This window comes from Aotus nancymaae, unplaced genomic scaffold, assembly GCF_030222135.1.
Source record: "Aotus nancymaae isolate 86718 unplaced genomic scaffold, 86718_ANA_hifiasm-v0.15.2.pri h1tg000016l, whole genome shotgun sequence".
Lineage (NCBI taxonomy): Eukaryota > Metazoa > Chordata > Mammalia > Primates > Aotidae > Aotus > Aotus nancymaae.
Genome location: NW_026988428.1, coordinates 10115727 through 11102219, shown reverse-complemented (window position 1 = coordinate 11102219; position 986493 = coordinate 10115727). Strand labels below are relative to the sequence as shown.

The 986493-nt window shown below is 36.3% G+C and overlaps 1 protein-coding gene, 2 long non-coding RNA genes and 2 pseudogenes across 11 annotated transcripts; 3 read left to right on the top strand and 2 right to left on the bottom strand.

Annotated features, from left to right (window-relative positions):
- Positions 1-11583: 11583 nt before the first annotated feature.
- On the bottom strand, positions 11584-128395 carry ATP2B1 (ATPase plasma membrane Ca2+ transporting 1). 6 transcript variants are annotated; one of them, XM_012469358.2, is made up of 22 exons: positions 128242-128395; positions 76264-76692; positions 63449-63646; positions 55906-56160; positions 55691-55816; positions 52307-52447; positions 49863-49901; positions 48648-48809; positions 46193-46407; positions 43297-43539; positions 41733-41974; positions 38485-38722; positions 32864-33043; positions 32096-32183; positions 31623-31729; positions 25905-26096; positions 25466-25679; positions 24791-25002; positions 23048-23155; positions 21056-21238; positions 20522-20673; positions 11584-13329 (listed from the first exon to the last, which is right to left on the bottom strand). In XM_012469358.2, exons 2-22 carry the CDS (start codon positions 76469-76471, stop codon positions 13317-13319), a joined length of 3516 nt encoding a protein of 1171 aa, XP_012324781.2. In that variant the 5' UTR covers positions 76472-76692; positions 128242-128395; the 3' UTR covers positions 11584-13316. The 6 variants fall into 6 exon arrangements, with proteins under 6 accessions (XP_012324781.2, XP_012324778.2, XP_064232963.1 ...); XM_012469355.2 differs by having other exon boundaries at positions 20587-20673; XM_064376893.1 differs by lacking the exon at positions 128242-128395 and adding an exon at positions 127619-127861.
- A 639-nt stretch (positions 128396-129034) lies between these two features.
- Positions 129035-536724, top strand: LOC135275360 (uncharacterized). Of its 4 annotated transcripts, XR_010342952.1 has the most exons (11): positions 129035-129460; positions 136208-136361; positions 141355-141438; positions 424587-424729; positions 424830-424944; positions 472218-473092; positions 481733-481813; positions 483169-483214; positions 483979-484102; positions 516673-516794; positions 536373-536724. It is a non-coding gene; the product is annotated as an uncharacterized LOC135275360 (long non-coding RNA). The 4 variants fall into 4 exon arrangements; XR_010342951.1 differs by having other exon boundaries at positions 481733-484102; XR_010342953.1 differs by lacking the exon at positions 141355-141438 and having other exon boundaries at positions 481733-484102.
- Positions 132369-205430, bottom strand: LOC105728790 (uncharacterized). Its single transcript, XR_001110129.2, has 3 exons — positions 205349-205430; positions 203070-203236; positions 132369-133132 (listed from the first exon to the last, which is right to left on the bottom strand). It is a non-coding gene; the product is annotated as an uncharacterized LOC105728790 (long non-coding RNA).
- On the top strand, positions 177874-179003 carry LOC105728789 (large ribosomal subunit protein uL2m-like; annotated as a pseudogene).
- Positions 179072-179165, top strand: LOC135275502 (U6 spliceosomal RNA; annotated as a pseudogene).
- Positions 536725-986493: the final 449769 nt, after the last annotated feature.

The following is a 986493-nucleotide window of genomic DNA, read 5'->3' as shown; positions in this document are numbered from 1 at the left end:
TGCATACTTTTTTCTTAAAGTGTTTCTTGTCCCACTTTACAATTTAAATTGCAGTGGGCCATTTGAAATCCATCAACTGAATGGTAAATATCTGAAACCTCAACTGTGTACAGTTCCAATGGTTTGGCTAGATATGAATGATGGTATTCACACACAGAACACAAGCTTCCAAATAATACACCAAAATTTTAAGTCTGTGTGGTGGGCTTAACAGTTTTCTTTGTCATCATATACTTTGCCAATTTAATAGTGAGCATAGATTATTATTATAATCTGAAATAAAAACAAAAGCTATTTATATTTGGGAATGTTTTGTAACAAATATAACACAAAATCTCCCATATAAAATGGTTTCCAATTCAATGCTGAAAGCAATGTTCCAAAAAAGAAAGTGTAAAAAGTATAAAAAGCTAAAATGTTTTTAAAAGTAAAGCTATTAGCTATAATTTCTTTGGGGTTTATTTTCAAATGAATTAAATTAGTCTCATGGTAAATCTTAAAAAAGCTTTATCTTTTTTTGAGACAGAGTCTCAGTCTGTTGCCCAGGCTTGAGTGCAGTGGTTTTAGTAGAGGCAGGGTTTCTCCATGTTAGCCAGGCTGATCTTGAACTCCTGACCTCAGGTGATCCACCTGCCTTGGCCTCCAAAAGTGCTGGGATTACAGGTGTGAACCACTAAGACTGGCCTCAAAACAGCTTGATATTTTTGTACATACTAATAATGCCTCACTTAATTAGTACTGATCCAATTGTGAATTACCTATGTTACTTGCTTTCCAACTTATTTGGGCTGTTTCCCTTTCCAGCAACTGGAGACAGGAAGAAAAGAACACAAAAACAAAATAATTTAATTTGTTCATTTGTTATTTGCATTAAGTAATGCTTTGGAGAAGACTGAAAGTATCTACAAAAGTGAATCTATTATTTGTGGATCTTCCAGTTCCACAGTTAATTGAGAGCCACTGTGAAGTCTTTTCCTATAGACCAAACCAAATTTACAACTTTCGGAAATGCCCAGATATAAGGGTCAAGGTTGTGTGGCTTTCAAGTTTTGCCCAGGTTCTTCAGTTTTGAGAAAAGGAAAACTAGTAACATAGAATTCAATACTTTTCAGATGATCTCATTAAATTTGCTACAAACACTGAGGGAAAACTAAAGCTTATTAAACTAAAAAGTTTCTTGAAATTGTCAGAAAGTGATAAAAATCTACTTTTAGAAAACCATGAGTTACACTAGTAGTTTGTAGAGGGGAGCATAGTTGGAAGGTTTGTTTACTGTGAAGAGAATTTACACTCATTTTATTTAAAAATAAAAAATAAAACTTCTATATACCAAATATAAGGACAACCCTCTACATCTAGATTCAGCCCTAACCTTACTTTTTTACCAGGATCCTGGGAAAGTCATAATTTCTCAGAGATCTTAACTCACTCATCTATACCAGGAAAGGCATGATTAGTCTTAACTGATTTGTCTATACCAGAAAAATATGACTGTCTGGTCCAAAGTGCTGGTTCCTTATGGCTCTAAAATTTTATAAGAGGTTACAAGTTCCACATAAATGCCTATGGGGTCAGGCAGGTAACATGAGTGAAGATAACCAGAGAGACAAGAATTTTTCTTTAAAGTATATCCTCATAAATTTTTCCTTATTTCACATTTGATAGCAATAAAAATATTTCACTTTCCTACCATGACTGAAACAATAATAAATGGTTACCAACACTGATATATGACAGTGGCACGGAGACCATAAGGAGTGCTGGGGACAGTGGCCAACTGGAGAGAGTAGGAAAAGCACTGAGTTATTGTTACCATATGGGAATGAAGGTCGAATGCTGCCAGATGCCAAAAAGTGTGGATGTCTTTGGTGAAATCCAATTTTCTATGTAGGCAATCAATGAAAAACATAAAAGAAAAGAAAATAAAAAACAAATCTTGTGAGGCATTACCATTCTGGCCAAGTCAAGCACATCTATGCATTAGATAGGGCTCACATGCTACCAGTTTACAATACCTGATTTACTTTGCCTCTCTCATCGTACTAGGAGCAGCACATATTAAATAACTTGCTAGTTGTAGTCAATGAAAGTTCTTTTCTTTTTTGTTTTTTTTTGAGACAGAGCCTCACTCTGTTGCCCAGGCTGGAGTGAAGTGGCGTGATCTCAGCTCACTGCAACCTCCACCTCCCATGTTCAAGCGATTCTCCTGCCTCAGCCTCCTGTCTGGCTGGGATTACAGGCGCATGCCATCACGCCTGGCTAATTTTTGTATTTTTAGTAGAGACAGGGTTTTGTCATGTTGTCCAGGTTGGTCTTGAACTCCTGACCTCAGATGATCTGTCTGCCTTGGCCTCCCAAAGTGCTGGGATTACAGGTGTGAGCCACCGCACCAGGCCAAAAGTTCTTTCCTTTCTTACCACAGTATGTTTACTGAGTCTGTTTTACAGGCTATCCTGTACTAGGATTTCCTGACTCTTCATCTCATTTGTTCATCGCAATGCTAAGCTACCATAGGCAGAAAAACTGTTAGCTTCATTTTACAGATGAAAGATAAGGTAAAGTTCATAGAGACTGAATAACGTGTTCTGACTCACACACAACTAATGTGCAGCATTAAATCTAGAACATTGACATGGAAATATTTACAATATTATGCTGAATGAAAAGAGCAGGCTATAAAATGTATGATTTTTAAAGTTTTAAAAAACATTTTAAATAACTGCATGTTATTTCATCATGAAGATACACTAAAATAGTGTTAAACAAGCTTCGATTATTACTTATTTTGCTATTAAAATCACGTAGGAAAGCATTTTTTAAAAGAACTTGATTTCATTCATTTATTTAAAATGATTAACTGATCACCTGTCAGTCATTTTATTAGATGCTGTCCTCAAAGGGATGTCTGACTCACAACGTATTTCTGGGGAGTAAAGTTTATCCTTCAAAAAGAAAGAAAGAAAAAAGCCACAGGGCTTTGAAATTTAAGCAGGTCCTCAAATTAGCTACAGACATTTTTAAGATGCTTAAGCAATCACCTTTGAATCAATGATCATGTCCCCAGTTACATCCTCAGTCTCCTGGACTTCAGGTGAAAAAAGGTAGGCTTCCACCAAACAGCTTAGTCTGGAGAATTGCACAAGGGATTGCAGCAGTTTTCTTTGCTAGAGGCTTTAGGAGGCTTTAATGAGATTAACTTTTGAGAGCTACTCTTATTAGAATATACTTGGGAACCTCGTCACCTACACAATGAGAAAAAGTGGCTCTACATCTTTTCTCAATTTTCCTCTTGTCATAGCAGAATTCTAAATTTCACAATTTCAAAATAACAGCTGCCAGGTTGCAGACAGAGGGATACAGACACACTGGAGAAAAAGGATAGAAATGATGATAGAACATGAATCATTTTTTAATTTTTTTGAGACAGAGTCTCGCTGTTGCCCAGGGGGAAGTGCAGTGGCACAATCTTGACTCACTGTAACCTCTGTTTCCTGGGTTCAAGCGATTCTTATTAAGCTAATTTTTTGCATTTTAGTAGAGACGGGGTTCCAAAGTGCTAGGATTACAGGCGTGAGCCACTGCTCCTGGCCCAGATTGCTCTTAATTACAGTGGGATGGCAGGCCTGTATACCAAGTCTATCCCTGGTAAACAGGGACATATGGGCACCCCACTAGGATGTTCTATGTTCTTGAAGAACAGCTGTAGAAACTGGAGATGTTGAGCAAGGAAGAGAAGATGGGAATGAAGTTTGGGGGCTGAGGGACTTACAAGGTACCTTTATATACTTGAAAAACTGCAAAGAACTGGTTTGATAGGATTTTAAAACTTAAGAGTCACTGGACCAAGCTATTTCTGTTACCATTTCAGATACAGTGAAATGGTCATGAGTTTGGTTGCTGAACAATTCTGGATTCAAATCCCAGATGATACTAACTAGCTATGTGGTCACAGGCAACCTCTTAACTTCTTTATTGTAAGAGACGGGTAGACTTGTAATGACTTACTGAGGTAAAATACAAAAGCAAGAAACCCAGAATAGGGGCTCAATAAATCAGTTTGTACACTGTAACTATAGTTAGATATGGTACAGGAACAGACTGCCAGTTGGGTATGCTATGGGATCTTTTAGGGGTTAACTGGATGGTTGGAGCCAATATTTTTTGACCAATTTGACTTAGAAATCGTTCTTAGAGACAACGACAAAAAATCAACTAGTAATTTTTCCCAGGCACAAGGTGATTTTATATAAACATCTAATTTTAAAGATGTTTACTCTTAAATACTTAAATGTTTAATATTTGTCATAAAATCTGACATTTTCCTGCCAAGTGATACATGCTGTTTACTTTCAACTATGCCAAAAAGTATAATATATTAGAAATAAACTTAAAAAAGGCATATTGCTTGATTTTGAAACTGTATCTATAAATATAGACTAGATGGCTTTGGTCACAGGCCAGGGGGCAAAAAATATAGAGAGAGACTAGAATTTAAAAGTAAACTTTCATGACCTGATTTTGAAATCCTTTCATTTTGCTTTCATAAGACCAATTAGTTTTTGTTTTAAATTTGGTCATAATTTGCTTTTTTTAAAAAAATGAGATGAAGACATATTTAACCTGGTATAAATAAACTTCCACCAAAAATTTAAGTTTTTAATAACAATAAACTAAAACTAAAACAAAAAAACAAAAAAACTAGGCTTGGCTGGGCATAGTGGCTCACACTTGTAATCCCAGCACTTCAGGAGGCTGAGATGAGAGGAATGTTTGAGGCCAGGAGTTTGATAACAGCCTGGGCAACATAGTGAGACTCCCTTTCTATAAAAAGTAAAAAAAAAATTGGCTGGGTATGGTGGCACGCACCTGTAGTCCTAGCTACTCGGCTGAGGCAGGAGGATCACTTGAGCTCAGAAGTTCGAGGCTGCAGTGAGCTAGAACTGTACCCTGTCTCTAAAAAGAAGAACAAAAACCAAAGTTTAATATACTGACCTGTGTACTTTAACGCTCATTAACTTCTTGCATTTCATCGTGTTCTCAATGCTTCCCTGTTTTACTCAATAGTTCCCCAAGTGTGGCTGCATGTTAGAATCATTGGGAATTTTTTAAGCATCAGTGCTCACTCAAGCCACACCCTAGACCACAATGCTTAAGCCAGGAGCCTGGCACCAGTATGTTTTATAGTTCTCCCAAGTGACGCCAATGTATGGCAAAGTTTGGGAAGTACTGATCTATCCCATGGGTTATTATGGGAATGAAGATATGACTAGGAACAAAAGAGCAATTAAAGCTGGGTAATGGTCCCAAACCATCAGAGCAGCTCTAGTGTTTGGTTAAATGATAAATAATAAAAAACTGAGTGACTGGATCACTAACATACTCATTTATTTACCACCCAGAAGACAGCAAGCTGCTTCTTTTTAGAAGGTAAAAAGATTCTATTATTGACTAAAAACAGAAAAAATGGAAATGGATGCAAACATTATTATTCTAATGAGATGAATTTCCTGGGTAACCATCATAATGCCTGGTATTTTTGACCCAGTTGGGACTTGAGGGTCTTTTTCAACTCTGAAATTTTTTATTTAAGCCAAACATCCTGGGGGAGACAGGAACAGTTCTTCATAGAATTGTTTCAGTTGCCCAGTCAATAGGCTTACCAAGCACTGTGCGTTATAACTGTTAAAAGTGTTTTCACATTTTCAAGTTCATCTTAACTTCTAAAGTAGGGAAGAAATTGCAACACTCATATCCTGTTGAGGAAACTGAGGGCTCAAGATATTAAAAGTTGGTATAAGAGTTGGAACCATTTAGAACCCAGTTCTGGTGAACTGCTAGTTCTAAAGTGTGCCTCTTCCTACACCTCAGAGATCCACACTTTGAGCCTCAACACCTTCTCCTGGAGAGGTGATTTTCCTTTGGAAAAAAAAAAGCACTTTTTTTTTTTTTTTTTTTTTTTACATATCTGTTGTGTCAAGGAAGGAGAGGCAGGGTGGTGCAAGCACTGTGAAGAGATGTAAGTACAAAAGGGGCCTTGAGGAATTTACAGGAGCAGGAAGAACATGTGAACAAATAATGTGCTCATAGCAATGGAAAAAGAGAAGCAAGTGACAACTATGTGAGGTTATAGAGTTGTTAAGGAGCAAATGAAGAGCCATTCATAGCTTCTTGGAGGTATTTGCTCAAGTTGGCCACCTCACTCCTGCTGTGACTGACCTAGATGGCTTTGCCTTCTTCAGGTAATGTTATCTTGGTACTGAAACCTGAACCACCTTCAACTTCATACCTGTCCTCAGCTTTACAGCATCTCAGTCTTGCTGGTGACCAAAATGTATATTCATGTCCTGGTTTTCCTCACTGATGCTCAAACTAGCCTTGTCTCTTATTCTTTTCAGGAACATTCCTCATTGCATTTACTCCAAACCTTCATATGTCCCTCAAGGTCAGGATTCAGCACTCTAGAATGCACCTTTTCCATTCTCACTGTCAACAAAACCTATAGCTTTTCCACATTTTAGCAGACATCTGCCTCCTCATTTTGTTTCTGACCTTAGGTACCAAATAGCAGGATTTTACATTTATCTATATTAAACTATTGTTTTATTCATCTCATCACTTAACAGTTTGACTCCTGATTTTGTCATCTAGTTTATTCTCAACCCTTCTCAGCTTAATGCTGCCCAAGACAGTGATGAGTTTTCCTTCTACTTCCTTATTGAAACAACTGTTTTACAGAAAATCTGGAAGATATGAACAAGACAGATCTACAAACAATGCTTTGAAACCACTAACAGACTGATATTTAATCCAATCATTCAGCCAATTAAGGGGTCACCTAATTAAATGTTTTTTTTTCCTACACGTAGCCAACAAATCCAAAAGTAGATGATGCCTTGAAATGCCATCAACTAGGTTTCCTGCTTTGCTATAAATATTTCCTCTATGCTTTCAAGTACTGTTTCTTTTCTACTCTCTTTATTTTTGCTGTTAACCTAGTCGATTCCCTCTATACTATACCTCAGGCCTGTACAATTCAATGTCTTAACTGTTGTCTACATCTCTACCCTCAGTCTCTTCAACCACCAGTCCATCTAACACATCTCAAACCTTCCCAATTCACCACTTTGCCCACCTTCCCTCCAGGAGAGTGTTTTAAGATACTTTTTCTTAGCAAAGATATCTTTAAGATTATAAAAATCAGCACCTAATTTTTACAGACCAAGGGGAACCATTTATAAAGCAAACAACATTAATATAAAATGGCATCAAGATAGTAGGTCAAAAATGGCTACAATTTTCTTATTGTAAAAACGGATCATTTAAAATCCAATGTGCCAATAGGGCTAAATATTATAGCATTGAGAATTTTGAATGGCCAGACGTGGTAGCTCATAAGGTCAGGAGATTGAGACCATCCTGGTCAACATGGTGAAACACTGTCTCTACTAAAATACAAAAAATTAGCCAGGCATGGTGGTGTGTGCCTGTAATCCCAGCTACTTGGGAGGCTACGGCAGGGGAATCACTTGAACCCGGTAGGCAGAGATTGCAGTGAGCCAAGATTGCGCCACTGCACTCTAGCCTGGCGACAAAGTGAAGGCTCGTCTCAAAAAAAAAAAAGATTTTTCATCAAGGAAAATACTCTTTAAGAACAAAATAATTGAAAGTAAAACACCCTATTCTTTAGTCTTCAAGTTTCAAAATGAAAAAATACAGAGTATCTCACTAATGTTATATTTATTCATTCCAAATTATTTAGGAAACAAAGCAACAGGTTAAATTAATGGGCTATCTGTAAGACTTTGAATCACATACCCATCTTAAAAAAGCACAAAATGATGAAATTTTCTATTCAAAATAGGCTATTAAAAGCACCATTCTACTGCGTTTATCTTTGACTCTTCAGCTAGAGGAGGTCTGATCGTGAGGAAAGCCTGGAATATACATCTTAATAGGTGATTCTGCCTCAGTCTTTTGAGCTATCCTCCAGGAAGGTTGTGAAGATTCCTAAAGATCCTCTCAGAAGCATCTGATACCAGAAAAGTGCAATAAAGGAAATACTTAAGAGTTTAACAGACATTTTAACTGTTCAAAAATCTGGGCCCTGATTCAGGTTGACAAGATGCTAGTCCTGCAGTAAAGACCAGTGGCTACTGGTTTGGCCTCTTGAAATGGTCTACCTCAAGGGTGAATCCCAGCTCTACTACCTAATCATGTGACCTAGAGCAAGTTACCTGAACTCCCTAAGCCTATTTCCCTGCTGTAAAACGGCAGAACGTTTACCGGGTTGCTTACATAATCCATGTAAAGTGTTTAGCATGTATCAAGTACTCTATAATTACTAATTTATGTTGAGACAATATCCCTTTTAATAACTAGGGAACATTATCAGTGCTTACCTAATGATCTGAAAACCGATTTGGAAAAAATGTGGTCTTTATAACCCTGAATTAAGAGAATTCCACGGATCCCCTGCACTGAAGCCAAACCCTGACTGTATGTTACTGATTTGGGAACTTGTTTTCCTAGGATGTAGTGGTGGTTAAGGAGGTTGTGCCAGAGACTGATACGGTATAAGCAAACATGCACATTTTCTTAACTTTGATTCCCTACTTTGGAACCATTATTATACTGTTCAACAATGACACCTTGAACTAATAGATTAAACATGTCTACTCAAATACTTTAGTAGGAAAAACAGTTCTTTGATGTAAAGCATAAAAGCAAACTCTCAACGGAGAGTTTAAGGGGTCAAGCTATCAATCGGTTGAGAAAGAAACTATCTGAATAAAGGTAATTTCTTTTTTTTTGAGACAGGGTCTTCTTAATCTGTTGCCCAGGCTAGAGTGCAGTGGTATGACCACAGCTCACTACAGCCTCGAACTCTTGGGTTCAAAAGATCCTCTCACCTCAGCCACCCTGGTAACGAGGACTACTCATGTGCACCACCACTAGATAATTTTTAATTTTTATTTGTATTGAGATGGGGATCTAGTTTTGTTGCTCAGTTTGCTCTCAAATGATTGCCCAGCCTTGGCCTCCCCAGTGCTGGGATTACAAGCATGAGCCACAGTTCCTGGTCTGGTAATTTCCTTTGTGACACATACTGATGAGAAAAGTACAGAAACACAACTACCAACTTCCCTGAGCACATGAAACATTCTTTATGGTATAAAAACACTTATTCTAAAAGAAAGATTAGTTTTCAGATTTTTAGTGAGGTGGTATAATTATGTTATTAAGAGTATCTTTTATTCTGGTCTACAAATGACTGTTAACAGAGTAATTAAAAAAGATAAAAGTTGATGAGGGTTTGAGAATAAGAATCTTAGAGTAGCACAGGTTAAAGAAAGAAGGCAGCTGCAATAAGACACAATCTTAAAGGCATGAGGAAAGAACAATGTCAACATGCAAAGGCTTAAAGACACTCCTCTTTCTTCCTCAGCTAATTTTTACAAAGAGAACTTAATTCAAAATTCAATTCTAATACATAATACATATATAAAACCCAATTTGACAAAATGGAAACTATCTTTCATGTCACAAATATGGTACTTAAGTATACTCAATAATTTACTAATGATTCACAGTAACTGAAAAATATGGTATTCATTGTCATTTAAAGTTTACTCAGTATTTCAACAAAGTTGCTAATTTATATTAATAGTTTATTATAAAAACCAACTAAGGGTAATTTTATTAATTTTTACCATAGAGTTAATTCAGATAACTGGTATTGACAAGAATGGATAATTTAATGAAAAAAAAAAAAGCTCTTACATGTAATGTGAAAACTAATCTGTTCTAAAACCAGATTACACTCCCACAGACTGCAGAAATGATCTATTGTGCTATAAGGGCTGAAGACAGTGGGTAGGAGAGTAGGGACAATGTACCTACTTCTCATTTTAGAGGCAAGATCATGCATATTATTAGAACAGTGATTCACTGTAACACAACCATAACATTTCAAGTACATTATAGAATTTTCAATTAATTTTTTAAAATTTCAAGTAGAAAAAAGTAATTCCAAAATATTTTCAAATCAGTATCAATATTCAAAAAGTTCAGTCCCCATTCAGAAACAGATAAACAGTATATTTATTAAATGAGTTAAGACAAATAAACTTTACAAATAGACAAATAATAAAAGGCTCAGTGGCTAAAATAGATGGTAAGCATCATTGAAAGAAATCAACACCATCACGGTATCTCAGTTGGCTTACACGTGTAAAAAGAAATTTTCAAAGAGCAATTTCACAGAAATGAAGCCAGTTTTTTTCTTATAAACAAATCACCAATTCTTGGTTCAAAACTGACATCTGTTATGAAAATTACCATATCACATATTTGTAAGATGACAAGGAGTAACTCATCTTCAAAGTGCAAGTAAGTCTATTTACAACCACAAAAAAGGCAATGATGAAGAGAAAAGGATTTTTTAAAAATATACAAAGATTAAAAACATTTGGGATGCAAAATTAAACAATTTTTTGGTTAGAGGATAAAAGAGAGAAAGTGATTGAATTACAGATTTCAGCTATACATACTATATGATGGGATCCAAGATCTTTAATAGCTTGCTTGCATTTTTTTTCTACTTACATAATGCTCTGGAAATTTCTGGTAGAAATTATAGTGTCTCAAAGAGAGAAATACACACTAAGCATGTCTTGCTACTACTTCATGGATGTCGTAAGACCCGTTTATGAATTAGAGTTGGTGTAGAAAGCCATTGCCTTGAGTTGAAAAATGAATACTGTAAAAGCTCAATACAAATCCTCCAAAGCACATGCACTTCTAAATCTTTTGGTAATTACATTCATATTTAAGCATAACCAAAATAAAAAAGAAACCTGAAAACATTTCCCTTTTCTCTATTCCCTATGCCTTGTGGGCTCTCCAGTTGATAGGGTCAATTATTAGAGTTGAAAGGGTTCTTCAAGATAGTCTGCCACCCTTATTTAGGGTAAATGATTTTCCCAAGATCATGCAGCACATTAATGGCAAAACCAAGACTAGAAACCAGGTCTTGACTCCTAGTCTAATATGCTTTCCAGCATATCATGCTACCTCTTTTTTTACAGTATGATTCACTATAAATACCTGATGAATAAATGTACAATTACAAATGCTGACAGAGCCAATGTGTTTCTAAGACTTGCAGAGGATTACTGCAAAGATTTGATGGAGAGAAAAAGATTTCCCCCACCCACCAAAAATATCAAGCACCATCAGCTAAATGTTTCTTTGCTGGGTCAGCACTCTCAGTTATCCTAGTAGTCCTCGTAAACTTTATGTCAGCCTGAGGATTGTATATCTTGTGAAATCTGGGCTCTAACACATGCCAGTTTCTAAAGGGTAAAGACAGAGGCAAAAAAGGGAAGAAGGTAGACAAAGGAAAGAAAAAGAGAGCTAAAGAATCCAATTGGCTCAGAAATGGGCATTCTAACATATGGTTAATTACTGCATCTAAATATATCATTTTAGAACTTTTTCATGCAATCTCATTTTATCTAATCTGTTATTTGGCCACTTAAGAATTAAATTAAACGTATCAAAGACAATGGTGGTCACTATTACTTCTTTTTTTTTTTTTTTTTTTACCTGTGAGGCTAGCTTAGACAAACTAAATTCTACTAAGAGTTTGTTAAATGGCAAAATTGTGTTAATTTTCTTAATCTGATTTTATCAGATTACCAGCAAGGAATTTAAGTGGTACTTCATGGGGCTGTTACCATCTTGAAATTCATTCCAATTGTGGTCAAAGAGAACAGACTAATGCACTATATATGCGGAATTGAGAAAAGAAGCTGAAATGTCTTTTAAAAAAACATTGCCATAAATTTGTTTAATAAAAGGGCATATTTATTTATGTTTACAAACAAGTTTCAAAAACAAAAGGAAAACATGTATGCTTCTACTTATTAACCTTTTTCAAAATGTCAACAGCCCTCATGCTGTGTGAAGGTCTCTAAAGATTAGAAAAATCAATACAGTTCACTCACAGTTCACCAAGACATCACTGAACTAACATGTTTAGACAAAAACAAAAAGGACTAAGGTTCTCTTGTAGTTTGATAGTTTGATTTAATTTGATTTGCCTGAAATAACAAAAGCATTTCAAGCATCTTTCATTGTGTAGTTGATGTCCTGCATTAAACAATCTACTAAATTCTGAACAAAAGGTTATTAGCAAGTTTCCAAAAATTTTAAAAATTAAACAGTTGCTTCAAAACCATTAAGTAGTAAATGTATTTAAGAAACTAATTAGGACAGATGTCATAACTTCATTAGAACACCACTGCTCAGGTTTTTTTGTTTTGTTTTGTTTTTTCATTTTTTTTTAAACAAAGCATTAGTGTTATCTATTTGGCTATTAGTATTAGCAATTTATCTACAATATTTAACAAGGTAAATTGTAGGCAAAAATTTAGTACAGTTTCAATAGAAACACCCCCTTTGTTTTTTCCTGAAAATACAGCAGTATTTGAAGGACTAATTTTTCTCTGCATCAGTTATAAGGAAGCTTCCCATCTATGAACAGGAACAAAAAAAGTATCTACAAACCTTGTAAACAGATCTGTATCATTTATAAACATAAATAATCCAAATTATTAACAGCCAACAGCAGAAATTAAAGTATCAATTCAATGATCCAGGGCTCTTTGTTGCCCAGCTTTACTCCTCCCTCTCTCCCATCCAGGGCTGAGATAAACTAAAGCTCTGCTAATACACTGTTCAGGACCATGCCTGGGTACTACTGATGATCCACGGGTCACTTACGCTGAATTACTGTTTATCTGTCAGTTCATTTCTCCCACCCCCCAAAAAGCACCCTCAGTCTGGCAGAAAGCTTTGCTTTTTTTTAAAAAAATAAATCTACATTCGTACAAGTGTGTCTTCTGTTGAAGTCCAAAGACAAGAATACTAGCTTGTCCATCACAATATGTGAAAAGACCCAGTTTCAATTTGTTTCTTTACAATGCAGCTAGTGTGTTAACATTCAGCTTACAATCAGAGTGATGTTTCCAAACTATGTAGTGGGCTTCCTGGGGATGAAGAGGTAGCAGACTTGTTCATTTCTATTGTAAGGTGAATTCCACTGTCAACAGCATTGTTATTTTTGTTGGGAGAGGGTGGAGGACTGGAGTTACGTTTTGTAGGAGCATCATCTTCAGCATCAGTGTCATCAATAAGGGGGATATGAGGCTCTGAATCTTCTATCCTAAACTCAGGATGTGTCATAAAGTTGTGAATCGAACTTCTTGATTCCGGTTTTTCTAACCCTTCATATAAAGAACTACGAAATGCATTCACCACTCGAATCTGTAAACATCAGAAAACATAGAAAGATGTCAGTACACTATTAACAACTTAAAAATGGTTCATTTATGAGTCTGAATCCACAAACAGCTAGGTATGAGTGAATCATATTTGCATGTAATGCAGTGGAACTTGCAATACACTGTAAAAAAATGAATATTTTAGTAAGACACTACAGAACAACAAAACCACATACTCTAAGAATTAAGAGGTATAGAATTCAAATTAATATTAAGAAAATCTCATTGTCATTGGCTAAAAATTTAATAGCCATTTTATAGGATTTTTTCCCTAAAAGAACAAAATCAAACAAAAAGACAAAACAAAAACTTAATCATACACAAGCTTAGCTGATTTAAAAAAAATTAAAAAGAATGTATTTTGAAAACAATTCAAATAAGTTAAACAAAATCAAGCACAAAGGGTTACTATTTATCATGCTAGGAATTAGGGTGTCACCGACTATGAAAAAGCCAAGCAAATATAAGCTGAATGCCACAATGAACTCACATCTACCCAACTACTCCCTTCATTAAAAATAAAAATAAGAACAAAACCCAAACAAATGTCTATAAAATGCCATTAAACAGCTATAAATATTTGAGTATATGCCATTTGTCTATCATTGTCTATAAAGTGTGTTTTTCTCTGTAACAGATTAAAACTTAAATCAATTACTACAGTTATCTAGAAGGAATAGATCAAAAACAAAAACAAATCCTTTGGAATTCTTCTGTGAAAAATTTCCCAAGAATACCTAAAGTATTAAAAGTTTTCTAGTCTTTTCACCCCTAAACAGATAGTTCAACAATTCATCTTCCTTCTCAGTCTGCTGTATAAATGAAAAAGGTTAATGAGTAATCAAAAACATCAGTGCACACATTAAGTGCTATTAACCCAAGTGTCATTCAGATTTAGAAAAAAAGGACAAAATCTAAGTAGTTGAGCACTTACTATGTATCAATTCAAATACAGTGTTTCCTTTTGCTTTGATTCTAATAAATCCTATTTAGTAATAAAGACACCATTTATTCAACGTTAAGAGAAGTAAACAACACTTTGACATTCTAGAAAAAAAGATGCAGTCACCAAATTCATCTAGTAAGACAGTAATAATGAATAAATTAATACATTTCTTCAAATGAACATGTAAATGCATTTTAAAAATGTAATATAGAGTTTAGGGCCATGCATCCACTTCTCATCTCACCTTCAAGTTGTCTTTCCTTATTTGCCAAGCCCTATTTGTAAGCTGCTTTAATATATATTCACTTAGCTCTTTATATAGAGAGTACAGCACCGTCAACTAAGAAATACAAAAGCAAAATGTCTGGGCGTAAATTCCAGCTCTGCCACTTACTACCTGAGGAACATTGGTCAAACAGGTTTCTTCAACTATAAAATGGGAAATAGCAATAGTACTTGCCTTACGGGGTTGTTGTGGTAGATTAAATTCGTTAGCACACTACAAACTTAAAACAGTGTTAGGTCACAAGTATTGAGGCCAGGGCTTCTTGAGCTGTAATGTGCATGTAAATTAGCTGGGAATCTTGTTAAAAACACAGATTCTGATTCAGCAGGGGCCTGAGGTCCTGAATTTCTAACAACCTCCAAGGTGATGCTGAAGCTGCTGGTCCATGATCCACACTTGGAGCAGTAAGCATCTACTCTACAATGTCTTGCAACTTTACCATCTTTTATAATTCTATTCTATTCGATTGCCTGTACTTTAGTTTCTTAATTTGACTGATGAACAGCAGCATATATATTTTCAATTTCTTTTATTGCTCTTGTTCTCCTTCCCCTTTACTAAGATGTAAAGTGTTCTACATGTGGAATGTAAACAATACTTGCAAAATATAACGTTATAGTAATTTAATATTTTATTGTGAAGTCTTAAAATTCACATTTTATACATGTGCACATTTAGCAAGTATCCTGACTGTCCTAATAACAAACTGTAAAGCTTAAAAAACAAAAAGATAACTTCCTAAAAAAAAAAATTGTTGATAGCAGCCCGTAGGCAAGGAGGAGAATGCAATTTGGAAGATCAGCCAGCAAACTTGATCGGTGGTGAGAACTATTTAAGACAACCCTGAAACTGTTGCTTATTTGACAAGATTGCTGATGTTGCTACTATTGAAGATAGAACAACAGTTAAGCTTTCTGTGTACGTGTTTGTGTTTTCTGTTTTTCTTTCTTTGTAACCAGTCTGGGCATAAAAGTGAGCAGAGAAGAATCAAGGAGGAAATAAATCTACTTTTAAAACATGTTAAATTTGGAAAATACCAGAGCTCAGAAGAAAGGTGTGAACTTATGTTAAAGATTTGAGAGTTAGTGAAGCTCTAAGAGGGGCAGAATGTAAAGGTGATGACAACAAGTGTATGTGCACATGCAATTATACACATACACCATTGGCAGGCAAAATCAGATGAAATTCCTTCTTAGCAAATTTTCAGTTCTGGCAAGATTCTTCCTATCTGAAGAATTTATTGAAACAATATTAGAGATTTTTTTTTTCTAACCACTTCATAAATAATGAAACTGTGCAACGGAGAGGATGGGTGGCTGACTTATTAAGGAACTCTTAATTAGTGGTAAAGAGTCTTAAAACCTAGGTTTCTGGGCTAATTCCAGGTTCACTGGAAGTCAAGAAAAGACAAAAACAAACATTTACTTTATCACTAAATTCACTAGAATAAAACATTCCATAAGGTTAAGGTTAATGCTTCCTTTGTCTGACTCATCTATGTAAGCCACATAACTGGTTAGTTTCAGAGCGTTACAACAAGGACAGCTCAGCAATGCTCCAAAGCAATTCAATTTTCAAAGAACAGTTCTCAAGATACATACAATAAAATTCAGATTAATCAGAAATCATCGAACCAGATTTGTTTTACTTTTTACTTATAAAGAACATAAGAAAGCCCTCTTGATCTAAGGCACGACACTGAGCTGGCTTACACTTGCTCTGATCTTTATTACTTCCTGTATGTAAAATTCTCACAGTATAGTAAACTGTGAGGAAAAGAATAATTTTGTGAACAATAGTTTAGGTAGGAAGGAAACTACCTACATAAATTATTAATACCATAAATAATTAAATTTAAGCATAAATGTAAGTAAACTTAATTACGTGCTTTTGAAAATCCAAGCCTATTTATTTTATCCAGTTTTAAAATCCAATTCCTATTTATTATCTATTTAAATCTACTCTGTGGAACATTATACCCCTCAAAATTATGAGAATTAAGAAAAATTCAGTAATTCCTAAGTTCAAAATATTCTGTAAAAGTAAATTATTCAACAGAGGAAAAAAACCAAAAAATACTGCATGAAGCATATATGGTAAACCAAAAAACTGAAGTGATTATCGTAATTATGAAGTAATTGTAAGAAACTGGAAATGATGATCAAGGTAAACAATATATGAAATATAATAAAAACAAGATCATGAACCTACAAAACCAATTCTTCTAAATACCATCGTAACTTCTGATAGCAGAAAATAACATTGTTTACTGCCCAAAACACTGTACAAAAGAGAGAGCTCTAAAATACTAATCACAAGCCAATAAATCTTATCTTCTACAACAAATTGCCCACTTCTGAAATTTGTTTTCATTATTACTTTTCTATGTGCACTAAGTTAAAAAATTGTAATGGTACAGTAAAAGACACTTTGCAACCAGAAAAAATTCTAGATTGTTTACCAAAGTTGGGTACTTGAATATTAAATTTTCTCAAAAGGAGAACCACCTGTGTAATGTTTTTATCTATCTGGAACAGGAGTTGGCAAACTTTTTCTGTAAAGTGCCAGGCAACAAAATATTTTAGGCTCTGTGAGCCATACAATCTGTCACAATTATACAACTCTGCCCTTGTAGTGAAAAATTTGCCACAGGTAATACTTAAATGAATGGGCAAGGCTGCATTCCAATAACAACTTATTTCCAAAAACAGGCAACAGGCTAGATTTGGCCCATAAGCTGTAGTTTGCTGACCCTTCACCTAGAAAACAAAATTTTCTCTCAATTTCTAATTTCCAGGAAGCTCCAGCAATTTATTCAGGGGAAAAAAAAATCTAATGGTAAAGACTGATATAAAAACAAAAAAAACAAAAAACTACAGAATGTTTTCTCTAGAGATCTGTAAGAGTAAAGATATGACTAATAAATGAAGGGAAAAAGGAATCTTCAGAGATGTTTTGAGTCTAGCGTTTGACAAAGTCAAAATGGATTATTTCTTCCATTTTAGCACCCAATAAAGGTCAAAGAAATTTGACATCACAGGTATTTCTAAAACTATTCCATATTAGGGCAGAAATACAGTGATCAAATGAAACCTTTCATTAAATATATTAAGATAATTCTATATATTGGCTGATGTTCTGTATCACCTAAGACAATGCTCCACCAATAAGGCTGAAAGATGTTTATGGTTAACAGCAACATAATTACTGCAACTCTTAGTGTATAATGACAACTGTATTAACAAGATATGATTTAGTCCCTGGATAACTCCAAGAACATAGGACATAGAATAAAGAAGTAACTATCTCAAATCTTGATAAAGCAACAATTACAAACCTTCCTTTGCCACTCTCTTAAGTGTATCTTTACTTCCCTGAAGTATCTGCTCCCCTAGCCACATGGGTCCAGAAACGGTTTCATATGTAACTGTGCATCAGAAAAAAAGAGCCTGCGGTAGAAGTGCAGGGGTGTGTGTGTGTATATGTGTCTGCCTGTCTGTCTTAAAACAGTTTATGATTGCTTTGATATTTACTATGAAGCTTGGAACACAATGAGAAATATAGTAAGTATAGTATAACTAAAGTATACTGACATCCCTCCAAATGAAAAAAACAATTACTTAAAATATTATTAAATGAAAATGAATAGGATCCACATCACCTATGAGACAAGCTTGTCAAAAAAGTTTAATATGAAGTTAATCAGTAGAAAACAATCAGACAAATCTGGAATGTAGAACCCTTTATAAGACAATTCACCTGGATTCTTCAAAGTCAATGTCATAAAAAATAAAGGCAGGGAATGAATCCAGGTTAGTTACTAGACTCAAAACACACATACTGTCAATAATTATTTCTTGAGTTTAAAAAGCTATAAAGAAAATTTTGGGGGCAACTAGAGAAATCTGAATATAAACTGTTAGATAATATGGTATCAATGTTAAATTTATTGGATATGATAATAAAGTTTGATTATATATGGATATTCTTAGGTACATGCTATATAGTATTTAGGGATAAAATGCCATGGTATCTGCCATTTTCAAATGGCTAGAAAAAAGTATATATTAATATACAAATAGTGTCATAAAATATTAAGTGGTAAATCCAGGTGAAATATTTTCATATATTAATTTTTCAACTTTCTATAGGTTTAAAATTTTTCAAATTTAAAATTTTGAGAGAAGGAGGTCTATCAGGGTAAAGTCTTAGCTTGGCTCCTTCTTGTGGGGTATAAACAGACACTTTCCATTTCAGCATCCCTTAGTTTATTCTTCCTTTAATATCAGACTATAATCACTGAGGCCTCAATTGGTGAATTCTATCAAGGGTCATCTTGGGAGTCACCTCCTTCAGACAATTTTTCGTGACTTTCCAGGGTAAGCTAAGGACTCTGTTATGACAGCGTGTGTTTTACTACTATGTAGAAATTTCTAACTATTTGTTTTTTTCCTTTACTAGACTGAAGGTTCTGGAGGTTCTAGCGTAGCTCTGACATATGGTAGGCCTTCCATAAAGGACTGTGGAACGTTTACCAACTACGGCTAGGTAGTAAGAAGCTCTAGAGAGAGAGGCATAGTTTGAAATCCATAGATACAGGGAGGAAGAGGCATTTCTACTGTACCAGGCATACAGCCAGGCAATTTACAGTTACCATTTTATTCAAGTAGGTAATTTTTAAAAGGAAGAGTTCTAGCTGTCCCTGTACGTAAATTGAATATCTTAATGTTAGAGGGTCACTTAGAACATCTGTGTGCACTTTACATCATGTGGCCTCGGCTTATTAGCTGTAGACAAGTTATTTAAATTCTAAGGTAGTTTTCATACTGTAAAACAGGGACAGTTCTTACTCTGCCTGTTTCACAACATTTTTAAAAATACCAAATGAAAATTACTTAAGCAGACAAGGAACAAACAGGCATTAAGTAAAACGTCTGCACTGTTTTTTTTCCTTAATTCATCCTCTTTCCAGCTTCCCAACGTTCCTCTAGTCTTTCACCGGCTGGAGACTAAATGGAAAAGATAGGTCTCTGCTCACTTCAAGACTAACCTTAGGTATCTCAATAAATTTTGGGGGTGAGGCTGGGTTTACATCTTTAATGCCTCCACACCATGAATTCTCAGTAAGAATTATGGCTTTAGGCTATTAGAAAGTTTGCTATTTACTAAAAACCTGAAACAAAATGTTATTTTAGTAAATTATTGAAAATTACAGTATTTATTGGTTCAACAATAGTATACTTTTCCTACTTCTGCTGAAACTTAACAACATTTCTTATCTATGATGCAATTTTAACTAAATTGACTATACAAATGGAAAAACGAAGCCACCCCAAATCTTAAATACCACAGAAACTTTTTAAGTTTACACAGTGATTTCCCTCCAACCATCCCACAATCAAGCAAAAAAAAAAAAAAAAAAAAAAAAAATTTCAGGTTAAGAAGGCAAGCAACTGGCTATACATAATGAAAACTTGTCTTGAGGCTACTAACTAAATTTCCAAACTGGACAAAAGTCAAAATGCTAAGTTCATTCTTAGCTTTGAAAATGCAATTTCCTGGTTCTGTCAGATGAGTTTCAAATCACATGCTTCTAAGAACCATGCAGTATAAACAGGTTGGAAGGCATATACTCAAACATTTATAGTAGTTTCACAAGTTCTAAGCTACAATTTTATTCCCCATATTAACTATCAGAGATAGCACAGAGACAAGCTCACAGATTGCATCTAATCTTTGGTTGCAATTGTTCCACCTGTTATCTAGCCCTCTAAGAAATAAAACAACAACGACAACACTTTGAGGTCTCAATCCACTTTACGAAAAGAAAGCTTTATGAAAAAGCCTGAACAATGAATTCAAACATTAAGGAGAAAATGAGAAACGTTAGGTGTGTGAAGTAGGAAATGTTAATTTCATGCACTTAGGAACACACACTCACACCCCACAGTAGTAGAAGCAGTAGAAGAGGAAAACACTACATGTGTAGGGGTAGAAATATTTGTTACATCATGATGCTGGCTGGCGATGGAGGGTTGCCGCCTTAGAGCCCCCTGAATGGAACTTCCACTCTGGAAAGCATTCACTACATCCATCTGCAAGGAATCAGAGATTGTGACAGCTTGCTCAGCAAGAGAGAGAGAGAACAAGAGAAAGGACCATTCCATCTATCAACATATAAAAAGTAAAGAAAAAGGCACTTTTTACAGAGCAGATAAATAGGCAAGAATAGCATTTTGAGATGAAGTAGGGGGTGGGGGAGCTAGGAAAAAAGGAGCTTAGGGGCATATAGACACATTCTTTCATAATCAGTTAAAAGTTTCACTCATTCCAGGCACCAGTACTACTTTTCAAGAGAATACAATATGTGGGTTGGGAAGGCTAGAGAGGAAGTTTAAGGAGCACACTGTAACCTCCTCCCCAGGTAAAAAAGCCCTGGCTCCCATCATCTCTCCTACCTCTCTACCAGGCCCATACCTGTGTTTGGATTCTGTTCAGACCTCTAAACCACAAGATTTGGCCACGCCGCAACTCCCTTTCAGCGTGATCAATCTCTTCAACATCCTCTGCTAATTCCTCCTCAGGTATTTCTTCCTTTTGTGTTCCATGACCAGCTTCTTTGAGGAATTTTAAACGGCTAGTTGGAATTGTTGAAATAAGCTACAACACAGGGGAATGAACTTAGAAATAAATCATATCAAGGTGAGGTAAGCTGATCAACTGTAATACTAAAGGTATTAAAAGTGGTGAGAGTATCCCGACTATCTTTACCAATGAAGTAATGAGATCCTGGTGATTAGTCTTTCTCTCCCAGAGCAAAATATATTCTTCTCTTAGCTACACAAAAGATTTGAGTTTGAAGGGTAAAAAGTTTTCCTAAACGGAAATTAACCCGATTACATTTTTCACATTTTCATCAGGACATTCAAGACAGTACTCTGTAAAACCATGCTCTGATATATGTATTTAAACTCCTATTATATTTACTTTGAATACAATGAAAATGGCAGGTGGTCTTATAAGATGCAAAACAAGTTTACAATGCTGTTAGAGTTCAATGAGAAAAAAATGTATAAAAATTAAAAAAATCATCAAGGTTACACTGAACATAGTTTTGTTAAGTAATTTTTAAAAATGCAACAGTTTAAAATTATATTAGTACTGATTGATGACACCAAACAAAAACAGATGCCCCAGAAAACACAAAGGATATAAGAAACACCAATACACATGTATTAGCTTATGTGTTAAAATTCATTCTCTAAGGCAGCAGTTGGGTTTATCAGGGAGAACCAAGCGTGTAGTCAGCTATAGAATTCTGCTTGGAGAACTTCTAGTCCAACCAACTCATTTCACCAAGGTGAGGTCTCCTGAGTACCAAAGACAGTGCTTGTTCTACCATGGTACACTTAAAAATGAGCAGACAGTGTCAACTAGACAATAACTTGAGTCTTGTGGGTATATATGCTGTACTGAATTTCCTCTTCCTCAAACTGGCCAGATTATCAGAAAACACTATGAAATAATCACAATGATAATCAAAAAGGAAATATGGACCAAGTATGGGTCCTACTTAAAAGATGATCTCTATCAATGAGGTATTCAAAATGGTTAAGAACCCTCTGGACCTAGAAACATAATTAAGAAAAAGAAGAGATAAAAAGATGTAAAGATTGAGCTAAATTTAAGAAAAACCTGAAAGCCTGGTTTCACTGATTTGCAGAATGACAATAAATTAGCTCACACAAATTCTATGCCGTAATTATATTAACCTTCATTTATGAAAATGTTAGTATAGATTTTCTCTAACTTAGTTTTATAGTAATAATAATGGGCTTAAAATGAACAATGCATAAATCATCACTTATATTTAAAAAATAACAACATGCATTTGCAAGTAAGCTGCCTATAGTAAACATGAGGTATATTTCTTATTTCAGGCACTTTATATATACACTGTTAAAGCTATTCAATTCAAATCTAAAACGTCATTTTGTGACCTCTTTTTCTAAGTAACATTATTCTTAAAAACACATGCTCTTAGTAAAGCTCAGTTTTTCCTGTGTTGTATATTGGATTAAATTACAGAACAAAATGATGAAGTATATGTACTTTTTACGTTTTTGTAAAAAATTTCATTCTGAAAATGTAAATTAGGTTATAGAGTAAAAGATAACAGATGTAAGCATCCTAGCCAGTTATAAATACATCATTTTTAACAACTGCTAAGAAACTTGTTCTAAAAAACAAGTTAAGATAATATTTTATAGTATAGGCATAATTGTAATAAACAAGTGACATAATGGAACTAATAAAACATTAAAAAACTTATTTTTGAATTCCCTTTCTTTTTACTCACCATGTTAACTATTTAGAATCAAGTAATGAAACTGATTAAAGAAAATAAACATTAAAAATTAAAAAAAAAAAATCACTTTAGGTTTAAACAAAAACTGATGAGATTTTTACCTGGCCCCAGAGTAACGTTCCCATTCCTAGGAATATTGACCATAGCCACTGTTCTATTGAAAGTTCTGAACAACTGAAAGGTTTTCCACCAAACTGCACAATTATTATCTGGAGGAATAATCAAGAGTAAATTTACTTAAATTTAAATATTCACATACTCTAAAAAATACCAAATATATATCCTCTAAAACGAGGTGCACAACCACTATTCTGATAAAGTGTATTATATTAGTCACAACTGAAAATAAAACAACTGAAATAGACCTTTCCTCTTTCCCCTCCAGGGCACTTTCCCTCTTAAAAAAGACAAATGAAATAAAGTAAAATCTTTGTCCAATATTTTTAATGTATACTTATTTCATGTTTAAATTATGCTTACTAAAAAGTAAAATTCTTATGACCCACAAGAATAACTTTCCCCTGTATTTAGTACAATTCTTCAAATAATTAATTTATGCCTTTCTCAAAATACAGTACTCTTTTCTAGAAAAGACTGTATGTTAATGAAAAAATACACAATCCTTTTAAAATTTCACATAGCTGTTTATTTCTAGTTAACATTTAGATATGTTAAGATAAATACAAACAGACTGTAAGAGAAGAAAGGCAACTTGCAAAGTTCTATGAAATACGAGCTAACTCAGGTGAGATGATCTCAGATTTGCTCTCCTTTATGAAGCGAGTGAGGCCTGATGATGAACATAAATTCATAGTACAGTGCTTATCCTCTGCTCATTATTCTGAAAGACCTAAAATAGTGTGCATGAAAATATTAAGAGAAGTAACTGGAGTTGGGTATGATGACTCACACCTGTAATTCTAGCACTTTTGAAGGCTGAGGTGAGAGGATTGCTTGAGTCCAGGAGTTCAAAGACCAGCCTAGGCAACATAGCAAGATCCCATCTTAATTAAAAAAACAAGTAAAAATAAACAACTTTTTTAAAAAGAATCAAATAACAATATTCACTCTCCTGTGATAGAGTCTGATAGGCCCTCCTGTAAGAGTCTGATAGGCATCTCTTTGATATGGCAGTTAAGTAGTTCCCAAATATTAAAATCAAAAATAATTTTGGTAGTTAACATCTAAAAACATTAAATTTACAATTCCATTGTTTTTAGCTCTAGTTTATCCAAATTCAAGTGATTTTTACTTCTCAGTTCCACTATTTTTTTAAGTTAATTTGTATACTTGTAAAGATAGATTTCCAACTGCTTTGTTAGTAGCCCAATTAGATTATAACTGATTTGACAATCAGGCCTGGATTTTAATAGAGATATAAAACTGAAATAATTTTCTTTTATAAATCAAGAAAATAATGAGCATCAAAAGAGTTCAATATTTATTTGTATAAGTGATCTTAATTTTTTTTAAGTTTAAGCTTTGTCTTTTTTTGTATAATGTGGGATGTAAAACAAATATTAAGGTACTGGGGAAGCCATTAAGGTACTGGGGAAACAATTAATATGATTCGCTGATTTTGTTTCCTAAGAAATAATTATCTTTCACTTTAGAGTTGGAAGAAATAAAACAGTTTGTCTAGTTGGTTGTGGCATTTACTTCTAAGAACAAGAGATTCAGTTCTCATATTCTTTAATATATACCTTAAATCACCATGATACTACAGATGTCACCAAGGCAATAGTTCCATACATGTTCCACACAAGTGATTGCTAGAACAAGCTGTTTACCTAATGTCTCCTATATAAGAGTCACATTTGGAACTCTCTTTTCCAATTACCCACCTGTACCACAAAAGTGCCTAAAACAATCGTGCAGAAGATGGCATTGTTAAAGATTCCTTCAAATACATTTCTTTCACCATGAATTTTCCGGGCATTTATTTCGTTGAAAAGTTGCATCAGCACAAAGGTATTAAAAACAATAGTATAATGTTCTGAAGGAGGAGCATGCAAAGGAGCATTTCTTCCACTATCAATGTCAAAAAACTTTTCTCCTGAAAGAATTAAAAATTACTATTTTGTAATTATCATACCAAATAACAACATTTCAAGGAAGTATACAAAATAAAACTTAGCTAGACCTTTTATTTGATCTGGAATGGCAGCATGGAAGGAGCTGGAAGAAACCTGGGATTACCCAGTACAACTCTCTTGTTTTTTAGACAAGGAAACAGAAGCTCCCAGAACTATGGTGATAATCTCAAGATCACATATCTAAGTTAGTGGCAGAGCCAGGATAAGATATCAGGACTTTTTATTCTCTCCCTACTATCTATCTTATTGTCTCCCCAAATTTACTAAGCACTGACTGGTAGAGAAGAAGAAATTAAGGATAAATGGGAAATCAGGAACAGAACCTAGACTTTTGAAAATTTATAACATTATAACATCTTGGATGATTAGCTTGGAAAAGAAACAATTTACTCAAGCTTTATGTATTAGACACTGAATTCTTACCAGCAAATAAGAGTGTAAAGACTACTACAAGTTGATAGAATGCATGACCCAAAATATTCTTCATCATTGTACGTGAGATGAGAGGCTTATTTCTACCATAAGGTTTCCGAAGCAAGAGAGACTCAGTGGGTGGTTCCGTTGCCAGAGCCAGGGAAGCGAGTGTATCCATTATGAGGTTTACCCACAGCATCTGCACAGCCTTAAGCGGTGAGTCCTAGAAAAGATAGGTTTCCTAATAGACATTCACAACTACTCAGGGACTCAGCAATTCTCAGGAAGCCTTTAGGACTTAAAAACTTGAGAAACAGAACAGGATAATATTTTTATATAAACTAACCTAAAATATTAAGCTTTAGCTTAAATATTATTTTAAAAAGGCATTTTACATACTTTTTAAAATTTAAAGTAAACAAGTTTTAATAGACAAATCATCACCTACTTGAGTAATACAGGCGCCCGTAAAAGCAACAATCACTGCTACTACATTAACAGTAAGTTGGAACTGAAGGAATTTTGAGATGCTGTCATAGACATTTCGTCCCCACATAACTGCTTTAACAATGCTTGTAAAGTTGTCATCTGTGAGAATAATATCAGATGCTTCTTTAGCTACGTCAGTTCCAGCAATACCCTGTTAAAAAAATTGTTGTGAATTAGACTAAATGTTTTAAGTATAAATTTCAAAGAGTCAAAAAATACACAATTAATAAAGTTTACCACTATACTTAAATTATATTGACTTAAATTTATGCTAAAAGAAGGTAACAGCATTCTTCTAAGATATTACTAGGAAAGACATTCTGGTTTAGCAGAAATCAAAGAATGAAGCATTAAAAATAAGGTTCAAGTTGGGTTAAAAATGGAGGAATGAACAAAGACATGACCCAAGTTCCTTCCAAAAGCCACACAAAAAGGTATATATTAATAAAAAGCAAACAAACTTTATGAAGACAAAGAGGAAAAGGAGATTCTACCAAAAAAATAAAAACCCCACAAAACCTTAGAGGCTAGAAAGCAGAAAGCTAAATGGTAACTCAGTAAATATAAGAAAGCTGAATCCTAATCCAATGATAGAGTAGAAGGAAAAGTACCCTTTTCCCCCACAACAGAATCCTCCTATACAGCTCTGGACTTGGCAGTTTTAGGTGGCACTGGAAGTAGAGGTGAAGGTAGGAACAAAAGGTAGATCTCTTGAAAGTCTACTGAAGATGCATTTAGAAGCTTGAAACTAATAACAATGTCATCAACAGGAGAATGGAGTAGATTAATAAATTGTGGATTAATAAAATGAGTGAACTACAACTATATTCGATATAAATGATCTCATAAACATAATGCTGAATAAAGCAGATGAACTCAACATATAATGTATGATTCTTCTGTACAAAGTTCAAAAACAGGCAAAAGTAATAATCTTCAGGATACTGGTTATCTTTGCAGAGAGGTAAGGCAGTAATTAGAAGGGAGTAGGATTCACTAAAAAATTATGAAAAGCTTAACCTCATGAACCCTGCTATGGGCTGAAAGTGTTCCCCAAATTCATGTGTTGGAAACGTAATCTCTAATCAGCAACGTGGAGACATGGAAACTCAGAGGTGATTTCATGATTTCTGCCCTCATGTATGGATTAATGTCATTATGTCGGGAGTGGCTTCATTATCAAGAGTGAATTCGTCATAAAGGTGAATTTGACCGATCTCCTCCTGCTTTTGTGCTCACTTGTGGTGCTCTCTTTCCCTTCTCCTATGACACAATAAGGCATGAAGGCCTTCACAAGATGCTGGCACCCTGCTCTTGGATTTACTCACCTCCAGAACCTCAAGTCAAAGAAACTTTTATTGTTTATGAATTACTAAGTCTTAGTTATTCTGTTATAGCAATACAAAATGGACTAAGACAAACCCTTTCTCAGGAAGTAGCTAAAGGAGATGACTCCACCAAATAAGGGAGTAAACCAAAGAAGATGATACCACCAAATTCACAAAGTACAAGATCCAACACAAACGAGAGAGAACGAAAATCCTCAGGTATGGAGACCAAAAAGACAGCTGTGCAGCAAGGCTAGCAAAGAGCAAGTGCAGGTTAAGGCACGTTGAAAGATGCTGAGAGAGGTCTCTCTTAGAAACTGAAATTGGTAAGAATGCGGTCTCTGATGTATGGAACAGAGAACTTGGGGATGAATTTGTGTTAAGTACATACAAAAATTAAGCCAAAAAACTCCAAACAAACAAAATAAAAACTAAAATCAAGCAAAGGACAAATTATAGGGAATGTAAAAAGTTGTGTAAGGAAGGAAAAGTAATTACAGTAGACCACATAGGTTGAAACAGCATTTACAGTCACAGTAAGGACTGAATATTGATTGAACCTAAATTATGATATAATTCTACAGGCAATGATGGGATAGGTAGTGAGCATGAAGATATATGGAGTGAATGTGGTGAGGATACCTGTGTCTACGTGCCTGTGAAAGAACTAAGTCCTCATTTTCATTAATGAAAGTCAGTAGTTAATGCCTTATATTAAAAAAATCAAAAAGCACCAGAATCATGTGATTTAGAGATATAAAGGCACAAAACTAAAGAAAAGAAGCAGCTAAAACAGTTTCCTTTGGGAGCCAAAAATTTGGTATGTGGTAGGGGACTTGGTATTAAGTCTTACAGAACTACTTGACCTTTTAAATGCTATGCATACCTTATTTTGATAAACATGAAGTTCAAATAAAACCTTTCTCAAAATATTCAACGAAGGAACAATCTTATTTTAGAATCTTAGTCTCCAGCTCCCAATGTGAATATTTTACTTTTGATGTCCCACATAATTTTTTTTTTTTGAGATAGAGTCTTGCTTTGTCACCCAGGCTGGAGTGCAGTGGTGTGATCTCAGCTCACTGCCACCTCTGCCTCCTGGGTTCAAGCGATTCTCCTGCCTCAGCCTCCTGAGTGGCTGGGATTACAGGAGCACACCACCATGCCCAGCTGTTTTGTATTTTCAGGAGAGACAGGCTTTACCATGTTGGCCAGGTTCAAGAGATCCACTCCTGTTCTCAAGAGATCCACCCACCTTGGTCTTTCAAAGTGATGGGGTTACAGGTGTGAGCCACTGTGCCCAGCCAATGCCCCACATATTTAAAACACTTAAACTCAATGGGATTTCTTGATTCTCATCATACCCATATTACACTAATGCAAAGCTCACCATTCCCTTGCTCAAAATCCTTAACATTTCTAAAAGTAACTCTACAGTGTTAATGGGCATTCAAATAAAAACTAGTTCCATGATGAAACAAGTCTGGAAAACTTTGAATCACAAAAGGTTAAACTGCTTTTAAAAAATGAGCTTCTAGGAGTAATATGATATCGCATAGTATTTCTAAACTTATTTTACTCATTCAGAAGTAGGCTTGGCAAATATTAATCTACAGGATAAGAGAAAAAAATTCTTCATCTTGGCATTCAAGGCCTTTTTCATGTGGCTCCCTCTGAATCCTTCTAGCTTCATATCTCATTACAGCACCACAATCTTTTCTAGTTAGGTTGAACAACTTGTACATAATTCACTGATGAATGAGGGCCTCTTGGTTCCTGGTTCTGCCCCTTCCCTCAGCTAAAATGGCACCTCTTCCAGAAAACCTTTCCCAGTCTCTACAGGTAGAGTCAAGGACTTCTTCCTGAGATACTTGTCACTATCCTGTGATTATTTCCATGTGCTGTGAATCTTTAGGAGGCAGCAACTCTTCACTTCTAATGTTTCTGGACTGGAATACTGAACACAGCCTCTTAATATTTGGAGTCCCGCATTAATCCAAAGAAAGTTTAAAATAAAGTATTTTAATTACCTTAGGTTTTACTACCATAGATGTATTTGATTATTGGATTATACCACGACATTCAGTCTTTGATGATAGCAGTATCTCTATAGATGGTTGACTAATTTTTGGTAAGAATACTATCATGTGACAAGGATTCTCTCCTTTAATCAAAACTTGCTATGTAAATAACTGTTATACTGTATTGTTTAGGGAATCATGACAAGAAAAAAAGTCTGTATATGTTCACTACAGATGCAACCATCCGTTTTGTCCTCAATATTTTCGATCCAGTTGGTTGATTCCGTGATGCAGAATCCATGGATACAAAGGGCTGAATGTACATGCAGAACACGCACTTTATCTATAGATCAACAAATCAAGAAAATAGGCTCTAAAATGCTATATCTGCCTGAAAAATAAGAAATACATTTAGAAAGAACTAATCAATAGCAATTTCTTGTAACTAAAAAAAAAAACCGCTAATATGTTTGTCTTTAAGTTTTATCTGAACAAATGCAAAACTAAATTCAAGCTTAAATAAGAGTAGTTACAAGTCCAAGGCACTAAGCACTTACAGTTTCTCTATGTTTTCGAACTAATTTTACTTATTTATTTATTTATTTGAGACAGAGTCTTGCTCTGTCACCTAGGCTGGAGTGCAGTGGTGCTATCTTGGCTCACTGTAGCCTGTGCCTCCTGGGTTCAAGTGATTCACATGCCTCAGCCTCCCGAGTAGCTGGGATTACAGGTGTATGTGCCACCACACTCAGCTAGTTTTTGTATGTTCTTTTTTTTTAGTAGAGATGGGGGTTTTGCCATGTTGGCCAGGCTGTTCTTGAACTCCTGACCTCATGTGACCCATCCACCTCAGCCTCCCAAAGTGCTAGTATTACAGGCATGAGCCACCATGGCCAGACTGTTTTTGAACTAAACTTAGATTTTTGATGTTATCATTCAAAAGTTGTACAATTGAGCCTAAAACCGTCGAGAGCTTAAAAAAAAACAAACAAACAAAAAAAAACACGAACCAACCAGCCACTGTACTGTTTTTATTTGCATTATTATATTTACTTGCATTCATTTAAAGCCCATTTTATCTGTCTTAATTCAAGTTTTGGGAAGAAAGCTTTTTTTAATTTTAAAATGCATTTTACATAACTTTTTCTGGTCAGCTGTCAGATTGTAAATAGCAATAATCCTGCAAGAGCAGCAGTGAGTGATCCTTTGTTCCTAAAGGGAATGAGCCTGTTTGCCTAGAGCAAAAGGAAGAGCACTTAATTACTCAATATACCTCTTCAGCTATGCTTCACACGACTTCAGAAGCGCCTACCAATGCAGCTGCCAACCATTTAAATTTGAGATGGGGTAGGGTGGGGATCTTTGGATTCATTACTTTTAATTGAGAGAAATTCACCTATAATTTCCTTTCCTCATCTCTTTCACTCCTGTTGAAAGGCTGCCACCATGGTGGATCTTCTAAATTTCTATTTTAGCAGCAAAATATCAGGGGGACAAATTATGCAAATAAACATTTGTACACAAAAACAATCTCTCATCTGAAAAACTTAGGGCCAGATTATGATTCAGAATTCAGTCTCTAACAGTTTGGAAAGATAATGATACATATAACCTTATACCTCAATTTTCCCAAAGAGCTTAGCACCCCATAAATATCACATTAAAATCTCCACAATGGTTATGAATATTCACACTAAGTAGGACAAATAGCCTCATATCAGTTCAGAACAAATTTTGTAATCAAATGAGCCTGCTGCAAAATTTAGGTTAAATATTTCAGTTTCCTGACAGTTCTGGATTTGAGAATTGTGATTATGAACCAGTATTTTCCAAAAATAAAATAAAACTAGAAGAAAATAAAATACTTAAATTGAGGACTTTGGGGGAAACAAGTAGGTAGGCTTTTTTTAATCAAAAAAGATTATAAAATGATGGTATTCAATTACTTTTTAAAGAACTGAGTAACTGAGTGATGAATGGAGGAGTCTCAATTATATTTTTAAATACACAACTGTTCTAAGCCTGTGTCTTGCTTAAAAGGACTGTTAAAAGGTTCAGATAAGATGACAGACATTAAAAAACTTAACAGACTACAAAGTCAACATACAATATTATTAAGTTGTTCAAAAGAAATAATCTAGTCAGATTTCATGGCATCAAATAAAGCTAACGCATAAACTAATTAGACTTATAAACCAATTTAGGCTTATTAATTATCCCTCAAACTAATCTTGAGGGACAGTGTTTAAAATCCATAGTAATTTAGTCAACAAACAAACAAACCAGCCAGGAAATTACATTTGGATATCTGAATGAGTAAATTCTTACCATTGCAAATCCAACATCTGCTTTCTTTAGTGCTGGGCCATCATTTGTACCATCACCAGTTACAGCTACAACCTGGCGTTGGTCTGAGACAGTGCTGTCAATTATACCTTAAACACAAGTAAATATTTGTGTTATAAAAACATTAGTCTTTAACAAGATGATTCTGAAGAATATCCTGACTAGTTGGTTTTATGGACTCAAGGTTAAAAATAAATAAACAAACATAGAAATGGAAGCTGCTTAGATGTTGGAGAACCTACTTCATAAACTATGGGTATATTCAGAGCAATATCGTGTTTTAATCACTTAAGATAAATACAATTTACCTAAGATATCAAAGGAAATGTACTTAGATTTTATTAAAACAGATGATATCCATGACTCAATCTAATATTCATTATCTATTACTAGTTTAAGAAGCAGAACACATTTCTGTATTAAGAAATTGTGAAATAACTGAAAAATCTACTTACCTTTAACCAGTGTATGCTTATCAGTAGGAGATGATCTTGCAAGTACTCGAAGCTTTGGCCAAATCTTGTCTATCCTCTCTTGCTCAATCTATAAATGTTTATCAAAGTTAAAATACGCCCAAAACTAGTTTCCTAAATCCTAATTAGCTATCTGGCATATTTATCAGTAGCTCTCCAAGTATGGTCCACAGAACAATACCATCAGAAACTTCTGGGAATTTGTTAGAAATGTGAATTCTTGGGCATGGACCCAGATCTATCTTAGCAAGTACTCTGGGGCAGGCCCAGCAATCTATGTTTTAATAATCTCTCTAGGTGACTTTGATGCATACTCAAGTTTAAAAGCCACTGTTTTATACATAAGACCAAATTTTAAAAATCTCCCTACTGCCTTATGAAAATAGAACTTCCTTAATTTAGCCTAAGTTGCTCAGAGAGTTTGGGGTCCCCTAAAATATTCTCCAGATCAGCCCTTCCAACCCATCTCCCATTACTCTCTTATACATACTGAACTTCTGAAATTGGCCTAGATTCACAGCCAATGCCTTCATATAGCATTCATATAGCAAGATGTGCGCACTTCCTTTAGGACCAGTTTCTTTATTATTTCTCTCTTTTATCCCTTAGACTAGTATTTTGCTTCCTAAAGGTTATTTATTTCATGCATGGGGCCTAACATAGTGCATATTCAATATGTGTTTGTTGAATTATATTAAATTCCTAATATATTAAAAATCTGTCAACTAAAAAAAATAAATAAATCTTTACCTCTCCTTTTTCATTTCGTATTCTTCTGTTAAAATCTTTACCTTCTAGGCACAGAAAATCTTCCCCAGGATGTAAAATACCACATTTGGTAGCAATGGCTCGAGCAGTATTAATATTATCACCAGTGACCATCCGCACAGTAATTCCAGCCCTCTGACACTTTTTAATTGCATCTGGTACCTGGTTTACATAGAAAAAAATATATCACAAAATTAAATTGGTATTTCTAGAGGAAAAAATATTTCACTGCACACAACTGCATTATTTTATAGTCCCCCAAATGATGACAATGCTACAACGACTTAATGATACTGATTGATTTCATTTCCAATACTCAGTACTTCTTGAACTATTTTCAATAATCTCTTTCCAATTCCACTGCCAGGCTTAGCTCAGGCTTCGTTTTCAATTATTATCTACTAATTTGCTTGCAGTATTTATTTATAGAAGGCTTTTTAAAGCACCCTTTCCCCCTAACAACCATTAGGCAATTCTTTTCTGGTTGGCTTTCTAACTTTCTGGTTTTAGCACCCAGATGACACCAGAGTAAAATGTTGATATTCTTTTGTTTAGGGTTAAGGGTGGCTCACAATCCATATCTCTTAAGGGTTACCTTACCTACTCTCATACCTTAAATTTCCATCTAATTCCATCATATTCTAAATGACTCTTGAATCTACATCCTGCCCCTACCTCACTGTAGGAGGATTAATAATTCCACCTGAAAAGTGGGTATCATGTTTCCTTTACCTATTTCCATCCGAAAAGCGAAACGTTTCCTTTTCCTGTCTAGCAGAAACGTAACAGTCACCTGTACCTCCTCTTTCATCTCCCTTATCCTACATCCTTAGAAGCCAGTAAATCCCATGGATCCTACCTCAAACTTGCCCTGCATCATGTCTCTATTGCTTGTTGCCCAACCTACTGCAATGGCTTTTTAATTGGTACCCTGTCTTTAAGTTTGTTCCTCCTTTAAAACATCTGATATACTTGATGGCAGAGTTTTTTCTAAAAGAAACATACTTTCTTAAAATATATGATGATTCCTCAGCAGTTACATGCAAACCTCAAAGTTCTCAGTATAAAAGAATCACTGTTTGTGCCTCTGCCACTATAGCTCTTTTACCTAGAAAATCTTTTCTCGTTTTTCTATAACTAGAAAATCCACACTGAGCCTACGGGAGCAGAGGTTACAAATTCAAATGCCTACAGGATCATGCAGGTAATACACATGAAGAAAATATGCTGAAAATGACAAACCCCCGAGACAAATGTTTAATGAAAGAGCTCTTTAGCTCTAGCGTTATTTCTGCCATGATGCAATGAGAGCCCAATGTTAACAGAATCTGTAATTGGAAACGAAAGAAGAAACCCAGATTTGTGTGTAATTTCTTCATACTTAATGTTTCTGATCCCCGCCCCCACCCACCTCCACAAGATAACTTGACTGAAGGCTAACTTTGGACTGCAGCCTATCTGTGAAGTCTATCCTAAATCCAGTGTAAATCTTAACTTATCTGGAGCTTTCTTGGCCTACCTAGACAAAAGTGCACCTTCATCTTATACATACCTCTATTACAGGTCATTAAGTCATACTATAGTTATTGTTTACCTGAATCCTCAATGAGTTTCTTGAAGGTAGGACCTTTACCTTATCTTTGCATCACTAATACCCAGTATGCCTTTTGTTCATTTAACAAATAAGCGCCAGGCATGTAACTGGAGCTTAGTATTTATTGAACTGCTGAATTAATTATCTTTGGGATAAAAGCAAGGGGACATTTTCTAAGGGGTGCACATTCCAGGCAAGGTATCTTTTTTTTTTTTTTTTTTAAGATGGGTCTCACTCTGTCACCCAAAATAAAGTGCAGTGGTGGAATCTTGATTCACTGCAACCTCCGCTTCCCAGGCTCAAGTGATCTTCCCACCTCAGTCTCCCGAGTAGCTGGGACCACAGGTGCACACAACCATGCCCAGCCAATTTCTTGTATTTTTGGTAGAGACTGGGTTTCACCATGTTGCCCAGGCTGGTCTTACTTGAGCTCAGGCGATCTGTCTGCCTCAGCCTCCCAAAGTGCTGGGATTACAGGTGTGAGTCAACATGCTTGGCCCAGCGTACCATGTTTTAAAATATGTATGTAATTAATTGCAACTTATATACATATTCATAAGTTTTAAGATTTACATTATAAAAGTTATTTACCTCCACCTAGTCAACTCTTAGTGATTCAAACCATTGGAGAGACACATCACATGCACTTACTCAAATTAATATTTACTGAATGCCAAACACTGTGCTTAGGTCCTAATGCCAGAGTGATGAGCAAAAGGACAGAATTTGCTTGTATTATTTTTTCAAAAACTTAGTATTTGACACTAAAAATACTTGTCTGTTTTATAAATGTGTATACCTCCTGTTATCTCATTTGAGATACAATCTAAATTTTTATATCTAAGCAGTCCTTGATTAGGTAGTATCCCAGGATCATTTGGAGACAATGAAAAAAAGGGAGAAACTGGTCTCAGGCGAAAACTATGTGGCAAATAATACATAAGAAAGGCACACTAACATTATTAACTGCCTACTAATCATCAGATGCTTCCAGCTTAAAATTCACAAACTATCTCTACTTTTTTACATCTAGATCTCTACAAACTATCTTTTAGATCTCTACAAACTATCTTTTTTACATGTAAGAAACTAAAGCAAAGCCAAGTACTTATACATATGCAATAAAAACTGGATTTGTTCTAGACATTTAATTATTCAAGAATCCCACCACAAGAACTGCATTGTACAAAACAGAGAAACTCAGAGAAAGCTGTTTTATATTACATTGTCTTAATTTAGTATATAAATACCCATCTCATTTTGTGATACTGAAAAACAAGTGCAATTTACATGCTTAAAAAAAGATAAAACTCTCCATCAACTGCAATGCCAAGAGCATGATAATAGACTGATTTGTCTTCCAAAGAATGAAAGTTGCAGATATCCTGATTTAATGTTAAAGTTTAAACCATAAATCAATGTATAAAACTTTGAAAAGCCAGGCACAGTGGTGCACTGCCTGTAATTCTAGCTATTCAGGAGGCTGAGGTGGGAGGACACTTGAGGCCAGGAGTTTGTTTGAGGTTGCAATGCACCATGATCTCCTGCCTGTGAAAAGCCACTGCACTACAGCCTGGGCAACACAGAAAGACCCCTTCCTTAAAAAAAAAAAAAAAAAAAAAAAAACAAGACAAAACAAACAAACAAAAAAAATCTTTGAATGATTCTCCTATGACCAAATGACAAACATTATCCACCTGGCTATTTTTTAAGCATCTGAAATTACAAAACCCCAAACCAAATTTATCTTGATCTCTCAACAGGCTGCTCCTTCTGATTCTCTTATTACATTGGTAACCCTCTATCAGCCACCAAATTTTACGAGTTAGAGACTGATTCCATCTCCTTTATAAGACTTTTAATTCCAGCAACATCTTCGTCTTAAAAACCTTCTTTCCTAGCTACACACTTTCTCTAAAAGATCTTTAGTTTCATCAGTGATTTCTTCTGACTAGTTCACTTTCAGGCTCTGAGGTACAAATGCTTGTCATACATCTGGATGTCTCAGACACCTCAACAATGTCAAAAACAGCATATCTAAACCCAACATGTTATTTCCTGTTGGTTCTATTTCCACTTACTTTGAAATCATCCTGTTCTTTCCATCTTCTATGCCACAACTGCAGGCCAACCCATATCATCTCTCGCCTGGGATCACTCAATAATCTCATTAGCTTCCCTGCTTCTACTCTTCTTCATCTCTAATCCCTGTCTTACACAGTACCCAAAATAGTATTTTAACAACATTAATCATGTCATTTCCCAGCCTGAATCTCAGAATAAAATTCAGAGCCTTCACAGCCCAGTAAGGCCAGAGATCATGGCTCCCCTTTCTTCTTTACACTTACAGCCACACTGGCCCCTTTGCTACCTTTGAAATAGGTAAATACTTTTCTCACTTTCATTCTGCATTTCTCGTTTTGCTTGAAATGCTGTGTTTGCAGCTATTTACATGACAGGCCCACTGTGAACCATCAGTTTGCATCTCAAATGCCACAATCTCAGAAATTCTTAATGCAGTCTCCCTCCATTACTTTATTTCATCATACTGTGCATATCTTATGTAATCTTTTTGCACTTGCAATTGTCTTATTTAATATCATCCCCCCAATACACCACCCAGAATATAAGGCCTATGAGAACAGGGTCCAAGTCTTATTCCTCCCAGAATTCATTTTCACTTGACACAGTGTCCATGTATCTTATAAATCTACCTACTTAGCTGACTTCTTCCTCTAGAATATAAATCTCAAGCCTGTTCTGGTCACTGTAGTATTTCCAATTCCTAGAAGAGTGCTACACATCAGGTTTTGAATCCATTAGCTGATAAAGTCACTGTACAAAAGTGGTTTTCTGTTAGTGCTTTAATTTACATTGCTTCTTTGCTCAGAATATAGTTACCTGCTCACTCTCTTTCTTGGTCTAGCTAATACTTTCTTCTTTAAGAATGAGATAAGGTAATTAACCTCTTGCAAGTCTTACACAACCCCTCTGGTGGTTAATACAGCATACAGGTTTTTAAGCACATGTGTTTTAGACAAAGCTGATATTTTAACACACTAGGTCTATTGTATAAAGCACTATACAGTCTCAATTTTTAAAAATCTGCCAATTAAGAGTAACAGTATGCATACCTCATAAAGGCAGACATTAAAAAAATTACATGTAAAGCACATGGCTTAAGTATATGGCACACAGTGAGAACTCAGTTCAAAAAAATGCTATTACATTAGACTAAGTTGGGAACTCAAGTTCTCTGCTCATATAACAACCTCTGTATATACCCAGCAAGGTACTAATATCCTGGGTTGCAATAAGCATGTGTTTGGTTCATCCCACATAAGATAGTAACTTCTTTGAGGCCAGGGACCAGATCTCAAAACTCTTTATGTCTCTAGTACCTTAGGATAGTGTCTGGCACACAGTTGTTCAACAAACTTAAAAAAAGTACAAAACTAAATAGCAAAAAAATAATTTAAAGAAGGAAATTAGTCTAGAGCTGCACACCATCCAATATGACAACTACTAGCAAGATATTTTAATTTGAATTAAATAAACAAAATCCTGTCTTTTAGTTGCACTAGCCACTGAAAACTAGAAATCAGTAGTCACACATGGCTAGTGGCTACTGTACTGAACAATATACAGAACATTTCTATCACCACAGAGAGCTCTACTAGACAATGGTAGCCTAGAGAGTGTGAAAACAAATAACTTAATGGCACCTATTAAGATATATAACAATTGAAAAATCTACCCAGTTCAAGGCACTATGCTAGGTTATAGTGCTATAAACACATAGGATCCCAAAGAGAGGCTGTCTTTAAAAACCATAAAAGGTATATAGCAGTATATGCACTGTAGGTACTACTATTTCACTTATCCTGGGTTCACACAGAAAAAAAAATTACAAACACCAATAATTGTACTAGAAAACTGGTTACAGTAAGGCCTAGGTCCTCTATAGTTATGAGATTCTGCACATGCAGAACACAGAATGTTTCACCACCTCAGGTCTCACAGGATCTTCAATCCCCACAACAGCAATGCATGTAAGGCCGGTGACAATATCATTTTCATTATCCCACTCTGGTTCTGGTTCTCCTGCTGGAAAATCTCTGAATGCAAGACATATGGTTCTCAAGCCTTCTGATGCCATCGGTTCAATCACAGTTTTTACAATATCATCACGGTCCCTTGGTCTGAACACTTTTGCCTCACCATTAGCACTCAAGATTTTGAAACACCTAAAAGGAAATGTTGAATCCAAACATCAATAATTAACAAAAATAATGGTTAATGCCATTTAAGTGAACTGGCAGGCCTAGAAATCATGGGATCTGATAACTGGAATTTAGAGAATTACATGTAATGCACTTCTACAGACTTAAATTCACGTTTCACCCTCCCCTTTACAAAACAGTTCTAATATGTATGGTTCTCATTTGATAGTTCTCCATTTATCAGTTACTCTAGAACTTCTCTAAACCTTCCCTTTCAGAAATGCAGTGCTTTCAAATTTTCATAAAGAATCCCCGGGTGGCAAAGGAAAATAAATTTTATACTTCACCATTTTGGTACAGAATCAGACATTAGTTTTAAATAACACAAAAATCACAAATGTTTTCCTTTTTTTAAAGTAAAAAGCCAAGTATAGTCAACCCCTTACCTGAGATGTTGTTTCATCACCTATATTGTTTTAACCATGAAAGAAAAAAACCTTATTGTTAAAATAAGCATTCTATCAGAATGAGAGTTAATGCCAAAATAGTTCTTATTTTCGGTGACATTACCTTTTTCATTATGTAATGAATAAAAATCATACTATATACCTATTTAAAGTTTGTTTTTCATAATGACTCTCTGTACTCCTCCTCTCCCTTGATGATGCCATTTCCTCCTGCTTCTAGGGAGGTAATTCCAAAATCTACATCTTCTGTTTTGTTTTTTGAAGCTTTCCATCATTGCTGACAAATTCCACTCAGACATTTTATCAGTACCTAAACCTTAATGGATGAAAGACTGGAAGATGCCTCTTTACTACCCATGTAATGGGCATCAACACTACCCTAATCATTTTGATATAAGTCTAAAATTTCACCTTAATACTTATTTTTCCTGATCATCTTTCTACTATTAGCTCCTAAGTCCTACACATTTCTCCTCTGAGCAGCCTCCTCAATGTGTTCACTCCTTTTTATTCCTCCTGCTACCATTTTCTTTTGGTTCTTACTTCAAGCTACAAAGCTACAGCTTCTGTAATAGTAATAGCTTTTTAACTGATATCTGTCTCTAGCTGATTTTTTGTTTTTTCCCCCCAACCCACCTTGTTCCCTGATGCAAGAATTATCTTTAATCACAGCTTTGACGATTCTATCACCTGAAGAAAAAAATACTTCATTTGTGTTATCCGGCTTACTTGAATTTTAACTGCTCAGTCCAACATTTACAACAAAATGCAAATATTACTGTGGGAACACCTGCTGTATGTTTACTATCCATCAGGCTTCATGCTAGACATTTGGTATGCATTATTTCATTTAAGTGCCACAGAATTGGTGGTTATCACCCCCTTTTTCAGTGGAGGAAAATGGAAGTAAGGGAAGAATCTGCCCCATATCCCAAAGTTAGTTAGCTGCAGAGGAAGAGTCGATGCCTGATCAGTTTTGATTAAAAAATCTCTCCTATCCCATTTATCTACCATGCATCAAGCCAGGGATGAAACAGATTTCTAACTTTTTACAATGAAATCAGATAACTGAGTGTATTGTGGCAAGAAGAAAGCTCTATATGGCCTGTGTACCACAAAAGCCCATCATTACTCAGCTAAACTATATAACCAGATATTCCCCTCCCCAATATGATCTGCACATCCCCATCTCCCTTCCTCTGCTGTGGCTTCCCTCACCTCAAAGTTCTCATTTCATACCAAAACTTATCTTAAATGCCACATCCCTATGGTATGTTCTCTCACCCAAAAACTTTGTACCAATTTACTATATGCTGCTTTCACAGTTATTTATTTATATATTTATCTCTTTAACTTACTGTAAAGTGTTAAGATAATACCAGCTATAATCCACATGTAAGCAAATTAAGAGTGTAAATATTTTAAATATTATAATTTCAAATGAGTTCCAATTTTCTCAAATTGTTCTTAACCAGTATATATATATATATATATATATATCTGTGTTTATATATATGTGTGTGTGTGTGTGTATATATATATATATATATAACCAGTTCTCTACTTCTTTACTGGAATTAAAGAAACCAAAATAATTTTACCACCTTTAATAACAAATAAACATCAGGGGAACTATATGTGAACATGTAATAGCAAAATTAAAGCTAATGGTCTGTAAAAGGACAGTAAGAAAAATTAGCATTCAAAATGACAGGAGATATTTAAATATGACACTGCAGCAGCATAAATATGATAAATCTCACTTTGATATAAATGGGGAATTTTAAAGATCCAGCTTTTATTCTTTGCTAGTCTAAAAATTACTCCATACTTCTCTTATCACATTTAGAGTCTAGTAACCACAATGCAGCACTGAAGATCTAAACTTGAGGCCAAATGTGGTGACTCACACCTGTAATCCCAGCAATTTGGGAGGCCAACACGGGTGTAGATTACTTGAGGTCAGGAGTTCAAGACCAGCCTGGCCAACATGGTGAAACCCTGACTCTAATAAAAATACAAAAATTAGCCAGGCGTGGTGGCAGGTGCCTGTAATCCCAGCTACCTGGGAGGCTGAGGCAGGAGAATCCCTTGAACCCGGGGGTGGAGGCTGCAGTGAGCTGAGACTGCACCACTGCACTCTGGCCTGGGTGACACAATAAAACTCCATCTTAAAAAAAAAAAAGAAGAAAAGAAAGATATAAACTTGAGTTTCTTCCCAGGAGGGTTTTCAAGATTCTATGTATTAAATAATAAGTAAATCAATGTCTAAAAATAAATATCAAAGTATACTTCATTAAACATACCAGATTGAATGCAATGGGGTTATTTTCCCTACAGCAAAATACTAAGAAATAAGAGAAGCTAGAGTGTGAAAATGGCAGAATGTCAGTGGCAAATAATCTGGACACCATAAAATATGCTAAAAAGCTCTGAGGTCCTATCAGATGCCTGGTGTTTACAAAAAGAAGACGACAACAACAACAACAACAACAACAACAACACAGGAGGTATTCCATAAATCAACTACAGTTACCAATTTATTCATCTAAGCATTTTACTCTTACTTTTTCAGAATTATCTCAGATGCACCCTTGCTGAATATTCGGTAACTTCCATCTGAATTTTTCAGGACAGTACTCATGGACTTCCTAACAGAATTGAATGTGTAGACTTTGTACAGTGCTTCTTCTGGTATTTCATTTCTAACATCCTGATAATCCCGTTTTAAATCCAAAAGAAGTCCCAACAAGGCACATTCAGTTTTATTACCAACATGACGAGGTAATCCACCCTCTTTCTCTGGTGGCTACAAGAGAAAAAGGTTTAGTAGCTAGTATCATCTTGTTTCTCTATGAACGTTTAAAATTTATAATGTAAAACAGAATGCAACATTCTAAAATAAAATTACAAGCAATTGTCTAATATCAGCATTTTAAAGAACAACATAGAAAAGTAAGGTAGAAAGGAGCCTGGGGTGAGAATGACATGGATTCTAATCTCAGTCCTGCTAGTTACTAGCTACGTGAAATCTGACAATTACCCAACTGTTGTGGTCCTTGACTTCAGCGTCTGTAAAACAGAGGCACTTATGACCCCAAAATTAAATGATGTATAAGCTGTATAAAGTTTGTAGTTGGTTCCTGATACAGAGTGGAACTTAATTTTAATTCCCTTTTCCTGTTTTCACTGAATTTTGATACTAAATCATTCAAAATTAAATCTACTTTACCAATTTTTATGGCTTAAAAGTATATGCATTAAAATACTGTTCTCTTAAATGTAGTGGAAAGCTTTATTTCCTTCACAGTGCCTTCAGAAACACCACCTTATATAATTATCACAATGGTATCAAGGACAGATGTGATCATGTTTACTCACTAATTAAAAGAAGGTAGCTCAGACTTTCAGCTACTAAAAGGCAAAGGTAGATCTAGAACCAAGATCCCATAACTTTCCAATGCAATCATCCAATTCATGTATATTTTCACTAATGAATAGCTTGCAATATGATTTTTGTTAATGATTTTCATCCATAAACCACTAGAAAATATTGTCAAACATAACACTGCATACTTTGTTATAAATAAGATTTTTAAAAAGCTTGTGAAGTTGAAAATATTGTATTATATGGTGGCACAATTCTAGAATTACTTTAGTGCATTAATTCTAAAAAAGCCTAAGGACCACCATATAGGTAGGAACTACTGAGAAACCAGAGCACATAGAAAGCATATATAAAACATGTTATTTTAAGTTGAAATCCGTCTTCAAAATATTCTCTCAAGTTGAGAGCTGACCTCCTACAGTAAAACAGCTTGATCTTTCTCAAAAATGAACTTAACAAGAATTTCAAATTAAATACATGCTCTGGTTATGAGAATGGAGAGTTTCTGAACACAGGAATTCAAAATATAGGAGAAAAATATAAGTAAACAATGTTTATGTTGATCAGCAGATATTACTCATAACATAAATTTAAAAACTGTTACATAAATATATGCCTTTTAAACACAACACAATTCAGTTTACTTTATGTACAGTAACTGGTTCTGAAGACTTACATACAGTCTGATCATTACAGATTTAAAAATTAATTTTCACATATATAAATTATTTTAAAAACCTTACCAATATTTTTGATGTATAAGCACAATTCACAGAAATTCCTGTTACAAGATAGGACAAAATATTTGGTGGAATAGCTTCTGGTTCAGGAACCTTCTTATAATGTTTTTCATTTATGTAAGCTTGAACAACTGTCATTCTGTTCATTGTTAAAGTTCCTGTTTTATCTGAACAAATGGCTGTAGCATTTCCCATGGTTTCACAAGCATCCAGATGCCTTACTAAGTTATTATCTTTCATCATTTTCTACAGTGACAAAAACAAAACGAAACAAAACTAGTTAAGCTCCATATAAAACCAATCACCTCATTACATTAACATGATTATATATTGTTTTAAAATTAGAACTAAAACTCCCAGCTTTATATAAATACAATGTATAGAGTACTGACGTAATACTAAAAAAATTTTTTTTAGTATATTTGACCTATTAAAATAAGTTAAACACAGTACTAGAGCTTTCTGGGGTTTTAATCATTTTATCGCTGCATAACATAACCTAGTAAATCAATTCAGGTACCTGCATCCATACACAAACAACACTGAATATATGTCTCCAACGATTTTTGCAAAATGTCCTCACATTACAAGAGCAATGACAATCTGTACTGTTAAGTACAGCGGTACTTATAGTAGTGTAAGAGTATATTAAAGGATTAAGTCTCCTTATTAAGTAGAAAACAAAAGATTCTTACATCAGTGCCAAGGAAAAAACAGCTTTTATCAGCTAAAATAAAGAGCTCATGAGTATGTAGTTGCTTGATTTTTTAAATTATTAACTCTGATAAAGTCAACATATCAAAACTAAAATGAGTCATTTTTTATCTATTCTATATGCTGACAGACTTGGTATTTTCATCCTTAGGATCAAACTGTGTCTCATTTCTTTCTCTCATTTATACTAGAAAAGATCATTTCTAAAACACCAGGAGTTTTCACAGTAGTCCCATAGGGCATTTAAGTTAAAACACTTTATGATTAATTCTCAGTACATATGTGAAATGTGTTAAAAACTATATGGAGTTATTTTTTGAGATGGAGTCTTGCTCTGTCACCCAGGGTGGAGTGCAGTGGCACAATCTTGGCTCACTGCAACCTGGACCTCCCAGGTTCTGCCTCAGCCTCCCAAGTAACTGGAAATACAGGTACGCGTCACCATGCCTGGTTGATTTTTGCATTTTTAGTAGAGACAGGGTTTCACCATATTGGCCAGGCTGGTCTTGAACTCCTGACCTCATGATCTGACCGCCCTGGACTCTCAAAGTGCTAGAATTATAGGCTTGAGCCACCGTGACAGGCCTATATGGAGTTATTTTACAAAGTGTTTTCTGTGATGACTAATAGGCAAGATACTGCAAAAAAAACCTGGCTCCCTGAAAAAATAAATACGTGAAAAACAGTTGTTTCTTCCTAAATTACTTGTGATTTACATATTAAAGATTAGAAGAATGAAGTTCTGCAGTAAAGAAACCATGTTCGGTTTTGTGAAACACTAACAAAGAATCCATAAAGACTATACCTCCGTGAAAAGAACAGTACTTGGTAACTTTAGAGCTATATAAACATCTAGTAAATTAGGCTTAAAAAACAGTAGTTAACTTGTTCTTATTGAGAAATACAAATCAATCTTGCCAGTATCTTTCTAATCAATTGAAACAAGTATCATTAATGACTACTCAAAATGAACTAAGGAGAGTTTGATAAAATGACTGTTCAATGTGCTAAAACATTTTTACCACAAATATTTCAAATTACTTTAAATACCAAAAAAGACAAATAGATGACTATATCTTATCACATTTACCAATTTATTTTTGAAATGCAACTTGTTAAATGCCTGAAAAGAAAATAAACAGTAAGCAAAAAACATTCTTATCAAGACAGGTCTAATAATAAAGAGTGCAAAGGTTGAAACTATGACTAGTTAATTTATATTGCTCACTGTCAGCAATGTTACTTAAGGAGAACTAGTAATTAACATTTGAAAATTTACAAAAGCAGCATTCTTCATTTGGTTACAATTTTTTACCTGCAAGATCATTTTGAAAAAAAGTTCAAAATTGTCCAAGCTACATCTTTTTAAAAAAAAATCCAATCCACCTTTTCCATAAGATAGAAAATTGATAAAAATAAATTAATAATCTTCAGAAGGATTATTACTTTAAGGTAAACAGCAGTAAGCAAAGCCTTTAAAGCTCATTTTTTAGCATTCTACTTGGAAAACAAGAAGGACTGAGCTACTGTACATCAAGTGGTCAGAGGAAGGTGACACTTGAAGAGACCTGAATAAAGAAAGAGAGCAGGTTAAGTAGGTTACTCAAAGGAAGGAACAAGCAGGCCTCGAAGTAAGAACACAGTTGGGATGTCTGAAAATCATCAGGAAGGCTGGTGAGGTTGGGCCAGAGGAGCAGGAAATGAGCTCTTAGACATAAGTAAAGGCCAGACTGGCAGGGCCCTGCAGGCCATGGTAAAGAGTTTGGATTTTACTTTGTCATGAGAAATGACTGAAAGTTTTTACACATGGAAATCACAATTTAATTTTTTTTTATTTTTAGAAACATGAGCCTAACATGCTCACCTTAATTTTACAGATGGGAAAGAGGAGGTGACGTGAGTTGACAACTTAACTATCACATAGCGAAAATCAGGCTAGAACTTTGCTCAGCAGAGTCGTGCTTAGACTGTGTCAAGGTTGCCCTATGTGGAATGCACAGGTCTCTTACAGAGATATTCAACTTGTGGGAGGTACAGGGCATCAATGACAGTATTTCTAAAGAAAATAGTGTACATTTATGAACGTCTTCACTTTCAAAAGCAAAAAAGGAGTAACTAGATGGGCATTTTCTATACCAGCTAAGGCTTTAAACATAATACATCTACTTAACTATTTTCTACTTACTTTGACTGAATAAGCCAGTGAGATAGTAACTGCAAGTGGAAGACCTTCTGGCACCGCGACCACTAAAACCGTAACTCCAATAATGAAGAACTTCACAAAGTACTGTATATAAATTGGTGTACACTCAGCAAGCCATGGTCTTTTCTGAACCCAGAAGGTGTCAATGACAAAATATAATACTAGAATGATAACTGTGATGGCAGACATCAACAGACCTTTCAGAATAGAAATAGAAGAAAAATGTGATTATATAAATTTCCAGACACTGACCATTGCCGATATATATTAACCATTGTAAAGAGTTGTAACTGGCTTGATAGTATTGAATTTCTCTGAGAAATTGTTACTTCTTTTTGGCACCTAACTTATAACTTAACATTGTCAGATTTAATTTTTGCTTCCAAGTACAGTTTTGTCCCCAGGAGAACTGGGAGAAAAACACTTAGGATTCTTTCTTTGACTTAATTGTATCTTTGGCCTTGTACTGAAACTGAGGCAAAATAATAAGCAATGACAAGGAATTACCCAAAGCTTAGAATAAACTGGTGCTTTACATGTTCAGGAGGCAAGCTGCCTAATGCTTAAAGAGAAACTGATAAAAATTTGATCAATGGGGAGACCTGGAATTAAAATTCAACCCATGTTTTAAAAAATAACATTATAATAAATAATAAAATTATATAATACGAATTATTTCAATTTTTTTGCTTTATCCTTAGTGCTTCATTAATGTAGAAAACCAAGAGTTAACCATGTATTCTGTGGGATACTCTGCTCTTTGACATGTGTATTAAAAAATAAGGCAGCTGGCCGGGTGCAGTGGCTCATGCCTGTAATCCCAGCACTTTGAGAGGCCAAGGCAGGTGGATCACCTAAGGTCAGGCGTTCGAGATCAGCTGGGTAAACATGGCGAAACCCCGTCTCTACTAAAAATACAAAAATTAGCTGAGTGTGGTGGCAGGTGACTGTAATCCCAGCTATCAGGAGGCTGAGGCAGGAGAATCACTTGGATCCAAGAGGCAGAGGTTGTAGTGAGCCGAGATTGTGCCACTGCACATTAGCCTGGATGACAGAGTGAGACTCTATCCCTTCCTCTACCAGAAATAAAATAACATAAAATAAAATAAATAGATAAGACAGCTGGGTGCAGTGGCTCACGCCTGTAATCCCAGCACTTTGGGAAGCTGACGCGGGAGGATCGCTTGACCCCAGGAGTTGGAGACCAGTCTGGCCAACATAGTGAAACCCTGTCTCTACTAAAAATACAAAAATTAGCCAGGTGTGGTGGCATCTGTAGTCCCAGCTACTTGGTGTAGGTAGGAGGATAACCTGAGCCTTGGGATGTCGAGGCTCCAGTAGCTATGATTATGCCATTGCACTTCAGCCTGGGAGACAGAGTGAGACTCCGTCTCAAAAAAAAAAAAGAGAAAAAGAAAAGAAAAAAAGAGGCAAGTCTACATATCTGGTTCTAACATCCCAATCTAATGTCTACTAAGTGCCATCACCACCTCAAATCTACTCCTTTCCCCCAACACTACATGAGTTAGTATTACCAACTGGCTACATACTACAAAAAGCAAATATTTGCTATTAGATAATAAGCTTACCGAGGGCAGAAACAAAAGCTTCACTTTTTCTATCATACTCCTAGAGAGTAGTAAAACGATGCAATTTAAGCAATTAAAAAAATTTTTTTAAAATATTTTTGAGACAGAGTCTTGCTCTGTTGTCCAAGCTGGAGTGCAATGGTGCAATCTCGGCTCAATGCAATCTCCACCTCCTGGGTTCAAGCAGTTCGCTGACTCAGCTGGGATTATAGGCACCCGCCACCATGCCCGGCTAATAAGCAATTGTAATAATATATGCTTGTTTATCCACACACAGTTCTTCCAAAAAGATGTTACTGCTAAAGGTCATGCTGTTTTTAACCTCAGAGCTCTGCTTTTTCCCTTAAAGAATGGCTCTATTAACAGGTGTTCTCTAGTGATGGCAGTAATATAGTAACTTTAGTCTCACTACAATGATTCCATTCAGTGCAGAACTGTAACATTAGAGAGAGACATAACTAAAAATTTTCAAAATAACCAGTAAAAAGATAAGCAAAATGTGTGATGAAATTTTACTAAAATATAATTGGTTCATCTTTACTGAATAACCTCACAGGTTGCCTTTTCTCTACGTAATGCAGAAATTCAGAGATGAGTACATAGGCTTATAAATTGGGCAGATTTAGGCATTAATCCTAACCTGACTACTTATTAGCAAATTATAAAGTAACTCAAAGGGCTTGGTGCATTGTAGATAAAACTGAAAATATTTCAAACTCTAAAATATTTCAAACTCTCCTATTCACAAAACAACAATTTCCAGTCTTAAGTGTGTCAAAAGACAATTTTTAAGCAGAAAGTTAGCATATTTAAAAATAAAACACTTTATTTTCTTCTCTATATCATACCTGCTTTGCCAATCTGAACAGCCAGTTTTGTAAGTTTCCCTTGTAAAACAGATTTTTCCTTTTTTGGCAAATTTGCTTTCTTTTTATCTTTTTCATCACCATCTCCACCTTCTTCACTCTTCAACGGCTGCATTTCCATGGCTGCACCATCCTGGGCTTTCGCTACATTTAAGAGCAAACAGAATTTCACTATACTTTAAAAGTAGATATCACTATTAACATTTTAAAGAAATTTAAAAAATCAGTTTCTTACACAAACCAGTAAATGTATAAAAGCATTCAGCTTTGCGTGTGTGCGTGTGTGTCTACACAGAGAAAATAAGACAATAGTGACATTAGGTTGTGAAACTTTGTACCAGATTTGAAAATACTGTTCTAGGTAATGAGGATGAGACATATAGGGTCCTTAAACTGAGAACTAAAGAATACTAAGTTGCTTCTCCTGTGTGTTATGTTAGGTAATATCTAAACAACATATATCCCTTCCCTTTATAACCATAATGTAGAGATATGTATGACCATACATATATAGAAATATGCATATATTTATAGACTTTTAAATAAATGCAAATAAATTTATCCTATATATTTTGTTTCTTACGCATTTTTGCTACTAACTATATAATAACCAGTGTTCAAATACTTGAAATGCTTAAGTTGAAAGTTAATCTACATAAACTTACCCCAATCTGAAAATCTGAAATACTCAAAAATCTGAAACTTTTTGAGCACTGACATGACACAAGTGGAAAATTCCACACCTGACCTCATGTGATGGGTCATAGTCAAAACTCTGCTTCATGAACAAAATTACTAAAAATATTGTACAAAATTACCATCAGGCAATGTGTATAACGTGTATATGGCAATACGTATAAATAAATTTCATGTTTGAAGTTGGGTCTCATCCCCAAGATATCGCATTATGTATATGAAAATATTCCAAAATAAAAAAAAAAATCTGAAATCTGAAACACTTCTGGTCCCAAGCATTTCGGATAAGGGATACTCAACCTGTACCACAAATCATACTTAAAATCTCATTGTGGTGACAATGTGACTAAGATGCTGGCAGGAAGAGAGGTTAACCCAAGTTAACATATATTGTTGATTTTTCCTGCCACATGTATCTTACTTTTGAATAGATATGGTACACAGTAGATTTCTGGATAAAATAAAAACCAGCTGACTGTACTTTTGTCCTCCTAAATTTACCTTTGTTGCGATTCTCAATAGCTCCATCTTGTTTCTTATCTGTAGGAACAAAATGGGAATTAAAGCTTTCCAAAAGAAATGAATACAGCCATGCTAAATTATGCAGAGGTAGTTCACATTTCTATAACAGTTGTTACACAATGGTGTGTGTGTCTACAGATTAGAAAACATTTGACTTGTGATGACCTGCTGGGTCAATGATTCCCTAAACCTTACCTATGGGAGAATACCGCAAAAATATTTTAGGGTGTCTATACTTGTTTTATTTTTCCATAAGACTTCACCATTTTATAAGCTGTAATAAACCTAAATATGGTACAAAAGGTTTTCAAAGTAAACACAAATATAACCCTAAGAAAGCAGAAAAGAGGTGGAGAGGGAGGAGGAAGGGATGTTATAAAAAGACAAGAGGTACACAGAAGTGTTGGTGGGAGTGAGAACAAAAATTGTATGTACAAAACATAGGAGAGGCAAGTTAGTAAAACCAGAATATGAATGTATAGCATAAGCCAGTAAGACTACCAGGTAAGGTAGCTCTCCAAATCAGCTTATACTTAGAAAACACAGAAAGATGAGCATATCTGAAGCAATAAAGTAATGAAGGAGGGGATGGGTCTATTGTCTAGAGTAGGCACTATAATATTAAAAATGACAAAGAGACAATAGAACCATTCAGCCTATATTCTTCTAGCTTCTTTATCGAGGAGAACTATCTTCAAGTGGAAAACACGGAACAAATGTGGTCAAGAAGGAATAGAAGCTCAAGACTGATGAGGAGATAGTAAGAGAATACCTAGCTACTTTTAATGAGCTCAAGTTTGGAGAGACCAGGCGGCCACAGTCCAAGCCAACAAAGGACTGAGACAGATTACACTCGACCGCTTTTGAGTAATCGCCAAGGCAGTCAAGGGAATGGGAGAAGGGCTGGAGGTCCCTCTCCAGATGGAAAAATGTTGACCTGTTCTAAAAAAAAAAAAAAAAAAAAAAGGGAGTCAACAAATTAGTTGTTAATTTCTGGGGAATATTCTGGACTGGATTAATAAAACCAGTGTATAAGACTCGGGGGAAAAGGAGCTTACTAGAAAAGACACTGTGGAATAAAGTGAGGATGCAAACTGCCCTTCAGTGTCCAATGACTTTCAACTCCTGTGTATTAGAAAGGTAGATTCTTGAGCCAGATGGTGTGACCTACCACTTACTAGCACTCTGATCTGGAGCAAATTACATAATCTTTATAAGTCTCAGTTTACTCATCAGTAAAAAATAATAATAGTCTTTACTTTGTACAGTTATGAGGATTAGTAAGATAGCACATGCAAAACACTCAATAAATGGACTCATTACTGTGCTGGTCTTCAAACTGCATTCTACTCTGCCTTAAAAAACACAGGGAAGCACACTGAGAGCTTCAAGGAGGGCGCAGAAAAAAAACCTAGAATGTGGAGCTTGCCACCTGCATCTGCCTCCAGAACTTTTCACATATATTTTTGTTCCAAATAGAGATCTTATTGCTAACAGTAAAACTCAAAGAACAAAACAAACCAAATATTAAAAACACTGCTGTAGTTACAGCAATCTAAGATTTTAGCAAGGCAGTTATTTTAGAATGTTTCAAAATATTCATGTAAGAAACAATATGGTTTTACTATCCTAAATAACATTAAATACATCTAAGTGGCTAAACCACAGTAAAATGTTGTCAACCTAAAGGGTAAAGAGGGGTGACCCTGAGTGGGAGGGAAGGATGGTACAGCAGATACTCAGAAGCAGGCTGGAGAAGGCTTTTTAAAAGTAGGCGTGCCCCTAACTAGGAGTTTCTGAGATGTCTCTTGTGTATAACAGTTTCTTGTAAGATCCTTGTGGATAAATGGTATGATTATCATGTTTGCTGCTAAAAGAACATTTGGAGGAACAGTAGATATAACAGATCAAAAATTTAAAAAGATTTTGTTATCTAATGATGGGCTGAATATAACAAGAGAAATGTAAGGTGTCAAAACAAAGTCCTAGTCTTGTGTTCAAAAACCAAGCACATTAAGTATAGATTGGAAATGTGAACAGCTGAAAATTAAAAGCTCATTGAAACCAAAATATAATGTGGCTGATAAAGAAAGCTACTGCTGAAGGAACAGAAAAAAATTAGCAAATAAGAAGTGAGAGTTCAATTCACTTTGCTGATCAGATGACAGGGGAGATTCTACACCTAGAGAATAAATGGAAAAATGCCAATGGAAGTATTCAAATAGATAATGCATTTCTCTGGCCATGGTAAAAGGGACTGATGCATTTTCTAAAGGCCCTTAATGGGCTATTAAATCTAAAAGAAAAATCTTTTAACTTTTTGTAGAATTTTTCATATTAGAATCTCTTGAAAGAAGGTACTAATTCTTATAAATTATTTGCCGTATTTCCAAACACCAATTATAGAAAATTATTATTCTTACTTTTCTTCTCCTTTTTCTTCTCATCTTTCTTCTCTTCCTCTTCACCTCCAGCTCCAAGTAAGGTAAAGATAATTCCAGTTTGAGAATTTACACCTACAGCTGTAACTACCATTCTTCCAGAGCCTTCCATTACATGAGTACCTATAACCAAAAACACAGTTTGTTTTTAAAAATTCTAATAGATTTCCTTGCTACCACCAAATTTCAAACTTTAGTAATTATTGTTTTTAACATCCTCAACATTTAAGAAAATAATTTTTTTTTTTAAAGACAGGGTTTTGGTCACCCAGGCTAGAGTGCAATGGTGTGAACACGGCTTACTATAGCCTGGATCTCCTGGGCTGAAGTAATCTCCTGTGTCACCCTCCTGAGTAGCTGTGACCACAGGTACACGCCACTACACTCTGCCTTTATTTATTTATTTATTTTTTGAGATGGACTCTTGCTCTGTTGCCAGGCTGGAGTGCAGTGGTGTGATCTCAGTTCAATGCAACCTCCACCTCCCAGGTTCAAGCGATTCTCCTGCCTCAGCCTCCCGAGTAGCTGGAACTACAGGCGCGAACCAACACATCCACCTAATTTTTGTATTTTCAGTAAAGACGGAGTTTCACCATGTTGGCCAGGGCGGTCTAGATTTCTTGACCTCGTGATCCATGCGCCTTGGCCTCCCAAAGTGCTGGGATTACAGGTGTTAGCCACCGTGCCTGTTCTACTCTGCTAATTAAAAAAAATTTTTTTGGTAGAGATAAGGTCTCACTATGTTGCTCAGGCTGGTCTCAAACTCCTGGGCTCAAGCAATCCTCCCGTCTTGGCCACCCAAAGTGCTGGGATTACAGACATGAGTCACCATGTCTGGACTAATAAGATAAATTTAGTAAGAAATTAAATAAAACTTAAATTTTTGTGCTTAAGGTTTTAACTCTAATCAACCATATCCAAGTTCGAAGCTCAATCTACTACTTGCTTACCATGTAATATTGGGTAAATTGGCTTACCATGTAATATTGGGTAAATTGTAACAACTCAGTTCCCTGTCTGTACACTTCATAGAAATATAATGAGATTTACATTTCTCATATAAGCCTATAAATGTTAAAGAACTTAACAAACTGCCTGGAATTTGTGGGGGTTCAATGAATGCTCATTATTATTAATTGTAACCTAAAGTATGAGGGACACTAGTTATTAGCTTCGCCATTAAAGTGCAGGGAAAACAAGAAATATAATTCAAGATAGTGAAACAATATTTACTGAGTACTGTATTTACCGTTATACTATGTATAACTGACAATTTATTTCTTTTAACAATTCTGGTTTTCTCCAGACTCCAATTTTTTAGGTTCTATTTTGCCTTACCACAGGTAATCAGATGTTGGCAGTGAATGTGCTCAGGCAAAGTAAACAGTTTTTAGTCTTGGTCATATCCCCACCACTAACTGAATACTGCTTTTAAAAATCTAAACTTAAGAAGCCAAGAACAGCAGTCAGAGATGGCATCACGAGAGTACATTTAAAAATAAATGCATGTCATGTTTTTCAGTACATTTTTGGAATGGGGAAATAAATGCAGAAAAACTTTCCCACCCATACTGCGATAAGGGACTCTACGAAATTATTTCAGCCTTTTCTTAAATGTGGAAAATTTATATAGAGTTCTCCTAGTATACTTGGTGTGTTAGGAACCTGAGTCTACATAAAGCTTACCAGTCATCTCTGTTAAAACAGAAAAGGACCAAAGTTCAGTTAAAGAAAATCAACCTGAAGAGCTAAGCACTATGTAAACAAGTGAGATGTACATAAAAGTCCATGCAGTATACATAGCAAACAGGAGACTATCTTAGTTTGTTATACATTGTGGTCTCGTTAATCTGTGATGGTAAGTATGATTAGATAGCTTCCCTCTCCTTTGGAAAAATTATAGATTTATTTGGTTAACATTAACTACAGTTTCTTAGAGCATGGTAAGGGAAGTAGAATGAGTTAACACATTATACTTAAATACATTATACTTATAAATCCAAGATCTTTCTGGCTATGAATTACAAGCACAACAATACAAAGAAAAATCCAAACAGAGTGTGAATGTTCTAAGTGGCACAGGATACTGAAGGTATATGCATCTCAAAATTTTTTTGATGAAACCTAAGTCTATATTAGAATTGGAATTTTTATCCTATTTCTAATGGTGTTTATAAATGTAATTACTCTGATTTTTTGCAGTAAGATTTTCTGGCCAGTATAAATGTGTATGGTTCTTTACAATAACCTTCTTTTGGCACACATATATAAATCTTGAAAAGTTATGCTTAAACTTAGGTTTTGTCTAAAGTTGTGATTCTAGCTTAACTGACCCTTGCAATATCACAGGTTTGACTCTGGTTTCAGCAGCAATCGTCTGACAATGTATGAAATGTTGGCAATCTATCAACATCTGATAATGACAGAAGACAGGCTACATTTAGTTTTCCCAAAACTCTAGTATAAATTCAATCTAACAAGTACAGTTCTGATAGGCAATTTCATAAATTCCATAAAGAATACTGGGAAATTAAGAATAGGAACCTTAGAACCTAACAGTTAAAAGAATATGATTTTGCGGGAATTTGTGATACTGTGGTTTCCTCTCATGCAGTTTTGGAAGAAAACTTGTAATTTTTCCCTCCATTCCTTCTATTTCATATCTACTTACTTCAAGCTATCACAATGAGGTTATTACAAGAGCCTCCCAAGCAGTCACCCTCCATTGCAAACAGTATCCTCACCTATCCTTCCCTTCTCCGATCCCAGAACATATCTTAACCATGTGCAAATTCAATTCTGACTAGATGGAGGTATGACTGCTAGACCTATTGTTGGTTAGTCATATAATACTAGATAGTTTGTATCTCAAACTAATTCTTTAGCAGTTAAATGAAGGAGTTGGATTAGGTAAACTTTAAGGATTTTACTAGTTCTTAAGAAAAAACAACCTGTCCTTTGGAGATCACAGAGAAATCATTAATTTGCTTTAAACATAAAATCATTCTTTTATATTTCAGTAGGCATTAAGAATAGTCATGATACAAAATAAAAGACCAACTCAATAGATATCATTAGGCCTCTATTTCAGTTTTATCATTACACTAGCACAAACACTGAATCTCAAATCTCTTGATTTGTTGGACTCTGCTCTCTCATTTGTAAAATACAGCTCTGCATTCAAAGATTTCTAATATTTTTGTCAGTTTACAAAAAAAAAAAGTCACCAACCATTACAACAGTAGAGGGTAGCATAAAATACAGATTCCTCTTTATATTACTGACTTTTAGGAAAATGGTGCTTGCTGACAATGGTACACAGTTGTGGAAGCGGAAAGTGTTCAAAGATATAAAAGAAATTTGTACCTGATAGAAGTAAGGGATCCTTATCTAAAGACTTTTTAACATGATCTGATTCACCAGTCAAAGAGCTTTCATCAATTTTAAGATCGTTGCCTTGAATAAGTATGCCGTCAGCTGGAAGAAGATCACCTAAAATAAAAAGCAATGATATACTAAACTATAAACAAGATTACAGTAATTTTATGTTTACTGTCAGATGTATTGCTCTTTTTACTTACCATATTTCACTTGAGCAATATCTCCAACAGTAATGTCAGCTACAGGTATCTGAATGACCTGACCACCCCTGATGACAGTGAACTTCTGTTCTTGTTCAATTCGGCTCTGCAAACCTCTAAACTGTTTTTCCTTACTCCAGTCATTGAAAGCTGTTACTAACACCACACACACTACAGACAAGAGGATTGCAGCTCCTTCAATCCAACCAGTTTCACCTTCACCTTCTTCCTCCCCAACAGAAACTTCTCCACAAACTATTTGGAAAGAAAGAAAATGCTTATCAAAACAAGATTCTGAACTGATGACAACATACATATAAGTCTAAATCATATTTTTGTGTTAATTATGTTTATCAATTGTACATACAGCAATAACTACTTTATTAAATTCAAAGCATTCCACAAGAACTCTTACTATGTCACTTTCAAGTTCTCTGCCTCTGAGATTCTCAATCTCAGGAGATGGAGGAAGTCTAGGTAGTTAAGAGTAAGGACACTGAAGGAAATAAAATATCAGTCCTAAGGGAAGTTACTTATTTCTGAGACCTGGTTTCTTCATCTGTCAAATTATGATACCACTACCTATTCCAGAGTTATTGTGAGGATTAAATGTGAGGATACCTGTAAAGCAGGTACAGCAGTGGCTAAGGCTTTCTTCACACTCAACCAAGGGTTAACGATATTGTTACATATGACAGACAAGATATACATGAAAAGTCAGTATTATGTGAAACACATGAATCATATGTACTATGTCATTTTTTTACTGAACTGTGATCAAAGCTTGGCTTTTATAACATGAAAAGTTAAGTAAAGTGCTACTTGTTATTCCAACTATTTGAGCCCATGCTAGGTAACAGACACTATTTTAGGAGTTAGAAACTCCTCAGTAGTGAATAAGACACACAAGCTCCCTCTCCTCATGGAATCCATATTCATATTGGGGACGGTGTATGAAGAATTCAGATAATAATACACAAATAATTAATTTCACTTATCAAAAAGTGCCATGGAGAAAATTAAACAGTGAAGTGCTATTAAATGAAGAAAGAGGTCGAGTGAGCAGAGAAGGCCCCTCTGAGGTATCCATGACATTTGAGCTACGAACCAAATGTTGGTAGAGAACCAGCCATACAAATCTAAGAAAAAAAAAATACAGGTAGAGTGTAAAGTCAGTACAAATGCCCTAGGGCAGCAGAGAGATCAGAAAAGGATCAGGGTGGGGAGAACAGACCCAGAACTGTATAGTCAATAATGGTGAAGAACAATACAACAGTGGTTTTTGACTTCAGGCTGTAATCTAGTTGTAAGTCCAAAATCAATTCAGTGGCTCATGACCAGCATTCTGAAAAACGAAACAAAACAAAATAGAAAGGACAGAGATATAGTAAGGATAAGTGTTATTTCCTAAAATGTTGATTACTTATAAATTCACAGGAAGGAATATAGGCTTCTGGGTTGCTATGTGAAGTTATTTCTTTTTCAGTTGAAGTGAAATGTCTGAAAGCCACTGGTTCTCTTAAACAGACAAAACGCGAGGATTATTCAGAAAAAAATGAGTAAATAAATGACACCAGAAATGATTAAAGCATGTTCAAGCATGGCAAACACAGATTGAAGAAAAAAATCTGAGGTGTGAGGGCACTGACTAAAAAACAATCTAGGAGGGAAGACAGGGAATGAAGTAAGATCAATTGGGAATGAAATATAACAGTTACAAAAACAGTTAACAAAAAAAATCCTGAGAACCACCAGCAGGATTCAACCATCAATGCGAGGAAGAAGTAGGATAATCCAACAGAACCTCCTCCAACCCAAATACCAGAATTTCTATTTTAATTATTTTCAAGCTCAATAAATCACCATGTGTCACTGTGTATAACAGCCAGTTAAGTGATTTTATGATTTACATGCTGTTAGACAGTCAAAGCTGTAAGAATGACTCTCCCCACTAGCCAGAAGACAGGAGATTAACTCTGAATTAGAGCAAGTTTAGACTCAGGATCAGATGACAGTTGAAACACCACGCTGACCACTTTCACCAACTTGGAAACACAGCTAACATATTATCCAAGTGAAGCATTTCACTGGGTTTTGATGTCATTTATTACACAAAAAAAGCAATACTTTATAACAACTTGCAAAAACAACAGACTGACATCAGACAATGAAATTTGTCAGTCATATTTTAACAAATTCCTTTGCATAACTGGTGGGTAGGGATCATGAAAATGAGTATGATTTAATAACTACACTTTTCCCACTTGGATTTATATAATGTGTGTTTCTTTTCAGCTATGAGACATTAAAGCCAAGTTCTGAAATTAATCAAACTTAGACCTATATCAGGTTAACAATAATGTTTTATGGCTACAAGAAAAAAGCAAATGTTAAATTTTATTTTATTTTATTTTTTTTGAGACAGAGTCTTACTTTGTTGCTCAGTGTGGGGTGCTGTGGTGCCAATGTGGCTCACTGAAGCCTCAGCCCTCAACCACCCAGGCTCAAGCAATTCTCCCACCTGAGCCTCCCAAGTAGCTTAGACCACAAGGTGAGTGCCACCATGCCAGCTCATTTAAAATTTTTTTTATAGAGATAGCATCCTGCCATGTTGCCCAGGCTGGCCTTGAACTCCTGGTTTTAAGCAGTCCTCCCACCTCAGCCTCTCAAAGTGCTGGGATTACAGGTGTGAGCCACTGTGCCCAGCTTTGTCTTTTACTTTCAATTTTTATTTTTTATATAAGCTTAAAATATACAAATTATATATAGTTATAAATATAATTAACAAATGCATAATTTGGAAGTACATGCACATTTTTTTCCTGATAGCGTAAATAACCAAAAAAGTTTAAAGATCAATGCAACAGAGGTTAAGGAGGGGAAAAAATTATAGACAATTATACAATTTTCAGCCCTAAATCTGACATGTATATTCATCACTAAACTACTGAATATTTCAAAAGGGAACTTGAAACAAATTAATGACATATATCATATATAGTTCTCTACATCATACAGAAAAGTCCAAAATAATCTTGAAATAGTACAAAATATAAATCCTTTCCTATTGATGATTACAAATTTTTAAAGCAGTTATAGGAGAAAAATGATCAAAGTTACAAAATGACTATAGCTTACAGTTATATATGTATAAATATATGAAGATTTTAACATTTTCAGTAAAGTCCAAGCTAAAATACAAAAATCTGTATTATCAAAGATGCTCTCTTGTAAATATATTCAACTATCACTTCTCGGCCTTTTGGCTAAGATCAAGTGTAGTAAATATATTCAACTGAGAGACATACACAATCTAAATTCAGTCAATACTCTCTACCGCAAGCCAAATATTCCATTTTAAAACCTCCTAGTTGAGCTATTCCTTGGGTGATGTATCAAGTGTGTACATTAATAGTATAGAGAAGTAGTTTTCAAAGTGCTATTGTGAAACCTGAGGGGGATTCCTATTTTCATAATTTGAAGACATAATTATTGGCCTCATATTTCATTAATGAATAACAGAATTTTCCAAATATTACATTACATGTGATAATGTGACATATTAAATACACAAGCAGATATGAGAACCCAGCTGCCTTCAATTAACCTGGGCGTTAAAGAGGTATGACATCACTCTACATTATTTCACTTAAAATTTCATTATTGGGGGGAACACTTTTCATCAAAATGCTATGTGAATATGAATACATTATTATCTTAAAATGCATTGATACATATTTTGTCCACCTTTACTGCAGTATGATTGATGAAACTGCATACATTTAGGGTATACAAAAAAATTTTTTGATATTAGGTATACACTGTGAAATAATTGCCACAATCAGTTAACATATCCATCACCTCATATAGTTACTTTTGTGGTGAGAACACATTGATAAATATTTTAAAATGTTTCCATTTTAATTTAGAATATAATAAATATTTATGAGAAAAATTCATATAATCAGAACCTCTTTGGAGTCCTCATTACTCCAAGAGCTTAAAGAGGTCTTGATACCAAAAAGTTTGAGAATCTCTGTTATGCAGATATCAGTAACTAAAGACTTATTTACGGTTTGGGCTATAGCATATATGTTCATATCAAATAATATTAGTAAGAAATTGTGATCAGATTTCTATACCTGCAGATTTACAAATAGATTCCTTTTAAGCAAGTTACCATACCTCAGTGTTGAGATATAACATAACAAAAAGATACATGTAGTATATTAACAAATGATTTTTTTAAAAGCAAGCCTGGGTGCGGTGGCTCACGCCTGTAATCCGAGCACTTTGGGAGGCTGAGGCGGGCAGATCACCTGAGGTCAGGAATTTGAGATCAGACTGGCCAACACGGTGAAACCCTGTCTCTATGAAAAATATAAAAATAAGCCAGGCATGGTGGCGCATGCCTACAGTCCCAGCTACTAAAGGGCTGAGGCAGCAAAACTGCTTGAACCTGGGAGATGGAGGTTGCAATGAGCCGAGATAGTGCCACTGCACTTCAGCCTGGGTTAACAGAGTGAGACTCTGTCTCTCTCTCTCTCTCTCTATATATGTATGTATGTATGTATGTATGTATGTATGTATGTATGTGTGTACATGTATAAATGAATACTAAATAACTTTTCACTATGGAGCAAAAAATCTTTATATGTTTCATTAAGAACTTCTGGTGAACTCTGACTCTTCTGGTGAACACTGACAGCTCTAGATTGTCTTCTCAGTTGGATTTTAATACCTGTATCTCCTTTAACAAATTTAGCAAAGGACCTGCCACTACATTTTACAAAGGAAGCAGTTTGAATTCCAAAAAGATTTGTCCCAGAACTTGCTGGTAATAAATTCCACTTCTTGAAAATATTTTTCTTTTGTTTTCTAAGAAAATTAAAATGTTCCAAGTAAAAATCTTTTAATAATCTGCTAACTCAATTCCAGAAAACTAATTCCCAATATTCTATAGTGACAGCTAGGTAGGTGGAAAACTGAAAAAATTCAGCTGTATGTTAAGATGACAGGACCTCTCTTTTCAGATAATCACATACATCTACGTACCATCATACATTTACATATATGAGTGCTCATAGACACACGACACATACTTAAAAATCTTAAAGAATAAAAGGGTATAGCAGGAATCTCTAAGAAGAGGGATTTCCAGTGAATGTTATTTCCTCTGGACTGTCTTCACTCACCCCTGATTTTTTTAAACAGTAAAATAGGTACTACTTATTTAATAAAAATAAATGTTTAAAAAATAATTTATCTCAACACTGATAAAAATATTGTCTAAATCCTTTATAGTGATTTTCAAACAGAGGCAACTCTGCCCCCTATGGGACACACAACAAAGTCTGGAGATGTTTTTAGTTGCCTCACGGGGGCGGTGGGGTGGGGTGCACGATGAATAAGATGACAAAGAAATTTGTTGCTCAAAATGGCAGTCATGCTGCTGGTGAGAAAACCATGATATACACTAATCTTGGATAAACTGGTTTATACTGTGTCGAAATTTCTTTAAAGAAAAAGAATACAGTCCTTATATGAGCCTAGGTACATCTTTTAAATAATTACGTGATGATTGATAGAGTCTGGATGTTTGTCCCCTCCACATCTCATGCTGAAATATGATCCCTAGTGTTGAAAGCAGGGCCTAGTAGGAGGTGTTCGGAACATGGGGGTGGATCCCCCATGAATGGCTTGGTGCCCTCCCCATGGTGAGGAGTTCACCTAAGAGCTGGTTCTTTAAAAAGTCTGGCCCCGTCAAGACCATCCTGGTCAACAAGGTGAAACCCCGTCTCTACTGAAAAATACAAAAATTAGCTGGGCATGGTGGCGCACGCCTGTAGTCCCAGCTACTCGGGAGGCTGAGGCAGGAGAATTGCTTGAACCCAGGAGGCGGAGGTTGCGGTGAGCCGAGATTGCGCCATTGCACTCCAGCCTGGGTAACAAGAGCGAAACTCCGTCTCAAAAAAAAAAAAAAGTCTGGCCCCGTACAGCCTGCAGAACCTTTTCTCGTAATTTAGCCAGTCTCAGGTATCTTTTTTTTTGAGATGGAATCTTGCTCTGTCACCAGGATGGAATGCAGTGGTGTGATCTCGTCTCACTGAAACCTCTGCCTCCCAGGTTCAAGCGATTCTCCTGCCTCAGCCTCCTGAGTAGCTAGGACTACAGATGCGTGCCACCACGCCCAGCTAATTTTTGTATTTTTAGTAGAAACAGGGTTTCACCATGTTGGCCATGGTGATCTTGATCTCTTGACCTCATGATCTGCCCATCTCAGCCCCACAAAGTGCTGGAATAACAGGTGTGAGCCACTGTACCCAGCCCATTTTCTTATACAGCAACGCAAAGGAACTAACATAATCACCTTACCCAACTTTTAGAGTTAGCAAGTGTCTCTTCACCACTCGAAACATACAGAAATGAAGCTTTCACAAACAAAAATATTTTGGTGAATTAACCTTTTGATATGTAAAATACTATTGGTTTATTTTGTATTATAGCTACTTATATATAGAAACCAAAACATATGCTAGATTTCCTACCAGTTAAAGAATCTACCAGCAGAACTATTAATTTTAAATGAATTTTTTAAAAGGCAGAAGAAGAAATTTAAAAGAGAAAAGGCACAGAAAGATGGGAGAAAAAAACATTTGTAGCTACAAGTTAAAGCAAATCAATCACTCTATAATCTATTTCTCTGTTGGTCAGGAAACTCTGTATAGGTTGAGTATCCCTTATCTGAAATGCTTGGACCCAAAAATGTTTTAATTTTTTTCAGATTTGGGAATAACTGCATATATATAAAATGAGATATCTTGGGGATGAGACCCAAGTCTAAATATGAATTTATGTTTCATATACACCATATACACATAGCCTAAAGGTAATTTCATACAATGTTTAAAAAATAATCTTGTATATGAGACAAAATTTGTAGTAACTACTTATATGTGGAATTTTTCCATCATGCAGGTACTCAAAAATTTTGAATTTCAAAGCATTTTGGATTTTCATATTAGGGATGTTCAACCCACAGTATAATGGCAAGGAAATTTTCTATAATGGCAAGGAAATTACCCAAGTGGTATATATAGCAAAACATTTTAAGATTTTGAAAAATAATGAATTTGGGAAGAGAATAGAATTTCATTTTCATAATGACATTTTCCGAATAAACCAAAACTTAAAAACTGAAATTGTTTCATAGTATAGTGTTCTAAAGAACTGAAAAACTGTGATAGTAAAGACCATGTCATATACATGGCATAGGTCTGCATCAGACACACAGTCAGCATATACTGGATAGGTTATTTAACCTCTGTGCCTCACTGTAAAAGAGAGGTGACACAATCTAATTCATAGAGTTACTGTGAAAATTATCTGAGATAATGTACTTAAAATACTTAGAACAGTGCCTAGCACATAGCAAACATCAATAAATGCTGGCCAGCTATTACTATTATGCAATAACTAAATGAATTAGCTGAACTAGCATCAGACATCTCTTCCCCACCCTACCCCACCCCCATTTACTTACGTGCATTATCCCCTTCTGGAGGCTGATAAAAAGAAAGGCCCAATGATACTATGGCTGCAATTTCTAATATAATTAAAGTGACATCTTGTAATGCTTCCCATACTAATTGAAGAAAGGTTTTTGGCTTTTTAGGAGGTATAAAATTCTTTCCAAACACTGCTTCTCTTCTTTCTAAATCTGCAGGGTTTCCACTTAAACCTAATAAAAAGAAACAAATTTCAGTGAAGTTTTACTTCTTACAAATCAAAGTATCTATTTTTATTCAAAACACCTTAATTCATCACTCTAGATTGTAATTCCTAAGACCCTACCAAAATGTTTATTCTCACGCTTTAAGTGCACAGAATTTGAAGTACTGACAAACACGTGCAGGTCTTTAAAAGAACACTTTAAGTACATAAGTCAGGACTGGATTAAGAATTTTCACTCCCTTAACTGCTTATTTTTGTTTTTTATTTTGTTTGTTAGTGTTTTTTTGAAACAGAGTCTTGCTCTGTCACCCAGGCTGGTGTGCAGTGGTGCAATCTCAGCTCACAGCAACCTCTGCCTCCCAGGTTCAAGCCATTCTCCTACCTCAGCTTCTTGAGTAGCTAGGACTAGAGGTGCATGCCATCATGTCCAGCTAATTTTTGTATTTTTAGTAGAGACAGGGTTTCACCATGTTGGCCAGGCTGGTCTCGCACTCCTGACTTCAGGTGATCCAGCTGCCTCGGCCCCCCAAAGTGCTGGGATTACAGGCATGAGCCACCATGCCCGGCCAGAAATGCTTATTTCTGATTGTATTATCTTATACCATCTTGTAAATGTTAGCAATCCGAACTGTTATGACAGTTTGATGGTTTTCAAACATTTCCCTGACTTTAGGATATTTCCCCCCTCTAAAACTGGGAAGTTTATATATAAAGATATATATATGTATATAGATCTGATTTAGTTATTGCACCCTGGACAACTGTGAAAGTCTGATTTTTACTCTCATTTACTGAGTAACAGTGAAAAGTTAATCTATCACAAGCTCTACAAGCTTCTCTACTGAATTGTCTCTGCTAGATTGATAGAAGATTTGCAAGTCACAAAACAGGATACTTAGGATGACCTTTCTTAAAAGTACTAGGTGGTGCTATTGACTGTATCTATTGTCACTTAAGGTAAAAGGTACACTGTAGGATGCAACATTTGTCTGGAGTATGGAATTAGAAAGATATGAAGAGGTTAAGAGACAGCTAGTTGGATGAACATCCATTTGCCATTCCTCCATCCTACCAAGTAGGTCTTTAACTTTGTTGATCCTATCAAACCCAGATATATCCCAATTAGTTAATGCAAAGTGGTTACACATGTACATTATTGTTGGAGCATAACAGTACAGACAGCGGTGACAAATGACATTTTTCCTTAGTCTATTTAAGAATGCTAGAGAAGCTGGGCCCAGTGGCTCACACTTGTAATCCCAGCACTTTGGGAGGCAGAGGCGGGCGGATCACCTATGTCAGGAGTTCAAGACCAGCCTGGCCAACATGGCAAAATCCTGTCTCTACTAAAAATACAAAAAATTAGCCAGGTATGGTGGTGGGCGCCTGTAATCTCAGCTACTCAGGAGGCCAAGACATGAGAATTGCTTGAACCTGGTAGGCGGAGGTTGCAGTGAGCCGAGATCACGCCACTGCACTCCAGCCTGGGGGATAGAATGAGATTCTGTTTCCAAAAAAGACCAAAAAAAAAAAAAAGAATGAAGAAGACAGAGATAGAAGAAGAGATGAAGAAGACAGAGATAACCAGGATAATATCATTTCTGATTTGTCATATTAAACCTAACTTGAATTATGTTTTTGGCAAGAGCCTATTCCAGGAGAACATCAAAGGAGAAAGACAGGAAAACAGATTACTGTAAGGATCTCAGCTTTAAGTGCTTTAACTATTAATTTCACTGCTCAGACAGGCAAAGAGTAGAAGATGGAAAATAAAATACATTATTAGAATAAATAATGAGAAATGAACATATAGCTTTAAGGTAATTATTTACTTCATTGAAGGATTCAACAAGATTCAAAGATTCCAGAACACATTTCACTAGCAATTATAACAGGGTCCATACTAGGCAGTATAGAAAGTATTTTAGATTTCTCAGTTGAAAAAGAAAAAAAAGGATTTATCATTTGAAAGCTTCCAAAGAGCTCTAATTTTTAAGACAGAGTCAATGGAAAGCAAGGCAGCAAAGGACTGCAGGAATAAGGATGAGATAGGTCCATGGGTTGGTTTGTCTTGTCTTGTGTTTGAATGCTCTTACTAGCAAAAAAAAGATAAAAATTCCTCTCTTTCCCTCTACTGGTCTCTAATTTTTAAAGAAATTTGTTTGGAGATAGTGGTTATATCAGCCTCACACTGATATATGGTATAAAGACTACCATTAATCGCATACATAGCACATATCTGTAACACCTGATAATTAAGCATCACCACTAAAAAATAATTGGCCAAATCTTAACTTATATTGATTATAACAGGGACCAATATTTTATGTTACCACTGAAAAGAACAGTCACAGAGCTAAAGACAGCTTTAAAACATATCTTGGAGAGAATATGGGATGTAAAGGTCTTAAGTGTTATAATTCCTCTAAACTACAAACACACACGAAAGCACACTCCTAGGACATGATACCAATAAAGCTGTCTGGTTTAAGAAGCAGAAGACCTAGGTTCCAGTTCACCTACTGAAATCTTGTGCAAGTCATTTAACTCTCTGGGGGTCAAGGGAGGGCACTAATAGCAGTTGGCTGAACTTACAATGTTGTTTTGAAGGAACAAAAGAGAAGGTATAAAGAGCTCAAAAATCATAAACAACGGGGCAACTGTTAAATAAGGGGAACACAAACTATAAACTGAACACTATAGGTATTAATTCATTAATAATAAATGTACACAATCTAAATATATTAAAACTAACAGCTCTGCAACAATGGTCTGTTTCCCAATAGATATTTACTGAATGTTTACTACTTCCAGGGACTGTTCTACATGCTGAGGAGTCAGTGTGAACAAGAACATTCAATAAGTTTATATTATCCTGGAGGTAGACAGTAGACAATTAAAATAATTACAGACAAGTACAATGAAGACAATTAAAAAGGGCCACTAGAACTCTCCTAGTGGGCTACATTAGCCTTTCTAAGGAGTTAACATTTGGCTTCAGTCTGAAGTTTGAAGGGTCAAGGGTGAGAAGACTTTAGAGCAGAGCATTTCCAGCAGCACAAAAGCAAATACAAAGGCCCAGAGACCAAAACAAGATTAGAAGATTTATGAGCCAGAAGCAAAGCCACTGCAGCTAAAACCTAGTGACCCAGAAGGAAAGAAGAGAGGGTCAAAATGGAAAAAGTGGCCAAAGCCAACATCACAGGGGTTAGGGAGAAAGGAATGGCATTCTCACCTTAAGGGCAATTAAAACCATTAAAGCAGGGTAGTGATAACAAATCTGCATTTTAGGAAAATCACATAAATTACTATCTGGAGGAAACTGAAGACAGCAAGAGTGAAGGGAAAAACCAGTTGGGAGGCTGCTACTTACAAAGGAGAGATGATGGTGCTTGAATCTGGGTTTTAGAAGTGGAGGCAGAAGGGGATAAGTGGGTCTGCCAGGTATTTTGGAAGGAGATCAGACAATGTACTTAAGGATTGGATGTAGGATGAAAGGGAAAGAATGTTTTTGCTTCTGTTTTTTGGTGAGGGGGGTAGTCTCCAAGCACTTAAGTGGGCAAATGGTAGTCATTTTCCAACACAGGGCAGATTTTGAAAATTGAGGAAAGGGGAGGGAGGAGTTAATGGTTCTGTTTCACAGATGTGACAAAACAAGTTGAGGTGTCTGGCAGACATCTGGCTATCCATATTCAGAACTCAAGGAGAAGTCTGAGCCAGAGTCATCTATACACAGATGATTCTGGAGCCACAAGCCCGATGAGAGCTCTCAGAAAGTTAAAGTAGACAAGAAGGGAGCTAGGCTGTGGCTACAGCACTGGAGCATCCAACACTGACGGTCAAAAAGGGGAGGAGAAGCCAAGGCACCTGAGAAGAAACAGCCAGTGAGGAAGGCAAAGAAGGCAGGGGAGGGGGGAACAAAACAAAACATGTGCAAGCAGTACTACAGAAGCCCAGAGACAAAAAGAGGTTTTAAAAAGATGATGTGGTTGACTATGGCAAATGATGTTAAAAGGCTGCGTAACAGATCAGATAATAGAACACTTTCTTTCACTAGATAGAGGCTGATGACCTTGTTAGGAATATTCCATTGCAAAGGTGTAGAAGAAAGTTTGATTAGAAAAGAGTTAAAAGGAGTGTAGGAATGAGCAAGTGGCAACAGTAAGTATAGATAACTTTTTCCAAGAGTGCGATCCAGTGGGCAGAAATAAATCAGTAAAGGTGAGTTAAAATGGGTTTTATTTGCATTTTGTTTTTTAAAACTAGGTATTAAGACCAGTGACTTAATGACAATGATCAAGTAGAGAAGACAACACTGATGATACAGGAGTAGAAGGGTAATAGCACAGGTAAGCCTCTGAAGAAGCCAGAGGCTATGGAATTCAGGGCTGCAATGTTTGTCTAACACAGATGCAGGAAGAGGCTTCTACTGTAAGAAGGTTGAAAATAAATTATGAGATATAGCTAAGCTGTATCTCATTGCCAGGTGGAACTGGCAATGAAATTACTGGTCCTAGTTTTAAAAAATATAAGTGATAATATCAAATTATTAGGAATAACTTATAAGTAAATATAATGAGAAATCTTCTGCCTAATTGGCTCAGTTAATTGTAGTGTAGGTCATGCATGGAATTGATCTTCTTATGGTCTAGTTAGCTTCACAAAGAAAAAATACAACCAAAACATATCAAAAGTAGCCTCAGAATTATATGCTTTTGGAGCCTGACTCCAACACTGTTTGGAGTAATAAAAGTCTGTATTTGTTCTATGAGTAGATAATAGCTCAAAAGTACTGTCTTTGTATTTGAAAAGAACAAACTATGAAATAAAATGTCAATTATATTAAGACCTTAATGTTTTATAAGAAAATGCAGCATCCCAATTTTGAGGACTAATAAAATTATGTCCCAATTTAGAAAATGAAGTGGGGGGAGTTTACTGGAATGTTGGATGCAGGTAGATTTAACTGACAATCACAGCTAACACACAGCACATACTACAGTCTTACCAAATGCTGTATTAGAAATTTTGTATTTGTGTATATATCATCATGTATATGTGTGTGTATATGTGTTTATATTACATGCACATATATGTATGTGATATGGTAAGGATGTTTATCCCTTCCAAATCTTATGTTGCAATGCAATTCCAAATGTTAGACATGGGGCCTGGCGGGGGTAATTGGATCATGGGGGTGAATTCTTCATGAATGGTTTAGCACCATCCCCTTGTTGATAAGTGAGTTCTTGCTCAGTAGGTTCATGCAAGATCTGGTTAAGAGTCTCCTTCTTTCACCCCCATGCTCATCATGTAACGTGCCTGCTTCTGCTTCACCTTCTGCCATGAGTAAAAGCACTCAGACTCCCCTAGAAGTCAAGCAGATGCCAGTGCCATGCTTCCTGTATAGCCCGAGGAACTGTAAGCCAGTTAAATCTCTTTTCTTTATAAATTACCCAGTCTCAGGTATTTCTTTATAGCAACACAAAAATGAACACGCACAGAAAATTGGTACTGAGGAGTGGGGCACTGCTATAAAGATACCTTAAAAAGTGGAAGCGCCTTTGTAACTGGGTAATGGACAGAGGCTGGAGTTTGGAGGGCTCAGAAGGAGACAAGGAGATGAGGGAAAGTCTGGAACTTCTTAAAGACTGGTTAAGTGGTTGTAACCAAAATGCTAATGGAGCTATGAACACTGAAGTCCAGGCTGACAAGTTCTTAGACGGAAATGAAAAACTTACGGGAACTGGAGCAAAGGTCACCATTGTTATGCCTTAGCAAAGAACTTGGCTGTATTGTATCAATGCCTGAGGGAGCTGTGGAAGTTTGAACTTAAGAGTAATGACCTAGGATATCTGGCAGAAAACGTTTCTCAGTAGCAAAACATTTAAGAACTAGCATGGCTGATTCTAACAGCCTACTATTAGATGCAGGAGCAAAGGAATGACTTTAAGCTGGAACTTATAATTAAAAGCGAAGCGGAGGGTAAAAGTTTGGAAAATCTGCAGCCTGGCCCTGCGGTAAAGAAGGAAAACACATGGACTGTGGTGCAATCACTTTCTAGAGAGATTAGCATGACTAAAAGAGAGCTGAGTGCTAATAGATAAGGCAATGAGAAAAAGACCTCAAAGGCATTTTCAGATCTTTTGGACAGCCCCTCCCATCACAGACCCAGCAGCCTCAGCGAAAGAATGGTTTCAAGGGTCAGGCTCAGGGTGCAGCTGTCTTGCTCAGCTTCAGGACACTGCTCCCTGCATCCTGGCTGGTTTGGCTCCAGCCTTGGCTCAAAGGGGCCCAGGAACACCATGGGCCGTAGCTCTGGAGGGTGCAAACCATAAACCTTGGCAGTTCCTATGTGGTATTAAGTTTGCAGATACTCAGAACGCGAGTGTGGGAGAAGCTTGGCAGTTTTCCCCACGATTTCAAAAGAAATATCAGAAGTCCTTGATGCCACAAGAGAAGCCTGCCTAGGGACAGAGCCCTCACGGTGAAACTCCACTAGGGCAGTGCCAAGGGGAATTGTATGGCTGGAGCCCCTAGAAAGAGTCCCCACCAGGGCACTGTGTAGTGGAGCTGTGGGAAGGGGGCCATTGTCCTCTATGTCCTAAAATGGTAGAGCCACTGGCTGTTTGCATCCTAAGCCTAGAAAAGCCTCGGTCACTCAACTACAACCTAAGAGAGTAGCCACAGGGGCTGCACCTATCTTATAAAGCCAAAGAGGCGGAGCTGGGCCTTAGGACTTCACCCTTTGTATCGGTCTGCCCTAGATACAGAATATGCAGTCCAAGAAGATTGTTTTTGGAACTTTAATGACTGTCCTGCTGGGTTTCAGACTTGTGTGCAATCTACTGCCCCTTTCTTCTGGCTGACGTCTCTCCTTTTTGAAATGGGAAGGTATACCCAATGCATGTACCACAATTGCATTTTGGCATAAACAGCTTGTTTCTGATCTCACGGGCTCATAAATAGGAGGAACTCATCTCCATATGAGATTTTGGACTTGGACTTTTCAATTAATGCTGGAATTAGTTAAAACTTTGGGACACTATTGAAAAGGCATGACTGTATTTTGAAATGTGAGGACATGAGATGGGGGGAGAGGGGCAAGGGTGGAATAATATGGTTTAAATGTCTGTCCCCTCCAAATCTCACATTGAAATGTGATTCCAAATGTTGGAGGTGGGGTCTAGTAGGAGGTGATTAGATCATGGGGGCAGATTTTTCATGGACAGTTTAGTACCATCCCCTTGGTGATAAGTGAGTTCTTGCTCAGTTAGTTCACATGAGATCTGGTTGTTTAAGAGAGTCTAGGACCTGCCTCTTCTATCTCCCACTCTCACCATATGATGTGCCTGCCTCCACTTCACATTCTGCCATGAATAAAAACTCCCTGAGGCCTCAACAGAAGCCAAGAAGATGCTGATGTCATGCTTGCTGTACAGGCTGCAGAACCGTGAGGCCAATTAAACCTTTCTTCTTTGTAAATACCCTGCCTCAGGTATTTCTTTATAGCAGTGCAAAAATGGACTAACACAGTCTGTATCATAGCGGGCCTATAGCAGCAGCCAACCTGACCTTCCTAAGTGAGGAACACAGGAAAACGTACAGACCAAGGAAGTACATAAAAATTTATGTTTATTCTTCTTGGGAAACAGTCTAATATTCTCATGATTTTCTCAGTTTCAAAAGAGGCAATCCCTTCCCTACCTGCAAATTTAAGAGACACTGGTCTAAAGTCAAACTTATGCTTTCTTTTCCAAAATGCCTACTATATCACTGTGCACTAAGCATACAAAGAGAAATGACTCAGACAGGATGTCTTTCCCTGCCACTTGCCCTCAAAGAGCTCATAGTTTGGTGGGGGAGACTGACAAGCAACCAGTTAAACACTCTGGGTTGTGTGTGTTTTGGGCTTTCAAACTTAAAGCTCAGGAGAAAATCCTGGACCTAATTACAGCAACCACCACTTAAAAAGCTTAGTGTCTCATTTGCTTTCTTGCCCTTTCAAGTCCATGAAGCCATGCCTCTTACAGAATACCACTTGGCACCTGCCTTTAATTTTTACAAATTCATTTATAAAAATGAATTCCTTGTTTAAGGTAGTACTCTGAATAACAAACACAATCCTAGGGCTGGAGGCCTGTATACCAGAAACCCTATTATTGAAAAGTCTAGCATTCAAAATAAAATACAACATACATAACACAGGACCACGATGAGATGAAAAATACATCAAAAGCTAGTGTAAAAATATAAGGATCAAAGAATGTGATTTAGATTATGAATAAGAAAATCAATGTGGGAAAACAACAAAGATACAGAAGAACAAACTGTGAAGGTAATTTTATGCAGTTAGGATGTTATAAGCAGGTTATTTTGGTATAAAAGTGCATTCTTGGATTCTGAGGAGTATAAGACAGATGATTTCTCTAACGGAGCCAAAAATATGAAGTTACAAGCCTCAATTCCAGTTAACCTTGAAATTTATAGTTTTAATTTCTTTAGGAGTTAGGATAATTAATCAGAACCACTGGGAAGTTTTTAATATGAAAATTATATCTGGTCAAAACACTTCCTATTTATTGACCAGTATGCATGACGATATTCTTCAAAACATATTGTTAGAAAACAAGTGATAAATTGGCAAGACAAACAGGAATCACACTAACACTATTTCTTGAATAGGGCACTCTGTTTTTTTCAGACAGGGTTTCACTCTTTCGTGAAATCACACGTGGCTCACTGCAGCCTTGACTCGGGCAATCCTCCCACCTCAGCCTCCTGAGTAGCTGGGATCACAGGTGTGTGCCACCACTCCCAGATTATTTTTGTTTTAAATGTTGCCCAGGCTGGTCTCGAATTCTTGGGTTCAAATGATCCTCCCACCTCAGTCTCCCAAAGTGCTAGGATCACAGGTGTGAAATACCACACCTGGCCAGGGTATGTGTTTTAAAGAACAAACTGATAAGCAGAATCTTAAACCAAATTTTTTTCCACCACATAATTCTAAAAAATTTTTTTCCCTATCAGAAATTACTACTGAGAAGAGGAAACACAGGTACCTCTTTCTTCATATCGCAACTCTTTTACAAGCTATGTGAACTGAACTTTTCTAACAGACAACATATAAAAAAGTTAAAAGCATGGTCTCTGAGTGAGACTCTGGGTAAGTTGTTTAACTTTTTTGTGTTGAGGGTTCTTTTGCTGTAAAATAGGAGAAACCTGTTAAAATATTAATTTGTTTTAATATTTTCAAGTGCTAATAGCTAACAGATGGAATAGAAAGTGTTATCCATCGTAAGGGTAGCCTATCATTTTTGTGGTTATTGCCTCAGAAATGTGTTGTTCCTCCATGCTTTATAGAAATCTAATATTGGCACCCCAATACTTCTGATTTCTCTTCTCCACTCATTTTTTAAAAATATATATCGCCAACACACTACACATTTCATTTAGTTGTCTTGTGAACTGTCTCCCCCAAGTGAACACATGAAAATTAGGCAGAGATGTTTGTTTTATTCACGGATGTAACAACCAGGGCCTAGAAAAATGCCTACTGAGTGGCAGATAATAAATACAACAAAATTTCAGCAATTCTAAAATGCACACATTCTTACATTTTATTAAAATCTCTAACACTGTGATGATTTAATTATACACCTACAACTGCCTTCCAATAACTGCCAGCCCTCTACCACCTTTTTTAGTGGAAGTATATAAAACACAGGACAATCAATATCCCAAGTCTGATGAAAGACAGTATACGTCAATGAATGAATCAATAAATGAATGAACTAAAGGGACAGGTAAGACAACATCAGTTTTACCTAATTGAAATTCATGTACTTGAAGAATCATTTTAATTTTCACTTTCCCTGACTATAAACAGGTTATTCTAACAAAAGAATACTTGCTGTCTAGTTCATTTCCTTGGACATACAAACTCCTAATTGCTTATTCCTGATCATGCTTCATTTATTACCATTTGTATGCTTGATCAGTGAGAAAGTGTTTCTGAGTGAATTATTTCTACTAAGTTAAACTAAAACTACGAAGATTTCTTTGGAAATAATGTTCTTGTGAAAGCTGCTGCTGTGTTTTATTATTTTTGAGACAGGGTCTCTATTTCCAGGCTGGGGTACAGTGGTGCAATCATACTCACTGCAGCCTCAAACTCCTGGGCTCAAGTGATTCTCCTGCCTCAGCCTCCTGAATAGCTGAGACTATGGGCATGTGCCACCACAATGGTTAATCTTTTTATTTGTAGAGATGGGGTTCTGCTATATTGCCTAGGCTGGTGCTGAACTCGTGGGTTCAAGCAATCCTCCCACCTTGGCCTTCCAAAGTGTTGGGATTACAGGTGTCAGCCACTGCATGTGGCCTGCTGTTTTCATTTGTATTTTCAACTGTAAATATAAGTATAATGCTTAAAATGGCTTGTCTCACATTCTTTTTAAAAGACCATTTCAAAATAACAAATGGTGTATATATAAACAGTGAGGACAATAGTTCGTACAAATTTTAGTAAATATTAAATTCACAGTACTAGGAAGAACATGAGCAATAACTTTCTATGATTTAAAGAGGGGATAATAATGCATGAATTTATTTAATAGCCCAAAGCAGCAACAATTCACATAGAATTTTCAGTGGTAAGTGGAGAGTTCTAGAGATAATCCATAGCTTCCAACATACTGTCAAAAGAGTATATACTTATCCCCTTCTCAAATTTTAAAAACCACTGTACTAAATGCAAAATTTTCAGTTAACTTCACTAACTGAACCAATTTAAAAGGCACTGCTCTATATAATAGCACAAAAGAAACTGTAGTGCAAACTAACGAGAAATCATCTCTATAAAAATGAGAAGGCATTCTCATTCTCAAACGCAGGGGTATTCAGTTATGAGAAGACAAGAATTTTGATTAACTAATAGAGAAACGCAAGGACATGGTTAGGGGAAGTACAGCTGAGTGAAGATTTGAAACTGAAGTTCAATATGACTTTTATGAACAAACTTTGTTGTTACACTGAGGGCTCCTTAATGTTAGTGTCCCCTATCAACTTGATGATGACAAAATAGATTTAATGGTTAAGCTGAATTAATAGATCTACCAGCTGAGAAAAGCACACTATTGTACAAATCTCTAAGATGCTATAATATCTCAAAGTTGGGTTGCATAATGAACAAGCTCCAAATTTTGTCAAATTACTGTCTATAAAAGTCCATAGGAACTGTTCCTGATACTCTTAGTTATACCTTAGATATGAAATACCATTTTAATGTATTAATAGTTGGGATCGATCTTGGAGTAGTAATCAATCCCAACTACATTAAAATGGTATAGCATATCTAAGGTATAACTAAGAAGCTGATGTTTCTAGTGGTTCCAACTTGAAAAGATCCAAAAAAAATCTTGAAGAGTTAACAGGTCTTGCAGGAAAAGAACATATTCCAAATAGTTTGAAGAAGCCATGTTGGGACATGTGTGAATACTGACTCTGGCTTCTTTAAGATCATTCTACTTCAGAGAAATCAAAGTAACTACCTATCATTAAAATAATTAACAATTCACAATGAATTACATAGGTTACAAAGGTTTTAAATAATTTTTTAATGTAATTTAAAGTTACTTAGTTTTGGAAAAGACTTTTTGCTATTACATTAAATATTATCTAAGCAACAGCATGGCATAAGATGTTTCAGAAAAAAATATTAAGAAAAATACTTTTGCACAATTTCTCTAGAATTGGCTTTGGAATATATGCTAATATATTCTAAAATTTTACATTAATAATTTCCCATCCTTAACAAAATAAATTGTAATCCCCATTCATCCTCATGTGTCCCTCCCCAATGTGCCTTTACAATTTGGAAATACTTTCCTGAAACGTCCTAACCTTAATTTTATGTTCAATCTGATTAATTTATAAAAGGCAATCTTCTGAAATCATTTCAAAGACCATAATGCCAGAAAGTTATGATGAATTTTCCTTTTTGATTCTCAAAAAGAAACTTACCACAAATAAAAATGTATGAAACCAAAAGCTTCTGTGAACACAGAGATAGTCAACACAATTCAAAGACTGAAAACTATTTTCAATTAAAGAAATGTCTGTAAGGTGAAAAACTAACTTCCATTTCATCAATTTCATTTGCCTTAGGACCTCCTAAACTAATTATTAGAGGTTAGGTTAAGCCCCATAGGCTAAAACCAACTCAGTCAGCTAATGACAGTGACAACTATTTTAAGCCACCCAGCAAAATGAAGGATAGTGCTCTGAGAATTTTTTTTCACCAGAATATCTGGGAGGCATCCAAGCCTGATTCCATCCTCTATAGTTCAAAGGGAAGACAATCTTTTTATCATAAACAGGCAGCAATAGTACAGATAATAGAACAAAATATTTCATGTGTCCAATCTAAAACATATACATTAACTTGCAACATTTATGTGTCAATATAAAAATACTTTAACTGTACTAATCTTATAACTCATTTTTAATGTCACTAAAATTATGTCATGATCATATAATCACCAAGATAATATAAGCATGCTTTTATAATCCAAATATATAGCACTCTTTGCACAAAGAACCAAAATCAAACATAATAAAACTTACCTTCATTGGGAGAGGTTTTCAACTTGGTGCAAATTCCATAGACATCTCCATAGCTTTCCTGTATTTTTCGTAATGCATCTGTGGACCTGAGCTCCATAAGAGCCCGCAGCTCTGCGAGCGTAATTCCAAAGTCTCCGTCATGATTAGCTTCCTTCAAAGAGTTTTTCACACCACTGTAAGCAACTGAGTTGTTTGCCATGTCACCCATTACAAGTATAATATATCAGAAGGAAAATGTTTCCCAAAAGAATTTAATTTTCACTTGATGTATTTCCAAGATGAAAATCTTTTAAATACGAAAATCTTTCATAAACCAAACACTCATTGTATGACTTTGTAAAGCAGCATCAGCAGCAACATTTCCCAGAGAAGTATCTTGACCTTTGGCCCATGGCTAGTTTCTCCATATCAATCATGAGATGTATACACCTGTAAGAAGAAAACATTTAAAAGTTAATAAAATCTATCTTAGAGTATTATGCACATAAGCATATTTTCTAAATGTCATCAGGTAGCTAAAGTACATTATTTAGTAATAAAAATATTGTTGAACTGCAGTCTTGTGCTTTTAAAGCGTTTTGCATGATAAAAGATCAAAGTACAACTTTTAAATAAACTTGTATATCAAAAGACATTAGATTGCATCATTATTAAATGAAATTGCACTTCACATGACTGAATTTTATGATCCACTCAGCATTACTGTTATTGTTCCAGGCAGTATGCTAGTTGTTTTAATTTCATTCTCTCAATTAATCATCACAATTTAATCCCATAAGGTGTTACTCCTTCTTCTACTGAGAAGAGCAGACTTCAAGAAACTGAGTTTCTGCCCAGCTAACAAATGGCTGAAATGTCTGAAGTGGACTGTCTCCAAGCCCATTTCTTTTAATATTATACTTGGATCTCTCTCTCTCCAAGTCTTTCATAAGAAATATACCCTGAAAGGACAAAAAGCATAACAGATACTATAATATTATTTCCTGCAATTCTCATTGGCAACTCTGTGATTCTACCATTTTTTGGCTGTCAAAAACTATACTCTGTATGATCTGTCACATGTCACCACCTCAGGTCTTCCTGTGACTCCCTATCTAAAGAAATTCTCTGCTCTTTTATTTTCCTTGCCCACTGTTATTATTACCTGAATTTATCTTGTTCATTTGTTTATATGTTATTTTTTCCCTCCATCTACAGTATTAGTTCTGAGGGCAAAGTCTGTCCATTACTACATCTTGAGTACCAGACACAGAGTAGACACTCAGTGAAAGTTTGAGGAATTAATACATGTATTACTTTTATTTCTTCACTGTACTTTCAAGTCCTCCTATTATTCTAATCTGCCTAAAGATAAGCTCTCCTCTTCATACAATCACCTCAACGTTAACAGGCCCAACAATGGACTCATTTCAGTCACTAATTAAAAGCTCTGCCACCTCGATTATCCTTATCACCTTGGCTAGGAATCGTAAATCATCTTTGATTTCATCCTCTCCGGCTTCAGTCAGTTACTAAGTTAATTCTACCTTTGAAAAGTCTCTTCTGTATATAACCCCTTTTCTTCCTGATCTTCAAGTCCCTCTATGCGAATTATAACCACTAACCCCCAGTTCTTCCTCATTCTAATATCTCATACATAACAATATCTTGAGCGTTTTGCTGCTACATTTAGTTTTTAAAAAGGCATCATGTCATTAAATCTAAACCTCCAAGATGAAAATGCAGTCCCATTGCTCATGACTGTCTGGCTACATTTTACAGATTCAGCTTCTTCCCACCTCAAGCAATCTACCTGCACTCCAAAATATTTTTAGAATGTTGATTATCAGAAAATATACTGGCAAATGCAATAAATCTTCAGCTATGAAATTGTTACGAAGATGCCTGTAAATCATGGTATACAGTCCTTATACTTTAGCATACATCAGAATCACCTGGAGAAATGGTTAGATTGCTGGGCCCCACCTCCACTATCTTTAGATTCAGGTAAATTAAGGTGGGGCTCAATAATTTGCATTTCTAATAATTTTTTGGGTGATGCTGATGCTATCTGTCTAGGGAGCACACTTGTGAGAACTACTGAACTAGAGAATAGGCTAAAAACTTAGAATTCATACTAGTGAGTTGAGAATGGCTAGGTGAGAAAAGTTTGTTTACCTTAGGTTAAATCTGCAAAGATGTGATAGTTATGGATTCTGCAAGAAATTTTCTTTCATTGCCTGCTTCCTTCCACTACACAAATCCTTATGCTTGTCTAATTATTACCAATTTTACTCATCTCCTAGGTAAAGTGGGTTCCCTCCACGCACACATCAATTATAATAACTTCAAAACCTGGAAAGGGTGGTTATTTGATAATCTCCTTAGGTTTCCATATCCAGAGTTTGTTGGCCTGAACATCACACTAAACTTAAAATAGATTATTATTTAACAGATAAAATAATTAAGATAAGTCTGTGTGCTGAGGGCATTGTTTGCTCATCTGTCCTCTGGTTTCCACAAAGAGGAATTTTTCTCAACAACTCCTGGCCTGCTACTCCATCAATCACCATGGATGTGAAATGACCTGCCTAACAGATTTTCCTAGAGAAACCAGACATATGTAGCTTCTTCACCTCTGCCTTCTTTGGGGAACCAGATAACTGCAGGACTCATGTATTCTAGTTTGAATTTTTAGGGGCAGATCCCAAGGTTTAAAAGCCTACTGGTGCAGAGGTAAATAATTGCTTAGTTCTGGGTTCAATACTAGAGCCTCGCCGTTGTCAAACAAAAACCAAGTCATCCAGCCCAGCTTTTATCAGTAATAAAACTGATTTTTTTTTCCTGTGTGCCAATCTGTCTTTTCTCTTCACAGAATTCAAACAGGAGAAAAGAATGTTATTCATTGAATGCCTTTAAATTTCTCAACAATAGGGATACATAATACAGCTAAGACTGGAACCTATATCCACTATACAGCCTCCACTTCATGTCTTCACATTTAATAGGTCAGAATGGAAGTTTTTGTAGGTCACAAAATAGTGAAATAATACCAAATGTACTAATTTACACAATAAATCAGAACTGAAGAAGCACTGTTGTATTTGCTATTTGCCACCTCAGCATCCCTTTCCCCGTCTTTCAGCAAAAGCCTCACTTTTCATTTAGGAATCTGTGCTTCCCTAGCTCTCGACAGAGTCGGAACAGAGTTCCACCCCCATTCCCAGACATCCCTACTGACTATGCTGATCAACAGTTCTGGAATATGCATGTGACCCAACAAGAGCCAATGGGTGGTAACAAGACTTCTGCTGTGACTCTGGGTAGACACTTGTTTCTTCTAACTGAACTTAAATCTGAGATACACATGAAGAGCTACTGTGGTCATATGGTAACACCAGGGGAAAGCCTTTGAAAATGGATCCAACAGAGAGTATGTGGAGCAGAGAGGGAGAGAGGGAGAGAGTGAGTGAGCATGTTCCTGTCAACCCTGGACATTATTTGAGCCCCTGGGTCAATCAGTGACTAAAGTTTGTCCTATCACTGATCTTTTCCGTAATCTGTCAATAAATGCCCTTCAGGGGTTCAGTTTTCTATTACTTTGTAAGCCACAGAGCTTTGATAAGCACATGATTATTAATCATGCTCAATTCCCTCACTGTAAAGAAAAGGAAGTCCAGACAAAAGCACCAAATGCAAATGAGCCACTTTCCCAAAGTGGACCTATTTGAATTACCAATTACCTACAAATTATACAGCAGGTTGTTATCTATTTTTAGATTATTTATAGCTCCTTTTACAATAATTTTCTTCTTTACCTACTCTTCCATTCATCTAACCGGTTGATTGACAAAAATACTAAGGACAATAACAAAGTTTTGTTTTTCATTTGTTAGCTACAACATGACAATCAAGTGAGATACACACTATTTGGGATTGATATACAACAGAAAGAAGAACATCTATTCTGCTTCTCTTTGTTCTCTAAAAGAATTTTATCTTCTATTTGAAAAGTCTAAGAAAAAATGTTGTTACGTGGAAGCTGAGGCCCAAGAAGAGGGAAATTTTAAAGAAAGCACATGTAGGTCCTTTGGCTTACGTATAGAATTTATCCTAGAAAAAATGTTGTCTCTGAAAAACCACTGTTGGTAGTCTTTGAGGTATTACCAACACACACACACACACCCATACACAGTTGAAGACTGGAGTTGGGCAAAAATGGTTACAGTTTTCAAAAAGAACAGTAAGGTAGATTCTTACTGACCTATAATCTTTACTGTGAATGGGTAGGGCCTTCGAAAAAGACAAAAGGATAATTATGATGTCCTAGTAGTGGAACTCATAAAGAGACAGGTTGGTTAATAATACAATTTCAATTCCTTCTTTCATAAAGTCACTTTACCGATCAAGGAAAAGTTATATGAAAGTTATCGAGATGCAACAATAAAAAAAATCAATTATTAAAAAAACTAAATATAAGAAAATAGCAAAGTAAATTAACAGGTAAGATACAGAGTGCTAAAAATTATTATCAATGTTGTATATTGGCATGAGATTTTTGCAGGCAAGACAGAAGTACGCTCTAATACTACTAAATATATTAGATACAAGAGGACCAATCTAGAAAGAGGTTTATTTAATGCATTGTTGGGTTCCTAATTCCTGAATGATTCTAAATTTTTGTTAGAAATTTGAAGACCTAGAAGTTGTATTTATCCAATCTATAAGCAACTCAAAGCTAGGTAAAAAAGCAGCAAATACATTACATGATAGAATCAGAATCTGGACAAATGAGAGGGAGAGGCTAAAGTTAACTGGTATAAAAGAATGACCTCTTACATTTAATTCCCAAAACATAACTACAAATATGGCATATAAGAAATGCAATAGCATATATGCAAAGACAAAGGTTCAGTTTACTCAAAGCTAAAAATGCATTAATTTGGTGTTAATTAGCATGACTGATGTAAGTGCTTTCCTTACTCTCAAAGTGTTGTATGTTCTTAGGCAGCAAGGACAGGAGTTTAGTATCTAACAAAGGGAGGTAACAGACCTATTTTACTTTGCCTTGGATAAACACACCTATTATGTTACAGGCTTATGTGTAAAATAAAGATACAATAACACTACACATCTCATTAAATGTGTAAATACATGTAAAACACTTTGAACTTACCCTGGCACACAGTAAATGGCAAATACATTTTAGTTATTTTTACTGTTCTTTAAGAATATTTGCAGATACATTCTGCAGAGAATAGCCTTCTCCCACCCCAGATGAGGAGGACCTCAAACCATTTCAGATGTAGATTTAATGAAATAAGATTTTTAAACCTAAAGGAAAAGATAATCAGTATATTATTTGATATAATAAAATACTTTAAAAGTTTACTCAAATTTTGCTTTACTAGTTTTATTACATGTCTCAGTAAAATTTTTAAATGTAAAGCCAGTATTTACAAACGTTCTTAATCCTTGACTGGTTCTATATGAACACAAATAATTGATTTAGGGTTCTTAAAAAAAATCCTCTAAAGATAAAGACACTGTATTTTCATTCACTTAATGAGAATACAAAATTTTAAGTTTCAAATTTTTAGTTCTTGGGTGTTTAGAAGTCAATGCGTACCATCTCGTAAATTAATGTCAACTTTGACATAACTGTACACAATTAGAGCTTATTCCCTGGACCCAAATATACTAAAATGATACCTTAATCAAAGTAATTACTAATTTTTTGGAGTGATTAAGCAAGTATTACATTTTATAAAAGTTACTAAATCAAAATCAAACACTATTTAAAAGACTTTTCTGTTAAATAATGGTTACAAAGCAAAGAATTCTAGAATTTAACAGCTAAAGGGATGTTGGAGATCAAATCCAATAGTTCATTTTATAGCCATTAAAACCAAACACTCATAATCATCTACTTCCAAAATGGATAAAGATACTTATAAAATAAAGTGAGCATTAAATACTCACAAATCATTAAAAATGAGAGTAAACAGCTGAAACTTAAATCATGGGATAAACAATGTACAGGTTTTAAGGAGGCTACTGCTATCAGGGAAATAACTGGCATTGTACTTTAAAACTGGTATTGACACCCTAACCATCAGATGCACCATTTGACTGACAAAGAACTAAAAAATAATTTTTGACTACAGCCTTTCAAGAAAGAACTCAAGAGAACTCTATTTTCATACTGTGTCTTTTTGTATGCTTTTTTCTTTAACAAAAAATCAATTCCACTTCCTTTGCACACAAACATAATTACAGCAAGAGCCATAGCTAGCCTCATAGCTGTTTCTCACTGTGATTGCTACTGGCATTTTATTGACAGTGACAACTACCTTATGAGTTAAAAAATCCAGCCCTATCCCACTCACTCCTCCCTCCTCGATATCAGTAGTTATTCTCAATCAATGTGGACAATCTGAAACTTAGCACCATAAGTGTCCTGTAGAAGGTTTGGATAGTATACTAAATAACTGAGCCTAAATTTATGGCCCATTACACTGAAAAGTTATTTAAAGGCAAAAACCATGCTTTATCCATCTTTGATCTTCATATCTTATCAAGAGGGACTGTAATCTTTCAGCCTTCTTATATAGTCACTTTCTGCAGAAAGACAATAACCTTTTACTTGATTCACACCCTAAAAATTTGAAGCCTTTCAACCATGATAATTTACTCTAAACTTAAATATAAGTGCTTGCATGTAGTTTCTCACTATCATGGTGAAAAGAGCAGGTGGTCTGTTATTATACATATCAAAGAGACACTACAAGATTAAGAATAGTAGAGTGTTATTCTACAAAGCTTTGGTACATTCAAATTATTTCATTAAAATACTTAAAAGAAATCAAGGAATGACTCAAATTTAAATTTACTCTTAACTCACATTTTTCACTTTTCAAGGGGCTTAAAGAAAACATACACACTCACATAAAAGACCACTAAGTCTATTATGCTTGTTTAGAAAAGTAATTTATATCAGATGAGTAAAGAATAACATATAAACAAGAGTAAACTCACCAAACAGGATTTTACGTTTTATAAAGCTGATAAAGCAGAAAGTAAGCATTCTCTAAAATGCCTGATTTATTAGTCTCAAATGACTCATAAATACCATTGCTGTGTCTGTATTGACTAAAATTAGTCCTACTCCCCTAAGTAACTTATCTACTAGCCTCTTCCAGAGGCATAGACTAAGTACAGTACTTTAAAGGGCAAGTTACAGCTGTTGTCAGTTACAAACTTGGCATGAACACTTTAGCAAATCTCTCAGGGTGGGAAACAACTAGATTAGAATAAGGAAGGCATTAATTTGTTCTTTTATTACAGCTTTTATCACATAGCTGCAATAATTTGTTTACCATTCTGTCTATCCCAATGAACTTTAACTCAAGGGAAAATCTGTAACATCCATTTTTAACCCCTAGCACTGTCTGGAACACAGTAGGTACTCAAAGGTTACTGAGCAGAAATGCCATTTGAACTATAAGCTAAAATCAATTTGGAAAACAGATTTCACAATGGAAGTAACCACAATTTGAATAGCAGAGCAAAAGAAAACTTCCTAACACTTTGTTTAAGAGAATACGTTAGGTGTTAGACGAGTTAAGAGAAGGTCACAGCACTCAAGAAGTTTTCAAACCATTTTGGTATACAAGATACACCACAGCTTTAAATCATTTTAGATAACAGAGTAAGTTAAATGATATTTCAGATTTTAAAATGACTGCTACATGGCAATGATTTTTAACCACAGTCTTAGATTCTTGAGGGTATGCAAAGAAATAATACTGAATTATAATATTTCATACAGCCTGAAAGAAACAATACATTTATTTAAAAAATAATTTGTTAGGGTTACGCAAGCTAAATACAAACCTGCCAAATCAACATGGTAATAAAGTAGCAAGTAAGTTTAAATAATAAAGAAATTTAAAAAAAAATCTTACCCAGTAAAGGTCATTTGGAAACACACACACACACACACACACACACACACACACACACACACCCCCTCCACAGCTAGCTATCATTTGCTCTGAAATTTGCTGTTTCTACACTATTTCCCACTCATACATCAACCTATTACAATCTAGCTTCCTCTTTTATGTTGCATTGAAACTACTCTTTCAGGTGACCACTGACCCCCTCATGTTCTTAAATTTAATGGCTACATTTAGTCCTAATTTAACCTACTAGCAACCTTTGCTACTGTTAATCACTCCCTGACTACTGAAATGTTCTGCTGCCTTCATTTCTCTGATGTTTGACTCTTATTCCCACTACACTGTCATCTCTAGCTGTTTGTTTTCACTTTCCCCTGCTTGTCCCTTTTTTCGAATAGTTGTCAAAGGAGTCAGCAGGGAGGAGTTGGATGGCACAGCAGTCTTTATAATTGTTTTCATCTGTTTTTAGTCAGAGGAAATGGGATTCGTTTATAGATAATAGTTAAAATTTATTTGCATGTGCATTTACAGGCCTATTTATTTTGTTTCTTTCATATTTCAGAATTCCACAATTCAATTAAAATGATGAAACCACACTATAACAGTGTGGCTCAGTGAAAGTGTGAAAAAAACCACCCAGTTTTCTTATCCTAAAACCCCAAGCACAGCTCCTATTTCCCACAGTCTTTCAGTCTGCAAAGAAACATGCTAGTCAAAAGCAGAATAGGTGACTCGCCCCACTCCCTGGGGCTGTTAGATAACTATTCTGGCTATTGATAGCTGTCATTTTCAATACAGATTATCCACTCACGCCAACAAAGTACTTAATTAAGCAGAGTATATGATAAAATTTTAATGTGAATGATCTCAAACACAGATATCCTGAAGTTAACTAACTATAGACATTTTTGGTCTATGGTCAAGTCAGTTGGTATCATTTCATCCCAAACATTTATGATACCTGTCTCTTGGGAGGTTGGTCTAATTTTGCAAGGATGTACTTACAAACCAAAAAACAATCCCTCTAAATTTACCAAAACCAGAATAAATTTAAAAAACACACAAGAGATGAGTGGTTCTTAAACTTCAGCATGCATCAGAATCACCTGAAGGGCTCCTGAAAACACAGACTGCTGAGCCTCACTCAGTTGATGGAACATCTCATGAGACTGTCTAACAACTTCTCAGATGACAGTGATGCTAATGCTACTAGTCTGGAGAACCACTACTAACTGTTAACTGTAGTCTGAACCTTGATGAGGGAACAAACTGCTGGATTGTCATCTTGGTCCAAAAGTTTCCTGACACAAATCACAAATATAAGCAAATTACTCATTTTTTTTTTTTTTTTTTTTGGAGACCGAGTCTTGCTGTCACCCAGGCTGGAGTGCAGTGTCACAATCTTGGCTCACTGCAAACTTTACCCCCTGGGGTTCAAGCGATTCTCCTGCCTCAGCCTCCCGAGTAACTGGCATCCGCTACCACGCCCAGCTAATTTTTTGTATTTTAGTAAAGATGGGGTTTCACCATGTTGCCCAGGCTGGTCTCAAAGTCCTGATCCCATGATCCGCCCGCCTTGGTCTCCCAAACTGCTGGGATTACAGGCGTGAGCCACTGTGACCAGCCTACTCATGGTCCTTTATTATGCTATTCTTAATGTGCATTCTTAACTGAAAGCAGACCACTTTCTAAAAATACTGAGTTGATACTTTCTGTTTTGATTTTTAGTACGAAGTATACTACTATTTTAGTATTTAAGCCTTATAATTCACAAATATACACAAACACTGCAAAAATTTTTTATTCAAAGAATGTGAAGACTCATATTGATACATTCTGAACAAATTCTGTCAAATTATTATGAACACCTAAAAAAATTAATTTTGAAAAGTCTAACAGAGAACTTTAGATACCTACCTCCTCTTGCTCTCCCATAAAATAAACTACTTTGTTTTCTCCTATTCTATTTTTATATTTAGGCATTTTAGAAACCTTTCACCTTTACAGTAAGTTTCATAGTAAAATAAGCTTTTGAAAAGCTCAAAAAATAAAGTTAATTTTATATAATCCTGTGCAGTTTACCAAATATAAGAACATACTATATCTCTAGTTAAATATGAGAACCAAATGTTCTATCATTTTCCAGTCTCACTGGTGTTGAAATTTTCAGCTATAGTCAAAGAAGAGATTTCTAAATTAAAACTGTGTTTTTCCTTCTGTTCAGGAGCTAGAAGGCAACATGAACACTTGAATGTCACACCAGCTGCTCTGTCAGCCTACTCAGTTCTTAAGAGCTTCTATCCTGTCAATTCACAAGAACCTACACTTAAATGCTTAAGGAAACAGGATGCTCATTATGTCACTGAAAGAGCTCACAAAAATAAAGTTGGCAATATTGAGGGAGGCATAACTCTTATCTGTAAATTTAACATGAGCTTTCTGTTTCCTTGATTAAAAAATCTAGATTTCAATATGATTTATTCTAGTTCTTCACCAACTGAATAGAGAACTAAGGGAAGAAGGCACTTTCCCATTTCTTTATCTCTATTTATATAGTTTGATAGTTGATGATCTTTTGCAATTTCCAGCTGTGATTATTAAAGAACAGTTCAGTAAATCAATACTCACTTTTGCAGAACATTTAAATAATCTGACTGGAAAATAAGGTAAATTCTATTTTAAGAGGATGCCAGACAAGAATTTATTTATGGTTAACTCACCAAACTGCAAAGAATATGGACATTAGGGATGTGTTGAATTGTAACAAACTCCATCACATCATATTGATGATCCTTCAAACTCTGGTTTCACACATTCCTGACATTTATTTTAAGACTTTGATCTGCATTCTCTACCTGCTATTCAAGGGTAGAGCCACACATTATCATCCCTTGAAATGGTTCTACTTTCAAAATTTCCTTTCCAATGAACAGTATCTCATTTTATTTCTCTTTACTTCTACTGAATCTTGTATATACACTCTGACCTTCAAGCTCAAAGGTAGTCAAGATCCTTTCTGATCAACACTTGCCTCCCTAAAAATGATTACTTCTCAATGGTCAGTGACTCTTTTTTGCTCTTATGTCTCACTTATTCTTTATCCTCCTACCACCCATCTGGTTAATTAGCTACCCCTGAATAGACATACCATCTGGCTGAGCAATGTTGGTAAAAGTTTAAAAACTGAGTTCTCAGTTCCATTCGAAATTTTTCTCAGTCATATATGATGCATTGACACATCTCTAACTTCCTGGCATGTTCCTCTTTTGACTCAAAGACTCTCTTAAATTACTCCAGCTCTTGTCTCTACCCAGGGTACTTAAGTCTGCTCCAAGACCTTGCTTCCTTGATTGCCACTGCAAGCTACCACCACTTCCATCCCCCCCTTTCTCTTGGTTCCCTCACTTAGACTAACCAATATTCAGATACACTCTACTACATAAAAGACCATGTTTCTCTACCCACCTCCCCCATATAAAAAAACAAGTCTCTCCTGCATTTTGATAACTCATCAAGCTATTTTTTCCCCTCCTTTTATCCCACTTCTTAAAAAGGTCTATTTGCAATGCTTCTTCCTAATGGCCCACTCTCACCTTGACCCTGACAAACTGGATCCATTTTTCTGCCCACACACTACTAAGATGGTGCTCTATGAAGAGCTATCTTCTATTAACACTTCTATTAGCCATCATCTATTAATGATCTCAGGCTTTTTTTTTGAAACGGAATTTCGCTCGTTACCCAGGCTGGAGTACAATGGCGCGATCTCGGCTCACCGCAACCTCCACCTCCTGGGTTCAGGCAATTCTCCTGCCTCAGCCTCCTGAGTAGCTGGGATTACAGGCACGTGCCACCGTGCCCAGCTGATTTTTTTTTTGTATTTTTTTTTTTTTTTTTTTTTTTTGAGACGGAGTTTCGCTCTTGTTACCCAGGCTGGAGTGCAATGGCGCGATCTCGGCTCACTGCAACCTCCGCCTCCTGGGTTCAGGCAATTCTCCTGCCTCAGCCTCCTGAGTAGCTGGGATTACAGGCACGTGCCACCATGCCCAGCTAATTTTTTTTTTGTATTTTTAGTAGAGACGGGGTTTCACCATGTTGACCAGGATGGTCTCGATCTCTTGACCTCGTGATCCACCCGCCTCGGCCTCCCAAAGTGCTGGGATCACAGGCTTGAGCCACCGCGCCCGGCCTGATCTCAGGCTTTTTATCAGTACTCATCCTCCTCTATACTTCTGTGTCATTTGACAATACTGTTCCCTTCTATCTACCGTACCACTTACTTATTCTCACAGGTCTCTAAACCTATCCTCCTCTGCTCACATGCACTCCCTTCTAAAATCTTGTCCACATCTTAAATTAGGGTATTACCAAGGGATCTATCCACAGGCCTCTTGGCAACTCATACCTTATCATAGCCTACATGTACCACCTTAATCATGTTCCAGGCCATGTTCTAACTGTTAACAGACATTTCTATTTGAGTATCTTGCTGTATTCCAAATGCAATCACCAATATTAAACTTATCACTGTCCCCTCAACACATGTTGTTCTCCAAAGTTCTTAACAGTCCCAAAGATATTTGAGTAAACTCTATGTCCAAGGCTCTGTTTTCAAGGAGTTTACAGCAGTCCAAATGAGGGAGAAAGATAAGCATATTAACAAGTACAATTAAATGCTGCACACTGCTAAAAGAAATCATAGATGATACAAACAAATGGAAAAACACCCCATGCTCACGGATTGGAAGAATCAACATCGTTAAAATGGCCACACTGCCAAAAGCAATACAGATTCAACGCTATTCCTATCAAACTACCAATGCCATTTTTCACAGAGTTAGAAAAAAATCATTCTAAATTCATATGGAACCAAAAAAGAACCTGAATAGCCAAAACAAACAAACAATTAAATATTGCAGAGAACATGACAAAAGGTACAGTGAACACAAAGTGTTAGCCAGGTATGTGACTTCAATAAAAGCTTCACTGTCTAGGAAATATCTAAGTTGAAACAGAGTAGTGCAGGGCTGGGGAAAGAACTAAAAACTGCGGTGTGAATGATAGTTTAATATAGCTGAACACAGGAAAACAAAAAGGCAGCACAGAAAAATGCAGCTACCATGATAAAAACACATTACCTATTTGTACCCCTGGAGGTTTTCTTAAAACTTCATCTTCTCTCCTCAAATACAACTTAAGCTTCCTGAGGGCAGGCCGGTAGCCACAACTCGTATTCTTTTATAGCCGTTACAGGTACCAACAGATTGCTTCACTGTTTATTAGAATAAAATTTACATTGCAAAAGATTAATGCTATTAAAATCCTCAAGCTCTCCTAACAGAAAATTAAAATAAGATAACCAGCACACACATAAAAAAGAAATATAACCAAAACTCTAGGTTAATTTTAGGACTGAGAGAGAAAAGACACACAGTTTTCCAAAGCTCCTGACTCCCCAATTCTTTCTGGTAACTTTTTAACACAGGCAATTGTCTTACCAACTGCAAAAGGTAAAATGAATAAACCAGGAAAATAAGGAGGGACTACTTTCAAGATGGTGATGGAAAGTGCACAGCATCTAGCCTATGAACATTTCCCCTCTCACGAGGTTTTCAACAGATCATACATGTAGTAGAGCAACAGAAGAGGTGCGGATACTGACAGCTTCTGTATGGGTGTCACGTCCCAAATCAGCATCCCTTCTCTCAACCATTTGTTCCAATATAGCTCTTAGTTTTCCCATCTCCTTTTTTCTCTCTTTGGACAAGTTCCAAGTAACAGTCTCCTACTATCATACTAAAGAGTTTTACCTAATGAAAGTTAGCCAATTCCCTTTGCCTTTCTATTAACTTCTCCTTCAAGGAACAATTAAAATGCTCCTTCTACTCTGACCTGATGGCATGGAAGTAAAATATTTATCTATGTTTCTATAACCTTTTTGAGCTTCTACAACATTTTCTGCATTTCTTATGTATATAGCTTTCTTCCTGATTAATCTGTAAGCTGAGAGCAGAATGGTCTTGTTCATTTCTGTATCTCCTAGTGACCACTCCAGCAATAGTACCTTGTCCACAGAAACTGCTCAACACATGGTAACTTAACCGGAGAACATGTGGCAATGCTGTTGAAGACAAACAGATGTCCTTTAGCAAGGCCCATCTCAGGTGCCAGCAAAAAAGACTGTCAATCCCAAAGAATCAAAGATTCTTTTCAGCACTCAAGAGGATGCCTGACCTGACAATAATCATAACCAGGATGACAGGTCCACAACTTCTTAGATTTCCTTCCAACACTTTCTTGTACTAGCTGAGTGACCCTGAACAATTTACATAGTGCTTCAACTTTGTTTGTATAATGGGGATATCACACTTTACCTCATAATTTTTGAGCAGCTTAAATGAATTAACATATGAAATATCTTAGAATCATCTCAATGTCTTAGAGCTAGTGCCTGGCACTTAATAATAAACACAATGAACTGTATAGTGTATATTATTAAGTGTAATAATAACTATGATAATAATTAAAAGTAGTATTTTTTAATTTCTTTCTAATAAACTCTCCTATGTTGCCTATATTATATATGCTTAAGTTAGCTTGGTGATATAGAAGGCACCCAATATATATTTGTTAAATAAACAAAGATATTCAGTTCAGTATATGATGTCCTTATATATAACACCAAATAGTATTTAAGAATTAAAAACAAGAGGGATGTATTACATATCTATAATTTTATAACTATTGATCTCTAAACTAGATTAGCCTACTTTAAGAAGAACGGGAGAGTGACACACCAGTGGGAGAAAAAAGGTTTTCTTCCCAACAATTAAAATCAGATGATTGTTTAAAATTCTTAGAGATTTAAAAATAATGACTAGGAAACTAAATACCAAATTGGAAAATTCTTTGTGACACAATATTTAGGGGAAAACACAGAAATATACCTACCCAAAGATAGATATAACCATGTAGAAGTGACATACTGTAAATGGGCAAGAACCAGAAACAAGAAGGGAAAAGGAGCTAATCTGTCAGAGGAACAATCCAACAGATTCTTTTCTAAATAATAATACAAATAATAAATACATTTAAAAATAAATACAGACTTTCCTAAATGCAATGGACGTTATTTGCACAAAATAAAACTGAAGTTTTTTTTTTTAATTGTTAGGCATTCTGACTTTCTGTAGTTATTGTTTTGTTTTGTTTTGTTTTTTAACTTTTATTATAGATTTAGTGAGTACATGTGCAGGCATGTTACCTGAGTATACTGTCAGATGCTGAGGTTTGAAGTACGAAATATCCCATTGTGCAAATATTGAACATAGTATCTAACAGGCATTCTGACTTTGATCTATCAGCATTACACTGAAATTCTAGTACAACAGAAGAAATTAGCCAACCCTAATACTAATTCACAATATCCTCATCAAAGCTGTAAAGATTTTAAAATTAATGCTTATCTCCTAGGATTCATAAACAGAATGCATACAGAGCAGCAAACTTTGGTTTATTGATCAGTAAATTTAATAATAAATGTACAACCTAAACTATCAGTTAAGGAAGTACAAGTAATCATTCACATGGTTAACACTGGCCTGAGCAAATAAGAGACTAAATGTAAAGAGAAAAGGAAAAATGATACACTACACAAAAGACACATGCCCACATAAAAGAGAAGAACCTTCTTGGAACCTGATCACAGGGAAAGAAGTATATAACAGTTCAGGCCTTACCCAAAAAAAAAAAAAGCTCAGATCTCATCAACTGACTTAGAATAGGAATTGCTTGGATCACCTGAAAGGAATTAAAATTTAAAATCATCATATGTTATATTCAGTTAAGCCATATGACACCGCCATTTTTGTAGATGAAAACCAGTAGAATATCAGCAATTTCATATAGTTCAACCTAATAAAATGGATTGACCAGAACATTCAAAATGAGCAACCTAAAAAGAGCAAAATGGAGCCCAGGACTCAAGATCTGACATTAGGTGGAGTGAATGAATCAGTTTAACTCATGGTGGGGTGGGGGAAGCATTTAACTGTCAAAAGTGGGTTGGTCAACCATGAAAGCACAGGCAAAGGATAACCCTTAGAAGAGGAAAAGAAAATCTGGCCTTTCTTATTCAAGCAGTATCTAGAAAGAAGAGTTTTCTAAGCTCAAAATGAGGTTATGGTAGTATTTGTATCCTAACTGAAGGATTAAAATGTTGGCTACTTATTAAGAGTTAAGAGTAGGACACCTGTGCCAGACACTGTGTTTAGCAATTTACAGTATACTCTACATAGATCGTTTCACCTAATACTTAATATTATTACCCCCAATTGCCAGATGAGGTAACTAACTAGTCTTCGAGAAGAAAAGCCTGATTCTATTACACATTCCAAACACACCGCTTGCTCTGCCTGCATACTCACTAAGCAACCTCCTAATTATAATGTGGTTTCCCATGTGGCAAATCTACAGGGAAGAGAATGTACTAGCCAAAACCTGATAGTCTGTTTCCCAAGGCAGTTTTTTTTTTTTACTGTAAACTAATAGACATTCTGATTTTTATATCAAGCTCATGAACTCTATAAATATAAACCTGAGACAAAAATTAGGTTAAGTGTAGAAACACTAAGCTTCAGGGTCTCCCAGTTTCAGACTCTTTACTATGGTAAACTACTAAGAGCTGCAATCCCCATCCTGAGAAGTTCCTTCAGGGACAGCAAGTCTCCTTTATCCCAAGAGAGGAGATACCTCAGTATCATCATTAGCAATCTCTTCCTTTTTGAATTCTCTAGAGTAGAAAGAAGCAACAATGAAAAGACAAAATTATAATTCTGACTGTTGTGCTAGCACTTAATCCTGAGCAAAGTGCACTATCTCCCTTGGTTTCATTTTTTTCATGTATAAAACAGAGAAACTGGCTGGCATGGTGGCTCACACCTGTAATCCCAGCACTTTAGGAAGCCGACGTGGGCGGATCACCTGAGGTCAGGAGCTCAAGACCAACCTGGCCAACATGATGAAACCCTAGCTCTACTAATTCATACCCAGCTAATTTTGGTATTTAGCTGGGCATGGTGGCGGGTGCCTGTAATCCCAGCTACTCAGGAGGCTGAGGTGATAGGATCACTTGAACACAGAAGGGAGAGGCTGCAGTAAGCCCAGATCACACCACCACACTACAGCCTGGGTGACAGAGTGAGACAAGAATGAAAAGAAAAGAGACTGGGACCTTTTGATGGACTGTTCCTTTCTTATCTAGCACCTATGGCTGTCTATCACACGAAATCATCATCTCTCGCCTTCCGTGTGCAATTCTAATTTTATCTTTTCTTTGACTCTTCCTTTTCTGTGTTTCTGACTGGCTACCCTATCCACTTTCTGCCACTCTCCCACCCAACCACTACCTCCACACCAACCAAGTAGAGTCTGGGGTCTTCCATTCTCATCTCACTAGCACTCAAAGTTACGACTCTAGATTTCTATTTATAAACACTACCTGCACCCTTCATTACCCAACTACTGTGAATCATATTAAGTCTAGCTTGGTATCTGTATACAGTTGAGGTACTGAAATTGCTGTGGCTTATCTGAAAGACCCACGTGCAATTCAATAATGGGTTCAGGATTACAACTGAATATTTGTATTTTCCTTTCCAAGTTTTGCCTCTTGTTTCCACTTAGCTGAATCTACAAAACTATAATTCTAAGCCTCGTTTATCTTTCATCTCCATAATCTTCACAATAACTTTAGTCCTAACCTCAAACTCAAACCCAAAAATTCTATTCCTATTAAGAACTCCCAAATTCCTCTAGACTAGACTTCCAAACTGGTGAGCTGGAGAAGCTACCTCATATGTTAATAGCTGTGCTATGAAAAAAAGGTGTTCTGTGCTCAGTACAGTTAAATGTTTCCTTCAGCCAGATCTTTTCATAGCCTTGCACATTTGTGAATCTACAAAAAAGAAATATTATGTGCAATATTTCCTGAACTTATTTTTATCTACTTTTTTCCACAGAGCACCTATTAATATCACTTCAAATTACTGTTTCACAGAATACTTTAATATATGCTGCTCTCGTCTTTCCTATTTCAAAGTATCCACCACTTAAGTATAAAAACCCTTCTGATTTCTCACTCTCTCCCAATATCCAATCAGTAGCTAAGTTCCTTTTTCTTCCCAACTTACACATTCATCTTTTCTTTCTATTCCCTCTAAAACCACTAAATTTTAAATCTGGTCATATGTAACAGTTACAAATCCTGACAAAATAAATATTAGATATGTTGCTATCAACACTGTGAGGATGCCATGAGGACTAAAAGAGAACAAATAAGACATCTTACATACTATCTCTTTCATAAGGACCCAACATTTCTCCCTAATAGTTGGAAACTGTTCTTTATTATGCCAAATTTTAATTCAAAGTATATGGATTTCCATCTCCATTAAGGGCAGCAGTGGTCTTATATATATCAGCTATGATTGAGGATTTATGAGGTAAATAGGAAATGTTATGAACATGACATGAGTAAAACCAGTGGTTCAGGGGTGTCACAGCTAGCACTGGGTCATCATTCCGTCCAAAATATAATCAAGAGATAAACAACAAGTAATAGTTTACAGCTAGTTTTTCATTTATTTGAGCATTTCAAGTTGGGTTTTTCTAGCTCTTTACACCTGTGTATACTGCATACCTCAACTAGCTTATAAGTTTCTGAAGAGGTGAAGACTATCATTCATGTTTAACCTCTTACTGACATGGGCATGAAAAGACCAGGTATTCATATAGTATTTCCTCATTCAAGGCTTATCTGCAAGGTAGGTGTTGGGGACATAGTGGTGAGCAAGACACAATAATCCTTGTCTCCATGGAACTTATATTCCTTTGAAGGAGGTATATATCTATCAATCAATCAATCAAACTACTAATTACACAATTTAATTACAATTGTGGTAAGTGTATATTGGTTGATTCTCTTTTAACCTTTAATTATTCATAGTTCAGTAAAAGAGGAAAAAAAGTAGGCATGAAGTTCACACAGGGTTCAAAGCAGTATCTGATTAGAACCTTTTAGAACTGGCAAAACAAAACAAGAAAGGAATCTGGAGAAAGATAAGGATGGGTAAAATGGGAAACATCTGGTCACAAGGCAGTATTAGAAACAAATTATTTAAACGTGTGCCTATATTAGCAAACACATCAAAAAGTACTACCACTGGCTTGTTGCTAAATCTAAATGAAAAACCACCCAATATTGTATGCTTACTATATAGAGAGCACTATGCTGCCAGTTTTACGTAAAGTGAATGACTGAATGATGATAGTAACAATAGATAACATTTCAACGATGTTTTGGTTTACTGTGCTCCTATGAGACTGGTATTATTAGCTTTCCATTTTGCAATAGAGGAAACTAAAGTGAGGCAGGTTAAGAAATTTGTCCAAGTTCACACAGCTATTAAGGGGCAGAGCTGGGATTCACACCAAGTCAGTGTGTTTTGTTCCTCAGCACTTTGCCTTTGCATGCATGTCATGGAGGCACAGAACCACACGTCTCTGAAACAATCATCTATTTAGAAAAGCAACACAGAGAATTAAAAACAAGAGCTGAGAGCGGTGGCTCAACATCTATAATCCCAACACTTTGGGAGGTCGAGACGGGCGGATCACAAGGTCAAGAGATCCAGACCATCCTGGCCAACATGATGAAACCCCCATTTCTACTAAAAAATACAAAAATTAGCTGGGCATGGTGGCATGTGCCTTTAGTCCCAGTTACTTGGGAGGCTGAGGCAGGAGAATCGCTTGAACCTGGGAGGCAGAGGCTGCAGTGAGCTGAGCTTGCACCACTGCACTCCAGCCTGGAGACAGAGTGAGACTCCATCTCAAAAAAAAAAAATTAAAGACAAGAAAATAGCCTACCAAGTAAATGTAAAAATACTGCCCACATTACTGAAAACACTAGCCTTTACATAAAGTGTACTTGTTGGAATCAGATATTTGAATACTTAAAACTGTCACATGCTAAGAAAAACCAAAATCTGAAAAGCTCTTTAAGGTATTCCAGAAACTCAAGGTAAGGAGAGGAAGAGATGTTACACATTAAGAAGTTGTCATTAAAATTCTTGGGAATTTTAATCCTAAAATGTTCTGTGTTTCAGGGATCAACAATTTTCATTATCATCAATATTTAATGAAGCCCACTACATGAAAAGCATTATATTACACTATGGAAACACAAAGAGACTGAAAAAGGGAAAAGATCCTGTCTAGTTTACAATCTGAGAAGACAATTGTTCATTAAAAATGAACTAGAAAACCTCAATTTGTTCTAGAAATAAGCTTATACTTTTCACATGTAATACATAAATTTAACAGTATAGAGAGAACCATGTTATATAAATGTCAACTTACGTATTTAGGAATCAAAACATTCAAGACAAGTTAATCTGTTTCGATGGATGACCACTTGTATTCTGAAAGTAGCATTACTGTAGTTCCTCAATCTTTTAAAATTATTATTTTGAATTTTGAGAATATGTCTTACTGCTGTATTAGCAATGAGCCTAAGCATGTGGTCGAACACAAGTTAGGCCCTTACATGTTTGCTAAATGAATAAATGGCACTGTGATAAAACAAGTAAGAGAGGAGTCCTTTCTAGATTGCTCCAGACACATTTATAATTCCAGAGGTAGGTGTTCTGTTAACTTTCTGGGGAAAGATACTGCTTTTACTGTAAAGTTTCCTGACAAGCCAGGAGTTATTTTTAGTATTATTATTTCAAAAGCAAATAATAAAACATTCCAGAAAATAACATTAAAGAATATGTAACAAATAGATTTAGGCTGGAAGAATTTTTTTTTTTAACAACTTCAGAAATTTGTCATCAAATGTTTCCTCATTGGGGGAGGGGGTTATGTCTAATAAATAAAACACAAAATCCAAGCTAGGGGTTGGGGTGAGGTGGAGGTTAGGGAAAGAAGTGCAGTGATGGAGAATCTCCCAATATCCTCTCTCCCATTGTAGATGCTCCTGAGAGGCTCTGGGAAGTACAGGTTACAAAGTTAAAACCGAAGGTTTTCAATTTACCTTCGACAATACATAGTGCCAGAATTTATACTGGATGTACAGAATCATGTAAGGTATTGCAAAAGAAATTACAGACAAGATTTACAAAATTGATGTTTGCTAGAATTATTGGTGATGTATTTTGTTAGACTTTGTGCACTATCAGATACAACTGCAAATGCCTTAGAACGCTCATCTTAAATTCATAATTGTCTAGAAAAGTAAGCATTCTCTCCCCTCCCTTACATACAAATGTGTGTGTATACATATGTATATATGTACATTAGGTAGAGACAGGATCTCACTATGTTGCCCAGGCTGATCACCTCCTGGTAGCTGGGATTCCCAAGAAGCTGGGATTACAGGCATGAGCCACCCACCAAACCCAGCTATATTTCAATTTTTAAATGAGAAGAATATTTCTACTATTGATGTTTATGTAGGTAATATCTGCTTTAATAGGACAATAAAGTAGTATGCAAAGTTTGGGGAATACAGTCTTTCCTAAGCAAAGACACCACTTTTACTTAACTGAGTATAAAAATTGCAACAGATACAGCTTATTCATTTTACAGCTGTGCCACACACATAAAACAAAACGTTCTGGCTCCACAGTCTTAAAAGATAATTATCCTTCTAAATTCCCACTGTTAAAAGAATTATAATCCCCAAATTTATAAAGCAGACTTTTTAGTTATTATTACAGAACACGCAAAAAAAGTAAGCCTTTATATAAAGTGGCAAATCACATTCTCTCCTTAGAAGAAAAAAACTCTAAGAACTAGTATGCATTATAGACCAAAATATTCAGAAGTCACTCTCTCTCACCAAAAAAACCAAACAAACAGAAACAATCACAGTGCTACTCTAAAAAGCATTTCACAATTTTAAAGATTAAAAACTACTTTGCATATGTGCAGGGATACACAAGGATCAGCAGATAGAAGCTTTCTTTGTTACTGCCAAATGATACTGAATACAGACCCTGTAGGATATTAAATACTTTGTATTTTACATGGATCTAGGGCCCAGCTTTTGAGGTACTCCTATGCAGAGCCCAGATGCTTTGAGTGATTTATCCACAGGAGTTTAATTTCAATTGTGTGCTGGAAAGTGGGAGGTAGTGATTATACCTTCTCCCGAATCTTTCTAGCACACTAATGAATATTTTAAGGAATAGTCTCCAACTGAGATTAATTTGTCCTTCAAATATTCTCCTCTTAACTCACTAATGGCAATATCTGATTCACCACACTTTAAATGGAAGAACACAAGACCAAGCTTATGATGGAACTTATGTTTTACTCATTTTACAACTGAAAATGACACAGAACAAATGCACCCTTCTCTGCACCCTCCTCTACCACCTTCAAAGGAAAAAACTGTACTGGAAGTAACATTATAATACTACTTACTTCCATAAAAATACATGAACTGGGCCCGGCGCAGTGGCTCAAGCCTGTAATCTCAGCACTTTGGGAGGTCAAAGTGGGTGAATCATGAGGTCAAGAGATCGAAGCCATCCTGGCCAACATGGTGAAACCCCGTCTCTACTAAAAATACAAAAATTAGCTGAGCGTGGTGGCGTGTGCCTGTAGTCCCAGCTACTTGGGAGGCTGAGACAGGAGAATTGCTTGAATCCAGGAGGCAGAGGTTGCGGTGAGCCGAGATTACACCACTGCACTCCAGCCTGGTGCCTGGCGAGAGAGTGAGACTCTGTCTCAAAAAAAAAAAAACACATGAACTGGTTGCTTCAACTCTTTTTTTACTTGCTTATTTCTCCTGATACCAAATCTCATGCCAATGTTCATTTCTTCTTTACGGTTATCATAAATCAGGTGCGACTATTCAGAATTCCACCAGTAGAAAACCAATTAAATGTTCATCCTTTTCACTCTTTAATCAAAACCTAAAGGAAGGCATATAAAAGACAAGTTTCAAATACCATAACTAGATGTTCAGAGAGTGGGACAAAGAAAGGAACAAATGAAATTTTACAAATACTAAACACTGCCTTTAGATTTCTGGGGGTTGGGTGTATGCAGGAATTATATATACATACAAAATGGAGAAATCATTAAAAAATATCCAGGATTGGCCGGGCGCGGTGGCTCAAGCCTGTAATCCCAGCACTTTGGGAGGCCGAGGCGGGTGGATCACGAGGTCAAGAGATCGAGACCATCCTGGTCAACATTGTGAAACCCCGTCTCTACTAATACAAAAAAATTAGCTGGGCATGGTGGCGCGTGCCTGTAATCCCAGCTACTCAGGAGGCTGAGGCAGGAGAATTGCCTGAACCCAGGAGGCGGAGGTTGCAGTGAGCCGAGATCGCGCCATTGCACTCCAGCCTGGGTAACGAGAGCGAAACTCCGTCTCAAAAAAAAAAAATATCCAGGATTTCAGTTCACTACTAACTAACCTAACCAACCCCTACTTATAAAACATTTTTATACACTACGCATCAGTGAATAATAAAGTTAACATGACTGGTAACCAAAACTAAAGATGCGTAATATACTGCCTTTTTATTCCTTAACAAAGAAACCAAACAACCCATACTTCAAACCATAGTGACTTCATAATAAAAATCAATCCCTTCATGGAATACAGAAGGATTAAATGATATTTTTTGAAGTGGCCATTTGGCCTCCATTTCATATGTTTTCTTCTTGTGGGTGTGGAGAGAACTTGTCAGTGACTAACATTCAGAGGTGCTCAATGACTAATGAGCCTGCAAACTAAGCTTTACCTGTTCTCACCTCTATTCTGTTGTTCATCTTATTTACGCTTCTGAAATGATCCCTTTGGCTCCTTGAGTTTTACGACTGTTTACTACTGCTGCTGGGGAAAATCAGTAGTAGTAAAGATGGTCACACACACAGTAAGATTTCACACACTTTCTTCAATATATTTAGACAATGGAATACAGCTTCAAGACTAAGGATATGTCCTCTATCCATGGCAAACAGGAAGCTATTTTGCGTGTCTTACTAACACAAATCAAGACTTGCCTTAAGAAGCAATTGAACCTGTATACTGCCAGAAAGGCTCAATTTCAGCCATGCAAAAGTCAAAATTGTTTTGACATAAATTCTTAAAATTTAAACAAATAACTCTGGAGGGCCATTTGCAACTTATTCTCCAAGAGCTTCTCATTTGCATATTTACGTGCATACTAGCTGCCAATCACTGTGGTGGTCAATATGCTAGGCATCCATTAAAGTACAGTGTTCATATTACAAAATATAACAAAAAACTTCATCACAAAAGACTAAAGACACTTAGGAATAAACTTAACAAGAAATGTTCAAAATCTATATAAAGAAAACTGTAAAAACACCTGAAAGATAACAGGGTAGACGTAAATGAAGACACATTCTTTGTCATGATTAGGACTTCTCTAAGTCAATTTGTAAATGTAATGCAAGCCTAATAGAAACTAAAAACGAGATTTTTTTCCTGAAACTAAACAAGCTGGTGCTAACGTTCATAGGGAAAATGAAACACGCAAAACTATCCAAGAAGTCACAGCAAAGAATAAAGATAATGGAAATATTAGCTCTACCAGATACTAAAATATGCTGTAAAGTCCCTATGAATAAAACAGAATGCCACTGATAGATAAAAAGACCCAACAGACTGACAGTCCAGAAATAGATCTAACTACATACAGAAATAAATATATGACAATGGTAGTAGCTCAAATCATTTCTGAGGGAGAGGAAGCAAAGATGGAGTTTTCCATAAACTGTGTTGGGACTACTGAACAGTCATTCAAATATAAAATTAGATCAATTTTTTATACCACATAAGAATAAATTCCAAATGGAACAAAGCAATGAAACTACACAAGAATTAGAAGAAAATAGAGGTGAACCACTCTGTAATTGGAGTATAGGGAAAGGTTTTATTATGACTTAAAAATCAGAGGCATTATATAAGCTTGATAAACTTGACCACAAAATTTAACTGCATGGCAAAACACAACATAAGCAAAGATGAGACAGAAGTAACAAATTTGGAGAAAATATTAGCAACATCACAGAGAAGGGGCTACTTTCCCTAATATAGTAAATAAATTCTTTAAGTTGAGGCAAAAAAGAATCAAATCTCCTAAGGAAGAATGATCGAAAACCATAGACAATTCACCAAAATATAAATATAGTCCTTAAAAAAGAAGAAAATATGTTCAATTTCACCCAAAAGAGAAATACAAATTAAAACTATGCTGAAAATATCATCTCTCATCAATCACATTAATGAAAGTTCAAAAGCTGGAAAGTACTGTTTGGCAAGGTTTGGGGGAAAACAATCAATCCACCAGCGATATACGTAAAATGTCACATGGCAATTTTAAAAATTAGTCACAATTTTTCTTTTACACAGCCGTGTGGAGAGGTGTAGTCTATGTCCCTATACTTGAAGCTGGGCAGACTTAGTACTGCTTTGGCCAAAAGAATATCACAGAAGCAACATTATGGGACTTGAAGCCAGGTCAGCTTCTGTCTGATTGCCTTAGAATGCTCACTCTTTGGACATGCCCTCTCAGAAACCAGGCTCCCAATTCTGTAAAGAAGCTTAAGCTACAATGACAGGCCATGCGTACAAGTCTGGTTGACAGTCTAAACTGAGCCCAATATCAGCAGTCATCCCAGCCTAGGCACCAGATATGAGTGAAGAAATTGACATGTAATTCTAGCCCCAAACTATTCTAGCCAGTCCCCGGTCATTTGAGACTTTCCAATGAAAGCTCCAGACAGTACAGAGAGAACAAGTCACCCCGATGTTGCCAACCCAAATTTCTGACTAAGGATCTAGGAGAATGATAAAACAATTGTTTCACACAATTAAGTTTGGGGTGATCTGTTACGTAGTAACCAATTGCTATGGAAAGAAATCTGACAATAGCTTATAAAACTACGTAATCATTTACCCTTCATTTCAGCAATCTCAATTCCAGGAATCTACTTTGAAGATAAACTTTAGCACTATGATAATACATATGAACAAAGTTTTCCATTGCAGCATTATTAATAACTTCAAAATGCTGGAAACTACTTAAATGTCCTAACATTTGGAATATGCAGAATGGCAGAATACCATAAAGCTGTAAAAAAGAATGAGGACAATGTCTACAAGCCAACATGGTGGAATTTCCAAGATAAATCCATTAAGGAAAAAAAAAAAGCAAAGTACAAAACACGTGCCACTTTTTGTGCAAAAAAGAAATAAAATAACAAACATGTCTATTTTTGGAAAAGAAACACAGAAAGAATAAACCAAAAAACATGAAAATTGTTTACTTGCAAAAAGAGCAGGGACGGGAAGATAGAAAAAAGACTGAGAACTGTGATTGTACATTTTTTGTGTAGGCAGTTTTGAACTTTTAGAAGCACATTAATGTTCTACAAATTCAAAATGTAAAACTGAAACAAGGTTGGGGCAGAGGCCAAGAATTACATGTGCTAACGCTGGGAGCTACCTTTCTCACTATGGAGTAAAGACAAAAATGGGATGAGGGGAAGGCAAGGAAGAACTGGACTGGAATTGGAAGTATCAGTATGAACTCATGTTTCACATATATTAATACATAGCTATACATACATACACAGATAACATATACATGCCTATGAACTTCTTAAAATACAAGAACCTGTAAAGGATTAGGGAAATAGTGGTCATTCAGACTACAAAACAAATTAGGACTGTGTCGACACCTAGCTAAAATCAGCCACACCAAGAAAAGAGTAATTTTTAAATGAAAAAAAAAAGTTAGTTATTTTAGAGCAGGTAATGCAGAGTTTTACGTTTACTATATAAAACTTAATCTTTTCCTTTTGGTCCATTTGAGATTGGACAGGGGAGGGAAACTTGGCTTCTCTGCCTCTTGCCTGTTAACCCATATTAATCTAATCAGGACTCCCATGTCTCATTTTACTAATACTAGCGATTTCATTTTCTTTTAGAATTTCCTTGACCAACTGTTTACAGTTGTATTTCTACAAAAAAATCATTTCAATTTCTAAATTAACAAAAGAGAACTTTTGGAGCACAATCCAATTTTAGTCACTGCCTATACTTTAAACTCGGAAAGTTTGTTTAAATTAAGTAAACTTTAAATTCCAAGCTTCAGGCACCAGTCTACCTAATTAGTATTTCTCAATGTAGCCTCTGCCATTGCCGTATTTTATTGTGACAGTCACCAAATTCATAGATGCAATTTAATAGGACAATCAAGGGAATGCCTCACCAACAGTGGGACATTTGACCAAAAATCTCAATGAGGTGACAAATAGTATGGGAATTAAGTTCCCTAATAACAAAGCCTAGAGTCAATTTTCCTCTTTTAACAGACAACAGAAGAGCCTCCTTTTAACCTAATCAAAGTATCTCTTTAACTCACTGAATTGAGTAAACATAAACATTGAGTAAGTGAGTAAATGCAATCAATGTTGCACCAACATTCCCACTCTTCTATTTCCCACTGCAATCCCTCTGGTCACTACCCTCCTTCCCCAGTCCTCAGGGCAGTTTCCCTTATTTCAGGGGCTTTCTTGGACAACTTCTCTCAATCAACGCAGTAAATGTGAAATCAGTGACTCTCAAAGTGTGGTTCCCAGTATTAGTATCACCATGGAACTTCAAAGAAATGCAAATTTTCAGACCCACTCTAGACCTCTTAAGTTCGAAACTCTAGGGGCGTGGCCTCACCAAGCTTTCCAGGTGATTCTAGTACATGCTAAAGTTTGTGAACCACATTTTGGTTAACCAGAATTACATTTTAGTGTGAATTTCTTTGCTTTCTCTGTTATAGACTGGATTGTGTCCCCCTAAAATTCCTATGTTAAAGCCTTAAATTCCAATGTGACCATATTTGGCAATAAGGTCTTAAGAGGTAATAAAGTATTAAAAGAGGTCTTATGGGTGGGACCCTAATGCAATAGAACTGGTGTCCTTAAGAAGAGATACTAGCAAAAAAGTAAAGTGAGGACATAGCAAGAAGGCCATCAGCAAGCCAAGGAGAGAAGCCTCAGGAGAAAACCTAACCTGCTGACACCTTGATCTTAAAATTCCAACCTCCAGAACTATGAGAAAATAAATTTCTGTTGTTTAAGCCACCCGGTCTGTAGCATTATGTTACGAAGCCCTAAAAGACTAACAGATCCACTTTTGCTTTAGGCATTAATTTTAATATACTTTTTCTCTCCACGTATGGAATGAAAACACTGACACTGTTAAAGAAAGAAAATTTTCTAAAATTCCCTTTAGCATGTGTTCTTCAAGGCAATCTTTCACCGTTTTTAGATGATGGATTATTTTATACCCTAATCCCTTGAGAAGATAAACCAAAAGTATATCCAGCTTAAGCTGTTAGAAATGTATTTCCAAGTACTAAATAATGCTGTTCCAATATCTACAATCCACTGTAATTTGACTTACTCCTTAAGCAAAGACCAGACTCCCTTCTTAAATTCCTTTCCTCTCTTCATCCCTACTATAAGAATGCCAGATACTGATATGCTTTTGAGTACACTCACTTTTATTTTACTTTGTAGTCAGAATTTTTAAAACTATAATTGAATTTTGCCTTTTATCCAATGTAATGGACATTAAACCTTCCAAAAAATTTCCAAAGGAAATTTTAGCAAAATTTGTTTCAAAGTGAGTACACTTTTCATTAAGAAATACTAACATAATAAATGAATGCTATAGCCAACCAATCATATTCACAAATAACCTAACTGGTCTAAAAGCACTCTCTGGACAAAGGTCATTGCCATGTTTCATTATGCCTACATCAGCGCATGGCATATTTATGTTCATTCTCAACATGAAATTACATGATTCATGTATATGGTATATATACATGCATAGATGCACATAAATTTATATTAAAGTGACAATAAGTGTTATTACAGTGGCAACATACACATTAAGAGAAAACTAAATATTAGTCCAGATAAAAATATGTAGATCCTGTCTCTACCACATATCCATAACTAATTTAGTATAATACTCCTTCTAGGGTTACTAATATAGTTGACCCTATCTGTAGGTTTCGTATCCAACCAACCACGAATAGAACATATTCAGGGAGAAAAAAAAAAGTGTGTCTGAACATTTACAGACATATTTTTCTTGTTATTCCCTGAAGAATACAGCATAACAACTATTTACATAGCATTTAATTGTGTTAGGTATTATAAGCAATCAAAGTACCATCATGCACTGGATAATGTTTCAGTCAATAATGACAAACCACTGATTTGATAATGGTCCCATAAGATTATAATACCATAATTTTACTGTACCTTTTTATGTTTTGATACACAAACATTTACTGTGGTGTTACACTACCTACAGTATATAGTACAGTAACATGCTATATGGGTTTGCAGCCTAGAAGCAACAGGCTATGCTACATAGCTTAGAGGCTGCAGTAGGCTCTACCATCTAGGTTTGTGTAGTACACTGCATGACATCTGCACAATAACGAAACTGCAACACATTTCTGTACATGAGAGGATGTGTAGGTTACATGCAAACATATTTTATGTGAGGTACTTGAGCATCTGTGGATTTTACTGTCAAGGTGGGTGGAGGTGGGGTGGTCCTGGAATCAATCCCCCATGGAGACTGAGAGACAACTGTATTTTCTAAAAGAAAAAAAAAAGATTAGCCCTTTTCAACTTATTAGGCAGTAAGGCCAAGTAAATGGTCAATCAAATCACCTAGTGTCTTTCTCACTACAAGAAACATTAAGTTTTATTCCATACACTCTATTTACTAAGAGAGAAAGATACTAATATTTTGGGGTTAGAGTCAACATGGGATTAAAAAAAAAAAATGCTGCTTAAACAGCAATGTCAGTATTTTACAACTTACAATAATATTTACTTTTTAAATGTTTAACTCAAACAAAAATGTATTTCATGTATTTATTTAGAAACCATTGAAACATATACAAGAATTCACTGGACTGTCAAAATTAGAAGGCAAAACTCGTACAGCATGTGCAATATCACCTTTTCCATCAATCCCATTATACAGTAGAATGCTAAATCAGATGGTTATTTAAAAACAAAAACTAAACTAAGCTAAAACCAAGAACATGTAAGAATACTCTCCTCCAAGTGAGGAGAGGAAAATCAAGACCACAGTGCTGACAAATCCAGAGCTCCTATGTAAGCACCCAAAGGCACTCACTTCCTTATAAATCAGACATCATTCCATACCAAGGCTCTGAGCAGGAATCTAACCCAAGGAGAAGATACAGCCTTCAGCCAAGGTCAGGTTTTTGTCTGTTCACAGTGCCAAGTGATGAATTTACAGTACTTTATTTCATATAACTGTTGAGGTCTCATCAATGTTACTCTTCATTACTGAGGATAACTGAGGGAACTATAAATGAAGCAGTGGTTCAAACTATTACCTGAACAAATGTTTTAGGTTATAAATTATCTAGAGACGTACATAAATTTTTTTCACAACTATTATAAACTGTTGAACAGGGGAGTAAGCTCCAGGGATCAGGAGTCAGACTTCTAGCTCTGGACTGCACACTTTAATCAAAATATTTTATCCTAAGTCTTGCTCATTTGGCACTAACTATGATAAATAAATGGACAAACAATAAATTTCAATTTATATAGGTCAGAGACTACCTGCTTTGGCCAATATTTTCCTCAACATCCAGTCTAGTATCTGAAACTATAGGTGGCACTACATACAGCTAACACTCAAATACTTTGTTGAATGAATACTACTTTTGTTACGTTTGGGGAAGCTAAAACACTGAACGGTGGAAGAGGCACTAAGCTGGGAGTCAGATCTGGATTTTCATCCTTACTGTAGGATCTTAGGGCAGGTTGCTATGTACCTGCGACTCGGTTTTCTCATCTGTAAAAGAAAGGGTGGACCAGGTTTTCAAAGCTCTTTTCTAGCGCTAAAATTCTTTGTCTATCCCCCAAATCCTCATTATGTCTCCCAGCCCAAGTGTAAAATACTAGTTTTGCCATCCATAAACTTAGGGCTAATCATGTCTTTTGCTTATAGATTCCTTTACCAAAAAATACACAGGAAGAAGCCTCAATCTTAGTTGTTATTTAGATTCATTATTAAATGCACTTTGATGGTTCAGAACCTTAGTTCACCACACTTACTTCGGTGAATCTAAAAACCACCTATTCTGATTGGCAATAGACAGATGCTCTTTAGACTTTGTTTTCAATGCAAGCATTTTTTTTTTTTTTTTTTTTGAGACAGAGTCTTGTTCTGTCGCCAGGCGCCAGGCTGGAGTGCAATGGCACGATCTTGGCTCACTGCAACCTCCGCCTGCTAGGTTCAAGCAATTCTCCTGCCTCAGCCTCCTGAGTAGCTGGGACTACAGGCGCACGCCACCGCGCCCAGCTAATTTTTGTATTTTTTTTTAGCGGAGACCGGGTTTCACCATGTTGGCCAGGATGGTCTCGATCTCTTGACCTCATGATCTGCCCGCCTCAGCCTCCCAAAGTGCTGGGATTACAGGCTAGCATTCTTTTTAAAACTCATGTACGGCCGGGCGCGGTGGCTCATGCCTGTAATCCCAGCACTTTGGGAGGCCGAGGCGGGCGGATCACGAGGTCAAGAGATCGAGGCCATCCTGGCCAACATGGTGAAACCCCATCTCTGCCAAAAATACAAAAATTAGCCAGGCGTTTGGCATGCGCCTGTAGTCCTAGCTACTTGAGAGGCTGAGGTGGAAGAACTGCTTGAACCGGGAGGCAGAGGTTGCAGTGAGCTGAGACTGCGCCACTGTGCTCCAGCCTGGCGACAGGGCAAGACTCCGTTTCAAAAAAACAAACAAAATACCTCATGTATGGTCTATATTTCAGCTTCTCTTGTCTGGTCCTAACAGGGCTGCAAAATAAAACACAGGTCACCCAGCTAAATTTAAATTTCATATCATTAACAAATAATTTTGTAATCCCATGTATGTCCTATACAATACTTAGGACACTCATATTAAAAAAAAAAATTATTCATTGGCAACCGGGTCCTGATTTCTTATTGTCATAAATTACCAGTTTCCAAAGAAATGTAATTTTACAATGCAGGTTAAACACGAAATAAAAGTTAAACTTTATTTGATTCAGAAGGAAACTGGGTCTTCCAGCAACTGAGTATAAACTCACTCTGGTGTCCCAAACTACCACACTTAAAAACTTTGGAAATAACTGTAAAATGACATTTCCATCTGGCCTGCCTTTCTGGCCCCAAACAGCACTAACAACCATCATGACTCTGAGAGGGAACTTAAAACATTAAATTCCCAATCTGTAGCTCTGGGGCTGCCTTATTCCACATCTGGCCCATATTCAACGTGGTTTCTTACTCCTTACCTATTGTTTAATTTGCTATATATTTGTAGGCTTAAATTTGTCTATCTTAAACAAATGTATTATAAACTAGTTATGGAGATACTTTTTGTATCCTCACTTTCATCTCCTATCCTTCCTCACACACAGTACACACAAATTCATGTATACAGAAGTTTAGCAAATATTTTCAGAATATCAAAAGTTTAGCAAATGTTTTCTAAATATTAAATGTCATTGGAGAATACTGTAAATACAGAAGTTGTAATGGTCTGAATTGAATTTCTACTAATCCTATCACAAACCTAGAATTCAGCTTTTTAATAAATTCACATCAACTGCTTTACTTTTCTATAGTTTAGGCATAAAATGTATGGAAACCCCAGTTATGAACTTTCTGGATGCTAGGATTCTTTGTGTTATGAACTTTCTGATGCTAGGTAAGCATTTACTGAATATCTAAGATATTCTAAACCCTGTCCTATATGCTGCTTAGTATGCAGTATAACTATAAATAACAAGATATTTCAAAATAAATACCAGAACATATATAGCCTAATAAATGTTTATTTTTCTACCATGAATTAACTTAAATCATTCTAATAATGCTGCCATTGCTTAAAACATTTGTTCTGCTTTTTTGAAATTTCTTTTATAGTCTGAGATACTTTTTAAAGAAAATATCCTCAATGACAGCAAATCTACTTTTTTTGGAAGATTTATCGTTAAGATAAATGTAAACAAGTCTGTAATAAATTGTTTAATTATGTAAACAAGTCTCGTTAATAAAGCGGGTGGCTCACACATTCTAAGTATAGGGATGTTGGTAAAAATTATATAACAAATATTGTTATCAGAGGTAAGGCAATACAGTGTCTTGCAACACAGGATCTCCTGAATCAACTCAGAATGTCAACAACTTAAGCTGAAAGGACTTGCTCATTCTTGTGGGTTGAATGAAACGGTTTTGCTTTTTTTAAACAAACAAACAAAGAAAAAACTAATAAACATCTATTTTACTATTTATTACTTACTTACCACTTACTAGTTTTGACATGAATGCTTTCTAAGATCTTGAGTTTATGTTTTTCTACTATAGACCTTAACTATTTTCCCCTGGTACCACTGGAAATACCACATTTCATCAACAACTACTATTTTCTCCTAAAACTTCTTGTAATATAAATTCTCCCTTTAAAATCAGGATAATATCAAATCTTCACTGTTTGCCACTTTTAAGTGTGTGGCACAATATTCCCACAACCTAAGGAGAACTGGATTTAAATCTGGCTTTTTTTTACAGTCAATATTTAGAATCAATAAGAATAAACCAAATCCCCAGCCTCTTGTACATTTTCCATCAATCTTTGGGTAAGTTAGGCAAGCACTTCAAGAATCATCCAAGATCATTTTAATTCCAAAAAGGAAAAAAAATCTAGCTCTTGAAATTATTTCAAACTTTTAGTAACATGTAAGAGGCTCAACTGTGTATAGCAAAGAGAGCAGTGGACTAGAGTTAGAGAGCTGGACCCACAAGCCTTTCTGCCATTCAGCATTTGGGCATGTAAACAGACTCATTTCTCTGTCTATAGGGAAAGAAATCATCATCTTATTTAGAAGGCTATTATACGGATTAAATGATACCAACTGTCACATGCAACATGCTTCTGATACAATCAGTCTTCTAACTAATTCTTTATCCTTAAGACCTCAAATATTAAAAGCCTACAAGCCAACTCCATTTTCTTTAAGGAACGGTCTGAAATCTATGACTGTTTTTGTATAATACACAAACTCTTCTCCACGTCAAAAGCACTTATTTCACCAGAATTGGGTTATGAGACATTTCATAAGCTAAAACTTATCATTATAAAGACAAAACTTTATTTTAAATATTTTACATAAAAATCTCCTGACAATGTACCACAGAATTTATCTCGGACAATCTGTAAAGGTCAAACATAATGAACCAGAAAGTGATCACTCAGGATTATTACTCAGTTTGTTAAGACTTACAATACACATCATGTATTATGCTAGGTCCCAACATAACTATCAACAACCAGCCCTTGAAGAACTCAGTTTATCTAGGGAGACAGATTTGCAAACAGACAGACTTCAGAGCCATATTTCCCTGACTCAAATAATCATTCTTTCCAGTTCCCAGCATTCTTAGCCCACAAATAGGAAATTCCACCCTTTTTTCTATGTTGAGTCTATGGGAATTTGAATCCCTAATTTTTGTTTAAAATATCTTTTAGAAGCCTATAATTAAAAAGTAACACTGAAACCAAAAGCTAGCTTATACACAGATTGCCTGTCACAAGTCAGGCAAAGCAATTAAACAATTTGCCAACTCAGAAAAAGCACAGAATTTTCAAACTAAGAAAGGACAGTGTTTCCTTTTTATGCATTAGTATTCAGGGTCACTATTACACTAAGGACAAAAATAAAAAATAAAAACATAAAGACAATTAAAGAGTTGGGATTAACCAGTAGGAAATTCAAATGAAGACTATATACTTTGTTAAGTTTCAAAGTTACAGGTCAATGACAAAGCTGCTAAAGAAGTTAAGATCATAGAACACAGGTTAAAAAAAAAAGAAATATGCTACCATGATGTTATTTCTTAATCAATGGCCAAAATGATTTAGTTGACTTAAAACTCAGGCTTAGACTCAAAGTTTTCTATATAAGAAAACGGACTATGCCTAGATGACAGCAGATCCTTGAATAATGTTTCATTTAACATGGTTTCATTGAAATATTGCTGAGAAAAAAAAAATCGATTCCAGGCTAGGATGACTGTATGGAATCTTCACTGTCTCCCTACATCTACATGGGTTTTCTGCAGGTATTCTGCTTTTCTCCCACATACTAAAGATATGCTTCAGGGAAAGGTTCTGGCCACTCATGACCCTGAATTGAAATCAGCAGATCAGAGAAAGAATGAATGAATAATTACAAATTATTGTCAAATAAAAATACAATAATCATACAAAAGCACTACAATATATGATGTGGTATGAAAGCAATCTGCAAGCTTGCTGTGTTTATGATTGTTTTTGAACTTTGGGTGGTAGGAGGTGCACCTTATAATTTTCACTTAGCAAACATTTATTCTTTGATTTAATCCACTACCTACTATGACAACTGTCACTCACTAATTCACCAAAAATTGGGTTATCTTGTTTTATTAATCTTTCTTAAATGTATATATGGGATTAGATTTATTTCAGTGTTTAGTATCAGATATTTGGTAATGTTTTTGTGATAATAAATAAGCCATAAGAACTTATCTCTTGTTTATATCGACGAGTCTATGGTAAAACTGGTTTTGTTACATGTCATTTCACTTAATGCAGCAGTGTCCAAGAACCAATCGACCACACTGAGGATGTACTGTATGCTTCTGTCAGTAAAAGTATTTCTGTATTTATACTTAATTTTTCATTTTACTCCCTACAACTATTATTAAGCCAATAATTTATTCTCTATTATTTTAGAATACTGACTTAATACGAAGTGATGGCAACAGAGATAAGGAAATGACTATGCCCAGGGAAGCTGGGGCAATCAATGCCTTATCAAAGAACTGATTTTTAAAGTGTGTCTTGAATGAAGAGTCCTATTTTGCAATGTGAGGAATTTAGGCAAGGGGAGTATGATTTACAAAGGCATAAATAATGAACAGGCTAGCCATGTCTTTAATACAAGAAGAATTCCTGCTATGATGAGAAGTAACCACTGCGGAAACTGGAATGGGGCAGTATTGAGGACTCAGAGTTTAACCTGACACATTCATTTATTAAGTACTAACTTCATGAATAATCTAAATGATAAGCACCTAACTTTCTGGAGAGGACAGAAGTACTTCATGAAGGAGTTTCATAACAAGACCTAAAAAAATGACTAGTTTGGATAAGCATATTCCAGATAGAAGAACAGCACACAGCTATTGTTTTTCAACCAAATTATCCATGCCTATTAAGTTTTATGAATTCTTATTTTCTATTTTAAAAACCTTCTTTTTCACCTCTAAGATGTCAATTTTCAATTATTTCCTGTGATACTTGTGCTTGCTTCTAAATAGTCTTTCTAGTTTCTCAAATTTGCTCTCTTTCATCTGCAGTGTGCTGGCAAGCCAGTTATGAAAATGTTACAAAAATTTATTTAAAATATGAGTAAATATACCAAGAAAACATCTGAAGTGGATTGAGATGCTGAGAGTTTTGACGCATGAACTTCTGGCTTCTTAGAGGGCTTTTCTGCCAATTTCCTGGTTCTCTACTTTGTTTTACATGGTTCAGGAAACTGGATAAATAATAGCCTTAGGCTGGGAGAAAAATTATTCTACACCTCTCTCCATTCCTCTTCTATTTCTGCTTTCTCTTTGATTCCTCCCCATTCCAGCAGCACTCCAGATAGCAGTTAGTCCACTAAGTTACATTCCAGGACAAGAAGATTGGTTTCCATTGACCTCAAAATCAAAGGAATGCCATGATACAGTTAATTTGACACATTTCATCCTTTTACACCCATTAACTATTCCAAGTAATTAATAATTACTTGAGCAGGCAAAAGAAGCATTTGACTGAATGTTCAAATATACGAGAGATGTATATCTACTAACCAGACGTAAAAAGTTATATTCAATCAACTACATATTCTCTCCTATTCTCTCTCCCTCTCATATCCAACTTAACAGCTATCAACTTAATTTAAAAAAATCCAATACCACTATAATCTATGACTTTCAGTGACAATCTCAAAGTCCTTCTGTATATGTGCAGATCTAGATTAAACTATAATCTCTCTGCATCCCCCAAACCACACAGTTTCTTCCTTTCAACTCCCTGGGGTATCCTGCTTATGGGGTTACCTGGTATCAAATATATTGAAGGGGCATGGCCAAAGAATCTGCTTAAAGGAGAAGCTTTCCCTCCATTCAGAAATAAGGCCTTAAACCTATACAGTTCCCACTTGTGCAAACATTTAATTTAAATCTAGGGCCACAGGTATACTTCAAGAAGGGAGACAGGAGGAGCGAATCTGACATTATGAAAAACTGAAAGCCTGGCTTGCTACCTAGGCTGTGTGCAGAAGTACAAGCAGAGCTCAGCACAACTAAGAAAACCCTCCAAATATAATTGTGATAGAAGGCCAGAGATCACCACCAAGAATTCTAAGAATTGACCAGGCACAGTGGCTCACGTCTGTAATCCCAGCACTTTGAGAAGCCAAGGAAGGTGGACTGCTTGAGCCCAGGAGTTTGAGACCAGCCTGGGCAACATGACAAAACACTATCTCTACAAAAAGTACAAAAATTAGCCAGGCATGGTGGCACACACCTATAGTCCCAGCTACCTGGGAGGCTAAGGTGGAGGATCACCTGAGCCTGGAGAGGTCGAGGCTGCAGGGAGCCAAGATCGTGACACTGCACTCCAGCCTGGGAAACAAGAGCAAAAGGCTGTTTCAAAAAAAAAAGAAAAAAATTAATTATAAAGAAAAGAATTATAAGAATAGGATACAACGGTAGCAAAACTATTGAGGTTTGAAGGTTTGACAGCAGATTCTAGAATGCTTTTCTTCTTTACTAGTTTAAGAATAGCTGGAAACAATATACCCCTATTCATTATAGAAGAGATCACAGACCAGGAATGGGACATGTGCACACACTTACATTAGTTCTGGAAGCATACAGCACCTGATGAATCACTGCACAAAAAAGGAAACCAAGAAAGAACACTAGACACACTGAGCAAGGCTGACTTAAAGCTCTGCATCACAGTCTCTCTTCTCAGCAGGTCACAGTAGTTACTGTCTAGCACAGCAATCAGGTAAATATTTTTTAAAAGAAAGTATTTATCCCAAATCTGAAATTTTCTACTGGAAATGAGAATTTAAAAATAATTTTAAAAAGTCATATATGATGTCACAAGAAAAGCCTCCTAAGACACTTTTAAATTTCCGTAAAATTTTACGTCGTCTACAATACTGAAACTTAACTTCTTTGGATTAACTCTTCAGTTGTAGTTGCATTTAAGTTTGGATGTCAAACTTTTTAAGTTTCCTCTGCTATTAAAAAAATAAAGACACATTATTCTGTTAAAGAATATTTTACAAAAACATCTACTCATTGGCATTTTTAAATAATAATATCCATTTCCATCGGCTGCTTCTTAGTATTCTATTCTACTTAGTAAAGTCTATTCTGCTCTTTAGAATTACATAAATTTAATTCTTGTTTCACAAAAAATTAAATTTATATAACATAGTTATAAGAGAATATTTCCAATCTTTGTGTCATTCAGCTGACATATCATTCAGCTCAAAGTTAAAAGAAACAGTACCTGTGATAAATTCTCACCCCAAGCACGCTACAGTTTCTAAGAGACAAAACAAGCATCTTACAGAAGTCCAGTGTCAATGGATTCAAGTTCAAGATGAGACACAAGAGGCTCATTCAAAAATCATTAACAACCTCACAGGTATAAACAGAGCATTGTGCCAAGGGTGAGTGATAGATGAACAGTCCCTGCTCCCAAACTGAACACCTCACAGAGGTGTCAAATACGTAAACAACAAAATATGAATTTTTAGAAGTGCTATAGAAATTTGGAAAAGTAAAGCAGAGACCTAGAAATGAGTGGGACATACTGTAGACACAGCAAAAAACGACAGACTCCCCAAAATCTGACCAGTCTCAGAGAAAGGCTGCAAGAAAATTTTAGTCATAAGATCACAAGCTACCAAAATCCTTTAAATCAAGTAATTACAGAGGAAACAAACATAAATGAAGACAAACATCTGCAAATAAAGATGCTCACTGGAAGATTATTTAACAGAAAAGAATTCAAAATCAAAACATCCAATAACAAATGAATAGCCATTATGCTTATTAAAATGATATTAATGAAAAAAATTTAATGACATGAGAAAAAATACAAAGTTTTTTAAAAGCATGCAATTATACCTACATTATCTGAAGGAAGTTAATAGGTAAGTTTTCAAAAGATCAAAAACATTAAAGTGTTAAAGGTAGCTATTTCTCAGATGTAGGATTATGAGGGATTTGTTTCACTTTTACATTGTCCTATATTTTCCAAACATTATATAGTATTATATTTCTAACTGTTAAAAAGGTTATGTAAGTCACTGTATTTTAGGGTATCCCTTTAAAACTATTAATAGCCCTTTTCATCTTTTTCTATAGAGAATATCTCATCCATAAATTACACAGAACCCACTTATTTAAATAGATTAGTATGAGTAAATTGCTTTGAACAATACCAGCAGGTAGAAGGCAGCTACACAGGTGTTCGTTTTATTCAATAATCTTAAATTCCCTTTAGTCAAAGTAACTAGTGTGTTTTGGAGCTATTTTTCATGGCATGTTGACAAAATAACATTAGTTTTGTTTTGTTTTTTCACCTTCTAAATTCTAGCATCTCTTAAGAAATGACTGTTGTTTTCCTGAGATTCTACTTCCTTTAAAAAAAAAGAGCAAGAAGAAATTCAAATATCAAGTTCCTTAACAGGAAGACAGAAATTTAATGAGGGGAATGGAATTTGGCCTTATCCAGATGAAGAAACAGAAATCATACACCAGACTCTTAACAGGGAGTGTGCTATATGTAATTATTTAGAAAAAATGTCTTTACCTGTCTTTATGAGCTTGTGATATGGCAGGTCAGAATCCCAGGGGAAGACTCAAGAAACCAAATAGGGCAACCAACTGTTCTATACAACAAAGGAATGAGGAATCTGGATTCTCAAAGTGGAGGATGACTGGAGGGAGCAACTAAGGAAGGGGACTCTTGAGTTATCCATAGACTGTCTTCACTAAAGAAATGTTCCCTCATGTCCACATTGCTCACTTCTGCTTTTGTAAAAATGGATTTTTTCCCAAAGTAAAACTGAGTTGTATATCTAAATTGCACAAGATTGCACAAAGACACAGGAAATGAATGGCAGATGACATATCTGGGTTATCCACACATTAAACTTATTTCACATATGCATTCATTTTCAGTTTGACAAACTTACAAAGGTATAAAGTCTGTTCTGGAAAACAGATTCACAACTTTTTTTTTTTTTTTTTAATATCAGCTGTCCTCTTAATCCCCCATCCCATTTTCTACTGTGAAGTGAGTACCCTCAAATCGTTCAGCTGTTTGTTTCTAATTCCATCTCTACGAACAACGCTTATGAACAATGCTTACAAAACTACTGCTTGGTTTTTCAAGACACAGTCTCACTCTGTTGCCCAGGCTGGAGTACAGCGGCATGGTCTTGGCTCACTACCTCTGCCTCCTGGGCTTAAGCAATTTTCCTGCCTCAGCCTCCCTAGTAGTTGGGACTACAGGCCCATGCCACTACACCTGGCTAATTTTTGTATTTTTAATAGAGATGGGGTTTCACCATGTTGGCCAGGCTGGTCTCCAACTCCTGACCTCAAGTGATCCACCCATATCTTCCATCACCATTCTTCCCATGCCCAGCACAAACACAAATGCTTTCTAAACTACTTTATCAAGAATATATAAAGAAATTACAATTCAATAATAGGAAAAGACTATACATTACTGGAACCAAAATGTCCATCGACAGGCAAAAGGACAAATTCTGGTGTATCTATACAGTGAATCCTCATCAGCAATAATAAGAACTATTAATATATACAACATAGATGAGTCTCAATTATGCTGAGTGAATGCAGACCAAAAAAGAACACATACTGTATGATTCCATGTATATAAAATTCCAGAAAAGTCAAATTATTCTATAGTGACAGAGCAGATCGGGGGTGCCTGAGGAAATGAGGCACAAAAAATTTAGGGGAATGATTACCTGACTGGTGGCGATTTCAATGGAATATATAAATGCCTCAGAACTTGAGTTTTTCACTTTAAATGTAAAATTTACTCTATGCCAACTATCTTAATAAGACTGTAATAAATTTGTTTAATTATGAGAAAAAGGACACAAATAAAACAGAAGTTCTGGATTCAAAGGTATGGCTTTATAACTATGGGTTTCACAGTAAGGTGATCTGACTGGGACATTTTCTTTGGAGACACAGACACAGCCAATGTCAGATTCTTGAGATCTTTTACCTTGAGCTGGTCAGATTAGATAAGGTAAGACACTTCTCTTCTGGCCAGAATTCTGAAAGTTGGGTGAGGAAAGAAGACTGGTGATCTTAAATATGTAAACATTCAGTTTTGACTGTGGCACCCTGGTTTTCAACTGTGTTCCCAGTGTGTAGCCTTCTCCAGAAAGTAAGCTTCCAGCCTTCTGCAAGGGTGAAGGAAGAGAGATCACAGAGCTATAGAAGAGAGGGAAAGATATTTGGGTATCAAATTCCTAAAATTTCAACCAGTCCTCCTATTTTGCCCCACTGTCCCCTCTTCACCACAGGTACCATGTTTTCCCAGCTCTGAGCTCTCAAGGAAGTCTATAAACTGACTTGTTTCTGGGTTTTTCTATTAGAGTTCAGCTTTTTTAGTCAACTAAGTTAGCTCCTTCTAAAATTTTGGTGTGGTTTTCTTTTCTCCCTTGTAGAGTTATGGCTTTTTTAAAAAAAGAATTCCCTTATTCTCATTTTAATATATGTTTGGCAAGAAAAAGAGTTAAATGCCAGCAATATGCCACCTGTTTAACTGAAATCTTAGATAATTTAGTTTTTCAATAAATGTATTTATCTTAATAAATGAACCACAGCATATCACAGATGAAATATCAAAATGATGATAAAGTAGTTAAAAGACAAAATTGAAAGGCAAACGTGACAGAATAAAGAACTAAAGAAAGTCTGGGGTCGGGGGGAGTGTGTCCCTGTTTTTGCTATACGAATTTTGTTAAAAGCCAAATTTCCAAGAGAGAAAAATCAAAAATCCCTGACTTTTTGAGGAGTTAACAAAGAAACCAAGTGATTTATCCATAACCAATAGGTTTTTTAGTGGCGAAGATAAATTCCAAATTTAAATCTGGTGAGTTCTTTATGTATCACAGAGTAAAAACCAAAATCAAGAGACGCAGGCTCTGAGAAAGGTAGGTATTTCTAGCAAAAGGAATGCTGTCAGCAGACGGGCCAGAGGTGAGAGAATTAGGTTCCAGCATTTGATTATGTACATAAAAACAGTGATGCTTAAGCTCAAAGGTAGGGTCATCTATTTTTGAGACAGGGTCTCCCTCTGTTGCCCAGGCTGGAGTGCAGCAGCATAATCTCAGTTCACTGCAACCTCTACCTCCCAGAATCAAGCAATCCTCCCACTTCAGCCTGAGTAGCTAGGACTACAGGTACAGGATACCACATGCCTGGCTAAATTTTTTTTTTTTTTTTGGTAGAGATGGGGTTGTTTTGCCATGTTGCCCAGGCTGCTCCCAAACTCCTGTTCTCAAGCAGTCCTCCCGCCTCAGCCTCCCAAAGTACGGAAATTACAGGCACGAGCCACTGTGCTGCACCAAAGACAGGGTAATACAAATTTTATACTAAATCCACTGTGCATGCAGAAAGAGGTTGACTGATGAATCCTTGTTTTTCTGAGACTCGGCGTTCAGAAGGTTTGATGCTGGAGGACCTACCTCCCTTTCCTAGGCTTTGTCATACTTCTTCCCCATTTCACCGACTGACCTTCCTTGTTTTCAGCCCTCTATTTGCACTGGTATCCTTTAACTCAGTACTCCACTATGGTATTGTCAGGAATGTCCATACTTAAGTACCTTAAGCTCATGAGTCACTTTTTAAGCAAACAAACAAAAAAGAGTAGTTATAGCAGTTACTTGATTTTGAGCATGAGTAGAGAAAAAAAGGACAGAAGTATAGCAAAGAAATTAAAAATCTCTTAGCAGAGGTATTAAAAAATCTAGGTATTAGCAAGGAAACATGGAGTATATGCCAGTATCATCCCTGAGTGTCCCAGTAGAAAAACATTAGGACTTACTAATCTAACACATTTCACTTTTGCTGATTTCATTCATCTCTACCTTCAAATTTCTTTTTATTTTCTTCACTACCAAAACCACTCCTGTGCTACTCTTTGACCAACAACTTTATTATGATTAGTACTGCAATTTAATTAAAGCAGGAGCAAGTCTTAGCACTCCTTCCACAATACCTTACCAACAATTAGATCTATAAAATTTAAAAGGTTGGGAGAACACTCAATAGCAGGGCACCTGTAGGATCTTAGCTGTGCTAATCATGGGAAAATGAGTAATTTCCGGAGAACAACTCTTATTTTTTCTAGCATTTTTTTAATATAATGGCTTACATACTAAAGCTATATAAATCCTTAGTTACTTAAATGTCTAAAATTACTACTCTATGTATCACTCAAGCATTCAACGGACATGGTAAAGTCAAATATTTCCTTCTTGACCTCTGAAAGGCAGCTGGAAGAATAACCCATTGCTATACTTTAACACAGACCATATACCTACTCTTCTCCCTGATGCCTAGTGATTCTGTAGCAGGTCATAAGCTAACAGTTTGCTCTCAGTTCACAGAACCGCAGCAATGATACGACGCTCAGTCTTCCTGTCTAAATGTGTCCATTCTTCAAAACTCAGCATTAGTCCGTTTCCCATCATCTCTCAAATTTTCTTGTCTAAAGTCCTCTATGTTTGTAGTCTGGGTTGTATACTTCCCATTTATTATCCTTTTGTCTTAGTAATTTGTTTGGAGATAATATAAAAGAGCTGAGATAAGATATGGGTTCTATATGAGGATACATAGAACTTTATCCAGCAAATATTCAGGTATTATTTTTTTTGGCATATTGGTTTAGGATTTAGACATTGTATAGCTTCTGTTAAGATAAAGCTTAACCTTTACCTTAGAGAAGATTAAGGAACTTTTTCTGGGAGATTTTTAAAGCCTTTTTACCTTTGGAATTTCAACTTGCTCAGATAGGTTCGTAAGACAATGTTTTACTTCTGGAAGATATAGCTACATACATTTCATAGAATGTTACTAGGACAGTAGAATTTAGCTTCTCTACAGGCAGACTTTTCCACTTGTAAATTTCAATGTGGCAGTTAATTTGGTTTTTTTGTTTTGTACAGGTTCTTGCTCTGCCACCCAGGCAGCCTGGAACTCCTGGCCTCAAGCGACCTCCTCCCTGGCCTCAAGCGGCCTCCCAAAGTGCTGGGATTTACAGGCATCAAGCACTGCATCTGGCCCCTAAGGGTCCTATCAGGTGAGAGGAGAAACACACACGTATTCACATTCACAACAGGATAAGGGACCACCAGACTCTAAGAGTGTCACACAGTGGATAGTCAGCAATACTACAGTATGCAACACTGCTCTCAACTCCAGGAAACAATTCATTTTGTGTTCTATGCAAACAGCACCCCCTCGAGTTGTGCAAGGCAGTGATCCTGGTTAGGTAATACAGAAAGTTAACAAGTGAGATGCTTCACTAAAGGGAGTTTTGTCAAATGAGAGGACAAAACACTACACACATTTAGATAGACTGAGCCCTTATTAGCATGTTAAAGTATCACAGAAGTTCCAAATGGAGAATTGCATAAACCAGCATATCCTGGGGTTTGGTTTCCGCCCCTGTCCCCCAGGAAATCCCTATTAATATTTTTCAGAACCAGTGTTCTAAAACACACTTTTGGAAAACACTGAGCTACTTAATAAACGGCCTTTAGTGTCAAGTTGTGTCTTGATAAAAATTAAAAAAACCAATAAAAGTTTTAATGAAGAAACTGTGGTTTAAAACAAGTTATTGAAAAACAAAAGAAAACTCTGGTGCAAATATGTAAGGTATATTAAAGCAGCAGATCTGAGGGTTTTAAGAGTACAAGACTATTATTTAAAATCCTCCTAGGAGAGAACTCACTCACAGGGTTAATATGATGAATAACAGATCCACGTTGCTAACAAAAAATTATTTTAAAAGCATCTTTTAAGTTAAACAGTCAAATCTTTTTTTAAGACCTATTTTTTTTAGAAAACATAAATTTGACTCCTAAATTTATCAGGTCTGTACAGTAGTCATGCCAGTTTACAGTTAGGCAGTGTAATCTCAGATTTCATAGTGTAAGCAAGCATTGGTTCATTCAAAACTATCTTTATTTGTTCCCCCAGAGGCCCAGGTGATAGTAATATTAATACAAAAGCAGGTATCCCATATTTTAAGAAATCATATTGTTGGAAGGTACTGTACTTAGAAATACCAAATATTCTTAACAAAAAGGTAACTAAAAACACCACATACTATTTGGAATAGCTGACACTGTCCTAAAGAAAAAAATTAATAAAAAATAGCTTTTAAAAATATGGCAAAAAAAAAAGTACCCATAGTTTATTTGGAACTCTCTGCCAAAAACACTTATTAATTTAGATTACCATAAGCTTTACTAAATTACAATCTATGATTCCCAAATATATCTTAAGGTGTAGCCAACAAGACTTTAAGTTTTGGAACAAACAAAAACAGGTTCAAACAGTCTTGGGATGAACCTGCTTTGAAATTATTTTCATTATAAAATACATTTTAAATGCAGGTACAGGCTATTTACTATATTGTTATAAATGAAACAAAAACAACTGCATTTTAAAACTAGTCTTAAAGAGGAAAATTATTAAAGGCAGGTAATTCATGTGGTACATAGTAGTATTAGATAAAATAGTTTCAAAAGTTGGAGTAGATTGCTGAACTACAAAAATTGTTATTTAACATTTAAGTGAGACAGCAGTAACTTCTACTTTAATGCATAAAATAGCAGATTATCAATTAACATGCTATCACTAATATTCTCGGAAGATCTACTTGCTGTTTTTAAAAGAGCAGTTGCTTGTTAACTAAAATTAACAAGAACTATCCACTAACTTATGTCCTTTTAGTCTGAAGGAGTATCCAATCTTTTCTTCTAACAAAGATAAGAGCTAGACTAAAGCATAAATACACACTACTGAAAGAGTAAGCATGCATTATTTTTATGAATATAAACCCTGGTGTCCAAGTCATTTGGAAATGGCAGACATTAAGACATGAAAACAAAAGAACATTCTCTAAGAGTTTACAATGCTTAATAAGTAACTTAAGTAATCACAGATGAATCTTCTGAAAGACACTACATACACAGATACCAGAAATATTTTTATCAGTTCTACAATTGTCACAAAAGCCACCAACATCAACGAATCAAACTTTGCTACTGATTTAGATATCTCTACCGTGTAATTTTAACTTAGTTATAAATGCAATGTCAATGTTTCTCAAAACGCCGACTACTGGGCCCCATCCCAAATCTGCTGAATCAGAATTCCAGGGGCAACGCCAAGGAATCTGCACTTTCAGTAATTCCCCCAGGTGACTCTCATGCACACTAATGCTGGAGAACCACACCTTTTTTCTGAGATTTATAACCAGGTTTTGGATTTCAGGAACTAAAATCTCCTCATTTGGAACCTTTTAAACTAAATTTCATTACAGAACCAATCAGTATTTCAAAGAGATTTAGGTAATAAACATGTTATAGCAGAAAAACAAGTACATAAGAAGTTACAGCAGAAATTTAAAGAAGAAACTTGTAGTATAGCACATTTTATTTTTATTCAAGATCTAAGACACCCCTAGTCATTTCAAAGACCAACAGTTCTTTGAAATCAAAATTCCTTACTTAAAAAAATCCACAATATTAAAAATATAGTATTTCAGGTATGTTCACATTCGCTCAGCTGTTAAGTAAATCAAAATACAAACTGTTTGCATTACACAAAATATAACTATGATTAAATTTATAAAGCTTAACCCAAACAAACCTATTTACATTTCATCATTAAATTTACTCTGATCAGAATTGATTTTCCATACATAACTTTCGTAAACTTACACGAACATGTATAATGAGAAGAGCAATGAACAAAAACGAGAAGCCACCTAGAGTTCAGTTTGGGCTAAAAAAAAACTGCTATATGATCTTAGGGCCTAGACAAATCACTTTACCTACGGCGGGGGAAAAAAAAAAAAAAGAACAAATGTCTACCTTACCATACAGGATTACTGTGAGAATCAAATGAGGTACTATGTAAATACATTCTGAAAACTGTAAAGCACTTAATAATGTCTGTGATTTATGAAGACAGCAAAATTTGAGAGACACTACCTTTGGGTACCTGCTATAAAACAAACTATCACCAGAAATATTAAAATGTATATGTCACTAAAGAATCAATGAAGAACATAAAAACTGACCATTCAGATTTAATTAGGTATTGGACACTACTGAGTATACAGTATTCTGTAAATTACAAATATAAAACAAAAATTCGATTTGATTACCTGTCCTATGTCCCCATTTATAACAGATTGATTTCTTGTGTTAAGATATAAATAAAATTTGATGCACCACGACTTGGTCATTGTCAAAACTGGACAGTAGGTATATCATTCTATTTTCTCATGTTTGACAATTTCTATAATAAAAAATTTTAACAAGACAACAATGTATGTGGTATGTATAAATAACATTTCTAAAAGCTAAAAAGTAATTTTTTAAAGTTATTTTACTTTATGAAAATTATTCCCATAACTATTGTATGTTATTTTCCTTGCAATGTCACCTCAGATTCCACCTAGTCCCAAATAAGCTACTATTAGTACCTTTATTACATAACATGACAGCTACTAGAAAATAATGATTCCCTTCCAACTGGTCAATACTCTTACCCAAGACTCAAAAACTTAAATCTGTGTTTCTGCTTTCTGATCCTTAGACCTTTCATTGTTTTTTGCTCTTTCATTACAAAATTCCAGAATAAAAAAGTGAAAACATCAATTTTACTGCAATCATATGTAAAATGGAAGGGAAAAAAAGCAAATACTCTTTTGTTCAGGATTACAAAAGACCAATAGTTTTAATTCGCCATTCCTTTTAAAACTCATTTCCCATGGTAAGACTGTTTCATCTGAAATGAAGTTAACATGTCTGTCAGACAAAGGAAATTAGTAAATCTAACTCTAAAATCAAGGATTCTATCGAAGTATATATAACAACAAATAATTCCTCTGCATGCATCCATCTAATTAGCTCAAATAATATCCTTTAACCTGGGGCCATATTCCATAGCTTGACAAAGAATACATAACAGTAAGAGCATAAAACATCTTTCATCTCAGATTTTCTGGCTAATTTTAGTTTAATAAAGACTTATCTATAGCTCAATAGCTAATGCTTTACAGTAGTCTATAGAGGAATTCCAAGTGTTGAATGAAAACTTAAATGCAGGTAGAAGGGCAATAATATTTTGTGGTTCGTAAGAAAGACTATTCGTAATAATATCCACATTTTAATTCATTACTTGAGAGCTAAATCCTTTTTCTCATGTTAACATCTGCAGTATAATAATAAAAAAGGAGCCTGTGACTAAAGAGACAGTGTTCCTTATATTTATGATTTGGGAAGGAGGGGAAGGGAAGGCAATCTCACCAATTCAGCTGTCACTACAGCATTTGTTTTCTAAGCATTAAAATTTCCATTTATTTTTATATAAGATGCACTTGAGAGAAGCCACATATAGAAAACCACTTTTTTCTAACATGGTCTTTATTAAACTTTGAATATAAGTACACCTGCTCGAAGTGTTCATTTGTATTATTTAAGCAAAAGCAACTGTAAAACAGAAAATCATAAAAGGTAAGTTGTTGGAAGACAACAAACAAAAAAGAATTACTATACCTGATCCTGAGTGTTATTTTAGAATCTGTTAATAGGCCTACAGCTTTAACACACACAAACACACACACACACACACACACACACACAGAGTAAAACCACTGTTATGCTGGTAGATACCTTTATTTGGTGGTAATGGGTAAACTACATATTTAAAAGCAGCTGTTACTTTTCTTCTTTCACCAAGAAGATCCAGACTATCAATATTATAAACACAAATCAAAACTAGTTTCTCATCTCAGAATGCTAAATTAAATCTCAAGCTTCAGTTAAATAAAACTAGGATTTCCCACACGATTGCAGAAATTTCTCTCCTAAGAGTGAGAAATGAGAGAATACAGAAAAATGAAGACAATTCCCCCTGATACATCAAAATGGGGATGCCAATAATGACAGCTGCGATAAAAATCAAGAAGGCGTACTCCGAATTTTCACCATTTTAATACAAGAAAATCACGAAATTTTAAATTAAAGGTGGCGCTCTGTCCTCAACTCACCCGAATGTGACTCACTTTTGCAGACTATATGGTAGGAAATAACAGTTACTTTTCAAAGATCTTTGCAGTTACACCCAAGCCAAAATCAGGACAGAGAACCACCCTTAATTACAGCAATTTAACTGTCTTGATCTAAAGAAAGGTAGAAACTAAAACGTCCTCCTGAAATCATGGCTAAATAAGCCCATTTTATATGCTAGCTATCGAAGATTCCCAATTAAAAAGAAATGTTTCTATTTACTTCAAATTTGTACTCATCAGAAGGATAAAGAGAGGGGGAGGAGGAGGACCCAAACGAAACACACAAGTACAAAAAGCAGATTCTCCTCCAATCCCTCTTAATTCCCCCAATCCGCCCCTGCCACACACAAGGACAGGGAGTCTCAGGCAGGCTGGCATCAGGGCTAGTGGTGAAGGCCCTCCATTCACTCACGTGGGCCACCATCCAAAGGGTTACACACCCTCTGCCAGATGACAGCCTCATACAAACCGGGCCCTTACAAGTACTTATTATAAAATACACCCACGCTGAACAAGAGCCTTATTTTAAAATTAGACTATCCTCAGGTGGGGGAGGTTAAACATAACAAAGCCTTCCATGTTGAAAAGCAGACAAGTTCAGATATATGCATACACCTACATAGGTATGAAAAAGAAATATGTAGCTAATTTATCACGAACACCAATCGATACCAAGAGAAGCCATTAGATTATTAACAAACCCAGAAAAGTAGCGGGCACAGAAGCGAAAGGTGGCTGTCTGCAGCGCTCTAACCCAAGGAAAAGGTAAGTATCAAGCCTGCCGAGAACGGTCGAGCCCTCCAAGTATCTGCAGAACCCCTTAACCCACCCGGATGCCCTGCCCTCCTTTCAGCGCCAAGCACTGCACAGGATTCGAGCACTCCCAGCGCTGCGAGTCCCGCAGAAAACTGGTGAATGAAATGCGCACAGAGACCAACCTGGCGGTGACCGCGGCGCAGAACCAGGGGTCGCTAACCAGCTTAGCCACAGGATTCTCCCGCAGGATGAGATAAAGAGAGCACACCCCCCACCCCACACCCCTGCCAGTGGAACGCGGTCCTCCTACAGACTCCTTCCCAAAAAAGGGGGGTGGGGGCGCAGGCTTTTTCCTCTTAAACTAAGTGAATAAACACGAATCGGAAACAAATGTGAACATCCTGGGGGGCCAGACGAAAGGCGTGAGGAGAAAGATTAGGCGGCTCTCCAACTCCCGGGAAATCACCGTCCTGACACGCAACAACCAACCACCCCGGCCAGGGGCCGACTAGGGGCCCCCGCTCCCCTCCCGCAGTGCGTCTGGGGGGCCGAGGCCAAGGATTAGAGGGGTGACCCTGCCGGGGCGCGGGGAGAGGGAGTGCCGGGCACCGTGCCCTCAAGGTCACCACGCGCCGTGGCGGGGGCGACCGGTGGCGGGATGGACTGTCGCGCGGCCGAGGCGGCTCCATGAAGCCGAAGACCTGCGGTGTAGACCAGAAGCCTCAACCAGCCCCATCCCTTGGGCCGGAGCAGCGACTCCCAGACGGACCCGGCGCTGAGGTGCACGGCTGGAAGCCCGCTCACCTTTACAATCTCCCGGCAAGAGACAACCTGTGAGGGGCCCCGGCCGCCCCCACCAGCTTCTCCCGAATCCGCCGCAACCCTCCGGGCACCCAGCTGTCAGGACCCCCGCCGCGACGCCAGACCTCGGTGCTCCACCCGGCCTCCCCCGCAGGTGACCTGCCCCGCCGCCCCCGCCGCGGGCGGGCGGCGGCCGCCACTCACCTCGCCCGGCAGTAGGAACCATTTTCCGAGGGGGAAGAAGAGGGAGGCTGCAGGAGGGTCGCGGGACAGTGAGGGGCAGCAGGAAACGCAGAGGATGGGGGCTCGGTCCTCAGCGCGTCCGCAGCCAGCTCGCAAGGCTCGCGGCACCACGCGGAGGTGCAGCTGCACCTCGGGGATGGGGCAGCCGCGGAGCCGAGAGGCTCGGCGTCCACCAGCCGGGGCTCCCTACTCACGCTGCACTGCCAGGAGGCGGCGGCGGCGGCGGAGGAGGAGGAGGCGGCGCCGGGCCGTCCCCGCCCAGAACCCGGCAGCCACCGAGTGGCCGCCCGAGTCCCCGCAGGACCCGCCTCCTCGGCTCCGCAGAGCCGCACACAGGGCGCGCCGCGCTCGCTGGGCACGGGCAGCTCCGCCGGCCTCACGCTGCCGTCCGCAACGGCAGCGGCGGGCGGGGTGCAGCCCCCTCCGTGAGCGCCGCAGCCCGGCCCGCTAGGGGAGGGGCCCACGGGCACCAGAGAACGGACGGCCGACCACGAGGGGGCTGCGCGCTGCTCCGGGCAGGGACCCTGTCTGCACAGGGTGGCCCGCAAGATTGCCGGGGTAGGCAGGGGGAGGAGAACGCTCACCCGTTCCGGTCTGGCGCTCCCTTCTCTCCACACCCACAAGCCTCCCGCTCCACGCTGGCGGCGCAGCTGCTCCCGCTGCCACAGCCACAGCCGCCGCCGCCGCCGAAGCTCGCGCTGCCGCCGCTGCCGCCTTGGCTGGGCGCGGTCACGTGACGCGGTCCGCGGGGAGCCTGGGGGCGGGCGGGCGGGCGCGCGGGCGCGCGCGCTCGCGGAGGAAGCGCGGCTTCGACCGGGACTGGGAGCAGAGCGGCACTGGGAGGGCGTTTAAGGGGAGGACCCGGTAAGCGCGCCCCCGGCTGGCGAGCGCGCGCCCGGCGATTAGAACTTGCCGCGCGGTCGGGAAAGGGTGGCCAGAGTGAGGATCGGGGGTGGGGACTTGCGCCTCCGCATGCCCCTCCCTCTCTTCCTTCCCTTGAGCGCCTTGGCTCGCCGCTGCCCCCGCCCCCTCCAGCGCGCCCCTTCCCTCCTGCCGCAGCCTGCGATTGGCTGAGAGGCTCTGACGTCCGTGTTTCCATGACGTGTTGGTGCGGGAGGGAGCGGCGGGGGAGGAGGGGGTGGCTCCGGCGCGCGGAGAGGTGACTCCGTCAGTCACAGCTGCTGTTTCGGTGCGGGGCCGGGCCGCTGCCGCGACGTGTGGAGGCAGGAGAGCGATGCCTGCCGCAGGAGAAGTGCGGGCGCCTTCTTCACCTGGGTCCCCTCCGGAACCGCCCCCGGGCCCGCGCCCCTCCAGGGCCCAGGAGCGAGCCCAGGTACCGGCCAGGCGAGCGCTCTTGGCGAGGATAGTTAAGGCGAACCCCTAGTCAGCGGACATTTGAGCGGCTTCTCGCTGCGTCTCTGTCCCCACTCCAAACCGGACTCGACGCCTGTCCCGGGCCTTGACGCACGCGCCGGACGACAAAAGTGCTCTCTCTCTCTTTGGGGAAGAGAGCCCACTCCCCATGCGGGCGCAGGGCACCAAATCTCTGTTCCTGCCGGTCGGATCCGAAGACACTGGGGATCCTGGCTGCAGCACCCGAAGGGTTAACACAGGCGTTCGGCCAGTGTAAACCAGCCTCTCAGGATCCGCGCTTAAAATCCGGGTGTTTTCATTTTGGGTTTGCTTTTTCTTCTATGCCAAGCTGGTGGCTCTCTTAGTTCTCGTGTAACATCTCAATCCTGCATCCATCTTTCCTGAAGGGAAAAGGAAACGGGATAACGTGCAGTATTTCGATGCTCAAAGGTAACCGGCTCTGCTCCAACCTTCAAGAGATTTTGCAAGTTGAAAAAAAAAAAAAACCATCGTTTGTAACATCTACTTAAAACAAAAGCAGCTTTCCTTCCTGAACACACATATACACAGTATTTAAAGTTGTGTATCTTACCTAAAATACGTGCTTCATCTAATCTCTATTTGAACTCACTGTCGCCACTGGCCCAGAGACCTTGTCAGTATTATTTTCAGTATCACTTAGAACAAAAAGATAAGTTCTGCAATCTTCTTTCTCTTAATTCTAGAACTGGAAAATTAATATGTGTATAGCCTCCTCAAGAGCATACAGGCAATTGGAAGTATTGCATTATGCTCGTGATCTGATGATAACATTTATTTTAAAATATTTTAAAAGCTTAGAAACAAAATGTATAAAAAGTTTTAAAGTGAATAAGTCTAAATCAAGGCTGTTGCAAATAATTTATCAGTTTATGTATCTCACTAGGCTAGACATTACCAACCTTCTGAGCTGTGCCCTTGATGTGCAAAATGAACAAACATTGGACAGAATGATAGCATTTTTCCTCTTTTCAATCACTGATAGAGAATTGGTTAGTGTGGTACAGTAAATAGCCCTTCCTGACACTATTTCCAATCTTTTAACAGAAGAATAACCTAAATTTCACCTAAGTACATTTCAATATTATTTCCCCCTAAAATATCTTTCAAAACGAGTCAGAGACATTTAAGAATCACTGGCTTTTTTCTAACTTTTCCTCCAGGGAAGTCACAATAGAATGTTAAATTATGTATTCTACTTTAATCAAGAATTTGACATTAAAGTAATATATTAATCATTGCTATAGTACACTAGCAAAATGGGTAATAAACTAAGAATCTGTTCACTTTGTGGGTTTGTTCCAGTTCCAAATTATAAAATAAATGCTCTTAAAGTGTCGTGGTCATGAAAAAATTATTGAGCATCTTTATTTAAGAACATGATTCAATTAAGTTTTCACTTATATCGATAAATCTATAAATGAAACATATGGAATATATATTCGTATGTATCCATAAATGAAAATGTGTATCTATCCCAGAACACATTTGTATGCATTTTAATGAAATGTGACTCATATCCAATGACAAACTTTTACTTTCATAGTCAAGAAAATTGTACTGCATAGTTTGGTTTTTATATTTTTATTCAAATAGAAAACAAAGGCTGAAAGCAATATAGAAATAACTGTTCACATTACATTAAGAAATTCCCATTTTTTCTCCCACAGGCTTAGTACTCAAACTTCCTTCATAGCATATTTTTCAGTGTAAAAATCAAGAAAATATTGCATTGCTTACTGTCTCCTTGAAAAAAAATTGAACTCTCTGAAATCAAAGATGCCACTATATATGATATAACAGTAGCCTCTTAATCTTAGACCTATCTTATCCTGTGGATTTAACTGATCTAGAGATATATCTATGCATAAGGAACAATATAATAATACAATTTACTGGGGAAATAATATTTTAAAGTTCTTTTAATATTCATTTTAGCTACAATGCAAAACTTATGAAAGTTTTAAAACCTGGCCATGTGCGGTGGCTCACGCCTGTAATCCCAGCACTTTGGGAGGCTGAAGTGGGTGGATCACGACCATCCTGGCCAACATGGTGAAACCCCATCTCTACTAAAAATACAAAAATTAGCTGTGCATGGTGGCGCATGCCTGTAATCGCAGCTACTCAGGAGGCTGAGGCAGGAGAATTGCTTGAACCCGGGAGGCGGAGGTTGCGGTGAGCCAAGATCGGGCCACTGCACTCCAGCCTGGGGACAGAGCAAGACTCCATCTCAAAAAATAATAATAAAAATATTTAAATCCTATGACAAGTTACTATTTGGGGTGTTAACATTGAAGAGAGACCACAGATTCAAAATAATATATTTGGTAAATTTTTAAGATATGTTCTTTTTCATGGAGTAAATCTAAACAATTGAGATATTTGCTGAAAAGTTGATCAATTCAAGATAGGTAACTGATGAAGACAGTTTTCTAAAATCCTCAATGTAATTAAGTGTAAAGAGAAACAAAGAACTTTATTCTGTCACATGCATCTAGTGATAGGACAAAATAAAGGTATATCAATGCAGCATATTTTTTAAAAAGTATTATTTCCCCATAAACACATTTTACATATATGAATGTGTCATTCTGATCGTTACAAAATCCTAAAGAGGACTGATAAGTACTGGGAGCCAGGGAAGGAGGATATTAAATTCTTTATTTAAAATAGTTGTATATGTTCTCAAATTTCTATTAACCTGAATCACCAGAGAGAGATGTCAAGAGAAAGATTACTTAGCTGAAACCCACAGAGAACTGTTATCTATTAGTAAAAATTAATTACATTTGCTGAATTAAATGGAGTATGATTATATGTAAGCCTAAAATAAGAGTTTTCAAGTCACATAATGGAATATTTTTATAGGTGAAAAATGCAAAATGGTTAGATGTCAACATTTGACAGGAATTATTTGCGCCTACGTGCAATGTACTCTTCTAGGTATAACGCATTTCTTTTTACCCCAAATGTTCTAATCCACATGGTATGGTCCTAAATCTAAATTCCAGAGGAGCAAAAAGACATAGCTCATACCTAAATGTTGAGGAAGTTTTTCTAAGGAGGATTTGGACTTGATTTATGCCATGAAAGATATACAGGATTTAAATTAATGCAAAAGATCCATAGTAGTAATGCCAGGAAACGTACCTGGGAACTAACAAATTTACCATATTTATTTTCCTACCATTTTATTCAAGAAATGTGTTTACTACCTTTGATATCTCTTACCTCCATAAGTGGAACTCATTCATTTTCTCATTAATAATGAGTTACAATATATCATAATCATCAATAATTGTAAGTTATGATATAGGGTTATGAGGTTTGGGTGAGATATTTATATAAAGTTCTTAACATAGTGCTTGATGTATAGTATATGCTCAAAAAAGCCATAATTATTATTCATAAACGTTCTTTGTCCTTTATTACCAAGAAGCATATTGCAAAGGAGATGTACCAACAACAGCAAATTTTACTCATTTTTACTTGTTTAATGTATTAGGCCATTCTTGTGTTGCTGTTAAGGAAGTACCTGAGGCTGGATAATTTAAAAAGATGAGAGATTTAATTAAGATGAGAGATAATTTAAAAAGATGAGAGAGGCTTACAGTTCTACAGCCTGTACAAGCATGGTACTGGAATATGCTCAGCTTCTGAGAAGGCCTCATGGAGTGTTTACTCATGCTGGAAAGTGAAGCAGGAGCAAGCACATCACATGGCCAGAGCAGGAGGAAGGAGAGAGGTGCTACATACCTTTAAACAACAAGATCTCTTGAGTACACATTATTGGGATGACAACACCAATCCATAAGGGATCTGCCCCTATGACCCAATCACCTCCCACAGGTCCCACCCCCAACACTGGAGATTACAATTTAACATGAGATTTAGAGGGGACAATATTCAAAGTATATCATTCCACCATGACCCTTAAATTCTCATGGTCTTCTGACACTGCAAAATATATTCATCTGCTGCCAGTAGTCCACCAAAGTCTTAACTCATTCCAGCATGAACTCAATCAAAAGTCCCAAGTCCAACATCTCATCTGGAGATGAGTTCCTTCCACCTATAAGTCTGTAAAATCAAAACAAGTTATTTACTTTCAAGATACAGTGGGAGTACAGGCATTGGGTAAACATTCCCATTTGTAAAGAGAGGAATCAGCCAAAAGGATGGGGTTACAGGACCCACACATTGAAATCTAGCAGAGCAGTCATTAAATTTTAAAGCTTCAAAACAATTCTTTGATTCCATGTCCTGCATTTAGGGCATGCTGGCACAAGGGTTGGGCTCCCAAAGCATTGTGCAACTCCACCCCTATGGCTTTGCAGGGTTCAGCCACCATGGCTGTTCTCATCAGTTGGAGTTGAGTGCTTGTGATATTTCCAGGTGCAGGGTGCAAGCTGCCAGTGGATCTACCATTCTGGGGTCTGGAGGATGATGGCCACCTTCCCGCAGCTCCACTAGGCAGTTCCCCAGTGGGTGCTCTGTGTGAGGAGTCCAATCCCACATTTCCCCTTGGCACTGCCCTAGTGGAAGTTCTCTGTGAGGGCTCTGCCCTTGTGGCAGCCTTCTTCTTGGGCACCCAGGCTTTCTCATACATCCTCTAAAGTCTAGGTGGAGGCTGCCAAGCCTCCTTCACTCTTTTACTCTGTGTACCAACAGGCTTAACACCACATGGAAGCTGCCAAGGCTTATGACTTGTACTCTTTGAAGCAGTGGTCTGATCTCTATCTGGCTTTCAGCCAAGGCTGGAGCTGGAGCAGCCAGGATGCAAGAAGCAGTGTTCTGAGGCTGCACAGTGCAGCAAGGCTCTGGATCTGGGCCATAAAACCATTCTTTCTTCCTAGACCTCTGGGCCTGTGATGGGAGGGGTTCCCTTGAAGATCTCTGAAATGCCTTTGAGGCCTTTTTCCCATTGTCTTGGCTATTAACCTTGGCTCCCTTTTAGTCATGCTAGTAACTCTAGCAAGTGGTTGCTCTCCAGCCTCCTTGAATTTCTCTCCTGATAATGTTTTTTCTCTGCCACATAGCTAGGCTGCAAATTTTCTAAACTTTTATGCTTTGCTTCCCCTTTCGATATAACTTCCAACTTTAAGTCATTTCTTTGCTCTTACATCTGAGGATAGGCTGTTAGAAATAACCAGATAACTTCTTGAATGCTTTGCTGCTTAGAAATTTCTTCCACCAGATACCCTAAGTCATTACTTTTTAGTTCGAACTTCCACATACTAGGGCATGAACAGAATTCAGCAAAGCTCTTTGCTAAGGCATGATATGGATAACCTTAGCTCCAGTTCCCAGTAAATTTCTCATTTCCATCTGAGACCTAGTCAGCCTACACTTCACTGTTTATGTCACTATCAGAATCGTAACCATTTAACCAGTCTCTAAGAAGTTCCAAACTTTCCCTCATTTTCCTGTCTTCTTCTGAGCTGTCCCAACTCTTCCAACTTCTGCCCATTACCCTATTCCAATGCTGCTTCCACATTTTCAGCTATCTCTACAACAGTGCCCTACTTCTCAGTACCAATTTTCTGTGTTAGCTTGTTCTTGCATTGCTATGAAGCCATTCCAAAGTCTGGGTAATTTATAAAGAAAAGAGGTTTAATTGGCTCACAGGTCTGCAGGCTGTACAGGAAGTATAGCACCAGTATCTGCTCAGCTTCTGGGAAGGCCACAGGGAGCTTTTACTCATGGCAGAAGATGAGACAGGTGCAGATATGTCATATGACAAGAGCAGGAGTGAGAGCAGAGGTGTCACACGCATTTAAACTACCAGATCTCATGAGTATTTACTACTGTGAGGACAGCACCAAGCCATGGAGATCTGCCCCCATGACCCAGTTACTTCCCACCAGTCTACAACTCCAACGTCAGGGATTTCAATTCAACATGAGATTTGGAGAGGACAACATCCAAACTGTGTAATTTGGTCAAATACATAATCTTAGAATTATTATTTTTTGCATTCTGTGAGACAGTGTTTGTGATACTTTTTAAATGCACCAAATTAATCACTAGTATCACTTAATTTGACTGATACAAATAAGATCTTAATCTGAATCAGAAAACATGCTTTTGGCTGCAAGTAACCAAAAGCTAAACTAGTAGTGGCTTTAATGAATAGCAGTTTATTATTCTTAAAATTATGGTATGGTTGATTCAGCTGTTAAACATAGCCATCAAGGATCCAGGCTCAACCATTCTTGGTATATGATATCAATAAGAATGTCAACAGGATTTTTTCACATTTGTGGTTTTCTAATGCTTATACTTTTATATAGTTTTTCATTGTTGCCCATTTTTCTTCAAAATTCCACTTTTGAGGGTACACAAAAGAATCAACTTTATGAGTTTACTAACGTAGATTCCTGGGCTCCACTCCCAGAGCTTCTGATGGAGTCTGGTCTGGAGCCAGCAGATGTGCATTTTTGACAGTCCCTCTATCTGATTCTGATGTACCACACTGTCTGTATTCCTCCTCTGTTATAAGGTAGTAAAACAAGATGTCTTTTCAGGAGGCATTGGTAATAAGGGGATGGTTCATCTATTCATTTAGACAAAGAAATTTATTAATCACTTATTACGTGCTGATATGGTTTGGCTGTGTCCCCATGCAAATCTCATCTGGAATTGTAGTTTCCATAATCCCAATGTGTTGTGGGAAGGACCTGGTGGGAGGTACCTGGTGGGAGGTAATTGAATCATGGGGGCAGTTTCCCCTGTGCTAATCTCTTGATAGTGAGATCTGATGGTTTTATAAGGGACTTCTGCTTTGCCCAGTTCTCATTCTTCTCCTGCCCGCCGCCATGTAAAGAAGAATGTGTTTGCTTTCCTTTGTTCCATGATCAAAAGTGTCTGAAGCCTTCCCATCCACATTGAACTGTGAGTCAATTAGACCTCTTTTCTTTATAAATTACCCAGTTTCTTGTATGTCTTTATTATCAGGGTGACAATGGGCTAATAGACATGCCATGCCTAACTTAAATTGGCATATAATGGGCACTTAAAGATTTGTCCCAAATGAATAAACAAATGAACTATCACTTCCTTGATGATAAATTCTAAATTTATATCTACAGCCTTGTTTTTTTATTCTGATGACCTAACAAACTTCTTCCAGGGTCAATATTTTTTTTCTTTCAGATAGAAACAATGGAATGAAGCCAATTCACCAATCATCAACAGAAAGTCACTGAAAGCCAATTTGTTGACCTGTGTACCATTGGTGGCAGAGGAAAAGGGGTCAAGGGAGGAAAGCTGAAAAGTGCTGGGGAGTGACTGGAGAGTTAAGAGGAAGGTAAGATCTAGAACATATAGAGAGATTTCACTATGAATAGAAAATGGAACATCTCTTTCTCTAAGGCAGAAAAAAGGCAAAAAAAAAGTGAAGGAACAGTAAAATTTGAAGTTTCAGGGGTAGATGACATAGGCACATAAATGTCAGTCTTAATATTCCTTATATAATTGTTGCTTATTATCATTAGCCAGAATTAAGGACTGAAATGAGCAGATTAAAGAAACTGAAGGATGAGCAAAGGATAAAGAAAATGTTATCCAAGGCCCAGGTAAATAAATAGAGTACAATTTTATAGCAATATAGGTTTACATGATATTCTCTGGTGGCTCAAATTTGGGTTTTCCCATCATAGTTAGAGCTATTAGAGTTCAAGAGATTCTGGTGCAGAGGGATGGGGTTGGGCACTGATTACCAGGCTGTATTACCAGACTGCTTATGAAGTCTTCTCAGGCTTCCATAATAAAATGTCATAGACTCAGTGGCTAAAACAACAGGCATTTACTTTCTCTGAGTTCTGAAGGCTGGATATCCAAGATTATGGTGTCATTAGCATTGTTTTCTGGTGAGGTCTCTCTATCTGGCTTGCAAATGACCACCTTTTTCCCTGTCCTCACATGGTCTTTCCTTGGTGCAAGTGCATGGAGAGAGAGAGAGAGAGAGAGATCTCTTCCTCTTCTTATAAAGACACTAGTTCTGGGCCGGGCGCGGTGGCTCAAGCCTGTAATCCCAGTACACTTTGGGAGGCCGAGGTGGGTGGATCACGAGGTGGGTGGATCACGAGGTCAAGAGATCGAGACCATCCTGGTCAACATGGTGAAACCCCGTCTCTACTAAAAATACAAAAAATTAGCTGGGCATGGTGGCACGTGCCTGTAATCCCAGATACTCAGGAGGCTGAGGCAGGAGAATTGCCTGAACCCAGGAGGCGGAGGTTGCGGTGAGCCGAGATCGCGCCATTGCACTCCAGCCTGGGTAACAAGAGCGAAACTCCATCTCAAAAAAAAAAAAAAAGATACTAGTTCTTTCAGATTAAAGACCCACTCTTGTGATGTCATTTAATCTTAATTAACTCCCTAAAGACTTTGCTTCTAGTCACTTTGGAGATGAGGGCTTCAACATGAATTTTGGGATGACAAAATTCAGTTCATAATACAGACTCATTTGGTTAGTATTTTTCAAAATTCACGTATCAGGTTCCTTCAGATCTACTGGATTAGATTTATGCACCCACTTCTCAAATGTTTGTTTATGTGTGTGTGTGTGTGGTGGTATATCTATAAATGCTGGGACAAATATAGGAAACAATGATAATATACAACTGAGTACAAAAACAGAAGAAATAAGCAGTACTAGAAATAGAGAACTCAAAGGTAGAGTGAGTACACAGTAAACAGATATTAAGCCCAGGGGATTACTATACCCAGAAATAGGTCAGAAATGTGTAAGCATGGAGTTTCAAAGGTAGGAGATGTGGCTAGATCTGAGTGAGGCAAGGAGCTGAAATTGAACCCTCATGTGCTATGGTCTGAATGTTTATGTTGTCCCAAAATTCATATGTTGAAATCCTGACCACTAAGGTGATAGGATTAGGAAGTAGAACCTTTTAGGAGGTAAGGCAAAGCCCACATGAATGGAATTAGTACCCTTATAAAATATAATAGACCCAAGGAAGTTATTCTGCCCCTTCTACCATGTGAGGACACAGCTATAAGGCACCATCTATGAAACTGGAAGTGAGCCCTCACCAGCCACCAACACTGCCTCCACCTGGATCTTGTACTTCCCAGCCTCCAGAACCATGAGAAGTAAGTTTCTATTGCTTATGAGCTACCCAGTCTATGATACTTTGTTACAGCAGCCCAAACGGATTGTGACACCACATAAAGCCAGAATCCTGCTTTATAGCCAGTGGTATGCTGTTACTACTTCCTACCAACTCACCTAACTCAAGAAGTGTCATGAAAGCATCAAGGAATCTTGTTTTCTTCCCAAGACTTTAGGGAAGAGGTACCAAAATAAAAAGACATAAAATAAATCTACCCTAGTTACGTCTCTGAGAAACTTCATGACACTAAAGGACAAAGAGAAGTCTTAGCAGCAACCAGAGAGGATAAAATAAACAAAAACAATTTAGCATGACAGCCACCTGTATTGGCAATTATAGGGGCCAAGAGCAAAAGGAATAACATCTTTAAAGTTCTTAGAGAAATAACCGTTATGGTTTGGCTGTGTCCCCACTCAAATCTCATCTTGCATTGTAACTCCCACAATTCCCATGTGTCTTGGGAGAAACCCCATGGGAAGTAATTGAATCGTAGGGGTGGGTCTTTCCCATTCTGTTCTTGTGATAGTGAATGGGTCTCATGAGATTTGATGGTTTTAAAACATGGGAGTTTCTCCGCACAAGCCATTTCTTTGCCTGCTGCCATCCACATAAGATTAATTTGCTCCTCCTTGCCTTCCACCATGATTGTGAGGCCTCCCCAGCTATATGGAACTGTAAGTCCAATAAACCTCTTTGTTTTGTAAATTTCCCAGTCTTGGGTATGTCTTTATCAGCAGCATGAAAATGGACTAATACAATAACTCTTCCAGAATGTATATTGAGGTAAAATATCATCTAGGAGTGAAGGTGAATTTAACATTTTCAGAAAAACACCAAGAGAACAAACTTCTCACAAACGAATAAGAGCAGAGTTCCCATTCAAGCACTTTGGGAGGCTGAGATAGGCAGATCACCTGAGGTCAGGAGTTTGAAACCAGCCTTCCCAACATGGTGAAACCTTGTCTCTACTAAAAATACAAAAAATTATCTGGGTGTGGTGGCGGGCAGCTGTAATCCCAGCTACTTGGAAAGCTGAGGCAGGAGAATCACTTGAACCCAGGAGGTGGAGGTTGCAGTGAGCTGAGATTGTGTCACTGCACTCCATCTCAAAAAAAAAAAAAAAGAAAGAAAAGAAAAAGCAGAGTTCCCAAGAGAGTCACTCCTTTTCATAAACATTTGAAGTTTCTGCATGCCCTGTTGGATGTCTGCATAGGCAGCAGATGTGTTGACCAATACCTGTTTTTAACTTAGGAGAGTAAAGAGAAATGGAGAGGGGAGCCTGAGTGAGAGGAAGAGTGGAAGGAGAGTCATCTTTTCGTACCCACATGTGCCTAACATGTGGCTTGGTATAGACGCTTAAGTTTCCTTGTAAGACAGCTTGGAAGGTAGCTGCTAGCCAGGTGAGAGAACCTATCAGCAGACTACAGGTTGCAGCTCCAGATAAGAAGGTTAGAATGAGGAACAAGAGGTTGGTAAGAAGCCTATCTCATATGATAGGAGTCAGCAGTAGAAGGCCTTGCTGAGCTCTTCCAGAAACTCTCACATATATCCACAAAAAAGTCAGTTTTGGTTCCCTGCCACACTAAAAGCATTGACAGCCAGAGGTGATTACAATTTAGCCAGCAAAGAGACTGCCCTTGTCTTCTCCACCCTCCCTGCCCTCAATGCTGGAAGAGCCGCAGCTTTGAGAAGGGAAAAAGGAGGGGAGTAAAAGTGCAGATACTGAGTGAGTACTCCCCACCCCTCAATACACACAGACAGTAATGGAGGAGAGAATCTTTTACTCAAACAGAGATTTAAGATTTTAATAGTAGTAGACTAAAATGTCATTGATAGGCAGCAGAAGGCCTTGCTGGACTTTTCTGAAAACTCCCAGAAGAGTTCAAAGATCCCAGGAAGTTAAAGACTGCTTCAGATGTTGGTGAGGAACAGGTGTGGAGTATTCATTGGATCATGGTTGAAATCAGTTGTTCAAGAAAAATACCTCATTGAGCTGAGCTCGAGGCCCTAACCAAATAGGTAGGCAAATGAAATTACAGTAGGAATAAGCACGTGAGCGAATTGGAAAACACGAAGCAATTACAGATTATAGATACGTGAAACACAGCTTGCGTAGCTTTCCAGGAAGAGGGCTGATGTGACAGGTAAGGACATACTTGAGGTGGATATGGGGCAGGAGAACCAATTTTAAAATTATATATATCAAACTGCTGAATAATTAACACCATGAAAACCTGGCAATGAGCTATGTCTGGTCAGATGAATCTTCCTATTTCTACTCTCAAGACCTAAAAATGCTGATTTCTTCATGACACTTCTTTATGGTAATAATGGAGAAACTTCTGGAGACAGCTTGTCACAGAATCAAGTTGTCCAACTTGCTCTACTCTTCGGGGTATTGTGAATTTCCTGGTTCCGGAACACTTGCCAGATTCTGACGGTTTACTTCCTTTCCTCTTTTGGAGCCTGTGTTTTCCAGGTTCACATTGTTTACCCTGAACTCCAATAACTGCCCTCTTTATCTTCTCCTTACTTACCCAATTTCTGGCCCAATGATTAGACTTACTTCTTACATCTATTTATATTCACTTGTTGCTTAGTTTCTGACCTCACTGGCTCATATTGAACTTTATGCCTGTTCTGACAAAAAAAAAAAAAAAAAAGTCCTGTTGACTGATTCCCTTACCTTGTCAAGATTCTCAACTCTGCTGAACTTCTGGCTTTTCCAGTTCCAAATTCTAGCCAATTTGTAATGTTTTACTACCCTTAATCACAACTGCAGCATTAACTGTATTTTTTAATTATCAGTTTCATTTCTTATTTTATTCACCTAATTGTTTAAAAAAAAACACGCATTTCTCAAATGCCTTGTTTCACTGTAAGCTATTGAAAGTCATTCTACCTCAAACACAAAGTTTACCAAGTAAAATTGCTTTTCCCAAATAATACAGCCTTGTTTATAGAACTTCAAGAACACTTCTACCTAAATAATATAAAAAATAATGAAGATTTTGATTTGCTCATAATAAGTTCTCTTTGGACTGTTACTGATATAATTACATACCTTCTGTATTTGTGTTAATGTTTTGGAGGCTGGCCCTAGTCTAACTAAAAATTACATTTTTAGCTCTTCAATTTTTTCAAATATATTATCATTTTTTTTTTTAGATGTGATCTTAGCTCACTGCAACCTCCACCTCCCGGGTTCAAGCCATTCTCCTGCTTCAGCCTCCTGAGTAGCTGGGACTACAGGTGCATCTAATTTTTATATTTTTAGCAGAGACAGGGTTTCACTATGTTGGCCAGGATGGTCTTGATCTCTTAACCTTGTGATCTGCCCGCTTCGGCCTACCAAAGTGCTGGGATTACAGGTATGAGCCGCCGCGCTCGGCCATATCATCGTTTTAATACTTGTTTGGCATACATGTTTATATTTACATTTTGCATCACTTTCTGACAGTGATATAACTTAGTCTCCTTAATAATTCCTTTTTATGTGTCTAAAAATGCAGAGTGGGCACTTAATATCTTCATATTTTTCCTAGTGCTGTGTCTTAGACATTTATCCCAGATTTTTAGAACCTTTTCCATTACGATTTTAAATAGAGAAATACTAAGATGCCTCCCTCATTTAACTCTTTTGTTTTTAATCTGTAAGAATTCAAATGGTAAAACTAGGTATATTATGTAAATGTGTATATATTCTTTGTGTTTGTTTTCTTTCACGTTGGACATTTATCATTACATTTTAAAATATTGGTTATAGATAATTATCTGTATGTATGTATGTGTGTGTATATTTTTTGAATTCAAACAATGCAGGTATATATAGTGTAAAAAGTGAAAGATCCCTGTAATCATATCCCAACATAAGCAGGGTAAAAAGTTGTTATTTTTCCAGAGTGGTTCTTGCTGTGGGGACATAAAAGGAAGTAGAGGATAGAACATAGAGTGCCTGGACTTAGGGAATGATACATCTAGTAGTGTAATACACACTGTATCAATGTGACAGTGTAATACACACTATCAATTCATGCTTAGAAATTCAAATTAATTGGAAAGAATATTATGAAAAAGATGAATCTGAAACTTAGCTTCCAGAAGGAGGCAACATGAATATTAGAAAGAGCCTGAGCTTTGATGTAAGGATTTCAACTCCAGTTCTGAAATTTATCAGCTGTGTGATCTTGGGTAAGTTCTTTAACTGCTCTGATTTTTTAGTTCCTGTCTGTATAAAATGAGGATAACCTTCTAAGGTTCTTGTAAGGATTAAATTAATGTAATTTTTCACAGTAGATACTCAGTAAATAGGTTTTAAATTCATTATTTACCCACATAATCTGCCACATTTTATATTGGCTTAATATTCTCTAGTGTATATAAAAATAATATAATGTACTGAAAAATATAGAAAATGTAGTTATGATTTATATAGTCTTAAAGGGAATTTTTAAATTTTATCCATATTCAACATTTAAAAGGAGATTTAAAAACTTTAAAGAAATTTGAAATAATAAATTGAGATTTAGCCTCTATTGATATGACATATATTAGTCAAACTAGTAAATCAGATAACTTTATCATATAGTGTTCTTCTATGTCTAGAAGATTGCCACAATTTGTTATGTTAAGGTCAAATCAATGACTATACAGGCACGGCAAGAAAACTAACAAGTGTTTCTGAGTAATGATTATGGTATTCCCTGAAAACAAGACAAGCAATTCTTTAAGAAAGCTTAAAACGACTATTGAACTCTGAACCAGAGCCCAAATAATGACTATCAAGCTACCTCCTCAACAAGAAATATTATCCCAGCAGTGCAGCTGTGAGCTAATTAAACAGCCCAGATCGTTGTGCTAAACTTTAGTACTGCATTTGCAGAATTAATTCAGAGGACATGTTATTAAAGTCTGGGTTTTATCAGAAGAAGGCAGCCTCTTTTTTGAGCAGCATTTAAAAAATTAACATACTGGATAAGCTGCTTATTATAGCTGGAGCCTATGACATCCTTCATATAGATGCAAAAACTAAGCAATGAATTTCTAAGCAAAATAATGAAGCTATTGCACTCTGAGACCAAAATGTAAAAATAGTATTTTAGATACACTGAGAGCACTTGCCAAAAAAAATTATATTCTATATGGTTATTTCTAAAGTCCTGAAGGACATATTGATTTTGACTAATATGCTAGAATCTAGCAACTATATATATATATATATATACACACACACACACACACACACATGTATGTGTGTGTATACACATGCATTTGTGAGAGAGAGAGAATGAGAAATATGTAACAATTCTGTATTTACTTAACTTGGAAATCAGTAATAATTAGCATGTGTAAGACAAGAATATTTTAAATTATCATGAAGTATAATACCGTCCCTCTTAATTAGTCTTAATAAAACTTGGACTTTAAAATTTATATCTCAAAATCTAAATCATAAACAAAATTCCTACCTTATCATAAGTGCCAATGGCTGTCATTATTAAAGTTATTATGCATGGGCAACAGTGGTAGAAATAAGATATGGAGACATTTATGATTGGAAACTTTGTGGAGGCCAAAAAATATGTTACCTTATATTAAGTTTGTTGATGTAGTGGACTCACGAAGATAAAACAAATCAGTGAATTCTTTACAATCCTAGTCACTCATCTTTAAAACAGGGAGAGCAACACATACTGTTTTCAGTACTGCAACAAAATAAGATAGCAGTTTATGAATAGTTCAATAATTCTAATACTTTAATGGATAAAAATAAGAGAGCCCTGGAATAAAGCAGCATACATCTGATCTTTGGCAAAGTAGACAAAAACAAGCAACAGGGAAAAGATTCCCTGTTCGATAAATGATGCTGGCAACAACAAAAAAAGAAAACTTAGGGCCAATATCCTTGATGAACATCAATGCAAAAATCCTCACCAAAATACTGGCAAACAAAATCCTGCAGCACATCAAAAAGTTTATCCACCACAATCAAGTAGGCCTTATTTCTGGGATGCAAGTTTGGTTCAACATATGCAAGTCAATAAATGTGATTCATCACATAAACATAACTAAAGACGAAAGCCACATGATCATCTCAATAGATACAGAAAAAGCTTTTGATAATATTCAACACCCATTTATGTTAAAAACTCTCAATAAACCAGGTATTGAAGGAACATAACCTGAAAATAATAAGAACCATCTATGAGAAACCCACATCTAACATCATACTGGATGGGCAAAAGCTGGAAGTATTCCCTTGAAAACTGGCACAAGACAAGGTTGCCCTCTCTCACCATTCCTATTCAACATAGTATTGAAAGTCCTGGCCAGAGCAATCAGGCAAGAGAATGAAATAAACGGCATCCAAATGGGAAAAGAAATCAAGCTATTCATTTGCAGATGATGTAATTCTGTATCTAGAAAACTCCATAGTCTCGGCTCAAAACCTCCTTGCAAGCTGATAAACAAGTTCAGTGAAATTTCAGGATACAAAATCAATGTACAAAAATCACTAGCATTCCTATACACCAACAATAGTCAAGCTGAAAGGGAAATTAGGAACACAATCTCATTCACAATTGCCACAAAAAGAATAAAATACCTAGGAATACAGCTAACCAGGGAGGTGAAAGATCTCTACAAGGAGAACTAGAAAACACTGCTCAAAGATATCAGAGATGACACAGACAAATGAAAAAACATTCCGTACTAATGGATAGGAAGAATGAATATCATTAAAATGGCCATACGGCTCAAAGCAATTTATAGATTCTGTGCTATTTCTATCAAACTACTAATGATAGTCTTCATAGAACTAGAAAAAAACTATTTTAAAATTCATATAGAACCAAAAAGAGCCCAAATAGCAAAGGCAATTCTAAACAAAAAGAACAAAGCTGGAAGCATTATGCTACTCGACTTCAAACTATACTACAGGGCTTAAGTAACCAAAACAGCATATTACTGGTACAAAAACAGACACATAGACAATTGAAATAGAATAGAGAGCCCAAACAGAAGCCTGCACACTTACCACCATGTAATCTTTGGTAACACTGACAAAAATAAGCAATGAGGAAAGGACTCAGGACTCCTTATTCAACAAATGGTGCTGGGAGAACTGGCTAGCCATATGCAGAAGATTGAAACTGGACCCTTTCCTTACATCATATGCGAAAACCAACTCAAGATGGAATAAAGACTTCAATGTAAAACCCCAAACTATAAAATCCCTGGAGGACAACCTAGGCAATACCATTCTGGACATAGGAACTGGCAAAGATTTCATGATGAAGAAAGACATCCAAAGCAATTGCAACAACAACAACAACAAAAATTGATAAATGGGATCTAATTGAACTAAAGAGCTTCAGCACAGCAAAAGAAACTATCAACAAAATAAACAGTCAACCTATAGCATGGTGAAAACATTTGCAAACTATGCATCTGACAAAGGTCTAATATCCAGCATCTATAAGGAACTTAAATTTACAAGAAAAAAAAATCTCCATTAAAAAGTGGGCAAAGGAACTAAATAGATAGTTTTCCAAAGACGTACATGCAGCCAACAATCATATATAAAAAAGCTCACCATCACAGTTCATTAGAGAAATGCAAATCAGCCTGTGGCCATACCACCCTGAACCCAACCAATCTCGTCTGATCTCGGAAGCTAAGCCAGATCAGGCCTGGTTAGTACTTGGATGGGAGAAATGCCAAACAAAACCACAAGGAGATACAATCTCACACCAGTCAGAATGGCTACTATTAAAAAGTGAAAAAATAAAGGTGCTAGTGAGATTATGGAGAAAAAGGAATGCTTATACAATGTTGGTGAGAGTGTAAGTTGGTTCAGTTATTGTGGAAAACAGTGTGGTGTTTCCTCAAAAACCTAAAAACAGAACTACCATTCAACACAGCAATCCCATTACTGGATATATACCCAAAGGAATATACATTTTCTATCATAAGGACACATTCTCGTGTGTGTTCATTGCAGCACTATTCATAATAGCAAAGACATGGAATCAACCTAAATGCCATCAATAGTAGACTGGATAAAGAAAATTTGGTACATATACACTATGGAATACTGTGCAACCACACAAAAAAGAATGAGATCTTTAAGGGAACAGGGATGGAGCTGGAGGCCATTATTCTTAGCAAACTAATGCAGAAACAGCCAAATATTGCATGTTCTTACTTATAAGCGGAGCTAAATGATGAGAACACATGACACATAAAGGAAAATGACAGACACTGGGGCCTACTGAAGGGTGGAGGGTGGGAAAAGGGAAAGGGTAAGAAAAAAGTAACTAATGAATACTAGGCTTAATACTTGAGTGACAAAATAATCTGTACAAAAAACCCCTGTGACATGAATTTACCTATATGACAAACATGCACATGTACCCCTGAACTTAAAATTAAAAAAATAAAAACAATAAACCAACAAAATAAATATCGTACTAAAAATGATAAAAATTTAAAAATGATGCTGGGATAACTGGCTAGCCAGATGCAAAAGATTGAAACTGGACCCCTTCCTTACACTATGTACAAAAGTCAACTCAAGATGGATTAAAGACTTAAGTGTAAAAATCTAAACTGTAAAATCTCTGGAAGAAAACCTCTGAATACCTTTCTGGACATAGGCCCTGGCAAAGATTTCATGATAAAGGCACCAAAGCAATTGCAACAAAAACAAAAATTGACAAATGGGACCTAATGAAACTAAAGAGCTTCTTCACAGCAAAAGAAACTGTCAATAAACAGACAGCCTATAGAATGGGAGAGAATATGTGCAAACTATGAATCCAACAATGGTCTAATATTCAGCATCTATAAGGAACTTAGATAAACAAGCAAACAATGAAAAACCAAATTAAAAAGTGGACAAAGTGGGTAGGCAGTTTTTGAAAGATGTACATGTGCCCAACAAACATGAAAAGAAGCTCATTACTAATCAATAGAGAAAAGCAAATCAAAACCACAATGAGAGACCTTGTCTACCAGTCGGAATGGCTATTGCTAGAAAGTCAAAAAATAACATATGCTAGCAAGGTTGAGGAGAAAGGGGGACATTTATACATTGTTGGTGGGAGGGTAAATTAGTTCAGCCATTGTGGAAGGCAGTTCAGGGATTCTCAAAGAAACTTTGATAAATCTGATATAGAACTTAAATCAGAACTACCATGCAACTCAGCAATCCCATTATTGGGTATATACCCACATGAATATGAGTCTTTCTGCCATAAAGACATGTGCACTTATACGTTCATAACAGCACTGTCCACAATAGGAAAGACATAGCATCAACCTAAATGCCTATCAACGGTAGACTGGATAAAGAAAATGTGGTACATATACACCATAGAGTATTACACAGCCATAACAAAGAATGAGATCATGTCCTTTGTAGCAACATGGGCAGAGGTGGAGGCAATTATCCTAAGCAAACTAATGCAGGACAAGAAAACCAAATACCGTATGTTCTCACTTATAAACGGGAGCTAAACACTGAGTACACATGGACACAAAGAAAGGAACAATAGACACCAGTGCCTACTTGAGGGTGGAGAGTGGGAGGGGGGAGAGGATGAGGAGAAATAACTAATGGGTACTATGCTTATTACTTGGGTGACGAAATAGTCTATATACCAAACCCCCATGACACACAATTTACCTATGTAACAAACCTGCACATGTACCCTTGAGCCTAAAATAAAAGTTTAAAAAAGGTAACAAATAAAAATATTTCTGAAAAGCCAATAGAAGCCTAGAAAAACACTTCATATAGACACACAAACCTCATATATAACACATGCTCCTACTGATAAATTTCATAGATAAAAGAAACTAAGTAAACAGTGAGGTAATGTGAGGGAAATTTTCGACACATCTTTTTAAAAGTAATTTTTGGTTTTCATTTTAAATTATGAAAATTTTAAACTTACAAATAAGTATAGGAAATAACATCCCAGACACCATATCTACTTTTGAATTAGAGTGGCAAAGAAAATCTGATGGCAACCTTTTTAGCAGGGTTAACTTAGCTGACTTTAAACAAAACAAAACAAAAAAAGCAAGTACAGTACATGTATCTGCTCTTATTGTTTCACATGGTTCTATCTGAAGATCAGTTTCTAGTTGGACCATCAGGTCTGTCTTCAAATTAGGAGTGTATACATTGTTCAAGGAGTTGATTTCCTCTCTTAGAGCTTCTAAACTCCTTCCTAAATAATTTAGGGAGGAAAGACTTTCTTAAGGATTGGTCTTTTAAAGCTAATTAACAGATAACAAAGAGAATTAGCCTAGTAAATTTTTGTAGCAGGCTTAACATTTTGAGCCAAGACACAAAATTTTACAAATATCCACCCTAGCTCACCCAAGCAAGACACTCCCTTGATAAGATGCAATGGTACACTCCTTCCTTTGTCCCCGAACCATTGCTGCAGCTGGTTGATCCGTGGTTGTCTTACTCAATACACTGAGTACACATGGACACAAAAGTGAGTACTCTTCTTTATCATGAAGACATAAATGAGGGAAGTCATGGTGGTGGTGAAGATAAGGGGAAATATTAAGGAGTTTTTCTCTATAGGATTCTGCTATCAATTGCCCCAGTTAGGGTGTTTGCTGGAAGAAAGTTTTGAGGCCAAGATTAGATGACTTGATAAAAACGTGATATCAACAATTTTTTTCATGAAGAAGATAGCTTTGGGAGTAAGTGATGATAGTGGAAATGAACTATTCAGAAGTCTACTGTTACTTTTAGGAAATGAATTGGATAAAATTTAGTTAGCATGTTAGGAATTTTTGGAAGTGAAGGATTAAAAATATGATATTAGATTAAAAAAAAATCTAATCAAAAGGATTTTGTGGTCACTACAGAAAAGATGATCAGGATGCTGAATTACTGGAGATGTTGAGTATAAGAAGATAAACTTAGACATAATAGCTGTCTTTACATATTAGGGCAATATTTGGAAAAGGTAGTAGACCTAGATAATTGATAGATAGAAGCAACCTCTCATACAATAGATAATTGTTTGCCTGATAGAAGCAACCTCTCATGTTTATTCAACATTGAGTACCTAGTGATATTTCAGGTACTATCATAGTACTATGGATACTGGGGATACAAGGTTCACAGTCAAGCAGGATAAACAAAGGAGAGAACAAGTCTAATTCAGTGTGATAAGTGTCCGGTATGCATGTGTGCTGTGGGAGCTTTGCAGAAGAAATGATACCCAAGTTGAATTTTGAAAAATTAATTTGGCCATGGGAGGCAAGAAGACAGGGCTTTTCATGCAGAAGGAACAATATGTACAAAAAGACAGGGAGCTGTGACGAAATACTAGTTCTTTGCAAATTACAAGTTGTTCACAATGCTGGAGCATAGACTGTAACTGAAAGTTAGATATGGGAACGAGATTGGAGAGATTGGCTGGAAACAGTGTCTTGAATATGATGGCAAGAAGTCTGAACTTTATCCTCAAGGCAGTGTGAAGCCATCATGGGTCTTAAGCAGTAGGTGACTGAATCAGATTTGTTTTTAAAAATTACTCTGACATTATGAATTAACTGTAGCAGGGGGCAGGAATAACCCTCCAGCAAGGTTAGGCTATTTCAGTAATGCAAGTGGAACTGATGAAGACATAAACTAGGCAAATGGTGGCGGTGGTGGTGAAGGTGAGGGGAAATAAGAAATTTGTCTTGATAGGATTCTGATATCAATTGAATCATATAGACATAAGTAACCATCTAGAAAGATTAAATGCGTTAAGACATTAAAGTTTAAAATGTACATATACTTTTTTCATAAAAATTATAAGTACAATATATACAGGAAGATAACATATATTTGAATATGGTATATATAACATTGGTAACAAGCAAGAAAATAATTGAGGTCAAAAATGGCCAATTCAATGAGTAAGATAGAAAAATAGAAAATATAGAACTCTCATTCCCTTTGGGTAAAATACTTGGAATATATATATATATATACACACATACATACACACACACACACATACACACACATAGCATGCATATATATATATATATAAAACAAGGATATATATGTAGTATGTGTGAAAGTTGTATATATACAAAAATTTCTATAGTATATACATATGATTTCTATAATCACTCTGTCTGAACCAAACCCTAGAGATTTCAGTAAAAATAGATCTTGCATATAAATCTGTCTCTATTAAGGCATTTAGTCCGTCTGAGGCTAAAAACTGTCACATTCAATCAATAGCCATGAATGGTGATTGGAAAGAAACTGATCTGGAAAGAAGCCAAATGGCAAAAATCACTTTCCAAAAAGAAACAAAGCCTTCATAATAAATACATAAAACACAACTCAGTAAGCATCAAAAATAATTGAGGCCAAAAATGACCAATTCAGTGAGTAATATCTTACTCACTTATAGAAAATATCGAACTCTCATTTCCTTTGGGCCAAATTCTTAAAGCTATTTTTGGTGCCTTTCCATTTGCCCCTTGCTGACCTTTCTGTGTCATCTTTTGAATACCAAACACTCTCTCACTGCCCAGACTCCCTCTTCCTGGTTTACCGTGGCCTCATTTTCCAGCAGACCTAGAGTCTTCCTTTCCATGCTGTAAGCCTAAAGTGATAGGTGATAATGTGAATTTCTGGTGCCTCAGTCAGTGGGACACATATTTTTTAGTTAGAAAGCAGGCACCTCTTTGGATGTGTCTCCAATCGCAGAACACACAGGGAGCTGCCTACCTTTAGATGTGTAACACTTTCCTTCTAAAAAGACCAAATATGACATTATATCTGAATTGCCATTCAATTCTTTTTCTTTACACAAACATTTTTCTCTCTATTTGGCCTGTAAAAATAAAAAATAAAAAGTAAGAGGATGTGTAGCAATCGGCCCCTTCACATTCTTGCCAGGATGATGATTCAGGGCCTTGATAGGCACATAACTTTCAGGCATTTCCCTATGTCACTTTTCCACTGCATCTCATTTAGTATGTGTGCTAATCCCCAAAAATCCTAAGTGTGATAATTTGTGAAATTTTCTATGACTGTAAAGATGCGTAGAGTTTTAATACCCTCCATGGACAAAAGTCCATTTCCTTTTATTTTTTTGTTTCCTTGTTTAGATGCCAAACTTGCTGATAGTAACTTAATGAGCAAAGAGTAAAAACTGTTATCCCTTTAATTGGTCTCCACTGGTTAATTCATAGGCGGCTTTTAGAAATGCACTTATTATATAATTAACAGAGATTTGTGACTCTTTTGTAAGTTATTGGCCATAAAAGGCTTTGTTTAATAATCACAGTCATGTCTTCTATTGCTCTGTGTTGACAGCACAGTGTCACCCTCAGAGACTGCTTTTCTACAGTCTCAGCAGTCTCTTTGGTTTTCCATGCTTCTCTTTAAGTTCTCTCAAAATCTGTTCTCTTCAAGATGCAGGTGCTTCTGCTGTTCTAGTCAATTGTGTGTGTGTGTGTGTGTGTGTGTGTGTGTGTGTGTTTTAAAGCATCACCATTTTTAAGAAGATTAAAATCACCAGGCCTTGTTTTCTTACTCATTTCTCTCTTACTTCTATAATTCTCATATTCTATGGCTTTAGAGAAGTCCTCCTACTCCAAGATTAAAAACTCCAATTTGTAACTTAGGCCATTGTAAAATGTATGCTAGAGGACAACTTTGTTTTTTAAATGTGGTACTTATAAATACAGCGTTATTAGAAGTCAAGAATGTTTCCAACTTTTGTGTTTGTCATGTATTTGTCTAGGCATCTATATTAAACTGCTTTACACTTGACCTCCAACTACTTTTTCCTCCTCCTCTTTCTAATTGCTCCAAGCTTTCTTCTTAGGTCATTGCAAGCTGTACTACTTCTTCCCTGGTACACTTATGTTTTGTATACTTGACTGCCTGCCTGTTCTCAAGTTTATTTCCCATCCTTATTTGGAAAGTTCAGAACTTGAGAATGGTAAACAAAATCGACATTCTTTTTTATTTGGTAGGCAAGTAACTAATTTAAGACTTAAAATAGAAGTGTAAATTATTGTAACAGTTATAAGTGGTTAAGTGCAAATCTTGTGCTCTTGTGCTTTTAGCTGTAGAAAAGAAAATAACTTTCCTGTAAAACCATGACTATATACTATTGGTAATAAAATATTCATGCTAATCATGCTCATAAGATTGTGACAGAAATGCTGATATTCTAATACTGCCATGTCTTTCCCGGTGGTACTTAGTAAACCATGGAACTAGATACTAGTATAGAGCATTTTTTTCTTTCTCATATTATAGGTCATTGTAATTCTAATTGTAACTAAAAAGTAAGCATTTTCTAAAACTATTTCTATTACCATTGAAAAATTGTGTTGAATGCTAATACTAATTATTTGTCATTGGTAACCTTTTGTTAAAAGAATTAATTCTTTTGTTCATACTAGGCAGGACAGAAACTGAACTGGCAAGAGAGATAGATAAATACATTTCTGTAGCACTTTTTTCTCTCAATATAAATATTTAATTATGTAATGAGAAATTCTTATGAAAAAATTGTGACATACAATGGGATTGTTTCTCTCTCTGTAAGTAGGGCACGCAACTAAAACTTTTTAAGTCTTTTTAAGTGATGGATCTGTTCTAGGCACTTTAAAATATTCTCTTTAATTGTAACTGTGCCCTACAAACTGGATATTATCATCCCTATTTCACAGATGAGTAATTAAGGTTAAATAACTTGCCTACAGCTGCACAGTTAATACTAGGAAGAGTCAGGGGTATGACACAGGGCTGATTCCAAAGCTCATGTCTTTCCATCTTCTTAAAATAGGCCCCTCTGCTCATTCTTCAGGAGAAAATCAGCCTTGTGATGTATCATAATACCTACCATGAGAGCCTGTGGTTTGTTGGATAAGGGTGTGGGGTCTGGGATTAAACTGAATTTGGAACTCAATCCTATCACTCACTAATTGTGTAATCTTGAACATGATGTCTCTGGGCCTTAGTTTTACCATCTGTAAAAAAGGGGTGTTAACAGTAATATCCACTCAATAGTGCAATTTGTAAGGACTAAATGAGGGAATATACATAAAGTTCACAATAAAGTGGTCAACACATAGTGTTCAATGAACATAGTGTTTATAGGAGTTTGTTCTCCCTATAAAAGTTGGTCTTTTTGTGGGTAGAGAAAAGATGTATGGGAGGGTGTAAATTCCTTTCTTCTAGCCACTTATGTCTGGCTGATTTGCAAATCAGTGTTCTGTTTTAGATCCCTGACAGATTTTACATGTTCATTTTTCTGCTTTAATGCATAGTAGAAGATTAAAAATGACCATAAATTCTTTGTTAATCCACCCTTTGAGAAGATTTTCCTTCTCTTGAATATACGTTAGACTTAGTGACTTATTTGATGAGTAAAATATTGCAGAGTGGGACTTTTGAGGCTAAATATTAGGAAGTCTTGCATCTTTTGTCCACATCTCTTTGAATGCTTCTCTGGGAGTCCTCAGCCATCAAGTGAGAAGTCTGATTGCCTTGAGATCTCCATGTTGGAGAGGCCATGAATAGGTACTCTGGTCATCAGACTCAGCTAAGTCCACGTTCTCCAGTTATCCCTGCCAAGATGTCAGACATCCAAGTAAAGCTGTCTTGGACCCTCCAGACCAATCTGGATATCACTGAAGATGCTTAGTTGACAGAAGAATCTCCCAGCTGAGCCCTGCTTTAATTTCTGACCCCCAACATTATGACATATATTGAAATGATTGTTGTTTTAAGAGAGTACATTTTGGAATAAGTTGTTAAACAGCACTGGGTAACTGAAACATGCATTTATTTATTTTAAAAGAAACTCTTGTGCCAAAAACTGTTCTAGGTAGTGGGGGATGATGCATCTATGAACAACTTTAGCATGGTCACTGATCTCATGAAGGTTACTGTCTTAGCCAGGGTTCTCTAGAGAAACAGAACCAGTAAGATAAGTATACACAAATATGTATATATAAAAGGAGATTTATTATAGGAATTGGCTCACACGGTTATGGAGGTCGAGAAGTCCAACAATCTGCTGTCTGCAAGCTGAGGAACAAAGAAAGGCTGTGGTGGAATTTTGTCAGAGGCCAAAGACCTGAGAATTGGGGTATGTGTGAGGAAATGAGCAGATAGTATAAATCCCAGTCTGAGTCAGAAAGCTCAAGAACCAGGAACACCAGTGTCCAAGTTTAGGAGAAAATGGATGTCTTAGCTCAAGCAGAGAAAGCAAAGTTGCCCTTCTTTTGCCTTTGTATTCTATTCAGATCCTAAATAGATTGGATAATGCCCATTCACATTGGGGAGGGTCATCTGCTGTACTCAGATCACCAGTTCAAATACAAATCTTACTAATACATATTATTTGAATTAAAATTGCTTTAAGATTCAGTTTATATATCTAATAAGAAAATGTTTATGACTACTTGTTACTTCTTTCCTTTGAGCCAAAATGATCCTATAGAATGATCATTCATTCCCCTTATGCATTAGACTTAGCCCTAATTTTTTTTCTGTTCCCCCAGTCAAATTCATCCTGAAACGAAGATTTTCCATTATTGAGGATATTCAAAAGGATATCTTGTTCACTTTAATGAAAAGACCAAAAAAAATGTGTTAAAAATATTTTTAAAGGTAGTAGTGCCAAAGCCAGCATGGGTGCAGGGCCTTCTGAAGTGACTCATTTGAAAGAAGCATCATTCATCTGGTTCAAGTGATGCTATATTTTTTAAAGAAATAATTACACTACATTATCATCATACCATGTTTTGTAAGTGTTCATTCGGGTGAGCTTTATTTCATTTATGCTTATCTTTTCAACTATTTTCCGTGCTTCAGTGATTTCTTCAAATGTGTCTTCTACTTCAGATTTCTGACTGGTCTCTTATCATTTATACCCCTGCATTTTCCCAAACCCTGAAATTCTGTTTATTCTATCTAGGCTTAGCTAATTTTCTCCTCTTCCCAAACATTTTCTTTAATCTCTACTTAATGAATGATATCATGACCAGCTTGGTTGCCTAATGTAAAAATGTGGATGTCATCTTGGATACCCTCTGCCCCAACACTCACAATGAATTTCTCATCAAATCTTGTTGATTCTACTTTAAAACTACTGTCCCTTCTGCCTGGAATGCTGTTACCCACTTTGACTCCATGGTGAACATGTTTTTCAAGACTCAGTTTAAGCTCATCCCTTCTGTATTCCATAGTATCAGGTTCATGCCTCTAGAGTAGCCTTAAGCATATTGTAGTATTATTCATTCATATTGAGGTCTATCTTCAACTTTTTTTCATGTCTTGGTATAGATATACATTCTATTTATTTATTCAACAAGTATATATTAAACATGGGGCAGGCCGTCTGCTTGATCCTGCTGTACGAGACAGATAAGATCTCAGACCCTATAGGTCATACAACACAGTGAGGGAGATAGATAATAAAATAAATAATTACAGTAAAGTATAATGAGGATAATAATAGGTGGATGGTGGGAGGCCATGATAATACGTAATGTAATTATGTGGGATAAGAAAAATGTTTACCTGAGGCAGTAACATTTAATCTGAGACCTGAAAGGTGTGTTAGAGTCAGCCAGATTTTAGGATGAGAAGATGGGACTAGGAAGGAGCATATTTCTTTCAGGAAATAACACATGTAAAGACCCAGAGGTCACATAGTACTAATCAAAGCCATTAAATATTTGCTTGATATCCTGTCTTATAGGGAAAAAAAAAAAATTTTTAATGAAATCAAAGCCATTGAAGGAATTGGAAAAATGCTGTAAAGCTATCAGTAAACATTAATTGAATGAATAAGTGTGGGGACATGAGTCCATCTGTAATACTGAGTTGAGTTTACTAAAGAACATTAAACTCTTTTGAGTTATATTGTACAAAAAACTTTTAAATTTGTTTGTGGACTTCCCTGTACTCTTAAACTGAAATCACCTAATTATACTTTTATTTGAAAATTTAAGCAAACCAGTAATAATTCCAGTTTGCATTGATGCAACAGCCATTGTTAGTTATCTATATTCATATCCATTCTAAACTCTGTTCTCCCTTGTTAACAAAACCTTTTTTCTTGGGGTTGCAAAATGCTCTATCTCAGGCAATTGACTGTGATTGCTCTAGAGCTGTGATATCTAATATAGTAACTACTAGCCACATCTGGCTGCAGAGCATGTGAAATGTGCCTTGCATATTTCAGAAATAAGGCTAGTCTCTGACTGGCTTCACCACCTGCTGATTGTAGAGCCTTAAAGTCTTGAACAAACATAGGTAGCCAGGTAGTGGTTATAGTAAGCCTTGGGCAAGACCCCATTCTGGGTTGGCAGGTCTGACCCAGTGCTGCCGTAGAAGTACTTGTGTTGTCTCTCCTCCAGCCCCAGGCAGCTCAGCAGAGAGAAGCTCTGTTTGTTTGGGAGAAAGTAAGGGAAGAAAACAAGAGTTTCTGCCTGGTAATCCAGATAATTCTTCCTGATCTTATCCAAGACCACCAAGGCAGTACCTCTACAAGTCTGCAAGAACTACAGTGTTACTGGGCTTGGGGTGCCCCCTAATGCAGATACAGCTGCAGTAACCAAAAACAAAGATAATGACAATTAAGTCCCTTTGAATACCTGGAAAGCCTTCCTTCCCAAGAAGGACAGGTACAAGCAGGCCTAGACTGTGAAGACTATAATAAATACCTAACTCTTCAATGCCCAAACACTGGCAAACATCCACAAGCATCAAGACTATCCAGGCAAGCAGGACTGCACCTAACAAATGAAATATGTCACCAGGGGCCAGTCCTGAAGACACAGAGATATGTGACTTTTCAGAGAATCCGAAATAGCTGGTTTGAGGAAACTCAAAGAAATTCAAGATAACACAGAGAAGGATTTCAGAATCCTGTCAGATAAATACAACAAAGAGATTGAAATAATTTTAAAAAATCAAGTAGAAATTCTGGAGTTGAAAAATGCAATCAACATACTGAAGAATGCATCAGAGTCTTTTGTATCAGGAATGATCAAGCAGAAGAAAGAATTAGTGAGCTTGGAGACAGGCTATTGGAAAATACACAGTCAGAGGAGACAAAAGAAAAATGAATAAGAAGGAATAAATCACGTATACAAGATCTAGAAAATAGCCAAAAGGGTAAATCTAAGAGTTATTCACTTTAAACAGGAGGTAGAGAGAAAGATATATAGAAAGTTTATTCAAAGGGATAGCCTGGGTGTGGTGGCTCACATCTGTAAGTCTAGTACTTCGGGAGGCCAAGGCAAATGGATCTCTTGAGGTCAGGAGTTCAAGACCAGCCTGGCCAACGTGGTGAAACCCTGTCTCTACTAAAAATACAAAAATTAGCAGGGCATAGTGGCACTCACCTGTAATCCTAGCTACTCGAGAGGGTTTGAACCTGGGAAAGGGAGGTTGTAGTGAGCTGAGATTGTGCCACCATACTCCAGCCTAGGTAACAGTTGAGTGAGACTCTGTCTCAAAAAACAAAACAAAACCAAACCAAGGGATAAAAACAGAGGACTTCCAAAACCTGGAGAAATCAATATTCAAGTACAAGAAGGTTATAGAATACTAAGCAGATTTAACCTGAAGAAGACAACCTCAAGGCATTTGATAAAGTTCCAAAGGTCAAGGTAAAGTAAGGATCCTAAAAGTAGTAAGCGAAAAGAAACAAATAACATACAATGGGGCTTCAATAGGTCTGGCAGCAGACTTTTCAGTGGAAACCTTACAGGACAAAAGACAGTTACATGACAAATTTAAAGTGTTGAAGAAAAAAACCTTTTAACTTGCAATGTTATACTGGTGAAAGTATCCTTTAAACATGAAGGAGAAATTATTTCCCAGACAAACAAAAACTGAGGGATTTGATCAACAGCAGATCTGTCCTACAAGAAATGCTAAAAGGAGTACTTCAATCAGAAAGAAAGGGTATTACCAAGCAATTGAAATGATTTGAAGGTACAAAACTCACTGGTAATAGTAAGTTCATAGAAAACCAGAGAATATTATAGCACTGTAATTGTAGTATATAAACTTATATTTTAAGTAGAAAGACAAAAAGATAAACCGATTAAGAATAATAACTTCAACAACTTTTTAAGACATAAAGAATATAATAAGATATGAATAGAAACAATAAAGTTAAGAAAAACAGGGAGGCCAAATTACAGTTTTTATTAGTTTTCTTTTTATTTGTTTTTTTGTATGTTTATGCAATCAGAGTCAAGCTGTCATCAGTTTTAGATAATGAGTTATATAATTTGCAGGACTCATAGTGACCTCAAATCTAAAAACATATAATAGATACACAAAAAAGTACAAAGCAATAAATTAAAACATATCACCAGAAAAAATCATTGTCAACATAAAGCAGTCAGAATTGAAGAGAAGACCACAAAATAACCAGATAACAAGTAACAAAATGGCAGAACTAAGTCCTTACTTTTCAATATATTATTGATAACATTGAACATAAATGGATTAAACTCTCAAACCAAAAGACATAGTGTGGCTGAACAGATTTTTAAAAAATGAGCCAATGATCTGTTGCCTACAAGAAACACACTTCATCTATAAAAACAAATGTAGACTGAAAATAAAGGGATGGAAAAAAATTCCACAGCAATGAAAACAAACAAACAAACAGAGCAGGAATAGTTATATATATATCAGATAAAATTGATTTCAAGGCAAAAAGTATTAAAAGAGGCAAAGAAGGTAATTATATAATGATTAAGGGGTCAATTCAGCAAGAGTATATAGCAATTATAAATATATATGCACTCAAACACTAGAGCACCAGATATATAAAGCAAATATTATTAGAGCTAAAGACAAAGAGACAGACCCTCAATGCAGTAATAGTTAGAGACTTTAACACTCTACTTTTAGCATTGAACAGATCATCCAGACAGAAAATCAGCAAAAAGACACTGATCTTAATCTGCACTGTAGACCTAATGGACCTGATAGATATTTACAGAACATTTCATCCAAGAGCTGCAGAATATACATTCTTCTCCTCAGCATATGGATCATTCTCAATAATAGACCATATGTTAGGCCTCAAAACAATTCGTAAAACATTCAAAAAATTGAAATAATATCACGTATCCTCTATGACCACAATGGAATAAGACTAGAAATCAACAACAGGAAGAATTTTGGAAACTATATAAATTCATGGAAATTAAACAATAGGTTCCTTAATGACCAGTGGGTCAATGAAAAGATTAAGAAGGAAATTTTAAAATTTTCTTGAAGTTACTTCTGCCAAGATGGCTGAATAGGAACAGCTCTGGAGTGCAGTTCTCAGCGAGAGCGATGCAGAAGTCAAGTGATCTTCGCATTTCTGACTGAGGTACCAGGTTCATCTCACTGGGACTAGTTGGACAATGGCTGTGGCCCAAGGAGGGCAAACTGAGGCAGGGTGGGGGCACTGCCTCACCCGGGAAGTGCAACGGGCTGGAGGGCACTCCCTCCTACCCAACGGAGGCCATTGGGGACCTCCAGCCACTCTGGAGCTTCAGTTCCAATGCTTTGCTTCTCCTGAAGCCCTCAGACCAGGAGATCCCTGCATGCCTACAGGTGCCACAGGTTTCCAGGGCAAATCTGGGTGACCAATTCAGCCAGTGCCACGAGTTCCCAGCACAAATCTGAGCAGCTGTTTTGACTGACACCTGGAGCTCCTGCGACAGAGTCACCCATATACCTGAGAGAAAGGGGACTGAAGTCAAGGAGCCAGGTGAGCTGGCTCTGTGAGTCTCACCTCCATGGAGACTGGCAAACTGAATCCCACTGGCTTGGGATTTTTGCAGCCAGCACAGCAGTTTGAGCTTGACCCTGGATGGTTGAGGTCCATTGGGGGAGGGGGGTCCACCATTACTGAGGCAGCTCTAACCTTACCTGCGTAAACAAAATCACAAAGAAGTTTACACAGCAGTAGTGGGGAGCCTGTGGCAGCTCCACAACACCTCTGTAGGCAGACTTGACTAGAATCCCTCCTTGCTGGGCAGAGCATCTCTGAAAAAAGGCAGCAACCTGTCAGGGACTTATAAATAAAGCCACACCTTCCCGAGACAGAGCACCTGGGAAAAGGAGTGGTTGTGAGTTCTGCTGCGGCAGACTTAAACATCCCTGCCCAGCAGCTCTGAAGGGAGCAATGGAGCTCACAGCACAGCACTTGAGCTCTGACAAGGGACAGACTACCTCCTCAAGTGGCTCCCTGACCCCTGTATATCCAAAGAGTCATCTCATAGAGGAGAGTTCTGACTGACATCTGGTGGGCACCCTTCTGGGATGAAGGTACCAGAGGAAGGAACAGGCAGCAATCCTTGCTGTTCTGCACCCCCTGTGGGTTATTTCCAGGCAAGCAGGGTCTGGAGTGGACCTCCAGCAGTCTTGCAGCAGAGGGGCCTGACTGTTAGAAGTAAAACTAAAAAACAGAAAGAAACAGCCTCAACATCAACAAAAAGGATGCCCACTCAGAGACCCCATCCAAAAGTCACCAACTTCAAAGACCAAAGGTAGATAAATCCACAAAGATGGGAAGAAACCAGTGCAAAAAGGATGAAAACACCAAAAACCAGAATGCCGCTCCTCCTCCAAGGGATCACAACTCCTCACCAGCAAGAGAACAAAACTGGATGCAGATTGAGTTTGACGAACTGACAGAAGTAGGCTTCAGAAGGTGGGTAATCACAAACCTCTCTGATCTAAAGGAACATGTTCTAACCTAATGCAAAGAAACTAAGAACCTTGAAAAAAGGTTAGACAAAATGCTAACTAGAATAACCAGCTTAGAGAAGAACATAAACGACTTGAGCTGAAAAACAGAACACGAGAATTTCGTGAAGCATACACAAGTTTCAATAGCCAAAACGATCAAGCAGAAGAAAGGATATCAGAGATTGAAGATCAATTCAATGAAATAAAACGAGAAGGCAAAATTAGAGAAAAAAGTGAAAAGAAATGAACAAAGCTTCCAAGAAATATGGAATAATGTGAAAAGATCTAATCTACATTTGATTGGTGTACCTGAATGTGATAGGGAGAATGAATCCAAGCTGGAAAACACTCTTCAGGATATTATCCAGGAGTACTTCCCCAACCTAGCAAGGCAGGCCAGCATTCAAATCCAGGAAATACAGAGAACACCACAAAGATATTCCTCAAGAAGAGCAACCCCAAGGCACATATCGTCAGATTCACCAGGGTTGAAATGAAGGAAAAAATGCTAAGGGAATCCAGAGAGAAAGGTCAGGTTACCCACATAGGGAAGCCCATCAGACTTACAGTGGATAGCTCAGCAGAAACCCTACAAGCCAGAAGAGAGTGGGGGCCAATATTCAACATTCTTAAAGAAAAGAACTTTCAACCCAGAATTTCATATCCAGCCAAACTAAGCTTCATAAGTGAAGGAGAAATAATATCCTTTACCGACAAGCAATTGCTGAGAGATTTCATCACCACCAGGCCTGCCTTACAAGGGCTTCTGAAGGAAGCACTAAACACGGAAAAGAACAACCAGTACCAGCCACTGCAAAAAGTACCAAATGGTAAAGACCATTGACATAATGAAGAAACTGCATCAACTAACAGGCAAACAACCAGCTAGTATCAAAATGGCAGGATCAAATTCACACATAACAATATTAACATTAAATGTTAATGAACTAAATGCCCCAATTGAAAGATACAGACTGGCAAATTGGATAAAAAGTCAAGACCCATCAGTGTGCTGTATTCAGGAAACTGATCTCATGTGCAAAGACACACATAGACTCAAAATAAAGGGGTAGAGGAAGATTTACCAAGCAAAGGGAGAGCAAAAAAAAAAAAGCAGGGTTGCAGTCCTAGTCTCTGATAAAATGGACTTTAAACCAACAAATATCAAATGAGACAAAGGGCATTACATAATTGTAAAGGGATCAATGCAACAAGAAGAGTTAACTATCCTAAATATATATGCACCCAACACAGGAGCATCCAGATATATAAAGCAAGTTCTTAAAGACCTGCAAAGAAACTTATACTCCCACACAATAATAGTGGGAGACTTTAACTCTCCACTGTCAATATTAGACAGATCAATGAGACAGAAATTAACAAGGATATCTAGGACTTGAACTCAGATCTCGATCAAGCAGACCTAGTAGACATCTACAGAACTCTCCACCCCAAATCCACAGAATATACATTCTTCTCGGCACTACATTGCCACATTGCACCTACTCTAAAATTGACCACATAATTGGAAGTAAATAACTCCTCAGCAAATGCAAAAGAATGGAAATCATAACAACCAGTCTCTCAGATCACAGTGCAATCAAATTAGAACTCAGGACTAAGAAACTCATGCAAAACCACACAACTACATAGGAACTGAACAACCTGCTCCTTAATGGCTACTGGATAAATAATGAAATGAAGGCAGAAATAAAGATGTTCTTTGAAACCAACGAGAACAAAGACACAATGTACCAGAATCTCTGGGACAGATTTAAAGCAGTGTCTAGAGGGAAATTTATAGCACTAAATGCCCACCTGAGAAGTGAGGAAAATTCTAAAATTGACACACTATTGTCAAAATTAAAATAACTAGAGGAGCAAGATCAAACAAATTCAAAAGCTAGCAGAAGACAAGAAATACCTAAGATCAGAGCAGAACTGAAGGAGGTAGAGACACAAAAAACCCTTCAAAAAATCAATAAAGGAGCTTGGTTTTTGAAAAGATCAACAAAATAGATAGACTGCTAGCCAGACTAATTAAAAAGTAAAGAGAGAAGAATCAAATAGATGCAATAAAAAATGATAATGGGGATATCACCACAGATTCCACAGAAATACAAACTCCATGCAGAGATTACTACAAACAACTCTATGCACATAAACCAGCAAATCTAGAAGAAATGGATAAATTCCTGGACACTTACACCCTCCCAAGACTAAACAAGGAAGAAGTTGAGTCCCTGAATAAACTAATAACAAGGTCTGAAGTTGAGGCAGCGGTTAGTAGCCTACCAACCAAAAAAGTCCAGGTCCAGATGGGTTCACAGCCGAATTCTACCAGACGTACAAAGAGGAGCTGGTAGTATTCCTTCTGAAACTATTCCAAACAATACAAAAAGAGAAAATACTCCCTAACTCATTTTATGAGACCAATATAATCCTGATACTAAAACCTGGCAGAGACACAACTAAAAAAGAAAATTTCAGGCCAATATCCATGATGAACATTGGTGGAAAAATCTTCAATAAAATACTGGCAAACCGAATGCAATGACACATCAAAAAGATTATCAATCATGATCAAGTAGGCTTTATCCTGGGGATGCAAGGCTGGTTCAACATATGCAAATCTATAAATGTAATCCATCACATAAACAGAACCAAACAAAAATCATATGATCATCTCAATAGATTTGGAGAAGGCCTTTGACAAAATTCAACAGCCCTTTATGCTAAAAACTCTCAATAAACTAGGTATCAGTGGAACGTATCTCAAAATAATAAAAGCTATCTATGATAAGCCCACAGCCAATATCCTACTGAATGGGCAAAAACTGGAAGCCTTCCCTTTGGAAACTGGCACTAGACAAGGGTACCCTCTCTCACCATTTCTATTCAACATAGTATTGGAAGTTCTAGCCAGAGCCATCAGGCAAGAAAAGGAAATAAAGCGTATTCAATTAGGAAAGGAGGAAGTCAAATTGTCTCTATTTGCAGACAACATGATTGTATATTTAGAAGACCCAATCGTCTCAGCCCCAAATCTCTTTAAGATGATAAGTAACTTCAGCAAAGTGTCAGGATACAAAATCAATGTGCAAAAATCACAGGCATTGCTATACACCAATAACAGACAGAGAGCCAAATCATGAGTGAACTCTCATTCATAATTGCTACAAAGAGAATAAAATACCTAGGAATACAACTAACAAAGGATGTGAAGGACCTCTTCAAGAACTACAAACCACTGCTCAAGGAAGTAAGAGAGGACACAAACAGATGGAAAAGCATTCCATGCTCATGGTCAGGAAGAATCAATATAGTGAAAATGGCCATACTATCCAAAGTAATTTATAGATTCAATGCTATCCCCATCAACCTACCATTGACCTTTTTCACAGAACTGGGAAAACCCACCTTAAACTTCATATGAAAACAAAAAAGAGCCCGCATAGCCAAGACAATCCTAAGCAAAAAGAAAAAAGCTGGAGGCATCATGCTACCTGACTTCAAACTATACTGTAAGATTACAGTGATAAAAACAGCATGGTACTGGTACCAAAACAGAGATACAGACCAATGGAACAGAACAGAGGCCTCAGAAATAACGCCACACACCTACAACCATCTGATCTTTGATGAACATGACAAAAATAAGCAATGGGGAAAGGATTCCTTGTTTAATAAATGGTGTTGGGAAAACTGGCTAACCATGTGCAAAAAGTTGAAACTGGACCCATGCCTTGCACCTTATACAAAAATTAACTCCAGGTGGATTAAAGATTTAAACATAAGACCTAACACCCTAAAATCCCTAGAAAAAACAGGCAATATCATTCAGACATAGGCATAGGCAAGGACTTCATGACTAAAACACCAAAAGCAATGGCAACAAAAGCCAAAATAGACAAATGGGATTTAATTAAACTTAAGAGCTTCTGCACAGCAAAAGAAACAATCATTAGAGTTAACTGGCAACCAACAGAATGGGAAAAATTTTTACAAGCTACCCATCTGACAAAGGGCTAATATCCAGAATCTACAAAGAACTAAAACAAATTTACAAGAAAGAAACAACCCCATTAAAAAGTGGACAAAGGATATGAACAGGCACTTTTAAAAAGAAGACATTTGTGCAGCCAAGAAACATGAAAAAATGCTCATCATCAGTAGTCATTAGAGAAATGCAAATGAAAACCACATAGAGATACCATTTTATGCCAGTTAGAATGGCGATCATTAAAAAATGTGAAGACAACAGATGCTGAAGAGGATGTGGAGAAATAGGAACACTTTTACACTGTTGTTGGGAATGTAAATTGGTGCAACCATTGTGGAAGACAGTGTAGCAATTCCTCAAGGATCTAGAAATAGAAATACTGTTTGATCCAGCAACCCCATTACTGGGTATATACACAATGGATTATAAATCATTCTGTTATAAAGGCACATGCACACATATGTTCATTGCAGCACTGTTTACAATTGCAAAGACCTGGAACCAACCCAAATGCCCATCAGTGATAGACTGGATAAAGAAAATGTGGCACATATACACCATGGAATACTATGCAGCTATAAAAAGGATGAGTTTATGTCCTTTGCAGGGACATGGATGAATCTGGAAACCATCATTCACAGCAAACTGACATAAGAACAGAAAACCAAACATTGCATGTTGTCACTCATAAGTGGGTGTTGAACAATGAGAACACATGGACGCAGGGAGAGGAACATCACACACTGGGGTCTGTTGGGTGTTGGGGGGCTAGGGGAGCGTTAGCAGGGGTTAGGGCGGTTAGGGAGGGATAACATTAGGGGAAATACCTAAAGTAGGTGAAGGGGAAATGAAGGCAGCAAACCACCATGGCATATGTATACCTATGTAACAATCCTGCAAGATCTGCACATATATCCCATAACTTAAACTATAATTAAAAAAATTCTTGAAGCAAATTATAACGATAACACAACATATCAAAACCTATGAGATACAGCAAAAGTAGTTCTAGGAGAGTAGTTTATGATTATAAGTGCCTACATTAAAAAAAAGAAGAAAAACTTCAGATAAGCAACCTAACAATACATCTTAAAGAACTGTAAAAGCAAGAGCAAACCAAACCCAAAGTTAGTAGAATAAAATGAATAACAAAGATCAGAGCAGAAATAAATAAAATTGAAATAAAACAATATGAAAGATTAATAAACAAACACTTTTTTGAAAAGATAAACAAAATGGACAAACTTTTAGCCAGAATAACCAAGAAAAAGAGAAGATCCAAATAAAATCAGAGTTAAAAAAGAAAACGTTACAACGAGTAGCACAGGCATTCAAAGGATCATTAGAGGCTACTATGAAAAACTATATGCCAATAAATTGGAAAACCTAGAATTGGATAAATTCTTAGACACACAACCTACACAGATTGAACCATGAAGAAATCTAAAATCTGATCTGACCAATAACATGAAACAAGATCAAAGTCATAATTAAAAGTTTGCCAGCCAAAAGTCTGGACACAATGGATTCACTGCTGAATTTTACCAACACTTATTGTAGAACTAATGTCATTCCTAATCAAAGTATTCCAAAAAAAGTGGCAGAGAGTATACTTTTTTTTTTTTTTTTGAGACGGAGTTTCGCTCTTGTTACCCAGGCTGGAGTGCAATGGCGTGATCTCAGCTCACCGCAACCTCCGCCTCCTGGGTTCAGGCAATTCTCCTGCCTCAGCCTCCTGAGTAGCTGGGATTACAGGCACGTGCCACCGTGCCCAGCTAATTTTTTGTATTTTTAGTAGAGACGGGGTTTCACCATGTTGACCAGGATGGTCTTGATCTCTTGACCTCGTGATCCACCTGCCTCGGCCTCCCAAAGTGCTGGGATTACATATACTTCTATACTCATTCTCTGAGGGCAGTATTACCCTGATACCAAAATGAGACAAAGACATATTAAAAAGAAAAAAAAAAACTAAAGGCCAATACTTTTGATGGGCATTGATGCAAAAATCTTCAACAAAATACTAGGAAACTGAATTTAATAATATATGAAAACAATTGGTCATCATGAGCAAGTAGGATTTATCCCACGGATGCAAGGATGGTCCAATATCTGCAACTCAATCAGTGTGATAAATCATATCAACAGAATGAAGGACAAAAACCATATTATCATTTCAATTGATTCTCAGAATGCATTTGTTAAAAATCAACATCCCTTCATGATAAAAGCTATCAAAAAACTGGGTACAGAAGGAACATACCTCAATATAATAAAAACCATATTTGACAGACCCACAGGTAGTGTCATAATCAATAGGAAAAAATGAAAAGCCTTTCCCCTAAGATCTGGAATATGATAAGGATGCCGATTTTCACCACTGTTATTCAACATAGTACTGGTAGTTCTAGCTAGAGCAATCAGAAGAGATAAAGAAATAAATGGCATCCAAATTGGAAAGGAGTAAGTCAAATTATCCTTATTGGCAGATGATATGATTTTATGTTTGGAAAAACCTAAGGACCCCATTAAAAAGTATTAGATCTGATAAACAAATTCAGTCAAGTGGCAGGATATAAAATCAACATACAAAAATCATTAGCACTTCTATATGCCTACAGTAAACAATCTGAAAAAGAAATTTAAAAAGTAATCCCATTTACAATAGCTATAAATAAAGTTAAATACCTATGAATTAACCAAATAAGTAAAAGTTTACTACAATAAAAACTATAAAACATTGATGCAAGAAATTGAAGAAGACAGAAAAAAATAAAAATCTATTTCATGTTCATGGATTGGAAGAATCAATATTGTTAAAATGTCCATACTACCTAAAGCAATCTACAGATTCAATGCAATCCCTATCAAAATACAAATGACACTCTTCACAAAATAGGGAAAATAATCCTAAAATTTATATTTACTCACGAAAGACCTAGAATAGCCAAAGCTATCCTAAGCAAACAGAACAAAACTGAAAGAATCATACTACCTGACTTCAAATTAAACTACAAAACTATAGTAACCAAAACAGCATGCTACTGTCATAAAAATAGACACATAGATCAATGGAACAGAATAAAGAACCCAGAAATAGATCCTTACATATACACTGAACTCGTTTTTTACAAGAGTACCAGGAACCTATATTGGGGAAAGGACAATCTCTTCAATAAAGAGTGCTGGGAAAACTAGATATCCATATATAGAAGAATAAAACTAGACTTCTAACTCTCACTATATATAAAAATGAAATCAAAATGGACTACAGACTTAAATCTAATACCTCAAACTATGAAATTATTACAGGAAAATATTTGGAAAACTTTCCAGGGTACGGGACTGGGCATAGATTTCTTGAGTAATATCCCACAAGCATAGGCAATCAAAGCACAAATGAACAAATGGGATCACATCAAGTTTAAAAGCTTCTGCATGGCAAAGGAAATGAAACAATCAGCAAAGTAAATATACAACCCACAGAACAGGAGAAAATATCTGCAAACTATCCATCTGAAAAAAGATTTATAACCAGAGTATGTAAGGAGCTGAAACAACTTAGTAGGAAAACATATAATAATCCAATTAAAAATGAGTAAAAGATCTGACTAGACATTTCTTAAAAGAAGAGATACAAATGGCAAACAGTTATATGAAAGGTGCTCGACATCATTGATATCAGAGAAATGCAAATCAAAACTACAATGAGATATAATCTCACCCCAATTAAAATGGCTTTTACCCAAACAGTAGGCAATAACAAATGCTGGTGAGGATATAGAGACGGGGGACATTTTGTACATTGTTGGTGGGAATGCAAATTAGTACAGCCACTATGAAAAACAGCATAGAGGTTCTTCTAAAAACTAAAAATAGAACTATCATATGATCCAGCAATCCCACTGCTAGATATATCCCCAAAAGAAAGGAAATCAGTGTATTGAAGAGATATTTGCACTCTCATGTTTATTGCAGTATATTTACAATAGCCAAGATTTAAAAGCAACCTGACTAACAGATGAATGGATAATGAAAATGTAGTACATATATATACAATAGAGTACTATTCAGCCATTAAAAATGAGATCCTGTCATTTGCAATAACAGGGATGGAACTGGAGTTCATTATGTTAAGTGAAATAAATCAGGCACAGCAAGATAAACTTTGCATGTTCTCACTTATTTGTGGAAGCTAAAAATTAAAACAATTGACCTTATGGAAATAGACAGCAGAATGATGGTTACCAGAGGCTGGGAAAAGTAATGGGGCTTGGGTGGGGGCAAAGAGGTATGGGGTTAATGGGTACAGAAAATAGTTAGAAAAAGTGATTAAGGTCTACTATCACAACAGGGTGACTACAGTCAATAATAATTTAATTGTACAATTTAAAATGAAGAATATAATTAGATTGTAACACAGAGGATAAATGCTGGAGGTGATGAATATCTCATTTACTCTGATGTGATTATTACACATCCTATACATGTATCAAATTAAACCGTATACCCCTTAAATATAATATAACCTACTATGTACCCACAAAAATTAAAACTTAAAAAAAGAAAGCAAAGGAAAGAAGGCTACTCTGAAATGATATGTTGTAAGTATAAAATATACACTGGACTACAAAAAGTATAAAAAGCAAAATGTGCTATTAATAACTTGTATATTATTTGCTTGTTGAAATAACATTATAGATAAGTTAGATTAAAATATATTATGAAATTTAATTCACCTGTTTCATTTTACTTAAAAAATGCCTACTAGTAAATTACATATGTGGTTTACATAATGTATCTATTAGGAAGCGCTGAATTAGGCCATTCAAAACAATCCTGCTTTTCTTTTTCCTTTCCCAGCTTCCCTCAAAGGTAAGGATGACCATAGGATCCAATTCTGGTCAGTGACACCTGAACAGAATTCTGCTATGGGTATTCTGGGAAAATTTTGTTTTGTTTTAACTCCTGGTAAGTATTGAAACTGCATTGTCCTTTTGCTTTCCAGCTTCTTTCCTCATTGAATTGTGGAGATAATGGCAAGATCTACTTCAGTTATTAAAAAATATTTTAAAAACATTTTTAATGATTCAATATTATGACAGAAAGGTGAATAGAATCACATACATTTTTGTCTTTGACAATATTGATTCATTGCTACTATATAAGAAAAATGGCATCCTATTTATGTAAACTACTATTGGTTCTACATTATATTTCTGATAGCCAGACAAATTATCAATTAATACAATTGTATCTAATATTATCCTCAGGGTGGAGTAGATTGTGTGGAACCATTATGCCTGTTCTCAGCACCCTCTGACTGCTATGTATTTACATCTGCTTTTTAAACAATAATTTTTAAAAATTATCTTTTGTTGGGTATGGTATTCTATAAATGCCAATTAGGTCAAGTTGGTTTATAGTGTTGTTCAAGTCTTCCCTATCTGCACTACTTTTATCCATTAATTTGATTAATTATTAGAAAGGGAGGTGCCAACATCACCAGCTATAATTGTGATTTGACTACTTCTCTCCTTGGAGCGCTATCAGTTTTTTTTGCTTCATGTATTTTGGAGCTTAGTTATTAAGTACATAAAAGTGTGGTATGGTTATATCCTTCTGATTAATCAATGCCTTTTCTTATTATGAAATGACCTTCTCTATCTCTGATAATATATATATTTTAAAAATCTACTTTGCTAATATTAATATAGCCACTTTAGCTTTTTTTTTTGTTCAGTGTTATCATGGTGTATCTTTTCCTGTAGTTTTACTATTAACCTTTTTATGTCTTTTATATTTAAAGTGGGTTTCTGTAAGCAACAAGTGGTTGGGTTCTGCTGTTTTACTCGAACTGACCATATTGGCTGCTAACTTAGGATATTTAGGACATTTACATTTAATGTGATAATTGATGTGGTTGGGTTTAAATCTGCCTTGTAATTATTTGTTTTCGATTTTCTTTATCTGTTTTCCACTTCTATTTTTCCTTTTTTTTTTTGGTTTGTTTTTATTTTATGTTGAATATTATTTTATGCTTTCATTTGTTGCTTATATTACCTTAATTCAGGAAGACTACAAATCTCTACTTGTTTCTCTTCCACTGGGTCATGACCTGGAAACTTTTTAGCCAGTAAGCTGAGGTAATAACAGGGCTCAACTAATTTGTTTCTTGTCTCTCAGAAATTAGTATCTTTCATTGACTAGTGTTTGATGTCTTGCAAACCATTCTCATGTATTTTGTCTGGTTTTTGAGTGGTTTCAGGTGGGAGGGAAAATTTGGTCTGTGTTACTCCATTTTCACTGGAAGTGAAAGTCTCCTTCATTATCTTTTTGATATAAGATTGATTATATACAAAAAATTGACTTGTAAATAATGAAATGTGATATAATTATCTGCTTATTTTACATTTTCTGTTACCTCCTTTCTTTTCAAGGGGTGTGTGAGCTTTCACTTATAATGGTACAACTGTTTCTTCTCTTTCTTTCATACACCACCACCAAACAATTCAGATGTTCTGTAATTCCAACTTTAAAAATACACCCCAAATTGATCATATCTACCGTCAGAGCTTCCCAGATTAAGCCACCATCATCTTTGGAAACTACTGCAATTGTCACTTGTTTCCTGCATCTATCTCTCAGCTCTCCCAGTCTGTCCCTAAGTATCAACTAATTTTTTCTTATTTTTAAAATTCTACTACAATTTGTAGTGATATACACATATATTTAATATACCATTCTGTGAGCTTTAACAAAGGCAGGTATAAACATTTCTATAATTCCAGAAAGTTCTCTCGTGGCTCTTTTTAGTCAGTTTCCACTCCACCCACAAGAGAAAATGACTGTTCTGATTTCTATTAGATTAGTTTTGATTTTTCTAGAGTTACTAATTATGTATTATTTTGTGTCTGGTTTCTTTAACTCAGTATAATGTTTTTCAGATTCATTCATATGATTGTGTATATTGGTTGTGTTTCTTTGTATCTTTGAGTACTAATCTGTTGTATGACTACACAATACTTTGTTTATCATTCTTTTACTAATGAGTACCTAGGCTGTTCTCAGTCATTGGCTATTATAAAGTTGCTATAAATGTTTGTATTAAAGTGTTTTTGTTAACATATCCCTTTATTTTTCCTGAATATATATCAAGAATTAGAAATTCTAGGTCATTGTGTAGGTATATGTTTAACTTCATGACAAACTGTCAAGCCATTTAAAAAAGTGATTGTACCATTTTACTCTTCCATTGATGATTTATGGGAGTATAGACCACTTCATATCCTTTGCAACATTGGATATTGTCAGTCTTTTAAACTTTAGCCATTCTAATAGGTACGTAGTACAATCTAATTTTGATTTAAGTTTCATTTCTTAATGATGTTGAATCCTTTTTTATATGCTTATTGGCCATTCATATTTATCCTTAATAAAGTCTCTTTTCAAATCTCTTGCTCATTTAAAAAACAAGGATGTGTGGTGTCTTTTTATTATTGAGTTGTAGAAGTTTCTTACATCATCTAAATATAAGTACTTTCTTAGATATATTTTGCAAACATTTTCTCCTGGTCTGTAGCTTGCTTATTTTGGTTGGTGTCCTTTGACAAGCACAAATTTTTGGTTTTGTTGAAGACCAGTTTATAAATTTTTTATTTCATGGGTATATTGTCTGTGTTGTGCTACAAAATCCTTGCCTATCCCATGTCATAAAAATATTATGCTATGTTTTATTCCAGAAACTTTATAGCATTAGTTTACATATGGATATTTGATCCATCTTGAATACAGTTTTGCATATGCTATGAGATAGGTTTAAGATTTTATTTATTTCCATAGAGATATACAATTGTTCCAGCAACATTTTTAAAAAAGAATTTGTTTTTTCACTGAATTGTTTTTGATGCCTTGGTCAAAGATCAGTTGACCAGGTAACAGTGGTTTTGACTCTCTATTCTGTTCCTTGGTATATTTGTGTATCCCTATACTGATACTACACTCTTTTGACCACTGTTGCTTCATAGTAAGTCTTGAAATCAATTAATGTAACTTCCTCATTTTTTTTCTCATTTTTCAAGATCATTTTAGCTAGTCTAGGTTGTTTACATTTCTATATACGTTTTTGAATCAGCTTGTCATTTTTTTTTTCTTTTTCTGTGACAAGGTCTTGCTCTGCAACTCAGGCTGGAGTGCAGTGGTACAGTCATGGCTCACTGTAGCCTCAACTTCCCAGGTTCAAGGGATCTGCCAACCTCAGCCTCCCTAGTAGCTGGGACTACAGGTGCACACTACCACGCCTGGCTAATTTTGTATTTTTTGTAGAAATGGGGTTTAACAGTGTTGCCCAGGCTGGTCTTGAACTCCTGGACTCAAGTGATTCACCCACCTCAGCCTCCAAAAGTGTTGGGATTACAGGCATGAGCTACAGCATCTGGCAGCTTGTCAATTTTTATTAAAAAAAAAAATCCCCGGAATTTTGATTCAGATTACATTTAGTGTATTGATTAAATTTGGGGAGAATTGCCATTTTAACAATATTGAGTTGTCTGATTTATGAACATAGCTTATTTCTTTACTTATTTAGATGTTCTTTAATTTCTCTCAACAATGAGTTTTAGTTTTTCATGGGGAGGTCTTAGATACTATTAAATTTATCCCTATTTTATATATTTTTGTTACTATTGTAAATGGTATATTTCAATATTATTATTTTTAATGTTTGTTACTAGTATATAGAAATGTAATTAGTTTTTTGAACATTGACATAGCATGTGACCTTGCTTAATTCACTTCTGGCTCTAATAGTTTTATTCATTTATTCTTCAGATTCCTTAGGATTGTCTACATACACAATAATGTTGTGGCAAATAAAGACAGGTTTACTTCTTCCTTTTAAAAATGTATGCTTTTTTTTTCTTGACTTATCACAGTGGCTAGAATATATAGTACCTTGCTGAATAGAAGCAGCAAGAAAAAACATCCTTGCTTTGCTCTCAATCTTGGGGCAAAAGTTTTCAGCCTTTTATCATTAAGTATGATGGCAGTTTATATTGCTAGACTTATACTTAATTACATATTGTAGGATTTGGTTTGTTAACATTTCTATAGAATCATTTTTATCTTCATTCATGAAGGCTATTACCTGCACTTTTATTTTCTTGTAAAGCTCTTGTCTGACTTTGAAATCACGGTTATTCTGGCTTCATAAAATGGTCTGTGAATTATTCTTTCCTCCTTTATTTTCTGGAAGAGCCTGTGTAACATCAGTGTGTGTGTGTGTGTGTGTGTGTGTGTGTGTATGTGTGTGTGTATGTGTGTGTGCTTTTCTCCCAATGTTTGATGGAATTCACCAGCGAAGTATTACAAGTTTCAATTGCCTGAGTAACCTTCAAATTCAATCTCTTTTTCTTCCATCTAGCAAAAGACTGTTCGATGTTTGGGCTCCACTTTCCTGTGCTGGGTTGAGAAAGTGCCCTCAGACAGAAAACTAGGGAGAATGGAGGGTTTACTTTGTGTTTTCCTGCACTCAAGGATTATAGCCATGCAGTCCTGGTTGTACAATGCCTGGAAACCTTTGCTTCATATTTTGTCCAGTTTTATGGTTTTGTATGGCTGAAGCGTAAAGCCAGTGGCCACTTTTTTGACATAGTCAGAATTCAAGGCTTAGAGTGATGTTTTGTAATGAAAAACACATTGTGTCAGTCTTTGTCTCCAAATTCACCATCCAAGTGGAGTGTCACCTTATTCCAAGCAAAATTCAAAGCATTTTCTATGGCCAATAAGACCACACATGAGCTGGCCCCCTACTACCTATCTTATCTACTACCATCCTTCCCCACACTTTGCTCTAGCCGTGCTGGCCGTTCTACTATTCTTTACCATATCAAGCTTTTCCACTTCACTCTGCCTGTAAAGCTATTCCCCAGGATGCTCCCATGATTTACTCACTCACTGTCGTGTCTCAGTTCAAATGTTGCCTCCATAGTGTGGCCTTCCCTGAACATGTGACAGAGAAGTCTTGCATCCTTTTCATACTGTATCATCTGATTGTGCTTGACATACTTTCATAAGTCTTAGCACTTTTTGAACGTATATTATACATTTTATAACATCTTTCTGACATTTACAACTTCCTGTTACAACTTTTCAGCTCTGTTTTTGTAGCTCAAAACAGCCATAGACAATATTTAAATAAATGGGTGTGGCTATGTTCTAAAACAATTTTATTTACAAATAAAAGTGAGCTGTAGTTTGCCAACTCCTTGTCCAGACAATCAATACATTATCTCTGACTTACACATATATGACCTAAAGTTATCTCATATGCAAAAATGACCTTTTTTATAAGTATGGTAGCTTATCCACTATGGTTATAGACAGCCCTTGTATAATCTCCAGACCTCCTGTAGCTTCTACTGCAGAAAATCTGTACTTAAAAAAATCCTTGTTTTTCTTTTATAGGAGCTCATGCCTCAATCCTATGGTAGAAAAATACTTTAAGCTTTTTGAAAAACTTTAAAGGTAATGTTAAAAATACATCACTCACTCACATTTTGAACTTCTGTGTATGTATCAATTAGCAATGCTTTCAGCTGCAAGTAACAGAAAACCAGACCAACAATGACTTAATCATCAGTACAGTTTTTGTTTTCTTAATGAAAGTCTGGAGGTAGGTGGCAGTTCAGTAACTTAATGAGGACCTCAGATCTTTTCATTCTTCTATTCCACCACTCTCAGCTTGTTGGCTTTTGTTTTCCACCTTAAAGTCTCAGGAGGACAAGATGCTGCCACAGCTTCAAGCATTGTTTCCTTACACAAGTGTGCAAAGCAGAAAGGGAGGAAAAGGGCCAAAATACCTTCTCCTTACGTCCCTTTTCTTTTATCATAAAAGAAAATCTTTATCAGAAACCTCCTGGCAGACTTGTCTTGCTTCTTACTAGGATAAACTAGGTCACTTTCCTCTGCTTAGGTCAATCACTTGGAAAAGGAAATGGAGGTTCTATGACTACCTTAGTTGAGAGGTTGACAAACTGTGGTCTGTGAAACAAAGTGAGCCTTTTCTATAAATAAAGTTTTATTGGAACATAGCCCTACCCATTCATGTTTATATTCTCAATGGATATTTTTTTTTCTGCAACAGCAAAGTTGATTAGTTGTGACAGAGGCATATTTACTACCTAGTTCTTTACAGAAAAAGTTTGCTGTCCCCTGGCTTTGACTATAATTCATGCCCTAAGGCTAGCCACAAAATCAGGACTCTTTAAACAAAAAGAATCAGGAGTGGCTCTTAGGAAGACAACTCATAGTGACCCCTATTATTGTTTATAATCATTTATATGGTATGCTAATGCAAATTCTAACAAATGGCTAACAGATGTACTTTTTGAAAGCTCTTTTTCAAATTCTCAGTTTGAACCCTTCACCTCTTGTTTCTGTTGTCATTCTACCGAAACCTTAATAACATCCCTAATGTCTGATCTCCTCTCTCCCAAAACTTTCTTTCAGGCTTTAGGAATTTAAGAAGAATTCATCAGAGTCGAAAGCTCTGGAGGAAGTATAGTATAGGATTCAATTATTGAGTAAAACAATTTCAAACTTTTTCATTCTGCAACACATGATAAGGGTGCCTCCCTGCTTTGCACAACTCTCTGTAGATTTCCTCTTCTGGCAGGGCACTGTGGGTCTGGCTAGTGTTTTCCTTGGTGTCTGAGTTGTTCTCCTCAGAGCTGAGGAAGAACACTGGAAAAAAGTGTCCTTTAGAGATTTAGAGATATTGATAAGCAAGTAGAAGATATGACACCAAATACTGGTTAAGAAGATATGTCAATCTTTCAGAAAGTTTGAAGCAGATGAAAGGAGATGATGGAGGCATTTTCTGAGCTACATCAAGTTCAGGTTCCATAACTAAATGTGCAGCTTGAGTTGTAGCCAGTTATAGGAGCCTATGAGAGTACATAGTTTTTTTCTTTTTAAAATATATATATATATATCACTACACAATTTCCTACTCCTTTACCCTACCAGATCCTACAGCTTTTCATCTAGGTATAACAACAGGTGTGTTTAAAAATAGAGGCACTGGGAGAGGAAAATGGGTCTGGGATGTGAAGGAGACAGTTTTACTTTTGTTCAACAGCCACTAAAAATTAGTTTCAACTTTTCAGATCTAAGCTTATCGAGAGGTTTAACCTGCAGTTTGATGAAAAATCCAACCAGTGTGAAATTTTGGAATAGAGAATATCTATGAGTGAGGATATACAGACCTTCTATGATCCGTTTTGTGGCTGAAACTCTGATTCAAAGAAGAGACAATTCAATTGAGTTTGTGCCTTCCCTTTCTTGGGAATAATAGCCCTGTAGGGCAGGGGAGGATAAATAAGAGCTTCCAGGGTTTAACTTAAAAACTGGACTATTTAAGCCCCTGGACCTCTCAGCCCTCCCATGTCCCCATGCTCATGCCCTCTCTACTTGGCTGTCAAAGATCTGCTCTTGCTGAATTGTCACTCTCCACTCTCCTCCCCCTGCTCAGTTGGCTTCAGTCTATCCACCCTCCTGTCACTGCAGCTGCTACCATTTCTGTTCTCAGAGAGGTGTGGAGGGGTTTCTTCCTCACCACTGCTCACAGCTCTGTTTTAGGATCCCTCTGTTAGCCTGCCTCTTAGCTTACAGGCATTCTGCCAAAGAATCTGGAACATTTCCTAAAGGAAGGGTAGAAGTGAATTTGAGTGACACAATCGTATGTCACCTAAAATGTTTTCTTCTTCCCTACTAATAATAGGTATCAATAGAATTCTAGACATCTTGACCCTCTCCTACTTCAGGTGGGATCTAAGGAAAAGGTCATCTTCTTTTTCATTTTGGTGGAAGGGTATCCATTGTGGTTTCTTACGTTTTCCATCTCAATATTTCTCTCAAGGGCACTAGCAGGGGTGTGCTGAGCCCTGGCTGCCCTGATGGCCCTGTGGGCACTGACCCATGCTCTGTGCTCTCTGAGCCTGGCCCCTACCACCATTACCACTCCTGTCTTGAGTCTGTTCCCTGCCTCTCAGATGATGAACAATGCCCTCCTCCAATGGCCCTCTGCCTTGATGTTGCTCCCCTGCCACCAAATCCTTACTTCTATGGCCCTTAGTACCAACTTTGTGTCTTGAAAGAGTCATACCAAATACACCGTTAAACCAGTGAAAATGAGGAAGTCTGGGAGTGGAGACCACACAGGCCAAATCTGGTGGATGATATTGGCAGGGACCACAAGCAACATTATCACATGATTGACTTTTGTGTTTCTGGCTTGAGGAGAAGACCAAGTCAGGACCCTTTGAGAGGAAGGTTATCAAGTCTGCTACGATCCCAGTAGGTCAGCAGACGTAGCTCTGGTTGCTGGAGGCAGCCAGAAACACCGGATTATCGCTACAGAAAACATGCAGGCTGGAGATACGATCCTGAACTCTAACCACATAGGCTGAATCACAGTTGCTGCTCAGGAAAGGGATGCACATCCACTTGGGGCTCTGCCTGTGGGGACCCTCATCAACAACATGGAAAGTGAGTCAGGCCTAGGTGCCCAGTGCATCTGAGCTTCAGGGATATGTGGTGTGCTACTGCGGAAGGTGACTGGCACAGCCATTATCCAGCTGCCCTCTAAGAGGCAGATACGGGTGCTGGAAACGTGCATAGCAACAGTAGGCTGAGTATCCAACACTGATCATAACGAATGGGTCACTGGCAGGACAGTTCCCAACTACTGGCTGAGCAAGAGGCCTTCCAGTGGGCCATGGCACCACAAGGGGTGCTGGGCTGGCTGAAAGATTTGGCCACTACACTTCATGAAGAGTTCTGTGAAGCTACCTTCTGCTGCTGCCCAAAGCTGATATCTCTGTACTGTAATAAAATGCCTTCCTCCCCTGAAAAAAAAAAAAAAAGCGCTAGCAAGTTCTTGAGCAGCTAGAACCCTTGGAAACCTGTTGTTTTATCCCAAGTTTCCAATATGAGTATAGCAATTAGATTCTCCTTCCCATCTTTTCTCTTTGCCTGGCCCTCAAGGTGCTTAAAATAAAGCCATTAATATTTCATGTTATACCTTGGTTTTTATCATGCTCACTTCAGCAGCACATATACTAAAATTGGAATAGTACAGAGAAGATTAGTATGGATGACATGCAAATTCATGAAGTGTTTCATATTTTTTAAAGAATGAAATACTGTTATTTACAGCAACCTGGAGGGCAATATGTTAAGTGAAATAAGCCAGGCACAGAAAGACAAACACCACATACTCTCATTTATTTTTGAAATCTAAAAAGTTGTTCTCTCTGAAGTAGAGAGAATAGTGGTTACCAGAGGATGGGGAGGGTAGGAAGGAGAGGGAGATGATGAGAGCAGTGGTCAATGTGTACAAATCTACAGTTAGATAGGAGGAATATGTTCTCATGTTCTTTTGCATACTAGACTGGAGATGACAGTAAAATAGCTAAAGGAGAGGTTTTTGAATCTTCTTATCACAAAGAAATGATAAATGTTAAAAGTGATGGCCATGTTAATTACCCTGATTTGGTTATTATACAATGTATACATATGCAATCAAAACATTATGCTCTACCCCATAAATATGTATAATTAGTATGCAGCAATCATAAATTAAAACTTTAAAAAAACCTTGGTTTTTATGCTATTGAAAACATAGCTCTATGCATTTTCTAAAATGCCACCTATATCCTTCCTATTCAGAGCATTTTGGCATTAACACATATCAGTTAACTTCAGACTATAGAGGTGGAGCTAAAAGATGAGGGGTTGGTTTTGGAGGTAGGGGAGACCCAATGCTCATGGCTCTGGGATTTAGTCATTTGTTTACTTATTGGACTTTTAAAAAATAATTGCAACTTTTATTTTAAATTCAGGGTATACATGTGCAGGTTTGTTACATGGGTAACATGATGCATGATGCTGAGTTTGAGGTATGATTTATCCCGTCATCTAGGTACTGAGCATAGTACCCAATAGTTAGTTTTTCAGCATTTGTCCCCTTTCTCTCTCCCTATCCTCTCTAGTGGTCCTCAGTGTCTAGTAGTAAACATTTGCTATGTCTAAGATTATATGTTAATGATACTGGAGATTACACATGTGTAAGAGGCATAGCTAATGCTTCAAACAGTATAGAGAAGGGAACTATTTATATAAAACTCAGAGGAGTTAGAATAAAATCTGTGTACTTAAATTATAAATTTGAAAATCTTCCCTAAGGAGATGATATTTGAAGTTTTACAAAAGGCATTCATTCATTTAGTCATCAAAAATTTGTTAAGTACCTATGTGGTAAACACTTCTAGGTCTTATAATAATTAAATATGAGTGAATGGGAATGGGGAGTTATTTGTTAATGACTGTAGAGTTTCAGTTTTATAAGATAAAGAGTTCTGGAGATGGATGATGATGGTGGTTGCACAGCAATATAACTGTTCTTTTTTTTTTTTTTTGAGATGGAGTCTTGCTCTGTCACCTAGGCTGGAGTACATGGCATGATCTTGGCTCACTGCAACCTCTGCCTCCTGGGTTCAAGCGATTCTCATACCTCAGCCTCCTGGGTAGCTGTGATTACAGGCGCCTGCCACCATGCCCGGCTATTTTTTTTTTTTTTTTGTATTTTTAATACAGGCAGGGTTTCACTGTGTTGGCAGGCTGGTTTCAAACTCCTAACCTCAAGTGATCCTCCCACCTCTGCCTCCCAAAGTGCTAGAATTACCAGCATGAGCCACCACGCCCAGTCATAACTGTTCTTAATACCACTGAACTACACGTTAAAAATGGTTAAGATAGTATATCTTATATTATGTATATTTAAGCATGATAAAAATTGTAAAAAAAATAGCAAAATAGATAAATTAACAAATAATTAAAAATATGAGTAAACAAAAAAAGACTTTTGCCCTCTATGGAGCTCATAATCTAGCAGAGAGCAATAGACACTATATATTATATTATTTATACATTAGAAGGTCATAAATGCTAGAGGAAAGGCAAGGGGGATTAGGCATCCAGAGCTGAGTTGCTATTTTAAATAGAATAGTCAGAGTAGGCCTTCTTACTCTTTGACCAGAGACATGGAGATGATGGAATTAGCCATATAAATATCTGGGTTCCAAAGCAGTGAGAACATCCAGTGCAAAAATCCTAAGGTAGGAGCATGCCTGGCATATTCTAGGGATGTCAAGGAGGCCAGTGTGGCTGGGACAGGGTGGGGGCAGAGAGAGAGAGGTAGGAGTTGAGGTTACAGAGGTAAAGGGAAGTATGATCATATGGGTTTTTGAAATCATTGGAGTGACTTTGGTTTCTACTCTGAGAAAATGGGAACCATTGCAAAGTTTTAAAAAGGAGAATGGATGATGGACATGTTTTAAAAGGATAATTATTTACAGAGAGAATAGACTCAAGAGAAGAAGCAGGGGACCTGCTTAGGAGGCTGTTGTATTAGTCTTTGGGTGGCTTGAACTAGAGCAGTAGCAGTGTCCATGGTGGGAAATGGTTAGGTTTTTAATATATTGTAAAGGTAGAGCCAACAGAATTTCCTAAAGCATTGGACATAAAGAGGAAAAAAGAGGAGTCAAGGATGACTCTAAAGTTTTTGACTTGAGCACCTGGTTTGTTCGAGTGCCATCATAGGAGCAGCTTTGAATGAGCAGGTTTCTTTATGGGGATGATCAGGAGTAGTTCAGTTTTGAACACATTGAGTTAGCTCTGTTATTACAATTTGGTTTTTTAAGTTGCACAACTGAGGGCCACGGAAAGCATGAGTCAATGGTACAGTATCTTTTACATAGTATTGGCTCAGAGTAGGTGTGTCCTTTTAGATGTGGAAGGAAAAAGAGGATGTAAGATTGTAAGAACTCTGTCACTGACTCATGCTTTTCATGACTGTCACTTGTGCAACTTAAGAAAATTAACTGTAATGATAACAGAGCTAACAATATTGAGCTGTTACTATGAACAAATAGATGACATGTTAACTTATGCTAATGCATATAATTGTTGGAAAAGTTAAATTGCAGTTAGAGGGTAGTGAGATTCCCATCCAAGTTCATGGAACCTGACTTCTGTCTTGGGACTGCAGGCTGAGAACCCTGGAGTGTTTTTTAGTTTACAAATACCCCTGGGCCTAGATTATTATCCTTACGGCAGTCTGAGCAGTGAGATTGTCCCTTTCATGCTCGGAAGTTGGGAGTGGCTTGCCCAAGATAACAACATTAATTGAACTCCAGGTGCTTTTTTTTTTTTCTGACTTCAAGGCCAATGATTTCTCAGTGTTCCCTGCCACCCAACTTTTCACTCTGATCATTTAAAAACTTACAAAAATGTTAGAATAGTAGAGTACGATGAACACTAAATACTTTTAACCTACTTCACCGTTTATTTTGCCACATTTGATTTATGTCCTTACAAACACACATACATATACACATAACACACAAACACACACAGGAGTTTTTTTAGTGACCTTTTAAAAAGTAAATTGCAGGAATTCTGTCACATCCTAGTATATTTAAACTGCATCTCTTGAGAATAAGAGCATTCTAGAGAACCCATAGATAAAATCACACATGTATAACCATTTGATCTTGGACAAAATTGTTCAAAATAAGCAATGAGGAAAGGATTTCCTACTCAATAAATTGTGCTGGGATAGCTAGCTAGCCATATGCATAGGAATAAAACTGGACACCTACTTTTCACCATATAAAAAAATTAACTCAAGGTTGATTAAAGCTTTAAATGTAAGACCTCAAGCTATAAGAATCCTAGAAGAAAACATAGGAAACATCAATCTGGCCATTGACCTTGGGAAAGAATTTATGTTTAAGGAAGAAAGAATTTATGATTAAGTTCTCAAAAGCAATTACAGCAAAAAAAATTGACAAATGAGACCTAATTAAACTAAAGAGCTTTTGTACAGCCAAACAAAAAACAAAAACTATGAACAGGGTAAACAGACAACTCACAGAATGAGAGAAAATATTTGCAATCTATGCATCTGACAAAGGTCTAATATCTAGTATCTATAAGAAATTTAAATAACTCAGTAAGCCAAAAACAACCCAATTAAAAAGAGGTCAAAAGACAGAATGGACACTTCCCAAAAGAAGACACACAATTGGCCAACAAACATGAAAAAGTGCTCCACATCACTAATCAGAAGAAATGTAAACCAAAGCCACAATGAGATACTATCTTACACTAGTCAGAATGGCTATTACTAAAAAGGCAAAACACAACAGATGCCAGTGAGGCTGCAGAGAAAAGAGAACACTTATACACTGTTGGTGGGAATGTAAATTAGTTCAGCCACTGTAGAAAGCAGTTTGGAGATTTCTCAAAGAACTTAAAAAAGAACTACCATTTGACACAGCAATCCCTTTACTGAGTATATATCCAAAAGAAAATAAATCGTTCTACCAAAAATACACATGCACTTGTATGTTCATCACACCACTATTTATAATAGCAAAGACATAGAATCAACCTAGGTGCCCATCAATGGTGGATTGGATAAAGAAAATATTTTATATATATATATATATATATATATATATATATATAGTTTTACACACACATACACATATATATGGCTTGTATATATGTATATATATGTGTGTGTATATATATACACATATATATGGCTTGTATATATATGTGTGTGTGTATATATATACACACACACACATATGCATACATACACACACCATGAAATACTATGCAGCCGTAAAAATAACTAAATCATGTCCTTTGTAGCCATATGAATGCAGCTGGAGGCCATTATCCTAAACAAATTAATGCAGAAACAGAAAAACTAATACTGCATATTCTCACTTATAAGTGGGAGCTAAACATTGGGTCCACATAAACATAAAGATGGCAACAATAGACACTGGGGACTACTAGAGGAGGGTGGAGGAAAGGTTGAAAAACTAACTATTGGGTACTATGTTCACTACCTGGGTGATGGAATCAATTGTACCCCAAAGCTCAGCATCACACAATTTACCCATGTAGCAAACCTGCACACATACTCCCTGAATCTAAAATAAATGTTGAATTAAAAAAAAGTGAATAAGTATTTTCTTCTACAAAATACATCTTTTCATGCCTAAGAAAACTAATAATAATAATCCAAAACCACCATTTAATATACCATCTATATCTAAATTTCCATAACTATCACCAAATGTCATTTATAGCTGTATTTTTTTTCTGTATAGGAACCAATCTAGGATTATGTATAGCATTTGAGTATGAGATCTTTCATACCTTTTACAGGAATAGTTTCCTGCTTTTTTTCTTTTTTCTTTTCATGCTATTATTTTTTTTCTGAAGAGGCTAGGTCACTAATAATAAAAAGTGTCCCAAATTTTGTATTTGTTCAAGTGTTTTCTCATAATTAGATTTAGGTGAAAGTATTTTTGGCAGGAAGAGTACACAGGTGAATGACAGGTTGCTCCATTGTTGGTGATACTGTTTGGTCACTTGATTAAGAGAGTTACTGCCAGATTTTTTCATTGTAAGGGTAAACTTTCTACTTTTTAATTGATAAGCTATCTGTGGAGTGATACTTTGAGTCCAGGGTTTTAGCATTTGTTGATAATCCTTGCTTGAATTAATTACTACACTGGTGAATACAAAATTCTCATCGTCTCCCTATGCTGCCTGTAGACATGGAGTTCTTTTCCTAAAGCTGTACTTCCAGTATTCTGAAACCAGTGTGTCTAGTGTGCTCCACTGTGGATACCATGATGCAGTGGTGGAAAGAACAAGAGGTGAGTCATAAAATCAGATAACAGATAAAATGGCAGATCAGGTACTGACTGTGTTCCAGAAATGCTGGGCATGGCATATTATTGAGAAGCATAAGAGCTAGTTTGATGATACTGAAGTTTCAATTCTGTAGTTTTTGGGTGGTCACAATTTGTATTTTTCATTTGTCAACTAACTTTCCTTTCAAAATAGCTTTTTTTGAGGGGGAAGGGAAAATAATTAAATGAACGGATATTTGATATAAATCTATTTTTAACCCCTTTATTATAGTTTTCTGTTCTCTCTGCATTTTTCCATTTGTTTTTTCTTCTCTTCTTTTCTTTTGAGACCTTTTTTCTTTAAAAAATTCTGCTCAAAATTTCTCTCTGAATTTTCTATTTTCTCAATTTACCTCTTCTAATTAATCAGACTCTACTTTTTCTTCAAGTTGATCAGTGCTTTCTGCTCTTCTAGGTAGGATGAGGCCTTCAGAAATTATATGGCAACTTTTAATTCTCACATGTGATGCCCTAGGTTCAACTCTTCATGTAATAAAACATCTTATTTTAGACAATATTTATTTTAAAAAATATTACAACATATTCTGAAACAAACATTGATGAGCTTAGTTGTCTCAGCACTACTCTGGCTATTTTAAAATACATTATTTTGTTAACCACACCCTTTCACCTTTTATAAAGCTGAAAAATAGGAAGTGCTTCTTCTTTTCATTTTTTGTCTTGGTAGTTTCTAACCACATTTTTGCACTGTGGTTTCATGTAAGCAGTTGTTGATAATCAACTGATAAGTGTTGTTATGTACAAAAGTCGTGCTTATGAGGTATGGAAGTGAGTGAAAGAACATTTGAGACAATGTATATTTAACTCTGCAAATAACATGCTCCTATGGAATAAAAGACAAATGATTTTCTCTAATTTTATCACCTGTCCAACAAACAGCCCTTTGGATGTTCAAAGATGATTGTCATGATCCACTTTACTGTTTAGTGGTCATACTATAGTATATGACATTGTATTAAATAAAAAGATATAATATTGATTGATATGATTTTTAAATTCAATTATCTGAACTGAAGTTAGAAATTAAGCTCACACACAAGGATGGGAGAAAGCCTTCTGTGGTGGCGATTGTCAATGTCTTTCAGTGGTTTGGAAGAAAATTGCTGAAGGAGACTTTGGCTCTCTCTCAGGGATGTCCTTGACCCTGCACCTGCCACCTCGTTTTTCCAGACAAGGAAGGCTATTTTCTTCCAAATGTGAATTTAATCCCTGTGTAAACCTTCTGAGGCTAGAAATTCAGGCACATTATATAGGATAAATGATATTTTAGAAGAATTTGTTGTTTGAAAAAGATCAGTTTTCAGCCTGTTTAATATACCAAGAATTTCCTAAACTTAATTGCCCCTGGAAAATATCCTTCATACCGAATAAACCCCCCAAACACAAAACATGTTAAAACAAAACAAACAAAACAGTGGCATTTGTGTTCTGTAGAATTCATTTTGGAAATTGAAATTTAGTGACTTTATTTTGGAAGTTAAGGTCTATACCAGATAGCTTTTGAAAGCACCTTCAATCCTACCAGTAAAATTCCAGCATAATATGTTAGCAAGATCTTGTGTTCAACATTGTGTCATAATATACTGTAGATACACTTCCGCTGTAAGTAAAAAAAAAAAAATGTCATTTACTAATGTAAATGCAGTTTTAAGGGGAATTAAAATTAGTTTTCATTACGTGATATTTTATGGATGACTAAAAATGAGCTCATTTTAAGTGGAAAGACTGGTTTTATGACTCAAATATTTTTATTATAATTTAAAAAAGCATTTTCTTGTAGTTTTTTGAAATTAAAAAACAAGAAAAAGTCAAAAGCTGCCATTGAAGATTTTCTGATGTCCAGATGGCACTTTTCAGATGAAACTTTGAGAAACATTATTGTGATCTTTTAAAATAATAAAATGCTAAGATAGTGCTATTGTGTAGTCAAACTGTATAAGCAATTGGTAAGAACACAAATAGTTGAAAATATATAAGACATTTATTTTGTTTCTTAGAATTTTTTTTTCATCAACCCTTGTTTCTTGGTCTAAACCAACCCAGGGACCAAAGTAAGATTACAATGACCGAAAACAGGAATTCTCTTTTTTTTTTTCCTGTGTCTTCTTCTCAAGAAGTACAGTCCTCCTATACTCCTCTCAAATAGTTATGGACGTCCCTAGAATGTGGTCTCACAAAGATTGGGAGCTAGTCCTTTTGACTTCTATGTGGGTTACTTCATTTTCTTCCTTTTTAAGTCATTGTGGTGATGACATCAAAAGTGACAATTATGTCACCCCTACTCACAAAGTCACTGGTGTTAAAGTTACTAACATCATCCTCTTTAGGTTGCTCGATGTTGTTGCTGTTGGTCAATGTGGATAAGTAACAGCTGCATCATCTTGTTATTGCTAAAGTTACCTACAGCGATAATGAAGTTGACCAGCACTCTCAATGACCCACTGAGATTTTGGTGGGTAAAGTTGTCTCTTCTTTTTAGATTCTACTCATCACAGTATACAGGACTCCATAGGGCTTAGCTGGAGAATTAGTAGTGGCCACTATTATCTGATTGGCTTTTGATTTTCTCTGCCCTCAGGATGAATTCTTTTCCTGTAGACATATCACCTCTCAAATAAATAACAGCCTAGAATTCCTGTCCTACAAGTTCTTCAAGTATGTCCAGACATAAATATTTGCCAAATATATTAAGAAATATCTAGCAAATTTATGGGAAGACCAGTTATACAGCAGAGAACAATTAAAAAAGAGAAACTAACTGACTCTGTAATACCAATAAAGTAAGTTTGTGTCATTAGACTCCAAAATTGCAATGGTCTTTATTTAATCACCAAAATTCTTATTGACATTGTTTTCTTTATTCTTAACATTCCTAATGTCTCTTGATGACTTTTCATTTCTGTTGATTTGAATATTTATATATTCAAAATCATCCTGGGTGTCATAGCTCTAGATTTGGTGGAATACATTTCTGTAATAATTTTTAGCAATATGAAACATTCCTTGAAATCCAGTGTTTCTATGGAATCTCTTAGGTGAATACAGTGGAGAGCATATTTTTGAAGATTAATTGTAAGAGATGTTACAAATGTTAGTCCTCTTGTTTAGAAGAAGTTACAGAGTTCTGGCCAGGTGCAGTGGCTCAGGACTGTAATCCCAGCACTTTGGGAAGCTGAGGCAGGTGGATTGCTTAAGTCCAGGTGTTCAATACCAGCCTGAGCAACATGGTGAAACCCCATCTTGACAAAAAAGAAAAATACAAAAATTAGCCAGGCACGGTGACATGGACCTGTGGTCCCAACTTCTTGGGAGGCTGAGGTGTAAGGATCACCTGAGCCCAGGGAGGTTGAGGCTGCAGTGAGCTGTGATCATGCCACTGCATTATAGCCTGGGTGACAGAGTGAGACCCTGTCTTTAAAAACAAACAAACCTCCCCCCTCCAAAAAAACCCTACACACACAAAGTTATGGAGTCCTATGAAATGAAAGCTTTGAAAGGGCAGGTGGGTTTGAGGCTGGACTACAGACATATTTGGAATCAGGAACTCAAATTATGTCATCATTAATACATTGCTGCTGATACTTTTGTGTGCTAGAAAACATATTCGCCAACAGCACTTGAATTTTATGTATGACCACTTTAGCAATCTAGACTCTCTCAGTTCTATATCTAAAAATCCCTAGAAAGGACTCCTATTATCCAGCTTGTGACACCTTAGACCTGTTACGGGTTGAATTATGTCTCCCTAAAAAATGCTAATATTCTAACCCCAAGTACCCATGAATGTGATCTTTCTTAGAAATTGGGTCTTTGAGCTGTGCAAGGAGAACACATGAACACAGGGAGGGAACCAACACACACTGGGGCTGGTGGGGTGGGGAGAGGGAGAGCATCAGGATAAATAGCTAATGCATTTGGGGCTTAAAACCTAGGCGATGGGTTGATAGGTGCCGCAAATCATCATGGCACAAATTTACCTATGTAACAAACCTGTACAATCTGCACATGTATCCCAGAACATAAAATATTTTTAAAAATTGGGTCTTTGTAGATTATCAAGTTCAGATGGTTCACTAGAGTGATCCCTAATCCAGTAAGACTATTTTTTAATAAAAGAAGGACAATTTTGACACAGATATAGGCAAGTATACAGGGAGAACACCATGTGAACATGAAGGCAGAGATGGGGTGATACATTTACAAGGCAGAGTGCCGAAGTTGTCAGCAAACCACTAAAAACTAGGAGAGAGGCATGGAACAGATTCTCCTTCAAAGCCCTCAGAAGGAATTAACCTTGCTGACACCTTTATCTCGAACTTTTGGCTGCTAGAAATTGAGACACAAATTTCTGTTTAAACCATTCAGTTTGTGATACTTTGTTGTAGTAACCCTAGCAAATGAATACAGAACCACTTAATAGTGGCATGGGGGGTGGGATTTTGAGTACCATGGGAACCACATAGGTGGGTGAAAGTTGATTCTCAGAAATTGGTTATGGGAAGACAATCTCATAGATTTTCACTACAGATCCCCCAGGACCATTTGTTTTGATTTGAAACTCAACTTGGATCAATGAACCTAAACATTTTGACTATGGACATTTTCTTTTGAATGAATTAGTTTGATTAGGAATTGGGTGAATAATTAAAAATAACCTAAAAATTAATTTGCAGATATCATTATCTGATTGGCATTATCTGTATCAGCATACAAGTTGCCCTAATGGTGGGGAAAGTAACAAGTAACAAGTCTGCTTTGCTCTGAAGCAGATTGATATCTGTAGATAAGTGGAATTTATATCGAAGAACCAATAATGTTTAAGAGTCTGCTGATAAAAGATGATGTTGAGTAAAATGATGGATTCCTGTCTTAAAGGATAACTTTACTTATTATTTTCTTAGGCTGTATTGTAGTTGTTATATATGATATTCTTTAGTTGAGGCACAATTTTGTAATTACCACTCCCTCTACTTTTTTTCAACTTACTCTTCACTGTAAGTGTTAGTATTCACCAGGTTAGACTTCATCAATAAGTAATTTACATTAGAATGAGTAAAGACTGTGTCCTTCTCTGCTTATGTTTTCTAATCTTGGAATGAGGTACCTTAGACTAAATTAGGGATTGGGTAAATTATAACCCACATGCCAAATTTAATCTACCACCTATTTTTACAAAAGCAGTTTTACTATAACACAGCCACACTCATTCATTTACTTATTTTCTATGGTAGACTTCAAGCTATAACAGCAGAGCTGAGCAGTTGCGACAGAGACTCCATGGCACAAAACCCTAAAATATTAACTATCTGGACTTTTACAAAAACAGTTTCCCAACCTCTGATCTAGGTAGCTATATAAAGGGAGAAAAAGAGGTTCTGTTTTTGTTTTTGTATTTTTAATTAAGTCTACCAGGGACAGACTTATTAGTCTTTAGAGTAAAACATAATCCTCATGTTACTAATAACATGAACTCCACATTTAAAAAATAGACTACATGGTTTAAAATGCTTCATTAAAACTCATTTTTCCTCATTTATAGTTGTTTGTAATTAGTAATTATTCAGTTCTTCTAGTTTATTTTTTCTTTTGTAAATAACTAGTTACAGAAGTTAAAAATGGAAGGGTTATCTGAAGCCATCATGTGTTTTTGAGAGTTTTTGATCTAATGTTTCTTGAAGCCAGGAAGGTATTTGTGCTCTTTGTCTGTGGCTTCGTTTCCTTAGAGGAAATCACCTGGAGCAGATAACAGCAAGTTCAGTATATTCTTTTTGCTCAACTGATTAGTTGATTGATTTGGAATAACAGAAATAATGGAGAAAGGTATTTCTATTTGGGAAATTTTTTTCTGAGTTTATAATAATGTGACCCTAGTAAGTTACTTAATCTCTCTGAACTTCAGTGAACTTCTCTGCAAAAGCATTACCTATTACATAGTGTTATGAGGAGTAAATGAAATGGTCCATTTAAAGTGTTTGATAGAGTATCTTGTGCATAATTAGAGAATAGTACATTTAATTCTTGCTATTATTATTGTTGCTATTATTATTTAGCTACTGTTTAAGGCTGAATATTTGTCCTTTCCAAAATTCAGGTGGAAAATTAATCCCCAATGTGGCAGTACTGTCAAGGGACTTTTAAGAGGTAACTGGGTCATGAGGGCTCTGCCCTCATGAATGGATTAATTAATGGATTAATGGATTAATAGATTAATTAGCTGTCACAGGAAGGAGACTGGTGGCTTTATAAAAAAAAGAAGAGAGATATGAGCTAACATGTTCAGTTCCCTTGCCATTTGATTCCCTTCACAGCCTTGGGACTCTTCAGAGAGTCCCTACCAGCAGGAAGTTTCTCACTAGATGTAGCTCCTTGACCTTGGATTTCCTGGCTTCCATAGCTGTAAGAAACAAATTCCTTTTCTTTATAAATTACCCAGTTTCAAATATTCTGTTATAAGCAACAGAAAATGGACTCTGACACTTACCATATCCTAATTCCTGTGTTACATTTTAGCTACATGGACTGTCAATAATTCATTTATTTATTGTATTTCTTACTGGATTCCTTTGGATTCTCCAGAGAAACAGAACCTGTCAAGTTCTTATATATTGATTATAAGAAATTCTATGGAGGCTGAGAAGTCCAAGATCTATAGTCAGCAACCTGGATACCCAGGAGAAGAGATGGCATAGTTCCAGTCCAAGTCTGAAGGTCTGAGAATCAGGAGAGCTGATGGCCTAAGTTCCAATCTGAGTCTAACTTCTAAGGCAGGAGAAGTCTGATGTCCTAGCTCAATGATCGTTAGGCAGAGACAGAGAAATCTCCCTCATACCAACTTACTGTTCTATTCAAATCTTTAAAAGTTTCAATGAGGCCCGCCCACACTAGGAAGGTCAATCTGCTTTACTTAATTTACTGATTCAAATTTTAATGTCACCCAGAAAGTTGCTCATGAACATACCCAAAATAATGTTTAATGAAATATCTGGGCACTCTGTGACCCAGTCAAGTTAACACATAAAAATAACCATCCCAAGTTTACCCTTTGTCAGTTTGGTACCCATATGCATCACCTTAAAGCATACTTAATATCCAAATAAAGACAATAACAAAGTAATAATTCCACCTAACATGATAAAACTATCTTGCATACAACTGGCAATGCACTAATCCCTTCCCCAGGTAAAGTTCTTGAGTGATGTTTACTTTTCTCCTTGATATCTCATAGACTAAATACTATGATGTAAAATTAATAATACTTAAATACTATAATATAAAGTTAATATATTTTATGTTACATGATACATGAATAAGAGAGGGAAGAAAACAAAAGATAATTGCTTAGTATATATTAATTAATAAATATGCTTATACATATATATATATATATAGTTGTACACACAAACACACTAGTAACAAAATGAGGAGGAAATATTTATGACAGTTACAGTCCTCATTTCTGTTATTGGTCACATGGTTGTAGCTGGTACTTAGACCTTCATCCACTACCCAGTATGTATTCCCTTTGCCTTCAGCAAGCACTCAGCTAATTGTGGTTCTTTGAAATGACCCAAACCTGTACTACTGAAGGGTCTGGGCCTTAGTAGTCCTGCCTGGATTGGGTTTTTCACTGACCTTAATAACAGGGCATAGTAATACTAGGAAAAGTCCTAAGGGATCTCCTATATTTCAGATGTACTCTTTCTTATCTCCACTGTAGAATAGCAACCTAATTTCTTCTTGATAGTCAGGATCAATCACCCCAGCCAGCATAGTAACTTCCTTCTTTGGCCTGTTTTTTCAGGGCCATGAGGAGTCCAAAGTGGCCAGATGGCTGTCTTAACTTCCAATTCAATGGAATCATTGTTATGTCTCCTGGTGGACACATTCTTCCTGTTGGAGCTAAGACCTCTAGAGCAGCGGAACATAAGGTTGTGGGACTAGGAAGCAAATATTTTACTAGTAAATCACTAGAGATAATAGTGAGTGGTGCTACTCTCATTTTCACACCTTGATTACTAAACCTATAAATTCTAGCTGTGGGTATAGCAGCACTATAGATTGGATGCTGATTCAGAGCATATACAGCCTTCTGGAGAACATTGCCCCAGCACTATAAAGTATTGCCACTTAGCTGGAACTGTAATTGAATCTTCAAAACGTCATTATATTAACCCAGCTTATTCAGGATGATAAGGAATATACTGTACAGAACCAGCTGTAAACTAGGCCTTAGTCTTCTTTTCCTCTGATTATAATCTGATTGTAATATTATAATCGATCAAATGATTATAGGAAACTTCTCATGAGGGCATAGGTACAGGCTGGGAGAGAGAAGGCAATGTAGCAAGAATGGAAACTGAGAACATTTGAGTCTCTTTTTCATATAACTTACTTGTGACTACAGGCCCTGCTTTGGCCCAATCACTGTATTTCCCATTGACGTTTTATGATGAAGTCAGGCTGTACACAACCAACTTTAGGCTTGGTGGGTCATATAACAACCAGTTCAGATGGGCAGCTCAGATCAAATGGTAACTTAGTGACCCATGGTTAAGTAAGTGTTCAGTTTCTATTAAGGCCCAGTAGTAGGCCAAGAGCTATTTCTCAAAAGGAGAGTAATTATCTGAAGAGGATGGCAGAGGTTTGCTCTAAAATTCTAAGGTCCTGTGCTATAATTCACCTGTAGGGGGATATTATTGGCTCCAAATAGCATCCCTATCTGCCACCGACACTTCAGGTACCATTGGATTTGCAGAATCATATGGTCCAAGTGGCAAAGCAGCTTACACAGCAGTGTAGACCTGTTATAAAGCCTTCTTTTGCTCTGGGGCCCATTCAAAACAAGCAGCTTTTTGGATCCTTTGGTCAATGGGCTGAAGAATACACACAAACGAGAAATATGTTTCTTCCAAAATCCAAACAGGCCCACTAGGCATCGTTTCTTTCTTGGTTGTAAGAGGGGCCAGATGAAACAACTTATCCTTTACCTCAGAAGAGGTATCTTGACATGACCCATGCCACTGGGATCCTACAAATTTCACTGAGGTGGAAGACCCCTATATATATTTTTTAATTTATTTCCCACTCTCTGATCTACAAATTTCTTACCAATATGTCTAGAGTGGTTGAGATTTCTTATTAAGTCCAGTTGGATTAATGTCATCAATGTAATGGACAATGTGATATCTTATGGAAGGGAAAGGCAATCAGGGTCCCTGTGGACTCAACTATGGCATAATGCTGTAGAGTTGGTATACCCCTGAGGTAGAACAGTGAAGGTGGATTGCCGGACTTGCTGGCTGAAAGCAAATGGCTTCTGGTAGTTTTTACTAACAGGTATCAGGAACAAAGCATTTGCCAGATCAATAGCTGTACAGCAGTTACCAGGAAATGTGTTAATTTGCTCAAGCAATGGAACCACATCAGAGACAGCAGCTGCAATTGGAGTCACCATCTGGCTAAGTTTACAATACTATACTGTCATTCTCCAAGATCCATATGTCTTCTGCACAGGCCAGAAAGGAAGGCTGAATGGGGATGTGGTGGGAATCAGGACACCTGCATCTTTCAATAATGGTGCAACCTTGATAGTGGCCCTAATCTCTGCAATCCTTCCAGGAATGTGGTATTGCTTTTGGGTTACTATTTTCCTAGGCAGAGGGAGTTATAGTGGCTTCCGCTTGGTCTTTCATGCCATGATAGCCCTCACTCCACAGATCAGTGAACCAATGTGGGGATTCTGCCAGCTGCTAAATATATCTATTTAAGTTATGCATTCTAGAACTGGGAAAATAACCCATAAGAACGTTTCAGGGACCTATTGGACTCACTGTAATGTGGACCTTGGTTAAAACTCTATTGATCACCTGACCTCCTTAAGCCCCTACTCTGACTATTGGGTCACGGTGTTGTTTTGGATCTCCTGGAATTAGTACTAGTGTCAATTCACAGTTAATATCTAGCAATCCCTGAAAAGTTAGATTATTTCCTTTTCCTCAGTGCACAGTTACCCTGATAAAAGGCCATATGTCTCTTTATAGAAGGTTAGGAGAAAGATTACAGCATAAATTTTTGGCAGTCTAGTGAGGTCCTTCTTCAAAGGGACTTGGCTGCTTCTTCATTTAAGTGGTTCTGGGCCTATAAATTGGCTCAGTTATTGAAACTGATTGAGGGGCTGTGACTCTCTGATTTATGATTCAGAGTTGTGTTCACTTGACCTTGAACTTTTCTCTTTATACAGATCAAGTAAGAATTTAGTAGGCTTCTTATCTGTTTCACTTCTAGGTACAGCAAGATCAACCAGTCAATTACGTAGGTCTGCATGAGTCAGACTATTCTGATTGCTGCTTTGACTCTGATCTCCATTACGATAACCACACCCACTTTGCCTTTGGTGGTTGAATGAATTCTGTTCCTCTAGAACCACTCTTGTTACCAAAATATTATATATATTATATATTCTATTGATTCTGTTTCCCTGGAGAACCCAAACATAAAGAAAGATTAGATAGACAGATAGATAGATTGAGCAAAGAACAGGTAACTGTATCTATGATACTTTCTAATATTTTTGGAAAACTAACAAAGATAATGAGATTGGCTGTTAGCTACTGATGTCACTGCACAAAGTGGTGAAAGAAAAGGATAAGCTCAAGGATTTGGACTCCCACATCAAGCACTGCATAATCTGAAAACTTCTGTGCACCCTTAAGGAGACTCATTTCCAGTACAGTAGATATAGATTTACAAGTATATGTAAACCTATTCTATCTCTGTCTTTCTCTATCTATTTATCTAGATTTATTATAAGTAATTTGCTCATATAGTTATAATGGCTGGGAAGTCCTAGGATCTACAAGAGTAAACTGGAGACTCAGGAGAGCTGGTCCTAAGCCCAAGGGCAGGAGAATATGATGTCTCAGATTGAAGACAGTAGGGCGGAGAGAACAATTTTCCCTCACTTTGCCTGTTGGTTCTACTTAGGACTTCAGTAGATTGGATGAGTCCCATCTACATATGGGACAGCAATCTGCTTTGCTCAATCTGATTGAAATGCTAATCCCATCCAGAAAGCCTTCATAGACATGCCCAGAATAATGTTTAACCAAATATCTGGGCACCACATGATCCAGTCAAGAAATTAACTATCTCCCTTACTATGTGCCAGCCACATGGACATATAGTAGCAAACATGACAAACACAGTTATTGCCTTCGTGGAGCTTACATTCTAGTGGAGTTGACAAAGATAAACAAAGTTTCATGATAAGTTGTATAAAGAAAAGTAAAGCAGAGCTAATGGGTACGGAGAGACAGGCTAGGGTAGAGGGGGCTGGGTTAGATAGGGTGGTCCTGGGAAGTCCTCTTTAAAAAGGTGACACTTTAGCAAAGACTTTCATAAGTCAAGGTAGCAAGCCATGTGAATATCTGAGGGGAAACCATTCTAAGCAGAAGGAAGAACAATAGCCAAAGCTCTGGAAAGAGAATGATTTCTTCTGACATCAGTGATCATAAAAGTAAAGTAGGATTAGTTGACATGTTTTGGAGTTTTTCTCCAGTCATGTTCAATTGACAGTGTTTGGGCATGGAATAGGTAGAGACTTGGGTTTAATCAGGGATTTGATCAAAAGAGGAGTAGTGTGAGGCAGTTGAGGATATTTGTAAGTGGGTAATTGGTGTAAGGAGGAAAGTGAGGTGATGCAGGTAAGAAGACAGTGAAGTGCTAGGAAATGTTAATTGCTTGGAGATCTCAACAGGAATGAAGAAGTTTTGGAGGGTTTCTAAGGCAAGTGTACAGGTATGATAGGAGGTGGTATTTAGGAAACAATGGTTGAAATACTAAATTTGAAATTTCAGAGGTGCCTGCAGTTATTGTAATAACAAGGATAGAATGGTAGGAGCAGGAACTTGGAATAATTAAGGAAATGTTTGTTGGAAATGGAGAGCCTAGGCAATTAGACAGATATCTATAGGTCTGTTGAAGTTACTAAGAATGATGACAAGGGCAGCAACAGAGAGTCAGTGAGCCTTGTGTTAAATATTCCATATAGTTCTCATTCTTCACTGACTATGTTATGATTTGCTTGTTTGTGAGATTTGCCTATTTCTGTTTGGAATATTCTTTCCATTCATTCTTCCAGTTTAGGTGCCACTTTCTCTGTAAGGCCTGCACTGACTTTTTTCATATAGATTTATTTTCCTTTATAATTTTTTTTTATGACTATAGTTTTTCATGACACCAAATTGTAGAGCATTCCAGTCTATGTGAAGAGGTAGATGTTTGAACAACAATCACATAGACTGGAATGTCTCAGAATGCAGAGATTACATCTTATGCATCTTTGCATCCGTTCAATAAACAGTTGTCAAGTGAATGCTTTCCTATTAGAATATTAACAAATTAAGGGTGTGGTTGTGTCCCAGAATGTAGCACAGTGTCTAGTAATCATTTTCTAAAGAAAAAAAAGAGTCAAGATTCATTGACAGTAATTATTCTCAAATATCTACAGTAGTCAAATACTTGATAGCATGCACAACCCAGTTAACATTTGATTACAATAAAACTTGGACCATACCTGAACTTTTCTATCTATAAATGTTTAAACCACACCAGCTGACTAATATAAGGCAAATGGAAAGTTGAACCAAAGTGAACATTTATAGTTAAACTTTAGGAGAGAGTTGAAGAGATTTAGATTCAAAGGCTGGGTCAGTTTGCATTAGAAATATGCTTGGAATTTATTGCAGCTGCTGAAAGTGGGATAGCCTGGAGGTGTACAGATTGTGGAATGACAGCTGTTTTGTGGAGCAATAAAATCGAGGTAGCTCTTCTTACTGTCAAGTTCTCCTTACCAAGAACACTGAATTTTTTCTAAGTCTGTATGGCAATATTCTAACTAATTCTCCTGGGGTCCGAATTCTCACTCTTGTTTGTGCTTTAGATTTGCGGAGCCTTTTCTCGGACAAATAAGCCCAGGCTACACCTTCAGAGGTTCTGATTCAGCAAATGTTTTTGTAAAGCTTCACAAGTGATTCTGATGCCTGGTCAAGACTGAGGACCACTGAAATAGAGTCATATTCTGGTGAAGAACTGTATTTTGAATTATTTATTCTCCAAAATCCAAATTGACTGAAATCTTTAATGCTTATTAAAGTATTAGAGAACTCCGCATTAAAAAGGAGTCAAGCTCTTTTGTGGGAAGGTTCACATTATGTTATGATTCATCCATTAGAAAGAAGCATTTTGTTTTCTGTAGTGCTGTATGAGTCAAGCATTCGTTTATATGGATAATTCCCTGAGTTTCAGTTGTTGAACTTCATGACTAAGCTGTGAGATAATGATGGTTGTACACTTAGGTAGGCACTAAGAAACAACGTGTTTACAGAGATAGAGAGGCAAAACATAGCATTCAGCACTCCTAGATGAAAACATAATCATTACCAATTTCTAAATTTATGGAAAATATTAAATTTCCAGATTTAAGACATTTTATCATTTATTTTAATTTTTCAACCACAATAAATACTCCTAATGTTATCACAGAATGAGATAATTTTTGGATTCTGTGTTAACACATAATAGATTAAAAGCAATTTTATGTCACTCTGAGTACCTCTTGCCTTTATATCTTTTTAGCATTTATGTAGCTTATACTTTATTATTTTACCTTAAAATTATTTTTATTTTCTCTATATATTTATTCTTTAAAGATAGTGCTATCCTTTCCTATCTTGTTTCTTTTCGTTCTCTTATTTCTTGTAAGGACCCTTTATAGTAGGTCCTTTTCTTTTTTAACCTGCGTATTTGGAGAAGAGCCAGGGCCTTTTACAAACATTAAATTTGTACTAGAAGACTTAGGTTTGAATCCATATGCTGCCATCCATGTGTAACCTTACTCAGTTTCTTTGAGGCTCAGTTTTCACAATGTTAAAACTCCTTTTGATGGTGGTTATAATAAGGGCTCCCTAGGAATGTAGGATGATAAATGCAGAGGCCCCACATCCAGAATGCCTGAGCGTATTAATTCTTGAAGTCAATAATCAGATGAGGAGGAGCAGGGCAAGGAAGTTGAGGTTGTTTTTAAACAAGTAATTTTTGTAAGGAGGGAAGTGAAGTGATACAGGTAAGGAGACAATAAAAAGTGACAGGGACTGTCAATTGCTTGGAGATCCCAACAGGAATAAAGTTTTAGAGTGAGGGTTTCTAAGACAAGTGTAAGAGAAAGGTAGGAGACGGTGTCCCATCTCTCCTTTGTAAGGAATCCTTAGAAATACAGTTATTTCCAGGGTCTCTGGATCCTTGGTCTTGTTTCTATGATGTCTACCCCATTGCAATTTTCAAATTTTAAAACTCTGGACAGATGTCCCAGAATTGTATCTTAAAGATATAGAGGAAAGTGGCTGGGTGCGGTGGCTCATGCCTGTAATCCCAGCACTTTGGGACACTGAGGTGGGTGGATCACAAGGTCAGGAGTTCAAGACCAGACTGGCTAAAATAATGAAACCCTGTTTCTACTAAAAAATACAAAACTTAGCTGGGCATGTGGCATACGCCTGTAGTCCCAGCTACTTGGGAGGCTGAGGTAGGAGAATTGCTTGAACCAGGACCAGGGAGGTGGAGGTTGCAGTGAGCTGAGATCACGCTGCTGCACTCCAGCCTGGGCTACAGAGCAAGACTCCATCTCAAAAAAAAAAAAAAAAAAAAAAAAAAAGATATAGAGGGAAGTAAGACACTTTTATAAAGAATTGAAATGAATCACAGCCCAATCATTCTTTTGTCTCCAACTTAAAGAAACTATCCTGAACTAGGACATAGCCCACTTTCAGTAAAGCATTTTACAATTATTATCAAAGTCGTTTTACAAATATTTTATCAAAGCTATGTTGCAAAGCCATTTTACAAATATTACTAATTATACCCCTGTTGGCTCTCAAATACATGCTCAACAGTCTGACAAATTAGCTTTCCTGTTTAGTCAATAGCACCATCAACATAGAGGTAGCTCTAATCTCCAGGATTACCTTTGTCTTTTGCATTGAACACATATCAGTCTTTGATTTCTTTCTTAATGTCCTAGTGCCAACCCTAATACAGGGCTTCACCATGCTTACCACATTTGCATGGCCTCTACCCTTCAAGTCCCTCTCTATGGGGCTGGATTATTTTTTCCTTTACTCCAACTCTGTGCGGTTTCTGAATGCTTGCTGCATCCAGGTCAAATTTCTTGCATGATATAAAGCTCTCTATTATTTAATCTTTTCTGTTTTGCCTACCACTGATATGGTTTGGCTGTGTGTCCCTACCAAGATGTCATCTTGAATTGTGATACCCACATGCTGAGGGAGGGAAGTGATTGGATCATGGGGTGGAGGGCGGTTTCTCTTATGCTATTCTCATGATAGTGAGTAAGTTCTCACAAAATCTGATGGTTTTATAAGCATCTGACATTTCCCCTGCTTGCACTTCTCTCTCTTGCCTGCCATCATGTAAGATGTACCTGCTTCCCCTTCCACCATGATCGTAAATTTCCTGAGGTTTCCCCAGTCATGCGGAACTGTAAGTCAATTAAACCTCTTTTCTTTATAAATTATCCAGTCTCAGGCAGTTCTTTATAGCAGTGTGAGAATGGACTAAGACAACCACTATCATCTACTACTTTATAATGTGAGAGAAATCCCCACCCCACCATACACCAGGCTGGTCACTATCTCACTGCACCCAGGAAGATATCTGACATTACTATTTATCTATGCTGGCCACATGTGGAGTCCAGGCTTTTTCTCATCTGCCTCTGCACATTTTAGAAACACAGAAGGGTTCAGGTTAAGTTCTAATTCTCATAGGAAGGTTTTCCTTTCCCACTGAAATAAAAAAGGCCACAAAGGACCTTTCTTGCTTTCTAACTTGGTAAGTGTCTGTTACCTTTCTCTTCGTTTAGGCAACTACATCTTATTTATTATGACTCATGCACCTTTGTCACTGAAAATGCTTTGTAAATTTTGATCACATATGCATACTTAAAATATGTTAGTTTTTATTGTTTTCTGTCTGCCAAAGCGCTAGTACAATGGTAACTGAAAAGGAACTACTATATACTCATATATTAAGTTGGTGCAAAAGTAATCACAGTTTTTGCCATTAAATGTTACTTAATAATTGAATTAAAGTAATTTTAGTTGGAGTCTTTGATATACTAACAGACACCCATGCAATTATAGCTCTCATTAGCATTAGGGCTTATTTTATTAAAGGGATGCAAGAAGTGAGTATTAGACATTATTAAGAATTCACTGAAGCATTCATAATAATATGGTATACTTCCACTGGTTTTATGTTGTAGTGTAGGCATTCAGGTTTCTATTACTCTAATATAGTAGTCGCTTATTTGAACTGGTAGTTGGAAATCTGAATTTGTCTGACTACCAACAATGGCAAGAGCGAAGGTATAAATGGACTCATCTTTACTCTGATGATTCAGTAACTTTCCTGACCTCACCTCTTTCCTCTGCATGATGCAATTCTTTACATAGTGATTCACTGCAGACTAATAAACTTTATTATATGTTCCCAACTAGCATCTGCAGGAAGTCAAATTAAATCCTAGGTGAAGTTCTCAATGGACTCTCACCACCAGTGCTTTAATTTTAGAAGTGTGACAAGATGATTAGAGCATTTTAAAATCTTGGTACTAGGCACAATACAAAGTTGAAGGCTGACATGAATTCTGCTGCTTAGGCAGGATACCATCCTTTGAGGCACTAATTGACAAAGAAGTAGAATGTTCAATAAAGAAGCTGAAATGCAAATAAAGAAGAATATGGCATATTTGGAATGCTGTCAAACATATAGTCGCTAGATAATATCCCAAGTTAGGAATAGTAAGAAATGTAAGGCCTAGATTTAATAGTGGTCTCATATTATAACTTTAAGTAGTTTCATAATTATTTTCCCACCTGTCATATTTAATATAAAATTAAAAAATGAATAATGATATTTTATAACTCCATTAGTATACTTGAGTTACAGATGTATATATATTTTACTGAACAAACATCATGGGAGAATGGTGGGTCAACATGAAGACAGTTGTTTTATCTAAAGTAGGGCAGACCAAAATGATGTCATAAAACTGCCACCACCATCATCACCAATATGGCATAAAATACCATTAAGGATGACGTTCAACAAAATTTTAAAGTGGAAACTGTGTCCTTCCTTCTTGTTGATTCCAACCTTTTCTAGGCTTTGGTGTCCCTTGCTATCCAGTGTTTGTCACTTAGCCCCTCTCTATCTTCTTTATCCAGCAGCTAGACTTGCTCATTGTCTCCATTTCCTTGAGACCCAGTTATAAATTTTCAAACTCTAGATTAGGTTATTGAGTTAGTATATTACCATCCCTCTTCCTTCCTTTTGTATAATTTGCTTTTCAGTAGGATCTTTTTATTGTGTGATAAGAATGTAACAATTTAATGCATTTACTATGTGGCAGGCTTTATTCTAAGCGCTGTATATATAAACACTTTTTTTGTTTTTTAGACAAAGTCTCACTCTCTTGCCCAGGCTGGAGTGCAGTGGTTCAGTCATGGCTCACTGCAACCTTGAACTTCTGGGCTTAAGCAATTCTACTGCCTCATTCTTCCAAGTAATTAGGACTATGGGCTTCTGCCACCACACCTGGCTAAGTTTTTGTTTTTATTTATTTTCATAGTGATGGGGTCTTGCCATGTTCCCCAGGCTGGTCTCAAACTCCTGGCCTCATGCAATCCTTCCTCAGCCCCCCAAAGTCCTTGGATTACAGGTGTGAGCCACCATGCCTGGCCTATGTTAACACATTTAATCCTTATACCAACTTTAACAGTTATATACTAATATTATATCTACTTTACAGATCATGGAACTGAAGCGCAAAGATGCTAAGTAGTTCATAAATTAAGAAGTGGCAGAGTTAGGGTTTGGAAACAAGACAGTTTCACTCCAGAGTTCCTACTCTGAATCACTAAGCGATCCTGCCTGAGCAAGGTAGTGGGGGATATACAGCATATAATGAGAAATGCCAATGCACTGAAGTCATAAACACCTATTCAAATCCTATCTCTGTCCCTTACCGGTTGTGTGGCTTCAGCAAGATATTTATTTTCTCTGAAATTAATTTTCTAAGATGTAGAATAGTGACAACAGTACTTACATTCAAAAGCTTGTTGTACATAAATAATGCACATAAAGCACCTACCTCCAGGGTAAAGCACGCTTCATGTGTTTGACTGTATGACTGGGTGGAAATGCGGAAGATATTTTTGTGCAAAGGGATTTTGCACAACCATTCAGCTTCCCTTTTCAGTCTGTGTATAGAGCAGGCCAATGTGGAACACTTGCAGCAGCAGCGTCAGATAGGTCAACCTAGTGTTGTCAGTCAGAATTGGGAGAACGTTAAAAGCAATATGAACTCAAGAAGCAGAGGTGACAGGCAGCATACCTACAGACCAGAGGATATCTATAGAATATAGAAATACCTGCAAATGTTTAAAACTTTCTTCATGTTTAATGTATCAGGTTAAAAGTATAATATTTTATATATTTCTTCCATGTGGTCCCCAAATATAAAATTTGAGCTTTATTTATTTTATCTTTGTGTGGGTAATTATTTTTAACTTTACTTGCTTAAAGACAAATCTGTGAAGCAGCTCCATTCATTTTTCCTTCTAATTTTGTAAACATCAGGAAAGATGTTACACATAACAGATTGTTGCATTTAAGGAACAATGTCAAGAAATTCACATCTGCCAAATGATGTCATGAAGGCTACACTCAGAAAAAAATAGCTACTTTCCAACTATTGATATTGAACCAACAATACTTAAAATGTTTATCTTTCAAAACCAAACTTTAATGGACAAAATGAGCTTGTTATTTTAAATATTATTTGGAAAGAGTGAGCATTAAGAACATTTTGCAACTGATACATGTCATTAATAGTTTACTTTAGCTTCCCACATAAGGGAAGATACTATCATACTTTATAAATAGGTCTTGTGGGAAAATTGCTTCTTCCTTGAGGTTAAACAATCTGAAATACATTTTTAATGTAGAAATAGTTTAATGCAGTTTGAAAGGTAAACCATGTGAGGTTGTAACATGCCAAAACCCCAAAATCATTTATGGCATGTTAAAAACTAATTAAATGTGGTTTCCATAGTTTCTGGGATAAACACAGAAGCTGGATAATGTATTAACAAGACTAAATAATACTGCTCAAGAGTTAAAAAGCAGGCAATGGCTAAGTGAGATAAATTGTCATGTGGGAGAGAATTTTTAGGTATAAATAAATTCTAATAGAGTTAAAGAGATGAAATATTACAAGAGGCAGGTGACAGTGATTACCAGCTCCTTTCCTAATTCATTAAGAATGGAAAAGGAAGTGGTTTGAAATTGCAGTAGGAGAGATTTAGGTTAGATATCAGAAAGAACTTCCTGTCAGGCTGATTGCTTTTTAAAGAGCTCCTTAGAAACATTTAAGAATGGGATACAAATGTTTCCTCCAGAGATTTTTCTTTGTTTTTGAGACAGGATCTCCCTGTGTTTCCCAAGTTGGTCTTGAACTTCTTCCTGAGCTCAAGCAATCCTCCTGCCTCAGCCTCCCAAGCAGACAGGATTACAGGCATGTACCACCACACCCACCAGCCCAGGGATGATTTAAAAGCAGTCCCACCCAATCACAGTGACATTATTAAGACTGTATTCTGAATTTTTTTTCTATTAATCACTGAAAGTTGGCATGTGTGTCTGTGTGTGTGTGTATCTGTGTTTAAAGTGAATAGATGTGACTCATGATTACAAAATAAAGCAATTGATTCCACAGCACAGAGATGAAGTTAGGTGGCACAGTAAAACTCAGATACCTTGTAAAGATACAGAGTGTCGAAAGACAGTCAGAAATCCTTAGTGTATGGCAACTAAGTACTGACTTTGAGATTAGTTTAAGTGAAGCAGTACATTGGTAGAACTATCTCTTTTTATGAAAATCAGAGAAAATCCCCTTTGCTCTACAAAATATCATTCAAAACCTAAACTTATAAGTAAAATAGTAAATTAGAAGACTTCTTAAAACAAACGTGCAATGTATGTCGGTAAGAACTTAGCTCTCTCATTGCCCTTGCATCCAAATAAGGAAACAAGCCTTAAAAGGCTAAGTGGATTGTTCAGGTTCCTGTAACTTCCTAGTGGCAAAACTAAGGATAGATCCTGTAGTGGCTGCTGTGGCACACTGCTCAGATGCCTTCCCCACACCCATCCTCCCCACCACAGTTTTATGTCTGAGACACTCATTCCATCTGTCGACAGCTGGGAGTGTTAGTTGCTGAGACAAACAGCCAATTTCCTCTCCAGGAATTATCCTCTTTCTCTGGGCACTATCCTCTGCCAAAGGGAGTTGCCTTGCCTAAGTTTATAACTCCTCTCTAGGCTAGGGACAGCCTCTGGGGAGGGGGAAATTTGAAAGATCAGCCTCTTTACCTAATTCAGGACAACGCTGAAGGGCCATTCCAGCTTCAGAGCTTCCTCAGAAAGCAACTGAGATCTTCATTTCAATTGCATCACAGTTCAATTTCTCCTGTTCACTCACTTCTGGTTTCATTACTCTGTCACAGGCTTGTCTTGTTAGTACTTCCCAAAAAAACTTCCTGCACGCAATCTACATTTGAGTTTATTTTCTAGGTAGCTGGACCTCAGTTCGTCAGTGCCAGGAGGGCTCTGAGGTTTTGGAGCTGGATCATTCATTGGCCAGCTGGTAATGAGGATGTCAACACTGTAGTAAGTGGAGTACTGAATACCTCTAGGATGCTTTATTTGTCCAGTTAATACATTCACTGTTGGTGACTAGGAAGGGATACTAATGAAAGATAATGCACAGAGGACCTTGGAGTAGTAATCATTATGAGTCAATGAAATCAGATGATTCTTAGTAAGTGTTATCAGTGCATTGGAAAAAGACAAAAACTGAGGGTCGTTAAATTACCAACTTAAGGTCACTATGGAAGTTAGAGTGTTTCTTAAGCAGGATATAAGAACTCTCTCCTTTTTATGGCCATACGAGAGGCATTGTTGAGGTTCAGATACAAACTTTAATTATAAGGCTAGTGAAATTTCAGAAAAAGTAGATTTCCAAACTCTGGCATGTCTGCTCTACCAAGATCAGGGATCTGAGTGAAAAGGAGCAAAATGCTGAGGCTTGAGACGGACATTTGATGGACACCTCTTAAGATCCAGATTGCCCTGAATCCTGAAGGGCCTGCAAAAGTGGGCCACTCCTCCTTATTAAAGGCTAGAAGATCACTTCCCCTCACCCTTTGCTTGAAGATAATACAAAAGCTTTTTTCTTATAAAGCTTTTATATCAGAGTCTACTGCCACCTCGCTTCCAAAGATAGATGATCAAGAGGTTAAAAGAAGCCACCCCAACAACAAATCATGTCTTGTTTCTGGATCTCAGTCAGAGTTGAAACCTACTGACTAAAGGAGTGTCTGGGTCCAACCTACAAGACCATTGTTGTAGCCATACTCAAATTACTCAGTATTGCATTATGGCCAGTAGCTACCATATTGGATAGAGCTGATATATAACATTTCTATCATCAGAGAAAGTTTCTGGACATACTGCTCTGGAGTATGGGAAGACCCCAAGAAGATTTAGAGGATTTCTATATCAGTGAAATTTTTAGAGGCCTAGTAACCTGGAAAATTCAGAGACATTTTCTCCAAAGTCAAAGGATAATTATTGTATCTTGCATCTCCCACCACAAAGAAGAACACAATGCTTTGTAGACCTCTTTGGGTTTTAGACACAGCGTAGTTCACACTAAGGGAAACTGCTCATGCTCAATGGCAAACTGATATGTGTAGTAATGACCTGAGGATGTCTTGGTCACAGAGGCTTAGATCTCTGAGAGATTGGGGTGTAGGTTAACCCAAAAGGTAAGTCATGTAGACCAACAGAAATGTTAGCTGTTGATGAGGAAAATCTAAAATGAGTATCAGAAGAGGAGACAATGAATATTATTTATAGCCTCAAGGCTAGCTACAGTGGCAGTAGTTCTTCAGACTTAACTTTCACTTATAAGTTTTCCCTGGAAAAATGATCAACCAGAATCTGGAGGGGCTATTCTCTGAAGGATGAACTCACTATACAAAGTAAGTAGATCCAAACAGTAGAATTAAGGCTATGGCACCCTATCCTGATCCCTCCTTCAGGAGCAAGGCCCTAATTCTCTCAGTTGTTGGGAGTTGATATGATTAGGTTTTATGTCCCTACCCAAATCTCATCTTGAATTGTAATCCCCAGGTGTTGAAGGAGAGACCTGGTGGGAGGTGATTGAATTATGGGAGCAGTTTCCCCCATGCTGTTCTCATGATGACAAGTGAGTTTTCATGAGACCTGATGGTTTTATAAGGAGCTCTTGTCCACTTCTGTCTCTCTTTCTTGCCACCTTGTGAAGAATGTGCCTGCTTCTCCTTCTGCCATGATTATAAGTTTCCTGAGTCCTCCCTAGCCATGTGGAACTATGAGTCAATTAAACTGCTTTCCTTTATAAATTACCTAGTCTGAGGTATTTATAGTAGAGTGAAAATTGACTAATACAGTAAATTGGTACTGCAGAGAGTGAGATACTGCTATAAACGTGCAAGTAACTTCGGAACTGGGTAACAGGCAGAGATTAGAACAGCTTGGAGGGCTCAGAAGATGACAGGAAGATGTGGGAAAGTTTGGAACTTCCAAGAGACTTGTTGAGTGGTTTTGATCAAAATGCTGATAATGATGTGGATGATGAAGTCCAGGCTGAGGTGGTCTCAGATGGAGGTGAGGAACTTCTTGGGAACTGGAGCAAAGATCACTCTTACTGTGCTTTAGCAAAGGGACTGGGAGATATTTTGCCCCTACCCTAGAGATCTGTGGAACTTTGCACTTGAAGAGATTATCTGAAATTGGAACTTAGGTTTAAAAAGGAAACAGTGCATAAAAGTTTGAAAAATTTACAGCCTGACTATCTGATAGAAAAGAAAAATCAATTTTTCTGGGAAGAAATTCAAGCTAGGTGCAGAAATTTGCATAAGTAAAGAGGAGTGAAATGTTAATCGCCAAGACAGTGGGGAAAATGTCTCCAGGGCTTGTGAGAGATCTTGGCAGCAGCTCCTCCCATCACAGGCCCAGAGTCTTAAGAGGAAAAAATGTTTCTGTGGGCCAGGCCCAAGGCCTCCCTGCTCTATGCAGGCTCAGGACTTGGTGCCCTGTATCCTAGCTGCTTCACCTCCAGCCATGACTAGAAGGGGCCAAGGTACAACTTGGGCTGTTACTTCAGAGGGTGCAAGCTCTAAGCCTTGGCACCTTCCATGTGGTGTTGAACATGCAGGTGAACAGAAGTTAATAATTGAGGTTTGGGAGCCTCCACCTAGATTTCAGAGGATGTATGGAAATGTTTGGATGTTTCCAAGCAGAATTCTGCTGCAGGGGTGGAGCCCTCATGGAGAACCTCTACTAGGGCAGTGCAGAAGGGAAATGTGGGGTTGGAGCCCCCACACAGAGTTCCCACTGGGGTACTGCCTAGTGGATGTGTGAGAAGAGGGCCATTGTCCTCCAGACCCCAGAATGGTCATTGTCCTCCAGACCCCAGAATGGTAGATTCATTGACAGCTTGCACCATGCACCTAGAAAAGCAGCAGACACTGAATGCTAGCCTGTGAAAGCAGCTGAGAGGGGAACTGTACTCTGCAAAGCCACAGGGACTGCCCAAGCCCACCTCTTGGATCAGCATGACCTGGATGTGAGACATGGAGTCAAAGGAGGTCATTTTGGAGCTTTAAGTTAATAATTACCCTGTTGGATTTCAGACTTATGTGGAGCTTGTAACCCCTTTGTTTTGGTCAATTCCTCCCTTTTGAGATGGGAGAATTTATGCAATGCCTGTACCCCCATTGTATCTTGGAAGTAACTAACTTGTTTTTGATTTTATAGACTTCTAGGTGGAAGGGACTTGCATTGTCTTAGATGAGACTTTGGACTTGGACTTTTGGGTTACTACTGGAATGAATTAAGACTTTGGGGACTGTTGGGAAGGCATGATTGGTTTAGAAATGTGAAAGAGACATGAGATTTGGGAGGGGTCAGGGGCAGAATGATATGGTTAGGCTTTGTTTCCCCACCCAAATCTCATCTGGAATTGTAATCCCCAGGACTTGAGGGAAAGACCTGGTGGGAGGTGATTGGATCATGGGGGTGGTTTCCCCCATGCTGTTCTCATGAAAATGAGTGAGTTCTCACAAGATCTGATGGTTTCATAAGGGACTCTTCCCCCTTTGCTGTCTCTCTCTCTCCTGCCACCTTGTGAAGAAGGTTTCCCCTTCTGCCATGATTATAAGTGTGAGGCCTCCCTAGCCATGTGGAACTGTGAGTCAATTAAACCTTTTTCCTTGTAAATTACTCAGTCTTGAGTATTTCTTTATAGCAGTGTAAAAATGGACTACTACAGGAGTATAGGCTGCTGTTTTTTCCTATATGATAATCCCCCTTGACCAAAGAAATCTGTCTGTATTAGCCTATTTTCTACTGCTTATAACAGAATTCCTGAAACTGGGTAATTTATAAAGAACAGGAATTTATTTCCTATGGAATTTGAGAAGTCCAAGGTTGAGGGGCTGCATTTAATGAAGGCCTTCTTGCTGGAGGGGACTCTCTGTAGAGTCGCAAAGTGGCGCAGGGCATCACATGGTGAGAGGGCTGAGCATGCTACTCATGTTTCTCTTCCTCTTTGTATAAAGCCACTAGTCCCACTCCTATGATAACCCATTAATCCATGAATGGATTAATCTATTCATGAGGGCAGAACCATTATGATTCAATCATCTCTTAAAGCTCCATCTCTCAACACTGCAACATTATGGATTACATTTCAACATAAGTTTTAGAGGGGATACATATTCAAACTGTAGCACTACATCGTCCAAGAGTGTACCTCTTCCCTTGCAAAGGGCCACACCTTTTCACCTACATTTGCCAGCCACTTGATATGAGCTACATCAAGGGAAGAGGTGCACTCATGGGCATAACTCTGAAGGGCCAGCCTAGCCCCAGAGCTTCCCGTGGGATCTACTGAAGTCTTTATTGTAACTACATAAAACTTTGACTAATTTTGTTTCCCTGTCTCCCTCATATGTATTGTTCTCATGTGTATTCATCATCAAGAAATATCTTGCTCCCAGCATTTTTCCTGCACACAAATCTTCATCTCAGCATCTCTTTCCCAGGGCAACTGATTTAAGACAGAACCTAAAGGAAGTGACCTGCAGTCTTGGGCTTAATACTAGCACGTTGAGCTACATATATATTTACATGTCAACTATGTACATATTACAAGTTTTTAATGCATGGGCTGAATTACTTAATTTTTTGAAAGATAACTTTAGTTGCTAATAAATGAGTGTTGAACATGCAGAAGAACAGAAGTTAATAATTGTTCACTGTTAACAATAACAGCCATTTTAACTTATTTTACTTCTAGGCAAAACCCCCTGATCCCAGGTCTTGTTTTCATATTGCTTCTCTCTAGCATGTGTTATAGGATACCTAATAGTTATGTTGACCATCATTGCAGTCTACCTCTTTTGAAGGCTTTGTAGGAAGTAACCTATAAACATAATTTGTTTTGTTATTTTGGCAGCAGCAAATATGATAGGTGAATTTAAAACAAATATAGAGAATCAAATATACTATTAGATACTTTTATATTAAAAGATAGAATTGCTCTCAAGACCTTCCCCATCTGGACTCTTGGAGGAGAATTTTAGCCTAGAGATATTTGGATGTTTCTACCCTGAAAATATTGGACTGATTTGAGTGAAAGCGGCTTCCTAATAAGGAAGCATTCAATAAGTAATAGCTATCTTGGAGTACTATGATTCTAAGCTCTTTAGTCATTTGGGAAAGAAAGAATTGTGATTTGGTAGAAACAGCATTGGATGGAAGCTGCCATTGATTTCTTTTATAACCCTGAATAGGCAACTTAGTTTTTTTGTGCTTTTCTTTCTTTGTCTGTAAAAGAGACAACTGGGGATGAATATGGTGGCTCACACCTGTAATCCTGGCACTTTGGGAGGCCAAGGCAGTCGGATCACTTGAGCCTAAGAGTTAAAGATCAGTCTGGGCAACATCAGGAGACTCTGTTTCTAAAAACAATTATAAAAATTAGACAGTCATGGTGGCACACACCTTGTGGTCCCAGTTACTTGGGGGCTGAGGTGGGAGGATCACCTAAGCCTGGGAAATTGAGGCTGCAGTGAACCATGATCACACCCTGCACTCCAGCCTGGGTGGCAGAGTGAGACCTTCTCTCAAAAAAAAAAAAAAAAAAAAAAAAAAAAAAAAAAAAACGATAACTGGGAGAATCTGGAAAAAAACCCTTTTCCCCTATTTCCAGAATTATATGTTCAGTTTATTTTCCAATTAGCAAATTATCTCTTGGTTTTAGAGAATTGTCTTTTGCATGCCACAATGCATCAAATGATTATTTTGTTTTTCATTTGATTTTCATTTTTAGTAACCTAAAATCATTAGTGTTATGAAAAACATGCACAATTTTCTTTAGTTTATTAGATTAAAAAATTGTGCCATAAATATTTTGTGTAAAAAAAAATTCCAGAGGTTATTTAACATTTTGGTTTTAACCACAATATGTAGATGAAGCTAAGTAGAGAACATTCCTAGTTACAACAATAGCATATTTTTAAAAATGTGAGTCTTGGGGGAATATGAACGTTTTGTATGACTAGAGCTTAGGGAAACTTTAGAAATCTTGCAAGAAATATGACTAGAATATAGCCACAGGACAGATTATGAAAGACAAAAAGACATTTCCAGAATGCTCATATTGCTTTCTCTGCTGTCAGTGGAAGAAGACAGGGGAGGGAAGCAGTTAGTCAAAGGGGTAAAACTGGAAGTGAAGTAGAATAGATGAAGAAGGCAAAAGGAGGAAGTGAAATCAAACTACTTCCTTTCTTTTGTCTTTTTTTTTTTTTTTTTGCCATTCTAAGACAACTTGTCTTAGACACTTGTATGTAGAAACTGAAAAGAGGGACCTGAATTTCTTCCCTGATTGGAAGATAATCTTTGTGTAATTTGTTTAAAAATGCAGAAACTGATGACTTCTATTTTTCAGGATTTTTTTGACAAAACATTTATTTTATTGTTATTCTTGTATATGCTTGACCATGGCCAGGCTTTTAGAGTCTTCTGTGATCTATGTGCATGACCAATCTGAACTCATTGTGCACTTTCTTTGATGAGTACCTTCTCCTTTTAGTGGGAGCAGTCCCCTTAATTTCAGAAATGTTATTATTTTCAGAGTACAACCTGTGTGCCACAATTTGCCATTTAATAACATTCCCTTAAATAGGCTGAATGACATTTTGTATTAGTTAAAGGACTTACTAAACACTTACTAGTTGCCTGAAATCACACCAAAATAAATTAAAAATTTGCTTTTAAGCTCCACTGGCAAGAAAGGAGGCTAAAAATACTATATTTTCTGGAAAATACAAAGTGACCAATCTTGTCTTAAATAAATATTAATCTTATTAGCATCAAATTGCTAAGTACATCTTTAGAGAAACATTATTTCGTAAGATAACTGATGTTTACCGTAATATAAATTTGCATTGGCACTCAACCCATTAGGTAATATATTTTGTCTTACAGCTTTAGCCGAAAGTGTCTAATTGTGGGCAAATAATATTCTCAACATGGTAAGACTCAGAAGAAGAAGAAAAAAAACACAGTAGAAATGCAAGTAAACTTTGGCTTTTCCAAGGAAGCTTTGGAAATAATTCCTCAACTATGTCAGCCTTAAACGTTTCTAATGGAAGTATGCGTGGGAAAGAGCGGAAAAGATGTAACAGAGTAGATGCTGGGTTACCTTTCAGAAAAGCAGATAGTCTATTACGAGGAGAACATTGACTCGAGCTTGGAGCAAAGCGGTTTTGGGATTTCAGTCTATTCTTTGCATGTCCTTAACAAATATCTTATCCTCTTCAATCTTCATTATTTTCCTTTGCAAATGTGAATAGTGGTAACTGTGGAAGACAAAATAATGCCCTCCCCAGCAAAAGATGCCAATATTCTAATCGCTAGAACCAGTGGATGTTACTTTACATAATAAAAGGGCTTCTGTAGGTGTGATTAAAAATATGCATCTTGAGATAGAAAGATTATTCTTGATTAAGTGGGCCCAGTTTAATTATATGAGCCCTTAAAGGTGAAGAATTTCTCCTAGCTGGAATCAGAAATATGCTATGATAGGTGAAGTAGGAGAGATTTGAAGTATGAGAAAGACTCATCCTAATATTCTGGCTTTGACTGGGGGATGAAGCCATGAGCCAGAGAACATTGCAGCCACTAGATGCTGAAATGGCTCTCAGCTGACAGTCAGCAGGAAAATAAGGACCTTTGTCCTACAACTGCAAGGAACTGAATTCTACCCATAATCTGGATAAGATGGGAAACAGATTCTCCCCTAGAGCCTCTGGACAGAAAAATAACCCTGTTGACACAATGGCTTTAGCCTGGTGAGACTCTTCGATTTCTGATCTACAAAAATAACAATAAAATATATTTGTTATTTAATCCACTGTTTGTGGTCATTTGTTTTGGTAGCAACAGAAAACTAATAGAACAATACTATTCCATCTATCTCACAGGGTTGTGTGATAATCTGTATAAAAATGCACAGTCCCTTGTAAAATACTATACACAGGCTAATTGTTATCATTGATGCTCTCAGCATCATCAAGCTCTATTCTGCTTGTGAACTGCCAACCTTTAAAATGCCACTCTTAGAAAATAATAACTACCATTTACCGAGCATTTACTAGGTGCAAGATATTCAACATTTGCCATATCATTTCATCTGTATCAGATGAGATAAGAAATCATTATATCATTTTACATATATGGTACCTGACAAAAAATTTGACCTAGTTGGATTTTATAAGATTTGTATTTCTATCTGTCCTATGGATAACAGGGTAGGAAAAGTTTAGAAATGTAGTTCCAGTAAATGACAAAGTACTAGGAGAAAGTTATAAGTTTATGTTCCTTCCTTTTTTTTTGATTACTGAGATGAAAATTAAAATAGAAATTATTGGAGAAAGAAATGCAGCATTTGAAGTGATTAAATGCAAGTTATTATCCAATGTTGTTCATGAAAATAGGCACAGTTTATCTTTAGATCTTGGCTTTGGAAGATCCCTCCTGCTGAACTGTGGACTGTGATCAGACACAGGCCCCAGTGAGCTATCTACTGTGTGTGAATTTTGTTTGATGAGAGAAATTGAAGAAGAATGTTCAGTTTGAAAACGAGGCTTAAGGTACAATGCTTTGAGTCCTGACATCTCAAACATATCTCCATGGACAAAAATATTCTTTGAAAATTAATTGAAGATGCTTAGCTCCATGCTTGGATATATGCTTCCAAAACAGCTACAGACTTCAGTGATGTTCTTTCATGTAGTCAGAATAAAACTTTTTTGCAGGGAAAGGATGCTAGAAATGGCAGGTCACAGGAAGGTAAGCAAATAAGGAAGGTAAGCAAATATTGTGGATTACTTAATGATTTTGATACTATTTCACACATTTAAAGGATGATGTCAGTGGAACATATGCTTCAAGATTTTCTGTAACAATTTTGAGTATCTGCATCCTTATTTGTCAACTCTCTTTCTGATATAATATGTTTGAGTTTGTGGATACAGGCTGTGACTTTGGAAGAAAATTTCTTGACTGGAGGAAGTTAAAGAAAACACATGAAAACTCATAAAAACACTTAGTTCCAGGGCTGGTCCTAGCCAAAGCTGTTAAGTAGGCAAATTTTCTTTTTTCCAGGACTCTGTACTTCTCTATTCTCTGCCCTTTCCTCCATTTCAAAATCTTCCATTAACAGACACCAAAATATTTTTCAAAATCTTCCATTGCTAGACACCAAAGTCTTTGTCCCATCCTTCATGATGTTTAATGATCTAATTTACCCTGGCATATTACAGACAGAGCTGAAGATGTTTGCATTTTAATGGAGCATTTGGTAGGTATGGTTATTTCAAAGGAAGAGATTTCTAATGTTAGCACTACTGAATTAATGGGTAAAGATGTCTTCTTGGCGATCTAAAGGTAAACTGTGTATATTTTCATGAACACCACTGGATAACAGCTTGCATTTATTTCTTTGATAATTTATATTTTAATTTTCATCTGCATTAATCAAAAAGATATCAGTTAGCAACCAGTTACTATTTCACTTCAATATCCTTTTTCTCTCAGCCCAGGTGGTGCGTGCAGCTAAGTTCCCTGGGCACTAGTTGCTAATTATTCAATAGCAACCACCCGTATTTAGGTTTTTTAGTTATAATCAACATCTCACTAGGGCTGTGAGTGAAAGAAACAGATGTCCCATATGTGTTAAACATTTAAATCCACATTTACAATTAGCCCCACAAAACTTACACTATTATAAGAAATATAGCAAAAACACTATCTCAAGGCCTTAAGCCACTGTTTTCTTTAGAGAAGTGTAGGTTATACCTACCCATGACTCTGACACTGATTATCAGACTGATACTAATGGTTCATGTTCAGTACATGTTTGTTGAATAGACTGAATAGACCAAGGATTTGGACTCTGGGACAAGACACATAGGAGGATCAGGGAAATAGTGCTAATTTCTTATATGAGAACTATTAGTGATTGATAGAAGCCTCTGAGACATTTTTCAAGACCATGCTGGAGAAAAAGAGTGTTTTACATGAGGGCAGAAGATTTTGGAATGTTGTCTCTTCCCCTATCAGTTCCAGATCATCACTGTCTCATAGGTTTGAGTTACTTTTGTATCCTAAAAGTCCTTATGCTGCTTTGAAAGATCCTAACTAACTCTATACCTCAGGGATATCTGGAAAAGAGAGACTGATTTGTCAGGGTCATTCTTTCTTCTCAGGCTGGGTAAACCCATGAGTGCCTGCTTTTCCTGTGGCAGGCAGGAATTAAATTCTCATCACTATTGATAAGGTACAAAATTAGCATTCTGTTTTGGATCCACTAACATTTAATTGACTGTGTCACTCCAATGTCAATGCTAGATAATGCCTTATAGGTATTTGGATTCTTTTTTTTTTTTTTTTTCTCCTGCCTCAGCCTCCCGAGTAGCTGGGATTACAGGTGGATAAGAGCACGAACCTGGAGTCAGACCAAGCTGACGTCAGCTAACTACCAGACTCATCTTACACTAGCTAGGCAACCTGAGCATTTTACCAAATCTTTTTGTTTTTTTTTTTTTTTTTTAAAGAGAAAGAGAGAGAGAATAGGAAGGAGGAAAAAGGAAGAGAAAGAGAGAGAGAGAATGGGGAGGAGGGAGAAGGAAAAGAAAGAGGGAGAGAGAATGGAAGTATTGCTTTCTTGCCCAGGCTAGAATGCAATTTAGTAATGGGTATTGAAAACCTCTTTTATACTGATAATTATACTTAATGATGTAGTCAGGAAGGAATAAGGGAAGAAGATAACAAACAAACAGCCAACCAATATTTAATTTAAACCTATGAAATGCTATGTGATTACTGAGGAGTGATTTACTTCCAATTATATAGTCACCTTTGGAATAGGTGTGAGGTGGTAATGTATGTTTTGTGTATTTGAAGTGGAGAGTTCTATAAATGTTTATTAAGTTTACTTGTTCCGGGTCCGAGTTCAAGTTCTGAATATCCTTGTTAACTTTCTATCTCGTTGATCTATAGAATCGTTAGCTCTTCTTGTTGCATTGATCCTTTTGCCATATGTAATGTCATTCCTCGCCTCTTTTGATCTTTGTAGCTTTAAAGTCTACTTTATCAGAGGTGAGAATTGCATCTCCTGCTTTTTGTTTATTAGTTTATTTTTACTCTCTGTTTGATTGGTAAATCTTCCTCCTTCTCTCTGAGTCTTTGTGTATTGTTGCATGTAAGATGGGCCTGGATGCAGCATACAGATGGGTTTTGGCTTTTTATCCAATTAAAATATATATAAGTTTAATACCGGCGTTTGATGCTAGCTGGCTGTTTTGCCCATTAGTTGATGTAAATTTTTTATTGTGTTAAAGTTCTTTGCTTTTTGATATATTTTTGGAAAGGCTGATATTGGTTGTTCCTTTATATGTATAGTGCTTCTTTCAGAAGCTCTTGTAAAGCAGGCCTGGTAGTGGTGAACTCTCTAAGTACTTGTTTGTTCGCAAAAGATTTAATTTTTCCTTCGCTCATAAAGCTTAGTTTGGCTGGATAGGAAATTCTGGGTTGAAAGTTCTTTTCTTTGAGGATGTTAAATATTGGTCCCCACTCTTTTCTGGCTTGTAGGGTTTCTGCTGAGAGATCTGCTGTAAGTCTGATAGGTTTCCCTTTATGGGTAACCTGACCTTTCTTTCTGGCTGCCCTTAGTATTTTCTCCTTCATTTCAACCCTAATAAATCTGGCGATTATGTGCCTTGGGGTTGGTCTTCTTGAAGAATATCTTTGTGGTGTTCTCTGTATTACCTGGAGTTGACTATTACCCTGCCTTGCCAGGTTGGGAAAATTTTCCTGAATGATATCCTGAAGAGTATTTTCCAACTTGGATTCATTCTCTTCATCACATTCAGGTACACCTATCAAACGTAAATTAGGTCTTTTCACATAGTCCCATATTTCCTGGAGACTTTGCTCATTCCTTTTCATCCTTTTTTCTGCATTCTTGTCTTCTCGCTTCATTTCACTGAGCTGGTCCTCGACTTCTGATATCCTTCCTTCTGCTTGATCAATTCGACTGTTTAAACTTGTGCATGCTTCGCGAAGTTCTCGTGTTGTGTTTTTCAGCTCCATCAATTCACTTATATTCTTCTCTAAATTGTCCATTCTCGTTAACATTTCGTCAAACCTTTTTTCAAGGTTCTTAGTTTCTTTGCATTGGGTTAGAATAAGTTCTTTTAATTCACAGAAGTTTCTTATCACCCACGTTTGGAAACCTGCTTCTGTTATTGGAACACCCGTGTAATCTATTAAGCCTTGTTCCATTACTGATGAGGAATTGCAATCCCCTGTAGAGGGAGAGGCATTCTGATTTTGAGTATTCTCTACCTTTTTACGCTGGTTTCTTCCCTTCATTATATATTTGTCCATCTGTCGTCTTTATAATTACCGACTTTCTAACTGGGTCTCTGACGTCCAACTTGTTGATTCCCTGCGCCGAAATCTGAGCAATCCACTGAGCCGGCCAAAACAGCGGTGTTAAGATTGATGGTGCTTTTCTGCCCGGGAATCTCCGGACTCTGCACCAAGAACTGGCGTGCTAAGGCACCAGCAAAACCGCCACGCCGGCCACAAGAGTCGCCCTGGCGACCCGTGGTGCTCCTCCACTGGGAATCTCCTGGTCCATGAGCAACTAATATTCGTCTGAAAGTGTGGCGTCCTCTCGTTCTTTGCGCTTTCACTGGGAGGTACGTGCCTGAGCTGCTAATCATCAGCCATCTTGGATCTCTCTCCCGGTATTTGGATTCTTTAACCAGGATACATTTAAAGTATAACTCAGATAATTTAGCAATTAGTGCTAAGTGTGACCACAATGACATCTGCATTGCATGGAAGTCTTACAGTCATTGTAGACTCTTCACATATCATTCATCACTTGTCTTAATGATTTTACCTCTCATGTATTTCTTATATACAGCTCTTTCTCTATAGTCCTATTGCTAGTGTCTCCAGTTCAAGCTCTTATCATTCTAATTTTTACTTTTTTCTGACATAATTTCAGACATGAAGAAAAGTTGCAAAAATAGTAAAATAAAAATAGTAAAATAACTCATCCAAATTCCTGAAATATTAACATTGCATCATATTTATTTTTTCTTTTTTATGTATATTTTCCTAAATTATTTGAGAGGCAGTCATGATGTCCTTGTATCCCCAAATATATCATTGTGTATTTTTTAAAACAAGGGCTTTTTAAATTCCATAACAATAGCACAGTAATCAAAATCTCATGAAATTAACATTGACATAATACTATGATCTAATTTGTAGACCTTATTCAGATATCCAGTTTGTCAGGTAATGTCCTTGAAGCAGAAGAAAATCCCATGCCATGCCTTGCATTCTGTGGTCATTTCTCTTTAGCCTACTTTCACCAGTCTTTGTCTTTCATGATATTGACATTTTTGAAGTGGACAGGCCAATTGTTTTGTAGACTGTCCTTCAATTTGGGTTTGTCCAATGATTATTCTTGATTAGAGTTAGGTGTATATTATTGGCAAGACTATTGGGGATGTGATGCTGTATCCTTCTTAGTGCTTCATATAGGGAGGCACATGATGGCCATTTGCCCTATTACTGAGGATGTCAATCTTGATAACCTAGTCGAGGTAGTGTCTGCTATTTTTTTTTTTTTTTGAGATGGAGTCTCACTCCGTCACCCAGGCTGGAGTGTGGTGTTGCGATCTCAACTCACTGCAGTCTCCATCTCCTAGGTTCAAGCAATTCTCCTGCCTCAGCCTCCTGAGTAGCTGGGACTACAGGCGCATGCCACCACACTGGCTAATTTTTTGTATTTTTAGCAGTGATGGGGTTTCACCATGTTGGCCAGGCTGGTCTTGATCTCCTGAACTCAAGTGATCCACCTGCCTCGGCCTCCCAAAGTGCTGGGATTACAGGTGTGAGCCACTGAACCAGGCCAGTTTCTGCTAGTTTCTATACAGTAAAATTACTACTTTCTCTTTTGTAATTAATAAATATCTAGAGAGGAGGCCCTCCTCATTTTTCACCAGGATTATGTGATCCCTCTGTGTTCTATATTGATATTTAATCCCACTACATTTCCTTCCTACCCTTCTCCATTCTGCTTTGGGCTTACTAGGTTCACTTGGGTGGACTTTGTCAATCTGGCCCTCTGGTGTCTGGTTGGGTTAGTCAAGGGGAAGTCAGTCTGCAGGTGATCTGAAAAGAGTGAACAATAAGGTTCAGGGCTATTTCCTCTTAGTTTGCTCCCCATAGTTTCCCTCCTCTAGGACATGCTCTGTTCCCCAATAGAAGGTCAGGGAGACCATCTCTCAGACTGAAGCTCTGGGTTTTGTAACTGTCCACGCCCCTTGTTGCTTCAAGATTAAGGATGGAAAAAACATCCCTTGTAGTTTCCCTACATTCTTTACATTCTTTCCATACCTTTGTAAACTCTCTTCACATATCCCAATTTGAATATTGTATTGGGATGTTCTTGTGTTGCTATAAATAAATACCTGAGACTGGATAATTTATAAGAAAAGAGGTTTAGTTGGCTCATGGTTCTGCAGGCTGTATAGGAAGCATAGCATTACATCTGCTTCTGGAAAAGTCTCAGGGATCTTAGAATCATGGTAGAAGGCCAAGAGGGAGCAGGCACATCACATGGGGAAAGCAAGAGTGAGAAAGAGAGAGAGGGAGCATGAGGTATCACACACTTTTAAATAGCCAGATCTTGAGAGAACTCACTCTCATGAAGACGGCACCAAGCTATGAGTGATCTGCCCCAATGAGCCAAACACCTTCTACCAGGCCCCATCTCCATCATTAGGGATTACTAGTTAACATGAGATTTGGGCAGGGACAAATATTCACACTTCCCACTAAGAGCCTTACAATGCAGTCTTTTACCGCACTGTTGGCAACTTTCTTTCCTATTTTCTCTCAGTTGCAGACACTGCTGACTGGTCTTCAATACAGTCTCAACCCTGACTTGTGTCAGTCCTGACCCAGGCAGAAAGTACACTGGATGCCAAAGGCATCAGAGAACCAGATCTAAGATAAGCTGTTCTGCTCTGCAGCCAGTCCTCCAGCATGCCTGGGGATTTTCCTTTACTCCCACATCACTGTCATAGCTCGTGCCAGCCGACTTCTGCATTAGTTTTCTGCTTAACATTCTCATCTCTATTTGGGATGGAGTCTTCCTTTGACCCAGTATTTTTTTTTTCAGTAGGGCTTCACTCTGCTGGTACCCTTCTCTGGAATGCTGGACCCGCACCCTCAGATCCCCATCTATTTCCTAGAATCATATTTGGGATAGAATGTTTTTCCTAGGTGGGCCATCTTTCCTCGGTTTGCCCATTCACACCCCTCTCCACCCAGTTCTTCTTTGTTTTCCCTTCCCCTTTCCATACTGACCCATGCAAACTTATCAACCCTTGCCTTCTGGCTTCTAGCAGGATTTGGCCAATGGGGAATGCTGGCAGAAGATTCAAGAGAGTGACTGAGTGACATAGAAATATTTATACCACTAGCTTCCTCCTTTTGGGGTTACCTTGAACTGCTCACTTCTTTCCACTGAAGGTCAGAGCCTCTCTCCAGGTGGTCCTCTGCTCCCAGATTCTTGGAACTAGTCCCACTCTTCACCCCTTCTGGCCTAGGGGTAGGTTACAGCCTAGCTGAGCGCTGGGGTATTGCATTCTTTGTTGTGGTCTACTCTTACATCTTTAAAAATAGTCCTTTTGTTAAATCTTCTAATTATCCTAACCTGACTAATGAATTCTTCCTTCTGTGACCTTGACTGTTGCAGCTTCTATGGACAGCTCTTTCTGTCTTGATGGATCATCTAGTGTCTGAAACATTTTGCCAGACTCTGTGGATCTGATACTGATGACAGCTGCAACCAAGCTGGAGATCACTGTGGTCTTTTGGACTGGTCATTTAATTGTAGACTACTTCTTTGGGCACCAGCCCTATACCTGGGTCAGTTTCTCCCGGCTTTATCCCTGCCCAGTCCTGGACTCATTCCCCTCATCATTTACCCTGTTAAAGTATCAGCATACCTTGTAGCAGAAGCAACACTTGTGCAAGTGAAAACATGAGTCTCCCTATCCGTAAGGTACATGAGGCAGACTTTTGGTTTAGACCTGTCACTTGTAATGTCAGGTCAGACCCAGGAAAAGTCTTCTAATCCTGTGCTACTATGGATGTAAGGATGTGTCTAAAGTGTTCATTCATAAATCACCAAAGACATGCTTTTTAATATGAAGGTATAATTTAGTTTGCTAATTTAAATTTGCAGTTGGCTTAGATATTGAAAAAGTAGTATAATAAGCTTCATTCTGCTAGCATTTACTGTCAAGAATATCCTGTACCTACTTGGTTACCCTGTAAATTTCTCCATCTATGGAGATGTTTGAAACTGTTTTAAAAATTGAGCTAACAGATTACTAGTCATGTTTTAATATTTTCAGCTTACCAATGTTTTTAGAATAATAAAATTTTCACATAGTTCAGAAATATTTCTTTGTGAATATGTTAAGTTGCGTCAGATTCAAAGGATAATTCGTAGTGAAAAGCTCTAAATTGCAATATGTTACTTAGAAGCCTTTTTTTTGATTAAGCTTGCATTACAAGATCATTGTGTTTGGAATTTTCTAGTATGTTATTTTTGTAGCATATTAACTCTACTTACTAATGTTTGAACTCTGTAATTTTTGGTGGGATATTACCTACTATGATATTTTAGAATTGCTATTTCTACTTAGTTTGGAGTTGTTATATACATGATTTGACAGGTTTGGCTATTTGGCTTATGTTAAATGATTGATTGTCTTGGTCAATTCCTAATGAGCTTGTGTTTATTTCTGTTGAGGTTGGCATTAATAGATCTCAGAAAATATGCCAAGGACTGACCAGGAATAGACTCTAAGTGAATTTTCAGCTTTGAGGATGTTTCTTCTATGTCAGGATTGAGGCCAACTAGCACCACTGTGTACTAGGACAGAATTGTCAATGACCATATTTTTCCTATTCTGTGGATTAGAGGGACCATCAAAACTACTTAGTCAAAGATACTAAATAAATTTAATAGTTATAAGACAAGCAACATCTAGGATCTCATTTGGAATATTCTAAGGCCCAGTTCACTTATAGTAAAGACAGATAGAGGAGAAATTTTCAATAGAGTTCGTAAACAATCGTGTAAATTCCTGCTTATAGCCAGTGTTTTAGTATTGAGGGCTAGCTATTTATTTGCTTGTTTATTTGTTATTCATTTGTTGTTGTCTGTTTGACCCTTATTTGCTATATATGCAAATAATATGCAATATATATGCTATATATGCAAATAATCTTGATTAAAGATTAAGAAGAAGAAAAATCATTTAGAAGAGCCTGAAATAAGTTGATAAAGTTAAGTTTTAATTTTGTCCCAGTTAATTGGAGCTGTCTGTATCCCTTTGCCATTTGAAGTACATAGAATTTTAGTGCTTGGAGAGACCCTAGAAATGATTGGTTAACTCTGATTTATTGATTAGGAAAGTGCTTGAACAGTTTACAACTTTATTAGAGCTTAATTTGCTAATAATTTTACCCTGTTTTTAAAAAATAGCTGTGATAAAATAATGTAATAATTCTGTTTAGAGATATGTTTTAAAAAATTGCTGGGGGAGGCAATATAATATTTTTTTTGCTGTTGTTTTACTTGACCAAACTCATAATAATATAATAGAGGATAACTGCATAAATATAGGAGCCTGAAAGAGGTCTAACTAATTAAATATTAGGATTTCTTGCCCCTACTCCCTGAGTTTTATTAAAATTTCTGCTTCTCTACTGCTTGATTTCTTGTTGACTTAGTCTAGTTTATTGTTAGCCCTTACCTGGGAATCTATGCTATTTAACTTTGTTGTGTTATACAATATAGAAGGCAAGTGGAAAAATACAAAGGAGCCTCATGGTAAATGAGATTTGGACTCCTCCAGACATCTTTATCTTGCGGTGCAAACCAACCTGTTAATGGAAACACTGAAAGTCCTGTGCCCATATCTTAGCTTCCAGATATAATGTGGCTGTGAAGTAACAGGGGCAGGGAAAAGTAATCAGGCCATTTGTAGAAACATTTCTTCTCACTTTGATACCTGAAAATTGAAAGCTGACATTTTAACCACTGACAATGAGAATGCTGTCAAGATGCTAATGTTCAGGCAGGTTCCTTTCTAATACTCATGTTTTATTAGAGCAGTACTCATTTGTTCCCCAAAGATGGGGAAAACATACAGTGATGCTGTGGACTTCTGAGAAATATCTTCTGTCAGATTCAATACCTAGGTGACAAAGCGAGAATGTATTAATTCATGGACTAGGTACATTGTGGGCCCTTTTGATAACTGAATCAAGAGACTCCCTTGATACTCTACCTTGTCTCCCTTAAAGTAGGTTTATAGCTTACCTTAAGGCTAAGGTCAATTTAAATAAATATAGTGAGAACCCTGGCTGAAAAATCTTCCTCAACTCCTAACATTGACTCAGTCTGCCTAAAGTAGCTGAGCCCCAGGAGTTTGCACTCTACCTCATTTTTCTTATCAGCTAGCCTCCCAGGCTGGTAACTTATGACAGTTGAGACACTTCAATATTGAGGTCATAGGAAAACTGGTCCAGGACTGCAGCTGAATATTATTAGCATGCTGCTGATACCATCCTGAGGTACCAACTCACTGACCCCAGCTTTAGAAAACATTAAATAATTTTCAGGCCTAAGGACAAGACACATGCTTTGGGCCTTTGAAGTTGATACTTTTAAGTCAAATTTAGATTTGGGATATAAGTGGACTGACATAACTAATTGCCTTAGTTGCTAAAAATGTGGCTTTAAAGCAGGAAAATATCAGTTACTATTTAAATCAAACTATATGTGAAGGCTTTGCATTTACAAAATGCTTTCACATGCATTGTCTCCACTGATTCTCCTAATAATCCAGTAAGGCAGGCCAGGAGATAGTTTCATTCTATTTTATAGATGACAATTCAGAGAGCTATAAAGGCTGAGAGATTTTCCCATGGATACTGCAGAGTTGATATCTGATCTTCTAGCTCCTAATCCAGCACCCTTTCCACTGTGTTACACTGGCTGTCTGTCTGAGAGATAGACCTTCAAACAGCCAGCCAGCCAGCCTTTCAGATAAGCAGAATGTGAACATAGGGGATCCAGAGCTATTGTACACCAGGCATATATTGTTTTTCTCTTTTAAATCCAAAATAACTAGGTAAAGAATTTCATCTGTTTGGTAATCATGTTGGTTAAAAGGTACACAATGCAACACATTTACAAATTAATTATCCTGAAAACTTTGGCTAAAAATTACATTCCACATTGTGCTTGTTTATTATAATTTGAAAATATTAGAATTTTTCTAATAGGTTATTCCTTTTTTTTCTATGGGATATTCCTTTTTTTTCTTTTATATGACTGAAACAACTCATTTACATTGAACTCCATGAAAGACTGTGAGTATATACACACACATGCTAAATGTCATACGATCTGTGTTTCCACATTAGAAAAAATTCATTTAGTGATCATAAAGGCAATGCATTTTGGTATCCATAGTGTCAAGGAAGAGAAAACATGAATAGACCTAGAATGATTAAAGTCAATATATTATTATCTAATCCTATTTTATTAAAAGAAGGAAGAATGAAAAAGAAGAAAGAGAGAAGGAAAGGAAGGGAGGGAGGAAGAAAAAATGGAAACTGAACAAATAGAAGCCTGAAATCAAGGGTTGTGTCAAGTATTTATTTTGTAATTTCATGTGCCTGCTAATATGAAGATACTAACTTTGCTATTGTACAGATCTAAGGCATATACTGGCTCTGTTTTCCTGTATTCTTGTTCATTTTTTCTCTCCAAAAGCTTCTCCTTTTTCCTTCCACAAATGTGGTTTCATATCTGGCATAGCATACATTACCTGTGCTCCACTTAGCTTACCAGACATTCCACAGTATTTTTATATAGTTTTAATTTTAAGTTTTTATTTTGTCCTATTGCTTTCTCTAATAAAAGTCCTGACTTCAAAGATGACAGAGGTGAGTTTTAGAGTTGAGAAATAAACATAGGCATCCCCTAATTAAGGGGGCTCCTAGTTATACATAATTTTTATGCCCAAAACATAGATATTAAAAATGCATCTTTTGCCCATAATTTCAGATATAGCAGACATCAGAAATTCCAGTCAATTGGGTGAGGCATGTTCTATGGTGATCAAAACTCTTCTTTTGTTTATTTGCTTGTTTGTTTATTTAATTTTTATAGCAGCAGATCTTGGGAGTCTTGGGTTACTTAAAAGGACATGGAAACTGTTAGAATGAAAATTTTTCAACCATATGACATTCATCATGTCATGGAAGTCAGATAAAGCCATAGTTCTAGCTAAGATAATATTTTTACACAGAATTTTAAAGCTCTAATATTAAAACTTTTTTTTTCTGGATATATAATTCCATCTCTCTCCTGATTATCTGGGCCCATTTAACAAAAAGAGCAATGTTTCTTGTCCAGGGACTTTCAACACTTCTTTGTTACTTACAGACTTTCAACATTATGAAATCTTGAGTTATCGGGAGCTTACATATCACTTCCATCAGAGATAGCTAGAGATAGCAGAAATGTTCAAAAGTGACTAGTTAGGGCAACAGAAACAACCAAAGGAACACTAAAGTCAGTATCTGGCCATTATTGGGCTCTCTGCTTTAGTGTGACAGCAAACTTCCCGTAAAAAAGTGGAGAGAAGTTGGTTTGCTATTTCTTTTTTGATTATTAGAAATTCAACCTCTGGGCCAGGTACTCATGCCTATAATCCCAGGACTTTGAGAGGCCAAGGTGGGTGGATCACTTGAGCTTAGGAGTTCAAGACCAGCTTGGACAACTTGGTGAAACCCCATCTCTACAAAAAAATACAAAAATTAGCAGGGCATGGTGATGCGTGCTTGTAGTCCCGTCTACTTGGGATGCCAAAGCGGGAGAATTACTTGAACCCAGGAGGAGGAGGTTGCAGTGAGCCAAGATCATGCCAATGCACTCCAGCATGGGCACAGGGGGAGACCCTGTGTAAAAATAAAAATAATTCAACCTCTATAAACCTAGATTTATGCCACCTTAATTTAGCAGTATCATTCAATATCAAGAATGTCCAAAATCACTCTGTAGTGATAGATCACAGGTTACTGCTCTGGGTTTAACCTCAAAATACTTAGGTCTGATGCAACACTTATCTGAAGGCACAATAAGCAATGGGCATGTCATTATATAGAAATGTATGCTTTTGGAATTGCTATTTTAACTGATGCTGCAAAGACTTCAGTGTGTTTGTGGTACCAGGGAGCAAGAATTTCTGATGAATGCTGAGAGAGTTCTAATGAATTCTGTTTGTATTTCATTGAATTCTGTGTAACCTCTCTGGCTCCTGTCAAACAAGTAAATAGATAAATGTTTTCCAGCTTTTTTTTTTCTTAAACACATGTCAGTGAAATATGTAATCTATCAAAGTCCTTTAGAAATTAAGAAAATATTACATGTGTGATATATGATAAAGAAGTGATTTTAACGGCATGTAAATTTTTCAGATCAGTATGTCTTTAAAGATTATGGTATAAATATATATTCCTTTTCTTCATATTGTTTTTATATACTTTGTGCACAAGTTACTATATACTTAAATATACCTTTAGGCTTTAGAAAATGTTTAATTTTCCTGAATTTTATTATAAGAGAAAAGGTTATACAGATAACTCTCAGAGGTGAAATGCAAGCAGCAAAAAAACATGATTTGCTGATAAATCAGTTAAAAATAATAGTACATCATGTTTCATTTGGGACTAAATAGATATTACAGCATACACTGAAATTTAACTTCATATTATGCATCAAACCTTGACAAAAAGCTGCTTTTGTACCTATACTTAGAATTCTTATATTTTACTTTAAAAAAGCTAGCTTATTTTTGTAATTTTTGTCTTTTGTTTCTAAATGGTAGGGTAAGAGAGAAGGTTTCAAGCTGCTATTTCCAAGCACTTATCCACAAATAACATATTGAGGGTTTAGAAAGTCTTTATTCATAACAAATTATGAGTCAAATTGAATAAAATGTTATCATATTTTCTTTTTCAACAATGGTTTTAAAAATGCTAGAAGTACATTGATGTGCCAGCTAAAATTTTTGATTAGATGCATGCAATTTATAAATTCAGTGTTGATTATCTTGAAGAAAGTTTTCAGAATTATCATTTTTATGCTTCTTTGCAAAATTATATGTTGCAAATTGCTATGATTTGAATGTGTCCTTTAAAACTTATGATGAAATTTAGTTGCCAATGTAACAAAATTGGGAGATGAGGCCTTTAAAAGGTAGTTCGGTCATGAGGACAGAGTCCTTCATTAATCCATTAATGGATTAAAGCTGTTATTGAGGGAATGGGCTATGGCTAAAACAATGAAGTTTGGCCCCCATTTCTCTCTCTGTCTGGTGCATTCACTTGTCCTTTTGCCACAGGATAACACAACACAAAGGCCCTCACAAGATGTCAGAGCCATGCTGTTGAACTTCCTGGCCTCCAGAACTGTGAGAAATACATTTGTTTTCTTTATAAATTACTCAGTCTTTAGTGTTCTGTTGTAGTGGCAGAAAATGGGCTAAGACAGAAATAATAGAATTCTATTCTTAAAAACTGAAGCAAAAAGAGAATTGACTAGAAGATTCTGGGGTAACTCACAACATCAAAGAAATCTCAAGGACCAGGTTTGAGAAGAAGTAAAAACCTGGGAACTCTTAAGATCTTGTGAGCAGTAGCTAACTGATAGTTTTATCAGAGTGTTATCACAGAGATGAATCAGCTTCTGTTACTTTTTTCCTGTCCTTGGCCAATCCAATTTCCTGGATGAGAAAAGGATTGACCAAGGGCAATTGTAACCCAGAATAGACCAATCCAATCCCCTTTGCTGCCTAGAAAGGGAAGGGAATTGGATTGGCCTATTCTGAATTACATGCTCACTGCTTGGCTATGGGAGAGAGGAGTGCCTTGACTGACAATCTCACTTGTATTGTACATATTATGCAAGAGGTATTGGTACTTTCCCACAAGAAAATTATGGTGGTATCATCAGAAGGTGTTGTGTGAACGTGAATAACACGTGTTAACATGTATGTCTTTTTGTCCCCAATCAGTCATTCATTATAAGTGTTAAGTTGTATATAATATATGACTAAGAATAAAAATTAGAATAAGTAATTGAAGAATACATACAACATTTGATTAATAGTATTAACCTGGGTAACAAATTGACTGAAGACTATCTATCTCATTGCCATTGGCTGCCATGAATGTTCCACTGATAAACTCTTGGAGACTATAAGAAGCTTCTTATTTAAAGAAAAACTATTTTAAAGAAACTATTTTAAAAGAAATTATTATTTTACCTATTAGTTTAACATGCCCCCTCCCACTGCTGTAGTAGATGTTTTAGGCTTCTTGGCATTCATTGCACTTTCCTATGGCAGCATTACACCAGATTTCCATTTGTCTCAAAGGAAAACAAGTCATCTTTAGCACCATGGTTGGGCCCTGATGAAGTGAAGATAAGCTCATTCACCTGGCCTCAAGGATTAGGTCTCACTGGACCAACCTGGGCCAAAGAAAAACCAGTCTATGTTTTCTGGGGACTTCTGGGGAAGATGAATTCTAGTTTTTTCTTCAGAATTTATGTGAAAAGACACATTTTTTTCCTTTGGGTAGTATGCATGCAATGGTTTGAATGTGTTCCCCATAATGCATGTGTTGGAAGCTTAATCCCCAGAGCAACAGTGTTGAGAGGTAGGGAGGGCCTAATGGGAGATGTCTAGGTCATGAGGGCTCTATCCTCATGAATGGATTAATGCCAATAAAAAAAGCGCTCAAGGCTGTGAGTTTTATCTCTTGCCGTCTCTTGCACTCCCTGTCCCTCACCTTCTGCCATAAGATTATGCAGCAATAAGGCCCTCATCAGTTGCTGACCCTTTTATCATGAACTTCCCAGCCTCCAGAACAATGAGGAATACATTTCTGTTTGTCATAAGTTGCCCAGTCTCAGGTATTCTGTTATAGCAACACTAAACGAACTAAGACAGTAGGTTACAGTTATGAGCCTAAAACTGCTGCAGCATTCTGTTAAAATGAGAGGTGTCAAAGTTGAAACAAAAAGGAGAATAAATACAAGAGAAGTACAAAGAAATGGAGTTGGGGCCTATAGCAGCAAACTGCACCTGAAGCTGTCATTACTTGTGGGCCTTAAATAAGCCCCAAACGTTTTTGACTTTTTAAGCTAGCTTGAGTTGGTGTTGTTGTTATTTGTACCTGAAACCATCATAACTGCTACGTTGTCAGAAAAACTTTGTGAACCCTAATGTCCATAAATTACTGACTGCAAAATGCTGGATTACATGATATTAAAGGTCATCTCTAACAATAAATATTTATGATATTAATCTGGTAATAGAAGGTAAAATTAAAGACAAGTTGGAGAAATGCGTGTTTAATGTTAGACACGCATTCTGCTCTGAATCTCAGCCTTATCGTGGAAGTATGTTTATTATCTGGTTAGCTATTTTTAAGTCAGAAAGGGGAACTATCTTAATTCATTTTTCTTTTCGTGTTTTGTGTAACTGAATTTTTCTGACTTCTTCAACTTTTTTCTTTTAATACATAATCTTTATGAATAGTTTCAAATTTTATTAATGTCTCAATTTTTAATTTTTGTTGGGCAACAGGAAATTACAAAACATAATGCATATTTAATAAATAAATGTATATTGAATTAAAGTTATTTTATGAGCAATCTATTCCTAAACCAGTAGATTTCAAATTTGGCTGCATATTAGAATCACCTGGGTAGTTTTAAAATAGTGGTTCTCAACGTTTAGTGCACCTCAAAGATATTTAGGCCAGTTGCAATTTTCTAATTCAGTAATTCCAGAGTAGGGGACCAAATTTTGCATTTCTAACTAGTTCTATCTATTACTGACGCTACTGGTCTGGATTGTTCTTGATTATTTAAAACAGAATCTTCTGGTTTGGGGTGGCTTTTAAGACTCCCAGATCATTTTGAAGGAAGGCCAGGCTAAAAACCACTGTCCTAAACAGAGGAGGAGAACTGGCTTTTACTTTTTGTGTAACCACGTATACAGGCCCTTTTATTATTCCAATAAAAAATTCCCTTTCACATCTTAATGAATTCTTTGACCCACTCTATCTCACTAGAGTGGATCTTTTCAAAAAACGAAAATACTGCAGTTAATTACTCAGGAGAATCATAAGCCAAGTGTCAAGTATCTCCTTCCCTAAGAAGCACTGTAGACTAAATTAAAAGAATTTTTTTTTTTTTTTTTGAGACAGAGTTTTGCTCTTGTCACCTAGGCTGGAGTGCAATGGCGCAACCTCAGCTCACTGCAACCTCTGCCTCCCAGGTTCAAGTGATTCTCCTGCCTTAGCCTTCTGAGTAGCTGGGATTACAGGCACACACCACCACGCCCAGCTATATATATATATTTTTTGATAGTTTTAGTAGACATGGGGTGTCACCATGTTGGCCAGGCTGGTCTCAAACTCCCGACCTCAGGTGATCCACCTACCTCGTCCTCCCAAAGTGCTGGAATTACAGGCGTGAGCCACTGTGCCTGGCCAAGAACTTATGTGATAATAGGACCAATACATTGTTCTTATTTCTGGGACAATTCACTCTCTTATTGATGAAATTGAGAGAATGAACATCTGTGCATGTCACTTCACTCCTAACAACATTTGGAATTTTTAGCTACTTGCACTGCAATTTTAACTTAACATAAAAATGTGTGTTTATGTATGGAATATATGAGTTTTCTATATATATGTGTAGCTTACTTTGGTCAATTGGCTACCTACTTCAAACACTATACAGTTAACCCTTAAACAACATGGGCTTGAACTTTGAGGATCCTCTTACATGCAAATTTTATTCTTCTTCTGCCACCCATTCAGACTGCAAGACCAACCCCTCCTCTTCCTCCTCGTCAGCCTACTCAATGTTAAGACAATGAAAATGAAGACCTTTATGATGTCCCACTTCCACTTAGTGAACAGTAAATATATTTTCTCTTCCTTATGATTTTCTAAGTAACATTTCTGTTTCTTATCTTTATTGTAAGAATACAGTATGTGATACATGTAACATACAAAAAATGTCTTAACTGGCTGTTTATGTTATCAGTAAGGCTTCCAGTCAATGGTAGGCTATTAGTAATTAACTTTTTGGAGTCTCAAAACTTACACATAAATTTTCTACTGTGTGGAGGGGTTTGCATCCCTAACCCCAACATTGTTCAAGGGTCAACTGTAGTCACCTTTTAAAGTAAAACCTCAGTCTCCAGAATAACAGTCATAGTGTTATAATGTGATATATACTTGTATTAAATATATAATATTATTAACTATTACTAATCATTGACTTCTCATCAAATTCTACTTCTTCTGAGAGGATAAATTTTAGGAACTCTTTCAACAGTTCCACATTAAGAAATTAATAACTGCGCTAGCCTTGGTCCAGACCTGAATGTTTGAATGACACCATCCAGGTCCTGTTAGTGAATTAGAAACTATAACATTATACAGACATGTCCTGAGATACTGTAGATCAGTTTCAGACCAGCACCATAAAGCAAACATTGCAATCAAGTAAGTCACATGAAAGTTTTGGTTTTGCAGTGAATATGAAAGTTATGTTTGTTCTACACTATATTAAGTATGCAATAGCAGTATGTCTACAAAAGTACACCAAAAACAAAACTCATTGAAAGTATCAACTGTTCCACAACATTTTTTTCCTTTTTAGCCTACCTGAGATTTCCACATTAACTTGGATTGATTATGAAACTTGTATTTTTCTAGAAAATAATTTACTTTTTCAAGATTTTACAAGCAACTAGTACAGAGTTTCACATAGTATACTGCAGTTAAAAATATTCTCTGCAATTATATCTTTCCTGCATTCCTCATTTTGTACATTTGTGTACCCTTTATTATATCCATAAGAAATCAGTCTATTATTATTTTTTGAATAATTTTGAGTTTACTATTAATTTGCTTTTTCTTATTTCTATGTTCTAACTTATTTAATTTGAAGTTTAGTTATTTTCATTCTTTTATTAAATAAATTACAGTAATAAATTTACCTTGTGGTATCTTCAGAAATATAAATTTTGATATGATAAGTTCTCATTTTTGTTATTTACAAAATATTTATTTTTAAAGTTTTGTGTTGTAAAAGCCAAAATAGACAAATGGGACCTAATCGAACTCCACAGCTTCTGCACAGCAAAAGAAACAGTCATTAGAGTGAATCAGCAACCAACAGAATGGGAAAAAATTTTTGCAGCTTACCCATCTGACAAAGGGCTGATATCCAGAATTTACAACGAACTAAAACAGATTTACAAGAAAAAAACAAACAAGCCCATTCAAAAGTGGGCGAGGAATATGAACAGATACTTTACAAAAGAAGACATACATGAGGCCAACAAACATATGAAAAAATGCTCATCATCACTGGTCATTAGAGAAATGCAAATCAAAACTAAATTGAGATACCATCTCACACCAGTTAGAATGGCGATCATTAAAAAATCTAGAGACAAGAGATGCTGGAGAGGATGTGGAGAAATAGGAACACTTTTACACTGTTGGTGGGAGTGTAAATTAGTTCAACTATTGTGGAAGACAGTGTGGTGATTCCTCAAGGACCTAGAAATAGAAATTCCATTTGACCCAGCAATCTCATTACTGGATATATATCCAAAGGATTATAAATCGTTCTACTATAAGGACACATGCACACTAATGTTCATTGCAGCACACTTTACAATAGCAAAGACTTGGAACCAACCCAAATGCCCATCGATGATAGACTGGACAGTGAAAATGTGGCACATATACACCATGGAATGTTATGCAGCTATCAAAAACGATGAGTTCGCGTCCTTTGTAGGGACATGGATGAACCTGGAAACCATCATTCTCAGCAAACTGACACAAGAACACAAAATCAAACACTGCATGTTCTCACTCATAGGCAGGTGTTGAACAATGAGAACACATGGACACAGGGAGGGGAGCATTATACACTGGGGTCTGTTAGGGGGAAATAGGGGAGGGACAGTGGGGGGTGGGGAGTTGGGGAGAGATAGCATGGGGAGAAATGCCACATATAGGTGAAGGGGAGGAAGGCAGCAAATCACACTACCACATATGCACCTATGCAACAATCTTGCATGTTTTTCATATGTACCCCAAAACCTAAAATGTAATAAAAAATAAAAATAAAAAAATAAAGTTTTGTGTTGCTAATCTTAATTTTTAAAATAGAAGACATTTAAAACTTAATCTAAAAGCTGATTGCTTAGAAAAGGTTGATATTATAACATATATATAATGTGTTAAATAAAATCTTGAGAACATTCTATGAGAGATTTTTCTGGATCCTCTTAAAAATTTTGTTTGTGTGAATCTGTTGTACATTATTAAGAATTTTTGATAAGGTGGAAAATGACTAAGAAGAAGACGAAGAATATCTGTATTCTACAAAAATACTGTTGACACTTGGTGTTAACATGGAATGTTTTTTTAACATTCCAATGCGTGGTTATATTATAATTTATTTAACTGTATCTTTATTGATGGATATTTAGGTTGATTTAGGCATTTTAGTTTTATAAACAATAAAACTGCGAATAGATATGGTTTTATTTGTGACTTGTGTAGTTTTTTTTTTTAAGGATTAAAACATGGATTATTGGATGTCAGTAGAGTTGTTTTCTATTAATAATTAGTTCTGGTGCTTGCTTTTACTTTTGTGCAATGATAATTATAATAATTATTTAAATAATTTCATGTCTAACTGGATTTAATGCTCATTGTCAGTCCCACCTCTTTTTTAACAAGGCTTGTGGTTTCTATATTTTCTGATTTGCCTCTGTGTTGCCTCTGCATATCAATGAGTCCTTGGCTTTACTTCACAAAACTTCTTAAATATTACACTGTTGTCTTAAGATAATTAATATTGCAGAGAACTCGGAGGCCAGAATGATTTTATTTCATAGTTACAAACCTGTTTCTTTCTACATGAAAACTTACAGGTTTTATTTATCTTTGGAATAAAAACCTCCTACGACGTGTCTTGTTATGACTCTTTTTATTATTTTTGTAATACAAGTAAATCCTTTATATCTGAAGACTTAGGATTTCATTTCAGTCAGTAGAATTTTCTTCGACTGTATTTTCATTGTTTTTGTTCTATTGGTTATTCATTTATTGAATTTCTGTTTCTTGTTCTGCGCATTTATCATCTTCACCTTTATTTTCATCCTTTAAACTTTTTCTTTGCATTTTTGGAAAAAGCTTCTAAATTTTGACCTTCAGGTCACTAATTCAATCTTTTTGAATCAGCTTTATTAATGATTAAATTTTATTATAGACTTCTAGTTTAATTCTGCTCGTTAATTTTAAACTCTTAAAATATATTAAAATGCAGTTTAAATCTTACTTATTCTGTTTTCTCTCTTATTTTGTTTTCTCTCTTGAAATCTACTCTCGTTTCAAAGGTTTCTTATTTTTTGCTATCTTATCAAAAAGTACATAGGTGTTTTCTTATCTTTTATTGTGGTAAAAATTCTCCTCGTGACAAAGGGTTTGTTTTAAGCCCCATGTTTGCTTGTTTGTTTGCTTCCTGCTTACTCATCCCATTTCAAGATGTTTGCCAGTAGTTGGGGTCTATGGCTGGCTTCTTATCTGATTTATAGTTTATTTGTTGTCAGTAGATTTCCAGTGGGGGAACAGATTAATGTTCACAAGTCCTAGACTATTTAATTGGTGCAGGCTTGCTAGATTGAGATGGATTCTGTGACACCCACAATTTCTGTTGACTGATACTTTGAAGCAAGGGAGTAAATAAGAAACTAGATTCTCCATGATTGGCAGAATTGTCCTCATTTTTATGTCTGCCAAAGGTACTTTAGTTGTTGAAGATGTGTCTCTAAGCATGCAGTATATGTTACTACCTCCACCTCCTCCTCATCCTGCACCAGACATGCGTGTGCACATTTACTTTTTGTTTTGAAAGTCTCATTCTCCAAAGAAAGAAAGGTAAAGATGAAGGCCAGGTTGGGGTAATAACACTCTCTCTGCCTCCAAAGTAATTTGTGTCCTGGATGGGATAAATTGCCTGGTCTTCTAGTTAGTACTGATACTGAGTCTTTGATCCATGATATAGAGTGAAGGATGAAAGACAACTCTTCCTGTATTCTTTCACGTTGTCAGCTTTCTCTATTTCAAGTAGCTGCTGATTATGACTTGCAATTCATCTCCCTAGATCCTGCAGTTAATGGAATTTTCTGTTTCTGGTGGAAGTTATGGTTTTTGGTGTCATTAATTTTTGTTTTTCCTCTGCCTTTAGAGGTATTTTAGCAAGCAGTTGGGACAGTCTGTAGCATGGACTGCTAGTCAGGTGCCAATTTTTAAATATTATCTTGTATTCCAACTTTAAACACTGCTATACAGGTCATGTCCTGGTATCTCTTAATGGCCTATCTAAATATCACTCTGACAAAGTGGCTACATATCTTCCTGTCTTAGCAAACAGGAGACTAGCATCCCCCTCTATTCTGATGACATGGTTTTATTCTTATCCAGGGCTAAGAATAAGAACCAACTGCAATTAGTGACTAATTACTGTCAGAAAGTGCATTTTCATATAAACTGCCAAAATTAGTATCATGATTTTTTGACAGTGATTCTTCAGGATGCAGATTGACTAGACTAACTCCATTCAACAGGTAGGTTCTTATAATTTTAAGAAGTATATTTTAAAACTAATTCATCTTTCTTAGGCAGAAGGATGTAATGTCACTCAAATTTGTATTTAGTTTTTCATTCCTGAGTTACTTCACTTAGAATAATAGTCTCCAATTCCATCCAGGTTGCTGTGAATGTCATTATTTCATTTCTTTTTATGGCTCAATAGTATTCCATGGCGTAACCAATGATTGTATGTTGTCAATCATAAGTGGGAGCTCAGTTATGAGGATGCAAAGGCATAAGAATGATACAATGGACTTTGTGGAATTGGGGAAAAGAGTGGGAGGGGGTGAGGGATAAAAGACTACAAATTGGGTACAGGGTATACTGCTCAGGTGCTGGGTGCACCAAAATGTTACAAATAACCACTAAAGAACTTATGCATGTAACCAAACACCTCCTGTTTCCCCAAAACCTATAGAAATGTTTTAAAAAGGGGGGGAAATTTGTATTTAGCTCTGCAGAGGTTCTAGTAGGAAATGGAATAATTGGCACTCTGTCCAAGTGAGATTCCAAACAATTCTTTTTTGTTTTGTTTTGTTTTGTAGGCTCTTCTGATACTGTATGGGAGAACAGAATACATGTAGGAGTATGCTTGATGGAACTATAGCAGTTATCTACTGCTACATAACAAGTTATTCCAACATTTAGTAGCAAAAACAAAACAAAACAACCTTTACTGAGCTCACAATTCTATAGGTTGGCAATTTGGACTAGGCCTGGGTAGGCAGTTCTTTTTGTCTCTGTGGAGATTTGCTCCTTTTTCTGCAGTCAGCTGTCAGGCTACTGGGGGGTTGGTTGGTCTAAAATCATCTCATTTACATGTCCAATGGATGACTCACTGCCAGATAAGGCAGCAGAGGGGCAGTTGGGTCACTTGTCTCTTATCATCAACAGGCTAGACTAGGCTTATCTATATGTAATCTCAGATAATTACAGGTTAGAATAGAAAGGCATGCAAGGCCTCCTGAGGTTGGGCAGAATGCTGCTTCTGTTAAAACCCTGAATGAGATCACTGATATTGGAGAGAAAAAAATGTAAGGCATATTTTAATAATGTAGCGTGTGAACTTGGGAAATTATTAACTTTTTTGCATCAGTTTTCTCCTTTGTAAAATGGAATGGTAGTAATCATAGGGTTATGATGAAGATTAAACAAGTTAATGCATGTATATACGTTCTAAGTGATACGTGCTGGATGTTACTAGTCTTTATTCCATATCAAGTTAGAGCACCAGAGAGATGGGTACATACTAATTGAAGTACTTATAGAAATGCCTTCATAAAAAAATAATGAAATATGCTCTCAGTTTCATCAGTGGTTGCTCTAAGAATGGGTTGTGTGATGATATATCTGTTTTTTCTATTAAACCATTTTGTTCTACTAGATATATTACACATTCCTTGTATCAGGTATCATGTAAATTCTTTTTCTGAGATTTTAGTACCAAGAAAATATATCTCCTTATTAATTACTATATTCATTTTATTAGACATTGTGAGGTTAAAAAAAGTAAAATAAGTAAAAATAAAAAAGAAGAAAAAATTCTCATCATTTTCTCCCTTTTATATTGTGTTGGCTGACAGGATTCTTAGAGTTAAATTACCTCTTAGTTTTAGTTTAGTGTGTAGGTTTACCAGATTCATGTTATAATTACTTTCCATAGCCCACATATATTGTTATAGACCTTCTTTTAATTATTTAAAAGCTTATGACATATGTATTTCATTATTACTATTTTAACTCATTTTAAAAATAGTTTGTCTAAATTAAATTAAAAAAATGTTTTTATGAGAAAATGCATTCCAAGTTTCACAGAATCAAGTTATAAGAGAAATTTTGGAACGTAGCCCATTTATAAGTTCAGGAATTCCTCATGTTTTCGCTGGGGGCATTCTTGAATATCTTATTAGATGTTCTCCTTAAAGGACGTATTTCCTAAAAAGAGGAGCAAAATTTAAGACTCCTTTTTTTTATTATTATACTTTAAGTTCTGGGGTACATGTGCAGATCTTGCAAGATTGTTACATAGGTATATAAAGGCTATGGTGGTTTACTGCCTCCATTCTCCCGTCACCTACATTAGGTATTTCTCCTAATATTAGCCCTCCCCAATCTCCCCACCCCTGGCTATCACTCCCCTAGCTCCCCACCCCACAACAGACCCTAGTGTGTGATGTTCCCCTCCCTGTGCCCATGTGTTCTCATTGTTCAACACCCACTTATGAGTGAGAACATGCGGTGTTTGGTTTTCTATTCTTGTGTCAGTTTGCTGAGAATGATGGTTTCCAGATTCATCCATGCCCTGCAAAGGACATGAACTCATCCTTTTTTATGGCTGCATAGCATTCCATGGTGTATATGTGCCACATTTTCTTTATCCAGTGTATCCTTGATGGGCATTTGGGTTGGTTCCAAGTCTTTACTATTGTAAGCAGTGCCACAGTGAACATACATGTGCACGTGTCTTTGTAATAGAACAATTTATAATCCTTTTGGTATATATATACTCAGTAATGGGATTGCTGGGTCACATGGTATTTCTATTTCTAGATCCTTGAGGAATCACCACACTGTCTTCCATAATGGTTGCATTATATTCCCAGCGACAGTGTAAAATGTTCCTATTGCTTCACATCCTCTCCAGCATCTGTTGTCTCCAGATTTTTTAATGATTGCCATTGTAGCTGGTGTGAGATGGTATCTCAATGTGGTTTTGATTTACATTTCTCTAATGACAAGTGATGATGAGCATTTTTTTAATATGTTTGTTGGCTGCTTAAATATCTTCTTTTGAAAAGTGCCTATTCATATCCTTACCCAACATTTTTGATGAGGTTGTTTTATTTCTTGTAAATTTGTTTTAGTTCTTTGTAGATTCTGGATATTAACCCTTTGTCAGATGGGTAGCTTGCAAAATTTTTTTCCCATTCTGTTGGTTGCTGGTTCACTCTAATGATTGTTTCTTTTGCTGTGCAGAAGCTCTTAAGTTTAATTAGATCCCATTTGTCTATTTTGGCTTTTGTTGCCATTGCTTTTGGTGTTTTAGTTATGAAGTCCTTGCCTTTGCCTATGTCCTGAATGGTATTGCCTATGTTTTCTTCTAGGGTTTTCATGGTGTTAGGTCTTATGTTTAAGTCTTTAATCTATCTGGAGTTAATTTTTGCATAAGATGTAAGGAATGGGTCCAGTTTCAGCTTTCTGCACATGGTTAGCCAGTTTTCCCAATACCATTTATTAAACAGAGAATCCTTTCCTCATTGCTTGTTTTTGTCAGGTTTGTCAAAAATCAGATGGTTGTGTGTGTGTGGTGTTACTTCTGAGGTCTCTGTTCTGTTCCATTAAGACCCTATTATTTGACAATACATGTTAAGATTCACAACAAAAATGCTATATGAATTTGTCTTTGTATAGTAATCATTATTTGTTGAAGATAAATAGGAGCTGTATAACTTTTTTTTTTCTAAGGACTTCTTTCTCAGAATTCCTTCATCCATTTAATCATTTACTCGATACCTGTCAAAGAGTAATTTCGTACTAGAATTGTAAATACAGAGATTCACCAACATGTCTGTGAGATGAAGCAGAAGTGTTCTGGAGCCACATAATTGACAGCCTTGTAAAACAAACATGTTGTGAAGTTAGAATTTTATCCTGAAAGCAACAGGGATCTGTGGAAGCATTTTAGATACCGAAAAAACATGATCAGATTTGCTTTGTAGAATGACCTTTGACACTTGTTTGGGAGATGAATTTATGGTGGTGATGGGAAAATAGAGGCAAGTGAGTAGTTGGGACTGTACATTGAAAAATGAAGTAAGAAGCTTTTTCGTAACAACCTGAAGAAATACTTTGAGAGTGGCAGTGAATGTGGGAAGAATGGGCCAAATCCAAGAAATATTTAGAAGACTGACTTGGTATAATTTTGCAGAATTGAAAGTGATAACTTAGGTTTCCAACTTGGGCAGTTGAGTATATAATGTTGGTCTTCATGGGACAGGATATAAGTGATGTGAAGGTTGGTGGGATTTAACACAATGCATTTGGTTTTGGGCATGTTGAAATTGAGATGCCTGTGGGACAGCTGAATTGTTTGTGGATTTATTGGTCTAAAGCTCAGGAATGAAGGCAGAGATTCTGGAGATACGAAATCATTGATAACCATTGAAGGCATAGGTATAGACAAGAATTCCTAAAGGAGTGTGTAGATAGAAAACATTGTTGACAATGGAACCCTGGGGGAATAGTAATATTGAAGAAGGAGAATGGTATAGAGGAAGATAGTGAGAATGAGTAAATAAGCGAAAATCCAGAGATAATGACCTTGAGAAGAAAGAATTGAAGGAGGGAGTAGTTTATAATGTCAAATGTCAAAGAGAGGTCAAGTAAAATAGGGAATAAAAATAATATGTTGGAATTTCAAATTGGTGTATGGTATCAGAAACTGGCAGGAACAAGTTTATCAGAATTGAGGGTGAAAAAATGAGTCAAAGTATGAAAAATGAATGAAGGGTGAAGCACTGGAGACAATGAATTCAGACTTTGGGCTCTGAAGCAAAGGAAAGAAAGCAGTAGCTATAGGGGAGGGGGATGCAGGGAGAAAGCAGGATTGCAATACAAGCTATTTTCCATGAAGTATTTGTATGAGTATATTTTGCCAGGTGCTTCACAAAAAGCTAATGCCAAATTACTTCATATTTAGGATCTAAGTTTTTTCAAAAAAATAAAGCTGCTACTGTTATTCTCAATTTCTGGACCCAAAAATATAGGCAAGGAAAGGCTGACTAGTATGTGTCAAGTTACAGAAGTCAAGAGAAGGCAAAAGAAAACTTTAATTATGGAGTGATGTATAACTCAGATCACTCCACATGTACAATATTTGGCTGATGACTATCATTTTATATTGAATAAACCAGTAAGTGAAGAGTGGATATTTGATGGCAAAAAGTCTCTGCTGTGGGAGGGGGGTGGGAATCAGAGTTGTGAGTCCCCTGGGTAGCATGAGCAGCACCGTTCCATTTTAATTCTGTTGAAACTTTATACAGCTCCACAACAATAGGGTAACTTATATGTGTCCTTCATCAATTAGTAATCTTCATTTATAACCAATGAGAGTTTTAAGAAATGATTAATTTTCATTACCCTTTCAAAAAGAGTAATATCTGTAGTCATGACCCTCATATGTCCCCAGAGTTCCATTTTTCCTTTACTCATTCTTCAGATTTTATGACTCATTAGGACTTGTTCTTCATTAATTCACCAAAAATTATGCTCAGTGTCAGGAATATGATGATGAACAAAACACAGTGCCTGCCCTTGAGACATGCTAGTTGCACCCAGGGCCTTGCTAGAAGTTAATCTCAAGGTACTTAATGCTGATGATGGTGACATGACAGTAATGTATTGGTGATAATGATATAATCCTTGATCCAATTGTCCATTTAGTATGATTGTGACAAAAACAGGAAGTGTCAATCCCTCCTCTGCACAAGTTTTTAGTGGAGTTCCATGAAATAGTCCTATGGAATTCCTCTCATGAAAATAAAATAAATTAGTATTATTAAAGAACTAACAAAATTTTCACAAAAATGTGCTTTCAAGGTTGTCACTTTCTTTTCGTATTTTCTTTCTTTTTTTTCACTATGAACTGAGTATCTTGAGAATAAGAAGCTTGGCTAATACTTCACCTTCAAGGTACATTATGCTGGGAAAAGCATAGTGTTCAGGATTCAGAATGCCTGAGGTCAATCAGTAATGAGCTATGTAACTTAGTAGTTGAGAGAGCTACTAAGCAAACCATTTAACAGCATCCAGAAAATGAAGATAACACCTGTTCTGTTTTCCTCATTTTGTTTCTTTTTTTAAAAAATGATTCAATAAATGAATCATTTTTGTAACTTGAAAGTGCTGTGCAGATTATTTGGGAGGATCCTAAGAATCCTAATGTACTTTGGTACTCTTCATGCTTAAAATTTTTCATTTAGGTAAGATAGTAACTTCTCAAGTTTTGATTAAACACATTTAAACTGAGTTTTAATCTTTTGCAACAGAAAGAATCCTTACTTAGGCAGTGGTTTCCTTTGGAATTCAAATGCCTGCGTCATCTGAGGCTTGGTCTCAATCAGGTGAAATGCAGCAATGTAGCACAATAAAAGTAACTTGTGTAGAATGCCTTCTGGGGTCCAGAGCCAGGTGCTTCCTCAAGGGCTGCCTCTCAGAGCACAAGTGTGATGTGGTACTGACTGTGGAAGCTGAGAGCAAAACTGTAACCGGGCCCTGAATGCACATGCTCAAACTGAGCCTCTGGTTGGATAAGTGCCAGATCTTTCGGCCCCTATGGGAACACTATTGTGTTCTTATCACTGACAGAAAGAAATGGTCCTCACATTATTAAGATTTGAGAGTATTATTTAAGGAAGTAAATATAGTATATGTGTCACATTGTAGAAGTTAGGAAGTTTGGTTGGTTTTGAGGGAGCAGAGTAGAAGCCTGAGGGAAATGAAGCCAGACTTCCTAGTAGTAAATTACAAGTTACAATCTTGTCCATGGTCAGCTGAGAAGGAATCATACACTAGTGATGGATCTCTTGAGAAACTAAATACCTTTGCTACCCAGGTTACTCTTTCAGTAGGCATTAATGATTGACAGTACATGTAGAGTGATCTGAGTTACACATCACTCCATAATTAAAGTTTTCTTTTGCCCTCTCTTGACTTCTGTAGCTTGAAACATATTACTCAGCCTTTCTTTGCCTACATTTTTGGGTCCAGAAATTGAGACTAATATTAGCAGCTTTATTTTTTTAAAAAAACCTAGATCCTAAATACGAAGTAATTTGGCATTAGCTTTTTGTGAAGCAACTGGCAAAATATACCTATACAAATACTTCATGGAAAATAGCATGTATTGATCCCATAGAAAGGCTTTAGGCACTCTCTTCCTCTTTCTTTCTTTCTTAAAAAAAAAAAAAAAAGAAAGGCTTTGGGCACTCATATCTGTCAAATAATATGCACCTTAATCAAGTTATCCTCATCAATTTTACTGTTTGCTTTTGGACAGCTTTATCTCTTTTCATATCACTGAATTAAGAAAATATAAATCTTTACAAAGAAAACGTAATCTCCCCACAAAACCAAGTTTCTATGGAATTAAATGATAATTTTGCAGGAACATATTAGAAATTGCTACCTGTCTTCTTTCAGACATGACTGTTTTTTTTTTTTTTTTTTTTTTTTTTTTAATGCCTTGCCTGGTTCCACAGCTCATGTAAATAATAGTTATCAAGCAGCTCCATCCCTTGAATAGCTGTGTGCTTTATCCTTCTGAGGTCTGAAGTCCAGTTCATCTCGACAAGTGTTGTCTGATGTTGATCCATGGGGCTATTTTGATCATCTTATGTCATGTGAGGAAGTACAGCAGGAGTGGTTAAGAGCAGAGATTCTGGAATCCTACAGAGGGGGATCCAGACAAAACCTCTGCTTTATCCTAGTTTTGAACCTGGGAAAGTCACTTCAACTCTTTAAGCCTCAAGTTCTTCATTTTTTTTTTTTTTGAGACGGAGTTTCGCTCTTGCTACCCAGGCTGGAGTGCAATGGCGCGATCTCGGCTCACCGCAACCTCCGCCTCCTGGGTTCAGGCAATTCTCCTGCCTCAGCCTCCTGAGTAGCTGGGATTACAGGCACGTGCCACCATGCCCAGCTAATTTTTTTGTATTTTTAGTAGAGATGGGGTTTCACAAGTTCTTCATTTTTAAAGTGAGGATCTGTTGAACCTTCTTCTTGTGGGATTAAATGAGTTAATCCATGTAAATAGATGAGCAGAGTGTCTTCTGTAGGGTAATCACAAATAAAATCACAATTTATTTTATAATCGCAAATAAAATTGGCTATCATTTGTGGTTCAGGGATAGAGAAAACAAAACTTATATAACTTTTTCAGAGTATACTAGTGAGATTTGGTCTCTAAGTTAAACTAGTGCTTCTCAACTGAAGGACAACTTTGCTCCCGTCCCCACCTTCATGGGGACATCAGGCAATGTCTGGGGACATTTTTGCTTGTCTCAACTCATGGGAGTAGGGTGGGGTGGCTGCTACTGGCATCTAGTGGGTAGAGGTAGTAGGATGTTCAGTTTCTGGACACTCTTCAATGCACTGGCAACCCCCACCCTAATCCCCTGCAAGGAATCATCTGATTTAAAATGTCAGCAGTGCTGAGGTTCAAAAACTTGGAAGTAAATGGAAAGGTAGAGGACACATGAATAAATCCTTATCAAGAAACCAGTCTATCAGCAGGTATTTGTCACCTTACTGTTCTAGGTGTAATATTATCACCTTTTAGCTGCGGAGCCTTTTACAGTTTCCATCCCATAGTCACATATATTAACTTATTAAATGTCAACCAAAAAATCTAAAATAACCAGGCTGCATTAGCATTATGCCTTGACACTGCCCTTCTTTTCTTTTGCAGATGAGGAGTTAGGCTGAGGGGCTGACTTTCTCAGAGAAACACAGATGGTAATTAAACCCAGATGTTCCGAGTCCCAAGCACAGTGCTCTGCCACTCTCATGTGCCCAGCATTACATTTCTGTGGGGAGTGCAGGAGACATTTTAGACATGGATCCTCCCCTAAGATTCTTACTCAGTTGTTAGAGATTTACACCCATGAACAGTTATTTTTACCTATTGGGCTATAATAGATGCACATTCCTCCCCCTCCTCAGTGTTACAGAATATTGAAATGTAACTAACCTGAAACAAGCATTTTCTTTCCCAAGAATATTATTTCCTAGGAATATTGCAACATAAATGTAGTAACTAGTCTGCAAAACAAGGGTGCTACCCTTTCTTTACAATCTGTACTTTCCTAGCATATGCCATCATGTTCCTTTCCCCCCACTAGTCCTCCTACATAGTCCAGATGGTGCCTGGCCTGCTCTTGCAAACTTCTGATTGCCTCTATTTCTTTTTCATGCTCATCCTCTTCTGAGCACTGAGTGTGAGGAGCTGAGGTTTACCAGTATGACGATATGACATCCAACTCAAGGCCCAGACATTAAAATATTCCAAAACATAACCAGTTTCAACATGTTAACTTTGTTCTTCTCTGCTTAGCAGCTATCAGCATGTCAGTACCTTCAGATTATTTCATGAAGTTTTGGAAAGCATAGATTCTTAATTCAGGCTTTACGAAAGTTGCAGGAATTTATTTTAGAAAAGAAATTGATAGGCAATACCTAGTCATTGCATAGGTGCTTGATCTCTCTAAAGAACAATGTAGACCTTTCTCTTTGTACATGCTGTGTTTATGCTGTCAAATTATCTTGATATTATTTTGACAAATGAATAAAACTGATTCAAGCTGATACTTAGTCATAAAAGAGTTTTAATACCTAAGCTGTTAAAAAAGCAGACCAAACACCAGGTAATAATCCTTTCCACAGAGGAAATAAACAGATTCATGATGAATTTAATGCATATTCGTTAATCAAATGTTATCAAAAGACTTTTAGAAAACTTTCTTCAGGAGGACTTCTTTGAAGGTGTTGATAAAATTTTCCCTGGCATTTCTTATTCAAATATATGTAACCATTACAACACAAACATTAGCAAATATTATGTTAGTATACAGTGTTTCAACAAATAATATAGAGTTCAGAACTACTTGTACTCAAACACAAGGGGTTTTGTTTATTTGTTGCTATATTAATGAAACTCATTGAAAGTTCAATTATACTTCACAGACAAATGATTTGGAAAGATATATACCCAAGCTGGCTTTCTTCCTGCCTAAGGACATGGGGGAAGTGGAGTGTAAAACAGAATCCTTCTTGATTTATTTTTACTTGGGTGGCTTTGGAAGTTACTCAAAACTTATGTGCTCTATAAAAGACAGAACTGAAAGATGCAATTTAAGCAGAAACTACCAACTAGAAATATTTTTTAAAGTATACTCCCACCCCTCGTGGTGGGCTAAGTCATCAACCCCTCTGCTCAAAGCTCTTCCACAGATTCTCATTATTTAGTTGGGCATGGTGGCTCACACCTATAATTCTAACCGTTTGGGAGGCTGAGGTGGGCAGATTGCCTGAGCTCAGGAGTTCAAGACCAGCATGGGCAACATGGCAAAACCCCATCTCTACTAAAAATACAAAAAAATTTAGCTGGTGTGGTGGCACATGCCTGTAGTCCCAGCTACTCGGGAGGCTGAGGCGTGAGAATCACTTGAACCTGGGAGGTGGAGGTTGCAATGAGTCGAGATCGTGCCACTGCACTCCAGCCTGGGTGACAAAGCAAGACTCTGTCCCATAAATGAATACATAAAATTGAATAAAAAAATTAAAAAAACCAATAGAGTCACATGACTTTAAATACCTTAATTCCTAACATGTCCTAGAGAGACACTCGTGTTATAGATCTGGTCTCTTGATTAGCTCTTCAGCCTCAGTGGACACCACTAAAACAGGCAGGCATGTGCAAGGAACTGCCAGCAGACGATTCATCAAATATTGGTGGAGTTCCTGCTCTGTCCCAGGCACAAGGCCGGGTACAACTTACCATTGTCAGAGCTTGAAAAAGGAGGCAGAGGATGGAGGAAAATGGCACTGAGCAGGGCTGTAGAGACTAATTTTGAAGGCTTGATGTGCTGCTTGTCTAAGAAACACAAACTTCTTTTCATTGATGATAGGGAATACTTGAAACATTTTAAACTAATTTTTATAGAATGAACTGCTTCGAAAGGTCTTAGTTTGATGGTGGTAAAGGAGGCCATTGTCTAGCATTTAATATTTATTTGAGTGAAAAAATATCATGCCAGCATAAAGAAATAGAATACTTTTTCTTTATGACCTCTTTTTGGGCATCAGTTCATTCACTGAGCAAATGTTCACTGAGAATTTGCCAAGAGCCAGGAACAGTGATATGCACTCATGAAATGAGATAGAATAGGACATTTTTATTCTTTTCCCATGGCATACACAAGCCTATGGAGGATCAGTAGGCAAATAAATAGAAAATTGCAAATTATATGTTAAGAAATACACAAACAAGAGGCTGAAATAGAGACTAACAAGGAGGCCTTCCCCTTTTGGTAAATTGCTTGGAGAGGCCTAACTAGGAAGTTGATGATATTTAAGGCTAATCCTGAGAGATGAGAAGTAGCCAACCACAAAAGAGGAAAATGAGCATATCAGGAAGAGGTAATGGCTAGGGAAGTGTTAGATATGGTTGCATAGCTGAAAGATCAGTGTGGCAGGATTCTATGGGGTAAGGAGGAGTAACACAGGAAATGAGATTGCAAAGACAAAAGCCAGAACTTGCAGGGAGTTGTAAATTCTGCTAAGAAGTGTGAATTTTGCCCTCCTCATTTCTTTGGGAACAGAATTTGGTGTATTTTCAATGTGGTTACATAGTTTTTTAAGCATGAATTATCTGACATATATATTTCTTTGGGTACTAAATCTTAAAAAAATATTTAAAATAGATTGACGATCTTTACGATGAATTTTTCTGTGAAAAAAAAAAAGCCTAAAATGCTTATACTGTTAAAATGAGCCATTTTATCTTTTAACTTGTTGAACAAAAAAGGAAAAAATAAACAGCATTTTGAGTGGTCTTATAGGACAACTTACTCACATCTTAATCTTCCAGTGATTATTGAAATGGCTGTTCCAGTGGCAATTCAATGGTTGCTGAGACTACACAATGGGGATTTTGGCATTCAGAAGAGAATTTCTGAGATTTCAGTTAAACAATCTGAAAGTTATAGCTCCTTCCTTTAAACCACTAATCAATTATATCCCTCAGTGTATGTCATGCTCAACAGAGAAAACAATTCAGTTGAGCTGTATCCCAAGTCAGGGAGGTTGATATCATTTACAGGGCAACCTCTTAGGTAAGGCTTCATTTCCTTCCGTGCAGGAAGATGTTAGGTCTCATGCTGCAGCCTGAACTATTGTGATTTTGACCGTGGCAGGGTTCTAAAACCAAGTTGTAAGTAGAGTATAGATTTCTACAAGAAATACCTAAAGTAAAACTGTTACTTTCTTAAATACCACTCCCCTATTAAAAAAAAAATTGGTTATTTTTTCAATTAACTGAGTTAACACTATGCAATGATTCAAAAATTAAAGAGTAACTAGGGCAATACTGAAGGTTCTTCAAAAACTAAAATCCTGTTTGTACAAATTGGACTCATTTACTTGTCTTGAATATCAAATATAGAATAAAAAGGAGCAATGACTCCAGTTTTTCACTAAGAGCTGAAAAAAATTTACCGGCCATCAGGTTTAAAGCTGTGTTAGTGTCCAGCTAAATTTATAAGTTCATATACTGAGAAAAGCTTATTCCATTATCATTTCCCTACTAATGAATTTTCTGCTTAATTGCATAGTAAAGTTATAATAAATAGTGGAGTTATTATAAGCTATTCTGTGAGTTATGTAATATGCTGAGTAGATTCCTACAAAGCCATACTTATCTAATTATGAGGTCAACTCCTTGAAGAACACATGTTTGTGTCTCTTATAACTAATTAATGAAGACTGAAATAATTGATGGTGAATGTAACAGAAGTATACCAGCAGATACTGAAGTTTATCTCCTTTATCACCATTGGTTCTTTATCTGTAGTCCTAATATTAATTGAATAATTTGATAAAACAATGGCTTTGTTTGCTTCCTATCCTAATGGTGCAACATTCCTGTGGAATACATAATGTACGTTTAAAAATCCTGAAATAAATTATGAATGGTGGATTACTATAGAAAACAAAAATTAATATCAAAAACCTATTTTATATTAATTTCCTCAAATTTTCAGATCGTGGTCTATTTTCATGACTAAGAAAGTGGTCTCTGAGTTTATTCACTGGTAAATGATTGAAGCTTTAACTTTCATTAAATATGACAAATAAGAACTGCAGTGATTCATTCTTCTAGAAGTGTAACAAAACCTATTTCCATGATTTGAAATCTAAATAAAATTTACACCTACTTTCTGTAGCAATACAATAGCATCAGTTGATTAGCCAGGCATTTGGACATCTGTACAACTAAAATATTGAATAAATTAATTTTTAGTAAAATCGAGTATAGAAGATAAAGATAAAAATAAGAAAAATACTATACTAAAATGTGTTTCATAAATTATGAGCCCTTTTTTAGTAAACGATAAAGCTGAGTTAGCTGACAGGCAAAGTAAGAAGGTGACCCCATAACCCTAAAGATGCTTTGTAAGAAAGACATTATTAGTTTATGCTTTGAAAGCAGTGAAATATCAGTGATGACTTGTATCAGTCCTAGATCCCACAAGCAACCCTACAAAGGTCAAGTGTTTTTGGATGAAATTAGTACCCTACATTTTAAATCTTTCCTTTCTTGGCTTACTTTCTTAATTTTAAAACCACACCCTGCCCCATCCCACACAGAACAACTGGAGTTTACAAAGTCTTAGCTAATTCATGTCACAAAATTTCTGGGCAAAGACATCACCCTGTTACTAGAAAATCCAAGTGTCTGTCAACACTCAAATAGTTATATGTTATGTCAAGGTATTATATTTTTAAATTATTCCATTCACTTGGGTTTTCCAGATTTTCCCAGTTCTTTAGAAAAATCCCTTTGGATTTATGCAGATACATTTTCCAGAAAGATCTTCCATGGTCCCTTTGTACTATGCTGCTTTTTGAAAAGTAATAGGAATTTAGCTTTTTCTCATTTTGAGCTACTGTGTATTTTTCACTTTGAGGAAAATGGGACAGGACATAGATGACATGAATCTTCTTGGTCTTTCGTCTCTTTTTTGATGAGTGAAGAGAAAGCTATGTGAGTTTCCATATCTGTCTTTTGCTTATAGTACAAAGATAATAGATCATCTTTTCTGAAGGATCTGACTTCCACTTTTCAAAAGTAGCTGAGAATAAGGAGTCAAGGAGGTTTTACATCTGTTATTCATTGAGATATATGGGGCTGCATTGACACCTGCTTTGTTGAAAGGGAGAGCTAAATTCATCTACTAACCTCTTATTAGATCAGCTGTGACTATGGGGAAAACAACTAGGGCCAAATACTCAATGTTCAAACAGAAATACTTTAACAGTAAAATTAAGTAGAAATAAAAATCCTGAACAGCATATAATTCTTACAGGGAAACTAATTTGAAAGCAATGCAGATTTTTAACTTAAAGTTTCAGATTTTACTAGAAAAATTTAAGAGAAAAATCGCAAAGCCACAAGGTGTTTTAAGTACTTTTCCTTATTGACAGAGTTAAGACAAAAAGCCACACTAAAAACTTGACATTTCTCCTTATTTCACAATCTGAGACTTAGATAACAAGTATCATGAACTTTTGATTCTGTGTTGCTCTTAATAACCCCCAATTTAATTAAAGGGCTATTTAAAAATTCACACATTTATGCTGAGTGTGAATTATATATGGTTTCTAGACTCAAGTAAAATGAACACAAGTACTATGTACAGTATCATCGTAGGTAAACTGCTTGCTAATTTTTTTTTCCAGATCAATTTACATAGTGTAACTATAGCTTTATTTTATCTACCTTTAAACTCAATTCACCCAACAGTAAAGGATCTGAACTGGTAACACAGTCTAGATGACTGATAAGATAGCATCACGTGGTACAAATGGAGGCTTCATTCTCTCTCTCTCTCTCTTTTTTTAAAGAAACCTCTTTAGACAGGCACTTGACTCAAAGACACTTTTGCACACTAGAAGCCTAAGGCGCAGTTTATGACCCACTGATGACAAAAATAAATGATTTCAAGCTGAGAAACATTTTCTCCCACAGGATAAAGATAATTTTATTCATGGACAAAATCCCCTATAGAGGAGATCTTATAATCACATCACCTATTACCATAATCATGAAATATATACAACATCTAGGTCCAATTAATGGAAGATGGGACCATATGGTTGTTAGTTACAGTGACATGGTAAGAAGATGATGCTTTGTGTCTTCAGTCCAAGTGCTTTACAACCATGAAGCTTCTCAGTACCTTTGCGAACTAGGTAAGGAATTTTCTGTACTCTGTTTTTCATTCCTGCCTCAATCTAAGTAAGACTGCTGCTGCTGATTATCTTTAAACATGTAATGATAACTATGAATTTAAAATGTCTATGTTTCCTCAGGAGGGACTATATTCTGTGTTTTATGGGATGTCTTAATGAGGAAAAGGACCACATCTCTTCATCATGTCACTTCTGTTGTGACTGTTAAAGTGACCTCATTTACAAAGCAAATGCTGCGGCAAAGGCCGTTCTTAGTATGAACATACATGAGAATGGCTTCAGTGTCCTCTCACAACCTGCTGCTGAAAGTGGGAGCGAAGAAGTACTTTCAACACAATAGGTCAACTCTGGTGGCTTTGCCCTTGCCCTTTCTTTACAGTGACTTGTCTCTGGGGTTATAGCCTAGGGAGGAGCTGGCAAAGACTGATGGATGTGACATAACATTGGTTTTGTATTCATAGTTACAGGGATGTCAGGTGTATAAGGGGAAGGTGTTGCAAGATGACAAAATAATGCTTTGTTTGGTTGTATAAGTGGCCGGTGGGGTTTTTGAGCTCAAAGAGAAAATGGAACACACAGTTTTGTGTAATTTTGTGCAGTATTGTGCAACTCAAAGAAACATTGAGACAATTTGGACAGTAGGCATCTGGATGGCTACATATTTTGTGGCTCAAGCTGATTAAAATTTCTACATCTTGTACACATAGAACCCTGTTAGCTAAGTAAAATTTGATTCCTGTAGATGTTTACAGCTATTAACTGTGAGACCTCTGCAAAACTTACTTCTGCTAAATTATACTTCGCTGTTGCTGAATTATACTTTACTGTTGCCTTGTTGGCTTTCAGAGGGGCATAATGCAATAAACAGGCAGATAATATCACTTCTCTTTTATTTATAAGACTGATATTTAAGACGTTATTAATTATGTTTCTTCATATAGCTGATACAATTTTAATATATTCATTTTAGAATTTAGTACCAGAAAAATGTGTTTTTTTCAAAGTTTTGATATAAGAATTATGTGGTCTATCTTATTTGTTATGTTGCCCTGGCTCTCAGGAAGCTTAAAGATAAACAATGATAGTGATGATACGTTCTTTACATAATGAACCAATTTATTTTATCATTTTTATACACCAGTCAAATCAGGCAGAACCTGATATTTGGGTCATGCAAAATGTTATACTCACTTACATGGACCTATTGACTGTATAACTCATATGCTAGTAAGACTTAAAATGTCTCTTGGTTCTGGAAAATAGGTTGAGAAATCTTTTGGCACCAGAATGATTAAATCCTACCTGAAGAAAAATATAAGACAAAAAAGAATGAAATTATGGTCCCATTGCTCATTGGTAGGAGGCAGCACAGTGTACCCTGGTAGAAAAAACCCCAGATTTAGACATAAAATGACTTGAATTTGAAAAATAGCTCTTCCACTTTTTATCTGTATGATTCAGGGTATATTGTTAGCATTCTTGAATTTCAGTATTCTATTTGTGGATTATGTAAAGTTCTTAAGGAGGTGCCTTGCACAAAGTAGGTATTCAATAACTGGACTTGAAGCATTGACTGTTATTATTTTTAATAATATTTGTTTAAGTTTAAACTAGATAATACTAGTTAAAAATTGAAAACAAATACATCACATAATTCCATAAGATGCAAAAAAATGAATGAACTATTGAACATTTTCTATTTGAACATAGAAGTTTTACAAACATTTCACTATGTATATTAAAATATTATAAAAAAGGACTTAATAATGTTTTTTTTTTTAACCGGGATAACATGGAAGTCTAAGATATGTGTGAAATTTCACTTAGAGTCTAATACTTTTTTTAAGAATACAAAAACTATGATCACTGTTTTAATAGGACAAAATTTTAATAATTAAAATTGATAGAAGTCTATTAGTGAGTTATTAAGGAATATCCTAAGGTTTAATAGTTCTAAAGATGCAGAAGCTACAGTACTAGTTTTTATTGTTTACATGTCTATAGTTAGTTAGACCCACCAATTTACAAATATGTTATCCTCTAAAACCTTGCTTGTACTCACTTGTTTGAAGCTCAGAGTGAAATTTTTTATAGAAGATATATTGTAAATACTGGCTTGTTTTCAGTTTATCCCCCTTCCCAAAGTTGATTCAATCTGTAATAATAAAGCTGAAGTTTTATGTTTTCAATAAAAGGCAGAAAATAATACTCTGCAACATCTTTTAATTTTAAAGCTAACAAAATACATTTAAGCATACAGAATATTCAGTAAGCTTTTTCATTGAATATTTTTCTATTAGGTAACCTATAATTAAGAAAGATGGAAAGAGAAATACTTATAAAATTTACCTTGAACATGTTTAATTAGATGTGGGTAAGAAGGCTGGAGGGAAGTTCAGGGCATATTCTGGAGAATTCTGGGCCATTTAATGGTTTTGGAGGTTCAAGTCAATGAATATGCTTTTCAGTGGAACATTCCTCCACTGAGACTTTGTGTTGCATATTTTAGTGAAGTCAAAGCTGAATAAAACACCTTCTCTGTGCTTACACAACAGTGAAGATCAAGTTTAGCTGCATAGCACAGGAAAATTAAAAACACACCAAGTTAAACAGAAGTCTATTTCCCTCCTATGAAAGGAATCTGGAGTGAAGTAGTCCACTGCCAACTAAGGACTTCAACTGCATCTTCCTTACTCTTCTGTTGCCTAGGCTTGGCTTCTGTTCCCAAGGCTACCACATGGTTCATGATGGGTTCTGTAACTTTAGCTGTCTCATTTGTATCTCTAACACAGCAAGAAAAAGGAAGGAGGAAGAGATGAGCACCCTCCTCCTTATAAAGGAGATTTTCTGGAGGTCTTAAAATACCATGATTTGTTTTTCATTTGGCCAGAACTTAGCTGCCTGGGTCACTTATATATGTGAGAAATCCTGGGAAATGCGGTCTTTTAGCTGCTTAGTAATGTCTCCAGCTAATGTTCAGGTTTCTATTTATTGCAGAAGAAAGGGAGAATGGATTTTGAGGGCAACCAGCAGTCTATACTGCATTCTCAAGACTGATTCAATATAGAAATGGGTTGGTAAATGTAATGAGTATTACAACACTGGGCACTGTGAGTGAAGGGTCGCAAGAGAGCTACACACAAAGAACAGTGTGAAATGATCAGAAATTCACTTTGCCTAAATTTCAGTTTTGATCTTTGCATAATGTCAAAACTTCTCTTTGAAAGATAATAGCAACTGATGATTTTAATTTTGTTTATATTAAAAGTGGAAAAGTGTACCATTTACAAGACAAAACCTTAGCCATGAATTCACCTCCCAGTCATCAGAAATTCTCCTTACCTTCTCACCTCCTCAGCTACAGTGACTTCTTTTTGATCCCAGCTCCCACTTATTCCTGTATGCTTGGCAGCTGACATGACAGGTCATCCTCTGACTGACTTTGGGGCTCATGCACAACACCTAGTCCATGACATCTTTAATTCTTATAGTAATCACAGATGTAATTTATTGAACACATTCAGAGAGCAAATATGTTTGGGAGTTCTAAAAATGTCTTCATGAAAGGACCAACATCTGAAGGAAATCTGGAGGTGTGGGTGGTGGATCAGATACTATGGCCTACCCCAGTGCACCGTGCACTTTCCTTCTGGCTGGCACACCCCAAATTTGAGGTCCTTCTTTTTTATTTTTTGTTTTTTCATATTTTTTGAGGTGGAGTCTCGCTCTGTCACCCAGGCTGGAGTGCAGTGGCACCATCTTGGTTCACTGCAACCTCCGCCTCCCGGGTTCAAGTGATTCTCTTGCCTCAGCCTCCTGAGTAGCTGGGATTACAGGTGTGTGCCACCACACCTGGCTAATTTTTGCATTTTTAGTAGAGATGGGGTTTCACCATTTTGGTCAGGCTGGTCTCGAACTCCTGACCTTGTGATCCTCCTGCCTCAGCCTCTTAAAGTGCTGTGATTACAGGCGTGAGCCACCATGCCCGGCTGAGGTCCTTCTTCACAACCAACCTTTACAAAGGTGGAAAACTCTTTATGTCAGTTATAGCTTAAGTTTCCCTTAAACTGAGGACTAAACATAACATTAAAAAGTTCTTGAGGAGAATCTGAGAGCCTCTTTAAAGGGTTTGAGGGTCCTAGGGGCTCCTGGATCCTCAGTTGGGAAACACTAACTTAAGCTCATAAAAGGAACTCACTATTTTCCTGTCAGGGGCAGTATATTATACTGGTTAAGGGTTTGGTCTAGTGCCGTGCTGACCAGGTTTGAACCTTAGTTTGGTCCCTTACCAGCAGCACAGGGAAGTAAGCAGTCAATCTTTTTCTACTTCAGTTTCCTCATCTGCAAAGTGAGATAATCGTAATAACTATTTTGTAGGTTATTATAAGGATTAAATGAGTTAATATTTGTAAAGTGCTTAAACAGTGACTGACATATAGTTGGTGCTATTAAATAAAAAAAGATCAAATAGTTTCTCCTTCCATGTAATCAGCAATTCTCAACATTTTGTGAAGTCTAGGCCTTTTACTTGATTTCTCATTCTCTTTTCTCTTTGTGCTTGCTGAGAATAAAAGAAAGGTCCCTCTGCTGGTTTGTGTTTCCTTAAGATCTTCATTAGTCACACAAAGGGAACCTTGGAGGCCCGTCATTTAGCAAGGACTCAATTCGATTCCTAGCAAATGTCCCTTGTTCTCACATTCTACTGTGAGGAAGGAATAGAGTGGTTCATTCTTCCTCTTACAATAATGAGCAGGTCTGGATTTGAATTCAGGTTCTACTACTTCTACCTGCATGTTCCCTTAACCTTTTTAACCCTTTCTAAACCTTTGTTCATATGCTAAAGGGAATAGCAATATCTCATAAGATTCTGACGAGAATTAAATGAAATGATGAATATAGAGCACCTATCATAGTGCTTAACACATGGTAAATGCTCAATAATTTACATCCTTGGTTATCATTAGAATTAAAGATGTCATGGTCTAGGTGTTATGCATTGAGCCCCAAAGTGAGTCAGATGATGACCTGACATGTCAGCTGTCACGCATACGGAAATAAGTGGGATCAAAGAGAAGTCACTGTTGCTGAGGAGGTGAGAAGGTAAGGGGAAGTTTTGATGATTAGGAGGTGAATTCTTGGCTGAGGCTTTGCCTTATAAATGGTATGCTTTCAACTTGAATATTAAACATAAAACAAAAATCATCCATTTCTGTCATTTTTCCTTTTTAACTATTATCTGATTTTTTTAACTTTTATTTCAGGTTGGGGGGTACATGCAAAGCTCTTTTACATCGATAAACACGTGCCATGGGGGTTTGGTGTATAGATGTTTTTTCATCACCCAGGTATTAAGCCCAATACCCAATAGTTATTTGTTTCATCACCCAGATATTAAGCCCAATACCCAATAGTTTTTTTCCCTCTCACCCTCCCCATCAAGTAGACCCCAGTGTCTATTGTTTCCTCCTTTGTGTTCATAAGTTCTTATCATTTAGCTCCATCTTATAAGTGATAACATGATACTTGGTTTTTTGTTCCTGCATTAGTTTGCTAAGGATAATAACCTCCAGCTCCATCCATCTATTATTTTTTTTCCAAAAAGAAATTTTGATGTTATGCAAAGATCAAAACTGAAATTTAAGGAAAGTGAATTTCCAATCATTTCACTAAATGGAAACAACCATTGCCATGAAGCATAATATGAAACCTCAATGCACAAATGGTGGAACGTAACAGCATGCGAAAGTCATGTTTCAACTTATTTCTTGGAATTTCTGGGCAGAAGTGAGAATCCCCTCAATAATAGTGCATGTTAACATAGTCATAAGCAATTATTTTTTTAAATAGAAAAAGTTCCTTGAGATCTATTTATTCAAACTGCTTTGTACATAGCTAGGGAATTCTCAGAACTGGACTGAATAATTCCATAATATGGTTCAGCCTTCTTTATTGTTTGGGACTCAGAGATTCTTGTGCTATATAAACAGGCATTGTTCTCCTTAGCTGAAACAAAATGATTGGTCTGATACAGATATAAGTTTTTCAAGATGGTGTAGGATAATTAGAAATGATTCCTTTAGATCATATTGTCTAATTATTATTTCTTTCCTAAGTGCAGATGAACCTTTGTGGAAATGTCTCTCCAGAAACATTCATTTTCGTGATGAAAGGCTGTCACCATAGAATTTCCATTACCCAGTGAACCTGCATACATAATAGCCAGAGGTAGAGACTCCTTATTTTCTTTTCTGCTCTTTGATCCCCTCTAGAAATTTTGGAAAGTTTAAATAATATGGAATCATATGAATATTATTTAAATTTAAATGTTTGCATTTCTGGGAAGTTTAGATAATACTCATTTGTGTTCATTTTGTTAGCAAAGCCAAGATTTTGTTGATACAGACATGTATTATATAATCTTAAAGTTTTTTTCCCCACAATGTCTCGAGTTAACAAAGTTAAACTGATGCAAAAGTTTATTATTTTATTATTGTATAAAGAGATAACTTATAAAATGCTACCTATTTTTGGTACAAAAACTCATGCTAATTTGCTTTGAGTAGAACATCTGAACTTACGATGGCCTTTGGCCTATAGAAAACAGAATGCCTAACCTATTTTTGGATTTTATTATGCAGTAGACAGGAGAATGTTAGTATAAAACACATTGTTAAAACTGGACAGAAACAGTCTGAATAAACTGTTGTAAACCTTCAATGAAGTGAAGAGGTAACAATTTCTACAAAGGGATTGTTCCATTTTGGGCCAAAATTATAGCTCTGCAAGGGTATAAGAAGTTCACTAGGTGGGAGGCTGCTTGAATTTGCAACCATATATATCTTTTTCTTCTGAAAGAAAGAGGCGTTTGTTTCCTGACATGTTATCAGGGAAATTGTTCATTTTTATTCTTTATGTGTCACTCAAAGTTGTTACTACATTTAGTGGCTATTTTTCTGCACATCATTCCTACCTCTAATAGTGCTGTCAGCCTGTCTAGTATTTGTGTACCAGCAACACATTTCTTTCTACTTCAAACACAACTTCTGGAAAGTAACTTCCTCTTTCTGTTATAAATCCCAAGAAAGTCATTGTCAGAAGTTCTAGTCTGCTCAAACTCCTTTCTGTTCCTTATTTTTAATCAAAATAGGAACTAGTGACATTTTTCTTGATTAATAGAGCATTGTTTTGAATTATTCCTTGAGATGAAGTGTTCAATTCAAGCTGATAACTCAATGCATTTCCACTGAACCTTCTTTGGGGTAAATGGCAGAAATTCAAAGTTGAATGGTGGGAGGTAAAAGTGCAAATTGATCTGTAACCATATTATAAATATTTCAACAAACTGAGCTCAATAGTAACTATTAAGAAATAATGAAATCAATTTTTATTACTTTTTTTTTTCACATTTGTCACAAAGCTCAGAAGTGAATACCCCTCAGACACAATGTAGCCTGAACAACAAACTGGGAATTCCAACTAATTCATGATTTAGAGGAAATTTGTTTTTTGTAAAATAAAACAAAAAACAAAAATCAAACCCAAACAAACCAAAAAATGGGGTACTCTAATCTTTACCACAAATGTGCTGCATGATTATAAATAAGTTAATTAGCTTTCTCAGTCCAGTAATTCCCTTGGCGATGAAGTGAAAACCAAAGTTATTGCACAGGACAAAAATACTAAGATTGTTCTTGAAAGGTTTTCACTGTGATTCCTCATTTAAATGTTTATAATAACAATCTATTTATAAAAAAAGCTAACTAATATGTAGCAAAGATAAAGATTAAAACATGATTATTTGAAGCAATCATGAAGGTATTCTGAAATGTATCACCTAAATAAGCTTAGAAGCAGAAAATGACAGATGGCTTTAGAATTTTCACTTCGAAAAGGAATTTTTGTGCTGAATCTTGTCTCCCCAGGGGACAAATATTTCATCATATATGGCTGTAGCAATTATTTTCTAATGTATGATTAGTGAACCTAGTTATAGAGCACAGTTAATCCTGAAAGGCTAAAATCTGTCCATAGAAAGAAATAATCTCCCAAAGTAGAATCTATCCCCTTCACTTAAGTAGTAGTTGCATTGCGTGATACTGGATGAGCCCTGGAATGTGGATCAGGACACTTAAGATCCAGTCCTGCCTCTTCTACTAAGAAGTCTCCTGATCATATTGGGTTTCTTTCTTCATATGTAAAATGAGAAAGTTAGGCCAAATAATCTGTAAGATCTCTTCCAATTCAAATACTTAACAATTTGGAAACTAATTTATATTGCATACAAACATGGAAAAGTTAAAAAATCATTTTAAAAGTTGATATAGCCATTTTAAAAGTGGAGAAGAAACAGGTCACAGCATACTGTTTTTAGTTAAAATGACTGAAAGGCTGTGATTGAGAATGGTGGCATTCTGAAACTTAAAAAAATAAAATCTATATTCTGTGCATTGGACAATGAACACCCCTAGAAAACGTCAGGCAATGCTAGCAACTTGACTTTAGAATAGTTTTGCTTTCTGAACCAGGATATCTTAACCTTGTCACTACTAACATTTTGGGATGGATTGTTATCTGTTGTTGGGTGGGGCAGGGGTGCTCTGTTGCTCATTTTAGGATGTATAGTAGCTTCCCCAGCCTTTATGCACTAGATGCCAGTAATATCTTCATCTCCTACATTGTGACAACTAGAAAAGTTTCCAGGCATTTGTCCCATCGAGGATCACTGATCTAAAGTGAACTAGCCTTCTCTGGCCTCTTGTCTTAACGTTGCACATGGTGCCAGAGTTGTGAGACTCTAGTACCTTTCAAACAAGTGTCCAAGGCCGGGCGCGGTGGCTCACGCCTGTAATCCCAGCACTTTGGGAGGCTGAGGAGGGTGGATCACGAGGTCAAGAGATCAAGACCATCCTGGTCAACATGGTGGAAACCCGTCTCTACTAAAAATACAAAATTAGCTGGGCATGGTGGCGCATGCCTGTAATCCCAGCTACTTAGGAGGCTGAGGGAGGAGAATTGCCTGAACCCAGGAGGCGGAGGTTGCGGTGAGCCGAGATCGCGCCATTGCACTCCAGCCTGGATAACAAGAGCAAAACTCCCTCTCAAAAAAAACAAAACAAAACAAAACAAAACAAAACAAAACAAGTGTCCAAGGCGCATTGTGCCTGGAACATAATTCTATGAAGAAAAGCACTAAAAATAAGATTTGTTAATATTAGTATGAAAATTATAATATATGGATGCTTACTTGTGCCAGGAACGGCACAATCTATGTTTCCTGAATTCATTGTTCATGAAGTTAACTCCGTCATTATCTGAAAAATAGATGCCCATCCTCACAGTCCTTGCTTTCTGGCTGGGAACACACACCATACATAAATCTAAAATGGGCTTTAGAACAGTTACAAAGTAGTATGCTGATGAAGTGAGTGTGAGTGAAGAGAGTGCTGAGTGAATGGCTGATAAGGGAGGCGGGTGGAGAGAAGTGATGAAGTCCTTGCAGCCAGAGGTAGGGAACGGAGCGGGGGAGGACAAACTGCAGGTGAGGGACAGCAGGCACCCCAACAGCAGTGAGAACTCAAAACTAGAGCAGATGGCTATGAAGACTGGAAGCAAAGGTTCAGTTAGGCGGGAGGAATAAATTCTGAAAATCTATTATAGAGCATGGTGGCTGTAGTTGATAATGTGCTGTACACTTGAACATTGTTAAGAGAACAGATTTTAAATGTTCTCACTGCAGGAAAGAAGGTAAGGATGTGAGGTGATGGATATGTGAATAGCTTGATGTAATCATTATACAATGTGTAGATATATCAAAACATCACATTGTACCCCATAAATTTATACAATTTTTGTCAATTAAAAACCAATCAGTCAATCAATAAGATAATTAAAATAAAAAGACTGCGGGAGGAGCTTGCAGAGTCCTGAGGTCCAGCCAAAATGCTTAGCTTTAATTTTATTGATAAGCAGTGGGATGTCCCATCTTGAGAAAGGGCAGTGAAATGAAAGGGAGTCTTTGATGGAAACAATACCTTCAATTTCTCTGACGAGGGCTTTGGAGGCTGTTGAATGACCACTCAAAACACCATTTTACTTCCCAGAATGGCAGTCAAGGGATGATTTTACAGTTTTTCTTTTCTATTGCTACCTAAAAAGGTGACTAGTATGAAAACTTAGTCTAGCTAGTCTTACACGCAACCATTTTAGACCAGCTAAATGGTTTTGTGACTAAACTCTCATGTTGTATGGTGGCTATGTCTCCATTACAGGATGTTGACAAGTGCCACCTTCCCTGTTAAATGAATGCCAGAATTATCCAGAGCAAGAAACCATATAGAATGATGGCAAGAGCATGGGTGTTGGAGTCATTTGGTTTGGATTTGAGTCCTGACTCCATCACGTACTATTTGTATGGTCCTCAGTTTTCTCATCTGTAAAATGGGAATAAGTGATGTATTGGAAGGAATCAATTCTATGTTGAATATATTGGAAAAAAATCAGTTATATAATATTTGTAAAGCACTTAGCAAAGCATCTGACATCTAGCAAGGACTCAGTAAATATGAATTATGTTATTATTCATGCTAAAATGTGAAAGCTTATCTTTAAGAGTCTTAAATATACACTGGAATTGCCTTGAGGTTGCCTCTCACATGTAAACATCTATTGTCAATGCACAAAATGATAATTGTTTAAATGAAAATATGGTATGAAGAGGAAAGCTTTAGCTATGTATGCCTGGAGATAAGGAGAGAGCAAAAGTGCTTTTTGTTAAAATTGAAGACTGGATAAAGAATAAACAGGTACTGAGTACCTGGGAAGGGTTATGGAGAGAGGTGAAGCTCAACAAAGCCAACACCTTGCATGTGGGCCTGTGGACTAGTGCAGAACTATGTAAATCCTGCCCAGGGGAAGGAGCATTTCTTGGAAGATTTTTGTGCTTTAGGATGTCACTGGGATTATATGTTTTGGTACTTTTCCTGTATTTCCCTCTCTGTCAACTCCAAGAGAAATAGGAGGAAGAGTCCTCAGTGGGTCAAACTCATCCCATCTCTTCCAATCCTGAGAAGGAATGAAAAAGGACATCTGTCTTCATCTAAAATGAGCTGAGGACATATAGATCTCATACCAGGGCTGTTCTCTCTCCACAGTCCTGCACAGAATTCCTTCTCAGCAAAAAGGAGCAAGATATCTCCTGCATGGGTGAAGGAAGTAGCTACAACAGACAGTAGTTTTAACCAGAAATCAATGGATTCTGTGGAGCAATGTAGCTTAGGCTGAAGCTAGTAATCAAAAAGGAGTCTGACTTACTATGAGGCTAGAGAATAGAAAGTAGGGAAGTTAAGAGAAAAGGACCCTAATCACAAAGCTAGACAAATTGCTGGGTTTCAGGGTGATTAAATGGGGTGCTAGTTTACTAAACCCAATGCAGTCATCTTAACCTCTTGATTCTGTGCCCAGGATGCCAATCTGTGGATTTTGATTTATTACAAGGAGCAAATAATGTCCTCTCATTTGAGGCAGTCCTGACTTCAGTTTTAAGGCACTATTTGTCTTTGAAACTCTGCAATGGTCCCTTGTCTTCCAGTGTTAACTTTTTTCTGATGCCTTATCCTGATCTGATCTTTCTGGTTTCTGTTTCTTTGACTTTTTCTCCCCATTTCCTTCTTTCTGTTAGCGTTTGTTTACTTCTGTCTCCAGGCTTTCTGTTCAACATATTCCTACAATCTGGGTCCTTCTTCCTTAGTTCATTTTCTGCCAAAGTTCTCCTGGTGCTGGTTAATGATTCTTCATTTCATAACTACACAGACAGCAGTTTTAACCTTTAACTGCTAAGCTTTGGTATAACAAAGGAAGATGGTCTGACATCAGAATGATATGAGACTTAAGAAAGGACTGATACTGTTTTGCAAAAGAGGAGTAGAGGGATGCCAATCAAGAATATGGAATTTGTTCTTTGACGTGTCCTTATACTTGGGTTTAGAACAGCTAAACCCAAGAACTGACGGTGTATGCCAGCCTACAGTGCGTCGAGCTTGTGCTGAGGGGGTCGTTGGAGAAGGAAGCCACTAGAAAATGCTTGGTTAGTTGGGATTATATGGCTTTGAATGGAAGAAATCTTTCCTTCAGGCCTTCTTCCTTCTGCCTATCCTCCTTTTGCTCTTTTAAGGCTATGGCGGAGATTGCTTGAGATCAATCTGCTCATGAGATGGGCTCTATATCTGCTTTATTACCCAGATGTCATCCTGCTACCTGATGTTGATTAAATATGGCATCTTGTTATCACAAAGGACACTTTCAAGAGACCAAGTATGACAGCAAAAGCCAAGTCATGTCTCAGATTGATCAGTTTTGGGAAAAACATAGCCTTTTCACTGAATAATTCCCGTCTATTCCTTGGTATAAGTAAATTCTCTCTGTCTTCTTTAAGATGATTTTGACTTACTTAGAAACAGTTGCATTGTTATACTATCTGACAGTATATTAAATATAACATAATTCCATGCTGGCTTTCTATTCTGAGCTGTTCCCTTTCATCTCTTTCTCATCATGGTCTAGAATGTAAGGTTTATATCATGTTGGTTAAAATGTTATTTTTAACTAAAATACATTTTTCTCATCATCTAAAATTCTGCTCACAGTAAAAAAGTTGGGATGACATAAAAGCCTCATAATAGATCAGTGGTTAAATTCAGAGTATATCTTATGGATAAAAGGCAACCATTAAACATCATGATTTCAGAAAACGTTTAATAGCATGGAAAAATCCTTACTATACAACCAAAAAGCAAAATACAAAGCTATATAGATAGTATAATTCTAAGTAGGTAAAAAAAAAGATAACATATACAAAGAAAAATATCAGAAGGAAAACACCAAATGTTAACGGAATTTATATCTGGTACAAGTTTATGACTTGCATTACATTATTTTTCTTTTTGTGTTTCTGTGCTTTCCAAATTTTCTAAAGTGTGCATTACATCATAATTGAAAACATAAATATTGTGAAATTTTTGCTTAGTGACCCCTTACTTACGATACTTTTTCAAGTTACATCTTCTAGTTTTATTATCTCCCCAGAAACCTCCTCTCCTTTCTATTTATTGCTGTTTGTATCTTTAAATACTAAGCCTTTATATGTACATATGGACAGCTCTCATTAGTGTTTATGTATTTAAGCTACTTTCTTATTACTTGTGTGTATGGTTTCATGTTTTTATAAACAATATATAGAGCTGCTTGGTATATAGTAATCAGAAATATGTTTTTGTTTTGTTAAATCTTGGTGTTTAAGAAGCAGAACTGCCAAGAAAGTGTAGGCTGACAGTCAGAAATCAAAGTAAACTGGAATATGGAAGGAGAATGAGTGGTTATGAAATGCTCTGTGCTAGGCACATTTCTGTTACCTCATTTACTCTTTACAACCTACCCAAGAGGAAGATGGACTCCTTTCCACAGAAGAAATAGTGGCTCAGTTGAGACCATAGGACTTATCATAGGTCACACAGTCCAGTAAGTGCTACCTCTTCCAGTTTTTTCTTCTTGCCTTGACTCTTCTACTTGGCCACAAACAAGTCTATCTTGTAATGTGTGCATGTGTAGAGAGCAACCACACAATTAACAATGTAATTTTGGGAATGTGTGACAGAAATATGTGTGTACATGCATTCTTGAATGTTTGTTATTTCATGTCACAGTGACATTTTATGCATATTGTGTGTAAGTTCCTTGTTGTCAAAGTAAAATGCTCTTATTCCTTTTTTTTTTTTGGAGACAGAGTTGTGCTCTGTCACCTAGGTTGGAGTGCAGTGGCATGATCTTGGCTCACTGCAACTTTTGCTTCCCAGATTCAAGCTATTCCCATGCCTCAGCCTCCCAAGTGGTTGGGATTACAAGCATGTGCCAACATGCCCAGACTTTTTTTTTTTTTTTTTGTATTTTTAGTAGAACTGGGGTTTCACCATGTTGTCCAGTCTGGTCTCAAACTCTTGGCCTCAAGTGATCCACCCACCTCAGCCTCCCAAAGTGCTAGGATTACAGGCGTGAGACACTGCACTCAGCCTCTGATTCCTTTTTAACTCCCTACAGTTACTAGTACACAGTGCCTTCCATCCAGATTCTCAATAGGTGCTCTGACCAAGCCATTAAATCTTAGTGTTATATACTGTACACAGCATACTGCTATTTAGAATTCAGAGATGGCTTGGTGTGTTTCATTATGTTAGAATTATATGTAGATGGATAAGAGCTAATGAGACAACAAAGATTTCCAGACAATTGAAACAATGAGTGTGAGAGCTATAGCTATGATCTCATGTGTATCTTCATAAAATTGAGAGAATTAAAATTGGCCTATTTTGTAGTTATTTTTTCAACAAGAAGATTGAAAAATGCATGCATTATTAATGCTACCTCTAAAACTGCTACTAGCAGAAGAATCTCTTAAATTAGTGATATTTTCTGAGGAGTGAAAGCATAGTAATAGTCATTGAGTTCCAAATATATTGCTGCAACGAAGACGCTTTGGTAAGGTAAACAAGAATAGTTTTACTTCTTAGATTCTAAGTGTATTGTTTAACCAGAATATTTAATCAGATCAATAATGAAATGATAAAAATGAGCAACAAAAATAAATCTACTGGGCTTTCTCTCACTCTGTCACCTAGGCTTGAGTACAGTGGTAGAGTCTCAGCTCACTGCAACCCCAGCCTCCCGGGTTCAAGCAATTCTTCTGCCTCAGCCTCCTAAGTAGTTGGGATTACAGGCGTGAGCCACCATGTCCGGCTAATTTTTATATCTTTAGTAGAGATGGGATTTCACATGTTGGCCAGGCTGGTCTCGAACTGCTGACCTCAAGTGATCTGCCTGCCTCGGCCTCTGAAAGTGGGCCTCTCATTACATTTAAACTTGCTTTATTTAGCATAACTTTATGTGTATCCTAGAATGGATTGGTTATTCAATTAATTGAATATCTAATCATATGCTGGATACAACGTGGAATACAAAGAAAAAAAAAGACCACAGTTATTGGCATCAAGGACCTTAGTCTAGTAAGTTGTTTGTATACCAACAAGGACACAACAGTAAATGAAAATGGGAAAAGGAGGAGGAACAGTGTGCTCTGAGTATAGAATATGTTAATGTAAAGACTCAAAGGACTTCTACCAAGTCCTCCAGAGGCCTAAAATCCTACCAGGATATGGTGAAGATGGTTTTCCTAATATTTCACTGTCTTCCCTTTCCAAAAGATGTGTGATGTTTATAAAGGAATAAGCCATGTAGTTTTGATCCAAGGCAGTGTCATGTGCAAAGGAACTTGGCCACCAGTAGTAATTTCAGAATATCTCAAATACTTTACTTGTATTTCTCACATACCATGAAGGGTACTGTATTAGTCCATTTCTGCATTGCTGTAAAGAAATACCTGAGGCTGGGTAATTTATAAAGAAAAGAGGCTTAGTTGGCTCATGGTTCTGCAGTCTGTACAAGCATGGCTCTAGCATCTGCTTCTGGCTAGAACCTCAGAAAGCTTACGATCATGGTGGAAGGGAAGGGGAGCCAGCACACATCATATGACGGGAGCAGGAGCAAAACAGAGCGGGGATAGGTGCCACACTTTTGTAAGCAAACATATCCCACATGAACTACCAGAGCAGGAACACACTCATTAGCAAGGAGACGGTGCTAAACTATTCATGAGAGATCTGCTCCCATGATCCAAACACCTCCCACAAGGCCCTACCTCCAATATTGGGGATCACGTTTCAAAATGAGATTTGGAGGAAACAAACATCCAAACCATATCAGGAACACATAGCTCTCAGAAAATTTCCTCAAAAATTTTCTTTTCTCTTTCCTACAAGCTGCCTTCACACCCCGCAGCTATTCTCACTCCTAGCTTCTCCCCTGAGCCATTTTCTCTGCTTCCAGCTTGGGCTGTTTTTACTTTCCTCTGCCCACCCCCTCCTGTGAAGTCATTTTCTTCTTCCTACCACCTTGCAGGCATTGCTTCTCTGTTGGTTCTCTGACAGTTCTCCATTACTGATGCCAAAAGCATTGCTTTCTTTTAATGTCTTCCCTTTTCAGAAGATAGAGGAGAGGAAGTAGCTGCACAAAGCCAGAATCATCTTTTGCGGACTTGGAAAAACTCTCAAAGGAGTAGTTTTTGTGTCCATAAGAAGTAAAAATCTTTAAAAGTCTCCCAAATCAGAGGTTCTGCATTTTATTCCATGCATCTCTTGCCCATTTAATTCTTCAGCTTGAGTTCTGTTGCCTATTCATTTTTGTAGGTCTGTTACTGCACATTTCATTGTAGCTGATTTCACTCAGGAAACAGCCTTCAAATGTAGAAATGTAGGTCAGGATCATATATATTTAGGATGTCATTCATATGGAAGATAAAAGACAAGAATCCCTATTGCAAATTTCTTCTTTCCTAAATCCATTCTACTACATTCCAACGTTGTAGGTTTTGGTATTTTGTTTTTTCTTATCCCATAAGAAAAAAAGTGGGTTCTTTCATGTTAATATTCATGACCATGTATACATGTGACACAATAAACCACCATTAAAGAGATTATTTACCTAAACATAATATTTTAAAAAATTGATCTAATGAGTAAGTAGCTCTGACCATCAGCATGTATATTGTAGGAATAAATTTCATGAAGTATTCACAAATTATGGGCTAGGGGTGAATTTTTGAGTAGCTAAGGGGCTCTGCAACTATGCTGGTTGACAGCTTACACACACATATACATGTATACAGTTTAATAATTACATGGGATATAGAAAAAAGTTGGACAAATAAATCTCCCCCAAGTTTTTTCCCACCAAATTTGTCTCCAAACCAGGAATGCCAAACAGCTCAAAACTAGTAGATGTAATCTTTATCCAGTTCTCCACATTTTCCCACTCTAGCTGGAAGCGCTAATGAACTGACGGCTCAAACAAAACCCAGCACACAGTAGTCACTCAAATTTTTACTGAATGAAAAATGAAACCCCCCAAATCAGAGCACAGAATGACACAAGAAAGAAAGGACTTGAGTGTATCTTGTTCATTTCTCTACTGCATATCTGATCCCTGCATAATCACAGAGTGGCTAAAGATGATTCATTTGGAAGATCTATTTAAGGAAGGAAGTGAAAGTCATAGGCTAAAAAATGACCCGTAATCAGGTGCTGACAGTTGTGTGTTGAAAGGTTCTATGTAAAGCCAAACTTTCCAACCACAAAAAGGGACCTGTTTTGTTCAACATTCTGGAGCAAAGAAATTAAGGAGAAAGCCGAGCTAAGATGAAAGAACTAGAAATAGTTTTAACTTTCATGCTTGACACAGGAAAATAAAAGAAATCTGCTGAGTAGATCAAATAAATGTCCAATCGTGCATTTAATTTGAATTCCCATGAAAATCTGTCAAATTTGTAGAAAGACTCCAAAATTTATTTTTGGTACAAGATAGGCCATCTCTTATGCCAAAAATTGAAATGCCTTATAAAATTGTGTACAGGTGACTTGGTGATTCAGCAGCAGACTGTTCAGATTGTTTGTTATTGATGTCCCTTGCTGCTTCCTTGTAAATTCATGTACACATTCAATTCACTCATGCATTTATTTATTTATTTATTTATTTTAAATTCAACACATACTTAGTTACTTATTCATGCTGGGCATTGGGCTAGGCTTTGGAGACATAAAAACTATCTCTCCCTCTGTTAAGAGATTTAGTCTAGGCTGGTGTGGTGGCTCACGCCTGTAATCCCAACACTTTAGGAGGCCTAGGTGGGTGGATCACCTGAGGTCAGGAGTTCAAGACAGACCAGCCTGGTAAACATGGTGAAACCCCATCTCTACTAAAAATACAAAGCTTAGCTGGGCATGGTGGTAGGTGCCTGTAATCCCAGCTACTCAGGAGGCTGAGGCAGGAGAATTGCTTGAATCCAGGAGGCAGAGGCTGCAGTGAGCCCAGATTGCACCATTGCACTACAGTTTGGGCAACAAGAGCAACACTCCATCTCAAAAAAAAAAAAAAAGAAAGAAACTTAGTCTAGTTTGTGAGGCAAGAAAACTGACTTTTTTTTTTTTTTACTATACAGTACTGTAAGTGCCGTGACAAAAATAAGTCCATTCAAAATGCCAGTTCAGACTGGGAAATCTAGGAAGTCTTCTGGGAAGTATTAATTCATGAGCTGAGATTTGAAAAAGAATGGGTTTAGTCAGATGAAGGAGTGGCATTAGAACATGGATGTTAAATGCATGGATTCTACAGCCAGGCTGTCTGGGCTCAAGCCTTGTTTTTTCCAGTAACTATGCATGATCCCAGGCAAGGTCCCTAACCTCAATCTCTCAGTTCTTCAATTTCAACCTCAGTTTCTCAATTCTGTAACCTCAAATTCCTCAATTTCTCCATGAGTGGGGATAACAGTAGCGCCTACCACTAAACTATCCCAGGTTTGTAAGGATGAATAAATGAGTTGATATTTCCAAAGTACTTGGAACAGTATGTCTCACTTAAGTGTTATATAAGTGTGTGATGAATAAATACAGGGGGAGGATGGCGAGTGTCTTTGGTAGCAGGTACGTCTGGTGCAATAGCTTGAAACGGCATGCATTCTGCATTTAGAAGAGTAAAGAATAGAATGCAGGGGCCATGACTGAGGAGCATCAAAAGATAAGGCTGGAGAGACTTGAAGGCTTTGGTAAGAAATGTGGTTATTTTCCTAGACACCGTGAATTCTGGAAATATTTTAAGCAAAGAAGTGAAAAGATTATATTTGCATTTTAAACAGGTCAGTCTGGCAACACTGTGAAGAGTGGAGTGCATGATGGCAGGCAACTCTTGGAGGCAGGGAGGCAAATAAGGACAGTGCTTCCCAAAATTGCCCGATATCAAGACTCATCTGGGTAGTTTTAAAATATACAGATCCCCAGACCCCTTTGCAATCAATACTGACTCAGAAGACTTGGAGCAGGTTGGGTAATCTATGTTTTGAACGAGCAACTCTGATGATTCCTGCCTTTTCAGATTTTGCACTGAGTTATGTGGAGGTTGTAGGCATCTAGGTGAGGAATAATGAGGATTTAAACAAGAGGAGTAGAAACAATGTGGTTGGAGAGAAGGCAGCAAATTTTTTTAAAAAATGAAAGCCTAGCATGTTGGGAGGCCAAGGCAGAAGGAGTTTGAGACCAGCGTGGGCAAAATAGTGAGATCCCGTTCTTATAAAATAAAAATAAAAAAATTAGCTGGTCGTGGTGGCTCGTGCCTGTAGTCCCAGCTACTCTAGAACCTGAGGTAGCAGGATTGCTTGCGCCCACAAGGTGGAAACTGCAGTGAGATACGATCATACCACTATACTCCAATCTAGATGACAGAGTGAGACCCTGTCTCAAAATGAAACAAAACAAAATGATAAAGCAATAAGACTTGGTGACACATAGGAAGGAGCCTAGGATGACACTTGAATTTTTGGCTTTCGTGACTGTGCAGATTGTGGAAGAATTTGGAAGAGAAGCAGATCTGGAAGTGAGGTTAATGAGATCAGATTTAGATAGGTTGAGTTTGGAGTGTCTATTGAGAAGAAAGTCTATTCTTTCTTCTCACTGAAGAGGTTGCATACACATGCCTAAGTGCAGAAAAGAGATTTGGGCTGGTGACATGTAATCGGAAGTTGTTAGCACATAGGTAGTAACTGAAGCTTTACAAACTCCAGCATTTAATCAGTGGATAGGAGAACATAATCCCATTTTATTTGTTCACTAACTTATTCACTTAATCATTTATTCAACAAATAAATTTTAAATGCATGTTTTGTGCTAGGCATCCTGCTACCCATTTTTCTATACAGGAGACATAGCTAAGAGGAAATAGCTATAGTGAAGAAATAGCAAAGAGGAAAATAAGGAAAAGAGTAGTACTATCAAAGTCAATGGAGAAGACTGTGTCAAGTGATACTGAGACTCCAAATGAGACAATGACTGAAACAAGTTCCCCAGATTTAGCCAGAAACAAGAAGGTTATTAGTAATTTAGGAAAGAATAGAATAGATTCCTTTGAGTGATACGTAAAGAAATTGAATCCAAGGTGTGGCTTGAGGCATGAATGGGAAGTGAAAAAGTGAAGGTAATGAAGGAAGAAGAGAGAAAAATATGGTAGACTGCAGATATGGTTACAAAATCTTCTACCTGTTTGCCTGTCTCTTTGCAATGTTTCTTTGCAGCTACTCCCATCAAGAGGTGGAGTCTGTTTCCTCACCCTTTGAACTGGGCTTCATGATGTGACTTATTATGTTCAATGGGCTATTAGCAAAGGTGATACAAACAGAAGCTTGAAATGTGATTGTGTATTGGGGTTTGCCCTCTCTTACTGCTTTTAGAAGCCTTGTGACTGCAACCAGGTAAATATAAACCTGGAGTAATTTGCTGGAGACCTGTGGCCAATCATCTCTGTCACTCTGCTGGCAGCCAACAACAATTGACAGTACCAGCCACCAAACATTGAGTGAGACGTTTAATCACTCCCTAGCCAATCTACTCACTTACTGCAGCTGCATGGGTGAGCCTTACCAATTCTAGCAGAAGAACTGCCCAGCAAAGTCCAGCCCAAATTATTGATTCACAGAACAGTGACTATTATTTTAAGCCACTCAGTTTTGGGTGTAGTTTCTTACACAGCAAAACCCAACTGATATAATAAGACATAGTTTGAGTGTCACGGATTTCAAATCTAAGTTCTCTGGGGCTTTATATTCGTCTCTGGGACTTTTGGCTGCAATAAGAGGTCAGAAAAGCTATAGCTGTTCTTAGTCTCTTTTCTCTTCCTAATACATTGTTCCAGATAGAAACAACAAAAGAGTAGTATCCTAGAGATAGAATAACTGGGTCATATAGCATTATTGATTCATGCCATGATATGGCTGAGTCTTAAAATAATTATGTTGAGCAAAAGAAGTCAGACCAAACAAACAAAAAGAGAGTATGTATTGTATATTTTCATTTATTTGAAATTCCAGAAAATGTATAATCATCTACAATGCAGAAAGCAGATTAGCTGTTGACTGGGGATAGGGCGAAGAAGAGAGGGACGGATTACCAAGAGGCATGAAGAAACTTTTAGGGATGATGGATATATTCATTATTTTGACTGAGCTGTTGGCTTCATGAGTGTATACTCTGTATATATGTCAAAACTCTTAAAATAATACATTTTAAAAAGATACATAGTTTTGTGTGCAGTTGACCTTGAACAACTCAAAGGTTAGGGGTGCTGACCCCCTGTGCAGTCAAAATCTGTATATAACTTTACCTCTCCAAAATCATAACTACTAACAGCCTGTTGTTGACTGGGAGCCTTACAAATAATGTAAAGTCTATTAACACATATTTTGTATGTTATAGGTATCATATACTGTATTATTACATTGAAGTTAATTAGATAAAATAAAATGTTATGAAGAAAATCATAAGGAAGAGAAATTATATTTACTTTTTTTTTTTTTTTTTTGAGACAGAGTCTCATTCTGTCGCCCAGGCTGAAGTGCAGTGGTGTGATCTCAGCTCACTGCAACCTCTGCCTCCTGATTTCAAGCAATTCTCCTGCCTCAGTCTCCCAAGTAGCTGGGATCCCAGGTACACACCACCATGTCTGGCTAATTTTTGTATTTTTAGTAGAGACAGGATTTCACTAAGTTGGCCAGGCTGGTCTTGAACTCTTGACCTCAGGTGATCCGCCTACCTTGGCCTCCCAAAGTGCTGGGATTATAGGCACGAGCCACCATGCCTGGCCTATTTACTCTTGATTAAGTAGAAGTGGCTCATCATAAAGGTCTTCATTCTCATTGTCTTCACATTGGGTAGGCTGAAGAGGAGGAGGAAGAGAAGGGCCTGGTTTTGCTGTCTGAGGGGTGGCAGAAGAGGAAGAAATTCACATATAAGTTGATCCTTGCAGTTCAAACCCATATTATTCAAGGATCAGCTTTAAATAAATTATACTGCAATAAAACTGCTAATGAGAAAAAGAAAAACAAAGAAAATCTTTGAATTGGCTTCTTATTCATAAGTGTGGAGTCAGAATAATGATATCCCAAGACCTGCATGTCCTCTTCTCGGGAGACATAAGTATGTGGAACTGTGTAGGACTGTGAACATGTCACCTTACATGGCAAAGGAACTTTGCAGATGTACAGTGATTAAAGAAGTAGACTTGGAGATCAGGAAATTATCCTTGATTAATGGTGTGGGACCAATATAATCACATGATCTCTTAAAAGGAAAGAGCCTTTCCTAGTTGGGTCAGAGAGATGAGATAGAAGAAGGTGGAGAGATTTGAAAGACTCAACCTGCCATTGCTGGATTTGAAGATGGAGGAAGAAGTCTACTTGCCAAGCAAAGTGGTAGCCTCTAGAAATCTGGAAATGAGCCTCAGTTTACAGGAAGCAAGAAGGCAGGTACTTCAGGCCTACCTCTACAAAGAAGTAAACTGCAAATAACCCAAATGAGCAGGAAATGAATTCTCCCCTAGAATCTTCAGAAAGAAATGTAGCCTACAGCCCCTTGATGAGATCCATACTAGATTACTGATCTAGTAAACTCTAGAATACTCAATTTGTGTTGTTTTATGCTACAAAGTTTGTAGTAATCTGTTCCAGCAGTCAAAGAAAATGAATACAAAAAAGTTTTCATGGACAGAAAGTTGAAATTGACTCAAGTAGCTGTTTGAATGACCTGTGATCCCAGTTATAAATCACTAATAATCATATTGATTATATTTTGCCTTTGTTTACTACATATTCTTTCTCAACAACTTTAGGCTTACTCACTTTTTAAAATTCAGCTCTAGCCACGCAGATGTTCTGCCATAGGCTGATTGGGGTGCAGAAGGTGGGTAGTTCTGATGTCCTAGTTTGAGGCAAGCACAAGTTGCATTTTCTGCCAAATATAGAAATACTTTCTCATTAAACACTGGTCACATCAAACATCACATTGTAAATTGTTTTTTTTTTTGAGGGAGGGAGTGTGTACAGATTTTGGAAGTCAACAAATTTCAAGATAAAACATGGAAAAGTGTACATAAAACATGGTACACTTTTCCAGACACCTAAAATCTCAGGTTTAATAGTCAAGACAAAACATGGTACACTTTTCCCGACATCTAAAGTATTCTCAGGTTTAATAATCTGTAACAGACTGTTTGAATTTAAATACTGGCTCCACTCTATACCTTACTGGTTGCTTAATGTTCTGTGCCTTAGTTTTCTTACCTGTAAAATGGGACAACAGGGCTACACTGAACATAGGATTAAATGAGTTTGTCTCTGTAAAGCACCTTTAACAATGGCTGGTACATTGTAAGCACCAGTGAGTGTTGGGATGTTAATTTTTATTATTATAATAATGTCTTTGCTGCCAGTTATAACAATTTCCATGTCAGTAGTGGATTCACCTAACTTCACGTGTCCTAGCAGAAGAAACCTCAATTTGCTTGTGTGTCTGTCCTGCCAAGAAAATGCAGGTCACTTCCTCTAGCTTTCTTGCCTTAAGAGTTCCTGTTTCTGCAGAAGCAGAAGCAGGAAGAGAAAGTGACTCAGTGATGTTCGCTGAGCAGAGCAGAATTCTGTCCAATGACTTTTTTCTCCCCAATTAGGAGGGTGTGTTGCTAAGGCATGGATTGTTCTTTACACTTTCCCCATCTTTTCAGCTTTTTCCCAGAGGCCTTGATCTCTATACTGAGGCTTTCCTCATCAGCACATGACGATGAGCCGAAAGATTCCTAAAGTTCTGTTGTCTCTCAAAACAAAACAGAACATTCCAACCAAATTTAAACAGATCCATTTACAATTTTATTACATATCAGCTTTCCTGTGTGGCATTTATTTGAGGAAAGGCTCTCTCGGATATGAGGGAGTTGGTTTTAGAAAATTAAATCAGACAGACTAAAATGACGATCTGATTCATGAGAGGAAAGAAGATACACTATGTGATAGAAAAGTTATTTTTGGAGAACTTATTTTCGTGACTCTGAGTGCCCAGAGGAGAAAACATATGGATGGTATTGCTAATTTAGTACCATGTTTGCTTCAGGCTCTATATGCAGTTTTCTACAGACTGGGCAGCCGACTCTTTGGTCTCCATTTTTGAATGGAGTGCTGCAAGAGATGCCGTCTGACATACGGAATAGTCAACTGAAAATAAAGCAGCAGTGTTAACGTAGGCAGTTTTCTTCACTGTGGTTACAAGATGGCAGGGCCTTCCAAATTTGCACACTGTACATTGAAGTGGAAGTGGATGCTAGCTCTAAGAGCTCTGTGTGGGCGGCTTTGAGAGTGGTTATTCTGATGTGAAAATTTTGTTAGTTGCCATAGTAATTGTCACAATCATGTGGTTTGTTCGATCTTTGTGATACTGAACACCTATTAGCAGCACCCAGAAAGCAGTGTGTTTTACTTATTTTTTTCTTGTTCATACTTACAGAGAGAAAAACAATAATGTGCGATCAGATTTTAAGCTGAAGTAAAAATAATAAGTATCACATATCTTTATGTAAAGGGTGTTTATTTTCTTAATTATTTTTTAGTCTGATTTTTCTTCAGCAGAAAAGTCATCAGGAAGTGATTTTTTTTTTCCAAAACAAGGAGACCCAGAAACCAAGGTTACAAAGCTTTGTAAAAAGAAGAACAGGAAACTCTCCTCTTTTTATTAGTGTGTTGTGTCAGCAATGATGCTACTCAAGTTCAGGCTGAAATTTAAGCTGAATCAAAAGCGAGTGTGTGTTTCTACTCCCTTTGCATTTGTGATGCTCACCATGGCCACTGATTATTTAGTCCTCAAATGCTTTCTGGGGCTGTTTTGCAGGTGGCTTTTGAAACATGGAGAGGCATTATTTGGCTAAACAAACTATTTCTACTGTAATTGTTATAGAAACTTGAATGCCTATAGCTAGATCTTCACAGCATTCCTTATTTTTGCCTCAGAAGTATTTTTTTTTACCTATACGAATATTATTTTCTAAATTAATTAAATGTAGAGATATAAAAACACAAAGTATTAGTGTCTTCTTTGGGTTATTTCTTATTTTTGTCAGAAGGAGTTATGACTGGCTCTGATCTTTGGTAGAGCTGTAGGACACGGGAACTGAAGTGGCTCCGTTGGTTGGCTGACTCATGAGAGAAGGAGAATGTGGGAGAACTGCTTAATGTGGAGTCTGGATGGTCACGCATGTGGAGATGGGGGCATGAGGAATTGGCTACCTCTTACTGTTTCTAATCCAATTTCCTGAAAGACTTTGGGATGAGTGAGTGATAAGTGGTGTTTTTATTACATTTAATGCACAGGACTTATGAAGTGATCAATTAAGAATTAAATTGCATGTCACAACATTGGAATCTTTTTGTAACTATTAATTTAACTGCCTTTGAAACTTATTGTCAGTATTTGTGCTCTAAGTGCATTTTTATTATTAAAACACTTTGATCATGCAAAGTGAAACGATGAAATACCTCTACACACCTATTAGACTGGCCAAAATTCAGAACACTGACAACACTAAATGCTGGTGACAGTGTAAAGCAACAGGAACTCACCATCATTGCTGGTGGAAATGTAAAATGGTACAGCCACTTGGAAAGACAGTTTGGCAGTTTCTTAGAAAACTAAACATACTCTCATATAGGTTTAGATACCAAGGAGCACAATCCAGCATTTGTTCTCCTTGGTATTTAAACAATTTAGCAATTGTGCTCCTTAGTATGCACCCAAGGAACTCGAAAACTTATGTCCAAACAAAATCCGAACACAGATGTTTATAGCAAATTTATTCATAATTGCCAGAATTTGGAAGCAACCAAGATGTCCTTCAGTAGGTGAATGGATAATAAACTGTGGTACATCTAGGCAATGAATATTATTCAGCACTAAAAGAAATAAGCTGTCATGCTATCAAAAGATATGGAGGAACCTTAAATGCACGTTACTAAGTGAAAGAAACCAATCTGAAAAGGGTACATACTATATCATTCCAACTATATGACATCCTGGAAAAGGCAAAACCCTGGAGACAGAAAAAAGATTAGTGGTTGTCAGGGGTTAGCAGGAAAGGAGAGATGAATAGGCAGAGCAGAGGATTTTTTAGAGCAGTGCAACTCTTCTGTTTAACACTATAATGGTGGATATATGTCGTTATACAGGTGTCCAGTTCATGTAATGTACAACACCAAGATTGAACCTTAATGTGAACTATGGATTTTGAGTGATAATGATGAATTTACTAGCAGTGAAATTTCTAGGCTGAAAAATATATGCATTTGTAGTTGGTACAGGTATTAGCACATTGCCTGATTTATACTCCAATCAGCAATACATGAGAAAATACTTTTCCCCTCAGAGTCCTATCAACAGATGATGCTAGCTAGCTTTGGATTTTTGCCAAATGAGAGGTCAAAAGTGATATTCATCTGTAGTTTTAATTCACTTTTCTTTTTTTAAAGAGTGAAGTCGATTATCTTGTTTTTTATTTAGAAGATTTTATTTCCTTTTCTATGTTCTGAATGGGTCTTATCAATTTTTAATATTACGGAGTCTAGCCATTTGTCTGTGATACGAGTTGCAAATATTTCTCTCAGTTTTTCTTTTAAAATGTTTACAATGCTTTTTTCATGAAAAAAATTTGATTTTTTTCATGAAAAAATGTAATAATTTATGACTTTGGAATTTTGAGTCATAAAAGTTTAGATAAATCTTCTTCACTCAAGATTTATAACAAAAACTTCCAAGTTTTCTTCTTATTATTTTATTGCTGCATTTAACAACATTTAATTCTATGGTATATTTGGAATTTATTGTGGCAAATGAGGAAAGTCATGGATATTACTTCACTTATCCCTAGACCATTTATTGACTAGTCCTACTTTTTCCCAATGATTAGAGATGGTGTCCTTTTTATACACTTAATTCCTGAATTATCTGTGTATACTTCTGGGCTTTCTATCTGGCTAATAAACTAGTATGATACTACTTTTATAACCTTTAGTAGTAGTCCCTCTTCTATGTTTATTTTTATTATTAAATTTAGCATCAGGCAATGTAGCTTAAAACTGTGGGATTTGCATTGAGATTATGTTCAATTAAAAATTAACTTGAGGAGAATGGACACATTCACAATATTGAGTCTTCATATCCAATAACATGGTCTTTCTATTTGTAGAAAGACTATTCTGTGGCCTTATGTAGTATTTTAAGTTTCATTTTTAGTAGAAATTACATGTTCTTGAAAACAATGTTTATGTATTTTTTCTTTTCTGTTCCTATTATATGTGGAATTATTTCTTTCATTAAATACTCTAACTGATCTTTGATGATTTGAAAACTACTGATTTTTGTACATTGATCCAGTGCTTATTTTACTGAATTCTATCACTGTTTGTAGCAGTTACTAGTAAAACTTCTTGAATCTTCCAATTATACTACCATATAATCTACAATTAGCGAAATTTTTATTCATATGTTTCACTTATATAAAATATAAAATACATAAATATCTATATATATCTATATATATCTGTAATCTCTTTCTCTTGGGTAATTGTGTTGACTAGCAACTCTAGCACAATGTTAAATAGTAGTAATATTAGTGAATACTAGCTATGAAAGTCAAGAATAGTATAATGACTTTGAATGGAAAAAGTTACATTTTATTATGATTACAAGCCTCTGTCTATTCTGTTTTAATCAATATTTTCTTTATTGTTTTGTTTATTAATTGTATCAGGAAAAAGTGATGAATTTTGTCCAATGCTTTTTCAGCACTTACGGACAGATCTTACAGTGTTTTCTTTAGAGCTGTCAATATGATGAACTACATTAATAGAGTTTCTAACATGAACAACTGTGACTCCATTTGGTGATAATGTTGTGGCTGTTTTTAATGAGCTCCTGAATTCAGTTTGCTAATACATTATTTAGAATATTTACATTATAATTTATAGTGTAATTAATCTCTAGTTAGTGTGATCAAATAATATTATTTACGTGATTATATTTTTTAGAATTTATGAAAGGTTTCAATTGGGCCATTATTTGAAAGGATAGTATATTCTCTATTTTCAGGTTATAGGGTTTATAATATATTAATTATTTGTATTATATTAATTCTGATACTTAAGTTATTCTATCTTCATTTACTTTTTGTCCACCAGATAAATTGTGTATCAGAGACATGAACTGAAGTCTCCCAAGATTAGTGTGTTTGTGTTTACTTCTTATGTTGCCTGCAATTTTTCCTATGAATGTCGTTTCTATGTTATTTGGTGCTAATATAATCATTATATCTTCAAAATGAATTGCATACTTTGGCATTATCAAGTCCTATTCTTTGTTTTATTTAATACTATTTGTTCTGAATTTTACATTGTCTGGCATAAAGATTGTGACTTCTGCTTTATATTATTGTTTTTGTTTTGTAGATACATGATCATCCTTTAATTTTCAGCCCTTGCAAATCACTTTATCTTAGATTTTCCTTTGTGTTTAGCATACAGTTGGGTTTTTCTTCATGATTCAATGTGTAAATATTTTCCTTTACATAGATAAATCAAAGCAACTTGCATTTACTGATATGACAGAAATGTTGGCTCTGTTTTGTTATATTAATTCATATTATGTTTCTGGTTTATCACTTTTAAAATATCTACATCGTCTGTTTGCTTTGCCTGCTTATTGTATTCAGCATGGAGTTTTTCTGGTATTTGGGGAGGTTTACATCTTTATTTTAGTATTTTTTAAATTATGTCTTTATATAATACCATTACTCCTAATCTTCAGATATTATCTATTAGTTTCCTTTTATGAACAATGATAAAGGTGGTTTGTTTACTATTCTTTCCTCATTTCTCTTTCTTTCTTTCCACAATTTTAGTTAACAGTGTTCTCTTTTGTAGAGTCATAATGATTATGTCAGTTTTAAATAATAGCATTTGACTCAGGCTCTTGCAGACGAAAGAGCTTTCCATTCTTTTCACATTTTTTCCCTTTCTCTCCCATTTTTTAAAATAGAGTGCACCTTATCAGGCACATAAAATTTACACTATGTTTCTTCACCATAAACTGCACTCTGCATTAGTCTTAATTGTACGATTACATATATTCAATAATCACTACCAGTCATTTTGCCATAGTTTCCCTAGTTGTTTATTGTTTGGCAGAAGTTTTTCTTCAAGTAGTTTCCTTGAGAAGTGTCCATGAGAATAGTATTCCACAAATTCTTGTGTATTTAAAATCATCTGTAATTTTTATTCCTGAGGGACAGTTTGGGTGGGTAAAGAATTCTTGATTCATTCTTTTTTCAGGGGGTATTTTGTAGGCATTGCTTTATGTTTCTGGTATTGGCAATTATTGTAAAAAACATGATTCCAATATGATTTCCTTTCTTTATAAGTAACTTGACATTTTTTCCTAGTTGTCTAATTCTTTATTTTAAGCATTAATTTTATTAGTGTATGACTACTGATTATTTTGAGTTGATTTTTTTTTCTGTCATAGCACAGTGTGTCCTTGTGATATAGAAATTCAAATATATATTTCAAGAAAATTTTCTTAAATTATAGCTTTAAATATTTGTTTGTTAAAATGTTATAGTTTTCTTTTTGGGTACTCCCTGGGATATACAAATATTGGCTCTTTTTTGTCAGTCTTACAGTTCTGTTTTCTGTCGAGTACTTTTTTTTTTTTTTTTTTTTTTTTGAGAGAGTCTTGCTCTTGTTGCCTAGGCTGGAGTGCAATGGCACATCTCAGCTCAATTCAACCTCCACCTCCTGGGTTCAAGCGATTCTCCTGCCTCAGCTTCCTCAGGAGCTGGGATTACAGGTGCCCGTCACTACACCTGGCTAATTTTTGTATTTTTAATAAAGACAGAGTTTTTCCATGTTGGCCAGGCTGGTCTCATACTCCTTAGCTTTGGTAATCTGTCCACCTTGGCCTCCCGAAGTGCTGGGATTACAGGCGTGAGCCACCACGTTTGGCCTGTCAAATGCTTCTTTGATTTTTATTCCTATTCATTTTGTTTGCTTTCTTATCTGTACATCTCTTACTGTATTTTTTGCTATGTCTATTCTCCTTGATAAGTACAGTTTTATATTCAGTCCAGTTTGATTTAAACATTCTACTTCTTTCCTAACTGGAGCAACATGAGTGAAACTTGTGGGGAAAGAGTCAGGCATGCAGAAAGGTGGCACCAGGAAACAGAATGGTAGAAGATGAGTTTGAAGAGTCAGGCAGGAGCTAGATCCTGTAAGCCTTATGCTATGGAAGGAGTTTAACTCTCTTCCAAGTGTGATGGAGAGTTATTGGAGGTTGTTAAGCAAAAGAATAACTCAATCTGATGTGTTGAGAAGATTACTCTGACTTTTGTGTAGAGAATAGATTATAGGGAGGTGAGAGTAGAAGGAAGATCTATCGGGAAGCTACTAAAGTAGTCTCAGTGGCTTGACCAGGGTAGTGGTGGAAGAGTTGGTGAGAAATGATCAGATAACAATCTATCTTTTCTTCCTCATGAGTTACAGCAAATTTACTTACATTTGTTTAAATCTACATGTGTATTTACAAGTACCTGTTCAGCAGAAATGTATGTTGCCTGTTCAGATATAATTTATTCATTTAGCTAACATTTATTGATGACAGCACCAGCACAGTTCTAGGAAATAACAATACAGTGATGAGTAAAAACAGATGCAGTCCCTGCCTTTAATGAACCTGTATTTCAACAGATGCAAATAATGATAAGATAATAAAATGTTTAAATTAAATAAGTACATATTTAGATGATTTTCAGAACTCTTTCCATATGATATCTCACTTATTCATCACAACCCTGAGAGGCTAATATTATTATAAACTTTATCTTAGGGGTGAAGATATTGAGGATAAAAGTGGTTAAGTACTTACTCAAGTTCCCGTAGTCAGCAAATGGTAAGGCCAGATTTTAGTCTAGATTAAGTAAGTGAGCAAATACATAAGGAATATGATGAAATATAGTAGAAAAAATGCATTAATCAGGAAAAACCTCTCTGAACAGGTACATTTGAGTAGGGACCTAGTACACGTATGGGAGCTATCCACACAAGAGCTGGGGTAAAAGCATTTGTGGAAAGAGCTAGTAATAAGCATGAAGATTTGAGACCAGAATGAGCTTGATAAATGAGAAACAGAAAGGAGGGCTGGATGGTTGGCAGGTAGACAAGAGGGAAAATGGTACAAGACAAAGCTGGAAATCCAGCAATGGACTGTAAAGGTACAGTGGAATGGGAGGCAAGACCAGTTAGGAGGCTATTGCAGGAATCCACTTAGGAGATCATGGCTTGGATTAGATGGTGGCAGTGGAGGTGAACACAAGTGGATGGTTTTGAAGTAAGTTCTGGAGGTTGAATTAACAGTACTTGCTAATGGACCTGATAAGGGGATTAAGAGAAAGGAAGTAGTCAAAGATAATTCATGGTGGAAATGTGTAAGAATATCTGAACATAAATGTATAACATGATTTTGAGTCAAAAGAATTCAGCCTTAAACATTTGGATTAATATGGTGGGAATGAAGATGGAGTCAGATTAGGATTAATGAAAGACACAAAGACACAAAAACTTGGCTTCCTTCTTCTCATGAAATGTACAAACTGATGGTAGATACATTTTTTATTTTGCTGTAATACTTAGGTATATTTCCCTCATTTTTCAGATGGGGTCCTGAGGCATAGAATGCATGAATTATTTGTCTAATGTCATATGAAAGGATAGGGCCTAGATTCTAATGTTTGTATTTATTCCATTACTTCATGTTGATAATGTAATATCCATATATGGACCTAGATAGCTATCCATATACATTGATGTAGATAATCTAGGAAATTGAAACTTTATCTATTAGTTGGTTTTGAGTTTTTTTCTTTGTTCACTCCTGTTTAATTTAAATTTATATTTAAATTTGGCATTTGCAATTACAGGATGCTGATAACAACATTCTCAAATAGGACTGAAGAAGTGTGTCTAACACTCTGGAAAACACATCTTCCAATCGCCAAAGTGCCTGAGTTTATGTAAAACAGAGAGATTTTCTTCCCTGTCAGGTTTTCTGCCTCTCACTTCACTCCCACAACTGTGTTTGAATATTCAGAAGCAAGGTTGGAGGGAGGAGTCAATTATTTTGTGTGGGCAACTGTACCTGAACTTTTTACTCAGTGGTGAAGGCAAAACACAGTGTAAGTAAAAACAGAGATTTCTGAAATGTTTGAGTTACTATTCGGAAACTTCCAGTAGAAAATACACTTATAATGAATTATCTTAAATTAAATTTTAATAGCCTCTAAATTGTATATAAAATACTAGCACAGAAGCAGTCTCCTGTGCAGATAAACAACATTAGTGTGTAATTAGGAAAACTTCTCTGACTTCTATTTCCCTCTGGGTTTTCTAACATCTCTGTGGATTCTTTAATGCCTAATGTGAATGCCAATATACTTTTCTTTTGGACCCCCAGTGGGCCCCCTGTGTTAATAGCTAGCTTTTGACTTGTCACTTCTGAGAAAAAACAAAAGTGCTAGTTCTTTTCTGAGGTGAAACCTTACCTGCCATCTGCACACGCTCATTCCGGCAGCTCCTCGTGATCCCTCAACTCACAGGAAATCCTTAGAGGAATGAAAAGGACAGGCCCACCCCCACAGCAGAGCAAGTTCCCAGCTTAGTCACATAAGTGGGATGAAGGCTGACATGGTGTATTGACAGGTCGGTTTAATACCAAAGTGCTCCTGCAAACTGGCACATGGCTGCTTGGAAGCCTGGAACGCCCCCAGATGGCAAGGAATTTTGGCTCCTCAACTTGTTATTCTGCTTGGAGTGGAAGGTTCCCTCTATCCACTCAACCATTCTGGATTAAGCAAAGCATTTGAGGGGGTTGAGGGAGAACACAGAGACCTCTCTTGACCACCTGGATTCTGAAAGGGCCACTATAGGAATGTGGTCCTGTGGTCAGCTCACTTTTACCGACCACGCCAGTCTAAATGACCACACCCTGAGTGGTCTGGTCCCAGAGCAGCTGTTTAGACTGCTTGTGTGGTCATACCAACCCTCAATAAGAGACAGCCTGCCAAACCCCAGGAAACTTGGAGTTTAGGTCAGCTTAATGCTTTCCCATTAGGCCCTGGGAAGAAAGAAGGTGTAGAGTGACAGGCATTCAGGGCGGCCAGTGTACCTCTGGTTCAGACATTTTCTGTTTTTGCTGGGTTGGTTTCCTGAACAACTGCTTTTTATTTTTGCTCCAAATATGTTTTATCTCCAAGACAAAATAACATATATTACATACATAAATAAAAGTTTTCCATTGAAGAAAGTCTACAAATCACATTTACTTAATCAAATACATTAATACATCTTGATTTTCACATATAATTCATGTAGAGTGCTCTACAATAGCCCAGCACCTGTTTTCAAGTTGGAAATGGGCAGTTTGAGAATTGGGAGCTCCGAGGATGATCTTTTGGTATCAGACAAATCTGTGCATTCAATGCTTGCCCTGCCTCTTTATCCTGTGGTCTGGGGCAAGTTAGTGAATTTCTTGAAGCCTCAGTTTTCTCATCTGGAGAATGGATGCAATTATTATAAAGTATTAGTCACATTGAATTGTTGAGGGACTAACCAAGATCGTGCATATAAAATACTTAGCATGGCACATAAAAGGCTGTAAGTAAATGCCAGCAGTGATCTTGTTACTGAAGCTGCTAACACCAGTGCTACACTGAGTTTTTCCCCATTTGTGTAAGTTGAAAACCATTGAGAGCACAGACTATTCGATGATTGAACCTATAAGATTTTGGTTATTAGACCAATTTAAAAAAGAGAAAAATATGTAATGATCAATGAATATATAATGTTCTTCATAGACTCATTTATAATGCTGCAAATGGATTTTAGCAAGAATTTAATTAGTGTTTAAGTTTTTTTTTTTTTTTTTTTTTTGTGAAATACTCAAAGATATAAAAATTACTTCTCTTGTCAGGCCCACGTTAAGTTCTTGTTAGGCCCAAATCAGGTACGTGTGTGTGTATGTGGGGGGGTGGGGGGGGAGTGTTTTGCTTTACTCATTGTGAATTTATTTTTCTTGTAGTTCATTTAGACTGATGACTGTAAAGAAGAGGTATGCTGCATGTAAATATGTGGTTCTCACACGTGGGTAGAATAGTATAAGACTATCACATGATTGCAGTTTTCAGGATGATTTCATTGTCAATAACAAGAAGTGCCTTCTCAGTGTGCTACAATGAGCACTGTTAGAATTTAAGAGGAATTTATAGAATAACAATTAATTTCTATGTTGCTAAGGCGGAAAATTGACTTGGTGCTTGAAAATTTAAAGCCATGGTAATTTATTGCATCTTATGATATCAAATTGACCACTTACTAAACTTTTTTACTAGAAATAAATCCTTTTTGTCTTTTTTAGTTTTTCTGTAGATAACTGTTTTGAACCCTCAGTGAGCATTCAGAATTAGAAGTGTAGCCAAAAGACTGAAAAACTGGCATTGAAAAAGTAGCTTCTTTGGAAATAGAGTAAAAGCAAAGTTATCCATATCAACCTTGGTACCTCAGTTTGCAGGAGCTGATAAAATTCTCTTTCCTTTGGCTGAAATTCATCTCTTGTTAGTTGTACAATACCAGATTGGTATCTTTGCTCTCTGAGAAGCCCTATCTCAGTTCCTAAGTGCTTTATTGTTATGGTTCTATGCCAACCAGTTTGACATATGCAAAAGTCTGAGTGAAAATATTCTAGGAACACTGGGAGATGTTTTAATTGCCTAAGAGCCACTAGTAGGCGTTTCAGAGTGTCTCCCAACTTTTGATTACTGACCAAATCAGGAATTAATAATCTGCCATTTTCCACATTATTACTTACAAATTAAGAATTGACATTTTATGCTAATATATTCTTGATAAACTTTATCAGTCATTTTTCTTTCTAACAAATCAAAAATATATTTTCAATTAAAGAGTGACTTAAAGATGGGAACTACGAAGCCACAGACCTAGGAAGCTAGTGCTTTGTCTTTGTTGCTGTCATTTAGAGGCAAAAAGACTTGTTAGAGTGTTTGTTGAGAACGATGTACCTATGACACTTCTGGCTCAGTCTACTATTACAAATACAAATGAGAGTTTTGGGGCGTGGGGAGCGACCCTAAGATTGTCCTTAGGTAACAGGACAAGAAGCCTTCAAATGGGGGGTGGTCAGAGTTGAGGAAATAAAAGTAATCCAGCATAAATTATATTTTATGATCTTCCTTGTTGCCCTTCTTTGCCTAAAATTTTGTGAAGATGCTATCAGATTAGACTAAATGTTGGGGCAGTCTAAAGGGAGAAAATAAATTACATATATGAATGAATATGACTACTCTTTCCTTCAAACTCCCAGAGCTTCTTTAAAAAAAAAAAACCTGTAGTTCACTATAATATATTTCACTTTACAATTGGACATGTTTACATTTAAACAATTTTGAATTCAAGACGTTAGAGCATTGCCTCATTTGTTTTTGCCTCCCATCTATACTTCAGAGCAACGTCTGGAGCTTTAATGATGCTCAGTATGGGTTTGCTGACTGTGTAGGAGTTAAGGGGGCAGTACCATTTCCTTACCTTGCTCATGGTAGAAGTTTAGGATTCTGATCATGCTCTCCACAAAAAATCTCTACCACATATCTGCAGCCCTTCTCTCTTATTCATCAGGCATTGCTTCCCCAACTTCCTTCTCCACATGTATCAGGGCATTTTGAATCCTCAGATATATTTTTTCACATGTATTCACCCACATTTGCCATATTTTAGTGGCGTAGACACCAAGATTCAGGGCAAGGGTTCAAACTTATGGCTTATGTAAGATAAACTGTAATAAAACAATTCATAAATTGTAGACATGAGAAAGGAAAATCAGCTTTGCTGAGGATTGACTGATAAAGCAAGTAAGAGAGGAAATCCAGTTAGAGAGGCATAAAAACAGAAAAATCTTAGGACATAGAGATGCAAAGACAGAAATTGAGACACATTCACGTGCTTGTATATGCACACGTGCACATGCACACATGAACACACACACACACACGCACACTCACACACCAGCATTCTATGCCAGAGCTGAATCTTCATGAGCATTTTCCTTGACTTAGCCTCTTTATGGTCTTTACTTTTTACCCTAGTCTTTAAAAATTGAGATATCTGACTTATGCTTTTTTTGCAGGAATATTTTAAAAAATTATTTATTTTAAAAAATAAAGACCTGCAAAACACTGTGAGATCCTGATAGACAGTGATCATATCTGTCACATATAGAGTGCTTATATTTATTTATATGTGTTATCTATTCTAAGTTTTTTGTAAGTTTATAGATAGTGTATGGGAAGAGAACATCTAGAAAGAGTCTGGTCACTTCTATGACAAATAAGCAACCGCCAGCTGCCAGATAAACTGCTTTTTTAAAAAATATATTTTATTGCACTTTAGGTTCTGGGGTACATGTGCAGAACATGCAGGATTGTTGCATAGGTACCCTACATGGCAATGTGGTTTGCTGCCTTCATCCCCATTACCTAATCTGGCATTTCTCCCCATGTTATCCCTCCCCAACTCCCTATCCCCTGCTGTCCCTCCCCTAGTCCCCCCAACAGACCCCAGTGTGTGATGCTCCCCTCCTTGTGTCCATGTGTTCTCATTGTTCAACATCCGCCTATGAGTGAGAACATGTGGTGTTTGATTTTCTGTTCTTGTGTCAGTTTGCTGAGAATGATGGTTTCCAGATTTATCTAAGTCCCTACAAAGGACACAAACTCATCGTTTTTTATGGCTGCATAGTATTCCATGGTGTATATGAGCCACACTTTCCTTGTCCAGTCTATCATCAATGGGCATTTGGGTTGGTTCCAGGTGTTTGCTATTGTAAACAGTGCCACAGTGAACATACGTGTGCATGTGTCTTTATAATAGAATGATTTATAATCCTTTGGGTATATATCCAGTAATGGGATTGCTGGGTCAAATGGAATTTCTATTTCTAGGTCCTTGAGGAATCGCCACACTGTCTTCCACAATGGTTGAACTAGTTTACAGCAAGGCAGGCCAATATTCAAGTCCAGGAAATACAGGGAACACCACAAAGATATTCCTCAAGAAGAGCAACCTCAAGGCACATAATCGTCAGATTCACCAGGGTTGAAATGAAGGAAAAAATGCTAAGGGAATCCAGAGAGAAAGGTTGGGTTACCCACAAAGGGAAGCCCATCAGACTCACAGTGGACCTCTCGGCAGAAACCCTACAAGCCAGGAGAGAGTGGGGGCCAATATTCAACATCCTTAAAGAAAAGAACTTTCAACTTAGAATTTCATATCCAGCCAAACTAAGCTTCATAAGCGAAGGAGAAATAAAATCCTTTACGAAGAAGCAATTGCTCAGAGATTTCATCACCACCAGGACTGCCTTACAAGATAAACCACTTTTTTATTCTTTTAGTCTCCCTCAACCCCAGCTATTTCCTCTGACCCTTTCTTTTTAAATTTTTTTTAAAATGTCCAAAGTGAGTGTAAGAGGAGGCCAGATCAAAAAAGGAAAAAGTTCCTTTTAAGATATAGACTTTCAAGTAATACATCTTTTTATAAAACTGTTTATTTAAGGATAAAAGGGCTCATGGACATCTATGAAATGTAAATCTTGAATAAATGAATAAACAATGACATGTGGCTGCTCTGGCTATGTGTACATTGTATGTAATGGAAAAAGAAATCCTATTGTTTGGAAATAGGTCTTTATATGTGATTTTAAAGATTTATCTAGTACTTATTCATAGGAAGGAAATGTTAGAATTCATTTTAGACATTTTATTTTAATCAAATGTATAATTGGTCAATTTTTGTCATATTAGAACACAAATATTTTATAGGAATAAAGGAACATGTGACCAAATACACAAACAGCAGTAAATCCTGTAATGAAAATAATAATAAAACTATTACTACATATTTAATCTTTCCTAGATAATTGCCAAATAATCTTCATTTTAAATGCTTTAAGACTATCATTCTGTAAATCAGACTATCTCCAACTGTAATTTGAAGTGATGCTTCTACTGCTATCAAAGAGTAATAGTTTCTAAATGTCCCTTTCAAATATTTGGTGAAGGAGAAGCAAGTTTCTATGTATGTTACTTAGAAGTAGTAAGAAAACTCAAGTGCAACACTTTGGGAGACAGAGGCGAGCAGATCACTTGAGGTCAGGAGTTCGAGAACCCAGGAGGCGGAGGTTGCAGTGAGCACCACTGCACCCCAGCCTGCGTGACAAGAGCAAGCCTCTGTCTGAAAAAAAGAAAAGAAAAGAAAAGAAAAGAAAACTCAACTGGAATGGATTGAAACATAATTTGCAATTGATTATCATTTTAAAAATGAATGAAAAAAGTCAAATTAGGGATTTTCCTATGAGTTATATAAAGCAATTACTGATATTAGGATATAATCTTGGAAGTCAGTCCAGTTTCAACTTGACTCTCACTCACTGCATCATCTTTGTTACTGATCCATTAATAGTTAATTCATTTTAATAATCCTGGGAAGGAAGCACTTAAGTGTCTTCCACCCCCGCACACTTACACACTCACAGATACTGAAAGTCATTGGTCCAAATATATATAATGCAGTACTCTTCAATTTAAGGTCCAGATGTTGTGAAGTTTGAAAAGTACTGCACTATTCTATGACTATACTAAGGAAAAAACAATGGCTTTTCTAATTTAGAAAGGCTTTATGAACAAGGATATTTAAATAAAAAATTTCAGATATATGTAAATGTTCCAGGACATGACCTCTGCAAGCATTTACTGATTTCAATTCTATCCTCTGATTTCAGTTTTTCTGATTTCAATTCAATCTTCTGATTTACAAAGCAGAAGAAGTAGCAGTATCTAGAGCTACCGCTTTTGGGGGACTTACTGCTTATCTTCCTCGTACAAATTCCTTGTAATTTTCACAATATGCCTGTGAATTTAGGGTTATTAATATGATTTTATAGATAGAGTCATGAATCCAAGAGGGGCAGAGCTGAATTTGAACTGAGCTCCATTTCACTCGAAGTCTGTGTTTGTTTTCAGAATTGTGGCTCTAAAACAGCACAGGCAGTTATGCCCTATTTACTGGAATATTTGTGTTTTAGCCAAGTTTGCTATAAAGTGCACTTTTTTCTGAAAGCAGAACTCCATTTTGTCAATGGCTTATATTATACAATCTGAGACTGTTTGCCAGTATACAGGTTTTATAAGGGCTGGGACTATGTCTATTTTTTTCATTGCAGACACAGTACCTAGCAGATAGGGAGTGTTCAATAAATACTCATTGACTGAATTAAGTGCGGTAAAAATTATCTTGTAGATATAATACAAACATAGTTAAGGGTTCAGAAAAAATTTGGCATGCATTTTAGGTTAAAGAAAAAAATTCTAATAAAAGCAATATTACTCAAATATGGTTACATGTTCAAAATATTAGTAACATTTGACAGATTCTCCAAATTCTAGAAGATATAGTGAATTTTTGACCAGTTTTGAGTTCTGTACATTAATTTTGACTGAAGATTATACACTCATGCTACATGCTGTTTGGTAATACTTTGTTCCTATATGTCCTAAGTACTCTTATTTTTCTAAACATGAGCTTCAATATATTTTTTTATTTTTTATTCTAGCAGACAGAGGAGATTTTTTCAGAAGAAAAATGAAAGGGAATAAAAACAGAACACAGCATATGTGACAATCACTTCTGATGTTCACACTAGTTAGAGAATCTTTCTATTCCTTAAAGTTAATCAGGCAGCAAGTATTTGTTAAACAGCCAAAGGGTGAAGTACACAAGGCTATTGAATAGCAGTAATCTTCAGGATTACAGTGTGTCAGCGCTTATTTTCCACGTTACTCATAAAGGGAGAAATTTATTTATGATGGCTTTCCAAACAGCTGATTCAAATACTTAACATGAATTGACATTTTATTTAAAGATAAAATAAGTGAATGGGGAATTCATGAAGAGCTCCTCTCAAGTTTAGATTATTAAATGATAAGTATGCTGATTTTTACTCTCAGGATGAAAATAAATGAGAAATTATTAAAGAATCTCTTCCTTTAAAAATCGGATTACTATGTAAATTTTATATCATTTGTTTATGTAGTCAGAAATTTTGGGGAAATGCTTCAAACTATACATCTATAGCACAAACTAGAGTCTGTTTTTTTGCAGATTGTAATTGTGCACTAACTTATTAAAAGATTTGGGAAAATCCACTTTAAGGAAACTTGTTTATCTTTGTTGACCACTGTTTTCAGTCTTAGTTGATAGTAGGACCTCCTTTCACCCGACGCCTATGAACATATTTGGGAGTGGGATACTCTGGCTTCACTCAGAAGAGCCATGGGTGTGGAGTCACCTAGAGTCTCAGGGACACAGCCTCACAGGATGTGGTCAAAGAAGGTTATTTTCAGGCCTAAAGAATCTTGTACTGACTACCAACTATATTGACTGGGGCTGTGGGACAGGAACAAGGACCATTTTATAAAATTCTCTGATCTCCATGTGAGTATCATCAGGCTTTTGAGCGTTTCTATCCAAAGAGTGCTTTGGGTTTTCCTAATGAAGTGGAAAACGACACCATCTTCTGCTTCTCTCCGTATCTGGTCAACTAGCTGAGCCTATCATAGATTACTTATAAGTAATAGATTTATAGATTACAAGTATTATAAATTACAAGTACATGGCACTTCAAGCAATTGTTTTTTCTGAATCTTTAATTCATCCAATTAGGGTCATCTGACGTTCTTAAACTAACCATGGAGTGTGAAGTGGAAAAAGCATGGGGTTTTGAATCCACTGAATCACATTTAAAACTCTAGTTCTTTTACCAATTAATCACTTGGGAAAATTACTTAATTCCTGGGAACCTCAATTTTCTTATCTATCAAATAGACTTTTATTTTTCTCATAGGAGGATTGATGGGAGGAATAAAGTGGAAAAAGGATATGCAAAGTACACAGTCCAATTCCTGCCATATATTAGTAACTCAGCAAATGGTTCTGTCTTCCTAGGTCCTCCCTAATTGGAGAAGGAAGCGGGAAGGGGAGGATGAAAGTCAGGGGGAGTGAGAGGAACGGACTTAAGTCACTGAAAATTGCTAGCGATCCTGCCCTGGCTTTTGAGGTCACTGCATCCAATGACTCTGCACTTTACAACTGTCCAAAGCAGTTATTCTCTAATGAGGTTGATTATTTAAATCCCTGAGAAATGCCCATAGGCCTTAAGCTCCTCTTCTGATCTAAGATGGGCCTCAAGGTCAGATTCTGATTCAGAAGTTTGTAATAGAGTCCAAAAACCTGTGTTTTTGTAATACTCTAGGTTTTGATGTCAAGCTAGGCTGGGAACCACTAAACTAAGAGGTGATGTCAAAGGCCATGATGATAAGAGGGAACTGCTCAAACCTGAAAGGGCACATGCTTTTGGGATACACCCTTGGGACTCAGTGAAACAGAAGCCTATGTGATTGTGTTATGGTTGTGGAAAAGATGGGCTTTATGTGGGAGAATGGAAAAATGCTGAGACTCATCTCAGAAGCTGAAGCTTGCAAGTACAGGGTAGGGAATTGTGATAGGGGCCTGGAAGGTGAGGTTCCCTGCTACCTTAGATAAAGAAGTTCTAAATGGCCTGGGACGTCTTCATCTTTCAGGAGGTGGAGATTCTGTGGAAGAGAATAACTATAATTTGAATGTTTAGATCTCCTCCAAAATTCACATTGAAACTTAATCCTCAATGCAACAGTATTAAAACATTGGGTCTTAGGGAGGTGATTAGGGCTCCACCATAAAAGGGCTTGGTGAAGCTAGCGAGGCTCCCTTTTTCTGCCCACTGTCTTCCACAATATGAAGACATAGTTTTTGTCTCTTCCCCCTTTATCATGTGAGGACGCAGTGACAAGATACTCTCTTGGAAGCAGACAGCATCCTTCACCAGACACCAAATGTGCTGGTGCCTTGATCTTGGACTTTCCAGCCTTCAAAACTGTGAGAAATAAAATTGTGTTGTAAATTATGTAAGATATCAGTCAGTATTTTATTCTATATTAAGACAGAAATTGATATAGAGAAGTGAGATGTTGCTGTAACAAATATCTAAAAATGTAGAAGTAGCTTTGGAGCTGGGTAATGGGTACAGGCTGGAAGAGTTTAGATATACATAGTAGAAAAAGCTTAGGATGTCTTATATAGGACATTAAGGATAATTCTACTGAAGGCTCAGCAGAGGAGAACTGTAGAAAAAACTTAAATCTTCTTAGAGATTTTTCTAGGTGGTTATGATCAGAATGCTAGTAGAAATATGGAGAGAAGAAGCCATTCCAATGAGGTCTTAGGGGGAAATGAGAAATATCTTATTGGACACTGGAGGAAAGTCTATCCCTGTTAGAAGGTGGCAAAGAACTTGGCTGAATAGTGTTCTTGTCTCAGTGATTTGTTGAAGACAGAACTGAAGAGGAATGAACTAGGATATTTGGCAGAAGATACTGCTATCCAAAGTGTTCAGGGTGCTGTGTGGCTTCTCTTGGCTGCTTATAGTAAAATGTGACAAGAAAGAAACAAATTAAAGATGGAATTTATGATCAAAAGGGAAGTACAATTTAAAGAGATGGAAAATTCTTAACTTGTAAAAAAAATGAGAAAATGTGTTCAGGAGAGAACACCAAGGGTACAGCCAAATAACCATTTGATAAGAAGATTAGAATGGATTGAAGGAAGCCAGATGCTATTTGTCTACCTAATGAAAGAATGACCCTGATGGCATTTTGGAGACCTTACAGGCTGCCACTTCCATTACTGGGTCATAGGGTCTTGAGGGCAGAAGAGTTTCAAGGGACAGCTTTAGGGTGCTTACGGGATCTCATGGCTTTCTGCTTAGAGCTGCTTTAAATTTCTGCTGTATGCATTCCAGTGTTGTGTTCTTCAGTTACCCTAGCTGTGTCTCAACTGGGTCCGGGTTATCCCTCCAGAAGGCACAGGAGGCAAACCTTGATGGCATCCAAATGGCACTAACTCTGCAGATGTATTGAGTACATGAGCTGTAGAGTCATGGCTACCTTCACCTATATTTCAAAGGATGCCTTGAAGAGCCTTGGGGCCTAGACGGAGAACTGCCACAGGGTCGAAGCTACTACAGAAAACTCCAACTAGGACGATGACCAGCAGAGTCATGGGAGTGGAGGATCTTACTGTTTAAGATCTCTGAGATCTTAAAACAGTAGAGCCTCCAGAATGCTGTTTCAGCCTGGGAGAGCTGAAAGCATTTGACTCAAACATATGAGAGCTATTGCATGGGCTGCACTCAGAAGAGCCATGGGAGTGTAGTCCCCTAGAGTCTTGGGGACACAAACCTCACAGGATGTGGTCAAAGAAGGTTGTTTACAGGCCTCAAGATTTAATGTTATTTGCCTTGTTGGGTGTTAGACTTACTTGGGACCTATTATCCCTTTCTTTTTTCCTACTTCTCCCTTCAGAGATGGAAATAATATGTTTTGTACCTGTCCTACCATTGTATTTTGGAAGCATATAACTTGTTTGATTTCATAGGTTCACAACCAGAGAGCAATTTATCTCGGGACAAATCATACCTTGAGTCTCACCTATATCTGATTTAGATGATATTTAGATTAGATGTTAGACTTGAAGTTTATGGTGGAATGAGTTAAGACTTTTGGGGCTACTAGGATAGAATGAATGCATTTTTTATGTGAGAATAACGTGAATTTTGGGGGGTAAGGGATAGCATGCTATAGTTTGAGTGTTTGTGTCTCCTCCAAAATTCAGTTTGAAAGTTAATCTCCAATGCAACAATCTTAAGAGGTGGGGCCATTAGTAGATAATTAGGTCATGAGGGCTCTGCCATGTGAGAACAGTGTTCAAGGTGCCATTTTGGAAGCAGAGACCAGACACTGAACCTGTCAATGCCTTGATTTTAGACTTTCTAGCCTGTGAAACTGGGAAAAGAAAAAATGTTCCTTATAGATTACCCAATATCAGACATTTTGTTATGGCAGTACCAACAGACTAAGAGAGAAATGAAGTCAGGAAAAACCACTAACATATTAAAGAAGAGAGAAGGACCAGCAAGTTATAGTAAGTCCCTTAGAATTTGCCATTTAAAGAGATGATAGATGTACATCATCCTTGTACAGTGGGGAAATAGGATGCAAAGAAGGATGAACCTTAGCTCCCTACCCATTTAGACTTACTCGTCTGATAAATAGAAGACTACTTCACTTAATGGCTTTCTTCCTCTGGAATTCTGCTGAGTTCAAACAGAGATATCAGCACATATTTTTTGACAATTCTCTTTCCACCATGCTGTAAAAGAGTATCCCAATCCCAAATATGTTCACAGGTCTTGGGTAAAAGGAGGTTCCATCATCAACCAAGACTGAAAACAGTGGTCAACAAAGATAAACAAGTTTTCTTACAGTGGATTTTCCCAGATCTTTTAATAAGTTAGTGCACAATAAGAATCTGCAAGAGACAGATATAGTTTGAAGCACTTCCCCAAAATTTCTGACAACAGGCTCTGTTTAAGTCAGCGTTCTCTGTTTTTAAGTGACAGAAATCCAGCTCTAACAGGCGAAGGCCATAAAGAGAGCTCATTGGCTCATAGAACTAAGAAGTCCAGGCATGGTTGAATTCTGAGGGCTCAAGTGATGTCACCAGGGCCTGTCCCCCTCAGTCTTTTGGCTCAGCTTTCCTCTGAGTTAGTTTCATTCTCACACAATCTTTCCTTATGTGTTGATCCTTGGCAGCTCCAGGCTTACATCATTTTTAAATCTACAAATTCCACTTGGGAAAAATATCTACTAGAGAATGGAACTTATCTGAAGCAAATCATTTTTTGAATTTAGAAGTATTTAAATTGATTGGCTTCCCAATTCCCTGACATCTCCTCTACTCCAAGTTAGTGCTTTATAATTTATACAGGTTTTTTTTTTTTTTATTACTTCCATAGTCATAACCCAAAGTGGATACCTTGGGTTAATGAAATAGGTTATTGATACATTGAGGCGAACATATAATTTTACAAACTCTATACTATAGTATTTAAAATAAACCCTTAGAATCTCTTAAGCTATTACTTTATGACTTCTGACTATGAACCAATTTCAACTGAATTTTGTTAGAAAACTCCAGAAAATATATACTTATTTGAAAATTTTTATTAGTTTACAACTTATTGAAAATTTATGACTAGACTCCAAATATATTTCCTTGAATCACAGTATTCTTTGTTAGTTTCTCAAATAGGTTCTAAATCATGAGCATCACAACACTAGAAGGAATTGGTGAGTAGTCAATATGACGAAAGTTTCACTTTAATTGGCCAACTAGTAGTTATTTTCATTTTGAAATGTATAATGATAATGACCTTGTTTTTGCATATGGGTAATTTTGGGGGATTTTGAATTTTCTAACCTAACGAAATCATTCTGGCAAGTTAGAAATTGAATTCAGTGGTGAATGCTCATTTCTTTTCCTGTGTGTTTACTGTGTCCTTCTGGCCAGCTAGGAAGAGAACCATAATGAAAGCAAAATCATTTGGGAGTTTTATAGCTGGAATCTCCAACACTTTTGTCAGTATATCTTGACACTACTTGGTAGTCACTGATGACAATTTCTTGAGAGATTTCAAGGTTCTTCAGCAGTTTCTAAATTATTAAAAGGAGATAATCTATGCCTAACAGTAAAATAACTAAATATTATTTACTTCATTGTTTCTAAAACTAGTTTTTTTTTTTTTTTTTTAAAAGATCTGATGGTTTTAAACTAAAACTAGTTATTCACATAAAACATGTATGTGTACTTTGGATTACTTGATTAAGCAGAACATTGCAAGATAACAGAGTTTTCAATGAGTTTCTTGTATCAAGCCTTTTGAATAATATGCTTAAACTTTGTTCCACATCTAAAGACCCTTTTAGGTAACAGTGAACATTAATTGCCAAGGGCTCTATTCAGATTATCTCATTTAATCTTCACAATGACTTTATGAAAGGGGTAGCAGTTTTTTAACCCCAGTTTTACATAGGAGGAAATTGAGACATGAGGAAGTCAAGTAACTAACATTACACAGTTTGTGCATGCCACAGTTGGCTAGGCAGTCCAACTCCAGACCAGTGATATTAAACACTGTTACTATAATGATTGCATGTTTTACCTATGAGCAGATCATTTTATTACTTAAGGCACAACAATCATGGAAACTTTCAGATTTGCCTCAAATGTAGGAGAGCTCTACACACACACACACACACACACACACACACACACACACACGATTGCCTGGTGGCTCACCACATTTTGGTTACTGCATGCCTTTTATTTTCTTGACTTGGGTTAAAAAGACTTTAACAAATCTCCCTTAAATGAGAGACCAAGTAAACAAACATCTCATATTTGTACTGTTACACTAATAAGCTTAATAATAATAATCCACAAACATCTGCAATCATAAAATAAAAACTTCATTACCATTTCAATGCAGTCACTACAAATCCTCAGGTTAGCCAGTACACCAGCTGTGTCCTGGTGCTTCACAACACAAAACAGCAATTCATTCCAAATTACCGCTCTCTGTTAGTGACTCTTGCTCACTGGCTCCCATCCCAAATACTCCTGCTGTTCAGGTCTATTGTTTCCCCTCACCGGAAGCTTTTTATTTCCTGGGAAAGCTTGAAGGATTGTCTCTATGAAAAAGTACGTTAATCTTCTAACTTTTGATTTCCCAGTATTTGTCCTCCAACATATTGGACATGCTCAGCTTTTCTTTTCCTTCGTCCAGTGGCATTTAATATACATGTCTGGAAAGTGTTTAGAATTCTTCACCCAAAGAATAAAATTGAAGGAGTTAACAAAGCTTATGCTATTTTCTGGCTTTGTAAAATGAACTAGTCCAAGATTCAGATAATGAGCTTTGATCTCCCCATAGGAGCTTTGAGTTGAGAAAACTCCGTTTCCATCATTCCTGCCATGGGCCTCTAGATCATGAAAGTTCATATCAAATTACAGAGAGCTTGCCTCTGAGAGTTTATGGCCTTGGAATAGCCAGTTAAAAACCAGACTGGTGGAAAATGAAGGACGGTCTTTGAGCAGCATGCAACACATATACCAGCTTATAGAAATTTTATACTCCTTAAGAGATCATACTTAACAGGCAGTTTATTTTTATGCTGCAAAATACTTATCTATTCCTTTTCATCTCGAGCTTAAACTTTCTTTCAATCCAGAACACAATTGAAGAGAGGGAATAAGAAGATATTTGATCTTAGCCCAACTGATGATATATAAAATTTCAGAGAAAACATTGTCTGTTGGATTTAACTATTTCAGTGCAAAAACATAGCAGAGAAATTTGTTTCCTCTGAAGATATAGATGCAAGTTTATTAACTGTCAAAATAGGAGTCATTTAAATATTTCTTCTAGTTACCATTTCTAATCAGATGTTAGAAAATATTGAGAGAAATGTACTTTTTTGGTATTATCTTCTCTTATGTTGTCATAACCCATTACCTTGTATAGATGACCTCACACTGTTTTCCCAGGGACCCTGGGGATCAGTGTTATAAAAGCCTCTTCAGATCTTCATCTGGGAGGCTTTTATGGAGGGGGTGAATACTCTATTGGAGCTAGGAACTCACTTTGGAGTCCATTTTTCCCTTGGACTATAGTAGCTGATTGAACCTGAGGTTAACCCTAATAGCATGTACCACAGATGTCTTAACTCTTTGAGGATGTATCTATTTTGACACTGTCAATGAAAGAGGACTGCTCTACCTGCTAACATAAAATGGAACTCTGCTGAGATAAAATGTGGCAGCCATTCATGACACTACACATACTTTTCCAAGCAGTCTTCTATATGAATAAATGTTGTTATTACATGGCAAATTTACAAAGGCAGAAGGTAAGAGGGTAGAAGAATTTGTCTACCGAGTTTTATTATATATTACAGAGATAGCTATTGGGGGAAAACTGGTAATAAATGTGGTGATGGGCTTATTTTCTTAGATGGAGCTCATTAATCTTATCAATGGCCTTTTTTAAATCTTGACAAGAAATTTTCTGCAAGGAAGTATGGACATTGTGATACGAGGAATGTAAATGGGACACTCTGTAAAGCTGATTGATTTTAAACATACAAGCTAAGGATGAGCTAATGTATTATTGGATCCTGTTTCTCCATCAGTATTTCTGTGTAATCTTTTCTTTGGCAGCTAGCAGACACTACCTGATGTATTTTTCAAGACAGAAAAATATAGTGACACCTGTTTATGGAGTTCACCCGCAGATCCATACATTGTGGATTGTTTTGACAACTGGTTTCTAAAAGTAGATTTAAGACAAATGTAGGCATTCTTTGGCATAATTAGACTCATCACAGAATGCCTACATGATCAGCTTCTAACACCTGAATGCCTATTATTTTAGGAGATCCCAATGGGTAAATTGTTGTTATTTTGGAGACATCTATGAGGCTGCTATAAATTCTTAGATAATAGATTTCCATTATGAATGTGAACTCTCAGAAATGAGATTCAACATAAAGAACTGAAATCATTTATTGTGAAAGCACTATAAAGAACCTTGTTTAATCATTCCAATATATTGTATTATAAAACACCATTGAAAATTCACCATACTCACATAGATGGTTTGCATAGACTGGGTTCAAAGTGCACCATTCTTTAAAGGGAATACGGAAGTTTACTAATTCTAAACACCAGTGGTCAAGTGTCTGTGCACATCTGTGACTGAGTGTGATATGAAAGGTTAGATTCTTGGAGGCAGGAGAACTTGGAACAGGGAGTTAGTAATGAAATTTAGTGGCTCCAATTTTTTACAGGGTGTGACATTCAGTACCTGTGTAGACACAGAATAAAATAGTGGGTCGCTGGATAACTCTTGCTGAGATAGTTAGAACACTGAATTAAAAATTAATGGCCTCTAAGAAAGGAGACAGAACCCTCAATCAAATCTTGTTAAGGTTTTATATAAGATAGGATCAGATTCAAAATTCTTGTTTTTGTGGTAATGGCTAAGTCTTTCTACAGTTTGATGCTTGTTTCATACTTTACTTTTCTTTCTTCACATGCTGTCTTGTCTTATATCCTTAAACTGGGTAAAAGATCTTCTGAACACTTTTCATTCTGACTTCTTGATAAGAAAATTTCTTTAGAGTGATCTCATTTTTTAAAGGTCAGATAAGTTACACTATCATTAAAATGCCTTTTGGTTTCCAGTGATGATTTATTCTGATTTGAAAATCTTTCTCAACTTTAACTCAGGAATAGACCAAATTAACAATTATTGTATAAAGGAAAATGTATAGATTTTAATCATCTGCCAAAGAAAATTTGGGAGTTAAGAATAAAAGCAGAACTGGAAACAAGGGGCAGAGGAAGGGGATAATTAAAACCATGCTGATTAAATTCAGTTTATTGAAATACTTTAACAAAATGAGAATCATCATTCATGTCCTGAGGGAAAATTGCCATTCCATTCTAGATGAAATTCCTATTTTTGAGAAGTGCAAATTTGCTAAAATAGTACATTCATCCAAAATTAGCTTGTAAAATGCTTGCAATAAGCAATGTCTCCAACTCATGGTCAAATGGCATTTTGTATGACTATTCAGTAATAAAATATCTTACATAGGTTAAAGTACAATTATGAAAATGTCTTCTATTTCTTCAGGATTTCATTACCATGTTTTGCAAATTTAATATCACATCCTGAGCTGATATGAGCCAAAAAATAATATATTTCTGTGTCTGGCAAGGATACTCAGCTTCTGTACTTGTGAACCAAAGGAGGCTGTCCTGAAAAATATGTGAGATTTTTTTTCATCTAGTGAAATACTGCTGATGCCATGATTGATTACCAGCCACATAACTTAGCAAGTCAAATGAGAACTTTTTATTAAATACCCATGGTGTGCAAAACTCCAAATGGTAATAATTAAATTACATGATATTGGTTTAACAAAGAAGAAAATTTTTTTAAAAAGCCTGTACAGTGGGTGACACATAGAGCTAGATAAACATTAGTTTTATTCCTGACTTTTAATGGGAGAAAGAGGTGGATAAAGAGAAGTATAAAGAAGTTCAGAAATATTCAAGAGAAGGCCCCTGGTTTATATGCTCTCAATGTCAAGAATGGAGGAGCACTGGCTGTCTCCTTTCTTCCAGATCCATTGGTAAATCAAGATGCAAGTTTACAAAATGACAGTTCTGGCTTAGGGGTATGGTGAATGCAAAGCTTGCGTTCTCTTATGGGAACTGAATCCATCATCTTGTTCTCTCTAGTCCTATATATATTATATATATAAGTATATGTTATAATACATATTTAAATTTATATATTTATATATATTTATACTTACATAAGTATATGTATTATAATATATATAGGACTAGAGAGAACAAGATCATATATATATAGATATATGATGAGAGAGAGAGAGTCTCACTCTATTGCTCAGGATGGAGTGCAATAGCACAAACATGAATTACAGCAGCCTTGAACTCCTGGGCTCAAACAATCCTCCTACCTAAGTCTCCTGAGTAGCTAAGACCACAGGCATGCATCACCATGCCCAGCTATTTAAAATTTTTTTTGTGTAGAGATGGAGGTCTCACTATGTTGCCCAAGTGATCCTCCTGCCTTGACCTCTCAAGATGCTGGGATTATCAACATGAGTCAACCACCATGCCCAACCTCTAGTCCTATATTTTAATAGAGCTGGAGCACAATGCAAATTAGTGGTGATTTAAAATTTTTTAAATTTAACTCTTTGATAGGCAGAATCATTGTAGTCCTCTCCCTCCTAACAATCATACCTAGGTGGCCCACTACGTTTTCATTTGGCAGAACCTGTTGGAGTATCATTTGGGCTGTTTGTACATTTATAGAGTTCAAGGTAAATCCCAAGCAGGGTTATAAATCACAGGAATTTTCAAGCCTTCATGGCCCTTGATTTTTAAATAGCCCCAAGATTTTTTAGGCCCCCTTGAAGTCAGATTCCAATCTGGGTAATTTGAGAAATTCTCACTCTGTTCCTGTCTTGAAGAAAATTCAAATGCAGTGAGTTAGCTTCTTGGGTCCCTTCTGGGATTGAGTCAACCAAGGGAAAGTACTTTATAAGCAATGGGATGACTGCATCAACAATAAAAGCTTTGATTTGTTTTTCTTCCATATATACATAGATATAATATATTTGGAGAGTGTGATGGATTATGAAGAGGTGGAGTCTTTTTCTCTTCCTATTGATCCTGTGATATGTTTTGGCAACAGAATGTAGTAGAAATGATGTTGCCTCATGTTAACTCTTGGAACCCTGTGTGAACCTCAAGTAATATGGAAAGTCCATAGGAAGGAGAAAGTCCACAAAAGGGAGGTGCTTCAGTCAACAGTTCCAGCTGAACTTCCAACAAAATGTGTGTGCCATCTTGGATTCTAGCTCAGTCTGGCCTCTGGAGGAGGGCAGCCCTGGCCAAGAGGACGTGAAGCAGAAGAACTGCCTTGCTAAGTCTAGTTAACCCACATATCTTTAGAGACAAAACAATTACTGTGGGTGTTCTATGCCACTAAGTTTTAAGTTGGTTTGTTATAGATCAAAACACATAGAGACATTAACACTCTCTTCAAGTTTGCCTTGAGCCCAATGACACATATTTGTAAGATATCTGGCTGGGGGGTATCTGTGCTTTTGAAATATCTTTTCTCTAAATGTAATTATTTTGAATGTATAAAAATAAAAGTTGGGGCTGTGGCAGCAAAAGCACCATACATACTTAAATTACTGGAGAAGAGGTGAAGTAAAATGTTGTGAAGACAGTGATTGGTATTGGGGAAGACGGATGTATATTTGTGGGAAGAGGGTTGCATCAATATCATCTGGTCACTGTAACATGCCAGTACCCCCTAGGGGAAGCTCTTGGACTTCAAAATTCTGCCCAGATTTTTTGAGTTGCATGAGTAAGCCTTCATTCTTTTATTATTTTCATATTGAATTAGAAGCTCTTTTACATAAATATAATTTTCTTCAGCATCTGTTGATTTTTTTGGACCATGAAATTTAGCAGAAAATTAAAAAGCATGAAGATTTACATAGCATAATGCTGAGTTATGCAAGTTTGAAATAAAACTTTATCTAATTCTGTCACAAAAATCTGTTTTTTGGAAGCATAAGGCCTGACAAGCTCTCATTACTCACATCCATATTTGTGAATGCCACCTCACTCTCCTCCCAAGATGATTCTGTTGCTCACCAGTTTGATGGGCCAGTAGAAAATGCATTTGCCAATAGCCTGGGTCAGATGCCAGTTGCTTTTGGGCTCCTTTGACTGTCGTGTCCCTTCTGGAGAGGAAATGTTGCCAAGGAAGTAGCAGGAGTTAGGATAGAGTCAAAGTCAGGAGATAATAGACACGGTATCAACCCTGGTGGGAATTAGCAGAGTTAACCTTGGGATGCAGGCATTAGGTACAAGGCCAATAATGTGACTAGAACCATTCAGGCTGGTGTTGAATTTTATGGGTCCTCAATTCTGTTTTATGGCAGAGTAGTTATCAGGTTCCAAGAGAAGAAACAGGCTAGAAAGCTGGTGAGGTTATTGTTTAGCCCAAAAGAAGGAAGAGTAAAAGGCTGGATCTCCAGAGTACTGTCCTTTGGTGTAGGGCATTAAGCCAAGGGTACTGGTGCTAAAGGATTAGGAAAAGAAAGGGCAGGTAACAAAGGGAAGTGTTAAGTGTCAGCTCAAGGGAAGCAGGCAGAGAGCAAGAATGTACTTTGCATGAAGGGATGGCAACAGAAAGACTAAAAAGTCAGATTTGGGAAGGGGACCTTGGAAAGATTCCTGGGCGCAAACTGGTACAAATGGTGGGAGAGTTTTAAATCTCTTTCTCTCTCTCTCTCTCTCTCTCTCTCTCTCTCTCTGTGTGTGTGTGTGTGTGTGTGTGTGTGTGTGTGTGTGTGTGTGTGTTTTCAATCAAACCTGTAGAAAAAGAGGAAGCAATAATAAGTACCAGAAAGATCACTGGATTAAGAATCGAGAGGCCAGCAATGCAGACCTAGGTTAGAGACTAGCTAGCCAAGTGACCTTTAGTAAGTCATTTTATGCCAAGAAATCAAGAGCAAAATGAAAGGACTGGTACAGTCAAGGGTTTGTATCATTACCAACAATTGATTTTAGGTGTCCACTTACTGCTAGAGTATGTGCTGTGTTCCACAAAGAGGAGCCTTTGGGACAACTGGCCTATAAATTGTGTATTCAGATTCTAAACAGAATCCCATCTTTGTTATTGTTGGAGTTTTCCTGCATCTGAGATTCCATCTATTTGTGACTCTGTATACTTCTTTTATTTTCGTCTTGAACTTCTGAGTCAGAATTTATTTTCATGGTTTGATGGGCTGTTGACTTCTAGTCTATAAGAAACCATTAGAAAATCAGATATCTGTAGTTATTGGCATTAGAAATATGGAAGCAACTCACTCTGGACCCAGATTATTGGGTGTGGGGAAGAACTTGGGCATAGTGTCCTTGAACCATCCTTTATGAACCAAAATAAGAGAGGGTTTCATGAGTGTGGGCAGAAAATGAGGATTTACCACTGGGGGTTCAGAGAGTATGAACTTCAACTCTGTTTCTTGATGCTCAGAGGGAAGGGACTTCTTTGAGGGCAAAAGACTATTGATCTTTTGCTAAAAGGCACAAATGTCTGCAGGGCAGAGTTCTTTAGTGGCTCCTTTAAATATGCAGGGAAGAGAGGACAATTTTTTATATAGACTAAAAAGTATATTGTCCTACAAAAGTAATAGAATAAATATTCAAAGTTATTTGTCCTCTGAAGGGCCAAAAGTATTCTGCTTTTCTCTCTCAAATACTGCATGAGAGTATTCTGGGATGTGTATAATGGAGAAAATAGTAGAGTCCAGTTTCTTCTTCTCATCTATGGAGAGGACAAGAAAGTTGGCCCTAGGCACAGATAAAATTTTGCTTTTGTACTTAACAAATATATCATCAGTCTTAGCAACATATGATTCTGATTAGATTACTTAGAATCATCCTAATCATCACCATCATTGTTGCAATTCCAATAAAGTTACTTCATATCAGACCTTGTGCCTAGCACCAACATACTGTAACCCATTGAATGACCCCAGGAATGCTATAAGGTTCATATGATAGTCCTTATTTCATAAATGAAAATTCTTCAAGCTAGTGGATAAATGCAAAATAAATTTAACACTCAGCCCCACAAGGGCAGTGGCTGATCTGAAATGGTGTACAGATACTCTGGTGTTAACATGTTGAAAAATCTAGCCCTCATATTCTCCCGGACTCCTTTCTTGGTTAAAACCAATTATTTTCTCAAGTCTCTGTTTAAATGTTACTTCTTCAAAGAAATATCCTAAGGGGCTGGGCTGGAGATCCCTCTGCTCTGGCCTCATAACACTATCTCTGACTAAAAACAAGCACCCCTATAATAACTTACTTATATACAGTTTGTATCCTCACCAGAGCAATATTCTTTTAATCAAGCTTCTCATCCTATACCTCTTTGCAAAAGCAATGAGCAGATTTACTTGGTCAGGGCCAGGGGCATCTATCAATTATCTGCAAGTTTAGACAAGTTTAGTTAAATTTTGTTTTCATTATATATAGTTACAATGTAAAAATATATATATTCTCAATTATGTTGGCACCAAATCATAGCCCTTTAATTGTCATGGCTAATAACAGTGGAACAGAGGTGAACGCAAGTAAGTAGTGTATATTTATGTCAAGTGAAAATTTTATGTCACGGTATGCCACATAAATGAAGATTTACAGGTACTTAAATCTGTGCTGTAAATTGTACTTGAAAAAATTGCTGGAGATGACACTTTGTGAGGGCAATGGAGTATGTTGTGAGTTACTATTGTTTTCAACAAAATATCATCTATTATACTTAATTAATGATGTTAATTTGAATTTTACTGGTGTTGACACTCTATTGGTTTTATAATTCTGATACATTTTTATGACAATTGATATGGTTAGGCTTTGTGTCCCAGCCCAAATATCATCTTGAATTATAATCCCAATAATCCCTGTAATCGCCACATATCAAGGGAGAGACCAGGTGAAGGTAATTGGATCATGGAGGCAGTTCCCCCATGCTGTTCTCATTATAGTGAGTTCTCACGGGATCTGATGGTTCATAAGGGGCTTTTCTCCCTTTGCTCGGCACTTCTGCTTCCTGCTGCCCTGTGAAGATGCCTTGTTTTTCCGTTGCCTTCTGCCACGATTTTAAGTTTCTTGAGGCCTCTCCAGCCATGCTGAACTGTGAGTCAATTAAACCTCTTTCCTTTATAAATTACCCAGTCTCAGGCAGTTCTTTATAGCAGTATGAAACCAGACTAATACAACTGTATAAGAGCTGGCTATATGTTGTATTAATATTTAGTTTTATGCTTATATATTTTTATTTACCATTGTGATACAATTAGTTTAAGTTAGCACTAGTTGTTTGGGAAAATTTGTTTTTTGTCCATATGAATGAGACTTACATTATCCAAGTTTGAGAAATACTGGATGAGACAGTAATGCCCATGAAGACAGGACTTGTGTTTCTCTTGTTCACAGTTGTATCTCCACAGCTAGTAGACTGCTCACCACCCAGCACATCCTATGTTCTCAATAAATACTCAGCGAATAAATGGGAGACTAAGTATCTCCTCTTATTACTAAATTCTTTCTTTTCCTAATTGGTTTTCCTATATAAATTCCATTCTCTAGGCTTCACTGTGAATCAACATTGGCCTATCTGACCGTTTTTTACCTTCCTGCTTACTTAATGCCATGCCCTGCATTTCATCTGTTTCTGACAGCACCCTTGGTAATTCCCAGTTTGCTGTCAGTCTTTCTGGGCCAGTCCTGCAGAACTCCTAGCAAAAAATAGACATATTGCTTTATAAAATGAGTCATCTTCAGTCTCTTTTTCATACCAAACATTTTTAGAGTATTTTGTAATATGATCCAATTTTTTTCAAAAATTTCCAGCAACTCTCAGGAGCGCACCTTAGCGTGAACATGCCTAGGACATTACAGCTGATGAAAATAGGATGTAATAACACAGGAGATTTCTTTGACACCAAGTCATTTAAACCCCAATGTAAGAGATGAAAGAAAATAGCCTTACTGTCTTTTAAATGTATTAATATTGAGATACATTCTCCAAATATTTTACTAGGAAACAAAATGTTAGGAGAGACATATATTAAAAGCTAGGCAATGTTTTCAAACAAAAAATGTTCTCTACTAAGTTGCTAAAATTATCTGCACTGATATAATCGCTTATCTTGTGTCTCTATAGAGATAAAAGAATGTAGAGATAAAGTCAGTGAACTTGCATTACATATTGGTGTGTCACTTATTCTAGATAATTTCTTTGGGTCTCTAATTTTCACAGGGGTTGTTGGAAGTTTTTTTTTTCAGCTGGAAAAGGCTATATTTATTTTACATGTTTTGAAAATAATGGTTAAAGTTATTTGATTAGCTGGCTGGCAACTCAACTTGCTACTAGCTGTTTACTTTAAAAGTCACCATCTGGGGTCCAGGCAAGGTGGCTCATGCTGGTAATCCCAGCATTTTCGGAGGCTGAGGCTTGAGGAGGACTTGGGCCCAGCAGTTTAAGACTATCCTGGGCACCATAGCAAGACCTCATCTCTACAAAAAAAAAAAAAAAAAAAAGAGCCGTGAATGGTGGCTCACACCTGTTGTCCCAGCAACTGAGAGGCTGAGGTGGGAGAATGGCTTGAGCTCCTGCAGTTGAGGCTGCAGTGAGCCATGATTGTGCCACTGCACTCCAGCCTGGGTGACAGAGGAAGACCCTGTCTCAAAAAATAAAAGTAACCATTTGAATTGCTTTCTTACCATTTCAAATGGATTCAATAATTTTACCTGGCCTGAATGACTGTCACAGAGAGGCCCTGAAGGTGAAATGTATTATGGATTTCACTGGGTTTTATAATTTAGTTGGAATCTTGCATGTATAGCTGTGTTCTTGTCTATTTGGCTTCCATTAAAATTGTTTGAAAATTAAAATTAATATTATAGTGTGGCCTCTAGATTAAGAAGACATTAAAATACAAAGTATCAATGAAATAATGCAATAGAACAAAGTATTGCATATACAGAAATTTAAAAAAAATCTGTTATTTCCCATTCTCTATGAATTAGGTTTGTGACAGATGGGAGATAATATGGGTCATCTGGTAGTAGGAGGCCGCCATTATAACAAACACCTGTTCTGGGGTGTTATCTTCCCTTCCCTCCTCTTCATGGTAGTAGGGAAATCAGTTCAAAGGAAAGATTTCAAAAGAAAAAATAATAAACAACAACTGCCAAAGAAATGCAGAAAGCCTGCTATTCATCACTTTTCGTACTACCTAGATCACAGCTATGGGGTTGTGAGACCACAAGATCTCCTGAGACGGAAGAGTCAAAAGAATTGTAGTCCAGATCATTCAGCCTTTACTACCAGAGATCTTAGGCAATCACTTCATATTTCTAAATCTCGTGTTCTTAACTGTGATTTGAGAGTTCATTGAGAAAATATACATGAACTTTATGAGAATATTAAAAAACACCAATGATAATTTTTTTAAAAATTAAAACAGGATTCCCCAGAATGTGTTCCATGCTGGTAAAGTGTACTGTGAAAATCATAAAGAACATACAATTGAGCATTTCTCAAACTTATTCTCCTTGACAACATTTTCATCTATTAAAATTCAGTATTCAGTATAATTGTGTTTAACTGAAACTACATATCAAACTCCTTAAAAGAGCATGGCAGGACGCACACCGTATCTCTTAAAGCAGAATGGCTAGTGCAGAGGTTGTGGTGGGCAAGGATCATCTCTTCACAATTCTTTTTTTGTTTTGTTTTGTTTTGTTTTTTTGAGAAGGAGTCTTGCTCTGTTGCCTGGCTGGAATGCAGTGGCACAATCTTGCCTCACTGCAACCTCCACCTCCTGGGATGAAGCGATTCTCCTGCCTCAGCCTCCTGAGTAGCTGCAACTACAGGGGCATGCCACCATGCCCAGCTAATTTTTGTATTTTTAGTAGAGATGGGGTTTCACCATGTTGGCCAGGATGGTCTTGATCCCTTGACCTCGTGATCCGCCTACCTCGGCATCCCAAAGTGCTGAGATTACAGGTGTGAGCCACCACGCCTGGCCATCTCTTCACAATTCTGATATGTACTCTAATTATGGAAGAAATTCAGGACATGCTACCCCAGAATGTGTAGCTTTGGCATATCGCTTATTTTTTTTTTACCTCAAATAGTTATCATTTATTCCCCTGTCTAATTGAAACATTATATTCTTTGGCCCACATTTGCCTATTCTCGTCACCCTCTAGCCTATGGTAACCACCATCCAGTTTTCTGCTTTTATATGTTCAATTTTTAAATTTTCCACATATAAGTGAGAACATGCAGTATTTGTCTGTGTCTGACTTATTTCACTTATTATAATCTACTCTAGGTTCATGCATGTTGTTGCAAATGACATAATTTTCCTCTTTTCATGGCTGAATGGTATTCCATCATGTATATGTACCATATTTTCTTTATCCATATATCCACTGATGGATACTTAGGTTGATTTGCATCTTGGCTATTGTGAATACTGCTGCAATGAACATGGGAGTGCAGACCACTCTTTGACAAACTGATTTTAATTCCTTTGTATCTATACCTAGTAGTAAGATTGCTGGCTCATATGAGAACCCTATTTTTAGTTTTTTGAGGAACTTCCATACTGTTTTTCATAAAGGCTACACTAATTTACATTCTCACCAGCTGTGTACCAGAGTTTTCTTTTCTCCACATCCTGCTAACACTTATCTTTCATCTTTTTGATTACAGCAATTCTGACAGATATGAGGTGAAAATCTCATTGTAGTTTTAATTTTCATTTCCATAGTGATTAATGTTGTTGGGCATTTTTCCATGTATCTGTTGGCTCTGTGGATGGCATATTGATTATTTTCAAGCTGAAGTCACTTGAGAAACAGCAGGTACAGGAAGGGCTTTCTGATCTCCCCTTTTCTGCCTGAAAGCAAGCCATAAAATTTCCCATAAGAAAGATGCTTCGCTGTACCAGAAGAACATTCTTATCATCAGAGATGGAGTGATAAGTAACCAAGTTACTGAAATAATCCTTATCTTCCACTATATTTCCCCAATATATGTCTTAGTGACTTCCCCACAATTCACCGCTGCTAACCCAAATGTATCATTTCTTTGTCTAAAGGTGTATATGCTTTCTGCTCTGCTCATGTCTTCAGGTCTTTATTTTCTTGTAAGGCCTTCAAGTACATGTAAAATTTTAACAAAATCTGTATGTTTTTCTCTCATTCATGTCTCATTGCATTTTAATTTCTATACCCAGGTGGAAATCCTAGGAGGGTGGAGGAGAAATTTTCCTCCCCTACACATGCTTTGTGTAAATTAGAATTACCTGGGGCACTTTGCAAATACTCAGATGCCCAGGTTCCAAAGATTCTGATTATTAGATCTGGGATGGAGTTCCAGGAATCTGCATTGTTCCAGAACACTCCAGGTGATTCTGAAGCAGAGGTTTTGTGGACCAAGTATTGAGAAACATGGGTTTGCTGTTCACATCTCTGGTTGCACATTAGATTCACTCAGGGAGCTTTTATAATCCACTGATACTCAGGCATCACTCACAGAGATTCCAATGTGATTGTTCCAGGGAATAACTGAGTACCACCAGGTGAATGTATTAGTTAGCCGGGGCTGAGAACCACTGATCCAGGAGTTCCATACCTATCAGATAATAGGGTTCACATAGGCATGCTTAACTGAGACACAGATTTCTAGGCCTAGCTCTTAGAGATTCTGATTTAGAAGGTCTGGGTTGAAGTCCAGGAACTCACGTTTTTAATTAGTCAATGAACTGATTCTCATTATTAGGCAAGTTTGGGATAAAAGGTATTAGATATCATGAGTAAGTTTATCAGATGATTCACTACCATTGTATAAAGTGGAACAGAGGTCCCTGGGGTGGTGAGACCTAGGTTAAGGAAGATTTGACAAGAGAGAGAAAGCAGAGCATGGTCAGAAAAGGCAAACTTACAAGTCTTGGGAAAAGTGGAGGGTGTGTTTCAGTGGTAGAAGGGTATTAAGAGTCATAAAAAAAGATAAAGTAAGAATTAAGAGAAAATCTTACATAGATTTTTCTGTTTTGACATTTTACACAGCTGGGGAGCCTCAATAATTCTAATTTTAAAAAGTTCTGAATTCTGCTAGAGTAATGTCTAATTTGTGATACATTTTTGAAAAGTATATGATTTTTAAATGTAGAATATGTTTATAAGTTAAATGTTTTAAATATTAAAATGTTGTGTGTTGTATTGTTCCCTGAGGATCCATAGTTCTTTTCAAATTTTAAATGGTTAACATTTATGGACAAGTTGAATGTAGAACTCTGTGGCTGTCTTTACTACTTTTCAAGGTATTGAAAATTAAAATTTATTTGTGTATTTATGCACACCACATAGATTTTTTTCATTCACTGTTGAACTTTACTAAGGCTTTAGGATTTAAAAATTTTTAAAAGCATGCTATCTTTAATTACGTCCAATAATCAGAGTGCAATGTGGCTTCTCTGTATGTATAATTCCAGGAAGCTAGTGTGTAATTTCAAAACTGTATGGAAATGCCCATAGACATTTCCCATCTTGGTATATTTAGAGTTCATTGAAATACCTAATTTTCAGAAACATTTAACAAGACTGATTCTGAATGATTTTGTTTAAGGATATTTTGAGTACTGATCATTCTTAGAGGAATTTTAAAATTTACATTTATCTGATGGAATTGTTTCATGATAAATTCCCAGAATTTGAAAAGTATCAAAATGAATGAAAAAGTATGAAATGGTTAAATCAATGATTCAGTTGTTAAAGATGTTTCGAATGGTTTCTTTTAGCTTTGAATGACTCTATTGATTTTGCCATTTAAATCCATGCTAAGAGAGCAACCCCAATTTCAGCTGCCTTTTCCAGGCTTCTCCTCGGCCTTATCCTCACCGCCCCACAAGGCTACCCCTTCCTCATTTCCCCTGCGCCCACTTTAGGCTCCAGGTTTATTTCCTCATCAATCAGCTACTGGCTAGAAATGATAAACAGGGGTGGCAAGCAAAATGCTGAGCAAATTCCATCAGGAATGTGCCTAATAAACAGAGCTGATGGTTAAGTAAATACAGGATACTTTAATAAATGCTATGAGTTTAATGTGACGTATTTACGGAGAATTTGGGGAGAAAGTTTCACTGAATTGAATGTTTTCAGCAGTAGAGGGTTTCAGCTGCAAAAGCTGTCCTTGTTTTTTTTTAACCATGGTTTAGTTTTTGGAACTTAGACATATGCATCTTCTTTGTCATTCTCCATTCATCAACCTGTCCTTTCCCCACCGAGCTACACACATTTCTAATTCTATCACCACCACCCCTGCCCTCACCAAGAAAAGAAAGCATCATCCAATCTCTCCAAAAGGGTTTGGATCGAAATGGGTGAAGCTGTGACTCCCTGAAGTCACAGGCTCATTAGGAAAGGATCATCTCCCAGATGGCCTCCACAGGGGTCCTGAGTGCTATTTTCATAAGTTATTTAGACGTAGTTCTATTTATATCAGTTATGTGGTCTGTGTAGTGTTTGGAAAACATTTGTGGAAGCTGCCAGGCCCACCATTATTAGAAATGTGAAGGACTGGAAAAATTAGGCTTTTTGAAAAAACTGTTTTTTTGGTTTCTAAGGGTTCCCCATGTGAATATTTTCCAATTTGGGGGTGGAGGCAAAGGAAAAATGTAGAAGATATTTTCCAACCATTTTTTAAAATCCAGTCTTTAGGTCACTCCCTAAAAATTTCCAGGGTAAATGTCCCTCAGTATGTGTGCATTTTGTGTTTAAGGACAGCAATATTAGCTTAGGCCTGTGGTTTCAGGGCAAAAAGCTGTTTTTAGAAAAATACCAGATTCAGGGTTTATATTGGTTGATAGAAAATAGGCTTAGAAATTCTGTTACTTCCAATAAAACAGTTGGCTACAGCTGTAGACAAATCTATATTCAGTCATTTCCTCTTATCTGTAGGAAGACAATTCCAAGACCTCCAGTGGACACCTGAAATGGAAGACGGTACTGAGTCCTACATATACTATATTTTTTTCTATGCATATGTCATAAAATTAAATTTATAAATTAGGCTCAGTAAGAGATTAATGACAATAACTAGTAATAAAGTAGAATGATTATAACAATATATAAGGGAGGACTACTGTAGATATTGATAATCTCATCTTGAATTGTAATCCCTATAATCCCCATGTGTCAAGGGAGAGAATCAGGAGGTAACTGAATCATGGGTTCCTCCATGCCATTCTTGGGATAGTGAGTGAATTCTCATAAGAGGTGATGGTTTTATAAGGAGCTCTTCCCCCTTCACTCGAACTTCTCCTTCCTGCCTCCTTATAAAGAAGGTGCCTTGCTTCCCTTTTGCCTTCTGCCATGATTGTAAGTTTCCTGAGGCCTCTCCCACCATGCTAAACTGCAAGTTAATTAAACCTCTTTTCTTTAAAAATTACTCAGTCTTGGGCAGTTCTTTATAGCAGTATGAAAATGGACTAATACATATATGAAATGTCCATTTAAGAAATTGCCAAGTATAATAGGTCGAGTCTTACTAGAACATAAAGCCAAGAGATGCTGTAGAAAAATTCTGTTCTTCTATTCACTGGATGACCTTATTTAAGTTGCTTTTTGGAGGGCACACCGGTTTTCTCTCTTCCTCCTGATCTTCTATTGCTATCAATAAATATTAAATATGGCCCACATATTCCAACTTGGCCTAGTCTTCTACTTTCTAATTTCTCTGTCTTCACTTATTCTTGTGCTACATAAATTATTTAGGTCTAATAAGACTGAGAAGAGTCTTAGAGGTTTTTCTACTCTAATACCTTCACTTTACAGTAGAGAAAATCAGGCCTAAGGACATTTAGTGGCTTGCCCAATGTCACCCAGTTAGCTCAAGATAGGATCAGGACTTGACCTCCTTAAGTGGACTTCTGTCTGACATATAGCATGCCTTTTCACACTGAGGTATCACAACAGCCTAACAATCCTCTAGCACTCTGTTGCCTCCTCCCCGCTCCCAGGGAGGCAGGCACCAAAAAGAACAATTAGAGTGAATAGGAGAGGAGGGAGGATGAGAAATAACAAAGTGTTGCTGTTTACCCAAAGGTAACAAGGGCTACCTTTTCTTATCAGCCCTAAGAAAAGGACAGAGTATTCCTTTCAGTAGGAGTTATTTATAAAACTCTGACGGCTTTGCCAATTGGGAAGGAGATTCCAGAATTAAATCTCCCTCATCCCCAGTTCCCTGTGAATTCTAAAAATGGATTTTATGTGTATACCGTGTTAATTCATATGGCCCCAATGTTGGGATGAATCTGATAGAAGGTGAGAAATGCAGGCCACTGAGCAGGATATTAAGAGAAATTTAGATTATAGGCATAGGTAAATGACTCTCTCCATGGAATTTCCACTAGAATGTAAAGTCCTTGGGATGGGGACTTTGTTCAGTACTGCGTCTCCTAGGATTAGAACACTGTCCTGGTACATAGAGGATGTCAGTAAATATTTATTGAGTAAATGAATTAATGAATAAAATGGCCCAGTTGTAAGAAATCACATATATACACACCAAAACAAACCCAAAACACCCAAAACACATACTCATCTCCTGCCACACTTAATCTCCTCCTCCCCTCAGTGGCTCAGGTAATAAGTCATAACAGAGAAGACTGAAAGCATGCATTTTTTAGGTCATTGAGATGCCATCAGCTCCTCTGTAGTCATGCTTCTCTGCTTACATTTTAATTAAAAGATTATAATTCCTCTAAAGTAGAACTGCAGTGACAGCTGATGAGGCCCTACCTTTCACCAGAATGGCCTCACATTTTACCCTTTACTGCTCAAACCACAGAGTAACTGATTTTATCTCTTTTGCATCATCGTTCCATTGCTTTTATAGGAAGGTTATTTTCACTTCTGTGTCTGACAGAGAAATGGAGAAGTGACTAGATTTCCATTTCAGCTATGGTTAAGAAATAAGTTAATCCTCTGAGAAGAGATTGTAGGGGTATGAAAGGCAGGTAGCTCATGGAGAAATTTCCACATTAGCCATGAGAAAACAACTCTGTTTCAGCTGACATTTTAAGAAGTTCTGGTAGAATAAGAAAGAAACTTTATCTGTTACTCATACCAACATTTGAAATATTAATGGTGCATATTTAGTGCAAGACCAAGATAATTTTCTACTCTATATTAGAAATAATTTTATAGCTTTAAGGACATATTATAGAACTATTGTAGAAACCAAGGAAGGGAGTAAAAACATTAGATTAGTTAGTAAATGAGGTCAAGTCTGGAGTTGACTTTCCTAGTACCACCATTGTTTCTATTTTTGATCGGCTTTTTGAAAAATGTAATATTGGTTCCTACAAGTATAAAGAAAACCACAAATATTTCAACCTCGTTAGTCAAAGAGTTGGAAAAGACATCCAAAATGCCTTTTTTCAAGGTATTCTTGGCACTAAGGTCCATGACAATATGTTTTTAAATACATAAGAAGTTAAGAGTTCTTGTCTAGATCAGTAGAAATAGAAATATGATATAAGCCAAATATGTAATTTAAAATTTCTAACAGCTACATTAAAAGAGATTAAGTTGATTTTAATAATGTATTTATTTACTCCTCAATATCCAAAATATTACTTCAACATATTCACAATGTAAAAATTATTATTATTATTTTTGAGATGGAGTCTCAGTCTGTCTCCCAGACTGGAGTGCAGTGGTGTAATCCCAGCTCACTGCAACCTCTGCCTTCCGTGTTCAAGTGATTCTCCCACGGCAGTCTCCCAAGTAGCTGGGACTACAGGCACCCATCACCCTGCCTACCTAATTTTGGTATTTTTTAGTAGAGACAGGTTTTTGCCATGTTATCCAGGCTTTTCTCTAACTCCTGACTTCAGGTGATCTGCCCACCTTGGCCTCTCGAAGTGTTGGGATTACAGGCGTGAGCCACCACGCCCAGCCTTAAAAATTATTAATGAAATATTTTGCATTTGTTTTTTCATACTAAGTTGTTGAGATCTGTAATGAATTTTACACATACTGCACATCTTATTTTGGACTAGCCACATTTCAACTCTGTAGCACATGTAGTGAGTGTCCACCATACTGGACAGTACAGCACTAGACAGTCAAGTTTCAGTATGGCTGATGTGTTATATAGTCTTTTGGTGTTTATAAAGAGTTCTTATCTCTGTTATGCCACTTGAATTGCATAGCAACTCTGAGAGTGGTTTTAGAGGTGAAGAAACTGATTAGTGATATTAAGTGCATTATTCAAATCCTGGCAGAGCCACATTCCTTCAGGTATACTGCCTTCCAGTTACTCATGTCCAGGAGATCCACATTCCTTTGGGGTCTCTTCGGCACAATAGGTGCTCTATAGGACAAATATTACTATTACTGACAGGTAAGCAGCTTATCTTTCTGTCTGGCTAGTTGTTGGAAACCATAACAGAGGGCAGGAAAAATGGTCAGCAATCCATTACAATAAACAGAAATGTGGGCTTTGTAAGAAGAAGACAAGAAACTTTACTAGTATTTGGGATCTAGAAGCTGTGGACAAAGAGACAGTAGTGAACATAATTCCACTTATTCATAGAACACGTTGGTCACGTAATGATAGACATTGTGTTGGGTACACAAAGTTCTTCAGAGCTTCCTGATGCCGACCAGTAAATAGATAATTGCATTTCCATTAAGGAAGTTTCATTACAGGGCTACAAACTAAGGTCTGTGGGAGCACAGAGGAGAACTTCCTTAGCTTTGCTAAGGAAAGAGGAGGAGATATTGAATTGAGTCTTAAAAAAGATGTATGCTATTAAGCAGACAAGGTGGGAGAAGGTTATTTCAGGCAGAGCAAACAGCAGGTAATAATGAGACTAACACTTTTCTCGAGCATGCTGGGCATTGTTCTAAGCTCTTGCTCTCATTTCTTTTTCTTTCTTTTTGTTTTTTGGAGACAGGGTATCTCTGTTGCCCAGACTGTGGAGTGCAGTGTTGCGGTCAGAGCTCACTGCAGCCTTGAACTCCTCGGCTCAAGTGATCCTCCCACCTCAGGGTCCCAAAGTGCTGGGATTGCAGGCATAGCCACCACTCATGGCTCTTTACAAGTATAACCTAATTTGATTCTCAAAAAAATCCTATTAAATATTTTATTATAAGTTCAGTGGAAAGGACTGGGCAATTCTGAATATGACCTCTTTACATTTTAAAGAGTGATCACTCTACTTGTGCAGAGAGCAACTGAAAGTGGGCAAGAATGAAAATAAAGAGGCAGATTGGTGTGCGTGCAGTTTCATTGGTCCAGGGGAGAGCTGAGGTTTGGATAGGAAACTTCCACTAGAATGTCTACTTGTGCTTTTTTGAGTTGGAAAATCTAAAGTCAACAGGGATACACTGTATAAAGAAACGAAAAGTGGTGGATAAAATTCAATGCTGGCTGACCAAGCTATGTTAATAAATTGGGGGAAGAACCACTTAAGCTGTTCTTCTATCACCTGTGTCCTAGAAAAGGAATAAAAAAGAAAGAATACACTGTTCTTTGATGTTCCCAAAAGCCCATATGAGGAAAGGAATTTAAAACAAAGTGAAGACAGTAATATTATGTTTTAAATGACTGCAATAAATCTGCTACACGAATAATGCTTGTATTTTGGGTGGCTGAAGCATTGTATCTCCCGAGTTTCTTAGTGACAGCTTTCTTTTTTCCTGTCACCATCATTTTACTGAGATAGTTTTTGCAAAGAGATGTTATCAGCTAGGATGCTTTCTGTTAAAACTATCAGCAGATCTTATTTAAATGGCCTTATGAAATTGAAAAGTCCAGAGGTAGATCTAGCTTTAGAAAATGCTTGATTTGGTAATGTATCAAGGTGACTGATGACCTGGTTTCTTGCTGGCTTTCTGTCTTCAGAAGGCTGCCATCAACACCCATGGCCATTTGCTTGCTTTTTTACAATCTGGAACATCTGTGTCCCAGGATTTCCAATAAAGTCCTAAGATTCACCTCAACCATTTTAACTTTATGTGCCCATCTCTGAACCCATTACTCATGGCAGGGAGACGCAGCCCTATGGACCTAGTGCTGTGGTCAATCTTACTCAATTCATATGGCTGAGAATGAGTAAAACAGAAAATCTCCCTGGGAACAGAGAAAATCTGAAATTCTCTTACTAGAAGGCAGAAGGATAAAAACTGGGCAACAAAGAGCAAGCCTTCACAAGTGCCCAAATCCAAGTGCTGTTTACTAATAATCCTACTTTGTCTTTCTGCATTATGTGACCCCATTTCCTCCTTGAAGAAATCTCATTTCTTCATTTAATTAAAGCACTCACATCTGTTTCTTGATACCTCTATGACTGTTGTGCTCATCTTTGGGAGATCATCTCCCTCTGTCTGTTTCTTAAGCTTTGGTTTCCCAGGGCTCTGTTCTTACCTTCGTTCTCTTCCTATTTGCTCCTGGAGTTTGTTGACCTAAGCCAAGATTCAACTATCACTGGTACAGAGATTCTTGATCTAGGCTCTATAATCCCTTAAAATATCCAGGTAAGACTTCAGGGTGTTGATGAATCTCCCAGAGATTGTATGCACATATTGTGCACATATGTATATATAGAAAAATTGATACCTGTCATTAGTTTTACCAAATGAATCAGGAGTAAAAGTATAAAACGATTATGACTTATGCCATTATCATCTCCAAAGTATTGTGTCCCTTCAGGCCTGTCTCCTCAGCTCCACCTTGCCTTTCCCAGTCTCTCCATCTGCTTCCAAGTTAGAGGCCACTTGCCTACTGTTTTAGGTCATTCAGGTCTAAGAAATGGTCTCTTATCTCCAGTGCTTTATAGTTTAGTGAATTGTATTGCTTCACTTTAAATTCAATATTTGTTTTCCTAAACCTCTTCTCTTGTATTCAATATTTTATTTAAGTTGAGCTTTCTGCCCAAACCAGAAGCCCGGGAGCTACCCCAGCACATGACTCTAGTAGGTTAAGAAATAAGTTAATTCTTGTTAACCTACTAGAGTCACGTGCTGAGGTAGCTTCTGCAGAAGCAGGAGAGTAGTCTGTCTTGATTACTCTGCAGAGTGAATAGTTATAATTTACATTAAATGTAATTTTATATTTGACAACTGTTTTTATTGTTTTTGGCACACATTACAGAAATAAAACTTGACAAAGTTTTTCCTGACTGATAGGGATGAACTATAGATAAGTGGTTTTTAAGTGTGGTAGGATATGGCATGTTCCGCTAGAGGCACACATAAGAATGTTTTTGAGAGGCAGCGTGAGGGTTTTATTAAAAAGGGATCATGGGTTTAAAAATAAAGAAACATTCTCCTAGAATACCCCCAACTTCTCAAAAAGCATATGTAACTTTCTACTAGTCCTTGTCCTTTCTGCCTTCCAGATCTTTCTCAAGTTTATCTCCCACCCTACCATTTCTATTGTTGCTGCTGGAAGGCCGGGCCCCTCTGCAGCATCCTTTCCTTAGCCTATTGTACTATTTACAGACAGCCCCCACCCTCTTTTGGCATCTAATCTCATTCTGTCCCTGCCCCTCCCTCCATCCTACCTTCTGGTTTCAAGGAAACCAGAAATATCTCCCTTAACCAGAAATCTATTAAAAAAAAAATGCTGGTCACCCCAGCATCAAATTATTTAGTGGTTTCCTCTTGTCTACAGAAAAAAACTAGTCACATTCTTTAGCATGTTGGATTGCTTTAAAGACCTTTTATCATCTGATCTTTCCTTACCTTTTCATCTTCTCTCTTCTCTCCTTCCCTACTTCTAGTATATTCTTTAACTTTTGAGATGCTGTCTTCAAAGGCAGCATGCCCTCCAAATTTATCTCGATCATCTGTCCTCTCCACATGATAGCATTTTCTACTTTTTTCACATTATCAGTATGAGAAACTGAACACCCTCACGGCATATCCCTTACCAATGGTGATTTGGTAACAATATGTTCAGATATAAAGAATATTACTATCAATTATTTTTTAATTTTAAGAGGTCCTGCCTGGGCATGCATTGTCTAAGTATACAGCTGTTTCCTTACTGTTTCTGATCTGCATAATGAGCACAAGACAAAGTGTTTTTCTTTTCTTTCCCTTTATTTAGAAGCAAATTTCTGCATCCTAAAATTTAAAACAGAGCTATGGAACATTATCATTTAACTGACATAGGACATGTTTTTTTCTTCTCATTAATCTTAAACTCTGAAGGAATTACTGAAGTCTCATATCCCTTGATCTGACACTTAAGAATTAGGAACAGCCACAAAGACAACAGCTGAGAGATAAGATGTAGATTAAAAGAACCATTAACTCACAATGGCATTAGAAGAAAGATCATAAGTGCTGAATTTAATTTGGATATGGTTCAAAGCACTAAGTAAAGTGGGAGGTAGAAGGCTGTAAATAGTTTTTAGTGCCCTGGAACTCGACTAAATTTTCCCTTGGAGCAGCAACAGAGCAATCTAATCGTTAAAAAATTAGGTAATTTGTTAGCCACTTTCCTCTCCATGAGCCACTAAATTTCTGCTGCTTTATTCAGAGAGGCTGTATGGCTAGTGGTTAGGAGTGTATCCTTGAAATCATATTCCTAGGTTTGAGTTCCAGGATCTTGACCCTACTGTGAGCTATCAGGTAGGTGATTAACACCCTGTGCTTCAGTTTACTCATCTTTAAAATGGGAGTCATAGCATCTGCACCAGGTGGTGTTGAGACATTTAAATAGACAACATGTGTAAAGTCCTTAGAATGACATCTCTCATACGTGCTCTACATATCTAGTTATTATTATTTTCTATTGTGTGTTATTATTTTCTATTGCATGTTAGGAGACCTTGCTAATTATATTAATTTCCACAGAGTTGAAAGGAAAATACTCACAGTAAATCTTCATGAAGTCTTCCTTTGTGTCACACTCCAAGCACTTATATATATTTACCCCCATTTTGGAGATGAGGAAACTGAGTCACATGAGGCTAAGCAAAATTCTTTGGGGGACACATCTTCAAATCTGACTGTGGAGTCCATCCTCTGAACCACTATGGTGAGGAAAATGTAGGAAAGGCAGTTTTAAATAAGTGGTCCTAACATTTTGAACTAGCCTCACTGTTTTCATTGTCTGATTCCTCCTCTTAAACATATTGCATTCCAGGTAGCTGAACCTGCACGGGGTAGGATGTCTTAGGCATAGGTGCAAGTTAGGATTGCTGACTGGCTGCATGCAACTAGAGTCGAGGTAATTGTAGACCAGTATGCTGTTCACACACCCCCCAGCTCCAAACACCAGAACCAAACCAAGTGGATAGTTCAGCTGTGTCATCAATTTGAAGGGCTGAGGGATGGGAAGAAACATGTCTAGAGCAGGACATGGTGGCAGAGGTGGGCGAAAAAGCCTGGGTCAATGGAATGCAGTGCCATCATTTGTTATGTGGTGGCATTGGCAGTGAGCAGAAAGGAACCCAGGAGGGATATCAATTTGGCATAAAAAATTTCCAGAGACTGTGCAAACAAAAGTCACCCATAAAGTTCTCTTACATTTTTGAGTCATTGTACTACATTGGCACTAAAGAAAAATTACTGTTTCCTAACATCCACAAAGATAAAATGCAGGAAAAAGAAAAGCTATGTGCACAAAGATTCTCATTGTAGCATTATCCAATGAAATAGTCAAAGAATTGGAACTGCCTAATGTTTGACAGTAGTGGAGATGATAAGTAAAATAAAAATGTATCACCTGATTTAATACTGTGCAGCCACCAAAGCAATAATTATAAAGACTATAGAATAACAGAAACACATACTTAAAAATATTTTAAGTGTAAGGAGCTGAGCATAAAATTGCATCTCTATTATGGCTATAACTATGTAAAATTATATAGGTAGACAGAGATTGGAAGGGAACACAAAGATACAGTAAAAGGTGAATTTGGTTGTGGTTGTAAATTATTTATTTTTACTTTCATCCATGCTTTTAGTATAATCCAGGGAGGGGTTAGGTAGGATTCCAAGCAGAGTATAGAACCAGTACAGATGTACAGGTTGGAAGAAAGTTGCATGTAGGGTCATGCCAACTCAGCATATTCCAAACAGACATCTTCTTTTCCCCAGATTGTTCCCTTTTGCTAGGGAAAGACATTATCATTTATCTAGTTCCCTGCAGTGCAAACTTGGGAGTCATCCTAGATACATTCATTGAATATCCACATCTAATTAGACACCTAATGGTGATTCAAACTCTGAAACTGCCTGGATGGAAGTCAGTCCTTATATCTCCTTCCCTTTTGCTATTGTCTTAGGTCAGGCCCACATCAACTCTTGTCTAGATATACTTTCTTATTTTTTTTGTCTTTTTATTTTTTTGAGATGGATTCTCACTCTCTCACCCAGGCTGGAGTGTGATGGCACGATCTCAGCTCACTGCAACATCTGCCTCCTGGGTTGAAGCGATTCTCCTGCCTCAGCCTCTCGAGTAGCTGGGATTACAGGTGCCTGCCACCACACATGGAGTTTTGTATTTTTAGTAGAGACAGCGTTTCAACATCTTGGCCAGGCTGGTCTCAAACTCCTGACCTCGTGATCCACCCGCCTTGGGCTCCCAAAGTGCTGGGATTACAGGTGTGAGCCACCACGCCCAGCTGTCTAGATATACTTTTCCCCTATCCCCACATACCTCTTCTCTTTTCCCAGTTTTTCCAGTTTACCAGGCTAAAGTTCCCAAATAGAAATCTGATGATGTTGCTTTCCTTCTTGAAGTTCCTCAGTGACTCCCCTTAGGCTAGTTAGGAAAATGGAGAGCTTTTTGGCATGGCTGAAGGCCTTATTTCATATGACCTTGCCTCCCCTCTCCAGGAATTAAATCTACAACGAGCCACACTGCTTCGGGCATTAAGGTTTTGCATTCACTGCTCTGTCCACCTGGAATATAGTCACCACCCTCTCACATGCTTTTACTTACCTCTCACACTTGATTAATAAATAGTTTGACTATAGAATTCCAAGTTGTACTTCTTTTCCCTTTCAAACCTTAAAAGCATAGCTCCACTATCTTCTTACTTTTAGAGATGCAGATGGGAAGTCTGATGCCATTTTGATTTCTGATTCTTTGTAGATGGCCTGGATTTTTGTTGTTGTTGTAGTTTTTGGGTTTTTTCCCCTTTATTTCCCTGAAAGCTTTTAAGGTTTTATCCCTTATGATACAAAGTATCACTGTGATACACCCTGGTGTGAGACTTCTTTCATTCATTTTGCTGGCAATATTGTGAACTCTTTCAATGGAGAAACTAATTTCCTTTAGAAGTGGGGAAATTTATGATTCCCTTGATACTTTCTTCCACTCCTTTTTCTCTATTTATTCTTTCTTGAACTCCTCCTTTTTGGATATCAGATCCCCTGGATTGCTACCTTAATCTTCTTGTCTTTATTTTTCTATTTTTCCAGTCTTCGTTATTTAGTTTGTTTACTAGATTTCCTCAATATACCCTTCTAAACATTTATTGACTTTAAGACATTCTCCTAAAATTGTATTTTTAATTCCCAAGAGCTTTTCCCCATCCTCTTAATGCTCTGTTTAAATAAATTAATCCATCTGTTCATAATTTACGGATGGACTATCTTTATGAGAATATGAGAAACAGTTTCATTTTGGTTTGCTGATTTAGGTTTTACCCCATGTTCCCTGCATTACTTCTGCTTCCTACAGATCCCCTTTCCTGTTGATCCGTTTTGGTTTCTCTGCTCATGTTAGAGGTTTTCCACACATATCTGTTAAGTTTTGAATGTCTGTTCCTATCTTAAAGTGAGATACTACAAAAAATTGATGAGAGGCTCTGTGATTGTGTATTTGTTAGGGTGTGTGTTTGGGCCGGGGGTGGTTGGTGTTTGTTGAATGAAGAGCTTTGCTGTAGGGTGACTGGACCTGTCCAAACATCAGTGTCTTTAGGATGTTTTCTCTTTGGTTTGCTATTTTTCCTACAGAGGAATACTCTATTCTTATATCCTGGGGATAAAAGGAGATATCTTGGCTGTATAAGCCCTGCTACCAGCACACTGGGAGGTGATCAGAGAAAAGGGGCTGGGGAATCTCATCATCCCCAACGTGAAATTCCTCTGTATTCAGTGTGGTACCTCATTCTCACATTCGGCTTGCTGATTCCTGAGTGCTGATACCTACTTTCCTGAGTTTTTCTGGGTGTGGCCTACTCATTGATATTATTCTTCATGAGCATTTCGATTTCTCTTTTCTAAAATGTCAGCTAGCACATATCCATCTGTTTTGCACATTCTCTGTTGTCATAACAGAACACCATAAACTGGGTAAATTGCAAACAATGGAAGTTTATTCTGTTTATGGGTCTGGAGGCTGGGAAGTCCAAGGGAATGGCACCAGCATCTGGCCAGGGTCATCTCATGACAGAAGGTGGAAGCAGGCATCAGAGACAGAGCAGGAGGGTCCAGGCTAGCTTTTATAAATCACCTGCTGTTGTGGTAACTGACCAGCTCCTGAGATAACTATATTCATCCATTCCTGAGGGCAGAGCCCTGGTGACCCAGTTGTCTTTTATTAGGTGCCAGCACCCACCACTGTTGCACTGGGGATCAAGTTTCTGATACATAAAGTTTGGAGGACACATTCAAACAATAGCATCATACTCTCCATTTTCCTAAATTTTGCTGATAAGCCCTATATACTGTTATCTCCATTTTCTCTTTGTTGTGTGTTTTTTGTTTTTGTTTTTATATTTTACTTAAAAAATTTTCTTTTTTACTTAAAAAATTCTGGCCAAGTTTGAGTGGCAATGGTGATAAGTGTGTGTGTGTGTGTGTGTTTGTTCTATGAACCCTTTCTTGGTAGGCCAGGGGCAAGTCTGTTATAGGCCTGATACTACAGTTAGGAGGTATATGGTTGTGGTCCAGCAAGAATTTCTTTTCTGCTAAATAGGTGGGCTTATGGTTGATGACATAGTCTCTTCCACAGCCTACAAGTTTGAATGTCTGAGAACCTGGGGTTCTAAATCCTCTGACCTCACAGTTTTTTCCCACCAAGCACAGTGAACTTCAAGGACACTTCTTGAGGAACTAGAAATGCATCAGGAGCAGCTTGTGCTCATGTGTACCTTTGATTTTGTGTGATCATTGTGTTGCTGGTTTGAAGTTTTGGTAGTCAACCAAAGGGAAAGCAACAAACAGTCTCTATTATCTTTCAGCTTTAAAAAAAATTAATTTTGATAGTTTTTGAGGAACAGGTGCTTTTTGGCTACATGGATAAATTCTTTAGGGGAGATTTCTGAGATTTTGGTACACTTATCACCTGAAGAATGTACACTGTATCCAATATGTAGTCTTTTATTTTTCACCCACTCCCACCCTCCCCAAAAATCCATGAAGTTTATTATATGATTCTTATGCTTTCATGTCCTCATAGCTTAGCTCTTACTTATAAGAGAGAACATATGATACTTGGTTTTCCATTCCTGAGTTGCTTCACTTAGAATAATGACCTCCAACTCCATCTGAGTTGCTATAAAGGCCATTATTTTGTTCAATTTTTATGGCTGAGAAGTATTCCATGGTGTATAGTTGCCACATTTTCTTTATCCACTCATTGGTTGATGGGCATTTAGGTTGGTTTCTTATTTTTGCAATAGTGAATTGTGATGCTATAAATGTGTGTACATGTGTCTTTTTCACATAATTTCTTTTCCTTTGGGTAGAAGCCCAGTAGCAAAATTCCTGGATTGAGTGGTAGTTCTACTTTTAGGTCTTTAAGGAATCTCCATACTGTTTTCTATAGTGGTTGTACCAGTTTACTTCCCACCAGCAGGGTAAAAGTGTTCCCTTTTCACCACATCATGCTAACATTTATTTTTTGATTTTTTAATTATGGCCGTTCTTTCAGGAGTAAGGTGGTATTTCATTGTAGTTTTTAATTTGCATTTTCCTGATAATTGGTGTTTAACTTCATACTCTTAGGAAAAAGAATTGACTGCTGTATATATTTTTGTTCCCTTTATACCTTGGTTATGTTCTACTCCAAAACCTCTAAGATTTATAAGATTTATTAGTTTTCATGTCTTTTCTCTATCCATTAGAATATAATCTCCTTGAGGACAAGACTGAGGCTGGGCACAGTGGCTCATGCCTGTAATCCCAGAACTTTGGAAGGCTGAGGCAGAAGGATCACCTGAGGTCAGGAGTTCAAGACTAGCCTGACCAACATTGTGAAACCCCATCTCTACTAAAAAAATGCAAAAATTAGCCGGGTGTGGTGGCAGGAACCTGTAATACCAGCTACTCAGGAGGCTGAGGCAGGGAGCATGGCTAGAACCCGTGAGACGGAGGTTGCAGTGGGCCGAGATTGCCCCTACCACACTCCAGCCTGAGTGACAGAGTGAAGTTACATCCCCCCCGCAAAAAAAGACTAAATCATTTCCATCATTGTATTCCCAGTAACATACCTGTCACATAATAGATGCTTAATATTTATTTGTTGAATTAATGAATTCAGAGATCAGTGACATGCCAGGTGAAATATATAAAATCAGTTGTGTTGTTTTGGTGAATTGCCATGACTTATAGAAAAATTAATATTGAAGGTTCCTATTAGAAAAGCAAGTACTCTTCAATGATTAAACAGCCTACAGTAATTCCTTTTCTCAATAAGAATTAGTCTCTGTTTCTGTTTTTTATTTTGTTTCTACATCTGTGTAAAGATTTATTTTATTCTGCTTGGTGTTATAGTTGGCTCTCCATCTACCTTTATAAGATTATAAGCTATTGAGTGTAGAGGCTGTACCAATTATCTCTGCCTTCTCATAGTACAAAGAACAATGTGCAGATACAATGAACTCAATCCATGTTTGTAAAATTATATTAAACTCTCCTGAATTTGTCACATATGCAAAGGTGGAATATATGGTGGTGAGTATGTGAGATTGTTAGTGAGCAAGAGAAGAAAATTAGCAAGGATTTGCTGTTGATCTGAATCACTTTACTTCTATAAATTGATAACTGAAGTTTTAGCTTATTGAACAGGCTCTGTTATCATACTCCTCCTTATTCCTTACCTTACTTGAAGAACTTTTCTATGATGCCAAGTAACAAGGGATTGGCGTATAAATCAGTAACATGTCAATATACCTTATAAAAAATTAATACATAGTCCTTACCAAAACATTCAATAATTTAAATACTTTAAGAATTATTTTCCTAACACATATTATCAGATTCACATAGAATTAATTTTCTATTTATTTTAGGATGGCAACACAGACAAGTCCAATTTTTTCTTTTACTTCTCAAAAGAGAGAGCAAATTATGCAAAACTATTGCTGATGAATCCTTGAAAATGTTGAATGATGAGAATAAAATGACTTTAAAGTTTTGGAAAGATCAGTTCACATGTACAAAAACTATATGAAATCAATGGCATGATTCAACTGTCAAGTATACTATAGCATACTCTATATGGAGTGAACACAGAATCTAGGGGCATTGAACAGTTGTTTCTGGAATGATGTTATAAAGGTCCTTCAAATATTTAGTAAGTATATTTATTTTCATCACTTTAGTAACAGGGATGTGTATAGGTGCTTAAAATAATACAAGTGCCACCTATATGACAGAAGTCAATGAGCAGTGAAAATGATTTCTCAAACTGCAAATAACCAGGATCACAAATGTATTTCATGTTGAAAATTTGGGTCACTTTTATACCATGGAATAATTTAGTGGTGATGATAAAAATATTAAACTTTAAATATAGGGTCTAAGGTTTAATCGGATTTCTGAAAATAGCTAATAGCACAATCTATAAAGTGCCAAAAAGAAAAGATAAGTATAACATGAATTTTGGATCAGGGTATGAGCTGCTAGGAAAAAGCATGAGGCAGGAACAAATATTAGTAATCTGAAGATGAGTAATAAATTGAATACTTAAATTTAAAGGCTTCTGGAAGTTTTAGCATCTAAAGATGCTGAAGATGTAGGACAATTAGGTCAAGACTCTAGGAAAGTTAGTAAGCCTTGAATGAGGCATAGATCAAGCAAGAGCAAGAGGATACCATGATCCCAAGGCCGTGAATGTCATTCATGTGCTAGACTGCTTGTATGCTCTAACCTGTGAAATTTTCCTTTCCTCAAGGCTTCATTCCTTCCTGTACCTAAACATGGCTTGTCAACTGGTGCACACCTCTGGATCTTCATATAATTTCTTATATTTGCTTACTCCAGTTTGTGTTTTCCAGCTTGGTTACCTGACTCAAATCACAATTGCTTAGTAACTCAAAAGGTCTAATTCTTTCCTGGGTGGACCAAAGGTTGTAGAATTTGAAATTTTGTCATTGGTGATAAAGGGGTAATTTGAATACATTTTGAACAAGAACTGTATTCTCTGGAGGAAGTTAGCCAGATAAAATGCAATATATTTCTTTGAGTAATTTTAATTCTCGATGTAAAATGAAAAAATCATTTTTATCTCTTCTAGGACTGATTCTTGAGTTGTGAAAATTGATAGAAAATAGGGTTGTTTTAAAGCTCAACTTTTTTACCATGGAAATATTCGGTCATTTTCTTCCCTTACATTTCCCAACATCAGCTACATTTCTTGGTTTCAGGGATGCTTTACTTTTTTAAATCTTCCCACCCCTAAGTAGCCTCTCCCAATTGTCTTTCAAATACTACCCATGATTGCATTCCCTGTTTTTCTCTTCAGTTTTGTTTGTCCTTTGCTCATCTTACTTACTCTTTTAGCTTCTATCATCACCTTTTAGTGATGGCACAAATCTGTATTTTCAACTTTTCAAAATTCCAGGCACATATTTCCACTGCCTGCCAAATATCCTTACATCTAAATCCACCTATATTTAAAATGTAGCATTTCACATGGACACAAAGAAGGAAGCAACAGACACTGGGGGTCTGCTTGAGGGTGGAGAGTAGGAGAGAGTGAAGATAGAAAAACTATTCAGGTACTGTGGTTATTACCTGGATGATGAAATGATCTGTACACCAAACCCCCATGACATGTAACTTACTCATGTAACAAATCTGTACATATATTCCCTGAACCTAAAATAAAAGTTAGAAGGAAAAAGAAAAAGAAGAAAATGGCATTATGGGTAACTCTGCTTTCTGACTAACTTAAACTCGGATATAGGCACTGCCCAGTCTTTGAGATTCCTCAAATGTGTGCAAAACTCCTTAGAAGTATCTATTGAAAAGGTATAAAATTCAGTCAGAAATGTCAAAGTAAGAATCTGAGGCCATTTTTTTCTCTGATAAAGTTTGATTCTGTTAATATTTGCCCTTCTAGGTATTTTTTTCTTTTCCAGCTATGTTTTCCTATGCCATCATTTTAGTTTCTAATATTGATACAACTGTGCTTTTAAAATATCAAAATTTTGTATTTACATATTAATTCTTTTCTTAAGTCATAATAATGAACTGTTAACATTTTACCAACTAATAGACTTTAACAGAAAAGCCCTGGAAGTTTATTAGACTATTTTTGAGGGAAAAAAAATTAAGACATCTCAGGTACAGCAGCAACAACAACTAACATTTGTATAGCACTTTGCAATTCACAGTGTGCTTTCAACATGCATTAACTCATTGAATCTTCACAACAACTCTGTGAGGTAGGTATTTTTGTCAATTTACAAGTTAGGTAACTGAGGCTCAAAGGTTCCAGGATCTTTAAAGAGATCCACAGCAAAGGATTGGTAAAGATGAACTGTAAAACCAGATCTTTTGACTCCAAGTCCTATTTAATGCCAAGTGTTTATTTCTCAATGTAGAATTATATCATACAATGTTAAAGATAAAATGTCTTACAACTGATACAACTTTTCAAAAAATGGAAAAGTTGTATAAAGAAAAATTTAATTTCTTTGATTTATATGAAAATTCATGACTTGTTCAGTTTTAAAATTAATTTGGCCAAATGCTGCCATGACTTTAGTGTCTCTTTTTTGGAAGTACTGATAAATTATATAGCTTTCCCTTCATTTTAGGATCATAGAAAATCCTCTACTGAAGAGCACATATGTAGAATCCGTGAATCTGAACACTAATTCAAAGTCCATCCCTCCTTGGCCTATCAGCAAATGCACTAAGAAAATAAAAAGTCTGCTCTTCCCTATAGGAGATAGCAGCAGAACATAGGTTATAAGCTGTCACGTTGTGTGAGAAATTAGTTTCTTCACAGCTCAGAGAAGAGATGGAAGGCATCATACTAAACCTCTACTGAGCCTCGGGTCCCCCAAACTAACAGGCATATTGCATTTTACATGAATGGATTCATTGCTGCTATCATGGCCAAAGAGCAGTTAGAAGGCATCCTCTTGTGGTACTAGTACAAAATAAATAGAGAATATGGCCCTTACCCTAGAGCAGCTTGCTGGAGTCCCTTCTAAAGTCTGCCACTTCTAAATCAGTGCTCATCACAAAACGACGTGGAGCCTGACACAAGTAAAGAAAACAAAGGAAAACAGGTTACAAATAACTACCATATAACCAGCTAAAATAAAATAAGTACAAAGTGAATAGGGACAGAGAAGAAGGAAGAATATAAACAGTTTTCTGATTAATGCCACAGTGTGGCATGGCTAGAGCACTAAGAAACAACGAAAGCTAACAAACCAGTCTGGCACCGAACCAAGAGAAAGGGTTGTTCTTTCTCAGTTAACCTTTATACTGGCAGTGCATCTAAGTGATAGCATCGCATCAGCAATAACTCATAATAAAAAATAATCATAGGATGAACTAGATGTATGCTCAGGATCAGAAGAACCAACAATCTTTGCCCATTAGCAGTTCAGTCACATGTACGCATAGATTATATCACATATAAACACTTAGTCTAAGTCATATATTACCAAGCTAACAGAAAAAAAAAAGCAATTCCAAATGTTTTGCTAGCACATAACTTTACAAAAAATTAAATTAGTAAAAAAAGAACCATGCAATTTTACATTTTTGGTGCTTGTTTTCAAGCTGCTACCAAATTTAGAAAATCACTTCCCTTTAAAACAAAGGGCTTTCAGAATCTAAATATCAAATGAAATTCTAGCATTTAAAGGGTTTATTAGACACATACAATTACATTCAATGAAATTATTTGTGAGCTACAAAATGGAAAATTAAGAACTCACATTAATAAAACCTCAAACACATCTCAGAATAAATTCTAGCTTTTTAGCTTAACATCTATATCAACTGTTTAATGCAGAACTACTCATTAAACACTTATGTAATAAAATTCAATGTTCTATGCTAAATGCAGAGAATTTTATAGTCCACAGGATGATTTATAGTTGCATTATCACCATTCTTCCACAATGCTTACATTACTTCACAATTATAATAATGACTAAGCTATTGACACGAAGAACACTTCTTCAAGGTACCTTTTGCTGTACGTCGCAAAGACTGCCTTCCTGTAGCAAATAAAGAAGTGACTCTTGAAATACTGGGTGGAATTTCTTAACCAACATAGGACCAATGTGTTGGTAGGTTTGCGACACATGATCAGGAGCCACATGCTTATTTATCAAGATCAGGAAGATCTTGATAAATACACTGTCTGCACTCCACCCAGGTGTCCTGGGAGTCTACTTACTGTTTCTGAGTTCATCCTCCAGCCTCGGTGTGTTTGCTGCAAATCTGTCTTTGGGCTCCTGGAGGAATTTTGCAGTGCACAGGGGATGGAAGTGCTTGGGAACTGATGTACCACTAGATCAGTCTGTAGTCAATGACTGGTGCGTGAAGAATTCACCTCCAGAGCTCTTCTGGGATTAGGCTGAGGCTGGGACTTTGCCTCAAATTGCACCCTTGTTTGATTTCTTCTTACCTGTCCCTTAGCCCACCTCCCTACCAGTCTCTTTGCAGCACTTTCTTCATGTCACCTGCATGTAAATCCTTGCCTTGCGATCTGCTGGTGCAGAACTCAGCACAGGGAAAGTACACAAAGACCTGAACAAAACTGACATACTTAAGGGAGAATTTGTGACTCTGTTTCAACTTGTCTTCAACTAAATGACCTCAGGCCTTACATAGGGCCACAGAAATGCAGTTACACATTTAAGGCCCTTAAAATTATAAAAAGATTTTAAATAGTGATAATCAGGACTCAACATCAAACACAGTGTGCAGTTTTATAACTGTTTTCTTCTCTGACTTTTATTAAAGAAACAAACGAAAACACTTTTCATTGTCATGATCCTCCAACTATTTGCAATGCAGGGGGAGGCCACTTTATAACACAAAGTAGCAGAAAAAATTATTGAAAAGTGATAGTGTATAATTAGAGTCACATGACTTATGTTGTGGACATTTAGAAACGTGGATAAGAATTCTGTTGTGAAGTTACCAGGAAATGCTTCACTGCAAAGTTGAAATTGAAATTGAGTCCAGAAAGCTGTAGCACCTAGATAATGGAAAGTCAAACATTCTGAATAGGGGCTCACAGATAAGTGCTAAGCCTAGAATGAGCATACTTGGTGTGCTTAGGAGGAGAAGGTGGCATTAGGGTGAATTCTTTGACTAAAGCAAAAGATATGGGTTCAGGAATTACTTTCTAATAGAGTCTTACCTGGTTGGATAGGCAAGATGGGTTCAGATAATGAATGGAAAATATCAAATGCTGGGCTAAGGAATTTGGGCTTGATTAGAAAAGCTACAGTGAAAAAGCATATATTTTTAAGCAAATGGTGTGTTACTGGAGTTTCTATAAAGACTTACTTAGCTTTAGTGTCAGAGAATTAATTGTGACAGAGACAGAGAGAGGCTGAAAATTTGTTGGAAACTCTGTCTGTACAAAAATAAAACCCTAGATTTGAGGGAATGGCAATGTAGAAATGAACACTAGAGATCATAACAAGAAAAGATGGTACTGATTATTAGAGGGGGAGTAGAGAAAAGACTGGTCTAAGGTTTAAGCTTGAGCGATATGGAAAATGTGGTGGAAAACAATGAAGCTGAACTTAAAGCAAAAAAGTTTATTCAGGTGGGAATGTCCGTTAGTTTGATTTTTGGACACTTAAAATTAAAGCAGGATGCTCTGGTGGAAATGTCCTGGAAATATGGCACACGTCTGACTGAAAAATTAGTGTTGGAGATAGAGTTTGGATTAGTAGACATGAGAACTTAAGCAATGGAAATAGATTCATTCTTAAGAATGGAAATAGAGAGAGAAAATAGCTGGAAATGGGAAATTAAGCCCACTTGAGTTATGCTTAATTGGAGGACATATACTAGTTTACTCAAAAGACAGCCTGTTTTGTTAATACTACACCAAACTAGGAAATACAACTTTTTCTCCATGGATCCTCCATTGAATTTTGGCTCTTCAGAATTCCCTCATTCCTTCTTTGGGAAAGTGGAATGGGAAAGTCAAGGCTGTGGGTGGAGAATAGGTGACATCTCCTGGATTGTCTCCTCCTATTCTACCTCATCCCCACACTCTATTTTCTACATACTTAGTTTTGGGCTAAATTCTCATTGTATTCCTATGTCAACACCTGAATCCCTCTGGATGGGGTAGTATATTATGTCAGTGGAGAGTTAAACTCACCATCATTTTTATTTCTTTCTGTTGTTTTTTTTTTTTAATCTGATGACTGAAGAAAGCACCCTTCTTTCTGTTTCACAGGGACCTAGTAAGGACCAATGAGAAAACCTTGAGAGGGCCCAGGGGATGCATGTCTATAGATATTTCACACCACACTCAGGCAGCTTGTTGTCTTTAGTTCCAGTGAAAATAGCCCGTTAGGAACAAATTCAAAATCTGTAGAATCTGGTCTTAATGTGAAGTGACTGTTGCTCTTGCAAAGAAATATGCTTTAGAACTCCTCTCTAGAACTCAGATGTTTTATGAATGGTGGTGAGGATAATGAAGCTAATAATTATAAATAGTAATCCTATGTGTTAGAAATTGTCTTTTTGATGAAACAATTGTTCTTCTACTCTTCTCCTACATTTTAATTAGAACATGCTGCTGCTTTTAATTGGGAAGAGGCAATAGTTTGATAAGCCAACACATATTGGCACTGTCCCCATTTCATACTCTCTTGGTTACAGCCACTGTGCCATTGGCTCTCTTCCTGTTTCAAACTAGATTAATTTTCAAGAGGAAAATGTCCTAGGTAGCTCTTGGACCCCAAAAGAAACTGGCAACTGGTAAAATTCTTGTTGTAACCTCCATTGCAATTTCAGCACAACTCCCTGGAAAAGGTTGTGTCACTTGAGAGAATACAGTGACCCACAGGATAATTTCAAAAATTTAGACCACTCTGATATAACAAAGCCTTTTCCACCCTGCAATCAATGTCCATTTAAAAAGAACAAGCGCGCAATTTAGATTGTCACTCAAGGACTAAAATACTAAAGAGATGATTGTAGATCTGTAATGTTTCCCTATAAGTTATAGAATAATAACTTAAAAAAGAATAAGCGGAGTGTGTTTTTTTTCATTTCTCTTGGGGAAGAACATAGTGAATCAAGAATTACAGTTATTGTTAAAGTACAGATAGAGTAACATTTACATCTGTCTCTTTCATTCGGATATCCTCTATTGACAAAGACATTTTGGTTGTGAAGGGGAAGGGAAAGTTAGGGAGAAGCAGAAAGAGCCTGAGATTACTGTCAGTTCTGAATTCAAATTCCCACTTGGCTACTTTCTGGCTTTATGCCCTTGAATAAAATATTTACTCTGATTTTTATTCCTTATATTTCTTGATCTATAAAATGACTACTAATAATGATAGCTTGACAAGGTTTATGCAGATTAACTAAATGTGCTTGGCACATAGTATATGCCTAGTAAAAAGAGAATATCCCTTTACTTGCAGATGTGAAAGTTCCTATGTGTGACTACTTCTTTTAATAATTCCACATTTCAAAATCTCAGCTAGTGAAAAAGTCCAAGGATAAAAGAGCTGAGGAATCAACATTTGTTTATTTGATAGTTGTAACATCACACAACAAATATGCACTGATTTCTGGTGAGTAATCTTCAAAAAAAATAATAAAAAAGTGTGAACTAGTAAAGTCTCACTGTATTTGCTACTTAGTTTTCCAGTTGGGTTTTGCATTATCTAAGCTACTATAGAAAATATTCTGAAATTTAGAATTTTTGTAAGAGCCACACAAATTCCTTGTGTAGTTTAGGTGGGTCCCTCTAATTCTCACTGTAAGATTGAAACTTTTAGGTACGAAGGCTTCCTGGTCCTGTGCCTGTACCTATACTTAACCTATATTATTATTGTTCTGTTGTTGGGAGAGTGATTTAGGAATATAAAATATAATAGATAAAGCATTGGTTTTTGGTCAAGGCATCCAAATGAATTTCTTGCTCTGTTACTAACTAAATTATGTAATTGATCTTTACTTCTTTGGGCCTAAATTCCTTGTTGGTTCTATATCAGCAGTTCTCAGATGCTGGTCTCAGGACTTGGACTTCATTAGAATCACCAGGGACATATCTTTAAAATCACATTCCCGAACCTTCCTTCCACCTTCCGAATTACTAGGAATCTAGGGTTAACAAGCTCTGTAGGTGCTTCTGAATAGTAACAGGGTTTGGAAACCAGTGGAATCTTTCCATATCTTCCTTGCCTGCAGATTTGAAGTCTCTTTTGGGATTTTTACTTTCAGCTAGGCTTTTAAATACTATGGAGGTGGTTGCTCTCCCAGCCTCCAAGTGACAATCTGGGCTATAGGAGAAGCTTAATAAAAAACAATTTCGTGAATCAAGTAATTTGATTTCCTTGTTGGCACTGAATTCTCTCCTTGGATGGCCTCCAACTTGATCAGATATCAATTATTCCTTAGTTCTTAAGATAAACAAATTAGCTTTAAAGAATTGTTGCTTGAAGTTTTCCCGAATACATAAATATCAATAGCATATGGAGGTACTCACAATTGATTATATTGCTCCTAATGATATAGTGCCTTGACTCGATTTAGCCCTTGTTCCAATTACATATACCTGTGAACAATTGCTTTTCAGTTGCCTTTAGTTGGAAATGGTGTACTTAATTGATTTTGGAAACAGATTCTATTCTATTAATCTTTGACATGCTATGGTATTAACTTTTTTAAGCTCTCAAAAGGAGAGCTTAAAAAATAAGCTCTTCTTTTAGAATATTTAGGGAGCATAAAAAATTATAAGGAGAAAAACTGAAATTACACATAATCTCATTACCTAGAAACAACACTCAATATTTCAGCACATTTTTTCTAGTTATACACACATACAAAAAATAAATAGTTGGGATATTTTCCAAATATGTAATTTTAATCCTTCTTTTTCTACTTAACATTTTATATTGAACATTTTCTTGTGTTATTTAATTTTCTTTAAAACAAACAGTTTTAATAGTTATATACTATTTTATAATATGAATAGACTATAATTCATGCAATCACCTTCTAATTTTTTATATGTAGATATAAAAAATAAGTTTTTAACTTATTGCTTTTATAATAATGCTGTAATGAACATTTCTAAAAATGATTCTTATCAGAATTTCTTACTATTTCCTTGGCATTTTCTCATAAACAAGAATTAATTACCAACTAAATCGGAATTTTAAAGGTTCTTGATATGTATTACAAACTGTTTTGTAGAAAATTAAAGAAATCAGTAACAGGACTGAATGAGAATGTCCATTTTTTCATAATATTTTAATGGTTATTTTCATTAAAAACAACCTTTCCTAATTGAAATCCTTGTTCATAACTTGCTTTCCTTTAAACATTAGTGAAGTTGAAGAGTTTCCTTACTTTAGTCAATTATACATGTTATACTGTAAATTGCCTTATAGTCCTTTTCCATCTTTTCCTATTAGATGTTTAAAGCTTTTTTTTGAGTTATATGTGCTTTCTATGTATTAATTATACTGTCTTTTTTTTTTTTTTTTTGAGGCAGAGTTTTGCTCTGTTGTCTAGGCTGGAGGGCAGTGGCCTGATCTTGGCTCACTGCAACCTCCGCCTCCTGGGTTCATGCAATTCTCCTGCCTCAGCTTCCCAAGTAGCTGGGATTACAGGTGCCCACCACCACACCCAGCTAATTTTTGTATTTTTGGTAGAGACGGGGTTTCGCCATGTTGACCAGGTTGGTCTCAAATTCCTGACCTCAGGTGATCCACCCACCTCGGCCTCCCAAAGTGCTTGGATTACAGGCCTGAGCCGCCACACCCGGCCTATATTGTCCTTTAATGTGATATAGTTGGCAAATATTTTCTATTTGTCCAGTAGATTTTTAATTTATTTGTGATGATGACAATATTTAACGGTATTAGGAACATTATGTCATTATACTGTAGTCTACTTCTACTATACACGAAGACTTCTCTATGATAAAAAGAGGTGAAAAATCTAGATCAAACAGATCTTTAGTACATTTTAAATATGTTTATGTGATTCACATGGCATGAATTTTTGCAAACATATGCCTCCTAGAGCTAAAAGATTCATAAATTGTCTTACCTCCTCTTTCCTGGTAAGGAGGTCACCGTGAAGTAAGAGCATGTCTTGTCTTTGCATGTCAAGCATTATTTTGTGTTTCACTATTATAGGAGAAGAAAAACAGACATTATGTCATTCTTCTGATTATGAATTTAATTAAAATCCTGATTCCTGGATGGTGTCATGGGCCTACTGAATGAGAATCTCTGGAGCTAGAAATTGAAATCTGCATTTTAATAAGTGAGTCTGGTGATTTTTAGCATTCTAACATTGGAGAACTACTGGTGCTGGAGAGTTTAGATGACCAATGGTGAATTTTATCTCACATTGATAGCTTCTTCAATTTTCTTCCCCTCAGTGCTTAGATACTCAGTTAGCATAATATTACATCGTACTCTTTATATATTGGTTTAGAAAGGTTTTTAAGTGTATGCTGTGAATCTGAAGCTAGATTGAAACTCATTCAAGGCAAGAGTTGTAACACCCAGTTTTTTTTTTTTAAATCTCCTTAGACCACTTTGCATAATGCTACAAAGTTATTGACTCATAGAGATTCAAAGTACCAAAGAAATTGAGATATATAATATTTTAAAAATATAAGCCTATTATCTGAATGAGAAAATGGAGGTAGAGTTTTAAAGTTTTTCAAAGCTTTTCAAGTTTCATGGTTTTTGATTTATTATGTTTTGAGGTTCTGAATGATGAACCTTGACTGATACTACTCCAGTGATATTTTTTAAAGTATTTTTGTAAGACATTTTAGAGGTGTCCCTTTTGTAGGAAAGAGACATGATATAACAATTAGAATTTTTATTTAATTTAATCCAAGAATTTGAGAACAGTACCTATTCACAGAGAATCAAAAAATAGCTTGATTTAATCTACAGTGTGCCTATCTCTGTGCTTAAAACTGTGGATCTATCTCAACAGAATGGAACATAATCCTTATCCTTGAAGAACTTATCACATTTTACTTGCACCTAATTTTTGGCATCGTTTTACATGTTATTTCATATAATTTTACTCTCTATAATAATATTTCTGGAACATTTACATTGCTCTCATCTGCTTTAATAATGCTATTGCTGATTTATATTTGTATATAATATCATGTTCTTTTCAAAGCCTGTGTATGTATATGGTTCTAGGAGAGCCTCAAGAACTTAGTATAATAGTAATAGATTGTTTTGAGTGTTTGATACATGTGTGACTCTGAGCTTCACATGAATTTCATCACTGAATTATAACAACAGTGCTATAAAGTAGACTGTGTTATAGTCATCTCCTATTTACCAGGTGTGAAAACAGAGTTTTCAAGACACAAAGTTCTTTCAAGAGCTACAGCCTGTCTCAAGAGCATATAGTTCACCTTAAGAGTCCCCAGTCTAAACCATTAAACACACTGCCTCCCCAGCAGCATAGGCAGCTGTAAAAACCATCGGACAGATAATCAAATTCTTGTCTACTCATATTGCTCAGATAGAAGGGGGCATATTTGCTGAACTTGCTCTGCAGTACTCAGTATAATATTTTCTGTGGGTTAATATAATCCTTGGATGGTAGTCAAATGGTGATCAAAACCCCTACCCCTACCCTTGATCAGTCCCAAGGCAATATATTTTTATTCAGTTACTCTTTTTGGTTGGTTTGTTTGTTTTGAGAAAGAGTCTCACCCTGTCGTCAGGCTGGAGTGCAGTGGCACAATCTGGGCTCACTGCAATTTCTACCTCCTGGGTTCAAGGGATTCCCCTGCCTCAGTCTCCTGAGTAGCCGGACCACAGGCACGCACCACCATGCCTGGCTAATTTTTTGTATTTTTAGTAGAGATGAGGTTTCACCATGTTGGCCAGTATGGTCTCAATCTCCTGACCTCGTGATCCACTTGCCTTGGCCTCCCAAAGTGCTGGAATTACAGGCATGAGTCACAGTGCCGAGCCCCAGTTACTTCTTTTAACCTGAAGTCACTAAATAGCATATTTACTAAATGTATAAAGAAAAACTATAAAGCAAAAAAGTGAGAGATTCCATTATACATATTCAAAATCAGATCAAGTGGAGAAAACAAAAATAATGACAAAGAAGAAATAAATATTATAATCAATAAAATTGACTACTAACCAAATACAGAATTTTACATCCTTCAAGTAGGTAGTATTATTTTTTAAATATCTCTCGCATGTTCACAAAAATTGATCATGTTCATAGCCAAACAAAAACAAACACAAAAATATCTTACAACCAAATGTGTAGGCTTTATACTCCATGTTCTCAAATGGCTATATAACTCAAAATGTATGAACATAGTAAAACATAGGAAACAGTAGACTGAGTTGCAATTTATAGCTCTAAGTGGTATCATTATTAACAGACAGCTAAAAAATGAGGTTTCTTTGTACTCACCCTAAGAAATTTAAGGACCCATAATATAAATCAGAATGTATTAATAAATATAAAATCTAAAACTTAAGGACAAAAGAAAATAAATGGAAAAGTTAGAAAGACCAAATAAATCTGGAACCTTCCTATTTGATAAGACTATAAAATGGACAAATCTCTCATAAGCCTGATTAAAGGAAAAACAAAGAAGTTTCAAAATAAATAATAAAATATTAGAAAGAAGAGAAAAATGACAATAACAGATGTGGAAAAGAGTAAAGGACCTGAGAAAAACTTCATAAAACTCTATTGTAAAACAATTGATAACATAGAGAAAATGAATGTTATAACAAATGTAATTCACTAAAATTGATCTAAAAGGAGAAGAACTTTTGTATACTAAATGCTGTGCAAAATACTGAAAAAAAAATGAATAAAAATAAACAATTAAAGAAATTAATAGGACCAGATGGCTTTGTGGCTGAGTTTGATCAAATCCTTAGATATTATGTAAGCTAAGTATTTAAACTTCATAAAAAGCTAGCATAATCTTAATGCTTAATATGGATAGTGCAGATAAATCACTCAGTCCAACCTTCTGTGAGTATAGTTGCAAAAATTCAAATTCAAATATGAAATGGAACCCAGCATTGTATCAAAAATGGAAGCTATAATACACTATCACTAAGTAGGACTAATAACAGAGTGCAAGAATGGCTGAAAATTAGGAAAATTATTAGCATGATTTTCTATGTTGTAAGAGAAAAATCATGTTTCATCAACAAAGAGTCTTAGAAGGAATTTGTTAAGATTTGTCAGGCATTCCTAATAAAAACTATGTAAAATGGGAAAAAGGAAAAAATTATTTATCTATGATTAAAACCTATCAAAAATCAACAGCAAACAATTAAAATTGTTTGTGCTAACCATTCCATAATATGAAAAGAAGACAGCAGTATTTACCTTTAATAAGAAAGTAAAATAATTGGTATAAATTTGGAAAAGAGATAAAATTACATCATATTGCAGATAATATACTTCTGTACTTGGAAAACCTAGAAAAATTCCACTGCTATGGATTAGAATTGGAAAATGTGGTAAATTGATTGGGTATATAATATTTCAAAGAACTTAAGATGTTATGTATTTTAAGATATCTGTTACTTTATGTACCACCAAGAAGGAAAAAAAATGTTAGGATTAAGATGTCACCATTATAGAATATGTCCCATTTTCTAAGATGTTAAAAATGTATTCTTCAGAATTGATGATACAAATATTTAAAAAGCAATAGTTTTGTGGCGGGGGGCAATAACCACTTATTTTCTAAAAAAATACAGCTATGACATACTTAGGAATAAATTCATCAAGAAATATATAGGACCTACATGAAAAAAACAACACATTTTCATGTAAATATATAAAATTCCCTAACCAAATAGATCAAGATACCATATTTTAGATGAGAACAGTTAAAATTGTAAAAACATCCATGTTTCCAAAATTAAAATACAAATTTAATATAATGCTAATTAAAAACCTGGAGTGTACTTAGGGGGGAAATTTGACAAGATGATTTAAAAAATAATATTGAAGAATAAATACTCAGCATCACCAATAAAATTTAAAAAACAGGAATAGTGAGGATGGTTTATGCATAATAGATAATAAACCATTCTATAAAATTACCATAAACCAAATGGGGAAGCAACTAGCATGGAAATTGACAAACTGAACGGGGCAGATAAAAAGACATCATATTTTAAAATTCAATGGGAAAGACTGTTCATAAATGGTGCTGATAAAAACCAGCTTTTACCTGAAAAAAAAAAATAGTCCCTTACCTTTGGCTGTGCCGATTCTGGATAGATTAAATCATTACTTGTAAAAAATAGAATAAGAAAATTCAGGGGGGCAATATGTAAAAATCAACAGTTGAGAAAATACTTGCAACACAAATGACAGTCATAGTGCCTTTACCTATAATATACGATAAGAGCTTGCAAATTAATAACAATAAGATAAGCATACCACAGAAAAAGGAATGAAAAATTTGAATAGTTAATTAATAGAGAAGTAAGTCCAGATGAACAATAAACAAGTAAAAAGGTGTTTAAATTTTTTACTAGTTAGGAAAATACAGATGAAAGGGAAAATGAAATTATTATTTTTACACATCAGTTTGAAAAATTTTAAAGGAATATTTATACCTACTATAGGTGGGAATTTGTGAAAAAGAATATTCTTGTGCATGGTTGGAAGAATGTACTTTTTGACAAACAACCTGGTGATATTTCTAAAAATAAAAATACACACATCATTTGACTTAGCAGTTCTGTTCCTATGATTCTGGACCATAGAGAAAAAAGGTGCTAGTATATAAAGGATGTTTACTGCATCTCTGTTTCTAGCGGCAATAACCAAAACAAAGTGAATAACCATTAACAGAAGAATGGGTAAATAAACTGTGGTATATTTGTAACATAGAGTGTTATAAATCTATGAAAAGAATAAGTTAGACCTGTATCATCTAACTCGAACTGATATTCTGTACTGTTTAGTGAAAAAAAAGCAAGATGTAATTATTGCATATAATATCATTTTTGTAAAACAAATAATGACAATGATCCCTTCACACCAGCATGTGTCTATGAGTAAGGAGAAATATGAAACTAGATATTTAACATTTGTTTTCTAGATGAGAGGTGGAAAGGGGGAGAAGGAAAAGAGAGGGGGGAGAAGGAAAAGAGAGGGAGAAGAAGGAAAAAAGCAGTATCTAAAGAGTCAACTTTGAGCAAGAACATGAGAACAAAAAGAAAAACTACAATAGCAAAGAAACAACAATCTCTAAGAGCTTGGAATTAAATTCCCTGATAGAAGAAGATACGATTATGGGGTTGGAATAGACCTAGAGAAAGACACACAGAAGAGAATTTAGAGAATTACCACAACTTCCATTTAACTATGTCAGTTAAGAGTTAAATATAATTTCCTTAGCAGAAATTGAGACTAATTTTAGAACCCACACTGTGATCTTTACTTTCAATTTTATATATTTGGATAATGTTTTGGAGGTTTTAAATAATTAATATTAAGATGTGATAATTCTTTAATTTTTGTAAATTAAAGAAATATAAACCCAAAGTCTACATTTATCTGGTAAGATTAAATAAATGATAGGAAGAACATTTTTCTCTCACCACTTTAATATTTATATCATGGCATATCATATTTTATTTTGTAAATTCCTGGTGTTCTTCAGAAATGAGAGTGAATATAATTTGCTACCGTTTTTCACTATGTGCCTTGCACATAGTAGGAATTGAATAAATTGTGGAACAGGATTGAATTCCATTTTTTTTTTCCAGGAGTGCTTTCCAGCTGAGATAAATCACCAAAGGCTGGCAACAAGATTTCTTAATACTAGAGAACCTAACATTCCTCCTGATACAGGAGATAGACTTTTATTTCAGCGCCAAAAGGATCTACAAAACGCAGCCCATCAGTCACAATGAATAACAGTTTCACCTTCACTCAAGTATGTGCTTGAACAGTAACAGGTGATTAAACCTATCACAGTATTACCTTGCAGACTGGAGGCACTCACCACATTCTCGTGGTTTCTAAGGCGACTGATTAAGGAATCTAAGAACTGAGGCCTCATTTAGACTGATGCCCTTGGAAAGGTAGAATTTCTTTTCCAGTAGGCTATACTGGAAGACAAGGCTTATTTGTTTTAATGTTTTCCATTTCTCTGAATTTCACAACACAAGGTGCTCAGATACCTTTTGGTAGAGCCCACTGGAAAATGTTACCAGTATAAAAATACAGAGCTCGGTTTTGCCAATCCAAAAAATACTTGGTGTGATTACTGGTAAATAGAAGGCAACTCAATGAGAACTCTGTTTTCCTTTTAGCCTCACTTTTTATTTACTTCTTTGCAACACAAACTGTAAATGGTAACATTGATGATATTCAGCCAACACCTCAGTGAAGGACTCTCTTTAATAAAACTCATGGTGTTGGATGGGTCCAATACAGACAGGCTTTTCATGCAGTTCTGCTGTTCAGCCTTGACACCCACTGTGATGAACTGCTGTTGAGATAAATTTGGTGGTTCTCTGGAATAAGCTCCTTGGGGTTACAAAATAGCCTCCAGAGAGAGTCAGGGCTTGCTTCCAATGGGAAGTTAAGATTATACATATATATCAATTTTTCTTTTAAGCAGTTAGTCTTAGATCCAACCAGTAAGTTGTTCATCTACAGTACTCACAGCCTCACTCGGCCACAGCCTTGCTTTCTCTTGATGGACTCATTACCCAAATCTCTGAAATGAAGTAATTTTTTTTTCATTAACTCACTGAAGCATAACATGAGCATTTCATTACCACATAAAAGTTACCACTTTCGTTCTTTTCTCTGGCAGAAGGAATATTAAATCTTAGCTATCAGCTATGAAACATGATGCTTGTTGTTCTTTCATGCAAGGATAATGTTGATCACATTCGCACACATTTTTGGGGCAATGATGTTTGTTGTTATGACTCTCAAGGTCCTGAGATAACTTCAAAATGGTGATACATTCACATGTCTAATGGAATGAATTTTTTATTCAAGGCTTACACTAGAATGTAAACTCTGAAGTCTTATCTGTTGCCTCACTAATACATTCTTGTGTCTTATACAGTACTTAGGAAGTGCTGTAGAAGGCAGGGCCCTGATAACTGTTTATTGAATGAATAAATGGAGGATCCTATTCTGGGTCATGGTTAGGTTAGCATGGCATGCCAACTGGGAGTGATGAGGACTTGGAACTATGCCACCCACCAATGCAGAAATTGTAGGACAAGGCCTGGCTTGAATGCTCTGGGGGCGGATGCCCATTTCAACAGGAAGAACACATGATTTCCCTGTATAGATGAATATGAAAAGTGATAGTAATGACAGTAAGTTGCAATATACTTGTTGTGCAGTAGGATTAATCTGCACAAAATGTTACACACTATATGGTAGTATCTCCATTTTACAATGTGACAGATGAGTCCCTGGAAGTTTACTTTCCTAATATCACATAAGTAGTGAGTGGTAGAGTTCAGATGAAAAATACTGGCTGCTTTTAAAGTTCATGCTCTTTTCATAAATGTACATGGATAATAGGCATTGGATGTGGACACATAATAGGAGAAGGCAGGGGAGCCCAGTGACCAGGCATCCTCAGAGTATGTAAGTCAGAAGCTAGGGTGTTCAGGAATCTAGGTAGGCCCATAATCTAATCCTTCAAGACATGGGGAATCTTTTGAGCAAGTAGCAGGGACCCAGTCACTGGGCTGGAAATTTTGGTGAAGAGGCAGGAGGATCTGGTAAGAGGAAGAAAGCACCCTTATCTCAGAGGAATTGGGAAACTGGACAGGCCACAAGGAAAATGTTTCTGGTGCAGGGATATATGTTTTCTATTACTGAGTAACAAATTATTGTAAATTTAGCAGCTTGAAAAACCCATAGTTCTGTAGGTCAGAAGTCCATGCAGGGTCTGCTGAGTCCTCTACCTAGGATCTTGCAGGCCTAAAAGTATCAATCATACTGGGCTCCTAGTGGCAGCTCTGGGGAAGAGTGTGCTTCTAGGCTTATTCAGCTTGTTGGCGGGATCCAGGTCCTTGTGCTTGTATGACTGTGGTTCCCATTTTCGTACTGGATGTTATCTGGGGACCACCCTCAGCTCCTTGAGTTTGTGTTTAGGTCCTGCTCTATGGTTCCCTCTGCTCAGCAATGGGGAAATACAAACCTCCTTTCCATCAAATTCCTCTCACACTTTGAATCTGTCTGGATTCCTCTTCTGCTACTGGATGGATTAAAAGGGCTCATGTGATTAGAATAGGTTCACTTGAATAATCTCCTTATTTTAAAGGAACTGATTAGTACCCTTAATTGCATTGCAAAATCACTTTTTCTTCATGTAAAGTAACACAATCAGGGGCGTGACACATCATCATCTTCACAGTCCTGGGGAGTAGGTAATGTGGCATCTGGGCTGGGGACATCTTAGAATTCAGCCTAGCAGACAAAGCAACCATCAGGATTTGAGAAAAGGCAAAAACGGGGATGCTGAGTTCCAGTGTGTTGAACTGTTTAAACTTCTTTTGCTTTAAGTCAATTAGATCAAACTGTTGACATAGGATGGCTGCAGCCATGTCGCCAATCTTGACCCATCATGAGCCTCTTTTAGCAGGCTCACTGGCAGGGTGACAGGAGGGTGAGGAGAAAGCTGCCCAAGCTTTTACGCATGTGGAACACATTCACTTCTGACATCCTTTACAAATGGTGTGAGAGATGTGTGACTACTTCCTGACATTGAGAATTTTGCTGCTGGAAGGGAGGTGTATGATAATGATGAGGAAGTCTAGTCATTTCTGGCCTTCTCTGAAATCTGTACTTGTTCATGGAAAAAGAATATGTGTTTTTGCCCAAAGGTCTATTCGCCTGTTCCCAGTTGTCATTTTAGTGTTAGGAAGTAGGCAGGGAACTCTTGCCTGCAGAGTCACTTTATAACAGCCCTCACCTAACCATCAGCTCCACAACTAGACATCCTGACACTGCAGAATGGTAATTTATGAGGCCTTTGCTATTTTTATTTCTTTATGTGGCAGGGAAGAAAACTCCATTTTTTGTTTTTCAGAATAAATTCCCTTCCTTTAGGCAGAGAACTTTTGCCAAAGGCAACAACTAAAAATAAAATCTTCCTTTCATGTCTGTATTTCTGGGCCTCCTCACTTAATCAGAAGATTCTACAGGGACAGGGAAGTAAATGATAATCCTAGAATATTTTAGAATCATTGAGTTCCCCAGCTGGTTTTGAAACTACATTGTATTAAGTGCCTAGCTTACCTATTTGTAATATAAGGTTTAAAAAGCAGTCCGAATGAGACAATTTAATATTCTTGACAATATTAAATGTCAGCATCAACTGCTGGGAAAAATCCAGATTTCTTTCCTCCCACCTTCAAACCATGCTTTTTTTTTTTTTTTTTTTTTTTGTTCCTTGAGAAGACTTAAGCTCTGCACTTTTACTCATAATCAAATAGGATAGATTTGCCTGGTCGGTTCCTCAGAATAGCGGCTAGACTATTCAAACAAGCAGCTGTCCCCAATTAACCTGTAAGGCATGTCACACGCAAGGCCTGGTTCTCCAGGCAGACAGGGAGCTAATGGGGACAGTTCTTCACACACTCTATTTGCATATCTGGCAGTCAGAATATACATTGCTTTTCTCTTGGCACTATTATTTAATTTCCACTGGTGAACTAATGAGGATTTAAAAAAAACCTTATCTTTATTTTTCAAAACCATGTTGATAAGAAACCAGCAACAATGACCACATTGAGAGTAATACTTTTTGCTATTTTAATATTTTATCTTTAGAGGAACACTGCAAGGCAATATCTTAGAAAGGCATTCCTGGTACAATTTCTCCTATGAGGCCTTGGTGGTCCCAAACAAATGCCACTTTGTAATGAACTTTTAGTCACCAAATTGTCCAATAAGGTATGTGAAGCTTATAGTTTTCTAAATACAAAGCTAACAGATGAGTATAATTCAGCGCTTTAATTTTTAGATACCAGTACCACAATTATCGTATTTGAAATAGGTAGGTATTACAGCTTTTAATTCTGTGTTTTGTTTTATTTTGCTTTTAATAGATGAGAGAGTTACTTTGTCCCTGACAGCCCACCTTTGGAATGCTCGGCCACCTTTGTGGTGATCAGTGAATGAGGTGTCTGCCAACTGCCCCCTCCAGGTGTCAGGACTGTACTCTGGGAAGGTTTGATGTGTCTTTCTCTGGGCATCAGAAGGACATGCCCCCAAACTGCACCACTGCTATGGTGCCTGCTAAGATACACAGATGATAGTGGACAAGAGGGACTTGGTTTTGTTGAGGATCTGGAAGACATCACTGACATAGTTTCCTGGGGCTGCCATAACAAAGTGCCACTAACTAGGTGACTTGAAGCAACAGAATCTCACTGTCTCACAGTTTTGGAGGCTGGAAATCTGAAATCAGGATGTCAGCTCCCTCTGGGGCCCTGGTTAGCACCCATCCCTGGCTCTCCTAGCTTCTGGCGGTGATTGCCAATCCTCACTGTTCCTTGGTTTGTGGGTGCTGTATTCTTCTCCCACTATGGTTGTCTTCATCTGCCATCCTCCTCTCTGTGTGTCCAAATTTCCCTCTTCTTACATGGACACAGTCATATTGGGCTATGACCCACCCTAATGACCTCATCTTAATTTGATCAAAGCTGTAAAGAGCCTGTTTCCAATAAAGGTCACATTCACAGATTCTAGGAGGTAGGACTTCAACATATCTTTTTTGGGGGGACAGAAACCAACCCAAAACATACCTTTCTCCCACTTTGCTGTACAATGAACTGAGCCTGGAATGGGGAGAAAATGTATACAAACTCTCTTTGAATAGGGATCACTTTTTTCCCAACAGAGTCTCTGTAAGAGAGCAGGCCAAAGTTTGCATGTTTACTTTAAAAAACCATTTATGGGCCAGTGTCTCTATTGTAAAGGCTCACTCACTAAAAGAACTTCCTTCAATTCCACTTCCAGAATGGGAAAAACAGACTTTAGGGGATTAATGTGAGTGTCTCCATTTTACACATGAGAAAACTGACGCTTGGCAGGTGTTTCTATTTATGTATTTAAGGAGTTAGGTAATCATATGGCTCTCCCTATTTTGTGTATCTAGAAGAGAAAAGGCAGCAGGCCTTTGGATGTCTCATCTGGAAGTTTTGGCGTATACATTGTTATTTCTGACCATGTGATAAGGAATATATTTTCAAGGATGTAATCTCTGTCATATCCTTCTGAGTTTACCTCTCCAATCTGTACTAAAGTTTTTCCCTTCTAAAAAGCTCTATTGGCTTGGCACAGTGGCTTATACTTGTAATTGCAGCACTTTGGGGGGTTGAGGTGGGTGGATCGCCTGAGGTCAGGAGTTTAAGACCTGTCTGGTCAACATGGCAAAACCTTGTCTCTACTGAAAAAAAAAATTAAATTAGCTGGGCGTAGTGGCACACATCTGGAGGCTGAGGCAGGAGAATGGCTTCAACCCAGGAGGCAGAGGTTGCAGTGAGCGGAGATCACGCATTGGACTCCAACCTGGGTGACAGAGTGAGGCTCTGTCTCAAAAAGAAGAAAAGGCTCTATTTTACAGTAAAATAAATATTCCTTATTTATGAATACTATGTACATGTTATTCTTAACCAAGCCACTTAGTACACTGTGATTTTCTTTTTTGAACAACTTTAATTTTGTTGGACTTAATTTGCTAACGTTTTCATTTACTCAGTTTTTCTATGTACCTATCACATAGTAACCTCAACTCTGGTTACCTCTGTTCAGTATCTTCTAACACATTAGTAAGCTTATGTCTTATTACTATTATTTACAGAAGCACCCCGCCGGTGCCCTCCTTCCTCTTGTTTAAAATGTAAACTCGTTCTCCGGACCTGCTATGCAGTCAGCATCCTGAGACAAACCCTCATTTTCTCACAAAATTCTCAGAAGTAATTTTCTCCTTAATTTTAAGGAGAATTGCTCCATTAACATCTAGCTTCCAGCATTATCGGGAAAGCAGATGCTATTTTAAGTATGATTCTGATCATGTGAATTTACGTTTCCTTTCTGAAAAACTGTGTATTCCAAAATTTATGATAATATACATCTATATAAGTATTTTTCATTCATTATTCTTGGGACTTTTTAGCTCTGTCAGAAAACTGACGTCTTCACTTCTTATACATTCTTTTTTGGGGGGGCTATACTAATAATTTCTTCCTTACATTTTCTCTGTGCTTTCATCCTAATACTCCTAGTCAAATGCTCGCTTTCCTGAACTATTATGTTGTCTTATCTTCTTTATCTTGTTATCACTTTATTCAACTTTGTAGATTTCCTCAGTACTATATTCTAATACTCTGTGGTATTTTTAATTTCTATTGTATTTTTAATTTCTATCATATTTTAAATTTCCAATGAATCTTTTACATTCTCTGATTCTATTTAATAATGCTATAATCTGACTCAGGGATTAAATATATTAATTATCTGAGGATGCTAATTATAATTGTTGAGATTTTCTTTGTTTTCAGAATTTCTTTTGTTTTGTTTTGTTTTGTTTTTGGTTGAATTGTTTTTGGCCTATTGTTATGCAAGGGATTTTCCTTAGGTATCTGGTGATCCTATTTTACATTTAAAAATGAGGCAGTGAGAAACTTATTGGAAGCTCTGATTTTATGGACAGAACGTGCTGATTGGTGGTAGATTTGACTGTAAAGTGATTGAGTTGAGACATAGTTTTACTGGGTAAATCCCAAATGCGAATATCTGTAGTTCTTTGCTGTTGGGCTAGTCTGTCTCTCCAGAGGTGAATCCACTTTCCTGATTTGTAGCTTCTTAATTTAAGGGGCGGAGAGGTTCACCATTCAGCATGAAGGTTTTTCATTTAATTCTCATTTTCAATATAGTGCCTTCTGCCTGTTCTTATCTGTGACTGGTATTACTGAGTCCAGAGCCTTGAGTTCATTTTTTTAGAAACTAAAACTTCAGTCTTTGACATGGTTTGGCTTTGTGTCCTCATGCAAATCTCATCTTGTAGCTCTCATAATTTCCACTTGTTGTGGGAGGGACTTGGTGGGAGATGATGGAATCATGGGGACAGATCTTGCCTGTGCTATTCTCGTGATAGTGAATGGGTCTCACGAGATTTGATGGTTTTAAAAACGAGTTTCTCTGCACAAGCTTTCTCTTTGCCTGCTGCCATCCACATAAGATGTGGCTTGCTCTTCCTTGCCTTTTGCCATGATTGTGAGGCCTCCCCAGCCATGTGGAATTGTAAGTCCAATAAACCTCTTTCTTTTGTAAATTGTCTTTGGTAAGTCCATATCAACAGCGTGAAAATGTACTAATACAGTCTTCTACTTGATTAGGAAGAAATAAATTGTCTATTAAAGCAAAAGAGGTAATGTGGAGATATAACTGCTCCTTATAGAGACTTTAAAGTATCTTTCTGTTTTTAGTCTTATGTCTCACTCATTGCCTTTAGCTATCTGGTACCTCAATTCTTGAGATTTTTCAGAGTTTCTGTGGCATAAAGCCACGTACAATGAATGTGATTGCATTTTTGCATTTTGATATCCAAAATTCTCTCTCTCCTTGCTTCAATTTTCTTTGCCCTGCTAAATTAGCACTCTCCCCTCTAATTTCCAGATTGCATCATTTTGTTGAAAAATTTCCTCTGCTGTCCTTTTTATCTATGCTTTTTAAAAACTTTTAACTGTTATTTTGGTGGTGTTTTCAGAAATAAATCTGATAAAAGACTATTTTCAAACCCCACATTTAAGTTCCACAGGTCTCAGTTGCCTCGACTATAAAATGAATGGGTTAGACTAGATCAGGATTTCCAAATATTGCTAAATAAACCAATAGGTGGACTACTTCAGAATCACCTGGGGAGCTTGAGTGATCAGATTCCCAGCTGCTACCCTTTGGGAAATCTAGGTATTTAGCATGAGTCCTAAGCTTCCAATTTTAAAAAAGCTTTTCTGGTGTTTTTGATGGTAGTAGAATTCAGGAACTACTGGACCAGTTTCCTGTAATCTTCCATATCTTAGCATTTACGATGTTTTCTCTTTGAATCTTGTTTCTGTCCCCTGAATAAGGTGTAAAGTACTTTCTACTGACCACTGGGAATTTGGGGAATTCCTGCAGGTTCCACAGTCCTGCAAAAATTCTGATTTAAGCACATCAGAGGCACCAGCTTAATAGAACCCTAACTTCTCTCCAATTCCTCTAAATTTTACAGTTTTTTTCTTTTTCACATGATTTCTTTAGTTTTGAATTTTTCTGGGACTCATCTTGTTCTATGTCCTCTAAAAATCAACACATGTAAGTGTGCATGTACACACCAGGACAGAAACCCTAGGTCCTCACCGAGGCTTTGTGAAGAAACAGGAGGTATTTCCTTGGAGAAGTGAAACACAGCAGACTTTCTGTCCAGAACCAAAATCCAGACACACCATCATCTATGCACAAAAGTGAGTGCTTACAATGCTTCTTTGATGTATTTAGTCAAGAACAATACAATTATTCCAAGAATCAACATGACTTCCCTTCCCCGTCTCCATAGATTTTTGTTTGGGCTTTTTAGGCAAACAAAACAAAACAAAAAATGCCATTTTAAGGCATATTTATACCAATTGGATATATCTGGAGGTTTGGATATCTCCATGCATAGTGTCTACCCATTACCTGGCTACAGAGTCTTTAGTAAATATTTGTAAATATAAGAACCAGTGTCTAAATAGTTCATTGATGGAAATCCCAACTTGTTCCTCATCAGCTCAGTTCCTTGAAAGTCAGACTCAGGACTTTGGCTCATTGTCAACTAGTACTTTTTCAATATTATCTTAGGTCAGAGGGTTTAATGGGGAAGTCTTTAAAGGCATTGCAATTCCTTCTCCTGATAAGCCTCACTACACCTGCCATACCTTGCTCTGATCTACATTCTATCTTAAGGGTGGGGAGAAGAAGGCTGTGATTAATGTTGGCAATACTTAGTCAACATCTTATTAATAAGCAGTTAGTTCCTAGGTGTTCATTAAGTACCTGCTCTGTTTCCAGTCTTATCCCAGGCAGTATAAGAGATAAAGAAGTAAGTAAAAGAATTTGAACCCTTCCTTGGTAGAATTTACAATCTAGCCAGATATATTAATAATTAAGGAGTTCCTAAGTTCTATGCTTTTTCCTCCTCCCTCCTACTTTCCAGTTTACTCTGACTTTCCTATTTGCCTCCCTAACTGCTTTCCCTTCCCTGTCTCCCATGATGCATCATCTCTTCAGGCTTGCTTAGCAGTATGGCCCATTCTCGGTGTGGAGGGCAGAAAAGGATTTGCAGATGAAGTGTATTTCTGTCACTTGTTAAAATTGTGACCTTGGGAAAATCACTCAAACTCTAGGAGACTCAGTTTCTTTATCCTTGAAACTGAGATAATTATGTCCACCGTATATGTTTATTGAAAGGATTAGTGCTAATTTATACAAGGTATATCAAATGTTGTGGGCATGCTGGATGTTTAATAATTTTAACTAGAGATACAACTGCTGCCAATGTTGAACGTCGGCTAAAGAAGCACCTAGTAGAAAATGGCTCAAATTCCAGGAAATACTTTTGAAATGTTATTAGGGCAATAGGACATTTGTGTCTGGTCATAACATTTAGGTTGCTTGTGTCCACACCAATATTTTTATTTAATTTAAATAATTATTTAGAGGCAGAGTCTCACTCTGTTGTCCATGCTGGAGTGCAGTGCCACAATCATTGCTCACTGCAGCTTCAACCTCCCCAGGCTTAGGTGATCCTTTCACCTCAGCCTCCCAGATAGCTGAGACTACAGGTGTGTGCCACCATACCCAGCTAATTTTTTTTATTTTTATTTTTTCTTTTGGTGGAGATGGCATTTCACTATGCTTCCCAGGCTGATGTCAAACTCCTAGGCTTAAGCGATCTTCCCATCTTGACCTCCCAAAGTGCTGGGGTTATAGGTGTGAGCCACTATGCCTTGTAGCCCTATACCATTATATTTATTAACTCATACTATTACTTATAGCCATTGCAGCCTCCACCTCCCATTTCTCACACCAAAAGGAGAAGAATTAAAAAATAGCAGGACCCTGCTCAGAGAAAATAGCTATCAAGTTCTCTCTTAGTAGCCCTGAAAGTAAGAACTTATTCATTGATTCAACAAATAATTAGGAGTCCATTCCTCAAGGCTGAACATGAAAGAAAGCAGGACATGGAGGCGCTTAAAGGTGCTTGATGTGGCTGAATTGGGAAAAGAATGTGATGAGCAATAAGGTTGAAGAGTTAGGCAAGGCCAGAGTATCTGGGGCTTTCTAGGTCGTGTTCTGCCTTTGGACTGTATGATAGAAGCAAAGTGGGAGAGAAGATTGACCTTTTTTGGTTATTCTGGCTGCAAGTGGAAAAAGGAGTGGAGGAGGCAAGATTTTGGACAATGGAAGCCAGGGTGTTGTTGCTGCATTCCGGGAAAGAGATACTGACTAGTTGCCCTCTCTAAGCAGATGGATAAAATTGGAAGAGCTTGAGAGTTAGTTAGGATTTAGGAGGTACAAGTCTACAATCTCGAAGACTTGCTGAGATGGAGTATTTTTGGGTTTAGAAATCTTTTTGACATTCCTAGAAAGGTTATATGATGTATATAAAGAATATTATATCATAACCTCAGGGAGGGCTGGGCAATAATAAAGACATCAATATTTGTACAGCAAAAATATACATATTCACAATAAATGAGATCTATTAAGAGTGTTAGTAATCCTCAATCACTTTAGAGAGGTTTTGATACCAAGTGAGCTATAGAAAATATTTGAATTTTAAGAATCTTTTGTTTTGGAATTGTGGGTAAGTGTTGATAATTGTATAAGGCAAATGGAATAAGCAAAAGAGTGACTTCAGGCCGATACTTGGGTATTTTTTGGGGGGAAGCTAGCTGCATGATGGCACCATTCCGATAGAGGGGGACAAAGCAGAAAATGCACGTTTGAAGCCATAAAGATGTGTTCAGTTTGGAGTATGCACCAGTAGTATTTATGGGCCATTTAAGTAGATATCACGTAGCAGCATTTCAACAACAAGGGAGTGGTCATCAGTGTCAAAAGTTGGAGACAGAACATAAAAGATGAGTGCTCATGTGTTTCTTGTATTTAGCAACCAAAGAGCCAAAGAGCTGTTGCTGACCTTGGAAAGAATGGCAGTGGTATGGCAGGAAAAAGAAACCCAAATGTAGTAGATTAGGGAGTAAGCAAAAGGTAAGAAAACAGAGTGAGTAAACGCAGATATATCTTTTAAGTTTACCACATATTTATTTGTTTTGCTGGCTGAAATAAAATCTGTCTTGCATCTTTGCTGGCCAAAATAAAATCCATCTTTTTACACTAGTTATAAAATGTGTAAAAAGATAAATAAGCCATATTCCTTGCTTTTAAGAATCTAGTACAGAAGACAAACCAAGAAAAAAGGTATCATGATTAAATCTCTCAAAAGAAGTGTTTATTATTATTTTTTAACAAACGAGGAGTACACATCTAAATTCCTATGGAATTTTTTGAAATACACCCAGGTTCTATATCCTTGAATGTTTTGATTAATTAGGTCTCAGGTGGAGCCAGCCAGGGTTTTGCATCTTAAATAAATTTCAAGGTGATTATAAGAGGAGATGAATTAGGATTGGGGATGTATACTTAGGAAATAGTGTTATAGAGGTGAGATTTTAAGCTGTGAGAGAGAATTAGAACTTGGAGATGAGACTGAGGAAAACTGAGAGCAGAACCTGTATTTGTCCTGTTTTACCTAGAAGGGGAGCTGGGAGAAGGAGATGAAATAAATACCGTAAATAAATAAATAAATGAGGCTGTGGGAACTGCCCAGTGCCATGCAAGTATAAAGAGCTTATGGAGAAGGGTTTTAAAAAATACTGAACTATAGGAAGATTATTTTTAAAAATAATCTCTTGCATGACAAGGAAGCCCCCAAATTGGGGTTTAGCACAGGAGGGTTCTTGGCTTCACCCTGGAAAGAATTCAAGGGTGGGCCGGTGGCCTACCACAGCAACTTTCATTGAGGCATCAGTGCCCAGTTGCAGCAGAGGTGCTGCTCCTTGTGGAGCAGGGCTACTCCATATGCAGTGTGCCTGGAGCAGCAGTTCGGAGGCAATTCTGCAGTCATATATATACCCACTTCTAATTCTATGCAAATTAAGGGTGGTTTATGCAGAAAATTCTAGGAAAAAGGTGATAATTTGTAGGTTGTGTCAGGTTATTGCCATGGAAAGGGGCAGTAATTTCAGGGTGTTGCCATGGCAGTGGTAAACTGACATGTCACACTGGTGGGCCTGTGTTATGGGGAGGTGCTTTTGTACTGTTTTAGCTAGTCCTTAATTTGGTCTGGTGTCTGAACCCTGTTTCTGGAGTTGAGCCCCATCTTCTACCTCACTTCCACTATTTTAGCTTCTAATTACAAAAATGTTGCAGAAATGAAGAGAACAATGAAGAGAACAAAAATCTGTTGTGGTCCCACATCCAATGATATCCACTGTTTATTTTTTAGTGGGTATCCGTCCTGTCTTTTGGCAAACACTTTTAAGAGCTTTGATGGAAAGAGTAGCCATTTATGGGAGTTGACATTAGTTTCAGGCCAAAAAGATGCTTTACAAAAAAACTTTAGGTTGAATTGATTGTTTTTGAATATTAACATATAGGAAGATGACTTTGTAACATTTCTGGTATAGCTATAGTTACTCTGAAAAGTTTTATTGGAAAATGTAGACCAAGGGTTAGCACACTGGAGCCCTTGGGCTAAATTCAGCCCACTGCTTGTGTTCTAAGTAAAGTTGTATTGGAATACACAGCTACACCCATTTGTTTATGTAATGTCTGTGGCTGCTTTCCTGCCACAACTTCAGATTTGAGTAATTGTAACAGAGACTATCTGGCTCATAAAGCCAAAAATATTTATGATATGCCTCTTTATATAAAAAGTTTACTTGTGCCTTGTGTAGACTAATGTTTTCCAAATTGTGCTCCATGACACACTGGTTTCCTGTGAAATGTTAATAAACTTTCTTGAATGAGAGCCCTATGTCCAAACAAGTTTGGAAAATGCCGAATTAAAATTAACCAAGGTTTCTTTTCAGTAGGACATCTGATAACATTTATTATGTTCAATGACAACCTATAAAAGCAGGGTATATTATATATAGCATGCCCCAAAATTATCTGGTCATACAATTTTTTTCCCCCAGCAACATCTATTAATGTCATATAGTTTGGAAAATCTTAAATTAGTCTGTTTGGAAGGCTTTGCCAGGGTGATAAAATGGCATAAACTTGAGGCCATGGAGTTTTACTTCTACGAGGTCTGTAGAAAGTCTGCTTGGTTCCAAAGATCAGAAAACCATTCTCTGCGGGTGAGTCACCCGAGCTATCTTTGTCCCCTGACCTTTGTGAAGGAAATTTTAGCATGAAGCAAAATTCCCAAGAGTTCTATTCAGAAATGGAGATAGGTGGTAGATTTATAAGGCCTCTAAGATGGTAACTTGAGTAAATGATACGTTCAGCTTTCTGAGACTATTTCTGAAAATTCAGCTTTCTGAATGTTTTATAGTAAAATTTTGGGGGTAGATATTTGGAGTATTATTTTCAGAGCCACAATATGACTTTAATGGGCACCAACCACTTTTCCCTTTGTGGGACCCTTTTTCCATAAAAACGTTGGTGACAACTATATTTTATGACCATGTTGGTGTAAAGGCAATTATAATCTAGGCTGAATATATTCAATTTTTCTTCTGATTTGAAGAGATATTAAGATTAAAACAATTCATAGCCCCTAACAATATTGTAGGCCTTAGACACTGTTCCTACTGGGTGAAATCAGTCTTGAGAATTGTCAAGGCATAATCTAGTTTCTGCAAGACCAAAACCTTCTTGAGAGTTTGGTACTTTGTACTGTCCTTCTCCCTTACTCACTTAAAATCTCTTGTATATAGTATTGGTTCAATAATATCTTTTGAATGAATGAATGCATGATTAATTTCAAGATTCTCAAATACCTTGTTCAAGGACAAACATGAATAGCTGCACTAAAAGACATTTAGGTTTCCTCCAAAGATCTAACCAAATTAATACAAATTATTGAAATAAATCAAAATATCAGATGTTAGGTCTTTTGCCAGTAAGTAGTAGTGAAGCAAGTCATTTCATAACTTTGGGCTTCAATTACTAAATTGGTAAGAAAAATATTAATTAAAATGATGGGGTTCTCTACATACTTCTAATCAGAAGCCAGAGAAAATAGCTAAATTTTTTTTTTTTTTTTTTTTGAGACAGAGTCTCACTCTGTCACCAGGTGCCATGCTGGAGTACATTGGCACAGTCTCGGTTCACTGCAAACTCCGCCTCCCAGGTTCAAGCAATTCTCCTGCCTCAGCCTCCTGAGTAGCTGGGACTTACAGGTGTGCGTCACCACACCCAGCTAATTTTTGTACTTTTAGTAGAGACGGGGTTTCACCATGTTGGCCAGCATGGTCTCGATCTCTTGACCTCGTGATTCGCCCGCCTTGGCCTCCCAAAGTGCTGGGATTACAGGCGTGAGCCACTGTGCCCGGCCAAAAATAGCTAAAATTTTTATAATTTTGTAAGGTTATGAAATACCTAACTGGTTTTCAAAACAGTCTCAGTGGTAAATCTCCCAAGTTCACTTAAAAGTTAAACTCTCTCAAAAATGTTAATCATGGCAGATATGGTTACAGACCACATAATATGCTTTCAAAGGACAGTACATGGATCGCTTCTAAGAGCAAAACAAATCAGAAAGTTCTTAAAATTCAATAAGAATCCTAATAAGCCACCTAACTCAATTTTCTTCCAGCATAATCCTCCTCTTGGAAAATATTATTACCTGCTTTTTGTCAAATCCTACTTGAAAACTTTAATACCCTAACCACAATGTTTTCTTTTACCAGGAATTTTGTCTAAACCAATGCACAATTAATAGAAACGATGTGATGCAATTAATATGTCACATAGTCAGTGATACCCACACAGGACTGTATGAGAATAAATATTTAAAAAATAACATACAAAACAAATATGTGGGCTATTATCCATTTGCTATTAAATCAGGGATAAGAGCTACTATTTTACCTGGTACTAGTTTCAATTGAATAAAAACAACCCATCACCATAAAAAAAGGTAGGTTGGGCCAGTCACTTTTAAATTATAGGAATTTCTATCATTTTGTCTAATGGAATAATACACAACTCAGGAAAAGGCCAAGCAGCACATTTCTGAAATATAGAACTGGATTGATATGCTATGATTTTCATCTCAAGAGTGTGTAGATGTGGAAAAATTGAAATTTGTTTAGTTTGTCCACAAGTCTCTCTTCTTTGCAATTCATGCTGTTCTTTCCTTGGAAGAGAAGAGTTGTATATGCTGACAATGCTGGTTTCCAGTACCCTCACCCCTCTCTGCCATTTTCCCTTCATCTTGGATAAAGGAAGAAGGCAGATTTATCAGTAGAAATTGAATGTGGCTGTGGGGAGCATTTTGCCGTTTGTCTCCTAAATGTCATTTCATAGAGTGCTCTTCTCTGGCATGGAGATCATATATTTCGCATATTCCAGGAAAGTGTGGATTTCACATATTCTCTTCCTCTGTCAGGCATATGTGCTGGTTTTGGGTAGAATATCCACTTACTTTGGGCAGGTCTCTAAGCACCATAGTACATTTTTGGGTGCTAACCAAGACTCAGCCGTGAAAGGTCTGGGGAAAATGTAGCATTCATTAGGGAGCTGCAACATGTTAAGAAGAAGAAATTTCTCATACACATGATTCTAAACTGCATATTCTTAAACAAGTTTACCATCTCAATTTTCAATAGGTTTTATTGACTTAGTTCATTGCATGAAGACTCAGGTGATTTTGCTTTGAAACATTCAAAGAGACGTTCTTGATGTTGAAAATAACGTTGAATAAGAACAGCTGTCTTAAATGGATCTTTGACCCCGTAATGTAATCAAGATTATCAGGGATTTTTTTCCTCCTTTTGAGGCAACAGTTTTGTCATGGAAAAAAATGAGTGAGAACAATTAGAATGTTTTCTAGATTAGATATTAGGTGTCGGAATACAGAAGATGTCTGTTCTGGCAGACTGATTGTTTTTCCAATACCAAGTACAGTACAAAGTTTCTGGTTTACAATCCCCGCCTTCCCTGGTGCCAGGTTGCTTTGCCTGAAAACTCCCATCACAGGAAACCAGAGCACCATTCAATACAGCTACAGTATACAGGGCAAAGCTCCATTTCAAAGGTCAGTGTATAATGAAATAGGAAGAATCAGCTTCCAGAAAGGTATCAAGTCCATATTTGAATGGTTCTCAAACATATTCTGAAGGGAAACTTATTTACTTTTGTTTCTTTTCCTGAATTTGGTCTTTCCGGAGGTTAAGGATCCTGGTGTCAAATTGGAACCCAGCCTACTTGACGTTGAAGTCTCCAGAATATAGTTTGGCTTCAGGGAATGTAGCTGGCTTGTGGGGTATCTGGAAAAGGCTTCATTGATTGTGACTCTCACTATGTGGGCCAGTTCTGATGCTCTGGTGTATTTTCAGAATGTTGAATATGAGGCTAATAGGGGAGATTTTAATTTACTGGGCACTATAGACATGAAACTTTTTAAAAGCTTATGAAAATGTTTAAAATCTGGAAAAATTATAGGCTACAAAATAAGAGAAACCCTCAAACTATAAAATGAAAGTTTCAAAAGCAAAATTATGAAAATCCTTTTGCAGTTTAAAGAAAAATGTTATATTTAGAATGAGATTGGGTATGTGTATATTTTAATATGTTTGGTATGATGTGGGATGAAACTCCAGAGCAGGAAGGGCTCAGCCTACCAACCTCTTACAATGGCCCTGCAGCTGGACATATTGAGAGAAAGCAATTGATACTTCTAGGGTTTAAATAAACACTTTTTTCTTTCCTGGATAAAAGTTTATTGTTTCTGGTTTTGCCTCTTAGCAAGAGATGCTAGTAATACCAGCTTCAACCTAAAAACTTCAATTTCCTATGACAGCAACTGAACAATGTCTTGAAATTCCTGTCATTGTTAGACTGGGTGGGAAGATTCTAGCTGAACCTGCTTCTTTTATTAAGAGGATTGGCCTGTGTGACCTCAGAGAAGAATTTTGGCAAAACAGATATGCTGATTCTAGTCCTGGTAGCAACCACTGGGCTCTCAGCAACTCTTCATGTGGACTCTTCCCTTCCCTCTTCAAAACTTGCAATTAACCCTGGGTAACAGCCTTTTTTATTGAAATTTAGTTGAGGGACCCATAATTTAACTGTATATTGGGAAACTAGAGAGACAGAAACTAGGAGTTTTGCCAAACACCTGGGAATAGCTTTATATTATCACGGAATCTTCAAGTTGGAAGTGGCTTTCAAAATCTTCCTGCTCAACCCCCACACTCTACAGATGAAGGAAGGTAGGAAGGCCCAGATGAGAAGTTACTTACTCCAGGTCTTAGAGGTGATTTGTGATTTGTGGCAGAGAAAGGATTAGCAAACAGGCTCCTGACCTTTTCTCTTACTCCATGCTGACTGAGAGTGGAAGGAAAAATAAAGGACCACTTTGGGGAAATGCTTTCTACTAAGATGAGAGGAGAATGAATCATTGGATTTTTTTTTTTTGAAACAATGATTCAGAGCAATGTGTGTAGAGTATTCAAGATACAGGGAAACACTAAATCCTGGGGCTGGCAGTTTACATCCTAGCTGTTTACCAAGTGTGTATAGACATGGAGCCTTTTGATTCTGCCTGTTGAATAATTACATTTGATCTTAATATCTCCCCAGCTATACTGTGATAGGTTGAGTGCCTTACAGTTTATGAAGTCTCCAGTTATTAGTGTGGGTAACATCTTGTTGTATATAGAGAAGAGCTGGTAAATCTTTCGCTCTGAGAATCTCCAAGATGAAATCCATTCATTTATACTCATTGCTAACAGGAATAATGATAGCTGATGCTATAATGCTATTCTAGAAATGAAAAGCATTTTGTATTATGAAATATTATCTTATGCAGTTTTCCCAAATTTAATTTTTTTCAGTCTTTCAATTACAAAGCCAAGAATGAGTAGACCCTAAAAACTCTTCTCTTGAGAATAAAATGGTTGGTAATAAAATATATTTTAAGAATCTCAGTGAAGAATTTAACATGTGGCTTTCAGGTCACCTGTGTTAAGACCATTTCATGATGTAGAAAGTTTTAACCTTAATGCTTTATAGGCTATTTTGTTCAAAGATTTTGCATTTTCCCAATAAGTGTCTAATTGATTTGGATGTAGCAGTTCTGCATTTTCCTAAAACATGTTTATGTTAAAGTAATGGAAAGCTCAGAAATTCTCTGCAGTGATATCCTGTTACTTTTAAGCTCCACCTGCTATTTAGGAAAGGCAAATATTTCATTGGTGGAAGATGTAACTCAGGGCTAAAAGCAGGTCTGCTTTTCAGATATGTTATTTCCAAGATATTGACAGAGTGACTTCAACTCCTGAACAAAGCACAGGGAGATGGATTTCCTAAGAGGTAGAGTGTTGTCTTTAAAAAGCTCTGCAACAAACCCAAGTTATCTTTTACAGTCTGGAAGATAGCAGTTCAACCAAGATAAAAAGCTGTAAATGCTTATTAATCTACAACAGCCATTACTTTTGCACTGGGACATGATTTTTCCACTGAGCCCAAGCCTGTTCCAGGGAACTTTCTGATTTCTTTCCATTGAATGAAAGGACAGGACTGTTTTTTACCAATATAATGACACTTCCTTTTCAACAAACAGCAGAGCAAAGGCCCTTGTTTTTGTACTCTTGTCTCTATATACTGCTTTTATGGTGCAATGAATGGCACAGTTGTCCTCTTCTCCATGTTTTTAAAAATCATACTTTTCCTAAGTTGCCAAGAACTACTTAAATTTTAGTTTACTTTTCAATTGAAATAATAAAATTCCTATTATTCTGTTCTTGATGGACTAAGGACCCTTTTAAATAACACTTACTGTCTCTCTCTGTGACTTTAATTTCAATTTCCTCATTCAAAAAATGACAATAACAATATTACTTCAAAGGGTTATTGGGAGGGGTAAATGAAATAATAGGTGTCTGACAAAGTATATGTTAGTTTTCGCTTTTGTCTAAATGAATGAAATGATTTACTCAATTGAAATCCTTGTTGGGTGAACTTCAGCTCTGGATTATAACACTGATGAATAACTTTTATTTTTCTTTTTATAGGTCCACCTTGAAAACCTTACTGTCATTCATGAATATAAATATTCACTCTCTTTTTCTCTATCTATGCCCACTATTGAGCAGGTCTGTATTTTCAGTCCTGTTCTATATGCCATTTACAATGATCATCAAACACACTTAAGCAATTCTTTTTTATTCCTCATGCAATGGGAAATAAGAAAAAATTCCATGAGGTTCATTTTATGAAGCAATAAAAGAAAGTTAGTCATCAAATAAAATAACATGGTAAAATCAAGAGACTTATTCATACTGTTTACAATCTTTAAAGATAAAAATGATTTTGTAGAACACAGATATTGAAGTAATACAACCCTTAAGCTTCCACTTGCATCCCAGATTGGACCCCACCTAGAAGAAATTTGGAATAGAGTGAATTGAATTTACTGGCTGACTCATAATCTGGACAAGAGACTTTTAGTCTTTCCCTTCCCGTAGTTTGCTGATTTCCCTAGAACACTTACTGCCCTTCAGAACAAGCAGGCTTCTATGGTAACCAGTGAGCTAAATGGACCCCGTTGCCAGGAAAGGTACATGAAACAAAACCAAAACAAGGCAGACAGGAAGACAGGGGCTTCCCCAGTGGTTGAATTAAGAGTTGTCAGGGGAAACATGAAAATACAATTATGAAACAGCTCAGTGCAATGTGTTAATATTGATTGTGAGAATGATAGTAGTAGGATATGGATTAATATGTGGTAAAAGCTGCATCCTTTTTCTTTCCTTTTAGTACTTTGCCTTTGATTACTAAGCACAGATTTCTATGACGCTGTTCAATAACTAACATCTACTGAGAACCAACTATTTGCCAAAAAGTTTTCATTTATTTTTAAAAACTGTTATAGCCACCTTAAAAGTATATTGTGATACTAATTTTACAGATTCTTCTAAACTCAGTTTATCAGCCATCCCTGACAAGCCACTTAGGTTTCTCAGTCATATGGTCCAATGGAATCCTGTGGAGTTCTTAGAACATTTGTAATTATGCAATTAATGATTATAATACTTAAAGTTTAATGTTCACATTCTGCCAGCTTGTAGAATGAGACAAGCACAATGCCTTGTTCACTGACCCATCTCTAGAGCCTGGCATGGTAGCTGGCACACAGTGAAAGCTCAATAGACACCTTTGGCTGAGATATAAAAAGTCCAACCCTCGGGGGAGTGACTTTTGCTCAGTTATACATAAGTATTGAAACCCCAGCCAGGGACTTTTCACTAAACACTCTACCTGGATGTCATTTTGTCATAGGAACTCAGAGTACATAGACATTCTATCCTCTTGGGTATTAATCACATTTCAATAATCTAAAAAAGAGAAATAGTATTTTCCCTGTATTTTAAAAATGCAGACAAAAATTCAGTGTCTTGCCTAAAGTCACCCATGCTCTATAATAATAAATAGATTGATGATAATAACAATGGTCATGACTTACAAAAACATGGCAGGACTGGACTCCTAGCTTCCAGTTGCACACCCTTTAAACAAAGATTTCCCAAACTTTTCCTTACCATATTTGGCGGATTTAAAAAATATATACGTAAACTTCTACCATAATTGTTTTTACATTTGTTGATTTTTTTTTCTTTTCTGCCCTCTCTTTGAGGGAAACAACTTTATCTTTCCTCCATTTTGCCATATTGGATCCTTTCACTTACATGCCAATTCAGTAAGTGTGTGCTAAAGAAATCCTGTTGCTGACATCCTATGACTGCATGTGCTCCTTAGTATCTTTCTTCTTTTACTTGTATTTGTCAGAATAGTGCAGGTTATACTGCGATAACTCTAAAATTTCAGGTTATTTCTCGTTCATGGTGTCAGGAAGAGCTTTGCTTATCACTGTCACATAGGGAGTAAGGCTGAAGGAGACTGTCATTTTATGACACTGCTATCTAATGACCCCAAGCTTCAGGGTTCACCCCAGCAGGGGATAAGAAAGAGCTGGCAAGTCAAGCACAAGCCATGGAAGCCTTAGTCCGGAGTGTCATTCACATGCCTTTGGGCAGAATGAATCACATGTGGCACCTAACTTCAAAGGAACATGGAAATGTAATCCCCTGTCTAACCAAAAGTAAAGAATTAGATATTGGTGGACATTAACAATGCCTATCATACAACCGTCATCTATAAACTCAGGCTTTATGAAAGAAAGAAGGTAGATGCAGATAGGAAGCCAAGGAAAAAAAAAAAAAAGAAGATCCAGAGTTGGGGTGAGGGGTAGATAGATAGGGAAAAGGAGAGAGGAAAAGCTCAACTGCTATTCTGACAAGATTTGTGCCATTTCCAAGGTAGAACTAAGCCCTTAAATAAACCAGCCTTGTCTTACCTGTGCTTCTGGATCAATGATGCACATGACTCAGCAGTGAGTTGACTGTATTTTACCATTGTTGTTCATATTTTGTTGATGTTCTTATACCATTGTGGGTTGTGGTTCATTGGGACAGACAATTTTTAAGGTTTCCTGGATTGTCTGAGGTGCAAGGTGTTTAAGCTTTCCTGGATGCATGAGGTATAGAACTATGAAGATTCCTGCCTTCAACTTGAGATAGATGTGACAAAGGAATAAAAGTTGAGGTGTCTTTGCCGTTGGAATGCATCATTACTCTCTTCCTTATCTTTCCCTCACGACTTAAAGTTTCTAACTATACTCCTTCCTTGCTGGGGTTGCATACCACAAAGGAAAGAGTTGTGAGTATCTTAGTTATCATTTTATTCTCAGAGTCTACAAGCACCAGGCACGTAGGTAGTGCTCAGTAGATAATTGCTCATTGGTGGCTTGAAAGGGGCATCTTAGGGAGCCCAGCTATAGCACTTGTAATTAAAGGTTTATTTCCCAAAGCGGGCCGTTTAGGGAATTGCAGAACCACTGAAGTTACCTTTCATCTGATGAGTTGTGCTGTAGGCAAGTTAAGTAGGGAGGTTGTTTTTAATCTTTGGGTTGGCCCTTGGCAAGATTTGCTCAGTCATTCTCTTTCCAGTTGGTAGTCTGGAAGTCCCAAGCAGTATAGCTGTGGCTGACAGTCAGTTAGTTGTGAATTTATTTTTAATCTTCAGCAAATGTCCCTTGTGAACAAACAAAGGTTGCAAGATAATTACCATCAGCTACTATCTCTTCAACTCCTCTGTGTGCCTGGCACAGTACTGTGCAAAACAGACAAAATATAGTTCTAGTATAAAGGATCTGACAGAGCAAATAAGGATCATTAACTTTGCCTTTTTAAAAAAATTATTATTTTGTGTGGGAGAGTGATTTTCTTATTATCTGATAAAGTGCTTCACAGAGGGCTAGAGATGGAAAGAAGGTTATAAAAGAAAGAGGAACAAAGATAGAGCATATAAATACCCAAAGCGGTCCTTTGATAACTGTATAAGTTTAATAATTAGAAAATAATATGATTACCAGGTGACGATGATAGTTTGTGGAGGAGTTTTGATAAGAGGAACATTTTTGGTAACATTCTGGTACTTTTTTTTGTATGCTTATTTAACTGTCCAACTGCTATACAATAAATGTGAGAATATATTTGATAGCCAAAGTATAATTCTGAGGCTATTTCATTCATTAAAAAATGAAAGGCATAACATTATGTTTGTTATGTACAGAAACCCTTTCCTCATTCTTCAATCAGGGACAAACATCTACCCAATTTGTAAATAAACCTTACAAAATATATCTCTATCTGACTGAAAATATTATTTTGGTGATGGCTTCTATTTGTGAAAAGAAACTTTTCAATTAAAATGTTTAAAGATACCCATGTACTTCAGAACAAATGGGTATTTGGTTTTTAATGAATTTCTAATTTTTGAATCCAGGATTAGAGTACCTGTTTGTTTTGGGTGTAGGTAACAAATAATTTACCAGCTGATGAGAATGATTTCTGGATATTGTTATAACCTTATACCTGCATTTAAAGCCTTAAAAATATTTCTTGAACAAAAATATCTTGGAAACATTAATCACTAGTAAAAAGCAAGTTGCTTTTAAAAAAATACCTCATTAATAAGGGACTAAATCATTACTATTTCTTTTCTTTCCCCTTCATCCTACTGAAAATGAGTCTACTTCTGCCAAATGTTTCCTATGAAGGATAGATAATCCTGAGGTTGGCTCTGTGGACAATTTGAAATTCCAGAAAAGCTGTGAACTTAAAAAAAGAGGGTTATGACCAAGTCCTAGGAGAAGAAGGAGGAAATGAATAAACTGTTTCTCCCCACTCGAGGGCATAATAAAGAAATATTTAATCTTATTGTAATCTTGCATTTCTATATTTTAAATAAGAAACTTTGAGATATACTTTTTAATGTGCAGCCATGATGAGATTTGATACAGAACACAATATTCTGATTTTTCAGAAATTTGACTAAAAAGAGAGAAAAAAAGATCTATTTAGAACAAAGTAAAGAACACAGCCCAAAGCCACACTCAGGCAAATATATGTGAATGTGAACACATTTTAACATTTTTCTTAAAATTAGACTTTGATGGCAGCTGCTCTGCTTGAGGGGGCAGTGTCCTTGCTCTGGGATGTGACTCTGAGGTCACCTTATCCAATTCATAAATGCAGGAATCTTTCACCAGTCTCCATTTTTCTTCACCCTTAGGGAGACAGCCTAACACTCAGAGGGAGGAGTTTGGGGCAGTGGAAAGACCCAGAGTTCTGGAATCTGTCAGCCCTGATGAGTGGGACTCTTTACTGTTTCACTATGTGACCTTGGGTCAGTCCCATAGGCCCTCTGAGACCTAAATTCCTTATCTGTAATACAGAAATAATAGTATCTTCCTTGTAGGAGTTTTCATAAGGATTAAATGAGATAATAAGTAAACTATTTCTAGTATTATGGAATAACTGAATATCATGTCTTGTGCAATTTGTATGTGATCAGTTGTGAGCTCTATTGTTCTTTTATTCATTTTAATTACTCATTTGAAAAATATGAATTGAGCCCCTGCTGTGTGCTAGATTCTGAGTCTACAAGTCTGTGTTAGATAGAGATTGTCTCTATCCTTATTGAAGTACAGAATCATGGAGGCAAATGACAGACATGCAAACATTAATTACAATACAGTGAGATGCACTAGTTTCCAAATAACTTGTAAGCATTATGGTACCAAAGCTTGAGAAAAATTTATTTTTAAATTTAAATAACGTATTGAAGGTAATACTGTAATTTTACTTTCATTTATTTACAGTTAGCAATGCCTTTTTTTCCCCTGCAAACAAGTGGAAGTGAAAACACTGTGGAAGAATATATCTCCCTGGGAACAATATATTTTGGCCTAGCATGTAGTTAGTGCTAAGTGAATAGTATTTATGATGATGATGATGGTGATGATGATAATGAAAAAGTGCCTTGGAACAATGCAACCCTGCAGTGTTTTATTGAGATGGTTTTGCTGTAAAAATCACTTATAGGATAAGCTAAATATTCTCTGTATTTTTCTGGTCTGTAAACTCAAATACAGAAAACACAGGATTTTATTTCCCCTCCAGAATATCATTGAGTTGTAAATGAAACTATGGAAATAAAATCAGTTTAAGAAAATATGCCTTTTAAAAAGAGATTCTCCTTATATGAATGCTTTATATATATGGACGCATGTTTTAGAGACCTTTGGAAAGGGTTTCTGGGCTCTCGGCATTTCTCTGTCTGATAGAAGCAGACCAGGTGACCCTGCTGAGCTTCTTGCCTGTGGCTCTATTTCAGGGCATTTGTTGCATCATCTTCCCCTGGTTCTTGACACCACAGGCAGCAGAGACAACATGAGGCTTCCTAAGAGTACCCATCTGGCCTGGCACAAACAGCACCCACTGCCCTTAAGTTCTTCTAGCTCAGATGTCATGGAAACCTTGCTGATGTCAGTTCCATTGTTGAAGCAGTCTCCTCAGCCACAAAGACCAAATTGCCATAGTTTTCCGAAGGAAGCTCAAGGTCATGGAAGCTCTAGGGTAAAAGAGGCAGAAACATTCTTTAAGAGGATACAGGTGGGAATGGCCCATTATATAAATTCTGGAGTTATTTGCTAAATTATCTTTCCAGGACAGACTGCCCTCAAAAAGATGAGGTGAGTTTATCTGTCACAGCTAATAATGGGTAAAACCACTCTTTTTGTCCTGAAGTTCAGAGACCAACTATAGAAATAGAATTACTTTGTATGATTCTTTTTCTTTTAAACTGATAATATCACACAATTTGGCACAGATGTCTGTGTTTTTAGCAAGGGTGAATAGTGTTGTGATAAATTTGCATTATATTTTCAGGTATTTGTAGGATCTGGAACTTGGAAGATATATACCTAGATAATATATATCAAGGTGTACCTCATTAAAAAAAAAACCTTTCATTGTGAGAAATTTTAATCTTACATAAAAGTTGGTAGAATTTGTCTCATGCTGGTTAGAATGGCGATGATTAAAAAGTCAGGAAACAACAGATGCTGGGAGGGTGTGGAGAAATAGGAACACTTTTACATTGTCGGTGGGAGTGTAAATTAGTTCAACCATTGCAGAAGACAGTGTGGCGATTCCTCAAGGATCTAGAAATAGAAATTCCATTTGATCCAGCAATCCCATTACTAAGCATATACCCAAAGGATTATAAATCATTCTACTATAAAGACACATGCACACGTATGTTTACTGTGACACTGTTTACAATAGCAAAGACCTGGAACCAACCCAAATGCCCATCAGTGATACACTGGATAAAGAAAATGTGGCACATATACACTGTGGAATATTATGCAGCCATACAAAAGGATGAGTTCATGTCCTTTGCAGGGATATGGATGAAGCTGGAAACCATCATTCTCAGCAAAGTAACACAAGAACAGAAAACCAAATACCGCATGTTCTTACTCATAAGTGGAAGTTGAATAATGAGAACACATGGACACAGGGAGAGGAACATCACCCACAGGGGGCTATCTAGGGGTGGGAGGGCTAGGGAGGGACAGCATTAGGAGAAATACCTAATGTAGATGATGGGTTGATGGGGTGCAGCAAATCACCTTGGCACATGTATACCTATGTAACCTTCACATTCTGCACAGGTACCCCAGAACTTAAAGTATATAAAAAAAACCCACACCCACACTCAAGAAGATAGCCTTGATATATTAAAATAAAACTGACTATAAAAATAAAAAAAAGTTTTTAGAATTATATAATGGACCACCATTACTTATCACCTAGGGTCAACAATTATCCACGAATAGACAATAAATTTGCATTTAAGTGCCTATATACGTCACCTTCCATATTACTTCGAAGCAAGTCCTGGACATGATATGATTTTATGCATAAGTATTAAATATATATCTTTAAAAGATAAAGGTTTTTTGTTTTTATTATAATCACAATACCATCATCAAAGCCAAAAATTAAAATAATTCTTTAATATCATAAACTATATCCAGTAACTGTTCAAATTTTCAATTATATTATCAGTGTCATAATTTATGATTCTTTTTTTAAAAATTAAAATCCAAGTCAAAGCCACACAATATGATTGGTTGATATGTCTTTTAAATGTTTTCTAAATTTCAGATTCTCCCTCCATTCTTTTTTCCCTCTTCTGGTTTCTTTGTAGAACAAACTGGGTTATTTGTCTTGCAATGTTTCCCACAGTCTTGACTGTGCTGAGTGTATGCCTGCAGGGTATATTAACAAGTTTCTACATCTTTTGTATTTTTTGCAAGTTGGTAGTTTTACATATGCACTTGATTAAATTCAGGTTAGATCCTTTTTTGTTTTTGATATGACTACTTCATAGTGATGCTATGAACTAACTCCCCTCCCTTCCCCTCCTTCCCCTCCCCTCCCCTCCCGTCTCCTCTCCCCTTAGAATGGTGCAATCATACCTCACTGTAACCTCAAACTCCTGAACTCAAAAACTCCTCTTGCCCCAGTCTCCTGAGTAACTGGGACTATAGGCATTCATCACCATGCTAAGCTAATTTTAAAATTTTTAGTATAGATGAGATCTTACTATGTTGTCCAGGCTGGTCTTGAACTCCTGGTCTCAAGTGATCCCTGCCACTGCCTCCCAAAGTGCTGGGATTACTGGTATGAACCACTGCACCTGGCCTGATTCTGCACTTTTCTATCATGAGCCATGATATGTTTAGTTGGCTCTTTTGGTGATCTCAGCAGCTACCGATGTTCAATTCATGAACCATTAATTCACTACGATTTGCAAAATTGTGATATCTAATTCTATGATTTCCTCTTCACTCATTACCTGAATCATTTTTATAAGTGAAATTTTTCTTATTGATGATATAGTGGTTCAATTCACCTATAAGAAGCTGGATAAAGGCTTGTTTTTTGTTTTTTGCCTTTTTTAACCTGTAGTGATCAAGTATATTTTTTTGTAAGCATAGTTATGCTCCATGAATTCAAATATATTTTTTAATTAAACTTCTTGCCTCTTGTAAAATTATTAATGCTCAAATTGTCCTAGTTTTTGTGAAATGGAACAGGAGCTTCTTCAAGTTGACTCTTGCATTCTGCTGATATGAATCTTGTAGTCTATGATAGTTTCCTTGCTATCTGGTATGACAGATGCCGCAGACTCATCTTGTATATTTTCTGTCCCAGTCCTTTTAGTCTTTTGAGAATGGTATTGGAGATTATAATCCAGATCTGGGAATGCTACTGGATGTATGTATATTATGTATGTATGTATGTGTGCGCATTTATGTATATATACATATACATATATGTTTTTTAAGCAATATATCTTTTAAAAAGATAAGCTATATTATGATTCCTACTGATACTTCCAGTTCAAATTTAGGAACATTAGTTTTTAAATTTAATTTCTTCTATCTTACACTTATGTCTTCTTTTTTTCCATGCTGAGAATCCTGGTTCTTAAGGTTGTCAAAAACAATTAAATTAAAATATTGCACATACTTTGCAATTTGCTCTGCTTTGCCCTTTTCACTCAAGAATGTGTCTTTCTCTCAGTGGTTCATTTTACTTGTTTCTTATATATTTAAAGTACATATTTTTGGTAGTAATAAAGGTTTGCTCTTTTGTTTTAGTTTTTATACTAACATTTAAAAAATTTCCCATTCCTGTTCTGCCCTGCCATTGTTGTCTATAGAGTCCATTCTATGAGCTAGATTGATATTAGCTAGTATTCTGCATCAAATTAATCAGTATTAAAATAATTGGATTTAGTTTCTTTTAGTAACTATAAGATCATCAAGATTATTCTATTTTTCTGATAGTATCCCCATTCTGCCATTTTTATAGTTGTAATATATCTATATTGTCACAGAAAATATAATTATATACTATTATGTATTTTTTTCTTACAAACTTCCTTTTGTCATAGGATTGCAAATATATATGGTGGTTTGTCTTCTCTTGTTTGGATTTTAGAATTCAGTGGATATCTTGTCACTTGATTTTGTTGTATATGTTTTGGAATCTTATTTGCTTTTATTTTGGAGAAAGATTTACTTAAGGGGCTTCAAAAACTATACCGTTACCACCACCTTCTCAGAATTCTCAAAATTGCATGTGTTGAGTGATTTTCTCTTAACTATTTTATATAAGCTGTATTATTTTTAGTACATGCTTTTGCAGAATGTGTTGTTCTGGGGAATGTATATGTGGCATTTTATCAGAAATACCAATTGTGGCAGCATCTTATAAACAGACTTAAATAGAGCATTTTGGAAGAAACAACATTATAAAGCACTTTGAGCACTTATTATTGAATAAGTATTATTTCTGTGTTGTTTCTAATTTGCATCCCCAGAGAATGATATATTCCCAAATATGTAATTAGAAATAAGAAAGAGGAGGAAGAAGAAGAGGAGGAGAAAGAGGAAATATAATATTATACCAATAACTTGTGCTTTACTCATAACTGTAAACCTTGCTCTGATAATTTATCACTTCTTAGTAGAGTAATAAAGTCCTGGGTTTAGTATCATTTGTAGTAATAATGAGATTTCTTGCTTTAAGCAAATCCCTTATTTTAGAAGAAAAGTAAAACGTTAACTCTTAGGAATTATTATGCAATAACAAAGAGAGCAGTAAAATTTTATAGTGGTTGGACCAAGTCCAGTGGCTTTCTGGTTTGTGAAAAGTTCAGTAAAAATTGGGTAAATGACTCACATAATGGGAAGTTTAAGTAATAAAATGGGGTGGGGGTGGGGGTGGGGGGTGGGAGATGAGGATTTCCTTCCTCTCTGCCATGTACATAGTAGAGTTGCTGGTGATTTTTGCCTTAGATTATAGTACTGTGCTCATTATAGGCATAGGCAGATTATCATAATTATAAGAGTGTGCATTTGGTGTAAAAAATAAAAAAATTCATGATGGTAGAGCCTCTGGGGTTAAAAAAGCTTGGGAGATCTTATTACATGTATTATTTTCCAATTAGTCTCATCTTTGCTCCCTTGGTGCTTAGAAAGAAAACTCCAAGTAGAATAATGATAACTACCATATGTTGGTTCTTACCATAAAGCTAAGAGCTAGGCAGTCTACGTATAGGCATCTCATTTGGTCTTCCCAATAGCACAATGAGAGACACATGTGAGGAAAGTAATGTACAGAGATGTTAGATGACTTGTTTAAGGTCACAGAGGTGGTGAATTGTGGAGCCTGATTTGAACCTGGGTTATTCTGACGCCTGAACTGCACTCTTTGCCAGTGTATAAAAGTGTCTTTAGAAAACCACGTAGTTTAATGTCAGAAGGTGAAGCTTTAAAAGATATTCTCATCCTGTCCAAGTTAAGTTTAATTTAGGGAGGCAGGGTGTGTGTACACTGTGCAGAAAATACAGTTCTTGCCTGAGGATTTCACAGTCCCCATTCAGTTGACATTCAGCATAAGTTCAACTCAGTTGTTTGGGTATCTCAGTTTAGCAAGCTCTTCTAAGCTGGATGTTGGGACATAAAAATGAGTGAGACGTCTCTCTGCCCTTGTGTCCAGTGGAGGAGCAGGTTACATAAATAGATGTTTGTAAAAATCAAAGTAGAAGCTCAATCCTAAAGAATTGCTGAGGATAGCCTGTGAGCTGCAAGTCTGAGGAAGGCAAAAAGAGAATGGTGAGTGTTGGGAGTTTCCCTAGGGGTGACAAACTTATCTGATTTGCCTGGGACTTTCCCAGTTTTAGTACTACAAGTCCCACATTCTATGCAATTCCTCAGTCCCTGGCAAACTGATATGGCTGACCACATAGGTTTTTGCTGGTTTGGAGAATTGCCAATTTCCCATTAGAGAACTAGGGGATTCCTAATCAGTCCTGCTAGGGAAATTAATATTCATGATCATCACCCTAAAAATGATAACTTAATCTTTGATGAGCAAGATTTTAGTTAAGCAAGGTTGATTTGCTACCTTTCTCAATTAGGAGTACAATAAATTTGCTTTGCTTTCTTGTGTGGTAGGAGTCCATGTTGTCATCAGGGACTTTGCAAACTCAAGTGTGAAGACAGAAGCAATCCTATTTGGGTCCCATCAACATAATGGACACACAAAGTACTTGTGAGGGAGCAGATTGTTTAATGAGTAAGGAATTAGGTTACACAGGCACCGTGTTCAAAAATCTGCTGGCAGGGTTTCAACAACCTCATCATCACTAGAACAGTCCTGGATGTGTAATCCTATACTACCTGGGCAGGGTGACCAAGTTTAATGTACCTTTTTACAGTTCGTGGGGTATGGGGCTTATCATATGCTTCAGCAAGGGCACCCTTGTATTATTTTGAAGCTTACAGTGTCACTTTAACATTTTATGACAAGCCTTGTCCATTATATTACCACTATAAAAATGTCAATAACTTGGAGAGTTTCTTTTTCAAATATTTTATCACATAATTAAAATTTTATGCTTCTTTTCACCTTTTCTTTTTCCTCCCTTGAGAGCCCTTCTTTTTCTTTCCTTCTCATCTTTTTTCTACCTTTCTGTCTTCCTTTCTCTGTTACCTTCCCTTTCTCCCTCCATCTCTCCTCTCCTATTTCCTTTATGCTTTCTTCCTCTTTGAAAAAAGAGAGGATTTTCATTCTCTTTAGATGCAACCCTCCTTCCCTGACACATGCATCTTATCAAAAAATTAACTAGGAAAATGACTTGCTGAGACCTTACCTAGAGTTTTGTTTTCATTTCTGCACCCAGAAGTCTCCCTGAGTGTCTTTCATCATAGGAGGTAGATGAAAAGGGAGTTATTGGCCAGAAAGAAATGGCATGCATGCCTTCTTGCTTTTCTAAAGAATGTACAGGTCTTTGATGTTCTATGGCCTGGATGCATCCTCAGAAACCCTTAAGTTCTAATATTGGTGAAGAGAAATAGCATGATCTCTTTTGTGTTGGAATGAAAGACAGGAGTTGGAGAGTGAGGAAAATTGAAAGTTTTTGGTCAATTTTGTTTTTTTGTTGTTGTTGAAAGAGGTGGGGGAGTTGGGAGAGAAGGAAAAGAAGGGCAGAGCTCAGGTACTGGGACACTTCTAATACTTGAGTCTCATCCCTAAGTTAATTCTGATATTGTCAGTGGTTTCAGAAGCTCCAGAATCACTGACTCCAGAAAAGGGCTGCATTGAAGGTCCTCTTATGAATGCCTAGAGCAATGTGATTAGAAAATCCATCTTTAATACCACATCTTGGAGACCTACCAGCAGTTCTGGCTGTGCCAGGATAGGAACAGAATCCTACTCTGACCTGGAATCCTACTCTGTTTCTGGAAGCCCTGTGAACCGTCATACCATGAATGACAAACTCCGGTAGCACCCCAGAAATAACACTTAATGACAACTAGATCCCCGATGGGCTGTAGAAGGTGATTGGTTATCTGAAATATAGGTGGTGGTGGGGGAATGGAGCACTTCTGTGCATCTTGAGAGATCTGTGGCTGGAAGAGAGCAGCTACCTCTGTTACACACTAAAAACTAACAAGAATGAGACAGATGAGCCTTCACATATACTGTCTGTGTTAGGAGTATGTGTAAACTAGTATGTAAATTAGTAGTTTCCACATTAGTACCTACTAATGGAAAGGAAGAGTGGAAATTCTAGCTCTAATGTCTTCTAGTAGCCATTTACCTACCTGCCCTGTAAAGGTGGCTCTTGATTCAAGACTCAAGAGTCTCTGTTCTTGAGCTTCTTTTTGCTTTTGTTTTTAAATTTGTGATGTGATCTCTTTGGGTCTCTTAATGTGATCCTTCTGTTTTATAATTTAGGAAGCTGCTACACTTCTGAGAATGAGAAATATTATTTACAATAAAAATTACATTCAATTTTAAGCTGACTTTTTAGAAAAATTTCATCTAAACCTCCCACCTCATATATAGTGATAGTTCCAACACTTGGGAACTGAACTGCCGATTGAATTCAGATGACTGAATGTATCCTGCAGACAATGCACAGAGCTTGTGAGAAAAAGTCCAAACTCTCTCTGCCATGGGTGGGAACCATGATACTTCATTACCTTCACACTCTGGTTACCATTGTAAAAATGAGACTGCCTAACCAGTTTAACCAGACAGGCCTCCAGGAAGTGACCCTTTCTCCTCCCCTCTTGCCCACTTAACCATAGATTCTTGACTAATTTTAAAGGAAGAAAATCAGTTCCTTGCCAAAGGATTTTATGACTGTGTTAACTGGCCAATAAACGAAGTGACTATGAAAAAGAACTGTTCCACTCCTCTACTGGGAGAACAATGGAGTGACCAGTCATCATACAATCATGATTTTACACTCACAATTTCAATTCTGCCAACAGTGGAGAATTTCTCCTTTGCCATAGGAACATGATCACATTTTACTTAATTTCTCTGTAGGATGCCTGAGAAAAATACCACCTCGAACTAAAGAACATTTAAAATAAGCACTTTGAATAAATCAAATGTCTTTTTATAGGATCAAATATGTCACATTTTGGAAAATAGTCACAAAATATTGGGTAGCTCTATTACTGAAATTTTGGTTTAGGAATGAAAAAATCATGGACAGTAGAGAAAAAAATAATATTCCTCCCCCTGAGCTGAAAATTTTACTATGGAGAAAACTCCCATGTTTTTGATGGTAGTAAGACCCCAGTCCTGTGGCTTGGATTGAAAATTATAAAAAATAACAACCATAAAATAAAATATATTAGAAATAATGAAATATAGTGACATAGTAACATAGTCTTAAGTCCAAGTCTTGAGCCAAGAATATTTACTTTTCTGAGCTGTGGTATAAGAAATACTGACTTCCCCACCCCCCAAAATGAAAAAAGCATTATATTGATTTCCTTCAACTAATTTCTAGGATGCTCTCTTGAGTATTGTGCATGTGCCCAAATTTGTTTCATGTAGTAAAGTAGAAACAAATGCCATCTGACATATGGGAGAAGAAATGAATAAAACATAGAAATTCTCCCTTTCTTTCTACCTATAGAGACATTTTCTTCCTGGGGTCGTGTAATATCCAACTAAAAAAGAGGCACAAACCAAACCGAGGCCTGGATCTGAGATACTGTGAAAACAGTATGATCACAGAAACTTCTCATCAATATTCTCAGTACCAATGTTTAAAAATTCAAATGGATATTCAGGTTTTCTATCAATAAACACAACATGTAAGCATGCTATTAAAAGTCACTGTGCAAAAATATCGAATACTCATTCATCTTATTTAAAAACACTAATAACATTATTTATTGACATACTCGTTCTATGTTACATAAAGGGCAGGGATTATACTAAGGAAGAATAAATAATGATAAAAAGTTTATAAATTTGTTTTAAAGGATCTGATCAAAATCAGTTTTTGCAAGGGCTATAAATTAAAAAAAAAAAAAAAAAAACATTGGCAGAAGGAGTAGGTGAATTACAGTGTTCAGGAATTTTATGCTTCCTCCCTTGTTTTTCAGCCCTGAACAGCACAATGACCCTAAACCCTGCAGGGAGATGGAATGCGATTCTTTTCTAGGCTTGAAAACTTTTGAAAATACTTTCAGTGCTATAATTTCTGTTTATAGATATATGCCAAGAATAGAAATTAAATAAAATTTAATGGCATCTCATCATATTGCAATGTGTACAAACTTCTTGCAAAATATTCAAAGTTGGTTTATGATGGGGAAAAGAAACCTTTATGGTGGCAATATATACATCAGCAGAAGTAATTCAGAAAAAGCAAATCACACTAGACACAAAAAGCATCTTGGATTTGCTGACTCTATAAAGGTCATTATACTCTACCCTCCTTGAAGAAACTAAAAAGTCAGTATTGGCTTTGATGAAGGGAGTAGGGCATAAAAGTGAGAAACGTGTGACATAGCTTGCTTTCCTTCCTGTCTTTTTTTCTTCATTTATTTTTCAACGAACATTTCTCAAGCATCTATGATTGTGTTAGGTCTTCTGTGGATGAGGATGGCTGGACAACAGAATATATCCAAAGGCAGAAGAGATAGGCTCAGTTTAGACTGCCAACAATATTGAATGTCAGACTAAATTATGATAATACCTAACATTGATTTAGTGTGCTTTGCTTTTCTAAATGATTTTTGTATACTGACTAAATTTTTTCAGCTACCTTAGAGGTAAGTGCTATTATTACCTTCATATTATAGATTAGGAAACCAAGACACTGAGAGATTAACTTGCCCAGGGTCACACAGAAGTACCTGGCAGAGCTAGAATCTGAATTCCAGGGAATGTGGTTTTATGAGTGTTTTTTTCACCATGATGCTACGCTGTGAAATGATTTCAACTTTATTGCGTAGGCCACCAGGAGCCATTTTGCTGTTGGGCTTAGTGTTTGTTGTTTTTTTTTTTTTTTGGTCAGTTCCCTCACCTGTAAGGTAAGAGTAATAATAAAAATGCCTACCTCACAGGGTTGCAGTGAGGATCAAATAATATAATACATGGGAAATTGTTTTGAAAATTTACTTCGTTGCTTTGAAATGTGCCACATGGCATTATGAGTACTGTGTTCAAGTAGTAAATATGAAACAAGTGTTCAAATAAGGAAAAGCTTCAGTTGTCACTGTTTACCCATGAGTTCAGCCTTTGCCACATTAGTAGCTATGTGTCAGCCTTGATTGAAGGAATGAGAACATATTGGTGAAGGAAGAACACATTTGAGTGAGAGGAGATAATGACAGCCATAATAGTGATTCTACCATGGTGACTCCGATCTGTGGAACACATATCAGTGCCTATTCTGTAATAGGCATCTGACCAGATTCTATATGTCCTCATGTGCTAGCAGTCCATAACCCTTATGATTTGTACGTTTCATGACTCATGAAAGGCTCTAAAAACCTTTATTGCATGTGATCCTATCATCCCTTGAGAAACCTGCATCAGAGGTAAAATTACTCTTGTTTTTCACAGCAAGAGTTTGAGGCTCAGAGCTTGAGTGACTTGTCCAATATTACACAAATAGTGTGCAGAAGCATCAGGACTCAAACCCAAATATCTTGCTCTTCAGAACATCATTCTTTCTGCGACACGAGGCTGCCTCAAATCTCCATCATAATCATGATAATAATATCTGAGCACTTCATGCCAGACATTGTTCTGAGTGCTGTACATGAATTAACTCTTTTAACCCTTACAACAAACTCCTGTAAGGTATATCCTGTATTGCTTCTGTGAAGTACTAGGCTGGGTGTGTTGAAGTGGAGTGATGTCCTTTGACACACATTGGCAGACTTTTCTTAGCTTGATATTACCTTCTCTGAGGACATTCAATTCTATAATCAATGAATTTGTACACTGGAGGTAAGAGGTGGGGGCTTGGAACAAGAAAGTCTTTCCAACCTCGTGTGATATTAACAGTGGGAGGGAACATTCCTTCTTCCTAAGGGAGAAGAAAGATAAGCATTCTCCATAGGTAGAAATCTCCCCCTCAAAAACACAGCTCTGTGTTCCTTCTATAACAGTAGTAGCCTGGCTAGATCCCTGCAGAATGAAAATCACAGCTAAGTCTGCCTCTTTTACATTCAAGATGTGAGACAGCTGAGATGACCCCTTCCTTGACATACTAGCCTGGACCAAGGTAGAGCATGAATAGCAGAAAATGGAACAAGTGAGTGATAGCCCTCAGCCAGAAACCTGAAACCTGGCACCCTTTGACTTTATCAGTAAAAGTTCTTTTTGAGAAACAGAAGGATTGTTCAAGGGAACAATGAGAACTGATAACTGATGACAATTAAATAGTCAAAGGAGAATGAAAGTTAAAAAATAAACTCTAGGACATTTATCGAGGCCTTTATGAGGGTGAAGATCACAGCCTATATTTAACAGCAAATTTCCAAAGACGTGATAGAAAAGAGAAACTCTTGACATAATTGATCTCCTCTTTATTCTAACTCCTCAACCCTGTAACCCTGGGACCTCAGCCATGATGAATACAGATGTGTCAAATCAGGTAACTGAGACTGTCCTGATGTTGCATGCCTCTTCTGTCAAGGAAGAATGGAATTGCATACTCATTTGCCCAGTAAAATACCATGCTAAAAGTCTAATTTGGAGAACCAATACCTTGTTTTTTCTAATGTTACATTCTCTTCTCACTTCTAGAAGAGTGTGTGTGTGTGTGTGTGTGTGCGCGTGTGCGCGCCTATTTGGTGGTAAAGGAGGTAAAGGGGGGTGTGTGTTGGGGTAGGGAAAAGGCTAGTTCTTCATGTTAGGAGTAAATTTTTACTTTTTTTGATTCTATCATTTAATTCACTTAATTTCTTTAAAAGTACAGTTTTTCTTTCACTAGCAGTATACCTGAGAAATCAAAGCAACTGATTAATCATATTTTTAAAATGTTCAGTGTATTGATAATAGAGGAGAGAAGGTTGCAAAAAAATAGGACACTTTCTAGTGAAAAGAAAACTTCTTTTTGAAGTTTTTGAAAAAGTGTTTGCAGTGAATAAGCTATAACAGCTGGGTGGGACATTGCCATGTTTGTTTTTAAAATTAGGATAAGTGGCTTAGGTACTTGACATAATTAATAAAGAGAGAACCCTGTAGCCAAAGTGATGTTGGATACTCAAAGTCGATTTTAGTTTAAAAAAAAAAAAAAGAAAAGAAAAACTTCACACATTCTATGTGTTAGTATGCTCTGGCTGCTATAACAAAATACCATAGATTTGATCACTTAAACGGCAGGGTACAGATCCCATCTTCGTCCCCACCCTCATGACCTCATCTAAACCTAATTACCTCCTCACAACTCTACCTCTGAATATTATCGCATTAGAGGGCAGAGCTTCAACTTGTGAATTGGCTGGGGGGAAGATACGTTCACTCTGTAAATGTATTTTATTGTAAGGAAGAAATACTAAATGAATTAATCAAATAAAATAAATGCAGTTCATTTTTCTCCATAATAAAGAACCATTAATAAACTGTTAAAACACATTAATTTTTCCTGGGCTTCTGTGTATTCTAAAATTCACCACCCTTTTCTCTTGTGACTTAATTACAACAGTGTAGCATGTGGATGTTGCCTTTGACTTCCCAACATCTTTTCTACCTTCCCCCAGTATGTGGCTTTAGTGTACGTTGACGTCAGCTTCCAGGTGAACTTTGATTTGCTGTATCCAGTGGTAGAATCCTACTCCCCTTGCTAGCGACTGCTTAGGAACCCAGAACTCAGTCAATTATTTCATGACTTTCCTTTGGAACCAGTTAATGGCTCAGGGTTGAAAATGTGAGCCCTTCTGGCCACATCAGATTGAGGAAGGACATTTGTTCCATGGTTGGGGAAGAGACATGTTTTATTTCCCTTTAGATGTGACAAAGGGAAATGTGTAGCCTGGTTTATCATTGGCAGTTATCTTGCAATCACAGAATTGGAGAGAAGAAAAGAATATAGGTCCTCAATCATATTACTGACTTGCTTGAGAAGCTGTTATGTTTGTTCTTCACTATGCATTCATTAATTTGAACCAATAAATTTCCTTACTGGCTTTTTAATTACGTGTTTCAAAAAATGTGATGGCATACACAAATAGTACAAGTCTTGGTGATGAACATAGTGGATCTAAAGAGGAACTTAAAATTCATGAAACATTTGCATCACTTTCTGCAAAAAAAAAAAACAAATACAGATTAAAGTTTTATTTTACATGAAAATTTAAAATTGTACACATTAGACTCACTCTCAACAGCAGAGGGTGGGGACAATATCTGGGTTTACTTTGTGTTCCCAGTACCTAATATGGAAATTGAGTAATTTGTCTCTACAAAATTTAGTTTAATTAATATATTTATTATGTATTTATATTGCTTGTATTAACTCAGTGGTTTGAAATATCTTTGGAATTATGACATTCTTTTGCTCAATTTGGATTATTTAGAACTCTCAATGAGCTCACAGCTTAGTTGGGGAGACAGGTATAAATTTATGATATAAAGTGATAGACACAAAAGTAAAATGCTTCCAAGGCCTGGATAGGAAGGAGTACCTGGCTCTGACTGCAGTGTGGTCTTGTTGAGGAAATATTTCCTGATAATTACATTCTTAAAAGTTGTGTAATAGTTTACCTGACAGGCATCAGGGTTGGGGAGGTGAAGAGAGGGACTTCTAGGCAAAGGGAACAGCGCATGCAATAACACAGTTAAGTAGAAAATAAATCATGACATGATTAAGAAAATCTAAATACTGCAACATTTCTGGAGAGGAAGAGAAAGGAATGAACATCTGTTGGGCAACTTAGTTGTGTTAGGAGCTTAGCTAGATTAACATATAGTCTCTTATTCTCAAAAAGCTTTATAGATTAAGAATATAAGGTTCAAATAGAATGGAAAATTTGGCTGTTTTGGCACGGCAAGTAAACAGTGGAGCTAGGATTTGAATCTGGGTTAGTCTGGAGCTCATATTCAGGCTTTCTCACTAAAACATGATTCCTATCTGAATCTTAGGTTATCTTCAAATTTAGGCAGTGCCAGATGGTAGGATCCCTGTCTGCAGTGGACAGTTGGAAACACAAGACTGATTTAGAGACAATTTGGCTGATAATAAACAATTTGATAGTTACCATACTATTGGTTGTATTCATCACGTATCTGTAGTCATAGTAATCCAATGATCACATTTGGGGTGAGAAAGGAGAAAGTCGAAACAAAGCTTGAGGAATGCCAATAATTAAGGAATATTTATGGAAAAGGAGCCAGAGAAAGAGACTGAGGAAGAGTGACCAGAGAGTTAGGAAACAGTGGGAGAAGGAAGCCAAAAGAGTTTAGAATTTCAACCTAAAGGTGGCAGTTAAGATGCTTCAGGAAGTCACAGGTAATTAAGCTTCAGTAATGTATGTTTGCCCATCTTCATTCCAGTAAGTGATGGATGGATGTTATTAAAGGGAATTATTCCCACTCAAATTTTTTTAAAAAACATTCTTGCAAGTAGACTGGCCACCCAATGGGAACAAGATGTTTCAGGGAACCTTGATCTCAGGAATTCTGTTGGAATCTCAAAGTTGGAAGATATCTTACAAATCACCTTTATGTAATAGATGAACTATTTGAATATTTATGCCTATACTTGCCCATTCAAGTGTACAAGAAACTTATTCCTGATATCACTCGGGTTAGAGGCCTAGAAGACACCTGCCTTTTCTTGTTTACAGGAACCGTTTGCTCCTTAGAATGTATCAGTAATAACAAAAACAATGAAAATTTCCAAGTGTATGTCACTTTGGTGGTGTCTTGTTTATGGTTTGATTCTCTCCTTAAGCTTGTGAATGAGACACAGAAATAAACAGCTCCAATTTACAGATGAGCAAACAAAGGTTCATTGAGGTTACTGTAAATGAACTTCAGGCCCCTTAGGGTTAATTAATCAGGGAGAAGAGAAAAATCAGCTCTAATAACTAGCCTTCTCTTAATCACAGTACCATTAGATAGATGTTTACAGTCTTGTGTACTGGTCTCTCCCTTTTCCTCATTTCTTTTCATATGAAACTTGCTTCTTCAATTCTGCAGTAATCCTCAAAGAATGCATTCCAGATTTATATCTCTTCTGGTGGAATCTAACAGTAAAGATGGGCCACGCCCAAGAGTCCTTCACGTGTCAGTTACCTGTCATTTTGACCACATTCCCTGGCTTTCAGTAGAGATTAAGAAATAGGTGTTGCTTATTTAAGTGAGAGATCTCCCCTTTGAAGCTGGATAAAATGGTGACAGAGTTCTGTTTTTATAGTATTTAGGAGATTAAAGAGTCTTCTGGGTAATTTAACACTATTTTATAGCATTTAGGAGAGAGATTAAAGAGTCTTCTGGGTAATTTAATCACTATGCAAAGTCAGTCAGGATATGTCAGCCTGTTGAGTAGGCTTTCCTTTGGTTTGAATTCTCCATACGATTCTCTGTCCTGGTCAAACTGATGAGCCATCTGCTGAGCTTGCCCTTCACAGTGTTCCAGAGAGAAGGTGCTGCAGAACTTGGACATCCCATGCCCTACAAACCAAACAACTCATAAAGAAAAAATGCATACCCAAAGATAGACATGACTTTTTGTTTTTCTGACTTTTTTTTTCCTTCTGTAATCTAAGAGCAGTGTTGGAGTTAGATTTTAAGTTTTGACATTTAGATTTTAGAGATACATAGAATTCATAACTTAAAAAAGAAAAGCTGTCCAAAAATGTAACTTCTATGGATAGAAACCTTCAAATGAACCTGTCTCAGGGGCTGTGGGCTTATGGTTTACAAGTTGGTTTTGACTGTTTTCACTGTGGATCCTCTGATCTTTCCCCTGGCTATTCTTTTTCTCTTTACAGGCATTTCTCAAAGAAAAGAGGAATACATCTGTGATCAGATTGTGATACATCCATCTCATACATAAAGAGAATTGATCTTGCTCCCAAGGTCATGCTATCATGCCCTTATCCAAATGATCCATCACCACCACCACACACACACACACACACACACACACACACGAGAGAGAGAGAGAGAGAGAGAGAGAGAGAGAGAGAGAGAGAGAGAGAGACAGAGAGAGACTCATTGCCTTTTCCTTGTCCTTTTATGGATGTATATGGAGAAAATCACAGCTTTTAGATAGGAACAAAATGCTTTTCTCCCATTCTGTTTTATCTTGCACAAACTCATTGTCCTTTCCTTGACTCCATCCCCTCCCTCTCATTGTAAACTTGGAGTCCACAAACATGATTTGCTTGCCATCCCCCATTCAAGCTGGTCTTTTTTAGTGCCTACCCACAATTTGCTGAATAGTTAATCTGGATGAGGAAATATCTGCAAGGCCACTTGGCAAGACTTGAGATTTTCCATTCTTTGTGAAAACGAATGAAAAGGCAATTATTGCTTCACACTGTTCTGAGTATTCCACAAAGAACCTCTTCTCTACTTCCTGAACATAATCCTCGGCTACTGCCTTTTATCTTCAGTCACTCCCTGACTTCTTGGCCTGATGTTATCTGACAAACACTGAGGCAAACATGTCTTTGGGTCTTGGGAAGTGGCTGTGTTTCTCTGTTGGGAACAACCATTGTACAAGCAGGAAAACATCTGTTGAATGCTCAAAATATGCCAGGAACTGAAGGATATAGAGGTAAATGAGATAGTCTTTGCTCTTTGCAAAGAGTTCCCTATATAGCAGGTGAGACTATCATGTAAATAAATATTGCAATTTCAGACTGGGTGTAGTGGCTCATGCCTGTAATCCCAGCACTTTGGGAGAATGAGACAGGTGGATCACTTGAGTTCAGGAGTTCGAGACTAGCCTGGCCACATGGTGAAACCTTGTCTCCACTAAAAAAAATGCACACGCAGAAAAATTAGTGGGTATGGTAGTGGGCACCTGTAATACCAGCTACTCAGGAGGTTGAGGCAGGAGAATCACTTGAACCCAGGAGGCAGAGGTTGCAGTGAGCCAAGATTACACTACTGCACTGCAGCCTGAGCAACATGAGGAGACTCTGTCTCAAAAAAAAAAAAAAAAAAAAAAAAAAAGACCAAAAACCAAACAAATATCACAATTCCAATTTGTGAGACTCTCAAATCAAAAGAAGCTTATACTAAGTATAGGACAGAGGAAAAGAGTCTGTAACTAGCTTTGGGGGTGGCGGGTAAGGAAGAATTTCTGGAAGAGTTCTAGATGAGTAGGTATTTGTCAGATGGATAACAGGGAAAATGGAGGTGGGATGGTTGGGGAGGGAATGGAAGGAAATGAGATTTGTAACAAAGGCAGAGGTCAGTTCATATGGGTCTTTGAGGAACACGATCAGATTTGCAGTTACAAACATCACTTTGACTTAGCCTAGATGCTGGATTCGAATGCCAGTGCTGGGTCCAGTATCTATTTAAATTAGGGCTTGATAAGCTACTTCAAGGGTCAAATCTGGCCCACAACTATCTGTTTTTGTAAATAAAGTTTTATTGGAACACAGCAACACACATTGGTTTATATGTTTTCTGTGGCTGCTTTTATACTACCAAAAATAGTTGAGTACAGTTGGTTCCAGGATTCCCATGAATACCAAAATCTGCAGATGTTCAAGTCTCTTGTATAAAATGGCATAGTATTTGGATATAATGGATGCACATTCTTCTGTATACTTTAAATCATCTCTAGATTACTTATAATACCTAACAGAATGTAAATACTATGTAAATAGTTTTTGTGTTGTCATGCATCACTTAGCAATAGGAATATGTTCTGAGAAAGACTATTTTGTTCTTGTGTGAACATCATTGTATTCACAAAAACCTAGATGACATAGCCTACTACATACCTAGGGTATGTGATATTGCTCCTGTACAGCATGTGACTGTACTGAATACTGTAGCAATTTAATACAATGATGAGTATTTGTGTATCTAAATATATCTAAACATAGAAAAGGTACAGTAAAAATACAGTATAAAAAGTAAAAAATGATATAGTGCATTTACTATAGATGGAGCTAACAGGACTGGAAGTTGCTCTGGGTGAAATTAGTGAATAAGTGGAGGGTGAATGTGAAGGCCTGGGACATCACTGTACACTACTGTAGACTTTATAAACACTGTACACTTAGGCTATGCTGAATTTATAAATTTAGCATATATGTAAATTAATTACAACCTTTTAACTTTACTCATTTAAAAAAAATTAAACTTTTTGACTCTTATAATAACACTTACCTTTGGATATGTGTTGGATAGCTGTTCAAAAATACTTTTTCTTTATATCCTTACTCTATAAGGTTTGTTCTGTGTTTATTTTTACTTTTGAAAGTTTTTGTTCAAATCTAAAATACAAACATACACATCATCCTCAGCCTACACAGGGTCAGGATCATCAATATCACTGTCTTCCATCTTCACGTTTTGTCCCTCCAGAAAGTCTTTAGGGGAAGTAACACACGTGGAGCTGTCACCTCCTATGATAACAATGCCTTCTTCTGCAATACTTCCTGAAGCACCTTCCTGAGACTGTTTTTACAGTTGACTTTTAAAAAATCAAGTAGAAGGTATACATTCTAAAATAAAGATTAAAATTATAGTGAATACATAAACCAGTAACATAGTTGTTTAATATCATTTTAAGGGTTCTTGGGTTCTTGCCGAGTTTAAAATGAAGAAACTAAGACCAGCACAAGAAGATCCAATGCGAATTTATTCAGCTCCCGGGCGAGGTTCTGTGGTCCGACAGGAGGGGCCGGAGAAGTCACATGGACTCCTCTCAGATGTGGGGTTTTATAGGGAGTGGAAGCGTTCCAATTGGCTATGGGAGAGCAGGACATGGGTGGGGCAAGCTTGCTATTGGCAGGTAGGCAGGGTTTGAATGCTATTGGGTAGATTTACAAGACTCGACTGCTATTGGGTAGATTTACAAGACTTCTTTTGCATTTTGATGGGGTTCTTTAACGGCTGGCTAGGTGCCGAGTGCAGAGCCTAGTGTCAAGTGCAGAAGTGGGCGCAGGGTGATGACATAGTTTCTAGGCACAGATGGGGCATGTCTCTGGGCTCCCAGAGAGGGAGGGGGTGTGGGTGCGTCTGAGCTCCCAGGGAGGGGGAGGGGGTGTGTCCAAGCTCCCAGCGAGGCGACCGGCCTTACAATCATTATGAAGTATTATGTACCGTACATGGGTTGTATGTGCTATACTTTTATGTGGCAGCGCAGGAGGTTTGTTTATACTAGCATCACCACGAAGACCTGAGTGATATGTTGTGCCATGATGTTAGCATGGCTAAGATGTCACTAGGTGATAGGGAATTTTCAGAAATAATTGAATTCTTTCTTTTTCTTTTTTTTTTTTTTAATTTTTAAAAGTATTTTCTACCCCAGGTTTCTTGGATCCACAAATGCAGAACCTGTGGATATGGAGGGCTGACTGTGGTTGTAATGCAGGCCTACAAAGTCAAAAATATTTACCATCTGGCCTTTTTTAGTAAAAGTTTGCCAATTTAAATAGTGCATGAATTGAAGTAATAGAATATAATAGCTTGAACTAATGCTGAAGCAGGAACTACTTAGGAGGAAGAGAGGATAGAATTTGGTGAATGATTGGGTTGGAGGGAAGGGTAGAGGTGTGGGTAACAAAGGGATCTTGCAGGTTTCCCCAGTTTCTGGATCCACATTTAAAATAATTTTAGCACTGTGTCTTGCACAAAGATGCAAAAGAAACTGTCTTTGTCCTCAAGGAGCTTCACATCCAGTAGAACAGATAATATGTGTACACAAAAATATTTAATACCAGTTTGAATATGAGGTCATAAAATTTCAGGGGAGAGGATAATGTTTAGCTGGAATTTTAATGAAAGCTTACAGGAAGAGGAATCATTTGGGTTTTGAAGAACAGTGAGGACTTGAGAACAAAGGATTGATGGGAGGATGCAGAAGCAAAGACGGGGATCTGGACAGCAGGTGGAGAGAAGACAGGGATGCCAACTTTTGGAGCTTAAACTATTGGATAGACATTGGAAACCTGAAGGGTTTGAGCAGGAGCTGTACTTGGGTTACTCTGGCAATAAGATCAGAGTCAGGTGAATGAGGACGAGACCAAAAGAGAAAAGGAACTAACATTTGTTTTTCAAAGCTTAGCTTTGCTGACTCTCTCAACAAGTATTCATCCTTCCTTCATGTTCCCATCACCCCAGGACGTCTTGAATTAGAGCACTTATTAACTGTGGATAGAACATGAGAGGCCAGAAACTGTGACACTCTTACAGGAAATATGGTGCAGTGGTTAAGATTTGCCTGGGTTTAATAATCTGTTTGTTTAAAAGTTTTTTTAAGTTATTTACTTACTTATTTTTAATTGACAGAATTTTATATATTTATCATGTACAGCATGATGTTTTGCAAGATGCATATATTGTGGAATGGCTAAATTGAGATAATTAATGTATGCTAATTGAGATAATTAACATTTCATTTTTTTGGTGGTGAGAACGCTAGTCACTACTATTGATCCCTTTTTGACCTTGCCCTCTTGATGTCTTTGTTTCAAGATGCCTGGGCCTAATAATTGTAACTCCTTCTATAATTAGTAGTAATTGTAACCATTTGTTGTGGTTATTAAATGATTTAATGTGAAAAGCACATAGTGGCTGGCAAGTAGTGAAGGCCAATAAATGTTATTGATTGTTATTTCTAGTGCCTAGCTAAGTGTTTGGAAATTAATAAGATTTGTATTGAATGAGTGAATTTAAGGGCCTCTAATGAGCCAGACACTTCGAACTGGCTATCTGGGGTTATCCTCCTCACACCCATGTGAGTAAGGTATTATTTCTAATTTTAGAGACTTTGAAGTGGCTCTGAGAATAAATGAAAGAGCAGGACAGACACTTGGAAGCTCTGTTTAATGGGGAGCTGGCAGGAGAGGGAGAATGTAAAGAAATGAGGGTAATGAATGGGGTGAAGCCCTGGGGGAGATGGGAGAGGAACTGGAACCAGAGCGCAAGGGAAGGTCTTTGACTGCTCTCCTGCAACAACACAGACAACAGAGGGTAAATGTGAGGGGAGAGGAGGGAAAGAAAAGCATTAGCTGAGCAGGAGGTAAGCAGGGTTAGGAAAACTATTAAAGGAGAATTCAAAGAAGATTCCAAGTTCTTGAGCTTAGATGACTTAGAGGAATGATGATGCCATTTATAGAAATAAAAGTAGGCAGATTTGCTTTTTGGGGTGTGAATTTACAGATTTAGTTTTAAATATAAAGATTCTGATACTCCCCAAACATTGAGGGATGAGTTGGAAATGTGGCCCTGGAGCTCGGGCTAGAGATGGGGATGGGAGATAGACATGTGGAAGTCATCTGCCTGGAGGTGAAGGTTGAAGTCAAAGGCATGGCCTCTAGGAACCAGTACAGGGTTAGTCAGTCCCATAGGTTGGTTCTCAACTCAGCCTGAGAAAGCACTGGCCAATGGGAAACGGCAGTTCGTGCCTGATATATATTCATTAGCTGATTTGTGTCCCTGGACTTCTTCATTGCCTAAAAAAGATTTGGCAAGTGACTGGTGTGCCAAGAGTCATCTCTCGGGATCTTTTTGTGTGAATAAAAACCAGTGGATGGAGACAGATAAATCTCTCTAAAACAGGAAAAAAGAAGATGGAGCAAAAGTGGGCCTTAAAGTGTCAGCTCCTTCTTGGTTTGTGGTGCTGGCTATAGAGCCAAACCTCCTTTGCCTGTACTAGGCACAGAGGTTTGGAAATGAATCTGCTTAAAACTAGTTCCCTCCTGCCCCACCCCAGATAATTCAATACAAGTGAACATATTTGCCCAGAGAGGGTCATAAACACATCATAAAATCTGACCTTTCCAAGAGGGGATTGTCTATAAATAACTGCGGTTATCCCGCGGGTGCTAGGCATAAGCTTGGTGGAGGGCCAGAGAGGAGACCTATTTCCTCTGCAAGCTGGGCGTCTCTCCGGAGGTGAGCGGCAGAAAGGACTTGAAGAGGCTCAAGTGTAAGCCCTTGCAGTCATATCCCCAGTTTTCCCTGGCGGGGCCGCCGCTGCTTCCACGGGGCTCCCTTCACATTGCTGAGCAATGGAATGTGGATACCGGGAAAGAATAAGATTTCTATTTCTAAATATGTCACTGGTGAAGCTTCTTTTAAAATATTAATTGTGGCAACATTGGAAACGCATAAAAGAACTGACAATCATGCTTGTTCAGACCACAGAAGGTTTAATTTCAAAATGTGGTTTTGAATTGCTTTTTTTTTCTTCTGCCTGTAAGCAATGGATTCATCAAAATCCTTTCTTCTGAATAAAACAAGAGCCCTTAATGGTGCCCATTCTGTGTCATTAATGTGGAGGAGGTGAGCAATACGAGAGGAGTCTATATTATTTATGATAAGCTGAGTCATGAGCCAAATGAATTTCAATAAGGTCTTCTAGGTGATAGTGATGATATAAAAGATACAGAGAGGAGGCAATGAAAACCCACTGGAGTGGCTGCTAACAGATCCATTCCCCTGGCTTTCCATGAGAATTAATAATCCACATTAGTTTTAAAGGCTCCAAATTCAGAGATCACTACACAGTTACTCAGTAACTGTGCTGACAAAACCTTTTCTTGTTTACTGAATAGGTAGCTCATTTTCTCTTTGTCATTCATGTTTAGTAATCCTAAATATATCAAGAATTGGAATTATGGTATCCTGCGCCTAAGGGTTTTGTAAGCCTGATGGTGTGATTGAAGGTAGGGATAATATCTCATGCAATTAAAAAAAAATTTTACTGCAGTGCTCATAGAGCCTAAAAAATAGCATCTATAATGATGTAAAGGAAATGGTATAGAGCCTGCATCTCAACAGGGGAATAGCACATTGAACCAGGTGAAAAAATGAACTTTGGGAGCAGGGTGAAAATACCTTAGACACCAAAATGATTTGTGACCCTCCAAAGATGAAACCCTTCTTATAAAATATAGCATTTATTTCATGGGGATAGTTAGGAAAAAAATTGTTCAGAAAGGCTTTGTGGGTAAGGAAGACTTTCATTATTATGACAAAATGTTTGGGAAGCATTGTTGGGTGTAGAGGAGAAAGTCCTGGGTTTTGGAGTCAGAAGGACTTTATTAGGAATCTCAGCCAACTAACCACCAGTGTAGCTTATCTCTATTTTAAGCGTCTTCATCTGTGAAACCATGATCATGATACACAGAGGTGAGCAACTTTATTCACTTTACTGTCTTCTACCCTGCACCTAATACAGTGACTAGCACAGAGTAAGCTCATAATGAGGATTTAGTGAATGAATGCATAAAGGAATGAATATTCTCCCTCAAAGCGTTGTTTGTTGATTAATTGAGGTGATGACTACAAAACTCCTATCTTAGTACTCAGCACATTTGAGGGGTTTGGTAAATGACAGCTGTTTTTCTCCACTCCTACTTCCCCCACTGTCTAGGACACATAGACTTTACAGGCTAAGACAGGGCAAATGATTTTCCTGGTGTCGTATAGCAAGTCTATAACCCTCCTAAAAATGGAGACAGATTCTCTCAGCTCCAAATGAGCCTTATTTGATTAATTATTATTACAAATATTTTCCTAGAATCTTTACTGAGTTATCTATATTATTGGAAAGAAAGTTCTTACATCACTGAAGTATAATCAAGCCATCTAAATTGATTTCGATTGGGTACCATCTGGATGTGCTAAGCACAAATTCACATGCCTGGAGTGATAAGGCAAGTGCTCTGGCCTGACAATAAAAGGGTCTTGAAAGGGCTTTCAGGAAGCATTCTGAGGGGCAAAGGACACACAGCATCTTCTCCAGTATAACATACAGATAATTCAGATAGCAGGGCTGGCAGGCACAACATAATGGCCTGGAAAAGCCAGATATCCATATAGCAAGGGGCTGGGTAAATGAGGATGCATCATCAGTGTTTCATTAAGGGTCTTGCCAGAGTTGCGTTTATAAACCCACGTTGTATACCTACATGTTCATCCAAGTATCAGAAAATCACAGTTCAGAAGGTAGAATTGTCTTTAAGAATTTTTAAGCTGTCAACTTCAGTAATAATTTATGTGGTAAAATGAAAATGTTCTTTCTTCTGTTTGAAGATCCTGCTTTCTTCTCATTACATTTTGTATTTATGCTTCCACATTTTTTTAATAAGTCAACTTAGAGGGCAGAGACTATATCTTGGGCCCTTTGGATAATCACTGTTTCCTTACTTCACATATAGTAATTCCTCACAAATGCATGTGGAACAAATGAGTGTGTTTTACAGTTAAAGAGAAAAGAAGGCAGGCCTAACCTTTATGGATCATCTTTTATGTTCTAGGCATTGCATGGTACATATTACAGCTATTATTTCATTTAACATTTATAATCAACTTGTAACTAATTTGCCCAATGTCTCAAAATTATTAACTGGCTGAAACTGGAGTCAATTAAGGTTATTTCTGATTCCAAAGACTATGCTCATTAAGAAAAAAAAATTGTTTCAGCAGCCATGACAATGCACCCCAAAGACCTCCTACTGTAAGTGGTATAATTGACCAAAGAGCCCCAGCAGCATTGGCCAAAGACGCAGCTGCTGTGCTCTCCACTTTTAGCACAACCGTCTCCACTTTTCACAGAGGCCATGCCTCCCATAGGCAGCTTCCAGCCAGGAACTGAGGACAGCAGGAATAATAAGGCAGCTCACCTTTGGCTTAGGGGCAAATCTTCCCTAGGCTGCATGGCAGTCTAGGATGATTCCACTCAACCTTTCACCCAGTCTGGCTCTTTTACTGGGGTCAGATTGCATCATAATCCAATGATTCTGCCAGCCTCCTCCAACTTCCTCTCTGTTTTTTCTTGTAGGCATTTCCCCTAATAAAATGCTTGTACATTTAATCCACTCTTGGGAGCTGCTTTATAGCAAACCCAATGAACACAGTTCTAAATACTTTTCCCATTCCAAACTGCGTTTCCTAGCTTAAGTTAGTTTTCATCAGACATTTCCTCAAAACACTCCTGGTGTTAGAAAAGAATAAATATGTACTCTCCACCCATGATGGTCTGGGGCCTGCCACAAGGAAGAGATTTGTTGGAAGTTCATGCTTTTTCCCACAATTACTTGTCCAATGTCTATCTTCACTGTAAAATAATAAGCTCCATAGAATCAGAGTATGACTATCTTGTTCACTGCTGTGGGCCCATTGCTTAGAATAGTTCCTGGTGCGTAGTAAGTACTCAATAAATAAATAATGAATGAATGGGAAAAAATCTAAGAATTATTTTTCTATTGAATAATATAGTCTACTTGTATTTTTTTATTTTAAAGAAAAACCTCTTATACTCAGCAGAATTTAAATGACATTTTAAATGCAATATTAAACCTTTACTCTTTAGCACATTAGTACATTCCCTGGGGGTGAGAATATCTTCGGAAGTTACGAGTTCACTAATTTGCCCCATTGTCAGTGTTAGAAAAAAACCCAGACTTTTCTCTTCGTAGTTCAGGGTATTTTCCTTTTCATGCACAATACTCTTTTGCATTTACCTCTTATTATTATAATCTACTTTGAGAACTTTTTCTTGCACTCTTCCATTTTAGGCATTCCTAATATAATTAACTTTATCTACATTGCTTTTTTCTTTTTAGACATTCCCTATTCGCTTTATTTGAGGTGTGACTACTTCTCCAATTTATTCTTACAGGATTGTAGTCTAACCTCAGGATTTAGTTTTTACCTTTTAGTTTGGAATCATCTGGAAATTTAGGGAGGGAGGATTGCGTCTAATTCCTGACATCACTGGGCATTGTCTGTCTCTTGGGCCTGAATCACTGAGCCCCTGATCAGAAACATAGATCTTTCATTTTGTTTCTTTCTTTGCTGGGAATAGAGTTTTATTCTTATTAAATCTTGGAGAAAAGCCTCTTTGTGGTGCAAGGGGTCATGATAGATAGTGTTGTTGAGTTACCCTCTTTTCTCTGTGCAGACCCTAACACATAGAAATGCTCAAAATTTTCTCTCACTCTCATAATTGAGTGGGCTCTAAAAGAGGCAACTCCATCCTTCTAGCTCTGGCTAAAACCACTGGAGACATGCCTGAATCTCTTATTCTCATAGCCCTCCTCCTCTCTATCAACAGTTCTGTATTTTCTACTTTCAAAACATATCTAGAAGCCGGCCAAGTCTCACTGCCTTCACTGCTGCCTTCCTGAAGCAAGACTCATCTCCAGCCTGCATTATTTCAGTAGCCTCCTGATTGGACCCCTCACTTCCACCCTTGCTCCTTGGTAGTCTATTCTCAATACCTTTGATATGGAAAGCACATGGAGTCGCTCTACTCCAAGCTTCCACCGGCTTCCTAAAGAATCCAGAGTGAAAGCCTGAGTCCTGATACTCCAAGGTGTCCTCAACTCTCAGCGTAAGCCCCATGATCTCCTTTCACACTGCCTTAGCCATGCTGGCTTCCTTGCTGTTTCTCAAAAATGAGAGCCATGTCCCAGCCTCAGGGATTTTGCACATAATGTTCTCTGCCTTGAAGGTTCTTTTCCTTGATACCTGCATGAATTGTTCCTTTACTTCCTTTGGGATTCTGCTCAGATGTCATTATCTCAGAAAAGGCTTCTTTGGCTACCATATTTAAAATTGCAACCTCTTTCACCCCTGCCTGACACACTTTTTTTTTTTTGAGACAGGGTCTTGCTCTGTCACTCAGGCTGGAGTGCAGTGGTGTGATCACAGTTCACTGCAGCCTTGAATGCATGAGTTCCAATGATCTTCCTGCTTCAGCCTCCCAAGTAGCTAGGACTACAGGTGTGCCACCATGCCTGACTGATGTTTAAATTAGTTTTGTAGAGATGGGGGTATCACTGTGTTGCCCAGGTTGGTCTCATACTCCTGACCTCAAGCAATCCTCCTGCCTCAGCCTCCAAAAGTGCTGGGATTCTAGGCATAAGCCACCATGCTCAACCCCTGCCTGACACTCTTGATCCCTTCTCTTCATTTCTTAAAATCTTCATAAACATAATATTTATAATCATCTGAAAAACCATTTATTTGACCTATTTAGTTATTTTTTTAAATTAGTCTCCTCTCAGTATGATAAAAGTTTCACAAGAGCAGAAAGTTTTCATTATTTCAGTGCAGAACCCTGGTGTTTAGCATAGCTCCTGGAATGTAATAGGCACTGAATAAAACTTTGTTGAATGAAAGAATGAAGGTTCTGTTGCCTTATGCATCCTTTAAGTCCCACCTGGAATATGAGGCTGTCAAGGCTTCCTAGCAGTTATAGCCAGCTACATACCCCTTCTGTTTAAATGGAGCACTTTGGATTTACGTGTTTTATATTATTGATTTATGGTATACATTTTCATAGATTTCCTTGATATCTTTCTCCCTAAACTATAAGCAACTCAAGGGAAGTATGGTATCTTATTAGTCTCTGTACCCCTAGCATTTAGAACAATGCCTGGTACACAACTTTGATTCAATCAAGGTTTATTGGTTAAATAAATTAATGAATGAATAGCCCAAGATAAGTGAAGCTATCAACAAATACGTTTGCTTCTTCAGAGTGGTAGCTGGTACACAGTTATCATCATTGTTCATGATAACAGTGATGATGATAACAGAGTTACCCCTGAGACTGAAATGGAGCATCTTCAAAATATTTTTGAAAAAAGGATAATTAGAATTTATGTTTTTGGTTTCTATCTCATCATGACAAAGGATTAGAAGGCTGAAAAGCAGGTTTTGATACCACTGACTAAAATAGTTTCCTGGTAAATTGGTGAGCATGTCCTGTGAGGCAAAACCAAGGACTTGATCAAATAGTCAAGATAAATCAGTAACCATCAAGGTTGGTCAATTAACCATGTTCCTAGCATTAACTATGTTCCTAAGGTCACTCAGGTCTGACAAGGGAGACATCTGGATTATATACGTTTTATGATCTGAGTGGCTGTGTTTTTCCTGAAATTAATATATTGAAACTTTAACCCCTAAAATGATGGCATTAGAAGGTAGGACCTTTGGGGGTGATTAGATCATAAAGGCAGAGCCTTCAGGATTAAGATTAATGTTCTTACAGGGCAGACCCCAGAGAGCGACTTCATCTCTTTCATCATGTGAAGACAAAGGGAGAAGTTGCTATTTATGGGGATATGGGCCTCCATCAGACACCAAACTTGCCATCATCTTTATCTGAGACGTTCTAGTCTCCAGAACTGTGAGAAACAAATTTTTGTTCTTTACAAGCCACCCAGCTTATGGTATTTTTTATAGCACCCAAATGGATTAAGACAGTGTAATTAGATTATTCTACCAAGGTTTGCTTTCCTTTGCTATTTGATTTTTAAAGAGGGACATTTCTCTAAAGAAATGAGGCATTGGAGATTTTTTTCTGGTGTCTTTCTATTGATAAATCTATAGAACTAGAAAACATACACAGTAACATATATTTTATGAGTATTCAAAGTTACTACCACATAATAAAGGCCAGGGAAATGATGTGTTGAATGTTCTGATACTACTAAAAACCTTAGATCATTTGGCAGAGTCACTACTGTCTGTGTGGCAAAGGAAATGTCACGTCTATCTGCCAAAGATTGGCATAAGGCTGGTACAGTATTTCAGCATAAGTGAGCAGAAGAGTGTAAAAAATGCCATTTTGATTTTTCTGATTCAACAGGAGCACATATTTATTTGGTTTTTACAAACCTGGTTGTTGCTAAGTCTCCTGCCCACCCCCACCCACCCACACAAAGAACAGTTCCTAAGGTGGGTGAGGAAATGTCAGAAACTAAGCAGGAAAGGAATTCTGTATTTTAAAGGTGTCCTGCTTTTCCATTTTTATCTTTATTAAAAATTCAGCTTCTTTCAAGCACAGAAAGTGAAAACATGCTACCTCATTGATATAAGTAATGAAGTGGTCCTTAAAACAAAAGGATACATTGTGATCTGAAAATGTTCCACGAAATTATGAAAACAGATGATTCCTTGGGAAATGAATCAGCTAGAAATTCGAGAAAACTCTTTGCAGGGCTCAGTGGAGGCATGAAAGCTGTGTTTTTGAATGGTAAAATTTGTGATATGTATGTGTGTTTCTATATCTATATCTGTATCTACACTGTATATGGATCTTTGCTTCTTGTATTTAAAAAAGCAAAAAGAACAAAATGCCACCACCAAAAAAAAAAAAAAAATGCTGCCCCAGATGGTGTGCCCATCCATGTGAATAAGTGTCACTGAGAAGACCGAAACACACTCTGCCCTCCGCTTCCTCCCTGCTGGACACCCAGCCCTTAAGTGACTCTCTGCTGTCCTTCGTTGTGCCTCCTGCTTGTGTCGCTGCCTGTTCTCCTCACAGTCGGCAAGCTTCATTGCTCCAAAGACGCTGTTCCTTTTCTGCCTGCAGCACACCGGGTTGGATGGCGCGGCTGTCGCTTCTCAGCAGTTGTGCTGCACCTCCTGGTAGCTGCCACCCTCGCCACAGTTACTCTGCCCCTACTGTTGGCCATTTGGCCACTGGCACCGAGGCTGAAGTTCGTTTCTGATTAATGAGGGCTATGGCATGTGGGGATACTAATGAAGTGGCTCAGTAAGTTGCATGTGAATTTGGTATATATCCAAGTATCACAGTCACAAGCTACATTAGGGGTTGGCTTCTCTAGAGATGTTAAAACAATATTTTTTTAAAGGCCTCATTCCTGATCTCTCAGCCTCCATACCTCTCTATTCCCACCATTCCTGTTTCTGCCAACTATTGCTAATCTTTCTGAAAACTCAGCCAAAAGAATACAATACTCTGCTAAAAACAAAACAAAACAAAAAACTACCATTTACTGATTGAACATGAGCTAACTCCTTAAGTCTGGCTTTCAAGGCTCTGTGCTTGAGTTGTACAACTGGTTCTAGCAGTTTTCTTTCTGTGTCAATGAATAATTACAAGAGCAATACAATTGTATGGCTTTATTGGACTGTATTAATTATAAAGAGCATTCATTTTGATTGTTATAACAAGCTTATTATTCCCATCCCTCACATGAGGAAACCAAGCTGTAAGATATGCTAGCACACATTTGGGAGCCTTGAGCGGGCCTCAGAACCCTTTTCATGAACACTTTGGAATTCTAAAGAGCACCATTTTGAAATCCATTTGTAAAATTTAAGGGCTTTGAATAGTAACTCAGAGACCTGAATTATATTACACTAGCCCAAGGTTCTCTATTCTTTTCCCACTGTTGCTAAGTAGACAGAATATTCTAATATTTGAGCTTGTCTTACTCCCTTGGCAATGCAGGCAGACTCCAGGGTGTTCTCTAAGCTTTTTTGATACGTTAAGAATGTTATATCTATTGTACATTTAGACATGTCATATCTATGTCATGACATAAGAATAACATGAGAATGACATGTCATTCTATGTTAAACATAAGAATTATATGACTGTCATATCTATGTCTATTTAGACATGTTAAAAATGTCATATCTGTTGAGCATTGAGGCACTCAGTCTGAGGCATGGAGCTAATATTTGGGCATTTGTAGCTAAAATTTACTGTTTCAAAATAATTCCAACCAGGATGCGCCATGAGTGTTTTATAATTACCTTGCCACAGCCATGATGGCTTGCTAGAGTGAAAGAGAAAGGGATCTGCTTTGATACGGATGCCAGTGTCACCTTTTCTTGAGAAGAACACATAGGAGTGATGCTGCCTGTAATCCTAGCTACTCAGGAGGCTGAGGCAAGAGGATCCTTTGAGCCCAGGATTTTGAGGCTGCAGTGAGCTATGATCACACACTGCACTCCAGCCTAAGTGACACAGCAAGACCCTGTCTCTTAAAGCAAAAAAAAACCCTATAGTATAATGCTGAGTACATAATAAGTTGTCAGTAATTATTTGTGGGATGCTGAAACAAATAGAAGCATCAAAACATATTCCTTTAATGGTGAAGAGCATGCATCACTGCTGTCTGGAAAGCCTTTAGTATCTGCACTTTATCATCCCAGGTACAATGCTCTCAGATTTAGAGGTTTCACACGTTTCTTGGACCCACGCTGAGGTATATGTTCAGGCATGCTCATTCTGTTAGTTTCCCTGAACTGCTGAGTGTCATGTGAACAAAAAAGAATGAAATAATGTTGGGGACAGCTGAAGTGCTGCCTCTATGACTTCAGAATTTCTGTACCAACCATGTGGTAATAAAGAGGGGCTGCTTTCATTGAACGTCTTCTACATGGCAGTCAGAGGGTAAGTTTCTTACTTGCTTGAACTCTGATTTTCCCCTAAACCGAACTGGGTAAAAATAATTATCCACCACTATAATTAAAATATCAAAGCCCAGAGAGGTTAAGTAAATGTTCAAGTTTGCCAAGCTAGTAAGTGACAGCACAAAGATTCTATTCAGCAATGCCTGATGGCAGTGCCTGTGAGTCTGCCATTTTGTTCTGTAGTGTGGGTATGGAGAGAGGAAGGAGATAAAGTGAGTGTCATGTGCTGTACAGAGTTGTTGTTGTTGTTGTTCTTCTTCTCCTTCTTCCTTCTTCCTTTTTCTTTCTTCTTTCTTCTTTTTCTTCTGAGATGGAGTCTCACTCTGCTGTCCAGGCTGGAGTGCAGTGCCACAATCTTGGCTCACTGCAACTTCTGCCTCAACCTCCCGAGTGGCTGAGGTTACAGGCACCTGCCACCACACCTGGCTAATTTTTGTATTTTCAGTAGAGATGGGGTTTCACCATATTGACCAGGCTGATCTCAAACTCCTGACCTCAGGTGATCCACTCACCTCGGCATCCCAAAGGGCTGGGATTTCAGGTGTGAGCCACTGTGCCCAGCTTCAGAGTTGTTATTAACTTAACAGCTGTAAAAGGTTAGTGTTACTGTTCCCATTTATGGATCAACAAACTGAGACTTAGAAATTGTGAATAAATCCTATCCAACTTTCTACACTTAAGATTTTACTTGGCGATAATTCCTAAATAGCTATAGATCACTTTAGCCATGGTATACTGCATGAGTTTTCCTGACTTGGTTAGTGTGCCTATGGATATTCAGTTTTTTGAATCCAAGACAAGGATAATTTGCAGAGGGCGGATAGGAGAAATTATGAAATAGGGGAAAGTATGAAGTTAGAGAGTGGTGGACAGGCCCCCTTCTAAAATATTATTTTGGGACTCAAAATTTAAATGTTCATTACTTAATGTAATCAAGGAGTCCTTTATGTTTTTTAAAATTTATTTTTAATACACCCCGGATCTTTGGTATGAGAGAAAAAACAGAAGAAGACAACAAGTGCATACTTCATTGGAAATAGATTTCTAGCACTTACATTTGAGTACAGAGAACCTTAGTACCTGAAAGATTGTTTTCCGTAGAATAGACTCTGCTCAAATCACTTCTTGAAAATGGTACCTTTTCATCTGGAAGGCTGATGGCACTGCTGTTGCCCAGCTGTTTACAGATGTTTTCACCCTGCAGGAACTTCACCCTGAGTCATTATGTTAATGGTTTGGCTGTCACCTTGTGATTTATCCATGAAATTGCTCCTCTGAGTGCGGAGTATATATAAAAGGATGTTCAGCGTATAACTCATGCTGTTGCATAGCAGCAATAATCATGGATAAGACAAACCCTTAAAAATCAAAGCTGTTAGTAAAATAATAATGTTTTCTCTGCTGCGGTACATACCATGATGCAGTCTCATGGATAGTGTAGCATTAACTATTCAGATATAATTTAGCCTTTGTAAACAGAATGTGTTTGTGAAAATCGTGAGAGATTACTTGGCGTGTTGGATTTTGCTTTCTGGCAGTTCATGATCCTTATGCTCTACATGAATTACCAGGTTAGAGGTTTTGTTTGAGCTTTAAAAAGCAGATCACAGATCATGCCTTTTCTCTTTGCAATGACATAGGATTATAGACTGACATCTGAATGTGCCTGAATAAAAGCAACTTGGAATTTGGGAGGATGGTTGGATTATGTTTAAGCTTTCAGAATGCTGCAAACACCTCCACAGCAGCCAGAGGATTTTCAGGGCCACAGGGACACACAGTAATCAGCTCTAATTCTTTTCTCTCTGGCTTATGACCTCTGAAGTAGCTTAATAATTAAAGAGGTACACCATCAGAAAGCTTTACAGACTTCTATAGAACTGCTTGTTTTAGCCCCATCCAAATATATATCAGATTCCAGAGAGGATCAAAAGGAACAATGATTTTAAAAGGCTTTAAGACTAGAGTGTATATGATAATATCCTGGTTGCTTATTTAGAATGCAGGAATTAGACTTACAGAGCTATAGATGGATCCCTTAGCATGTACTTGCTGGTCAAGACTGTGGCACACCCAGCCCTTCATGGAAAGAAATTCACGCATTTTGAGCCACTCACAAATACTTTCCTTGGTTTGTTCAGGACTTTTGCCTAAGTTTACTTGTTTTTCTCTTACAGACCACACAGCATGTCCTGTGGGACAGGAGAAATATGGAGAATGTAGCACACTTGCTTCCTACTGGAGTAGGTGTTTTCTTTCCAGATTTCCTTCAGTTGCAAAGTCTGACGATTTCAATTTTTTGGACAAAATAGAAAAGGCTTATCTAAGAATATAAGTCTGATTTGTTAAAATCACATCCAAAGGATACTGATATATCAGGTGGCATTTGAATATGCAATAATTTCTTTATCATTTTCCAAATTGATTTATTATTATAGCCATATTGAAAGTAGTTTTCCCTAATTGTGGAGAAAGATACAATAGTTTATTTTAGCCCAATTCTATTAACAGGTGACTCTTTTAATCAACTCCTCTTGTTTTGATTGCATGCTTATGTGTGCTAATCTGCCTTTCTTAGATGGCCCCCAAATTTTTCCCATGTCTTGGCATTCATGCTCCATGTAATCTCAATCTCCTCCCCTCGAGTGTAGGCTGGACCTAATATCGGGCTTTTAACAAATAGAATATAGCAAGAGTGATGGGATTATCACTTCTGAGATTAGGTTACGAAAAAATATGACTTTCATCCATCTTATACTCTCTGGGTATCTCACTCACTCTGATGAACCCAGCTGCCACGTCGCGAGTTGCACTGTGGAGTTGTCCATGTGGCCAGGATGTGATGGTGAGAAGCCTTTGGTCAACAGCCAACAAGTCACTGAGGCTCATAGTTAAACAAGCTTCAAGGAATTGGATCCTGCCAACAACTACTGAGTGACCTTGGGAGTGCATCCTGCCCCGGCTGAATCTTGAGATGACATGGCCCTGACCGATACTTTGTGAGACGTTCTCTTGAGCTGGAAAACCTAGTTAAACCACATCTAGATTTGTAACTCATAGAAACTATATAGACGTGTGCTGTTTTAAGTGGTGTATTTTGGGGGAATTTAGCAACAAATAGCTAATACACCAAGCCATAAACCAATCCTTCCCCTTCATTCCTCCTTTTCTTCCTTCCTTCCACCTGTTCCTCTTTCAAATGAAGATTAGGCATCCTCTGTGAGCCAGGTACTATGGTTAGCCATTGTGAATGCAGCACTGGGCATGGCAGATTGGCTAGGAAATGTAGTGATGACCGTATTCACTGGGCTTACATGCTCACTGGGGCACAAACATTGAACGAATGAGTGACATAAAATAAAAGTAAGGAGTACTTTGGAAACATGACAGTGGGTCTTGAGCTATTTCTGGGAGAGACTGGTTATCACTGAAAGCCTTCCCAAGCTATGAAGTGTGAGTGGAATTATTTTAATTTGGTTTCCTATTGAGTATGTCAACCAGGAGAGAATTCTTTCCCTAGAAGGTATCCTGCCATCTAGACAACTACATTTCTTACTACAATGTGATATATGGTATTTGAGAATATCTCTAAAAAGGACATAGGCCATCTGCTGATGCTCAAAAACTTTTCTTTGTTAAGTAAGTAGTTCTGGAGTGTGTGTCATTTGACCTGTCTTGTACTAAATTTGTCTTGAGTGGCGGTTTTTCTGTGCTGTCCCTCCCAACCCCCACCTTCAGATGCCATGTCTCTGTAATTCAGCAAGACATTTCTATGATTCTTTGTTAAATTACATATGGCTAGGATCCTGAGAGTGTTACAAGTGCAAACATGATTGTTGATTATCCCTGCCCCTCTCACACTATTTTTAAGAGGAAAAGTAAACTGTCAAAGGTCAACTATGTAAAAATTGTGAAGGCCACTCCCATCAAAGTCACGTAGTTGAGTTATATGAAGATGGTAGCATGTGTGTATTTATTTTCCTGGCATCAAACTCTATCTTGACTGGGTGTGGTGGCTCATGCCTGTAATTCCAGCACTTTGGGAGGCCGAGGTGGGTGGATCATGAGGTCAGGAGTTCGAGACAAGTCTGGCCAGTATGGTGAAACCCTGTCTCTACTAAAAATACAAAAATTAGCTGGGCGTGGTGGCATGCGCCTATAATCCCAGCTACTTGGGAGGCTGAGGTAGGAGAATTGCTTGAACCTGGAAGAGGTTGCAGTGAGCCAAGATGGCACCACTGCGCTTCAGCCTGGGTGATAGAATGACTCTGTCTCAAAAAAAAAAAACCACAATAAAAATGCAAAAACCAAAAACTCAATTTTTGCTGCACTCTAACTACAATCCTTATTATCTCTCCCAACAGTCTGAGGTCCTGGAGTTCTACAAAAGCATCAGTGTGAAAGAGGACCAGGAGTTAACTTAAACTTGAAATCCCTGAGAAAAGTTATGGTGAAAAAGCTTAGAGTCATGGTAGTGGATAGACACATCCAATGATCACATAGTGAAAGGTGATAAAATGACACCGGTAAGGGTGATTAAAAAATGAAAAAAGTGAAAGTTTATTCAACTGGGAGAGAAAGAACTTTTTTTAATAGGAGAAAAGGACATAAAGTAGTTGGTAATGTAGAAATTATTCCTGAGAATGAAGCCTGTGAAATTTCCTAGAGTTAGATAATAAAAGAGTTGCGTTGCTACCTCAAAGCAATCTGGCAAGCAAGTGTGGAGTAGGTGCCCTGGCTGGTCCTTACCAGTCACCTCCAGGTCCTGGCTCTGAAAATAAGAAAAACATAAAAAAGAGAAGACCCTATAATTTCAGATTAGGATAGTCTTATTGGCAGAAATGTATGCAAAGCTGATATTTCTGAGAATAGACAAAAAGGGGTGCAGAACTAGAGAGGAAGAGCAAAAATCAGGAAGCCTTTCTTTCTCTCTACTACTGCCTAGAAGCTGACAAGATCTCTACTTAATGCTGGCAGGTTTACAGAGAGCCTTGAAATATGAATATAATCATCCTATAACCAACCACATGAAGACAATAAAAAAACAAGATGATGTTTTTAGCATACCAAAAATTCTAAACTTCCCTAATAAACTTCTGTGTATAATTCATTATATTTGCTTATGGAACTCAGGAAAGAGTAAGCAAAAAGTTATGGCTATAGGAGGAGGTACTAAATGAAGAAAGTGCACAAAGATGTTCCATAACGTAACATGGTTGCATGGTTACTGTGTAATTGTGGTCAAGGTGATAGATGTATTCTTGAGAATCTTCTGGTTGCAAATAACAGGAAACACGACTCAAACTGCTAAAATAACAAAGGTTATGTGACTCTAAGGCAAATAATTGAGGGATAGCTAGGTTCTTTCAATTCAGGATGGCTGTCAATGCTTCTGGAGGCCCTAAATATTCACATTTAAAGAGTATGTCAATGGAAGAGCAAGGGATCTTCCTTTTAGTGGTCTCCATCTAATTATTTCCTTACTTATTATTGCTCTGCATTGGGTACCAGTTCCATGTCTAACTCAATCACTATGAACATGGGAATAGGCTCTCTTGTTTAGCTGAAGCCATTCAAGGTCCATCGCCAAAGGAGAGAGAGATCAGTTTCCTCTTGAAGCACATTGGCTGAATTAGGAAGCATCTTATACTCGAAAAAACAAACAAACTCAAGATGCTCTTCTTACACAGAAAGAAACAGATACAGTGCATCAAACCTCAGCAAAATCTTCTGCAGTGGGCAATAAGCTCTTTCACATTGGAATAGAAGGTGTCTGTAGTTTTTCAACTTCTTACATTAGGTGCAAGTAGAATGAAAAGCATAGTCTCTTTGTTTAGCTTAATAAAGGAAGTAATTGCTTCTCCTGTGGAATAGTCAACAAGTTTAGTACATGAAGGTGAGGAGGCAGCCTGGGGGCATTTGGACTGGTATTTTGGAAGGCTCTGGTCCCCAAAGAAGTGGAACCACAGATTTTACATGTGACTCAAGACCATTAACTGTTTGGGTCTCTTGTGTCAGGTGGCTTCTGACTTTAAACATTTGGCTTTCCTCTGAGATGGGTGGGTGTACATAGCATAGGTATGGATTATTTGTTAGAAGCCTCTGAATATGCAAGAATTAAAAAAATTTTGCATTTTTGTAGCTATGAATAACCCAGTTGCGGGTAAAAGGAACCATAGCATAGGCTATTATTTTTTTTAAAATGATTGAGACAGGGCCATAATTAATCAACAGTCATACAAATGCCAAAAACTGGTAAAGACGTTTAAATAGGAGGAAAGAAATGCTCCACATCAAACCACAGGTGACCTTCTACAGAGAAAATGGGTTTTATGCCATAAATAAGCATAAGTATAATGAACGGGAAGTGGCTCATTGTTAAAAAAAGAGAGATCATCTGATTATCTCTTGCTGATTATATAAATGCCAGAGAGTAATTTTAAGTATTCTAAAGATAACTAGAATAATTTACAAATGCCTTTATACAGAGTAGCAAAGGAGCAGTGTGTACATTCAAAAGGCATGTTGACCTTGCCAAAAGACTTTCATAAATTAACTTGAGAAAAAGAGCACAGATTCTGTTATACCATATGGTCATTGGCCAACATGTTAAGCAAGAAGTGTAGCTAATTCTTGATTTCTGAGTAAAAAGATAAAGAATCCTTTATGGGGAACAGATGCAATTAAAATAGAAAAATCTGATTAGAGTGTTGAAGCCCGTGTTAGGTCCTCCACCATGAGTTCAGACTCTGGAGTTGTATATTTCTGAGATCAGTCTTAGTTCGAGGACTATAATATCTTGAGGCTTTGGCAAGTCACTGCATATCTCTAAGCCTTGGTTTATGCATCTATAAAATGGGAAATAATAGCATCTACCTGACAGGCTTGGGGGAATTAAATAGGAGAGTAGACATAAAGCACTGAGTATAATGCCTGTCACACGATAAGTGCTCAAAATCTGTTATCTCTTAAAGAAAGTATTTTCTCCTTTCTAGCTTGTGTGCAAGAAATTGCAGGGAGAATGTCATATTTCAGGGATCAATGTCATAGGTTACCCAGCTTCTCATGACTCACCTCCGCTTACTCAGTGAACAGAAATACATATCATCACAGGTGTATTTGACCTGGTTTTGCTCATCAGGATTCCTCATTGCCTCCACAGAGCCTGACCCATAGCAGATACCTAATGAATATTGTTTTCTAATCAACTGACTGATGGCTTGTCTGGGAACGGGGCAGCTGCTTGGCCCTGCTGGGTGGTATCAGTGACAGAGCTGATCCCCACTCTGGCTGATGAGGGAAATGTGCTGTTTTAACTTGTACATTTTTCTTTTTTCTGCCCAGAGTTTTGACCAGACCTGGGTGTTCCTCTCAGTCTTCCCGCTTGAACCAATCTCACCCATCTCCCTCCCTTATCCATTAACAAACTCGCTTATTGCCTTCAACGTGATGTTCCAAATATGGTCTTAGTGAAACTGAGATCAAATGTCCTTCTTCAACCATCGCTGGAAAATATTTTGATGGCTGCAGAAAAGAGTTTCTGACTTTTCATTGCTTTTCCATCTTTCAAACCAGAGGTCTCTGCTTGCAGGTGATATTTAACTATTTTATTCTTTCTTTTCCAAGTTTCTGTAGCAAAGGAAAGAAGCTGCCATTTCTGATTACTGAAAATGAGGCATTGCTGTGCTAGGTGCTTTTACACAAATTACACGATTTAGCACTCTTCATAACCTGGAGGATGTAGCAAGTATTAATATTTTTGTTTTATAACTCAGGAAACTGTAGCTCAGAGAACCTGAATAAATTGCTCAAGGTCACAAAATAGCAAGAGCCCAAACTGGGATTCAAACACAGTTCTACAAGGTCCCAAAGTCATGCTATTTCTACCTGATTCCCTGCCTCTTCTATATTGTATGCTTTTGATTATTTTCATCACATACTCTAGTTATCTTAAAGCACAGGTCAAATATTGCACATTCTTTTATGCCAATGTTTCTAACTTTGTTAAAAATATTTCTCTTATTTTTGAGTGCAGTGATTTAACCTGTATTCTAGAAGTAAAATGAATCTCACAAGACCTTAGGGAGAAACTGTGGCATGAATGTAAAAGCATGGAATATGGAATCAGGCAGATGTGATTATCAGCATCTCTGGGAAACATTTATAGAGTCATCTTTCCTACTCTTTGTTTCTTTATCTGTGCAATGGGGATATTCATACCTAACCAAGAGAGTTTTTGAGGCTGATAAGAGGTGATGCGTATAAAGTGTTCAGTGTTAGACCTCAAACTGTGTGCTCCCTTCAAGAGCCACGGCTCTAATCCAAGTAGCATATGGCAGGTTGAGGCATTTTCTAACCTCACATGATCCTCGTGTCTCAACTCCAAGAAAAAAGGAAGTAGGCATGGTATGGCATGAAAAGAAGAGAAAAAACATACTCATTCCCAAGTTTGAGTTCTGATACCTACAATTTTTAGTAGCTTCTGGATTGCAGATGTCTTTAAAAACTTGAACTTTGTAGTTGCAAATCCACTAAGATTTAATACATAAGTGGAAACAAATGTCTATAAGCATTCCGGCCACCTATGAGATCAACTAGTTTACCCAATTCTAGTTTTCTTCATCTGCCAGCTCACCTTGTACTGAATATAAGCTATAAATAAATGTTTAGAAATTGTTTTATGTGTTTGACCTTTAACTTCACAAATGCCAATAAAAAAATTCTCCTTTTTCCCTTCCATAAAAAGCAGCAAAATGATTCTAGATCTCTCATTAAGAACCTTGAGAACTGCTTTTGAACAAAGATAAAGAAAACAAGCTTCTTTGTTTAGCATTTGTCTATAGCAAGATGAGAGAGAGAAAGAGCAAACACATACGTTCTTGTTTTTAGCAGTTTCTCTGCTTGTCACATGAATTCCTTTCTCTCAGCCATTTATAGGTTACAAAGTTGGAGGCAAAATGGGTAAACAACAAACATTTTTACTACAAAAAAATACCCTTTCTCCTATCTGTCTAATTTAGGTAAAAGATAAAACTCTTAGCAGGTGATGCTCACAGAGACTCAATAGCTGTAGTTGAGGCTTTAAGAAGGGGCTTGCACTTTTTGTACAGATGAAATTTGATTTTCTGGAATGTTCCTCTTTCTCAGCCACACATCCTGGCTTGGAAAACTCCTACTCGGATTTTAAAATATGGCTGAAGTGTCACCTCCTCTTCCCTGGACCATGCCCCAGATCAACTTCCAGGAGGGAAAGTTGGGTCCACACCCTCCCACAGCACCATGTGTGCCTCTGATACAGCTCCTGTCACACTCCCTGCCAGAGGTTTGTTTATGTGAGTGTCACTACCATAGTATGATGAGACCTTTGAAAGCAGGCATTCTCTTCCATCCTGTGTTCCCAGCCAATAGCCCAAGGATTGGGATATATTGGTTTAATATATTTAATTGAACAAGCAATTGAAATATACACTAATTTAGTTATCTACTGATTCAGTTTTTGTATTCGTTGTTTTAGGAATGGGGCATTTTAGTTATTTGCTTGTGATTCTGCTATTTGAGCAGGGCTTGGTGGGGGCAGCTTCTCCATTCTGTGTGATTTGGCTGGGGTAGTTCTGGTGGGGCTGGAAGATCCAATGTGGCCTCAGCTGGTGTCAATAAAAAGTCTGGGGTTTAAGTGGTCCTCTTATCAAATCCTCAGGCCTCTCTCTCCATGTGGTCTTTCTTGCTAGTAGGATGATCAACTTCTTATGAGGTGACTCAGGATCCAAGAGGGTAAAAGTAGACACTGCTAGGCCTCTTAAGGCCAGAACTACCACTTTTCTCCCATTCTGTTCAGATTAATCAAGTCACACATGGTTAATCTAGATTCATGGGGGGAGGGAAATGGACTGGACAGGAATGGGAGCAGTTGTTGGTGGCCATCTTTGCAGAAAGTCAACCACATTCTATGCTTGCTACCTCAGATGTAAGAACTTTGCTGAGGACTGGGGCCTACTCTCTTGCCCTAAATTATTTTTCCATATATATTTCTTCCATATATATATATTTTTCCATATATATGGAAAATAATTTATCCACTGAGTTCATGGAGAAGATTTTAGAAATATTATTTTTCATTAGCTATTTTGAGTGTGTGTATGTATGTATGTGTGTCGGGGTATTATTGTGGTTATTTGACTTTTTTCTGAAAATCTCTTGTAACAAGATTTCTATGTTAATTGTTTCTGAAAAGAAGAAATAATAACTGCCTTTTATGATCATTTTCTTACATATGTATCCTTGGGCTTTTGAGAACAGTCAAGTTGTGAGAAGTCATGAAGTAAAGTATTTTTTAAATCGGGATTCAAAGAGAAGGTTCTCTTTAATAGTAGATAAAGGGGAGCATCTGTGATACTGATTATAGGTATTCTCACCTATATTTTATTTTTGCCATCATATGCAATGATCTCTCCCCCCACCAAAATAATCATTATATCCTTTTCTTTTAAAGAAAAACTGTTTTGTAATTTCATGTTTTTAAAAAATGAAATAGCTACATAAAATTAAGAGAAAACAATTGCATAATTACTGCACTGTCTACTTAAGTTATTTGCTCTCCAAAGTCTTTTAATAATATAATTTCTTTAAAAGTAGAGGAGGCTACAGGATTCATAGAATATTAGAGCTGGAGAAAAAGGTCCTTATCATCATCTTGTCCAACACCTTCATTCTGTAGACAAGAGATGGCTCTGGAAATTACATAATGCAATATATTAAAAGAAAAAACGATTACTTAGAGAATGTGTTAAGCTGAAAAGTCATAGAAATCCATCTTTGAAATGTTACTTAACTCGATATATTACCAGTACTTCTGGAAAAAAAAAATTAAAGCAGATCTATATTAAGGCAATTAAATACACAATGGCTAACTAAATACCTTTAGCAAGGGAGCCTAAAGTTCTAGCTGCCTTTACTTTTAAATAATAGCTACATGAAAAGTCATTGTTTTAGGTACAAATTATATTTGGAAATGTTCACAATTTGTAAAAGTCATTCCATATTTTAAACTTAGAATGCCATTTATTGGCTTCAAATATGCTGTTCACACAGACAGCAACATGTATGCATATGTAACTAGCCAATTATTAGCTCCATGCAGACCTTACTTAATCCTTCATTCAGTCACTTGACAAATGCTATTAAGCTCCATTGATCTATCAGGTAGCATTTAGCAGTGAACAATATAGACATTCCCTTTGCTTATAATGAGAATTTATATTCTAATGAATGGCTTAGTATTTTCTTCCTTTGGAATAAAGCTAGAGTGAATGCTAAACTAAATGTTTAATAATGTACACATCTCTGAGTGCTATGTAATGGGATAATACCTCCTAGGCACTCTGATTTTGTCTTATTCTTCTCTTGTCAAATTGTAGCACTTCTCACTTATTAGGACACTTTTTTAAAAAAACTAAATCAATACCATAACAGTCTTTGTAGGACTAATTATAAATGTTGTTTATCATAATCATTCCAGCTGAATTAACCCTCATATGAGAATGGTACAGAGAATATAAACATAATACCTAAAAGCTAACTTGCCAATTTGTCATGAATATCCTTTCCTTCTTTTAAATAATTGGTTCATTCTTTAGGGTTCTCTTAGCATTTTACATGTACTTTTAATGCAACATTAATTAATTCAGTCATATAGCTTGTTGTCGGTGTATTTGTATCCATTACTAGACAGTGAGCTCCCTGAAGGTAGGACTATGCTTTATTCATTCCTTCTTCTCTATAGCACCAGCTTAATTCGTTCAGCAAATGTTTATGCAGTTAATATTTTATTTAGAATTTTGTTTCATCAAATGCCTTGTGAGACAGGTAGTATATATATATGCATTTTATAGACAAGAACTTGAAGTTAGAAGAGGTGAATATATACTCACAGCCATGGTGGTTATCAGGATTGGACAAAGAACTTGAGTTTACATCCCATGACTCCAAGTCCAGTGGTCTTTCTTCTGAAACCACATTACTTCTGTGCACATATTTACACTTTTTGTCATAGACTCATGGGTGTGTTAATCACCATTCTCCATATGTGTTCTTATTTCTCTTTGCTTCCATCTCCCCTACTTGCTTAACTCCGAATTGACCTTTTAACCTTTACCCCAATTCAATAGCCATAGCAGAAGGGAGGCTAGAACAATTAAAGTGTTCTATTAATCTTCTCTAAGAAATTAGTTACCACTTTTTCTTTGGCTCCTATACTTTTGATAAGTTTTAAGTTTAACAGAGACTTATCTAAAAGAGTTCCAGAGCTAAGAGTAGTTATAGGGAGATTAATCAGGAGATAATTATAAGCTGATAACCAACAAATACAAGTTGTGATATGCTAGACTGAGTTACATTTAAAAGTATAGAAAGAAAATAGAGAAGGAATGGATTGAGAAAAAACAGAGCAGAGTGAATTAATGAGATTTTAGTTTTCATGGGCTAAGATCAAAAGTGTGGTCCACTGGAGGTTCTGATTATCAAAGCAGGGTGGTATCCAAATACTTGACTTACTGACTTGGAAACTTTTGGAGTGCAGCCCAGGAATCTTCATTATAACAATGCCTTCAGGTGATTCTTACATACAGTATACTAAAGCAGGAGATTAATAGACAAAAGCAGTGTTTTTAAATTAAATATAAGTAAATTGCATATAAAGCACCTAGAGACCTTGCTAACATACAGATTCTGAATCCATAGGTCTGCAGTGGGGCTTGAGAGCATGTTTTTAAGACGTTCCCAAATAATGCCAATGCTGCTGGTCTGTGAACCACACTTTTGAGTAGCAAGTTACTAGATATTGAGGTAGCTGCTGCGTTCTGTGTGCTATGGAAGGTGAAATGGAAAAAGTAGATTTTGAGAAGCCTTACTGATTTATGACAAATTCTTCTTTGTCAGCTCATCAGGAAACTTTGTAAGATATTTCAAAATTGCTTTTCAATGTTTTTGTGGGTGGGACTCTAGTTTTGACTGGCCAAGAGGCAGCTTGATTTTATGCAGTCTCAGTAGTAAAATTCTGGGTGGGAGACCAAGAAATACTCCATCAACATATTTATGATGGAGCCTCCTGCCCTGCCTTTTCTAGTTTCAAACACTTCAGAAAAAAATGTAAATTTCTTTTTTAGTTTCAAATACTTTGGAAAAAAATGTAAATTCTTTGTGTAGCACATCATCTGGGCTAGTTTCTTAATGCTCATCTGTTTCATTCCTGCCAATTAAGAGCAACAGCTGTCTTACAGGGATGGTGGTCGTTAGGAAATGACACAGCTGTGGGATTTAGATGAGATAACAGTTGTACAGCCAAGATAAGGCATCATTGGAATGCAAACTGCCATAAGACTGATTTATAGCACACATCCAAGGGGAAGAAACTTAAACCAAAATCAACTAAAATAACAACTCACCCAATAGGGAAAACAAAACAAAATATCAACCAGAGATGTTTAGCCCCAAAGTCAAGTTTTCTCAGACTATTTTAAAAACAAGATTTGGACTAAAAATTGACTTAGAGGGATTCCAATTACCTAAGTTGTCTACAATGCCCAGCTTATGAATTTGTATCTAAGAGCTAAATATTTCTGCAAACTCAGTCCCCTTGTGGCTCAATACAATTTGAGATATCCAAATCTCTAGGCCTTATTCTGTTACAGAGGGTAGACTTGCTAAAAACAAAAGCAATGGTCAGTGACAAGTATTTGGAACGTGGTGTTATCATAGTAAAAATGTCATTTTACCAATATAGAAACCCAACAACCCAATGAACTCTGCATAAATAATTATTTTGTAGCATTATACTTACATATTTCAAAAAGAATGTTAGTCATAATATAATTAATCATTACAAATAAATTCTACCACCTAAAGTTTCCTGTATACATCCCATGAGTTTTAAGAGTTCTGTATTTTTGTTAATGCTATTTCTCTTGTAATACATAGTTATTCTCATCCCTGGACACCTAAATTCTACTCATCTTTCATAAACGATGTCAAATACAAACAATCTATCAAGCCTTTTGGGATCCTCTCAACTGAAATTAATAGATTCCTACCTTGAGCTCCCATAACAATTTAGCTGTATATTTCTTATGCAACCTACATACTTTTCTTTGGAATTACAACCACATAAGCACGCGCTTTATTTTCTTTACCAATCCGTAAGTCCATTGAAATCAAGATTCCTGTCTAACGCACCTTGGTATTTTTATAACCTATTTTGTTCTGTTCAATAAATGCTGAATTAAAAAAACTTGGTTGAACAAATTCCCTTGAAAGTTCTAAGAAGAGAGCACCCACTTATTAATTCAATTTTGATTTTTTATAAAGGGACTGGACTTTAAGAAAGATGCATAAGAGAGATCATAGAGGATAGGAAATCTTGCTGGCAGGAAGATGAGATATATTATTAATCCTGAAATATTCTAGTATAGTTCCTTAGCAGGAATTGAAGTCACATTGCTAAAATTCATTTGCAGTCATTCCCTAAATTTAACATGGGCATAAGTAATTATAATACAATAAGCTAAAGAACATAAGGGATTGCTATGTAATTTCAAAGGTGGAAAAAGAAAAGAATACTTTCAGTGGTGATGACTAAAAAAAGACTTCATTATTTATTCAGTCAGTACCTGTATTTCAAGTCCTTGACCTCATGGAGTTTATGGTCTGATTGACGAGGTATGTATTAATCAATACAATCATATAAATAACTGTAAAAATTGCATCTAAGAGTTAGTAAGATAATTGATGCACAGTATAGTGTTTGATGTTTTACCTAACGCTAAACAATTGTTTAATAATCAGTTATTTTAATAATTAGCTTTTAGTCTATAAGAAATGGGGTGTTACCAAAAGTGAGCAAGAAAATGAAAGTGACCAGAGATATGTTTTCTGATGTTTAATCCAAGATTAATTTGTCAGGGGAGCTGGAGTGGAAAGTGACAAGAATTGGGTGATCTGTTGTCTCTCAAATCCATATTACATATAATTTTAGGGCATCTTCTGTGGGAAGACAAGGACGGAAACACACATTAGAAATATTATGGAGGTAGTATTTCTGTAGAATAACCAATGATAAAGAGGTTAAAAGATCACAGAGACTTCTAGCATGGGAGACCTTGGAGAAGGTGATGATAGTGAAAGAATCTGGGGACACAGTGTTAAGCACAAGTTCATAATGGGAATAAGGAATTATCTTTGAACTCACTAAGGTTGACATGTTGAGATTCCCAGGTGGAGAGTCTGAAAGAGTGATTAGGGCTGGAGATTTATATTTGGGAGTCACCTGCACAGATTTATAGTTGAAAATGTTGGGATATATAAAATTAACTTTGAAGGACCATAGAAGAAGGACAAAGACTGAGTCTTGAAAATTCTCTAAGTTTGGGGTTGGAAGGGGAAAACAAGAACTGAGTGGGAGAAGGGAAGGCAGAAAGTTCCTGGTGTCCTGCAGCCACAGAGGGACAGGAATTCAAGGTGATAGCAATTTCATATCCTGGGACTGCTTGAGCAGCAGCTAAGGTCTGTTGGATTTGGCCATAAGTTATCATTACTAATCATCACAAGGAAAAATTTAGAAAAGTTGTATGGGATACCAAATTATAACACTAAGGAATATTCAGGAACTGAGGCGGGTGAGATGGACTGCTCTGAGAGAATTTGGGAGAATTAAAGAAACTAAAGAGCAAGGTAATTAAATAATTTAGTTTGAGAAGCTGCAAAGGTGAAGACAATTTTTCTTAGAATGTAGGAGAGCTAAAATCAGGCTTGTATTTGAAATATGAAGGTATTTTGCATGCTTTGATTATATTATTTGGCTAAATTAAATATTCTAAAATGGTGAGTTCATGCAGTGAAATTGGAGCAGATGCATTAAAAATTGTATTAGACCTTGTGCTGTTCTGGTTTGTTCTAGAAAAATAACATAATTGCATATCTGTTATCCAAACTGGAATGGCAGACTAGTTCCCCTAGTTGTGGTCCATTTTACCTGCTAGAGATGGTAAACCCTGACTAGACAGAAAGCACTCATTCCGGGATCCTTCTAGTGGTAGTGAAAAGGATAAAAAAGAATTTATGACATTACATTGTTATTCTAGCTTGGCAGTCCGATCATATCACTATAAATGGGCCCACAGCGATGTCCATTTCCAAATTTGGTTTAATGACATGAGAATTACTGACTTCTATATCTGGTTGGAGCTGGGCAATGTTCTCCAAGGCTGGTAGAATGTGTATTATATACGAATGAATGCACGTGTGTATGTATATATGTATACATATGTATATACATGTAATAACTACTAGTTACTGAGTGATTACTAGGTTGCAGGCATCATGAAAGTTGGATTAAATATATCATCTATAATCATCCCAGCCTTACAAAGTAGAGAATATTATCCTGTTTTTACAAATGAAGACACTGGAATTGTAGAAGTACATTGTCCAAGGTCGCACAGCTATGAGGGATTGCCGATGGGCTCTAAACCCTGTTCTGCCTTGCCCTCTCTTTCTGCTTTTGGGATACATAAACAGAGGACAAACATAGCAGTGGTGTATATTTTATAAGGAATAAGAGGAAGCTATTGCTGGAACTTGTGTCCTGAATTGCATTGAATTCATGAAGTGACCTAGTTTTTCTTCACCTCTTATGGGACTTTTTGCAGAAAGTTGAAGTCAGACCTAGTTTTTCTTCACCTTTTATGGGACTTGTTGCAGAAAGTTGGAGTTGGAAGAGAACTTAATGAACTTTATTTCTGGAAACTGAGGCTAGAAATTTGCTCAACATCACCTTGATTATTTGCTGCTGAGCCACAATCACAACTTAACCTTTTGTGTGAAAGTCCTCAGTCTATCCTAGGCCTACATTAAAAAGTATGAAGAAAAGAGAGTCTATGGATTTCTCAGTGATTTGCTTTCATCATTTAAAAGCCTTCTTAGAATTCTGGGCAGAATCTTCTTGTAAACCTTGGGTGCCTTGAATTCATGTGGATTTTGTTATGCTGAAAAGTTTTCTCAGTAGAGTTCTGCCCATTATGTTTTTGACTAATATTTCATTTTTCTTTTACAAGCTGAAAGATACTAGGGCTCTAAGGTATATGGTGTAAAAGCAGTTGTTAAAATAAAGAATGATGGCATGTCAAAATGATTTATATGGGCAATTTAATTGGAAATGTTGCCATTAACATAAAACCCTCCACTTGATACAGGCTTTATGTTCCTATTAAATAAGAGAGAGTAAACCTCTATGCATTATATCAGCATCATGCAAAAGATGATCAAGTATTTTTTCTATACAATAATATTTTATTAAAGTATCACTAGTGGTGATAATCCTTAGGGTAGTTTATGTTTATCTAGAATAAAGTCACAAAGCTTTTCAAAGAAGTTTTAGCTTCTTCTAAAAACTATCATTGCTATATAAAGCACTCCTGCTCCTTCCACTGAGGCTAACCTTTAGAAATAGATGCTGCAGAGATAAAATACCACCTGGGATATTTCTCCCTTTAAGCAGGACAGTAATTATAAAAGGCTTGGTGCTTTTGTAAGTTTATTTTAAACATTCCTTAAAAAGTAGGGTTTGTAATTTTCCTTCAGGTTACAAGCTGACATTTTGAAAAAGAAAAAAAAAGTTGCGGGGAATGCAGCACTTCTCTGTGGTGGCAGCTGATAATTACCATAGTGTGAGTGGGGCTTGATATAACCCAGGCATTTTAAGAAACATGGCTGATTACAGTGCTTTAAGAGTAACTCAATTTGGGAATTTTGCTTTGTTAGGCAAATTGAACTGTCTTGCTTCACCAATCTCATCTTACTTCCTTCTTTTGCTTTCCAACGAGTCACCTTTATGTCTTCAATTGCAAGGCTCTTCTCAAGAAGAGCTATGTGTAAAACTTAAAAATAAAATGCAGAAAATCTAAAGGGAAAAAACATGAAACTTACCATGGGTATGCCTTTGGAAAATTTCACTCTGCAATAGCATTTTGCATCATTTAAGATGTTTACATGAGCTTTGTTTGTCTCTTTGTTTCAGATAAAGTAGAAGAATTGTTCTGTGGCTAATGTCAAAATTAAAAAAAAGTTACGCTGTCTTGGCTTAGATATGTGCACACCTAGGAAACTTACAAGAGTTAATCTCAACTTGTAGGAGAAGTGAGAGAAAGATGATTTCATGGGAAAAGAAACTAGAAACATGCTAAGCAATATTTTTTCTATTACAGTTATTAAACATACACAATTCACTTTTATAATTAATTATACATATTAGCAGCCCAGATCCGAATGCAGAAATAAAAATAAATGTGTGTATGTGTGTTTGTGTGTGTGAGAGAGAGCACGTTGCACACACAGAGATGACTATATGAATTACCTAGACATTTTTGAGCACCTGTGGTTTGAAAATTGGTTGAAGATATACATTCACAGGACAGATTGTAGTAACTGCTCTTTCAATAAAGAGCTGTTACTCAGGCATTATATTTTATAGAATATGTGAACTATTATTTGCTCCAAGTAAATGCCCAGTTTTAAGCATTCAGCCCAAGAAATGTCCCAAACCTTTCCTTCTGAAAATAGCTGAAAATACTTGCAATCAGGAACAGATTCAGGTTTTGTGGCACCAAAGCCCTCTTAAAGGAAAATAACACAAAACTGTAAGATCAGAGCAACTACTTGGAATGAGTCTTGAGGGACATGGAAGTTGAACTTCATTTTCTTTGTGGTAAGTCCACCTCTACTTGGGAAATATCTAGCTTTTACAAGACCAAGATGGAAACCTAGCCACATTTGGTGATCTGGTGTTCTTCCAGGGATCACCATGATATTTTTAAAGCAGAGATAGTTTTGCCTTTATTGGTTATTTTCCTCCAACACCAATCATTCATCTACCTTAATGATTTTTTAACCTCTCTTCTACCTAACTCATACAGATATGATTGTACTTTGTACCTCTGTCACTTCTTCAAGCCTACATCTCCAACAAATACTTTACATTGTCTTAGGTTACTGTAGCATTAATTTAGTGTTGTGGGCTGAAATATGCCCCCTACAAATTCCTATGGTGGAGCCCTAAAACCCAGTACCTCAGAATGTGACTGTATTTGGAGATAAAGCCTTTAAAGAGGTAAGTAAATTAAAATGAGACCACTAGGGTCAGCCCTAATTCAATCAGACTGGTGTCCTTATAAGAAAATAAAATTTGGATACACAGAAGAGATGCATGTATACCAAAGGGCCATATGAAGAGACAGCAAGAAGTCATCTGTCTGCAAGCCAAGAACAGAGAAAAACAACCCTGTTAGCACCTTGATCTTAGACTTCTAGTCTCTAGCACTGTGGGAAAATAAATTTCTGTTGTTTAAGCCACCAGGCCTGTGGCATTTTTATTGTGGCAGCCCTAGCAAACTAATACAGTTAGCTAGAATTTATTAAGTAAACTGTCATTAACTAATATCTTCTTCACATCAATATGCTTAAGAACAGCACAGAAACTAAGTGCCCATCATATATACTGGTTGAAAGAAAGAACAAATACTTGCATGCATGCATGTGTGCAAATAGAGTAGATTTTAACAATAATTTGTGAATAAAATTCATCTTCCTCTTTTTCTTCCTTTGGACAGTGTTGACTACCAGGAGAAATTGCAGTGATGAAATAAAAGTCATGTTTCAACATATCTTACTGATGATAAAATATACATTCATTGAGTTCTTCTACTGTGAAAATTTAAAGAAATAAGAAGTACCCAAAGTTACCTAAATGTATCAGGGCATGGAACTCATGGAAGACATACTTTTCATGCCGAAAGTAGTATCTACAAGGTGAAAAATATACCTTTTATATGATGTTGTACAGTGGGCTGGCTGTTTACCAGAGGCCTCATATGTTGCTCTCTGAAAATGGGAAGTATCCTTGGATATTATAACCTATATGGTGATGTCTTTCTGAAGAAACCCTAGGAAAGCTAGTTCCTTCAGCCCACACAGATTATATGACTAATCTTTCAGAAAGCCAACTTCTCAATTTATAATCAGTTACCAGTTATTATCCTGTGAGTGTAACAATTCAGGAAAACTAATTATGGCCTATGTGGCTGTTTGATGAAAGCATGTTAAGAGCAAAGGGAAAGGGTTGCTTCTAAAGAGGGTCTCATCTAGCTAGAAATGCTTTCTGATGAATTGGTCTTCTATTTTCTGGGGATATTACATTTGGACTGGAAAGACTGTTCATTCATCCGTTGTACTATTCACTTCCTTTTTAAGCATTATTTATTGAGCCACTGTAACGTGACAAACATTGTGTTAGGTATTAGAAACACAATGATGAATACTGCAGACATTGTCTTTGCCTACATGGAACATATATTTTAATTATCATAGTTTCACTAGTGGACTGCATTTACTATTTCCATGAATTAACAACATTTTTCTTTCCTTTGGTTCAATAGTGCTGCTCCTTACTTTCCGTGGTGATTCTTTCTATGTTTACCAAAATATTGCATGCATCTAATAAAACCTTTTTTGGAAGAATGGCTCAAAGTTTTCCATAACAGCTTAAAGCATTCTGAATTGAAGGCTCTTTTATGGCACATACTGTCAAAACTTAGGCATCATAACACAAATCAAAGTGACAGAAAAATCTGAAAAGTATCTGCAAAAAATCCACGTTTATTTTATAAGGGTCAGTGCACAATCAAATACTGAGATCCATGCATTCTTCTACCATGCTAGAATGAGTCTATGAGATAACTCTCTAAATGTAGGGAAAATATTCTCATTTCTCTGGACCAATATTTGATCTTATACTTTCTCCTCCTATTCACACCAAATCAAGTGAAATTTGGACTTGCCAGAATTCTATGCACTCATGCCAAAGACATCTATTCTTCTCATGACTTCCTTGCCTACCTAGAAACTTACTAAGATTAAATTGTCTAACTGATGAGCACACAGTCATAGTTCTTGAGGTTCACACACATATAAAGTAATTCGGTTTATATTAGAAGAAAGGAAGAAAATGTCCAATTTCAAGCAAGCTTGTATTTTCTGGGTTGATTCTATAGATTTTTATACAAGGAGTGAGCTTGTGAAAGAACTGCCTGAGGTGGAAACATACAAAGGCAAAGATCTACAGAAGTGGCTCTTTATCTAACCATATCACCTCTCAGAAGCCATGACCCCTGTGAATTTGATAAAAGGAGCTGAATGGCACAATAGCCTGGAGGGTACAAAAACTAGACATCTGAAGAGACTTTCTTGTTTCAAGGATATACCTAATATACTTTAAAAATATTCCTTTAGTAGAGAATTTAAAGGAAATTCCTTCCTATTAGGAGGTCCACGGTTCCTTAGGTAGGTCTTCCCTTTGTCATTTTGGGTGACTTCAAATGTAATATTGTGACATTATCTCTAAAGAGAGCCTCTTCCTTTGGCTTGCAAAGAAATTAGATATTTTAAAAAGACCAATTCTCTGCTTTTAAACACTACCTACTTGTCCTTTCCTATTGGAGGCTGAACTAACATTTAAACATGTTATCATGATGCACATAAATACTGTTGGCAAAGCTTTTATGGCTACCGATGACACTATAAAAATATGCCTTCATTTTAAGAACTCTAGAGGATTTGTACATCTGCATAAGCTCCAGAGTTCCCCGCTTTGTGGGGGAAGATCTGATGGGGAAGATGAGATCATTATCTACTTCTATCCTTGTTTAAATTTGTGGGAAGCCTGATTGGAAAGTACTTTTCCTCACTATAGTTCTGCAGTACTCAGTTTTATTACCCTCACAAATCTATTATGCACATATTTGTCCATGTAAAGGAATTTTTAGAGCAATCATTTTTAATCATATATGTTTGGTATAATATACCTTTCTCATATATTTATGTGGATAAACATTTTCTTTTTGTTCTAAGTCTTTCCATTCTAGTTAAATATAGATTGAAAACATGCATAAATAGAATCATTTCAAAGGTCTTTGGCCTCTCAATTTTTAAAGTTTTACTTCCCCATAAGGCCAGAGAGTCCTGGTCCAGGCTGGACCCAGGTGGGTTTCCACATTTCATGCAGGCCTCTTGCTTGCTGTGTAGTGTGACTATGACCAAGCCCCTGGACTTCTTGAGACTTTAGTCTTCTTGCCTGTAAAGTGAGAGCTCTTTAAGCTCTTCCAACTGTACAAGTCCATGACTTTCTTTGAGACATTTCTAAGATATACAGCTACACACTGTATGTGATTTTATTTCTCCTGCAGCACAATTAAGCCCCTGCTGATAGTGACTTTGCCGTATTCCTTCCTGAGGAATCTTAGAGGTTTCATAGAGTATAGCAGAGGTTTCAGATGTTCATTACATCAATGATGAAAGAACTCAGATTCAGGGGAACATAGTCTTTGGCTCACTGTCATTTATGGACATAGTTTGATGAATGTAAAAGAATGAGCTCCCACTCAGGTATGGTTTTATGAGAAACTACTTATGGTGGGATAGAAATTCATTCAACGTTTGGTCAGACTTAACCTTTTGAAAATGGGATAGGGAGCAGGACTGTTTGGTTTTAATTTATCTATTTCTACCTGTGTTTATAAACAAAATTCCACATGAGAACATTTGAATACCGCATATAAGGTGATTATTTTCCTCTATTTATGCATTCAGCACTAATTTTAGGTACTTGGACTACATCAATTTAAAAAAAAGATCACTTCCTTGGTTCTTATGTTTTTTGAGGGAGAAGGGGATGCTGACACTTGACAATAGATGTAACAAAAATAGAAAATTATATATCTATATAATATAGTGTGTGATAAATGTGAAAAAGGTAGAAGAGGGTTAAGGGGATTGTGATGTTAAAGGAGACGTTTTATGATTTTAAATAGGATTTTCAAGTAGGTTGCATTGGGAAGGTGATATTTGAGCTTGAAGTAAGTAAGTTAGTGTGCTGTGTGGATATTTAGAGAAAAAGTGTTCTAAGCAGAGGGAACAGCAAATGTAAAGATTCCCAAGTGGTACAGTGCCTGGAGCATGTCAAGATATATCAAGGCACTAGGGTGACGGCCATGGAAGGAACACAGAAGAGACGAGGGCAGATCACTTAGGGCTTTATGCTGAATGTTTCTCATTTGCTTCCCCAGATCCATTCATTTCTCTTTGCCATACATAAAAGCTTCACACTGTTGTTCGTGTCAGAGTAGCACACCATGGATACATGATTTTTAAAATGCTCACCCTCACCTTTGTAAATGTTCCCTGTTATGGTTTGAATGTTTCTGTCCCCCTAAAATGCATGGGTTGAAACATAGTCCACAACACAAAAATATGAAGAGGTGGAGGCTTTGGGAGCCTATTAGTTCATGAGGGTGAAATTGTTGTAAATGGAATTAGTTTGTCCTTATAAAAGACATCTCAGAAAGCTCGCTTTTCCCTTCGCCATGTGAAGATGCCGCAAGAGGACAACATCTATGAAGCAGAGGAGAGTGAGCCCTCACCAGACACTGAATCTGCTGGCTCCTTGATCTTAGACTTTCCAGCCCCACCCCACCCCCCAGTCTCCAAAACTGAAGAAATGAGTTTATGTTGTTTTTTAACTCATGTTTTTAACTATGTTAAAACTATGTTTTTTAACTCATTGTTTTTAACTATGTTAATTTGTTACAGTAGCATGAATGGACTAAGGCTTAAACTTTCCTTGATTACCAGTTTAATTATGTCACCTATTTCTTTTTTCAAGGGCCCTAAATGATAAAGGCAAGAAGACCATTGAAAGAATGTTGGAATTTATTCTGAATGAGATGGAGAGAGATGTAGCAAAGTGGCTTCTAGTCCAAAAATACCACCCTGGCTGCTCTGGTGAAAGTGACTACCATAATCCAGGTAAGAGACATGTCAACTGGCTATATAGGCCAATTGTTCTGAATTGATATCAATCCTAAATGCATCTCACACCTTTTTTTTTTTTTTTTTTTTGAGACAGAGTCTTGCTCTGTTGCCCAGGCTGTAGCGCAGAGACACCATCCCAGCTAACTGCAACTTCTGCTTCCTGGGTTCAAGCAATTCTCTTACCTCAACCTCCCAAGCTGGAATTACAGGTATGCCACGATGCCTGGATAATATTTTATATTTTTAGTAGAGATGGAGTTTTACCATGTTGGCCAGGTTGTTCTCAAATTCCTGACCTCAGGTGATTCACCTGCCTTGGCCTCCCAAAGTGCTGGGATTACAGGTGTAAGCCACTGTGCCTGGTCAGAAAACAAACTTTTATCATGGCCTAAAGTTCAAGATGGCTCTTTAGAAGTAATTTCCCCATGCCAGTTTCGGTTCTTTTGAAGTGAATGCTGTGTATTGCTATAAAAATAGCTAGTGATTATAAATAGAATTTTAAAAATGGAATTAAGTGCCTATGCTTTATAAAATGTTCCATTTTTTCTTCATAGGTCTTTTGCTCTCTTTGTGAATAAAATGTGTTTTAAACATATGTTTCATTTTTCCAACAGAAAGTTTTGAATGCCATATGCTTTTTTTTCGTAGGCAAATTGTTTCAAAGTTAAGAAGAATGAGATAGTAGGTGAGGGAGGAGCAGATATTAATCAAATGTTACATAAATGCATATCAAATTTTAAACCTAAAAGAGCCATAACGGAAAGGTACAGGAGTGTTGAAAGGCTCTAATAAGAAGATCTAGCCTAGTCTCAGGGAATTCTGTGAAGACTTATCCTAGAAAGCAGTGTGAGTTTTACCACAGATAAAATTATGTTCTACCTGTAATAGCAACAGGCACTTTCACCAAGAATAGGAGTTCCTCACACTTGCTATAACCAGAATTCTTTTAGGAATTCTTCCACTTCATTTATTTGAAAGGAAATAGAGGATACTTACTAGTTTGATTAAAACAAGTGAGGTAGATTCTCATCTACTTTCTCATGGCTGGGTTGTAGCCCTGAAGTTTGACTTATGTTAGGGCCACTCTTATAGAGCCTGTGTATAGTTACATGTGTGACTTATTTTCCCCAAGTAAACCATGTTGAGTTTCAAGAGAAAGGGATGGAATTTCCACATGTTGAGTATGAGCTCTGTGTTAGGCACTGTTCCAGGAATTCAAGTGCATTTGCTCCTCTGTCTTTTCCTCACAGCCCACATCTAATCTAGTCTGTCAGCACTAGTATGAAAAATATATCCCCAATCTGACAACCTCTGCATTTCCTCTTTAGTTTAACCCACCATCATCTTAAATTTAGGCTTGTATAATAGACTTCTAATTGGTCTTCCTGTTTCTACTCATGTGCCCCCATAATCGGTTCTCCATATGGCAACCAGAGTGAAGTTAAAAAGTTAATCAGAACATGTCATTCCTCCTATTCAAAGTTCTCCAGTGGTTTCCCTTTGCCTTGACAAGAAAATGGAGCCCCCTACATAGCCAACAAGGTCCTGGATGATCTATCCTTTGATTTTTCACATGTCCTGTATTGCTTTCAACCTCTCACTGTAATCTGGCCTCTTACCATTATTGGTAAACTCTAAACGAGTTCCTGTCTTGGAGCTATTGCATTTGCTGTTGCTTCTGCCTGTCTATGCACACTCTTCACATAGATTGTCACGTAACTCGTTTCTTCTCCTTATTCAGGTTTTTCCTCAGATTCTCAGAGGAGCTTTCAATTCAAAATACCAAGTGCTACCCTCAATCCCTCATCCATGCTTTCTAATCCTTTACTTTCTGTTTCTTTAAAGCTCTTACCACCTTCAGTGCAATGCGTATTTATTTGCACATTTTTCTAGACTATAAATTCCATGAGGACACAGACTTTTTGTTTTAGACCAATTCATATTCTCAGAACCAAGCATGTTCTGGTCCATAACACTGCACTATAAATATTTCTGGAATAACTGACTGATGTATCTCCTTCAAACCCTTTGTTTTTGATGATCTTCAAAGGCAAGCACCAGAAGTTTAGGACCACCCCAGTACATTTGTATCCCCTGTCCTGTATGTCATGAACATAGTAGACAATTAGCAAGTATTTTTGGAATAATAAATATAGTAATGAACATTATACTTTGTAAATTGCCAGTGAGAGGCAATACACTACCATAAGCAAGTGACTGGTTTTGTTGTTAGACTGGGCTGTTTGACTTTTATATCTGCCACTTACTATGTCAGATTGAGCAAATCACTTAATATCTCTGAACCGGGTCTTCTTACCTAAAAAATTAGGCTAATAATAGGACTAGCCTCATGGGGAGAATTGTTTTGAGGATTAAGTAAAATGAGAAATGTATGTAGCATTGAATATGCATGTGTTGTCAATAAAATAATCCTCCAATCTGGGTTAAGTGTCCTTCTCTGCTGCTAGTAGCCCCTGAGCTTTCCTGTGGCAGAGCAATTATCCTAGTCAATATTTTCTCTTTATGTGTCTACTCCCCTCCAAGTTTTAAAATTTGGAGGGTAAGGACTTAACTTTATTAATCTTTAAATTGCCAGAACCAGTACGTGGAAGTTCCTCAATACATCTGTTTTGAATCGAATAGGACTGAATTAGAGGTGATAGCCTTTATTTCAGAATAAGGACACTGTGATATTGATCAATGTCAATTTCAGTGAGTCCTTAATAAGTATTGATGAGAGACAGGCATCTATCTACAGGTATGTTTGCCAAGTTATTAGCAAAACTTATTCTAGATAAGCTGTAAATGTAGGGTCTCAAATGTGGTGGTGGAGAAGACTGAATGAGGAGGAAGAGAGCAGCACCTATTGGAGGAGAAGGCCTTGTCTCTTTCCCTGCCACTCCTGGCTTTTGCCAAAGCCAACTTCCTAAAAGCTCTGGTTGGATCTCTTTTATCAGCTACTAGGTAGAGCCGGTTATGTCAGTTGAAATAGTGGAAATTTCTATTCAATTTATAAATAGTTGAAAAGTCTGTCTTGGTGAAATGTGAAACGAGCAAATATTCCATTTGCTCCCAGGAGGCTGGACTAAGATTCAGTGTATGATGCTATATGTCAGCCATGTCCAGACATCTGTTCACAAGGCTGCACAGCCATAAGTTACTCATGTGAACATAACACACAAAGTCTTAGCCTTACCAAATAATGAGCATTATTCTCCTGAAGCTTCCTCTCCCGCTGGAGGCTTCAGTCTGCAAGGTCACTCTGTCAGAAGCGGAACTGGACATCGTTTCCTTTAGAATTGGTGGACTTTGCAAATACAGAAAAAAAGTGATGCACTGAGCAACTCAATGAAGCCCCAGGAAACTTTATATTCTCTCCTGTCTATCATGGCTAGATATCAGATGGGGTGTGTGTGTGTGTTTGTATTCCTTTTTAATAGCTTTGCTCATATATTCAGGTTATTATTCTTGGTGTCTTTAATTAAAAGATCTGAGAAAATAGAAATTTGTTAGAGTGATATTTAGTTCTGTCATACACAATTATTAGTATTAAAGGAAATATTACTTCATAGGATAAATGAACATTTGTAAGTAGCCATTGTTTCTCCTTTTTGGTCTTTGACTTGGAGGAGCTCTGGAATCTGTATAGTAGACAATAGAAAAAAAAAATATATATATATGGGTTTTGGAATCAGGTATAGGTTCAAATACCAGGTCTTCCCTGAGATCATAAGTGGGATACCTTAGCTTCTCCGAGCTGTATAACAGGGAGAGCTAAGCCCTGGAAAGTTCTTACTAAATGACATCACGTGCCCAAGGCATCAAGTACCTGTACTGTGTACAGTAGGTGTTTAGTAAATGTTAATTCCTCTTCTCCTTCAACTTTCTCAGAATCAGGATCCTCTTCTTCTTCGTTGACTCATTTTAATATTGATTATTTAAGTTTTCTGATTGCCTTTCAGGTTATACCCACTGTTCTTAGGATAATGCTCAAACTCCCTCACATGACCTTTTTTAGATTTCTTGTGTCCAGCTGTATTCCTCATCCACTGGCTGCAGATGCAACTGTGGTATTTTGGATAAGAATTCAGACTTGTAACCTTTATTAGTCAGGTTCAAATCCCAGCTTTGTCGCTGACTGCTATGTGATCTTGGGTTATTCAATGTCTCTGTGGTGCAGTTTTTCTAACCTGTAAAGTGGGGATAGTAATAATTCTTATTTTGGGAACTGTTATAAAAATCAAACGAACATTTTCATGCAGTGAGCTTATAACAACTGTAATGAGCTTGTAATAGGACATGACATATTGTAAACATTAAAAAGAAAAAAGTAGTCTCGCAATTAAGTGCAAAGAACCAGGTGTGGACTCAGAATGGGGCAGGGTGCCCACAAACAAGAGGCATAAGAAGATTGAAAGCACTTTATTACCCTTCAAAAGCTGACAAAACTGAAGAATTCACGTCTCTATATAAAGTAATATCACTGCAACTTCTCCTCCTCCTCCTCCTCCTCCTCTGTAGAGTGGGTGAGTTTAGTGACAGACTGTTTTGGAAGGAGCTAGAAATATCAGTTAGAAAAATGCTTGGCAACCACTTTAGAATGATTATCTGACTTTAGGAGAAAGAATACTGAGGTATTCCTCTTATCCAAATTTAGAAATGTCATGAAGGCACAATGAATCATCCCTCAGAGGCTTTAAAAACATTTTTCCCATACTAGGTGTTGCCTATTACCTACCATTGCTGGAAGTTCTGAACCTCAGGATCACCCACCAATCCCCAAAGAAGCTACCCAGTTTGGGCAATTACAGGATCTGCTTCAGGGTTTTGTTTCCCACACTTTGGTGGACGTTGTGTCTGGCTCTCCAACCTCCATCCCACCCTTTGGATCCATCTAAATCAATCAAGGTAATCTCATCCACCTTGTCAGACATGAGCTCAGTGTGGGCCTGTGCTATACAAGGAAAGGGATTTGGGAAAAAGAACTCAGCCTTTCTCTCCTGCTGGACGTGAACAGAGAAGCATGTTGCTCTGATTGCTGCTGGCAGCCATTTCAGGACAAGGTAACCAGCCATAGGATGAACAATGCCCTGATGGGCAGTTTGGAGAAATGGGAGGAATGGGTCCCTGAGGACATGATTGAGTTCCTGCAGCTGCCCCAAGTCTGTAATTCCCCTTTTGCATTTTACTAAATTTCTTTATCATTAAGTTAGTTTAATTTGGGTTTCTGTTATTTGCAGCCAAAAGCATTCTAACCAAACTCACTCATGACATGTCCCTACACTGCCTTGTAGGCAGTTATTTATGTCAATGTGGGTGTCCCTATTAGGTTGTGCATAACTTGAGGGCAGCAGTCATGTCCCATCCATTTTTTTTTCTTTTAAAACACTTAACATAGTGTCTTGCAAATAGTCACAATTTTACTCTTTTTTGATAAATAACAATGTTGAAAGCAATATACTCTGACAGCTTTTGGCCCTACTTAACAACAGTGAAGCCTCTATTAAAAAACAATTTGCTTTTTTGATCTATAATTATAAAAGCCAATGCTTGGTAGAAATGAATAAAATCATGGTCTTTCAGGATCTTTTTAGAGTTGTTCATGCAATTGTTGGACAAAAAAAGCTTATTACAAATTAAATCATTGAATTATGTTTTCATAACATGCAACCAAGTACACTCCCTCTAGCTTTCCCTCTATCAGAACTAATTTCAGGCATCTGTTTATAGAGTGAAGATGAATTTTATTGGTGACAAATACACTCCTGTGTTAACAAATTAAGTGCATTCTCAAAGGGGAAAAAACAAACTCAGAGAAAATTGGGTTGTCTGTTCTTGAAGTCTAAAAAAGGACTTCTGTCCTCAGGGGACATCCAGCATTTTTGTAATCACGTAGAAAGGAAAACATGTGCCTCTTGGGTATAACATTAAAATAAATTAATTTTGCTGCCTTATTCATAATGGCTAATGGCAAATTGGAGGTGTTTATTTCTAGACTCCTCTTGCTCATAAAATCAGGTTTTCTTATGACCTCCTTCTTACTGAAGATGAATAGCTGTGTCAACTTACGGAAGATGAAGAATGTAGTCCCGGTTCCTCCACTTTTGGCTTATAATAATAGGTCAGTGGTCATGGGGACTATCAGGACCCCAAAGCCTCAAGATCTTGAATTCATACCACTAGAACATCCTCCTCTACTTTCTTCTCAGTTGTTCTTGGGATATAAAATGTCGTCTACACCTTGGAGAAATGCCGCCTTGTGATCAGATTCTGGAAACAGCTGTTATCATTTTCCTCATTTTAGCACAACTTGCGGTCATTCTCACCCCATCCCAGGTGCTTTCACCTATCCTACACCTGGGTTTCCTTCATTTGTTCTTCCCTGATTAGCCTCTGTCTGCACGTTCACTCTCCTGAAGTCTTAGATAATTAACTCACCCTTAAACATTTCTTTGGTGCTCTCCAAGATGGGTGTGGAGAGGCACCAATCCATGGCAGGTGTAGGTTAATATATATAGTAGCTTCCAGTTCAATGGGGTGGCTGTGGATTCGCATTATTTTCCAATACAGAGTCTCATAATGTTAAATACTTGACTTTCATGATGTTTAAAGTATTGGAGAGGTGTGAATAGCCTCCACAATTGACACAAGAGTCACTGAGAGATTCTTAAGAATGGCAGTTCTTCCCGGAATTTTACCAGCTGGAAATCTTATTTCATAAAAGAAATGTTGCAATAATTGATGGAAACGCTAATATTTTCTTACAAAAGAAATATGCATTTGTAAATAAATAGCTGCCATGTGACCACAAGTAGATTCGTACAAGTCTGGAAATATTTTGAGGGCTCATAGATATGATTGTTACTTTTGTGTTCCCTTTGATTTTTTTCTAAATTTATTAAGTGATGGCATTTAGCTAAGAAACAATACTATCTAAGCCTGTTTTGTAAATAGCCCGTGTCCAAATCACCCAGGGTAAATAGTTCTTTCTATCGGGTTGATTGCAGAATACAGGTTTGTTTGTTTTTAAATCTATTTAATTACATTGGACCTGTCTGATGGAATAGTTTTTATTTGCAAGGCAGAGTTACGCCTGGGAAAAACCAGAATAATCACACTTACAGAAGAGATTTGGGACAAGCTTTCGCTTTGAATTGAATCTCCCTCTTGTCAGCTAGAAAATGGCTGAGCTGCAGCTGAAATGATGGATTCTTTTGCCTTGTCCTACCATGGGGCAGAAGTAAGGGGTCGAATATGAGAGATGAGCGTCACAAGGAAGAGACTCTTATCTGCAGAGATATTTAAGCAAGTGTAGGGTCATGTGTCATCTGATTCAAAAGAATTCTTTATGTTCCAAGGAGAAACTATTATTTGGTAAAAATACTAATATGTGTCTTGAAACCACTTTTCTGACCTTTAAATTTTAAATCAAGATTATAGAAAAAGAAGGTTGTCTTTTCATAGCATATTTTTGCCCCTTAATTGGTTCCTGTTAGTTTTAAAAATGATTAACCATTTGACATGACTACCCAAATGACAGGCTGTTTGTATTAAACACATATTACAATTTATTTTCCCATATCTAATTAGAAAAAATCATTGCTGCCAGAATGTAAAATGACACGTCAATGATAAGTAGAGATAATAGCAGCTGCACACAAGAAAAGGCATACAAAACACCTGAAGCTTATAATTATATCTCTCTCCCACCCCTTATATTTATGTCATGATGCATCTTAGGTGGCATAGACGTTAGGTAGTCATTAAAGTCACATGAATACTAGTATTTATGGCAAATATATAGGTATCCCTTGAGCATATGCTTTTTCAATATTGAAAAATATCAATAACTGAGATAATTGGGAGTACATTTTACCAAAATGAGAGCTCTCATCAGGAATCTTAAGTTATGTATCATCTTTGTAATTTGTTGGATTCGATTGAATACTCACTCTGTGGTAAATACACTACTAGTCGCTTTGGAGGACATACTTAAGAGCCACTGCTTCTCTTCAAGAGAGTTACATCTCTGTTGGAGGCAGAGACAGGACAAAACAGAGGAAGGAAGAACAAATGATATCACATCTGTCTAATTTTTCTAAGTTGTGTAGTTTCGAGAGTCTAAGTGGTGTAGGAATTTGGAGAGAAGATATCAGGAGGGATGTGTAGAAGATGTAAGCTTAAGCTGAATTTTGAAGGTTAAGAGAATTTGTAGATAAAGTCAGAGACATTTCTCAGTATTTGCAAGTATTTTGTGGCTTAGTTTTAATTCGATTTTCTTTCTATTTTCTGAGCTATGTTACATTTGCTCATTTAACCAACATTAACCTTTATAGATAACTACGTATTGCTTTTAAGATTCAAAAGAAGAAGCATGGCCCCCCAGTGTGATCTAGTTGAACAATAGAAAATAGACCCATCAAGCTGCTTAGCAACAAATACATGGTAAAGGACTTTGCTTTTATCTGTGTTTTAACTCCATTAGTACGTGGACTATATGACACTAACCTTCCTAGCATTTTGTCCACTCGCAACTCAGGAAGTATTGCACAGTAGGTTGAATTGTTTTTGAACAATCCAAAAACTTTTACTGGATTAACTTTTGGGCAAAATGTGGCAGGCAAGTTTGTCAGAGTTTTGTTTTTATTTGATTTGTTGAAAGTGTAACTTAAAACATAACTGAAGTGTCTTAAAAGAGACTTTATAAAACCATAGACTAATTCTTTAAGTGAAAAACACATACAACGTTCTGCAGGGTGAGTTATTATTTACATAAAGCCATAGAGTTTTACAAGTATTTTTGAACATGACATTTTCTATTTGATAGTAAATGTTATTTTGTTCTTATTGGCTAATTATATGCTTTTATCAGCAAAACAAAAATCGGGCATTTTAAGTCAATCACTTCATTGGAGTTATTTATGCAAAATATCTTAATCCAGTCTTGTCTAACACTATAGCTAGAGGCTAAGTATAATTTTAATGACTTAAAATGCTTTATGATTTTGATATGTGCTGACTTATGTGAGGATAATACATTCCTATGAGAGTCATTATGATTAGAAACTAGTGGCCCTTATTATATCTTTAATCTCTCTGTAGTCCTTGAGGTCTTTTGGGGGCTATTGTTCATGGGAATAGTGCCTCCAAGGTCCCTGCTCATCCAGATATCACAGGGCAGTGAGGCCTAAAAAGGGTAGATCCTAAAGTTCAGGGTAGACAAAATCGTTTTTGTGAGAGCAGCAGAGGAGGGCATATGTACTTTTCCAACCTGGTAGAGCTGTATAGAACCTAGATTTCCTGTGCTTCTTCGAGGGGACAATCTGTAAGGAGTACTAGGAATGTAAACTCTTTGAGAGGCCTATCATGATACCATCTTTGTGAATCAGCACAAGTGTTTTCATGGTTCCCATGACTTCCAAACCACAGCTTATGTTGTCCAGCTGTTCAACAAGAATCAAATGAAAAATATGGTTTTATTGTAGGCTCCTGTATAATCACACCACTTAGACCTATCAGGGTGGCTTGATATCAGCACTAATCATATAAATACTATTATAGGAAATAAAATAACATGGAGCTAATTAAGAAATCATTGATTCGAGTCAACAAGTAACAAAATACTGCTAAGATACTATGTATTATGAGCAATATGTGAATAATAAAAGAAGAAAATTGATTCTCAGGAAGAACTTAAAATCTAATAGGAGACATTAGGACAAGTATTTACCCACTGCTATCAAAAGAGAGAGAGTGAGCTATGTGCTTTGAAGTTATGATAAGGTCCTTGAAGAAGGTAGAACTATAGAAGAGAGATGTGGGGGTGGAGGGGGAGAGATCTCACTTCTGACTTGGGAACATCAGAAAAGGCTTCACAAAGAAGGCAGAACCAGAAATGAAACAAAAAGGGTGAGGAAAGCAAATGATGTGATCTTATGATTTTGCAATCAACTTTTAATTTAATTTAATTTTTGTCTGTAGAGTTCCATTCCTGAGTTTTGTTTAAAAAAAAAAAAAAAAATTCCTTTCCCTAGCAAGCAGACTCAGAAAAAAAGAAAAAAAATTCCTAAAGGGCCATAAAGTAATGCTTGGGTTGAGTAGTATTGCCATCCAATAATTTGCTGGTCACTAAGGATAAAAATAAGATACAGATTTGTATGCTGTGAATATTTAGCTACACCTGACACTGATCATACTTTAAGAGGGAGATAAAAGGATGTCTGTGTATATTGCTCATTTCATTAACTGTGAAGAGGTTTGCGTTATAATTACGTGTTACATTGGTTACTGTCATTGAATCCTTTCATGCTGGAGTAGTGCTGCTGCTGCTGCCCTTTGTGTGGAATGATAATATTACGAGGCTTGGAAAGGTCTTGCACAGCCCTTTCCCTTATGTTGTAGATGTCCAAACTGAAGTGCAGAGAGAGGAAAGGTCTCATCCTTTGTAGTAGAACTCGGATGTTAACTCGGTTTTCTTGAGCTCAGTTTCCTAGAATTCATTCCCCTGGGCATAAAATACCTCTTTCATAATGTTTAGTATATCTACATGTCTCTCAACTACTGAAATGTATAGTATCTGTAGTAATTGTAGCAATTTAATAACTTGCTAGTTTGATCTGCTTTGTTCTTCATAGACTACTATGAACCAACAAATATATTTCTGAAATAACAGTGTTAAAGACATTGTAACATTGGTCTTTACTTCTTATCAACAGATTTAGATATGCATGAAATAGTTTTGCATAATGAAATTAAGCTTAAAAATATTCTTTAAGTTCTAGGAAAGCCTTGATATAAAGAACCAGGCTTCAAATTTCTAAGAAGTTTTTCTATTTGAAGTCTCTCTCTCTCTCTCTCTGTCTTTCTCTCTCTCTCCCCCCCGCCTTATCAGTGCTTTCCTTGGTTATTCAGGTATAATATTAACCACAATGCTACAAGCTCAATATAATAAATTGTAGAAGCAATCTCATTATATAATTTGCTACTTGTTTTAAGGTGTACTTATTTTCATACTAGTGCCTTATCTACATGTGAAGCCACATGCAAAACTTGTCTCATATTGCACTTTGACTCATACTATGTGTCAGTAAGTTCACCTGAACCCTGAAACAGAAAAAAAATGATCGCAGATAACATTATAGGTTACTGAGGTTAGATCTATTGAACTTCTGAGGTTGTTTTATGATATATTGTGTAAACATAAAAAGGTCACTTTGCCGTGAAAAAAGTGAAGACTTTTATAAAACCTTGTTCTATTGCAGTAACATTAGCTTCATAAAAAACTCATGGGTAGCATTAAAGGGCACTGAGTTTAGTGAGGAAAGGCACTGAGGTAACCTTTGTGCTTTGTGAAGACACATTGATTAGTGCCAACTCTGCCCTTTGACTCAGTAATTGAAATCTTGGTATTTGATTATAAGTAAGTAATGTAATAAAGAAAATATGTGCATGCAAAGTTATTTATTGCATCATTATCCAAAACTGCAATTAAAAAAATTAAGTTAATATCCAATAAAATGAACTTAGTTTATAATTTATAGCATATCCTCTTAGCCCCTTGGGATGGTGAAGCCAAGAGTAACTCTAAAATTTTGTTCTCAAGTATTGTTATTATAACGTTTCAACATTAAATTCGACAGAGTGTAAAAATAATAGAGTAATCTGCAAAATACACATGCATTTTGTGAGCACTATTATTAGTCCTGATATTCCATATCACATCAGACTTTAAATGTGTAAACTATTTCAACTTGTTCAACTTTGAAATAAAAATGAGCAAATAATATGTTGTTTTGATTTCAAAACTAAACAAAGAAATGTAAGCACTATTTTCCAAATATATTGCTAAATAACACCATTACAATAATAATATATAAAATTATAAACCATATTCTAAGCCTAGATTATAGTGTTTACATAATGTTGCAAAATAGTGCCTGTAAAAAACGCACTAATGCATATTTCATTGCCAGTAATTTCTAATTATATGCCAAGTTCCTCCATCCACTGGAGCAATGCATTTACTGCTTTTGAAGAAATTCAGATACAACCACATGGACAAAGTAGTTCTCACTTGGCCTCAAGTTTTGTCTCCTTTTTTGAAGCCCACCACCACAGACACAGAATACTCTAAAAGCCAAAATACTTTTAGGAGGCGCTTGGAAGAAAAAATGTTTCACTGAAATTTTAAAGCTTCACATGATAAACCAAGAGCAAAGCCAGGTAGGTGGATGTGCTGTTTATACGCTGAACCAGAGAATATGGAGGATTCGCCATGCCTTTGGGGCAGCTTTCCTTCCCTCGTAGAGAGGACTTTTGAATGCTTGCTAGGCTTAATTAAGGAAGAAGCTCTGGGAGGATTTTCAATGAAAAGCCTGAGTGTGGATGCTACAGAGGGTCCTCCTCCTAGTCCCCCTGCAGTTGAAGTCTGAAGTAGGAGACCCCCTAAGACCCCCAGAGGGGTGAAGGGTTCTGAGAAAATGAGGGACTGGCATGCTGCTCTGCTTCTTGTCTGGAATTCCGGAAGGAGACACCTCCTGGAGTGTATATCCATGTGGGGCTGCCTTAGTAGGTGGAGAGAGTGATGTGCTATTTCATACAAAAGGGTCTGAGTCACCCCTTCCTCTGCCTCACCCTCAAATCCCTTCCTCCCTGGATGCATCTACGAAGCTTGAAACATTGTGCCTGAGGGGATTTAAACTATAATTGAAAACTGTGAGATTTGTCTGTCTGCCAGGGGTTAGCAGGGTGATTGGGAGGTGGGGCCTCTGGTTGAGACCCAGGCTAGAGGGTCTCAGAGGATCAGCAGTTAGCAAGGGCTGATGTGGAGCAGAGCAGCAAGACAGCTGAGTTTCTTGAGCAAAGTCTGATGGATGCTTGAGTCTGGAGACAGAGCCCTATTACCATCTGTCTCCTGCACGCCGCAGAAGTGAGCTAAAACCTAGGACCTGGAGGCTGAACTACACAGGCCAGGCCAGAGGAGGACTCTCAGACCAGAAGCTCCTGTCCCCAAGTCAGGCTGATACATAAGCCCTGAGAATTTAGATCTCTCCTAGCAGAAAGGAGAAAGGCATCAGGGTGAGGATGGGGAGGAGCAGTATTCCTTTCTCATCATTAAAAGCAAAAGGGGTTTGTGTCCTAGGTTATTTTAACTATAGAGAAATTAACATTTTTATTCCTGTACACCTGTCTTTTTGTGTCTCAAGAAAAAAATACCTGCCAAAGCCATAGTGTGTGTGTATATATACATGTATAAGTTTCAGAGATAGTGAGATTTTGTTACTGATTCCCTGACCTAGGAAAACACATTGAGGCCCAAATTACAGTGGATCAGGGATGGACAGACCAGTGGAAAGGATACAGGGGAGTAGATGAAGCTGGGAGAAAGAGAGAGCTTAGCAGGATGGATAAGATCCTGTTGGTAATCTCAAATTCAGTTTTTACTTAAACAAGGTTGTAACCCTGGAAACCAGGGAGTTGCTGGAAATGTGTCCAATCTAGGGTAAATCGGGTTAGTGTGGTGTAGGGGAGCAAGCAACCTGTCTAGATAGCTTAGAGCCCAGATAGAGGAATTCAAGATATTCAAAAAAAGATTACAGGCCATGGTATTTGAGGCATATTGCCTAATGGTTTATTTTTATGATTTGTGTTTCCTACAAATGCCAGGAACCCAATTGGTTGGCTCCTGGGCATGTGGAAGGAAACATTTGCAGCTGGTTAAGAGTAAAATAAACAGTTGCAAGTACGCTCTGCAATTGGATGGAGAGAGGGCTGACAGGGACAGAAAGGGGAGGCTAAAAAGAGAAGTATGGGATGCAGCAGAGTATTGCAGGAACTGTGGAAAGTTTAGAGTCAAATGCATCTGGGTTGAATCTGGGGAATTCTGCATACTTACTGTGTATGGCCTTGGGCCTGTCAATGTTCTCATCTGCAAAATGGGGATAATCACATTTACATTGCTGGGTTTTGGTAAGCATTAGGATGTTATGTATAAAGCATGTAAATCCTTCTCTGGGTGCTTGGTAAATGATAGGTGTCACTATAGAGAGATATATTCATTTTTTTCTGGAGGGGCACTGTTTTTTATGTCTTTTTTGTTCTCTTTGTTTCCTGTGCTTTTACCCATTTATAAATTTTCTGTGGCTGCTGTAACAAATGACCATAAATCTAGTGGTTTAAAGAATAATTTTACTCTCTTACAGTTCTAGAGGCCAGAAGTCTAAAATTGAGGTGTTCTTCCTCCAGAGCAGGGATGGGGAGAATCCTCTACTTCTCTCTCTGGTGGCTGTTGGCATTTCTTTGTTTGTGGCTGCACCACTCTCTGCTCTGTCTTCAGTTGTCTTCTCTGAGTGTCTGTGTCCAATGTCCCTCTGCTTCTCTCTTACAAGGTTCCATGTGATTGCATTTAGGACCAACCCAGATAATACAGGATAATGCTCCCCATTCGTCATTCTTAATCAGGCCTTCTGCTATATAAGGTAATTCTCACTCCTTTTTCATGTAAAGTGATAGTCACAGGTTCTGAGGATTAGGAAGGGAATATATATTTGAGGGGCTATTTTTTTTTCTGCCTACCATAACTTTATAAATCCTGTGAGAAAGTTTTATAAAAAATCAAGCCTAAGAAGTAAGATTTTAGAAAACAGTTTGATTTTGCTTTAAAGTGGGCTGAGGAAATGGTGCGCATGAAAACAGGGAATTTAGTTGCCAGATTTAAGGAAGGAACCCAAAAGATAAGCACCTGAAATAAAACACCACCATTTGGAAGAATGAGAAGAAGATTTGAAATAATGATGATATCTTTTTAAAATGCAGTATGATTTACTTTCCAAATTATTCCAACACATTTAGCTCTAAAGTGAATCCCTAGAAATCAAATCTTATTTTGCTACTGATTTTTGACTGTTATCACTGGAATTATGCATCTGTGGAAAAATCTTCTCTGTGATCTTAACTGAAACTGTGTTTTCACAGAGCCTGGACCCTTCTCATAGCATTGTATCTGTTCAGACACTGCCATTCTGAATGTTACAGTGCTTTCCCTGTGTCCTTCTAAAAATTTCCCCAAATTATGGAAGTGCCTCCTTCACTGGGGAATCATTGCACTGTGTATTTGTAGTGCTTCTTAATGGACCTAGTAATTTCCAATAAAGTTAGACTTCCTTGATGATGACCAGCCATTAATATTTAAATATGACCTTTGGACTTCAGTGACTTATAAAACATATTTTCTCCGTGTTTATTATTGTTTTATAATGCTATATTTTAAAATGAAGGATGTATATGCAACTAGGAAAATGACGTTTTATTTTGTGTATAATCAAATTTTTGCCTATAAGGAAATCGTCTTATGCATATTCTTTTTTTTTTTTTTTGAGATGAAGTCTCAATCTGCCACTCAGGCTGGAGTACAGTGGCGTGATCTCGGCTCACTGCAACCTCCACCTCCCGGGTTCAAGCGATTCTTATGGTTCAGCCTCCTGAGTAGCTAGGATTATAGATGCATGCCACCACGCCTGCCTAATTTTTGTAATTTTAGTAGAGACGGGGTTTTGCCATGTTGGCCAGGCTAGTTTTGAACTCCTGACCTCAGGCGATCTTCCACCTTGGCCTCTCAAAAGTGCTGGTATTACAGGCATGAGCCACTGCGCCTGACTGTTATGCATATTCTTAAGTCTGAGATTTATTGTCTCTGGTGTTAATATCAGAAACTTTTCTGTAGCACTTGATATGTTTTAAAATTCATAGACACTCTGAATTGTGTACATGATCTGATTTCCTTTTATGTTGTTAAATTTATTACCTACCTATAAAAGTACAGACAATTTTGTCGTATATTTTTACAATAATTTTCCTTTCAGTTGAATTTTATATGGGTGCTGTCATTGCTTTTTTTTTTTTTCTTTCATGTGTGTCGTGAGTCAACTTGTGTCCCCCAAAGAGATATAGTAAAGTCCTAAACCCTGATACTTTAGAATATCACCTTATTTGGAAATAGTCTTTGCAGATCTATTAAGATAAGGTCATACTGGATTAGGATGGGCTCTAATCTAATTACTAGTATACTTATAAAAGGGGAAAAAGACACACAGGACACAGACACACACAAGGAAGAGCACAGTGTAAAGATGAAGGCAGAGATTGTAGTGATGCACCTGCCAGCCGGGGAATGCTGAGGGTGGCCCTTCAGCCACCAGAAAGTAGGAAGAGTCAAAGGCAGTTGATTTCTTAGAACCTTCAGAGGGATTGTGACCCTGTGAACAACCTGATTTCAGACTTCTAGCCTCTGTAACTGGGAGAGAAGAAGAATACATTTCTGTTGTTTAAAGCTGCCCAGTTTATGGATTTTGTTACTACAGCCCTAGGAAACCAATAGTGTCCGCACATTTGAGAGTGTGTGTGTGTATTAATATAAATACATGAACATGTATGTGGTTATGTATGTGAGAGAAGTTATCACCTACCTCAAATTTCTGCCATCTACTTCATATTGTTTTAAAGAATAGAATTATGTAATAAATATTTAATAGTAATTATGATGTTATAATTCTAATAGTAGTATATTCCTCTCATAAACTCCTTAGAATATATCTCCTTGTTCAAGGTAGCTATTGGAATATATACCCTTTGCATAATTTTTGTTTTTTAGATGGAGTCCTCACTTTGTGGCCCAGGCTGGAGTGCGGTGGTGTGATCTTGGCTCACTACAACCTTGACCTCCTGGGTTCAGGCGATTCTCCTGTCTCATCCTCCTAAGTAGCTGAGACTACAGGCACCTGACACCATGCCTGGCTAATTTTTGTATTTTTAGTAGAGATGGGGTTTCAGCATGTTGTCCAGGCTGGTCTCAAACTCCTGATTGCTAGTTATTCACCTGCCTTGGCCTCCCAAAGTGCTGGGATGACAGGAATGAGCCACTGTGCCTGGCCTTCATAAAAATTTAATTAGTTATACATTGCTTCTAGGACAATGATCAAAATCTTAACCTATGCATTTTCCTGACTCTGCCAGCAGTAAACTTGATGGCATTTTGCAGGAAGCTGCCTGAAAATTCCAAATAACACATAACATGATTAGGAAGCGAGTGACTTCTGAGCTTGAAGATCCATGTGGGTGTTTCATTAAGATGAAATGCATCTGGGATTTGCTAAGAGATACGTCAAGCCAGCACGCATCCAGGTCTGTCCCTCGGTGGCATCTGTGCTATGTAATGTGGTCACATAAAACCTCTCCGTGAGACAGCGAGCAGATAAACTGGAGACATTTCCTAAGACAGAAACAGATGAGTGGCAAAGGCAGTTTTGCTCTTCATTTCCATTTTATGCATTTCAAGGCTTGGCAGGGTAAGCTCTGCTTTAATATCAATGATAATACAATGCTGAAAAGGAATCAAATCAAGCAAGATTCTCTCTAAGCTGTAGACTAGTTTCCTGTTTTATTTTCTTGAATGTTTGCTTTTACTTTTGAAAGCAGACAGTGAACCTTAAAAGCAGGGAGGCAGCTTTTAAGCTTGCTGTCATCATTTAGATCAATTTGGAACCAAGTCCCACCTCCTATCTCTTCTAATTTTGATGTACATCCTCTGTTGGCCACTGGCCAGAACAGAAGTCAGGAAATGATAAATACTAATTTATTCCCAGACACAGCAGTTTGTGCTGAGATGGGAGACAGCATTTATAGTCATTAAACCTATTGCATTTTTTAGTGTGTTTATTAATAGCAACCAAAGTTAATGTTGATGTCATCTGCACTAGTGATAGTCAACTTCCAGGTTTGTCATTCTTAGCGGCTTTCCTGCCCAATGAGCCATGCTTTTTTTGTTCAACCTTCCACAATGATTTGTAATATGACTGTCAAATCAGGTTTAACTAATGTAGTTTAACACCAACTAGACATAACCAGATATATAGCTGACAAAATTGCTTTAGCAGGTATGTCAAATATCAGGGAAACCCAACAGATCTTAAAGAAAATACCTTCAGAAGAGAACATCTTGTTTGTTCTAATGCTTGAGAAAAGTATCTCTGAATTTTATAATTTTGAAAGTCTCTTGATAAATAGCCAGATTAATCAGTATAGTGCTGTCATTTCTTTTTAAAAAATATGTAACAGCTACTGAGATTTTTTTCTTATCCTGTCAACCAGACAACTGAGTTAGTTGATCATCAGGTTAAAGTTGGTGGAAGAAATAAAAACCTCAGAGTTGTCAATATCTTGCTATGTTTTGGTGCATCTGATGCTCTGAATTGGCTTTGACTAGATATCACATAGCTGAGAAACATCTTATGTTCTGGTATTTGACAAGCACTGAAAGCATCTGAGGCAATGAGTTGGCGTGGATTCAGCCTGCCTTGGCAAAAGCATAGCCATAACTGATATGGTGTCCTACACAGACAGCACCTGCTCCTGAAATCAGGCCCATTGCTCATCGAAGGACAGCCCCTCCCCCAACAAATATGCCCTTCAATTTATTCATTTTTAAAATGGAGATTGATGGTAGAAAACAGAAGCACAATTGCTTTGGTTCGGACAAATATGCAGCCGTGCAATTAGCTTGAAATTGCGCAGGTAAAAAGCACACTGGCTAAATTATCATTTAATGGTTTGTAATAAAGAGATATGCTTAAGAGATCGAGACCATCCTGGTCAACATGGTGAAACCCCGTCTCTACTAACACAAAAAATTAGCTGGGCATGGTGGCGCGTGCCTGTAATCCCATCTACTCAGGAGGCTGAGGCAGGAGAATTGCCTGAACCCAGGAGTCGGAGGTTGCGGTGAGCCGAGATTGCGCCATTGCACTCCAGCCTGGGTAACAAGAGCGAAACTCTGTCTCAAAAAAAAAAAAAAAAAAAATGCTTACTTGCTTTTAAAACAGAATCTAAAAAAGGGAATGCAAGGTATGTGAATGTGACATGAAAGCATAGAGTGATGTTTTACTGGATTAAGCAAGACAAAGCACATGCAAAGTTGGAGAGGTGATTCTAAGCAATGGATAAAAATACGACTTATACATTAAAACCAGTCACTGGACCTGGAAACATACAAAGTCTTTACTGTAGCAAATTTATATTTGCTAAAAGGAAGATCAGATCCTATTTCTCCCACACATTTCTTCCCCTTTTGAAAATTATACAGATTGTTTATTTATTCTTTCTTATACTTGAAGCTCATTGGCACCATTTCATCTAAACCAGAAGAATGGAAGAGTCCAAACTTTAGGGGCAATGAAAGAAACCGAGGAAAAGGAGGCACTTGAAGGTCAAATTATTGTGAACTGCAAAGTATACCACTTTGTTCTTTTAGACAGTTGCTTATTACAGTGTTTCTATTAGCAGATAATTGCTAATATCCAAGGAAGTCCTAAAAACAATTCAGTATCTTGATTCTATGACATTCTCAATGCTGTCAAGTCTCTAAAACCAAACATGGTGCTGAGAAGCAGAAACTAATCATAAAAAATGGTATGTTTGCACCTTTGCAGTCAGACAAATTGAGTTTGAAACACGCTGCTACTCAGTAGCTATGTGATCTGGGCATTTACTTAACCTTACAAATTTTCAGGTTTTTCATCTGTAAAATTAGGATAACAGTAAACCTATCACATGAAATTGTTGGGAAGACGAAGTGGTGTAATGTATGCAAAGCCTAAAGCAATACCTAGCACATTATAATGGCTTAATCAGTGTTAACGTGAATTAGCATTGTTGTGCCTGCTTAAACAGTGATTTTCAAATAACCCATATAGAGCCGGAACGTCATTTGGAGATTGAGCCATAATACAGATGAAATCATCAAGGATTTGTTTGGTTTGTTTTTATTTGCAGGAACAGGGAACATGGCACTTAACATCAGTCTGTATGTTATGTGATCTGGACATTAGCTGTATTGGCTCTTGGCACACTTGACACCTCCTTCTTTGCTCCACCCTGCATTGCAGGGGCTGGAAATCTGAGAGCTATCCATTTCCCAGTCTCCTTTGCCAGCAGGCTTATGAATTGGCATTAGGTTCCATCAGTGAGATACATTTGTATAATATTTGGAAGGCAGAAGAGTGTCAGAAACAGCGATGTGTTGAGTTGGCTCATACAAGTTCAAAGGAACTGATCGTGGACATCTTTTTCCATCTATGCATTCAGTAGCTTTAAATCAGCCATAGTGGGAATTTTTATATCACAGAAATTGGAAAATGCTACAAATAAGCACTTTTTTCATGCCCAATGAGTCAGTTAGGTATTTCTTGCATACTAGTGGATAGAAATAATATTATTCTTCTACCTGTATTGGCAGGCAGATAATCAGACATTGACAAATGAGGTTTTTCAGTGGCCTTTGGATATTCTCCTGATTATTATCACTTGTCTCAACTGGGGGCATTTAAGTAGAATTTCTGCTCTGAGTTACAGTAGCAGTTTTCTGATTGCCTGAATCCAATGGCAAGCCTGTGCTATTGGTAACTTTCTCTGGCTTTTTCCCTTCCAACAGTTTTGTAAGCACCAAAGTCTTTGTTAAATTTCCTCCTGCCCTAAATGGCTGAAATACTTTCTGTTTTTCTGATAAAACTCTGATAATACATTATGTCATAAATACATGAATATAGGCATGGATATCTGGGCAGAACTCATGTCAACTTGAAAAAAATAAGGGCTTTAAAAAATCAGTGATAACAAACTTTCAGTATATGTGTGAGGATGCCGCCAGTGAATTTACTTGAATTTGAAGATAAGCTCAGTGCACCAAGGAAATAAATGAAACTACAAAACCACTTGTAGAGCATTTAGACTTACAGACTTTGGCATTTATAGATTTTAGGTATGTTTTAAATCAAAGACTAGAAAAATCTGTTAAGCACTTTCAGTGAGGGAATTTCCTTTTTTGCTTTTCTAAAGCTAGTCTATCATCTATTACCTTTGAACGCCTGACTAATTTTTGTATTTTTAGTAGAGACAGGGTTTCACCATGTTGACCAGGCTGGTCTTAAACTCCAGACCTCAAGTGATCCACCCACCTCAGCCTCTGAAAGTGCTGAAATTACAGGCATGAGCCATTGTGCCCCGCTTCATCTTTCAGAAGATATGTTGTTTGCAAATATTTTCTCCCAGTCTGTGGCTTCTGTTTTTATCTTCTTGACAGTGTCTTTTGCAAATTATAAATTTTTAATTTCAATGAAATTCAATTCAACAATTCTCTCTCATGGATTGTGCCTTAGGTGTTGTGTCTAAAAGGTCATCTCAAACTATAGGTCAATTAGATTTTCTCCTATGCTATCTTCTAGGAGATTTATAGTTTCGCATTTTATATTTAAGACTGTGAGCCATTGGAATTTACTTCTGGGAAGGCTGTAAGGTCTGTGTTTAAATTCATATATATATATATATTTTTTTTTTTGTGTGTGTGTGTGTGTTCAATTGTTGCAGCATGATTTGATAAAAAGATTATCTTTTCTCCAGAATGTTGCCTTTGCTTCTTTGTCAAAGGTCTATATTTATGTGGGTCTATTTATGGGCTGTCTATTCTGTTTCACTGATCTATTTTTCTATTCTTTCACCAATACCATACTGTCTATAGCTTTATAGTAATTCAACAGGTTGAGTAATGTCGGTCTCCAACTTTGTTCTCCTTCAGTATTGTGTTGGCTATTCTGGGTCAATATCCAAAAGTACTTGTAGGAATTTTATGGATATTTCACTGGATTTATAGATCAAATTGAGAAAATGGACAGCTTGACAATACTGAGTCTTTGTACCAATGAACATGCAATATATCTTTGTTTATTTAGTTCTTGTTTTCTTTCATCAGTGTTATATAGCTTTCCACATATAAATCTTGTACATATTTCAATAATGTTCTTATTTTATTTGGGGGGGCTGTAATGAAAATGGTATTGTTTTTTAATTTAAATTTCCACTTGTCCATTGCTAGTATATGGAAAAGTAGTTGACTTTTATACATGAACATTGTATCTACATGCTATAATTGTTTATTAGTTTTAAAATGTTTTTCTTTTTTTGCTGATTTTTTGATTTTTTTACATAATTATGTCATCTTCAAAGAGACATATTTGTTTACTCCTTCCCAAACTATATACTTTTAATTTCCTTTTCTTGTCTTGTTGCATTAGCTAGGTTTTCCAGCATGACGTTGAAAAGCAGTGGTGAGAGGAGACATCCTTACCTTGTTCCTGATCTTAATGGGAAAGCATTGAGTTTCTCACCATGGTAGTTTGAAAGCAGATGTTGTATGAGTTCTGTTTTTTCAAATTGTTAAGATGTGTGTTTATGGCTCACAATGTAGTCTATTTTGGTGATGTTGTATGTGAGCTTGAGAAGGAGGCTTATTCTGCTGCTATTGATGAAATTATCTATAGATGTCCATTATATCCAGTTGATTGATAGTATTATTGTTTGACCATGTTCTTATTTTCTGTGTGCTGGGTCTGTTCATTTCCAGTAGAGGGGCTTGTTTAGTTTTCAGCCTGAGACATGAATTTTAATGGACAAAGTAGGGGTAATCATTGAGGTTGTTGGATATGACACTAATATGGTAAAAGAGCTGGAAAAATACTGAGAGGCAATAATATAATTTACTCCACAATTACTTCTTAAATGTAGATTCTGTGTCAAGCTGATTTTAAGTGATGGCCAACATGGATATAATCCCTGCCCTCATGTAGAATATAGTCTAGTGAATATGATTGACAAGTGTAATGGATTAAATAGTGTCTCCTTAAAATTTATGTATACCAGGAGTCTTAGAATGTTATCTTATTTGGAAATAGGGTCTTTGCAGTTATACATAAGGATCTTGAGATGAGATCTGAGAATCAGGAGTGTTCTATAAGAAGAGGAGAAGAGGCAGAAAAGAAAGCCATGTGAAGACAGAGACAAAGATTGGACTAATGCTGCCACAAACCAAGGAGCATCAGAAACCACAAGAAACTAGAAGAGGCAAGGAAGGATTTTTCCCCTAAAAGCTTTTAGAGGGAGCAAGGCTCTGCTAAAACCTTGATTTTGGTCTTCTGGCCTCCTGAATATTTGTAAGCCATCAGGTTTGTGGAACTTTGTTAGAGCAGACCTAGAAAACAAATAACATCAAATAAATAAACGTGTAGGATGCTGTTTGGTAAGCACTATGACAGAAGATTAGATTGTTCTCTAAGTGAATAAGTAGGTTGCCAATCTAGAGTGGGTGGAGTAAAGGTTTGCTAAAGTTTTCTTGAAAAAGATGGTATAAAAACCGAAATATGAAAAATGATTAGGAATTAACAAGGCCGATTGATTACACAGAGTATTCCAGATAGAAAAACTCATATGTGAAGGTCTTGTTGTGGGAGAGGCCTGAATAGTTTAAGGGATATTTTAAAAATATCATTTGCATTCAATGAGGAAGAGTGAGAGGAGAAAACAAAAGGTGAGGTTGGATAGGTAAAGAAGAGCTAGATGATAAAGAAACTTTTAAACCATTCCAAGAAATTAGAACTTTAACCTAGCAGCAAGTAGAACAAGACATTGCCTTTGTAGAAAGAAAGAACTTGAAAGGTTTGGCATATCACTTGTAGGTGCAATATGGAGAGTAGATTGGAGGGGCACAGCTGAAGCCAGGGAGACTGGTTAGAAGCTTCTGAGTAAGACAGAGGAGGGACCTGGGCTGGGCTTGTTACTGAAGGCATGTAGAGAAGTGGACTTTGTTTTTAGATACATACTGATTATGATAATACTCCTAATAATCATAGTATTTATAGTGACAGATGAAAATTACAGAATGCTTACTATGTGCTGGATGTCATGTTTGCATTGTTTTGTTTAATTCTCAATAGTTACTATTAAGGTCTCCATTTTTATAGAAAAACAACACTGAAACTTAGAGATGTTAAGCAATTTCTTCAAGATTATGCAGCAATTGAAGTGTAGGGCCAGGATCAATGCTGTTTTCTGAACTGCTGTGTCAAATATTTTATAGTATACTTTGTGACTGGGAGTTAAAGATAATTACTAACTGGGATGATGGCGCCTTTTTATGGGACAAGGAATGAAAGAGAAGAACTAGGTTTGTGAGGGCAAATAACGCATTTGGTTTTAGATATGTTGATTTTGAAGTGTCTCTGGCCTCTCTGGGGCCTCCAACTAATAAGTGGAAATGTCTGAAGGTCCAGAGAGAGAGAGAGAGAGAGAGAGAGAGTGGGAGAATGGGGAAGGCAGAGAGCAGATTTGGGGATACAGATCTGGGAATCGTCAGTATAAAAATATGAAATTACTGACTATGGGATTAGATGAGTTGGTTCAGGGAATGGATGAGTAAAGTAAATTATCCAGGACAGATTCCTAGGAACATGGAAATTTAAGGGTATGGCAAAGAAAGACAAATGAAAAGAAGCTTACTAGGAGCTGATGGATAAAGGAAGATGCTTGAATATGTTTACATAATTGTGGAAAGAAGGTAGTGGAGGCAGCAGTGGTGAAAATTGAGGAAAGAAGGAATACTACAGAATAAATGCCTTGGGAATGATAGAGGGGATGTGATCCACAGCATGAGCACGGGAATTAGGCTTAAATAGGAAACATCTCATTAAATTTGGTAAGAAACACCTCTTAAAGAGTATAATTAGAATGTTCATAGCACTCACACACAAAATGCTTGAAGTGATGGATACCCCATTTATCCTGATGTGACAATTACACATTGTATGCTTATATCAAAATATCTCATATACCCCCAAAATATACATACCTAGTATGCACCCCTAGAACTTAAAAATAAAAATTAAAAAAAGAAAGAAAAAAGGGCCAAGAGCAAGTTTGTAGGTTAGATGACAAAAAGTTGGTTGCTTGTATTTTCTCTGGGAAGTAAGATACAAGGTATCCTGCAGGTCAGAGTTTGAGAGAAGTGGAGAAAGTTTGGAATCACTGCTGTGCAGAACATGAGTGCTGACTATGAAAAGTCATTCCTCATGGAAACATGGAACTACAGAATGACATCTAGGTATGAATATACCAGATGAGGGGGAGACTCTGACATGAAAGTAGTAGTAATTTGCCCAGTTGGGTAGTTTTCTCTAGTAGGTTGGGCATTGGTAAGCACAACTGGTGCTTTGCAAGGTGGATAACATGAAAGGACAAGCCAATGGACAAGAGACCTTAGAGTGCTGCCAAGAGAATGAACAGCTGCAAAGCCAGAGCAATGAGATAATGACTTAAGGGAAAAGAATAGTAGTAGAGTAGAAGTCTAGAATCTTGGGTACCTATTCCAGGTCTACTATTAGCTAATTGAGTCATTTTAGGAGCATCTCTTAAATGCTGTGGGCTTCCGCTTTCCTTTTCTATAAAGTGAAGAACTGGACTAAATGGTCAGCCTCTAAGGTCTAGTTCAGCTTGAAAATTATGTGAGTCTGTCACTGCTGCAGGAAGTAGTAAAGGAAGGAAAGAATGGAAGTGAAGGGTCATGGTGGGCTGTGAATTCACACCAGGCATTTGAGACTTACAATTGAATGTATTTATTTCAGCTGAGATGTCTACATAAAATGCATTGCTAAGTTTCAGGAAGACTCAGTCTTTTAATCAAAATTCTATTAGAAAATGAACTTAGGCAACTTTGATTGTTCTTTGTACTATGATTAATCTTCATCTACAAAAGTCTATAGTGAGATTTATGTGGACAATGGGATATGGACATGTCCATGAAAGGGAAAGAATATTAAATAGAGGGTGAAACTGAAACTGTGGAACCCCTTCCTAACCCATCTCCATCCACACAGGCAATGACACGACCTCACTTTTTGAGAGGATACTGAATAATTTGGCACAATGCTGGTAACCCCTTTTTAAGCTATATAATTTATAATTCATTTTTTCAGCTGCTCCTATCCTAATTAACTAGTTAAAATGAAGGAAAAGTCATTTGGAATAAAAAGCAGAAGGCTTTTAAAAGCTAATTTTGGAGACATAGACATTGGGAAAAGAAATTGAGACCACTTATTTTCTGTCCACCACCTATCATTATCAAATTAAATGAATACTTACAAAGGAGAAGAGATACGTACCAAAGCCTAACACTATAAGAAATCTTTCCATCTCCTTTTGTATGGGAACAGCAGTTTGAAGAAGACTCTGAGCCCAGTTATCCATCATTGGGATCTTTAGCACAAACGGCCCCATTTCAAGTCTCATACACATGTCAGTGGATCTCGTGGTATGTTTTAGGAATGAAACATCCTCCTGTGCAACAGAAATGCAACTGACATGACCTCAATATGTTATGAATCACACCAGGAAGATTCCATAAGGAAATAAAATGAAAAAGAAATTCTCAAATGCAAAGTTAAAGAAAGATTTTTTCTGTGTGGAAGACAGATGAAGGTATTATTAATAGTGAAGGGTAAAAGCTGAAACATTTGAATGTTCAACTAAACATCACCAAATTTCTCATTTCAGTATGATAGAAATAACTGCTCTTGAGGTATTTCCATAATCTCAGTTTTAACTTCAGCCAGGAACCAAGGAAAAAAAAATCCCTTCTCAAGCAGTTTATAAACTAAAAATAAAGATGACAAAAAGTCAGATTTAGATTAAATTGGAGAAGCTGGTTTTCAGAGTAGTAATTTTATCTCCCTAAGACAGAAATATATAGGCTACAGTAAAAGAAATGTTAAGTATTTACTGAGATATACAGAGAAAAATAACTAGTGCCTAGCTTTAGCCAATACATATGGATACATGATCAATTGAACTTTGGCAATCAACACATTATTAATGAATCCAAAATGGTCACATTTTCTGATGACTGAGTGCTGGAAGCTAAAGGAAATGATGTATGCCACTTGTTATACAACCTCTTCTTGAACATCTTCCAGGGCTTTGGTGAGCTAAGACAGCAAAATATAGCTCCAGTTCTGCTGAGTTGTTCCTAAGGACTATAATTATATTTTATAGTATTTAGCTCAATGAAATCATTTTTCCTTTAAAGTCTATTGAAACAACAATTGCCTGAGACCTTTGAATTTTGCCCCTAATATTACTGTTTTGTCACATACATCCTAACCTAAAGCCCCACCTGCACCGTAAAAGAACCCCAATAATATGCTCTTTCTGTCATTTAACTCTGAAAAGGGAACTTGTTTATCCTAAGGAAGGCAACATGTTGGACTAGAAGAAACATTGAGTCCTTAGGCTATCTGGCTTTCAGTTGTAGCTTTATCTATATCTACTGTGTGGCCTTGGGAAACTCATGGACTTATCTGGGCTTCATTGGCTTCCATGGAAAATGAAGGGGAGATTTAGATTCTTTGTGTGAGCTCAATAATAACTTCCTATAATTCCATAAATGTATTGGCAGTTTACAAATGTAGATGATATCTGTCATAATAGACCATACTGTCCTTTACAACAGCTCCATGGGAAATGGTAGAAGTCAGAAACTTCTGCTTTTGATTAAAATATATATATATATATCTGACAGAGTTTTGAACGATTCGTTTCAAGAAAGAATAGAGAAAATAAAGATAAAATAAATTAATTTCAAATGGATAAATAGAGAAATTAGTCATTTATAAATAAAAGTTAGACTTGCAGAAGAGCATTTTTTGTGATCTAAATAAGGCACAAAATTTTTCAAAGGAAGTATAAAAAAGAAAACATATAAGGCCCACAAATCTGGTGAAAGGAGCAAGAAGATTAAAAATGCCAACTAACAGGATTTTATTTTTTACTTGAGGTGTGTGTATATATGCATGTATTGTGTATATATGTATATGTTTATGTATATATACACATACAAACATATGTGATATATGTACCTATACAGAGATATATAAATGCAGTCTCTTTAGCACATATATCTACTGTAACCCTGAAAAAAGACAGAAGGAGAATCAAAAGGTCATCGGTCCTCTGTCACAGAGGAATTACTTATGGTAAAAGATAACTGGCTTACCCAGTCTAATTTACAGATGATACTGGAGATAGGGCTTGAGGTTGGTTGCTAAGGTATGGTCATGTTAGTTTGCTAATTATACGAATTTGCTTTCCACTTTGCTGAATCTACTGAGAAAGTATGTCATCTTACGTGGCAAGGACCGAGTCTTATTGGTGGATCTCAGTGACTGAGGTGGGTATGGCCTATCTACTAGAAGAGAGTTGTGAATTGGAGATCACTATGGTTAGCAGTTGGAAAGTTTGTGATGAATTACTGTCTGTTGTGGATCAAAACAGGAGAGTGGTCAAACCAAGTATTGGGTCTAGTGACTGGGTATAGTGACTGCAGCCATTGGGTCTAGTGACTGCAGTCACAGTAGCAGCAAAAAGATGAATGTCTTAAAAGGGTAGAATGCTTTACATTTTACAAACTCTGTTCAATATCTGAAGCCTCACAATAGCAATACTAAAAGAACTTAAGATGGATTAGTGATACTGGAAGGATGGTGGTAGCAGATGGCAGTATGGTGGGCTATGGGGACATGGTTGATCAGGCATCCGGGTTAAGGACTGACTCAAAACCATGAATGACTTTGATCAGTTTGATTATAAGTAAGACCCAGGGTTTCTAGACAACTGTGTCTTTTATTGTCCAGATGAGAATTATAGATTCCACTGGGGACTTTGATGACGATGTTTATAACCAGTAGTACAAAAGTATTCTAGTTCATTCATTTATCCATCAACTCATTCATTCACTTATTCATTAACTAATTTATCTACCTTTGCACCTCATATGGTACTAAGACACTTGATGGCCTAAAAATATTGTCCCTGTATTTTAGGAGTTTATCATTTAGTCTACGGCCATACCACCCTGAACGCGCCCGATCTCATCTGATCTTGGAAGCAAAGTAGGGTCGGGCCTGGTTAGTACTTGGATGGGAAGAGTTTATCATTTAATAAGAGATTAAAAGTATAATCTAATAATTTCAATGGAACGAGATAAATGCTAACATAATATGCATGTAATTATATGATACAACACATATAATACATGTATACATGTATATTATCTGTATATATTATATATACATGCACACATACAGAAGGTCATTGGTGTACTAACTGTGGGTACTCTAACTATACCTGAACATAGAGGCCTTCAGTTAGGTAAGGTGTGCCTCAGGGTAGCAGGGAGGTTAGTGCAGTTGCAGCTGAGTCCTCAAGCAAAGGAGAGTTCAGGAGGAGATAAAGCTGGAGGAGTGTTAGCATGAGGGAGTTCTACAGGCCTTTGTAAGGATTTTGGCTCTTAACCTGAATAAAATAGGCAGCTGCTACAAGATTTCAAGTGAAGTTAAAATAAACCACTTGATGGGAAATTTCTCCAAGAGTTTAAAATCACAAATTATGGGCTCTAAACCACTGGCCTAAACTAATGATATCCTACCAGGATAAACCAAGACATTTTTCTCCATGTATATTCTCTTTCTCTCAGGTACCACTGACATTTTTAGGTTCTGGGTTCTGGGATGATGTTTTTGCTTGTTATAATGCTCTACAGGATGAGAACTGACATGTTTATAATTTTGTGGGTATGGGAACAGCACTGTAGAAATCTCATTTCTGGCTGCTGCTGGAAAGAAGGCCTGAACCTGTAGTTTGTAGCCATTTGGCCAGATTTAGGCTATATCCTCCAATACAGATTACTAGGAATAAAGGTGATGTTTTGATCTCTGATTGGCTGACTCCAGTATCTATCGTTCAGTTGGTTCTAAGATAGAAGAGGGGGTATTGTATTTAACACTCATATATACAATAAATGCTCCATTTTTTTATGTGTCAAGGCCTTGGTGCTGAGGCCAAAGATTAACAAACAGAGGGAGAGAGGAGAGAGGATGAGGGTCTGGGAGAAACAGTAGTATTTTTAAAGAACACAATTTTAATAATTAATTATATTCAAGATCACTTTAAGAAAATACTCAAGAATGCACTCCCTCTGCTTCTCAGTCGCCCCTTTCTCAGACTCCAGAAAATTAGGGTAGCAGTCAGTTAAACATTTCAAAGTGCTCTCTTATAAGTGTAAAATGAAATCCAGTCAACTAAAATGACATTGTTAAACAAAATAAGTATATGAGGTGAATTGGTGTTGGGTAAATTGGTTTTCAGTAAAATGGTCATTCAGGTGGATTGATTATTTGGCAAACTGGCTTACGAGAGATTAGTCTTTGGCAGTTTAGATTAGAGCCAAATGATTAATGAATCCTCTGAGCAAGAACCATAAAAAATGTCATCCAGCCTCAGCTCAAACGACCAGGAATGAGAAATATGTTGCAATGCAAGGCAATTCCAAACAATTGAAAAATTTGTTTTTAAATACTTGCATTATACATGTCTCCTTATTTTGCACTCATGTTTCTCCACTGGTCATATCCAACCCTCAAGAACAACATATAATTTTCAAAATCTGTTCTTTATATTCAAGCTTATAAATAAAAATTAGGAGCTATTGTTTCTTACTTGATGTTTCTTTAACCTAAACAGCCTGAGTTTGTGAGTCATCCCATTCTGTGGTTTGATTTTTCCATCCCTTCACCATCTTGGTTGCTGTGTCAACATGCCTCTCGAGGAAATCACATAGAAAAGAAAATTACACTGCTCTGAGTACTGCTAAGAACATGAGCATAGCCTTCTTTATTTTGAAACTTATTCTTAGGATTTTGAACAAGCAAACCTTATGGAATATAATCAAAATGCAAGCTTGTTTATTTATGTGTTTATTTATTTAAAAAACTTCCAATCTGTTTTAAAAATGTTTCATTTGTAGAAATTCTTCTCTCCTCTGTATGAAAAATCTGTCAGGTTCCTGAATTTTCTACTCACTCTTAGGTAATACAGAATACCCTGTTCACATGAATTCACCAAATATCATCTTTGATAAAATATCAACCTTTAGATCCTAATTCAAAGATAAAACTCCATTCTCTTCCTTCCCCAAGCTAGGACTTAACTGTAGGCAAGCAGCCTATCTTCTGGGAAATGTCCTGGTGGACTTACTGTTTCTAGTTCGCCTCCTTCTCCATCATCCCCACTAGCTGCTTCCTACCCCTTTAGATTCTAGTGACAGGACAGGTAGGTGTCAGGAGATAAAGAGGTAAAAAGTAGGCTGTTTCTCACTTGACTGGTATTCCATTTAGACACCTGATAGAGGTCTATTATTCTCTGAGTGAATTCCTCTTGAGCAGAATTCCATTTAAAATGGCCCCAGCCAGTCTCTCTCTCTCTCTCTCTCAATGGGGCACCTGTACATGCATGGCTCACATCTGATTGCTAGGAAACACTCACTCACTTTTTATCTTGACAGAACTCAGTACAGGTGAATCCTAATGTGACATCATCTCTCTCCTGGCTCCGCCCTCAGGCATCTCACCTATAGACCCTCCAGCTCCTCTGGCATTAGCACAATGTGCCTCCCAACTCCAGGGGACACAAGTGAAGCTCTCTGCAAGTCCAACGGAAGCCCCGATCTTTAGGCTTGAAGCTAAGGGGGAAGTACCCACTTCCTGCTGTAAAGGTGTGGAAGGGAGACTCAGCACTGAAGAAACTCTCTCCAAAACATTTCTTTACAAATCTAGTCTTAGTTGCTACTCCTATACCTCTTCATATCATTCTTATGGGATTCAGAGCCTTTAAACAGCTCAAAGTCACTTAATTAAAAGCTTTTGCTCAGTCATCCAATAGCTCACTTTGGAATTTAACATCTTTAACAGTTAAAACTCTCAGTTTTACCTCCTATCTATGCCTTTTTTAAAAGCAGCCCAAGATCAAATTAAATTTTGTTAGCACCCTTATGGCCCTCCATATGTCCTTGACTGAATTGCTTCACCTTTTATTCTTGTTGTAACTAAGAGTGTTCAGAAGAAACAATTAAAAAATGGGAAACAATAATGCAGATTAAACACATGCTATGCATTTATTAACTCATATTAAAACCTCCTTTTAAAGAGCTTGAAGGCTCACATATTATATGCGGTCTTAAAAATCATGGCTTTTGGTATAGTTTTCCAGCTCTGAGGAGGTGGAAAAAAAGAAAGGGAGGGACCTAAAGGCAAGGAAGTGGGTGACTGCTGTGCCTTTGCACCAAGGGAATAGACAACCTGGGAAAGCATCAACTCCAATTCTGAAAGCACAATGTCAAGGACTTTGTTTATATCCCTGGGATACCAATTATTTTCCAAATAAAGCTTTACTGGTGTTTGCACACATGAGCACGTACACACACACACACACACACACACACACACACACACACAATTTCCCACCCTTGTCCTGTGTATTTACAGTCCAGGCTATGCACAGGGCAGAACAGGGTGGTTTAGTTCTTAGGAAGTTCATTCCAATGGGAAATGAATTCTTGGATTTAATCCCATATAAATTATCTTTCTAATCACAAGAAGGTACATTCCCATGTCCATATACAATAAAAGATCTTGAACTGAAATAAAATTCATACTCAGAAGAGAACAAATCCCCAGGAGCCATTTTCCACCAATCTGTTTTTATCTTCTGGAATTCATTCTCCCTCCTTTACTAAGAGATTCCTGTGAAAGTATGACTCAGTTCCTCCGGCAGGTCTTGACTACTATCTCCGAGACAAATTTCAAAACCAATCTGACACATTTTAAGACCACTTATTCAGACCACATTTTCTGACATACTTTTCAGTGTTCTGGAAAGTCAACTGCTTTTTTATTTTCATCTCACTCCCCACTCCTCAGATCCTTTTCCTTTATTTTTAATCCTTCATTATAAAAGCAATACATATTCATTAAAAAAATAAAATGTAGACAAGGAAAATAACATAAAGTGCACTCATGATTTAGTCAGAGATATTCATTATGACTATTTCTGTATTTTTAATATCCTTTTTAAATGCAAGTGTTCTCAATTTGTACATAGGAACCACATTTAAATGCTATTATAACCAATGACATTAAACCAATCCGACAGTTTTTGACCACTTGTGTTGGTGCAGATTTCCTTACCATAAGTATGGCAGAGAAGAAATAATTGGCTTTAAATGAATTACATATAAATAGCAAATACATATGAAAAAACTTTGAATATTCATTTCTAACAAATTTAAATTTTCACCAAATTATTGTGTTCTCTCTCTTACCTCTAGCTCCTAAGTTCAGCGAGGTTTGTATCCTTCCATGGTTATGTTTATTCTTTTATACCTATGCACACAAAAACGTGTGTGCATAGGTATAAAAGGATAAACATTGTCATAGATCTGACATTTGGCTTAATCTTGAGAAAAATTATCTTAAAGCTTTTATCACAATTTTCTCTTCTGTCATATTTCCAAAAATATAACTATGTATCTTTGGCGATGATTATTATATATATTTTACATTGATTATTATATATATTTTTTATTTAAAAAAATAAACCTATACATGCATGTAATATTTTGGAAATTGCTTATTTCACTTAACAATATCTCTTAGACCTAATCAATCTTTGGAATAGTGGATTGCAGGCTTTGATTTTATTCTACAAACAATGAAGAACTTATTTACTTGCCAAGCTGGTGTATCACATGAACAAACAGGTTCCTGGATTGTTTATGGTAAGTAGCGTCATGGGAAATACACCTTATCTGTAGATAGAGGCATTGTGAAATAACTCACTGTGGCTTAAATTCATTCAGTGGCAAATTGTACAACATTGTCTCCTTCAAAGTCAGATATTCAAGAACTAAAAATGGCAAATGGTATAAATAATTTTTCTGTAAGTTTTAGAAAGTATATTATCAAGAAATAGTTTCTAATAAAGATATATATTTTGCATTATATTTTTTGGAATGATGTAAGTTAAATTTTTTTTAAAGTCTCTTAAAATTAAAAAAATTAATGTATATCATTAAAATAAATTATTATTACTTTTAATTTTTACAGATACAATCTCTCTCAGTTGCCCAGGTTGGAGTGCAGTGATGTAATCATAGCTCATTGCAGCTTTGAACTCCTGGGCTCAAGCAATCCTCTCACCCCAGTCTTCTGAGTAGGTAGGACTACAGTTGCTTGCCACCATGCCCAGCTAATTTTTAATATTTTTTGTAGAGATGAGGTCTTGCCATTTTGCCCAGGCTGGTCTTGAACCCCTGGCCTCGAGTGCTCCTCCTGCCTGTCCTCTCAAAGTGCTGAGATTACAGGTATGAGCCAGTGCCAAGTTCCAAACTACATTAAATTAATCAGTATTTAAAGAACTCTAAACTCAAAAGTTTTTTGCGTTTTTTTTGTTTTTTGTTTTTTTTTTAATATTTTACTCTGGGATACATGTGCAGAACGCGAAGGTTTGTTACATAGGCATACCTGTGCCATGATGTTTGGCTGCACCTATCAACCTGCCATCTAGGTTTTAAGCCCTGCATGCATTAGGTATTTGTCCTAATGCTCTCCCTCCCCTTGCCTCCCACCCCCACACCAGGCCCCCATGTGTGATGATCCCCTCCCAGTGTCCATATGTTCTCATTGTTCAACTTTCACTTATGAGTGAGAACATGTGGTGTTTGCTAAACTCCAAAGTTTTGAGCTTGGATCTTGTGTGTGTGATTTGTAATATTTTGTGTGCAAAAAGGCAACATTTCTATAGTAATACATCATAGATGCTGTGTGTGTATGTGAGTGTGTGTATATGTGTGTGTTTTAACAGATGAAAAAGTGAAACCTAAAGAATTATTTAATATACTTAGACTTTTGGCTTCCTCCAAAAATATTCAGATAATAAAACTATTGTAATTTATTGAAGCAAGATAGCAAAATGTTTTATAAGTTAGCAGGTAGCATAGAAAAAGAATACCAAGAAACTTTTGGGCAACCTGGGCCTTTTTTTAAATAGTCACAACCAGCACATTACCTAAATCAGTGGTCCCTAAACTGGGGTGATTTTGACCCCCAAAAACATTTAAAAATGTCTGGAAACTTTTTTTTGTTGTCACAACTGGAGAGAGTTGCTACTGGCATTTAGTGAGTTGAGACCAGGGATGTTGCAAATTATCTTATAATACACAGACCAGCGCCTTACAACAAAGAATTCCCCAGCCCAAAATGTCAACAGACATGCCAACCAATTTGAGAGGAAATGCCTTTGTTTGTGTGTTAGTTTTGAAGACATCTGTCACTGCTCAAAATAAGCCAGCAGTCTCTCTTAAATATATGACTGAAATTCTTTCCATCCCTGAACTTCTTTGGAAGACACCAAGTAGGTGGTTTGCACACCAAGTCTTTGTTGGAGAGAATATGTTTGAAACCTAATCTGCTGACTCTTGAACCCAGGAACCATATATATAGACTTACTATTTTTACATTTAAGGTCAGTAACTGCTTCAGTTTCATGGTGGTCTAAAACATTGTCATAGATCTTACATTTGGCTTAATCTTGAGAAAAATTATCTTAAAGCTTTTATCACAATTTTCTCTTCTGTCGTATTTCCAAAAATATAACTATGTATCTTTGGTGATGATTATTATATATATTTTACATTGATTATTATATATATTTTTTGTAAATAGTTATCATGTCCATCTGTTGATGACATTTGATTGCTTTCATGGTAAATTTGTACCTGGGTAGTGTTTTATATTTTTCTCATTAGAATAACTTTTGTGTAAGTCGGGTTTTCATTTGGTCTTTCAGTAAATTTAAATGCTTATTAAGACTGTCTACTTAATGAAATGAAATGAGAAGACAAGATTAGAGAAGAAAGAGTAAAGGGAAATGAGCAAAGTCTCTAAGAGATATGGGACTATGTGAAAAGACCTAATTTACGATTGACAGGTATACCTGAATGTCATGAAAAGAATGAATCCAAGTTGGAAAATATTCTTCAGGATATTATTCAGGAAAACTTTCCTAATCTAGTAAGGCAGGACAATACTCAACTCCAGCTAATCCAGAGAACACCACAAAGATATTCCTCAAGTAGAGCAACTCTAAGACACATAATTGCTAGATTCACTAGGGTTGAAATAAAGGAGAAAATTCTAAGGGCAGCTAGAGAGAAAGGTCATGTTACCCATAAAGGGAAGCCTATCAGACTCACAGCAGATCTCTCAGCAGAAACCCTACAAACTAGAAGAGTGTGGGGTCAATATTCAATATCCTCAAAGAAAAGAATTTTCAACCCAGAATCTCATATCCCGCCAAACTAAGCTTCATAAGCGAAGGAAAAATAAAATTTTTCACGAACAAGCAAGCACTCAGCGATTTCATCACCACCAGGCTTGCTTTACAAGAGCTCTGAAAGAAGCACTACAAACAGAAAGGAACAATCAGTATCAGTCATCCCAAAAACTTACCAAAACGTAAAGAGTATCTCTATAATGAAGAATCTACATCAACTAATGGGCAAAATAGCCAGCTAGCATTAAATGACAATATTGAACTCACAAATATTAATATTAATTCTAAATTTAAATGGATTAAATGCCCCAATCAAAGACACAGACAGGTAAATTGAATAAAAAGTCAAAACCCATCGGTATGCTGTATCCAGATCTATTTCACAAGCAACGACATACAAAGACTCAAAACAAAGGGATGGAGGAAGATTCACCAATTAAATGGAGAGAAAAAAAAAAAAACTGTCTAAAGAGGGCTTGGGTGACGGTCTCTGAATTCACTAGGCATTAATAGATGGGCCTACTTAATAGTGCTCAAAAGAGGGGAACATATTAAACATGTGGGGGCTTCTTCAAATCATAAATGTCAGAAGATTCTGCTACTATGTTTCTTTGGAGCTTAGTGTTAAATGCTCAGTATTTCCTTTTTTATCCTAGGCTCCTATTATTTTTTAATTTGTGGTGGTTAATTTTATGTGCCAGTTTGACTGGGCTATGGGGTGCTCCAATATTTGAGTGTTTCTGTGAGAGTGTTTTAGATGAGATTAACATGTGCATCGGTGGACTGAGTAAGGCAGATTGCTCTCATACTGGGTGGTTTATAATGTTATTGCGGTTATTAATGTGGTGGGCTTCATTTAGCTGGATAGAACAGCCTGAATAGAACATAAAGGCTGACCCTCCTCCTAACAAGAGAGAATTCCTCCTGTCTGTTTTTGAACTGGGACATTGGTATTTTCCTGCCTTTGAATTCAAACGAATTGCTTCTTTCTGGTTGAACCCTCCAGCCTTCTGACTGGGGTTCCACCATTGGCTCTTCTCAGTCTCTAGCTTGGCAGTTCACCCTGCTGATCTTGGGACTTTTCATCCTCTATAATCACATGAGCCAATTCCTGATAATAAATCTCTTTCTATAGAAAGAGATTTTTATAAGAGATTGGTTCTACTGCTTTGGAGAATCTAGATGAATACACTATTATGTAAATAATGGAACAATACCAATATTAATAATGATAAAAGTCATGGCTAACATTTGTTGCTCATTGAACTGAATATTTGTTACTTGTATTTTTTTAGTACCTTTTCCCCTTTTTAGCTTTGAATACCTCTTTTTTATGAGGAGTTCATTTATCGCAAATATGATGACATAGACCTAACTTTTTCTCAAAGATCAAAGAGTGGGCATGATGAGTCCATCAGTGTGCCATTCTTTTCTATAGTCATAGTGACTGGTTCAGAAATGGGCATATGATCTAAACAAAACCAATCAGAATCTTTCTTTGGGCTTCCCTCCAGGATAATTTGAGAAAACCCTCTTTTTCCGTTAAGGTAGGATAGAAGCCAGTCTGAGAATGAAGCCAGGTAGAAACAAGCAGAGCCAAAAGATGGCAAGATAGAAACTTGACTTTGAGCTCCTGGAGCTATCTGTGGCTAAAGACTAATTGCTTTTTAAATTTCCCAATTACAATTCCCTTTTGTGTTTAAGCTACTTTTAGTTGGGGTTTGGACACTTACAACTGAATGGTAATAAGAACTATGTTCTGGGCACTTTTTAAAGTACTTCATATGGATATAGTCACTTGACTCTCATTAAAACCATGTGAAGTAAGTATCTTTATTTCTATATTTTACAGACAAGGAAATTAAACTTAAGAGGAGTAACATGTCCAAGGTCATAGCTGATGAGTGGTACAAGGGAGGTTAGAATCAAACAGGATCATCAGAGTCTTCACTGAGACCCACTATATTCAGATGCTTATGCTGTGGAAAGCATAGATAATCTCATTTAGTTCTAAAACTATCCTAAGAAATATTATTTTCTCTATTTTATAGATTGGGAAACTGAGGCTTAATAAAGCTAAGTCATTTGCCCAAGATAATATAATAGTAGTAGATAATAGCAGTATGTTTTTGTATATCTCTTTTTAATTTTAAAACTGGATGGACAATTTTAAAACTAAATGATACTTCTTTTCTATTTATAAGTAGGAAGATAGGGATAAAAAATAGGGACAAAAATATTGTTGTATCACTGAAAAGTAAAGTTTTATCTTCAAAGTGCTATAAATTACTTTAATTATAAATTAAAGTCTTGGACAAGGGGGTCTTTCAGATTCTTATGGGAGTAATCTGTTAATATCTATTTATTAAATAAATCATGGATAAATGTGACACCTTCTGAAGCTCAGTAGTCACTCATGGGACTTAGCAGCCAAAAATGAAGAGAGTGTGTGCCTGAAGAGCCCATTCTGATCCCCCTCCTTCCTCTGAGGTGTTGAGTACGGTTTTACTCCCTTTTGTCTAGATTCCACAAAAAGTACAGATTTGTTCAGTCATAATTTCACCTATGCTATGGGGTGTACCAATTAGGCAAAATCAGGGGTGGAGGTTGCCTGGGTTTAATTTAACGTTGGTATCACATCCCTCTTCTTGTATTTCCAAAATTTATTCTTAAGTAAAAATATGCTCAAATTAATCATTCTATATCTGCTGGAAAAAAAACTACATTGACATCTTATATATACTTCTATTAGAAAAACTTATAACACAGAGAGATTATAAAAGCATTATAAAAACTCCTAGAAATCACTGCTTCATGATTTATTTCATGTGTGGCATTTGTTGTTGTTGTTGTTTTTGAGACAGAGTCTTGCTCTTTCGCACAGGCTGGAGTGCAATGGCTTGATCTTGGCTCACTGCAACCTCTGCCCCCACTTCCAAGGTTCAAGAGATTCTCCTGCCTCAGCCTCCCAAGTAGCTGGGACTACAGGCATGCACCACCATGCCCAGCTAATTTTGTATTTTTAGTAGAGATGGGGTTTCTTCAAGTTGGTCACCTGACCTCAGGTGATCCGCCTGCCTTGGCTTCCCAAAGTGCTGGGATTACAGGCATAACTCACCGTGCCTGGCTGTGCGGCAATTTTATATGTCTCTATTTAGCAGACTTATGCCATTCTCTTGGGGCATATCAGGTGACTTCCTCACTTTATGGCTACCAAAATTGAAAGTTGCAGCCTCAACTTTTTGCTACTAACACAATAAGAAATAGTTTCTTGAGAATAGTATTTTATTTGTGGATTATACAGTAATAAGAATACTATATGTGTTTAAAAAATATATCTATTTTGACATTGCTAGGCATTCATTCTCCATGACTAATGATACTGAGTTGCCTAGGCTGGTCCAGATGAGGGATTAATGACTGGCCTTCACTGGTTGGGGAAGATGTAGGATTTTTTTCTCCAATATAAGTGATCACAAAATAAAAACCTCATGTGTCTCTGCTATGATTTGGATGTTTGACCCTTCCAGACCTCATGTTATTTATTTATTTTTGTCTGAGACAGGGTCTTACTCTGTCACCCAGGCTAGAGTGCAGTGCAGTGGCATGATCACAGCTCACTGCAGCCTTGACCTCCTGGGCTCAAGCAATCCTCCCACCTCAGCCTCCTGAGTAGCTGGGACCACAGGTACATGCCACCATGCCTGACTAATTTTTTTTATTTGTTGTAGAGATGGGGTTTTACTGTGTTGCCGAGGCTGGTCTCGAACTCCTGGGTTCAAGCAATCTTCTGGCCTCAGCCTCTCAAAGTGCTGAGATTACAGGTATGAGCTACTGTGGCTGGCCTCATGTTGAAATGTGATTCCTAATATTGGAGGTGGGGGCTAAGGGAAGTGTTTGGGTCATGGAGTCAGATCTTTTATGAATATTTGAATGCCCTTCCTGGGGTTGGTGGGGAGTGAGTGAGTTCTTCATTAGTTCCTGCAAGAGCTGGTTGTTAAAAAGAACCTGACACTTTCCTCTCTTCTCTCTTGGTTTCTCTTTTGCCATGTGATCTTTACATGCCTGTGGCTGTCCTTTTCTTCCCACCATGCATGAAAGGAGCTTGGGGCTCTCATCAGAAGCTGCTGCTGGCACCATGCTTCTTGTACAGTCTGAAAAACTATAGGACAAATAAACCTCTTTTCTTTATAAATTACTCAGCCTCAGGTATTCCTTTAAAACAACATAAATGGACAAAGACAGTCTGGTTTCACATTTCTTATGACTGCTAGTCAAAGTGTCCACCAACTTTCTGGCTTTGGTTGATCTGATCATAGGATGTCATGTCTCTAACTTCTAAGAGGCAAGTCAGGCCATAGAAATAAATAGGTACTATTGACTGGTCTTTTGTCTTAATCATAAAGTGAACAAAATCTGGGGTTGGCTACTGCCCGGTGTTGGCAGGAACAGAAATGAAAAGTGTGTCAAAGAGGCAGGTGTTACTGGTAACTGCTCTAAATTAAAAGTCTGTCTTCATATAGCTTTTTTGACTTACTTCATCAAGTTAGGCTTCAAGTTAGGCCACTTCCTTTTTGTTTCCCCAATGAACTTCTTGAGCACTGGTAAGGAACATTTGAAGAAAATTCTCCTAAGAAGGCCTGATCCACTTGATGTCGTGACAAAAAATAAAGTTAATCTATTATGGTAATAGACAATATCAAAATTAAAACTGTTTCCAAAACCAGGTAAGCCAAAGGTCACTGTTATCTTCCAATAGGATGTTGTGCATCTATACTGAGAGAGAGAAATTTTTTTTTTTTTTTTTTTTTTTTTTTGAGACGGAATCTCACTCTGTTACCAGGCTGGAGTGCAGTGGCACAAATTCTGCTCACTACAACCTCCACCTCCTGGGTTCAAGCAATTCTGCTGCCTTAGCCTCCTGAGTAGCTGGGACTACAGGTGTGTACCACCACACCCAGCTAATTTTTGCATTTATTTTTACTAACGATGGGGTTTCACCACATTGGTCAGGATGGTCTCGATCTCTTGACCATGTGATCCACCCACCTTGGCCTCCCAAAGTGCTGGGATTACTGGAATAAGCCCCTGCGCCCCACCGAGGGAGAATTTTTAAAAAACAATCTCATTATCTATCTGTACCCTACTTCTTCATTTAGTTTGGGATATCTATGTCTTTAAGTATTTTCCTGAAATTTACTCCTCTTCAAAGTCTAGTGGATTAAGTTTTGTGGAAATTTCAGTAAATGTTCAAATCACTGTTTCTTTTAGCTTTGCTAGAGATAACAAAACAAAATAAAACAAAACACCAACCAACCAACCAACCAGGACACTCCTTTCAGTTCCCTCCAGTGTTATAACTCAGAATTCTTGCTAAGGGTTAGCAGGCTACTGTGTTAGGCAGAATTAATGCCCCCCATCCATGTCCCATGGATATTTACACCCAAATCCCTGGAATCTGTGAGTGTATTTCACGGCAAATGCTTTGCAGATGTAATTAAGTCCAAGATCTTGAAATGGGGACTTTATCCTGGATTATTCTAGTGGGCCCAAGTATTTCGAAGTTTATTTAACAAGGGCAAGAAGAAGGCAGGTGAGAGACAGAAGATGTGACATCAAACGTAGAGATCAGAATGATGAGTTTGCTTCAAGGAAGTCATGAGCCAAGAAATGCAGGCAGCGTCTAGAAGCTAGAAAAGGCATGAAAATGGATTCTCCTTTAGAGCCTCCAGAAGGAATTCAACTCTGCTGACATCTTGATTTGAACCCAGTGAGATTCATTTAGTAATTCTCACTTTCAGAACTGTAAGATACTAAACTGCATTGTTTTAAGCCATAAGGTTTTGTTAGTTTGTTATGGCAACATTAGGAAACGAATACAACTGCAAACACCCTCCCCTGTTCATCAGCCCCAGTAAGCACAAAACACTGACCGGACTCAGGACTCCTAGAACACCTAAAATTGTCTGATTCTAGGCACAGTTCTCAAAGCAGTGTTAGTAATATTAAGTGTGGTTGATGGTATTGAATTAATAAGAAAATAAAATTTGTGTGAAAGCCTTTTACTGATTTCTGTTTCTTTAGTCCTATAATTTCCATTTCTTTGTGATTAAGAAATTAAAGTTTAAGAAGTCTCCCAGCACTCACCTGTCTCTCTCTTTTTTTTTTTAAGATAGAGTTTTGCTCTTGTTGCCCAAGCTGGAGTGCAATGGTGCAATCTTGGCTCACTGCAAACTCTGCCTCCTGGGTTCAAGCGATTCTCCTGTCTCAGCCTCCTGAGTAGCTGGGATTACAGACACACACCATCATGCCCAGCTAACTTTTTGTGTTTTTAGTAGAAACAGGGTTTCACCATGTTAGCCAGGGTGGTCTCAAACACCTGACCTCAGGTGATCCACCTGCCTCGGCCTTGCAAAGTGTTGAAATTACAGGCGTGAGCCACCTTGCCCGGCTGCACTCACCTGTCTTTAAGCGCAATATCTCCTCTTTGATCACCGACCCCCAAATGATCACCATCTACTCCAATTAGCTAGGAATTCTAAAGGCTAGCCAGTACAAAGAAGGGCGGGCAGGCACTCAGACACAGAAGTGAAGATGGCAATCAGGTCCCTACTGCCTTTGCTGCTGTCTGCCACGTGGTGTCCTGCAGAAGACTGTTCTGCAAAGATGAACTGATGTTTGCTTCATCTTGGTTATGCCTTTGTTAGCCCATGTCCTACAGGTGTGCCACACTTGGATGCCAAGGAAGTTGCCGTGGTGTTCATTACTCTTCAAATGCAACATTCAGCAAACTTAAATGGGGAGATTCTCCTGGGTGATTCAATAGCTCAAAAGGCATTGTCTCTAAGCTGTATATTATGCCACCACTAGCCTTTTCCCATAAACATGTACTTCTGTGTAGGAGCTTAAAGCAATAAATGTTTCTCTCTTATCCTCCTGATGAATGCTCCCTTTGAGGTTAAAGTCACTTCTTGGTTCTAGGTTCTAGGTTCCCCTAATTTCAACTCTTGGGATCCACAGCTCAGGATCCAAGTTCTTTCTTTCCCTGAGAACTTTGGACTTCTTGTGACAGTAACTTCACTTCCTTCCACAGGGATGGTTTAATGGGTTTTGCTGGGGAACCCATTAGGGCATTAGATACCCGCTCTGTCTACATTTATATACAGAGCCCACTTACTTGAGTCCTTTCAGGACTGAAGTGGCTCTGACTTCCTTTATGAGGGAAGCATCATCTTCCTACAACATTTAATCACTCCTTCGCCTGGCATTGCATTTCATCTCTGCCTTAACAGAGACCTCTTATATTTTATCGTGTTGACTTCAGACTCATGGTAACTTTTTTCCATTAATTCTTGGTCTTTTAAGACTCTCTGGATAATAGGAGAAATATGCAATGAATTCTCCTCATACACCTGCCATGTAGACACACACATAGGGGCGATTGTTCTCTGATCTATCCAATGATATTTTGATTTTTCGTCATCATAATCAGTTCTGTCTGGGCAAGCACCAGTCTCTTAATTTAGTCCACACAGGGTTAAAAAAGGATATTTATCTCCCTTATTCTAAACTTCAGACTGCTATTCATGCAGCCCAGTGATGAATTCACTTTTTTAGCAGCAACATCCCATGTGAATTTCTTGAACTCACAGACAAGTAAAATTCTTCTTAAGGTACTTGTGTTATGTGTAGTCTGTGTCTGAATATTCATTTTATCTCTATTTTCTTATTTTATTCAGCTTAGATTTCAATTGTTTTAATAACATATTACAGATACTATATAAAATTTTAATTATTTTCAGATTTCATTGTAATAATTTCTCTATTGTCAATCAACTTTTTGAAAGAGGCCAAAGATACTTCATACCTTTCTTCAGTTTGTCATTCCTCTTTTGGTTAGCATTCTTTGGGTAAGAGTGCACAAAGATACCCTTTATTGACAAGGAATACTAAAGAATCAGAAAATTAATTCTAGGTTAAAATCCTTATTCTTCTGTTATTAGCTGTGTGACATTGAACAAATTGCCTCTAATTTTATAAATAATTTTAAATATCATGGGGATATTTATTGGCCACATTAGATTATTGTTCTGGTGTATGTGTGTACATATGTATATGTGCATATATGTGCAAGTGTGTATGTGTTTCTAGGTATATTCCAATGTTTATGCATGGTTTGTATGTATATACATATGTTTATGTATATGTGTATTTTGTGTGTAGGTTTGTGCATGTGTGTGTATACATTATGTGTTATGTGTATATTTACATATGTGTATGTATATGTGCTTCTGTTTGTATGTATATGTGTGTATGTTGCTGCATATTAGGTGTGTGTATATTTGTGTATTGATTATGCATGTAACTGCCTGTATTCTGGAACATACTAAATTGTCAATAAACAGCAGATATTAAAATTAACAAGGCAAACTATGACTACAGCTACCACACATGATACTCAACTGTATCAGAACAATGTCTTGCACAGTACCTGGCATAATAAACATTTCCCTCAACCTCTCTGGTAAATATAGATATAAAGGAAATTACATAATCCTGGCATGATTTGAACCTGGTGAACCTGTTGGTCCTTAGTGATCATCTCTTTACATCATAAGTGTTTACCAGCCTTTTATACTCTAACATTTTGCTAGGGATCTATCCAATGTCTTTGGCATATAGTTTAGTAAATTGAACTGCTTTGACTTCTTTGAAAATGGAAACATGTATTTGCCCTTTTTCTACCTGCCAGCAAGACTTCTGTTCTCCATAGTTCTTCAAAGATGACTATTTGCAGTTCACTGATGTCAGGATGTCATCTGAGCCATCTTTTGGTCTTGCGGAATGGAGCCTTCTTTGGTCATCAAAGTCTTTTGAAATGTGCATTTTTTTCAACCTCCTTACCTGACTTAAACTTTAATTTCCTCCTCCCAGTATTTGCTTTCCCTTTTCCAATCTGACAATTAACCTTCTTAACCAATATATTAATAAAGTCTCTCTTGATTAAAAATGCAGGAAATCCAACTTAAACTCTCTTAGGACAAAAAGGAATACCTTGGCTCACATAGCTGAGGGATTCAAGGGTAAGGCTTATTTCAATCATGGCTGAATTCAGGGATTCAGAGGATGTCCCCAGGAGACCAGTTTTCTTGCCATATTTGAGCTCTTATTCCTTCTGTGAATGAGCTTTTGACCTGGTAGGGAAGATAACTACTGATTTTGATTCAAATCCAAAATGATGAGAAACTCTTTATCTCTCAGCATCCATGAATCAAATATCCTGGGGAGAATGTGACTGGCATATTTGGTTATATGCTCATGGCCATGACCAGGCAGGCTGGGCACTGTGGCTCATTAGACCTCATGAGATTCAGGAGGGATCCAGGACTGTGAAACAGTGGTCTGCTACAACAGAGAAAGGACATGAAAAGCTTTTCTTTCTGCCTGTCTTATGCAGACTTTACACTATTGTCCCCGAATCTATTGCTTTTTGTATACTTTCAAAAAACCAATTTTCATCTTTCTTGGTAATTTTTGCAATATTTTCTTTATTCTCTTGGTATTAGTTTTCACTCGTTTTTGTTATGTTTTGATTCTTCTATGCTTTGAAAATGGCGTCTTTAAAATTATTCTGTGTATCTAAGAGCTGGTTGAGCTGTCCAAGTGGTTTCTTTACTCTTTCTCCCTCATCTTCCATGATTAGGCTCTCAGATCTGTGTATTTAAAAGCCTAGAGTCTTTTGCTTCTCCAGTCTCTGCTTCTCTGGCTATGAGATCATGCATATCTTCTTTCTGAACCTCTGGAAAGCCACCTTCTTTTAGTTTGGAGCATATATATAGCTTTGCTCAGGCTTCAGAGCTTCCAGACTGTAAGATTCTATTACTGGTAATCCCTCTCTTGGCAAAAGATTCTACCATTTTCATTTTGCCAATGACTACTTTCTCTGCTGGCCAGAATTATGTCCTAAGCAGCTCCCTTCATTACTTTTTCTGTCTTCTGAAAGATGAAGTTTTAAGTTTGATGTACCCCATGCTTTGCTCTTAGCTGATTGTGACTTCCTGGAGACGTTTGGATAAGCAGAATCTTTATCACTTCTGTGTCTTGCCTCTGTATCTGTGCCAGCTTTGTAATCAATGCTAGGACATGATTCCCCATTCTTTCTTCCCGGAATGGCTGTTTTACCAATCATCCCCAACCCTATCACCAATAATAATATCATTTTGGCAATCTTTTCTTTCATCTCTACCCAGATGCTCTTTATCGTTCTGGCATCGCTGATTTTGTTTTTTGCAAAGGTATATATCTTCTTGACACAGAGTGCCACTCCCTTTGCACGATGTAGTACATTTCATGAAAGACACTTCTTGTGAATTCTATTTCGCCAAGATGCAATGATGTTTATGAGGGGATGTTCATTTTCTTGTGCAAGCATCAAATTGTATTTTTGGTATATTGGTATTCAAACACTAGGAATTTAAGTGCTATCTCCTACTGCCTCTTATTTTCTGCTGTGAATTACTAGGTATATTATACACTGGTTTCATACTTTAGAGTTTTACCAGGGCTTTTCCCTCTTTTTTCCTTCCACTATTTCAATTTTAAATCCTCTAAAACAAGAGACATACCCCAGTGAACAAATTCTTCTCTTTAGGAAAATAAATCAAATCTTATTACAACCAACACAAAAGAAACAATTCTCATTTTTCTTATTTGTACTGGGAATGTGTATTTACAAATGACATTTAGAACAGCAGGGCCTATAGATTAAGTTTGCAAAATTCTTCTATAATGATTCTTACCATGGAGACCTATAATATGTTTGAGTTGTGACTGGTGTCCAGTTTGACTACATATGCTACATCATGCTCCAAGTTATTCACATCTACAGAACAGGTTCCATGTGGGGCTTTTAAGGACCTTCCTGTCCCTAAGGGCTGAAGAAGTGTAACTGGAGAAGTGGAAAATAGCTCAAAGTAGTAAGAGTAGACCTTTTTCATAGCATAACCAGGACCTGATAGGTCTGAGGGCTCAGATAGAGAAGCTGCAGAAACCCAGAAGTAGGGGTGGGGATGTTCTATTTCTGCCCTCTCTTACCTCTGTCTCTGCCATGTGCTCCTGCCTTTGCCCTGCCCTCACATTTGCTTCTGCCCAGATATTTCTCCTGCTCTTACCCCAGCTCTGCTCCTTTGTTGTGAACCTTGGTCCAGCTTTGGTTTATGCCTGCCTTTGACTCTGCCTTACCTCTTCGCCTGTCTCAGGGCCTGTGCTTTCCCTTCGGCCAAGGGTCCTGGGACCAAAGGCATTCCAAATGTGACATGAGTTTTGGAGCATAATGCCTGGAGAAAGTGTTGGGTGTTTACCAGTTTCCTTTGCTTCTCCTGGGGTGCAGGTAAAGAAGACGAGGAGAGAAGAACTGGCATCAAACATTTAGAAGATAATTAAGAGGATCTCAAGCTGCCTTAGCAGAGTGCATCTCCTGAAGTGCAGATAAAATCAATATCAAGGCTCAGACAGACATGGAGATAAAAGTCCCATGAAAGAAGACCTAGAATTTTCATTGAGTAGGACTCAGCACAAGAGCTGGCCCAGCTGCCTCATCATGGTTTGAACCTTTGTTTTCTTATCTGTAACATAACACCTACGGTGCCCGGTTGAGTTTTTGGCAAGCAGAAAGTTAATTTGCAGAATTATTAGAGAAGGCTCTTGGTGTCAACACCTATGAAAACAAAGGAGGGAAAATCACAGTGGCGTAGGGAAAAGTCAAGGCCAGGTTTGTCCTGCATTGATCTGAAATGCCTGGACCTTTATACCCCTGCCTCCATCAATCATTGGATGAGTATCACCTAGGAAGGATGTGGGAGATGTGATCCTTGAAGGGGCTGTCTGTTGAAGGTTGCTTGCTGATAGCTTTCCCACTAGTAGGAACAAAAAGTCATTCCTTGAGGGGATCTGGGTAACATTTTCTGTGTTTCTTACCTGTTAAACCTGGTTTTGTGAGAGAAATTATCTGTAAAACTTACTGTAAATGTTAATTTTATAATTCATACCATGATCAAACATTTATTAAGGGTCTACTCTGTAATATCTCCTTGATATAAATAAAAATACTAAACCTGACTTTTTTCTTTTTTCTTTCTTTTTGGCTGAGTCTTGCTCTGTCACCCAGGTTAGAGTGCAGTGGTGCGATCTTGGCTCCCTGTAGCCTCCACCTCCCGGGTTCAAGTGACTCTTCTGCCTCAGTCTCCCAAGTAGCTGGGACTACAGGTGAGTGCCACCACACCCAGCTAATTTTTGTGTTTTCAGTAGAGACAGGATTTTGCCATGTTGGCCAGGCTGGTCTTGAACTCCTGGCTTTGTGATCTACCTGCCTTGGACTCCAATAGTTCTGGGATTACAGGAGTGAGCCAGGGTACTCAGCCTGACTTTTTTCTTTAATATATGTTGTTTTTTTCTCTTAAAGTTGATAGTCTTCTAGACCCACTGCAGTCATCCTCAAACAACCATCAAAGCATCAGGGTCACCCAGAAATACATATTGGATACTAACTACGTTCAAGACTTTAAAAACCTGAATCTTTTCTGCATAAAAGTTCTTCCTTGGCATTTCAACACCATAAACAGTAGAATATTTGTGGTAATTGTTAAGCAGGATAATTGCCAATATATAATTTTTAATACACTATGACATAATTACAATAACAAAATTTACATATTTTAGTACTTCTTGAAGAACAAAATTAAAAATGCTTTTAAGTTAAACATTCTCCTTGAAGAATACATAAATAGTGGTGTAATAACTGAGCCTCAAGAAAAAAATAAAGGGAAATACCATTTAATATGTTTTATTATCAACTGGGGAGCCAAAAATAAGTCATACGTAATGGAATTTCATTGTGTAGCAGTGCAATTTCCCCCAGAGTTTTATTAAAAGCTTTAACATAGTTTGAACTCCTCAGTGAAGTCAACGGCCTGTCCAAGATCTGAGTCAGCATTTTAAGTAAATATGCTAATTTTTTAGCTCAACAAAGGAAATGTAACTTTTCATGCATTTCCAATGTAAAACAATCTTTTTATTCTATTACTTATACTCAGTGAAACCTAACTGAATGTTTTGATTGGTTATATTAAAATTTACATTTCCTCAACAATCAGAATGGTTTACTCGTTGACTGATCACAGTAAGAAGATTAAATTTGTAGTCCATGAATTAATAAGAGGTGTATTAGATACAAAGCCTAATACAAATCATAATAGTGATCATTTTGCATTTGTATCATTTTACATATTCAGAAGGACAAACCACACTCCTTAGTTGCTTTTTAAAACATTAGATATGTATATGTATGCAAATGAAAGTGTAGAATAAGAAAATAGATCTAAAACATTAATTTTCCACTTGTCCTATCATTTCACTTGTCCCCTCTTTAGAAACCCTACAGGTATAATACAAAATTCTATAATCTTACTGTTCAGAGTGTAAACCTTGGATGAGAATAGGTGTTACTTGGTTGCCTGGTAGAAATGCTGGTTTTCAGGACTTATGCCAAAACTGCTACACTGATATCTGCATTTTACTGAGATATCCAGGTGGTCTGTATTCACATTAAAGTTTGAGAAGAAATAAGTCTGCAGTTCTTTGGTCTCTAGCAAACTGAAGTTAAAATTCCATTTTTTTAAAACATTATCAAATAATTGCTTCTTCCTTTTAGTTATTTAGTTATACAAATAAATTTAAGTATAACATATTCTGAGGCATAAAACTCTATACAGAAATGTGAGTCATTGAAGTTAATTTCTGTTTTAAATTCTGAGGAACTAAAAGGTATAGGGTAGAATTAGAAAGCTTATCTTTGAATAAAAATGTTCAAGTTATCTAGTTACAAAATATGATTAATAGGCCTAATTTCATTTTTGCATATATTTGACCTTTTCCATCAGAATGGTTTCCTAGAAATGTTAAATGGAGGGTTCAGGAAGCAAGCAGAGAAAACAATTCCCATCAAATAACATCATTTGACCACTGCTTACACAGAACAATCACCTTATTAACTATTTTCTTATTTCTTTGCATAAGTGAAATTTCAAAACAATGCTTTCTCCCACTCAATTCATTTCTAGCAGGTAGCATAAGAGGATTTGCAGCCCTGCTTGGTTTATGATTCTCATATTATTGACTTTGCTCTACAGATAGATGAAATAGGACCTCAAATGCAGTGGGGGTTATAGTTAAAGCTGTTCTTATGTCATTTAGAGATTGTTTTTAGATTAAGGATCATTTGACCTTGAGTTACTGTGGTTGCTTTATTATCTGATCATGGTGCCTCCAATAAGAGTTTGTCCAGAGCTTTCAGCCCATTACCTGCCTGTGCCATTATAAAGCTTCTTGCTTCATAAGATCTCTCAGCATGGTTAGAACAAGGTAAAGAGCTTAAATAAGCAAGCTATATTTATCAGCAATAAAAAGCAGTCCCTGGAAATGTCCTACCCAGAAAATTAATCTATAAAGGATAGCTCTACCTGATGAAAATAGAATTGATTTTATATTCTAAAATTATTTATTAGTTTTATTGTGAGCAGATAATACTCTTCCATTGATAATAGAGACTTGTATAGCAGTTTCATGGCAGTCCCTATAAATAGATCAGAAAAGGCAATTTTTTTTTTTTGGAGACAGGGTGGCTCAGGCTGGAGTGTAGTGGTACTATCTTGGCACACTGCAACCTCTGCCTCCTGGGTTCAAGCGATTCTCGTGTGTCAGCCTCCGAGTAGCTGGGGCAACAGGCAGGTGCCACGATGCCTGGCTAACTTTTGTATTTATAGTAGAGACGAAGTTTCACCATGTTGGCCAGGTTGGTCTCAAACTCCTGACCTCAAGTGTTCTGCCTGCCTCGGCTTCCCAAATTGCTGAGATTATAGGCGAATGGTCTCTTTACATTAAAATAAAACTTCACATGGTATATTCTGTAGTGAGAAAACCGCAGAGAAGGAAGAATGCCTATAGCAGCTTCAATAAGATGAAATAGATGAAGTTATATATGTTATGAAACAACAATGAGGAAAGTTTTTGGGTAAGATTGAGAGATCTTGTTTAGATGACTCAAGTTAGGGATAATTTCAATGCAAAACACTGCAACTATGCCATCAAAGAGACCAACACTGATGGCAGGTAATAAGGAGGCAGTAGATAGAATAATGGACTTGAACCTGGAGAATGAAGTTTCTATGCAGCTGCAGCTTATGTTAATAGCAGGGCAATGTTTCGATTACATGTTGGCAGTTACCCCTAAAATTTGGGTTGTTAAAATGCTGCAGCTTTTACTTTTCTTTGTCGGGACCTCCCCACATTCAATTGCTGTCCTGTTACCTAACATAGTGCCTTATATAAGTGATTATTATATATTTGTTAATGACGATGAAATTTTAAGAATATTTTAGGAAACAGTGGCCATAACATGGCCTCGGACAAGGGCTTAAATAATAGAGGCATCAAATCTCTTACCAAGGTCTGTGGTAAACCTAAATAAAACAGCACCAGAGCTTTGATTGTATCACTTAAGAGTATGTTCGCAGATCACAGATTCTCCCTCTCTTTCTCTCTCAAACACAATTGAGAAATGCCTGCAGCTCTGGCAAAAAGACATAAGCCAAATGTAGATCAAAGAAACATCTAAGTATTGTATTTTCTTAGCCACTGGTATGAAATGGGATATGATAATAGAGAACAGTTTTATGTCTTACAGAAATAGAAAACTATTTTATATTTATTTTGGTCTTCATTCAAAGGCAATATTTTTAGATATTTCCATACCACCAAAGGACTTCTATCTCAACAACAGTGAATGGTGATGGACTTAAACAACAGGGTTAAAATTATTATAATAAAGTTACACCGGATTCATCTGGGCTATAAAAGTTAAAGATATAAAAATAGACTAGTCTTAATGTATGACTCACCCTCAGGAGGGCATATGCTTTTCCAGTAGCAGTGATAGGTCGGACCAGATCCATTTCTACTCTCTTGCCCAGCAATAGTCCCTGGTGGCATTTGTGTTTACTGGGGCTTTGTGACAGGCAGTGTTTAACTGCTTTACAGGAAGTACAGGGGCAAGAAAGAAACTATAAGACCTACTTCTACAGGCATGGAGTGACCAATGAGATTATTATAATCTTAAGTGTAAATGCTATCTTTATTAAAATACCGGGAAGGTGAGTGATCATTACGATGATAACAATTCTATAAGGCAATATATAATTGTGATTATAGAAATTTGGAAACCAAATAAATGGGTTGTCTGATAACCACATATTATTGATTGCAAAATATTAGTTAAACGGGTTGGGCATGGAGGCTCATGCCTGTCACGCCTGTAATCACAGCACTTTGGGAGACTGAGGCCGGCAGAACACTTGAGGTCAGGAGTTCAAGACGAGCCTGGCCAACATGATGAAACCCTATCTCTACTAATAATACAAAAATTAGCCGGGTGTGGTGGTGCACACCTGTAATCCCAGCTACTTGGGAGGCTGAGGCACGAGAATCACTTGAACCCAGGAGGCAAAGGTTGCAATGAGCTGAGAACACGCCACTGCACTCCAGCCTGGGCAAAAGAGTGAGACTCTGTCTCAAAACAAAAAACAAAACAGAAACCTACTATTCACAGTTCTGGAGTTGGGGAAGTCCAAGATCAAGGGACTGGCAGATTCCATGGCTGGTGAAGGGCCACTTCCTGGTTTGTAAACAGCCATGTCCTAACACAGTGGAAAGGGTGAGGGATTTCCCTGAGATCTGTTTCATAAGGTGACTAATTGCATTTATGAGAGTGGCACCTTCATGACCTAATCACTTCCCAAAGATCCTGCCTCCTGATATTCTCATATTAGGGGTTTGAGTGTCAACATATAAGTTTAGGGGAAGGGAACACAAACATGCAACTGTATGTCCATTGAGAAATATGAACGGAAGTGATGTGTTTTCTCTGTCCATCAGTGAACCTTCTCCATCTTCTCTTTTGCCATCAATTGGCTGGAAGTGGAAGATTCCCAGGCCCCAGAAGATGGTGTGGCTATGGAATGGGAGGAGCCTGGGAACCTGAATCACTTCCTAGAAGGCTACCCTAATAATACCTACATTGAAATATTGTATGAACAAGGACATATTTTTATGGCATTAAACCACTAAAACTTTCTGAATTGTTTCTTAGAATAGCCATTATTGTATCAAGAGAGCGTATCTTCACATTTTAAGTAAATTTCAACAAATAAATAAAAGGACTTTTACCTCTTTAAACCATGCCTTTTTGAAAATCCTCAAAATCAAGTGTTCTTGATAGAAGTTATGCTAATAAGCACAGTTTTGGTATAATTTACACTTTACTTATTTGGTAGTTGCTGATCTTAGTTATGATTTTCTCATGAAGAATCTGTATGCTTCAACTGTGGGAATATTAGAATGACATGTTCAGATGTCTCTTCACTGTGAACCTTTCTTCCTTTTTTAGAATTGTGAAATATGCAGGCTAATGGCCCTGGAAAAGGCACCTTTGAAATAGACTAAAGATGATGATTGGATTATCAAGATTTGAATAACATTTTCTAATGTGCTTTTAAACTCCTTAGTGGAAAAACCTGAATGGGGAACAAAATTATTCCTGGCCTGGCTAGTAATGCAGGGGCCCCTTTGAAATGTCATTAATCCTTTCAAACATGAGGATCTGTTCATCCAGTAATCTATTTTTAGGGCCAATATATTTTATTTCTCACATCATAAAATAATAGATGCTTAGTAAAATCACAAGAAAAAATTTTAAAGTATAATAAAAACAAAAACATATTTTTGTCTGATAAATCAGAGATGCCATTTATATTTGCATTTTGCTGGGTCTTTTTCTCTGTATTAAAGTATGTTTACTTTTCTGGCTTGTTTTAATTCTGTTTATTTTATATTTTAATAATCTCATTCTAATATTATAAAAATGCAAACAATAAAGAAGTACATGTAATACAAAGAAAAAGTCTCTCTTTACTTTGCCCAGCACCACTAGCCTGTACAGAGTAAAGCCTTTTTCTTATTTAAAGTGTGACCTTACAGATATGTTCTTTTGCATTGAGGCATTTATATATATTTTTCCATGTAGATAATTTCAAATGTAATATATATATGATATATAGATAGGATATATAAAACAGATGTGTATGTGTAGGTGTATATGTCCATATATATGATATATACAGATATATGTTATGTTTTTATACTTAACATTATATTTAGAGGACTTTCCTGTGTAATGAAACACATTTAATAAAAATATAGTTCTTTACACAGCCATTTCATAAGTCATTAAATTATGACATATTAATAAAAATATTTTAAAATTTAACATTGCTATGGGCATGCATCTTTGTATCTTTGATTATCTTTTCAAACAAATTTCTGGATTAAAATAGATCAAAGAATATAAACTGTTTCATGACTATTGATGTAAATGTTTTCCTCTATTTTAATAAACATATCTCCCAAATAAATATATTTTTAATATTTCTTGATTTTACAAATCTGGAAATCAGAACAGAGAAAAAAAATTTCTTGTTATCTTTCACTCTTAGAGTCTACCTACTGGAAAGCAATATGAGTCAGAAATGTCACAGTCACTGGCTCTCAACCTTTTCTGCACATTGGTTTATTAACAAATAATGCTGGCTCCCACCCTTCAGATATTCTGATTTAATTGGGTTGGGTGCAACCCAGACATTGGGATTTTAAACAGCTCCCTGGGTAATTCTAATGTGCAGCAAAGTTTGGAAACCACCCTCGTAGAGCATTCAACCATTGAAAGATACTCAGGCACATGTGGCCAAGAGGTCAAATGAAGGTCACTGGACAGATTTCTATGCTTGTTATTTAGAAGAAAAACTATTTCTTCTGGTAGTGAAAACGTTGCTGATAGAAACACTGCTGATAGTATTCAAGACTATTAATCACCTTGACTCTCAAAATAAATCCAACTAGAAAAATAGGATTGACCTAACCTAATACAGTAATACTCTAAAGCATTAGATTGTAAAATCATCTTCCCCAACGACTGCTGGAGTGTTTGGAAAAAAGCCTCCCATTTTTGCAAATTGATTTTTGTCTTGGCTGTAGTGTTTGCTTGTTTAAGCATTAATGACTTGATTTGGAAAGAAATAGCTTCCTGTATGGCCTGGATTAAGAAGAGCCATCTTTACTCTGCCAGAAATTGTGTACAAATGCTAGCATGTAAACAGTGCAACCCGTGACATTTTTTTACACTCAAAGAGGCAAGGTGACACACATGGCTTAAGGGCTAAAAGAAACATGAGAACTGTAATGCAGTTACAATCGGAAGTGCTAAATTTCCCTTGGGACCATAAGGAAAGCTTCCTGTTCTTTGTAGATTGGCCTATTATTGGAATACATTTGCCCACAGTTAATCCGCAAAGTAATTAAATGGAAGGAAGTGATTAAATCACCAAGAAAAAAAGTGACTGCTGCATCTGAAGCATTCAGGCAGAGTAAGACTGTTGTTTGGCATGAACATTAGTTAAGGAAGCATCTGCCAGTTAACCTGGGCTACTATATTGTGTACGTGTGTGTGTGTGTGTGTGTGTGTGTGTGTGTGTATTAGCAAACAGTGTTGAAATATGAAATAAATATCAAGACTAAGAACAGGAATCTTAAAAGTCACAGATACCTTGGTAGAATTATGTTAAACATATGTTATACATAGTCCTCAGCTAATTTAGTAAAGCAGTATTATATTTTCTCCCCAATGACTTATAGATGAAAAAAAAATTTAATTGAACTGAACTGAAAGTAGAACAAACAAATCCTAACATGGCTTTGGTAAATGTTAGTTTTATCATGCCACTTCCATTTTTGGTAGATTCAGGAAACCTGGTTGTTAATCTTACTGTTTTCATATTACTCAATTTTGGGCAAGTTACTTGACCTTTTAGAGTTTCTGCAAAATAAGGGGATTGGGTTGTATGATTTTTAGGTTTCTTCTGGCTCTAAAAAGCCATTGGTCTAAGAAAAAATAGAAAAGCATAACCAGAAATCTCATGTGAAATTATTAAAATTCAATATATCATTAAGATAAATATGAGTGGGAAATGAAAGATACGTAATGGAATATGTTACATACATAACTGTATCCATCACAAAATAGGATTCTGTGTTCTTCAAGAACTTTGTGCTATGAACAAGAACCCAAAGTACTATCAACCAGAATCATCTAAAGATATCCATTTTTCTATGCCTCTCCACATTTCTCAATGATTTCATTCATTGAAAATGCATTACATTTTCATGATTTCATGCATTTAAATAAAGTAGTTCTAAACAGTTGCCAAAAACTGTCCTTTTAAAGTAACAGTCTGTACTTATAACTTTAAGACAGATACACAAAATTAGATAATGAGTCTTGATGGCAACAAGAAAATAAAGTGCCTACTCTTTGGAGATAGAGTGCATTAGCTCTTTTAGGCCATCTGTGCATTGTTAGGAACTTCTCTCTTTTAATATTCTGAAAAAAATTAGAATGGTTCTCTCATTGCAAAATGATCTGATTGTCCTATCCTGGACTTGGTTGTTTTGGCCTAATTAACCATGAGGGTAGATTGTTGCATATTTGATTTGGTCATGGTGATTGATGAGATGTGGGTGGGCAGAATTATTCAATTGGCTAGAATACTGTTAACTTTTTATTCATCTATTTAATTTTACCAGATATTAACTGAGCTCTCACTATCCATATTATATACCAGGGACATAAAGATATGTTAACCTCAAATGCTTCTTGTTTAGTAACTAATGGTAAAGAGTTAAGTTGAGGGACAAAAATAAATATGTAAGCTATAACAATAATGTCATTCTGTATTCTACTAGGATTGAAAACAAGTTGCTTTGGGACAACAGAGGATGAAGAAGTTACTGGATGAGACACGGCTGTGGACAACTTTAGAGGAGGTATATTTAAGCAGAACCTTAAATTTATGTCAGAATTTTTAATCACCAGACATCGGCAAAGGCAAAGGTGTGATGTGAAAGGACATGGAATGTTTGGGCAACAGGGAGCAGCTCAGAGGTCTGGACCATAGACAGGATTGATGAAGCTGATAAATAATGGAGTAGAGTGAGACAGAAAAGGGTGTTGGAAGGACCTTGACTTTGTTACTAGAGGAAATTGTTGAAAAGGGTCAAAGTGAGAGTGCATGTTGGCCACTATTAGCTGCCCTAAGTGTTACAAGAAAGAAATGAGATTAGGCAAGAATTGGCTGCTTTTAAAGCAGAGCTAGAAGGAATGGGGAAAAAACCAGAGGTCTTATAAGGGCTAGCAAAGTTGAGTGCTTTTGTACCTCAAACGGTGAGAGAGAAAACTGAGATTTTGGGCAATAGAGGTTCAATAAGGCTTTTCGTTCAAAGTAAAGCCTCAGCCTTATGCTGAAATTTTTGTTTCAAAAAAGCTCAAGATAGCTTCCATTAATGTATGAAAGAGAATAACAAGAAAGTGAGATAGCAAAGAAATACACAGATGCAAAGAAATATGTAGGCTGAAGAATTATATGGAGGAAAGAATTGTTAGGCTACTAGTATTTGGAAGGGACTGAAAGCAAATAGATCAGAAGCTTACTAAGTTTTTGTGTGAATTGTGCTGCTAAAAATTCATGAGATTAAAGGAAAAAATAAAGGACTTTGATTTTTTCAAACCTGAATACAAACTCTGTTTGCCCTAGCAGGAAGTTCTTAAAACGACTAAAATTATCAAAGAAGGCTTATCCCCAAAAGCCCATCTCATATATAGCCATGGAAAATAATGGACATGGAAGAATCTTCCAGAGATGGTGGATCCAGGGCCAATGGAGAACAATGGACGAGGGAGTTCTTTTCAGAGAATAAAATCAGTCTAATCTAGGATGTTTCCTTACTCCAGGGCAAAGGGCTTTCCTGCCCACCCAGCAGAATTTCAGAATTGCTAGGGACTGGTGACTGCTGTATATTTTTCACTCTTTCCTTTTCCAAATGAGGATTTTTAGTGCAACAATTCTTTCCCTGTTCCGCCATTCAGAGATTGTTTTTTAGTATATAAATTGCTGGTCCATGAAAACCTCTCGCAGACCTAAGGGAAAATATTGCATGTGGCCCAGGGATCTTGACCTTTGAGCTGATTAGAATGATTGGATGAATTGCTAGGTTGTCTTTTTTGGGGAGAGTGGCAATGTTTGAAATAAAGAGTGAAATATCCACTTGGTGACAAAGGGTAGATAATTGCAGAGACTGCTATATTCACTAAAACCAATTCTCTTTTCTTCTGAGGCATATAGACTATTTCTGAGATGCCCTTGTCAAGATGAGAGAATGTGGGTAGAGGTATGGTATTTCACTCCTGATCCTTAAGAAATTTTCATGTAATCTTCTACTTCCTCTCTCACATATTGTCTGCCTCCCATTAAGTGTCTCCCATTTTCTGGCTTAATGGAAGGGACTCTGAAGATTTAGACAAGATAGAGACACCAAATGGAAAAAAAACCTGTGTTCCTAAAGGACAGAATGCAACGATCTTGAAAAGTCAGTCAGCAGCTGATTAGACTTAAAAGAGGAAGAAATAAACTGCTATTATATAAAACCACTGTGATTTCAGTGTTTTTCTGTTAAAGCAGAAGTTACATTGACTAGACATACATCCAGAAGTTCATGTCCAGTGGATTAGGGGAGTTCACAGGCCAGAGTGAAGTACTGCATAATAAATCACTAATAATGAATTCTGTGGCCTGGGCTAAGGTCGCACCTGGGCTCCCTCAGGTGGCTGTATTTAGGTGATGGGATGGCTGGTGGCTGGGTTTAGCTATGATAGCTGAGTTGACCGTGTGTCTCATCTCTGGTGTCTTTCATCCTCAAGGAGCCAATATTGGGGCTTTTGGAACCTGGTGGTATTAGAGTTCCAAGAGGGTGAGAGGAAGCTGCAGGGACTCTTGAGACCTTACTTGAAAGTAGTGCAACATTATTTTTGATGCACTGTATTGGTCAAAGGAAATCAGGTAGCCTGGCCATATGTGGGAAGTAGGGAAATAGACTCTGCCTTTTTTGATGAAGAATTTGTGACTATTTTTTATTGTCTACAAACCCTTATATAGTAAGTGCTCAATAAATGGTTGTTGAATTGCATGGATGAATGGAGAAAGTGGGTTGGAGTCCTGAAAAAGAAGATAACATATTGGCAAAGCTGCTATTGAAAATGGAAAAAGGAACCAATCATGGGTAAGTAAAAGAATTGCTGAGCAACACGGATGGTCCAGCTGAGCTTGAAAATTGTAAATTTGTTTTTCAGCCAATTTTCTCCAATTGCATTTGGTAGTTTGGGAGCAAGCCCACAGAAACAGATGGTTGGGTTGATCCAGGTTAAGGATTAGTACTCTGCAAACTAGCAGTAGTGGGAGGTTGAGTCTGCCCAACTTGGTTCTGTGCCTTCTCAGCTCTCTGCTCACTCAGGAGCTGGCCACTCCATGGAATACTCTGCATCCTAAATCCTCGCTCATTCTAATCTGCTATCTGATACCAAAACTCCATGTTGCATTACAAAGTAAGTTAATTGAGGTTGTGACCTACATGGTTCAGACCTAAAGCGAAGTACAGATACACACACACACACACACACACACACACACACACACACTCACTGAGGAATTCCATTTGCATTCCTTGGAAGACATATAGGGATCTGATTTTTGAATTTTTTTTCTTTCCTTTTCAATTCTCCAGGTTCCTGCTGGAGCCTCCTACTTCCCACTCCACCATTTCCTGCTGTCAATCCAGCCCTCAAGAAGAGCAGCCCTATTCATACTCCTCCTACTAATTTTCCCCAGTTCTTTCTCCTGGCTCCTTAGACCCTTCCTTTTATTCTACATCACAAAAGTCTTAAGACTGACTGGCCGAGTCAGGCTTGTCTCCAGAGGTGGGAATGAGGGTGAAAAGGGCAAATGTGAGAGTAAGTTGAAAAACTGACAGTTACAGGATCTTTTTGGCAACTAAGGGATTGCTGAAAACCATGACTACTTCTGTCTTATCTTTCTAGATTTTTACCACTCAGACTAATTTTATCTTCTTTCACTGTACTTGGTATTTTGAACCCATATTTACTTTCTTGGTCTTCCTTGCCCAAGATGAATTACCAATTTCCCTCTGTTCCATGGTTCATGTTTCGCCTAGGATTCCTAGCCTCAGGGAAACCCCTTTCTCTACACAATCACTTCCCCCTTTCCTAATCAGCATTCCTTTGCAGGGGAAGACAGACAGGAAGAGGCAAGTAAATCAAAGAATCAAGACTTAGTGTTTGTATATAAGACATGAAGCAGAGGAGGTCAAGAAATTGGCGCTTAGATGATTTTTCAGTGTGGGTAGTGGAGTTGCCTAAGATGATGGGGAAGACTAAAGAAGAGAATAGCTATTGATATGGTTTGGCTGCATGTCCACCCAAATCTTATCTTATTATAGCTACCAGAATCCCCACACATCATGGGAGAGACCCGGTGGGGGGTAACTGAATCACAAAGGCGGATTTTCTCACACTGTTCTCGTGATAGTGAGCAAGTTTCATGAGATCTGATGGTTTTATAAAGGGCAGTTTCCCTGCACACGTTCTCTTGCCTGCCACCATGGAAGATGTGCCTTTGCTCCTCTTTCGCCTTCTACCATAATTGTGAGGCCCCCCTAGCCACATGGAACTGTGAGTCCATTACACCTCTTTTTGTTTATAAATCGCCTAGTCTTGGGTATATCTTTATTAGCAGAGTGAAATGGACTAATACAACCGTAACCAATTAACAAAGTCTTGAGAGAATATATAGGCTGCACTGAATGTTGGTAGATGGTGGATAAAGTGGACAAGAGCAATGCCAATGAATGGAGAGTTTCAAGGAAGTGACAAGACGATAGATCAGAAGCATGGAAATGGCTGTGGGGAAGCAGGAAAAGCACACTCTGCCTCCTTGATGTGACAGGCTGAGTGGATACTAGGGAGCAGCACTTTCCATGGAAGAATTGGAGGGAAGTTACAGCATCTGCAAAAAGTTAAGTGGAGTCAGTAATCTCAGTTTGTACTTTCAGGCTGTGGGTTTCAGCATAACAGAAAAAAGATATCCTCAGTTCTAAAAAAGTTACCTTATTAGCTATGTTGAGACTCCAAAGTGAATCTTTTAGTATGATTCCTTAATTCATTCTTGTATCAAATAATTATTGGCCAGGAACAAAACTGGGTGCTTAACTATAAGGATGAATAAAATAAGATATCTGCCATTAAGCAGCTCACAGTCTTTTTAATGCAAAAGGAAAACAAAAAGGTAACTTATAACAAATTGTAAGTCATATGATAGTGGTGAACACGGTTCTATGGAACACTGAGTAGAGGCATCCACTGAGTAGGAGGTGGACTCAAAAAAGAGGACTGAACTGGGTCTTTAAGTATGAGTTAATGAGGTAAAAGTGTGTGTGTTAGGAAGAAGGAAGGCATTGAGGTCCAGGAGCAAAGGGGATTACATTAGTGACATTAACTATGTTTCAATTTCACTTCATTCTGGGTAGTCACAGTCTAAATAGTTGAATCAGGTTTAACTGAATCTCCAATGTGAGGAGACTTTCCGTTATTTCCTTTCATAAGGGAAGTGGAGCCAAGCTGAAGCTAGCACTTTGGCAATTGATCCTGTGTAAACTGTGTTGCTCCCTGAGCTAACCATCTCTTGAAGCTGGGAAACACTTGTTCTGTTGACTTGATTTGATCACAGGAAAGCTTGAAGGAAACCAGTATCAACAAACCTCTCTTTGGGCTGTTGGAAGTAGTGTTTCCATTTTATTTATCTGAAAGAATCTTGTGTCTTAAATCTCAGGACAGGCCGTTTGAGAGTTGTCTGATTATTGTGCAAGTTATTTTAAAAAGTCTTATGAGAAATGATTGGTTTGCCTTTCTATTTCAGTGTTAACCAGACATGGATGGCAAATAATAGCACCAATGTATAGTAGACATTTTGGAGGGAAAATGCTGTTCACAAGAGGAACCTTGGCTGGTCATGATGTTCTGGTCAACTTGGCTTGTTAAGAAAATAACTTATGTGACTACCACTTACATTACTGAAACTGCAAGACTATTCTCCCCATAGTCATACTTCCAGAATGAATTGCGTTGCTTGCAGTGGGTAGGTCTGCCTGTGCTCAGTTATTTATGGCCTCCCAAAATAGAGAACAGGAGATAGCAAATGCTTTATCTGATATTCATTATAATTTGAGCAATCGCAAAGTACTTCTAGTTCTTGGCTACAGAACTTGATGAGACACTAGAGTTGAATCTGTGACATCATCACTACCTAGAAAGAATGAAAGAGGGAAAATGGATAAGAATTTTATAAGGAACCAGTTTCTCAGTTGTCAGTGTTTTCCTTTTTAAAGATAAAAAAATGGAGAGGAATTCCAAGATGGCCAGTTAGATCCAGCTCAGGATTGCAGCTTCGAGTGAAAGTGCAGAGGGTGTGTGGATGCCGCATTTCCAGAGGGATTTTTATTGCCCACAGACCAGGAGATTCACAGGCAGAGGAACCCCACGGGTCGCCAGCATGGCTGTTTTGGCTGGCGCGGCTGTTTTGCCTGCGCCCCGGCGCAGCGGCTCCAGGTGCAGAGTAAACGGGACAGTGTTCCCACTTAGCCAGCAAGGGGAGCTGAAACAGGGAGTCAGGCCAGGAGATTCCTGGGCAAAAAAAGCACCACAAATCTCAGAGCCGCGGTTTCAGCGGCACAGTGGGTCGCCGCATGGGAAATCACACAGATCCCAGTGCCTATTCAACAGGCGACCAGGACACGTGGGAGAGGGTCGACCACTCAACAAAAAAATAAAAGGCTCTGAGGCAGGGAGCCAGGAGATCAGGCCCGGCTGGTCCCACCTCCACAAAAACAAAAAAACAGCAATTGGGAATGCTCTGGGTTGAGAGTTTCACAGCAAGCACAGCTGAACCTGGGACAGTCCAGCTCTGTGGGGGAGGGGCGTCCGCCATTACTGAGGCAGCCTACCGTTGCTGTGGCAACCCACCGTTGCCGGGGCAACCCGCCATTACAGAGAAAGTCCGTGATTACAGAGGCGGGCCAACATTGTGGAAGCAGCTCTAACTACACCCATATAAACAGGACTGCAGGGAAGTTCACATGGCAGCTGGGCGGAGCCCACAGCAACTCAGCAAAGCCTCTGCAGGCTGAGAGTGACTAGGCTGCCTCCTTGTGGGCAGGGCAGCCCTGAAGGAAAAAAAAAAAGCAGCACAGCAGAAACTCATAAAGCCCTAACTCCCTGGGACAGAACACCTGGGAAAAAAAAAAAAAGGGGGTTTATGAGTTCTGCTGCTGCAGACTTAAATTTACCAGCCCAGCAGCTCTGAATGAACAACGGGGCTCACAGCTCAGCACCTGATCTAATATAAAGGACTGTTTCTTCCAGCAGCTCCTGACCCCCGTATATCCAAAGAGTCACCTCATAAAGGAGAGCTCAGACTGACATTTGGCAGGTATCCTTCTGGGACAAAGCAGAAGAAGAAACTGGTAGCAACCTTTACTGTTTGGCAGCTGCTGCAGGTAATCCCCAGGCAAGCAGGGCCTGGAGTGGACCTCAGCAGTCCTACAGCAGAGAGGCCAGACAGTTAAAAGGAAAACTAAGAAACAGAAATAACTTCATCAACAACAAACAGAACGTCCACTCAGAGACCCAATCAGAAAGTCAACAACTACAAAGCCGACAGGTGGATAAATCCACAAAGATGGGAAGAAACCAGCGCAAAAAGGATGGTAACACCTGAAACCAGAACACCTCTCCTCCTACAAGGGATCACAACTCCTCACCAGCAAGGGAACAAGACTGGATGGAGAATGAGTGTGAAGAAATGACAGAATCAGCCTTCAGAAAGTGGGTAAAAAGATACTTCCATGAGCTAAAAGAACATGTTTTAACCCAATGCAAAGAAACTAACAACCTTGAAAAACGGTTTGATGAAATGCTAACGAGAATGGACAACTTAGAGAGGAATATAAGTGAATTGATGGAGCTGAAAAACACAACACGAGAACTTCGCGAAGCATGCACAAGTTTCAACAGCCAAATTGACCAAGCAGAAGAAAGGATATCAGAGGTCAAAGATCAACTCAATGAAATAAAACGAGAAGGCAAGATTAGAGAAAACAGGGTAAAAAGGAATGAACAAAGTCAACAAGAAATATAGGACTATGTGAAAAGACCTAATCTACGTTTGATAGGTGTACCTGAATGTGACGAAGAGAATGAATCCAAGCTGGAAAATACTCTTCAGGATATTATCCAGGAAAACTTCCTCAACATAGCAAGGCAGGCCAATATTCAAGTCCAGGAAATACAGAGAACACCACAAAGATATTCCTCAAGAAGACCAACCCCAAGGCACATAATTGTCAGATTCATTAGGGTTGAAATGAAGGAGAAAATACTAAGGGCAGCCAGAGAGAAAGGTCAGGTTACCCATAAAGGGAAGCCCATCAGACTCACAGCAGTTCTCTCAGCAGAAACCATAAGAGCCAGAAGAGAGTGGGGGCCTATATTCAACATCCTTAAAGAAAAGAACTTTCAACCTAGAATTTCATATCTATCCAAACAAAGCTTCATCAGTGAAGGAAAAATAAAATCCTTTGTGAACAAGCAAGTACTCAGAGATTTCATCACCACCATGCCTGCTTTACAAGAGCTCCTGAAAGAGGCACTACACATAGAAAAGAACAACCAGTACCAGCCACTCCAAAAACATACCAAATGGTAAAGAGCATCAACACAATGAAGAATCTGCATCAACCAACGGGCAAAACAGCCGGCTAGCATCAAAATGGCAGGATCAAATTCACACATAACAATATTATCCCTAAACGTAAATGGACTAAATGCCCCAATCAAAAGACACAGACTGGTAAATTGTATAAAAAGCCAAAACCCATCAGTGTGCTGTATCCAGGAAACCCATCTCACATGCAAGGATACACAAAGGCTCAAAATAAAGGGATGGAGGAAGATTTACCAAGCAAATGGAGAGCAAAAAAAAGCAGGAGTTGCAGTTCTCATCTCTGATAAAATAGACTTTAAAGCAACAAAGATCAAAAGAGACAAAGAAGGACATTACATAATGGTAAAAGGATTAATGCAACAAGAAGAGCTAACGATACTAAATATATATGCACCTAATACAGGAGCACCCAGATACATAAGGCAAGTTCTTAATGACTTACAAAGAGACTTAGACTCCCACACAGTAATAGTGGGAGACTTCAACACCCCATTGTCAATATTAGACAGATCAACGAGACAGAAAATTAACAAGGATATCCAGGACTTGAACTCAGACCTGGACCAAGCAAATGTATTAGACATTTACGGAACTCTCCACCCCAAATCCACAGAATATACATTCTTCTCAGCACCACATCACACCTACTCTAAAATTGACCACATAATTGGAAGTAAATCACTCCTCAGCAAATGCAAAAGAACAGAAACCATAACAAACAGTCTCTCAGACCACAGTGCGATCAAGTTAGAGCTCAGAATTCAGAGACCAACCCAGAACTACACAGCGTCATGGAAACTGAACAATGTTCTCTTGAACGTTGTTTGGATAAACAATGAAATGAAGGCAGAAATAAAGATGGTCTTCGAAACCAATGAGAATGAAGACACCACATACCAGAATCTCTGGGACACATTTAAAGCAGTCTCTAGAGGAAAATATATAGCAATAAGTGCCCACATGAGAAGCAAGGAGAGATCTAAAATTGACACCCTATCAACAAAATTGAAAGAGCTAGAGGAGCAATATCAAAAAAACTCAAAACCTAGCAGAAGACAAGAAATAACTAAGATCAAAGCAGAATTGAAGGAGATAGAGACATGAAAAACCCTACAAAAAATCAATAAATCCAGGAGCTGGTTTTTTGAAAAGATCAATGAAGTTGAGGCAGCAATTAAGTGCCTACCACCCAAAAAAAGCCCAGGTCCAGATGGGTTCACAGCCGAATTCTACCAGACATACAAAGAGGAACTAGTACCATTCCTTCTGAAACTATTCCAAATAATCCAAAAAGAGGGAATCCTTCCCAAATCATTTTATGAGACCAACATCATCCTGATACCAAAACCTGGCAGAGACTCAACAAGAAAAGAAAACTACAGGCCAATATCCATGATGAACATAGATGCAAAAATCTTCAATAAAATACCGGCAAGCCCATTACAACAGCACATCAAAAAGCTTATCCACCATGATCAAGTAGGATTCATCCCGGGGATGCAAGGCTGGTTCAATATACGCAAGTCTATAAATGTAATTCACCACATAAACAGAACCAAAGACAAATACCACATGATTATCTCAATAGATGTGGAGAAGGCCTTCGACAAAATTCAACAGCCCTTTATGCTAAAAACCCTCAATAAACTAGGTATCGACGGAACGTATCTCAAAATAATAAAAGCTATTTATGACAAACCAACAGCCAATATCATACAGAATGGGCAAAAACTGGAAGCATTCCCTTTGAAATCTGGCACTAGACAAGGATGCCCTCTCTCACCACTCCTATTCAATATAGTACTAGAAGTTCTAGCCAGAGCAATCAGGCAAGAAAAAGAAATAAAGGGTATTCAGTTAGGAAAGGAGGAAGTCAAATTGTCTCTATTTGCAGACGACATGATTGTATATCTAGAAGACCCCATCATCTCAGCCCAGAATCTCCTGAAACTGATAAGGAACTTCAGCAAAGTCTCAGGATACAAAATCAATGTGCAAAAATCACAAGCATTCCTATACACCAACAACAGACTTAAAGAGAGCCAAATCAAGAACTAACTGCCATTCACAATTGCTACAAAGAGAATAAAATACCTATGAATACAACTAACCAGGAACGTAAAGGACCTCTTCAAGGAGAACTACAAACCACTGCTCAACGAAATAAGAGAGGACACAAACAGATGGAGAAACATTCCATGTTCATGGTTAGGAAGAATCAATATCGTGAAAATGGCCATACTGCCCAAAGTAATTTACAGATTCAACACTATCCCCATCAAGCTACCAATGACCTTCTTCACAGAACTGGAAAATACCACCTTAAACTTCATATGAAACCAAAAGAGAGCCCGCATAACCAAGTCAATTCTAAGCAAAAAGAACAAAGTGGGAGGCATCACACTACCAGACATCAAACTATACTACAAGGCTACAGTAATCAAAACAGCATGGTATTGGTACCAAGACAGAGATATAGACCAATGGAACAGAACAGAGGTGTCGGAGGCAACACAACATATCTACAACCATCCGATCTTTGACAAACCTGACAAAAACAAGCAATGGGGAAAGCATTCCCTGTTTAATAGGTGGTGTTGGGAAAACTGGCTAGCCATATGCAGAAAGCAGAAACTGGACCCCTTCCTGACACCTTACACTAAAATTAACTCCAGATGGATTAAAGACTTAAACATAAGACCTAACACCATAAAAACCCTAGAAGAAAACCTAGGCAAAACCATTCAGGACATAGGCGTAGGCAAGGACTTCATGACTAAAATACCAAAAGCATTGGCAACAAAAGCCAAAATAGACAAATGGGACCTAACCAAACTCCACAGCTTCTGCACGGCAAAAGAAACATTCAATAGAGTGAATCGGCAACCAACAGAATGGGAAAAAATTTTTGCACCCTATCCATCTGACAAAGGGCTGATAACCAGAATTTACAATGAACTAAAACAGATTTACAAGAAAAAACAAATAAGCCCATTCAAAAATGGGTGAAGGATATGAACAGATACTTTACAAAAGAAGACATACATGAGACCAACAAGCATATGAAAAAATGCTCATCATCACTGGTCATTGGAGAAATGCAAATCAAAATTACATTGAGATACCATCTCACGCCAGTTAGAACGGCGATTATTAAAAAATGTGGAGACAACAGATGCTGGAGGGGATGTGGAGAAATAGGAACACTTTTACACTGTTGGTGGGAGTGTAAATTAGTTCAACCATTGTGGAAGACAGTGTGGCAATTCCTCAAGGACCTAGAAATGGAAATTCCATTTGACCCAGAAATCCCATTACTGGGTATATATCCAAAGGATTATAAATCATTCTACTATAAGGACACATGCACACGAATGTTCATTGCAGCACAGTTTACAATAACAAAGACCTGGAACCAACCCAAATGCCCATCGATGATAGACTGGACAGGGAAAATGTGGCACATATACACCACGGAATATTATGCAGCCATCAAAAACGATGAGTTCATGTCCTTTGTAGGGACATGGATGAACCTGGAAACCATCATTCTCAGCAAACTGACACAAGAACACAAAACCAAACGCCACATGTTCTCACTCATAGGAGGGTGTTGAACAAGGAGAACACATGGACACAGGGAGGGGAGCACTATACACGGGGGTCTGTTGTGGGGGAGTGGGGGGGACAGTGGGGGGGGAGTTGGGGAGGGATAGCATGGGGAGAAATGCCAGATATGGGTGAGGGGGAGGGAGGCAGCAAATCACACTGCCATGAATGCACCTATGCAACAACTTTGCATGTTTTTCACATGTACCCCAAAACCTAAAATGCAATAAAAAAAAATAAATAAAAAAATAAAAAATAAAAATAAAATTGAATTGAATTGAATTTTTGTTGTTGTTGTTTAGAGATGGAGTCTCACTAGATCATGAGACTGGAGTGCAGTGGCGCAATAACAACAACAACAAAAAAGCATTCTATTGTTGATTATGGAAATAATTTTCATTCAGGGTTTTTTTTTAAACTGAAGACATAGCTTTTTAATTTAATGTTTATTCCAATTGTTTTGTAGATAGTAGAGAAGATAAATTGTATGTAATTGAAGGATCACATTCTTCTTAGCTTGAAGTCATTGTGATGGATAAGATTTTATAAATAGAAAATCTGCTGGATTTAGTTACCTGCCATATTGGAATTTAGAAGTGGCAGATCTCTTATCAGTGACCAAATATCCAATAACAGAAATGTAACCTGATAATTTCTACATTAAAATACCCTGATATGTAACTGTAATGTAACTGAGGTGAATATCAAAATGTATTTGCCACTATGTACAAAAATCAGAAACATAAATCACAGATTTTTCAGTTCTAAAAGAGAAATAAAATTTCTAAGGGCTAATAATTTTTTTTTTTGGAAGAAAGAAAGAAAGAAAGAAAAAAGAATGAAGAAGAGTAAGAAAAAGGAAGAGAAAAAAAGAGAGAGAATGGGAGTATTGCTTTCTTGTCCAGGCTAGAATGCAGTTTAGAATTGGGTATTGAAAACCTCTTTTATACCAATAATTATACTTAATGATGTAGACAGGAAGGAATAAGGGAAGAAAATAACAAACAAGCAGCCAACCAATATTTCATTTAAACCTATGAAATACTATGCGATTACTGAGAAGTGATTTACTTCCAATTATGTAATCACTTTTGGAATAGGTGTGAGGTGGTAATGTATGTTTTGTGTATTTGAAGTGGAGAGTTCTGTAAATGTTTATTAAGTTTACTTGTTCTGGGTCTGAGTTCAAGTCCTGAATGTCCTTGTTAATTTTCTGTCTCATTGATCTTTAAAATCATTAGCTCTTCTTGTTACATTGATCCTTTTGCCATTATATAATGTCCTTCTTTGCCTCTTTTGCTCTTTGTTTCTTTAAAGTCTACTTTATCAGAGGCAAGAATTGCAACTCCTGCTTTTTGTTTATTTGTTTATTTTTACTCTCTGGTTGGTAAATCTTCCTTCTCTTTGTTTTGAGTCTTTGTGTATCGTTGCATGTGAGATGGGTCTGCATGCAGCATACCAACGGGTTTTGGCTTTTTATCCAATTAGAATATATATAAGTTTAATACTGGTATTTGATGCTAGCTGGCTGTTTTGCCCATTAGTTGGTGTAAATTTTTCATTGTGTTAATGCTCTTTGCTTTTTAATATATTTTTGGAAAGGCTGATATTGGTTGTTCCTTTATATGTATAGTGCTTCTTTCAGAAGCTCTTGTAAAGTAGGCCTGGTGGTAGTGAAGTCTCTAAGTACTTGTTTGTTTGCAAAAGATTTAATTTTTCCTTCGCTTATAAAGCTTAGTTTGGCTGGATATGAAATTCTGGGTTGAAAGTTCTTTTCTTTAAGAATGTTAAATATTTGTTCCCACTCTTTTCTGGCTTGTAGGGTTTCTGCTGAGAGATCTGCTGTAAGTCTGATAGGTTTCCCTTTATGGGTAACCTGACCTTTCTCTCTGGCTGCCCTTAGTATTTTCTCCTTCATTTCAACCCTAATAAATCTGGCAATTATGTGTCTTGGGGTTGGTCTTCTTGAAGAATATTTTTGTGGTATTCTCTGTATTACCTGGAGTTGAATATTACCTTGCCTTGCTATGTTGGGAAAGTTTTCCTGAATGATATCCTGAAGAGTATTTTCCAACTTGGATTCATTCTCTTCATCACATTCAGGTACACCTATCAAACGTAAATTAGCTCTTTTCACATAGTCCCATATTTCCTGGAGACTTTGCTCATTCCTTTTTATCCTTTTTTCTCCAATCTTGTCTTCTCTTTTCATTTCACTGAGCTGGTCCTCGACTTCTGATATCCTTTCTTCTGCTTGATCAATTCGACTGTTTAAACTTGTGCATACTTCGCAAAGTTCTCGTGTTGTGTTTTTCAGCTCCATCAATTCACTTGCATTCCTCTCTAAATTGTCCATTCTCGTTAACATTTCATCAAACCTTTTTTCAAAGTTCTTAGTTTCTTTGCATTGGGTTAGAACAAGTTCTTTTAATTCACAGAAGTTTCTTATCACCCACCTTTTGAAACTTGCTTCTGTTATTGGAACACACTTGTTCTCCATTAAGCCTTGTTCCGTTACTGATGAGGAATTGCGATCCCCTGTAGAGGGAGAGGCATTCTGGTTTTGAGTATTCTCTGCCTTTTTAGGCTGGTTTCTTCCCTTCATTATATATTTATCCCTCTGTCATCTTTGTAATTACTGACTTTCTAACTAGGTCTCTGAGCAGACGTCCAGCTTGTTGATTCCCAGCGCTGAAATCTGAGCAATCCACTGTGCCAGCCAAAACAGCAGTGTTAAGATTGATGGTGCTTTTCTGCCCGGGAATCTCTGGACTCTGCACCAAGAACTGCCACGCTAAGGTGCCAGCAAAACCACCGCGCCAGCCACAAGAGTCGCTCTGGTGACCCATGGGGCTCCTCCGCTGGGAATCTCTTGGTCCATGAGCAACAAATATTCGTCTGAAGGTGTGGCATCCTCTCATTCTCTGTGCTTTCACTGGGAGCTATGAGCCCCAACTGCTAGTGATCAGCCATCTTGGATCTCTCCTCAGGGCTAATAATGTTACATGAACACCTGGTTCAGACAACTTTCAGTAGGGACTCAATGCAAATGAATAGAGAGGTCCCATAGAAAGGGGCTTCATACTAGATTAAACACAGACAGCCCAAACTCTAATATATGTAAAGGATTTGTCACAGTGGTAGTAACACCAAAGTCCAGATTTTCTAGGACAGTCTTGTTATAAAATATTCTCTTACATTTTAGATTCACTGATGCTTTTTAGACAACCATCTCTCCCTCTTGTTTTAAGAAATATGTCTAGTGGCATCAGGGTTCTAATTTCTTCTTTGTTGTCACCACCTAGAATTTCCTCCTCCTCCTCCTTCTCTTATTCCTCTTTTCTCATCTTGATACCTGAACTCCAATCCCCAGGATGCTAATCCATTAATTAAATGTTCTATACAACTTGCCTTTGTTTTGTCTCTGAAGATGACTCTTTCCTTTAGTCTCTTAGTCTTTCCAAGTCTGGCTATACAAATTCATGGATGACTGTGATTGTGTCAGAGGGATCAAAAACACCAAAAAGATGAAGACCAGCTCATAGGTTGAAGGAATTTTATTCCTGATTTTCTTAATATTACTACTAGTTAAATATCTTAGAAAATATCAATCATGCCTTGAACCTAATTTGGGGTTGCAAAAGAAAGTGGAAAACTATTCACCTGGGTTTCCTTTTGTGATGTTCCAGGGAGCAGATACAACTCTTGAAGAGCAGTAAGCGGGACAAGTCCTGTCCTAAAGTACTGAGAAGGAAGTGATGATGGTAGTGATCAAATAGTCACCATTTTGGAAAGTAGATTATGTACCATCCCTATGCTTAGTACTTTACTGACATTATCTCATTTGATCTTCTCAACAACCAACCAATGCTGTTTTTATAGCTATTCTGATATTACAGATGAAAAAATTGAGGTTTAGAGAGGTTAAAGAAACCTTTAAAAAGTAATTTCACTAGTAAATGAAAGAAGTGGGATCCCATGTCTCTCTAACCTGACTCCAGAGGCTATATTGTGGACCACTAACTATCAAGGTGTTAACGGTGGAACCGATCTGCAGCCAAGAGATATCTCTAGAGGTTGAATGTCCTTATTCCTTGGAGCATCTTATTCATACTGTCCTACCCTATTGTATCACTCTCTGTCCCTTTTCACTTAAGACAAGCTTGCTATGGTCTGGAAAATCACCATGGTTTCTTTGGCGCAGCCTGTGATTTTAGAGCTTATAGTGAGTAGAGCATGCAGATAAAACATAGAGCATCCTACTGAGCCACAAATCCAAGCAATGCTGCTCTAGAGAGCCAGAGAAGCAAAATGGTTCCTGGCTCTGGCAGGAAATAGCATGAACAAGTAGAGAAACAGGTTGGGCAGACCCTAAGATGGGAGAGCTCTGTGCCAGCACGGAGCTCTCCCAGTGGCAGACGTCAGTCCCCCTTTCAGTAGCATGTGTAAGGACTCATGAGCATCAGATGTATTCAGCATGAATAGCACAGACCTTAAATGTTTCTTTCCACAAAGACCAGAAACTTTACTACGGTTTTTGTGCCAGGAGCTATTGTTAAATGAACTAATGTCTTTGAAGTGCCTTTCAGTGCCTGAACAGTCAGAATTTTAGTAATCAGGACAGTATTCCCAGCATTTTGCAAGGCTGAGCCAGGAGGAATGCTTGAGCCCAGGAGTTCAATACCACCTAGGTAACGTACCAAGTCTCCGCCTCTACACAAAAACATTAGAAAATTAGCTGGATATGGTGGTTTGCACCTATAGTCTCAGCTGTTTGGGAGGCTGAGACAGGAAGATCATTTGAGCCCCGGAGGTTGAGGCTGCAGTGAGCTATGATCATACCACTGTACTCCAGCGTGGACATGAGAGTGAGACCCTGTATCAAAAAAAAGAGAGTTCTTTTCACTGATGACTGATGATGAAAGGTCATTTCCTCTAAAGATCAAATGTTCCTGGTTTCAAATTAAAACTATGTCTGTGTGTGCATGCAGTAGAATAAGAGACAATTAAAATGGTAATTCCTTCTCCTTTTAGTATCACATGGAGCCTACCTGGCATGTCATAAGCAGCAGTTCTGAGGTTTTGAGAGAGCTTCTTGCTGAACTTCTTGTTCAGTTTGCCTCCACTCTTTCCTTTGCTACCAGAAAATTTAAACAAAACAACCTGCTTTTGCCTGAATGACCTAGGTAACAACCTACTTTAGCTTGAGCTGCTTAGATATTTCAGCTAAAAATGTCTTATTTCCATGAGTCACCTGGATAATTGCATTACTCTGCTGGCCCACTTAGCTGGGTGGGCCAGCAGGTGTTAAGTGCAAGTGTCAACGAGTACTTCATTGTTTTCCACTCTGTGGATAGTGCTGTGACAGCTTCTTAGTGCCTGGAGAAGTACCTCTTAGATTCACTTTCAGCCCTTGAGCCTCCTTCTTTTAGATGGATCATCCTTGCTATATGACAAAACAAGCCCCCTTCTATCTCCGTAGGGCAACTTTGTATCATGCGTGTGTGTGTGTGTGCGTGTGTGGCTTTGCGGTTTTGAAGAAACAATACTTCAATAAGTACTTCTTAAATACTTCCTGGTAGAGCGCTTTTTGTGGGAGATACGAAAGGAGATAAAGAAAAGATTTCTTCCTCTAGATACAGCTGTTTGAAGAGACTGGCACATATGAACCATTAGAAAGTCTTTACATGTTTACTGTTGACCTGTTTGGAAGTGTAATCAGAGCTGGAGAGGGACAAAATATTTGGAGAAATCTATGGGGGAGCTACCCCTCTATTACTTGAGGTATAGGTGCATTGTCTTTTTTTTTCCTCTGCAAATGCATTATTTAGTTTACTTTGACAAAATATAACCTAATTTTCTGGAATGGCGTAACTGAAGAAAGATAGTTGTCTGCCTTATTTAGAGGGTAACTCAGGGTTCGTGGTTCTCTAAAGGAAAGACAGCAGACAGTTTTGGCTACAAAAACACTTGAGGTATTTAGAAAAAAATCCACACTGTATACTTTACTTTTATGACCGAGTTTTTTAGGTACTTTTGAAAACACAAAATAAATAGAAAACACATACAGGAAAAGAAAAAAAAGTTGCCTCATGTGGAGCAATCAACATTATAAAACTAAACCTTAACTAATTTTTCAAAATCTATTTATACGTAAAAAAATTTAGTGCCCTAGCTTCAGTTTTAAATTTCAATTGTTATAATTTGATGTCATGAAATAAAAAGGCAACTTTCTCTGTTTTTTCTTTCCCTTTCCCCTGATTATAAAATGACAGATTTTAAAGTTAAGTGGTAAGACACAGGTTTTTTTTGTTTTGTTTTTTGTTTTTAAGTAGAGATTTGAACTTTGATGTAAGAACTCACCACTTCTATGCTTACAGCGTTTAAATTCTCTGGAATGAAACTTTTAGGCTTGAAATAAATGTCACGAATATGATTTTGAAGGTCAGGCTGGTGAACCACCAAAAATGTCTGACAGCTCCAAAATAGAGTATTTGCATCTGGCTCATGGCATCGTGCTCTTTGCTATGATGTAGTCAGGTTGAATAAGTGGAGCAGTGTGAACTAAACCTCAGTAGAACTTGACATTTGACCTCAGAGGTCTATATGCATCATTTTATTCTCTATCCCCTCCTGCCTCCCTTCATGTGGGCAGAACAGCCATAAAAATCCACTGGCTTTCTGCAGGAACACTTGGCCTGGTTTCCCTGTAATACCTGTTTATACATGAATCAACCCAAAATTAACTTCTGGGACAGCAGGATATGCCTGACCTTGTGAATTAAAGTATGAAATGCACTAGAAATATGATTAACCAGATTTCTTGGTAAATGGCTTGTTCTGTTTATCGAGAGTTCTGGTTATTTAAGAGTGAGTTCTATGGCTATTTTTTTTAGTACTTATTATTCAATTGGCATTACAAAATGTATTAGCTTTCTTATCATTGGAAATATGGTTATTAAATGCTACTTGTTCTTTCTTGATGACTCTGATACTTTGATGTATCAGAGTCCTCAGATGATCATTCCAAACATCAGCAGTCTAAAGATAATGGTAGACATGCAGGAAAAAGACAAGGCTGAGGACGAGGATTGAGGAAAATGGGATGGGGATTGGAAGACATGGGCAGAGGGTAGTTTAGTTTTAGTTAACTAGGTTTATACTGCAGAGGAAGTTCCTGATCACTAATATCAAAACTTCCAGTAATGTGTCCTGTTTTCATTTAAGCTAGATTCTAACACCCTAAAGAATTTGTCATATTTTTGTATGAGATGATGAGATCACCTCTTAAAACAAGCAGAATAAATTCATTCCATTTCTAAACTCATTTGATAAAAGAAGAACACATGCAAACTAGGTGAAAACGTGTTTGGAAAATACTCAATATTATGTCTGGGGCCTTTAGAGTACTGTCCTAAAAGTATAACATGCCACCATTTTTAAAAACCACGTTTTTGGGTACAAGCAGGAAAATGAAGGAATCTGCAGTCTGACTTACCCTCTTGTCACTAACCTTTGGTTTGTAGGTTGAGAGAAGCATTAAAATAAACATAGCTGCTGAACAGTGTTCTTTCAGTAGCCAGAAATGGGAAGCTTTAGAGAATAGCAAATAGTTTCAGGGTTGCAGGGAACTCTTAAGAGATTACTTGTAAATCCAGATAGATGTCAGACTATTAGAATAATTAAACGTCCAGTGAATCAGAGAGATAAAAGGAAAGTCTCTTGAAGCATGATGTATAACTCTATGCAGAGTTTTAAATGCCATTCAGCATGACATCCCAAAGTGTCTACTGTGAATGAACATTTAGAAAGAATATAATTTTTCTTTTTAATTGAGATACCTATCTGTGTTCCCTGTGACACAACTATTCCTTTGGTCTGTTAATAATAGAAAATGGTTCCTGTCTCTTCTGAATTCTGCATTCTTTCTTTAAAGATACTGCAAAGCATTTGAAGCTACTAAGATTTAATGAATTCTTTACCTCAAAACAAGCACCGATTGGCAGCATGGAGTTTATACAGAGATAAACAACTAGAAGGACAATGACAAGTCATGTGACAAAGAGGTAGAGCATTGATGTTGAAGACAGAGAGACCTGGGATTGAAAATAAGTTCTGTCATTTTCCCACTATGTGATCTTGGGCTAGTTACATAGTATTAGTGAATTTCAGTTTTCCTCTGATGTAAAATGAGGTTATGCTAATTGTTGTAATGACTCAATTATGACCGTATAATTATCTGTATATTTATAGCTCTATATATTTAAAATACCTGGCACAGAAAAGGTACCCAATATTTCTCTTAATTTTAAGATAACAAATCATAACAGATTTAAGATAACAGATTATAAACCTGACACAATCAGCTTTCCAAAAAACCAGTGATCCATCTAAAGTGGATGAATAAATGGCAACATTCATCCACCCATTTGCTAATTGGTCCATCAGTCCTTGAATAAGGCACATGCTTACTGAGATTGTTATAGCGTCCAGGATAGATGGAAGCAAGACTTAACTGATGTTTTCTCACTCCTAGTCCAATGCTGCTTTATAGTATTCAAATTAAAATCCTTAAGGCTGAGAAAAAATAAGAAGGGCAAGTTTGGAAATTTAGAATATTTTAGGATTTCATTTGAGATGAGAGGTGAAGAATTTTTCTGATGGCATGTTCTGATAAAATAGGTGTGAATCAGAACTGTTATTTTTCAAGAAAGTAGATTTGCATTATAATCTCTGATACTAGATGCCCATTAATGGTGGATCAGATAAAGAAAATGTGGTGCATATACACCATGGAATACTACACAGACATAAAAAGAATGAAATCATATCCTTTGCAGCAGCAACATAGATGCAGCTGGAGGCTATAATCCTAAGTGAATTAGTGTAGAAACAGAAATCCAAATACCACATGTTCTCACATATAAGTGGGAGCTATACAACGGGTACATAGGGATGCAGAGATGGGAACAGTAAACACTGGGAATTCCAAAAGAGGGTGTGAAGGAGGAGGGAAGGGGTTGAAAAACTACCTGTTGGGTACTATGTTCACCACTTAGGCAATGGGCTTGCGAGGAGCCCAAACCTTGGTACCACACAATATACCCATGTAACAAACCTGTACATGTACATTCTGAGACTAAAATAAAATAAATAAAATCTCTGAGACTATGAGACATGAAGTCAAGAAAATGTGCATTTAAAAGTAAGGAGCAGGTTGTGGTCACAAAAGTTTAGGAAGCTTTATATATATAAGGCTTTTTAACCATATGTATACATGGTGTTTCAGAAGAAGGTGCTACAACTTGGGTTCAGGTCATGAGTATTTGTTGAGTGCATCTGTGTTCTAGGTTCTCTATGAGTGGTATGTATGGCAGGGTAGGTGGGTGGGGAAGAGATGAGTGGTAATAAGAAGTGGAGAGAACTAGCAAAACCAGGCAAATCAACTGTGACTGCTAGGAGCTTATCATGTAGTTGGAGTAATGAAACATTTGCCAAAGTAAATCCAAAACATCTGCAAAGCTGCCAATTAAGTAAAAATTGATAAATCATTATGTATAAGGGTGATCTATAATCGTGGAAATAATAAACATTAACTCTTACAGTTCATTTGTCCATTTTGTACTGGAAAAGTCACTGACTTTTCTGGACTCCCTTCAACTCGTTTATAAATGGGTGAGAAGTGACCAAGCTTTATCACTTCTATATAAATCGCTTTAATTATTTGAGACATACATTTTAGGATTCTCCTTTTAAGTTCTACCATCAACATTTGCCTTTCTTCTCCTCACCTTTAATTTCCAACACAGACACAGACACCGACACACACACAGACACACACACACAAATACCATATTTGAATATCACATGATGGGAGAAATGAACAACCAGATTAACAATGGGTGAGTTATTGAAAGCTTTTCATAAACAAGAGTTGAATCCCACTGGATAGTACAGGTTTCTCATTTACCCTTTGATTCTCCCTTCTGCCATCACATACAGAATAAGCAACGGTCTTCTGGTGAAAAGTTGCAAATATGTGGCAAGACAGGAAAGACGGATAACTGATGAAGAGTTTTCTAATAAGAGCTGATATGATTAGAGGCAATATTTAGTTTGAATTTTTATAGGCAAAATACAGTGTCATGAGTCACAGCCGTTCCTTGAAATGTTCAGCCAATATAGATTGTTATACTCATATCCCATTTTGCATTATATGGTCGTGACTAGGATTAGCAAAACACTTGTGGGGAGCTGCCTGTTGCAATGACTGGAGATTCTAATTGCTCAGAACAATTTCTTTTGAGATTGCCAGTTCTACTTTGAAACTAGACTTATTAACATAAACATCCAAGATGTACCTTGAGGGCCCCTTTAGAATTACTTGTCTGCAGCATTTATTTATTTAGTCATGAACTGGTAACACGTCAGACATGGAGAAGAAATTGTGTTGCTTTTCTGTAAATGTAGAAAAGTCAACTCTCAAATGAAAATGCGTAAGTATGAGAACTATTTCTCTTGGGCTCATTATCTTCTTTAGAATTTTTAAGAAACAGGTAGGTTCTCTATGTTGAAGGGCTAGTTCTTGTGTGTGTGTTTAATTAGCTTTCTCATCCCCTACTTTTGTCCTGAGAGACAGTTTTCCTTAATCCTATTATCATCATACTATTTTCACTGGAGCAGAATATCATCTTTTTCTTTTTAACTCCCTGTCAAAACCTGATCATTCACTTGCCTGAGTTGAGAAGCCATTAATGTTAGATACTTTATTAACTAGTTCTATGATTTGGGAATATCATTCAACTTCTTTTTCTCTCAATATGAAGGAAAGAGTTAGATTAGATAATATTTAAGTAGTTTCAACACTCTATGCCTCTACAAAATGACAAAATTTGAATTCTCTCACTTGAATGTACCATAAACAGTTGTGGGAGTGAATAGCTATGGGAGTGCCCATTAAGTAATGTCCATCATAATTATGTTTCTTGCCTTGTCATCACTATAGCTGATGGGCAGAGAGCAGGTATGCTGTTTCTTTTACATGTGCCCTTGGTCCTCAGCTCTGGTTTTCTAAAATTGTGATCTACATAGAGTGGTTGCTCAATTGCAGACTGTCTTATGTTTGAAAAATATGATGGAGTTACCCTTGTGGGTAGAGGAGTGAAAAGGATTGCTCCTCCAGTGGTTTTAATCTGTGAATTTGGATGGGCAGGCACTATTATTAAAATTGTCATAGGATTAAAAAACTCTGCATTTTCTAACAATATTGCCATGAGTGATGGTGATTTGAAACTTGTCCAAAGTCACACAGCTGCTAAGTGTGAGATGCAGTCCTAGTAGCCAGGCCTCTGATGTTAACAGTTGCTGAAGCCTTCCGTGATCTCATCATGGCAGCCAATCACTCTCTTCTCTGTGCTGTCATGGTGTCTTATTTTTACTGTTAGCATAGAACTTACAGTGCTACATTGATTTTTGTATGCTAAGCCCCTAATAGTAGTCACTAAAAAAATAGTTTGTCAATTGAATATTTGAATGCACATGTAAGTGTCCGCTTGCACCAAAGAGCTGTAAGTTCTTTAAATAATGGACCAGATCTTATATGTTGTTATATCCCTATTTCTTCAGACAGTGCCTGACACCTTGCTGGTACTCAACAAATATTAGTTGAATTGAACTATATTCTTACCAAATGTAGTTCAGGGTTGCTTGTATTTCACTAACATCACCTCCCATGCTTTTTAAAAACAAATAACATCCTTCCTTTTATTTCTATGTCCTTTTTACTTTTCCCTTTCCTTCCCATTCTTCTTTCCCTGTCTTTCTTTATCTTCTTCTATTCTGCACTTTAATGACTTCATTTATGTAACTTATATCCCATGCCTCTTCTGCACACTTGCTATCTTGAAGGCTTGGTGAAAATGTCTATAGACAGTTATCACTGTGCTGAGTCATGAAGTCGATCTGAAGTGAGATAAGCTGAGCTCTGTGCCAGAATGCACCGTTTTTGTATATGTGTACTATTGGTTAGGTTGTAAAAGGAATATAAAAATCTACAAACTTGGGTTGAGGTACTGAAGAATGTAGTTGACTCCTTAATGCTTTTCAATGTCCAATTTCTGGCTGAGAAAGCAACATTCATGAGAAACATGCAAAGCACCAGAGGCTGTTTATTAGTGATTCAATATTAATGCCCATGACTAAGGCACAAGCATTCCAAAGTCTAGTTCACCTTTTAACCCATTTTGTATGAATAGACCTCATGAACAATTGTGGCTATTTTTTTAACTGGCAAGATTGTATTTGATTATGCCTAAAGACCAATTGTTGTTTTATTAGAATTAAAGGAGCCTGAATTTCTTTATAAATATTTCTGTCCCATCATAATGCAACAGAATATGGCACCATAACATGACTTTCTACCTTGCTGTAAATCTGAAAACTCAAAAATTGCATAAATTGCTGCATTCTTCTCAGTTTGTCTGGTCTCTGTTTCAGTTCTTAAAACAAGAAATGACTTTCTTGTATTTCTCTCTTGTTGGATTTATTGAGTTCCCATGGTGGCATTAGTGTATTGATTTAAAAAATATAAATCCATTTGCATTTCTGACTCACTTAACGTTAATTCATCTGCTCTCCTTTTCCATTCAGTTCTTCTTTGGACCATTCCGTTAAATCTGTCAAATGTTCTATTGGTCTTAGCAGATACTTTCTCTTTATGAGGTCCCAGCTTCTAGTTCTGTCTCCTCAAACATCCAACTCCATTTCATAGCTGCATCAATTTAATAGCTTTCTAAAACTCTAAGTTAAATAGCTCTTCTGGGAAGAAAAAGCATATAGGTTAAATTGTAATTCTAAAAATAACAAGCATTATAATTTTACATAGTTTTTACTGCAATGCCTTGGATAGCATTTAAGATCACTAATTGGAACTAATTTTCATTTCTCCTCATCTTCTCTAATTCATCACAAAAGATAACACTGAAGTGATTATCTTACTTACTTACTGGATTCCAATAGTAGACTTATTATGATACCGGAAGGCATAGATTTTGATGATTCATACATATACCTCAAGATTGTAACTATTGACAAAATGAGAGCTATGTAATTAATGACCTATTTAGGCCATAAATATCCTTACTCATTTTCAAGTCTTTGGGAAGCATTCATTTTAGTGAATTTTAATTCCTTGTCATTAATTATTTGGAAGGTTTGACTTAGAAGGGACCTGAGGAGTCATCTAGTCTTAGCTCTCTGGTTTATTGATAAGAGCCTGAGTGGAAACATTATGCATATATTTTTAAATCATCTAGTGACTTGTGGCAGAGGCCATAGTGCATCTCAATTTCAGCTACACATTTCACCTGGAAAGCGTTTTTTTTTTTTTATTATTATAGTGTAAGTTCTGGGATACATGTGCAGATCGTGCAGGATTGTTATATAAGTACACACATGCCATTGTGGTTTACTACATCCATCCCCCTCATCATCTACATTAGGTATTTCTCCTAAAATTATCCCTCCCCAATTCCCCCAACCCCCGCTGTCCCTCCTCTAGCTCTTCCACCCTGCAACAGGCCCCGGTGTGTAATGTTATCCTCCCTGTGTCCATGTCTATGGCCATACCACACTGAATGCGCCTTATCTCATTTGGAAAGCTTTTTAAAATACTCATGTTCAAGTTTACTGCAGATAACTTGATTTAATTGGTCTGGGGTTGTGCTGTCCATTGAGATTTTTTTTAAAACCTTGTTATAAAATTCTAGTGGACAATTCTAATTGGGGTAGTAGTCCTAGTGGTTTAGAACTCGGGATTGGAAGGCAGAAAGAGCTTACTTATCTAAGCTTCATTTTTACTCATCTTTAAGATGGGGTAATGTGATATTTTCCTTACAGCTTAGTACTGATAGTTGAATGAGAGAACACATCTGGAAAACTGATCACAGGGACTGGCACCTTGGCTGAGTCACCTGACTTCTGGGATAGTGTACTTTTGTGTTGCTTCTGCAATTCTTTCCGATCCTTTTCTTTCTGACCTGATGGTCATCTGCTTGCTTCTCTCCATTCCTGGGCTTTATTTCTTGTGCCTTTGGAGCTATGTAGCCAAAACTGTGACAGGACTGTCCACTTTTGCACAGTGAAAGCCCACATTTATTTCCAAAGATTCTGGTCATAATTTTGTGCTCAGAGTTACTTTCTCTAGCTTCTAACACCCTGAGATAGTTTTGCATGTTTTTGCATGACTAATTTCATATCTGGTGGTAAAACACTGGAAATTCTCTGGCATGACCGCTGCTCTTCTTCCTGGATTAGAGTAGAGAAGGTGCTTACGCTGCATGTTCTTGTCACCCTGAAACACCTTTCGTTCTCCTCTTTTGTATTGTTGCTGGTTTAGTTGTCTTTCACACTCCAATGTTTGCTGCTGCAGGACAGGGCTGATGTAAATTCTACCCACCACTAAATTATTGAAGACTACTACAGTGCCTATTACATAGGTACCAGGCATTCAAAAATTGAAAAATATGGAAAGAAGATGTAGATGCTAAGAATAATGATTGCATCAATGTTTTCTGGGAATCTTAGCTGAAGAAAATATGAATGGAATAGCTTGCTGGTTGCCTTCAGACTCACAAAAAAGTCCCCATTATTATAAAAATGTTTGACTGATATGCTCCACAGAGACTAGCAAACTGGTGTACATGAGACATACAGAGTGACACAGACTTCATTATTTTTTCTGTTACAAAATAACTGGTTCTAGTCTGAGTTACTAAGTCTCCAGTCTTTACCTTTCTTTGAGCATCTCTACCCTAAGCAGTAGACAGAAATTTCTGCTATGCTGAAAGTACTAGGTTTCATACTTGGCCCAATTGCTAGGGAGACCTTTATGAAATAAAGAGTTGTTACTCCTAGCTTTCTGAAGTGAATAAAGTCCAAATGCTATGGAGTTAAATCATGCAACTTTTAATATAGTTTTTAAAAATTATAAATTGCCAATGTATAATTGTATCAATTTATGGAGTAAAAGTGGTTATGATTTATGGATACAATGTAAAATGTAATTAATCAAGTGAATTAACATATCCATCACCTCAAATACTTTATACTTTTAGTGGTGAGAGCATTTGAAATTTATTCTCTTAGCAAGTTTTAAATGGATAATACTCTATTATTACCATAGAACAGAAAAAAAAAAAAAACACGTAAAACCTATTATATTCCCTGCCTGAGATTTCATACCCTTTGACCTCCATCCCTGGCCTCTGTAACCCCTATTCTATGCTTTGCTTGTGATGTGGATTGTTTTAGATTCCACATATAATTGAGAGTATGTCTCTTTGTCTTTCTGTGCCTGGCTTACTTCACTTAGTATAATGTTCTCCAGTTCCATCCATGTTGTTGCAAATGACAGAATTTTTTTCTTTTTTTTTTTTAATTTATTTTACTTTAGGTGCATACTATATTTGGCATTTCTCCCCATGTTATCCCTCCCCACCCTCCCCTCCTTCCCCACCCCCCGCTGTCTCTCCTCTAACCCCCCAACTGCCCCCAGTATGTGATGCTCCTCTCCCTGGGTCCACATGTTCTCATTGTTCAACACCCACCTATGAGTGAGAACAGAGTTTTCTTTTTTTAATGTTGAATATTACGCCACATTATATATATCCATTCCTTTGTTGATGAACACTTAGGTTGATTCCATAATTTGGCCATTGTGATTAGTGCTGCAATGAGCATGAGAATGCAGATGTCTCTTCAACGAACTGATTTGAAATCTTTTGAGTAAATGCCTAGAAAGGGAATTGCTGGGTCATATGATAATTCTATTTTTTGTTTCTTGAGGAATGCCCATAGAGTTTTCCATAATGGCTGTGCTGATTTACATTCCCACCAATGGTGTACAACAGTTCCCTTTTCTCTACGTCTTTGCCAACATTTGTTATCTTTAGTCAACAGGTATATAAAAAGATGTTCAACATTGCTAATCATTAGTGAAATGCAAATTAAAACTACAATGAAATATAATTTCACACCTGTCAGAATGGTGATTATCAAAAAGTCATGCAACTTTTAAAAGGCTTTTGGAGTTAATCTTTTGTTTCTGGAGAAATAAATACTTCTGTCATTTACCAATCTCAAATGTTCATTTATACCTGGCAAATGAACAAATGATGTTTTGTTTTACTCTATTAAAACCTTGAGAAAGAAATTGGGATATGATGAATTTTTAAAATGAAATAGACCCAGGAGAAAAACTGCAAAGGAGTAAAACTATTTCAATTAATGACAAGAGAAATTATTTCAGTAATAATCCCATTGGGATTAAAAGGAGAGTTGTTAGATATTAAGATGTCATCTTAGCATGGCTGGAAGTATTAAATTGTTTATGGTATATAGTCTCATTAAAGTAGAGCTGGAAACCCCTACTTATGTACCTTTTCTGTTTTCAAATGTGTTTGTGTTTATTTATCATTTTAATAATAATATTTAGGCTAGTGTGGGTGAACTAAGAATAAATTTATTTTCCAACACTTGATGTATAATAAAAATTTGCTTTTACCCCAGCGAAGAATTGGAGTGAAGGAAGAATGTGCTTAGTTTTGTCTGCAAACCTTTTCCTACAAAAATATTTATACAATAGAAGCTAGAGGACAGGTGGAGCTTTGAGTTCTATTCTAACTCTGCCAGGATTTCATTACATTTAGACTTAACTTTCATTTCCCCTGACTGCTTTTAAGAAGTGTAAAATTGCTCTGAAGACATTCAGTGACAGCCAGCTTCCTTAAAAGATGTGTTTAAAAGTAGAAGACTTCCACAGTTGCTGGACAGAAAAAAAACAGAAAAAAAAAATGGGAAGACCATGATATTCAACAACTTAGTGAACCCAAGAAGCATTTTATGGACACACTCCTTGAGAGAGTTTAGATTATGCTGCAAACATATAACCCTCAGATATCGCTCACTTAAAACTACAGTGGTTTCTTACTTTCCATGAAGAGTTGACTGTGATCTCTGCCCTCACATCATTGTCATCCTTACATGCTGATTCAGCCGTTATCTGGAATGTTGCTGTTTACTATCGAAAAGGCAAAAGCACATGTGGCAAGGTGCACTGTGTCTCTTAAAGCTTCTGCTTGACTTGGCTGTGCGGGCTCTCTTTTGGTTCCATATGAAATTTAAGGTGGTTTTTTCCAGTTCTGTGAAGAAGGTCATTGGTAGCTTGATGGGGATAGTGTTGAATCTGTAAATCACTTTGGGCAGTATGGCCATTTTCACGATATTGATTCTTCCTAACCATGAACATGGAATGTTTCTCCATCTGTTTGTGTCCTCTCTTATTTCGTTGAGCAGTGGTTTGTAGTTCTCCTTGAAGAGGTCCTTTACATTCCTTGTTAGTTGTATTCCTAGGTATTTTATTCTCTTTGTAGCAATTGTGAATGGCAGTTAGTTCTTGATTTGGCTCTCTTTAAGTCTGTTGTTGGTGTATAGGAATGCTTGTGATTTCTGCACATTGATTTTGTATCCTGAGACTTTGCTGAAGTTCCTTATCAGTTTCAGGAGATTCTGGGCTGAGATGATGGGGTCTTCTAGATATACAATCATGTCGTCTGCAAATAGAGACAATTTGACTTCCTCCTTTCCTAATTGAATACCCTTTATTTCTTTTTCTTGCCTGATTGCTCTGGCTAGAACTTCCAGTACTATATTGAATAGGAGTGGTGAGAGAGGGCATTTTTGTCTAGTGCCAGATTTCAAAGGGAATGCTTCCAGTTTTTGCCCATTCAGTATGATATCGGCCGTTGGTTTGTCATAAATAGCTTTTATTATTTTGAGATACGTTCCATCAATACCTAGTTTATTGAGGGTTTTTAGCATAAAGGGCTGTTGAATTTTGTCGAAGGCCTTCTCTGCATTAATTGAAATAATCATGTGGTTTTTGTCTTTGATTCTGTTTATGTGGTGAATTACGTTTATAGACTTGCGTATGTTGAACCAGCCTTGCATCCCCGGGATGAATCCTACTTGATCATGGTGGATAAGCTTTTTGACGTGCTGTTGCAATCTGCTTTCCAGTATTTTATTGAAGATTTTTGCGTCTATGTTCATCATGGATATTGGCCTGTAGTTTTCTTTTCTTGTTGAGTCTCTGCCGGGTTTTGGTATCAGGATGATGTTGGTCTCATAAAATGATTTGAGAAGGATTCCTTCTTTTTGGATTGATTGGAATAGTTTCAGAAGGAGTGGTACCAGCTCCCCTTTGTATGTCTGGTAGAATTCGGCTGTGAACCCATCTGGACCTGGGATTGTTTTGGGTGGTAGGCTCTTAATTGCTGCCTTGACTTCAGACCTTGTTATTGGTCTATTCAGGGTTTCGACTTCTTCCTGGTTTAGGCTTGGGAGGAGGCAACTGTCCAGGAATTTATCCATTTCTTCCAGGTTTTCTAGTTTATATGCATAGAGTTGTTTGTAATAACCTCTGATGACGGTTTGAATTTCTGTGGAATCTGTGATCATATCCCCTTCATCATTTTTTATTGCATCTATTTGGTTATTCTCTCTTTTCTTTTTTATTAATCTGACTAGTGGTCTGTCTATTTTGTTGATCTTTTCAAAAAACCAGCTCCTGGATTTATTGATTTTTTGAAGGGTTTTTTTGTGTCTCTATCTCCTTCAGCTCTGCTCTGATCTTAGTTATTTCTTGTCTTCTGCTAGGTTTTGAGTTTTTTTGATCTTGCTCCTCTAACTCTTTCAATTTTGATGATAGGGTGTCAATTTTAGATGTCTCCTTGCTTCTCATGTGGGCACTTATTGCTATATATTTTCCTCTAGAGACTGCTTTAAATGTGTCCCAGAGATTCTGGTATGTGGTGTCTTCATTCTCATTGGTTTCAAAGAACATCTTTATTTCTGCCTTCATTTCATTGTTTATCCAAACAACGTTCAAGAGAAAGTTGTTCAGTTTCCATGACGCTGTGTAGTTCTGGGTTGGTTTCTGAATTCTGAGTTCTAACTTGATCGCCCTGTGGTCTGAGAGACTGTTTGTTATGGTTTCTGTTCTTTTGCATTTGCTGAGGAGTGATTTACTTCCAATTATGTGGTCAATTTTAGAGTAGGTGTGATGTGGTGCTGAGAAGGATGTATATTCTGTGGATTTGGGGTGGAGAGTTTTGTAAATGTCTAATACGTTTGCTTGGTCCAGGTCTGAGTTCAAGTCCTGGATATCCTTGTTAATTTTCTGTCTCGTTGATCTGTCTAATATTGACAATGGGGTGTTGAAGTCTCCCACTATTACTGTGTGGGAGTCTAAGTCTCTTTGTAAGTCATTAAGAACTTGCCTTATGTATCTGGGTGCTCCTGTATTAGCTGCATATATATTTAGGATCGTTAGCTCTTCTTGTTGCATTGATCCTTTTACCATTATGTAATGTCCTTCTTTGTCTCTTTTGATCTTTGTTGCTTTAAAATCTATTTTATCAGAGATGAGAATTGCAACTCCTGCTTTTTTTTGCTCTCCATTTGCTTGGTAAATCTTCCTCCATCCCTTTATTTTGAGGCTTTGTGTATCCTTGCATGTGAGATGGGTTTCCTGGATACAGCACACTGATGGGTTTTGGCTTTTTATCCAATTTACCAGTCTGTGTCTTTTGATTGGGGCATTTAGTCCATTTACGTTTAGGGATAATATTGTTATGTGTGAATTTGATCCTGCCATTTTGATGCTAGCCGGCTGTTTTGCCTGTTGGTTGATGCAGATTCTTCATTGTGTTGATGCTCTTTACCATTTGGTATGTTTTTGGAGTGGCTGGTACTGGTTGTTCTTTTCTATGTGTAGTGCCTCTTTCAGGAGCTCTTGTAAAGCAGGCATGGTGGTGATGAAATCTCTGAGTACTTGCTTGTTCACAAAGGATTTTATTTTTCCTTCACTTATGAAGATTAGTTTGGCTGGATATGAAATTCTGGATTGAAAGTTCTTTTCTTTAAGGATGTTGAATATCAGCCCCCACTCTCTTCTGGCTTGTAGGGTTTCTGCTGAGAGATCTGCTGTGAGTCTGATGGGCTTCCCTTTGTGGGTAACCTGACCTTTCTAAGCAAAAAGAACAAAGCGGGAGGCATCACACTACCGGACATCAAACTATACTACAAGTCTACAGAAATCAAAACAGCATGGTACTGGTACCAAAACAGGGATATAGACCAATGGAACAGAACAGAGGCCTCAGAGGCAACACAACATATCTACAACCATCCAATTTTTGACGAACCTGACAAAAACAAGCAATGGGGAAAGGATTCCCTGTTTAATAAGTTGTGTTAGGAAAACTGGCTAGCCATATGCAGAAAAAAGAAACTGGACCCCTTCCTGACACCTTACACTAAAATTAACTCTAGATGGATTAAAGACTTAAACATAAGACCTAACACCATAAAAACCCTAGAAGAAAACCTAGGCAAAACCATTCAGGACATAGGCATAGGAAAGGACTTCATGACCAAAACACCAAAAGCATTGGCAACAAAAGCCAAAATAGACAAATGGGACCTAATCAAACTCCACTGCCTCTGCACAGCAAAAGAAACAGTAATTAGAGTGAATCAGCAACCAACAGAATGGGAAAAATTTTTTTGCAGCTTGCCCATCTGACAAAGGGCTGATATCCAGAATTTACAATGAACTAAAACAGATTTACAAGAGAAAAACAAACAAGCCCATTCAAAATGGGCGAGGGATATGAACAGATACTTTACAAAAGAAGACATACATGAGGCCAACAAGCATATTAAAAATTGCTCATCATCACTGGTCATTAGAGAAATGCAAATCAAAACTACATTGAGATACCATCTCACGCCAGTTAGAATGGTGATCATTAAAATATCTGGAGACAAGAGATGCTGGAGAGGATGTGGAGAAATAGGAACACTTTTACACTGTTGATGGGAGTGTAAATTAGTTCAACCATTGTGGAAGACAGTGTGGCAATTCCTCAAGGACCTAGAAATAGAAATTCCATTTGACCCAGCAATCCCATTACTGGGTATATATCCAAAGGATTATAAATCGTGCTACTATAAGGACACATGCACATAAATGTTCATTGCAGCACAGTTTACAATAGCAAAGACCTGGAACCAACCCAAATGCCCATCGATGATAGACTGGACAGGGAAAATGTGGCACATATACACCATGGAATATTATGCAGCCATCAAAAACAATGAGTTCGCGTCCTTTGTAGGGACATGGATGAACCTGAAAACCATCATTCTCAGCAAACTGACACAAGAACACAAAATCGAACACCTCATGTTCTCACTCATTTCCTATTGAACAATGAAAACACATTGACACAGGGAGGGGAGCACTGTACACTAGAGTCTGTTAGGGGGAAATAGGGGAGGGACAGCATGGGGAGGGGAATTGGGGAGAGATAGCATGGGGAGAAATGCCACATATAGGTGAAGGGGAGGAAGGCGGCAAATCACACTGCCACGTATGCACCTATGGAACAATCTTGCATGTTCTTCACATGTACCCCAAAACCTAAAACGCAATTAAAAAAAAAAGAAGAAGGCCGGGCGCGGTGGCTCAAGCCTGTAATCCCAGCACTTTGGGAGGCCGAGGCGGGTGGATCACAAGGTCAAGAGAGTCGAGACCATCCTGGTCAACATGGTGAAACCCCATCTCTACTAATACAAAAAAATTACCTGGGCATGGTGGCGCATGCCTGTAATCCCAGCTACTCAAGAGGCTGAGGCAGGAGAATTGCTTGAACCCAGGAGGCGGAGGTTGCGGTGAGCCGAGATCGCGCCATTGCACTCCAGCCTGGGTAACAAGAGCGAAAGTCCGTCTCAAAAAAAAAAAAAAAAAAAAAAAAAAAAGAAAAGAGAAAAAAAGCTTCTGCTTGAAAATACACTTTTAACATCCATTTATTGGCCAAAGAAAATAATATAGTCACACCTGAATTCATCAGGGTGATGCAGTGCCATCCTAATATAATGGAAAAAGTATGAAAATGAATGTTTGTGAACAGCCCTAAGACCTTATGTACCCACAAAATTATCCTTCATTATCAATTCCAAATCTAGTCTTAAATATAATTATTAAGATACATTTATTAGCCCTTACTCTGAGCTCATCTAGAGGACCTTGATTTATTAAAAGTATATAAGGCTTAGCTGTTCAACTAACATGTCTGCCTGAGACCTGTACAGGAGATGGTACTTTGCTGGACCCTGACTCCAAGGCAATAGTATCCCTGTCTGTGGTGCATCTGTAGACAGAATAGGGCTGCCAATGAGAGAACCCAGGCAAGAATGAGCTAATAGAATTTGTGGATGGATGTCTTTTGTTTTAATTTTACTAAGTTTTGGGATACACGTACAGAATGTACAGGTTTGTCACATAGGTATATGTGTGCCATGGTGGTTTGCTGCACCTATCAACCCATCAGCTACGTTTTAAGCCCCATGTGCATTAAGTATTTGTAGTACTGCTCTCACTCCCCATCCCTCTCAACCAACCCCTGACAAGCCCCAGTGTGTGATGTTCCCTTCTCTGTGTCCATGTGTTCTCATTGGTCAACTCCCACTTATGAGTGAGAACATGCGGTGTTTGATTTTCTGTTCCTGTGTTAGTTTGCTGAGAATTATGGCTTCCAGCTTCATCTATGGCCCTGCAAAGGACATAAACCCATTCTTTTTTATGGCTGACTAGTACTCCATGGTGTATATGTGCCACATTTTCTTTATCCAGTCTATCATTGATGGGCATTTGGGTTGGTTCTAAGTCTTTGGTATTGTAAATAGTGCTGCGATAAAAATGTGTGTACATGTGTCTTTATAGTAGAATAATTTCTAATCCTTTGGGTATTTATCCAGTAATGGGATTGCTGGGTCAAATGGTATTTCTGGTTCTAGATCCTTGAGGAATTGCCACCCTGTCTTCCACAATGGTTGCACTAATTTACACTCCTACCAACAGTGTAAAAGTGTTCCTATTACTTGTGGATGGATATCTTAAAAGTGTTCCTATTGCTTGTGGATGGATATCTTAAGCCAGCCTTAACAGTGATGCAGAGATTATAGAAGAGATGAATTTCAATCAGTGGAAGACAATTGGATATTTTCTAAATAAAAACTCAAAGTAACTGAATGTCATTTCTTTCCCTCCCTCCCTCCCTTCCTCCCTTCCTTCCTCCTCTTCTTTTTTTCTTTTCTTTCTTTCTTTCTTCCTTTTTCTTTCTTCTTTCCTCTTTCTTTCTCACTGTCTCCTTTCTCTCCTTCCTTCCTTCTCGCTCTGTCTCCTTTCTCTCTCTCTTTCTTTCTTTCTCTCTTTTCCTCCCTCCCTCCCTCCCTCCCTTCCTTCTTTTCCTCTGTTTCTTTCGACAGGCAGAATCTCACTCTGTCACCCAGGCTGGAGTGCAGTGGTACGATCACAGCTTACTGCAGCTTTGAACTCCTGGGCTCCAGTGATCCATCCTCCTCAGCCTCCTGAGCAACTGGAACTTGAGGTACGTGCCACCATGCCCAGCTAATTAAAAAAAAATTGTTTTTCCATAGAGAGAGGGTCTCACTATGTTATCCAGGCTGATCTTAAACTGCTGGCCTCAAACAGTCCTCCCACTTTGGCTTCCCAAAGTGCTAGGATTACAAGCAATTTTAATTGTGAAAATCCAAAAAAATTTCTTAGGGTCACAAAAAGAAAAGTCAGATTTATTGAAATACTGTGTTAAGTTAGAGTTTACTATTTCTCTTAAAAACTGACATTTCCCCTCCCCATTCACCTCTTCTCATGCCATTATACATCCTTCCTTGAACTTTCCAGGAAGCACTGAAAGTTTTTCGGCAGTCTGCAACCAGTAATCCTGTTTCTATTTATAGGATTTTAAATCCTGGCTTCAAAGGTACTCAGGCAGTAGACTGAGAAGATTATGGGAGTGTGGAGGATTAGACTTAGGCAGCTGTATGACAAAGCAGTCTATTCACTCCAGATAAGAGTGAAGGAGGTTGAGACGTATAATTCATTTCACTTACATCTGTCTTCTAGACCCCTCCTTAAACATAAGGGGGAGAAAATTGTTCACTCCTCCTTTCTGCTTTTAACAATCTCTTTTATTTCTGCTCTTGGGAGGCAGAGAGAGCAACTGCTGCATGCTGTTATCCTGAAGTGAGGCTGAATTTTGCTCACTCCAAGCAATTGCATTGCTAGGACTTCATTTATGTTGCGTCATAACTCAGCCACACCCAGTGATGCATCAGTCATTGCACCCACACCTAGTGGGTGGGAGAATGACTTCCACATCCTTTAGCACCTTGGGAAAAGTCCTCAATTTCTTTACACCACAGAGTGGAGTGACTCACATAAGACATTTCCAAATCAGCAGCCTTCCAAGGCCTAACTGTAGCTCTCTGACTTTCTGCATTTGGTGCCAAAATGCAAGTCCCTGTGCTTTGATTGATTGAAATGCAAATCCTATCTTGGGTGCTGGATTAGCTGTATATCTGATGTAAATTTGCACTAGTCCTCTCCTGGGATTTCTTCTTTTCTCAGGCACTATTTTGGTAAGGATGACAAGTAGGCTTAATTATTTCCTGTCTAAGGAGACTCTAGGATACATACCTGTATTAACTAATAGAGAATAGCTCTGTATTTAACCTTTTTAAAGGACCAAATGAACCAGTAATGTTACCATTTTTTGACACAAAAATTTCATCTGAGGAATAGAATAGAACACATTTTCATAGCTTCAGGTCATGATGGCACAAAGATAAGCTCATTAGTAACTAAAGTCTAAAATGAAGATAATAATGAAAATGGCCTGTGGTCTCAGTTACTCAGGAGGCATAGATGGGAGGACTGCTTGAGCCCAGGAAGTCGAGGCTGCAGTGAGCTGAGATGGCACCACTGTACTCTAGTCTGGGTAACACAGTGAGACCCTGTTTCAAAACACACACACACACACACACACACACACACACACACACACATTATATGAAAACTTTATATGTATATAATGAAAACAAATGGCTGAACTGTTTAATATGGCCAACATGGTCTTAAAGAGGGTGAGCTATTTACAATTAAGTGAAATCTTAAGCTTAAATACTCTAAAACCCTATATGTTAATCTATCATAGTACTTTTCACAGCATCATAAAGGTGTACTTAGTTGTTCTCTCTTACCAGATTGTAAGCTAATGAGAGTGAACATTTATTATTATTATTTTATAGTCTATAGACTATAAATTATAGTCTATAAATTATAGACACTGTGTTGTCTTTTGAAGAGGGAATTACTCTTCCTAAGAATATTCTTCCAAGATAAGGAACAGAGTCTTAGGTATGCCTTTAGTCTTTGAAGTTTCTGGTTTATACTGTATATGTACATGCATATTTTAAAGGCAATTTATCTGAAACTTATTCCTTTGATTATATTACTAAAGTTTGTATATCAAGATTATAAGATCCTTCTCCTATAACCTTTTACTTCAGAAGTGAATCCTGGTCTAGTCTACATTGAAGGTAAAGCCTTATATAAAAATATGATCATATTAAAAACCTACACAAATTTTTCATTAAAATTAAAAATTTTAATGAAATATTTCTAATGGAGCTCCAATAGTTGACCTGCTTGTTTAAAGTGTTATTTCATAATAAAAATAGCTAACATTTACTGAGTGCTTACTATTCCACATTTTAACTTATTTAACCCTCAAAACAACCTGATTGTGTAGATTCTGCAATATCTCTAAAGATGAGGAAACTAAAGAAAGGAGAGATTGGCCATGGTCTCACAACTGGTAATCGGTAGGTCAGGGATTAAAATCCAGCAGTCTGAATTCTACTACACTTACAGTGTAGTCCCTCTTAATGTTTACATTATTCCAGAACAATTAAAACACAGACACACACACACACACACTCCAAGCAGATCACTGAAGCTCATTAATATCATCATCTTTGATTTCACCCAGTAAATTTAAATTTAGATTTTTGATGGTTAAGGCACTGAAATACTAGGTTTGGACCTAAAGCAAGAACACAGATAAAGTCATTTATATAACATTTTTATTTCTCTGAAGTAAAGCTCTTAGTAATTGGTGAAATTGGTTATGTTTTAGGGGTTAGAGAACTCCTGAAAATAATTTCATTGTGTATATCTCTGATGAATACCAACATAGTAAGGAAAGTCCTGATATAAAACAGAGAAGTCTGAAGCTGATGATCTGTGTTTCATAAGGACTGCTTGGTTTGTGCCTTGGCTTGGCTAGTAACTTTAGTGCAAGGTTTTCAAATTTGTTGGGCACATTTTACATAGGAGAATAATTGAGTTTTTGATTAACTGTGGATTAAAAATATATAATTACAGTTTCTATAATTTTTTAAAAAATTAACTATTAATTTATAAAGATCAAAACGACAGTCAAAAAACTAATTCCTTAGGAATGCTGGGAAGAAATCTGCAAAGATTAGAGTGTTATGTTCAGGGTAAGGTGATTTCAGTGCAGGGATAAGTTAGGCTGCTGCCAATTTCGAGTGGCCACTGGAGAATGGGGCTGAGGTGCAGAAGATCACTGCAAAGAGCAGATATAGGTTCAGATTTTGTGAAGTCTGAAGCTTATGCCAATAGGGGAGAGACGTCTTTAAAAAACAAAATATAAATTTTAAATGCAAATGACAAAGAGTAGTTCCTAAGGCCTTGAACAGGTTGTATATGAGGGGAATGGAGGTTCTTGAATCTTAAATTCCCCCCATCCCGGAGATTTAGAGCTTGGAAATGAATCGTCATTGAAGATGAGAAAATCATCTATCACCATTCCAGTCCTTGAAGTAGAAAGGAAACCTCTAAATTATGTGTCAAAGCTCCTACTGAATGGGGGTGGGGTGGTGGGAGGGGTGGTGTGAACAAATGGTAGCTTTCTATATGGAAAGAACGAGGAACGGAAAGAGGACAATAATAGTAATGTCAATTATGTGTAGAGCATGTGTCAGGCAGATACTAAGCACTTTACTTATATATTGATTCTTCGTAGTAGACAGTAAGCAGACACTTTTATTTTACAGATCAGAAAACAGTATAGAGAAGAGATTTAGTTACTTGTCCTTGACTAGGCAGCTAGGAGAAGGCTGGAACATGACTTCAAACTGTAGCCTCTGGGGCCTTAACAACCACGCCTGCTGACCATAATATGAATTAAGCGGGAATGCCTAGGGGAAAGAGAATATTGACCATGAAGGTAGGGGACTAAACTTCTGTACAATATTTTAGAGGGACAAGAAGAGGAATCTCCTTAGTCAGATCCCTGGTTTTCACACCACTTCACAGCACAGATTGGAATTTATGTATTTATTTGTTTCACCATTGCATAGACAATGTTGCTTTTTATTTTCTTTGCTTTGGTAAGAGAGAAGCTAAAGAGTCACCTTGGATGTCCTTAGAGGGATTAACAATTCTTGAAGCACTGGATAGTCTTCCCATTTTACAAAGATAATGTTACAGATGGATATCATTTTTCCTGAGATGTAAATATTGTGTCTGCAATTAGTAAGACAGGCAGACAGGTCTATCATTGGGAAAGTGAATAATGATCTTATGCCTTCTGAGTTTGAGGTCTGAGGCTTTGAGGCAAAAACTACACTGAACATGCTGAATGATAACTTTGATTGTTTTTTCAGAAAGGGAGTATGATTTAAAAAAAAAAATCTTGTTATGTAAATTTGAAAAGGAAAACCTGCTGGGCCCTGATAGTGTGCAGATCACTGGGGTCAGAGAATAGGATGATGATTCAGGTCTTCAAAGTGAAGGTGCGTAATCCATTACTGGCAGACTGGAAATTAGAACCCTAAAAAACATCCATATCTCATGCCTGGAACCTATGAATATTAATTATATGGGGGAAACAGAGACTTTTTAAAGATGTGATTGGCCGGGAGCGGTGGCTCACGCCTGTAATCCCAGCACTTTGGGAGGCCGAGGTGGGTGGATCACAAGGTCGAGAGATTGAGACCGTCCTGGCGAACATGGTGAAACCCCGTCTCTACTAAAAAAATACAAAAATTAGCTGGGTGTGGTGGCGCACGCCTGTAGTACCAGCTACTTGGGAGGCTGAGGCAGGAGAATCGCTTGAACCAGGGAGCCGGAGTTTACAGTGAGCCAAGACCTCGCCACTGCACTCCAGCCTGGCGACAGAATGAAACTCCGTCTCAAAAAAAAAAAAAAAAAAAGATGTGATTAAGAATCTTAAAATGGGGAGATTATCCTGGATCATCCAGATGGGCATTAAATGCCATCACAGGTATCTTTCTAAAGGAGGGATCAGATGGAGAATTCACACACACACACACACACACACACACACACACACACACGAGGAGAAGGTGGTATAACCAGAGAGGCAGATACTGGAATGAAGCAGGCACAAGCCAAAGATCTGGCAGCCATCAGAAGCTGGGAAAAGTGTGGAAGGGAGTCTCCCTTAAAGCTTCTGGAAGGAGCACAGACCAGCCAGCACCTTGAACTCAGTCTAGTGAAACTGATTTCAGACTTCTGGCTTCCAGGACTGCAAGACAATATAATTCTGTTGTTTTAAAGCTATATATTTGTTACAGCAGCCGCAGAAAATGAATACACCATTTCTATCAAAGAGACAGCCTTGGAGGGAGGGGAGTCATTCTCCTGAAGTTTTCATGGTGGCCTGTTTAGGAACCTGTATCTGCAGAGACTTACCTTATCTGTCAGATTGTTAGGACTTGTCAATAGCCTTCTCTGTCCAGTTTATAAGGCTATGTGTCCATAGCTGTACCATGTGGCAAAGAAAGGTGAACAGAAGTGAATCAATCCAATCCCATGCTCTGACTGCTTAGACAATCCCATCTTAACTATCATTGTGTAAAATTGGGAGTTAATCTTTCTAAGCTTCCCCACATCATAGAACTGGTAAGTGAGGAGAGAGATGGAGCCAGTTTGGTCCCAGCATCTACGCATGTTCCTGCTACTACGCTGGTTTTCTGGTGAGCTTCCCGTTAATATGACAGGTAAAGGCTTTGGTTGGTAAATTAAGAAATGAAAGTTACATGGCTTATTTACAACTCAAGTTTGTGAAGACATTTATAAGTGTTCCATCTGATTTGGAATTCTAATTTTGAATCAAGAGGCAAAAACCATTTCCTCGAAAAGATTATTTATGTGTGCAGGGCTGAATGAAGTCAGGAATTTTTTGCTTAGTGTCCTTCTTCTGTTTTTCATTTTCCATTACAAATGAATCTTTAGAGACACTCTGTTTTCCTTCTTAAATTTCTCTGTGAGTTAGTCAAAGAAGTGTGTTAGAAGAGCTCCCTTCACTAGCAATCAACATCAATTGTGACTCAAAATAGTATTTTAAATCCAACTTGCTCTACCTGCCACTCAACCAAAGAATGTTTCTAGAGGTCACATAGCCTCCACTTAATTATTTCCGTTCCTATTCATGTTACAGAATAGGAACTTACTGATCTGTCTGGTGGGCATTTTAGTTTGTATAAATTGAGATCCAAGAGTTCATTTGGATAAAATAAGATGCTGGCTAAAACTCAAGGCAAACATTTGCTGATGCTTAAAACCACCTTGGGACCAAAAAAGTTTACACTCCCTGGTTTCCCTAGGGAGTAGGGTTTGAGAAAACCACAGACAGTAGTTATTCTTGGAAATCCTGCTACTAGGCAAATGCCATAAAGCAAGGAGCCAGAGAAGCTGAGCTTTTCTCCCATGGCTAAAGACAGAGCTTATCCTGACTGGAATTGCTTGATCAGGGTTTAGAATCCTTCCTGCTAATGGAGAGAAAGGAGGAATCTTAGAAAAGAAAAAGATGACTGGACTGGCTCTTGGAATTCAATCCCAGAATAGCTGCCCAGTTTAGGTCTTCTCCTGACACTACTGACTTCCTGGAAGCCCTCTTTACATCATTTGATCCCTGGTTATTTATTTATTTATTTTATTTATTTATTTATTTATTTATTTATTTATTTATTTATTTATTTATTCTTTTGAGATGGAGTCTCACTCTGTTGCCCAAGCTGGAGTCCAGTGACATAATCTCGGCTCACTGTAACCTTTGCCTCCTGGGTTCAAGAGATTCTCCTACCTCAACCTCCTGAGTAGCTGGGATTACAGATGGGCATCTGTAACCATGCCTAGCCGATTTTTGTATTTTTAGTAGAGATAGGGTTTCACCATGTTGGCCAGGCTAGTCTTGAACTCCTGACCTCAAGTGATCTAACTCAGTTTCCCAGAGTGCTGAGATTACAGGCGTGAGCCACTGTGCCTGGACGATCCCTGGTTATTCTTCTTGTGTACCTCCTTTCTACCAGGATATATAAAGACTGTTGAAGAATGTATCTGACCCTTAGCTTCTACTTAAAACAGACTTTGGTGGTTTGGGATTAAAGACAATTTATATCTCAGTTCGCTTAGGATCTGGGATAAAAATTGAAGTGTTATAACTACCTGATAATACTGAGAATGTTAAAGAAGTATGGTGTGATTCTTAATAAGTACCTTGACACCTTTCTTTCAGAGCTTAAGGTGATTCAATGGCCATTTTTCTTTGTTTTTTTTTTTTTTTTTTTTTTTTTAACTTTCCTGACTCAGCCTGATATTACAGAGCAAGTTTATGTTCTGATTAGGAAAAATTGCAGTTCACTAAAATGCTATATTTGCTATTCAGTGAGTCATACTAAAAGCCTCATGTTCTTAAATGACATAAGGAAATGGAATCAAGGGAAAAATCATGATCACAAAATGCACCATTCCAAAAATCTACAGTGGGACAGAAAGATCAAGCATCTAAATGCAAGCCTTCTTTGAACCGGAACTGCTATAACCAGGGCAGCAGATTGCTTGAGAATGGACATTGATTTCCCCATGCAGAGGGTTAACTTGTAAATAGTGGATTGTCTACTATTGAAAAACTCTTTCAACATGTTAGGTGCAGATCGGTTATCCTTTAATATCCAATGTATAGCACCATATCCACACACACTATAAATGTACATGAGTGTGAGTCATTTATCTCTGAATTTTCATGTCCCAACTCCAAAACCTAATGTTTTAGAGATGCTTGGATGGTTACATCGTAAAGTCCTCACTCAATATATATTTTAACCTTTTTTTTTTTTTTTTTTTTTTGCTTTTAATATACTTGACTTGTTTGGAATTTCCTTTCAGTTTTTTTTTTCTTTTCCTAAGTGGGCAAGTTTTTCAGTAGGCTTTAGTGTGGGGCTGCAGTGAATGGGAAAAGGCTAATCTGTGGTTACATGCTAAGTGACTGGCTTGAGGGGATGAAAAAGAGAAAAGGGAGTCACTGATGGAGCCACTAGTTAGCCAACAAAGGTAGGAGAGTGGAGTGGAGGATAAAAACAGGTCCAGAGAAACAGAAAAAAAAAAAAAAAGGTTAAAAGCCAATCTGAGTGGCACCTAAGAAGAAAGGGAGGTTCATCTATGCATCGCAAGGCAGTAACCCAAATAGGAAAGAGCCCAGAAATAGTTGATTGGATTTATTTTGAATAGAAAGGATATAAGGAAATAGTAGTAATAGAAGAGGCAAAGGTGGACAAAATGAATGATATAATATGTTATACATACTGGTGTGCTGCAGGTGGGCATTGTTGAATATTTAATACTATGTGAGCTTTATGGGGCATGATAGTAATGGCATGTGGTTATTGCAGCCGATTTGAAGCAAAAAACTATCATAAGAAAGTAACCATTGTTGTTGATATGTTTCTTTTTCAAGTAGAGATACTATGATCAGGTTTATGAAGTGAGAGGACTTCTGTGCTGACTGTACCAGAGTCTCATGACTTTGGATGGTTTGATGGGGAAGTGGAAAACAACAGCAACAACAAAACCCAGCTTCACTAGCTCCTTGCTCACCATTCCAGGAAATCCCTGAAAACCCAGATGGTACAAGTTACTCAGAAGAGATGAAAGGGTTTTCATAATTTGGATAGGAGAAAGAAGAGGAAGTGTGGGAGTAATTACTGGGTTAAGATCACTGAAAGACAAAATTGTCTTTAAGAGTGAGACCTTTAGTTCATAAACTTTATATAGGAAAAATTCTCAAGTGGTTGCCAATAGCTAACCTTCAAGATGAAGTACATAAACCTGCTGACAGGCAAACGTGACTCTCAGGTTTATTTCAAACTGCCCGTATTTATTAAAGTTCTTCATTGCTCTAGGTCAGGGAAAAGTTACATAGGGTTCCTGGTTATACTTCATACTTCATTTCTAAATCTGAATTCTGAAGGAGTGTGTGTGCGTGCGTGCGTGCATGTGCGAGTGCGAGTGTGTGTGTGTGTGTGTGTGTGTGGAGAGAGTAGGAATTCTGAGACCTGATAGTGTAAACTCTGGAGTTTGATAGGGATAATACAAAAAGGGAAAGGCTTATAAGGAGGAAGATAAAAAAAGACATTGAAGATTAAGGACATACCGCATAGCTAGGAATGCATATGACCCTTTTGCCACCCAAACCATACGGCTGCAATTGAATCACTACTTAACTAAATGGTAGAAAGCAATTATAGTAAGTGCTCAACTTAATCACTTTGCATCCATACAGAGACCCCTGGGGCTTCTCATAAATTTCATCACACAAAGTGACCACAATTCTCTGCCTTGCATAAGCATGTTTCTTACAAGGATTTGTAGGTGGCTTTCCTACTAAATTTCTGGACTGTTAAACTCATTCTTCTATGTTTCTGCTGTCTGCTGTTAAAAGGAGAGGCCAGCTCAGGTTTTGCATACTGTAGGAAGTTTGTTTTATCCATTTGGGAAATCAAGATCACATCTTTATATGAGACTAGAGATTGTGGAGAACTCATTCCCTCCAATGCCAGCCCCTGGTGATCTCATTCTAGTGAGTAAAACCTCAGGTCAGTTGATTGTAAATGGATATATATATATATATTTTAAAAAGCTTAATTCAGGCTTTTATTGCTCTTGTGTTCAGTGGATTCATCTTGTGACTGGCTCCAGATTGTGCCCTTCTCCCATCCCACACCAAGTTGATTTGCAAATTCACACAATTGTTCCCAAGGAGAGAATAATTGATGACTCAGTATAAACCCATCACTACTTCTAGAAAATATGATTCATGAATGCATTCCTTATTCAAAAACATTTAGTAGCATTTCATAGGGAGGAGATCAGCATATTATCAGAGAAAAGATTCATGTCACATTTTGTTTAAAAATCTGTTTCATTACTTCACAGTCACACTTCAGTAGGCCGGTCTATAATAGTTTCTTCTTGGCTTTTGAAATACTTCCTTTGCTTCTTCTGCTTTATAGAGACTCAAAATGAATTATTCAAAGACACTTGTGAGCATTAAGAAAAAATGGCCTAATTTCCGAATAATGCCAGTATTACCTTCTTAGTCTGGCTGTGGGAAGAATATGTGCTCATTTCTCTCCCAGAAACACCTTTTCTAATCTTCTTTTCCCCAATACATCCATTCAAACCTTCTCAGCCTTAGATTTTTAACCGAGATGTAATTTCATCTGAGAAGGTTTTCATCTCTCCTTTAGGGTATAAATGGATCTTTCATCCTATAGAATTCTGTGCCCCTCCTCCCAAATCCCACTTACCAAATTCCATTGTTAATAATGTGGTTACTTATCTGCATTTTTGCTTTAAAATTTACTTGGGGGGAAGTTCCCTTTTAATCTGTATCCTCCAATCTAATTCTTAAACATAACAGGTGATCTAAGGATATCTTGAACAAATAGCTAACATGGAGAAATTAATGCCAGATACCATTCGAAATGTTTTACATATTTAACTCACTTAAACTTTACCGTACCCCTATTAGGTATGTACCATTAACATTCCCAATTTAAAGTTGGAAAAATTAAGGCACAGTGAGCTTTCATTAATGTGTTGAAAGTCTTGTAGCTAGTAAATGGTATAGCAGGGTCAGTTCTCAAAAGGAAAAGGTGAAGGGTAGGCAAAATGTAGCAGGTATGCACTATATATTCAATAGGTCACACTATGGATTACCCAGATTTTCTAATCAAGGTTTGGAAGTATCGGAAGGCTTGTTTCTATGAAATGCTCATTAATGCATTCTACTTCATAAACTGAATGTTTGAAGTGGAATTTTATTCGTCAGCACATTTGCATATAAATATCTTTAAATTTACTTTTTTAATACCAAAAAAAGCAAATTAACAAAACAATTTCTTCCCCAGTTTAGGCTGAAATCAGCAGTCATAAATCCTTAAGTGTTAAGTTATGTTACTTTTGAGAACTAATGTGACATGTCCTAGATTTCAAATGTAGATGCTGCAGAGGAACACACGAGTTTTTGAATAAAAGTTGGTATATAGGACATAAACATTAAGGAAGAAAGGAGAAGGACACAGCTATCTGAACAGTCAGATCTGAACTACTGCCACCTAGTGATTTGAGTCAACCATCGGCCCCCACAAACTCACAGATATACGCTAATTAATAAGTGATTTTTGCTGTGGCTTCTTCCTCACTCCAAATATCCTGGTAGCAAACTCTTTCTGTGACATTTTAAAGCCTCCATCACATACTTTAAAATCATAATAAAAAAGGAAGACAGAATGGTAGGACTGAGAGAGAGAAGGGTTAAATGACAGAAGAGACATCAATATAAGGCAGAAACACCAGAGCAGTCACGTAAATTATAAGAAGAAAAGTAAAGCTCAAAAGTAGTGGAAATTAAACATTATTGGTAATAGAAGAAAATAGAAGAATTGCTGCAAAGATAAGAGAAGACAGCATGGAAGAAAGAAGGGCTTTTTGATTTGTTTGTTTTTAAGCAAGTAATAGAAGATGATAAAACAACCATGTGTGGAATTGTGAAATCACCAAACATAAAAATACAGAGGGATAGATAACACCAACAGAGAAAGAAAAATGATGAATGAAAGAAAATGAATGAACTGAGAGCTTAATCTTGGAAGAAGAACTTTAAGGTTTTTTTTTTGTTTTTTTAAGTAATAAAACCAGAGTGGCATATTCCTTGTTCAATTTAACATAGTTGGAAATATCCAATGTCTTAGATGTACAACTCATTTTCCTTGCCATTTTTTCCCTCTTATACCTATAATACCAATGGTCCTTCTTTTTTTTCTTCATTAAAATAGTTTTAATTACCTTTTGGCTTTCTCGAGATACTTTTGAACTTACACCTGGAATCATGGAAATGGACTGTGCCCCAAACTGAAAATTTATTTAGGGAATTTTATTCTTATGGCACTCTTTTTAATCAATCATATTGAGCAGCCACACCTTAGGGATGTGCACTCAGGTGATTACTGATATTTAGGTATTCTCATAGTTTGCACCAGGGTCACCAACAGCAGCAAATAATGCCACCTCACATATATCTCATTTTGTGTTTTCAAAAGCATTTTAATGTATGTGATGTTTTATTTCCTGAACAAGGGTGTTTGGAAGACAGGTCTGGTAGCATCAGCCCCTTTGATAGATGTGGCATTTGAGCTCTGAAATGTGTCTGAACTTTTCCAAAGTACTCGGCTAGTGAATACCTTGTTATCTGTCTGCAAGTTCGGCAAATATTATTTCATTAACAATAATTTCTATTCTCTTTGAGAGAAGGGAAAGCTGCTTTTCTTTGTTCCAAAGTAATATTGGAGATTGAAGCCAGTGTGCACAAAGCTGCGAAGGAGGTGGTACTACCTCTTTTTTTCACGGAAATCTCTTTAGAGAGAGATTGCTTTGCTTCCTCCTGAGGGACCTCGTTCGAGGGTTTCTGGCCAGGTTGGGAATGAATTTGAGAAGCCCTTACCTTGTAGGTTTTCCACCATCCTTCTATGGCTGCTTCTTCCATTTTCAGATTCTGTTGTGCATTGCTCATACTGAGAGAATTACTTCCTTTGGTGATATGCATGAGTGTATCTATCTATATATATATGTAAAAAACCAATCATTTAAATCTGTTCAAATGCTTTGTCTGTGTAAAGCACTGTACAGAGCCCTACAGGGTGTAGAAAGATAAGCAAAATACTGCTCCTAATTTCATGAAATTATAAACCATATAGAGCATTGGAATTGCACTTTGAATAGATATCCATTAGTTTATATGTTTAATAAATAATTATCCGATATCAACTACGTATCAGGTCCTAGATGCTGTGTGCTGGGTATACAAGGCAAACCCCACCCTGTTCTTATGGAGCTTATTGCTTCGAGGAGGATGGCATGAACATTACTCTTGCTCTTGCACTACAGCAGCTACTCATAATTACCTATGGATAATTCCAGATAATTTTCAGACTTAACTTTTTTTTCTAGTTAGGATAAAAGTAGTCCTGTAGCAACCCCTTCAATTGGTGTACTTCTTTGCAACTCCTACATTTGAAATCTAGGACATTTACTTTTGGTTTTCAAAGAAGAGTATAGCTTGGCTTCTAACAATTTGTTTTCAGTCTGAACTGAAAAAAAAAATGACCCAGTTCATCAGATTTACCTAAAATCGGAGGAAACAGTGGTATAAATTGGTACAAAAATATCTTGTTAGTTCAACTTGGTTTTCATGGATTCAGTGACTTTTAGAAGATTTCATCCAGTGTTCAAGTTTTGTAGAACAGAACACTGTTGAATAGATGAAAGGTAAGGAGATAGGTAAGGAGATAGAAGGCAAAGAGACAAATTAAGAGAACTTAGCAATACAGGAAAGAGCAGCTAATGACTCATTTTGGTTAGCAGTTATAAAAATTGACAAAGATGTAAGTAGAAATAAGAGAGATTCTGGAGGTAAAATCTGCAGAAATTGGTATTGATTGTGAGAAACAAAGGAAAGAGAGAACATGCAACTACTGTGAGTTTTTTTTTTTTTTTTTTTTTTGGCCTGGTACTGTTACCAGAACTATGGACTATAGAAAGAGAAGTTATTTGAAAGAAATTATAGGAAGACAGAAACTGCAGTGACATGTGACCTGACAACTTAAAAGTAATATAAGTCAGCAGATGTCCCAGATGAATCTAAGCAGGAATTAAAATTTTTTAGCCAAGGAAACCTATTCTCTGTCCACCAGAGGTCCATGAGTTCATGAGTAAGGGGGATTTTGGGAGTTTTGGCTGAAGAGGGGAGGAAAGACTGGTGAAAGTGAACTTAGAGAGAAGAAATAGAGGATAAGATGGAGTCTCTTCTTCTATTTTGCTGCTAGGATTAAGTTTATCTTTAATAGAAACAGGGCAAGCAAAACCCATCAATAAAAGAAAGCAAGAAGAAGAGAGGGAGGAAAACCCTTTACTGCTGTTGGAATATTCATTTAGCCCATGTGAGACTCACCCTGGGGACTCTCAGTAACATTTCTGTGTGTGGGAGAGGAGCTCTTTTGGGAGCTGAAGGTCTTTCATTAGTGAATGGAGACAGGAATCAGGAAATGTAATTATTATTATCATTACAGTAGTTCCTCTTTATTCATAAAAGATATGTTCCAAGACCTCCAGTGGATACCTGAAACCATGGATAGTACCAAACCATATATACACTATGCATTTTCCTATATATACATACCTGTGATACAGTTTAGTTTATGCTTTTGGCATAATAAGACACAATAAGAGATTAGGCATAGTAAGAGATTATCAATAATAGTATAATAGAATTATAATAATATGCTGTAATAAAAGTTACGTATCTCTCTAAAATATGGAATATCTCTCTAAAAATATCGAATTGTGCTGTACTTATCCTTCTGTGGTGATGTGAAATGACGAAATGTCTGAATGATTATATGAAGTAAAATGAATGACATAGGCATTGTGATGCAGTGTTAGGCTACTACAATATTGACCTTCTGACCATACATCAGATAGATGATCCTTTGCTTCCAGTGATCTTGGATTATCAAGCCATGACAATGTTGATGGTTGCATGTCAGGAGTAGATAATATTGATGACTAACAGGTGAGTGGCACAGACAGCATGGATATCCTGGGCAAGGGATGATTCACATCCTGGGTGGAACAGAGTGGGTAAGCACAAGATTTCATCATGCCGCTCAGAATGATAAGCAACTGAAGAGTTGTGAATTGCTTATTTCTGGAATTTTCTATTTAATATTTTTGGACCACAGTTGGCCATGGAATAATGAAACTGAAAACAGAAAAACTATAGAGAAAGAGGAAATTACTATAAAGTGACTTTTTTAAACAACAGGCTGATGATTACTGGAGATATCTGAGCTTTGGATACCAAGAGCCTCTGAGACTTAAACTATTAAATCAACATACAATAAATCATAATAGAGATATAAAAATGGGTTTTCTGACCAATAAGACTGGGATATATCTTGACATATCTAACCGGATAAAGAAAATATGGTACATATTCTTGATGGAATACTACGAAGCCATGAAAAGGAACGAGATCATGTCCTTTACAGCAACATGGATGGAGCTGGAGGTCATTGTCCTAAGCAAATTATCATGGGAACAGAAAACAAAATACTGTTTGTTCTCACCTATTGTACTAAACATTGAGTACACATAAACACAAAGAAGAGAACAATAGACACTGGGAAAGTAAAGCTTGGGAGGAAGATAAAGGTAGAAAAATGACCTGTTCGGTACTATGGTTATTACCTTCGTGATTAAATAATCTGTTCACCAAAACCCTGGGATGTGCAATTTACTCATGTAACAAACCTGCGTATGTACCCCCTGAAGCTAAAAGAAAAGTTGGAAGGCCAAAAAAATTTAAATAACAAAAAAAAATCTGTTGATTAAAAAACATTGATTATTTATGGAAGCCTGGAGAGTGGAAATAATATTCTTTATTGATTGAGTACACATTAAATGCCAGAACTGTGCTAAATATTTTACCTAATTATCTTATTATGCTTACAACATGTATTGATATATTTTTTTCCACATGAGGAAACAGAAGACTAAGAAGAAAAGAAGCTTGCTCAAGATCACACAGAGCTGGAATTTCAATTCAGATCTATTATTCTCTTAAAGACTGTGGAAGGGCAACTAAGTTTAAGTTACATATTTCAAGTGTTTTGCCCCTATGATCAAAATTACCCCTATTATGAAGATAGAAATATCAGCATATCTGGGCCCAACTACACTAAATTTTAAATCACCTGACTATGCCTTTTTGCTCTGGTTCTCTGATCTCCAGTGAATTTTCTAAATATAATTTGACTTCTCATGTAGGTTTTCCAACACTAGATAGGGTAACACAACTCTTCTACACACTCCAGTGTTTGTATCTCTCTTGGAAAATTATTTGGTAAATAGACATTGATATTTTGAATGTGGGAGTTAATTCCACCAATGAGCACAAACTCATTTTTAGTCTACTTAAAAACTAAGATAATACATTGAGGACCAAGGTATTTCACCCTATGAGAACTCTGGGAAGGCAACCAAATGATATCTTCATTCATTTACTTATCCACTTGCTATTCTTCATGATTACTATGTGCAAAGCACTATGCAAGTCATTGGAGATACAGTGCTATAACAAAAGAGAGATTTTTATTGTTCTCAAGACCTAGTATACTAGGAAACAGAGACATAGAACAAATCATTGTGCAAGTAGTTAACTTTAATAATTGTTGTAGGACCCAAGAAAAACCGCAGGGTGTGATGTTGGGCTAGGGGGGTGGCGGGAGAGAGAGAGAGAGCGAGAGAGAGAGAGAGAGAGAGAGAGAGCAAGCTAGAAAACAGTGCTGATAGTTTAAATGGTGGGGGTGGATGAAAGCGGATGCAAAGAGGAAATGACGGAGTGTTTGGGACATCTATCCTTAGAGGGCAGGAGGAAATTGAGAAATCAAGGAAAGTAAAGTTACAAAGTAACCAGAAAATAAAAAGTGTGGGCATAGTTCAGTATCACAATATTCAAAGGAAGGTAAGATTTGAAAGAGGCAAGAAAGACTGTCACCAGGATCAGAAACTATGGACAAGAGAAATAGATTGAGGATAAGAGCTGAGGGCTGTGGTACAGATTACTGACCTATAATAGACCCATTCTGCTCTTCTCTTTTATAAGCAAATGGATTCCTAGTTCTTAGCTGAGCCCAAGTAAAATAATTATATATATCCACCTATTTTGCATCTTTATGGGCCATATGAATAGTTCTGAACAATATTAAGTGGAGCCTCTGGTAAGTGCTATTTAGAAAAAGGGGAATGTTTCTTTCTTACTCCCTTTATTTAGTTGGTTGCTTGGAATGTTGGTGTCACGCTAAGGGGTCCAGCAATCACGGTAGACCCTAGAAGATGGATATTACAGCCTAACATTACAAGGACCTTGAAGAAGTTATACATCTTTCCCCTGTTTTCTCTATCCTCAGTGAAGGGGTTAGCTTGAATAAGAATCAAAAGGGCTCCAATATTTTGAGGTGTGTATAATGGTAAAATATTGAAGAAAAAAATAATGGTCTTTCCTCCATTTTTCTGATCAAATAATGATGGCACTTCCTGTCTTCTTTCATAGTAGGAGAGATAATACAAACTATTAAAAATATATAATTCTGGATCTTATTCTGCAACCTATTATTAAATTTTTGAAGGTAACACTTTCTCTTTCTCACCTATATGTTTCTCCATGAAGTCTAGCAGAGGCCATGTCAAATAGCAGAAACTCATATCTATTCTTTATGACCATGACTCCTGGCCATTACTGAGTGGACCGTGTACAGGCTACCTGACCCAAGTTGGTGCAATCATATTGGCTCTTTCAGGATATTGGAATTGGGATCTACAGATACCTGTAACTTGCATACTTAGGAGTCATAAGGCAATGGATGTCCAGTATGTACATAAAGAGGCAAAGGCAACAGATGTGAAGAGAGAGAATGATAAAGCAGCCAAATAGAAGAAAGACAGATCCTGTGTTCCTTGAGAGAAAGAGAGAGAGAAAGCGAGAAAGATAGAGGTAGGTTGAGAGAGAGTAACAGAGAGAGAAAGAATGAAAAAAAAAAAAGGAGTATCTACTTAGACTTTTGATCTGTCTCCAGGCCTTCTGAGGCCTGCTTGCACTTCCAGACACCATCACTCAAGATATTCTCTGTGATGAGTCTTTGTAACTTGCACACCAAAAAACAACAGTCTTCATGCATAGTGATTATTTCCTGCAGTTTCACAGAGATCTTCTAAGGGAAAAAATATAAGTCCACTTAACCCAATCTCAATGGCCTTTTTGGTTTTGTGACAGTTGCTAGTGGTCCAGAGTGTTTTTCAGGTTCTAAGGGAGGCATGGAGACATGGAACTATTCAAACAGCTGGAAGCAAAATTGGCAGTTGAGGATGTACTTGGGATTATAATTAGAGGTGATGATAGAAGTGGAAAAAGTGAATAAGATGGTCAACTCCTAATTTTCCAAGCTCAAACACTCAAGCAACAAAAGCACCATGAATGGAAAAGAAAAGGTAGGGTACATTTCTAACTTTAAAGTAATTATAATCTAGGTAGAGAAAAGTAAAATATAGACATATGCACCAGAACTAAATGAGTCCTACCGATTATATGCATTATAAGATATAAAGAAAATAGCTATTATTGCTGGGCTATTGTTTTCAGGTAGTAATAAAGTCAGGTTTGATTTAGGCTGTAAAGGACAACTTAGCTCTCATAATGGAAAATACAGCTGACTTGAGGTCAGCTTTTCTACTGACTAGATATGTGATTGCGATCAGCTACTTTACGTTTCCAATTTCACAGCAGTTTCCTCCTCTGTGAAATGAGGGCTTTGTATTGGATTCATTAATTCCTTCAAAACATAAATTTTAAGTGCCCACTGTAATGTACAGAACTAGGAATATTGCATAAATAAAATACTTGGTCTTTGTTCTCATGGAATTTACAGTCTAGGTGAAGAAATCCCAATGCAATTAAACACCAGTCTTCTAAAAAGACTGTTTGACACTAGGATGTGGCTATGAACAAAAGACAGTGGGAGGCAACTGAGCTGCCGTCAGGTAAAAAGAAACTCCATTGAGACCGTGCTTGGAGGAATAGGAGGTTTTAGGTGAATCCAATAACGATGGAGCCTTCCAGAGAAAAGGTTGCATAGATCATTGCAAATGTCTCTTGTAGCATTAATATTTTTCTTTGCTTCTGCTTTGTTTAGAGGAGGAGGAAGGGAGTGAACAAATGTTGGGTAGGAGTTAAGCGTATAAATTGAAGAGAAGATAGAAGGAAATAATTTCCTGGGCTTCTTCAAACCCCTAAAATGTATTCAAAGTGAATTCCATGAAGGAAAATACATGAAAAAGCAGATAATTAAAACCTCCTTTGCCTCCTCTAAATTTCTGTCTTGTACAAGATCTTAGAGATACTGCAAAAATCATATAATAGGATTCATGTCCCTCATGGATGTTTAGGACGTCCATCCAGAGGCAGTGTGTGGAGTGCTTAAGAATTTGAGTTTTGAAGACAGATCACATGCTAGCTAACACCAGCACCTACTAGTTTTAAGACTTAAAAAAGTTTAAACTCTTTTGTGCCTTTGTCTTCTCATCTATAAAATGGTGATGATAACAATAGCTACTTCCTATGGTGAGATTTAAATGTATTAAAGATATAAAGTGCCCAGAACGAGCACATAAAAGCACGCTGGCATTTTAAATTAATAGCATATTAGTTATTATTATCTGTTATTCCATGGAGAGTCCACCACAGAGGTCAGGTGAGTAAGGTGATATGCCTCCTTACGTTAGTGAGTAACATAAGGGTGCTTCTCTGTGCATGGTCTTCAATAGGGGTGGCTTAGAATTTGCTTATTTTGTCATGATACAAAAGTATGTCCAACGAGGCCCTATTTCAGGCACGGTGAACTATATGAAAGGAGAAATAAATAAGCCATGAAGTACAATAATTCCAACACAAGACAGTACATTTTCAATATCAAATGACTAGGAGCTCAGAGGAGGCAGATGTGACAGCTGCCTGAAACATCAGGGGACACTTCTTGGGTGGCATGGGAAGTGTATGATGACAGACATCATTTCAAGGATTGGAGTCAGGATTTGCCTCAGTTGGTGTGTGCACCCTGCTTTGCATTCACAAGCCTTTCTTTCTTCTCCCTGGTGCTTTTAGAGCAAAATCTGATCCAGAGACTGGGGATGCTGGAGGAGCGTCAAGGCTGGGAAAGTAACATGCACTGTGTTCGCAATCAACAGAAAAGATATTTTTAAACAAAAACAATTTTCCAAGTTTCCAGGAAAAGAAACAAAAGTCTTTTCTAACATGAATCCTGGTTAGAAACTGTTCTTCTTGTTCTGTGACTTTTATGTCACTTGGACAACAAGCTGGTGCTTAGAAATGGTTATTTTCCTGTCGACATCGCTGCATGGATACTTCTTAGAAGGACATAACAGCATTAGCCCTCAATCCCAGGCTCTGCTCTCCCTCCAATGGCAGTCATTTTCAAAAACAATAAAGATATCTATGCTCGGTCTCTCTCTCTCTTGATTACACTGCAGGGACAACCTGTGTGGGGAAACAATATCCTGGATCTTAGTGAAGGTTCGCACAGATGGAACATTAGTGGGAGGGGTTGCCAGCTACTTCCCTGCCAACTTGTTAGTGCTGGAGACATTATCCTCTTATTTTGCCAGTTTAATAGAGGATCCGTCGTAAAGATTCACTGTAGGCTCAGCAACATAATTATTATCTATGGTCTCTGCATTAACTGTGAGAAAACATCATCGTCTGAATCTGCCTGATTTCAAATGCCAAGCTGTGCCCACATTCAGCCCACAACTGAACCTGAATACTCAATATATCCTTAGCATTGCTACTGCTGTCATCATGGCGGATGTTAAGTACGGGTTTGCCCAAGCTATGATGTTTAACTGTTGCCTTACTGCTTCTGTATTTCTTCTGCTTCCCTGACCCTTTCCAACACCAGCTCCATGCAATTTAAAATGATTGAAAAGGTAAAAATTGGTGTCACATTTAGTTCTGGTACTCAGTACAGAAGTGCCAAGCCCCTGTAAATTTGGAAAACAAACTCCTTAACAGATGGGCCACATAAAGTTTACAACATGTGCAATGTGGGAGGTAGTATGGCTCTGGGCAAGAAACAGAAGACTGGAAGTTTGGGAGCTCAGGGTTTTTTAATTTGCTTTTGCTTTCTGTTTGTATGCAGATCACATAAACTTATATCCTTCATTTCTCTCATATGACCTGATATCTGCCTTATAAGTGAGTGAGTAATAAGAAATCAGGCATTTTTTTTTTTTCCGCATATGAAACAGTATCAAAATGCTGTTGCTCCTGCTGGGATTATGTGCAAATGGCATCAAATTGTTAATAAAATGTGGTGGCAAGATCTGGAAAAATTCATGATGTAATCTTAGATCTAAAGGAAAGTTCTCTTTTATTGGGGACAGGTATGTAACTAATGAGCTATTGTTACTGAAAGAAAGGATGTTGCTAGCCTTAGAGAATCTTTGAAAAATGGTTGGATTGTGATTTCTAAATCTACACAAGCAAAAATGCCTTTGGAGTGGCCTATGGAAATCTGACAATGTTAGAACAATTTTAGAATCAAATTCTTATGACATGAATTTGACAATAGTCTAATAAAGGTTGTCAAACATAAATGACATATTTAAAATTATAAATGTCTGAGACTCACCACCAGCCTGTTGATTAAGGATCTTTGGAAGTAGAGCTAAGAAATCTTTAAATAGTAGAGCTAAGAAATCTTTGGAAGTAGAGCTAAGGCCTTTAAGAGGTTATTAGGTCATGAAGGCTCTGCCCTCATAAATGGATTAATCTTTCATGAATTCATGGACTAATGGGTTCATGTATTAATGGATTATCATGGGAGTGAGTTATCATGAGAGTGAAAAAGTTCCCTAAATAATTCCAATGACCAGCTGTACTTGGGCACTGCCAGAATTCATAGCGAGGTGAGCCACCGCCCATCCCCACCCCTTGCCTCTTGGCGCCCTCTCGATGCTCTTAACTGAGTGTCCCGCGTTAGGAAGAATAAATATTGTGAAAATGGCCATACTGCCCAAAATAATTTATAGATTCAATGCTATTCCCATCAAGCTACCTATGACCCTCTTCACAGAACTGGAAAAAGCCACCTTAAACTTCATATGGAACCAAAAGAGAGCCTGCATAGCCAAGTCAGTTCTAAGCAAAAAGAACAAAGCTGGAGGCATCATGCTACCTGACTTTAAACTATACTTCAAGGCTACAGTAATCAAAACAGCATGGTATGGGTACCAAAACAGAGATATAGACCAATGGAACAGAACAGAGGCCTCGGAGGCAACACTGCACATCTACAACCAACTGATCTTTGACAAACCTGACAAAAACAAGCAATGGGGAAAGGATTCACTGTTTAATAAATGATATTGGGAAAACTGGCTAGCCACGTGCAGAAAGCAGAAACTGGACCCCTTCCTGACACCTTACACTAAAATTAACTCCAGATGGATTAAAGACTTAAACATAAGACCTAACGCCATAAAAACCCTAGGAGAAAACCTAGGCAAAACCATTCAGGACATAGGCATAAGAAAGGACTTCATGACTAAGATACCAAAAGCATTGGCAACAAAAGCCAAAATAGACAAATAGGATCTAATTAAACTCCAGAGCTTCTGCACAGCAAAAGAAACAATCATTAGAGTGAACCAGCAACCAACAGAATGGGAAAAAATTTTTGCAATCTACCCATCTGACAAAGGACTAATATCCACAATCTACAAAGAACTAAAACAGATTTACAAGGAAAAAAAAACCCATTCAAAAGTGGGCAAATGATATGAACAGACACTTTTCAAAAGAAGACATATATGAGGCCAACAAATATATGAAAAGATGCTCATTATCACTGGTAATTAGAGAAATGCAAATCAAAACCACATTGAGATACCATCTCATGCCAGTTAGAATGGTGATCATTAAAAAATCTGGAGACAACAGATGCTGGATAGGATGTAGAGAAATAGGAACACTTTTACACTGTTCGTGGAAGTGTAAATTAGTTCAACCATTGTGGAAGACAGTATGGCAATTCCTCAAAGACCTAGAAATAGAAATTCCATTTGACCCAGAAATCCCATTACTGGGTATATATCCAATGGATTATAAATTGTTCTATTATAAAGACACATGCACACATATGTTCATTGCAGCACGGTTTACAATAGCAAAGACCTGGAACTAACACAAATGCCCATTGATGATAGACTGGACAGGGCAGATGTGGCACATATAAACCATGGAATACTATGCAGCCATAAAAAACGATGAGTTCCTGTCCTTTGTAGGGACATGGATCAACCTGAAAATCATCATTCTCAGCAAATTGACACAAGAACAGAAAATCAAACACCACATGTTCTCACTCATAGGCAGGTGTTGAACAATGAGAACATATGGACACAGGGAGGGGAGCATCACACACTGGGGCCTGTAGGAGGGGACTAGGGGAGGGACAGTGTCGGGTAGGGAGTTGAGGAAGGATAATATGGGGAGAAATGCCAGATATAGGTGATGGGGATGGAGGCAGCAAACCACATTGCCATGTATGTACCTATGTAACAATGCTGCATGTTCTTCACATGTACCCCAGAACCTAAAGTGTAATAAAAATATATATAAATAAAATAAAAAAATAAAAAATAAAAAGTATATAAATCAATAAGAAACTTTTTGAACAAATTAAGGTTGACTGAAATTCCAAAGTCAAAGACAGCAATATGGAAATTGTCATTTAAGAGGACAGACAATTGGCATAGGAAAAAGTAGGAGAGATAGAGGAATGCTAAGGAAAAAAAATCCACAGTTCAGTTACACGGAAGAGGAAAAAAAGTAGTCTTTGACAGTATGTCTTAGTCCACTTTCTGTTGCTATAATTGAATATCACAGACTGGATAATTGTTTAAAAAATACATTTATTTCGGGCCGGGCGCGGTGGCTCAAGCCTGTAATCCCAGCACTTTGGGAGGCCGAGGCGGGTGGATCACGAGGTCAAGAGATCGAGACCATCCTGGTCAACATGGTGAAACCCCGTCTCTACTAATACAAAAAATTAGCTGGGCACGGTGGTGCGTGCCTGTAATCCCAGCTACTCAGGAGGCTGAGGCAGGAGAATTGCCTGAACCCAGGAGGCGGAAGTTGCGGTGAGCCGAGATCGCGCCATTGCACTCCAGCCTGGGTAACAAGAGCGAAACTCCGTCTCAAAAAAAAAAAAAAAAAAAAAAAATACATTTATTTCTTACTGTTTTGTAGGGTAGGAAGTCCCAGGTCTAGGGACCATATCTGGTGAAGGCCTTCTTGCTTGTGGGGACTCTGCAGAGTCCTGAGGTGGTGCAGGGCATCACATGGTGAGGGGTATATGACAGGGAACCAAAATCTATTTCACAACAAACCCACTCCCATGACAATCCATTAATACATGAACCCATTAGTTCATGAATCCATGACTGGATTAATCCATTCATGAGGGCAGAGCGTTCATGACCTAATCACCTCTTAAAGGCCTTACTTCTTAACACTGGTACACTGGAAATTAAGTTTCAACATGAACTTCAGAGGAGACAAAAATTCAAACCATAGCAGAATAATAGGAGTCCTGAAGGTGAAAGTAGAAAGAGAAATTTATCAGTGTAAATGGAGAAAAATCTCTGCAGAGACTCAGAATATACGTGCCACCTCCCTTATAGAACTTCTCACATTTTGCTTCTATTTTTGTAGCATGTCCAATTTACAATCCATTTTCCAATCTGAATTCAGACTGCACTTTTAAGAATTCAAATATGAATCATAGTTCTGTCCTGTTTAAAGCTCCCATTAGCACTCTTATGTCCTGCAGAATCAAATACCAAGCATTGTTCTGTATAAGCTGATTTTGCCATACCTGTCCAGCTAAACTTTGCTTCACTTATCTGATTGCTGTTAACTTTGTAGGCACACTGACCAAATTTCTTTCCATCTGGGGCCTTCAAGTATATTCTCCTTTTTCTGATAACATTTCATCCAGTACCTGTCCTGCTCTGCCCGCTGCCACTAGTCAACTGCAGATTCTGGCCATCCCTTACACCAGAAATGATATTTCATTACTCACAGAGGACTTCTCTGACCATTTAATCTAACTTAGATCCCTTCATTGTAATGACAAGTTACTATATATTTTCTTAATAAAGTGTATCATAATGCCAGGTGTATACCTGCAATCCTGGCACTTTGGGAGCCTGAGGCAAGTGGATCTTTTGAGCACAGGAGTTTGAGACCAGCCTGGACAATATGACACAACCCCGTCTCTACAAAAAATACAAATTATTAGCCAGACATGGTGGTGCATACCTGTGAGAGCCCAGGAGGTCAACGTTGTAATGAGCCTGGATTGTGCCATTCCATTCCAGCTTGGGTGACAGAGTGAGACCCTGTCTCAAAAAACAAACAAAAAAACCTAACCATAATTTGAAACTTTATATTTACTTGTGATTATTTATTATTTGGGGAATTACTATTTTATCGATTATATTTGTACATTGTCATGTTGTACATTTGGTATTTTGTTACCTGAATATAATGTATAATACCAACTCAAGGTATTTAAGATATCCTTCACCTCAAGTATTTATCATTTCTATGTGTTCAGAAGATTTCTTTTGAGCTATTTTGAAATATACAATTCATTGTTGTTACTTATAGTCGCCCAACTTTTCTATTGAACATTGGAACTTATTCCTTCTATTTAACTGTATATTTTTGTCCATTAACCAAACTCTCCTTATCCCCCTCCCGGACTACCACAACACACTCTTCTCACTCTTTAGTATCTATCATTCTACTTTCTACCTCCATGAAGATCAACTATTTAAGTTCCCACATATGAGTAAGAACATGTGATATATGTCTTTCTGTGCCTGGTGTATTTCACTTAATGACTTCCAGTTCCATCCATGTTACTGCAAATGACAGGATTTCATTCTTTTTTTTTTTTTTTTTTTGGCCAAGTAGTATTTCATTGTATTTTCTTTATTTTTTCATTTATTGTTGAACACTTAGGTTGACTCCATATCTTGGCTATTATGAATAGGGGGTGCAGGTATCCCTTTGAATTAATAATTTATATATATAATATATTATTTCATATATAATAATTGCACTGATATATATCCAGTAGTGGAATTGCTGCGTATGGTAATTCTATTTTTAGTTTTTAAAAATATCTCCATACTGTAATCCATCCTGGTGGTACTAATTTACATTCCCATCAACAGTACAAAGGAATGCCCTTTTCTCTATATCTTAACCAGAATCTGTTGTTTTGTGTTTTTAATAACCGTTCTTACTGGGGAAAGATGATACCTCATTGTACTTTTAATTTGCATTTCTCTAATAACTACTGATATTGAGCATTTTTTCATATACCTGTTGGCCATTTTTATGTCTTCTTTTGAGAATTGTTTATTCATATTCTTTATCCACTTTCTAATAAGTTTATTAGTGTTTCTTGATGCTGCTTTGTTTGAGTTTCTTGTATATAGTGGATATTAGTCTCCTGTCAGATGAATAGTTTGCAAATATTTTCTCCCTTTCAACTGACTGACTCTTCATTCTGTTGATTGTTTTCTTTACTGTGCAGAAGATTTTTAGTTTAATATCATCCAATTTGTCTATTTTTTTGTTTTTGTGGCTTGTGCTTTTGAAATATTTCCCATAAAATCTTTTATTTTTATTATATATTTTTAATTTTTTATTTCCTTAGGTTTTTGGGAAAGAGTTGGTATTTGGTTATATGACTGGTTCTTTAGTGGTGATTTGTGAGATATTGGTATACCCATCTTTACTAATCTAATGACTATAGTTTTTCTCCTGTTTCTGTTTTTCTAGTAGTTTTAGTTTTGAATCTTACCTTTAGGTTTTTAATTCATTTTGAGTTGATTTTTCATATGGGGAGAGAAGGGTCCAGCCTTATTCTTCTGTATATGGTCATCCAGTTTTCCTAGCATCATTTATTGAAGAGGATGTCCACTCCTCAGGGTATATTCTTGGTTGCTGTGTTGAAGGTCAGTTAGCTGTAACTATGTGGATATATGTCTGGGTTCTCTGTTCTGTTCCATTGGTCTCTGTGTTGCTTTTATATCACTATTGTACTGATATGGTTTGGCTCTGTGTTCCCACCCAAATCTTATGCCAAATTGTAATCCCCACATGTTGGAGGAGGGGCCAGGTGGGAGGGGATTGAATCACAGGGTGAACTTCCCCCTTGCCATTCTTGTGGTAGTAAATGAGTTCTCATGAGATAACGTTGTTTAAAAGTGTGTAGCACCTCCCGCTTCACTCTCTCTATCCCTGTCTTCTGCTCCACGATTGTAAGATATGCTTGCTTCCCCTTTGCCTTCCACCCACATTGTAAGTTTCCTGAGTTCTCCCCAGCCATGCCTCCTATGGAACTCTGAGTCAATTAAATCCCTTTTATTTATAAATTACCCATCTCAGGTAGTTCTTTATTGCAGTGTGAGAACAGACTAATACGCATACTGTTTTGCTTACCAGACCTTGTAATATACTTTGAAGTGAGGTAGTGTGATGCCTCTAGCTTTGTTCTTTTTGCTCAGTATTTCTTTGGCTATTCAGACTTTCTTTTGGTTCCATACAGATTTAGGATTTTTTTTTCTATTTCTGTAAAGAATTATGTTTGTGTTTGATAGGAATTGCATTGAATCTGTAAATTGCTTTGGGCAGTATGGTCATTTCACCAATATTAATTCTTCAAGCATGGGATGTATTTCCATTTGTTTGTGTTATCCTCAATTTTTTTTCTTCAGGATTTTGTAGTTTTCCTTGTAGAGTTCTTTAACTTTCTGGATTAAATTTACTCATGGGTGAATTCTGTAGCTATTGTAAATGTGATGGCTTTCTTATTTTTCAGCAATTTTATTTTTGGTGTATAGAAGTCTTACTGATTCTTATATGAATTTTGTATCCTGCAACTTTGCTGAATTTTTTATCAGATCTAAGAATTTTGCTTGAGTACTTTTAGGAGTCTTCTAAATATAAGATCATGTCATCTAACAAGAGGAACAATTTGACTTCCTATTTTCTAATTTGGATGCTTTTAATTCTTTTTCTTGCCTTAGCTTGGGCTAGGACCTCTGGTACTATGTTGAATAGGAATGGTGAAAGTGGGCATTCTATCTTGTTCCAGTCCTTAGAGGAAAACCTTTTAGCTTTTCCCTGTTTAGTATGATGTGAGGTGTGAGTTTGTTATATATTACCTTTATTATGTTGAATTATGTTTCTTCTATACCTAGTTTGTTGAGTTTCTTTTTTAATCAGGAAGTGATATTGGGTTTTACCAAGTGCTTTTTCTGCATCTATTGAGATGATCATATAATTTTTGTCCTTCATTCTATTGATATGATATACCACATTTATTAATTTGCATATGTTGAACCATCCTTGCATCAACAAGGACATCCCACTTGATCATGGAGTATTATCTTTTTGATATATTGTTGGATTTGGTTTGCTAATAATTTGTTGAGGATTTTTTGCATATCTGTTCATCAGGCCTATATACTGGCCTATAGTTTGTTGTTGTTGTGTCCATTTCTGGTTTTGGTATCAGGATGATGTTAACCTCATAGAATGAATCAGGGAGAGTTTTCTCTTCTTCAGTGTTTTGGAATAGTTTGAAGAGAATTTGTTTTACTTCTTAAAAAGCATGGAAGAATTAAGTAGTGAAGCCATCTGGTCCTGGGCTTTTCTTTGTTGAGAGACTTTATTACTGATTCAATCTTGCTACTAGTTGTTGGGCTATTCAGATTTTCTATTTTTTCCTAATTCAGTCTTTGTAGGTTGTATGTTTACAGGAACTTACTCATTTCCTCTAGGTTTTCCAGTTTACTGGAGTGTAGTTTTTCATAGTAGTCACTAATAATCTTTTGTATTTCTGTGGTATCAGTTTTTATATATTCTTTTTTGTTTCTGATTTCATTTATTTGTGTCTTCTCTCTTTTTTACTTGAGATTTGTTTGTGGTGTAACATATGATAAAATCCTGGAGGAGAGTGTTCTACATGTTGATTGGAAGAACATGTATTTGTAGCTTTTGGATAAATTGTTCTGTAAATGCCTATTAGGTATATTTGATCTAAAGTCCAATTTAAGTCCAATGTTTCTTTATTTTCTGTCTAGACAATCTGTCTAATGCTGAGAGTGTGGTGTGGAAGTCACTGACTGTTACTGTATTGAAGTATATGTCTTTCTTTAGATCCAGTAATACTTACTTTCTGAATATGGGTGCTCCAGTGTTGGGTGCATTATATACTTAGAATTGTTATGTCCTCTTAATGAATTGATTACTTTATCATTATGTAATGAGCTTTTGTCTTTTTTATGATTTTTACTGTTTTTGACTTCAAGTCTGTTTTATCTAAGTATAGCTACTCCTGTTTGTTTTTAATTTCCATTTGTGTGGAGTGCCTTTTTCCATTCTTTTGCTTTGAGTCTATATGTGTCTTCACAGAGAAGTGAATTTTTTATAGGGAGCATATAGTTGGGTCATTAAAAAGATCCATTCAGTCTATATTTTTTAAGTGGAAAATTCATTTATATTCAAGGTTATTTTTGGTAGATGAGTACCTATTCCCATTCTTTTGTTGTTGGTTTTATGGTCGTTTTGTATATTCTTTGTATCTTTCTTTCTCTCTTCCTTATCATTGTGGTTTGGTCATTTTCTATGGTGGTAAGATTTATGTCCTTTCTCTTCTTCTTTTGTATGTTTGCTTTACCAGTAAATTTTATGCTTTTGTGGATTTTCATGATAGTGGATTTATCTCTTCACTTTCAGGTGTAGGACTCACTGAAGCATGTCTTGTAGGGTTGGTCTAGGAGTAATGAATTGCCTCAGGTTTTGCTTATCTGAGAAAGACTTTATTTCTCTTTTATTTTTGAAGGATAAATGTTTCTGGGTATAGTATTCTTGGTTAGTAGGCCCTTTATTCAGCACTTTAAATATAGTATTCTATTCTCTCCTGGCCTGGGAGGTTTCTGCTAAGAAATCTGCTCTTAGTCTGATGGAGTTTCCCTTATAAATGACTAGACATGTTTCTCTTGCTATTTTCATAATTCTGTCTTCAACTACTTTTGACAGCTTGATTATAGTGTGTCAGGGAAAGGACCTTTTTGGGTTGCATCTATTTGGAGATCTTTGAGCTTCCTGTGTCTGGATGTTTAAATCTTTTGCAAGACTTGGTATGTTTTCAGTTATCATTTCATTAAATATGTTTTCTATGCCTTTGATCTCTTCACCTTCTGAAACATCCAAAGTTTATATTTAGTTACTTTATAGTGTCCCATATGTCACATAGGCCTTTTCATGTATTTTTATTCTGTTTTTGTTTGGGATGCTTTTTATTTGTTTGTTTATTTTTAGTTTTACAGGGTTATTTCCAAAGACTGTCTTCAAGTTCTGAGATTCTTTCTTCTGCATACTGTTGTGTATTGCTGAAGCTCTCAAATGAGTTTCTTGTTTCATTCACTGAATTCTTCATCTCTAAGATATCTTATTCTGGTTTCTTAAATGATATCTATCTCTCTGATAAATTTCTCATTCATATCTTGAATTTTTCACCTGATTTCTTTGTATTGTTTATCTGTTTTGTTTTTCTGCATCTCACAGAGCTTTTTAAATATAATTATTTTAAATTCTTTTCCTGGGATTTCATAAAATTATTTTTTCATTAGAATCTGTTGCTGAATAATTATTGTGTTCCTATGGAAGTGTCATTTTCCTCGTTTCTTTTTGTGTTTCTTGAGTCCCTACATTGATATCTGGTGTCATAGTTGGTTCTCTAAACTTTGAGGATTAGTTTTCATGGGAAATATTTTTCCTGAAGATGTATCTATGGTGTTGGCTGAATAGGATATTTGATCTTTAATTCTGGGTGCATGCAGTAGTATAGTCTCTGTATGATTTCTTTGGCTGTAAACAATGTCAGTGGTGCTTATGATTTTCTTAGTGGCTTGTGTTACAGTTGTTAGTGGAGGCAGTAGTTGGGTTTTGCTGAGAATAGAGACGCAAAGTGGGCTGGTCTTTTGGCCCCAGTGGTGACAGTGGTGGGCTATGCATGTGTGACCTTGGGCCTCTAGTCAGCATACAGAGTTGCTGGTTTTATTGGGTACAAATGGGCCAATTGATGGCCTTCTAACTTTCTGGGATGCTGGCAGTAGCAGTGATTGGCTGGGCAGGTGATAGGTCTTTTTTCTCCTGCACAATGTGTGTGGCATTAAAAGATGGAAGTGGTGGTGGTGAGTCAACCCTTGGGCTCTGAAGCAGCACGTGTTTGTGTTGGCAGTGGCTGCAGTTAGCTGAGTGTGCCAATCTCTAGGTGGCACATGTGGGTGACAGTAACTTGCTGTGACAGTAGTGGTTGGTGGGTGGACCCATCCTCAGGTTCCCAGGAGGAATTCACAGATGCCAGTGGTGGTGGACAGAGCAGTGCAATCTCTAAACCCTTGTGCCATGTGCTTGGGTACTGGGTGGAGAGCACTATCAGGCTGAGCAGGCCTGTCCTCAGGCCCAGTGGTGGTGCATTTGGATGCTAGTTGTGGTGGGCAGATTAGGGTGATCTCAGGCTCCTCTGCAGAGTGCTTATGTGGCTGCAGCAGCATTGGTGGAATGCAGGGGGAGTCTGTTCTCAGAAAGCATGAAAATTCCCTGTAGTCCTGCTACTTGGGAAAGGGGAGCAGAGTTGCTAACCATGGCTGTAGCCATGGGCAGATAATTCTCAGGCTCTGTGGAGTGTGCTCTTTAGCCCCCAGTGGAAGCATTAGCAGTGGGTAAAGTAGTCCTCAGGGTGCATGCCAGTGCATCACAGCAGTCCTGCTAGTGGGGATAGTGGGTTGCTGCTAGTGATATGCACTTTGGTCCCCAGCAGCAGTAGTGGCAGTTGAGGTGGGAGACAGTAGAGCCTGTCCTCAGAGTGTGTGTGCAGCATCACTCCTGCTGGGGTGGGTTTGGGTTGCTTTTTGTGGTAGTAGTCCCAGGTAGGTGGTTCTCTGAGCCCAGGGAGTATGTGATTTGGTTCCCTCTGTCCCAGGGGCAGCTTCCCCAGCACACTGTACTGTCCATTACTTGTGAAGCAGAATATTGTGTTTGCTAGAGTCCTGGGGAGCCCGCTGCTCTGCTGGGTCTGACTGGTGGTGTGCGGTGCAGACATCTGGAAGAACATAGGGAGATGTCCTGAGGCTCCAGGAATGTGGAGATGCAAGGCTGTTGAGCTCCAGGGCAGGATGCAGCGTGGTGGGGGCTGGGCTCTCAAAATGGTAACACGCTGCAGCTGCCTAGAACTCAGGGTACGTGGAACCTGGTATAAGCTCCCTTTCTGGAGAAATGCCATCATGTAGGCTCCAGGAATGTCCTTATGCTAGTCTCAGAACCCTCAAGGGATTTTCTACTGGCAATGTTGCAGGAGTCCACAGTGGGAAGGCAGACCCCTGGAATCTCTCACTTACCCTTGGCCTGCACTGGGGAGCCTCTCCTGGCTTCCAGCCAATATTGACTGAGCTGGCTGCCTTGCCTCCTGCTCCTTCTGTGCTTCAGGTGTTTCCTGTCATATCTCTCTTGAATTGTGTTCTTTCTTAGATGCTCTATTTAAAGTGTGATTAGCTACTTGCTATTTTTGTTCTTCTTTGTGGAGGAGGGGAGTGTCAGATGCTGTTAGTAAGCCATCTTAAAGCCCTCTTGAATGTTTAAGCTCTACAGTAGGGAATGAGTTTCAAACAGGTGAACTGTTTTGTTCATTACTATGTAGGTATATGGTATCTACCACAGTGTATAGAATATAGTATATGCTCACTAAGTAATTGTTAAAGTAATTAATGAGTACATCACAGGTGCTCAGAGACCCTTTCAGTGTGCAACTGATACTATGTCACACATACTATCTAATGGTATTATTCTAAGTACTTTGGGGGATAAAAAGACAGATCAAATGGTTGGAAAAATAGATATGTAAGTAAAAATTTACAATAATTTACAGAATGAATTGAATTTTATAACAGAGGCACAGCAACCAGAAGTAGCTAATTTTGTTTCCAAGATTCAGGCAAGACTGGTTACTGGAAATCTTTTCAAGCACTAAACTGGGCCTGAAAACTATCTAGGATTTCAATATAAAATAGAAAGTTCTATTTTAAAAAACACAGAAGTTCCTGACTTAGATCACACCTCCTTCTGTGAGATTGATATTTTTTCTATTCTGTCAGATGAGACACCTAGTTTGCATTTATGTGTGTGTTGACGGGTGGACAGAACAGATCTCCACATTAGCCCACCATCTACAGTTGATTGGATTGAAATTGACATCCTGATCCCAAATGATCTAATCAATTTGGTCTTCCTGACATTTGTAGTTGCAATTTCAAAATTCCAGGCAGATAGTGGCAGGTCCTAGTCCTTTTAGAAAACATTAACTTGGGATTTAGGACAACTTTGTTATTATTTTGCCATGAACATAGAGAGGCAAGGAAGTTTGGTTAGATGTAAAGAGAAGAGTGAAGAATATGTAAGAAGTGTAGATGAAAAGAAAAGAGAAGAGATACACACACAGAGTATTATGGTCTTTATAAATTTTTTTAGATTTTATTTTCACTGCATTATGAGACTTACTTTATCTCTGTTAATTAAGCTAGAGTTAATGTGTGTCTATTATTTCAACTATAGAGAGCCTTAATGAAGACAGATGAAAAGGTGTGGGAAGAATTACAGAGGAAAAAGTGATGAGCCAATCTGTAGAACACAGCATAGAGTATTTAGAGATGTGACCTTTATGTTTTTCTATTTCATGATCCCATTTTTGAATATCAAGAAGATGAATAAGTTATTGATAAAAATCTGGCAACTTAAGTCACCAATTATGGAGAAATAAAAATCTATAATATAGTATGTGAATTTTATTTCCTAGTAGAAAATATTATGAAAGGATGAAGAAACCACTGGAATTGATGTCCTATCTGTCAACTGGGTTGCAGTCTTTACTTTGCCACTGACTAGTTATCTAATATTTTATAAGTGACTTGACCTCCCTGGGCCTTGACTGATAAAAGACAAAAATATATGAGATCTATGTCTTCATCTAACTAAAAAAAAGTGATGAATAGCAACTGAAACTATTTTTATTGTCTGGCAATTTCTAGTTCCTCTATTTTCTTTAGAATTGTGAAATTTATTGAGTGCTTGCTCTGATTTTGGGTCTTGTGTGAGAGGCTGTGACACCTAGATGCATAAGTCACAGTTCCTGTCCTTGAAAATCTCACAGAAAACAATAAATAGTAGGAGAGAGTCCCATAAATGAATTTTGATTCAGTTTGCTTTAATGATATGCACAACATTCCAAATAATTGTTTAATTTTGTTTAGGATCAGAGTGTGATGGTGGGAAAAGGCTTTAGTGAAGAGGGAACACTTTAAATGGACAATAAGGGAAGGGTATTCCATGCTGAGAGAAAGATAAGGGCCTGTGCCCATTACTGACTTATTGCCTCTTGGGTCTATGTTCATACACTGTAGCCTGTTCACAATTCATGGCTTATGGCAATGAAATGGATGCTTTAATCATTTTCCATTGTCAGATGGAATGATGTTAAGCTTTGTCAATAGTATATGCTAGAGAAACTTTGCAAAAGGGAAAATATTTTTTATAGTTCCACGAGTTTGGTTGAACAGGTGCTCTCATGGCTTCTGCAGCTTTTAGCTTCTGTAGAGCACAGTAGCCAGCAGTACCCTCAAACCTGCAGCTCCCCACAGCAATCCCCTGTGGTCATTTCATAGCACAGTGCCTCTGGTGAGACATGTTCTTACGAGTGGTTTATGCAGCAAGTCCCAGAGAGTGAATTTCCAGTGAATTTCTCTAGTGTGATGACTTCTCTGCCATCCCTGATTCATTGCCATGCCCTCTCTAACAAATTCTGGATCTCAGCATTTGGCAGAGGTGGGCTTCCTCGTGTGCTCTATCTCAGTCCTGGAGGTGACGGCTACTCCTTATAGATGCTATTTCTATATTCTTTGGAGTTTACTTTTCCTTTTTCTAGAGAATCCTTTATAACTCAAATCCTCTGTTATAGTTAATGATTCTTTATATTAAACTTTCCCTGTCCAAATTTTTCTTTTTTGATAAGACTCTTCTTGTTACAAGGCAAAAACAGAGAGGCTTAGAAACACATAGCATATTCAGGAAAGAAATACTGCATCCTAGTGAAGTGTAGTTGGTGGGTGGAAAGGTGAATATAACATTGGATAGATCTCCTGGGGCTGGGAAACCAAGAGGTGTGAATACTTTGGTAGAGATTTCAAGCTATGAGTGATGGGTGTGCTTCCGTGTTATAGGAAAACTCACTGTGAAAGCAGTGTGGAGGATTAACTGTTGTAGATGGGAGAGACTGGAGGCAGTATGATACTTTCTGGGGGTGGGGATATTACTATAATCCAGGAGACATATGAGAAGAGCCTTTATTAAAGCACCAGCAGCCACAGATAGAGAGAGAGAGAGAGATGAACGTAAAGGAGGCAGATTTGACAAAACTTGATGACCTTTTTGATAGAGAGGTGGGGAATATTTTTTTGATGATTTTATAGATTTGAGATTTTCATATTGGATTACTGAAGGCTGGTGATTTTATAACTTAGGTAAGAAGTTAATAGAACAAACAGATTTGAGGAAATATAGAATACTTTTTGTTTGAGGTATGTTGATTTTAAAGAAATAAGAAAAATACTGGGTATTACTCTCTTAAAAATATACTGGACAAGAGCAATCAGGCAAGAAAAATAAATGAAGGGCATCCAAATAGGGGAGGGAGTCAAAGTATCTCCGTTTGCAGAACACATGTTTCTTTAGAAAACCCCATAGACTTCACCTCAAAGCTCGTCAAGTTGATAAACATCTTCAGCAAATTCTCAGGATACAAAATCAACATACGAAAATAACTAGCATTCCTATGCACCAAGAATAGTCAAGCTGAGAGTCAAATCAAGAATGCAATCCCATTCACAAATGCCACAAAACAAATAAAATACCTAGGAATGAAGCTAACAAGGGAGGTGAATGATCTCTACAAGGAGATCTACAAAACACTGCTCAGAGAAATCAGAGATAATATGAACAAATGGACAAACATTACATACTCATAGATAAGAGGAATCAACATTGTTAAAATGGCCATAATGCCCAAAGCAATTTATATATTCAATGCTATTCCTAGCCAACTACCAATGGCGTTGTTCACAGAACTAGAAAAAACTATCTTAAAATTCATATGGAACAAAAAAGGAGCTTGAATAGCCAAGGCAATCCTAAGGAAAAAGAATAAAGTGGGAGGCATCATTCTACCCAACTTCAAACTATGCTACAGGGCTACAGTGACCAAAACAGCATAGTAGTGGTACAAAAGCAGAAACATAGACTAATGGAACAGAATAGAGAGCCCAGACAGAATGCCACCCACCTAGAAACATCTTATCTTTGACAAAGCTGCTGACAAAACCAAGCAATGGGAAAAGGACTTCTTATTCAATAAATGGTGCTGGGATAACTGGCTAGCCATACCCGGGAGATTGAAACCTGACTACTTCCTTACACCATATGCAAAAATAAACTCAAGAGGGATTAAAGACTTAAATGTTAAACCCAAAATTATAGTATCTCTGGAAGACAACCTAGGCAATACCATTTGAGACAGAAATGGGCAAGATTTCATGATTAGAAGACATAAGCAATTGCAACAAAAGTAAAAACTGACAAATGGGATCTAATTGAACTAAAGAGTTTCTGCACAGCAAAATAAACTATCAACAGAGTAAACAGATATCCTACAGAATGTAAGACTTTTTTTTTTGCAAACTATGCTTCTCTCAAAGGTCTAATATCCAGCATCTATAAGGAGCTTAAACAAATTTACAAGAGAAAAGAAAGGACCCCATTAAAAAGTGGTAAAGGACATGAACAGACACTTTTCAAAAGATGCATGTGCAGCCGACAAGCCCATTTTACAAAGGCCAACATCACTGATCATTAGAGAAATGCAAATCAAAACCACAATGAGATGCCATCTCACATCAGTCAGAAAGGCTATAATTAAAAGGTAAAACAATTAACAATAACAGGTGCTGTTAAGGTTGTGGAGAAAAAGGAATGCTTATACACTGTTGGTGAGATTGTAATTGGTTCAACCATTGTGGAAAACAGTGTGGTGATTCCTTAAAGACCTAAAAATATAACTACCATTCAACCCAGTAATCCCATTACTGTGTATATGCCCAAAGGAACATGAATTGTTCTAGCATAAAGACACATGGATGTGTATGTTCATTTACAGCATTGTTCACAATAGCACAGATATAGAATCTACCTAAATTCTCATCAAAGATAGATTGGATAAAGAAAATGTAGTACATATCACGGAATACTATGAAGCCATTAAAAATAATGAGATCATAGCCTTTCCAGGATCATGGATGGAGCTGGAGGCCATTATCCTTAGCAAACTAATGCAGGTACAGAAAACCAAATACCACATGTTTTTACTTATAAGTGGGAGATAGATAAATGATGAGAATACATGGACACATAGAGGGAAACAAGAGACAGTGGGGCCTATCAAAGAATGGAAGGTGGAAGGAAGGATATGATCAGGAAAAATAACTGGTGGGTACCAGGTTTAATACCTGGGTAATGAAATAATCCATACAGCAAGCACACATAATACAAGTTTACCTATGTAACAAACTTGCGCATGTACCCCCAAACTTATAACAAAAGTTAAAAAATATATACTGGACAATAGTTTTTCTGTTGAGCTAAATGGAATAATTATCTATCCAATTTCCAAAACTTAAAAAAAAAATTGAGTGAGGCTTTTTCTCCTGAAGTAAATAAGTTCCTTGCATGTTTTCTCAATGCATTCTCTTCTTGGATTGCTTCATAGGGTTTTTGAAATTTCTTCTTAAAACACCCTACAGATGGTAACTATAGAAGACAATGAATATTTTACTTTTTAAACATGCTTATATTTTAGTAGTACAGAATGAAAATTGGAGGTCCAGTGAATAAAGGGTCAATATTTAGCTGTTTTTCAGCTAAATACTCAGTTTGGATTTTGTATCCCATTACTTCAAAAGCCATTCTTTGGGGGTGTATTAATTCTGTGAAATATCTGCATTTCCAGAAGGCTGTGTTCACTATCTGAGTATTTTGTCTGATAATGATCAGAACTATGGTTGCCTTCAAGGGATTGAAGACCCAGAGCAAAGCTCTCCAAAGAACAATGTGCATGCACAGGCTGCAGCAGAGAATGCTGAATGCGGCACTTGCTGAAGCTGAGAAATCCACTTGTGTTGCCAGGGTGTGGGATACTGCCTGTTCCCTGAGGTGGGCAGCTGACAGGCAAGCAAAAAAGCCTTTGAAGACTGGCTTAGGATATTAACATCAGGCAGTTATGGTTACGAAATTGCCAGCCTTCAGATGCCTCAGGAACATACCAGTGTAAGGTGCATGATACCTTCATCAGAATGCCATTTTCTGTGATGCAACAGGAATTTTAAAACATGTGGCTTGTGATACGTTAATATGATTCAACTTCAGAAAACTAACCAGTAGTAAGTAGGTTTTATCAGATGGCTTAACAATGCTTTGTTCCTTTTCTTCTATTATTTATTCAGCTGCTTAATTACTTAGCTCTTTAATTATTATAAGAAGCACACATGTGCATGCATGCACACACACACACCCCCCAAAAAGAATTCTCCTTGAAATGATCATTATCAAGGACCAGGAAAAGATTCACTCCAGTGTAATGAAGTGAGCGTAATCCTGATATGTGCTATCTTCTCTGCAAATAGAGTGAAAACAAATGATTTATACAGTACTTGAGTACACTGTTTATTAAGATGGGAGGATATGTTATCAGTCTAATTACCTTTTTTGCCCAATGCTGCATTGCAATCAATTCCATATATGTATGTGCGTGTAACTAAAAGAGAGGCTCAATAAAATTTTCTAGTAGCCAAAGCAAAACATTTTAAGACTTCTAAGAATAAAAGGAGTACATAGGGTGGTTTTATTTAAGCTTTGCTTTTGCTGGTCTTCTCTGTTTAGACTTGAATTGCTGAATGCCACACCTAGAATTCCAATGAAAGGAATTTGAGGAAGAATTCAAAGCCAGTCCATTTCATGTACATTGTCAGTTCCTGGGAAGCTACTTCCTTATTTTATGTTGACAGTGTTGATTTCTTGATCTATAATGATACCAAAGACATTTTTGTTGTTTCTTCATGCACTTCCTTTTAAAGGATATTTATATGTTGGATTGAGGGCCCCTAGCATCTTTGCCTTATCCCAATATACCTGTTTCCTTTGGGGAACCACCCCACTTGCAGTTTGTGTAGCTTTTACAGAATGGTAAATCCAGATGTAAACCACTTGGCTCCTTTGGAAGTCCAAAGGCCAAGATTCTTTCTCCATTTTCCTAGTACAATTAGGAGAAGGAAAATGATTTAACTTTGCTCAGCTGGAAACTTTCTTCAAAAACTGTGAATGCAGAGCAGTGATACAGGGGCAACAAAATGTCTGAAATATACTTGTCTTAATGGCCATATATAAGCCAGATGATTCTTGTTATGTGATGGTTTATTTGCTTTGTGCTGTCTGGTCTCCTAGAGCTGTCCAGGTCCCATCTCCTCCCACATCTAGTCTTTACCAATTCTATGAAAATTTCAATTGTCTGCTTTCATTCCAATACATCCCCTCAAATTAGCCAGTGGTTTTGTGCTAACTGCACATAATATAAAGATGAAGACTGAGGATTGGAGGTCAAAAGATTAGAAGCCTAGGCCCAGCCCTGATAGATTAAGTCTATAACTTAGGGTAAGTCACTTAACCTCTGTTGGTCTCAGTCCTAATGTTGGTAATAGAAGGAATTGAGCTAGAATAAGTTCTATTCCAGTTCCTTGATTCTAAGGGTCTTTGGGCTACTGGCCAAATTCATATTGATTTCCATCCAAAGAAGAATGCTAGTGTCAAGCTGATTGTAGAATAGAGCAATCAGAGATTAAAACAGTGCCTCAAACATTGTGAGTAACTGTGGAGAACATCTAGTATTATTGTTGCTCTTATTCTGATAAAAGCAACAGGATTTTCCTCTGGTAATCACTAGCCCCTAATCTTGGCATATGTTCTTCAGGAGGGCCTGAAGCTATTGGTGTCTTGATTGTACCTGTTTGTGGTTTAGCTTTGTATTTAAACAAACAAGTAAATAAACTTGAAAATTATTTGTCATCATAAAAATGAAACAAAAAATATTTATTGTCAGACCGGAAAAAGAAAGGATGATGGACCTGGTAAGTGACAGCATCATAACCTTTGGCTACAGTAATTGATTTGAGAGCACACGGCACCTAAGCCAGGCTACAGTTGCAGAAAGTATCAAGGAAAAAGAATACCCTTAAGGGTACTGCTAAACTGGCCAGATAGCACCCCTGGGATGCTAAGTCATCTTGCCGATGCACAGCCTGCTTTGTGGAAACCACAACCAAAGAAGAGACATGTTGGAAATGCTAAATCCAGTCAGTCAAAGTCAAATTTAAACTTACAAGTACAAGAGCCAATAAATGCCTTCTGCCTGCCTTCCCCCGAGCCCCTACCCAGAGTAAGGCTGACTTTCAGTCTTTTGCAGTCGAAATTGTCCTGATTAACAGAACATTCAATATATCTTTTTAATACATCAGTTGCTTGAAACCTTCAAAGGCAAATCTAAGACTTAAGCATCTTCTCCAAGTGGGGAAAGAGAGAGATTTGTTAAATACAGTGCTGAATTATGACATGGGCAGATGAAAAGTGCAGAAAAGAATTTCTCATGGATTATAGCTATGACTATGAACCAATAAGTTACTACATTTCATGCCCTGCCTTCCCCACAAAGGAAAAAGTAATCTCCATGGGAAATTTTTTTAACATTCTTGAAGGTATATTAAAATAATAAAGGCTGTGAAGGCATGTTTTTGTCCAATAGAATGCCTCCATCGCAACATTGTATATCTGGATTTGTTTTCCCTGTGTATTTTCCTAGCTGTGAGTAGAACAACCGATATACACGGCTTATTACCCACCCACTTCACCACTTATAGTGCTGCAAAAAAAGTCATCTATCTCTTTTCTCATTTCTCTTGCCTCTATGACATGACACTTGGCTCTTTTACCCAATATTTAGACATAAAACATATCTTGATAGTATGCAGACTAACATATCTGTTTGTTTTTCCAAGTAGTTGAGGGTCAGTGCTTTTCCAGTTAGTTTCTTTTGGAGACCCCCCCTTTTTTTTTAAATATATGCTGGCATCTTTTCATATCTGGATTTCAGATAATGCAGTAGAACAAGCAGCTGATTACTATACACAAATGAGAATAGGGTTTTTTTAACCATAAACAAATTTATAAAAATTAAGCCTACCATTCTAAGTAAAATAATGATGATGATGATAATGATAGTAAGTTATTGTTGCAACAGACAAGAATGATAATTTTATGATTTTTTAGGACTGTTGCATACATATCAGTTGAAAGATGTGTATGATTGCAGGCAGTTAAGCTATAACTCCACTGTATGCTTTCCCACCGATCTGAACATAATAGGTAGAGTTACCACATCTGGTTAGAGATCTGTTACTCTAGGTAGCTAGTTCTGAATCTTTTCACCTGAGTATAAATACTCTCAGACAGAGGGCAACATCATGGTAAGTGACAGACTAAAGATATATAATATGCTTTGCAGCATTTCATTCATAAAAGAAAAACAAGAACATTACTTTTTAAATTGTGGAGAGAGGGGAAGTTGGAGAAGAAGAGGGACAGAACCTAAATGACAATGTAGTAATCAAAAGCTTAAGATGTACATGAAATTACATATACTTTATTTTTTGGCAAATATTAGTACATATTCATTGTCTAATGACTAGAAGATGAAACCAAGTCAGAAGAAGGAAAAAAAACACTATTAATTTGTAATTTTATTTCCCAGACATAAAGTCTCAATATACCCTAATCCATGACCAGCGTTTTCAAGCATTACCACGATCCCCAGTACAAAATATGCTTTGCCTTGTAATGTTATACATACACACTTGCTTATAAATGTACAGTTAAAGCAAAATATCACAAAGTAGTATTTACTTATTCTTACTATATGTGATGTACTCTGCCATCCCTACCCTTCCTCTTCTTTTCTTTTCTCCACCTTTATTTATAAAAGAAAATTATCTATTTCTTATGCTGCACGATTTAAAATCACTGGGAAAATTCCTGTGGAATGAGAGCAAGTCATTTCTTTTGAAACTCCTGCATATGATTATGTCTATGTGGGTATTTCTACTCTCTCATAAGGCAGCATTATTAAAATGGAAGTATTACCATTTACATCATGGATTATATATCCATTGGTTTAGGCTAGATTGTGCAGAAGTTATAAACAACCCCATGTGATTTAACATAACAAGGACTTATTCTTGCTTATGCTACATATCCATCATGGCTCCCCAGTTGGACTCTGCTCTGAAGAAATCCAGGTGGATGGAATGACCACTCTCTTTGTATCAGTTAGTTTATACTAAAGGACGCTGCAGTAATATCCTCAAAAATCTCAGTAATTTACAACCCAAAAGTTTATTTCTTGTCTTATTTTGTCCAACTATAATCTGCTTCATCTTGCCTTCATTCCAGGGCCCATTTAAAGGAGCACCTTGAATCCAGGGCATGCTGATATCCTGGAAGGAAAAGAAAGAATGGCTGAACAAAGCAGTTGATCTTAAAGCTATTTCTCAGAAGGGGCACACATCACTTCCACTCACATTTCACTGATACGAGGCTATCGTTCAGCCCAAGCTTGATGTCATTAGGGAGGACTTCTTATCCCCTAATAGGAATGGAATTTTAAGGAGAGACTCTGTAAGAGACAGACAATTATTTTCACAATAATACAATTTGCCATGGTCTTATGTGTTGCTGGTTGCTGTGAGGAGAGAGCTATCACAATGACACATACTTATTCTGTAAGTGGCACTTTATTTTAATCTTCTACTTATTGGCTAAAAGAAGTCCAATGCTCCAATCCAAGAATAAGAAGGCTAGAAAGGACACTATCCTGGTCTGGAAGTGGCAGAGAGTGTGAAATCTTTGGCAACCAGCACTAATTAAATAGATAGAATGTTCTTCATCTTGGCAAGCTGCCCTCCTGGTTGTCCATTTGGACAGTGTAAACTTCAAATGATAGAGCTGAAACTCATGTATACAAGCAAAGAGTTTTCAAAACAGAAGTTAGAGTGCAATCTGTTGTGTTGGAATTGAATATCCTCTGTGTGACAAAACCATCTCTCCTTTAGCACTAGAGACTCATAGAATCTTAAGTGCAGAATAGAAATGCATGGTTCCTTGTTCAAAATACAAAGCTTTTTTCTTTCTTTCAGGGTTTCTTCCTTGGTCTGTCATTGTGTTTTTAATATGCTCTAATGTCACATTTTCTGGCGCACAGGGATACTTGCATAGCAAGTATAGACTGTCACACACATCATGTCTTATAATTTGCTGTTAGGACATGAATATCTGACCTCAACCCTCTCTAAGACCCCACAAAGGCAAAGACTGGCAGCAGTTGCTAGAGTGATGTGTGGAAGTGGATGATTCAAAGCCTATTCCAGGAAGATGGGAGGGAGCAGAAGGACAAACTGTGTGTAGTCAAGGCTCCAAGCCCCTCATGCATGTTCCATTGTCTTATTGGATTTCACTTACCAGACACAAATTTAACAGAAAATCATTATTAGGAATTTGAAGATGGTGACCACAGATTATTGAACTCCAAGTGCAGAGATTCTTTCTAGTTCTAGGCCCTGTGGGGCTGCATTGGTTGCATGCCAATGAAGGTGGCCCTGGTTGGAAGAGTCAGAAAAAAACAAGTACATTTAATATCCAAGTCCACCCAGGAACCTTCCTATACTTGTTCTGCAGTTGTATAAAATGATGTTTCGTGTTTCCAAAATTCAGGATAAAATATTATAGTAAAGGTGGAAATGTCATGCTTCTGGCACTATCAAGTTGAATATTAGTTTCTGGGTAGGGCCCCATGGGGACCTTCAGCTTTGATAAGGGATCTGATCTGGAGTCCCAGGGACAGTCAATATGTTGCCTTGGCCAAATCCAGCTCTGCGTGTCAGTGTCTTCATCTATGATGTGTAGGCTACAGATAACTGCCTTAGTCTGTGCAGGCGGTCATAATAAACTATCCCAGACTGTGTGGCTTAAACAATGGAAATTTTTGTTTTTATACTTCTAGAGGCTGGAAGTCCAAGATCAAATGCTAGCAAGGTAATTTCATTATGAGGCCTCTCATCTTGGTTTGCTGGTGGCTGTCATCTTACCATATCCTCACATGGTTGGGGAGGGCAGAGGGAGAGATGCAGGGGGAGAGAGAAACTCTTTGGTGTCTCTTCTTATAAAAGCACTCATTCCATCAGACCAGGGTCCTACCATTGTAACCTCATCTAATCCTAATTAATTTCCCAAAGCCCCATTTCTGAATGCCATCACTTTGGGGTTTAGGGCTTGAACACATGCATTTTAGGTGGACACAAGCATTGAGTCCATAACAATAACTATTGGTTATTATCATCTTGGTGATCATTCCAGATATCATATTTAAAGGATCTGGAATTCAGTCAGACTGTCACATTATGGATAAGAAATGGTGCCTAATTTCTGTGGTACTCAGAATCAATACACAATAACCAATTGAGATGTAGCAAGTTTTATTTTATAAACAAAGCAGGTGGCTAGAGAGGATTTGTTTTTTCTGTATTACATTTTTTAATTTTTATAAACAACATTGTTACCTTTTTTGTAATTTAATATTGACATAATCAACATGATGTTGATAAATATATCTATATTATAAAGCATAACACTAAGATGGACACTTCTGAGCCCAAAAAACTTTTAAGAATTAGCATATCTGAAATATTTCATGTTCTCATTTTTATGTGGAAGATTAAAAAGTAGATCTCATAGAAGTTGAGTAGAATAGTGGTTACTAGAGGTGAAGAAGGATAGGGGAAGAGAGGATAACCGAAGGTTAGTTAGCAAATATGAAAGTACCACTAAATAGGAGGAATAAGTTACGTTGTTCTACAGTTTATTAATTAACAATTTATTGTGTATTTTCAAATAGTGTGAAGAGCAGATTTTTAATGTTTCATACATAAAGAAATGATATATGTTTGAGGTGGTGAATATCCTGATTATCCTGATTTGATCATTACATATTGTACGTATTTATCGAAATACCACACTGTCTCCCATAAATATGTAGATTATGTGTCAATTAAAAATAATAAAAGCAAAAATGAACTATCATATTTTCACTGCAGTAAAATATATTCCTCTCTGTCTCACGTCTGCCTTCTTTCTACAAGTAAACACTACTTTGAAATTTGCATGTCATTCCCTGACCTTTTACTCTTAGAATTGCTGTACATTTATATAGTTCAAAGCAATATGTGTATTAGTTATCTATTGGTGCATAACAATTTATTCTAAAACTCAGCATAGCATCTTGAAACAGCAACCCTTTATTATCTTCGCTTTTGTGAGTCAGGAATCAGAACAAGGATATTGATATTTTAGAGCTGCCATAACAAAGTACTGCAAACTGGGTGGATTAAAATAATAGAAATTTGTTCTCTCACAGTCTTGGAAACATACATGTGGTATTTTTCTTTCTTTGCCTGGCTTATTTCACTTAACACAATGTCCTCCAGTTTCATTCATATTTTTGCAAATGACATGATTTCATTCTTTTTTATGGCTGAATAGTATTCCATTATATACCACATATTTGTTATATGTTTATCTGTTGTTGAGCACTTAGGTTGATGTCATACCTTTTTTATTGTGAATAGGGCTGCAATAAACATGTAAGTATAGGCAGCTGTTTGATATAGTTTTCTTTTCCTTTGAATAGATATCTAGCAGCGAGATTGCTGTATCACATGGTAGTTATACTGTTAGCTTTTGGAGAAATATCCATGCTGTTTTCCATAGCATTGTGGTAATTTACACTTTTACCAACAGCTCATAAGAGTTTCCTTTTTTTTTTTCTGTGTCCTTGCCAACATCTGTTATTTTTTGTCTCTTTAATACTGGTCATTCTATCTAGGGTGAGATGAGATCTCACTGTGGTTTTGATTTGCATTTCCTTCATTGTATTGGTTTTCACATTGCTATAAAGAACTACCTGAGATTGGGTAATTTATAAAGAAAAAGGTTAAATGGCTCACAATTCCACAGGTTGTGTAAGAAGTATAGTGACTTCTGCTTCTGGGGAGGCTTTAGGGAGCTTTTACTCATGGTGGAAGGCAAAGCAGGAGCAGACGTCTTAACATGGCAGGAGCAGGAGCAAGAGCAAGAGAGAGAGAGAGAGGAGGTGCCACACACATTTAAACAACCACATCTTGTGAGAATTCTATCATGGGAACAGCACTGGGGGATGGTACTAAGCCATTCATGACAAACTGCTCCCGTGATCCAAGCACCTCAACCTCTCATCAGGCCCCACCTCCAAACACTGGGGATTACAATTCTACATGAAATTCGGGCAGAGACTCAGATCCAAACCATATCACTTATGGTTAGTGATGTTGAGCTTTTTTTTCTTTTTCTTTAATGTATCTATTGGCCATTTGTATGTCTTCTTTTAAGAATTCTCTAGTTATGTAAATATTTATCTTTGCTCATTTATTAATGGGATTTTTTTTCTGGTGAAATATTTGAGATCTTTGTATATTCTGGATATAGTCTCCTGTCAGAGGAGTTATTTAAAAACATTTTCTCCCATTTGACAGATTGACATTTAACTCTGTGATTGTCACTTTTGCTGTGGAGAAGCTGTTTTGTTTAATATAGTCCAATTTGTCTCTTTTTTTTTTTCGCTCTTGAAGTTTCACCTGTAAAAAATTGCCTAGACTAATGTCCTGAAGAGTTTTCTTTATATTTTTTTCTAGTATTTTTATAGTTTCAGGTCTTACCTTTAAGTCTTTAATCCAGCTTGAATTGATTTTTGTACATGATGAGAGACAGGGGTTCAGTTTCATTCTTCTGCATAAGGTTATCCAATTTTTCCTTAATGTATGTTCTTGATTGTTTTATTGAAGATGAGTTGACTGTAAATATGTGGATTTATTTCTGGGTATCCTATTCTGTTCCACTGGACTATATGTCTACTTTTTTTTTCTTTTTGGACTATGAATGATGGTTTGAACTACTTCCTAAGACTATTTCTAAAACTGTTTTCTGCCTCATACATAAAGGAAATACTGAGGTCTACAGGATTGTCTACATAAGATATTCATGTGTCTGCTTTTGTGCAAACACCATGCTATTTTGGTTACTAAAGCCTTGTAGTACATTGTGAAGTAAGATAGTGTGATGCCTTCAGCTTTGTCCATTTTGCTCAGGATTGCTTTGGCTATTCAGACTCTCTTTGATTCCATACAACTTCAGAATTGTTTTTTTCTATTTCTGTAAAAAGTGACTTTTTTCACTAACAGAAATTGCATTGAATCTGTAGATTGCTTTGGGCACTATGGTCATTTTAACAATATTAATTCTTCTAATCTCTGAACATGGAATGTCTTTCAATTTGTTTGTGTTCTCTCTAATTTCTTTCATCAGTGTTTTGTAGTTTTCCTTACAGATGTCTTTCACATCCTTAGTTAAATTTACTTCTAGGTTAAATTTATTTTTTGTAGCTATTGTAAATGAGATTTCTGTCTTGATTTATTTTTTGGCTATTTTATTATTGGTAAATAGAAACATTACTGATGTTTATATATTAAATTTATTTATCATTTCTAAGCGTTTTTTGGTGGAATATTTTGGTATTTCTAGATATAAGATCATCTTATCTTCAAAGAGAGACAATTTAACTTCCTCTTTTCTAATTTGGATACATTTTATTTCTTTTTCTTGCCTGATTGCTCTGGCTAGGACTTCCATTACTATGTTGAATAAAATTGGTGAAAGTGGACATTCTTGTATTGTTTCAGTTCTTACAGGAAATGCTATCAACTTTTCCTCATTCAGTATGATGTTAGCTGTGAGTTTGTCATATATTACCTTTATTATGTTATGGTGTGGTCCTTCTATACTTAGTTTGAGAGTTTTTTTCATAAAGAGTGTTGAATTTTGTCAAATGCATTTTCTGCATCTATTGAGATGATTGTGTGGTTTTTGTCTTTCATTCTGTTTATGTATCACATTTATTGATTTGTATATGTTGAACCATCCTTGCATCAGTAATAAAATCCCAGTTGATCATGTTGTGTTATCTTTTTGATGTGCTTTTGAATTTGGTTTGCTACTATTTTGTTGAGGATTTTTGCATCTATCTTTATGAAGGATATTGGCCTGTAGCTTTTGTTGTTATGTCCTTTTCTGGTTTTGGTATCATAATAATGCTGGCCTCAAAGAATGAGTTAGGAAGAACTTTAATTTTTTGAAATAGTTTGAGGCAGATTGATTATAGTTCTTTGTTACACATTTATTAGAATTCTGTTATGAATCTATTGAATCCTGGGCTTTTCTTTGTTGTGAGATATTTTATTACAGATTTGATCTCACTATTAATTTTTGTTCTGTTTCGTTCTTCTATTTATTTCTGATTCAATCTTGGCAGATTGTGTATTTTCAGGATCTTACTTATTTCCTTTTGATTTTCCAGTTTTTATTTTTTAGCATATAGTTGTTCACAAGGGAGTCTGAAAATCATTTGTATTTCTGCAGTATTAGTTTTGATGTTTCCTTTTTTGTCTCAAAATTTATTTATTTGGGTCTTCTCTTTTATTTACTTAGTCTAGTTTGTGATTTATCTTTTCTATGTTTTTGAAGAATAAATTTTAAATTTTGTCCTTCTTTTTAATTTTTTTAGTCTCTATTTTGTTTAATTCTGCTCTGATCTTTTATTTTCTGCTGCTAATTTGGGTTCCTGCTTTACTTGTTGCTTGAGGTACATCATTAAATTATTTATTTGAAGTCTTTCTGATTTTTCAGATGTAGGTGCTTATTGCTATAACCTTTTCTCTTGGCACTGCTTTTGCTGAGATATACAAGTTATGGCATGTTGGTTTTTAAATTTTAATTTATTGCAAGAAATTTTTTGATTTCCACTTTAACTTCTTCATTCAGTATCACGTTAACTTTCATGTATTTGTATAGTTTCCAAAGTTCCTTTTTAAAAATTGGTTTCTACTTTTATTTCATTATGGTTGAAAAGATACTTGACATGATTTCAATTTTTTAAAATTTGCTGAGACTTATTTTGTGGCTTAACATATGCTCAGTCCTGGAGAATGTTTTATGTGCTCATAAAAAGAGTATGCATTCTGCAGGTGTTGGATAAACATTCTGTAAATATCTGTTAGGTCAATAGGTATAAAGTTCCATAAGTTTTAGTATAAATTAGACTAACAGACTTTTAGTCTAATTTTTTTGTTTGGATGATCTATTTAATGCTCAGAGTAAGGTGTTGAATGAAGTCTGTACATTATTGTATTGGAGTATATATACTTTTTAGATCTAGTAACATTTCCTTTATGAATGCATGGGTTTCAGTGTTGAGTGCCTATGTACTTAGAATTGTTGTGTTTACTTGATAGATTGATATTTTTATCATTATATTTATTATATTGTGAGCTTATTTGGGGTTTTTTTTTTTTTTTTGGTTTTTACTGTTTTTGACTTAAAGTCCATTTTATCTGATATAAATATAGCTACCACTGCTTGATTTTGGTTTCCAATTGTGTAGAATATCTTTTTTATATCCCTTTACTTTGAGTCTCTATGTGTTTTCACAAGCAAAGTGAGTTTCTTGTAGGCAGCATACCATTGGATCATTTAAACTATTTATTCAACCAGTTTATATCTTTTTAGTGAAGAATGTAATCCATGTTTGTTTAGGGTTAATATTGATGCTTATGCTTTATTCCTATCATATGGTTTAATTATTTTCTGGTTGTTTTTTATACTCCTTTTTCCTGTCTTTTCTCTTATTGTTTGTCCTTGTTGATTTTCTGTGGTGGTACCATTTGAGTCTATTCTGTCCCTAATTTGTGTGTTTGCTTTATTAGTGAGTTTTATATTGTTACGTGTTTTTATGATGGTAACTGGTACCCTTTCTCTTTCAGGTTTAGGACTCCCTTGAGCATTTCTTGTAAAGTAGGTTTAATGGTGATAAATTCTCTTAGCATTTGTGTTTCTGGGAAAGACTATTTCTCCTTCATTTATTATAGATAATTTTCTTGTATATAGTATCTTTGGGTGGCAGTTTTCTTCTTTCAGCACTTTGATTATATCTTCCCATTCTCTCCAGGCATACAAGCTTTCTGCTAAGAAGTCCACTGTTAATCTGATGGGTGCTCCTTTATAGGTGAGTAGATGCTATTCTCTTGCAAAATTCTTGTTATCAGAAAAAAAATTCTTGTTTTTAGAATTTTCTCTTTGTCATTGACTTTATGCAGTTTGACTATAATGTGACATGGAGAAGACCTTTCTGTGTTGTACTTAGGAATGCTGGGTCTTCTGTATCTGGATGTCTCAATCTCTTGCTAGACTTGGTACTTTTCTACTTACTATTTCACTAAATAGGTTTTAAAAGCTTTCCATTCTCTCCTAGCTTTTGGAGATGATGATAATGCATATACTTGGTTGGTTTATGATGTTCCAAATAGTGTGAAGAATTTGTTCTTCAAATTCTGAGATTGTCTCTTTTGTTTGGCCTAGACTATTGTTGAAGGTTTTGTGTGTATTTTGTATTTCATTCAAGGAATGCCTCCTTTCTAGAATTCTGTGTGATTTTTTTGATATCTATGTCTTTGGTAAATTTCTCATTCATATCCTGAATGTTCTGCATTGTTATCTTGTTTTCTTTATATATTTGTTTTTAATTCTCTTGTTTCTCCCTGAGCTTCTTTAGTTTCACAATTTTGAATTGCCTTTTTGGGATTTCATGAATTTCTTTTTGATTGGAATCTGTTTCTGGGGAATTGTGGTGTTCATTTAGAGGTGTTGTATTTCCCAATTTTCATGCCTCCTGTGTCCTTCTGTTGATGTCTGCACATCTGGTGTAGTAGTTGCTTCTTTCAGTTTTTTGAATTTGATTTTATAGGGGAAAATTTTCTCCTGAGGATGCCTCAATAGTGTTGATAAGGTATGGCATTTTGACTAATTCTGGGTGCAACTGGTAGTGTAATTTCTTATAATTTCTTTATCTGTAAACAACATCAGTAGTGTCTGTGATTTCCTCAATGGTATAGGTAGAGGACATGGTGAAGTTTTGCTTGGGACAGGGATGCCAGGGTTGCCCGTCTTTGTTGGGCTGAGATCATGGTGAAGTTTTACTTGAGGCAGGGATGCCAGGTTTGCCCATCTTTGTTGGGCTGAGGTCATTCATGGTGAAGTTTTGCTTGGGACAGGGATGCCAGGTTTGCCCGTCTTTGTTGAAGCAGTGGCAGCAATAGGCAGAGTATGCCTGATATTGGGCCCCAGTGTGGCATGTGATGGTGCTGGTGTTAGTAGGACCAGGTGGGCTAATTCTTGGGTTTCCAGGTGGCATGCTTGGATACTAGTTTTGGCAACTGTGGGCTGGAAATGTAAGTGGATTCCCTGGTCCTTGGAGAGTCAGCATGGTGTGGGTAATGTCAATAACCGTTGTGGAATGACCCTCTGGGTCCTAAGTGGTGTGCGCTGGTGTTGGTGGTGGCTGTGGTGTGGGATTGTCATGCATGTCCCTAGAACACAGCTTTGATCTCTTGCTCTCTACAGCAGAGTTCAGGTGGTTAGAGGAGAACACTCATGGTTTGGACTTCTCTAGTCTGCAGTGGAAATGCAGACTGCTGACTTTCAATTATGCTTCCCTTAAAGTGCCTAGTCCCTCTGAGCTCCTGGCTGATGTTGGAGGAGCTGGCTGCTTGCTTTTTTCTCCTCCTGTGCCTTAGGTGTTCCCTATGACTTCTCTGTTGAGCTATAGTGTTTTCCCCTAGATATTCTATTTGAGATATGGTTGTGTATTCATAATTTTGGTTCTTTCTGGGAAGGGTGGGTGTCCAGTGTTTCTAGTCAGCCATCTTTTACACTGATAATCTTACACAGAAAATCTTCGCTCCTAATAACATTCTTAACCTTAGCATAATTACTCATTAACTTAATGCAACCACATATAAAACCATACTAAAAATAGTAAAGTTTCAAATTTCTTTAAAGATACATTTCTTTATAAAAATTATTCTATCAAGAATTTTTAGTCAAATTACTGTGCTTTCCAATTACATGAAACATTTTTATTTCTTATTTGGCTATGACATCAACTTGATAATGTGGTTATGTTAATTTATTTCCATTTGTTTTTTATTCTTAGGGTCTGCTTTTATTCTTTTATGTTAATTTTGGAGTACGTTAACATTTTAGTATTCTAAAACAGAAGCATACAATAGATATCTTAAGTCTTCTTTTCTCCTGACTTCTCTTATTTCTTCCAGCCCTTACATGTAATCATTTTAGTTTTGGCTTTCCTAGTAGGATTTCTTTTTGCAAATATAAGCACCTATGCACATCCACATTTGTGACTCTTTACTTTCTTTTCAAAAAGTTAATATATTACTCTTATTCTTTTTTTTTTTTTTTTTTTTTGCTATTTTCACTTAAAAACACACCCTGAAGATCATGTAATGTCAATAAAAATTGTCTTCCCTACTTTTCATAGTGGTATAGAATGTTATTGTGTAAATGTACTATGGTTTTTTCATCCATTTCTCTATTGCTAGACATTTGGATTGTTTCCAACATTTTGTTACTACAAATAATGCCATAATTAATAATTGTGTGTAAAAGGTTTTTCTTTTTACTTTTAGCTAAAGGCAATTTAGATTATTACTTGGAAATAAGATTGCTGGACCAAAGTGCACAATGAAATATTTTTAGCTATGCAAACTAAAGATTTTCAAATTTTCCTTCATAAAAGTTGTATTGCTTTATATTCTTATCAGAAATAGATGACAATGACTATTTATCCATAACCAATGCAGATGTTCTTAAACTTGAATTTTTTCAATCTGATGGTGACAAGTAGGAATTTGTATACAATTTAACTTACTTTTTTTTGTTAATAGTTGTATTAGTCAGGATTCTCTTACAGAACAAATAGGATATATATATATATATATGAGTTTATTAAGTATTAAGTTACATGATCACAAGGTCTCACAATAGACTGCAAGCTGACAAGAAAGGAGTGTCAGTCTGAGTCCCAAAACTGAAGAACTTGGAGACCAGTGTTCAAGGGCAGGAAGAATCCAGCAAGGGAGAAAGATATAGGCTGGGAGGCTAGGCTTATCTCTCTTCATGTTTATCTGTCTGCTTTACATCCCCTGGAAGCTGATTATATTGTGTCTACCAGGTTAAGGGTGGATCTGCCTTCCCCAGCCCACTGACTCAAATGTTAATCTCTTTTGGCAACATCTACACAGAAACACCCAGGATTGACACTTTGTATCCCTCAATTCAATCAAGTTGACACTCAGTATCAACCATCACAAGTCTACCCCTTGTCAACTTGAAACCATACATATTTCCTGATATCATACATAATAATCTTCAAATAAATACAATAATGAGGTCATAATTATGCTTAACATAATACAACTATCCTTCATACAACTGGAAACACACTGACTATGTAACAGTATTTGAACCCCAACCGGGGACACCAAACCCCAACCCAAATACTGTTACATAAAGTTAACATTACTTAAATGCTGATAGGAAGTCAATAAATCTTACGTTACATGATAAAGGAAAAAAGTGAAGGAAATAAAACGAAAATATTTTCTTAGTACAAGTGTATACATGCACAAACATGTTTTTAACAAAAGATGGAAAAAATACTTATGACAATTACAGTCCTCGATTCTACAGCTGGTCACATGGTCATAGCTGGTGTTGATGACTACCTTCTTCTATTACCCATTTTGTATTTCCTTTGTCTTCAGCAAGCACCTCAGCAGGTCATGGTTTTTTTTTTTTGTTGTTGTTGTTGTTTTCTTTTCTGGTGGAGTGATCCAAACTTTCATTCCTGAAGCTTCTGGACCATTTGTAGTCCTGCCTGGATTGGGCTGTTGTAGTTTTCTATCAACTTTAATCACAGGGCATGGTAATACTAAAAGACACCTTAATGGATCTCCTATATTCTGTGCACACTCTTCCTTACTGCTGTTATGGGGTTGTAGACTGATTTCATCTTGATAGTCTGGGTCAATCACTCCAGCCAACACTGTAACTCCCTTCTTATCCTGTTGACTTAAAGGTAGGAGGAGCCCAAAGTATCCAGGTGGCAATCTTAACTTTCAGTTTAATGGAATTGTTGTTGTGTCTCCTGGTGGGAGTGTTCCTCTCTCTGGAACTAAGACCTCTAGGCCAGCAGAACGTAATGTCATAGAAACAGGAAGCAAAAATTTTGCTAGCAGATCACTGGGACTGCTAGTGAGTGGTGCCACTTCCACTTCCAACCCTTGATTCCTGGACCCATGAATCCTGGCTATGGAAGAAATAGTACCATATATTGGATGCTGATTCAGAGCATACATGGCCTTCAGGAGAACTTTGCTGCAGTCCTACAAAGTATTGTCACCTAGTTGGCATTGTAATTGTGACTTCAAAAGGTCATTCACCATTCTGTTAATCTAGCTGCTTCAGTATGATGGGGAACATGGTAAGACCTGTGAATTCCGTGAGCATGAGCCCACTGCCGCACTTCTTTAGCATAAAATGAGTGCTTTGGTCAGAGGCAAAGCTGTGTGAAATACCATGATGTTGGATAAGGCATTCTGTAAGTCAAAGAATGGTAGTCTTGATAGAAGTGTTGCATGCAGGATAGGCAAACCCATAACCAGAGTAAGTGCCTATTCCAGTGAGGACCAACCTCTGCCCTTTCCATGATGGAAGAGGTCCAATATGGACCTGGTGGCAACTTGCCACCAGGTAGCTGGCTGATTACCCTGAGGAATGGTGCCATATCAAGGGCTCAGTGTTGGTCTCTGCTGCTGGCAAATTGGGCACTCAGCAGTGGCAGTAGCTAGGTCAGCCTTGTTGATTGGAAGTCCATGTTGCTGAGCCCATGTATCACCTCCATCCATGCCACCATGGACATTTTGTTCATGGGCCCATTAGGCAATGACAGGGGTGACTGGGGAAATAGGCTGAGTGGTGTCCACAGAACAAGTCATCCCATCCACTTGATTATTAAACTCCTCCTCCGCTGAGGTCACCCGTTGGTGAGCACTCATATGGGATATAAATATCTTTACAGTTCTTGACCACTCAGAGAGATCTGTTCACATACCTCTTCTCTAGATTTTTTGTCACCAATTTTCCAATCATGCTTCTTCCAAGTCTCTGACCATCTAGCCAAACCATTGGCTACAGCCCATGAATCAGTATATGATTGCACATGTGGTCATTTCTCCATTCATGCAAAGGGCCCAACCAGGTGCACTACTCGAAGTTCTGTCCACTGAGAAGATTTCCCTTCACTGCTCTCCTTCAGGGATGTCTTAGAAAGGGGCTGTAGTGCTGCAGCTGTCCACTTTTGGTGGTGCCTGCATAGCGTGCAGAACATCTATGAACCAGGCCCTTGTCTTCTTTTCCTCTGGCAACTGATCATAGGGAACTCCCCATGAGGCCATCCATGTAGGCTGGAGGTGTAAAGGCAAGGTGGCAGGAGTGGAGACCATGAGCATTTGAGCCACTTCCTCATGTAACTTACTTGTGCCTTTAGGATCTCCTCAAGCCCAATCATGTATGTGTCACTTCCATTTGATGATGGAATGCTGCTGTGTATGACCCACTTTATTGTTAGATGGGTCAGAAAGCACTAACTTCATGTTAGACAGTTCCGGTTGCATGGTGACTTGACCCATGGTCAAACATTCAGTTTCCACTGAAGCCCAGTAACAAGCCAAGAGCTATCTCTCAAAAGAAGCATAGTTATCTCCAGAAGATGGCAGGGCCTTGTTCTAAAATCCTAGAGGTTTCCAGGTCATTCACCTATGGGAGGCTGCCAGAGGCTAAAAACAGCATCCTTATCTGCCACTGACATCTCAAGCATCATTAGATCTGCTGGGTCATATGACCAAGTGACAGAGCAGCTTGTACAGCAGCCTGGACCTGTTGCGGAGCTTTCTCCTGTTCTAGATCCCATTCAAAACTAGCAACCTTTCAGGTCACTTGATAAATGGGCAGGAGTAACCCACCCAAATAAGGAATGTGTTGCCTCCAAAATCCAAATAGGCCCACTAGGCTTTGTGCCTCTTTCTTGGTTAGGAGGGGCTAAAAGTAGCAACTTTTCCTTTACCTTAGAAGGAATATCTCGACAGGCCCCACACCACTGGACCCCTAGAAATTTTACCAGTGTAGAAGCTCCCTGAATTTTAGTCAGATTTATTTCTTGTCCTCTGGCAAGCAAATGTCTCATAAAAAAGTCTAGTGTCTTTGCTACTTCTTGTTCACTGGATCCAATCAGCATAATCTCATCAATGTAATGGACCAGTGTGATATCTTGCAGAAGCAAAAAGTGATCAAGGTCTCTCTGAGTAAGATTATGACACAAAGCTGGAGATTTGATATACCTCTGAGGTAGGACAGTGATGGTATATTGCTGGCCTTGCCAGCGGAAGGCAAATTGTTTCTGGTGGGCCCGATGGACAGGAATGGATAAAAAGGCTTTTGCCTAGTTAGTGACTGCATACCAGGTATCAGGAGATGTGTTAATTTGCTTAAGCAATGAAACCACATCTGGTACAGCAGCTGCAATTGGATCCAACACTTAGTTAAGCTTAAGATAATCTACTCTCATTCTCCAAGATCCATCTGTCTTCTGCACAGGCTAAATGGGAGAGCTGAATGGAGATGTGGTGGGAATCACCACCCCTGTGTCGTTCAAGTCCTTGATGGTGGGACTAATCTCTGCAATCCCTCCAGGGATGTGGTATTGTTTTTGATTTACTATTTTTCTAGGTAGAGGCAGCTCTAATAGCTTCCATTTGGCCTTTATATAGCCCTCACCCTACCAGTCAGGGAGCCAATGTCGGGGTTCCGCCAGCTGTTTTGTATATCTATGCCAATTACGCATTCCAGTGCTGAGAAAATGACCACAGGATGTGTCCAGGTACCCACTGGACCCACTGTAAGTCAGACCTGAGCTAAAACTCCATTGATCATCTGACCTCCATAAACCTCTACTTTAGCTGGAGGACCACAGTGACGTTTGGGTCCCCTGAAATCAATGTCAGCTTAGAGTCAGTGTCCAGTAGTCCCCAAAATGTCTGATCATTTCCCTTTCCCCAATGCACAGTTACTCTAGTAAAAGGCTGGAGGTCTTCTTAAGAGAAAGATTCACTGCATAAATTGTCAGTAATTGTCATAATGTCATCAATGTAATGTAGTAGTGTCCTTCCTCAAGGGGACCCAGCTTCCCTTCATTCAGAGAGTTCTGGTCTATAAACTAGCTCAAGTCTAGAAATTGATTGAGGGGCTGTGATTCTGATTTTATAATTCAAATTAGTCTTTTGTCCATTCCACCTAGAAGTTTTCTGCTTGTATAAATTAAGTAGAAAAGCAGTAGGCTTCCTATTGGTTTCACTTCTAGGAACACCATGATTAATTAGCCAATGCCAGAGCTCTACATGAGTCAGACTATTCTGATTGCTGCTTTGCCTCTGCTGTCCATTGCAGTAGCTATGCCCACCTTGCCTTTGACAGCTGAGTCCCGCCACTTGGCCCCTGCCACCTTGGGATCCAATTATTTCCATTATTTAAATTTTGTAGTTGAATGACTCTATTTACCACTGTTAGATCTGACATACAGAGAAAAGCAATTTCAGGGCTCTTGAAAGATGCAGGTGCTTCCCTCACAAATCTGTTTCACAAGGCATTGGTCAAGGGTATGTCTTCTGGATCCTCCCAGCTGGGATGCATAGGTCTAAAGTGACTAATCCACTCCACAATCCCAATCTCCCTAATCCTTTGAATCCCTTCCTCTACATTAAACCAAGGGAGACCAGGCATTTCCAGCTCGTTCACAGAGGCCATCTTTTAACCCATATTTCAGCTAACAAAGCAAACAAACTATTAGAACTTTTTTTTTTTTTTTTTTGAGACAGAGTTTCACTCTTGTTGCCCAGGCTGGAGTGTGATGATGAGATCTTGGCTCACTGCAACCTCCACCTCCCAGGTTCAAGATAATCTCCTGCCTCAGCCTCCCAAGTAGCTGGGATTATAAGCATGTGCCACCACCCCCAGCTAATTTTGTACTTTTAGGAGAGACAGGGTTTTACCATGTTGGTCAGGATGGTCTTGAACTCCTGACCTCAGGTGATCCACCTGCCTTGGCCACCCAAAGTGGTGGGATTACAGGCTTGAGCCCCCATGTCCAGCCTGGAACCTTTTTTTAACTGCCTGAGCTGCAACAGTAGATGCCAAGCTCCTACTTAGTGGGTCCAAATCATTAAGTTCAGCCTGATCCAACTGTGTTTCTTCCACCATTATCCCATACCATTAATATCCATGCCTATACCTGTTCTCCAGAATGCTGTAAATTAGAGAACTCAAAAAAGTTCTTTTCAAGTGTAGTGCACCTCTTCATGGGTCAATCTCTCAACCTCAACTCTAGGAGCCCACTGGGACTTTAGTTTAGTTATAGGTCTAGAAGCAAACAGAGGTGTTAGGGGTGGCTTCTGAGAAGAATCAACACTATCTTGCCTGGCAATTGCCTCAGGGAGTCCATCATTGTTGCCTCAGACAACACAGGGTTTATCTCTTCAGACAAATGTGGAAAGGCTGATGGCAGTGTGGGTTAGGGAGTGCAGGTTGCCACTACTGGTGATGGGGAAGCTGTTCCTTCTGGCGAAAAAGATTCGTCAGAGTTTCCAAACTCATTTTTCCCAGCTTCATCAGGGTCCTCCCACACATCCACATTCCAAGTTGCAGGGGTCCATTCTTTTCCAATCAATGCCTTGACTTTAATAGTAGACACCTTGTAAGGCTATGAATGCATCTTTTGTTGCAGGTCAGCCACTCTCATGATAAGAGCTTTTGTCTGTTTTTCCATAATTTCACCTCTTTCTCTACTGGAGATAAGACTCACTCAGGGCAAGCTTAGCAGATCTGAGGCTCAGTATCTGTTTCTGAAGCTGGGAGACAGAATCTCTATGAATGCATCATTTTCTTTTATCACTTTGTCCACCTAACTTAGGAGCAATCAACCAGCTTCATTATGTTCCCTGGTTCTCCACATATGGTCAAAGGTAATACATATAGAGTCACTAAACTCCTTGCCTCTCATGAGCAGTGAATCAGGAGTGTCAAATGCATTTATTTTACTTAACTCTCTAAACAGTTCATGCCAAGGACTATCAGTGTTCTCCATACTATTAGAAGTGAAGTCCTTTGCATTTTTAGGTCTAGTCATATTAAGCAGCCAACTCCAGAAACCAAAAATCAACAAAAGAACTCCATCCTTAATATTCTGTTTCTCTAGAACCACTCCTGGTACCAAAATCTGCATTAGTCAGGGTTCTCTTAAAGGGATAGAACTAAAGGAGAGTTTCTTAAATATTAACTTACATGATCCCAAGGTCCCACAATAGTTTGTTTGCAAGCTGAAGAGGAAGGAGAGTCAGTCAGAGCCCCAAAATTGAAAAACCTGAAATCCGATGTTCAAGGGCAGGAAGCATACAGCATGGGAGAAAGAAGTAGGCTGGGAAGGTAGGCCCATCTGTCTTCTTCACGTTTTTTTTTCTTGCTTTATATTCATTGGAGGCTGACTAGATTGTGCCCACCAGATTAAGGGTGATCTGCCTTCCCCAGCCCACTGACTCAAGTGTTAATCTCTTTTGGCAGCATCTATGAAAACACACCCAGGATTAATACTTTGTATCCCTCAATCCAATCGAGTTGACTCTCAATGTTAACCACCACAATAGTTGATTGCCTTCTCAGGTGTTTCAGAATCATTTTCATTTTTTCTTCTTTGAATTTCCTTGCCATATATTTTCCCCATGTATATATTAATTAATTAATTAATTAATTAATTTCTTTTTTTTTGTTATACTTTAAGTTCTGGGGTACATGTGCAGAACATGCAGGTTTGTTACATAGGTATACACATGCCATGGTGGTTTGCTGCATCCCTCACCCAGTCATCTACATTAGATATTTCTCCTAATGCTATCACTCCTCTAACCCCCACCCCCTGCTATCTCTCCCCTAGCCCCCCACTCCCCAACAGGCCTGGGTGTGTGATGTTCCCCTCCTTGTGTCCATGTGTTCTCATTGCACAATACCCATGTATGAGTGAGAACATGCTATATTTGGTTTTCTGTTCTTGTATCAGTTTGCTGAGAATGATGGTTTCCAGCTTTATCCATGTCCCTGCAAAGGATATGAACTCATCCTTTTTTATGGCTGCATAGTACTCCATAGTGTATGTGTGCCACATTTTCTTTCCAGTCTATCATTGACGGGGATTTGGGTTGGTTCCAAATCTTTGCTATTGTGAACAATGCACAATAAACATACGTGTGCATGTGTCTTTAAAATAGAATGATATATAATCCTTTGGGTATATACCCAGTAATGGGATTGCTGGGTCAAATGGTATTTCTATTTCTAGATCCTTGAGGAGTTGCCACACTGTCTTCCACAATGGTTGAACTGATTTACGCTCCCACCAACAGTGTAAAAGCGTTCCTATTTCTCCACATCCTCTCCAGCATCTGCTGTCTTCTGGTTTTTTAAGGATCACCATTCGAACTGGTGTGAGATGATATCCAATGTGGTTTTGACTTTAAAAAATGGGTAATTAGCTGTTTATCACACAAGTTTCAGATAATATTTTTCCTCAATTAATTGTTTTGTTTTTGCTTTGTTTATGGTATTTTTCCTCCAAGGGCAATAAAAATGACTTGTAAATTTTTTTTAGTCAATCTTATTTTGTATATTTTTTTCTGATGTTGGACATAGTTTAAAAGTTTTTCTTCAGGTTTCAGTTATGGAAGAAATTACATATGTTTTTCTTCAAAAATTTATAAGTTTTTAAAAAGCCTATCAAATTTCTAATTCACTTGGAATTTATTTTATAGTATTTGGAGTGAAATATAGATCTAAATTTATCTTTTTTGCCTCCAAATGTTGTCTGGTTGACTCATTTTCTAAATGTCTTTACTTTCCTCTCCCTAATAAGTCAGAATACACACATACACACACACACAATGTGTGTGTGTGTATATCTAAAATTTATCTTATAGCATATATAGACACATAATATTTCTATTTCTTAGTAGTTATGTTAAAATTTCATTTTGCTTTTGGAAATAACCAATTATATTTGAGTAAAACCAACATATGGAAAATTGGAAAAATCATATGATTGTGGAAGTGTTCTAAATGCTCCAAATCATTGCCAGTCATTTGTATTGTTACCTTAAAGTTTTCACTATTCTTTTGAAGTATAGTAGTGTCTCTTTGTAATTTTAATTGTTTCATTAATGCCAGATGAAGCTGCACAACTTCTCTTATATTTATATTTATTTGAACATCCTCTTTTGGGAAATGCTATTGCATCTTTTGGGAAAGTCTCTTACTGATTTGTAGGCTTTTCCTCTTTTTAAAAAATAGTTTGGATATTAATTTACTGTAGGTTACATGAACTGCAAACATGTTTTTGGATATACTCTGTTGTTCATATTTTTACTCAGTGGTGTCTTTTGATAAACATTTGATAAAGTTTCTAAGTTTCATGAAATTAAATTTATCATTCTTGTTCCTTATGGTTAGTGCTTTTTGTGTTCTTGCAAGAAATGTTTGTTTACCACAAGGTAGTGCAAATATTAAATCTTCAGATGAATAAAAATAGAGAGACTTTACTACCAACTTCTTATATAAAGTAATTTTGAAGAATATAACCGTAGAAAGAAGAAAAAAAAAGCGCAACAAAATGGCAGTCAGAATACAAAAATTAATGATCAGCAAATAAAATTGTTAATTAGAATTACACCTTAACAGACATTGCTGTAATAATATGAGTAATCTCTAGTTTGTAGAATAAGAAAAGAACAGTAAAATAATGAAAAACAGTATCATTTTCATAGGCAGGGAGTTATTTTCTCTCTCTAATAGGTCAGAATACACACACATGCACACACACACACATGCACATGCACACACATGCACACACATGTAGTGTATGTATATATAATCTATCTTATAGTACATATATGTGTGTGTGTGTGTATATATATATATATATATACACACACATACATAATATTTCTATTTCTTAGTAGCTATGTTAAAACTTCATTTTGCTTTTGGAAATAACCAATTATATTTTAGTAAAACCAACATATAGAAAATTGGAAATATCATATGATTGTGGAAGTGTTCTAAATGCTCCAAATCGTTGCCAGGCATTTGTTAAAATATATTGTGTGGCATGGGGACTAAACTTGTATTTAACTTTAGACTTTGTTAAATTAATTATTGTATAAAAAAAGAAAAGCTGGGTAATAAACAACTTTTGAAGTCCTAAAATAAAACAAAGCATGTACTCTGACCACAGTGGAAGAATTAGAAATCAAGTCATAGGCTTAAAAAAAAAAACCCACTGGGCAAAGAGGAAATCACAGTGGAATATCTCAAATGAAATGAAATGAAAATATGACATAAAACCATGAGTGATAGAGCTTAGACAATAACTTATAGATCTAAATGCAGATATAATATATATAAAAAGAAAAATAATTAACTAAGTGTCTGTCTCAAACAGCCAGGGAAAGAACAGGAAAATGACTTCCTTCCTCCCAAAAAACAAAAGAAATAAAACAATAATGTTAAAAGTACAAATTGATGAAATAAAAGCAAACATACAATAGACAGTAAAAAAATAAAAATATTTGGGTTTTTGAAAAGATTAACAAAATTGCTGAAACCCAAGTAAGACATTAAAAACATAGTAGGCACAAGTAACCAATATTAATCATTTAAAAAAGGGAAATCACTCCAGATTCTATAAGCATTAAAAATATATGCAGATGATGTTTTAATAAGCACATTGTAGGACAGCAGGTAAGGTTACATAAGTCTTGGAATATAATCTATTTAAGAAAATGCTTCAATGAGGGGAAGGTAAGAAAATAAGAAATATTTGTTTTGGAAAATATTCTCTCTTGAATGAAGAAAAACAGCTTTACTTAGCTACCAATAAAAGAAAATAAGTTATTCTACATTGTTGAATTTTCAGAGATGGAAAATGGCTGTTTGAAGTGCCAAAATTAATATTTTCTTTCTATTTTTATGTGTAATATTTCAGAAATGTGTTATTCTATTTCATGTCTTTGCTTTCCAAAAAATATTTTAAATTTCTCATCTATAGCAATGTTTAAATAATTTTATAAGAATTCAACTACACCCCACCTGTGTAGATTCTGCTTTTAACATTTTATGATACGAACTTTAAAACATATCGATTCATCTATTCCTCTATCACTTTGACAATTAAGGTTTTTAAATTTTGCTTTATTTCAAAATAAATTACAGACATCAGTATACATCCCATCAAATATGTCAGCATATTTATCATCTCATATAGTAGTTTATTTTTCTTTTGAGGTAAAATTTATATGCAACAAAATCCCCAAATCTCAAGTGTACATTTGCTAATTTTTTACTAATGTATGTACTTGTGCAACTCAAATCTCTATAAACTTATAGAATATTATCATTATCTTGAATATTCATTTACTCCCTTTCCTACTCATTCTCCAGCCTCAACTCACCCAATGGCAAAATTTTTAGCTTTTTACCACTATATATTACTTATATTTATTATTATTTATTTTATGTTACATTATTAAATATATTTAGCTACATTTTCGAGGTTGCTTTGGTAATTTTAGGTCTTTATAAAATTTGTATTGTACATTCAATTTGCCAGTTTCTGTAAAATGGCTCACTGGGATTTTATCAAAGAATGTAAATACTCAAAATAAACACATGAAAAAATTCTCTAAATTTTTAATTATCAGGGAAAAATAAAGCCACAATGAGATACCCTTATAGAATTCACAAAAATGGCTAAAATTGAGAAATCTGACAACTTCAATAATTGGTGAACTTTTAATCAAGTAGAACTCACAGGCTATTGGTATGAAACAGTACAACTAATTTTGGAAAAATGTTTTGAACAAAATTAAACACACATTTAACTTGTGATCAGAAAGTTCATCACAAAAGAAATGAAAAAAACAAGTCTTCACAAAAATATGTGTTTAAAAATGTTCATATCAACTTTATTTATAATAGTCAAAAACCTAGAAATAGGTAAATTGAGAAAACATTTGGAAAAGTTATCCATCAGTAAGATAATAGATAAACAAATTGTGGGTATATTCAATGGAATACTTCTCAGTAATAAAAGGAAAAAAATTACTGATATACATATGGGCATGAATCAATCCCCAAAACTTTATGCTGTATCATAGACAAGCCTTATATGAGAACATACCAACTGTATGATTTTCCTTTTTTTTTTTTTTTTTTTTTATGATAAAATGGCATCTTAAACCACTCGGGCAAAGATGAATTTTTATTTATTTTATTTATTTTTTATTTTTTTATTTTTTTTTTTAATTGCATTTTAGGTTTTGGGGTACATGTGAAAAACATGCAAGGTTGTTGCATAGGTGCATACATGGCAGTGTGATTTGCTGCCTTCCTCCCCTTCACCCATATCTGGCATTTCTCCCCATGCTATCCCTCCCCAACTCCCCACCCCCCCCCACTGTCCCCTCCACTCGCCCACAACAGACCCCCGTATATAGTGCTCCCCTCCCTGTGTCCATGTGTTTTCCTTGTTCAACACCCGCCTATGAGTGAGAACATGTGGTGTTTGATTTTGTGTTCTTGTGTCAGTTTGCTGAGAATGACGGTTTCCAGGTTCATCCATGTCCCTACAAAGGACGCGAACTCCTCGTTTTTAATGGCTGCATAATATTCCATGGTGTATATGTGCCACATTTTTCCTGTCCAGTCTATCATCGATGGGCATTTGGATTGGTTCCAGGTCTTTGCTATTGTAAACTGTGCTGCTATGAACATTCGTGTGCATGTGTCCTTATAGTAGAACGATTTATAATCCTTTGGATATATGCCCAGTAATGGGATTGCTGGGTCAAATGGAATTTCTATTTCTAGGTCCTTGAGGAATCACCACACTGTTTTCCACAATGGTTGAACTAATTTACACTCCCACCAACAGTGTAAAAGTGTTCCTATTTCTCCACATCCTCTCCAGCATCTGTTGTCTCCAGATTTTTTAATGATCGCCATTCTAACTGGTGTGAGATGGTATCTCAATGTAGTTTTGATTTGCATTTCTCTAATGGCCAGTGATGATGAGCATTTTTTCATATGCTTGTTGGCCTCATGTATGTCTTTTTTTGTAAAGTATCTGTTCATATCCTTCGCCCACTTTTGAATGGGCTTGTTTGTTTTTTTCTTGTAAATCTTTTTTAGCTCGTTGTAAATCCTGGATATCAGCCCCTTGTCAGATGGGTAGGCTGCAAAAATTTTTTCCCATTCTGTTGGTTGCCGATTCACTCTATTGACTGTTTCTTTTGCTGTGCAGAAGCTGTGGAGTTTGATTAGGTCCCATTTGTCTATTTTGGCTTTTGTTGCCAATGCTTTTGGTATTTTAGTCATGAAGTCCTTGCCTACGCCTATGTCCTGAATGGTTTTGCCTAGGTTTCCTTCTAGTGAGCCATATGCAGAAAGCAGAAACTCGACCCCTTCCTGACACCTTACACTAAAATGATTTTCCTTTTATGCAAAACTTTATATAATGGCAGTTAAATAATTTCTAATATTTTTGACTTTATTTAATTTTATTGCCATTTTGCAAGAATTAAAACCTTTAATACAATGTCAGATATAACTTATGAGAATAGGCATTTTTTGCCTTGCTACTAAACTTAGAAAAAAAAGTGTTCAATATTTTACCATTAAGTTATGTTTTGTTTTTTAATCAATTTGAAGAAAGCTTTCTTCATGCTTTGCTTAGTGAGAGTCTTTATCGTGAATGTATGTTGAATTTTGTCAAACACTTTTTCTGCATTATTGAGATAATCATGTATTTTTTTGTAGTCTATTAATGTGGTAAATTTAAATTGATGAATGCTAAACTGGCATTGTAGTTCTTGAATAAATTCTATTTGGTCATGGCACATTATCCTTTTATACGTTACTGGATTCAATTTTTATGATTTTGCTAAGTAGCAACTATTTGTAAGTGATATTGGTTTAGAACTTTTAAATAATGTCCTTTTTTAAATCTTCTTTATGTTTTGACAGTGTTTGTATAAAACTGGTAATGCATAATTTTAAAATGTTTGCTAGAATTCAACATTGAATGTACCTGAGATTGAAGCTTTCCTTTTGATAAAAATTTTGATTAAAAAAAATCTTTTAAATAGATATATGGATACTCAGATCATCTGTTTCATGTTGTAATCATTTTGGTGAGTTGTATTTTTCAGAAAACTTGCCTTTTTCATTTCGGTTGTCAAATACATTAGTATAAAAATTTGGTATTACTCCCTTATTTTTCTTTTAATTTCTGTAGACTATGACTGATAGTTCCTGTTTCATTCTTTATATTGGTAATGTGTCTTCTGTCTTTTTATCTTGTATATTAATTTTGTCAATTTTTTCAAATCAAATTTTGGATTTGTTATTTTTTCTAGCTTCTTCTGTTGAAATCCTAGGTTATTGATTTTAGACCTACTGTCTTTATAATAAAAACATTTTCAGTTAAATTTAACTCCAAATGCTAACTGAATCCATCAATTTTTGAGAAACTATATTTTTGTTTCCTTAAATTCAAAATGTTTTATAATTTTTCCCCTAATTACTTCTTTGACCAATTGATTGTTTAGAAGTGTTTTCTTTAATTGTAAATACTTGGTGTTATTTTAGATAATTTTTTGTTATTCATTTTGCATTTAATTTCATTGTGGCCAGTAAACCATGCTTTAGAAATTCAATTTCTTTAAATTTATTGAAACTTGCTTTAGGGTTCTGCGTATGTTTCTGTCACAACAAATGTACCATGTACACTTGAAAACAAAATTATTCTGCAATTCTAGGGTATAGGGAGCTGTAAGCACCAACTAGCTCAAGGTGGTTAACAGCCTTGTTCAGATCCCATATCTGTGTATTTATTTTTTTTGTTGTTGTTGTTCTATTAATTGCTGCAATTTCCTACTATGATTTTTGACATGCTTATTTCCCTTTTCATTCTTTCAATTTTATTTTTGTAAATTTCAAATCTTTGATACTATGTATTTACACACTTATGGTTATTCTCTTCTTGATGAATTGACCATTTTATTATTGTGATGTAGCCCTCTTTTTCTCTGGTTATCTTTTTCTCTGGCCTTCCTTCTTTCCTTCCTTCCTTCCTTCCTCCCTCCCTCCCTCCCTCCCTCCCTCCCTCCTTCCCTCTCTCTCTCTTTCTTTCTTTTTTTTGATGGAGTCTCACACTGTTGCCAGGCTGGAGTGCAGTGGCATGATCTCGGTGGCTCCCTGTTTCCTTCGCCTCCTGGGTTCAAGCGATTCTCGTGCCTCAGCCTTCCAAGTAGCTGGGATTACAGGCATGCACCACCACACCCAGCTAATTTTTGGATTTTCAGTAGAGACAGGGTTTTACCATGTTGGCCAGGACATTCTCAATCTCCTGACCTCGTGATCTGCCAGCCTTGGCCTCCCAAAGTGCTGGGATTACAAGTGTGAACCACCGTGCCCAGCCATATTATGTTAAAGCTTATATTGTTGCCCTTAAAGCTTATATCGCCCTAAATTATTTTGGACAAATCAGCCATTGTAAGTTCATTTTCATGGTATATCTTTTGCCAGGTGCCTACTTTAGACCTATATGTCTTTATATTTAAAGCACATCTCTTGTTGACAGTATTTATTTGGTTATGCTTTTTAAATCTATTTTAATAATCTCCACCTTTTAATTGAAGTGTTTATTCTATTTGACATTCTGTTATTGTCCCAGAGACCACTAAAGCTTTCTAATTTTCTTTCTTTTTTTCCTTTGCAGTCTTCAGGTTGAATATTTTCTGCTAATTTATTTTTCCATTCACGAATTCTTTTCTATGTCATCCTCATTATGCTATTAATCCCATCTAGCTAATATTACTTTTAGCTTTTGTGTTTTGCAATCTAGAATTTCCACTTTTAATATAGTTTATCTTTCTCTACAGAGGTTTCTTCAGTACAAGTATTTCTCTTTTACCTCAATAAGCATAGTTATAAGAAATTCTTAAAATTTCTTGCCTTGTAATTCTAAAATTTGGTTTATCTCATGGTAGTCTTGATTGTCTTTCCTCTTGAAACAACTCAGATTTTGGGATTTTTCACATTTTCCTGGATCTTCATATGTCAAACAATTTTTGGTTGTATCGTAGGTATTTTGATTCTGTATTATGAAGACTATGGATTCTGTTACACTATATATTTTTTCAGAGTATTTTTATTCTTGTCTTAGTGGGCAATTAACTTTTTAAGAATCAAAATACAAACTTTATTTTGTAGGTGGAAGCTCATATCACAGTTTATTTTAAAAATCCTTTACCGGCCGGGCGCGGTGGCTCACGCCTATAACCCCAGCACTTTGGGAGGCCAAGTCAGGCAGATCACGAGGTCAAGAGATCGAGACCATCCTGGCCAACGTGGCGAAACCCCGTCTCTACTAAAAATATAAAAATTAACTGGGTGTCGTGGTATGCGCCTGTAGTCCCAGCTACTCAGGAAGCTGAGGCAGGACAATTGCTTCAGGAGGCGAAGGTTGCAGTGAACCGAGATCGCACCACTGTACTCCAGCCTGGCGACAGAGCAAGACCCCATCTCAAAAAAAAAAAAAAAATCCTTTACCTGGAATGCTTTGAATCTGCTCTATGCATGCATGGCTTATTGGTCAGATAATTGGGAAGATTTACATACAAAATTTGAAATTCCAACTCCCTACAACTCTTCTTTCTGGGATTTTCTCCTCATTTTCCTTTTGATTAATTGATTTATTTGAATCTTCAGGTCAGAAAAACTAAAGATTTTCTATTGGCATTTTTAGGGCATTTTAATGCTGTATGCCATAAAAACCATCAGCTCACTTCTTACAATCCATTCTTCCAACTTTCAGATTCCCTCCACAATCTGTATGTATTTTTTATTCTCATGCATTCAAATTATGTTTTAAGAAACATTTTATTTCGAGTTTCAAGTGTTACCTTCAATGGGGTCAAGTAAGATAGAAGTTTATCCAGCCATATCAGTATATCTATCATCTCATGTACTCTTAAACTCTCAAACAAGACTCTTGACTGTGTTCTAATACCATATTATACAATTCTGCAGAAGATTGATATTCCCCTGAACTGAGAAGATCTGCAAAATTTGGGTTATCCATTAAATGAACTCAAATTTCTTTTGCCTTTTTGTTGTTGTTGATAATTGTTGTTTGGGCTACCTTTTCTAGAGATTTTCTCTTTTCTACAATCCTGGACAACAGGAAAACTGGCACCCATCACCATTTGGATTCTTTATAGCTCAGAAAACATAACACCAATGTGATTTGAGCTGTGTTTGAAATGGAATAAAAAATCATGAGAAAAGTCCTGAAATGGTACCCTTTGACTGTGTATGATAAAATAATTTTGTGACAACTAAAATACTTTATTTTTTTCTTATTAATTCTAGCTATATTCTGGCCTTTTGTGCTATTAGACAAAAGAGCTCTGGGCAAGTCAGAAATGTGTAAATCAATAAGTTTTGACTTTATTGATAAGCATATATATTTTTTTAAGCTCTAGACCAACTTTCTCTCCTTGGGAGAAACATTCCATTATTAAAGTTTACCTACTTAATCTACCTACTGTATTAATCTGTTAGCTATACTCTTAGAAAGACATAAGAAATACAAAAATAATGATGAAAAATAAATCTTTGTCACAAACTTCTTTTAGCTTATTATTGAAATATATTTTTGAATAAATTTTCATTCAAAATTTAAGGTGATGAGTTTATTGAACTTCATAGTGGTAAATAATGATAAAAAAAAGTTTTAAAAACTTTACTTACTAGCAGTAATATTGTTAAAATTGTTCCATAATACCAGCAAGGTTTTAGGGGAAAATTTATTCCCAATGTGGGCTAGTATTTTCCACAGGAAACAGTGGTTCAAGACTCATACTAATTTTGTCCATGGGAATTTTAAACAAGACATATTTTCGTGGTTTAGGTTACACGTAGTCATTTGGAAGTCAAAAACCCGACTTTAATATCCCCCAAAGAACTGTGATTTGAAAGGATTCTTTTCCTCAGGGTAGATACAGTTGTGAAAAAAGTATTACTTTTTTTAAAGTGAACATTCTAATTAAAATGAACACCAACACATTGAACTCCTTTAGAATTGTTCTAAAGGGAAAATATTCTGTTCTAATTAATCTTTCATATAAATTCTTTTACTGCTGCTCTTTGATTCAGCTGAGCATTTATATAATTTTGGAATAATAAATACCCATGATAAATGAGAGCCATTATACATTATTTTCTTAAGAAGTTGAAAGTCTTTGAATAGTACTTTTAAAATATGTAGGTTTTAAAAACAATTCCAAGCTTTTATGATTTTGGAATCCTGTCCATAATTTTCTTGACAATTGTAATAAAAATATCATTAATAGTTAACTTTAATGATATAGTGCTCTGGAATAAAACTATAATAGAACAAAATTCCTTCTGAAGAGCTGTACCACACCCCATAATCATGCTAAATGAATTCATTATAATTATTTTTATGAGCCTCAGACACAAAATTAGAGTTTGGGTCATTCTAGAAAAGGAAATAATTTTTGTTCTTTTAAAAATAATATATGAAAAATTTTCTTCTATTGTTATTACCTGTAGGTCCATTTGGAAAATCCTGGTTTGTTATCACAGTGCTGCTTATTAACATATTTTCTAGTTCCTTGAATGAGGTTTGAGAAATAATCTCATAAGTGATTTCTGACTGTGTTCTGCTATTCTAATGAAACACCCAAATTCAGATATCTCTGATTTTAGTTCTATTCCCACATCATACTTTACTTCTCTTGGTCCCTACTATTGCAATGAATAGCAAGGGTCTCCTTTACTGAGAGGTTAAAAGACAATTATAGATAAATATTCACAGAAACCTAAATAATATGCTAACAGGTATAGAATTGTTTGCCTGTATCCAAAGAAATTATCTGTTTCAGTGGAGACCAGTAATTACTACCCTGACCATCCCTGCTCAAGAGAGGAGAATGTTCCAGCCTTACCAACACTGAGAATAAGGTAAGATGGTAATGGTTGAGGTAACAGAAAGGAACCACAGAAAAAGAAATTGGAAGAAGACTGGTTGATAGCATCATCATAAACTTCTGCCACATATATGCCTCTGGCAGTTGCCTAGATTTTCACATTCACCTCTGGCTCTGGAAAAAGAGAATATTTATATATTTTTACTTTATTGGTTTTAGTTATTTTGTGCCAGATTGGCTTTTTATTCCACTGGGTCTGAGTTTATTTACAGGGTTGTCTAAAATATATTCTGAGTTTCCAAAACCTTTGCTTTGACTCAGAAATATTGACTGAGTGCCTGCTGTTGCCAGGCATTATGCTGGCTGGCAAGAGGAAGAAGCCAAACATATATCTGAGTACTTATGTGACAGGCACTATTCTAAGTGCCTTGTAGAGATACTTTTCTAGGAGTAGTATGATTATTAGCATCTATCTTTAATAGATGAGAAAGCTGAGACACAGAATACCGAAAGTCACATGGTACTAAGTGGGATTTGGGCCCACATACTCTTTTTAAAGCAGGTGTACTGAACCTACTTACACTGTGGTGTAGCTCACAGTTAAGATGCAACCCATGCAGCTGAAAACCTCCCATGTCCATCTCCCAAGATGCAATCCTTGCAGCTAAAAAATCTCCCTCAGACATGGGAGGTTTTTAGCTGCAAGGATTTCTTTGCTCATATATTGAGCAAAGTACATTTTCCACATGTGCTTAAAAGGCTCAGTATGTGCCATAAAGGATAAATATTTAATTCTGGGTGAGGACTTCTGCCTGTGCGATCCCATAGCACCCACATGCCACTTACTCCATCTGTATTCCCCAAAGAACTGTCAGCTCCTTGAGGGCAGGAGTTCTATCATGCATGCAATTATACTTTAGTGCCTGTGCAATGAACAAGTATTCCAATGTCTATCTAGAGTTAGATCTGGCATCCAATCACTTTTTCTAGTTTAATGACTTGCTAATTGAAATCCTTCTGAATCTCTTGTGTTCTCTCTCTTAAATGAGAAAAGTCTATCTAAAATGAGGGCACTGCAAATCTACCTCTTGTTTGTAGTGAACAGTAAACAAGATGAGATATGTAGAAAGCATGTCACATATATAATGTTCAATAAAATTTTCAATGCAATGTTCCATAAAAAAACTATTGGTTGCCTCTTTTGCAACATTTATTCAACAATTACTTATTTGCTGAATAATCCTATACAATATTTATTTTCCACATGGTCTCCAGAGAGAGCTAGTGTGCAAGATAGTGACATTTTGCTTCTCTTTTGTTTTTCTCTTCCCCAGATATTGGATTAGGTCTGTTTCACAGTGGGCAGGTCTGTGCAAACCTACAACAAAATCTGAAGAAGCTGAGAGGCTGAAGAGAGAGGCTGACAAACCTAGTTTCTTAGAAGAAAAAACTTAGCAGAGACTTACAAACAAGAGCCATGTTTATGTCTCCAGCAGTGGTGAGACAATATGGTGAATGCCCATGCCATTACCCCCCAGAACCAGTGCTTATCTACCACAGGGAAGGGCTTGTTCAGAAGGGGTGTGTAGGACAACTTAAGTATGAAAACATTGAGGCTGTTTGACCTAAGAACAGGGTTTATGGTAAGTACCTGGTATTATACAAGGAACTATAGATAAACTGGAAATCCTAGAGGCCCTCCCAGAAATGGGGTTAATCAAAAGCCAACATGGTGGATTAGCATCCAAGATGGAGTTGCTTTAGCCTCTATGGAATCTCAAAAATCATGAAAATTTTTAAAACTTTTGCAACCTCTTTACACATATGAAGAGATAATAAGCCGGGAGTATCTACTGTGCATTGCACAGATATAAAACCCTAGCAAAAGCCCAGCTTCTCTGTCCTTTCATATGTGTCCTTGACTCTGCAGCATCACCATCATTGCCTGACCAATGTCTGGTCTTTTCTCTAATTTCTCATTTTGTTCTGATTCCCAGTCTTAGGAATATCTAGACCTTGACAGAGGTTTACGTATGTTTCATGTGCTTCACCTAAGGTGGTTTGCATTCTCGGTCACACGTGGGTTCATAGGAGGTCATAGCCCTAAATACAATAACTACTGATGGGGTTCAGGACAAACTACCCTAAAATATGCCCGGTTGGCAGACATGAGCAGGGAAAGAAAGGGATCCCCTCCACAACGAGGAAGGTCAGGCAACCATCAGGTGATGGTCAGGTGGTTGTTGTTACACTGTCGCTCTAAAATAAAAGTTGGTCACAGCTGGTACTAAGGAAAGGCAGTCTCCCAATAGATAGAAAACACCTGAAACTAGTGATCAGCAGCTTTCTGATAAGATCTCAGGTGCTGGGCAAGTGGGCTCAAGCCGGCACACTAAGAGGCAAAAGGGTGGAGCTTAGCTGGTATATGCACTTTTAGGGACATTCAACTGGTAAAGGAACAACACCTCAAGTGAGCATGTGCACAACTCCAGTGAACACACTGTGCATGCAGTCCCTCCCAAGTGCTGGCAGGCCACTGTGGATGCAGACAGCCCACCTCAAGGGAAGAATCAGGGGAGATGTAATACAAAACCCTGGAAGCATGCCACCATATAAAACCCCAAACCAAAGGTCAAACTGGGCACTTGACTCTCTCAAATTGCCTACTTGGCCCTCTTCTAAGTGTACTTTACTTCCTTTCATTCCTGCCCTGAAACTCTTTGATAAACTTTGATTCCTGCTCTAAAACTTGCCTCAGTCCCTCACTCTACTTTATGTCCCCTTGGTCAAATTATTTCTTCTGAGGAGGCAAGAATTGAGGTTGTTGCAGAACTGTACAGATTTGCTGCCACTAACACCCTGAAGCGGGTCATAAAACTTTCATCTAGAGGTGCCCCCCATACCCAATGAAAAGAAGTATTCTTATCTTGAAGACACAGATATGCCAAGAAGAATCTGAACAAGAGACACTGTTAAAGCCCCCACAGTGTATTACCATTAGATCATACTCTCTTTATCCTATCATCCTTCCCACAACTGTTCACTTGTCATCAACCTTCGCATAAAAATACCCAGGTTTCCCTGTTTCTTTGCGTCTTTATTTCCTAATGAAGGCTCCTGTGTCACCTAAAATTTACATTAAATAATTTTTCATACTTTTCTTTGTTAATCTGCCTTTTGTTTTAGGGGTCTCAGCCTGAACCTTGTGATGGGTGAGAAAAAGATAGCACTTTTTTTTCTCCTTCCACTACTATTTACTGTGACCTTATTATGTGATAGGTCCTATGCTAGGCATTCTAAATGCAGTTTTAAATTTAATCCTTATAACACATGTGTGTTAGTTACTACTATTATTCCTGCTTTAGAGGAACTATAGAGGAAACTAAATTGCAGAGCTTGTCCAAGGTCAAAAAGCTACTAATGCGGCAGCATCTATTTTTCCTTAGTCTACCATATGCTCCATTATCATCATTGCTGAACGTGAGGACATTATCTTCTTTCTAAAAGTGTTTAGCTGATAGAAAATGGGTCAGTTGAGAGGATGCATTTTGAAGATACAGAAAGGAAGCATAATGAAACCTTTACAAAGTGGTCAAGATGTTTGCTTGGCTCATATAAATCAATATGCAAAAGAAAGAATCAGTAACTTTCGGAATAAATAATTAACAAAAATGATTTTTGGTGTTCTCCTTTTAACTCCAAATGAGATCAGTTCTAATATTTATAGATAACCTGACCTTAAATAACCTCATCAAAATGCTCAAGAGAAAGGAAATCTTTTTATCTCTTAAAAAGAGGGAGTTAAATTTAATTTAAAAATGAAGTTCAAGAAATGCATGACAAGGAGTATAATTTCTGGAATAAAGCAAAATATAGAATCATTGTCAATTGTTATTTTAATAACAATTTTAAAAGTTTTAGATTTACAGATTTTTTGCAAAGCTAGTACAGACAATATCTATACATCATACCCAGTTTTCCTATTACTTACATCTTATATTAGTATAGTATATTTGTAATAATTAATGATCAAATATTGGTAATTGTTCTTAAACTCCACACTTTATTCAGATAGCCTCAGTTTTTTCTTAATGTCCCTCTTCTGGTCCAGGATCCCATCCAGGATTCCACATTATATTAGTTGTCATGTCTTCTAAGTCTTCTCTTATTTGTGACCAATTTCTGAGATTTTCATTATTTTTGATGAAATAATGAGAAGATCCTCTGTGCCCCACTCCACAAATCAGTTCTGATCCATTGGACCCTCACTTAGTGCTGCTATTAGTTGCCATGTCTTCTAAGGCTTCTCTTATTTGTGACCAATTTCTGAGATTTTCATTATTTTTAATGATCTAGACAGTTTTGAGAATCACTAGTATTTTGCACAATGTCCCTCAATTAGATTTGTCTATTTTTTTCTTATGGTTATATAATAGTTTTATTTTTAAGTAGGCCAAATAAAATAGTTACCAACAATAAAGTCTGTGATATCTAAAAGTCCCAAACCACCAGAAAATGGAGTAAGTTCTTGGTTAAAGGGAAAAGGATTTGACCTTCTTTAGTAGTTTATTCTCTAAAGCTGTGAGCTTCATGTAATGGACTGAGGGGCATTGCTGTTTAAAATGCTGGGACTCACAGGTAGCTCATGGGGAGAGAGGAAATGGTGGGTTGTTTCCAGGAACCTAGGGCCATATAAAGAGGTTGATTTGGGGTTGAAGAGTACAAAATAACAAGTGCTATGGTCTGAATCTTTGTCCCCTCAAAATTCATGTGTTGAAACCTAATTTCCAAAATGATAGTATTTGGAAGTGGGGCTTTTGGGGAATGATTGGGTCATGAGGGCTCTGTCCACATGAATGGGATTAAAAAGGCCACAGGGAGAAATATAGCCCCTTCCACCATGTGAGGTTCCAGTGAGTAGGCATCATCTATGAACTGGGAAACAGGCAGTCACCAGACACTAAATCTGTTAGTGCCTTGATCTCGGACTTCCCAGCCTATAGAATTGTGAGAAACAAATTTCTTTTGCTTAGAAGCTACCCAGTTCATGGTATTTTGTAATGACATCCTGAATAGACTGAGACACAGAGCATGCAGACAGTGAATAGATACCTGCAATCAGAGATAGCATTGTGATTTCACATTGGTTTTTGAAACAGGGCTTTAGACAAAATGAGGATTTTTATCTGCAGAATTCAGTCCTCAGAAAGGAAAATCAGGGCCAGAGTCCTTTCTATTTTTCTGAAATTTGTGACAAGACTTATATCCCAGTAGGGGAAGCAACAATAATTAAGAAATCAAAATAGAGACCTTATCATAGGGCCTTTGCAAACATGGCAAGGATTGGGAATAAGCCTGAAATTCCATACGCACAAGGGTACGACGTTTGCCTCAGGAAAGTCAAACTTTCGGCTTAAGGGAAGCCAGGTTCAAGACACACCCCATCTATGTTTAACATCCTGCCAAGCTAGCTCAGGATTAGATGGTTCTCTCAGTGGAGAAGACCTGCTCATCTACTTACTGTTTTGGGTGGCTTTAGGTATTTTGGGCCAGGAGTGGCAATGTCCAATTTATAAGGAATTGCCTTCAGGGTAGCTCTAGGTATCTAAATATATGATCTGTATGTTGCTATATGTTTTTATTTTCTCTGTCCATTTATAAGAGCTAGATTTGACTTTCTTTTAAATATCAGTGGGCCTCCATTGTTCTTAGATCAGGCTCCTTATCAAAGCATGGGTCACATTTGGATGAATGCTGATGAATTTCTCAGCCTTCCCGCTAGTCACTCCCCAGCATGCACCCAATAATTTAGCCATAAATTTCCATAGGGCTTGTGCCTCCTTCAGTTCCCCATGCTTATTTCTCAGCTTTTTGCCTCTGAATGTTGCATTTATTCTGCCTAATATGAGCATCCTCCTTTTTCTCCTTCCTGGCAATTTCACTGATGTCCCTACAATAATTTTTTAAAATATTTCATCAATTTCCTCATAGCAGTCAATGTAATCTTGTCAAAACTAAAAATTATGTTATGACACCCCCTGTTTAAACTTACCAGTGACTTTCTATTGCACTTAGAATAAAATCAAACTCCTTACCATGTTCTTCAGGACCCTCTGTAATCCAGGATCTCCAATCTTTCCTACGCATATCATGTTCTCCCAGGCTGCAGCCTCACCCATATGCTTCTGTTTTCAGAGTACACTAGTTTCATTCTAGAGCCTTTTGTACTTCCCTTTGCCTGCAACATTCTTCTTCCATATGTTCCCAGCCTCGGTTACTTCATGTTGCTCACATTTTAGCTAAAATGTTGCATCCTGAGAGAGCCATTCTTTGGCCACTATCTGTAACGCTGCTCACTTTTTCCTGTAACACTTTCTACATGGCACCCATCACTCTTGTAATGGCCAAATATTGGCAGAGCATAACTATTAAGCATGTGGGTCCTGGAGCTTGACTTTTTGGCTTCATGCCCTGGCTCGGCCTCTTATTAGCTGGGTGATCTCAGGGGAGCCACTTAGCTTCTCTGTGCCTAGTTAACTACTCAGTGGTGGTTGTAAGGATGGGATTCCCTAGTACATGTGAAAAGACTATAGTCAGCAAAACATTATGTTGTCAAGAGCTGAGCTGGACGATAGCGGAGCTGACAGGTGCCAAGGTGGTTGGTGAAGACACAAGCCAAAATGAAAGTAACAAGTCAAAACTTAACTCACATTGTGATAGTGTAAGCAAGAAACTAACAATGCCACTTGCTCCTATATCCCATTTTTCCTCATGGGGCAGCAGTGAGGGTCCAATGTATCAGAACAGATTTGTTGAGTGGGGCGCAGAGGATCTTCTCACCATGGAGGGAGCCCCAAATGAAAGGCTTCTGCCATGTGATGGACATAGGAGCTGGGCATTAAGGAAGGAGAGAGGGAAAGATTAGGAAAGGGAAAGTACTGAATACTGACTCAGAGTGGGGAAATGTGTCTTTAAGCCTCCCCAGATAAGGCGGTCTCAGCAGAGACACCTGAGAAAACTCGTGGCTTCTGGATGGAAGCTCCTGGTTAGGAATGTGATATGTGTAAGAGCATTGCCAGCTGGAGGAACCTGAATTATTGACTGCAATTCCTTCCAGAGACTGCAAGGTGATTGATGACTGTGCATGAAGTCTGGAGTTGGGAGAGCAGCTGGAGAATCCCAAGGCCTGCCAGGTAAAGTCTTTGTAATTGACTATGGTTGAACTTCAAAGATCACACATAGGATTTTGGCCTGGAGCTGGACTCCTCAATTATGTAGATATTAGCTCTAGTTGTTATAGGTTTAATTGTTTTCTATCTCATGCCACCCTTTGGTTAATTCTGTGAAAGCTGGAACTATGTTGATTACATTCATGCTTCTATCATTAGGGCCTGGTTTAATGTTTAAGACTAATTTAGACTATGAGAAATATACATTGAAAACATAGGTGTACTTATGTATATTTATGCAAAAATATTTCCCCTTTTAATGTAAAACATGAAAGTAAAATTAAAAAAAAAAAAAACTGAGCGGCAAAGTCATATCTATTTCCAAAGTGCTAAAATACATTATAAAATATCTAGGTGGGGGGCCGTCTAGGCCGGAGGCGGGCTTGCTTCCTGATACCAAGCGTCCTTCCCTCCTGAACCTCTAGTGTGGGGCCCGCCGCTGACTAACAGCCTTGGTTAGGCCCAGCAGATCCCCAGGCCCACACAGTACCTGAGACTCCTGAGCGCCGCTGTGGAGCCCTGCAAATTGCAGACAACTGGATAAATCTCAAGACAATCCTGATAGAAAACAAGGAATCAAGGCAGAGATTGACAAACAATGCAATGGACTTGAAGCTTGCTATCAAAGAGGGCTTAACAAGGAGACCTTTAATTTTAAATGTTTAGGGTGGTGAGGCCATGATGGCCTACTAGAAACAGCAGTGATCGGAGGCTCCCATCGAAAAGAACTGTAATAAGTGTATGATTCCTTCACTGGCGACCAAAGTATCCAGGTTCTCTCATCAGAACTGATTAGGAGGCTGGCGTGATTCACGAAGAGGAAGGAAGAGCAATGTGGTGAGGCAGCCCACCTGAGAACCACCTGAGGCAGGGAAGCCCCCACCCCCAAACCAAGGGAGGCTGTGAATGAGCATGCTACCCGGTTGGGGAAACCGTGCTTTTTCCACAGAACTGTGCAACCCATGGATCGGAAAATACCACTCGCGAACCCCTGCCACTGCAGCTTAGATTCCCAACCCCAGATCCATACAGATTCTCAGCAGCCTCTCAGCCTCCCAGCTGGAATCTGCTTAAGCCTACTGAGCTCCTGTGGAAAGGGGTGACCAGCACCACAGCTGCAGCTGCCTGCTGTCTAAGCCATTAGAACTCCTTGAGGGAGGGGCAGCAGCCAGCACTGGGACTCATAACTGCCTAACTTGCTAAGCTTCCTGGGTGGGAGAAGGGCAGCATTCATCTCTATAGTTCCAGGCCTTGCTTTTCCCCTGCTGGAACTGGGGAGGCTGGACAGCTTGGTCCCAAGATGTGTCCCCCACAGCCCAACACTCTAGCTTGGGAGACTGTGGCCAGAGTGCCTCTTCAGACCTGACCCTGACTCATCCTTCTTCACTGGGTGAGACTTCCCTGCAGGAATTCCAATAACTGCAGCCAGAGCTCAGAGACAGAACTTGGATCTCCCTTGGCCTGAGCCCCTAGGGGAAGAGATGGCCACAGTCTCTGTGGACCATCAGACTTACCCTTTCCTCCTGGTAGTTCTGAGGAATCTGGGCAGCCCAGAGAAGTGGGTTCCCCCCAGTGAAGCCCATCCTCTCTACCAAGGGACAATCAAAGTGCTTCATTAAACGATTCCTACTCCTTATTCCACCCAATGGGGTGAGAACCTCCAACAGGGGTTGTCAGATGCCCTATACAGAAGCGATCCTACTGGCATCAAGTTGGTGCCCCTCGAGGTCAGTGATCCCAGAAAAGAAGCAGGCACCCATCTTTGCTGTTCTCCAGCCTCCTTGAATGACATCTCCAGGAGTGAGAGTGAACCAGGTGAACAGGGCCTGAAGTAAACCCCCAGAAAACCGCAGCAGCACTACAGAAGAGGAACCTGACCATTGAAAAACAGACAGCGGCATCATCAACAACAAACAAATGCCCCTTAAAAACCCCATCCAAGGGTCACCAGCCTCAAAAACCGAAACTAGACAAACTAATGAAGATGAGAAAGAATTAATGAAAAAAACGCTGAAAACCTAAAGTGCCCGAGTGCCTCTTCTTCAAATTATCACAGCATCTCTCCAGCAAGGGCACAGAACTGGACAGAGGATAAGATGGACGAATTGACAGAAGTAGGCTTCAGAAAATGGGTATTAAAAAAAAACACTGAGCTAAAAGAGCATGTTCTAACCCAATGCAAAGAAGCTAAGAACCTTGCTAAAATGTTAGAGGAGCTTCTAACTGGAATAACCAGTTTAGAGAGGAACATAAATGACCTGATGGAGCTGAAAAACACAACATGAGAACTTCATGAAGTATACACAAGTATCAATAACCAAATAGACCAAGTGGAAGAAAGGATATAAGTGTTTGAAGACCACCTTGATCAAATAAGGCATGCAGACAAGACTAGAGAAATAAGAATAGAAAGGAATGAACAAAGCCACCAAGAAATATGGGACTTTGTAAAAAGAACGAACCTGTGATTGATTGGAGTACCTGAAGGAGACGAGGAGAAGAAAACAAGCTGAAAACATACTTCAGGATATTATCCAGAATTTCCCCAACCTAGCAAGACAGGCCAACATGCAAATTGAGGAAATATAGAGAACACCACTAAGATACTCCACAAGACACATCATAGTCAGATTCACCAAGGCCAAAATTAAGTAAAAACTTTTAAGGGCAACCTGAGAGAAAGGCCAGGTCTCCTACAAAGGGAAGCCCATCAGACTAACAGTGGACCTTTCAGCAGAAACTCTACAGCCAGAAGAGATTGGGGGCCAATGTTCAACATTCTTAAAGAAAATAACTTTCAACCCAGAATTTCATATGCAGCCCAACTAGGCTTCATAGATAAAAGAGAAATAAAATTCTTTCCAGACAAGCAAATGCTGAGGGATTTCATTATCACTAGGCCTGCCTTGCAAGAGCTCCTGAAAGAAGCACTAAATATGGAAAGGAAAAACCAGTAGCAGCCACTGCAAAGACACACCAAAATATAAATACCAATGACACTATAAGGAAACTGCATCAACGAGCATGCAAAAACCAGAAAGCATCATGATGACAAGATCGAATTTACACATAACAATGCTAACCTTAAATTCAAGTGGGCTAAATGCCCCAATTAAAAGACACAGACTGGAAAATTGGATAAAGTCAGACCCATCAATGTGCTGTATTCAGGATACCCATCTCAGGTGCAAAGACACACATAGGCTCAGAATAAAAGGATGGAGAAAGTTTACCAAGCAAATGGAAAGAAAAAAATCAGGGGTTGTGATCCTAGTATCTGACAAACAGACTTTAAACTAACAAAGACCAAAAAAGACAAAGAAGGGCATTATGTAATGGTAAGAGAATCAATGTAACAAGAAGAGCTAACTATTCTAAATATATATGTACCCAATACAGGAACACCCAGACTCATAAAGCAAGTTCTTAGGGGACTGAAAGATACTTAGACTCCTACACAATAATAGTGGGAGACTTTAACATCCTGCTGTCAATATTAGACAGATCAACAAGACAGAAAATTAACAAGGATATTCAGGACTTGAACTCAGCTCTGGATCAAGTGGACCTAATAAACATCTACATAACTGTCTACCCTAAATCAACAAATAAACATTCTTCTCAGTGCCACATGGCACCTATTCTAAAATCAACCACATGATTGGAAGTAAAACACTCCTTAGCAAATGCAGAAGAACTGAAATCCTAACAGTCTCTCAGACCACAATGCAATCAAATTAGAACTCAGGATTAAGAAATTTACTCAAAACCACATAATTACATGGAAATTGAACAACTTGCTTCCAAATGATTCCTGGGTAAATAAAGAAATTAAATTAGAAATCAGGAAGTTCTTTGAAATCAATGAGAACAAAGAGACAACATACCAGAATCTCTGGGACACAGCTAAAGCAGCATTAGGAAGGAAATTTATAGTACTAAAATGCCCACATCAGAAAGCTAGAACGATCTCAAATTGATATCCTGACATCACAATTAAAAGAGCTAGAGAGGCAAGAGCAAACAAATCCAAAAGCTAGCAGAAGACAAGAAATAACTAAGATCAGAGCAGAATTGAAGGAGATAGTGACAATGAAAAACCGTCTGAAAAATTAATGAATCCAAGGGCTGTTTTTTGAAAAAATTAACAAAGTAGACCGCTGCTTAGACCAGTAAAGAAGAAGAGACAGAATAATCAAATAGGCACAATAAAAGTGATAAAGAGGATATCACCACTGACCCCACAGAAATATGAACTACCATCAGAGAATACTATAAACACCTCTATGCAAATAAACTAGAAAATCTAGAAGAAATTGATAAATTGCTGGACACATACACCCTCCCAAGACTAAACAAGGAAGAAATCAAATCTCTGAATAGACCTGTAACAAGTTCTGAAATTGAGGCAGTACCAACCACTGCAAAGACACACCAAAATAGTCTACCAACCAAAAAAAAGCCCAGGGCTAGACAGGATTCACAGCTGAATTCTACCAGAGGTATAACGAGAAGCTGGTACCATTCCTTCTAAAACTATTCCAAACAATTGAAAAGGAAGGACTCCTCCCTAACCCATTTTATGAAGCCAGTATCATCCTGATACCAAAACTTGGAAGAGACACAACAAAAAGAGAAAATTTCAGGCCAGTATCCCTGATGAACATTACTGCAGAAATCCTCAATAAAATAATGGCAAACTGAATCCAGCAGCACATCCAAAAAAATTTACCTGTATCATTAGTGCAATGGTGCCATTATAGCTCACTGCAGCCTCATATTCCTAGACATGAGTGACCCCCCCCACTTCAGCTTCCAGAATAGCTATGACTAGACTACAGGCATGCACCACTATGCCTGACTTTTTTTTTTTTTTAATTATTTTTCGTAGAGACATAGATCTTGTTATGTTGCCCAGGCTGATGTTAAATTCCTGGCCTTAAGTGATCATCTCACCTAGGCCTTTCACAGCACTGGCTTTACAGGTGTGATCCACTGCACCTGGTCAAGAAACTGATTTTTAATGTTGAGCAGAAAGATTTACTGATAGTGATTTTGCAAAAAAAATTAGAAGAGACTTTTTGTAAGAGATAGAGGAGGTGGTTTTGATGCCGACTTGAGTGGCTTATTAACTCTTCTGGAAATCTGGGTAAAAAATGTTGAATATAAGACTTTTCTCTTGATATAGGGAATTGATGATATGCTGTATTTCTATTAAATTTCTATAAATGTGTGACACTCTTTTTACTTTGTATATTTTAATGCTAATATCTATAAATGTAGCTATCTCTGCATTTCTCCATAGGAACCCTTCAATTTCTAGATAAAATCTGTTTTTCTTCTATCATGAGAGTTCATGTTTTAGCCACTATTTTTGATATTATACATCTAGCGTTTCATCTATTTTTAAGTTTGTTGCTTTCTTTTACAGTTAGCACATAGCGACCTAATATAGTATAGTGAACATCTGATTAAAGCTAAAGGTTACTGAATAGACAACTTGATCATTTTAGTCTTTGACTCAATTGTTTTACCGCTGATTTCAGTACTTTTACATTCTGACTATAAATAATAAATAAAAGATATTAAAATAAGTACTTAAAACAGTATGGTACTGATGGAACTGGTGAAATTTACACATAAACACACACACACACAATTTCGCTGAGTTGGGTAACTCTTCCTTGAGATAACATAACATCAATAACTTAAATTTGTTGTGATTTTATTATGTATTATTAAAATTGCTTACTCTCCTGATTAGCTTTACCCCTAGATTCTGAGTGCTTCTTGAATTCTGGAATATTTATTATGTCTAGTTATCATCAGTAAATATCAATGACTGATATTGATATCAGTCATATGCAATTCATAAAGAAATGTTTGCTCAAAGTAATACTAGTAACAGTCTTTACCATTTATAAGATAACCTAGTATGTGCCAGGCATTGCATTGGGTAGATACATATTATATATATACCTATACTGATGTGTTTTTGTAAATCAGTTATAGATAATTTTCACAAAATCCCACAGGGTAGATATAACATGTTCAGACAAGAACACCAAAGCTCTGACACTCTACTATGTGACTCAGCGAAAGGCAGCTTCACTAAATGGTGTAGACTTGTTTGGCCCCTCAGGGATTTTAGGCCTATCTCTTAACCTTTATCTATTCATGATTTAAACATTCATCATGTGCTTTATGAAGTAAAATCTATACTTTCTAAGTTTAACATAACATTTATGGCTTTTTATTTAAAAATAGTTTTGTTTTCTAGGTAAAGCCCTTGTTACATTTTACTAGCAAATTCCTGAGTTTGACTTGAAAATATGTGTGTGTGTGTGTGTGTGTGTGTATATATATACACACACATATATACATATATAGATATGTATATATATACACACACATATATACATATATAGATATGTATATATATTAAAAATATATGTGTATATATACACACACATATATATTGAAAATGTGTGTGTGTATATATACACACACATATATACATATATAAATATGTATATATATTGAAAATATGTGTATATATATACACAAACATATTGAAAATATATATTGAAAATATGTGTATATATATACGCACACACATATATATAGTTTTCAAGAAAGCTATTTGTGTGTATATATATAAAACACATGCACACACATACACATATGGAATTATACAGGTTATGCAATTGTATATGGAATCATAAATATAGTGTATCAGCAGCTTCCATTTTCTCTTTCCTTTCAGTAATAGGATCCTTCAAGTTAAAACAGACACATGGCCACTCAGCTATGAATATTTCCTAGTCTGCTTTGCAGCTAGGTGAGGACATGTGACCACATTTAGTATATGCATATACTTCTAATTAATCTGCTGAAAGAAGATGGTCCTCTATTCCTGGACCTTCTCTCTTCTCTTTCCATATGGTAGAATGGGAATGTGAAGGTGGCGAGCTTCCACTTTTCAGGTAAGGACAATGCTCATGATGATGATGGAGCCACAAGATAGAGCAATTGTCTCCTGAATAGCCTTATGGAACTAAACTACCTTGCCATATCTACACAGTTCTGAACTACCATGTGAGAAAAACATAAGTATCATATTTAAGTCACTGTATTTTGGGGTATCTTATAGAAGTTTATATATATATAAAATATATTTATTATTTATTGACATATATAAATAAATATATATATAAATATATGTATGTATTATATATTTATATATAATACATATATATAATTAATATATATATAAATAAATAATATATATTATTTTATATGTTTTGGGGTATCTTATGTTATAGAAGTTTATATATAGCAATATATTATATAGTTATGTAATATAACTATATTACATGTATATATCTAAATATATAATATATAACTTTTATATACATTAAAACTTTTATATATATTTAATATAATATATATTAAATATAATACATATATAATTTTCCATCATTAAAATAATAGCTTCATTTATTGACTGTATAGAATGGAATGTAACTCTTCTTTACATTCCATCCAGAAACAAAAACGTTGTATTGTTCCTGCTAAGGAAGAGATAGAAATACTCTTTTTGATATATATCTTTAGTACATGGTCCAAGACACTCTATCTTCATCCCTAATTATTTGTCACAACTCCTTTGAAATGTTGTTTGTATTAGATTTCAATCCTTGTCTACTAAGGTAAAATTTGTAAGTTTGTCATTACTATTCATGACAATAATGTATATCATAATATGGAAATTCATTTTAAGGGCAAAGAGAATATTCTCATGGAGATTCGTTGTAAATGACTAATGCTAGGAATAAGTTTTATTCTTAGAATTAATATTAGTTCAGGGAACTAATAAAGATTTGGTAAATACATTCTATGACCCATGCTTCTTTCCATGTATCTCTTCTCTTTTTCCCCAAGACACCTTTTTACAATTCATGTTTGCAGTTTGTAATGCATTAGAATTATAGCAAAAACTACAGAAAATGTAAAGTCTATGCTGTATACACCAGAGGTCATAAACCCATTTTGTTCTAAATAATTAAAGGGTCCTGATGGTTTTGAGTAATTGGTAGTTATTTCAGAATCAGCTAATCAAAGAGATTTCAATTGCAGAAAACATATGAGAAATAATAACATTTCACTGTCCATCACAAGCTGCAAAATATTTTGGGGCTCTTAGAAGAATATTTGCTATTTTTCTAGAAACTTTCTGAAAGGCTCTTTATTCTGGATATTTTTTCTTGTAATTTAAACCATGAAAGGGTTACATTCATCTGGAAAGAGAGACTCTGGTCCTATTCGTTACACTTATAAAATTGTGAAAATGTAGTTTTTATCTTTTTAGATATACCGGACATAAAAATTTGCTATGCAGCAACTTATTTGTCAGATATTGTCTGACTTTTGTTTATATTATTTTTAACTACATTAAAATTTCTTCCACTATTACATAAGACATAAAGAATGAATTTTATGATATTTCAAATAGCCTATTTTTTATGTTCTCACTGGACAAACCTAGAAGCAGTGAATTCGAAGTGAAGGCAACTGACTAGTCGACTAAGAAATAGAATTGGTAACCTTAGGGTAAACGCTAAGAAATAAAAGTATCTGAGCATACTGAAAGCATTTCTGGTTTTATTTAATTATTTTAGTACAGATTTGCAATTCCATAATTTTGCCTTTATTTCAGCCTTTCCTGAAATATGGTCTGTGATCAACTGAAATGTAAACATATATTATGAGGGGTGTGTGTGTGTGTGTGTGTGTGTGTGTGTGTGTGTTTGAGTTTGGGAGTATACAGGGAATAAAGCCAAGGACTCATATTTATTGTTCACTTACTATGTTCCAATCACTTGCTTTCTTATTCTGAATGAAAATTCTGAAAGACAGTGTTTTAAATACTAAGGTATGATATATTCTTCTTGGGAAGTTAAGAGAAGGGGATCCACAAGTCATTGATAAACACTTTACAGTTTTGTGTTTCCATGTTGATATAAAATTTAATGTTAGCATATCCTACATTATATGGATACCTGTCATATTCAGGTACATTTATATTTATGACCCCAAGGTTATTTTTATTTTGTTTCCACTTCCTAGGTTACTGAGTCAAGAACTGATGTCAACTTATAACATAGATGATGTATTTGCAGTTATTGAAGTCCTAATCACTTCACAGATAGCTGTACAGATAAGTTAACTAAAGTTTACAAAGAAAAAATGTGTTCGCAGAACTGGGCCCTTACATCTAAAATAATATGGGGATGCCTCCCATGAAAGAATTAAATAAATACCTATCACATAATATCAAGCAATAGTGACAATTTATATAAAAATTGTGGCAGCACAATGCAGAAAATGGCCATGGTGTGTTATTTTTATGTAAGATGGTCAGAAGGCTTCTTTGAGAAGTGACATTTACACAGAGAATAGTGAGTTAGGAGAGTATCTGGGGAAAGAAATCTCCTCAACAAAGGTAGCAGCAACCATGCAGGCCCTAAGAGGGGAGTAGGTTTGGAGTGTTCAAGGAATAATAGAAAGTGTAGACACAGCAGAGTAAAGAAGAAGGAAAGGTAGAAGAAAGTGATGGGAAGTTGTGCATCTGTGTTGTGCAAACAAGCATCAGTCTTAGAGGCAAGTGGTACTGAAATCCAACCTGTGTGATACTATCCAAGCCATATTTCTTAGGGAAGGGCTAGATCAGCCAGGAGAAAAGGGACACCTTTCTCTTTTCACAAAAGCATTTTCTATTCCTAGGGCTGTGACTGCCCAGTGGATACACACCTTTTTCTACCTGGGCCACTCAGAAGGTACTTCTTGCAAATCACACCAAAATGCTATATAGACTAGCAGAAGCCTTGACAAAAGAAAAGGCACATAAACAAATATCACTTAGACCTGTAGGACAGGATACAGCCTTTACTTGATTGTATTTGTGTTTACTTATAATGGAATTTAATTCAGTTATGACTGCCCAAAGCAAAAGGTTAGAGTCACCTAGAACTAGGCTCAGATCCTTGAGTGGCCTTGAAGAATGGAATCATGTCTCTATGGCTGTGTTTTCTACTCCATATAATGCAAATACATATTAATACCTCCCTTCACAGGCTTGTGGGGAGTGAGATATTTGCAAAGTGCTTCACCCAGTATTTCACCCATAGCAAGACCTTAATAAGGGTAAGCTAGCTATCCTTGTTATATTTATTAAGGCGTTACATTTGATCTTTGGAAAATAAAAGACTGAAACAGATTAAAATAACGAGATCATATGAACAATTTCCAGCAAATGTTTACTGAAAGACTTCTTAGGGTTAGGCACCGTTTTAAGTTCTAGGGATAAAACAATGGACAACACAAAAAAGCCCTTAGAACTTTCATTTTAGTTATGCGTGCCCAAAGCAAAATGTTAGAGTGAGCCAGAACTAGGCTGAGATCCTTGAGTGGCCTTGAAGAGAAAGACAAATGAATAAACAAACCTATGGTATGGGTTAGGTAGTGATAACACATGTGAAGAAAACTATAGCAATTGATACAATAAAGAATAACAGGAGGGGTGTAGAAGTGGGGCAACTATTTTATATAGGATAATAATGCAAGTACTATGTAGAAAAGTGACATTTATACAAAGACCTGAATCTACACATGGTCCAAGCATCTTATTATATTTGAAAAGGCCATGAGGCAGGGGCCTGCTAGATGTGTTTGAGAGAGAGCATTGTATCCTAACCACTAGATCACCATGCTAGATGTATTTGGAAAAAGAAAGGAAGCTACTATGGCTGAGGATGATTAATTCTTGTTGGGAAAAAGAGTAGGCAATGATGCAGGGGTGGGGTCCAGATCAGAGAAGCACTAAAATAATCTTTAATTTCTAACAATCTACATTTGGAAGCTGGGATTTTAATCACATTATCAGTGGCTGATTGTAGTGTTGACTTTGCTTCCAATAGTTTTCTTTCAAATCAGTCATCTAATGACAGGTTTTAGTCCCACCGCACTTGTCCCCGGCAGGTCAGATTAAATAATTAGAGGTCACATTGCTACCTTAAAAAATTATCTCTTTCTCACTCTAGTATAGGATTAAACAGATATAAATTTATGACTTTCTTCTTGACTGTATCTAAAATTTATGAATTTCTTCTTGACTGTATCTATTTCTTGTTGACTGTATCTTGACTTAAGAATGGGAATTTATTAATCTTCAGGTAAAAGTGACATCATCATAATATGCACAATTTTTAAGTTTAATGCCTAGAATTAAAAGTAGGCTCTCCAAAGCTTTTCTGAAGTTTCACTTTTATTATAGGTTGTTTAAGCATATAATTTAAAAATTGACTAAGTAGAAATATTAAAAGGTGGTACTCTTCCCTGAATATTATCCCATGTCTCTCCATCTTCTGCTCATAACTTTGTCTACTTTTATTGTGTTTTAGAAGTATATTAACCTCTGTAAATCACAGTTTGTCTGAACTTCAAAAACTATTGCCTTAAACTGTTACAGAAAATAACAAAATTAAAGGCAATTTGTCATTCCCTTAAAAAGTGTGCTCCAGTACCTTCTAATAAATTTGGGAATTTTTGCTGCTAGTTTGGCTTTTAACCTTTGTCACAACTTTTTATATTCTTCTTTAGTTTTGTTCTGATCATTTAAAGGACTTCTGTGTTATTCAAGTCTGTCATATAAGAACATAAACACATTATACTTCTACCTTGAAGTTATGTGGGAAATCTAAAGAAAGCATTCTAAGCAATTTTCATTTTATAATGATAATTAGGGTTACTTTGGATCATTATAGCAATAGAAAAATAAACTAATGTGTCTAAACTAATTAGTCTGTTTCTGCACTGCTGTAAAGATGTACCTGAGAACTAGGTAATTTATATAGAAAATAGGTTTAATTGGCTCATGGTTCTGTGGGCTGTACAGGCTTCTGCTTCTTGGGAGGCCTCAGGAAACTTACAATCATGGTAGAAGGCAAAGGGCAAGTAAACGTGTCTTAAATGGCGGGAGCAGGAGTATGAGAGTGAAAAGGGAGGTCCTACACACTTTTAAACAACAACGAGATGTCATGAGAACTCTATTATGATACAGGACTAGGAGGATGGTGCTAAGTCATTAGAAACAATCCCTCATGGTCCAATCACCTTACACCTAGCCCACCTACAACACTGGGAATTATAATTCAACATGAGATTTGGGTAGCAACATAGAGCCAAATTATATCATTCTGCCCCTGGCCCCTCCCAAATCTCATGTCCTTTTCACATTTTAAAACACAATCATGGCTTCTCAACAGTCCCACAAACTCTTAACTCATTCTAGCATTAACTCAAAAGTCCAAGTCCAAAGTCTCAACTGAGACAAGGAAAATCCCTTCTGCCTATGAGCCTGTAAAATAAAAAACAAGTTACTTTCAGGATACCATATATGCTAATAGGATCCATACAGTAGACAACATTAGACATGAGCTTCTTTCACAGATCTTTCCTTGATAATCCCATCTTTATTTCTGGATTCTTCTCAGTTGGTTGATAGGATCCAATCAACCTTATGGAATCCAACTAATTTGGAGCCACACACCTACTATCTTTTAGCCTTGTGTCCTGCACACCCTTGGCCCCATCTTCAGAGAGTGATATTATCTTGAGATTCTTAATTATATATGCAAAGCCCTTATTTCAAAATCACACACAGGCACTAACTGTTAAGACTTGCACATAACTTTTAGATGGTTGGGGGCCAACTCACTAAATACCCCCAATAAAAACTTGTACACATGAATAAGGTAAGCTTTGTTGGTTGTCAACATCCCACATGTGACATCTATTGTTGCTGGGAGAATCAAGTACATCTGTGCGACTCCACTTAGAGAGGACTATTGTAAACTTGTAACTAGTTTTGTTGAGATTTTTGCCCATATACCTTTACCCTTTGCTGATTTTAACCTGTATTGTTTCACCTTAAGACTTGATATTTATTAGTGTAAGAACTTTTCTTAGTCTTGTGAGGCCTTCTAGCTAATCATTAAGTGTGAGTGTAGTCTTGGAGATACCTGGCATGCTCTTCACCACAGGTCTAAATTATATTGTTTCAGGACCCATTCTTTAAGCTTCTATGTTTTTGTTTGTTTGTTTTTGAGATGGACTTTTGCTCTTGTTGCCCAGGCCGGAGTACAATGGTGCAATCTCGGTTCACTACAACCTTCGCCTCCCAGGTTCAAGCGATTCTCCTGTCTCAGCCTCCTAAATAGCTAGGATTACAGGCACCCACCACTACACCCAGCTAATTTTGTATTTGTAGTAGAGATGGGATTTCTCCATGTTGGTCAGGCTGGTCTTGAACTCCCGACATCAGGTGATCCATCCACCTCGGCTTCCCGAAGTGCTAGGATTACAGGAGTGAGCCACTGTGTCCAGCCTAAGTGTCTATATTTTAATAACCTCCAATTCTCCTGCCCTCTCAGCTCTAGTGCTGGCAACTGTTTGTGCCATTGCTACCTCTATATTTACCACAGTGTTCCATTTTGACATTTTTAGCACTTCAATACTAATTTAAGAATCTTTATATTAAATTTTACATGTTCAAAAGAACACAGAAACTCCACAAAACTGATTTGGTTTCTAATGTATATACCACTATCCTTACAGTTATTCTCTTCTCATTTTCTTATCTTGTCTTCTTTTTCTTGGGCAATGTTATTCTGTGTGATGGCGACATTCAAGTCTATACCTCTAGCACAGGCCATTTTGCTATTCCATATATTGAACATTCAACTCTACGAGGCATTTCCACTGAGCTGTTCCATGATAACCTCTATTCCGTTTATTGTCTCAATGATGAATCAACTGGCCCATCCCTCATCTTCTTCCCTCCACCACATTTAATTAGTTTCTTTTGTATTAATACTGATTTTTTTATTCTCTCTGGTATATAACACAGTTCATTGTGAAAAGAGAGTAAGAGTTGAAATAAGACAGACACGTCTTCAAATTCTGGCTCTCTTGTTTTATGGCTATTGAGACTTTGAGCTAAGTACCATACAATGTCTCAGTCTCAACATTTTCACAGGGTAATTTTGGGGAAATAAAAGTAAATGGCTATAAAGTACCTAGAACAATGGTATCGATCTCAAAGACACTCAAATATTTACTTCATTCTTCCCTCCTTTGCCACTTATCTCCTTTGTCTGCATTATTTCATTGTCTCCTACCTGCTCTCAACCTCCTTGTGATTATCCATTCTACTTCCAAAGACACCTTTCAACGATACTGATGCTTTATGTTGTTCTTTTGCTTAACTTCCTTCTATTGCTTTTGACAGTCTACAAAATAAAATCCAATCACGTTAGCATGACCACCAAGCTTTCCTGACCTGGACCCAGGCATATTCAGCCTTTCCATCCTTTATTCTCCTCCATGTACACTATCTATGTTACAGCTGTATCACAGTTTTGCTGATGCTGTTTGCTCTGCTCTCAAATGCTCTCCTTATGCTGCCTGTTTCAGATACCTCCCACCCCCACCTCCTACCCCTCACTTAGAAAATCCTGCTTATCATTTAAGACTCAGCTCAAGCTGTTTTTGATGATGAAGTTTTGAAAATGCAGTTTTGGTTCCTGAATCCAAACACCCACTCATCCTCCTCCTTGAAGTTCCCTATTAGAAAGTAAGGGAGCTTTATAAGCGAGGAATTATAGCCATAGGGGGGAATTATAATTATTTTATATACCAGAAAAGCACCTTCTATTGTCCCATTGTCTATCATCTCTGGTGAGCTGTGATATAGTATGTGATTTAGGACCAGCGTAAGAGGGGCTTCCTACTCCTATTATGTAATCTAGAATATCTGAAGCATCAGAATAGTCACATGGATGAGAGTATCCATGAGAATGGCTACATTCTCATGCTTATCTCATAGGAGCAGGAAGTGAAAGGAAGAAATAGAAGAGTAGACTATGAACATGTCCTTATGCCTTTCACAACTCAGAAACTGCCCTACTAGAAAGCCGGTTCCAGTGAATATTCTGAGATTTAACTAATACAGTTAACAATTTTTCCTCAGAAAATTGCTAAGATATAACTAGATAAAGATAGAAGCTTGAGCAGAAACTTCTCTCCTCACAGGCAGAGGGGAAACAATCAATGATTGTCTCTTCTGAAAAATAAAGGTTCCCTAGTAGTCTCACGTATCTTGCTCCAATGTTCATATTTGTCCCTGCTTGTCACAGTGTGTTTAGACCTCTGATCTTGTACCTGTTTACAGTTCTCTCTCTACTAGATTGAGAGCTCATGACATGGTCGATTATTTACTTATGTTTTTTTGTAAGAATGGATGTTTTCCCACTTTTCTAATTTTCATAATTCCAGTTCTATTGCAGTAAGTGTTTAAGAAATATTTGCTGGATTTGTAAATTAATTGTGAAACTTCGGGAAGGATCATCTGAAATTGCTCTCTCATGTCTATGTGTTATTTTTCATTTCTCTTTAGCAAGAGTAAAACAAACATAAGACCTACTATTTCCAGCTCCTTTAGGGGCTGGGTTTAGATGTTTTGCATGTTTTTTACATGTACACATATAATAATATTCTTATTACAACACATATAATAAGGACATGTTAAATGTTCTTGGAATGTTCACTGTGAGATTACCAGAAAATGATGTTCCACTTAACTATCAAGAAGAAGGTCTAATATCTTCGAAATTATGTAATTCATACTCCATGATCAAATTGTCTTGGAGTCAAAATTTATTATGGTTAATTTCAAAAAAGTTAAGAGATCAAAATTTCTGTATTCAAAAGCCAATTCATATTCTAAGAGGAGATTCCTAATAACTTGGAGAGGAGTGTATTTTATTACAACTGACAAGTCTAGAATGATGTATCCACTTTCTTTATGGGAATTGCAGGTGAAAGGCCTGTTTTTGCTACATACTCCAGGGTTTCAGATAGTTCACTTTTCTGAGCTGGGGAATACAACAAAGTTGATTGATTTCTCTATGTGGGCAAGTATTCAGTCATTCAAGGCAGGCATGCCTAAGGAGGAGCAGGACACAACAGGAAGCCTTGTAGCTGAGGAAATATTTATATATAGCCAGGGAGACTGGGAAAGAATGTAAATGAGAGTGAGACTGTGCTATGTGCTGAATTGTGTTCCCTTAAATTTTATCTTGAAGTCTTAGCCCACAATATGACTTTATTTGAAGATGGGACTTTTAGGTGGTAATTCACTTTTAGTAAGGTCACAAAGGGAAGGGTCCTGATTTGATAGAATTGGTGGCCTTATAAAAAGAGGAAGAGATACCAGAGATTTCTCTCTCTCTGTCTCCACGCACACACACTGAAGAAAGGCCATGTGGAATGCACAGAGAGAAGGCAGCTACCTGCAAGCCAGGAGGAGAGGCCTCACCAGAACTGACTATGCTGGCCTCCTGATCTCAGACTTCCAGAGTTTTGGAACTGTGAGGAAAAGAAATTTCTGTTGTTTAGACTATCTGGTCTGTGGGTTTTTTTTTAGGGCAACCATAGCAGACTGAGACAGCCTGAATGACTGAACATACATCTGGGAAGCTATGTGAGAGGTGGGGTGGAGTATGATGTAATTTTGTGCAGAGGATGGCAAGCTTGCTGGATTCTATCTTAAGAATGTTGTATTAGTGCATTCTCACACTGCCATGAAGGAATACCTGAGACTGGGTAATTTATAAAGAAAAGTGGTTTAATTGACTCATAGTTCTGCATGGCTGGGGAGACCTCAGGAAACTTATAATCATGGCAGAAGACACCTCCTCACAGTGCAGCAGGAGAGAGAAAGGGTGCCAGCAGGGGAAATGTCAGACACCTTTAAAGTCATTAGATCTCATGAGAACGCACTCACTATCATGAGAACAGCATGGGCTAACCACCCCCATGACTGAATTAACTCTCACTGGGTCCCTCCTGTGACACATGGGGATTACAGGAACTACAATTCAGGACAAGATTTGGGTGGGGGGGACATAGCCAAACCACCAATGTGGTACTTGACTGGTGGACTCCATAGCATGGGACGATAGCTTTTGCCTGTTTCTTAGTTGTGACTGCTTCTTTTCTATTTAAGAATCTTTTAAATTACATTGAGCCCACTCAGATAATTCAAGATAATCTCCTTGTTTTAAGGTCATTCTTTACAATATAATCTAACATATGTATAGATTCCAGGCATTAAAACCTATCCCTGGGCAGGCAAGTGGGCATTATTCTGCTTACCACAACTACTCTGAGTTCTACTCAGTTTAAAAAAGACTTTTTGAGCACTTCTGAGTTACCAGGTACAATGCCAATTTCTGCAGTAAAAACAAAAAGATAAAACTCCTTCTTCCCACATCAAGTTCAGTCTACTGTTTTAAGTGAGAATACTGACTCACTATCAGAGGCATAGTGTTTTTTTTGAAAGTATAAGTTAACTTCTCAGAGAAACACACTGACCATCATACTTGATGGCATTTATTTCCATGATTACATCCAAAATCAGTTCTTAGAATGCTAAAGTTTATGACAAATCAAGCACATTCTTCAGTGTGTTGTCCCATTATTTAACGCCTTAGAGAAAGATTGAAGAGAAATTAATGACTTCAGTGCACCACTACGTACTTTCAGCATTTCATTTCATATCATATTTGTTTTTAGTCCTTAGTGTCAGTAAAGAGGTAAGGGAAATAATAGTTCACCTGAAGATAATAGGATTACCAAAGAAAATTGTATCTCATGGAAAATGTAATTCTGTTACAAAGCTGTATATATTCATGCATTGAAAGTAAGAGATTCGGCCATTATATGAATCATTCACGTCCCAAAATACACTTCTGACTTAGTTATTCACAATTACAGAAAGAAGTTGTTGGTTTAAATTACAGATAAAATTTATTTTCCTTGTTTTTGTGAGTACCAGATAAACATTTGTTTTACTTTGCACGTGTTTTGCACAGTTCTGCTGTCTCTCCAAATAGACTATACACCCCTTGTGCATCTAGGAACGGCATTTCATATTCTTCGTGTTGCCTTACAGAACATACTACAACTGTTTATTCAATGCTAATTGCTATCAGGTTTCCAGAACCTTCCCAAATCTACTTTCCCCAATTTCTTCCAGTGCAGAACCTGAAATGTCAGATCTAATTCTCCTGAAAAGCAGGGTAGAAGAAAGATGGTCAGGTGGGAAATAGTCTGACAAATGAGATGCCTTCAGGCCTAGGCCTTGTAAAGACACCCATAGTGTGCCAGAGGTAAAAGTCTACAATGACCAAACCAAGAACAAGGGACAAAGGCAGATGATAAGCACAGAGAATTGCACCAAGCAACAGAGATGCAAGTATGAGTAGTTGGTCCAGAAATTATCCACTAAAGGGTGGTCTTAATTAAATGCATACAATATGTGTGACTGTAGGATTTCCAGTGCTCACTACCATTGTGAGTGGAAATCCTGGCTACATTTAAAGGTCCAAGGGCATACTTGGCAGAGGACAAGTATGACATCATGGATATTGTTAGATATTAAAACTTGAGGGTTGAGTAAATAAGGCTTCCTAGCTGGATGGCCTCAGACTATTCCTATCAAGTTTTTGCCCTGTACGTGGTAGAACTAGTCAGGGTAAACAAGATTGAACTCATAGTCATTCTCTCTGTTCAAAAATATTTAGCCATTTGCTCAACTAGCTTTCTCCCTTCCCTTTAGAAGAGCATCTGTTATTCCTCTGAGATGTTAAAAAATTTTGGTTCCTATTAACTTTGGTGCAACAGTTTTCTTGTATAGCATGTTTAGTTTTCCACATCTGTCTAACTTATATTTGTAGGCATTAAACCCCATTTAATTCTTTATATTGAATCTAGAACTCTCAGTTCTCAGCAGATGATAAGAGCAAGCCCACTGAGCTCTACAAGATGAAAATATGACCATCGAGCAAAAAATCTCTTTCATTTTTTTCCAGCCAAATAACTTGATAGCACTTGATACATTGTCTGGTACTTGTAATATTTCTATTGGTTTAGGATATGCAGAATGAGAAAAGACAAAAATAGTACCAAGATTTATGGTTTACCTTCTTATAAACGATGACCTCCCTCCCACCCTCTCTCCCTCCCTCCCTCCCTCCCTCCCTTCCTTCCTTCCTTCCTTGAGGTACTCTCTAGCTTTCTCCCTCAGTAAGGAAAACTAACATAATAACCTGCCTCTACTATTGGTAATTCTTGGGGGGAAGTTAAAAATAAATAAACCATACGATTTGTAACCCAAGTGTGAAAACTCTTGTTTCCAAAAAATCTGTTCTCTCTTTCTTTCTGGACACATACTGTCCTGTGAGGCTATTTAACATTTAACATAAGTGGTTAGCTGTAGCCACTTAGGTTAAATGTTATTATTAATAAACAACAAATGAAAAATAAATAAAAATAAGCTTATTATTAACAAATATTCATCAGTGAGGAGAGAACATGAGTGATGTATGTAAATTTTATCTCATTCCTAAGGAAAATGGCAAGTCTTAGACCCTCTGTCTTTCCTCCATTTGCAATGGACAAACAGGAATAGGCTCATATTGATCTTAGTGGTGGAAAGATCATGAATAGAGCAACGTTGTAGGCCCCTTGAAGATGGCAGAACTGCTGCATCAGCCTCAGTTCCTGAATAACTCTGTGGAACAGTCTCCTTACCCCTTTTAACTGTTACAACATGGCGAAATGTGTCTATTTATTTGAACTACTTTGTTTTGAGGAGTTTTTGTTACAGCAGTTTAAACCTTACCTTGTTAATAGATTGAGTGAAAATTAAGTGGAAACCATTTTCTCTGACTATAAAGCTCTTGACTTCAATTAGAATTCTTGAAAGAAATGGAAATGAACTGAAGGTGCCTAACACTGAGAATTAGAACCAAGAGAATCTGATTTCTTTCTGAATGTGTAAGGAACAAAGCTTCTGAAAATGTCAAGAGGAGCTTTAAGAAGTATTAATGATAGAACTTGATGTGTGTGTTGTGGAAATAGAAGAATCAAAAGTAAGTTGGGCTCTCTTTTAAGAGCTGGATTTTCATTTCAGAGAAGAGTAGGAAACGCATTCTTAGAATTTAGTTTTATACAAAGTTTCAAGGCGGTAGAGGGGAAGATACCAATTCCAAGCATATTTCTGAAATGTATTTTTGTATAAGTTGTCCAACTGCAGTCCAGTGGACCTAATGTTTTCTAGGTGTTGTCTATGGAGATGAGTTTGGTTCAGGGTGTGGAGTACTAAAAAGAATGCAAAGAAATACATAAACTATTTGCCCTTCAGCTGTCATTTTCCATTTATTTGCACACAGTTTGAAACTGCTCAAATAGATCTAAGAAGTCTTAAGAGATGAAATGTCAAAATGACTTTAAAGAAGCTCAATAGATGTTCTGTTGTGGTGTTATTCGCCATTTGTGTTTTCATTTACTGATTAAATTATACCTTTCCTGAGGTCAGAAATGTATCACATCCTTAACATTTCTAAGAGTTGCAGTCTCTCCCTCCCATGAAAAATTGTTCTAAACATCAAATTTCCTATAATCAATGGGCACATATACTAGGTACATGCCTAGAAATGTTAAATATTCTACATATTCACTTAGACATCTTTGGAACAAATTGACTTGTTAGAATGGTCTAATAGAAAAACATCAAGGGAAAGTTCATAGTGTACAGTCCTGCTTCCCAAAATAAGTTTTTAATAGTGTTCATTATGCAATTGCATGTTCAAATTGACAGCTTTGCTGTATTTTTTTTAAGATGTAGATTTCTTTCTGTGTGTAGGTGCTATAAAGTATTCTGGGAGCTATTTTGCTAAAAATAAGCCATCCATGTCAATAGTGAGTGCTCAATGTACAATCTGATATCATGTGCACCTGCAAAAGTTCAAGAAAGGTAAATTCAGGTGAGATGAAAACCCCTTTTATATAATCAAATGACATATCTTCCCAAGTTTTATTTATTAAGCCAGCTTGTTTCCCCTTAATAAGTTGCTGCCCACCAGATCAGATTCCTCAAATATTAGATATAATGGCAGAATGTAGAAGTGGTACCAGGTAGAATTCATAGCCAAGGTATTGATAAGATTGGTTTTTCTGGAGGCTGAGGGAGAATCTGTTCCTTCTCTCTCTCCTGTTCCTTCCTCTCTCTTCTGTTGGTTGCTGAAACTCATTGACATATCTTGACCTGTAGCTGTATTGCTCCATTCTCTGCCTGCACCATCATATGGCTTTCTCCCTCGGTCTATCTGTGTCCCAGTGTCTTCACATGGATACCAACTATTGAATTTAAGGCTCACTCCAATCTAACGTGACTTAATCTTACATTGATTACTGCAAAAATGCTATTGCCAAATTAGGTCAGATTTACAAGTATTGGGAGTTAGGACTTCATATCTTTGTTTAAGGGACACAATTCAACCACAACACTTCTATTTCCTATTGCACTTTAGACTACTCACTATACATTTTTTTTTCAGCAAATTAGTTATAGGAAATAAAAATGTCTGCAGGTCACCTCTGCTATCAGCCTGGTAATAACAATGTCCTTAGAAACAAGGGTGTGCAAAAGAGGCCCTACTTCTTTCTTAAAGTGGAAAAGACAGCAAGACACAAATCAGTATCTCAAAAAATTATCCTGTCACTCTGAAGGGATGGTATCTTGAGTGACTGCTTTGCATTTTCTTCACTGTAGCACAAGAAGTGGTGCCTCCCTTTCCAACTGTGCAATAGAGACAACGTAAAAGTCCATGTCAGATGTATCTTCTCTGCTTATTGACAAAACCACATTAGTTATGAGCATGTCACCTTTCCTTGGAGAATGAGTGCTGCTCGAGCTACCCATCTGTAAATTTGCTTGTATGTGATGAATGAGAGACAGAGTAGAATTGCTTGGAATCAGATGACCTAATCAACTCCGAGCAGAGAGGGCTGTAAGTGACAGGGTGCAGAGGGAAAAAAAAAGCAGAGAAAGAAAATAGGAATGCTAAGGTTATCAGTTGAGAAAAAACAGAAATAAAGAAATGTCACTTCTAATTGCTCCTAATGCAGTAAAACATGGTCCCTGATTAGGGAATCCAAGCAGAAAAGTCTCTTTTGGGTCCAGATGGTGAGAGTTAAGGCTATTATGTGTATTGAAACACCATCTGTATTTTTGAGAACACTAACAGTATATTCCAATATCCAAGGAGAACCGGTGTGGATTTCTGCTTGCTCTAATTGCTGCAGTACCTGAAATGTATTCACAGCCTCTCCATCTGCACCACATTTCTGATGCCTGCCATGCACCATTTGACAATCTGCAGTGCTATGCTCTTTCTGTGACCCCATCTTTCCCACTGCATCATTTAGCTCAAATACATTCAGCCACAAAGGCTTTCCAAATCATTCACTTAGTGACCAAGGGCAGAGTTACCTACCACCCAGCGGGGAATGAGTCATCGTATCATGAAGGCTGTGGAAAAAACAGACATTTGTCAACAGGTTCTGTGTGTTGTAGAGATGAGTTCAAATGTAGGACACCACACATATTTAGTGGTGCATAATAGATGGGTAAATTTTTGACAACAAACGTCAGGCATCTTCAGAATCTTAAACAATAAGAAAATGGAAAGTTAAATGTTATAAAATAGTCACTGTGGGATCCCCATTTAACAATCAAGGTTCAAAAAAAAAAAAAAAAAATCAAAGCTCTTTGCTCTGGCAGCCTTACACTCTAAAAAATAAGAAGCTCTTGAGCCACTGAGAAATAATTTGAATTTATCCTATCACCTTACAGTGTTTCTGGGATCAAGACTGGTTTATAAACAAATTGTGAATTAGGCAAAGTTTGTTTCTTGCATTCTCACCTTTCCTGCTACCACTAATTGGAAATTGATTTTCTTTTCATCCTCCTATCTCCCGACCTTCATCAGGAGTGCAGTGAATGAATTTTCTTAAAAGTGATTCTTCAAGCAATTGTTAAAAAAAAAAAAAAAAAAAGGGAAAATACAGATAAGCAAAGGAAAATAAATTATCTGTGATCCAATCGCCAGCAATATCTACTGTTAACATTTTGGCACATAGTATTCTGGGCTTTTTGTGTATGTATAGTCACAAACATATTACTTTGCACTCACTTTTGTGGCCTATATTGCTCATTTATGTAGCTTTCCGTATCCATATATGCACATGCTCATTTTCATTTTTAATCAAGGCATTGGCTTACACTGCACAATTAGTTAAGCCTTTTCCGTGTTTTTGGTGTTGCAAATGAGGTGGAAACATTTAACTTTACTTGATATTTTCCTTAGATGAATTGTAAATAATGGCTTGTTGGGTCATAGTCCTCCTGATATATGTTGCCCAAGTTCATTTCAAAAAGTTTGTATTACTTTACACACCCATGCAGAGTATCTGTTTCCATAGTAGGAATTATTATGTTCTTATTTTCTTGTATAATCTGATAGGTGATAAATGGTGAATTATTTTTCTTTTAATATGAGTTTATTTAGTATTCTTGTCATATTTATGGATTTTTTTTTCTATTTTTTAGAGACTGGGTCTCTCTCTGTGGCCCAGGCTGGAGTGCAGTGGCAAGATCATAACTCACTGCAATCTTGAACTGCTCTGCTCAAGCGATCCTTCATCCTCATCCTCCCCAGTAGCAGGGATATAGGCATGCACCACCATGCCTAGTTAATTCCTTTAATTTATTATTATTATTTAGAGATAGGGTCTCACTATGTTGCCCAGGCTGGTCTCAAACTCCTAGTCTCAAGTGATCTTCTTGCCTCATTTCCCCAAAGCAGCACTGGGATTACAGGCATGAACAACCATGCCTAACCTTTATTTTTCTTCTTTCATAAATTGGCTATAAACAAGCATTTCCAAGTTTTCAATTTGTGGTATTATCTTTCTGACCCATTTGCAAGACCTTGTTATGTGTTAGTGATATAATTCATTGATGTACCATGCACAATTTATATATTTTTCTCAGTTTGTTTTTGTCTTTAACTTTGTGGGTTTTTTTGGACAGATATTTTATATTTTTATAAGCCTAGATCCATTAGTTTTTCATTTTTGGCTTACCTTTTAGGCTTTCCTTAACACAGAGATATATAATATTTGTTTCTGTTCAATCTAGGACTTTTACCCTTCTACTTTTTACATTTAAATCATTAATTCATTTGAGATTTAATTTGACTTAAGGTGCAAGGTCGGCCAGGTGTGTTGGCTCACACCTCTAATCCCAGCACTTTGGGACGCTGAGACATGAAGATTGCTTGAGCCCAGGAGTTTGAGACCAGCCTGGACAACATAACAAGACCCAGTCTCTACCAAAGAACAACAACAAAAAGTACAGGCTAAGAATCTAAATTTGTCTCATTGTAGTTAGCCAAGATTTTTCTCTAGGTATTTTTTTTTTCTGATTTAAAAATACCTAATTTGTCATTCACTAAAATCTTATCGGTTGTATGATTTGTGTGTTGATTTCTATTTGTATTTTATTTCTATTTTGGTGCTGGTGTCTCACCCTTCTGATCATTGTTGCTTTATAAAACAATCTGCTATCTAATAAGTTATAATTTTTCCATTATTATATGATTACAATTATTACTTTTTGCTTTCATAAATAAGGGAGATAAAATTTTTCATCATAATGTAGAAATGATTAATCGAGTATTATCCCTTCTGAGGATATTTGCATTAACTCAAAATATGCTTCAGATTCTCTAGTGGGAGGTATATTCAGGCTGCAAAGCAATTTCTGAGCACTTCTCTTGTGACCCTGTGTAGCGTACGCTTTTTTCAAAGACTAACCATTTTGTAAAGATTAAATGAGATAATTACTTAAAACAGAAGAAACAATATAGTAGGAACTTAATTATTATTGAAATTTTGGCCTTGAAATCTCAAATAAAGGGATTTTACATCAGTTACTACCTTATTTTGTCGTATGCCATAGACATAGTGAGTTTGCCATTTTCTTTTCTTTGATATAAGAAATGGGAATAAAATAAAGAAAAATATAAGTTATCTCTGCTCTCAGGCTGCTTTTTTTCTGTAACACCTCTTGAGTATCCACTAACTTGCTTAACAGAAAGTGTAGTAATGAATATAAACTACCATTTGTAAAATGTGTACATGCTCTAAACTCTTTCTATATATAATTTCTAATCCAGATAAATACTCTATTTGTGGGTGGTGAATATGGAGTCCCAGATATTTAGTAATTTCAGATTCCCCTCTACAAATCAAGTCTGTCAGACACTGGAAGCCAAGTCATGCTTCTTTCACTATGTGGTATTGTGTCTTATGGAAGTGTTTTAAACTCTGAGGAACTTGGTAAATTTTGGACTTCTATGCCTTGTTATTTTAATACAATGTTTTCTGAATTGTAATGCAGTTATTGTATTAGACAGTTTTTACTGCAATAATGCTGCATAACAAATAATCCCCAATTCCAGTGGTTTGCCATAACCATTTTTATTCCTTGTGAAAATATCTGCAGATCAGCTGGAGTTTTTCTGATCATGGTTAAACCTGATTGGATTCAGCTGGGGGCTCATCTGCAGTTCAGGTTGGGCTTTACTCCACATATCCCGTTGTAGAACAAACACTACTTAGAGCATGCTCTTCTAACCGTAATCGCGGAAGCACAAAAATTCAAGCCAAATTACATAACAGCATTTAAAATGCTCATATCACATTTGCTACTATTCCACTGGCCAAAACAAGTCACATAGCTAATGTCGACAGCAGCAAGGAGAGAAAATATACTTTGCCTGTTTTAAAGGGACACATGTCTAAGTATCCTGGCAATAGCATGGATTACATTTCCATAGGAAAGATAGGAGAATGGATACAATAAATCAGTCTATCACTGACACTTTTCAGTTATCCAATAAAATATTGTATGTTTTCTAAATGTTTAGTAGAACCTCTGAGAAGTCTATATAGGTGAATCTTTATCTCTGTTATAACCGCGGCAGTTTTGCTTTTATTAGTCGTATATATTAGGCTTCAGTAAACATTTATTATGAACAGAGGGTAAATAAATTAATGCTTAGAAGCCACTGGCATAAGGAATCAATACTAGCAAAAAAATCATGCATGTGAATTTGAGGGGGTCTATTTTATAGTTAATTTACTTTCTTTTTCTACTTTAAGTGGATGAAGACTAACTTGTGCTTCCCAAAGAGAAGTGGTTTGGCAGAATTGTTAAAAGTCTGATTAGGGCACTTCTACCTTTGTCACCCTCAGCATGTTGTTATACTTAACCTCTTTCTATGCTTTACTTTTTTTTCAACTATAAATTGAGAATAATAAAAATACCTAAAGCATAGGGTTATTGTGACTAATAAGACAATGAATCTATAAAAAATGTTTGGGACAATGCTAGCATATAGGAAAATAACCAACTAGTGATACTTACAGGAGTCTCATCATTAGGTAGAATGGTAGAGAAAGGTAGATCTGATCTTGCTGTTGGAAGCAGCCATTCACATGAGACAACGTAATTATCATTACATTGTATTCTTTCAAAAATATTTTTATGCAATTTGAAAACACAAAATAACGTTTTATATATATGTAGAAAATATCAAAATGCACACCTATCTATAACTCACCACTGAACCTAAAAACTTAAATGTTATCAGTGCCTTTGCATCAATCTGTGTGCTTTTTTAAATCCTACCTCCTGCCTTAACACATATCTCCCAATTATAATTTCTACGTGGTGTACCATAATGGTTAAGAATGCAGTCTGAGCCAGACTAATTACAAAGAACATGTTTTTTTAATCTTCTTTGCCTCAGTTTCTAAATTGGTATTTTGGATCATTATATTTTCTTCCTATAAGAATTGTATTGTTTAATACATTTGTAGCATATAAAAGGAGGACTTATAAATGGTAAGCAGTAAGTTTTAATTGTTAACTATTATTATCATAATTGTTATTAGTGACATACATACATCAATAAGCAATCTATTGTATGGCTTTGCTTGCTTTTGAGCATTACAAAAATGGAAAAATAATCTAAATGTCCCATTTTTTGACTTTTTAGCTCAACATTTTCCTTCTAAATATCATCTACATATCACATAATTTTCCTCATCATGATTTATTCATTTGTTTGTTGATGGATATTTGTGTTGCTTCCATTTAAATGATTATTTCTATTATGAATGATGTTATTATAACCATTGTTATACATGCCTACTAGTGTGTACTTGTAAGGATTTCCCTAATATCATCCCTTGAAGTAAAATGAATGGGTTATGGGAACTGTAAAGTGTTCATCTATGTAAGATGGGACCAAGTTGTTTCCAATGCAGTTATGTCAAATTATATTTCAACCAGCTGATCAAATTACATTTCAACCAGCTAGTATTAATTTACATTTCTGTGATTACATGACAATATATTTTTATTTGTATTGGCTCTTCATGCTTTTTATTTTGTGATATTCCTACTCTTGGTTTTTATGCCAATTTTTTCTTGGGTTATTTTATTCTCCTTATTGAATTGTAGAAGTTATTTATTCTTTGAATGCTAATCCATTGTTGGCTATGTATGTTACAGATAGATACTGTCTCTTGAAATGGGTTGATTTTCACTTTCATCACAGTGCCTTTTTATAAATACAATTTCTTAATTTTAATACAAATTTATCAATCTTATCTCTAATAGTTAGAATTTTTAAAAATTCCCTAACCTAAATTCAAATTTTTTCTTCACATACCTATCAAAATTTTAAAGTTTTGCCTCTTACATTTAAGGATTTATCTATCTTGCACATATTTTTGTGTATCTGGTATGTGGTAGAAATCTGTTTTGATTTTATCCATACGAATAAATGAATCATATTGAAGTTTTCTTCTTTCCCCCATAATTTGCAAGTAATTTTTGTAATATCCTGAGTTTGCATATATATGTGGCCCTATCTGGGGCTCTGTTTTATTTTTTTTTTCTGTTCCACAGGTTATTTTATTTATTCCTACACCACTAAATCTCTATCTTATTTCAATAGCATTATAAGAAGATGATATCTGGCAAAGCAAGTAGCTCCTCTTTACACTACTTGAACAATATCAACAACTCACAGGCGTTTTATCATCCACATAAATTTCAAAATCAGCTTGATATTCTAAAGTTTAACTACAGTAGATGTCAATATAAATTTTTTTTTGTTTATTCTATTTGGAATTAATTCAGTCTCTTAAATATAGATTGATATTTCTTAGTTCTGGAAAACCTCAGCCATTATTTATTCAAATTCACTTATCCCTCATATGATCTATCTTTTTTTCTTGAGACTCTGGTAAAATGTATTTTAAAATTTCTCATTCTGTTTTCTATATCATTTAAGCTACTCTTTGGTATTTTCGTCTTTTCTTTAAGCAGGAGTCTGTGTTTCGTATTTCAATCTATCTTCCAATGTACTAATGATCTCTTCCGCAGTTTCTAATCTGCTCTTTAACTTGTTTATTAATTCTGATTCCAACAGTTTCATTTATCTTTGAAACGTTTACTTATTTTTAAAATTTGGTTTGTTATTTTTATATCACTTTGAATATTTTTAAAATAAAATCTCATTTTTAACTTTTTGGACAGTTAATTCATAGCTTATAAGCAATTTCTGATAATTGCAATATCTGAATGCCTTGAGGCCATAACTCTGCTCTTTGTTAATTTTTCAGACTCTCATTTATTTTTATTTTCTTGCGTTTAATTTTTTAAATAATAAATTTAAATTTTATTGGTCTTAGCATATACTAAGTCTAGAAACCTAAATGGAGAATGCTATCATCCAGAGATGACTTTCAAATACAAGCTGGTTTGAAGTATATGTTGATTTGAAATATATTTGGAGGCTAGGTGTGACAGCTCATGCCTGTAATCCTAGAACTTTGGGAGGCTGAGATAGGAGGATTGCTCAAGGCCAAGGGCTTGAGACCAGCTTGGGAAACAAAGCAAGACACTATCTCCACCAAAAGAAGAAAAAAATTAGCTGGGCATGGTGGTACATACCTGCAGTTCCAGCTACTTGGGAGACGGGGGCGGGAGGATAGCTTTAGCCCATGAGGTCAAGGCTGCAGTGAGCAGTGATTGTACCGCTGCATGCTAGCCTGGGTGAAGCAGCAAGACAGTCTCAAAAGAAAAAAAGAAATGAAATATATTTGGGAATAAAATGGAAACATAAGTTTCATGTAGGTAAACATCTGAAAGACTTGCTTATCTCTTGCAAGAAGCCAGATGGTGCTGTAAACAATCAGTAACCTCTTTAGGCCCCTTCGAGGTGTTGCCTAAACAAAGCAATCTGAAGTCTTACTCTCTTTCATTTTATTGTCCTTAATTTTGGTTTATATTAGTCTTGTTATAGACAGACTTTAATATAGCCACTATAATTCTCACTTTCTGGTGCTAATGAACTTATATAATCCCCTGTCGATGAGAATGTGTAGGACCTGCCACTTGGTTCTAACTACTAGGATGTGGCAAGGGTGATTGGATGGTATTTTTATCATTGTGTTTCATTGTATGAGACTCCATCTTACTAGCCGACTTGCTCTAAAGTCTTGACTTTATTGCTGGCTTTGAAGAAAGAAGCTTCCATGAGTCCTATAGGTGTAAAAAAATAAATTCATCCAACATTAGTGAGCTTGCAAACAAACCTTTCCCAGTCAAGCTTCCAGATAAGAACCCAGCTTTTGTTGACACCTTGATTGCAGCCATGCAGAGGACCTAGCTAAACTAAGATTCCTAAATAATAGAAATTCTGAGATCATAAATGCATTTTGCTTTAAGTCAGTAGGTTTGTGATAATTTGTCATGCAGCATAGAAAAGAAACTCAAAGTCTGATATTACCATTTTTTCTTTATAGAATGCCTACCTTTTGATGGCTTTTCACTCTCTGCCCTTGTTTCAGCTGTTATTTTTTTTCTCGCAAAGGGTTTAGGAAAGACGTACAATGTTGGTGGTGTTTAAGATGAGGAATTTGAGAGGTGACAAAAATTTTCTATTAATTGCTTTATAACCACAGTGAATTAAAACTTACTTTATCAAAAGCCTAGTTGTCTTGAGTAAGATGGTCTTTCAGAGTGTCTAGACTGCCTCACTTTTATAAGAAGAATTCAATTCTTATAATTGAAATGAGAAAAAAAAGTGTGTTTTGTGGTTGACATGTAGACTCTGAAGAACATATTACTTTCTCTTGAGAGAAAGGACTTTAGCTAAAAAATGCAGTTTTGGGGTGAGAAAAAGATGTGTGGTAAGTTATGTTAATTTTGTATTGTCAGCATATTGACTTTATATTGATGTGATATTCAAAAAGAGAAATTGAAAAAAAGGAAAAAGACATTAATTAATTTTTTTTTAGCTCTAAAGAAATGACATCTAATCAAACACTAACTGGAAAGGACTAAAAAATTTGTTCATAATGACTATCATAAGAATTTACTCTCCATGTATTCTTTGAATTCTATCCTTTTTCTTTTTCTCCTCTGTCTTTCCAGAGCTGATAACCATCTCTTTCAATAAGGAAAAGGTCTCATGACCAAGTCATATAAATGAGTCTTTTTGCATAAATCTACTAAACAACCATTAACCACCTACCAACAGTACGTTGAAAATCACCTTTGTATCTCAACTTACTATGTTTTTCCTTTCTAGCTATTTTTCCCTTTGAAAGTAATACTAATATAATTACTTTTCAAAATATTCTTTTTCTTTTTAGAGGGTTATGTGAACAGCAACATTCAATGATTAATTTCTATGTGCTAGAAACAATGTTAATTGATTTACATAATGTCCTAGTTATCCTCAAAATACTATCATTATTTATAATTTATCTTATTTATATTTATCATTTACTATCATAATTTACAATATTATTATAAAGAAAATTATTGAAATATTATTTATAGTAACATATTTTAAAAGTCAAATACTAAAGGAAGACCTAGTGATAAAGAGCAGTTTCCTTAATCAACTCTTGTTCAACTCCTTCATTCCATGATTAAGAGGCAAAATATTAAATTCCTTCAGTTTATTTGATTTTAAACTTTAGATTTTAAAATAACTCACTTAGATGTCTATTTATTGCCTTAAAAGTATTACATATTATATTCTTACTGCCTACTGTTAAAAAGATTGCTTTCCCCTTAAAATAAAAAACAAGTCAAGAATATTGCATCTCACCATTCCTTGTCAACATTGTACTGGAAGTCCTGGCCAATGCAACCGGACAAGAAAAATAAATAAAAGGTGTACAAATTGGGAAGGCAGAAATAGAACTATATTTGTTTGGTGATGACATGATTGCATATTTTACATGATTTATGTGTAGAAAATCCAAGAGTTGGCACAAAGTTCCTGGAACTAATAAGCTGTTACGGCAAGGTTGTAGGATAAAAGGTTAATATACAAAAGTCAATTGTTTACATAAAATATTTAAATATAAATCAAATAAAATATATACAGGATCTATATGAATAAAACTACAAAAGTCTGATGAAGGAGATCAAAGAAGATCTAAATAGATATTCTATGTATAGGAACAGGAAAGACTCAATATTGCTAAGATGTCAATCTCAACTTAATTTCCACATTCATTGCAACTCCCATCAAAATCCAAGCAAGTTATTTTCTGGATATCAACAAATTGAAAATAAAGTTTTTATTAAAATACAAAAAGACTCAGGATAGGCAACACAATACACAAGAAGAAAAATAAAGAAGAAAATGACACTATTCAAATTGAAGACTTACTCTAAAGCTACAATAGTCAAGACAGCATGTTATTGAAGAATAAACACATAGACCAATAGAACAAAATAGAGAACCTAGAAATAGACCCATCCAAATATAGTTAACTGATCTTGGACAAAGGAACAAATGCAATTCACTGTAGAAATGATAATCTTTTCAACAAGTGATAGTGGAGCAACTGGATATCTACATTGGGAAAAAAAAAAAAAGAATCCAGACACAGACTTTACACAGTTCACAAAAATTAGCTCAAAATGGACCATAGACCTAAATGAAAAAAACCAAACTCTACAACTTCTATAATAGGAAAAAATATAGGTGACCTTGTGTTTCTAGATACAACTTAAGCACACCATAAAAGTAAATTTTGTTCAAATTAAAAACTTCTGCAAATACATTATTAAGATAATTAAAATAAAAGCCAAAGAATGGAAAAAATATTCACAAAATACGTATCTGATAAAGAGCTTGCACTTAAAATATATAAAGAACACTTAAAACTCAAGAAAAGTATTCAATTTAAAATAGGAAAAATATCTGAACAGACTTCTCATCAAAGAAGATATGCAGATAGCAAATATGCATGTAAAAAGATGTTAAACATTGTGTATCATAAGGTAATTGAAAATTAAACAATTATATACTACTACACATCTATTAGAAAGATTAAAATCTGAAATATGACAATATACTGGGAAGGATTCAGAGCAACAGGTGTTTTCATTCATTGCTGGTAGGAATACAAAATGGTACAGCCACTTTGGAAGTTCCCTATAGGCTTAACATAATCTTACCATATTATACAGCAATTGCTATTTTAAATATTTATCTAAATAAGTTGAAAACTTATATCCACACAAGAACCTGCATGTAAATATTTATAGCAAGTTTATTCATAATCACCAACAACTGAAGACAATCAACTAGAAAGCATTCAGTAGTAGATGAAAAAAAATGTGACACATGCATAGAATCAGTGATGAAAAGGAATGACCTATTAAGCCATGAAAAGACATGGAGAATGTTCCATGAATATTACTAAGTGAAAGAAGCCAATTTGAAAAGGCTACATGCTGTATAAGTCCAACTATATAACATTGAAAAAGACAGACACATAGAGACAATAAAATGATAAGTGGTTTCCAGGGTTTAGAGAGTGAAGAGAATAACGAATAATTGAAGGAAATTTCTAGGGCAGCAAAATTATTCTGCATGATATTTTAATGGTTGAATGCATGAAATTATTCATTTTAGCCCCTTCCCTAATCCATAGAACTATACAACACAAAGTGTAAACCTTAATTTAAACTATGACTTCAGTTAATAATTATATATCACCACTGGTCCATTAATGTAACAAATGTACTATACTAATGCAAGATAATAGGAAAAACTAGGCATGTGGGAGTTACTTGAAAACTCTCTGTACTATATGCTCAATATTTCTGTAAATCCAAAACTGTTCTAAAAATAAATTCTATTATTAATGGTTAAAATAATCTCACATTCTGTTCTGACTTCCCACTAAGAATAAGGTTCTTTTAATTTTCTCATACTACCTTTTCTCATGTCTCTATGTATTTTTTCTTCATTTTGAATCACTGTTCAATGTAGAGATGATTATAATGATGTAAATACCATCAACTGAGCAATGTAGTATATTTTGATTATTCTTTATTTTTTGTACAGCTATTTATTTTTTTCTGTAGTTTTAATTACTCTCCAGCAGGAACTAAAAAACACCTCTAATTATAATCAAACACCCAGTTAGTCTGTTACTTCACATTTTTTTTTTGAATTCATATTTCTTAGAGCACTCTGTCCTCTGGCTCCAATTGGATTGATTTCTTCCTAGGCATTTTGCTTGGTTGAGTTTTTTCTTGTACCTGCTTTCATTATCATTTCAGAGTACCCTTCCTTCTCTCCTTACTTGGATTCTTTATTTCCTGAGTTCTGAATCTTTCTTGATGGTGGTTTTGTATTGTGTTGAATTAGGCAAACTGGAGCTACATTTCCCAGAATGCTCCTCCTGATGTGGTTCAAAGTTAGCATTGGCTTCATGGGACATTTTGGTGAACATTTGGAGAATGGAAGTGAAACGGGAGCCATATTTCTTATTTTGAAGGAGTTAGTGCAAGTTACCAGGCACTGTGGAACCTCCTCATATTGTTGCTGATGCTGGCTCACCTACGTGGCATGGAACAATGCCTGGTGCAATAGATTCTCCTCCCAGGCTTCTCCTTCAACATCTCTGAGTTCTGGGCCAGCATGAGTGGAGTTCCATAGCAAAGCACACCAACTTTTCCTGCAGGTTATTTAAAGCATAGACGTTGGAGGTGCCAAGTGACAGATGTGGGTTCCAGTTTCTCTTTGCAGGCTCCTCTGTCTTCTTAGGTTCCAGCTGTCGTTGTTGCTTCCAGTTTATCCTCCTTCTTTTCCACATCAGCTTTCCTTTCCATCTGCTCGTCTGGTTAACTTATAACTACTTCAGGATCAACATTAAATGCCCCAGAGATTGCTTCAACAGTTCCAAAAATGTTATGTTCTAATATTTACAATGAATTTTCTATATCATACAGAACATTTTTGACTTTCTGATCCTAAATGATATATGCATTTTGGTGTAGTTCTCTTCAAGTAGTTTACAGGGAGATGATGCAGCAGGTAAATTTTTAGAGATTTTTGCATGCCCAAAAAATCTGTAATCCAATATCTTGATATTGAAGGATGGGCATACAATATTAGTTTAGAAATAGGTTTTCCCACAGAATTTGAAAGCGCTACACATTATCTTCTAGTTTCCAATTTCTCTATTGAGAATCTCTTTCCATTCTGACTTCTGATTGGCATTCTGATTTCAGAATGCCTGTGACAATTTTTTTCATCTTTAGAAGTTTTTAGGGTATGTCTTTTTTTCTCTGAAATTTATTCCTGAGATGGTATAATTGGTTGTGCTTCTTTTATTATTCATTGTAATAGACATTTAGTGATCCTTTGCAATCTGAAAACTTAATTCTTCAATTATGCAAAGTTTCTTTTTCTTTTCTTTTATTGGTTTGTCATCTTTTCTACTGGTCTGTTCTGCATTTCTTAATGAGAAGTTACAACTCCTAAACTGACTCTGTAATTCTTTTTACCTTTTTGTTCCGCCTCTTAAGAGGTTTCTTTAAGTACTTTATTTGTCCCCCTCTTTCTCTGAATTTTATATTTATACAGTTATATCTTTAAAGTGTAAGTGATTTTCCTTATTCTTTAAATATGTTTCAGGCATTTGTTCTTTTCTCAAAAGATGCAATACTTTCTCTCTTTTCTGGTAAGACAACATTGATTGTATCTTTTAGTATTTCTGTTTTTCTCAATTTTTTCTCCTTTTTTCTGCTTTTTAAAAATCATCTTTATGAGAGAGTCTTTCTGTGAAAGCACAGTGTTCGGCTGTCTCTTTGCATTTAAGAAGGCATTACAATTGATTGAAATCCAAGTATATAGGTAATATATGTCGGTGCATACATAAATATTTCATAGAAAATTTCCTCACCTCCTCAATGTTTGAAAATGCAATCAGCTTCTCAAAAGAAGCATAGCTTCTGTGGTCTGTCTGTTTAATCAGTGAAAGACAGCCTGGGGAGGGTGAGTATCTTAGTCTGGTAGGGCTGCCATAACAAAATACTATAGACTGGGTGGCTTAAGCGACAGGCATCTATTTTTTCAGTTATGGAGGCTGAAGTCTGAAATCAGGGTGCCAACGTGCTGGAATTCTGATGAGGACTCCCATCTTTGTTTGTAGATGGCTTCTTATCTGACAGTATACCCACATGGCCTCTCGCTGTGGCTGTGCAGAGAGAAAATGAATGAGCACTCTAGTGTCTTCTTATGAGGACACCAGTTCCATTATGGAGCCTATCCTCATGACCTTATTGAAAATCACCTCACAGAGGCCTCATCATAATGGGGGTTAGGGTTTCAATGTATGGATTTGGGGAGTGGGGACACAATTCAGTTCATAGCTGTGAGTGTCCCAGTTTAATGTGTGATCATTTAATTCTTCTGCTTTCAGTAGGGCATCTCATTTCTCCCCTCCACTCTCGTTTTGTTCAGTTTCTTCAGAGAGTGAATTATATTGTTCTCAGATGAGGGAGGAGCAGTTACTTGGGTGTGCTAGGTAGGAGAAGGGATGTACTAGTCTGCCCCTTAAACAGAGTTTTACTTTCTCCTTTTTATTTTTAGCACCTTTCCTCACTTACACTTTCAGAGCTACCATATAACTTTAAATTGTTTTCAGCTTCTCTATAGCTCAAACTAACTTTCTTCTCATTGGATTCTTCTATTTAAGCTCCATGAGGACACAGTTTTGTGTCTTTTGTTCACTGTTCTCTTGCTTCTCCTGAGAACAGTGCCTAGCACATACTGGGTGCTCAGTGAATGTTTGGTGAATGATAAATACAAGTACTTAGTTTCAGCTTTGGTCACCCTGCTATCAATTACTAATTCCATATTCAAAATGTTATTGTCATCTTTCTTCTTCTGTTTTCTCCTCTCACATTCTTTTTGATTATTTAGGCAGTAGCCCACTTTAAAAATTTTCTTATATTTATCTATACATTTATTTTCCTGGGGCTTTAGAGCACAGTGAAACAAATAGGTGCTTTCATATTACTATACTTACGTAAATATCAAGCATTATTTTTCAACTATTTAAATATTTTTAAAACATTTTTCTTTTGACTCTTTAAACAGTCTTCCAGCAAAATTGTGAGGCCTAAAGATGGGAATATGTGTCATTTGTTTTGAGAATCTTGTAGTTTCTCCAACTTTTATCTACTGTACTATTATGTTTATTTTGATTTTTTAGATTCAGTAGCAGGACGTATCTGCCCATTTACTTTTTGTTTTTTTAAGGTAAGTACACTAGACTTCAGGAACTCTTGGGCTTTCTCTTTTCCCTGAACTTTAAATAAATTATGACAGATTTATTTTACAGCAGAATTAGATGCCAGGAAAGATCAGAAAATCTATCTTCCATTTCCCGGATAAAGGACGATTATCCCAGCAGTATTTGTATAATGACTCACTCATTATTGATCAAGAGTCTAGAAAGTCTGGGGATTTTGCATTTTAAGAATTTGAGAGTAATTTATGATAACAGGCAATAATGGGAAGATAGTGATTCTGTATGTTTGTTGCTAAATGCACCTGTCAAACCCAGATGCCAATAGGCATAAATGTGATAAAAAAGAACATCATCATAACGTCTAGTGTTTCTGCAAGTAAAATAACTCAGTTGCATACTGTTGGATAGCCACGTGATTATTTGGCTTATTTTCTCTTGGCTTATTACTGATAAGTAGCTTCTGTTATAAATTATAAATGCGAAAATTATAAAATATTATATATTTAAAACTATGTTCTGTATCTGTTATTAGTGCTGGAAATTGAGGCTTTTTATCTTCTCAGATTCATTTTTCAATTGGTTAAGCATCTCACCAGTAATACAAGGCTACTACTCACCTGTCAAAAATTAAATTTTATAAATTGACATCTTTGGATGAGGTCCCCATAGCAAAAGAAGTTTGCTGAGATTCTAGTACTGCCTCCCTCCTCTACAAACAGTAATAATGTTATGTAATAATAAAAATCATGTTGTCTCTTTTTTAAATATAAGTATTCTGTGGAATTCAATAAAGCATTTATTAAGCAAAGAAATAAGTTGGTGTGGAAGAAAGCACTTGCTGCAGTCATACCCAAGGGTGAGAATAAAAATATTTAACGATTAGATGGTGCACAACATACAATCTGAAAGGATAATAGCTAGAACACCAGCATCTCGCTGCTGTAACAAGCATTGCCTTTTAGTTTCTAGATGGTGAGAAAGTCCACTGGTCCCTAAGGGAAAAGCCGTGGATATCTGGGGGACATATGGCCACAGCAATTTATTAATCCATGTAGAAATATTTCAGTATTTTAATAATTACTGATATGGTTTGGCTGTGTCCACACCCAAATTTCATCTTGAATTGTAACTCCTACAATTCCCACATGTCATAGGAGGAACCTGGTGGGAGGTCGTTGGATTATGGGGGCATATCTTTTCTGCAATGTTCTCGTGATAGTAAATGAATCTCATGAGATCTGATGGTTTTAAAAATGAAAGTTTCCCTGCACAAGCTCTCTCTTTACCTGCCACCATACATGTAAGATGTGACTTGCTCCTCACTTTCTACCATGATTGTGAGGCCTCCTAGCCATTTGGAACTGTAAGCCCATTAAATCTATTTCTTTTGTAAATTGTCCAGTCTCAAGTTTGTCTCAGCAGCTGCATGCAAACAGAGTAATACAACTATTATTGATGTACTTACTAGTGCCTTCTGCCTGAATATCGGCTGAGTCACACTGAATGTGAATTTTTCTTACAGCAGTTCTTTACAATGTGACCCAGGGGCAGGTCCCTAGTCTCTCTGAGCTTAGGTTCTTTATCTGTTATAAAAGGATACCTTGGCTGGGCTGTAGCTCCCAAGTGTCCTTTTGCAATTCTTGTCCAGATTTTCTAGATGTATCTTGGGCAGACAGAGACTCTCTAATCTTGTGTTCCCTGGGAAAGAAGACTCTGTTAGTAGAAACTCTGCACTACCGAATTGTACCACAAAGGGAGCTGGAACTCTACCACGAGGGGGCTCTGCTTGTGGAATTAAGGAGCCACCACTACAGCTGTCAGCTCCAGAGTTTTGCTGCCATTGCTAGTTCAGGAAGGCTCCTTTGCCAAATCAGGCAGCTATTGATAATGTTGTTATAAACTCCTGCCTATGCTATGATCTTAAGTGAAAAATGAATGCCTGATCTTTTATTCCAATAACGTCAGTCTGAAATCTTCTAAGTCTTTTATAAGTCCATCTGAATGTAAGAAGCTAAATCCCATTTGGGGTTCTAGATATAAGGGACTGAGGAACATTTTTAGCTTTCTTGCCTCTTCAGTAAAAGAAGGCAAACTGAAAGCCTTAAGTGGATTTTGAAAAACCCAGTCTACAGTGACTGTCATAAAACTCAGGTCTCTTTGACCCCAAAGGCAAAGCTCATATTTAATATATCATTTTAAATGTAACTTCTACCTTAAAGATTCTGTGATTGATTATAAGGTACCTAAATTCAGATTTGCATAATGATGTCCAAAGTTTTCACAAACACTTGCAAAACACTACTACTGTGATTATGCTGATAATTTACCAACTTATAGTACTTTGATACATGAAAAATAAAAATGCATAGGATTAAAAGGAAAGTGCCACAAAATATATAACTAGGATTTATACTCAGATCTCTGAATCTCCAAAGCATTTATTATTAAGATTATATGATACCAGAATCCTTGAATTTATTTTTTAAAAGCTTTAGCTTATTTGCTATTTCAGTAATGGGATGGGGATGAGTTAGCACTAACTTTGGTTAGTGTGTCAAACTTGATTTCAAAGAATATTGTCTGTAATAGCTTTGATATAAATTGGTAGTTTGTGTACCCTTTTAAAGATAATGAGTGTCATGGTTAATTGTATGTGTTAATTTGATTGAGATAAAGGATACCCAGATAGCTAGTGGAACTATAGGTCTGTAGGGTGTTTCTGGAAGAGTTCAACATTGGATTGGTAGACTGAATGAAGCAGATCGCCCTCTCCCATGTGCGTGGGCCTCATCCAATCCCTTGAAGGACTAAGTAAAATTAGAAATCTGAATAAGGGGAAATTTATCTTCTTTCTGCTTGACTCTCTTTGAGCTGGGGCATTTGTTTTCTTCTGTTTTCAAACCTGAACTCAAACTTGTACTTATGTCATCAGATCTCCTGCTTCTCAGGCCTTAGAACTCAGATCGAAACTATACCATCATTGCCCCGGGTCTCCAACTTGCTGACTGCATGTCTTGAGACTTCTCATCTACCATAATTATATGAGCCAATTCTTTATAATAAGTCTCTTTCTCTCTCTCTAGCTATGTGTGTGCGCGCACACACACACACACACAGATATTATTATATATGTGTATAAAAATATATGCATATATAATAAGTTACAAACTTTATTAAAAAATACATATATATGATATACAAATCTTATTGGCTCTATTGTATATATCTCTCCTATAAATTCTGTTTATCTTGAGAACCCTAATATAGTGAGTTACATAGGAGTCTTGAATGATCATGTATTTAAAATAAATATTTATTAACAATTGAATTCACCTACCTGTGTATTAAAAGACAAAAATATGTTCCAAAAAGGAATTCTGAATTCCTCTTTTCTTTAACTTATGCAGGATTTTATAAACTATGTATAATTGAGCCTCTTTTACTATAGACATATGAATTGTCAATGATTTTCTGCTAAATGAATTCTATTCTTTATTGACATAATACAAGCTATAATCAATGTGAGGCATATGTCAGCTGTACAGCTGAAATTTTGTAATATTAATTGCAGTTACTAATATATTCAATTCACAGACTTGAATTAAATTTATGATATAACTCTCATTTTATATTTTACATTAATGCACTATATAATAATTTAACTGCTTTAAACTAAAGTACCAGAAAACTCTGTATGGTTAGGAAAGACCACAGAAAATGGGAGTAGGAAATACTTTTTCTGTTATTTACAAATATTAATCTTAGACATCAAGAAATGATTTGGGGTCATTTGGGGTCTTCAGTCACATCCTGAAGTTACTGACATGCTCCCAAGGAAATAATACTGAATTTGCAAATGCTTTGAGAATCATGAGGGTGATATTAATCATTCACAAGTTTCAAATCCAAGATATATCTCAGAAGGAAAATGAAGATGAATGATAGAGGGGCTGTTGAGGTAAGTGGGGGACTTTGCTGTTGAAAGGAGTGATGAGTTGTCTGAGTGAATATTTTACAGGTTTTGCGTATATGTGGAAAATAATTATAAAAACAAAATCATTGAGAGAAAAAGGAAGTAGTTCTTAGACCTTTCCCTTGTTCTGTCTCCCTCTGTTTCTCTTTTGTTAGTGTTTCACATTATATTTTGCTTATCATTCCAGACAAGGCACAGGTGCTTTAAAACAATCCTACGGCTGGCCCCCTCCTTAAATTCTTTTTTAACTAGTCCAATATACAGCATGTTCAGAGACTCTTTATTTGCAACAGTGAGATAAATTATAAGGCAATTTAGAAATTATTTATAATTTATCAGATTATGTAAGAAACATGAAGAGAATTTGTAGGCATGAAATTATGGAAATGAAAACAATTGTTCTTTTAGTTCTCACATCACAGGGAATTTGAATAATGAGATTGAGTGCTCAGACAAAGCTAGTTTAGCGCTCCTTGAATTAAACCTCCAGTGCACTTCTAGACTATAAACCACAGGAATGAACCCAGAAATGAAACGATATTTGATTCCCAGGCAATTAAAACAAAAGGAAAAGCCTAATCTTAGACAATTGAAAAAGCTTTCTTCCCCTTGTCAACAGCATTCATAGCAAAAATTTATTTTTGGTTAAATCTGGTTGAGTGACAGTAGTAACAATGAAAGTCATTTTCTTTGGTAAGCCTGATTGGCTGGTAAATTATTTTTATACCATTTTCCTGTTTTGATGATTGTGAAGGCCCAGTTTTTGTCAGATTGTGAGTAATTGTTTCTTAATATGCATTTGCGAAGCCATTTTCTCACACTGCTCTTTCATAAGGAATGTATAGTCTTATTCTGATCTCCATCAAAATGTCAAAATACTCTACTGTATCTGCAACAAAGTTTTTTTCTCAAGCCTGAGAACAGTAGAGAGAATTTTTTTTTTTTTTTTGTATGTATAGCTTAAAAGCTGAGATCACAGTCAGGAAAGCAGATTAGCAAAGTGTTGCCATGTTTTGTAAGAAGTTGGAAAGGTCTTCAAGGAAAAAATCAGGCTGTAAATAATCTTTTTTTTTCTTCCTCTAAGGCAGGCCCATTTGAACTACTGACCCTAGCAAATACATGGTCCAAATTCTTTTTTATTCTCTGTGTAATGTTAGTTTTTTTTAAAATATAAAGTGAGCAGAAAAATAAAGAACTTCTTAATACTTGTAACTACAAGTATTACAATGTCTGCCCTGAACCTGTGACAGATTAATTAAATATGGTTGTTGATCCTATCTTTTTTCAATTTTTATGTAGTTAACAGACCAGATTAGAAGAGGCATGAATTATGGTCAATAAGAACCTGCCTGAAGGGGCAGAGTATTTGTATTATTCATCATACTCACCTTAACAAGGCACTAAAATGTAGAGAATCAAACAGGACTCCCAGTAATAACAAGACATAGATGGAAATCTAGGTTTCTGACTCTCAATTCTTTTTTTCCTTTAGATGAGAGGGTTTTGAATTACAAAAATACAAATACCTTGCAACATGTGGCCAGCTTTTCACATGACACTTCTAAAACTCACTTTGATTTTTATTGGTTCTTCTTTATCGAATGAAGAGCCTTATAAAAAGCCCCTGTGTTTCCTATGTTTGTGCAGTTGGGTCAAATGTATTGCACTTGCTTGCAGGAGAAACAGCAGTAGGAAAGAATTAATTCAAATCACACTGCTGTGTGAAATAAGACATATTTCTTATCATATCTCAGTAAAGGTGTTTGAAGACTTAGGCTGCACAAATGAGCCAATTTTCAAGTTTTTTGGTGTGTCTATAAGGAAAATTTAATCTTCACCATCACCTCATTCCTGGATCTGATTTTATACCTCACTTCCAACACATTCTAAATCAAATTCAAGACATAAAACAGGATATATGTGTATGTGTCACACACTGCTGGATACTATCTAAGAAGATAGAAAATTATTAAACTGATGAATAATTTTGTTCACATGTAGGATTCTTTTTTTTTTGTTTGTTTGTTTTGTTTTTTTTTTTTTTTTTTTTTGAGACGGAGTTTTTTGCTTTTGTTACCCAGGCTGGAGTGCAATGGCGCGATCTCGGCTCACCGCAACCTCCGCCTCCTGGGTTCAGGCAATTCTCCTGCCTCAGCCTCCTGAGTAGCTAGGATTACAGGCATGCACCACCATGCCCAGCTAATTTTTTGTATTTTTAGTAGAGACGGGGTTTCACCATGTTGACCAGGATGGTCTCGATCTCTTGACCTCGTGATCCACCCGCCTCGGCCTCCCAAAGTGCTGGGATTACAGGCGTGAGCCACCGCGCCCGGCCCACATGTAGGATTCTTCTATAACCAGAGACACATTATTTCCAAACTGAAAAACACCTGACCCTATAATTTTGGGGTTCTTTTGTTTATTTGTTTTATTACGAGAAGAACATCTAACTTGAGATCTACCCTTTTAACAAATTAGGTGCCCAATACAATATTGTTAAGTATAGGCACAATGCTGTATAGCAGACCTCTAGAACTATTCATCTTACTAAAATTGAAATTTTATGCCTGTCAAACAGCAAACCTTCATTTTATCCTTCCCACCCCCTACTCCCACTCCCTGGCAACCATTATTCTACTGTATGTTTCTATGAATGTGACTATTTTAGATAGTTCATGTAAGTGGAAGCATGCAAAATTTGTCTTTCTGTGACTGGAGTATCTCACTTAGCATAATGAGTTATCACCTCACACCTGTTAAGATGGGTATTATTAACAAAACAAAATGAAAAATCACAAATATTGGCAAGGATGCGAAGAAATTGAAATCCCTGTGCACTGTTGGTGGGAATGTAAATTGGTACAGCCAGTGGGAAAAATAGTATGAAAGTTTCTTGAAAGACTAAAAATAAAACTATCATATAATCCAGCAATCCCACTTTTGGATATATATTCAAAAGAACTGGGCCGGGCGCGGTGGCTCAAGCCTGTAATCCCAGCACTTTGGGAGGCCAAGGCGGGTGGATCACGAGGTCAAGAGATCGAGACCATCCTGGTCAACATGGTGAAACCCCGTCTCTACTAATACAAAAAATTAGCTGGGCACGGTGGCGCGTGCCTGTAATCCCAGCTACTCAGGAGGCTGAGGCAGGAGAATTGCCTGAACCCAGGAGGCGGAGGTTGCGGTGAGCCGAGATCGCGCCATTGCACTCCAGCCTGGGTATCAAGAGCGAAACTCCGTCTCAAAAAAAAAAAAAAAAAAAAAAAAAAAAAAGAATTGAAATTAGGATCTTGAAGATATATCTACACTTTTGTTTATTGTAGTATTATTCATAATACTTAAAATTTGGAAACAACCTAAATATCCATGAATGGATGAAGACATAAAGAAAGTGTGGTACTTGCATGCAATGGAATATCATGGGGCCTTAAAAAAGGAAATCCTGCCATATACAACAGCATGGATGAACCTGGAGAACATCACGCTAAGAAATCTCATATCATTGAGTTGGATTTTAAAATAAATCACTTTTCTTTAGTATACCTCATAGTGACCATTGCCTTGATTTTATTTCTTCTTGTTTTGTCCTGGTAGGGAGATCATCTTTTATTACCCTTTAAATATGTACTAAGGTTATGAGTTATAGCTAATGTTGAATCCAGTTCCCTAATTAAATTACCTCTTCATGATTCAAAACTTAATGCTTTGGAGACTAATTTTTGGATTTTTTTTAACATAAAGCAGAAAATCCAGCAGATAGTCAATGTGTGAAGAAATCTGCTAATATTTAATACATGATTTTTGTGTTAAATGATTTAATTCTGTTTAAGTTATATTATTTATGGTTCATGATAATAGTCTGGTCTCTTTAAAAAGGCAATCATTAGCCCAAGTTTCCAATTGAGTTAGATGTGATGCTGTGATAGTGTAATAATATGATTCATAGTAGCAAGACAGTACTATGAGGACCTCAAACAAGATGTTGGTTGAGCTTGGAAGCAGAGAGGACCATTTGCAAAAAAAAAAAAAAAAAAAAATAGTATTTGATGGGTTTGTTGACTACAAAAAGAGGTATTGCTACAAAATCGATTTGAAATATATCAAGAAGGTAAGTAGAATATGAAAGTAGGACAAAGAAAACAAAACTCTCCTTTAAATAATAGGAGCTAAATAGCAATTGCAAGCCTACCTCCAAATCTAAGAGGAACAGGGTACCAGGAGATTCCTCGGACAGAGATCAATGCATAAGAGAAAGGGCAGAGATGCAATGAACTTGCATGAGGCAAAATCTGTGATCTTGGAAAGAAGGTGGAAATTCACTAAGGGTTAATTGGGACCTGGAATCAGGACCAGCCCAAACTAGTTGGGGCAACAACTTGCTGCTGGCTGCCCATCTATTGAATAAATCTTGCTTTGCATTGCCTTTAACAGAGACATATAGATCTGGACCTAAAACAAGAGTTACAAAGTATCAGCTATGGGGAAAGAAGGAAATCAGAGGGTCAGAATTAGGACCTAACAATATAATGGAACTCGTCATATAAACATTTAGCTTAGAGAAAGTGCTCATGCTCAGCTAAAAGAGTATGTGGCAAATCTTCTTTTTGCTTTCATTGCCCTAATAAAAGAAAGATTACAAAAAAGAAGCAAAGGGCTACTTAAAGTAGTTTTCAAAGACAATTTTGACTCTATGTGATTTTTATTTCACATGTTTTTGTTTTTGTTCTTGAACATAAACTCCATGTAATGTGCGACTTTAGTCTGCTACCATTAAAGGCAATTAGAAAGCCAGGAAATGAGAGTTTCTTTGGTTGTTTGGAGGAAACTGTTCAGGAAAACTAGAGAGACAAAGAAGTCTTAGTAGATATTCTTGGAACTAGGACATAACTATTTATTCATCTTTTTGGCAAATACTTATTGAAACCAAATATGTGCCATGGGCACTGGGAACACAGAGAAGAATAATATAAGCTGCTTGCCTGAATGGAAGGGTAGTGGAATGGAAAGGTGTGTGAGTAGATAATTGCAATACAGAATCAAACAGGCTGAAATATAGGTGTTGACAAAATACAGAGGAGTTGTAGGAGATAATGGCTGCTTCTGTCTGAGGTCCAGAAGTCAACATACTAGTGGTTGCTTGGAGTTCACTGAATGAATGCAGAAGATACAGGCATTTTTGACAATAAAAGCACCGTTGATTCAAATAGAAAATTACAGTTTTCAAGGCACTTTCAATGTATCTTCTTATATGGAACACAGAGTTTATTAATGCAGGTTTTGTTCCCATTTTATAGATGAGGAAACTGGCCCTGAGCAGAAAATGATTTATCTAAGCTACCAAAACAATAACAATAATAATAAGTGGAAAGGCTGCATCTCATAAAATCAGAGAGCTCCCTGGTATACTGTACATTGCTGGTTTCACAAACACACAAATTGAGTCCAGGAGACTGACTTATAATAATTTATAAATGCAACTTCAATATAGTAGCAAAGACTCTTTCTAGACCAAACTGGGGACAGTTTCCTCTGAGTCCCTCTGTTTAACTAGGCCTTGTCCTTGGGCCTTGTTTTTGGTCAACCATGTCCAGTTGTAGCAAAACTCTTGCCACTTCAGTTAGCCAGAATCCTCCTACCCTCAATATCTGATGACATTCCTCATCCTCCACCCTCACTATCGGATCCCCCTGGCCTGCCTTCAGCAAGACTCATGCTAAGTCAATTTTACAAGAATCTCCCTACCCCTGGCGTCTCCTCTAAGTAATTGTCAGCCACTAAACCCCTCACTCTGCCCAATGGCTATACATCCTCAGCTGTCCTTGCTGTATTTGAAGTTGAACCAGATCTCTCTCCTATTGCAGTAGTCTTGATACCTATTGTAATAATCTCAAATAAATTCTTTCTTGCAGTTTTAAAACCTGTCATAATTATATATTTTTCTTGAACAGCAGTGTCTAAAATTGAAATTTTGCTTGTAATCCAGTTGAAACCAGGATAACATAGAAGGGGTAATCCTTCCATGAAAACATAGTGGTGCATTTTAAGCTTCTTGAGAGTAAAAATGTTTTGTTTGTCTTTAACTTTATATACCTACTACACAGAATATGGAACATTCATATAAATGTTTAATAAACATTTGGTGAATCCATGTGTTTGTGTTTGACAAGTGAATTAATTAATGTATATTTGTTATTAAAATTTGCCATGTTATGAAGAATTTGCATAATCAGTATGTCTTTAACCTATAGCCTTAGTTTATTAATTTTAGTAAACTCTCAAATATAGTAAAAGTTATTCATGCCTAATCCATTTGGTTTGTTCTAATACGGAAATGAAAGGCAACCCCACTCCTTCATAACCAGGCAGCAAGGCTGGTGTAACTACTGGAGGAGGGAGTAGGAATTCCCTTTCAATCAGCCTCCAAGTATACTTCCCAGAAAAAAGAAAAACACTTTTCCTTCTGCAGTCTCTTTCTTAGATGTGGGTATTTACCTGTGTGGGTAAAAAAATCTGAGAACTGAGTTTATTTTAACAAATCTAAAGAAAGCCAATTCACAATTTCAAAAATTACCCTTTATCTTACATGTAACAACAGCTGAAAAGAATTATTTATCTCTCACTGTGGGATGAGATCTGTCGAATTTCTATAGGGAATTATATAGAAAATTGCAGATCTAACACCTGCCCTGGAGGAACTTATAATCTAAAAGTAAGAAGAGAGTAAACAAAAATCAAAGATACTTAGAGGCAAAAACAATTTACAATTTTACTTTTAGGGGCTCCAGAAGGAGAAGAAATTTGCATTGCATGCTGCACTTATAACTTTTGGAGAAAAAAAATCAGTGCCTTCTTATATATTGCCAGTTTAGTGGATTCTGTGATGTGAGCAGCAAAAAATAAATTTACAAGTTGAATAGCAAGGAAACCAGAAGAGTACAGGAGATTTTTGGTTAAGATTTCCAAAAAGGAAAAGAAAGGAGACAGACACAAGCATCACACTGGTACATTTTTGAGAACCAGGAAGTGTGCAAGTATGGTTCCCCTGGTAACCTTTGTGTAGCGCGTATGAGTTAGCACATCAGTTTCTCCTGTTTTAATACTGCAATCAAGAACTTGATTGTTTTGTTAATACGGTCTTGGCATTTCTTCTCATTTTTCTTTTCCCTTGTGCTTACTTTACATTAAGGTCTAAAATCTGGTGGTTCTTAATTTGTCAAAGATGCAAATTTTTGGAAGTAAAGTAAGAAGAATTCAGGCGAAATTGAGAGAAAGTTTAAAAAATATAAATTTTAGAAAGTAAAATATATTTGTAAAAGCAAAATTTTCAAAGGGAGCCCAAAATTTCAGAGCAATAAGATATCCAAATCTTATATTATCTGAAAGATAACTTAAAATAGGAAGCCTAATTTTTGGCACATAAACTATACTGCAGGTAACCAAAGGCATTTCTGGTTGTAAATTAAAAAAAAAAAAATCATTACATTTTGCTGTTAGTAACGTTGAACAATTAGTCTGACCAATGTTTCCCGTAACGGTGAAAATTGCCCACTAACCTCTTCTTGACTTCACTTGTCTCCTTCAGACTTCTATTTGGGTCCTCTTCATGATCCTTCTTAGTCCCTTTGGATCCAAGGACTTCTTACTCTCCTATCACTTCTAATGTAGTTAAACTCTATCACTTGCATTTTGTGTTTTGCTTTGTTTTAACAACCCTCTTGATCTTCTGCTAAGCACTGCTGGAGAAGTTCAGGCTAGCTTGACGATTGAATTCTTTCTATGAAATTTAGGCCCCTCATGCTGTTGTGCTATCTTTTTATTCATCATTGACTAACTTCCTAGAACATTTTCTTCAGCAGTTGTTCTCATCCTTTCTTCAGTTTCCTCCAGCTTCCTACCTCACTACTGTCCTCTTCAATCTAAGTAAAGACTTCTTCTTACTTGATTCATAAGACAGAACTTAAGGATTTACTTTCCTAAGTCCTCTCCTCTTTATCTAAATTCTCTGAGAATTTTGAGCAGATGATCCCAACAAGAAAAAAAAATGGCATACTCGAATTTGGATAATTCAAGGATGGGGAGTTATTAAAGGGAATCTTTTCTCCCATCCTCCAATCTCTTGCCTGTTGCTTGGTGATGAGGCCTATAGATCAGCTTGCCAGCACAGATAGCAGGATGGAGTGTATGTTTGGAGAAAGAAATGAAAGATATGTAGCATGAATCTTAACCAATTTTTTTTTGTGCCTACTATGTAAAATAATCTTTTTTTAGCATTAAAAATAAAGAATTGGCCCTACTCCCGACTTTTGTGGAAGTTCAGAGCCTAGAAATAAAGGTGTGTATGTATCTCTAAGTATACAAACCACGTGTATAAGGCATGCAAACAAATGTGTGTAAAAATAGAATTTAAGATAAAGCAAAGTGTTATAAGGTAGCTACATATAAGATGCTTTGGCATGAGGGAGGTGAGAGAATACTACTAGATGTGAAATTGCAGAATAATTTCATGTACTTGGTACCTATAAGAGTGAGGAGAATTTACAAGTGTGGAGATAGAGATGGCAGGAAAGGCATTCTCTAGTCAGAGAGAGCAGCATGGGCTAAGGCAATAAGATGCGAACACGTGAAGCATGCGTAGAAATATATAATAGGCAAGACATTTGGAAAGTTTGGCAGGCTGCAGAGGTAGTTTTTGGTACAATTGAGGACTCATGCTGATGAAAGCTAATATATCTGTGTCTAACTGTGTGGCAGGATGATACTGATTAACATTCATTAAGACTTTCCATGCAACAGATGCACGAAGCAGATACTATTATCCCCATTTGATAGACAAGGAAATGGACTCTTCAGGCAATATTAAATAATTTTATTAAAGTCAAAAAATCAAAAGATGGCTTTCTCTGAAAATGTAATGACATAATATATGTTCAAAGCAAACATAGTGCGTGGCACATAGCAGATATACAGTATAAGCTAGTGACAGTAAAGGTGAATTTTATGTGTCAACTTGATTGGGCTGAGGGATGCCCAGATAGCTTGTAAAACATTAATTGTGGGTGTGTGCATGAGGGTTTGTGGAAGAGACTAGAATTTGAGTCAGTAGACTGAGTAAAGAAGATTTGTCCTCACCAATATGGATGAGCATCATCCAACCTTCGACAGGCTGCATAGAACAAAAATAGAGGGAGAAGGGTGAATTTGCTCTCTCTATTTGATCTGAGCATCTATCTTTTCCTGCCCTTGAACAGTGATGCTCCTGGTTCATCCGCCTTCTGACTCAGATCAGGACTTATACCATTGAACTCCCAATTTTCAGGTCCTCATTTTTGGACTGAACTACACTACTGGCTTTCCTGGCATTTCAGTTTGCACATAACAGGTTGTGGAACTTCTTAGACTCTATAGCCACATAAGTCAATACCTATAATAAATAAATTTCTTTCTACGTATTGCTATCTTTATTTCTATCATCTATTTGTTCTGTTTCTCTGGAGAGCTCTGACTAATACAGTGAACTTTAGCCACCCGAACTATCTTGACTTTTGGCCTTGTAGTAAAATTAATCTGCAAGCAATTTTGGGTGAATTAGAAATTCACAGACCAGTGCTGCGAGGGAGATGATGAAAGCATGAATGAGGATAGTGATGATAGGAAAACATAAAATAGTACAGATTTGGAAATACTGTTGTGCTCAGGTTGATGTAACTTGAAAAGTGAGGGGAGCTGGGGAAACTAAGACAACCCAGGATGAACAGTAGGTGAATCCCCAGATTGCTCAGTTGCCCTTCTCTAGAGATAGCTTCCTAATGTCCCTAATCATCCACAGTTGACCTTTCATCTCATTGCTCTTTTTGTTCTCACATGGTAAACTAGGATAATTATAAATAATTTTTATTACGTTGTCTGAAACATCTCTTATAGTTAGTCTCAATCCAAGCTCTCATTATAATAGTTACTTACACTACATATAAGATGCTACCTTGACTTACACCATTGTGATAATCTTTTAAGTATTTTCTTTCTTTTGTCTTTTTCAGACAGGGTCTCACTCCATCACTGGGGCTGGAGTGCAGTGGCATGATCATGGCTTACTGCAGTCACGACCTCCTGGGCTCAAGAGATGCTACTGCCTCAATATCCCAAGTAGTTGGGGCTGCAGGCATAAGCCACCACACCTGGCTGATATTCTATTTTATTTTTTTTAGAGATGAGATCTCACTATGTTGCACAGGCTGGTCTTGAACACCTGGACTCAAGTGATTCTTCCACCTCAGCTTCCTGAAGTAACGGGATTGCAGGCATTAGCCACCTAAGTGTTTTTTTTTTAATCTCCGATTTCTCCAGTAACATTTATCCATTTGATTAGTTCAGATTTTAAAAATTTATAATTTCCTTTGCCTACAGAACATTTTCAATGGTTTCCAATTAGCCAAAGAATAGGTTAATAATAGATCATACATCGAAATGTTATGTTCTATTTTTAAAAGATGATGTAAATTTCTGTGTACTTTCATGATAAGATGTTGATATAAAAAAGTGAGTTGTAGAACTATCCATGTAATTGCAACCTAGTTTTAGACTGAAATAATTTATATGCAGTACATGTTTTGTACCTATTTGTATAGGTATGCATATAAGTTAGGAGAATGTACACCAATTTATTTCTTATTCAGAGTAGTGTTAGAGATTTTTACTTTTCTATACACACTTTGGGTTTTATACAACCTCTTACAACAAATATTTTCCCACTCATGTAAAATTCAAAATGAGTGACAGGGTTTGGGCCTCACTGAAGTAGGCCATAAGACCCTTATGTGAGAGGCACCCTCCCTACACCCAGAGGAAAGGAACATCTTTATCTCCAAAAATGGAGAGATGCTAATAGGGTCTGAATGAATGGGTCTTATAAGTTTCCCCCAGTTCACCACTCTTAGCTCATACCTGTTTTTGTCCTATCACCTTTTTGCAAAACTTTCTGTACTTCATCACACCTAGCATAAAAATTCTTGTCTGTCTATTTTTTGGGGTGATCATTTCCTTATGAAGGCTGTTGTGTCATATGAAAAATAAATATGTATGCTTTTCTCTTGTTAATCTATCTTTTGTTGCAGAGACCCGACAGAAAACTAAAAAGGTTGGAAGGAAAAAGACGTTTTTCCTCCCCTACAGTTTTTTGGTGACCATAAAGATTGAGGTGTTCAGGATTGGAGTACTCTACTCACTCCAGAAACTACAGTTGAGATCTGGCACAACTGACAAAAGCTGTCAGAAGTATAAATTCTTATCCTGTCAGTTTCCTGGATCTCTGTTTTTAGTGCCCAGATGTGTTAAGGAAGGTGAAGTTTGCTTGTCCCTTCCTTTCTACATTTAGATTTTACAAAACATGTAAAAATTAGTTCTTTGAATTGTGACTCAGGTCAATTTGGTTAATTTTTTTGGGGGGAAGGGAGATACCAGTTGGTTATTGATCCTTTCTCTCTGAGAGAAAGGATTGTTTTGTGTCCTGAGATCTTGGCTTGGCTTTCCACCTGCTGGGGTGTACAGGTTGTTGGACCTGTGTTAGAAGGCAGCCAACTGTCTGGTTGGGAGCCCAGGAGTATGGCCAGACAGCAATGTGCGTCACACTTCCTTCGTGGCTAATGTCCTACCAACCTTTGCCAGCTGTCAGGGTGTTGTCTAAATCTTTCTTTACTTTAGCTATCTTTGGGAGTGGCTGGGATTTGGGGATGTTTGCATCTTTCGCAACCTCTTTGGAGATGCTACTTGCCCTCCATGGTTATGTCATAAAAGACTTACTGGTTTTGATTTTAAGTATCTAGAAATCGGTGTGCTGACTATATGCTTTACAAACTCTGTTCACCTCCTTCTTTTTGGCATAATTTTTCTGAGGATAATTTGGAGCTTCACTGGGTTTCTTTGGGAAACTTAAGATATCCCCAAAGTGTTTCCTCTAAGACCTCTTCCTTCCCACTGATTTTAGTCATTCTTCCTCTTCTGACTAAACTAAGAAAGTCACTCAAATTTATTTATTTAAGTCAATGTATCTTAGATAGTAACTGTTTTTTTTAAAAAGCTAGCTTTAAGATTGTTGGTAAAATAAAACAGGCATGTCTTCAGGGTTGTCAACATTAAATGTAATACAGACATAATTTTCTTTCTACCTAGGTTTAAACTCAAACAAGCTTACATTATCACTACTAGATGTTATGAATTACAAAACTATAAATCCAACTTAAGAATGAAATGCACAATAAAAATGAATTGATTTATGTATGCTTTTTGTATGTCAAGCAGAGCCATTTTATAAAAGAAAAAAACAAAAAAAGATTAAAACCACTTTTAACTTTTTAGATTCTTTGCTTCTGTGATTTTTGATATGTGTGTGATTTATCAACAACAACAAAAATAACAATATGATGGCTAGCTTTGTTTAATGGCTAATGAAATTTTCATGAGCAATTCAAGCATAGTTAAAAACAAGTTAATTAAGTAATGTAAGTGGAAAAACTGTATAAACGAATTTCTTAACAATAATTGTGTTTCATAAGGTCAACTTAAAAATGATTTTAAAATCCTTTTGATAACTCCAAATCTTAAAGCTATAGTAAGTGATGTTAAATAATGAATATTTATTTAATATTTAGATTATTTCTTAATAAAATAATGAAACATTAATTACTTAACAAAAGTTAAGTTTTATTTACTTTTGGCTTCTTAATTTTTATTGAAAGCAAAAGATATTTGGGTTTGCTAATAAATAAGCCCTTTGACATTTTGAAAATTGTATTAGAAAACATGCCTCTAGAAATTCTGAAATTGTATATTCTACATTTTCTTTATATTTGTTTTATGCCTAAACAAAAGTTTTTTAATCTACTACAAAATGTTAGTTTGTCATAGTGTGTAATTGCTTGCTTTGTAGTTCTCACTAGAAATTAGGATTACTAAGAGTTTTTGTTAAAACTTTTATCAATCGATATAAGTAAAACTATAGAAATAAAGTAAAAATAAAACAAAAACACTCTGGAAATGAAGAATACAAGAAAATAAGATGTTTTTGTGATAAGGAAAGGTACACAAAGTATAAAAGATGTGATCTTTGTTAAAGACAAAAGAAATTAATGTTGTCCTAATATATAAGATGACTGGTTGTTTCAGAATGAGAAAGAATAAAAGAGTTATACAAAAACTGAATTAATGTTAAGAAGAAGGAAGGTTGTAGAAGGTCTGTGGAAAAGGAATCTTGGAAAAATAGCTTTATCCGTATAGTCAAAGCTGGCTAAGATTGGATGGATTTATTTATAAGATTTTGTAAAAGTTAGTTTTAGTAAGAATAGTACACTGATGTAAAACTAGAATTTGTTTTTCTCTTTATTAAAAAGATAAAGTTTTTTTGGATTATTGGTCTGTTCTTAATAAAAGATTATAGAAAGATTTTTCTTAACCTTTCAAGTAACTTGCCCAGGAAACAAAGATTCCGTCTTATTAAAATAATTTCTTCTTCTTCATGTTGTCTTTATCAGGTTTATGTTTACTTAAGGAAATCAAGTCTTCTTAATATTTAAAGGGCTATTTTTTCACATCTGTATAATTATCTGTACTTGCTGTTAGAATCTTTTATTGCTATTTTGATTAAATACATCACCAAGGTCATATTTAATTGTGTTTAAAACTTTTGACATTTTTGATAAACTTCCTCAAATCAAATTCTAAATAAAGAGTCTTTTTGAACTCAAATAACTCTGAGATTTCTCAGAAGGCCTCTGGAAAATTCAAAGAAATTATCCCTCATCTTGTAAAAGAGATAACAAACTAACAAGATTTATTTGATATGCTAAACTTTATGGGAAGCATTGTCAAATAAGTGATGACAGGTTTTCTTTTTACATGGGTCTGTGTTATTAATATAACTGCTTCAGAAATTGTATGAAATTCCTAAAACTTTGTGAATACTGTCATTGCTCATGATCTGTCTGGTATAATGTTATCTGCATAATGCAAATTGTTTTCTTAAAATATGATATGCTACAGAAATAATGAAATTTCCTTGTCAATTATACTATGATGAACTGTTACCAAATATTTAACCATGGCTATCTTTGAGACTTTTGTCATGACCAGAGAGTTATTGTTTTAATCTGATTCTTATCTAAAAGCATTTACTAATCAGCTATAGGCCAAAATATTTCATGGAAAAGACTGGGTTTCTGATAACATTAAGACCATACAAATGGGCTACATAAGAATTTCCAGAACACGAATAAAGCAACGGATTCATAAAACTGCTAACCTGAGATCAAGCAGAACCAGAATTAATTACATGGAACTGAATAAACTGATAAAAATGATTATAATTTTTATGATTTTTTGTTTGAAACAATGGATCTTTAATGTTTTGTTTGCCAGATTTAAGGAATTCCCTTCTCTTTTCTCTTAAACTACAACTTAACAACAATTTGATAAATTATACCTTGTCAGCAAACATGAACATTTATTTGTTCTCCTTAAGTTGTTTCTAGAATTTGGAAACTCTTGTTGACTATTCTTGTTTTCATGGCAAAATATTTATTTGCTAAATTCAATAAGAATGTATTCTCCTCATAAGGTAACAGGACTTAATTAGAAACATTGTTTATATTACTAAGGTTTTGATGGGACTGTCTGCTTCTAAGAAACTGGGATTGAGTTTATGGAGCCAATACTTACAACACACTCTTGAATGACCTAGTTCTTGCCTTGTAGGGGTGGTAGCCTTATAGATGAGTAAAGAACTGGTAGGCCCAACAATTTTAAAATATAATAAGAACCTTGAGAAGAGAGGAATTCACCCAAATCATTACATACTCCAGGTAAAGTCTGGGAGTTAATTCCTGCCTTAGTTTCTTAGTCTTGAGAGGCTTTTAAAAGTCTAAGTCTAACCTATTATTCCTCATGAATACTTCCAGCAAAGCAAAATAAAAAAGAGGAGAAAAAAAAGAAAAAAAAAAGACAGTAATTAATGTTTCCCTTTTATTTATTCTCCTTACTAGGTGTCATTGAGATAATAAAACCTTATGGTACTGTCTAAAAAGGTCCTGCAAATCTATAACACTTGATTAAATGTGACCTTGGATATTGATTTAACCAAAATGACAAAGATTCTAAAGGCAAACACAGATACTTCCATACTTTGTTGTGAGAAGTAACCATGACTATGATACCGTAACCAGAGATTAATACAAATTGCAAACAAAGAAATAAACTCAATTGAAACTGCTGTTCTCACTGCACCATCTAAAGCCATTTCAAGCTCAAATCTAGAAATCTTGACTAGATTCCCTCTGGATTCAGAAAGTAGTTAAATAGTTAACCCATTATTAATCTTTGTTTTTATTTTGTTCCCATAGAAATGCATCTTATTAAATACCTGATTCCTCTTACCATATAGCAGCCTAACTTAGGTTGGCAGTTCCCACTTATGTCATAGTCTCTCAAAATGAGGCATAAATGTTTAACTAGACTGACATGGTTTACCTATGTCCTCACCCAAATCTCATCTTGAATTGTAGTTCCCGTAATCTCCAAATGTCAATCATGGTTGGGACCCAGTGGAAGGTAACTGAATCACTGGGGCAGTTTCTCCCTTGCTATTTTTGTGACAGTAAGTTCTCGTGAAATCTGATGACTTTCATGAGAACTTACTGTCACAAAATAAGGGGTTTCCCGTTTTGCTTGGCTCTTATTCCTGGCACCTCATGAAGAAGGACATGTTTGCTTCCCCTTCTGCCATGATTGTCAGTTTCCTTAGGCCTCCCCAGCCATGTGGAACTGTGAATAAATTGAACGTCTTTTTTTAATAAATTAGCCAGTTTTGGGTTTTTCTTCACAGCAGTGTGAGAACAGATTAATATAGTAAATTGGTACTGGGAGTAGTGCGGCACTGCTGTAAAGATACCTGAAAATGTGGAAGCAACTTTTGAACTGGGTTATGGGCAGAGGTTGGAACAGATTGGTTGGCTCAGAAGAAGATTAGAAGATGTGGGAAAGTTTGGAACTTCCTAGAGACTTGTTGAATGACTTTGACTAAAATGCTAATAGTGATATGGTAAATGAAGTCTAGGCTGAAATTGTCTCAGATGAAAATGAGGAACTTGTGGGGAACTAAAGCAAAGGTGACTCTTGTTATGAGTTAGCAAAGAGACTGGCTGTATTTTGGCCCGCCCTAAGATCGGTGGAACTTTGAACTTGAGAGAGATAATTTAGGGTATCTGGTGGAAGAAATTTCTAAGTGGCAAAGCATTCAAGAGGAAGCAGAGCATAAAAGTTTGGAAACTTAGCAGTCTGATGACGGGATAGAAAATGAAAACCCATTTTCTGGGGAGAAATTCAAGCCAGCTGAGAAATTTGCATAAGTAACAAGGAGCTAAATATTAATCACCAAGACAATGGGGAAAATATCCAGGGCATGTCAGAAACCTTCACCTTCACTGGCTGTCCCTCCCATTACAGGCCCAGAGGCCTAGTATGAAAAATGGTTTCATGGACTGGGTCCAGGGCCCCCCTGCTCTGTGCAGCCTCGGACATGGTGCCCTACATCCTAGCAACTTCAGCTCCGTCTGGGGCTAAAAGAAGCCAACATACAGCTTAGGCTGTTACTTTAGAGTGTGCAAGCTCCAAGCCTTGGTGGATTTCATGTGATGTTGAGCTAGTGGGTACACAGAAGTCAAGAATTGAGGTAGGGGAACCTTCACCTAGATTTCAGAGGATGTATAGGAAAGCTTGATGTCTAGGCAGAAGTCTGCTGCAGGGGCAGAGCCCTAATGGTGAATCTCTACTAGAGCAATGAAGGAAGGAAATAAAGGGTTGGAGCCCCCACAGTCCTCACTGATGTACTGCCTCATGAGCTATGGGAAGAGGGCTACCATCTTCCAGCCCCCAGAATGGTAGATCCATAGACAGCTTGTACCATATGCCTGGAAAAGCCACAGGCACTCAATGTCAACTGAGAATGTAATCAGAAGGGGGAGTATACCATGCAAAGCTACAGGGACAGAACTGCCCAAGGCCATGGGAGCCCACCTCTTGCATCAGTGTGACTTGGATGTGAAACATGGAGTCAAAGGAGACCATTTTGTAGCTTTAAGTTTTAATGACCACCCTATTAGATTTCAGACTTGCATAGGGCCTGTAGAGGTTTAATTTGGCCAATTTCTCCCATTTGTAATGAGTGCATTTACTCAATGTCTGTATCCCCATTATATCTAGGAAGTAACTAGTTTGTGTTTGATTTTACAGGCTCATAGACAGAAGGGACTTGCCTAGTCTCAGATGAGACTTTGGATTTGGACTTTTGGGTTAATGCTGAATGAGCTAAGACTTTGGGGGACTGTTGGAAAGACATGATTGTGTTTTGAAATGTGAGGACATGACATTTGGGAGGGGCTGGAGCAGAATGATGTTTTGGCTGTGTCATCACCCAAATCTTATCTTGCAGTGTAGTTCCCATAATCCTCACCTGTCATGGGAGGGGCCCAGGGGGAGGCAACTGAATCATGGGGGTGGTTTTCTCCATATTATTCTTGTGATAGTGAATACATGCTCATGAGATCTAATGAGATTGTAAGGGGCTTATAAGGATTTTCTGACCTTCCTCTGAAAACGATGCATATGAAGCATCAGGTCACATGACTGTCATGTGAGAGCTGCTCTCCCTATTCCAGAGGAAAGAAGCATTCTAGTCTCTTCAGATGGAGAGGTACTAAGAGGAATATGAATGAACAGGACCTATAAGCTTTCCCCAGTTCACCTTTCTTAGTTCAGACTCCATCTCCCATGACATTTTTCTGCAACTCTTCATACTTCATCAAATCTAGCATAAAACTCCTCAGGTTTAACCATTTTTTGGTTGTCAATTCTTTAGGAAGATTTCTATGTCATGTAGAACTTATATTAAATAAATCTGCGACTTGTATGCTTTCCTCTTGTTGATCTATTTTTATTTTTATTTTGAGACAGGGTCTCACTCTGTCACCCAGGCTGAAGTCTAGTGGCAGAATAACAGCTCACTGCAGCCTCAAACTCCTGGTCTCAAGAAATCTTTCTGCCTCAGTCTCCTGAATAGCTGAAGCTACAGGTGAGTGCCACCATGCCCACTGACACTGTGTGACTCTGCGTCCCCACCCAAATATCATCTGAAATTGTAATCATGTGTTGAGGGAGGGACCTGGTGGGAGATGATTGAATCATGGGGGTGGTTTCCCTGATGTTGGTCTCATGATAGTGAGTGAGTTCTCATGAGATCTGATGGCTTTATAAGTGTTTGGCAATTCCTCCTTTGTTCTCTTCTCTCTTTCCTTCCACCTTGTGAATACTGTACTTGCTTCTCCTTTGCCTTTTGCCATGATTGTAAATTTCCTGAGGCCTCCCAGTTTAATTGACTAGAATCAATTAAACCTCTTTCCTTAACAAATTACTCAGTCTTGGGTATTTCTTTATAGTAGTGTGAAAACAGACTAATACATCTGTCTATTTAAAAAAATTTTTTTTGTAGTGACAATGTCTCTCTCTTCATGTTGCTTGTATTGGTCTTGAACTCCCGTGTTCAAGCTTTGGATTCAAGCTATCCTCTCACCTTCACCTCTTACTTTTGTTACAGAGACTTTACTGAGATCCCAAAAGTGTAGAAGTTGAAAGAATTTTTTCTTTCACTACTAGAGAATAAAACAAACCTGTTGGCATCTTGGGGTATAAAACCCTTCATATTCTGAGCCTGAGTTATTTTAGCTATCCATGCTTTACCTCTCACTATGCCTCAGATATCCTATTCTCTGATTAGCAAATACATGAGCTATGGGCTACAACTCCTTCCTCCTCACCCACAGATGCCATGACTAATTGCTTATGGCAGTTCTTCCTATTGAAACTGGATATAGCCATGTAATCTTTTATGACTTCAGACATCCATTATAGTTAGTCATGGGAGATGGGAATGTTGATAGCTCAGATTTATAATCTGATCAAATTGAACTCTTCAGTATTTTCTGAGCATATCTGCTCTTTCTTAACTCAAAGCCTTTACTTATGCAGTTCCTTCCATATGCTTCTCTCACTATCTCTCTATTGGACCAGATGCTAAAATCTGTTCCTCTAAGAGGCCTTATCATTCCCTATGTGAAACATAAGCTCTTCAGCCTTCTACTTTGTAGGCATTTTTTTGTTAATTCTGTTAATACATTCACATTTTGTTGCATTATCTTTGATTTTGGGATATACATTTCAAGGAACTATCATAGCTTGTTCATGATTTTATCATGCATGACACCTTGCTTGCAATGGATGATCATTCAACAGTTGTCAAATTAAAATGTATTTGAATTTTTGTGTGAAAGTATAAAGAAAAAAGTTAACATGTAGATCCTTAAATTGAGCATGCCTGTCATCAGTATTTAAAACAAAGCTTATGCAACCTAGACTTCATAATCGCTGTCTGAGTTTATAATTGCTGCCATATTCAAGCATTTCATAGTTCTGTTGTCAATATTTATATCTGAATAAATAGAATATGACCTATATGTCAATATTTATATCTGAGTAAGTAGAATACTGTCTGTAAATACTCTTTGGAAAATTGTTTTTAAACTTTCCTTAGTTACCTTTGTTAAGAAAAGACGTATTTGTTTTTAAGGAGCAACAGAGTCAAGCAAATCTGTAGATTTTAAGAAATAGCACAGCTTCACATGAACTACTTAAAATAATTCTGAGAAGGAGAAGAAAGTGACATGTTTGGGAAAAAATATAAAGATGAAGATATTTTTATTTCCAAAAATACACATGAAATTATAACTAGATTTTGGTGATGTTGAAATGGTCGAATATATGAACATTATAAATCTAAGTATTACCCCTAAAGTGTACGAATTAATATAGGAGAAAGCTTTTTTGAGAAATTTTGAAGTCCCACATATCATCTTTGGAAAGCATTTCTAAATTCCTTCTAGGCAGACAAAATTATTATTTGGTACTTTTTTCGTCATGTGTATAAAAGTTACTGAGCTATAATTTAATCTTTCACTTACTTATAGGTCAATTTCCCAACTGTTGATGTCAGAAACTGTTTTTGTTGTTTGTTTTGATTTTGCTTTTTCCATTTCAGGTACCTAACACAGTGTTTAGCACCATAAAGGTGCTTGATGGGTATTTGTTGAGTCAAAGAATGGGAGACTCCCTAGAACTGGCCCAACTAAGTTTCATCTTTTTTTTTCCATATCTAATCTGTGAAATCTCCCCTGCTTTTTATTGCAGTATGTAACCCACTAAATTCTAGTTATTTACAAGTTTCATCTCATTCCTCTCTAATCTCCATGGGGGTAAACACTTACTTATATATCTCCAGATTCTACCATAATAACTAATAATTAATAAGTGGTTGAATGAATAAATGAGTAAAATAACAAATTAGTCTGATTTTACATATTTAGCACTCAAAAAGTCTCTCTCAAATAACCTTCTTATCAATATCTTTCGTTTCATGTTACCAATATGTATGTATGTGTGTATGTGTCTGTCTGTCTATCTATCTATCTATCTATCTATCTATCTATTTATCATCTCTGCATCTACTCATTCTTTTATCCATTCTGTCTTATTCCTTAAGAGTAGGCAGAAGTATCAAAAGAATGAAATGTGCCTTGGGCAGCTCAGATTCTGCTAGGATTCTTGGGAGCCACTGCTGGCCTGAAGGCCATATGAGGATGCTAACACAGAAGAGAGGTCACTCAGTAGATTAGGCTGGAAGGAAAACTTCCCACATCACTGAGCTCTCACATTTTATACAATTGAAAATAATTTACTAGCATATTGAAGCTGACAGTTATTATGCAAATTTGTAAAACGTTTACCAGTTGAATTACAAATGTGGGAACAATGCAAGTTAATGATATATTTGGTGCTTATGATAATGTGAAATATGGAGGTCTAGCCATTTGCTCAGAGGTAAACAAATCACCTTATGTCAAATACATGACATTCCTATCTACATAGTTGAAGAAAACTAGAAGAATTTTATTTTGGTTTTGGAGTGTGTCTTGTCATTTAGATTCATGGATATTTAAATTGCAAAGGTACAAGTATGAATATCTTTTTCCTTATAATAGTAAGATAGGACTTATTTGCATGTACCCCACTTGGTTCTTATGAAGGGATCACAGTTTTGACATAAAAGTTACTTTAAAGTGAAAACAGTTAAAATCTTATCTACATTTCTCTTATCTTTGGATCATGGTGGCTGCACCCACTATTTGGATCTAAGCAAGTAGAGGAAAATCTCCATCCAAACAGAAACTTTTGGAAATACGGCTGCTATTAACTTCTCTGCTTCCCACCTCATACCCCTCCACAGGAGTTTCCTGAGAATTCTAGGTAGAAGACTGATTGACTGTTCCCAGTGACATTAAAAAATTACTCTTCCATACGTTCTTATTGAAACATCCCCCTCTCCTACTCCTGCATTTATCAGCTTGTTACATTGCAAAGCTGGTATATAAACCTGTACTCCTGTGTATCCAGTGAGTGAGTGAATGCTCCTGAGTAACTTTTGAGTGCATGTATAGTAAACCTTTTCTATGTTCCTGGTAATCTATTTGATATTAGTTAATTTTCAGATCGTTGATTATTTGAACTTAAGCAGGTAGAGAAAAAGTTGTCCTCCAACTTTTTGATGATGAGAATGGGATGATCGAAACTCCCTGTTCACTCTGGGGACTACAGGTGAGAACTTGGGACATCTGATTAAGCCAATAAAGGCAAAATTTCCTAACAGCAGACTACTGGATGTCTGTTTCAGGTCCAGTTGAGAGAGGTTGGTAATAGCCTCTTTTTGTCTTTCCTTTCCAAAATTTAGATTGGCAGGAGAAAACACTTGTAGAGACTAGTTCTTTAGAGTATTGTGACTCTTTTAATGAATTTTCCTGTTATAGATCCTTCCCTTTCCAGTGATAATAACTCTGTCTGCCCATTTATTTCTGTTTGTTGTTGTTGTTGTTGTTGTTGTTGTTGTATATCATAAGGAAGAGAATCATAGGCTAGAATACAGGTGCGTAAGACTGTTATTCGAGATGGCTTCACTGACTTGTGAGTTTGTGAGACATCTATTAAATTGGATGACATTCTCCTTCTGTATCAATTTTGTGTCCAGAGAGCTTAATTAGGATACACACAGAGCATTCTCTCTGGTTCTATGCTCACTAGCAGCATAAATTGTCAGGTCTACACTCACAAGTGGCCCACCATCAGGTTAGGGTCCAAGAATTTATAGTCAGCCATGTAGAAATGTGGGTAGTCTGGGTACTCACATTTGCAACTGACATTCTAGTAAACATTGTCCGGCTCTCAGGGGGTTCACTAAGTCTACATCCAAAAAGGTCTCAACTCATAAGGACACTTGCTTCTTTCCCTTTCCTTTTCTCACTGCCTATTAAAACATGAGTCCTTGCTTTATTTCTCCTTAGCTATTTTGGGGAGTGACTTTGGATCATGGTGGCTGGATCCACTATTTGGACCTAAGTAGAGGAAAAGCTGCATCCAACTTTTCCTCTACCCGCTTATGTGCAAATAATCAAGGATCTGAAAATTAACTAATATCAGAAAGATTACTAGGAACATAGAAAATGTTTACTTATACATAAGATCATTCTATTCTGCACCTTCTCTGGGGACACCTCTTTTGTGCATAGATAAAAAACCTTATCAGTTTTAGTCACATTTGGAATGAGTATACTTCTGAAGCTGGTTTAGAATCCTAGGCGCTTTGTTTGGGAGAAGCTACCTCTTATATTAAAATTTTTCTTCCTGACTTTTTGTTTTGAGCCCTTTTGTTTTCCCTACTCTACCCTGCTCTCTCATGGGAACTTCTCAGTGAAGCGAAACCTGCCCACAGCCTTTGTAAAACCCCTATGACTATATGCTCCACCATTACAGTGCTGCCACTGCCTGCTTCCTTTCTTGTCGGCATGACTTTGCCAGGAATCATTTAGACGTTCAATGGCTTCTTTAAGAAAACTTATTCCTCTAAGACCTTTCTTTTCTTTCTCCAGTCTCTCAACTTCCTGTAGTCATTGGAACTTTAGGGCACTGGTCACTTTCAAGAGACTCAGGCACCCCAAAATAAAACACCTGGGGCTAAAGAGGATAAATTAAATAGACTGGATATTTATCCACTCAGATAGACTTTGGAGGCATGTAGGTGACCTCTTACTGCATCCTCAACCCCTTCACCTTAAATTTATTAAATAATTCACAGTCTCCAGTATATTACATATGAAAATTTAAAAGTCTCCTTTACAAATATTCATAAAAAAGCTTTAGCCCTTATGTTGAGCAGGTAACAACTTGTTTCATTGCCAGTAATGTAATTTGGATAAAAATACACAGTGAGGCAAAGATGAAAACCAACTCAAATACATATTAGTGAGTTTTATATTACTATACTTATGCCTGATGCATAACTAAATTTTTGAAATGAAAGCCATAAAGAACTCTACTTGCAACTCTCTATCTGTCTGTATGTATGTTAAGTGTATGTGGTACTTTCCAACCTCTGAGGGTCATGATGAAATTAGTAAAAGAGCCCTATTCTGATTGGTTTAGAGAAAAATAAGTGCTTTACTAAATCAACTATTCCTAAAATTGTCAGAAATGTAGGAACTAACCCAAATATTTTACACTAATTATATCTATATAGTATATATAGATATAAACAGTGGAATCATTTATACATATATACAGTGGAATATACATATATATATTATTTCTCTTTTCTTTGTTGGTTTTGTTATATATATAAACAGTGGAATAGTATTCAGCCTTAAAAAAGGAGATCTTGCCATGTCTGGACTGGAGGACATTATGATAAATGAAAGAGAAGTGTTACATAATCTCACTTATATGTGGAATCAAAAAAAAAAGTTAGATACACAAAGAAAATAAAACAGTAGTTATCAAGGGCAAAGAGGTGGAGGAGAGATCATGAGGAGATGTAGGTCAAAGAATATGAAATAGCAGCTATGTATGATGAAGAAGTCTGGAGATCTAATGTGAGGATTATAAGTAATAAAATTATACTATGTTTGGGACTTCTGCAAAATGACTAGATTTTAGCAGCTCTTGCCACAAAAACTAATGTGAGTATGTTAGATGATGGATATGTTAATTTTCTTCACTATAGTAACCATTTATCTACATGTATCCCAAAATACGTTATATACCTGAACATACACAATAACATTTATTATTATTATTTTCGAAGAATGACCTCATAGACCATCATTCCCAGTGACCCATTCTGGAAAAATTTGTGCTCCCCATCCCCACAGTTCTGGGCTTTGCAGGTTTAAAAGTCCTGGTTCCCAAAGCCAGACAGATTTCGTAAGGGGGAAATACCAAGGTTCCCATTAACTTTCAGCTATGCCTCCTGCCCAGGCATTTTGGATTTCTTATTTCAAGAGATTAGAGGATAAAAAGAATGAACTTTCTTGATGGAGGAAATGGACTTTGATAATCAGGAGAAAGTTGACTGCTGTCCCACACTGCAGACAAGAGATACCCCAGAACTCCCGTGGAGTATCTCTTGATTCTTCCTCGCCCAATTTTTGGAAACAACCCAAGTGTCTGTGGATGAACCAACCCGAGAAGGGCCTGGTGATCAGGACTTCCAATTCCTCAGAGATGAGGGTTTGGATCACACCATCATGGAAGCCACGAAGACTAGCAGAAGTGTTAGTTGTGAGTGAGAGGAATCCCAAATCAATAATAAAGTGAGAGATGAGTACCAGCCACAGGGGTAAGGACTTCCTCTTATAAGTTGTCCTAGCAAATAGACCCATCTGAATTCTGGAGGAGCTGTTCTCAGAAGTTTTATATACAAAAGTAGACCCAAACAGTGCAGTGCATAGATGGACTGACTGTAGGACACACTATGCTGTGCCACCCAACTCCTACCTTTAGTATGAAGGATCTAGTTCCTTTGCTTCTGACAGTGCCTCCGGATGACAGCTCTCAATTTCAACCATTTCTGGGAATTGTCCTTGACTGCAGAGAGCCATCTTCGTCAACATCATGCAGCTTTTCAATTCACATACCTCTTCTCTATAAATTTTACATAGGTAGCATTTTATTTTTTCTTCTATTTTTGCTTGTCTTTTGCTCAGCAGATTTTACATCTGAGACTTTTATAAAATTCTAAAATAGAATATATAACAATAGAGTATACTCTCTTTGCCCTTTAAAGCTGTTTTAGGAGTTGTATTAGATTATTTTTAAACACAAATTTGGTGTATTGGTGTTTAGTTTACTATCTTACTAATTATTTGGCTCCAGATGTTAGAATAGGGGCAGAATCCTGAGCAACTCTCATCTGAATGACTGTTTTTATTCTCTATAATTTTTTTTCCAAAATGATTAATCAAGTCAGATTTGAAAATTTAAAGTTCTTAGCTAGTACCTTCATTTTCCAGTCACCATGTCATCAAATTTGCAGATATTAGCAAGGTCGGCTTTTTAGAATCTTACCTATGTTTTTCCTTTCCCACTGCACACTACCCTCTCTGGAGGAGATGTTCCATGTCAGTTTCTCACATCTTTCAGATTTATCTGGAATCCAGACATGTTTTCAAAATGTTTGTTTGGAATTGTGGTATTATGTGCTGGTGTCAGTGTTCATGTAACTTTTTCACTATTGTAATAGGACCAGTCATTGATAAATTAATGTTACCATTTCAAAGAAATGAACCAAACTTGTTATTCAGAGAATAACATAATTGACTGGTTCTTGTGTTTCACCAATGGAATGGGAGAGCTGGGAGAGGAGTTAATCACCAGTGAGAGCTATCTTTTTTTCTAGCACTGTTAAATTATGTTTACAAAATTTGTTTAAATAAAGTCCTATTGACAGCATACATATTCCTCTATTACCTATAGTAGTGAAAAACAACATTTAATAAGCAAATAAATATGTTGTATTAGAGTTCTCTGGAGAACTAATAAGAACTAATAAGATATATGTAGGTAGGTAGGTAGGTAGGTAGGTAGGAAGATAGATAGCCGAGAGGGGAGTTATTAGGGAAGTTAACTCATGCAATTATAGAAGCTGTGAAATCCCACAATAGGTCGTCAACAAGCCGGATGACCAGGGAGGCTGGTACATGGCTCAGTCCCAAGTCTGAAGGCCTCACAACCAGGGAAGCACAGAAGGCAATGGTATAACTCTCAGTCTGAGGCCAAAGACCTGTCAACTTTGGGGGACTCCTATTGCAACTCCTGAAGTCCAAAGGCTGGAGAGCCTGGAGTTCTGATGTCCAAGGACAGAAGAAGAAAGTGTCCCAGCTCCACAATATGGGGCAAATTCACCCTTCCTCTGCCTTTTTGTTCTATCTGAGCTGTCTGCCCATTAGATGGTGCCCACCCACATTGAAAATAGATCTTCCTTACTCAGTCTATTGATTCAAGTGTCAGTATCTTTTGAAACCATCCTTACAGATATACCCAAATATAATGCTTTAATGGGTGTCTGCACATCCCTTGATCCAGTCACAATGACACCTAAAATTTAGCTACTACAGCATATAATGTTATGTCAAGACCAGTAAGTAAGGGAATATGGCTTTACATAAATTTGATTTATCTTTTCTAGTACAGTTTAATTATTTCTGCATATTCTGACATCTGAGTTGAAAATTCTGCTATTTATATTGGCTTTTCTTACTTGTAAATAAATCCTTGACATACAGCATATTTCTGAAGTATGATCTAGTGGGATATGGCTACACATTATTTTCAGCATATTTAAATGAAAACCTCTTGACTTTCAAAATAAGATTATGGAGAGGCTACTTCTGAAAACATTCAGCAGGTGGAATGAGTTTGCAGTGGTAAACACAGTGTTGATGGATGGGGTTTATTTGTAGCAATAATAGGGGTGTGGTTTTGCACAGGGGAATAGTTAGGATCAATACATTTCTGTTTTATTTAGAATATATCAGCTTGTTTACAACTGAAGAATAAAGCACATAGATTTGTATTCTATACTTTTACCTATAGCATTGAATTCTCTAGTATCTTTATTTAATAAAATCCTACCTAGTCTTCAGGGGTAGGAGTTTTACCTAAATTTCATTTTTATTATGTATGTAAAAGGAATGTCAACCTAATTGATAAATAGAAATGTATTAGTTAAAATTAAGTTAACACGAGGGATTGAAAGCTCAAAATAACCATGTTTTAAACAAGGCAAAAGTTGATTATCCCTTCTGTAAAAGTCTAGGTACTTGGTCAGGAGTCAATATATTAACTTCACAATTATCAGAGATTCTATCTTCTTGTCTATTTTTGCTCTGCTATCCTCAACATCAAAGTTGGTTTTCTAGCTTCATTCATCATGTATTAATTACAGCCAGCATTAAAGAAAACGGAGAGATGAGAGAAAGACCTATTTTCTTTAAAGATACTTTGCAGAAATTGGATATACCTCTTTCCTTTACCTCCCACAGAGGGAAGGAAAAAAAAAAAACCTTATTTGCCATTTGAGTTGCAAAGAAATTTGGGAAAGTTACTCCTTATTCTAAACTTTTCCACCAAAGATCAACAAAGGAGAGAACAAATATTGGGGACAAATGGCATTCTGTGACATAACAAATCATCTTGACAACAATATATCTGTATTAATTCTCTATTTTCTGCCGTAACACATTTCTACAGTTTAGTGGCTTAAAATGAAGGAAATTTCTTATCTGACAGTTCTGGAGGCCAGAAGTCCAAAATGGGTTTCACTGGGAAAAAATCAAGGTGTTAGCTGGGCCACATTCCCTCCAGAGGCTTTAGGTGAGACTCCATTTCCTCGCCTTTTCGAGCTTCTAGAAGCCATGCATAATACTTAGCTCGTTACTCCTTCCAGCCAGCACTCACATCACCCTAACCTCTGCTTCTGTCGCAGAGCTCCATTTCTTCCTCTGCTTCCATCATCACATCACCTTTTCTCTGTCTCTGATTCTCCTGCCTCCCTCTTTTAAGAACCCTGGTGATCACATTAGACTCACGTGAATTATTCAGAACAATTTTCTCATCTTAAGATCCTTAGTTTTAATTGCATCTGCAATGTCTCTTTTGCCATTTAGAGTAACATATTCACTGACTGTGGGAAGTAGAATGTGAACATCTTTGGGAAGCACTATTTTATCTACTTGACACGATATCAAAATTTAGAGAAAATATCCAATGACATTAACATTGTAAGGTATTTTATAATTTAATGTTTTCACATCTCTTTTTTTTCAATGTTTATGGTGATGTGATTGGTGGCTGGAAGGATCATGCACAAGATTCCCATTTAAAAGAATCACATTGAGATTCAGAGAGGTTAAATGTTTTTAAAAGTCACTTAATTATTAGTGAAGATGGCATTGAGTCTAATTCTCTCCTGATAGATCCTGCTGTCCAAATGCCATCTTCATTTTGAGATTTCTTTATTTTTAATTAATTAATTAACTTTTATTATACTTTAAGTTCTGGGGTACATGTGCAGAACACACAGGTTTGTTACACAGGTATACACATGCCATGGTGGTTTGCTGCATCAATCACCCCGTCATCTACATTAGGTATTTCTCCTAATGCTATCCCTCCCTTAAGCCCCTACCTCCTGCTATCCCTGAGTTATAAGCCATCTTTCCTTCCTAAATTTTCCCCAGAGGACTTCAGTTAAAATTTCCTTGAGGATACAATAACATTCTGTCTGGTAGGATAGCTTATTATTATTATTATTATTGAATTTTCTGTAAAAAAAAAAAAAGAAAGAAACACGTCTTAATCATCTTTGCCTTCCTCTAAACAAACTGCCACATTATAATGGGCAGATTTATATGTCAACTGGGCTACAGTATAGGTTACAGTTTTTCAATTCAACACCAATTTATATATTTTTGTGAAGATATTTTATAGATGTGATTAAAATCCATATCAGTTTACTTTAACTGAGGGAGATTATCCTAGATAACATGAATAGCCTGATTCAATTGGTGGAAAGACATTAAATATAGAACTGAGGCTTTCCTGAAAAAAGACGAAATTTGCAGATAGCAGCTTTGGCTGGAGATTCAGCCTGCTCTTTGGATTTCAGACTTGCTTTGCCAGCCTATACAATCATGTAAGCCATTTCCTTGTAATAAATCTCTTCATGTATATCTCCTACTAGATTTGTTTGTGAACCCTGACTGATACACATAGATTACCTACATTTTCTAGGTCCCCTATTCATGTTTGTTGAGTCAAAAAGATCTGAAAATATTGGAACTACTTGGTAGTATATATTAAAATTAAATTGATCAAACAAACCCACATAACTCTGAAATGACTATAACGACTTACCATCCCAAAATTATTAGACTTCTTGACATGTTTTTAAAGATCTTAAACTTACTCTTTAATCAAAATTTATGTTAAGATCATATTTATTTTGAATATGAGTCAGTGTTTTATCTTTGAAGACAATACTTTTACATTCTACATGGCTTTTGGCATTCCAGGGGTTGCTATAATCATTGCAGTATCTAAGTACTCATCCATTCATTCTGCAAATATGCATTTAACGTTTGTTTTAGAACTATGGAACTACAATATCAGCAGACAGGAAAAGATTCTCCCCCCTCAGTGCTTATGGTGGTAAGAATGCAGAAATAAATAGGCAGATATTTTCCAAGTTCTTTCTAAGGTCATGCAAGAGCCAAGATTTCTTGCTAAATACAACATTCTGCTTTCTTAGAATTCATAGCTGGACACTGAAAGGGCCTCTATTATGTTTTTATTGCCTTTTCCTGATGGGAGGGACTTAAAAGCTGATAAGAGAAGTCATTTTCTTTGTTTCTACTGTAGAAGAAATGCCCTGTTTTAGCCAAGAAAATACGGGATCAAAAGAAGATGGAAGACCTCTGTGTACTAGATCAGGAAATTCCTGGAATACCAGGCTGTTTCCAATAACAGCAGGTCATTGCTTGTATCAGCCTGTATTGCTGACATGCAATCAGCACCGATTGCACCACAAGTACTAAATGGCAAACAATGCTCATAAATCTTGGTAGGAACGTGGGCCACAGGACTCATATTTCAGATTTTCTTTTTGCCTTGGTTCTAATTAACAAGATAGGTTTTTTGAGTTTGCGATATCTACCTTTAAGAAGACAATCTCTTAATTCCATACTTGCAGGTTGCCCAATGACTTACAGCAGCCATCATTCCTGCCATTGTCTTCCACATTCTATTCATATACCTGTGTTAATATATTCTTATCCACAGACCAGCCTGGCCAACATGGTGAAACCCCGTCTCTGCTAAAAATACAAAAATTAGCCTAGTATAGTGGCGCATGCCTGTAATCCCAGCTACTGGGGAGGCTGAGACAAGAAAATCACTTGAACCCGGAGGAAGAGGTTACAGTGAGCCAGGATTGTGCCACTGCACTCCAGCCTGGGTGACAGAGTGAGACTCAGTCAAAAAAAATAGAAATAGAGTCAAGGGGTATATGTATAGGTTTGTTACATGGGTATATTATGCAATGTGGGGGTTTGGGCTTCTACTGAACCCATCACTCTGATACTGAACATAGTACACAATAGATAGTTTTTCAGCTCTTCCTGCCTTCTGTACCTCCTTCCCTCCCTCCCCACTTTTGGAATCCCCAGTGTCTGTTGTTTTCATTTTTATGTCCATGTATACCCATTGTTTAGCTCCTACTTATATGTAAGAACATGTGACATTTAATTTCCTGTTTCTGTGCTAAATCACTTAGGATAATGGCCTCCTGGTGTATCCATGCTGCTGCAAATGACATGACTTTATTCTTTTTTATGGCTATGTTGTATTCCATGGTGTATATGTACCACGTCTTCTTTATCCAAACCACTGTTGATGAGCAAATAAGTTGATTCCATGTCTTTGCTATTGTGAATGGTGCTGTGATAAATACATGAGTCATGGCATCTTTTTGATATAACAATTTATTTTCCTTTGGCTAGATACCTAGTAGTGGAATTGCTAGATTGAGCGGTAGTTCTATTTTTAGTTCTTTAAGAAATCTACATAGTTTTCCATAGTGGTGGAACTAATTTATATTCTCACTAATAATTCCTAAGTGTTTCCTTTTCTCTCACCAACATGTATTTTTTGACTTTCTAATAATAAGCACTTTAGTCTCAGAAGGCATCTTATTGTGGTTTTAATTTACATTTCTCTAATAATTAGTGATGTTGTGCATTTTTTCATGTTTGTTGGCCACTTGTATGTCTGTCTTCTTTACAGAAGTGTCTGTTCATATCCTTTGCCCACTTTTTAATAGGAGTTATTTGTTTTTTGTTGTTGATTTGTTTAACTTCCTTATAGATTTTGGATATTAATCATTGTTGAATGCATAGTCTGCAAATATTTTCTCCCACTTTATAGGTTGTCTGTTTACTCTGTTTTTCCTTTTGATGTGGAGAAACTCTTTCGATTAGTTAAGTCTCATTGCCAATTTTGTTTTTATCACATTTCCCTTTGAGGTCTTAGTCATAAATTCTTCGCCTGTGTCAACGTCCAGAAGAGGTTTTTCTAGGTTTTCTTCTAGGATTTTTATAGTTTCAGGTCTTATGTTTAAGTCTTTAATCCATCTTGAGTTAATTTTTGTATTGATGAGATGTAAGGTCTAGTTTCATTCTTTGCATATAGCTAGCCAGTTTTCCCAGAACTATTTCTTGTGTTCTTTATTCATTGTTTATTTTTGTTAATTTTTTTGAATTTCAGTTGGTTGTAGGTATGTGGCTTTATTGCTGGGTTCTCTAATCTGTTCCTCCAATTTTATTTTTCTAGTAAACATATTACAATGTCCTCTGAATGACTCTTCCTTTAGTAATTTTATATCATGACCTACTTTATGTGTATTAGGTTTGTGGTCTTTTAATTAGTTAAAAATTTATAATTCTTCTAAGAAATAAAACACATGCTCAAAGAAATGAACTTTTGAATCAAATAACACTTGAACAAAGGTGAACTCTTCTAGGGAAGTTGGGCTCTATTTTGAAAAGGATTTTGATGTGAAATTTTTGAATATATATTTTTCATCATCATTTTTTTCTTTAATCTTTAGTGAGTAACTAAGGCTATTTTCAACATGCATAATTACCATGTTACCTGTGGCAATTTGCAATAAAAATCAGCAAAAATGTCTTGCTTACAAAATGGTATCTCTGAGTAGCTTTTCATACTATATGTCTTACAAAGTTATCCTAACAGGTTTTCTATAACCCTTGAAATTTCATTTAAGACTTTTCTGGGTCATGGGACTCAGCATTTCCACTTCTAATCCTGAAAGAAAACTCAGTAATCTTCCTCTATCTCCATTACGGAAAGCAGGCAGTTGAACATGTTTTTGACAATGACCCTGAACCATAGACCCACTTAATTAGCCATGCTATGAAAAAATAATAGTTGAAGGCCAGCTTCATCCCTACAGCAGAAATTCATAAGTTATTGCCTTTTCTTTTATTTTAGAAAAGTGAAAGCAGATAAATCTAAATGCCTTTTTGGTTACATTCATAACAGCAGATGTAGTGTGATATCTAGTGTAGGTAACAAGAAAGAGCTTAGAAAAGCCAAACCATCTTGTGGACCAAATTTTTCTCTTCCTATGAATAAAATCAGAAGATAAATTGATCTTCTTAATTCAAATATTAACTTTTAAGCTTTGCATCCCAGAAATGTCTTTGCTTCTCTGTGACAGAAATTTTGGTTTACCTATCTGGATATCTATAGAAAAACACTCACAGAGGATTTTCCTGTCGACTACTAACAGGTAATAATCTAGAAACAACTCTGTGAAGCCAACAAGACTGTGCCTGAGAGAAAATCAGTGTTACAGAGATACCATCATCAAAATGGCAACCATTTCCAGGCACAGACAGGTACTACTTTGATCCCTTTAGAAATTTGCAGTCTGCAAGGAAGTGGGTTTCTAACAAGAAAATGCAAATAAACCATGAAAAGCACACTAAATTCTTAACTTTTCAATTATAAAAGTAAATCATGTTTATGATAAAATGAAATCTGAACTGCGCATAGATGTGTGACGTCAGAAGGAAAAGTGCTCTAGTCCCTCACTGCTTTCTTAATTCCCGGAAATAATCACTGTTGAAGATTATCTGTGTATCTTTCCACAAATTTTCACTGCATAAATAAGCATAATGTTTATATATTTTTTTCTCAAAGGTATTATATATATGTAGAATTCTATAAGTTTCACTTTCAATTAGCTATATATTTTGAATGTCGTTTCCTGCAAATAGTTACAGCGCTTCCATTTTCTTCTCTAGGCGGACATGATAGTCCATTGTCTCTCATGAATGAATAATCACACTATCAATAGTGTTAGCAATAATTTTAATTTGTGTAACATTTTTATAGGAGATCTAGTGTGGGTTTGAGAAGGCAGAAAAATACACAAGGGGCAGAAGCACATGACAACCTGTCATAAAATGTGTAATTAAGGCGTATTTTGTACTTGGAAGACAGATCTAGTTTAACAGGGGAGTTTGAAGGAAGCCTTAGAAATGAGCTCTCATTTGAAACAGATCTTTAATGAGTAAGATACTGCTATAAAACAATGCAGGGAAACATTGTTCCAGTGATAAGCAAAAACATGGGGGTGAATAGAGATGACAGACTTGATATAATTGTTTTATAAGAAGGTTATTGAAGAAGGGTTGGGAATAAAGAATGATTAGTGAGCAAAGCTGTACAAGATAAAGTTAGAAATATGGATTTTAAAAGATAAAATTAGAAATATATGTTGAGTTCGGATATTACAAGATTTTAATTTGGGTTTAGGAGTTCGAAATTTAAGCTTATAGACTGGTGGTTTTCAGCGGAAAATGGCTTTGCCTCGCAGGGGATAAGTGGCGGTGTCTGAAAACATTTTGCATTGTAACAGTGTGGTTAGTTGCTACCAGTTCCTAGTGAGTAGAGAACAGGGATGTTGCTAAGCATCCAACTAGTCATGGAAAAACTCCCTTCCCACATCCGACTTACTGGATCCAAAAATGTCAATACTGTCAAGGTTGTGAAACCCAAATGAGACCCAAATTTGTTCAACTTTGTACTTCATCAGTAAAGAAACAAACAAACAAAAAATTGAACACACAACTGTGTGTGTGTGTAGTTAACCCTTGAAAACACACTTTGAACTGTGCAGGTATGCTTATAAATGGATTTTTTTCAAATAAATGCAGATAGAGGCCGGGCACGGTGGCTCACACCTGTAATCCCAGCACTTTGGGAGGTCCAGGTGGGCGGATTGCAAGGTCAAGAGATTGAGACCATGGTGAAACCCTGTCTCTACTAAAAAAAAAAATAAAAAACTTAGCTGGGCATGGTGGTGCATGCCTGTGGTCTGAGCTACTGGGGAGGCTGAGGCAGGAGAATTGCTTGAACCCGGGAGGCGGAGGTTGCAGTGAGCCGAGATCGCGCCACTGCACTCCAGCCTCGCGTCTGGCGACAGAGCAAGACACTGTCTCAAAAAAATAAAATAAAATAAAATAAAATAAAATAAAATAAAATAAAATAAATGCAGATAGAAAATACAGTATTCATGGGATGTGAAACCTGTGTATACAGAGGGATGCCATTTCACATATGGAGGCACAGCTGTATTTGTGCGTATATATATATCTATATATGTATCTATCATTACATAAATGAAATGTTATAAATACTCTCATGTATATTTCATTTTATTTATTAGTCATAAGTGACTCATTTTTGTGTCCAAAATATTAGTATTTTATCTTATAATTAAACTTTTACTATGTCATTTAGACTGAGAACAACATGGGTGAATTTGCTTCATTGTTTATGATAACTCAGTTTAATTCTATGTGATATGGCAACCCAAAATTCTGTTTCTCTGTTAAGTTTGCTCTACTTTAGTTTTATCTACTATTGAAAATGAAAATAATGTCACAAAATAACAGATACAAATGAAACAAATGCACCATTTTCTAGGCTTATTAAATCATGATATTTATTTTTAAATCCTTTCTATTCATCTTACAGAGATGTATGTTGAAATTTGAGTAGCATATTTCTATCTGCATTAATGTCAATCATTTATTCTCTCCAGTTCATCAGACAGGGTTGTATATTTATTCTATTAACAAGTGGCTTATAAACCTAGTTAAATCTTGGAAGGTATTTTAACACATTTGAAAATCTCTTTTTCACTTTTTAAAGTTTGCAAATAGGAGAATTTTTTTAACAATAAAATCACATATTGACAGATATAGTTCCAAATATCCATTTTACAGATGCCTTCTACCTAGTATGAGTTCTTTTGAATAAGAGTTACTTTCTCACTCATTGCTAGTTTATAATCTTTACCTCCAGGGTAGAGATTAAGTGTATTCATTCTTTCAACATCTGCAGGGCAACATATTTCTGAAAACCATTCATCACTGCAGAAAGGAGTAGTATATTTAGAATCTAGTAGTTTTTATAAAAGAAAACTGCAAATTTCCTCATTAAATATCATGCTTATTTTAAATGCTCTGCCATGAAATAGCTAGAAAACCTTTGTATTATATATATAATTTGCATAGCCCCTTTAATCTCATCACAAAGTGTTTTAAAAATCCTAATCCGTCATTTCAAAGAGAATGACTATATGCTGCATACACTCTTGTACTTTGCCATACTAAAGGCCATGAAGGGATAAGGGGATCGTGTGTATAGACTCTATCACATCATCTCTCAGGATACTAGCAATGTCTCTGACCATGGGCAATGTTGGGAAATTGTGAGTAATGGAATTTAGTATTTGAAATGCTATTTCTAAATGTTGTAGGATAATCACAAACAGACATTTGAATAGTTTCTCTCTGAATCTCAGTAAATTGCCCTATGCACCCTCTTTGGGTACAATAGGAAACAGAAAGTCATCTAAGTTTCCTGAGGCGGAAAGTGATAGGATTAGTTCAGTGTTTTAGGGAGTCAACACAGGTTTGGTCTGTTAGTCACCACATATTTCTCAAGGCCGTTTATGGGATGGATTTTAGGAAAGACAGATAAAGGTTAGGAGGCATGTAAGATAACACAGTCTGGAGACATTGAGGGACAGACAAGACAGGGTTTATTTTGAGAGGCTTTATGGACATTGAATCAATATTTATGTAGCAATAGGAGTAAAATGAGAGAACGGGGCTAGAAAGAGGGCTAGAAAGAGACAGAGAGAGAACAGAACACCTTGGAGGAAAATAACTCTGTCAATGGAAAAGGAAATGAAGGAAAAGGATTAGGGTTTTAGCATATTGGTGACAGAAAAAGATGGTAAACCTACCTGTCAACTCTGGATTTTTTTCCTTCCTTCCTTCCTTCCTTCCTTCCTTCCTTCCTTCCTCCTCCCTCCGTCTCTCCCTGCCTCCCTCTCTCCCTCTCTCCCTCTCTCTTTCTGTCTGACTAGCTGGCTGGCTCTGTCACACAAACTGAAGAACAGTGATGCAATCATAGCTCACTGCAGCCTTGAACTCCTGGCCTCAGGCAATCCTCCTGATAGAGGCAAGAGACAGCCAAATGCCAAGGCAGATAGGGGAAGATCCCCAGAGGACCTCCAACCCACTCAGGTCATTGTGCACAGGGGACTTGCCTAAACATGCCTGAGGTGAAAAATTCCATCCCTTAATACATTCATACTAAGAGATAAATCAATGTAGAGTGGCTCAGACTAAGGGCCTGCATGTGCACTGCAAGGACAGGGTGGAGCCACAAGGAATTCACACCTTGTGCAGGGAAGAAGCCTGGCCTCTTCACCTTCTGTGTGGTGGCCCTGGTATTCAATTGTGAGAGGAAAACCTGCTTGGAGAACCCCTCTCTTTGCTGAGAGCTTTCCTTTCACTTAATAAATCCCCCCCAATTACCCTTCAATGTGTTCATGTGCTTAATTTTTCCTGATTGTAAGACAAAAACTTGGATTTAGTTGAATTAAGGAGCAAAAAATTCTGCAACACTCCCATGTCAGCCTCCTGAGTAGCTAGGACTACAGGCTCGTGCCACTTCATCCAGTTAATTGTTGTGTTTATTATTATTATTTGTTTTGTAGAGACAAAGTCTCACTAAGTTGTCCAGGCTTGTCTCAAACTCCTGGCCTCATGTAATCCTCCTGCCTCAGCCTCCCAAAGTTTTACCCCTGTCAACTCTTGACAGTGTTTTATCACCAGTGGTCTTCATTTCTGCAATAGCAAAAAACTTTTCATTTTGATTTGGATTTACAATTAGAATTATTTCAGTATTCTTTCCTAGGTAAAAGAAAAAAATCAGTACAGTGACAATGTTTACCAATAAATTCTAGTTGCTCTTCATTAGTCATTATTGTTCAGTATTATAGGTGATGATATTAGTTAATTTGTGGAAAAGCTTCAAGAGTCTTTCAACAAAAGAAAACAAGTATTTTATTCTAATAATGTTAGTAATTTCTGATATCTGAATCCTTCTTTATAATTAAAGGAATAAATATTAACTCTAATTTTCAGCATCCCTCGGTCTTTTAAGGGATGATTAATGTTGTAAATCTATCCCACATGAAAAGAACATACACTAGAGTTTCTTCACAGCTCAACTTCAATGATATTTTCTAGAACATCATCACCCCTCACGGCTCCCTCCCCGCAAGCCTGCTGTAATAATATAGATTTTTAACAATGCTTTTTGACCCAGTTTTGAGGCCCTGGCTAGAGGCCAATCAGTTTCTGTTCTTGAGCAGCTGATTGAGGCAACACTCCTAACCGTCTCTTTTACTGGGATCTCATACTGTGAGTCACTACATACCCACCCTAATTGCCCCAGGACCAAAATGGTTTGTTTTAGGTGTCAACTTGACTGGGATAAAGAATTCCCAGAGAGCTAGTAACACGTTAAGTCTGGGTGTATCTGTGAGTATTTCTGGAAAAGATTGGCAATTGAATCCATGGAATGAGTAAGGAAGATCCACCCCCTCACCACTCTGGATGGGCATCTTCCAATCTCTTGAAGGTCCACATAGAAAAAAAAAAGAGAGAGAGAGAGGAGAGGCTAATTTGGTCTCTATTCTAGAGCTAGAGTGTTCATCTTCTACCCTCTGACATGAGAATTCTATATTCTCCAGCCTTCGGACTCCGGGATTTATACAACCAGCAAACACCACTTCAGTTCTCAGGCCTTCAGCCTTGAGTTGAGAGTTACACCATCAACTTGCTGGTTTTCACACTCTGGGTCTGGGACTGAATTACACCACTGGCTTTTATGATTGTCCAAATTGCAGGTGGCAGATTCCAAAACTTCTCAGCCTCCATAGTTGTGTGAGCCAATTTCCATAATAAAACCCTTCTTATAGATCTACCTATATATACCCCATTGGTTTCGTTTCTTTGGATAAGCCTGATGAATATGCAAAGATAGCCCCAATGTTCCAGAACCCACTGAACATTTAAAAATAAGCCAATGCTAAGCTTGCTTACCCTCCTTCCCCTTTTGTTCCTGTAGAAACCACAAAAAACAGGACTTGCCTACGATTCCCTCCTATTTTCTGCCTGTTGACCAGCTCTGGCTTCGGCATCTCCGATCCAAGGTAATATGATTAAAACACAGCATAGTCTAATCTGCATCCTCCTCAACCATAGCACCACGAGACACCTCTATCAAAGCATTTATCATGTGGGCTTGCGATTTTCTGTTCAATCGTATTTTGCTCCACTAGACAGTGAACTCCAGAAAACAAAGCTATTCTTATTCTCTTAAATTCTCATTTCTAGCATTATTCCTGGCATTTTGTCAAATGCTCAATAAAGGTAATAGAAATATTTGAAATCAAACCTTGGCCAAGTAAATGGACAATGCTTTAGGTATAAGAGAGTAGCACAAAGCTGTTATCTGATTCTTATGCTATATAGCTACCCTACTGAAAACACTGAGCATTATTTTGGGCAAAAGCCAGAAGAAAATGTCAATCTGTTAAGTTTCTCTTTAAGTATATAATTTTAAAGTATATAATCCTCTAAGTAGTGTCTTTGATATACTTTGGCTGTGTCCCCACCCAAATCTTATCTTGAATTGTAGCTCCCATAATTCCCATGAGTTGCAGGAGGGGCCTGGTGGGAGAAAATTGAATCGTTCCCCCATACTGTTCTTGTGGTGGTGAGTAAGTCTCACAAGATCTGATGGTTTTTTAAGGCCCTCATTCTCTCTTCTCTGCTGCCATGTAAGATGTGCCTTTTGCCTTCTACCATTCTTCTGAGGTCTCCCCAGCCATGTGGAGCAGAGTCCGTTAAACCTTTTTTTTCTTTTTCTCTTCTTTCTTTCTTTTTTTTTTTTTTAGACGGAGTTTCACTCTTGTTACCCAGGCTGGAGTGCAGTGGCGCGATCTCGGCTCACCGCAACCTCCGCCTCCTGGGTTCGAGCAATTCTCCTGCCTCAGCCTCCCAAGTAGCTGGGATTACAGGCGTGCACCATCATGTCCAACTAATTTTTTTGTACTTTTAGTAGAGACGAGGTTTCACCATGCTGATCAGGATGGTCTCAATCTCTTGACCTCGTGATCTGCCTCGGCCTCCCAAAGTGCTGGGATTATAGGCGTGAGCCACCATGCCGGGCCTAAACCTTTTTTTCTACATAAATTACCCAGTCTCACGTATGTCTTCATCAGCAGCATGAAAACAGACTAACAGAACCTTCCTCTTTGGAGTCAAATTTACTTAGAAGTATGACATTTAGAAAATGAAGCAAATTATCCCACCCCTTATTCATCATTATCTTTCATTGTAATGGATGGGGAATAAATGATATAGAGCTTTGCCCCTGAAATCCCTTTCACTGGCAAGGCATTTGTTCTCTCAACAGCCTAGACTGGACTATTGACAGGCAGTTCACAGCTGAGACCCCTTTTGGAACTGACCTTAGCCAAAAGGAACTGTCTCTCATAAGGTGATGTGCACTTCTGGGGGCAGTCTGCATCCAGTGACTGTTTAGTGTAGAAACATCTCTTTCTCACCACTCAGTGAGATTGACTGAAGTCTCTGTGGCAACTGCTCACAGTTCAACTTCTTCCTCTGCCTATTCCTGCTTCCCCCAGTCCTTGCCAGGTATTGTTCCCGAGTCTTCCCCAATGAACTCCCGCTTGCACATGTCTGTCTCAGAGTCTCGATATGTTTCCCAGGAAAACCAACTTAAGGCATTTGCTTATGAAATAAAGAGATGCATCGTTAATTTTAAATGTGAAATAAACATTGAAATAAACTGCTTACCCCAATGTATTGATTGACTTCACACTTTTGTGGAAAACTAGATTTCGTTTGACAAATAATAGACATTCTTAGGCATTATAAGGATATTGATTTTTTATTTCCCTTTTTTCGCACTGCCCCAATTTTGTTGGCATTTTATAAGTTATTTAGAAAAATTGTGCCTTTTCAAGAGAATATTTTATATTAGTTACTTTGTGCAGCATAATGAACTTTTAAAAAGTGCCATACTTTCTTTTGAAAAAAATCCAAACATTAGTTTATGTAAAACATTCCAAATAACTGAAAATGTATTTCTTTCTCATATGAAACAGGCAGAAAAACAAATATCTAATGATGTTTATAAAAGGTCTGCAATCTAAGAATACTGAATGAAAAAAACATCCCTAGAAATATTTTTAGCTCTTAACGAGAGCCCTATATTACTATATAGTGATTTTAATAGTAGTATCTAGTGCTATGCCAGTTTCCTTGTGACTGTTTTAATCATGCTTAAGTATACATCATTTTCTAAGGCAAATCACATATACATGGTTTCTTCTACATCTGTTTTAACTCAACTCATCCTTACTTCTAAATTTTACAGTGTCAGTGTGATCAGCAACAACAATACAAATTAGAGAATTATTTAGAGTAAACTGAAACTCCATTAACATCAAAGGGACTTTTATCCCCCTCATCTATCTCTGTTCTTATTTCAGATGCCCACAAAATTTTTGAAAAATGACCAAAAAAAGACAGTGGTAGGAGGGGAAAGAAGCCCCCCGCCTTTTTTTCTAGTAGCAGGTTTAGGGAAAGGACATTCTAGATAATCTGAGATAAACCAAGCAGGTGGAAAGGAAAGAAGAGAAGGAAAATGGCATTAGTTTATTTTGAGAACTGAAGTAGTTTAAGTTTACTATTCCTTGCTAGACACGTTTTTATTTGCTTAAGGTAAAGCTATGCTAGTATTGTGTCATTTTTGTAGATGACAGAACAATACAGGTATTAGGTCATCCTCGTTGGAAGTCAGATCTCCTTACTTGATTATAATACATTTTATATATAAAAAAAAGAATAGGCAAAATAACTTACAGATGACATAATGTCACTTACCTGATGGAAATGTGTTGCAGATAATTTTATTTCTGCTTTCTACCTCCTCTGTGCTTTAGGGCTTACAAAATAGATGACATTTTGAACTTAATTGTTTCAAATCTAGTAAAAGCAGCCAGCTTTCTGAATTTTGAAGAAGAAGTAGAACAAAATGTTAACCATTATGATCAAAGTAGCTATCAATCAGTCGTTCTCCTTGAGATCCATTCTTTGCTGTGATGGGGGCCTCTTTAATAATGCCATCTATTATTTTGTGAAGCCTGGCACAGGATAGACTGGTGTGTATTCATTCCCTGATTATCCTGATAGTTTCAGCTAATTTTAATCTAGTGAGGATTTCAGCATCTCTGTGTAGCATAGCGGTTAACATTTCTGGTCCCAGAATTGGATATGGGTTTAAAGGTCAATTTTCTCACTGCAACCTTGGCAGTTCACAGCTGAGACCCCTTTTGTGTTAATTTAAACTTGAATTTCTTCTTCTCCAACATGGGAATAATTATTACATCTCCCTTATGGTGTTATTGTGAGGAATAAACGAGGATTATGCATAGAACATACTTGGGCTAGTGTCTGGCATCAGATTCTCAATCTGCTTTGAGCCCAGCTGGGAAGATGTGTGTTTTTTAGCAGTGGGCACAGCAACATTGTATTTGGTGTCTTGGCTGAGAGAATCAAGTACATAAAAAAGGAATAAAGAGAGAGGTCAAAATAATACCTATTTTAATTACAGAGGTCAGGCTGGAAGGCATATATAAATCAAATAAACATTCTAAAGTACCTCCAGGGTGAGGTAGATTTATTTATACAGTCTCATGCTATCCTAGTGGTCTCAGCAGGGTGGTCACTTGCTCTTTACCTGGAGCTCAGACCTCAGAGAAAGAGGATGGATCTGGGTATCTCAATGATTTCTTCCAACTCAGCAATCTCAAAAGTGACTCTTCCTTCCCAAGAATTATATTAATCAGGTCCCTTCACAGAAAGGAAGCATCAGAGTTTGGAGGAAGCAACATGGATAAAGTGCTCAATAGATAACTGCTATTGTTGTGACTGATGGTGATGTATTTTTCTCTTTAAATGGCCTAAAACATTAACAACCTATGGAGTTATTTGCCCTCCCATCTTTGTTTTTTCTAAAGTGAAGATAATCACGTTTAACAGAAGTCAAATGTAAGTTTAAAATACAAACATACATAAATATACATAAAAGAAAAAAGACTCAGAAAAATTAAACTGTAAAAAATAAATCTACCTCAATATACCCAAAGTACACATAATACAGGATTAAGAATTCTTTATATTATTATGACTAAAATAATAAACTGTAGACATGAATAAAGGATAGCATAGTTAAAAAGAATACATTTTAAATATCTGGTGATATATCTAGCTAGAGAAATTACAACTTGATTTGAAATACAGATGCTAATATGTGCTATATATTCATTTGAGAACATAAATTTCATTCATAAATGTGACATTGCTTGATGCTATAAATATCTCTATTTGATTATCAACATATAGCCTAGGAGATAAACTCTATATTTATTAGTTTGTGACATTCATGGATATTTCCTTCTCACTCCTCTCTATGCCCCATATATCATGTTAATACCTTTCTTTTGATTACTGTCACTATTCACAGATAAGGAGTACATATTAATGGGAATAGTATTTTTAAGTATTCTAAAATTTTTTTAGAATACTTTAAATTTTTTTTAAATTTAAAACAAAATTTAAAATTTTATTTCTATAACAGAAGAAGTAGCCCCTGGGAGACAAGAATACATGAGAAGCAGAAAAAATTTATCAAATATCAGCTGATAAATGTGTAATAATTTTCTCAAACTAAAGTTTGTTAAAATTTAACTCATTAGAGACTCGCGGGATTCAGGAACAGGCTATATGAACAATTAATTTTGAAAATTATATGAAAAGAAACTACGAATTATTTTGCCAAATTTTTAAAACTGTAGATAAACAATATCTGTGATACTATATTCTATTAAGTTGTATATATGAGACTCTCCAGTAGATGAAACCATCTCAAGGACAAGAGACTATCTTTCCCTCTTGCATAGTGTCTGCCACATGGTAATTTCACAGATTTTTGTTGAATGCATATTTACTGGAGATACTAGGTATTGGTTAAATAAATAACTTCAGGTTGAGAACATTAATGCCAATGGAGAGACATTATTTTTCTGACTTAATGGTTATTTATCAATTAGACATTATTGATATATAATAATATATATGTTTGAAGACATGTTCTGCAAGCAGTCTTTTTTTCAATACCATTTTTAAAAAAATCTACCAGAGTACTATAGTCCTATGTGTATGGCACATCAGGTTTGATACTTCAGAAAAGTACATTCTTTTTTTTCATTAATTTTCAAGATAGCCCTCTGGATTTCACTCAAATTCAGGTAACTTAAAGGAGGAGAGATTTGCAAAACCTGTCAAACATAATGATGGAGTGCAGTAGTCCTCCCAGTAATGGGATTGGTTCAATGGCTCTTTTTGAAATGTGCCTACATTAATGTACAAGTACTTAAAGATATTTGCTTTTTATGAACATGGGTGAAATTTTTGCCACATGTTTTATATCAGATGAGTAAAAGTTATTGACTAAAAGCCAGAAAGATGTGAGATTCTAATTATGATCCAAAGTCAATCTACATGCTTTTAAATGGATGCTGTGACCCTTCCTCTATTGCTTACTACAGTTGTTTTCCCAAGTTTCCCCTGAAAAGCAGTGATGTCAGACCCAAGCTTTGCCAACTCCTCTTGCAAAATGGGAAAAGGCTTCAGGTGAAAATTGTGATTATTTCATGATGTGTTCACTAATGTTTTAGTGTCATATGATGATGATTTCATGATGTTTTAACAATATTTTCAGTTCCAACATGGACGTTTATTATCTGACACAAATCCCAGGACATACCATAACATTAATAGCTTTTGCAATAACAACATGGTATGCAAAATAGTCCATATTGAAAAACGGTACATATTTTGAAAACAGTTTTACATTCTTTCCTTTCTTAAATTTCTGAGTTTCCCTTTCTCTTTTGTTTTTATGTTGTGTTTGTTTGCACAAGTTATAGTTATATGCTTGAAAGGCAGCTTGCTCCCTGATGGGAACACACTTGATTCATTTAAGGGAGAGACCTACTGATGCTATTTTTAAATACCTTTAAGGTCCTCAGGATAGAGTTCATAATTATATTTTTTAATCATAAAAGCTATTTTACATAGAAAACATTATCTTCATATGTCTTTCTTTTTATTTCCATATGGTCTGGAAAATTTGGTATAGTACAAGAACTTTTAGCTAATATCAACATGTATGCCAATAGAATGCTGCTTTTGTCTATATGGAGCTTATAGCTTTTTAAGTTTTGAAACCAGCTTCACTTGTGCAAATATTATGTTAACAGAATTCAGGGAGAATTAGAAAGAAGTTTTAAAATACTCTAGAAACAAGAGAGGTTCTAGAAACAAATAAGCATGAGTACCCTATTTCGTATTTAATGGTATAGGTGAGTTATTAAACATATGTAGAGAAGAAAATCCTGGAGAATTCTAAAATTGGCAATTGTAAGGAAGTTTTGGTGACTTGTCCCAAAGGATAATAATTTTCACAGGAAGAGTACATCTTAACATAAAAAGGTATGGATTTGAAGGGTAGTGAAATATCTCCTTGGTGAGAGTTGCTCTGCAATGCATCCCAATTCTAAAGTTTCTCACGTTACTGAGCCCTTGAGATTAAGGCCCTGATGATTCCTAATAAAACATACATGAGTTAGGAAAGGATACATATAAAGTAATTATGAGTCATTAATACCACTCTCTTTTATTTATTTATCAGATTAACTAGTCAGTCTACAGAGAAAGAGCAAAACAAACAGGCAGTTTTCCGTGAGGAGGGAAGAATTCACAGCATAGTTGAATAATTAGTTCTTAAGCGCTTTCCATTATGCTCTTTCTATCCAACATATTGGTGGTTAATGTTCAAAACCAAACACACCCCTGTGTGCACAACCATGTTTATGTGCAGTTCCTTGTATTTTAGCAGTGATTCCACCTCTTCCTTGCAAATGTGGTACAATATAGCATTTCTTATCCAGGCTCAGAAATTAGATGACTTAGGCTCAAATCTCAGCTCCGTCATTAACTTGCTTTGAGTTCTTGGATAAATCACTGATCTGTGTAGGTAGTAGATTCCTTATGGATAACTAAGCATAGTACTTGCACCTCCCCCATTCATTTATGGAGAGAATTAAATGAGTTAATCCATGTAACACAAATAACACAATTCAGTAAGCCCTTCACCAGTAGATGCTATTACTATTATCCTATTCCATGGAAGAATGGAAACTGGAATGTAAGTCAGAGAGATTAATATTATGTTCATGTCATATCAATATAATATGGTGTCAGCTAAAATGCAATTGCTTTGTAAGTAGTAAATGTGGTGCCAGAATTTCACAGAAGTAAAGTCTAGTGTAAAATCACTTTCATTGCCCTAAGCATCACTCGGTTTCTATTGGAATTTCTGAATGAGTATTTCTTGCTCCTAAAATTCTCTTGCTTTTAAAATTTTGCTTTTGGATATAATGTGTTTATATTCATGACACTGTCTTTTGAAAAAGAAAAGATAAAGCAAAAGGAAAATGTTCTCCTTCCCTGTCCTCCCCTGAAAAGTCAGTCTCTTTAATTTGAGGTACAGGGTTTGAAGAGGGAGAATATTTGATTTTTCATATTTGCCCAGTTTGATGAAATCCTTCTGTGAAAGAGTGATAGCAGATCTTTAGCCTATATGGATTCTAGTCCCTCAACCTGCACATCTAAAACCATTTACTCCTAAATTTTCCAAAATAATAACAACATAAAAAAAGAAAGACTGTTCAAACACTGAATTATCTGTGAGACTCAGCCAAATTTCACCAGCTGCACTGGCTTGGTTCCTACATCTGGGCTCCAAGGCGGGTAACAAAAAAATCTCCATGAACAGTATTTTAAGAATTTTGGCAGCACACAGGACAGGAGAATTAAAAAGAATTCTTTGCTGAAAACAGAATTGATGGAAAACAATTCTGTTGGCTCACCACAGTTCACCAAGCAGTCTAATGGGCCAGCCCTTAGGATGTAGGTTTAGAGTTCTGTCCAAAGCAACCATGTACCCCTAGTAAAGACCAGTGGGCTCAGCAAGTGAGTCCCAGGAATACAAAGTGGCAGTGACTTTAAAAACTACAAAGTATAAAATTGATTTCTCTTATTAATATTTTTGTAGCCGTATGGGTGTAATTTTCCAACAGTCAGTATGAAGTGGGATGTACATATCTCTGTGGGGAAATTTTATCTTGTTTCATTCTTAATTTTCTTGTCCATTCCTTTAAGTCATTAAGTATAGCTGATTAGTTTCCTTCTGTGGTTCTCTATAGAGTCTTGTTTATTCCTTTATTGCTACATTCATTTTGTAGAAAAAGGCGAAGGAGGACCAATTTAGCAGAGCTACACCATATCTTAAATAGAAAAGACTCTTTTTAGAAAGAGAGTAAGAGTTATAGGACTCAAAATTAATTGGTGAAATTTAAATACTGAAGAGCGGAGAGATTGTAAAACAGTATGAGAAAGACTTCAATATAGTGATTGAATTTTTTAATTAGAAAGGACAGATAAGCATTATTATTCCTAAATAATAATTATTAAACCCTTATTTTAATATAGTGCTATCTCACTCCATTTCAAGAACAAATTTAACAGAGTTTGACCTTGCCATCTAGAGGTTTATAACCTAGAATATATCAAATAACAAAAAATAGAAGAAGCGAAAAAACACATTATGTCATTGCTCTGAATATTTAAGACATTTAAAAAACATGAAACAATAAAATTTAGATGTTAGATGTAAGTCATCTGAGGAGATAGCCATTTATGGTTAATTTTATGTACTTGGAAAATGTCTGTGGGGGAATATGAGAGAGGAGAAGTCTTTCTGACTCAGAAGGACACATGTGTTAAAGCAGTTACTTTCCAGTTGATAAGAGTGCTGAAGTCTTGTCTAGGATGAGCATGGATACTATCATCAGATAAAGATATGAAGGTTGTGGAGAGATGGCTTTACTGAAGCCTCTATCTAGTCATCCCCATGGTGCATATGAATAGGGAAACTTTAAAGTAGCTTTCTTTCTTTCTTTTGTTTTTGTCATAAGATGATTTATAAGTGTTATATAATTGGATTATATAACTATGGCAAAACAAGAAATCATAAATCTGGCATCCAGTCTTGGTTCCAGGCAACATAGCTTAAGTAAAACTTGATTATAATAATAATGAAGTTACTCAAGTATTAACATTTTCCTCATTTACTATTCCCCTGATTAAAGGGGAATGAAAAGCAGCAGCCTGCAGTTATGGGCTCCTATTATCTGGTGCATTCCTTACTTTCTGAAGGGTACTTACACTAGTAGACTTAAAGTGTACCATCAGAAAGAGGAAGAGAAGCAAGAGAAACTGTGACTTCTACACTACTCTGTTTCATTGATTGCCAAATACCTTTTGTGTTATTTGTTTGCAGACTTTGGTAGCAAAATGAAATGAAAGAACTACTCTGAGATGGTATCCTTGCTAGTCTTCAAACTTGGAATTGGCCTTTGGGGTATGACCTATCTCAAAATATTAGTCTTCTGGTTAGCCCAGGAGTCTGTTTTCTCAATAAAAAGTCATAGAGGGCATTCACACAGCTCTTCTAATCCTACATCTTCTATAAACATTTTTTTAGGCCAATCAGAAAGTAACTTTTGCTGTTTGAACCTATTTCTTTGCTGGCAGAATCAGTGCACTGTTATCTGTTCATTATTCATTGCCATGTACCAAACCAACTTAAACTTAGTGGCATTAAACAATTATTAGTCACTGATAGTTCTAGGATTTGACTTGACTCAGCCAAGTTGTTCTCCCTCAGAATCCCCCACATGATGGTCGTAACATAGTAGCTGGGGCTTCCTTTTTCACATGTCTGGCACATGGGCTGGGTACAATTGGAGTTCCTTGGTTATCTCTCTCTCTTTAGATGTTCTCTATGTGGTCCTCTGTCATGGCAGCTGTAGGGTGCCATGTCATATTAGTATTCAAAGAGTGAGTCCTGAGAAAGCAAGGTGGGGCGGGAAGAGAGTGTGCATGTGTGTGTGTGTGTGTGTGTGTGTGTGAGAGAGAGAGAGAGAGAGAGAGAGAGAGAGAGAGAGAGAGAAAGATTGAGCCAGGTAACATATTACATTTTATGACCTAGTCTTGGAAGTCAAGCAGAGATACTTCCTCTGCAATTTGCTGATAATGTCAACACACATTCAAAGGGAATGGAATTAGACTCCACCTCTTAAGAGAAGAGTGTTAAAGAATTTGTGACTATTTGTTAAAACCTCTCCTGACCCCATCAGTCTGCTCTCCTGTTCATTCTTCATGGAAGAATGCTAATTCTTTCTCTAATTCAGAACTAAGCTACCATATTTCTTCATCTTTATTATAGACACTTTATTAAACATCTAATAGAGGGGGTTAACATTCTAGGAATGTGCAAGACAGATGCACATGGGATTATGTCTGCCTTTTAGAGGTGTGCTATCTGTGAAGGAAAACACAAATAAGGCACTTGGGGCCAGGGTATGAAATAAGTATTGATCAGGCCAATATTCAATGTTCAACAAGTATTGATTGAGGATCTGTTATGTGTCAGTCACCGTGCTAAGCTCTAGGAATGCAGTGATGCACGATACTCATGTTCTGTGTTCTGTGTACTCATGATCTAATCTGTATCATGACCATAAAGAAGCAGTTTAGTTATGAGGTGTGCACCACTCCACTGAAAACACTTTCTACAAATTCTCCGGCAACTACCTCTTGTCCAATCCAATGATATCCGGTGGTCAAATCTATGCCCTATTCTTTGTCTACCACACAGAAATCAGTATTTGTCACAGTGAACCTTCTTGATGTACTTTGCTCAACTGATTTTTGTGACAACACTTGCCTGGTTATCTTTTTACTTCACAACCACCACTTTCTTATTCTCCTCTGCTGCCTCTTTTTCCTCTTTACATTGTGTCCCAGGGCTCAATTCTGGATCCTCCTGTCTTTCCTTTGTAAACTGTCATCTTGGATCCAAAGTGAGGTCTTGTTTTGCGGCTTTTAACACTATCTATAGGCAAAGAATTCCCAAATTTATCTTTCTAGTCCTGAATATCCCATAAGCTCTTTAGTCATTTATCCAACTGCCTACTGGACACACAAGCCTATTTACCTAACAGGTCAAGTTTAGCGGGTATAAAACAGAACTTTTGTTTTCCCAAATACTCAAGCCCACTCCTGTCTGGTGGAATTCTACATTTGAAGTAATGATACTGCTATCAATATTCATCACGCAAAATGTGTAGAAGTCATTCTTGATAAGTCTCTTTTCTCTTAATCACCATGTAAAATCCATTAGCAAATTCTGCTTGTATTTTAATCTAAGTAAGTCATCATCACTACACTGTTTTCTTACTATTCCTATAGCTACAACAACCATCTACTTAATATGCACAGTTCCTGGAACATAGTAGATGCTTAATAAGACTGGTTGAATAAATGAGTACCTGCATGAAATAGTGGAGTAACATAAGGCTGATGATCGTTCCTAACATATATGGACATAGTTCCGTGTAGCAGGGAACACTATAGGACAGCAGTTCTAGGTAAAGCAGAATTAAGAAAGGCGTACAGTCTCCTTTGGTCAATACCCAGTACTTTGTGAGGGATAGTGAACTTGGGGAGCTATCTGAATCCCAAAAGGAATCTCTCTCAATACAAATCTTCAATTTCAAATAGTAGTAAAGAGACATTCTATGAAATAGGTCTTTTCCAAAACTTACAGGAAGGTGAGAAAAGTTGATATGAACAGCTCAAGTTGGTTTTCTTCCCCCTCTTTGACAAATTCAAAATGACATGAAGATGTAAACTCTTGTCCTCCCCACTCTGTATTGTGAATTTCATTCTGTCTGTTAGGGTAAAAGTTATTTTTCTTTCTTCTTGTGTTTTTTTGGGGGATATCCTTTTTACTTACTTGTCAGAGAATGTGCATCTTTTTAAACTCAAAAAATAACTATGGCTTTTTAAGTTTAAAATATATCATTTTAGAAAACTTTACTGAAAGCTAAAATACAATAAAAAAAATAAAAAAATAAGAAAACTTTACTGAAAGCACAGTGCACTGATATCAAAAAAGCAAATTTCTCAATGTGTCTTGTCAATTTTAGAGGAAATAATAAACTCCCCAATTGTCAGAAGCATATGACTTAATGTCCAATATCTAAAATTTTACTTTGAAAAGAAATTGTGTATCCAGTTTATTTTTATTTTCTTCATAGTGCTATAATTAATTTTCAATCTGCATGGTTAAGAAATTGCTTTTTTCTCTCTACTTGTTACTTTTATTTGTGCATTTATTTATTTATTCGGTATAAAGTATTTTAGCTGTACTTATCTTCATTTTGATTAACTGGTTGGAGTTTTAAGAACTCTTTACAAAGATGTATTAAAACTAGCTGGATAGCAAGGATTGACTTAGTTAAAAAAGGTTTTTTAAAAATGGGTCTCCCCCAAGTAACCTACTTAAATTATTTTAAGAAATAAAAACATTCAGGGCATGGCTGGCAACTATCTGATGGGAAACAGTTCATCTATGGGAGTGCCTGTCGGGAAGATTAGTCCTAGGACAGATTGCTCAACCTTTTCTGGGCTGAATAGTTCCTTTGCTTCTTACCTGAAGGATCCAAATAAAAATTTGAGAGGATTAATTGAAGTGAACACCAGTGGTTTAGAGGTAAAAAAAAAAAAGGCATGTTTGAAGCCTCTCATGAAGCAGCATTTTATCCCTTTTCCCCCTTCTGTAGATGACATAACAATAGTATTAACAAAAGCAAAGATTTATTAAATGTTTCCTCTCTGCCAGATACTGAAAACAACTTTTTAAAAAGTGGTGACTGTTGTGTTCAATTCTGCAACTAAAAAACCTGAAGTTCAGACTGGGCATGCAATTTAATTGGAAGTAAATCACTAGTAAACAGAAGAGCTGGAGTTTTAATTCTGGCCTATTTGACTCCCAATCCCATAGGCATAAATAAGGCCTCTCTTCCTTCCTCCCTCTCTTCCCCTTTTCATCCTGCTTTGTGTTGGCTCCATAGCCAGCACCTCGCCCCAATGCCTTTCCTTTCCTTTCGGAAGTCTGTAGGGGCATAGGGCAGGGTCATGTTGCTGTCTCATGGGTTTAGGTAAGCCATCTAAATACAGAATGTGCTAAGGACAGGCCTGGCTACTTAGTTATAGCCTCCTTTTAGCTTTGGCTAGAGAGAAATCCCCAGAGCAAGTGTTAAACGTGGTCACCCACGCTACTTCCTTTCTTGGCTGAAGGTCAGAGAGAGTGAGTTCTGGACCCAGCACAAAGTCTTATTCAGGAAATCATAACTGCCACAACCCAAGCACTCAGAACCTCAGCTTTGAAACTGTGTTTGTGGTCATTGCCCAATTTTATTGGCTTTAATAGTGTGTGGGTCTGGCTTCCAAATAAACACACTCATTTTATTTTTGCTGTAATTTTCGACGTGTTGCCTTTTAAAATTATAATAGTAACTCTACAAATAAGTAGCTTTGAGATGGAAATGTTTCCCAATTTAATCCCCTCTACCAAATATTTAATGAATATGTAATAAATATATCATTTATGGTATAAAATTCTGCCATCTCTATATGATAAAATTCATCATCTCTACATGGTAATTTTTTTTGTTAAGAGTGAGATTCTCTTCTGGAAAATTCTTTAACAGTAGTTTATTTAAAAACAATTTGATTCTGTTAACTTTACTTACCTTCCTACAGTCTATTTTGTTGTTATTTTTAGTTCTGCAGTTTTTAAAAGAGATTTAAAATTAATTTCTTTAAGAAATTTTGACTCTTGTTGATTCTTAAGCAGCCAAAGTATTATCTATGCTATACTGAATAGTTGCAAAAATGAACACGGCATAATGTAAATATATTTAATTTAAAAAGTACCAAATTTTAAAACATAAAATTTAAAAATTGAAAGACCTAATGATCAAGTTATTTGAAAACAATATATCTTGAGAATTAGGACATTCAACTGTTTGCCTGTTAACTTCAAGCACCATTAGATGCCTCTGTGCTTGTGCATAATTGTACTGTGAAGGAAAGGAGGAATTAACACCCAGCACCAGCTCTACTTCTCCATGAAACTTGGATGAAACGTGTTGTTTCTTCCCAGTTGGCCTCTTATTCCTAAAAATCATCATTTTCTTGCTTGTTTACATACATGTATTCCTTCTCCATTCCCTAATCCCTAGAGTAAGTCAAATCTCTGTTATTATTTTAGTCCTTAATGCCATTACATTCTGTGTTTTCCTATACTTATATGTTTGCCTATAATTATACTTTTAGAGTTTGATTAATAATGATCTCCACTGTGAGATCCATGTAGCAAGTAGTTATATGGATTTCATTCATGATATATACCTATATCACTAAAGGCAAGATTGATGTAGCGTCTGCTCAACAAACTTGTTGAATATATAAATAAGTCAGTGAAGGAGGGAAAGTTACCATGATCTGTTTAAATTTTATTATATCCCACTAGACCATGAATATGGTATATTTCAAAAGTTGATTCAACAAATATTTAGTGAACACTCACTATATTTCAGCTACTGTTTAGGGCACTAGAATTAAGCAATGAATACAATCCTATATAGTACCTATCCTCCTGAAGTTTATAGGAATGGGTGTGAGGTAGGGACACATATATTAAGAGAAACTAGAAATAAATAGTATATAGACAGTGGTTGAAGCTATAAAGAGGAAATATCAGGTACCCCATGAAAGAATATTGGGGGCCTACATTAGATTGCAGAGTTAGAGTGCCTTTTCTTTGGCACATTTCACATAATTTGGTATTTTGTCATATTTTTATGCATAGGTTTTATATCTTATGTATCTAATTAGATATAAACACAAGGCATTACACTGTATATCTCCTTGCATTTTCAGATCCAGAAATTTAATGCTGAACATAGAATCACTCATTATGCATTTAGGAATTGGCTGAAGACATATTCTGTTCAAATTACTAAAAATTGAAGGCATAAGCAGAGGCTAGAGAAATTTCTGCTCCCAGATATTGCCAATAACAGATGTTTGCCAATAATCCAGCTCATGAAAGGCCATTTTAAAACTTTAATCTCTTGGGACCTACGGATAGCTTCACTACATTTATTTCAAGACAGCACATTATAGGTTGTCTAAATGAACTGTGTTATTTCCTGTTATTGATATCCATAACTCTTAAAAGCAGTAACTTCTCTTGTAATTTAATTTAGATTGACTCTTGGAAATAGAATCTTTCAAAGAGTGTTCTTTAAGAAAATTATATTTCAGGTAAATGCTAATATAAAGAACCAAAAGTAATCATTTATTCTATTTTCTTTCCTGTGTTGTCTGTCCCCGTGAAATTCACTACTAGACCGGTAATGACCAGGACCAATACCAGACTGAGAAACAGAACAGAATAAGAGGGGTTGATTGGAAGGTGAGATACTGAGTAAGGAGATCAGAGGCAGGTTTTTCTGTGCAGAAATTAAATTGGAGCTTTTTCATGTCACTCTTTTGAAGAAAAAAATATTTTTACCACTTCTTCAGTCATTTCAAAGATTTAGTTACCATAGTCCTATCATCTTTTAAGTAGTTAAACAGCAGCAAAATATTTTATAGCTCTTTACTTCTCCTTTCTAGTCTGAATGCCTGGAAATCAAGAAATTTGCATCTCATTAGCTCGTCAACAAAGACTGAAGGCCACACAGAGTTTGCACATTCTTCTTGAAATTAAATTTATTATACATTTTTCCTTGTAGAAGGATTCAGTTGGAGAGCAATTTGTAATATTATTGCCTACAAATATAATAATGCAGGGGCTAGAAAATCCTTTATTCATTGGTAACACATAAATTGTTATCAAGGTATTATCTGTTAACTTTCCTTTCTCCACCAGGAGGATTAGAATGAAAATATTTATCTGGATAATTTGAATGATGTAAGAAGGGGAAAAGTTTCCATCCTCAAGGTTGGGAATAGATGTCAACAATTCCAGATAGGCTTCCAAATCCAGATGACCTAGTTAATTTTATTTCAGGGCAATGAACAGATGGTGTGTGTTCTCAGTCTATCTGGCATTAACGTGCACTCTGTCACCATAAGACTTTAACAGTGGCAGATGGCAGTTGCGTTAGCAAACATTCAGTTCTCTCTCCTTGATTCTTCCCTTAGGACTTGAGGAAGGCCCGGCTGTGGCTCACAGCTGAGTCACACCTCTCCAGTAAATCCTGAGGAGAGTATGTCAAACCACCGGAAGACCTCAGTCATATGGGTTTTCCGGTTCACTCATGGCAACAGGTACAGCTGGGCCCTGTTCAAAGGCTTGTGGTGGCTATTCCGGTCTCAGTGCTAAATCCGTCTGGGGTCCAGTGCCACCCCAAGGCCAAATCGAGCATTTCTAAGAGATGGGTGGAGTTTTCTCACCCTCTTGTGGAAAAGTGCTTAGATAGATCTGGGCAGCCTTTCAGGGCCTCTGTGGACTTTTCTGGATAGAAAAGCAGCCAACCATATTTAGCAGAGTTTTTTTTTTTTTCCTTCCAGAAACATGAATCATTTAATTCTCTTAGTTGATCGATAGAGCATCATGGCAACACTGTGGGAAAAAAATTGTTTTTCGTTTTTAAGGAAGATTCTGTATTTTCCAGGAATCCAGGCAAGAAATATGTTACAGATGTACTCATGCACTTGTATCTCTATAAAGCAGTCCTTGGCATCCTAATTGCTGTGCACTTCAGATGAGACTAGTGCTTAATTAATGAACTAACTGTAAAATCAACATATCAGGGTCAGCTGGGACTGTGAAGATGCTGTCCTGGGAGATGTTGCAAGTTTCAGAGAATCTAAAAGATAATTTTCATCATGTAGAAATTATAGGGCAAAGGAAATAATGCAAGTGAAAAAATATGGGTGGGGGATTTATTAAATCATTTGTCCCTGCTCTATGGACACGTACTTTTCAAAATGCAAGATTTTAAACTCTAAACATTTTAAAATTCTCTTTCAACTTTGATAGTTCTTATTCTTGAACTAATCATAGATGTGCAAGGCCCAGTAAAGAAAAAATGTGACTGATAATTTAAATTGCACATGTTCCATAATGCAGATTTGCTATTGCCAGAGCTGTGAAACATGCCAGAAAATATATTTTATAATTTATTTCTGAGTTAGGAATTGGTGATAACAAGCAATGTTGAGGGCTTATTACTTATTGCCACCTGAAATATATGCAAGGATAAAATTCCTTTGATCCTGGTCATGGATCTTTCACCAGCTGATATAAATGCTTAATAGTAAGCTGTAATCTCTTTCTGGATTCAAGCCCTGCATTGCTGAAGTGATACACAACCACTTTAACAGTTCAGATACCACTGGCCTCATTGGTTACACTGCACAGGGAACATTATACCCTACGTATTAGCTTTCAGGAACTAACAGCTTCCCTAACTAAATGTATTGGCTGTTGGCAGTATGTAGAGATAATTTATAACATTGCAACATCAATCTTTGAGTTAAAAAGATTGGGGTACATTGGATGCATACTTTAAGACAGGCACTCTTCTGAGGTTTTAGATTCATAAATACACTGATTAGAATATGATACATTTTTAACAGTTTATTTATTTTATTTTTTAAATGTTTGTAGAGACAGGGTCTTACTTTGTTATCTAGGCTGGTCTTAAATTCTTGTCCTCAAATGATCCTCCTGCCTCAGCCCTGGAAGTACTAGGATTACAGGTATGAGTCACCACACCCAGCCAAGGGCAGAATACATCTAACGGAATGATAGAATAGTCATCTGATCTGATGGATTTTTTTAATTTCTTGTATTCTTAAATATCTTTTAAAATAGGACTAGAAAATTAACAAGTGGATCTGGGTTGCTTTTATACACATGTGACTTGATATTGTTGTATTTCTGTAAGCAACATTTTGATATAGACTCTTCCCCCAAAACTTGAATTTAAAGGAAAATGCAACTTTGATGATTTCTTTTTTTTTTTTTTTTTTTGCCATTGCTGAAACCTCTAGTTTTTTTTTTTTTTTTTATTGCATTTTAGGTTTTGGGGTACATGTGAAAAACATGCAAGGTTGTTGCATAGGTGCATACGTGGCAGTGTGATTTGCTGCCTTCCTCCCCTTCACCCATATCTGGCATTTCTCCCCATGCTATCCCTCCCCAATTCCCCACCCCCCAGCTGTCCCCCCCACTCCCCCACAACAGACCCCCATGTATAGTGCTCCCCTCCCTGTGTCCATGTGTTCTCCTTGTTCAACACCCGCCTATGAGTGAGAACATGTGGTGTTTGATTTTGTGTTCTTGTGTCAGTTTGCTGAGAATGATGGTTTCCAGGTTCATCCATGTCCCTACAAAGGACGCGAACTCCTCGTTTTTAATGGCTGCATAATATTCCATGGTGTATATGTGCCACATTTTCCCTGTCCACTCTATCATCGATGGGCATTTGGGTTGGTTCCAGGTCTTTGCTATTGTAAACTGTGCTGCAATGAACATTCGTGTGCATGTGTCCTTATAGTAGAACGATTTATAATCCTTTGGATATATGCCCAGTAATGGGATTGCTGGGTCAAATGGAATTTCTATTTCTAGGTCCTTGAGGAATCGCCACACTGTTTTCCACAATGGTTGAACTAATTTACACTCCCACCAACAGTGTAAAAGTGTTCCTATTTCTCCATATCCTCTCCAGCATCTGTTGTCTCCAGATTTTTTAATGATTGCCATTCTAACTGGTGTGAGATGGTATCTCAATGTAGTTTTGATTTGCATTTCTCTAATGGCCAGTGATGATGAGCATTTTTTCATATGCTTGTTGGCCTCATGTATGTCTTCTTTTGTAAAGTATCTGTTCATGTCCTTCGCCCACTTTTGAATGGGCTTGTTTGTTTTTTTCTTGTAAATCTTTTTTAGCTCGTTGTAAATTCTGGATATCAGCCCTTTGTCAGATGGGTAGGCTGCAAAAATTTTTTCCCATTCTGTTGGTTGCCGATTCACTCTATTGACTGTTTCTTTTGCTGTGCAGAAGCTGTGGAGTTTGATTAGGTCCCATTTGTCTATTTTGACTTTTGTTGCCAATGCTTTTGGTGTTTTGGTCATGAAGTCCTTGCCTACGCCTATGTCCTGAATGGTTTTGCCTAGGTTTCCTTCTAGTGTTTTTATGGTGTTAGGTCTTATGTTTAAGTCTTTAATCCATCTGGAGTCAATTTTAGTGTAAGGTGTCAGGAAGGGGTCCATTTTCTGCTTTCTGCATATGGCTAGCCAGTTTTCCCAACACCACTTATTGAACAGGGAATCCTTTCCCCATTGCTTGTTTTTTTCAGGTTTGTCAAAGATCAGGTGGTTGTAGATATGTTGTGTTGCCTCCGATGCCTCTGTTCTGTTCCATTGGTCTATATCTCTGTTTTGGTACCAGTACCATGCTGTTTTGATTACTGTAGCCTTGTAGTGGAGTTTGATGTCTGGTAGTGTGATGCCTCCTGCTTTGTTCTTTTTGCTTAGAATTGACTTGGCTATGCGGGCTCTCTTTTGGTTCCATATGAAGTTTAAGGTGGTTTTTTCCAGTTCTGTGAAGAAGGTCATTGGTAGCTTGATGGGGATAGCATTGAATCTGTATATTACTTTGGGCAGTATGGCCATTTTCACGATATTAATTCTTCCTAACCATGAACATGGAATGTTTCTCCATCTGTTTGTGTCCTCTCTTATTTCGTTGAGCAGTGATTTGTAGTTCTCCTTGAAGAGGTCCTTTACATTCCTTGTTAGTTGTATTCCTAGGTATTTTATTCTCTTTGTAGCAATTGTGAATGGCAGTTCGTTCTTGATTTGGCTCTCTTTAAGTCTGTTATTGGTGTATAGGAACGCTTGTGATTTTTGCACATTGATTTTGTATCCTGAGACTTTGCTGAAGTTGCTTATCAGTTTCAGGAGCTTTTGGGCTGAGATGAGGGGGTCTTCTAGATATACAATCATGTCGTCTGCAAATAGAGACAATTTGACTTCCTCCTTTCCTAATTGAATACCCTTTATTTCTTTTTCTTGCCTGATTGCTCTGGCTAGAACTTCCAGTACTATATTGAATAGGAGTGGTGAGAGAGGGCATCCTTGTCTAGTGCCAGATTTCAAAGGGAATGCTTCCAGTTTTTGCCCGTTCAGTATGATATTGGCTGTCGGTTTGTCGTAAATAGCTTTTATTATTTTGAGATACGTTCCATCGATACCTAGTTTATTGAGGGTTTTTAGCATAAAGGGCTGTTGAATTTTGTCGAAGGCCTTCTCTGCATCAATTGAGATAATCATGTGGTTTTTGTCTTTGGTTCTGTTTATGTGGTGAATTACATTTATAGACTTGCGTATATTGAACCAGCCTTGCATCCCCGGGATGAATCCTACTTGATCATGGTGGATAAGCTTTTTGATGTGCTGTTGTAATCGGCTTGCCAGTATTTTATTGAAGATTTTTGCATCTATGTTCATCATGGATATTGGCCTGTAGTTTTCTTTTCTTGTTGAGTCTCTGCCAGGTTTTGGTATTAGGATGATGTTGGTCTCATAAAATGATTTGGGAAGGATTCCCTCTTTTTGGATTATTTGGAATAGTTTCAGTAGGAATGGTATCAGTTCCTCTTTGTATGTCTGGTAGAATTCGGCTGTGAACCCATCTGGGCCTGGGCTTTTTTTGGGTGGTAGGCTCTTAATTGCTGCCTCGACTTCAGACCTTGTTATTGGTCTATTCAGGGTTTCGACTTCTTCCTGGTTTAGGCTTGGCAGGAGGCAGCTGTCCAGGAATTTATCCATTTCCTCCAGGTTTTCTAATTTATGTGCATAGAGTTGTTTGTAATAATCTCTGATGATGGTTTGAATTTCTGTGGAATCTGTGGTGATATCCCCTTTGTCATTTTTTATTGCATCTATTTGGTTATTCTCTCTTTTCTTTTTTATTAGTCTGGCTAGTGGTCTGTCTATTTTGTTGATCTTTTCAAAAAACCAGCTCCTGGATTTATTGATTTTTTGAAGGGTTTTTCGTGTCTCTATCTCCTTCAATTCTGCTTTGATCTTAGTTATTTCTTGTCTCCTGCTAGGTTTTGAGTTTTTTTGATCTTGCTCCTCTAGCTCTTTCAATTTTGATGATAGGGTGTCAATTTTAGATCTCTCCTTGCTTCTCATGTGGGCACTTATTGCTATATATTTTCCTCTAGAGACTGCTTTAAATGTGTCCCAGAGATTCTGGTATGTGGTGTCTTCATTCTCGTTGGTTTCGAAGAACATCTTTATTTCTGCCTTCATTTCATTGTTTATCCAGTCAACATTCAGGAGAAAGTTGTTCATTTTCCATGAGGCTGTGCGGTTCTGGGTTGGTTTCTGAATTCTGAGTTCTAACTTGATTGCACTGTGGTCTGAGAGACTGTTTGTTATGGTTTCCGTTCTTTTGCATTTGCTGAGGAGTGATTTACTTCCAATTATGTGGTCAATTTTAGAGTAGGTGTGATGTGGTGCTGAGAAGAATGTATATTCTGTGGATTTGGGGTGGAGAGTTCTGTAAATGTCTATTAGGTTTGCTTGTTCCAGGTCTGAGTTCAAGTCCTGGATATCCTTGTTAATTTTCTGTCTCGTTGATCTGTCTAATATTGACAGTGGTGTGTTGAAGTCTCCCACTATTATTGTGTGGGAGTCTAAGTCTCTTTGTAAGTCTTTAAGAACTTGCCTTATGTATCTGGGTGCTCCTGTATTAGGTGCATATATGTTTAGGATCGTTAGCTCTTCTTGCTGCATTGATCCTTTTACCATTATGTAATGTCCTTCTTTGTCTCTTTTGATCTTTGTTGCTTTAAAGTCTATTTTATCAGAGATGAGAATTGCAACTCCTGCTTTTTTTTGCTCTCCATTTGCTTGGTAAATCTTCCTCCATCCCTTTATTTTGAGCCTTTGTGTATCCTTGCATGCGAGATGGGTTTCCTGGATACAGCACACTGATGGGTTTTGGCTTTTTATCCAATTTGCCAGTCTGTGTCTTTTGATTGGGGCATTTAGTCCGTTTACATTTAGGGTTAATATTGTTATGTGTGAATTCAATCCTGTCATTTTGGTGCTAGGTGGCTGTTTTGCCCTTTGGTTGATGCAGATTCTTCATTGTATTGCTGCTCTTTACCATTTCGTGCGTTTTTGGAGTGGCTGGTGCTGGTTGTTTTTTTCTATGTGTAGTGTCTCCTTCAGGAGCTCTTGTAGAGCTGGTCTGGTGGTGATGAACTCTCTGAGTTCTTGCTTGTTCACAAAGGATTTTATTTTTCCTTCACTTATGAAGCTTAGTTTGGCTGGATACGAAATTCTGGGTTGAAAGTTCTTTTCCTTAAGGATGTTGAATATCGGCCCCCACTCTCTTCTGGCCTGTAGGGTTTCTGCTGAGAGATCTGCAGTGAGTCTGATGGGCTTCCCTTTGTGGGTAACCCGACCTTTCTCTCTGGCTGCCCTTAGTATTTTCTCCTTCATTTCAACCCTGGTGAATCTGATGATTATGTGTCTTGGGGTTGCTCTTCTAGAGGAGTATCTTTGTGGTGTTCTCTGTATTTCCTGGACTTGAATCTCGGCCTGCCTTGTTAGGTTGGGGAAGTTTTCCTGGATAATATCCTGAAGAGTATTTTCCAGCTTGGATGCATTCTCTTCGTCACATTCAGGTACACCTATCAAACGTAGATTAGGTCTTTTCACATAGTCCCATATTTCTTGTTGACTTTGTTCATTCCTTTTTACCCTGTTTTCTCTAATCTTGCCTTCTCGTTTTATTTCATTGAGTTGATCTTCGACCTCTGATATCCTTTCTTCTGCTTGGTCAATTCGGCTGTTGAAACTTGTGCATGCTTCACGAAGTTCTCGTGTTGTGTTTTTCAGCTCCATCAATTCGCTCATATTCCTCTCTAAGTTGTCCATTCTTGTTAGCATTTCGTCAAGTCTTTTTTCAAGGTTCTTAGTTTCTTTGCATTGGGTTAGAACATGTTCTTTTAGCTCACGGAAGTTTCTTATTATCCACTTTCTGAAAGCTGATTCTGTCATTTCATCACACTCATTCTCCGTCCAGTCTTGTTCCCTTGCTGGTGGGGAGTTGTGATCCCTTGTAGGAGGAGAAGTGTTCTGGTTTTGGGTGTTTTCATCCTTTTTGCGCTGGTTTCTTCCCATCTTTGTGGATTTTTCCACCTGCTGACTTTGTAGTTGTTGTCTTTCTGATTTTGGTAATTTTAAGTCTGCTGTGGCAGAACTCATAAACCCCCTGCTCTTCCCCCGAGGTGTTCTGTCCCAGGGAGTTACTGTTTTATGATGTTCCCCTGTGCGGTTGCTGTTTTCCCTGCCCACAAGGTGGCAGCCTAGTCACACTCAGGTTGCAGAGGCTTCGCTAAGCTGCTGTGGGCTCCACCCAGCTTCCATGTGAACTTCTGGGTGTAGTTAGAACTGCTTCCGCTATGTTGGCCCGCCCCTGTAGTGACGGAGTCTCTGTAGTGGCGGATTGCCTTGGTACAGAACAGCAGGGTGCCTATGGAGAACGCCCCTCCTCCACAGAGCTGGACCGTCCCGGTTTCAGTTGTGTTTCAGGTCTTCTTGCTGGGTAAGAGGGGACACCGTCTCATCTGATCTGCCTCCGGAGCCGCTGCGTTGGCTAAAGCCGCGGCTCTGAGATTCGTGGCGCTGGCCTGGCTCCCCGTTTCAGCTCCCCTTGCTGGCTTATAGGGGACTCAGACTCTCTCACTTTATACAGTGAGCCGTTGCCTCAGGGTGCCGGCCCAGCGGCTGCGCCGTTCAAGCCAGCGGCGCCAGCGGCGCTGGCGACCCGTGTGGCTTCTCTGCGTGTGAATCTCCTGGTCTGTGGGCAGTAAAAATCAGTCTGGAAATACGGCGTCCACTCACCCTCTGTGCTTTCTCTCGGAGCTGCATTCCCGAGTTCCTCCTAAGCGGCCATCTTGGATCTCCCTCCCAACTTTGATGATTTCTTAAACATGAATACAGAACACTGTAGTTATAGTGATTTTAAATAAGACTGTAAATTACATGAATTCTGATACCTTTAGAAATACAAGTTCTTGTTTTGCTTTATTTTATTTTTCTTTTGAATTATTCATACAGTTGCCTCAATACTCTCCTTTGATTTGCTGTCGAGGCCTCAGTTTATGGTAATCTCACAAGAATAGTGCCAAATGTATTTTTTCCTGTTGACTTTGGAGTGCTTTTGGGGTTTATAAATATTTTAAAATATGTAACCATTGAATTTTAGAGCAGGTATAGGCTGTGAATTCATTCTAATGTAGGAAGTCTCAGAGAGTTTTGGAAGTTAAACAAGGTAAAAAAGGTAGAATAAAGCTGTCATAAGAACCAATATCTTTAGTTGTCAACAAATAAAGCTATTTTTTCATGGTAATACAACTAAACATTAAGACGAAGTGTCTATAGGATTCTAGTGAATAAAAACCAACAGGAGGAGGCTAAGGCTTAGTTATCTACCTCAAGTGGTTGCTTGTTAAAAAAAAAATCACAAAATCTCTAATAGCAAGATAAAATTCAATGGCAAGAAACATCTACTATTGGAGTTGCAAAGTCTTTCAACAAAAAACTTATTATAAAATAAATGCTAATATCTTAAGCCACTATTTGTTCTTATATTATATATCAGATATATTTCCATGTATCTCCTATCATTTAATAATTACTTTCTGCCTGAAAGGCAAAGATTCTTGTGTGGATCCCAGAAGGCATCATAGAAATGGAGAAAAGCAGGCAGGAGTCCTAGTTCTTGAAAGACAGGGTACAAAAAGGTAAAATTTACAAACTTCACAGCTTTCCTCAACTCCTAATAGGAGTGAGTAGATAAGTAAAATAAAGTTCTTATGAAATACATAAGATAATATATCAAGTACTCTGCTGAATGCTTCTTAAATATTATTTGATGTTTGTGTAACAATACCCTGAAGTAGGAACTGTTACCACTCCTACATTATAAATGGGATAACAGAGGTTTAGAGAAGTTAGGGCCTTTTCCTAAAATCATGTGACTGATTTACAAAGCTGAATCCTTGTCCATCTGAATCCAAAGATTCTGCTTTTTTAGCAATCAGTTCTGGAACGACTAGGTTTTACAGGAAACAAATACAGGATATTGAAAGGCATGTCATATAAAGACCTGGTGAGTTTCAGAAAGTCAAGATATATGGGTTGAGGCCTGCTTAAATGGACTCTCAAGAGCTGCTTGTTGAAAACTCAGGAATTTTGCAAGTTAAATTGTTAAATTGTTGATAGCTTGAAATGAGCTATGATGGAAGTATTTACACCACAGAAATTGGCTACACCTACGAATCAGAGTTTTGTTTCCACAGAGTTGGTCTTCCAGCACAACCCTAGGTTCTACAATACTGGAGTTACAAGACAAAATGTATGAAGGAGAAATAACAGTAGAGGAAGCTAAAAATATACGTTAAGGTCAGTTTATAAAGAGCCCAGGTAAATGTGATTACCATGTTTTTGGAATGCAAATCCAGTATGGCACCCTTCAATCTATAACCCTTCAGTGGCTCCCAAATGAAATAATGTCTAAGCTTCATTCCCTTACATGAGAAGCCCAGGCAGAATGTGGCCTATGCTTTCCTCTTCAATATCATCTTTGTAATTCTAACCCTCTCACCCTCCCATCAAGCTACAGCCATGCTGGTCATCAGGTCCCCATCAAGCCAAGCTCTTTCCAACTTCGGTCCTTTGCATTAGTTGTTCTCTTTGCCTACTATGTTATTTTGGTTTTTGCATAGTTGTATCCTTTAGATCTCAGCTTAAAACTCACCTCCAGAGAAAGGCTTTTCTTGATCTACAAATCTAAAGTGGCTGCCTGCTCAGTCCCTCTCTTTTACATCAGTCTGTTTTAACACTCTGCTAGACACTTACTGATGTGGCACGGGGGTTAAATGCCTTGCTTCTGATGCCAGACTGCTAGGACTCATTGTTACTTCACCACGGTGTAGTTGTATGACTTTATAAAAGTTGCTTATCTCCATGACTCAATTTTCTATTTGTAAATAGGATGTAATTACTTATCTTCCATGAGGTTTCTATAGGAATTCATGTGTAAAAGAACACAAACCACGTAAAAGAAAGAATGGTGACTGGCTCATCACAGCATTAGAAAAATGTATTAGATATTATTGTCCCTGATACCTGATATTTATTGATTTATTGTCCAGTTTTCTCAACTAGAATATATGTTCAATAGAAGCAGGCACCTCATCTTTTCTGGAAGATTTAGACTCTTCCTGCTGCTGATTCCTAGAGCAGGACCTGGCACATGGCAGCACTGTGGTCAGGGAGAGGAGGTGTGAGAATGGGCTGCTCATCCTCAGTTTCTATTCACCTTCCTGACTTTCCTCAGCTTTCTGTGTCATTGCTCTGTGAGTCTAGAGCAATGGGAACAAGCATAGTTGCGTGCAGCAGTCCTTGCAGGGATGCAATGACAATGAGAGTCTCTGCCCTCCTTGTTTAAGAAGCACAAAATTTGTCCCCAGCCCAGGGTGGCTATTCAGGAATGTGGGTACAATGCTTTCAGATCTTTCTCTACTAAAGAAAAGCCATAAATGTAAACATTTTCTGTATAAAATCACCCAAGTTGTAAATGTTTACAACCAGTTAAAAATTTTATAAAAGACCTAAGACCTATGACCAAACAAACCATCTTTATAGGCTGAACTTGGCCTGGAGCCCACCTGTCTACAACCTGTGATCTTTACAACCTGTGATCTTGAACTTGATCTCTTGGTTTTTGTTTCTCTTTCCCTTTCTCTCTCTCTCTCTCTTTTTTTTTTTTTTTTTTTCTGAAACATGATCTCACTTCGTTGTCCAGGCTGGAGCGTAGTGGCATGAACATGGCTTACTGCAGCCTTGACTCCATCACGCAGGCTAATTTTTGTATGTTTTGGTATAGGTAGGGTTTCACCATGTTGCCAAGTGCTGGTCTTGAACTCCAGAGCTCAAGAGTTCCACCCACCTCAGCTTCCCAAAGTGCTGGGATTACAGGTATGAGCCACTGTACCTGGTCTTGTTTTTCTTTTTTGTTTTTTTTTGAGACAGAGTCTCACTCTGTTGCCCAAGATGAGGAAGGTGCCCAGTTTGGGTTCTGATAAAGGTTTATTATCGAAGAAAGATGTCACCTGAGGAAAGGGACTTCCTTTTCCCATTTCTCCCTTCCTTCCTTTTTCCTTCCCTTTGCCCTATAGTAACCTTAGTCTAATCACTATCCTAAATCAGCAGGTTTGCTCTGCATGACATTTAGGGGTTATTATGACAGTCATGTCTTTCTAAGGCCTTGCCTTTTTAAGGAATATATGGCTGCGGAAAGGGGGCAATCTAGAACAGTTGTCTCCAATCTTTTTAGATTGTGTAATGGCACTATCTCGGCTCACTGCAACCTCAGCCACCTGGGTTCAAGCAATTCTCCTGCCTCAGCTTCCAGAGTATCTGGGATTACAGGTGTTCACCACCACACCCGGCTAATTTTTGTATTTTTAGTAGAGATGGGTTTCACCATGTTGGCCAGGCTGGTCTTGAACTCCTGACCTTAGGTATTCTGCCCACCCTGGCCTCCCAAAGTGCTGGGATTACAGGCATGAGCCACCATGCCTGGCCCTGGCCATGTTTTTCAATTGTGAGGTCAGTGACCTCTGCTCATGGACACCTTTCAGGCAAACTACCTGAAAACCACACTCTGCAGCTATGTGTTCCTGAATTTTGCCTTTGCATTTTCCTGAGTTATTTGGTCTCTTTGACTCACTACACACACTCTCCCAGGGTGGCATTGTTTACTCTGGATCTTGTTCCGGGGTTTGTCAGATTATTAGATGAGAGTTACTGTGGTTCACACCAAATTAGGTGGGGTATGCCAGAGAGGTGAGGATGAGGAAGGTGCACAGTTTGGGTTCTGATAAAGGTTTATTATTGAAGAAAGATGTCATCTGAGGAAAGGGACTTCCATTTTCCATTTCTCCTTTCCTTCCTTTTTCCTTCTCTCTGCCCTGTAGTAACCTTAGTCTGATCATTATGCTAAATCAGTAGGTTTGCTCTACATGACATTTAAAGAGTTGTTATGACAGTCATGTCTTTCTAAGGCCTTGCCTTTTTTATGAACATTTGGCTGGGGAAAGAGGGTAATCCAGAACAGTTGTCTCCAACCTTTGTAGATGGTATGTCTTCTTACCAATAAAAGATTAAGCATTATTCCATACATGTATATTTATTTTTTTATATGTAATCTAGTGTTCCAGTGTATTATGCATATTTTCAAACACACATAAAATATTGACTTAAAATAATGTGATGAAATATAAACATAAGCTCCATTCTCCCTTTCCAGTCCATGGAAGATTATCAGGTACATTTCATGGGGTGGACATACCCCAGGTCTAGAGATACATCAGACTCTAGGGTGGATGCTTTGCCAGATGGGGTGGGTGAGTGGCTGCTTTACCTGCTTTTTTGGTCAGTTTTGCACTGGAGTGCTGTCCAGGATGTAAATTCCCTGACAAATATACAAGCCTGGAGCCTCATCCTCAGGATGACTGCAAAGAATCTCTGCAGTGCTGTTGGGGTTGAACAGCTGCTTGCTGAGCCTTTGACCTGAGAACCAGGAGCTTATGTTGAACTTCACTCCCAATTTTTTTGTGATAAACATAGGATTTCTTCACTCCCAATTTTGTTCTTCATTGTTTAAGAGTTGTGTAGATCACCAAAAACATAAGAAAAATAACGAGAGCTGTATACAAGCCTCACTTGGGCAGAAAAGTTGGATATTAATCCCAAAACACAAATCTGCTTGCCCCAGGGAATCTGAAGATTTAATGTGCTCATGTTCCATCTAACCACAGCACCCTTCTCTTGGCTCTCTCACTCCTTATGGAAAGAATGGAGTTTGATTGGCTTTTTTCAAGATTATCAGGGTGTGTTTATCATATTCTCTGGGTTACTGAGTTTATGGCCTCTCTGACCTAATCCATAATGCCAGGAACAAAGTCAGAAGCTGGAGTGTGCAACCCCTCATCTTCCTCCCTAAATCTGGAGGGCACATTTATTTTAACAGCTGTTCACTACCTGATTGGAATAATGGGACTTGTGAAAAGGTCAAGGAGAAAGAGCTAAACAGCACATCTGTTCCAATCACAGAACCATATTTCTAGGAAGCTGGAAAAACATTTTAACATTCTATTTGTAGAAAATCCCAACAGTCATTTTAAGTATAATTTCACTGTGACTGTAAAAGAAAGTATTTGTCTTCTTCCTTCTTAATATTCGCTTTTCAAGGGTTGGAGTTAGTGAAGCTATTGCATCTGTCAGATGTTCTTTTGAACCCTGAGAACAATTTTATGCAACTTTTTATTTTATCATGCATTATTTTGTCTTCCACTAATCCTATGTTTATCATCAAAAACTTTATTGCAATTCTGGGCATCTTGATTGAAAAGCAGACACCAACAATTCTGAATGTTTTCCTGGTGTGCTGTCATTCAAGATATCTTCCACATTTCTTTTATCTGCAGCTCTTTTCAAATTAAATTTCATTAACTGAAATCATCCTTTTTCTAAAATAGGAAGGCATCCTGACTTGGACAAAGCTAAACTGTGCATTCCTCTTACTAAACTGTCAAGACTAATCCTTACTGTCCCTGCTGTTACAGTCTTAATTCCTCACTGACAACTGTGAGCACACGTGCTATGAGAAGAGACAGCTGGCTGAAGTGTCCCATTTTGACAAACATCATCTGTGGTTCAGTGTTAACCTGGGGAGACACAGCAAATGGCATTCCATTGAGATTACTTCTTGGGCAGTGAACGTTTTAACCAGTGACTTAGATCCTGGAGTAGAAAATATGCTTAGAGTGTCTGTGATGGGCACTAAAGTTTATAATGGGAGTAGATCTACTCCCTGCCCTACTTTTCTCTACTTTGAAAACTCACTATGGCTTAAAGAAGTTATGGATGATTTTATATAAAGAAATAGAAATCCCAGTGACAATTACATGTGCCACCTCTTTTGAATAAACTGTTATAAGGCAGGCAAAGGTTTCCTACTGGGCTCTACCTTCATCCTAGCCTGACTCCTTTATCTTTTCTTTGCTTCCATGAAACTAAGGCATCTTGATTGTTTACTCTAATTCCTGCTTGCCACTGCCTGTGACCCAGCCTGGGTTTTCATCACCTCTACCACTGTATTTTCCGGAACAAAGAGCCCCATTGGGGTTGTTAAGGGTTTAACTGCACATATGCAAGGAAATAGATTTTTCTAAAATTCCAAATAATAAGGATGATTAAAATCTACAAAACTTTTAAAAAATAATACTAATAATAGGTTTTCTCACTAAATACAAATGGAGCAAAGTCTGCCTAAGAAACCCTTTCTTGACTCATTCACATCATTTCAGTCTAAAAGTAAGACATGCCAAATCCATTCAAATTCTGCTAAAACCAAGCTCTTCAGATTCTAGACTTGTAGATTCCCACTGGTCCAATGGGATTGCTAATGCTTTTCGGATTAGGCTTCCTTGGCTTCTCAGTGTATCTCCTACGTTTTTTTCCTGGATCTCAGGCTTATTACCAGTGTTCCAGAATTACTCATGGCTCTCTTGGGTCCTTTCCTTCCTTCTGGCAACTTAAAAGGGAATGACTATCAAAGAAGCCTCCTCTGATCCTCAAGTAATCCAGTACTGACATAAAAATTATCCATTTTTGCCCTTTGGAATTCCTACCTTCTCCTCTCATTATTTTGTTTGTCTTATAGCAATGAGTCGTGAAGTCTCATTCCTTTAGCTTCTTTTGCTCTGAACTTGTGACCAAGGCTTAACTCTCTACTGGGCATGTGGCCTCAATAGAGTGCTCCCTCTAGATGTTAACTTCTCTGTGGTCTCACTAGTTTTCTGAAAGCACAATCTCACCTGCTTTGTTTTTAAAAATCTTACCTTTCATAGGCTCAATCACTAATTTTTTTTTCTGAATTTGAGGAAAATTTCAAATGTGCAGTAACTGCAAATTATGAAGTAACTGAAACACCCTCATTACAAACTACTTTCAAGAGCCTTCTGGTGTCATTTTTTGATTCTGTCCATGTCCTCAGGTTTTTTTTTGTTTTTTTTTTTTTTGTATTTTTCTTATATCCTTCTTTTCTCTAGAAGATAATTTTTTAGAATTTATCTTTATTATTTTAAAATATTAAATCAGGTAAATATTACTAATCTTCAGAAATATTTAAGTCTCCTTTCTGATCTGTTTTGGGAGGTTATACTTCCCAACCTACATTGCGTTTCAGTGGGACTATTAGGTGAGGTCTGGCCAATGAACCGTCTGTGATTGTGCAGTGCAAACTTCAAACCGAAGCAACAAAAAGCCTCTGTGTTTCTCTAATGTCTCGTATCTTATCATTACTACCAGCTACACTCCAGATGGTGGATTCTATTAGCCTCTCCTTACCTGATTATAGGAAAGACAACTGCTGTTCTGTTGATTTACACTGAATGTGTATCGTGAGCAAGAAATAATCCTTTGTTGTGTTAAATAACTGATATTTCAGGGTTAATTTGTTATCCAGGTATAATGTACTCCGTTCTGACTAATAAAATCATCATGTCTCCAACAGGCTCAAGCAATAGCAGGCATTGTTTTCACTAGCAGAAAAAAAAGAAAGTATAGGATTCCTCAATAGAGCATGATAAATTCATGTGAATGCCCATAAATTGTGGAAGGAATGATTTTGTTTCAGACAAGATAACATTTTGATTTATTAAACTTGGATTGATTCAGATTTAATTTATTTTTAGCATCCAAAGATGCAAATTCCTTTTCTATTTGCAAATTAGATTTTTTTCATAAAGATTTTTTTTTGTGAAACTATGGTTTTATTCCTACTTTGTTTTCTAAAATTTTCATATGTAAAGAGGCAACTGAATCCTTTCGGCAAAAGAACAGCTTAACTTCGTGGTTCCCACCCCATGGGTTCAACTGTGGCACAGAGCAAAGGGCTCCAGTGCTGTGCATCCCATTATGTCTGGAAATGTCTTTGCTTTACCTCCCAAATCTGCCTTGACTACCTTGCTTGCTCTATATTCCTGAGGTTTTCCTTAATGTCTGGTCTCCACCTTCTATTTACACCTAATGTTTCCACTCTACTTGCTTTTCACATTCTCAGCTGGGACCTGGACATCAATCCCCCTTTGTTCTTTGGTCAAAAGCTCATTTCCCTCCCCCACTTCCACACTCAATCTAAGATGCTGGAACTGTAGCCCAGGCTCACACATTCTTAGGAAAAGGGATCAGCAACAAGAGGTCAGGCAAAAAAGTATGACTCTCATGTGAGTAGTAATACAAATTGTTTTCATCTGTGATTTTAGGAAATCAATCTTATTGCTTCATCCTTTTCTCCATGATTTTAATTATTTCTGTGCTCACTAGTTAGTATGCTTGTTAAGGATGTTGTAATCCATAAATGTATAACTATTTTGATCTCCCAATGGTGAGACATGAAAAGATGAAGAAGTGAAGAAGGGCCAAGCTACAAAATGCTTTGTAAAGAATTATATATATATATAAAATTACATATATATATAAAATTACATATATATATAATTATATATATATAAAATTACATATATATATATATATATATATATATATATATATATATAATGTTTTAATCCAGATAGGTCAGGGAGGCACAGCTGAAAAGATAATCTTGGTTTTTTATCTAGATCCTCTGCCTTTATTTGTCTTAGCAGCTGCATTCTGAAAATTGTGAATTATTGAGATAGTAATTCTCAATATTATCTGAGCTGAGTTTTCTAAGGTAGTACTTCAATAGAAGAGCTATAAATGCCTTATAGACACCTATAACACTATCTAGTTTATTCAAACCTCTCCATAATTCCTATAAACAAAAGGGACACATCCTATAGAATGTAGTTCAATATTTCTTACACATCCATTTCAATCAGTATAATTTTGCTGAACTGAATATTTTTCTCTCATTTTCAGAGCTCACATGATTATGCTGCCTATATTACCATAGGAGGAAAATAATACATTCAGATAATAAACAATAAGTAATTCCTCCAAGTACATAATGACTTGTTCTCTCACCTTTCCTACCTTAAGTATTCCAAGTCCCACTTTGAAAGAAAAACAAAAACCAAAACCCAAGACTTGGCCCCTTTGTTCTGTGACACAGTTGAGCCCATGAGTAGGGTGGAAACCATGAAGCTGAGCTGTTCTTGGAGCTCCAACTATTTGACTACCTCCTTAGATATGAAAGTTTTAGAAAAAGAAGTAGGATTAAAACCATAGTTTAACAGAAAACAGTCCTATAGAAAAAGGAATTTAATTTGTAAGCAAAAAAGCAATTTGCATTATTGGGTACCAAATTTGGATGCTATTGTTTTATTATTTATTTGTTATTATTATTATGAATCCTTGATCCTTTACAATCTTTTCTCTTCCTGGTCCTATAGAATCAATGATGACTTCTAGCAAAGCCTCCTGATGAATTCCAAAGGGTTAACCAGCTTCACAGATTAATTCATATCTCTTTTAAAGAACTTCTTCAATTTAGGAATAATATTTCATGAAATACAACAGGTTTAAAGTGATGAAGTTAAAAAAGCAACATACACATACATGTGTCTTTGTAATAGAATGATTTATAGTCCTTTGGGTATATATCCAGTAATGGAATTGTTGGGTCAAATGGCATTTCTGTCTTCAAGTCTTTGAGGAATCACCAAATTGCCTTCCACAGTGGTTGAACTAATTTATTCTCCCACTGACAGTGTATGAGCATTCCTGTTTCTCTACAATGTTGCCAACATCTATTATTTTTTTACTTTAATAGTAGCCATTCTGACTGGCATGAGACAGTATCACATTGTGGTTTTGATTTGCAGTTCTCTAATAATCAGTGATGTTGAGCTTTTTTTCATATGCTTGTTGGCCACATGTATGTCTTCTTTTGAGAATTATCCATTCATATACTTTGCTCACTTTTTAATAAGGTTGTTTGTTTTTTCTTGTAAGTTTAAGTAACTTATAGATGTTGGATAGACCTTTGTCAGATATGTAGTTTGAAAATTGTTCTCCCATTCTGTAGGTTGTCTGTGATAGACTGGATTAAAAAAAATGTGGTACTTACACACCATAGAAAACTATACAGCCATAAAAAAGAATGAGATCATGTCCTTTGCAGGGACATTGATGGAGCTGGAGGTCATTATCCTTAGCAAACTAATGCAGGAACAGAAAAAAATACCACATGCTGTCACTTATAAGTGGGAGCTAAATGATGAGAACACATGGACACGAAGAGGGGAACAACACACTGGGGCCTTTTGAGGGTGGAGCATGGGAAGAGGAAGAGAATTAGAGAAAATAACTAGTAGATACTAGGCTTAATGCTCGAGTGATGAAATGATCTGTAGAACAAACCCCCATGGCACACATTTACCTATGTAACAAACCTGTACATCCTGCATATATACCCCTGAACTTAAAAGTTAAAAAAAATGAAAATATTGGGCCAAAAGAAAAAAATCCAACATACCACAGCTATATTTTGCTGCAAATATAAAGTTTGTTTGGATTGGAAAAGGAATATCTTCCCTTCTTGACCTCTATCTAGCCTTTCTCTCTTTTATTCCTATCATTAACTTTTCCAGATCCTTTTTTCTGCCCCTCTGAGCTACTTGACTGGCAATGATCTATTCATGCTGGGAAGGCAGTAATATCTCCTTGGTATGGTTTGAAATAATAATGTATATATATGTTTTTAATATGGCACATAAACTTGGGACCACAGGATTCATGAAATTGCCCAGTACCCAAACCAAGGATATTAAAAGTTGGAACTAAATTTTGAAAGAAGAAAAATTTAAAACCATCTTTCAATAGTACTATCAATGAGATATCTTTATGTATTCTCTCTTCCTTTTACATATATACTGGTGTAACAAAGCATGACTACATTTCTATTTCAATTACTCGGATGACTTTTTTTCTTTGAAAATAATAAATGAGGTATTTCACATAATAGATTTCCAGAAAACAAGAAGCTATACCTGTGTCCCTGCAGCTGTTGGCATCTCTCAGTGAGATGATATAGATGTATGTACTATGCTAAACAATTTTACTTACTTAGGGCATCTACCATGTTCACTTTTTTCCCTACCCAATATAGAAGGTGTCTTTTTTTCCTATTCAGGAGCTGTATATCAAATTTAATTAAATATGACATCTGACACTATGAAACAGATTATCAGTACTTTGTTAAATAATTCAGACATATAACAACAAGAATTAAAAAACAAATGTGGGAGCAAAAAAAAAAAAAAATGTCTATCTGTTTCATTTTTGTATCCTCCACACCCGACATGTTGTTTGGAATATGTCAAGCACCAAGTAGGTATTAATGAATTTAGAAATTAATTGATACGGGATAATTGACATACGAGATGGCACTAATTTAACTTCCAATTTCTGCTCACTGGGTTCCCTTATTCAAATTTATCCTAAGATGATGAAGGAAATGACTGCAATTCACCTCAGGGTTACCATTTCTTTTTTTATGCTGGTTCTACATTGCCATATTGGTTATTTCTTGTCCATTCATCTACTTCTGCATTAATTTCTGGTCCCTAGCACAGCTTGAGTCAAGCTGCATCTTTCTACATGAGATGTTTTTATATATTGACCCAGCCTGCAGAAAGAAAGCTCTCTCTTTGTATGTTACAATAGTTCAGTCTCTGGTCCTCAATTAAATTTTTCCTTATTAAAGCCAATATAGAGAGGAGAAAAATACGTGAGAGACTAGAATACAGCTATAAGGAGAAAGAATACATCTAATGAGAGAAAGAATACATCTTTCTCCACTGGCATTTTTTCCACCAGCATCTATTTGTTATTTAGACAAACTTAAGAAATACTAATTTTAAGAATGAACAAACAAAGTAGATAAACTTCCTTGACATCCTCATGTTTTTATGTAGAATTCCTTCCTTGCTATCTTGGAAAGTTTACTTGAAATACAAGCCCATCTGGAATATTTCTATTTCCTCTTCTCCAGCTCTCTCATTAGTTCATAGTAATTTCTCTTCTATCTATAACATTTCACAGAAGTATATTTTATAAGGCCATGATTCTTAAGTTGATCCACAATGATATGGAAAGAAAATGCTGTAATTTCTCAGTACATTTTCACTGGTATTTATATACTCATTGAGATTGGAAACTCACTTAGTCCCTATGTCAGAAGTTTCCATGTTAAGTCACACGATGGTTCCTATGGGAAGAGTGAGCTCCACAAAAATATGATGTTCCTGGTTTTGTTCAGTTTATTGTGGTGTATTGCAGTCTCCAGTTACAAATATTCCTGTTTGTGCTCTTAATCAGGCATATTAAGTTAAATGACTTATATGTTAGAGTTAAAAATGACTAACAGTCTAATAGGATCTAACAAGAAATAGGCTGAAAAAGTTGAAATTAAGATTTACTAAAGATATGTATTTACATCAACTACCATCATGATGAACTTTACCCTAAGTGGACACTGCCCTTTGAAATAATAGTTAATAATACTAGTGAAACATTAATAATAGCTATTAATATTGGCAAGACCTTTAAAATATGTTTTTGTTAATCTCTCTTTTTCATAAACAGTTTTATTGAGATGTACTTGATATACAAAACCTGTATATATTTAATGTATACAATTTGATAAATTTGGGCATACATGCATATACCCATGAAACTAGCACCACAACAAGATAATATACACAGCCATCATTTCCAAGAGTTTATTGTGCCGCCCTTTTCTCCCTGTGGTAAGAACACTGAACATGAGATCTACCCTCTAAACAATTTTTTAAGTGCACAAGACTGTATTGTTAACTATAGGCATTATGTTGTACATCAAATCTCTAGAAATTATTCGTCTTATGTAACTGAATTTCATACCCCTTGAACAACAACTCCACATGTTCTCCCTCCAGCCCTTGGCAACCATTCAGTTTGTTTTTGTTTTCTTTTACTTTTGGTTTAGGTTCTGGCAGCATGACTCTTAACATTTTGTGGGATACGGTTTCACAGATTACTAATCAGATACCAATATGGGACATGCTGATTGCTGATTTTGAATAATGTTTATGATGCATTGTTAAATGAGCAAAGAATATTGCAAGACATAATGAATAATACACTTTTACTTTTAAAACCTTACATGTACATCTGGGCTTAAATATACACAAAGTTGTAAAAAAATACTGGGTGATGAATTGACTGGTGATCCTTTTCTTAATGTTTCTATTTTGATTTGCATAGTAATGTTTAGATCCTGGCCCTTCCATTCACTCTATGTGAGCCTTTGGGCAAATTACATAAACTCTGTGCTTTAGTTTGCTCACCTATAAAATGTTAGCTTTAAATGTTTTAGTTGGAGTAACATTTGTATTAATATTTTTCATACTTGTGGAACATATGCATATTTAGTGTGCATCTGCTATGAACTAGGCATAATAAACTTAGCTGGCTTATATGATTTAGAACATCAAGAGCCCTGTCACAATTCATATGTGTTGAAGTTGGAATAAAACTGATCACACAATTCAGATCCATGATGTTTTACAGTCTAACAATGTCCCTGAACTGGCCCACAATGGATTAGGCAGCAGCAGAGTGAAAGTGCTCTCCATGGTTCTCATTAACATCAAAGGTCAAGAACATGGCCCAAATGTCTGTTTTTTGTTAATAACCCATTATTCATAATCATAATCTACTTTTTTTCCCTTTAATTTTATTTTAATTTCTCTACCACTTAACTTTGGCAAACCTTGTTCAAAGCTATTTATATTTTTCCTTTGTACCACCTCTTAATTTTTATTTATTCCAACTATGTCTTACTCAAGCTTTATGCTATGAGCACCCAAGAGGACTAGTGGTCAGGGATTTTGCTGCTGTATTTATAAAGTGACATATCAGTTGAAGGGCCCTAGAGTATCCTTTAGGTTTAATCCAAGAAAAAGTCAATCTCAGGAGAATGTTTTTGGAAGTATTTCAAATCAGATTTGTCAGAATTGGCTTCTGTAGTGGTCTGTGCGCTCAAGTGACTGACAGGCTAGTTAGCTTTGTAAGCCTGCATACTGTAGGAGGGGGTCTCATAACATGAGAACATGGTAATAAAAAGGCAATGCAGCTTTTAATTTGCTTTATAAAATTTTAAAACATACACTTTCACTATCATGAGCACTAATCCAAAAACCCTTAATGTAAAAGAAGAAAAAGAGAGAGAGAGAGAAAGAGAAAGAAAACCATTGGTTTGGAAACATGTTTTCCAGTCTGGCATCTTACTCTGTAGCTAACCACATTAAAGAGAATAGGGTTCATCTACCAACTCATCTTTGGTTCATCCTTTTAATCAGGATTTTTCAATCTTGATACTATTGATATTTTGGGACTGGATAATTACTGGTTCTGGGGAGCTGTCCTGAATTTAGCAGCATCCCTGGCCTCTACCCACTCAATCTCAATGGCGACACTCCCCTCCCCATTTGTAACAACCAAAAATGTCTCCAGATGTCATGCATCTCATGGGGGACAGAACCATTCAGAGAAGAAGCACTGCTTTTAATATTGACATTTTTATTCCTACTGATATGTTTGGAGAAATACCAGATTGAACACTTGATGTTTAGTAGGAATCTCTGAAGGAAGCACTTTTTTCATTCATCTGCTGGAGCTGTTTTAGAAAGGATTTAAAAAAAATTTTAATGTAATTGTGTAAATCTAATCCTGGAAGGCTGAGAAGGGGTTAAGGTCCAGGTTTAGGTAAAATGTTTCTTTATCTAAGACGTCATACCAGGTGTGAACACAGGTATCAGAAGACAGATCTCTTTAATTCTGTCATTATTTATAAAATGACTGGCCCCAGCCATTCTGCACATATGGATTTTATTGTTTGGCCTTGATCACATTGTACCTCGGATCAAGTGATTTCTGAACTGTCAATATGTGTATAACTTTTCCATGTTTTATAGGAGCATTCTTTAATATGAAAAGCTTCAAATACTAATGTTGCCTATCAGAACCCTTGAAGAAAGTAAGAAAGAAAAGTAAAAATGAAAGTAAAGAATAACAAGTAAAAGTGTTAAAGGTAAGACCAAAGCTCAAGTGAAACTACAAACTTAGGGTTCACCAAAGACTCCTCACTTTATGTTGATAGAATCAAAGTATAGATAAAAATTTAGCCTTCTCAATGTAGCAGAGGAAAAGAAATATCTTTCTCTTACTTTCTCTTTACTAGGTTCATAGCTGAGGCCACTGTACAAAAAGACAGATTAACAATGGAAACACATACATATTTATTTAATATAGATTTTATAGGATGTGAAAGCCTTTGAAAATGAAGACACAGAGAAATTGGTAAACTAGTGTATTTTTATCCTTAGGTTTAATATAGAGTGAACAGTTGTCGAGAAATATGATCGGAGGACAAAAAGATATGATCTAATTATAAAAAATGAGAATGAACTTGACAAAGGCCTATTTTTTGGAGTGTCCCTGGTGTTTCTGTGTCTTTGTTAATAAGGACGTTTCTTCTCTCTAAGTAAAGATAGAGTTCTTTTTGATTAAGAGTCCTGTGAAGAGTATAGGAAGGTCAGGGAGTGGCCTTCCTAGGTTTTATGACCTGCTTCAGGTGAGAAACATAAGGGGGAGTGTGAGTGACCTTCCTCCTCCTGCTGATTTTTCAAGTGTCAAGATGCCACATTTTAGGATAGAGTGTCCTCTATCCCATCATCAAAAGCATTTTAAAAAGCAACTTAAAAATTTTATAAATACTACTCTTTCTAGGTAAATGTAACTGCAAAGAATTTCAGTGCTATTTTTCCATCACAGACAATTTTAATTAGGCACATTAGCAATATATTAGAAGAGAATGTGAAATAGAAAAGTGGCATCAGATCTAATGGCTTATTTTTTTAAAATAGTGATTTTAATGATTCATTGGTAACTTCAAGGCAAGGTCCACTTGTATAAGCCCCACAAGACACAAATCTCCCAATCTAAATTCAAAATTATAGAGTAAAAATATGTAAATTCACCTTCTTTAAAAGTCATATTAAAGATATTTCTAATCAATCTTGTGTTTTCCTTCTGGAACAATTTCAATCTTATTGACATTTGGGTTGAATAAATCTTTGTTGTGGCAGCTGTCCTATAAAATATAGGTTGGTTAGCAGCATCTCGGGCCTCTACCTACTAGCTAGTTGCAAATCTCCCCATCCATGCACAGCTGTGAAAACCAAAAATGTCTCCAAGCATTGCCAAATGTCCCCTGAGAAGCAAAATGTCCCCCCTGAAAACCCTTGCTTTTGAAGAATAAAATTAAACTGTACATATGAACCTTCATAAAAAGAAAAAAAAGGGAAGAAGTAAGAGAGAAAAAATAAAGAAAGAACCAACAACCTTTTGAGCTTCCTGGTGTTTTCTAAACACATTTAGAGATAATAGGGATTTAAAAGAACAGCAGACAAAAGTGCATCATTTTAGTGTAATTGAAGAGAACCTGAACTCTTGCAATAGTCTCTGTAGGATGGATAACAATTGAAAAGTGTATCTTTAGCAACTTATGGGTTTTTGAATGCATGAAGAAAACACCCTTATCATTCTGCCTGCTACTTAGATGACTTCTGCACAGTTGGAGAATCTATTTTGGGCAACTATAAATTTGATCTAAATGCAAACTATATTATGAGCCAAATGCATTCACTAGGGCTTGGACCAATCTATTTCTATTTGATGCTCTAGAAGGAATAGCTAGGACACATACTGAAATAACCCCATTACTCCAGTACAATAGACACCAAATGAGTCAACCTGTTTTTTTGTTGTTCAACATAGCAACTCCAATTAAAGTTGGAGCTCGTGCACTCTGCTGTTTGCTAGCTATACCTTTTTATCTTTTTTTCTGAATTACTGTGATGTCAAGCCTCCCACTTGGGCCACTGTGAATATCTACAGATATTATTATTTTATCTCAGCTCAAGCAATATCAGGTCAGTGGCTCTGAGATAAAAGACAGGAACAAAGACAGTGCCATTGACAACAAGCCTGTGGGAGGACTTGGCTAACAATGAAAGACCTAGGCATGGCATCCACTGAAGGCCCAGGCTCCTGACTCCTCTAAGAGGGCTAACCTAAATAGGACAGCACGCTTATATGAGATTCCAAGGAATCTATGCGGGAAAAATAATACCAAATTCCTTCATCTTGTTCCACTCCTGAGTGGTATTTTCTCTAGATTCAAGTGTTTCAACAGCAGGAATCTTTATCTAGCTAGAAATATCAGTTGGGTAATTATAAATTTAATAGAAGAATGTTTTCCGTAATGTTTTCCGTGAACCCAGAAAATCTACCTTTACTCATGTAGATTTATGGTCTCAGAGCATCTGCCTCTACTCATGTCAATTCAATTAAGACAGTATTGGCTGGATCCTTTTAGATAGCAGAGGCTTTCCAGCATACCTGCACCTGGGTTTATTCTCAAAAGGAGACACAGCTATTCAGTCTTTGAACTGTAAGCAATAACTAACTGATCTGTTAGAGGCAATAGAGTCTTTCACCAGGGTTGCAGGCTGTTTGTACATTTTGTCACATAAACTGTATACCACTAATTATGGTTTTAGGGCACTGTTTGGAAATTGCTGTAGTATACAATCTTGTTAAATTGATTTTCATGAGTACAGATATTGTTAATCAATACACTATAAATAATGTATATTTGTGGGATTGCTTTGTTCCAATGCATGCTATCATTCTTGGGGCCCATGTAAAAGAAAGCACTGCAACTGTAAGCTAAAAATGCACCATATCATTGAAGCAGGCAGAAGAAGAAGCACTGATGCACATGCCCAGGGATAAAAAGGAAAAGAGCAAGTCTAGTGTAAACTAGGAAGTGATACTATATAAAATACAAGAACCAACAAAAGAGCCAAAACAATCTACTGATAAAATTGTTAGAACTAGTAAATATTCTGTAACTATGTGTGCAAAAAGTACAACAAATGCGTTTTCTATATAATTGCAAAAATACATTAGAAAATAAATGAAAAGTAATATCTTATAACTGATACTTTAATAAATTATTGTATGATCTGTTAAAAAATAACCAAAAATTCTTCATGCACACACAAAACAAAATATGTAAATGTGGTGATATATCATATTCCAGTGAGGAGCAACAACTAATGCACAAATCTAACCCAATCCCAGTGAAAATGTTATAGAAGCTTTCCTTTTTAATTGTGACAAGATGATTTTGAAAATCAACTATATGAAAATTAAAATAGCTAAGAACGATAAAAAAAATGTTTAGAAAGATTAGCTCTCCCAGATTATAAAACATATTCTGAAACTATAATTATGAAATCAGCACAGAACTGTGAAGAATTAGTCTATTAATAAATTCTATTATATAATTTAACATAAAATAGATGCATTAATCAGTAAGGTAAGGTGAATTATTAGTTAGAAAGTTGAGACAACTGGTTAGGTGTTCAGAAATTTTGTTTTTTTCTGAAGACACATAGGTCTTAAATAATACAACAATTGGTTGTAAATTATTTGAAGATTCTAATGTAAAAATTCAGACTAAAGAGAGGCAGAAGAAACTACTTTGTCAACAAAAGGAATTATAGACAGACGTGCAAATAATCAAAACGATAATGAGAAAAGTTTTTCAATGTTCCAGTCCCTGGGTACCTCCTACCCTGAAGTCCAGCAGCATCCCCATCCCTGCAGTTCATGACACGTGTCTGTGATGATATCACAGTGAGATCTCCTTTTTTAAGATAAGATAGTTCAAATGTGTTTCTATTCCTTATAATCAAAAACATTTTAATACAGTAATTCTACTTCTAGGAATCTATCCTGAAGAAACAACTGAGAATCCAGAGGGAAAAGAAAAATTAGAAGCTATAATGCACCAGACTCTTAATTTCAACCCGTTGGTATAATTGGTTCATTAAAAAGGCTAAGAAGTTTCAGCCTCTTACCTATATATCCTGAAATCGTATTACTTCTTCTAGTTTCTGATTTAAATGGTGGCATGTTAAATTCCCTTTCACTATCTCTCAACAAGATTTTTAGCAGAATTAATGAACTTCTGAATAATTTTTACTTATGGAAAGATAGGAAGTACTATATAGATTCAGACTTCAGTTTTTGTATCTGACCAAAGATTGCCCCTTTCTCAGCAAAACTAGATGGATGAATCAAAGAGATTTGAGGTGAGGCAAAAAGGCAGCTGTGGCTCTAGGCACCCTTCCCCTTCAAAATCTATCCCCTCTGGGCAGGACAGGGAAGAGACTAGAAGAGGATAGATTGTACTATGAAAACGGCCTGTGTCCCAGGTGTGTATCCCAAGAAGTTGTCTCAAGAAGGTGTACTTGTTCTCTCTCTGATTTGATCTGTTCTATTTCCTCCTGTGTCTCCTGCTGCTGTGTTGGTCTCTGAATTGATGGTGAGCATAATTCCTCAGGGAGTGTTTGGTTTTGTCATATCCCCAACTGTGGATGAAGACTCCCTCAGAAAATGGCAATTTTCTAATTTCCCTTCAGCCCTCTCAGTGGGGTTTTTTTTTTTTTTTTTTTTTGCCCAGAGCTACCTTGGTAATTCTCCTTTTCCCCTAACCTTTCTAACACTCCATATGGATCTGTAGACAGTACTAGATCATCTTTTACACTCTTTAAGGGCTAAAAACAACTAGCATGGGCCATTTTTCACCAAGTTCCCTTCAGGTCTTGTTGGCACAGATTTCTCCAGTGGTCTTCTCTCTTCAGAAATCTCTAGCCCAGTTTTTCCTGTTGATATACATCTGCAAACAGGGAATACATGTAAGTACTCCTCTCCATGACTGATTCTACTCTGCTGGGGGCACTGCAGAGGTCTCTAGGGATGCAGAGTCTCAAGCCACCAGAAAAATGATGACACTCTCTTCTCCTTTCAGGCCTCACTGTCTGTGCAACTGTCTCAGAGCTGCTACCTTACTTGGCTTAGAGTATGAAGGACACAGCCCTCTTAAGTTCTCTATGGAGAGGACAGTGACTAACCTGCTTCCTCAGACACTGGTCTCTAGGCATAGCCTATGTCGCTTGACTGCTGCCGTCTTTTGTTCCTGCCCTGTCTTTGTGTTTGAGAGATTACATATGTGAGTATGAGGCTTAGGTGGCAAAAGCTCTGTCACTTGTATTCGGGTTCCTCAAAAAAACAAAGCTAACAAGAGATATAAATATATAAAGAAAGAATCAATGTACATGATTATGGAAGCTGATGAGCCCCAGTATTTGTATTCAGCAAGCTGGAGACCCAGGAGAGGCAATACTGTAGTTCTGGTCTGAAGGCCAGCAGGCTCAAGACCCATCGAGAGGTGATATTTCAATCTGAGGCCAAAAGAGGTGATATTTCAATCTGAGGCCAAAAGCTGAAAAAAAAAAAAAAAGATATCCCAACTCAAATGCAGTTATCTGGGATGGATTCTCCTTAATTATGGAAGAGTTTCATTTTTTTGTTTCTTCTATTCTGGCCTTCAACTGATTGTATGAAGTCTATCTACATTAGGGAGGGCAAACTACTTTACTACTAAGTCCATCAATTTGTTAATCTGATCCAAACATCCTCCCAGAAACATTTAGAATAACATTTGACAAACTCTGGGCACTTCATGTCAAGTTGACACATAAGACTTACACACCTCCTATACGCTTTGAGGAGTGACGTCTGCGTCCCTTTGTTGACTGCTCACCAGTGATTCTCTTTCAGGTATAAAATAATTAGTAACTCTTGTCCCCAGATTTTGACATTAGACACAGTTCTAGGACAGTAGGAGATACCTCATTTATTTTGTGGTCATTTCTATAACAAATAAAAGAAAAATACAAGTACCTAGCGTTAATGGAATTATTTTTTAAACTATAGTCTATACAGGGTAGAACATTATAGAGCCATTAAATTAGATGTTTGCAAATAGTTTTAATAAAATCAAAAATAATTTTTGTGACATTAAGTTAGGAAAACAGGTAAAAGTTTACCTTGTACATAATGTAATTTCAATTTTGCATAGCTACTGTATGCAAAAACAAATCAAATTATTAATATTTCTACAACCATAATTGTCATGTCTTTATGTTTCTGATTTTTGGCAGAAAACTTGGAAACTTACCAATTTAACATAATTGAGCTTCTTAAAGTTTAAAAAAGTTTGTTTAAGTTACTTCAGAGTTCTCACTCCTCATAGGTCTCTTTCTTTCCCTTTTTCTGTCAGTTTCTCTTTTTCTATGTCCTTCTTAAAATGGTGCCTGGATACTAGGGAGGGTTAAATGTGTTCTAGTCTCAGAAAAAAAATGGAACTTTGATCTATCTGCTATGCTATTTTTTTTTTCCTATTGATCTTATCTGCAGTCTGACAGTCTTATGTTAATCCATTGGACTGCATGTTTATGCTTGTGGTCTCTGAGAATTTTACTAATTTTGGGTTATTGTAACTGCAAATCTTCTGGAAATTTGCCTAACTTGCCATGGTCTCTGAGCTCAAGGTCATCATACTCAGAGACTTCCTTGTCCCAAATGCTGGCCTCGCCTTGTGTACTGGTTGCTTAGTTATTCTGAGCAGGGCATATAGAAACTTCTGGATTTCCCCCTTGTTCCACACCAAACACAAATAACTGAGAGGTGCTGATATATAGATTTATATGCTGATCATCTTTTTAGCAATTTTTACGTATGTCATGTTTCTCCTTATTGTATGTCAGGTTTCCCCTTAATCATAAGGTTCTCCAAAGAGCTTGCCGTTTTCTTGAGATATGTCCTAGAAAGCAAGGACTAGCCACACAGAGAGCTAGCTATGCTCGCTACACCAAATAATACCCATGTTGCTCTCACCAGTTGCAACTTTTCTCTATATTTTTACTACAAGAGGGGAGCCTGAATAATTACAACCTGCAATTCTGCCCTTTTTCCTCCCTCTTACTTCTTCTTTTATTAGGGCTCTTGGTTCTTTCTTATGTCCTATCTTCCATCCTCAATAAACTATAGTTAATAGGAAAAGCTATAGTCAGAGACTTACATTTTGTATGCTATATTTTAAGGGAGATATTTATTATTTAATAGTTTATTTTTGTTTACAATAAAGCATAACTATATAGCCTTTTCTCAAAAGACTTCCAAAAATTTAATTTTAGACATGAAGCTAAGCAGTACTTTTTGACCACACAACCAATGCTGTGTGGTATTTTCTCTCTCTCTGAAGTGATGTCACTGATAGGAGAATCAGAAACATGTGATTAAGAAAATAAGTAAAAGATGTGTTGTTTAATAGTTTCAAAAATTGTATCCCTAATGCATTATGTATAAAATATGTATATAAAATTCTGGTTTTAAAATATTGAAATAGACACACCGTTTTACGTCTTTCTCTTCTTGGAAATTATCTTCAAACAGTAAAGAGAAAGGAAAGGAAAAAAATGTTATCTCCATTTTGGGTAAAACTAAAAGTCATATGAATATCAACTATAATGTGAAAGAACAGGTTGTCAAATACTATAAAAATTAAACAGAGGTGCAGATTTAAGGAGAGACCTACAGAACATTGCATTGCAAAGTAGATGACACTTAGTAAAAGAGAAAACCAACATTTCTTATTTTTGACAATAGAATCAAGGTGTGTCTATTGGTAGGAGATCCCCTAGACTTAGTTGCAGTTTAAGAAGGAAGAGAAGAGCTGCCAAATATAGAAGTATAAGACATACCTATATTCAGGAAACAGATCGAGGAAAATGAGCAATGGTTCATCTGTCAATCACTTTTGTCCAGAAAAAAATCAAGTCATTCATTCATAAAACTTTATGCTTTATAAGGAACTTTACATGAACCAAGAAAAGTTCTTTGTAACTTGAAATATCGCTCAACTTTTCTTTAACTCCTCATCGAAGATGAACAATAATAAGAATAAATGAAATAGATTCTATAAAATAATGTTGTAAACAGGAGAAAAAGAAGAGGAAAACTTTCTTTAGAGGAGAATCACCAGAAAAATACAGATACAGAACCAAATCAACTGGTCACCAGCTGTATCACCATGAATTAAAGAAAGTTATTGAGGGAATATGAATATGAATAAAATCTTGAAGCAAAAACAAAATCTCAGGAAAAAAAAATAAAATCTTGTCATGTCAAGGAGCATGTCAACAAAGGGAGGAGAAAAATACACCATCAAAGAAATGAAGAGCATATTGGTAATATGGAGGGCAAAACCCAAAGAAATTGCAAGGATTTCTTGCTTTCCAATTGGAGCACGTTGCAGACAAGGTATTATGAAAAGCCCTTCAGCTAAAATTTACTTTGTTGCTGAATAAACTTGACAAATATACTCGTAACATATTCTGGAGTTCTGCATCAGATAGGACCCTTGAGAAACAGACACTGAGATTGAATTAAGGGTGACAGCAACTTACTGGATTATATATACTGTGAAAAATAAAATGATGAATAAGAAAAATTGTGTGGAAAGTCTTTAGATCTGGAGCAGGAGTGGGACAGAGAAGACCCCAGACCGTACAACGCATAGAAGTAAGTCTCCGCCAAACAAAAGGAGAACTTTGGAGCAAAGATTCCTTTTTAGAGGAGTCCTCTGTTAGGCAGAAATGACTGGACATAGTACTTCCTCCATGCTTGTTCTTGGCTAATTTGCTCAGGAAATTCATAGCGTCAACCTGAAAGCTGAGGTGATCATGAAGGTGCTGAAGCTGGAAGCTGCCCTTCTAACTGCATTCCTTGTAACAGAACAGCAGCAAATTCTTTTTAGAAAGACCTGAGTAGGGCAATTCAATGGCTGCTACAGTCCACCACTTCTTTATACAGATACCATATGCTTTGGGGAAGCCTGAAGGGTTTGGTGGGTCTTTCTTCTTTGGGGATATTTAGTAGAGGGAGGTTAGTGGGATGAACTACAGCCTCAATGATGCAGCTATATTCAGGATTACAACTGGCACTTATTTTTCACCTTAACTTTCTAAATTTCTTTTGCCCTCAGCTATCACCTCCTGCCAATCTTGGTGGCTCACCAAAGGGTGTGGCCCACAATATTTCTTGAGATACCTGAGTTTATGCTAATAATGCTATTCTCAGTACAGATTTCTGTATTTGTGCAGTCATAGTCCCAAGTAATCAAGAAAGTGGGAGATGTCCAAACTGATTACTTGAGTTCCAACATGTATGTTTGCAGACGCTATCTTGTCCATCTAAATAGCGTAAATTAACACTTCCAATATGGTGACACTTCTTCTTGCCTGCTGATCTCTGTAAAAAATAAGTCCTGAGTGCTCACATGGTAGCCATGGCTTGTAGTTCCAATGTGATCTTCATTTTGTCCCTTGGATAAGTTGCCTTCTTTGGGATCAGGCCCTCTATTTCTGCAGGTAAGGTTGTATAAAATTCCTTTGTGTGTCATTGGAAATGATGATAAGCGGCATCACCTTCTTTTCCAGCCTTTGTTACCTAGACTGATGGTTTCTACCAAAGAATACCATCAAACAGAAGTCTCTGATTCAGTGCAAATATTGTATGCTGGATAGTAGAATACCATTCTTGCAGAGTATTCCCTGGAAGCATCACTTTCTGTGTGCTTTCATCAGTCTGTTCTAATGCTTTATCAGAATGGCAAGTTTTATACAGTGGGGAAGGAATGCAGACAGTGCATTCTGTTGTCATGGTCCCCTTTCTATACCTGCTTTGCTGTAAAATGGGTCCCATGTCAGATTCCATTTCTGTGGGATTGAGTACTCTGTAAACCCTTCAGTGCTGAATGACGCTCTGTGGGCAAGAAAGGCAAACATACTCCGAATAAGTTGCTGAGTCTTTCAAGATAGAAATGGTCCAATATAATTAACTTGCTACCAAATACTCCCTTGGTAGATATCATATCAGAAGCTTAGCACTGGCCTCTGTTGCTGGGAAGTTGAATATTCAGAGGCAGCTATTGCTAGATGGCCTTGGTAAGTGGGAGTTCATGCTGTTAGACCCATGCATAGCCTCCATGTAGCCAATGAGAAAGGCTCTAACATTAATTGACCAGTTTATTTTGTCTGATCGATTTTTCTGCGTCTCTTCCATGGTGAATGTTTTCCGATGAGTATTAGTATGTTCCTCCACATCATGTGTTAATCTACCATTTACATACCTCTCTCCTAGAGCTTCCTATCTTCACTTGTATATTACTTTTCCTTTCAGAACCAAGAAGAATCAGCAAGGTCAGTGGTTGCTGCCCTTGAGGCTATATATATTTTCACCTCAGTCAACTTTTTCTTCCATATAAAAAGGATGACTTGGTATACCATGTAAAGCTCTACCTACTGGGAGATTATTTTTGAGCTACTGTATTTCAAGGCTACTACTATATTTCAACCATGTACTGATCTGACCTCTCCTTCCTCCTTTTTTAATGAGTCATAGCTCCATATGGCCATAGGTGTGAAATGAGGGAGGATGCTAGGGCAACCATTGTGAGTCACATGGGGTCCTGAGCTATCTGCTCATAAAACTTAACTCATCATCTCTGCTATTTAGTGCTCATATTTAAACCTGATTGTGCCATTTCAACTTTATAATGGAAGCTGTTAGAATTCCTCAATTTAATGACTTGGCAGGTCATTATAATTTTTCTGTGGCTTGGGATAAATTCTACACTGCATCTTTTTCTACCATTGATGACAATAATACCATAGGGTCTTTCAGACTGCCTGACCTAATTATGTGATTGCCTATATCGTATTCTGGATCTGCTTCAAAGGCCTTTTGTAGTCAAGGTTCTACATAAAATTGGCAGCCTTTTATATAACCCAGTCTGTGAGCCAGAGGAGTATTTGTAGATGTTGTCATGAGAACTCAAAGATATCTGCTAGGCATCAGGCTTCATTCTTGCAATAGAAGATACATGATATGGTTTGACGGTGTCCCCACAAAAATCTCATCTTGAATTGTAGTTCCGTAATTCCCACATGTGGTGGGAGAGACCTGGTGGGAGGTAATTTAATCATGGGGGTAGTTTCCTCCATGCTATTCTCGTGACAGTGAATAAGTTCTCACAAGATTTGATGGTTTTATTTTTATTTTTATTTTTATTTTTTTGAGACGGAGTTTCACTCTCGTTACCCAGGCTGGAGTGCAATGGCACGATCTCGGCTCACCGCAACCTCCGCCTCCTGGGTTCAGGCGATTCTCCTGCCTCAGCTTCCTGGATTTGATGGTTTTATAAGAAGCTCCCCCCTTCACTCAGCTCTCATTCTTCTTCCTGTCACCATGTGAAGGACATGTTTGCTTCCTCTGCTACCATGATTATGTTTCCTGAGGCCTCTCCAGCCATGCTGAACTGTGAGTAAATTAAACCTCGTCCCTTTATTAATTACCCTGTCTCAGGTATGGTTGTTTTTTTAGCAGTGTGAGAATGGACTAATACAGCGAACTGGTACCAGGAGTGGGGTACTGATGTAAATATATCCAAAAATGTGGAAGCAAATTTGGAACTGGGTAGTAGGCAGAGGGTATAACAGTTTGTAGGGCTCAGAAAAACACAGGAAAAAATGTGGGGAAGTTTGGAACTTCCTAGAGACTTGTTGATTGGCTTTTACCAAAATGCTTATAGTGAGATGGACAGTAAAGTCCAGGCTGATGTGGTCTCAGATGGAGATGAGAAACTTCTTGTGAACTGTAATATGGTAATCTTGCTATGCAAAAAGACTAGAGGCATTTTGTCCCTGCCCTAGAGATCTTTGGTTCATTGAACTTGAGAGAGATAATTTAGGGTATCTGGCAGAAGAAATTTCTAAGCAGCACAGCATTTAACGGAAGCAAAGCATAAAAGTTTGGAAAATTTGCAGCCTGATGTGGGATAGAAAAGAAAAAGCCATTTTCTGGGGAGAAATTCAAGCCAGCTGCATAAATTGGCATAAGTTACAAGGAGTGGAGCGTTAATTACCAACACAATGAAGAAAATGTCTCTAAGGGATGTCAGAAACCTTCACAGCAGCCTCTCTCCAATCACAGGCCTTGAGGACTAGGAGGGAAAAATGTTTTTGCAGGCTTGGCCCAGGGCCCACCTGCTCTATGCAGCTGTGGGACATGGTGCCCTGCATCCCAGCTGCTTTAGCTCAAGCCGTGATTAAATGGGGCCAACATACACTTCAGACCATTGCTTCAAAGAGTGCAAGCACCAAGGCTTGTCAGCTTCCATGTGGCATTGAGCCTGTGCATACACAGAAGTCAAGAATTAAGGTTTGGGGACCTCTGCCTAGATTTCAGAAAATGTATGGAAATGCCAGGATATCCAGGCAGAAGTTTGCTATAGGGGCAGATCCCTCATGGAGAACCTTTGTTAGGGCAGAGCAGAAGAGAAATGTAGGGTCAGAGTCCCCAAACAGAGTCCCCAGTTGGGCACTGCCTAGTGAAGCTATGAAAAGAGGGCCATGGTCCTCCAAACCCCAGAATGGTAGATCCACTGACAACTTGCACCATGTGCCTGAAAAAGTGGCAGACATTAATCTACCTACTGGGAGATTATTTTTGTGCTGCTGTATTTTATTGCTACTCAATACCAGCCCATGAAAGCAGGCAGGAGGGGGGTTGTACTCTGCAAAGCCACAGGAGTGGGGCTGCTCAAGACCATGGAAGCCCAACTCTTGCATCAGCATGACCTGGATGTGAGACATGGATTCAAAGGAGATTATTTTAGAGCTTTAAGATTTAACTGCTGCCTCACTAGATTTTGGATTTGCATGGGGACTGTAGCCCCTTTGTTTTGGCCAATTTTCCCATTTGTAATGGGTGTATTTACCCAAAGTCTGCACCTTCATTGTATTTAGTGAGTAACTAACTTGCTTTTGATATTACAGGCTCACAAACAGAAGGGATTTGTCTTGTCTTAGATAAGACTTTGAACTTGGACTTTTGGGTTAATGTTGGAATGATCTAAGACTTTAGTGCACTGCTGGAAAGGCATGATTGTCTTTTTGAAATGTGAGGACATGAGATTTGAGAGGGATCAGGGGCAGGATGATATGGTTTGGCTGTGTCCCTACGCAAATCTCATTTTGAATTGTACTTCCCATAATCCTCACATGTGGTGGGACGGACCTGGTGGGAAGTAATTGAGTCATGGGGGCAGTTTCCCATGCTATTCTTGTGATAGTAAGTTTTCATGAGTTCTGATGGCTTAATAAGAGGCTTCCCCCTTCACTAAACTGTCATTCTTCTTCCTGTTACCAAGTGAAGAAGGATGTGTTTGCTTACCCTTCCACCATGATTGTAAGTTTTCTAAGGCCTCTCTAGCCATGCTGAATTGTGAGTCAATTAAGCCTCTTTCCTTTATCAATTACCCAGTCTCAGTTATGTGTTGATTAGCAATGTGAGAATAGATAGTGCAAGATGCTGCAATTTTTTTTTTTTACTCAGGAGGAGATGTTCTGACATACCCTTGACCTCTGAACCTTTAAATCCTTTACTGATGTTGCAGGCCCCAGAATCTTCACAAGGTAAATCTCCCACTATCTATCCCACAGATAGACATACTATTTCTGTGTTGTTCCAAATTCTCTAGCTCACTAGCTAGAGAATGTTGCCTAATCAATATGATGTTATTGATATCAATGTGAAGTTCTGCTGGATGTCCAAATCTCTATGGACTTTATTATGACAAAACCCAGGAGAGTTAACAAAGCCCAAAAGCAAATTATGAATGATTATTGTTGTCCATTACATTCAAATGCAACCTGTTTATGACTCTCATTTTAAATTGGGATAGAGTAGAGCATAGTCACCATTGATTTAAGAACTACATGCCATGGATTAATTTGCTAGGTTTACTAGGACTGCTGTAGCAAAGACCACAGACTGGGTGGATCAAACAATAGAAATTTATTTTCTCACAGTTCTGAAGGCTAGAAGTCCAAGATCAAGATCCCAGCAGGGTTGTTTCTTCAGAGGCCTCTTGCTTTGGTTTACAGATGACCATCTTTCCCCTCTGTCTTCATGTAGTCTTCCCTCTGTATGTTGTTATAAAGACACCAGTCATATTGGACTAGTGCCCACTCATATGACTTTATTTTACATTAATCACCTTTTTAAAGGTTCCATCTCCAATATAGTAACATTCTGAGGTAGTAGGAGAAAAGACTTCAACATATGAATTTTGTGAAGAACATAATTTAGTCATATACCATGTATCTAAGGTCATACTATTCTACTTTAATAAAAATCTCATATCTTGCATGAAAACTGTGATCAGGGATATTACTTAGTTCAACTTGCTATGGATTAAAATTATTCATCAAGGTCCATCCAATTTCTTCAGGAAATGTGATGAGGTCCATATCCACCATCCTCTGAAGCATGATTATTTTTTTATTACTAATTATTTTTACCTTACTATCATGATTGTAGTGAAGTGTAGTTTCAGAGGTTTTCATTTTGCTCCTCTCCTGTTGGATTTTAACCCACAGGCCAAGGACTCAAGTAGTCAATCCAAATTTCAAGTATGTTGATACCTATTATACATTAGGTATAACAGGTGTCAGTGGCCCCAGTGGGCCCATTTTCAGCCAGACTTTGACCACGGCTTCATTTACTACTGTCACTTCTATGCCCCCACTCTAAAGTGGGACCCTGATGATGCTTCAGGTCTCCAGAGATAAATGTCAACTCTAGTCCTTAGACCAATGATCCTTGAATTGTCTGAGAATTCACTTTTCCTCAGTGAATTACAATCATCTATGTAAATTGTCACTGTGGCTAAGTTGTACCAGAATTGCTGAATATATAGCTAACATAATGTTTCCTAAGCAATATAAGTAAAATAAATGAGTATCTAGGTTCATCAAAGTGAAACTGAAAAACACCAAAAATAAAGAAAATATTTTAATAGCAACTAGAGAGAAAAGTAGATTACCTACAAAGGAACAAAAACTGGGTTGGCAACAGAATTCTCCAAAGGAGTGGTAGATGACAGGATGTGTGGGATTCAGAACCGTGTGGTTAAAAAAAAATAGTTGTCAACTTAAGTTTTGTATTTATCCAGATTCTCTTTGGAGAATGAAGGTAAAATACATTTATTTATATAATAAAGGGATAAAATGTAGATATGCAATAAATAAAGTGTTAAAGTGATATTTCAATTAAAGTGAAAGTGATCCAAGGGCAGAATGGCAGAATATGGGATTTAAAAAGGTATATAAAGCAAAGAAATTAGTAAAAGTGTAAGCAATTCAAAACAAATTTGACTATATTAAGCAAAATAAATTGTGTCTAATATGTAAAGCTCAAAAAAATGAAGATAAAACTAAAATATTATATAACTTAAAAGTTGAGAATATGGTAATCGGAGTTTAAAGAGTCAAATTTGATTATACATATTGTCTGTATTGTTCTGTCTTTTTCAGGCAATATAAACAAAAAATGTTTTTAACGGGGTTTAAATAATGTAAGTAATACAGAAATTGAACATATTTATTTAATATTTTATACTGCACAGAGAATGAGCTTCAATTTAAAGCATCCAAAGAAGAAAACAGTCATCAATAGCCAAAAGTACATTTCTCATCTCTCCATGTTAAAATAATACAAAAACATTTTCAATGTTTGAAACTTCAACTTAACAGCAAAGTTTTTTTTAACACATGTTTCTCTGAATAACTATTGTGTTAGAGAGTCAAAAATAAGAACACAGAAAAGCTGAAATTAAGATGGTCCTACTATACAGTATCTATATATATGTTTTCTAAATTTTTCCTTTGTGAGTTTGCATATTATCTTTTAACACACATCTTTATTGAGATATAATTGATATAACATTACAGCAACTTGAAGTATACATTTCAATTATTTTTAGTATATTTATAGACTTCTGCAACCATCACCACAATCTCTTTTTCAGATTGTCTGATTTGTACTGATTTATGTTGAAATTCACTGATTATCATCTCTGCTTGCTCAGGTTTACTACTGAGCCCTCCAATAATTTTTCATTTTATTTCCTATAGTTTTCAATTTTAGGATTTTTATTCTGTTATTTGAAAAATAATTTCTATTTCTTTGTTATATTTTTATTTAATGGAACATTTTTATTATATTTTCTTTAATTGTTTAGACAGGGCTTTCTTTGCTCTCTGAAATCCTTTTCTGTTAAATCTAACACTTGTCTCTGCTCAAAAGAAGTTTCATTTATTTACTATATATGGGTCATAATTTCTGTTTCTTTGCATGTCTTGTGATTTTTTTTTTGTTCAAAAGTGGACATTTTAGTTAATATATTGTAGCAACACTGGTACTGATCTCATTGGAAATATTATTATTATTGTTATGATTGTTTTTGTTTTGTCTCCATTTATTTGTTTAACGAGTTGAAAGGACAAATTCTATGAAGTCTATTTCCCTCTATAGTGTGCAGCTTCTGATAACCTTGCTCAGATTTTTTTCTCTTGGTTTTATTTTTTTTAGCAGCTACCATTCCTGTGTTACTATAGACTATTTATGGGTCAAAGGTTGTGTTTGAGTCACCTTAGTCAGTTAGATTTTTACCACTGAATTTGTATGCCTGGCTTGAATGTTGCTGTCACAGTTCAGAGTTTACTTTTTTCCCCACATATATAGTCAGTAGTTTGGATGTTCCCTCTCTGACAACTCTTGAGAGGGAACAATACTTGGACATGACTTTTAAGCATGAAATTCTTGATTTACTGTTCTGACGAGATCGGGTGCATTCAGGGTGGTATGAGCCTAGACTTGATTTACTCTGCCACTGTACAGGAAATGGGGGTTGAAACTGAGATCCACTTCTCCCAGAGTGTGAACACTGGGTGCAAGGTTAGCCTGTGCTTTACTGGCTTGTCCATCAAGCTTTGAAATTCTATCCTATAGGTGAGCTGGGATAGGCTAAGTGTGTCTGACCAAGTGTGTAAGGCCCAAGTAGTGCATGACCACTGTGTATGAAGTACAGGTTTTTCCCTGTAAGTAGGTACTGGCTGGGAAAGAGTTTCAGATTTTTTTGGCCATATTCACCTAGAATATACTTTTTCTATACAGTGCTAAAAGGTATGAGAAATAGCGGTGAAACTATAGCTTTAGATTTAAAATTGAGAATAGAGTGTCTCTGACTTCTTGGTTGCATGGAGTAGAGTTTCCGGAAGTCTGAGCAGGTGTGGGGTGTAAGGAAGGGAACAAGTAATGGTGCAGTTGCCATAGATTCTGACTGTTCTTACTGAGATTTAGTAGATTTTATTTAATAGAGTTTCTCCATATTCAGTATGTCCTTAGGACTCTATCCAGAGACTTTAAACTATTATTTTTTATTGTTGTTTTTAAATAATTTTATCCATTTTAATAGCTGTTTTTTAGGGGGAGAGGGTCTGTTGATCTCACTCTGTCATTACAAATTTAGATGTTTACTAATTACAGTTTTTTTTCAGTTTACTAACCTGTTGATCTTCTGTATTTAGTATGATATGACACCCACTCATGGCTTTCTTAATTTCATTTATTACAATTTCTATTTCTAGAACACTGTTGTCCAATAAAACTTTCTGGGATGAAAGAAATATCCTATAAACTGCACTATTTAAAATGGTAGCCACCAACCATATCTAGCTGCTGAGAACTTAAAAATGCAGCTAGTGTAACTAAGGAACTGGCTTTTAAATTTTACTTAACTTGAATTAATTTAAATTTAAATAGCCACAAGTGGCTAGTAGTTACTGTATTAGATAGCACCATTCTAGAATTGTCTGTTGAAAAATAGATTTTAATTTCTTGCTCAAATTCTTAATATGTTTATTTTATTGACCATTTTATAGTTATTTTAAAGACTAAACCATCTGTTGTTCTCTCTCTTTTGCCTGTTATTTTCTTGATTTCTTATATATTAGTTCTCTTTTTTAGCATGATATAGAATTTTCATCAGATTTCTGAATTGCAGATGAAAAAATTGTAGATGTTCTAATTATCTCTCTCCAAAGATAGTAGGATTTTTACTTGGCAGTCAGATAAAAGACATTAGTACAAAAGACACTATTTTCACTCTCATCCCAAGCATGTATTAATTTTTTAGCCTTACGTAAACCATGCAACAGATCTGAATCTGTTTATTCATCCATAAATGGGCCTAATATTTATCTTGCTTAAAGCAAAGATTGAAAGGTAAATAACCAATTTCTGAAATTTTTGTGAAATCCACAAGGTAATATATGAGCCTAAAATTTATATAAGCAATTCATTCATTCTGTGTATATTCATCCATGTTTTCATAGGTTGCTTGAAAGTTAAAACAGGATATTGTTGGGTAAAAATTGTTTATACAATGTGTGTTACTCCATTTGTGTTGCTTAAAAGAAATACCTGAGATTGGGTAATTTATGAAGAAAAGAGATGTATTTAGCTCATGGTTCTGCAGGCTATAAATGCAGTACAGGGCTGGCATCACCTTTTGGTGGAGACCTCAGGACCCTTACAATCATAGCAGAAGGCAAAGAGGGTGTCAGCATATCACAAGGCAAGATTGGGAGCAAGAGGGGAGAGATGTCACATTCTTTTTAAACAACGTCTCACGGGAACTCATAGCAAGAACTCACTCATTACCATAAGGAGGGCACCAAGCCATTCATGAGGGATCTGCCCCACAAACTAGATACTTCCCACGAGGGCCTACCTCCAGCATTAGGGATCACATTTCAACATGACATTTGGAAGGCATAAACATCCAAAGTATACTGCTGTAACTAACAGATTATTTTGATGGTCTTTGATAGAAAAAATGTACCTGTTTTCTGAAGGCAATGAATGGTTATGAAATCAGCTATTAAGGTTCCTACAATTGCAAAGTGAGAGCATATTTCATACTCGCTGTAGTTGCATTCTCTTGTGAAGTTTCACAGCAGTAGAAAAAAATCTATTGAGATTCTAGCCAGAATTTCTGGCCACAGCCCAGTTATTCTGGTACACATTGAAATCTCAAGACATCAAAAGAAACAAACTTTGGGACACCCAGTGGCACCATTTTTTAAAGCCAGATTCTTTTTTAGTGGGTATTCACATTTCCTTATTCCAATCATTCCAATGTAGCACAAAAGAAAAATTGTTTCCTTATCTTGCACTTTATTAAGAGGAAAAAAATTCTTTTGTACTAAAAGCTTCATTTTCCTGTAAACAGAATGATTAACTTGAGATTGTGCCAAATAATTTCTGAATGTCTAGATAAGATTAAAGGCCTTTATTTTGCTAAACTTATGAGTTGATATTTTCTCATTACTTTATTACTTAAGCCAAGAGGTTTTATTAATCACTCACAGACTTGCACCTCTGCACTTAATTCTAGCAATCCTTGGAATGCTTTGACATCATACAGTATCTGAATAGAGCAATGATCTCAATGGTATGAAGACGTTCTCATTGTAAAATGATTTTTATTTTTTCAAAAAAAAATTATCTTCAAAATCAAGTGCCTATCTAAGATACACTCTTTTAAACTTGAATTCTGGCAAATAACTGATATCGACCATCCATTGCTCCTCAAAAGAAAAATGATTCCCTGTGAGACAGACTCTTAAGTTAAAAATGCCTTTTAGGCAAATACTTAAAGTCTCATTTCTTTTCCTGTCTCCTCCACAATGTCTTTAATGTGCTTGATTTGGGTAAAAACACACAGCAGTCAGGAAAGAGAGAAACAGCGACCTTGATTACTCCCTCAGCATACTTATGCATGAACTGAGTCTTGATGCATGAACAAAAACACTTCAAGGTCACATTCCTTATCTCTCTAGGTTATTATTCTCTCTTAAGATGAAACTACGATGCTTTCTCTCTTGCCAGAATGATAATTGAGATATTAAAATATGGTTTTGCCACAAATCCTAAACACAAACAACTAAGTGTAAAGATCTACAACTGAGCAAAACTTCTCTAGCACTGGATACGTACACAAACTATCCTAGGCAGTTTTGCCTAACAGCTGCTAAATTACTTCTATTAATTGCAACTTCATAAAACTAAAAGAAAAAATGAAAGAGGAAGAAAACAACAACACTGTTTAGTGGCATGCCTCTGTGTTACTACTTTTCTGTATGGTACACAGCAAAGCAATCAAACGTTTGGACATTACAAATATCCTAGCAATCAATTTGATTTAAATACTCTCCAACTGTAGATACTGCAATTGAAAAGACTCATTTCTTTGAGCCTTTATTTCTAATGCTGCTAAAAAGATGCAGTTGGGGAAATGCTTATCAGAAGTACTAAATCAGCATTACAGATATATATCAAGAGACCAGATGAAGCTACAATTGCAACCAATTTGTTTTTCAGATGAGGGTTTGTTTTTTTTTTTCCAGACTTGAAGGATGGCTATTAAGGATAATGTATGTCTAGAATGATTTAACTCAGGAGAGTGATACAAATATACTCAAAAGCATGAAGAAGTGTAAGTGGGAAGTGGTATATATAAACTGTATCCAGGAAGAAATGAAATAATCGAAGGGTCCATTTCATGCTTGACATTTAGAGGACAGCCCTCCAAAGTTACATAGTGACAAGAATGCTGGACAAGGTTAGGACAATGGAAATGCCTTTGTCAGTATTTAGTTGTGGTATCAATGGGGAAATGTCTGAAACCGGGTCTCTCAACCTTAGTTCCATTGACCTTTTGGGCTGGATAATTCTTTGTTGTGAGAAACTGTTCTCTGTATTTTAGAATGCTTAGGAGCATTACTGACCTCTTCCAATGGGATGACAGTGGCACCCTCAATTGTGAAAATAAAAACTGTCTCTGGATATGACCACTTGTTTCCTAAGGGCAAAATTACCACTTGTTATAAGCCACTGTTTTACATACCTTTTTGGTATTTTAATCTCTGAAGAGAGGAGTTGAGATAAGATGTCTTTTCCAGCTCTAATATTCTCTGACCTGTATAGCTATGCTCACAAAATTGATGAGAAACTCTATCTATTCTTATCAGGTACTACCAGGACAAGCTTTTTTATGTCCTTAACTTGCAGAAATTATAGCTAGTTTCCCCACGTACAGTAAGGGAAATCCAACTGCATCTTGTACCATATTTTTGAGTTAAATTTTACTTCACTCATTTTCATTCTTTATTTACACAGCATCTTCCGGATAGGGTGGTCAACAGTCTCAGTTACCTGAGACTTTCCTGGTTTTGGCAGGAGTTTTGAAACTCCTGTGTCCTAAAAAAGTCCTCAGTCCTGATCAAATGGATCATTTTCCTTCTATAACTATTTCTATGTGGTTGTGTGTGAGTGTAGATATGCATATATACATATGTATGTCATAAAGAATAGTATAGTACTATTCTAATAATTAGTATTAGAATAGTATAGTAATAGAATAATATAGTACTCAGCTATCTTAATCTATTTTAATTACTTTATTTTAAACATATTTTTTGTTATCAAGTATTAATTATTTTCATGCATGTTATTATCCTATTAACATGCCACAGTTAATTGAATAATTTCCATATGGTTAGATATTTATATTCTTTCTAGTTTCTTTTAAAATAAAAATCAATGCTCAATGAACATTCTAATAGTTATACATTTATGTATACCTTTTAAATATTTTTAAATTAAAATTTTAATTTTGAATCATTTAGAAACATCATCCAGTAGTATAAAAATATGTAACAAGCCTCTATTTTGTCATATTTGACTTACATTACAGAGTTAAAAAAATAAATAGAAATCAAATTTAGCAAATTCAGCAAAAGTCGCTCCTCCCTATCTCCCCCTGTGTACTCACTGTCCTTGAGATAGGGTGTATTGTGTCATTCCCATAAATGACCCCAAACATCTGTCACCTACTTAATTACCTACAAAAAGCAAAACTGATTCATTAGAATGTACATATCCTTTTGTACCTTGTGTTTTCCCAGCATTATTTTTTAGAGATTCATCCATGTTGCTAGATCTATATTATTAGTTATAACTGCTATATAATATTCTGTTTTATGACTGAACTTTCATTTATCCACCCATATTTAAAGACAAATGCATTTTCAAATTCTTTTGCTATCACAAACAATGTTGCATTATTTGTATATGCACAAGTATATCTGTGTATATGCATCCTCATGTACAGTGCAAAACCTCTGTAAGGTAAACACATATAGGAGGAAATGAGAATCTGCATATTTTTAACTTCACTTCAGCTAGTTTTCTTCCTGAATGGTTATACCAGTTAACACTTTCAGGAGTCATGTACAAGAATTCTTGCTTCCCACTGCTTTCCTAAAACTTAATATTAGCAGACCTTATGTTTTTTTCCTTCTAATTCCTTTGAAAATATACCCTATTCTTTGTGATTTTTCTTTTAGGGTTTATATTATTTATTTTTCTAACTTCTTCGGCATATTCTTAGTTCATTAATTTTTAGTCCCTTTCTCATTTTATTAGGTACTTTTAAAAGTATGAATTTCTGATTAGTATTTTTGCTGGATATGGCACATTATGCTTTGTAGAGGTGTTATGAATCAGTTATAATTTTTTGCAACTTTATTGAGGTAGAACTGACAATAAATGTCATATTTAAAGAGTATTTTAATTTTCAAATTTGTTCTATTTTAAATAATTTTTTATTTTTGATTTTTATGGATATATAGTAGGTATGTAAATCTATGAGGTAAATGAGATATTTTAAAACAGGCACACAATGCATAATCCCATCAGGGTAAATGGGATATCCATTATGTCAAGCATTTATCATTTCTTTGTGTTACAAACATTCCAGTTATATGTTTAGTTATGTAAAAATGCACAATAAGTTGTTGACTGTAGTCATCCTGTTGTGCTATCAAATCGTAGATCCTATCTTATTGATTCTAGCTAACTATATATATTTTTGTAACCAATAACCATCCCCACTTCTCACTTCTCCCAACTACCATTCCCAGCCTCTGGTAACCATCATTCTACTATCTATCTCCAGGAGTTCAATTGTTTTAATTTTTAGTTCCCACAAATGAGTGAGAACATGCTTTGTCTTTCTGTGTCTCACTTACATAAGATCTGCCAGTTCTATCCATGTTGCTACAAACGACAGGATCTCATTCTTTTTGTATTGCTGAATAGCACTCCAAAACAGCGTGTTTTTTGAAAGTGCTGATATATGTAAACACCACTGAAATCATCAGCAAAATCAAGACAATGAACATGTATCAATCCCAAAAAGCTTTGTCTGTCTTCTCTGTATTTCATTTCTCCCATCCCTCTACTCCTAACCCCCAGCCCCAGGCAACAAATAATCTGCTTGCTTTATTTACTGTGGATTAGTTTGCATTTTCTAGAATTCTGTACTCTGTTTTGGTCTAGTTTCTTTGATTTAGCACAATTATTTTGAGATGCATCTATGTTGTTGCATACTTTTTTTTTTTTTTTTTTTTTTGCTGAGTAGTAACTATTGTATGGGTGTAACACCAATTTACTATTTCATTGATGGATATGTTAGTTGTTTCCAAGTTGAAGTTATTAAATATAAAACTTCTATGACTATTTATGTATAAATCATTGTATAAAAACATGTTTTTATTATTTTTGAATATATACCTAGAAGTAAAATGGTTGGATCATACAGTTAGTGTATGTTTACTTTGGTGGGATACTGGCAGTGTCTTAGTATATATTCTATTAGATGTTGTTTTGTCTTGTTACTTCACTTTGTCTTAATCTATCAATAACTTTAGAGAAGTATAACTTTCTTTGAGAATTCCCCATAATTTTTGCTTTATATTTTACTATATATTTTTTGTATACATATTTGCTATATTTGCCAAACTATGTCTTGTATATTGAAGTCATGTTGTTAGTTACTCACATAGTCAGAGCATTAGCATCATGTTGTAATGCTTTGCTAATTTTTTCTTTTATTTGTCCACAATGTCTGTTTTGCTTGATAGTAATATAGCCACCTTTTATTTCCTTTATATATAATTTCCATTCTTTGACTTTAAAACTCTCTATGTTTTTGCCTCTTATAAAAGCATATAAGAGGACATATTTATCAGAGCTTTATCAGACCTATTTATCAGAGCATCACTAAGAGCTTTTCTGTAAGAGTGATTGCCATTTGTTTGTAGGTAATATGTTGCTACTCTCTCATAGCTTTGAACAGTTTCTCTCTTAGCTCTTCCTGTCCTCCTTGTTCTCTATCTTGTTCTCACTTTGATTCTTGTTCTCTATCTTGCTCTCACTTTGATTCTTGTTCTTTCTTCTTCTCTCTGTCTCTGTTTTCTGTTTCCTACTTCATTATAATATATCTAAATATAAATTCTGAATAATTCTCTATTTTTATCATATTAAACATTTATTTTTCTACAGTCTCTCTGTCATTTTCTTTTGGACCTATTTAGATAAATGTTAGATATATTTAACATATTTAATATATCTCTCTTTTATGTCTTAATTTATTCTGATAGAAGTTGTATGATATTTTCAACTATTTCTTATATTTAAATTATTCCCTTCCAGCTGAATATAGACTGCTGCTATATCTCTATCAGCTATCTATCTTTGTCTACCTATTAATGTGTCTGCATCTCTCTACACATATGTATGTGTACATTTCAATAAAACTTCATTTTTATAAGATATATTTTGTTCATTTCTGAGATGTATTATTTCATTATGTCATGTTTTTCCCCTAAGGTTTTAATTTTTCATTTACATTTTAATTAATCTTTTATTTATTTTATATCTTATTTGAGTGATCTTGATATTATAACATATTCATGGGGTAATGTATCAGATGTTGTGTCTTTTAACTCACAACAGATTCTTTCCTCATATGCTTTTAATTTTTTATTGTTAGCTCACACATTAGGAAGGCTTAATTTTTCCCTGCTGTCAGAAAACCTTGTGGCTTGCTTTGTGTTCTGCAAAGAAAGCCTCCGAATTATTAACACATTTTATATTAATTTCTTGAATTGATGGTACTTATATTACATAGGTAATGAAAATTTGAACCCTAAACCAATGTGAGGCACAAAACTGGAACCTCTGAGGATTCTTGTTTTTCCTTCTATAGCTCACCGTAAAACAGATGAGCTTTCATTCCACTTTTCTGTAGCCATTGGGGAGAATATGTGTCTAGTTTGCTCTTTCACTAAGGGTGTCGCACTTTGAGGATTCTGGGTTTATGCTAGTCTCAGTTCCCCTTCCTTGTCTTGTATTAAAGATGCTGTATCACACAGACAGAAAATCCTTATCCTTCCTGCCCACAGTAGCCTCACCATCAGCTCAAAATATTCTTATTCTGCTTTCAATTACCTATTCATTTATGATACTTGACATTTTTCCTTCCTCAGAAGCTGTCATGCATTTAAAACAATTTCAGCATTTTAAAGCATGAGAGATTTTACTTTTTTTTTTTTTTTTTTGGTCCATGGCATTTCTGGAATCTGAACTCTCCCTTGGTAATAGCTTAGTAAAATTTCTATAGGTAAAATTGCTGAGTCAAAGGATCCATATAACTTTAATGCTTTTAATATAATATAAATTACCAAAATTGTTTGCTGCAAGAAGCATGTGGGAATAGGATCATGATGATGCCTCAGTCTATGCAGATGACCTCTGTTTTGCTTCTCTGTCCCTTCTCTTTCATCCTTCCTCTACTCTGGTGCTAATTTCTGACACCCTGGAATCATTTCTTTCTGCATTTCTGGGGTGCTGTGCAACTCTTCAGTGCTGTATTGACTTGTCTATCTTGTCACCTACCATGGCAAGTTGTAACGTGGTTTATTGCTGCTTCCTCAATATTGACCGAGGATAGTGTAAGTGTTTCTACTGCTTTGTGTTTGTATAGGAACAAACTTTTTTCACAAGGACTCATGACTTGCAACCCTTTCAATTCACCTTTGTTCCCTCTGTCGGAGAAATCTTTTCTGATTTTCGAGTTGGAGAATGAAGGTGGTAGGAGTCTGTTAAGTGATCTGCATTTTCCCATCTATTGTCCGGCATGTGTACTAGAGTCCTTTCTGTTGCTCTTGGGAGAGTGGAATTTTAAAATTCCAAATTCAAGAAAGTATGGCATCCTTTTTTTTTTTTTTTTTTTTTTTATTTCTTGTTTTCAGTTCTTGTGAGACAAATCAGTAGAATGCCTCAATGACTGAAGGCTGGGGAACAAAATCACTTTTGTTAATATAGCATATTATTATCATATCACATTTAGTGAAGCTGTGGGGATTCCTTTACTTCCCCCACATGGTCCTTCACCACTCTTACGATACCTTAGACTTCAGATCTCCAAATGTATACTTTTTTGACTCACAGGAAGTCTAGTTTTCATTTCAATTTTACAAATTATCTCACTTATTTCTCCCGGGAGTGTGTAGAGAGGCAGAGTTCTGGCATACATGAAGCTACTTCTTGCATTTCAGGTGTCCTTTTTTTTAGTGTTCCTTTCTCTGGTTATCCAGGACCTCTGTAGCCCAAGATTGTTGCTCATGGAATTGCCAGTGTTGTCACAGCTATCCTCTATTTTTGATGCTTTTTCCCTCTAGCAATTAGAAAATTTTTTCTTTATATTATTAATCTTCTGAAGTGTTTTCTCATAGCATGATGTTGGGGCCCTGGTAAATTCTTCCTTTATTTTACATCATTTGTTGTCCTACAGTAAGCAGGCATTCAAGAGGCAATGTTAGGGGATGGAAGAGGTCTAACCTCATACTCTCTCTGAAAATATTATTTCTCTTTTAAAACTCAAGTTCTGTTGCTCTACTTATATATTCTATCAGACTTATTTTTCACTTGGATATTTTCTCACAGAGTTCATTATCCCATGCAAATCAAGATCTATTACTGGAAATCTGGATCTGTGCCCTAGAACATTCCCAGGCAGTTAAGACACTCTTGATCAAGTTATGATTGTTAGAAGATGGCTCTGCCCAACAGCACAGAAAGAGCCTCTGTGGACTAATGAGGTTTAACTTCCAATTACATCTAATAGAGTTTTATATCTGACATAGCCTCCAATATTTTGTCATGTATTTTTATTTTATAGCTGGCAAATTTACCAGATGTTTTTATTTGTTGCAATCGTTTTGATGTAATATTACAAATATGGCTATTACCTCCTAATTAGCTTAGAGTTGTATGCCATTCCAATAAAAACTTTATTTTTTTTAATGTGACACATTTCTAAATTTCTCTAGCAGAATACATGAATGAAAGACTTAAGAATACATCTCACCCAGGCATCCTGGGTTCAACTCTCCATGTAAGAATACCAAGCTTGGCTGGGTTCCGTGACTCACATCTGTAATTTCAACACTTTGAAAGGCTGTGGCAGGAAGATAACTTGAAGCCAGGAGTTGGAGAACAACCTGGGAAACAAAGTGAGACTCCATCTCTATAATTTTTTCTTAATTAGCTGGATAAAGTGGTGCATACTTGTAGTCTCAGTTTCTCAGGAGGCAGAAGCAGAAGGATTGCTTGAGCCTGTGAGCCCAGAAGTTTGAGACAGCAGTGACTTATGATCACACCACTGCAGTAGAGCCTAAATGGCAGAGTGAGACCCTGTCTCTAAAATAAGCAAATATATACATGCATACATAAAATAATAATTATTAAAAAGAATACAAGCTGAGTCTGTCTAGCAGACTCTGGCTGAGCAACAGATGAATGGAGTACGCAGACATAGGTATTTTGCCTGTGAGCTCAGCTAGTGGACTGCACAGCTTAGCACCGCTGACAGAAGTGCTGCCTGATAAGCCAGAGAGACACTCATATTTATTTAGTACAGATTTAATGACAAAGGCTTGGAGCAAACACAATTTGTAGGTAATTAACTTTGTTGACCCCTTGAGTAGGGGGCAGTCCTGTGTGTGAATGATCAAAGGTTAGTTTCCAGAGAAATAGGTAAACAAACTTATCTAGATAAATTGCTTTGCACTCTCTTGTTATCTGCCCTCTGCCATTAACTCAAGGTAAGAGGATCAGGCTGCCTTCAGCCATAATCCTTTCCCTAAGCTTTGCAAAACCTCCTGACCTTCCAAGAAGGTTTGCATCTTTCCTATAATTTTTCCCACCACCTTGACTGATCTACAGCTCCTCCTTTTCTGTTTTCCTTTTTTTGCATCAGGTTTTGTTGATTGAAGAGTACAAATGGGTGCAAGAACAAGTGTGGCAGGTGCAGCGGTGATAAGTCATGTTCTGGCTTTGCATCCTAGAATTAGTAAATAACATAAGACAAACATGAGTATAATTAATAACACTCTTTTCCAATCATGGAGTGACATGTAGTGTGTTACTTGGCACCTCAGTTTAATGTGTGCCATTACTGAGGAACCCCACTGGGTATAAGTCAATTTCTCCTAGCCGAGCAGTTATATTATTAGTGGCTAGGAAGGGGGTGTCTGCCTAAGTAGCAGGGAGGTAAAAAGGCAGATTTAGGAGATGGCCCCAATAGAGTGTAGCAGGTACAGGTTGCAGACAGAGTGAGAGAATAAAAAGGTTAATACTCTATGAGAGTTGCAATGTACAATAGAGGGCATAGCAAGGAACAAATTATCTGGAGTGAATGGTGTCCGTGTCTAGAGCAGGATTTGCTCAGCCTCCTGAGTTGTCTTCTTCAGCATCCCCCAGATAATGTCTGGGGCTTGTGTTGTCTGAGGAAGCTGCATCATCTGGGGCTGTGGGTCCTGCAGTGTCATTTCCTTCATTTCTCGTACTGGGTTGGGTCCCAGCCACACCATGGTATGGTTTGATGCATTGTACTGGAATCCAAAGATGGCCCGAGGGGGTGTGAACACAGGCGTACCCATGTTATCAAATCATTTGGACCATGTTAACAAATCATTTAGACCACACCATATATCACTATTCACATCTTTCCATAAAACTGCAGGTTTTATGTCTTGAGGAGCTTTTGCAAAACACTTTTCTATATCTGATTATTTGTCATCTAAATTTAAGAAATTAAGGATAAATAAGGCTTGTGCTAGTAGTGCTGCAGAGTCCTTACTCATATTCCTCCTTTTTTGTTTTCTGAGCCTATTTTTAAGGGTGCATGTTCTACTATGGCCTGTTCTTGGGGGTTATACAGGATGCCTATGGAATGTTGGATGTTCCATGTGTGAAAAAATTGTTGAAATTGTGAGCTGGCATAAAGTGGACCATTATCAGTGTTAATTCTTGTGGGCTGCCCCATAAACGCAAAAGTTAGAAGGTGTTTAATAACATATTGGGTGGACCCTCCAGGAAGAGCAAGTGTGCTAATTAGGTGCAAATTGATATCAATGGATACATGTACATATCTTAGTTTCACAAATTCAGGGACGTGTTTAACATCTGTTTGCAATAACTGATTAGGTTCTAGTCCTTTAGGGTTAACACCTGTATAAGGAGGAGCCATGCCTGTTAGCTGACAATCTGTACATTGCGGGATAATTTGTTTAACTAGTCTTTGGGTAAGTTGAAATTGTTTAGTTAAGTTTCTCCAATTTTGGTGGAAAAATTACCACAACTGGGTGACTTGGTCAAGCAGTGACATCATAACCTGCAGGTTTGCTTGATCACTGCCATAAGGCAGTGGGCCAGGCAGTGAGCTGTGGGCTCAAATATGTGTGATAAAAATAGGATGTGTTCATAGATCTAGCAATTGTTGAAGTTGAAGAAAAAGTGCACACAGGGTGGGCTCGAGAGTAGACTTAATGAGCGCTGTCTCAAGGTTCTGCAATAAAGAAATGGAGTAAGCAGAGTCACTAACAATATTGATAGGCTGAGCAGAAAAGGTTTCCAGGCCCAATATTAAGCCTCCAACCTCAGTTTTCTGAGTTAGTAAATCCAGATTAAGTGAGGGAATTATACAGTTCCCACCACATAACTGCTTTTTCATTTTTACCAGAGCCATCAATAAAAAGTGCTAAAGTGTTAGGTATGGGGGAGTGAATTACTTTTAGAATAGTTACAGGAGTAAGAGATAAGAACTGAAATAGTTTGTCAGCAGGAAAGGCATGCTCTATATGGCCTGCATAACCAGAGGGTGCTAGCTGAAGATCTAGAGAGAGGGGCAAGACTGCTTCGAATTGCTTTTTACTCAAGGAAATTCTTATGATATCAGGGTCATAACCTAGCAACTGATTGCATCATCTGTGGCCTGTATAGATGACTTTACTAACTAGATAGATACAGGGAGATAGGATTTTAGTACCATATATGAGCAAAAAACCCATCTAGGAATCACAGCCCTGGGGCCATCTTTCCTATTAATCCTGTTGGGGAAAGTTTAGTAGGAAAAAGAAACAATTGAACTGAATATTGTGGGTCTATGCAATCTAGTTGCCTCTGAGAGATAGCTAGCTCTATCTCCTCAATTTCCTTTTTTTTTTTTTGCTGCAGGGGTTAAATACCTGGGAGAATCTAGGGCTGCACTGCCTTTTAAGATGGAGAACAGGTTTGACAATTTATCAGTAGTTATGCCCAAGGTAGGAAGAAGCCAGTTAATATTACTCAGTAATTTTTGATAATCATTTACGGTATGTAAGTTGCTAGTATTTAATTTAACCTTCTAGGGTCTTACTGACTGGAAAGTTAGTATGTATCCAAGATATTTCCAAGGAGAGGAGGACATTTGTACTTTTGCAGGTACTATGATTAAACCTCCTAACTGTGTATTTCTTTGGACAGAAGCAAATAAACTTTAAACTACTGGCTTTGTTGGGGCTGCTATAAAATATCATCCATAAAATGAATAATCTTGAAATTAGGAAATTCTTTCTACTGGGGATCAAAGCCTGATTTACATGATACTGACACATGGTAGGACTTTTCAGCATTCCTTGAGGAAGCACTTTCCAATAAAATATGTGAGCTGGCCTTTTATTATTGATAGCTGGTATTGTAAACAGAAATTTTCCTCTGTCCTGTTTTGCAAGGGAAATAGTATAAAAGGAGTTTTTTAAGTCAATAACAACTACAGGCCAATCTTGAGGAATTGCCACAGGGGAAGGGAGCCCCAGGTGAAGAGGCCCCATAGGTTGCAGATTAGCATTAATAGCCTGTAAGTCATGCAAAAGTCTCCATTTTCCAGACCTTTTGGGGACAACAAAAATGGGTAAATTCCAAGGGCTGTTAGATGGCTCTATATGGCTGGCTTTTAATTGCTCCTGAACTAATTCATGGGCTTGTTGTGATTTCTCTCCTTTAAATGCTACTGTTCTACCCAAATAGGATTTCGAGAGAGCCACATCAGAGTAGGGGAGGAATAGCAGTTGCCATTATTAGAAAACGGTTTGCTGTTCACATAATTCATCAAATTCTGCCTTCCACAGGAGGTACTGACTGGCATCTAAAGTTGTTTTAGCTAGCACTGACCAGTCCCATGTGGTTATACAGAAGTTGTCTGCTATGGCTTCAATTAATCCTTTCATAAATAGGCTAGCAGCTCCATTTTCTCTAATGCTTTTTCTTATCTCTAACAGTCAAAAGAAATCAGGTTCATATACCTGATTGCCTTGTCTATCTTGCATTACTGGACAGGCCAAGAACTCCCCTTCTAATGTCGCTTGCCTAAGACAGGGTCTCATAGCTGTAGCATATCCCTTGTCTTTATTCCTATTTAATGGGGAAAGGGGCTCAGGGAGAATTTTTGTGTCCTTTGTGGCACCTTTACCTGGTAATTATGGGGCTGAGGGAGATGGAGGAGGCGATAAGGTAGGTAATGGTTCCTCTTCCCTTCCCTTTTTAGGGGAGGGACAGCAATGTTAAAGATGTTACTGGGACCCGTTGCCCTTGTGTATGACGTCATTTAAGATTTCTCCCAACTTGTTCCCAGATCTCTATGTCCAGCATGCCTTCTTCTGGGAACCATGGGTTATGGGAAACAACAGTCTGCATTAGGTCCCTTAATTGAGCCTGCAAAACTGAGGCTCCACTAGCTTTAAGCTGCTATTTCAATATTTTTACATAGTTTGTGTTGTGCTGGTGACTGTTGTCCCATGATGAAATCCTAGCTTGAATAATTCCCTCGAACTTGGAAAACTCAAGCAGGCACCAATGACTTAGTGACTTACTAACTGTGCAGTCTCTTCACCTTCGTTTTCGAGAGTTCCATCATGATCCATTGCAGCGATCCTCACACGAGGGCACCAGCAGCTGAGTCTGTCCTGCAGACTCCGGCCAAGTGGATGAATGAAGTACGCAGACACAAGTATTTTGCCTGTAAGTGTGGCTAGTGGATGGCATGGCTTAGCACCACTGACGAGAAAGTGCAGCCCCTATAAGCTGGAGACACTGGCATTTATTTATACAGGTTTAATGACAAAGGCTTGCAGCAAACAAAATTTGTGGGTAATTAACTTTATTGATCCCCTGAGTAGGGGGCAGTCCTGTGCACTGATGATCAAAGGTTGGATTGGAGAAATAGGTAAATGAGCTTATCTAGATAAATTCCTTTGCACTCGCTTGTTATCTGCCCTCTGCCATTAGCCCTAGGTAAGAGGATTAGGCTGCCTTCAGTCATAAACCTTTCCTGAAGCTTTTGCAAAATCTCCCAGCCTTCCAAGAAGGTTTGTGCCTTTTCCTATAATTTTTCCCACCACCCTGACCAATCTCCTACAAATACAAGCAGTCTGCAATTTGTGTGACATGATGTTAACTGTCACTCATATATGTTGTACACTCATTTGCCACAGTATTATAGTAATTGAATAGCTGTGAAAATTAAGGGTACAGTTCTTTTTTGTTGTTGTTGTTGTTGAGACAGAGTCTCACTCTGTCGCCAGGTGCCAGGCTGGAGTGCAGTGGCGCGATCTCAGCTCACTGCAACCTTCGACTCCTGGGTTCAAGCGATTCTCCTGCCTCAGCCTCCTGAGTAGCTGGGACTACAGGCGCATGCCACCACACCCAGCTAATTTTTATATTTTTAGTAGAGATGGGGTTTCATCATGTCGGCCAGGATGGTCTCGATCTCTTGACCTTGTGATCTGCCTGCCTCGGCCTCCCAAATTGCTGGGATTACAGGCATGAGCCACCGTGCCCGGCCAAGGGTACAGTTCTTATGTGCATGTTTTATAGTTAATACATACTGCTGAAAATAAGAACTACCTGTATTAAATAAGAATAATATAGGTGGACTTGTCTACTGCATAATAAAACACATGATAAAGCATTTTAGATGAAAGATAATAGTTCTTACATGCAAATAGATAGGGAATGCAGAGGAAAAATAGAGGGCATCTCAGTCAAGATTCAAATTTAGTTTATAATAAATATAAAATTTTTCTCTCAATTTTTGGATCTGGATTATACATGCTGTCATTACTAATTTTACACATGACCCTCTTTCTTTTTAATCATTTATTTAGTCAATTAATAGATTTATTTATTCAGAATTTATTCAGCTGTTGTGAAACTACCATTCAAACCAAAAATAGAAATAGTAGAAAATCCTATACCTATCTAAACTATCCTCCTCACCTACCTCCCTTTCACTTCTCAGATGTAAACACACTTGTGTGTGTATGTGTGTGAGTGTGTGTGACTTATTTTAAGTTCAGGGATACAAGTGCAAGTTTATTAATGTAAACTTGTGTCATGGGGCTTTGTTGTACTGATTATTGCATCACCCAGGTATTAAGTCTAGTACCCATTAATTATCTTTCCTGATCCTCTCCCCACTCCCACCCTCCACTTTCTGAAAGGCCCTAGTATGTGTTGTTCTCTGCTATGCATCCCCATGTTCTATCATTTAGCTCCCACTTAAAAGTGAGAACATGCAATATTTGGTTTTCTGTCTTTTAATTGCCATTTTAAAAATTGATACATCTAATGCATGCCTTAACATTATTTCATTTAGTTTTAGCTTTATTTTGAACTTCAAAATAAAGATATACCATATGTAGTCTCTGGACATGCCTTTTCACTTTATATTATTAATACTGTATGTAGCCATAGTACATTTACTTTTACTGTTATATAATTTCCACTGTGTGAAAAAGTGCAGTTTATTTACTCTCCAATTGATGGGCTTTGGATTGTTGCCAATTCTTTTTTATGCTAAGAACAAGCTTCTTTTATGTCAAGAAGCTATGTATAGTCCTATACCTTTTTCTGGCACACATATATAATGTAAGTGTTTATCACAAAGATTTAGTTCTTTATCCCAGTAGAGTTGATTTCTGTATGTGTTATGACATAAGGATCTGATTTCATTTTTTGTACTCATATGGAACTATTTTTTCCAGTTTCATTACTAAACAGTCTTTTCTTTCTCTATGATCTGCCATGACATCTTTGCATATGTCAGGGTTTCCTAAGAGCATGGGTTCCTTCTGGGCTATAGATTCTTTATTATTATTATTATTTTGCCTATCCATACTCTAATGTCACACTGCTTTAATTACTGTAGATTTATACTAAGTCTTCTCATTTGAAAAGTCTTATCCTCTCCTTAGTCTTCTACTGAAGTATCTTGGCTATTTTTAGTGCTTTGCTATTCCATATAAATTTTAGAAGTCATTTATCAGGTTTCATTAAAATATTACAGTTATAATTTTTTAAGTATGAATTTTCTTCAAATTAATAGTCAATTTGGGGAGAATTGACAGTTATAATTGTTTTCCAATCTATTAACATAGTGTATCCCTATATTTACTTAACTTGCCTTTAATATCTTATAGCAAATTTTTATAATATTCTGCATAAAATTTTGGTACTTTAAAAAAATGTATTCCTTGTGTATTAGTTGGGGTTCTTTAGAGAAACAAAATGTATATACTGCAATATACGTATAAACACATACACACACACACACATGCACACATACACACATATATGCAGAGACCTAACTCTGGTGGAATACGTTTCCAGTGTGAGGGCATGATAAGATGGCTATCTCAGCTCAGGCAGACAGGCAGAGAGAGAGAGAGAGCAAGAGAGAGAGAGAGAGAGCGAGAGAGAGAGAGAGAGAGAGAGAGAGCGAGAGAGAGAGAGAGAGAGAGCAAGAGAGAGAGAGAGAGAGAGCAAGAGAGAGAGAGAGAGCGAGAGAGAGAGAGAGAGAGAGCAAGAGAGAGAGAGAGAGCAAGAGAGAGAGAGAGAGCGAGAGAGAGAGAGAGAGAGAGAATTCTCCCTTCTTCTACTGTTTTGTTCTCTTCAGGCCCTGAATGGATTGAATGATGTTCATCTGGATTGGAGAGGGCAATCAGTTCAGTCTGTTGATTCACATACTAATCTTACTCAGAAACACCCTCACAGACTCATTCAGAAATAATATTTAGCCAGATATTTGGGCACCATGTGTTCCAGTCAAGATGACACATAAAATTAATCATCATACTTTGGTATTTTATTGTTGTCACTATAGTAATTTACTGTTTTGTTGCTATAATAAATGGTCAAATTTAAATAATCATTGATGAATATTGGTTGTGGCCATAATGAAATGCAATCTTATGCCCATTAAATTTGCTAAATTCTGGTATTATTTTGTATAGTTTTTACTAGATTTTTTAAAATTATACAATTATTTCACTTTCAGATAATGAAAGCTTTATTTATTTATTCATTTTTATCTTATCACATTTGTCAAGACACTTTCTTTGAGTAGAATAGAGTGAGTATTATTTTGTTTTTCTATTTTTAAAAAAGTGCTTTCAATATTTCTCTATCTAGAATGATATTTGAAGTATGCCTTTTGTAGATACCATTTGCTAGATTTCCTTTTACATTTAGTTTAGTAAGAATTTTTTTTATCTTGAATGGCACATTTTCATTAAATAATTTCCCAGTATTTGTTGAGTAGAACATTTTACTCCTTTATTCTGCTGTAAATATACATAGTCTAGTAGTAGAAAACAAATAACATAATAAATAAAATTCATTCAATTAACATATCTTGAGGAAAAAATATGCAATAGTCTCCTGTACCAAATATCAGATAGTGAGATTAAGGGAAAATCTTTTTGAATATAAAAGCAAAGAAGGAAAATGAAATATTGATATTTTTGTCCAGTCAAATGCTGAGCTATACCTCCAGAATATTTATATATTTGTTTTTCAAAGTTTAGAAACTTCTGAGTTACATTAAATGTCTTAAAGAAAAATCAGAAAAAAAGTACAAACTGGGCAGAGGGAAATACTTGTACCATGTGTCATCAATGTGTCATCAATTGTGTCATCAATTGTGTCATCATATCAGCTCTTATGTATCAGTAAGAAAAGGACAAAAAATACTCCAAAATAATTTGGACAAGAGATCTGAGCATGTTATCTAGAAATATGTCAGATGTTTCCAAATCACTTTATACTTAATAAAATTTATTCTCCAATAATGATCAAAGAAATACAAATTAAAAATAGAATTTTTTTTCCTTTTGGAGTTTCAAATATAGAAGAGCAAAATAATAGTAACCAGTATGTGTAAGAATGATGGATCATGATATATTTAAATCCTAGTTCATTCATTATTCTGAAAATATTTATTTATTTATTTATTTATGAGACAGAGTCATGCTCCATTGCCCGGGCTGCTGGAGCACAGTGGTGCAATCATGGCTCACTGCATGTTTAACCCCTCAGCTCAAGTGATCCTCCCAACTCAGCTCCCAAGTAGCTGAGACTAACTACAGGTGTATGCCACCACACCTGGATAATTTTTCAAATCTTTTGTAGTGATATGTTTCACTATGTTGCCCAGTCTGGTCTTGAACTCCTACACTGAAGCAATCCTCCTACCTCATCTCCCAAATGCTAGGATTACAGGCATGAGCCACTGTACCCAGCCAAATATTTATTTTGTGTAAATTATAATTATTATGGATCATGTATTATACTAGGTGTCTGCAAAATTCATCTCAAACATATATTTTTGAAGTATGTAAGTCTCAACTCTATGTTAAAACATTTGAAACACTTACTTTAAAATTAGAAGCAAGAAAAATACACTACTGTCATAATTTTATTCAGCCTTACTGTGGAAGTTCTGGCTAGTGCAATAATGCAAGAAAAATAAGTTAATGGTATAAAGAAAAAATGTTGAAGTAAAGGGGCCACAGTCTTTGCTTTCTTGAAACTTAGAATCCAATAGTAATCTAAATTATTACAGTCTACTTCAGGGGAAATTTTGAACTGAACATCAATGATGTAAAATATTTTTTTTACCAAGACCTGATAATTTGACTTCCAGAATTTTATCTTAAGAAATAACTAGATTTAAATGAAACTAACATAGAAAATGCTCATCAAACATTATATTTAACTTTGAAAAACTATAAACAAATAGCATATCTTAAAAATTGCTTAAAATTATAAATGATCTACTTGAGTTATAATTTTTATTAAAATAATAAAAAATACAGGCCAGGTATGGTGGCTCATGCTTGTAATCCCAGCACTTTGGGAGGCCAAGGCAGGCGGATCACTTGAGGTCAGGAGTTTGAGACAAGCCTGGCCAACATGGTGAAACCCTGTCTCAGCTAAAAAAAAAAAAAAAAAAAAAAAAAAAACAAAATTAGCTGGGTGTGGTGGCGTGTCTGTAATCCCAGTTACTTGAGAGGCTGAGGCAGGAGAATTGCTTGAACCCAGGAAGCGGAGGTTGCAGTGAGCCAAGATCTCACCACTGCACCCCAGCCTGGGCAACAGGAGACTCTGTTTCAAAAACAAGCAAACAAACAAACAACAAACAAAAAAAGAATTAGAAGAAGAAAAATAAACAATGTATAAGAAAAAAAGCAGTTTCAAAGGGTGCACATGCCCTATGACTCCTTGTGGCCCATCCAAAGTTTAATCGCTTTATCACCAAGCCTCCTTTTACAATGCCTCAGCTCTGGCGTTGTGACACAAAGACCTCATCTGACTTAAAAGAGATGTTTATGGGGCCGGGTGTAATGGCTCACGCCTGTAATCCAAGCACTTTGGAGGCCAAGGCGGGTGGATCACCTGAGGTCAGGAGTTCAAGACCAGCCTGACCAACATGGTGAAACCCCATCTTAAAAAAAAGTTAAAAAAAAAAAGTTAAAAAAAAAAAAAAAAAAAAGAAGAGATGTTTATGTATCCTGTCCTGCCAAATTCCAGAGGGTCAGCCATTCCCATTGCCTCTTTGCTCTGCTGCACAAAAACATGCCATTATTGCTAGTCTATCTGCTTTAGACTTTTTAGGTGTGAGCCATATCCCAATCCCTGCATCTTTAAGATTTCAGGAGTACATGTTTGGTTCTCCATGCTGTTATCAACAGTTTCTTCATTTGGTTTTAAAGAAATGGGAAATACTTTCTTCTCTTTAATTAAACACTTGTGATTTCTATTGTTACCAGTTTTTTACTTTTAATACACTCTGAGCCTTCTTTATAGATCCTGGATATAGATGATGGACTAATGTTCAATGTCCATTTTTGATAGTTTTTTCTAAGTACTGCATAGAAGAACTGGTATTTTGATTTGGAATGACACAATAGTACCTACTGTTCTCAGCATTGAAGTCTCCGCCAAAACTGTGGGCAGAAAGAGTTCTTATAAATATCCCGTTAAATTAGCTAATAGAAAAGCATGCAGATGATTTGAGTAGACAATTTCCACAATGTATGAAAAGATGTGCAAACTCATGAGTAATGTAATGAGGTATTATTTTATACTAGTCAGACTTTAAAAATTTTTAAATGCCATAAACACTTATAAGGATATTCTCATACATTGATGATGGAAATGTGAATTACTACAGCCTCTGAAAATTAGGTATTTGTCAGATACATAGTTTGCAAATATTTTCATTCTCTATATTGTCTGTTTATTCTGTTGATAGTTTCCTTTGCTGTGCAGAAGCTGCCTAATTTAATTGGTTCTCACTTGTCAATATTTGTTTTGATTCAATTGCTCTTGAGGACTTAGTTGTAAATTCTTCTCCAAGGCTGGAGTCCAGAATGATGTTTCCTAGTCTTTCTTTTAGGATTCTTATAGTTTTATGAGTCTTACATTTAAATATTTATTCTATCTTGAGTTACTTTTTGTATATGGTGAGATGTAGGGGTTCAATTTCATTCTTCTGTATATAGCTAGCCAGTTTTCCCAGAATTATTTATTGAATAGGAAGTCTTTTCCCCATTGCTTATTCTTGTCAACTTTATTGAAAATAGATGGGTGTACGTGTGTGCCTTTATTTCTGGGTTCTCTATTCTGTTACATCCTTCTATGTGTCTGTTTCTGTACTACTACCATGCATTTTGGTTATTGTAACCTTATAGAATCGTTTGAATTTGGGCAATGTTATGCCTCCAGATTTGTTCTTTTTGCTTAGGATTGCTTTGCCTATTTGGGCTGTTTGGTTCCATATGAATTTTAGAATAGTTTCTTTTCCAATTCTGTGAAAAGTAATATTAGTAGTTTTATATAAATAGCATTGAATCTATAGGCTGCATTGGGCATCATGGTCATTTTAACAATATTGATTCTTCCAATTCATGAGCATGAAATATTTTTCCACTTGTTTATGTTATCTATATTTCTTTTATCAGTGTTTTGTAGTTCACCTTGTAGAGACATTTCACCTCCTTGTTTAGAGGTATTCCTAGATATTTTAATTTTTTCATGGCTATTGTAAATGGAATTGCATTCCCGATTTGGCTCTGAGCTTGAATTATTGGTTATTGGTATATACAAATGCTACTGATTTTTGTACTCTAAAACTTTACTGAAGTTGTTTATCAGTTCCAGGAGTCTTTGGCAGAATCTTTAAGATTTTCTAGGTATAGAATTACATCATCCACTAAGAGAGGTCATTTGACTTCTTTTCCTATTTAGATGCCTTTCATTTTTTTCTCTTGCCTGATTGCTCTTGCTAGCACTTCCAGTACTATGTTAAATAGGATTGTCAAGAGTGTATATCCTTGTCTAGTTCTAAAAGGGAATGCTTCTTGTTTTTGCTCATTCAGTATGTGTTAGGTTTGTCATAAATGGTTCTTATTATTTTGAGATATGTTCCTTTGATGCCTAGTTCCTTGAAGGCTTTTATCATGAAATGATGTTAGATTTTATTGAAAGCTTTTTCCCATGTCTATTTAGATGATCCCAAATTTTTGTTTTTTAATTTTGTATCTGTGGTGAATAATATTTACTGATTTGCGTATATTGTGGCATCTTTGCATCTCAGGCATGCAGACTACTTGATCATGGTGAATTCACTTTTTTTTCCCCCTGCTCTCAGGATATGCTTAAAGTGAGTTAAATTTTTGATGTGCTATTGAATTTGGTTTACTAATAATATTTTGTTGAAGGTTTTTGTATTTATGTTCATCAGGGATATTGGCCTGTAGTTTTCCTTGTTTGTTGTTTCTTTGCCAGGATTTGGTGTCAGGGTGATGTTGGCTTCATAAAATGAATTGATTTTTTGGAGTAGTTTCAGTGAAATTGATACCAGCTTTTTTATATATATATGATAAAATTAGGCTATGAATTCATCTGGTCTGGGGGTTTTTTGGTGTTAGTTTTTTATTACTGATTCAATTTCAGAACTCAATATTGCTTTGTCCTGTTTTCAATTTCTTCTCGATTTGATCTTGAGAGACTTTGTGTTTCTAGGAATTGATCCATTTCCTGACAGCATTAAACAGATTATTGAGACACAAAACAAAGAAATTCTACACTTAAACTCAGCACTTGACCAATTAGACCTAGTAGACATCTACAGAACACTTCATCTGTTGACCACAGAATATATATTTGCATAGGGGACATACTCCAAGATTGACCACATGCTTGGCCATAAAGCATGCCTCAGTAAATTTTTAAAAACTCAAAATTATACTAACCATATTCTTAGACCATAGTAAAATAAAAATAAAAATTGATACCAAAAAAGATCTCTTGAAACCACACAATTAAATGGAAATTAAAAAGTTTGCTCCTGTATTACTTTTGGTCAAACAAAAGACAGAAATAAAAAAATTATTTGAAATAAATGATAACAGAGACACAACATGTTAAAACATTTGGGATGCAGCAAAAGAAGTACTAAGAGGGGCTGGGCGCGGTGGCTCATGCCTATAATCCCAGCACTTTGGGAGGCCGAGGAGGGTGGATCACGAGGTCAAGAGATCGAGACCATCCTGGTCAACAAGGTGAAACCCCGTCTCTACTAAAAATACAAAAATTAGCTGGGCATAGTGGCATGTGCCTGTAGTCCCAGCTACTTGGGAGGCTGAGGCAGGAGAATTGCTTGAACCCAGGAGGCGGAGGTTGTGGTGAGCCGAGATCGCGCCATTGCACTCCAGCCTGGGTAACAAGAGCGAAACTCTGTCTCAAAAAAAAAAAAAAAAAAAGGTACTAAGAGGAAAGTTTATAGCCCTAAATGCCTACCTATCTCAAAATATTAGAAATATCACAAAATTAATGATCAAACATCACTCCTAGAGGAATTAGAAAAGCAAGAACACACCAACCCCAAAGTTCAACCATCACACCCAGAGGAATTAGAGAAACAAGAACACACTAACCTTAAAACTAACAGAAGAAAATAAATAGCCAAAATCAGAGGGGAGATGAATAAAAGTGAGACCTCCAAATCCGTACAAAGAATCAACAAATCCAAAAGTTAGTTATTTGCAAGAATTAAGAAGATCAATGAGCTGCTAGCTAGATTAATAAAGAAAAAAAGAGAGAACGTCCAAATAAGCACAATTAGAAACAACAAAGGTGACATTACAACAAATACCACAGAAACATGAAAGATTCTGAGGGACTATTATGAACACCTCTGCAAATACAAACTAGAAAAACTTTTAGTTAATTTTTTTTTAATGTATAAATCCATCAGCCCAGCAGTTTCACTTTGGACTTCTAGTTTTCTGTTCTATAAAAACGAAAGTGCTGGTAGGTAAACACGCATCATCAAAGATGTATATTTCAGCATTGTTCAGAATGGCCAGGATATAAAATAATAACAAGAATGAATTAAAAATCAACTTTCAACAATGTAAATGCCTTTAGTAGGAGAATGAATGGTTGAATAAATTTTGGAATGTTAGGCAACTTTAAAAACAATAAATTTTGAACTAATTATCTCAGTGGTGTCTTTCATGTATTGAGTGTAGAAAAAACGAGATGCAGAAAAATTTTTTTTTATGATCACATTTTTGTGAAAAAAGAACTGTGCCCTTAAATCTATGTGTGCATTTATGGACATACATAGGAGGTATGTAATTATGGGAGTGGGAAGATAAATATGAAGATGATACGTTAGGTTGCTAACATAGGTTATTTGTGATGGTTGGGGAGAGGAATAATGTGAGTAGAGTAAGGAGAGAGAAAGAGACAGCAAACAAAGCAGAAATAAACATATAAAATCACAATTTTGAATTTATGTAAAAGTTATATGTTAATATACTATATTTAGGAGATGAAAACAAAACAAATTGCAGAGCTCTGAATTTCAATAGAAAAACAAATGAAACCAGAATCCCAAGGAATAAATTTGTTAGCTAATATTGTCATGCAGAAAGTGAACTTCCGTCATTCTTGTCAGTGGAAAAGAATTAATAATATAACAAATGAACCAGGCAGAGTCAATATCAGATTTAATCACAAGGCATAATTATAATTGAAGATACAAAGCTCAAATAATGAAACATAATGTAGAGGTAGCTTCACTTTTGAATCTTCCTAGGGCTTAAAGTTTTCTAGAATAAATTTCCCATAGCAAAGGATTTGTTTGTCCATAACTATTAAGTCACAGAGAAAAATAAAATGCTTTAATTAATCAGTGTTTGATGCTTTGGTGGTGTTTTCTTCATCATTAAATAGACTATCTTTCTGTTATGATTAATTGATTTCTGAAGCCACAACACCCAGACTGAAAGAGGATGAAAGATGAACAGGATATATTTGTGCTTATGTCTGTAGAAAGAAATTGTTGCTCCAATGAAGTACTTATCAACGTGTGGTCCAGGTATCTTTGGGGATTTCCAAGTCTTTTTCAGGTACACATGGTTAAAAACTTCTTTTGTAATAATACTAAAACATTATTTGTCCTTTATACTGTCATTATCTCACAAGATTATCTTGTAATTTTCCAGAGTCTATGTAATATTTTATATCTCAATAGATTAACTCAGAAGCAGATATTGGAATTTAACTCTTTTCTATTTTAAAAATATAATAAACTGATAATTGTAAGTAAAATGCTTCCCTGAATTCTATGAGCTGTTCTAGCAAATTACTTGAACCTAAGGAAAGGGTTGTGGGAACCCTAATTTAAAACCAGTCAGCCGGAAGCATGGGCTACAACCTGGGGCTTGCATAGGCATCTGAAATGGGAATCTATCTTTAAGAAATGAGCCCTTGGTCTAAAAGATCTGACATTGTCTCTAGTAGATAGTATGGGATTGAATTGGAGGATACTCAGCTGGTGTTGCTGCAGAATTTCGTGGCTGGTATATGAGGAAAAGTCTCACATATCTAGTGAAGTGTTGTGTTGAGTGGTGTGTAGGACGGAGAAGAGAACACTTTTGGTTTTGTTTTTTCTGTATTTTTGGTACCATGTTGCATTTTTATCTTACTTAAAGGATATACAAGATTATAAAGGATTTTACAATGTACACAGATTAACAGCCAGATTGAAGGGATGCATAGAGCAAGGTATGGGAGAAGCTTCTGCCCTCTCTGGGTGCACCACCCTCAGTAACCTCTGTGTGTTCACCTATCGGGAAGCTCACTGAAGCCTGTCCTTTTGGAATTTTACGGAGACTTTATTAAGCAGATATAATTGATTAAAACTTTGGCCATCAACTTGCTAATCAACTTAATCTTCAGTCCCCCTTTTTTCCCAGAGGTCTTTCTAAACCAGCTCCTATCCTGAAACTTTCTAAAGTCCCCCAGCCACCAGCCCTCTCAGTACCATACAAAAAACACTCAGCACTCCAGAGATACCAAGGATTTTAGGCTTTGTATGTCAGAAAACAGGAACCACCACCAAATATATATTTCACAATATTTCGATACCATTTTATCTTTTCCAAGTGTAAGACTGATACTCTCACACTCTATTTTTGGGAGTGTAAACAAGTCTAACCTTTGGGAAACACAGCCTATTCAAAATCAAAAGCTATTTTACTATAACTGAAGTATGCCTCCTTTTCTGAATGCAATCTATGGATGTATTAATGTTGGCTCAAGTCTGCAATGATAGAAGGACAGCCACATTCACTGAAGCACAGTTTGTACCACAAAAAAAGTGAGAACAATCAAAGTGTTTATAAATAGAAGAATTCTGCAATAAGTTATGGAATGTCTCTTCAATGACATTCTTCGAAAGCAATAAAAATGAATGATGTTGCTTCTAGGATGCTTGTTTGAGAAGCTGTCCAACATACAACTATTCTGATTATCATTAATGCATTTCAGATTTTTAAGTAACTTACAGAACAGTACAAATGGTATATACTTCATATATATATAAAAAATACATGTATACATAGAAATTCCAGTACATGTATAAGTGTGCATGGAGGGAGTGTGGATATTAAGACTATGGCATGTGTGTATTTATTTATCTATTTTCTGGAAGGCTATACAAGAACCAACTAATAGAATTTCTAACAGTGTTAAAAGTAGACTAATGGGGGCTTTTTGAGTTTTGATTCATGTTTATCTATCTTCTTTGAATTTTTAAAAATTACAATATATGTTAGTTTTAGTAATACTTTTTTTTTGAGATGGAGTCTTGCTCTGTCGCACAGGCTGGAGGGCAGTGGCACAAACTCGGCTCACTGCAACCTCTTCCTCTCCATCTGTTCAAGCGATTCTCCTGCCTCAGCCTCCTGAGTAGCTGGGATTACATGCTTGCGCCACCACACCCGGCTAATTTTTGTATTTTTAGTAGAGACGGGGTATCACTATGTTGGTCAGAATGGTCTCGAACTCCTGACCTCGTGATCTGCCCACCTTGGCCTCCCAGGATTACAGGCCTGAGCCACCGTGCCCAGCCAATAATACATTTTAAAAAATAATATTTTAGTTACTAAAAAATCAATGTAAATATTATCTTCTTTTAGGAGTTTGCCTTCAGGAAAACATAATTATGTTAGACACAAAGAGCTTCTTGAAAAAGAATAAAAAAGATAATACAAGTGGATTTGTTCTATGATAAAGTTAAATTCCAGCCAATAAGCATTTTTAATCATGTACTGAATGAACAGACATTACTCTATGCTGCTACAAGGACCTGAAGATGAACTAACATGGACTGTACCAACCCAACAATTTGCCAATATGAGCTCAAGTATCCTTAGTCCAGGCAGGTCTGCAGCAAGAATAGTATAGGGTGGAAGAAAGAGGTATTCACAGTTGTTTGGAAAATCAGGAGCAATAAAAGCCCTAGAAAAAACTTCCCCTTAGGGAACTGATTAATATTTCATGGTTCTGACATATGCCTGGGGACAGAAGTGACAGGCAAGAAGGGGAAAACCAGACAGAGAATAAAAAAGACAGAGGAAAGAAGCAGCAACTTCACATGAGTGACAGTAACAGCACTTTCTCTGTCTAAAGAGTAAGGCTTAATACTTATTGAGAATTCACTCTGGGCTTTGGCCAAAAGAAATAAAGAATTATTACAAAATGACAGACTAATATTATATAATATATCTATGTAGCATATATTACATTATGTATATTATACATTATATGATTTATATCATGTTCTATCATCTAGATCACATATTATCAAATAGCTAATGTACATTTAGAGCATTGTATTATTACCATTTCAAATCTGTCCAAGCTATTACCTCTTAACTCTTTCAGAGAGATGTGATTTTTTTTCTGAGGGGGAAACACTATTTCTGAGAGATTGAGAACCTGTTCAAAGTTTCATGGCTGGGAAGAGGTACAATGGGGTTCTTGAAGTTAAAGTCCTTAAACATTTCAGGTTTTTTTTTTTTGAGACAGAATCTCGCTCTGTTGCCCAGGCTGGAGTGAAATGGCATGTTCTCCGCTCATTGCAACCTCTGCCTCCCAGGTTCAAGTGATTCTCTCTGCCTCAGCCTCCCAAGTAGAGCCTACCAACATGCTCAGCTAATTTTTTTGTATTTTCAGTAGAGAAGGGGTTTCGCCATGTTGATCAGACTGGTCTTGAACTCCTGACCTCAGGTAATCCAACCGCCTTGGCCTCCCAAAGTGCTGGGATTATAGGCGTGAGCCACAATGCCTAGCCCACTGTACTTCTTATTTAAAAATAATATATCTTTGCATACCCTACAACTTATGCAGCACAGAGACCTATTTCTCTATTATATCCACCAAACTTACACAACAACTTCAAATTTTGCATCTCATAACTGTCACACTTTAAATATTATTTATCAAATATTTTAATTGGTTTGAGCTCTTATGTCATCACCAACAAAACTTTCCTGAGCGCCTGCTGTGTCCAGGCAATTACGTTAGAGGCAATAGATATAAATTGAAAAGAAAAACAATCGATGCTTTAAAGAGATTTAATAAGATTTCATGAAATGGGAAACATATAGAAAAAGTTGATAGTTCCGTAAGGCAAGAAATGGCAAACGGTAGGCAATCAGAAGCTGAAATGAAAGTTCAGAGAAAGGAAACTTTTACTAAGCTTTGTAGTCTTGGGCAACTTCCTTAATTTTCTTAGCTTCAGTTTCCTCATCTGTAAGATACAACCATAGAGACCATTTCATAAACAGACACTATTACTAATATTTTCTACTCTTCTTCCCTTTATCCTCTCTCTTTCATTTTCTCCGTCATCTTTCCTGAGTTCTCAGACTAAATAACATGGAAAACCTCAGCTAGTCTTTAAGGAAGAGAGAGAGAACTGGAAATCATAGGGAGGGAGTTTTTGACACAGGAGAAATAGTAAGAGATGTATTGCTAATATCAAATTTAGAATATAGTAAAATACTTAAGAGAATGACTCCATTTATATAAAATTTTATGAACACATTCTGTATTGGAGTTCATGTGTGTTATTTGAGTCATAAAAATGCTCAATAATTAGCACATCCTTTCTACCTTCTTTCTACTCTGGCTTTGAAGAAAATGAGAAACAAAGCAAAACAAAACAAAACAGCAAGACAGATGAAGACCTTGCCTATTGCCATTATTGCTGAGAAAGGCCAGGTTGCAAGATTAAGTTCAGTATAACAGCCAAATGGACTTGCTACCTATACCCTCAAAGAAAAGAAACTTCCCACACTTATTCAGGGTCATGTTGCATAGGACAAAGAGGCTGAGAAAAAGAAAGAGCCATGTTCTGTGTAGGATGGGAAACCCAGAGGGGAAGAGAACAGAGGAAGTGTCTGGGTAACTCAAGCCTTGCTCTTCTCTCAGTCTGACCAATCAGATCTACCTCTACCTAATGGGTGCAGAAGAATGCAGGATGTAAGAGGAAGGAAGGATTTTAGAAAATGCCTTCTCAACAAAACCAGGGGGTTGCTGAAGAGGTACACTCAGATGCACCTGCACATACACACAGGCAGACACTGAAGACAGCAGTAGCAAAACCCAGGACATGCACCGACATTCAGCTGAACTGTCCTCCTATCAGGGGAGTTAATTGGGAGCAAAGAAAGAAAAATCAGATGAGCTAAAAAGAAGAGAATATCAGGTGTTGAGTCATCCTCCTAAGAGGGGCTTCCCTTTTCTTGATTCTATGTCACCAGCCTACTGGACAGCTTAATACCTTTTCTAATTTTTTAAAAAGAAATTAAAACACAATATTTAGATTTAAATGTTCATTAATTTAGTTGTGCTAAAAGTTATTGGGAACCTTGTAGTGTCTCTTATTTTTTTAAATATTTAGAATTAACATATAACATCTGTATAGAAAAGTCTTCATAAATGTTTAGCTCAACATAGTTGTAAAAAGAAAATGACCTTGAAACTATCATCAAGGTCAAGACAGAATTTATGTAGGCCCTTCCTCCTGCCCCTGCCTCTCCCTCAAGTAACCACAACCCTGATTTCTAACCATATTCAGGTTTTGTCTTTGGATCTATTTTGAACTTCACAAATACTGTCGTGTTGATCTTTTATTTTGCTTATTATTTTGTTTGTAACCGTTTATTATTATTTCTTCATTTTCATGCTGGGTAGTATTCTACCAGTTAAAATATACAATAGTCACAGGATTTCCATTCCATGTTGATGTTTTTGGGAAAGTTTCCAGCTGGAACTATTATAAATAATTCTGACACATTCTTATTTGTGCCTTTTGTTGCACATCAATACTCATTTCTGTAGATTATAAATAAATAGTGATAATGGTTGTATAAAATTGTTTCATATTTCATATCCACAGTTACACTTTGCATTATCAGACTTTTTTTTTTTTTTTGAGACAGACTTGCACTGTCACCCAGGCTAGAGTGCAGTGGTGCAATCTCAGCTCACTGCAACCTCTGTCTCCTGGGTTCAATTAATTCTCCTTCCTCAGCCTCCTGAGTAGCCTGGGTTACAGGTGCCCGCCACTGTGCACAGCTATTTTTTTTATTTGCAGTAGAGATGGGATTTCACCATCTTGGCCAGGCTGGTCTTGAGCTCCTGAGCTTGTGATCCACCCTCCTCAGCCTCCCAAAGTGCTAGGATTACAGGCATGAGCCACCGTGCCCAGCTGCATTATCAGACATTTAAGCTAACCATTCTGGAGTATGAATGTTGGAGTATTGAATTGTGGATCTCATTTGCATTGTTCTGATAACTAAAAAGATTGGGCCCATATTCATAAATTTGTTTATCATTGGTTGTCTTCTTTCCTAAGTTGCTTGTTCAGGTCTCTTGCCCATTTTTCCCTCTTAGACTGTCTGCTCTTTTCTAATTGATTATGTAAAAGTAAGTGAAGTCTGGATATAAAATTTCTGTTAGTTATATATGTTATATATATATAATAAGTCACTCTAGGAATTGCCTTTTTCACTCTCTTACTGATGTCTTTGATAACCAAATTTCTTCTTTTTAATATAGTTTAAAATTATTACAGTTAATACATTTAATATTTTTAAGTCTACTAAAATTCCAATAAAATTTTTCTTTAGGGTTATTCCGTATTCTACTAAAAAATATTTGGCACAATTTACAATCCACTGCTAACTTTTGTATATATAATAAGAAAAATTAGGTTTTTTTTTTCTTTATGGAGAGTAAATTGATCCAACACCATTTATTTAAAAAGTCAGGTTTTTTGCCCAAGAGCAATGAAAACTTATGTTCACATAAAAACATGCATGTAAATATTTATAGAAGTTTTATTCCTAACTTCCCAAACTGGAAACAACTCAGTTGTCTTTCAAATGATAGTGGTTAGAAAAGACTGTGGTACATTCATATAATATAAAACTGCTATCAATAAAAGACATTGAATTATTGATAGATACAACATCATGGATGAATCTCAAATGCATTTTGTTGAGAAAGAAGCCAGGTACAAAAGATAACATACTATATGTCTCTATTTACATGATTTTCTGGTATATATACATATATACACACACACACACACATACATATATATGTATATATATACATATGTGTATATACGTATATGTATATGTATATATATGTATGTGTATATATATAGTCTATAAAAGGCTATAAAAGTCTCTAAAGAATTGGCTTTCTGTAAACCCCATACAGCAATACGTAACTATTTTGAAGCCTCCACGGAACTCTTGAGCATTTGCTACAAACCAGCCAGCAATCTCTTCCCATACAAGTTTTTCAGTGTGTAAACTCCAATCTCTTTGCAAAGTGCCATCCTGCTCCACAAAGAATAAACTAGTTATTGATTATGTATTTGCTTTCTATACACTCCAATCATGCTGTTTCCTTCTCTGTAGTGTGATGGGAACCCATATCATAGGCTTTTACTTGTGATATGACTATATTATTAAAATAGAGCTTCTCTCATCTCTAAGCCCTTCCTTATGAAGACATTTATAAAGAAATTTATTAATAAATTACTTATCACTTTTTTCTTAATGAAAATAAATCAGGTGCCCTATAGATGTCTGAAGCCTCACTTGTATCTCAGTAATAATAAATTTGGTGGCTTTGAAATGAATTCTGAAAAACTCAAAATTACATGTATTTATTCTTTTCATGTCTTATTCTCAGTCTGGAATTGGCTTACTAGTCACAGTAGAAGTAATATAAACACCTCTTTTCAAGATGATGCTATTCATGAATTGTATCTTCTAAGCCCAGATTACATACTTTTCTAGGTTAGAAAAGGTTTTTGTGTATCTCATTCCTATAGCATTCAAATTTATCAGCAACTTTACTGAGAAGATTTTTAGATTTTAAATACTTTAATTTTGTTAAAGAAATCAGACGCATGTAAACTTAGACTTTCAATTTAGCAAGAATAAAGCTTAATATTTCAATAAGACTTTTACCTTGAAGAGAAACAATAATGTGAAAGAAAATAATTAGAATGTCTTTATCATCTGTTAGAATGGTGAAAATACAAAAACAAAACAAAACATAAAAACAACAATACCAAATGCTGGTGAGAATACGGAATAACAGGACCTCTCGTTCATTGCTGGTGAGGGTGAAAATGGTATAGCCACTTTGGAAAACAGTTTCTTGAAAAACTAAACATAGCCTTACAAGTGGTCCAGCTATCCCTGTTCTAGGTATTTACTCAAATAAGTTGAAAATTTAGGCTCACCACAAAATCTGCACACAAATGTACACAGGTTTATTTATAATCGTCCCAAAATGGAAATAACAAAAATGTCTCTCAAACAGTGAATTGATAAACAAACTATATGTAGTATATCTATACAATAAAATATAATTCAACAATATGAAGCTATGTGTTGTCAAGACACAAAAAAATAAAGTATTATATATATACTTTACTAAGCAATGTGCATGTTAAGTTTCTACATATATATGTGTGTTTCTACATATATGTAGAAACCTAACATGCACATATATGTGTGTGTGTGTGTATGTGTGTGTGTATAAACCTAACATGCATATTGCTTAGTAAAAAAGCCAGTCTGATAAGGCTACATACTGTATGATTCTAAATATATAGCATTCTAGAAAAGGCAAAATTATAGAGATGATAAAATATTTGTGGTTTTTGGGATTTAAGGGGAAAGAGGAAGGTTGAGCAAGTGCTACACAGGGGAACATTAGGGCAGTGACAGTATTCTGCATGATATTATAATGGTGGATTCATGACACTATGTATTGGTTAAAACCTATACAACTGTAACACAAGGAATGAAGCCAAATGTGAATTATGGACTTTGGTTAATAATAATGTATCAATATTGGCTCATCAGTTGTAACAAGTATACCACACTAATCCAACATGTTAATAATGAGGAAAACTGTGAAGTGATAAAGAGGGTATATATAGGGATTCTCTGTACTGTGTTCTCAATTATTATACACCTCAAACTTCCATAAAAAACTATTAATAAGATAAAAAAGAATATGTATATGTATATTTATATACATATAATCTTACCACCTTAAAATATTTGCTACTGTTAAATTATCTAATATTTTAATACAGCTATGAGAGATACATTTTTATTATCTTAGAAACCTTGAGTTGGGGTTTCTACATAGTAGAAATTTAATAATTGCCCAATGTGAATGGCAAAATGTTTGACTTATGACACTTGAAGGGGGTCAGAAATTCTACAAATTCAATTTATTATTTTATTCAATTTCTATCTCAACTTCTAAGTAAAATGTCATCCTTGTTTTTATTGGAGAGTGTTGTAGATCAGGAATAGGAAAAAGAAGGGTTATAGCTGATGGGGTTGGATGGGCCGGGAAAGGAGAGGGATAACTCTTTAGGTGGAACTTAAGAAGGGAAGTCTGAAGGTAAATCCAACCTGCAGTCCCTGGAGGTATACTAAATGGAGCAGGAAGCATAGGTCAGCCCACTAATAAGAAGTCAGTATGAAACTGGCAATAGTATAATGATTTAGAATATAAGTGGTGAATTTGGAAAGCACACAGTGCTCTTTTATCAAGCTAGTCTAACCAGAGGGCACAGAATATATCTATGTTTTCAGTTTTCAGATGTATAAGAAATTCCTAAATTGGGGAGTAATTATGATACTCTTTGACCTGGGATTTTAAGAAAAGAGTGTGAACTGAAGTTTGGGTTCACTCTAGAGGACTGTATTATGGAAAGAGATGAAAAGAGAGAAAGGGGCTTCATGACCTTCATACAAAAAACAATACTTGCCTAACTTTTCCAAATAGTACCCTGACATGAGAGGAGAGTAAATAAACACCCAGGGAGCATGGGGACAGAATCACAACAACAAAAACACCAATTTAGGAAATATCTCTGAAGTTCTTTTCCTTTAATTATTCCTTTGATTTTTGCAGCTTGTATGTATTTGCAATTGTTTTAGTATAAGAAAACTGGTATGGTGCTCAGTATGAAGTAAAATGAATACTCTGAAAGGTGTGCTTTGTTTATCCTACAATTTCATACGCATTCATGGGCAATGGCTTTGGGGTATACGTCCTCCAATTTGAGAATAATCTACCTAGAAATCCCTGAGTTGCACTTAACTTGCATAAGACGAAGTCTCATGGCTCCAATGATTATTAGCTATTTGATATTATACCATTAAGACTATTTCTTATCTGTAAACTGGTAAAATCTACTACGTAAATCTACTTTGCAAGGCTTGCTGAAGGACCAGTCACTTTATGGGATGATTTCTATGTGTCTGAAATCTATAAAATTTCAACATTGTCATTTTAAAATTAAGATTCCTTGGCTCTTATTAGTTCATGGAGATCTAATTTTAAAGGTATATTTATGGACAAGTGAAGGCAACATTTTCTAGTGAATAAAAACTTCAGAAAACCAGTCAGTCATAAAATTTTAGTTTTATTCCTAGGTTGATCATGTAGTAGCTACATAACTTTGGACCAATAACTTAATGTTTCTGAGACTCAGTTTCTCATCCACAAAAGGCAGAAATTTTGTATCCTGCCATTAGTCACTCACAGGAACTTGTGAAGATTAAATAAAATAATGGATATGAAAATGCTTTTTCATTGCTGTTTCCATCATTCAACATTGCACTACATCCTATTTCTAGAATTTTATTATTTTAAGGCATTATTGTAAAATTGCTTTCTGGAATTCTTGTATTCATAAATTGCCTTATCATCAGTTAGATATCAGAGGCCTCTTTCTCCTCAGGACAAAATTTTGATAGCTTACTGTTTCCACTTGCTCTCTTGTTTTCATCATTTCTACTTGGAAGTTGTGCTGCCGGCCATAAAAGTAAGATTTAGGATTGCACATAGAACCAACTCTTTATTATTGTAAATATTGCAAAAATGATAATGTATAAGAATAAGCAAACAATATAAAGATTCTCTATATTTTCATATATCTAAAAGGGTAATATAAGCAAAAAAGTTAAAAGTCTAAAATCACTTTTTATTTGGGTTTAAAATTATATTTATACTTATATATGAATAAACATATCACTTCTATGCTGGAAATTCATCAAAACAATAAAGATACCTTTATAGCTTTACTTAGTTCTTCATCTCTCCTCACTTTTGAAACAACAAATAAATTTCATCTTTTTTTGTTTTTGTTTTTGAGACAGAGTTTCGCTTTGTTGCCAGGCACCAGGCTAGAGTGCAGTGGAGCGATCTCGGCTCACTGCAACCTCCACCTCCCTGATACAAGCAATTCTCCTGCCTCAGCCTCCCGAGTAGCTGGGACTACAGGTGCACGCCACCACGCCCAGCTAATTTTTTTGTGTTTTTAGTAGAGACGGTGTTTCACCATGTTGGCCAGGATGGTATCCATCTCTTGACCTAGTGATCCATCCGCCTCGGCCTCACAAAGTGCTGGGATTACAGGCTTGACACTGGACCCAGCCAAAGTTCATCATTTATTCGATCAATGGAAATGATCTCACTAAAGCAGACCTGTCTTCTTTAGTTTTCTGAGTTGTTAAGACAGTCACTATTTTGCTTAAAACTTTATCTTTTTGAATGAATTATTTTATTAAAATAAATATTTTACTGTGTCAAATCATAAAGGCAGCAGATTAAGTAGCTAACAAATATTTGAAAGCAAGATTGTTTACAGATAATTAATAATTTTGAATTATGCATAATTAACTTACATGTAATAAAAATGTTTATCCCCAAGAAGATCAGGTATGTATTGAAACAGAGAGGTTATACAGAAAAATCTCTTCGAAAATGTTAAAGGTTAGAATTATTTTCATTAAACTTTAGTTTCATTTATAATGAAGTAATCTTTTTACATAAACATGTATCAGTGCCACCACTCTTAATTACTGTCACATTACTCATATGCAGAGGTTACATTCTGCACTGATGTGGAAAGAAAAATTTTGTTTAACTTGCACTAATAGCCAATGAAAATCAAATATTTCATAATTTTTAATATGCAACATTTTAATTACTGATGTTAGCAAGAAATATTTTTTATTTGATTTTGCTATATGATAATTCTGCCTCTAAATTTCTACTTTGACCTCAAAAATGGTATTATGCTAAAGCTTCAGTGGTTTCAAGTGAACAGCTCTGATGTAAGAATTAGTACCAGTTCTATTTTAATCATTGAGTATTGAGATTATATTTTAACATTTCTATCTGTCTTTGTGCTTTTTTTTTTCCTGTAAGTTCTTCACATGAAACTCAAAGATTATACCCTTACATAATATAGTACTGTTTAACAACTACTTTTAGCAGAACTGGGCTTTCTGAATCAAGAAGAAAACAGTGATAATATTATATACTCCTTCTCTGAGTGTAATTTATGCAAGTATAACCTCATTGTATTTGTTATTTATTGCTGTGTAACAAAATACTCCAAAATGTAGTGACCTAATAAAACAAACATTTATTAGCTCATATGGGTCAGGAATTTAGAAAGAGCTTAGGTGGGTAGTTCTGATATATGGTCTGTAATAGGCAGAATTCTGAGATGGTCCCCCTGATTCCTGCTTCCTAGTATCCACAACTTTATGTAATCCTCATTTAATCAATAGAATATGGCAAAAGTGAAGGGATTTTCCAGATATGATTAAAATCTCTGTCGTCTTTAAGTTAATCAAATGGAGATTATCCTGTATAGGTCTAACCTATTTGGATGAATGTACCTTGAAGAAGCAAGCCACCATGAATTCTACCATTGCAAGGAAATAGATTCTGTTAGCAAGCTTCGTGGAAGAATACTCTGAGCTCCGTAAAGCAGCGACGCTTAGTCTTGATTTAACCTTGTGAAACCCTCAAGAGAGGACCCTCCTAAGCTGTGTCTGAAATCCTGATTCATGAAAAACATAATAAATATATGTTGTTACATACCATTTGATGTGTGGTAATTTATTACATAGCAGTAAAAAAAAACTAATACAGGGTCGTTCCTAAAGCTGTAGTCAAGGCATCAAGTCAGAGCAAAGACATCCGAAATCTTGAGTAGGTTGATGGATTCTCTTCCAAAACAGCCTATTTAATGTGACTGTTGGCTCAAGGCCTTAGTTCCTTGCCATGTGAACGTCTCCATTGGGCTTCTTGAGTGTCCTCAGTACGTAAAAGTTAGTTACTACCTTTCCATAACTGCCTAATTTATACTGTGACATGGTAGCTGGTTTCCTCCAGAGTGAGTAATGAGGGTGGGGAGAGGAGAAAAAAAAGGTTGAATATGTGCAACATAGAACTCACAGTTGCTTCATAAACAAATCTTGGAAGTAATGTCTCATCCTTCTACAGTTATATTTGCCAGAAATAAATCACTAAGTCTATCCTACACTGAGGGAGGGGGTACAAAGCTCCAATTTTCAAGGAGGAGTATCAAAGATCCACAGATGTATCTTAAAAACTACTGTAGGAAAGTTTGATATTTGAGTCTATAAATTAAAATGACTACAGTCAGATTACAAGAGAAAAGGCATACAAATTTAGTGCATGCACATGTATGCACACATGAATCATAAAAAATACAAAACTCAAAGAAGAGCCAGATGACTGAAGGTTTGTTTCATAGAGAAAGGAATAGAGATTTGAAGCATGGTGACAGGTTATGGAAGAGGGAGGGGAGGAAAGGCATGGTGAACAAAGGCTACCTTGTGATGCAGATGAAGCTTCATGGGTAGCAGTCCTCAGAAAAAATCGATGGGAGCCCATAGTTAAGTGTTCTCTGTCAAACCTCTAAGAGTTTCAGACATTTAGTCTCTTTTTCTGTTAATCACTTCCTAGATTCAGATAAGGCAAATAAGGGTAGGGGGTAGGGTCAGATAAAGCCTATTTGCATCTGCTGTTTATTTCTCTAATGTAGATTTCCTTTACAGATGCAAATCTCTTCCACAAAAGGACAGCTTTTCATAGCTATTCCTGTGTTTGCAACCCCTCTAAATAGCCATCTCAAAATACACCAAAGAAACATATTTTGTGGTGGCATATTTTGGTTTCCTTCACTGCTAAACTAATATTTAGCTTTTTGGCTCTTTGGATATCATAGATGTTGGAGTAGTAGCCATTTTAGCACCACATTTTAATTCTAAAATTAGTAAGATTGATATCCAGCAACAATTTTTTTCATTATCTGGAGACTTTGTTTCCTAAACAATTCACTTATATACATATGTATTTCTATGTATTCATAAAGCATGGTATTTCATTCTTATATATTCTTTATATTAATTTGACCCAAGTAGGTTCTAATCAATAAATGTTCCTATCTCAAGTGACTCACTTGGCAGGGAAGATAAGTTTACTGCCAATAAGCATGGGAAGGGAGTAGGATATCAGCAAGAGGATGAAGTTAGAAATAAGAGTTGTTTCATTTTTTTTTTAAGCTACAGAAATTAACAATCTCATTTAAAAAAATCAAAATGCCCTGTATTTACATAAATTAGTGACTAAACTTTACCAGCTCCATCAATTTTCACAGAAGCAAAATTTATAGACATTAAAGTATTTTATAAACATATTCATTGGGTTAAAATAAAACATGTTACTTGAGTGAGAAAATTGTTGGTTTAATTTCTTTAAACTATGTTTTCACATTAGGAAATTAAATACTTTTGTCCCTCAGAGTTCAAGGTATGTGACTTTATGGAAATTAATGTATTTTTTTTTCTCAGTGCAGAACTTTATGTCTCTGGAATATAAAACAGTGTGATTTCAACAGTAATTGTGAGAATTCAGGAGCTGTTATTTAGCTTTGAATGCCAGTTTGTTTCCCTGCATGAATTCATTCATTTATTCATTCAGAAAATAATATGTAACAGGCATCTACTATAAGTAAGGCAATGTAAAAGCCACTAGGGATATTTATATGAGATATACAGCTTCTTCCTTCAAATACTGTGGTCATGGTGCAAAAAGAGCACAGGAAGAGTGCCTTCATCTTCATCTATGTGAATCAGGAAAGGGTTTGCCAGGGTATTAGCATGTGAAGTAAGTCTTAGATGCAGAGAAAATATTTTATAAGCAAATCAATGCTGGAAGAACATTCAAGCAGGGGGAAGGCAGTGAGTGAAGTTGGGAAGGAGGACGAGAGAAGGAAATGCAAATAGAAACTGTCATTGCAAAATATTGGGAAATCTGATCAGAAACCCAGTTAAATACCAATTCAAAGTTAATCTTCATATATCACAAAAGAGGTAAAATTTTTGTATTGCTAGCGCTTATTTTGAAAGTAAAAAATGGCATAATCTTCTTACTATTCTAAAGAGCCTGGAGTTATTGTGCTATTTTATGAAGAAGGGCTACTTCATAGCCTGTCAGCATATTTCATTAAGTTAGAGCCAAACAAAATAGAAATGACTGACTATATATCAAATTAAATAAGAGTCGTTAATACTCGCTTTAGATAAATGAGCTTAGCTATGTAGTAGACACCTTTCTTGGAGACAATACACTTATTTATTATGGTTGAATCCAAATATTTGCTTGCTAATCACATCTGTGTGTCATCATTTCTCAATACAACTCAGCTTTTATTCATTTATTCATTCACAGATTACTTATTTGGTGTCTACAAAATGCTGGGATCTGCTTGCTCTTTCTTCTTTTGATGTTGCAGTGAGTAAGACAAAAGTTCTCTTCCTCAAGAAGCTTAAAATCTAGTGGAAAAAAGAGATAAAAATGAATAATTATATCATATATATTGATGTTTGCCAAGGATTAATTTAAGCAAATAAAAAGAGGAATGGAGTTCTTGGGTAAGATATTATTTTACGTTGAAAAGTCAGTGAAGGCATTATTGAGAAGGTGACATTTGATCAGAATCCTGAGTGAAGTAAGTACTCAAAGCAGAAGGAAGAGCAAGTTCAATGAGCTTGATGTGGGAGGATGTTTAGTGTAGCAGAGAAACAACAAGGTGTCCAGTGGGGCTGGAGTGAACTAAGTGTTGTGGGAAAGTAATAGAAAGTGAAGTCCAAAAGATAATAAGAGCAGATATCAAGGACCTTATAGGACACTGAGATGAATTTTAACTTTTACTTTCAACAAGAGTGGAAGTCACTAAAGGTTTCTGGGCAGAGGATTGATACTATATTCTCAATCTGCTTTGTTGAGAATAAAAGGCTAATGACCAAAGTTGGGATTCTAGTTAAAGCAGGTAATCGATCACATTTGCCTTAGATTAGGGTGGAAGACATCGAAGTGAGGGTTGGTTGGATAATGGAAATATTTTCATGATAGAAGGGGAAAAGTCAAGGCTGGAAACAGATTTGAGAGTTGTCAGTGTATACATGATAATTCAATCCATACATCGACATTGGAACACTGAGGGAGTAAATGTAGATAAAAAAGAAGCAGCACAATACTGAACAATTTATGTTTACTCTTCTCCATATCCAGGGCTTTTATAGAATTTAAAGCTAAGTTCCTTTCTGTTCAAACTTTAGGACGCCTGGAGTACCTATAGGCAGGAAGAAGTAATAATGAGTTTTAATGAGCATACTCAAGATGGAAACAGTAAAGTCTATCCAGCTTTTTAACTTTTTTTAAAAATAATATAATGTAGTAGATTGTTAACTTGGTATCACACCACATCTTTCTATGGTCTCACAGAACTACATTTTCCCAGAATTTCCACCCTTGAATATTTCCAGGGTATAGCCAGCCAATAAGAGGCAGTCACTTGAACTGGAAGGGGAAAAGAGGCCTTGATTCTTGAGAGCCTTTTGAGGCAGACTCGGGAGGACAGTGGTCTTTAGGTTTGCAACACTTGAGGTTTATAGCACTGAAATAACTGCTTCAGTGCTGTGGACACCAATCAAACTGTTGTTCATCTACTTTCACATTCTTATATTATGAATTTGTCACCAAGTGTGTTAAGCAAATAAAAGGCTCCAAAGCTAATTCATAATATTATTTGATAGTTCTCATCAGCAAATAAATTATGTAAACTAGCCTATCAAAAAACAAAATTCATCTTATAGTCATTTATATCATTTATGTGATACCTTCATAATCACAGTTATGAGATAAATAGATAAATATTTTGTATCTTTCTGTATTTTCTAAATTTATTATTTTTATATTGGGTAACTAGTAGATTTTTAAAAATATTTTAAAGAAAACTATTAAAAAATTATGTCAAAGATCTATTTTACTAGATAGAATAATTTGTAAGAAAAATATTTGAAAATTAAATATGTTTAAGCCATATGAAGGCATTTCCATTTTATTTCATATTATCTAGAAATGTTTCTAAAATATGTATATATATATTTCATATAATGTTTGTATTCTGTGCTTAAAGAAATAATCTACTAAGACAGCTTTAAATTCATCTTAAGCCTCATTCTCTGTACAAAATAAGCAAAATCTGTAAAAGTAAGATTTTAAAAAGAAAAAAAAGTGGGATGATTGATATAGACAGATGAAAGTTGAAATGCGGTCTGAACAATGTTTCTCTCTACTTTACCCACTCATCTCATTAATGTGTCAAATTCTTAGAAGCAGTGAGCACAGAATCAGGACCTGGATATTCCACATAGACAGAGTGTTTGCTCTTCTTGTAGAAATTACATTGTTATTTCTTATAAGCATCCTAAATTAACATCCTACTGAGATCTTTATTAGAACAAATGGATTTTGAGAACTCTTTTGACGTATTATTTTATAAAGTAGTGAAACTTAGCCTCTATTGTTCATTGCCCTCACAAAAGTAAATAAATGAAACAGGTATAAAATCTGACCCATGGTTGCATTCTGAGTATCACCTTTATGTTATTTCTAAATGTAACTTTTTTCTGAAACACTTCTGAATGATATGCATGGAATATTTGGGCCAGTTTAGAAAGAGCTGATACTTGTTTCTAGCATTTCCATGAAGCCATAGGGGATCAGAACATGCTACCCCAAAATATAACACATTGGCATAAAAATTATTTTTAGCTAGAGCCAAAAAGAAAATCCACACATGCAGAAAGACGCCTTCTCAGAGCTTCCATTATACAACTATACGGCAGGAGTTTCTGAGAAATGAGGACTGCCATAAATCCCCTTTCCAGCAAGTTTTATGGTCCTGAAGAAGATAGAATTTCAGTTACCAGATTGCTCTGCATAAACAAATCTTGCTAAGATAGTCTTTATCTTACATCTGTTTCCCCCATATGGTTACCTTCCCAAAGTTTGCAACATCTGGAAGCCTAAAAACTTGTTTTTTGTCTTTTCAGTACTCTACAAATAATGATCTTTGTTAAGATGCTATGTAAATCCAGGGTTTAAACACCCCTTTGGATTACTCATGACAGCATTTCTCTTGCAGGCTACACATGTTAATAAAGTATTCATTTTTCTCCTGTTCATCTGTCTTTTGTCAGTCTAATTTGCAGGACCCCAGGTGGAGGACATAAGAGAGGAAAGAAAAAAAGTTTCTGGCCGGGCGCGGTGGCTCACGCCTGTAATCCCAGCACTTTGGGAGGCCGAGGCGGGTGGATCACGAGGTCAAGAGATCGAGACCATCCTGGCCAACATGGTGAAACCCCGTCTCTACTAAAAATACAAAAAATTAGCTGGGCACGGTGGCGCGTGCCTGTAATCCCAGCTACTCAGGAGGCTGAGGCAGGAGAATTGCCTGAACCCAGGAGGCGGAGGTTGCAGTGAGCCGAGATCGCGCCATTGCACTCTAGCCTGGGTAACAAGAGCGAAACTCCGTCTCAAAAAAATAAATAAATAAAAAAGAAAAAGAAAATACTTCTTCATGTAAGTGTTGAGACAATTAGCAATTATATATGCAAAGGATGTAACAGTGTCTGGGTCATTTATGTGCTTGGTAAAGTATTGGTGGTATTCTTCTATTACTGTAATATTAATAGATTATAGAAAGCAGATACAGTGCTTAATGGTGGAGAAGCTTCCTGAAAAAAATTTGCTTTCTGACTGACTCATTTGGAATTGCGAAGAGAGAAAATTAAGTATGGCAAATAAGATGGGTGAAGAGACAGTAAGCTACCTAATTCTCATAGCATAAAATTACTTATCGGTAATACTAAGAGCTTCTAATCTGGAAACAAGAGAGGCAGATGTGTGGCAATAAACATATATAAAGTTGTCACTTACATGCTGAGGGAACACTCACCATGAGTATACCATCTGAATTCTCCTGTGCTTAGTCCTTTGTACTCAACTGCCTACTCAATATTCTCACTTGGATGTGTTACAGTTATTTTAAACTCAGCAAACTGGATTAATGCTCTTTTTATCAAAATATTTCCTTCTCCTGCATTCTTGGTAATTTATGACAGTTCAGTTTATATCAAAAACAAGGAAGGTATTCTTCATATCTGTGTTCTTACTGCTCTGTTATCCAGTCATCTATGCATCCAGAGGCAGGTGCCTCTTAAATGCTTATCAAATCTGTTCACTTCTTTCTAACTCCTCCATTATCACTGGATTCTAATTCACCAATATATTTACCAGTCAGAACTACTGCAATAATATGTTAACAATTATTTCTGCTTCCTCTTGTCTTATTCCAAATAATTAAAAAAAAAACTTCGAGTATTTTTCTCTTTAATCCTAAGAGATATTTAGTTAAATCCCTTTCCCATTTACAAGCATTCCATGGTCTCCATTGCTTCTGTGATAAAGTCCAAAATTTCAAACACAGTCTAAAAGAACCTATATTTCAGGCCTACTTTTCCAGTCTAATTGTTAATCACTTGTCCCAATCTTTATTAAACCTCAGGACCTTTGCACATGCTGTTTCTTATGCCTTAAACTTACCTTCCCTTTTCTCATACCCAGTTGCCTGACTATTCCATCCTTATCTTTCAGAAGTCAGCACATATGACACATTCTCTCTAAAGCTTTTTCTCACCCTGAACACTGAAATAGGCCTCCCCATTTTCTGCTGTCATAGTAACTAACAGATTACCACAATTATAAAAATTATTTGTTTATTTATTGGAAATATCCACGAGACTAGACTATAAACTTCTTGATAGCGGTGACATTTTCTGCTGTTGGTCTCTAGACAATGCAATATTTGTTAATAGTAGGCTGTCAATAATACTTGATGAATAGATAAAAACAAACAATGAAATATGCAATAAACAAGACATTTTTGTAGCTCGGGATACAGATGGGCCTATGGGATCTTTCTAGTCCTGGAAGTTAACCCTTACATATTACTCTGGCCAGCTGAATTAATGTTGAAGATGTCTGCTCTTAGCATTCTTTATTAAATGCAGAATTAGAAGAAGTTACATTATTTTATAGCTATGAGACCTTGAACTTGTTACAGAACATGATAGTTATTCAGCTGAATATAACAGATAATGCTGGGAACAGTGATTTAAGCAAGATAGGTGTTATGTTTCTCCCCCAAAGCCAAAAATTCAGAAGTAAGCAGTCCAGTGTCTCAAAGATGTCAGGGCTGATTTTCTTGTTTTTCCCCACAGTCTGCTTGAGATGGTTGCTGGAGAGCTTTATCCCATAGATCTGTATTTCTGGCAAGAAAAAGGAAAATGTGCCATGGGCAAAAAGGATATATCTGGTATTATATGAGTCCGTTTCCTATATAAGGTGCTTTCCCAGAAACCCCTCCCAATAAAGTCACTTATATATTATTGTCTGGAAATACCATTATATGGATACCTTTAACAGCAAAGGAGTCTAAGAAATGCTTTAGGTAGGAACTTTGCCAACACCAACAAAATTAGCTTTCTGCTACATGAAAAAGAAAGAAAACATAGTTACTGAAGGTGTTATTGGCAGTCTGTGCTTGACTCAAAATACTGACTTTCAGTTTACCTGAAAACAAAAGATAAAAATATAGACATTTTAAGGTGTTTATTATCATTAACCAAGATTAAAGGTCACTAATGCTGCATTATGGGGTTTCTGCACACGTTACATGCAAAGTAACACTCCATTATTAAAATAATGTGAAATATAAGGTAATTTCCAAAGAAAGTCATTCCAGCTCCCAGATGTTAATGGATTTCTTAGGATTCATGTCCACTGACAGTTTATCCAAAATTGAAACATTCTTAACTAAAAAAGAAAAAAGAATATGAATATTTTACTCTGGCAATTGTCTTGACTTTTGTGTTCTGAAGGAAGAAGTATAGACAGATGTCCCTCCAGTGCAGCTGAGTTGGAGATTCATTGATGGAGAATGACTGACTTCAGATTTCTGGAAATTCTGAATGAATGAATTTTGTGAGGTCATAGTGAAAGGAGTTCATGGGATTTAATTTGATTATGTCTCTATCTAATATGTACATGCTAATTACCCTCTGTATATCAAATGCTCTTGGAACACTAGTCAAAGAAGAAACTTTTTTTTTTTCCTTAAAGAACTAAAAATCTTCCTACAATTAGAATTGATTAGAAAACAATAGTTTGTCAGGGCATGGTGGCTCAAGCCTATAATCCCAGCACTTTGAAAGGTTGAGGTGGGCAGATCACATGAGGTCAGGAGTTCAAGACCAGCCTGGCCAGCATGGTGAAACCCTGTCTTTACTAAAAAATACAAAAATTAGCCAGGCATGGTGGCAGGCATGTAATCCCAGCTACTTGGGAGGCTGAGGAATGAGAATCACTTGAACCCGGGAAGCAGAGGTTGCAGAAAGCTAAAATTGTGCCACTGCACTCATGCCTGGGCAACAGAGCGAGATTCCATCTCAAACAAACCAAAAGAAAAAAACAGTTTTTTAGCAAGGATTTTGTGTAGGGTGTGGATGTGTGTAGTGTTGTGCATTCTGTGGCAGTGCCAAGAAGAGTGCTTATACTTCCATCTTTGGACAATGAGACCTATAAACTTCTTTAGAGATGAAAGGTAAGCTTTTATCTTTTCTCTATCTTATAATTATTTCAAGCCCTGAAAGTCTTGGAATCATAACTTTCTATCTTGAAAGGCCCTAGAAGCAGAGTAATAAGTTGCTACTTGTCTCTGGATCTTCAAGGTAAAATACGCCCTTGTCTATATTTACAGAGTTTTTAATTAAAATGCCCCATGACTTTAATCTTATGCCAAAATTTTGAGAGACTTGTTTTTCTCATAAAATTGGGATTACAATGTTTTTCTGTTTTCTGTCACTCTTACAGTGTAGTATGTTATTTACATTTTTAGTAAATTTTCCTCATATTAGCTCACCTCTCTATCCCTTATGTTATACTTTTTTCCAAATGCTTTTTATTTTTTTCTTTCTTATTTTATCTCAGTTAATTCAGAATAATGATTTTGACTTCTTTGATTAGTTAGGGATTGGCAAAATGATTTTTTAAGTGTTTTTCAAATAAAATCTATACCACAAATTAAAAAATATGTCAAAGGACTTAATAATTTTGTTACGTTCTTCCACAAAATTTTTATATACACTTGATAGAATGCTGAGAAATTTTAGCTAGTAACCAAAGGAAGATTTATTATTTCTGGCTGCTTTCTTTTTCCGTGAAATGTGTAGATGTGCCATTTGATTTAAACTAAGTGTGTAGTCCTCTGATTCAGAGTTTAGTCTGCCCCCAACTGAAGAACATCCCAGGGTGTGCTTTTTGTGTGCCTGACATGGATGCTTAAAGAAACTGCATATAGCTTAATAGAAATCAAAGCTTCTGAGGAAGAAAAGATTGAACTCACCCAATATTATGTGGCTACTGAAAAATGAAACGAACTAGAAAAACAACATGATAGAATATTAGTAATGAGAATGCTAATTAGAATTGGAAGCACAGTTTCCATTCTAAATACTCTGCCTTGACCACTCAGCAAAGGTGTTAAGAGTATGTGTCATTGATCCCTGGGTGCCTGGTAAAGTCACCATTCTTGGGATATTGTAATTTTGTAGGGAAACACAGGTCTAAGAACTATAATGCAAAAATGTGGACACTAGTATTAAGGAGAGGATTAAAACTTAGTCAAAAGAAAAGGGTAATTTAAAACAAGCAAAAGAATAAACAACAATAAAACAACCACAACAGATTGCTTGGGATTACTGAGATGTGGATGTCAAAAACTCAGAGAGATGACTGTGTTCTAATAAGCACACTATGGACTTTTTGGGGGTGGGGATAAATCTGTGTATATTTGTGTATTGGAAAGTAGTAGTCCTTTGACTCCTTAGATCTTTTTACTTAATAAACTGAGCTAACAATAAAAGGTTATCACTGATTCTTTCAGTGAAAGGCATTCAGTGACAATGGATACAAGGTTAACTGGTTGATAAGCATTTATCATTAATATATATATATTTATATATACACATACACACACATACATGTTTTTATGTTTTTAACATTTTCTATGTACCTGGCATTGTTCATGGCACTGGGTTTATAGGTGGTGAGGTGAAAAAAAACAAGCCAGGTTCTCATTCTCATGGAGCTTATAACAAAAGGAAGACACAAATATGAAGCGAATAATTACAAATAATTGACCGGGCGCGGTGGCTCAGGCCTGTAATCCCAGCACTTTGGGAGGCCGAGGCAGGTGGATCACGAGGTCAAGAGATTGAGACTATCCTGGTCAACATGGTGAAACCCCGTCTCTACTAAAAATACAAAAAAAAATTAGCTGGGCATGGTGGCGCATGCCTGTAATCCCAGCTACTCAAGAGGCTGAGGCAGGAGAATTGCCTGAACCCAGGAGGCGGAGGTTGCGGTGAACCGAGATAGCGCCATTGCACTCCAGCCTGGGTAACAAGAGTGAAACTCCGTCTCAAAAATAATAATAATAATAATAATTACAAATAATTTTTTCATTGTATTCAAAAAAGGAGCCATGAATAAAAAATACAGTTGACTTTAAAATTATATAATATAATTAATCAGCATAGAGAGAGCAGATTTAGGCCTTTAAAAGCTTATTTTTCCTATGATCCTGGTGTTTGTATATGGAGGAGGGAGTGGGCAGGGGAGCAGGCAGGGAGAGAACAGCAATCTAGTGGCCTTCAGCCAAGGGAGGAAACAACTTTGCTCACAGTAGGCCTCCTTAGCAAAGCCAAGGAACAGTGACATCAGTGTCTACATATTTCCCATGATTTCTAAAAATAGAATCAACTCATTAACAGGGAAACACTAAAACATACAATTTTTTAAAAAAATTAATGGATGGTTGGTGCACTTGGCTGTGAGACTGGGTAGTGCCATCTACATTTGGATAATGGCCTCTCATATTTTCCATGCCTTATGCTGCTGGGAACATACCGTGCAAAAGGAAGGCCACATCTTCTGTCTCAACCCCAACCATTTATTTCCTGCCTTCCTTCATCATTATTAATCAGAATGTTTGCAACTGTGAACTGTCCTAGTTTTTATTTTTGGATTTCTTTGCTAAGTCCAAGTATAAAGAGAACATAGAATTCTCCTTGATGACCAGCCCCTCCTTCAATTACAGCAATAATTTTCCTAGAATGATGGTGCTATTGATTGCCCAAATGCAATCTGTGTGCCAAAAAATGCTTAATACTATCTTGTCATTCACAATATGCTTAATGGCAAACAGAGGATTTATGTATATCAAATTTAATAACCAGAAGAACCAATAAAATATGACAGAAAAGACTTCCCACTCTTTAGGAATGGAATGGTTCCATCTGCACAATGATGGCATGTTGGAAAATCCTTCTTATTTAAAAACTAATTAAAAAAAATATATTTCTACTCAAGAAAGAAAACGTACATGATGTCATACAGAAGGGAATTTTATAATTTAGAACATTATTCCAAACTCTTGTTTTTCTAGGTTAGGATTTCTCAAAACTGAATTTTTATGTTTCTTATTAGGATTGAAAATCTATGACAGTTTTGGCTCCCAGGAGAGTCTAAAATCCTCTCATTGATGAACCCACTACCTCATTCTCAGGCCTGAATCCTAGAAAATTAGGTTTTGTAGTAGCAGGAGAAATGGTGCTAATGGATCTGGAGTTAGTAAAGCAAGTGAAACTCTTCATCAGTTTTGCATTGTTGCTGTTCCCTGATATACACACACATGCGTACACACACACATGCATACACACACATACACACACACATACACACACACATACACACACACACAGATACTGCTACCACAACCCCAGCAAAAGTCCCTCTGCTTAGATTATTGAGCAATGGTTCTCAAAGCAAACAAAAGAATCACCTGGAAGTGACTAAAATAATCTCTCCTCTAGATGTTGTGATTCTCTGGTCAGACCTGGGCCTAGGAGTTGTTTTTGCTTGTTTTTAAATGTGTCCCAATGATTCTGATGCCAAGCATCCAATACAATGCTTTATGAACTCTGCATATACTCCAGGATAGTTAAACACTGGGTAATTATTGAAAACTGCTTGAACTCTTACTGTGTTCTTCCAAATGCCACCTTTGCCATGATTATTGTCTATCACATAAGGTCATTATGAAGCTAAAGTAGATTGATCTTATAAAGACATAGAACACGATTTTACCCTTATAGGTGCACCATAAGTATTAGCTAGTATTGTTTGGATGGGTTTTTTTTTTTAGTGGTGTTGTAGCTTTTGTTACTGTATAACTATAACCTAAGTGAATTTAAGAAATAAAGGAAATATATTGTTATGAATCAGTGGCAGCCTCAGGACTCACCATCTCAAAATACAGTCAAATGCCATTGATGAAGTACAGGAGCTGCAAAGCCACCAAAGGAGGCTCTCTCTTAGCCTTTTATGGAAACTACACACCCTCTCACCTCCATGTCTCTCTGTATGTCTGCTTCATTCTCTCTCTCTCTGCTGACTCCCTGCTTTTTCCAAAGCATAGTGGATCATGGTCAGGACACCCACTCCTGAATTTAAATTAATCCTTCTACCTGCAAGAGACAAACTAGCCCCATTAAGTCCCATTTTTATATTCCCAGAACAAAGATTCCTGTTGATTCAGTTTAGACCTGTTGATTATCTACCCTTGGTTCAATTGGCTGTGGAGTGGTCTGCAGGATCTGGAGTATAAGCAAACTGCTAAGATTCAACTGCATGTGTGAGAGCAGCTCTAAAAGAGAAAAAGGTGTGAGGTAGTCAGGTAGCCTTACAGGTTTTAATATTACTGCAAAGGGAGTTTCAATATTACTGCAATTAGTTGGTAATTCAAGATGTCCATAAAATACATTGTGAGTGCTGTTCAAATAATTTTCTGGGATAGAATCCAATTATTATTTGGATTCTGTCTGGACTTTTGAAAGTTAAGATTAGATGATTTGTCATTGGATGAAATGTAAGCCAAAGTCTTTAGGGAAAATTGTGAAAAAAATGAATTTATCATCATTGTGGTATCTCCCCTTTCTTAACTTTTTGTGTCTACCATTTTCTGATGACTAATGTCCTTATTTGCCTCTTTTAAAGGAAAAGAGTAGCACTTAAACTTATGTCTTAATGTGTTACTCTTAGTGATACCTGCACTTAAAAGGTATCATGAACGAGGCAGTGCAAACCTTGACAAAAAGGAATGAATTGACAATAGTGGCAAACTCAGACAATAGTGAGAAAACTATTTTTGAGGGCTAGGCCTTTTTGGCACCCCTTGAATTATGCTAAAGTGATACTAATGATGATTTTATTATGTTTCTGGTTATCTTTGCCTGTTAGATGAATTCAGTTTGTTTGCAGAGTACCAATGGTTTGTGGTTGAACCCAGTCACTGAGTCATCGCAGTGACTGAAAGTTACATCCTCGCTGTAGTTTGGACTTTTGCCATATTCCTAACCAACATTTGAACTTCAATTTTGGCATGGAACCAGGCTATGATGGTCATAGAACAAGGCCCCATCCACTGTGGTATGTCTGACCTCTCAATGTTCCCTCCAGAGCAATGATTCTCTGAAAATAAATTGACTATACAACTTGATGTTTTATCTATTCACATAAGTGCCTATTTGTTTTAAATAAGTTTTCATGTTTTAAACTTTTTGTGTGATGTTTTTATAGGCACACATTAAATATATATACATTGGGATAAGAAGATTATTGCTTTTATTTTACCTGTCATTCTCTTCATCACTATAATTTAGGTTACAACTGTTCCTTTAAACAATATGAAATTGCTGATATTTGACCATTTTCAATCTACTAAAATGGCAATTTTATATATTTCAATCTAAATACTTGCATGGTCTTTTCTGGAAAAGAGATAGAATTATCAAAATATCAATATTGAACCTATGGTGCCAAACCAAAGTGTTTTAAAAATTATAATTATGAATAAAAAATGATTGGAAGAAAGTTTAAAAATAGATCAGTGGATACTTTTGGATGGTAAGTAGGACTAATAGAATATTTTATTTTATTTACTCATCTTACTTTATAAAGTAGGCATGTATCATGTTTATTTAATAACATTTATATTTGTGGTTATTGAAGTAGCACAGGTATCTTGGAAAATAGGGAAAATGGTAAAGAAAAAAACTCCTACTATGCAGAAATTTTTGTGGTAACTTTTTACCTACTCTATTCTTATAATTTAAAATAACATTGCCAATTTATCATAACTTCTTTTCTTATTAATGAAGATGAGTATTTTTACATGTTTATTGGTCATTTGTATTAATGGATCCATTTCCCTTGTCATTCCTGGAGCCCGCTTCTACTGCTCATTCCAGGAATAACTGGATTATAAGACAGGGAGGACCTTTGATCTGCTGTTGGTCCTAGTTGGCCTTTAGTGGTAGTAGCACAAGTAATAATTTTTCAGAAAGAAAAGTAAGCATTCTATATGTTGACAATAGGGAAAGTAGAAAAACAGGTCAGACAAGAGGGAAAACAAAAACAGAACAAAAACAAGCACAAAATTGCAAGACCGAGAGCTGCCTAAGCATTTGAAGATAGTTGTTGCAGAGTTAAAGATCATAAGAAAAGTCAGGCTAACAATCATTAGAAGGCAGAGCTTAAAAAACATGCATACAGTAAATTACATATGTATCTTTTAAAAATAGGAATCCATCTACCCCTCATGGCTCAGACTGGTCTGACCTTTCCTGTAATTTACAGAACATCAGAAGAAAAACATGGGTCATTTTCTTCTTTCTTTTTCTTTCTTCTTCATGCCTTCCCCTATCCCCAACAGGGGACAGGAATGTCATGAATAAAGTGAAATGTAGGTTGGCTTTTGCATCCAACCCTTTAAGAATCTATGTATAGTGTGAACTTAGAGATGTCAAAGTACTTGGCAAAACATGCTTCTAAAATAAGTGTCATAACCAAGCATATTCTGTAAAATGGCTAGTTTTGGCCTAGAATTTGTGGTTGGGTAATTTTGATGTGGTCATTGTGTTATTTTGTGGTCAATGAAATTAATATACTGTAGAGGAGAACCGCAATAGAGCTGAGACTTGTGTTAAAATAACTCATTTCCCTACTTCCCACAAATTGCATATTTTCTTCTTTTTCTCCTATCTAAAAATAACTAAGTAGTCCGTGGTGATTACTCTTAAAGAATCAAACTTTCATTTAAGAAAGCCCATTTCAGATAGTTAGAAGGAAAATTGAAGTAAAAATTCTTAGCATTTAATCCCAGACTTCTTCCAATTAGAGTAACATAATTAATGGTTTAAAAATTCATTGCTTTTAATTAATTGAAATCCTATCTTAACTATATTCTTCTTATTTCCTTCTGTTGGGGTCTTAGAACTTAGAACCAAGGTCTCTTACTTACCATCTTTCTCAAAACAGGAGGGGCAGAGCGGGGAATGGGGGAAGTCTCTCTTTGATAGGAAAACTTCTTTCCAAAAGAGATGCAATTGTCTTAAGCTCTCCTTCCTAGGAATGTCATCAAATGATCAGAAGGATAAACTCCTGGAGAAAAGACTGAGAGATGTGTCACTATGCCCAGATGGGCATTTTATTCTGAAGGCACCTCTTAGAGATTACCTGGGACACTGCATTTGTATAACAAGATAACCTTCCTTTGCAATGCATTTCCACCCCTCACCTTTTCCCAGTTTATGAAGAACCTATTCTTCCTTCAGTTCCATTCAGCTCCCAAAAAGAATCATTTATAAACTCTTGTCTAGTCTCCAGACCCATTCAACCATAGCTCATTCCCTACTCCCTGTCCCCAGTGAAGAAGGTATTTAAGTATCAACCATCCCATCTGTCCCTTCTTTGAGTTTTCATGGCTTTTGTGGCTCCCTTGCTTACGCATGTTAATAAACTTGTTATGCCATTCTCTTGTTAACCTGTCTTTTGTTATAAGAGTGTCAACCGTGATCCTTATGACAGAAAGAAAAGGAATCACTCTCTTTCTGCTGCTACACCTTGCTGTTTGATAAATAGTTTTGTAGTAATAGGAGTCAAATTGTTCAAGTTGTAGAATACATTATAAGTGAGATAAACTTGAATGTTCCTTCATAATCCCTGTGGTGTTAATCAAATTTGGTTTCCAAATATAGAATTAATCAATTGTTCTTTAATTAAAGAAACTTCTTAATGAACAGTGTTGAACTATTCACAAATTGTAGATTACAATCTAGAAAATATACCCTTTTCTTCCTCTGGCCTTCCCTCCCTTACATGTTCCTTGCTTCCCTTTCTCATTTTCTCTCTTCATTTCTTTTTTCCTCCATATAAGATAAAGGGACAATTCACCAAAGCAATTCATTTTATTCCACAGGGCAGTGGTTTTATTTGGAGTAGACACTTCAAGTAAATAAAGATAATTTGAATGTCATCATTTTATTGACGTTCCTACTCTTTTAATTAGCAAGACAGTTGATCTTTAATCTTTTGTGAACCACTTTTCAATGAAATCAATTTTTTTTGCTGACATAGATATTAAGCTCAGAAAGTCTGATGAATGAAGAGAAGCTTAGCAAAAACTGTCATGAGGCATTCACTCAGAGAAATTTACAAGCCAGAAATTTATTTTCTTCTGGTATTCTTAGTGGAAGGTCAGTTAGTATAGGTAGGTCAATAGAAAAAAAAGAAAATCAGTTTTTCTGAGATACTGCTCATCCGTAATCTAGTATGTGCTTTCCTAAGAATACTTTTCTTTTTGAAAGCTTAAATCAGAGTAACTTACATGAAAGGAATAGCAGGCATAGGTTAGGAAGTTGAGGAAGCTGAGGAGCACAGGACAGAAAAATTAAATAGCCAGGCGCAGAAGTCTTTCAAATAAAATAAAGCCATGTTATTCAGACATAGACATTGCTATTATTTCAAGAGAGATGGATATCTTTATATTATCTTTCAATAAAAGAGATAAGGTATAGTTTACTATATCTTAAAAGAGATAAAGTATGTTTACTTTCTTAACAGAGCAAATGTTAAGTCATTTTGGGAAGTGTATGTATATACTAAGGCTTTTTCCTTAATAAAGGAAGAGTGTTTATTTAGTCTAATGCTATGGCACAAAAATGCAAATCATTCTTTATCAAAGCAGGATTTTGTTAGGTAATTATAGTTCTAAATGCACACTTCAAGAAAAAATTAAAATCATCTATTAGCTCAATTTCTTTTCTACATTACCAATGGTGTCTATAGTGTTATATGCTAATGTTTTGGGACTTTAATTTATTCATATATACAAATCCTGGAATTAATTCATATGTCAGTATCTCTCCACCTTCTCTTTTCACTGTCACTATGAATATATTTTTTTGACATTATTTTTCTTAATTATCCTCATGCAATAAAATTTTGATATACTTATGCTGTATATCTGTTTATTACTCTATACATACCTGCATTTTATACATGAAAAAGAGTAAGGGCTTTTTCATCCTCAAAGGACCAAGTTTTGCCATTTTGAAGGTAAAATGGCCCATTAAGAATGCATGATAAAAATATGTTTTGCTTAATTTGAAATCTCTGAGTTGGTGAATTTTCTTTAATGGACTGTCCAATTCATTTTTGTGAAGTGGTTTGCTTTTTTTTTTTCATTTTATTTTAAAGAAATTTAGGTCACATTGACATTAAAAAAACAAATATTCTGAGTAGTATCCATACACACAATCCTGAAGGGTGTATCTTTAAATTGACAAATGTCAGGGTGTACTAATTTCCCCAGGTTCTTTACCTCTATTCTCCTCACAGTTGGGAGTATTTAAATTTGTTTCTAGGTCCCTAAAAACAATGCTAGCCTCAAGCAAATAGTACTTAAGCATTGTTTACATCAGCATCTTACAGCTCAGCATGGAATCACATGTGCTGCTCTTTTAATTCTGCTGCCATATTCCAATTTTGATTACCAGGCGACTACATTGCCCCAGGTCTGTTGGGTATTGGTCCTGATTCCCTTTATTGAATTGAGATACTTTACTAAACACTTTCTTTCTCATTTGGGTTTTTCATTGTTCTTGCTACAATCTTCTTCTTTCTCTTTCCTTTTCCTTTTGTAACTGCTGTCTGCACTATACCACCCTTGCCCCTACTATTGTCTCCGAACTGTATTCTTGTCCTTGGTTTCCAGTCTCACAGTGTTATATTATAAAATTATAATTGTGTTAAAATTATAATGATGATTATTAGTTGATAGTTGTAGATACTGTTGTTTGCTATGCTTTGAAAGAGCCAGAGTGAACTGCAAATATCTTAATGCTTGTTTGTATTCTTAATGCAAAGCTCACTTGTTGGTAAATCATATGAGAATAGAATGATCTAGTTTTTCCTGTTGGCTTTTGCTGTGGAAAATTTAAATAACGGGCAGAGATAATAACTAAAACTGACTAGTGCTATTTCCTGAAGGGATTAGCTTAATATTTACTTAAGAAAATTGAATTGACTAGATCTTTATGGTGGGGAAGCCATTACACAGGCTGATGAATGAAGACATTTGTAAAATAATCTTAGGAAAAACAGTAGCTTATTTGTTTTTGTAGGCCCTGAGTTTTGAGTTTCACCCTCAAAAATGTTTGTTCTTTAAAACATTTATTGAATTGAATTGATGCATACTTTAGCATTTCTTTCTTCTATCTTTAAACTGATTCCTTTTTCTCTTGATTTAACCTGGTATAAAATAAAATGATAAAGACTATTCTAAAATGAACATTAAAAATATTTTTTAAAAAGATCTGGCCAGGTATGGTGGTTCATACCTATAATCTCAGCACTTTGGGAGGCCAAAGCAGATGGATCATTTGAGGTCAGGAGTTTGAAACCAGCCTGGCTAATATGGCAAACCCGATTTTTACTAAAAATATAAAAATTAGCCTGGTGTGGTGATGTATGCCTGTGATCCCAGCTACTTGGGATGTTGAGGCAGGAGAATCACTTGAATGAGAAAGGAAGAGGCTGCAGTGAGCCAAGGTCATGCCCCTGCCCTCCAGCCTGGGCGACAAAGCAAGATGCTTTCTTCCCGCCAAAAAAATAAAAAAACAAAGAAAAAAGAACATCAATCAATCAATCAATCAAAAGGATCTAATACTCTAATACAAGCATGTAAAAAATCAAGCGACTGCTTAAAATATGATGCTATATCATCTGCATTTTTATTCATGTACATTCTCTGTGATGTGGATTTTAAAATTGGTAATGGATTTTGTATATTAAAGGTGGGATGGGGAAAAATTGGGGAGAAGGTTTTGTGTTTTAGGTCAGCTAGGAAAGTGAATCACTTCCTTCTTCATATGAAACCTTATCTTTTGAAATTTGTCTAGCAGTATTTGCTCTTTTAGTTGCTTGTATCAAAAAGACACAAGCGGGTCTTGATATATTGATTCTTGAAATCTCTATGATTTAAAATCCAGTGCAAAAGCTCTTGCAATCATTTTTCTTGAATATAGCACTCTGCAGCTGTGATTCATGGAAATATATCTGAACTCACTATTCTAATTTTCTCTGTTCCCAAGGCCAGATCACACTGTTCGGAAATGATGAAAATGATGCCTTTGTTTTCTGGAGTAGTATTTTCTCTAGATTAAAGCCAAATATATGTATTCAAAGATATTAATGAATTAATGACTTATGAATCCCTGATCAATTGTTAGGGAAAAGAGCATACTTACGCAGGGGCCAAGGTAACACTTTCCTTTCTCTCTGAAAGTTTGCTGAAAAAGCAACTGACTAGAGGCGAATGAATACAAGGAAAGACATACAAATGTATTAATATGCATGGCAGGGGGAAGTGCAGAATGATTATCCTGTCACACAATAGCGTACAGATGCATATGTATCCTTCTTCTTAGAAGAAATGAAAACGAGGAAGTATGGATAATTGTAAGGAGGTAGTAAATGATTTTTAGGGAAATTTAAAGGGCTTAAGATACAATGACCTGCGATAAAGTCCACTGGGCTTGCAGAGCAGACAATGACTTGTGACAAAAGTCTGTCCAGGTATGTTGACAGACTCATCTTTCTTCCTACAATGAGTCCAGTTAATGAGAACATAGGAAAGGGAGCAGAAATAACTATTTTATGCTTTGAATGTTTCAGAATTTAGGCAGGTATGGGAATTTTAGAGAACAACTTCATCCTATGCTTTGGGAAAAACAGAGAATTGAGAGATAGGATTGGGGAAAGGTTAGCGAGAGCTTGAGTGTTCTCCTTAAATTTAGCACGTCAAAGCGCCATGCGTTAGAGTATTGGTTTCGGAGACCCAACATTCCCCTGTCTGAAACTTTCCTAGAACTTTTAGGTCATAAAAGCTAAATAAGTTGCATGGAGAGAAAAATCAAGACAGTAGCTGAATCACAAAGGATCCAATCAAATCAGTCTCTCGTTTCTGGGAATATGCCTGTCTAAGTTAACAGTTGTGTCACATTTTAGAAGACCTAGCAGGTGGGGTCTCAAAGCTAGGCTTTTATATATTATGTAAGCAAACATATTTTTAACCCATTTATGCCTGAGGTTGCAATATTTTGAATTGTAAAATCAGACCTTGGAGATGACCTTGAGCTGTAGGATATAAATAACTCCCACATGCTTAGTGTTCCAATAATGGAACACTAGGCGTAAATGGGTTTAATAAGAGGTGTCTCTATAGAAACAGAAGAAAAACAAAGGTCATTGTCAAGAACAGTCTATAAGTTAGTCCTTCTAGAATCTGAAGGATAAGCAGCTGAGAAGACCAGTGAAACAAATTAAAGTTTTCCCAATATGGCCAAAGCCCTTACAGAGTTTTGTAGAGAACAGGGTATCCAATTTACATTTTAAAGCTCAGAGAGCATTTAAGTTTCTTTAAGAAGGTGTTTGAGTATGTTAGAAAAAGATTGAAAATGGATATTGATGAAACATAAAGTAATAGGATTCACCATGTAATTTTACAAGGAGACTAATTTCATTTAGATATGTAGCTTTTAAGTTAGTCTGTTTTCAACTGGATGATGGAACTCAGAGAAAAGCCCACTAACAAATAGTGTAAAAAAAATGTAGTTTCTAGGCCTTAATATTTATGGAGGGCAGGGCATCTAGATCCCTCTAAAGTCACGGATCCTATTTTTACATTGAATCCTGGGTCCCCCCAAAAAAGGGAAATGCTGCAGGATGGTGCTATGCAACACCTCCACAGTGCACCTTGTTGCAAAGACATTCTCCCAAGGCTCATGGGCCCAATAGCAATCAGCCCACTCTGTGACTGGCACATCAGTCATGGGAATCCTATTTCTCAATGGCAAGTTTTCTCATAACCTCCAAGTGTTCAAACCATGCCTTTCATACCTAACTGTGCAAAGGAACAAGTAGCTGCCAGTAGTAATGATCATTCACTACAACTGCTGTCAGTCAACTCCAGAACTGTAGCCCTTGCCAGTGACTTGCCAGCCATGGCACACCCACAGGTCATGCTTTTTCTAGTACAAAGTGAATCCTGGTGCCCCCCAAAGGCAAAGAGATCAAGTCACTCAATGTAAAAACACAGCGGAGCTTTAGATCTGAGAAGAACATTCCTGCTACCCTTGAGACTCCCTGAGGACCTTTTTCTGTGTTCAAGGTTCAAGAGGTCTCAGAACCTTAGAAGTTCTCTCTAGATTCCTTCATGTACTATCAAAGATGGCAAAGAGGAAGGCCTGGTAGAAGTAAATGGGAAGATAATTCTTACAGGATCCAATTTGGGGAGATTTTAAGCTTTCTAAAAGGCCAATGAGGTTTTACATTTTTCTCACAAAAAATTATGCCAACAGGAAAAGAAGCAAACATAGGGACCACAAATATTAAAAAGCATTTCAGTCAGCTTAAGAAGCTTCCCAGAAGCAGAATCCAAAAGAGAAAAACAGAAAATGCTAAAAAAAAAAAAAAAAAAAAAAAAAGTTATAGCCTGAATATCAGCTTTTAGTTAAGCTGGCTTTTACAATAGAGCTCTTTAAAAAAAATCTGTAAAAATCTCTTTTCATATTTCAGCCAGGACAAACAGCCAATATTCTTGGCTTGTGAACTTTTTTATGTCTTCTAAACCAAAGGTATCTTTCCAAGTGACTCACTATAACCATAAGCCTTAACTATGGTTATGACTTAACCAAGGACACATGAAGCATCTCCAAAGGTACAATGCAGTTTTGACAAGATCCAGAAACTACCCCAAAGACAACTCAAAAAAGGGAAAGTTTCACTAGCTGCAAATGGGGTACAACTCACATTTCTGTCCAGTCATATTCTCTAGAGTCTCGGCTTCTCAGTTCACCATCTACAAAGGCCTGAAAACCCCATATGCCTACAGATGAAAGAAGACAGGAAATCAAAAGCTGTCCATGGAAGGGAAAAGGATCAATAACAAATAGGTATTCTGAAAATTCAGAGTCACACAAATATTAAATCATGTTTTAATCATTGTTTCTGAAAGAACTTACATTGGCAAAGATTGATTCCCTGACCAGGAATAGAACTTGGGCCATGTGAATCTTAGCCTCTAGACTACAGGTGAAGTGACCTTATTTGTAAATTCTGCAGGAAATTCCAAGCAGGCAGTTTAAGTGTACAAATAATTTTAACTTTGTCTTGGTCAGATTTCTGCTCTTTAATTTTGTCAAGAGAATTTCTAAGGGTAGCCATAGCATTATTATATGTCTTCAAAAAAATTTTGATCTTGGAAATACTAATATGGAAGTTGTTTAGAATGAGAGCTTTTTTAAAATCTTTTTTTCTTTTTTAAATTTAGGGGTCTTTCTAATTTAAAGGATCTATCTTTCGGTAGCTGCCGATTAAAAGTTCCAGTGGTCTGCTTATTCCAATAGCAATGCAATTCAATGAGTCTCTTCATGAAAAGCCTAGGAGGTAATTTTACAGGCTTAGAGTAAGTTTTTTCCATCTACACAAGACATGTTTCCTGGAGACAGCATAGGAGATGCAGTCCCAATAATTTTGCCCTGAAACAATTCACTCCAAGGAATAAGTTAAGGCAATAAGAACTTGTTGCCAAAGACAATTAAGGATAGTGTTTGTGCATCTAGTTCCCCCAATATCCCACAAATTTGTGGAAGGCTGCCAGTCACAGGTTTGATCTTCCCCAGGGCTAACTAGGCAACAGGTTTGGAATGATCAAGTGCCTTATGGATGAGACTTCTTATTAAGATAAACTCCCCTGAGAGCCTAATGCGTTCAGAACAAAGAGTGTTCTGTTGAAAATCTTATGTGTCTCAGACTGGCCACTGGACCATAATCCAAAAATCACACCCCCCAGATAATAGAGACCAAGAGAGAATGTTCCCACGTGGTTACAAGTCAGGCTCTCAAAGACATAAAATAAGATGAGGGAGAAACCTTGTTTGGTTTTTATTTTGGCGACCCATGCACAGCAAAGTTTGCCTAAACAGATGCTGGTGTGGTCAGAATCACAAAACTGACCATTATGAAGGACTGGCTCAAACAATGGGCATATAGGGGTTTTAGGCCTGTGTTATACTCTATAATAACCCTCTATGACAGAATAACACAGAAAGACAAAGGCAAAGGGAGATATACTATTTCTGGGAGGAAATGGATAAGGCAATATAATATTCATAGAAATATATACTAGCTACATCCAAGACTTGTCACACAAATTCTTTTCTCCCTTAATCAAGATTTTAGAGATGGAAATAAGACAAATAGTTATTTTTTTACCATCTGTTCAACCTAATCAGGGAGAGACAGAGAGAAAGAGAGAGAGAGAGAGAGAGAGATAGAGGTAGAGGTAGAGGTAGAGGTAGAGGTAGAGAGAGAGAGAGGGAAGCTGGGATCCCGGATGGTAAAAATTATTCAATTTCTTACTCTTCTACTTGTTTGTCAAGTCCTGGACTCCCTTGACTTTGCTTCCAGGAGAGCAGAGCAGCTTTGGTATCCTGCTCAGAGTGCCAAAACTTTAGGGGCCAAGGGGAAGTTTTACCTTTGCCCTCTGAAGTTTCACTGAAAGTCAAGTGACTGACAAAAGGCACATTGATAGGAGAAATGGCATACATATTTATTTTCAGGTATCTGTTTCTGAGCCCCAACACTTAGGTCATGCTGTGAGTCTTTGGGGACATTTTCAAAGTAGAATATATTATAACGTAGATGTACTGTTTATGTTTATACCACCTACTCACATTTAACCTTTTCCATGAGACCTGTTTTACCTACAACCTCTACTATGAGAAAAGTCCTTCAGTGTCCATGCTGACTCTGTTGTCTATGACTTATTTGATATGGCATTGCACCTAATCCAGGAGTCACTAATTTATACACTAACTCGTGTGTGTAACCCAGAGTTAATAAATTATATTCTCCTAGTGAGACTTTGAAATAAAAATATAGAGTTATTGACTGTTCAGCTGAATCACTACAAGGTAGATGCAAGGCAAATTACAAGGAACCAGACTCCACAAGCAGGTAGAAGAATGAGGATGGGGACTTTATCTTGGCATCACTCTAACCTGGTCATGATAGAGTATGCTGACACACAGTAAGTGAGCAATCAATAAATACTTGGTATGCAGGGAAACTCAGAAGTGCCATGCAAATAGGACCACGTGAACCGTACAAGTTACGGGAGGAAGAACAAAATTTTTCTTTTCTTTTAAAAAATTTTTTTTCTATAGGTTCTTAGGGTACAGGTGGTGTTTGGTTTGGTTACATGAGTAAGTTTTTTTTTTGTTTTGTTTTGAACTTTAAGTTTTGGAGTACATGTGCAGGACGTGTAGGTTGGTTACATAGGTATACACATGCCATGGTGATATGCTGCACCTTTCAACCAGTCATCTACATTAGGTATTACCCCTAATGTTACCCCTCCCCTGTATCCCACCCCTGACAGGCCCCAGTGTGTGGTGTTCCCCTTCCTGTGTCCGTGCATTCTCATTTTTCAACTCCCACTTATGAGTGAGAACATGTGATGTTTGCTTTTCTGTACCTTAGTTTTCTGAGAATGATGGTTTCCAGCTTCATCCATGTCCCTGCAAAGGACATGAACTCATCCTTTTTTATGGCTGCATAGGCTTCCATGGTGTATATGTGCCAAGACATCCTTTGTAAGTTGTATTCCTAGGTATTTTATTCTCTTTGTAGCAATTGTGAATGGGAGTTCACTCATGATTTGGCTCTTTGTTTGTCTATTATTGGTGTATAGGAATGCTTGTGATTTTTGCACATTGATTTTGTATCCTGAGACATTGCTGAAGTTGCTTATCAGCTTAAGGAAATTTTGGGCTGAGACAATGGGGTTTCCTAAATATGCAATCACTTCTATGGGTGCATAGTAGGTATGTATATTTTAGGGGTATGTCAGATATTTTAATACAAGCATACAATGTGTAATTGTCACATTAGGGGTATCCATCACCTCAAGCATTTATTTCTTTGTATATTATGAACATTGTAATTATACTCTTGAGGGGATGTTTCTTACTAAAATGAATGAGGCATTTCCTGTTTAAACCTAATCCCTGTGCTCATGCTTTGGATTGCATTCCCTCCAGCATTCCCAAGGCATTTGTTCTGTAGTATTCCTTCTTTCTCAGTTTTTACCACTGCTACCTCCACTGTCTTCTTTCCGCAATTATGTAAACATATTCAAGCATCTTCCTTTGTCCACCAGCTCCTAATAAGCTTCTCTTTTCGTTTGTCCTCCTTTGCCACACCCTTAAATCTCCATGTTCCTAGGAATCTGTCCTGGATAATTTACTTTATCCATCCATTCCCTGAACCATCTCATCTAATCCCATAATTTGTAACTTCATATTTTTATATTGATGATTCCCAAATCTATATCCCCAAACCTGCTCTCCACCCTCCCTGCTCTCTCTCTCTCTCTGGATCTTCAGACATTTCCACTTATTAGTGGGAGGTCCCAGAGAGTCCCCAGAGACACCTCAAAATCAGTGTGTCTAAAACCAAATGCATCAATTATTGTGCAATATAACCAAATAACATCATAATGACAGGATCAAATTCACACATAACAATATTAATCTTAAATGTGTACGAGCTTAATGCCCCAATTAAAAGACATAGACTGGCAAATTGGATAAGAATCAAGACTCATCAGTGTACTGTATTCAGGAGACCATCTCATGTGCAAAGACAAACACAGGCTCAAAATAAAGGGATGGAGGGATATTTACCAAGCAAATGGAAAGAAAAAGAAAGCAGGGGTTGCAATCTTAGTCTCTAATAAAACAGAATTTAAACCAACAAAGATCAAAAGAGACAAAGAAGGGCATTATATAATGATAAAGGGATGAATGCAGCAAGAGCTAACTATCCTAAATATATATGCACCCAATACAGGAGGACCCAGGTTCATAAAGCAATTTCTTAGAGAACTACAAAGAGACTAAGACTACCACAATAATAATGGGAAACTTTAATACCCCACTGTCAACATTAGACAGATCAACAAAACAGAAAATTAACAAGGATATACAGGACTTGAACTCAGCTCTGGACCAAGTAGACCTAACATACATCTACAGAACTCTCTACCCCAAATCAACAGATTTCTTCTCAGCACCACATCACACTTAGTCTAAAACTGACATAATTGGAAGTAAAACTCTCCTTAGCAAATGCAAAAGAATGGAAATCATAACAAACAGTCTTTCAGACTATAGTGCAATCAAATCAGAGTTCAAGATTTAGAAACTCACTCAAAACTGCACAACTACATGGAAACTGAACAATCTGCTCCGGACTGACTACTGGGTTAATAATGAAATTAAAGCAGAAATAAAGATGTTCTTTGAAACCAATGAGAAAAAAGATACAATGTACCAGAATCTCTGGAACACATTTAAAGCAGTGTTGAGAGGGAAATTTATAGCACTAAATGCCCACAAGAAAAAGCAGGAAAGATCTAAAATTGACACCCTAACATCACAATTAAAAGAAATAGAGAAGCAAGAGCAATCAAGTTCAAGAGCTAGCAGAAGACAAGAAATGACTAAGCTCAGAGCAGAACTGAAGGAGAGAAAGACATGAAAAACCCTTCAAAATATCAATGAATCCAAGAGCTAGTTTTTTTGAAAAGATCAACAAAATAGATAGATCACTAGCCAGACTAACAAAGAAGAAAAGAGAGAAGAGTCAAATAGACCCAATACAAAATGATAAAGGGGATATCACCACTGATCGACAGAAATACAAAGTACCATCAGAGAATACTATAAACAACTCTATGCACATAAACTAGAAGATCTAGAAGAAATGGATAAATTTCTGGATACATACATCCTCCCAAAACTGAACCAAGAAGAAGTCGAATCCCTGAATCGACCAGTAACAAGTCCTGAAATTGAGGCAACAATTAACAGCCTACCAACCAAAAAAAGTCCAGGACCAGATGGATTCACAGCCAATTTCTACCAGAGGTACCAAGAAGAGCTGATATCATTCATTCAAAACTATCCACTCTGAGGCTGGGTGCTGTGGCTCATGCTTATAATCCCAGTGCTTTGGGAGGCCGAGGTGGGCAGACCACTTGAAGTCAGGAGTTCAAGACTAGGCTGGCCAACATGGCTAAACCTCCTCTCCACGAAAAATACAAAAATTAGCTGGGTGTGGTGGCATGCACTTGTAGTCCCAGCTACTCTGGAGGCAAAGGCAAGAGAATTGCTTCAGTCCTGGAGGCAGAGGTTGTAGTGAGCTGAGATCATGCCACTGTACTCCAGCCTGGACAACAGAGTGAGATTCCATCTCAAACAAACAAACAAACAAACAAATAAATAAAAGCACTTTGAATGATCCTCAGTTTCTTGCAACCAATAGAACACCTTCTGAAAAGAATGCAGCAAACACAGGTCCAAATTTGTTAAGAGAAATTGTTCACCTGACTTTGTCAGTTCTGGGCACCAGAATCTTCCTGAGTGCAATTATCAAGTTTGTCATCTTCTAATCTGGCATGTGCCTATGAAGTCTACCTAAAGAGTTTGTTGACATGGAGCTTAATGAAGCTCCCCCTCCCCTGAAACAAATAATCTGATGATTTTTCTTAAGGTTTACCACCCCCAGTCAAAGACAGGATTCTACCCTTGTGCTAATGTGGTATGAAACTTCTCTCTTGTATCCTATGCTCTTTGTGCCCCATATGTCCCAGTCTGTTATGCTGAAAAGTCTAGCTCTTGCTCTAGAGACCTTATTGACAACCACATTTAATTTATAATTTTGGCCTATTAATTCCTGGAATGATGAAATAATGCCTATGTTTCCTTAGCAGAGGCTTTGATATTAAAAACCTCAATGACAGTTAAACTCATTGTGAGGACTGCTATATTTTTCTTAACCACCCAACCTTGGAAGTGATGAAGGAAAGAAATGGAGATTGGTACAGCTCTGTGAGCAAAAGATAACTTGTGAGAGAGCTTTAAGAGACAGTAATGATTGAAGGGGTAAAAACAAAACAAACTTCATTTCCACCTCCTGAAGTTTTGATAATTTGAATCTATGAAATAAACTGACAATAACGAGGAAAAAAGCACAGCAATAACTTAATGTGCAAGTGCACAGGAATTACACAAAGTATGAAACTCAAAGAAGGGCTAGGTAGTTGAATCTTAAATACCCTTTATGTAGGAGAAAGGGAAATGGGGTGTAGGCAATTTTAGAGAGAGCAAAAATGATTTTTATGGGAGATAAATGGGTCCAAAGAACAGACAATAGTCTGAGACAATGTTATCTGGTCTCCGGTTGGGGAGTCAACTGTAGCCCCTTTCATCTTGCAGTATGCTTCAATTTCTATTAGTGGATGAGAAAATATAGGGAAAAAACTCACAACTGGATATTTTGTGGAAGATTTGGGCTTTAGGTAGATGGGGAATTTCAGAGAAAGCCCTTTCCTTGATTTTTTTGGTCCCTAAGTGCTCTCTGAACTACAAAACAGCATATTTGGGGTATTGTTTTCTGACCTTCAACATGATGTAGGGAGGAAAATGGAGCTTTGTGGAGGGGATGGATAGAGTGGTACAGATCTGTGATGGAGAATTTCTAGGGCACCTTCTCTGCCCCCAAATTGTCTTAGGTGAGTCCAAATCCAGAGTTGTAATCAGAAGCAGCTGAGCCACAAATTGGGGTACTCAGAGACTTACAAAATAGGCCTCACATATACCTAAGATCTCACACATAAGCTATGTGAGTGTGTATTGTACATTCTGAAGTACAGATACTGAACTTTTGCTCCATCTCCAACCAATGGGAGTCTCAAATAATACAAAAGAAGTTAGATGAACTCACAGGAACACGTTACAATTTATTTATTGCATTAGAGAATTACAGCAAAGACAACGAACAACCTAAATCAGGGGAGCAGAATTAACTAAATAAATGAAACGAGAAAAAAAAAAAACCCAACAGTTAATAATCATGTATTATATATTTCAAAATTATTAAAAGAATAATTACTAACCTCATTAGAAAAAAAGATAAGTTGATGAGGTGACAAATATGTTAATTTGCTTGACTGGATCTTTCTACAATGTATAAATAGATCAAAATACGATATTGTCTCCCACAAATATATACAATTATTATTTGTCAATTGAAAATAAATTTTAAAAATGAACAAACCTAGTAAGTATTAAAGATCCTAGACTTACAGTGGTTATTACTTTTTGACTTTATTATGTGCAAAGGCAATATTCATCCAGTTTGTACCACCACTTCTAATTGGGTTATGTCTGGATAAACCCCACTGCACATTTTGACTTATAATAACATATGATGGGTTTATCTAAATGTAACCCCTTTGGAAGCCCCAAATTATCTGTATATGTAGAAATAGAATGAGAAATGCTGGAAGCATGAAACAGGAAGTCACATTCAGGGCAAAGAATACATTATAAGTGCATAAATTTGAAAAGAATGAATTTTTACAATATCATTTTTCAAATAAAGCATTCTGTGGATATATTAAGCAGAGTAGATACAAACAAGGAACAAATTTAATAAGCTTAAAAATTATTTTTAGGAATTTTCCATTAAGGAATCAGGGAGATACAAAGAAAGAAAAAGATTAAGACAGGAACTGATATAGGAGAATGAAGGTGGAAGAGTCAGAATTTAGTAGGAGTCTCAAGAAAAGAGAAGAAAATATCACGTGTGAGAAAAATTAAAGTAAGTAATGGCCAAGTATTTCCCAGAAGTACCAAGAGACATGAAACTTCAGACTGAAAGAAATCAAAGTGCTAGATGAGATTAGTAAGAAAATCTCACTCCTAAATCTATTAAAGTTAAATTTAAAGATATCAAAGACAAAGAAAAAAAGGAAGAAAGAAAAATAGGACCTACAAATGAATCAAGAATCAGTTGCACATCAGACTTCTCATTAGTAACACCCAGTACAAGAAAACAATGGAAAAGTTTTTCAACAATTGAAAGGAAAAAAAATTGCATTTTTTCTACACAGCCATAAAAATCATTTAAGTATGAAGAAAATTGAAGCTATGTCAGGCCTATACGGTGTCCACAAGTATCTTAGTCTAGACTCTCCCAGGAAATCAGGGCTTCCCAAAATCACTTATTTTGGGAAGTAATCCAGAGAAAATGAGGAGACTGGTGACAGGAAAATGAAAAGGAGGGAAACGCCAGTTCAAGGGTACATTTTGGAGTTAGTCAACTCTGTGGCGAACTGGGCTGGATCTCAGCAGGACTCTCAGAGGTACTGTGTAGAATGTATTTTGATTATACAGCTTTTGCATTCCAACATTAAGTATGAAACTGGTCGGTTTGAGAAAAACATTAGTTTATTAGAAGAATAAACAGTCCATTTAATTAAGAGGTGTTTCATAATGTATTGGAAAAAACACATACTTTTAAACTTTTGACTTATTAAGGTGATAAATTATTGTTCTAATATTAAAGCATCCTTTTATTTTTATATTTACTATACTTATTTACAGCGTAATATTTTTGTGACAGTGAATTTGAGGCACTGTTAGGTTAGCATCTGTATTTATATGTGAGATTTGGCTATAATATATTATAGGGGGGCCATATATGTTAGATTTGGAATCTATGGATATGCAAATGTCATCAGATGAATTAAACTTTTCATTTTTGTCAAGTTTAAGCATTTAAAGAACCAATCTCTAAATAATGTAGGGCCATGCCTACTTTTGAAAGTAGTTTTTGACAGCAATTCTAATTTTATATTTGAATGAATTACTTTTTCTGATAAAGTGTCTGTTTTAGTCATGGTTTAAAAATAAAAATTTCAAAGCATGTTTTTCCTGCTTTGAAAATTTCTCTATATTCATAATTACATTGTTTCAGAAATCTTTTAAAAAGTAAATTGATAATAGTATTAATATCTATCTAACATAATAAGAAACACATGATTGTCAGCAATATATATAAAATCTTGTATGACTATCATTAATCTTGACCTCTCTTAGGCTTAAATTTTATAGGGGTTTATTATTTTACCTGTATAATGTCTTCACAGACTAGCACAATCTAGTCACTCATGGAAACTATTTTTCTAATGTTTGTCCATCAGCTGTTTTTCGGGGTAAATTTTTTCTTGGTAGTTTTTTTTTTTTTTTTTTTTTTTAGAATTGGTGGCATTTTTAGCTGGAATTAATAAGACACAAGAAGCAACTTCTCCTTTGCCTATCCCTTCTAGTTATAAGTGTCATTTACTACATGTTAGATGAAGTAGAATAATGGAACATACCTGAATCATTTCTCACAAGTGTGGGTTCACAAGCGTGGGAACCCACATAAAAACCTATAATCTCATGTAAATATATTTTAAAGATAATTAAAAAGAATATATAAAATCTTGAGATCTAAAGATATGTAGGATTTGTATTTTCTCTATTCATTATGGGAAATCTTGTAATTCATGCTACAAATTGCATTAAAACAGAAAAATTTCCAGTGATAATTTATGACAAATTTAATTACTGTATAGTCTGTGCTATATATTCTAATTAAAATAAAGTTTATGAAATTTTGGATACGAAAACTTTTTATCTTTGTATTTCCAATTAAACATGCCAAATACCAAAAATTGTATTGCTGAATGACTAAAGGATAAGTGAGTTCAGTATTTTTAAATGTCAATCTTATATACTATATACTTTATGATAATTTTATCAAAATATTTAGTTCTCCTATAATTTCAACCATCTTGTGTGTGACTACTTGATACTTTAGAAGTAAAATCTAAATCCTTATTATCTCCCAATTTATATCAACAAATAGTTTTCAAAGTAGGATAATGATAGCTTATACTATTTATCCTACTCTTACAATCTAGCCTTCTCAAATAAACCTTGAAAGAAAAAAGAAAACAGGTTACTCCCTAAAACTTCTGGAAATGAAGAAAAGAAAATCTATGTTGTTTTAATATTTGTACTTTCAAATTTTGATAGTTTGGTACTTTTAATTTTTTCTCACTCTCCATTTAAGTAAGTATGAAGTTGGTCATCTCAATACACACACGATTTACAAGAGTTTAATCCCTGTGCACTTCTTGCTATGTTGTGATTTACCAATCCAATTATTTGGAAGAAGACTAAAAATTAAAGCTATGCTTAATCGAAGTTGGGTTAGAATAAAAGAAATTTTATTTCTGTAATTCCAAATATCTATATTACTTACTTCCCTGGCATCATATTTTGGGGTATTTGTTTCTGTGCCCCAACAATACCACACTCATTGCATAGAGGTATGAAAAAACATATAAATTGTGACCTCTGCTTTCAAGCTCAATGAGATTAGTGAAGCAGCAGACATATTAATTTGAATAAATTATTAACTTATTGTTAATAATTCATGTAATTCATATAATTCTAAATAAATTATTAGCTCTTTGACAATACAACCTCTAATATGGCCTGAAATATGTTGAGATAATAATAATTGTGAACTGAATAAAGAAATACATGCATAATTAAATGAATGAATTAAATAGCTGTTGTACAATGCACAGGAATTTAGGGGGTGAAGGGTCACTTCTGGCTGAGATTATCAAAGAAAACTTCATATAAAACCAATATTTGAGCCAAGTGTTGAAGAACAAGAAGGATATGTGATGGAAAGAGGTCATGGCCACATTAAATAATAATGCTTTACATTTGCAAAATTTCTTTTTCATCAAAAACTCAATACATTTTTAAAAGACTAAAAATAAACAATAATTCAATTTAATTACATTATAGCTATTAAAAAACTAAAACATTTTTGTGTACCAATACATGTTCCCTAGTGAGAAAGAATGCCCCTGGATGTTTTGGGAAAGTTATATTTTCATAGCATTTTTGCATTAAGCAGAATCTGGCATCTAATAACTGGAACCTGGGAATATATTTTCTTACAAAAAGGAACTTTGCAGATGTAATTAAATTAATAACCATGTGGTCCAAATCTAATCACATGAACCCTTCAAAGAGAAGAGAGAAGTGGAGTAGGTCAGAGAGATGTGACATGAGAAAGACTTGACTCACTCTTGCTGGCGTTGAAGAGGAAGGAAGGTGGCTATGAGCCAAAGAATGTGGGTACTTTCTAGAAGCTGGGAATTGCATTCAGCTGACAGTTAACAAGAAAATAGCAACCTCAGTCCTACAATTGCAAGATGCTGGTTTCCTCCCTAGAGTCTCCAAAAAGGAATGCAACCCAGCTGAAACCTTGATTTTAGCCCAATGAGACCTTTGTTAGGCTGTTGACATGCAAAACTGCAAGAAAATAAATTTTTGTGTTGTTTTAAGCCACTAAAATTGTAGCAATTTGTTATAGCAACAATAGAAAACTAATACACTAAATACTATGAGAATCAGAATGTAACAGTGACAATTGACATTGAAAGCACATATATTTTAATAAAAATTTTAGCACAACAAAAACTTGGTTTCTGCTTAGGCTTGCTTCCTCTAAAGTGGTGCTTAATATAATGGGTGTTCAATAAATGCTCATTAAAGGAGAACTTTGAGTGGAAATGTATAATGTATCATATATTTGATTGTTATTTCTTAAGAACTGTATTGTACATGAAATAGTCAATATAAAATATTCTGTTAAATGTAAGCACTATATTTTAATTCAGTTATTTCAGAAAACATTTGGAAGCTGCATACTTTATGTCTTTTAAATTTCCTGTCTTGTCAGATCTCATAACCAAAGAAATACCTTCTAAACTCTGCTGTTCCACAATCTATCCTCTATTTTTCTACATTATCTTTCTTGAGACCCTTTCCTTCTACTTAATCATCTCCAAGAAGCATAAATGAGATACTGTAGTGAGTTAGTAATTCTAGTTTTTTATTCATTCTCTGCATCCTTACTCATTTTTGCTTAGTAGCTATGATAGATGGGAAGGGTTAAAAAAATCCGTCAAGATTAAGGAGTTTTTGAAAGCTATAGTTACCTGCCATGGTGAATGTGGCATGCTAAATTTGCGATTTCAAAGAAAAAGAATTTAAAAGGCTGCTTAGTGTAGTAATTGTTTTGGCACATCCTCTAACTCCACTATTTTATATCATAAGAAAAAAATAATGCTGCTTAAATTACTGTTTGGCCATTTCAATGTACAGGATCCAGATGAAATGAAATAGAAGTCACTGAAAAGAATTGGAGTCAAGCATTGTATTAAAATAAAAATTATTCTCTGTCTCTGCTAATGTTCAATAAAAACCTCATTCGAAATAATTGTTCTAGAATGCTATTAAAAGTTCCTCTTCAATCAGCATTTCTGCCAAAGTAATTTTAAAAACTCCTTAGGTTTGTGGAACTACTCAGTTTAGGTGGGATGTGGCTTCGCTGTCTGACCAAATCTGATCCTATAGGCTTCACTGTCTTTCTGAATTCCCCAGGATCTTTAAGACTCTGAGTGACTAGGGTTTGGTGTAGGCTTCTAAATTACTCCATGATATGGTTTGGCTGTGTCTCCACCCAAATCTCGCCTTGAATTGTAATCCATGTGTCAAGGGTGGCGCCAGGTGGAGATAATTGAATGATGGGGTGGTTTCCCCCATAGTGTTCCCATTATAGTGATTAAGTCTCACGAGATCTGATGGTTTATAAGCGAGAGTTCCCTTATACAAACGCTCTGGTCGGACACCATGTAAGATGTAACTGCTCCTCATTTGCCTTCAGCCGTGATTGTGAGGCTTCTCCAGCCATGTAGAACTGTGAGTCAATTAAATCTTTTTCCTTTATAAATTGCCCAGTCTTTAAAGCTATGTCTTCATTAGCAGTGTGAGATCTAATACACCCAGTTCAGATTCAAGTAAATTAAGTTCAGCCTCAATCCAGGTTTGAGCAATCAATGTACTCTAATCCAAACTAAATGCTCAGCCTTCCATGTATTCATCCATCCAACCAATGGGGAAAAAATAAGACTTTCCAATGCCTAAGAATGTAAGTAACACAAGTTACATATTTGGTAGTGCCATATTAGACATTTTTTTATTAGATTTGGTGATTTCATATGCTAATTTATCTATGGTAGCCTCAGGATTTTTGTTTGATTTTTCTCTTTCTTAGACAATATGCCCTGATTATTTGTCTGGAGAAGAGGTGTACCATGTTTTGGAGATATTCATGATGTGCTTCCACTTCTGTGGGAAATCAAACCCTATAGGAAAGGAGCTCCAGTGAGAGCCAAGATCAAGCAGTAGTTTAGAATATAGTTCCTAGGCCTCCTTAGAATCTACTTGATTTTGCCTTATTCTCTTTTTGCATTTCTATTTTTTTTTTGTTTTGATTTTCCAGAGAGAGATTCATTCTTTGTCTCTCTGTCTCTTAATCCTCTACAATTAGAGATGAATGAGAGTTAATTGTGTTACTTTTGCTATCCTGAGAAGACCAAAGGGGATAATCGAGGCTTTGGGGAATGCTTTTCTATTTTCCCTGATGTTTTTTTCTCTATTTTAAGAGGGGTTGCCTCTTACTATAGTTTCTATGTTTCTTTTAACATCTGTAAATACCTGGAGAGCTAAGATAAGGGGACTCATTTATGGGAAAAAAAAGGGATTACCATAGCCAAGGTTTTTTAGGCAAGAGACAAAAATACTGTATCTGGGCTCCCTGCAGCTAGGGATTTTGCATTATAGTAACAAATAGCGTGCATTTCCTTTTGAATAGCTCCCTGCTGAACTTGAGCAGCAGTAGAATATAGAAGTAGAACATTGTATGGTCTCAGCATGACTAAGAAGAGAAAAATAAAATTTTCATCCTAAACATTATAAATGTAACAAACACCTTGACATTTAAATACAGCTGACAATATGAGGCCCAAATGTTTGGAAACAACATTAATTCCCCTTTTTTTTCAGCTTCAATTGTTTTGGCACTGGTAGAGATTTCAAGGAAAGTCATACATTTATTATAAATAGGTGATATAACTACAAGATTAATTTGTACTACCTTAATACTCTCTTTCCTGCATTTATTTATTTGTGTTTTCACTCTACATATAACAAATGGTATAAGTAACTCAAAACCAGCTTTGGAGAAAATTGCGAAGTGTGTGACATTTATATTATTTTTTATCTCTGCTATTATCTGGTATCCTGGTGGCATTCTGATTGGTCCAACATCTGGGGGTTGGGGGAGCGGAGTGTGTGGTTCTTCCAGGATGATAATACATATGAATTTAAGGCTGAAAGGCACAGATGTTTGGGGTGGGGGAAATTGGACGTTTCATAAATGAACAAAGGTAGGTGGTCACCTTCTCCATGTGTAAATATTGATCTTGTTTATGAAACCAGAAACATATCTAATGTTCATTGTGTTGTTTTGCCTGAAAATAATGGAACATTTTTACTATGGAAATTAGCAGCACTGGTAGTGTTGTACTGGAGTGAGCATAGAAAGTCAACACCAAGACAAAAGTATGCCAAATTACAGGGTCTTTATTGCCGGCGGCCATGGAGGACTTACGTCTCTCCAACCCATGGCCCCAAAAGGAGGGTGTCAAGACCTTTTATACCAGTAAACCACCTCGGGGGCGAGGGTGAGGGGTGGGGGTGGGGGTGAGGGACTTCAGACATTCCGAGGGCCAGTGGATTCTGTAAATCACCTTCTGGGTGGAGATGAGGGCCAGGGGACTTTGGACATTCCGATTGTTACTTAAGTGGTTCACAGAAGTCAAGATAAGCGTTAGTTTACACATTGTCTGGGTACGGTGGAAATTACAGACCTTAATTACTTATTACAAGTTGCAGGGGCCAAGGTGGCGTGGTGGACTGCTTGCCTGTCACATTAGGGGTTACAGAGAGCAGTTTGAACAGAAAGCCGAGGTATGGTTGAGACATGCAGTTTTATGGGGCTTTTACCATGTCACAGTAGCATTTTATTATTCCACGTGAGTTCAATTTTCTTATTTTTATAAATTATTTTCATCTATATTCAAATTATTCACTGACTACATGTAATTTCCTGTCATGTTTTAAATTTCTAATATTTAACAACTTTCTGTATGATTAAGAAAAATTACAAGAGCTCAGAAGTAGAAAGGAAAAAGGTAATTTTTCTGTTTACCAAAAGCGGTTTTCCTAAAATATCTTCCTCAAATAACTGACAAGTATTACCAAAAAATGAAAAAATAAGTTACTTGTGAGTTTCCATGCATTTACCTTGAACCTAAATGGATTTTTCTATGGCAATAATCCTCAACTTATCAGTAGCTATTAATGAATATTTTTTAAAATGTGGTGAGAAAGCATTTCATTCAAATTGAAGCCTTATATTCAGCAATAGCTCATCATCCTGAGACAATTTTTGTGTGTAACCCACTGTGATTAACAGCAAAATTCCTTAGTGTGTGTGTGTGTGTGTGTGTGTGTGTGTGTGTGTGTGTGTATGTGTATGTGTGCTCTCTAAGGGTGATAAAGGAAGCAGGGAGAAGAAAATAAGAATGGTATAGGGGAGGAAGAATAATAAGAAGAATCTATCAATTCGAAATTTAGGGAAAATAAGAGGTTAAACTTGATGACTAAAATCTAAGACTGTAACTTGGCAATTATGAGTTGGAAGGTATTCATGCAATTATGAGTAACCCTATTTTTGGCTGAAAACACAATTCAAAGGAATCACTGCTTGAAAGCAAGCCCAGGTATATTGGCACATTCACTAAAAAACAACATTTCTACCATGCTTCCAGCAGCTCATCATTACTGAAAGGAATACATGTGGAAAATCTCCCTCACTTGGGACTTCAAAGATAACTACCTATAGGCAATTTACTTTTTTAGTGTTAACAAGATGAAATCATACTACATGAAAAATCAATTTTTTTCTCTAAGATTTGCAATAAGACAGCTTAATAAATTATATTTTCCTTATGGGTTAACTATTTCTAACATGTGCTTACACTGTATTTTATGAAAATGTTTTTCCGAAGGTACAATGAAGCTATTCTAACTCTGCAGTTATGTAAAATTGAGAAAGAAGCTGTTTAAATTGAAACATCATGCCTTTGGTTCCTCCTAAGCATCTCTCTGACATTTTGAATAATGAAAACCTCTGGTGAAACCAGTTTCCCCATTTGCCTTGAGCATGATTGATGGTGATATGAGGCTGCTTTGCTCTTGGAATTTCAGGGAGCTGTGGCATGTTTATGTTAAAAGGTGAGGTCATTCTAATTCCCGCAGGAACCTGACCATCAGCGGAGTGAGTGGCTGGGACATAAAACGGGTATTGAATAACTTTTCACTGGAGCCACAAAAGAATGAATCTAAAAAGAAAGAGTTAATAATATGGGTGTGTTGCTGGAATGCTTCCTTAATCCCAGGCAGCTGTCTTCGGAATGGGTGCCCTCTGTCATAAGAGTTACTATTGGAGAAGAAAATCCAGAGCAGATTTCAGCAAATATGCAGTGAAATTGGGAAACCAAAATATGCCACCTCAAAGTGTGCTTCTTTGACATATTTTGAGATGGCTATTCAGAGGGGCTGCAGACACAGGAATAGTGCAGAAAAGCTGTTTTTGTTTTTTTTTTTGGCGGTGGTAGGGGGGAGATTCGCATCTGTAGAGGAAAACTACTTTCATGAAGTAAACAGCAGATGCAAACAGGCTTAATCTGAGATTTCTTTATCTGCCGTATCCAGATCTAAGAAAGATTAACTCTCAGTAAAAGAGGACTAAAGGTCTGATACTTCTGAGAATCTGATGAGAAACTTTTACAATGAGCTCCCATCTATTCTTTCTGATGGCTGCAACCTGAGAAACTTCAACTGCATAACAAGAAAGACTTTGCTTGCCATGTTCTCCTCCCTTCACCCTTCATAACTTGTCACCCCCTCCCTCCAGAAACCTCCAACCCCCAATTTCTTTCTGTAAGAAAACGCTATTCAAGCTTCAACTGGCCTTTCAAGTCTACTATGTTGCTTGATCTCTGTGCACAGGTGCATGCAATAAGCATGTACACCTTTTTTCCTATTAATCTGTTAATTGACATTGTAGGGGTTCAGAAAACGGTACCCCAAAATGAAGGCCTCACACGCTCTCTGACCTTCTCCTGTCATTCTGTCTCTAACCTTTTATTCTCCCCTGAGGCTAGCAATAGAAACTAGACTTCCTCTTCCCCAAGGCAAAAATTAGAAAACAACCCCTTTTCCCCAAAGCTAGTCATGGAACCTAAGAATGTTATTCTAACTTTCCTCCTACCTTTCTGTACAAAAACTGGCTATGGCCGGGCACAGTGGCTCACACCTGTAATCCAGTACTTTGGGAGGCTGAGGAACACAGATCAGGAGGTCAGGGGTTCCAGACTGCCTGGCCAACGTGGTGAAACCCTGTCTCTGCTAAAAATACAAAAATTGGCTGGGTGTAGTGGCAGGTGCCTGTAATCCCAATTATTCGGGAGGCTGAGGCAGGAGAATAGCTCTAACCTGGGAAGTGGTGGTTGCAGTGAGCCAAGATCGCACCATTACACTCCAGCCTGGGAGACAGGGCTAGACTCCATCTCAAAAAAACAAAAACAAAAAAACTGTCTATAAAGAAATCTCTGTTCTGCTGTGGGCAAGTGTACGCAAACCTATCTGAAATGTCTAAGGAAGCTGGAAGTTGGAAGAAAGAGACAAATCCAATTTCTCTGAAAGAAACATTTAATAGGGACTTACAGAGGACATGTCTGTGTCTTTGGTGGTGTGACACAAGATGGTAGAGCTCTGCACCATTACCCCTCAGGCCCAGGGCTTATATACCAGAGGGAAAGAGTAATTCTGAAGGGATGTGTAGGACAATTGAAGACCGTTTCACCAAAATTGTTTTGACTAACAATAGGATTTACAGTAAATATATGGTCTCGCACAGGAACAGTTGATAAATTGGAAATCTTAGAGGCCTCCATAGAACTGGGGTTAATAAGAAGTCATTACGGTGAATTTGCATCTGAGATGGAGTTGCTTTAGCTTTCACTTGACCTATCTTGTTTGACTGTAGGTCATAAGACCCTCATTCCAGAGGGAAGAATGCTGCAGAGAGGCTAAGAATCTAAATGGGCAGGCCTTACTGGGTTACCCCACTCAGTTAGTATTAGATCACATGCTTTTGATCCAATTATATTTCCACATGACTATCTACACTTTGTTGAACCTAAGCATAAAAATGGACAGTTAGTTTCCCTTGCATCTTTGGGTCTTTGTTCTGAAGGCTCCCGTGTCACATAAAACTATAATCAATTAAATATGTATACCTTAAAATTAATATGCCTTTTGTCAGTGGTTTCTAGTGAACCTTTGCAAAGGGGACATTTTTCCTTGGTCCCTATATCACTTTGCTTTATAGACTCACATTATCAAACCTTCAAAAGTGGGGGAGAAGAAAAATTCCTTTTGTTTCTACAGTAACAACCGTCATTCCCCGAGATTCAATTAATCTATCAGGGTACTCCTCAGACAAACCTCAAAATATTTCTCAACGCAGTTCTCTAGGTAGCCGCTACCGATCAGAGTTGGCATAAGAAAGCCGATGTTTGTCTTCCAAGGTCTGAATAAATTAGTACAATTTAACTCTATTAGATTAAGAGTTGCCCATTTTTTCATCTTTTTAGTAGTGCATTATTTACCCAAATTGTCAAAACATGGACTGGAAGAAACAATTGTGTGGCAAGTGTAATATTAGGTACTGCTGTTTTTGCCCTTGGTCTTTAAATCAGGTCAGGTATATGCAAATCACGTGAGGCTCTTATTAAAATGTAGGTTCAGAGTTAGTAGGCTGGAAAAGGGAAGAAGCATCTGCATTCCTGACAAGATGATGCCAACCTTGCTGCTTGGTCCTTAGACCGCACTTGGAGTTGTGAGAATAGACAGCTGGTTCTCAATCTTTGCTGCACACTGAAATTACCTGGGAAGGGTTGAAAAAATATTGAAACTTGGGTCTTCTTTAAGAAATTGAAGCTTAATAGGATTGAGATGTGACTTAACCTTTGAATTTTTATGAACTTCAGCTAATTTTAACGTGCAAGCAAAGCTGAAAATCGCTGCTTTAAGTTCACACAGTCTCTGCATGTGGTATTTCATTCAGGCTAATAAAAATTAATTGATTCTGTGGAGCTCACCTCAAAACACCCTTCTCCCCTTCCAGCTTCACTAATTTTAATTTGGCTTTTACCTCAGTTTCACCCTGGTCTTTATGATCTTTATCCCAGTTTTTGCTCAACATACCCGCGTTTGTTCTCTGCTAGCCAAGCCTGGGCTTTTCTCAGGATACTTCGGCTAGGTTTCTTTCTTCTTAGGTCCCTGGCTCTTTCTAGTAAGGAATCCCTTGCTTACATGTCGACCTCTTTAAAAACGGTAGGTACCAAGGCTTTATGAGTTCTGAATCTGTAAGGAAGTCAGAGAACTTTCTGAACCTTATGAGCTCAGAGGCTGCAACTTAAAATTAAGATTCAGATGATTCTCATTATTTCCACACTAATTATAAAACGATACAGCTGGAGGAACACATAAAGGTTATCTGTTTCAATACCCTGTGTCAGATCTACCCATGGGTAACCCCCAATAAGTAAGACTCCTATACACCTTCAGGAGGTGTTACTGCCCTTGAATAAAGTGCAACCTGTGACTTGCTTCTAAATGACAGAATGTAGCAAAGATGATGGGCTGTCACTCTTAATTTTTGCTCTATGACTCCACCTTAGCAGACCAGACAATTCTCTTGCTTTCCCTGGGGAAGTCAATAGCCATGTGTAAACTGACTGTAGAGAGGCCCACATAGCAAAGAACTGTGGGCAGCCTCTGAGGGCAGCCTCCAGTGACAGTCAATATGAAGCTGGGTCCCTCAGTCACACAGTCACCAGGAAATAAATGCTACTAAGTATCAGAATGAGCTTGTAAGCAGCTTTCTCCCTAGTTACACCTGTAGATGAGACTCTAGCCCAGCCAGTACCTTGATTGCAAACTAGTGAGATCCTGCACAGAGGACCCAGCAAAGCAGTGACAAGATTTTTGATTTATAGAAATTAGGAGATAGTAAACATGTATTGTGTGTAGCAATTTATTACTTATCCATAGGAAACTAATACATACTCATTTTACAAATCAGGAAACAGGCCTGGAGCTTATATGACTTATGAACAATATCCTATAAATTAGCAGCAAAGCTGAATATAGAACCCAGTATTCATAACTTTATGAATCAGTCTGGACTGCTCTTCTTTTTAACATAATAAATCAATAAATATATGACCAAATGTGGGAGAATATTAAATGGAATTCAAATAAAATAAGTAAAATAATAAATACTTATACAAAACAACATTGTTGATTTTTCCCACCAATTATTTCTTTTATTTTTGTTTGTGTTTGCATGTGTTATGTGATGTAAAATAAAGATTCTGCTTTTGACTTTGACTCTTTTTCAAGCCTTAGTCATTATTCGATAAGGATATGTTACATTCTTGAAAAATCACCAGCAAAATATAGAGACAGAGGAAAATATATCAGCACCATATAGTTGTCAAGAAAAACAAAAGCCTATCTTCCTATAATCAAAAAATATATTGAACAGAAAATTAATTTTGTTTAAAAATGAATAGCAAAACACTTGGAATACTAGAAGTTAAAACCTGTTTGTATATTGAATGAACCAAAATGAACTTTACTGGGGATTCAGCAAATAAAAATTAAAAGTATTATTTCATTTTTAAATGTAATACATTTTGCATTGTCAGAAAAATAGCTATTAGAAATTATTTTTTGCAATACTTTGATATGCCAATACATTCTTTCCCTGTTGTCTTAAACTTCGATTTTTTTTTTCAATTCAGTTTAAGGAACGAATATGAGCTTTTACTGAGGGCCAGGTGTGTTAGTCGTTGGAGTTGCAGAGATAAATTAGATAATATCTCTTCCCTTATAGAGCTAGTAGTCAAATGCTTATTCTCCTCCATGCTGGTATTACTAACAGTAAGAAAAATGACAGTCATCACAGGTATTTGGCTTATGTGATTATGAAGAGTGTAGGTTGATTGCCGGCTTAGTGTTTAGTATAATGCTAGATTCTTAAGAGTATAAAAAGTAGCCGAATATATTGTCTTTGCATCTTAAGCACATTATCAAAGGGCTTTAAAATGGAGGAGCTGTTTCCCCTAGGCAAAATAGTGAGACCCTATCTCTATAACAAATAGAAAACTTAGCTGGGCATTGTGGTGCATGCCTGCCTGTATTCCCAGCTACTCAAGGGGCTGAGGGGGAATGATTGCTTAAGTGTAGGAATTCGTGGATGCAGTGAGCTGTGATTGTACCACTGCGTTCTAGTCTAAGTGACAGAAGGAGATTCTGTCTCAAAAAAAAAAAAAAAAGGGAGTTGTATTTCCCCTCCACTGGTAAGAAGTTCACATCCTTTTACTTTTATCTCTTAAATATCACAGTATCATAATACACTAGAAGTGATTCATGAACAGTGAAATTTACCAAGCAGATTATCACTCCCAATTTATTTGAAGGTTTCATGCTGGGAAGATCACAGGCTGTACTTAGTTTTAGATAGAATGTCATTTGATCTCTGGTCATATAACTTCTATGTGGACTTGGGAAAGTCATTTAACTCCTCTGGATGTCTGGTTCTTTATCCATTAAATGTGTGCTTTGCAGAGTTGTGAACATTAAGTTCTAAGCACGTGACACACTGGCACCTGTTAGAGACTGAAGTGCTGGGGTCCATCCCACAGAACACAGCTGCATGACAGATGAATAAATGCACTCAACACAGAGAATACAGTGCATGAGTAGGCCCAGGGGTCATGAGCCTCTCAGAGAGGGATTGCAGCTACATGACACTCACCAGCTCACCCCTATGTAAATATAAATATTTTATAAATATTTTTATAAATTTATAAAATATTTATAAATATATTAATTTTTAAAATAAATTTATAAATTTATAAATTTTATAATTTTAAAATAAATTTATACATATTCATATAAATTAAATATAAATTTTTATAAATATATGCATTTATATAATAAATATAAATACTGATTATATAAAATATAAATACTAATTTTATAAAAAATTTAAATTTTAAATTTAAAAAATATTAATTTTATAAAAAAAGTATTTTTTATATTACATATATTTTATATTTTTATGTATACATAAATATATATTACATATATTTATAAATATATATATATAAATATATATTTATAAATATGTAGTATATAATATATAAATATTTATTTATATATATTTACTACATATACACACACATACACGTATTTCATTTTATTTTTTTATATTTATATTTTATGTATGTGTGTATATATATATAATCAAAGGTAAACACCGAATAGTGCAGTAGTCTCATTTAAAGATAATAGAGCTGGTTGATAAACATAAGTAAACATCATTGTAGAATTGTTATTATTTAGTTTATAGTTCTTACCCATTTTTATATCGAAAGAGGGCAAGCAATATTGGGAAACATAAGAAATGAATAATCTGTAATGAGAATTTAAAAAATATATTTTCTAAAGTATTTTGGTTTGGCCAAGAACCATCTAATGGCTACTCTACTCAAGAGAAAAGGAATAGTTATGAGACCTGACTTGGAGATTTGGATCCTGAAGTGCAAAACGTAGAGTCACTCAAGTAGTAGGTGTTTTCACAAAGTGAATTACAACTAAAAATTATCTGGTAAACTTGCAGAAACCTGAAAGGAAAAGACACAACACTATTAAATAAAAAAGGACAGGAGCTGACTTCAGCCAAAAAGCACATATTCATGACCAAACATTTAACTGTTCTCCTAACAATGCCAAAATAAAGGCAGGAGGGAGCAGGGAGAGGAAGGAAATAATTTATATGATTTGTGAATAAAAAATGTTTCAAGCAAAAATGAGTTACATTTGAAAGTGCTTTTTCAATGTCAAACGTTTTATAATGGGCTGAAAAACGATGGAAAATACGTTTTATTTATAAACATAATTAGACTCACAAATAATCTACCACTACATTGTCTGTTCGAACAATGCTGTCTCTGTTTATTAGTAATTATTTTCTACTGCTCATTGTGTCCAGATGACTACATGTATAATGTAAGCATCAGCATGTAAGAAATATAGTCATTGGTTTTCCGCTAATAGATTTGTATGAAAACAACAAACCCTCCAGAATGTTTCAATGATCTCATGAACACTGATTTGTCCACCAGCCTAATGACTGGCTAGATCAGCCCTTTCTGCTTCTTTGAAACAGTTATACAATATACATAAGATGATACCATGGCATAATAGGATATGAAAGTAGTTTCAGCATTATCAAATAAGATTATAATATGGTCAGTAGTATGAAGTGTATTTTATTGAATAAAAATTTTAAAAAAAGTTGACAGTACCATCTCCATGTGTCGATTACATAGAACTCTTCCCATTTCCCTGAACAAGCCGTGTTTACCTAAGCATCCATATATCCATTGAATGGGATCTTTCCTTTACCGCAAATGTTCTCTTTTCTTGTATATGCTTGAGTAACTCCTAACAATTTTATGTGTTAAATATTCATTATGTGCCACAAACCATATTCTCATGACAATTTTTGTAGGCCTATTTTGTAGCGTTAGTTGTACTCTAGTCTACTCATTTGCTTTTAAATCGTCCTTCATATTAGAGTGTAAACAGGTCATTATTTTGTATTATTTACCTTTGTATCTCCTATTCCTAGATTTTGCTATTATAGTAGTGATCAAAATGTTAAAGGATTCTTGAATGTAATAACAAGAATATACATAGTGCTTAGAATTTAAAATTGCTTTCAAAGATTTACACAGTGCTTAGAATTTCATATAGCGTCTTTTCATTTATTAGCTCATTTAATATTTTTAGACAACCTAGTGAGATAGTTCTGTTAACCAGATATGTGATTAACCAGAACAAATGTAGTATTTAATCAGATTGGATAGCATGATGGTAATTTCTAAACCTAGCAAATTACCAAACTCACCAGGGCAGATTTCTTACAAGTTAAAATCTAAACGAAGTATCTCTGTAGTAAAAAATGCAAGAGGTAAAAAGGGGTGTATTGGATACACACCACCACAGAGAAATCAGGCTATACATTTCATTTTGTAATTTCCTTGTTTCTACCTAATAATAGTTTGGAGGTAGATTTCAGTAGCTTCACAGATCTACTTCATTCTTTTCAGTGCTTCTTGAGCATGCCGATATATGGATGCACACTATTAACCAGGTCTCTGTTTGTTTTTGTTGTTTATTGCAGGTGAGTGTTGCACTTGTTTTGTCATTTTGAAGAAAGCTGCAATGGTTGTTTTATGTATATATACAAGCTAAAAGCCATGACAATTTTTAAAAAAACTATTACATAGTTTTATAGTTGCCAAATACAAGAGTAATATCAATGATAATATTGGCTATCATCTTAAGCATTTTGCTAACTACTTTATATGAACTGACTTAGTACTTAGAGGTGGCAATTATCATTTTTTTTGCAGAAAAATATATTTTAAAATAAATGTATTCAAACATAAAGTATATGTGTGTATATATATACACACACACAAATATATATATGTTGTTTGTTTTTGAGACAGAGTTTCGCTTTTTTTCACCCAAGCTGGAGTACAATGGTGTGACCTCAGCTCAGTGCAACCTCCACCTCTCAGGTTCAAGTTATTCTCCTGTTTCAGCCTCCCAAGTAGTTGGGATTTCAGGCACCCCCAACCATGCCCATCTCCTTTTTTTTTTTTTGGTATTTTTGGGAGAGACAGGGTTTTACCATGTTAGCCAGGCTGGTCTTGAACTCCTGATCTCAGGTGATCTGCCTGCCTCAGCCTCCCAAGGTCCTGGGATTATAGGCGTGAACCACTGCACCCAACCTATATATATCTTTATATATACTTTTTTTTTTTTACATATCTGCACATACTTTACATACATTCTGAGTATATTTGGAGATAATATTACCATAGGTGGGTTGCTGATTCCAAAGATACTCAAATTTAAAATTCTGATAGATGTTGCAACTGGTTGCCAAAATTTTTGTGTCAGTTTGAAATCCCAGTAAGAAGAATTGAGAGTTTCTGATTCACAACACATATGCTTACAGAAGTAATATTTAACTTTAATTTTGGCCCATCTTGATAGTGAAAATTGGGATTTTTTTAATGTTATACTTGAATTTCTTTATGAATGAGGTTGAGCATCTCTTCATATATTTATTGGCCGTTTGTATATGTGCACATGTGTGTGCCATCTGTTCATATTCTTGGTTTATTTTTATTTTATATTGTTAGTCTTTTCTGCATTTTTTGTAACAGCTCTAGTATAAGGAAATTAGTCCTTTTTATATCCTTTAGAAATACTGTCTCCAGTTAGCACTTTGAAAGAGTATTTTAAACATACAGAGCATGGGCATCTCCTCTCGTACCTCAATAATGACCTATTGGCCCTTTGGAGATGATAACTAGGAATCTAAAATTTTGAAAAACTTTTCCAGATGATTCCAAAACAGCTGGCCCATGGACAGAGTTTGAGAACTATAGGCTTATATAGCAGGCAAAGAAACAGTTAAGTTCAAAAACCTGTGTTGCTAGAGAAGTTATTTTTGATAGTAGCATGCAAGAAGAGTCATGGAAATCATGACTCACCCAACTGGGAATCCTTTCCTCAAGGGTGCTAATCTGGAAGTTATTTTTCCTGACCCAAGGATTGTGGCTATACAGACTCCTCTTGACATCATAGCATGGTAGAAATATAGAAATCTTCCAAGAAACAGACTGTTGTTAATTTATTTCTAGGGTACTTCAGAAGAATATTTGCAGAGTATTTAGAAGATGTACATATTTTCTGCAATGGTATAAGACAAATGGAAAGGCTGAGAATTATCAGTAAACACTAATACGGCTTGATCAGCAATAGCTGACTATACAGGGCATGTTTATCCTGGTTGAAAGATAAAACTAAGAGCCATGCCAATTCTTTAATGATGAAGGTATGCCTATTAATAATATTACATAGTTTTATAGCTGCTCTATAGAATGATAACAATAAAAATAATAGCTAATATTTTAAGCAGTTTGCTAAGTACTTTATATGAACTGACTTAATACCCAGAAAGTGCTCATTATTGCTTTACAAAGAAAATTGAGGTTTAAAGTAGTTAAATGGTTTGCCTGAATTTTCTCAAATGGCACGTGGAAACAGTAGGTTTTGAACAATATAGCTCAAGATTCTGTACATGTAACCCCCATTCTATGCTTCTTAAACTTCACAATTCATTATTTGTAAAGTAAGGTGAATAATGTTAAGTCATCCTTCAACAGAGTGGATCTAGACGCTAGGAAATACTGTTTTTCCTCTTCTCTCCATATTTTTTACTTTGACCTATAAAAAAGATTTACACCAATCTTTCCAGGCAAATGAGAAAATTTGAGGAGTCAGTGTACATCTTTTTTTAGTTTTCTTACTTTTCTTCCCCCTAAATGTGGCAAAACTTATTCAAATCATTTATTTGTGTTAAAGACTATGGCTCACATGTAACATTCCCCTAAAGCTATCTCTTTTGCTCTCTTGATACTAGTTATATTTTTTCCCCCAAACTAGAGGGGTTTTATATTGTTTCCACTGTCTGTGAAGTGAGAGAACTTGACTTTCACCTAGGAGATGCAAGCAGAGTTCACCTCTCTTTATTCCATATTCTCTACCTGGGCTTATGTGGATAAGCAGTGTGTGTGTGGGTGTGTGTGCGCGCGTGCACGCGTGTGCAGGCATGCATGCCTATGTGCATGCACATGTAAGTACACAGCAAAGAAAGCCTAATGTTCTCAAATCCTCACCATATTCTCAATTCAGTTTTTCTAGTAATAAATCTGATACTGTAAGCTTGTCCAACTGGAACACTTCTGTGGTTTTTCAATTGACTAGAATTTGTGGGAGATGATTCAGGAACAATTAGTGCCTCCCATTGTAACACATGGTTTACAGGTGGGAATCTTTTAGAATATGAGTAAGAATTAATATTAGAGGAAGAGTGTATCTCATGGGAAGATAAATACATTTTGTTTCGCTGTAGTGGCCAGTGCTTCCACAGCAGATGCTGGATTTAACAGGTGCATGCTGGTTTTAAAGGTCAGACTACTGGGCTGCAAGGGAACATCTTTAGCGTGACCTCAGACACACATCTGAGGCTGTATGTAGCAAAAGAAAATGTTTTTCAAGGGTTGAGAATGCTTTCTCCAAGACTTTGTATTAGGAGAGCCCTGGTTTGAGATGGGCAAATACATAAAGATTTCTTCCCTCACATTACAAATCTATCTTAGGAAACAGTATAGAATAGCAGCTTCATTTCTCCAAGGACTTCCTAAAGCCTGCACTTTGGTATCTAGGTCTTCTACTTCATTTATCTGTTAGTTCTGCATCCTGTTTCAAAGCCATGGTGAAGATAACTACTATCCTACAGAGATTAGAATTTGGAATGACAGAAGTATAGTGAATGTTATTCAAGTTAAAGGGAAGTACATGGTAAAGAAGAAAAACATTTGAGAAGTAATATGTAGCAAAGGTTTTCTTGATCTCTAGACGCATAGGCTCAAAGAGCCCTAACATCAAACTAGGACCAAAGAAATGTGTGGGTACCTGAGCACCTAGGTAAGGGTACCTGCTTAGATAATTACTTATCAGTGGCCTTATGAAAGAAGCTTTATGCTGATAACCAATGTTTATGATACTAAGAAATCTAAAAATAATTTATGGTCTTAATGGGATGGAGATAGAAAATATGGCATCTACATTCAACATTAAAAAATAAACCCTCTTGCAATCATAGAACATCTGCCTTCTAAATGGAGTTCAGATTCAGTTCACTTTGAAGGGCTGGAAATACAAGACTTAAACATGAATATGGAAATGTTCCACATGTGCAGGGTTTAACAGAGCAAGAAAGGAGGCTCGAATAAGTCCTGGAAACTGGGGTACCACCATTGTATATGTCTACATATTTCAAAGATGATAGAAGAGGGTCAAATATTGCTTATACACTGCTGGTGGGAATGTAAATTGGCACAATCTCTACAAAAAACAGTATAGAGATTTCTCAAAGAACAAAAAATAGAATTACCATTCAATCCAGCAATTCCATTACTGAGTATCTACATGAAGGAACGAAAATCATTACATAAAAAAGAAACCTGCACACACAGTTTTATTGTGCATTACTCACAATACCAAAAATATGGAATCAAGCTCAGTGTCCATCAAAAGATGATTGAATAAAGAAAATGTTACATAAACATATATATACATACATACATATGTACATATACATATATAAACACACATATATACATATGAATAGGTACATATACATATATACCTAGAAAATGTATATATAGATATATACATATATCTACACACTCACACATTCTATGAATACTGCTCAGCCATAAGAAGAAGAATGAAATCTTGTCTTTTTTTTTTTGAGCAACACGAGTGGAACTGGAAGTCTTTGTATTAAGCAAAATAACTCAGAAACAGAAGGTCAAATTTGGCATGTTTTCACTTGTAAGTGGGAGCTAAACAACGTGCACACATGGACACAGACAGCGGAGAAATAGACACGAGATTTGGAAAGGTGGGAGGGTGGGACGGGAGTAAGGAATGAGAAATTACTTAATGGGTGCAACATATACTATTTGGGCAATGGTAACATTAAAAGCACAGACTTCACAACTATGCAATATAGCCATGTTACAAAACTGCACTTGAACCTCCTAAATGTATAAAAATTTTTTAAAAAGAAAGCAGGCTTAAAAACTACGTCAGAAACACAGTTCAATGCATAAATGGCTTTTTGCCCTGAATGTGGGAGACACGGTGTCATAAAAATTTTCCCAAATGTGATTAAATTTCCAGATTATAAATTACAAACATGTGGGTGAAAAAATGGTTTCCTCTGTCTTTAATATTTTCTTTCTCCATCTACATTCTGGCTTTTTCTTGCATTGGAAATATGTGTCCTGAATGGACTACATACTGGTTTATGTAAATATGATTTTGCTATGAGCTAGCCACCTGAGTCTAGATTATTGCTTGTGCATTCTAATTGTTGTGTGAGTGGTGCTAGTGTCAACATCTTCTTTGACACTTTGGAGTCTTCAGGAAAAGTGGAATGTATGAGAGTCAATATTTATTCAGTTCAACTTTGAAGCTCTAAAGGATCTTCACCCATTCCTGAAGTTGGGGCTGGGGAGACAGCCCATGTTGCAATCCTGATAAAAAGAGCACTAATTCTATTCTGGTGACTAAAATGACTGATGAGTCATTTTCAATTAATATTTTTACTGTCATTTTAAAGTCATCTATTAAAGAATTCATAAAAAAAAAAGATGCAAATTGTCACATATTACACGATTCTATTTGTTAAGAATTGTGCAAAAGAAGCAATTCTATATAGAGAGAGGCAGATTAGCCATTGTCAAGGACTGAAGGTAGAAATGGGGAGTGATTGCAAATGGTCACAGATTTTCTCTGTTGAGTTATGGAAATGTTCTAAAATTGATGGTTGTACAACTCTGTAAACTTACTACAAATCATGGAATTGCACACAAAATGATGAATTTTATGGTATATAAGTATAGCTGCTTCAAAAATAATAAAAACAAAAACTTTGAGCTCATCAAGGAGTACTATAGATTAATATCTTAGGCAAGTGGATCCTAAATGAGAACTACAGGCAAAAGACTGGTTTCCAGGATGGCCAGACCAGATAAACAGCTTTTCTTAGGACAGGAGTTTTCTTGACAATGCGCTGTGTAAGTTATACTGGCACTCATTATAAAAGAGCCTAAAACCAAGAAGCATAGATTTTTATATTTCTGTTGTATTCCATAGCAAAGATTAAGCATGGAACTGCAAGCACCCTTCCCACTTTGTTAGTAACTGTGTAAAATCCTGAAAGGTAAGTACTATTACCATTCTCATTACATTGATGAAGAAATTAAAGCCCAGAGTTGCATAAGGGTTCAGATACTAGTAAGTACAGGTTGAATATCTCATATCTGAAATGCTTGAGACTAGAGTGTTTTGGACCTCAGATTTTTTTGGCCTTTGGAATATTTTCATATGTATAATAAGTTGTCTTGGGGATGGGACCCAAGGCTAAACATGAGACTCATTTATGTTTCATATATGCCTTTTTGTGCATATATGAGTAATTTTGTGCAACCTTTTAAATAATTTTATCCTTGAAACAAAGTGTGTGTATATGAGATCAAGTGTGAAATATTCCAGTTGTGGCATCATACTGGGGCTCAAAAAGTTTCAAATTTTGGAAGATTTTGGATTTGGGGGTTAGAGATGCATAAACTGTAGTGAATGTGAGACTCAAACCCAAAGTCAATGGTTCCAAATCCTTATTTATTTGTATTTTTTTGCATTAAAATGGAGGTCTTGGGATTTAAGGCTCAGAGTTACAGAAGAGTGTAGATACAAGAAAGTAGTGAATATGGAACTCAATTCAAAAGTTATATGGCTCCAAGTCCTGATTTTTAAATGTAGTTTAAATTTATTTTTAAATTTGTTGTGGGTATGCAGTTGGTGTATATATTTATGTATATGAGGTACATGAGATGTTTTTATAAAGTCATACAATGCATAATCACATAATAATCACATCAGGGTAAATGGGGGCACCTATCACCCCAAGCATTTATCCTTCCTTTGCTTTACAAACAATCCAATTACACACTTTTATTTTAAAATGTATAATAAATTATTGTTGAACCGTAGTCACCCTATTGTGCTATCAACTATTAGATTTGATTCAATCTATGTAACTATATATATTTTTTACCAATTGACCCTCCCCACTTCCACCCCACTCCATTACTCTTCCTAGTCTCTTATAACTCATCGCTCTACTGTCACCTCCATAAGTTCAATTGCTTTAATTTTTAGCTCCCACAAATAAATGAGAACATGCACCGTTTGTCTTTCTGTCCTGGCTTATTTCACCTAATGTAATGTCCTCCACTTCCATCCATGTTATTGCAAATGGTGGGATATCATTATTTTTATGTCTTGATAGTAATCCATTGGGTATATTTACCACATTTTCTTTATCTGTTCATCTGTTGGATACAGGTTGCTTTGAAATCTTGGTTATTGGGAATATTGCTGCAACAAATACAGGAGTGCAGGTATCTCTTTGATATACTTATTACCTTTTTAAGGGGTGGGGGTGCAGGGATATACCGAGCAGGAGATTGCCGGATTGTATGGTAGTTCTATTTTCAGTGTTTTTGAAGAACCTCCAAACTGTTCTTTATAGTGGCTGTATTAATTTACATTCCCACCAGCAGTGTATGAAGTTTCCTTTTTCTCTACCTTCTCACCAACAATACTGCCTTTCTTTCCAGAAAAAGCCATTTTAACTGAGGTGAGATAATATATCATTGTAATTTGGATTTGCATTTCTCTGATGACCAATGATGTTGAGCACTTGTTAATATGCCTGTTTGGAATTTATATGTCTTCTTATGAGAAATATCTATTCATACTTTTGCCCATTTTTAAAATTGAATTATTAGATTTTTTTTCCCATTGAGCTGATGGAACTCCTTATATATTCTGGTTTTTAGTTCCTTGTGAGATGGATAGTTTGCAAATACCCTCTTTCATTCTGTGGATCTCTTCACTTTGTTGACTGTTTCCTTTACTCTTCAAAAGCTTTTCAACTTGATGTGATACAATTTGTTTATTTTTACTTTACTTGCCTGTGCTTTTGGGGTATTACTCAAGAAATCTTTGCCTAGATCAATATCCTGGAAACTTTCCTCAGTGTTTTCTTTTAGTAGTTTCATAGGTTGAGGTCTTAGATTTAAGACTTTAATCCATTTTGATTTGATTTTTGTATATGTCAAGAGATAGGGGTCTAGTTCTATTCTTCTGCATATGAATATCCAGTTGTTTCCAAACCCCTTTTATTGAAGAGACTGTCCTTTCCCCAATGTATGTTTTTGGTATCTTTGTAAAAGATGAGTTCACTTTAGATACATGGATTTATGTCTGGGCTCTCTATTCTGTTCCATTGGTTTATGTGTCTGCTTTATTTAGTACCATGCTGGTTTTGTTATTATAGCTCTGTTAGTATAATTTGAAGTCAGGTGATGTGATTCCTCCAGTTTTGTTATTTATGTTCAGGATAACTTTGGATATTCTGAATCTTTTGTGATTCCATATACATTTTAGAATTATTTATTCTATTTCTTTGAAGAATGCCACTGATTATTTCAAATTATTTCATTTGTAGCTATTGTAAAGGATTACTTACTTGATTTCTTTTAGAGATTGTTCACTGTTGGCATATAGAAATGCTACTGATTTTTGCAGATTGACTTTGTATCCTGCAACTTTATTGTATTTGTTTATCAGTTCTAAAAGCTTTTGGTGGAATCTTTAGATTTTTCCAAACATAAGACTATGTAATATGCAAACAAGGATAATTTGACTTCTTTCTTTCCAATTTGGATGTCTTTAATTTCTTTCTCTTGTCTGATTGCTCTAGCTAGGACTTCCAAGCACTATGCTGACTAACAATGGTGAAAGTAGGCATCCTTGTCTTATTCTAGATCTTAGAGGAAATGCTTTCAGTTTTCCTTGTTTGGGATGATACTAGCTATGGATGTGTCATATATAGCTTTCCTGTGTTGAGGTATGTTTCTTCCATTATTCACTTGCTTGAGGGTTTTTATCATGAGTGGATGTTGAATTTTATCAAATGCTTTTTCTGCATCAACTACAATGATCATTTGGTTTTTGTCCTTCATTGTGTTTATATAAGAGATTACATTGATTTGTGTATATTGAACCATCTTTGTATCCCTGGGATAATCTCTCTTGGTCATGATGAATAATCTTTTTAATGTGTTGTTGAAATCATTTACTAGTATTTTGTTAAGGGCTTCTTTTGCATCAGTGTTTGTCAGGGACATTGGCCTGTAGGATTTTTTTTTTTTTTTTTTAAATGTGTCTTGGTTTTGGTATCAGGGTAACAGTGGCCTCGTAGAATGAGTTTGGAAGTATTATCAGAATAGTTTGAGTATAATTGGTATTAGTTCTTTAAATGTTAGATCTATGTTTTCTTCTTCACGACATTAGTAAAGGGTACTGGGAATTAAAACTTCGAAAACATGATAGGGAGAAATTTTTTTTCACTAAACTCTGTTATATCAATCTTATCAGAGGCCACTGGTTTTGGATGAGCTCCTGCACTAGACTCAGTAGAGCAAACCAAAATGAAGTTACACATGGTGAATGAAGTTCCACACAACCAGGTAATTTATCTAACCTTCCTGGAAATCAGGAGAATGAGCAAAAGTAACCAAATATCCAAACAGGCCAGTTTTAGTTGGCACGATAAGGAAGTCTTATCCACTTTAACCTTTATATGAAAAATAACCTTCAAAAGACAAACTGGCCCTGAGCATGGTGGCTCACACCTGTATCTCAACATTTTGGGAGGCCAAGGTGGGAGAAACACTTGAGACCAGGAGTTTAAGACCAGCCTGGGCAATATAGTGAGACCTCATCTCTAGAAAAAGTAAATAAATAAAAGTAGTAATGATTTTAAAAGAGATTTAAAAGAAAACTGTATAAATACCTCTTGGTAAATATTATAGTAAAGGACATTTTTGGTTGGATTTTATTATTTAAGAATTTTAAACGTGTCAATTTTTTAACTTATATTTGAAGTTCAGGGGTACATGTGCAGGTTTGTTACATAGGTAAACTTGTGTCATGGGAGTTTGTTGTACAGATTATTTCATCACCTGGGTATTAAACCTAGTACCTGTTAGTTATTTTTCCTAATCTTTTCCCTCTTTCCACCCCTCACCCTTCAATACACCCTAGTGTATGTTGTTCCCATCTATGTGTCCATGTGTTCTCATCATTGAGCTCCCACTTAGGAGTGAGAACATGTGGTATTTGGTTTTCTTTTCTGCATTCGTTTGCTAAGGATAATGACCTCCAACTCCACCCATATCCCTGTAAAGGACATGATCTCAATCTTTTACGTGGCTGGATGGTATTGCATGGTATATATGTACCACATTTTCTTTATCTAGTCTATCATTGATGAGCATTTAAGTTGATTCCATGTCTTTGCTATTTTGGATAGTGCTCAAATGAACATATGTATGCATTCACATGTCTTTTTAACAAAATAATTTATATTCCTTTGGGCATATACCCAATAATGGGATTGCTGGGTCAAATGATATTTTTGTCTTTAGGTCTTTGAGGAATCACCACACTGTCTTCCACAGTTGTTGAACTAATTTGGATTCACACCAACAGTGTATAGCATTCCTTTTACTCCACAGCTATGCCTACAATATGTATTTGTTTACTCTTAAGAAAGAACATCATTTTTTTCTATAGCTTTCAGTTGCAGACAAGAATTAGCAATGCAAATAAAATTATATAAGTGCTATAAGAAAACCAATTTGTGCAGCACTCTGCTCCATACATTGTCGTTCATAGGCAGCATCAAACCTATTTTTAAATGAAGCAGTCTATATGCAAATTGGTAACTATGATCTGCCCAAAATTGTAGAACAATTTGATCTGTGGTTTTGGAGTTTGGTTAAATTGAAAAGAAAAAAAAAGCCCTGGTGATTTTATGAGTGGGTGAAAAATATTTGAGTTTAAAAAGTTTTCTTCCCTGCTTTGTAATGATTTTAACTACAGTGAATTAAAAGGAAGTAGGCTTTTTCCTGTATTTTATAGATGACAAAGCAACAGTAGTATTAATCTGTGGAAATTAAAACATGAGTCATATCTTTGTTTATTAGGACAGAAAGTATTATTCTTAAGAGATACACTTTTTAAAAACATAGAAATGAAAACCAGAATGGCCACATATGTCAGGTCTTGGTTACTGTGTTTAAATGCAGATTGAGATTGCTTGAGTCAAGCAGGAATCCCAGAAACATAGTTAAGCAATCAAGGGATTTTTTTTTTTTTTTTTGATTCACATACCTGAAGTATTTTTTTAAGGATGCAAAGGTGTAATAAGGTTCATTGCCAAAACTCCTATAACAAAAGACAGGTTAACAAGAGAAAAGCATAACATGTTTATTTATTCAAAGTTTTATGTGACATGAGAACCTTCCGAAATGAATACCCAAAGACTCAGGGAAAGCTATTTTTAATGCTTAGACTTGATGAAAAATAAACCTCCATGGGGAAGAAGAATTCTGGTTTCTATAGCCTACCTTAGGGAGGAAGGGGAGACAAAGGAAAAAAGGGTAGGAGACTTTTCCAGAGTTCTTCAGTTCAAAGTACTCAGCATGCCAAAGCACTATACTTTGGCGTATCATTCTGAGCCCCAACATTTCCTAGGATAGGTATATAGTTATTATCTGCACTGCATGGCTGAAACGTTCAGAGAACTGTCAGGAAACAAATGAGAGCGATCCTGGGAAAGGTGAAAACTGTGTCCACTCCACTGCAGTACAGTCTGACAAGATGTTGTAGAAGAGGCCAAGAGTTTGGACCAATACACTTTAAGTTCTCTTGCAATTCTAGAATATGAAATTTTCTTCCTTTTGGAATTCATTAATAATTATTGCTGTTTTTTATTGTGTTGATTCATTAGTGATTATTGTTGTTTTTGGTTGTGTTTACTTTTAGTATATAGAATAACAAATGCAGTGATAGGGAAGTAGAGTTTTGAAAAGAGGATTCTAAAGTATCATTTTTTTATAACTTTAATCTTTTGAGTAACTTGAAAGCTTACCTAACAATAAGCACTATTGTTGTTTTCCTCATAAGATGTGCAAGACATTCTGAAATAATCTGTATAAAATGTTTTGCTCTGTTCTCTCACAACGTCTACATCTACTGAGAGGTACTGAATGATAGAACTTTGGCTAGACCTTCTAGCAGGTCATCACAGGAACATTCACACCATCTTGTAGCTCTCGTGAATTGGTAAGGGAATGTGCGATATTACTGACTTCTTTAGGAGGTACCTTGGGAAATTGACCTTTTAATTGTATTTGCTTTATATGTGGTGTAGTCATCGTAGGGAACATAAAAGAGCACCTACTAAAGATGTCTGCTATAACATAGTAGGTTCAGCGTATACACATTTGGAATCAGAAGCTGCAAAGACCCAGTTTATTTTGAAAAGGAAAGAAAAACTTGAATGGTCTGAACATGCATTACAGATAGAGGAGATGTGGTAACGTGCAGCTGAGAAAAGATAATTGAAGCGACTGTGTGTTGAGAAATTATTTCCAAGTGTGCTGTGTGCTATATACCGCTCCTCTGTCTCTGAAATCTTTAATAAGTGATATGTTTCCTACAATCACATTAGTATGAGTGGATTCTCCCCAGTAAATGAAAATCCCTGTTTGGTCTCATCTCAAATACTGGCATATGGTGAAAATAAAGATTCTACTAATAGTCAATTCAAGATATGAGGTTCTATCCTCAGTCATTAGATTTCAATAAGAATGTGACAGCTGACACTAGTGATAAACTTCCTCAATTAAAGGTGGTAAGAAGAGGGTAGAGAAGATAAGAGGTTAAAAAAAAAAGTATTTTGCATGGAAACCTGTGTACTTTGTAATAAAGAATGAAGAATCATTTTTAATCATATTTGAACTATAACTATTTTGGTTTATATATACAAATTAAACAGTGCCAAGAGCTTTCATTTACTGTATTTTCAATTTCAGATATGCCAAAAATTATCATAATAAACTAAGTTCACTGCTCTAAAATCATCTTTCCATCATAAACGAATCCACCGGTGGTAACTCGGATACCTGCCACGGGTATCATATTTCATGCCGTGAAACTCAGATATTTGCCACTGGTAACAGTCCTACAGAACCAAAGCTGGAAAGATTTGGCTGTAATCAACAGAACTGTTGTTAAAGAAACATTTCAGACTATAGCTATTTTCAAACTTCACTGTTTTCACTATTGGCAGATCCTGCCTGGTAAATTTATCTTTGTAAACATCCTTTGTAAGTCCTGCTACTGTGACTTGTTAGAAAACTCCACTCATACTATGTATTTTCTCACTTTCTTAAAGGTAAGAACTGAAGGAAGTATGAGAAAATCTGAGATTTTACCTTTTGTTTTTAAAGAGAATTAAAATTTTTTATTGATTACGTATAGTAATGGATTGTAGACACACAAGCTTCACTCCCATCTATAATTTTTGGTTCTGGAGAGTTTTTCTTTTATGAATAACAGTCTCATTTTGCTTAATTCTATTTTTTTTATGCTTTGCTTTCCTTTTAGTGCCTGTAAACTGTTCAACATTGCACAGCTTCTTGTGATAGCGAATGTCAGTTTTGATCATTTGCATCAATAGAAATACATTATGTAATTTTTGAAGTTTGAGGAAAAGCCATAGGGAAGTCAGAATGAGTTGAAAGTGTCAGGGCAGGTCTTCTGAGATCAAGCAAAAATGCCAAGGCCAAGCAAAATTATGGGAACAACTTGTTTAACTATGATAAAAATGCTAATAACATGTTTTTACATGACCTCAAGGCAAGAGGCTTAGAGAGTTTGTGAGCTGGTGAAATAGAATATAACTGGGTAGGTGGTGGCAAAACTGAAATCATTTCTCTGAACAGCACCCAGTGATTACCTCCATATCTCTAGTTAATTCCTAGTAATGTCAAAATAGAGACAGAATGGGTGTAATTACCCAAGGAGCTCTCCTTGTCCACTGTCCAGGTAGAGCCGATTTATCAAGACAGGGAAATTGCAATAGGGAAAAAGTTTACTTCATACAGAGTTGGCTAAACAGGAGACCAGAGTTCGATTACTCAAATCAGTCTCTGAACATTCAGAGGTGTGGGGTTTTTTCAAGGATACTTTAGTGGGTAGAATACAAGGAAAACGGGTGCTGCTGGTTGGTTGAGGATGCAATAATAGGGGTGTAAAAAATGGTCCTTGTGCACTGAGTCCACTTCTGACTGGGGGGGATGGGCATAGAAGCAATAGAGCCAAGAGTTGTAAGTCCAGGTGAGGCTATCCAGTCACTAGAAATGCAAAAATCTGAAAAAACATCTCAAATGGCCAAGCTTTGGTTCTCCAGTAATGATGTTATCTGTTGAAGTAATCGAGGAAGTTGCAAATCTTGTGACCTCTGGAATAATAGCTTGTAATCATTTAACTATGCCTACATCTTAGCAGAATTCAAGCTCCTCTCATCATCCAAACCTGATTATATTTTATTAGTTTTACAAAGGTGGTTTACCTTTGGGAAAGGGCTATTGTTTAAACTATAAACTACATTTCTCTCAGAATTAGCTTGGCCCAAGCCCAGGAATTACCAAGGGCAGTTTGGAGGTTAAAGGCAAATGGGAGTTTGTTAGATCAAATCTCTTCCACTGTCATAATTTTCTCACTGTTACATATTTTGCAAAGGCAGTTTAATGGGGACAACAAACAAATTATCCATTATAAATCCAAAGAACTTGAAAAGTATCCAATGCACATGAAAATTACAAGATGCAGTAGAAAATAGGATTTTGAGTCAAAATGCTCAGATTAAAATTCCAGGTCTGCCTCTTACTAGTTGTATTTGTAAAAGCAGATTAGAGCTCTGAGACATGGTTTTGTCATTTTGATAAAATAAAGATTTTATGCCAAGCAGTTTATATAATGAGTTCATAGGTTATTTTAAGATAGAATGAGATAATTTAAACAAAAGTAATTTGTAAAGTGCCTTGCGCATTTAGTTTTTATTATTAATCATAGTAATTAAAATACATGGCATAAAAATACTTGACAGTGTTATCCTTGAAATGCTAAATAAAATTTAATTTGACTATTATTGTAAATAATGAAATTATCAATAAACCTAACCCTCATCTGCTTTCTTAATCCAAAAGTAAAGAAACAAAGCAAGCCAGGATTGTATGCTCTATTTTAATACATTTTCTGATTATCTTAGAATTTATTTTTCTACAAAAAAATATATACTTGTTTCTGCCTTGTAATTGAGTTAGTGATTGAAAATGAAGCTAATATATCGTATATTTAAGACCAGCTATGTTTGATACAGTGCTGACATCTTACCATCTATTTGTGTAATCCTGCAAGAAGCCCTATAACACAGTTCTCATCCTTTCATTTCTAGTGTGGATGCTAAGTAAGAATAAGGGTAATTAAATAACTGGCCCCAACAGACCCACCTCCAAGATTCAAAGTGCATAATCTAGGTGAAATAAAAACAGGGAAAGTTAAGAAGGTGGAAGAGTAACAGAAATAATAGGAAAGATCAGAATTTATATTCCCCAAAACTTAATCAGTAATCTTAGATCAGACTTGAATAACTGCCATAAATGCATAAGAACATAAATATGCCAAGAATATAAGAAAATATGACAAACTCTAGATGACTTTATTGTTGACGATGTATTAATGATTCATATATTGTTAAAAGAAAATGTGTCTCATCAGTTCATTGTTGCTAGAAGTCAAGAAAAATTTTGTATATTCTCTAAAAAATTAAAAATTAAAGACTCATTTATCTCAGGTATGTTAGTTGTGAAGAATATTAGACTAAGTTCATAATTCTCACATTGATAATGATGAGGTACCAGAGTCATGGAGGGAGACTGTCATGTATCAGAATATCCTAAGGAGACTTCTTCAACATATGCATCTTTGTTTCTTACTCTCTCATCTTCCTCATCCTTATTTTCCACCTTTCACATTCTAAAGGTTAATGTGGGAAAAGTTACAAAACCACCAAATTACACTGGTAAAGTTTAGATGCTAAAGTTTTGGACAGCTTATTTTAATTTCCCAAGATTTATCTGTCAGTAATCTTTTTGCAAACCCAGAACTTACAATCACATGCCTCTGTCTGACTTTAAATGGAGCTCAAGATCTGACAGATGCAGAAAGGACTTTTTATTTTGTTTTGTATTTTCTATACCAACCAATCCATGATCTGCCCAGATACTGATCACTGCCTGTTTCTCACAATTGCTAGGAACCCAGAAGAAATTAGAAATTCTCTATATAACATAGCCAAAGGAAATAAACATCTAAGAATGAAAGAGTTATCTGCTGGCTGTTAACAGACAAATTAGCCAATAATTACTTACTATTTCTTTGTATTAGACAGCACGAAATGAGCTTTGTAAACTCTAATATAATTTAATTCTCAAGACAACTCTGAGGTCAATTGTATCATCATTGTCATTTTATCTACAGAAAATATAGGCTCCAAGAGCTAAGGTAGAAATCCACCCAGAGAGTGGCAGCATTACACCAGCTGGACCCAGTGATGTATCCTTATTCCTGGCACTTGAGCTAACTCAGCACCCTAGTCCCCAGGGAAAAGATGGATGAGCAAATCAGGAAGACTGCTCCTAGGACACAGAGAGTCAAAGCAATGCTTCTCAGGGCCTGAGAGCCACCTGCCAGGACTGCTGTCAGCAAAGCAATCCTGTCTCCTAGAATGGAGGGCCTGCAACATGCATAGGTATACCACCCAGGGGCCAAGAACCTGAAAATGCCATCTCTACTGCCTGTACCTAGGTGCACCTATATTTGCCACATGAGGGCCTGAGGACTGACTTTCTCTGGTGCTACTACTGACACCTGCATCTACCAGATGGGTCCCAAAAACCAGCCACCCTTGGGTTGCTGCCTGTACTGCCAGTGCCAAACTATGCTACATGGGGGCCCAAGGAATGCCCCTCTCCATGCCTGCCACCACTACGGCCAGGGCCCACATACAACTCTCAAAGGCCTAAGGACTGTCCCACTTGGGGCCTGCTACCACCACTGTTGGTACCCATGTAAAGCTGCCATTTCTAATATTTGTGCTTGCATGTATCATTGGTGGCACAAGGACCTGTATTCCCAGAACCTGACTGGGACCCACTACCATCACTGTTGGCATACATGCACACCACCCTGGGCCTGGGGATGACTGGTCTACCTGAGTCCACAGTTGGTACCCATCTGTGCCACTTAAGGGCTGAAGACCAGTAAGTCTGTAGCCCACCACTAGCACTGCTAGAAACCCCACCCAGTTTAGCAGTGGGGTTTCTGGCAAATCTGTGCTCACTGCACAGGAGACTGGAGACTGGCTCACCTGGTGCCTATTGCTGCTACTGCATGTTTGTGTGAACTCCCAAAGGGCCTAAGGACTAGCTTACCCAGTGTCCCTATCACCAAAAAAAACCTCACAACAGTTTTCACAACCACAGCCAGAGCTGCCTAGGAAATTGCAAACATCACTGACATTGATCACAACCAAAAAAATCATACAGAAACTATAATACTTCACCTACTCAGAATTAAAGCCAAAGCACCTTATCCAACTGTTACTAAAGATGCATTTGTAGGAGAAAGTCTTTCTCTATGAAAGCTATTCCATATAATTGAAAGAAGCCACCATTATACCAGATCCATAGCTATCAATGTAGGGACATGAGAAACACAAAAAGAAGAACGAAAATAGCATCTCCAAAGGAACCCAAAATTCCCTGGTAACACCTCAAGGAAAAGGAAACCTATCAAATGCTTTAAAAATAGTTCAAAATAATGATCATGCTAAAACCCAGCAAGTTATGAGGACAAAGATAGATGGTACAAATTTTTGAAAAACTATTTGTTAGTAAAAAAATTAATGAAGAGATAGACAATGTCAAAAAAGAAACATCCTGGAACTAAATAATTCAAAAAATGAAATAAAATACAATTGAGAGCTTCAACAATATACTAGATCAGGCAAAAAATAAAAATAAAAAATAAAAAGGATTTCTGGACTGGAAGACAGATCTTTTGAAATAACACAGTTCAGACCAAAAAGGGGAAAAAAAAAGAAAATAATTGAAGAAAGCCTACATGACATATAGGATATGAGCAAGCAAACAGATATTTGCAATTTTGGAGTTCCATAGGAGAAGAAATAGAAAAAAACATAGAAAACCTATTTAACCCTTTTTCTGTTTGCTCTGAGAATACCTGCTAGTAGTTTGTGGCTCCAGCATTTACCCTGAGATAACTTTGCCATGAAATATCTTGTTTTTATTATTATTTTTGCAATACTCTAGTATATCAACTTTGGAAACAAAAGACATCATTATATTTACAGCATTTTGTTTTTAGTAGCAGTATTTCCAGTTATAAAATACAGTAATTTTCAATCCTTAAAAAAGTCAAATCCTGGAAAACATAGTCTTCCTATGAGATTTTAACATCCTTCTCAGTTGTTGGCTGAAGATTCATTTAATGAATCTGATTTTTCCAAAATACATAATTTTGATGATTCAGATGATTTTGATGTTAGTTATGTTTAGAAATAACTCGAAGGACAGTTTCTTATATTTTATTTTCATGTTGAAAATCAGTCATATCTGCCTCAGCCTCAAAGAGCATGTTTATGTAAAATTAAATGAACACTGGCAGCGAGCTGCACTTTTTTTTCTAAACAGAAAAAGTGTTAATAAAATAATAGCTGTACACTTTCCAAGTAAGGGAGATAAATAGAAATTCAGATTCAGAAAGCTCAAAGATACCCAACTAGATTGAACCCCAAACGGTCCTTTCCAAGATACATTATAGTCAAACTCTTCAAAGTTGAAGACAGAGAATTATAAAAACAGCAAGATAAGAGAATCCCCATTGGAGTAACAGCAGATTTTTCATCAGAAACCTTATAGGCCAGAAGATAATGAGATAATATATGTTAGCTACTCACTTTTTAAAAAGCTGTTAGTAATGAATACTATAAGCAGCAAAAGTATTCTTCAGAGATAAAGGAGAAATAAGGTCTTTTCTAGACAAGCAAAAATTGAGATAATTCATCACAATTGGATTAACCCTCCAAGAAATGTTTAATAGAGTTCTACATCTGGAAGGCAAAAGATGATATTTACCATCATGAAAATACACAAAAGTATAAAACTCACTGAAGAGCAGATATACAAAAGAGAAATAGAATGGGATCAAGCCATTGTATTTCACTACAGAACACCACTGATTCACAAATATATAAAATAAGAGAGAAAGTAATAAAGAATATACAAAACAACAAAATTATAGGATTAAAGCATAATCTATGAATAACAAACTAGAATATAAACAGATTCAACTTTCTAATTAAGAGATATAGACTAATGGAATATTTTTTTTACAAAACACTCAACTGTATGCTGCCTTTGAGGGCTTACTTTACCTATAAACACACACATATACTGAACCTGAAGAATTTAAAAAAGCAACCCGTGTATATGAAAACCAAAGGCCTGCAGGAATAGACTTAAAAACACCTGTAATCTCAGCACTTTGGGAGGCAAAGGGAGGCAGATCACTTGAGCCCAGGAGTTCAAGACGAGTCTGGGCAATGTGGTAAAACCCTGTCTCTACAAAAATTAGCAGGGTATGGTGGCATGAACCTGTAGTCCTAGCTACTTGGAAGGCTAAAGCAGGAGGATTGAGGCTGCAGTGAGCCATGATTGTACCACTACAATCTAGTCTCAGTGACAGAATGAGGCTGTGTCTCAAATAAAGTCACTAATGATAAAAGGATTAATTCAGCAAGATGATATAACAACTATAAGCATATATGCACCCAACACTCAAGCATCCAGTTATATAAGGCAAATATTAGTTGAACTAATAAGAAGAGATAGACTTTAATACAATAATAGTTGGTGACTTCAACACCCCAGTATTAGGACTGAAAAAATTATATGGGCAAAAAATAAACCAAAAACACTGGACTCAAACTGAACTATAGACCAAAGGACCTAAAGGACATTTATAGAGCATTTCCTCCAACAGCTATGGAATACACATTCTTTTCATCAGCACATGGAACATACTCCAGGATAGACCACATGTATGCCATAGAACAGAACAAGTCTGAACAATTTTTAAAAAATCAAAAGCACATCAAGTACTTTCTCATACTACAATGAAATAAAACTAAATCAGTAACACGAGGAACTTTGGAAACTGTACAAATACGTGGAAATGAAACAATATGCTTTTTAACAACCACTGAGTTAGTTTTAAAAATTAAGGAGAATCAATTTTTTAAGCAAATTAAAATAGAATCCCAACATACCAAAGCTATGGAATACAGCAAAAGCAGTGCTAAAAGGGAAGTTTATAGCAATAAATACCTACAACAAGAGGTAGAAAGATTCCAAATCAACAATTTAGTGATGAACCTTAACAACTAGGAAGTAAATGCAAACCAAACTCAAAATTAGTAGAAGAAAAGAAATTATAAAAATCAGAATAGAACTAAATGAAATAAAGACAAATAAAATAATTGTTATTTTCTTGAAAAAATAAAAACTGACAAACCATTACCTAAACTAAAAAAGAAGATCCAAATAAAATCAGAAACAAAATGAGACATAACAATTGATATCACAGAAATACAAAAGGTCATTTGTAGTATGGTTTGGATTTGTGTCCACATCCAAATCTCAAGTTGAATTATAAGAAGCCTGGTGAGAACTGATTGAATCATGGGGGCAGATTTCCCCCTTGATGTTCTCATAATTGTGGGTGAGTTCTCATGAGATCTGGTTGTTTAAAATCATGTAGTATCTCCCTCCTTTCTGTCTTCCTCCTTCTTGGGCATGTAATACATGCTTGCTTCCCTTTAACCTCTGTCATGACTGAAATTCAGTTTCCTGAGGCCTCCACAGGCATGTTACCTGTACAACCTGTGGAACCATGAGTCAATTAAACCTCTTTTCTTTAAAAATTTCCCAGTCTCAGGTATGTATTTTAGCAGTGCAAGAATGGGCTAATACAAGTAGTGACTATTATAAACAACAATATACCCACTAATTTGAAAGCCTGGAAGAAATGAACAAATTCCTGGACACATACAATCTGCTACAATTGAACAAGAAATAGAAAATTAGAAGAGAATAGTGAGTAACAAGATTGAATCAGTAATAAAAACCTTCCAACAAACTGCTGAATTCTACCAAACTTTTGAAAAATAACTAATATGAATTCAAAGTCTTCCAAATATTAAATAAAAGATAATTTATTTTCTCATATTTCTGAGGTCCAGATGTCTAAGATCAGTTTCACTGGGCCCAATTCAAGATTATCGTAAGTGCTGTGCTCCCTGTGGAGCTCATGGGGGAGATTGTTCCTTGTCTCTGCCACCCTTTAGTGTCAGCAGGCATTCCTTGGTTAGTGGCTGCATCACTTCAACCTTCGAGTCCTGCCTTTCCAAACTCTTTGTTTCATTTCATATTGTTTTTTCCTCTATGTATGTGTAAAATCTCTCTCTGTCTTCCTCTGACAAGGATACGTATGATTTTATTAGGGCCTACGTGGATAATCCAAAACAACCTCACCATCTGAAGATCTTTTAATTAAATGCTCAATAATGGCCGGGCCTGGTGGTTCACAGCTGTAATCCCAGCACTTTGGGAGGCTGAGGTGGGTGGATTACTTGAGGTCAGGAGTTTGAGACTCACCCTGCCAACATGGCAAAACTCCATCTTTACTAAAAATACAAAAATTAGCCGGGCATGGTGTTCATGCTCATGGTCCCAGCTATTTGGGAGCCTGAGGCATAGAATTGCTTGAACCTGCAAGGCAGAGGTTGCAGTCAGCCCAAGATCATGCTACTGCACTCCAGGGTGGGTGAGAGAGAGAGGCTGTGTCTCAAAAAGAAAAAAAAAGTGTAATGATGCAGTAACACCTTTTTAAATTTTTGCCATATGTAATAACATTCATAGGTTCCAGAGATTAGTGCATCAATATCCTTTGGGATGGATATTTTCATCCTGTCATAAATTGTATAAGTTGTATTCAGTCCACTGATCGAAATTTGTAACTTTATTTTTATTGATTTTATATTTTATATCACTGTAATCAGAAAACATTCTCTATATAATTTTAATTCTTTTAAACTTATTTAAACCATTTTTGGTGAACCAGCATATGGTCTGTCTTGGTGAGCATTTCATGTGCGCTTGAAAATAATGCTTATTTTGCAATTGTTGCTTTTAGTAGTCTATAAATATCAACTAGATCAATGATCAACATAGTTAACACTATTGTACAGATCGTTTACATATTTGATGATTTGTAGTTGCTGTATCAATTGCTGAGAGAAGTTCCTAAATCTCCAGCCACGATTGTGGAATAATCTGTTTCCTCCTTTAATTCTATCATGTTTTGCTTTATGTATTTTGAAGCTCTGTTTTTGATTATATATTCATTTCTGTGTCCTTCTAATCAATTTGTTCTTTAATGATTATGAAATGTTCCTATTTCTGGTAATATCTCTTTATCTTGAAGTCTACTTTCTCTGATAACGATATATCCACTTATGAAATTTTAAAATTTGTTTTCAATCTATCTGTGTTTATATATTTAGATTGCTTCTCATAGGTAACATTAATTTCATCTTGCTTTAAACAATTCTCACAATTCTGTCTTTAATTAGAGTATTTTTTCTACTGCAATAAAAACATATAGTTATATTTAAGTATATTATTGTATTTTGTTTTCTCCTTAATTATGTAATTTATTTTTTTTGATTAGTTGAAAGTAAATTTCATTTTAATTTATCCATTGACTTTTCAGATAGTCCACTTTAAATTATTGTTTAATAGTTGTTCTAAGGTGACAATCTTCAAAATGTAGTGCCCAAACCAGCACCATCAGCATCACCTGGAATTTTTGAAGAAACGCAGATTCTTTGGTCACATTTGAGACACGTGGAATAACAGTCCGGGAGGAAGGCCCAGTAATCTTTGTGTCCATAAGCTTTCCAGGTGATTCCTATGTATGCCAGAGTTTGAGAGCCACTAATCTAGGAATTACAATATGCATCTTTACCTTTCCACAATTTGCCCTACGGTTAATAATGTACAACGTCACCAAAAAATAAGACTTTTGTAAATTTATAGGTTCACTTATTTCTTTTTACCCCGGTCTTTATGACATACAAAAACCTTGCCAAATTTTCACACAAATAAGAGAAACTGTCTTTAGAATTGTCCCACCTATTCTTTCCTGAATCTTCTAGTTACTGAATAGGATTATTTCTCTTCATTCCGATAATATCTTTTAATTTTTTCTATTTATATACTGCAGTATTGCTGGTAACAAATTATATTGGTTTTCTTTTTCATATGAAAGTATTTATTTCTCTTTAACTCTTGAAGAATATTTTAACAGGTACGAGATTTTGGCTTGATAATTTTTATTCCTTTACACATGAAGGTATTGTTTCACTTTTGCTGGCTGCTATTGTTTCTGAGGAAATGTCAGAAGTTATTGAAACCATTTTTCTTTGTATGTAAGTGTTATTTTTCTCTGGTTATCTTCAGATTTTAACCTTGTCTTTTAGCAGTTTGATTATAATGTGCTTAGATGAATTTTATTTTTGTATGCTTTGTGGGCTTCACTGAGCCTCTTGAATCTATAAGGGGATATTTGTCACCTAATTTTGGAAGATATTGAAATAAAATTTTTCTGTCTGAAATTTTCAGCTATATTTGGGAGACTATATATATAATTTCAGAGATTGTATATATAACATCATAATAGAACAGAAGAGAACATGTGTTTGTGTGTGCATGTGTATATATGTGTGTGTGTGTGTGTGTGTATACAATTATCTCCTTTCCTTCTGTGATTTCAGTTTTACGTAGGTTAGTCCCTTTCATATTGTCCCACAGATTCCTGAGACTATGTTCATCAAATTGGGTTATTTCCATTGATCTTGATTTTCTCAAAATTTTTCCACATTGATTACCCTTTTTTCTTAATTATGGATTATGGATGACATTTTCCTGTGTATGAGTGTGTGTTTTTATGGGAACATGGGCATATCAAGTAATTTTGAATTGCATTTAGAACATTATGAATGGAAACATCAGGGCACTCATGCAGGGTCATTCTCTGCATTCAAATATCAACTGTCCTGCAACTATCTTTGTGTTGTTGATCACTCTCCAAGCCTTCAGCATGTTTTGCATATTTTGTCCACAATGTAGTTGTTACTTGTGAAAAGATCAATCTGATTGAAGCAAGCTGGTCATTATTGGATGTGTAATTTGTGTCCTTTAATTGCGTGCTCACTATTTTCTGGAAACTTTACTTTTTGGCATAAGATATTCTATGGTTATCTCTTCCCTGTCCCAGACTTATAATTACTTATATATTTTAAGGTATGCTAGTTTCTTTTGGTGGAGAATGGTAACCTAATTAGCAACCTAGTACTGGATAGTAGATGTAGTCATTGCAAGGAGAGTTTTGGTTCTTTTAGTTTCTCTCAGTGGCCAGAGATATTTACATACTTATTGTCTATCTATCCATCTTTTGAAAACTATGTGTTTACAGTGATATATCTGATTCTAATCCAACCTAATAGGTTTCATTATAGTTTTCTTGCCTTTTATATTTGTAATTCAGTCTTCCAGTGATGAGAAACCTGGCTCCCATTATTTTCAATATGTTCACTTCCCTAATACATTCTTCTGTATGTAACCAATTTCCCATTTGAAGAACTTCCCACCTTCCATCCCACAGACCTTGTCACTGTGTTCAGGTTTACACATGCTGTGCTATGCGCTGCTAGTTGCCTCCCTAATTGTCCACCAACCCACTGTGGATTCTCTCCTCCTCCAACTCAGGCTTCTATATTATGGCCAGTATGCTGCAACCGCTAATCCCATTTACAAATGTAGAAAACCTCCTTACCATGCTTATGCTCTGAGGCTTTGCATAGGCACCTATACACTCCCTCTGGCCTCTCCATTCAGGAGAGAGCTTAAATACCCATCACATTAGAGGGGAAATTGCTTGCTACATGTAACCCATGTGTTTTAGGTTTATATTTTGCCTAATTAAGATTGCTTTAAAAATGGAATTAGCATTCTATTGCTTTGCTGCTTATAATATAAAGAGTTTTGAAAATAGTCCAAAAACAAAAGACTGGTTAAGCAAATTATGAAAAATTTTTAGGATATACACATTATAATTATTTTTACATGAAACTCTTTCTGCTAGATGGTTTTATTAGAATCAAAATGACTGCAAAATTGTTGAGTTTGTACACATTTTTCTTCATACATAATTATCTCTGGAATTAAAATAAATGTATGTTTTTGTTTTGCTTCTTTTTAAGTTTTTCATAATATACAGCCATATAGTTCTCATTTGATTTAAAAAGCTTTATTTTAAAATGTATTTTAAACTTTTTAAGGAAAAAAACTATGGGGTAAAGTCTTCTAGGCTTGTGAAATGTGTGTGTCTTAAAATGAGATGAATAAAAATTGATGGGCTATAGAAAAGAATAGAGATTGTTTGAGTAGCGCCCACAGGTTCCTTGATTTCCCAGTTACATGACTTGTTGAAAATTGTTTTTTTTTTTTTTTCATTCTCTATTCTGTTTCCTAGGTGTTCCCCTACATTAACTTTGTTTTCTCTCTTTTTTTAACTCTGCCTTTTATGTTAGCTATAGACCATAGCTTCTCCTTTCCAATAATTTTCTGCTTATTCTAATTGTCTCTTCTTTTCTGGACCCAAGGTCTTTAATATTTTTCCACTGAGGTATTTTGTCTGAATATTATCAAATACCTTTGGATCCCCAATTCCCTTGGTAAAAATAAACATCATTTATTTTGTAAGCACATGGATATCAATTGAGAATGCAGACAACTTTTGATCCTAGAAAAAGTTAACTTGAGAAACAGGTTGAACTGACATAGCATTTAAAAGCTCAAGAATATACATTGTCACTTTTACAGGAATTGCCAATGCCAAGGTAGAATTCATAGGAAAACATATATGTGTCTGTGTCTCTGTCTGCTATTGGTTGTTTTTATGTGTAGCATCTGAAAACAAAAACAACTTCAAATGTCCCCTCTGTTTCTTAACCAATCTGAAGAAAATCAATTTCCCAGCAGAATGGGTTGTAGTGTTTATAAAACCTAAATGAGAACCAGCAGCTATTTTATATTTTGTAGCAAGTTTTCTGTAAATTGGTAGTGAAGTTCAGCATATTTATTTTCTGAAAGCTGAGAGACAAAAACTTGTGTGAGACTGACCTATAGGAAGATAGGTACATACACATTCCCCCAAAGAGGGTAGAGAGGCTTATTGTAGTTATTTTTTCTGTCTACCATCAGTAGGAAAACACTAACAACATATACCAAAGAGGTTGATGACACCAGGAAAGTCTACATCTAAGGCAGATTTTTGCTTGTGTCATCTGTTTAATGAGCAGTGACAAATTTTGAAAATAAATGTACAATTAAGATTAAAAAAAAATTCTAGCCTCCAGAACTGTAGAAATAAATTTCTGTTGTTGAAGCCATCAAAAAAGAGAAAAAAAACCACATTGAGAATATTTGTTTGCATTAAGAAAGGTTTTCTACTTATTAAAAAAATTTGAATAGATATTCTTCTAAGTAATGTGGGTATTTGTTTAACATGACTGATTGGGTAACCACATGTCCCAGTTGTCTGTCATATTTTGAGATTATATATTTTTTCTTGGCATAAATGTTACTATTGTCACAGTTTGGACAACAAATTATATATTACCCTGTCTCTGCGTAAGGGGAGTTTCCACATGAAAGTTTTAAATGCAAGTATACAGATAACTGACAACAAAGATCTATCCTAAATGAGACTAACTGATATGATACTGATACCTAAGACAGACAAGGTAATACAAGAAAAAATTACTGGCCAATTTCTCTGATGGACATTTATGTACATATCCTCAATAAGTTATTAGCAAACAGAATCCAACAACATATCAAAATGATGATACATCATGACCAAATAGGATTTACTCGTGGCATGCAAGAGTGGTTTAGCATGCACGAATGAATCAGTAAAATATATCACATTACCAGAATGAAATATAAAAACCACAAGATCACCTAAATTGACATGGAAAAAGAATTGGACAAAAATCCAGTATCCATACTTGATAAAAATTCTCAACAGTCTAAGTATAGAATGAATGTTGCTCAACATTACAAAGGTCATTGATGAAAAACCCAGAGCTGACACTTATTATCAGTGAGGAAAAGCTGAGAAATTTTCCACTAGGATACAGTACAAGTTGAGGATGTCTACTCTTGCCACTTCTATTCAAAATACTACTGGAAATTCTAGCAAGACCAATTGGACAACAAAAAGAAATAAAAGGCATAGAAATCAGAAATGAAGTAAAGTTATCTCTATTTGAAGATGACATAATCTTATATGCAAAAATTCTCAATGATTTCACCAAAAATTGTTATAAAAAATAATTCAATAAAGTTGCAGGATTCAAAAGCAACATACAAAAATTAGTAGCATTTATACACACATAATTACCTAACAGATAAAGAAAATTTTAAAAATTCTATTTTCAATAGCATAAAAGAACTAGGAATAAATTTAACCAGAGGTGAAAGATCTGTCCACTAGAATTTGAAGATGACCCGAATAAATAGAATAATACCTAATAGTTAGGTAATAGAAGATTTAAATTGTTAAAATGTCCCTGCTACCTAAAGCAATATATAGATTCCATACAATCTCTATCAAAATCTTAGTGGTATTCTTCAGATAAATAGAAAAAAATTTCTAAAATTTATGAAGAACCATAAAAATGTCCCAAATGGTCAAAACAATTCCGAGACAGTAAACAAAGTTGGAGATACCACTTCCTGAGTTAAAATTATATTATGTAACTACAGTGATCAAAACAGTATAGTGATGAAATTAGAAATAGGCACATCTATGAGTGGAATGGAACAAAGAGCCCAGAAATAAATTCAAACATATATGGTCAATTAATTTTTACAAAGATGTCAAGAGAACACAATGGAGAAAGAATAGCCTTCAATGAATGGTGCTGAGAAAACTATAGTTCCATATGAAAAGAATAAAATTGAATATTTGCACCATATAAAAATACCGATTCAAAATAGAGTTTTTAAAACCACATGAATATAAGACCAGAAACTATAAAAGAACATAGAAGGAAAGATCCTGGTCATTAGCCTTATAAAGGACTTTTTAGATTTCACATCAAAAGCTCAGGCCACAAAAGCAAAAATATATAAATTGAACTACATCAAACTAAAAAGCTTCTGCACAGCAAAGGAAGCAATCAACAAAATGAAAAAGTAGCCTGTGGATTGGAAAAAATATTTGCAAATCATATATCTTATAAGGGGTTAACATCTAGAATTTATATTCATATGCTGAAGAGTGAAAACACAAATAAGCTAATTTTTTAAAATGAGCTAAAGACCTAAATAGACAGTTTCCAAAGAAGACATAAAAATGGCCAACAGGCATATGAAAAATTTCTCAACATTTTTAATCATCAGGGAAATATGAATCAAAACCACTATGAGATACCATCTCATGCCTGTTAGGATGGTTATTATTAAAGAGTCAAAAACTAGCTGATGTTAGTAAAGGTGTGAAGAAAGAGTAACTCTAGTACATTGATGGTGGGAATATAGATTGGTATAGTCATTATGGGAAACAGAACAGAGGTTTCTAAAGAAACAAAAACTGGGCAAGGCATGGTGACTAACGCCTGTAATCTCAGCACTTTGGGATGCTGAGATGGGTGGATCCTTCTGATGTCAGGAGTTTAAGAGCAGCCTGGCCAACATAGTGAAACCTGTCTCTACTAAAAATAAAATAACTAGCCGATGGTGGTGGTGTGCACCGGTAATCCCAGCTAAATGCGAGGCTGAGGCAAGAGAATCTCTTGAACCCGGGAGGTGGAGGTTGCAGTAAGCTGAGGTTGTGCTACTGCACTCCAGCCCGGGAAACAGAGTGAGACTCTGTCTCACACAAAACTAAACAAAACTAAACTAAAAATTGAACTAGATATGACCCTACATTCCATCTTCTGAGCATATACACAAAGGAAATTGTCATCACCTCATAAAGATATATGCATTCCCATGTTTATTGCAGTATTAAGAACAATAACCAAGACATGAGAACAACTTGTGTCCATCTATGGATGAATTGATAAACTATGCTACTGGTATACAATGGAATATTATTCGGTCCTAAAAATAAATGAAACCTTGCCATTCGCTACCATATAGAGGGATGTGGAAAACAATATGCTAATTAAAATAAGCTAGAGAGAGAAAAGAAAAATATATATCATATCATCTCACTTATATGTGGAGTCTAGAGAAATAATTTAATGTAAAAATGCAAAGATAGAGATTAAAACAGTGGTTACCAGGGATGGTGGAGTAGGGGGAGGAAATGAAAGATATGAAAGATGTAGGTCAGAGATTACTAAATAGTAGATATGTAGAATAATGATTCTAGAAATTTAATGTATAACATGAGAACTATAGGTAATAAAATTATACTGTATACTCAGATTCTTGCTAATTGAGATTTTAGCTGTTCTTGCCACAGAAACAAAATAATGAGTGATTATGTGAGATGACGGATACATTAATTTGCTTCACTATAGTAGCCTTTTTGCTATATATTTGTATCCCATCATATCATATTGCATAATTTAAATATATAAAATAAAAATCATTTTAAATGAAGCATATTTTAAAAGACTATAAATCAACAGAAAAATGGGTTTAAATTACAAAAAAATCACATACATTATCTTTTAAAAACAATACAACTATTACATGAAGGGCATACATAGAAAATAGAATATAATTTAAAGCTAGATACAGTTTTAGGGTTCATTTATTCCTTTGTATTTTGCAGTTAGATGAGTGAGGCTACATAAAGTGGGGCATATTACATGCAGACTAATTCTAAGCAGATACCGAAAGTCAATCAATTGCAGAAATGTTTACTGAAATCAGAATCTGTTTTACCATGTTACCTCTCTCAGATACCATTTATCATTTTAGTTTCACAAAAGTTGTATGTAGGAGCTCCCATGGATATTTCACAGGGAAATACCATTTCATGAAATGCATATTCTTTACCATCAGCTATGCCTATCATTCCTGGCTGTGCATCTGAATCATCCATAGAGTTTTTTTTTTTTTTAATCCAACTTCTTGAGTCCAATTTTAGAGGGCCCAATTTACTAGGTGAAATTCAAGTTTCTGGGGTTTTGAGAAGATCTATAGGTAATTCTGATAAATGTTTTGTTTTAAATCAATTACCCTGTCGCTTTGGTATTCTATCCCAGATTTTTGTGTAGTATCTTGCTGTGGTGATTTAGGTTGTCTTCTCTTATAGCTTTCGCAAGTCTGAGATAGCCTCAGGCTGAATAGTCTGCCACTTGCTTGTCTGTTTCTTAAGCCAATGCCCTAATCTTTACCTTCAGAATGTTATTTAATACTCCAACTATAGGAGAAGGATGATAAGAAAGAATACTAAAAAAAACCCCACTCTTTATGAGAAAAGTAGAGTTTCAATAACTTATTTTAAAAATATATTTTATTCTTAAAAGTTACTCTTGTCTAGCTTGCCTTCCTAGGACAGAGTGTCATCTTTGCATCCTGATAAATACATCAGGAAAGAGTTGCCAAAGAGAACAGCCTCCAAGAAAAAATAGTTCACACGATAGATAAATGATCTAAGAGAGAGCCAAGAGAAGATTGACTTTACCTCAGTACAATTCTCTTTATTATGTCTGCTTATTTTCCATCTTCCCATATTTCAACACTCTTCTATTGAGAAATACATAGCAGACATTGTTACTAACGATACAAGGTCTCAGAATTTAAGGTGACATTTTATTGGTCATCTTTTTGAAGAAGCTATTAATCTACTCAGCAGATAGTATGATTTAGATGAAGGGGGAAAAAGCAGGTGAAAAATATATTCTCTGTTGAAGTTGCAAAATAACTTACCAAAATTTTAGTAAAATGTTAGTCCCTGAAACTTTAAGAATTTACTAGTTTAGAAGAATATTTTCTATTCTCCCCAAATAATTGATAGAGAATTTCTAAATTTTTTATGGTTAGATTTATCCCATTCTTTCATCTGGTAATTATTTTAAGTGGAGGTTTTTCAAAGTAGATGATGATTTAAAATAAAATATGAAAGCTGTAAGACTCTTCTGTGACACTTTTAAATACCAGAGAGAAATTCCAACACCTGGGTTTGAAGAACATTGTAAGTTTTGGAAAGACTGGTTTACTGTGCATAAATGCAAAGGTAAATTGAATTCTAAGAATCAGCGGGTCTACTGAGTTTAACCAGGTAGTAGAAGCATTTATAATAGTAAGAAATCTATTGTTGGAGCATGTCAACATTAATTGCCTGGAAAACAGAAAATGGTCAATGATATGAAAGAATCATGAACTGTCAAAGAACATTCAAGAATAGTTAGGAATGTTTCTTATAAATGCTATTGAAAAGCAAATTTGTAGGTATTTTTTCAGCATCATTCAGAAATGTACATTTTAACAAAATGTAAAAGTTGTCATAGATTTAAAATACTTTGGATCAAGTTATTTCAAGATTATGGACTATAAAAATTCATCATTAAATAGGGGAAAATGCCTCAAAGCAGACTAACACAATAATAGACTGAATCTTGGACTTGAAGTCTTTAAAATGTTTGCATAAATGTACACACACACAATGTCTAAAGTCCTTACATTTATATATATATATGAATATATGTATTCATATATAGAGTGTATATAAATACATAAATTCACATATATATATATATATATATATATATGAATGTAAGGACTTTAGACATTGTTTTTCTAAGCCAAATATTGTTCCTTAGAATGCTATAGTCAATGTGTCAATGTGTGGGTGAAAAATTAGTTAACAGAGTGTACTGTTCTAGTTTTATGTTTTCAATGGATTTACACATTCCAATTAGGTTTAGAAAAACTAAAGTTATAATATACAAGGACATATTTGAGGTGATATTGTTTCAAAACTAACAAAAATATTTGAGAGAGAGAGAGACAGAGATGGAGAGAGAGACCAGAGAGGGCGAGAAAGCACTGCTTGGCATTTTTTGGTTTATATCTTGCTCTTCAACTGTTTCTTCTACTTTAAAAAATAGTAATATGCCTTTTTATATGACCTGGACTCTATTTTCATACAAATACTGAAGAAAATAGTACAACATAGAGGAAAAAGGATTGAACACTGAAGAGGCTAAAGGCCTTTACACTGCTAATAAAGTAAAATGAACCCATTGGCAGGACTCACAGAATATGATACAAACAAAAGCATAAGAGGCTAAACTCTTACAAAATGTGCTGAATTCCCCATGATCCAAAACAAATAAACCAACAAACAAAACCTTGAATTTTGGGTCACTCCAAAGCATACCAGAGTCAAGGACATTGGGAGCAAGTCATTTATTGGGAAGGTAATTCCAGGAAAAACGTGATAGAGTATGGGTTGGGGAAGAGTAGTGTTATGGGAGGTGGAAGGATGAAACAAAAGGGAAGGAAGGGGGAAAGCCATTACAATGTGCATGGATGTCCAGGTGAATGCCAGAAACCGGGGAATTTACGCTTTAGATTAATCTCTTGGGAGATTAACATGCGATTAACCTCTTGGGAAGCTGGGACATTGTTTCAGGTTTGTGTTCACATTCAGCAATAGTGGCCCTTCAGGTACAGCTCTCCTGGTGTCAGAGAATCCATCAGGTAGGGAAGCAGAGAGGCACCTGAGATGGGAGATTTCAACATTTAAGAAGTTGTCTATTGTAGCTTCAGATGAACTCAGATAGGGGCCAAGAATAAGTGTAGAGGTTAATTTAACATTAAGTTTCAGTGGGTGAGTTGAGTTTTGGGGGTATTGATATAGCATTCTCAGAAATCAAAACTGTAGAATAATTTTAAACATAAGCATCAGAAAAAGATTTGAGTTCTAGTGAAGAGAAATAAAATAAGAAGATATGTGTGATTCCTTTACAGATAAACTGAGCCATGAAGTAGCATTCATGCTGAGGCTCTATATGCAGGTCAGATGAATGCATTTTGAATCTAATGATCACTCAACACTTCTCTTTGTAAGAAATCTACACATTTAAAATTGATTATATGTAGCTAGAAGTATTAGCTTGTATCTATATGCAATAGAGTTTTGTATTATAGTTTAAATATTTCCAAAATATGCAAATGGGAAACTATGCTTGTCAAAAATACCCCAGAAATCTTTTACATAGATCCAGGTGCTTAATACTTAATTATCAAATAAATATTGAATACCTATAACTACTAAGTTCTAGGCTCAATTAACAATTTTTATTAACAGAGTAACAGGTATGTAAAATGATTGTCAACAAACAAACAAACACCAACAAATTGAGATGTCTGGAGAAAGAGCTCTGGAAAACCAGAAGACAGAATAAGTGAGACTTTAATGAAATGCTGGGAAGGGGAAAAGTTAGTGCTTGATTTTGAAAGCTACATAGGATGTTTCCTAGGAGAGAACTAGGCAACTGTTTAAAGCAGTCACAATGCTAGAAATTAGTATGTGTATAGTACCTGATATACAATGACAATTCCAGGAAGAATAATTAATTCAGTATCATATTATTTTTCTTTTTTTCAAGTTTTCTTTGGTGGCTAAATGAAATTTTCCAGTTTTTGTCATATAGATATCAGAAAAATTTTGTTAAACTTCTTCCAAAGTCACTCATATTTGGGACATTTTAAAACTGTTTTTTCTTTCTAATAAGTAGTAGCTGGCATAAAAGATAACTAATACTTTAAAAATAGATATTTATCGCCGGGCGCGGTGGCTCACGCCTGTAATCCCAGCACTTTGGGAGGCCGAGGAGGGTGGATCACGAGGTCAAGAGATCGAGACCATCCTGGTCAACATGGTGAAACCCTGTCTCTACTAAAAATACAAAAAATTAGCTGGGCATGGTGGCACGTGCCTGTAATCCCAGCTACTCAGGAGGCTGAGGCAGGAGAATTGCCTGAACCCAGGAGGCGGAGGTTGCGGTGAGCCAAGATCGTGCCATTGCACTCCAGCCTGGGTAACAAGAGTGAAACTCCGTCTCAAAAAAAAAAAAAAAAAAAAAAAAAAATAGATATTTATCATATACCCAGACATTGTAATAAAGTATTCTTTATTCTGGAAATTCATCAGTTGATTATTTCAGATTTTCTAGACAGAAAGTCATATCTTTGAAAGTAGTGGTCATAAAATAATCTTCAATTTCTAATTCGTTAAAAGCTTTTAAAAATCAAAATGGATGTTGAATTTTATCATTAGCTTTTTTAGAATCCTTAGAGATAATTACAAATATTTGTTCTTCCTTAAATTATTAATGCAAAGAAAAGCATTAATAGATTTTATAATGTTGAACTGTCTTTGCATTCCTGGAATAAACTTTCACTCATCATGATGTATTATTTTAATATACTATTGGGATTGACTTACAAATAATTTATTTAGAATAAATAAATCTGTATTTCTACATGGATATATACTATACGTTTTTGCAAGTGATCTTAATCAGCTTTTAGTAACAGAGTGATACCAGCTGAGTAAAATCACTTAGGAAATTTCTACCATTTTTTAATATCTACAAGTTTACATAGGATGATAATCTGTTCTTTGGAAGCTTCGAAAAGTATTCTCATCTATCAGAACCAGTCTTTCTTGCTATATATTTTATTTCATTATTTTTGAACTACTCTATTCTTTAAGAATACAATTGTATTCTTTCTTTTGTCATATGGACTTCATTGTATTCACTTTTAATTTTATAGTAATTTATCAAACTACAATCTGTTGAGCATGTATTATTTTTCTAGGCCTTTTATTTATGTACTTTCCCTATTTTTATCCTTACAGAATAATCATAATACAGGTATTAACATCCCTAGCTTTCTTTTGTAGAAAATGTCACTTAAAGGGGTTAAATGACTTGTTGAATGTCATAGCTTGTTAAGCTTCTGAAGACACACTGTCTTGTGCATCTTTATGTCCTATATTCCCTTCATGGTTCGAGGCAGACTGTAAGCACTCAATAATTACTTGTAGAATTAAAGAGCCTGCTTCTGCCTGACTTGAAGCTCTCTCTGTGAAAGTAATGAAGTATTGCTGTTTCTGTTTTTATGATAATAATTTGTATCAAGGTAAAACAAACCTAGTTTTATTTGAGTACAAAAATTGTGAGAGCTACATATTTTATATTTATATTTATTAAGTCACTTTCTTGAAGTATAATTTGCTTTCAATATAAGGCACACATTTTTACTGTAGAGCTGGATTAGATTTGACAAATGTGTTGCTTCATGTAATCACTATCTGAATCAAAATGCACAACATTTTCATCACACAAGAAAATTGTTACTGGCCACTTTGCAATCAGTCTCCCCCTCATCCTTGTCACTAGGCAACCATTGAGATACTTCCTATCACTATGCATTAGCTTCTTGTGTTTCAGAATGTCATTTAAAGGAAATGATACAACAATATATCTTTTTATATCTGGATCCTTTTCACTTAGCAGATTTTTTTTTTTATTTCCCCCATTTGCTTATTGATGGACATCTGGGTTGTTTCCAGTTTGGGGCTATTACAAATAATGTCATAAATATTAATGCTCATGAACTTTTAATTGTTTTTGAGTAAGTATTGAGTAGTAGGATTGCCTTGTTTAATATCTTAGGAGTGAAGCCTCCAATAGTTCACATTTAAGTATAATATTAGCTATGTTTTTTTCTGATGACTGTCATCAATCTGTGGAAGTCCCCTCTTCTTACTAGATTCTGGAGAGTTTTTTTTCAAGCATAGATGCTGATTTTTTTAAAAGGTATTTTCTGCATCTACTAGGATGATAAAATAATTTTACTTTTTGTTTTGTTGATAATTTACATTAATGGTAGAATGCCAAACCGACCTTGCATTCCTGGGTAAACTCCATTTTATCTTGATGTATTTTCCTATTTAAATATTGCTCCACTTTTCTTTGATTCCCTTTTCCAAAGATTTCAGCTACTTCAGCAATAGCAAACTCTGATGTATACCTCTTCAGCTCAATAATCAATTTTCCCTTGCTTGCTCTCTAGCTTCCTGTGCAATTATCAGGATATTGTCCTTATGACAAGATTCAGAGTGATTACCAACTAATCATTTTGAGTTTCATTTTTCCTGAGGAATTCTTGTTCAATGGCTATCAACAATTGTCACATAGAGGTCTATAGTTTGTATGACAGGAAGACTAGTCCATCAGTAGTTAGCCTGTCATGGCAAGTACTGAAAAACATTTTAAGTTATTCTGCTTAGAAGGAGAGACTCAGCAGAGTAAACTGCTGCATCAACTTAAGGAATTACATTTGGTTAATATATGCTTAGAAAGAAAATACCCAGGGGAAGTTAAAGGAAAATACCTGTGATTTTTGTGGATATATTATAAGTAAAATATTACACAGTAGCAATTTGTGAATTTTAATTTCATCTTGCATTACCCATATTTTATGCCTTTATGTATTATAAAAAACATATTTCACAAAACTTGACATTAGTGCAAAGCCTATCTGTGTTCTTATATTTTAAAATGATAATGATAGGAGTTTTAGTGAATGTGTAGAAGTTTTTATTTTTCTGCATCTGTGCTTCAGGAAACAGAAAAGATCTAATCTATGAAGAAAGAAAGAACAGAAAACAATTTTCAGACTTGAGCCCTTCATTTCCACTTTAATCTTCTGGGTTACGAGGCTGTATATTTATATTACACTTGAAAAAAAGAAGAGGTATGACTTGCTTTATAATTTCTCTGTAACAAAAAGTTTTCTTCTTGTAGGAAAACCTTTCTCATATTTTAAAAATATTGTTTTCTCCTCAAAAAAGAAACAAATACTTATCTGCATACACTTATTGAATTTACACATCCAAATATATTCAAGTGTTCCTAAATTGATCAATTTAATGTTTCTTTTTATCTTTTGAAGTACATTTCTCTTTCCCCCACTGGTAGCACATATACACATGCACATGTATACACACAATGTACATGTGTACATTCTTCCACACATACTCCATTTTATTGCAGTATTTACAAACTAAATAGTTGTTTTACAATTGGGATTTGACTTTGTAGCCTTGTATTTTGGATAGCCTTTGACTTTTCAACATTATTCATAACTCTTGTGTTAGACTTAGCTCTCTACCTAGTTTACTAAACTGGTACACCACAAGTCCTTATTAAAGCTTTCATCTCTTTGAGTACTTAATCATGACACATCTATAAATTTGTTGATGTGTCTCATACAATGTTTTTTTTTTCATATATATATATAATTACACTTTAAGTTCTGGGGTACATGTGAAGAACATGCAGGATTGTTGCATAGGTACATACATGGCAAGGTGGTTTACTGCCTCCATCCCCATCACATGTATCTGGCATTTCTCCCTGTGTTGTCCCTCCCCAACTCCCTACCCCATATTGTCCCTCCCCTAGTTCCCCCCAACAGACCTCAGTGTGTGATGCTCCCCTTCCTGTGTCCATGTGTTCTCACTGTTCAACACCCGCTTATGAGTGAGAACATGAGGTGTTTGATTTTCTGTTCTTGTGTCATTTTGCTGAGAATGATGGTTTCCAGGTTCATCCGTGTCCTTACAAAGGACATAAATGCATCACTTTTTATGGCTGCATAGTATTCCATAGTGTATATGTGCCACATTTTCCCTGTCTGCTCTATCATCACTGGGCATTTGGGTTGGTTCCAAGTCTTTGCTATTGTAAACAGTGTTGCAATGAACATACGTGTGCATGTGTCTTTATAATAGAACAATTTATAATCCTTTGGATATATATCCAGTAATAGGATTGCTGGGTCAAATGGAATTTCTATTTCTAGGTCCTTATGGAATCGCCACACTGTTTTCCACAATGGTTGAACTAATTTACACTCCCACCAATAGTGTGAAAGTGTTCCTATTTCTCCACATCCTCTCCAGCATCTGTTGTCTCCAGATTTTTTAATAATTGCCATTCTAACTGGCATGAGATGGTATCTCAATGTAGTTCAGATTTGCATTTCTCTAATGATCAGTGATGATGGGCATTTTCTCATATGTTTATTGGCCTGATATATGTCTTCTTTTGAAAAGTGTCTCTTCATATACTTTGCCCACTTTTGAATGGGTTTGTTTGTTTTTTCTTGTATATCTGTTTTAGTTCTTTGTAGATTCTGGATGTAAGTCCTTTGTCAGATGGGTAGGTTGCAAAAATTCTTTCCCATTCCATTGGTTGCCAGTTCACTCTAATGATTGTTTCTTTTGAGTGTAGAAGCTCTGGAGTTTAATTAAGTCCCATTTGTCTATTTTGGCTTTTGTTGCCAATGCTTTTGGTGTTTTAGTCATGAAGTCCTTGCCTATGCCTATGTCCTGAATGGTTTTGCCTAGGTTTTCTTCTAGGGTTTCTACGGTGTTAGGTCTTATGTTTAAGTCTTTAATCCAACTGGAGTTAATTTTAGTGTAAGGTGTCAGGAAAGGGTCCAGTTTCTGCTTTCTGCACATGGCTAGCCAGTTTTCCCAACACCATTTATTAAACAGGGAATCCTTTCCCCATTGCTTGTTTTTCTCAGTTTTGTCAAAAATCAGATGGTTGTTGATGTGTATCATTGCCTCTGAGGCCCCTGTTCTGTTCCATTGGTCTATATCTCTGTTTTGGTACCAGTACCATGCTGTTTTGATTACTGTAGCCTTGTAGTATAGTTTGAAGTCAGATAGTGTGATGCTTCCAGCTTTGTTCTTTTTGCTTAGAATTGACTTGGCTATGCAGGCTCTTTTTGGTTCCATATGAAGTTTAAGGTGGTTTTTTCCAGTTCTGTGAAGAGGGTCATTGGTAGCTTGATGGGGATAGCATTGAATCTATAAGTTACTTTAGGAAGTATGGCCATTTTCATGATATCCATTCTTCCTAACCATGAGCATGGAATGTTTTTCCATCTGTGTCCTCTCTTATTTCCTTGAGCAGTGATTTATAGTTCTCCTTGAAGAGGTCCTTTACATCCTTTGTTCGCTGTATTCCTAGGTGTTTTATTCTCTTTGTAGCAATTGTGAATGGCAATTCATTTTTGATTCAGCTCTTTTTAAGTCTGTTATTGGAGTATAGTAGTGCTTGTGATTTCTGCACATTGATTTTGTATCCTGAGACTTTGCTGAAGTTGCTTATCAGTTTAAGGAGATTTGGAGGTGAGACGATGGGGTCTTCTAAATATACCATTATGTCGTCTGCAAATAGAGACAATTTGACTTCCTCCTTTCCTAATTGGATAGCCTTTATTTCTTTTTCTTGCCTGATTGCTCTGGCTAAAACTTCCAGTACTATATTGAATAGGAGTCGTGAGAGAGGGCATCCTTGTCTAGTGCCAGATTTCAAAGGCAATGCTTCCAGTTTTTTCCCATTCAGTATGATATTGGCTGTGGGTTTGTCGTAAATAGTTTTTATTATTTTGAGTTACATTCCATCGATACCTAGTTTATTGAGAGTTTTAGCATGAAGGGCTGTTGAATTTTGTCAAAGGTCTTCTTGGCATCTATTGAGATAATCATGTGGTTGTTGTCTTTGGTTCTGCTTATGTGGTGAATTATGTTTATAGACTTGTGTATGTTGAACCAGCCTTGCATCCCTATGATGAAGCCTACTTGATTGTGATGGATAAGCTTTTTGATGTGCTGTTGCAATCGGTTTGCCAGTATTTTATTGAAGATTTTTGCATCTATGTTCATCATGGATATTGGCCTCAAGTTTTCTTTTCCTGTTGAGTCTCTGCCGGGTTCTGGTATCAGGATGATGTTGGTCTCATAAAATGATTTGGGAAGGATTCCCTCTTTTTGGATTGTCTGGAATAGTTTCAGAAGGAGTGGTACCAGCTCCTCTTTGTATGTCTGGTAGAATTCGGCTGTGAACCGATCTGGACCTGGACTTTTTTTGGTTGGTAGGCTATTAATTGATGCATCAACTTCAGCCCTCTTTATTGGTCTATTCAGGGTTTCTACTTTTTCCAGGTTTAGGCTTGGGAGGGTGCAAGTGTCCAGGAATTTATCCATTTCTTCCAGGTTTACTGGTTTATGTGCATAGAGTTATTTGTAGTAATCTCTGATGGTAATTTGTATTTCTGTGGAATCTGTGGTGATATCCCCTTTATCATTTTTTATTGCATCTGATTCTTCTCCCTTTCTTTTTTATTAATATGGCTAGTGGTCTATTTTGTTGATCTTTTCAAAAACAAGCTCCTAGATTTATTGATTTTTTTGAAGGATTTTTTTGTGTCTCCATCTCTTTCAGTCCTGCTCTGATCTTAGTCATATCTTGTCTTCTGATAGGTTTTGAGTTTATTTGATCTTGCTCCTCATCTTTCAATTTTGATGACAGGGTGCTGATTTAGATCTTTACTTGCTTCTCATGTGGGCATTTATTGCTGTAAATTTTCCTCTAGATACTGCTTTAAATGTGTCCCAGAGAGTCTGGTATGTTGTGTCTTTCTTCTCATTGGTTTCAGAGAACATCGTTATTTCCACCTTCATTGTATTGTTTATCCAGTCAGCATTCAAAAGCCAGTTGTTCAGTTTCCATGAAATTGTGCAGTTCTGAGTTAGTTTCTTAATCCTGAATTCTAATTTGATTGCACTGTGGTCTATGAGACTGTTTGTTATGATTTCCATTCTTTTGCATTTGCTGAGGAGTGATTTACTTCCAATTATGTGGTCAATTTTAGAGTAGGTATGATGTGGTGCTGAGAAGAATGTATATTCTGTGGATTTGGGGTGGAGAGTTCAATAAATGTCTATTAGGCTTGCTTCATCCAGATCCGAGTTCAATTCCTGGATATCCTTGTTAATTTTCTGTCACATTGATCTGTCTAATATTGACAGTGGAGTGTTAAAGTCTCCCACTATTATTGTGTGGGAGTCTAAGTCTCTTTGTAGGTCATTAAGAACTTGCTTTATGTATCTGGGTGCTCCTGTATTGGGTGCGTATATATTTAGGATAGTTAGCTCTTTTTGCTGCATTCATCCTTTTGCCATTATGTAATGCCCTTCTTTGTCTCTTTTGATCTTTGTTGGTCTAAAGTCTATTTTCTCAGAGACCAGGATTGCAACTCCTGCTTTTTTTTTTTTGCTCTCCAGTTTCTTGGTAAATCTTCCTCCTTCCCTTTATTTTGAGCCTTTGTGTATCCTTGCATGTGAGATGGGTTTCCTGGATACAGCACACGAATGGGTTGTGACTTTTTATCCAATTTGCCAGTCTGTGTCTTTTGATTGGGGCATTTAGTCCATTTACATTTAAGGTTAATACTGTTAAGTGTGAATTTGATCCTGTCATTTTGATGCTAGCTGGTTGTTTTGCCCATTAGTTGATGCAGTTTGTTCATTGTGTCAATGCTCTTTACCATCTGGTATGTTTTTGGAGTGGCTGATGCTGGTTTTTCCTTTCTATGTTTAGTGCTTCTTTCAGGAGCTCTTGTAAGGCAGGCCTGGTGGTGATGAAATCTCTGAGCAGTTGCTTGTTCATAAAGGATTTCATTTCTCCTTTGCTTATGAAGCTTAATTTGGCTGGATATGAAATTCTAGGTTGAAAGTTCTTTTCTTTAAGGATGTTGAATATTGGCCCCCACTCTCTTCTGGTTTGCCGGTTTTCTGCTGAGAGATCCGCTGTGAGTCTAATGAGCTTCCCTTTGTGGGTAACCCGACCTTTCTCTCTGGCTGCTCTTAGCAATTTTTCCTTCATTTCAACCCTGATAAATCTGACAATTATGTTCCTTGGGGTTGCTCTTCTTGAGGAATATTTTTGTGGTGTTCTCTGTATTCCCTGGACTTGAATACTGGCCTGCCTTGCTAGGTTGGGGAAGTTCTGGATAATATCCTGAAGAGTGTTTTCCAGCCTGGATTCATTCTCTCCTTCACATTCAGGTATACCTATCAAATGTACATTAAGTCTTTTCACATAATCGCATATTTCTGGGAGGCTTTGTTCATTTCTTTTTACTCTTTTTTTCTCTAATCTTGCCTTCTCATTTTATTTCATTGAGTTGATCTTCAATCTCTGATATCCTTTCTTCTGCTTGGTTGATTTGGCTATTGAAAATTGTGTATGCTTCGTGAAGTTATCATATTGTGTTTTTCAGCTCCATCACTTCATTTATATGCCTCTTTAATCTGTTTATTCTCATTAGCATTTCATCAAACCTTTTTTCAAGGTTCTTAGTTTCCTTGCATTAGGTTAGAACATGTTCTTTTAGCTCAGAGAAATTTGTTATTACCCACCTTCTGATGCCTGTTTCTGTGAATTCATCAGACTCATTCTCCATTCAGCCTTGTTCCCTTGCTGGTGAGGAGTTGTGATCCCTTATAGGAGGAGAGGTGTTCTGGTTTTGGGTGTTTTCATCCTTTTTGTGCTGGTTTCTTCCCATCTTTGTGGATTTATCTACCTGTGGTCTTTGTAGTTGGTGACTTTCAGGTGAGGTCTCAGAGTGGGCGTCCTTTTTGTTGATGATGAAGTTATTTCTTTCTATTTTTTAGTTTTCCTTCTAATAGTCAGGCCCCTCTGCTGTAGGAATGCTTGAGTTCCACTCCAGACCCTGCTTGCCTGGGGATCACCTGCAGTGGCTGCAGGACAGTAAGGGTTGCTGCCAGTTGCTCCTTCTGTTGTCTTTGTCCCAGAAGGATACATGCCAGATGTCAGCCTGAGCTCTCCTTTATGAGGTGTCTCTTTGGATATACGGGGATCAGGGAGCTGCTTGAGGAGACAGTCTGTCCCTTATAGGAGCTCAAGTGCTGAGTTGTGAGCTCTGTTGTTCCATTCAGAGATGTTGGGCAGGTACTTTTAAGTCTGCTGCAGTGGAACTCATAACTGCCTTTTTTCCCCAGGTGCTCTGTCCTGGGAAAGTGGGGCTTTATTTATAAGTTCCTGAAGTGCTGCTACCTTTTCTCTAGAGATGCCCTGCCCATCGAGGAGGTAGCCTAGTCACAGTCTGCCAGCAGAGGCATTGCTGAGCTGCTGTGGGCTCTGCCCAGCTGCTGTGTGAACTTCCTTGCAGTTTTGTTTATAGAGGTATAGTTAGAACTACCTTGGTAATGGCAGTCTGTCTCAGTAATGGTGGACTGCCTTGGTAATGGCGGACATCCTTTCTGCCACAGAGCTGGACTTTCCCAGGTCCAGCTGTGCTTGCTGTGAAACTCTCAGTCCAGAGTGTTTCAGATTGTTGGTCTTTGTGGGAGTGGGACCGGCTGAGCCAGATCACCTGGCTCCCTGTTTTAGCACCCTATTTTTTTTTCAGGTGAACTGGCAACTCTGTCTCCCAGGCATTCCAGGCACCAGTTGAAATGGCACCCAGATTTGTGTGAGTTTTTGTGCGGAAGACCCTCTGTGTTGACTGAAACAGCCTTGCTAGAGTCTTGTGGTGCTTTTCCATCTGGGAATCTCCTGATCTGTGGGCAGTAAAAATTTGTTTGGAAATGCGGTGATCGCTCACCTTCTGCATTTTTCCTGGTAACTGCAATCCAGAGCTGTTCCTATTCAGCTATCTTGGATCTTCTCCACAATGTTTTTTTTTTTTCAAGGTGATGTTGTGGATGTCACATTTATGAGGAATTTTAAATTATGTTTTAATTGCCATTATGTATAAATTACAGTTTGGCTTAGAATTAAAATGTAGGTTATAAATTGTTGACCTCTGTAATTTTCTTAAAATAATGCAAGAAGTCTGATACCAATGGATTAATTTTTCCTTTATAAGTATCAGGTATTCTTATTAGTAATAATCCTTGAATTTTTGATCCATGGATAGGTGTTAGGGAAGAAAATAATGAAGCTTTGTAGGTGTCATTGATTATTGTTTCAGAATAGGGAGGCTTTGATAAACCCTAGATTGGTTATTAACATCTTTACTACAATATTCAGCCTTCCAATCCATTGATATATTCCTCCATTTGTCTAAAACTTCTTTATTCTCTCAGTGATGTTGTATAGTATTTACCACACAGGTATCTACTTTTATTTTTTTCTAATTTGATTTCTATTTTATATTTTAAATAACTTTATTAGGGAATAATTCACAGGACACACAATTCTCCCACTTAAAAGTGTACAATTCTGTGGGTTGAATTTTTAGTTTCTTGTTGGTGTTCTTTGAAGTGCAAAAGCTTTTAATTTTGATGACGTGTTATGTCCAAGACACCATTGCATACCCCAAGACCTTGGAGGTGTACACCTATGTTTCCTTCTGGTAGCTTTGTTGCTTTAGCTCTTATAATTGAGTCTTTAATTAATTTTGAGTTAACATTTTCATTGGATATGAGATCATAGTCCCACTCTATTCTTTTGTGTGTGAATATCCAGTTGTCTGGATTTATTTATTTTAAAAAATACCATAAATATTAGGAAAGCATGCTATTTTTTATAGATAAAATAGTCCATGGTTTTCATAACAGTTAGAAATAGTTAGGAAGGCAATTAATTCCTATAATGGGACAAATGCTATGCTAATTTCTGGAATAGATTGGTGAATAAAATAGAAGGGTCACTTTTTTGCAAGGAGCTCATGGTCTATTCTAAGAAGAGGTCCACTCTATTATGAACGTTTATATATACTGAAAGTTAGAAATTAAATGTTAGCAATGCGGTATGTACATGCCATAGATTAATTTCTAAACTCTTATCAGTTTTTGAGATGTAAATTTTGCATAAATTTTGTAAAGCTCTCATAATGTTTGCTGTTAGACACAAAATTTAATATTTATTTTAATGATTCTGATTCTTTAACATTCCAAATGTTTCATGAGAGCAAATAAAGTCCCCCAAAGCTTTATGACATTATTTTAGAATTGTACAAAGCTTGTTTTTCTCTCTGGAGAAAAAGAAAGTCATGTCTGCCCAAGAGTAAACAAACTCCAACAGGCAATTTGAATTTGGTTAGAAATGAAGAATCCTCAAGAATGGGGTTGGTTCTAAACATAGAGAAACAGTACTTCTTCCTTCCTTATTATTATCCTGACTAGCCCCCTGCTGCTGCATGATTACCAACCACAATCAAATGCTTTGTTCTTCTAATTTTTAAATGATCCAACTTCTAAAAGATTGTTGTTTATTAGAAAAGAATAAATTGCATTATTTTCTAGTTTGTATCAATCAAATTAACTCAATCACAGCTCTCTATATGAAGACTAGATATCGCACAGAATAAAAAGGATTAAAAAGAAAAATTTAATTGATAACGGCAGGTCAAAGAAAATAAAATGCCTCTCCAACTGAAAAGCAATGTAATGCTAAGTGGAACATGGAGGACTTGGAGAAGATTCAGAGGCCAGCCATTAAGGAAGCATCTGTCTGGAATGGCTTAGTTATCCAAATGCCGACAGTGTGGCTCTGGGCCAAACTGTTTCATGAGGTCTCCTGCAGCTCAGATGGGCAATGATTCTCTAAATCCATGTTGGAACCTGAGATTGAGTGAAACTGCAATAACCAGAATCCCATTATAAGTTGATTTGAAATTGGCACCTGTCCCCACAGCAGGCTCACCATGGTCATTTATTTAACCTTGCAATAACCCAACCCCACATTTTATGCATTTGATCTTTTGCTCTCTACTAAAAAAATGATGGAGGGATTTTTACTATTCAGTAATATAAATATATGTGAAACTGTGACTTGTGGATAAAATTCCCAGAAACTGAGGTTACTCTTTCTCAAGAACATGAATATGTAACATGGCTTAGTTAGGTTTATGCCTGAGCTCTCTATAACAAATAATAGATTAACAAGAGAAAGGTGTACACATTTATTTAATGTAAGCTTTACATGGCTTGAGAGCCTTCAGAAATGGAGACCCAAAGCACAAGGAAATCTGTATGTTTTTATGCTTAGGTTTGATGAAGAATGGATAGTCATGGGAAAGTATGGATACAGGGGAAATGATCTAATGGTAATACACTGGGGGAAATTTGCAAGAACTGTTTGTTCAGATTTTTCTTGGAATCGCTGTGTCTTTGGCACCTTTTCCCCAGTTACAGGGAGGGGACCTCTCATATGAGGATCATATGACCCTCATCAGGGGAAGGGCAGAAATTCTTCCTAGGTTTTATAATCTACTTTATTTATTTATTTTTTATTTTTATATTTTTGGGACATAGAATCTCACTATGTCACCCAGGCTGAAGTACAATTTCACAATCATAGCTCACTGCAGCCTTGAACTCCTGGGCTCAAGTGATCCTCCCACCTCAGCTTTCAGAGGAACTGGGGTTACAGGCGTATGCCACTGTGCCCAGCTAATTAAAAACAATGTTTTTGGAGAGAAGGGTTCTCATTACATTGTCTAGGCTGGTTTCGAACTATGCTCAAGTAATCCTCCCCACTTGGCCTCCCAAGGTGCTGGTATTACAGACACTAGTCACTGTACTCAGCCATGACCTGCTTTAGAAGATAAGACAGGGGGAAGGTCAGAAAGACCTTTCTGCTTCTGTGTTCTCAAATTCCTAGATGCTATAATCAGTAATAACAGCTAATCTATATGCACACTGAGACAACAGAGTGCTGAGCTACTTCATACTCTTTCCCAGGCACTCTTTATGCTGGTTAGTGAAACTACCAACTCCAATCCTCAACCAGAAACATCTTCTTTGCTTCCCAAATTAATGACTAAGTTATAATGATGTGATGACTCTAGTATTCCTCACAAGAGGGACTCTCTCTTGTCACTCTTATTTCAATACCACAGGGCAGGTTCTTACAAATTTCATTTGTACTTGTGCAGTTGACTCTCCAAGAAATAAGGAAAACTCAAACACATAACAAGGAATACTAGGAATAAAATAATGCACATCTAGTAAACACTATCTAGCTTAAGAACTAAAATAATACTCATGTATTTGAAGTACCAAATATAGCACTACTTCATGGAACCAGGCTTTTCCTTCCTTCCTCAAGCCCTGAAGGGGTATATCTATCTAACTATCTGTCTGTCTGTCTGTCTGTCTGTCTACCTACCAAAGGAGAGATAACAGTGTTTCAGAAGGAGAGGGTAGCAAGAGAAAAACAATATTTTCAAGAGAGTATTTATGTGCATGTATGCTTATATACATATATCACATACACACACACTTGATATTTTACTCTCTGTTTTCTTCTGTAACCTAATTGTCACTTAAGATATTTTTATATTACCTATGTTTATTTGTAAAGTTTTAGTTTCTTTTCACGGCTCATTGTAGTCAATGGTGTGATTATATCCTAGTTTATTTATTTATTATTTTGTTGATGGATAGTTAGGTTGTTTCTAGTTTTTTTTTTTTTTTAATAAATAAGACTCCTATGAATGTTGTTTTACACGTATTCTTGGATTATAAGCAAGATTTCTTTCTTTGAATTATGAACCTAGAAATAGGCTTGGTGGATAAAGTGATGTCATATCTCTAGCCAATAGATATGTTGGTGACGTTTTACAACTCTTTCTCAAGGAGCTGTAACTTCTGACACTTCTCCTAGCTGTGTATGCATTTCTTCTGCTCTATACCTTTTGCAAGATTAGGTATTGCCGACATCTTAATTTTTACAAAATGCTGAAGCATTGAATTGTTCATCACTCTGGTTTTAAATTGTATTTTCTTAGTTATACAATAAAGTATCTTTAAAAGTTTTTTGTGCAATAAGTGCAATAAAGTATCTTTAAAAGTTTTTTGACCACTAAGATTCCTTTTGTGACTCCCTTGTTTATAATACTTGCTACTTTCTATTGGGTCATTTTTCTTTTACATATAGATTTGTGATGTGACTTATATATTCGAAATATCAATCTTTTCTGTTTACTTCTTAAATATGTCTCCTTTTTGCCTGTGATTAGTCTTTTTACTTTTTAAATGGGATAACATTTTAACCAGAAGCATTCCATTTTAATGTAATGAAAGTAATCTGCTCTTGTATGATTTATGTGCTTTTATTAAAAAGTGGGTTTTCTTTGTTCTAATCTGGGGGAAACATTTTCTTCTAATGCTTTAAAATATTTCTTTTCATATATGGAACAATAATCTGCCAGAACTGATATTTTTATATGATGTGAAGTAGAAAACATTGTGTGTGTGTGTGTGTGTGTGTGTGTGTGTGTGTGTGTGTTTTGGTTTTGTGTTTGTTTTTATTATACAAAAAAACTATCATTAAAGGGTCTATCCTGTTTCCACTTTTCTACAATGACCTCCCTGTTATAAATCAAGTTTTATATGCATGTAAGGTTGTCTCTGATCTCTATTTTATTCCATTGATCTAATAAACAGCGCCATAATGATCTTGATTTTCAGTTCACTAAATCCCTGCATCTTATTCTACTTTCTCCTTTTCTTCAGCAATGTCCTTAATTCTTGAGAACACTTATTTCTCTCTGCCTTTTTGAATCCCTCTTTTTTCAATTTCCTTAAAAAATTCTTTGAGTTCTGCCTGGAATTACACGAATTTGCCTATCAATAAGGAGACAATTGTTATGCTTGTAATATTTAATCATCTTAAAAAATAACCTGCTTTTTCTCTTTCTTTTTTACTATCAGGGAGATTACATTTTAAAAATTATATTTTAGAGTTGCCAGTTGCTGAAATATAAAAATGCGGTTTAAACAATAATTTATTTTATATTCATTAACTTTCCTGAACTGTTATTAATTTTAATCATTTGGATTTAGATTCATTTGAGTTTTCTACATAAACGTTTTTATCTAAGAATTCTTATAATTTTGTTGCTATTTTAAAATTATTTGTTAATATTCCTTAATTTAATCCTTTAACTTTATATTTATTTTTTCTTACCTTATCTTGATAGGTAGTAGGTCCACTGTCTTCTATCATATAAGGGATGATACTGACTGTATTTGCTGATTATAAGGGGTATACCTCTAAGTTTTAACATTAAGTATGGAAGTTTGTGGTACGATTTTAGTTTTCATTCAGGGTATGAAAGATGAAATAAGAAGGTAGAGATGAGAGACGCTGTTGCCACATAAAAGGCTGTGCAGCATTTGTCTAATTAAATCCTTCTACCAGTTGCTCCCATAGAAATTGTGGACATCCGCTTCTTGCTCAGCCCAATCATTTTTGGGGGGCAGCAGTGGCTGGATAATTTCATGAATTCCTTTGTACTATCATGTTAATTCATTGCTTTTTAAAAAATGTCCTATCATGTTAATTCACTGCTTTTTAAAAAAATTTTATGTTTACTTTCACATCAACTTTGTTATTTATGGATTTCGGTATATAAACATTATTAAAAATAATTAGAAGCAATAGAAAAATAGAAATGCCATCTGTTTTCTCTGCCCTAATTCTTTTTTTTTCTATCAAGTGGAAATTATTACATTATAATTAAAGAAAAGAGAACAAAGTCTTGATTTGAGGATAGTAAGCTCTCCATTGCCTTCAATCTCATTTTGAAAAACAGTCTCTAACAAGATAGACACCTGGCTTTCCACTGTGGCTTTCTTCCCTCTGCAGCCCAGTCAAGCAGTGGCTTTCCATGTATCACTCACTCTTGCATATTTGTACTATTTGATTATTTGTGGTAAACCCTTCTTGTCAGCCTTACCTGCTTCTTTCTTTTCATAACAATCTACTGACCTCCTAATTATTCATTCCTATTTATTGAAGACATAGTATCTGCCTCACAGCATTCTTTTCCACCTCAACCTTGTTCTTTCTCTTCACCCTAACCTTTACCATCATCCTGGCTGATTTTAACTTTAAGTATTCAGTGCTCTGTTCTCTCTGCTCCTTAATGGCATACACTCTTCCACTTCAGGAGTTCCTTCTTCTTAGTAGACCTGCAGTCCAGCAAATTCTCTCTATATCAGCCTCCTCTTGGCTTCATTGTGTATGTGTGTGTGTATCAGCCTTCATTGTGTGTGTGTGTGTGTGTATATATGTCAACTTAGATTCATCATCAGCAATGATAAATGCTATCTTGCAAATGTTGTTTTTCTCTTGTTAGCCTTTCCTTCTGAAACACTGGTCTAGAAAATGTTCAACCCTATATGAGTACTAGAATTTTCCCTTCTGTACCTGATCATCTAAGTGTTGATAGAGGAAAGCTATAGTGTATTGAAATTTAATTTATCTTTCAATAAATATTTGAAGATACTTTAGAATGCTTACATATATTTGAGCACCTACTCTCTACCAGGAACAGACACAGGTACCAGGAGTACACATGTTGAACAATAAATACAAATCTGTATCTCAGACTATAAATTCATTGAATCATACAGCCTATATGTGTGTGCTTATTATATATAATAATGTTAAATGCATATATATTTATAAACTTATATATGTATAGATTTAACATCATTGCAATAAAATGACTAGCAGTTCTTTTAGAAACCAGATAAGTTAAATTTATAGTTTCTTGGAAAAGTTAAAAAATGAAACAGAATAAAAGCATGGTTATAGTAAGAGAGAGAGATGAGCAACAAGAGTGGAGGCACTAATCCTACAAGATATTAAAATACTATATAAATTCAAGTTCATCTTGGTTATGCCAAGCCGGCTTCTAAAATCCTCAAGTTCTTGAGCTGTTTAATACTGTATGAGACATTTTCTTTCAATGTAGAACACAATGAGTTTGTGGACTATTATTCCTTAGGATACGTGCATGTGTATGTGTATGTATGTATGTGTAAAATGCTAAAAAAGTAAAGAAAAATACTGACTTTTTTCTAAATTTTGAAATCAAATTTATTTTTTGACTTTTCTGTGCTTTCTAAACTTTCTGTAGCAATCAAGTATTGCCTTTCTCATTTAAAATAAATATTTTAAAGTATACAAAGCAAAAATCTATGACAAACTAAAAGGAAAAAAGACACTGAAAGTTTTGGATATATCCTTAGACTTAAGTAGAATCTTGCAAAGCTGACTGTTTTTATCCTTTGGATGAATATAGCAACCATAACAAAAAATTTACATAATGCAGAAAATTAGAGGTGACATAAATATGCAAATTGAAAAATAGACTAGTGCAAGATTGAGTATAACAGTCATTATTTATAAATATTTAACCATCCTGTAATCATCAGACTAAAAAAATATTCATATTGTGGATATCAAAAGTAGTAACTCTGTAGTTCACCTAATTAGAAAGCCTATATCCAAATAATGTAGAACAATGAACAATACTATTAACATATTTTTGTAAGCCCTCTGCATACTTATTTAGGGCTATCATCTTTATGCCCAACTTTAATTGCTGAAAATTACCTCTATTCCATATACACTTGAATTTAATTTTGGCTTTGTAAAACTAAATCCAAAATTTATAATTTGCTTGGAAATTCTAAGAAAGAGCATCCATCCACACAATGCAAACTGGCTAATACATTTTGTCCTTTATAGGCTCCTAAATATTAGTTTTTACAGTTAACATTTGTCCTTTTTAGAGAAATTTAATTATTTCTATCATTTTTGTGGGTTTGAAGCATCACAATCATTATATAAAAAAATCATAACAGTATAACTTGAAACACTGGGACATCAAATATAATTTTACAAACATTACTGTTACTAAAACAGCAGAGGTTCAGTTTAGCTCCTGCTGTTTGCACTCAGAAAGCTAATCACTGAGACAATGAATATTGCCAGATGTCATAGTTAATACTGAGTGTCAACTTGATTGGATTGAAGGATACAAAGTGTTTACCTGGGTGTGTCTGTGAGGGCCTTGCCAAAGGAGATTAACATTTGAGTCAGTTGGCTGGAAAACACAGATCCACCCTTAATCTGGGTGGGTATAATCTAATCAGCTCTCATCATGGTTAGAATATAAGTAGGCAGAAAACTATGAAAAGGAGAGACTGGCCTAGCCTCCCAGCCCAGATCTGTCCCCTGTGCTGGATGCTTCCTGTCCTTGAATATTGGACTCCAAGTTCCTCAGTTTTTGAACTTGGACTGGCTCTCCTTGCTCCTCAGTCTGCAGATGGCCTATTGTGGAACCTTGTGATTGTGTGAGTTAATACTTAATAAACTCCCATATATATATATGGAATATGGAATGTATATATATATCCAAATAATGTGGAACAATGAGCAATAGTATTAACATATTTTTGTAGGCCATCTGCGTATTTATTTAGGGCCATCATTCTTTATGCCCAAATTTAATTGCTGAAAATGGAATGTGGAATATTATATGTATATATTCCATTAGTTCTGTTCCTGTAGAGAACCCTAACACAGATTTTGGTACCAGAAGTGGGGTGCTTCTAAAGAAACAGAATATTAAGGATGGTGTTCTTTTATTGGTTTGGGGGTTTCTGGAGTTGGATGCTTAATATGATTAGACCCCAAAATGCTAAGGACTCTATTTTTAATAGCATGGACAACACTGACAGTCCTTGGCATGAATTGTTTAGAGAGTTATGCAAAATAAATGCATTTCTTGTGAGAGGAAGGAGTTCAGTGACTCTATACATAATACCTTTGACCATATGTGAGAACCAAACAACATAATGAAGCTGGTGGGTTGCTCCTAAGTTCAGTGGACAAAATAATAAAAGAAAATGATGAACTCAGGGATTCTATCTCCTGCCTTCAGAAGTAAATACTGAGCCTTATGTCTGCTAAGATTACCCTGAGATTCTTAGCTCCTGTAGAGAAAGAGCTGAAATTGTGGAAAACCAGGCATAGGCACTTATTTTGCGAGTGGCTGACCTGCAATGAAAGGTTCATGCACAGCCTCACTAGGTGTCTACTGTTAAAGTGAGGGCATTGATTGGAAAAGACTGGGACCCTGCAACTTGGAATGGGGATGTGTGAGAAGACACTGATGAAGCTGGGGTCACTGAGTTTATAACCTCTGATATACCTTTTTTGCCAGAAGAAATAGCCTCCCCATCCCAGGTACTGGCAATGTCTCTCCTTCCCACCCATGCTGCCATCAGCTTTTCTACCTTTGCTTAAGGAGATAAACCCTGTGCTGCTTGAGGCAACAGTGATGGCCTCCCCTGAGGCAGTTGCCAGGCAAGATAATGCTGATTCTCCTCAGGACCCAGCCCAACACCACTGATTGGCTCTAGACCTATAACTAGACTAAAGTCCTGGTGATCTCCCAGAAGTGAGGTTGAGAGTATGACCCATGAGGAGGTGTGCTACAATCAAAAAGAACTGCTTGAGTTTTCTAATTTATATAAACAGAAATCTGGAAACAGGCATGGGAATGGATATTAAGGATGTGGGATAATGGTGGAAGGGGCATAGAGTTTTATCAGGCTGACTTTACTGATTTGCACCCACTAAGTAGGGACTCTGCGTTAAATATTGCAGCTTGGGGTGTTAAAAAATGTTTCTGGCCAGTTGCAGTGGCTCATGCCTGTAATCCCAGCACTTTGGGAGGCCAAGGAGGGTGGATCATAAGTTTAGGAGTTTAAGACCAGCTTGACCAGCATGGTGAAACCCCAGCTCTACTAAAAATACAAAAATTAGCCAGGAGTGGTGTCATGTGCTTGTAATCCCAGCTGCTCAGGAGGCTGAGTCAGGAGAAGCACTTGAACCTGGAAGGCAGAGATTGCAGTAAGCTGAGATCATGCCACTGCACTTTGGCCTGGGTGATGGAATAAGACTATCTCAAAAAAAAAAAAAAAAAATTTCTAATAATTTATTTGCTTGGTTAGCTGAAATATGAATTAAAAGATAGCCCATTGTGAGTGAGCTGGAAACACTTGATCTCTCTTGGTTTAATGTAGAAGAAGGGACTTAAAGGCTTAGGGAGATTGGGATGGTAGAGTGTATTAGTCACTTTAGACCTACTCATCCCAGCTGGGCGGTTCCGGAAGATATACCCTTGACCAATGTTTGTGAAATAGGTTTGTGAAGGCAGCACTTAGATCTTTGGAGAGCCCTGTAATTACTCTTCTCTATATATCAGATCTAACTGTGGGAACCACAGTTACTCAACTACAAAATTTAAAAACAATGGAAATAATTGGATTTTAAGGTGGCAGGGCCCAAGTGACACTTAATTATCAAAGACAAGGTGGGCATAGCTACAGTAATGGAGAGCAGATGCAAAGTGGCAATCAGAATAGTTTGACGCATGTAGAGCTCTGGAATCGGCTAATTGGTTCGTGGGGTTCCTAGAAGTGAAATTGATAGGAAGCCTACTGGATTCCTGCTTAATTTATATAAGCAGAAAACTAGGTAGAATGGATAAAAGACTAATTTGAATTAGAAAAACAGATTTATGGCACCTCAATTCACAAGCACTCTAGAGAGTTATTAGTTTATTATGTAGATTAGAAAACAAATTTCAGCAGTAAAATATCACAAAACAAGTATTGATAATTTCAGAAATTGAACCTCTAGATAAAATAAAATTAGTCTATTTAGCCACTTTCTTTTGGGGCTCTTTTAAGTTAGTAAGTTTTTTTTTTTAAAGAATAATTCACTCACTCTATGTAATTACCCACTATTCCCACCTACCTAATTTACATCTTTCTGTGAATGGCATACTTTCTTGTTACCAAGAACAACAAATGAAATCTCATTTTAGAGACTACTTTGTGGTGCTACTGCACATTTTTCAAAGCAAACCTCCACTAAAAATTGTGTTAATTTATGTTGTAATTAATTATGTGATTGTTTTGGCCAGGTCCTGTAAAACTACTAGCTCCAATTTAGAAATTCCTTGGAAAACACCCCAATTGAATCACACGTCCACCTCTGGACAAATTATGTAGGTCAAGGTGGTGAGGGACTATGAACTTCCCACAGGGATCACATGTTTGTAGAAATATAAAGTGAGGGAGATTTCACAAAGGCAAAGAAAGTAATTGGGATGTGGCTATTGAGAGAGCCTTCTGAGTTGAGAGGTCAAGACAATGTGTCTACTTCAGAAAACATCATGCAAGAGGTTACATCTGAGTGGATTTTAAAGATGAATAGGAATTCCCCAGAAGACAAAGAAGAGAGGAGTAGGAGTATATTCACTGCAAAAGGTGTAGGCAGAGTGTGTAGGCAGCATCAATTGAATCTTAAAATTTTGAATTATAGTGCTCAGTGCATATGTTTTATTTGAAAGTAAATGTTATACAACTCTTCAGTACTTTCTGATGTTTTAATTTTTTGCCTCAAATCATATAGATTAAAAAGTATCCCTTTTGCAATAAGAGAATCAAATATCTCTTAGATTTTCCAGTGCATAAAAGGCAAGATGTACAATTCCACCATTAAGTTGAAAGTTTGCTACTTTGACAAATATGGATGGATAAGGGGTGTGTTATGAAACAGAAATATATTGGAGTCAAATTACTATAAACACAAATGGTATTTTGAGGACTTGTATATTTACTTAAAATTAAAATTCATGTACTAACGTAGAAATACTCTGGTCCATTTAGGCAAAGTAAGTAAATCATTCCTGCCAATATACGCAATGACTACAGATAGTGTGCTTGATCATGTTTCTCTTTTTCATTTCATTTACCCTGGCTTCTATTTTTGTTATTTATTTCCTTCTGGTTATTTTAAGTTAAATATTCTGTTCTTTTTAAAATGATTTATTTTGATATATAGTTTTATAAATGTAGGCTGAGATCATTGATTTGAGATATTTTTCTTTTATAGTTTTAATTATATTTAAAATAAATTTTATTATGAATTAATAACATAATATATATAGTCTGTATATGTCTAGAATTGTCTTTATGTTTACTTTTGAAAATAGCTTCACTGAATAAAGACTTCTGGGCTACCAGTTATTCCCCCCACTCCAGTACTTTAAAGATGTTTATCCATTGTCTTCTGGTTTACATATTTTCTGATTAAATCTGCTCTCATTCTGAGCTTTGTTCCTGTTTTGAACATAAAGCACAAAATATCTATTTCCTCTGGATGCTTTTAAGACTTTGTCAGTGATTTTCAGATTTCTGATTTCTGATTATAATGTGTCCTGATATAATCTGTCTTGATTTTTTTCAGCTTGAGATTTGTTGTTTCTTGGACCAATCAGTATATAATTTTAATCAAACCTGGAAAATTTTTGAACATTGTTTTTTCATATGTTCTTCGAAAGATTTTCTTTTTATTTTCCCTCTTCATTGTGGGGATTCCAAATAAATAAATAAATATATACCCACACACATACACACACACACACACACACACACACACATATATACATACATATATATATACACACACACACCACACACACGAACATATTATATATGGCCATTTTATGTTTTCTTGCAAGTTACTGAAGATTTATTTGTTTGCTTTTCAGGTATTTTTCTCTGTTTCATTTTGGACAGTTTTTCATCGATATATTTTAAAGTCTAAACATCTTTCTTCTGCAGTGTTTCATTTGTAACTAATATCATCCACTATACCTTTCATTATGTTGTATTTTTATTTTTCAATATTTAGGTTAGTTTTAATCTTTCATTTCTCACACATTTTTCTTTATTTTCTTGAAAATATAGAACATATTTATTATACAGTAGCTCTTTTAAGTGCCTTATCCATTAATTCCTTTATCTTTTTCTGGAAGTTGATATTTCTTGTGGTTATGGATTACACTTATCTGATTCTCTACTTGCGTGTTAATTTATAAGATGGAAGACTTTCAATTTAAATAATTTTTTGCAAAATTATTTGCATTTCTTCATAAATGCTCATACCTTGTTTTATTGCATTTTGCTTTATTGTGTTTTGTAGATATTGTCTTTTTTTTTTTTTTTTAAGAAACTGAGAGTTTGTGATATCCCTACATTCAGCAATTTCATTAGTGCCCTTTTGCCACAGCATATGCGTCATTTCTTTGTAGTTCATATTGGTGGTCATTATTATTATATCTGCTCTGTTGATCTGTGATGTTACTATTATAATTGTTTTTGAGTGTTATGAACCACATTATGAACCATGTTATATCCATACATGATGAAGTTATTCTATAAATGTGTATGTTCTGACTACTCCACTGACTGACTATTCACCTCTTTCCTTCTTCTTGAGCCTCCCTATTCCCTGAAATACAACAATATTAAAGTTAGGCTAATGCATAGCCCTACAATAGCCTCCAAGTGTTCAAATGTAAGGAAGAGTCACATATTTTTTATTTTAAATCAAAAGCTAGAAATAATTAAGCTTAGTGAGGAAGAAATGTTCAAACCTGAGGCAGGCCAAAAGTTAGACCTCTTGGGCCAGATAACCAAGTTCTGAATGCAGATAGAAAGTTCTTGAAGTACATTAGAAGTGCCACTCTAGTGAATATAAGAATTATAAGAAGCAAAACAGCCTTATGGCTGCTATGGAAAAGGTTTTAGTGCTCCAGATAGAAGATCAAATCAGCCATAACATTCCATTAATCCAAAGCAAGGCTCTATCTAACTTCAATTCTAGGAAGGCTGAGAGAGCTGAGGAAGCTTCAGAAGAAAAGTATGAAGCCAGCCAAGATTGGTTCATATTTAAGAAAAGAAGCCACCTCTATAACATAAAAGTGCAAGGTGAAGCAGGAAGTGCTAATGTAGAAGCTGCAGCAAGTTATCCAGAAGATCTAGCTGAGATCAGTGACAACAATGGCTACACTAAATACCAGATTTTCAACGTAGATCAAATTGCCTTTGATTGGAAGATGTCATCTAGGACTTTCATAGCTAAAGAGGAAAAATCAATGCCTGACTTCAAAGTTTCAAAACACAGGTAGATTCTTTTGTTAGGTGATAATGCAGGTGATGACTTAAAGCTGAAGTCAGTCCTCATTTACCATTCCAAAAACTCTAGGGCCCTTAAGAATTATGCTAAATCAATTCGGCCTGTGCTGTATAAATGGAAGAACAAAACCTGGATGACAGTACATCTGTTTGCAGCATGGTGTACTGAATATTTTAAGTTCACTGTTGAGATTTACTGTCCAGAAAAATAAATATTTCTTTCAAATATTATTGCTCATTGCCAATGCACCTAGTCACCCAAGAGCTCTGATGGAGATTTACAAGGAGGTTAATGTTGTTTTTATGCCTGCTAATAAAACATGCATTCTACACACCATGGATCAAGAAGCAATTTTGACTTTAAGGTGTTAGAATTTAAGAAACATATTTTGTGAGGCTATAGCTGCATAAATAGTGATTTTTCTGATGGATCACACAAAGTAAATGGAAAATCTTCTGGAAAGGATTCACCATTCTATATGTCATTAATAATGTTTGTGATTTATGGGAGGAGGTAAAAATATCAACATTTAACAGAATTTTGGAATAAGTTGATTCCAAGCTTCAAGAATGACTTTGAGGAGTTCAAGACTTCAATGGAGTAAGAAATTACAGATGTAGCAGAAAGAGCAAGGGAACTAGAATTAGAAGTGGAACCTGAAATATAAATGAATTCTTGCAATTTCATGATCAAACTTGAATGAATGAGGAGTTGCTTCTTAGGTATAAGTGCAGAAAAAATGGTTTATTGAGATGAAAACCACTCCTCATGAAGATTCTTTGAACATTGTTAAAATGACAATCAATTTAGAATATTACACATACTTAGTTGATAAAGCAGTGGCAGGATTTGAAAGAAGTTCTACTGTGGGTAAAATGCTATTAAGCAGCATAGCATGCTAAAAAGAAATATTTTGTAAAAGCAGGAGTCAATCAGTGATGTAAATTTTATTGTTGTTTTATTTTAACAAATTGCCACAGTTATCCCAGCCTTAAGCAAGCAGCACCCTGATCGGTCAACAACCATCAAACATTAAGGCAAGACCCTTCACTGGCAAAAAGATTAAATCTCAGATGCTTGTTAGCATTTTGTAACAAGAAAGCTTTTCTTAATTAAGGTATGTACATTTTTAAGATATAATGCTATGGCACTCAATAAACTTCAGTGTAGTCTAAATATAACTTTTATATGCACTGGGAAACCAAAAAATTCATGTGACTCACTTAATTGCAGCACTCTGTAACCAAATCTATAAAGCTTCAAGGTATGCCTCTAGCTTTATATTTTGATAGGGCACACAGTTAAATTACTTGGAATCAGCTGAGTCTTTTTAAGTTTTGGTTTAAAGTTTAGTAGGATGGGCCCAGAGCATAATTTAGTCTAGGGTTAATTTAGCCACATTGCTAAGGCTTTTCTGAGAATTATGCCTGATACTCTGTGTATTATGAAGTTTTTCCACTCTGCCTTGTGGACACACAAACTCCTCCCAGCTCTCTATGAGCTCTGGGAATAGATTACTCCTTTCTGGTGGTTATTTCTCTGGCCTCTTACATCTTTTTCTCAAATGTGTACAAATGCATATGTAGCCGATGACAGGGATTCCTCTGCCTATATCTGTAGCTCTCTCTCCGAAGCTTTCTCCTGTTAGACACATAAGACTCTCTGAATTATGGCTCTTCTATCTCTTCAGCAAGAATGTCTGGGTCAGTTAGTCCTATGCCTGTTCTGTGTCCTAGAAATTCCATATAATCAAGAAGCTGGTACAATTATATGGATCACATTCTTTGTTTTCTTTCTGTCAGGGACCAGAGTCCTGAGCTGCCTGTGGTCAAATGTATGAAAACCATCTTATTATTTTATACATTTTTCAAATTGTTAATGTTTTCAAATTTAAAAAATTGTTCATTGAGATGGCATTGCTCCATCATGTCTGGAAACAAACATTTTCTGTTTTGGATATTTTATAATTTTCATTTTCAAGTGAGTAATATTTTTCTGAAGCTTAATGTATATTATATTAATGCAATTACATATTATTTTTATCTGGAGCCTATGTGTTTTGTTTTATTAAAGAGAAAAACATAGGAAGAATTTAGAGAAACACTTTTAATAGTTTCTATTTTTTAAGTTTGTACATATTTTAGTCTTTTGTGTAGTTCTCACATCAGTAAGAATAAACTCGTTTTATGGACTGAAAGTTTGTGCCCTTTCCACACACACCCAAAATTTATATGTTGAAGCTCTAACCTTCAATGTGATGGTAATTGTATGTAGGGATTTGGAAAGTAATTAGGGTTAGATGAGGTCATGAGGCTGGGGCCCTCATGATGAAATTAGTGCCCTTATAAGGAGACATACAGGGAGCTTGCTCGCTCGCTCTCTCTCGCTCTCTCTCTCTCTCTCCTCCCCCCCGCTTTCTCTCTCTCTCCCTCTCTCTCTCTCTCACCACGCACATATGAAAAAGAGGTCATGTGAGGATAAAACAAAAAGTCTGCTCAAATAAACCAGGAGAAAAGCCCTCAGAATGAATCCCGCCTTGTTGGCACCTTAATCTTAAACTTCCTGGTTTCCAGAGATGTGAGAAATACATTTCTGTTCATTAAGTCATCTAGTCTGTCGAATTTTATTACAGCAGCCCACAATGACTAAGACAATTGTAATACCAATATTTATATTAAAAAAGATTGAAATTCATTTTTTTTCCACTCATGGCCATGTACATTTTTAAGACATAATGCTATATCACGGTCATGTTAGAAATGAGATGAGCACACAAATTACTCTTTCCAAATGTGTGTGAGAGTGTGTCTTTAGATGAACAGGGTGTGTGTGTGTGTGTGTGTGTGTGTATGTATGTGTGTGTGTGTATTTAGATGTGAATTTATCTTTGCCTAAACAAGGAGAAGCTGATTGCTGATTTCTGGATTTGCCATTTTTTAGCAGAAAATATTGATGAAGCGAGTGGAGTTTTGCTATCTGGATCATATCCTGACATTTCACACACCAACTGCAGGATCACATACAAGTTACTTTTAGTTTCTTGTCTGTTAAATTTATATAATAATAGCTTTTATCATACAAGATTGTTTTGAGTATTTAAATGAAAACAGCTGAAAATGTGGCACATATACACCATGGAATAGTATGCAGCCATAAAAAATGATGAGTTTGTGTCCTTTGTAGGGACATGGATGAACCTGGAAGCTATCATTCTCAGCAAAATGACACAAGAATAGAAAATCAAACACCACATGTTCTCACTCATAGGTGGGTGTTGAACAATGAGAACACATGGACACAGGGAGGGGAGCATCACACACTGGGGTCTGTGGGGGGAACTAGGGGAGGGACAGCGAGGGGTAGGGAGTTGAGGAGGGATAACATGGGGAGAAATGTCAGATATAGGTGAGGGGGAGGAAGGCAGCAAACCACATTGCCATTTATATACCTATGCAACAATCTTGCATGTTCTTCACATGATCCCCAAAACCTAAAACACAATAAAATATATATTTAAAAAAATACTAATCAGCAGCCCAATGGGCCTTTTTTGGTAATTGGGGGAAAAAAAAAAAGAAAACAGCTGAAATACTTATAACCGTGATACATGCTAATTTATCAGAAATTTTGTGATTATTTATATTACTACCAACAATGCTACCTTGAGCAAGTGTCATTTAACCTCTCCAAATTTATTTTGTATCTCTAAAATAAAGATAAGGGTTCTCACATTGAAAAATTAATATAGAAGAAAGATAATATGTGTGAACTACTGAACACAATTTGATTTTGAGTATGTTAATGTTATTTAATTTTTATTAAATACAGATAACCAATTCTATTTATGAATTAACTGTATTGTCCCCCAAATGTTCTCATTAAATATTTTTTAATGTGTGTATGCTTATAAATGTGTGCGTGCAACATTTTCCCTTAGGAATATATTATTTCTTGTTTTTTAGAGATGCAATACAAAAATCAACTTTATTTAAATGCATTGACTTTTTTTTTTTTTTTTTTTTTTTTAGCCTGGCGAGAAAACTAGTAATAAATAGCAATCTTATTTAAAAACCACAGGGGTAGGCCAGCTGGAGTTGTTCTGTAGTTTCAATGTATCAGAAATCTTTGTTGAACAACTGCATGAGTTCACACTAGACCAAAAGGCATAAAGATTACATCAAAGTTTTGTTCCTTCTAAGAAGCAGAATCATTGAGATAGAATATAAAGAAAAATAGACTATTTCAAATGGCAGTGATTCTCGTTTAAATTAAAGCAGGTGGACATTTTCCCATTATCAATCTTAGTCAATGGAGGACTGTACAGCAAAAATGATAAACTACCATTACTTCTAATAACAGAAATAATCACAATTCTAAGTTCAACCACCTGGTCCAAGAGTAGCAACCGTATTATTGGTTTTCTAAATTTTAATAGTTCATTAAATTTAGTATTTTGAAGTTGTTTAATAACTTGTCAAACTAATTTAGAGTAAGCCAATACATCTGTCAGATATAACAATTCTTCTAAGAGCATTACCTATTTTATATTAAACTTTTTGAGAAAATTGTAAACTTTTGAGAAAAAATAAACTATTTTGAGAAAATCGTAGGTTCACATGAAGTAGGAATAAACAATACAGAAAGATCCCACGTACCGTTTATTCATTTTTTCCCAATGCTAGCATCTTGCAAGACTGTAGTATAATATCGCAATACCAGAGGTGATACAGTTAAATGAGGAACGTTTTCATTGGCACAAGAATCTCTCAGTTTGCTCTTTTACAGCAACACTGACTTCCTTCTCATTTTTATTCACTTCCTGATCCCCAGCAACCAGTAATGTGTTCTCCATTTCTATAATTTTGTCACATCAAACATCATATAAATAGAAGCATACAGTCTGTAGCCTTTAGGGATGGATAGTTTTCACTCCACATAATTATCTGGAGACTCATCCAAGTTGTTGCATTGATCACCAGTTTATTCCTTTTATCAGTAAGTAGTGGAAGTACCACAGTTTGTTTAACCATTCCTCCACTGAAGTACCTCTGGGTTGTTTACAGGTTTGGGCTATTACAAATAAAGCTGCTATAAACATTCATGTGCAGGTGCTGTGTGGACATAAGTTTTTATTTCTTACAAGTGCCCAGGAGTACAGTTGCAGGGTCATATGATGGTTACGTGTTTTGTTTTGTAAAAATCTGAGAAACTTTTACTGGAGTGGCTTGATCGTTTCATACTCCCACCAGCACTATATAAGTGACCTGGTTCCTCTGCTTTCTAGCCAGCACTTGGCATTTTCACTGTTTTGTGTGTGTGTGTGTGTGTTTGATTTGGCCATTGTGATATATGAATAGTGTTTACTTATTGCAATTTTGGTTTGCATTTCCCTACTGACTAATGATACCTTTTAATAAGCTTCTTTGCCATCTGTACATCTTCTTTTGGTGAAATATATGTTTATGTCTTGCCTGTTTCCCCAGTAGACAGATTGATTTTATACTGCTGAGGTTTTAGAGCCCTCATATATTCGATACAACTCCTTTGTCAGATATGTGTTTTATAAATATTTTTATCTCTTTGTGTAACTTGATTTTTCATTCCTGAAGCAGGGTCTTCCACACTTCAAAAATTTTGCTGAGGTTTAATTTATCAATTATTTTTATTTTATGTATTATGCTTTGGTGTCGTGTTTAAGAATATCTTTCCTCAGATTTTGATTCCCAAGGTTTTCTCTTATGTATTTTCTGAGTTACATAGTTTTGTACTTTATGTTTAAAATGCTTTTATCCATTTTGTGTTAATTTATGCTTAAGTATGGGACTTTTAAAATTGTTTATGGATGTCGATTTGCTCCAGCAGCATATTTTGGAAAAGTTGTCTTCATTAAATTTCTTTTTCATGCTTGTCATGAATTAGTAAGGTGTATATGGATGGATCTGTTGATCCACATATCTGTCACTTCACCAATGCTTAACAGTCTTAATTGCTGGATTTATATAATCAATCTTCAAATCAGGTAGCCTGATTTTTTTCCACTTTATTCTTTGTCAAAATTGTTTTAGTTTTTTACTTTGTTTGCCTTTCTATATAAATTTTAAAATAATCCTGTACATCAGTTTTTCTATTATTATTTGAAGTATTTTATAAATGTTAATTAGATCCTCTTGGTTGAGGTGTTAAGTTTTTCTATATCCTCTTTAATTTTCTGTCTAGTTGTTCCATCAGTGGTTGAGAGAGTAGTGTTGAAGTGTCCAATTATAATTGTAGACTTTATAAGCATCATTTTTAATGTTTAAAGAAAAACTTCATGTGTAATATGGAAGAGTATGAAACATTTGGTTTAAAGGTGGTTTCCTTATATATACATACATAATCAATTACTAGCTGACTTTAATTTGCTTCATAGATAACAGAATTAGATAAAATAATCATTGGAAGAGTATAAATGTTGTTTCAATCTATAATCATGGTGACCTTTTTAGAATACATTAAATAAATTTGCATCACCTACCATTTTGGCTTGAACTACTAAACAAACAAAAAAACAATAAAAGTGTACCCTCCTACTCTCTTCAGCCCAGTCTACTTTTGCATATAAACTTGGTATTAAACAAAAATGTACTTTAGAAAAAATTAACAAAACAGTATAAAATCTTTAAGGCTACTGACCCTGAGCATCAATACAAAGTCCTGACAGAGAAATTGAGGTTGTCAAACATGCTTATATTTCCATCAGTTTCCTTTAAATAGAATAATAATGAGTGCTGAATCCAAACCTGTTGAATGATAAGTAGATTGTCAAGATATAAACTAATGTTAATTGTGGAATTATTTAAAATAGTGACAAATTTAACAGATCATTAAGATTGGAGGAATATTTAGAGAATGAAAATGAGAGTATTGAGATCATAAAAATCTTTTAATGATTATATAGTGTCTAGAAATTGCATGGTCTTCATCTTTTAAAGGATATTTTCATAATTTTTCTAAATCAATTCATGTAAAAGTTATATATTCAAGTTCATCTTAATTTTATTAAAGAAGAAACTGAGGATCAGAGATGACAGATGAATTGTCCTGGCTTTTCAAACTCTAAGTAAGTGGGCTTTTGATTATAGATTTAGAACTCATTCAGTTGGGCAACAACTGACTGACTCTCTCCAAGAGACAGACTTCAGAAATTCTATAGAAACCCAAACCAAAACTAGCGAGTAAAAATGTAGCTTCTCTTCTTTATGCCTTCCATAGTCTCACATTCTGCAAGTGCTCCTCTTTTTGTGTATGTTTTACTTATTTGTTTTTGATTCCTAAGTTGCTTCAGTTTTAAGATAAAGATAATAGTAATGAAACACATACTATGGGTATAATCATTAAATACATAATTGAAAAGCCTTATGTAAATATAGTTGCCTCTCAAATAATTTTTAAATATTTGTGACTGTCTACTTTCATAAAGGGACCAAGGAATTATTGTAATATAACTGGTTTACCATGATCTAAGTGTGCAATTGAGTAGCAAATATTCTAAAATATGACTGATAGACATTTTTTCTGACTGTGTTGTTCATTTTGTTACGGCCAATTAAATCTTAAACATATTAAAAACAGTTTAACAGATACTAAACTCTAAACTCTTGTTCTAAAATATAGACTTCAAAAAACTTCCATATGGTTGTCAATTACAGATGTTACAAATAACCAAGACTAATAGAATACATTTAAATGGAAATACAAATCTAAGTCATCTAAACTCTGACAATAATTAATTAAGAAAGATTAAATTTTGTGTTTTTTTATGTTTTTAAACTTCATTGGATAATTAAAATTTATGATAATTAATTTTTATAAAGGAGCACTTTCTTTGCTCCATCCCCACATGTAGTGGGAAGGACCCAGTGGGAGGTAATTAAATCATTGGGGCAGTTCCCCCCATGTTATTCTCATGATAGTAAGATCTCATGTGATCTGATGGTTTTGTAAGAAGCTTCCCGCTTTGCTCAGCTCTCACTCTTCTCCTTCTCGCTACCATGTGAAGAAGGACATGTTTGCTTCCCTTTTCACCATGATTGTAAGTTTCCTGCAGCCTCTCCAGCCATTTGGAATTGTGAGTCAATTAAACCTCTTTCCTTTATAAATTATCTAGTCTTGGGTTCTTTTTCAAGGCAGTGTGAGAACAGATTAATACAGTAAATTGTTACCACAGAGAGTGGGGTGCTGCTGTAAAGATACCCAAATATGTGGAAGCAACTTTGGAACTGGGTAGCATGCAGTAGCTGGAACAGTTCAGATGGCTCAAAAGAAGACAGGAAAACATGAGAAAGTTTGGAACTTCCTAAATATTTGTTGAATGACTTTGACCAAAATGTCAATAGTGATAAGAACAATGAAGTCCAGGCTGAGGGGGTCTCAGATAGAGGAGAGAAACTTGTTGGAAACTGGAGTAAATGTCAGTCTTGCTATGCAAGTGACTGGCAGCATTTTGCCCCTGCCCTAGAAGAGATCTGTGGAACTTTAAAGTTGAGAGAGATGACTTAGGGTATCTGGCAGAATAAATTTTTAAGCAGCAAAGCTTTCAAGAGGAGGAAGAACATAAAAGTTTGGAAATTTTGCAGCCTGAAAATGTGACAGAAAAGAAAACTCCATTTTCTGGAGAGAAATTCAAATTAGCTGAGGAAATTTGAGTAAATAATGAGGAGCCAAATGTTAATCACCAAGACAATAGGGAAAATGTCTTCAGGGCTTGTAAGAGAGCTTTGCAGCATCAGTCTAATCACAGGTCCAGAGGACAAGGAGGGAAAATTGGTTTCCCGCGCCAGCTCCAAGACCACGGTGCTGTGTGCAGCCTGGGACTGTGTCCCAGCTGCCCCAGCCATGGATAAAGGGGTCAAAGTGTGGCTCAGGACATTGCTTCAGAGTTCACAAGTTCCAAGCCTTGACAACTTCCATGTAGTATTGGTCCTGTGGGTGTGCAGAAGACAAGAATATAGGTTTGGAAAGGTTAGATTTCAGAGGATGTATGAGAATGACTGGATGTCCAGGCAGAAGTCTGCTGCAGGTACAGAGCCCTCATGGAGAAGTTCTGATAGGGAAATGTGGAAAGGAAATGTGAAGTTGGAGCCCCCAGAAAGAGCCCCGACATTGTCTAGTGGAGCTGTGTGAAGAGGGCCACCATCCTTCACACCACAGAATTGCCAGTAGATTCACTAACATCATGGACTGTGTACCTGGAAAAGCTGTAAATGCTGCATGCCAGCCATGAAAGCAGCTGGGGTAGGGGACTGTACCTTGTAAAGCCACAGGGACAGAGATGTCCAAAGCTACAGTAGCTCACCTCTTGCATCAGTGTGACCTGAATGTGAGACTTGGAGTCAAAGGAGATCATTTTGGAACTTTAAGATTTAATGACTGCCCTATTGGATTTTGAACTTGCATGGGGCCTATGGCCCCTTTGTTTTTGGAATTTCTCTCATTTGAATTTACCCAATTCCTGTACCCCCTTTGTATCTAGGAAGTAACTAACTTGGTATTGATTTTACAGACTCATTGGCAGAAGGAACTTGTCCTGTCTCAGATGAAACTTTGGACTTGGACTCTTGACTTAGTGCTAGAATGAGCTAAGACTTTGTGGGAGCGTTGGAAAGGCATGTTTGTGTTTTGAAATGTAAGGACATGAGATTTGGGAGGGGCGAAGGGTGGAATTATATGTATTGGTTGTGTACCCACCCAAATTTCATCTTGAATTACAGTTCCCATAATGCCAACTTGTGATAGGAGAGACCCTGTGGGAGGTAGTTGGATCGTGAGGGCAGTTTCCTCCATGCTATTCTCTTAATAGTGATTAAGTTCTTATGAGAGCTAATGGTTTTATAAGAGGCTTCTCCCTTCATTCAGCAATCATTCTTCTCTCTCTGCCACCCTGTAAAGAGGTGACTTTTGCTCTGATTGTAAATTTCCTGAAGCCTTCCCAGCCATGTGGAAAATTACCCAGTCTTGAGTAGTGGGTTAGCTGCATCACGTGATAAGTTCTATATTTAATTTTATGAAGAATATCCATGCTGTTTTCCATAGTGGCTTTAGTAATTTACATTCCCATTAACAGTGTAAGAGGGCTCCATTTTTTCTACATGTTCAACAATATGTGTCCTTTGTCTTTTTGATAAAAGCCATTCTAACAAGTGTGAGATATATCTCAATATGGTTTTAATTTGCATGTCCCTGACAGTGATGCATTTTTTTTCCTATACTGGCTGGCCATTTGTATGCCTTATTTGCAGAAATGTCTATCAGTCTGTATGAACATTATTTTTTTTTGCTATTGAGTTGTTTTAGTTCCTTTTATATTTTGATATTAACCTCTTTCATATATATAGTTTGCAAATATATTCTCCCATTTCATAAGTTACATTTTTACTCTGTTGAAGGTTTCCTTGGCTGTAGAGAAGATTTTTATTTCAATGTAATTCATTTGTCTATTTTTGAATTTGTTGCCTGTACTTTTGGAGTCATATCCTAAAGATTATTGCCCAGGTCAATGTTGTAGAACTCTTCTTACAGTAGTTTTACAATTTCAGGTCTTATCTTTAAGTATTTAACTCATTTTGAATTGATTTTTATATGTGGTTTGAGAGGAGGGCCTATTTTCAGTCCTCTGCACATGGATATCCAGTTTTCACAAAATGATTTTTTGAAGAAACTATCATTCCTCCATTATGTGTTCTTGACATTTTTGTAGAAAATTAATTGACCGTAATGCATGGATTTATTTCTGTGCTCTCAATTCCATTTCATTGGTCTATATGTTTGTTTTCATGCAACTATGGCATTGTTTTGATTACTATAGATTTGTGTTATATTTTAAAATCAGGTAGTATGAAGTCTTCAGCTTTTTTCCTTTTTGCTGAAGATTGTTTGACTATTTGAGATCTTTTGTGACTCCATGCAAATCTTAGGATATATATTTTTTTCTATTTCAGTGAACAGTGACACTGGAGTTTTGATAAAGATTGCATTGAATCTGTAGATTAGTTTGAGATGTATAGACATTTTAATAACATCAATTATTCCAATCCATGATCACAGGTTACCTTTTCATTTATTTGGGTTATCTTCAATTTATTTTATCACTGTTTTATAGCTTTTGGTACATAGATCTTTTCTTCTTGCTTAAATTTATTCCTAAATTTATACCTCAATTTATTCTTTGTTGCTGTCATAAATAGGATTCTTTTTAATATTTTTCTTTGGATAATTAATTGTTAGTTTGTAGGAACACTTGATTATCGTATATTGATTTTGTATCCTTCAACTTTACTAAATTTGCTAATTGGTTCTAACAATTTTTAGATAGTCTTTAGGATTTGGTAAATATAAAATTATGTTGCAGCAAACAGATGATTTAAATTTTGTCTTTTTTATCGAGATGCTATCTATACTTTTGCTTAATTGCTCTGGCTAAATATGGGGCTGGCATTTATGACCTTTTTTGTTGTTTTGTGGTGCTTTCTTTTAATACCTAATTTCTGGAGACTTTTTGTGATAAAAGAATGTTGAATTTGGTTGAATTCTCTTTGTGCTTCCATTAAGATGACCATGTGGTTTTTTTTTTTCATTCTGTTAATGTAATCCATCACATTTATGGATTTGTATATGTTGAACTATTCTTGCATCTAGAGAGGGATGTATTTTACTGAATCATGATGAATTATTCTTTTAATGTGCTGTTGAATACTATTTTCTAGTATTTTGTAAAAGTTTTTTGCATCGCTGTTCATCAGAATATTGGCCTGTAATTTTCTTTTCATGTAGTATTCTTATCTGGCTTTGATATCAGGGTAATGCCACACACACACACGTGCACACACACACACACACACACACACACACACAATGAGTTTGGAAGTGTTCTCACCTCTTCAATTTTCTTTGAAAAAGTTTGAGAAACATTGGTATTAGTTCTTTTTTAAAATTATTTAGTAGAACTCAGCAGTGAATTCAATAAATCCTAGGCTTTTCTTTGATGACAGACTTTTTATTATTGATATAATCTGATTGCTCATTATTGATCTATTCAGATTTTCTATTTCTTTATGATTCCCTAGTCTTGATAGGTTATTGCTGTCTAGAATTTATCCATTTCTTCTAGGTTATCCAATTTATTGACACTAATTGTTCATAGTAGTATCTTATGAGTAGTCTATATTTCTGTGGTGTCAGTTGCAATGTCTCCTCTTTCATTGTTGATTTTATCTATTTGAGTCTTTCTTCCTATTTTTTTTTAATTTGTAAAGAATAGAGATTTATTACTTACAATTATAAAGGCTGGAAAGTCCAAGGTCAAGGGGCCACATCTAGTGAGTTTCTTCTTACTATGTCATCTCATGGCAGATGGTCAAGAAAGTTTGGGAGAGCAAGAGAGCAAGTGGAGGCTGAACTTGCTTTTTTTTTTTTAATTTATTTTACTTTAGGTGCATACTATATCTGGCGTTTCTCCCCATGTTATCCCTCCCCACCCTCCCCTCCTTTTCCATCCCCAGTTGTCTCTCCCCTACACCCCAAGCCCACTCTTGCAATAACTAATGCACTTCTGTGATACTGACGTTAATCCATTCATGAATTATCTCTGTTCTTTCCTGCCCCAGCTCATTTGCATATGCTGTTTCCCCTCTGGAATAAATTCTTCTCCCTACCACCCATCTTGCCTTCATTAATTTTATTTATTTATTTATATTTAGACAGAAAAATAGTGTTGTTTAATATTTTTTCAAATGAGTATTTTAAGAACGTGACCATGACTTAATCACCTCTTCTTAGGCTCCCACCTCCTAACACTGTTGCATTTGGGATTAAGTCTCTAACACATAAACTTTGGAGGACACAAAGAAACCAGAGCATCCCATCCCTGGCCCTCTAACCAAAAGTTAGTTGATATTTTTACCTTTACAAAAAATCAGTTATTAGTTTTGTTGACCATTTCTACTGTCTTTCTAGGCTTTCATTTATTTATGTTCTTATTTTTAGTATTTCCTATTTACTACTAACTTGGGCTTAGTTTGGTCCTCATTTTCTAGTTCTTTAAGATATAACATTAGCTCATTTATTTGGGATAGTTCTTTCTTTGTTTTTCTTTGATGCAGGTGTTTATTGCTATACATTTTCCTCTTGAAACTGCTTTCCATGCTTCCCCTCATTTGGTATGTTGTGTTTCCACTTTTGTTTCTCTCAAGATGTTTTAAAATTTCCTTTTAAATTTCTTCTTTAACCCATTGGTGTTTAGGAATATGTTGTTCAATTTCCAAATATTTGTGAATTTTCCAAAATTCCTCCTAACCTTGATTTCTAGTTTTACATCATCTGGTTGGACAGAATTCTTTTTATGATTTCAACCTTCTTAGATGTGTTTAGACTTGTTTTTCAGTCTAACATATAAACTACCCTGGATAATGAATCACATGCATTTGTGTTTGGCTGTTGTTGAATGGAATGTGTATATATGTTTGTTAGGTCCATTTGGTCTAAAGTGTAGTTCAAGTTCCATTTTTCCTTATTGAATTTTTATATGAATACTTGCTCCATTTTTGAAAGTAGGGCACTGAAATGTCCTACTAAAATTATACTGCAGTATATCCCTCTCTGCAAATCTATTAATATTTGCTTTATATATTTTGGTGATCTTATGTTGTGTACACACATATTTAAAATTGTTATATCTTCTTGAAATATCGATCCCTTTATCATTATGGATTGACATTTTAATCTCATGTTGTAGTTTTTGATTCAGCAAATTGTTTCTAATATATGTATAGCTACCCTTGCTCTCTTTTTGTTTCAATTTGCATGGGATATCTTCTTCCATCTGTTCACTTTTCATCTCTGTGTGTCCTTTAAGTGAGTCTATTGTAGAGAATATGTAGTTGGATCTCATTTCCTTTTATAGCCATTGAGCTACTTCATGTCTTTTGATTGGTGAATTTAACTCATTTACATTCATGGTAATTGTTAATAGATAAGCGCTTATGATTTCCATTATGTTAGTTGTTTTCTGGTCATATTTTATATCCTTTCCTTCTCTGAAGGTGTCTTCCATTATCATTAGGTAATTTAATCTAGTGGTAAGCTATAATTCTTGACTTTTTATATTTTGTTTATCTACTATACTTATGGTTTTGGTAAATATGAAGCTTTCATAAATAATCTTAAAGTTATTCTGGGCTGCTTTAATAACAACTATGATTGCCTAGAAAACTCTACACTTTTACTCCTCCCACTGACATTTTATATTTTTGTTGTCATAATTTAAATTATATTTTATATTCTTTACAAATTATTGTAGCTATTATTTTTAATCATTTTGTCTTTTAATCCTCATAGATACACATGATTTTTCATGCCACTTTTACATTATTAGAGAATTCTGAATTTGACTGTGCACTTGGGTTTACCATTGAGTTTTATGTTTTCATATATTTTTATGTTTCAAATTACTGCCTTTTTCTTTTAGTTTGAAGAAATTCATTTAGTAATTCCCATAAGACAGGTCTGGTGTATTGAGTTCCTCAGAATTTGTTAGTCTGGGAATGTCTTTATCTCTTCTTCATTTCTGAAGAACAGCTTTGCTGGGTACAGTCTTCTTTGCCAGTTTTTTCTTTCAGCATTTTTAATATATCATATCATACTTCTCTCTTCTGGCCTTTAAGGTTCTGCTGAGAAATCCATTGCTAGTCTTATTGAAACTCCCCTATAAATTATATATTTATTTATTTATTTTGCTGCATTCAGGGTACCCTCTTTGATTTTGTATTTGTTTTTTGACAGTTTGATTATAATAAATCTTGGCATAGTCTTCCTTGATTTGGATATGATTAGAGGCCTTTGACTTTCCTGTATTCTAATACATGTATATTTTTTCCCTTTGATTTGTAAAGTCTTCTGCTGTTATTTTTTTAAATAAACTTTCTTCACCTTTGTTCCTTTCTTCTACTTCTTAATTCCCTATAATTTGATAGTTTGCTCTTTTGATGCTGTCCCATAAGTCCTGTACATTTTCTTCACTCTTTTCATTGTTTAACTTTATTCTTCTGACTGTACTTTCAAATAACCTGCCTTTGAATTCACAGATTCTTTCTTTTGGCTTATCAATTTTGTGATTGATAAACTTCACTGCATTTAAAAAAATTATTCATTGCATATTTTCAGCTCCAAAATTTACCTCTTTTTAAAAATAATTTCAGCTGGGCATGGTGGCTCATGCCTGTAATCCCACACTTTGGGGAGGCCAAGGTGGGTGGATCACTTGAGGCCAGGAGTTTGAGATCAGCCTGGCCAGTGTGGTGAAAACCCATCTCTATTATAAATATAAGAATTAGCCAGGCATGGGGGCACACACCTGTAGTCTCAGCTACTTGGAAAACTGAGGCAGGAGAATCACTTGAACCTGGCAGGCGGAGGTTGCAATGAGCCCAGTTTGCACCACTGCACTCCAGACTGGGTGATAGAGTGAGACTCTGTCTAAAATTAATTAATTAATTTAATAACAATAATTTCATTATCTTTGTTAAATATCTTTATGGACATGTTGCTTTTCTAATTTTTAAAATTATTTCTCTGTATTTTTTTTCAACTTTGCTGAGCTTATTTGAAACAATTATTTTGAATTCTTTGTCAAATAGTTTGTATATCTCCATTTCTTTGGGGTCAGCTACTAAAAAATTGTGAGTGTTTTTTTATAGTGTTATATTACCTTTGATTTTTTTTTAAATGCTTCTTGTTGCCTTTTGTTGATGTGTGCATATATGATGGGACAATCACTTCTTCCAGACTTTACAACTTATTTTTCTGTGGAAAGACTATCTTCTATGGAGGTTACATGGAAACATGAGGGCACTTGCTGGATAAGGTGCAGTGGTTCTGGCACAAGTGAGGGATTTGTTCTGTAGTCTCTGTGCAGCTCTTTTCGCTGATATCAATGTGAATGAAAGTTATAGAGTTCCTCAGGGACCAATGCTGTGGATGTCTGCAGTGGCAACAAGGGTTGTTTGGAGCCTTTAGTGACAATGGCTAAGTTCTTCCTTATATGTTTTTCTCCCACTGAAAACATTGTGGCTGAAGGAATCCTTATGGCACTAGGTCTGGTTTGCAGGCCTGCTTATGGTGGTAGTGGTACCAGTGTCTAATTAGTGGTGCCTATGGAATGGCCACAGAGATAAGGTCTCAGTATTAGCATGTATAGAGGAATTACAGCTTTAGGACCTGGGGCAGTAGTGGGTATTATATCCAGGGTGTAGTCACTTCTACTACCATGCTAGTAACAGCATGTGAGACACAGATACTTGTGGAGTAGGTGGGGAGCTGAGAATGGAAGCATGGGCATTTGTATAGTTACACTGGCTCCACGGGCAGAACAGTGGTTACCTCTTTACAGCAGCTGAGCCAGTGCTCAGAATGTAGACACATACAGTGAGAGCTTGTCTTTTAGGTCTTGGAGTTCAAAGTAGCTCACTCTCACAATGGGTCTGATGTCTGAGACATGAGCAGTCTTAGCCACAGAGCCTGGGTCTGGAGTATGGACATTTATAGTGTGGCCACAGCTCCAAGGTTGGGTCATACAAGGAGTTAGGAAGGGTTGTGGCTCTTTTCTTATAGTGGCTCAACAGTTACTGCTTTTGGATGAAGGAGGGGTGTGTAGCCACATCTCCCTGTTTGGTGTTCCCCAGTGAGAATGGTGGTTTGTTACCACAGTGGCAAAAAATCTCTCTGTTCTCTGTATAGAAGGCCACTGAAAGCATGGTAGTTTCTGCTGTTTGGCTCATATCAATAGCCTCTACCTTTCTCCTTTGCTGCTAGCCACCTCCTGGCATCTGAGGTATGCCAGTCACACTGGTGATTTTTTTCTGTGTGGATATTCTCCACTTTTTAATTTGCTTCACTGTGTTGCTGTAGCTTCTTTATTGAGCCACTGAGTCCTCTTTGGGTTATTTCGGTTTGTGAATAGCTATCTTTATTTTTTTTCTTTTTGGAGGAAGATTAGGGCTGGTAACTCTTAATCTGCCATCTTAGTAATATCATTCCTCAAGATCTATATCTTTGACACTGCCTGAGAGGCTCTGCATGAGTGGCTACTGCGTTATATTCATCTCAAACCTTTTTTTCTCTGTTTCTTTCTTCTTCATCTACTCTGCACTTTTATCACTTGAAATCATCTGTGTTCTCCCCTGCCCCAGCTCATTTGCACATGCTGTTTCCCCTCTGGAATAAATTCTTCTGCCCATCACCCATCTTACCTTTATTTATTTTTATGTTATTTATTTATTTACATAATTTTAGATAGAAAAATAACATTGTTTAATACTTTTACAAGAGAGTAATTTGAGAACTTGATCATGACATCCAAGATGAATAAGGGAGAGCACTTACTAATAGAGGAAAGAGAATCAGGGGCCCGAAGATTCTTATTTCTTCTAAAACCTGTTACCATAAAAATATTTGACATATAAGCTGACATAATAAGGGACTTTGGTCAGGATGTGGACTATTTAAATTAGTGTCTTTGGGTAGATCCTGCCTGATGATTTTCAGGTTCAGAATGTAACTATGAAACAGATACATAATTGAAGCAGGTAGGCCCTTGGCAATGAGAACAGAAGTTAATAATCGAGAAATGTAGAAATTAGATGGGTGATGTGATGATAAACTTTATGTGTTAACTTGACTAGGCGACAGTACCCAGATATTTGGGCAAACACCCATCTAAATGTCCTTACCTTCATTAAATTATCCATTTTACAGATATCAGGACAAGCTATCCTCAATAGCCTTCCTGCCTCAACCAAAGCCAGTCTTTATATTTACTTTAAACAATCCTGTTCCTGAACTTCTTAACACTTGGATTAGGTTGAAAATTTCTATTTGTTAATTCAATAATTAATTAGTACCTTTCCCTTTAGTGCAGATTCTTTGAAAATAAAGATTTTTTTTTTGTTTTTCTCACTATTTTATCCCTAAACATTAGCAAACATTGTAAACTATAATGACAGGGTCAGTAAATTTAGAACTGCAATTTATTATCTTGGATTACACCATACCTGGAGTCATGAGACCTGTACTCTTATTTGATAAATCTTATTTGATTCATGGTCTTTTCTGGAGGCATGTGTTCCAGGTATTTATTGTGCCAAGTCAGGCAAGTTACTTTACTATTCTTAAGGTCATTTTTTATTTTTGAAAAAGAAACCAACACTGCAAGTCTATTTTGCAGTTGTCATGGATATACAATGCAATGATGGATATACAAGTTCTATATTAAAACATTATAGTTTTACAGAATTTAAGGTATTATATCAATTAAGGCCTGGCTGTGCCCTATCTAGATTGTTCCAACTAGAGATAGGTCAATATTCATCAAAGCTTGATGAGATTCTTTTAACTATTAATTTTTTTGTAATACTTTTCTAAAATAGATTTCTGAAAATAGGCATATGCCTCTGGTAGTTGCTAACTAGAGTAATAATACCGCTATACAGTGGAATTTGAGAGCTCAGAAAATATTATAGACATAAAATAGTCAAACATTTTAATGCATGCCAGCTGGATATTTTTCTTAGTAAACAATGCTAGAATTAGAAGTTCATAGCTAATATCATATTGAGTCAAATAATCAATATGTAACCAATAATATTTTATAACCCTGTAGTTATACCATTCATTGGGCTGACCACATGTATGTGGCAATTGGCAACTGAGTAAGCTGATCTAATATTATCATTTTTGATTTGAACCTAATGTTCTATTTATTTAGCTGATGTCTAGGTTTTTGCTTGTTAGAATTTTATTCTCAAGTCTTGTTATTTTTAGTAACATGCTGATGTTCCAACAACAACAACAACAAAAACCCATTAGGTAATAGGAAACCATAAATGTGAGCAGAATGTATTATTCCATTAATCATTGATAGAGATGGCTGCCAGTTCATTTAATAGCATTAACTAAAATGTTCATTGCTCAAGATTTCTTAATTGGGATGGGATTTGTAATTTTTATATTAAAATTTGTAAAAATGATATTGGTCTAAATTGATGATTTTCCTGGCATATTACTCACATTGTGATTGCCAAATTCTGAATCATACAGAATAAAAGTCAGAACAGAAATTGGAAATCCAAAGAAAAATAAATTGAGTAGCATTATCTTATAGATAAACTCTAGATTTATGACATTGGGATGTTCACCAAGGGGAAAGAAAGGAAGAAAAAGGAATCACAGATATTTTCCTGTAATATCTTTAGAATGAGAAAATAATTAATGCCTCACAAATTGAGTTCATTTGGCATCTGAAAAAAGCTGTCATTCACTGAAAGAGCAAGAAAGAAAAGACTCATTCAACCAGAACACATGAAATAGTTTCTTTCAGTTTTGCTAATTCACTTGAGAGTAATTATAGACCATTACTTGGAGAAAATACAAAACAATAATTGCAAGAAACTTCAACTTCAAATAAAGGAATTTCAGAGAAAAGAAAAAAAAACTCTTTGATTAAATTCTGGCTATAGAAGTCATAATGGAATTTGGGAAATAATATTTTTATGATAGACCCACATCTTACTCAGTTTCTCTTCTCGCTATGAGTATCACCTATGTTATTTGCTCAACAAAGTTGTTATTGCTCTAGATGGAAAGGATTTGGATGATAGTGGAAAGTATGAAGAAAATTTCTTATATTTGAGGTTCAAAGAGATAATTTTTTCTAAGCAAACCTCATGATTTGCCTGCCTCGGCCTCCCAAAGAGCTGGGATTACAGGCGTGAGCCACCGTGCCCAGCCTGGCACTTCTTTTCATTTATCTGACTTTAACATGTACTTCCCTGGTTGTAAGGCTGTACCTCTTCTCTCCAAGCTTCTAGTTTAATGCCCAGCTTGCTCACTTGCAAGCCAAAGATCTACCTACTATTTCATCAGGAGACTGTTCGATCTTTTTAAACTTCATTCTCTCTCCATATAGAAGAATTTACAGTCATACACATAATTACATTTTATTGTTCAAGCTCATAGAATAATGGATTCAGTTCAAGGCCAAATGTTATACTACACTTTGATAATACTCCTTTGCATATATTCCAAAATCTTACTTCATCCATTATATTGTTTGTTCTGAATCTCCAACATCTTACATTCTACATGTTCTTCCCCTTCAACAATGTTTAAATCTTCAAGAAAACAATTTTAAAAAATTATCTGTGCCTGAATCAGCTTGTAGCTATCTTAAAATTTCATTCCTGTCTTTCACATCCAACTTTTTCCATGCTATGAAAAAGTACACACAGATTCTACTTCCCAAGCTCCTATTTACTTCTTGAACTACTGATTCTGGTTTCTCCTCTTGCTGCATTACAGAATCTGTACTAATTTATGATCTCCTGATTGCCGAATCCAATAGACATATACTTACTGCCTTTGGCGTCATTGATCTTCCCCTTTCTGTTCAAAGTCCCCATTTTTCTTGACCCTCAAGACCTTGCATTCCTCTTACAGTTCTCTCTCTTTTCTTCCCCGATGTATTTTTTTTGTTTGTTTTCTCTCTTTCATGGATGCTTTCTTCTTCCTTTGTACGTATTTTTAATTTTTTTTAGGGTTCTAGCAACAGTGTTTATTTTTAATTTTTTTTCGTTGTCTTATCAACCATTATAGTTTTAATTATAAAAATCATATAAAAAACCTGTATGCAGATGATTCTCAAATTTCTATTGCTTGACTTCTTTTTTTTGTGAGTGTCAGACTTGGTTACTCAGAGTCCAGTGATTAAGAATTCAGGCTCTGTCTTAAAGAAAAATGTGGATTTGAATTCCTGTTCTTCCATATTAGTCAATTTGCAAATATTCTCTAAGCATCATTTTTTTTCTTCTGTAAAATCAGGATAATTTACTAAATTTATTTTGTCATAGAGATTATTTGAGAAGACACATGTAAAATGACTGGCACAGAGTTAACACTCAATATACTGTTATTTATGTCATTGTTTTTATTTTCCCATCATGTTCACCTTGTACAAAGTATAAACTATCATCTTTTTCTTCCTTAACCCTGTACCTCCTCCGTTATTTCCAATCTTGCTTGATAGTATACTTTACACCCTAGTAGCTCTGCCAGAGATTTAGAATCCTCACTGTTATATATATATCTCTCTCAAACACTACATCTCTCTTGTTTTATCTTTATTATACTTTGACTCCATATTTTTTCCTATTCATCTTTCTTCTGCCCTAGCTCAAGATTTTCATAATTTCTTATTTAGAGTGCTGTGATTGATTTCCTACTGCTCTTCCTGCTGCTGGTCTTATTCTTGATTTGATAAATAGATACATAGATAGATGTTAGATAGGAGAGATATAATTACTCAATTGTTAGAATAACCAAATAAATTAAAAATGTCAATTTATTGCTTTCCTCCTTAACAGCTTTTAATGGGTGTTCATTGACAAATGGATGCATTATTTTATGAGCTTAGACAACAAAATGTAAGGATGCAAGATTTTCACTCCCAATTAGAATTTTAAGCTTGTATTATGAAGTTGATTTTGTCTCACCTACATATTGGTTATTGCTTCTTCAGCTTTGTTTGTGATAACTCCTCTCCCTATCATAGCTTTCCTAAATTGGTGTATAATTCCTTCTTACTGTTGACACTTTTCAGAAAGTGACTCTTCCGGAAAGTCTGTCTTGACATCCTGGGTTCTTTCTTCTGAGGCTTCATATTGTCTAGGGAATATCTGTATCGATTTGTGAAAGTCACTTCATGTCTAAAGTATCCATAATTAAACATCGTCTTCTCCCCAATACCTGCTCCTCTCAGTGCTTCACTCATCTTAGTAAATGGTGCCTCCATTTCTCCAGATGTTCAGACGAAATATACAGTAGCCATCCTTGCATTCACTCTTTCTCTTATACCCCATATTTAATTGATCAGTAAATCCTAACATCTTTATCTTATATATATCAGGAATAGGACCTCATCTCTCAGCATTTTCATGGCAAACATTTTGGTCCAAGTCACTGTCATAGTATGCTAATATAGAATCATTTTCACCCTAACTAGTTTTCCTGTTTCTGCCCTTGATCGTGGCCAGAGAGATCCTTTGAAAACCTAAGTCAGGTCATACTATGATTTTACTAAAATCTTCCAATTTTTTCACATTTCAACTCAGATAAAACTTAAGATACTTTCGTTGGTCTCAGAGGCCTTTCCTGTTATGGTCTTACTGCCCCTTCAACTCATCTGCCCTCCTCCTCACTCTCCATGCTCCAGCTACAGTGAGTGGCCTCCTTGATCCTTCAACATGCCCATAGTCTTGCCTCTGGGGCTTTGAAGTTATGGTTTTCCATGCCTGAAATCTTTTTCCTTCTGATATTTACATGATTCATTCCCAGAATCCTTCAGATCTCTCTTCAAAGATTACCTTATCAATGCAGTCTACCCTAAATATCCTAAATAAAATAGGACCTCTCACCCCCTGCCCTTCCTGCGCTTCCTGTTCCTCTGACTTGGCTTTATTGTTTTCTCCGCAGCACTTTTTGTTGTTTTACACTGATGGATTTGTTTAATGATTGTGCTCTTAATTAGAAAACCTCCAACAGGAATGAAACTCTTACTTACTGCAGTGTCCTTAACAACTAGAACAGTACTTGAGAAATGGCAGAAACTTAAAAAGTGTATTGACACATTGAAAGAACTTTACCATAAATATATGTGTCTATATTAATTTCTCCTTCCCTACTGTGATCCCTTAGAAGGTAATAATTGTTGATCATATTTTTTCCTCAGCCTCTAGCATGGTAGGTGCTCAATAAATACACATTAAATGAATTAATTAGAGTTTCTGAGTATCTTATGTGCATCTTTTTTTTAACCAATTAGGATCATGTTCCAAGAGAATTGAAGTTTCTATTGACATTGTATGACTTAGCTTGGGGTCTATGCTCAAAACTTATACATAGACACTAGAAACTCTCAAGGCAGTAGTGCTCCTAAAATGCAACATATATATTTTTAACAGATATTTATGAGACATCTGTACTGTTCTAGGACTTTAGGACTTTGGAATTCATCAGAAAGCAAAATAGGCAAAAAATCTGTGATCTCTTGGAGCTTATATTTGTTTGGAAGGGGCAGATAATGGAAAATCAATGATTTAATGCAAACATTTTATATATTCTTTAAAAAGAGATAAATACTATGGAAAATAATTCAAAACAAATGAGGATTATGAACACGGTTGCTACTACTATTACTATTATTATCACCACAACTACTGTTTCTACCAATGTTACTACCACTTCTGTTATTGCCACTACTGCCAGTATTACTACTGCTACAACCATTAATATTAAGTTTGGTACAAAACTAATAACCCTACTGCTACTACTACCATTGCTCTTTAAATCTCAGATATAATAACAACATATCAAGCTCTAGAAGACAACTGGTTAGGGAATGTGGACTCAAATTAAGGTCCATAAGATTCTAAATCCTTTGCGTGTCACTATGTCTTGTTGCCTCTAATGATTTTTATGGTCAGAGAAATATGGGCAACCTTCAAAAGACAGCCCAAGAGATGTAATTGATACAAAATATATTTAATATTTATAGAGGACCAGCTAAGCTGGCATGCATGTAAACTCTTTCATTATGAATTGCATTTTTTTTTTTTTTTTTTTTGAGACAGAATCTTGCTCTGTCTCCCAGGTTGGAATACAATGGTGCGATCTTGGCTCACTGCAACCTCCATCTCCCAGGTTCAAGCAATTCTCCTGCCTCGGCCTCCTGAGTAGATGGGATTACAGGTGCATGCCACTGTGCCCAACTAATTTTTGTATTTTTAATAGAGACGGGGTTTCACCATGTTGGTCAGGCTGGTCTCAAACTCCTGACCTTGTGATCCACCCACAAAAGCCTCCCAAGGTGCTGAGATTACAGGTGTGAGCCATCACGCCCAGTCATGAATCACATTTTTTAAGTGTTTTTTACCATAATTCTTAAAGAGATCTACCCTATTAAAATGTTCTAAGTGTACAGTACAGCCTTGTTAACTATAAGTACAATGTTGTATAGTAGACCTCTAGAACTTTTTGTTTTGCATGACTGAAATTTTAAAGCTGTTGAACACACCTCATCACCCCCCACATCTCCTAGCAACCACTGTTCTGCCTTCTGTTTCCATGAGTTTGACTACTTTAGATACCTCATAATAGTGAAATCATGCAGTATTTGTCCTTCTGTGACTGGCTTATTTCACTTAGCATATATAATGTTCTCCAAGTTCATCCATGTTGTGGGATTTCCTTTTTTTATGGCTGAATAATAGTCTATCATGCATGTGTGTGTGTAGATATATAAAACATTTCTTATATACATATGTAATTACATATACTTACCACATGCACATTAATGTTATATATAAAATGCATATGTTTTCTATAACATGCACATACATGTTATATATCATGCACATATATGTTATACATAACATGCACAAGTTACATATAGCATATATATGTTATATGCATATAACTTTTTTTACCCATCTGTTGATGAGCATCTCTATATATAGATGTTCTATATATGTTATATATAGCATATTACATATAATTTCTATACATATGTTATATATAATTATATACATGTTTTATAAATATACATATATGTACATATAATTTCTATGCATATATATGTTATATATAATTTATATACATGTTTTATATATACACATTTGTATATATACACATATATGTATATGTGTATATATAAAACTATGTGTATATATATACACATATATACACACATATATATGCACACACACATATATACACATATATACACACATATATATACACACATATATACATATATGTGTATATATAAAACGTGTGTATATGTGTGTATATAAAACATGTATATAAATTATGTATAATGTATATATGTATAGAAATTATATATACATATATATACATATATATATATACACACACACACACACATATATATATATATATATATATATATAAAAAACATTTCTTTACCCATCCATCTGCTGATGAACATCTATTTGGTTTCCACATAGTATTTCCACAATAGCCAAAGGCTACTGTGAATAATTCTGCAATGAACATGGAAGTGCAAATATTTCCTCAAGATCCTGATTTTAATTCTTTAGATGAATATCCATCAGTGGGATTGCTGTATCAAATAGTAGTTCTATTTTTAAGTTTTTGATGAACTGTCATGCCATTTTTCAGAGCAGCTGCAACATTTTATATTTCCACTAAATGCACAAGGGTTCCAATTTCTTCACTTACCACTACTTGTTATTTTCTGCATTTTTGTTTGATAATGACTACCCTAAGAGGTGTGAGGTTATATCTGAATATGGTTTTGATTTGCATTTTCCTCATGATTAGTGATGTGAGCATCTTTTTATATACCTGTTGGCCATTTATATGTATTTCTTTATAAATCATGTATTAAACAGTGCATTATACAACAGGAAATTATTTTAATGAATAGTTAGTATGCATTCATATGTGATTTTGTACCATTATTCTACAAATATTAGTGAACTTACAAATTTAGTGTCATTATATTACCCCTATTCTTATTTAAATTCTTTTCTTTCTATTTTGGGGTTTATGACTTGAAAATAGTTACTAGTGGTATTGTTATACATAAAATAAAGAGTTTAATTTTGCACATTGGTTAGGTATTTAAAAAATCATACAGAGACTATCATGTAATTATACAATTCTTATATTTTTGGAAAGAGTTGAGAGAATAACATGATTGTGAATAAAATGATTGTGTTGAAATCCACAAGGTCTATATTTGGACTTTGAGATAATGTTTAATTAAGTTGCTTATTTTAACAAAAAATACTAATTAAAGATAGTTTAAAGAATCAATATTTTTAACACAGAAATTGGTCTTTGACTTAACTCACTAGTTCAAAAATAATGGAGTGAACTCTAAATTCTAAATGTAAAGAATTAAATTTAAATATAGCCAAAAAGCAAAGCTCTCTGTTGAAACATCAGAGTTTCTGTTGGGAATCGGAAAAGTATGTAAAAATATAATTAAATAAAAATCAATCAATATGTCAGCCTAAGTCCCTGTAGCAATATAGAAAATCAAGGGGAAAAAAAGACCCAGAATGATATTGGTTCAAAGACAACAAAATATCAAGTCACAACTTTAAGATGCAGGCAGACCAAATCCAACAAATACTTTAGATGTTTTAGATGGTTAGACAGTCTATGGCATTAATATACATTTATAATTGACTCATTTATTCCTGAAATATATACTATTGGCCCTTTCATATTCTTTCTCATCTGCAACATGCTTTATTCATCTAGGCAACTGTAGGCCAGAGGCATATGCACCAACCAAACAAACTAATTTAACATTTTATTATTGTTTTTTTACATATATCTCCTTGGTTTTACTTTGAGCATTGGTGTACATTCAGATCTACACTTATGTATATTATGCAGTAAAAAGTAGATCATTGAGGCAATAGTGTTTAGTGAAATAAGCATGGATTTTTTAATCAGTCAGAATTCAGGTTTAATATCAGTTGTGCCACTTACTAGCCTGTTTACCTTTGTGTCTCAGTTAACTCATACCTGGAATGGAATTAATCATTTTACTTTTAGCTTACTTATGAATAGTAAATGAGATAGCATATTAAATACTTTGTATTTTCTTTGCTCATTGTAGAGCTTAGTCATAATTAATTTTGTTGATAGTGTTACCATTTTATATCAATTGTGACATTGATAAAATGCCATAATTGAGGCAGCTCCAAGGCCTCCCTAAGACATACTTGACATAAATATAAAATGTTAACACACGATCAACTAAATTAGCATAATATGTTCATACTGTTTTCCATAATGGCTGAACTAATTTACACTCCCATTGATAATGTACAAGCATTTCCTTTTCTCCGCATCCTTGCCAAAACTTGTTATCTTTCACCTTTCTGATAAAAGCCATTTTACAAGTGTGAAGTGATATCTTATTGAGGTTTTTATTTGCCTTTCTCTAATGATTAATAGAGAATTTTTTAATGGACCTGTTGGCCATATGTATGTATTCTTTTGAGAAATGTCTGTTCAGATGCTTTGACCATTTAAAATTTAGATTATTTGTTTTCTTACTATTGATTCATTGAGCACCTTATATTTGTTCTTCTTTATACAAATATAAACATTTACTTTTTTTTTTTTTCAAGTATCGTGACCCTGTTATACAGATTACTCCAATTTCTTTTCACTCTAGGTCTGCATAGTGATTAAACACAATCTTTTTAATAACTACATAAAATTCCATTTTGTGAACATTTCATAATTTAGGTAATTATTTCTCGATTCATATACATTTCATTTAGGTATTTACTTTGAAGAAACATGGGTTATATATCCAAAATAATATAAAGATAAATGTGAAAGTCAAACATATAGGAATTTAGTCAAAAGCACAAACTGAAAAACTCATGGCTCATTTATTTCCTGCAGACACACTTTAAGTTTATATTAAATATTAAACTATTACATAAAATATTATATTAAGTAAAGCATTCAATACAATTTTATGACATGAGCAAAATTAACAGTTTATGTATTCTGTGTACTGTGTCTCCCAACACAAAATATCTTGAAAGAGTTTGAAGAAATACATTTTTGGCCAGAAGTGCTGACATAGTAAAAGCTAAAATTTTTCCCAAATATTATTATTAATAAATTTGAAGACTGGTCACTGTGGCTCATGCATGTAATCCCCGCAATTTGGGAGGCCGAAGCAGGCTGATCACCTGAGGTCAGGAGTTCGAGAGCATCTTGGCCAACATGGTAAAACCCTGTCTCTACTAAAAATACAAAAATTAGCCAGGTGTGGTGGTGGGCACCTGTAATCCCAGCTACTTGGGAGGCTGAGGCAGGAGAATCACTTGAACTTGGGAGGCAGAGGTTGCAGTGAGCCAACATTGTGCCACTGTACTCCAGCCTGGGCAACAGAGCAAGACTCCCTCTCCCAAATAATAAATAAATAAATAAATTTGGATCAAACTTATCGGGAAAAAGTATTGATAAGGCCTGAACACTATAAATGTTGATTTCCCATCACTAAATGCATGATAAGCTTGAGTGGACATGTCAATAAGTAAATAAATTTACTTAGAAAATGACTCATGTAGAGGGTCCGTGGTCATTGTCCTTACACTAAATCATAGCAGGTTTTAGCTGTGGTCAAATAATACTAAAATTATTCTTTTACTTATGTATTCTTTTCTGAGAAAAACAAAAAGAATTTTTATTGTATATTGCTTGCAGAAGTGGAGTAGGATAGGGAATTGTACAACAGCCCAAGCACAGACCAATTAATCAAAACAATTACAAGGCACTTTGCTTCATGAATAGAATAAAAAGAAGTGAGACAGCTGGGTGTATATCAGTCTTTGCTTTTCTCTTTTTGTTTTTTTATCTTCATCTCTTAGCCTTGCTCATTCTCTTCCCATGCTGTGGGTCCTGTTTTTATTTTCCTGTTTTTGTTTGCCTGCTTAAGCTTACTTTTATCCGGGAGAACTCATGCATCCCTGTCTGCATCTCACTATTCCTTTGCTATACAGTGTCAGAGAATGGCTGACTCCAGAAGTGAGATAAATTAAATTAGCAAATGAATTGTCTGCTCCTGTAGCTTGATGTATTTCTGGGAAAGTCCTCTAGGTGTCTGATCTGTGCACATATTCTGCAGTTGTGCCCTTTATACACACAGTCTGAAAGCATGCTATTTCAAATGAACATTTCTCTTGTAAAAGAATACATTCCCATTCATAACCAATCGAAGTTATATTCCTTTTGAGATCCACAAAAGTCCAAAAACTGTTTTGTCATGAGTCTGTCATTGCTCTTAAAAATGCCATTGGATATGCTGGCGGAAAGCATTTCAAATCAAATCATGGAATAACTCACATAAAATGGCAGCTGTTTTTGAGTCAGTTCACAATACTATGTAATGGTCTTTGATAACACTCTAATTATTTATTATGACTGCTTTGATGTAGCATTTATACGAACACAAGTTATATTTTTAAAAGCCAGAAGGAAATTAAAAGTAAACAAAAGAATTGCACTCCTGACCAACTTCTTTGCCTCGAGGTTATTATAATTGGGCAGCTGCTAGATATTTTTTCATATTCTTTCAGTTCCTTGTTCCTGGCTTCTTTATGGGACACGAACAAAATTACTAGAGTGTTTAAAATAACAAGACATAGAGTAAATGTCACTGTTTATTTCTTGGTAGAAATAAAATCAAACAGGCAAAGCAAACCAAATGTTAAAGCCTATGAATTATGAAATTACCCTGCAATCCTTATTTCTTAAGTTTTATGAATGCATAATAATTTCCTTAAGTACTGTCCTTGCTGAGTGTCTTTAATGTAAATGTCTATTAATATGGGGACATAAGTGGGAAAAAATAAAATGAAATCCTAGTAATGGAAGAAATGTGCTCAACCACTTAATTTTTTTTTTTTTTGCATCAAATCCTTGTAAGTGAGAAACCCAAAATATGGGAAGGAGGTCTCACAGTTCTTATAACTTGCATAGAGAAAGCACACATAATGGAACAAATTATTGATTAAAAAAGAAATGTGTAGTTACTAATGGCTTAGGATGATACATGCCTAAGACTATTCTGCTTCGTGTTAGTATATGTGGCTGAAGACAAAAGTTCCTAAAGATTGCATAATCATCCCATTAACCACACTGGTTGAAATGAGCTTAATGGACAGTTTTAGGCATCTCAGAGAAATGTAAAGTTATTTCCTCCTGGTCTAGTGAAACAGGGATTTAAAGATAAGGAAACTCTTCACTTATCTTCATTAAGCAAAGCATCAGGACAGGAGAATGGGACTGTCTCTAAGAATTCTGGAACTGTAATATTTGTACAGACAGACAAACCAAAGGGAGAGATAATGATTTTCCCAGAGTTGGTGGTGGGGGCATATTCCTAGATCAGAATCACACAACTAGATGCGCTAGTAGCTAACCCAGGGCACAAGAGGAATGGGTGGAAGAAATATAGACAGGGAATTATAGGGATAGGAAGAAAAATCCCAAGGTAATAGCTTTGTTCTCTAAACACTCCTTCCAGAGTTTTCAGACTTTTATTGCTGCTCTTTTTACTATAATACCTCCCCACCATTTTTCCTCATATCTTCTCTTGTATCTGGAATGTCTCTCATCCTTGAAATGCTATGCCTTCAACACTCCCTCAGCACTATTGTAATTTTAGTAGTGATAGATTTTTGTTTTTGTTATGTAGGGGACTGTCTTGTGCATTTTTGAATTTTTGACAGTATCCCTGACCTCTAATCACTAGACGCCAGTAATAACTTCCTCTCTGCCAAGTTGTGACAACCAAACACATCTCCATACATTGCCAAATGTCCCCTAATGGTTGAGAATCACCTTTCTTTAGAATTTACTGCCTTTGTCTTTGATATATAATTTAATATATGCTGACATCAATTGAATTCTATAGATATTTATGGATTACTTCCTGAGCTAGTTGCTGGGGATGCAAAAAGAAATTATAAATAGTGAAATCTATTTTTAATATTGGAGGAGATTATGAAGTACTTTTGCATGTATATACTTAAAGTTTTTAAAAGAAAAATAATAAAGACAACAGACATTCATTGAGCACTTTCTGTGTATTCAAATCTGCTCTAAATGTTTTTACATGTATTAACTCATTTAATTGTTATAACAACCTATAGGGTAAAACCATTCATAGTTTATATTTACTGCCCTCCATTTTTTCTTTCAGTAGCTAATGCAGTGTTTTGTTACTCAATGGACATTAACTGCTTGATCTATGGGAAATGTAGGGATCTATATTTAGAAATTCGTTTTTTGTTTTTTTTTTTTTTTTTTTTTTTTTACTTTATGTATGTGTGCGTGTATTTTTTTTAAAAAAGAAAAAACTTCTTCATTCCTTTCCCTTTCCTAAAGAATGGTAGCATTTAGCATCACCCTTACAAATATGTGATGGGCTATTTGCAACCTATTTTAAGTTTCCAGAAAGAAAAGCACGTTTCAAGAACACCTCATGCTTGCGCTTTTATCCAAATTGAGAAAGTTCTTTATTGGCAATAAAAAATAGTTTCTGCAAACTTGAGTTGTTACCATATCCTCTCCAATTTCTTTCATCTGTCACATCAAATCAGATTTACTGCTTTTTAAATTATTAGTATTTTCCAAAATAGGAATCTCGTAACTTTGAAATGAAGAGTAAGGCGCACATTTACAGATGCGTAGAGAACGTAGCCAAGATGTTTGCACTGTAAGAGCTTAGAGACTGATGCTGAAATTGAGGCAAGAAGTGTGGACCCAGCTCCAACTAGCTGCCAGCAGACCTGTTAGACCCAGAGCTGCTGTTGCCTTGAAGCCTCTCTTATCTGTGCCTACTTAGTGGTCACCCAGAGATAACTGAAGTGGCAGCTGTACTGGGAGAGTAGGTGGCTCATAAACCAAGTCAGCACTTTGACTCACCACTTTGTTAGTGTTTTGAGACAGGGCAGTAAGCTATGCAGTGTTTAAATGGGTCCTAATTGTAATTGCCTTGACATTTGCCTAGTAGATCCCCCCTCCCCCTCCCCCACCCCACCCCCCCACCCCACCCCGTGGGATGTAGGAGAATATTTCTTCCTTGAGCACGACTGACCAAAATGTATACATCAGCGTGCTGATCTTAACAGATGTTCTGAATTATGCTGGATCATTGTTCAGTTGAAAGGGAGAATATATGTCTAATTGTTACTTATAAAGTGGGAGCTTCTCCCCAATTTTCTTGTAAAAAGATATCTTTGTGCCTGTAAAAATACACATACCTGCAGATATCTGGGTTCCAGATAAGACCTACAAAATCAGAATCTTCAGAAGAGAGGTTTGGTAGAATTATAAGCAAATAAACAATCTTATTTATTTACTAGCAGGTATCACAGGTGATTCCTATAATAATTTTTAAAATATACTAGAACTGTGTAACGAACCTTATGAGTAACTTCAGAACTATTTCATCTCTCCTCTAACCTGCTCTTTACAGGAGACTATCTCAGAGGTAATCCTTAAACCCAAAAACACTGATGCTATTAAGAGATTATATTATTTATGTGTATATATAAATGCAATATATGTTATTTATATAATATTTATATGTATGTGTATAATATGCATATTATATTTTATTACCTATTCTATACTATTATATATTAATCTATTATATATTCACATTATCAAAGTAGCAGCATGCTACTTTAATGTAAAATTAATATATTTATGACAAAAATCTACTAGAAATTGAAAAAATCTTTGAGCATAGGCCTGGAAATCAGGCTGGCCTGGTTTAGAATCCTGTCTTTTTACTTGTAAATTAGCTATTATATTTATGTTTGTTTTGGTCTGAAAAGATAAAAGTGAAGAAAATGAAAGTGCTTTTGGCGTGATTATACACATTTAATACCTTGGCAACTGGAATCTCTGAATAGTCACACACCCTGCAGCCCCTCCTATCAAATAGAGGAGGAGGAATGAAATGAGAGAAAAGGGATTTTTTTTTTTTAGAAAGAAGAGGAAGAATAAAAAGAGCTAAAAGGACCTTTTTATCATGCTTTGGGTTAACGCAAAGGAGCAGAATGCAAACCATAGAAACCAGCAGAAAATTTGTCACAGGGTATTTGGATATCAATATCACATACTCCAGTTCCCATGGAATTCACAGAAGGCACCAAGGGACAGGAAATCTATGAAGAGATGTTCAACCTCATTAGGAATGGGGACAATTCAAATTAAAGCCATAATGACATGACAGTTCACATCCAACTGACTGGCAAGAATGAAAATGTCTATCTTCTGACTGAACTGCATAGTGACATAACTGCTTTGGAGAACAATTTGACAATATCTTAATAAAGTTGAAGAAGTCTGTGTTCTTCTCAGAAAGTCTACCCTTTTTAAATGTCCTCAAACAGTATCTCTCAAGTTCAACTGTTCTTTTGAATCACCCGGGGATCTTGTTCCGATCCAGTTTCTTTTACAAGGTCTTAGTGAGGCCTGATGCTCTAAATTTCTAACACGGTCCCCATTGATGCCAATGCTGCTAGTTCATGGACTGTGCATGGATTCACAAAATTTAGAGTAACTCTTGCTGTGTGTACAAGGAGATTTGCACAAGAAAGTTCACTGCAATACTAATTATAACAAGAATTTGTAATTACACATGGCCATATTTAATAAGGGTTTGAGAAAACATATGGGAATAATATCCCCCCAACTGCAAGGTAGTGGTCATCTCTGAAGAATGAGAGAAAGGAATTAGATATAAAGGGATATTCAGGGGACTATAATTTTAGATGTGTGTATGTATATATGTGTGTGTGTGTGTGTGTGTGTGTATTGTCTGTGGTTTTAGATGAATGGTAAATACATATTTTTGATGTACAGTCTTTTCTTCACCATATTGTATGCCTTAAGATTATATGTGTGTGTATGTATATATATATACATACACACACATATATATGCATATTACATATATATTATACATAATCATATACATAGATACACAAATATATACACACACACACATATATATACTCTACATATAAAAGCAGAAAGAGCTTAATTCACCCAAAACAATGGCAGAGTGGTATTATAACATTCATTCTTTAAATTTCAGTCTATTTTTTAGCTTTCAGAATTCTTTAGTACCTATTTTCTATAATCTTTTTTAAGTATGTAATGTAGGCAGATGAGAATATCTTTTTTAGAATCATTTTGCAAATAAAGAATCTAAAGGCTTTGTCCAAATTGACAGAGCTAGTAATTCACAGAAAGGATTTTAATTGGAATTTACTTGTCTATAGGCCCACTATATCACTCTCCATTTTCTTTCTTACCAATGATTATCTTCTCACTCATAATAAGTATTGCTAAGTCAATCAATTCCATACTGCATCCATCAGATAAATACATTTTTAAAGGAAGAAAGATGGAACTCCAAACACCAACTTCTCCTTCCTTCCTATATTATCATACTGCAGTAGGCAGAGTCATACAGTTCTTTGGTGTGAGAAGAATGCTTAGTCCCACATAGAACACATGTTGATAACTGTATAATAATAAAGTACCAGATCTGGGAAAGTTGTAGCTCACTCCCATAACACAATGGCCGTGATTCTTGGGTTTTGAAGATCTAAAAATGTGTTGCAATACCAATATGAGGGTCTTTCATCATATTGTTCTTTCCCACATACTAGATTTATGCTGTTCAGCAAGTTATCTTGACTTCCAGAGCTTCAGTTTCATCATCCATGACTTAGGAATCATGATGTCTAGTAGTTTTAGGAACATGTAAAGGAACACTCTTAAGAGAAAAATTTGTGTAGTGGTAGAAGGTAATTTTAACAGTGAATAAAGAATAAGATGCAAAATGCTTCTCTTAGCCTAAATTTAACATAGTTATTCAGAAGGGAATTAAAGCCCCAGGTAGAGTTGCTAAATCAACCCTCACCGAAAGTTTCTGTACAAATATATACAATCATGGCATTTAAAAATGCAATGAACTTTTACCTACCTTTAAATAATTCCACAAGCCATATGACCCTGTGCTACGATTGTAAGGAGCACACATTATTGAATGTCCAAGGCAAAGTGGAATTAAATTCAGGAGAAAGAGAGCCTTTTTGTTGAACTAATATTTCTTTGGATGGAATCTTACTCATTCTCTGTTAATATACTTAAGTGTTTACAAAGGTTGGAGGGAGAAAATAATACTCATATTGGAAATAAATGTTTGCTGGCTCTTTCCACTGTAAATTTATTAAAAATGCATTTATCTAAGTGGATACAAAGTAGGGTCAAGGAATGGAAAGTTCTCTTTCATATTGTTGCTATTAAAGACAACAATGACAAACAACAGAAACAACAACAACAACAAACAGTAATGGAGGTGGAAGCAGAGGAAAAATTTAAGTATGTGCCCCCCAAAAATGTTTTTTAGAATTTGTTTTGAATGATAAAAGTCTCCCATGAAGAAGATCCCCTTTTTTCTTCCAGATAGTTTATGCTTATGATGAATTGTCTGAACCAGACTCTGATAGTACAATAGATTCCATAAAACAAAGCACAGATGTGAAATTTATCTCAGTATTCTCTTACCCATGGGAACAATACAGCAGTTGGGTTGTATTCCCTGGTGCATGTCCTATCCAGAATGCTTTAGCAGGTTCATGAGTCTCTTCTGTATGCTTGACTTCACTTTTATGACTACCCTTCACCACAGAGGACTTCATGCCTTAGTGCACTCAATGGGCCAATTTGTTTTAGAACTTGTGATAAAGGTTGAGGAAATGTATTGCAAGATCTCCATCTCTCTTTCTTGTTACAATGTTGTTTCTACAAAATTTACAATATCACCAGATCAGATTTAACTAGCTAATGCAATTTCTTTAATGAAAAAGGTCAATTTAATTTCAGAATATGTGTGACTCAAAGGAGAATGATATAAAAATTTGAGCTAACTTTGCTTTCTTAGTGTCCTAAGGAAGGCATCTATGGGTTAAAATTCATGGAAGGAGCAAAAGGAATCCCACACAGAATCTTCCTTTTATGCTTATTTGAGTCCCCTGCCATCAGCTCAACATAAATTCTCTAAGTATCTCCTTCTTCAAATTTTACTTTCTGATAATTATTTGCTCCTCCCACAAAAAAATTGCCACATTCCCAAACAGATATATTGATTCTCACAATATTTCTGTGGCTCACACTCAATTTTATAGTGTGAGTCAGGGAATGTCAAGTCTTAGCTGAAGGGAAAACAATGGGGGAAGAGATACATTAATGTGTATCTTCCCATTTGTGAGCCATATGGGCCTGTTGATTGCTTTAACCCAAGGGTTTGTAAATTGTTAGCATGGATCATAGTCACCAGGGGAACTTTTTAAAAACACATTTTCTAAGCCTAGCCACAGAGTTCAAGATTCAGTAGGTAGTACAGTTTGGCTGTGTCCCCACCCAGATCTCATCTTGAATTCCCACACACTGTGGGAAGGACCTGATGGGAGGTGATTGAATTATGGGGGCAGGTCTTTCCTGTGCTGATCTAATGATAGTGAATAAGTCTCATGAGATCTGATGGTTTGAAAAGGGGAAACACGTTTTGCTTGGCTCTCATTCTCTCTTTGTCTGCTGCCATCCATGTAAGATATGACTTGGTCCTTCTTGCCTTCTGCCATGATTGTAGGGTTTCTTCAGCGATGTGGAAATTTAAGTCCGATTAAGCCTCTTTCTTTTATAAATTTCTCAGTCTTGGGTTTTTATCAGCAGTGTGAAAACAGACTAATGTAATATATTGAGATCAGTAGAGTGGGGTGCTGCTGAAAAGATACCTGAAAATGTGGAAGTGACTTTGGAGGGCTAAGAAGACAGGAAAATGTGGGAAAGTTTGCAACTTCCTAGAGACTTGTTGAATGGCTTTACCGAAAATACTGATAGTGATATGGACAATGAAATCCAGGTTGAAGTGGTCTCAGATGGAGATGAGGAACTTGTTGGGAACTGGAGCAAAGATGACTCTTCTTATGTTTTAGCAAAGAAGACTGGCAGCATTTTGCCCCTGCCTTAGAGATTTGTGAAACTTTGAACTTGAGAGAGATGATTTAGCATATCTGATGGAAGAAATTTCTAAGCAGCAAAGCATTCAAGAAATGACTTGGGTGCTGTCAAAGGCATTCAGTTTTATAAGGGAAGCAGAGCATAAAAGTTCAAGAAATTTGTAGTCCAACAATGTATTAGAAAAGAAATACTCATTTCCTGAGGAGAAATTCAAGCAGGCTGCAGAAATTTGAGGAGCCAAATCTTAGTCCCCAAGACAAAAGGGAAAATGTCTCCAGGGCATGTCAGAAGTCTTCATGACAGCCCCTCCCATCACAGGCAAATAGGCCTAGGAGGAAAAAATGGTTTTGTGGTCTGGACCCAGGGTCTCTGTGCTGTGTGCAGCCTAAGGACTTTGTGTCCTGTGTCCCAGCTGCTCCAGCTGTGTCTAAAAGGGGCAAACAGAGAACTAAGGCTGCGGCTTCAGAGGGTGCAAGCCCTAAGTTTTGGCAGCTTCTACATGGTGGTGAGCTTGTGAGTGCACAGAAGTCAAGAACTGGGGTTTGGGAGCCTCTGCCTAGATTTCAGAGGTTGTATGGAAATGTCTGAATGCCAAGGCACAAGTTTTCTGCTGGGATGAGGTCCTCATGGAGAACTTCTGCTAGGGCAGTGCAGAAAAGAAATGTGGGGTCAGAGCCTCCACACAGAATCCCTTCTGGGGCATGTGTAAGTCCATGTGTGAGGACTTACACATGGAACCATAAGTCCAATTAAACCTCTTTCTTTGCAGATTGCCCAGTCTTGGGTATGTCTTCATTAGCAGTGTGAAAACTGACTAATACAGTAAATTGGTACCAGTAGAGTGGGGCACTGCTGAAAAGATACCCAAAAATATGGAAGCAATTTTGGAACTGGGTAACAAGAACCTCTGGTAGGGCAGTGCTGAAGGGAAATGTGAGGTCAGAGCCCCCACACAAAGTCCCTACTGGGGCACCACCTAGTGGAGCTGTGAAAGGAGGGCCATCATCCTTCAGACCCCAGAATGGTAGATTGACTGATACCTTGCATCATGCACCTGGAAAAGCTGCACACACTCAATGCCAGCCTGTGAAAGCAGCTGGGAGGGAGGCTATATCCTGCAAAGCCACAGGTGCAGAGCTGCCCAAGACCTTGGGAACCCACCTCTTGCCTCAGCATGACCTGGATATGAGACATAGAGTGAAAGCAAATCATTTTGGATCTTTAAGATTTGACTCCCACTGGAACTCAAACTTGCATGGGGCCTGGAACCCTTTCGTTTTGGCCAATTTATCTTATTTGGAATGGTTATATTTACCCAATGTCTGTACCCTATTGTATCTAGGAAGCAACTAACTTCATCTTAATTTTATAGGCTTATCAGTGGAAGAGATTTGCTTTGTCTCAGATGAGACTTTGGACTTTGGACTTTTGAGTTAATGCTGAAATGAGTTATGACTTTGGGGGACCATTTAAAAGGCATGATTATTTTTCAAATTTGAGGACATGAGATTTGGGAGGGGTCAAGGGTGGAATATGGTTTGGCTATGTCCCCACCCAAATCTCATTTTGAATTCCCACGTGCTTTGGGATGTACCCAGTGGGAGTAATTGAATTAAGGGGCAGGTCCTTCCTGCACTGATCTCATGATAGTGAATGAGTCTCATGAGATTTGATGACTTGATAAGGAGAAACTCGTTTAACTTGGCTCTCATTCTCTCTTTGCCTGCTGCCATCTTTCCTGTACTGTTCTCATAATAGTAAGTCTCATGAAATCTGATAGTTAATACAAGGGAGAGTTTTCCTGCACAATCTCTTTTTGCTTGCTGCCATCCATGTAAAACAAGATTTGCTTCTCTTTGCCTTCTACCATGATTGTGAGGCTTCCTCACACATATGCAACTGTAAGTCTAATTAAACCTTTTTTTGTTTTTTTGTAAATTGCCCATTTTGGGGTATGTCTTTATCAGCAGCCTGAAAATGAACTAATACAGCTGCTTTAATCTAAATTCATCTACTAAGGGCAGTCTCTGTACTGGTTGAGAACTCAGATTCTCTGGTATAAAGTCTAATACCTCAACTTATTAGCTATGTCACATTGGCCAACTAACTTACCTTTATGTACAAGGTAAGAGGAAATAATAGTATTTTCCATGGAGAGTTGTTGCAAGGATTAAATGAGATAATAGGTGTCAAGAACTGAGAACAATGGCTGGAACAATATTGTGTCAACCAACCTAGAGGTAAGATTTCATTCTCAAGAAACAGAGCACTCATCCTGTTCTTTGAAATTAGTATGTTTCCATTCTTATGGACTTTTACCCATTTAACCATGAGGACTTTTATCTTTATAAAAGTACAATACTGGTTTTATATTGGAAAAAATTTCAAGCTTACAAAATATTATAGAGACTAATATGGAAAATCATGAATGTAGGCACCATGCAGCTTTGTCAAATGTTAGCAGTTGATCATATTTGTCCAGAGGGAGATTTTCTCCTAGTGTTTATCATTATGATGCATAACTTATGTATTACCATACATATATAAATACATAAATATGATATTGTATTATTTTGTCTGTTTCTACACCTTCCTATAGGTGGTATTATAAATAAATATGTATATATTCTTAAATTTGTTACTAACAACATACTGTTTTTGCTATTTATCCATGCCATTAGATATAATTATAAATTATAAATACAATATAGGTTATAAATACTTTATTTTCACATCATAAAACAGATATAATTTCTTTTTTTAGTTTATGAAATTTTACTTTTTCAAATTTTTACAATGTTTCAATGATCATACCTTATACTTCTTTCTCCCTGTCCTTATATATTTAATACATGTGTGCATATGTATGTGTATGTGTGTACACATATGTATATATGTATGTATATGCAAAAGCTCCCTTTGTATATGTACATGCTCCTCTGGAAATCTGGTATTTTTATACAGTATTACTATTTTTTACCAATCAATGGATGTAAAAAGCAGTCTTCTTATTGTAATCTTTTTAGGTGAATGTGTCAGGAGAATTTCAAGTTATGCAATCCTTGTAATTGCTCCTGGAATTAGAATTTATACTAATTACATTAATGGCTATTCTCTAGTTGAGAGAAAAGACATTACCCTTGCTTAAATGCATTTGATTAAAGACTCCTTCTCATAGAAAGAGTCTAGAAAGTGGGTGGTATTTTTCTGATTGCTATCACCACAAATGGTTTAATATATATCATAGAGTTGATCACCATAGCATTCACACGAAATAGAGAAGAGACAGTCTCTATTATGCATAACTAATAAACCTAAACATTGAGGAAATTAACAGAAGTTATCTGTTGATTAAGCTGAGCTAGCACGTCAGCTAAGATGTTATTCATTTCCTAAGTACCAACGAGGAATTATGAACTATGCCTTTTCCTTTGTCTGGAGGGCACTTGCTCTATTTATCCACCTGGCTCAGTCATCCATTTTTTTGCAAGTCTTTGCTTAAATGCTCTCTTCTCATAAATCCTTCCTGACAACAATCTTCCCATACGTGTTTATGTATGTATGTGTGTGCAATTGATAATGCACAAGGTTCATATATAAAATATTAGATATCAATGTATATTTGCAAATATCATCAGAGAAAAAGATATTACAGTTTTGACATAAATAAGATATTGTCATTTTGTTCATGTTCGTTATAGTGGCTTTCAATTTGCAAATTCTTTTTATGTAACATTCTCTGGAATATTTTCTTCACAAGGTTGAATTACATTAACAAAAGGATCAAAGGGTAGCTGTACACACAGATGTCATATCTTTTCAACTAGAATTTTGGTAACAGAAAAAGCAAAGATTATAACAAAATGAGCATAGTGATATGTGAGTAAAACCACTAAGCTTAAACTATGCATAAGTAAAGCTTTATTTGGTGTAAGGACTCATCATATGGAGAATTCTGGAGCACTCGCAAACCACATGTACTAAGAAAGCAACTAAGTAAGACTGAATGGTGTTTTCTGCAAAGACTTCTACATGAGGTCTTGGACAAATCAGTTGACTTCCAGAGTATGCCCAGGTTAGTTAAATAATTAGGGGGGGCGGGGGAAACCTCAGAACAAAGTATCTTCTAAGTCATTGTAGAGTGTTACTAACCACTGGGAAAGGAAAACATACGTTACATGCATATGTGTGTGTGTGTATGTGTTTGCCTAGAGGTAAGAATATGCTTTTCGTCTCTCATTGCATAGTTCATAATGCTCTCATTTTGGTCTGAGAATCATTATTCTAACATTACAATTTTTATTTTTCCTCTGGCTAATCACCTTAGTAGTCTTAAAGAAGCTCAGGTCCTATTTTATATTCCTGAATGTATTGCCACATGAATAAAAGTTCTTGTGCAGGGAAAAAATTAGTGACTAAAAGGCCAGGCATGGTGGCTTACACCTGTGATTCAAGTACTTTGAGAAGTTAAGGTGGGAGGATCACTTGAGGTCAAGAGTTTCAGACCGCCTGGGTTACATGCTGAGGCCCCATCTCTACTAAAAATAATAATAAAAAATTTGCCTGGTGTGGTGGGGCATGCCTGTGGTCCCAGGTACTCTGGAGGCTAAGTTGGGAAGATCACTTGAGCCTAGGAGGTCAAGGTTGCAGCAAGCCATAATTGTGCCACTGAATATCAGCCTAGGTGACAGAGAGACCCTCTTTCAAAAATAAATAAATAAATGAATAAATAAATAAATAAAAATGATTAAAAATGGATAGCACTGTTTTCTTGTCATTGATTTTTCCAATTAAAGAAAAAGGCAATCCATCCTTTCTGCTGTGCCATGATCACAGATTCTCTCCTACTGCCTTTCCATCAATTTAATGTACTCAGATGCTCACCTGGGTAATGATAAATCCCCATTACTACCACTTTGACTCTTTTATGTGTTTCTGGAATTTTTTCTCCTTAATTTCACAGTCTAGCACCACTGTCTGAATTTAGTACTTTGAATTTTTTTCCAGTTTATTTTCTGAAATACTTTTTACTTTCTACCCACAATACCTTCATAAAACTATAAATGCACCCCTTATCTTCTGACATTGTCTCATGATATACTTAGTTGTTAAGCTGATTTTCTCTGCTTCATCATTTAGTACATGTTTTAGCAAGTATCTATGGAGGGCCTAGGCAGTATGTTACATATTAGGCTAACAATCAATTTTCCATCTGTGCTTTGCTAGTCTGGTAAACAAAGTGACATGTTTTCCAAAAAGTTAAGAACACCTATTGTAAAATGTACAAAGTTCTTAGTAAATTAATTTACTTAAGTCCTTTGCTTACTTAGGGCAGTAGCGTTGAGTTAGAGGCCAGGAGCTCAGGGTTCTCTTCTGAATTCCAGACTCTTTCAGATTTCTCTGTTATTTTGTTTTATGGACAAGTCTGTCATCATATGTGAGTCTCATCTGTCAACTAAAAATGCTTAATTTTTTTTCAAGAGTCTGTGTGCTCTTAAGTAAATCTGTTGTTTTTAAAATTTATTATTAGAGGTTATTATGATCAGTCATAATGTGTCAGATTCAAAATGAGCCTTTTTGGTTTAATAATTCACCTAAGCTGCTTCAAGATCCTCTATCCTGTTGGAAACTGACTGGAAAGTGCAGGTGGTTGCAATGAGGAGTAAAGGGGAGATACATTCTAAACAAGGCTGCCAGTGGCACTTTTCTCTCCTAAGCTTTAAAGAGTCTCTTAGACATTACTCATTCTCTTTTTGAGAAAGTCCATTTTTTAAAAATTAATTCTTCTTTCCCCTGTTTTGTTCCAACATGGTGTCTGGGTAGGTAGGATAATTTAACGATTAAAAAAAAAAGTAAAGGACATAAATTTGTTCCTCAAGAAATCTTCAAACTGCTCTAAACATGGCTGGACTAATTTACATTCCCACCAGCAGTTGATAAGTGTTCCCTTTTCTCTACAACCTCGCCAACATCTATTGCTTTCTGACTTTTTAACAAAAGCCATTCTGAGTGATGTGAGATGCTATCTCTTGTGGTTTTGATCTACATTTCTTTGATGATTAGTGATGATGAACATTTTTCTATATGTTTGTTGGCCACTTGTATGTCTTCTTTTAAGAAACGTCTGTTCATGTCTTTTGCCCACTTTTTAATGGGGTTATTTGTGTTTAACATGAGTTGTTTAAATTCCTTATAGATTCTGGATATTAGACCTTCATCAGTTGCATAGTTTGCAAATACTTTCTCACATTTTGTAGGTTGTCTGTTTACTTCCTTGATAGTTTCTCTTGCTGTGCAGAAGCTCTTTAGTTTAATTAGGTTCCACTTAGCAATTTTTGTTTTCATTGTGATTTCTTTTGAGAACTTAGCCACAAATTATTTGCCAAGGCTGACATCAGGAAGGATATGTTATAGGTTTTCTTCTAGGATTTTTATAGTTTGAGCAACACGGATGTAGCCAGAGGCCATTATCCTAAGCTAACTGCTGCAGAGACAGAAAATCAAATACCACATGTTCTCACTTATAAATGGGAGCTAAAATTTGGGTACACATGGACATGAACATGGCAAGAACAGACACTGGAGACTAATAGAGAGGAGTGGGAGGGAGGGGGAGTGAGGGCTGTAAAACTACCTGTTGGGTACTATCTTCAGTACCTGGGTGACGAGTTCATTTATACTCCAAACCTCCATATCATGCAATATACCTTTGTAACAAAGCTGTGCATCTACCCCCTGATTTTAAAATAAAAGTTGAAAGAGAACAAAAAAGGAGAAAAAATAAATCAGCTCTGTGGTAGCAAAATAATGGGCCCCCAAAGATACCCACATCCTAATCCCCAGAACCTTAAAAATGTTAGGTTATGATGCATGGAGGAATTAAGGTTATAGATGGATTTAAGCTTGCTAATCAGCTAACTTTGAAATGAAGAGATTATTTGGGTGGGTCCAATGCACTTAAAATGATCCTTGTAAGTTAAAGAGAAAAGCAGGAGAGTCAGTATCAGAGTAATGCAGGCTGAAAAAGATTCCATCGACTGTAGCTGACTTTGATGATGATTGGAGACTGAGAGTCAGATAGTACCTAGATGATGGAATAGCCAAGAAAATGAAGTCTCCTCTAAAGGCTCCAGAGAACTGCAGCCCTGCTGATAACCTGATTTTAGCTCAGTGAGACCCACTTCAGACATCTGACATCTAGAATGATAAAATAATACATTTATGTTGTTCGAATCCATTCAGTTTGGGGTAATTTGTTACCACAGCAGTAGGAGACTAATACAAGGCCCATGCCTTATTATTATTATTATTATTATTATTATTATTATGTTGAGATGGAATCTCACTCTGTCACCCAGGCTGGAGTTCATTGGCACAATCCCAGCTCACTGCAACGTCCGCCTCCTGGGTTCAAGTGATTCTCATGCCTCAGCCTCCAGAGTAGCTGGGATTGCAAGCATGCGCCACCACACCCGGCTAATTTTTATAGTTTTAGTAGAGATGAGGTTTCACTATGTTAGCCAGGCTAGTCTCTAACTCCTGACTTCAAGTGATCTGCTCACCTCGACCTCCCAAAGTGCTGGGATTACAGGTGTGAGCCACCATGCCCAGCCATTAAAAAAAAAATCTTTGCTGCTCTCTGTAGTGAAACAGCCTAGTCTAACTGATCATCACTGAGGCACAACCGGTTCTGTCTGGCCTTTCCAGGCATCATGCTAGATTGATCGCTAAGGTCTATGGTCTCCACTGTTTATCTCTGGCACAAAGTCCCTGCACTGTTGACTTTATGTCCTAATCTACTGACCATCTCGAGATCTCTCCTTTGTCTTACTGATGTATGACACATCCATGCTACATGCAGACAAAGGGAATCCATCATGGCAGTTTTCTCCATAGTTTTCAAGTGGAAAGCTTAGCAGATGGTCTTTTAGCTCGAGGTTTCCTGTGAATTTCTCTGTCTTAGTGAGAACAGAGCAGAGTTCTAATTGTCTGCTTCCTATATCACTGCTTTACTTCTCATTCTCACAATGCTCTAAAGCTTAAAGAAGCTTCTTTCACCAATCTTTCTTTTTATCATATTCTGGATTCCTTCCATCTCTAATTTATAGATAGTATAATCTATGATATGGTGGGCAAGCTTCAATGCCAATATGTTAAAGGCAGTTAATTTAATTTCTAATGTGCTTTCTTCCCAACATAGCCTGATTTTCAAAATTACTGTTTTGATAGGGGTGGAGGAATTTTTACTTCAGAGGCCAAAACAAGAATTTGACTTCCTATTTCCCTTTGCATTCATGCTGTGCAATTCTCATTCTTCATGAAACAAATAGATGCCTCCATAATATTATTAATGGGGATGACCAAACATAAGAAAATTAAAAGAGAAAAGTTCTCTCAATTAGTTTTTCTATTGCACCCAAAATGTAGAATTTTATTTTTTTCAGTGTGTGTATAGGCTAATTATTTCAAAATAAAGATTATATAACTGCAAGAGGCAGTGATGATGGCTATTAATTAAAATGCTTCCATATCTTTAAAATACATATTAGTGATTACGCTTGTTGTTAATCTCAAATTAAATCACACACTTCAGTTTTAAATTAGGAAATTCAAAAAAGTTTATTAAATTCAGGCTCTACATATGGTATTTATTACACTAAAGTGGTGATAGACATGTTTCATAAGGTCCTTGATTAAAATGGATTTGCAAAATGATGGCACTAGTGCAGTCCATAAGAAATCACTTAGTGAATTCCACTGAATCCCTGAAGCACAATTTACAAACATGCTCAAAAAGATTGCCCTCAATCCTTTAGACATCACTGTCATGTCTTTAGTGTTAGGAGGCTATTTCTAAGCAAGTGGAAACGTTTTCTTTTTTATTACTTGTTTATCTCCTATAAGACATACTGTTAAGAAATGTTAAGTTGTTGAGAAATGTTGAGTTTATGAGTATTAAGAAACACTAAGTGTATGATAAAATATTTTGTTTGCTAGAAAGAACAATGGCAAGGAAAACCTAGCTGCTCCCTGCCCCAAGTAGAAAACTACTTGAGGCATTCCAAAGTGGCAGGACGATATGTAAATATCATACACCCGTTAAAACAATTCTTTAAGATAGCTGACCCTGCCCTCATGCCTCCCTTGTGGAGAATACTTTTCAGTTTGTCTGTGATCAGTGGTAAGTAGGCATCAGCTACCTACTTGGTATATTTTGTGTTATGAGAAAATACCAAACATCTGTTTGCTGATAATAACCTCCTGTTCATAAGAGAATAAATGCGTGGGTCAGAGTCTGCTCAAGGCCTTCAGCCTGGAATGCTGTCAGCTCCTGAGGCTCTCAGCTCGGAAGGCTGCTGGCCCCTTAGATAGTCCCACTTTGTTGTTTTATCTGAGTGTCTGCCTCTCAGTTCCTTCAGTGTTACCTGGGTGGGGGTCCCTAAGGCCAAACTGGTCTCGGTAATATACTTTGATTATTGAAGATCATTTCATAACTGCTGCTCCTCTATATTTTCTTCTGTAGAAGTTCTCTTTTATTCCTGGCAATATTTGAGTCAAATATGTCTAATTTTACAGAAAGACTATATGACAACAATCATAATGATTCAACCTTGAAAACATTCAATGGTCTTTTAACTGACAGCCATTAGTTAAGTTACTTAGGAGGTAGAAGCAACACAAAGCAAAATTATTGACCAGTCTCAGAATGGTCCTAACTTTCTGCTCTACATAGACTCCATAAATGACACTTTACACACCTACGGCTTTTATTATTAACGTCCATCTTCCCATTTTTATCTGTTTTTTTTAAAATCTCTTGATCTTTGGACAAATATTTAACTACCTATAAAACCTCTCTGTCTGAAATCTATTTTGATTTGTCCCAATCAGCACTATTTTCCCCCTCCTTTTAGCTCTCACATTTGTTTCTTTATCTTTTTGTTGACATCTTAGTTAATGGTTACTATACTGCTAGCCATTCTAAGTAGAAAACTCAGTTATCCTTGTAGTAGCACTGCTGAATAAATGCTCAGACACATGAGAGAGTCCAGCCAATAACAGCAAAACTCACAGCCAGCCTGCCAGGTGAATGCAAATATTCAAACAAAGCTATCTTAGAGCAGCCATTTCCCAAGGACTGTGTAGATCTGAGAGCACAATACATGCTTATTGTTGGAGACCACTGGTATCTGGGTGTTTGCAATGTAACTAATACAACTATTTTGCCTTCTCTTCTTTACCCTCCATATCTAATAGGTTATTGAGTCCTCCACATTTAACATCCACTGGTAATTTGAAACCATACCTTTTTTTTCTCTTCATATTATCACTACTTCAATTCAGTGCCTCATATATTTTTTCATCCTAAGCTATTGCTAGATAAAAATTACTGCTAACTTCTGCTTGTGTTATTTCCCAGTCTACCGAATTCTCTTCATGAATTGAAGTGGCAGTATGTGGTTAAGGGTTCAAATTCTGGATTTGAATCCCAGCTCTACTACTTAGCAGCTCTATAAATTGGAACAAGTCATTAATCCTACTTGCCTCCGTATTTTAAAAATCTGTAAAATTGGTATAATCACGGTACCTGCCTTCAGAGCACTTAGAATATATTTTCTGAGTCGGAACACTATCTGGCAAATAATTCATATTTAGTTTCACAGCATAATTATTAAACATTGGTCGTGTTGCCAAGAACAAGTATATTTCATGGAACATATTTTGAACAAAATATTCACCCAACGGATTTATAAACAAATACATTTACAAACCACTCATACATTACCATTCTTGAGGTAAATAGAGTTATAACGCTGAACTATTCACTTCTGGTTGGTGTTAGAAAAGCAACAAATTGGATTCAGCTGCTGCTACTGAAAAGAGCAATTCCTATACAAGTGAAAAAGGAAGCATGACAGGATTGAAAGAAGGCAAGAAGGAGCAAGTCCATTCTTTCTCCACTAGTTCCACATTTTCCCTCTAGTACACCTTAAGGAGGAACCAGCTTTTCCAGGAACAGAAAGTTATTTTGCAGTCTAGCAGCCTGCATCACAAAGCAGGTTTAGAGTTGCGACACAGCAGATTCATAATTCTCACAGAATATAAAGAACACATTCCAAATATGGTAAGACTTTAATCAGAAGCATAAAATTGACAAGAAGATATATAAAACATTAGTTAAGAATTCTAAGAGTACTAGAAGATAAATATTAAGAAATTACAAGAAAGTTTCAAAAGGTTTTGCAAAAATGATATGCTTTGTGATATCCTTTATGCATTGATGAATCTTGTATATAGTCCATACCAGAGTCTGAAATTGAATATTCTTGTTAAAGCACTTAAAACTACTTTCAGTAAATCAGTGATTAGAATTTCAGAAAATTGATGATCCAACAAAATAAGTTCCAGGAAATTGATTTTTCTGAGTTGACCTATTTTGTGTTCAATACATGTTTGCCATCATCATCATTTATTATTACTATTATTATTATTAACTACACACAGTGGTCCAAATGCATTTGGATAGAATGCATATACATGTAATGTCGATTTCTCCAATCTTCAGTATACATCCCTCTGTGAGTAACTTCATGCTTTTGGCTTTACTACAAGTGACAGCTTAACCTTTTAGTAACTAGTAACATCCAAAAAATTTCAGTTCATGTCACTTTCTCTCTGAAGATTCCCTAAAACCCTTTGGAAGAGTTAATTAGTTCCTCTTCTGAATTCCCATTCTGCACATGTTATTATGATTGAACTTATAACATAGTACTAGAGCTTTGTGATTTTATGGTTTTTTTATCCTTTTAAAATTGCTGGATTCTTAAAAGCAATAATGTTTTACTTTGTTTCCTATTTACAGGCAAAAGTACAATATCTAGAAGCTCAATAAATATTTGTTGAAAAAAAGACTGGCATAATCTAAAGCTATTTTCAAAAGTTAGGCAAGTAGTTTTCATAATATGATGTTCATCATCAATCTAACACAGGGGTTCACCAACTGTGACCCCTACAGGGGCCAAATGAACTGCCTTCTTTTTTTTGTAAATAAGATTTTGTTGAAACACAGCACCCTCCTTCATTTACGTACTATCCATGGCAGCTTTCAAGCTAAAATGGCCAAACTTTTTAGTTGCTACGGAGATTATATGGCACACAAAGCCTAAAATATTTATTAAAAGTTTGCCTCCCACTTTCAAATTATTACAATGGTAACATTAGTATCAACTCTCCCAACACACCCCCAACACATCCCCAAATCCTGGAACTTGCTTGAGAATAGTAATTCTGGGAAATCAGGATTGAGTCCTTGCAAGTTCATCATCAGAATAAGAAATTCCCACATCTTCATAGGGATTATTCTTAAACTTAACTGACTTAACTGGAACTACCTCCACTTACGTTTTCCTTTCCATGTATTTTTCCACCCATAAGGAAGTGCTTTCATCTTTATTTTATATGTAATTATTATGACACAGTACTCCAGATCATAGAAAATGTCCTGTTTTTTAAATTATTTAAATCAGAACTAATTAAATACTTCTTGTATTAGTTCATTCTCATGCCACCAATAAAGACATACCTGAGACTGAGTAATTTATAAAGAAAAGAGGTTTAATTGACTCACAGTTCAGCATGACTGGGGAGGCCTCAAGAAACTTACAATCATGGCAGAAGTAGAAGCAAATATGCTCTTCTTGACATGGCAGCAGCAAGGAGAAGAATGAGCAAAAGGGAGAACAGCTCCAATAAAATCATCAGATCTTGAGAGAACTCTCTCACTATCATGAGAAGAGCAGCATGGGGCTAATTGGCCCCATGATTAAATTACCCCCCACCAGGTCCCTCTCAGGAATTACAGAGATTATGGGAACTACAATTTAAGATGAGATTTGGGTGGGGACACAGCCAAACCATATCACTCCCTTATTTTCTCCTCTGGTGGGTCAGCACCTCTGTAATAATGACAAATCGCCAGGATGTTTACTTACATAATTACATTCTCATCATTCAACCCCACAAATGGAGCTTGAACTCACCTGGAAGCCACAGGGTGCCAAAAGCACTGCTGAAAATTAGTTACCCCAGAATAAGCCACCCTGTTGTGTTCCTTAAATGATATAAGCAGTAGTTATCTGATCAATGCAAAGTGATTTTGTACTCACTACTTTCACAATTGTTTTTGCCACTGGATTATGAAGCTCATGGACATAACCTGAGAATTAGCTCTGCATATAAGTCACATCTTGTCTCTTTCCACATAACTGTGTCAAACTTATGTTGTCTTCTCATTTGAGTTGTATGATATCTAAACACTCCAGTGTGGTTAGGTACAAAATATTTGTATCAGTCAAGATTCTCTAGGGAAATACAACCAATAGTGTATAGACTGATGATTGATTGATTGATACATACATGTATACATACATACATATATACTAACCATGTATGAGAGAAGATTTATTATGAGAATTTGTTTATGTAAGTATGGAGGTCAAGAAATTCTAGTATATGCTTTCCGATAGCTGGGGAATCACAAAAGATAGTGATATAATTCAGTTTGAGTCCAAAGACCTAATAACCAGAGAGCCAATGATGTAACAGAGTCCCAAGGCCTCAGATCTCCCTGATGTCTAAAAACATAAGATAAATGTCCCAGGTAAAACAGAGAAAGGAAATTTGTCCTTCTTCTGCCTCTTTATTCTATTCAGGCTCTTAACAGACTGGATGATGCCTGCCCACATTGCTGAGGGCAGATCTTCTTTACAAAATCTACTAATTCCAATACTAATCTCTTCCAGAAACACCTTCACACATTTTACCAGCTATCTGGGCATCCCTTAGCCTAGTCAAATTCACACATAAAATTAACCATCCCAGTGTTAGTCCTGGCTCCATATAATTTACAGAGAAAGCATTGGAGAACTTGCTTTTGCAATCAAATGGAACCCAGGTTAATGCTGGTTTCATGCACTACTTAGACAATCACGTTTTGCCATCTGATCATCAGGGCATATACTTTAACTCTGGGCAGTGAAGGAAGAGATGGGCTTTCCTCCACTGACTCCAGCCAACACAGACCTGGATTCACAGACTCTTGGCTCTTTATGGCCTATTCCCTCAGCAAATTCACAATCCTATGATGGTGAATCAGTAAAGGTGTCTAGATTTGGTCATGTTTGACTGTTATTTTTCTGCCCTCATAACAGGTTAGTCTTCATTGCTTATAAATCTAGGCTCCATACTTTCTCAGTTAACTTATCTTTTGGGGTATTTTTAGTTCAATTTTCTGTCAGATAACATTATTTAGAACCCATCTCAGTCCATCCAGAAATATTCTAATAACCCTATTTCCCAAAACAATGTATTTTGATCTTTTTGTTGTTTAAATCCTTCTTCATCCCTTTTGCAGTTTTGCTTAATGTCTTTTTGACAGCTTTAGTGTCTTGCATACGATGTGGTAAAAGATGGGACACTCTCAATGTTAAACCAAAATACTATTTTATTACAATCTCCCCTGCAACCAGGGTGCTAATTTTATATGATGGAACCAATGGAATAAATAATTCCTTTCCTGAAAAACAAACAAAAACTGTTCTGAATTAACTTGTTCTCTTGGTCTCTTGGTGCAGGAGGAGTTACACATTTAAAATGTAACAGGAAAAAGTACAAAAATATAACAACTACATATATATACACACACACACACACACAGATATACTCTACCATTTCAGAAACATTATTATATAAAGAAACTAAAGCAAATTCGGAAAAAAACATCTTTCAGAGGTTACATAAAATGTGCCTCTATATACAGACTTATTTAAAATTAACTAACTGCATTTGGACAAATGTTTAGTAACTGGTTTGGAGCAGCAGATTCCTCAAATCTAACAGTGCTGTGAGCCTTGGTTTCTTTTAGTCATCTAATCTTTGAGATTCTTTTTCAATATCTTTCTTTATCTTGGATTTGTTGAATTATTTCCATAAGAAGTCCTGGATACCACTTGCTATTGTAAAAAACCTGATTCTTTTTTAGAAAAACCAAATTTTTATTGAAAAATATTAATTGAAAACTATTGTTATTTGGAATTTTGAACTGCCTACTTGCCCACACTGTTAATTGATTTATGAATAGAATCAGAGGGAATTATTCAGAAATTAAGAAAAAGAAACTCAGAAGTTTCCATGACCTTTCTGGTGGATTCTGCTGGCAGAAATTGTTACGGGGAGTAAACTAGGCTGCTGCTGCCTAGAAACTGATTAAAATCATACTGTGAAAAGGACCCAGATTTTATGTATTGCAATACATGTTTTCCCCAATTCTATCTCTTTTAGAAAGAAACATTTTGCATTGTCCAAGAAAGTCACCTTACGGAAGCCCAGCTAGAAATCCTTCAGTATGCACTGCACTAGCCTCTTTTTCCGAGATCCTGAGCAGTTGTAATGGATGTGAGCCGTGTTAGGATTAGTTTTCTCCATATTTTTCATGTTTTGACATCCATTTTATGTAGTCCTAGAGGCATGAGAAATAGGCCATCTATTTATCTGATGTTTGATGAGTCACATAAACTTTTTGGATTTTAGTTTCCTTATTAATTGAATGAAGGGATTTGGTGGCCGATAATTATTTGTGGCATTGATGGCCCAATAAAATGATATCATTCTATGAGAATTAAAAGATTTTGGAACTTCTTACTCATCACTGAAGGTAGTAAACATGTAGGCTACTTAAAACGTGTATCAGAAATGATAACTCATGGAGAATTTAACCTCACCATTGCTTTGGAGAAGCTTCATAATGGCACTGGTAAAATGCAGATCATCACTGGGCAAGAAAGCAAATTTGAACAGATGCTGTATAAATATCAAGATATCAAGGGATAAAACAGAAAACCTGTGAAGCAAACAAAGTGGCATAATCCAAAACTGGAAAAAAAAAGATGGACAAAAAAATACATAATATAGTAATTTAAGGAAAACTAATGGAGAATATGTTCATGATACAAGAAACATCATGTAATTATTATGGTAAAATGAAAAATACAGTATCTTAACCCAGGGACAAGTAGTATCTAGGTTAGCTGGGTCCTGGTTTATATTCCTATTTTATCACTAAATATTTCTCCCACTCTGACCTTTGCTCTGCATCTCACTTTGACTTTCACATAATAGAAAGGAATGAACTGTTTTTGAATTTTTCCATGTGTTATGAATTGTATGTGATGTTTTATATATATTATTTTATCCAATTTTCAGACCAATAATATGGACTGCAGATTAAGACTATTCTCATTTTATAGAAAGGGAAATCTGAGTCTTGCTAAAAAGTTAAGAGACACAGGGAAAGTCATACCACTAATAAATCAGGTTAAGAATTTGAAACTAACTTCGGTCTCAAAATCTATGTACCCTCTCAGTAACTTTCATAAAAAGGGAGATATTTATGCTATGTTCAAATTAAGTTGCATTTTCCAGATTAGTGAAATATAATATTCAATTATGAGATACAATGGTTTCACATTTTAATATAAATTATACTCTGTCTTAAATGATGGCATAGTTAAGGAATAATTTTTAATTCCCTAATGATACATCAAACATCAATGTTTTTTAAAATATCAACGATGTTTTAGATTTTTGAAGTGTGATAACATTTACTTCCTTAGAAGTATATTCAAATGAAATAAGCAACTAACTTCTTACAATTGGCAAACTGTGACAAGACACTTGCTTCTGTGTTCACAGAAAAATGAGAAGTAAAGAATCTCTGTCACCTCTTTTCCATTGTCTCATATTTACAATCAACATCAATAATCTTACACAAATGGGCTGATTGACCAAAGAAAAATAAAGGAGTCTTGAGTCAGATTATTTAAGTGTAAGCTTCATATTAAATGATGACTCTTAATTAAAATGTTTTGGTTTTAGGTAAGGTAAAAATATTAAGGAAATCTTTTAAGTTGTGCCTGTGAAATTTCAGAATAGTAATGATTATTTACAATAAACAAAAGGTGATATTATGTACATACAATTATTATTTTCTTTAATAAATTATATCCTTTTTGCTCATATAATGAGCCTGCATTTAAATTTAGTTCACTATTGGGTGTTGTTAATCCTACATGTCAACAGAATTATCTTTATTGCCTAATGATGTGAGGTCTGTTGCAGCACTCCATACATGTTATGTTGAATAAAATAATTTTAAAAGACTCAGTTCTCCCCTAAGTCAAAAGATGCATAGAAGCATACAATAAACTTACCCTAAACACCACTAACTTTATAGTAATGAAGAAAGAAAAATAAAAGCCATTTTAATGTATTGAATATTTTCTATGTGGACAATATTATATGAAAATTTTAGATCTCACTAAATCCTCTCAACAATCCTGGCGGTAATGATCTTCATTTTACAGAGGGCAAATTGAAACTTGGAGAGTTAATATAAGTTGCAAAGATTGCTTCAACTCTCCTCCACCTAGTAATGATTTATTGAACATCTCTGAAGAGCCAGGCACTGTTGTGAGCACTTCACATCTGATGGTGAAACAATTAAATGGAAGCCATCTCCTGATGGAGCATACATTTCACATGTCTTACAGGTAGAAGACTAGTCAGGTATGTCACACAGCACTGTGTTTCAAGTCTGAGTATTGAGATAATTTTCATAATTTATTTGATAATAATTACCTCATAGCAGTTTTGGTTACCTCATAGTTGTTTTGGTTATACCTAAAAAAAAAACTATCAAGATCCTAAGAACACTGCCACTTCTGATGTGCCTTGATAGATATATGCAAATAAATACTCTAGTTTATTAAAGGCAAATGTATGCTCACTATAACTATTTAAGGTTTTGGGTCCAAGTTCTTGTCTTGTCACCTCTTTAGCAAATCTCTGTTTTACCTACACCTTTTGCCAGAGTTCTTCTTTCTTTTAGGGTAAAGTGGGTAGAGAAGAAGCATAAGCTCCCTCAGAGTATGAAGCCTACAAAGAAGGCCTGTGTGGACAGGCTATTCTTGTCTGCTGTTAAGCCAGTATGCCTAAAAGTCGAATGTTAGTCATGAAGTCTTTGCCCATGACTATGTCCTGAATGGCATTGCCTAGGTTTTTCTGGTAGGGCTTTTATGGTTTTAGCACTTATGCTTAAGTCTTTAATCCATCTTGAGTTAATTTTTGAATAGGGTGTAAGGAAGGGGTACAGTTTCAGTTTTCTGCATATGGCTAGCTAATTTTCCCAGCACCATTTATTAAACAGGGAATCCTTTCCCCATTGCTTATTTTTGTCAGATTTGTCAAGGATCAGATCGTTGTGGATGTGTAGTGTTATTTCTGAGGGCTCTGTTCTGTTCCATTGGTCTATATATCTATTTTGGTACTAGTAACATGGCGTTTGGGTTACTGTAGGCTTGTGATACAGTTTGAAGTCAGGCAGCATGATGCCTCCAGCTTTGTTCTTTATGCCTAGGATTATCTTGGCTATACAAGCTCATTTTGGTTCCATATAAAATTTAAAGTAAATTTTCTAATTCTGTGAAGAAAGTCAATGGTAGCTTGACTGGGATAGCATTGAATCTATAAATTACTTTGGACAGCATGGCTATTTTCACAATATTGAGCATGGAATGTTTTTCCATGTGTTTGTATCCTCTCTCATTTCCTTGGGCAGTGGTTTGTAGTTTTCCTCGAAGAAGTTTTTCACATGCCTTGTAAATTGTATTTCTAGGTATTTTATTCTCTTTGTAGCAGTTGTGAATGGGAGTTCATTCATGATTGGGCTATTTGTCTATTATTGGTGTATAGGATTGCTTGTGATTTTTGCACATTGCTTTTGTATCCTGAGACTTTGCTGAAGTTGCTTATCTGCTTAAGGAGATTTTGGGCTGAGACAATGGAGTTTTCTAAATATATAATTATGTCATCTGCAAACAGAGACAATTTGACTTCATCTCTTCCTATTGAAATAACTTTTATTTCTTTCTCTTGTCTGATTGCCCTGGCCAGAATTTCCAATCCTATTTTGGAGAGCAACCTTGTTTTGTGCCAATTTTCAAAGGAAATGCTTCCAGCTTTTTCCCATTTAATATGATATTGGCTGTGGATTTGTCATAAATTTTATTTTGAGATACGTTCTATCAGTACCTAGTTTATTGAGAGTTTTTAGCACCCCTAGGGGTGTTGAATTTTATCAAAGACCTTTTCTACAACTATTGAGATAATCATCTGGTTTTTGTCATTGGTTTTGTTTATACAATGGATTATGTATATTGATTTACGTATGTTGAATCTGCCTTGCATCCCAGGGATAAAGCCAACTTGATTGCGGTGGATAAGCTTTTTGATGTGCTGCTGGATTTGGTTTGCTAGTATTTTACTGAAGATTTTCACGTCAATGTTCATCAGGTATATTGGCCTGAAATTTTCTTTTTTTGTGGTGTCTCTGTCAGGTTCTGGTAGCAGGATGACATTGGCCTCATAAAATGAGTTACAGAGATCTATCTCTCTTTTGCTATTGTTTGGAATAGTTACAGAAGGAAGGAACCAGCTCCTCTTTGTATCTCTGGTAGAATTCGGCTGTGAATCCATCTGGTCCTGGGCTTTTTTTTGGTTGGTAGGCTGTTAATTACTGCCTCAATTTCAGAACTTGTTTTTGGTCTATTCAGAAATTTGACTTCTCCCTGGTTTAGCCTTGGGAGAATGTGTGTGTCCAGGAATTTATCCATTGCTTCTAAATTTTCTAGTTTATTTGCATAGAGGTGTTTATAGTGTTCTCTGGTAGTAGTTTGTGTATCTGTGGAATAAGTGGTGATATCCCCTTTATCATATTTTATTGTGCCAATTTGATTCTTCTCTCTTTTCTTCTTTATTAGTCTGGCTAGTGGTCTATCTATTTTGTTAATCTTTTCAAAAAACCAGCTCCTGGATTCACTGATTTTTTTGAAGGGTTTGTCCTGTGTCTCTCTTCTTCAGTTCTGCTCTGATCTTAGTTTTTCTTGTCTTCCGCTAGCTCTTGAATTTGTTTGCTGTTTCTTTAGTTCTTTTAATTGTGATGTTATGGTATCAATTTAGATCTTTCCTTCTTTCTCCTGTGGGCATTTAGTGCTATAAATTTCCCTCTAAACACTGTGTTAGCTGTGTCCCAGAGATTCTGTAACTTTGTGTCTTTGTTCTTATTGGTTTCAAGGAACTTATTTATTTCTGCCTTAATTTCATTATTTACTAGTATTCATTATCAGTAATCTTTGAGGGGATGGTTGTTCAATTTCCATGTAGCTGTGCGGTTTTGAGTGAGTTTCTTAATCCTGAGGTCTAATTTGTTTACACTGTGGTCTGAGAGACTTTGTTACGATTTCTGTTCCTTTGCATTTGCTGAGGAGTGTTTTACTTCCAATTATGTGGTCAATTTTAGAATAAGTGTGATGTGGTGCTGAGAAGAATGTATATTCTGTCAATTTGGGGTGGAGAGTTCTGAAGATGTCTATTAGGTCCACTTGTTCCAGAGCTGAGTTCAAGTCCTGGATATCCTTGTTAATTTTCTGTCTCTTGGATCTGTCTAATATTGACAATCGGATGTTAAAGTCTCCCACTATTATTGTCTGGGAATCTAAGTCTCTTTGTAGGTCTCTAAGAACTTGCTTTATGAATCTGGGTGCTCCTGTATTGAGTGCATATACATTTAGGAGAGTTAGCTCTTCTTTGTTGTGTTGATCTCTTTACCATTATGCAATACCCTGCTTTGTCCTTTTTGATCTTTGGTTAAAACACTGAAAGCAATGGCAACAAAAGTCAAAATTGACAAATGGGATCTAATTAAACTACAGAGCTTCTGCACAGCAAAAGAAACTATAATCAGAGTGAATGAGCAATCTTCAGAATGGAAGAAAATGTTTGCAATCTAGCTATCTGACCAAGGGCTAATATCCAGAATCTATAAGAAACTTAAACAAATTTACAAGAAACAACCCCATCAAAAAGTGGATGAAGGATATGAACAGACATTTCTCAAAAGAAGACTTTTATGCGGCCAACAAACATATGAAGAAAAGCTCATCATAACTGCTCATGAGAGAAATGCAAATCAAAACCACAATGAGATACCATCACACACCAGTTAGAATGTCGATCATTAAAAAGTTAGGAAACAACAGATGCTAGAGAGGGTGCGGAGAAATAGGAACACTTTTACACTGCTGTTGGGAGTGTAAATTAGTTCAACCATTGTGGAAGACAGTGTGGCAATTACTCAAGAATCTAGAACCAGAAACACCATTTGACCCAGCAATCCCTTTACTGGGTATATACCCAAAGGATTATAAATCATTCTATTATAAAGACACATGCACGTGTATGTTTATTGCAGCACTATTCACAATAGCAAAGATTTGGAACCAACTCAAATGCCCATTAATAATAGACTAAAGAAAATGTGGCATATATACACCATGGAATACCATGCAGCCATGAAAAAAGGATGAGTTCGTGTCCTTTGCAGAGACGTGGATATAGCTGGAAACTATCATTCTTAGCAAACTAATACAGGAACAGAAAGCCAAATACTGTATGTTCTCATTCATAAGTGGTAGTTGAATGATGAGAACACATGAACACATGGAGGGGAACATCACACACTGGAGCCTGTTGGGGGTTGGGGGACTAGGGGAGGTATAGCATTAAGAGAAATACCTAATGTAGATGATGAGTTGATGGGTGCAGCAAACCACCATGGCACGTATATACCTATGCAACAAACCTGCACTTTCTGCACATATATCCCAGAACTTAAAGTATAATGGAAAAAAAAAAAGGAAATGTATATACCTTTTGTATCCTTGAGGTAATATGACCCCTGTAGAGCTCTCACTGACATCATCCTGCGTGAGTGGAGTACAAATAAAGAATGGAGTCCAATAATACAAAATTTAATTTCAAAAAAAAGAAAGTCAGGTCTATTCAGAAATGATATTGCTCCTTTCAAGAGATGAGTCGCATACCAAAAAAATCCCTATATTAATGTTTTGGAGTCTCTGTTCCAATCCTATCAACCTCCTCTGTGAATCCATGTGGACATGTAAAATGGTGTCTGTTAATTAGCTGTTTGTGTGGCATTAAACAATCTTCAATCTTAGTGGCTTGTAACAGTAAATATGGTCCTACACATTAAATGTAGCTCTGCTGCACTTGGCTGGAAATGACTGAACTTGGTTTAATTCTAGTCCAAATTTCTTACCTTCCAGGACCCAAGTTAACTTAAATGCTGCTATTTGGGCATGGTATTCTTGTTTTGGAGGCGGAAACAAAGAGTGACCAGCAGAAATATGTGATACCCATTGGTGACTCTGAATAGGACCAGCCCATGGTTACTTCTTATGTGACCAAGTCCCAAAGTAGTGGGTCTGGTGATATAATTCTAGAGGAAGCCTAGGGAAGAAAAAAAGATCCATGAAGAAATACATGAAGGTGCTGTAATATGAGAAAAAAATACAACCTGCCAAAGGCAATTTATCCTCTTAAAGCTTTTCATTAATATTTCTTTGATATTGTCCAGAAGCCAATAAAATGGATCCATACAGTTTTATCTAAAATCATCTAATTTACGAAGCCAATTTGTCAGTCTTTACATTTTATTTCCTTTCTCAAATGTTGCTTGTTTTTTAATGCCCCTGTGCCGCAATAATGAAATCAGTTTAGTAAATTCCATAAATTACTAAACATAGAAAATGCCTCATTGATACACCTAAAAGGTCAATACATGAGCATCCTCAAAGGAAATAGATTTATAGTACTGTATTGGTCTTAACTGATAAATTGTGTTTTTAATGAATTTTTCCCTTCCCTTGTTCTTAATGAGAATGTAAACTTCTGTCATTTGTATAGACAAGTTTATAGATGATAGGTAGTTTGGATTTACTATATAAAGGCTGGAAAGTTAAAATATTATTTCTGATACTCCTTTATGGCAAAGTTGTGGGCAATGAACTATGACATACAAACTTTCATGAAACACTTTTGAAAAGAAAATTCAGTTAACACAGCTTTTTTGGCTAATCTTTCTGCCTGTCATATGGTGTAATGCTTAGATCTATAGCGAGGAATTAGAGCCACATGCTACAAGATGATCAAGCAGGAATGCAGAAAGGGCCTTGTTCTTGATGACACTGGACAGCCATTATTCCAGTCACCCATTGCTAGTTTGATATTTCATTTGCCTTGACATTTTCATGTTTCAATTAGACCTAGTCAGTGAAAATATTATCAATTCCTAGATAGAGCCTATGTTTTTTCAAAAGCTCCAACCTGAGGAATCTCTTTAGTGCATCTTATGCTGCTACTTCAGCACCTCTCAGAACATGACAGTCCCAGCTCTGTCATACTGTTCTGTAATTCCAGTTGACTATCATGACCTATAAGAAGTCTAAAGCTATACTATAATGAAGTTAAGAATTATAACTAAACCCTCAACCACACAAGACCACTGCAATAGATACCATTCTAAACACCTTTGTCATTTCTTTGGTTTGCCTTGGTAAAGAAAAATTTTTACTGCTATCTCAATTAGGATTCTGGTTGCTAATGTCTTATTTCCTTTTTTCCCTATTTTTTTTTTTTTATTGCCAGACTAAAACATTGGTTCTCTTGTGGTTGGTTGTTGTAGTACCAGTTCTAGAAAAGAGTTGAAAATAGAAGTGATGTGTGCTACTTTCTGATTTGAGTTCAAAGCATTTAATTGCTACTGTGAGACCTTCTACAGCTCATTGTCTTGTGACATGACAACTAGTCTGTACTATTTACTTGAGTTTCCAAATGGCTGTGATAAACAGGGCTCTTTCTGCCAATCCCTAAGTGTCATATAACGTGAGAGACAGAAAGAATCATTTGTTTTCATTAAACCATTATAATTTGTGTTTGTTTACCACACCATGATATACATTAATTGGAATGATTCAAGCCCAATTCAAGAGCGCTTCAGCACAAGAGTACAAAGATATATTGATTCCGTCATTGATTCTCAGAAGGCTTTGAGCAGTTGAGCTGCAAGAAGGGCAGTGATGCATCTAAGGCCTCAGGAAAAGTTGGAACCAGGAGTTGAATGCTTCAGAACTCTCTCTCTCTCCTTTTCCCTCTTGATGATACTTATCTTGGTCCATTTAGAATTATTTCCTTTCACTGCAAACTGGCCCTCTTCACTTGGACAGAAATATTACCTATGTCAGTTGTGAATTCTACAACTCACAACTTCAGTGAAACGAGGGTGGTGACTTCTACTTTCTCTGATCCAAAATTCTAAAATCCCAGAAGATGTATCTGATTGGCCCACTCTGATTACCCTTTAAAGTGCAGTCATAGAAGGACACGACACAGAACTGTGTAGATGGAGCAGAAGAGGAAGAATTCCTAGAAGAAGAAAGGGGTGGTAGATAAGGATATCCTAAATGTTAAAGTGCATAATTTATGGATCACATAAACATTTAAATCTATACATGTAGTCTTAAATGGATTTATTTTACTTATATGCAATATAAATGCTTAAATATATATTCTCTTAAATTTGTTAAAGTTTCACAGGAAGTATGATTTCTAAGAATTTGCAACATATTTCCATTAGCTTATAAAATTGGTAGATTCTTTGATGTGTGGAATATGATTCATGGGATAGAGAATTAGCAACAAAAATGAAAGATAAATCTTATTACAGGTTTTAGTAGGCAAGATTGAAAATTAGAATATAGTCTGCAAGATACATGAAACATTAATTTGTTATATGTTCCTTGCTAGCTACTTACAAATGTTTGTTTAACTTAATCTATGCTAGAGTTTATTAGTTAGTAATATATATTTAGTGCAATCTATGCTAATGCTTATCACATGGTATTGTTAGTGATTGCTTCTGCTCTCTGTTTTCCTTCAGGCTGTGTGATTAAGTATGACTTTTTTTGTCTTATTTTCACTATATTTCAATATATAAATTAAGAAATTAGAAAAATACCTTCTTATATGGGTGTCTTAATTTTCCTTGTCAATCAGGAATTATCCATATTCAAAGTGGATATAATGTTCATCCACAGATAAGTTTGTTTTGTTTTGTTTTGCTTTTGTTGTTCTTTTAAATTTAGGGTTCTCCATGAATCTACTCAGCAGCTCAGGTCGGCCTTTGGTCTTTTCCTGAAATTTAGCTGTTAGTGCATATAAAAATGTATGGAAACTGTTTTAAATTTAGACAGAGAAGTAAAATCAAGTTTTAATTAATGCTGCTAATTGAAAGCAGAAAGGAGTGTAAATAATCTTTAAAAACTACAGTTAGTTTGGGAATTTACGCATCAACCACACATATTGAGTTTTTTAAGGTTAAATTTGGTAGAGAGTGACAGGAAAATACAAAGAGTTGTGTCTTAAGTGAGAGAAAAGTTTACTTCTCTGTCACAACAAGTGTGGAAGTAGATGGTCCAGAGATATTTGGTTTGGCCCTCTGAGGTGTCAGGCACCTGGCTGTCTCTCTTTTCAGTCCATTATGCATAGCCTCCATCCCTAGTTTGTTTCATCTTCCAAGGTGGCCATTCTTGATCATGCCATTCATCTGCATTTTACCGAGTAGGAAGAAAAAAAGAGAAGGATAAGAACACTTGTCCCTTTTTAAGAATGCTACCTGGAATTTGCACACACAGTTCTCATTTTAAAGTCATTGATGGACACTTAGTGTTATGACCAACACTTCATGCAAAGGAGCCTGGGAAATGCAGAATTTGTTCCAGATGGTTATTTACCCAGCTGAACTTCAAGGACTCTATCACCATAGAAAAGGAGGAGGAAAAAATATATTGAGGCATCTGGCAATCTTTGCATATCTGCTATAACCACACTGACAACTTTGACTTTTGTCTTTCCTTATAATGAACTCACATCTAGCATACTCATATGTCAGCTTTACTCTGGCCTGTCTACATAATGGACTCACACCTAATATACTCCTGGTTGCAACTTGACTCCTGCATGTATGTATGATGGACTTTGACTCAGTTTCAGCAATATTATGTCATATTTCTATGAAGTTGGAACTGAGGGAAAATGCTTTTTCAGGGTCATTCTCATTTCAGTAAAATCCAAGTTTATTCTTCTTTCATAAGCAAGGTCAATGTGGACAAGTTGTGCAGGTTGTGCACACAGACTATGGACAGTAGGGAACTAACATCTAAGTGGAAGGAATATCTTTTGATAATTCAAATGCTCAAAAAAGCCAATCTATTCCAATTTTTATTTTAATTCTTAAGTGAATGTCTTATTCTATTTTATATAGTTGCACTAAATTTGCCTGTTACATAGTTCTAGTTCATATTCTGAACTAGAATGATTTGCTAAAATATGGATCTGAGAACATTAATTATTCAGAAACATTAAGAGAGGATCGAATGAGAAAATGTGTTTCCTAGTAAAAATGTAGGTCCAGTGATGTTAGGTTTCTTTGCTATCGATGGGAGTTTCAAGAACCTTTATTGTGCTAATTTGTGTTTGGAAATACATGGAAGGGATTTTGTCTGCAGTGGTTGACCAGGCATTTATTTTCTTGCAATATATTTTATAAGACATTGTAGAATAACATTGATTTAATGCAGTGTTTTTGAAACTTATCTAAAGAAAAAATTAATTCCTCACCACCATCTCTTGATTTATTTAATTCAGATCCTCTAGAATAAGGTTCTGGCAATCTGTGTTTTTAACTAGCAGCACAAGCCACTCATTATTAGGCATTTTTTGGAAACACCAATTTATAGATATGCGTTGTCACTAGGAGTCTACAACAAAATCACTTGGGGAGTTTTTTAAAATATACATTTATTTGGTTCCTCCAACATTTATGAATTAGTGAGAGGTATGGTCCCTCTATAGCCATTTCTTACACTAACTCCAATTAAGAACCATTGTTTTAGACCTAACTTTCTTATTCTTCATATGTTACTATTCAGTTATACCTCAAAGAACTTCCAGAGAGAAGTTTTCTTTCTTGATCCCATTTCTTACTATGTATCAAGCTCTCCTTAACATTTTCTACTTCTTTCAGGGCAAAAAGAAATAGAACTCTTAGCAATTCTTTATCTCAGGGAAGAGCTGATAGTAGAAAAAGGAAAGATCTTGAATTTTTGAAGCATAATTCAGCCAGCAGATAAAATATTTGCAAATAATGAAAAGCTGATTGCTTAAGTGTGAGACATTTTTACAGCTCATATGCTTTTAAATGCATACAGTTGGCATGAACAGGGTGGCCGATTTTAAAAAAGAGCAACTGAATTAAGTAGATTCCCTTGTGTAAAATGCTGTCTGCTTGATCTGTTTTCCAGATGTTTCTGTGACAAATGTTTTCTTAATGTGAAGCCCAACCATAAAAAGCACCTGGCTAGTATACAGCTCTTCCAGACACAATTTTTTTTTTAATACAAAGACTTATAGAGAGGAAACTGAATTTATTTTAAGCACAACAGGGATCATCCTACTTCATCTTCATATGGAAATATGAAGTGACAAAAATGTTTATTGAAACACCAATCTTAATATAAAGAGCTTCATCCATGTCTGCAAACAACACAATTCTAGACTCTTTCTACACGGTCTACAGAACAGTTCAGCAGCTATAATTGAAGCATTTATTTTCTATTTTAATTTTTCTGTATAGTTTTTGGCTAAGAACACAGGAGTAAGAGGCAATATAGTGGAGTAGTCACCAGCTGAGGTTTTTGAGCCTGACAGTCTGGGTTCAAATCCTTCTCTACGATTTACCAGCTATCTAGACTTGTGCAGTTCACTTAACCTGTGCTTGTTATACTTATCTGTTAAATAGGAATTATAATAGTACTTACCTCAGAAGATTGTTCAAACGATTAACAGTATTTATATAAATAAACGCTTAACATACTTTTAGCCAATAGTAAATTCCCAATAATATTAGAGTTAATAAAGGGGATGTCTCTATTGGTTATTAGTTTTGAGATTAAAAGAAAGAAAACTCCAGTGATTTTGAGACTGACATTTTGCTTTGTTAGTAGACTAAAAATTGGTTCACAGAGGCTTATTTGGATAAAAAGCAGTAGCTAGTCATGATAAATGATAAATTCCCATCCTCCTTAAATGTGCTACTTGATTCATTAATAGAACTACTTACCAGTTCCCTTAATTTGCTGGGATATATTGGAAGGAAAAACAACTATTATTTCTCATAAAGTTTAGTTATGAAAGTCACCAGATATATTAGGTGCTATGATGTCATTAGCCCAAGAAGGGAGAAAAATACAAGGAGGAAACTAGAGGGCAAAAGAATAAAAGAGAACAAGGAAGATAAATTAAAGAAGCAAGATAAACATTTGCAGAGGTGTAGGCTGAGAAAGAAATATGCTATCAATTGAATGTCTTTTGGGCCAGCTGTACAAGTGCCATGGATGTTTCTCACAAAAATGTAATGGGAACTTTCCTTCCATTATCAGCTAGCAATTTAACAGGATATTTACTTTAAGAAGAAGGTGCCATATTTCAAATACTTTGCTCATTTGCAACTCCAGATGGGCAAGTCACTCTAAAAGGCATTTAAATAAACATTAATAGCTGATGAAAGCTTTGTGGACATCTCAAAGATTTGGGCTAAAAGCTATCTTCCTTCAAACAGGTCTCTCTGTTGTCATTCTGTCAAATTAAAGGAAAGAGATCAGAAACACACATGGCTACACATTGAATTTCTCCCACCTACTTTTTCTTTTTCTTTAAGTCAAGCTTTGGTTTCATGGTGGTTATGAATTTATTGGTTTATTTTCAATATGAAATAGACATGCATACTTTCTCTTAAAGCATTTTCTTCAAAAGAAAAAAACCTTCTGTTCAAAGTATAAAAGCAAAAAAGTCATATAAAGATTTTTACAAGTGATTATTAATGCTTTGAAGTTAAAATATTCACATCAGCCCTTGATGAAGTTTAAACTGCAGGCAGCCTCCTAATAATACTGTGAAAGTGAGAAAGCTTATTCATATTTAATGGGTATCAAACTCAGGGTTTCTGTAATACCTACCCCTATCTTATTTTAAATTTCTTCAAGAAATATTAAAAATAGCAGATCTCAGGACAGCGTCCCAAAGAAGGCAATATCCTAACTATAGCCCAAATCAAGCTTGTCCAACCCACAGCCTGTGGACCAAAGTGGCCCAGGACAGCTTTGAATGTGGCCCAACACAAATTTGTAAACTTTCTTAAAATATTAAGAATTTTTTTTTGCAATTTTTAAACTCATCAGCTATTTTATGTGTGGCCCAAGACAAATATTCTTCTTCCAGTGTGGCCCACAGAAGCAAAAAGATTGGAAACCCCTGCCCCAGATGCATCCACCTTTACATGGCACGCTCTCTGACTCCATCAATATGCCTGGACTTTCTGGAGAAAAGCATTCCAGCAAAGTTAAAATGATTCACTATATAATACAATTTTCATTAACGCCCACATTGTACTTACTTATGGCAAAAACCTTTTGAAATAGTGAAACCTTTGAAAAGGAAGGAATTAAAATGGTAGCTCTACCCTCGTGATGCTGCAGTATTTACTTAGTCTAGCTGTACCTTTCACATGTTCACTCAGTTGCTGATTACTTCAACTTTCCTGAATGATAAGAATTTCTAAATCAAGGGAGATTTTCTACCTTAAACTTACTCATTTTCTTTTCTTTTTATCTTATTTGTAATTATTAATGGTACAGGTCATTTTGTTAATAGATGATTTCAAATAATACATAATGTGCTTCAATGTGAAAATTCCCTGGAGAACTCATGGTCGTTAAAATAAATTGGCATCCTATTTCATTAATTTGGTCAGTTTAGGAATCTGTATATCAAATTTTTGTGAAATGAGCTGAAAAAGGCATATTTCCAAATCCTTTACTTATTTTACTCTATACAGAGTACAATCCAAAGTTGTCTTCCTGAACTTTCTGAGGAGCGTCCTAGGGAATAACAAAGTGCCCACCTCAAGAGACATAAATTTAGAGCTTTGAGGTCCTATCATGATGATAATAACAGCTAGCACCCCTCCTCCTCACACACTTTGAAGTCTGACTACTTAGATTAAAATCCTGGCTTTGTTTCTTACTTTGGCTGTGTAACCTGAGTAAATCAAGGATCTCTTCTGTATCTTAGTTTTCTCATTTGTAAAATGGGATAATAAGTTTACTGCCTCATAAAAACCAAAGAAAGAATAAAATGAGTTAATAGAGATAAAGATTCTATAAAGCTGAACAAAGGAACATAGAATAAAGGTCATTAGTTATCATTATTATTATTAAACTAAATATGTTATTTAAAAATCATGCTATATATTTGGCTCCTTTCAGCTTGGATCCATGGATTCACTGGTACTCATTTTCCATGCAGTTAGCCCTTTTTTCCTGGAGTCGTAGTTTGTTTCTTACTTTCTCCTCTATGAGGTTATATTTCTTGAGATATTCCATGTATCTGTCATAGCACCCATTGACTTTTGCCTGAGCTTCTCTGTGCCCACACAGGGTTGTCAGTCTTCTCTCGGTTTTGGATAAAACATCTCAGTGTATAGTGTCGTTTCTGGCTTCTTAAATAGCCACAGAGGGGCAGAATGGTGCAACCCAATTGTTTAGGGCTTGTATCTTGACCAATGAGAAATGTAAGATCAAACGGAGTTGGGAAGATCAATTTTTCTTCCTTACTTTACTTGGTGGACTAGTCTGAATGGCAGTTCTTTGCTTTCTGGAGAAGATCCAGAAGCTGACAAACAAGCCTGCTGAGAGATCGTTTCTGCCTGTTCCCATTTTGTCACAAAGCCACAGCTGGCATGTTAACATATCACATTGCTTTGAATATTCCCTGTTTCATTTGGTTTTTCTTTCCTTACTTTCACCTGTCTGGGCTGGCACCTCCCAAATATATTATCAACTTCGTCTTTGTCTCTGCTTTCTGAAGGGGCCAGTTAAGACACTCTGATGGCTTTCTTTCTTTCTTTTTTAACTATACTTTAGGTTCTGGGGTACATATGCAGATCATCAGGGTTGTTGCATAGGTACATACATGACAAGGTGGTTTGCGGCATCCATCCCCTGTCACCTATATCTGGCATTTCTCCCCATGTTATCACTCCCCAATTTCCCACCCCCTCCCACCGCTGTCCTTCCCCTAGCTGCACCCAACAGACCTGAGTATATGATGCTCCCCTCCCTGTGTCCATGTGTTCTCATTGTTCAACACTCGCCTATGAGTGAGAACATGCAGCATTTGATTTTCTGTTCTTGAGTCAGTTTGCTCAGAATGATGGTTTCCAGATTCATTCATGTCCCTACAAAGGACATGAACTCATCATTTTTTATGGCTGCATAGTATTCCATGGTGTATATGTGACACACTTTCCTTGTCCAGTCTATCATCGATGGGCATTTGGGTTGGTTCCAGGTCTTTGCTATTGTAAACAGTGCTTCAGTGAGCATATGTGTGCATGTGTCTTTATAATAGATTGATTTATAATCTTTTGGGTATATACCCAGTAATGAGATGGCTGTGTCAAATGGAATTTCTATTTCTACATCCTTGACAAATCACCACATTGTCTTCCACAATGGTTGAACTAATGTACACTCCCACCAACAGTGTAAAAGTGTTCCTATTTCTCCACATCCTCTCCAGCATCTGTGTCTCCAGATTTTTTGATGATTGCCATTCTAATTGGCGTGAGATGGTATCTCAATGTGAGATTTTGATTTGCATTCCTCTAATGACCAGTGATGATGAGGTTTTGATTTGCATTCCTCTAATGACCAGTGATGATGAGCATTTTTTCATGTGTTTGTTGACCTCATATATGTCTTCTTTTGAAAAGTGTCTGTTCATATCCTTCACCCACTTTGAATGGGGTTGTTTTTTTCTTATAAATCTTTTTTAGTTCTTTGTAGATTCTGGATAATAGCCCTTTGTCAGATGGGTAGATTGCAAAATTTTTTCCCATTCTGTTGGTTGCTGGTTCACTCTAATGATTGTTTCTTTTGTTGTGCAGAAGCTCTGGAGTTTAATTAGGCCCCATTTTTCTATTTTGGCTTCTGTTGCCAATGCTTTTTGTGTTTTAGTCATGAAGTCCTTTCCTATGCCTATGTCCTGAATGGTTTTGCCTAGGATTTCTTCTAAAGTTTTTATGGTGTTAGGTCTTATGTTTAAATCTTTAATCCATCTGGAGTTAATTTTAGTGTAAGATATCGGGAACGGGTCCAGTTTCTGCTTTCTGCACATGGCTAGCCAGTTTTCCCAACACCATTTGTTAAATAGGGAATCCTTTCCCCATTGCTTCTTTTTGTCAGGTTTTACAAAGTTCAGATGGTTGTAGACGTGTGGTGTTGCCTCCGAGGTCTCTGTTCTGTTCCATTGGTCTATATCTCTGTTTTGGTGCCAGTACCATGCTGTTTTGATTACTGTAGCCTTGTAGTGTAGTTTGAAGTCAGGTAGCTTGATGCCTCTGGCTTCGTTCATTTTTCTTAGGATTGTCTTGGGAAAACATTCCATGCTTATGGTTAGGAAGAATCAATATCATGAAAATGGCCATACTGCCCAAAGTAATTTATAGATTCAATGCTATCCCCATCAAGCTACCAATGACCTTCTTCACAGAACTGGAAAAAAAACACCTTAAACTTCATATGAAACCAAAAGAGAGCCTGCATAGCCAAGACATTCTGATGGCTTTCTAAAGGAAATTTCATTTTATTACAGATAAGTTTAGCATTGAGGTTCTTAGTTTTCATTTAACTTGGGAGCTGCCACAACATTTAGTCCTCAATAATCTACTCATATCAATGGCAAGTGCCCTATTCTCTTTTACCTTTAAGATTTACATGGCCTTCCTTTAGTGTAATCTATTACCACTACCTCTTTCTTCATCATTTGAATAATGGGCTCAGGGACAATTTTCCTGAGTATGGCATCTCTCCTTGTGAGTGTGACAGAGTAAGAGCTCCTCATTGCAGATACAGTCAGTTCTCCAGTAGCTTCATTTTCTGTCCTCTGACACACTTGAACCTAGCCTAAGAGATGTTTCTAATCACTTTGCAGTTCAGCTCCTAAGCAATCATTTGTAGTTACTAATCATTTATTTCTGGATCATCAGTATATTTTTTCTAGCACTCTGTATCTCACCAGTACTGCACACCTCACCTTTCAGATGGATGAAATGGAAGTTATATACAAGATTCTATATACATAACTGATTCATGCAGTCTACACACCCAATTTATTAGTTCTTCTAAAAAATACTGCAAACATATCAATCATATATGCACACTTGCCATATTTATTTTCCATTAAAAGTGAAGACAAACTTTTGTTAAGAGCTTAATTTCTCACCTCAGATTTTGATAAAACTCTGGGGTTTTACCTGTTTCTTTGTATTATTTGAGGAAAGTATCTTAGCCTCTCTAGCCTTAGGTATTGTAATCTGAAAAGTTATAAAAAGACCTTCTTCTTCATAAGGTTGCTGTGTGAAATAGGGAAAAATTTAATTCTTATAAATTCACGTTGAGCATCTGTTATATGTCAAATATTCTTCTAGTCCCTGGGGATAAAAACAGTATCTGAAAACATACTTCTTTTCACTGGCTAGACCAAAATGAATAAGAAATGACAGCTATTATTACTGTTATTAACATTGTTTTCAATTGTCCCATATTTTATTTCACTATACTGTCTAATCGTTTTGGGTGCTGCTCTCTGTTAGTCTTTGTTAGCAATATTATTGTCCAACAACACGTGTTTATCTTCATCTTTTACCATCCTCCCTCTATACATACATACACCACAACTCATTCCATTTTGACCTTGATAGTCTGCTTATTGTTACTTGAATTTGTCAACCTTAGTCTTATTCAAGGATTTTATGCTTGCTGTTTTTCCCCTCGCCTGGAATACTTGTGCTTTAGATAACCATATGACCTTCAATCTCCCTTCCTTCCAGTCTGCACTCAAATGTCTTCTTAGCCACTCTATATAAAATAGCATCTCTCCATAAACCATCAATATCTAGCCTCTTCTCTGCTTTATTTTTCTTTAAAGCACTCATCAAGACATGACTTGTGTGTGTGTGCATGTATAGTTGTTTCTTGTCTTTCTTTTTTATGTTAAAGTTTAATTTTCCAAAAACTATAAAAAAATTACTCTTAGACAAATGTAAAAAGAATAAATGTTAAAATGTTATTCTATTCCTTGATTAATAAGACAATCAATATAATGTTAAAACTTGTTTAAAAGCATTGGGTAGAAATAGGCACTTCAATAAAGAAATGTCACAATAAGACAGTTGGGTTATACAGGATTATTAATGTATGGCAGCAAAATGAAATGTAACCTTTGGCACTATCTGTTCCATTGGATGAAAATCATTTACATCTTTATTGGACAAAAGTTGATGAGTTAACCTCTGCCCAACAGAGTTGTAAAATAGCCTTATTGATGGTAAGTAAAGCCCAAAACTGCATTGAAAGGACATTCACTAATCTCTTTGCCTATTTCTAAGTTGTAAATAATTTTTCTCACTTCTGACATCTGGGAATTTGCTTTTTCACTGCTAGATTCCTACATCTTAAAAAAAAAAAAAACAAATGAGCAGTTAGTCTGCTTTTGTGTTAGTTTAAGTTCTCTCCCAGAAATAGACTTGAAACAAGAATTTGATTGCCTAAAGTTTGAGAGCTCATCCAGAAAAACTTGTAGGAAAGTGAGGAAATGAGATAGGGAAGAGAAGGAAGCCAAAATGAATGAAACAATAGTCAAGTTATCAATCCAGAAGATGGGAGTTTAGTTCCCTGGAGCAATGTTGAGAGTCAGTGCAGAAAATAGCTCTGAGTTATTCCAGCTCAAGAATGAAGGACTTAGGGTGCATATTTATCAAATATTTGACTATAATCTGTTGAGGCCTACTCCTATAAATGTTACCTTTATTTTATGTCTAGTTTTCCCTGAGCGCAGGCTGAATATGTTTCTCAGGCAAAACTAAACACAAAGCAGCAAAACAAAACAAAACAAAAACCTTCCAGCAGAGGGTTCAGGTATTTTCACTAAGCAGCCTTCAGCAGTTGAGTCTCAAGGGGAAATGGTACTGACAATATCTGATATGTTGTTCCATATAGAAAAAGTATGATTGAATAAATGAATGAAATGTTTCTAAGGGGGCTTGTAATTGAGACACCACATTAAGTGATATGAAGATACTGGAAACCTATCAACTTTCGTGTCTAGGTGACAGAGCAGAGCAAAACCTTAGGGTGTGGTATCAGAGAGACTAGGTCTATGTCATTCTAGCTACATAAGCTGGATCAGGTGACTTAACTTTTCTACATTTCAATTTTCTTACCTCTAAAAATTGAGATAATCTTAACTTGCCAATTACGAAAGCATCACTAAAGTTCAGATATATATAGTTACCCAAAAGGAATAGAATTTATACTGAATAAAATCTATTCTCTATTTAAAGTTTTAACATATCTAAATTGAGAACATGAAAAGCTAAATGTGTTGGTCAGTAATAGACTATGAGCATTAAAGGTATACCTGATAAGCCTGTTTTGCAAGTAGGAAAGAAGGACTCAAACTATTTTCAATAAAAAGCATTTTCTAAGATCATCCAACTTACTTCTTTGGTTTAAGAAGAGACTTAGTGATCATAGTTTGATTATCATTGTTTTCCAATGTAAATATGCTTCTAATGAAAAACTGTCATATCAATAAGAGTATTGTTATGTTTCTAGTTAAATTTATGTGCCTTATAGGTTAATTTTAAAATGTGACTTTTGTTTTCTTCGTAAGTTTCTATGGGTCAGTGACACTGATGAAATTGCAGTGGTGAGGATAAGAGCAGAACTTTGTTAAATGCCATTCTGTGAGGACTTTTAAGAGACAGCCAATCACTCTGTCTTTTGTCTTCATTCAAAACATCACCAATAAATTCATGTGCCCAAAAGACGAGGGATATTCCCAATTTAGAAAAGAATGGATAAAGGAAATATATAAGAATTCGAAGGAAAATGTATTAAAGAAACACCAATATCTCACCTGAAATAAGACACGTTGGACTCAGTCATTTTGACTTTCTTATTTTCGATGTAAAATGGAGGAAGGGAGAAAAATAATGAAGATGCAAGAGTAATTTCTAGCAGGAAAGGCAGAACCTATGAGGAAGGGAGGTTAAGAAGAGAAGAGAGCCTACAGTCTTAGATGCAGATGATCTCCTCAGAGATGAATTATTCTGAATGCAAGTGATTATTAAAATATAAAGACAATGGATATACATTTTCAAATATTCAAGAACCCATAGCCTAATAAACCCTGTAACTATTCTGGACAACATGAATAAATAAAAGAAGAAAAACCAACAAACTAAAAATTGACCATAATCATGGTCTAATAGAACAATGGTGATCTTTAGAGCTTATTAAATGGAGCACTCAGTCTAAATACACATAAATATTATTACAAAAAATGCATATTATAAATTTGGACAATTTAAAAATACTAAAAATTAAAATTCTGTGTATGAAAAACTGGAAGAGAGGAGAAGGGTAAAGACAATAATTTTCTCTTCTGGTTTAGTAGAATATAGATATTACCTAAAGTGAAAAAGTCGAGAAACAGGTTAGTTATGCTATTTAAAGCCATCAACAAAAAACGAGAATAAAAAATCTCTCTTGAGAATGGGGAGCCATATTATCTTTAAAAAAAAGAAATAGAGTTTTGTATATGTTACATAAAGTTTTAAAGGTAACTACTATGAAATGAAATCAAAATTGATAATATGATTATCTGAATTAACATTAGAAAAATCACCCAGCTCCAGGATAAAGAATTTTGTCTTTATCCTGGCACTATTATAGAATAGTGCCCTCTATAAACAGTAGCAACTTAAATATGTAATGAATATATAAACAATAAAATAGGGTCAATACAGTTACCAAATATGGAAATAAAGTTTTGAAATCAGATAATATAAAATAAAAAGCTAAAATTAAAAGTCAAGACACATCTCTTATAACAAGACATATAAATAGAATAAGCCCACCTCCTAAAAGTAGTCTCATGTTGAGTCAAAAACCAAAACCTAAGGATATTTTGTCTCACTACAAAGATATCTAAAACAAAAACATTAAAAAGATTAAAAGTAAAAAGAAGTTTATAGCTTGAATATGGACAGGAAGGGAGAAAAATAAGAGAAATTAAAGATAACACATAGTTTGTCATTATGATGGTTAATTGTGGTGTTATATATCTAGATGTGAAGAATTAAAAAAAAAAAAGTAAGTCAAGGGAGTGGGGGAAAATTTGGATAACTTTATCCCCCTTAATACTGAGATTCTACTAGATGCCTAAGTGATGTGAAGTAGGAATTATAAAATGTTAAGTTTGAATTTCTGGGGATAAGTCAGTGATATAAATATAGTTGGAAATCATTAACAAATATATGACACCTTAGACACTTTGAGCTAATATAATACCATAGGCTGGAAAAGTTATAAATATCACAAATTTATTTCTCACAGTACTGAAGGCTGGAAGTTCAAAATCAAGGGTCTGGAGAATGCTGTCTTTTGGGTTGCACACCGCTGACTCTTTGTTGTGTCCTCAAATGCAGAAAAGAAGGCTAGAGAGCTCTCTGAGTTCTCTTCTATCAGGGCACAATCCCTTTCATGAGGGCTCTACCCTCATAACCTCATTGCCTCCAAAATGCCTTACCTCCTAAGGCCATAACATTGGAGTTTAAGATTTCATTATATGAATTTTGGGTGAACACAAACATTCAGCCCATTGCATATGGTATTTAAAGTCACAGAGGAAGGTGGCTAAATAGGAACAGCTCCAGAGCACAGTTCCCAGTGAGAGAGAGGCAGAAGGTGAGTGATCACCACATTTCCAACTGAGGTACCAGTTTCATTTCAATGGGACTGGTTGGACAGTGGGTGTAGCCCAAGGAGGGCTAGCAGAGGCAGGGCAGGACACTGCCCCATCCAGGAAATACAACTGACCAGATGATCAGGAACTTTACCCCCTTGGCACTCTGGTTCAGATACTGTGCTTCTAGCATGGCCATTGCAACCCACAGTCCAGGAGAATGCCACCGGGCTGAAAAGCAACATGAGTTACCAACACAGATCTAAGCAACAGCTCCTGCTGGCCCTGCACTATGAGTTGTCAGCACAAAACTGGGCAGAAGTCTTGATTAGCACTGAGAGTAACTGTGGGATGGATCTACCTGCCCCCTAGAAAGAGGGAAAGCTGAAAGCAGAGAGACAGGTGATACGGGTTGGCAGGTCCCACCCCCACAAATACCAGCAAGCTGAAGCCCTCTTGCTTGAGAGTTTCACAGCCAGTATATAAGTTCAAGCTCAGCCTGGGATGATGGAGCACGGTGGGGGTAAGGGCATCCGCCATCATGAAGGTAGGTCTAATCTCATTTGTGTAAACATAACCCAGAGGAAGCCTATACAGCAGCTGGGCTGAGTCCAAGGCAACCCAGCAGTACCTCTACAGGCAGTCAAGGGACAGACTGCCTCCTCAAGTGGCTCCCTGACCTATCTGTATAACCAAAAAAAATGCCACATACAGCAGAGGGGCCTGAATGTTAGAAGAAAAACTAAAAAGTGAAAAGAAATAGCTTCAACATCAACAGAAAGGACGTCCACTCAGAGACCCCATCCGAAATCACCAACTTCTAAGATAAACCCATGAAGTTGGGAAGAAACCAGCGCAAAAGGGATGAAATCATCAAACACTAGAATGCCTCTCCTTCTCCAAGGGATCACAATTCCTCACCAGTTAGAGAACAAAACACAGGATGGAGAATGAGTTTGATGACTTGACAGAAGCAGACTTCAGAAGATGGGTAATAACAAACTTCTCTGAGCTAAAGAAACATGTTCTAACCCAATACAAAGAAACTAAAAACCTTGAAAAAAGATTAGATGAAATGCTAACTAGAATAACCAGCTTAGAGAAGAACATAAACGACTTGATGGAGTTGGAAAACACAGCACGAGAACTTTGTGAAGCATACACAGTTTCAATAGCTGAATCAATCAAGCAGAAGAAAGGATATCAGAGATTGAAGATCAAATCGATGAAATAAAATGAGAAGGCAAGATTAGAGAAAAAAGAGTGGAAAGAAATGAACAAAACCTCCAAGAAATATGGGATTATGTGAAAAGACCTGATCTATGCTTGATTGGTGTAACTGAATGTGACAGGGAGAATGAATCCAAGCTGGAAAACACCCTTCAGGATATTATCTAGGAGAACTTTCCCAACCTAGCAAGGCAGGCCAATATTCAAATCCAGGAAATACAAAGAACACCACAAAGACACTTCTCAAGAAGAGCAATTCCAAGGCACATAACTGTCAGATTCACCAGGGTGGAAATGAAGCAAAAAATGCTAAGGGCAGTCGGAGAGAAAGGTCAGGTCACCCACAAATGGAAGCCCATCAGACTCACAGTGGATCTCTCAGCAGAAACCCTACAAGCCAGAAGACAGTGGGGGCCAATATTCAACATTTTTAAAGAAAAGAACTTTCAACCTAGAATTTCATATCCAGCCAAATTAAGCTCCGTAAGTGAAGGTGAAATAAAATCCTTTATGGACAAGAAAATGCTGAGATTTCATCACCACCAGGCCTGCCTTACAAGAGCTCCTGTAGGAAGCACTAAACATAGAAACGGACAACCAGTACCAGCCACTGCAAAAATGTACCAAATGGTAAAGACCAATGATGCAATGAAGAAACTGCATCAACTAATGGGCAAAACAACCAGCCAGTAACAAAATGGCAGGATCAAATTCACACTTAACAGTATTAACCTTAAATGTAAATGGGCTAAATGCTGCAATCAAAAGACACAGACTGGGAAATTGGATAAAAAGTGAAGACTGATTGATGTGCTGTATTCAGAAGACCCATTTCATATGCAAAGACACACACAGACTCAAAATAAAGGGATGGAAGAAGATTTACCAACCAAATGAAGAGCCAAAAAAAAAAAAAAAAAAAAAAAAAGCAGGGGTTGTAATCCTAGTCTTTGATAAAACAAACTTTAAACCAACAAAGATCAAAAGAGACAAAGAAGGGCATTACATAATGGTAAAAGGATCAATGCAACAAGAAGAGCTAACTATCCTAAATGTATACATACCCAATAGAGGAGCACCCAGATACATAAAGGAAATTCTTAACACCTACAAAGAGACTTAGACTCCCACACAATAATAGTGGGAGACTTCAACACTCCACTGTCAATATTAGACAGATCAACCAGACAGAAAATCAATAAGAATATCCAGGACTTGAATGAAGATCTGGTCCAAGCAGACCTAACAGACATCTACAGAACTCTTCACCCCAAATCCATAGATGATACATTCTTCTAAGCAACACATCACACTTACTCTAAAATTGACCACACAATTGGAAGTAAATCACTCCTCAGCAAATGCAAAAGAACAGAAATCATAACAAAGGGTCTCTCAGACCACAGTACAATCAAATTAGAACTCAGAATTTAAAAACTCACTGAAAACCACACAACTACATTGAAATTGAACAACTGGCTCCTGAATGATGACTGGATAAACAATGAAATAAAGGCAGAAATAAAGATGTTCTTTGAAACCAATGAGAACAAAGACAAAACTTACCAAAATCTCTGCAACACATTTAAAGCAGTGTCTAGAGGGAAATTTATAGCAATAAATGCTCACATGAGAAGCAAGGAAAGATAAAAAATTGACACCCTATTAACAAAATTGAAAGAGCTAGAGAAGCAAGTATTCAAAAAAAAAAAAAAAAACCTCAAAAGCTAGCAGAAGACAAGAAATAACTAAGATCAGAGCAGAACTGAAGGAGATAGAGACACAAAATCCCTTCAAAAATAATCAGTAAATCCAGGAGTTGGTTTTTTGAAACGATCAACAAAATAGACCACTAGCCAGACTAATAAAAACTAAAAGAGAGGAGAATTGAATAGAAGCAATAAAAAACAATAAAGGGGTTATCACCACTGATTCCACAGAAATACAAACTACTATCAGAGATTACTACAAACAATTCTATGCACATAAACCAGTAAATCTGGAAGAAATGGATATATTCTTGGACACTTGCACCTTCTCAAGCCTAAACTAGGAAGATGTTGAAACTCTGACTAGACTAATAACAAGGTCTGAAGTTGAGGCAGCAATTAATAGCCTACCAACCAAAAAAAGTCCAGCTCCAGATGGGTTCACAGCCGAATTCTACCAGATGTACAAAGAGTAGCTGGTAGCATTCATTCTGAAACTATTCCAAACAATACAAAAAGAGAGAATCCTCCCTAACTCATTTTATGAGAAGAACATTATCCTGATACCAAAACCTGGCAGAGACACAACTAAAAAAGAAAACATCAGGCCAAGATCTATGATGAACATCGATACAAGAATCTTCGATAAAATACTGGCAAACCAAATGCAACAGCACATCAAAAAGCTTATCCATCACTATCAAGTAGGCTTCATCCTGGGGATGTAAGGCTGGTTCAACATATGCAAATCTATGAAGGTAATCCATCACATAAACAGAACCAAAGACAAAAACCACATGATTATCTCAATAGATGCAGAGAACACATTTGACAAAATTCAACAGCCCTTTATGCCAAAAACCCTCAGTAAACTAGGTATCAATGGAACATATCTCAAAATAATAAAAGCTATTTATGACAAACCCACAGCCAATATCATACTGAACAGGAGAAAACTGGAAGCATTCCCTTTGAAATCTGGCACTAGACAAGGATGCCCTCTCTCACCACCCCTATTCAATACAGTATTGGAAGTTCCAGCCAGAGCAATCAGGCAAGAAAAAGAAATAAAGTGTATTCAATTAGGAAAAGAATAAGTCAAATTGTCTCTATTTGCATACAACATGATTGTATATTTAGAATACCCCCTTGCCGCAGCCCAAAATCTTAAACTGATAAGCAACTTCAGCAAAGTTTCAGGATCCAAAATCAATGTGCAGAAATCACAAGCATTACTATACTCCAATAAAGGACTAACAGAAAGCCTTATCATGAGTGAACTCCCATTCACAATTGCTAAAAAGAGAATAAAATACCTAGGAATACAACTAACAAAGGATGTAAAGGACCTCTTCAAGGAAAACTACAAACACTGCTTAAGGAAATAAGAGAGGACACAAACAGATGGAGAAACATTCCATGCTCATGGTTAGGAAGAATCAATATCATGAAAATGGCCATACTGCCCAAAGTAATTTATAGATTCAATGCTATCCCCATCAAGCTACCGCTGGCCTTCTTCACGGAACTGGAAAAAACCACCTTAAACTTCATATGGAACCAAAAAGAGCCCACATCACCAAGACAATGCTAAGCAAAAAGAACAAAGACGGAGGCATCAAGCTACCTGACTTCAAATTATACTACAAGGCTACAGTAATCAAAACAGCATGGTACTGGCACCAAAACAGAGATATAGACCAATGGAACAGAACAGAGGTATCAGAAGCAATGTCACCCATCTACAACCATCTGATTTTTGACAAACCTGACAAAAGCAATGGGGAAAGGATTCCCTGTTTAATAAATGGTGTTGGGAAAACTGGCTACCCATGTGCAGAAAGCAGAAACTGAACCCCTTCCTTACATCTTACACTAAAATTAACTCCAGATGGATTAAAGATTTAAACATATGACCTAACAACAAAAATTCTAGAAGAAAACCTAGGCAATACCATTCAGGACGTAGGCATAGGCAAGGACTTTATAACTAAAGCACCAAAAGCAATGGCAACAAAGGCCAAAATAGAAAAATGGGATCTAATTAAACTCCAGAGCTTCTGTATAGCAAAAGAAACAATCATTAGAGTGAACCAACAACCAACAGAATAGGAAAAAATTTTTGCAATCTACCCATCTGACAAAGGGTTAATATCCAGAATCTACAAAGAACTGAAGCAGATTTACAAGAAAAAAAAAAACCCATTCAAAAGTGGGCGAAGGATATGAGCAGATACTTTTCAAAGAAGACATATATAGGGCCAACAAACATATGAAAAAATGCTTATCATCACTGGTCATTAGAGAAATGCAAATCAAAACCACATTGAGATACCATCATCAAAAAATCTGGAGACAACAGATGCTGGAGAGGATGTGGAGAACTAGGAACACTTTTACACTGTTGGTGGGAGTGTAAATTAGTTCAACCAGTGTGAAAGACAGTGTGGCAATTCCTTAAGGACCTAGAAATAGAAATTCCATTTGACCAAGCCATCCTATTACTGGGTATATATCCAAAGGAGTATAAATTGTTCTATCATAAAGACACACACACACACACCTATGTTCACTATGTCACTGTTTACAATAGCAAAGACCTGAAACCAACTCAAATGCACATCAATGATAGACTGGACAAGGAAAGTGTGGCACATATACACCATGGAATACTATGCAGCCATAAAAATCAATGAGTTCGTGTCCTTTGTAGGGACATGGATGAATCTGGAAACCATCATTCTCAGCAAACTGACACAAGAACAGAAAACTAAACACTGCATGTTCTCACTCATAGGTGGGTGTTGAGCAATGAGAACATATGGGCACCGGGAGGGGAACATAACATACTGGGGTATGTTTGTGGTTGGGGGGCTAGGGGAGGGATATCAGGGGGCGGGTAGGTTGGGGAGGGATAACACTGGGAGAAATGCCTGATGCAGGTGATGGGGGGATGGAATCAGCCAACCACCATGGCATGTGTGCCCATGCAACAATCCTGCAAGATCTGCACATGTACCCCAGAACTAAAAGTACAATAATTAAAAAAGTCACAGAGTTAGCTAAGCTCACCCAGGAAAAGTGTGTAGACAGAGAAGACGTTCAGGGTGGAGTAAATCCAGATTTAAAGCTTCAACAGAAGAGAAGGGTCCAGGAAAGGTGTGTAAGAAGGAGAGTCTACACAGATACATAGAAAAGCAAAAATGTACAGTTTTCTGAATTACTCACACCTTCGTCTCTGCCACTCTACCGTGTCCACTCATTTTAACATCACTTAATGATAGGTAGGTTGCTAAATCTAAAGGTTTCTTCTCATTTATACTTCATATTGTGGCAACATTGAACAGAGCTGACAATACTTACCTTCTTAAAACACTTTCTACTTGTAGTAGCTGGTAAACAAGATCGCCAGGGAGTGACATTTCTCTCTGAAGGAAGATTCAGATGTTAAAGATGCTGCTCAGGTCTCTTAGAAGGTGCCTCTTCACTCCTATTCCTAAGTCACTCCCAATGAGGGAAAGTAACCCTAGATGGGTTGAGCAGATTGCTAAAGTTGTGTAGAATTGGCTATGCCGTTTAATTAGAGGTGTTGATCAAGAAAAGCCTGTTATAACCTCCAGGGAAGGATTTCCATTCCACAGAAGCAGTGGACCCAGGAGGCCAATCCATGGCATTGTTCAGTGTCAATAAGTAATATAGAACTCATACATTCACTGGATATAACATCACTTTACCCACAAAGAGAAGAGACAGAGCAAGATTAGCTTCAATAGTGCATATCGATCTTTAGTGCCCAGGGGGTTGTATTGCAACTGATGCACAGTGATCACATACATGAACTCCTCTTGTTCTGCAAACGAAGAAACCTATTTCCTCCCACTGCTAAGAATGGATATGGTAGTTGAGTAGGCCTGCTATCACATGAAGCAAATGCTTAAGTAGAACCATGAAGGTTATCATTGAGTCTGAAACGGAAATATATCTCCACACAAAGTTTTAATCTCAGCACAGGCTTTAATATCTCCCTATCTCTTGATTAGGAAGCATTCCAGGTTTAAAGCCCATTCTTACATTGCAGAGCAGAATTGAAAGATTGTAGGCATGTGACTGCCTGTCCCAACAAGACAGTTGAAGATAGCACTTCTCAAACCTCTGAATCTTCTTCTCTATGATCTACCAAGGTAAGGGCTTCACTCAGGAACATCCTTAAAGGGTCCTCCTAGCTCCATGGCTTCCCCATGGATAACTAGTTGAGGATTTTGTGGCTGCTGTATTGCAGCTCACCTTCTCCTATGCCCTCTCTTGCTTCCTTCCCTCGTCTAAATGAGTTGTTCTAGAGAGCATTGCCTGATAAACCTCCCCCATGCAAACTCCATCAGAGCCCATTTCCCTGAGAACCAACCTAAGGCAGATTAGATGTGACTGATTTTCCCATGGAATCCAATACAAGGAGAGACAGACTTCCTTATTCACGTGATAGTGGGCTCATTTGTATGCAGAACTGAAGAAATAGGATCATGTAAAAGGAGAAAAGAACAGGGAAATCATGTATGGAAATATGACTTTGTTTAAAGCCTTTTTTTCTTTCTTTTTTTTTTTTGAGACGGAGTTTCGCTCGTTACCCAGGCTGGAGTGCAATGGCGCGATCTCGGCTCACCGCAACCTCCGCCTCCTGGGTTCAGGCAATTCTCCTGCCTCAGCCTCCTGAGTAGCTGGGACTACAGGCACGCGCCACTATGCCCAGCTAATTTTTGTATTTTTAGTAGAGACGGGGTTTCACCGTGTTGACCAGGATGGTCTCGATCTCTTGACCTCGTGATCCACCCGCCTCGGCCTCCCAAAGTGCTGGGATTATAGGCATAAAGCCTTTTTTTCTTAAGTCAAACTGCCTGGGTGACTATCCCAACTTTACCAATCACAGGCTGTGTGAAGTTAGAAAAATTACTTTACCTCCCTCTGCCTTGGCTTTCTCATGTAGAAATAGGGAACAATGGTAGTATTTTTTTCATAAAGTTGCTATGAGAATTAAATTAGTTAATACATATAAAAGTGCTTAGCATGGCCTTACATTTAGTAAGTGCTATGTAAGTATTCTTTTTATTGTATAAATCTTGAAGAGTAGTCTAGATAGTCTAGGCTCTGAAAATGAGTTTGGCCAAATTCTGCTAACTCTGAGGAGCAGACCTCATCAGAGGCAAACGTGTTATATACTATCACTATACTTACATGTCCATACATTTATTTAACATAAGATTTCATTTAATGTCTGGTAGTTCTCTCTCTTCTTCCCTGGTTCTACTTTCTATCACATACTGCCAAATTTAATACAGTGCATATTTGTTCTATAGCATGCAATGGCTAAACATGAAAGACAGCACTGGAAAATGTCCGCATTAGAAAAAAATAATGTAAATCCTGGCTCTGCCATGCAACGACTGCATAACATAAGGGCAGGCAAACCACGTAACTACCCTTGGTCTTCATTTTTCTCAACATAAAATACATATAAAAGCTTTTTCATAAGGCTGAGTCTAATACAGTAACTGATAAGTACTAAGTGCTATTACTATTATTTTAGATGAGTATTTCCACTGAGACTTCTTTCAGTCCACACCTTCAAGGAGTTCTTACTGAGTGGGTCTTATTCTTACCTTCTGAAAATGTTGCTGATCAAAATCATCAGTAGCAGTAGATATTATTTTCATTATTAATATAATTGATAACATTTATAGAGTACTTACTATATACCAGACCCTAATTAAAGATTGATATATTTTATAATGCTAGACATTAAACCATTTATATGTTTTAATTTATTTACTTTTTACAGCAAAGTTATTGAATAGAGCATCTCAGTTTCCCATACTGGAATAAGTAATTTTTCTAAGATCAAACACCTTATAGCATACAGATGCTTGGAAAAATATGGTGGTTGCTTTCTTGTAAACTAATTTCCTTCCATCCTGGATCCTCAGTGGATTCACATTGAAGAATGATACTACTTCCAGTGACCCACACTTGATTTTCTCCCTGTGATTTTGGTTGGTGGTTCTTTCTCTACAACTAAACTCAGTGTATGGCATGTCCAAAAAGCAGGATCATAGGTTTCTATCTCTCCATAAATCAAACAATCAACAGACTGCTTCTTAGACAGTATGGTGTAGAAGACAAAATAGTAGCCTGGGATGTAGGTTCTCTTTTATGGTGAGAGTACAAAGAGCATACAATATCTCTGTAGGCCTCACTTTATCTCATTTGGGAAATAATGTTTTATATAATCAAATAAGTGTTCCTAGGGCTAATGTTTAATTTTGATTTTATATTTCTCTGTAAGTCCCTTAGCTTATCTTTGATCAAACTTCATGAAATTCTACTTTTATTCTCTTCCTCCCACTGCTTTCCCTCCTACCTCTTCCCCCTCCACTCCATAGAACAAATAAATCAGGGTCTACTCTATGAGTGCTATTCATTCACAAGTAGTACAGACTCTAAATTAATATTTAACACTACTAGCCATAGTTAATAACTTCTATTTTTATTTCTGTAAAAATATAATGGACAGATGCATATCTGCTTTAATTTTTTAAAAATTTACATAAATAACTTTTAATCTAAAATTAATATCACCTCCTAACAAGCTGTTAAATATTCTTTAAGTTATGGGGCAAATTGTTACTAAAACAAGGGAGACAAAATTTAAGGAGAAAATCGAAGAGGATTTTTATATTGCATTATCTCAACAGGTTTAACAAAAAGCCTTCTATGACCTACTTTGACCTAGAATTATCAGCACTTTATTTACCACCACTGAGTTGTCTTTGCTAAAATTCTCTGCCAGGAGTATGTTTCCCTTGAAGAATAATTGGTTCTTGAGGGAGTTTTTTCTCTTTAATTGTGCAAACTCTTTTCATCTGTCTACTCCCATGACACATCCTACAAATGTAAATTTCATAGTATCTTATTCTGTGTAAAGTAACAAATGCAGTATTAATAGAAATTACTAAGGAAAGTATATCTATTCAGTAAATATAAATTGAATACTTATTAAGAGCAAATCATTCTGCTGGTTACAAATCATACAAACATGCAAAAGGCATTATCACTGAGGAGCTCATGGACTATTAGGAGAGTTAAATACACAAAGAGGCTTGTTTTTCAGTAAAACCAGATGAATGCAGAGTGGCGCTAGGCACAGAGCTCTGAGGGATATGAAGAAAGGGAGCTTGGTATAGCATAAGCAGATTGGGGCCAAGAAATTCTTCTAGGAAATTACTAACGTAAAGCTGTTGAAAACAAGAGAGAAAGAAACAAAGATAAACATAGAGAGAAGAAGAAGGAGAGAAAAAGGAAAGAGAGAGAGAGAGAGAGAAATTGAGAGATCAAGATCTAATATATTGCCTTAGGAGAAACTAGTTAATATAACCCAAATAGGACTTTAGTGACATAATAAGTCATAAAATTTAAACTAACAAAAATAGTTCTTGTTATTACTACTATTGAGTATTACAAAAAGAAAACAATTATGTCTTTCAGTTGATGGTTTTCAGTGGCATGATAATAGCTAACTGCAACCTCAAATTCCTGGGCTCAAGTGGTCCTCCTACCTCAGCCTCCAAGCTGCTAGGACTATAACTGCATGCCGCCATGCCTGGCTATTTTTTTTTTTTTTTTAATCTTTTTGTAGTGATGGGGTCTTGCTATGTTTCCCAGGCTGATCTTGAGAGCCCCTGGCCTCAAGTGATTCTTCCACCTTGGCTTCTCAAAATGCTGGGATTAACAGGCATAAGCCACCGCACCCAGCATTGATGTGATTACTAATATGATTACATATAAGTCTATCATCTTGCTATTTGTTTCTACAGGTCTAGTCTTTTTTTGCCATTGATTTTTCTGCCACATTTTGGATTAAATACATTTTATAATCTATTTTATCTCCTTTGATGGCTTTTTAATTATAAATCCTTATTTTGTTACTACAGTTGTTTGAGCATTTTAATATCTTTAACTTATCACAATCTGCATTCAAGTGATATTATAGCATTTGATGTATTATTAAGTATAGGAATTTTAAAATAGTACGCTTTCATATTTTTCCTTTCTTCTATTTTTCCTTTACTTCTATTTACAATATAAATACTGTACTATGCTGTTGTTTTTATTTAAACCACAAGCCCTCTGAAAACAGCTTTATATGAAAAAAGTGCTATTTCAGGGGTGAAGTAATAAAAGAATGAATGAAAAGACTGTTTTAATTTTTAAATTAATATTGTTTTTGTGCTTTTTCTCTTAGTACTCTAAAGAATTTGATAGACACATTTTGAACACATTGGATGCAGATACAAGAACTATTTTGATCTTTGTTATTTCATCAGTGTCAGCTGTGGGACAGTTTTAATTGATTTTTTTTCTGCTCAATTTGGGTCATATTATCTGCTCTTTTTGCATTATCTGATAAACTTTGGCTAGATGCCAGGCACTGTGAAGTTTACTTGTTGGTTTCTGAATAGCTCTGTATTTCCATATCTGTATTCTTGAGCTTCGTCCTGGGATACAGTTGAGTTACATGGTAAGAGTTTCATCCTTTGGGTCTTTTAACCTTTGTTTGGTGAGATGAGAGGAGCATTTAATTGTGGCATAATTGTTCCTCACTCCTAAGCCTAACCACTTCTTAGTATTCTAACCAATAGCTGTAAATATAACATTTTCCATGATGCCTTTTTTGGACTATCCACTGTTCCCAGATCTTTCTGCTCCCTGGGTACTATTTTCTCTATTGATTTGATGGTGTCTTCCCCTATTTGGGATAGCATCAACAAATGCATATGCTGATTAGAGTTTGCTGATTTTTTGACTGGACCCTCTATAGGTCTATCGAATTGTCTTTCTGTTATGTTTGCATCTTTTCAGTCCCCTGTCCTGTCAACTACAGCTTCCAGGGTCTCCCCTGCCTCTTAGCTTGTCTCTTCAACAAGTCTGCTTAGTGCTGTCTGGGTTTCCTCTCCCTGAGCCATTCCCTAGAAATTCTTCAAGGCAGTAATCTGGGGCACCTGTAGGGCTCCCTTCAGTTATCCTGTCTTGTAATGTTCTGATATAGTGGTGTCATCCAACATGCCATAATTTTATTTTTTACTCAATAATATAACTACCAGTTCTTTCCATGTTGGTATATGTGGAACTTGCTCACTTTTAAGTCCCTGCATACTTTTGCATACTTTGAATATAATATAGTTAATTGTTCTAATTTTTTTGATAAACACTCTGATTTTCCCCAATAGTTTACTACTGTAAATTACATATGGTGAATAGTCATATACATGTTACCTTTATATCTATATGTATGTGAATGTATATGTGTGTATCCAATTATTTCTCTAGGATAGATAATAACAAGTGACATTCAAATTGTATAGAGTTGAATCATCCTCTGTGGTGGTTGTGCCAATTACACTATCCCAGAAAAATATAGATGACATTACCTCACAGGTTCATCTCCAATTGATATAAAAAAGTATTAAAACTTCAGTTAAACTTAGACAAATTGTCTTTCCTTTTTTTCTCTGCAAGAAAACATCTGTTTATATGTTTTCTTATTTTCAATTGAGATGTTTGTTTCCTTATAATCTACAAATGGTTATATACATACACATATATGTACCCATACACACATATAGGTGTATGGGTGTGTGTATATATATATATATCTATATTTGGATACACCATAATACATATATACCCATACACACACACTATATATATATATACACACACACACACATACACATAGATATATACAGACACATAAAGATATAAAATAATTTTAAATTCTGTCATATCTCTATATTGCTAAAATGTATGTGAAAATTATTAAATCTTACAAACATTTTCATTCAGGGTTTCACTTTTTGTCTCTAAGATTTTTCTCACTTGAGTTCATAAAAAATATATTGATATTTTCTTCTAGTATGATTTGTTTTTAGAATTATCTGTTTAAATTTTGGATACACCATCATTTATTTTTGTGAAAGGTGTGAGCTAGGATTCTATTTTTTTTTTTTCAGTGTATAGGCAATTGCCTCAATGAAATTAACTGAGGCCTAGTGTGGTGGCTCACACCTGTAATCCCAGCAATTTAGAAGGCCGAGGCGGGCGAATTACCTGAGGTCAGGCATTCGAGACCAGCCTGGCTAACATCATGAATCCCTGTCTCTACTAAAAGTACAAAAATTAGCTGGGTGTGGTGGTGCACAGTTGTAGTCCCAGCTACTTGGAAGACTGAAGCAGGAGAATTGCTTGAACCTGGGAGGCAGAGGTTTCAGTGAGCCAAGATCACTCCAGTGAAACTCTGTCTCAAAAAAAAAGCAAAAAAAAAAAACAAAAACCAGAAAGAAATTAATTGAATAAGTCATTCTTTCTCCACTGATGAGAAATATTCACTTTATTTTTGCACCGCCATGATAGATGCAGCCATGGTGTTTGATAGTTTTATGTCCTCCCGGTTTATTCTAGCTGTGGTACTGTGACATAAGCTCAGTAAGTAGTGCTAGTTCCTTCCTTTTTTTGTTTGAAGAAACTGAAACTTGGAATTTTTAACTTAAAATGAAGAAGCTCTCAAGAAATTGAGCAGGCATTAAAACTCAAGGCTTTGGACTTAAAAATCTCATGCCAATTTCTTTACTCCAGAGTTACACCCAGCTTGTTTCTCTCAACTCTTAATTCAATGTGACTTTTAAGCAGCTTCAAGATATAGGCAGAGCAGTTCTACTTTCCCTGCTGAAAGTAACTAAGCTCAGTTAAGTTTTGATCTCAGATAACTCACACACTTGGCAATGTGTCAAAAACTCCAAATTACTCTTTGGATTCCACTCCCCAGTTTTTAGAAGGTGGGGACACAGGCATAAATCAATTTGCTCAATTCTCAGGAGTATACACACAAATTAGATAAGTATAACTTAGGCTTATTTTATGCACGTTGTAGATTCCTTTTCTGTGCAGGTTTATGGAGCTTGAAAGGTACAGCTGAAAGAAGTTGAAAGGAAGAATGAATCCATTTAAATGCCTCTTAAGAACACAGTCCCAGAAGCTTTTTATCTTTAATGAAAGTGCACCTGTAAATGACTGTGCATCACCATTCATTTTCACCCACATGTGGCTGATGAGTAACTGAAATGGAGTTGATTAAAAATAAAAGCAAAGCAATTATAAGGACTGAGACACAAAGATCAGCAGCCATTATCAGTCAGAGGAAATGGTGTGCTCAAAGATTTTTACTCTTCAACTAGTTTCAATCTTCTGTTGGCTCTGAAATGATAATCCCTGCTTATTTTCTTTCCAGTAAATGCCAACCATGTCACTTCTGTTTACAGATGAGTAGGTTTCGATCTTGAAATGTTTATTCTCTGCCTCTATTACAGAAAGAAAAAGATTTTCTTAGCTTGCCTCTGGGAAAGCAATATTGTCTGCATTTGTATTCTGAACTAGACTAAAGGAAGAAGTATTGAAACAGGGAATTACTCTCTACGTGTGATTGAATTGCAGCTTTGAGAGACCACAAAGCAGATTTCATACTTATTAAAAAAAAAAAGCAAGCCAGCAAGAGAGATTATATACTTCTCCACTGTGGGAGAAAGGGAACATCCAGGACGTAAAATGCGTGGATGAATTGTCAACACCACTTGGTACTTTTCTATTTCAACCACTATTCTAGTGAATTGAATTGTCTATCCTTGGATCCAGATATGGAAATATTGATTATTGTGCAATTTTTGACCTGGATTTTTAAAGTCTACTTACTTAATATTCAATATTATATGGCTGAATTTAGAGAAAGGCAAAATTATATTAGTGCCATACATTTCACTTGTAAAGATAGTTTTCCTTTGCAAATGGTAGCATAAGATACAAGCTTGTATGGTAGACATACTTGACAGCAAAAACATAAGCATATCCTGTATGGCAGATGCACCTGACAGTAAGAAGTTAAGAAATAAGGATTGCTATATAGAGGTTGCTCAGGGGAGGATGCTAAGTGAAGATGCTATATAGACAGCATGCTTCTCACAGTGGTTGCAGTTCTTCCGTCTAGCCTGCTGCACTGTATGTGAGTTCGTCTCCATAAACTGTGTGTCATTTGCTGGCTGTGCGTCTCTTCTCTGGCCTCTTGAACTTTGTGCCATTCCTATTAAAGTTAATAGGGGTCCGGCACAACAAAGCTAATAAGGGCAATCTTAAGGACAGGCATCTTGATATTGACAAAAGGCAAATAAATCGACAAAGCTTGAGTTTTCTTAGCTTGTAAAAATGAGTCTATGGTTAAGTAGTTTTGCATTTGTCAGAATCTAGACAGATTATTTGTTTAAATGCTTTTTATAGGTGGACTTTGAGTAATACTGAATGTGTGTTTGCAAAAAGAAATAATTTTTAATAGTTTATATTTTTGTTAACTAATTCATACTCATTTTTAAGTATTTTTAAACTACAATGGCAATAAAAATAAATGTATGATACTGCCTTTCAGAAATGTTGAGGATATTATGATAAAATTCTTTTAAGTCTGTTTTTTTAACACTTGGAGTTTCTTGGTATTCTATAGTCAAAACAACTGTACAATTATATATCTTGTTTATTTTGCTTTATTTTACGGTATACATATTCAATATAACTTTTTGTAAGCTCCTTTTTATAAACAAAACATTTTAATGGCATTATAGTTTCTATCAGGAGGTTCTACTGTAATTTACTTAGTCCTCATTTGGGGAAATGTAGTTATTTTTAAGTATGTTTTAATATTATAAATAGTCCGACAATAAACTTATCTATTAATAAAAACTTAAAGCTTCAGAGGTTAAAAATACTAGCAAGAAGGCATTGTTAAGGTCCTCAATTAAAAAGAACAGTGACCATTGATTTTCATTACATTTGCTATAGCAATGGTGCAATCCGCCATGGTCTTGTTCATGTAACAAGCATAGAACAGTTTTCCAGTTTAGTCCAGATGTCTGCTCTCAGGCATACTCGGAAGGCTCCATTACTAAAGAAATAGAGTAATAGGAGGGTGGATGCTTTGATCTTTCAAACTAATGGGAAAAATTGATAGCAGTATTCACAGTATTGGAAGCCAAAATTTAAAATTTCTAAAAGTCATGCTTTTTCACAGAAGAAAAGAATCTAAAACGAAATAAAAACTCAAACACTACAATAATATGTAGTTTACACATACAGTGTGTCAGTTGAATGGATATATATAGATATAAAGCCTAGGATACATGCCATCTCCTATTTTCTCTCTCTCCCTCACACCTCTTTGCCCCCTGTATTCTACGTTCTTTTCTAATTATTTTTATTCACATTCTGTTGGTTTTAATCTGATTTAAATTTTAGTATCAGTTTTATTTAGTTTTAATCCAAAAAAGGATGAATGGTGCTCACTGGAACTCTTTTTGGGGGAACTGTCTTAGAACTCCATCCTCTCAAGAGTAATAGAAACAATTTCATTGTAAAAATCATGCATTACAAAACACTTTCTCGTAATTAATCATCTGGTAATTAATCTGGATATATTATTGACTTTAATAGCATTCTTTAAAATGAATAAGTGGTATCAAGACAGCATGTAGATGCACCCCTAAATTGCAAAAGTAAGAATTCATTTAATAACACGTTTCCATGAACATTTTCTACTGAATTGCTAAATAAAGGTGGGAGCATCATTTCTATTTGTGCTTTATAATTCTGCTATATTGTGAGTGTTCAGCCAGCAAAAAATTATAATTGTCAGGATGAAAATCCTCTTTATTACAATTATGGGATGTAAATTGCTTAGGTTTTTTTTTTTGAAAAAGTTTATATCCACAAAACTTCACATGAATCTAAGTATAATTCTATTTTTTCAAAATGAAATGTTTTATATATCTTTATACAATGAAGTTTCATTCATTTAAGCCACACAAATTTGTTTAAACAATAAATGATTTTTATTTGACTTACATAAATACAAAAAAAGCCTAAATAGTAAATATTGGAGAAAGGGATATATGTTATTCTAAAAATTAATTTTTTTTTGGTAAACTATTTTTAGCATGGTGATTACTAACTTTAATTTTTTCTATAGAAAATACATTTTTATTTGAAAATTAAAATCTAAAGTTGAAAAGACTTTGTTGAAATATCATTTACTGATTATTATTATTTCAACAATGGTCAGAAACCCAGGGTGGCAGGACTTATGTTGAAATATATAGAAGTTAGAGAATTTAGCTCCTCACTTAGAAAGTGTTCCGGAGAGCTGCTTCTTTCTTTGTCATTAATTAACCCTTAAAAAATCCTCTGAAGTTTCTTCACCAGAAATGGCTTGAAGTTGATCAGATTTGACAATCAATATGTCCCAAACTGAAAGTTAGTGCTCCTTATCCACCAAGTTGGCTTCTTCCCCATTGTTCCCCCTCTCAGAGTCAGCGCTCTACACCTGACTGCTCTTGTCTGCAATTTGACAGATGTTTCAGGCACCTCTACTTCTCTTTCTTTCCATAGCTAAATGCCATTCTGCCTATTTTTTCCTTTCCACAAAGCATTCACATCCACCTACTCCTCTTCATCCTCCAAATCATTCTTCTTGATCAGGCCGTTTGAATTTCTGTAAGCCTCCTGGTTCCAATGTTGACTTTCTTCTCTCCTACTTATAAAATGCAATCAGAGCTATTCCTCTACATGCAAACATGATCATATCTTCCTGCTTGCCACCATTTAGCAGTTAATTGTAGCTGTGAAAATAATATTCAAACTTCCTCACTTGGATTATAAAATGCTTTATAATCACATTCTACCCTGAATGCAGTCTCATTGCTGAATTTCACGTAGCCACCACCTGCTAATATCACTTCCTTCACAAGCACCTGGCTCACCCAACGTTTCCAGCTATTCTAAACTTTCAACTTCAAGAATCACACAAAGTTTCATATCAGTAGGTATATGCACATACTTTTATCTGCAAGAAAAATTGTTTTTTTTCAGGAAAATTCTTATTTCTTATCTTTGACTACCTAATTTTCACTTTACCTTTATGGTAGTGGATTTCAAAACATTATTGGCCATGACCCATCTTGGAAAATACATTTTACATCAAAACTCATATCTCTCTAACATACACACAAGTACAACTAGAAAATATACTTCTTGAAACAATACCTTAGACGTTTTATGTGCAATGCAACCTCATCATTTCTGCTCTTTTCTACTCTATTTACTAAATTGATCAACCTTAAATTTAATAACATGAATTAAATAATATCATTCCCTTTAGGGACCCTTCCTTGACCTCATAAACTTGCTCAATGCTCCTGCTCTGTGATTTTACTAGACTTTGCCATTGTAGCCCTAAACACATTTGGTGTTATGGTTTGTTTACTTTTCTGCCCTTTTAAAGACTGAAAAGTGCAGAAACATAAGCATAGCCTCTTTCTTACTATCATGCATTCTGCATTGAATACAGTCCTTGTCTTAGTTAAGTGCTTAAAAATTAAAGTTGAATGATTGTATCAGTGAAATCTAATCTATTTAAATTAATGACATTAAAAAATCAAGTTTATGTTCATTCTTGCTGTTGTTTAAATCCTAAGAATCCTATAGATGAGTGATTTCAAGTATATCTTAAAGAAAACAGATATGTACAAGTTAAGTTTTAATGAAAATATTTTAAATGATCATAAGAAAAGAGAAAACACATCTTTTTGGCAACTCTCTCTATAAATGGCTATATTTCATCTTGTTTATACTGCTGGGTATGGGTTATAAACTGCAAAATCCCAATTTACACTGAGAGGATATCCTGAGAGCAACAGATTATCTCTAGCTATTGTTCCAATGGAATGTGTCTGGAGAGAAATAAGGCATGTTACTTTATCATTTAAAAGTTAAAACAATTAGTCTTTCTTTTGGTACAAACATTTCAAAAAAGCTACATTCCAAATTGATGAGTCAGATGGGAATCAGAGGTTGTCTTATGTTCAATTAGGAGAATGAGCAGTATTGCTCTTCACCCAGGCCATGGTGCTCATTCTGTATTTTAATGTGACTTGCCAAGATTTTTCCCATACATTTGTAACCTTGGTTTTAGCTATGTATAACTCTTTCTTAAATTTTAGTAGTGGATTTTTTGAGATTAGAAAAAAAAGCTGAAAATGTCTTCAATGATATTTAAAAATTTATCTTTTTTTGGTAAAAACAATTTTCTCTAATTATTTTCATTACTTTAAACACTGTAAGGAATTCAATCCATATGTTTCTATTTCATATATCGCAAAAATATTGCAAAATAACTTTACAAACAGCTGTTTCCTCTCCCAGTAATATAGTAAGGCTTTGAATAGCCTATATTTCATGTTAGGATTTTTGCCAAACACCAGGTTCTCAGGCAGATGACTTAGTACAGTGAAATGGATACAGACAAATACTATGTTTCTTCAAATTATGTATAGGTAATATTAAAAATGTATTTTCAAGTAAAGAAATAATTTTTAAGAGGGCCAGTGTACATGGAAAAAACACTAACTAAACAATTCCATGCTTTCAGGTAAAGTAATACCCCATTTGTATTAGGATAATCTCTGCTTCAAGAAAAAAAAATTAGAGACTTGCTTAACAGAGAAAGATATTATCTCACATAGACAGAAATTTAGGGAAAAATTCTAAGTTGTTTAAAAATTTTGATGTGAAATCCAGTTTCTTTCCAACCCTCAGGTCTACCATCTTCCTTCCTCAGGGTGGTAACGGTGTGGTTGCAGTGATCCCTTATGTGACTAGGTCTAGAAAAAGAAGAGACATCATCACTTTTTTGTGCTTCACTCTTAGTGAGGAGAAAAATTTTTCTAAACATCCTCTACATCTCAGCAAACTTGTCATCAAGTCTTATTGGTGGAAATTGGGTTGCGTGTTCTTTTGTGAACCAAGAGCTGACAAGGGGAATGAGATTGGCTTTTGACCAAAAAGGCTTATACTTTGGTTGGACATGAAGTAGACTTCTTCTAAAGCTTATAGCTAATTCATGAAGTAGATGAGGGTCATTACAGTTTCAAGTAATTAATATTAATTACAAACAGACCATTTTTTGGTAAAAGGCTATTAGTTTCACTAAGCTGAGGAAATTATTATCTCCACATATGTTTCTTTCTGCATGCTGAAGCCAGCTTTTCTATGCTATCAGTATTTAGTTACAAGTTAGAAATGAGAACAATTAGGTAAGTTGAGAAACAGATTGATGGAGACACTTGAAGTCCATGGTTTGAAGTTCAGACTTCATTGAAGAACCATTATTAAACTATTTGAAGTCAGTATAGAGTTGTGAAATAGAGTTATATGGAATAAATGCCTGAGTAAGATAATTCTTGCTGCTCTTCCACAAAGTGGCACTGACCTTGTTTACTTTACCTACCTGAATCTATCTTCAGCTTCAATTGTGGATTTTCATTCTCTGATAAGAAAAAGTGAGAATACTTGGACAATGGCCCCCCTTATTTTATTTTCCCTTCTCCCACTTGCATGGCTGAAAGGCAAATTGAAAGTATGAGATGGAGAGTGGTTAGCAGTTATACTGGAGTGTGGATTCTTTCTGTCCTTTAATAAAAAACTTTAATATGTTTTTAAGAATATTTTGAATATTATAGAAATAAAAGCATGTTTCTTTAAAGTAAAAGATAAATATAAATTTCTTTTATACCACTCATTAGTCCTTTGTTGGAAATTATAGTCCATAAAAGAATAGAAAAAGAAAACACAAATCTTTAGAAATAGAATGGCTACTTATCTGTAAAACATAGAGATTCCATCAAATGATTTCTGATCTGTTTCATGTGTAAAAATTAATGAGTCCATGCAAGTAGATCTGTTTAAAGCAGGAAAGAATATTATGTTTCACTTCTATCGCTTTTATTCTATCTAGAAAAACTTTCAATTCAATTTTTGAATTTCCTTTACTGATGATTCGTGCTTTACATTGAAAGAAAATGGATTTTAGCCCTGTTGGTTTCAGTGAATTAAATGTTACCATAAGAAATGTGAAAAAATACCTGCTTTTTTCAGACTCATAATATTGCCCAAGTTTCCAAAAAAAACCAAGTATAAATAATAATGAATTATATCAGATTGATCATAATTATAATAGCATAGAGTAAAAGTACATGAACACATGATTAACCTCCAGAGCAATTTGAAATTAAAAATACATGATGTATTAAGTGAAAATTACTATCCATATTTGTAGCCTCATTGTTTTGGAATGGTTGATGTGTGTGTGTGTGTGTGTGTGATTGCACATGCTTGTATATATATGCACACGCACATGTGTATCTTTACCAGAACTTTTGTAAATGTAATTATAAATGATTTAGTTTTATTTATTCTTTCTTTCATTTTTCACTGTAATATATGATAAATTCAAGTCAAAATGACTAAGATATTTTCAGAGAGATGCCAAGAGTATCTAAGCAAAGAGGGTGTCTGGTAACCAATGGGATTTTCTGTTCTCCACTGCAATGGTATTTTACAAACATTGGAAGTGTAGAGAACAGCCTATGTGCTCAGACTAGCACATACCTTAACATGAAAGAGGTGTCCCCTTGCATTTTTTGGAGGAAACAATAAAGAAGTGAATATAAAGAGAGTATTTTATTGTTTTTATAATTATTAGTGTCTTTGTGCTATTCTTCACAAATCTGAAATGGCTGATGATTCTTTAACCTATAAAGCTATTGTAGAACACCTTTTAATATTTAAAATGTTAGTTTTCCAGAACGCTTAATGCCAAAAATAGAAAGAGGTTGGATAGATGTCATATAACATTAGCCTATCAATCTAATATTTTATAAATAAAACTAGTTATTGACTTTACCCTTCCTTCATCTCTTTTCTTTTTCTCCTCCTGGCACTTACCCATCGATGTGCTGCATTCAATCTCTGAATTAACTTTTAAAATTTATCCATCTCTTGCCCTGCCTCCTCTGACTTGCTTCAATTCCAATTTAGACTCAAAACAAGAGCAGGTTATCTGGCCTCTGTCTCTAGCTTCTTCCTGATCCATTTGTTTCTCCTAAATGATGCTGGAGTTATTTTCCTTATGCATATAGCTGCTTAATACTTTATATTACCTGGAATTCAGCATGAGGTGATATTTGGAATGGTTTAAAAGCCTATTGTAATTTACACAGCTTTTCACCCTCTCATAAATTGTATATCCTATATTTTAGTCATGTTCACTGCTTTATTGTTTTCACATGCTCTTCATTCTGACTTAATTGTTCTTGCCCCCTTTACCTGTTTACTTTACAAACTACTTCTCATTCTGTTCTTTAGAGCTGCAAATAATAGAAACAGAAGAGCAAGAGTCAAATGCACAGGTTTTGATTTCAGAGTTTGTACCTATGTGATTAAATCTTGGAAGATTCTGCTTTCTGTAACTAAGTTTCTTCATGGACTTAAAAGCAAAAGCATTGGTATACTAAATACATGTTGATTTTGCTTTTTTTGTCTGATATACTCCAATGGTAATAGATCATTCCTTTCTTTCTTTAAGGCTTTTTATTCAGCATCTCTCCTAAGACTTTTGTTGCATATGTAGTTTACAGCCAGTTATTGATTTTTATGATTTTACTGAATACATTGCAAAGAAAATTAATATCACACCTGTTTAACTTTTCAATATGTGAGACACATAGCAGGCATTTAATAAATTATCATTCAATTAAAAATGAATAATATTTAACAGTTTATTTAATCTAAATGTCAGTGCACACTGATAAATGCAAAAATAAAAGTGGTCATAACATTTTATTGGTAAAGACTAAATTACTAAATTCATTTATATTAGTGTCACTTTAGAATGTATGTTTTTATAAATTAAAAACATTTTTATAAGTTGCAAATATTTAGGGCACTAAAGATGGCTTTAACATCATGTGTTCTCCAAGTATCAACTCTTAAGTCTTTCAAAACCATTAAAATATACTTTTAAATTCATTCATATATTTTTTTTTAGAAAAAATCCCGAATGATATTTCAAAATACTTGTATTGAATTTATGAAATGGTACATTGCTTGAATTTGTAGTTAATAGACTAAATAGTCCCTAACAAAGTGCCATATACCTTTTAAATGATAAACATAGTACCCAGAGAGTTCTCTGTGCTCCAACATAAGTAAATTATAAAAGTGGCAATAACTATGATTGTTCCCCAAATTAGAGCAAAAATATTACCAATCTCAAGAAATAACCTTGAAAGGGGCTATTTTTCCATTTATGCCTTCAGGGGACAAATAAATGCAAGAACTAGACTAATTTTACAATGGCCATAATCTACTTTAACTACTGGGGGAAAAACACATGACTGAATTTCGCTAACCACCTACAGCCATATTGGGTATAATAATAATAATAATAATAATAATGATAATAAAAAATGCTTCTGTCGGAACTGGTGTTGTGCTCATTGAAGAATGCTCTAAATTACAACACATCTGTTATATCATCAACGGATGATCTTTGTTGATATTTCTATGACATAAATTATTTTATCTGGCTTTTGTTTGAATATCTAGACCATAAGGTTTTAGGGTCAATTAAAATACATTATTCCCATATGTTCTATAGCCAACTTACACTGGAGAATTCCTAAACTACCCAGAGCCAGCATCCCTGGATATTTAGTGAGGGCTGGGCTTAAAGACAGAAGCCAGGCAGTGCACAGGGGAAAGCAAAATAAAAGTAACATCAAATTCCTGACAAATGTCAAGTTTCTGACTTCAGTTTCTTTCCGTTTCTGGTTATATGCCTGTCCTTGGGCTCCATGAGGCATCCCTGTATGCTTATAATACCTCTCCTGTTTCACTTAACCCATGTCCTGTTGGTTTCTGTTACTTGCCACCAATCTAACCAATGCATTCTCTGTGTCAGGTTTTAAAGGATTAGAGACAATCCACTTAATAGATTTTCAGAAGTTCCTGGAACATAGTAGATGTTCCTACAAATATAGTTGTCCATATTTAAGAATGCCAATTGAATTACTATAAAACTATCATGTGAAAAATGTTAAAACTTGCTGGGTAGGGTGGCTCACACCTGTAATCCTAGCAATTTGAGAGGCTGAGGTGGGCAGATCGCTTGAGCCCAGGAGCTCGATACCAGCCTGGGCAACATAGTGAGACCCCCATCTCTAAACAAATTGGGCATGGTGGTGTGTGTCTGTGGTCCCACCAGCTAATTGGGTGGCACAAGTGGGAGGATCACATGAGCCTAGGAGGTAGAGCAGTGATTGATGGCAGTGAGCCAAGATCACATTACTGCACTCCAGCCTGGATGACAGAGCAAGATCCTATCTCAAAAAAATATATATACACAGTGATAAAAAAATACTATTGTCTAAAAAAAAAGAAAAAGAAAAACATTAAAACTGAACTAGAGTCCTGTCTGCATAATATTACCAGAGGTGAAACAGACTCTTACTTGCTAGAGGTTCCATGACACCTCAACATTGGTATTTATACACATGTAGAAAAGTAAATGGCATCTCTACCTAGTATTCTGGATTTATCCTTCTTATCTTGGATAATTCTTCTTTCATATATATGCTGCTGCAAAGTAATTTTGTGAGGCACGTATAATCCTTTTATATGTCCCTTTGCAGTATATACACGGGAAGAAGTATCTTTAGGATTCCAGGTTTCCAGTAATAAAACAATGAAGGCACATGACTATGGTGATTCTCTGGGTGTTGCTTCATGCCTCTGACACCTAAAAAAATGTATGGCTCTAAAGGATCTAGTATAGTAGAAGAAAATATGGCACATATACCAGGTGTTATTCAAAAATTATTAAAATTTGATATTAAGTGTTGGTTAGAAACCAACTATATAGCAAATATTCTTTTAGAAAATGGAACTTTAAATGTGAATATTAAGGACCCTTAAAGGTTTCATGGTCTAAATGGGAAAACAAATGAGAAAAATAACTAGAGTACCATGTAACAATTCTATAGTAGTGCTGTAGTCACTAGATAATGACTGCATAGATTCATAAATAAATAAATTTGTGGCAGTGAACAGTAAGTTGATTTTTAAATGCAAGAGTAGCACTTCCCTTACTTGCTACTTTTTAATTGTCTGTAAGTGGTCAGCTCTCTAGGATTCCTGCTTGTTGGAATAGAAGAATACTTTCTGCATAGCACTAATGCCTTTGACATTTAGATAAATACCCACAAAGTACCAGCTAGAACTCTTGTTAGAAGTTATCAATAGGCATAGGCAAGGACTTCACGACTAAAACACCAAAAGCATTGGCAACAAAAGCCAAAATAGAAAAATGGGATCTAATTAAACTCCAGAACTTCTTTCTGTACAGCAAAAGAAGCAATCAGTAGAGTGAACCGGCAACCAACAGAATGGGAAAAAATTTTTATAATCTACCCATCTGACAAAGGGCTAATATCCAGAATCTACAAAGAACTAAAACAGATTTACAAGAAAAAAACAAACAAACCCATCCAAAAGTGGGCAAAGGATATGAACAGATGCTTTTCAAAAGAAGACATATATGAGGCCAATAAAAATATGAAAAAATGTTCATCATCACTGATTATTAGAGAAATGCAAATCAAAACCACATTACCACCTCACACCAGTTAGAATGGTGATCATTAAAAAATCTGGAGACAACAGATGCTGGAGAGGATGTGGAGAAATAGGAACACTTTTACACTGTTGGTGGGAGTGTAAATTAGTTCAATCATTGTGGAAGACAGTGTGGCACTTCCTCAAGGACCTAGAAATAGAAATTCCATTTGACCCAGCAATCCCATTACTAGGTATATATCCAAAGGATTATAAATCATTCTATTATAAAGACACATGCACACATATGTTCATAGCGGCACTGTTTACAATAGCAAAGACATGGAACCAACCCAAATGCCCACTGACAATAGACTGGACAAGGAAAATGTGGCACATATACATCATGGAATACTATGCAGCCATAAAAAATGATGAGTTTGTGTCCTTTGTAGGGACATGGATGAATCTGGAAACCATAATTCTCAGCAAACTGACATAAGAACAGAAAATCAGACACTGCATGTTCTCACTTATAGGTGGGTGATGAACAATGTGAACACATGGATACAGAGAGGGGAGCATCACACACTGGGGTCTGTTGCGGGGTGGGGACAAGGGAGGGACAGCAGGGGGTGGGGAAGTCAGGGAGGGATAACATGGGGAGAAATGCCAGATGTAGGTGATGGGGGGATGGAGGCAGCAAACCACATTGCCATGTGTGTACCTATGCAAGAATCCTGCATGATCTGCACATGTACTCCAGAACCTAAAGTACAATTAAAAAAAATAGTTATCACAGGGGGAGCAATAATTGGATATGAATGTATAAGGATTATACTTTTTAAAATAAATACTTTGTGAAAGTATTTGTCTCATTAAACTATGTCCATAAATAACTTTGTCCAAAATATAAATATTTGGAAAAAAAAAAAAAAGGAGAAAGAGTCAATGGAATGAGAATAAAGGACCAAATCAGAACAAGAGGTGACAAGCAAACACTAAGGAAAAATAATCACTACCCTTGATTATCATCAAAATATCAACAATGATATTGACTTACGACATGGAATAAAAAGTCAATCCACTTTATTTGTTTATCCAAAAGAGTAATTCCAGAAGGTTATAGGACTCAGTTTGGATTTTCAAATAGCAGTACATTTTTATAATCAATATATATCATGATATTCATGAATATGTCATCATGTTCTGATTTTTTTAAAAAAAATCAAAGTGATATGTAATTTTTATTTTAAAAATTAGAGCCAAGATAACAAGAAAGCATGAGCATTGTGAATAACAGAAGCTGATTATTAATAAAATACAAATGGGAGATAAAGCAGTTAAACTGGTTCAACCATATTTTGGGAATTTTTCTTAAGTGCTTTTTACTCCATTTAAAACTAGAGATGGGGTACTTTTTTTTTGTCTCTAGTATTTATTCAGATTAACCTAATTTACCAAACTACCCAAGATTCATCTATAAGGAAGAACCTACACAGAGCTATTAATTAATTTTTCTCACAAAGGGAATACAAGATGCCAAAGTCATTTGAATAGTTTGTGCCCAAAAACTAATGAGATATGAAAAGCATCAATTTAGCATGTTAATATAGTATCATTTACTTAAGATCAGCATACTGGCACGTATTAAAGAAATTTGATTTTTTGTTGTATCAATACCATTTCTAATTTTTTCTGATACAACCATTTTCTTTTCATATCCTGCCACATAAAAACATTGTGAATAGCTGACCATGGTAGAGAGTAAAATTTAAATGAAAAAACTTACTGGAACATAGCATAAAACAAATCTTTTGATTATAAAATGAATTGATCAGAAAATATTAAGACAAATAAAACAGCTTAACTCTATTTGCCAAGTTAAAAAATTTCCTTACATCTGTTTTTATTTAAGAATCATTATTTTCTTATATAAATACTAACATAGATATTCTAAGAATATTGATATAATTTTAAGAATAAATGAATTATTTCTATACAACTCAGGAATAATTATTATTAAAAAATTACTGAAAAGATAATTTGTCCAATAAAAGGCTACCAACCCATATGAAAAAATTTCAATGTTACTCTTTTTTAATTTTTGTTTTTATTTCAATAGGTTTTGGGGCACAGGTGGTATTTGGTTACATGGATAAGTTATTTGGTGTCAATTTCTGAGATTTTTGGTTCATTCCGCCCTCGAGCAGTGTACGCTGTACCCAATGTGTAATATTTTGTCCCTTAACACCTTCCCACTCTATCCCCCAAGTCCCCAAACTCTATTATATTATTCTTATGACTTTGCATTCTCATAGCTTAGCTCACACTTATGAGTGAGAACATACAATGTTTGGTTTTCCAACCTGAGTTTCTTGACTTAGAATAATGGTCTCTAATTCAATCCAAGTTGCTGTGAATCCCATTATTTCATTGTTTTTATGGCTGTATATATGTATACATATACCATGGAATATTACTATGGTCTACATATATATATATATGTATATACACACATATAGATATTTGTATACACACACATATTACATATCTATATATACATAACACATTTTTTAATCCACTCATTGATTGATGGGCATTTGGGCTGGTTTTCATATGTGTGCAATGGTGAATGGTGCTGCTATAAACATATGTGCAAGTGTCTTTTTCATATAATGACTTCTTTTCCTCTGGGTAGATACCTAGTAATGGGATTGCTGGATTGAATGATAGTTCCACTTTTAGTTTTTTAAGCAATTTCCACAGTGTGTTCCCTAGTGGTTGTACTGGTTTACATTCCCACCAGCAGGATAAAAATGCTCCATTTTCACCACATCTGCACCAACATCTATTTTGTTTTTGATTTTTTTATTATGGCCATTTTTGCAGGAATAAGGTGGTATTGCATTGTGGCTTTGGTTTGCATTTCCCTGATAATTAGTGATGTTGAGCATTTTTCCATATATTTTTTGGCCGTTTGTATTTCTTTTGAGAATTGTCTATTCGTGTCCTTAGCCCACTTTTTGATGGGATTGTTTTTTCCTTTCTGATTTATTTGAGTTCCTTGTAGATTTTGGATATTCTTCCTTTGTCACATTCATAATTTGCAAAGATTTCTCCTATTCTGTGGGCTATCTGTTTACTCTACTGATTATTTCTTTTACTGTGCTGAAGTTTTTCATTTACTTAAATACCACCTATTTATCTTTGTTTTGTTGCATTTGCTTTTGAGTTCTTGATCGTGAAGTATTTGCCTAATCCAATGTCTAGAAGGGTTTTTCCAATGTTATCTTCTAGAATTTTAATGGTTTCAGGTCTTAGATTTAAGTCTTTGATCCATCTTGAGTTGATTTTTATACAAGGTGAAAGATAAGGATCCAGTTTCATTCTTCGACATATGGCTTGCTAATTATCTCAGCACCATTTGTTGAATAGGTTGTCCTTTCCCCACTTTATGTTTTTGTTTGCTTTGTCAAAGATCAGTTGTCTGTAAGTATTTGAGTTTATTTCTGGGTTCTCTATGCTGTTCCATTGGTGTATATTCCTATTTTTATACCAGTGCCATGCTGTTTTGATGACTATAGTTTTATAATGTAGTTTGAAGTCAGCTAATGTGATGCTTCCGTATTTGTTATTTTTGCTTAGTTTTGTTTTGGCTATGTGGACTCTTTTTTGGTTCCATATAAATTTTAGGATTGTTTCTCTAGTTCTGTGAATAATTCTGATAATATTTTGATGGAGATTGCACTGAATTTGTAGGTTGCTCTTGGCAATATGGTCATTTTTACAATATTGATCCTACCCATCTATGAGCATTTGTTGTGTTTCTATTTGTTTGTATCATCTGTGATTTTCTTTCAGCATTTTTTTGTAGTTTTCCTTCTAGAGGTCTTTCACATCCTTTGTTAATTGTATTTCTAAGTATTTTATTTTTATTCTTTGCAGCTACTATAAGGGGAGTTAAGTTCTTGATTTGATACTCAACTTGGTCACTGTTGGTATATAGCAGTGCTGCTGATTTGTGTACATTAATTTTGTATCCTAAAACTTTACTGAATTCATTTATCAGTTCTAGGAGGTTTTGGGATGAGTCTTTAGGATTTTCTAGGTATATGATCATATCCTCAGTGAACGGTGATAGTTTGACTTTCTCTTTGCCAATTTAAATGCTCTTTATTTCTTTCTCTTATCTGATTGCACTGGGTAGGACTTCCAGTACTATGTTGAATAGAAGTGTTGAAAGTGGGCATTCTTGTCTTCTAGTTCTCAGGGGGAATGCTCTCAACTTTTCCCCATTCTGTATAATGTTGGCTGTGTGTATGTCATAAATACCTTAAAATATTTTTGTTGAGGGTTTTATTACCTTAAAATATGTTTTTGTTGAGGATTTTAATCATAAGAGGAAGTTGGAGTTTGTCAAATGCTTTGCTGCATCTATTGAGATAATCATATCATTTTTTAATTTTTTTGAGATAGAGTCTCACTGTGTTGCCCAGGTTGGAGTGCAGTGGTGTGATCTCGGCTCACAGCAACCTCCATCTCCCGGGTTCAAGTGATTCTCCTGCCTCAGCCTCCCAAGTGGCTAGAATTACAGGCACGCACCACCACACCCAGCTAATTTTTGTTTGTGTTTTTAGTAGAGACAGGGTTTTACCATATTGGCCAGGCTGATCCTGAACTCCTGACCTCAAGTGATCCACCTGCCTTTGCCTCCCAAAGTGCTGGGATTACAGGCATGAGCCTCCATGCCCAGCCCAGATAATGTGATTTTTGTTTTTAATTCTGTTTATGTGGAGTATCACATTTATTGATTTGCAGATGTTAAACCATCCCTGCATCCCTGATATGAAATCCAATTGATCATGGTGGATATCTTTTATATATGCAATTGGATTATGTTAGCTAGTATTTTGTTGAGAATCTTTGCATCTATGTTCATCAGGGATATTGGTCTGTAGTTTTCTTCTTTTTGTTATGTCTTTTCCTGGTTTGAGTATTAGGGTAATACTGGCTTCATAGAATGATTTAATGATTCTTCATAGAATGATTCCTTCTTTCTCTACCTTTTGGAATACTGTCAATAAGATTGGTACCAATTCTTTGTTGAATGTCTGATAGAATTCGACTGTGAATCTATCTGGTCTTGGACTTTTTTGTTGGCAGTTTTTAAAATTACCATGTGAATCTCACTGCTTGTTATTGTCTGTTTATAGGTTCTATATCTTCCTGGTTTCATCTAGGAGGGTTGTATCAATGTTGCTAATTTATCACATTGTCTCAGTTATGGTAAGAAGGGTAAGAATGGAGTTATCAGCTCATGCCTGTGGTGAACACAAACTTGGTAGTTCCCATGATTCCCATACCCCAGTTTCCACCTCTTGAGTGTTGATAAAATTGTGAACTGCTGGTAACCAACAAAATATAGCAAAAGTGATTGCATATTATGCCCATAAGTATGTTCAGTTCTTGCACAGGTGATTGGATTTTTCGGATGTAATTATTGTCTTTAATCAATTGATTTTGAGATATTAAAAGGAGAGATTACCCTGATGGGCCTGACCCAATCAAGTGAGTCCTCCAGAAGAAAGCCTAGTCCTTTGTGGATGGCAGAGACTCCAAATGGGAGAGAATTTTTCTGTTGCTGGCTTTGAAAGAAGCAAGCTGCCATGAATTTTGACAGACTCAAGGGATTAATTATGATGGAAAACCTAACAGGGCTTAGAAAATGATCCTTTCCTAATCCAGCATCCTAATAAGAACACAGACCAGCTGGCACCTTGAGAGACTGTGAAGAGGGGGCCCAGTTAAGCTTTGTCCAGACTTGTGAACTACAGACACGTGTGAGGTGACAAAATGAGTACATTCTAAAACTGTTATGTTTGTGGTAATTTTTATATGGTATAGAAAAATAATACAAAAATTCTCTTTAAAAAGAGCAAGTGTCCTTATATTTCCAAAGCAACCTTGGCTTTTTAAATAAACGATGTTAATGTTTCATCCATCTTTGCTATAATGTCAAAACAGCATATCTTTTGCTCGTAGGCAACCACAGTGATTTCTGCTTAAAGATGTTTAATGTTTCTTAGCTTCTTTCTCATTGATAAATACATGTTGTACTCCTCTGTGAAAGGCAGAAAAAAAAAAGATGAAGCCATAGGCAGGAACTCTGTTGTTTCCATTTGCATTGTTTTTCTCTTTCCTAGATCAGTTTATTGCAATTTCTCTTTTAAATCACCTGAGATTCACAGCCTAAACCATAAGCCATCACATTTAGATTTTTACTCAGTTTATTCCATGTTAGTTAGAGTCCAATGGAGGGGTGTATATAACATTATTATATTACTAGTCAATATTATTGAATTCCCTGCCATTCATTAATGCTAAAGCATTCCCTAAAAGGTCTGTATACTTAGTGGATCAGATTGGCATGACTTTTAACAATGTGCTGATTTTGAGTCCAGTGCTCTGGAGAAATTGCTTAAATTTTCTGAAAATCTATTTTATTACTTATAAAGTGGTGATAATAATACCTTTATAATACTGCTGTTGTGACTAAAATTCAAAAAATATGGGGCAGCACTGGCACTGACTAAGAGCTCTATATGGGGTAACCGTGTCTGAAGACTTACCATTTGTCAGTCACTAGGCTTGGTTCTCCTTCTTCTTCCTCTCCCTCTCTCTCAGTAAGAATGCACATTTTTAAAAGAATAATAAGGATGCAAGATGAAGCTCCTTATTCCCATTATATGATGAGGAAAGTGATTTTCAAAAAAGTTAAGGGCTTTCCTAATACTATGTGTAGAGTCAAAGTCAAAACTAATAAATGAATCTAAGCCTAATTCCAGAGCTCTTAAAAAATGTTTACTTATTTTTTACTATTTTGCCTGTGTCCTTTCATCATCTTGAAGATATTTCACAGTAACTACATATTTACAAATAAATTTAAAATATTCCAAATATGGAGTTATCAACAATAAAGTACGTATGATACTAAAGGAACACTACCAATAATTTTAAACCCCCAACTAACTTATAAGTCCAAATTAAATTTGTTTGGGATAATATATATAACCGTGTTTTACTGAGAAACAGATTAAGTATGTCAAGAAGACTGATTAAAATCATGAAATAATCTAAAATATATTTACTATATTGATATATCAGCATAGTTTCATAGGTACACTTAAAAAATAACTCCTTACTTTGGGAGGCCGAGGCGGGTGGATCACGAGGTCAAGAGATCGAGACCATCCTGGTCAACATTGTGAAACCCCGTCTCTACTAATACAAAAAAAAAAATTAGCTGGGCATGGTGGCGCGTGCCTGTAATCCCAGCTACTCAGGAGGCTGAGGCAGGAGAATTGCCTGAACCCAGGAGGCGGAGGTTGCGGTGAGCCGAGATCGCGCCATTGCACTCCAGCCTGGGTAACAAGAGCGAAACTCCGTCTCAAAAAAAAAAAAAAAAATTAAAAAAAAAAAAAATAATAACTCCTTAACAAGATAATCCTGAGGCAAAGAGACATGGGATGTACTATAGAGAGGATATAAAATTTTCTATTAAAAATGTAGAGCAGTTATTTAGGTTTACAGTGAAACTGTAAACAGCAGAAAGTACAGAAAGTGCCTCTATACTCTCTGCATTGCACACATAAGCATACACATACACTCACAATCTGCCCAACTATCAACATCTTACTGCAATAGTGGCATGTGTTATAGTCCATGAACTTACACTGACAAATCATTATCATCCAAACTCTATTGAGTGTACATACACTAGGATTCACTCTTAAAGTTGCACATTCTATGGGTTTTGACAAATGCATAGTGATATGTATACTATATTATAGTAATCAAATCGATAGTTTCACGGCCCTTAAAATCTTTCAGCATGAATTCCCGGAAAACACTGATCTTTTTACGATTGTCATAGTTTTGCCTTTTTCAGAGTGTCATAGAGTTGAAATAGTAAGCACTGTTTCCAGATTGGCTTCTTTCTATGTCTTTTCATGGTTCTATTGTTCATTTCCTTTTAGCTCTGAATATCATCTCAAGGAACTCACAGTTATCATTTTACCTGCTAAAAATCATCTTGGTTGCTTCTAAATTTGGGAAATTATGAATAAAACTGCTATAAATATTTATGTGCTGGTTTTATGTGGCCATAAAATTTCCATTTATTTTGATAAGTAGCAGGGAGCATGATTCCTGGATTATATGGCAGGAGTATGCTAAGTTTTGTAAGAAATTACTAAACTATCTTCCAAAGAAGCTCTATTATTTTGCATTCCAACCATTAATAAATGAAAGTTTCTGTTGTGTCACATTTTTGTGAGCATTTGGTATTGTCCATGTTTTGAACTTTGGGCATAATAATATGTACATAGTCATATCTCACTGCAGTTTTAAATTGTAATTTCCCAATGGCCGGTAATGTTGAAAATATTTTTATGTGTTTATTTACTATCTGTATATCTTCTCTGATAAACTTTCTGTTCTGTGTTTGGTCTATTTTTTACTTGGGTTATTTGGTTTTGTTTAATTCCATTTTAAACATTATTCACATATTTTGAAAAACAGTCTTTTATCATATGTGTCATTTGCAAATAGTTTCTCCCAGTCTCAGGCTTTATAATAATAAAGTATCTATTGATACTGTCTTTTGCAAAGCATAAGTTTTGAAATTAAATGAAGTCCAACTTATCAATAATTTATTATCTAAAAATTTATCAACATACCTAAGGTCATCTTGATTTTCTAGTATGTTATCTTCGAGGAATTTTATAGTTTTGAATTTTATGTTTGGGTCTGTAATCAATTTTGATTTCATTTTTGTGAAGAATATAAAGTCTGTGTCTAGATTTATTTAGTGAATTTGGGTAGTTTTTCCAACACCATTCGTTAAAAGACTACGTTTTCTTTATGGTATAACCTTTGCTCTTTTGTCAAAGGTGAGTTCCCCGTATTTATGTTGGTCTATTTCTAGGATCTCTATTATGTTCCATTGATCTATTTGTCTATTCTTTTTTCAATATCACACTGTCTTGATTACTGTGGCTAATATTACATACAGTAATTCTTGAAGTTGGGTACTGACAGTCTTTGACTTTGTTTCCTTCAATACTGAGTTAGTACTTCCAGGTCTTTTGCCTCTCCATAAATTTTTAGATTAAGTTTATGGTATACATAAAGTAATCTACTGGAATTTTGATTGGTATTGCATTGAATCTATAGATCAAATTGGAAAGAACTGACGTCTTGACAATATTGAGTTTTCTTAATCATGAAATACAATCTCTCTCTATTTAGTTTATCTTTGATTTCTTTCATTAGAGTTTAAGAGCTTTTAAATAGCTCTTACACACATTTTGTTAGAATTATACCTAAATATTTTATTTTAGGGGATGGTAGTAAGGTAAATGTTTATGTGGTTTCAGTTTCAAATTCTATTTGTTCATTGCTGGTATATAGGAAAGTAATTGATGCTGGTATATTACTCTTACATCTTGCAACCTTGCAATAGTCATTTATTAGTCCTAGGAATGTTTTAGTCTATTCCTTGAGTTTTTCTACATAGAAAATCATGTTATCTCTAAACAAAGAGAGTATTACTTCTTCCTTCCCTATGTGTGTATCTTTTTGTTTTTTCTTCTTGCATTAGCTAGGACTTTCCGTATGATGCTTAAGAGAAGAGGTGAGGGGCAACATCTTTGCCTTGTTCTTGATTTTATCAAAAAACCTTCAAATGGTAACTATTTTACCATTAAATATGAGATTAGCTGTAAGATTTTCATGAAAATGTTTTATCAAGTTGAGGATGTTGTTTTTTATCCCTAGTTTTCTCAGAATTTTTAATCTTGAATCATTGTTGGGTTTTTTCAAATTACTTTTTTGCATCTGTAGATAGAGTCATTACATTTTTTTCCTTTGCCTGTTGATGTTGTAGAACATAGTAATTTATTGTCAAATGTTGAACCAGCCTTGGGTTTAGCATGGGCTAAAACCAAATTGGTTACAGTGTATATTTTTTGATACATTTTGAATTTTGATTTGCTAATGTTTCTTGAGGATTTTTGCATCTATGTTTATATGAGATAGTGGTCTGCAGTTTGCATTTGTAATGAGTCTTTCTGGTTTTGGTATTAGGGTAATTATGTCTTCATAAAATGAGTTAGGAAATAATTTTCTTGCCTCTATTTTGTGGAGGAGATTATAGAGCATTAACATAATTTCTTCTTAAATATTTTATAGGATTTGCCAGTGAATCCATCTGGGTTTAACACTTTCTGATTTGAACAGTTATTATTTTATATGTCTCTTTAATAGATAACAATATTAACTATTAAGTTTATTTTTGCTTGTTTGAGTTTTAGCAGATATCTTTCAAGTAATCAGTTTCATTTCATCTGGGTTATCAATTTTGTGGGCTAAGCATTGTTCATAGAATTCTCATATTATCTTTTTAGTATCTGTGGGATTTATAATGGTGTTTCTACTTTCATTTCTAATATTAATAATGGTTTCTTCTTTTTTTTCAATTATCTTGGCTAGAGGTTTATCAATTTTATTGTATTTTCAAAGAAACAGCTTTTGGTTCTACTGACTCTTGCTATTGATTTCCTACTTTTAATTTTATTGATTTCTGCTCTAATTTTTATTATTTGTTTTCTTTTATATTGAATTTTATTTACTGTTTCTAATTCCCTAAGATAGAAGTTTAGATTATTAATTTTCAATCTTTTTATTTTCTAATATATATTCAGTGCTAAAAATTTTACTGTTTCTGCTGCATTACACAGATTTTTATAAGTTGTATTTTAATTTAGCTCAAAATATTTTAAAATTTCTCTTGATATTTTAGGTCTCATGCATTATTTAGAAATGTGTTTTTTAAATCACATTTTTAAATATATAATAGTTATACATATTTTTGGGGTACATGTGATATTTTGGTACCAGTATACAACGTGTAATTATCATATCAGAGTAACGGAGATATCCATCACTTTAAATATTTATATTTTTTTTGTGTTGAAACAGTACAGTTCTTCTCTTATAGCTATTTAAAAACATGTGAGTTATTTTTAACTATAATTTCCCTACTGCACTACTGAATACTAGAACTTGTATCCTCTAAGTATTTTTGTTCCATTTAACTACTCTTCATCTCTCTTCCCCTCTACAAGTATTTTGCTTAATCTCCAAATATTTTATTTCCAGTTGCCTTTATGTTATTAATTTCCAGCTTTGTTCTATTGTGATCTTAGAAAATACATTGTATGACTTCTGTTGTTTTGTTTTAATTTGTGAAGATGTGGTTTCTTAGCCTACATGTGTTCTATCTTGGTGAATGTTTCATGTGAGCTTGAGAAGAATGTGTATTCTGTTGCTATTATATGAAATCTATAGAGGTCAATAATATATGTTCTTACTGATTTCCCATTTCCTGAATCTGTCCATTTTGGATAGCAGAATGTTGAAGTTTCCATTTATAATAGTTGGTTCATCTATTTTTCTTTGAAATTTTATCAGTTTTTTTCTTATGAATTTTGATGATCTTCGTTAGGTGCAAACACAATAAGGATTGTTATGTCATCTTGGGCAATTGATTCCTTTATTGTTATGCCTCTCTTTATCCATGGCAACTTTCCTTGATTTGCAGTCTGAAATTAAAGGTTTGTCTCTTGATTTTCTCAGGGTGCCAATGAGATAATAAAGTGATGAATTTCATAAGAGCAGTAGTTTAAATGTGTGCTTTTCTGGGAAAATATGTTAGGAAATTGAACAGAAACTTAAAAACTTGATATACTTTACAACGCACAGATATAACCTTTCTTGTTAAAAAAAAAATAATATCCTGGTTGCAGTTTTCAAATTCAGTGTTACATAATTAGTTTTTTCAAAGAAGACATTTTTTAATCAAATATTAAGTAACTAGATATGTGAATTAATTCATTGTTTAATGATATGAGCAATTAATATAGTAGATTTTCTTTCATTTCTGTCTGTTTTCAACAACTACAAGATACAATGTGAAGATCTTTCTATTGTGTTTGACAAATTAAGTAAAGTTGGATAGTTGGATACACTGATATCATCTTCACAGTGAGTTTCTTGAAACTCATTATGTGTGATGAAAGTTAAAGCACCAATAATATAGTAAAAATAATCGACTTTTATTATGAAAAGCATCCCTAATAGGGTACAAAAAACTGGCCAATGGATTAGGGACATTATGAGTTTATTATACTTCACAAGCAATATTTTGTCAAACAACCTGTGAACATCATTTTGGAGATTTTTTCTTGGTAAGTACTCTGACAAATGAAAAAATGCTAAACTTGAGATGCCATATCAGCACTCTTCAATTACATTTTTTTCCTCTAGAATTGATATACTTAAAACTATAGTATCACATCTACAGATAAAAAGGAAAAATAGAATATGTTTCATTTTTTGTAAGTAAGTAAAACATTTAATATAAATGTGTGTAACTTAACTACTTCCTGGACTGATTAGTCCTTGATATTATGGTTAGATTACATTTCCATAATCGTCCAATTTCTTTTACATGCTTAGCACATCTCAGTATCTCCAGTTGCTTCTGAGAATTCCTCAAAGTGTTATGTCACAAATGTTAAGGAGTATGTTAGATATACTATTTTCTTCTGAATACTCCTTTAAGCCTGAATACTCCTTTAAGCCCAAATACCATATGGCCACTATGGAGACACCACCATCATCTGTTTTGAACAGTATGGACTAATCCTCCTTTGTCATTCCAAAAAGCATGGATCTGGTTTTCTTGTCTCTTCATAGTCTCAGTAACTCCAGCCTTAACATTCAACATTATTTTATTGAAGTTTCAGAAAAAATGGATAAAAAAGAGAAAGAAAACAATCAGAAAAATTCTCCATTGCCGTATGGGGCTATGCTCAAGACTTGCGGCTCATTCTCATCATCATCTATGAGCTAATACTCCGCTGAGTCTCTCTCACACTCCTGTGTACTGGGAAACAGCTCCTTTGCCACTGAGAATTCTCCAAGATATTAAGTCTTTTATCCTTACACTTAAGGGCCACAAGGCCCTGAGAAGTGAAATAATCTCTCTTTCTCCAGACTGAA

What these genes read in the sequence shown, in the direction of transcription:
- ATP2B1 (XM_012469355.2), bottom strand. Translation starts at nt 76,471, where the DNA reads ATGGGTGACATGGCAAACAACTCAGTTGCTTACAGTGGTGTGAAAAAC. An exon ending in CGGGCGCCTGTATTACTCAA is followed by an intron (nt 25,680 to 25,904) that starts GTAGGTGATGAT and finishes TATCTTTTCTAG; the next exon opens with GACTCACCGCTTAAGGCTGT. An exon ending in GAACGTTACTCTGGGGCCAG is followed by an intron (nt 21,239 to 23,047) that starts GTAAAAATCTCA and finishes CCTGTGTTGTAG; the next exon opens with CTTATTTCAACAATTCCAAC.